Genomic DNA, 1,046,843 nt, shown 5'->3' with positions numbered 1-1,046,843 from the left:
CAGCTATCCAGTGGCAAAGCCCCAGGGACAGATGCCATGCCCACAAAGATCTACAAAGCTGCTGGTCCTGTACTCATCAAGAAGCTCACTGAGTTGTTCCAGTCCTTTTGGAAGCAAAGATCCATTCCTCAGGAACTTAAAGATGCTTCCATCGTACACCTCTACAAGAGGAAGGGCAATCAGCAAGAATGCGATAACCACCGAGGAATCTCGCTGCTCTCCATCACAGGAAAAACCCTCGCCAGAGTCCTGCTAAATTGTCTGGTCACTCATCTGGAGCTGGGCCTGCTTCCAGAGTCACAGTGTGGCTTCCACAAAGGTCGCAGGACTACTGATATGATTTTTGCTGTGCGCCAACTTCAGGAGGAGTGTCAGGAGCAGAATCGCGAGCTCTACACAACCTTTATTGACCTCGTGAAAGCCTTCGACGCTGTAAGCCAACAAGGCCTTTGGAGGATCATGTCAAAGTTCGGCTGCCCCCCAAATTCATTCAGATGGTACGCCAGTTCCATGACAGCCAGAGTACTGGATGGCGGAGAATCCTCTGAGGCATTCCCAGTCACCAGTGACGTCAAACAGGGCTGTGTGCTCGCACCCACACTGTTCAGCATGATGTTTACTGCCATGCTGAATGATGCCTTCCAGGACAGTGTTGCTGGAATCAGCCTCAAGTACAGACTGGGTGGGAAGCTCTTCAACCTGTGGAGACTTCAAGCTATTACCAAAGTGAAGGAGACTGTTCTGAGAGATTTCCTCTTTGCCAATGACTGAGCCCTGTATGCTGGCTCAGAGCCAAAGATGCAAGTCAGTATGGATAAATTTTCCATGGCTTGTGACAACTTTGGACTCACCATCAACATTAAAAAGACTGAAGTCATCCACCAGCCTGCTCCTCATGCACCGTACACCTGACCCATAATCACAATCAAAGGGCAGAAACTACAGGCAGTGGACCAGTTCACTTATCTTGGCAGCACCCTCTCCCAAGCAGTGACTATTGATACAGAAGTTAACTATAGAATAGCAAAGGCAAGTTCTGCTTTTGGTAGACTGCGCTCCACTGCATGGGAACATTGAGGAATCAGCCCAGCAACAAAACTGAAGGTCTACAGCGCCATGGTACTCACTACCCTCCTGTATGCCTGTGAAACGTGAACTGTGTATCGAAGGCATGCAAGACAGCTCAATCATTTCCACATGACTTGTCTTCACAGAATATTACACATCAGATGGCAAGACAAAGTACCAGACACTGAACTTCTCTCTAGAGTAAGTCTACCATCAGTCCACACACTGCTGATGAAAGCGCAGACCCGGTGGGCAGGTCATGTCATCCGTATGTCAGACAAGCGCATACCTAAGCAGCTCCTTTTTGGGGAACTCTCTGCTGGAAGACGTTCGCATGGAAGGCAGAAGAAATGTTTCAAAGACACACTCAAGGCCTCCCTGAAGTAGCTGGACATTGACATGACCACCTGGGAAACGCTGGCACAAAACCACCCTATCTGGCAGCTTCAGCACGAACTGCGCAAGTCCGGAACCACCAGCGCAACAACTACAGTGTCTATACAAGTCTGTCCAATATGTGCCAGGACATTCCGTGCCTGAGTTGGCCTGATCAGTCATCTTCTGACACATTGCAACCAGCCTCAAAATGATTAATGGTGTCAAGGTCCTCATCGATGACGATGAACGAACAACAACATAGCTTATTAAATAAGTAAACTAGATGCCTTATTGATATGAAATTAAGAAGGATTGCTATGATAAAAGACATTTTTATCACAGCAGGTGTTGTATTAAAGAATAAAATTACTGCAGCATAAATAAGGGAGTAAGTTCCTGTAACTATAGAAATTGAAGATGTCAATGGCTTGCACAATAAAGGCTTTAGTTCAGGAAGAAAATAGATCAGAAACAAAGATACCATGGAACAGGACATAATTATCCAACAATCTTCTTAATAATCTAAGGATAATAAAACAAGTGCAGTTTAATCCAGCAAAATTAAAAACAGTGGTTGTGCTTGACGCATTCGGAACTTCGATTATCACTAACTTCAAGATGAGATTAGGTGAATAGGCTTGAACAAGTCATGCTCACAAACCCTGCTCAGTTTTTTTGATTTGATTTGATTTATTATTGTCACATGTATTGGCATCCAGTGAAAAATATTGTTTCTTGCGCGCAATACTTACAAAGCATACTATACATAGAGAAGGAAAGGAGAGTGCAGAAAGCAGTTACAGTCACAGCTAGGGTGTAGAGAAAGATCAACTTAATGCAAGGTAGGTCCATTCAAAAGTCTGACGGCAGCAGGGATGAAGCTGTTCTTGAGTCAGTTGGTATGTGACCTCAGACTTCTGTATCTTTGTCCTGATGGAAGAAGATGGAAGAGAGCATGTCCAGGGCATGTGAGGTCCTTGATTATGCTGACTGCTTTTCTGAGGCAGCAGGAAGTATAGACAGAGTCAATGGATGGGAGGCTGGTTTGTGTGATTGACTGGGCTTTGTTCATGACCCGTTGTAGGTTTTTGCAGTCTTGGACAGAGCAGGAGCCATACCAAGCTGTGATACAACCAGAAAGAATGCTTTCTATAAGTTCTCTACATGCAAGTTTTAGACATGTTTGCATTTTAAGGTGAATGCTTTGCACCATTAACAAAATAAGTTACTTATCAAACAAAGTATTTTCCCTAACTTTTTTGATCTGTTGAAAGGATATAAGGAAGGAATTATTCTAAAAGAGGCAAATAAAAAGAAAAAGAAACTGAAAAGGGAAAACAAATGCTCTGAAAAATTCCACTCTGAGCTCTGAAGATCACATGGACCAAGTTCTTATTATCTATCAACATCCATCAACACCCTGAGGGTTGCCATTGACCAGAAACTGAACTGGACCAGCCATGTAAATACTATGGCTATAAGAGCAGGGCAGAGGCTTGGAATTCTGTGGAGAATGACTCACCTCCTGATTCCCCCAAACTCTGTCTACCATCTATAAGTCAGGAGTTTGATGGAATATTCTTCACTTGCCTGGATGAGTGTGGCTCCAACAACACTCAAAGCTCCATACTATCCAGAACAAAGCAGCTCGCTTGATTGGCACCCCATCCACAGACACTCACTCCCTTCACCACTGGCTTACAGTGGCAGCAGTATGTACGATCTGCAAGAGGAACTCACAAATGTATCTTTGCAGCAGGAAATAAACACAGCCACCATTATCTGGAAGGACAAGAATAGCAGATACCTGGAAGCACCACCATCTAGAGGTTCCCCTCTAAGTCCCATCCTGACTTGGAAATAGATCATTGTTCCTTCATTAACACTGGGTCAAAACCCTTTAATTTTCTCCCTAGCAGCACTGTGGTGTACCTACATACCTACATCACATGGACTGCTGCGGTTCAGGAAGGCAGCTCACCACCACCTAGGATAACTGGCAATGGGCATTAAATGCTGGTCCTGCCAGTGATGCCTATTTTCTATGGATGAATGAAAGAAACCCTTACTATCATCCACATGAAAGATCTCTGCTCAAAGATAGTCCAGCACCCTCTTGAAGGCATGCAGAGAGTCAACACCTACCACACGAGCTGGCACAGAATGTCTGAGATCACAATCCCTCCGTAACATGGAAATGTCACATTTCCTTTGTAACATGGAAATGTCACGCATACTGTGTAACATGGAAACATCTCACTTCTGTAACATGGAGGCTTCACACTTCCTCTGTAACATGGAGACGATGCACCTTCTCTCTAACATGGAGACATTTCACCTCCTCTGTAACATGGAGATGTTGCACCTCTGCTGTAATATGGAAACTTGTATCTTCTCTATAATATGGAGATGTTACACCTCCTCTGTAACATGGAGACTTGCACCTCCTTTGTAACATGGAGACTCGTACCTCCTTTGTAACATGGAGACTCGTACCTCCTTTGTAACATGGAGACTCGTACCTCCTTTGTAACATGGAGACTCACACCTCCTATGTAACATGGAGACTCGTACCTCCTCTGTAACATGGAGACTCACACCTCCTATGTAACATGGAGACTCGTACCTCCTCTGTAACATGGAGACTCGTACCTCCTTTGTAACATGGAGACTCGTACCTCCTCTGTAACATGGAGACATTTTACCTTCTCTGTAACATGGAGACTCGTACCTCCTCTGTAACATGGAGACTCGTACCTCCTCTGTAACATGGAGACTCGTACCTCCTCTGTAACATGGAGACTCGTACCTCCTCTGTAACATGGAGACTCGTACCTCCTCTGTAACATGGAGACTCGTACCTCCTCTGTAACATGGAGACTCGTACCTCCTCTGTAACATGGAGACTCGTACCTCCTCTGTAACATGGAGACTCGTACCTCCTATGTAACATGGAGACATTTTACCTTCTCTGTCACATGGAGACTCGTACCTCCTCTGTAACATGGAGACTCGTACCTCCTCTGTAACATGGAGACATTTTACCTTCTCTGTAACATGGAGACTCGTACCGCCTCTGAAAGATCATGGAACCATAGAATCCCTACAGTGCAGAAAGAGGCCCTTCGGCCCATCGAGTCTGCACCAAACACAATCCCACCCAGGCCCTACTCCCATATACTATACCCACTAATCCCCTCTAACCTACGCATCCCTGGACACTAAGGGGAAACTTCTTAGCATGGCCAATCAACCTAACCTGCACATTTTTAGACTGTGGGAGGAAACCGGGGTACCCGGAGGAAACCCATGCAGACACAAGGAGAATGTGCAAACTCTACACAAACAGTGACCCGAGCCAGGAATCGAACCCAGGACCCTGGAGCTGTGAAGCAGCAGTGCTAACCACTGTGCTACTGTGCATCCCCCTCCACCACCCTCCCAGGCAGCACATTCCAGATCATCACCACCCTCTGAGTAAAAAAGTTTTTCCTCAAATCCCCCCAAACCTTCCACCTCTCACTTTTAACTAGTGTCCCCTCGTAACTGACCCTTCAAATCGGGAACTGCTGCTCCCTATCCACCCTGTACACGCCCCTCATAATCTTGAACACCTCAATCAGGTCACTCCTTAGTCTTCTCTGCACTAGAGAAAACAACCCAAGCCTATCTGGCCTCTCTTCATAACTTAAATGTTCCATCCCAGGCAGCATCCTGGTAAATCTCCTCTGCATCCCCTCCCGTGCATTCATGTCCTTCCTATTATGTGATGACCAGAGCTGCACACAGTATTCCAACTGTCGCCTCACTGAAGTTCTACATAACTCCATCATGAGCTCTCTGCTTTTGTAATCAGTTCCCCAAATGACAAAAGTGAGTGTGCCATATATCTTTTTCACCACCCTATTAACCTGCCTTTTTGCCTTTTGGACAATTAAACAACTGACTGGAAGAGATGCCACAAATATCCCCATCCTCAGTGACGGAGGAGCCCAACACATCCGTACAAAAGATAAGGCTGAAGCATTCACAGCAATCTGCAATCAGAACTACTGAGTGAATGATCCATTTTGGCCTCCTCCAGAGGTCCCCAACCTCTCAGATGCCAGTCTCCAGCCAATTTGATTGACTCCACGTGATATCAAAAAACGGTTGGAGGCTGTGGATACTGCAAAGACAATGGGCCTTGATAACATCCTGGCAATAGGATTGAAGACTTGTGCTCCAGAACTTGCCACTCCCCTCACCAAGTTCTTTCAGTACAGTTACAAAACTGTTATCTACCCAACAATGTGGAAAACTGCCCAGGTATGTCCTGTACACAAAAAACAGGACAAATCCAACCAGGCCAATTACCGCCCAATAAGTCTACTTTTGATCATCAGTAAAGTGATGGAAAGGGTCATCAAAGGTGCTATCAAGCAGCACCTGCTCAGCAATAAACTGCTCAGTGACGCCCAGTTTAAGTTTCGCCAGGGTCACTCAGCTTCTGACCTCATTGTCAAACATGGATGAAAGAGCTGAATTCTAGAGGTGAGGTAAGAGTGATAGACCTTGACATCAAGGCTGCATTCAACTGGGTGTGGCATCAAGGAGCCCTAGCAAAATTGGAATCAAGAGGCAAACTCTTCATTACTCGGAGTCATACCTGGTACATAGGAAGATGGTTGTGGTTGTTGAGAGTCAGTCATCTCAATTCCAGGACATCTTTCCAGGAGATCCTCAAGGTAGTGTCCTAGGATACCCTTCCCTCCATCATAAGGTCTGAAATGGGGATGTTCACCATGATTGCGCAATGTTCAGCACCATTCCCAACTCCTCAGATGCTGAAGCAGTCCATGTTCAAATGCAACAAGATTTGGACAATATCCAGGCTTGAGCTGATAACAGGCAAGTAACATTCGTGCCACATAAATGCCAGGCAATGACCATCACCAATAAGACATTTTTAACCACTGCCACTTGACAATCAGTGGTGTTACCATCACTGAATCCCCCGCTGTCAACATCCTTGGAGTTACCATTGAGCAGAAACTCAGCTGGATTTGCACATAAACACAGTGGCTACAAGAGCAGGTCAGAGACTAGGAATCCTGTGGTGAGTAACTCACCTCCTGAGTTTCCAAAGCCTATCCACCATCTACAAGGCACAAGTCAGGAGTGTGATGGAATACTGTCCACTTGCCTGGATGTGTGCAGGTCCAATAGCACTCAAGAAGCTTGACACCATCCAGGACAAAGCAGCCTGCTTGGTTGGCACAACATCTACGAACATCCACTTCCTCCATCACCGACATTCAGGAACAGTAGTGTGTACTATCTACAAGATGCACTGCAGCAATTCACCAAAGATCCTTAGACAGCACCTTCCAAACCCACGGCCACTTCCATCCAGAAGAACAAGGGCAGCAGATACATGGGAATGCCACCACCTGCAAATTCCCTCCAAGCCACTCACTGTCCTGACTTAGAAAATTTCCATTCCTTCACAGTTACTGGGTCAAAATCCTGGAATTCCCTCCCTAACCGCATTGTGGGTCAACCCACAGCACATAGACTGCAGCATTTCTAGAAGGCAGCTCACCACCACCTTCTCAAGGGCAACTAGGGATGGGCAATAAATGCTGGCCAGCCAGTGATGCCCATGTCCCATGAATGAATAAAAAAGACTGAAACCACTTGAGTCCGTTTGGTCCAGAATGTTGTGGGGGAAGGGAATTCCAGGATGTTGATCCCATTGAGTGTTTCCAGCATCTTGTATTTTTACATAGCACACTCTGTTCCTGGCTAAGGTTGAGGTGAGGTGACACATTTACTAAGTTTCACCGTAAGTGCATGAAACTTTCTGAGAAATCTTTGGCATTCTCTAAGGAATGCAGTGTAAACAGAATTTATGGCTGAGTTATCACTGAGCCAGTCTACAAGGAATACAAATGACAGGCAATTAGTGTTTTCAGAGCTCAACTCAAAAATGACATTCAGTGCCTTAGCTGCATAAATAACCTATTGGTTTCTCCAATTCATATTAACAAAATCCATTTCAAAAGTATATACAGGTTAATACTGATCATAAAATGTGTGTGCAATCGGTGTAGGATATTGATGTTTCTTAAAACGATGTTGTTGCCAGATTTTCTGATTAAAACATAATTTTTAAGATTACATTTCCAGTGGCATGTTTTGATACTAATGGGATAATCATGGGCTGCATTCTCACAGTGCCCTGGTACATGACCCTGACAGGGGAAGCTCCGTGGCAGAAATACAGAAAATTTGCTGTAAATTGGTATAGGTGCAGTATACATATTTAAAGAGAGAAACTAGGGGTAAAATGCTCTAATTATGACACGGTGGTGGGTAGCTCCAGAGGCAACCCTGGCCAGAATGGCAGAGACCACACGAGATTCTGTGCTTGGAACCTTGGTAGTTATACATGGGTGAGTTCCCCTCCAACTTTTCTGGCACCCCAGCAGCTAACAGCCTCAAGAAAAAGTCTGTTCTTTGACTCAACCATTCTTGCCTGAACCTCATTAGCTGCAAGGTGCCCATGCCCCACTTAGACATCTCCCCATCGTATCTCCTTCCAGCAAGTGATACGGTATCCATTTGACCTTGTTTGTGAGCTTTTGATGTAGCCTTATCTGAGTCCGGTTTCATTGCTCAACACATCTATTCTTGTGACACATTGCTCTCCTACAGTAGCTGGAAAGCAGAAAGGCTCATAATCCAATTGGATGATGCTTGCCTGTCAGACAAACAGCCTTGCCCCATTCCATTTTCAAGATTTTAATGTCAAGTAAAGAGAAGAATGCACTATAGCACACTCTGCTGCGATAGCAGACTGGTTGGTGATTTAAGCCCCACCCCCATGCCCCTCCAAGTGAGGAATGGTTTAGCTCATTTTTCCATGAACTGTGTATAAAATTCTGAATTTGAACTTGCCCGATAAACAGGTGAGAAACTCTTCCATTTTTCTGCCTGTTCTGAGCTTATAATATTTTTGGTAAGATCACCCCCAGTGAGTCCAACTCTAATATCTTAGTATTGTGCTGAATCAAACCTATTAACCATACTTAGACCAGGAATGGCATCTGGTACTATTCTGGTGTGTATTCATCATATTATTACGCTCAATTGCACCATTCATTCACAACACGTGAGAGTAGCTGGACTAATTTTTAAAGCCCATCCCTAATTACACATTAGGGCCACTTTTTTGTTTTGCAGATGTTGTGGGGATGGGAGCTCCAGTTGTCTAACCCAGGTAAGTAAAAGATTGACAATACATTTCCAAGTCAGGATGTTGAGAAGGTGGTGATGAGTTCCCATCTTAAACCATTGCAGTCCATGTTTTGTAAATATACCCACAGTGTTGTGAGGGAGGAAGTTCCAGGATTTTGACCCAGTGACAGCAAAGGAACGGCGATACTTCAAAGTCAGGAATATGCGTGGCTTTGGGGGGGATCTTGTAGGTGGTGGTGTTCTCATGTGTCTATACCCTCATCCTTAGGTGGTAGATGTCACAGATTTGAAAAGTGCTGCAGTGTATCTTGTAGATGGTCCACACTGCTGCCATTATGCATTGGTGGTGGAGGGAGTGAATGTTGAAGATGGTGGATGGGGTGCCAATCAAGTGGGTTGCTTTGTCCTGGATGATGTCGAGCTTCCTGAGCTGCACTCATTCAGTCCAAGTGGAGAATATGCTGACACTCTTTGACTTGTGACTTGTAAGTAATTGACAGGCTTTGGGGAGCCAGGAGGTGAGTCACTTACTACAGAATTGACAGCCTCTGACCTTCTCTCAGTATTTATATGCCACAGTATTTATATGACTAGTCCTGTTCATTTCTGGTCAATGGTAACCCCCAGGATGTTGATGGTACGAGATTCAGCGATGGTGAAGTTGATGAACATCAAGGAGAGATGACAGAATTCTGTCTTGGTGGAGATAGCCATTGTACTTGGGTCATATAAATGTTGCAATTTATCACCTCAAACTGATTGTTGTCCATAACATGCTGTGCGTGGACATGAACAACTACAGTATCTGACCAGCTGCAAATGGTACTGAGCAGTGTGCTATCATTAGATTCTTTAGGGTAACCAATGGACTTTTCCACCCATGTGTTTCCATCTGATAATGTCAAACATCTACACTGTGGGTATTCCATTCTTTGATCAGTGTTAACTCTGTGATCAGCATACATTCTTTCAGTAATCTCTCAAGTTAGGCACCAACTACACTATTTCCTTATATTCTCTAAATACGTTATTTTGTTTTACAAGTGATGCAACCTGGAATGAAGGGAGATAAGGAAATAAAAGCAGGAGACAGGGAATGCTCTGCAGAAGAAGGAAAGTTGAGATATATGTGGCTAAATGGACCATTAATCAAAAAACACCAGGAGAACTAACAAGAAAACTTCAGCTTTTCCACAGGTGGCTGGCTTTTGTGCGATGGTAACGTTGCTTTATTTGCCCCTTGAGAACAGAAGGTTGAATTGTTATTTGTGTTGGAGCTTTGGCAGTAACTATTTGAGATGTTTCACTGAGTTACTGGCTCCTATTCACATAGGAAAGCAACAACCTACTCTCATTGCCAGTTTTTCATACCTTACTTTCCATCTTCCCATCTCTAACCTCTTTAAGATGTTTACAGACATTCTATGTATTTCCTTTCTTCAGCTTCGCCCACTAACTCCCCTAATATTTCAAGACAATCAGACATCTGCCATTTAACCATTTCCCATTCTTCACTTAATCATTTCTCAAATTTTTTTTAATCTTGTGTGAGGAACATTCCAAAGTGCTGACAGCCAATGAAGTACTTTTGAAATGTAATTACTGTTGCAATTTAGGGAATGTGACAGCCAATTTGTGCCAGCAAACTCCCAAAAACCAATGTGATAATGAACAAACAATCCATTTCTGCAATGTTGATTAAGGGATAAATAATGGCCAGGACACCAGAGTGCCCTTCTTCCAAGTAATAGCCTGGAAGCTTCTACCTACACCTGAGAGAGCAATTGGAGCCTCAATGTAATAGTCCATATAAAAACAGCACCTCAGACTAGATTGCACTCCCGAAGCATTGCACTAATGTATCAGCCAAAATTTGCTCTCCAGTCCAGGACTGGACTTGAACTGACACATCTTTGACTAGAATGCACACATGTGCGCATGCATGCGCACACACACGCAGAATTGCAACCGTTGATAACTGTTCTCTAACACTTTGATATAGCTACTTGTTACTTACACATTTCCTTGCCATGATCACTGAGCTGCATGAAACGATTGCCAATAATTCCACAGAATCTAACTATGTGAGGGGCTCATTGTGTTTCAGACAAACATACAAAATAGGTGCAGAAGTAGGTCATTTAGCCCTTCAAGCTTGCTCTGTTGTTCAACGTGATCATGGCGGATCTGCTTGTGTTTTGAATTTTACATTCCATCAAACCCTGGAACCTATGTCCCTTTGCCTAACAAGAATCTATCTACCTCTGCTGTAAAATTATTCAATCACCCCAATTCCACTGCCTTCTGAGGAAGTGAATTCCAAAGTCACACAACACTCTTGAGAAAAAGAAATCATCTCTTTCCTAAAAGGGTGACCTCTAATTTTAACACTGTGTCCTCCAGTTCAGGACTCACCCACAATTGGAAACATTCTTTACATATCCACCTTGTTAAAGACCATTCAGGATCTTATAGACTTCAATCAAGTCACTCGTCACACTTCCAAACTCTAGTGGAAACAAGCCCGGTGTGTCAAACCTTTCCTCATTAGACATCACACTCATTTGAGGTATCGATCTGGTAAACCCCCTCTAGACTCTCTCCAATGCCTTTACGTCCTTCCTTAAATAAGGAGGCCAAAAATGCATACAGTATTGGAGATGGGGCCTCACCAGTGCCCTGTCTAATTGAAGTATAACATCCTTACTTTTATGTTCAATTCCTTTTGTAATAAAGAATGGCATTCCATTAGCCTTCTTAATTATTTGCTGCACCTGCACATTAATGTTTTGATACTCATGCACGAGAACACCTAGATTCCCTTACACCAGGGAATTAATTTTTGTAACTAATACTCTTCCTTCTTATTCTTTCTGCCAAGGTGAACAATTTTCCCACATTATACTCCAACTGATTTCACCCATTCACTCAACCTATCTATATCCATCTGCAACCTCCTTATGTACGCTTCACAACATACTTTCCTATCTTCAAATTTAGTTGCCATGACATCACTCCTCTCATCTAAAAAGCTAAGGCCCCAGCACAGACCCCTGCAGGACTCCAATTACCACATCCTGCCAATATTTTTTTCCAGGATGACGCCAGAGCAAGGTGACTTCTTGCAAGTTGTGCCCAGCATACCTTCTAATTTTATTTTTTACTCCCATTCTATGCTTCTAAAACTTCATTCTCTTTTAAACTCTCTACACCCTAGCTATGACTGCAACACTATAGTCTGCATTCTCTTGTTTCCTTCTCTATGAACGGTACAGTGCACAAGAAATAATACTTTTCACTGTATGTTAATACATGTGAGAATAATAAATCAAATCAGATCAATCAGAAAAAGACTCTTTATGCATGCTCTCTGCTTTCTGTCAGCCAGCAAATCTTCTATCCATGTTAATATTTTACCCCTATATCATAAGCTCTTGTTGTCCACAATAACCTTTGATGTGACACCTTATCAAATGCTTTCTGGAAAACCAAATTCCTCTTCATTCATGACACATGTTACTTTGTCAAAGAACTCCAGAAAAATCAGTATTGCTATGTTTGTAATGAAGGTGTGTGTGTGTGTGTGTGTGTGTGCATGTGTGTATGTGGGCAAATACTTTTCAGGGTCTGCTCTGCACACACTGTCAAATTACTAAATGATGATTTTTGCGTTCCCTGGTAAGGTAGAAAGCAGATGAGTTCTGGGATGAAGGTTGCGAAATAGCATTCAGTGTTTATCTCTCCCTCAGTGATCAATTTCCATAGGAGTACCAGATGTCTTCCTGGGAAACAATAGAGGGAAGATTAAAATGATAAATTAAAGCAGCGAATTCTGGGGGATCTGCTGCTGTTTTTATACAATGTTGTCAACTGGCAAAACACAATTTGTTCTGTATTTAATTCCTTCCATCCTGCTTCAGCCAAAACTGTCTCAAAGTCTAGTTATTTGGATTGGCGTGCAACAAAGCTGACAGTTGATTCCATTTATTTCAAACATTAAACCAACACTCATCTTCTTGAATTTCCTGCAGCAAGGTAACAGAAAAGAAAGGACAGGGAAGGAAAGGACGCGCTTTTATATCGCACCGTTCATATCCTCAGGACAACTCAATGCACCAATGAATTAATTTTGAATAGGCAAATACAAAGGCCAAATTTTTTGAAGAAAGATCCCACAGTTTGCAATGAAAAAAAATCTGTTTTTATTACTTGAGGACAAGAGACCAGAAAGAACTCCCTAACTTTCTGCCACAGAATCTTTTACGTTCACTTGTCATATTGAATCCTCTGACAGACAGCATCTCTGATAATGCAGCAGTCCCTCAGTGCGACACCATGTCAGAATAGATTTTGTGCTCAAACCCTGGAGGGAAGCTTGAACCCACAACCTACTTGGGGCAGTTGTGATGGTCAGGCAAGGGGGCAGGAGTAGGTTAGAATGACTTTCCTCTTTTCTCATTCTCTGTCTCAGCATAACATGTTTAAAAGGATGTGCTTGCTAATTCAGTGAGTGTTTAATTGTTTATATGCATTGAATGTAAACAACCAAAAAAGACTTATCTCCTTGAGGTTTTTAATAAGGAGTTATTTATTGGGTACTTGCCAGTCACACAAAAGTTAAGTCAAGGTCTCGTATTGGACTTGAACTTGAGTATTTTTGTAGGATAACTTATTGTTGGTTGGGTGGGTGATTACTGATTGTATGTTTAAATAAATATTATTGTATGAACAAAGAGTCTACTCGCAATTCTTTGTCCACGTATAAGGGTTAAAACAGACTGTCCGGCAAGCACAACACTGGTCTCTGCCACCAGCCCTTCCCTCTTCTCCCCCCCCCACCACCACCCCCCACCACCCACCTCCCCCCCTGACACACACACACACACACACACACACACACACACACACACACACACACACACACACACACACACACACACACACACACACACACACACACACACACACACACACACAAACAACCACAGACACACACACATACTCACATATGCGCACTGTTACCAAGTGAGAGGATAGATTAGGTTAAACAGTTTTTTAAGTGTCCAATAAAAGCTAAAGGCATACAGTTCTTTTAGACTGATGGTTGGAATTGTCCCAGGCTGAACTTTGTGCTCGCTCTGGATCCAATGTTGAGATGATTTAAACATGTTGACAGTCGATTTATCTTTTCTTTCGGAGACAGCAATTGCTGGGCTGCTTTCTTTAAAATAATCGCTGCCTCTGACACACGGATAGGCAGGCAACACACAGAACTGTGTTGGATGAGAGACGGATAGGGAGGCCACCATCGGGGACTTGTCACTTCGGCATTCTTTCTGCTGCTGTCTGTGACTCGAGAAAACAGTTTCATAAAATACAAAAGCTGGCTTGTCACAGTGGCAGGTTTGCACTTTGTTGGGCCCCATGGCTCACCTTCATTTCTGGGCTCCCCAGTGAAAACACATCCCATCCCCATGATGCCATGCCCCACCCCAGTGAGGTCACACCTTGCTCCCAATGATGTCACAGCTCGCTCCAATAACATTTCATTTCAAATGCTAAATAATTATTGGTCTTACCAATGTTCATCCTGCAAAAATTAATGGCTCATTGACTCAGATAAATATTTTACACTTCCAATTAATATTGCTAAATGTGATGATGTAAACATTTATAAGTAGTTTGAAAAGCTTCCTTAAAAGGTAACTTGTGTTGGTAGATGCCCACTCATGTGTGTAAATTCAAGCCAGGATACAATATCACGTACAAAAACATTAGCATTTTGAAAACAGTTAAAATCCATTTCATATTTACTAAAAGATCTCAAAACTCAAAACCCGTTGTTTCCCACTTTAGATATAATTATTTAAATATTCTTTCCTAAAGCAAACATAGTATGAACCTTAATTTTTACAGAAGTGAGTCCAGCTGTGCAAAGACTATTTGGAATGATTGGGTCCGAGCACTTTGTTTCTGCACAGTGTTGGGGCACAGCCTGTTGTTTAGATATCAATAGCATTAGAAAGCACAAAGTGAAGAAAACTCAGAATAACAGTGAATTTAAAATCAGACCTTACCTGATAGGACAATAAGGGTCCCTCGGAGCTTGCCCTCTCTGACAGGGATCTTGTATTCTTCCTTCATAAACCAGCTTTGGGTGATAGGTGGCTAGAGGCTGTCCTGGGAAGCTAGTCACCTTTGAGAGGCTCAACATTCAAATAGGAAGCAGGGTTATAAACAAATGGACCACTTAATGGCTGCATTTTTAATCTCTATCCAGAAAAGTCACTCCCAGAGCAGCTGATAATTCAATCAAGCCCGTTATCAATTTCAGTACAAAGTTAATGACAGCAGTTGTTGTGTTTCAAGCTTAAAATTCCCATGATGTCCTGCAGATGTTTCATTTGTCCACACAAGTCTATACCAGATCAATTAAAAATGTTTCTGGCATTGTGGGGTGAAGACAGATGGGTTCCATGTAGTTTAGTTTACCTGGGATGGAATACAGAGCACCAGTCTGTAAAATATGCCCAACATTTACTGTGCCCAAGAACAAACTGATTGGCAAGTTCCAGCTGAGCAGACTGACTTTTAGAACCATCTTCTCTCTGTTTTCACACTTCACCATCTCAAAGATCTTTTCCATTTCTTTATCTTTTCTGGTTTCTATATGTTCTGCAGAAGCTTGCAGGGGCAGTAGCTGTGAATCATTGTAAATCTCTGGTGCTCCTTGTGATTGTGATCTTCTCACATTACCCCATCTGACTGCAAGATAAACACTAGATGGCTTTGATTCTGGGGTTTCTGCAACCACAGCAGCAGGGACTGGTGCTGGAGTTACCTTGTTTCAAGACCTGATGTTCTTATCTCCTCTATTCAAGATATTTTCCACCATCTTCACCCAGATCTTCTTCCATTCTCCTTATCATCTTCTTCCTCTCTTTTATCACTGATTTCTAAGGCCTAGATTTTCAAGCCACCTTTTAGGTGGTCTGGCTTGCTCCTACCTCACCCAGTCCCACAGTCACTGAGCCAGGATGGCTTGTGAACCAGCACTATTGATATTCCTACTCATAGCTCTCAGCTGCCTGCTGGGTAACCTCTTGTCTCTATCAAAAAGGATTGAGGAGTTTGGCTCCAAATTGGCTTAGGCCATGGTGTGGATCTTGCCCTCTCCTCAGCCTCTGCTCCATTCTCCTGTTGCCCCGCAGAGCCAGAGGCACCGCAGCTGCTGTCCTCGTAGCTGTTGCTTTGTGTGAACAGGTCACCTACTGCTTTTCCATCATGCCTTCGTCTGGCAAATCCAGGAATTTACCACAACGCTTCCACTCCACACAGTCAGACAATTCCTAATAGCTGAAGTTCTGAAAAATTGTCTTCCTATAATTCGGGTGCTTGGCTCTTTAAGGAATGAGAGTGCAAGGTCCATCTTGCAGTTTAGAGCTTGCTGTTTCAGAGTAATTGACAAACTTGTTGCCTGGATCCTGGATCTGCATGATCTTAATTAAGCACTGATTCAGATTTGTAATGTCAAGATAAGGCACCCATACAGCCTTCAGGGGTGGGGGACAGGTTGCTGTTTGAGGCCAGGGCAGACTGAGGAGCAGTTAGGGAAGACAAGGTAAGAAAGTACTCCTGATCAAAAGTAAAGATGATTGGAAAGATGGGTATATACAAGCTGAGATGGCTCTAGAGAGCTGTGACTGATATCCCTGAAGGTTGACGTTGAGCATGTGTGAAGGCCGGGTATGTAATGGAAGAGGGTAAGAGGGTAAAAGCAAACTTTAAGTCTTGGGTCTTTGTGAGGTTCATTGGATGGTTAGGAAGCGGGAAAATTTATGGATAAATCTAAATGGTTTTGTGAATTATTTAACTTATGTTTGTTGTGACCTAAACTTAATTCTGTCAGGTGTATAAGATTGCCCAACCTGAAAAAAAATGACCAAAAATGTAATTGACTCAGTTTTCAAAATGGGGATGGAGATAACCTCCTTCTATCGGGGAGGTGACAGAGGATTGGAAAATGGGTAAACGTGAGACACTTTGTTCAAGGAATGGTTTAAGGACATTTCTAGCAACTACTGGATAGTTAGTCAATAAAGAGGAAGGTATTAAAAATAATAATCGGGGAAAAGAATAACAGACGCTTGGAAATGTTTGAGTAAATTAAGAAAAACCAGCTTAGGTCTGTAAAAGGAAAATCAATTTAAAAAACTAACAGAAGAGGCATAGAGGGGGTGATTTCGACTTAATAGCACAATTCTAAAGAGTGTAGAGGACAGAGGGACCTGGGGATTCATGTGAACATATCTCTAAGGTGGCAGGGCATATCAGGAAAATAGTTCTCAAAGCATATGGGAACTTAAGTTTCACAAAAGTGCAAAGTCAGGAAAGATATGCTGTACCTTAAAATGTTTTGGTTAGGCCTTAACTGGCATATTACTTTCCATGGTTTCAGACAACAGAAAATTTTTTATTGTACAAGTGCCAACAAAGCAAACAGCCAACATGACCTATCTTCTATACTATCATCCAGACTTAACATGAGGTAAACATGAAGTAACATCCAAACTGTTGTCAAACACAAACCGCACACAAATACAAGTCACAATCAAAAGGGACACTATGAACTTTCAGCAACCTACCCAGATGTCAGTGATTATTGTGAGTTCCAATCTCAGTCTTCCTCACAGGGGATTTGGGCTCCTCACTTAAGGATAGCAGCTCCAACGTATCCTGGAGGATGTCTTGCTTTTTCTGTCTGCAGTGAGTTGCCAGGCAACCTGACTCCAGCTAAAACTGCCCCAAGAATCTCCCAACTGCTCAATCACGTCACCTGAGATGACACCATCCGGGTGGCACGGTAACACAGTGGTTAGCACTGCTGCTTCACAGTTCTAGGGATCTGGCTTTGATTCCTGGCTTGGGTCACTGTCTGTGTGGAGTTTGCACATTCTCCTCGTGTCTGGGTGGGTTTCCTCCAGCTGCTCCGGTTTCCTCCCACAGTCCAAAGATGTGTGGGTTAGGTTGATTGGCCATGCTAAAATTGCCCTTAGTGTCCTGACATGCGTAGGTTAGAGGGATTAGTGGGTATATATGTAGGGATATGGGGGTAGGGCCTGGATGGGATTGTGGTCGGTGCAGACACGATGGGCTGAATGGCTCTTTCTGCACTGTAGAGATTCTATGATTGAGATTGCATCCCACTGGATTGGCCAGGCTGTACTCCAGCACCTCACTATTTGCATAATCCCAACTATCAGACATTATTGCTCATCACAGACATATCTCTCTCCCAGCTGCAAGCTTCATAGAGTTGATAGCTTTGCTTCAACTTCATCGAGCTGACAATTGTTCCAGGGCTTCATTGAGCCCTAATTCCTCAGCAGCAGAGAGCAATCAACTGCTTCTGGGCTCCTCTGAGTCTCAGCATCCCACCAGATTCTTTGAGTCCCAGCTGCACGGAACTAACTGCAACACTCCAGATGCCACCTCTTCAACTCCAGTCTAACTTTGTCACATGGGCTTGTTTTTCTCATGCTGTCCCAGGTCCAATGATGAGGTTTTTGCCAAAACAAAAGCTTTAAGCCATCTTTTGCACATGCCTGTCCTGTTTCCAGCTGCACTGCCCCCACCCCTGTCTACCAGACCCATTGCTCTCTACAGTTGTGCCACGACCTGATGCATACGGGAATTGTGGTCCTTGGCCTCCACCCCCACCATCTCCCAGCAGTGAATCACAACCACTTCTCCCTGCGACTCAGAGTAGCGCAGAGCTGTGTTGGAGCAAAGGAGGTTGAGGGAAGACCTGATAGAGTTGTAAAAGATAATGATAGGTTTAGATAAGATAACAAATACAAACAACATCTGTTCCCATTAATTGGCAATACAATGACCAAGAGACACATACTCAAGACTTTGGACAAGAGATGCGGAGGAGGATGCAAGGATTCACTTTTTTAATGCAGTGAGTGAAAATAACTTGGAATTCACTGTCTAACAAGCTTGAAGTGAAGACAATGAATGAATTCTAAAGGAATTTGGATGGGCACTTGCAAGGTTACGGTGATAGAGCAAGGGAAAGGAACTGACTGGATTCTACAGAGAGTTAGCATGGAACAAATGAACTAAATGACTTTCCTCTGCTGGAAGGATTCTATGAATCAATGATTAAATCACTGGCTCCTGAGTGACATGTTTGGAAACAAATTGAATGGTTTGATTGATTGGTTTTCTGTGGATTGTTGATTTGTGACTGGTAGTTTATTTAACTTGTATGAAAGTGTGAGTTATGCAAATCAGCAGTGCTAACTTGACAGAGGCTCAAACCAATTGGATGGAAATATTCATATGTAAAACTTTTGAATTATAAAGAAGTTTTCTCGCATGCTATGGATGTACATTAGACACAAGTTTTTAATTTATAGATTGATTTAGTGGAAACAATGGCTGCCTGTTCTTGTTGCTGTAGGTACCAAAATGGTGTCTACCCAAGACATTCAGACTTACAGTGTGGTGCATTATTTTAGTAAGGGCATTCACACTGGCATACAGGGAACTGGAGGAATGAAGACTAGGCAGCTTGTGACATCAGTCAGTATGTAACATTGGTCTGAAACCAGCACTGCTACTTTGGAGCTCAAAACTCCAGCCAACACCCTATCCCACACAGTTAAATATACATTCCACCTCTACCCTGCACTAGTTGGGGGATCATGAACTATATTTAGGTTAGATAATTAATTTCTGCTGGCTTTTGCTGCGATAGTACAAGCATTTGATGGTTTGAACTATTATTTAAAATCACAAGGTGTACTTGGCTCTGACTCTGAGGATTCTGCTCAGAACACTGGCTCACAGAGAAGGAGGCAGAAGTTTGTATGCTCACGGCCTGCAGCATGGCAGAGAGAAGAAGCAGAGGTGGCACAGAGCATGACAAATTTCTGAGAGAGGAGGAAGGGGAGAAGGGTCCTTGACAGGAGGTCATATCCCCCCAGGGTATTCAGGGGGACAATTCTCCAACCTCAGGCTCAGCAAGGTTGAGTATGTTAGATGCCCCTGATTGACTGGCGAGATGTTCACTGACCACTGCCAGCTGGAGTCTGACTGCAGGGTGAGGACGACATTGCCAGTAACTGTGAAGGTTAACTGTGGCCATGAACTTTCATGTGCCAGGTTCCTTCCAGGCTCGAGCTGGGGACAGAATGTAAGATCTCCGATCTGCTGTTGTATAAGGAAGGTCACTAAGGCTCTATACGTAAACCAAACATTCTCTCCTTCAGAGAGAAGCTGGCAGAGTAAGCACACGGCTTGGTCAGGATTGTGGGTTTGCCCTGTCGCACAGGGTGTCATTGATGGCACACAGATGTCACTTTTGTGGGCGCCAAATGTCAATTCTGAGATGCACCGGAATTGGAAGAGCTTTCCAGCTCGTGTTTAGTCACACTTAAAGCACCAAGCAGGCCGATGCCCCGTTGTCTTCATAGTCTGGAAATCCACTGCATCTTTGCATTTTAGCCACTAAAACAGAATGGAAGGTGAATGCTGGATAACACAGGGTGTCTCTGTTGACCTCATCACACAGAATCCAGTACATAACCCATGCACACATGGGGAGCGGCAAGCATATAACAAAAATGTTGCTCTACTAAATGTCATTGAGCAGATCACTGGGTGTTTAAACATGGCTTCCAGTGTAGGGATTGCACTGGGGGAGCCCTGCAATAGTCACTATGACCAGTTGCATGCCATCATTGGGCACTGCTTTTCCTATTACTTATGTGGCAAGCAGCCAAGGAGGAAGAGAAAGAGGTAAAAGAGGGAATAACCAAGACATGCCCTTTCCAGCTGGACTCTCTGTGACTGGCTCACTCGACTGCAGTGAACACAACTCCAATTCCCCATTCGCCATAGAATCCCTACAGTGCAGAAGTGGCCATTTGGCCCATCGAGCCTGCACCGACAACAATCCCACCCAGGACCTATACCCGTAACCCTACGTATTTACCCAGCTAATCCTCCTGACACTAAGGAGCAATTTAACACGGCCACTCAACCTAACCTGCACATCTTTGGACTGTGGGAGGAAACTAGAGCACCTGAAAGAAACCCACGCAGATATAGAGAGAAGGTGCAAACTCCACACAGACAGTGATCCAAGGCCGGAATTAAACCCGGGTCCCTAGTGCTGTGAGGCAACAGTGCCAACCACTGTGCCACTGTGCCATCAGCAGTCCCATACCTTGTCCCCTCTATTACTGATCACTACAGCATCTACCTGACCACAATCCTGCTCCTATTTCTTATGTTATGTTAATACTGAAATCAAATCCATCACAGAACAACTACTCCAAACCAACATAGCTCAAGTTATCCAACATTGCATTGCAAAAGTCAACAATTCAACTTTGCACAATTCCTTGCTGTTTTTAGTGAGCACTGCCCGTTCTGGTGCTCCTATGCAGTGCTCCCCAGTTGGTACAGCGTGGTGGAGAATTGCTGACTTTCACTGGAGGAAATTGCAGGTTGCTCTTACTCACATCCTCAAGTGCCTCTGGAACCCGGATACTCAGCTTCAGGCTGCAAGCTCATCATGGATTTCAGCAGTCTGATATGGGCTGGCTGATAGACAACAAGGAGGGCAATCGTGGGCAGTAGTGGTGGGATGACCAAGAGGGTCATCCTGAAAGAGATGCTCCATTGCACTTCCATAGAGCAGTTCCCCAGTGATGTGCTGGGGGGACAGACTACTGGACTGTTGTGACATCTTGTAAGTGTCTTTGAATACAGGTTACGCTGCCAGCATACTGGATTTGCATTGTAACAGTCAAAAGTTACACATAAATTGATGGGGATTATTGATGGGTGAATGAAGGCAGTGTGAGGCATTGAGCAGCACGTGAGGCTGGTGGTGCATTTGGTGGGATATGGCATTAGACGATGCCTTTACTGTCTTTCTGTGAAGTTACTGGATCTCTTGGGCAATGCATTCAGGTCCTCAGAGCTAAACTCCTGCTATGGGCAGTGATGTCTGTGCCTTCTCTGATGTGCCAGCTGTATCTCAATGGGTAGCACTGTTGCTTCCTACTCATAAGATTTTATGTTCAAGTCCCTAACCAAGGTGAGAGGATGGAAATCAAAGTTGATGACCGAGTACAGTTATGCACTCTTGGAGCTGTGGCCTTTCAACTGAGGTGTTAAACTGAGGTTCCATCTACCAGCTTAGGTCAATATGGAAGTACCCTTGGCTCTTCTTTGAAGAAGAGGAGCAGAGTTGATCTCAGTGTCCTATTCAACATTTACCTCTCTATCACAGAAACAGATAATCTTGTTGTTATAACATTGCTGTTTGTAAGAGTTTGCTTTGTGCAAATTGATTACTGTGACCCCCCCTGCATGGTCAGTTGTGACTCACTTAAAAAATACTTCATTTTCTGTAAGAAGCTTTGAGATCTCTGATGATCATGAAAAACACCATTTCCAAAGCAAATCTTTGTGTTTTTGTCCAGAGGCCTCCTGGGGATAGATGTCATGTCTCCCACTGCTCTGCGTCAATGTGGTGAGGGCCTCCAGAGCAGATTTTGAAAATCTTGAAGCCCACTCTCTGCTAGGTTGTGCCATTTGTCAACGTATCTCTTTTTTCACTCTCTCCTGCAAACCGGTTCCAACAGCTGCTACAGTCACACAGCACTTCCTCATTCAGAGATGCGACCTACAAATCTTTTCTGAGTTTCCTGGTCTCACAGAGAAGCTGATGAGTCAATGGTAGACCTGCTGTGCTGATGGTTTTGCTTCCTAGACCAACCCTGGGAACCCTCCCCAGACGTGGCAATGCACTGAGGAGCTGTCTCAATGTGGCACTCCCATTTAAGTTCCTGGTGCTCCTCACAACCTCCATTCCCTCCACCCCTGAACTAGGAAAATCCAGTCCGTTGGCCCAGAACTTCCTTGGAACAGCTCCTGCCACACAATGGCATCAGCTGACAAAGTCTCAACCATTAGCTTATCCCATTGCTCTGGGACAAAGCACCTTATAAATCTTCAGCTGTTAAAACAGACTATAACTAGAATGGAGTTAAGTACAACTTGACCAAACGATGTTAAATTAGGCATCGTGTTGATGCAAATTTGAAAACTCTATATCCTAATTATGAAAATGACTGACGGAAAATTGATGGAGCATAATTGCAAGAAACCTCCTACGCGCCAGTAAATGTGCAATTAACTGGCAGTATTTAATCTTAAATATTACTGCCACAGGGCACAGATTGGTCAGAAAAATTTCTGCTTTAGCTGTCTTGAGTAAAACATGGAAGGTGTAGTATTCTGGAATTTTAATGTTGCAATATTTCAAGACAATATTTCAAGACTATTCACTCTATGCCATCCAAGCAGCAGCCCAGAGATATCGGGACCAATTTTACCATTGTGTTGTGTCTGTTTTTGAGTGCACAATCTTGGTAAAGTCGGGAGTGAGGTGAGTGGCACGATCCACGCCTGCCTCCGCGCTTCCTTTTTTATCCTTTCAAATCATGAATGGTTGTCCTTTAATTTTCTACTTTCTTCATTTGCTAGTTTTAGACCAAAAATGCATAGCAAGGTGCAACATGAGCCAATTGGAGTCGATATTGGGATATTTAAAGCTAGCCTGCACTGTTTCAAGCTACCGTGTATATTTTAAAGATAGCACTCGCTGTTTCAAGCTACCCTGTACAATTTAAAGCTAGCCAGCACTGTTTAATGCTAGCCCGCACTCTGTTGCAGCATGTAATATAAAAGGCAACTGGGATCTTAGCATTTCTTGCAAAGGGACCGGAGTATAAAAGTAGAGAAGTGTTGTTGCAATTGTATAGGGTGATGGTGAGACAACGTCTGGAGTATTGTGTCCAGTTTTGGTCTCCTTATTTGATGAAGGATGTGATGGCATTGGAGGCAGTTCAGAGGAGGTTCACCAGATTGATTCTGAGGGTGAAAAGATTGACATATGAGGAGAGATAATCAGTTTGGACTTATATTCGTTCAAGTTTAGAAGGATGAGAGGTGTATAAAATTTTAAAAGGGATTGATAAAATAAATATAGACCAAACATTTTCTCTTATGGGACAATCTAGAACAAGAGGTCACAGGTAGAGGCTGAGAGGCAGTAGGTTTGAAACTGAGATGAGGAGGAACCACTTCCTGCAGAGAGTGGTGAATTTGTGGAACTCGCTGCCCTATAGCATGATGGAGGCTGAAATGTTGAGTGATTTCAAGAAGGAGATAAATAGATTTCTGATTGAAAAAAAGAGAAAGAGAGATATAGGGAACAGGTGGGGAGGTGGGTTTGAGACCAACGAGAAATCAGCCATGATCTGATTGAATAGCGGAGCAGGTTCGAAGGGTTGAATTTGCCTACTTCTGCTCCTAATTCTGGTGTTCCTATATTTCAGTGTTGTCCATCCAGTCTTCACACGTACTCTGCAGACACTCCTCTCATCAAAGTAGGGCTGTAATTTAAGGAGCAATATAGCGGAGCATTCAGTGGCCAAGTCTTACCCTTCACACATCACCAGTTGCTTCTTCCCACTTGTACTGTGTGTATTGCCCAGTTCACACTCTGCATTTTTATTTCCTAATCCCCTCAGAGTTGATGGGCCCTATTTTACCATTTTAATTCTAAATGCCGGGCGGACTTGAAACTGGGAGTCTTTCAGATCTGACTTTCAGACCTGTTCTCGGGCGGCCTCATACGCCCTCTGTCTGGAAAAATATAATAGCAATTCCAAATTGCGCTGTCGAAGCCTGTGGGTAGGGCGTAACGTGCTCCAAATCCTGAAGCTTCAGTCGGCACCTTCAACAGTGCATTCGCAGAAACAAAATGATAGGATGCTGCTCCCTTGCCACATCGCTCCCGGGCCGAATAAAGCTTCCCCTTGGCCCTCACAGACATCGGCCCACCCCCCCCCCCCCAATATCACTGACTCCTTTATCACCCCCACACTCTCAGCCACCCAGACCGATCGCGGGCCCCTCCCCCCTTCCCCCTCACCGATCACAGGCAGAGTGGCGCAGAACCCCTCCCCCCACCAATCTCAAGCAGAGAGCCGTTGGATCCACCTTCCCCCTGCAAATGCGCTTAAATGGCTGTTGCACCTGTTTTGGATGTGGTCCCGATCACTGGCATTTTCAGGCCTTGGTAAAGGGGGATGCGGAGGCAGGCGCGGATCGTGCTACTCGTCTCACTCCCAACTTTACCAAGTTTTTGCACACAAAAATGGACGCCACACGATGGTAAAATTGGGCCCGATATCTCTGGGTTGCTGCTTGGATGGCATAGAGTGAACTACAGTGCATTTGGTGACAGGTTGGTAGGGTTCAGTGGCTGTCTGGCTCTATCACTTCAGTTAGGCAGGAGGAAAAGGTGAAGATGGGTTAAAAATGCTGGAGGAGATGAAACCTTTTCACCAGACTGCCATCAGGATTTTGCAATCCAGCTTGCGGACAGCTAGGGTACAATTTGTTGCGAAGGAAGAAAAGCAGTTGATCTCTTAAAACCAGCAGTTGGCATGTGCCTTCAACACTCCTGTCTTCAACTATGCTTCTCCGACCAGGAGTTACAACATACAAAATAGGAGCAGAAGTAGGCCATTCAGCCCATCAAGCCTGCTCCACCATGCAATAGGATCATGGTTGGTCTGTTCATCTTTCTAATTCTACATTCCCATCTATCCCGATAACCATTGATTCCCTTGCTTAACAAAAATCGATCTACCTCATGTTGGCACCCTGGCTGTTTCTTGATCCACCAGGCAGCAGAACATCCTGTGGAAAGTCACACTGGCGTAAAACTGATTTTCAGGACTGCAGCAGAATTCCACCCAACATCTTACATACTGCCTTCAAGTCATTCCTTACATTTTAAACTCCAGTGGAAGCAAGCCCAGTCTGTCTAACATTTTCCCATAAGCCAACCACTCATTCCAAGTATCAGTCTAATAAACTTCCTCTGAACGACCTCCAACACCTTTACATCCTTCCATAAATAAGAAGATTCAAACAGCACATAATATTTGAAATGTGGCCTAACCAATGCCAAGAAGTTGAAGAACTTCCTTCTCTTAAGGGTTCAAAGGACAGTATAGGGCAGTCTACTCCCTGTCAGAATATTTCCTCAATGCAGAGTGATCAATGTTCACCAGACTTGTTCTGGCGATGAAGAGAGATTGGGCAAGCAGGGGCTCTATTCTCTAGAGTTTCGAAGAATGAGAGGTAATGTCGTTGAAACTGACAAAATATTTATAGGAATAGACAGGGTGGATATTTCCCTTGGGTGGAGAGTCTGGAACCAGGGCACACAAAATAAGGGGAAAGCCATTTAGAACTGAAGTGAGGAGAAATTTCTTTCCACAGAGGGTTGTAAGTGTTTAGAATTCTCTACTCCAGAGGGAAACTCAGTCATTGTGTATGTTTAAAGCAAAGACTGATGGATTTCTGATTGACAATAATGCGAAGGGTAACAGTGAGTGTAAAAGGTATTAAAATATCTGGTCAGCCATGACCATATTGAATGGTAAAAAGTCTGACAACACCAGGTTTTAGTCCAACCTATTTATTTGATAATATACTCACAAGCTTTCGGGTTAGTCCCTTCGTCAGGTGAATGGAGAGTTCTGGCCTCAGACAGAGCATATAAAGCACAGACAGTTTAGAGATTACTGATTAGAATGCAAATCCTTACACCTAACCTGCTGTTCAAGACCTGAAGTGGCTGATAATGTGAGTGGAAGGAGCACTGATCACAGGTTAAAGAGATGTGTATTGTCTCGAGACAGTACAGTAAGTGAGGTTTTGCAAACCCAGGCAAGTCACGGGGGTTACAGATAGTGCGACATGAACCCAAGATCCCTGTTGAGACCGTCCTCATGTGTGCGGAACTTGGCTATCAGTCTCTGTTCAGCGACTCTGCGCTGTCGTGTGTCGTGAAGGCCGCCTTGGAGAATCTGACCTTCGGGTAAGCATTCTCCAAGGCGGCCTTCACGACACACGACAGCGCAGAGTCGCTGAGCAGAGACTGATAGCCAAGTTCCGCACACATGAGGATGGTCTCAACAGGGATCTTGGGTTCATGTCGCACTATCTGTAACCCCCGTGACTTGCCTGGGTTTGCAAAACCTCACTTACTGTACTGTCTGGAGACAATACACATCTCTTTAAACTGTGATCAGTGCTCCTTCCACTCACATTATCAGCCACTTCAGGTCTTGAACAGCAGGTTAGGTGTAAGGATTCGCATTCTAATCAGTAATCTCTAAACTGTCTGTGCTTTATACACTCTGTCTGAGGCCAGAACTCTCCATTCACCTGACGAAGGGGCTAACCCGAAAGCTTGCGAGTATATTATCAGATAAATAGGTTGGACCAAAACCTGGTGTTGTCAGACTTTTTACTGTGTTTACGCCAGTCCAACGCCGGCATACCCACATCATATTGAATGGTGCAGGAGAAGGCTTGATGGGCCAAATGACCTCACCCTGTTTCTATGTTCCGACCTTCCTAAGACTGGAAGTGATATTATAAATGATAACTGAGTAACATTCGATCATTGTAATTTTACTTCAGGGCTTCTATATTCAAAACATCCCATTCAGCTATCTAATTCCTTTTTGGTACCTGTGAGTTAGCCTCTAATGACTTATTTCACAGGATTTCTTTATCCCCTTGTTTGTGTATTACCCTCCTAGACAGCCTCCGTATAGATTATTCTTTCATCTACCATGTGGCTGTCAAAGAACTGCTACCTCAAAGTTTGTTACAGTCAATGACATCTACCCATTTTCTTAAGCATCATCCCTGTACCAAAGAAAAGTCAGGCAGCGTGCCTTAATGATGACCGCCCAGTGGCTCTGACATCCATCATTATGAAATGCTTTGAAAAATTATGGCACAAATCAGTTCTGGCCTCCCAGATTGTATTCTCCTGTACATTCTCCTGTCAACATCAACGGTGATGAAGTGGAAATGGTCGAGAGATTCAAGTTTCTAGGTGCCTAGATCACCAACAACCGATCCTGATTCTGCCGTGCTGACACTATCGTTAGGAAAACCCACCAACTCCTAAACTTTCTTAAATGTTTAAGGAAATTTGACATGTCTGCTGCGACTCACACCAATTTTTACAGATGCACCATGGAAAGCATCCTTTCCGGATGCATCACAGCTTGATATGACTCCTTGGACCAAGACTGCAAGAAACTACAAAGAGTTGTGAACGTAGCCCAGTGCATCACACAAACCAGTCTCCCACCCATCGACTCTGCCTACACTTCCTGCTGCTTTGGAAAAGCAGCCAGCACGATCGAGGACCTCACCCACCCCGGACATACCTTTTTCCACCTTCTTCCTTTGAGAAAAAGATACAAAAATCTGAGATCACATCCCGGCCAACTCAAAAAAAGCTTTGTCTCTGCTGCCATCAGACTTTTGAATGGACCTATCTCATATTAAGCTGATCTTTCTCTATACTTTAGCTATGACTGTAACATTATGTTCTGCGCCCTCCTTTCTTTTTCCCCCATGTACTGTACGAATGGTGTGTTTTGTCTATATAGTGCGGAAGAAACAATACTTTTCACTGTATCCCAGTACACATGACAATAATTAATCAAGGTAACCCTATTTGTGAGTTTCAGTTCTTTTTTTCCATTTTAGTATAATCTATAAATTTGTACATTCTTCTCTGTGTTCCCAAAATCAGGAGGTATATATGAAGAATTAAAATCTGGGGTCCCAGAATCGATCAGTGCAAAGCAACACTTTTCACTTCCACTCAAGCAGAACATACCTATTCTATGTTACCTCCCGACCAATTTCTTATCTACCAGCCCAGCCCCGATTCTGTGACATTTCTACTTAGCAAACTCACGCCTTTATAAGTTATTTTCCAAAAATCCACAGGATCTTAGAAGTTTGCAAAACGGAAGAAGGCCATTCGGGCCATTGTGTCAGTGCTAACTCTTCCCTCGAGCAATCCAAAACCAATGGCACTGCCTGCACTCTGTCCATATATTTGACATCCATTGCTCTTTGACCACTGCCTTTAGGTGCTGATATTTTCCAGTCAACGTACAACTATCTGAGCATTCACAGTCTGCCTGTGATGATGAAATGGAGTAATTTTCTCACTTGTGAAATTAAGCCTATAACTACTTGGTTCAATTCTTCTTACTACTAAAAACAAAGGCAGCACGGTGACACAAGTGGTTAGTGCTGCTGCCTCACAGCGGCAGGGAGCTGTGTTTGATTCCCAGCTTGGGTCACTCTCTGTGCAGAGTCTGCACATTCTCCCCATGTGTCAGCATGGGTTTCCTGGTTTCCTCCCACAGTGCGAAAGACATACTGGTTAGGTGTATTGGCCATGCTAAATTCTCCCTCAGTGTGGCCGAACAGGTGCCAGAGTGTGGCGAGAAGGAAATTTTCACAGCAACTTCATTGCAGTGTTAGTGTAAGGCTACTTGTGACACTAATAGATAAGCTCTCAAATAAACTTTAAGGTCTTATGTATGCTATCTTCTGATGCTCCAGTGTATCCTGAATCAAGTGGGTTTTGAAAAGTTAACTAACAGCACTGTGGACGACAGTGTTTCAAGAAGGCAGCTCATCACCACCTTCTGAAGTGCAATTAGGGATGGGCAATAAATGTTGGCCCAGCCAGCCACAATCACAGTAAATAGATAGCAAAATTATGGTAAGTGCATCATCCCTTATTTCTTATCTTGATCATTCTGCTAATTCCTGCGCTGCTTCAAGCGAAACACTCCTATTATTTATTCTTTTCACTCAGAGTGGAAGCAGCAAGGAAAAGATTTGTAACGTAATCAGCAGAGGAATGAAAATAATGTGCCAAGGCAGATGGTTTGGGAGCTGGTAATCTCAGACAACAATCTAATCTTGAACGGGAGATATGTCACACTGGGGAGAGAAGGGAGCGAAGTGTGAGAAACAGGGATAAAAACAGAAAATTCTGAATAAACTCAGCAGGTCTGGCAACATCTGTAATGTTTTGCTTTTATTAGTCTGAGAAACAAACTTCAGTTCAGGGAAAAATATCAGGATGATTTCATTTGAGGCCAGGCGACAGACATGCAAAAATGATGGGTCAGAAAATAATTATTGTCCCTGCTAGCCTATACCACACAGGCCTTGTGCAAAATATTGGAAAATTATGTTCTTGCTTATTTTGAAATTTGATAGAATTATTTATGCCCTGAATGAAAGATCTGCTTGCCATGTGAGGTTATATCCTGAATGTGCTGCCACTCAATTATGGATTCATTCATCCTGGTAGCTAACAGCTTCATCTGGCTCCCTTGTGTGCATCTTTGGCTCATGTCACATTAGCAACTACACGCTGAGAAAATTACAGACTAAAGCTTTCTTGTTGGTAATTACCATTGTTTGCAGCCACTCCAACATCCTGAGGTCAGCAAGTGACTGCCTGAAATACTCACAGGCATATGCACTTATAGAATTATAGAGTCTCTACATTACAGAAGGAGGCCATTCGACCCATTGAGTCCATCACAATCCCATCCAGGCCCTATTCCCATCACCCCACATATTTACCCTTCTAATTCCCGGAAACTAGGGTCAACTTAGCATGGCCAATCCAATAAACCCGCACATCTTTGGACTGTGGGAGGAAACTGGAGCGTCTGGAGGAAACCCATGTAGACATGGGGAGAATATGCAAACTCCATACAGACAGTGACCCGAGGTCAGAATTGAACCTGTGCCCCTGGCGCTGTAAGGCAGCAGTGCTAACCACTGTGTTGCCCCACAGTTATGTGTTCAAGTTAGCACTTCTACCTCAGCACACTCTGAATGGGAATGAATTCAATTATTGACCTAACTATTCTGAAATAGAAGCATCAAATTGTTCATCACTAATTGAGCATTCTCCCATAACAATTCATTACAACTCTGTCCTGTTTGAGAAAAAAAATTGAACCTTTTTCTTTGTGAGATGCCTTAGTGAAAATGGAGCCTAGAACCAAATTTACAAGGAATTCACATATGATAGGTGCTTGTGCTCACATCACTGCTTTGGGACATCTATCTAATCCGCTGCAGGAAAGGATGTCCTGAAGCATGGTACACTGGGGAAACCATACAGATGCTACAACAACGGATGAATGAACATTGCTCGACAATCACCTGGCAAGACTGTTCCCTCCCTGTTGGGGAACACTTCAGTGGTCACAGGCATTTGGCCTCTGATCTTCAGGTAAACGTTCTCCAAGGCAGCCTTCATGACACACAACAGCGCAGAATTGCTGAGCAGAGACTGATAGCCAAGTTCACATGAGGACGGCCTCAACCGGGACCTTGGGTTCATGTCACACTATCTGTAACCCCCACGACTTGCCTGAACTTGCAATATCTCACTTACTGTCCTGTCTGGAGACAATACACATCTCTTTAACCAGTGCTTAATGCTATCTCCACTCACATTGTCTGCACCTTTAAGACTTGAATAGCAGATTAGCTGTAAAGACTTGCATTCTAATCAATATTCTTTAACCTGTATATGCCTTTATATGCCCTGTTTCTGATCAGAACTTTCCACTCACCTGATGAAGGAACAGCATTCTGAAAGCTTGTGGCATTTACTATCAAATAAATCTGTTGGACTTTAACCTGGTGTGGTGAGACTTCTTACTGTATCTCCAAAGATGTGCAGGTTACGTTGATTGGCTATGATAAATTGATCCTTTGTGTCAGGGGGACTAGCTAGGGTAAATATGTGGGGTTGTGGGAATAGGGCCTGCATGGGATTGTGTTAGTGCAGACTCGATGGGCCGAATGGTCTCCTTCTGCACTATAGGGATTCTTTGATTCTATGATTCTTTGACTGATTTCCCCATTCCATTATGGTTAATTGTGATACATACACCATCTCCTAAATTCAAGACTGGTGTATTCAGCGCAGACCAAGAATTTTACTTCAGATCCTGCTGATGTGTAGCACTTAGAATCCTCCCTCCTTAAGATGCATTCAGTTCTGAATCAAAATATGATGGGAATCACAACATAATGATTATCATTTCATGCCAGTTGAATGATTTATGCTTGTGTTTGTTGTATATTTGAATGGTTGCACGTCAGGACATTACAAAAAGAAAACTGGTGATGATTCAGGACTTTATTTCAACGAGAATATTGAGAAAAGATCCCAAGTAGAAGAAGATACATCGTGAGTCCTCACCTTCAATATTAGAAGGTTGGGGAAAAGCAACAACATGATTAAAGATGAAAGTGCCAGTGCAGGAAAATCAAGTAAGAAAAATGCTCCCTGTGTTGTTTTAAAAGGAGTTTTTTTCCAATCAGAGAAGTGTGAGGTTCCAGGCAGTATTTGGCATATTTAAACAGAAGGGATGATTTGCTGAGCAGCTGGACTATTTGAAAAAAATCACTTCAATGGTCTCCAGGATAAGAAGGGGAGTACTGGAAAAGTATCAAAAATATATCTAGAAAGAAAATTGTGACTTTTTCCAGACATCATTTTGGTATTTGGGTCACATTATTGACAGTAATGGTCTACATCAAGCAGCCAGAAATGGATGCTATTTTAAATGTACAACATCTGATGAATATAATGCAATTGAGCTACTTTCTAGGATTAGTTCCGATCTGTAATGTCCCATCTCTGTTAGAAGTTGTGGGTTTTAAACAAAAGGAAAAGATGTGGTTTGTACACGTAGATTCAAAATAACAACAACAAGGTTTATTCTGAGAAATCATTTTGAGATGACTACAATGGGCAGCATGGCCTCACCAAACCAGATCATTTTCAGTTTGAATTGTGTTAGAAATTGAACCTGTGTTTGCTAAAATTATGGCTGGTATCCATTTCTCACTCGTGGCATATTAAGTGCTAAAGCTCAATCTCCTTGTTGAAATGAGTCTTGTTTTTCCCTCACTTCTTGTCCAGCAACTTGAGATTGCTGTTGACATGCTACTACCTCTGAAGTTTCTGGAGGTAATAACAAATCCAATGTAGATAAGAGTAGTAATGCAGGCGAATTTTGGGTAGCTGCATGAGTTGTGTTTCTATAAGATGACAAAAAGCTATTCACACAACATGAAAATGAACTTTGCTCTTTTGAAGCTTTTACACAATGTTTCAAAGATTGTACAAATCTTTCAGCTTTGCTTGATGATGATAAAGTGTGGATTTTATATGCTGAATACCATTTGCTTTGAAATAATCCTCAAACTCTTGTGAAGTCAGCTGTGAACTATTATCACTAACAATCTGTTTCGGCTTACCAAATCTCGCAAAACATTTTGTCAAGTTTTTCAGTGGTTTGTTCAGTTGCCTTAGATCTCATGATAACAATTTCTGGCTATTTTGAGTGGGCACCAACTATGACTAAGAACATGTCACTCTCAAAAAGACCAACAAAATCTGTTTTTAATCATTAGCACGGCATTTATGCCAATCCCAAGGGTGTAACAGAGACAATGGTGGTGTTTCTTATTTGTGCACACTTTTTCCTCAATCTGAGCATCTCTACCCCACCACAAAAATAACTGTGTGTTAATTTCTTTATCCAGACTATACCAGAATGTTTTTCGTGCAGCTGGTCCAGAACTTTTTCATGGCGACTAGGAGGAACGATCACTCAGATTCTCCACAATAGACCCCAACCTTAGATGGTCAATTCAAGCTTTGTTGACTCATATTGTTTCAAATCAGGATGCAGATGATGCATGCCAGCTATCATCCCTTTCAAACCCATTTCTATCACCTTCATCATCACAGGATCATTTCTGGTATGACCCTGAACTCAAGAACCTGTCACAGACAAATGATCTATGAGCAAAAAATAAAGAACATTAGCAAAAGTAGTTGGTGAAATCGACTCAATAGGTATAGATAAGCATGACAATGCATCAGCATTAGTATGGTCCTCTGATTGACAATACTTCATATTGTATGATTGTGCTGATAAGATCAGTGAACATTTTTGCAATCAGTTAGCAGCTCACAATATTATGCCTTTATATGGTCCAAAAATAGTAGTTAATGGTCGATGATCAGTCAATAATGTGAAATGATAACAATATAAATAATGATGAAACTTTTATACACCAAAATTATACCCAATGCTTCTTTCTCTAGCTGAGCATAGTTAGATTCAGCACTACTCAGAGAATGTGAAGCAAAAACTATTGATATTCTTCTCCTGAATGTGACACTGATGCCCCTATTCTATAGGATGAAGCTTCATAAGCAAGTGGTAATGGTAGCTTTGGATTAAGATAACCAATACTTCAGACTTCTGCAAAGCATCTTTGACATCCTTCTATTGTCCAATCCATGACTGTTTAACACATAATAAATTATTCAATAATATGATGCTGGTTGGGGAAATATTGGCCAGGACAATGGAGTGAACTCATCTGCTCCTCTTGGAATGGTTTCTAGTCAACATCCAGCTGAGAGTAGAAGTGTCTCATCTGAATGATAGCATCTCCACCAGTTCAGCACTCCCTTAGTACTGGGTTGGGATTGTCCCAAAAAAATTCTAAGTGCCAAATTTGCGTAAAAGCTGGAATAACTTCTGCTGTTTTATTTAGCGGTATTTTCAAAATGAATCTCCTTCACTCTGAGTGCTGCAGAATGTGCAACAGATCCGTGCTGAAAATATTTAGGCAGGGCTTATTCCCACTGAAGTGGCTGGCAGCATAGCCACTGCGCATGTGCTGATCTGTCATAGTGGAGAGCAGTACATGCATGGTAGCCCCACGCTGCCAGCCTCCCAATTGCTGGCCAGCCCTGTGACCCCACAACACTGCCCCCTGACTTCTCCTTGCCCCAATCGCTGGCCTCCCGGACGTCTCCGGGCCAGCCCCGACACCCCACCCTCCTGGTCTGCCTCATTCTCCACCCCACGCCATCCGTCCTGCTCTTCTGAGTGCCACCAATCACCAGTAGCCCCTCTCCTTCCCCAAACTGAAGTCCTGACGCCCTCCCACACAATCCTGACCTGTAGCTCCCAACTCCCCCCCCCCCCCACCGCAGGAGCCAACTGCCGCCACGCCCTCCCACCCCGATGGTCAACCCCGCTCACTGTCCTCCCTCCCACAGCCACTGGATCCCAAGTGCACAGCACAGTGGCGGCAGGACCCCCACCGCCCCCCGCTCACACCAATCTCCTCCCCATAGGCCCCGCCCCTCTGGCCCCATCCCTTCACAGTGCCCGATGCCAGTGACGAGTTCCAAGGTGCCCCTTGAGCATTGCCACTTTGCCCCATGGGCAGTGCCTCAGGGGGCAACCCCTCCTCCTGCTTACCCCCCAATCTCCTGGGGTGCCTCCATGGCCTGCCTTCACTCCTGTGGGGTTGATCCGACAGCTCCCCATTAGTGGGGAACTATTGAAGCCCTGCTACACTGCTGGTGGGGGTGGGCGTTGGGAGGGGAAACTATTCCCTGAATCTATAGATACCCTTATAAATAAAGATTAGAAATTTAACACTGTAGTTTAAAAATTGTGCCTTAAAATATTCTATAAACTAAGGCCACAATCCACCAGCAGTTAGCTATGGAGTTGGTTAGCAGCAGTCCTCAAGTGTTTTTCATCAGTTCAGTCTATCTTGGCATTTAAAAAAATCAGTGTTCCATTTTCTTCCTACAATTTGTCTTCAAGTTCACTGAGAGGTAAAGATGCTGTAGGCTCAATGGAAGAAATTGTCAAGTAGTTGGAGCTCTTGTATTTTTCCTTTAATGGCTTGTTGAGACTGGAGTTTGGCTTAAAGGAAAGTCTTGAGGATATCATTCAGACAAGAAACACTATCCACTAATGAATAACCAGTGAATGTAGCCTGTGGTTCAGGCCAAAAAGCACTGTTGATTGTGCAATTTGCAAAGCAGCATGTAGCAGCTGCCATCAGAGAGGGAGCACACTTCAGACATACATCAGCTTCTCGTAAACTCAACTCAGTTATGTGCATAGCTAGAGGTCCCATTTGGCCATCAGTCCCTTCCTCCTTCAAACACTGTGTTAGAAACTGGTTAACCATTGGAACAGTCATGTCAAGACTCAAAACCTTGAGCAGAAGATGCTCCAGGCGCAGGAGTTGTTTTTTTTGTGTAGGTGTCAGTCCCTGACCCGCTAAATGGATTCAAATGAAGATTCAAATATTTAAAGCAGCATCGAGCCGTTTTCCGGCGCAGAGCTGAGGCCGCTGGAAATCCGGGGCCCGGAGACACAAGGAGGTTGTGGCACCCACTGGGAAGGCCACGAAATGACCTCCGCTTATATCTCCCATTCCGCTATGCTGGGAGAATCACCACCCTGTTCTGGAATATCAGCCTAAATCCTGTGCTCCAAGCCCATGCAGTGGGGTTCAAACCAGAGATAAGGGTAAGAGCACTGAACTACAGGTGACAGCTGAAGTGATGCAGAAAAGGAGAAGGGATTTCATGAGGCAATCCTTGAGAAATATTTCTCCTTTTGCTCACAAATAAATAATGTAGATTGCACAATGTTCACGGATTCCTGTTACTGATTTAAAGATGAGGGTATTATTGAGTTTTATTTTTTCCCAACAAAAATAGGAAAAGAAATGGGTGTTAAAAAACAGCATTCAAAAACCAAGAGTAAATTTAGAGAACTTCAGCAAAAAACAACATATTAATTTGAATTCCTTGGGAAAGCAGATGAGGGACTATTGGATTATTAAAGAATTATCAAGAATAGGGAAGGTGAGGTTTAAACTAAGTGCTTGTACTTATTTGGACTTTGGTGTGCATAAGATAGAATTTAATTAAAGAAATGATTTAACTCTAACTCCATTGATATGCAAGACTCTAAATCCATAAATCTGCACTTGTGGTTTAGAGAGATTTCCAGACAGTTGGGTGCTGACATCTTTGCCACAGACACTGAAGTGAGAAACATAGAAAGTTCTGAGGAGGCATAGGGGGCTGTGTGCTCAGAGCATGTTACCTCTCTTGGGGAAATCCAGAACTGGGGGAACAGTTTCAAAATAAGGGGTCTCCCATTTAAGATTGAGATGTGGAGGAAATTTATCTCTGTGAGGGGGTTGTCAGTTTTTGGAATTTGCTTTCTCAGAGACAAGTGGAGGCTGGTTCACTGAACCTATTCAAGGCTGAGCCAGACAAATTTGTGATCTACGAGAGAGCTGAGGTTTAGGGAGGCAGGCAGGAAAGTGGAGTTAAGGCCACAATCAGAATAGCCATGATCTTATCAAATGGTGGAACAGGCTCGATGGACTGAATGGCCTATTATGTCATGTGTTCTTATGAAGTCTGGATCAGATGACAAAGAGAAGGAGTTGGAGACCTCCAGCCATAGGATGGAGAAGGTTCAGAGATAGTTTGACATGTGGCCATTGAGACAACTGTACGTGAAGGCAATAATTTTGAATTTGAGAACTCAATGTTCGTCAGCAAGGATTGGGTTGGACTGCAGCAGTAAAATGACTGGCGGGAGGTTGTTAATTGGACTGCAACACATTTCCAATAAAAATACAGACATAGGAGTTTATAATAGAAACACTGGCATCAAGTGTAGCAGACATATATTTTAAATATATAATAATTAGGACATAGGAAATATCCTCTGCAGTTGGTGTGGAAATAGACTCTTAGCCATCTGCATAAAAAGCTGGATTTCAGATACTGATTCCTTCTCAATCGAAAGCAGATAAGTCAGATGTATGCACTCCCATTAACCAATAGAAGCCAAGAACCATGCCAACAGGAAACATCTGATGAAGATGAAGAGCTGTGCCAGTCAGAGAGGGAGATATCAGCACACATCTCCAGATATTGCATGTAACTCACGGTACATGGGATTCTGTTCAAATAGTTTATTTTGGCTGTTGTTGGTTTCAATGCTTCAGATTCAATGTTTACTCGGAGAAAGCATAATGTCAAAAATATTGCTGAATCGGTACATAATCAACCATTATCTTATTGAATGGTGGAGCTGGCTCGAGGGGCCCAGGTGGCCTACTCCTGCTTCTAGTTCTTATGTTCTTACTTCACAGTTTGCTACTCTAGCAATGAATCCCTGCACCCTTCATCTTAAATATAATTTACAGCACACTTGCTGTGTGTTAGAGCGGATAATAGCGTGCCGAGGGCAATGGGCAGCTGGCAATGACATTTCGGGATTAGAAAATAATTGGAGGGACAATGGAGAAGTGGGTAGATCAAAATGGATGAATTAGAGGCAAATCAGGTACAGAAGGAGAAATAAAGAGAAGGAATTAAATTGAATTAAAATAAAGAAGGAAGGAGACAGAAAGGAAAAGTAAGAACCATTGCAAACAAGTGAATTTTTTTAAAAGCTCAAACAACAACCTCCTATTGGCAGGGGTGAGACTCAACAACTTAAATGATGTTATCACATTCATTACGATCATGGCTAATCATCACATTTGTTATGATCGTTTATGGCTGATCATCAAATTCTTGATCACCCCTTCCCCCCATATCCCTTGATCTCTTTAGCCCCATAAACAAATCATAGAATCCCTATGTTCAGAAGGAAGCCATTCAGCCCATTTATCCTGCACCGTCGCTCCAACAGAATATCTCACCCACACCCTATTCCTGCAATCCCATGTATTTATCCCATTAAACCGCCTTCTCTACACATTTTGGGATGTTAAGGAGCAATTTAGCATGGCCAATCCATTTAACCTGCACATCTCTGGAGTGGTGTTGTCAGACTTTTTACTGTGTGTGAGGAAACCAGAACACCCGGAGGAAACACGTGCAGGCATGGGGAGAACGTACAAAATCCACACTGACAGTCACCCAAGGCCGGAATTGAACCCGGGTCCCTGGCGCTGTGAGGCAGCAGTGCTAACTACTGTGCCACCATGCCATCCTTAATTGTTACCTAATTGTAGGCCTTAACTCTCAGCAGCCGGTTCAATGCAAAATATTTGCCTTAATAGAGAGGCTAAGATGCTTCAAGAGAAAGATGCTTAAGGTGCAACATATAAATCAACAACTCATGGCGATGATGGCAGAGTGTCTCATCCCCTGAAATCTTTAGTCGTTTGATGTCATTAACATTTAAAGTTTATTTATTAGTCACAAGTAAAGCTTACATTGCAATGAAGTTACAGTGAAACTCCACTTGTTGCCACATTCTGGTGCCTGTTTGGGTCAATTCACTTGACCAGCCCATCTTTTAGACTGTGGGAGGAAACTGGAGCACCCAGAGGAAACCCATGCAGAGATGGGGAGAATGTGCAAACTCCACACAGACAGTGACCCAGGCCAGGAATCAAACCCAGGTCCCTGGCACTGTAAGGCAGCAATGCTAACCACTGTGCCACCTTGCCATCCCAGATAACACACTTAATTTTCCAGGAAGATTTGAACATTAACTTCTGTGTCTGATTTTTTTTTAAACCCAAAGGCTTTACTTAAATAACCCTTTTTCTGCATTCAAAATACAGCAACTGATTGGACTTTTGTTCAGATCTGATGATCTAATATAAACTGGGTATTAGCCTAATGATCCATTAACTGGTTTCCAACAATTAATGAGAAGACAACAATCCTTAGTACATGTGCAGTGATCGTTCTTCCCTAACTAACTAACAAAATGGAGCATTGGGGCTCCCCCAGCAGTTTGCCCATCCATTCTACTATTAGACGGCAAGGATATGCAACCCAACAGTAACAAATCCTTGGATCTTACTGGAGGGAGTAGAGGGTGCCACAATGTGACAACTGATTAATATTCCTATAGAACGTGGGCAATCTGTGAATTCTAATCAGTCAAAGCCTCTGGCTGCTTCCATACAGGGCTGGTGGCAGTGCCTTGTAGTATTGACATATTAAACCAGGCATGTCTAACCTTTTCATGTTGAGGACCCACATTTCAAAACATTTCTCCCACAAGAAGCCCATGAGTGAAATTTAGAAAGATAAAATTCGGCACAACATTAAATATGAATTTCAATAAAAAAGACTGAGGTATGGAAAGAAGCAACTTGCTGAGTAAAATAAGCAATGAATAATAAATCAAGATGTATATTAGAGTGTAATAGGGTGAGAATATGTGTTTCTGTCTCCCTCCCAGAGGCAAAGTGCTCATTCACTCAATGTCACCCACTGTCAGAGTGCATGATGTGTGTGTAGGTGTGGGTGAGAGACAACACTGATACTGGGAGAGAGCCAAACTTATGGACATACTTGGCCCCAGTACTATCATCACTGCTTTCATCACTACACCCTCTCACCATCTCCACACTCTCTCATCGTCCCCCATACTCTCTCACCAGTTCCACACTCTCTCACCATCAGTCACTCACTTTCACCAGCTCCACACTCTCTCATCGTCCCCCACACTCTCTCACCATCACTCACACTCTCTCACCATCACCCATACCATCTCATCATTCCCTACACTCTCTCACCATCATCCTTTTGGTAGTTGGTGGCATAGTGGTATGATCACTGGCTTAGTAATCCAGAGAGTCAGGGGACTTGGGTTTAAATCCCGACATGATAGATGGTGAAATTTGAATTCAGATTAAATCTGGAATTAATGATGACGATGCAACCATGTTTGATTGTCGTTAAAAACCCACCTGGTTCATTAATGTCATGCGCCGATCTCTGTTATGACAGATCCGTGCATTTGCAGTGGCCCACTCAGCGCTATGCTGTTGGCCTCTCCAATGGAAATAGGCTCCACCCACTGATTTTTAGACTGATTTACACTCTTCTGTGCACAGAGTGTGGGAGATTCATTTTGAAACTTCTGCTCGAAAAACCAATGTGATTTACGCAAATTTGACACCTCGAATTTTTTGGGGAGAATTGCCTCCCCCCCATATTCTTGCAAACTGTCTTGTAAATGTCTGGATTCCTCAGTGGCACCTGAATTACATGTTATTCTGTGTCTCTCTGATACTTGCAGCTGTCCAACATAGCCAATGAAAATGTAGTCCAAAGACCACAAATGGTACAATACCATTCGTGTCTGGGGAGCTGAATCATCACCTTACAATGAGCTGTATCTATGCCTGAGGCTGGGGCCATTCTAGCAGGAGACGATGATCGGCCATAGAAAGGAAGACACCAAACTCTCAAAATTGGCCAACCTGAGGATGAGATGCTCAAGGAATAGATCCCACACTGTGGATAAGTAACAGAAAGAGCCTTCACTTCCATTGCATTTTATCTAGGCCCATGTTTGAGGCACGCTGTTTAAGCTAGAAGGTCTGAAACAACAAACCAGGAAGCTTGCGGTGCAGCTTGATATTTTCCCTACAACACTTCCCATCACTACAGGTCTTGTGAGGGAGGGTCTTGATTCATTCCATTTGCCCTTAAAAATCTCTAGTCTGCTAACTTTGCTTAATATTAGCTTAACAGCCATTACTAAATAATAATTAATTTATAATTAACTAGTGATTTGAATGATTTAATTTATTTGTCATGTTATCTGCAGCAGAAGCCCACATCCATGCGGTTACCTTGTTTAATACATTTAAGTCCAGGATAGATTGACGTTTGGTCTCTCAGAGAGTTAAGGGACAAGGGGAGCAGGTGAGGAAATTGAGTTGTAGCTCAAGATCAGCCTTGAGTGGTAGAGCAGGCTCAATGGGTTATATGGTCTACTCCTACGTCCTTACTTTCCTGTGTTCTCTAGACTATATGACTGGATTCATGGCCAGTCTCTCACATTCCACCTTCTGCAAACTTGAGATCATTCAAAACTGCTGCTTGTGTTCTAACATCCCACCCACTCCTGGGGCAAGGTGTAAATTCTCAGCCCCGTTCCTCCACATCTCAACAGGCAGGTTTTGAAAATATGAGAACAGAACAATTTGAGATAACACTGCACAACAGAAAGAAAGAAAACCTTCTTCATAAAATTGTGGAATTCTACAGCATAGAAGAAAGTAATTTGGCCCATCATGCCTACATCCACACTTTGAAAGGAATTTCAGAGCTAGGAAAGACCATGCCCATCGACTCTGGCAGCCATGACTCACCCTGCCCTTCATCCTTCATGGGGATTTTGTTTATTTTTTCTCTGAGAAATTTATCCACTTCTCCTTTGAAAGCTAGTGCAGAATTTTGCTCCCTCTTCTGCTTCTGGAGGACCGACATGTCTTAATCACTCTGTGCAAACAAAAACAAATTGCTCCTGGGATCACCCTTGCAGAAGACCTTATATATTTTTTACTTCATTCTGCGAGACCACTTACACTGTGATGTTCTTTCCAAGAAGGTTTTGTTGGCGAAGTAAGGTACTTGAGAGAGAGCTCAGAGTTCAAACCACAATTAGTCATAATAAACCAACTCTTGGATACATTTCAGAATCACAACTGTTCCTCATTGCCTTCAACAGTTCCTTGGTTCCCCTGTGAGCGTGATGACTCCTCTCACATCCTTTGATGCCTTTGCGTTCCGGTCCATGAGGCAATAAAGTGACATTTTTAAAATTTCCCTATATCCGTTCTCATGAAGTCATGTCTAAAATTGCTCTGTCCTGTCAATTTCCCTGGATAAAAATGTTCCAATACTTCAACTAATGAGTATTCATGCGGTTTGAGAACTCTTAGCAACAAAGGCGTCCGATTGTGGGCACTATTTCAGCAAGGCACCATGGCTTTCGAATGTGTTGTTTCACAGCTCCCCCTTTATCTAACAGTGAGGCTGGGATCCTACCAGCCATTTGGGAACAGGCTGGGAGGAATGGGTGGGACTGCTGGTGGATGGGAATTTTGACTTTCCCACTGTCATGGGATATTTCCAAAGACTAATGGACTTTAGTGAGGCCTCTGACAAGGTACTGCATAGTAGGTTGTTGCATAAGGGTAAATTTCATGGAATCCAGGGTGAGGTATCTAAATGGATCCAAAACTGGCTTGATATGACAGGGTGGTTGTAGCGGTTGTTTTTCAAATTGGAGAACTGTGATCAGCGATGTGCCTCAGGGGTCAGTGCTGGGCCCACTGTTGTTTGTCATTTATATTAATGATTTGGATGAGAATATAGGAAGCATGGTTAGTAAGTTTGCAGATGATGCCAAGATTGGGGGTATAGTGGATAGTATAGAAGGTTATCTTGGATTGCAACAGGATCTTGATCAATTGGGCCAGTGGGCTGACGAATGGCAGATGGAGTTTAATGTAGGTAAATGCGAGGTGATGCATTTTGGTAGATTGAACCAGGACAGGACTTACTCAGTTACTGGTAGGGGAGAGTTACAGAACAAAGAGATCTAGGGGTACATGGTCATAGCTTCTAGAAAGCGGAGTCACAGGTGGACAGAGTGGTGAGGAAGGCGTTCTGCATTCAGCTGTGACTAATGTGTCTGATGTTCCCCATTCCCGTGAACAGAGGTGCTGTCTGTGGAGCCTTGCTGACTCGGCTGCATGTTTCAGAGTGCCTGTCCTACCTTCCCCAACATCCACCAGACCCTGGCTGCAAGTGCCTCCCCCTGCTAACTGATTGCCAACAAACATCTGTCCCCGACCTTTACAGCTACGTGGGCCAGGGTGGCAGCGTGCATTTGGAGTATGGGTAGGAGTCAGACTTGAATTGCACCAGGGGCAGGATCCCAGTGTGCACAACAGCAGGCCATCATCCTTCAGCCTTCAACCAAGACTCACAACCATTGCCAGCCCAGGCACATTAATAGGTTCGGATGTTTCCAGGAGACAGGGTGGTGGGATGAGAGAGGCTGGGGAAGCCTGCTGGTTTGAGGTCCTAGGTCGGTTTGGAGGGGGATTGGTGGCTTCACTTGCACCTGCAGTGTGGTGGCTGTAGCCTCCTCACTGCACACCCAGCTAGGTGAAGCAGGCTGCAATCAAGGCATCCCTCACTGCCCTCCTTTGCTGGGCACCTGCCATTGGCACCCGCCCCCTTTCCTCGGGCTCCTCATATGGCGAGATGTCCACCTCACCCCCTCACCACTCCTCCTCCCCCCTCCTCCTCCTCCTGCTCCAGCAGGTCTCCCTGCTGCTGGGTGATGTTGTACAGAGTGCAGCAAACAATGATTATGCGTGAAGCGCATACAAGGTCATGCTGGAGGGCTCTCCCCTAGAGTGGTCCAAGCAATGGAACTGCATCTTCAGCAGGCTGATGCAGCACTCCACAATGGGCCAGTGGCTGCATAGGCCTTGTTGTAGTGGGTCTCCGCCTCGGCCTGGGGCCTCCACAAGGCGTCATCAGCCCAGTAGCCATCCCGGGAACCTGCACTGGCCTTCAAAGAGCCTGGGGATGTCCAACTGCCTGAGGACAAAGCTATCAGGGACACTTCCTGGATGGTGTACATTGATCTGCATGATCCACATGAAATGGTCACCAACAATCTGCACATTGAAGGAGTGGAACCCCTTCCTGTTCACCAATTGCTATGGTCATGTATGTGGGGCCCTCAAGGCGACATGTGTCCTGCCCACTGCTCCCTGGACATTGGGAATCCCAGCAATGGCAGCAAAGCCTGGAGACTGGGCCTCCTGTTGTGATCGGCCCACCTGCCACACACATCTGTGCACAGGGGCCCGGGAGATCCCACTGAAGTCACCACTGCGTGTCTGAAATGACCCAGGTGCAAAATATTCAGCACAGCCGTCACCTTCACAGGAAGTGGGTGGCCGCCCCTCCCCTGAGGTGCCAGCTGGGGTTTGGAAAGAGCAAAGAATGGCTGCATCGGCCCAGCACCACACCAATCCCTCACTTGGGCCTGAATCCCCACTTGTGGGTCCTGGCAACACCACACAATCCATGGTGCTATGCGTGGCCCGATTCGGGTCGTGTGAGATCCCATCATGACAAATGCTGGTACAGATTATGCAGGTCGGTGTGGGCAATGTACACCCGTGAGCCATTGCTATTCGTGCAACTACAACATCTGTTACAGGCACGTGTTGCTGGTCCGTGTCACGGGGCAGGGATAGGCTGCAAATCAGCACCAGATATGTGCCCAGTGACAGCAGATTCCATACAGTCCATGTCTGAACCTCTGCATATTGACCTTAGAGGAGTTTTTTCATTCATTCGTGAGACATGGGCATCACTCACTGGCCAGCATTTATTGCCCATCCCTAGTTGCCCTTGAGAAAGTGATGGTGAGCTGCCTTCTTGAACTATTGCAGTCCATGTTCTGTGAGTTGACGCACAACGCTTTTAGGAAGGGAATTCCAGTATTTTGACCCAGTGAAAGTTATTTCAGTGGCAACGAGATGTAGCACAACCCTGGCCTACAGTTGGCCTAAATTGGGCAGAGCCATTCTTATGCATCATTGTCTTTGTTCAGAAGACTGGACTCTTTCAAACCTGCTATTGAGGACTGGGCTCAGTATGTGAAAAGCATGCATCATTTTTTTCAGGCAATTTATATTATGGCAGATGAAAAGCAATGGGTAATTCTCCTGACTGCCTGTGGCCCTTCAGCGTTGCTGTCATTCAGAGCTTAAATTTCCTTAACGCACCGGATATTAAACTAAGGGGTCATCCATTTACACCCATTTATCACTTAGACAGTCACGAGTCTTTGGAACTCTCTTCCTGAAAAGGCAACGAAAGCAGAGTTTTTGAATATGTGTAAGACAGAGGTGGATAAATTCTTGGTGAACATTACCAGGTGTCAGTGGGATGCAGATGTGAAGTTACTATCAGATTCACCGTGATTTTACTAAATGCCAGAGCAGACTTATGGGGCTAAATGGCCTACTCCTACTCCTTGTTGGTATGTATCTACATCCTCAGACTCAACTCCTTCCCTTCAAAAGGCTTATTGGCAATGCTTCATGCTAACACTGACCTTATAAATGAGGAAACTAAACTCACAGCATAACTGTGGAGTAAACTTCAGATTCAGGTGGAGTCCAATTCACGCTCAGAATGATTCAGATTCACATTCAGATTGATCCAGATTAATTTCAATTCCAATTCAGATTGATTCAGATGAGTTTAGATTTGGATTCAGAATGATCCCTTTCCACACACAGATTGATTCAGGTTTGGATTTGGAAGTTGGAAGTGCTCATAGTACGGGATGGGGTTAATGAGCTGTGACTGTAGGAGCAGAGGAAATGGGAGCTTTGGTCATTTTGATTGTTGCTATAGGTGGAAGTCTTGGAGATCTCTTTCTCCTTACAGCTACTTGAAGTTTTGTTTAGTGTAGGAAAGTTTTAAGTTGTTAAGGTGTGTGTGTGTGTGTGTGTGTGTGTGTGTGTGTGTGTGTGTGTGTGTGTGTGTGTGTGTGTGTGTGTGTGTGTGTGTGTGTGTGTGTTTGTGCAGTAATCTGGGAGTGACCTCTTCCCACTTTCCAGTGTGGTGAAAGGGCAGTGGAATGGGGAATGATCCATCTCCTGGTAAGAAAGCAATAATGGTAGTTGGAATATAAACAATATAAACATATCATCAACAAGAATGGTTAGAATTTAGATTGGGGGCTAGGAGGACCACTCACAGAATATTCGGTAATTAAGGGGAATTTTTTAAAAATGAAGCAAGTCATGAAAGCTTTGGTCCTGAGGAGAGAGAGAGGGGAGTGGTGGGCTGGGTCAGGGAGAAGGGGGGCTGAGGGGGAAGGCATTGTGGGGGTTAATGAGCAGTGACATACAGGGGCAGAGGAAATGTGACTGGTCATTTTGTCAGTGAAAGTGGCGACGATCCATTTCCCTCCCCACTGCTACTTGAAGTTTTGTTTGGAGTGTGAAAGCTTTAAGTTGTTAAGATAAATATTATAAGAATGCAAAATTCTTTGGGGCAGCATGGTAGCACAGTGGTTAGCACTGCTGCTTCACAGCTCCAGGGACCTGGGTTCGATTCCTGGCTCGGGTCACTGTCTGTGTGGAGTTTGCACATTCTCCTCGTGTCTGCATGGGTTTCCTCTGGGTGCTCTGGTTTCCTCCCACAGTCCAAAGATGTGCGGGTTAGGTTGATTGGCCATGCTAAAATTGCCCCTTAATTCCTGAGATGCTTAGGTTAGAGGGATTAGTGGGTTAAATATGTAGGGATATGGGGGTAGGGCCTGGGTGGGATTGTGGTTGGGGCAGACTTTCTGCACTGTAGGATTCTATGGTTCTTAAAATGTCAGTGTTTGTGTGTAATGGAGAATGTGTGCATGATCTGTTATATGCTTTCATCACTAAATTATCGTGTGTGTGTGGAGTTCCAGCACTTTGAGTTAAATTTGAAAGATACAGAAGATTTAATCTTTACACCAGTCTTCACACCGCTCTCTCTCAGATTAACAGGGAGTTAACTCTTTCCACCAACAGCTCAGCTTTCAGGCTGTGGAATTAACCCATTCCACCTCAAGCAGAATGGAGCCTTGTGATTTTATTGTCTGGTAATTGCAAATTGTAACAACATTTCTAACAGCTTTAAGACTAAATGTGATGCTACCGTGACTTGATGGATTGAGTTATAAGGAGAGGCTGGATAGACTGGGACTTTTTTCTCGGAGCGTAGGAAGCTGAGAGGTGATCTTATAGAGGTTTATAAAATAATGAGAGGCACAGATCAGCTGGATATTCAATATCTTTTCCCAAAGGTAGGGGAGTCTAAAACTGAGAGCATAGGTTTAAGGTGAGAGGGGAGAGACACAGAAGTGTCCAGAGGGGCAGTCTTTTTCATACAGAGGGTAGTGAGTGTCTGGAACAAGCTGCCAGAGGTAGTAGTAGAGGCGGGTACAATTTTGTCTTTTAAAAAGCATTTAGATAGTTACATGGGTAAGATGGGTATAGAGGGATATGGGCCAAACGCAGGCAATTGGGATTAGCTTACCGGTTTCAAAAAAAAGGGCAGCATGGACAAGTTGGGCTGAAGGGCCTGTTTCCATGCTGCAAATCTCTATGACTCTATGATTCTAATCTAAGAATTAATCAATAGTTTTCAACACCACAGCATTGCCATGGTTTAAACTCTTCACTTTATTTTTAAAGAAAATGACTTAAACCATTTGGGCCAACTATTAACTTCTGCTTGAGGATAGGTGGTCTGCATTGAATGAGCTGACCAATGAGAAACAGACCTTTTAGCAAGTTACCTGTGAAAAACTATGCTGTGTTCTAAGATGCAGGGGTGGCACAGTGATAAGCACCGCTAGCTCACAGCGCCAGGGACCTGGGTTCAGTTCCAGCCTAGAGTGACTGTGTGGAGTTTGCACGTTCTCTTTGTGTTTGTGTGGGTTTCCTCTGGGTGCTCTGGTATCCTCCCACAGTCCAAAGATAGAACATAGAACATAGAACATAGAACATTACAGCGCAGAACAGGCCCTTCGGCCCACGATGTTGCGCCGACCAGTTAAAAAACAATGACCCTCTAACCTAAACCAATCCCTTTCCATCCATAAACCTATCCACAGATCTCTTAAACACCCCCAAACTAGGCGCATTTACAACTGCAGCAGGCAGGGCATTCCAATCCCTCACCACCCTCTGGGTAAAGAACCTACCCCTGACATCCGTCCTACAACTACCCCCCCTTAATTTAAAGCCATGCCCCCTCGTGCTAGCTTTCTCCATCCGAGGAAAAAGGCTATCACTGTCCACCCTATCTAAACCTCTAATCATCCTGTATGTTTCAATAAGATCCCCTCTTAGCCTCCTTCTTTCTAGCGAAAACAACCCCAAATCCCTCAGCCTCTCCTCATAGGACCTCCCCTCCATACCAGGCAACATCCTGGTAAACCTCCTCTGCACCCTCTCCAAAGCCTCCACATCCTTCCTATAATGTGGGGACCAGAACTGCACACAATACTCCAAGTGCGGCCGCACCAGAGTTGTGTACAGTTGCAACATGACGCTGCGACTCCTAAATTCAATCCCCCTACCAATAAACGCCAAGACACCGTATGCCTTCCTAACAACCTTATCTACTTGATTCCCAACTTTCAGGGATCTATGTACACATACACCTAGATCCCTCTGTTCATCCACACTATTCAGAGTCCTCCCGTTAGCCCTATACTCGACACATCTGTTATTCCTACCAAAGTGAATTACCTCACACTTCTCCACATTAAACTCCATCCGCCACCTCTCGGCCCAGCTCTGCAACCTATCTAAGTCTCCCTGCAAACTATGACACCCTTCCTCACAATCTACCACACCTCTGACTTTGGTGTCATCAGCAAATTTACTAATCCACCCAACTATACCCTCATCCAGATCATTAATAAAAATTACAAACAGATGTGCAGATTAAGTGGATTGGCCATGCTAAGTTGTCCCTTAGTGTTGAACGGTGTGCAGATTAAGTGAATTGGCTATGCTAATTGCCCCTTAGTGCCAAAAGATGAGTAGGTTGGAGGGATGAGTGGGATAAATGTTAGGCTACAGGGATAGAGCAGGCAGTAAGATGCTCTGTTGGAGATTTGATGCAGACTCAATTAGCCAAATGGCCTTTTTCTACATTATAGGGATTCTATGATAAAGAATATGTGTTGATAAACACATGGAACTTTTAATCTAGACACAAATTCACACATGAAAGAGGGGTAGTTTAACTCTGATGTTGTAAATTGCAATTTTGAAGTATCTGATCTTGAATTGGAATTTATATTGGTTTGGAAACTTCTCACAAAGCTTGAAGAATTGAGGTTTGGTTCCCAATTCAAAAAGCAAATTTCTGTGCAGATAAAAGAAAAACATGTGAAATGTGTTTGCAGTCAGTTTCACAGCTGCTATCTGGATGTGCAATAATTTTAAAATGAGAAAGCTCTGGCACACTCTAGTGGTTAGTTTGCAAAAAGGAAAATATTGTGTAAGGGAAAGAAAGCAAAGAAGCAAAAGATACCCATGCTGGGAATCAAACAGAAAGGTTTGATTTCTGTTTGAAAGACATTATAAGAATATTTTATTGGGCTGTAAAGATGAGATGATAAGTATTGGTTGTGTAAAACGATTTGAGGAAATTATTAAGGGTGAAAGATAAATACACAGACTTTTTAACAGAACTGAATTTGATCATTTCTCCATCACCTAAGACAAGGCAACCATACAGGGAGGGATAAGCAAAGATCTAGAGGCAGACACCCGCTTTTTACATCAAATAGTTATTGGGGCCTAAGAGAAAATATTTTTAAACAACAAAGGCAATAGGGAAACTGACTTTCAAGAGAATGTAAGATGATTACGCTCAGACGGAGTAAAAAAAATTCAAGTATAAGCACCTTTGGTTGAGAGAATTAATGGGTGAGGAGAAATAATACTTCACAACAATTTACCACACAATGTAGTTGGTGCAGACTCCATGGGCCAAATGGCTGCTTCTGCATTTCGATAATTTTATGATTCTATGGATAAAGGGAGGCCAGGAAAAAGGATGGGTGGATGTACGCCAAGTTGGACAAGAGGGTTAATGCCATGATGACGGGCAGAGCTGGGAGCTATCACTATATAAGGTTGTTGTCTTTTAGTGTTTTGAGGTAAAAAACCCCTCCAATTACACAAAAGCTCCAAGCTCCAAATTCTTAATTTCTAACACTAGGATTCTTGGTTGTGCTTGGGCTACAAGGTACAAATAGCTGGTATTCATGGTTCAAGTCAATTTTTTTAAGCAAGGCTTTACGTTCACTTCACAAGAAGTAGTGAAGACAACAGAACGTTTTCATCTCTCAGGATCCTAGGAATTCTTGGTGTTGCGAACACAGGCAATGTCTCTCTCCTATGTCTTTAAAGTGATGTGGAATTGTGTCAAGGAGTGTCATACCTCAGAAACCATGGTATTCAATGTGCCAAAAAGGACTATAATTTCTTAACTCTTATCCCTCAGTCTCTCATCCCTCCTCCCTTTTTTGGAGATGGTTCAAAATCCCCCCTCCTATTGGCCATCAGATACAAATTGTCTTGTGTCACCCACCTCTGTAACTTGACTTATACAGACAAAAGATAAATATTCATCACTCTTTCTCTGGGCACCTTAGAGATTACATGCCATTACAAACAAATAACATATCTCTCCAGATACAAGGAAGTCATATTCTCCTGTCAATATATTTTACCCTAGTTCCACCATATCAGAAAGTAAAGGCTCCCCTCTCATACTGATCAATTAAAGCAATATATGTTTTTTTGATTATTGTACGTCATCCTACATTCAGACTATTGAACTCATTGCTGTTAAATATTCCTTCAAAGCAGAATAATCCTCAAATTCAGACCTTCTTGGCAATAAAGGCATATTTTATCAAGTACAGTTTCTCACAATCAGCTGTTTTCCTGTTCCCCAATTACTTTGACTGTTAATTGGCTAACAGAAATACAAACTGAACAATACAATTTAAACTATGGCTATGGAATAAAATCCATAGACATTATAGAATTATCAAAGTGTAACAATCTATTCAGGCCAATTGTTATCTTCTACTTGGGAACAGAGGATCTGAAATGAACACACTGCCCAGTGAGTAACAGGTCTCTCAGCAATGGACTTTTGGAACATATGTTGTCATCTAAGATAAAGAATATGGGTGGGTATTTCCAGTCCCAGCACCTCAGGACTGGAAACTCCTGCCCTATACTAATGGACTTTTTACTGGTCCATCAAGCTATCCAGTCCTGCATGATTCCTGCAGTGGGTGGGACTGGAAAATTAAGGTAAACAAATGGGACTTTTACTCCAGATACAAATTCACACATGAGCAAGGGGTGTTTTTAATTCTGATTGTATAGACTGCGAATTTGTAACACCTGACTTGGGTTGACATTAACATTTTTAGGTTCTTTTATTAGTGTCACAAGTAGGCTTATGTTAACACTGCAGCGAAGTTACTGTGAAAATCCCCTAGACACCACACTCCAATGTTCGGGTACACTGAGTGAGAATTTAGCATGGCCAATGCACCTAACCTGCACATCTTTTGGACTGTGGGAGGAAACTCACACACATGGAAAGAACATGCAAACTCCATACAGTGACCCAAGCCAGGAATTGAACCCAGGTCCCTGGTGCTATGAGGCAGTGCTAACCGTTGGGTCACTGTGCAGCTTACGAAGTGCAAAGATTTTAAGTTCGGTTCCCAGTTCAAAATGCTGCGTCTTTGTGTGCAGAATGAAAGGAAAAGTTTAAAATGTACTTGCTGTCAGCTCAACAATTACTGAATTTGGGATATTTTGAGAATGATAAAGCTCTGGCACACTCTAGTGGTTACTTTACAGAAGGAAAAAAATGTTGTTTAATGGAAAGAACGCAAAGAAGCAAAAAGTATTAATGCCAAGAATCAAATAAAAATATTTGATTTCTGTTTGAAAGATATCAAGAGAATATTTTATTGGACTGTAAAGCCTCTACAGACAAACTGGAGGAGGTAAGATGGTGAATATTGCATATGTAAATGGTATTAGGAAATGATTAAAGGTAAGAGATAGAATATGGAAAAGCATAAAGTAAATTAACTTTTTGGGAGAACTGATTAGCCATGCTAAATTGCTCCTTTGTGTCCTAATAGGTGTAGGTTTGATGGATTAGCATGGTAAATGAGTGGGGTTACGGGGATAGGACAGGGAGAGGGCCTGCATAAGATACTCTGTCAGAGAGTCAATGCAGACTCAATGGGCCGAATGGCCCTCTTCTGCACTGTAAGGATTCTATAAACTTCTATGAATTTGATAATCTGGTCATCACCTGAAACATTGGAACTGCACAGAGGGAGATAAGTAAAAATCTCGAGACAGAGAAACTCTTTGACATGAAATGGGTAATGGACCTAAAGAGTCAGAAAGCATTCAAGGCAATAGCAAAACTGATTTTAAGAGAATCTTAAGATGATCATTGTCGGAAGAAATAAAAAAATTAAAGTAAAAATACAAGGGATCATTGATTGAGGCAATTTATGGGTAAGGCAAAATAATACTTAACAACTATTTACCATGAAATGCATACAAGCAATGGGAGAACTGGAAAGAGGATGAGTGGATAGGCACCAAATAGAACCTCAGGGTTACTACAATGATGACAGGCAGAGCTGGGAGTCTTCACTGGAAGTGAAGATATTGGGCCATTGAAAGATAGGATATGAAGGTGTATTGTAGAGTTCAAATTAAGGAATTAAGCTTCGAGGTGAGTCAGCAGCAGGGGGTAGCAGACGGCGAAAAATGTGAGGGGAAAGTAACACCCCCAGGACATGTCAGAGGCAGGGGATAAGGTAATACTTAAGGGGACACCAGAATGGTCAGGATTTTCCCCTGGTAAAAAGGACTTTATCAAATAATAATGATTATTGAAATATGTGTATGTTTGGAAGCATTGGCCACAAAAAATCTCATTAGTTGTTTTTGTCAGCTCGCTTAACTCTTTTGGCTCAGGTAAATGGTCAGAGCAATGGTAATCTAGAGGACAGCAATAAACCCCCTTATCAATAGCAGCATGGGAGATACCCAACATGAATGTCAGTAAAGGTATGTGTCTGCATCCAGTACAATAAATGCAGCAACCCAAGGGATGGATGTCAGGAAACGAAAGTAGTTATAAGTAATCTATCTTTGTAATTGTGGGTATTGGAAACAAGATATCGCTTTAAGCAAGTTTAGTTTTATGTTTCTGTGTTAAGAAAGGGTTAAAATTTTATTTGGCTTCCTGTTAAACAAGGTGCCTATATGTCTGTGAGTTTTCATTTCATTTCAAACTGTAATTGGATTGCAATTAAAGGTTTACAACATGTAAACAAACAGGGTTTAAAGAAAGACTAAGTTGTTGCTTAGTAACCAGGAGCCCACACTGAAAAGCGTAAGAACTAATGGTTCATATGGGACCAGGAACATGAGAAGAAAGCAGATCTCCTGCAAACTGCCAGCAGAGAGGCAGGGCAATGGAGTAAGGAATAGAGAACAAGTCCCAGAAGCTAACAAATAATTCTAGAAACCAGAGAACGAAATGAGAGGTCCTAGGAAGACTGAAGTCAAAGGGACAAAGAACTGGAAACTAACCAAGGTACTGTTCATGGAAGTTAAATTATGGAGCAGAGAGAGGCTCTCATTTAAAGATGGACCTGTAAGATGCAGACCTGGTGAAATGGATGAGCAAGAGGCCAAGTATCTGAAGTAATTGTAAGGTTGATGACACCTTAATAAACTTGTAAAGCAGTGGTGTTCTTTTGGTGTGGCTGGATACCTGAGAGATTGTGTGGAATCTTGAATGCACATGGCATTCCAAGGCAGAGGAATACTGGAAGGAGAGATTGAATTGCTGGAAATGGATGCTTGGTGAAGGCATCTGAGAGAAAGTGAGTTTGGGGAAAAATCACAGATGTGTTTTATCAAGAGTGGCGTTTGGAAACACTCTGGTAAAAATCAGATTCCAAATTGGCTCACAACATAACAAGCAACTGGGGATTTGATGAGAAATCCACAGAAATTCTATTGGATGGCATCTGTAATATGGTTTCAGAGTGTGAGACATTTGATCTGTGGGTTTACATGAACAGTGTCTTTACCAAGAATATTAGAGTATGTGACAGATTTTATAACATGTGTTATCCTTAACAATCAGTGTACTGCTATGAAGATATGGATGGGATGAAAGAGGACTGTATTGTTATCTTTTTATGTTTAACAAATGATTTATTCTTTTGATAAAAGTTAATCGGCAGACCTGTGACACTGTTTATCCATATCTTCAAACGAAAATAAAAGTTATGGTCTGTTCAGCCAGGGTTCCATTCTGGGATCTGACTGTCCAAGAGGAACATTAGCTTATGATTGGAACTGGCAGCAGAGAATGGATAGGAGTACTGAGTGTTTGAATTTCTGAGAATCATTACCAGACATCATGTCATTGAGGTTATATTATCAAAAGGGGACAGTCTGTCTCGGCTAACATTGCCTTGACATTTTACACGGCTGGAAATGTAGACATGAAAGAAATGTAAATGTTAGCCTGAGCATGGAGAAATTCTGGTAACTGTGTCCGACACAGGGAATGAACATTACAGTAGGATGGACTAATCTGTTCCCATTTGTTTGGGAGTCAGGATCAGAGGGACAATATTGTTAAGGACGATGTATAAATGTTGTTAATGGACTTGGTTGTCACAATACGAGATGCTTTAGTTTATTAACCTGCGGGTATCGGAAACCTACAGGTGCTCTGACATGATGGCAGTGTGGCACAGTGGTTAGCACTGCTGTCTCATAGCACCACATCCTGGGTTCAATTCCGCCCTCAGAATGTATGTGAAGTATGCACATTCTCCTCATGTCTGTGTGGGTTTCTTCCCACAGTCCAAAGATGTGCAGGTTATGTTGATTGGCCATGATAAATTGCCACTTAGTGCCACAGGGAATAGCAGAGTAAATATGGAGATAGGGCCTGTGTGGGATTGTTGTCAGTACAGTTTGATGGGCTGAATGGCCTTCTTCTATACTGTAGGGTTTCTGTGATGTAACAATGGTTATGCTGGAGGTAACCTACAATCCGACCAACCACATCCTGACCTTATTGGTTGATTGAGCAAAGGAAAGGTCACATGGTTTCCACCGCCTGGAAAGCCAAAGAGACCGCAGAGGGCCTGGGATTCACAACACAGGGAACTGAACAAAACTACAGCTGTACAAGCTCAGAGCCAAGGTGTAATACACGGATTAAAAACTCACTGACTCACGGTCTAAGGAGAGGACTTTTATCATGTTGGCTGATATATAAAACTAAATTAGGTTAAGGGGGGAATCTTACCAAAAAATGGCAGAGTGTTGGTTCCAGTGAGAAAAATGGCGTGAGATCTTACCACACTCTGTCACAAAAAACAGGTGGCTGAGTTTCATGCCATGATGATATTGGAATAGTGTAGGTTAGATGGCTTTAGATCACAGGTCAGCACCACATCGAGGGCCAAAGGGCCTGTACTGCGCTGTAATGTTCTATGTTTTATCTAAGGGTGGGCGAGGCCTTAACACGTCGGCAAAGCCTGGCTGCACTGAAATTGGGATGCCACATTTAAGGGCTGCCCCGATCAAAGCAAAAAAGTATCATCAGTGAGAGCCATGACTCTGGGTTTCATTCCACAGAGTACCTGAGGAAGATTCATGTGGGTAAATGGCAAGGCCTCATCCCACTGAAGAGGGTGGCATCAGTGCGCTGAGTGGACCACTGCATATGTGCCGATCTGTCAGTGTGGAGATTGGTGCATGCATACTGGTCCTCACCATCACCAGCCTCCCAAACTATTAGCCCCTCCACCCCACCCATTTGCTGGCCTACCCAATGGCCCCAACCTGATTGTTAGTCTACCCGACTCCCATCACCCCAATCACCTGCCTACCTGATGCCCCCTCTCGCAAGTAGCAGTAATCACCAGCGCCCCATGACCACTCCCAAACACCCCCCACCCATATGTGCAACTCTGATCTCCCTCCACCCTTACCAATTCCATTGTAGAGTTCACAGCGGGTCTCCTCCTTCACTACCAATCAGCACCCCTGAGTAGGCCCTGGCCGTCATTGGTCCCATCCCTTGACACTGCCTGGTGCCCAGTGGGCAGTGCCAGGGTGCCTGGTTAGCAGTAACAGTATGCCACACTGGCACTGCTAGACTGGCACTGCCCAACGGGCACCCCGTCTGCCCCCGACCTCCCGGGGGGGGCCTCAATGACCTCTTGGGATGAGGACTTCTATCCCCCATTAGTGAGGAGCAGTTGTAATCCCCACTGGTAGGAATTTCCCCCACAGAGGGGATGGAGGGTGGGAAGGAGTGGGGGACAACAATAGCAAGCCTGGGAGATACCATCCCAGGCTCACTAATCATAGTGAAATGTGAATTTCCATATGGTAATTAGCCCCACGCAGATTACTGACACAAGGCAGATTACATCAGAAAACATCGCCTGGGAGACTTGTGATCAGCTGGATACCAGTTGTGAATCCCCCTGCAGGCCCTCACTGATATCTCCCAGCCTGCTGCACTACTTGTGCAGTGCACTGGGCTGGATGAATCGCCCCCTAGGAGTGCAAAAGGGTGGGTCTGTCTGCCAGGGAGAATCCTGGGTGTTGTACTGAATTGCATCATGTGCCTCTGTTATACCCTGAAACTCATCAATAATGATTCTGCCGTTATGGCATCAATTAACCTTCCTGAAGAGGCCTTTGAGGCAATCCAAACTTCCCCTACATAGTGATGCTTTCAGATGGATGGGGTGGGATTCCTGTATGGAGGATTAGAGTGTGACAGTAACCACACCTTCTGTTTACTGATCACCAACTCTCTTACAGTGGTTGACATGCATATTGAGGGTAGGGCCCTCACTGACTATGTATGCTGACCATGTTGGGACGGTACATTATGTATCAATAATGCTCTGAGCTCAAAGGCTTGGGTTGCGGTGGAGATGAGTCTAACCATTACCAGGAGGCTTATGAAACAAATCTGTCAAGTGATCACAAAGGGAAGGGTGCAGGGAAAAATAACTATGGAGAAAACTAGGAAACTGGAGATTCAGCTAGAAGTGGAGTCAAGTTGGTGTGAATGCTGTACAACTGTTGGGACCCCTCGACACCCTCTCCGACCCCAACCCCCTCCCACTCCTCAACCCCCTCGACCCCAAACCCCCCCGCCCCTCAAGGAACTACAAATAATGGATACGCTTCTGGCACAGGCAGTTCATTATTCCTTTTTTTTGATTTCATTTGATTTGATTTGTTATTTTCATTTGTATTGGGATACAGTGAAAAATGTTGCTTCTTGTGTGGTATACAGACAAGACATATAGTTCATAGAGTGCATGGGGAGAAGGATAGGGTGCAGAATGTAATGTTACAGTCACAGATAAGATGTGGAGAAACATCAGCTTAATATAATGTAGTGCATTTTAAAGCCTGATGGCAGCAGGGAAGAAGCTGTTCTTGTGTCAGCTGGTACATGATCTCAGACTTTCGTATCTTTTTCCCAATGGAAGAAGGTAGAAGTGGGTATGTCCAGACTGTGTGGGGTCCTTGATTATGCTGGCTGCTTTTCCGATGCAGGGGTAATGTAGACAGAATCAGTGGATGGGAGGCTGGTTTGAGTGATGGACTGGACTAAGTTCACTATCCTTTGTAACTTCTTGCAGTCAGAGCAGGAGCCATACCAAGTTATGATACAACCAGAAAGAATGCTTTCTACAGTGCACATGTAAAAGTTGGTGAGAATCGTAGTGGACATGCCAAATTTCCTTAGCGTTCTGAGAAAGTAGAGGTGATGGTGGGCTTTCTTAACTATAGCGTCAGTGTGGAGGGACCAGGACAGATTGTTGGCTTTCATGGAGACATCAATTATGTCTACAACAGGTCGATCAGATACTTCACTGATTACAGGTTAAAAAACATTTCTCGAAGGTTACTCCGACTGTTGGAATCTCTCTCTACGAGCAAGTCATCCCTCCATATCTACTGAAAAAAGAGAAAGGCTTGAAATGTGCCCATAGTCAGCTCAACAATCACTATCTGAATTTGTTTTGAAGTTTTATTTTTACAATGAGAAAGCTCTGGCACACTCTAGTGGTTACTTTGCAGAAAGGAAAATGTTGTTGAAGGGAAAATTAGCCAAGAGGCAAAAGGTATTCATGCCGGGAATCAAATAGAAAGATTTGATTTTTGTTTGAAAGACACTGAGAATATTTTATTGGACTGTAAACTCTTGGTAGATAAACTGAATGAGAAAAGATGGTAAATATTGCATGTGTAAAATGATATGAGGAAATTATGAAGAGTAAGAGATAAATTTAGGGAAAATGGACATAACGAACAAACTTTTCAATAGAACTGAATTTGAAAACCTCACCGTCGTCCGAGACATTGGAATGTTGCAAAGGGAGATGAGACCCACTTTGACATGAAATGATTACTGGGGCCTAAAGAGTACGAAAATGTTTTTAAACCATCAAGGCAATAGAGAAACCAACTTTAAGAGAATTGTAAGGTGAAAATGGTCAGAGACGGAAAAAAAATTAAAGTACCCAAACAATGAATCTTTGGTTGGAAATCATTGAAATGTGAGAAGGAGTAACACTCAACTACAATTTTCCACAAGATGGCACGGTTAAGAGGAGAGCTAGAAAAAGGATGGGTGGATGTACATCAAGTAGATCCACAGGATAACACCACAATGACAGACAGAGCTGGGAAGCATCACTGGAAGTGAGAATATTGGCCATTGAAAGATAGGACAAGAAGTTGTATTGTAGAGTTGTGTAGATAAATTAAGGTATTGAGGTCCGAGGAGAGACAGTAGCAGGAGGTAGTACTCCGGGAGGAAGTGAGGGAGAGAAGCTACCCCAGAACATGTCAGAAGTAAGAGATACGGTAAAAGTTAAGGGAACACCAGAACAGCTGGGATTTAACTTGTTGTGGCAAGGACCTTATGAGATAATAATGAACATGTGTATGTTTGAAGCATTGGACACAGGCAATGTCTTATGTCTCACAATCTGTTTCTGTTAGCAGGAACATACAAACATGTGAATTCGGAGCAGGAATTGGCTACTTGGTCCCACAAGCCCACAGATCATGGCTAATCTGGTGGTAAATTCAACTTTATATCCCTGCCAACTCCCGATAACATTTCACTTCCTTGTCAGAATCTATCTAGCTCTGCCTTAAAAATATTCAAAGACTCTGCTTCCTATGCCTTTTGTGGAAGGGAATTCCAGAGACTCATGACCCTCTTAGAGAAAAATGTTGTCTTTATCTCTGAATGAAATGAGCGATGCCTCAGTGTTGAACAGTGTCTACGACAAGAGGAAACATTCTCTCCACAGCGACCCTATCCATACCTCTCGGGAGCATAAATGTTTCAATCTAGTCACCTCTTACTTATCTAAATACTAGTGAATTCAAACCTAATCTCTCCAGCTTTTCCTCATAAGACAAGTCACCAATTCCTAGTATTAGCGAACTACTTTTAATTCATTTACATCTTTGAGAGACCGGTACAGCATACAATACTGCAGATGTGGCTGAACAATGCCTCATACAACTGAAACATAACCTCCCTACTTTTGTAATCAATTACCCTCACATTAAGTGATAGCAATTTATTAGCTTTCCTAATTACTTTCTGTATCTGTATACCAGCCTTTTGTGACTTATGCGCAAGGACACTCAGATCCCTCTGCACCTCAGAGTTTACAGCCGCTCACCATTTAGTCAATAAGTTTGTTTTTTATTCTTCCTGCTAAATTGCACTCCATTTGCCAGATTTTTGCCCACTCACTCAACCTATCTATATTGCTTTGTAGCCTCTTTAGATCCTCTTCACAATTTACTTCCCTACCGATCTTTGTGTTGTCAGAAAATTTAGTAACCACACCTTCATCCAGGTCATTTAGATAAATTGTAATGAGTTGAGGCCCCAGCACTGGATACTATGGCACACCACTTGTCACACCCTGCCAACCTGATGAAGAGTCGTGTGATTTTGTTGAGAGATGATTGTAAATTGTAACGACATTTCTAACAGCTTTAAGAAGCTAAGAATTAATCAGCAGATTTTTAACACCGCAGCATCGTTATGGTTTAAAGGGCAAAATCTTACCAAGGAATGGCAGGGTTCAGATTCCGGCGAGAAAACTGGTGTGTTTGTCTCCAGATCTTACGAACCTCTGCCAAAAAAAATCAAGGGGGCGTGTTTCACACCATCATACAGGGGATGGGGCCTCAACACAGCGACAGAACCCGGCTGTTTAGAGATTAATGTGCTATCTTTAAAGGGCATCTCGATCATAACCTCCCCCCACCACAGACGTCTCAAGGGATCCCCTTCCCTTCCTCAATTGTGTTAGCACTTCTCTAACCCTCCCCACCCACCCAATCACCACCCCTTCTTTTCCCCCCCATCCCACAGTCATCGGCTGATTCTCTTTCTGCTCCCACTGCCACACCCTTCCCCACTCTCAGCTACAGCCTGAGCCGGCCCCCCCTGCCCCAACTCCACCACCCTGCCCCCAATTACCATCACCAGCAGCCCTGCTCCTCTGCCCACTTCCGCCCACCACCACATCATTAGACTCCAAGTGGGGCTGCCCCATGGCACAGGTTGACACTGCCAACCTGGAAGTGCTAATTTGTGCCAAGAGGCAGGGTCAGGGGGCATTACCATGCCAGTTCCTGTCCATGTCTCTCTCCCACAGGGGCTATACTTACCTCTACAGCCCCAGGAGAGGCCCCCAAGACAAGTTCATGTTGAGGTGAACCTGTTGTAAATGTTGGCATCCACTGAATATCTGGTGAGGGGGGATGTCCCAGAGAAAGTGCTTGTGAGTGACATCTAGTGTATTAAAATGAGCTTCCTGCGGTCGCACTGTGTGTTTCACACCACTCCACCAGTGAGGGAACAGTGAGATCAGAACTAGGAAACCCCCTGGTGCGAATCGTGCTTTTTGGATTTTGATTGTGTGATGCCATCCCCGCAGATGGTCAGTGCAGGCTTAAAAACTCCCCCACACTCTTCATTTTACCTTTAAAGAAAATGACTTTAACCATCCGGGCCAATTATTATCTTCTGCTTTGTCAACAGGAGATATGAGGTAAACACAGAGCACACGCAGATATCTGGATATAAATTCACCATGAAAGAGGGTAGCTTTAATTCTGATGGTGTAAATTGCAACTTGGTAACATCCTGAGTTGGGTTGACGTTGAGTCAAAAATATTTTACAAGGCTTAAAGATTTGAAGTTTGGTTCCCAATTCAAAACACTGCACCTTTCTGCTCAGAAAGAAGAGAAAGATTTGAAATGTGCCCGCAGTCAGCTCAGCAATCACTACCTGAATTTGGGATAGTTTTAAAATGAGAAAACTCTGGCACACTCTAGTGGTTACTTTGCAGAAAGGAAAATGTTGTTTAAGGGAAAATTGGCAGAGAGGCAAAAGGTATTCATGCCGGGAGTCAAATATGTGATTTCTGTTTGAAAGATATGAAAATATTTTGTTGGATTGTAAACTCTTGGCAGACAAACTGAATGAGATAACTATCGCATGTTTAAAATGATAAAAGGACAATGTTCAGAGTCAGAGATAAAGTTAGGGAAAAAGGACACAACTTTTAATAGAACTGAATTTGACAACCTCACCATCACCTGAGACACTGGAACTGTACGGGGTCAGATGGGCAAAGATCAAGAGACAGAGACCCTTTTTCACGTGGGGCGAGGGGAGGGGGAATAGGGAGCGTGAAAGGGAGAAGTGGAAAGAGAGGGGCAAAAACGGAAAAGTGGGTAGGAAAATAAGGAAATTGGAGGGATGGAAGGGGAGAGAGAGAGAGAGTGGACGGAGAAATAGTGAGAAAAGGAAGGTTGGGAGGAAGCAAGAGAACAGATTTTTAAATAACTGAGGGCCCATCTGCAATCTGTAGTTGTATGGGATTGCTAAATGCAACATCCTCCATCCCAGGACCCCAGTGTTAAAGGGGAAGGTCCCTCCACTGCTTGACTTCAACAAGGCATGCCTGGATAATGGACAAAGACATGGTAGTGAAGGTGTACAGCAGCAGCAGCCCATGCAGGAAACCCTCTGTGCAGTGGCAAAAGGCATGGAGGATGTTTCTGTGAGGCAGCTCAGAGTGTGGGGTGCCAGTCCTTGGGAGGGGGTCCGGGCTTGGTACCAATGTGGAATTCAATCCAAGCAGGAGGGTTCCACTACAGAGCTGTGCCCCCTTGAGACCACGTATGATGTTGGGTCTGAGCACCGTTTTGTAGTCATGGATGGTATTAATCATAAGCTGAACATCCACTGCCATGCACTGAGCATCATCCAGCACACTCCTCCACCAGCCAGCAAGTCCCCAAGCCTGGTCACTCTGACGGCCATAGTCTGCCTTTCCACCAGCCACTGGGAATGGAGTTGGTGGACAAGAGGATTCCTGAGCAGCGACTCCTGAATGACAGCGCTACTCGAAACGGGGAAGGCCACTTTGAGTAGACCCTGGTAAAAGATGAGCAACACCTGCAAGGAGCTCTGAAGACTCCCCAGATTTCTGTACAGGATCTGCACGTTATGGTTCAGGCTGTGCACTTGTGGAAGGAATACATCGACAGGGCACACCATTACGGAGGAGTCTCAACATTAAGGTATCTCTGCAGTGCCTGGAGGTGGAAGGTCGTCAGTGCCTGACCACCTCCCTAAACAGGAGACACTGAACCTCAGCAGAGACCCTGTGCAATCTGTTGTCCCAGAAGAACTGAACGAGGGCTCTCTGAGTGTTTGCCATAAAGCTAGGAGGTAGGGTTTAATGATGTCTGATCTGTACCTCAGCTATATCTACTTTATCCAAGATCCCTTGATATCCTTACCGAATAAATATCTATCCATTTTAGTCTCGAAAACCAGAAATGACTCAGCCTTTACAGCCTGTCCTGATTTCCACTCAGGTCTGAGTGGAGCAGCACAGTGGCACAGTGGTTAGCATTGCTGTCTCATTGTGCCAGGGACTTGGGTTGGATTCCAGCCTTGGGTGACTATCTGTGTGGAGTTTGCCCGTTTTCTCCTTGCCTGTATGGGTTTCCTCTGGGTGCTCTAGCTTCCTCTCACAGTCCAAAGATGTGCTGGATATGTGTTATGATCAGTGTGTGGAGTTACAGGAACAGGGCGAGAAATTGGGCCTGGGTAAGATAGTCTCTCAGACAGTTGATGTAGACTATTTTTCTAAAATATTTTCTGATTTTACTCCTAAATGGTTTATCTCTAATTTCAACATTTTTTCCTATTGTTATAATTTCCCAAGATGATCAACCGCATTGAATCCCTTTAACACTGAATAAACTCCATTAAATCACCCTGCATCATCTCATCTCAAAGGAATATAAATGCATTTCCATTGAACGATCCTCAGAATTTAATCCTTGGTGAATCTACACTGTACCCGATTCATGGTCAATTTCTCCTTTTCAGATTTTGGGCCAGGGTTTTCCACCATAATCCCTGCACTGCCACCTCCCCCCTTCCTCTCCACGCCATCCCGCACCAAGTTTTTACATCATCGATGACGATAATGGCGATATCGTCATTAATGACGATATCGCCATTGGCTGCTGGCGATATCGTCCAGACTTACCGTAGTCAATGGTCAATTATGATTCTCGCCAACCTCACGTCAGAGAACCTGATGTGGGGGCTCGCATTCAGCAGGGTCGGAAGATCCCACTGGCAAGAAGGTCTGGAAAATCCCTCCCTCAGTGTCCAAAACTGAATGCAGCACTCCAGATGGAGCCGAACAACTGAAGGATAATTTTTTCTCCTTGGTGTTCCTGTCTTCTTAAGATAATCATTAATACCATACTATTCACCTAAAATGGTAAAATACTGTGGATGCTGGAATCTGAAACTGCGGCAGGAAAATCTCTGCAGGTCTGACTGCATCTGCGGGGAGAGAAAATAGAATCATCTTTTCGGTCCTTACGATCCTCCTTCAGAACTGAGAGGGAAAGGCATGCTCATTTATAAGATGGGGTGGAACAGCGATGAGTGGCGGCTGGGAGAGATTGCAACAATGACTGTAGCAAAACCTAAGAACAAGTGACAGATGGCCCAGCGGGGGAGGGAGGGCTCTGACATAGGAATGAAAAAAATATTTGGGACATAAAGAAAAGGTAAAGATGGAGGAGAAAAGTGACAGTCAAAAGTTGTTAAAGTCAGTATTGAGTTATTAGCCTATTTTGATTGGGATTAATTTTTGTAACTTTGTACTAACTTTTCTCATGGATTCGCAAATTAATTTGCCATTTCACAGCTCCTTATCTTTCGCCATTAAGAAAATGCTCCAAATTTTTTTTTTCAAAGGGGATGACATCTCCTGTAGTTTTATCTGCTCATTTACTTTATTTATGTCTCTCCACTTCTATCTACAGAAGTGATTGTGCTTCCCAACATTGTCATCTGCAAACCATTCCTACGTCCACTATGAATAAATTTGATAAGGCCTGAGTAGAAATACCTAGAGGAAACATGCATCTTACATAGAGAATGAACCTTTGATCTGTACTTTCTGAGTCCTTGTTTTGCAGGTAAGCTTCAATGAGGTAGGACAGACAAGGTAGATAGATCATAAATCCCAAATTCAACTTCCTTCTGTTTTTAGTTAATTCAACGCAGCAATGACTAACCTCAACATCAGCGGGTTAGAGGGATAAATAAATTCAGCCAGGGTTTCTATTCCTGATTAATAGCTATGGATTCCTACTGGGAAGGGAAAGTGTTGAGGATTAAAAAGCAGACAAACACTTTCAGCAAATTGATATCCATGTTCAAATAACCTACTCTGTGGACCAACCGGTAAGATCCACTTGGGAAAGGTGCAGTCAGCCAACCCTGGAACTGTGCTGCAAACATGAACCGGTGCAAGAGCCAAAACTGTGGCTTCAGGGAGATGGAGAAAAATCAAAAAGCAGAATGTGAGATTGGGCAAGGCATAAAAAGAAAGATAGTTAAAAGATGGCCAACTGTCTCAACTCAATGTGCTCTTCTTATCTTTGTCTTGGCTGAGATCGACTAACTTCAGCATGGATCAGAAAACCAGGCAGGTTGCTGTGCCCACTTCCCTTGTGGCAGAGAATGATGATGGAGCAGTGTTTTCTTATCACAGGCGAGGCAGGAATTGTGAGCCCCTCGAATAATGTGACACGGGAGCCTGGCTCTGGCTTTCACTCATGTCCCAGGACAGACACTGATTTGGAGCCATCGGCATCCTGCAGGTCCATCCACAAAGCATGCGAGGACTTCCAGCAATTACTCTCTCAGCCTCCTTTCATCTCAAGTTGCTGAGGCAGTTAGGGGAATGAGTGCTGAAGAGATTTCAAAGCCTTTCTGCCCTGCATTCAGAACAAAGCTGAAATGTGCCAAGAAAACCCAAAAGCCCACTGTTCCCAGGAGAAAGGATTCAGTGCAGCTTCCATTACGATTGAACAGAGAAAACAGATGGCTTTATTTGTTCAGTCATGGATGCCAAGAAATCATCTTTGATGATTAATGCTCAGCAATCATTATGTAACTCATAGGAACCTGCATCAGTCTTGTTGGACTAATTCTTATCTGAGACATTATCAGTTTTAATTTGTGCTTTTCCAGCTCTCTCCATTCCCTTTTGGAAGGTGCTGCACTTAGCTGGATTATGTTTCCATCGTGTCAACGGTCATCCACTGTTGCTCCCAAGTGACCACTTCTCATGTCTAAGCCCAGATAGCACATATTGGATCATTGAGAGTATCACACTTTTCAACAGGGTCACCGAAACACTCAGTGCCAGCAGGAATTCTGCAAACATTTATTTTCTGTAATCCAGGTCGATTGTACTCCTGTCCTCCATAATTCTCAGCTCCGATCACCCAACTCAGCAAACGAAAGCTCCTGGCATCTATGGCCATAAAAAACAGGGTTTGGATGCATTAGATATCAGAGAAGCTCTACCCTCTTCTGTAAGGGATACTGATATTCCAGCCAACACAATGTATTTATAGAATCACAATAGCAACAATTGGCGCACTCCACAAAACATGTACAAGGGGGTTTGAGAAATGAGATGAAATGAGAGGGAACCGATTGCTTCTCTGCCAACCCAGAGTTAGGAGGGACTATTCCATCTCAAAGATGTCTGCATGTTAAATGCACATACTGGTTGGATCCTAGATGCTCTGAGACTAGAGTTAGAAAAGAAAAGCTCTATTTGGGAATTTAAGATTCAGATTTTCATCACAATATCATGGTGAAAATCCCATTAACAGTGGCCCAATTTTCTAAGCCCCACCTCCAAACGTGTGTTGACTCGTTTTGACGGGGTGGGACTGGGGTTGGAACAGTGTCCACTCACGCACGAATTGCAAAGGCAGCTGGCCATTTAAATTGCCAGCTCACCTTTGGTTTTTGAACCCAAACTGCGTGACTCCGGTGTGTGCAGAGTGGATCAGGTATGATGGAGGTCCGAACTTGGTGGACTCGTTTAATTCCTTTTGGAGAGAAAAGATACTTCTTTGGATAGGGTTCTGGGAGTCCTTTGGGAGAGATAAGGCACCCTTTGTGATTGTTAGAATTAAACATGGTTATGCATATTTTGCAAACAAACTCATTGGAAGTGTCCAGCTGTCGAGGAGCTGTTAAGGAACTGTCAAAGTGTCCAGGAAGTGTCACAGCTGTCAAAGCGGTCCAGAAATTATCCAAGGATAGTTGGTGATTTGTCAGGGTAATGGGAAAAGGGCTGTGTCTTGGGGGTATGGTTTGGCGTGAGTTGACACTAATTTAGCAAAGGTCGTATGAGAGGCCATGAAGGGTGGGCACAGGGACATATATTGGCATGGATGGGGCATTGGCATCATGGGATGAAATGAAGGGTGAAGGTTGAAGGGGCAATCTTTTGTTTTTTTTAACTCAAATACAAAGCAGGAGCAGAGGCAGGCCTATTCCCAGCCTGCCCTGCACCCAGCAGCCTGCACATTCAATCCAAGTTGCTCACCCCCATTCCTATTTCAGTCCCTGCACCATCCGAAACCCTGAGCTACAGACAGATATTTTTAAAGATTGGGTTTGCTGAGCCAGGAAATCTCTAAAATCTACACACTTGACCCAGGGATGAAAATCTGGGCCTAGGAGTGCATTTCTACTGCAACTTTAGTATCTTTACAATGCAGAGAGATGTGAGGGAGCAGGTTTGTTACTTTGACACTTACATAGATTGTATCTTTTGGTTCTTCTCTGGGCTCCTTATAAATTTGCACAGATTTAATTCAAATCTTCATTGAATGTGAGTGCACACATTCACGCTCACAGAGAATAGAAATTTGAACTGATGCAAGGATAGGTAGATCTACTCAAAACATCCATGCCTGTGTCCTGGGGAGGAACTGTCTGATCTGAGCAAAGCAGTATGAACACGGCACTGTGGCTGGAAGGGAGACTGCAAATCTAAATTGCTGGCTGATTGTTGCAGTACGTATGAACTTTGAATTGTTTAGTTGTTGAGTTATTTCTCTAATCTGGTTCCAGTCAGACAGCTAGAGAAGGCAAAATATATCTGTCTCTCTCCAGAAAGATGCATTGACCAAGGACACATTGATCTGACAATACGAGTGTCAGGATAATTGCAGACTGTGGTTCGGGATTCCAGAATTAGATACTATATAGTACACCCTGCACCATACATGGGGCCATGGGGAGAATGTGCAAACTCCACACAGAAGGGCGGAATCGAACCCAGGTCCCTGGCGCTGTGAGGCAGCAGTGCTAACCACTGTGCCACCATGCCATAATGAGGAGTTGGAGGCATTATTAATGAATAAAATTAAATGTAGATTACAGGGCGGATCCTCTTGGGGTTTTTTACTTATCGATAACGCACATTAGGGAATTACAAGCGCACTTTTGTGTTAAAATGGCAGGGGGCTGTGCTACATTCCACTGTGCAAGGCCAATGGACCAATCCTACCCCCACAATCAACCTCCCCTCCACCCACTCCCCAACTCATTCACCCACCAACCTCCCCCCATCCACTCACCCACCAACCTCCCCCCATCCACTCACCCACCAACCTCCCCCCATCCACTCACCCACCAACCTCCCCCCATCCACTCACCCACCAACCTCCCCCCCATCCACTCACCCACCAACCTCCCCCCCATCCACTCACCCACCAACCTCCCCCCCATCCACTCACCCACCAACCTCCCCCCATCCACTCACCCACCAACCTCCCCCCATCCACTCACCCACCAACCTCCCCCCCATCCACTCACCCACCAACCTCCCCCCATCCACTCACCCACCAACCTCCCCCCCATCCACTCACCCACCAACCTCCCCCCCATCCACTCACCCACCAACCTCCCCCCCATCCACTCACCCACCAACCTCCCCCCATCCACTCACCCACCAACCTCCCCCCATCCACTCACCCACCAACCTCCCCCCATCCACTCACCCACCAACCTCCCCCCATCCACTCACCCACCAACCTCCCCCCATCCACTCACCCACCAACCTCCCCCCCATCCACTCACCCACCAACCTCCCCCCCATCCACTCACCCACCAACCTCCCCCCATCCACTCACCCCACCAACCTCCCCCTCATCCACTCACCCACCAACCTCCCCCCCATCCACTCACCCACCAACCTCCCCCCATCCACTCACCCACCAACCTCCCCCCATCCACTCACCCACCAACCTCCCCCCATCCACTCACCCACCAACCTCCCCCCCATCCACTCACCCACCAACCTCCCCCACATCCACTCACCCACCAACCTCCCCCATCCACTCACCCACCAACCTCCCATCACTCACCCACCAACCTCCCCCCATCCACTCACCCCACCACCAAAATGAATAGATAAATAATAAGAAAAAAATGAACAGCCACTCACCCACCAACCTCCCCCCCATCCACTCACCCACCAACCATCCCCCCCATCCACTCACCCACCAACCTCCCCCCCATCCACTCACCCACCAACCTCCCCCCATCCACTCACCCACCAACCTCCCCCCCCATCCACTCACCCACCAACCTCCCCCCATCCACTCACCCACCAACCTCCCCCCCATCCACTCACCCACCAACCTCCCCCCCATCCACTCACCCACCAACCTCCCCCCATCCACTCACCCACCAACCTCCCCCCATCCACTCACCCACCAACCTCCCCCCATCCACTCACCCACCAACCTCCCCCCCATCCACTCACCCACCAACCTCCCCCCCATCCACTCACCACCAACCTCCCCCCCATCCACTCACCCACCAACCTCCCCCCCATCCACTCACCCACCAACCCCCCCCATCCACTCACCCACCAACCTCCCCCCCATCCACTCACCCACCAACCTCCCCTCCATCCACTCACCCACCAACCTCCCCCCATCCACTCACCCACCAACGTCCCCCCATCCACTCGCCCACCAACCTCCCCCCATCCACTCACCCACCAACCTCACCCCCCCACCCACTCACCCACCAACCTCCCCCTCATCCACTCACCCACCAACCTCCCCCCCCATCCACTCACCCACCCACCTCCCCCCCATCCACTCACCCACCAACCTCCCCCCATCCACTCACCCACCAACCTCCCCCCCATCCACTCACCCACCAACCTCCCCCCCATCCACTCACCCACCAACCTCCCCCCCATCCACTCACCCACCAACCTCCCCCCCATCCACTCACCCACCAACCTCCCCCCATCCACTCACCCACCAACCTCCCCCCCATCCACTCACCCACCAACCTCCCCCCCATCCACTCACCCACCAACCTCCCCCCATCCACTCACCCACCAACCTCCCCCCCATCCACTCACCCACCAACCTCCCCCCCATCCACTCACCCACCAACCCCCCCCCATCCACTCACCCACCAACCCTCCCCCCATCCACTCACCCACAACCTCCCCCCCCATCCACTCACCCACCAACCTCCCCCCATCCACTCACCCACCAACCTCCCCCCCATCCACTCACCCACCAACCTCCCCCCATCCACTCACCCACCAACCTCCCCCCATCCACTCACCCACCAACCTCCCCCCCATCCACTCACCCACCAACCTCCCCCCCATCCACTCACCCACCAACCTCCCCCCCACCCACTCACCCACCAACCTCCCCCCATCCACTCACCCACCAACCTCCCCCCATCCACTCACCCACCAACCTCCCCCCATCCACTCACCCCCAACTCCCCCATCCACTCACCCACCAACCTCCCCCCATCCACTCACCCACCAACCTCCCCCCCATCCACTCACCCACCAACCTCCCCCCATCCACTCACCCACCAACCTCCCCCCCCATCCACTCACCCACCAACCTCCCCCCATCCCACTCACCCACCAACCTCCCCCCCATCCACTCACCCACCAACCTCCCCCCATCCACTCACCCACCAACCTCCCCCCATCCACTCACCCACCAACCTCCCCCCCATCCACTCACCCACCAACCTCCCCCCATCCACTCACCCACCAACCTCCCCCCCATCCACTCACCCACCAACCTCCCCCCATCCACTCACCCACCCAACCTCCCCCCCATCCACTCACCCACCAACCTCCCCCCCATCCACTCACCCACCAACCTCCCCCCTCATCCACTCACCCACCAACCTCCCCCCCCATCCACTCACCCACCAACCTCCCCCCATCCACTCACCCACCAACCTCCCCCCCATCCACTCACCCACCAACCTCCCCCCCATCCACTCACCCACCAACCTCCCCCCCATCCACTCACCCACCAACCTCCCCCCCATCCACTCACCCACCAACCTCCCCCCATCCACTCACCCACCAACCTCCCCCCCATCCACTCACCCACCAACCTCCCCCCCATCCACTCACCCACCAACCTCCCCCCCATCCACTCACCCACCAACCTCTCCCCCATCCACTCACCCACCAACCTCCCCCCATCCACTCACCCACCAACCTCCCCCCATCCACTCACCACCAACCTCCCCCCATCCACTCACCCACCAACCTCCCCCCATCCACTCACCCACCAACCTCCCCCCCATCCACTCACCCACCAACCTCCCCCCATCCACTCACCCACCAACCTCCCCCCCATCCACTCACCCACCAACCTCCCCCCCATCCACTCACCCACCAACCTCCCCCCCATCCACTCACCCACCAACCTCCCCCCATCCACTCACCCACCAACCTCCCCCCATCCACTCACCCACCAACCTCCCCCCCACCCACTCACCCACCAACCTCCCCCCATCCACTCACCCACCAACCTCCCCCCATCCACTCACCCACCAACCTCCCCCCATCCACTCACCCACCAACTCCCCCCATCCACTCACCCACCAACCTCCCCCCATCCACTCACCCACCAACCTCCCCCCCATCCACTCACCCACCAACCTCCCCCCATCCACTCTCCCACCAACCTCCCCCCCATCCACTCACCCACCAACCTCCCCCCCATCCACTCACCCACCAACCCCAAGTTATAGTTCATGTGGGGACACATGACATAGGGAAGCTAAGGGAAGGGGATATTAAGCAGAGATTCATGGAGTTGGGGTGGAAACTAAAGTACAAGTCAGACAGAGTGGTTATCTCTGGACTCTTGCCTGTGCCACGGGATAGTTTAGAGAGGAATAGAGAGAGGGAAAGTTTGAACTTGTGGCTGAGGGGATGGTGCAGGAGGGAGGGGTTCAGGTACTTGAGCAATTGGGGCTCATTCTGGGGAAGGTGGGACCTCTATAAGAGTGATGGTCTACACCTGAACCAGAGGGGAATCAATATCCTGGGGGGTAAATTTGTGAAGGCTATGCGGAGTGGTTTAAACTGATTCAGAGGCGGGGTGGGATCCTGAGTAGAGGGGGTGAAAGTGAGGGGGGCATAGTTGGGGAATGCAAGGCATGGCATAGTGGGGGTGGGGCGGAGCAGGGTTTGAAATGCGTATACTTTAATGCGAGGAGTATTCGCAATAAAGTGGATGAACTTGCAGCGTGGACCAGTACCTGGGACTTTGATGTTGTGGCCATTTCAGAGACATGGATAGAGCAGGGTCAGGAATGGTTGTTGCGGGTTCCGGGGTACAAATGCTTTAGTCGGAGTAGAGAAGGAGGTAGAAGGGGGGTGGGGTAGCATTATTGGTCAAGGACTGTATCACAGTGTCAGAGAGGAAGTTTGATGAGGACTTGTCTGTTGAGGTAGTATGGGCGGAGATTAGAAATAGGAGAGGAGAGGTCACCCTGCTGGGAGTCTTTTATAGACCTCCAAAAAGTTCTAGAGAGGTTGAGGAAAGGATTGCGGAGACGATCCTGGTTAGGAGTGAAAGTAATAGGGTAATTGTTATGGGGGACTTTAACTTTACTAATATTGATTGGAATTGTTATAGCTCTAGCTCGTTAGAGGGATCAGTTTTTGTGCAAAGTGTGCAGGAAGGTTTTTTTGACTCAGTATGTAGATAGGCCAACTAGAGGTGAGGCTATATTGGATTTGGTGCTGGGTAATGAGCCAGACCAGGTGCTAGACTTGGAAGTTGGTGTGCATTTTGGTGATAGTGACCACAATTCGGTTACGTTCACCTTAGTGATGGAAAGGGATAGGCATGAACCTCGGGTCAGTAGTTTTAGCTGGGGGAAGGGTAATTATGAGGCTATTAGGAGAGAATTAGGAAGCATAGGTTGGACTAGGAGATTACAGGGACTGGGAACGTCCGAAATGTGGAGTTTTTTCAAGGAGCAGCTACTGCGGGTCTGTGATAGGTATGTCCCTGTCAGGCAAGGAGGAATTGGTAGGGCTAGGGAACCGTGGTGTACTAAAAAAGTTGATTCGTTGGTTAGGAAGAAAAAGGAGGCTTATGTTCGGATGAGGCTTGAGGGCTCAGGTAGTGCATTAGAAAGCTTTAGATTGGCTAGGAGGGAGTTGAAGAGGGAGTTAAGAAGGGCTAAAAGAGGACATGAGATGACTTTGGCTGATAGGATTAAGGAGAATCCTAAGGCGTTCTATAGGTATGTCAAAAACAGAAGGTTGGTTAGGGCAAGATTAGGGCCAGTTACAGACAGTAGAGGGAAGCTGTGTGTGGAACCGGAAGAGATTGGAGAGGCATTGAACCAATATTTCTCTTCGGTGTTCACGCAGGGGGACATGAATGTAGCTGAGGAGGACACTGGGGTGCAGGGGTGTAAAATAGACAGTATTGCAGTTGATACCGGGGATGTGCTGGATATTCTAGAGGGCTTGAAAATAGATAAGTCCCCTGGTCCGGACGGGATTTACCCTAGGATTCTCTGGGAGGCTAGAGAGGTGATTGCAGAGCCTCTGGCTCTGATCTTCAGGTCATCGTTGGTCTCTGGTATAGTACTGGAAGATTGGAGGACAGCGAATGTTGTCCCATTGTTTAAGAAGGGGAACAGAGACTTCCCCGGGAATTATAGACCGGTGAGTCTTACTTCTGTTGTGGGCAAGGTTTTAGAAAGAATTATTAGGGATAGGATTTATAGTTATTTGGAGAGTAATGAATTGATTAGAGACAGTCAGCATGGTTTTGTAGCGGGTAGGTCGTGCCTTACTAACCTTATTGAGTTCTTTGAGAAAGTGACCAAAGAGGTGGATAGGGGTAAGGCAGTTGACGTGGTATATATGGATTTTAGTAAGGCGTTTGATAAGGTTCACCATGGTAGGCTTCTGCAGAAAATGCAGATGTATGGGATTGGGGGTAATCTAGGTACTTGGATCAGGAATTGGCTATCAGATAGGAGACAGAGGGTGGTGGTTGATGGTAAATATTCGTCATGGAGTTCGGTTACGAGTGGTGTGCCTCAGGGATTTGTTTTGGGGCCACTGCTGTTTGTAATTTTTATTAATGATCTGGATGAGGGTATAGTTGGGTGGATTAGTAAGTTTGCTGATGACACCAAAGTCGGAGGTGTGGTAGATTGTGAGGAAGGGTGTCATAGTTTGCAGGGTGACTTAGACAGGTTGCAGAGCTGGGCCGCGAGGTGGTGGATGGAGTTTAATGCGGAGAAGTGTGAGGTAATTCACTTTGGTAGGAATAACAGATGTGTTGAGTATAGGGCTAACGGGAGGACTTTGGATAGTGTGGAGGAGCAGAGGGATCTAGGTGTATGTGTACATAGATCCCTGAAAGTTGGGAATCAAGTAGATAAGGTTGTTAAGAAGGCATACGGTGTCTTGGCGTTTATTGGTAGGGGGATTGAATTTAGGAGTCGCAGCGTCATGTTGCAACTGTACACAACTCTGGTGCGGCCGCACTTGGAGTACTGTGTGCAGTTCTGGTCCCCACATTACAGGAAGGACGTGGAGGCTTTGGAGAGGGTGCAGAGGAGGTTTACCAGGATGTTGCCTGGTATGGAGGGGAGGTCATATGAGGAGAGACTGAGGGATTTGGGGTTGTTTTCGCTGGAAAGAAGGCGGCTAAGAGGGGATCTTATTGAAATGTATAAGATGATTAGAGGTTTAGATAGGGTGGATAGTGATAGCCTTTTTCCTCAGATGGAGAAAGCTAGCACGAGGGGGCATGGCTTTAAATTAAGGGGTGGTAGTTATAGGACAGATGTCAGGGGTAGGTTCTTTACCCAGAGGGTGGTGAGGGATTGGAATGCCCTGCCTGCTGCAGTTGTAAATGCGCCTAGTTTGGGGGCGTTTAAGAGATCTGTGGATAGGTTTATGGATGAAAAGGGATTGGTTTAGATTAGTGGGTCAGTGTTTTTTTTTAAAAAACTGGTCGGCGCAACATCGTGGGCCGAAGGGCCTGTTCTGCGCTGTTATGTTCTATGTTCTATGTTCTATGTTCCAACCTCCCCCCACCCACTCACCCACCAACCTCTCCCCATCCACTCACCCACCAACCTCCCCCCCATCCACTCACCCACCAACCTCCCCCCCATCCACTCACCCACCAACCTCCCCCCCATCCACTCACCCACCAACCTCCCCCCCATCCACTCACCCACCAACCTCCCCCCCATCCACTCACCCACCAACCTCCCCCCCATCCACTCACCCACCAACCTCCCCCCCATCCACTCACCCACCAACCTCCCCCCCATCCACTCACCCACCAACCTCCCCCCCATCCACTCACCCACCAACCTCCCCCCCATCCACTCACCCACCAACCTCCCCCCCATCCACTCACCCACCAACCTCCCCCCCATCCACTCACCCACCAACCTCCCCCCATCCACTCACCCACCAACCTCCCCCCCATCCACTCACCCACCAACCTCCCCCCCATCCACTCACCCACCAACCTCCCCCCCATCCACTCACCCACCAACCTCCCCCCATCCACTCACCCCACCAACCTCCCCCCCATCCACTCACCCACCAACCTCCCCCCCATCCACTCACCCACCAACCTCCCCCCCATCCACTCACCCACCAACCTCCCCCCCATCCACTCACCCACCAACTTCTGCCCCACCCACTCACCCACCAACCTCCACCCCATCCACTCGCCCACCAACTCCCCCTATCCACTCATCTACTAACCTCCTCGCTACCCACCAACTACCCTCTCCTCACCCACTCACCCACCCATTCATCCACCAATCTCCACCCCCACCCACTCACCCACCAACTCACTCATCAACCTCCCCCCACCATTCACCCACCAAATGCTGGCAACAACAAACTCAGTAACACCCCACAACCCTGACTTTCAGAAGCTGCCTCTTTTGGTTCTTGTTGAACATATTGTTTGGGAAGTGCTTGTCAACTTTTGAAGGGAAGGTATCTCCAATCTTGAGTCTATTCTGAAGCAATGATGATTGTAATCAATTAATTAAAAGATGGAACTGATGTGATGGGAGTTGAGCTATAATTTTACAGGGCTGGAAACCCAAACTGCACAGTGAGGTAAGTCAAGGCCAATTAAAACAGCAAGTTCCTTATTCTTTGTCAATGTATGTGTGAGAATACTTTGGCAGTTTACACCAGGAAAGAGGCACATTTCCTGTTGTTTTCTTGTCTATCTTGGCTGTTCCACGGTGACTCTGCTTGACCCTCTTGCCTATTTTTTACTTTAAATGTTGCATTACGCGAAATAACTTGTATTAGTAACTTCCTTGGAGCTTTCTGAGCAATGTATTGCCAGTGATGTCATCTTAAATTGTCATCGCTGTTGTAATGTAGAAGATATGTCAACTTTGTCCAAAGCAATGTCCCCACAAATGGTAAACTGATAAGGGCTAAATAATCATGTATTAATGCGACTGGTTGAAGGATATCTTGGAGAACTCTCCTGCTCTTCTTTAAATTGTACTGCAGGATCTTATACATCTGCCCGGAGGCAAAACTGGACCTTTGCCCAAGTGACAGTGCCTCTGACAATGCAGCACTCCCTCAGCGCTGCTTTGGAGTGTCAGCCCAGATTGTGCACTGAAAATTCTGGAGTGGGACTTGAACCCACAAACTTCTTTCCTGCACAACAACTGGGCTACATGTCATAAATAATTAACTGACTGCAAAGCACTTTGGGACAGATGTGAAAGGCACAAATGCAATTGCTTTCCAGTGTAACAAACAAAGCAGTTTTCACTGTTCAAATAATTTGTTGAATATCAAAATTGGTGCAGTCTGAAAATTTAGGGGCCGGAGTTCTCCAGCCTTCACACCCCGCTGCTGCTGCCAGTGAGAATGGAGAGTTTGCCGCTTAGCCAAACCTCTGGCCAAATTAACTGCAGTGGCACAGGGGAATCTCAGCCACAGGGAAGGTCGGAGAATCCAGCCCACAAAGTTTAACATAGTAAAACATGCCAAAGACCAGCAGGAGAGCACATAAGACAAATAGAAAAAAAACCCACCCAGCTAAGGAAGGAGACAAGTGCTAAAAGCAATGGATAGGAATGTATAATATGTCTTCAGAGGTGGAAGTCCCTCCATCAAACTTCCTTTGTTTACAAGATCCAACAACACTATACAGAGTGCTCTCAGTATGCAGTCAACATATGGAGTGCCAGAGGAACTGACACTCCTGTTTAAATACATTGATGATTGGATCATCAATTTGGCTGTTAATAAAGGAGTTCATATTCAAGTAGGCCAACCTCAATCGCCTGATAAAAACATTATAGAATGAGAGAAGAGTCAGAGGAATTTAGATTTCTCGTAGGAGTGGAGGAGGTTATAGAGATGGAGAGGATGAGATTATGGAGACATTTGAACTGACCATCAAGCCCAGATCCAGGGATTCAGTTTGTTTCTGCCACATCTGGAATGGTAACTGCGACCTGCCTGCAGCATTCAGAATAGCTGAAGGGGTTCATTTCCCACACCGCTGGAAAGCTAATAATCTGGCAGGACCCTTACTATAGAAAGAATTAGATTTTCCTTCCATTGAGCAAGATCTAGAAAGGTCGGAAAATCTGCCTGTCAGATTACTGACCAACCTGTGAAGACAAACATTAATCATGGGGATTCTACTGCATTGTCTCAACAGCAAGCCTTTAATTTTGGACCAGATGGTAACCAAAAAGGGTAACAGTACCCTTTAAGTTTGGACCAGACGGTCTGGTTTTAAGTGGCACACAGACATTTCTAGATACAAACCCAGATAACAAAATTCTGGTTGTAAAATACAAGCCATCCTTTTCTGGTATTGCTTTGACTCTTAATGTGAATATTTCCATTATCAAGCTCATAAAGGGTTTCAACAAATATGTATTCGTGGCAAAGCCAAAATCATAACTCAACCCATGCTTCCAGTCTTGCTCTTTCACTGTCTGGTTTGTTAGTGGCTAAAGGTGGCACTGTACACAATATTCACTTCAAAGCAAGCAAATATCATACAACAGTGAGAAGATCACATTGATGTCCGGGCAAAAAATCTGTGGCAAATCTCTGGGGGTTAATAATTTCTTTGCACTATTATCATACGCAAGTGACAGCAATACATACAAATATAACTTGTACATTTTTAACATAGGGAAATATCCCACCAAAGCATAATTTAAAAAAAACATTCTTGAGCCAATGAAGGAGACAGTTACAGGAAGTTGTTTCTGAAGGCACAAGAACAGAGGATTCCAGAACAACCCAGCAGGTCTGGCAGCAGCTACCTGGAGAGAAAGCACTCACCTGAGGAAGGAGCAGCACTCTGAAAGCTCATGATTTGAAATAAACCTGTTGGACTTCTTACTGAGAGAAAGCAGAATTAACATTCTGAGTCCTTTAACTCATCTTCAGAACTGAAAGGACAGAGAATTGTGTGAGAGTTGTGAGAGATTAGAACAACAAGTAGCAACTTTTGAACAAAAGATCGGGTGCGGGAGGGAGAGGGAGAGCTTTGCACTGAGGCAATATATGTGATGTTGCACAGATTGGGTGACGATATAGGTAGGGTTTAAAGACACAAAGTAAGCAACCAGAAGACCAAGTCAAATCAATAGTTTATTGATTAACACATGTGAAGCCACAGAAAAAAGGCTCAAGTTACCAAGATAGGTTCTCATACAGTCCATGGTCAGGTTCCAAAGAAGGTTTGTTTTCTGGTATCGATCATATCTCATAAACACACAGCAATTTGCCCACAGCAAGTCATTCACACAGGAATCTAATGTTCTCCTTGCTTTCTACCCTTTACTATTGCTGGATGATCTACTTACAGAGTCTGTCTAAGGGTTTACAGCTGAACCTCATCTCCAAGATTGACATGGAAGTGGCTCCAGGGTGAAGCTCACCAGCTTCTTCTGGGATTGCAGGCAGCCATCTTGTGTGAGGCCTGGTTGTACTCAGCGGCTACGTTGAGTGAGAGATGGATGTGATCTAAAAAGTGAAGGAGCGAGTATCAGAAACACGGTCTCTCCAACACCCGGCTCCTTATGACATCACAATGTATGGGGTTTCTTTTTAAAAAAAGGGAGTTTAAGATGGAGGAGAAAGTTCACAACTTAAAGCTGCTGAACTCAGCATTGAGTCCAAGTTTTTAAAGGAATGTGTTAAATAAAGAAAGAAAGGCAATGCAAGGACATACTGCAAGGTCTATTTAGTCCCAGCGTTCTGTGTGCCACACTCTAACTTTTCAACACTTCTAAATGTGTGTTTGATGAACACTTACCTCATCGGGTTACGGCCAAGATTTTCCAAAAACATTTATTTAATGAGAATACGACCATTTTAAAATGTCATGAATTGATTTATTCTTGAAAGCAAGTTCAATTTCAAAAGGGGTACATAAAAGATGCATTGTGAAGAATTGTTGGGGCCAAGATATACCCCATGAGTGAGTCAACTGTGTAATTGTTTGTGAAATATAGTCAGCAGCAGGTAATAACACTGCCATTGCTATCTCTTACTGTTAAATGCCACAAGGATGTGCTAATATCCTGGGCAAATTAGTTCATTTTTCTATCTCTCCCCTTTTCTTTTCTGTTTTTCAACCGTTAGTCCTGCTTTTCTGCCGTCTCTACTTTTTATTTGCCTCACCTCCCTCAGTCTTGTGCGATGGAAGAGAAACTAACACTGTGGGCGGGATTTTACAGCCTCGATCGAGCTAAAACTATAAAGTCCCACCCGGGATCTATGGACCTTTCCATGGTCTGCCCCCTTTCTGGGTTGGTAAATTCTGGCCTGTATAATTTTTATAAAATATATCCTTGTGGCTATTTCTTACTTTCAAACTGGGCATTTTGCCTGAACAAAGATGGTTAAAATGGCTGACTATCCGTGAGTTACTGCCGGTGACTCATCAGAACAAAAGACATCACGCAGCAGTGTCGAAAATATCACACCTCGTTATATCTGAGGAGCTACTAACAGACTACCTGGGGTCTGCACAGCTCAAGCTCAAAGAGAGAAACAAGTAGGCCATTTGCCTTTGATGTACCAGGCTTGCCGGCAAGTTGTTGAAGACAATGGCCTCTCAAACATTCCTTTTAACCCATAATGGCTGCAGCTCCAAAGACTAAGACAAATCCCAGGCACTAGATAAACAGTCTTTGTTGAAAAAAGACAAGGCCACATCACCTAAGACTCTGACTCCTGGAACAAGTTAATATTGCCCTCTTGAGCTGCAGCAAGTCTGTACTTAAACATTTAACTCTCAGGCCATACAGAAGTAGCTCTGGCCCCATCTGCCTTGCCATTGCTGAAAGATCTGTACCATTGCCTACAAAATGCTTCATCTGTTACATACCTATTTCATCTTGTGAGTCAATGACATTGAAAAAGTGAATTTTACACTGCTTTTTCTCAGCCCACTGACTCACACAAACCTATATTTATTTTCTCCGTGGTCTCTGCACTGTCAATCTTTCTTTTCTCTATTCCTGTCTTTACTGGATGTGTTGTTAACAACCCTGCTGATGTTACCAGCAAGGGTGTTTCAAAACCCCAAAGGATAACCCGAAACATTGGTTCTTAGTGGTGTATATTTGATTAGAATATGCGAGGAACAATGTACAACTCAGTGATGAATCAGTCCAGTCATTGTATAAGGAATTAATAAAGAATATTTATTAAAGTGAAATAAAAAGATATGACATGGGACACTAATATACGCTACATATTAATAACGAAACATACATTACATCTTGTTCCCAAAACATACCCCTGTTTCCAGAACTCACTATAAATACCTTCTCCCCAAAACAACACCTAATTTAGTAACTCTATGACTGAATCCAACTTATAGTTGCCACTTAGGTGACCAAGTCTGGGAAAATGTATTTTCCTGGTTCTATGAAGTTACAAAACTATGTCTTTTAGAGGAGAATATCTAAAATCTGCTGTAGCTCTAAATGTTAGATAGACCAGGTCTCTGTGGCTCTGATCATCAATGGAACTGGCCTCCCTGAGGATTTTGGCCTGTCTGGTTTTTGGATGGAAAACTAGCTACCTTGCCCAATGAGGGTAGTAACAGATATACTGTTCAGCAGTATTGATATCTCATCCTGTGGATTCGGTTGTTTATTTCTCAAATTACTTGCCCTGAGAAGTTATCCTTCTGCAGAGCCCTACTGATCTCTGGCAAACAATGTTTCTAATATGGCAATTCATGCCTCAATTTCTCCAGACACCTGCTAATCTTGTTGCTGGACAAATTGCATCTCAGCATTCCTCTGGACACATTGCCAATCTTGTTAGTCATCTGTTATTTTGGTTTCATCTCAAATTCACTTCAAACTTCATTAACTTCCAAATTCCTAATAGTGTGCAGAGGGGAACATTGTAGACCCACCATTTCACCATTTTTGAATGTGTGCAATAAACTAACCCTTTGAGTTCATCCTATCTTGAGTTTGCTACGGGGTTATTATTAAGAAATTAATCACACAAAAAATTGAAGGGTTGGCAATTATGTTGCCACCGATTAAAAAGCAAACAAATCAAACACCTTTCTTTTTGGGGATGGATGTGGAGAGCGGAGATAAGTGCTGTTTGATCTGAGCCTTTCTGTCTGTAACACTTTTCTTCCTTCTCTCATCTTGTCTTCAGCTAATTACTGATACAACCTGCTGGCTATCTCTCACTCTTATCAATCTTGGTGAGGGACTGCAAATGAACTTTGACCCTTTCACCTGGGTTTAACAAGTCACAATACAATGTCACAAAAGAATACACTGCATCCCAGTGATTCAGTGAACTTACCTAAGCTGTGCAAAGTGGGGAAAGTCTAAAGTTTAGCATCCAACCTAGGATCAGTAACCTCGTTTGAGTTGTACTGCAGTGGTTGTAAGCTGCCCCTCTGTGTAATAGAGTTAGGGATTCCCACTCCCAACAGCTATAAGTGTACTCTATGTATGTGTGAATGTCAGGTATGGATAGACTCCGTGATGTGTTCTACAGTTAAATGGATGTTGAAATTCATTGTCATAATACATAATGAATGCTTGGATGCAGCAACCCTAGAACTGAAAAGAATCCACAAAAAAAGATTACAACTGTCAAGAGAGTGGGAGATGAAAAATCATTTCAACCCACGTTGCAGGAAAGTCCCTGAACTATCAAATATTGCAAAGTCCAGAATCACACCACACACAGGGTGGACTGAGGAAACAAGTCTGTTTCATGGGCTGGAGTTCTGATCTTTGCTAATAATAAAAATCTATTGAAACCTGAACAACTTTCGTAACTAAACCTCCCTGCAGCAGGAGAAATGACGGAATTCAATTTGGAGAAAAGCTTAATGGTGTCTTGTCTCACCCAGTAGCAAAACTGAAATATATCAGCAACAACACAACATTGCGGATTCATGGTGATGGGAAAATAATGCCTTTGATTTCGCGATATTCGATCAGTCACAGAACAAACTAAAGTCTGATTTAACAGCTTATTTATTCCTACAAACACTTGTTTCAAACACCCTTCCCGCAAATGAGCCAATACACATTTTATTAAGATACCAGAGAAAGATCTGCCCTGTTCACCCAGCCAGTTCGAAACCAGGACAATGGTTTCACTGAGGTATTAAACGGGAACTGTAGTTGAAAACCATCTCAAGAGCGCTTGTTAAGGATGACAGGTTCCTAATAGACTGTCAAGAAAAATGATGGAGCCACTTTGATTAGGGAAGGATAAGAGAAGTGAAGGTGGTGCTGACTGGCAGGTTGCATTTTCTGTGATCTACTTCACAGCGTGAGCGCAAAGAAAATCTTCTGATGAAGGAAGGGATGGGGTGGGGGTGAGGCGTAGATTTCAGCAGATGCCGATTGATTCTAACAACCTGCCTTGTGTTTGGGGAGATGCTTTAACCGTGTTTCAAACCAATTTAAAATGGATGCAGACTCAATCTTCCTCTGAACTGCCCTTGTTATCAATCCAAATCCACACTATGCATGGCACTTGTTTAAATTTTGGGCAGAAATTTCCCAAAATATGACTAAGGGGGGCTCTCTCCAAGTCCGATAGCTCCGAACACAAAACGCGATGGATTCAGGAATTGGGTGTCACAGCAGAAACAGGCTTTGTTCCAAACCCGATGCGTCCCACCCGTGCTGTGCTGCCAGCCTCGATTGGGTTCCCGCCTGTTAACCGATGCACAACTTCAAAGGAACAACTTTAAATATAATTAGCGGGCTTGCAGCCCCATTCAAATAGCTCTCGTTATTCACCTACCTCCCCAGCGGGATCTGCAGTGGGCAGGCTTTTGCCCAGGTCTTCACAAGCAAGGACTTGACCCAAAGATCAAGGAAGTACCACCAACTGCACAGCAATGAGAGACATCCTCCCTCCCGACACCACACAGGCATGAGATTTATCTGAACCAAACCCCCCCACTCCCTCATGCAGGCCCCTTCCTCGCTCAGACCCCCCCCCCCCCCCCCCCCCCACATAGCCCCTTCCTCCGAGCCCCACCCAGCCCACTCAGTTTCCCTTCAGGCCACTTGCCTGAGCACTGTCACTCTGGCCTGGCACCTTGGGTCCTGAGGGGGCTTGAGGAGGTAGGTCCAGCGGCTATTTGCCACTTTGCTGATGCCAGGCTGCAAAGGACAGGTTGCTCAAGGGTCCTGGGAGTTGGGTGGGCTCTGGCTGGGGGCAACGGGTTGACCTTGCCACTCTCTGACAAGATGGGGGTGTCGTGGATGGACTGTCCGTTCTGCCTATGGCAGGCCTGAAGATCATCACTGGCCTAGTGATTTCAGGCAGCCCTGTGACTGGCATCTCTTTCCTACCTGTCGGTATGCAGATTTTCAAGTGGCCAGGTCACTTTAACCTTCATACCCACCGGTCACCTGGCAGGATATTAAATCATTGTAGCACTTCATTCTGCAGCAGAGGTTTTCCTTTCTGCCTGACAGAAGCTGCAGGTGAGAGCAAACCCTTTCGAAGTCCTCTGAAAGAGAGGAGCTGTCACTTTCACCTGTGGGAGAGGGTGGGGGGGTTAGTTTCAGTTTGCCCAGCTGTGCACTCAGCCCCCGTGCATGCACACAGCTTTGATTTGAAGTTGCTGAGGCTTCCCAGGAAAGTGAAATCATTTAAATATAGTCCATTGCACTTGAAACCTTTGATCAGTAACAAGTTCAACTTGCGATGCCTTGTAAAAGATTCAACTGCCAGCTCAGTGGATCTTGATCATCCTCCAGCTACCTGTGGTTATTTATATTTCCCTTCACAGTTGAATGCACTTCAAATGCCGCATACATTAATTGTATTATTGTTTAATACCAGAACAGATCAAGGATAGGAATCCTGTGGTGAGTAATTCAGCTCCTGACTCCCAAAGCCTGTCCACCATCTACAAGAAACAAGTCAAGTGTGTGATGGAATACTCTCCACTTGCCTGGACGGGTTCAGCTCCAACAACACTCAAGAAGCTTGACACCATCCAGGACAAAGCAATCTGCTTGATTGTTACCCCTTTCACAAATAGTAAATCCATCTACCACCAATGAACAGTGGCAGCAGTGTGGACCACTACAGGATGTACAGCAGGAACTCACCAAGGGTCCTGAGGCAGCAACTTCCAAACCCTCAACCACTACATCTCAAAGGACAAGGGCACCGGATACTTGGGAACACCATCACCTGGAAGTTCCCTTTCAAGTCCTTCACCATCCTGACTTGGAAATATATCCCTGTTTCTTCACTATTGCTGGGTCAAAACCTTCGATCTCCCTCTCTAGCAGCACTGTGGGTGTACACAAATTTATTTCGTAAACTTATTTTAAAAATCATTTAACTGAATGCTACTAATTCTGTCAGTTCCTTAATGTCTATTCATTTAAAAATCTGACCACCCCATTAACAATAAACTAACCACTTAAACCTGGTCACAGCCTCAAAAAAATCAATCAAATTTGTTAGGCATGACCCCTCCCTCTGACAAAGCCATGTTGATTATCCCTGATCAAGCTTTACCTCTCCAAATGGAGATAGATATTCTCCTTCAGAAGTTTCTCTAATTGTTTCTCTACAACTGACGTGAGACTCAGTGGTCCATAGTTCTTTGGTTTATCTCTACAACCCTTCTTAAATAGCGGAACTACATTAGCCATTCTCCAGTCATCTGGCACCTCCCCCTTTGCTAGAGAGGAATTGAAAATTTGGGTCAGAGCCCTAGCCATCTCCTCCCTTACCTCCCACATCATCCTAGGGCACAATTCATCTGGACCTGGAGATTTATCCACTTTTAAGTGTGCTAACACCACCAACACCTTGTCCTTCCCTACATCAGTTTGCTTTAGAACCTCACAGTCTCCATGAATTTCATACCATTGCCCTCATTCTCTTGGGTGACAACAGATGTGAAGTATTCATTCAACACTCTACCAATGTCTGTGGCTTCACCCTCAGGTTTGTCCCCAGTGGGCTCGACATTTCCTTGGTTATCCTCTTCCCATTGATATAGAATATCAATGTCACACCAGATATGGAAAGCAAAATTATGAGACAGAATGAAAGATCGGATTAAAACTAATATCCCCATAGTCAAAGGCATGCGTGAGTTTCCCAGATGACTTTATTCATTTCCCAAAACAAGTAACTTAAGCTGTCACCTCAGTCTCCAAACGTAACATGTTGGAAGGGTAGAGGTGATATAAATTGTGCATTGTCGATTAATTTCCTCTCAACAGCAAGGTACATTTTGTCTCCTCATTTGAAAAAGTATATAATTGCAGTTCAGGGAAGGTCCACTTAGTTCATTCCAGGGATGAAGGTCTTAACTTATGAAGAAAGGTTGAGCAGGTTGGGCCTATCCCCACTGGAGTTCAGAAGAATGAGAGTCGATCTTATTGAAACATGTAAGATCCTGCAGGAATTTGATAAACTGAGGATGTTTCCACTTGCGGGAGAGTCCAGAACCAGGGGGCATGATTTAAGAATAAATGGTTTATCTTTTAAGATGGAGATAAGGAGAATTTCTTTCTCACAAAGGGTCGTTAGTCTGTGGAATTCACTGCCCCAGAATGTAGCAGACGCTGGGTCATGGAGTTTATGCAAGTCTGAATTAGACAGATTTTTGATTGATAAGTGAGTCAATGGTTATGGGAGGTAGACAGGAAAATGGAGCAACCAGATCAGGCGTGACCTTATTGAATGGTAGAGCAGGCTTGAAGGGCCAAATGCCTTAACCTGCTCCTAAGACATGTGTTCCTAGATATCTCAAGGCTTCGGAATACATTTTGTAAAGTATTCTCACTACTGAAGATATGTGCTTTGCCATGTTTCTGCCTGTCATTTTTAGCTTTTGTTTTGGTCCAATTTGAAGTTTTTATTTTGCAACATCATTTTTAAAGCATCTCAAGAATTATTGCCTTCAATGCATAAGAAAAAATTGGCTAAACTGGATTTGAAAAGAGAGGAAGTTGTAGTCTTCAACACCAATTAACTTATATCGCACTTTTGATGCAGTAACCAGTTACTAAGGGACCATCATTTGGTGATGGACTGAGCAGCAACAGGAGAGTAACTGAATCAAAATTCAGAAAAGATTTTGTGGAGGCTTCAGGAGGCAAAGCAAAGATATTTAGCGGGAGCAAAGGGTCAAATGTCGGAAGATGTGGGATATAAAAGACTGGAGATAAGGAAGAGATGATGTTATTAATATGGAAATGATATACAGATCATGACAGAAAGGGACAGAGAGTACAAGCCTAAGCATAAAAATTACCAGTTTAGGTTAAAGGTTACAAAAATAATAAAAAGACACAACCTAAGGCTCTGTATCTGAATGTACATTGCATTCAAAAAAGATGAACTGATAGTGCACATAGAGATAAGTAAGTATGGTTTAATAACAATTACAGAGACATGGCTTGGATGGAACCTGAATATTGAAGTATATGTGACTTTTAGGAAGCACAGGAGACTTGGAAAAGGTGGATGGCTGACTCTGTTAAAGACAGCAGCGCTGTTAATTATAGGGGTGGCCTAATGGTATTATTGCTAGACTATTAATCCAGAAACTCAGCAAATGTTCTAGGCCCCGGGTTTGAATCCTACCTTGGCAGATGGTGGAATTTGAATTCAATAAGAAAAATCTGGAATTAAGAATTCACTGATGACCATGGAACCATTGTGGATTGTCGGAAAAGCCCATCTGGTTTACTAATGCTCTTTAGGAAAGGAATCTGCTGTTCTTACCTGGTCTGGCCTGCATGTGACCCCGGAGCCACAGCAATGTGGTTGACTTTGGCCCAGCAAGTACCTCAGTTCAAGGGTAATTGAAACAGGCAACAACTGCTGGCCAGACAGCAACACCCATGTCCCAGAAATGAATTAAAAAAAGAAAGTGATGATCTAAGTCCAGGAAACCGAGATGTAGAAGTGGTTTGGGTAGAGATGAGGAATGATAAAGGCAAGAAGCCACTTGTGGGAGTGGAGTACTAGCTCCCTAACAGTAATCACGCAGGAGTGAGGAAATCAAAAAAGAAATAGTGGGAGTTTGTCAGAAAAGTATAGTGATTATCACGAGGGATTTTAGTCCACATGTGGGCTAGAACAAAGGTAAAAAGCTCATAGAATATTTTGAGGATAATTTCTTAAATGGGCATGCGCTGGAGCCATCCAGGGAACAGGTTGTATTGGACCTGGTATGGTACAACAAGATGGGATTAATTAATGATCTCATAGTGAAGGTAGCAGTGATCATAATATGACTGAATTTTGCATTCAGATTGAGGAAGAGAAGAGTGGGTCTAAGACTAGTATTTTGAACTTTAATAAGGGCAATTATGAACATATGAAAGCAGAATTAGAGAAAGTGAATTGGCATGTTGCATTAAGAGATGTGACAATAGACATGCAATGGAATATTTCAGAATACATAGAATAGATACATTCCAGCAAGAAAGAAAAATTCCAAGGGGAGCATTCACCATCTGTGGTTAACTAAAATAAGTTTAGTGCTGGGACCTCAACTTGCTACAATTTATTTGAATGATTTAGAAGAAGGGACTGATTGAGCGGTGTCTAAATTCACTGGTGGTGCAAAGATGGGTAGGAAGTTAAGTTGTGAAGAGGACATAAGGAGGCTACAAAAGGGTACAGTTAAACTAGGCGAGAGGCAAAGATCTGGCAAATGGAGTAAAATGTTTGGAAGTGTGAGGCTGTCCATTTTGACAGGATGAATAAGAAAGTGGAATATTATCTAAACAGTGATAGTTTGCAGACCATTCCATACTCCCTGACCAGAAAGACATTGGCCATAAGCCACCATTACTAACCTCCAAGAATATCAGAATGAAAGCAGGAGAAATCAGAAAATAACAGGGTAAAACAAAAGCATTACTTTGGCAAGTGACCACACACAGTAAAACCATGATTTGAAATTGATGGTTAGGTCAAAGCAGTTGGCTATGTTATGACCACAAGCTTGCATCATTTCTGTTGAGACCAAAGCAAGTCAATTGGTTGCTCAGTACCAATGCTCAGCTTGTTGGATGAGAAGAGACTTGAGAGTGAGCAGACGAGGAAATTTTGCAAACAGTGATGATGAGAATCCATTTCCTTACCTGATGAGTCAGGATGTTGTAGGAGTTGCAGTAGGAGGCAGCACAGGCTGGCAGCGAGATCTTATTGTCAACTGGGTTTATAAGAATGGTTCCAGGAGTGAGAAACTTCAGTTATGAGGATAGATTGGAGAGATTGGGATTGTTCTCCTTGGAGAGAAGGTGAAGAGGTGATCTGATAGAGATGTTTGAAATCATGAGGGGGCTGAACCGAGTAGATATGGAGAATCTGTTCCCACTCATAAAGGGATCAAGGACGATTTAAAGCAATTTGCAAAAGAAGAAAAAGTGATGTGAGAGAAAGCATTTTCACACAGTGGTTCAAATCTGGAATGCACGGCCTGGGAGTGTGGTGGAGGCCAGTTCAATTGAGGCATTTAAGAGGGCATTAGATGATTATTTGAATAGAAACAATGTACAGGGGTGCAGGGACAAGGGAGGGAAATGGTACTAAATCATGATGCTCGGTTAAAGAACCGATGCAGACATGATGGGCTAAGCGGCCTCCTTCTGCGCCATAACAATTCTGTGAGTCTGAAATATCTTGCTTGAAGTGATGCCAAGTTTTGCAAGTTATTGATTAATTGCAGAAAATGTCATATGTCCAAAAGTGAAAAGCTCTGGGGGTGATTTTGAGCTCACACTCTCAAAATCCAAAGAGAGCAATTTTCACCAGCAAGTTATTGAGTTCTGATCTTGCCAGACCATCGCTGGAGGAACAGAGTGAAACACACCACAGGCAACATAGGCTCCTATTTTACCATGTTGATTCTAAGTGCTGAGCGGACTTGAATCTGGGAGTGTTTCAGATCTGACTCCTAGACCCATTCCGCACCCCATACGCACTCCGTCTGCAAAAATATCAGTGATTCCAAATCACGCTGCACAAACCTGCGGACGGGGATTAACCGCCTGATACACTGCAGCTCCGATCGGCGTATCCAACTGTGCATGCACAAGAAAACGCTAGAATGCTGCTCCCCTACCACATCCCTGCGGGCCGGATAATGCCTCCCCCCAGCCCCCACAGACATTGCCCCACTCCCCCCAACATTACTGACCCCCTTATCCCCTCACCCCTTCACCCAGACCAATCACGGCCCCCCCTACCCCCCCACGTCACTGGTCTCAGGCAGAGAGATCCACCTACCCCCCCTCCACTCTCCAGATATCAGGCAGATGATCCCCCGCCCTAGATTCTCCCACACAAGGCCCCAATCCCCTCCGGACTCCAATGGCTCCCCCACCCCCCCCCCCATCAGCACACCTGCAAGTGCTCACTTGCCTTCCCCCAAAGCTAACAAGAAAACTGCATGGAAGTTGCTGGAATGCTCTGTCAAACTGCCTGCAGTTGATCTGCCCTAATGAGGGGCAGTTCCATTAAAAACTCAAGACTGATGGGTAGGCAGGCACGCCTGCACAAAATGTGCGCACAACCAGCCCCCCAATTTACTAAGGGCGATCTGGGGAGGCAAGGTGGGACACCCTCTTCCCCTCCAGGAGGACACAGACCCAGGGGACTGGTGGCAATGTGGCCTGAGAGGAAGTTGCTGCCTTGATCAGTGCCCGGGTAGTGGTTCCCCGAACCAGGAAGCAGTGCTGGAAAAAAGTCAATGACCTCATCCGTGCAGCAAGGGTGAGTACTGACCCTCATCTTGCATCTTCTCCTAAATTCTTCCATCCCCAGCACCCTGCATATTCCCAGCTCCTGATCCCCAAACACCTCCTTCCTATCCCCCCAATAAGCCCCACTACACTTGCCCTCTAAGGGTCACCACCTGATACCATGGGTCACACCACCATTTCTTTCATAGCTCCTTCTGTCTCCACAGGAGAAAACTGACCATCAGACTAGGGAGAGGGTGAAGACAGCGGGTAGTGAGCCAGACCTTCGGGTCCTCACCTACTTTGAGCTCTCAAGGGAAGGGGAGATGCGGGCTGTCAGCGACAGAATGGTCGGGCTGCCATCAGACGTGAGCACCTGTCATCCCTTCGATCACCTTGAGGCAACTTCTCAGGAGCACGAGTTTCGGGCAAGTTAACAGGAGATATAAGAGGCATGTTTATTTGCACAGAGACGATAGTGGGTGCCTGGAACTCGCTGCCGGGAGAGATCGCAGATGCAAATCCATAGTGACGTTTAAAGGGTATCTTTACGGCTATGCGAATGGGATGGAAATAGAGGCTTATGGGTTCCAGAAAGGTGGGGGGGGGGGGGGTTACAAATCAGATGGGCAGGCTTGGAGGGCCAAAGGGCCCATTCCTGTGATGTAATTTTGTTGGTGCTTTAATCTATATTCAATGGAGAAATGTGAATCACATGTTTGGTTCGGATTCCTCTCCCTCCCTTGTACTTATGTCCTGTGTTGCAGGGACACCCAGGGCCTTCTGGACTCTAGGCCCCTGATGCAGCTCCCACCCATCCTGGTCCAGACAGTTTGGATGAGTTCTCGGAGGATATGGGTGAAGGGGGCTCCGAGGTGGCACTGATTTGGTGTCAGCTTCCACCTCACAACTCGTCATCCCAGAAACTGGTGAGCCCAGTTAGTGTTGAGGCTTCTGGGTCACTCTCTGGTGAGCACAACACATCTGCTGATGTACATTGGGCGGAGGAGGAAACGTCCGAGGCCTCTGGCATGGGGGGGCCTGCCGGAGGTGAGGACTCAGCTAGCCCCAGCCTACATGCTGTGTCTCTGAGATCACTTCTCCCTCAGCTGCTGGAGATGCAGCAACAGAGCCAGCGAACGCAGGAGGGGCTGATGGTCACACTGGACCTAACTGGGAGGCTGCTGGGAGGAGTCCCAAAGCTTTCAGGCAGACCAGCTATCTCCTGTCTTGTGTGGATCCCAGGCCAACACTGCAAGGGTGGCGTCTGCTTGGGAAAGCCTGGTGCAGGGGATCCTCACCATGAGTGGCAGGTTCCAAGCAATACTGGACCAATTGATGGGCAACACGACAGCTCAGTGACTATCACTGTTTGCTGTGCAGTTACAGGGACCTGGGTCGGACCTCTGACTTGGGTCGGTGTTTGTGGGAGTTTGCACATTCTCCCCGTGCTTGCGTGGGTTTTCTCCGAGTGCTCCGGTTTCCTCCCACGCCCCAAAAACGTGCTTTTAGGCTGATTGGTGTTAACAAATTGTCCCGAAATTAGATCTCCCTCAATCTGGCGCACATATAATTCTCTAAGTTTGCACCCCTTTGTTGTGGAATCCTAGAGGTGTAGGCAAAAGTCATAGGTAGAAGAAGGATTGGAATGCAGTGTTCACTGAGTGTTAAGATGGCAGTGCGGGCTTGTTGGGTCAAAGGGCCTGTTTCCTGTGCTTTGTTGCTCTTTGTTTGTTCTTTGTTTGTTCTCAATGGCCAAGTCACTGTTGGTTACAGCTGAGGGACTGAACAGGCTTCTTGGGATTCTGTGGCCCATGGCTGAGAGGCTCAAGAACTTCCAGGAGACCCAGCAGGACAGTGCTGATGCACATGGGGCTATGGCAGCAGCCCTTGAGAATGTGGCCCAGTCTCAGAGTGCCACAGTTAGGGATTGCATAGTATGACCCAGTCTCAGAGGGCCTTGGCTATGGGTTGCAGAGTATAGCCCAGTCTCAAAGGGTACTTGCTATGGCCATTGAGAGGTGGCCCCTGACTCAAGTGGCCATCGCAGAGGGCTCGACCTCCATGGGTAAGATGCAGGTGGTCCTCTAATACAGCTACTGCCAGGTGATGCCAGAGTTTCTGGAGCTCACTGTAGAAGCACCACCCTCCCATGGAGTGACCAAGGGACCCACAGGAACCCCAAGGGAGGAGGAAGGGCTCGAGCCAGTGCCGGGGCCTTCCAGCCAGGACACTGTGGCTGTGGCTACACCTTCTGACTGCCCCCCCCAGTCCTGACACTGGGGCATCTCGGGGGCAGCGGGGTGAAGAAACATCCCAGACACCTGGAAGCCAGCCAGAGTTCTCCAGGCCCAGGGCCTCCAGATGATGCCTGCCACACGCATCACAGGCCATGGGGCATGGTAGCCGGCAGCTGGCCCCCTCTCCACCTCTGGTGTACTTTCTGGGGAGTGACTGAGGCATAGTGGGAGACCACATAAGGTTAGGAGTTTGGAGTTGTACTGAGATGGCATGGGTGAAGGGTTGCACTTGTTAGAAAGATATTTAAGGACCTTAATGTTTTCTGTTCACAAGTTCTTATGCTAGAATGTCTTATTTAAACACCTCTATTGCAAATAAATGGCTTTTCACCACCCATCTTTGATTAATTTGCCTCTTCCATTGATGATCGCAGAGTGATGCTTCATGAGGGAGGCGCCTCAATGTTGTGTCACTGAGAAAAAGAAGGCATTGGTTCCCCGTGAACGATACCCTCCTGCCCCCTCCCCACCCCCCCTGCCCCAAGGCCCTGTATGGGGGATCAGATCCCTTACCCACTACACAGACGCGGGCCCAGTGCCAGTGTGCATGCGGAGCTCAGGTAGGAGCCAGACTAGTTTGCACCAGGGCATCATCATAATGGTGGGTAGCGAGTTGTCATCACTCTCCTGCCTGCCGAAAAAACTCACTCACAGAGCGCCCAGGCCCATCGCTCTGGTATGACAATGTTGCAGGAGATAGAAGAAATTTTTTGGGGGGGTGGGGGGTGGTGGCAGGAGGAGCCCAGACTGCGACGTTGACTCCTGGGTGATATGGGTTACTCACTTCGGACATGGCTGATACCTATTGTAGAAGGAGGAGGAGAACGTGGAGGAACCCACAGTGAGTGAACTGCCCTTGCCTTCCTCACATACTTCATTTGGGCTGCCAGCCCTCCAGCGCCTAGTTGATTTTCCTCAGCATGCCCATCCTCTTCTTCCTCAGGTTCTGATTTGCATTTTCTTTTAAAGATGGCAGCCTGGTCTCTGAGCCAAGATTTGTGGGTGTTGAGGCCCCCTCCCCTTGTCTGACGGTGTGAAACACACCCCGTTGATCTTTCTTTGGCGGAATGTCATAAGCTCTGGAGAGAAAACCAACCAGTTTCTCTGGAGAGAAAAATGCTCGATTTCTGACTGGAAAAACACTATGTATTTTGTGCATTTTGTGTTAGGAACGCCATTAGTATCCATTGGAGTTTAGAAGAATAAGGTGATCTTATTGGATCAAAAACATCCTGAGGGGATTTGATAGGCGGGTTCTGAAAATACAGGTGGAATTTTACAAGAATGATCCTAAGTGTCCAGTTAGCGTTAAAATGGGAGAGTTACTGATCCATTTGGATTGTTTTCACATCCAATCTTATAGATTTAGACGTTGAAAAAAATGGTCGACTCTTTTTCAGCTGCAGGCAATGGGCTGGGCTTAATTTATCAGCCAGCCTGCAGAGGGAGCTATTGTGCATGTTCACACCTCTGATTCTGCAGATGCGCAATTCCAACTGCAGGGGTCTGACAGACAGAGAGAGCTCTCAGGCCCCTGCTGCTGCAGCCAGCCTGAATTAACCCCCACCATCCCACAATCATGGGGCCCATGGCCAATCAGGAGCCCTACAACATTCGGACATCTTGCCCCCGCTGCACTTCTCCACCATCCTGACCAATCGTGCCCCCCCGCCTCCCCCATCCAATCGCCTGCAGAGCAGCAGCGGGCCCACCCTCCCTCCCAGTTCGATCACAGACGGAGTGCCTGTGGGGCCCCCTCCCCAATCTGAGGGCAGGCAGAGTATGCAGTGACCCCCTCCTCCTTGATTGGGCCATCCATTCAGGTCCCACTCCTTCAATCCTTACTTCTATCAATGCTTCCCTCTCAGGCCCTGTGCTATATGCCCCAAGCCCCAGGCCCCAACCCCAATAGGCCCTGTCCGTGGCCCCACCCTCATAGGCCCTGCTCCCTGGCCCCTTCCCAAACACCCCACCCCCGGTGCTGCCTATTGGACAGCGCCAATGTGCCCAGTGGGCATTACAAAGATGCCAGCCTAGCAGTGTCAAGTTGCTAGGGTGACACTGCTAGACTGGCACTGCCTAAGGAGCAGCACCCCGCCCCCCCACCTTCTCTGGTGGCCATAATGGACTCCAGTTCCATTGGCGAGGCCATCTGGATGCCCGTTCTCCCTCGCTCATGGGGAGCAGGTGCTTTTCTCATCAGGGAGACCCTCTGCCAGCGAGGCCACAAAGGCAGGTGAATCCGGACAATTGAGCACTGGGCTCGCTAAACAGATACAGATAAACATTTAAATATATTGCCCTAATTTATTCAGCCTCTCGCCCACTTCCAGTGAGGGGCTGACTGTGCAGGAAATTCGGCTCTCGTAAGATTGCGAGGGGTGAGAAATTGGGCGTGATCCTGATTTCTCAGCTCCGTGCCACTGTACCAGCTCGCTCTGCCCATCGATGGGTGGGGTGAGCTGGTAAAATCCTATGTTTCCCCTTGGGGATAGAGTCTAGAACTAGGGGATATCATTGTAAGAAATGCGGGACCCTATAAGAGTAAAGTAGTAGCTTCAGAGTGAGTTGAGAGCGGATGCCGCTTGTTGAAGCCTGTGTTTAAAAGCTGGGTTACTCCTTTCCAGTTCTGACAGTCACTGAGAGAGGGCAGGATGCAGACTTTTGTGAAAGGTCTAACCGGGAAAACCCTGGAGGTGGAACTGAATGACACCACGGAGAGTGTGAAAGCAAGGATCCAGGATAAGGAGGGAACTTCCCCACTTGTGATCTTTGCTGTGAAGTAGCCAGAGGAAGGATGCACCTCGATGAAAGCTAAACTACTGTGGACGCTGGAATCTGAAACACAAACACAAAATGCTGGAAAATCTCAGCAGGTCTGACAGCATCTGTGGAGAGCCAATGTTTTGAGTTCAATGTTTTGAGTTTTGACTAAGAAGTTGATAAAGAAAGGAAGGGTAGACTATGAAGCTAAACTAGCACTAAATATAAAAAAGGACAGTAAGAGTTTTTATAAATATATAAAGAGGAGGAGGCTGGCTCGAGTGAATGTTGGACCCTTAGAGGATGAGAGGAGGGATTTAGTGGTGGGGGATGAGGAAATGGCTGAGGCCTTAAATAAGTTTTTTGCCTCAGTCTTCACGGAGGAGGACGTGAATAGTTTGCCGGATCTTAAAGATAGAGGGATGGTAGGAGTTGAGGGCCTGAATGTGATCACTGTCACTAGAGAGGTAGTGCTTGATCGACGAGTGGGACTGATGGTGGACAAGTCCCCAGGACCGGATGGAATGCATCCCAGGGTTCTGAAGGAAATGGCGGAGGTGATAGTAGATGCCTTAGTGATTATTTACCAAACTTTGCTGGATTCCGGGGAAGTGCCGGAAGATTGGAAAACGGCTAATGTTACGCCACTGTTTAAAAAAGGTAGCAGGCAAAAGGCAGGGAATTATAGGCCGGTTAGTTTAACATCTGTTGTTGGAAAAATGCTTGAATCTGTCATCAAAGAAGAAATAGCGAGGGACCTGGAAAGGAATGGTTTGATAGACCAGTCGCAGCACGGAATCGTTAAGGGGAAGTCGTGTTTGACAAATTTATTGGATTTCTATGAGGATGTGACTAGTGCGGTAGACAGAGGGGAACCGGTGAATGTGGTGTTTCTCGATTTTTCAAAAGGCGTTTGATAAGGTGCCGCACAAAAGGTTGCTTCAGAAGGTTAGGGGGCATGGAGTTGGGGGTAAGGTGTTAGCGTGGATAGAGGATTGGTGGTCTAATAGGAGGCAGAGAGTTGGTATCAATGGGTGCTATTCAGATTGGCGGTTGGTGACTAGTGGAGTGCCGTAGGGACCAGTGCTGGGGCCTCAGCTATTTACCATTTATATAGATGATCTGGAGGAGGGGGCTGAGTGTAGGGTGATGAAATTTGCTGATGACATGAAGGTGAGTGGAAAAGCAAATTGTGTGGAGGGTGTGGAAAGTCTGCAGAGGGATCTGGATAGGCTGAGCAAGTGGGCGAGGACCTGGCAGATGGAGTATAATGTTAGCAAGTGTGAGGTTATCCACTTTGGCAGGAATAATAGTAGGAGGGATTACTATTTAAAGGGCGAAAAGCTGCAGCATGCTACGGTGCAGAGGGACCTGGGGGTCCTTGTGCACGAGTCACAAAAACCCAGTCTGCAGGTGCAGCAGGTGGTCAGGAAGGCAAATGGGATGTTGGCCTTTATAGCGAGGGGGATAGAATATAAAAGTAGGGAGGTCTTGCTGCAACTGTACAGGGCATTGGTGAGGCCGCAGCTGGAGTACTGTGTGCAGTTTTGGTCGCCGCACTTGCGCAAGGATATTTGGGCCTTGGAAGGAGTGCAGAGGAGGTTCACTAGGCTGATACTGGAGATGAGGGGGGGTTGGACTATGAAGAGAGACTAAATAGACTGAGTCTGTGCTCGTTGGAATTTAGAAGGATGAGGGGGGATCTTATAGAGACGTATAAGATAATGAAAGGGATGGATAGGGTAGAGGTAGAGAGATTCTTCCCGCTCAGAAAGGACAGCAGGACTAGAGGGCACAGCCTCAAGATAAGGGGGGGGGGGCAGTTTAGAACGGAGTTGAGGAGGAACTTCTTCACTCAAAGGGTGGTGAATCTCTGGAATTCTCTGCCCGTTGAAGTGGTGGAGGCTACCTCGCTAAATATATTTAAGACACGAGTAGATAGGTTTTTGATAGACAAGGGAATTAAGGGTTATGGGGAGAGGGCGGGAAAGTGGAACTGATCCACTTCAGATCAGCCATGATCTTATTGAATGGCAGGGCAGGCTCGAAGGGCTAGATGGCCTACTCCTGCTCCTATTTCTTATGTTCTTAGTTCAGATGATCCTTTGTCAGGGCACTTATGGTCCCCACTAGCTCTGACAAAGGGTCACCCTCAGTCCAAACTTTGGCTCTATTCTCTCCCTACAGATGCTATCAGACCTGCTGAGATTTTCCAACATTTTCTGTTTGTGTTGTTGTCAAGGACACACCTTATCTGGCGACAATATCCAGAACAAGTTGTCTCTACATCTGGCTGTGCCTGAGGGATAATGTTCTGCAGCCTTCTCTCCATATCCTCGCTCAGAAATACAACACTGACAAGATGATCTGTCACAAATATTTATGCCTGCCCATCTCTACCCTCCAGCAACAAACTGCTGGAAAATAAATAGTGGCCAAACAAATAAGAAGAAGTTGAAGTAAATGTCAGGGCCACTTACTGTCCTCATGAAAATTATGTCTGTGCTAAATTTCCAATAAAAGCAAAAAAGGAAGGGGTAGCTTCTGGACAGGGAGAGGATCTGGAAGAAAAAAGTGGAAATGGTATTTGTACTGAACTACACTGTAACAATAAACCGTTCTGAATCATCAGGATATCTTCAGCTGCCTGCTCTGATAAATAGTTATCCATCTGTTAAACACAGTAGCAGAGACTGACCCACCATCTCTCCAGATGGGAAGTGAGGGATAACAGAAAACAATCCCAGTTTCTGACAGAAACGAAGCCCTGATAACTTATAAAGTGAAATGGCAGGGTCAGGCTGCAGAATAACAAACTATCATTCCTCACCAGCCTTTTTGGAATTAGAATTGTATGTGCAATGGAATAATGAGGTGGCGATGTGAACTTGGGTCACCTCTTTAGCCATTAGGAAGCAAGCATTGACCTTGGGAGTGATCTTACTGGCTCGTTTCGCTGGTCAATCGGTGTGGCACACCAGTAGGATTGGGTAAGAGGCGAAAAATTGGTTTCATGCCTGGTTTCTCACCCCTCGTGGTATTACCAGCCCTGTTCTGCCAGTATAATCAGCCTCGCACCTAGGGAGGGCAAGGCTGATTTAAATATCCATTTTCTCATTTTAATATTATTAGTAAGTCTGGGATGCAATTGTTCAAACTCACTTGCCTTAATGGCCATACTAATGGAGGTTCTCACTCAAGGGGACCAGATGGGATGGCCTTGCTGGTAGGATCAGAGGCCATTGAAGCCCCTCGTGACGCTGGGGGAGTAACCAGACAGTGCTGCTTGGACCTGCAAATTGCCTTGGAAGGGGGTCACAAACAGCTATCAGCCAAGGGAGGGAGGCAGGGGGGCGGGTATCGAGGCCAGCGATTGGTGTGGGGATCTGGGCCAGCATTTGCGGGGGTGAGGTGGGGAGGTGGGGGGGGTGGGGGTTGGTGGTGGAGATGGTGGTGGCATAAAGTGTGGGTTGCCATCATCGAGGCCAGAGATTGGGAGAGGACAATGTCATGGGGGTGGAGGGGGTGGGTGGTGGGGGACAACCGGATGGGGGGAGGAGGATGTGTACACTTGTACAGGGTGCACTGAGAGATCAGGGCGCATGCACACTGACACTCAGCAGCCAGCTTCCTGGCATGAAGAGGCTCCACCCACTCCCCCTATTGGTGAGAATCACATTTTGCCACATTTTTCTTTCCTACGTGCCATATGATTGCTTGTGGGAGCTCGCCTGGGAAAATGGATGCAACTCTCTCCTGTTTTCATGCTTGTTTGGCACTTAGAAATTTTTTTGGCAAGATCACCCCACCCCACCACCCCCCCAACTAGGAAGCGGTAAGATTATAAATTTGAGCCTGTATCTCCATCTGCGGGAATGGTGCTGGGTGCTCAAAATCCAGAAAGCACAATTTGGACTGGCCAGTTTCCAGATTCTGACCTTCCCAGCCTCTGTCCAGTGGAATGACCTGAAACACGCCACGGGATCACAGAATGTTCATTTTAATACATTGGCATATCATTACCGAGCACTCTCTCCGGGGCTTCCCTCTCAACAGGTATTCAGTGGGCACCAATGTGACGACATACCAGTGCCATCGACAACATAAGCATTGGGGGGGGGAATATCAGAGGTAAGTGCTCAGGCAGCCAGCACCCTCTGCAGTATGCACTGCTCGGGACCACCAGGTAGGACTCGGGGACACTGAGAAGTTCAACTCGGGGCTTCCAGAACTACCATTTTGGGGAGAGGAGTTGGGAGATACCCCCCCCCCCGAAAAGCAAACGGCACACCGCCAACAAGAAAAGCACTGCAGGGAGGGCAGAGAATGCTGGCCAACTTCACATATTGTCTGGAGATGTCCAGCATTAACTTTTTTGTTTGCTTTTTATCTCAAGCATCTCATTAATGGCCACAGATTTACAGGATGTTGCACAGGGTTCAAATGATCAGCACAGTTTGTTTTACAAGGTTTGGCTCTGTATCATTGACATCATCAGCAATCTTATCAGCAGGTCCTGTTGTCATAGAAGCATAACATGAACACAGTAGATCTGTCTTTAGCAGGGATACCACTTCTTCCAAGGTCAAAGGCAATACCTCTCAATTCCCTGTGAGGGTAACAGCCAGGACCTCTCCCTGGCTTCTCTCTGCCCAGTCCCTCAGTCAAAAAATCCTTCTTGTCAGGCTCCCGAACCATTTCAGTCTTTTGCATCTGATGGATGACACTCAGGAAAGTGATTTAAAATTAACTGAACAGCTATATTGGCCATACAACCTTTCCTCATGTTCCTAATATAGTCCGTATATGTATGAGAGAGAAAACAGAAATGTTGGAAATACCAGGTCTAACAGCCACTGTGGAGAGACCTGAAATGGAAACTCTGTTTCTCTCTCCATAGATACTGTCAAGACTTTTGGGTAATTCCAACATTTTTGCATTCTCTCCAAAAAGACTGCCCTCCAAGTTACACATCATTCTGACTCGGGAATATATCACTGCTCCTTCACAGTCATTGAGTCAAAATTCCTGAACTTCCCTCCCACCCACTCTGCCCACACCGCATGGACTACAGCCATACAAGAAAGTGGCTCACCATCCCCTTCAGCAGTTAGGGATGGTTAATAAATGCTGTTTTTTTTTAATGATAACCATATCCCATAAATGAATAAATAAGAAGTATTTCCAGCACTTCCTGTCTCCTTCACAGATTTCAGGCATCTGCATCATTTTGTTCTTGTATTGCCTATATACTCTTTACTTGAGGGAAGAACAAGATTGATTCTCACAAAAGAGGGTCTCAAAAGTATTGTACAGTGTTTATAGCACAGTGCAATGGTGCACTCTCAGAGACTTCACTGGTAGAACAAAAAGGGATTTATTTACAAGTGATCTTCAAAAGCTAATTCCAAAATACCTCTGCACTCCTCCTCCGCCAGCTGTTTACCCTGCTCTTGAGTCCTGATTGGTCACTGTTGGAGGGAATGAACGTACAAGTCTTCAGAGACTATGAAGAACTTCAACAAAACGGCTTTATTCAACATGTGAGAGGAAGAGTAGAATGTGTGGCTGTAACTACAGAATGGCGGCGTGGGCTCGTTGGGCCGAAGGGCCTGTTTCCCGGGCTGTTTTTGTTCTTTGTTCTTCTTTGATCTTCCGAGTCACTCTACTGATTATTGGGTATTACACATTCTTTATACACTTTTCTTTACATTACAACATGTTACATTTTGCTTAGGTCATCAGATTGTTACCTTGAATTGGTTACAGTTCTGTTTTTGAATACATTATATGGTTCCATTGTCTTGAGTGATTCAACTTTATTCACTTTGTGGAAATCTCCTGTCCACCTATTTACAATATCAAAGCGTTATGTTTGTCAAACTGATTTCAATGGTATGTTAATTGTCTCAGCACCTGGATATTTGATTAGGTTTTCAGAGACACAATGGTTCTTCTGGACCTTTTGGAGCCTTAAATATTGATATTCTCTTATGGTTGCTGAAATGTTGGACCGACACCACCTGGGGTGTGACTGTTTTAGTGCTATCTGAGGTGTAGTTATTTGTGTTTTGTCTTGTCTGCCTGCAGTGAGTGTGGATACATCAGTGCTGTCCATTAATTCCTCTCCTGCTGTGACCCACACTTTCTGGGTTAGTCCTACTACTGTCAACCCTGACCCAGTGGCCCTTAACCTGCTCTGTTGCCCTTAAAAGGACAATTGCTACATGCCGGTACAAACCATCTGACTCACTGTATCCATTTGAGCCTCTTTCTTCATCGAAATATTTCTCATAGTCCTCTAGATATGTTTGTCTAGCTTCTTCGTAAATGCATCTGTGTTATTCACTTGAATTCCTGTGGTTGCGAGTTCCACTCTTTCAATTGCTTTGGTAACAAAGTTTCTCCTGAATTCCCTATTGGATTTCTCGGTGACTATTTTATATTGACAGCCTCTGGTTCTGCTCTTCCTCACACCAGGAAACATTGAACAAAGAACAAAGAGCAGTACAGCACAGGTACAGGCCCTTTGGCCCACCAAGCCTGCACCGCACGTTGTCCTATCTAGATCAACCACTTGTATCCCTCTATTCACCATCTGTTCATGTGTCAATCAAGATAAATCTTAAATGTCGCCAATGTATCTGTCTCAACCACCTCACTTGGCAGTGCAAGCCAGAACCTCTATGTAAAAAACTTCCCCCACACTGAACCTTTCTCCCCTTATTTCAAACTTATCCCTTGTAAATGTCATTTCTGGCCTGGGAATTCTCTTTGTATCCACTCTATCAAAACTTCTCAAAATTGTAAAGACCACTATTTCATCACTACTCAGCCTTTTTTCTTCCAAGAGAAAAGTGATCTAACTAATTCATCCTTCTGTCCCTTTCTTCCTCAGATGTTTATCTAGTAATTATTTGATTGTGTTTGTCCTATTCACCCCAACTACTTTCTGCCTCGGGGGTTGGGAGGCGATCTTGTGCCAGTGTCCACTCTGAACATAAATAGTAATGGAATCTTGCCCGTGAAGGTGTGTGGGGGTTGGGGGGACACTTACCAGTAAAGGGTGGCGGGGTGGGGGGTGGAATTTGTGAGTGGGGGGAAGATTTGCCACTGAAGGGAGTGGGGGACTTGTCCGTGAAGGGAGTTCCTATGATTACTGCTGCGTTGGTGGGTGGTTTTGGAAGAGGGTCTCCAACACTTGTGCAGTTATAGGGTTGGTGGGAGCCCCTGCTACCTTTGTGGCTTGGGAATGGGTTTGCCCCGATGCATGGTCAGGGGTGTGGTCCTTCATGCTCTATGGGGTGTTTCTCCATGTTCGTGGGAGGATGGAAAGAGATAAGTTTGACTCCAGCATTGAATGGGGTACTGCTTAAGGAGGGCCATCCAATCTCTGTGGAGTTAGATCTAGTCGGCTGTTATCAGGCTCCACCCTGCCAGTGTGACGACATTAACCATGTCCCCCAGATTTCTTTTGTCACAGTTGCTCAAGATCTGATCTGAAAACTTGGCTATGCATTTGAACAAATGAACACTGGTTTTCAGCCAGAGACTGACACTCTGACAACTTGTAGGAAAATTCCACCCTATAGTGAGTGTCACATTCTTACCAGTGTCTGGGTAAAGGATTGTCACATGAATTCCCCATGGGATTTATTAAAGACCAGCTTATATCTGTGCCCCCGAGTTCTGGTATTCTCTGCCATTGCAAATATCTTCACTGCACACACTCAATCAACCCTTTCATAATCTTAAGTACTGGAGCAGCTCATTCTCTTTTCTAGTCTATTCAATCTTTTCTGATAACCATTAAGTTCAAGTGTCATTCAAGTGAATCTTCACTGCACCTTGCAGGTGCCTCTATATCCTTCCTTTATAATATGGAGGCCAGACTGTTTAGAGAACTCCAATCTTGTTTAAAAATGATCTTAACACCAATTCGGTGTCCAACATTATTGTGTCCCTGTTCAAACCCTTTACTTGCATTACTCTGTTTCACCCTTACTGACACTTGTTCCAATGCAATCATAGCAATTTGATAACTGGGGCCACCCACCGGGTGCCGTTTTCATTTTTGGTACACTAATATGACCTCCGCTATCATTTCACATCATAAATCCAACATTTGAATTCTAGTAAGACGTTAGATTTTGTAAAGCTCTGATGACATTTGAAATTGTTGCTTCAAGTAGATTGTTTTTTTGAGAAATTGCACCTTTTTTGATTTTTCCAGAACTTTCCTGCTTTTCTTCCTCACCCCTCTGGGAGGCACTGAGATACTTTTTTTTGCCTTCACTGCCTGTGTGGTAATTTGGCAGCGAGGATTGATCTATTGTCGCAGAGCTGCAGGATATATCTCCTTCAGCTTGCTGTTCATTCTATTGAAATGAGTGGCTGATTTGATCTGTCAGTCAGACAGTGAAGGTAAACATTTCTCCAATTAGCTTATTCTGGGCTGCAGCTCTATGGCCAGTGAGTAGCAAGAATCAACCGTGGACTTTCAGCAAGATCTATGGACAACAGTCAGAAATGGGAAGACTGGCTAAATTGTTTTTAGTTTTTAATCTAGTCTGGTTTTTAGATTATAGTCTAGGTCATAGTCTAGTTTTTAGACTATGGGTGGGATTTTCTGGCTCTGCTCACCCCAAAATGTAAAATCCCACCCGAGCACAATGGACCTTTGCATAGTCTGCCCCCACCCCACCACCCACAACGATTCCCATGGCAGGCAAGATGGGTAGATTTCCCCCTGTGGGTCAGACATGGCACCTTCTGATCTATGTGTGCTGCTGTTGTCATGAGTGGTGTCTATAGGCCATTTACCCATCAATGTCATATGTATTTTATAGTCTGGGGTCCCTTCATGGTGATCTGGAGAAGGAACCTGTAATAATGTGGCACACTGGAACTTTATTGATAAAGAGAAATTTTGTACAGGACCTTGTAGCCCAAGGCTGCAATAGAGCAGCCTCCCCAGCTACTCCAGTCCTTACATGACTTCTAGATGTATACTGCCCAAGAGAGGACTCAACCCTCTGGGGTGATCACTCGCTCTTGGTCCCCATTGGTTCCTCAAGCCAGTGACGCCCTTCTGCTGTGCTGTATTAAAGAAACAGACACCACAATCACTACAGAGCCCATGTACATTTTCCCCTCTCCTGAGAATATTGATACCAGTTGCAGTCGCCCTACTCTTCATTCCAACTACAAAGTTGAAGTACAGACTTGGCCGACAACTGTGGGACCTCCCAGTCTATGGGTGGAATTTTACTGTCTTGCCCACCAGAGGCTTGTAAGATCCCACCTGAGGTCCAAGGAGAATGCTGTTCTGCGAGCCTTGACCATCCCAATTCCAGGGCAGATGTACTGGCAAAATTCTTGTCAATGTGCCTATTCTTCTGGCTCAGCTACCTGAGACATTAGCAGGAAAGCAACAAGAATTTTCCTTAAGGAAAGCTCCACAGTTTTGTTACATAGGGTTGGATTGAGAAAGCAGTGATGAGTTTTTGATTTTGGGTAGTCCAAGTATATATTTGCACGCCTGCACTCAATGTTGCAGTAACAGCAGAAACATTCCTGCAGCTTAGTCACCTAGCCAACAACTTTATACTTGCTTCCAATAAAATATGGTACAGTTTTGTTTTACACTTCTGAAATTTCTAAAGCAGTTTTGCATCAGTTCAATACATAGTTTAAAAAAAGTTATAACATTTCCTGATGGCATAAATTGGCAGCCTTTCATAAAGTGGTTTAACCTCCTACTGTGTGGGTAAATACTCCCCAAAGAAATCTGTTTGGATGATACTGTTGGGATTAGTGGAAAGAATAATTGTTAAATGTCAGGGTGAGACACTCGAAGATTATTTTATTGCTGCTGCAAGAAGTTGTGATGTTTAGAATGTTCCATTTTGTTTTCTGTTCAAAGCTTGCTCTGAGCTTCAAGTCAAACTCTTTCCTCTCTAGTGGATAAGGGGTGAATTCTTCAGCGACTGCGTGCCCCCACCCAGGGGCAGGTTTTCCTGTGGCGAAGGCGGCTTACCATTGGCCCTTAGTGAGATCTTCCAGTCCCGCCAAAGTCCTTTGTGATTTACATTATTTGCTCGTGCCGCCATTGGGGAACCTGTGGCAAGAGTTTACTTCAGCAGGACTGGAAGATCCCTGCTGTGGGAATAGCTGGAAAATTCTGAACAAGGTTTCCTGTATGTCAGTTGAGCCGCCCCACTGTTAATGTCTCCTGGTGTCAATCACACCATCACTTCTGGAGTGGTGGGATGGAAATTTGGTTTTAAAAAAAAATTCCACGGCCCTCTCTCCATTTCCACCTCTTGGCTCAATGTAGAACTTCATTACAGCTGGCCAATATTTAGACCAATTCACCTCCCAACTCTGAAAGAGAGTAGGGCCAGGGTTTTCACACCATTCACACCAGTGCGATTTCTGGTCCTGCTGTAGTGAATGGAGATTTGGCTGAGCTCCAAATTCTCCATCCTTGCATGCAGCGGGGCATGAACAGCTGGAAAATTCCAGCCCTGATGTGGGAAATATCAATGGAAAAAAATAAAACATTTACTATTCTTACCTGAACTTAAAAGGTCAACTTATACAACAGGGAATGCTTAGAATTGAATTTATAAGATGGTTAACATTCAGTTATGACAAGGATATTGTAGGTTGTACTCAGGAGTCGAATAATGTACACTAATTTGTTATTGGATTCCGTGCAGAGAATTTCTTTCGTGTAACAAATTTTAGATGAATTTACTGACATCAATCTTTGCCACTGGACCAGCCAATGGGTCTTCATTGTTATGTCTCAGAGGAACAGGAAAGTAACTGGTCTAATGATGGGCAGTATAGGTGCTAATAATGTGAACAATGACTCTTTGAAGAGATGTCAAATAGGGTTGAGCAGTTGATTATTCCTAGGGAAATGTATGTCTCTCTTCCGGAACTCAGATAAGTAAACCTAACCTAAACTTGAATGAACAAGTATTGTCTTGTTGGTGTCCAGACTCACTTACTGACTACACACGTTCTCTTTATCCTTCCTCCAATGTGCTTTGTAACATTCCTTAGTCAGTGGATGAGAATCCTGCTCCAAGTCGCTCTCTCAGAAACAGCCAGGAACAGGCCAGGACAATGCCCTTTGATTTTGTTCATTCTTCTCCTGTGCCCCTGTAGGGGTTGGACCAATTAATTATTGCACCCCCATTGGCAGCAGTTCCACACAGTGTGGATTTGCTAACACAAATATGAAACTTAAATCAGGGGCTGAATAAGTTACAATTGGCTTAGAGCTGTGAACTTGGCATTCATTTGTTTGAATTTCTTTGTGCTGAGTGAGTGTTGTGGGAATCGGTGTATTGATTCTGGAGACACCCATCCTGTCGCATCCTTTGGGAATACTCGCTGAATCAAGCCCATCGCTATTAAATGGTATCAGGAATCTTTGTCTAATGAGCCCATTGCTTGACCATCTGACCTTTCTCACACCCCATCCTGCAGATATTGAGATTTCTTCGCTTGTTATGTTTGTCCTTGTATTTGGCTAAGCCCCTTCTATCGTGGCTCTAAGTATCAAATTACCCAGCCAGACGAGGAACTTTTGACACACATTTAATTTTATAAACTTGTATTTTCCGCCTCATATTGAAGAACTAATGGGTCACAGCCCTGAATCTGATGTATTATTCTTATCAAGTCTTCCCAAAACATGCTGAATAAATAATGGTAGCAAATCTGTGATTGGTGCTTTAGGGTACAATAAATGCCCCCTGCATTACTAATGTGTACTTAGTTGACTATATTTAGAATACTCTGTTTAGCCGTGCAGAGTACAGATGCTGAAAAGATTGAGCTGTTGAGGGTGGAACATTATGTGCTCTAGTAGCTCACTTTGAATTTACGTTCTATGCAGATTGTCTGCATTCCAACCCAGGCCACATCTGCATTCCCTGTGTCACCTCGCGGAACACAGGAACCGGAGGCTGGAGTAAGTCACCTGAGCTTGTTCCACCATTCAGTGAGATTGAAATCACCTCCCTGCTGAGTCCTGTTGTTTCAACCTTCGAAAGGCCAACGGTAACGCTTCTAAGGCAGTCTGAATCTCTCCCTGGAAGTGCAGCTGCATTGACCTTCAGGACTGGGAGGATCTTGTTACCAATCACGCATTACAGCCACAGCTTGTCCATAAAGCTGTATCCGGTGCCCTCAGATCTGTTGGCTGAAAATCAACTCATTCATTCAGAAGTTCACAGCTCAAAGTTCTATAGCAGAAACTTGCAACCCTTAAGAAGGTGCCAGCCTCGAATCAAGAGACAGCCGGCTGGTACTGTAACAGGTTGCCATCTCAGCATAGAACATAGAACACTACAGCACAAACAGGCCCTTCGGCCCACAAGTTGCGCCGATCGCATCCATACCTACCAAGCCATAGAACGTGTCATATGTCTAATAAAGAGTCATAACTTTGGGTCATCAGCTAGATATAAAACAACTAATGTCTATTTACAACATACTGTCTTACAGATACTTGTAACTTTGTGGCTGCATGTCAAAGTCTGGTATTAATCTGAGACAGAAGCTTGCACTTGTTAGGGTGAGCCCCCACCCTTGGTTCATTTTCCAAAGTCATGTGATCCTGCTAGCTGATCGCCCCCGTAAAGGGGCCAGACACAACATAAAGGGACCTGCTGAAAGAATACTTCTATCTTTAATAAAAGCAAATTACTGCTGATGCTGGAATCTGAAACCGAAAGAGAAAATGCTGGAAAATCCTACACTGCCTGGAAGCATCTGTAAAGAGAGAAAAGAGCTGATGTTTCGAGTCCAGATGACCCTTTGTCAGAGCTCAGAAATACTTTTAACTTTTCTCCTTGTATGTGATTTATGTTGGGGACTAGCATACCAGAGTATTGCAATGCATCTCACAAGAAATGCTTTGCCCTGACTGAAATTCAGAGTCTTCAGAGAATTCGATCCAAATGAATAGACCTCCTCCCTTTGCAGTCACCTAGAATAAGCCTGTCACAACATTATGGTTAATATTAACGTTGTGCAGTGGTTATTAGCGCCACACAATTGTCCTGAATTTAAACAAAGCGCATATGTTGCTTGTGTTAATTGTTTGAGTTTAACTGTTGACATAGTCCTTGATGCCTCAGGAAATGACGATAAAACCCAAATCACGTTGGAAGCCTCCGTCACCACGAGGAAATGGGGAGAGGTTCCATTTTTTCCGATAAAATTGAAAGACAGAGATTTTTAAAAATCAGCATGTCAGGATGAAAATTCACAAACTGGCTTTTATCAAACACTTGTTAAAAACTTGTTTAAAATGTGACTTGCCCTTACCACAGAAAAAATGCAAATATGCCTGTGAGAAATTGTTTGAGTCCAGAGATGGATCATAAAAATTAAAGAATCTGAATGGATCAATAAAGCAATCCAAGCTACAGAGCAAGAGAGTGTGCCAGGAATATAGCGATTCTTTAGATTTAAGAGTTACAAAGACTCCATAGGTCCTGTGCTTTTGGTTCAGGATTTAAGACAACAATTGTTAAACCTCTGAGAAAAATGTTGCGAAAAGAAATCCCAATTTGGCCAAAAAGAAATGGAGCAGTTGTTATAGTCTGATATCTGTGTTAAACAATAGAACACTCCAGCCTCAGAGACCTGTTTTGAGGATATGTTGCTGCTGATATGTTGCACCTGATACAGTTTATTTGTATTTTCATTCCGATTTCACTCAGATCCATTTAGAACCTAGGAGGATTTTAGGTAGAATGAAGAACCAAATCAGAAAATGGAGATGAATGCTTGTCAGAGGCGCAGTGACTGAGGGAAGTGTTAATAGGGTGCAGCACAGGTCATTGCTTGAATCTTTTTCCTTGTGAATGACATTGGTTTTAAAGACTACATTTGACACAAGCTCTCACAAAAGTGAAACTAAGGGTGAGATTTTCTCCCATATTTGGTAAAAGTCCAATGTCGGGGCGGGAAAAGCAGTGCCCGCTGATGACAATGGTGACATTTTCTGCCATATAGTTTCATATATTCTGTCATGTAACCCCACCACCTTCCTGAGCTCCGTGCTCAGTCCAATATTACAAGAGATGAGCTGCAATCGACAGCCCACCTGCCATATTAAAATAATGAAGGGTCATTTAAGCTGGTTACCAATCCATTAGACCCCGATATTACGCTGCTCACATCACACTACGGTTGGCATAGACATAGGAATAGGCAAGCTGTTTTTGAAAATAATTTATTTAAAAGATTGAGAAGGAAGTGGGGTTTTATTTTCAGGGAGTGACGCCCTAAGATTTTCTTCCTACCCACCTGTTGCCAGATAATTGAATTGTCTGACAGAGCTCGGGCATGTAACTTGTTCCCCACTGAGGGGCAGGAGGTCCACAAGCAGCCTGATTAGCCCATCCCCAATGCGTCCTGGCTATGGAGTGGACTGGCATTCAGTAGTCAGCTCCACACTGAAGCAGTAGAAGCTACCTTGTTAAATATATTTAAGTCACAGTTAGATAGATTTTGACCAATAAGGGAATTAAGGGTTATAGGGAGCAGGCGGGTAAGTGGAACTGAACCACTATCAGATCAGCCATGATCTTATTGAATGGCAGGGCAGACTCGAGGGGCTAGATCGCCTACTCCAGCTCCTATTGCTTATGTTCTTATGTTCACACTAACTTTGCTTCCAGGGGAGTGGGTGTAAGCTGTATATCCCCCCCCCCGCCCCCGCACCATCATATGCTGCCCCCTATTTCTGAGAAATTTCTGGCTCAGGTGCTAGGGAAACGGAAACTAATTCAAAAGAACAGGCTGAGGGATCAAATTTCATCCTGTAGGTAGACACAGGAAGGGGAAAAGGTAGTTTCTATTCAGGAAAAAAAGAGAAGCGGACTGTGGGTGAGACAAATGGCTAGAACTCTACTGCCTCAGTGAGGGCTTGCAGAACGGAAATCTCCATTGGCCTTGGGTGGGGTTTTACAAGCCCTTACCCGAACCAGATCATAAAATCCCAGCCAATGGGTTCTTTAGCCGCAGGGAAATAGGAAAGTGACTGTGAGGCTGTGTGTGTCATGCAACTAAGGTGCAAAGTTGGAGAGGAAGACTTAAAATAGCTGATCCTGGGGATGTGCCATGAGGATCTGACGAGGTGTGGCGATTGGTTAACATTGTACCTCTGGAACTCAGGGAGGCAGGAGAGGGGAGGTGAATAGGGAGGTAAAGCTGCTGCAGTTGGGACCCTAACTCTGCTTGAATAAAGAAGCTGAAACTTTGCCTGGGAAGTTTGATAGAATTTTGCAGTGAATGCTAAAGGAACTGCTAAATAAATTTGGGAGGCCTACTTTCAATGTACAGGCTGTTCAACGTGCAATTTTATGGTCCCTACGGAATAACATTTGCTTGTTAAGTCATGTTTAATCTATGTTGATTTCAGTTTGATTGCTATAGTAAAAGGTTTTTTTTAAGAAAAGTGAAATTCTGTCCTTCAGGATTTTCCATGGGGGTTGCTTGGAAATTTCTGTTCTTTCACGTTATGGCTCACCACAGAGGGGGGTTCGTAACAGAATACAGGCACTAATCACAAGCTTGTTAAATTTCCAGACAACCCTTAAAACTGTATAACAGCAGGAATGTAGGATTCAGTTGATGAATTGTAGAAGGATTACAGGAGTCACAAATTCTAAATTAAGTTTAATAACAGCAAATGTAAAGTATGATGAATAGCTGATAATGAAGAGAATAGAATTAGTACAGGGGGACGCAAGGCGACTAGAAAATAATTCAAAGCTTGTAACTTGCAAGACTGAGATAAAGCAGAGAAGCAATTAAAATATAAATGAACATATTCGGCTATGTAACCTGAAAAGTGAAGTGAAAGCCATAGAAGTTATACCAGATCTTTAAAACTGGCTCGTCAGAACTCGGCAAAAAGAGCCTGATCATATTTTGAAACAGATACATTGGACTGGCTGCAAGAGAAAAAGGAGAATTATCCCAATGTAAAATGAACTGGCTGTGAGGAAAGATAGAGCTCAAAGAGCAGAAGGCTGGAGTAGAGTTATTGATGTATTTAAAGTGAACATTAACTGCTGCAAAATGCCTAGTCCGAAAATGAGATGTTGCTTCCTGAGGTCACATTGAGCATAATTAAAATAAAGACCAGGTCAGAATGTGCGTAGGGGTCTTGTGGTACAACGGATAGCATCGTTGCCTCTGAACCAGAAGCTCTGGGTTCGAGTCCCATGATGTGGGTATGCCGGCGTTGGACTGGCGTAAACACAGTAAAAAGTCTGACAACACCAGGTTTTAGTCCAACCTATTTATTTGATAATATACTCACAAGCTTTCGAGGGACACCCTCTTCGTCAGGTGAATGGAGAGTTCTCCATTCACCTCCATTCACCTGACGAAGAGGGTGTCCCTCGAAAGCTTGTGAGTATATTATCAAATAAATAGGTTGGACTAAAACCTGGTGTTGTCAGACTTTTTACTGTGTTCGAGTCCCATGCCAAGGACTTAATGTCTAAAAAAAGATACATTCATCCTTCCAACATGCCAATGTCTGGTGATAATAGCAGGAGAGACTCCTGCTTAGCCATGCTTGATGTGGAGTGGAGCCCTTCAAGTTATAAGTCTCTGAATGGTGAGAGACTTGATGCAGGCCACATCTCACTAAGGGAACAGAAGAATCATAGAATCCCTACCATGCAGACGGAGGCCACTCAGCCCATTGAGTCTGCACCAACAACAATCTCACCAAGACCCTATCCCTGTAACCCCATATGTTGACCCTGCTAAGCCCCCCCCCAACACTAATGGATAATTTAGCATGACCAATCCACCTAACTCGCACATTTTTGAAGTGTGGGAGGAAACTGGAGCACCTGGAGGAAACCCACGCAGACACGGGGAGAACGTGCAAACTCCACACAGACAGCAACCCAAGCTGGGAATTGAACCCAGGTCCCTGGCACTGTGAGACAGCAATGCTAACCATTGTTGCCACCATGCCGCCCCAAAGTGCTAATCATTGTGCCACCCTAATGAAAATCTGCCTTGTGTATCAGTAGGTTAGGAAGAGAAACAACAACAACGATCGAGTGGGAATGTCACATGGAGTTGAAGTGGAAACTGATGGCGTTACATGAGGAGCTGGACAAATAACCACAGACTTGAATTATAGCTCCCATTTCTCCTTTGGCAGTTAGTGTTTCCAATGTAGGATTGGTGTACCAATTGTTGTTTCAAAGGAATGGGTTAGGTAAGTTCTTATTGAGTTTATTTGACCTTCTGTCAAAACACTGTTACTGACTCATTCTGTACCCTAACTGTTGACGTGCCTTCTCATTGCTGTGCTTTGCAAGTTTCCATTTCTCATGTTCTTCAATTGCTTGTGCTGTTTCTCAGTTTCCTTGATCTCTCTCATTATGCCCACCATTATCCCCCGTTATCCCATTTGTCATTTAATCGACTTCTAATATCCATTTTAGCAGTTTACTAGGCATTCTATTTCTCTGCCTATTGTGTTCATCAGATCCCTTTTCTTTGACCTCTTGCTTTTTGATGAAGTGTAGTTCAGTGATGTACCCCAGACTTGACAAAGGCTCTACATCTGAGATGTTTTCTCCAGAGATGCTGAGTTTGCTGTTTGGAGTCCAGGAACATTTTCTGTTTCTGTTTCAGCTTGGATACTACATATGGTAACCAGAACACCTTTGTATTGCATTTGTCAAACTTCTATCTGCTTTTTTCCTGGTATATGGACATTAAATTCATTGTGTCCTTCTGGTAACTTCATACTAAAATTTAAAGTTTTTATTTATTAGTCACAAGTAGGCTTACATTAACACTGCAGTGAGGTTACTGTAAAAATCCTCTAGTTGCCACACCTTAGAATCATAGAATAGAATCCCTACAATGCAGTTGGAGGCCATTCGGCCCATTGACTACACTGATGATAATCCCATCCATGCCCTATTCCTGTAACCCCTCATATTTACCCTGCTAATCCACCAACACTAATGGATAATTTAGCATGGCCAATCCACCTAACTTGCACGTTTTTGAAGTGTGGGAGGAAACCAGAGCACCTAGGGGAAACCCACGCAGACACAGGGAGAATGTACAAACTCCTCACAGACAGTGACCCATGCCAGGAATTGAACCTGGGTCCCTGGTGTTGTGAGGCAGCTGCGTTAGCCATTGTGCCACTGCTCTGCCCACTATTTGTGAGAAATCCAACCTCCTGAGCTAAACAACCAAACCGTTCACTTAAACCATGCAGAGGTGGGTCATGGAGGGGGTCATCCTGGGGACAGCATGGAATCGTCGGAGAGGAGTGGGGAGAAGGTGTTCCTAGTTCACTGGAAGATTGGGGTGCCCTGTTCAACGGCACCCAAGCGCGCTGCAGCCAGCTTTCCCACTGTTTAAGTTCCATCCCTCTCCCTGCCGGCGCAAAGCTCCCAACTGTCAAAAATACTGACTGAAGGTGGGAAGATTGCAGTACCAAACTCGCCCCCTTCTGACACTTTGAATGTTTTTGGGAAGAGTCCATCCCATGTGATTTGTTTTTTTTTACACTCAGCACAAAGGTTATCATTTTAATTTGCAGTGATACTGGATTGGAAATCCACTGAAGTCAATGAGAAGGGAAATTAATGGGATGAATAATGAACAATTGTTCCTCCTCTGCCCACATTACACCCTGTCAGGTTTGAAAGTTCCAGTCATTGCACAAACTGTTGAAAAAAAGGAGGAAGAAAGAGCTGTTGGAGCAAAAAGACAAGATTGAGAATAGATTACAGGGAGGGGGTGGAGAGCGGGGTGTTAAAGTACAAAAGAAATGGGAATGGTAGTAGAAAAAGAACAAAACATTTGGTCCATCCATGCACATTCCCTGAGATGAGTACCTTTCCAATAGGCTTCACTCCATTCTCTCTCACACACAGTAGCCATATTCCCACACTAGCCTCTCCCAACTCCTCCTGATCGATGGGCATCTATCTTGGATATCCTTGGTGGCCTGCTTAACTATTCCCCCCCCCCCCTCAAGGTGACTTGGCCTGTGTGTCGTCTTCCTGGGATATATTTTAAACTAACACAAATGATCTAAGTAGCTCAACTCGTGCTCAATGCCATTTGTACTTGAAAATGCCTCAAACTTTTCCATTGGCTTGGCCAATTTCAGGGGAAGCGCACTGGAAGACTAGGTAACTCCAGGACCACTGTCTAGATCACTTTTTTTACAAGACTTTGATGTCAGTAGCTGGGTAATTCCCTGGGTTTAAAAATGTGTTTTTTTCAGTATACATCTGCTCCAACTTTGACAGAAATGTGTTACCCCACGCTCTCTGAAAGGTTCCAGTTATTGCTCACAGTTTATTTTGTAGATGAACAGTGCTTCCATTGTGGATGAATAGTAATTAAGGGCAGTAAATCTAGTCAATCATTTGACATACTGTATGCAGGAGGTGTTTAGGCTTACTGCTGCACCATATCACTGTCTCAATGGAGATAAACAAACCTCGAAAGTCTAAAGATTAAGCTGAATGTTATGAGGTTCAACTTTCATAACATGTTAATTTAATTTACCTATTGTTTTATATATATATAGTTAAGAGCCATCACATGATTTGATGGCGATGTCATTGGGGTGTTTTGATCTTTAGTTTAATTTTCTACTCTGTACAGGCAACAGCTCTTACAATAAATCTGTTATTATTTGGTATCTATGGCCGGAATTCTCCCACCCTGCCTGTCACTGCAATTGTAACAGGCAGGTTGTGGTCAATGTGAAGACCCATTGAGAGTTGGGCAGAAATTTCTGGTTTTTAGACCAGCATGGCTGGAGAATTCTGCCCTATGTGTGCAGATCACATCCTTTCCTTGTTGATTAAAACCCACAACCCTGCACATAGTTAGGACATTACATCTTTCCCATCACATCTTTGGGCGTTAATTTATGATTACCAAGTCAGTGACTGCTCTTTCTGTGCTTCAGTAATGGACTTAAGTACCCTATGAAAGCCTAGTTCAAATGTCCAAGGAAATTTTTCCCTCACCCTGCATCACACAGCCACTCCCCACCCCCTTGTAGCTCCAGTCATACTGTGGGCAGGGAGATTCATGAGGAGGTAGCAAGCTTGAGAAAGTACAGTACAATACTTGGCTTTCCGTTCTGTCTTATCTGCAGCCCAATGTTGCTCATATCAAATCCTGAATTGTTATCACACTAAATGGTCACAGAAGTTCAACGGCTGTAGATTAGCTCTGAAACAAGTGGATGTCTCTCAAGATTAATTTGTTTAGATGTCCCATTCTTAAAGTTCTTTCATCTGCGATATGATCAAATGCTTTATAAATTGTTTTTGTATGCGTGTGTAGATAAAGGGAAGGATTCCACTCAACCACATCAGTGTTCTAGTACATTACTGATGCAATCTGAACTGAAAAGTCCTGAATTATTGGCATTGTAAATAAAATACACACAATGCTCAGCCCGCAAATGTAAGCTGGCTGAAATTCTCTCAGGACGCTGCTAAGGATGAAGGAATGTCGGTCGAAGGGACAAACTGCTCCTCACACACATTTAGTTATTGATGCTTTCACTGGGATAGTTGTGAATTTGACTTTCTTTCTCTCCTGACCGAGAGAATAACAACATCCCAGATGCGGTAATAACTCATGGCTAGGGAAATTGGACAGTAAAATAGAGAACTATTGCAACAGAAGGAGCCAAAACCTCTCAAATGTTGTCACGTTAATCGGGCCTAGAGAAACCAATTTAAGGATGGTGAATATTGTGACTTCAATCTGTCAGTTCCCTTTAGTTTCTTGTTATAATTTTGTGACTCTACTGTTAAGCTGCAGAGTTAATACATTGCTGTGATTCAAATAAAGATACGGTGAACTTTAGTAAGTGGAAGGAGCAAAGCTATGATTTGTTTTCTGCTCACCAACAATACATTAACGAAAAACAATGTTACTTTGGAGTATTCTCCACCTGCTCATTCCTTCCTTCTGCTGCTGTGCTGTGGAAAAAGAATCCGCAAAATACTTTAGACAGAACCATGCAGTGATTCAGCATAGACAGCTGCCAGAGTTTTCCAATCTCGCCTGTGGCTAGGATTTTCCAGTTCCACTGCTGCGAATGGAGATTTGGCTGAACGTCAAATTCTCCGTTCTCACTGGCAGCGGGGTGAACGAGAGCGGGGAATTGTGGCCAGCATGTTTCCTTCCACTGGGGAGCAAAGGGACGTTCATTTAATTGAGGCCTTCACCCTTGTAAAACGTCAGCGTTCGTCATGCTTGTAAAACGAGCGTGAGATGCTAGCAGACAGAATTTTATTTTATTCGGATTTGCTTTTGTCATTCCAGGTGACCTGGGCCAGAATTCTCCAGTCTTTTGTATGCCCCACTACTGCTGCCAATGAGAATGGTGAAACTGGCACTCAGCCAAATCTCCACTCACCGGAGAATTGCGGGCTAGGTCGGAGAATTCTGGCCCTGGTCTTAGCCAATTTGTTGACACACTGGTGTCTCAGTAGCATTAACAAACATTGTTTCATTTGTCCTCTCCCCTTCTTTACTGGTTACTGAGAGTTAAATCAGGTGCACACGTCCCCAGGGTAAGATACAGACACGTCCCTATCAGCACTTACTGACTGATATGCAAAGGATACCAAGCAGCGGGTGGGTAGATATTGCACTAACAAAGGTTATGCAATCAATAGGATATGGGTTGAAGGTAAGTATTTGGAGTCAGGTCTCAGAGCAGTCATAATCACATTGAATGATGATATAGGTTCAGGGGCCTAAAATGCATGATCTGCATCTCATGTACCAGTAGATCACACAGGGAGCTCAGATGTTGACTGGGTTGCCAAGAATGTGGGCTATTTCCTCAACAGATAACCTAAATTCAGCCCTGCTCCATTTCAACACCAAAATTGCACTTTGATGGAGATTATAAAAAGCTTTTACTCTTTCTTGCAGTTCCAATTACACTTGGTAGCTCACACTCCCCCATGATCCATGAACAATGGAATCCCTACAGTACAGCAGGATGCCATTTGGCCCTCTGACTCTGAACTGACTCCGAAAGAGCATCTTACCAGGCCATCCCCTCTCCATTATTCCCGTAACCTTGCTCATTTACCATGGCTAATCCACCTAATCTATGGAGTTTTGGACATTAAGGGACAACTTATCATAGTCAGTCTACCTAACCTGAACGTCTTTGGACTGTGGAAAGAAACTTGAGCTCCCGCTGAAAACGCACACAGACTTGGGGAGAATGTGCAAACTCCACACAATCACCCGAGACTGGAATCAAATCCGGGTCCCCGTCGCTGTGAGGCAGCAGTGCTAACCACTGTGCCAGCACTGTGCTGGCTGTATTGATAGAGAAATGAAGACCCTCATTGGTAAATTTTGATATTGTTTATTTTAGAGTCCAGGTGAATTTGAAGACCAGAGGCATGTAAAAATTTATTCTCCATACAAATTCAGCTTTGAGACACAGTCGGACTGGAGGCTTTTTTTGATTTATATAATTAATATATGCATGTAGTATGGTGGCACAGTGATTAGCACTGCTGCCTCACCCCACCAGGGACCCAGGCTCATAGAATGATAAAAATAAAAACCTTAGAGTGCAGAAAGAGGCCATTTGGCCCATCGAGTCTGACTGACCACAATCCCACCCAGGTCCTACCCCCATATCCCTACATATTTAGCCACTAATCCCTCTAATCTATGCATGTCAGGACACTAAGGGGCAATTTTAGCATGGCCAATCAACCTAACTCGCACATCTTGGACTGTGAGAGGAAATCGGAGCATCTGAAGGAAACCCACACAGACACGGGGAGAATGTGCAAACTCCACACAGACAGTGACCCAAGGCGGGAATCGAACCCAGGTCCCTGGAGCTGTGAAGCAGCAGTGCTAACCACTGCTACCGTGCTGCCCCTTGGGTTCAATTCCAGCCACGGTCACTGTCTGTGTGGAGTTTGCACATCTCCTCGTGTCTGCGTGGGTTTCCTCCGGGTGCTCCGGTTTCCTCTCACAGCCCAAAGATGTGCGGGTTAGGTTGATAGGCCATGCTAAATTGACCTTAGTGTCAGGAAGATTAGCAGGGTAAATATGTGGGGTACGGGAATAGGGCCTGGGTAGGATTGTGGTTGGGCAGACTCAATGGCCTGAATGGCCTCCTTCTGCACTGTAGGGATTGTGTGAAACAGATTTTGATTCATGTGGGGTTTTGGTGCATGTGGAAATTCAGATTCATGCTATGTACCGTGATGAATCCTCTTCATGTGAGATAAATGAGTATATATCAAAAGGGAGGTTCTGGGTTTGAGTGGAGGATCGCTTCGATTAAATGACAGTGTTCTGAGCTTACAGAAAATATTTTCATCTTTTATTAGCTTTTTGGAGTTGGACAAAGAAATGGGAGAGTTAAAAAATGGCAGAGGAGGATTTGGTGGAGGGGGGGAGGCACGGATAGACTGCCGTAGCACTTTACCAGTGCCTGCCATAATTTGGATCCCAATTGAGGGCCACCTCCTACTGATGTTGGCACTGATCTGACATCAGGAGGGACTGCTCCCACAGGGGAAGGCCACTGGTAAACTGAGGCTGCCTCCCAGCAGGTTGATGTGGAGATGCCGGCGTTAGACTGGGGTAAACACAGTAAGAAGTCTCACAACACCAGGTTAAAGTCCAAGAGGTTTATTTGGTAGCAAAAGCCACAAGCTTTCAGGCCTCTGACCCTTCATCAGGTGAGTGGAGAGTTCCGCTCACCTGATGACCTTGGCAGCAGAACTTCTTAGCTACTGATAAAATTCAGTGTACTAAGTATTTTGCTTTAATTTCCATTCTTCTGCCTGTAATGGGGAATTTGAAAACTATTTTAATTGATAGGATAGTGTTGGACGTTGTGTTTTGTTTAGGTCCAGTTTGAGAGTTGCTGATGTTTATGAGCAGGTTAAAGAAGGCCTCCAGGCTCTGTTTTCTCTCTGCCAAAGTGAGCGATTGCTTTGAATGCTTCCTTCAGTTTTTGAGGACAAATTTACCAACTGCTAACAAAAGAGGGAACATGTGACTAGGAAATGTGCACTTCCTGAGAATGCAATCTTTCTGGTGGGAATGGAAAAAGGCAACCAAGTGGGAAGCATTTGTAACAATGATCCTTTAACATCTCAGGCAATAAATGAACCACTTAACCTGATTTATTAATTCAAGGGATGGCGGGGGTGTGGGGGGTGGCACAGAAATGCTTTTGTTAAAAAGCTTTGGAAACTATAAGTGGGGGGTATGGTATTTTGGGAAATCATTAAAAGTGGATACTGTGTTAATAAGATAAACCTGTTTAAAAGTCTGGGCTTAGCCTCTGATTTTGAGCTTGATGGCAGGATTTAAACATGCCTGGATTGGACAAACACTTCAGTAACTTTCTAAAAATTGAGAACATTGTTGTTGCGAAGTAGAAGGTGGATAAATGTACCCTGATGAATTTTGATCAGTTTGCAGTAGCCCTTTTTGACTCAGGTGCATTTCATGGAAAGATAGACAAACACAACTTTATTGAACACCTTATCAAGGAAAACCAATATTCATCCTTTTCACAGGACTCATCAGAAAACAGTCTTAAATCACTAAGTAAACAGTCCCAAATCTACACTAGCTATCTATTTCTGACACACGCTTCAGAGGATTCACTACACTCTATTACCAGGCCCCTCTCACTATATTTGAACTGTGTCTGTGAAAAGACTGTTTCTACCCATTCAATGAGGCTGGGACAGGCTGTCCCTCAGTGTTTGAGTGTTGGCTGATGCTTCAGATCTGCAGCCATCGATTTGAGCTTCCTCTCTCATCTGGCGCTGCTTCTGGTCTTTGGGTCATCTCACCCTGGTGATCTTCTGAGCCTGGTCAGTCTGATGATGCTGACCACAGGGTAGAAGGAGCTGGAGATGCTGTGCTGTTTGGCTGCCAGTCAAAGGTGCTCCGTCAAGACACCATTGAAGAAGGTGCAAAAAGCAGAGAGAGCTGGGGCTCCGGGTTGCTCCCCTTAGCCCCCTTCTTTGCACCCTGCTTAGAGATTCTGTGGCCTGTGTCCAATACTAGCATCAGGTGGGGGCCGGAAGATTCAGTGAAATGACTACTTTCCATATTTCGAGGTCACAGAACATGGTTTTGAACCTTCAACTGTCAAAGTGTTGTCCTTGTTACGTTATGCCTCTACTGAGTGGGGTGCCACCAAGTGTGCGTAGCATTCTTCTGACAAAGTGGGTTCACTGGAGGTGTAAACAATGGTTCATTCTGAAACAATGTGGCGGTGAACATCTTGCCAGGCAGTTCCAGGTCTGTCTGGTTTTGACAGAAATTTGATTGTCCCAGGCTTGGCTGGCTGAAAACTGTCTGTTCCAGCTCTGCAGTTTGCAAATTGCAGAGTCCAGCTCGGTTCAAACTTGGCTTCCACATTTCGAATTTTTATCCGTGCTCGTGAAAAATATCAATATTTCTGTCACAGTCGAGGTCAGGGTCACCTGACTACATTGTTCATGTCAGTGTGCTAAACTGCATACCATTGATTGTATAAAAATTGCTAAACCCATATGTTTAGCACTTGTGTTGACTGGGAACAATTTCCATGGATTCATGTAGATATAACTTCTGCACAGTCACTTCCATTGAAACTGTGGAGTGTACTTGCTGGCAGACAGCTCCACGTATCTGGATAGCTCTGGGGACAACAGGGAAGACTTGCAGATTTTCCAGGACTGTGGGGATAAGGGTAGGGGGAGGGAGAATGTCCTTTACCTGCAGTCGATGAGGGAACGACAGAGGCAAATAACATGGCAAGTGTGATCACAAGAGATCACAGCCAGGTGCCCTACCCAGGATATTTGATTTGATTTATTATTGTTACATGTATTAGTGTTTCTTGCATGCTTTACAGGCAAAGCATACCACACATAGAGAAGGAAAGGAGAGAGTGCAGACTGTAATGTTACAGTCATAGCTAGGGTGTGGAGAAAGATCAACTTAATGCGAGGAAGATCCATTCAAAAGTCTGATGGTAGCAGGGAAGAACTTGTTCTGGAGTTGGTTGGTGCATGTCCTCAGACTTTTGTATCTTTTTCACATTAGATGATGGTGAAAGGGAGTATGTCCGGGGTGCATGGGGTTCTTGATTATGCTAGCTGCTTTTCCGAGGCAGTTCGAAGTGCCAGTATCAATGGATGGGAGGCTGGTTTGCGTGATGGACTGGGCTTTGTTCATGATCCTTTGTAGATTCTTGTGGTCTTAGACAGAGCAGGAGCCATAACAAGCTGTGTGATACAACCACAAAGAATGCTTTCTGAGTGCATTGCTGTGAAGTCTGTGGGGTCTGTCTTGGTTGCATTTGTCATTGATTGTGCAGTTTTGTGTTTGACCACAGTTTTTGTCAGTTAAACCATATTTATCTCATGTTAATTTGGAATTTTAGATACAAGATAGATATTGTAATTGTCTTACTTTCTGAATTTGTACAGTAAAGTTTCTTTTGTTTGTTTAAAACTATGCAATTTTGCAGCTTTATTCTTTTATTAACTACTTGGGATTTCAAACATCATCTACTTTAAATAAAAGGTTACTGATCCCTAATTGGATTGTAACAAAACAAAGAATAATAAGTGTATCCAGTATGGCAACAACTTAATGTTGACTGCTTTCTTTGTATTAGCCAATAAACTTCCCATACTTCCAAATGCAATGGTGCAACAATTTGACCAAATGTATTTTTGAAGTAAAACTTTTATTCTTGAAGTAAGTGAATAAAAGCAAATCGTCAAAATTTGGGAGAGTTGGGGATTTTCAAATTAGGATACAGAGCATGTCAATTTTCTGACACTAAGCCAAGTTTTCCCATCAATTCTATTGCATCACTCTCTGGCCAGTTTGATCGCTAGGATATAAAAACACAGCTGGATGAGGGAACGTGACTGAGTTTGACCTCCTGAGTGGCTTGCATTTCTCCTTTTAAAGCTTGGTTTGAGTGCGTACTTGCTGGAACTAAGGCAAATGTGGAAATCGGGAGACATAGCCAAAAAAAGAATTGTCAGTAATGTGACAGACTTTTGTAGCCTGGTGATGGATGTCTTCATCAACCGCAATCCGTGAGTAACCTCATGGATCCAGTGTGTGGCTTACGTATGACATCAGTGTTACGTTTGTTTTGGCTCAGTCCGCATTTCCAGCTCATTAGGTTTACTCCAGTACTGTATGGCCCAGGATGTTGACAGAAGAAAACTTCAGCTGGACTGTGATCCCCTCCACAATAAATGACGATCCTTATATTGTTAATGCTTATAAAATGTTTCGGGGCTCTTGGAACACAAAATAGTAGCGATGTGTCCTTTTTATTCAATGTGTATGCACCAATAGCAAGGCTTGTATTTACTTCTCACTCAGAATTGCCCTTGAGAAGATAATGGTGAGTTGTTTCCTTGAACCTCTGCAGCCCATGTGGGAATGGTTCTGTGAGCTAAGGAGTTCCAGAATTTTTTGACCCATTGACAATAAGGAAATAGCGATAAATTTCCAAGTGAGGCTGTGTGGAAGTTGGAGGGAACTGGAAGCTGTGCTGGTCCCATCAGACCTGCAAGCCTTGCCCTTCTCAGTATGAGAGGTCATGCGTATGCTGTTGAAAAAGCCTTGGTGAGTTGCTGCAGTGCATCTTGTAGATGGTACATACTGTAGCTGCTGTGCAGTGGAAGTGGAGGGAGAGGATTCAAGCTAATGAATGTTTCAGATGGGATGCTCATGAAGCAGGTTGTTTTGTTAGGGATGGTGTTGGACTTATTGAGTGTTAATGGAACTGTACTGTCCCAGACAAGCGCGGTGTAGTCCATCACACCCCTGTACGTTGTCCTCTAGATAGTCGACAGGCTTTGGGGAGTCAGGTGGTGAATCACTTAATGCTGGAATGCCAGCCAATGACTGTTCCTTCAGCCACAATGTTTATGTGATTGGTCCAGTTGTGTTTCTGGTTGACGGTGAGGTATTTTGCGTTGGTAATGACATTGAATGTCAAGGGCAGATGACTAGATGCCATTGGTAGAGCTGGTCATTAGCATCATAGACTCCTTACAGTGCAGACGGAAGTTATTCGGCCCACTGAGTCAGTACCAAAGAGTATCTTAAACATCTTATCCCCATAACCCTACACATTTACCATGGCTAATCCATTCACAGGCACTAAGGGGCAATTTAGCATGGCCAATCTGCCTAACCAGCACATCTTTGGACTGTAAAAGGAAACGAGAGCACGCACAGGAAACCCACACAGACATGGGGAGAATATACAAACTCCACCTAAGGCTAGAATTGAACTCAAGTCCCTGCTGTTGTGAGGCAATAGTGCTAAGCACCGTGCCCCCTGCCACCTGGTACTAGTGTGACTAGAATGTTGTTTGTCAACACAAACGTGAATGTTTTCTACATATTGGGCTGAAAAATACTCAACCCAATTGGAGGCCAACTTACTCTCCTCACCACCCTCCACCACCCGCCCCCCCTCCCCCCGCCCCCTCCTGTCGGCTAGCGTTCCTGCTTTCCACATTTGCCTTAGTTCCAGCAAGTGCGCACTCAAACCGAGCCCTGCAGAGTTATTGAGTGTCAATTGGGACTTCGAGCCAAAAAAAAACCTTAGTTCCTTACAGCAAGTAGGTCCAGGGTGTTGGGTTGGGAGGGTTTGAGTAGGTAAGGGACTTTTAAAGATGGGGAAGGTTGGTTTGGAAGGAAATGGGGTTTTCCCCACTGATGATAAATATATGTAGATTGTGAAGGGGACAGAATGTTATAATATGTTCCGCACATTAGGCATGAAGGATATATAGAGGCAGTGAAGTGGCATTGGCAATCTGAGGGAGCATGGGCTGGCATGGGGTGAGGGGAGAGTTGCTGATGGAGAACAGGATGGGATTAGGGCGAGCTTCAAACACTTTTAGGTCGGGGTTACTGAATTGGAGAACCAAAGCAGGTCTCCTAATTTGCTGCTTCCTTAGCCACACTCCCCACACACGCCGATACGGCTTATTGTGAACCCTACCCTGGGGTGAAAACATAGAAATGGTATGTGAAGTCACATAGGGTCACTTGTTGCTTCACGTCGTTTGTGTACGCTTAAACTGGACCAGCAGATGGGCAACACGACAGCTCAGTGGCTATCACTGTTAGCTGTGCAGATACATGGATTTGGGCCAGTGTCTGTGGGAGTTTGCGCATTCTCCCCGTGCTTGCGTGGGTTTTCTCTGGGTGCTCCGGTTTCCTCCCACACCCCAAAGATGTGCTCTTGGGCTGATTGGTGTAACAAATTGTTCCTAAATTATTCTCCCCTCAATCTGGTTTCCAATGGGGGTACCATAAGCACAGACATGGGTCAAGGGTGAAAGAGGAAAAACACATTGTTAAAATGGCGGCGCGGGCTGGTTGGGCCGAAGGGCCTGTTTCCCGTGCTGTGTTGTTCTTTGTGCTTTGTGCTATTTGAAAGCTGTGTATGTGTGTGGATCAGGCTTTCTTGAGCCCAGAGGAAATTTCAGCCATATTTATAAGTAAGGTTCATTGTTCTCAGTGCATTTAAAGATACTTCTTGGAGCGATGTTGTGTATTACATCTGGCATGAATCAATGCAGCAATTTTCTACTGATTCTCTTCCAACAAGTGCAGTTGGAACAGTACTGTGATTATTTATTTTTCTGGTATTTTAATGTAGTAATGAGATGGAAAGTGATTACAGGGCTTTGTGCCACTGTCATACAATTGCATAATTATTTGAAGATACTTACTTTGAAGGAGCCTATTGAACTCCATTGGAACCCCCAGTGGTAATGGTATAATGGGGGTGGAGAAGGGTATACCATTGCTTGAGAAAAAGAGACATTATTGTTGGGGCTGGGGGAATTTTCATTCCTATTTTCGGGGGGCAGGAAAAGCAGTGAGGAATCCTCTGGGAGTCTCCCTAAGTGGCTTTTATGCCAGTGGGATTTCTTTGATCAATTGTTCCCCCACCACCTTGTCAATGTCACAATGGGCATCCTGACTTTAAAATTTGGGATCACAATTTGCATGTATTTAAATATAATTATCAGGTTTTTACACCTAAGCCCTCCCAAGTTAAACTGTCCATTTAAATCAGCCCGAGGGTACGTCAACATGAATCCTGACAGGTTCCCCATGATGTATACTTGCAAACAGAACTTGCTAGAGATACACAGATGAGTACAGTGCCCAGGAGAGAGAAGGTCATGCTGGGCAGTGCCCTGCGGGGAGCCCATAAACTGTACTGAGCAGTTTATGGGTTTCATTTAAAAACTCTTGGAATCATGGAATGTGATTCCTGAAACTCATGAGAAAGGTTTCAAGGCATTTTTCTTTCATAGACGTTGGAATGCCTGTGAGAGGGATTCAGGGCTCTGCTGGCTCTCTGGCAATGCTGGTAGGCTTCTTTCTGAGAATGTTACAATGTTGTCTATAACAAATTCTTACAAACAAAATAAATTGGGCAGCACCTATATATACTGTTTATACCCCTGTGTCTATACCTTGATATAACAACTGGATTTTACTCGTCCTTGGAGAAATTGAGCGGCTTCACTTTCTCTCAATTTTTTTGTCTCAAGTAGACTTTGATTGGTAGCGGTGTTGCCATGGAGAATGCATCACTTGATGGTGACTGACAGTTAACTGCCAAGCATTGTCTGAGGTTTAAAGGCACGATGTGGAAATGCCGGCGTTGGACTGGGGTAAACATAGTAAGAAGTCTCACAATACCAGGTTATAGTCCAACAGGTTTATTTGGCAGCAAAAGTCATTAGCTTTCTGAGCACTTGCTGCTCCTTTGTCAAGTGAGTAGGAGTTCTGTTCACAAACAGGACATATAAAGACACAAACTCAATTTACAAACTAATGATTGGAATGCAAGTCTCAAAAGTACGGACAATGTGAGTGGAGAGAGCATTAAGCACAGTTTAAAGAAATGTGTATTGTCTCCAGATAGGACAGTTAGTGAGATTTTACAAGCCCAGGCAAGTCTTGGGGATTACAGATAGTGCGACATGAACCCAAGATCCCGGTTGAGGCCATCCTCATGTGTGCGGAACTTGGCTATCAGTCTCTGCTTGGCAACTCTGCGCTGTCTTGTGTTGTGTACTGCCTCAGTACACAACGCTGACAACTGCCAGTCTCCAGATGCAATTTTACAACCCATCCGCTTCATTCTGGACCACAATGTCTTTACCTTTAACAACCAGTTCTTCATCCAGACACACAGAACAGCCATGGGACCAAATTTGCACCTCAATATGCCAATACCTTCATGCGAACAGATTCGAACAAGACCTCTTCACCGCACAGGACTTCAACCAATGTTATTCACTAGATACATTGACGACATTTTCTTCCTTTGGACTCATGGCGAACAATCATTGAAATAACTATATGATGACATCAGGAAGTTCCATCCCACCGTCAAACTCACCATGTACTATTCTCCAGAATCGGTTGCATTCTTGAGCATATGCAGTTCCATCAAGGACGGTCACCTCAGCACTTCACTGTACTGCAAGCCCACTGATAACCTCACAATGCTCCACTTTTCCAGCTTCCTCCCTAAACACATTAAAGAAGCCATCCCCTGTGGACAAGCCCTGCTCAGGTGAGGAGGATTGCAACAGACACCTCCAGGCACTGAAAGATGCCCTCAGCTGGACAGGATATGGCGCTCGATTCATCGATTGATAGTTCCGACGCGTCACAGCAAAAAACCGTACTGACCTTCTCAAAAGACAAACACGGGACACAGCGGACAGAGTATATCGTCCAGTACTTCCCCAGAGCGGAGAAGCTACAACATCTTCTCCGGAGCCTTCAACATATCATTGATGAAGCCGAACATCTCGCCAAGGCCATCCCCACACCCCACTTCTTGCCTTTAAACAACCGTACAACCTCAAACAGACCATTGTCCACATTATTTTATAAATTGAGTTTGTGTCTTTATATGCCCTATTTGTGAACAGAAGGAGCAGCGTTCCGAAAGCTAGTGGCTTTTGCTACCAAATAAACCTGTTAGACTTTAACCTGGTGTTGTGAGACTTCTTACCGTGTCTAAAGGCACTCCAGTGTAAAAGAATAATAAGGGAACTCAATGCCAGTATGAGAATGACACTTTGATGATTAACACATGACTCATAGGGTGGAATTTTCCCATCCCACCCACCTTGGGAATTGTAACGAGTGGGTTGGACCATTCAAAGGCCATTGACCTCGAGTGGGAATTTCTGGCCTTGGGGCGAGTGCGGCTGGAAAATCCTACCCGTAGAATCTGGAATTCCACCCATCCTAAGGCCAATGATGCCATTGGTGCAGACTTTGGAACAGGTAAACATCAAATTGAAGGGAAGGTGGAAAGGTCAAGGGGAGAGGGAGGGGGGTTGCATACAAGGCCGCAGCTGGAGAACAGCAAATTCTTGGAGGATTGTAGCAGCAGAGGAGGTTGGGAAGGGCAAAGGGATTTAAACATATGGATGAGAAATCCCATTTTAAGATGTTGGGGAGGCAGGAATCCAACATAGGTCAGTGAATACAGAGGTGAAGGGAGAGGACCTTGATGTGGGATAGAAAACAGGCTTATCTAGGCTGATTTTTACATGCAGAGTGTTCTAATATGTATACAACATTAGCTTAGATAAATAAAACTGATGGGCTAATTGTATTATTGTCATGGGCTCACAAATGTATTGCATATACGATTAACTTACAGTCCCAAAAATGTCAATTGATTCAATGGACCATGTTTTATGTCCTCAATAAAAGAAGTATAATGATTAATTTTTGGAGCAGACTTATAGTGGCTGCATCTACCATCATGTAATGACATACAAGGCGTTCATTATCACTGAGGAGCCTTTCTCCACTGATACTTCACAACATCAGGCTTTTGACACAATTCAGCTCAGCTTGTCTTCCAGTGGAAGAAAACCTAAGTGCAAACTATGTTATTTATGGCACTGGGAGCAAAGTTTATGCAACAGCCCAGCCCTGCCAAATCTGAATGCTGCTGTGTAGCTCTGAGAGAATTCAGTGCAAGTGCTTTAACATTTGTTTCAGTTTTTGAAGACTCCTTTTTGTAAACCATTAACAATGGCTTCTGCCTGATACTTGACTGAATGGACTTCCCTCATGTAAACCTCTGCCTCCCAATTCCCCAGTAATGTCTGGTCCCTGGAATGCAGTGTTTATCATTTAGGCTTTATTGGTTTCTCTCGTTGTTAAATTATCAGTTGAAATATGAGTTGGATCACGAACGTTTCATCTGGAATTTCAGGCACTGCAGAAACTCACCAGGAAAATAACAAATTGTTTTGGGCATCCCATAGAAAAGCAAAATGACCTGAAGTTTTATTGTTGTTTGAAGGCTTGGTGCCAGAACAACAAGGCAAGAACATTCCAGACGTTAGCAATAAGTGTCTGGTTTATCAAAGCAACCTTTTGTTTTGCTTCACAGCAATCTAAACGGGTCTGTGCAAACAGTAAGACATTGATTTCATTTGGATCATATTCCAAGTCTCTTTAAAAATACAGAGCAAGAATAACTGGAAAGCAATGGCAGCATCTCCAGAGCTTGAACTCCAATGTGAAACCTGCTTACCTATGGCACTGTTTTAGATTTTAAATGGAGAAGACAAAGGGGGATCTACCATTCCTGCCGAAAGCAACCTGCCCCGCAGTGGGTTCCCCAAGATCTGGAAGATCCTGCTGGCGGCCAATAGCTATCACCTCCGTTAACAGAAAACATGCCATGGCAGGTTTGGGAAGTTGGGGGGGGGTTAGAAAATCCCAGCCAAAGTGGAAAGTCAAGGTTCAAAAGACACCATTTAGGTACAATACAGATTAGATGGTGCTAGCACTTGTGTAAAAGCATGACAATATTCTTTAGAAATAAGAAACTTTTGCCGCCTTAGCTCAATTATACAATGAAATGCTGTATAATTTCTTTTAATGCCCAATGAACAAATTAGCACTGGCAAAGTTAGGAATTGCCCTTCTCATTTCCAACTGACATTGCAGTTAGGTGCCTGCTGTGAGCTGTTATTTCTTTCTTTGCTCAGTTAGGCAATGTCACAGTCGATCACACTTCATGTCCACCGACCCAGAACCTGTTACTTGTCACCATCAGTGTTGCCGGCATAATCAAAGCTATATGTAAAGCACTGTGTCTGAATAGCTCACTGAGAATGATATATTCATTGTGGCCCAATTAATTGTGAGACTTGGCTCACGGCAGTTTTAAAGTTACCAGTATAATTGCCAGGTAAATGGAGATGCTGCCGTGATAGCGTGCTATTAAGGTCTTAAATTGAAAATGGTCATTTATCAGAAAATGGGTGTTTGCTTTGCTGTCTAATTTTTCTATCCATATCTCCTGGAGGTTTAAACTCTTTGTAATATCCAAACCATGTCAGTTGTTGGGGGTTTTAACAAAAAGAAAAGAATGTGATTTGCACACTTCAGGCCCGATTTTACCATCACATTGCGCCCATTTTCAGGCACAAAAACTTGGTAAAATTGGGCATGAGGTGAGCAGCGCGATCCACGCCCAGCTCCGTGGCCACTCCCCCTTTATCAAAGGCTGAAAATGGCCACCGTCTGCACTGTGACCGCAACGGTGTTCTCTTCTAATTCACAGGTTTTAAGTCGGCCCGTGTTGTTGTCCAACGTGGGGCATACACGCGATGGGTCGTACTTGGGCTGCTTTTGGTTGTTCGAGATTGGCCTAGTGCTTCATATCGTTAGTGTGTGCTTAAATTGGACCAGATACTGGGCAAGACGACAGCTCAGTGACTATCACTGCTAGCTGTGCAGACACATGGATTTGGGCCAGTGTCTGTGGGAGTTTGCGCATTCTCCCCGTGCTTGCGTGGGTTTTCTCCAGGTGCTCCGGTTTCCTCCCACGCCCCAAAGATGTGCTCTTAGGCTGATTGGAAGTAATAAATTGTCCCTAAATTAGTTTCCCTCAATGTGGATTGCCATAAACAATAGATAAGGGTCATGGGTGGAGGGGGGGGACTGGTAATGTTAAAATGGCGGCGCGGGCTCGTTGGGCCGAAGGGCCTGTTTCCCAGGCTGTTTTTGTTCTTTGTTCTTTGACTGCAATTTAAATGCATTTGAATGTATTTAAATTGAATTAATGGGCTTGATGCCCAACTTTACCACTGTGTTTGCCTGTCCAGATTCAGCATGAAACAGACATGGTCTGCAAAAGTCTGATTCGGGTGCTCCAGCTTCTGAGGAGGTAAATTCAGAGCTTTCGGCGGCTCTCTGACTCAGACCAGTGGTGAGGGAGGGAGGGAAGTCAGATCGCTCTCTTGTGGGGGGAAAAGAGATCGGATGGCTCTCTGATGGGGGGAGTGGGGTGGCAGGGAGGGTCCACTGCCACTCTGCGTGCGATCGGTGGGGTGGGGGGGTGGTGAAGGAGGGCAGTGGGCTATGGTTGCTCTGGATGGTGGGGGAATAAGGGGGTTAGTTATGTTGTGGGGGTAGGGCAACGTCTGTGGGAGCCAGGGGGGTGGCATTATCCAGCCCAGGAATGATAGAACCATAGAACCCTACAGTGCAGAAAGAGTTCCTTTGGCCCATCAAGTCTGCAACAACCACAATCCCACCCAAGCCCTTCTCCCATATCCCTACATATTATTACCCACTAATCCCTCTCGCCTAAGCATCTTAGGACACTAAGGGGCAATTTTTGCATGGCCAGTTGACCTATCCTGCACATCTTTGGACTGTGGGAGGAAACCAGAGCACCCGGAGGAAACCTACGGAGACACGAAGAGAATGTGCAAACTCCACACAGACAGTGACCCAAGCCGGGAATCGAACCCAGGTCCCTGGAGCTGTGAAGTAGCAGTGCTAACCACTGTGCTACCATGCTGCCCCAATGATGTGGCAGGGGAGTGTTTTTCTATGTTTGTTTACTGCACATGCACAGTTGAAGGCCCCGATCGGAGCTGCAGCATTTCAAACACGATAAGCCCCACCCACATGCGTCTACAGTGCGATTTGGAATCGCTGATGTTTTTTCAGGCAGAGTGCGTGTGGGGGCACCGGAGATCGGGTCTAAAAGTCAAATCTGAAACACTCCCAGATTCAAGTCCACCCAGCACTTAGAATCAAAATGGTAAAATCGGGCCCATCGATTCAAAGTAAAAACGATAAGTTTTATTGAAAGAAATGTTTTCTGCAGAGTACAAACTGAAAGTAAACTAGCAGCCAGTGCAAACACCCTAATGACATCACCTTCAAATCATGCGTTTAGCTCTTTAAGCAACTCTTTTAAATAAAAATGTTTTTGTTGGTTTGGAATTCCTAGATCTTCAGGGTTACCTGATTTTTGTGAATACTCTAATTGTGTGAGTCTCGGCAGCGGGTCAAATGACCCATCATTTGTTATTGCCCCACTTAGAGACATTTTATTTTAAAAACACTGCGGATTCTGGAAATCTGAAATAAAAACAGAAAATGCTGGACAAATTCAACAGGTCTGGCAGCATTTATGGAGAGAGAAACAGAATTGATATTTTCAGTCTTTATGACCCTTGTACAGAGCTGCAGAGAGGGAGAAGTGTGGTGGATTACACACTGTTGAAGAGGGGAGTTATTTTAGATAAGTTGGCAATGTATTTTCTCAATTCATTCTTGAGGTGTGGGTATCACTGGCAAGCCCACATTTACTGCCCATACTGTGTGGGAGACACTAGCAGCCTAGAGAATTCTGTCCCGGGCCTGTTAATTATATGGGAATGTCGATTTCTGGCATGGAGTTGATGATGCCAAAAAGGTTCCCTTGGGAGATGCACGGCGGCCACAGTGCCCAGCATGAATCCTGCAAAACAGCTGCCGCTGATGTCTCCCGGTTCGCTGCCCTGCTAGAGCAGCACAACAGCCTGGGAGAATTGCCCTCCTGCTTTCAGGACCTAATCCCACTTCCTATCTCGATCATTGGTACCAATGTGGACCGTGACCTCTGATTGTTCATCCTCCCCCAGATGGATGTCCTGCATTTGCTCCACATGCCTCCCTTGTTCCATCAAAGGGAGTCGACGCACAAACCTTAACATCACTGAAATGCATATCTGACCCTCTTTTTAGGATTTAATCTTCTTCTCTCTGGGGCAATGTTCAAATGAAGTATAGACTAATGGAATTGAATATCTTGTCCCTAAGCTCTAAGGATTAGAAGGGAAATTATTCTACAAGTCGTCTAACTCTCAGTGACCATGGATAATAGCAACTACAGCATCAAACTGGTGGCACAGTTGCACAGTGGTTAGCAGTTCTGCCACAAAGCACCAGGAACCCGGGTTCAATTCCAGCCTCGGGTCACTGTCTATGTGGTGTGTGCACGTTCTCTCCGTGTCTGTGTGGGTTTCCTCCAGGTGGTCCGGTTTCCTCCCACAGCGCAAAGATGTGTAAGTTAGGTGGATTGGCCATGCTAAATTGCCCCTTAGTATGCAAAGATGTGCAGGTTAGTTGGATTAGCAGAGCAAGTACACATGGGATTACGTGGATCAGGCCTGGATAAAATGTTCTGTCAGAGAGTGGGCACAGACCTGACGCGCCAAATGACCTTCTTCTGCACTGCGGGGATTCTATGAAACTGAACAAAGAGCAAAGAACAGTACAGCACAGGAAACAGGCCCTTCGACCCTCCAAGCCTGTGCCGCTCATTGGTCCAACTAGACCATTCATTTGTATCCCTCCATTCCCAGTCTGCTCAAGTGCGAGGTGGTCCACTTTGGTAGGAAGAATGGTAGGAAGGACTATTACTTACGTGGCGAAAAACTGCAGCAGGCGACGGTGCAGAGGGACCTCGGGGTCCTTGTGCATGAGTCGCAAAAACCCAGCTTGCAGGTGCAGCAGGTGGTCAGGAAGGCGAATGGGATGCTGGCCTTCATAGCGAGGGGGACTGAATATAAAAGTAGGGAGGTCTTGCTGCAGCTGTGTAGGGCATTGGTGAGGCCGCAGCTGGAGTACTGTGTGCAGTTTTGGGCGCCGCACTTACGCAAAGATATTTTGGCCTTGGAGGGAGTGCAGAGGAGGTTTACTAGGCTGATACCGGAGTTGAGGGGGTTGAGCTATGAGGAGAGGCTGAATAAACTAGGCTTGTACTCGTTAGAGTTTAGAAGAATGAGGGGAGATCTCATTGAGACATATAAGATGATGAATGGGATGGATAGGATAGAGGTGGAGAGACTCTTCCCGCTCAGAAAGGACAGTAGGACTAGGGGGCACAGCCTCAAGATAAAGGGGGGGCGGTTTAGAACGGAGTTGAGGAGGAACTTCTTCACTCAAAGGGTGGTGAATCTCTGGAATTCTCTGCCCGTTGAAGTGGTGGAGGCTGCCTCGCTAAATATTTTTAAGATGCGGGTTGATGGGTTTTTGATAAGAGAGGGGATTAAGGGTTATGGGGAGAGGGCGGGAAAGTGGAACTGAGCAGCGACAGATCAGCCATGATCTTATTGAATGGTGGGGCAGGCTCGAAGGGCTAGATGGCCTACTCCTGCTCCTATTTCTTATGTTCTTATGTAAGTGTTAAACGATGCCAGCATGTCTGCCTCCACCACCCTACCTGGTAGTGCATTCCAGGCTCCCACCACCCTCTGATATCGGAGTTATACCTCGCCCCTCTCACCTTGAGCCCGTGACCCCTCGTGATCATCACCTCCGACCTGGGAATAAGCTTCCCACAGTTCACCCTATCGATACCCTTCATAATTTTGTACACCTCTATTAAGTCTCCCTCATTGTCCGTCTTTCCAGGGAGAACAACCCTAGTTTACCCAATCTCTCCTCATGCTTACCTTCCAGCATTTATTTTAATCTCTCTCTAACATGGAAATATAAATGTCGCAGTATTGCAATAACTGATGGTTGTTTAGTCTGCTAGTTAGAGCCTTTTGTGGAACCCAATAGAGGGAATTTCACTCTGCATCCACAATGCTGGGAATCAGACAGAATTTCCTCATCCCTTCACTGCAGTGAACTTAGAAATTATATTGCCAGTAACAAAATTTATTTAACAATCAAATAATTAGCAAATCTCCTGTGGACCCATGCTTTACAAGGGGCAACAGTAACCAGCTAAATGTTTTGACTTTTTAACATTTCTCATAAATACTAGCCATTGAAAGAGGTATCTTTCCACTAGTGTCTCATTTTCCATTAACGATCCGTCATTATATTCATAGGATCACAGAATTGGTATGCTGCAGAAGGAGGCCACTCAGCCCATCGTGTCTCCAGATGAGCATCATGACTCAGTGCCATCCCCCTGCCTTTTCCATTCAACTTGATGCAGTTGGATTGGTGCTCTGGAAAGCAACTGAGATATGTAACGTGAAATATAAACAGCCCTCGTGAACTGAAGACATGGTGCTGCTTTTCTTACAATCTGTCAACTTCATTCGCTTAAGATCAAGCATGCAGCTAGTCCCGTGTATACTTTGGCAGCTTTGAGAACTGAATGATCGGGTTACTGCAATAAAATGTAAAGAATATTGCCCTTCAGGTTTTGCTGGCACGGAAGTCTAGAACAATCTTCAGCAATGCGAATACTTGTGCGTAAATTAATACCAGTAAGGAATTCCAAAAGCAAGGAAGAGAAATGAAAACAGACAATGCAGTGACCTGTGGCTCTTGGAAAAGTACATCCTTAATGATGAAAATAAATCTTAATCTTAGCTCTGTAGCCAAGGGCTCAGTGTCTCCCATTAGTATTCATTGGTGAAAAATAAAACATGAAGAAGCTTTGAAATTATGTGGTGCGGAATTCTGACAATTCAAAAGAAAGATAAGATACTTTGCTTAGGAATTTGGCTCCAGAATTATAAACAGTTCAAAGCAATGGCATACCAAGGCTAATTAAATTAACTAAAAGACAACGATTTCCTGTCTGGCTGCTCTGTTACATATTGTTTATTTTTCCCAACCTCATTTTTCTTTTCAAAGTTAACAGTTCAAAATGCGATTCTGGGCAAGGAGATGCTTCATTTTACCAACACCTCCCTAAACCCAGCATAACCGTGTGTTCACACATCCACAGAGAGACTCAAATGTAGCCTTATTGTATTAACAAAAGTGGCCTGGGGGAGGCCTATGCCCATACTGGAAGAGGCTCCAAGTCCCCTCCCTGCCAACACCCTTCCAGAGACTACTAACAGAGCCAAGGTATACCCAAAGAGGGCATACATTACTGCAGGGGTCAAATAAAATCCTTCCATTAAAGTGTTGGCAATTTCAGCATCACAAAAGGACCTTTCTCATTACCTCCAAATCCAATACATTCTCCATGCACTTTACCATACAAAGATTACCCTCCATTGCAGGACCTCCCAAAGTTTTGTGCCTTGGCCCCACTTGGTTCCGCCTCCTTGGCATCAGAAGATACAACAGAACCCTTTGTAAGACTGGAGCCACCTATTTTCTGCTGACGACTGAAAGAGGCAGTGAGTTTGAGGTTTGTGTCCATAACAAAGCTGAAAGAGCTCAGTGCTCTTTGCCGCGTGGACCCCACGCCGTACAGATTTCCATGTGATACTGGCAGAGATGGTCGTTCCTCTTCCACCAGGCTTTCTGGACAGAGGTTCTGGAGGCTATTGAAGCTGTGACTGATCCCTTGTCCATTTTTCTGGCGGCCAAAGGATCTCAATGGGTTACAGGCAGTTACTGCTCTCAGTGGTGCAGGGAAACAACTCGTGGGACATTTATTAACCAGATGAAGTGATGCATTGGCTGCATTTATAATTCAGAAAAAGCAATGGGATGTATAAACCTTCTTCTTGGATGTATATTTCACCAGCCACTCCCAAACCCCCAAAGCCTGGTACTAACCACTCGGTCCCAGAATTCATCATTTCCTTGAACTCTAAAAATAGTCTGGCAATTCCAAAATCCAACCACTATCTCCCTCATACAAAACAAAGACCGCTACCCTTCGCAACAAATAATGAATTGTGTTTGACCTTAAATATCTGTAACTGAGATGTACCATCTATTCTATTCCATACCCGAGAAAACAAATTAACGTTAAAAATCTGCCTAAAACTTTTTGATGACTTTCTAGAATGAAACAATATGCATTGTGCTGGATAATCAATCACCTTAACAGTAAATTTTGAGAACAGGTCCTATTTTTAGAACGTATTCACAGGCTCTGCTCTGACAGGCTTTAAAGCTGTCTCAAGAAGGGATTTGCAAAGTGACTTTGAAATATGGTACTGAAGGGGATATAGGATACAAGAGTTTTTTTTGTTGTACACTTTACTTCAGTTTAAGATACATTGTGGGCACTGCTGTATTTTACTCTGATAGGTGTGAAATTTGAAATATGCCTCTCTTTTCAATGCCATGGGACAGGAGTTTTCCGGGACTATATATTTATACAGAGGAGAAGTTGGCCAGGTCTGACATTCCAAACGTACCTGCCTTTGACTGATTGGCCTCGCTGCTGCCAAAGTCTACTGATCCCTTCAGTGTGTTGAACACAAATGGGTCCTTGTATTATAGTTAGCACCAGTTAGCCAGATAGAAACTCAATGAAAATCTGCAAAAACTTGGATTATCTGGGACAGCGCATTGGAGAAGGAATTTTACTTTGAGACGTTTGGAAGCTTCATGTACAGTGATAAACATGATAACCCAATCTAGGACATTCCAATATTCAATATTCTCTATCCTCAATCATTTCCACCAATAATGGGTCCTCTCCAATATACTGGTGTCAGATTTATATGGCAGCCATGGTCAGTTAGGAGCATTTTTCGCCTCTGAGTCAAATAGTTGTGGGTTCAGATCCCGTTCCAGAATTTGAGCATGATAATCGAGGCTGACGCTCCACTGCAGTGCTGAGATGGTGCTGAACAGTTGGAAGTGCTGTCTTTTGGTGTTACATTAAGCCAAGGCGTACTATATCAGGAGGATGGAAACAATCCTGTGATATTACTTGAAGAGCAGCAGGAGAGTTATTGCTGGTGTCCCAGCCAATATTTATCCTCAATCAACATAATTATAAAGATTATCAGGTACTATTACATTGCTCTTTGGGGAGCTTAAATTGGCTTCCACATTTTCTTCATTAGAACAGTGACTAGACTTCTGAAGTACTCAATCGGCTATAAAATGATTTGGGAGTAAATACATTTATATAAATGAAAATGTAATTTCATGTCATGAAAGACAACATAAGTATAAGACTCAGGCCTGCATTTTCACAACCTGATCAATTCCTGGCTTTGCAAACCCAATTAGGGAAGAAGTGCCCTGAAAGTTTGGATATTTGGTTCAGCAATGGGGAGGGTTGTTGAAAATGGGTGTCATGAAGTGCCATCCGGGAAAATGCTCGGACGCTGTTGGGTCTGTAAATGGACCGGGTGCAAGGCTGGATTCAGTGCATTTGCTGAAGATATGAAAAAAAAAACAATGAAACAGAATGCAGCCCTTCAGCCCTCACATCCATACCCCCAAGACACTCCCCATTCCCCGTCCATGCCTAGCCACACCCTGTAAAATTTTTAAAGTTTCAATGAGATTTCCTCTCATTCTTCTTAACCAGATAATGCAGGCCACTCTACTCCATCTCTCCTGATAGGACAACCCCATCAGCTCAGGAATCAGTCTGGTGAACTTTCTTGCACTTCATCTATGGCAAATATATCCTTCGCTAGGTAAAGAGACCAAAACTGTGCACAGTACACCAGTTGTGGTCTCACCAAGGTGCTACACAATTGCAGCAAGACACCTTTACTCCTGTACTCAAAACTTATTGCAATAAAGACTACTTCCTTCCTGATTGCTTGCTGCACCTGCATGCTAGCTTTCAGTGACTTGTGAATGAGGGCATCCAGGTCCCTTTGAACATCAACACTTTCATTTAAGAAATATTCTGCATTTCTGTTGTCCCTATGAAAGTGGATAGCTTCACACGTTTTCAAATTAGATTCCATCTGCCAGGTTCTTAGCTACCGACTTAGCCTACCTATCTGAATTCCCTTGAAGTCTCTTTGCATCCTCCTCACAACTCACATTCCCACCCAGTTTTGTTTCATTCGCAAAATTAGACTATGTAATTTGGTCATTGATATAGATTGTGAATAGCTGGGGTTCAAGCACTGATCCTTGAAATACCCTTCTGTTCCCATCCTGCCAATCTGAAAATGACCCTTTTATTCCAGATAATAAAAGCAAAATACCGCAAATTCTGGAAGTCTGCAATAAAAACAGAAAATGCTGGATAAGCTCAGTAGTATAGCAGTATTTGTGGCGAGAAACAGAGTTAATGTTTAATCTCTAAATGCCCTCCTTCGGAATGTTAATTCCTACTGTCTGTTTTCTGCCCATTAACCAGTTCTAAATCCATGCCAGTGTATCATTCCTAATCCCATGAACTCTAATGTACTCATCTCCTATGTGGGTCCTTATCAAAAGCCTTCTTAAAATTCTAATGATCACATCCACCGGTTCTCGCTTCTCAATTCAGCTACTTATATACTCAAAAAACTCCAACAGATTTGTCAAACATGACTTCCATTTGTAAATCGATGCTGACTCTATCCAATCCTTACATTATTTTTCTAAATGTCCAGTTGCCGCATCCTTTGTAATAGATTCTAGCATTCTCCTGACTCCTGATGTCAGGCCAGCAGATTTATAATTTTCCCTGTTTTCTCTCTCCCCCATTTCTTAAACAGTGGGGTTACATTTGCTACCTTCCAAACTACAGAAACCATTCCACAACCCATAGATTTTGGAAAATTACCACCAACGTATCCATTTAGTGGAGGCAGTGGTGTTGTGGTATTGTCACTGGACTAGTAATCCAGAGACCCAGGGTAATGCTCTGGGGACCTGGGTTCAAATTCCACCATGGTAGATGAATTCAATAACAAAATTTGGAATTAAACATCTAATGATAACCATGAAACCATTCATGATTATTGCAAAGACCATACTGGTTCACCAATGTCCTTCAAGGCAGGACCATCCTTATCTGGTCTGGCCTACATGTGACTTCAGGTCCACAACAATGTGGTTGATTCCTAAATGCCCTCAGGAATGGGCAATAAATGTTGTCCCAGTTAGGGATACCCACATCCAAGAACAATTTTAAAAATTCTACAGCCACATCTTTCAGCACTCTGAAGATGTAGATCAGCAGGTCTGGGGGATTTACTTTCTTTCAGTCCTGTACTTCAGTATTGCTTTTTTATTAAGATTAATTTCTTTCAGTTCCTCAAACTAATTAGTTCCTTGATTCCCTAGTACTATTGGGCACTTTTTTGTACCTTCCTCCGTGAAGACAGATACAAAGGGTGAGATTCTCTGGCCTCTCACTGGCGGGAGATGGCATATTGTTTGCTAGTGGCAGGATTTTCTGGTCTCACCACTGTCAATGGGAACTCCCACTGACGTCACCTCACACCGGCAGGTAACCCACGGGGAGATGTGCGCTGCCGGCAGGACCAGAGAATCTAGCTGGCATGAATAGCTGGAGATTTCTGGCCAAAGTATTTATTTAGTTTCCCTTCCATTTATTTATTCCTTATTATAAATTCTCATTGTCTCTGCCTGTAATGGGCCCACACGTGTCTTTACTAATCTTTTTTCTTTTTACATATCTATAGAAGCTTTTGCATTCCATTTTAGATTTCATATAAATTTGCCTTCATATTCTATTTTCTCTTTCATTATCAATTTCTTGGTCCTATTTTGCTAAATTCTAAAAATCTCCCAATTCTCAGCTATGTTACATTTCACAACTTCAACTTCTTCCTTTGATTTCATTCAATCTTTAACTTCTCATGTTAGCCTCAACATGGTACCTGATATCTCTCATGCTAATCTACGGTCCCATGGTCACTCATGCCATCCCTACCAACAAATGCCCCTTACGCATCCCCATGGCCCCTTATAACTCTCTGTCAAACCATACCTTTACAGAGCCTACGCTAGCACAGCCAGTTATGCCCAACAAATAAAAAGATGCTAAATTGGTACCACTCATATCAATCTTTGCCATCCACACATTACCCTTTGTCCTTACATCTACCATATTAACTCACCAGTAAACACCATAAACAGACTTTAGGAACCTTGCTGTGATTCTTAAGTTCTTAAGTCTCTATTTATGAATTTAGTATTTTAAAAAAACTCATATTGGTAAAGATAATTTAATTCAATATTAAAAGTAAGTATTTAAATATTTTATAATCATTTGGAACTGAGCTGTGAACTGATAGAGACCCCACAGTGATAATGGCATGTTGTGAAATCAGTCATGCAGCACTAATCCTGTAATAATAACTCTCAGGTCTTTTTCAACAAACAGAATTAATTAGTAAGCACTGATTTTCAGACAGTTTTCTGCAAATACTTAAAGGGTAGGAGATTTAAATCCCTCAACAATTCTCTTGAGAGTTCTCCTCGCTTTTCTCTTTACAATTTAGAGGCCGAATTTAGAGTATTATGTGCAGTTTTGGTCACCTAATTACAGGAAATGTAAATGAGGTTGAAAGACTACAGAGAAGGTTTACAAGGATGTTGCCAGGATTTGAGAAACTGAGTTACAGAGAAAGGTTGAATAAGTTAGGACTTTATTCCCTGGAGCATAGAAGAATGAGGGGAGATTTGATAGAAGTGCATCAAATTATGATGGGTATAGATAGAGTGAATGCAAGCAGGCTTTTTCCACTGAGGCTAGGGGAGAAAAAAAACTAGAGGACATGGGTTAAGGGTGAAGAGGGAAAAGTTTAAAGGGAATATTAGGGGGGGCTTCTTCACGCAGAGAGTGGTGGGAGTGTGGAATGAGCTGCCAGATGAAGTGGTAAATGCGGGCTCACTTTTAACATTTAAGAAAAACTTGGACGGGTACATGGATGAGAAGGGTGTGGAGGGATATGGTCCAGGTGCAGGTCAGTGGGACTAGGCAGAAAAATGGTTCAGCACAGCCAAGAGGGCCAAAAGGCCTGTTTCTGTGCTGTAATGTTCTATGGTTCTATGGTTCTAATTGAAATTATCTTGACGGTTCACTGAGTTTATGCACTGTTTACACATATTCATACTCTTTACAACCTCAAAGGACCATGTATCTTTCCCAAAGGGGATGTGACCTCAACCAAAGTCATCCAGGCCCATATCTAAAAGGGATACTGCCCATCTCCAAAGAACTCTGGCAGATTTAGACTTTCTCCTATGACGTCTAAAGAGCACAAGTCATGCTCACCAGTAAACATGAGGCATACCAATGCCTGAGCATTGTGCAACATGTTTGTGTGTTGTGATTCATGGTTAAATAGCTCCAGTGTGTACAAACTGTGAGTTGCGATTGCAAGGCTTGGGTAGGCTAGGTGGATTAGCCATGGCAAAAGCACAAAGTTAAGAGATAGAGCAGGTCGTGGGGGGCTGTGGGCATGGGTAAGATGCGCTTTTGGAGAGTCGGTGCAGACCCGATGAGCTGAATGGCCTCTTTCTGCACTGCAGGGATTCTGTGACTCTGAAAAGAAAATACCATTATAAACCTTCTTGAAGATTTCAAAATACTTTACACTTTTGAGGATGTGTTCATTTTCCAAATGATCTTCTGCTCATTTCCAATTGGTTTAAGACTGTGAACTGTAAAACAGCAACCAAATTCAGTTTGAGCTGTTGCTGGGCTAGCTCAGGGGTTAATTGTAGTGGCTTATAGTTGATTGCTTTTTTGTCAATTGATGACTGGCACAGGAGAATGGGTTCTGCTACACAACCATTGCATAGCGATGTCACGAAGGATAGGACTCTGCTGCAATCCTTTCTGCTAATTCTTTACTGAGCTATTTGTCAAATTACTGATTAAATCACAAACTCATTTTTATAAGCACTGCATTCCTGCACACACCTTTCAAACAATCTCTTCAACTTAAGCAAGCCATAAGTCTCCAAATTAAAAAAAAATGCTTTCTTGGCATCAAACCCTGAATTGTATCAGAACTCAGTTGACAAAAATGCACCCAGATATTCTGGCCTCTTTCCCTTCTCAAATTAAAAAAATACATTTTGCCGAACATTTTCTTTTCACAAAGATGATTCCCCTTTCTTACAAAAAATATCTACTTTGCTCTTATATGGTCAATCATCTTAATATTCAGCATAGTCAACCAGACAAACAGGGCTATTGTAAAGAACCTCACACCCACCACGCTATAACCTAAAGGAAAATAAATATCTCTTCTTAAACTGCAGTTTTTTTAACTGTTAGATCTGGCTATCAGAAACTAGCCTCTATTTGTTTCACGTCTATCTTGTCGTCCCTTTTATCTACAAAATGGCACAAGAAAAGATAGGCAACTAATTGCTAAACTCTTTGCATTTTTTAATTTTTGAAAGGTAAAATCTAAATAAAAAGTCAGCAGAGAGGCTCTGGTCTCAACTCTGACGTACTAATTCCAGTGCAAGGAATGCTATTGCAACATTATCCGCTTTGGCGAGCTGGGAATGGGGAGCAATGATGGAGGCAGGGGTTTAATTTCAATCAAATGCAATCCCTGGGTTTTTTATTCATTCATGGGATGTGGGTGTTACTGTATAGGCCAACATTTATTGCCCTTGAGAAAGTGCTTTTGAGGTGCCTTCCTGAACCACTGCAGCCTGTGTAGTGTTGGTACATCCATAGTGCTGTTAGGAGGGGAGTTCCAGGATTTTGACCTAACAACAACAGTGAAGGAATGGTGATATATTTCCAAGTCAGGATGGTGAGTGGTTTGGAGGAGAACCTCCAGGTGGTGGTGTTTCCGTCCATCTGCTGCCCTCTTCTTTCTAGATGATAACAGCTCTGGGTTTGAAGGTGCTGTCTATGGAGCCTTGGTGAGTCCCTGAAGTGCATCTTGTAGATGGCACGCACTGCTGCCATTGTGTGTTAGCGCTAGAAGGAGTGAATGTCTGTGGATGGGGCGCCAGTCAAGTGGGCTGTTTTGTCCTGCATGGTGTCAAGCTTCTTGATTCTTGTTGGAGCTACACTCATCCAAACAAGTGGAGAGTATTCCGTCACACTCCTGACTTGTGGACAGGCTTTGGAGTGAGTTACTCGCCACAGGATTTATAGCCTCTGACCTGCTTTGGTAGCCACAGTATTTATATGGGTGATCCAGTTCAGTTTCTGGTTAATGGTAACCCCCAGGGCATTTCTGTTCAGCAGAGCCTATTGATGCTGGTGACATAATGTCAGATAGATGTTCCTCTGGTAATCAATGTCATATTTTTGGTATCACCTCACAAGGTCCAACGTTCCCTTTCAGTTAATGAACATCTACAGTCCCAGTCCCCCATTTGCCCTCTCTAACTTTGCCTGTACTTATTCATCGAGTGAGTTGAAGTCAACAATTTATTTATCTTCATGTTTGGACCTTGCAAAGCCCTCAGAATATCAATGAAGAATTCATGTCCCTTTGGAGCCCACACAAAGCCAGCATGACTGAAGCACTGACCGTGTGATCAACGGCAGCTTGCATTGCCAGAAAACGGTCATCTCATCTAACCGCACCAAAAATGTATGCACGGAGACAAGAATTTCAACATGGAAAGCAGGACAGGTTGTTTGATCTCTCAAGGTTGAGTGGTGCAAGGCATTCAACACTAGATAAAAGATGGTCTGAAAGTCAGTTGAGATATGGGACAAAAATCTCCTTTTCCAGTGGATGCAAAGGTCCTGCAGTGCTGAGAGGACAATGTCTTTCAGATGAGATGTTAAACCAAGACCCGATCTGTCTTCTTGTGTGGGTATAAAACATCACGCAACACAGTTTTGAATGAGAACAGGGAGTTCCCTCTGGTATCCTTTAATAACATCACAAAAAAGCTATCCAGTTGTTATCACAATGTTGTTTGTGGGAGTTTGTAGGCCACTGGTTGGATGCTCTGTTTCCTACATTACAGCAGTAGGGTAAGAACTTGATTGGCTGTAAAGTGCTTTGAGCCCTCTGGTGATCATGAAGAGTGCAATATGAAGGCACATATTTTTCTTCCAACCCAAAGGAATCCGGATTTGAGAACTATCTCTGAATCTTTAATAATTTCTTGTGTAGGAAAATAGAAAAAAACCTCACAAATGTTCACCTGTATCTGAGTCTGGATCTGAGACATGGCTGGGGGGTTGGATACCAGTAGCACAGTGGCACAGTGGTTAGCACTGCTGCCAAACCCATTGCTGCCTCACAGTACCAGGGACCTGGGTTCAATTCCATCCTTGGGTGACTGTGTGGAGTTTGCCCATTCTCCCTGTGTCTGCTTGAGTTTCTTCTGGGTGCCCCAGTTTCCCTCCACACTCCAAAGATGTGCAGCTTTGGGGGAATTGGCCATAGTAAATTGTCCCTTAGTGTCCTGAGGAGTGCAATTTAGGGGGATGAGTAGGGTAAATGTGTATGGTTTCAGGGAGGGTGGGCCTGGGTAAGATGCTCTGTTGGAGAGTCGGTATAAACTCGATGGGCCAAATAGCCTCCTTCTGCACTGCAGGGATAACTGATAACTGAATAAAAGGGCTGTATTTGATCCAGAAGAGCTTGATGGCGATTCTAATTTCCTCTTCCCCAACAGTCCTTACTGAGATGAGCCTTAAAAAAAACATTATCTTTGTAATAAGAGGAAAGTATTCTAGTGTCACCATCTTAGTTTAGTAGCTTTCATCTAAGTTCTGAAAAATTAGATTGGTCAAATCTCCCCTTTAACCTGTTCTGGCTAGTAAATACACCCATCGAATACAAATTACACATTAGCAATTACAACATCGACTCCTTCATAACTTTTCACTCAATGCGGCTGAGTTCAGCTTGCTCTCTCCTGCTATTGTGAAGTGTATTTTCCACTTTCAGATTTAGTTTTGGAAACTGTCAAGGAAATTATTTTGCCAATGTCAAATTTGAAAATTATGCCCAAACCAAATTATTATAGTTTTTAAAAAATGAGCTTGATTTCATTGCACCTCGAGGCCTAATAATTGACCTGGAGCTAAGAACCATTTAAAGGTAGAGTTTTCTAGTTTAGGAGATGGCCAAATAAAGTATAAAATGTATTCTAGTTTGACAGTCTCCCCACAGAGAGGAGCACGGGGTGAAGGGCGATAGGAGAAGTCCTCACCAGGTTGCAAGTTCACTGAAGCCAATTACAGTTCTGCAGTTGTTGTAATGATGAAGATTAAACTGCAAAATGAGATATTGAATTTCAAACTCTCCTGTTTTTTATGGTGCAGTATCTTCATCTACTTGCCCATCTGAACAATTCTACCTGTAAAAGGGGTCATTTTATGAGCACATCCAATTTGCAGATCAGGCAAATTTCCAATTATGCACTCCAATTGTCGCTCTGACCATGAATCAAAGATACTGACCCCACGTTGCCACCTCCCCTGAGATATGCTCCCATCACACAAAACATTATGATTGGAGAACACTCTGTAAGACATCTCTTTTCATTTTCAACTGCTTGATTACCTAGTTCAAACAGGAACTTGACTGTCAATGTGATATGAAGTCATGGGATGTGACATATATCCAATTGATGTTTGGAGCAAATCCCTAACTGAATTGGAGTAAACAGCCTGGAGGTGCATGTAAGACCATAAGACATAGGAACAGAATTACGCCACTCGGCCCATCCAGTCTGCTCTACCATTCAATCGTGGCTGATATTTTTCTCATCCCCATTCTCCTATCTTTTCCCCATGACCCCTGATCCCCTTATTAACCAAGAATCTATCCATCTCTATCTTAAAGACACTTAATGACCTGGCCTCCACAGTCTTCTGCGGCCACAGTTCCACAGATTCACCACTCCCTGGCTGAAGAAATTTCTCCTCATCTCTGTTGTCCCTTTAACCTGAGGTTGTGCCCTCTGGTTCTAGTTTTTCCTATTAGTGAAACCATTCTCTCCACATCCACTCTATCCAGGCCTTGCAGTGTCCAGTAAGTTTCAATAACATCTCCCCATCATCCTTCTAAACTCCAATGAGTACAGACCCGGACTCCTCAGTAGTTCCTCATTCGACAAGATCTTCATTCCAGGGATCATTCTTGTGAACCTCCTCTGGACCCTTTCCAAGGTCAGCACATTCTTCCTTAGATATGGAGCCCAAAACTCCCCCAACCCTACCCCACCCCACCCCGTCAAGTCTGCTTCTCTCCTGCTGAATATTTCGAGCATTTTCTTATTTTCTTTCAGAGTTCCAGAATCATAGAATCCCCACAGTGCAGAAGGCAGACATTTGGTCCATTGAGTCTGCACCCATGAGTATCTTACCCAGGAACACCCCACCCTATCTCTGTAACCTCACACGTTTATCACGGCTAAACTATCTAACCTACACATTTTGGCAGACTAAAGGGCAATTTAGCACGGCCAATCCACCTAACCTGCACATCTTTGGAGGGTGGGAGGAAACCAGAGCACCAGGAGGAAGCTCACATATATATGGGGAGAGTGTGCAAATCCAGACAGTCACCCGAGGCTGGAATCGAACCAAGGTGCTGGGGCTATGAGGCAGCATGCTTAACCACTGTGCCACTATTCTGCCTGGTATTCTGTTACAAATTCTGAGGTATTCTGTTTTCGAATTCGACCCTCGCTTGTAAGTGGGTTTACTTCTGTGTGAGAACATTCTTACTGATGGTCAGTGCCGTGTTTTACTAATGTTGCTTTCTCTGAGGCATCAGTTCAATGGAATCATGAGGAGTAGATGGTGTCTTCAAATTGGATCATTTACAGTGTCTGTTTCTCCAGACCAAAGTGTTTTCTGGAGATTGTGCCACAAGCAAAATAAGTTCTAACTGATATTTTGCATGTGTATTCCTGAAGTCATTTATTTCTCAGAGCATGAAAATGAATAAATCTTGGTCCTATTTAACATCCAACCTTTACAAAAGTAATTCTATTTTGGTTACATGCCCCCAACCTTGGCAATATTTCTTTTTACAAGAAAAAATAAATATTCCATGAATGATAATGTTTTAGTTGAACGTTCTCCATTCATGAAATCACACAGACACTGGCTGTTCACTGACTTCAATTAAAGGGGAAATACAATCTAGCCAAACAGTGCTCAAACTGTATTTAGACTGACCTATATGAATAGATTGCAGGTTTTCAAATGGAAATGTGCAGTCATTGCTCTATATAGAAATGAACAGTCTTATATAGCTCCCCAAAATATAAAGCTGTTTGTATGTGGAGGTTAATAAATCTCTGATGTGCTGGCCTAACCTTGTCAGGGGTTTCCTTTGTCGAAATTACTGTGGTCAATTGATGGTATCCCAGTGATGGGCACACTGCATTTTATCAAATATAGTTCGCTACACTGAACTGTTTTGCGTTATGCACCATAGTGCTTACGTCAGAAATACCTAATTGTCTAAAAAGCACTTTGGGATGCTTTTCACTCTCTGCTGGTTGTAGTCATACCTGGTACAAAGGAAGATGGTTGTGGTTGTGGAGGATCAGTCATCTCAACTCCAGGACAGCTCTGCGGAAGACCCTCAGGATAGTGTCCTAGGCCCAACAATCTTCAGCTGCTTCATCAATGACCTTCCCTCCATCATAAGATCAGAAGTGGGGATATTTGCCAATGATTGCACAATGTTCAGTACCATTCGCGACTCAAGATGCTGAAGCAGTCCACGTTCATATGTAAAAAGATCTGGACAATATCCAGGCTTGGGCTGACAAGTGGCAAGTAACATTCACGCCACACAAATGCCAGGCAATGACCATCACCAATAAGAGACACTCACACTGTCACCCCTTAACATTCAGTGGTGTTGCTATCATGGAATCTCTTACTGTCAATATCCTTTGGGTTACCATTGACCACAAACTCAACTGGACTCGTCACATAAACACCATGGCTATAGGAGCAGACCAGAGGCTAGGAATACTGCACCGAGTAAATCATCTCCTGACTCCCCAAAGCCTGTCCACCATCTATTAGGCACATTGCACGGGTGCCCTGATTTTCCATTGCATCATACAATTTATCATCAAAATGTAAACAAAATACTTCAGGATGACTGGAACATTCTATTCTAATTGTTTGTATTAATTTAACAATATATTCAGTTATATACAATAAGATGAAGGATTTGTTCACCCACTGAAAGGAATTCATTTTGTAACATACTTTTTAAGTACGGTAGTTATTTCTCTCATGAGTAGGATATCACCTAACCTCATTGTGTGTCTCATTTCACTCATGCTCTTCACCTGAACTGTCAATTTTGGAATCAGATTCAAAGTTTACAAACAGTGTTTTCTGATTTGAAGAATGATTTGTTTGACATTATGATTTGTGAACCACACTGAACAGTAATCATTGATCCTTTTATATCAGTCACAACAAATGGCTGAATGTCACAAGTTGTTCGATCTCCAAAATGGCCATCACATTTCACAAGCACTTTATCTTCTAGTTTTAGTGGTGCAGCTCCAAATTTCATGTTTCATTCTGTTCTCAATGCGTTTGTGTACATGTTGATCGTTAGCTCTGCTGGGTAGTTCAGGGAAATGTGTGCACATAGGATGTGCAAAGATGAATGTAGCTGAAGGCTTTCCAGCAGTCAAATGGAGTCCCGCTATAATTGCAAAGAAAGCAATACAACACTTGCGTCTATGACTCATTCCCTGCTGTCACTGCGTGTATCACTTTTTCCAAGGAACACATAAATCTCTCTACTTTTCTGTTAGCTCATACCCAATGGATTGTGACGAATCGATGAGTGAAACCTAGATAGCTTGCAGATTTACTGATCTCATTGCTGTTGAATGGGGCTCCATTGTTACTTCTTACTGATTGAGTAATTCCAAACAAAGTGAAAAGCAAGGTTTGGGATGACTGCTTTTATTGACATGGGACTTTCATTGACTGGGACTCCTTTGTAGTCATAAGTGAAAAGAAGCATGTGTTCACCAGTGAGAAATCTGCTATATCAATTCTAAACTCACTCCATGGTCCTGGTTATAATTCAGACATTTTCGCTAGAACTCTACCACCTTGCCCACCACAGAATCGGAGTGACGGGCAGACAACAGAAATGTCCATTGACCTCAGGTGGGAATTTCCAATCTTGTTTGAGGAAGGACGTAAAATCCCACCCCTTGAGAGGAGACAAAGATTTGACTTTGTGGTTTAGACATGGCAAACATCAGTTTTGTGATCTACCACGTGATCAATTCTTGGGAACAAACCCTTTTCACAAAGGAGTTGGTTGATTTTGACATTCCCTGGTGACCTTCATGTGCTACGTCAACAACACATTTCTTCAATGGCTGTGGAATGAATTGTTGTTAATATGAGATCAGACGTTGTAACAGTGAGTTCATTTAAAACATTAATGGGGTAGGTAGTGTAGTAGTGGGGTAGGTAGTGTAGTGAGGTCAGGACTAAAGTGGCCACAGTGTGTGATGTGTTCTGTCAGATGGATTTTCCCAAAATAATTCTAAGTCCCCAATTTGCATGAAAATGGGGGTAACTCCCATCGAGTTTATTCGCATGATTTTCAGAGTGAGTCTCCGACACTCTGAGCACTGCAGAGTGCCCCAGTGTGATTCCCTCAGAAAATCAGGAGGCACGGCCTATTTCCGCCCAAGAGACTGGCAGCATAGCACTAAGTGTGCCACTGCGCATGCTTGGATCTGTCAGCACAAAGGTCAGCGCATGCGCAGTGGCCCCGCATTGATGGCCTCTTGATTGCTGGCCAGCCTTGCAACTCCCCCATTATTGTATCACTGGCCTTTTGACCTCCCCATCCTCCCATTTTCTGGCCACCTGGACCTCCCTAGGTCGGGCCCTATGTCCCCACACCCCAGCCAGCCTCGATCTCCCCAACCTCCCACATGGCCCCACCAACCCCCAACCCAGCAGCCCCGAAGCCCTGAAGCCTGAAACTGGCATTGCCAGTTTGCCCCTTGGGCAATGCCAGTGGGCCTCATTAGCCTCCAACTTCTGACGTGGAGCTGATGATATTAGAAATCTTTGGCTGGGAGACGCTCAGAGGACTGGGCTCCTAACGGAAGCCTGCAAAACCGCCTCTGCTGATGACTCCCAGCCCACTGTGCTGCTAGAACCTCCCAGATTTCCTGCACATCTGTAGGGTTGGCTTCACTTTTCCATGGGTTGATGACACTCCTTTGCTATTGAACACATGACAGAAGAATTTGATTATGTGTTCGTTGAACAAGTACCTGTCTTTGTTCACGGTGAGGTTACATTCTCTCAGACATTGTAGCCGTGCATGTCTCAGATTCACTATCCTGTGACTGTGGATGAGAATATTATCATTGATGTTCAGAATGCCCTCAAGTCCTTGAAGTGCAGACAAAATGATATGCTGAAATACATCTGCTGCTGCATTGACACCAGAGCCTCTTGTATCACAAAAAATCAACCTGATTGGAGAATACTTTAAGATACATCAGTTCTTCCACATGCTCAATTTGATGGTTTCTGCCATTGCAGTACAGTTTAGCAAAGCATGTACTTTATATATAATGTCATCAATTGTCAGTGCCAAGTGTCTTTCTCAGTGTATGGCTGGATTTGGTGGCCACATGTCAACAGATTCTAGTCTGGTTCTCACTCCTAGGTTTGCTTCCTCCAGCTCCCTGAGTTACTTTGCTCCTCTAAAGAAGATTCAGAGACTCTCTTCCACCCACCCGGAACTGGTTTGATGGCAGAAGGAGGGATGATGGGTGGGATCTTACAGTCTTGCTTGGACAAGACCGGTAATTCCTCCAGAGGTCAACAGAGATTTCCCTCGGACTCTCACCTGCTCTGATTCCATGGCGGGCGAGATAGTAAAGTTCGGGCCGATATGTGAGGAATTCTCTACATTTCTACTCTGCCTACCTTTACTTTTCTATGAATTGGCCTTAAATTCTTTTCATCTGGTTTTTTTTTGCCTCTATCAGGAAGTGACAGGACTATAAGGAACACTAGGAGCCGAGATGTTTTGTTATGTCGTTCTGTTCAGAATAGGACCAATGGATGAACTTGTCTTTTCCTGTCTATCAGTTTGTATATTATAAAGAGGTCAAGTACTCTGTCTCTCTGCACAAATCCTCAAGAGTCCAGTAATTACAGCTGTATGTTTAATATTTATGACTGTGTTGGATTAATAATAGGCTGTGAAGTAGGTTATGGTATTAAATACACATTTGTGATATCGTATTGTTTTAAAATGTTTCAACTCTGACAAATCTGTTCTGGATTCTATGCAAAGTTAATATCCTGCCATTAAGTACAGTAAAAGGCTTTCAAAGTATCCTTGCCTTACATCACTTTACAGTGAATTTTATAGTCCTGCTTTTCATAAACACCTGTTTAGTACAAGCTGCTACTCATTGTATATGTGACTTGTCTATGCATTTATGGCACTCATGAAAATTCCTATTAAACTAACTTGCTTTGCATTTTCTAAAAAATGGAGTTCATAGATTTTTTTTGGAACACAATGTACTTCAATGCACTCTGTTTAGACCATTGATATTTCTTGCAAAACTGAAAGGATAACGTTAGGAATTATTTCTCTTTCGCCATAAAAAGTCACATTGCACCATCTAGTTTCTTTATTATCCATGGCAATGTATACCATGGCTTCTGGAAATTCATGTCATCAGCAAGATTTCACTTTTTATAACTAACACAGATCAGAACCAATGTACATCAACCATGAATTAACAGGCTAATTTTGCTACAAATAAAAAGGTCATTTTTACATTAAGTAGTTTACACAATCAAAAGTGCTTGTGTCTCTCCCTGCAAACATGTGGCTCCATGTATGATTCCAAAGTTCTCTAACTCAGCTTCTAGTATGTGGGATCTCTCACTTTCCCACTTGATCGATTCACCGGCAGCTGTATTTCATCCGAAGTCACCAGCGACTGCCATCACCCGACTGGCACATCCTGCGGAGGTTCCTTAGTTAGGTTCACCACAGCCTTAGTGGCATAGATTCCCCAGACACTTCTTTAACTGACCCCTTTAATAAACCCTCTTAAATGTTCTGGTCAGCTCTGGCAAAACTGAAGCAGCAGCTGTAAAGTTGTCCAATTCACAATTCAAGTTAACCCTGTCTTCGGCTTTCTTGTCTTGTATAACTGTGTCATACGCAAATAGCTCCTTGCAATTTGCCTTCCCTGTTCAATGGGTATTTCCTAAGTTGGAGAGGAAGGCTTGTAGTGGTGTTCACCAGGAGTCAGTACTGGGACCTTTGCTTTTCCTGATAAATATGAATGATCTACGTCTTGATGTTCTGGGGATAATTTCAAAGTTTACAGATGATACACAACTTGGAAGTTTTGTAAATTGTGAACAGGACAGTGCAGAACTTCAAAAAGGTCACAGGCTGGAATTCCCCAACCTTGAATGTGGCTGGGATTCTCCAGCCCCGCTGCAGTGAATGGAGATTTGGCTGAGCACCAAATTCTCCATTCTCACCGGCAGCAGTGGTGAGGCATGAATGGCTGGAGAATTCCAGCCTTCGACAAGGTGGTGGAGTGGGCAGGTAGGTGGCAGCTGAAGTTCAGTGCGGAGAAATGTGAGATGATGCATTTTAGCAGGGAGGACATGGACAGACAATATAAAACAAAGGACAAAATTCTTAAAGGGTTGTAGGAGCAGAGGGTGTAGATGTGCATAGATCAGTGAAGATAGCAGAACCGGTGGAGTGAGCTGTTAATAAAGCACATAGTATTCTGAACTTTATTAATAAGAACACAGTGTACAAGAGAAAGGAGGTTATGCTGAAATGTTCTTTCTATCACATGGCGGGCCAGAAATCTCTACTGCTTTTACCACCTATCACTGGTAGGTTACAGATTAATATTTAATCTGTTTGGCCAAGTTATGAATGCACTTTCTTTGGCCATGGGACTTGAACCAGGAGCTTATGGGTCAGGGAAGGAATGCGACCTATTGTACCACAAGAACTCCTATCATGTCAAAGTCTACAGCTAATCAAATACACCTTGCTGCAGGCATTGAAACCATCACATATCTTCTGATAATCACCTCCACCCATAAATCCTGAGGCTGGAAATTTGTGCTATGGGGAATGTTGAGTTTTTTTTATGGTGGGCAGAATTCTCCAACCTCATCCGTGGCTGGGATTCTCCAGTCCTGCTGCAGTGAGTGCCAAAAATCTTCATTCTTGCTGGCAGCAGTGGCAGGGCAAACAAGATTGGAGATTCCTGGTCTATATCTATTCGCAGAGATGTAGCATTGCTGGTAAGGCCAACACTTTCTGCCCATCCCTTGTTGCCATTGAAAAGATAGTGGTGAGAGACTATTGAGTGGCTTGCTAGACCTTTTCAGGGAGCAGTTAAGAATCAGACACATTGCAGTGGCTCTCTTGTCACATAGTAAGGCTGCAGAATTCCTTCTGTAAAGGACATTAGTGAACTAGATGTGCCTTCTTTACAATCTGATAGTTGCATAGTTATCATTGCTGAGACAGGGATTATATTCAAGATTTATTAATTAACTGAATTTAAATTTTTCAACTTTGCAATGGGATTTAAAATTACATCTGTAGCCAGTGACATAACCACAATGCTATGAGTCCCCTAACATGCAGACAGCGGACCCAAATCCTATTTCCACCCAATAGCATCTCGGCTCTCCTATACTACAATACAATTCAGCACAATGATTGCTCATTTCTCAGTCTCCAGCTTGTCTAGACTTACAACTGTCCCAATAAATGATCCCATTCAATGCCAATACTCCCATGGCTGACAATCCATCAGTACTTTCCCTGTAGTTGGATATCTTTAACCAAATCATTGTACACTTGATACCATTGACACAATCACACAAGGCAAATAAGATCCCACACTATTTTGATTAAACAGCTCAACTAAACGTAAAACACGTGAAAACATTCAGAAGAGTACTCTCTACTGTGTCATTGTGAGTTTTTTCCTTGTCATCAAGTCTTTGCATGAGATTCTGTAATTTAGTCACTGGCCAACCAGAGTTGGAAAAATCCATTTTTAACAACATGGCAAAGTCACAGTAGAATGACCTTGAATTTATGCTCAGGCTGAACTGGCTGCTATAAATTGTTTGAATTTGAGGTAGATTTGTTTGAAAATCACTTCCTAAACATATTCTTCTTAAGTGGTCATAAAACTGTCAAGATAAACAGATTCACAGTTCCTTGACAACCGTGTCAACAACTGCTGCTAAGTTGCATTCATTAGTGGAGCAGAGGGCTCAGCCAATCATTTGTAATGGATTCCATTGCACATCCATATAAACAAAGTCTCCAGAGCTAAACACATTAAAGCCTTTGAAGCTATTGAAACACCTCAGCCATTTGTTCAAGATGAACAGCGAGTGAACAGATGTATGAACTGTCACTTACTTAAAGATTTAAATCACAGAGGACCATTGACACCGTCAGTCATGGAATAGCAATACTGCTCAATGCAGATGAACATTTTACCCACTGGTTAATGCATTCTAATGCAATGAGCACTTTTCCACTTTCATTATGTTGGTCGATTTAATAATAGAATCATAGGATCCCTACAGTGCAGAAAGTGGCCATTTGCCCATTGAGTCTGCACCGACCACAATCCCACCCAGGCCCTACCCCCATTTCCCTACATATTTACCTAATCCCTCTAACCTACACATCGCAGGACACTAAAGGGCAATTTTAGCATGGGCTATCAACATAACCTGCACGTCTTTGGATTGTGGGAGGAAACCGGAGGACCTGGAGGAAACCCACGCAGACATGTGGAGAATGTGCAAACTCCACACAGACAGTGACCCAAGCTGGGAATCAAACCCAGGTCCGTGGAGCTGTGAAGCAGCAGTGCTGACCACTGTGCTACCGTGCCACAGTAATGGTCACTTGCTTACATTTTAAGAGCAAAATTCTATCATTAATCACTGCTTTTTTAGAAAAAGTACTATTTAGCTTATTGTACAGCACTACATTATGGTATATGATGCCATCATCATCTTTGGAACTCGACTTTCAAAAGGTTCCCAACTCCAGACTAGTGTTTATGAATCCTCTGAGGTGCCATGATGCAAATCTTCTTCAGAAGCCATCCCAATCCCATCAAAGCTGTACGGCATCTGAAATGCTCATCCCCACACTGGAGCTGGTAAGATCGGGAATGCCACATGTAGCCAGAGAACCCATACCCTTATCCCGCGCTGCTAAAAATTTATGGTGGTGGGAATCTCGGAATCTGCTCTGGTCAGCCATTTTTTCGACATGATTAGAGGCATGAAAATCTGGCCCCTTTTTTGAACTATTGTTTGGGGAGAGATTCCCATCCTTCCACTAGCCTTTGTGTGAAGAAGTGCTTCCTAATATCACTCCTGAAAGGTTTAACTCCAGTTTTGCTGTCTCTTCTACCACAGGAAGTAAATTTGCTGCATTAACTCTTATCAAATCCTTTCATTCTCTGAAACACCACAGTTAGTTTACTTCTTAATCTTTTACATTCAAGAGAACACAAACTTAGCAGAGTCAATGGAATTCCAGTGTTGTGGGTATTTTCTTTTTGTTGTGGTTGCACCCCTTAGCAGTTGGTGGGTTGTGGAAGGCAAATTAAGGTATTTGATACAAGTGACTGGTAGAAGTCAGTGGGTGATCCAGTTGACAGCACATAAGCTGGGAACTCATTATTGTGGAAAAAGATTGGCACACTTATTCAACCAAGTTAGAATGGTGTCACGTATCTCAATGCTTAAAGACCTATGAAAGAAGTTGAGACGTATTCTGCCAATATAACTCTTTCCAGGCCATCTAAATGGAATGTATACACTTTATCAGCAGGGCATTAAAAGAGTTTGTAAACTTAATTTGATCTTGTTTGTAACCATGCCAGTCTCCAAAAATATATTTCCAAAGTCATAAATAGTAAGATTAATCCAAGGGTGCTCACCATGTGTCTGACGCTTGCTTTCCATTGTCTTTAGCTGTGGCCTTGTAGTCTTTTGTTTGTGTGCTTCATAGAACCATAGAATCTCTACGGTGCTGAAGGAGGCCATTCGGTCCATTGAGTCTGCACCAATTCTTTGAAGGAGCATCTCACCCAGGCCCACCTGCAAACTCTACACAGACAGTCACCAGACAGCTGGAATTGAACATGGGTCCCTGGCGCTGTGAGGCAGCACTGCCAACCACTGTGCCACTCTTCAGTTAGTAATATGCTGGTCTCTTGTACCTGAATGTTGTGATTTCATGATCCACTCCAAAGCTTGAGCACCACAACTCATGCTGGCATTTTGACCAGTAATCGAGGGAATGATGTACCGTTGGTCATGCTTTCCTTCAACAAGGCATGCATGCAAATTGACGACCTGATTTGCTCACATAACACTGGTCTCTGATAGTGACTCCTGCTGGAAGTTCAAATTATGTGGAGGTTGACATCGGACAAGATTAGCCTTAGTTGTAAAATTTTCCATGAACAGATAGCTGGTCACAGAAGTCCATTACTTCATGAGAATAAGTCTCAATTAAACTGTGTCTCAGTAGCTCTTAAGAAGAGGGAATGAGAGGATTGTGAAACAGAATTAATAATGTTTGTACAGCAGGTCTTGCACTGATGGTAGTAGTCTGTGCCTCCAGTAAACAATAGAGAGCTGCCTTTTAATGAGCATATCATGTAATCAGAGATACACATGTCTATTTTAGGGCAATTGTATTGTAATGATGCATTTTTTGAGACTTCATTAGTGAACAAGAGATTTATTTACAAGGATCTACAAGAACAACTGCATGTCTGCAGCTAGTTCTGGAATGCTGCTGCCTAAGAGAAATCTTCCCCCTACAGTGGTTCCCCACTCTAAATCCCAGTTGGTCACCCAGTCCAGGTGACCCTTATTCTGATATGTTGCCCTTAAAGAGACAGTCACCACATGTATCAAATACAAATAGCATGTGGTTGACACTCCTTCACCATTCAATACCTATGAGTGGCACAGTGGTTAGCACTGCTGCCTCACAGCATCAGGGATCCAGGTTCAGTTCTGGCCTTGGGTCACTATCTGTGCAGAGTCTGCACATGTTCCCTATGAGTTTCCTCTGGCTGCTCTAGTGTCCTCCCACAGTATAAAAGATGTGCTGGTAAGGTGCATGCTATGGCCATGCTAAATTCTGATGTCACCTGACGAAGAGGCAGTCCCCTCGAAAGCTTGTGAGTATATTATCAAATAAATAGGTTGGACTAAAACCTGGTGTTGTCAGACTTTTTACTATGCTAAATTCTCCCTCAGTGTACCTGAACAGGCATCGGAGTGTGGTGACCAGGGGATTTTCATAGTAACTTCAGTGCAGTGTTAATGTAAGCCTACTTGTGACACTAACAAAATAAACTTTGAAACTTTAACTCAAATCTAAAAAAGGTGACAACCTTATATGATATTACACCCCAACAGCTGTCATCCTATGACATGTAGATCTTCATTGGATAAAGCTGCTGGTTAGTCTAACAAAAAACTGTCTGCAACATTCATATATTTTCTGTCACAAACATCAACCAGACAGAACGTGCATCAAAATAATCTCTGCTTTGCGAAAAATGAGCCCATTACATGAATACTCCTCTGGTAGATTATATCTCAGTTCTACCATACACATCTGAATCATTGAACCATTAAAAGCTAAACTTCTCCTGGCAGCAATTGAACCCTTACTCAGGATCTACATTATGGCTCACTGACTACATGGGGAAATGATAAAAAAAATTAGGAAACATTGTAAATAAATCACAACAGAATGAACCAGGTGGATAAGTCAAGATAGTCCACTGGTTCATCGTGTGTGCATATAATGCATTGTATCATGGAATATTTATACATTCCAATTGGAAATTTCCAAAAGCTCCTATTTTGAATTTTGATGAATGCCAACGTCAATGAGATTTACTTCCTTTCACAAAGCTTTCGTTTACAGATGATCCCAATCCTTTGGGGTGACTGGTATTCTGATCTCTCAGTGTTGGTGGCGTGATTCTGAACTTGGCTGAACCAAGCCAATGGCTCACATCACTTGTCAGTGCGGTTGTAAGAGATTGAAAATTAAACTCGGCAGTGTTTTGTTTCTAATTGCTTGTTACTATGAGAAACACATTCAAAAATGCAACAGGTCAAATTCCTGTGATATTTGCTCAGTCTCGGTAAGATTGCTGTGGTTATATTTAGACCGGATAAAATGTTTCTGCAACAGATGACAATTTACTGAATGCAACTTCAAGGCCAAAGTATCTCTTCTGAGGCCAGTGGCAGCTATCCAACTGGTCTGTAATCAGATTCATCTCCATCATTTCTTGCCTTGGTAACAATGAAAGCAATAAAAAAAGAGAAGAGTCCAGACTCTTCTGGAGCAGATATGGAAAGCCTCATACACTGGCAATGAAATAGACTCCTGTCCCTCCGATGCAATGTTCTGGTTTCCCTTTACCATGGTTACTCTGCCTGAAGTCATGCAATATCATCAATGATTTGGGAATGTATACACTGTAACTAGTTCCTCTGGTGTGCCCGTGCAAGTTACACACCAATGATTTTTAGCATACTTTCCAGAATGATACCACCCGCCCACCATGGGGATTGGAACGGGCGAAGGGCAGACAACTGAAAGGTCCATTGACCTTGAGCAGGATTTTATGGTTTCTGGACTAGTGAGGCCAGAAAATCCTGCCCACTGTTTAAATGCAAGTAATATTGAAAGTAGCCACTCAAACCCATTGCCTTGAAATGATTGAGCTACTCACTAAATCTCAATGTTCCTGCCCTTTCCCGTATCCTTTAAAATTTACCTCTTTCTATGTAATCTATTCATTTCCTTTTCAAAAAACTAATATTACAGATCTCCTAACATGAGTCAGCATGAAGTGGAAGAACTGATATGTCAGCAGATTATGGGAAAATGTTAAAAAAACAGGGTTGTTGTATTGTGATTAACTTCCCCAACATAAACTGGGATTCCTTCAGTGCCAGGGAACTTGGACAGCATGTGCAAGAGTGCTTCTTGAGGCAGTATGTAGATAGTCTAATCTGGGAAGGGGCTAACTTAGACCTTGTTCTGGGAAACAAGCTCAGACCAGTGATTGATATCTCAGTGGGAGACCATTTTGGGATCAGTGATCACAATTCTCTAAGTTTCAAGATACTTGTTAAAAAAAATGATAAAAGTAGTCCCAGAGTGAAAATACTAAACTGTTGGAAGGCTAACTATGACAGTATTAGACAGATGCTAGGGAATGGAGACTGAGGGTGGCTGTTTGAGGGTAAATCCACATTTGATATGTGGGAGTCTTTTAAAAAATCAGTTATTAACAATTCAGGATAAGTACGCCCCTGTAAAAATGGAGGATAAAGACAGCAAGATTAGGGAAAAAGAAGGAGGCATATATAAATTTCAGGAAATTGAAAACAGATAAGGCTCTTGAGGAATACAAAGATAGCAGGAAAGAGCTTAAGCAGGGATTTAGGAGGGCTCAAAGGAGAAGAAATTGCTGAGGCCTTGGCCAAAATTTTTGTATCTTCATTAGTCACGGGAGAGGTACCAGAGGATTGGTGAGTAATTAACATTGTTCCTCTGTTTAAGAAGGGCAGAAGAGACAATCTGGAAAATTACAGGCCTGTGAGACTTACATCAGTGGTAAGGAAACTATTAGCGGAGGTTCTTAGGGAAAGAACGTACTCGCATCTGGAACAGAATAGGCTTATTAGCAATAGCCAGCATGGTTTTGTGAAGGGGAGCTCGTGTCTCACAAACTTAATTGAATTCTTTGAGGAAGTGACAAAAAGTATTGACCAGGGCAGGGCAGTAGATGTTGAATGTTTAGTAAAGCCTTCAATAACGTTCCTCGTGGCAGGCTGATACAGAAGATGAAGCTGTCTGGGATCTGAGGTGAACTGGTAATGTGGATGCAAAACTAGCTTGGGCATAGAAAGTAGAGAGTAAGAGTGGAAGGGTACTTCTCCTAACTAGAGATCTGTGACAAGCAGTGTTCCATAAGGATCAATACTGGGGCCTCTGTTGTTTGTAATTGTATATATAATAACTAATTTGGAGGAAAATGTAGGTGGTCTGATTAAATTTAAGATGATACAAAAATTGGGGGAGTAGAGGATAGTGAGGAGGATTGTCAAAGGATACAGCAGGATATAAATTGACTGTAGACCTGGACTGAAAGATGGCAGATGGAACTTAACCCAGACAAATGTTAGATGATGCGATTTGGAAGGTCTACTGCAGATGGAAAGTACACAGTGAATAGCATGACTTTAGAAATATTAGCATACAGAGGAATCTAGCCCATGCAGGTCCAGAACTCCCTGAAGGTGAACCACATAAAGGCAAGAAAATATTAGATTAGAGAGGCATCTGTCGGTGCAGGCGTGGTGGGCCAAAGGGCCTGTTCCTGTGCTGTACTGTTCTTTGTTCTTAATAATGGATTCTGATTAGACCACGGTTTTTGATAAAGGATTTCACATATTAACAACCCAAAAAGAAAATTCTCCCAAAGTCTTCATTCATATTTTTGAGAATGATCTTCAATTTACCAAATCACATCCGAGTAAACATGAATTCTCCCTTTTTATCTTATTAAAACCGTGGTGTATCCACCTATTGTGCGTTTCTGTGTGCATCATTTTGTGCAAGATTCTACCAACACAAAGAGTTAGTAACGCCTCTGAAAAGATAAAAGATGTGGACATTTAACTCCCTTTGTCCTTGCTGTCCTGAAATATCCAGAGCTGGCCAACCATGAAGATAAGTTTCTTCAGAGTCTGGAGTCCTTTGCTCCTTTGGCTATTTGATTTTATCTTTGAATATGGCTCTGGGCTATATAGGGATTCAAGATTATAAAAAATCTCCATTTAATGTGTCTGCAAGACACATCTATGCTGTTGGCTCTCAGACAATCTAAATGCCATATTTGTAAATTTTCATTCATGTATTTCGGTCTTTTGGGCTACTTAGTTATCTCTTCATCACAGTTTCTAATGACTTCTGATGCATTTATATCATGTTTCTTGTAAGGGATATGTTTAAAATTCAGCTCTGATAAATCTAGTGCTGATCTGGCTGCCCCAGGCAGGTGGATGTTGAAAATGCAGAATAATTGATCCCAGATAATGGGGTGTTTGTTTTAATTTAAGCTAATGCATTTATGCTTATTTTTGTTTTATTGTCCTGGAGTTTGGGGTAGGGTTTAATTAGATTGATTGCCAAGAGACAGAGTCATGTGAATGATAGAGTTATGCTTGCAGGAAAAAAGCTGTTTTCTGCTTGAAGCTGATCTCTCTCTCTCTGGAGGCTGTTGTATAAGCTGTCAGAGGACAGGCATCTCTCTCACCCTCTCTCCCCCAGGGTGTTCAAAGGCTATAGCGCTGTTAACAAGTGAAAAAACACATAAGCCTGTGTTGTTTGCCAATTGACTTTGAAGAGATGTTTAAGTGTATGAGGAATATTGCTTAAACTGGAAGTAATAGAGATAGGTCAGCAGGTAAGAATTGTATCTTGTCATGTTTAAGTATTTCAAATGGTAAAAGTTAAGCCACTTCATTCACTATATTTAAACTGTATTGTTCTTGATCTGATTGTCTGCAAAGGGATATAGATAGTTTAAGTGAGTGGACAAGGGGTTGGTAAATGTAAGGTCATCCATTTTGGCAGGAATAACTGCGGAATGAACTATTATTTAAATAGCAAAAAATGCAGCATGCTGCTATGCAGAGAGACCTGGGTGTCCTTTTGCATGAGTCTCAAAAGGTTGGTTTGCAGGTGCAGCAGGCAAATTAAGAAGGCAAATGGAATTTTGTCCTTCATTGCTGGAGGGATGGAGTTTAAAAATAGGGATGTTATGATGCAGGTGTATAAGGTGCTGGTGAGGCCACACCTGGAGTACTGTGCACAGTATTGGTCTCCCTACTTGAGAAAGGATAAACCTGCACTGGAGGGAGTGCAGAGGAGATTCACTAGTTTGATTCCAGAATTGAGAGGGCTGGCTTATGAGGAGGGACTGAGTAGAATGGGACTATACTTATTCACTCCAGTGGGGTCGGGCTGTCAGCTCCCTGCGAGTGGGGAGGAAAACTAAACCCAGTTGGAATGAAGTACCCATGATGTGGAAGGAGAGGCTAACTGGCCTGGAGACTTCAGTCCCAGGCCCACTAATTATATTTAAAACATATTTAAATTTGAGTTTGCATAATTTATGCAGCTCTGCACCGATTTCTGGCATGGACCTGACAGTGCTGGAAAACAGCGGATGGAGACTCACGGAGGTCATGGTGCACAGTGGGGAGCCCGTGAAACGGCCTCTGCTGGAGTCTCCCGGCCCACTACGCACAAAAGCAGAGAGAATCGCTAACGTGGTGTTTCTCCTCTGTTCTGTAGCCTATTGGCTGCATGAAAGGAAAATAATTGATAAGAGCAAGGATTCCTTTAACAAATTGTGCTTTCTTTTAACTATAACTAGCTACATAGACTACAATCATATGAATGTTATAGCAATGCCCCTCTTCAATTCTTCCAAATATGAAAAACTCTATCCTATTTTCTTTGTCTCCTTACCTATGAATGGCTAGTGTCACATCAGGATGAGTTCATGAAAACCAAAAAATGCTATCAATACAAAGCAATAATGGCCTTGTGATACAATCGGTCCAATAAAGGAATTGAAGTGGAAGAGAAACAATTGTGCCTAATTTAAACAAGAGAAACAATTGTGCCCGCTCAAAAAAGACAGTAGGACTAGGGGGCACAGCCTCAAGATAAAGGGGGGGCGGTTTAGAACGGAGTTGAGGAGGAACTTCTTCACTCAAAGGGTGGTGAATCTCTGGAATTCTCTGCCCATTGAAGTGGTGGAGGCTGCCTCGCTAAATATTTTTAAGAAGCGGGTTGATGGGTTTTTGATAAGAGAGGGGATTAAGGGTTATGGGGAGAGGGCGGGAAAGTGGAACTGAGCCACGACAGATCAGCCATGATCTTATTGAATGGCGGGGCAGGCTCGAAGGGCCAGATGGCCTACTCCTGCTCCTATTTCTTATGTTCTTATGTTCTTATTTACCCAATGAAGGGAGAGAGAGAGCGATAACAAACCCCGTAGCGTACTAGTACCAGAGAAATTACACAGTCCGGTATTTCGAATGAAATTCTTTTCTTTGTTAACCAAAACAAACAATTCATAAACTCACTTCTCATACAGAACAAGACTACCTGTTCACTCAGTGATTAGTCTCTCATTATGGTTGAGCACTGAGTCCCAGATTCAGGGTTTTCCTTTTGAGTGTTGATCCTAGGTTCTCATTTCTGAGCACTCAGAGCTCAATGTTTATACCTTTTGACTATGAGATTTTGTATACTCATCAGACTAGTCTCAACTAATTGATTCTACTATAATCTCATCTCAATTATTTGATTCTACCATAATCTCGTCTCACCTAATTTAATTCTATTTGACCTTACACAATCCCACTTCCCTTTCCTAATGCTGATTAACCCCAATTGGCTTTGACCACCAGTTTCAACATTATTAGTAGCCTACGTCAAAATTTCGACAGCTGTCCCAAACCATGCTGGTTATATATTAAGCTTGACCAAATTTCTAGGGTCTACAGAAACTGCATTCAAAAGATGCAGGGATGAAGTATCTCCTACACTGCAGATGTATCTAAGACATCTTGTGGTGCAGTGGATAGTGTCACTGCCTCTGAGCCAGAAGATCTGGATTCAAATCCCATCCAGGGCTTGATCATTGTGTTTTCAGAATGCCGCCAGACAGGTATCAACCTGCAAATCCTTCCCTCACATGCCAAAGACAAGCAGAATGAATGGGAGAGACTCTGGGTCGCCCATGTGACAGAAAGCAAATCGGAGCCTCTACCATCACTGTTCACATCCCTGGACTGCAGCATACGTGTAGAGGTCCATGTTGCCTCCTGGCTCTACCAAGATGGAGGTCGTGGCACTGTGGGCTGGACACGCCTTTGGGCAGACAACTGAAGAAGAAGATAAACTAAAAGGAAATTAGTGAATTATATGGGAACCGAATGACGGATTGGCATGAAATGAACTGTTCTTCAAAAGAAACAGCATAGAATTAATGGAATGAATGACCTCCCTCCTTGCTGTGCTGTCTTACAATTTTATGATTTAATGCAACAAAGCGAATCAATTCAACTGCTCCATGAGGTAGCAAGTTGTACATTTTCACCATTGGTCTCTGGGTAAATACATTTTTTCTGGATACTTTATGGATTCATTAGTGACTTATCCCATATTCACCATTGTTAGTTTTGAACTCCCCCAATCTCAATGTCTATCACATCAAACCCTTTTACCATATGAAAGCTCTCTATTCAGTCACCTTTCAGTCTTCTCTGTTCTGGGGAAAGGATCCCCAGCAAACTTACAATCATTTTGGCAAAATTTAGACTTTTGATTTGCTGATGAAGAGGATGTGGGCACCGTGTGAAATGTGAGCATGTGATCTCATGACACACATACACAGGGTCCAATTTTACCATTGTATCACATGTTTTGAGTGTGAAAACTTGATAAAGTCAGGCATGAGACCATTAACGCGATCTGTGTCCGCATAGACGCCCACTTTATCAAGGCCCGAAAATGGCTGCCATCCGAATCGCACCTGAAACGGGTGCAATGGTGATTTAAATGCATTTGCATGCATTTGAATTGAATTAATGGGTTGCCCGCCCAACTTTACCAGCATTTCCCCCTTTACTATTGCGTTCACGCGTCCAGATTCTGTGTGAAACAGACATGCTCCGCAAAGGCCTGTTTTGGGCACTCCAGCTTCCGAAGAGATAAGTTCAGAGCTCCCGATGGCTCTCTGACGCTGATTGGTGGTGGTAATGGGAGGGAGGCAGATCAGATCATTCTCTGGCGAGGAGGGGGAGGAGGGAGGCCCGATCATTTTCTTGTTGGGGGGGGAGGGAGGGACACCAGAACACTCTCAGGCAGGAAATGGGGGGGTGAGGCGGAGGCGCGATTATTCTCTGGTGGGGGGAGAAAGGAGGCGAGTGAGATGTATCTTAGGTGGGGGGGGGGGGCGGGGGGGGCGGTGGGTGGCCCGATCGCTCACTGGTGGGAGGGAGGCCAGATGGATCTCTGCTTGGGGGGGGGAATGAGGGGCAGGGGGGGAACCGCTGCCACTCTACGGGTGATGGGTGGGGGTAAAGGGGGACAGAGGGTTGCGATTGGTCTGGGTAGCAGGGGATTGGGTGGCTAAGGGGGACAGTTACGTTGTGGGGATGGGGCAATCTCTATGGGGGCCATCACTCTCACTTCTCACTTCCAGGCCACTTTATCTGCTTTTTGCCACCCACAAGCGATGTGACAGGGAAGCGTTCTTTTCAAATTTGTTTCTCACTGCGTATGCGATGTTCAAAGCTCCGGTCAGACTAGTAGTGTTTCAGGCGCAATAAGTCCTGCCCACAGCGCAATTCAGACTCGCAATTTTTTTTTCAGGCTAAGTGTGTATGAGGGTGCCTGAGGACAAATTTCGGATCTGAATTGTGCCCAGATTCAGCACTTAGAATCAAAATGGTAAAATCAGGCCCACAATGTGAGGATTGTGCGGATCTCATCCCAGCTACAACTCATCGAAAGAGACAAGAGATATTTTTTATTAAAATAAATGCCTTATGTAATCAGGAATGTACTTTCATGAGGATAATTTAAGAACATTCTTTCCCAGGCACTTCATAATTTCTCACTACAATATCCGACTTTCCGATTAAACAGAAAACCTTTACAAAGTATGTGGTCTTGGCATCAAATGTAGCACGGCAGCTTCAGTTTTTTGGACAGTGGAGCAAGCAGTGAAAAAATTAATATTGCTGGACACTAAAGTATTCTCTTTGCACAAATAAGGTCCTCATTGCCAGTCTGTACAGGGAGATTTAAAGTCACAGAGTTCACTATCACTGAGTCATTTTTGTAGACGATGGTCAGAATTAAATTCCTCCAAAAGTCCCATTTCAATAACCTTAGTTGCTGTTATTGTATTTTCTGATTCTTTAGAGACCTGAAGCCTGAATCATCTGAGTCGCGGCGATGCTGTGCACGTAAAGGTCCTCCTGACCCAACAGGCAGACGGGCCTCCCCCTCCGCTGCAGAAATTATGAGGTGGACATAGGCAATGCCGTGGTGGACATGGTCTAGCGCCCAATTTTACACCCCTCCCCACCTGCCAACCTAACCCTGGGGGAAGGGGGCATAAAAGGCAGCCTGTGGATAAGGAGCTGTTCAGCCCACAAAGCCTGCACCTTTAAAATTTTTTAAAGTTTAAAGTTTATTTATTAGTCGCAAGTAGGCTTACATTAACACCACAATGAAGTTACTGTGAAAATCCCCTAATCATCACAGCAGGTTGTCTGTTGAGGTACACTGAGCGAGAATTTATCATGGCCAGTGCACCTAACTAGCACATCTTTCAGATTGTGGGAGGAAACCGGACCATCCGGAAGAAACCCACAGGGAGAACATGCAGACTCCACACAAGCAGTCACCAAGGCAAGAATCGAACCTGGGTTCCTGAAGCTGTGAGGCAGCTGTGCTAACCCCTGTGCCACCCGACTGCCTGTACCTACATAACCCCAACCATTTACCCAAATCTATATTTCTTTGAATATTAAGGGCCAAGTTAGCATGGCCAATTCATATAGTCTGCATGTCTTTGGAGTGTGGGAGGAAACTGGAGCATCTGGAGAAAACCCACGCAGACACAGGGAGAATGTGCAAACTCCATACATACAGACACCCAAGGCTGGAATTGAACCTGGGTCCCTGGCGCTGTGTGACAGCAGTGCTAATGACTGTGCCACCTGTACGGCATTAATCAATATAGAATAGAAGCATCTTAATCAGTTCTGTGTTATCTGATCCTCCTTGAGACAGGTACAACACTCATCCATGACCCTTCTGTCTCAGGAGGGGAAATGTCACCCGGTTTTCCAATCCTGCCCACTTTTCTGTGACTCTTCCTGGAAAGTGCACGTGTATGGGGATTGATTAGGACAAGACTAAACTCAACTTGTGCTCGCCTGCTCCCCCTGCCACTGTCAAATATTACAATGACTAATATCTACCATCTTGATTCACACAAGAATGACCAGATCGTCATACTCTACCACAGAATGGTTCTGTACCTTCAGGGAATCAGACAAGGAAAGCAAAATATTGTGAATGCTGGAAAGCTGAAATGAAAAACAGCAAGTGCCATAAAAACTCAGATCTCTGAAGTAGAGCCGTACGGACTCGAAACATTGGGTGGGATTTTGCCACCCTTCTCGCCGTCAGGATCTTCTGGTCTCATCGAAGACGAACTGACCCCCACCACCTCCCTCACCCTGCGGCAGGATGGGAGAGCCACACAAAATACTGTCGACATCAACAAGATGGGAAAAACCTACCACCAGCCAACGGCAAACCACCTCCACCGCTGGCAAATACACTATGACGGGGGTTGCAGGGAGAGGCTATAGGGGCCAAAAACTCCTGTCTGTTAACTCTGTTGCTGTCTCCAAGAATTCCAAGAAAAGACAGGAGCACGGGAAATCCTAAATGTACATTCCTGAATTTTGTGATGTTCTACTTTATGCGGTGAATTATAATTGCTTTTACCTCACATGAATGCATATAAAATTGTTACATGGTGGCGTTCTCTCACTCTGTAGAACATCTTTCAACGTTTTGCATACTATGGTTTTCCGTGAACAGCACAGACTGTTCTCCTGTCCTACAGCAATTAACTACCGGTATGAAAGATAGATCTGTTGATCCATCCATCTTTCTTGCTTTGGTTGCTTGTGTGGGAAGTTGCTCAGCTGATCAATAAAAATTTCTGACGAAAATATAACATTGGCCCAGATCTTCTGAGGAGCAACAATTATTGTTGCATTGTCACTACCTTCCAGGCACTTCCCCGAGCCTTCACTGCTCTGCATTTGGCTAGAGTTACCAAGTTACATATTGACCCCAAATTTAAGTATCATTGTGATGAACAAAGACCAAATGTAAGAATGCTGAAAGAAGCCAACACAGTCATACTTCAGCAACACTGAAAATGAAGAGATCTCAGGTTTTATTTACAATGCACTTGTCAGGACAGGTGATGGGAAAAACTAGAACGCAGATTCATCTTAAAAGATTTGACAGGTTTTTGAAGACGCTGATGAGGAAGTATCAGATGTTCTCGCACCTTCAGGAAAACAGTTCCAGAAAGGAGGAGAATAATGACTGATCGATGAGTCTCCAGATTCACTAAGCTGACACTGCCACTGGATTTCTCTGAAATCCAGTCTCCTGCCTGCACTGAGTTACAAATAGTTAGCTCCCAGAGCTCCTTCTGATCCCTAACTCTCTTCAGTATAGGACCAGTGACTTCTGGCACCTTCTCCACACTCCAGGACTTCTCCTGAACCCTAACTACACCAAACAGCTCCCTTGGCTTTTCTGAACTACAAACAATACAAGGTCCAAACTGCAACCAACCCAGTTCCCAGCAAACACACAGATAAATTGAAACCAGAGAACCTTCCTCAGCTCCACCCATCTCCAAGAAGCCATCATCTGCTTTGATCTATCCTTAAATTGACCTCCAAGCCAATTATCCTTCCTTCACAATTTCCCAGCTAAGTAAGCCCATCTTTTATCTTTTGGTTCTTACCATTCTTCCTGCTAGCCCCTCAGTTCAACATGGCCTCAACCTTTTAAATGTAATAGACTCCAAGCTGCTTTGGTTGCATTTATCTCCTTTTCTACAGATGAACTTTAATCTTTCCTAAACTCAAATTGCCTGTAAAAAATATGAACACGAACCAGGATGATGACATTGAGCCCAGGGGAGTCAGAAGAGTTTGAAAAGAATGGAGATGTGTGTTGGTAATTTATGGGAGAGGGCATGGATTGCATGCCTCAACATAATAAGCAGAAAGTGCTTCATGGTCAAAGATGAGATAGGAGAGACCAAGGCTGGAATTCACTGACTTTCATCATGGCTGGGATTCTCCAGTCCCGCTGCAATGAATGGAGGTTTGGCTAAGCACCAAATTCTCCATTCTTGCGAGCAGCAGCGTGGGGCATCCAAGACTGGAGAATTCCAGTCCATATTAATTTCCTCCAAACTACAGAAAAGGGTACTTAATTATAATTGCTGACAGGATGAGTTGAAATACTTAACATACATAATTGCTGCCTATGACATACTTTCCCTTTATATTACAATACCAAGTACCTTAAATGCTCTTAAAGTATTGCCTCATATTTGAAATGACTTTGATAGATCGAGTGAATACTTGAAAAAGTATAATTTATGAAAAATTCAGAAAGGGATGTATGTTTAGTTCACTCAGAGGTCTTTTGAATACGTGATTGATGTGCTCAGCTGGAGAAAATACAATTTATACAATAGCAAGATTGTTAGAAACCTTTTGACAAGGTTTACACATTAATAAGTGTTGCCATTATACAAAATTATGAAATATGAAGTGAAATGCGGTCTAATGAAAAAGTTGGCTTTAAAACAGGAAACACAGGAGACAGAAATGAGAACTTTTGAGGTGGAAAGAGATTACGAGGAGGGTGTCTTGGCTCAATACTTAGATCCTTCCAATTCGGCGGATTTGCATAAAGCTGTCACAAGACAACATTCGAAGTTTGCAAAGAGGGACAATGAATCATGAGGAATGATCCATCCAGCCCAATATGATCGGATAGAAGATGCAGGTACAAACAACAGTGATTGGCGGTGTCAGGAATTTCCATTATATGCAGAGGTTAAGAAAAATCAGTTTTATTTGTTTTAGGTGGAAACCCTGTAGAAATTTTAATCATTATATTGAATGATTCCAGAGAGTTTGTAGCACGTAAATAAACAGTTCAACCCAATTGGCTGATGCTGATATTTATGCCACACATGAGCCTCTTCATTGCCTTACTTCATCTAACTGTATGAGTTTACTTTTCTACTCCTTTCTCACTGATGTATTTATTAGAATGAAGCAAATGATCGAGGCAAATTGTTCACATAACAGGAATCACTAAATGCTTCAGGAAGCCAGTTAAACATTACACAGTTGAGAATAATAAACTAAAGCTGAAGCTTTTTCACCCTTTGAAAGCTTGTAGAAAAGAAGTTGTAGAATAAGGTAACAAATGTTCAAACTGGCAATAATAGTTTGAGATCATTTGACACATTTCTGAGGATTAGAGAGACTATTGTGAAAGAATGCAGGTAGCTGGGGCAGAAGCGTCAGTAGATAAACTTATGTTGTCCATTAAGCCTTTTGTATTCTTACAAAACAAGAACTGGAAACAAAATTGGAACCCTAGAAGAACTTTTAAGGCAAACTCTGTTAATGATCCTACTATAACTATTCTCCTGAATTCCCTTCTGTTGTTCAGAGAAAAGACTTTCTGTCAAGATACCTACATACTTTCCAGAATAAATGACCCATTTTCTCATAAAGATGACTATCGTTGTACTTTATTGTCCAGTCAACAGCATACAATGTTATATTCGTTAATATATATCTTTGTTTGTGGTGCGATAGGCAAACTGCAATGAGTATAGGATTGAGCATCATAACTCATTGCTGGGGCTCAGTCATCTTGCCTCACAGTAATGTTCTAGATGTTATATAAAACGAGACAGTAACAGTAAACCATCTTACACTAGCTCATTTGCTTCTGAGACCTCCTAACTGCCGACTCTCTCCCTCTGCGCTTTGTCTTAAGATCTATAACGTTGCCTAATCACCTACATTGCCTAATCACTCTGTGTGGTACTTTGTCTTTTGCCAAGTTTTGGAATCTTGGAAATGATATCCAGTAAAATATTTTAACTTAAGTTGAGGCAGCCTGTTTACAATTCATTCTATCAGTTACATTCTATCAGCCTTTGATCAGACTTTAATGCGGCATAGCTGAGTCAAATAAAAAGATGTTATGACTCCTTTCTTTCAAAGTTATTACTCCACAAAAAAAAATGAAAATAGTATTAGCACATTTTGGAGTAAATTCATGTTGCTGGTGGCTGCAGGAACACATATCTCCATATTGTGTTACCTCAAAACATTTTTAAATCATTGCCAGTCTGCAATTCGATATTGTCAAGAGGCTGAGACATAGGATGGTGAGTTTCACCACATTTCTTGGCAAAAATGAGGCAGTAGCAAATCAAGATTCATGGCACATACCTTAGTGTACCTTTCCCAATGTCCTCTGACTGGATATGCTTTTAAACTGTCTGATATGGTTCATTTTAGTAACTGGAGATTGTTATAAAAGGGTTCTAATTTTTTAAGAGGCAGAACTGTGTGGATATATAAATATATATAAACATAAATATATAAATTTAAAGACTTTATTGTCAGGGTGAAATTGAAAGTCAACAACTTATATTACTGGCAATCAGCTATATGCTTGGTGATGCCATTTAAAATGAAATATCTTGTTGGTTGGCTCAACGGAGAGGGTTGTATTCTTCAAAGAATGTTTTTAGAGCACCAAAGACCGAGGTCCATTTGCTTCAAGGGAGTAGTATCTGAAAAATCAACAATGGTGCCACCTAGTGGTGATAACAATAAAACCACTTTACATGAGCTCCCTGAGCCAAGCCGCTCCTTGTGTCTGTGTTACAATTCCATAAGATCTGTGGATTCAGCCTCACTTTCCCACCCAGCCCCCATATCCCTTGTTTCCCCTAAAATCCAGAAATCTACCCGTAGAGAATTCCAAAGACTCCCAGACCTCAAAACAAAGAAATTTCTCCTCATCTTAGTCCTAAATGGCTGACCCTCGTATTCTAAAATTATGCTCTTTAGTTCTAGACCATTCAGCTACAGAAAGCATCCTCTCAGCATCTAGTCCTCTCAGAATGTTCTATGTTTCAATGCAATCAGCTCTCATTCATCTCGACTGCAGAGAGTTTAGGCCCTTCTCTCCATATAGGCCAACCCTCTCATCCCAGGTGAATTATTGTTCCACCCTTTCTAAAGCAATATTCTTTCGTAGATTTAGAGACCAAACTGTTCACAATATTTGCAGTGTGGCCTTATCAATGTCCTGTACAATTGCCACCATGGTTTTGTTTCACATGTCCAGTCCCCTTGCAATAAAAGCCATATATCTTTTCCCTTCAGAATGACTTGCTGTATTTGTATTTTAACTTGCCTCGCTTTACGTATAATAACACCAATATCTCTCTGAACACTGACATTTAATATTTTCTCACCTTTAATAAATATTCCACTCTTTGCACCAAAGTTTAACATTCCCCCAGATTGTACATCTGCCACATTCTTACTTTATCAAAATACCTATCTTTATAAAGTTTATTTATTAGTCACAAGTAGACTTTTACTCACACCACAATGAAGCTACTGTGAAAATCCCCAAGTTGCCACACTCCAGCACCTATTCGGGTACACTGAGGGAGAATTTAGCATGGTCAATTCATCTAACCTGCACATCTTTTGGACTGTGGGAGGAAACAGGAGCACCCGGAGGAAACCCACGCAGACTCGGAGAGAACGTGCAAACTCCACACAGACAGTGATCAAGCTGGGAATCGAGCCCGGGTCCCTGGCACTGAGGCAGCACTGCTAACCACTGTGCCACCGTGCTGCCCTAATCTCTGTGGGCAGAAATGCCCAACCCTCTGGAAATAGGTCTGGAGGTGGAGGGGAGATAGGACAGGAAGTTTGGGGAAAAGTGTACGGGGATGGCTTCCCAATGTCCCCAACTCCACTTGTGATATACCCAGAGGCAGCTTCAGGGGATGATGACCAAACCAGTCAAGGTAATAATTTGGTCAATTAGTGGCCATGGTTGGATGGATTTAACTTTTCCCAGACATGCATGGCACCCTTGTGTTGTTTTGTAACCCACCTACTCAGAGGCAATGAGAACTAAGTGGGAGGTTGTAGCAGAATCTCAGAATTGTTACAGCACAGAAAGAGGCTATTCAGCCTATCATGTCTGTGCTGTCTCTCTGTAGGAGCAATTTATCTAGTGCCATTCCCTTGCCTTCTCCTTATAGCCCTGCACATTCTTCTTGTTCAGATGATAATGCAATTCCCTCTGGAATCTCTTGATTGAACTTATCTCCGCCACATTTCCAGACAGCGCATTCCAGATTCTAACCCCTCGCTGAGTGAAAAGGTTTTTCCTCATGTTGCCGTTGCTTCTTTTGTCGATGGCTTTAAATTTGTGTCTTCTCGTTCTTGATGCTTCTACCAACGGGAGTAGTTTTTTCCTTAACTACTCTGTTCAGAATCTTGACGATTTTAGAAATCTCTATCAAATTTCCTCTCGACTTTTTCTTTTCCAAGGAAAGCAGTTCCAACCTGTCCAACCTAATGATATGACTTTAATTCCTCAACCCTGAGACCATTCTCATGAATCATTCTGCACCTTCTTGCATGTCGTCACATATTTCCAATAGTATTACACCCAGAACTGGGCACAGCGGGCAGGATTTTCCACCAGCTCCTGCCACGTGTTTTGCAGTGGCAGAGGCAGTCTGCCATTAGCTCTCCTGCTCCAGCCGCTGTCAACGGGGCTTCCAGTTTTATGCACACACTGGTGCTTCGGGGACTCTGATTTTGATTTGATTTATTATTGTCACACGTAAATATTATTTATTGTGCTCTACAGACAAATATGCCATTCATAGAGTACATAAGGGAGAAGGAGAGGAGAGGGTACAGAATAAATTGTTAGAGTCATAGCTAGGGTGTAAAGAAAGATCAGCTTAATGCATGGTCATTTAAAAGTCTGATGGCAACAGGAAAGAAGTTCTCTCATGCCCTTGAGTTGCCTGCCATCCTTATGTGGATGGCAAACACAGACGCAGCTTGTTAACTGATTGCTTCCGATAAATATACCCTATGAGCCCATTGTGGCCTGAGTAAGGCTCAGACCTAGAAATGGTCCCACCTCCCAAATATTTTCAAAGTTGGGAAATGTTGGGTGGCACGGTGGCACAGTGGTTAGCACTGCTGTCTCACAACGCCAGGGACCCATGTTCAGTTCCAGTCTCAGGTCACTGTCTGTGTGGTATTTGCACATTTTTCCCCATGTCTGTGTGGATTTCCTCTGGTTGCTCTGGATTCCTCCCATTATCCAAAGGTGTGCAGATTAGGTTGATTAGCCATGCTAAATTAACCCTCGTGTCAGGGGATTAGCAGGGTAAATATGAGGGTTACGGGAATAGGGCCTGGGTGGGATTGTGGTCGGTGCAGACTCAATGGGCTGAATGGCCTCCTTCAGCACTGTAGGGATTCCATGATAAGTTTCAGTCTCCTCACAGCATACTTCCCAACTAACTTTGCATTATCAACAAATCTGAATACATTATACTCAGTCCTTTCATCTAAGTCATGAATATAATTTGTTAAATCTGAAGCCCCAACACAGAGAACTAATGGCATCCACCTGTAAGAATCTACAAACCTTAAAATGAGCTATTTATTCCTATCTGTCTTTTCTGTCCTTTAACCCATGCACCATTCCTGCAAATATGTTATTCCATACACCATGAATCCTTTACATAGAAGCTTTATCCCTCCCCATACAAGCAGGAAGCTAGCTTTCATTTCACTTTTAGTTGACTCCTGTAATTAACCATAGAACTATATTTTCCCTACAGATCGGAGGGAGGTCACTCTGCCCATTGAGCCTGTGCTGACTCTTTGAAAGAGCATCTTATCCAGCCCCACCCATCACGCATTTACCATGGCTGATCCACCTAATCTGCATAACTTGGGACACTTAGGGACAATTTAGTACGGCCTAACCTATGCATCGTTGGATTGTGGGAGGAAACCCACGCAGACATGGGGAGAATGTGCAAACTTCACACAGACAATCTCCCAAGGCCAGAATTGAGCCTGGGCCCCTGGCACTGTGAGACTGTAATGCCTCTGCGTGACCCAAAACTAAATTTACTGTGCCACAAGAAGCAAGATGATTATTGTTTTGGGAGTGGGATCAAAAAAAGATTGTAAATTTTAGGATAAACGGTAAACTCGTTCGGGAGTTTTAGTGTTGATTCTACTGGAGATGGGAATGGGAGCTAATGTGGTTCCCTGGGATATTAACTCATTGGAGGCACACAAAAGCGACGTAGGAATGAATAGAGAGTCTGGAGTCCTGTTTGATTGGGGAATCAGGAGCTATTTATTCAGGACTTCAGCTCAGGAAACTAGAGGGTGTGGCAGTCTGTGGAAGAGTACATTGTACATGGTTTGCTGGAAAAGCACCGGATGAACATTCTTTTCATGCTTTTACATGGTGGCACTATAGTGTTTAAAGCCTTTTGCCTGGAAAGACAATTAGGTATTGACTGAAGTCTATACAACGGTAATAACCAGCCTCAAAAGATAAAAGCCCGCTCTCATCATACCAGAAGGTTTTCAGTGTATAATGTGTGATGAAATTGAAGATCTATTTATAACAAATAGATTTATCTTTAGCTACACATTGTAAACAGAGGAAATCTCCTCTCACTAACTCTCTGCAATACCATAACTGACAAAAGTACTGGAGGAAGGTCACTTTAGATGAAGGTTATAATAAAATAAACACGGCTACAGTCATCTCTCAGGTTATAAAGGCAAATCCAAGTGTGCAAGGAACTCCCTCACCATTCAATTTTTAACATTAACACTCCAGGTTAGAAAGATAGAATTGCATTTCCTCTGAAGAGTCGAAATTTGTATGCAATGCTCTTTGTACTCGCATGCAAACATAAGAATTAGCAGCAGAGGTAAGCCACTCGGCCCCTCAAGCTTGTTCCACCATTCAATAAGATCATGGCTGATCCGACTATAATCTCAACTCCATATTCCTGCCCATCTCCGTGTAATAATCTCTCTGACGCCAGTCTTCCATCACCGACACTCTTTGTTTACAAGCTGCGGTGTGCCGATCAAACTCCAGAGTCCTTCAAATTCCACGAGAGTAGAGCCAGCTGGTTTTAAACCCACTTCTCCTACTGGCTGATCCTCCATTTGCCTAATAGAGGAGCTTGTACTCTACAAGGCCCATGGGGGGGTCTATTGAATCAGCCGTGGCCATCATAACTACCCTCTCCATTCAAATCCATTTCTTCCTTAGCATACTTGGTAAAGTATGCCCGGATGGAAGAAAACTCACTTTACTCCTTGTCACCAATGTGATAAAGTTAAAGTTTATTTATTAGTCACAAGTAAGGCTTACATTAACACTGCAATGAAATTATTGCGAAATTCCTGTAGTCGCCACATTCCAGCCCCTGTTCGGGTCAATGTACCTAACCAACATATCTTTCAGACTGTGAGGGGAAATCAGAGCACCCAGAGGAAACCCGCACAGACACGGGGAGAATGTGCAAATTCCCCACAGACAGTGACCCAAGCCAGGAATTGAAACCAGGTCCCTGGTGCTGAGAGGCCCCCATGTTGCCCAGACCAAGGCCAGTCTTCCATCACCAACACCCAGTATTTACAATGTACTTAAAATGCAGCTTAGCTGTTACACTGTACAGGTCAAGGCTCAGGTCCTTCAACTGCTGGTCTGAGTGGAGCCAGCTAGTTTTAAACCTCCCACGACTCCTTCCCTATTAGGCTGACCTCCACTCACTTAATAGGGGATCTCATACTCTACATGGCTCAAGAAAAGATCAATTGACAATCCCCCATGGCTATCATAACACCCTGATAACCTTTCAACTCCCCCCCCACCCCTGTAAATCAAGAATCTAACTCTGCCTTAAAGATATTCAAACACTCTGCTTCCCTGCCTTTTGAGGAAGTGATTTCCAATTAACTTAGTGTATGTTTCAAATCTACATAATCAATTCTCCATTTAGAAAACTGCTTCCCTCAAAAAACAGAGTAATCTAAAGAATTTGGATCAGGATCTGATGTGGGAAAATTTGAAGGTGGCCAACTGTGTCTTAAACTAAGATATTGCAAAATTTGCAAGGCAGTTATCTTTGTGCAAAGATGTAACAACTTAACAAGTAAAAGATAGATCAAATAAACATACAGCCAGAGACTCCCAAAGGGTTCAGTAGCTCAAGGAATTGAGCGACAGAACCTCTCAGAAAGATCTGAAGTAGATACTCAAATACAGAACAATTATAGTTTTTTCTTCCATTCAATAATTCCACCTTTCATTAACTTAAAATCAATTTCATTTAGCAATCATACATCAATACAAATCTCTGTCAAGTATCTCAGCCAACCATATAATACTTAATAGCATGGTGCTATCTTATTCATTTAACAAGTCCAAACATTGCCACCCTTCATGGCCCTAATTATTCCCTGTAACCTGGTAACAGCAGTCGCTACCGTAAGGTCAAAGTGAATGTTCCCACCGGCTCACTGCCACATTGTGTCTGGGCAATGAATGCATCGATTCATAAATGTTGCAAAGGACATTTCCGCTTAGGAATCTTCCCGATAAGGCTGCTGCTGACTAATTGATTCCTAGGCCTCTGGTTTTAAACTATTGACATTTACCACCATGCCTTTTGGTAACTTTGCTTGGCTAAAGTGAACAATATGTTTAAAATATCGTAGAATATCAGCATATATGTTTTGAAATCACAACTATTTGTTTTGATTTTCTTACTGTATTCACATATGTGTAAATTGTTTATGTTACCTTGTCTTAAGAATCATTTAATTCCTTATTGATCTCCTGCTCTCTAAAAGACATCATTCTGCTTATGAATCTTATTAACTAATTAGTAATCGCCTTCTTCAGGATCCAACTAGAATGATTAAATTGTTGACCATTTTTATTCATGTATCAAGTGTTCAGAACAAGAATATCCTTGAGGCTAGAATCTTTATCAAGACACTACAGTTCACCTTGATGCATTGTAATAAGTCTTCCGAGGCAGAAACCCTTCACCAAAATCCCTTTATTTACAAGTCTGACAACAACATACAGAACGTTTTCGGTTAGCAGCCTACACAAGGAGTGCCAGAGGAACTAACACTGCTGGGTAAGTACAAAGTAAGAGGCTCCCTGATTGGACCCTCAATAGGGCCTTAATTAGGGAGTTCATATTCTAACAGGTCCACCTCGATTGCCTGATTAAAGTTGTTACATGTTGCTGCTGCAACAAGTTTTTTTAATCTTATTAGACTAAGTGATCTTCTGCACAAAGTTAATGATGTATAAAAAGTAATTAATATATATGGGAGACTTACATTTCACCCTCCTGTCATCTCGGGTTTCTGATCAAGGTTTCCCAGCGTAATGGGAATTGTCTGGGATTGGGTGATCAAAGCATCTACCCCTAGTTCTGTGTTGGTACTTGCTGGAATCCAAGCACTGTTCACATATTGAATAACAGCTTCCCTTTCAATACCTGAGCACAGCATGGATATAGGCAGAGCCTGAGACAGTTTGTATCACAGTGGTTTCCCTGAAATTGTTAAACCTGATGTTCTATTTTCTGTGAGGCTGAATCATCACATATTTCCCCTTAGACCGACCCATTTCCAATGTCGGGTGTGCCTGTGATTTTCTAAGAAGTTGCTGTGAACGGTTATCAGGAAAACAACGATAGTGCTAATTTTCTAACCCCCCCCCCCACCCCCCTTCTGCTGACGGCCATGTCCAGCAGGAAAATTACTTCCGTGTCCAAAAATTACAAACTCACACCTCAAAATGATAACTTACACAAAATTAAAAATAGGATCTTTCAATAGCTTTGCAATGAACGTCAAACCCATTTAAACTGCACTTCAGAGGAAAATGGGAAGAAGAAAGAAAGATGTGCATTTATTTCAGAAGCTTTTCACAACCATCAGTTCTGTCAAATCATGTGGCACATAAACGATGGCAGTTTGCAGCCTGTGAAGTACTTGTTGAAGGATAGCCTCTGTAGTAATGTAGGAAATGAGGCTGCCAATCTGGACAAAGCAACTTTTTGTGATCAGCGTTGTGATGGTGACCACATGATCTGCTTTTGGTGATGTGGATTGAGGAATAAATATTGGCCACAACCCCAGTGAATTTGATTTGATTTATTATTGTTACATATATTAACATACAGTGAAAAATATTGTCTCTTGCGCACCATACAACAAAACATACAGTTCATGGAGAAGGAAATGAGAGAGTGCAAAATATAGTGTTACAGTCATAGGTAGGATGTAGAGAAAGATCAATTTAATGCCAGGTAAGTCCATTCAAAAGTCTGGCAGCAGCAGCGAAGAAGTTGTTCTTGAGTTGGTTGCTATGTGACCTCAGACTTTTGTACCTTTTTTCCCAAAGGAAGAAGGTGGAAGAGAGAATGTCTGGGGTGTGTGGGGTCCTTAATTATGCCGGCTGCTTTGCCGAGACAGCGGGAAGTGTAGACAGAGTTCATGGATGGGAGGCTGGTTTGCATGATGGATTGGGCTACATTCACAACCTTTTGTAGTTCCTTGCAATCTTGGGCAGAGCAGGAGACATACCAAACTGTGATACAACCAGAAAGAATGCTTTCTATGGTGCGTCTGTAAAAGTTGGTGAGAGTCATAGCTGACATGCCAAATTTCTGTAGTCTTCTGAGAAAGTAGAGGTGTTTGTGGGCTTAACTATAGTGTCAGCATGTAGGGACCACAACAGGTTGTTGGTGATCTGGACACCTAAATGTAGACAGGGCATGTTCTCCTTTATGCTTCCTGAAGTCGATGACAATCTCCTTCATTTTGTTGACATCAAGAGGGAGATTATTCTTGCCATACCAGTTCACCAGATTCTCTGTCTCATTCCTGTCATTGTTTGAGATCCGACCCACTACGTTGGTGTCATCAGCAAACTTGAAAATCGAATTGGAGGGGAATTTGGCCGCACAGTCATGGGTGTATAAGGAGTATAGTAGGGGGCTGAGAACACAGCCTTGTGGGGCACTGGTGTTAAAGATGATTGTGGAGGAGATGTCGTTGCCTATCCTTACTGATTGTGGTCTGTGAGTGAGGAAGTTCAGGATCCAGTTTTATTAATTGTGATCCAGTTTTATTAATTACATGGGAGCCTATAAACAGCAGCTGTCTGTGGTCATTTTAAATGTGGCTAATGGGAGATGCTGACAGTTACTCTAAACGCTCTTTAGTTAAACACAAATCAAGCTGCTCATGGGACACAGTTCTTAAGGAGCTAAAGCATTCAACTGAAGTAGGGGCAAAACACTTGGCCTTTCTGTAAGTGAAAATATGAGAAAGTAAACCTGTTCCAGAAAACCCTCTTTTTGAAAAAATGTAGGAAGAAAGAGTTAAACTAATAAAGAATGGAAATTCATCTGAAGCCAAAAGCAAATTACTTGCTAAACAAGAATTCATTCTACTAGATTTTATTGCTGCTTTATTAAAACACGGAGGGTAATAGGATCCTAAATGGCTTGAAAATTTTTTTTATGCACACAGATGTTTGTCTTTTGAGCATTTGCCAAATATAGCATAAGTTTAAACCACGACTTGCTTTTTTTAGGATGATAATGGTGTTTAAGTTCTGCCATTTACGAGGGGGGGGGGGGGAGACGATGGTGAAGGAAAATTGGTTTATAACTTTAGCATGAAGCTGGCAGAACCACAATCATTCTATTCATTAACCCAGGCCTGCTTTGCTGCCAACTGTGGCCTAGTGTAAACAGGGAGGGGTGGCACCTCCTCAGACACATTATACACAGGCTTTCTATTCTATAATCCCACACCCTTCCCACCCACCATACAGACCTCCACCCCCTCCCACCCTTCCAGAAAGAATTTATTGGTCCAATTAATAAGGCAGCTGCTCCAACAAGACACGGCTTTCACTTTCTGCGGGCTTCTGTTTATTTCAACTGGCAAGGATAAATAAGCCGCGTGCCCTCACAAGAAGCAGCGATTGTCTGCCTGCAGACTGCACGTGCTTTCCTCACAAATCAATATTTTTCATTAGTGCTCACACAGGGAAATCCTAGTAATTTATTCCTGGCCCCAAGCATCTCAATCCAGCCTCAAGGTGCCAACAGACATATTTATTGATTTCTGTCAGCCTTTGATTCAATGCTCTGAATCTTGAAGAATATATCTTCACATGGTCTCTGGAACTCAGGCCTTGGGAAACAGGGTGGAAGAATGTAAAATACCCATGCCATTCTGAATTTTTTGTATGAGAATGTCCAGAATGATCTGATAGCAATGATGAATGCATTACTTACTTGTCACACTCAGATTCTCAGGTTTCAGGCAAAAGATAATGGAAGTTCTACAATTTTAATTTTCAGAGTACTGGTGCACTTGTTTCAAATCAATTCAACTGTAAATTTATTGAGTTCCTGATTCTCTGGAATCCATTGTGCTGTAAATATACATTTTACTTCTCAACAGTTAGATATTGAAGTGCTAACATCTTCATATTTAATACCTCTCATCACCAAAAAGTCTGTTTTTGGTGACTTATGACTCTTACTAATCCATTTCAGCTACATTAGGTACAAATGTTAAGCAGGCCAGAGTTCACCATTCAGCCATGAACCAAATCAAAGCTATGTTAGCCACACAGAATTGTTCTATTTAGCAAGGCAAGTGGTAATGGAGTTTGCATGCAGATGAGTGTGGAAGGGAGAAGTAAGGAATGGGGCAATAATGATATTGGGGTCGCACAGCGCCAGGGACTTGGGTTCAATCCCGGCCTCGGGTCACTGTCTGTGTGGAGTTTGCACATTCTCCCCATGTCTGCTTGGGTTTCCTCCGGATGTTCCAGTTTTCTCCCACGCTCAAAAGATGTGTGTGTTAGTGTCAGGGGGATTAGCAGAGTAAATATGTGGGGTTACGGGAATAGGACTTGGGTGGGGTTGTGGTCGGTGCAGACTTGATGGGCTAAATGGCCTCCTTCTGCATTACAGGGATTCTATGATTCCATAGGAAAGATGAGAAGATGGTCACCCTGATGAATCCTAGATTGGTATTTAGCTCTCAAATATACCATCTTATTATTATTTTTAAACATAATCCCAATATTCCTCTGTGCCCTGCAGAAATAGTGATCAATTCTGTGCATGGATGGTTGGAGCCCCTCTCCCAATTCTATCCCCTGAATTACACATTAAAATTCTAATGCAAAACTAACAAAGCATGAATGAGATTATGAATGAGGGCAATGCCCAATCATTCAGCCATCTGAGTTGTCCCTCAACCCTGTTCCTACCCACACCCACACTGTTCAGCTAATGACATTGAATTGTAGTGACTATCCAGGAGCGCGAGCTGCTTAATTATTTTATTACCCAGAGGCAGGGAACCCGATGCCATATTTTTCCTGCCACTTCGGCTGAGGTTAGCCAGCCTGGGTCATTTTTGCTTCATTTTGGTCACTTATGGACTGCTTTTACTGACTGCTAAACCATTGGACAATCTGATTTTAATTACCTTCTGTGATTATTGTCTAAAATGATCACGACTTCTGTGCCTACTGAACAAGTCCACCTCCCATCTCCCACCACCACCCCCGTCCCCGCCAATCCTCCACCTGTGGAATCACACATGGTTGAAATTGTGCTTGTGACTGAAATTCGTTCCTGCGTTTAAAAACGGATCTGGCACACGAGAAACATCTGGAACAATTCCAACACATATTCGCAATTCCTTCACGCAGCCTATCTCACTGAGGTTCACCAGTGGCGTGCGTGGTACATGGGATATGTCACCCCACACACATACACAAAAACATAAGCATAAGCATTTATTCAGTCACACAACCACGCACATACTAAAACACATAATAATGTTCATTCACACACCCTCTTTTACACACCAGATCTGTGTTCCCACTGATACACCCTCATTTACACACACACTCAAATTCATCCACATATTCACACACAATTTCATCTCTCTTACACTAACTTAATTACTAATACTTACATTAATACATCCTTTTTTTGCAGTGCACAATTAATTAATCTATTATTTTTCTACAATGCCAAGGTCTTTATTTTCCGCATCAATCACTGATGACAGTTCTTTATCATTATACTGCACATACATAAAGCATACTCCATACATAATAGTTAGGAGATTTGGACATCATGGGGTGATTCTCTCACCTGCTGCACTGCCCTAGTCAAAGGATGTGGGGCCTAATGAGGGCAGAACCTATTGTGGGGATGGAGGTGGGCAACCGCTGCCACTCTACACTTGGGATGACTGGGAGAGGGAAGGAAGAGGTGATCAGGGTTGGTCATCCAGGTTGGAGTGGGGTGGGTGGGGGGGGGGGCGTTATCGGGGCTGCCTGAGGGATTAGGGCTTTGGGGGGTTGGGGCTGGCCAGCGGGGGTTGGGAGTTGGGACTGTCCATGGCATGGGGGGGGGGGGTGCTCAGGAGATCGGGGCTGTCCAGTTGGGGGTCGAAGACATTGGGACTGGCCTGGGAAGCCAGTGATCAGAAGGTGGATGAGTCAGTTGGTCAGTGATGAAGGGTTGCGGAGCTGGCCACTGATCATGCTGGCTGGAGGCCAGCAATGCGAGGCCACTGAGCATGTGCCAATTTCTGCATTGGCATATCAGCACAAGCGCACTGGCTTACTCAGCACTATACTGTTAGCCCTCAGAGTGTCGGAGATTCATTCTGGAAATCAGGCTAAAATAAACAAGGGTTGGTTTCAATTCCAGTTGCCATACTATTGTGTTTACAGAACTGTGACATGAAAGGTAAATATAATTGCAGATGTTGCTTGGCAACCAGAGGATTTTGTAGAGCGTGAGGGAGGACTTTCTTTGTTCTTTAGTTTTTAGCTGGAAGCTAGGTAAGTCGCAGACAGGACACTGGAGAAGGAACATCTTTCACAGCTCTGCTCAAAACAGTTCTTTTAGAAAGCTAGAGTGGGACCAGTTCTCTCAGCTTTGCTATAAGAAAAAACATACAAAAGAGTAATGGCTATCTAAAGAACAGCTAGTTAAGGAAACAAGAGAAATGAAGACAAGTTTCTGCACAAAGGTACAAGAACAGAAGAATATTTAGCAAAGATAGATATAACTCAGAGGCAGGTTGAGGTGCTAGAAAGACATCTGAAGTAATTTTCAAGTTTGTGAGATGTTACGATAGCCTGTGGATTGTGATTTGAAATATCTGTGAGAATCAAAGGCTGGGCCTCAAGTTGAGAGTGAGGATCAAAAGCAGTCAAGGGAAATAAATTGTGAAGATGTAAAACCTGAAATGGACTCACCATTAAAAGTGGAACAGAAGCTTTGTATAAAAGAGTCATTTGGAAAATCTGGCCAGGATTTTGGGATACAAACCACTAAGTAAAAGTATTGCTATGTGAGAAAATTTTAAAGTGAGTTTTAGGAATGGAGTTTGGAAACTTCAATGTGAGAATTATTTGAGGTGATTCTGAGAAGAAATCCAAAAACATTGGCCAGAATACTCCCCAAAAAATTCTGACTGTTGAATTTGCATGAAAACTGGAGTAATTGTTTGTTTTATTGGCAGCTTAGAGAAGAATCTCCCACACCCTGTGTACTGCAGGGATCACTAGTGTGCATATCATTAAAAATCAGCCTATGCCTGCTGGAGAGGCCTGCAGCTTAGTGCTGAGTGGGCTGTGTGCGTGTGCTGATCTGTCAGCACTGAGATTGGAGCATACACAGTAGCTCCGCATTGCTGGCTTCCCGATTGCTGGCCAGCCCCACGATCCCCGCATTTCCAGCCCTCCGACGCTCCCAAGGCCCGATGGCTGGGCCCCCGACCATTCCCAGGCTGATCCTGAACCCCACCCTTCTGGCCCAGCCCGATCTCTCCACCCCCTGACTCCCCACACCCGCAAAGTCCTGACCCTGCCGTCACAGTTCCAATCCCTGCCGTTAGTCCTGACTCCCCCTGTAGTCCTGACCCACACCTCAGTCCTGACTCCCTGAGAAATCTGGCACCCCCCAAGCCTGCCCTGAGCGCTGGCCTCCCTCCTTCTTCCAATGATCCTGTCTGCAGAGTGGCAGCAGGACCCCCACCCCCACTGATTGGCCCACCAGATTCCACCACCCCTTCAGGCTCTACCAACTAGGACCCGCCTGCTAGCACTGCCTCATGCCAGATGGACAGTGCCAAGGTACCCCCGGGCATTGACACTTTGCTCACAGGGCAGTGCCAACAGACCCAAGCTGGATTGCCTCCTGGATGCCAATGCCCAGAGGGCAACCCACTCCCAACCATCCAACTCTCCGGGGGGGGGGCCCTGATGGACCCCCCCCTGCTTACTCCAGCCGCGTTGGGCCACTACTTCCCTGTTTATGAGGAACTATTGTATTCTTCGCTGGAGTGAATCACTCTGGTGGGAGTGGGAGATGCTAGCAGGTCCGGAAATTTGAGTTCCAGGCCTGCTAATAAAACTTAAATCATATTTAAATGACATTTAAATCGTGTTGGTGCCTCCTCGCTGATTTCCAACAAGGAGCTGACGCTGCCAAAAATCCAGTGCTGGGAGACGCTATCAGAGTGGGAGCCACATGAATTGGCCGATGTGAGAATCTCCTGGCTCACTGTGCTAAAAAATTAGCACAGCAGGATGGGAGATTTGTGGCCACCAACTTCATAGTGAATTGTTTAATTGACCGCAACTGATCTATATGCTTTAAGAAAGAAGTTTTTTTTGTTATTGACACCATTGTAGCTTCATATACACTCTTGTCATCTATGTTAATCCTAAAACCTGTAATAGTTTAGCAAATGGGGTGGGGGTAAAGGAATATTGCTTTATTACCCATATTTTTCATGTTTAATAAATGTTTTTTCCCTGTTAAAACAAATTCACGATTCTGTAACTCTGTTCCTCCACTTTTGATTTTAAAAAAAGTTACGGTCTTTTCAGCCAAGTTCCCATTCTGATTTGATTTGATTTGATTTATTATTGTCACATCTATTAATATACAGTGAAAAGTATTGTTTCTTGTGTGCTATACAGTCAAAACATACCATTTATCGAAAAGGAAACAAGAGAGTACAAAATGTAGTGTTACAGTCATAGCTATGGTTTAGAGAAAAGTCAACTTAATGCAAGGTAAGTCCATTCAAAAGTCTGATAGCAGCAGGGAAGAAGCTGTTCTTGAGTCGTTGGTACATGATCTCAGACTTTTGTATCTTTTTCCTGAAGGAAGAAGGTGGAAGAGCGAATGTCCTAGTGAGTGGGGTCCTTAATTATGCTGGCTGCTTTGCCGAGACAGCGGGAAGTACAGACAGAGTCAATGGATAGGAAGATGGTGATGGATTGGGCTACATCCTGGACCTTTTTAGTTCCTCGCGGACTTGGGCTGAGCAGGACCCATACCAAGCTGTGATAAAACCAGAAAGAATGCTTTCTATGGTGCATCTGTAAATGTGAGAGCTGTAGCTGACATGCCAAATTTCCGTAGTCTTCTGAGAAAGTTAGATGCATTGGTGGGCTAGAGTGTCAGCATGGGGGTACCAGGACGAGTTGTTGGTGATCTGGACACCTAAAAACTTGAAGCTCTTGGCCCTTTCTACTTCATCCCCATTGATGTAGACAGGGGCATGTTCTCTTTTATGCTTCCTGAAGTCAATGACAATCTTGGTTTTGTTGACATCAAGAGAGAGATTATTGTTGCCGTACCAGTTCACCAGATTCTCTATCTCATTCCTGTACTCTGTCTCATCATTGTTTGAGATCCGACCCACTACAGTGGTGTCGTCAGCAAACTTGAAAATCGAATTGGGAGGGAATTTGGTCACAAAGTTTTGTACAAGGAGTATAGTAGGGAGCTGAGAACACAGCCTTGTGGGCTGTCAATGTTGAGGATGATTGTGGATTGCTGCCTATCCTTACTGATAGTGGTCTGTGAGTTAGGAAGTTCAGGATCCAGTCACAGAGGGATTTTCCTGTTCGGTTATAAAATCAACAAGGATTATAACACTCCTCCTCTTTAATTAGAATGTCAGATTCATCCCTTTTCCTTCATGGAGACAGAAACAAAGTATACATAGAGATCCCCGCCCACATCTTCTATTATCATGTGCATCTCTGATAGACCCTGCCATTTCCTTAGTTATTGTCTTAATCTTAATGTATTGGCAAAATATTTTAGCACTTTCTTTGATTGTACCTACCAATTTTTTTTATATTCTCTCTGGTTTTCCTTATTTCTATTGTTACTTCATCCCTGTACTTTTTATACTCCCCCAGACTTTCTACAGCATTAAACAATTTGTGACTCTCATACACTTCTGTTTTCTGCTTTATTTTGGCCTGTGTCCATCTAGATAAACAAGGGGCTCGAGATTTGGCGGTACTCCCTTTTTCTTTGTGGGACATGTCAACACTAAGTGGTAGAATTTTGCCTTTGAGCGCCTCCCTTTGTTTTGACACTGTTTTTCTTCTTCTTAATAGTTGTGTCCAGTTCATTTTTCCCAGCTCATCCCTCAGCTTTGTAAAATTTGCCTGCCCACATTTAAAAAAAACTTTACCCTGTTTTATCTTTGTCATTTTCCATAATGATGCTAAATCTAACTATATTCTGATCACTTTCTTCCATCATCCACTTGCTCAGTTCCATTTCCTAAGATCAAACCTAGAATTGTGCCCCCTCTCATTGAGCTTGTCACATGCTGTCTAAAAAGGTTCTGCTGGATACAGTTCAAGAATGTTGTGCCCTGTTAGTATGATGTGGAAATGCCGGCGTTAGACAGGGGTAAACACAGTGAGAAGTCTCACAACACCAGGTTAAAGCCCAGCAGGTTTATTTGGTAGCAAACACCACTAGCTTTTAGGAGCTTTCAGGGCAGCTAGTATCTCAATATTCAGGTAGTTGAAATCCCCAATCATTACTGCCCTATTGTTTTTGCACAGAAATCTGTCTACAAACTTGCTCTTCTAACTCCCTTTCTCTATTTGGGGCTCCACCGTAGATTCTTAACGTGTAGTTGTCCTTTTTTTATTTCTGAGTTCAACCCATTTGGCCTTAATGATGCTTCATTCAGTGTATCATCCCTCCCCACGGCTGTAATCGATTTTTTTAACCATTAAGGCTACACCTCACCTTATCCTGTCAGATATGTGGGGATGGTGAACTTCCAATTTGCCCCTCCTTATGTCAAATTTCTGTTATAGTGATGACATCAGGATGCCATGTATCTTTAGCTCATTAGCTTTATTTACTGTTGTAATGATGCACACTACAGACTTCATCAGTGTTTCTTCACAGGGAAAATCTGTACAGAGTAAGGCTCACTGCCTGTTCCAGTCCTTACATATCTTCTACGTACCACCTCGATATGTTCTGCCTAAGAGAGGCCTCCACCCCCTTGAGTGATTACCCACCCTCAGTTCCAACTGGTCCATCAAGGCAGGTGACCCTCTTCTGCTGTGTTGTCCTTAAAGGGACAATCACCACATTCGTCACAACTATGCTCCATGTATTAACCTTTTAACACTGCCAAATTCCTGTACTGTACACTTTTTAACCAGAGCTGCTTCTGTCTTTCAGAGTCATTCACTAATTCTCCATCTCCCATTCCCTGCTTTGAATTTGCCCTCTAAACGGACACTGTGGGAGAATTTAGCATGGTCAATGCGCCTAATCAGCACGTCTTTCGGATGGTGGAAGGAAACCGGAGCACCCGGAGGAGATCCACGCAGACACAGGGAGAGTGTGCAGACTCCATACAGATAGTCACCCAAGTCGGGAATCGAACCCAGACCCCTTGTACTGCGAGGCAGCCGTGTGTCACTGTGCTGCCCAAGCAAATCTCCCTGCGAGGATATTCATCCCAGTCCTGTACAGATGTAGACTGTCTGGCTTGTACAGATCCCACCATCCCCAGAATCAGTCCCAATGCAGCAGAAATTTGATGCTATCCCTCCTACACCAGCTTCCTAGCCATGTGTTCAATTCTCCTGTTTCCATACTCATGTGCATGTGGGACTAGGAATAATGCTGAGATTGTTGCTTTCAAGGTCCTGCTTTTCAATCTCCTTCCTAGCTCCCTAAAATCTGCTTTCAGGACCTCATCCCCTTTCCCACAAAAGTCATTGGTACCAACGTGGACCAGGATCTGTGGCTGATCATCCTCCTCCAGAAGAATGTCCTGCAACCATATCATGACGCCCTTGTCCCTGGAATCAGGCTGGTAACATTGTCATCCTCGAGCCACATCTACAGCCACAGAAACACCTAACTGTTCCCCCAACTAACAAACCCCCTATCCTAACTGCTTTTCCCTTGTTCTTTCTCCTCTCCTGTACAGCAGAGATTAAACTGTACATTTTTGACAATAATTCAGATTTTTAAAAAATTACTAGTATCAGGTGGTAAAAATCAACATTAGTCAATCAAACTCTCTTACAGATTAGGAGGACTCATTCCTTTGCCTCTCAGATTCATCAGAAGATTGTCTGTAAGACTTTACACCAAACTTGCTGGTTGATACTTTGAGGCACCATGACTCATTACTTGATGATGTGGTTGCCTTGCTAGATTATCAGTTGTGAAGCTCTACATTATAGTTTAATTCAAATCTGATTGGGATATGCAGGCTTAATGGTTGAGTGAGCAACTGCGCTGTCTGGTGTGAAGCTATCTGTAGCACATCAGAACAGCTCCACATTGATGCAGAGTGAGGTGGGGCATCACCATTAGTCACAGTGCCCTGGGATAAGGGAATACATTCAGCCAGCTTCCCACCACTGATGCCAGTCCAGTGAGGTTCACTGGACAACGCCTGGATGTGCATATCAGGGCACAGCACAATTGTTAGATCATTGCCCAAGCATGAAGGACAGCCAGTTGTCGAGACATCAGAGCTTCAGTGTCAACCACAGAATAGGTGCAGGAGACAGTTGGGAATATAGAAAAAGAAATGATAACCTGGGAAATAACTTTGCAGCAGCTATGTTGGAATAATGCCATGATACAGGCTGAGGTCTCGCAGTGGCATAACATGACATTTACACATTCTACGGGGAAAAGTACAAGAGGAGTGAAGGCAGGAGCAATTAACCTTTTGACAACCCAGCCAACATTTTTTGGGGAAGAACTGGAATCCATGAGTAACATAGCAAGATTGCTTGTAGCTGTCAGCCTGGGCAATTGCAAAGAAAGAAAAACATGTGTGCATTTTAATTTTGTTTTAAATAACCCTCAGAAATTCAATTTGAGAAGTTCCTTCTCTAGTTTCAAAGCAAGTCCAGATGGAGCAAAATGCAATACCCAGGGGACTAACGGTGAGGACATCTGGATGAAAATACCAGTCATCAGGCACAAATCTGGCTCTGTGAATTATAGATATTTTTACTATTTAAGACAAAGAATAGATTAGCTAGCTGATAGGAGACATGGAGTTGGGCTGAGAATGGGATTTCAGGATGGCAACCTGTAACTAATGGAGTGCCACAGGGATCAGTGCTGGAGCCACAATTATTTAAAGTATATATTAATGACTTAGAGTAGGGAGGTGAATGTACTGTTGCCAAATTTGCAGATGACACAAAAAATAGGTAGGAAAGCAAGTGGTGAGGATGACACAAAGAGATATAGGCAGGTTCAATGAGTGGGCAAAAACTTGGCAGATGAATTATAGTGTCAGAAAATGTGAGGTTCTGCACTTTGTTAGAAAGAATAAAGGAGTTGAATATTAATTAAATGGAGAAGAGTCATAGAATCATAAAGGTTTACAGCATGGAAACAGGCCCTTCGGACCAATTTCTCCATGCTGCCCTTTTTTTTAAAACCCTAAGCTAATCCCAATTGCCCACATTTGGTCTACATCCCTCTATTCCCCCTATACCCATCATACCCATGCAACTACCTAGATGCTTTTTAAAACATAAAATTGCACCTGCCTCTACTACTACCACTGGCAGACACTCACCACCCTCTATGTGAAAAAATTGTCCCTCTGGACACTTTTGTATCTCTCCCCTCTCACTTAAACCTATGTCCTCTAGCTTTAGACTCCCTTACCTTTGGGAAAGGATATTGACTATCTACCTTGTCTATGCTCCTCAGTATTTTATAGGCCTCTATAAGGTCACCCGTCAGCCTCCTATCCTCCAGAGAAAAAACTCCCAGTCTATCCAGCTTCTCCTTATAACTCAATCCATCAAGTCCTGGTAGCATCCTAGTAAACTTTTTCTGCACCCTTTTTAGTTTAATAATACCCTTTCTATATAGGGTGACCAGAATTGCACACAGTATTCAAAGTGTGGCCTTACCAATGTCTTGTACTACTTCAACAAGACGCCTCAACTCCTGTATTCAATATTTTGACCGATGAAACCAAGCATGCCGAATGCCTTCTTCACTACTCTATCCACCTGTGACTCCACTTTCAAGGAGCTATGAACATGTACCCCTAAATCTCTTTGTTCTGTAACCCTCCCCAACACCCTACCATTAACTGATTAAGTTCTGTCCTGGTTCAATCTACCAAAATGTATCACCTTGCATTTGTCTAAATTAAATTCCATCTGTTATTCATCAGCCCACTGGCTCAATTGATCAAGATCCTGCTGCAATTGAAGATAACTTTCTTCACTGTCCACTATGCCACCAATCTTGGCGTCATCTGCAAACTTACTAACCATGCCCCCTATATGCTCATCCAAATCATTAATATAAATGACAAACCACAGTGGGCCCAGCACTGAACCCTAATTCCTGATCCCTGAAAGACTGCAGGAAGCTGCAGCACACAGATTTGGGGACCTCATTCATAAATCACAAAAAGCTAACATGCGAGTTCAACAGGTAAATGGAACATTGGCTTTTATTTGAAAGGGAATGGACTTTAAAAGTAGGGAAGTCTTACTAAAACTATACAAGGCGCTAGTTACACCATGCCTGGAACAGTTTTAGTCCCCTTATCTAAGGAAAGATATACTAGCACTGGGAGGTAGTCCACAGACAGTTCAGTGAAGGTTGATCCTGGGTTGGGAGAGATTTTCTTATGAGATGGGGTTGAGTAGGTTGGGACTGCACTCATTGGAGTTTAGAAGAATGAGGCAACCTTATGTATGAGAGTGTAGATGCTAAGATGTTTCCTCCTGTGGGAAAGTGCAGGAACAGAGTGCATTTCCTTAGAGTAAGGGGTTACCCATTTAAGATAGAGATAAGGAGGATTTTTTTCTCTGAGGGTAGTAAATCTGTGGAATTCTTAACCGCACAGGATTGTTGAGGCTGGGTTGTTGCATATGTCCAAGGCTGAAATAGACAGATTTTTAGTCCATAAAAGGAATGGGGATAAAGCGGGGAAGTGGAGTTGAGTATTATCATTTCAGATGAGTCATGATCTCATTGAATGGTGGAGCAGACTTGATGGATCAAATGGCCTACTTCTGCTCTTGCATCTTATGGAGCCATGACTGGTTAATCATATGGTTCAGTCTGTTGGATGCCATACTCAGTCAAGATGGCAGTGTTAAGATACCAATGTTTCGAGGTGGCACATTATTTGCTGTAATGTTGGATGCACTGTTGTTCAGATGAAATATTAAATATAATCGACTTCATTATTTCAAAGAAGGATAGGGAAGGTATCCCTGGTGTCCTGGCCATTATTTATCCCTCAATCAACATCAATGAAGCAGTTTGAATGTTTTTTAATTCATTGTACCACAAGTGCCATTTTTCTCTCTTGTCCTCTCTAACTAGGCACCTCTTTGCAACTTGTCATGAATAGTGCCATTTCACATTGCCAACTCACACTTTCCCCACCCCACACTGCCCCATCCCACACTACCCCCACCCTACACTGCCCCCACCCTACACTGCCCCCATCCCACACTCCCCCTACCCCACACTGCCCCCATCCCACATGGCCACCCTACACTGTCCCCCACACCACACTGTCCCCACCCCACACTGCCCCACCTCACATGGCCATCCGACACTGTCCCCACCCCACACTGCCCCCATCCCACACTGCCCCCACCCCACACTGCCCCTACCCCACACTGCCCCCACCCCACACTGCCCCCATCCCACACTGCCCCCACCCCACACTGCCCCCACCCCACACTGCCCCTACCCCACACTGCACCCCACGTCACACTGCCCCCATCCCACACTGCCCCCACCCCACACTGCCCCTACCCCACACTGCACCCCACGTCACACTGCCCCCATCCCACACTGCCCCCACCCCACACTGCCCCTACCCCACACTGCACCCCACGTCACACTGCCCCCATCCCACACTGCCCCCACCCCACACTGCCCCCATCCCACACTGCCCCTACCCCACACTGCCCCTACCCCACACTGCCCCCACCCTACAATGCACCCCACGTCACACTGCCCCCATCCCGCACTACCTCCGCCCCACACTGCCCCTACCCCACACTGCCCCCACCCTACAATGCACCCCACGTCACACTGCCCCCATCCCGCACTACCTCCGCCCCACACTGCCCCACCCCACACTGCAACCTGACATCTTCCTTCTGGGCATATGGGAAACACAAATCGCAGAATGATTTTCTACCAATTTGATTGCAAGATTTCCTCTTTTTCTATGGATCTTTCCCCATCTGTGAGAGCAAGGGGCCCTCACATCTTCCTTTCTGTTTGTGGGTTGTTGAGTGGATGGTGGTCGACCTGACATGAGTCCAAATGCCACCACTCAGTGCCATGGCACCAACATGCTGAAATCTTTAGTATTGTCCATGTATATCCAATTAGCCTGATCCAGCTGGCATGATTTCAGCTTATCCTGTAAAGTAGCAGTCACTACTTCTACAGGAAGCAGCCAGATTCTCATCTGAATTATACTGTTGACTTTCTATGCACCAATGGGCCTGCAGGCTTAACAAAACAATGAATTGAATCAATGAGATTTTGCTTGGACAGGGAATAAAGCTAGCTGAAAATTGGCAAGTCATTTTGCAGCTTTACGGAACAATTGGAGTACAGTGTTTAATTCTGGTCACCAGAATGATGTGGAGGCTTTAGAGAGGGTACAGAAAAGGTTTACCAGGACGTTGCCTGGTTTGGAGGTCATTAGCTATGAGGAGAGGTTGGAGAAACTTGGTTTGTTCTCACTGGAACGGCAAAGGTTGAGGGACGACCTGATAGAAGGCTACAAAATTATGGGGAACATGGACAGAGTGCAGAGTCAGATGCTTTCTCCCAAGTGGAAGTGTCTATTACTAGGGGGCACATTAAGGTGTGAGGGGCAAGATTTAAAGGAGATGTACGAGACAGATTTTGTGGAACTCGTTGCCAGGGGAGGTAGTGGAAGTGGGTACGGTAGTGACTTTTAAAGGGCATCTTGACAAATACATGAATAGGATGGAAATAGAGGGATATGGTCCCCAGAAGAGTAGATGTTTTTAGTTAAGCCAGGCAGCATGGTTGGTGCAGGCTTGGAGGGCCGAAGGGCCTGTTCTTGTGCTGGAATTTTCTTTGTTCTTTGAATACAGTCGAGGTAATGTGTACCGTTGAATATTACTGAGGAGCCCACACCGTAGGCACGTCCATAATGTGTGCAAGATTGTGGTGGAAATAGGCACAGTTCAGAGCTAGAAAATGGCTAGAATGAAACACAAAATTGCTTTGCTTTTAGTTTTTACTTGGGTTTTCAAAAGGATTAAGTAACTACAAAAGTCCGCATTTAAACAAGCCATTTGTAGTTGCACCAAGACACACAACCATTAACTTACACAAACTTTATAATTTTCACTCGTAGAAGAAAGCTCAAAACCATCAAATATCATTCCCCTTTGTACTTGAACCCTCAATAACAAGCTTCTGGATAAATTCAGCTCAACTCTTGGATTCTCCACTTGCAGCCCTCTATGCTGAAGTGGGCAGCATGGCTCAACTCGAAACACTGACGTCAGTATCATGGAGCAATGTTAACACAGCCATGCTGGGGACAAGTGCAACACAGGTTTTACGCTCGTCCAATTTTACTTCTCATTGAAGGTAGAGGAGTGTAATATTAGGAGGATGTAAAACTGGTGTTCCACTTGGTTCCATGAATTCCTCTTAGCAATCTTGGTTAAAATTATTCCCCCCAACCTCGGCAATGTTTTCCAGCCACGAATGATTTGTTAGCCTGGGAGTACATTGTGGGATATTAGCATGGACATGCCCTCTGTGACCCTCCCTCCCAAACCTGCAACCAGCCAGGAGAAACATCCTTCCCACATCTGCCCATCCATCCTGCAAATCCCTGTAAGAATTTTGTACGTTCCAGTGAGATTTCCTCTCGTTCTTCTAAACTATAGAGAATACAAGCCCACTCTTCTCAATCTCTCCTTGCGAGGAGGTAATGATTCCTTTATGTGGTACATTCCATTCCTATGTCTTGCCCACATGACCACAGTGAGGCCCAAGAGGCTATTTTACTCAGCGTTCAGCTATGATGTCCACCTCATTCATCTTCATCCTGATGTTCACCCATTGACAGGGGTTACAAGACAGGGAATTGGGAATGTGATTCCTGGCCAACTTTGTCCTTGATGGGCCATGGAGCACTGAGGCTAACAGCAGCACCCCTCCTGTGACTAGTTCAGCCCTGGCCAAACACTCAAACTGTATGGTTAACATATTCATTACTATCATAAACTAGGGCAGGAATAGATCTCCTTGGAAATTCTCGGGTTATCTTTTGACAGGAGAATGGTTGGTTAATTGAAACTGCAAACTACAATGACCTGAATGTCTTTTATTCCCAAGTACAGATACTCTGTTGGTAACAATCAAAAATAATTTTACCTTTACACAGTAGTACAGAGCTCCAAGAATTCAATCCTAACAGCAGTTTAACTTTGGCCACAAACCCCCCCACCGCCCCCCCCAACAGGAATACTAGTCCAGTGCATTCCAGAGTCATTTTTCCACCAGCCTATTTCATTTTTTAAAATTCATTTATGGGATGAGGATGTCACTGACCAGGCCACCATTTATTGCCCACCCCAATTTGCCCTCAGGAAGGTGACAATGAGCTGCCTTCTCGAACCGCTGCAGTCCCTGTGGTGTAGGTACAGCTACCGTGCAGTTAGCGGGGGGAGTTCCAGGACTTTGACCCAGGGGTACCATGTCCTCAGGCTGCTTTATTATTTTACACGTAAGAGAAGATGAACCTCTCTAGAATATGGGATTGAGGGACTGTAGGAAGTCTTTTTTTCCCCTCCACCCTGTATGAAATCTCCTGGGCCGGAATTTTTCGGCTGTTCAAGCCAGTGGGATTCTCTGGTACTACCGGAGGTGCACCCTCTGCTGCTGATTTCCCAGCGGCAGGGGGTGGTTTCTGTGGGAATTTCCATTGACAGAGGCAGGACTAGAGGATCCCATCATCAGCAAACAGCGACGCTGAGGAGAGGCCGGAGAATCTCACCCCTTAGGTTGACGGGTTCCAACGTCCGGAGTTACATTTTACAGTTAGATGCTCTGGGGTTATTTAACTTATCAAGACATCTCAGAGTATAAATTGGGGCCCAGCACTTCACGTTTACGTACTGCTTTCCCGTTGGAAAAGGGTTTTCACCGGCTGTTTTCTGTCATCCACCCAGCAGTGATCTACAGCTGGATTTTGTCATCGCTACACGTGTAAGCCTATATCTATGCCTATTTATACAGAAGTATTTCTTATAGAGCAGTTGAGCTGGGTGGTGTTTTAAGAAGAAACTGAGATACTTTATACAAAACATGGGCCAGTTCTAATGATTGTAAAATGTTTCACACAGAGGGGCATTGCAAAATGATAACATTAGCATCACCGCGGTCTTACAGATCAATCTTGTAGAGTTTTTCAAGAATGCCCACTCTGTGGAACTACTTCACTCATAGAAATTGGTTCCTGTATCATAGTTAGATTTGCATCCCTATGCTCTAGCTGACTAAACTGTCTTAGCTTTTAATGTGTACTGCGTATGAAAAGCACAACACGATCTTGTTCCAGTGAAAAGCCTTCACATTTTCTTGGTGCTTTTGTAACAGGATGTGCACAGCAGCTTAGCCTGTTCCAGCTCAAAGGATTTCCCCAGCAGCGACTGCTCACACTCCAGGCAACAGAAGTGCTTCTTGTGCCATGTCAGTCCCTTGCTGTCTACGTAGTCTTTTGAGAAAATTAACTGCAATGAAAATAAATCACAATCAACACAGGCTTTATTTCCCCAAAGCAGCTCTCATCCATTTCCCCGTCAGTCCCACTCCAGAGACTGGAGTGCAAATCTAAGCTATCACCCAGATGCAGTATATTCAACCATAAAACACTCCAACAGCACTCTGCTGATGTGCTGGATTACAAGCCCAAATCCAAGGAGTGGGCTTGAGTTCATGATTTTCTGACTCCTAGACGTAAATAATGCCGACTCAGTGTAGCACCTCTCTCTGGCACATTGGCACCGTGGTTAGTACTACTGTCTCAAAGTGCCAGGGAGCTGGGCTCGATTCCCGGCTTTGGTCACTTGGTGTCCAGTTTGCACATTATCCCGGTGTCTGCGTGGGTTTCCTCTAGCTGTCCTCCCACATTTCAAAGATGCGCTGGTTAGGCTGATTGGCCATGCTAGATTACCCTTTACTGTCAGGTGGACACGCAGGGTAAATACATGGGGTTAAGGGAATAAGGCTAGGTTGAATTTTGTCGGTGCAAGCTTGATGGGCCAAATGGCCTCCTTCTGTACTGTAAGGATTCTAATGATTCTCCGCAACCACCTAAAAGTGCAGAAAATCAAAACTGCACCCACAACCATAGCTACGACCTCCCATTCTGCACAGATTCATCCCACTGGGGTGCAAGATATCTTTAACCTTGGTTGCAGCCTCTGCTCACAGAGCGGGGAGTTTATACTCCTCTGGGACAGAAAGATGGGAAAGCCAGTGGGTTTCCCATCCCGCTATCAATTGAGGCCGTTAAGCCAGCAATTATGACCATTCTCTGTTGCTAGTATTAGGCCAAAGGTAGGTGTCACCTGTCACCAAGCTTGAAGTCTCCAGAGGGCCTTCCTTCAAAGAAGCTGAGTACCCGCTTGAGGGAGCCAGCATTGGGAATTGGTGGGGAGGGGTGGGTGGGGGGAGCAGCTGTGAGTTAGCCTCAGCCTTTGCTGCCGACTACCCATCCCCTCCACTCCCCACTTCCCAAGTCACCTTTTATCCATCAGTGTTCCCTCCATTACTTACCAGTCACTCTGCGATCTTGGGCCTTTGGTATTTTGGCAGCAGCCACTCCCTCCCCATTGATGGTGCGGTCCCAAAGAGTTGCTGGCCTCTGATTGGCCAACAGCTCCTGGTAGGTGGGATTTCTGCCCTTGGAGTCCTCCTGGGGAAAACCCGCCGCTGACTACTTAAGTGACTGAGGGCCACTTCATACTTGCTGACCTTCCTGGAAGAAGCAACGTGGGTCTCTTGTTGGCTCTCCAGCCGGCTGATGAGACCCCCAACACCTCGTGAAATCTCTGACAGTTCATATTTCCCATCTTGTTTGCTGAGTTCCTGGCTTTAGGAGGCCTATTAATACTCATCCCAAGATTCAACCCAAACAGTACTTCAGTGCACATCCTTCAAGAACCAGAGAACCACTGAATACTTACAGTGCAGAAAGAGGCCATTCGGCCCACTGGGCCCTATTTCACCATTTTGATTCTAAGTGCCGGGCTGGGAGTGTTTCAGATCTGACTCTTAGACCTGTTCCGAGATGCCTCCATGCATAATCTGCCTGAAAAAGTATCAGCGATTCCGAATCGCGCTGCACGAGCATGTGGGCTGGGTTTATCACAGCAAAGGCTGGGGTTAACTCACAGCAGGAAGCCTTCCTCCCCCCCACTCCCCTGCCAACTCCCAATGCCTATTCCCATAACCCTGCAGTTCTGATCGGAGCCTCCAATTGCGCGTGCGTAGAAAAAAAAATGATAGAATGCTGCTCCCCTGCCACATCCCATCTGGGCTGGATAATGCCTCCCCCTGACCCCCTCCATAGACATTGGCCCACTCCCTCAACAACACTGACCCCCTTATCCACCCACTCTCTCCACCACCCAGACCGATCATGGACCTCTCCCCCTTCCCCCGCACTGATCACAGGCAGATTGGCAGCGGACCCCCCCGATCGTGGTCATTTTCACACCTTGGTAAAGGGGGAACCGGCATGGAGGTGGGCACAGATCGCACTACTTGTTTCATGCCTGACTCTACCAAGTATTCATGCCTGAAAATGGGTGCAACGCAATGGTAAAAATCAGGCCCAGTGAATCTGCACTGATTCTCCAAGAAATCATTCTTCCCAGCTCCTACCCTGCGCTCTATTCCCATAACCCCAGGTTTCCCATGGCTAATCCCTGTAACCTCTGCATCTTGGGACGCTAAGGGGCAACGTAGCATGGCCAGTCCACCTAACCTGCACACCTTTGGACTGTGGGAGGAAACCAGAGCACCCAGAGGAAATCCGCACAGACATGGGGAGAATGTGCAAACTCCACACACAGAGTCACCCAAGCTGGGAATCGAACTCGGGTCCCTGGCGCTGTGAGGCAACAATGCTAACCACTATGCCAGATCCCAGACTGTTACCACGGGTGGGATTTTCTGGCCCTTCCCGGCAGCGAGATCTTCCGGTCCACCAAAGGTGGACCCCTGCTGTGGGTTCCCCGGCAGCAGGGCAGGCGACCCACACAAAGCAGCATCGATCTCAGTGGGACTGGAAGATCCCACCAGTGACCAATGCCGAACACTCAGCAAGAGTGGAATGAAGATCCTACTCCATTTGGACCTTTCCAAAATGGTTCCTATAGCAGGGACACCGGTCAACCCGTGCAGTTTAGTTTGAAGCCAAATGAAAGAACATGTTATGTGACCCAACCTTTTCTCAGGGGTGGAGGGGGGGGTGTGTGCGGGGGGTGCTGGGGAGGTTGCGGTGCGGAGGGATGGTAGAAGAGGACAGCGACGTGAATTCATTTATTAATTTTGCAACACGCCATGGGCTTGCAAGATACTGAGGTGAGGAGAAATGCCTTCACCCGGAGAGTGGTAAGCCTGTGGAATTCGTGAACATAAAAAGCAGTCGAGGTCAAAACATTAATCGCCAGGATTCTATCACGCAGCCTGCCACGGAGCGGGGCCCCACAATGGAAATGTCCGCTGACCTCCGGTGGGATTTTCGCTCAAGTGAGGCCATAAAATCCCGCCCTGTCTTCACGAAAGAGATAGATATAGCTCTTGGCGTGAAGGGGATCAAAGGATATGGAGGAAAGACGGGATCAGGCTGTTAAGTTGGCTGATCAGCCATGATTATAGTGGATGGCAGAGCAGACTGAAAGGGCCAAATGGCCTCCCCCTGCTCCTATTTTCTACGACACTCTCAAAACCCACCTCATCGCAGGCAACACAGCGGGACTTTTCACTCTCACAGTAATGGCGGCCACACAGGAGCTTCCCGCTCTTCCAGAAGTAGATGAGATCCACCAGGGGCTCTCGGCACCTGGCGCACAAAAAGCACGCTGGGTGCCAGAGCCGCTCATACCCAGCTCGCTCTGCATATACCACAGGGCTCTCAGTGCTGACTGCTTGCTTGCAAAGCTCACAATGCTGAAACAAAAGGAGAGAAACCCAGATCATGAATCGTGACAGCAGAAAATAGCTCGATTAACGTTGCTATCAACACTAGAGACTTTCACAACCTGCTGTGCCATTTCCCCGTCTCTCCCCACACCTACTGAAATTATGCCCGTAGATTAATAAGGCTCAAAATCAATGTAGAAAATGGAATCACATGTAGCTTCTTACAGCTTCAGGCAATGCTGGGGTGTGCATCAGGAACTGTTCACCAGTGAACTGCATTCCAAAGACTGCGCCACAGCTGACAACTATACACCATTCAGCTTTCATCCAAAGCACTATTCTCCCTAAGACTAATCAAGGAGGACCCCAGCCCTCCAAAGCAACAGTCCAGAGGTCACAATGCCCTAGTTGTTACATATATTAGAGGAACGCAGGTTACTTTGAGAGCTGATCACATGATTTCATGGTGATGCTATTGGGGCAGCATGGTGGCACAGTGGTTAACAGCGAAGGGGATTGAATATAAAAGTAGGGAGGTCTTGCTGCAGCTGTATAGGGCATTGGTGAGGCCGCAGCTGGAGTACTGTGTGCAGTTTTGGGCGCCGCACCTGCGCAAGGATATTTTGGCCTTGGAGGGAGTGCAGAGGAGGTTTACTAGGCTGATACCGGAGTTGAGGGGGTTGAGCTATGAGGAGAGGCTGAATAAACTAGGCTTGTACTCGTTAGAGTTTAGAAGAATGAGGGGAGATCTCATTGAGACGTATAAGATGATGAATGGGATGGATAGGATAGAGGTGGAAAGACTCTTCCCGCTCAAAAAAGACAGTAGGACTAGGGGGCACAGCCTCAAGATAAAGGGGGGGCGGTTCAGAACGGAGTTGAGGAGGAACTTCTTCACTCAAAGGGTGGTGAATCTCTGGAATTCTCTGCCCGTTGAAGTGGTGGAGGCTGCCTCGCTAAATATTTTTAAGAAGCGGGTTGATGGGTTTTTGATAAGAGAGGGGATTAAGGGTTATGGGGAGAGGGCGGGAAAGTGGAACTGAGCCACGACAGATCAGCCATGATCTTATTGAATGGCGGGGCAGGCTCGAAGGGCCAGATGGCCTACTCCTGCTCCTATTTCTTATGTTCTTATGTTCTTATGTTCTTAACAGTGCTGCCTCACCCTGCCAGGGAGCCGGGTTCAATTCCTGGCTTGGGTCACTGTCTGTGCGGAGTGTACATGTTCTCCTCGTATCTGCATGGGTTTCCTCTGGGAGCTCCAGTTTTCTCCCACAGTCTGAAAGGTGTGCTGGTTAGGTGCATTGGCCATGCTAAATTCTCCCTCAGTGTACCCCAACAGATCTGGGATTGTGGCAACAAAATGATTTTCACAGTAATTTCATTGTAGTGTTAATATAAGCCTATTTGTGACACCAATAGATAAACTTTAGGCTGTTGCCTCAGGCTGCTGTTTTACTTTCAGTTTTGTATCTGTGCAGGGCACAGGACACCTTTCAATAAAACCTGCAGTGTGTTCATTTGAAACTATGGAGGCGATTCTCCCATCGCGAGCTGCAAATTATCTGGTGGGTCCTGGTCAGGAGATGCGCATGCCAACCATCTCATGGGATTCGCGCATATGTTCCCAATGCATACGTGTCTCCGGGAGCCAGGATCGAGACCACGCTGGCAACCAGTGGAAAGACAGATAAGTGACTTAAATCTTTTTAAAATGTATTTTAAGTCTATTTTAAATGTGATTATCAGGCCCGTCACGGGCGCAATAGCATCTCCCACCCCACCAGAAATATTTCATTCCAGCGGGATTTAAAGTAGCTCCCCACATTCGGGGAATGAGTGGAGACCCTGCTGGAGTGAAGGGAGGCAATTGGGGCCCTGCAGGAGTTTGGGTGATGGGACGTGGTGCCCCCTAGCACTGCCCAAAAGGAAGAGTGCCCATGTCCAGGGGGCACCTTGGCAGTGCCCATCGGAGGCCTATTGTGGGTAGGGCATAGGGGGCGATTGGTGGGGATGGGGGGGTCACGCTGCCACACGGCAGATAGGATCGCACGGAGCTGGAGAGGGGCCAGCCATCGGGGCGGGCTGCCGGGCGGGGCTGGTCTCCTGGGGCAGGTCCAACTCCCTTCGGGAGATCTATCTGGGGTGGGGTTGGGGGCGGTCTGATGGTTGTGGCGGGGCCTGGACATCAGGGTGCTCCGGGACAGTTGGGTGACGGGTGGGAAGGGTCGGGGCTGGCCCAGGAATTGTCACGGGGCTTCAATCAGGCCGAGGGGGGTGCTGGAGGAGCAGCAGCATTGCGGGGGGTCCCACAGTGGCCAGCAAAAGAGGAGACTGACAGATCAGGACCACTGCACATGCGCAGAGTTCAGCTGCCTCTGGCGTGAATTGGCCCTACCGCCACCCCCTCCCCTAACCCCAGGTTTTTAAACGATAGTCACAATTGTGACCTCTGCATTGCACAGAGTGAGGAGATTTGAGTCTGACATTGCACTGAAAAGAAGTCATGATTTGGACCAGTTTTGTCGCCAATTCAGCACTTTTGGGGGAAATCGCCCCCACCACCCCCCCACCGATGTGGGGGCAAACCATGGCCAGAATCTACCACTGTTCACCTCAGCTAGATTTTCCCATCCCGCTGCAGTGAATGGAGATTTAGCTGGCCACCAAATTCTCCGACCTCACTGCAGCAGGAATATGGCATGAACGGGCGGTATGATCACCCCCATTTCTCTTGACAAAGTTAGGACATTACACCAATGCACAGAATGATTAGTTGCGAATTAAAGACTAACTTCAGACACATTGGTCAATTCAAACCTAAAGAATAGCGAATACTTGGGCACAGCTCACAATACTAGGGGCCCTCTATTAAATATATTCCATTGTGATTTTGCCTCGTAGAGAGACTGAGTAGGCTAAGACTTTACTCATTGGAATTTAGAAGAATGAGGGGGTATCTTTTAGAAACATATAACATTATGAAAAGAATAGATGAGATAGAAGCAGGGAGGTTGTTTCCGCTGGCGGGGAAACCAAAGGGGGCATATACTCAAAATAAGGGGGAGCAGATTTAGGGCTGAGTTGAGGAGGAACTTCTTCACCCAAAGGGTTATGAATCTATAAAATTCCCTGCCCAGTGAAGCAGTTGCAGCTACCTCATTGAATGTCTTTAAGGCAGAGATAGAAAGATTTTGGTACAGTAAAGGAAATAATGGTTATGGTGAGCAGGCGGGTTAGTGGAGTCAAGACCAAAAAAAACAGCCATAATCTTACTGAATGGCAGGAAAGGCTCGAGGGGCCAGATAGCCTATTCCTGCTCCTGGTTCTGATGTGCTTGAGTCCTGCATATCCAGGTTGTGAAATCCGCTTTGTTTATATTGCAGTGAATTCCACAGCACCCACAGAAGTAGCTGGACACCTTACCAAATGTAAAGCCTCCCTGTTGGCTGTGAAAGGTCAAAATGTATCATTGATAAGATGTCTACCCTGCCCTGAGTGACCAAATTGAGCCCAATTCCAATAAATGACAGACTTGGTGTTTGGACATTTCAAGATAAAAACATTCCTGAATAAATGAGGTAAGACTTTATTCCATTGACTTACAAACTGAAGGAGTGAAACTCAGGCCAATTACAGGTCACGTTCCCCCAAAGTAAAAATGGTGCCTGGTTTGTCACAATCCTGGCAGATAAAACTACACTGATAAAACAAAGCCTGCAAACACTTTTTTCTTAAGAGCCTGTACCTCTTTAGTATATTTTGCCTTATGTTCAACTACACATAACTAGATATTTATTCAGGAACTAAAAAAAAATCCAGGATTTCCTTCTGCCACGTCGTCATCAATTGAAATTGGATACATTTCTGTGTCTAAAACTTTACTTTGTGAATTATTTTGACTTTCAGGTGCCTGTAGGCTTCCCTGCTGTTTGTTGCTGGAATGCAAATTGACCACTGATCCAAGATAGAAAGGGAGAGGAAACAGGAGGGAGAAGAAAAAGAGGGGACTAATCAGTAGTGAATTGAATGAGCAGTTTAGCTTTTTTCTTGTTATCCTCGATGCAGGAGAAATATTGGCCAGAACACAGGGAAAGTTCCGGCTCTTAATCGTGCCAAAAGGCTGTCAACACTCACTGCACCTCAGACAGGTTCACTGATCCATTGAAACGAAGGAAAAGACCAAAGATGGCAGCAACCAGCCTTCTAATTGGTTACATTTTCACTTTGTGCTATTATGTTGATGGACAACTGCTCCAACACAGAAGTAAAAATCTTTGGATTGAGGGATTGTGACTAGGGGAAGAGGGCAGGAGCTGAGAAGAAACAAAATCACACAATCTCTTCAATAGCTTGACTCCACTCCAAATATTATGTAAATAACTTGCAATGAATACACCGTGGCCATGAGAAAGCTGTCCCTATCTAGATTAAAGTTGTTAAAGTTGATTTCTTAGTGTCACAAGTAGGCTTACATTAACACTGCAATGAAGTTACTGTGAAGATCCCCTAGTCTCCATACTCTGGTGCCGTTTGGGTACACTGAGGGAGAATTTAACATGGCCATTGCACTTAACTGGCATATCTTTTGGGGGAAACCGGAGCACCCAGAGGAAACCCACGCAGACACGGGTGCATGTGCAGACTCTGTACAGTCAGTCAAATCAGGAATCGAATCCCTGGCGCTGTGAGGCAGACATGTGAACCACTGTGCCACCGTAAATATGTAAATATTACTTCCGAGGTGTTTTTCCTCACCTTTATTCCATATCATTTATCTACATCTCCCTTAATACTATCCAATGCTATCAGTAGATGGATGTGTTCAATGCCTCCTCAGTGTCTAATATATGCTCAGAGCTGTGTTAATGCTTTCAAGTAGCAATAAAGCTGTCAGGGAATGGCAACAATCTTTGACTCAAGTCTTGTAAATGCATTTTCCCCACAGCCTCCCCCACCCCCTCCCTCGTCTGCAAAATGCTTTTGGCATTATTAAGCTCATTAATCAATCGAGGCAGCTCATTTCAATTTCCCATCTGCCCTCGCTTGCACAGGTTGTAAGCTTTTATATTAAAAAAAACATTCTTGTCAGAAATTGGCACCTACTGAACGAGATCAGGGAGACAGAAACATCAAACGCTCCTTAAGATGAGCCAATGATATTTACCTCTTCCTAAAAGTACTGGCACAACATTCAAAACCAGAAGGTTTCAGCGAGAAGTCCTTCAGATGAAAATCATAGTGTCAGCATTTCATTCACCAGCAGCTACATAATACTGCAGCTGCTTGACAGGGCATGGTGACCAAAAGGAGCCAATCTTACCTGCCTTAACAGTGCCTGCGGCCTAACGTTTTGTGGACCTTTGGGAATGGCCTCAGAGGCAGCAGTAAATACCGGTCATAATCATATCAGCCTTCTTGGGTACTTCATAGAAACCAGCAGCACACTATGTGGTGCCAATACAGGATTCTCATCACACTACTCATGTAGTTACAGTGACAGTGTGCATAGGACTTTAAGCAAATTTCCAACCATGGTACTTCCAACATCATCGGCCATCTTAATGCTCTCCAGTAGCAATCGTGCCAAACAACATCAGAGCAAGGACATGTGCTTGGGTGTCCTTGTATCACCCTCACACAAATCTCAACAGATATAAAGCAGAAGGAAGTAGTAAAATAACATGATTAGATATGGAACCACAGAGGATTTGGGCACAGGAGAGGATCATTCAGCCCATGCCAGCTCTTTAAACAAAACCCATTCTACTCCCTCTCTATTGCCCACACCCTCCCTTGATTCCCCATGACAACCAAAGTCAGGCACTGTAATTAAGGTGCACAGGACAAGTTTATGGTTTGCAGTCCATTAAAATGCTGACCAACAAGATCTTGAAAAACATTGTTGAGCGTGGGCCTTGCTTTTACTGGAATAACATTTGCATTGGCTTTTGAAGTCACACCACAGCAACCATCAAAGGATGTTGGTGTATATATCATGTACACTTTATATGTGTGGGTATGACACCAGTCTTATCCTTTCACCTTTCAGGGAAACCTAAAAATTCAGAAGGAAGACTCAAGCCTCAGAAATTTATTGTAAAATAATTTGTATTCCAATGTAGGATATTAGGAGGGCATCTGGAGAGTATGTGATGGCAGTGAAGTGAACCCAGGGAAGTACCCAGCAACTAAACTAGATGATAGATTTAGTCCTTGCAGTATTGGGCTGCATCTGGAGAGAACTCCTCAAGATGAGTGACACAAAGTAGAAGTAGGTCTGCCATATTAGTAAAAGCAATTTGAGATGATGAATTAAAAGTGTCACACAACAATCATATTGGCTTATACATAATTTTGATGGAGAAAGGAAAATGCAAAGGTAAGTGGTATGGTTTTGACGACCAGGAGGAGAGGACTGCACTAAGATTCTGAATTTCAACATGGTAGGAATGAAGGGAGAGTGCGTAAAGTAAGATTCTAGAAGTCACAGAGGGAGAAAGTGCCACTGATGATTGACAGTCAAGACATAGTTGGACAATTAGAATTACACCTTCTTCAGGATTTTCCATGCAACCTGTTGCGACAGAGGTGGATCTTCTAGTCCAGCCATTGTTACTGGAGTTTCCTGCATAATGCACCCCTTGCCATCGGGAAATCTGTAGCAGGGTGTGCCAATGGCAGGACAGAAAGATCCCACCGGCACGAACAACCAGAAAATTCCAGCCTTTGTGCTTATAAAGCATCTCTAACACACTGAAACATGTCGAGGGTCACAGAACAGCTATTAAGCAAAATTTGACACCAAGCCACGTGGAGAGATATTGGGACAGACGACTGAACACTTGGTCAAAAAGAAACTCTTAACACTGGACTGATAAGAACAGAAAGAGCTAAGTGCAGTCACTCACAGGTGCAGAGGCTTTTCGAGGACGATAGTGAGGTAAAGGCTGCAATAGGTCAGAATGGATGAGTAAGGACATCTTACCATTGTTCCAGTCATACAGAAAGTCCTTTGTGACTTTGATAATAGCTATTGCAGTACTCTAGTAGGAGTGGTGAACTGGTGGAAGAATTCAAATACTGAGTTCTGGGAAAGTTGGACTTGGATTTGGGAGGTGATGTTCAAGAACTTTGAACATGAAACAGGGGCAGTAATTTACAAGGATGGAGGGGTCTAGCATTGGTTTTTGAGAAGGGTGATGATAGCAAGTTTGAAGGAGAAAGAGACAGAACATGAGGAGTGATAAACTTTTAGCCGTATCAACTAACATGGGAGTCGAAGGGAAATTGAATGGTCAACCATTGTGCGAGAATATGGCCAATATAGCAGGAGTTGGGATTTCATTTACAAGATGAGCTTGGTAAGGGCATGAAGGGAGACAGGAAAGAGCCCAGAAAATGATTTGAGTTCAGGACTAGATTAATGGGAGAGCCCTGGCAGAATCTCAGCCTAGTCAACTTGGGGAAAGGAGGGAAGTAGCAGAGAAAATGAATGTATGGTCTCAATCTTAATCCACATTCGTTGCTGGAACCCTGAAAATATCGACATTTTGGAATGCTTTCCACATAATGTCACTTGATACAGTGCCCAGAAAATACTTACAGCATTAACATCCCTGTTGAAGCAGTTAACATAAGATGAATTACTGTAAAGCTCAGTAAATTGTTCCAAAGGCCAATCATTTTGTACAGAGCAGGATCCCATAAACTGCAACATGATAAATGACCAGTTAATCTACTTTTGATGGTGATATCCAAGAGAGGAATGCTGCCTAACTCACCGAGGGAGCACTATACTTTGTCAAATAGCAGCATGGAACCTCTAACATCCAGTTGAACCTTGGAGCATTGGTTTGATAGCTCAACAGAGAATGGTGCCTCTGGCAATGCAGTGCTCCCTCAATTACAGTACTCAATACTTCAGATTATATCTTCTCAAGTGTCAGAGTGAGGCTTGAGTCCGCTGAAATAACAGATTTGAGTTTAGAGAGTGCGCATGTACCCCTTCGTGTGGAAATGTCACATCATTATGGCAAAGGCAACAAATAGCACAACATAAAATCCCAAAACTTTTCTAAAAATAGGGGGGCGTGGTGGCACAATGGTTAGCACAGCTGCCACACAGCACCAGGCTCCCAGATTTGATCCCAGCCTTGGGTGACTTTCTCCTCCCCTTGTCTGTGTGGGTTTCCTTCAGGTACTCCAGTTTCCTCCCACAGCCTAAAGGTGCAGGTTAGGTGGACTGGCCGTGGAAAATTGCCCCTTCATGTCCCAAGGTGTGTACTTCAGGTGGATTAGCCATGGTAAAACGTGAGGGGTTATGAGGATGGGGATAGGGGAGTGGAGGTGGTCACGGGTGGATGGGCTGAGATGGGATGCTCTTCCGGAAAGTCGGTACAGACTCAATGGGCCAAATGGCCTCGTTCTGCACTGTTAAGGACTCTACAGTTCTAAAAAGGAAACAATTGCAGATTGGCCAATGTAATCAGCCTTTTATGTTTGATGGGATCTGCTAGCCAGTGACCAAGGATTGTACATTGAAGCAATTTACACTCTGTTTATTCCCTTGACAAATACCCTGATTTCTGTTTATATGAATCAGGCCTCCAAAACAATGAGTTCCTGCCTTTTATCACTTTCCACTGCTGCTGTGACAAGTGTCACAAAAAGCCATCACCTCCTGCTAGTCACTGTGCAGCCACTGTAAATGTGTGGGGATCTGGGATACATCATCCAGCTCGTAATTTGAACCCAGTTCACGTAAGCAGTTTTAATCAAGATTGCAGCATCTGGGAACTCTGCTTATTATGGTCCTCATTTTCACACATGGTCGCAATTTTCAACACAAGGAGACCACTAATCAGATTAGAATCGAAGAGGAAACTGCCCGCGGAGCAGGAAAGCCTCCAAACATTAAAGGAAGGTCGAGGAGTCAGTTGCAAATAATACGTCTGAGTTCCAAATTGAGGTTTCAATATGTTAGCTTGCAACTCCTGCAGCTAGTCTGTCTTTTACTGAGATGCCCTGGTGAGTGACTTTCCCCCATCCAGCAAGATAAGATGATGCGTGGATTACCTGTCTATTGCTGACCCCAGCAGAATGGCAAAACTTAGAAAGATGCGCACGATTATTTCACCGACATGTGAATGCAAAGACAGAAAATGGCATTAAGTTAACTGAAAATTTGATGTTCTAAACACTTCTTGGTGACCTTCACACTTGATTTCATGAGGGGATGTTAGCAATGCAAGAATATGTCATTCTTTCCTTGGAGATTTATATAGTTGCAGCTTGGTCTTTGAAATTACTGCATGTTTTAAAAGTCAGTTCACTGTCGCTCCCGCTAATTAATCTTATCGTTAGTTAACTCAGTTCAGACATTGGTAATCCTACTTTTGTAATTAGTGGTACAGATGAGGGCAAGGGTCAGAGTTCACATTCTGTGGTTTTATCACAAAACGCTTGAGATTAGTCAGCCCCTGTTCTGCAGCTGGACATTCTCAGATTTGAACGTATTCATTATTATGAGTGCTTTCAAGTGGTTGTTTCAAATTACTACTTTATTCCCTCTACATACAAAGTTCAACTTCCCAGTGCATAGCGCACATTTGGCACAGTTAACCTGTCGGGGTAGCCACGCTTACTGTCCCAGGAGGGAAATACCGCATTGTAAGCAAATTTACTTACAAGCCTGTAACAGTTACCAGTAACACAGGCGCTGCATGTTTATTGGTGCTTTTGGTCATTCCCATATCCCCAAATTTTGGCACTGATGTTGAGTGGAATTGTGACTAAGGAACACAAAACTCTTCAGCGATGACCTGAGTGAAAGCTTCTCTCATAGTATCAGGTTACTGCAAAGAAAGTTTGGTGCAAGATCATTGACCCCAGGCAGCTGCTTACCAGACAATACACTGGAAGGCATGGGTGACGCATGCGGCAACCTTTCCCTTTACTACATAGTTATGTGTCAAACATCCTTTTTGTTCCCCATCATCTAGGAAAGGCTCTGTAGCCGTAGGTGGTTACGTTTCACCAGCAGCACGCCCTCTCTCTGAAATAAGAAACTCATTGTTCCTTGATGCAGACACTCCCTTTGCAGAGCGGTGAGTACGCTGTCCCTCTGAGCCAGACCCCTGTACAATATGCAACCAAGACATGACTGCACACCTCCAGGCTGCTCAGCTGAGGTCCCTAATGGAGGAGGCATAGACAACAGGTTGAGGGAAAAGTTTTGATGGGGAGAGCATTCTGGAACTGAGGAGGGTGAATGGAGTTGAGGTACAGATTAATCAAGTTGGAATTAACTGCTGGAACAAGGCTGAGTTTTTAAGTTTATTTATTAGTGTCACAAGCAGGCTTACATTAACACTGCAACGAAGCTAGTGTGAAAATCCCCTAGTCACCACACTCCGTGCCTGTTCGGGGTCCACTGAGGGAGAATTTAGCATGGCCAATGCACGTAACCAACATGTCTTGTGGACTGTGAAAGCAAACTGGAACACCTGGAGGAAACTCATGCAGATACAGGGAGAAGGTGCAGATTCTGCACAGTAACCCAAGCTGGGAATCGAGCCTAGGTCCCTGACGCTGTGAGGAAGCAGTGCTGACCATTGTGCCATCGTACCTTGCCTGTTTCTGTTTCTTTGTTCAAGAGGGGCGGGGGTCCAAAGGGATAGTCGAACTGAATGCTACAAAAAGTCAAAGCACTTAATTTTAAAATAAATGACAGATGGATTCTCTGGCCTCACTGCAGCGCATTTCTCACAGCAGGAGGTGGCGGGATCTTCTGGTCCCACTGCTGACAATGGCATTTCCTTGTTAAAAAGCATGACACTGGCACACTTCATAAATTTATGGTATGAGGACATTGAGAAAGAGACTTTCCTTGTAAGTCTTCTGGAAAGGACTAGTTTCTGTTCACAATTTGCACAGAAAATATCCAATTAAAAAGGTCCTTCAAAAAAGTGAAAATAAAACTTAACAAAGGTGCTTCAGAAGAGACCAGAGATGGTCCAAAGATCAAAACTTTCCTTTGGCGTTGAGCCAGGTTGCCGCGTAAGAACTTCATGCTCATCTCATTGGCATCAAAAGTGAAAGGAGGCAGATTGTTAAATACCAAAGATAGAGGAGATGAAAGCTGGCTTGTAAAGATCTACAAAGTCATTTAGAGCATGGCCCATTTTCCTTCCCCATATCTCCTGAAGAACACATCCACTTTATAGTGTACAAAATATGGCTACTCCATCCCATTTCTGTTTGTCCATCTGTCTCATGTTAGCCTCCTCCAGTGTGCATTGGTATGGTTCTTTCTGTGGTGAAGTAACCATCTACTGCCTCAGATAAATGCATGATGACTGTCCATTTAAGAAAAATGCTGAAGTGCTGGTGCCCATGGACCACTATCCCAGTATCTTCAAGAGACCACTGTGATGATACTGTGCCTTTAAGAAATGTATTTGAGTCATGTTTCTTGTGCAGGATTTCTTTCAAAGTCAGTTCTATTTACCCGGTGCCATTCTTCTATTACTGGCAGCCCACATATTGATACTGCAGAAGCATAATTGATTCTAATTCCTGGAGTGTTTGTTTTAATCTGGGTTAATGCAGTTTGTTATTTTAATGTTCCCCCCTGGGGATTTTCAGAGTGGAGTTTGATTAGGTTGATTGACAAGAAATGCATGTGACTGGGTGGGACTCGGTTCACAAAAGGAACAAACATAGTTGCTGCTTGGGATCTTTAGGGAGAAGTAGCTCTGTCTCTCTTGTTCACTCCTGGCAGATTGGAATCTGGGACCTGCCACAAAATAGGTCTCTTCCTCCTAAGTCTGCTGTCTGAAGATAGATTTTTCTCTGGAGGTTGCTATATAGAAGATAGAAGACAGTTACCTTTCTGTATTTCTGTCCAGAGATGTTAAAAGGATGAAAATCTAACACCCACATGAACCTATATGTTTTGTGATAACTGATTCTGAAGAGAGATCTATGTCTATGGGGCTATTGCTTAAATTGGAACTATGGAGATAGCTTGCAATTAAGAATTATACCTTGTCAGGCTTAAGTATTTCAATTGTGAAAGTTATGTTAATTCTTTTTGTTATATTTTAACTGTGTGATTAAATAAAATTTGTTTTAATAAAAGCTTCTGAGTGGGTCATTTGAGTCACACCTGCAGCATAACACCTTGTGTTCACACTAATGCCAAAATCAAAAAAACTCTGGGTCTAAGTTAACTTGAAATATACTTTGGAGTTTCTGAATTGGTCCCTAACACCAAGGTGGATTAATAATGGAACAATTTACAAAAAGCTGTCAGTTCCTATACTGTATACTAAGCCTTTATCCACCTTGCAAAGTTGCACCTCAGTATTGTTAAATCCAAGTAATATTTCAGTCAAATGACCATTACTGTTCTCCTTCAAAATTCCATTGCCAGATATGGTGCTTATTAAAAGAAATTCAGACATTATAGTATAGTTTGTAACTAATAAAAGAGTATAACGTACTTTCACCAAATCAAAAAAGTGGACAAGAATACTGAAAAGAATGGAACAAAGTCAAGTTGCTGTAGTAACCCCTCCTCAAGACTGCAACTGCAAAATCTATTGTTCTGGAATTTAGTACTTGTCCAAGGAGAAAATCAATAATTTACCCGTAATCATAGAATCATAGGATCATACAGTACAGGAGAAGGCCATTCAGCCCATCAAATATGTACCAAACACAATTCCACACAGGCCCTATTCTCATAATCCCACACATTTAGCCTGCTAATCCCCCTGACACTAGGGTCAATTCAGCCTGGCCAATCAACCTAACATGCCCAACTTTGGCCTGTGGAAGGAAACTGGAGCATCTGGAGTAAACTCATGCAGACACAGGGAGAACATGCAAACTCCACACAGATACTGTCCTGAGGAATTGAACCTGGGTCCCTGGCACTGTGAAGCAGCAGTGCTAATCACTGTGCCACTATGCCATATTAATACTCGTGATTATAAGTGCATTATGACATGCTTAAGTGAAACTTAGTTCTTCTTCCAATGATTGAATGTAGGTCAGCTCAATCAGACTGTTTGTCACTCACTAGGCCCAAACCATGATAGAGATGAAAGAGGCACAAGCTCATAAAAGATGACCAGCCCAGTTATCCTTTGATGCTCACAACAAATTCTCAACATCATAGCTACAACAGGTAGTAATGGGGAGGACGAAAGAGAGAAAAAAAAGAGGAGAGAGAGAGAGAGAGACATTGTGAGATAGACAGAGAATGAGAGAAAGATAGATTGGCCAAAAAACACATTTGAAGGCTCCCAGAGTGCACAAATCCTAAGAATCATGTAGTTGTGCTGAAGTGTGCAAACATTTCAAAACAGCAACAAGAATACATTTCCCTTGTGTGTACCTTGGAATAATTGGTTTCACATGGGTCAAAAGAAGCTAACTTTTCTTGAAAAAATTTAAAACACACATGAAAGTCAAATGGATCTACAAGTACTTGTTTCTTTCAAAAATTTTGCTTACTGACCTTACTTTTCAAGCCAATTTACTATGCTAATTACTCACATATTCGTTTTTTGGCTGGGCCTCTGCCAGTGTTCCATTGGTTGATGCAGGGTCATCTTGAGGTTTCCCCTTTGCCACCTTGCCATTGGTAAATTGTCCGATGGCTTTGGCTTTCTGGTTAGCTTCCTCTTTGGCACTACCCACCTGGCCAGGCAGCGCCACCTCACCAACTCCCAGCGAGTCACTCTTGTACTTCCTGACAAACTCCTCCATGCTCTTCACTTCGCTCTCTGACAAAGCGTGGCACTGAAAAGGATCCTGGTCATATACTGGCAGCTGCCTCATGAGCTGCCGGCGGCGATAATAGGCTCCTTCTGTGCCAGCAATTGGCTGCATTTCCTTCGGAATGAATTCCATATAATGAATAGCCTGGTGGGGAGAGGGAAGAAAAAAAAGTTTTATGATGTACAATAACAAACATACGTATTTAATTCCTGTGAAGCTAAATCCAGAACATAATTACAACATGTGTGGGAATAAAACAGTCACTTCCTTCACTTCCAATGCATAAACAGAGCTCTTTACATCTTCCAAACATTTTCTTTAACGTTGAAAAGTTTTCCTATAAATGGTAATACATTGTTGCATTGCCAATCACGGTGTCCACATATTATTCATTCTGAAGCATCAATGGAATTCTACAAATACTATGTTGTTCAAAACGTTTTTCTGCTGTTTACACAGTAAACTCCCATTAAATGAAAAATCAGTTTCTATTGAAGTGTTATTCATCTATCAACCCAGTTTTACTCTTCAAAAAGTCACACTGATTACACTTGTACAACTGTGTCATTGAAGACAGTTCTAGAATACTTTATGTGTGATTAATCGCTCAAATAATTTAAAAAAAACTTTGAAGGATCATTCTTATGATCGTCATTTTAACCAGACATTTTTTTGACGACATGAGCTACATCATACTTATTACACATGGGCTGCATAAGACTTCAAGAAGTTGCGGTAGAGTAACTGGACAGGAATTTACTGGTATAACATCAGGAAATATCTTTCTTGACTGTTGTCCAGGCATGTCGAGTGAATAAATAAATAACTGAAACAGAATTCCCAATCCCGCATTGACACTTGAGCTTCCTTGGGAAAGAAAGAGGAGATAAAAGCAGCAGCTCCTAATTTGCATTTGGCTTTCCTCAGGCAACAGCATACTCTTCCCAAATTGTTGGGGTGCATTGCTCATGTCCTAGTGCTGGATTGCGTTGGTATTGTAACACACTCAGTGATGGGTTGCAGACTGAATATTGTATTCACAGTGATTCTCGCTGCAGACTCCCACAGGGAGCAGGTTGTTCTGTGGACCAGGGACAGAAAGTACTCTTCGCACTACTTGCCAGTGTACTCTTCAGCAGGTTATTGCTGCCCATGTGCAGATCAACAGCAGCCACATAAAGTGTTTGGACACCATCCTCAACACATCTACGTGGATAATAAGTGGTAAACTCAACGTCAGTACAATGGCCCTCAGTCCTAATATGCCACCTCACGAGATGCATTGAGAGGCAAAAACGCTGCGAGAGTTTGGCAGCATTGAAGCTGACCTGGAACTGTCAATCCATGATGACTTTCAGAACCTACAGTACCCATGACTCAAATCAAGCAAACTTTTCAGGAGCTCAGTGAATGTTTTCAGGAGGTGGTTTGACAAAAAGGGCAAATGGCGCAACCTCTTGGCTGACATCAATATCAGCTACAAGAATCTGATGTGTGATCTGACAGAACAACACCCAATTATCAACATCCTTGTAAACAGTGGTCTATACTCTAGAGGATCAGCATTCTCCACACCAGGACAAAACATCTCTTTCATAAATGGCCCAGCATGCAACTGTGATCCCCTTGGTCAGACTGTTCACCATTAAAGTCAGCAACAAGGATTTGGTGCAGGATTGAAGGATGTTCACAAAACAATGTGAGGCGGTGTGATTTGTCTGTCCAACTTAGACTCAGACTTGTAAAGCTGCACGGCATCAAACTGAAGATGATGACCAAACCAAAAAAAAACACAAAACCCGCTCTTTTCTCCAACACTCCCTAATGACTGGCTAAAGAAAAGCAAATGATAACACTTTGGAAAGTGCGAAGATTGTGTCAGGGAAAGGCATAAAGGGGGGAAGCTACCTGAGCCAACCAAAAGGCAGCACAGTGGTTAGCATTGCTACCTCACAGGTCCAGGGACCTTGGTTTGATTCAGCCATGGGTAGCTGTGTGGAGTCTGCATCTTCTGCATGGGTTTCCTTGAGGTGCTCCTATTTGCTCCCAGTCTAGAAATGTGTGGGTTAGGCCATACTAAATTGTCCCTTTGTGTCCAAAGAAATGCAGGCGGTTAGAATATAACCAATGATAACATTGGATCTGTTGTAATGTGACCAATGGTGACAAGCTGTAAGGGTCAGCTGACCCAGTAAACTGTAACCAATGGCAAAATGGTGTGATGATCATCTGACCAGCTGATTCCATATAAATAAGAACCTTTTGGGAGAGCTTGCAATGGCCTAGGGTGAGACCTCAAGTGTTGGAGTAATGATGTTTCTTTATTAAACCTTTTTCTTTGACTTATCTGTTGGAGTAAATTTTGTTTCATTTTATTGCCTACATCTGAAGAGTACCTTCTGCTGGATGAACATAGAGTAAGTGGATTAGCAAAGATAAATGCACGCGTTGATGGAGTTGAGGGGCCTTGGGCAGGATGCTCTTTCAGAGAGTCGGTGCAGACCCGATGGGCTGAATGGCTGCCTTCTGCACTGTAGGGATTGTATGGTTCCCATGAGTGGCTCTGACCCATACCAGTAAGGAAGCTTGTGACCAAAGTATCTGATTACCAACCTGTTCGAACCAGACCTTCTCCAGAAAGATCCATTAGATATCCAATAGCAACTGGAAACCATTTCCTCCTCCCTGTGTCAGGTGGAATGGCAACGAACTTCTGAAAACAACTTCACATGAAATGAAACTAAAATCTCTAGGCCTGAAACCATCTAGTCTTAGCTGAATACATCTAGAAAGTATTCCCCAAATAAGGACACTTCTCTGCATCATGCTGGTAAAGATCAAGAGCACTAGAAACTTTGTAAACAAGGGTGTCATTTACTGCCAACCAATTTAGTCCAAACTTTTGCTGAAACAGAGGTCAAAAGATTAGATCCTGATTCTGCTAAATAAAGATGAGATCATAATCAGGAATCTCCCAAAGCATGTTCAATTTGGACCTGACAGTTTCTGATTGCTTTCATTGAAGCAACAATGTCAATTATCTGCATTGACTTGCTCTCACTTTTACACTCATCAATGCTCCTTTGACTTTTAACACTAATTCCCTGAAACCTCTGTCAAAATTCTCTCTGAGGGCTCACTAACTTTGTGCTAGTCCCCACCGCACGCAAAAAAAGTGCAGTTCCATACAAATATTGTGCATGTGTTGAGCAGGTTGTAAATAGACACGCAGAATTTTGGGTGAAAAGATCCCAAATCGCATTTTTGGCGCTCTTATTCAGCAATTTCAAAACAAAAATCTTCTCACTGAGACCTAAAATACAGTCGGGGGTGATTCTCCCAGCCCACTTAACTGCTCGAATAGCGTGGTAGGTCAGGAAATGTCAGCGGGTGGCCTGTCGTGGAATTTACCACCAATGTCCGGATGATTGCAAATCTCCCAGGCCCTTTCTCTCAACGTAAACAGCCTTGCATGGGAAATCAGCCGGAGGCTGATTACAACACTGAAATCTCATCTGCAATCTGATTAGTAAGCGCAGGACAGCAGTCTCCGGGAAAGGTTCCCACCGGCGGGGATTAAAGTTGGCGTGATCATCCCGCTGATGGGGACAGAAGCCATTGAGGCTCCCTCAGGAATTCAGGAGTGGGGGTGCACCTTGGGCCCAGCAATCGGGCGTGTGGGAGGTCAGGTAGGCCAGTGACTGCCGGGGAGTGGGGAAGCATTGGAAAACCAGAGATGGCGGGGGGGGGAGCTTGTGATGCTGGTACACGGGGATAGGGGGTCTGGGAAAAGATCAGAAGGCCAGTGATGAGGAAGCTATCACGAGGGGATGGGCAGTGCGCATGTGCCGATGATAGATCCTCTCCAGCTGGATGAAACCCCTCCCCACATCACTTACTAGCATGAATCCCCTGAGGCACTCTATGATGGAGATTCATAAAACTAAGTATGCCTAAAAAATAGGCGGGAAAATCTCACGTTTTCCTGCATGTTGGGCACTTGGTTTTTTGGGGGGGAATTGTCTCCAATGTCTTTATCTTTATGGGGTAAAATTGACTCATTAAAAATTCCACAATCTAAATTTCTTCTAGGTCTGATACTCACTGACAATTTGCACTATAAAGAGCCTCTAAGATGGCCAAGATAGTGTCTTAATCTTCAATGCCAGTTTAGCCAGTGTGCAGCCCAAGATATCATCTTAGTAAAAAAGTTGTAGCCTGAGCCAAGGACAATTGCCTACCAGCTCATTAAATAGCTAATTGCCACCAAAGTGCTAGGTAGCACTCAAAGAGGCTGAACATTCTGGGGGCTGGCATTTTGAGTATTGCCCTCGCCCAACAAACACCAGTTCAGATTAGGAGTAAAGACAATGGCTGGAATTCTCTGACCTTGCCTACACCGGAATTCCCTGATCTTGCCCGCGGCTAGGATTCTCCAGTCCCGCCGCACTGAATGGAGATTTAGTTGACTGCCAAATTCTCCCTTCTCGTTGGCAGCAGTGGTGCAGCGTACAAGTTCAAAGGATCCTGGCCAATATTGATGTTAATTTTAAGCACCTCTTAAAGGGGCATGCATCATTTCATGTTCACTGGCAGATGGAGCTGTGAAGAGGACTTTCTGGACTTCACCAATACTTGAACAATGTTTATCCAGCTACCAGATACACGGTACACACTCACGCAACTTGGCCAATGTTGTCTACCACATACGCTGCAGGAAAGTATGTCCCAAGGCACAGTACATCAGCGAGTCTATGCAGATGCTACAACAGCGGATGAATGGACACTGCGTGACAATCGCCAGGCAGGAACGTTCCCTTTCATTCCGTTGGGAATCAAGTAGATAGGGTTGTTAGGAAGGCATACGGTGTCTTGGCGTTTATTGGTAGGGGGATTGAATTTTGGAGCCGCAGCGTCATGTTGCAACTGTACAAAACTCTGGTGCGGCCACACTTGGAGTATTGTGTGCAGTTCTGGTCCCCACATTGGAAGGATGTGGAGGCATTGGAGAGGGTGCAGAGGAGGTTTACCAGGATGTTGCCTGGTATGGAGGGGAGGTCCTATGAGGAGAGACTGAGGGATTTGAGGTTGTTTTCGTTAGAAAGAAGGCGGCTACAAGGGGACCTTATTGAAACATATAAAATGATTAGAGGTTTAGATAGGGTGGACAGTGATAGCCTTTTTCCTCGGATGGAGAAAGCTAGTACGAGGGGGCATAGCTTCAAATTAAGGGGTGGTAGTTATAGGACAGATGTCAGAGGTAGGTTCTTTACCCAGAGGGTGGTGAGGGATTGGAATGCCCTGCCTGCTGCAGTTGTAAATGCGCCTAGTTTGGGGGCGTTTAAGAGATCCGTGGATAGGTTTATGGATGGTAAGGGTTTGGTTTAGGTTAGAGGGTCATTGCTTTTTAACTGGTCGGCGCAACATCGTGGGCCGAAGGGCCTGTTCTGCGCTGTAATGTTCTATGTTCATGTTGGGGAACACTTCAGCAGTCAATGGCATTCAGCCTCCAATCTTTGGGTAAGGGTTCTCCAAGATAGCTTTCAAGACACATGATAATGCAGAATTGCCAAGCAAAATCTGATAGCCAACTTCCGCACGCATGAGGACAGCCTCAACCGGATCTTCGGTTCATGTCATACTACATGTAACCTCCACCATTTGCCTGGGTTTGCAAAATCCTACTAATTTTCCTGGCTTGAGACAATTCACACCTCTTTTTAACCCGTGATTATCCCTCTCTCCACTCACACTGTCTGTATGTGTAAAGACTTGATTCCCTGAAAAGATTCACATTCCAACCAATATCTTGTAATTGTGTCTTTGTCTATATATGCTGTGTTTGTGAAACCTACCTCTCCACTCACCTGATGAAGGAGCAACACTCTGAAAAAACGTGCTACAAATAAACCTGTTGGACTTTAACCTGGCATTCTGAGACTTCTTACTCTCTTTATTCTGGGAGTTCTCTGAGGACTCCACCCAAATATAAGTAAATGCAGTGCTACACACTATGGGAGACATGGACACCCTGATACCAATCTCCTAGATGAGGAATGGGAAGAGGACACAAGACCATACGGAGCAATCCCTTGTACTCTTGGAGGGTGGTGAAGGGTGGTGGGAGGGATTATACTTCATATTGACGGAAGACAATCCCCCCTAGCCTGGATTTTTGGGATGGTTAAGGCTCGACCGCTGCCATCCAGTGTTTCCCGCCAGATCTAACTGGCCTGCTGCCAATTTACACTCTAATGGGCATTCGATTGGCAGCAGAGGGAATTTCCATCCACACTCGGAAGGCAGTATCGCCTTAGAGAGCTGTCAGCCAAATGGCTGGAAGAGACAGCTCTGTGCCTGGGGTTACGTGTAGGACACAGTAAAGGAAGTGTAGGATGCAGATACAAGATAAGTGGCAGGGAGTCTGGAGAGGGTAGGGGCGCGAGTGAGTAATCCAGGAATAGGCTGGGGTGGGGAGGGGGAGGTAAGAGGGAGATCCAGAGGTGCCCACTCTGAGGGGAGTGCATCCCAGTCAGAGGGGGTCTTCTGCAGAGACGTCACCCCACCTGAGATCAAGGCCAGTGAATATTTCTGATTCCCCATCTTGAGATAGCCTGACAAGGAGATTAAGTGGCCACGTAAGGGCAGACATCCCATTTGAAGCCCGACCCATCCCACAGTAAAATCACATCCGGATTCGGACAGGTGGGAACCCAGAGGGAAATATCCTCAATGCCATTTCATGGTCTTCCCATCTCAAAACCCATCTGAGGGGTGTGGGAGAGAAGCGCAAAATTCAGGACCATATATGTGTATTTTTCAACAGCTTAGCTTGAACATGGTGACGTGGCCTGTTGCAGACAGCTGGATAAACAAATAACATATGTTGTGTTGACTTCTTTCAGTTCGCTATGGTTGTCAACCAACATCAAGTGCACACTAGATACTATCGAGTGCTAGACACACACATTGTAAAGCAATGTCAACAAATGTTACCCATGTGGGCTAGCCTTTGCAGCACTCTACACTGTCCAAGGCTCACATCTGCACAGCCCTGTTATTCCGCGCTGTAGTAATTTCTTATTAATCTGCCCTGCACACTGGAGCTGAAAAGAAACTACATAATGTGGCAAAAAGATGCCAGGCCAGCTAGGATTTGCTAAAGCGTCCCACCTGAACTTTAATTTTTCTCTTTTATTCCAGGGATTTGAAAATAATTGGCCGGCAGTTGAAGGAGGAAAAGCAGTGCTCCACAGTGGCCCTTCCTCTGTCTGTGCAGAGAAAGCCAGGGACATGATAGTCACAGCAGACTGGAGGATGATCTTACAAGGATTCTTGCAGAATGCAGATTATAGGGCCAGCAAGCGATGATTTATTACTCCTAGTGGCCTGAACTAATAAGTAAAACATGTGCAAGTATTCTTCATAGGCCAAGAGCAGGAATGAAAAACTCTTCACACTGTCCCCATACGGTATTTGGTTTAATTTGCTTGGCTGAAGAAAAGTCAGGCTTCTTGTTTGTTTTATTTTCCCCAAAGTGCCGAATGTTCTGCACCTCTCCGCATGAAGATGCAGATTCAGGAACACCAGTTGCTCACAGCCATCCTTTGCGCACAAGCTTTAAAGAGCAGTAGCAGGAGGTTGCCGTATTTAAGTGTGTTGTTCAATTCCTGCTCAAGCGTCTGCACTGAAAAAGTGACCAGGCATAAACCCCTCCAATTAGAACCTGACAGGCAATGAGCAATTACAACAACTCTACTGCTGTTCCTCTTGATATTAGTTATGACGTGGAGATGCCAATGTTGGAGTGGGGTTTTCCTACTGATATTAGTTATCCCAGCACAACCAACACTCTTCTTTTTAAATGTAAGCTTGTAAAACCCTTACGACATGATTAGCTAGATTACACTTTACAACCAGAGAGTTAGAACATGTAAAACATATGTTATTTTCTACCCCGGCACAGCAGTTTTGAAACTGGTCTTTAAGGCCTTTTAAAGGCAGTTAGTTTAATTCATAGAGCAGAAGAGGCCATTCTGGCCATTGAATCTGCACCGATACCCCAACAGAGCATCTTACCCAGACTCCTTTACCATACACATTTCCCATGGCTAATCCATCTAAACTGCACATCTTGGGATACTAAGGGGCAATTTAGCATGGCCAATCCACCTAACCTACACACCTTTGGACTATGGGAGGAAACTAGAGCAGCCGGTGGAAGCCCACGCAGAAAGATTTGCAGACAGAGGGACACTTGCAAGCATCCAGCTCCCAAAGTGGCCACATTTCTTTCTATTTTCTTCACTGTGACACTTTGCATGGAGGCAGGTTCAATTGAAGATTATTATCCGAAAATGTTCACGCTTATTGACGGGGGAGGGGAAGGGAGGTGGAGGGCTGTGGAACGTAAACTGAAGGAGCAATACGTTTGCATATGAAGAGGTCAAGTAAGACTTGCTGAAGGAGTTCATGTTCAAGGTCATGAAACCAAATGAATTAGCAACTCAAGATAAAATTCAATGAACAGACCCACGATTAATTTATCAAATAAACTGTTGACGCGAACAGGAAAGGAATACAAGAATGGAAAATTGAAACAGATTTAGAAAAAGGAAACAGACAATCATCTGAAAGGAATTATGTTATTAACTATAAGTGATGCATCGTTTTGGAAAGGAGACAGCTAATTGGATTAGGAAGCTAGATACTCTTATCATAGCATAATCATTTGATATAATTGGATAATGCACAGGATGGAGATCATGTTCTGCAATCATTGCCGAACAGCTAAGTGGGCTGGTTATTTATATATAGATTACATCGGTGACGAGACTGTGCCATTAAGAAATATATCTGAGCCACGTTTTTGTGCAGGATCTGTTGTAGCAGTTTTTTATGAACTTGGAGCTATAGTGTCTACAGGCATACTGCATTGCTGCAGGAAACTAATAGTTTCTAATAGCTAGAATGTTGATTTTATTCTGAACGAATGCTGTTCTGCTGTTTTTCCTTGGGATCTTGCAGAGTGAGACTTCATTGGGATGATTGGCAGGTATGGTCATGTGAGGGGGAAGTTGGGCTTTTTCACACAATATTCAAACTTAGATACTGTCTTTGAGTAAAGAGTCGCTTTTTACTGTACTCTGAAGATGGAAACTGTAAACTGCCAGAGATTAAGTTTACTTCTCTGGGGTTTTGCTGTTTTGAGGATATATCCTTCTCTGAAAATTGCTGCCTGGATCTCTGTCCAGAAGTGTTAAAAAGCTGAAAATCCAGCATCATGTGAGAATACCTGTTTTTGAGCAAAGTCTGAAGAAGGGTACATGTTTGTGGGGTGTTGCTTTAAATTGGAACAGAGATCTAACAACAAAAGAAATATCTTTTGTTATATTCTAACTGTGTCCTTAAATAAACTTTCTTTGACAAAAGCTTCATAATGGATCATAATTGAATCATACTTGGAGTGAAACACCTTATGCACACCCATGCCAAAATCAAATGTAAAACTTAGGGTTTAGCCTAACTTCACAAAATACACTGCAATTTCCGGAGTGGGTTTTGACGCAGGTATCCTTTTTGATAGAACCCCAGGACACCTATGGAAGAAGCAAGGCATCCTTTGGGATTGTCAGAATTAAACGTTATTTATCTTTTAAGCACAAACTTATTGGAACTTTTCAGCTGTCAAGCAACTCTCGTGCTGTCAAAGAAACGTCTAGCTGTTGAAGGAGTGTCAAAGCTGTCCAGGAAATGTCCAAGGATACTAGGTGAAGTTGGCATGAAAGGATTAAGGCAAAGGGTAGTCTTGTGTGGAACATGGGTTGCCATTAAATTGGATAGGAGGTAAGAGTGGTCATGGGATGGGCAGAGGGGAATAGTTGGGACATAGAGAGTGTGTGTGGGGAGAGACAGAGGGGTGTTTTTTTGTCTATTATCTCTATTTATTTAAACAGTGCCAGCGCAGTGAGACATGCCTTGTGCCCAGGCCACCTCTGCACCCAACAACCAAGGAATCTTGATTCCAAGGTTGCTTGCCCCCACTCCTATTTCTGCTCCCCCTCCCCAGCTAAAAATTCCAAGCCCAGACAGACATTTTAAAGGTTGGTTTTGTCAAGCTGGAAAATCTCCCGACGTTGTGAACCCGAGCTGGGGGTAAAAATCTGGACCTAACTGATTGTACAGCTGACAAATAATATCAATATCCAGTATTCTTCATATACAATCAACAAAATATCATCAATTACTGACATACCTTCTGGAATTTCCCAGTAGCACTGGGTTAGGGTTAGCTAGTCTGACTGAATACATTTCCAGGAGGTTTTTGTCACATGACTTCTGTATCCACACTCCTGCTAATGGTAATCCATCACAGCCGTCTTCATCATGATTATTAAAAAGGAAAATGGCTCTTCATTACAAAATTGGATGATCCTTGGCACTCCACCAAATGGCCTTTTTCATATCTTCAGTGGAATCTCATAGAAACTTATAAAATTCTAACAGGCCTAGATAAGGTCAATGCAGGAAATATATTCCCAATGGCGGGGAGTCCAGAACCAGGAGTCACAGTCTAAGGATACAGGGTAAATCATTCAGGACTGAAATGAGGAGAAATTTCTTCAGTTAGAGAGTTGCAAGCCTCTGGAATTCGCTACCACTGAAAGAAGTCGAGACCCAACATTGTGTGTTTTCAAGAAGGAGTTAGCCATAGCTCTTGCAGATACAGTGATCAGAGAATATGGGTGGGGAAAGCGTGAACAAGTTGCTGAGCTGGAGAATCATGATGAATGGTGGAACAGACTCAAAGGGCTGAGTGACCCACTCCAGCTCCTATTTTCTAGTTTCCTATGTTTCAACACCTTTGTATCTAAACAGAAGCTGTCTGGGAAAATGTAGAAACCTCTTTTTCAAACAAAGCCCCCATCCGTTTCTGAGATTCCAAACATATACTGGAGATTTACTGAACCTACCAAGTAAGGCTCATTGAAAGAAAAGCCTCTTTATAGATATCTCCCCTCTCTTCCACCCTACTTGGGCAATCTTGTGCTTCTTGTGAATTGAAATCTTGCCTCATACATGTAGCATTGAGGATAATGGGCCAAGTACAACATTCCCACTGGAAATAGTTTGAGATGCTTCCAGGTATTTCTCTGACTTCTTAAAAAGTGTGAAAACAAGACATCCAAACATGCTGAGGGACTGGCACTGCAGGCCAGGCTAGAATACTCATGTTTATGTATGATTATGCTTTATCGGAGACAACAGTTAAGCAGTAGATCAAATAGCAATGCGCTACTCAACTTTCGCAAGTATATGATCCAAGTCCACTGTCGTAAAACGCTTTTGAGATTTCAGGAGTCCCTTTATCAGATTTATTTAAAAGAAACAAAAACAAAAGACAGACTTGCATTTATAGCATTTTTCACAATTATGTGACATCTCAAAGCACTTCACAGCCAATAAGTGGTTTTGAAATGCAGTTACTGTCACAAACTAAGAAATGTGACGACCAACTTAGACACAGTAAGTCCCACAATCAAGGTGATAATAGCCAGAAAATCTGTATTTGTAATGGCGATTGAAGGATAAAAGTTGGACAAAACACCAGTGATAATGTCTTTGGCTTGTTTTCAAACTAGAGCTGTGGAATCCTGTACATTCACTTGAGAAGGCACACTGGGATCATTTAAAAGTGGCACCTCCAACACAGCCCTGCACTAAAGGGTCAGCCTTTCATTTTGTCATCACATCCTGAAGTGAGATTTGAACCCCAAACCTAGTGACTCAGAGACAAGGATGCTCCCAACTGAGCCACAGCTGACACCTTTAATTGCAATTATACTTCAAATGTGAGCTCGAAGCACACTGGAGTTCTGGCTCATTGCCGGTAAAGTGAAGCAAAGTACTGGCATTACAGGAGCTTTCAGACTGAGCGGAAGCTGTTTGAAGATTGGTCAGGGAATCTCAAATGTAATTGTTGATCAAATTGTACTTGAGACACAATGGAGGGAATTTTCCTGTCCCGCCTGCCACAGGAATCACTGTGAGCAGCGTGGGGCGGACCATGCAGAGATTTGTTGACCTCGGGGGTGATTTTCTGCTTATGGGGTAAGCGCAACTGGAAAATCCCGCCCAATGTGTGTCTTTTGCGGCAAGAGAATTTGTTCAGCAAGAACCATCACAAACAAGTGATTATGTTAGCATGTTCTCCTTGACACCTATTTAATGGGAATTACCCAGGTTTAGCTCGAGTTGAAGGGCCTGTGTATGATGTCTTTTACAGTGGAGGGCCTGTGGCACAGCAGGTACTGCGCTGCCTTGTTAAAACTGAAGGCAAAACCCTGCTGCAACCTTTCACCTGCCTTCAGTCATTGTTGAAGGGTTCTGCTGTGATAGGATTTAATGAACGGAGGCCCTTGCTCGCCTTGTCGCAGGGTGCTGTCAAATAGGCGTACGAGGGGGTTTGAATGATGCCTTATCGCATCACACTCTAAACACCCTGCCACCACGCTCTGAGATTGCTCATTCTTCAGGAGAGGCCCTGCTTATTTTGCAGCTGGCCTCCGTACCTACAGGCTGTTCCAGGAATCTGCCATTCATCGACGGGACAGGAGTGCAGCTCCCCCCCCTCCTAACCTGAGCAATCAGGGTTCAAAAGGGTTCTTGAACTTCAAGCCGGATCAACTAACTTTGCACTCGAAGCAGCAGCAACACTAACTCGCCCCAGAGAATCAGTAACGGGAATGTTCATTTCAAAACTCCTGCAGCAGTGTGATTTCATTGAAAAAAAAAGTGTTTCCTCTGATCTGAAGCAAGACATATTGTCAAGCCGGTTACATAAGATTCCTGCTGGTAATGACAGAAGACTTAATTTACTGCTCGCCATGATCATTTGATCCACTGATGCTGCAGAAACTTTTCAGAAGGCTATTAATCAGAGCAGTTTTAATGTGAGCACTGCCATAGTGATCCCGGTAATCCATGCAACAAGCAGAGCGACCACCACTGGGACTTGTAAAAGGCAAGCAGTCACTGAGAGGCTCACGGCAGCCACTCAGCTTGCAAAGTTTTAAAAGAAATAAGAAAAGCTGCAGACAATCTTCCACCGGCCAAATTTTAAATGAAACTCTCCCACAGAGACCGTAGGGGAAAACAGGCCAATCCCACGTGTATGCACGCGTCACAGACTCTACTTTCTCTCATGGACAGGTGGGGTCTAATTTAAACAGACCCTCTGCTGGAATTTTACCGCCACGCTCACCCAAGGCTTGTAAGATCCCGCCAGAGAATGCCGTTCTGCGAGCCTCGCCCGCCCCGATTCCAGGGTGGGCGGTAAAATTCCAGCCCCGATTTCTCCTCTCACCACCATTAACAGGAAGGTGATTTTGATTTCCTTCTCCCATTTCCCAATCATTCAATTTTGCTCTGATCCAATTTTGAGGCAGGGCATAATGGAGACGATGTAGCCACTGCTCTGATAAAAATGGCCAACTGCTGCCCCAATAAAGCTGCCAAAAGGCCCCACCTGATGGTGCTGAAAACACTGCTATTCGTTCGTCTGGCTCCCGCACTGAGTGCCCAGATCCTGCTCGCATCCTTTATCATAGAATCCCTACAGTGTAGCAGGAGGCCATTCAGCCCATTGAGTCTGCACCAACCACAATCCCATCCAGGCTCTACTCCCGCAACTCCATACCTGCTAATCCATTACCTGCTGATCCCGCAACTCCATTACCCTGCTAATCCCCCAACATTAGGGTCAATTTAGCATGGCCAATCAACCTAACCCACACTTCTTTGGACTGTGGGAGTAAACCAGAGCAGCCGGAGGAAACCCAAGCAGACACAGGGAGAATGTGCAAACTCCACACAGACAGTGACCTGAGGCCAGAATTGAACTGCTGTGAGGCAGCAGAGCTAACCATTGTGCCACCGTGCTACTTTTAAAAACCTACTTCACCTGGTATTCCCAGGCAGTCTCCCATCCAAGTACTAACCAGGCCCGAGTCTGCTAAACACCTTTGAGTAGACAAGATCGGGTGTTTTCAGACTAGTATGACTGTACACATTTAATTGCAGTAGGGTTAACAGCAAAACCCAAGGCCTGGTTTTTCTGGATATATTTCTTGTTGAGCATCTGCCCAGGGTGGAGACTGGGAAACACACTTGAGGCTAGTTAACTGCTATCAAGCCTAATCCAGGCACAAGCTTTCCAGCAAGGCAGACCAGGAAACCCTTGGGGGGACACAAAAGCTTGAGTTTGGTCTCCTTTGCTAATTGCATTTTCTCTTGTTGGGCAACAGTGAAAATCAGGCATAGAGTCTGTTAGAAGACAGAAAGGTTGTCTAAATCAGAAAAAAAATCACAAACAACGTGCAGAATTGAAACCAAAGATTTATGTGCAAAGTACACAGCAGGAAGATAAAAAAATGTCGACACGCTTGGGTAATATAACTAGCCTGGATTGCACAACAGTGCTGGCATTATTTGATTCATCTCATGATTGTTCAACCATTCAATGCTTTGGTGCGCATTATCTTTGGACTGAAGAATCAGGACAGCATGAAGTGAGCTGCATCATTGAGGCAGACAGCTCATGCCTCTGATGCGCCAAAGGAAAGCACTGTATTATTAGATAACAGTTCAAAAGCACCCTTCCCCAATTATTGATAGGGTTGACTGACAAGCACTTGTAGCAGGCAATGATTCCAAGTAAATACACAGATTACTCAACAGTAAGTTGGCCTGACCTGCACAAGTCCAAAAGTCAGGAACAATTATGGTGCCATGAACAATGGGCTGGCTTTAGTCAATGTTTAATAACTCTTCTACTTACTTGCAATTTCCAGTAACTTTAAGCATTTGCTGATGCTTGATTGTTGCAGTTCATCTGCAGAGAGTCTATTATGGAATTAGCACAGTACAGAAAGAGGCCATTCAGCCCATCGGGATTGCTCTTTTTTGAAGAGTATTCCAGTTAGTCCAATTTCCCTTCTTTTCTACAGTTTTGTCTCCTTTCAGTCTTTATCCAAATCATCTTTGAAGATTGCTAGTGAATTATTATCTAGCAGCCTGTCATTCATGAACAGAAAGGGCTTCCACTCAATAAACATGCAGTTGGTGTGTGACTATCAGCTGAACATCATGCATATCTACACCAGCCACTCCAGCAGCATGCATGACAGCTTCAAATTGAGGAGCAGCCCAGGGTACAGGAGTGGCTCATGGGGGGACATGGGGTACCCGCTTCAGACTTGGCTGATGATGCCTGTGTGGTGGCCTATGACTGAGACTCGATATAATCAGGCCCATGTTGCCACATTCAATAGTGGAGCGATGCATAGGGTTCCTCAAAATGTGATTCATTTGCCTGGACCGCTCTAGCAGGGCACTACAATATAGCCCCCTGATATTGTCCTGCGTTGTGGTGTTGGTGCAGCAGCGAGGAAACCTTTTTCAGGAGGAAAACACGGAGGCCGACTAGCCTGGCATTGCTGGGAGGAGGCGGCCCAGGACAAGGGGGAGGAGAAAGAGGATGACAATGATGACGAGCAACACCGCCCACGGTGTGGTGGGGCAGGGCCTCTCTCTGCCATCACCTCCAATGACCAGGTGCCACATTTAAATGTGCAACCATTCACTCTTCACTGCTCTTTGTCTGCCCTGCTAAGTTAGCAAGGGACAATTGTACACGTGTAGTGATTCCACAGGTAATCCCAGATTTCCACAATGCTTTCGGAATCTGAAAGAGCTCCAGTGACACAAAACTCTAGAAAAAAAAAAATCTGTAAATCTCATTACATATCAGAAGAGGGGGTTATCTGTCCTGCAGATCAATCTCACAATGCTGTTCAAGGACTACAATTCTTTACTTGGAAGGAGATAAGACAAAAGATTGAAGGATATGGAAAGAGATGTTACATTTTCAGCATGGTTCCCCACGATTCAGGGGCTTGATAAGGTGAAGTGGTGGCGCAGTGGACTAGTGGTGCAGTGGACTACTAATCCAGACACTCAGGGTAATGCTCTGAGGACCTGGGTTCGAATCCCACCATGGAAGATGGTGAAATTTGAGCTCGTTAAAAATCTGAAATTAAAAGTCGAATGATGATCATAAAATCATTGCTGATTTGGTGAAACCCATTTTGGTTCACAAATGTCCTTCAGGAAAGGAAAATGTCCATACCCAGTCTGGTTTCCATGTGACTCCAGATTCACAACAATGTGGTTAACATGCTCCTAAAGTGGCCAAGCAAACCACTGAGTTTGAGATCATTTAGGGATGGTTAATACAAGCTGGCCCAGCCAGCAATGCTCACAAACCCAAAATATTAATACTTTTAAAAAGTGAAGATGGCAGAGGCATTAGTGCTAATCTAACTTTTGAATTTTATCAAATTATTTTGCTGGCAACATACCAATATTTTCAATGCGTGGCTGGCAGGATCCTAACGCCTTTGGAAACATTTTCGTATCAGGGACTAATCTATGTCGTAACTCCAGTGTTATATGAGCCTTGCCCATCTGTCAGATCCTCCCAAGAGGTGGTGAATTAAGGGGCAGGCTCCAGAAGCCCGGTCTAATTAGGGAAGGTGCGCAATTTCATGAAGCCCTGAGGCTTCAATACAGTCCTTCGCCACTGCCTAGTTTATTTCTCCTTGGAAATCAACATTGAATGTGGAAGGTAATTGCTAGCACAACATTCACCGATAATTGCCCTGACATTTATGGAGGAAACCTAGAAATTTGGGGAATGTGGAGGTCACGTTTAATCTAATGATGGGACCTCACATAATTGTTTTTCCTCTATTTCCCACCAGGCAGGCAGTCAGCCAGACTGAAAGACTGGTTAGCCAATGGGTAGGAAGGCATGTGGTAGCTGGCCAAAGCTGGAAACTGCTAGGAGTCCAGAGAAGAAGTGATTGGGGATCAGTACCAGATTGTGGGGATAAAGGTGCATTAGCAATGCATGGGCAGGTAGAGGGATGGGGGAATGGTAGGGAAGTGACGAGGGAGAAGAACTCCTGCTCCAGGTACACAGCAGTGCTGGAAAAGCACTTTGTTGTCTGATCTGGCAGGGGCAGCACGATGGTATGGTGATTGGCACCGCTGCCTCACAGCACCAAGGACCCGGGTTCAATTCCGGCCTCGGGTGACTGTCTGGAGTTTGCATGTTCTCCCTGTGTCTGCGTGGGTTTCCTCTGGGTGGTTTCTCCCCACCCTCCAAAGGTGCGTAGGGTCAGTGGATTGGCCATGCTAAATTGCCCTTAGTGTCCCAAGATGTGCAGGTTATGGGGACTAGTGGTATAAAAGATGCAGGGTAAGATGCTCTGATAGAGTCAGTGCAGATTTGATTGGCGAAATGGCCTCCTCCTGCACTCCTGTGGACGTGGGTTTAAGGTCCCACCCAATAAATAAAGCATGGAGCCATTTGGTGTGGATGCCTCCGTTACACATACTGATCATTAATCAGATAGAAGCAAACTGCATAGAGCCATAGTCTCACAATGCAGAAGATGCCCTTTGGCCCATCCTTGTTCTGGGAACATTTGCTGAGCCACAGTGAATTAATGAAAAGATTAAATATCTGCAATGGTACAGTGAACGTTTCACTCAGTTGGTAGCACTCCTGATGCTGAACCTCAAGGTTCCAGGTCCAATTCTAGGACTAGGCCCAAAATTCTAGGTCGACACTCTGGAGGAGTACTGAAGGGTTGCGATAGTGTCGAAGGTGCCAGCTTTCAGATGAGACATGAAACCAAGTCCCAGTCTGCCCTCTCAGGCAGATGTTAAATAATCCAATAGCATGATTTTAGAAAACAGGGGAGTTATCAAGGATGTCCTGACCAATACTTATCCCTCAATCAACATCACAAGGACAAATGACCTGGTCATTATTATCTTGTTCTTTGTGCAATGCTGGCTGTATGGAAATTGGTCAGTGTTCCCCACATTACAACAGTGACAACATTCCAAAAGTACTTAAAGGCCATCTCTAACAAAGGGTCATCCTGACTTGTAACGTTAGCTCTATTCTCTCCTCATAGATACCGTCAGACCTGCCGTGATTTTCTGGCACTTTGTTTTTTAGCAAAAGTACTTCGTTGGCTGTAAAATGCACTGACATTGTGAAAAAATGTTTTGTATGTGCAAATCTTTCTTTACTTTCTAGTTTATTCCTTTCCCTATAATCTTCTTCAGCCCCACAGCCCTCTGAGATAACTGCACTCCTCTAATACTGGTCGCTTGTTGGCATTCCCAATTTTAACTGTTCCACCTTTAGCGGCTGTGCCTTCTATTTGTTTAAGTCTCAACCTCTGAAATACACCACCTATACCTCTTGTCCTCTCTCTCTAAATTTCCTTCTTAAAACCTTCCAATTTGACCAAGATTTTGGTCACCTGACTCAAGATCTCCTGGGATGCTCAGTGTCAGACTTTCTTCTCTGATGCTTTGGAATATTGTGTGACATGAAAGGCTTTTTACATTTCTTTGCTTCAAAGAAATTCTGGTTTATGAAGAATATTTCTTTTTAATCCATGGCAAACAAATCTAATGTCGAGAAAGAAACAGATTTAATTTTAATTTTCAGGATGTAAATTTTGTTGATCACACAGAAGAGATTTAGTTTTATAAAATAATTCTCCCATCTTATATTTTGTTTTCTCGTGTATGTAAAGAAACTCCATTACTTTGCTTATAGCAAGACAAACTTGTGAAATATATGTCCTGTGTGGGTCAGCTTACCAGTTTCTGGGTCAGGCCTGGTGGGGCCCACTCGTATGTGACTGTGTCAAAAGTTGGGTCTTTCTTCGTGACATTGGGATTGGTAATAATCATTCGGTTCCTTTTATAGATGCGGACTCCATCTCCTCCTTTCACCCGGGCAGTCAGATTGGAATATTTTGAATCAGCCAAAAGGCGGCCGATTTTCCGATCATCCTCTGCATCGGAGTGCAGACTGTGATCCTCTTGGTTGCATTTGCACAACTTGCATATCTTCCTGTGTCAAACATAAACAAAAAGAAACATTAGCTAGCCTGCGTCTCTCTACATACAGGAATGATCAGCATCTGACAGATCAACGGAACTGGTCAAGTGACAGAATTAGATCAAGATACAATTTTTGTTTGAGCACATTTGATGGAAAACTTGCATTTAGTACAAGTCAGCATGGTGGCATAACGGTTAGCACTGCTGACTCACAGCACCAGGGACCTGAGTTCGATTCCGGTCTTGGGTGACTTTCTCCCTGTGTCTGTGTGGGTTTTCTCTGGGTATGAGTTTACTCCCACACTCCAAAGGTGTGCAGGTTATGTGGATTGTCCATGCTAAATGACCTCTTAGTGTCCAAAGATGTTAAGGGAATTAGTGGGGTAAATGGGTTCGGTTGCGGGGAGAGGGCAGGGTGGGCCTGCGTTAAAATGCTCTGTTGGAGAGTCAGTGCAGACTCAATGGGCCAAGTGGTGTCCTCCTGCACTGTGGGGATTCGATGATATCTATGAAGTCACAGTCTGCAGTTTTGGAAAATGCATTGTATCAGGCGTATTTCAACATCTATACAACAAGTCAATATCTATTGGGACTGGGTGGTACAGTTTCCACGAATGTCGCCTTATTAACATCTGGGAATCAAGTCAGAATTCAGAACAGATTGAAATGAGCAATAAAATGGTTCCCTCCCTCTTGATGTCAAGAGTCGACAAGAATTGGCACCTCCTTCGGTGCTGTAGGAAAGAGCCTACGGCACAAATTCTTTTTTTTTTGGATGTAATGGTATTATGAATCTGCTAACACTTCAGGCTTGGCGAATAAAACCCCTGAGAACAGCAAGGTCATGCGAGTTCAGTGCAGGGCACTGTTCTGAAATTAGAACAGATAACAGCAATTATAGCGACATGTGCACTGAGCTGTATTTCACCGGTCCTGACTCCAAAAGTGACAAAATGTCCTCCTGTTCCACGTGAGTTATGTCCACAGATGTGCCAGCTTGAGAAAGCTGCAAAACAAAAGCTAGCAACAGGAGACAATATCTTATTGAATAGTGGAGCCTACTCCCGTCCTTTTTTGTCATACACAGGCTGGGGCAGAATTTATTGCCCATCCCTAATTGCCTCCTTGAACTGAATGACTGCATTGCTGCGCATCTGGAGTGACAACGTAGGCAAGATCAGATATGATTTTGTCCCCGAAAAGGCATCAGTGACCAGAATAGTTTCTTGGTTACCATTTGATTTTTAATTCCAGTTTTTTTTTATTGATTTCAAATTTCACCATCTGGTGGGATTTGAGCCTGGGCCCATTGAGTCTGTACCGACCACAATCCTACCCAGGCCCTACTCCCAAATCCCCACAGATTTACCCTGAGTCTCTGCATTATAAATCCAGTGAGAATACCACTATTCTCACGGAATTTGTGGTTAGCACTGCTGCCTCACTGCACCAGGGACCCAAGTTCAATTCCGGCCTCGGGTCACTCTGTGTGGAGCTTGCACATTCTCCCCGTGTCTACGTGGATTTTCTCCAGGTGTTCCGGTTTCCTCCTACAGTCCAAAGATGTGCGAGTTAGGTTGATTGACCATGCTAAATTGACCCTAGTTTCAGGGGGATTAGCAGGTTAAATCTGTGGGGTTAAGGAATAGGGACTGAGTGGGGTTGTGGTCGATACAGACTTGATGGGCTGAATGGCCTCCTTCCGTACTGTAGGGATTGTACTGTAAGCCTCTCAATTCTTTTGATCTTAGGTGTCCTAGCTGGAGTACAACACAGTTGGAGTCCAACACAACTGGAGTCCATACCCAACTCAACAATAAAATGCATCCATGTGAAAGGGTTAAACAAAAAAAGAGATCTTCATTTTAATCCCTGTGTTAAATTAAAACTGCTTAGCTTTATTGGTCATCCATCCCACGTTAAATAACTAACCAGAAACAGATTTGAATTCATGTCTCCCGCATTAAAGTTAAAACTGAAGTCTAGATGTGTTTGGATTTTTATTCAGCTGAAGTGGTATTGGCAGTAGACTGCCCCGATATTATCAGTTTAAGATGAAATTTGGCAAGAACACATCAAAAAAGATTTATTTCAATTGTCCTTGCATTGAGAGACAGATCATAGGGCTGTTTAAGTGGGAAATTAAGAAGTGTCACACAGGTACAGTATGGGCTTGTGTTATCCTTCATGTGTGTCGAATGCTAAGTTAGATTGCTTCAATGGTGCAACTTCTGTTTATTATCAGGTATTTCTGCACTCCACTGGGCCAATAAATCATAGAATCCATACCGTACAGAAGGAGGCCTTCGGCCCATCGAGTCTGTACCAAGTACAATCCCACCCAGTAATCCCGTGTATTTACCCTGCCTAATACCACTGACACTAGAGTCAATTTAGCATAGCCAATCAACCTAACCCACACATCTCTGGACTGTGGGAGGAAACCGGAGCACCCAGCGGAAACTCACACAGACATGAGGCAGAAGTGCAAACTCCACACAGACAGTGACCCAAGGCCAGAATTGTACCTGGGATCCTGGCGCTGCGAGGCAGCTGTGCTAACCACTGTGCCACCGTGCCGTATTTGATGTGTAATTCTAATTTGTTCTAACTACCTCGCAGCTAGAGAGAAATCAGATAAAGCAGGAGATGGTATGATTTCCCACTGATCCATTGAACTCACATCTTTGACTCCAAGAGAAAATCTCAGCAGGTCTGGTAGCATCTGTGAGGAGAGAAAATAGCTGATGCTTCGAGTCCTGATGACCCTTTGTCAAAGCTAAAAAGGCATAGAAAGTGGAAGATATTTATATTGCCTGGTGTATCCAGTCTTTGATACCTAGATTGGGTAACAGATGGGCCTGACATATCTAAAAGTACCAGAGTCTCGTTGGTGAGTCACGGGCAACTGTGTCTCATCCATGGGAGCCACACTCAATGAAACTTAGGAATATGGGCTTATGGAGCACTGGTTCCTTTTTAAATGGAAAAGCAAAAAAACTGCAGTTGCTGGAAATCTGAAACAAAAACAAAAAGTGCTGGGAGAAACTCCACAGATTAGGCAGGGAATGAAACCACTTAACTTGTGTAAAACCAAAAACATTGTGAAATCGATAGTCGGGATCAGACAGCCTGAGTTGTCAAACTAAATCTTTTCTCTGGAGTGCAGGTGTTTTAGCACTCCAATTGCTGTCTGAGCACTCAGTCAAGCACACATTGAGGCTTGGCTCAGACCTCAGCCATCCATCAAGCTTGCGTAGGAAGAGAAACAAATAATGGTCTGGATTGTCACCCAGTCAGGCTGACTTGGGAATCCTTTCAAAGTGGCATTCAGGCCCTTATTCTGGGATTTCTGAGCTCATTCTTGGGCTGAGAGATTTTTGGGAGAGCCTTTGAAGTTTGCAGGCTGATTCCTGTCAATATACCACATCTGACACTCGCAACATGACAACTTCCATTGCACAGACAGGCATCTCCCACTCCTCCGCAATTTTCATGGAGTCAGGCCAGGCTCTTTTAAGTCATGGTTCAAGGCCCAGAGAAGTTATGAACTCTAGTCTGCATGAGGGAACTTTTCAAAAGATAAGATCAAAAGGGCTTCATGCCCTCATGCCAAGATGTGCCCTTCCACCCATCTCCCATGGCTCTGCATGCCCCCTCAGCCAGGTTATATCACTTTTGTTCTGGTTTACCTATTGTGCACTGTCTAGAAACAATGAATCCTATTGTGCATATTGGTTTGCATTAAAAAAAAAATCATTCATAACTTTTTCTTATCCTATAGAAAGTTATTTTACTGCAAGCTAATAAAAGTGTCAATTATCCAGACTGTTCATAAAATCATAGAATCCCTACAGTGCAGAAGTAGGCCATTTGGCCCATCAAGTCTGTACCAACAAGAATCCCACTCAGACCCTATACCCACGAATTTACCCTGCTCATTCCCAACACTAAGGGGCAAATTAACATGGCCAATCTACCTAACCTGCACATCTTTGAACTATGGGAGGAACCTGGAACACCCGGGGGGGGGGGAAACCTATGCAGACCCTAGGAGAATGTGCAAACTCCACACAGGCTGACCCAAGGCCAGAATCGAAACCAGGTCCCTGGCGCTGTGAGGCAGCAATGCTAACCACTGTGTCACCAAGTTGTATCTGTAACAAACTTGAAACCACTTGTGTAAAATCAAAAACATTGCGAAATTGACAGCTTACACTGTCAAAATAACAATGTTTTCTCTGGGGCGTAAGTTGTTTAGCACTTTAATTGTTATCTGGGCTCTCAGCCAAATATACATAATCAGGCTTGGCTGAGAGCTCAGACATCCATCAAGCTTGTTGAAACAGCTGCATCCAAAAAAGGTTTTGGCCAAGGGATGGGTTAAACAAGAACAAAAGGAAGGTGTGCAATAGGCTGGAAGTCAAGGGAGATTAAGTGACAGAAATGTTAGCCCTCAAGGGCCATATGGAATGGTGACAGGGCAGGACAAGAAACAACGAATGTGCCTGGAGCAGGTGTGGTGATGGCTGAAAGAAAGAATCTGAAAAGAGAAAAGGAAAAGAAACAAAATGGAGAACAGATTTTATGGTCTGAAATTATTGAGTCTATTAGGCTGAATTGTGTCTGATTTAAAGATGAGGTACTGATCCTAAAACTTACATTCAGCTTACTAGAACAGTGGACAAGCCAAGGACAGAGATGTCAGCATGAGAACAAGGTAAAGTTTTTAAAATTTATGGGATTTGGGCATTGCTGGCTAAACAAGTATTTATTGCCTATCCCTAATTGCCACTGAGAAGGTGGTGGTGAGATGCTTTCTTGAACTGCTGCAGTCCACGTGGTGTAGGTACATGCATAGTGCTGCTAGGGAGGAAGCTCCAGGATTTTGATCCAGCCACAATGAAGGAATGGCAACATATTTCCAAATCAGGATTGTTATTGACTTGGAGGGTCACTTCCATTTAGAGCTGTTTCCATGTATCTGCTGCTCTTGTCCTTCTACATGTGGTTGTAAGTTTGGAAGGTGTTGTCTAAAGAGACTGCTATGTTTCTGCAGTGCAACTTGTAGATGGTACACACTGCTGCCACTGTGCATTGGGGCAGAATGGAGTGAATGTTTGTGGATGAGGTGTAATCAAAAGGCTGCTTTGTCCTTCATGGTGTCAAACTTGTTGAGTGTTGTTGGAGCTGCACTCATCCAGCCAAGTGGAGAGTATTCCAGCACACTCCTGACTTGTGTCTTGTAGATGATGGACAGACCGTGAGGAGTCAGGAGGTGAGTTACTCTGAGCAGGATTCCTAACCTCTGACCTGCTCTGGTAGCCACAGTATTTATATGGTTAGTCCAGTTCAGTTTCTGGTCAATGCTAACCCCTAGATGTTGATATTGGGGGATTCAGCAATGGCAATGCCACTGAATGTAAAGGGGGCGATGGTTAGATTCTCTCTTGTTGGAGATGGTCGTTGCCTGACATTTGTGTAGCGTGAATATTACTTGCCACTATTCAGCCCAAACTTGGATATTGTCCAGGTCTTGCTGCATTCGGACACAATCTGAGGAGTGTGCAAATGGTGCTGAATATTGTGCAGTCACCCCACTTCTGACTTTAAGATGGAAGGAAGATCATTGATGAAGCAGCTGAAGAGGTTTGGGCCTCAGCCACTATCCTGAGGAACACCTGCAGTGATGTTCTAGAGCTGAGATCATTGACCTCCAACACCCACATCTATCTTCCTTTGTGCCAGGTATGAATTAAAATGACAGGTCACCAAAGCACAGAGTCATGCTTGCAGACAGAGTGGGTGCGTTCTGCAAAGAAGTCACTGACTTCCAAATGGCCCCATGAGAGGAAATATCCCCTCTACATCTACTCTGTCAATCCCCTTTCTTGTCTTCTATACCGCAATTTGATCACCCTTCCTTCTTCTGAACTCTAGACAGTATAGGCCTAAACTGTTCAAGCTCTCTTCGTAAGACAAACCCCTCATATCTGGAATCAATCCAGTGAACCTCCTAATGAATGGAGTTCCCGGATTTTTACCCAGCAGCAATGAACGAACAGTGATATTGTTCTAAGTCAGGATGATTTGTGGCTTTGAGGTGAACTTACAGCTTGTGGTGTTCCCAACTGAGTGACTGCGAGACTCTTTCAGAGAATAGTGGACTGTTTCATTCCTCAGCTAGCGTGACTCAATCAGAAAGAGAGAAATTAAATCTAAATAATTAACGTATAACAAAATAGATTTTTGTTTAGCCTTTGACTTGTCTCTCCTTGCATCCCTCCCCACCATCCCCCATATAAACCAGCAAACCTTCATCCACAGGGACCTTTCATATCCTCGGAGGCCAATGTTTTAAATGTTCAAGATCTCCTATTTCAGAAAAATGTAATCAGCATAGATGAAGAGAATTTGCAGACTTTTCAAAAAGTCCCAAAGCAATTAGATCAACATTTTTGAGATGTGACTCTTGTCTCTCCAGGAATTTAACCTTCAACCCATTGAAATCACTATTTCCGAGAGAGAGGAAGAGGCAACATTGCAAAGTCTCTACGTAATTGTATAATTTTATGCATGGTCAAAAATTCTAGTGGACATGTGTGTTTGTGTGCGCATTATGTATGTGTGCAAGTTAATATCTGTACGCCTGTGCGGATCTCACACCAGCCACTGCGAAATCAGAACAAGAGTAGCGTTTGCCAATAATATTGGGATGGGAGTAAGCCATCCAGCTTGTTTCATCATTCAGCTAGCTTTTGACTTATCTTTATCTCAACTCCATGTACCTGGCTTTGTTCCGTATCCTTTAATACTTTTACTTAAAATACAGCTGTTGTTCTCATGTCTTAAAGATTTCAATTCACCCATCACCCATAATCTTTTGGCAGCAACAGTTCTGCTACGCTTTGTAAAAAAGTGCTTCCTGATTTCACTCCAAAGTGGCTTAGCTCTAATTTTAAGATTGTGACATCATATTGTGAATTCCATTAACGGAGGAAGATGTCCCTCTAATCTGTTTAATCATTCTATAATTTTAAAGATTTCAGTTCGATCACCCTCGACCTTCTAAACTCAAGGAAACACAATGTAACCCGGGCTGATAACGTAACCCTTTGAGCGCTGATACAAAGCTGCTGAATTTGCACTTTTTCCCCTTCCAAACTTAAAATTTCCATCTAGAAGTGCAGTGCCAAAAACTGAGCTGGTGAGGTCTGCCCAAGTTTCTGAAGCATAACATCAGCAAAAACAGCTTGTCTTTAGATGGTATCATTGATATAAAAACACCCCAAAGCACTTCACAGGAGCATTTTAAAGCAAAATAGGACACTGAGCCAAATGGTCATGATGTAGATTATAAGGAATGTCTTAAAGGAGAAAATGCACAATCTCTACATCTTGTGTCTGACTCCATTCTTAGTCAGGAACTTTTCAAACTACTCTAGTGCAAACTATAGATCATTACCTGGCACGGAACCTCTAGTAACTCATAAACCAACTTCTCAAAAACATCAGTAGATTTGGTACAGACCCAATATTATCCACTTGCTATGGCTATCAACAAAAACAAGGTAGTCTTTGCCTCCAACTTGAAAGAAACCAACATATATTCTTCCCCACGTTTCCTGTGTTTGACTATGGGATGAAAGAAACCCTGGTTGGAACATTTCTCATTCTGAGATACTCCTTAAAGCTTTTCAACAACTCTTCCATATCTCTACCTACCTTTAAATATCAAAGACAACTCCTTGCCACAATTTTCATATGGACTACTCATGTGTGCTTTTGATAAAATTCCCCCAACAATCTCTCCATAAACTTTTGTGAAACAATGGGCCCCATTTTATCATTTTGGTTCTAAGTGCTGGGTGGACCTGAAACCGGCAGTGTTTCAGATCTTGCTTTTAGACCCATTCTCAGGTTCCCCCATACGCACTCTGCCTGCAAAAATATCTGCGATTCAGAATTGCGCTGCAGACGCCTGTGTGGATGAAGCTTAATGCACCCAAAACACTGCAGCTCCAATCGGCACCTCCAAATGCACTTATACAGACAAAGGAATGATAGAATGCTGCTCCCCTGCCACATCCTTCTCAGGATGGATGATGCCTCCCCCTGGCCCCCACAGACATTGTCCCACCCCCTGCACAACATTACTGGCCCCTAATCGCCCCACCCCATCCGCTATCCAGAATGAACACAGGCCCCCCCTCCCAAATGTCAGGTAGAGTGGCAGCGGACACCTCCTCTCCCTCCATTGATCACAGACAGAGTGGCAGCAAACCCCCTCCCCCACTGATCTCAGGCAGAGTGGCAGTGGACCCCACTCCCCCCCCCCCACCGATCTCAAGCAGAGTGGCAGTGGACCCACCTTCCTCCCCTCACGGATCTCAAGCAGAATGGCAGCGGATGCTCAGCACATACCTCTTCACTGAATGGAGAGCTGAAATCGGATCTCTATGGAGCATGTCTGTTTTGCGCCGATTCTGGATGGACGAACATGACGGTAAAGGGGGTGGTGTGGAACCCATTAAGTCAATTTAAATGCATGCATTGAGGGCACAGCCCCGATTGCTGCCATTTTTGGGCCTTGGTAAAGAGGGAACTGGCGCGGAGGCCGTGCGAATTGCGCTACTCGCCTCACGTCCGACTTTACCATGTTTTTGCGCCCGAAAACAGGCACAACGTGACAGTAAATTTGGGCCCAGTGACTCAAACCTCATTGGAGAGGGTTCTAATCTGCACTCAGTTCATTTCTGTGTATGAAATATTGTAATTTCTCATCTTCACACTGTTTCAGCCATCCATTGATGACATAATTGGGCACATTATTGAGCAGCACATCCTTATGAGTTTCTTCATTAATTTCTCTGGCAGAAGCTGGCATGTCAACTCACAGGTATCTCAGTGGAAAGAAATGAATGAGTCTTCATGGGAAATAGCAGAAGAGCATCTGCATCTATTTTAAATTGAATTCCCCCATTGTCCCCAGATATGCCTTCAGTGCTATTTTTTCCCAGCTGTGCACTATACTGACTCACTGTGTACCTGCCATGATGTGTAAAGTTCATAGTTCACAATATTGGATAGCAATGTGCCTCATTAATTAAAATATGCAACAATAAGCTCATTATACAAAAAGCTCTGGGCTTCGCAAGTTAAAATACTTCATCACAAAGTCCAAGACAAACAAAATGGAGGAAAAAGGTTAATTTGTGCAGCAATTTTTTCAAATTGCTCAAACCTCCACTAAATCAACTTCAGGAGTACCAAAAATACTCTGCAGTTATTAATTTTTCAAATGACATGTAGAAGAACATTCCATTTTGGCCTCCTCACCATTATTCTGTTGTGATGGCAGTGAGCAAGTCTAACACATGATCAACTATAGGCAGCCATTATGGAACCATCTTTATTAACATTTCCCCAGCAGAGAGGGCAATGTAACTATTTGCTCAGTATCCTGCGACTAGTGGTGTGCCACAGGGATCAGTGCTGGGTCCATTGCTGTTTGTCATCTATATCAATGATCTGGATGATAATGTGGTAAATTGGATCAGCAAATTTGCTGGTGATACAAAGATTGGAGGTGTAGTGGACAGTGAGGAAGGTTTTCAAAGCTTGCAGAGGGATTTGAACCAGCTAGAAAAATGGGCTGAAAAATGGCAGATGGAATCTAATGCAGACAAGTGTGAGGTATTGCACTTTGGAAGGACAAACTAAGGTAGAACATACAAGGTAAATGGTAGGACACTGAAGAGTGCAGTAGAAAAGAGGGATTTGGGAATGCAGATACATAATTCCCTAAAAGTGGCATCACAGGTAGATAGGATCGTAAAGACTGCTTTTGGAACGTTGGCCTTTATAAATCAAAGTATTGACTGTAAGAGTTGGAATGTTACGGTGAGGTTGTATAAGACATTGGTGACGCTGAATTTAGAGTATTGTGTACAGTCTTGGTCACCTAATTACAGGAAGGATATTAATAAGGTTGAAAGAGTGCAGAGAAGATTTACAAGGATGTTGCTAGGACTTGAGAAACAGTTACAGAGAAAGGTTGAATAGGTTAGGACTTTATTCCCTGGAGCGTCGGAGAATGAGGGGAGATTTGAGAGACGTGCATCAAATTATGATGGGTAATAGATAGAGTTTTTCCACTGAGGCTAGGGGAGAAAAAAACTAGAGGACATGGTTATGGGTGAAGAGGGAAAAGTCTAAAGAGAATATTAGGGGGGGCTTCTTCACACAGAGAGTGGTGGGCATGTGGAATGAGCTGCCAGATGAAGTGGTAAATGCGGGCTCACTTTTAACATTTAAAGAAAAACTTGGACAGGTACATGGATGAGGGGGGTGTGGACGGATTTGGTCCAGGTGCAGGTCAGTGGGACGAGGCAGAAAAATGGTTCGGCACAGCCAAGAAGGGCCAAAAGGCCTGTTTCTGTGTTGTAGTGTTCTATGGTTCTATACCATGGGAGGGGTGGGATTTTGCATTCAGGAAATCCGGAAGAACATCTATTCCTCAGATCCTGCAGAATCTGACAGCAAGTAACAGGTAACATATTTTGTCTCTGCTTCTGCTATAGGTTGCTTCAAGAGGTGATCACATGATTTGATGGTGATGTCATTCGGGTGTTGCAGACGCTGTTTTACTTTCAATTTCTACTCTGTATAGGCAAGAGGTCCTAGAATAAATCTGTTGTTTCATTTGAACCTAATGAAAACCACACCTTTTTTTGTTAAAAACCACAACTCCCAACATAGTTAGAACATTTCCACCCAACCCTACTACAACCCACCCATTTTTGGTGTCAAAACACCGCCCCCCACCTCCCCCCCCCAAATAATTATTTAAATGAATTAGGTCTCAACATTGCTGCTTTCAAAGTGGGAGGTAGGACCATAATTTCAATTGCTTCTTGTGGGCCTCCTATGTAAAAAGAACTGCAGTAAATATATGTTTAGTCTGATGTTAATGAGCAACACTGAAGAATTGGTCAAAAATCCTCCAATCTATTAATGAAAATGAAGGTAATTCATATCTATATTCAGAGATTGGTAGTTAATGACACTTCAGCAGGCACAGACCAGAAAATAGCTTCATGCTGCGACCAGTCAATAGAAACCAAGGCAGAATGGCAGAACCGAGAATAAAACAAGTGTACATTTACATTTTGTAAATTAAAATTGTCACTAAATATATCTCTGGGAACTAAAACTCGGCATACATTTCTGGTATTTAGACTGGTAGCAGTCTAAATATTTGACTGGCACTCACTTCGAAATAGCAGATTGCTTTCTGAAAGAACGTTCAAACAAGCATTCCTTCTTGGAATTTGCTTGTCTGAAAGTGTGTAAAAAGACTCAGTCATCTTCGAAAGTGAATTGAATATACATATATAAATATCAATAACAAAGAAACAAGCATTTGGTCCAACCAGCCCATTGGAGCCACATCAAAAATTTCCTCAACTAATTCAATCATCATTTTCCCACAGCATCTTCCTTTACAAACAGAGAATGTGCAATACTTGCCTCTTTACCTCCTCACTGTTCAAAGCCCCAAACACTCCTTTCAGGTGAAGCAACATTTCACTTGCGCTTCCTTCAATTTGCTGATACTATTTGCTGCTCCCAATGCCGTCTCCTTTGCATTGGGGAGATTAAATGCAATCTTGGTGGCCACTTTGTGGAACATCTTTGCTCAACCCACTAGCATGACCCCCAACCTTCCTGTCACTTGCCATTTTAACTCACGTCCGCATGTCCGTTCTTGGCCTGCTGCAATGCTCCAACGAAGCCCAAGCGAAACTCAATGTATCCCAAACATTGTTTTGTCCCAGTTTAAAAACCCTCCTTCCTCCTCCCCTACAGAGCCATCTGTCACTTGTTTTTAAGTTTTGCTTTCACTGAGCAACTTCTGGCATCTTCTCCAGCCATTAACACTTCCTCTCTCTCGTGAGTTGCATACTTTTGTTGCAGTCTCTCCCAGCTCACACCAATCACTGACATCCTACACTGCTCCACTCTCTCTCATAAAGTATATAATCCAACACATTTCTCCCTCCCTTTAACTCTGACAAAATCATATGGACTTGAAAGATTAACTCTATTTTCTCTCTCCACAGATGCTGCCAGACCCACTGAGCTTTTCCAGCATTTCCCTGTTTTTGTTTGGGATTCCAGCATCCACAATATTTTACTTTTATCATAATTATCTATTTCCATTTCCCCTCAAATGCTTGTCTAGTTTCCTATCAAATGCATCTATGCAATTCAACAACAAAAGTTAAAGTTTATTTATTCGTCACAAGTAAGGCTTACATTAACACTGCAATGAAATCACTGTGAAATTCCCCTAGTCACCACACTCCGGTGCCTATTCGGGTCAATGCACCTAACCAGCACATCTTTCAGACTGTGGGAAGAAACTGCAGCGGCTGGAGGAAAACCCAGGCAGACACTGGGAAAATGTGCAGACTCCACAAAAACAGTGAACAAGCTGAGAATCGAACCTAGGTCCGTGGCGTTGAGGCAGCAGTGCTAACCACTGTGCCGGTCTCCCGGTAAAGAATTCCACATTCTCACCACTCATTGGGAGATGAAAGTTCTTTCAAATTCTCCACTGGATTCCTTAATGACTTGAAGTGGGACAAAATTGCAACATCAATACAGACACACAATATAGGAGCAGAAAGAGGCTATTCTACCCTTTCAGCCTGCACCGCCATTCAATAAGACCATTGATCTGTTTCTGTTCAGTTCTACATTTCCAGATGCCCACTGATAGCCTTTGATTTCCTTGTCTAACAAGAATCTATCTCCATCTTAAAAGTATTCAGTGACTCCATCTCCACAGCCGTCTGGGGTAAAGAGTTCCAGAGTCACAGAACTTTCAGAGAAAAAAATTCTCTTCAACTCTGTCCTAAAAGGGTGGCCCCTGATTTTAAAACAGTGTGCCCTAGTTCTGGACTGACCCACAAAAGGGAATATAATTTCCACGTCCAACTTGTACAGACCTTCAGGATCTTATACACTTCAACCAAGTCACCTCTCATCTTTCTAAACTTCACTGGAAACAAACTAGTCTAACCTTTCCTCATAAAAGACAACCCACTCATTCCAGATATCAATCTAGTAAACCACCTCTGAATCGCCTCCAATGTATTTATATCCTAGCTCTTTCAAACAGCCAGTACAGGCACTCAGAGCTGAAAGACCCCCCATGTGTGGCTATAACATTTTGTTACTAATATATGGGTCACTTACCTCCAAGCATGCGGCTCAAACATTTTACACATTCCTCTGCATGCCGAACAAGGAGATCCTTTTCCTGTTTGATTGAGAATGGACATCTGAAAAGAGAATATAAAGAAATACAAAGATGATAAAGTCAGCCCATCAAACTCAATTAGCCCACAAAGCCCGTACAACCTATTCCATGATAGACTCCGTCCAACCCGCTTCTTGAGGAAAGCATCTACAAAATCTGTGTTTACGCTGGACTGATGCTTATTCTACTCAGATTCAGAGGAGAATGAAGACCAAATGCTTTGAGTTGCAAATATATTGGATAGTGATGAGTAAAGAACCACTTTTGGTAATAGAAGGCAATCCAAACTGGACATTTTTAGGCCAAGCCACAAGCACTCAAACATGGCTCAAACTCCATGACTTTGGGTACAATCTGGTATGAAATTTCTAATATCCCTCCATATATTTCCTGTGCTTTTACAACTGGTGACTTATCACCATCTGTGAATTTTGAAAATACATATTTTGAAAGGCTGTGCACACCGAAAGAGGATGAAAAATCTTCCTCAATATCAGCACCATTGTTCGTCCCTCCCTGCTTACCCGGGGAATTGCTGAGGCCTACAATTCCAGTTAGGAGCTCTTGCGCAACAGCGGATAGCATCCCTGCCTCTGATGCAGAAGCTCCAGGTTCAACTCCCACCCCAGGGCTTGATGGTCAAAGAAGGTGCATTCATAACACAATCAAATAAGTTGAGTATCGACCTGCAAAATCCTTCCAAACATGCCAATGGGTAGCAGTAAGAGTGAGAGACACTCCTGTACAGCCGTGCTTAATGTGGGGTGGCACCCCTCAAGCTATAACCCTCTGGTGACAGAGTAGCAACCTGTTTCAGGAAAAAAAGCTCACTATAGGAGCTGATGAAAGTCTGCCCTGCGCACCACTAGGAGTGGGAAGAGAAACAACAGCACGGTGGAATGCTGCCTCATAGTGCGAGGGACCCAAGTTCAATTCCAGCCTTGGGTTACTGTCTGTGTGGAGTTTGTACATTCTCACCGTTTCTGCGTGGGTTTCCTCCTGGTGCTCCAGTTTCCTCCCATAGTCCAAAGATTTGCAGATTAGGTTGATTGGCCCTGTTAAATTGCCCCTTAGTGTCCCAAGATACATACATTTGGTGGGTAAATATATGGGGATACGAGGTAAGCCTGCATAAGAGTCAGTGTGAACTCGATGGGCCAAATGGCTTCTTCAGCATTGAAGGGATTCTATGATTTCATTCTATAACTTAGGAACAACAATCACAATCTCAGGTTTGACTTCTAATTTGTACCAATTTAAATTACCTTCATAAACATGTCAACTCACTGGATTAGGGAAAGGGCCCTCACTACTGGCCAATGTTGGCAGGGATATGTCTACTGATTATAGGATTAGCTGCAGCTAGAATGCCCCCCATTGTTGGATAATTCCAATAGTCACCAGAAAGGCTACAGGATGGTCAGAAGTAGCAGAGATCAAAAGGCCGATTTAGAACTGTTCCTCAGCAATGAACCAACAAATTCAGGACAGTTGTGGAGGGGTAGGAATAAAACTGACATTCCTTAATTACAATGTAGACTTTAGAATTTAGATATGGTTTAAAGCTGGATTCAACTCCCTCTGACACTGTCGTCACCAATGAGTTAACATTTGTATTTTTAGGAGACCAGTGAATTTTATTCCCTAAACAGTCATACTTCCTTCAAACTTACCTATCTGTGCTTTGCCATGGTCTTTAATTACAGGAACACAATAAGCAGCAGGGAAAGGGGATTTGCAGCCTGTGAAATTGGGACTGGATTCCAACCCAAGTTTATTTTCACAATTGGAACTTTGATTTTGTTGATTCACCAAGTGATGAGGAGCTAGGATCTGAGCACTGGTGACTAACTAACTGCTGTTACTCTGCACTATTTGCATGTTTGCATGTCCACCATCCTGCAGCCATCACACTGTCATGCACAAGGAAGGCCAGCCCATAGGATCCCTAATAGGGCAACTTATGGTCAGTGTCACACACACAGGCAGACAGACCACAAAGTGAACGTTTCTAAACCCTAGTCCAACTACATATAATCCATACCCCTTCCCCACCACCAATCCTCAATTAGCATGGCTTTAATGTCTGAAAACATACATTAGAAAGTACTAAGTCATTGCTTAACTTGATAAACGATACTCTCAACCACTGTTCATCTAATTACTATTCCACTAGCCTTGGCTTTAAAAAGAAAGCACTTAACACAATCCTGGAAGTGTCTAACATTCCACAGCACTCCCATCACAACATTATGTGTAACAAGCGCTGCTAATCAGTCACAGGCCATATTTAAAACACAACCATAATCTTATCTAGCTAAAGAAGTATTAACATCTCAGGAAGGGATCACTGTGCTGCAGTTTATTTTAATACGCAAACTCCCCCACCCCTCTCCACTACAGAAAAAACAGGATTCAGTCTCTTAAACAATGAGTAATATTATTGGCATACTCAGGTCCTGGCATTGGACTCCAAGCAGAACTCAAGAGGGAATGGAAACCAGACATCCCTACCACAGTCTACTCTGACCTCCAGAAAGAGCAACACCCCACTGCCACATCCGTGGTTAGAACTGCTACCTCACAGCACCAGGGACCCGGGTTCGATTCCCGGGTTGTGTCACTGTCTATGTGGAGTCTGCACATTCTCCCCATGTCTGCATGGGTTTCCTTCAGGTGCTTGGGTTTCCTCCCACAGTCCAAAGATGTGTGGGTTAGGTGGATTGGCCATGCTAAATTGCCCCTTAGTGTCAGGGGGATTAGCAAGGTAAATACATGGGGGTTACAGGGATAGGTCCTGAATGGGATTGTGGTTGGTGCAGACTCGATGGGCCAAATGGCCTCCTTCTACACGTAGAGATTCAAAGATTCAACTCTTTCAGCCTCAAGGGAAGTCTGTACCCTCTTGAAGAAATCTCAATCTGTTGGTCTGTCATCAAAACTTGCGTTTGTGTAGCACAAGATTCCAAGCCGCTTCGCAGGAGAGTGATCAAGAAAGATTTGTCAAAGGACAAGTTACCAAAAGCATGGTCAAATGGATAATTTTAAGGAGCATCCTAAATGAGGATGGGTTATGAGGAGATTCCAGAGTTTAGCACCTAGGTAGCACAATATGCCAGTGATGGAATGAATTAAATCAGGATGCACCAGAGGCCAGAATTTTAAAAAATATATTAATTTTACGGGCATCACTGAATAGGCCAACATTTATACTGCCCTTCACAAGATGGTGGTGTGCTTCTTTCTTGAACCGCTGCAATCCCTGAGGTGTAGATACACCCACAGTGCTGTTCAGTGGATATTCCAGGAGGAATGCTAAGATCTTAGAGGGACAGAATGAGTTTACAGAGATAAAAAGGTGAAGCAAGACCATCAAGGGATTGGAACACAAGCATGAGGATTTCAGAAACATGCCATTGCCATGATAGAAGCTAATGTGCAATCAGGGGGCACAGGATGAATGGGGTGAGTGGGATTTGTTGAGAGTTAGGATACGCACAGCAAACTTTTGAATGAGCTCCCATTTACAATGGGATTTGTACATCGTACGTACTACACACACTTCACCGAATTGCCACATGGAATGACAACATTCCTCCCTCGAACGATATATAATGAAGAAAGACCTTCACATCAATACTGGTATTCCAGTTCTAAACCCAGTGCTCTAATGCAAGATGACATCAAGTCTGGGTGTCCTGAGTTTTGTTACTCGTAGAATTCCTACAATACAAAAGGAGGCCATTCGGCCCATCAAGACTGTACCAACCTCAATCCCACCCCAGCCTTATCCCCGTAAACCCACACATTTACTCTTAATCCCCCTGACACTAGGGTCAATTTAGTATGGACAATCAACCTAACCTGCACATCTTTGGCCTGTGGGAGGAAACCGGAGCACTCGGAGCAAACCCACGCAGACACAAGGAGAATGTGCAAACTCCACATAGAGGGTGACCCGAAGCCGGAATTGAACCCGAGTCCCTGGCAGCATTGCTAACCACTGTGCCACTATGCTGCCCATCACGGAGCTTTCAGCAGTTCAACCTTTCACATAAACAGAAAATGCTGGGTGTTGGTTGAAGTGTGAGATGGGAGCCAACAAGTCTGTCAGCAACAATCGTGGAAAGGGCAGATGAGTTAATGTTCTAATGTTTCAGGTTTGTACACTTTTCATAAAAGAGACATTTAGGTGTATGAATATAAGATCAGTAAGTGTGGAGGGAACAAATAGAGAGGTGTCCATTCTCCTCTCAGTTTTTAAGCATATTTACTTTTCTCTCTCCCCTTTATCTGATTGAATCTTTCTGCTTTCTTAGTTTTCATTTTGAAAGGCCCACACCCTCTTCTCACCATAGGAGTTGATTGATTTGTGTTCCAGTATTTTCCACTGCCGTTTCAGATTTCCGGCAAATGCAGTATTTTTTACTCCAATAGACTTTTTGTTTTACTTGCTGACAGGTAAATCTTATAAAGCAGAAAATTATTTAACAGTGACATTTTAAGAAGCTTCTTCCCAGGCACCAAAGAAATGTCTTCTCTTTTGGGTCTTGGTTATTTCTAAATGAGGATTACACCTTCAATAAGTTACAGTTTCTAAAAATGGGCTTGACACAGATCAGTTGTGTAGCGACTCCAAGAGTAACTTAACACTCATAACCTAAAGTTCCAACAGTAAGATACTCAGGCCAAAATAAGCTTTCCTAACTTAATTAGAGTTTGTATTTTTTTCCAATGCAAACCCAAATTCCTTGCACTGGCAGCATTCTCTTATAGAGCTACTTACAGTTTTATATGTCACACGATAGCCACACAGAAGCAGTAGTTTTCTTTGGAGGAAACCGCATTGAAGATGGAGGGGGAAGCTGGATCAATGTTTCTGATGTTTCTTTGCAAAATGGAAAGCCTTAACTAAGTTACAACAACATCTGTTCTCTTCCGAAACTTGGTCCAATTTCCTCCACTCTTCTACATAATTGAAATGCCTGGTGCCAGCGACTTGTTGTCTGTGTCGATACCATTTCCAGCGCAAGAACATTGCCTCTACAACTGAATTATCAAAACTGCACAATGTTGGGATCTGACAAATACCTAACTGGAATATAATCACTTTTGATGTTATTCTATCCTTCAGTCTGTATCTCAATGACCATTTTTCAATATAAGCTCATTCTCAGCACTGAGCTATCACTCCACAGACTTATCCACTTTAATTTAAACTCTTCCCTAATCAGCATATTATAATTGACAGATGCCCCCTCCTTATGACCCACACAAGCTAGTTTTGCATTATATACCACAGCTGTGTTCCTATGTTTATTCAAGTTAGTCATTATTTATTAAAAAAGGCAAAAGTCAAAGATTTGCCACAAATAAGAATGGGATGCAAGGCAAAGAGCGACATAATTTGATATAAATTGGCAATGTCACTCAAAGGTCAAGAGAGCAGCTGATGTATGAATCATGACCAAAATTTGGGTTAGTGCATACTGTTGCACAAAGTGCCTGATCCATGCTCCAACTGACTTTAATCTTTACACGAAGGGCATAAAACTAAGTGCTTCAATACAGTTCTAACCATGCTTTAGGGAATGGCCTTGGCGATGACCCCATTCTCCTATAGTTCTGCTATCTCTTCCACCCTCTTTCTTGTCATTCAATGATCACCTCCAGTTATTATGTATCCAACCTTTTGCTGATGATTCAAATCCACTCTCAGCAACCTCTGTTAGATGTGTGACAAATCCCATTTCTTCAGGGGTGCAACTTGCCCCTTGGCCTTCATGACGATCTAATTAACCCTACTTCTACCAATTCTTCAAAGGCAAAATTTATTCACACCAGTGCAAGTCCAACCAGCAAGCACTACTGAAAATGATGAGACAGCTACCTTAATTCTCCTTTATCCATTATATCCCCAGCATGACAAATTCTTCTCATATGAAATGGAACTCCAAAATCCCTCCCACTTGTAATGCTGTCACCTAGACACTCAGTTTCCTTCTCTTCTCCAAAAGCAAATCAATTCTCTTTAAAAGGCCAAGTCTATTCAATATTTGCAAACAGCTCATGTGTTCCAGACAGAATCATAGAATTCCTACTGTGCAGTAGAGACTGTTCGGCCCATCAAGTCTGCACCGATTCTCTGATAGATTTTATCAGATCCTCTCCCCTGCTTTATTCCCGTAACTACACATTTACCATGGCTAATTCATCAAACCTACAAATCTTGGGAGACTAAGGGGCAATTAAGCATGGCCAATTTGCCTAACCCACACATCTTTGGACTATGGGAGGAAACCAGAGTACCTGGAGGAAACCTATGTGGACAGGGGAGAGAATGGGCAAACTTCAAACAGTCACCCAAGGCCGGAATTTAACCCAGATCCCTGGCACAGGGAGGCAGCAATGCCACCATTCCACCCAAAAGACACAACATAAGCAAAAGGACATCATCTCCCAAGAAACCTACAAGTCACCTCTAGGCTGTTTCTCTCTCTTCTCTCAAATGTACTGTTTCACATGCTTATCCTTCTCTCTACAGTTTCACCGCACTGAAATCATGACTTCTTGCATTATCCCTTACTTAGTTCACTTTCCCCCCGTAGCTTCAAGTTGTGGAATGCTTTACCTTCCTTCGTCCACTCTTCCCTCTGCAATTTTTTTAACTTGAGATTGGCTACAACCAATGGTAAACCTCATCTTATCCTTTTTCTTCAATCTCAGTCCTGAAATCTGGACCTTGACCATTTGCCTCAATGGAATTTTAAAGTACTATCATTCCTCACTGAGTGTAAATTTATCCTCGGCCCCAATAATATAAACTTTGAGAGGGAACCAGTGATGGAAGCCGAGTGATTCTCAAGGCTGCTGTCCGCGGTCAACTTGTCAGCAAAATGGTTTACTGCTTGTATTCCCGAACAATAGAAAATAAGGGCTATGGTTAAATCTAAGATGACCTGCTCTGCTTCCTCTGTCCTGCTGCACGACTAATCCTATCACTACTCTAGCAGCCAAACCTTGGTCACAGATGGTGGCGTAAAACCCGAGTTCAATCCTCTCCCTTGTATCACTCTTTTACTTCCACCTTCATCCTGAAATACAGTTCTGTAGAAGGATCGCATGGACTTGCAACATTAACTCTTTCTCTCTCCACAGCTACTGCCAGACCTGCTGAGTTTATCTATTTGAAATACAACAGTACCTATTTCATAAAGTGTGGAGCCCTGAATTATCAGCAGTGCCAACAAGGAGAGAAAGGATAATATTCAGCACACTTGTGACAGTCACCTCAACTTCTAATAGACAGTTCTTGGAGGGCTATTACTCTGTCTGGGTAGAAATCTTAGATCTTGGGCTTTTGCTAATTAAAATATTGTCAAAACAGCCACAAAAATGCTATAAAATGCAAAATCTGAGCACTGCAAACGGACAAAGTTGTTGTTTTATTCATGGGCTGTTAAGGCTGATAAAACAGGAACAGAACAGTTCAGTCCTGGCTATTTTCTGATTTAGTAAGGGCTTTGTTGAGAGGTGAGTGATATGAAGTCAGTAATATTCACCCAATGACAGACATCACTCATCCAACACTGCAAAGTGACAAAAGGGTGCTGCATAGCTAGAACTATGCAGCCAAATTGTAGTCAGTGAATAACCACATACCCTGGGTCCTAAACTCCTAACCAAACTAATACAGACAGGCACAGGGAAAAAAATACTAGCGTGGGTGAGTTCCTAACCTCAGTTACACTGTGAGCCATTGCACTCAAGTTTTGTGCAGCATGAATGCTATGTCGCTCCATCATTCACTACCAACATCATTTTTAATACATGCACTTTCAGTAACATGTGCATTGACAGCACAAGATATGGGAGAGGTATCTTGCATTGTGATCTCTTCATCATTCTTATTCACAATTTGAATGTTGCTGCTCTGTCTGTGATAGCCACCTGACGAAGGGACAGGCTGTCCCGAAAGTTTGCGGCGTTTGCTACAAATAAACCTGTTTGGACTTTAAACTGGTGTTGTGGGATTTGTGTTTTACCTCAGTCCAATGCTGGCATCTCCACATCATGTCATAGCCTGTCCATTTCTCCCTAAGTCTCAAACTTCTGTACGGGGGCAAGGAAAAGCTTGGCATCAAGTTACCTTCTCCAATTTCTGGGCTCTATTCTCCATTGCTTGACAGTCATAACCTTTGATTCCATTTCATTGATACTAATAATGGTCAATGTTTCTCTGAAATTTCCAGTTTTGTGCCAATTTATGTCTATTTATGTTCTATTTATGTTTTCTAGTATGCTCTGCCCTTCTTTACAATACTATGCAGCCAACATCAAAGCTTACAGCACGCAATCCTTTGGTTTTTTTTAGACTCAAACTGATTATTAGCTACCCATCAGTATGCCTTTTGCACTCTCCAGAACCTTGATGCTCTATTGCACCATCAACCTTGACCCAGGTTCTTGATTTCAAACTTCCTTTATAAAAGCAAAGTTCTGCCTGAAGTTGAAACAGAGATTTATAACTGTGTATCTTCTCATTGCAGACTATAAAGTTCTGTAATGTCTACATTTCAACACTGCGTTTAAACGGGTGCGACATGACTGAGGCACAGCGAATGGGAAAACTGTGGAAAATGGAATCCAATGTTGTCAAATGTGAGGAAAGAGGCAGTGGGATGAGCACGCTTTACAAGTCTGTTTTTCTGCCTCTGTTAGTTCAGAAAACTCAAATAATATCTTCACACAATAGGATACAGAATTCACTTGGTGAAAAATAAACCATTGCAAAAAATTGACGTTGTCTGGTTTACATATTTTAGAAGTTCTCTAGCAACCAGGTTAATAAACAATCTTCTGGGCTTGACTACTATCAAGTGGAAAGCCAAGTCTTGATGTTTCAAATCCAAATACCTTTTTAATGATGTTAATTATTGCCAGTCAACCTCTTTGGTACTGAAAATCAACTACTACTAGTATGGAGTCTCATTCCTGTAGGCATTAATTGAATCATAGGATCATAGAAATCACCAGCACAGAAAGAGACCATTTTTTCTGGGATGGCTAACAAGCCGAATCTCACTTTCCAGCTTTTGTTCTGTCACTCTATAGATCATGGCACTTCAGGGCCATACCCAAGTACTTTTTATAACTTTTAATTTAGAAATGTGTGCAAACTTAGCTCTTGAACTCAAAATAAGTTTCATTCAAACCAAATTTGAGTACCTGTGGGGAGTTACTTTAATTGTGTAAAGCTTTCGAGAAACACTTATACCATCAGCTTTGCACTTAGTAAATTATTATTTGTTTTGATTATGCAGTGTTACAAATGAACACTTTCTCATCTGGGGTTTCTCACGTACCATGGATGATTTCAGAATCACAGAATCCCTACAGTTCAGAAGGAGCCATTTGGCCCACTGAGTCTGCATAGGCCACAATCTCACCCAGGCCCTATTGCCATAACCCCATGCATTTACCCCAGCTAGGTCCCCTGGCCTAAGGGGCAATTTAGCCTGGCCAATCCACCTAACCCGCACATCTCTGGACTGAGAGAGGAAATCAGAGCATCTGGAGGAAATCCACGCAGACACGGGGAGAATGTGCAAACTCCACACAGACAGCGACCCAAACCGGGAATCAAACTCAGGTTCCTGGTGCTGTGGAGCAGCAGTGATAACCACTGTGCCACCTTCTCATGTTGTGGTATAGGTGGACACAGTAGCACACTGCAGTTTGAGATTTGCAAAATGCCAAATTTAACATGTTTCAATTTCTTATTATGTTTTCTTCCTGTCCTTTTCCTCTCTCTTAATCCAATCTCTTTCCATACATGATTTGGGGTGGGACAGTGGCACAGTGGTTAGCACTGCTGGCTCATAATACCAAGGGCCGAGGTGCAATTCCCAGCTTGGTTCACTGTGCAGAATTTGCATGTTTTCCCCATGGGTTTCCTCCGGTTTTCTTCACACTCCAAAGATGTGCAGGTTAGGTTGATTGCCCGTTAGTGTCAGGGTGACTAGCTAGGTAAATGCATGGGGTTATGGGGATAGGGCCTGTGTTTGTGGTCGGTACAGACTCGATGGGCCAAATGGCCTCCTTCTGCACTATAGGGATTCTATGATTCAAAATCAGATTCACCCACTCCAACTTGCACTTCCTCGCTTCACTAATTTCAGAAGTCCAGAATTACTGGTGAAAGGAGAGACACACAGAATGGTTCACCTACTGCCCAGATACCCTGTTCCCTCAGGCATTTAGCTTGAACTTTCAGCAAATTACCGCACGATTCTTTTTGAACTTAAAGCGTTCAAGAGCAAGTCTAAGCAGCAGCAGATGCCGCTGGATGACTTGCCCCAGCCAAATTAGCCCATGACCCGCTGAAAACAAATCAATCCCATCTGACTGCGGCATTGGGAGCTGGAGTAATGACTGCTGCACTTCCACTTTTTGTGATGCCTGCCGGCTGCCCAATTACTTTCACCGCACACTGAGTTTTAGCTTTAGATACTTGAACAGGCGTGTCTCAGTCTGAGCTGAGAAGGGTGAACGGGCAGATGGCATTGCTTCCAACACAAAGTTACTCAGTTTGGTATCCCGTTTCTGCTTCTTTTCAGGTCACCGTGCACAGGGCTGTGTGCAAACTTCGCTTTTGGAATCAAAATAAATTTCATTCAAAAAAAGAATTCGAGTGAATTATTTTATTAACTGTGGAAAGCTTACGGAACAAAGGCTTCTGTGAAACTTTTATCCCACCAGTTTCACATTTAGTAAAGCATTTTTTTGTGACTATCCAGTGCTATAAATGAAGGGCAAAAGGACTTTTTCATCCGGTGTTTTCACATACAGTGGATTATTCTACAATGCATCTCATGCTGTGATGCGAGATGAACACAAGGTCCAGCAAATAGCAAATGTGTTTTAATGACCAATTAATCCATATTTTTTGGCAGTGTTGGCTGTACTACTTCATAGGATAGTGGGAGAATTTGTTACTTCTCCCTAACTTGGGATCTTAAATTAGAGGCATAGACAAGGTTTCTACTGAAAGCCTTACCTCCAGGACAGCGCCTGGGACACTGCCGCACTCCCTCGGTCCTGTGGAAGTGTTAATCGCGGCTCAAGACCGGGGTCGGGGGTGGTAAACGCAAACTCTCTCGACTTAAAATGGAAATCGTTGTCAGAGGAAACAAAGCAAACAAACATTCTACAGCTTAATCAAACTATATACACACACAAAAAATATTTATTTTCAGAGGTATGGAGATGCGATAGTCTCAGGCCGCTATATGTTTGGGAATAGTTGGCACAGAGGAACTGGTTTGGGAGCAGGAGGGAGACTGAGGGGGGTCTCTGTGCAGTTGTAACGAACAGGGGTAATTTCAGTCTCGCCGGCAATCAGTTACCTTGGCGCAATATAAAAGCGTCCCGGGCCATCCCCGGGCTTCCGGGAATGCTATTTTTAAACCGCAGACAGAATAAAGCAAAATAGCCTTTTCAGTGAAGTGCAAAGGAACATTTCCAGCCAATACTGAGAAGGCTCATTCCAGGAAGAAGGAAAAGCAGTCACCAAGTCCCTGGGCTTGGTACAAGCCAGGGAGAGAGGGAAAGAGGCAGGAGACTGATGATTTTCGAAAGCTTCCCCCCCGATCCCCCCCCAGTAAGCTTTACACTGAAATAATTCACCACAGCTACTAGAATGGTACTTGAATTAAACTTATTTTGATTTCAGAAGCTAAAATTGCACAGAGACTTATGCACCTTGTCTGACCTGAAAAGAAATGCTGTTAGCTACTTGGGAAAGAGTACTGATACCCTTCACAAACCAGCCAGAAGCCTGGATAGGTCCCTGGGCGCCAGATAGCTTACAACCCCCTGTGCTCGCAGTCACTGTATAACAACTTGTCCAACAATAAATACAGTGCAAGAATGTTTTATATATCCAGTTTCCCCTCCCACAGACACTGGCTTTGTCCTCTCAAGCTCACCCGAGCTGTGGATGGTACAAATTGTGAGGTCCCTACAAACAGGAATGATGTGGAACCTCCGATTTTTACCTGGATGAGGTGCTGGAAAGGGCACGTGGAGTTGTACTGGGAGGGAGGGTCTGTTAGCCCACCCAAAAGAAAATCCGGCCCCGGTCACCGATAAGAAACTTGAAAGACAATCCAATCCCCAGCAGCTTCAACAGACAAGTTGCAACTTTTGCACCCACGTACATTCACGGTGGAACCTCAAGCGGGAGGCTGAAACTCCTCCACACACGAGATGCGGAGGAGATACCTGTTGTAACTGAGTGCATACCAGGGGAATGCCCATCTCAGAAACACCCAGGTTATTTCACTTTCACTTCGGACAGCACAGTCACAGTGGATTCAAATTCAGACCTACCTTCTGCATCCCCGAGTTGAGCTCCATGTGATCAGACTGCACTTTCTAAATGTTGGATCAACTCCCCACCACCAGCAGCACTGGTCTACTTGGCTGACCAGTTTGCAAAGCCAGCAGCAGTGCTACTATCTTAGCTTTGTGTGTGTGTGTGTGTGTGTGTTTCACACACACCGACTGTAGTTGGAATCCAAAGGTACTTTCACTTGAGAGAGAGGACAGAGCTTTCGCAAGTTGCAGAAGCGAATCAGGACGCGTGCAGAGTGATTCTGCTTATCCCTCTCCAGCCCTGGCGGAGGGGAGGGTCAGCCTCTTTACACCCAGTTTGGGGGAACGCCCATTGCTGGCTGGCTTGATGTCGGTCTGAGCTCATTTGATGGGTGCATTGTCGAAAAATGCTTGATTCATTCTACTCAAAGCCGAGAGGGGAGCGGGGCGACTTCCTGCTTCTAATCTTTTCTTGCCTTTCAAGGAATCGAAGTGATACTGGCCAGACTAAACCACAAGCCAAAGAATGTTTCATTCAGTCCGGACTGACATTTGTGAGTGGAATTTAAATGGCAAAATGTTTCAATTAGCTATTCAGTTTATGTACAACTCACTTCAGAATAAGTGAAGGCTATGTAGTTTGCGTGCGTTGATAGAAGTGGATTAGTTAAAGGGAGATCAGTGATTAGATTGAATTTTGAGAAAATAACGAAGGAGTTTTAAAAAATGATTTGGATGTGGGCGTGTTTAGGCTAGATTCGGTAAGGACGGCAAATTTCCTTCCCTAAAGGGGTTAGACAACCAGATAAGTTTTTACAGCAATGGTCATCATTAGACCTTTAATTCCAGTTTCTAATGAATTCAAACCTGTTACAGAGGGATTCAAACCTGGGTCCCCAGAGTACCACCCTGGATCTTTGGATTGCTGGTCCAGTGGCAATACTGTGGCACCAACACTTAGTTCACTTGATTTATTATTTTGTCACATGTATTAACATTCAGTGAAAAGTATTGTTTCTTACGCACAATACAGTTAAAGCATACCGTTCATAGAAAAGGAAAGGACAGAGTGTAGAATGTAGTGTTACAGTCAGAGCTAGGATGGAGAGAAAGACCAGCTTAATATAAGATAGGCCCATCCGAAAGTCTGACGGCAGCAGGGAAGAAGCTGTTCTTGAGTTGGTTGGTATGTGACCTCAGACTTTTGCATCTTTTTCCCAACAGAAGAAAGTGGAAGAGAGCGTGGACAGATTTTCTGACCTCGTTGGTCCTGAAACTGTAAAATTCCAACCGAGGTCAACGGACCTTTCTATGGTTCACCCCTCGCTCACTCCAATTCCCATGACGGGCAGGACAGTAAAATTCTGGCCTATGTCCAGGGTACATGATTATTTTGGCTGCTTTTCTGAGGAAGTGTAGGTGGAATCAATGGATGGGAGGCTGGTTTGTGTAATGGATTGGGCTATGTTCACAACCCTTTGTAGTTTCTTGCAGTCTTGGACAAAGCAGGAACCATACTAAGCTGTGATATAACCAGAAAGGATGCTTTCTATGGTGCAAAAACAGGTGTGTCGTAGTGGACATGCCAAATTTTCTTAGCCTTCTGAGAGAGTGGAGATATTGGTGGGCTTTCTTAACTACAGGGTCAGCATGGAGGGGCCAGGAAACTCCCACCATGCTCCTTTTTGGGTCAGTGCACCTCACCAGCACGTCTTTCAGACTGTGGGAGGAAACTGGAGCACCCAGAGGAAACCCATGCAGATACGGGGAGAATGTGCAGACTCCACACACTCAGTGACCCAAGCCAGGAATCAAATCCGAGTCCCTGGTGCTGTGAGGCAGCAGTGCTAATCACTGTATCACTGTGCTGCCCTTTTACATTTGCCACACTGACCAGCCCAATTTGCGTTTGCAGTTTGCTGGTGTCTGGAAACTTACGTGAAGATTGCAATTCCAGAATTGTTATGCAAACAAGAGACAGGAACATCCTAAAGTAGACGCATGAGCTTCCCAATTTAATAATCCTAGCCTTGTCCTATAGCATACGGGCATCCATTTTGATCCTGCCCCGGTCCTTTCACTTTAGCCCATTAATATCCCACACCACATCTTATTATTGGACTTATCCAATACAATTCCATTGCGTGTAAACCCCTCGCACCACATCAAATCAGATAAATTTAAATGATCACTCACCAATTTAAAACAGAATTATGCAAGAATAGACCATTGAAATTTAACTAGCCCAAGTTTACCCTAACTTGTTAGAGAATATCTTGTGCAACACTTTATTAAAGGCGTTTTGGAAGTTCAAGAAATGCTATGTCATATTGTGCACACTACACTGAATCACACAAGGTATGTCAGTGAACAATGTGACAAAGATGTTTCAGATTCCTTTCTTAGTTTTCTGGCATGGGTGATGTGTATGATGTTATTGCTTTTCATGTGACAGTGAGGAACAAAGTATCGCCAGACATTGGCACACTTAAAGGAGCATAAAAAGACCATTCAGCTGAAATACTTATGGTTAATTTATTGAATATACGGTTAAGGGAGTCAGTGGGGACTGACTGCTTCAGTGCAAATTCAAGAATGACTTGGTGTATAACTGCAGGAAGAAATGAATAGAATGGTATCGTGGGTAGCATGGGTAATGATATTTATTAGACTGACTAGATAAACCTCAATGGTCTATTCTTGCATAATTCTGTTTTAAATTGGTGAGTGATCATACAAATTGATCTGGTTAACAGAAATCCTGATGTTGTGCGAGGGGTTTACACACAATGGAATTGTACTGTTGAGGTGTAGGATTCTTTGCTCTTGATAAGGATAAGTCCAATAATAAGCTTGGACATCAAGATATAGATGAATTAGAACTTTTTCCAAATTTTAATTTTGGTAAAACTTAAACCATTTTATTTGGCTCCAACTCAAAAATTTTCCCCCAATTCAGTTCTCCCTCAGAATGATCAAACATAACATTCAGTAAACTTGGTGTCCTATATGGCCTGGAGCTGATGTACTCTATTTATATCCTAGCTGATATATCTCAATCTCTCTCTCTCTGTATATATATCTATATATCAGGTCCATAAATTTCTATTGCTGATATACTCTACATCCCATATGACATAACTGATGTATCTCTTTCTCTCTCTCTCGCTCTGCATATATATTACATATTTGATCTATTCCTTCCCACCTCTGCAGCCTCTTCTAAATCCTACATACCAGTACACACTCTCTGCTTATCTGACTCTCTCCACTCACCTGACGAAGGGGCAAACCCCAAAAGCTTGTGAGTTTACTATCAAATAAATTGGTTGGACTTTAACCTGGTGTTTTGAGACTTCTTACTGCGTTTACCCCAGTCCAACGCTGGCATCTCCACATCATTTCTGACTTTGTTCCAGTTTATCTTCCCTTCACCCTCCAGTCCACCCATCACTCTTGTGGCAGTGCTTTCATCTATCTAGAATCCTTTGCTACCTTGCTCCCCATCCTTGCAGGGCTCATCATCATTTCTCACTTTAAACCTGCCTTTAGTAACATTCTCAAACTTTTCTCTCATTGTTCAATGCCTGCTCTTTGTCATTTGGATGTTTACTGTATTGCTGTTGTTCCTGCACAGATGGAAGTCCTGAGCAAAGAATTGATTCTCTGCAAATGTGAGGATTGTGTTCCTTTAGCAACTCTTAAATATTTCCATGTGGTTGCTCATAGTTCACAATACCCAACTTCTTCTAGTGTACTAGGTTAACATCAACACCAAATTAGAGTCATAGAATTTTACAGCACAAAAAGAAGCCCTTTGGCCCATCATGTCTGCACTGCCATCAAGCACTTATCTATTCTAATCCCCTTTTCCAGCATTGGACTGTCACCTTCCGCATCATTGGCATTTCAAGTGCTCATTTAATGTTGTGATGGTTTCCACCTCTACCATCCTTTCAGGCAGAATTCCCCAGATTCCCATCACCCTTTGAGTAAAAAGTTCTTCCTCAAATCATCTCTAAATCTCCTGCGCATTGTGAGACTCCTGCTTCATATCAACTTACATTGGGTTTTATGAAGCACTATTGAGTTTCTGTTGGTAGTTCTACATCAGTTGTAAGTTGTATTAAATTTCTAATGTCTTCTTTCATTGCATAATGGGGGGGGGGGCAGAAATTAATTAATCAGTATTTTCACTAATTTGCATCATCTTCAGTTGTTGGTTTTTAATTGCTTTTACGGATGCACCGTTAGAGTACTTTCTAGTTGCATCACAGCTTGGTATGGTTCCTGCTCTGCCCAAAACCACAAGAAACAACAAAAGATCGTGAACGTAGTCCAATCCATCACACAAACCATCCATTGACTCTCTCCACTCTTCCGTGCCTCGGAAAAGCAGCCAGCATAATTGAGGACGTCACAAACCCCACACATTCTCTCTTCCACCTTCATCCATTGTGAAAAAGATACAAAAATCTGAAGTCAAGTACCAACTGATTCAAAAGAGCTCATTCCCTGCTGCTATCAGACTTTTGAATGGACCTACCTTGCACTAAGTTGATCTTTCTCTACACCCTAGCTATGAGCGTAGCAATACATTCTGCACTCTCTCCTTTCCTTCCCTATGAACGGTATGCTTTGTCTGTATAGCATGCAAGAAACAATGATTTTCACTGTGTACTAATACATGTGACAATTATAAATCAAATCAAAATCAAACCAAATATTGAACAGTCTCGGCTTTCCTAGTTTACAACTCAAACCCTTGGGCTCCAATTGATGTGATAACTATCTCTTCTGCTTTCTAGCTGTTCGTGTTATGTGTCACAAGAGTTTGGATAGTCTGAATCTAGCTCCTGTTAGAACTATATCGCAGCAGACAACTCTGTTATTGGTAGATTGATTCAGAAACCGCAGGAAGGTTATTAAAGGCAATTTTGGAGGAAAGTGTCACACTGGGGCACCACAGTTTGCAATCCTGAGGCTGGAAACCTGGGACAGAATGATAACAATGATGTCGTAGCGAGCTTCTTTAATGGGGCAAAGTTTCAGAGGGTCATGTGACCCATTAGGCCAATCGGGCCAAAGCATGTGAATCCTGCAGCTGAGCGTGGATTCCCAGGCAATTTAGAGACAAGAATCAAAGTAAGCAGCAGTATCTTTCTCATCTGTTTATACATTGTTGTTCTGTTAATAATTTATTCTTCAGTTATTCAGCTTGGTGCTCGCCATTACTTGCAATACATTACAAATAGCTTGCATTTATATAGGACCTTTTAAATAGAAAAGGAATTTCACTTCAGCCTGGATGTGCTGTATATTGCTTGGTGCTGGTATCAGTTGCCCCTATTACTCACTTGGGAAGAATGTAAACTAATGCAAACATTTAAAAACAAACACTAATTCATCCTTATTGCAGTGAGATTAAGGAGGTAGATCACCTGGATGAGCAGAGACACACAGTGGTACACAGCTCAGGCTGCAATGCATTGATGGAGTGGAGTATGAAATTTTCTGTGAAGCAGTTAGTTTCAAGGCCTTGTATAGCATTACTGCTTCTCTCAGTGGAATGTGTAAGGGATGTGATTCCAGATTAAATAAACCCATGCTTTCTAGTCGATTGCACAACGTCCATGTGTTAACAAATTGTCACTGTGATGGACAGCAATTTGGCCAAACAGTATGTTTGCATCTTAGGCAGATAGAGAGTCAAGGCTTTCAGTGCTTTTCTTTCCTCTTTCTGCCGAATGACTTAGGCAGATCTGTACTGGAATCCTCTTGTGGGAGCATTTCTTCCACAGAGCTGTCTGCAGCAGAGTTCCCCGGCAAAGTGATTTATTAAAGAATGGGTGTTCACTTTGGATCCAATCCATGGATTTGGATCCAATTGCCTTCCCCCCCAAAAAATCTTTTTTATTAACTGCTATTGCTTGGAAATGTGAGGGAATACTGCTCTTAGGTGAAATCAGACATCCTTCAATTTTGGATGGATTTGGATTCAGAAATCCTAGTTGGAAAACATCTGCCACCTTCCCCATTAACGATCTGATATACTTTTCAGTATGACTACCTTCTCAGTAAAAACTGTGTTAAAAGGTGTGGACTGCTTCTACTTTGCCAGATCCACTGGCTTGCATCTGTATGGCTGTGGGTCAGGACTGCAGCTGTGCGATCCTCACCCTGCCTCTGTGACGTTGCTAAGCAATGCCTTTAACATGGTGTCTGATGCTATTCAAAAATCTGTGGGACCAAGGGGAATTGAGGGTGGATCAATGTTCTGATTTAATTTTGAATGATCTCCATTTGGAATAAAATTCAGAAAAGTTATTTTATTAAATAGAAGTGAGGGAAAGTGCTGTTCCTATTAGATTATTCTCTAGACTACTGTCTAGATCAATGTCCCAGCTTTTAGGAGGAAGCCCTGAACACTCTAGGATTCCAAACCTCCACAGGTTCCTTTGTGAATGTGCCAATTATTGCTGTTTCAAATCGTTTTGGGTTTGAGCTGTTTGGTCTTTTAGTTTTAAATCAAATGAAAGCATTTGCCCCCTGACCTTTTGCCGTTTATTTTTGCTCGGAGCCAGACATCAACTTGGCCAGAGAGATGACAATCTGTCTATATGTTCTTATTTTTATTCCATATCACTGGCAAAACAAAAATAAATGGAAAGGTCACAGTATATAGTGGAGATTAGGCACTGCTTTCTGGTTGAGAATATACCTGGTTTCTTGACTGAGGATTACTTTTGGTTCATGCTGACTGTTTCAGCAGGATTCCAATGATTTGACATTAGTGATGGATGATGCACAGCTTTTATCTGGTATCCAAATTCTGGATCATTAAAGCTGAATTTGGACATCTCAGTGTTTCATGCCATCTGTGTGTTGTATGACAACAGTTTGGTTTCCTTATTCTACAGAAATATCCATTCTATTGAAAACTAAGAATAGGCCCCCAGTCAACAGAGGCTGATCCACAAAAAAAAGGGTGGAATTTTACTGGCGTGTTTGTCTGAGTTTTGTACGATCCTGCCTGAGGCCAACGGAGTGATTTGTTCTCTGAGCCTCGCCCGTCCCCAGAATCAGGGCGGGCGTGCCGGTAAAGTTCCAGCCAAAGTGTTAAATTACATTGCAGTCAAGGTTTCTCGACTATTTTCCTGATGGTTCCTTCTGCAGGCACCACCCTTTTGTGGCCTCACTCAACTGGCTATTCTATGATGAATGTTAGCAGGGTTTTGGGAGCGTAAGAGCAAATTACTGCGGATGCTGGAATCTGAAACCAAAAGAGAAAATGTTGGAAAAATCTCAGCAGGTTTCGCAGCATCTGTAAGGAGAGAAAAGAGCTGACGTTTCGAGTCCAGATGGCCCTTTGTCAACTCAAAGAGCTGAGGTTTGACAAAGGGTCACCTGGACTTGAAAAGTCAGCTCTTTTCTCTCCTTACAGATGCTGCCAGGCCTGCTGAGACTTTCCAGCAATTTCTCTCTTGGTTTTGAGAGCATAATACTGCAGAGGCTGGAAATCTGAAATAAAACCAGAAAATGCCTGGGATATTCAGAAAGTCAAGCAGCATCTGTGGAGAGAAAGATAGTTAATGTTTCAGCTCTCTGAAAGTTCAACTGAAAGACCACAGACCTTAAATGTTAACTATTTTTCTCTCCCTGCAGATGCTGCCTGACCTGCAGGGTATTTTGAACTTTTTCTGGTTTTATTCAAGCGCATTACAATTGAGTCAAATACTGCAACAACTCAATTTTGTAGCAGTGTATATGGGGTAAGAAGTCCTGACTGAGACCAGCAAACAGTATCAGAATTTAACGAGATTGCTCTAACACTCAATGGCCTGATTTCACTGGTACGCCCGCCCCGAAATCAGGGTCGGTGTAGCTTGCAGAACAGCATTCCCTGTTGACCCCAGGTGCAATCTTACGAGCCTCAGATGGCATGCTGGTAAAATTCCAGCTAATGTCTCTCTTGGCTTCTACAGAAAGAAGACACTTGCATCCACCTATCTGCAGGTAACCAAAGCATTTCATAGTCAATTAATTACATTTGAAGAGGAGTCATTTTTATTAGGCAAAAACTGCAGCCAACATACATGCAATAAAGCCTCACAACAAGTAAGTTGGATGAATAAGTCTTTATGGCATCACTAATGGAATAAATGTTAGCCAGGACATTGGGTGAACTCCCCTGTTCTTTGAATAGTGCAATGCATATTTTCACAAACAAGCATGGACAACCCAAATGCAATGACTAAGTTGTCGGACAAAACAGCTGATAATGTAATATATTCCCTGAAGAAGTATTAGCTGTTTTATGGACTTCTGGGCTTGAATCCACAACATGCTAACAGTGACTGGAGTTCAAAAACAACTCCTTTGTGGTAAAACTGAGGACACAGTAAGGTTTGACATAAATGTATGCTTTTAATTTCATTGTTCTTATCCTTGTTCCCTCTTATTCTTCTCCAATTATTTCAGGAGATACATGGGAACTTCACCACCTGGAGGTTCCCTTCGAAGTCACTCACTATCCTGACTTGAAAATATATCGCTGTTCCTTCATTGTCGCTGAGTCAAAATCCTGGAACTCTCTCCCTAACAGCACTGTGGGAGTACCTACACTTAGGGACTGCCCCAGTTCAAGTAGGCAGCTCACCATGACCTTCTCAAGAACAATTAGCGATGGGCAATGTAAATGCTGGCCTATCCAGCAACACCCACGTTCCGCAGAAGTATTGTTTAAGAAGTTATTAACAGGATTATTTCTTGAGTCAGTAAGTTGAAGAATCATGCCCCATTTCAAGACTAATCTAAACTGGCATTTCAGTTCCTAACAGGGTTGGGGAAGTGCCACATTGTCATAGGTGGCATCTTTCAGATGAGATATTAAACTAAGGCTGCATCTGCCTGTTGAAGAGACTATTCAACCAGTAGTAAGAGAGTTCATCTAGTGTTCTGACTAACATTTATCAACTTAAGAATACAACCTATCTGATCATTAGTCTTATTTCTTGTTTTGAGATTTGCTGGGTGCAAATTAACTGTTTTTTAAAAATTAATCTGTGGGACATGGGCATCACTGGCTGGCCAGCATTTATTGCCTATCCCGAGTTTCTCAAGGGCAGTTCAGACAACCACATTGCTGTGGCTCTGGAGTCACATGTAGTCCAGACCAGGTAAGGACAGCAGATTTCTTTCTCTAAAGGACATTAGTGAACCAGATGGGTTTTTCTGACAATCCACAATGATCATCAGTAGATTCTTAATTCCAGATTTTTTAAATTGAATTCAAATTCCATCGCCTGCCATGATGGGATTCAAACCCAAAACATTAGCTGAGTTTCTGGATTAATAGTCTAGTGATAATACCATTAGATCATTGCCATCCCATAATTATTTGTCTACACTTGAACAAAGCACAAGAATTAGGGGCAGGGTTAGGCCATTTGGCCCTTCAGGCCGACTCCAGCTTTCTACAAGATCATGGCTGATCTGATCGTGGCTTTAACTCCATTTCACTACCTGTGCTGCCTTAACCCTGGATTCCCTTGTTGATCCAATATCTGTTAACTCAGCTTTGAATACATTCAGTAACCCAGCCTCCATTGCTTTCTGGGGAAGGAAAGACTAAAGACCATCAGAGAAAAAACACAGACTATAGTTCAAAATTCATTAGCTCTTATCACAGAATTGTTAGAGTGCAGAAAGAGGCCATTTAGCCCATCATGCCTGCACTGGCTCTCCAAACTGATGTTAAGACTTATACCATTCCCTTGCCTTTTCACATATCCATGCATATGTAATGCCCTCTTGAATGCCTCAATTGAACTTGCCTCCTTACTCCCAGGCAGTGCATTCAAGACCCAAACCACTCATTGTGTGAACAAGGTTTCTCTTACATGTATCGGACAGGGTATTCAGGACTCTTAGGGGAGAGGGAGATCAACCCCAAGTTATAGTTCATGTGGGGACACATGACATAGGGAGATTAAGGGAAGGGGATATTAAGCAAAGATTTATGGAGTTGGGGTGGAAACTAAAAGCCAAGTCTGGAAGAGTAGTTATATCCGGACTCTTGCCTGTGCCACGGGATAGTTTAGAGAGGAATAGAGAGAGGGAAAGTTTGAACTCATGGCTGAGGGGATGGTGCAGGAGGGAGGGGTTCAGGTACTTGAGCAATTGGGGCTCATTCTGGGAAAGGTGGGACCTCTATAAGAGTGATGGTCTGCACCTGAACCAGAGGGGAATCAATATCCTGGGGGGTAAATTTGCAAAGGCTATGCAGGGAGGTTTAAACTGATTCGGAGGGGGGGGTGGGATCGTGAGTAGAGGGGGTGAAAGTGAGGGGGGCATAGTTGGGGAATGCAAGGCACGGCATAGTGGGGGTGGGGCGGAGCAGGGTTTGAAATGCGTGTACTTTAATGCGAGGAGTATTCGCAATAAAGTGGATGAACTTGCAGCGTGGATCAGTACCTGGGGCTTTGATGTTGTGGCCATTTCAGAGACATGGATAGAGCAGGGTCAGGAATGGTTGTTGCAGGTTCCGGGGTACAAATGCTTTAGTCAGAGTAGAGAAGAAGGTAGAAGGGGGGGTGGGGTAGCATTGCTAGTCAAGGACTGTATCACAGTGTCGGAGAGGAAGTTTGATGAGGACTTGTCAGTTGAGGTAGTATGGGCGGAGATTAGAAATAGGAGAGGAGAGGTCACCCTGTTGGGAGTCTTTTATAGACCTCCTAAAAGTTCTAGAGAGGTTGAGGAAAGGATTGCGGAGTCAATCCTGGTTAGGAGTGAAAGTAATAGGGTAATTGTTATGGGGGACTTTAACTTTACGAATATTGATTGGAATTGCTATAGTTCTAGCTCGTTAGAGGGGTCAGTGTTTGTGCAAAGCGTGCAGGAAGGTTTTTTGACTCAGTATGTAGATAGGCCAACTAGAGGTGAGGCTATATTGGATTTGGTGCTGGGAAATGAGCCAGACCAGGTGCTAGACTTGGAAGTTGGTGTGCATTTTGGTGATAGTGACCACAATTCGGTTACGTTCACCTTAGTGATGGGAAGGGATAGGCATGAACCTCGGGTCAGTAGTTTTAGCTGGGGTAAGGGTAATTATGAGGCTATTAGGAGTGAATTAGGAAGCATAGATTGGACTAGAAGATTACAGGGACTGGGAACGTCCGAAATGTGGAGTTTTTTCAAGGAGCAGCTACTGCGAGTCCTTGATAGGTATGTCCCTGTCAGGCATGGAGGAATTGGTAGATCTAGGGAACCGTGGTGCACTAAAAGAGTTGAGTCGATGGTTAAAAAGAAAAAGGAGGCTTATGTTCGGATGAGATTTGAGGGCTCAGGTAGTGCACTAGAAAGCTTTAGATTGGCTAGGAGGGAGTTGAAGAGGGAGTTAAGAAGGGCTAAAAGAGGACATGAGACGATCTTGGCTGATAGGATTAAGGAGAATCCTAAGGCATTCTATAGGTATGTCAGGAACAGAAGGTTGGTCAGGGCAAGATTAGGGCCAGTTACAGACAGCAGAGGGAAGTTGTGTGTGGAACCGGAGGAGATTGGAGAAGCATTGAACCAATATTTCTCTTCGGTGTTCACGCAGGGGGACATGAATATAGCTGAGGAGGACACTGGGTTGCAGGGGTGTAAAATAGACAGTATTACGGTTGATAAGGGGGATGTGCTGGATATTCTTGAGGGGCTGAAAATAGATAAGTCCCCTGGTCCGGATGGGATCTACCCTAGGATTCTCTGGGAGGCTAGAGAGGTGATTGCAGAGCCTCTGGCTCTGATCTTCAGGTCGTCATTAGTCTCTGGTGTAGTCCCGGAGGATTGGAGGATAGCGAATGTTGTCCCATTGTTTAAGAAGGGGAACAGAGACTTTGCCGGGAATTATAGACCGGTGAGTCTTACTTCTGTTGTGGGCAAGGTTTTAGAAAAAATTATTAGGGATAGGATTTATAGTTATTTGGAGTGTAATGAATTGATTAGAAATAGTCAGCATGGTTTTGTAGCGGGTAGGTCGTGCCTTACTAACCTTATTGAGTTTTTTGGGAAGGTGACCAAAGAGGTGGATGGGGGCAAGGCAGTTGACGTGGTATATATGGATTTTAGTAAGGCGTTCGATAAGGTTCACCATGGTAGGCTTCTGCAGAAAATGCAGATGTATGGGATTGTGGGTAATCTAAGAAGTTGGATCAGGAATTGGCTATCAGATAGGAGACAGGGTGGTGGTTGATGGTAAATATTCATCATGGAGTTCGGTTACGAGTGGTGTGTCTCAGGGATCTGTTTTGGGGCCACTGTTGTTTGTAATCTTTATTAATGATCTAGATGAGGGTATAGTTGGGTGGATTAGTAAATTTGCTGATGACACCAAAGTCGGAGGTGTGGTAGATTGTGAGGAAGGGTGTCATAGTCTGCAGGGAGACTTAGATAGGTTGCAGAGCTGGGCCGAGAGGTGGCGGATGGAATTTAATGCGGAGAAGTGTGAGGTAATTCACTTTGGTAGGAGCAACAGATGTGTCGAGTATAGGGCTAACGGGAGGACTTTGAATAGTGTGGATGAACAGAGGGATCTAGGTGTATGTGTACATAGATCCCTGAAAGTTGGGAATCAAGTAGATAAGGTTGTCAAGAAGGCGTACGGTGTCTTGGCGTTTATTGGTAGGGGGATTGAATTTAGGAGTTGCAGCGTCATGTTGCAACTGTACACTACTCTGGTGCGGCCGCACTTGGAGTACTGTGTGCAGTTCTGGTCCCCACATTACAAGAAGGATGTGGAGGCTTTGGAGACGGTGCAGAGGAGGTTTACTAGGATGTTGCCTGGTATGGTGGGGAGGTCCTATGAGGAGAGACTGAGGGATTTAGGGTTGTTTTCGTTGGAAAGAAGGCGGCTAAGAGGGGATCTTATTGAAACATATAAGATGATTAGAGGTTTAGATAGGGTGGATAGTGATAGCCTTTTTCCTCGGATGGAGAAAGCTAGCACGAGGGGGCATGGCTTTAAATTAAGGGGGGGTAGCTACAGGACGGATGTCAGGGGTAGGTTCTTTACCCAGCGGGTGGTGAGGGATTGGAATGCCCTGCCTGCTGCAGTTGTAAATGCGCCTAGTTTGGGGGCGTTTAAGAGATCTGTGGATAGGTTTATGGACGAAAAGGGATTGGTATAGGCTAGTGGGTCATTGTTTTTGTAACTGGTCGGCGCAACATCGTGGGCCGAAGGGCCTGTTCTGCGCTGTAATGTTCTATGTTCTATGTTCTATGTTCTACATCACATTTGTTCCTTTTACAAATCACTTTAAATCTGTGTCCTCTCGTTCTTGATCCATTACGAGTGGGAATAGTTTCTTCCTATCTACTCTGTCCAGCCCCCTCATGATTTTGAGCCTCTCTATCAGATCACCTCTTAGCCTTCTTTTCTCCAAGGAGGACAGTCCCAACCTCTCCAATTATCTTCATAACTGAAGTTTCTCATTTCTGGAACAATTCTTGTAAAGCTTTTCTGCACTCTCCTCAATGCGTTCACATCCTTCCAACAGTGTGGCACCTGGAACTGTACACAATACTCCAGCTGAGGTCTACCTATAATGTTGTATATGTTCATCATAACCTCTTTGCCCGTATTAGTAGTGTCCAGTATATGCACGCTCTCTTCACCTGTCCTGCCATGTTTATACCAAGGTCCCTCTGTTCCTGCACCTCCTTAAGAATTTTACCCCTTATTTTATATTGTCTCCCAATGTTCTTCCCATCAGAATAAACAAATCATAATTCTGCGCATCGAACTTCATCTGCCACTTAATTGCTGCTCCACTAATACTGTCCTCCTCCAGTTTACAATACCTCTGAGTTTTGTATTATCTGCAAACTTTGACACTTTCTCTTGCAAACCAAGATCGAGATCATTAATAGATATCAGGACAAGCAAGGGTCCAAATCCTGACTCCTAGGACTACAACTATGATTACAAACCTTTCTCCAACTCGAGAAATATCCATTGACTCCCAGCTTCCTATTATTTGGCTAATTTTGTATCCAAGTTACTATTGTCCCTTTTATTCTATGAGCTACAAAATTTCTCACAAGTCTGTTATGTATAGAATTTCTTCTGAAAGTTCACGTACACACATCAATAGAATTATGCTCAAGAACCCTTTTATCTCTTAAAAAACATCTGCAAGTTAGTTAAACATGATTTCTCCTTTAGAAGTTCCGAATCAGCCCATATTTTTCCATGTGACTATTTATTCAATCCAGAAAAAAAGTTCTAGAAGTTTTCGCACCAGTGATATTAAACTGGTCTGGAATTGCTGGGGATAGTCTTTTTTGAATAAGGGTATAACATTTCCAGTTCTCCACTGACACCTCCCCTGAGCCGAGAAAAGACTGGAAGATTATGGTCAGCACCCCCATAATTTCCACTCTCTCTTCCTTCAGTATCCTTGGATACATCTCATCTAGTCCTCATGCCTTGTCAATTTTAAGTACCAAGACTTCTTCCTCGTCAATTATGAGCTCTTCTAGTGACAGAGTTTCCCCCTCTGTCACTGTGTCCTGGGTAGCATCTGTTTCCTTGGAAAAGACGGATGCAAAATATTCATTTAATATCTCAGCCATGCCCCCTGCCTTTATGTGTAAATTCATTTTTAGGTCCTTAATGGGTCTTACTCTTCCTTTTACCACCTTTTTACAATTATTTTGCCTACAAAAGCCTTTAGGATTCTCATTTTTATTGGCTGCCAGTCTTTTCTCATAACCCCTCTTTGATTCTCTAAAGTGCTTTCTCACCTCTCTTCTGAACCTTTTGTATTCCTCTTGGTTCTTAACTGTATTTTCTACTTGACCCCTGTTATAAGCACACTTTATCTTTGTTATCTTAAATTCTATTTCCTTTTTCATCCAGGGAGCTCTGGATTTGTTTGCTCTACCTTTCCCTTTAAGGGAATATGCCAAGACTCTGTCCAGCTCATTTTGATTTTGAAGGTTGTGCATTATTCAACTGCAGCTTTTCCCACACTCTGGGGAATACTTCCTGAGGAAGTGGGAGCTGCTGAACGAGTGCGACTTTTTGTGCCGGCAAATCCGCCATTCCCATCGGTGCTGCAAAGTTGCACACTCACAGAGTCTGCTTCATCTCAGGTCCAGCTGACTGTTTCCCCACAAACTCATGTACAATTCCGTGGGTTTTGGTCCATAACATGTGTTTCATGTGTTGCAGTTTGTGGCTAAAGAAGGCAGGTTGTCACCTGCTTTTAAACCAGTGGGCATTGTGAAGTTTACTGAAGAGGTTCAGCAGAAGAAGCAGTGGTGGAATAAGGCTGGCGTGGAGATGGGCCTTTGAAAACATCTTCCCAACTTCCAACGTTGATTTCCATAGATAAACATACACATTACAACATGGAAGGATAACATTCAGAGTTGATTTTGCCATCCAGGTGAGCAAGTCGTCCAAATGGCATTTACATATGGTTTCCAAAATGAGTTGACCCACTTTCTGAAACAGATCAGTGAGATAATAGAGAAAATGATGATGATAATGGCGATGGAAGTGAGCTGAATGTTTCTCCATTGGACTCTTTCAAAGTCAGAGTCATGTTGCTGCTGAAGAGAATGGAATTATGTCTTGTCTCTGGGATAATTTCTGCAACTAATCAAAGGTTGAAGCATTAGGATAGGCTTTCATCTTGATTGCCTGGGCAGCGTTCTGGTGTGTGTGTGTGTGTGTGTGTGTGTGTGTGTGTATGTGTGTGTGTGTGTGTGTGTGTGTGTGTGTGTGTGTGTGTGTGTGTGTGTGTGTGTGTCACACTGTTTATGTTTTGTCTTGGTGGATGCTTCTTCTGTCCAGACAGGAGGAAAATCAGTTGAGTGATTTTTTTATTCCCAGATTGCTGTTCAGCTGATGAGGATTACGTCTTCCTGTTAAGATTCTTAGGTATCCAGGGGAGATGATTAAGGAAAGAAGAGAGTGAGTGTAGCGCAGGTGAGGAAGCGAAGGTAGAATGACATATACATGCTGGGAGAAGAGGTATAAAAGCATGTAAGAGGCATGTGGAGAGAAAGACAAAACAGAAACAGAATGACACACAACACAAGAAAAGAAACACTGAGAAAGGAAGGCATAAATTAAAGGAGATGAGATGAGGAGGGTGGAAAAGAGGAGACTAAGCGGCAGACAGTGAGACAGGAAACCTTGTGAGAAACACCTGAGAAACAGTGGCGGACAAACTGGAAAACTCTCGTGGAGAATTAAAGCCCAAGACATCTTAATATTTTGACAATGTTTTGTGGCAGTGATATAGTTCAGATCACTGATATAATTTGCACAGAAATAACTGTATTTTAGAAAGAAGGTGGTGGAAATTTCAAGCCATATTGATGTTTTTCTGCCATATGTGTGAATTGAGGCAGCTAATGAAACTGACAGTTGTACAGAAAACTCGCTGCGTTTGAAGCTTTGGAGATGTTTGCAATAAGCATAGTTTTCATATAAACCTTGCTCTTCACCCACCTCTGCTGCCAGCCTATGGCTTTTTAAGTGCACCAGTGGTTTTGTGGAAGGCGTCACAGAGGCCAGACTAGTTCACAACAGTGCATTTCCAGCCCTCCAACATTCTGATACTACCTTTAATAGATTGAAGGCGATTCACTGTGGCTTGAATCAACAATAGGCTTTATTGCCAAATAAAGAATAATATATATAGAACAAGATCAGACTAGATTACAATGCGACTGTTCTACTCGGCCCCCTGGCTCCAACTGTGAGTCCCTCCTTGACCTGTGGTACACGCCGTTTTGCCAATTGGCTCATCTTCCTGCCAGGATGCTCCATAGGGTCCTCGCTGATAATGTGCCCGTTGGGGAATGCCCCCACCCTTAAAGGGCCATGCTACCACATTACCAAACCACTTATAATATATCGGCTTTCTTTCATTTGGTTTTCTTTAAGTAATCAAGGCAATAAACATTTTACCTCAGTTTATCGGAGTACTGAATGCTGAAGGCATTTTTGTCTGCGGTTTGTGAGCAACTCATGAGGTTGATGAACTGAAGCAGAAGAATCAGTGAGACTGCTCCCTGGTGGTGTATCAGCTAATTTAGGAAGAGTGGTTGACACGGGTTCCAGGGATCGCTTTCTATGATATGAGCTGTGAATGGAGATTGTATAACAACGTCCTGAAAACTGGTGGAAAATGTAATCGAAATCAATGTTAAACCTGTAATTCTTTCTCGTTCCCACCCACACTGACAGACAGACACACACACATGCACACAGAGACACACACACATACACATGCACCTGCACGTACATGCACACACACATACACTCATGCATATGCACACACATACATATGCATACACAATACGCGCACACACACAGTTTTTTCATTGCTGCAAACTCAACATGTGACATATTGGGAAGTGAAATGATGCCATTTCTATATGATTCCATTAAGATTAAAATGATACAAACATTCTTCCTACAATTCAGACTCTGCTGCTTAAAAGCTATAAGCAAGAAGAAAATCACGCTGTGCGGACCTGATTAATTAGAATGGTTAAATATTTGAGATCTTGCACCCTTGTTGTATCAGTTTTACAAGGCTGGCTGACTGTCATTCATGAGTAAGATGTGGGAGTGATTTTTACTGATCCTTCAACAACATTATAATCAAACTGACCAAATAGCAAATGCATGTTCTAAAGGCCATTGAAGCCAAATGGAATAGATTAGAATTAGATTAGGATAGCTTTCTCTTAAACTGGGAAGGAACATACCTTTGGGGGCTTTTTTTGCAACTTTTGATCAACTGTTGAGTGAGGCTGAGATTAGAGAGATGGTTGTTCGTGGATTGCCATTGCCTACTTCCCACAGGCTGCTAATGAACAACATCATTTGAGTGGAAGACCATCCAAAGCACTCTTTTGAGTCCAACACCATCATTAATCAATAGCAACTAGCATTCATTTTTGAAGACCTGTGCAATTTACTTGCACATTTCAAAAAAATGGATTTTCCTAGCAGCAACAGTAACAAGAAATTAAAAAGGCCTGCAAGGTAGAAATCTGCCTAGCAGCAGTAACTGCAATTTCTAGCGGCAGGCAAGCCTCTAAACATGACCAGGCTATTTCAAAGGCATGTGAGCATCTTAAGGTGATCAGGTGTGAATTGCTCTAGTTATAGAAACAGATTACCTAGATGACTGGGTGATTTCAGGCTATAGAAATGCTAAGATCTACAAAAAGAAAGAATTCAAGATGCCTGATTCTCAAGTTTGAAATAATAAAACTGGAATAACAGCATACTCCCCTCAGAAGCAGACAGGCAAGTCCACATGTCACAGCCAGAAGCCTAGTCCGTAACTCATAGCCAGGAGGCTAGAACCCATTTTACAGCCAAGAGCTCCAGTAACAATGTTTACTACAGAGATGCTGTAGTGTTGCCTCTAAGTCTTAGAACCAAGAGATAACAGGAAATCTTTGTAAAGGCAGTCTAAGAACTCGACTGGAGTAGGAAAAGACATTTTCCAAACTTGCTCATTTGCCCTGTGTTGTGTGATTATGAGCAGGAATTGACCTGTACACTGGAATTATACCGCCTCACCCACCACAGGTGAGGGATGAACAATAGAAATGTCCATTGACTTCTGGAAGGGATTTCCAGTCTCCCTCAAGCGAGGAGGCTTATCACTCCCCTCTGAAGTCTCTTGCATTTTTCAAACTGAATGTGCAGCTTGGTGGCTATTCCTTGCAGTTCCCCAAGCCTCATGCTCCCCTAGGGCTCCAAGCCTCACACACTCTGAGGGCCCCAAGCCCCACACTCCCCGAGGGCCCCACGCCTCATGCTCCCCGAGGACTCCCCGAGGGCCCTGGGCCTTACGCTCCCCATGGGCCCCACACTCCCTGTGGGTCCTGAGCCATACACTCTCCAAAGGCCACGAGCCTCACACTCCCCGAGGGCCCTGAACCTCACACTCTCAAGGACCCCAAGCCTCACACTACTTGATGGCCCCAATCTCACACTTCCCGAGGGCCTCAAGTCTCACTCACCCTGAGCCTCACTCTCCAAGGTCTCCCGAGGGCCCCGAGCCTCCCACTCCCCGAGGGCCCCGAGCCTCCCACTCCCCGAGGGCCCCGAGCCTCCCACTCCCCGAGGGCCCCGAGCCTCCCACTCCCCGAGGGCCCCGAGCCTCCCACTCCCCGAGGCTCACACACCCGAGACTCTCACTTCTCGAGGGCCATGAGGCTCACAGTCCCTGAGGGCCAGAGGCTCACACTCTCTGAGGGCCCCAAGCCTCACACTCCTCAGGTCTTGTGTTCCCCGTGGGCCCCCAGCCTCACGCTCCCTTTATCCTCCGCTCCCAGAATAGTGTCCCTCTACAGGGCCCTGAGCCTCGCACTCCCTGAGCCTTGCTGACCTTGCAGGCCCTGACCCTTGCATTCCCTGCAGGGCCCCAAGCCTCGCACTCCCTTTATCCTCCACTTGAGTGTCCCTCACTGGCCCGGTTTTCTCCGTGTGTATTTCATATACTCAAGTGTCTTAGAATATTGTAGTCTTTTTCCTGTGTATTTTTCTTTTCTTTTAAGTTAATAAATCTTCTTTAATAATTGTTTTTATGATGACTGGACTGGTTCCTCACTGGGCTTTGCATAACTCCTCATGATATTCCAAATAAACAATGTACCAGCACAAACCAGTTGGGACACCCTCACAAGTAGCAGCATGGTTCCTGACAAATTGTGTAAATGAAGGCTTGTGACAACCCAAAGCTTCTGGGAGTTCGAACCGCAGCAGATGTGATGGTGTCTTGCATCTGTTCCTTCCTGACAGTAAAAGGTCTGAAGCTGTGGAACCTGACTTCTGAATCGCAATTTCATCCCTATCAGGAGGGTGGCAAGAAAATGGAAAACCTATCTGAGAATTTTAAGCTGCTCTGTTTCAAAAATGCAATTCAAGGGTGGCATGGTGATGCAGTGGTTAACACTTCTGCCTCACAGTGCCAGAGACCTGGGTTCGATTCCTGGCTTGGGTCACTCTCTGTGTGGAGTTTGTACGTTCTCCCCCTGTATGTGCTGATTTCCTCCCATACTCCAAAGATGTGTGGGTTAGGTTGATTGGCCATGCTTAATTGACCATTAGTGTCAGGGGGATTAGTAGGGTAAATATATAGGGTTGCGGAGGTAGAGCCTGGGTAGCATTGTCATTGGTGCAGCCTGAATGGTCTCCTTCTGCACTGTAGGGATTCTATTGTATAAGAGTTAAATTTCTTGATATTGTTTTTGTGTTAGTAGTTGCCGTTAATATAATTTACTTGAGAGAATTCATCAGAATTCTTAGGTTCATTATTTTACAGTCACGGGCTTTATTTAAATCAGACTGATTCCTTTGTGACGAAAAATATTACTTGCTACGGTTTTATTTAAAAAAAACAGAGTAGCAAACCATTGGTAAGCAGGGAATCCTGATGCCAAAATGGGGACTTTTGCAATATTGGGAACAAAATCACATTCCTTCTCAAATATAAAGAAAATAAACAGATGGTTTAGGGTGGACCTGTCCTTGGAATGAGCTGAATTGCAAATGATTTTTAACACGATATGTGCTCTTTAACCCTGGTCAATCCAGGACTTAAACTAATTAATAAGAGGGTATTGAGCCCAGTAGGCTTAACATTGCCTGGAAATTTATGCAAGATCACTAAAATTAGACTGAATCAGCTTACAGTCTATTGAACATGAATATATTAATACGCAAAGAATGATTAAAAATGGAACAATACATTAGGTTAAGTTGCGAGGCAAGGGCAAAACCTTGACTTTGTTAAAAGTGAAAGGTTGGAGAGCTCTGTGACTCGTTGGCTGTGTAGGAATAGCTTGGTGCCTGCATGCGGTGCTGAAATCAATGGATGTAACCAGAAACGAGGTCTGCTTTGTTCTATGAATCACCAGTAAAGTATGTTCCCCTGTTGCACAAAACCTGGGACCTGGTACAGAGTGTTTCATTAAATCCTTTGCAGTTATATTCAGCACCCCAGTGGGATATTACAAATGTATTGTCTAATAAGGTCATCAGACAGCTTTATTTTTGTCATGCTACATAACAGCTACAATAGGTCACCGGTTCGGGCACCAGAACTGCTGCAGATTAGTTTACAAAGGAAGAATATATACTATTCAGCTCGTCAACACTGGCAGTTCGCACAGTAAGTCATTATCAAGGTGTGCTAAGAATTCTTGGCTTGGATGCCAGACATTCTTGAATGACAAAAACAGTAGGTTTGTAAGAGCCAAAAAAGGACAGGCAGAAGAATAGGAGCTTGCCCCAGATTTTGCAGTAAATAGTTTACACTAAGGAAAGGTTTGATGAACTATACATTTCAAACACTGCAGCATGGCAGGTGGGATTTAAAGAGGATGGATTGGCTAAGTGGTCAATAAAAGTATAGACAGATGAAACGTTAATTCAGATTTTGTTACAAAGAGAAGAAGTCTTGGGGCATTCACAGAAATGCAATGAGAAGCAGCAGTGTTATATAATTATTGCAATTCAGCAAAGATCAACAGATCAGGCAAGTTGAGGCGGTTGCTATCCTATGTCATTTACACAGTCCGAGGAAGGTAGAATGAGTTATCTCAATGTTTGGATTGCTGTTCTGATGGATACAACCAACATCTTCTCGAGAGATGAGGAACAAATTGCTGGTCTTGCTAGTGACCCTCACATCCCAGGAAAGAATGGACAAATAAACAGCCTATTCAAAGCCTGGAAGAACTAGTGGCAGGTCATCCAAAATAACTTTTGGTTATCTCACAAGGAGAGAAATGTTTGGGAATATTAAAAGGCTGTGCTGGAGATTTCCTAAATTTCTTGGGAAACTGGCGGAGACAAGTTGAAGCGTCGCTAACCATCAAAGGAAGCGAAGAAAGAACTTGCCTTGTGCAACTTCAAGGTGTCCCAAAGTGCTTTACAATCAATAAAGCATTTATTGAAGTGTAATCCCAGTTGAACTATGGAAAAATTGTTACTGTAATTGCAATGGCAAATGTCAGCGGGGAAAGACATTTTGAACTGAATATGAATTGTGCTCATTCCAAGGGATGTTTTGCATTTAATGATTCAATATTTGTTATTTTACTTATTATCTCCACATTGCTTTCTCTCCCCAGGCACTTGGGTCAGCTGGGAGTAGTCAAAAATAACCAAGTAAATTAACTGCACTGCAAAAATTTAATAATGAATCTTGGAAAATGGGGGTTTTCTCAGCAAACCAAACACTCCAATATTAAATATACTATCTTAAAATTATTCCCTTGCTTCCTTTCTGAGAAAGTGAACACCCGAGCTTTGTCTTAAACTTCAAAGAAATTAGGCTGAGTCACCAGGCTGTACAGTGAGTCTTGAGCAGAGATTTGACACCCTAAAAGAAATGATACTATTAAACTAAACAGCAATGGCACAGTGGCATAGGGGGTTCGATTCCGGCCTTGGGTGACTGTCTGTGTGGCGTTCTCCCCATGACTGTGTGGGTTTTCTCCATACTCCAAAGATGTGTGGGTTAGGTGGATTGGCCGTGCTAAACTGCCCCTTAGTCTCAGGGAGATTAGCATGGTAAATATATGGGGGTATGGGGATAGGGCCTGTGGGATTGTGGTCAGTGCAGGCTCATTGAGCTGAATGGCCCCCTTCTATGGGATTCTATGATTGGTACTTGGAGCATCTATTTATGTACACCATGTAAATCAGGGTTTTAACCTTTCCTGATTGAATGGTGTTGCCATTCCAAAATTCTCTCCTTTACATTAGATCATTCCCTCCTGTTTTTTTGTCTTCTCCCTCAAATGCACATGAATGAATTCATCCGTCCACTCATGCATTGGAATGTATTGACATTGAAGGTAAGCATTGTCAAAAATCCAAATGTGAAGAAAGAACATTACGTCGTACTTTTCATGGCCACCAGAGGTCTCAAAGTACTTTTTAGCTAGTGAAGTAGTTTTGAAATAAAACCAGAAATTTCTGGAAAAACACTTCATTTGTGAAGAGACAAACAGAGTTAATGATTTGAGTCTCTGACTCTTCTTCAGAGTTAAAGAGGGTAGAAATGTGATGGATTATATAGTAGTAGAGGGGGTGAATCATAGGATGAATTCATCAAAGGTGGCCATTCGGCCACCTTGAAGTTGCAGAAGGCAAGTTCTTCGCTTCCTTTGATGGTTAGCGATGCTTCAACTTGTCTCCGCCAGTTTCCCAAGAAATTTAGAAAATCTCCAGCACAGCCTTTTAATATTCCTAAACATTTCTCTCCTTGTGAGATAACCCAAAGTTATTTTGGATGACCTGCCACTAGCTTTGAATAGGCTGTTTATTTGTCCATTCTTTCCTGGGATGTGAGAGTCACTAGCAAGACCAGCAATTTGTTCCTCACCTCTCGAGAAGATGTTGGTTGTATCCATCAGAACAGCAATCCAAACATTGAGATAACTCATTCTACCTTCCTCGGACTGTGTAAATGACATAGGATAGCAACCGCCTCAACTTGCCTGATCTGTTGGTCTTTGCTGAATTGCAATAATTATATAACACTGCTGCTTCTCATTGCATTTCTGTGAATGCCCCAAGACTTTTTCTCTTTGTAACAAAATCCCACCCAGACTGATCCCCGTGACCCCATGTATTTACCCTGCTACTCCCTCTGGCACTAAGGGACAATTTAGCATGACTAATTCATCTAACCTGCATATCTTTGGAGTGACTGACAAAGATGTCACGGACATAAGACAAAGGGTTAATGGTATCATTAAGGACTAAAAAAGGTGCTGATAGCAGCATGAAGGTAAGATAGCAGAATATGTTAAAAGAACAAAGTGCTCAGTGAAAGCAAGACTGAAGAGCAAGTGGCAGATGGCCCTTTGGAGGAAGGGTTTGCATTGGGATAAACAATAAAAACGGAGAAGCGGTCGAGATGGAGGAGAAAGTTTATAGTCTAAAGCTGTTGAACTCAATGTAATTTTGAATTGTTATAATGTAGGAAATATGTGTGAAGGTTGATATAAAGTCATTTTACTGTGTTTGTTAATATAAGGTGCTTGCACAGTGATGCAATTATGTCACTGGCCATTGGGAAATTACTTTTCAATGTTTCTTCATGATTAGCTTGTCAAAGTATCAAATCTGTGCTGCAGTAGAGCTCACTGACCAGCACAAAGAGGGAGTGGGCTCATGAGATTCTGAATTCAATTGCTACTCCAGAAGTATAAAATCCGAGGCTGGCACTTCAGTGCAGTATTGACAGAGTGCTACTCTTTCGGAGGTGCCATCCTTCAGATGAGATGTTAAACCAAGGCTCAATCTGCTTGCTTGGTTCAGATGGATGTAAAAGATCACATGGCACAATTGCGAAGAAGATATGGGAAGTTATCCTTGGTGTTCTGCCCAATATTTATCCCTAAATCACCATCACAAAAAGCAGATTATCTGATCATTAACACGTTGCTATTTGTAGGAATGTGCTCTGCACATATTAGCTGCCACATGTCCTACATTACAACAGTGACCACACTTCAAAACTATTTAATAGGCATTAAATTGCTTTGAGATGTCTTGTGGTTGTGAAGAGCTCTGTACAAATTAAAGTCTTTCTTATTTTTTCACGTAATTGCATAAATTTATTGTATTAAGTATTTAAAACTATGAACTATAAGTAACTCTTCATTGCATTTGAATCTATCTAGAATTCTTTGCTCCTTGCTTTCCATCTTTGCAGGGCTCATCAGCATTTCTCACTTTAGACCTTCCTTTACTAATATTCTCAAACTTTTCTATCAGTGTTCAATGCCTGCTCTTTGTCATTTGGATGTTTACTGTGTTGCTGCTGATTCTGCACAGATGGACATGCTGAGCAAAGAATTGATTATCTGCAAGAACTTTAGCAATTCACAATACCCAACTTCTTCTACTGTATGAGGTCAACGTCAACACCAAATTAGAACCACTGAGTTTAACAGCACAAACAACCACCCTTCAACCCATCATGTCAAGCACCTATCTATTCTATCCCATTTTTGAGCACTTGGCCCTTGGGTTTGTATGCTATTTCATTTCAATTGCTCATCAAAATGTTTTTTTAAATGTTGTGAGGGTTCTCACCATTCTTTCAGGCAGTGAGTTCCAGATTCTCACCACCTTCTGAGTGAAAATGTTTTTCCTCAAATCCTTACTGAATATTCTGCCCCTTACCTTAAGTCTATGCCCTCTGGTTGTTGGAAAGTTCTTCCTATCTACCCAATCTATCTCCCTCATAATTTTGTACAATCACATCCCTCACCACCCCTCAGACTTCTCTGCTCCAAGGCAAACAACTCCATCCTAACCATAACCGAAACATACTCCATCAGGTGACTCTCCTCTGAACCCTCGCTAGTGCCGGGTAAATAATTCCTTATTAGTGAACCTAATGGATTTTTAACAACAATTGGTCATAGTTTAATAGTCAGCATTACAGAAACAAACGTTCAATTCCGGATTTTATTGAATTTAAATTCCAGGGTGGGATTTGAACCCTTATCCCCAGGGCATTAACTTGGATCAATAGATTTATGTGGGCAGCACAGTAGTTAGCACAGCGCCAAGGACATGGGTTCAATGACCAGCTTGGGTCACTGTCTGTGTGGAGTTTGCATGTTCTCCCCATGTCTGCATGGGTTTCCTCCCACAGTCTGAAAGATGTGCTGGTTAGGTGCATTGACCCGAACAGGTGCTGAAGTGTGGCGGCAAGGGGAATTTCATAGTAACTTCATTGCAGCGTTAATGTAAGTCTTATTTGTGACTACTAAATAAATTTTACTCCTCCAGCAACATTACCACTATGCCACCATGTTATCTGTAAACAAAATAAATATGTTCAAGGCTTGCGCCATTCACTGAAAGAGTGGCATTGGAAACTGATTTTCAATTCACTGAACTTTTCTTCACTCAAGTCGTTTGTGAATATTTGGAACAATATACTCCAGAGAGCTGTGGATGCTCAGTTGATGTGCAAGTTCAAGACTGAGATTGATTGAGTTTTACAGAGAGGAGCCATAGATCTATTCCAGATCCTATTTCTTATGTTCTTAAATTTTTGTAACATCTCTGATCTTGAATTAACACAAAAGTAAGTCACTACCAATTTCAGTAGCTGTTAGCGACAATAAATTGAGCATGTTCCTTCTTAAAGAGCTGTTTCAATTCACTTCTCATTTTTCCATCACATGCACCATGCACCATCCAACTGTAAACTCCTAAAATTAGAAACTTAAGGAATCATTTATATATGAGCTATCAGGATCATTAAAATTAAACTTGCAAATCCTCAAACATTTGACTTATGTGTTTTATGTGTGTATGTGCAGGTTACCCAAAGCTGGACCATATTACTGCATATTTTATTAAACAGTTAAGCCTGCACTATCCTTTCAGGCTATTTAAGTCTCTGAGCTGTATTGCTGAGATGTAGTTGGTTTGTAAACACAATGGCCTTGAAATTAAGTTATGCAGTATTGACTTATGAACACTTACTGCATTCAAATTCCTTTGTCTATTGTTTTAAGGACACGGACATACAGGAGCTCCAAACTAATATAGCAAAGTATAATTTCAAGCCTAAAATCTGTTTTACAATTGCACCAATACAACTGGCTCTATGTGGCAGCCAAACGTTTGAGTAAGCAATTGCAAAGCATTGGACTAAACAAAACTTTCAGTTTTCCAGAAGACAGAGCCATAGACAAATGAGGCTTTATTTATATAAGTATTTAAAAGAAGTCTTTCTTTATGGAAGAATTGGCTGGGAAGTTGTATTTGATTGTCAACATGCAGCTTGATTATGTAAATGGTATTGTAGTGTTTATCAGCCAAAATTTACAAAGGCTTGCTTGGTGTTAGTTGTAGAATAAATTTGGGGGTTGGTTTAGCTCAGTTGGCTAGACAGCTGGTTAGTGATGCAGAGCGATGCCAACAGCACAGGTATAATTCCTGTACCAGCTGAGCTTATTCATGGAGACCCTGCCTTCTCAACACTGCCCCTTGCCTAAGGTGTGGTGAATCTCGGGTTAAATTACCACCAGTCTCCCCCTTTAAGGGAGAGAGCAGCCTGTAATCATCTGGTTTTCTATAAACTGCCTGGCATGCAAGGTGGTTAGCACTGCTACCTCATAGCACCAGGGACCTGGGTTCGATTCCCAGCTTGGATCACTATCTGCATAGTCTGCACGTTCTCCATGGGTTTTTTCCAGGTTCTCCAGTTTCCTCCCACAGTCCGAAAGACATGCTGGTTAGGTGCATTGGCTATGCTAAACTCTCCCTCTGTACCCAAACAGGTGCTGGAGTGTGGCAATAAGGGGATTTTCTCAGTGACTTCATTGCAGTGTTAATGTAAGCCTGCTTATGACAATAAATAACCCGAAACTTTATCATTTAACATCACAGATAATTAATTGGAACTACATATGAGTGAGAAGTGCTCAGGCCAATGGGCAGGGTAAGCTAGTAAGATTGTGAGAAAGCCAAGAAATCGGGTTCATGGCAATTTCCCACCTCTTGCGATCTTACCGGCAATGGATATCCAGCGAGATCACCCGAAAAGGATGCAGGGCTGATAGTAATATTTAAATCCATTGAAATGTGCTATTATGCATTATCATTTTATTACTAAATGTTATCATTTGTCACACTGAATTTCCAGTTCATGTTTGTTGACTTCATGCAGTTGGCCAAGGGCAGAAGCGAAGGGGAATTATTTGCATAATCGAATCAAGTACGTTTAAGATGGATACTGGAAGGAATTTGTTTACTCAGATAATGATAAATGTTCACAATAACCAGTCAGGAAAGTTAGTTGGAGTGGAGCTCGCAAGACCAGCATTTGTTGCCTGTCCCTACTTGCCTTTGAATCTGAGTGGCCTTGCCATACCACTTCAGAGGGCAGTTAAGAGTCAACTACATTGCTGTGGGTCTGGAGTCACATGTAGGCCAGACCAGGTAAGGATGGCAGATTTCCTTCTCGAAAGAACATTAGTGAACTAGATGGGTTTTCTAACAACAATTGATGATTGTTGCTAAGGCCACCATTATTGAGCTCAGCTGCTATAACTTCATTGCAGTGTGAATGTAAGCCTACTTGTGACTAATAAATAAACATTAACTTTTGAACCTACGTCCTCAGAGCATCAATCCCAAGAATTTGAATTGTTAGTGCAGTGACATCATCACTAGGCTGCCATCTCCCCACTCTTCCTGGGTTTCGGGCTGATAGAATGAAGAGTACCAAGCTTCAATCGGTAAAGTTGCTTCATGTCAACATTAGCAACCATAGTCCCAGATGACGATAGGTTGCTCTTCCCCTTGAGACAGAGAGCGACTGGTGGTGATTTAACCTGAGGATCGCCACACCTCAGGCAAGGGGCAAAGCTAAGGAGGCTGGCCTTCATGAATAACCTTAACTGGTCCAGGAATTGAGCCCACACTGTTGGCATTACAAACCAGCTGTCCAGCGAACCAAGTTGATCAACCAGTTACAATACTTTACATTTAACCATGAGATTTAGTGACATCTGGTGGCAGAGTGTATGCTGTGCACCGTCATTTTTCTTCTTATATTTTCTAAAACACAACACTAAGTATATAATGACCTGTCAAAATGAATTTATTTTAATCAGCAGATAAGATTACTGATTTCAAAAGGACAGCATTTTATTCGGAATTTTTGTATTTGCAGGGGGTTCTGTACCAATGATGATGTCGCATATCAATCTTTTATGAGTTCTATACATTGGCCTGTTTATCGCAATTTCATCACCAGTATGCCCTTGATAGCTGAGAAATTGATGTCTTTGGCAGGATTATTGCACATAAACATTAATGTGGTATGACTATAATTAAAATGAGAGTCAATTTTCTCTGTACTTGCAAATCACAAAGATGTCCTCAAGGTACAGTCGTCAGTCAGCAGATGATGAAACCATTATTTTAGTCATTTATATTTTACCCGTAGACTTCATTCTGCTCTATTTGTATGCAATTTAGTCTCTATCAGTAGATAATTCAAGGTGAGTCAGAGGGTACAGCTTTTATAGCAACATAGCATTGTGGTACCACATAAAGTATTAAACTTAATCTCCCACGGCATCCCTCATGGCGAAACAATAATATCTCTGCTTGTAACTGTTTCCCTTTTCTTTCATTCAATTACTTTATATTCTCTTGCTCTCTTTATGTCTCTCTTACCCTGGCTATCATACTGGTCTCCGATTGTTTCCATCTACTGTTTGTTTGCTCACAGTTTCTAATTCACTCTTTTAAATTATTTTTTGGGTATGGATGTCCCTGGCAAGGGCAGCATTTCTTGCCCATCCCTAATTTCCCTTGAACCTGAGTGGCTCGCAGAGAGCAATTAAGAGTCAACCACATCACGTAGATCTGGAGTCATATGTAGGCTAGACCGGGCAAGAACAACAGATTTCCTTCTCTAAAGGACATTAATGAACCAGTTGGGTTTTTAAATAAAAATGGATGATAGCTTAACAGTCACCATTACTGAGATAGCTTTTCAAATCCAGATTTATTAATTGAATTCAAATTTCACCGGCTGCCTTCTGTAGGATTTGAACCAATGCCCTTAAGAGCATTAAGCCTGACTCACTGGATTATTAGTCCAGTAACATTACACTACACCATCTCCCTGCTCCTGTTTCCTTTTCTGCATTCTACTGGTAAAATCTGCCCAGCCATGGGAATTGTGGCGGGAAACTCCCAAGGTCTGGTGGGAGACCAAAAATCAGCTTCTCAATGATGGGAAATTAGTTCTGAATCTTGTTCTCCCTTCTATCGTGGAACCTTAAAGATGATTTGAGGGTCCAGCAGAGCTATGTCAGAAACACAATTGCATCTCATGAACGCTAATTAAATGGTCAACACTCTGGAACCTTGCCCAAATTAAGCGCCCTGACAGTGGGAATTTAGAACCATCTCTTTCAGAGCTGCACATAAGTTGTGTGCACCTGCTGAGGGAGACCTCTGTGAGGTCCGTCAATGTTGCTTTCACCTCCTTTCATGCTGTCACTGATATCAGTTGCCCGTAGTATAAGCTGCGCCCAGGCAGGACACGGGGAGGGGTAAGAGAGAGGCAGGATAGGAGGGGAGAAGTGGGTTAGCCAGACTGAAGGAGCAGAGTGAAAGAATGAATGGCTGTCTGGCTGGTGTTTAAATAAGGAGCTACCTGACAGCCTATGAAGTAATGGTGGGGTAGGTCACTTCCTGGTAGCCCAACCACAAGTTTCAATGTGCTCCTCGTGAATACAAAGGGATGGATTCTCCCCAAAAAAATGACTGAGTGTCACCTCTTCTGGGAAAAGTGTTGAGAATTCTCCGGGTAGGTTTGCAAAATCCAGGTCACCTACACTTAGTTATTGTTTTGAAGCTTGAGAGATTATCACTGGAAAAGAGATGTGTGGGACTGAAAGACACAGCAAGGCTGATTCTTTGGGGATCTAAGTGCCAATTTTAAAGGGTGCCCTGATCACAAAGTAAAGTTGAAGGTTCCCAGCCCCCCAACCCACCCGCCAGATATTGCAACCTCCCAAAGACATGAGAAACACCCCTAACACTTGACCCCGCAGGAGCAACCTAGCCACATCACTAGATGTCTGGGTCAGCAATGCCCCCCTCTCCCCTGCCCACACACCAGACAGATGTGACCCAGCCTCCTGTACTCCTCCCCACCTTTCCCATCCTCCCTTGCCAGCACTCCTGTTCCCCAACTGAGCTATATCACTCTATGGGGTCGCCTGAGCCCCCACTCACTTCAGAAACCCCCTCAGTTCCTGCCCCCTTCAGGGACTCCCTTCATGTGCCCCCTTCAGGGACCTCCTTCACAGACTGGCTTCAAGCCCTTCCCCTCAGGCACCAGCTCAGGCCAGTGCCAGTCTGGGTGCCTGATACTGATTCCCACTGGCACAATCAGCAAATGCCATGAGTAGGGTGAATCAAGCTAAAACCCGGAAATGCCAATTTAAATACTGATTTAAATAATGTGGTTGACTCTCTATTCTTATCCCAGAGTCTCATTATTATTTACTTAGTTACTGGGAAACAAATGGTTTAGAGAGCACACAATACTTTTTTGAATGGCCAGTAACACTGAACTCAAGATAACAGCATGACAAAAAAAATACAATGCTCTTAATGGCAAAGAAAATAGCCAATCAATAATACGTTTTCAGACAGCTAACCAGCTATTTGCCAGTTAATAATCCAACTCTGAGTTATGAAGCTAGCATGTAACAATGCATCAAGAACTCCGAGGAGCCTCACTTATTCATGGAGGTCTGGCGGTTAAGAGGTAAGTACAAAAGATGTCATACAAGTCAGTCAACTATCTCTCACGCATGTTACTGCAAAGAAAATACACCTTCTTATGTTGCGAGACAGTCAACAGTTTGAAAGCTCATGAAAAATGCTATATAAATTTGTGATTTCTTTTCAACAGCAGAAAACACAAGACACTTGACAGTTTGGGTACAGAACTCTTCCTCAGTCCCTGGACTCATCAAGTATTTCCTTTCTAAGTATGATACTTTGGAAGAATGGTATCCCATTGTCAAGTAAAATCTGTAGCTGTGTAACCCAAATAAGCACCTCTTGCTGCCTAGTGCTTTCCCAATATTCCTCACTTTGCAAGGCTCACTACAACCAGATAACTCCTCCCTTCACAACATGGCCTATCTGTCCTGTAGGAGTTTTAATTCTCCCAAACGTTGCAAACCATGAAAAAGATCCAAAATAAGATGCAGTGCTCTTAAATAGGGGAGAGCGATGCCAGGATTACTTGCCCCCAACCTTTTTGTCACCTCACAAGATGTGTGTTTAGACAAAGTGTTTTACATTTTTAGCATTGTCTTTCAGTAATAGACACAAAGCAAACTTTCGGGCCAGCTTAAAATTGGAAGAAAATATTATGTTTATCCATGCCACACTCTGACACGTAAATGCAATGAAAAACACTCACTCCCTCACGCACAGATACACACACATAAGATGGGTTCTAGAGAATGACGCATGCAGTTAAATCATTAATAAAATCACTGTGTCTCTTACTGAAGCAATATGGCCATGCAAGATGGTCCATGCATGCATAGGAATCCAACAAAGTCAATGCTGGGGTCTGCAGCCTGGAACTCAGAGTGGCAGAAAGGGAAGCAATAATCAGGGACAATATAATCCAACACCCACACAACATACTGGGATAGTGAGACTGAGTGCCCAATTTTACCATTTTGATTCTAAGTGCTGGGCGGACTTGAAACTGGGAGATTTCAGATCTGACTTTTAGACCCGTTCTCAGGTGCCCGCGTATGCACTCTGTCTGAAAAATAATCAGCGATTCTGAATCGCATTGCAGAAGACTGTGGGTGGGGCCTAACGCATCTGAAATCCTGCAGCTCCAATTGGAGCGTCCAGCTGCACATACACAAAAACAAATTGAAAATGTTCCCCTGCCACGTCACTCCCGGGTAGGATAATGCCTCCCCCTGGTTATCACAGACACTGTCCCCCCTCCACAACAGAACTGACCCCCTTATCCCTCCACTCCTCAGCTACCCAGACTGATTGCAGCCCCTACAAAGGACAACCCAGCATGGGAAACAGGCCCTTCGGCCCAACGAGCCCATGCCGCCACATCACCCTACACCTATTCTACCCTGCATGTCTACGAATGGAACCCCTGACTTAGCCAGATTCAGGGAAGAAATAGTGTCAATTTGGTAAAACCAATCAGCCTAAGAGCACATCTTTGGGGTGTGGGAGGAAACCGGAGCGCCCGGAGGAAACCCACGCAACCACAGGGAGAATGCACAAACTCCCACAGACACTGGCCCAAATCCATGTATCTGCACAGCTAGCAGTGCTAGTCACCGAGCTGTTGCGGCGCCCGTCTACCGGTCCAGGATCAAGCACACACACCGACACGAAGTACTAGGCCACTCCCGGAACTTCCAAGAGCAGCCCACGCACAACCCGCCGTGTGCATGCCCCTCGTTTGACACGAGGTGGACCTCCACCTGCAGAATAAAAAGACAAAAACGTTAATCTTACAAGCCTGCTTTTCCGGTGTCTCCTGAGGTTCTAACCTTATTTAATAGCCCCTACCATAACCCTCCATCCTCGTTTCACTCATGTGCCTATCTAACTGAACCTTAAACGAGTCCAACGTTCCCGCCTCCACCACCCTACTCGGTAGCGCGTTCCATACCCCCACAACTCTCTGCGTAAAGAACCTTCCTCTCACTTCCAAATTATACCTCTCCCCCCTCACCCTTAAATCATGACCTCTCATATTTGTACCCAGTCTAGGGAGCAGTCTCTCACTATTAACTCTATCTATTCCCTTCAGTATCTTATATACCTCTATCATGTCCCCTCTCAATCTCCGTCTTTCCAAGGAGAAAAGTCCCAGTTTCTCCAACCTTTCCTCGTAACCCAGCCCCTCCATGCCAGGCAACATCCTGGTAAACCTCCTCTGCACCCTTTCCAGAGACTCCACGTCCTTCCGGTAGTAAGGTGACCAGAACTGGACGCAGTACTCCAAATGCTGTCTAACCAACGTTCTATACAACTGAAGCATTAGACGGCAGCTTTTATACTCTATACCCGTACCTATAAAGGCTAACATCCCATAAGCCTTCCTAACAACCTTCTCCACTTGTGACGCAACCTTCATGGATTTGTGAACCTGCACTCCCAGGTCCCTCTGTATGTCTATACTCCTAATCGGTCTACCTTTTATCACATAGCTCCTCTCTGCATTATTCCTTCCAAAATGCATCACCTCGCATTTGTCAGGATTAAATGCCATCTGCCACCTATCTGCCCAATGCACCAACCTATCTATATCCTTTTGTATCACCTGACAATCCAGTTCAGTACCCGCCAACCCTGCCATCTTGATGTCATCAGCAAACTTGCTGATCACACCACCTACACTCTCTTCCAAGTCATTTATGTAGACTACAAAGAGGAGAGGTCCCAGTACTGAGCCCTGCGGCACACCACTGGTCACTGGCCTCCAGCCTGACAAGGTCCCCTCCACAACTACCCTCTGTCTCCTATTGCCCAGCCAGTTTTCAATCCACCTAGCTACCTGGCCTCGTATCCCATGCGCCTTAACCTTTTCTACCAGCCTACCATGAGGGACTTTGTCAAACGCCTTACTGAAATCCATATAGATGACATCAACGGCTCTCCCATCGTCAACCGTTTTTGTCACCTCCTGAAAGAATTCCACCAGATTCGTAAGGCAAGACCTCCCTCTAACAAAGCCATGTTGCGTATCCCTAATCAGATCGCAACGCTCCAAATGCTCATACATCCTACCCCTAAGTATTTTTTCCATTAATTTCCCTACCACCAATGTCAAACTCACCGGTCTATAATTTCCAGGGTTATCCCTACTACCTTTTTTGAACAGCGGTACCACATTTGCCACCCTCCAGTCCTCTGGGACCTCACCTGTGTCCAAAGAAGAGACAAAGATTTGCGCCAGAGGCCCAGCAATTTCATCTTTCACCTCCCTAAGCAGCCTGGGATAAATACCATCAGGCCCTGGAGTTTTATCCGTCCTTACGCTACCTAAAAGCCCTAGCACTTCCTCCCTCGTAATAGATACCTCGTGCAACTGATCCTCAGCCCCCTCCAAGAGACCGCACGATTCCGAACCCCTCTCCTTCGTGAATACCGACGCAAAGTATTCATTCAGGATCTCCCCCATTCCCTCCGACTCAATACATAACTCTCCACTCTTGTCCCTAAGAGGACCAATTTTCCCTCTAACTACTCTCTTGCCTCTAATATAGGAATAAAATGCCTTTGGATTTTCCTTAATCCTACCAGCCAAAGCCATTTCATGCCCTCTCTTCGCCCTTCTAATTCCCTTTTTTAGCTCCCTCCTACTCTCTCTATATTCCTCCAGCGCACTCTCCGTACCCAGTTGTTTTGACCTAACATATGCCTCCCTCTTCTTCCTGACCAAGTCTTCAATACCTCCTGTAATCCACGGCTCTCTAATCCTACCTTTCCCATCCTTCCGCTTAACCGGAACATACCTCCCCTGCAACCATTTCATTTTGCCCTTAAAAGCTTCCCACTTGCCAACCGTGGACTTTCCAGCTAACAGTCCCTCCCAATCAGTGTCCTGCAGCTCCCTCCTAATCCTGCCATAGTTCGCCTTTCCCCAGTTCAGCACACTCCCGTTCGGCCGGCACTCGTCCCTTTCCGTTTTTATCCTAAAGTAGACGGACTTGTGGTCACTGTTAGCCACATGTTTGCCTACCTCTACCTCTCCCACCTGCCCCGGCTCATTTCCCAACACTAAATCCAGTATAGCCTCTCCCCTAGTCGGGCTAGTTACGTACTGCTCTAGCGACCCTTCCAAAACACATCTCACAAACTCCCTCCGTAGCCCCAGCTCTAGGCCCCCTCCAATTCACTCCAGGAAGATTAAAGTCACCCACTACAACCACCCTATTCTTCCTGCACCTGTCCAAAATGCCCCTGCAAATGCCTTCCTGCACCGACCTCAGGCTGTTGGGTGGCCTGTAGTACACCCCTAGCAATGTGATCTCTCCCTTTTTATTCCTCAACTCCACCCACAGTGACTCAATCCCTAACTCCTCCATATTGTCCTCCCTCTGCGCTGCTGTGATGTTTTCCTTTACCAACAGTGCCACCCCTCCACCTCTCTTCAACCCTCCTCTGTCACACCTAAAACACTTATACCCAGGAACATTCAGCTGCCAGTCCTGCCCTCCCCGTAACCACGTCTCCGTTACAGCCACCACATCTAACTGCCTCACAAACATCAAGGCCCTAAGCTCATCCGTTTTCCCTGCCACACTCCTAGCATTGAAACAGACACAGTTCAACCCATGAGTGTCCCTCGGAACCTCCTTCTCCCTGATAATTTTCCTTTCACCCGACTCTCTCCCAGCCACCTCCCCACCCCCCCTCCCTATTAGTTTAAACCATTCCTGAACACCCCAGCTAACCTCCCCACTAAGACACTAGTTCCCCTCCCGTTCAAATTCTCCCCACCCCTCCTGTACAGTTGCCCTTCTCTCATAAATACCTCCCAGTGATCCACAAAAGTAAAGCCCTCTACCCTACACCAATCCCTCAACCATGCATTCAACTGAATGATCTCGTCATTCTTTGCCCTGCTGGTACTGGGCAGCAACCCAGAGAGTGCCACCCTGGAGGTCCTGCTCTTTAGTTTGGACCCCAACTCCCTAAATTGCCTACGGACCTCTACCCTACTCCTCCTTCCTATGTCCCCCTCCCCTACGTGTACTATGACCTCTGCCTGGGTCCCCACCCCTTTCAAAATTCCCTCTACCCTTTCCGTTATGTCCTGTACCCCTGCTCCAGGGAGGCAGACCACCATCCTGGAGTCACGCCTCTGTCCACAGAACCTCCTATCAATACCTCGGACCCTCCCATCCCCTACCACTATCACCTTACCGGCCCCCTTCTGTCCCTCTAAGTTGGTCTCCCCCTCCTGCCTATCTTTCTGTGCCCCTGTCGACGAACCTTGGGGGGCCTCTGGGGAGGCCGGGGGACCCTGACTACTCTTCTTCCTCTTTCTCCTCCTAACAGTCGTCCACCCTTCCTGCTCTTCAGCCCTTGGGACCTCTTCCTGCTCGTGGTTCCTAGCCATCAACTCCTCATTTTCCCTGACTAGAAACGCATCTCCAAACGCCTCTCGAGTTGCCTGACCCGGGCCCTCAAGCGCTGCAGTTCTAAACATTTACTGCAGATGTGGACCTTGGGGACACGTGACACCACCAGGAACTCCCACATGTGGCACCTGACACAACTTATATTCCTCCCTATATTCCCTGCCATGTCCCAACCTCCTGTATGTGGCAAAAGGTAGAAATCTGTCACTCACCTTCTCTAAGCCTACTCTCCCCTAAGCCCAGCGAGCCAAAGCCCTTCTCACTCAGTTCCCACTCACTCTGCTGCCCGCTCCCGACGCTGCCCGCTGTATGCTGCTACCCCTTTTTTATACCCCCTGCTCCCCCTTAACGACTATCCCCTCGCCTAACTTCCGGTACGGAAGTAAACTACCCTGCCCCCCACTTCCCCCCCCAACTGATCACACGCAGAGTGGCAGCCAACCCCTCCCTGCCCCACGTGTCCCCTATCAGAGAACCATCTGAGTTAGAGAGCTGCCAGAATCTCTGAACTTGCCTCCTCAGAAGCCGGAGCGCCTGAATCAGACCTTTGTGGACCATGTCTGTTTCGTGCTGAATCTGGACAAGCAAACATGGCGGTATAGGGGGAAGTGCTGGTAAATTTAGGCTTGCAGCCCAATAAGTCAATTTAAGTGCATGCAAATACATTTAAATTGACATCACACCCATTTCGGGCGCAGTCCAGACGGCAGCCATTGGTAAAGGGGGAATGGGCAGGCAGGCGGGTATGGATCGTGCCCGCCTTTATCAAGTTTTCGCGCCCGAAAATGGGTGCAACATGATGGTAAAATTGGACCCTGAGTTTCCAATGTGACTGCAGTAAAATATCCCAAAAGGAAAGGATTTTGCTTTCCCATTCCTCCTATGGCCAAGGGTGGTGATGCTTAGGAATGAGCCCTGTTGCACATTGCCCCCAATAAAGAAAACGGCCACGAACCTGGATCAACCATCAGCACACAGCTGCAATCATATAGCAATGGCATTAACCCCTGCTTAACTGAATACAAGAACCAAATGACATTCAGATTCTGGTGCGCACGAGATGAAATCTTTTTCCTGGTTCTTTTGAGATGAGTGGTATAATCAGACAAAGTCAGCATGGATTTATAATAGGGAAATCATCTTGAATCTATTGGAATTTGTTACGGATGTAACTAATAGAGTTGACCGAGGAGAACCAGTGGATGTAGTTTATTTAGACTTTCAGAAGGCTTTTGACAAGGTCTCACATAACATACACAATGTAAAGTTAAAACACATGGGATTGCGGGTAATGTGAGGAAGCCAGAGCACAATGGGGCATCAGGGATCTAGAGCGTGAGGGGGCATAATGGAGGCAGACCGCAAAGGAGCCAGAGCGCGAGGGAGCAAATTTAGATAGTTACATGGGTACGATGGCTATAGAGGGATATGGGCCAAATGTGAGCAATTGGGATTAGCATAGGGGTTTAAAAAAAAGGACGGCATGGACAAGTTGGGCCGAAGGGCCTGTTTCCATGCTGTAAACCTCTATGACTATATGACTATATGTCTTGAGAAACCTGGTTAGCAGATAGGAAGCAAAGAGTTGGCATAAATGGGTCTTTTTCTGATTGGCAGTCGGTGTCTAATGGGATTCAAACTATTCACATTGTATATTAGTGATTTGGAAAAGGGAACTGAATGTATTATCTCCAAACTTACATATGATACAAATTTGGGTGGGAGGGTGAGCTGTGAGGAAGGATGCAGAGATCCTTGTAGATGTAGAAGGATGAGGGGGGATCTTATAGAGACGTATAAGATAATGAAAGGGATGGATAGGGTAGAGGTAGAGAGATTCTTCCCACTCAGAAAGGATAGCAGGACTAGAGGGCACAGCCTCAGGATAAGGGGGGGCTGTTTAGAACGGAGTTGAGGAGGAACTTCTTCACTCAATGGGTGGTGAATCTCTGGAATTCTCTGCCCGTTGAAGTGGTGGAGGCTGCCTCGCTAAATATATTTAAGTCATGGGTAGATAGGTTTTTGACAGACAAGGGAATTAAGGGTTATGGGGAGAGAGCGGGAAAGTGGAACTGATCCACTTCAGATCAGCCATGATCTTATTGAATGGCGGGGCAGGCTCGAAGGGCTAGGTGGCCTACTCCTGCTCCTATTTCTTATGTTCTTATCCTTCAACGTGATTTGGACAGGCTGAGTGTGTGGGCATGTGAATGGCAGATGCAGTATAACATGGATAAATGTGAGGTTTTCCACTTTGGTAGCAATAGTAGCAAGATAGATTGTTACTTGAATGGGTGTAAATTGAGGGAGGTGGATACTCAACAAGACCTTGAGTCCTCGTGCATCAGTCTCTGTAAGTAAGCTCGCAGGCACAGCAGGCTGTAAAGAAGGCAACTGGTTTGTTGGCCTTCACAGTGAGAAGATTTGAATATTGGGATATTTGCAACTTGGAGTATTATGTGCAGTTTTGGTGTCCTCATCTATGGAAGAATGTACTTGCTATGGAGGGAGTACAGCGAATGTTTACCAGGCTGATTCCTGAGATGGCAGGTCTGTCATATGAGGAGAGACTAAGTCGGTTAGGATTATATTCACTGGAGTTTAGATGAGTGAGAGGGAATCTCATAGAAATTTATAACATTCTAACACGGTTAGACAGGCTAAATTGAGAAAGAATATTCCCAATGGTGGTGATGGTGGGGTGGGGGAGGGGGGGAGTGTACGAGAGAGAGAGGGTCCAGAACTAGGGGTTATAGGGGTAAACCTTTCAGAACTGAGGTGAGGAGAAATTTCTTTGCCCAGAAGGTAGTGAATATGTGGAACTCGCAACTGCAGAATGTCGTTGAGGCCAAAACATTGTCTGATTTCAAGAAGAAATTGGATATTGCTCTTGAGGCTAAAGGGATATGGGGGACAAGGGGGGGAATCAGGATATTGAATTCGATGATCAGCCATGATCAAAGTGAATGGGGAAGCAAGCCCAGAGGGCTGAATGGCCTACTCTTGCTTCTAGTTTCTATGTTTTGTAAGTGAAAGTTGGATGTCTGTATTTCCAGACAATGTTGTGACTGAGTTTTTGTCGAGGTGAATTTTTGCAGGTGAAAGAGATGTTCCCCTTCGCACTGCATTAGTTAATCAGGCAGAATTCTGTTGACCTGACTGGAGGAATGACCCTTCTTACTCTATTGGTTTCTAGACTCACCAGGTTTCCCCCAGGTTCTTGGGGTAACAAGATTTGTTACCTGTTGCCATTTTCAGTCACATGATCGTGATGTCTACTGTCCACTATATAAAAAGAGTTAAGATATTTGCCAGTCAATTAAACAGAATTCAAGTTGTGAGAACCTAAAAAGATGCAACTGTGTTTTGCACCATAGGACAGTATCACTGTGATCACAGGTCTATTTGACCTCTTACTGTTAGTTTTGTATATTGTTTTCCCAGCCTGTATGTTTATACCAAGTCTCACACAGAAGTTGTTTGTGTTACACTAGAAAAGGGGGCTTCGATCTGAGTAAGGCGGACTTCACCTTGGACCGGGGTCAGGATCAGTGCCAGGACCACTCGAGCTCCAGACCAGCTGTTGTTACCAGGGTCTCCGATAGGCAGAAGACAATGAGATTCGTTCTTTGTATTTCTCTTGTCTTATTTACTCTATTATAAACCATTTAGGGCAGCACAGTGGTTAGCACTACTGCCTCACAGCGCCAGGGTCTCGGATTGAATTCCCAGCTTGGATCACTGTGCAGACTCTGTGCATTCTCCCCGTGTCTGGTGGGTTTCCTCCAGGTGCTCCAGTTTCCTCCCACAGTTCAAAAGATGTGCTGGTTAGGTGCATTGGCCATGCTAAATTCTCTCTCAATGTACCTGAACAGGCACCAGAGTGTGGCAATGAGGGGATTTCCCCAGTAACTTCATTACAATGTAAATGTAAGCCTACAGGTGACACTAATAAATAAATTAATCTCTAAACTAGCATAAAGTTTGAAGTTTAATAATTCGAGCATGTCTCATATTTAATATTCTCCTGGATCTTTTAAAGAACAGAACAAAACATCCACCCGGAATGAAAATGTTGATGATTGAAGTCCTAGCCCCACAATGGGAGATGGATGATGGTTATTCACACTTACTCATGAATAATTGGTTTCTGCACCTTCTGCTTATTAAGTATTGAGCTCAGAGACAGAGGTCCTTTGATTTTGAGATTTGGATAAGTCTACAAATAATAGAATGTGTGAATTCCAAAGATGGTTTTTGCTTTGCTATGTCCAGTCAAAGGCAGCATTCCACCCATGGTTACCCCATTGGGAACCTTCCAAATACTTGAGATCATTCTGAGTCTCTGCAGAAATTGCAAAAGTCACTTGACCTCGGGAAGCCATTTTCGCTATCGTTTTAATGACCATTTTTAAACAGAAATGGTGGCTCCAGTAAAGTATATACTGAATTCCACCCATGCTTAAAATAATGCACATAACATGCCTTTTCTGGGCATGACACTGCAGATTAAAATATATGTCATCAGCAGAGTAAGCACATTCCTGTTGGATGATGCGTGTCAAAGAAATGTGCACACCAGACATTTTATTGCAAGTTCACATTCAAAACTGGAAAATATAATTAAAGTGTTCTCGATCTTCAATCCCAATCCTCTTCCCGGACTGCGTAGTGCACGAAGGCAGACTTTCATCCATTAGTAATTCCTGGAACAGGTGGTTAGTCTGTCGCCATGGTCTTTTAGGTTGAGGGGTACCACTCCACATCAAGTATGACTGACCAGATGTCTGTCTTGCTCTTACTGCCAGCTACTGGCATGTTTGGAAGGATTTACAGGTTGACATAATCAACCTGTTTAACTGCATTTTGAACATACCTTCCTTGGCCATCTAATCCTGGGGTGGGACTTAGGCTCAGAGGTATTGATGCTACCCGCTGTGCCACAAGCCCCCTAATACTCAATCTACTATTCCTAATTATGAAAATTGACAATGTTGCACTGTCTATCTGACTCTGAAAATAATGTTTATTTTTCAAATCTTTAAACAAATTCACCCTAGCACAAAATCAGCCCTGAGGCTCCACATTATTTTAGAAAATTCTGTAAATGCTGGAGATCTGCAAGAGATACTATCCATCTTTGTTCTTTATGAGGTTCTGCAGCATCCATGAAGAATGTATTGATTTAATATGCTTTATTCCTCAAGGTTCAATAAGAATACAACTTTCTAATAGAGAAACGTGAAAAGGCCAATTACTGATACAGTGCTGATTAAATAACGAAGAAAAGCTACATAAATTCTATACTTGAAAAATGAGAGTGAAGGTGACTTCAAAACAATGCAAGGAATTAATAAAATCTGTGTCTGGAGTCAGTACTTTGATGACAAACCTGAAAGAAATAAGTTATTTGATAAATCCCAAAGAACAGCTGCTGTGTCATTTTCTGACCACTTAACAATGAGCCTTTGAGAGTTAAATATACAATGTGCACAGCAGGTTAAGTTAATGGCCAGAAGAACGTCTTCACTGCTCTGGGTGGCCCATTGTCTTAACAAAAGAGAATGCAGCAGGATGCGCGAGTCAGTGAATATAAGATATGTATTGATTGGCTTTTCTTCAGAACCCAGCTACATGTACAAAATTGCTAGTAAAGATTAGGAATTTCACAAGCCTCCACCCATCCTAATTCATCCAACTCCATACTCTTCTATTGCTCGTTTGTTGTCCAGCTTCCCCATTTGTGCTGTTCAACTCAATTACTGCAGCCGGCAGCAAGTTACACATTCTCACTCACTGGGTAAAGTTTCTTCTGAATTCCTTATTAAAATTAACGATAAATCGATAGCGCAACTCAATTTCCAACAAGACCAACTTTAACTCAATGCAGACATGACCATATTGGTGATCAATGTTAACTATATTTAGAATCATAGAGTTTCTACAGTTTGGCAGGGGAGGGGGGGAATGGCATGCAACCCATTGAGCCTGCACTGACAACAATCCACCCAGACCCTACCCCCACTAACGCCACATATTTACCCTACGAATTCCCCTGACGTTAATTGGCAGTTTTTTTTTAGCTCGATCAATAAGCAAGGTTTATTATCTGAGAACTAGATGATGCAGTGGCCTAAAATCTTCTTAGGTCCTTTAGCATGGCCAATCCACCTAACCTATACATCTTTGGTGTGTGGGAAGAAACCGGAGCACTTGGAGGAAAGCCATACAGACACAGGGAGAATGTGCATACTCCACACAGACAGTCACCCAAAGTCAGAATCGAACCTGGTGCTGAGGTAGCAGTGCTAATCACTGTTCCAGCTGCTGCTCTGAATTCAAATTTGGAATTGCTGTGGCTTCAATTTGAATTGGATGTTTAATTGTATTCAGGTGTTGGGCATTAACTGAGGATTCACCTTAGAATGGGGTTGAGGCTGTAATGGTTGGATTCAAAGTTTAGTGTGTGTCTCTATAAATAAAACCTCGCAAGTGTGCAAAGACTAGACTCCAATTTATTCTTCACTGTCTATCGGAGATGTGGGGATCAACATCGTATCTCATTGTCAGACAGCTGAGCTGAAGGTTTTACTTTGAAGTCAGAGGTGCATCTTAAAAGTTACAGTCAAGCAATTTGCTTGTTAAAGTCTAATAAAAGCTGCACCCAGACTTCACTAAGGACAGCCCATTGGCGGAAGAGCTCTTTCATCAGGCAACTAAGGTTTCCATTTTCAAATAAATCAGAAGCTGCTTCTGGCAAGCTTGCAATTGGTTAGAGACAAAAGGGAATGATAAAGAAAGGATATCAATGAACAACTGGGGAGTGATTCTTAAAGAAGACAACCTTGAAATGTTGGAAAAACTGACAGTGAGTTTCATGCACAATGCGTATAATGAATATGAGAGGACAAACACCATTATTTGATTTAAATATAGCTCCTAAGCATTGCCAAAACAATGATGAGGCAGCGAAATCCTCCTCAGCAACACCACTGTAAAGCAAGCAAATGTCCATTGCAGTGCTATTTAAATAAGCAAACTACAATAATTCAAATTGGTGCTTTGCATCAGTAACCAGCTGAACCAAAAAAATTAATTGAACTTGAAAAAATGATTTGCTCTTGCTCCTTCCTCAATTATATTAGTTACTACCTAGAACACAATCAAAATTTCTCAGGTGACAACTGACTTCACTGAAGTACCTAACTCCAGACAATAGATTCTCCAGATAGTATGTAATACACATAGGAAGTAGAAAGGTATCTAATCCACACAGATAAGCCGAAGATTTACTGCTGTAGGAACTTGCTAAGAATCTCAAGGGTTAAGGCTTGCCAGTCAGATGCTTCAATCTCCTTAGTCTGAAAGTTCAACCTCCACCTTTCAGTGCTCCTTGTTAATGAGTTAAGACTTTCCCTTGTCGATGCCCCAGGATAATAATTCAAAGCTCCCTCTTTAAGACTCCCCAGATGAGCGTTCCAACATCCATCATTTTGACAGTCCAGCATCAAAACAAGTATGAAGACAATTGGAAAGTTAATTTATTTGAGTTTTGCAGAATAAAGATCTGGAATGTTTTACCCAGAACCAATAGTAACAGCATTTCACACAATGTAAATGTCATGATCAGCAGAAATGAAGAGCAGACGTTGAATGTGCTTTTGTATTGAAAAAACTTTATTAGGAACCTACTGTTTGATACTTATAATAATACAACTGGCTGGAGAAATTGAAGCATGGTGTTTACACCAATGGAAGTATTGTAGACAGATGAACAATTAGCATTTACAATGGGAAAAGCAGGAAATGCTGCCTGTAATACATACACTTTGTCATACTTCAGCAGGTTTACATAGAAATAAACAGGAGAACATACTGACTTGTGAAAACACGAAGCTATCTGCTTTGAATTAATGGAGGCTGCATTTTATCATGGCTTCCCTCATTTATTCAGTTTGACTTCAGGAAAGCAGTTCCTCAGAAGGCACCCCAAGGTTTTGGGAAGGATATTAGTGAGAAGCCCATTTGTCGAAGGCACCTCCTTCTTCATAGAAATTTCCAGAGCTTGCTGCAGAGACGGAAGCCAACATACAGGTTTTAATATGTTTGGTGTTGCAGAATCATAGAATCTTACAGCACAGTACGAGGCTATTTGACCCATTGTGTCCAATCTGACTCTTTGAAAGGGATATCCAATTGGTCCCATTCCACAGTTTATTCCCTGTAATCACGCAATGTTCTTCTTTTCAGGTAGTTTATCATTATCCTTCCAGGTACTACATTCCAGATCTTAACAACGTACTACAATTTTCTCTCCCTCACCTCTTTGATTCTTTAACCGATCAGGAATATGAACCATTAAAGGTGTTCTGTGTAAGATCCCAGGTTTTCCTGTGGTCTGTCAGCTGAAGTCCCCCCTCCAGCCCCCAGACAATGTTCTCAATGATGGGACAAATGAAAAAGTCTACCCCCATAAATACCTTTCATTTTGTCTTTCTCCAAGCTCCTAAAGAAACGAACAGTAAGAGGCTATTATTAATCATTGTTGGCTCATTTGTGATCACATTAGCATTCATTGGTGCCTGCATTGAACATTTCCACATCTACCACGGTGGGTGAAAGTGCTTCAAACCTATTGATACACAGCTAGAAATTTTGGTTATCATTTATGTCTTCTATAACTTGTGCTTAAGTTACTGACTATTGTAAGTCATTGAATAGAGTAAACATGTTTGGAAGGCTATTTTGGTTTCATGGGCTGCTAATCTTTTGCAACCTCTTTACTCCTGGGTTCATGCTCCAAGCAAACGGGCATTCAGCAGTATTTGAATTTAGGAATATGAAGATGCGGTAACTCAGCCATTCAGTGTATTTGTTTCTAAAAATATTTTTTCAGCAATTCTGTCCTACAGAGACACAGATTCATGCCAGGAAGTGGTGCCACTGGTACCAGCAGCCTTCTCAGGTCACCCCATCCTTAAGCTGTAGGTCCCAGTGAAATGGTTGTTGGGTCGATGAACAGCTCGTTGGAGTCATTTGTGAGGGGATCACAGAATTGTTATGGTATAGAAAGAGGCCATCCAGCCCATTGTATTTGCTCTGAGCATTATGACTTAGTGCCATTCCCTGACTTTTCCACAAACCCATGTGCATTGTTTCTATTCAAATTGTCCTCTCGTGCCCTCTTGAATACCTCGATTGAAACTGCCTCCACCACCCAATGAGGCAGTGCATTCCAGACCCAAGCCACTCGTGTGAAAAAGTTTTTCCTCACCTTTGCTTCTTTTGAGCATCACTTTAAATCTGTGCCCTCTTGTTCATGATCCTTTTACAAGTGGGAAAAATTTGTCCTTAATAGATACAGCCAGGCTGTAGGTTGTGCTTTGAATTGAGATCCTTGCATATTTGCATCTGAATTAATCATTATATTAACATGCGTTTAATTAAATGTTTTTCGCAAAACTGAGAAATTAGGTTGTAAGTGGTGAGAAGATTGAAAAGTATCCATACTGTTCAGGAACGTGGAGTGAAGGGCAGGGATCGTACTGACAACTGCAATGGGTACAAATGACAGACTAAAATGAGAAATCATACACTGACTTACTAGTGAACGTTAGAAAAATACCAACAAGAGCCAGCAAAGAGCAATAAGCTACAAACCTAATCTCAATTTTTCAGGAGGTTCTAAAGTGCCTGTGATTAACTCCCATTGCTTGATAAAATTTGAACGTTTTTATTAGGTTGCAGTCAATATCACTCTCAAGTGTTTATTATTTTCTCTTTAATCACTGCCTAACATATGATCATTTGTTTTGGAAAAATTACTGTTCTTAATCATTTGAACAATTTTGTTGCATTTTGTACACATAGAAACAATCCTAATTGCTAGACATCTTTGTCTCGATCAACTTTTTCTTTAAATGTGCCAGTTTTGCAAGGAGAATCTGGAACTTGATTCTGCTAAAGGTTGGTAGTTTTGGGACAATTGGAGCATTCAAGAGTGAAATTAAAAGATTCTTATAAGTTTAGAGCATCAAGTAAGCAGTGGAGAGGTACAGGTCTAAAATTGAATGCTTACAAAGACCCATGAAGCTGAATGATCTACTTGTGTTCCTTTTATTGAGTAACAAAGGAACTATGGTCTGTTGGTAAAAAGCAGGCCTTCCAATTATTGAATCTGCAGTATAAATACAGCTTTTGCTGTATGCTTTCTCTGTTGCTTTTAATGTCTAAGGTAGACTTGAGTTTGGATCAGTCTCAAACCAATTGGGTGTCAGCCAATTGCCTATGACTCTTCCCCATCCCATCCTAAACTAACAACAGTATATCATATTGCTCTTGAAACAGTGAAAATTGAATCTGCATGTTTTAAATAGGATGTGGTGAATCTGAAAGAATTGGGAGAACTTTAAATTCAGCCTCTATATCAAGGGAACATTTTTGTTACATGAAAGCAAAATACTGTGGATGCTGGAAATCTGGAATGCAGACAGAAAATGCTGGATAAACTCAGCAGGTCTGGCAGTATCTGAGGAGAGAGAAAAACAGAGTTAGCGTTCCCAGTCTATTGAACTTTCTACAGAACCCTTCTGTAGAAGGATCAATGGACTCGAAACATTAACTGTGTTGCTCTCATCACAGGTGTCTGCATTAATCCAGCATTTCCTGTTTTTATTATATATTATTCATGTTTGTTTGTCTGAATCTACTGGTTTCGAGCACATGGTTACTCATCCAACACCTTCAATAAGGAGGAGAACATAGTCCAGTAAATGAAGCCTTGAGTCTCCAGCAGGGGCAAAACCAGACACCAACACACGAGTAGCTGGCTCTCTGGGTTCAGCTTTTCTCAATTATTTAGACTGAAGTTGCAATGCTAAACACACACTGTCTAAACACAATGGAGAAACATCACAAACTTGGTTTGATCAAAAACAAATTGGCTTGAAGACTAAAATTTGGCTTTTTCATTGGCCCTGAAATAAAATTAGCATCATTGTCATTTTCTTTAACCTACTTAAAGTGAATTACTTACTTGTCACAACCATAGTCCCTCTGGTAATTACATTTCCTTTGAAAATTATGGAAATAGGATTTGTCGACACTTTAAAACCTGAATTTGCTAAGGACAGGAAAAAGAAACAAAAGGATTAATCTGCCCTACATTTTAACTTCTGGCAGTGGTTGCTTCATTTAGAATTGATAGGGCAACACAGTGGCACAGTGGTTAGCACTGCTGCCTCACAGCGCCAGAGACCCGGGTTCAATTCTGGCCTCTTGTAACTGTCTGTGTAGAGTTTGCACATTCTCCCCGTGTCTGCGTGGGTTTCCTCTGGGTACTCTGGTTTCCTCCTAAAGTTAAAAAATGTGCAGGTTAAATGGATTGGCCATGTTAAATTGTCCCTTCATGTCAGAGGGATTAGCTGGGTAAATAGGGCCAGTGTGGGATTGTTGCCAGTGAGGGCTTGATGGGCTGAATGACCTCCTTCTGTACTATGATCTAAATAAATCTGAGCTTTAGGAACCAATGACATTTATCTATCATATTCTAGTTTCCTGGGGCCAAAATAACATTCACAATTGAATGTCTGTGGAATTGAATTGTTGTCCCTTATAGCCCCAAGCCGTAGAATCAGAATAAAAAATTTAAATTCTTTGGCAATGTTGCATTGCGGCTGATTGAAACTGTAAATAAGAGTTTATTTTAGCTTATATCGCTCCTTTTTATTTAAAAATAAACAGAGATTTATCGAACCCTGTTGTGGTGGGACCTTCCACAGGAGATGCAGAGAGCTACTGACTTCAGCAGGACTGGACAATCCCACCCTTTGTATTACTAACCTCACACTGGCCTGTTTTTAGTTGTGACTGGTACCTGTTAAAGCACACAGGTCGGTCTGGTTGGCATAGAAAACGGCAACTTGGAATTGATCTGTATTCTTAAAAGTAAGCAGCCACAAAGAGGTGTATGAATAAAGAAAGAGGTTCAACCTTTTTATAGTTTCTTATTATCGGATGAAAAGCACAAGAGGCCAATTAGTCTCATTTCCCTGCTCTTTCCTCAAAGCTCTGCAGTTTCTCAAGTATTCCTCAATTTCTCTCTTGGAAGTTATCAATCTATCTACTTCCAGTGCTTTCCAAGCCACAAACACTCCCTGTTTACAATAATTTTTCCCTCACCTTAGCTTAGATTCTTTTGAAAAATTCCATAGCCCTTTGCCCTTTAGCCTTTAGTGCTACAAACAAGCTCTCCTTAATTACTGTATAAAACCTGATTTCGAGCATCTCTATTAAACAAGCTCTTAACCTTTTCCGCTCTAATTCCTGCCTCTCTAGCCTCTCCACATTACTGAAATATCTATCCCTAATATAATTCTGGGAAATCTCCCCTGCATAAAGTCACTGATTCAAGCCCTCCTCTCGAAATCTCTGCCATAAAACTTTCATTTATGTTCCCTTCAAGTATTTATCCAATTCCTTTTGAAAAATATTTTTAAGTCTGTATCCACCAGCCTTTCAGGCAATGCATTCCAGATCATATTTCACAACATTAAAATCTTTCTCCTCAGTTCACATCCAGTCCTTTTGCGAATTATCTTAAATCCATATCACCTGCTTGCTAATCATGCTGTTATTGCAAACAGTCTCATAGTATTATCAAAACCAATCAAAATTTTGAAAACCTCACCAAATCTCTTAACTTTCCCAACTCCAAGGAAAGTAACTCTAACTTTTTCTACATAACTGATGTCTGGCATCCATGACACTAGTCTAGCACATCTCTACCCCCGGTCAAAGATGTTGACATTCTTCCTGTGAGTCCAATAGTAATTTCTGTTTGCTACTTAATGTGTGTAGACCAGATTATAGCTTTGACCTATTGCTATTAGAACATAAGAACATAAGAAATAGGAGCAGGAGTAGGCCATCTAGCCCTTCGAGCCTGCCCCGCCATTCAATAAGATCATGGCTGATCTGTCGCTGCTCAGTTCCACTTTCCCGCTTTCTCCCCATAACCCTTAATCCCCTCTCTTATCAAAAACCCATCAACCCGCGTCTTAAAAATATTTAGCGAGGCAGCCTCCACCACTTCAACGGGCAGAGAATTCCAGAGATTCACCACCCTTTGAGTGAAGAAGTTCCTCCTCAACTCCGTTCTAAACCGCCCCCCTTTTATCTTGAGGCTGTGCCCCCTAGTCCTACTGTCTTTTTTGAGCAGGAAGAGTCTCTCCACCTCTATCCTATCCACCCCATTCATCATCTTATACGTCTCAATGAGATCTCCCCTCATTCTTCTAAACTCTAACGAGTACAAGCCCAGTTTATTCACCCTCTCCTCATAGCTCAACCCCCTCAACTCCGGTATCAGCCTAGTAAACCTCCTCTGCACTCCCTCCAAGGCCAAAATATCTTTGCGCAGGTGCGGCGCCCAAAACTGCACACAGTACTCCAGCTGCGGCCTCACCAATGCTCTATACAGCTGCAGCAAGACCTCCCTACTTTTATATTCAATCCCCCTCGCTATGAAGGCCAGCATCCCATTTGCCTTCCTGACCACCTGCTGCACCTGCAAGCTGGGTTTTTGTGACTCATGCACAAGGACCCCGAGGTCCCTCTGCACCGTCGCCTGCTGCAGTTTTTCGCCCCGTAAGTAATAGTCCTTCCTACCATTCTTCCTACCAAAGTGGACCACCTCACACTTGCCAACATTAAATTCCATTTGCCATTTCCTGGCCCATTCGCCCAGCCTATCTAGATCCTTCTGCAGACTCTCCACACCCTCCGCACAATTTGCCGTTCCCCCAATCTTGGTGTCATCAGCAAATTTCGACACCCTACACTCGGTTCCCTCCTCCAGATCATCTATATAAATGGTAAAAAGCTGAGGCCCCAGCACCGACCCCTGGGGCACTCCACTAGTCACCATCCGCCAATCCGAATAGCACCCGTTGACCCCAACTCTCTGCCTCCTATTTGACAGCCAATCCTCTATCCACGCTAACACCCTACCCCCAACTCCATGTCCCTCGACCTTCTGCAATAACCTCTTGTGAGGTACTTTGTCAAACGCCTTCTGAAAATCTAGAAAGAGCACATCCACCGGCTCTCCTCTATCCACCGCCCTAGACATATCCTCATATTGCACATGTGAATTGAAATACTGCGTTCTCTGAAAATATTGAAGTCTGAAGTGAAGCAAATGATTGGGACAATTATCAAATTCAGAATGCTAATCTAGTTAATTATGTTTTGGAACCAAAATCCCAGAGTGCTTCGTTTTCAGGAAACAGCTGGAGTCACTCAAGGTCGAGGGCCCGAGGTTTACTTTGAAGTATCATATGGAACATCAAAGTCCCTTTTGTGTTTGTGAGTCAGGGATAGATGAAGTCTTTTGATAGCTGTTTAATTTTTAAATAAGGATTTTAAATATTTAAATTTTTTTCAATAAAACATAATTTACGGGATGTGGACTTCATTGGTTAGACCAGCATTTATTGCCCATCCCAAGTTGTCCTTGCAAAGGTGGTGGTGAGCTGCCTTCTTGAACCACTGCAACTGCTGAGGAGTAGATACACCCTTAGTGTTGTTACGGAGTGAGTTCCAAGATTTTGACCCAGCGACAGTGAAGGAATGACGATCTATTTCCAAGTCAGAATGGTGGGTGAGTTGAAAGGAAACATTTAGGTAGTGGTATTCCCATTTATCTGATGTTCTTGTCCTTCTAGTTGGTAGTACTGTGGATATTGAAGGTGCTGCCTAAGGAACCTTGGTGAGCTCCGGCAGTGCAACTTTGAGATGGTACACATGCCTGCCACTGTTTTCATTGGTGGAGCGATTACATGTTTGTGGAAGGGGCAGCAAGCAAGCTGGTTGCTTTGTCTTGGATGGTTTTGAGCTTCTTTAGTGGTGTTGAAGCTACACCCATCCACACAATTGGACACTATTCCATTACACACCCGACTGATGAGTCAGGAGGTGAGTTACTACTGCAGGATTCCTAGCCTTTGACCTGCTCTTGTAGCCACAGTTTTTATATGGTTACTCCAGTTTCTAAACATTGAGATGAGGTTTGTGTGGATCATAAGCACTGGTCTGGGCCTATTGGGTTGAATGCCTAGTTTCCGTGAGGCTTTAAAATTCGGTATATCTCTATAATTGCTGTTTATTTTTCCTTTTATGTCATGGAGGATGTTGTGAAAAATTGGACTACCAGCTGCAAGGAACAGAGCATATCTTTCCATACTAGCGCAGTAATTATTTTACCTTGGAAGTTTGATCTAGAGTTGTCCATCCACCAGGAACTGATTTAGACTTCCTTAACTCATTTCACTTAAAACATTTATAGTCAGTGAATTCTGCTGGTTTCAAAGCTGGGTCTCAAAGGTGAACAAACAATCATGACTACAGATTAGTTCAGTCACAAAGCTATCAGCGCACTGTAACTAGTTCATTACGTTACATGGAAATCAATTACATTTTTCTCAGCCTGAAGGTTTGTTTTAACTAAAGCCCATCGTTGATATGTGTTTATTAGAGAGAACATACATCTCTGACATAACCACAGGGTTGTATTTATAATTTCCATTATATCGCCATTTAAATAGACTCAAGGTCGAACTTTTCTACTCAAGCAATCCCAACCTTTTCCTGTGCTTAGAACCTGATTGGCAACCAAGATTATTCAAATGCAGGCTTATGAACAGTAAGAAGAGAGATAAAATATCTGTTTAGAAGCCCAACAGAAGCGAACCAACTGTCCCAAAGAATCACTCACAGGCTGTTCTGAATATAGCTCTTTTGTCCTTGCGGATAAGGAGCTGGATTGAAAGCTCAATGAGATTGTGGGCCTTTATATTGTCACCTCAATGACGATAATAGCGGATTGATGTTCAATGTATTTTTTCTATGTTTAACTTGGCTATTAATTAAATAAGTTAATAAAAACCTCATCCAATCTTGTTGGTTCTAACAGCCTCTTTTCTTCTAATCATTCTGATTGGTTCAGAGAAAAGAGTTCCACCATCCAACCGATTCATTTCATTCAAATGGCCTCAGGTCTTGCCTTCCAATTTATCACATTGACTCCTACTGACAATGTTAAGTCTTAGAGAAAAGAAAGAGGCCATTTTTTCTTGTGAAATGCTACCAAATTGGCACAAGAGTTGAAGCACTGAGTCCAATTTAAAAACACTGGCTTTTGGAGTGCATGTTGGAGTATGTGCAGAGTTTAGGGCGAGAAACTCAGGATACTTCCATCTCAACTCAACTCTTTTCAAAAGGCCTGACCTTGTGATATTTTTCTATCAGCAATCAGACATTTGTGCTGAGCTGAAATGCTTTATTTTTGACTCGGTGAAGGCAATTGTAGCTGAAAAAGCGAATAAATGACATGTTCCAAATCTCCACTGGTGTCCAATAATATGCCAACAGCAACCAGACACAAGCCCTTCCCCTCATATTCCTGCACTGCATGGACAGGAATCTGGCCTGGTCTCAGTGCTCTCCTGTTGTATTATGCCGAGAACGGAACATTAGAATTGATGGGGATCAAACCTATAACCCTATGTGCTTTACATCGTTCCATCTGAGTATCTAAGTAAAATCAAATAAAAAAGACGACAAAGCAAAAATAGAGTCCAGGTACTTATCAGCCTAATCGAATGGCAGAGTAGGCCTGATGGGTTGATTATCCTTCTGTTTTTCTCTGGGTGCTCCAATCTCCTCCCATGGTCTGAAAGACATGCTGGTTAGGTGCACTGGCCGTGCTAAATTCTCTCTCTGTGTACCCGAACAGGTGCTGGAATGTGGCGACTAGGGGATTTTCACAGAAACTTCATTGCAGTGTGAATGCAAATCTACTTGTGACGCTAATAAATAAACTTTAACTTATAATTATTACTCTAGAAATGTAATTCTCCCATTTTGAACTAAGTGTGGTTACGGGCGTCTCCAGTGGTTCCTGTCACACCAACCAGAGTAGTGAAATCCTGGACCAGATTCTGCGCTTGGGAGCTCATTATTTATGCACAGGTATGTGTCTCTCCGACTCTCCTGGCGGGCTGGCAGCTGATTTGTCTGCCCACCCTCAGCTGGTGGGTTTGAAAACTCTGGAGCCTTATTTAAATGCCAGTCCAGCATACTCATATCACTCTCTCCAGCCCACCTGTCTTCACCTGGCTGTGTAGGATGTCAGTAACCCAAGGGAAAAAGTTAACAGCTTTGAGACGAAGTCTGCTCCTCAATTCAACCACTTTTCCCCTGAGCCTATCACCTGTGAGGTGCCCATGCCCACTTTGACCATGACCCACCTTATCTGGAATCTTTGACTTCCCCTTCCAGTAAATGATGTGGTATCCCTTTGACCTCTTTATTTATGTGTGGCAATTGTCCCTTTAAGGGCAACACAGCAGAAATGGATCACCTGGCATGAGGGACCAACTGGGACTGAGAGTAGGTCATCACAATAGGGGTGGAGTGCTCTCTTAGGCAAAAGGCATCCACAAGACATATAGTGGACATGTAGGGACTGGGACTTGCAGTGTTAATGTAAGCATACTTGTGACACTAATAAATAAACTTTAAACATGTTTATGAATGATCCATCCTTCAATGTCTACTGGGTATGACAGGGCTTCAGTCTCAGAGATAATAATTCCAAGAATCTAACTTGATCCGATACCAAAGTATCACGTGATGACAGCATGTCATTTACTTAATTTTTATTTTTTTTATTGCTGCAGTGGTGCTGGTTCATTGATGAGATCTTGAGGCTTGTGTGTTAAACATAAACACTTCTATTGGTAGGTTTAACTATGCACAGTTCCAAATATAGTCTTGCATGAAGCTGTTCCATATAGACTTGCTGCTTTTCCATTCATGTGACCAGTTCAGCAATCTTGTTCTGGTGCATAATCTCAGGTTCTTCCTCTGTCTGAATTGCTGATTCTGCTGTCAATTTCAATGCTTTTACCTCTTCAGTTAATTCCTCATCGTCAAGCTTCCTTGCTTCAAGCTTTTATTCTCTTGATTCAATTCTTTACTTGTTCTTACTTAGCTTTTTTCATAGAGTTCATTTTTTATTGTCTCATTAATTTATACTTCTTCTTAACTTCGTTCTTATAAACTTTTACAATTTGTAAAAACTTTGCTGTCAGTCATTTGATTTTGTTGCTTTGATGTCTTCACGAGAGCTTTATTCTTTTTGCTAATTCATTCTGATGTTCAATAGTTCCTTTTTTTTAAGTTTTTAATTTCTGCATTTCTTCCAAGGTGAATCTATCATTTTCTTACTGGATGTATACATTTCACAAACGGAATCTTCACTTTTTTGCTTCACTGTTGGTCGTCAGTTTCTGATAAAGTACTGACTTGTTGCCCTTTGGTCATTTAGTGTCTTTCATTGCCCTCCTAATGGGGTTTTTCAGTGTCCTACTATTGGGTCTTTCAGTTCCTTCCTTCTGGGGAATTTCTATTGTCACTCCTTCCCTGGAGTCTTGCACCGATTATGGCAAAGTCTACATGACATTGCAGGTGATAAGGTGAAGATGAGTAGCATTGTCGGCAACAATGCACCCCTCCTCGATGAGCTTGACGCATCCTATGCTCGTTTTGAGCAAGAGGTCAGCGAGAGAATGTCACCCACCCTAACAAACTTGGCCAAACTGGTATCCAAGGACACTATTGCAGACATCAGATCGGTCCTCTTGAAAATTAACCCACGTAAACCAGCTGGCCCAGATGGGATACCTGGATGAGCACTCAGATCCAGTGCGGACCAGCTGGCGGGGATATTCGCAGACTTCTTCAACCTCTCTTTATAACAATCTGAGGTCCCTATCTGCTTCAGGAAGATGACCACCATCACTTTACAAAGAAAAATCGGCAGCGTGCTTTAATGACTAGTGCCCAGTGGCTCTAACATCCATCATTATGAAGTGCTTCAAAAGGTTAGTCATGGCACACACGAACTCCGGTCTCCCAGATTGCCTGAATCCACTACAGTTTGCATTTTGATGTAACAGGTTCACAACAGACATAATTTCTTGGCCATATACTAAACCCTGAAACACCTGGATAACAACACTTGTGTCAGACTCCTATTTATTGACTACTGCACAGCTTTCAACGCTATTATCCCAACAAAGCTCATCTCCAAACTCCATGGCCTAGGGCTTGGCTCTTCCTTCTGTGACTAGATCCTAGACTTCCTAACCCACAGGTCGCAGTCAATAGGGATAGGTAATGACACCTCCCCATAATTATCCTCAACACTAGTGCCCTGCAAGGCTGTGTCCTCAGGTCCTTACTACACTCCTTGTACACTTATGACTGTGTAATCAAATTCTGCTCCAACTCCACTTTTAAGTTTGCTGATAGCACCGCTCAAACAATGGGTTTAGATCTCAAACAATGATGAGATAGAGTACAGGCAACAGATAGAGAATCTGCTGAAATGACGCGATGACAACAATCTCTCCATCAATGTCAGTAAAATGAAGAAGATAGTCATCGAGTTCAGTAGGTCTAGTGGAGGACATGCCCCTGCCTACACCAAAGGTGATGAAGTGGAGATGGCCTGGAGCTTCAAGTCTCTAAGTAGTCAGATCACCAACAACCTGTCTTGGTCCCTCCATACCTGTGGGTTAGGAAGTCTAGGATCCAGCTGCAGAGGGAAGAGCCGAGCCCTAGGCCATGGTGTTTGGAGATGAGCTTTGTTGGGATAAAGATATTGAAGTCTATGCTGTCATCAATAAATAGGAGTCGGATATATTCCTATAGTTAAGAAAGTCCACCAACACTTTTACTTTCTCAGAAGGCTAAGGAAATTCGGCACGTCCACTAAAATTCTCACCAATTTCTACAGAAACACCATAGAAAAGGTCCTTTCCATTTGCATCATAGCTAGGTATGGCTCCTGCTTTGACCAAGACTACAAAAAATTACAAAGGAACGTAGCGCAGTCCATAATGCCAAACAACCTCCCACCCATTGACTCCAGCCACATTTCCCACTGCCTCGGAAAAGCAGCCAGCATAATCAAGGACCCACACACCCAGGACATGGTCTTTCCTACATTCTTCCTTTAGAAAAAAGACACCAAAGTCTGCAGTTCCATGCCAAATGACTCAAGAACAGCTTCTTCCCTGCTGCCATCAGACTTCTGAATGGTCCTATCACACATTAAGCTGATCTTTCGCTTCACTCTATTAGTAATTGCAAACTATATTCTACAGTCAATCCTTTCCTTTTCCCCAATGTACTCTATGAATGGTATGTTTTGTCTGTAACAGCTTGCAAGAAACAATACTTTTCACTGTATCCCAGTACATGTGACAGTACGTGAATTCAATCAATTCAATTCAATTGCATTGCTTCTTCCTAGAAGCCTTTATTGTTTATGGACCTTTTTTTGAGTTGCCCTCTTTCTGAGATATTCTCCAGTTTCCTGTCCATTGCCCTCTGTTTCTTTTTGTCCTTGCCACTTTAAATACATTACCTTCTTAAATGCATTTCTACTTTAAGACTGCCAGCTTTTATTTTCAGCTATCAGCTGGTTTTGTATTTTTCCCACACTGTTTAAGTCTTGGCATGAATTCTGGCTGCTTCTTTTTGAACCTTTTTTTACTTTTAAAACTTCCTATTTACCTGATAGAAAACCCTTCTGATGATCTTTGCAGTATTTTTTCCCCATTGACTGCATGGAGAATCCATTTGATTCTTCTTTTGATGTGCCTGTTTCTTTTGTTAATTTCACTGCAAGATCCAGCACTGTCCATTTGGGACCATAGTATTTTTTTTCACACTCTTTGACTTCTTCCTTTCAAACTTCTCCCCAAAACCTCAAAATTTCACTGTCTGCAGTCTCTTAGCGCAGGCACAGCTGCCACAGAACCTCTGCAAACCCCACTCAGACCAGAAGCCGAGCAATCTCAGCCTTTTCATTTTCCCACAGTTCTGGAGACCATGCTATAGCTCCCTGGGATATTTTTTCCTTTGTTCCTGACGAAGTCTGCAAGCATACATCATTACTTTGGCGATGAGGATGGGATGGATTATGAGGACACTGTCTGTGGCCTGATACCTGTGGGTGTCTAGTTTTAATTGAAGTCTGAAGGAAAATGATGCTCACCCAAATGCTTGTCTTTGGGTGGATGTTGAGATATTGTCAGACCCTGAGGGACAGACTGGGAACACACCTGAATTAGCCGATCCTGTCAGAGATTTGGAAATGTATAACATAAAAAAGAATCAAGAGAATAACCCCCAGAAGCAAGTGCTGTGACTTAGAGATTGGAAAAAATTGGAACTTGAAAAAGAGTTGCTGCAATTTTTTTTTTGGAGACAGAGAAAGGAGAATACAGAGCAATGTTTTAAGTGTATATTCAAACAGCATATATAACACTGATTCAGATTTTTCTATTACACTCTGAATCTTTACAATCCATCTCTGAAACGCCTCTGTCAGGATTTAGTGTCTTGTATTAGAATCACTGACCAAATAGGGTTACTATGTGCCATTTTGGATTGATAATCAAGTCTTGGATTGGAGTGTCAGGAAATGTCTTAAATAAAAGCCAATTATCAAATGTCTATTTGTTAGCCTAAGAAGACATTTTTCCTCACTCACTTCTGTACTGACTGACATACAATGCAAGTATATTAGTTCATTTCAGTTTCCACGAATGTCATATCACCACAAGAGATTTTTGATCAGTCCGAGGTAATGCCTTGCCAACCACTAACCAACACAGCTGTTGCCACCCTGGGGGGGCGGTGGGGTGGGGGTGGGGGGGTGTTGGTGGGTAGTGTATGGGTTATTTAATTAATGACCATACGTTCCGACAAGCTGTTGCATTGCAAGAGTTTACTAAAGAAATGCACAAATTAACTTCAAACTAATTTCACACTGTGTTCACTAACATTAATATATATTTGTATGTGATATGCTAATTATGCAGAGTACACAGAGCAGTGTGAAGTTCGCTTTTTGTTGTGGTCAGAATAATTTCCTTTGTGATTTCCTCTATTAACACATAAAGTAGATTGTCTGGAAATATTATTCTTGTGCTTCTAATCCATTATTACACCTCTTTTATTAAACCATTGTACTGTTCATTCAATTAACATAATGAGGTCTACCAATTTTTGTTGCTGCTTAATGCCTAATTATACTACTGTTACATACTGCGATATAACCTATTCATAGTGTCTGGGAGGAACAGCACTCAATACATTCCAGAAACCTACGGGAATGTTCCCTGATCACATTCCACATTGAGAAACAACCCCTGTCAATTAAGTGGAGGAAAAAAAATTAGTTGATGTGCTACAAGGATGCTACATACTCAGGAGAGTTTGAATCATGTTTTCAAACTAGCGTAGTCCCTGCTATCTAGTTAAAATACAAATACACCATTTCTCTCAAGAAAAGATCCATGATTTGCTGTTGCCTTACTATCACCAAAGCTTCCTTCATGGCTGTTTTTATCTCTGTGGCTTGGCACCACGTAAGAATTATTTTGTGATATCATGGCCCTAGATGACAAAATGTGCAGGTGAGTTTCAGAATCATCAGAATTAAGCACCACTGAAACATTTTGATTGGGTAAATAAACAGGCAGGAGGATCAGTAACTAAAGAACAGATTTAAGGTCATTTCCAAACACGGTGACACAGTGGTTAGTACTGCAAAGCACCAGGTACTTGGGTTCAGTTCATGGCCTGGGTCACTGTTTGTGGGGGGTCTGCACATTTTCCCTGTGTTTATGTGAGTTTCCTCCCACCATCCGAAAGACATGCTGGTTAGATGAATTGGCCGTGCTAAATTCTCCTTCGGTGCACCTGAACAGGCGACGGAATGTGGTGACTAGGGAATTTTCACAATAACTTCATTGCAGTGTTAATGTAAGCCTACTTGGGACACTAATCAATAAACTTTCACAAATTGAGAAGAGTTTTTTTTTAAAGCAGTAAGCAGTTAAGACTTTCCCAGCTACAAATGTTCAAGAGAAGTAAAGAGGGCCGAAAGATACACTTTGGAAATACAGAAAAGTTTGATACTCAAGACTGTCCATCGACTACAGTTTGTGGGAGAAAGGAAGCTCTGAAAGTTCAGTGGAACTGTATGATATGAGGTATCAGAAGTAGTGTGAGAAGAAGTAGAGACAAAACAAGAATCTGAATGACTCTAATGAAGAAAATGTTTGGAGAACTGGTGTGAATCCTGAATAAAACAAAAACAAGTACCTTTTAGCTCTCTATTTCTCTTGAATTTTGCCTTGGATGATAGTACATATCTGTCTACACATATAGCACAGACCACTCCTGCTGCCTTGTTAAAATCAACATGACCTTGGCTATGCAGCTTAATCATGAATATCCATTCAGTCTTCTTCCAATCTCATTTTGTATAAATAATGCCCACATTAAGTAAATAGACGGTTTCCTATATGGCTTTTTCAGTGACATTCAATGATCCAACCTGGTCTACTTTGGACACTAAATATTTCCTTGGTCTTTTTGGGAGACATTAGGCATATTCCTTTACCAGTCATTTCTGCAGACAAGTACACGAGAAGGTTTAAATGGAACCTTCAATATTTTCCTCTCCATGCTTTCACAGCAAGAGACTAAGCACTTCCTTCACCTTTTCTCTTTCAAATCCAAGGACCAGCAGCTATCAGATGAAACTCTCTCTCAGACTCTACACTGTGTGTGTGCTTGCGCGTGTGTGTGTGTTTGCGCGTGTGTGTGTGTGCTTGCGCGCATGTGTGATGTTTGTTTGGAATTCTCCCGCATCTTTGTTGAGCATCATGCCAAAGAAAACGATGCAACTCATCTTCTCCTTCCCACAATACATAACAGTGTGTCTCCTAGCTTGCACTGTTCCACATGGTTAAGCCACTGCAAATCTCGTGATTCAACAAAAGTGACTATAGTCATCTTGATCCACACAATAATTTGCTCTCATTGGAACTACACCTTTAATTTTCATTGCACTTGGAAGTTTATTTTAAATACATATTACAGAAAATGGTCAAATTCAATGCTGAAATTTAGTATTATGAAAACTGGATTTTTGAATAAATTTATACTTGAATAAACTTACTAGCATAGAGCAGCCCACATGCATTGAAGCAGACCAGAATGATTTAACATTGGGGCAGTTTTGTACTCATTGTATAACATCAGAGCACCATAGGATCCAATTTTGATACTCCCTTTAAACTTCTCCTGTGGGTGGATAAACTCTAATGCATAGAATCATACAGTACAGTAACAAGGCCATTCAGCCCTCCTGTCCATATTGACGCTTTGAAAAAGCTTGGCAATTAGTTCCTCTTCTTTTCCCATAGCCCTGCAAATATTTCCCCGACAAGTAAATATCCACTTCCCTTTGGATTCTGCACCCTTTCAGGCAGTGAATTTCAGATCTTTATTACTTCTGATAGTGAAAACACAGGCCAGGATTCTGCGGCCGTTCGTGCCCAGCTGTTGCTGTCAGTGAGACCAGGGAATTTGGCGCTCAGCCAAATTTCCGTTCACTGCAGCAGGACCGGAGAATCTCAGTTGTGTACGAGATTGTAGAATCTGGGCCACAGTCTCTCCTAATCTATTTAAGGTTAAGTTTATAAGTTTATTATTGGTGTCACAAGTAGGCTTACATTAACACTGTGAAAATCCCCTAGTCACCACACTCCAGCACCTGTTCAGGTACACTGAGGGAGAATTTAACATGGCCAATGCACCTAACTAGCATGCCTGTTGGACTTTGCTAGGAAGCTGGAGCACCCTGAGGAAACCCACGAAGATACGAGGAGAATGTGCAGACTCCACACAGACAGTGACCCAAGCCAGGAATCGAACCCTGATCCCTGGCGCTGTGAGGCAACAGTGTTAACCAATGTGCCACCATACCGCCCCAATCTACTCAATCAGATCCCATCATAATTCTAGACAACTCTACTAAGTCTCCCTTAATTGTCACTGCTTTTCTTCTCTACACATAAAGTTTAAAGTATATTTATTAGTGTCGCAGGTAGGCTTACATTAACACTGCAGTGAAGTTACTGTGAAAACCCCAACTTGCCACACTCCACCCCTGTTTGTGTATACTGAGGGAGAATTTAGCATGGCCAATGCACCTAATAAGCACAGGGTCATTGAGAGAGCTGGTGCTGGCTTAATGGGCTGAATGGCCTTCTTCTGCTCTGTACTATAATATAATTTCAGGTGTAGCCAGCTGAAGCAGCCTCGTTGTATATTCCAATGCTCTACTCGTGCCTGTGCATGTGACAAGAGACTTGGAGGTTTGAACAAAGCTGAAAGGCCAGTTGGACAAGGTGACCATGTTTTACTTCTGCCATGCACTACAGGGAGGAATATTTTTGAGCTAACCATTACTAAATACGTAGTTACTCAAAATTCAGTTATACTTGTCAAGATATTTTGATTAAGATGCTGAGTGCTTAAATCCTCTTGAGAATATTTCAGCACAATTAAACCTCTCTGGTGACATCTCCACAAAAACACTCCTGGAAACACCTTGCAAGATTAATAGACAAACACAGATGTGCATCATCTTTTCTCTGTTCAGAAATTCCACAAAGAATTCCATTGTATGATGTGTGGAAAAGAAACATGTTCACTTTCATGCTTTTGCAACCACTCCACAGCTCAAAATGATAACAAGGCTGCACAGGACATGTTGGGAGTTAATATTCTCCAGGGCACTCATCGAATGATCACAGTTTCCAACCTCTGTCAATTGCTGGTCAAAGGTATAGAAGAACACAAGTCTTTCCTCTCAGATAGGTGTAAATGCCCCCATGACCCTATTTACACAGAAGAGTTGGGGTTTGTCCCTTTTGTCTTGCCAATGTTTATCCCCTGACCAACAACAAAAACAGATTACCTGGCCATTATCACATTCCTATTTGTGTGCTCTGGCTGTGCACAATGTTGTGTTAAAAGCCCCACAGATACCAGATATGAGGCCATCCCAAAACCCAGAAGGGTAACTTGGGACAACATATAATGCAATTATATACTGTACTACTATGCTCCTACTAAACTTCTTATACACTGTGGCTGTGCGGCCAAATTCCCCTCCAATTGTGAGTTTCAAGTTTGCTGACAACACCACTGCAGTGGGTCAGATCTCACACAATGATGAGACAGAGTACAGGAATGAGATAGAGAACCTGGTGAACTGGTGCAGCAACAATAATCTCTCCCTCAATGTCAATAAAATGAGGGAGATTGTCATCGAATTCAGGAAGCGTAAAGGAGAACATGCCCCTGTCTGCATTAATGGGAACGAAGTTGAGAGCTTCAAGTTTTTAGGTGTCCAGATCACCAACAATCTGTCCTAGTCCCCCCGTGCTGACACTATAGTTAAGAAAGCCCACCAACACCTCTATTTTCTCAGAAGACTAAGGAAATTTGGCATTTCAGCTATGACTTTCACTAATTGTTACAGATGCACCACAGAAAGCATTCTTTCTCGTTGTATCAGAGCTTGGTATGGCTCCTGCTCTGCTCAAGATCAGAAGGAACTACAAAAGGTCGTGAATGTAGCCCAATTCATCACACAAACCAGCTTCCCATCCATTGACTCTGTCTACACTTCCTGCTTCCTCAGCAAAGCAGCTAGCATAATTAAGGATCCCACACACCCCTAGCATTCTCTCTTCCACCCTTTTCTTTTGGGAAAAAGATACCAAAGTCTGAGGTCAAGTACCAACTGACTCAAGAATAGTTTCTTCCTTGCTGCTGCCTGACTTTCGAATGAACTTACCTTGCATTAAATTGATCTTTTCTACTATGCTATGACTATAACACTCCATTCTGCACTCTAGTTTCCTTTTCTATGAACGGCATGTTTTGTCTGTATAGCATGCAAGAAACAATTCTTTTCACTGTATGTTAATACTTGTGACAATAATAAATCAAATCAAATCAATTTGGTATAATATGAGGAAAGATACAGAAATTGGTGAGGAGAAGTGAGCTTTGCTGTTAGCATTTAAATAAAAAAATGTTTATTTGATTAAATGAAAACACACAAGAAAAACCACAGTGCCAAACAAATGTACACTTCACTAAAATAATGGTTATACACATATCATATGGAATTATCCCCTGTTCATTTCCATCTATGCTCCTGAATGCTGAGAAATGACCTTTGTCCCAAATTAACATCCCATACTGTATAACTCTATCAGGCAAATCCAGCAAATAGTTACCATCCACGAGTTATTCTCAGTGTTAGGCACTTTATGTCTGTTCAGTGTGGGATTTCTGTGAGGATTTCAAACAGCCTCTTGGAGGCTAGAATTCTGCACTTTGAGAGAGTTCTGCTTCCCAGATGAGTGTGGCTATGGTCATGACTGCTTGCCAGCTCTTGTCCTCTTCTTCTCCACCTCTTCCAATACTGAGCTAATCCTGTTATTGAGATACTACTTTTCTCTTTCAATGTTATCTACCTAAACAAGTCCTGGGATCAGGCTTTTATCATATAGATGAAATTTGAATTCTTGTGTCTCCACTTCAAACTCACCGCTTCTAAGTTTTAACAACTAAACTTCTATACACTATTGTTCCCCAAATCACTTAAATAAACACTTGCATCCCTGCTGCCAAGCTAATTCGTATATCAAAAACTCTTCATATAGTTGCACTCTTATCAATTGCTCTTTCATCCTATTCTTCAAACTTTATTTAATCCAAATATTTAACCTGTATTGTATCCCATTTTTAAATCTTTATTTTCTTCAGAGATCTTGACAATAGTTGCTGGGTTTCCTACAGTGATACACTCCAAAAGTAGCACATTGACTGTAAATCATTTCCCAAGATGTTGACGTCTTAATGCAAATACATTAATTTTGCTATATCATCTCATATTGTAAAAGGTGATATGGAACACTAATAAAGGACTTAATCAATTAATGTACTAAGGCATGAGTGTCCAAACTGCAGCCTGTGCTACATTTCATTCCAACACTTGGGAAGCTCAGTCCTAGCTGCAGTTTTTTTTATTGAGTGACTTGTCCTGTTTGAATTTTTAAGCCTTGGAAGGTTGGAAAATTTTGTTTTCAGGTTTGAAAAGGACTGCAGTCTCAGTGATAGTTGAACCTTTAACTAGAATAACAAAATAAGCAATTGTTTATGCACAGGTACCTGTTCTTAATTTTCTGCTACAGTGTAAGTGGTGTACATTATTACTCACAAATATAACACACGATAAATGGGGCTGGTCAATATTGATTCCTTTCAACCTCACAACAATTTAGAATAAATTTTACTGATCTGATCAAAAAACTGCTCATAATACAGTCTACTTTAAGTCCTTTCAAACATAGCAATTTATTAGTTCATGGGATATGGGTTCACTAATTGCCCTCCATTTCAGAGGGCTTTTGAGAATCAACCACAATGCTGTGGCTCTGGAGTCATGAGCAGGCTAGGCCGGGTAAAGATGGCATCATAGACTCAGTACTGGTTTCACTACTTTACAATCTGCAAAGTCTTGATGCATGAACTGTTCTGCTTATCATATTAAAAATGAGCACTTTATTTCCTGACACTAAACTATTGAATATCATTCAATAAATTTGCAACACAATCAATAGCCCTTCAGTGTGAATGCCGGCAGACATTAACAGACTGTTCTTGCCGTTGTTAAAAGACTTGGGCCTGCAACTGCGTATAACTTTTGGATAATTATTGTACTGCCTCATCAATGACAGCCTGCAGTGTCCAGAAACTCAAAAGATAAAATATACTGATATGATATAAAAATAAAGCTCAATGGTTTATTAAAGTCTCTCACACTTAAGATATACTATAGACTTAAACCGCATCCTAGATTTGAATCAGAATAAAAGTGGAAATTTCTTATCAATTTTGCAGTTGTTTTGCCAGTAAGAATATCAATGCCAGTGTGCTTTTTACTTCTGGGTAATGGTCACATTCAATAAACCATATCACACGACGCTAGGAATCTTTAAATCGGCTTTATTGCACTTGCTGAGACAGGTAAGTAGCATAATATCTGTATGACAGAAAAAAACTGATAGTTACAGTGAATGAGATTGCAAAGCTATAATCACATTATGGGATTTATATCAACAGCTTAAAACCACACCAGGTTCATGGCATCATCTGAACCCCTTAATAATTGCAACCTCTATACATATAAAACTACTCATAATACAGTCTACTCGAAGTACTCTCAAACATAGGAATTTATTAGTTCATGAGATATGGGTGTTGTTAACCACCCTCCATTTCAGAGGGCACTTCAGAGTCAACCACATTGCTGTGAATCTGGAGTTACATGTAGGCCAGATCAGGTAAAGATGGCAGATTTTGTTTCCTAAAAAGACATTAGTGAACCAGATGGGTTTTTGCATTAATTGACAATGATTTCATGGTCATCAGTAGATTCTTAATTTCAGATTTTTTTTTAATGAATTCAAATCCTACCACCTGCTGTGGCAGGATTCAAACCCAAGTCCCCAGAACATTAGTTGAGTTTCTAGATTAAAAGTCTTGCAATAATACCGTAAGCCATTGCCTTCCTGTTTGCCATCAAGTCTCTTCACCTTGCTTCAACTGATCTTTATCACAACTACCCTGCTAACCTTGTACTACAAAATTATTGTCAGCCTCGGATCTTGAAAGCTCCAATTGTCCCAGCACCTAGAACTTTTTGAAGCAAGAAAATTCTAGAATTTGATTTCCTTCTATGTCTCAAGTTTCTTCCTGATTTCTTCCCAAAATGACTGGGTTCCAATTACAAAATTAAGTCCCCTGTTCTAGATTTTCCCCATTGAATGAAATTATTTATCTGTGTATATTATATCAAATGTTTTTAAATATAATATTTCAGTTCACAAGCCCGTTTAATATATTTTGTATGATATTTCACAAACCCTTTTAATGTCATATTTCATATTGCATTTTGCAAACACTTATTTCATATCACCTTTCACAAACCCTTTAAATAGCATCCTTCGTCAGAACTGACAGAGTCATCCAGAATTGAAACACTGACTCTATTCTCTGTCCATAGATGCTGTCAGACTTACTAAGATTTTCCAGCCTTTTCTGTTTTTGTTTCGGATTTTAGCAGTTGTGGTATTTTGCCTTTATCTTTAAATATCATATTTCATATCACATTTCACAAACTATTTAAATATCATATTGCATAATTTATATCAACCCCTTTTAAAATCATATTTCGCATTTGATTTCACAAACTCTTTAAAAAACTTATTTCATATCAAACCATTTCATATTTTAAACATTTCAATGGGATCACTTGGATGGCACACTGGCAAGCACTGCTGCTTCACAGTGCCAAGGATCTGGGTTCAATTCCCAGCTTGGGTGACCATCTGTGTGCAGTCTGCACGTTCTCCTCATGTCTGTGTGGGTTTCCTCCGGGTGCTCCTGCTTCCTCCTCCGATCCAAAAGAAATGCTGGTTAGGTGCAATGGCTATGCTAAATTCTCCCTCAATATGCCCAAACAGGCACCAGTGACTAGGAGATTTTCAAAGTAACTTCACTGTAGTGTTAATGTAAGCACACTTGTGACACGAATAAATAAACTCGAAATCCCTCATCTTTTTCTACTCAAGGGAATGCAAACCAGGTTTATGGAAGCTGTCCTCATAAAGTAATGGTTTCAAACTAGTATCATTCGGGTGAGTCTGTGATGAATCACAAAACCAATCCTGTTCAGTGGTGCCCAAAACTGAATGCAGTGCTACAAAGGGGTCTTACCAAACTCTTTGCAACTTTGAAGGAAAGTAAAATAACTCACTTTCAAATACGCTCAGCTTTCTTTTGCGAAACAAAGATAAGTTAAACTTTCTGCAAACTTTGAGAAGGTGTGACCAAAAACTGTCAGGTGCAGAGGACTACTTTCTAGCTGCAACCGTTGGTTAAAAATCATACACAGGAGATGCTGGAAGCACTCAGTAAATTTGGTAACATTTACTGCGGGAAGAGAAATAGATTTAACGTTTCACATCAATAACTTTTTAAGTCAGCGTTTTCAATTTTTCTTTCAGCTTTCCAGTATTTGGCCTCTGCATTCCAACATAGCTTGTCGGGGGGGAAGTTAAACTGAGATGTTTGTTTGTATCCACATGAGGGCATCATGGTATCGTTATTGAGCTACTGAATAAAATATGCCAGCACTCCCTCTGTGAATTGATGATAACCAAAAGGGTAGCCCTGTGTTGCCTTCTCTTGTCAGATAAACGCAAAAAGACATCAAGCAAGCTGGATTGACAAGGATGACGCCATTTTATTGATGTATTCGGTACCTGGTGAGCAAATTTCTAAAAAACTACCAAAGAGCAATAATTTGACTTCTGCAAGAGAGATGAACATCAAAAGGTAGAGTATAATTTAAATTCAGAATGAATTAAGTAGATCCCGACCTGTATCAACCTTCTCCCCATCAAAAACAGCTCAGAAGTGACCATGATCTATCTCACTATAGGACCACCATAAGGAGAACCCTTTACAGCGGTTTACACTTGTTTTAAAAGTTAGCCTCTAGAGTTAGCTAGAGAAGGACTCGGTGCTCCTTGGATATACCGTGCTATTGTTCTGAACTGTTCAGTCGAAATGTTTTCAATTCCCAATAAGAGCGCATCGGATGAGAACATTAAATCTAGATTTACAGGTGATTGTTGTAAAGTGGTCCTAAACTAAAGAGATGAAGGTGCTATAATCTGGTAATTAGACCACTACATCTATATTTCAAATGCATGTTGTATTTATGTGTGAATTATTCTCTGGAGATAGCAAGCAGTTCAACAACTGAGCAAATGGACATGTTACTCATAATCATGTGAGCGTGAGTGCAAACCAGTTCATCTGTTAGGTGCACCTTAGATGAGCCCTGGGAGGATGCAGACACTGCACTCACCGCAGACAACTCCCACTGGCGGAGATTATACTATTGATCGGACTGCTTTACCCTCTCCGGGTGATAATATAAAGGATGCCATTCAGGATCACTTCTATCAAGATTAAATCTTACAAGCCGTTGCTCCTGGGTGTCTCGGATCTATTTCGACTAACAGTCATATCCAACCTGATGATGAAGACAGTGTTGTCCGCTACTTTGTAACGACAATGAATCCATAGTGTTGGGATGGGGGATACGAATACAAATCGGTGCATAGTTCGTCGCCTGGCCAGTTGGGGGGCAGGCGGAGGTTTAACTTCGCACAAGTTTACAGTATAGTTTAATGCAATACCAAATGATATACGTTACCCTGTAGTTTCCCCAGGCCCCGTAGTGATTTTTGGAGCTAGCTATACCATTCCTTACAGATCCCTGCTTAGTGATGTGACAGATATATCTACAAAGGTGAGACATTTCCCAGAGGCAAAGCAGCCCTCCCCTTCAATTCGCTTTAATCATGACTACATAGCAATGCAAATTGCCCAGTTAACGCACGTGCGGCGGACGAGTAGAAATCTGAACTACACGTTTATTAGATAAGTAGAATTAGAGAGCTTTTACAAGCACAGAAAGAGGTCCTTCGGCCCGTTGTGTGTTTGCCGGCCATCAAAATCCTACCCTAATCCATTTTCCAGCACATGGTTTATAACCTCCTATGCTGCGGCTGCTCCAGTGTTCATCTAAATGCTTCCCAAGTGTGATGCGGGTTCCCGCCTCTACCACCTTTTCATGCAGGATCCTCCCACCCTCTAGGTAAAAAAGCTTTTCCTCAAATCCCCTGTCCCTAATCTTAAATCATTCCCTCCTGGCTAGTGACCCCCTGTGCAAAAGGGGAAAAGGTTCCTCCTTATCCATATCCCTTCATCTTGTGTACCTCAATCAGGTCTCCCCCTTCTCTAAGGAAAACAATCCCAGCTTATCTTCACAGCTGAAACGCTTCAGCCCAGGTATCCCTCTGGTGAATCTCATATACACTTTCTAGTGCAATCACATCCTTAATTGGAGATTGACTCATTCCCTCTCTCCGCCCCCCACCCCCACACACAAAAAATTATGGAAACGACAACTTTCAGATCAGATCATTTAACAGTGCGGAACATTAATTAAAATAAAGCTTCCCACATCTCCAAACTTGTTGATGAAGTAATTGGCAAGTTGCTTTTTTTTCAGCCTCTCGGATTATGTAACTTTTTTTCTTTGATAACAGCAGTGTAATGTGGTTGATTTCCCGATATTTAGCACATCTTAAAAGTTTCTCGTTATTAAAATTTCTGTTGTTGGGAATGGTAAATTGTTCAAGACATTCATTAGTATGCCTGAGACGCATGCGAAAACTGTCCCGTCAATTTATCTGGGATTTACACTAGACGACCTTATTAAAATAGACATTATCTTCTCGCTATGAGACTACTATTACAAGTATGAAACGCCTGCGATTTTCAACTCAGCTTTAAATTCCCAAAAGCTTTTTAACAACTGTGTGTGTGTATATGAATAAGCGAGGGAGTGCGGGTTCTGCAAACGTGAAGCTGAGAGCGCTGGAAACTCAACAGGTCCGGAAAGAGAAATCCCTTCCAGCAGATCCGGGAACATGTTGGAAGTGAGGCAACATTTAAACAAGTGCTGGAACCAGAGAAAACTCGGAGGGAACAATATTATCACTTCAAGTTGTGGTTTTTAACTTAGCGTACTTTGTAGACCCTATTTTTGAAACATAAATTGGGACTTTTTTTTAAAAAAAGGGGAAGGGTGGAAGGGATTAAGATTGAGTGAGGAATAAATCAGCGTAATTGATTAGCCAATAGGCAAATGAAACCAGGGAATGGACGGTGAGTAAGAAAAGTAATAATGTTACAAGGCAATGAGACAATTATGGAGATGTTTTCCATTGGCTATAGGGCTATCCAATCGCGCAACACTGTTGTAAAGCTGTCCATTTACATCCTTAACATGGGATGACACAAAACAGCTTTGATAGATGCGCTAATCGGGTTCTGGTGTTTCTTCGAGTGGGTCGATTGCAATGACTCTCTCTGCGGGATAGCGTTATTTATTTAAAAGTTGATTTTGGCGCTAAAGGCAGCCCGGGTAAGACTGAGGTAGCTGCTTCCCGTTTCCCCCCAAATAATCTTTGGAGATAAATGGGAGATTGGACCAGGAGACAATTTCAATTTGGATTTTTTTTGGGGGGGGTGAGAATCAAATGGAAGCAAAAACATTTTAGAACAAGCCATTAAAGTGTGTGAACCACAAATGTAAAGGGAGGGAGAGGATAGGCTAAATTCACATGGGATGGAGGGAGAATAGGCTCATTCAGAAAGCAACATGCAAAGTCTCATAATAAACCCAAATCGATGACGAATGGTGTGTCATGTAGCGTTTTGGTTTTTTTTTGCAAGCTCATTTTCAGTATAGCCCAGGCGATCAGATTTCCAGTGAAGGATTCATAGGGATCCCACATGACGCTCAGAGCTTGTTGAAGAATTCAGCAGTAGCAGCATCGCAGTCTGATGTGCAACCTCTCCTGGACGTTAACCCGGAGACTGTCCAAAGCCAGCCGATCACCATCTCAGGCTACATGTCTCACACACACGAGAGAGACTTCCCCCCCTCCCTACAGAGTGCAACGTGATGCACACCACTAAGGTAGGGGCGCAGGCAACTCAGGCGTTTTATAATCATGCAGTATTTTAAATTAAACTTAACAACCATTTGCCTCTCAGTTCGGGGAGGAGGGAGGAGCTGTTGCGTGCAACGGGGAGGCTGTGTTTTAATGTTTTGGGAAGATGTTTAAGGATTATTCTGTTTGGGGGATATTAGTAGCTCATGGTATCTATTTTCTCAGGAGCGGGATTGCTAACCCACAACCCTGAATCGTTGGTTTGCTAACTGCAGTGATACTGGGTGGAGTTGGGACACAGCGTCATTGCTTTCAGCTGAAGCCACTTGAATTCTTTGTTTTTTTTTTCGCCCCCCTCTCTCTCCCTCTTCCTCCTCCCCCCCACCCCCCTACTTCTCTCTACGCCTCCTCTCTGTGTGAGAGTCTTTTTTTTGACTGGTAGAATCGAAGCGAACGGGGACTGGATGGAGGGCTACTGCAGAGAGCGGCTCCTGCTCAGAACCACGCCGACAGCAGACGCTCCGTAAGCGGGGGAGAGGTTGCATATAGACCCGCTGGTTGACAGGAGCCTGGGGGGAGGCGGGTCTTCCCCCAGCCACCAACCCCCAAAAATCTACACATGGATTAGCTTGTTCAACAACTGTCCAATTTCCAATGGGCTTTTTATTGGAAAGAGAATAACTGAGATCGAGAGATTTCATTGCAAATCTCCTCACATAGAGAGAATACAAATGCAGGTGTAGGGCATGTTTCTCACCAAGCCTATTGCCCTGTCTATAATGACTGCTGATCTTGCCATTGGTGTACATTAAGAGGTGCCTTTCCCCCCTCCCTTTAAAAACTTAGTTGGATTGCAACTCCGGAAAGCAGCTGGGAAGTTAACGATGATCTGCTCAGGGACAGCACTGTACACCTTGTGGAGATGGTTCTGGTGGACAGCCGTGGACTGCGGAGTGAGCTCAGCCCAGGAGCCGTACGCCACTCATTCCATTAGGATCGACGGAGAACTCACCTTGGGTGGCCTTTTCCCAGTTCACGCCAGAGGGCCCAAGGGGACGCCCTGCGGGGACCTCAAGAAGGAAAAGGGAATTCATCGCCTGGAGGCGATGCTCTACGCCTTGGACCAGATTAACAACGATCCCGACCTTTTGCCCAACATCACGCTGGGGGCTCACATCCTGGACACCTGTTCTAAGGACATCTACGCTTTGGAACAATCTCTTACTTTTGTCCAGACTCACATTCAGAAGGATACCACAGATGTAAGGTGCACTAACGGGGAACCCCCCATCTTTGTCAAGCCGGAGCGGATAGTTGGAGTCATTGGGGCATCGTCTAGTTCTGTGTCCATCATGGTGGCTAAAATACTGAGGCTCTTCAAGGTAAGGAAGAAACCACTGTTCTTTCTAAGATGTAACCCCCAGTCTTGTCTCACTTCCAGTGGAGAGACCTCTCTGTTACAGTGTAACATGCGCCGAAGCTGTTGTCACTATCTCACTCTAGAATGTGTGAGCTTTCTGAAACAGAACCAGATTGAGTCATGCTGGCCTTTTAGTTTGCACCCTGAATATAATCCCCCTCCCAATATTCATCCAACTCCTAAGTGACGGTAAAGTCAAGGGATTTGCCCTTCAATTTAAACTAGTTCCTGTAAACGGTGTGGGATGTGTGTATCGTGGTGAAAAATTCAGATATTCACATACGAAATGAGCGAGTTGAAAGCTGCATTCATTCATGTATATAACATGACATAAAGGTGGCGATGTAACCGAGAGGACACTTTCTATAAAGTAAGGCAAACCCTGTAGTTGCATATTGAAGGAAGATTATGAAAGCTGTTCTGATAGTTGACCATCACTGCCTCCGCTTGGGGAGAAGCAGGGTCGATTTCAGTTCGAGTGTTGACAGGAGCCCCCTTCTTCCACATGGAGAAGGCTGGCTATTTGAAAAGCGCCTCTCTAGGGCTCACCGTCAACAAGCTGGCGATTTACTGTCCCAGCTGTGAGCCCGGCCCCAAACTGTACCGAGTGGTCTAACTCCCGCACTGGCGAAGTAACCAGCAGCTCTGAGTAGTGAAATAGTGGAAGCAATCATCTGGAGCTGGTGTTGAACAGCGCAGACTGTAGGCAGCACACTACTGTCTGAATCTAGACTTGAGATCTGTTAAATATTGCATGCAAATATTTTTAGCAGCCCGGCCCGTGACTGGTGTGTTCACGCCAGTATCTGAGCGAATATTGTGGCGGAGCTATGGGCACTGCTGGGTGACCTAGGCTGATGGCAGGGGTGTGGATAGGTTTACATTATGTAACAGGGTATCTGTATCAAACGCTGCTCACCGACCGACCACCCCCCACCCCCAAACTTGAATCATCGATTCCACAATATCCCTATAGGGATATTTGGTAACGTTCAGACCCACACCTGACGCCTCTTAAATAGCAGGACTGATCCAGCCAGGGAGGATGCGGGGATGCCCCCCGCCACCTGAGATGAACACACTGTAGGATTCGCCCTGATTTTTACTGGGATTTTGAGTGTTAATCTTGAAGCCGTGCCTCTTGCACATGTCAGCTGTAATGTGAGCGGATTGAACACAAGGCGAATGGGAGACTGACACTCAGGACTGTGAATACCGGGGGAATATTAGCAGCAAGGTGTGATCGGGAAGACGGAAGCACAGCCCGTTTTAAACGCTTGGGGGCGGAGTATTGAGACAGTTATTTACATTGTGGTCATTTTTTTAAAAGTGAGTCAGTGTCGCTGAGAGCTTTCGATCCAGTGTGTATGATAGTCTTTGCTCCCTTGTTTTAAAAACCCGCGATAGGTCACTTTTCCTTCCTTTGATCCTCCAGACTGGGTTACACAGACAAAAATCTGTGATCTCCTCCTTGAGCGAGTTGCAGCCCAGGATTTAGAGGAGAGGGGGAATTGAGCACTCCAGTCCCTCTGACTCTTCGGGAGTGTTTTCCCCCTCCTACAGATGCTGCCAGACCTGCTAATCTCCCGCTCCCCACCGCCCCCCCCGGCACTTTCTCTTCCTTGTTTCGGATTTCCAGTGGATGGCTTGAGGTTTTTTTAAGTAATGTATGGACTGCTAGTTTCCCTTGCTAATTCGGCTGCAGAAGTCACCCGCTCCTCGCTGCAGTGTCGGTAAACAACGGGTTAACCGCAGTGTTAGAAAGTGAGGTGCCTGTTTCTGGGTAAGCATTCCAGCGTCTCCCCGACCCCCAAAGGGAACCGGAGTAATAGTCCACCTCCACCCCCACCCCCTGTGCAAGGCTTTGCACTGACTCTCAATCACATGTGAACAAGGCTGTCTCGGCTCACCCCTGGGGAATATCATTCAACAGTAAACTTGTTCATGAAGATATTCTTAATGGATTGCTGTGATGAATGAATAAAGTCAAATATTTTTAAATATATTTGCGACATTTTGCCTCCCTTTTTACACATGTTGCTGATTTCACATCCTCCTAGTCTGCTATCAATAAAAGACCAAGTCACTCTAATCCCAGATGACCGTAGGCTGCTCTCCCTTAGAGAGAGAGCTGGCTGGTGGTGCTTTAACCTGAGGATCACCACACCTCGGGCAAGGAGCGAGGTTGAGAAGGGGCTTTTATAAAAACCATCCACTCTTACGATCCTCCTGCACTGATCCTCCCCACTTGAGACTGGCATGGTGATTTGGGCTTCAGATCCCTTTGTGTGTTTACTGGCTTAATTCCTCCTCTTTTCTCCCTCGTTTATATAACCAGGAGCCGTCAGCTGTTCTGGTGTTCTACATTTTTTTTTGAAATCATCATATAGCGAGGGAAGATTTAGTTCTGATATGCGCATTGTGATCTCAAGTACATTGTTCAAAAAATGTTTATGATGTTGCAATTCATTCTAGCCAGAACACGTTTACTGACCACTTCCCTGTTCTCCCGGTTGGCCAATGCCTTAGAAACCATGTCATAATTTAATATCCCCACTTGCATTTTGTGGAGGAGAATTAACTGTCATTTGTTTTGGACCAGAATTTCATCTGGACCAAGCTGTCTGATCTAATGCATTTTGGTTTTCAAAACAAACATCAGATGACAATTTTGTGCGTGGGGTATTAATCACAAAGTAGAGCTTGAATTAATTGGTCTGGTGGAAGTCCATGTTTTTTGAGGGGTGGGTGGACATACTACCCATGTATCAGTTGCAGGCTCCCAGTTCACTGGCAACCTCAGGGTTAAGTTAGTCTTGAACATAATGTTGATTTAATATAAATGGTTCACTCGCTGTAATTCCTGAATGCAGCGAGTAAAGCTGGAAGGTTAGCAGTCAGGCGAATAGAATTTATTTTGAAACATAATTAGCTTTGTAAGACTGAAAGCCTTGGTAACATCTCAGTAACATTAAATGCTCCTTACAAAGGGATCTCTAAGATCAATACGTTATACTGTGGCTCTGACAGCAGGTGCCTGTTCTTTAAAAGAAATATAAATGAACGTACTTGGATTGAAAATGTCAGCGATATTCCCAGGAAATGATTGACCGAGTCCTCCTCTGAGACAAACGTCTGAACAGGTGATGGGGAATATCTTTTGCATGCAAAATCTATCAACACAGGAGCCTTGAGATTCTAAACAAAAACTTTCATAACTCGAAAGCCAGACAAAACCTGTAAACTGTAGCATCTGCCAGTGCATTCTCTGGTACTCTGCAGCTCCCTGAAGATGCTTCTGAACTGCTTGGTTTGCTGCTGTTCCACTACAAGGTTGTTTCGGTTTCCATTCCCAAAGCTGTCCTGCTGTATCAAGCAAGTACGCGGGAGTTGCTGCAGCTGTCACAATGAATGACAAAGCACCTGAAGTGTGCAATCGTTTTACTCTTCTCTAGCACAAATAGTGGCTATTAAGGGAACAAAAGTGGGAAAATGGAATTGAGGTGAAAATCAGCCATGTTTAATTACAAGCTTGAGGGGCTGAATGGTTTGCTCCTGTTTCTATTTTCATTGGTGATTTGTGTGTTGCAAACTGTATACTATCACGCCTATGCCAGGTGTGTTGGTGTCAGGCAATGAGATCTTGAGATATCACTTTAATAAAAATCTTGGAATTGTAATCATGACCTCAGGACATCACCAAGTATCTACAGCCAATGAAGTACCTACAATGTCATCACTTGTGATGTTGGAAATACAGCAGGCACCTTTTCAGCAAAAGGCAGCAATCTAATGAGCTGAAAATCTGTTTCTTGGTGATAGAGCCATAAATTTGGAAAGGAGGGGGGCTTGGTTGGCTAGATAGTTGGTCTAGATTTGGATTAATGCTAACAGCCATGGGATTCAACCACCATTCAGACTGAAGCAGACTTGGGGCCCACGTCTGCATCCTACCCTGAAGTAAAAATAATCACATCTGTTTACTTGGAAAGTTCAAATAATGCAACAGGAACTCTTAACATCAATGTGAGAGAATAGATTTGATTTAACATCTTGCCTCTGTTGTGGCACACTGCTGGTATTGTGCAGGGGTGTTGGCATAGATTTTTACGCACTAGTCTGTGGCATAGAATTAACACTTGCGTAACCCCACCCCTCCATACTTTGTTCTACAGCCTGTTCCCAGTGCTGGTCACAGCAACAGTAGCCAGTTGTTAGCCCTGGCACATGTTTTTGGTTTTTACCTGTAGGTCTGTGAACATTTAGTCTGGCTATGTGACAACAGTGAGTTGTTTATACTGTTGGCCTAGGCAGAATCATCACCTGATATCAAAAGGTCTATGAAGAGTTGGCTGTACATGTGCAAACAATGTAATAGTGTCAAGGCTAAAAGTATGATAACAGATATTTGTTGTATTTTTGCACAACAGTGAGCTAATGTTAACATAGTCAAAACATTTGGCAGAGGATGAAAAGTGAAAGTATGCAAGGTCTAATTTGGCATTGCATAACTGACATAGTTTGGGTTGGTTCACATTGTGGCAAATGGGGTTAGCCTAAAGCACCCTAGAGCATTGTGCCAACTAAGAGCAGTTCCAATTTGAGTTAAATCTATTCATGTCATCATGAGGGAAAGTGGCATCTTGATGTAGTTTTGCTGATCTAAAAACTGGATCTTGTAAATTTTGTACCCTCTTAAAATTATCAGCCAGTGTTTCTAACTATGCAGAGCATCCCAGATGTTCTGGAACTGGGTTGAATTGTCTGATCTTCTATAACAGCTGAAGTGCAATGGCTCGTATGAACATTCATAAGCTGGCAAAGAGACACAGCTCAACCATGCTTATGGATTTTTGGTGTAGGGGGTGGAGAGTCTGATGAGAACCAGCAGTAATGTCTCATTCTAGCAAATAACCTGCCCATACTTGTTCGTGCACACACAAGTAGGCAGGTGAGTGATGTATCGAAAGTTTACTGGCGCCCATAAAACAGCCTGGCCAGAATCAACACCATTAGGAATGGAAGGGTGAAAAAGTGGAGTGGGTGGAGGAAGGGACAAGAACTGCAGAATTGTCAGCAGTTTCTGAGTTATCCTAGCAACTGTAATATACTCCTGGTTTGTTTCCAGCTCAAAATGATCAACTGTCAAGTTCATTAGGGAAAATTCTCAACCTTGTCTGAGCATCTATGTATATATTTTTTTACTATACAATTTTTGTACCTTTTTTTGAGGGGGTTATCATGGTTAACAAAGTGAGGCGGAATAAACAGTTGAGCTGAAATTTTTGTCATCCCAGGTAATCGGTATAAGAAACAGGAAGGGAAAACATTGGCATATTTTGCTTAATGAGCTGTCATAGTGTAAAATATATTGTGTCTGCACCAACAAATAGAGAAGTGGGTTACTTTGTCATTATAAGTATCAACAAATGCAAACACGTTTTATAAATGGCTATGAACTCTCTCTAGCTTTGGCATCTGTACAATATGCAAGGAAACCATTGTTTGAAAAGAATGGAAACGTGTTCTGTTTTGGTCAGAATAAATGTTACTTACAAAATGTATTCTAGTGATTATAGGTCCAATGGAACCCATTCCCACTGCTCAAAGGAGGGCTGAATCATTTCAAGAGTCAAGATTCTCCTTGCATATAAAATATTCCTTACAGCTACCTGACATTTATTTATGGTTGGATATCATTGATTATGGTAGAAACTCCAAGGTTGGTGAAAGACGCTGACTAATGAACATCGGCTCTAGGTTCATTCACAAAAAAAGGAAAGACAAAATGCATTTTTTCTATCACTCCTGCTGTCTAACGGTCTTCAATAACTGTGTCTGCTGCCTTGTTGCCTTAAATGCTCAATCACTCTTCAGGATTTAAACCATTCCGAGTCCTGTTCCAGTGTTCAGGAGCCTCCTGTTAAATTCAAGAGGGTCAAAATGCAACAATTGTTTGCGTGATTGCATTCCTCTAGACGTCATTGGCAGGATTCGTCAAATAGTTTAAGGAGTTGATGTCACTTAGTGGTCAAAGATCAATGCTGTCCACACTTTGATGTTCATTATATTGACAGGCTTTCAAGTTGGAGACATTGAATCTTTTTTATAGCATCTAATTGAAGTGTCAGGTATGTCTCGATGCACAGCTGGATATAAGATTGTACAGAATCACAGTGTTGCTCATAGCTCAGCACTGCGCTGTGATACCAAACTCCCCAATTCCTTTCATGTCCCCAGCGTTGCTAGCTAATCTTTACAATGTGAAATTGCCAATGATTTTGGAACTGCAGTTGGATTATTAAGCTATGCTATTTTAAAACTTTGTGGTTTGGGCCTGGTGGGGGGTTGCAGGAATTTGGAAGTTCTGAAATGCTTCAAGTTCAAAATTTTAATGGGTAATGTAGGAAAATCATTTGTTTAGAGATCCTAGGGATGCCAAGCATACCAATAATAATTCCCTTTTTCAAATTTGGTTTCAATTTGCAATCTTCTTCAAAGAGATGGGTCCCTTTGGATGTCATATACTAGGGTTAATAAAGCTAGGTCTACAGTGGGTTCACATTACTGCTGATGCTACTTTTTGGAGTGTTCTGAAATCAGCTGATGGGATGAAGGTATTGTTCAGCTGTGTCCTGTATCAGTTTGGACAGATTGAGTTCATCTTTTTTGCGAGCTCTTGCAGAAAATTGGCCTGAATTGTGTACTAATTATTTCAGCCTGCTAATTTTTGTCAGAAAAGTTAGGAAGGTGAGTGAAAAATACACGCTGTTGCAGTGGGGATGCTGTTTGGAGTCAGGCTAAATGAGTTATAATGTCTACCTTAGTGTGATAATTAATTGATATGAAAATATTTGACTGCTAGATTTGGGGGAGGCAGAGGGGGGAAAGGGAGCAAAGAAAGAACAGGGTGGTTTTAAAGCACCTTCTCTTATGAGGGCATCCAAAAATGCTTTAAAACAAGTGAAGTACTTTGGAGTTATAATCATTCTGGTAGTGTGTTATGGTTCACTCGAGTCTAAGTTGCTGTAGCAACGTGCATTTTTATGTACACGTTGTGATCTAGTGCTATCTATAGTGATGGCAGAGACTGCAACTTACTCCCACATGACTGATCAAGGATCGCTCCAATTCTTGCCATCAGCATGGGTTGGAAGGATTTGCAAGTTGATATGCAACTTGTTTGACTGTATTATGAATGCACCTCCCTTGGCTGTCAGGTCCTGGGGCAGGACTTGAACCCTCAGCAAAATCCTACAAAGTGTGCTCGTGACCAAATCTTCTGCTTTACTGTTGGGTTTTGTTAATGTTTTCATTCCTTCATAGGATGTGGGCACCACTGGCTGGGCTAGCCATTACTGTCTGACTCCAATTGCACTTGAACCTAATGACTTGCTATGCTATTTCTGAGAGCGTTTTAAGAGTCAAACACATTGCTGTGGATCTGGAGTCGCATGTAGGCCACACAGGGAGGGAAATTTACCACCTTTACCTGAAGAGTGAACCAGAAGTTGTTATGACAATTGACAATGGTTTCATCCATCTGCCATGGTGGGATTTGAATTTTAGTCCCTAGAGCATTACCCTGGGTCTCTTGGTCAGGATGCTACCAAGAATGTCTGTCTGCTCCTCTTCAAGTAATGCCACAGTAGCTTCTATTCTCGCTGAAGAGAGCAGATGGAGTCTTGGTTTCATACCAGATCTCCCACCCATCTCCCCCAACCCCCACCCCCAATTCACCCACCCCTTCCTCCCTTCCAAAAAATGCATCACTCTACACTGGAGTAATCTCCTTAATCTCATGCTCAGGTCCTAAAAGTGAGACTTGAATCTACAGCCTTCTGATTAAGAATAAAAAGTGTTACTACTTGTTCTTTTGAGAGCATGAAATATCCCTTTCTAAAAATAAAAGCTGCCACTTCCATATATCTAATGTTGCTGACTGGAGTATATGGATTTTGAGACTCGAATTTATGGCTGCACCACCATTCTATCACCAGTACCATACTATTACAACCAGCATCTGAATCAAAATAAATGAAAGTGAAGGGCTGTATTTATCTCTCATCATGCATTGACTGACTTTAAGCTCCAGCTGTCTGGCTCTATTTTACTGTCCTGAAACCTACCATGTGGCATAAAGAAAAGACGAGAGGTATTCTTCATTGCCGTTGGTCATCTCACAAAGAGTAAATCTGTTAAGTATTGTCCTTGACCTTAAAAATAGGAAGGAATGCTCACTCCCGTTAAAAGGTGACTGGTTCATTTTGACGTGCAATTGGTTAAGTTATAAAACCGAGTGGTGCCAGGAGGTGTTCACTGGATTAGGTGATCTTACTGGCATGCTAGGGGTATGACTCCCTATGTACCAATCTATCCAGTGAACAGACGTGGCAATGATCTTTCCTCGATTCCCAGCTTGCCAACCATTTTACTCTGGTCAGTGCGGTGAAGTGTCATGAATCTTGCCACACCTGTGGAATAGTGCTCCATCAATAGTCTTGGTTTTGAACAACAAGAAATGCAGAATTTTGGCTCACTTAGTATTCTACTGGTCAACCTAGTTAATATTTCAGATGGCATCGTTCTCTCCAAATAGCAGTTGAAGTCCCAGGATTTCCGTGAACGTTCAGAGCAGGAACAGGAGTAAGGCAAGGGAGGGGACGGCTGAAGAATCCTCCCTGGTGGTATAGCATACACCAGAGACTTGAAGATAAAAAGTGAGAATGGGAGCAGGTGAAAGAGGGATGCCTGCACTGAGGATGGGTGTGTGGGCAAGACTTGGAAGATGCTTGGGGGGGTGACAAGGAGGGGAGGGACAAGAAGGGCAGCTAAAGAACTTTCCTGTGGTCGCAATCAACACTGGCGACAACGAAAGGTAAGACTGGAGGATGGGAAGAGGAGCTGGAAAGTAGGGAAAGGTTTTTAAGTGCGAGGGGAAAGACCATGTGGATGTGGGTCACAGCACACAGACTGGCAGATGATGAGTTTTAAAGTCAAACTCTCAGCATTAAAGTGACACATCATCACAAGGTTAAAATGAAAGTCCAGATGAAATGGTGACATACTGATCCCTTTTTTTTTTGGAAAAATTGGGTAGGCGTTTTAACATCTCAGCAATTTAGACCTTTTTATGCGAGAATGTTTTTCAGTCAATGCAAATAGTAGGGAGGGTTTATCGAAACATATTCAGTTTCTGAGCCCTCAAACCTGGGAAGTTCTGATCTAGGTTGCTAACTTCAGGGCTCATGAGATAATATTCCTTTCCCAGAGTAAAACTTTGTGAAGTGCTTTGCACTATTGACAGACAAGATTTGATATACAAGAAGAAATTAGCTCCAAGTGACCAAAAGCTCGGTTGAGCAATTAGATTTTAAAGGCTTGGAGGAGAGAGATGCAAAAATGTTTAGAGAGAGAATTCTAAAGTTTAGGTATTTGACAACTGATCAATGGTGGGTAAAGGTGGGCAGGAGGATGCATGAATGATTAGAAGGGGAGGACTGCAGATCTCTGGGATGGTTTGAGGTGGGGAAGTTAGGAAGGGACAAAGCCATGGAGTGAATTAAACTTCAGGATGCAAATTTAAAATATAGCCACACCAAAGCCAGTAGGAGTCTGCAGCCATGGGTAATGGTTGAATGGAACCTGATGCTGAAGAGAGAGAGGAACAATGATGGAAAAATGTATATGATCTTCTGAACACATGATGGCTACTGATTTGTAGAATAGTTTTGTACAAAGTTGATTATAAGTGACTTGGAACTCCATCATATAGCCAATATGGGGAGGCAATGGTCTAGTGGTTATTATTACTAGACTATTAGTCTAGAAACTCAGCTAACGTTCTGGGGGCCTGGGTTCGAATCCAGCCGTGGCAGGTGTGGAATTTGAATTCAGTAAAAAAATGTTTGGAATTAAGAATCTACTGATGGCCATGAAGCCATTGCCAATTGTTGCAAAAATCCATCTAGTTCCCTAATGTACTTTTTAGGGAAGGAAATGTTCTGTCATTACCTGGTCTGGTCTATGTGTGACTCCAGAGCCACAGCAATGTGATTGCCCAAGAGCAGTTGAGTATCAATGAGGGATAAGCAATAATTGCTGGCTTGCCAGTGAAGCCCACGTCCCACAAATGAACAAAATAAAACAGATGAACATGTAGCACATACATTAAACTAGGCATCAATTCTCACTCTAGCCATTGTGTGGCTCATCCTTTTTGAACAATTAGTAATTTCAGTTTCTAAGGGAACAAAAATTAAGTGAGCAATATCAGACAAACTCTGGCTAATTCCCCAAGGCAATTAAACAGACTGCATGTTTACTTATGATGCATCACTATACTAAAGCAAACTGCATACTCCTAATGTGCCCCAATGACTTTTCTTCAGATGCATATAGTTTCCACAAAATTAATCTTTGATAATTAAGATTGAAATGATGTCCTGGAAGATTAAAGTTAAAGTTTATTTATTAGTCACAAGCAGGCTTACACTACAATGAAGTTACCATGACAATCCCCTAGTCACCACACTCTGGCACCTGTATGGGTACATGAGGGAGAATTTAGAATGGCCAACTCGCCTAACCTGCACATCTTTGGATTGAGAGGGGAAACCAGAGCACCTGGAGGAAACCCACACAGACATGGAGAATATGCAAACTCCAGTCACAGTGACCCGAGTTGGAAATTGAACCTAGGTCCCTGGTGCTGAGAGGCAGCAGTGCTTGCCACTGTGTTGCCCCAAGATTGAGTGAAGAGCACCTTCACACATTTGACTTAGTAAATGAGATTACAATAAATGGGAATGCTGATAGTGACAGGTGCATTGTCCTATGTATTCATGACAGGAACCTACTACTGTACAGTTAAGGTGTACATCATGAGTTTTTAGGTCTAAAAAGAAGGAAGATTCCAGGCTTGAACTATCATTTGTGCTGAGTGTGAATTGAAACTGGGATGCTGAGTGGAGGTATTGCAATTGGTCTCTGTACTCGTGCCAGGATCCTTGATCTTGGTGGTTGTTGAATGGTCCCTATTGCCAAATAAATGTCTCTAGATATTGCACAATGTTTGTAGCTTAAAAAATGTCCACATCAGTGTTTTTTCTTGTTGCTTGAACCAGTGTTTATGCTACTTACAAACATCCTCCCACAACTCTTCATCTAACCCTATCAGTGTAACTTTTTACTGATTTTGCTCTTTGTGCTGATCTAGCTTCCCCTTAAATTTTCATTTAATTGAGGCCTTTTTCTGCAAGCACTTAATTTGATTGCAGGATTCCTATGATTTTACTTGAATAAAGAAGGTTCTTCTGAATTCCTAAGGATTTATTAATGACTTGCTTTGGCTCTTTTGTTCTATGGAAGCGTTGGACTCGCTTGCGAGCTTTCTCTAACTTATGGATCCTAATGCTTCTGCCATTTTGTAATATGGGGAACAGAGCTGTGCCCAGTACATTTTGGTGAGGGCAGGCTTAAACTTGACCATGGCACTTCTGTTACTGATTTGCTTGACGTTTGATGCACGTGAAGAATAGAAGGGTTTCCATTGCCCTGATTTTGAGTTGGCACCTTGAAGAGAAGCGTGCATATAAGAGTTAAGAATGTTATCGCTCTGCTGATTCCAAATCACTGGGATTTGCTCGGAAAATTGCTGAGTCTGTTACAGTTCACAGAGCTTTAATTCCAACCTTGCTGCTAAGCTGAAAAGAAAATGACATGGCAAGTTTAAACCATATATAGACTGGAGCTACCTGAAGTACTACCATTTCATTTGCCTTGGCTGAACAGCATGTTCAAAATAGCCTCTGGCTGATGTAACAGTGCCTTGTGCTGATAAATGTGAGGGATTTCTTCACCTCATTAGCATTACTCCAGTTGCAAGATGAGATTGAAAGATGGATGTTATGTACCAATTACCTTGGAGGTGTGTTTGCTTGTGTCAAGGATCAAGGGTGGGAATCGGGGTGGAATTATTATTGGCAAAAATTACTTCATTCTTGGATAAGCATCTGACAGCAAACACAAACCAGACTGAAGTCCTTTGCCAGCTTATTTGATAATCACTCACGGTTTTAATTATGTTGAGAGGGATGAACAACTCCAATTAAATTGGTAGGAAGAAATGGGAAATGAGAAAAGGCATTTTTCTCTGTATAGAAAGACTCCTTTTACACTCCCATCTAACAGGAACAGAATCATTGCTGGATCTTGCAACCAGAATGATCAGAACAGAGAGAAGTTAAAAGTAAGAGTATCTTTGTATGTGATGGCCACTTACTAAGGCTAAAGGTTAGGATGGGAAGTGGTACAAGCAGGACAAAGACTAAGGTATTGAATAGATTCAAAACAGCTTGTATGGCATCTTCAATATAGTAAAATGTCTCATGGTGTGTCTAGGAGTATTATAAAACACAATATGACACTCAGTTATGGAGATATTAGATCAAGTAACTAAAAGCTTGGTTAACGTACTATAGATTTTCAGGTGCCTTTGAAAGGAGGAAAGTGGGGTTGAGAGATGGGAAGAGGGTACTCCAGAGCTTTTGGCCAAGGCAACTGAAGGCATGTCCACCCATTGTGTGGTCGTTAAAATTGGAGATGCGAGTGAAGTCAGAATTAGATGAGCTGTGGGAAATTATAGAGATGGGGGGAGGTTGTGAAGGATTTTTAAACAAGAATTGAAATCAAAATGTTGCTTGACCCAGGAGCCAATGCAAGATGGTTGAAAAACAAGATTTGGTGCACGATAGGACACGGGCAGTAGTCTTGGGTGGCATGTGGGTGACCAGCCGGGAGCGTGTGTGTGTGTGTGTGTTAGCCCTGGATTTATCTGCTGCAAGGGATAAGAGACTCAGCAGGCGATGAGCTGAGATCACTCAAAAGAGCAAATTAAGAAGAAATGAGATTGGAAAACAAAGACAATTAGTGGGAACTCATTAATTGGAAAATCAATGGATTTTAAGAGGAATATCTTGGCCTTCATAGCGAGGGGGATTGAATATAAAAGTAGGGAGGTCTTGCTGCAGCTGTATAGGGCATTGGTGAGGCCGCAGCTGGAGTACTGTGTGCAGTTTTGGGCGCCGCACCTGCGCAAGGATATTTTGGCCTTGGAGGGAGTGCAGAGGAGGTTTACTAGGCTGATACCGGAGTTGAGGGGGTTGAGCTATGAGAGGCTGAATAAACTAGGCTTGTACTCGTTAGAGTTTAGAAGAATGAGGGGAGATCTCATTGAGACGTATAAGATGATGAATGGGATGGATAGGATAGAGGTGGAGAGACTCTTCCCGCTCAAAAAAGACAGTAGGACTAGGGGGCACAGCCTCAAGATAAAGGGGGGGCGGTTCAGAACGGAGTTGAGGAGGAACTTCTTCACTCAAAGGGTGGTGAATCTCTGGAATTCTCTGCCCGTTGAAGTGGTGGAGGCTGCCTCGCTAAATATTTTTAAGAAGCGGGTTGATGGGTTTTTGATAAGAGAGGGGATTAAGGGTTATGGGGAGAGGGCGGGAAAGTGGAACTGAGCCACGACAGATCAGCCACGACAGATCAGCCATGATCTTATTGAATGGCGGGGCAGGCTCGAAGGGCCAGATGGCCTACTCCTGCTCCTATTTCTTATGTTTCCTGGAACAGTGTGTGTTGGAGCCGACGAGGGAGCGAGCTATCTTGGATCTGGTGCTATGTAATGAGGCGGGTAGAATTAGGGACCTTGAGGTGAAGGATCCTCTTGGAGAGAGTGATCATTGTATGGTGGAGTTTCTGTTGCAGATGGAGGAGGAGAAAGTGGGTTCCCGGACACGTGTCCTTTGTTTGAATAGAGGGGAGTATGGTAGGATGAGAGAAGAATTGGCGAATGTGGACTGGGGGAGCGCGTTGGAAGGTAGGTCTGCTGAGGAGCAGTGGAGGATCTTTAAGGAGATCTTTCTTGGTGCTCAGCAGAAATTTATTCCGATGGTTAAAAAGGACAGTAGGAAGAGAGGTAATAAGCCGTGGATAACGAAGGAGGTGAAGGAAAGTGTTAAATTAAAAGCGGAGGAATTTAGAGTAGCTAAGAGCAGTGGGCGAGAAGAGGATTGGGAGAGGTTTAAATGTCAACAAAGATTGACAAAAAAGTTGATAAAGGAGGGTAGAAGAAGCTATGAAGCTGGGCTAGCGCTTAATATAAAAAAGGATAGCAAGAGTTTTTATAAATATATAAAAAGGAAGAGGCTGGCTAGGGTGAACGTTGGTCCCTTAGAGGATGAGAAAGGGGACCTAGTGGTAGGGGATGGGGATATGGCTAAGGTCTTGAATAACTTTTTTGTTTCTGTCTTCACGGAGGAGGACGTGAATAATTTGCCGGGTGTTAGCGATGGAAAGGTGGTAGGACTGGAGGGTCTTAATGACATTACTGTTACTAGAGAGGTGGTGCGCAACAGACTGGAGGGGCTGATTGTGGACAAGTCCCCAGGACCGGATGGAATGCATCCGAGGGTTCTGAAAGAAATGGCGGAGGTGATAGTGGATGCCTTGGTGGTTATTTTCCAGACGTCGCTGGATTCCGGGGAAGTGCCGGAGGATTGGAAAACGGCTAATGTTACGCCGTTGTTTAAGAAGGGTGCCAGGCAAAAGGCGGGGAATTACAGGCCGGTTAGTTTAACGTCTGTGGTAGGTAAAATGTTAGAATCCGTCATTAAGGAGGAAATTGCAAGGCATCTTGAAGGGAATTGCTTGATAGGGCAGACGCAACACGGTTTCATTAAAGGGAAGTCGTGTCTGACAAATTTACTGGAGTTCTATGAGGATGTGTCTAGGGCGGTGGATAGAGGAGAGCCGGTGGATGTGGTCTTTCTGGATTTTCAGAAGGCGTTTGATAAGGTACCTCACAAGAGGTTACTGCAGAAGGTCAGAGGACATGGAGTTGGGGGTAGGGTGTTAGCGTGGATAGAGGATTGGTTGTCAAATAGGAGGCAGAGAGTGGGGGTCAATGGGTGCTATTCAGATTGGCGGTTGGTGACTAGTGGGGTGCCCCAGGGGTCGGTGCTGGGGCCTCAGCTATTTACCATTTATATAGATGATCTGGAGGAGGGAACCGAGTGTAGGGTGTCGAAATTTGCTGATGACACCAAGATTGGGGGAAAGGCAAATTGTGCGGAGGGTGTGGAGAGTCTGCAGAAGGATCTAGATAGGCTGGGCGAATGGGCCAGGAAATGGCAAATGGAATTTAATGTTGGCAAGTGTGAGGTGGTCCACTTTGGTAGGAAGAATGGTAGGAAGGACTATTACTTACGTGGCGAAAAACTGCAGCAGGCGACGGTGCAGAGGGACCTCGGGGTCCTTGTGCATGAGTCGCAAAAACCCAGCCTGCAGGTGCAGCAGGTGGTCAGGAAGGCGAATGGGATGCTGGCCTTCATAGCGAGGGGGATTGAATATAAAAGTAGGGAGGTCTTGCTGCAGCTGTATAGGGCACTGGTGAGGCCGCAGCTGGAGTACTGTGTGCAGTTTTGGGCGCCGCACCTGCGCAAGGATATTTTGGCCTTGGAGGGAGTGCAGAGGAGGTTTACTAGGCTGATACCGGAGTTGAGGGGGTTGAGCTATGAGGAGAGGCTGAATAAACTAGGCTTGTACTCGTTAGAGTTTAGAAGAATGAGGGGAGATCTCATTGAGACGTATAAGATGATGAATGGGATGGATAGGATAGAGGTGGAAAGACTCTTCCCGCTCAAAAAAGACAGTAGGACTAGGGGGCACAGCCTCAAGATAAAGGGGGGGCGGTTCAGAACGGAGTTGAGGAGGAACTTCTTCACTCAAAGGGTGGTGAATCTCTGGAATTCTCTGCCCGTTGAAGTGGTGGAGGCTGCCTCGCTAAATATTTTTAAGAAGCGGGTTGATGGGTTTTTGATAAGAGAGGGGATTAAGGGTTATGGGGAGAGGGCGGGAAAGTGGAACTGAGCCACGACAGATCAGCCATGATCTTATTGAATGGCGGGGCAGGCTCGAAGGGCCAGATGGCCTACTCCTGCTCCTATTTCTTATGTTCTTATTGTTCTTATGTTCTTATGTTCTTATGTAAAAGTCAAAATCAGCTTTAATTGTGGGGCACCATGGATGAGTGAAGAATTAAAGGGAAATCTGAATCTAAAGTAAGTACCTATTTTAGGAAAGGACAGGGAGGCATGCCAAGAACTTGGGGGGATAAAGTCATCAAGATGAGCTGGAGGGCTTATGAAATTGAGTTATCCAGAAATATAAAAAGAAATGTGTTCCATAGCCACATAAATAACAAAAGGAAGTTTGAAATAGGGAGAGAACTAAATTTGAGCAAATTAAGCTCACTGGTAATGATGGTGGGATAGTAAATGTATTGAACATCTGATTTAACGCCTTCTATTGAAGAGACTAATCAAGTGGATATTTCACTATGGAACATGCTTAAGAGTAAGTATAAGATGGGATGGAAGAACTAAAATTCTGTGCGCGCACAATAAAGGACGTTACAAAGGAGACTGCGAAGAGCTATATAGAAATTCCATAGATGAGGAGATAGTGCCAGACGATTGACAAGCTATAAACAAAAAGGAAGATGGCATAAAAGCTGAGAACTATAGACCTGCCAGTTTAACACCGGATAGTAGGATCTGCACTGGAAGCAGTGTGCTTAATATAGTTAGAGTGCAATGTGCTGCATGTTGTTAGAAAACTTGCAGAGGGGCAGCTAAGTGGCCAATGACCTTTAACATAGATAAATGTAAGGAAAATAGTGAATTAGCAACACATTGGAACATAAACCAAATTTGGTGTAAAAAAAATCAAATGATAAAGATAAGCAAAGACCAGCATTGTCAACAAAACAATGAGAAATTTTTAGGGGTATAGCAATCGGACTTGAAGTTAAGTTTGCATAGGACCCTGGTAAAGGCAGGGTAGTTACTCATAAATCCACGATAAGCTTACTACCACAAGAGGTGGTTTTTGCTCTCAAAAGTATGAGTACGTGAGATAAAAGTGAGTGGAAAGGTGTGCTGAAGGGCTGAGGTGAACTCAATGGAATGGAAAGTGGCTTGGTGGTCCAGTACATAATTGGGTCGAGCGGCCTGTTCCCCGTCACATATTTTGCTGTAATCTTTACTTCATGAGCTTAGAGTATTTTAGCTATTCTTCAGGCATTCAGAATCCTGGAGGTGGGTGAATGATATCTCTGGCTATGTTATGTTAAGTGGAATGAACTGAATGGAAGAGTTTTTTTATAACACTACTCCCCCACCCTCATTCCACCTTTCTTATTTGTTTGCATGTATCCCTTTAAGCCTCCTCCACAGAACAAGACAGCCGAGTGAAATAAAACACAGGCCCAATGCTAGAATGCAGCCATAGCTATTTTGCATTGTTGACATATGGTCTCAGTTCAATGTTCATAAGCATTCCAACAGTGTTTCTTTTGGGATTATTATAAAGGAACTTGCTATAATAAGAATTATTTTCTGATGTATCTAGTCAATAGGTTTGGATCTAGCTGCTAAAGATGAAATTGTGATTGCAGTCTCGTGTGTGGACTTGACAGTTTAAATATGTGGAGGTGAGAGAAAGCTGAAACATATTAAATAATTTCACTCAGATACATTTGTTTTTACCAATTTTCACCAGAGGAGGGGATACTCAGCATTCGTGATTCTAAGCCATCTGTGTAGCTGAGTCAAAGGCTGGATTGACAACCTTAGCCCACATAACTGGTGGTGCTGAATAGCAATGAGGCTCCATGAGATATGGGAAGTGTTCAAAAAGTCATTTTTTTTTAAAAGAAACCTCACTTGTTCATCCTGATATTGTGGTGAATGGCGAAGTGAAGATAGTGTTCAGCTGCTGGCTTGTGTGGAGTTCAATAATTTCATCCACAATGGTTGATCTCTGGTCCTAAGCTCAGGCGAGAGTCTGTGTTCCTACCTGGGACCTCTTACAACCACCCCCCCCCCCCCCTCAGTATTTGACTATGATGCTTGCTGTGAAAGGCATGATGATGCTCACTTTTTAGCCTGATCTAGTGTGAATTGGTGCATTTACCAGAATCTGGGAAGCTTCTTATCCTGTTCCAAACAAAAGGGGGCTGAGTGCGCACAAGGTAAATTCAACAATGAAATTATGATGGGGAGAGAGACAGACTCAACTTATTAGTGTAAAACCTTCACATGTTGAAAGTAAATAGTATCAATTCTTACCAGGGTAGACTTGTTTGTGGCACAGATATGAAGGGGTGAAAAGTTAACCTCTTTGAGATTTGGAGATGGGTCAGAGTTATGGATTTGAGCAGCCAAAGAGCCCCAGACAGTTGGGTTGAGGTGGCTGAAGGGCAAGAGACTGCAAGTGTCAGAGGACTGACCAGCACGGGAGCGGAGGGATAAAGCAAATGAGTGACAGGTAAGGTTCTACAGACGTTTGAAGTTGAAGATTTAAAATTTGCCTCTAATTAAAGGGTCAGGATGTGCATTAGTTTTAGTTGTTTCATTTTTTAATGCAGACTCTTCAGGTGACAAAATTTGGAGGAGACTGGAATTGGTGCCTTTTTCTTTCTCTGGAAATTAGTGGGAGATAAAAATATTATGGCTTAAATGTTGCTTTGACAGCACTCTAACACACAGCTCCCCGCCAGTGCATCTGCCAGACATGATGTTAAGTTGCTGTTGCTCTTCACTGGCCTATATTTGTGTGTCTGTAACAGGGATGACAGGAACTGACATGACTTGCCCAGGGTGCTTTTAGGTTTAGTGAAGTGTTTGATTTTAAGGGGATGCAATCAGAAAATGGCATCTAACAAAATTTTGTTTTTCAGTGCGGGTGGGAGGTAGGAGAAAGAGGCAGGTAATCTTTCACGCAATGCTTTTAATGCAGTTGGACCAAATCTCTCTTGTATATTTGCAAACAACTGATAAGCTATGAAGGTGGCAGGTTTAAATTAACATGGGTAGCAAATTGGATCCTGGGCTTTCTAAACAAAAGACATAAAGTGTGGTATTAGGGTTAATGTGGGACAGGGAAACAGTGCTATCTACGTTTTGATGAAACGAGAGCCGCGTGCGAGTGTTGTCGTAAGTCTGGGGCAGAAGTCATCGTGAAGGTATAGACAGTCCTGTCTGTCTGCTATATAAATAGTTGCGTATTATAAAGATGCTGTTTAGCTCAGTTAACTGGGCGGCTGGTTTGTGATGCAGTGTGATGCTAACAGCGCAGGTTTGATTGCTGTTCTGGCTGAGGTTATTCATGAAAGCCTGCCTCCCCCCCCAAACCCCGGGGCTGCGCTCATCTTCAGGCGACTTTAATTATTCAGCTGTACAAACATCTAGGTATTTTCAGTGGACAACATGCAACCTTGTAAAAAGAAAGCAAAGCTATGCTAAATCTTTGTGTTGGTTCAGCCTTAGCTTGTGTATGGGCAGTGTGATACGGGAGGGTGTGGAAGAAAGTTAGTGGCGTGATGGCAGGGAAGAATGGCTTCAAATTGCATGAAGAGTCTTGAGAAGCTGACATTGTTTGACTTGTTGCAAGGCAGATTGTAGGGAGATTTAATAAATTGTGTTGAAAATAATGAAGGGTTTTGATTGGGTAAATGAGAATTTTTGTCAGCTGGCGAATTGTTAGGTCAGGTGGTGCAATGATTTTTATGCAGCAAATTATGATTTGCAATGCACTGCCTGAAACGATGGTGGGAGTTGATTCAACAGTAATGTTCAAAAGGAAATCGGATAGCTGAGAGAGAAAATGTTGCAGCAAGTTTATGGGGAAGGAACAGAGTGGGACTTGTTGCATAACACTTGTAGAGAGCTAACATAAGCATGATGGTCTGAATGGCCACCTTGCTGTTTAAAACCTTTGCAAGTCTGAGATTGCGCATTTAAATTCTGTTCTAAGAATTGAAGTTCAGAGCCATTATTTATTTATTTGTGTGTTTTAAGTGTCATTGACAATGCTAGTATTTATTGCCCCCAAGAAAGTGATAACAAGCTTCCTCCTTCAGGCAGATCACATGTTGTAGATATACCTGCAGTGATTTGGTTTATTATTGTCACATTAAAGTGCAGTGAAAAGTTTTTTGTGCATGCTATACGAACAATGCATACCATTCCTTTGAGAAGGAAATGAGAGTGCAGAATGTAGTGTTACAGTCATAGCTAAGGTGTAGAAAAAGATCAACTTAATGCGAGGTAAGTCCATGCAAAAGTCTGGCAGCAGGAAAGAAACTGTTCTTGAGTCAGTTGGTACATGACCTCAGACTTTTGTACCTTTTTCCTGATAGAAGGTGGAAGCGAGAACGTCGAGGAAACATGGGGTGCTGGCAGTTTCTCCAAGGCAGCAGGAAGTGTAGACAGAGCCAATGGATGGGAGGCTGGTTTGTGTGATGGACTGGACTTCATTCACAAACCTTTGTAGCTTCTTGCAGTCTTAGGCAGAGCAGAAGCCGTACCAAGCTGTGTTATACCCAGAACGAATGCTTTCTATGGTGCGTCTATACAAGTTGGTGAGAGTTGTAGTGGACATGCTAGATTTCCTTAGTCTTCTGAGGAAAGTTGAGGTGTTGGTGGGCTCTCTTAACTATAGTGTCGACATGGCAGAATAGGGCAGGTGGTTGGTGATCTGCATACCTAAAAACTTGAAACTCTCAACCATTTCTACTCCACCTCTTGCCTCCCCCCCCCCCCCCCCCCCCCCCTTCTTGATGTAGACAGGGACATGTTCTCCATTAGGCTTCCTGAAGTTCCTACAATGCTGTTAGGAAGGGAATTCCAGTTAAGGAATGACAATATATTTCTAAGTCAGGATGGTGAGTCACTTGGAGGGGAACTTACTGGTTCACAGTTTTGGAAGATGGTGAATTGGTGCGGTGCGTCTTATAAATGATACACATGGCAGCCCGCTGGTGGTGGACGGGATGCTGATCCCAGGCTGTTTTGCCTGGATGGTGTCAAGCTTCTTGTGCTGTTAGACTTCACTTGCCTGAGAGCATCTCTATTTCATCACATTCCTGACTTGTGCCTTGTAGAGGGGAGCACACTTTTTAGGAGATGAGTTATTTGTTGCAGAGTTCCCAACTTTGACCTCTGTTTATGTTAATATTATTAAGGACCAGATCAGAAACACTCAAGGTATTTTGTGAGGTTAGCCTATACCCTAACTTTCACGTCAATCTCAAGTGTTCCACTCCAGGTATGATTCAAGTGACCCACGAGGAAGCTTTTATCAAAACAAAGTTTATTAAAGAATTTGCATAACTTCACCAATTAAAATACTTGAACATGACAAAGTATAATTCTTAACAGCTAGCTATTTCTATTAATCCAATTTAACAGTATCTCCCACAGACATGATCCCTTCTTTAGAACCAGTAAAGCACAGAAACCAAAGATGCTTATGTAGGTACTAAATTTGCAGACTTTTGACACTTCTGGAGAGGGATTCAGCTAGACACCTGCCTTCTAATTCTCATGCTGCAATTTCCAGAGACAGCTCCACCTCCAGACAGTAGAATCTCAGAGAAAAAGGTTTATTTCTCAGCAGATTCCAGTCTCCATTTCAGATAGCTAGAGATACTTACTTTCTAAAATCCCCAAAGCAGACTTTCTTGAGTTATCTATCCACTCTCTCGTGACCCTACCTTGCAATCAATCCAATCAGGCCCCATTCTGAAATGTCCCAGGGGAAAGTTCCAAACAACAGAACCCTACATTAATTCAAGTCAATGTTGCTGCAGTCACAATACAGACCTCTGTCTGGCTCTGATAAAATAGAAGGGATTAGTAAGCTCATTCAGCAGTGTTAACTACCAGGATATTGATGATGAGGATTTTATTGATTTTTGGTTTGATTTATTATAGTCGCATGCATTAACGTAGCGTGAAAGAAACAATACTTTTCACTATCATTCTTGGAGAAGGAAATGAGAGAGTGCAGAATGTAGTGTTACAGTCATAGCTAGGGTGTAGAGAACGGGCTACTTAAGGTACGTCCATTCAAAAGTCTGACAGCAGCAAGGACAGAGCTGTTCTTGAGTCAGTTGGTATGAGACCTCAGACTTTTGTATCTTTTTCCTGACGGAAGGAAGTGGAAGAGAGAATGTCTGGGGTGCGTGGGGTGTTTAATTATGCTGGCTGCTTTGCTGAGGCAGAGTCAATGGAGGGGAGGCTGGTTTGTGTGATGGATAGGGCTACATTCATGACCTCTTTGTAGCTTCTGGTGGCCTTGGACAGAGCAGGAGACGTACCAAGAGTGATACAACCAGAAAGAATACTTTCTATGGTGCATCTGTAAAAGTTGGTGAGAACCATAGCTGACATGCCAAATTTCCTTAGTCTTCTGAAAAAGAGGTGTTGATAGACTCTCAACTATATAGTGTCAGCATAGAGGATCTGGACACCTAAAAACTTAAGCTCCCGTCTCTTTCTACTTCACCCCCGTTGATGTTGTAAGGGGCATATTCTCCTTTACGCTTCCTGAAGTCAATGAAATGGACGTCACCTCTTCTGAACTTCTGTTAACTGGTAGCAAGAGAGGTTGGCAGAAGTGGCTATAGAGCCCTGGTCAAGTGTGGCTTTGTCCCTTTGGTCTATTTGGAAGTGCCATCACTTTCATGGATTGGTCATAACATACCTGCCCATACGTGGCTAGGCGGTGGGTATGATATTAAAAAGTTATAAATTAACAAAGAGAAATTTCCTTGGATCCAGGGTGAAGGAAGTTGTGTGGGTGGAGGAGATTAACGTTTATTAAAAGCTGGCTTCACAATGTAGTAAATTTGAGAGCTGAAACTAGTAGAAGCAGCCACTGACCAACTTTCTTTCCCCAAACTTTGAAGTGCTCATTTTGCCCATCCAACATGTTCTGGTTGTGTGGGGTGAGCGTATACTCCCTGGAGTTCTAGATAAGTGACCATCTCACGGAAACAGTGGTAGCCCTTTTAAGGGTGATCCTTTACAAACTACATGACCAGGCCAGATGCAATGAATCATGAACCTGGACTGAGGGAAGCATGGGTGAGCAATCCCAGTGATGGCGGGGGACTTCAATTGGAGTTGGGGCTCTATTGGAGTTTGGGCTTTGTTAGGAGTGGACCTGTATTAATTTTGCTGTTGAACACTTTATGGATCTAGTTCTTTTTATCAATAAACTCTTTGTTCAATTATTTGCCACATTGAGTTATGTAGGGTTATTACAGAAATATACAATATGTTCAAAGCTAGTTTCCCCTGATTTGGTGGAGTCTAGAACTAAGGGTTACAGTTTCAGAATAAGGAGGTGGCCATTTTGGATTGAGATGAGAAGAGGATTCTAATCCTCAGAGGATTAGAAAGCTCTGCATTTCTCAATCCAGACATTTGTTGCTGCCCTTATTCAAGACTGTTAAATTTTTGGACTCCAAAGTAATCAATAGATATTTTTTATTATCTTGTTTTATGGAGCAAGCAGTGAAGGGCTTTAAAGTTTATTAATTTCACAAGTAAGCTTGCATTAACACTGCAATGAAGTTGGTGAAAATTCCTGAGATGCCATGCTGCGGCGGTGCATGTTCAGGTGCACAGAGAATTAAGCATGGCCAATGCAACTCATCAGCATGTCTTTTGGACTTGGAGGAAACCCACACCGATACTGGTAGAATGTGCAGACTTCCAAGCCAGGAATTGAACCGAGGTCCTTGGTGCTGTGAGGCTACAATACTAACCACTGTGTAACCCGTATAGGTTAAACCACCTATTTCCTATGTTCCGATGTGTTCTAACCCCAGTAATTATAGACGTCTATCTGGGAGGATATTCCTGGAGAGTTAATGTTACTTTTAATATCAATAGGTGCTGTATAATGCCAAATCGGTTTCCGCAGCAAGGAGCACTCTACAAAATAGTGCAGCAAGAATAGTCTGTAGCATCAGCAAATAGCTGACAAAACTAATTGACAGCACTTGTACCTGCCAATCGACCAAGTTAGGCAGTCATCAAATTAGGAGCCTGAGTTGTCAGAAACTGAGACTGTGCCCTATGGCCAACATCCAATGCATCAAGAGTTGTTTGATTTTGTCTATCCTGCTAAAATACAGACTAACTTTTACCTTTGGTACCTGCACAATAAACTGATGGGAGTGGGTCCCAAATTGAAATGCGGCCCAAGTGTTGAAGGTCAAAACAAGTCCTTGCTTCTATATGTATTTCAAAAGCATCGTAAAACACTGACTTGTCTGGCTGCTGCTTGTTATGCGATGCATTAAAGTGCAGCTGATTGATTAGCCTGATTTGATGGTATGCACAATAATATAGCTGGCACGGCAGAATGCAGCACCTGGGCAAGAGCCCAAGTGAAGATGTTCCAGGTTATTTGGAAATGTCAGGTGTTTGATATGGTAAGGGCATAACTGGCATATGGGAGACTTTCCTTTGCTACACACGTCCCTTGCAGTGTGCCACCCTCACCCAGCACATTCCAAAAACGTAAGTTTTAAAATAAGATACTCCTTGTACCTGAGTCGCAAAAACCCAGTCTGCAGGTGATCAAGAAAGCGATTGGTATGCTGGCCTTTATAGCGAGGGGGATAGAATATAAAAGTAGGGAGGTCTTGCTGCAACTGTACAGGGCAGTGGTGAGGCCGCAGCTGGAGTACTGTGTGCAGTTTTGGTCGCCGCACTTGCACAAGGATATTTTGGCCTTGGAGGGAGTGCAGAAGAGGTTCACTAGGCTGATACTGGAGTTGAGGGGGTTGGACTATGAAGAGAGACTAAATAGATTGGGTCTGTACTCGTTGGAGTTTAGAAGGATGAGGGGGGATCTTATAGAGACGTATAAGATAATGAAAGGGATGGATAGGGTAGAGGCAGAGAGATTCTCCCCTCTTAGAAAGGATAGCATGACTAGAGGGCACAGCCTCAAGATGGGGGGGGGTGGTGCAGTTTAGATTGGAGTAGAGGAGGAACTTCTTCACTCAGGGTGGTGAATCTCTGGAAGTCTCTGCCCGTTGAAGTGGTGGAGGCTACCTCGCTAAATATAATTAAGTCACAGGTAGATAGGTTTCTGACAGATAAGGGAATTAAGGGTTATGGGGAGAAAGCAGGAAAGTGGAACTGATCTATTTTAGATCAGCCATGATCTTATTGAATTGCGATGCAGGCTTGAAGGGCTAGATGGCCTACTTCTGCTCCTATTTCTTATGTTCTTAATTATGTTGGGCTCTGGCTTAGACGGATCTGTATTCCAGCTGAGTTGATGGGCTTTACTGTTGAAAGTTGTAAATGAATGCTGACATCTGCTCCCTTGAAAGTCGAGGAAGGCACTGATCATCGGTTAATGGGCAGCAGATTGGCTCCCGATGTAGGTAATCGGGAGATGGTTGGGGAGGGAGCAGGCAGCCTGAGATTGGGAAAGCCAAAATGATTGAAATACTTTTTGCAAGCAGATTAGGAATTTCTCAAAGACGGTAAAACCTATAGTGTCTAATTTCAAAATTTTCTCCCTGTTCCTGTTCCTTCTCATTGACATTTCCCAGCAACCCTCCTGTGCTTCACATTAGAAATTTCAACTTTTACGCTTGCCATTTTCTCAGGCTTTATTGTCCTTTTCTTGTCAAGCTGATCAATTGGGCAGAATTCTCCCAAAAACTTTTGTCGTGTCTGAATGGCAAGAGAACAGGAGTGATCAGTGTTCTTTCAGGCATGCTTTGCACCCTAATCCTCCCACACTTGGTTACTTTCTAGGAAAGTTGGGAGCTCTGTGCCAATGGTGTTTGGGGAGGGGGCTGCTAAACGTGCCGGTAAGCCTGGGTTCAGAGTGTTTGCACATTGTTATACAAGACCTCCTAATCTCAGTACACTTGGAGACTTTCTCCTTCCCTATGGACTTCAGAACCCCCTAGTGTCAACATGTTTCCCCCACCCCTTCCCTGAAACTGATCACCAGCATTGGGGTCCTCCCAATAGGTCCCTATCATGACCCAACATTCCTACCTGGCATGCTGGCAGCATCTACTGAACATATGGCATCAGGTGGATACTGCCCCTGGGTCCCCTGGCACAACCATCACTCCAGGCCTCCAGGAGACCAGTCATGATTCACGCTAGTGTGGCCTCTGACCAGAGAGAGAGACATACTCCAGGAGGGGGGAAGGTCATGTGGTGAACTTGCTAATGAGATTGAAATCCTGTCAATCTCGTGCAAGTGGTCCTTGTTCTCTTTCTGGGTATGATCAGGTTCGTGCCATTGGAAAGGATTGGTGGAAGGTTGGAAATCATCCCCATTGTTTCCTTTTGTATCATTTTTAAAATGTTCACACTTTATAAAAGTGTTCTTGTTTTCAAATTTGGGTGTCAGCTGGCTGGGATTTGATCTTGGTTTTTGAAATTGTCAGGCTGAATGTCACAGTCACCATGTAAATGGACCTTGCATCATGTCTCCTATGACCCAAAGTACATTTACGACCCAATATGTAGCTGCCAAATTGGAGATTCCGAGACTGCTCATTGTGGTTGAATTATTAGACAATGTCCTAAAGTATTTCTAACAACTTGTCTCTGTCCATGACGATACTTTGAGTTGAAGCAAATATTTTTAATAACATCGTCATGTAAAATAAACCCAAATTCTTCCAGGCAAAAACAGACTGAAGCAAAATCTTGCAGCATTATATGCAGCATCCCTCTTAGCTATGAGGAGAGATTGGGTAGACTGGGGTTGTTCTCCTCGGAAAGACGGAGAATGAGGGGAGACCTAATAGAGGTGTACAAAATTATGAAGGGTATAGATAGAGTGAATAGTGGGAAGCTTTTTCCCAGGTCGGAGGTGACAATCATGAGGGGTCACAGGTTCAAGGTGAGAGGGGCGAGGTATAACTCTGATATCAGAGGGATGTTTTTTACACAGAGGGTGGTGGGGGCCTGGAACGCACTGCCAAGTAGGGTGGTGGAGGCAGACATGCTGGCATTGTTTAAGAATTACCTGGATCGTCACATGAGCAGCCTGGGAATGGAGGGATACAAACAAATGGTCGAGTTGGACCAATGAGCGGCGCAGGCTTGGAGGGCCGAAGGGCCTGTTTCCTGTGCTGTACTGTTCTTCGTTCTTTTGTTTCTATATTGTGTGCTAGTTCTATGCTAGTGCTAGTTTTGTGACCCTTCTCCAAAGTGGAGAGACTGTAAGATGACGAGATTTCGGAACAGGAATTGGCTGCTCGGCCCCTTGAAACCTGCTTCATTCAATAAGATTGTGGCTAATCTGACGTTCCTCACCTCCCACTTTTCCTCCCCTTTTTCTGTAACTCTTGATACCTTTCCTACCTATCTCATCAGTAGCTTGAGCTTCTGTTTACTTGTGCCTTCCTGCATGTTTCAACAAGAGTCACTGGAACAAGATTTGAGTGTCCACTTGTCAAAGCTTGATTCAAATCATTTTCATGTTGGCCTTGAAATTCCACAGGCAGCTTTTTTGGTTTCCTGCAGAGGTTTGAAACACATGAGAAATGGTGTTAGCTACTTCTCCCTTGTGGGTGGGGGCAGTGTGGTGTGGAGGGTTGATGAGGTTTGGATATGAGTTGCAGTTGGGTAACCCCTTTTGAAATTTCCGGTCCTTATTTCCATCACTAAAATTTAAAGAAGCATTTGCCAGTCGCTCAGCTTCCCCCCACCCCAATGAAGTTATCTTTGGAAGGTGTGAACGAAAGCAACAGACTGCCAAGACTTGAATGCTGTTGAGCACACACCTGCGACATCTCGCTCTCCGAATGAATATTTAATCACGACATTGAGTTTCACAAGGCAGCATCTTCGTCTCCGCTTGACTGATAGCTGTCAGCAACTCCTTCAGTCATCATTATTAGTCGTGTGCCCCCAGATAGTGATTGAATATTATGGCCAACACTGAAGGAACTTGCTGTTCGCTGTGCTGACAGCTGCATTCGGAGATTTTTGTGTTCTTCTAAGCAGCGATGTGCTACCATTGGGCAGATGATTCAGCACAAGAGGGTCTGTGATATTTATGAGCAAGACGAGCTTCTAACTTGACTGAAGAATCCTCACTCAGATCTTAAACCAAGTATTATAAATTGGATTGAACATGTGCAGCGGGTGAGTTAAACATTGAGACAGTAAGATGTGATTTTAAGAAAGGAAAGGTTTTAAAAATCTGATACTAATCAAATTTTGAAGGAATAAGACCGTGCTCTTTTACAATTGAATCCTCCATGTCAGAGTTTGCCTGGCAGTGATTGACTGACCACACTGAATTCATTTGCACCTGAAATCACCAATTTTAACTTTGTGGGTAACTGGTGGGCAAAGTACCACAGCTTTGTGCCCTTACCATTTGATTTTGGTGCCAGTGCTGTTTTCACATAACCTCTGGAATTTTTAGACCTCATGCAGCTACATACAAGTACTACCAATGTTGCTGACTCTGTAACAGCAGTGAGTGCCATTAGTCTTCATGCAAAATCACAGCCATTGACACAACTCTGCAAGCTTCTAACCAATGTATACTGAAATCTCAGCTGTTCTTTTCCAGTCAGTAACTTTAGTTGCTTCAATACTAGGTGGGGACAGGTTGAATTGAGGCATTCAAGAGGGAATTGGATTATTATCTGAAAAGGAAGAATGTGCGGGGTTACTGAGAGAAGGTGGGGATGGCACTCAATAGGCTGTGAATATCTTTTGTTCTGTATGGTAACAATTTTGTGATTCATTTCGTCTGCTGGCAGACATCAAAAACACTGACCACTAACTAAATGGGGGGCAACCCTGTACTCTGTTTTTGGAGAGTGGCTACAGAGTATATTAAAGAAACATAGGCAGTAATTCAGTGTGCCCCATTGTTTTGTTTAACCAAAAACTTGGTTACGTTAACAATCCTGCAAGATATCTGCTTATGAAAGGCTGTCTGCCATCATGTGGGAAAATTGTCAAAGGCCTAAGGTACTGTCTCTGTGTGTGTGTATGATGCAATTTTCTTGCTCCTACCAAGTGGGAATCTGGTAGATAACAACTGACTGTGGCTCTTTATTTAACAAATTAGACGCGAGGTGTGCATTGCAGAAAGTTGTAGATTATGTTCTGCTACAGACAAGAAGTTTTACTGACAGGCTCGTCAAATAACTGACATGAAAAGTGGAAAAAGACTCAGAAATAAGTATTTTCAGCATGCTATGAGGTACAAGCGTTTTTGTTTTAAAATGTTACATATTTGGAATGCATTTTCTGTCTCGTGATAAACTGATCTCTATTTCAAGGTTAGAGGTGAATATTTATGGAACAATTTCATGCTGGGTTCGAACACTGACTGACGTCAAACCCAACCAATGTAAATGACCCCAATTGGCAAGATTTGTATGTCCACCTTGGGAAGTGAGCGGATGGGAAAATGTTGTTTACAATTGCACTGTAAACACTGAAGTAGAAAGAGGAAGTTTTGGGGAGATACAAATGGACAATAAACAAAACTGTGTGCCACTCTAGCAAGCCCAAGCGGGGAGGAAAAAACTCTTGCAATGCAAATAACAGCAACAAAGACTTTTTTCATTAAGTTTTCTAAAGTAATTGGTAATTAGTATTACAAGATAATTAAACCTGGAGATCTGTTAGCATGGATTTGCCTGGATACACTCCCAAATTCTTTTTGTTGTCATATTTTTCTCTCCCGTGTCAACTTCTTCTGTGATAAAATCCTATGATCGTCCATACTTAAAAGGAAGCTTGTGAAGCTGCAGCTTTCCTTTCCTTTAAGCCACAATGTAAACGATAAAATAAAGGAGAAGCCGATCGGAGTCAATTTAAATGCACTGAGCACTTCAATTTATTTCCGTCATAAAAATAAAATTTGGTCACCATTTTAGGTCACAAAATGAGTGCGTCTCGGTCTGAGGGAGCAACAGTTTTCGTGTATTTATCCAGGATGGAAAATGGCTAATACATTAGGGGAAACAAAATGTTAATATTCTTCAACACCAAATCATTTAATACACACAGTCTGTTGCTTTCCAGTTCTGTCAGTGCTCAGCAAAATGTTTTAACTCTGGTCAGAATGATAACTTCATGGCCCACAGGATTTATAAGTCTCCCCACGCAGAAAACACATGTCTCACCATACATTTACATCTGCATTCAAGGCTGTGAAGTCAGCAAGATCAGAGATTAACCTGATTTTCTAATTAACTGTGGTCAGTTCTATGCATGTACAATATTTAAAATGCCAATGAAAAGATATTTGAAGCCGATTTTTAAAAAATAATCTGGAACTGAAACCAGCTGCCACAACGGTGTCCAAACTATCATTGATTGACATATCCAATTGCTTCATATCCCTTTACAGAAGGAAATCTGGCTTCCTCCACTCCCCACAGCAACAACATTTTGACTCTTACTATTCCTGAGGGCAGCTAGGAAATGGCAACAAATGCTGGCCTTGCTAGTGACATCCTCATCAAAAGTCTGTTTAAAAATCAGAACCTTCAATGACTTTAACTGGAGACATTATTGTATTTGTACGACCATCACAATTGAGTCAACTATTTTAGAATGCAAACTGCCTAATGTACTCCATTTTAATGGTAGGATATACAGTAATGTCTCCAGTCATAGAATCATAGATCCTGATTCATAAGCATCAAAGGCCTTAGCATTTTCCAGAGGAATTTTAAATATCAGTTGTGCCGAACTGACCACAGTTTGTCTCTACGATCTTTGTCTCCACAACTTTGTATCTTTAAGTATATAGTGAAACATGGGGACTTAGTGCATGTTGCCTGCTTTGACAGGTACTAATGATGTAGATCAGCTCGGCAAATCATTCACTATCTATGCATTGATTTTCATTGAACTTCTAGGTATTATCCTGTCTGATCAGTGTTTACAGAATCCTTCCTGTTTCTGTCTTGTGTTATTGCTGAATATTATTTCACATACAGATATATTTGTAATTGCCACTTCATGGACTTTGCTGGAAGACTCGCACCGGTCTGTAGAAGGCCTCCCAGCCTTGCGTGTGGTCTCTCTTTTCAAATTTATTACTTTTAACCCTTTTTGTGGCTTTGCTACCATTTTTGTGTGTTACTCTTTCTATTCTCTTTTTTTTTGTCTGTGTTTTTCTGTCTGCACATACCTTACCCTGTTTTGTGGCTTTTTCTTTGCAATCTGTAACTGTTGCAGTGGCTCTGTGCTTCTGTGTTGACTGTGTCCATACTATCCATAGGCCTTGAATTGCATTACTGATCTGATGAATCATGACAACTGGTGTTGCTCCCAATGCATCCTCATTCAACATGCTCAGTGGGGGGTGCATATTGTTCCTTTCAACTCAGTCCAAAAAAGACAGAATGGAAATGAAATCGCTTTAGACAGCACTGATGCAGGTCCTGGTGGATGTGGGTCAGCAGCACCAAACTAGTAACATTTTAAAGCAATTTAACACGAGTTATTGGTCTCCTTCAAATACACCATGAAAAAGAGTGAAACTGGCTTTGTTAGACTAGATGTGGATGTGCCGGCGTTGGACTGGGGTAAACACAGTAAAAAGTCTGACAACACCAGGTTTTAGTCCAACCGATTTATTTGATAGTAAACTCACAAGCTTTCGAGGGGACTGCCTCTGACCTTTGGGTAAGCGTTCTCCGAGGTGGCCTTCACAACAGTGCAGAGTTGCTGAGCAGAGACTGATAGCCAAGTTCCCCACACGTGAGGACGGTCTCAACAGGGATCTTGGGTTCATGTTGCACTATCTGTAACCCCCGTGACTTGCCTGGGTATGCAAAACCTCACTCGCTGTGCTGTCTGGAGACAATACACATCTCTTTAACCTGTGATCAGTGCTCCTTCCACAGACATTGTCGGCCACTTTAGGACTTGAACAGCAGGTTAGGTGTAAAGATTCGCATTCTAATCAGTAATCTCTAAACTGTCTGTGCTTTATATGCTCTGTCCGAGGCCAGAACTCTCCATTCACCTGATGAAGAGGGAAACCTCGAAAGCTTGTGAGTTTACTATCAAATAAATCGGTTGGACTAAAACCTGGTGTTGTCAGACTTTTTACTTTGTTAGACTAGTGCAGTGGAGAATATACTTCTGATGTTGAAGGTGAAGCATGTTGTTGAGTAGAGGGAACTTTCTTCACATTATCGATGCTACTTCTAAACTCTTGAGCCCTGATGCTAAGAATGGGTATCCACAGGAAATATAATGTTCCCAGCTCTGCAATCCTTCATTTGGAGATACCTAATTGTCAACCTTTTGTGTGTTATTTGGTGTAAGAACTATGGAGTAATTTTTTTTTTTCTTGTGCTGTTGGTTGGCCATTAGTACACTTAATTTGGGTTCTGTTTCCATGGACACTGCCCTCTGGATGTGATTTAGTTGGATGCGGCTGTTATTTTCTGTTCTGGAAGCAATTCAATTAGCTGCAGCTTCAAAGTCTGACCATGATTGCTGAATCCTTTTAGTTGCAGGGTTACAACATATGCCCACTACTGAACGAATGTAATTGAGTGGCTTGTTTTCTTTTAGCTTCCCGTAACTAGCACAGAAACTGTGCTTTTATTGCCTTGCCTTTTTGTATATATGATTTTTGAAAGTTTCTTTTCATCACTTTTTAGTCTAAATGAGGGTCTGATTTTGAGCCTCTTGTCTGAACCATTCGGATATCACCTAAGATGTCTGAGTTGAATTCTTGGACTTGCCATGCACCTTCCTCCCTGTGTGTTTGCACTTGTCCAATGATCCAGCTGTGCTAGAAACTTGATATTTCCTACATTATAACAAAAGATGACTGAGATGTTGTGAAGAAAAATTTATTTTATGTCATGTGTCGACTGTGGTGTTCTGTAAAGCAGGATGGTGCATGGGACTAATTTAATTAATCTGGGGACAGGGTGTCTACAAAGTTCAGAACATCAAAGAGGCAAGGTGTGGAAAGCTTGAAGTGAGTATAACCAAGTTGGATGTTCTACAAGTAAGCACGACTTGGATAGAAATTTGCATTAGCAGATGGAGGTTTGTTGTGTTCAGTTGCTAAAGATCAAAGAAAAATAATGGGTTTTATAACTGGGGAAATGCCATAAATAATGCAAAGTTATTAAATTTTGTTATCTGAAAGTAGCGGCTATAGGAGAGTATAAGTTTTAATATTCTGGGAAGGGTAAATTTCCAAAAAGCATGATCAGTGGAAAAAGATGAAAAAAAGACACATTTGAAGAGAAGTTGCAAGTTGTACATGGCCACACCCAGCACAATCTTCTGAAAAATGTTCTGGGATGGAACTGTGAAAAAGTGAAGTGGACAGCCTTTAGTCATCCCAGAGAAGCATCTGATTGTTCCAGAAAGCAGACTTTTTGATATAAAATCTTGCCTTTGCAAAGCTGAGTGGGGAGGTGGGAGAAGCCCTGTGGAACATTTCCCCTATAACAACAGTGAGTTGTGCCTTGTGGTAATACTGGATTTTTTAAATATAGTTTGAGTATCTATAAGGACTGTTGCCTAAAGGAATGATTATTTGTAAATATAATCAAGTAAGGATTGTTTGTGGGAATGTTCTGTAACACGAATTTTAACAATGGAAATGTAATCTTATGTGTTTTAAGTTTCTTTGGGTTAAAATTTTAACATACATAAAACCTGTTACTGGAATTTGTGACACCTGTCTTCAGTATGTACACTTTTTTTTTGTGGTAAAATTGAAAGCAGTTGTGATTACTCGTAAAGCTTCCCTTCTGCATTTTGGTTTGTACGCCACTTATCACCTGTTGGACCATTGGCTATAAAGCATCCATTCTTTTCCTTTGCAGTATGTTAATTTTCTTTAAAACTTTGGTCTCCTGCTTTTCTTTTTTCTCTCGTATCCCACTTTCCTTCCTTAGCTCACCCTACCCACTATCGTAATGATACTGTACCTTTAAGAAATGTATTTGTCATGTTTCTTGTGTAGGGTTTTTATCAGTTCTGTGTAGTGGTGCCATTTTGTCTGCCTACACGTTAATGTTGCAGAAGCATAATTAGTCTTAATTACTGAAATGTTTGTTTCAATTTGGGCTAATGCAGATGTCTGTGTTTCCCCTGGGGTTTTTAGAGTAGGGCTTGATTAGGTTGGTTGACAGGAAAAGTCATGTGACTGGACAGGGCTAGGCTCAGTAAGGAAACTTGATTGCTCCTTGGGAGCTACAAAGAGAAGCTCTTTCTCTCTGTCAAGATTGGAGATTGGGATCTACCAGGAAAAAAAAGGTCTTTCTCTGAAGTTCCGCTATTTAAAGTTAGCTTTCTCTGGAGACTTCTGCATCAGAGTCAGGAGACAATTGTCTGTCTGTATCTCTGTCCAGAAGGGTTAAAATGCTAGAAATCTAGTATCCATGTGAGTGTATCTGTTTTTGTGCTACTTGATTCTGAAGGATTTATATCTGTGGGGTTATTGCTTAAATTTGAACTGTAGAGATAGATATATCTGGTTATGTTTAAGTATTTCAATTGGTAAAAGGTATACAAATTCTTGTATTTTAACTGTTAAATTTTCTTTTAATAAGAACTATTGAGAGGGGTCAATAGAATCCGATCTGTAGTGAAACACCCTATGCTCGCACTAATGCCAAAATCAAATAAATTTGGGGTCTAGGCTAACTTCATAATATACCTTGTTTCTGATCTGATCTCTAACAATCATATTTGATGGTTTGGAAAGCGCACTCATTAAAAACTTTGTCTCAAGTTAAATACGAATCTCTGGGGACAAGCAACCAGAAAGAAAGATGCTATTGAAATACAAGTCTTGTCTATCTTTTGGGTACAATTGTTTAAAGAATATTACTTTAAGTACAATATCCTCAATGGAAAGTGCTTCTGTCTTGTGGCTCATTGTAGGAATTAAGTATTCCTTCTAAAAAGGAAGAGAGTTCTTGTGTCTAGATTCCCAAGAGCTAAGCTCCAAAAGGCACAAAAGGAAAAGCCACTTAACTATAGTCCATGGCAGTTTATTAGTTTGTGCTTCAGAGACTTAGAGCCTACAAGACTGACTGCTGGCAGGATACTCAGCATTGTCTGGCTGCTTTGGAGTTTTACATTGGCAATCTCAGGGTGAACTCCTGGAATCGAGAGTGATTGATTATAATTTATGCAGTTGCTATTCGGGCTGCTCAGAATGGACGTTCCTTTTGAATCAGCTGAGTGAATTCTCCCTTCACCTTTTTGAGATTCACTTACCACCCTCAAATAACTCAACATATTGACATTCTCCTGTCTCTCAAAGCAACACTAGGCAAACTTAAGTTGTACTTAGCAATGTATTTTGCTGCTTTGTGTGAAGGTGAATTGGCCATATCAGTTTGACTTTAATATTTAGAATTGCGTATGTATTTGTCCTAACAGGGAAAGAGCATGGGGTGTGGGATGAACTCGATAACTCCTTTTGAAGGCCTTTGGCTTTCGTGAAAGGATGTACAAGCGTGATGGACCAAACAGCCATGATTCATGATTAATCAATCAACAGACACAATTGTCAACCACATTAAACCAGCAGCTTATGGATACCTGTTCCCACTAACTCATAACAGGGCCAAAGGTTGGCATCTGAAGGCGGAACATTCAGCTTTTGCTAGTGGCGAGCTTCACGACAGGGTGTGTAATTGAGTGGGATGGTGACGCGTCAGAGGCCTGCTGCCTCAGCCAGAACTAAATTAACCCAAATGCTGGCAGGCCTGGCTCAGCATGTGACATTCAGGGCAGCTAAAATGGTGGACGCGCAGCAAGTGTTGTTGCAATAGTAATCCTGCTCAGTATGAGAGAAACCACAGGTTCAGATATTTGGTGTATGTGCTTAGGGGAAGAGTCTATGGTGCAAAGTTAACACTGGGATTATGACTGAACACCTCAGTCAGAATTGTGTAAGGGGGGTAGGTGGCAGGAGTGTTGTGGGGGTGGAGAGGAAAGCGGGAGTGCCTGTGGGTGGGTGTAGTGAGGGGGTGGTGGTGTGGAAACCCAGCCTGCAGGTGCAGCAGGTGGTCAGGAAGGTGAATGGGATGCTGGCCTTCATAGCGAGGGGGATTGAATATAAAACTAAGGAGGTCTTGCTGCGGCTGTATAGGGCACTGGTGAGGCCGCAGCTGGAGTACTGTGTGCAGTTTTGGGCGCCGTACTTGCGCAAGGATATTTTGGCCTTGGAGGGAGTGCAGAGGAGGTTTACTAGGCTGATACCGGAGTTGAGGGGGTTGAGCTATGAGGAGAGGCTGAATAAACTAGGCTTGTACTCGTTAGAGTTTAGAAGAATGAGGGGAGATCTCATTGAGACGTATAAGATGATGAATGGGATGGATAGGATAGAGGTGGAGAGACTCTTCCCGCTCAAAAAAGACAGTAGGACTAGGGGGCACAGCCTCAAGATAAAGGGGAGGCGGTTTAGAACGGAGTTGAGGAGGAACTTCTTCACTCAAAGGGTGGTGAATCTCTGGAATTCTCTGCCCGTTGAAGTGGTGGAGGCTGCCTCGCTAAATATTTTTAAGAAGCGGGTTGATGGGTTTTTGATGAGAGAGGTGATTAAGGGTTATGGGGAGAGGGCGGGTATGTGGAACTGAGCCACGACAGATCAGCCATGATCTTATTGAATGGCGGGGCAGGCTCGAAGGGCTAGATGGCCTAGTCCTGCTCCTATTTCTTATGTTCTTATGATATGTGTTGCCAGCCTCTAGTTGGTGGCTCCCCGGAACTCTTGATTCTATAGCAAGGCCCCTCTGCAGCCTGATCGGATTGTGGTTCAGTGGACTTTTCTGAAAAGAGATGACACTAGTTTTCCAGCCCACAGGCAAGAAGCTCAATGTCAAAACGAGATTCTGTATATTGAGGCATCATTTCTCAGCACTGATTCCAAAACGAAGTCCACCTGCTTAGAATAGCTAAAAGCTGGCAACTGTAGCTTGAACAAAAGTCATGGGTCAATCTTTTAAAAAAAATCTTTAATGTGAATGGCAACCTTCAAAGCGATTTGCGTACTTATGTAGGAACAAACCATTTTGTAGCATAGAATACTAGAATAGATGTATTAATAGGAGAAATTTGCTATTGAATTCTCGGGGGTGGCTTAACAATGTAACCAGATTTTTCAGGTGCAGCAGAAAAAGTAATTCATCTGCTCTTATAATTGCAATTTTGATTTTTTTTTCATATACTCACTGGGACCCATTCTATACATTGTGTTTCTTTGAATGTTAATAGGGTAAGTATGAGTCACAATAAAAGTTAAAATTTCCCTAATTGCATGTTTTTTTTGTGTGCCTGATGCACATAATATCTGTTAAGAGGTGAGACTTAAATTTTTCAGACTTGTTGAGATATATGATGTGGGTTAAATAACCATTTATGCCTGTTTTATAGGTGGGTATGTTCAAATTGAGGGTGCTTGAGTGTAACTTGACATCAGTAGATTGGGCTCATTTTCAACCTTTACTCCTGGCTAACCATCACAGTGAAAGCTATCCTTGATATTGATTGCCCTGCTGCTAATTTGAGAACATAAGAACATAAGAAATAGGAGCAGGAGTAGGCCATCTAGCCCTTCGAGCCTGCCGCGCCATTCAATAAGATCATGGCTGATCTGTCGCTGCTCAGTTCCACTTTCCCGCCCTCTCCCCATAACCCTTAATCCCCTTGCCTATCAAAAACCCATCAACCCGCGTCTTAAAAATATTTAGCGAGGCAGCCTCCACCACTTCAACGGGCAGAGAATTCCAGAGATTCACCACCCTTTGAGTGAAGAAGTTCCTCCTCAACTCCGTTCTAAACCGCCCCCCTTTTATCTTGAGGCTGTGCCCCCTAGTCCTACTGTCTTTTTTGAGCGGGAAGAGTCTCTCCACCTCTATCCTATCCATCCCATTCAATGTCTTATACGTCTCAATGAGATCTCCCCTCATTCTTCTAAACTCTAACGAGTACAAGCCCAGTTTATTCAGCCTCTCCTCATAGCTCAACCCCCTCAACTCCAGTATCAGCCTAGTAAACCTCCTCTGCACTCCCTCCAAGGCCAAAATATCTTTGCGCAGGTGCGGCGCCCAAAACTGCACACAGTACTCCAGCTGCGGCCTCACCAATGCCCTATACAGCTGCAGCAAGACCTCCCTACTTTTATATTCAATCCCCCTCGCTATGAAGGCCAGCATCCCATTCGCCTTCCTGACCACCTGCTGCACCTGCAAGCTGGGTTTTTGCGACTCATGCACAAGGACCCCGAGGTCCCTCTGCACCGTCTCCTGCTGCAGTTTTTTGCCCCGTAAGTAATAGTCCTTCCTACCATTCTTCCTACCAAAGTGGACCACCTCACACTTGCCAACATTAAATTCCATTTGCATTGAGTCCAAGATCTGGCACCCAGTGAGGTTCACTGCCCTCACCAAGTGTATCTCAGAGATTGAAACATGACATTTCCATCCACTATCTGAAGAAGTGAAAACTTATTGTGTGGCTAATGATTTGATGTAAGTACAGCATCAAAAAATCAGGTGCATTGGCAATGCCAACTTCTTCCTCAGTGTACCCAAACAGGTGCTGGAGTGTGGTGACTGGGGGATTTTCACTGTAAATTTTGCATTGTTAATGTAAGCCTACTTGTGACACATGTGAAGTGACCAAAAAATTACATGGACTTGCTTGATGTTGGTGAAGTAACCATATTTTGGTATATATCTGCTTTATTGCAGAGGTGCACACTTTTTCTAATGAGATTTTATGTGCACATTCTGTGCCCTCTGAGCTGAATAGCAAATCAATGTTTTTGGCTTCTTTCTCACCCAAAAGTGCAACGGTACCTGTGACAATCATAATGATTGGCGACCACTGGGTTAACAACAAGTTATAAACTACGTACAGAGTCCTTCAATAGGCATCTTCTCTATTCAGCTCCAGGATTGATTCAGATGGTTAAAAACCCATGCTCAGCTTAGGATTCACGTGCCCCTGTCCCATTGTACAATTGGATCACATGATCCTTTGGACACTCCCCTTAAAGGGGCTTGCTGCTATAGTATCTTACCAAGTTGCAATAAAGGCTGATACCTGCAACTGGGAGGTGACTGCGACCATTTCAGTTGGGTTCTCAATGGAAAGCCACTCCCAAGGCCTTGAACCTATGACTTTTGGGATGTGTAGGCCCCCCAGCCCTTCAGTTCTGCTTCACCGTTCAATAAGATTGTGGCTGATGCGATTTTAATCTCAACTCCACATTCTTGCCTTCTCTTCACCCTGCGCCTTCCCCATTTCTTATCAAGCTCTGCTTTTAAAAATATTCAAAAGTTCTGCCTCCACCGCCTTTTGAGAAAGTGTTTCAAAAATTCCTCATACAAAGAGTGATTTTTTTTTTTTCCTCATCCATCTTAAAAGAGAGATCCTGATTTCTCAATTCTCCCACAAGAGAAAAGATTCTTTCTGAATCCACCCTGTAAAGTCCTCTCAGGATCTTGTAGGTTTCAATAAATTTGTCTCTTACTTTTCTAGACTCCAACCGATACAAGCCTAGCCTCTCCAGCCTTTTATCATAAGATAACCCGCCCAGTCCAGGCATTAGTCTAGTACAATTTCTTTCAGTTGCTTTCAATGCATTTATATCCTTCATTAAATAAATAGACCAGTACTGTGTGCATTACTGGAGATGTGATCTCGCCAATGCTGTATACAAATGGAGAGTAAACTCCCTACTTCTGTATTTCATTATCTTCACAATAAATAACATGCTATTAACTTTTCTAATTACTTGATGTACCTGCATACAAAGCATTTGCAATTCCTGTACTAGGACACTAGATCCCCCTGCGTCACTGAGGTCTCCTTTTGTTGTATTGGTATGTGGGTGACTTGGACTCTGAAATATTGAAAATGAAAGAAAAAATGTAAATATTTCAACATTTCAAGCTCAAAATTACCAGTCAAACAGCTGGGTTCATATTTCCCCAGTGCCAGATAAACCTGCTGTGCTTTGTTATACTGAAACCTGGCTTTTCAACTGGTCAGTAGGTTAAGTGGCATTGCCAAGTTTATAGAGCTGTGAGTGGACCTGTATTTTATAGGGAAAATAAAATCCAGGACAATGTTCAATTCCTGACAGCATTTGGAATTCTGAACGATTTTGATCCCCTATCTAAGGAAAGATATGATGGTTATCCAGAAAAGGTTCCTCTTAGGTATGGGGGGATTTTCTTCTGGGGAGAAGTTGAGTAGATTGGTCATGTATTCCTTGAAGTTGAGAAGAATGTGGGGCAACCTTATTGAGACATGTAGGATTCTTGGGGGGGGGGGGCGGGGGGCTTCACAATGTTCTTGCTGAAAGGTTATTTCCTTTGTGGGAGAATCTAGGACCTGAGGGCACAATCTGAGTAAGGAATCACCCGTTTAAGACAGATAAGAAGGAATTTCTTCTTGAGGGCAGTGAAATCCTTTATTGCAGAGGCTAGATCATTAAATATGCTCAAAGCTGAGATAGCAATTCTCTTACTGGTTGAGAATCTGATTATGGGGATAAGGTGGGAAAGTAGAGTTGTGGATTACCAGATCAGTCATTAGCTCATTGAATAATGATAAGTTGATGTGCTGAATAGCTGTGGAACATAGTCATATTCACTTGAATCATATCTAACAGCCAATGTTACAGGCTCTTCATGACATTCCCTGGTCTATGTTAGCTTTTACTCAGTCTAGACTTATTGACCAAGTGAATATATAGCTCCTGACTCTGCCAAACATCTGTGTAAATAAATGTCTCTCTCTTTCATGTGTGCAAGTAAACATGAGTGCACCCCTGCCCTGGGGCATATACTTGTGTGATTAGCAGGTTACATTACGTCCTTACTAATTTGTCTCAATATAAAACTGTTTTTGATTTGGGTCTGTTTTCCCCCAATTTTCCATAGAATCCTGAATTTGCATTGACTCTCTGAAAGAGTATCCCATCAGGACCATCCCATTTCATCCCCCCCCCACATTTATCATTGCTAATCTACCGAACCTAAATATCTTTGGATACTAATGGGCAATTCAGCATGATCAATCCACCCAACCTGCCCATCTTTCGAGTGTAGGAGGAAACTGGAGCATCTGGAGAAAACCCACACAGGCATTGGGAGAACTTGCTAACAGTTACCCAAGGCTGGAATCGAACCCAGATTATTGGTGCTGTGAGGCAGCAATGTTAACCACTGTGCTGCCATGTCGTCCCAGTTGCAACTTTTCTTTAGTGTAATTGCGTCAGCACCCCTCTTGTGTCATTGCTGTCAGCTTTCGTTACATGCCTGTGTCTGCAGGTCTTCACGTGATTTCATTGCTGTCTACGGTCATCAGGCAGCCTGCATCAACATGTTATTTCCCTTCCCGTAACATCAGGTTCTGTGACCAGATTGGCACGGTTGTTAAGGAGGCTGTTTGTAGTGACGAGGTGAATTTTCATAAGCCACCCAAAGCCAGAATTTGGATTGTTTCAAGCAAAAAGTTGGATTGAAATCGGGATGACCTACTGTGGGTGAGATTTTAAATCGCTTTTAAAAGTAAGCCAGAAATTCCCAGTAACTACTGGTAGTGTGCCCTCAGCTTTTCCTTCTTTTTTCAGCAATCTCCCAGCAATGAAATTGGACCTTTTTAAATAGCTTTGAAGCTTCTGGGTGTTACCTAATTTTTATTTGTATAGGATTTCTTTGATTATTTATTTTTGCAAGTTATTTTCACTAGGAATGTACAGCGCTACAAGCGTACAGTACTGTATCTCACCTTGTCTGGGTGAGACATGTCCAATGGAACTCAACTCCAGTTTTAATATTGCTATGGGAAAGATCATAAATCATAGAATTCCTACAGTGCAGAGGAAGGCCATTTGATCCCTTTTTGAGTCTGTCCTGACAACAGTCCCACCCAGGCCTATCCCCTTTAACCTCACATATTTACCCTGCTAATCCTCCTGACACTCAGGTAATTTAGCATCACTGACCCGCACATCTTTGCAATAATGTTTCTCAAAGTCATGGTTTCCTGGAATGCGATCGCAACTTGAAGTGAGGATTTGGGAGAGTGCAGGAAATTGGAGTAAGGTCAATAACTCTTTCAAAGGTTGGCATTGTGCTGAATGGTCTCCTTCGTAAGGTCTTACCTCCATGTGACAGCTCTGTGACTAAACAAAATATTTTATTTAAATAGATATTGTACATGTGCATATTTGTGAAGTTGTTTGCACTTTTCTCCTCTGCCCCTCGGGCATGAAAGAACAGCCAGAACGAGGTGGCAGATGGTCTCAGCTCAGTGGCATGGAAAAGTGGGCAGTGAAAAGGTGAGATGTGGTCCTGTAAGACGGCAGATGAGATTGGCATGAATTTGTATTAGTTTTCAGCTATGTGACCCATTCTGGAATGCACGGCAGCAGCTGAAGCAGTGATATCAGTGACAGCAAAACACGTTTTCCATCTCCTTTTCATGTATAATGCTCGCTTTGACAGGCATTAGCATACTCCAAAAAAAAATCAATATCTACTTTAGGAAATACAGCAGTTTGGAGACTACTGCAGATAGATACAATTAAAGTGTAATTGATGAGATTCCTTCGTGCAGTAAAGGATTTTGTTCCCTTTCATACTTCATTATACAGAGCTGCTTCAGCTTGGTCTGTTAGATATCACGGTACAGATGTCCTTTGAATATACTGTACTTCCAATTTCTTTTTCCCTTTTCCATTTCAAAAGAGCTCCTTGTCCAAAGGTTCCTCCTTGATGAATGAGCAGGCCATCCGTCTAGGAGTTTTGTCTTGGTTCATCTACAGAGTTCTAAATTCAAGATTGCCATGTGTGCCCACTTCTTTGAATGTATAGTCTATTTACTGCAGTGTCACACACCTTATCTGTGAAATAGAATGCAAATATTGGGAACTAACTTCAAACAAAAGTCACAACTTCAACATGTCATTCTTTGGCCTTATAGATTGTCTTCCTGTCTTCTGTGGTTCCACAACATGAGAAATTTCGATACACGTTGGCCCATCAATGCAAGTTCAGTGAAGTTCCAGTTCTGTATCCTGCTGCCCTGTGCCCCCGTTTCCTGAGAACACTATTATACAAATTCAGTTCATGGAAGGCCAAGAAATAGCTGATTGCTGAAATCTCCCAATGTCTGCTAAGGCAATGCAGTATTAGTCTTTTGGTTTTATTGAAGTAGCCTCCTTTTCAGCCTCCTAATAACTCGTAAGGTTGTATTAAATCCTAGGGCTGATGTTTATCAAGTTCCTAAACTGAATTTATTTTGAAGGAAATCCTTCACAGTGGTCACAGGTTCTGAAATCCAGGTTCCATCTTGCTGATGATCTCCTGATTGAAATGTGTCAAATAATGTTCAGATGTAGATATGGATTTAGTGAGAACCAATGATTTGCTGCAAAGTTAGACAGAAGGTTTTGGACCATGTAGCGAATGCTCAAGTTGCAGTCCATCTGCAAAACGTAGCATGTGGAAAGAATAATGACCTTCCTAACTGAACCATACAGCCCGTTCCTGTATACCATGTCGATTTTTCACAGCCAGCAATTCTACCTCTTACAGTGTCAGGATGACCATCCCTCAGCGATTGCACTGCAACAAATAAATCCCCGTGAACAGTCAAAGATTTCATTCATTTTAAAAAAATAAGGGTCTGGCAACCTATTCAGGTAACGTAATATATTAGCAGTTTCAAATAAAATGTTTTGTACAGCAGAGATTTTCCACTGCTGCGCTGTGCGATCTGAGAGGTGTCACAGCCTACTGGTGGAGGGTGGGTAGGAGGAACTGGAAGGAGAGCAGCCGCCTGGCCTGGAAGTCCAGTCTGGAGCACACTGTGGGACTGATTGGAAGGTACATCGAATAAAAGCAACAGAATTACCTAGGTTCATCCCCAGCTTCCAAATAGGTGGCAGTGTGGTTAGCACTGTTGCCTCTCAACTCTAGGAACCTGGGTTAGATTCCTGACTTGTGTCTGTGTGCAGTTTGCACATTCTTCCGCACCCACCCCGCCCCATGTCTGTGTGGGTTTCCTTCCCCAGTTCAAAGATATGCAGGTCAGGTTGTTTGGCCATGCTAAATTGTCCCTTGGTGTCCCAGGATGCATAGGTTAGAGGGATTAGTAGGGTAAATATATGGGGTTACCAGGATAGGGTCTGGGTGGGATTGTTGTTGTTGCAGACTCGATGGGCCAAATGGCCACCACCTGTACTGAAGGATTCTATGATGCAAGTGCGTGGAAGTGACACAACTCAAGAGTCAGACGCTCTCAAGTTTTCTTTACGGGGAAACCTCTTTACTGGTGAGTGCTGGCTGCCCTGGTGCTGCCAAAAGATCCACATGTGATTCTGAAAGAAGAAAAAGTGAAACAAGTGACTATTCCAGTACTTCACACTTCAGTCCATGTCTCGGGCTGGCTCGGTTATACTTTCCAAATATGCTGGTCTAATGATCGTTGCTCAGCCTTGTGATGGGCTTTAGCAAAAAAAAGTCCTGATTATTTTCGCAGTTTGTCATCTCCGCAGTTAAAAATAGCCCCCCCTCCCCCCAACTCCACACAAGTTGTTAACTGACAGATCAATACACATTATACACTTACTGAAACATTCCCACAGCACAACACAGGAATGTTGAAACATTGATGGCAGCAACTACTATAAGTTAATGTGCAAGAAGATCAAGAAGGTGAATGGAGTGTTGGCTTTTATAGTGAGGGGGATAGAATATAAAAGTAGGGAAGTCTTGCTGCAACTGTACAGGGCACTGGTGAGGCTGCAGCTGGAGTACTGTGTGCAGTTTTGGTCGCTGCACTTGCAGAAGGATATATTGGCCTTGGAGGGAGTGCAGAGAACATTGATTAGGCTGATACCACAGATGAGGGGGTTAGCCTATGAAGAGAGACTGAATAGACTGGGTCTGTACTTGGAGTTTAGAAGGCTGAGGGGGGGGATCTTATAGGGATGTATAAGATAATGAAGGGGATGGATAGGGTAGAGGTAGAGAGATTCTTCCCGCTTAGAAAGGACAGCAGGGCTAGTGGGCACAGCCTCAAGATAAGAGGGGGGTCAGTTTAGATCGGAGTTGAGGAGGAACTTCTTCACTCAGGGTGGTGAATCTCTGGAATTCTCTGCCTGTTGAAGTGGTGGAGGCTACCTTGCTGAATATATTTAAGTCACGGGTAGATAGGTTTCTTATAGACGGGGGAATTAAGGGTTATGGGGAGAAAGTGGAACTGAGCCACGACAGATCAGCCATGATCTTATTGAATGGCGGGGCAGGCTCGAAGAGCTAGATGGCCTACTCCTGCTCCTACTTATGTTCTTAAGCTCTTGCACAAATACAGACTGCCCTAACACAGGTGAATACAACAGCTGCATGGCACCCCCAACATCCCAGGAGCAGACAATATGATTTTGCTGATATTGAGCAATGTTGGTCTCGGTACTGGGGAAAGAGCCACCTTCTTTTCTCTGAAGGAAATCTTTACTGTAGTAAACATAAGTATACATGATGTTCATGAGCAGTTGATTCAACTGAAAAAAGTGGATGTGCTGTGGAATTGTTTGCCTCGTTGAAGTGTGCCATGTTACTGAAAACATTGTGAGCCACCGTACTACAGCATTGATTAGTTGATCCCAAAGTATTTAGAAAATAGTCTGTTGCCATCAGTTAAGTCAGTCACCTTGATACACATTACTTGCATGACCTGATGTATTACTCTTTTTAATATGTTTGACTTGGTGTGTTTTATTATACAGGGTTGATTCTGATAGAGGACTGCTGGAGGCAATATTCTAAATGATATGACAAAGAAGACTAAGTGATTGGATGCGTTCACTTAGATTTTCACTTGTTAATCATCTTGGGTTTGGGCAACACCAGGATAATCCTGGTGAGACTTTCTAATTGCCAGAAATGACTTTGATCCAACTGTGTGCGCGCATGGGATCCATATAATGTTAAAAGTTGCCATTGTGACTATGGAAGATATGTGTCTCTCTATATCACTATTATGTCAGCGTGGCAATGTACAATGGATAGATTCAGCAACAGACTGCCTTCCATTATTGTATAAATATGTACAAGAGAAGTGTTAAAACTTGTTTTTGCTGTTTTCTTTGGCAAAATGATGCATTCTCAATGAATTCTAGCTTAACTGCCTTTGGATGTAATCATATAAACTTTTATATGTTTAAAAAAAAACGCTGAGCTAAAAAAGGGTGACAGTAACTTACCCAAAGAATGGGTTTCAAACAAGGTCTTGGGGGGAAAAAAGTTGAAAGATTCAAGGTGGGAATTTGAGCATTCAAACGTTGGAGGGAGTGGGCTGAGTGGGAGAGAGGAACAAGAGATGAGTAACAGGAACAAAAAGATTTTGGAAGCAAGAGGGCTGAAGGATGCAAGTGAAAGAGAAACACGTGAATACTAAAAGCTTCAAACACTCAAAAAAAAAATGAAGATGCTGGGGCCTGATGTAGACAACTGAGGACTGTGGTATGAGGTAGGATATGAAGAGAAGTGTGTTCTGGATGGGTTTGGAGGTGGGGAAGTAACCCTGCAGGTGGAACAAAGGTAGTGGATGAGGGTTTCAGCAGTAAGTGGGCTGAGGGCGACATGACACTGTGGTTCTCACTGCCTCAGCACTTGGGACTCAGCATCAATTCTGGCCCTCGGGTCTCTGTCTGTATGGATTTTACACATCTCTCCCTGTCAACATGAGTTTTTGGGTGTTCAGATTTCCTCTTATCCTCCAAAGATGTACAGGTTAGATAGATTGGCCATGCTAAATTGCCCCTTAATTCCCCTGACACTAGTAGGGTAAATATATGGGTTTAGTGGGGATAGGACCAGGGATTGTTGGTGCAGGCTCGATGGACTTAATAGCCCTCTTCACTGTAGGGATTCTATGGAGGATGAAGGTGATATTTGGCTTTCTGTTGAATGGGATGCCATGATAGCTCTCAGTCTGGTGGCAGGGGAGAATAGAATTGTTGGCAAGTATTTTAGTAGGCCTAGAGGGGACACATTCAGATTGTATGAACACTGTGGATTTGATTGTCCTTAATATTTCAACGTTGGGGGAAAAATAGCAGCCTTTATGTGGAACAGACTGGTTAAATACCTGATGAATCAGACATGATGTACAGCAGAGGGGGCATATCAGTAAAGCGAGGAGGTCTTTGCATTTGTTCAATGTTTATCTGTTTAACTGGAGGCTGGATAAGTGGCCTGACAAACATGGAGTGGAGATTTGAGAAATGGTGAAGAGGTAGAACAGACTGTCACCAACATTCATGTAGAGGATGGTTGGGTGACTTTGGAGGTAAACGGCAGAAGTTGAAGGAGAAATCATTACTGGAGGTAATCTGTCTATGATTAGAATTGTTGGAGTGGAAACATGGAAGGATAGTGCAATGGGGGAATAGATTTGGAGGGTGGTGTGGTTTACCATGTTGAAGGCTGCAGGGAGGTTGAGGATAGAGTCAGAGGTTTCCAGCATGGAAACAGGCCCTTTGGCCCAACTTGTTCATGCCGGTCTCTTTTTTTTTTTAAAGCCCTAAGCTAGCCCCAATTGCCTGCATATCCCTCTATGTCCATCTTACTCATCGAACTATCTAAATGCTTTTTGAAAGACAAAATTGTATCCACCTCTACTATCTCTGGCAGTCTGTTCCAGACACTGACCACCCTCTGTGTGGGAGAAAAAGAAATGCCCCTCTGGACCCTTTTGTATCTCTCCCCTCTCTCTTTAAATTTATGCCCTCTAGTTTTAGACTCCCCTACCTTTTGGGAAAAGATATTGATTATCTACCTTAGCTATGCCTCCTAATTATTTTATAGACCTTTATAAGATCACCTCTCAGTCTTCTATGCTCCAGAGGAAACAAGTCCCAGCCTATGCAGCTTCTCCTTTTTATAATTCAATCCTGGTAGCATACTAGTAAATCTTTTCTTCACTCTTTCTAGTTTAATAATATCTTTTCTATAATAGGGTGACCAGAATTGCACACAGTATTTCAAGTGTGACAATACAAATGTCTTGTACAACTTCAAGATATCCCAACTCCTGTATTCAATGTCCTGACCAAGGAAACCAAGCATGCTGAATGCTGCCTTCACCACTCTGTCTACCTGTGACTCCCCTTTTCAAGGAGTTATGAACATGTAGCCCCAGATCTCTTTTGCTCTGTAACTCTCCCCAGTGCTCTACCATTAACTGAATAAGTCCTGCCCTGGTTCACTCTACCAAAATGCATTACCTTGCATTTGTCTAAATTAAACACCATCTGCCATTCATCAGCCCACTAGCCCAATTGATCAAGATCCCGTTGCAATTGGAGATAACTTTCTTCACTGTCCATGATGTCACCAATCTTGGTGTCATCTGCAAACCATGTTTCCTATTTCCTCATCTAAATCATTAATATAAATGGCAAATAATAGCGGACCCAGCACTGATCCCTGAGGCACACCGCTAGTCAGAGGCCTCCAGTTTGAAAAACAACTCTCTACAAGCATCTTCTGGCTTCTGTCATCAAGCCAATTTTGTATCCATTTTGCTACCTCAACCTGGATCCTGTGAGATTTAACATAATGCAGCAACCTACCATGCGGTACCTTGTCAAAGGCCTTGCTAAAGCCCATGTAGATGACAACAATTGTACTGCCCTCATCTACTATTTGGTTACTGCTTCAAAAAACTCGATCAAATTTTTGAGATGATTTTCCATTCACAAAGCCATGCTGGTTGTCCCTAATCAGTCCTTATGTCTCTAAATGCCTGCAGATCCTGTCTCAATACCTTTCAACAGCTTACCCACCACAGATATGAGGGTCACTGGCCTGTAGTTCCCAGACTTTTCCCTGCAGCCCTTTTTAAACAAAAGCACAACATTTGCCACCTTCCAATCTTCAGGCACCTCAACTGTGACTATTGATGATTCAAATATCTCTGCTAGGGGACGGGCCATTTCCTCCCTAGCATCCCACAATGCCCTGGGATACATTTCATCAGGTCCCAGGGATTTATCTACCTTGAAGCGCTTTAAGACTTCCAGCCATACCATCTCTGTAATATGTGCACTCCTCAAGACATCACTATTTATTTCCCCAAGTTCCCTAACATCCATGCTTTTCTCAATGGTAAATACTGATGAGAAATATTCATTTAGGATCTCGTCCATTTCTTGTGGATCTGCACATGGATGACCTTGTTGATCCTTAAGAAGCCCTATTCTCTCCTTTATTACTCTTTGGCCCTTTATTTGTAGGATGATGGAAGGGAAATAATACAGCACAACTGATTACCGAGAATGCTATTTAATGGTATTGGTAGCAAAGAAATATTCATCACATCACAGTGGGATTTAGTATTAATATTGTAACTTAAACATTGATTCAATGTTTTTCACCTGACACCTGAGAGTGTAGACTGAAGGTTTAGAATCATACAATCCCTACAGTACGGAAGGATGCCATTCGGCCCATAGAGTCTCCGCCACCGATTAATCCTACCCAGGCCCTATCCTTGTAACCCCACATAATCCTCCTGACACAAGGAAAATTCCACTCAAACCTGTAACCCCAAGTATTTACCCCACTAATCCCCCTTACCGACACATTTTGGGTCACTAAGGGGCAATTTAGCATGGCCAATCCCTGTAAAGTGCACATCTTTGGACTGTGAGGAAACCGAAGCATCCAGGGCAACCCACACAGACACGGGAAGAAGTGCAAACTCTACACAGTCACCCTAGGCCAGAATTGAACCTGGATCCCTTAAGGCAGCAGTGCTCACCGCTGTGCTACGTGCTGCCCTAGTGAATTGGTTCAACTTTTTAAAATTCCGTGATCACAAAAAAAGTAAGAAACTAAGTAAAGATTTGACCTCTGAAGTAATTCAAGGTGGTGGAACTGTTGCGACGTGAAATTTTGTATTGCTTATTTTCAAACTGGTGTTGAGGATATTTGGAGCAATCAATTCATTTTGAAAATTGTTTTTATTAATATTTAAAGCAGCATTGTGCTCAATATTTTTGGCAGAGGACCACAAGCTTCAATGAGACTTGAATCCCAGTCTCGCTCTCAATTTTCCCCCCCTCACTTCAGTCTTCCAACCCCTTCCATTAGTACCTTTTTCTAAAAACAAAACAATTATAAAGCAAAACACTCTGAAATCTGAAGCAAAAACAGAAAATATTCAGATCTGTGGAGAGAGAGAAACAAGGGTGAGCGCTTCGTGTTTTTGAAGGTAGATTATTGACCTGAAACGTTGACTTGTGTTTCACCCTCTGCAAATGCTGCCAAATAATTCCAGTATTTTTAGTTTCCATTTTACGTTAAAATAAACATTTCGTCTTTTGGGATGAACCATAGAATCCCTACAGTGCAGAAGGAGACCATTCAGCCCATCAAGTCTGCACTGACTCTCCAAAAAAGTATTCCACCCAGACACACCTCTATTCCTGTCACCCATTCATTTACCATGGCTAATTCCCCTAACCTGCACTTGGGACATTAAGGGTAATTTAGCATGGACCGTCCATCTAACCTGCACATGTTTGGGAGGAAGCCAGAGCACCCAGAAAGAAAAAACACAAAGACACTGGGAGAAGGTCAGAATCAAACCTGGGTCCCTAGCTCTGTGAGGCAGCAGTGCTAGCCACTGTGCAGCCCTGAATGCAAGGAAATCATGCTAAAGATGTTTAAATCACTGGGTGAGCCTCAGCTGGAGTGTGGTGTCCGTTTCTGGGCAACACACTCTTTTGAAGGATGTCAAAATCTTTGAATGGGTGAAGATGAGATTTGCCACAATGGAGCAAGGGATAAGAGACTTCAACTGTATGGCTAATCTCTGTGGAACCTGAGACTGTTCACTGGACCAAGAAGATCATGCAGAGATTTAACAGGAGTGTTTCCAAATTAAGAAAGGGTTTTAATGAAGGAGGCAAGAAGAAATTGTCCTCGTTCACGGAGTGTCGGTGACCAGAGGGAGCTGATCCCAGATAATTGGCCTCCAACCCAGGGAGTTACATGACTTCTCATTATCTAGAAGTCTGATTGCCTGAAAGGATAGTGGAGATGATTCATTAGTAACTTTTCAGAGGGGAATTGGAAATATACTTAGGACAAGGCCCTATTTGAAGGTCTGTGGGGAAAGAACTGGGATGTTGGACTAATTGGATTGTTGGAAAAAAGTTTTGAGTCAGCATGTGTGAAACCCTACTGTTCAAATTTTTTACAAAAATCTCCCCCCACTTTCATCTTGCCCCATTCCTGCCATCCAAATTGAATGGACATGCTAGTTAAATCTGCAAGGTAAGGTCTTTGGTAAAGAAGTAAGTTTTCAGCATGATAAAATGGGGAGATTGTTGCGTCAGCATATGATTCATTGGAAATAGGCAACATAGAGTAGAAATAATAAATCACTTGGAATAAATTCAAGATTGTTTTGAATCTCTCAACTTCCTCATCTACAGGTAGATTTTGTAAGCAAATTGACATTTTGATTTCCAATACTACTACTACCCTCACAGGCACCATTAACATTACAATGTATAATTAAGTCAATAGCAGTTTAGCTTACCCAAGAGATTTGAAGCATCACTTGATGTCATTTCTACTTAGTCATCAAAGGGACCATCCGAATGGAAGCAATGAATATTCCAGTGAGATTTATTGTAACTTAAGGATTCAATAAAACAAATCCTTTTTGTGCTTTGATTAGTATAATGCATCAATAATAATTTTCAGTGCTTCCCTTTTTTTTGTTTGCTTTCCAATGTCCTATTCCAATGATCTTCTCATCAGTTTTGGATCAATTTCACATTAGGTTCAATTCATTAAACTAATGGAAGTACTGCACAACGGAATGATCTGTGCAGCAAAAAAAATGTATCCACTTCAATTACCAACATTTCCACTGCAGTATTGTTCTGAAAATGTCTTTTTAAAAAATGATCTCTGCATTCTTGCAAGCCAACTAGGAGATCCTTAGTTTATTTATTAGTTGCAAGTAAGTCTTACATTAACACTGCGATGAAGTTACTGTGAAATTCCCCCTAATCGCCACACTCCAGCGCCTGTTCGAGTCAGTGCACCTAACCAGCACATCTTTCAGACTGTGGGAGGAAACCAGAGCACCTGGAGGAAACCCATGCAGACACAGGGAGAACTCCACACAGTGACCCAAGCTAGTAAATGAACAAGGGTCCCTGGTGCTGAGGCAGCAATGCTCACCACTGTGTCACCATTGCCCCCACCAAGGTGCGTTTTGGATCTTTTTGGTGTTGAAGCTATGCCTGTCTTGGGGCGATGTGCACTTGCAAATGTGGCCATAAACTCAAACACCAGCCAATTAGGTGGAATCTTGAGGCCAATTGTTATGTGCTGGAGTAGGTTTAAACTAACTGTGTTGACTTCACTATGCAATTTTGGGGCAGCACAGTGGTTAGCACTGCTGCCTCACAATGCCAGGGGTCCAGGTTCAATTCCTGGCTTTGGTCACTATGTGAAGTCTGCATGGGTTTCCTCCCACAGTCTGAAAGACATGCTAGTTAGGTGCATTGGCCATGCTAAATTCTTCCTCAGTGTACCCAAACAGGTACTGGGCTGCAGAGTTTAGGGGATTTTTAATCAAGTCCATTGCAGTAAGTCTACTTGTGACACCTAATAAATAAACTTAAACTTTTATCAATGTAGTTTTGATGGATGCAATTGTATTTAATCTCTATTTAAATTCTTGGTGCATTATTCATTGGGATGTAGATGTCCATGGCTGGGCCTAACACCCACCCCTAATTTGTCCTCAAATGGAGTCAGTTGCTTGTCCATTTCAGAGGACATTTAAGACTCAACCACCTTGCTGATCTGGAATCACGTATATGCCAGCCCAGGTAAGGATGGCAGATTTCCTTCCCTAAAGGATGTAGTGCACCAGTTAGGTTTTTACACCAATCTACAATGGTTTCACAGTCATTGTTAGATTCTTTTATCCTAGGTGTTTTTTTTTGTATTGAATTCAAATTTCACAATTTGCCATGGTAGGATTTGAACCCAGATCACCAGAGCATTACCCTGTATCTCAGGATTACTAGTCCAGCAACAATACCAGTCCAGAAACCATACCACTGTGCTATTGCCTTCCAAAATCAGTTAGATATAAAAGATTGTAAGTAAACTTGATAACTGCTTTTTTCCTTCTGTGAACCGTTTTTATTTTATATCTTGAGTTGTATTGTATAGTGTGAATCAGTGGCCTTTTGTGGTAGAAGAATGGCTCCTTTTCCAGGTTTAATATCAGGAAAAATAAGTGAGAAAGCTAGGGCTTTGTTCTCTAAAAAGATGAGATCAAGAGGTTACCTGCTGAAAGCTTTTAAAATGATCAAGGTGTTGAATAAGGTACATGTGGAGATGTTTCTGCTTGAGGCTAGGACTGAGACATAAACACCTATAAAATTTATAAGGAATTCAGGAGGAACCTCATTACCCACAGAGTGGTTAGAATATCATATTTGCTGTCAGATTAAGTTGTTTCAGTGAATAGGATAGATGATTTTAAATGGACGTTGCCACACATGACATGGGATTTGAAAGTTGTATGGACAGAGCTGCATGAAGGGCAGGAGGAAAGGTGAAGATTGGCAAAAACTACTTGAGTCAAATAGAATTTATAGCAGAGACAAAGACTGTAAAATGTAGCATCTTCCTGTCATGAAGGACAAATAGTTGAAACATTGATGTGATGTTCTGCTTTAATCTATGGATTCTGCTTGAGCTGTTTTTCTTTTATTTTCATGTTTTCAGCATCTGTAGTATCTGCTTTTAATTCACTGCACATCTCCCCAAAAATTGTGCCCTAAACTCTACACCTCAAAGTAGTTCTGTATCCATCTTTGACAGAATCTTCATTTTGTCCCTTTCACAATTTATTGCTACCTCTTTTCCCTTTCTGATGTTTGTGCATGCATAAGAATTGTGGTGACACTGTGATGTTTTGATACATTTTAAGTTTAAGGTGGGGTTGTTTTAAGAGGCAGTTATACCAAGGGTTGATTTCTCTCGGAAATACATAGTGACTAAGAATGCAGGATAATTGATTCAACTAGGAATGAGTTAATGGATCGTTTGTTTATTTGGGTTCTCATGTGATTTTAAGTGAGGTATGCTGAGTCATATCAGTTTTGATTAGGTTGATAGGGACAGAGTCATGTGCTTAATGGGAAGAACTAAGCTTGTAGAAAAGACCAGTTTCATTTTTATTTTAAAATACAAGCAATTGCTTCCTGGACCTGCTAGAAGAAACAAATGTTTCTCTCTCTAGAGGTTTTCTGAAAGGTTAACAGTCCTGGAGCTAAGTCACAGCAAATATGCCTGTGTTTTGCTAACTAATTATAAAGAGGGAAATTTTGCTTGATTAGAACTCCTAGTGATAAGTTTGCAGTTTTGTTATGTTTACGTATTCAATTGTAGGTGTTATTTGATAAAAGCTCCCTGATTTTGTTGGCACAATCAACCCTGGCGTGAAACATCCTATCCTCTCAATGTCAAAATAAAAAAAATTGTGGTTTAGTCTGCTTCATAATGCACCCTAGTGGGGGTTTCTGATACTGCAGCCTGCAGTGTCATAGCCGCTTCTCTTTGCTCAGTGGTCTCCCTACCTCCTGATGTATTACTCAATTTAAATGTCATTTATCCTTGTTTGGACCCACCCTTGCTCATTGAGTAGCCCCACGATATTCAGTGGTTGTCTAAACATTGCCCCCTCTGTCTCATGGTCTAATTTTTCTCAGCCACGTAGTGTCGACCTTTTTCTCCTGAGCAGCACCACCTAGCCTACCTTACCTGTCCCTGGTCCTTGCTTCCACTTTAGATTCCCTATGAGATGAAGGATAAAAATGAATTGTTTCCTTGATCACAAGTTTCAATTACATTTAAATGTCAGCCTTGCTCCTCATCTCCTGTTGTCTTCACTTTTTTCCTCAACCCTTTCCAACGTTGCCTCAAGAATGTTTTCACCATCCCTTCTGACCTTCCTTTCCGACTGCTCCTTTTTCCTCACCCCCTCCCCCCAAATCCTCACAGCAAGATGAATTCTTGGGGCAATGGACAGCAAGGAGATTTTGAAGTCCCTTCACAGAAATTACCCTTCCCCCGAGCTATTAAAACACATCCAATCAAATGAATGAAGAGATTTGTTTGTAAAAATATTTATGTGCACTATTCATTACCCATTTTTTTTAAAAAAACTTTAATTTTGTGTGTGTCTCAAAAATAAAATCACAGCTGAATGTAAATTCTCTACATTTAATATGCAGGGCCCTATTTGTTTGCAACAATCATCTGCTATCAGCCCTTAATTAAGGATACAAAATGCCAAAGCAGTGACTATTTCAATTGCAGAACCTTTTAAATGAGAATAGTGTAAGAGATATCTGATGTATGCACCACCACCTCGAAATAATTGAATTTTCTGGAAGTTGGGTATTTCTTTCCATTCCTTTTAATTGAATAGTGAAATGGCTTTTAGCTGAAGGAACGACAAGGAAATAAATGTGGACCACTTTTTTTGTTTCCCTCTGTTAGACTGGCATTCGTTGGGAGACAAATCTTGTAATTACTATGCATGTTTAAAATTAAATTGAATTTGCTACTGCAGTTTAGAGTAATGTCATTTGGACATATATCAAAGCAACACCTAGCCTGTTGTTAATTCTAAAACTTGCACCATTAAAGATCCAGGAGACTGCTGCAAAAAGGGCATAGAAAAATCACTGGTGGTGTGTGTGAACCTGCACTCTTATTGTTTGCCTGCATTATTCGCAGCAATGTTCAGGCGATTAATTCTTCCACCTTTGCCAGTACTAGTTATGGTGTATTTTACTGGAGGCCGTAGGTTCCTGTGCATTAATGCAATCGCATCCTCTGCTCTCCAAAGGCCTTAGCTTCACTCCTCAGTACATTCAGAACCAGACAGAGCTTGTCGTCTGTCTCTGGTGCCTGTTTCTTGGGTAGAAAGATCGCCCACCAGCCCTTGCCACAAATCTCATCATTACATTTGCTTTCTCTAATAAGAGATGTTGCTTTGAAAATCTGCAAGAGTAGGGTATGCTTACCTTTTTGCAGAGCATTCTTTATTCCAGTTCTACTTGGTCCCTTTCCTTGACCCTGTTCCTGTTGCTTAGTGCATTGGGTCTGGTTCAAATTTTCTACATTAACCCCCATCTTTAAGGGATATTACATATCTCTTGTTTTCCTTTTTAAACACTGTTTGTGTGTAATATCTCTAACTCGAGGAAGGGCCAATAACTTTGAATCACATTGTTGCCTTTCATGAATGCTATTTGATTTTTTTGTTACACTGTCATTCTTGGAGTGTGGGTGGTTTTGGCAATCCTGGCATTTTTGGGAAGATGGTAGTGAGTTGCTGCCATGTAGTTAAGGTATGCCAACAATACTATTGAGTAGGTGTTTGGGGATTGAGACCTAGTGATGATGAAGGACAAGAGAGATGCCCAAGTTGCAATGTGTATGACTTGAGGAATATTGGGCCTGTAGTGCTCCTATGTACCTGCTGCCTCTATCCTCCTTGGTAGTGGAGTTTGAAGGTTCGAAGGTACTTCTGAAGAAATAACTAATTGGCGTTTCCAATGTTTTTCTATTTATGACTTCTGAATTGGGTGGCACAGTAGTTTGCCCTGTTGTGTCTCAGTGCCGGTTCACTTCCAGCCTTGGGTGACCATGTGGAGTTTTCATGTTCTGTGTCTGTGTGGGTTTCTTTTGGGCGCTCTAGTTTCCTCTCACAGTCTGAAGACGTGAAGGTTAGGTGGGTTGGCTATGGTAAATGTGTTTTGGGGGTAGGGCAGGGGGCAACAGCCTGGATGGGATGTTCTTTTGGAGAGTCAGTGCAGACTTAATGGGTCAGTTGGCCTCTTTCTGCACTGTAGAGATATTATGCTTGTGTGTTGGGCCAACGCACACTGAAAACAGAACTTCAACTAATGGTGCCTTTCCACCAATAGGCAGGGAGACTTTCATCATGCCAGTCTGGGCTAGAATTGAACCGAGGTCCCACAATAGCCTTAACAGCCAGTATTGAACCCAAGGTATCACTACGGTTCCCACATTCAAGCCTTGCTACAGATATGAAGAATGAATAATTTTTTTTGTCGTAAAGAATTAGATCAACCCTACATCATTCAGTAAGCCTCTTGCTTTAGAAGCACTGCACGTACGATTGCATTGCAACAGTATATTGAGGAACGAATAAACTTGCTTTTGATACTGAGCTAACCCTTTTCCCTCTCCCTGGGAGAAACCTAAAGAATAATTCTGTTCAATATAATTTTGATTCTTTAGCCAGTTCCATTTGAATGATCTGTTGTTGCACGATGATATCGGTATCATTCATTCCCATTTCATTTCCCTCCTTCATTGAATAAGGTTTTTTTTCTTTTAGGTGATTGTGGTCCCTAAATTAGAAGGATTGAGAGTTCAAGTTCTAGTCTGTAATAATACACTTTCAGAGACTTCATTAGTGAACAAAAAAGGATTTACTTGGTGATCTTCTCAGAACAGCACCATGTTTATAGCTAGCTCTAAATAACTCTGACTAGAAGACCTCTTCCCCAGGATGATTTCCCCACTGAGACGTGTTTGGTCTCCAAGAACATGTTACCCTCGGTCCCTTTTTAAAGGGCAATACAACACTCACCACAAAGTCAACCATAAAGCACACAATCTAGGCTGACAGTGCAATACTGAGGGAGTGCTGCACTGTTAACGGTTACTATTTTCAAATCAGGTATTCAGCCAAAACCCTAACTGCCCCCTCAACTGGATGTAAAAGATCTCATGGTACAATTTCAAAGAAAAGCAAGGGAGTTATCTGTGGTGTTGTGTGAAACGTTTCCCCCTCAACCAGCTATTTTAAAACTGATGATTTTGTTTGGTTAACGTGGCAGCAGAACTTAGCAAGCCTCCTCCAAAGCCTGCAACCGCTACCACCGAGAAGGGCAAGGGCAACAGATGCATGTGAATGCCCACCACCTGCAAGTTCCCCTCCAAGAGACATAACATCCCACTTAGAGCTACAATTGTTTTCCTTCACTGATGCTGGATTAACATCCTGGAAACTCCCTTTCTAACAGCACAATGGGTGTACCTATGCTACATGGACTGCGGTGGGTCAAGGTGGTGATCTCAATCGCCACCACTTTGAGGACAATAAAAGGGTGGGGAATAAAACTGTCCTAACCAGTGTTTCCCATAGCCTATGAAAATGTGCAATCTCATTAACTGGAATCTTGCTGTGCACAGTTTGACTTTCATGTTTTCTACATTTCAACTATGATAATGTAGGGCTATAAAGTACATGCTGAGTGTGTGAACAGTCCCTTCTGGACTTTAAATGGCACTTAAGACCAAAAAGGGTGAATATGTGGCCTGTTCTTAGGACCCTGTTCCACCCAACCCGACACGCCTGCATGTGCGCGCGCACACGTTCTTTTTGTTTGTGTATTATGCTCCCCTTGGATCCTCCTCCAAGTGTTATATCTATGAAATGTGGAACCTTGCCCTGTACAACCCACTTTGGTCATGAAATTTGTTGTAAAACTGTCCCAAAGACACTCTGACAAAACCAGAAAAGCTATACACTTATGGGAATGGATTAAGAATTTTAGACTTGACCCTCGTGTCCTTAAGCAATTGGTTCTGAGAAAGATAATGCTAGCCAAAATCAGACTTACTATATAGCTGTGTCATAAAACTTGAGTGCTTCTATAAACGTTTTACTGAATTCTGCCTTGTAAAAGTAGTAATAACACAAGATCCATCCTGCTTGAGGTGGTGAGTCTTTCGGACAGTTTTATAACAAATTTCATGACCAAAATGGATTGTAAGGGACAATTAAGTTTGAAAATATATATACGGTGGAACCTTGATCTACTGTTTGCACCAGCAAGATGCAGGCTCAGTTCCCCTTTCAAAAATAATGCTTGTATGGAAACCCACCTCAAGAATACCTGTTTCAAACTCCTATTATTCCTGTTAGATTTTCCTGATTTTTGTCTTTATTTCCCCTTTTGAGGTGGGGTGGTGATGGTTGTCTATCTTTGCCTGTTGAGGTGACAGATGGCAAATTGGTTTATATAGGAAACACAAGAATTGACCTTACATCCCCACTAGCCTGTTCTGCTATTCTATCAGATCGTGGATAATCTGTACCTCGACCCATTTATCCTCTTCAAGGAATGGGTCATGCATACTTTTGGAACTTGTTACCATCAAATGTATTGGGTCCAGGATGTGAAGGAATCCTTCCCCCTGCTTTCTTTTCGATGGGTTCATTTCAACTTGGGCACCAATGTGAAATTTTCCTTGCCAACTGAATGCCCACTTGAGTAAGGCTGAAATGTAGGCAGTAGAAAAAGGTAATTTTATGTTGGCCCAGTAAAGCTGGCTTCAAGTTCTTGTCTGGGTGGATTCACCCTCTGGACTCATTATGCTGTTTACTCACTACACTGTTGACTTCCTCTTTATTGCAGGCATCTTTGTTCACACTTGCCCATGAGCTTACTCATCCTTCTTAGAATGAGAGAACAGATTCGAACACAAATAAGGCCCTTTCTGGCAGCAAGATTTTGCTGAAAGGATTCTCTGGAAATAAACTGGTCTACTTGAACTTAAAAAAATATTTTGCCCACTTCTGTTTCTCAGCCTGTGGAGGGATTTTTTGTTACGGAATGGAGGGGGATAAGTTTAAAGCCCTGGTTTTCTCCACCACCCCCCCCCCACCTCACTAGCTATCCTTAAACAGAAAGGTGTTTTTGATTTTCTTAAGTATATTACCCCCAACCCTTCAGTCTGCTGTGCTCCAAACTTCCATTCATAATGGAAAACTTCAGATGGGATGAAATAAGATTCATTTGTTTTACACACAACACGTGAAAGGGGTTTTGCAACATCTGCCCCTTTTTGCACTCATACAATGAGGGTCACAGGGCAAGATCACGATTAAAAGTAAGTCATGATATTGAGTGTCCAGAGCCCAGAATCGAAGACCTCCAATGGTATATTCCTTCAGAGGTTAGTAGGCTGAATATTGCAGGGTGATCCATCCTTTCAGAAGTGAGGACAATTGAAGAAGACGTGGATAATTGAGTTAGTCTCGAAGGTACAAATACAGAAGTTCTAATGCTCCAGTAGAGGGTCAGACAATTTACCTGGATTGGACTTTTTCTACTGCTACCTGCTCAATGGTAATGTGGTCAGAGAATCTGCTGACCTGGAATCCTGCTTATTTCCTGAGGTTGAACGGTGACTGCCTGGGTTCAGTTTTATACAGCAATATTGCAGGTCTTAGCAGCTTGGAGGAAGTCATGTGACATAATATCCCACTTTTGGGTATTAGACAAAGGATGTATTTTCCCAACTCTGGAATCATTGTTTAATGCAGGAGTCAGGATTCCTTTTGTTATTGGTCTCCAGTGGCAGGATTCAGCTATAGAAATGTAACTGGCTTTGTGCAGCCTGGCAGGGGAAGGACGGCTGGTCAACGTAAAGGAATATCTTTTCCTTTGTTCTCTGGGTCAACAGTTCTTGATCCTATTTTTAATTAATCCCCTTCCTGCCATCCCCCAACACTGCAATGATTGTTCTCTTTGGCCGTTATTAAAACCCCTGAACATAACTTGAGCTGCCTTCTGCCAAGATTATAAAAAGATCTGGGTATGGAAATAAATACAGGGCATTTGTGGAACTTAGTGGGGAAAAAATAGAAGGGAAAGATTGTTCTCCCTGAGAGTAGACTCCAGGGAAAATTACTGTGGTTTATGATTGTCAGGGTCCAGAATTGCACGGATTACAGATTTTCAAGATGGGAGTGGGGCCTACAAATATCCTACAATTTTGGAATTTGAATCATTTGAATGACTATCCTTTGTAATTTGGATACTTGGTGGGGCAAAATTCTTTTTGCTGAATAATTGTGTGCTGTTGCGATTCTCAATCGAGTAGCAGGCAGTTCAAGATTAAGAAGTGTAAACCAGTTATGAATTATACTTTGGACATTTTAAGTCAACAAAAATGCACCCAAGCTGTGGTTGAGGGTGGAGGCCCTACTTGGGGCTCCTCTTATGTGTGGGGCAAAGAATAGAAAAGCAATTAGCTTTGTAAGAGATTATTTTACTCAGATCCTGCACTAATTGGTATGGGAGAGAATGAGTTCAATTTCAAAGGAAGCAACTGGCTATGTGCGAAATGAGGCCTATTGGACATGTTGAGTGGCAGTTTCGGCATGTTTTTCTGCAGTAAAAGTACTGGATTTTAACCTCCAACCTTTCCACTCGCCTCCCACACCAATGACTAGCAGGAATGAACTGTTTTTTTGGCCTCCTTTGCACCATCCGTGTAATAATTGGTGTTAGTGAAACTGTAGACTGCTTTCTACAAGTTGGCCTGGAGACTGGCTAAATGTTGCAAAAAGCAAATATAATTTTGGTGGTGATAAACTCGCAAAAAGGAAGATTCATACTTCCAGGGCTTTTGGAAGGCATTGCAGAACAGTTAGAAAGAAGACATCGCTTTGCCACAAACATTGCTGTTTGTGACTCAATTGCTTAAATGGGCAATTTATTAAGAAAGGCAGCTCCCTTTTATGAAATCTCGGACTCTGATCGACCAGTTCAATCACTGGAAAAAGTATATATGTGTATTTTCCAATATGAATCCAGTGCACAATGGGACATTGTTATTACAGCTCTATTGCTGATAAAAGGTTGGCATGTTAGATTTGGATCTAACACAGAGAGAGAAAGAAACTTATTGTTTTTGATATTTTATTTATATCAACTAATGATGCTGCTTCTGGGGGATTTGAGAAGTGTGGATTTTCAGCTACAAATGCAATTTTACTCTGAGGTAGTAACTGATTTCCACAATTTGTTGACATTGTCAATTCAGGCTCTTCACAACAATTTTCTCAATGCTTTTTAAAAAAAAAAGGCCTGTGAGATTTGCCAACTGACACGTTTCCCAATCTTGTCCACCAAATAGCAAATAGTCACAAATCACTGTTAATTCTCCACTATTTTTTTAACCTAATCCAAATTGCTTCAGCTCCTGAATCTTTGACACACTCTTCTGGATAAATTTTATTGTCCTGCATGTTTCCCATAGTATCCAAATATGGCTCATGTAGGAACTTGAGTCAACCATTTAGTCCCTTAAACCTAATCCTCCATTCAACAAAAGAATTTATCTGCAACTGAATTGTTACCGACAGGAGGGGCATTAATTTAAAACACTGATTTTATTCCGTCCCCCATTCTGTTTTGATTTCCGATTTCTCCCCTTAAGTGGTGTATTTTCCATGTCAATGTATTTCCAAACAGTGTGTGGAAATTACATTGAGAATTGCCAGTTAAACATACGACGTTGATTATCCTATAAATGGACACAGCTCGAACACTTTGGGAGAAGTGTGTCTTGTAGGCTAGTAGCACTGAGGAATGGTCTTGCAATAGACCAGCCTGGAGTGATTCGCCCACCTTTTTTAAGGAATGTGGGCACTGCTGACTGGATCAGCATTTATTGCCCATCTCTCAGAGCATTTAAGAGTCAACCACATTGCTGTGGATCTGGAGTCAAATGTAGGCCAGACCAAGTAAGGGCGACAGATATCCTTCCCTCAAGTGAACCAGATGTTTTTCTGACAAGAATGGTTTTGTGGTCATCATTAGACATTTAATTCCTGATTTTCATTGAATTCAAATTTCACCACTGCCATGGTGGGATTTGAGCCTGGATTCAGTGACTGCCACTACATCACCACCCATTTTGAGTGTAAAATTCTGCGAACCTTCAGATCCAAAACCTGCCTGTTCTCCAATGATGAAGGAAAGGGTTGATGGTAGTCTGATCTCCTGAAACAGGAGAGCCATTTTTGCATGTATACACATGCACAAGCATGCATCAATACAATATACACACAGAACAGATATCTTTTAACCAAAATCTTCTGGGCTATTTGCATTTCAGGCAATTGTGGTTTTTGATACCACATGCAAACTTGCATTAGGCTACAGTCTAAAGTAAATGGCGACGAAAGTAAATGTATAATTGAACAATACAGGGTATCTAAGTATCACTTTGCCATATTCACAAAAATTGAGAGGTAAACAGTCCTTTGTTCACCCCACAGCAAACTTGAGATAAAGCAAAATAAGAGGGTTGGAGGGTTAATTTACTTCATATGGATGAGGTACTACGCATTGGGTGAAATGGGGGTAATTTTTACATAACCTGCCATCTGGGCAATGGAGTTAATAGTTTAATGCATAGAAGACCACCATTCAGCTCATCAAATCCATGCTGGCTCCCTAAGGGACAATCTGATCATGCTGACTTCCCAGCTCTGTTCCCATAGCTCTGCAAGTTTATTCCTTATAAGTGCCCATCCAATTTCCTTTTCAAAGCATTGGTTGTTTCCACATCCATCACCTTGGTGGGCAGCACATTTCACCCAAGATCTTAAATCTGTGTCCTCCTAGTCTTTGTACTGATAGATGGAAACAGCTTTTCTTTGTCAACTTTATCTAAGCATGTTATAATCTTGTTTGTCACTCTCAAATCTCCCATTTGCCCCAAGGAGAGCAACCCCAGCCTTTCCAACCTAACAATGTAATGAAAACCTCTCTGTCAGAACCATTCTGCAAAATCTGCTGTGCACTTTCTCAAGGACCTTTGCATCTTTGGTATAACTGTGGTGAGCAGGATACAATACTCTAGTTGGGGATTTAACCAGTGCTTTAAGTAGGTTCAGCATTAACTTCATGCTTTCGTACTACAAAACTGGGGTTGACTTCAATGCATTGCAAAATGGCTACCAGAACCAAACTTCCCTGCTCTCCAATGGTGAGGGAAAGGGGAGTTGGTAGTTTGATCCCCTGGGATAGAACATTTTTGTCAGCCCTTACAAATTCTTCTTGCTGTTTTCTCTCATGTGCACTCTCACACACCCTGACATCATCATAGTCTAGGCTAGCTATAATCTAAATAAAATGGCTGCAGAAGAAAGGTGTCCCACTTAATGAATAAGGGTATTAGTAATAAGTTGCTCTTTGTGTTCCCCACAAAACACAAGGTAAACTGTGCTGACAAACAACGAGCGTTCCTACACTAAAGGTGGTTGAGGTTTTTAAAAAGTGTGGTTTTTGGATTTGTACTTTTTTTATATATGTATATGAAAATGCCATGTGTTAATCGTTCCAATGAAACAATTTCTTTTGCAGCAACACTTGCCAGTGCTGGTGCTTATGCATATAGAACATAGAACAGTACAGGCCCTTCAGCCCTCGATGTTGTGCCGAGCTTTGTCCGAAACCAAGATGAAGCTATCCCGCTCCCTATCATTCTGGTGGGCTCCATGTGCCTATCCAATAACTGCTTGAAAGTTCCTAAAGTGTTTGACTCCACAATCACAGCAGGCAGTGTATTCCACACCCCAACCACTGAGTAAAGAACCTACTTCGGACATCCCTCCTATATCTCCCACCGTGAATCTTTATAATTATGCCCCGTAGTAACAGCTACATCCACCTGAGGAAATAGTCTCTGAACGTCCGCTCTATCTATCCTCCTCGTCTTGTAAACCTCTAAGTCACCTCTCATCCTCCTCCGCTCTAAAGAGAAAAGCCTAGCTCCCTCAACCTTTCCTCATAAGACCTACCCTCCAAACCAGGCAGCATCCTGGTAAGTCTCCTCTGCACTCTCTTTGATGCATCCACATTCTTATAGTGAGGTGACCAGAACTGAGCACAATATTCCAAATGTGCTCTCACCAATGTCTGGTATAGTTGCAGCATAACCCCATGGCTCTTAAACTCAAATCCCTTGTTAATAAACACTAACACATTATAGGCCTTCTTCACAGCTCTATCCACTTGAGGGGCAACCTTCAGAGATCTGTGGATATGAACCCCAAGATCTCTCTGTTCCTCTACATTCCTCAGAACCCTGCCGTTGACTCTAATCTGCATTCAAATTTATCCTGCCAAAATGAGTCACCTTGCACTTATCAGGGTTAAACTCCATCTGCCACTTTTCTGCCCAGCTCTGCATCCTATCAATGTCTCTTTGCAGCCTACAAGAGCCCTCCACCTCATCCATTAGTCCACCAATCTTGGTGTCATCAGCAAATTTACTGACCCACCCTTCAACCCCCTCTCCCAAGTCATTAATAAAAATCACAAATAGCAGAGGACCCAGCACTGATCCTTGTGGTACACTGCTGGTAACTGGTCTCCAGTCTGAAAATTTTCCATTCACCACCACCCTCTGTCTTCTATGAGACAGCTAGTTAATCAATTGGCCAAATTTCCCTCTATCCCACGTCTCCTTACTATCTTCATGAGCCTACCATAGGGAATCTTTTCAAACACCTTACTAAAATCTATGTATACAACATCAACTGCTCCACCTTCATCTATACACTTAGTTACCTCAAAGAATTAAATCAAATTGGTGAGGCAAGACTTGCCCTTCATGATTCCATGCTAACTATCCCAGATTAAGCTGCATCTTTCCAAATGGTCATAAATCCTGTCCCTCAGTACCTTTTCTATTAACTTATTGATCGCTGAAGTAAGACTAATCGGCCTATAATTACCAGGGTCATTCCTACTTTCTTGAACAGAGAAACAACATTCACCACTCTCCAGTCCTCTGGCACTACCCCTGTGGACAGTGAGGACCCAAAGATCAAAGCTAAAGGCTCTGCGCACTCATCCCTCGCCTCCCCAAAGAATCCTAGGATATATCCTATCTGGCCCAGGGGACTTAGCGACCCTCAGGTTTTTCAAAACTGCTAATGTATCTTCCCTCAGAACATCTACTTCAGCCTATATCTCTCACTCATCCTCAAAAACATGTGTTTGAGATTTGGAGATTTTTGTCTTAATTATAAATGGGTCCTTAAATGAATATATCTCCTATTTAAGAACCCTATTTGATGTAATATCCTATTCATAACATCCCATAATATCTCATTCCTGGTCACGAGTGCTGGGGACTTTGAAGTCGCAAAACATGCTGTGCAAACACCCGCCTGAACAAAGGGTGGTAAGACCAGCACCAAATGTCCCAGGTCCCCTCAGCCAAGTTGCCGTAGAACCAAGACCACTGGGTGGAGCTATGCTCACCAAAGCTCTGGTTCATTGGAGCACTGGGGGAGATGAAGTGTTAAAATGGATTATGGAGCAGCAGAACAAGTGCACGTTGCTGGATTGTTTGGTCAGCCTTTACTCATTTACAAATCAGCATCTTGGTATTTGTGGTGCAAAGGGAGTTATCACTTGGGTTGGCCCAACTCCATTTCTGACTCAACCAGGTTGCCAAGTGGTCAAACATGTTGGTTCTGATGAAAGGTCATGGACCTGAAATGTTGATCCCCATTTCCCTCACTGCAGATGCTGCTTGACCTGGTGAGTGTTTCCAGCACTTTGCTTTTTATTTCCGATTTGACTTTCATTGCAGCATTTGACCTTTGCCCCATTAATGACCTCTTTTTAATGCGGTGAGGCCTTGACCTTTTTGGGACCGACCATCCAGCAGTCAGGTCGAAGGCCCTGCAGTTAAAAATTGTGTATTCGGAATGAAGGAACAGCAATTTAATTAACACATTTCCAAGCAAAGTGCCTGAAGACTATGGAGTGTGTCTGTTTTAAATTGGGATTCGGTTGGAAACCTGTCAGAGTTTACTGTTCTAATTTATGAACTCTCTGGATCTGTGTTGCAATCTATTCCCCCCCACCCTGTAACTATTTATCATGAGCTTGTGGGGTGCTGTGTGTGAAACACATTTGAGAATTTGAAGTTCCTCTCATCATAGATCAATGTCTCTACTTAATGGATTTGGATACTTTTCTGAATAATTTTCATCATTTCAACACCCATATCATAATATCCTTTTATCACCCATTTCTCCAACTGTCTCAGAGACTGAGGGAATTAGAGAAGCCAGCTGATTAAACTCTGAAATAATGTCTATTTATCTCTCAATTGCACTCAGTCTGTCTCATTTCCTGTTATCCTCACTCCCTCTCCATTAACAACATATGTATTCCTTTTCCAAAAGAAAATTGTAAGTTAATTTTTCCCATTACTTCTCTGATTTGCATTTCTCCCTCCCCTGCCCTCTAGCCTCACTAGCACATGGCAACCATTCTGGGATCCATCAGTGTTACTGAATACCAGTCACTCAAATGTCTTACTTGATGTTTGGTAATATTGTATTTTTCACACTTTGAAGTGCCTGTTGCTCAGACAGGTTAAGGCAATAAGGAGGGATTGTATAAATTGTGAAAGTCCGATGTATTAAAATTGGCTTTTGTGCCTCTAAACTGAGGAGGAGGAAAGCAGTTGTGGAGTTGCCAGCCGCCTTCACTATTCATGAGATGAGGACATGACCAGCTTCGTTTGTGATATCTTTCACAATGGAACAAGCTGTCGGCATTCCTTGCCAAAGCAGCTTGGGCAAAATACCAAGAGTTCCCAGTGCACGTGGAACTGTCTGCCAGCAAAAAGAGTCAGTGGCTTTGGGCAAAAGCTAACTGAAGGGAAGAGCAGTTGCCTTCTGCTTGACTCCAGAGCCCAAACCAGGAATTGGCTGTATGGGATTTTAGTAATGAACCACACATTTAACTTACAAATCATGCGTATAATAGTGAGCCTTACAGTGAGGTGCAGCACTGTTATAGCAGAGAACAAGGCCATTCGGCCCAATGATTATTCCAGCTGTTTGCCAGAGCACGCGGAAGCTCATCTTGCAGTCCTGCTCTCTACTGGTAGTTAAGTGTCCTTTTTGATTACTTAGTTTGAACTACGTGTCAGCTTAATTCAGGTAGTAGCATTCTTGTTTCCTGCAAGCAGAGGCAGTAGGTTTAAACCCTATTGATTATTTGAGTATGGGAATATAGGCCAATACTTAGATGTAGCAATTGCAGAATGTTATATTAACATCTTTTAGTTGAAATCTTAAGCTAAGTTCATGCCTGTTTTCCAATTGAGTGTGAAATATACCACACCACTATTGGAAGGTGGTCAGAGAGTTTGCTCGGACCAACATTTATTGCTTGACTAATGTTCTCATGTCTAGTGCTTCATTTTTAAGCTGTTTGTGAAGTGTTATGTGCAAACTAGCTATTATCACCCCAAAACCTTTTAAAGGATGAGGTCAAGTATCAGGCTGGCTCAGCTGGTTACATTCTGCTTCTGAGTCCAACATTAGAGACCTGAACCTACACACCTAAGCTGATATTGCAGTGCAGTAGAGAGAGTGCACAATAATTAGCCTTAGATTCATATCACTAAAACTGCTTGTTATCACATTGCAGGAGGTAATTGCGTAGGAAAGACAGTAGCCATTTTGTCCACAATGAGGGTAACTGCACTTTATGAAGTAGTTCCATGGATGGGAAGGTATTTTGGGGTGATCAGAAATGGTGAAAGGCACTAGCTAAATGCAAAATCCTACGTCCCCAAAAAAAAAACAAGCTCAGTAGCTCTTTACCTTCAAAGGATGTATAAGGATGTTTTTTTTTAAAAAAAAAGTCATTTGTCCTACCTGATGACCTTTGCTCTCAATTCCCATTGTGTGGTGAGCTTCTAACTGATCGGAGATTTACCCCTGTGCCAGAACAGAAGATAATATCCTCTTCAAATGGAGCAGGTACTAGGTTGATGGTGATTGACTTTTAAGGCATTCTTTATTTTACCATTTCATCCTTCCTCCCTCAATAGTAAAGATAAAGGTACATGACAGCAAAGATCCATCCACTGATACTATTATCTCCCATGACCCTTGACCTCCAGTTTTCACTGGCCTCCTTGTCCTACGTAAGCTGGAAACGTTTCCTGGGTTGTGTACTCTGTTCTCTGGTACGCCTCCCTCACTTCTTAGTGTGTGGGGTTAGCTAATGCATATTAACAGGCCATCCCATCCAATCATAAGGGGAACACAATTGAAATCCTGTTCACTTCTAGGCTGGAACTCTATCACCTCACCTGCTATGGAAGCAGCACGGGTGAGGGTCAAACAAAAATGTCTGACCTCTGGGAATCTCTGGTCATGCCCAGGCAAGGCCATAAGATCAAGAACCTTGACTTCTCTCACCTAATTGTGCCATGTAAAATCAGTGGTAACATGCATGCAGCATGTTTACCCACTAGAAAAGATGCGTCACTGACATCTTCCAGGTCTTCTGAAAAGTCATCAATACTGGGTAGAATTTTCCAGTCCCACTCAGTCGATGGGCATTTTGTTGGTCTGTCAGTCTCACCCATGACAATTCCTATGGTGAGTGGGACTCAAGTCCCTCTTGTTCACTATGTTCCCCTCCACAGATGCAGCCTCATCAGTTTTCCAGCTGTGCCCTTTAATTCAGGCATTTGGCATCTACAATGTTTTACTTCTCTACCTTTCCCGTTAAACAGACGGGAGAGTCAAGTGTGAGTACACATCCTATTTGTAGTACACATGAGGAAATCTGTATTCTGGCAATCACTTGGTGTGTTTTTGGGGCAAGGATTGCAAACTGCCAGCATACTCGGGGTTCTGGCAGGTGGTAGAGCATGCGTAGTGGGGGATGGGCCACTCGTTCTCAGCCTCTAGTTTCCTTTAATGGGACCTGGAGAAATGGTGAGACTATGGGACTGGATGTGCAGTGTGATAACAAGTCCACGTGACAAGGTCTGCCAAAGTGGTAGCAGTAGGACTGCAAGGCCGGTGGGCAGTTGTTTCTGGGTGCTGGGGCTCAGAAGCTCGAGAGCTGTAGCTTTCATTAGTTTAGTGCAGCCAAGGAGCAACGTCAGCTCAGAAGCTGAAGAGATACTTGCTCAGTATCCACAAGGAGTAATGATCATCTCTGTGAAGCTGGAATCTGGGGCAAAAAGCCTGTGAGCAGTGGTGTCCAGCCCAGTGTAATTAAAGAGGTGGTAATTAAATGCTGGGGTTCAGCCTTAAATTCAGTGGGATACAGTCTTGGATGTAGAGATGAAGCAACAGGGATGTGAGGTGGTGTTAGGGCAGTCTGTTGGCATAGCTGTTAAAGGGAAATTGGAATCTGCATCTTCGAGAGCAGTTGAAATCCCTTAAGCAAATGGAGTTTAAAGGATTTTTGTGACTCTCGGTGATCACTAATGTCTGGGTGGGTTGCTCAGGTGGATCTGTCTTGGTTGTGTCTGCCATTTAAATGTGCTATTTGATGGGTTTGATTTAAAGTTTCTGTTAATTCATCTTTGCCTCAGAACATAAAGCGTTGATGACTGCTTTGTTAACTCTGGTATAATAAAACTACTTCCTGTTTGGAATCTTATGGCTTTAATCTTTTTGTGAACACCTGGGATTTCAAGCTTTTTTATCTCCTTTTGAAGAAAAAATACTGATCCTTGACTGGGTTGAAATGCATGTGACTGAGGGGACTGTGAAAGGGAGGGCTCTATTACTTACCTAACTGCAGACATGCCAGAGGAAGCAGTGCACAGCAATAAAGACCACACACACACACACACGCACACACCTAATCAAGTAATGCTAAGTTGGGATTGGTAGGTTTAATCAGAATAGAAAGATGCATATCTCTCTGGGGATGATTGCAGTGCAATATCTTCCTATAGATACAGAATGAAGAACATTTCTCTGACTCTAGAAGAATTGCAATCACTGAACAACCATCCCAGCCCCAACTTCCAATATCTCACTTCAACCCCTTCCCGGCTTCCCAGGGCCTTGGAGGGATGCAGTTGGCCAGGCAGGTAGCACAAAACTGACATTTCCCCCCCACCCCCGGCTTGGGCGAACTGCACGTGGACATGTGACCAACATCTCAATTGCCCCTACAGTGAGATTTTTGTTTCTCTAATATTACTCATGTTTCTTGATGGAGGCATTTGTAGTGCCAAATAAGCCTGAAATGGGCTCAAATTTTTATCCCAATATGTGCATGTACTAATCCAAGCTTTCTGGACCAGTTCCTCTGAAAGATGTCAAGTGGGAGCATTCTCGCCTCTGACCCAGAAGGTTGAAAGTTGTACTTAGTCTAGGGATTTGAGCACAGAATCTAGGCTAATACAGTGTACGACAGAGGGAGTGCTGCCTTGACGAAAGTGCCACATTTCTGATGAGATTTTAATCTAGATGTTTCTGTCCTCTTGGATTGATGTGAAAGTTTCCATGGTACTATGTTGAAGAGCACAAGAGTTGGCCCTGGTGTCCTGGCCAATATTTATCCATTAACCAACATCACTAAAACTGATCAGGATCATTGTCACAATGTTTGCTTCATGAGTGCAATTTGGCTGCTGTGTTTCCTATATTACAACAGTAACTACACCTCAAAAAATACTTTATTGTCTGTAAGGCACTTTGAGACATCTCCAGATCATGCAAGATTTCTGGGAATGAAGAATCTTGCTAGTTTCCTCACAAAGCTGCACCTTCATCCTTTGGGAAAAGCTGGATTTGGAGTTGGTATCTTAAATTGGTGAAGTGGCTCCTGTTTCGATCTAATGGCACTTTTTCACATTGCTTATTTCAGATTGTCCCTCTCTCCAGAGAGTGAGCCCCATGACCCATTCTCTCACTGAAGTAATTGCAAAAGGGCGAGGGGTGATATAGGGGAAAACATTTTATTGAAACAAAATGTTACAATTCAAAGTGCACTACAGCAAACAAGTTAGTGGATGCACATTCATTAGTAACCTTCAAAAGTGAATTAGATAATACTTGAGAAAAAAATTGCAATGATATGGTGAAGTTGTGGTGGGAGTGGGACTAATTGGATTCCTCTCGGAAGAGGTGAGTGCAGACTCTGGATTGAATGATGGCTGTTTGTGCCATACTATGCTCTGACTCTACTGATGCCAGTCTCCGGGATACTCAGCCCTTCTATATCCTGTGGCGAGGGGGTTACCTATTCCTGGCACGCCTGGATTCTCAGCTGTCCATATTGATCAATCCAATGGCAAGTTCAATTGTCTATTTTTCCAGTTCCATGGTGATGAGTAGTGAGAGAACTGGCAATCTGTTTAAGTTGAACTGTGCAACTATAGTGGAGAAGGTGGGGCATGTGATCCATTTATTATGTAGTGTAAAAACATTTTGAAGCTGGTGAACTCTGTTCACACTAATTATCAAATCTGTTTGCTTGTCAGCATTTTGGCTTGTACAAACAGCAACTGCAGAATGTAAATGAGTGAAATTTTAAGATCCTTAAGCAATCCAGACCAGAACATCCCAGGTTTGATACTTAGTCCCAGTGAAGCTAATCTCAGTCAAGGAACACTACAATTCACTTGTCTGCAGTACAAGGTTGGGGGAGGAGCAGAGAGAGTTCTGGCTGCTTGTTGTTGGTGACATCTCCTGAGAGGTATGTACATTGTACAAGTTTTCTTCTCTTGAGGCAGTGGGTGGGGAATTTGGTTTTGGCATTCAGGACAATGGGCTAAGGAGCTGTGCTTCTAATGATTTAATAATTTGTGGATTTTAGTCATCTATTTAGTGGCGTCAAAAGCATCTTGGGATGTTTATCATTGTGTGATCAGTTTGCAAGAGATTGTATATTGAAAACTTCTGGATCTTTATTGGAAATAACATTGGTTGCAGTGGGTATGCAGAATAAGTACACTGAGTTAATGGTTTTCTAATTCAAGGCGCAGTGCCCACTTTGGCTTGTAGATGTCTCATGGGTCTGTTCACATGTTTAGTCTGGAGAGGGGGGAAATCATACTATGTTGAGTTATCTCCATCAGGCACTCAAGACAAGGTGATCTGAAGGCAATTCAGGTTTCTACAATTTGATGTCCATCATTGGTAATTCTTCAGGTTGCAACTTCAACCTCTGCAGACAGTGGACTTAGCCCCTCAATCATTTCCATTGCTTCATTCTGAGATTGTACTGGAAGGATGATTCAATATTAAAGCAGTCTACTTTTACATTTGTTTAGACTTTTTTCAGACCCTTTTGAGCTTTAGCTCATTGAAGCCAATATCACTTTAGCATCTAATCAAGCTGCCCAGCCCAGGCACAGCACAAGTCAGCTGCGATCTAAACCTCCTTCCATTGCATACCTCACCAGGGTGATCTTTTCTGACTGCCACGACTGTTTAAGTGAGATTGCAAGCCAGAGCTGATTTTTTTTTTTTTGGACAGTTTTGGTTTGTTTTAATTCCTATTTAACTGGATCAGCAGTTTCTTCCATGGACCACTGAATCATTCCTTTGCCTCTGATGTGCAATCAAGCAAGTCTATACGAGAGAAACAAAGGATTTGGGATAATGAAGCAACCTTATCAGGTCTAATGCATTGTTGCTTTGTAAACGGATGTCACATTGAGTGAATGAGGTGAGTTGCCATTAAATCTGTTTTTGTATTTAGTGGCAGTGTTTGAGGGAGATATGTGGCTTAGACACCAGGAGAATTCCCTGCTCTGAGTAGTGCCATGGCATATTTTCTATCCAGCTGAAGCGGGGGGTGGGGGCACTCCCTTAGCACTGTTGTTGAGATGTCAGCCTGTATTATATTCATAAATCATCTCTCATATTGGGTGTTAATCATCACCATCTGATTACAGGTGAGAGGGTCCTCAATTGAACTAGTGCTAGATTAGGCTCCCTCTGGGAGCATCCCTGTTGACAATCAACCATGGATGAAATTTTAAAATGAAAAAGTGACATAATGCACAAATTATTTGGATCTGTACGTTCCAAGGATTGCTTATTGATTATTCTCAACATGCTCTCCATTTTATGCTCTAAATTCTGCTACAATCCAAAATCCATAGCTCTTTCCCAAAACATAACTCTTTAATCTGTCCTGTGCAAATTGTATTCAATTAAATTTCAGGAGGATAAGAAATTGAGCACTTTTTTTTATCCGTCGTGCCAGTCTTCATGTGTGAACGCAGTGACCAGACAGGGACAAATGTTTAAACTATCACATTGTCTTTGTGGAGTTTGCACGTTCTCCCTGTGTCTGTGTGGGTTTCCTCCCACAGTCCAAAAATGTGCGGGTTAGGTTGATTGGCCGTGCTAAATTGCCCCTTAGTATCCCAGGATGTGTAGGTTAAAGGTGTTAGTGGAGTAAATTTGCGGGGTTAGGGCCTGGGATGGGATTGTTGTTGGTGCAGACTTGATGGGCCAAATAGCCTCCTGCACTGTAGGATTTCTATGATCTGGAATGAGAGTATATGTATATGAATCATGACCAGGGTAGGTTGCTTTAATGGTTAACATGGCATACAAAAACCGAGACCACCTTTATAAACAAGAGGCTTAAAGTACAACAGCAAGGAGGTTACGATAAACTTTAAAACATTTAGTTTGGCCTCAATTCATAAAATCGCTACAATGCAGATGGAGGCCATTTGGCTTATTGAGTCTTCACCGATCCTCTGAAAGAGCACTCTACCTGCGCTCACTCCGCTCCCCCCCCCCCGCCCCGCCCCGCCCTATCCTGCATTGATCATGGCCAATCCACCCAAGCTGCATATTTCTGGAAGACTTTGGAGTATTGTCTAATTTTGAGCTCCCACTCCAGCTCTTACACCCCTTCAATCCCTCTAGCCACAAAGATCACATCCAGCTCCCTTTTTGAACATATCTAACAAACTGGCCCCAACCGCTTTCTGTGATAGAGAATTCCACAGGTTCAGAACTCTGAGTGAAGAAGTTCTTTCTCATCTCAGCCCTCAATGGCTTACCCGTTATTCTTCGACCGTGACTGCTAATTCTGGACTTCCCCAATGTCGGGAACATCCTTCCCACATACAGTCTGTCCAATCCCATCATGATTTTGTACGTTGCCATGAGATCCCCTTGCAACAAACCCAGTTGATCCAGTCTCTCTCATGTCAGTTCTGCCATTCTGAAAATCATTCTGGTGAACCTTTTGCTGGACTCTCTCAATAGCAAGAATGCCCTTCCTCTGACTAGGAGATCAAAACTCTTCAGACACCTAAGGGGCAATTTAGCATGGCCAACCCACCTAACCTGCACATCTTTTGGACTGTGGGAGGAAACTGGAGGAAACCCACACAGACACAGGGAGAACATGCAAACTCCACACGGTCACCCAAGGCAGAATCGAACCTGGATTGCTGACATTGAGAGGCAGCAGAGCTAACCACTGTGCCATCATGCAGCCATTGTTAATCATCATTGCATAATCATTGTTAAACCTTATAATTTAGTAAAAGACCAGTTTTACAGATTGTGACACTACCCTCCCTATTTCTCCACTCTTGAAGCCTGTTTGCTATGCACCCTGAGGATGATGGGAAGCAAAGCCCATTCTTGACCACATAGATTCTGTGATGGGGCTGCTATGGACTAACTAGGCAGGGTGGTGGTATGGAAGTAAGATGATGAGACTGTAGCCCATTGGTAGCAGAGGCCACATGAGGGACCCTCTGTCTTTATTAACTGGGTGAGAATTATAATTAATACACAGGGCCCTCCTTAGCTATTTGGCCCTGCTGTGACTGGAAATGCATCCCAGCTTAAATTTAACCAATAAATCCCTGCTGCTGTTTGTATTTTTTAAAATTCTGTTGTTCAAAATCAATTCATGAATTGTGATCAACTTTGTTTCTTTATTTTTGCTACTTTTTTTTAAAAAAAATGCTTGGTTGTGGAGTCTGGGCAAAGCAACTGACCTGCTTTAAATGACAATTGTGTACCAACAGATGGTTACTAATCATGTTTTTTAACAATTTGGCACCATGTCCTGTCCCATTGTTGGCATATTTGGCATGACTGAAAGCAGAAAAAACATATTTTTGTACTATTCTGAGGAAGAGTTTAAACACCAGGAGATCCATTAACACCTGAGCTGGCTGGGGTGTGCAATCAAGGTCTTGACTGCCTGAATGAATGCTTTAGATGTATGTTAAAGGTCTCATGTCGGTACTTGAGTGAAGAGATCATTTACCATGTCTTAGTCAATGTTCCTTCCTCAGCACTAACATTGCGACACATGTCCTTGACGGATGGAGTACCCACTCCTCCACTCGATATCAGCTACCAGCCTGACTGAATAGGAACCAACCAGCAATACGGTGTTTTTGTGTATCCTGGAAGAACCATAGGATCCTTACAGTGCATTGAGTCTGCACCAACTCTCAACAAGCATCCTACCCAGACCTTCCCCTCCGCCTTATCCCCTTAACCCCGATATTTACCATGGCTAATACACCTAACCTTTGGACTGAGAGAGGAAACACACGCAGACGCGGAGAATGTGCAAACTCTTGCACAGATAGTGACCCGCAGCCAGAATGGAACCTAATTCCCTGACACAAGTAGCAGTTCTCATCACTGTGCCACCGAGAGAAGACTAGCTGCTTCTCTCGTCTCCTTAGTAAGTGAGCTTGGGTGGTTGCCATTCTGGATATCCTCTTTTCCCACAGATAGGTCCTGAGTTGTAGGGTTGCTTAATTTTTCCACAGGGCCTACGATTCAAATATAATAAGGCCGAGCCCTCAAAATGGATGCAACCTCCCACTCGAACAATAAAAACTAATCTTGCTCCATCCTCTACTTCAGACATTATCTATTTTCTTTTTAACCGTATCATCGATGCCTGTCCTTTGCGTTCCATGCGCTAATCCTTCCGTTGAAGGAAATCTACCTGAAGCTTTCCACAAACCCCAATTTTAAATTGATGAGCCCTTCGTCATTGATTCTCCAACCAAAAGGAATTATTTACCCAATCAAAACCCATTATAATTTTAATAACCCCCCCCCCCCCCCGCAAAATCTCCTTTTGCATCTTGCCTGTATGAGCTGGGGAGGGGGGAGAGAAAGAGCTCCACTTCTGGTCTGTCAACTGTGGTGGGTGCTGAAGGTGGCAACCCTTCAAGGAAGAGAGGGTGAGAGAGAGAAATGTGTATCACTTGAGTGGGAGGAAGTGGGTGACAGTGGATGCTGGATAAAGCCTTCTCTGAACACAAGATTAGCTATCAGAGAGCAAAAATGTAAACCATCTCTAATTATGTGACGGACCCTTTAAAAGGCATTTTCCCTTTTAGTTGCCCATGAAGCATTTGGCTGGAGTGTGGGTTGGGTGTTAAATTGCTTAATTTAAATTGTTGCTGGGTGATTTTTAAATTCACAACTTAAACAGTCTTTTTTACTTGAAGAGAAAAGTGATTTTATTTTGCTTTATTACTCTAGAAGTTAATAAAGATAAAGCTGCTAACACAAACATATGGTTTAGTTACAAATGAAAATTCAGCTATACTTATAAAAATTGGGCCAGTTTAGTTTGCATTTGGTACAGGTGTGATATTTTTGAAGTTGTGATATGGCATTGTCTGTGAGGTAAGTTTTCAGATTGTAGTTTTTGGTTTTTCTCTGCAGTTATGATGGCTCCCACTGTTAAATTCCTGGAGGCCACTTTAACAGGTGAGCTTAAATGGAATCCAGGTTTGCAAAAAAGATTATGCAACTTTGAACTAGGGTTGTTCTGCTCCATATTATAGCTGGTGGAATACTGAGTATAGCTTAAGTCATGCCAAGTTCGTAAGCCATTGTAACTTATTTTCAGAGCCGAATGGGTTTCACTGTATCCAGGAAAACAAACAATCCCTGAACATAGTTTAAACAAAAAAACCCCCTGATATCCAATGTAATAGAAAGGAATTTAACTTGCTCATCTTGAAGCAGTCATCTCACTCTTATTCGAAGCTATTTTTCGTTTATTAGTTTTTCTTTGAAGTTGTTCATCTACTACATGTTTTGCACATCCCCTAGTTTGACCTCATTGCAGTGCATTAAATGGCCACCAAATAGTCTTGTAAAACACCACTAACTCAGCATATATGAAGTGGTTGAAGATGTTCCTGATGAAAGTGTTGAGGTACTGAATAAATAGGACTCTTTTTCCGCTGCTTGTGAGTGGAAGTACGGTGACAGTGGTTAGCACTGTTGCCTCACAACGCCAGGGACCCAGGTCCGATTCCCCAATTGGGTCACTGTCTCTGCAGGGTCTGCATGTTCTCCCTGTGTCTGCGTGAGTTTCCTTTGGGTGCTCCAGTTTCCTTCCACAGTCCGAAAGACGTGCTGGTTAGGAGCACCAACCATGCTAAATTTTCCTTTGGTGTCCCTGAACAGGTGCTGGAGTGCAATGACTAGGGAATTTTCACAGTAACTTAATTGCAGTGTTTATGTAAGCCTACTCATGACGCTATTAAATAAACTTAGTCAGCTGGAACTTTTTCACGTAAAGGGTTGTAGGATTGTGAAATAAATTTACTGAGGAAGGTTATTAAAATTAGTTGCAGACTTAAATCTTCAAGATTCCAGACTGCAGTCATGAGCTGAACTCCCATAAGACATCTGCTATTAACAGTACTTTAGGTGTACCTGAACCACATTGTCTGCAGTGACTCAAGAAGGGAGATTGCTACCACCACCTTGAGGACCATTAACAGTGGGCAATAAATGCTGGTCCAGCCAACGATGCCCACTTCTCTTGAATGATTTGATGGCTTGGTCGCAAGGCTGATGATCACTCTGTTGAAGTTTTAAGCTAATGAGATGGGAATACCTGACTCTAGAACTTCCCAGCCAGGCCCCATCATCTTGTGCTAACAGTCTTGCTGTAAGTCAGAGGCAGATCACAACAGTCTGCACCACCCCAAGAGGGTAATCTGGACTCCAGACCAGGGTTGACCATTGGCTTATTTGGGATCCAAGATAACATGCAGCCATTCCACCACTGGGTTAACAGTGGGAATATGCCAGACAGGTTATGGATTTTCAGCCCTGGTGTTAAGTCGGAGAATTTGTAAAATGTTTTTATTCTTTCACAGCCTGTGTGTGGTTGGCTGGACTAGTATTTGTTGCCCATCCCTAATGCCCTTAAGATGGTGGTGAGTTTTAATTTCCCATTTTGCGTAAATGAAGTTTATGGATGAGTTTTTGAGTACATTCAGTTCAACTGTAAAAGTATTTCTAATAAATATATACAATGAAACTTATCATTCCAATTGAACTACAATGGAGAGAACTTGAAACCTCAGAAGTGGTGCAAGATGGTCACAATATTTTGAAGTCTCAAAGCTGCCCACTGGGAGTTGGGCACACCAAGCCTCATTCCTGGAGTTTGTTCGGCCATTTATAACGAGACAGCATGCCTCAATGTGTCATCCAGTTTTAAACTTGGCTCACCAGTAAACTCAGCAACCAAAGAAGAGAGGGCTATGTTGTGGAACAGAGAAATGTCTTTCCAGCTCTACTTGTGAGCTGAGGGGAGCAGGATTCCTCCCCAACCAAAGCTGCTTTCATCTTTTTGTGAAGAGTCATGTTTGATTCAAAGCATATTTGTTGTTCTTTCCACATGCTTCCAGCATTCTCTGTTTTTATTTCCAATTTCCAACATCCAAAGCATTTTACTTTTAAGCTGCTTATCTCCCTTGCCTCCGCATCCTGGATCAACTCAATCTCCTCAAACAAAGTGCTGATTCATTAAGAGTTATATTATTGTAGTTTTGTTTTTGTTTATAATTATTAGAAGTTACTGGTAATTCAATTTCTATTTGTTAACTATATTCTTAAATAAACTTTGATAAAAGCTCCCAAGTGGGTCTGAAGTGAAACATCTCATGTTTATCCTAGCCAAATTCAAGATACAAAACTTGTGATCCAGGCATGCTGCATAGAACTTTGATTTGATTTATCATTGTCACGTGTATTAGCAAAAAGCGAAAAGTATTCTTTCTTGCACACTATACAGACAAATCATACTGTTCACAGAGAAGGAAACGAGAGCGCAGAGTGTAGTGTTACAGTCATAGCTGGGGTGTAAAGAAACTTAGTGTGAGGTAGGCCCATTCAAAAGTCTGATGGCAGCAGGGAAGAAGTTGTTCTTGAGTCAGTTGGTGAGTGACCTCGGACTTTTATATCTATCTTCTGACGGAAGAAGGTGCAAGAGAATTTCTGGGATTTGTGGATCCTTAATTATGCTGGCTGCTTTGCTGAGATAGTGGGAAGTGTAGGCAGAGTCAATGGATGGGAAGCTGGTTTGCGTGATGGATTAGGCTACGTTCACAACCTCTTGTAGTTTCTTGTGGTTTTGGGCAGAGCAGGCACCATACCAAGCTGTGAACTACCAAATAAATAATGCTTTTTATGGTGCATTGGTAATAGTTGGTGAGCATTTTGGCTGACGTGCCAAATTTCTTAGTCTTCTGAGAAAGTAGAGGCATTGGTGGGCTTTCTTAACTATAGTGTCGGCATGGGGGGGACCAGGACAGGTTGTTGGTGATCTGGACACCTAAACACTTGAAGCTTTTGACCCTTTCTGCTTTGCTACCAGTGATTGTAGATAGGAGTATGTTCTCCACTATGCTTCCTGAAGTTGATGACAATCTCCTTCATGTTGATGACATTGAGGGAGAACTTATTGTCATTACCACCAGTTGACCAGATTCTCTATCTCATTCCTGTATTCTGTCTCCTCATTGTTTGAAATCTGAGCCAGTATGGTAGTGTTGTTGGCAAATTTGAAAATCAAGTTGGAGGGGAATTTGATCACACAGTCATGGGTGTATAAGGAGTACAGTAATGGGCTGAGAACACAGCCTTGTGGGGCACCGGTACTGAGGATGATTTGTGGGGTGGTGGTGTTGTCTATTCTTACTGATTGTGGTCTGTGGAACTTTGGTGTTCCTGACCTGAATCATAACAGGTGCCTCTGGAGTATTCCCTGCCTGACAGGAAGCTAAATCTATCAATCCAGATGACATCTGGGCTGTGAACTTGCAGGGGTTACAAAGCGCACCCAGTGGAATTAAAACTGCATAGGGTAAGGTAATATCCAACTTCTGGAATTTCAGATGCAATTTCAGCCCTTGTTTTAAAAATCTTACCCTGGTCAATCGAGACTGGGGCCAATATTTCTGTTAGGTTATTACTATGCCTACAGGGATTGTCTCCAGTATGATTACTTTCCACTTGAGCTGCAAGCCTATAAGCATGCATACAAATTAGTCTCAGGAGTAGACTGTTCAGCCCCTTGAGCCTACTCTGCTATCCAATGATCTGATTATGACCTCAATTCCACATTCCTGCCTACCTTTCACCCAATCCTACTTGGTATCTACCTACTACTTCATTTAAAAAAAATGTTCAGTGATCCTGCGTCTAATGCCTTTTGAGGAAGAGATCCAAAGACTCACGACCCACCTGAGAAGACAATTCTTCTCGTCTCTAATTTTTAAAGAGTAATCTGGTAATTTTTTAAATTATCCAACAAGAGGAAATATGCATTCCACATCCACTTCAAGACCCTTTGCTTCAGTCAAGCAGCCTCTACTCTTCTAAAATCCAGCGAATATAGCCCTAGCCTATTTACCTTTCCATTAGCTGATTTTGGTAGAAAATAGATGACACGGTGGTACAGTGGCTAGCACTGCAGCTTCAGTGCCAGGGACCCAGGTTCAATTCCTGCCTTGGGTCACTCTGTGTGGAGTTTTACATTTTCCCTGTGTCTCTGTGGGTTTCCTTCGGGTACTTTGGTTTCCCCCTCAGTCCAAAAATGTGCAGGTTAGGTGGTTTGGCCATGCTAAATTGTCCCTTGGTATTTTAAGATGTGTAGATTAGGGTGATTAGTGAGGTAAGTGCATGGGATGAGAGAATGGGGTAGGCTTGTGTAAGATGCTCTATTGGAGAGTTGATGCAGACTCAATGGGCTGTATGGCTGCCTTCTGCACTGTAGGGGTTCTATGATTTTATGAATGTTTGACATTTTTATATTGACTTTCTCCCACTATTTTAAGAGGGAGACTGAATCGTTTACATGGACTTAAATAACAAATGTGTTCACTATTTGAGATTCCAATATTATTAGAATTAGACACATCAAGCCTTTTATGTCTCCATTCTGGCTTGAATTCTGGTCATCTAAGTGAGAAACCCTTAGTCTAAATATTTATTGGTTGGCTTTTTGCTGTCTAAGAAACAAAATGACTGCACTAAAACGCGCTGCGTTATGAACAATCCCTTCAGCTGTTTTGAACTAAATTAATTTGTATTCCAGTGCTTCCTGTCCATGCCAACTTCATTTCATATTCTCTGCAGGCAGAAGTAAGTGCTGTAAAAAGATGAAAACTAAATTCTTCCAACATGCATCGATGATCAGGGCTTATTGTATTACCAAAAAAAAATCCCAATATGCTGCTCAAAGCATGCCATGTTCACCCATTGCTAGCTTACTGAAAATTAAACTGGATTGATCTTATTGTTTTCTGAAAGGTTTTAATGTGGTACCTAAATTAGTTCCCTTGAGACAGCTATGTATAACTATTAAAATGATTTTTATCTCCGATTCCCTGAGACTCCATTGGGAATTTATGGGACGGGATAATATGGGATGGGAGCTTGTTATGAGTTGTCCCCTCCATGGATGTTGGTGTATTAGGGTGCCATGTGCATGAAGGAAATATATCACAATGGATCCTAGCAGCACTGGGTGCAAGGAGTCTATATATATTTCTGGGTTGCCATTTCCTGAATGGCAGTGAGTAAAGGCAGACTCTAGTTTGCCTGCATGCTGGGGTCCTATCAGGGTGAAATCTGCCATGGCTGCTGTTGTGTAGTCTGTGCAACAATCTTGCTGTTGGGTCCCAGATGTGCTGCACATTTGAATCACTGTGCAACCTCCAGCTGTGCAGCTTTAATGAAGCCAGTGGCTTGCTGCATGGACAAGCCAGTGAGTTGGTGGAGCTAAAGTGCAGGGTAGTGTTTCAGGCGATGAGCTGGGACTGTCAGCCAGGCAACATTCAAGTTAAAGCTTAAGAGTAAGCTGTAATGGATAAAAGTTAATTGGGTTCAAGTAATCTGAGCCATGAGCAGCTCACTGCAATTATCTGATCAGCCTGAATCTAGCTTTGTGCTCCACATCAGGATTTGCTATTAATGTAATGCCACAGATGAAATTGCAGTGCTCCTATAATTCCAATATATAGTGGTAGCGTGTATGTAACAAAGTGCAATTCAGTGTGTAGATCACCACCACCACTCCTCCCCAAAGTATAAAGCAATATAGAAGTGCAATAAGTGCACTTTGCATTGGTCATTTCAAAGAAACATTATGAACTGTTGAACTGTAAAGGATCATGTTGTGAATGGGCCTCTTGTGTGTGTCGTGTGCCACGATGGTCCTCTCACCCAAGAGGTGAATGGTTGACCAAATGCTCTCAATAATGAACACTGTCACAACATGAAGGAAAGACATGCATTTCTAGTACCTTGCGTGACCTCGAAGTCCCAAAGTGCTATAAGCTGCTGAAGTGCTTTTGAAGTGTAGTCAGTTCCATAACGTAGGAAACTGAAGAACAGCCAACTTGTACAAGGCAAACACTCTCATTCTGTAATGTGATAATGACCAGGTTTTTTTTTTGTGATATTGACTCTGCTTGTGTAACGTTTATAACTGATATATTTAAAATGAAGTTCCAAAAGCTTGTTTTAAGGGTAATTCCCCTGCTGGGAAAATGTTTGGCAAATCGTTTCCATTGCAAGGGAGAGAGGAGCCATGAACCATTCTTGCATATCTTCACAAGTTCGGTAATCCATATTAAGTATTTGGCAAGGAACAAAGCACTTCTTTCTTGGCACTCTTTCAGTAAAAGGCTGCCCACTTAAAAATGACACTGTTGGAGAAAAATCCCATTGATGTATGTGGCTAGAATTAGAAGGCTTCAGAACCTTTCTCCCAGATATCTTGATTAAAATGAGCAGCGTACATTGATCACTTGCTGTAAAGTCAGAACTTGCCTTTGATTTTTACACTTGGCCATTTCATAACTTTTGAATAAGATTCCCAATCTTCACTCTTGGCACAGTGCCTTACCAACTGGTTTGGAGTCGTGTGTAAACCAGGCCTGGTAAGGATGGGCAGCGCAGTGGTTAGCACTGTTACCTCTCAGCACCTGGGACCTTGGTTCGATTCCTGGCTTGGGTCACTGTGTCTGTGTGGAGTCTGCATGTTCTCCCCATGTTTATGTGGATTTCCTCCCACAGTCCAAAAGGCATGTTGGTTAGGTGCCAGGCTAAATATTCCCTCAGTGTACCCAAACAGATGCTGAGTGTAGCGGCTAAGGAATTTCCACACTAACTTTGTAGCAGTGTTGTTGTAAGCCTACTTGTGACATTAATACTTAAACTTTAAAACTTAAAGGACAGTAGTGAACCAAATGGGTTTTTATAACAATGATTCATCGTCATTATTAGACTTTGAATTTCGAATTAAAAAAAAATTCAATTCAATTTCACCATCTGCCATGGTGAGATTCAAACCCAGGCCCCTAGAGGATTGTCCCAAGTCTCTGGATTACTAGTGCAGTGACAATTCCGTTTGTCATTGCCTCCCAAATCATAACGTGGTATCTGAAATGGGATGCTATTTCAATTCTCTTTGCCAAGTCCCAGTGATATTCAGCACCAATATCCTTCCACTTGATGGCTGGGACAAAATGCTTTAGGCTCCCAACTTGAGCATAATCCTACTTGATGGAAAATGGGTTCCTATGATTTCTTAGGTTGGTGAGTTGTGTGCTGAACAGCACGTCTGTAATGGATCATCGAAATCTACAAACAAGTGAGAAGGTACAACATTGCAAATGTGGTGATGATAGCAGTGACTTTAAACTCCATTCCTCTGTTATTACGTGACATTCTGGAGACTTATTTTAAAACAAGGTTGAACTTTTTTTGAAGTCGGAATTGAATGTATTTACCTAATCAGCATAATTTTCACTGCTTCCTTTGGAGAAATATGAACCACTCATTGAAATTAAAAAAAACCACCTTAATCATCATTTTCCAAACCTTGGATCTATTTGGAAATTGATATACTTAACTCCATATGAACCTAATCAGGGTTGTTGAAGTTTTTTGTCTTGCACCCATCAGGACAAATGCAAGAATGCCAGATTTCAAGGAGAACAGCTGTTTCCACTACACAAGATAAGGGTGCTGATTGGTTAGCAAGTTTTTTCTGATTTGTGAAGGCACTTGCTGTATGATTTTGTTTAATTCAAAGGAAATGAGCATTACCTTTTTATCTACACGTGTATGAATTTATGTAGCTTGTAGCAAGCTTAGGTGAGTTACATTGTGAACCTGACTGGACTTAAGTAATTCTCGGTGTACTGTGCCTACTATACAAATGAGTAACATGGCTGAGTTTTGGTGCTGGGGCAAAATCAGGAAAATAGGCCCCAGTGACTGATGGATTGTGTCAAATAGCACATGTCTCTGGCTACTCGCAATTGGAAGAGTGCTGGCTGTACTCAGCCAGCCTGTGCTGGCAAAACTCCAAAGCACAATGTCTAATAATCGATGTGATTCTCTGATTGGACAGCATTTGCTGGACAATTCCAAGTGTGCTAAGGATTACATTTAGCAATCAATTTCAGATTCAATTGGGCAAGCTCTCATTGTGACTCATTTACAGTTGCTCGATGCTGCATCTATTTATACACTACTGTCTTCCGCAGGCAAAAGGGACTTGTCTAGGCATTGTTTAATTCAATAAAAAGAATAGGAAATAGTAGTTTGGGGTGCATTCTCCATGGTAATGCCATGACCAGTTGGAGTCAGCTTGCCAAGTAATCAGCACACTCTTTCACGCAGTATATATTGTTTTTCTCTGAAATTTGGCATTTTTGCCTCTGTCCTGATTGAATCTTTTTTATTTGCAATGGTATGTCTCTTTCTCAGCAATGCTCCAAGTGCTGTACTGCTATCTGATCACCTAATCAGTTTTTGAAATTCATTTATGGGATGTGGGTGTCACTGGCTTGATCAGCATTCATTGCCCATCTCTAATCTTCAGAAGATGGTGGTAAGCTGCCTCCTTGAACCACTGCAATCCCTGACACCCATAGCGCTGTCAGGGAGGGAGTTCCAGGATTTTTGATCCAGCAATCGTGAAGGGGCAATGATATATTTCCAAGTCCAGATGATGAATGATTTGGAGGGAACCTCTGCTCTTGTTCTTCTAGATGGTAGTGGTGGTCATGGGTTTGGAAGATGCAGTTTAAGGTGTCTTGATGAGTTCCCGCAGGGCATCTTATAGATGGTACACACTGCTGCCCTGGTGGTGAACAGAGTGAATGTTTGTGGAATGGGTAACCATCAAGCAGATTGCTTTGTCCTGGATGGATGTTGAGTTTCTCGTGTGTTGTTGGAGCTGCACTCATCCAGGCAAATGAAGAGTGTTCCACTGCCATCCTGACCTGTGCCTTGTAGATGGTAGACGTATGTTGGGGAACTGGGAGGTGTCGCCTGCCGTAGGATTCCTACTGCTCTGGTAGCCGCAGTATTTATATTGCTAGTTCAGTTTCTGATCAATGGTAACCTCCAGGATGTTAGCTTGTGGTCTCAGCGATGATAATGGCGCTTGTGTCAAGGGACGATAGCTAAATTCTCTTACTGGAAATTGTTTTATATATTAACAATTGGGACTTGGATATGGGGCACAATTGGAAAATATGCAAATGACACAAATTGTCTGTGTAGTGGATAGTGTACGAGATAGTGGAATGGGCAGGAAAGTGCAGATAAAGTTTAACTCAAGTGAGAGGTAATGAATTTAGGGAGTCAAATTGTAAAAAGGAATACACAACAAATGGGAATATGCTGAGAAAAGCAGATGAAGTTAGAGATCTTGGTGTGCAAATACAATAGTCCCCAAAGATAGCAGTGCAGATATGGTTGTAAAGATAGCTTACCGAATGCTCTCCTTTGGTAGATGTATAAAATACAAAAGTAGAGATATAGTGATGAAACTACATGAGACACCGAGGCCACAACATGTAGTTCTGGTTACCATATTACAGATGGATGTAATTGCTCTGGAGTGCAGAGACAATTTGCTAGAATTTTGCCGGGGATGGAGAATTGTAGTCATGAGAGAATGGAGAGTTGGAGTTGTTTTCCTTGGAACAGAGAAAGCTGAGGGGTGACATAATTGAGGTCAACAAAATCGTGAGGGGTAGAGAGTGAGTAGAAGGAACTTGTTTCCCTTGGCAAAGTGTTTGAAAGCCAGGGGATCAAGTGGCAGAAGGATTAGAGGGGACATGAGGAAAGATATCTCCAAAGATGTGTGGGATAAGTTAATTGGTCATGCTAAATTTTTCCTTGGTGTACCTGAACAGGTGCCGGAGTGTGGTGACTAGGGGATTTTCACAGTAACTTCATTGCAGTGTTAATGTAAGCCTACTTGTGACATTAATAAAATAACAAAAGTGTTTTTTAGGCAGAGAGGTGGTGGGTATCTGGAATTCACTACCTGAGTTGCTGGAGGCATACACCCTAAACTTGTTTAAATAGTATCTGGATCTGAACCTTGAATGCTGTAAGTTGCCAGGCTATGGGCCAAGTGGAGAAAGGTGAAATTAGAAAGGGCAGATGGGTGTCTTCAGGTCAGCATGGACAAGATGGGCCAAATAGCTGCCTCCTATGTTGTATCATTTCTATTGTCTATGGTTCTATGGAAATAGTTATCGCTTGGCATTTCTGTGGCACAAATGTTATTTTTCACTTGTCAGGCCAAGCCTGGATATTATCCAGGTCTTGCTGCATTTAGACATGGACTGCTTCAGTGTCTGAGCAGTCATGAATGATGCTGAACACTGCAGTCATCAGTGAGTATCCACTTCTGGCCTTGTGATGGAAGAGAGGTCATTGAAGCAGCTGAAGATGGTTGTGCCGAGGTCAATACCCTGAGAAACACCTGCAGTGATGCCTGGAGCTGAGTTGATTGACCTCCAGTCACCACAACCATCTTCCTTTGTGCCAGGTATTACTCCAACCAGAGGAGGATTTTCCCCTGACTCTCAGACTTCAGTTTAGCTGGTGTTCCTTAAGGCCACCACACTTGGTCAAATGCTGCCTTAATGTTGAAGGTAGTCACATTCAGCTCCTTTGTCCATGTTTAAACTAAGGGTGTACCGAAGCCAAGAGTTGAGTGATGCTTGCAGAACCCACTAAGCATCCCTGAGTAAGTTATTGCTGCTTGATAGCATGGTTGATTGTGTTTTACTAATGATCGCGTGTAGACTGATAGAATGGTAATTGGCCAGGTTGGATTTGTCTCTTGTGTACAGGATATACCTGGGAAATTGTTCTTGTTATTGGGTCGATGCCAGTGTTGTAGCTGAACTGGAGCAGCTAGGAATGCGGCAAGTTCTATAGCACAAGTTTTCAGTACTACTACTGGAATATTGTCAGGGCCCACAGCTTTTGCATTGTCTAGTCCTGTCAGCCATTTGTTGAAATCATCATGTGGAATAAATTGAATTGGCTGAAGACTGACATCTGCGATGCTGAGGAGGAGGCGGCTGAGATGGACATCCACGTGGCACTCCTGGCTGAAGATCATCCTGAATGCTTCAGCCTTTTGCATTGACGTGTTGGACTCAGCCATTGGGGATATTTGTGGAACCATCTCCTCCAGTGTGGTGTTTAATTGTCCACCACCATTCATGATGTATGTGGCAGGATTGCAGAGCTTGGATGTGATTCACTAGTTGTGGGAGCATTTGACTCTATCACTGGTTGCCTTTGCTGTTGATATACAGATAGTCCTGTGTTTATAGCTTCAAGTAGATACCTAATTTTTAGGTACACCTGGTGTTACCCCTGGTATGTCCTTCTGCGGTCTTGAACTATGGCTGATCCCTTGGTTTGGTGGTAATGATAGTTGGGGGGACGGGGGGAATGATATTACAGGCCATGAGGTGATTGTGCTGGAGTACAATTCTGTTGCTGATGGCCCACAGCGCCCCATGGATGCCCAGAGAATTGCTAGATCCATCTGAAATCTATCCTATTTAGCACTGTGCTCATGCCAAACAACACGATTGACAATATTGTCAATGTGAAGATGGGACTTTGACTCCCACAAGGATTGTGTTGTTCACTCCTACTGATACTGTCAACGACAGATCCATCTGCAGCAGGCAGATTGGTGAGGTTAAGTATGTTTTCCTGTCTTGGCTCCCTGACCACCTGTCATAGACTCAGTTTAGCAGCTATGTCTTTTAGGATCCAGTCAACTTCGTCTGTGGTGGTGCTACTGAACCACTCATGGTAATGGGCATTAAAATCTCCCACCCAGACTACATTATATGCCCTTGCCATCCTGAGTGCTTCCTTCAAGTGGTATTCAACATTGGGGAGTATTGATTCATCAGCTGAGATGGGGGGAGGGAGGGTATGTGCTAATCAGCAATATGCTTCCATGCTCGCATTTGACCTGGTTACATAAGATTTTATGGGGTCCAGAGTCAGTGTTTGCAACTCTAAAGGCAACCTCCTCTGGACTGTCTCCCATTGTGTTACCACCTCTGGTGGCTCTGTCCTGCCGTTGGAACAGGACATACCCACAAATGTTGTTGATGGTGTCTGGGACATTATCTGTAAGGTATGATTTGAGGGTATGACTGTTGCTTGACCAATCTCCCAATTTTGGCACAAGTCCCCAGATGTTAGTAAGGAGGACTTTTTGGGGTCAGTAGGGCTGGGATTGCAGTTGTCATTTCTATGTGCCAAGGTCAAAGCTGGGTGGTCTGTCCAGTTTCATTCCTTTTTGTTTGTTTATAGCGATTGAATACAACTGCATGGCTTGCTAGAGCAGTTAAGTGTTAACCAAATTACTTTGGGTCTGGAGTCACATGTAGGCCAGACTGGGTAAGAATGGCAGATTTTCTTCCGTAAAGGATATTAGTGAACCAGATGTGATTTCTTGACAATCACACTAGCTTTGTGGTCATCGTTGGAGGTCATAGACTGTTAATTCCAGATGTTCTAAATTCAGTTTAAATTCCACCATCTCCTATGCTGGTTAACTATTTAAACTGAGCTCAGTTATTGGCAATAGTTTATTCTTGAAACCTTGATCTAAAAATGCCAGTTGGGGTGGGGATGTTGGTGCGGGGCAAACGCAGTGATCCTGACGAGCCATTGCTTAAGTTATCCTAAAAGACTCGTATGATCAAGGCTGTCTTTTGTTTTAATATCTTTTATTTAATATCATTGTGTGCAATGAAGCCAGGAAAGTACAATGCCCATAAGAAAGATTTAGCACTGAGGTATTGATTTGAGAGAAGGAAAAGTGCGATGTCGGGCTCCCTTTTCTTTGTGTACAACCAAATCATTAGCTATTATACGGATGAGCTGATGGCTTGTTGTGACATTTCTAACATCAATCTAGCAGCTGTTACAATCCAATTCAAGGTGGGAAACTTGGCCAAAATGGAGGTGACATGCATTCCCGCACTGGAGAAACATTTCTTTTCCTCAATTCGATTGGCCTTGACATGTAAACAATTCCAGAGGAATATTTTAGCATATTCTCAGTGATCTGTAAATTCACAACAATCAGCTGTGGAGGTAGATTCAAATATCAACCAGAAAAAATTAATGCTGCAGTTAAGAAACTTTATGACGCTCAGCCAGCACAGTTCAAAGTATTGATGTGCCCCCTTCATGCCCCCCCCCCCCCCCCCCCCACTCCCTTGCTGCTGCCGCCATCACACCTGGATTATCTCTTAAAAGGAATGACCTTGCACTGAGGTAGGGTCACTTGGATCCCAGCCACCTGCAGATGATAGGGTGGCACAGTGGTTAGTGCTGCTGCTTCACAGCTCCAGGAACCTGGGTTCAATTCCCGACTCAGGTCACTGTCTGTGTGGAGTTTGCACGTTCTCCTAGTCTGTGTGGGTTTCCTCTGGGTGCTCTGGTTTCCTCCCACAGTCCAAAGATGTGCGGGTTAGGTTGATTGGCCATGCTAAAATTGCCCTGTAGTGTCCTGGGATGTTAAGTTAGAGGGATTACTGGGTCAAATATGTAGGGATATGGGGGTAGAGCCTGGGTGGGATTGTGGTTGGTGCAGACTCGATAGTCTGAAGGACCTCCTTCTGCACTGTAGGATTCTATGGGGTTCTATAGTTCACTAGACTATTTACCGACAGGAAATATCAAAACTTGTGTCCTCATAAGTATCCTTTTAAACTGGGGTTGTTGAATCTTAACTGATTTTTCTCCTCATTCCTTCTCCTCCTAACTAATTCACCTTTCTGTGGTTCCCTAAACTAGTATTGGTTTCCTGCTCATTACGAGCTGTACAATGTTAAATTGTGGCATTATCAAATGTTAAATTGTGATGTTATCATCTGAGTGGGAAGTACACAGGGCATGGTTGAATATCTTTGACTATTCAAGAACAATTGGACCTTTTAAGATATGCAAAGATATGAACTGTAATTGTATGTTGGTTGAATCTAGCTTGACCCATGCCTTGTTTTGCACAAGACAAATCCTGCTTGAACTTGTTTGTATCTGGAAGTTGGAACAGTGTGATAATCTGTTCGTACCATGTAAAGTTACCTAGGTTTCAGCTTGACTTGGTTGTGCTCCTGCCTAGAACTTGGAACTTTCAAGCCTTGTTCAGTTACCCAAACACTTTGTCTAGGCCAGAATTCCAGTGTGGTACTGAAATGTGCTGAAGCTGCCAAGAAAACAGATTTCCCCGCTTGGTCATTTATTCTCTTGCTGCCCAATGCAAAAGAATTGCAGAATGGCTGTTGCAATTGCCTACTTTTTTTCAATTATTCATTCTTGGGATGTATATTGTTGGCAAGATGGGTATTTATTTCTCATCCCTAGTTGCCCTTGAAAATGCAGTTGTCGAGGTTGTATGTTCAATAGGTTTCATTGAATTTTGAGGCTAATTTAGTTGAACATCAATGTGTTTGTTGATGATACACATGTAATTTTATCCAGATCAAAAGGGAGCTAACGGAATTTTCTAGTCAGCAGATCGTCAGTGGCTGCAACACAGCTAAAATAAGGAGGTGGCATCCTGGCTGTAAACTGGGAACCCAGAATCAGAGCTTTATAGAACAAAAAGAAGTGCTTTAACCCATCTTGTCTGCACTGGCCATGAAGCACCTATCTATTCTAATCCTATTTTCCAGCATTTGCTCCAGAGCCTTTAAGCATTCCTCCCACCTGCAGCTGATTTAGAAATGTTGTCTTGTGCAAAGATAGCCCCTTCAGTCCGACATCTATGAATATTTTTAATTTACAAGGTTTTAAATGTGCCAAGAGAGAGCCTCCATTTTAAGCAACCTTCCTCCCCTCTCTGACTGCATCACCTCTAGTGCCGGAGGTCCTTCTGTTGGCCCTCCAGCCTCTGGAACCAGCCTCCCATCCTTGATTGAAAATGAACCCTCCCTATGGTGATTACTTGGCCTTTAATTCAAAAATTGGGATGTGCATGTGGTGCTCAAGCCCTGTGGTATCTGGATCCCGCTCAGAGCACAGCAAAAATGCCGCCGACAGTTCAAATCCCAAGACAGCAGATGGGGAAACTGGTTCATTTTAAAATAAATCTAGAATAAAAAGCTAGCATTAGTAATCCATGAAAACTAATGGTCGTGAAAACTCTTCTGGTTCACTGATGTCCCTTTAGCTAAGGAACCCTATCTTCCTTATCTGAACCAGTCTGCATGCAACTTCTGATGCACGGCAATGTGTCCTCTGGAATGCAGTAACCACTAAGTTGTGTTCACCACTGCCTTGGAAACAATTAGGAATGAGCAATAAATGGTGACCTTGCCAGCATGGTTACACATGGCAAATGAACAAAATATGAATGGCTACTTGTGACTCTGAAATGTCTTAAGTATTTCTTCATTAAAGACTCTATGGCTGGGATTTTCCAGCTCCTCTTACTGGTGGAATCACTGTCCTGCTGAAGCTGACATCCCCTTCCTGCAGTAGGTTCCTCAGTGGCATGGCTGGTGGGCAGCACAAATGGCCACTGACTTCAGGATCCAGTCGGTGGTCAATGGTGAGCTGTCTCCACCAAGTGCAAACCCACCGCTGCAGCGCCTGAAAACCTCAGCCTTTGTTTACTTAAAATTTTTCATTCATTCTTAGAGTTACAAAGCTAATGCGCAGAGTGTACCAGGTGGACCCAAATCCATTTCCTTGCTCCAAAAACCAAATTTAAATTGAATCGAATTCATGGCCCTCACAAAGACCCATAAGGTCCAAGATGACGCATTGCACCCCATCTTGGGCTTGATCTCGGTTAAAAGGCTAAGAAGTGATGGTTTCATCCTTGCCAGGCCATTGTTAATGCAAATTTTTGAAAGCGTATTTTGCTTTTGCTAATTAAACAAGATTTTCTTCCAATTTACTCTGTGGAATAGTTTATTATTCCAATCAGGTTTGAGTTCATTTTAACTTCAGACTGATTGAAGACACTGTAGAAAATCAAATATAGCACTTGTTGATTTGTTTGAGAGCAATAACTGTGGTGAATGTTAATTTCAATGAGTATGGACAATCCTTTCTGTAATGTCGATAGTGAAAAGGTTCCTGCAGCTGAATGCCTGGTACAGCGTGTTAACTGTACTTGAGTCTTTTGAAATGGACCAAATGTGAGCTGCAGTGAAAAAATTAATTAAACATCATCTGGGTTTATGATATCAGCTTCTAAATGCTTGGAGATTGCAAAGAGTACACAGGATTTATTGCAGTGTACGAGGAAATTGTCATCTTACTGACACAGGAAGTAAATCGAGTCAAGTCCCACAAGGAAATGAGAGCGAGTGACATGATGTCCAATTAATTGTTCATTGTTAATTCTGATCCAGCGTTTGAGACATTACTGAGTTCCATGAAACTCAATAGGAAGAATCTGTTGATCCTCTTGAGGGATTAGTAAACAGACACAATGAAACCCGCAGTAGAAAGCATTTGAAAATTGCCTGTGTTACACTTGCTTAGCAGATTCAATCAAGATCAAGCTTTTGCCTCAATTGGATAAATATTTCATTCTTGCACAGTTTCCACAGTGTGCCTTTATGATTAGAGAAATAACATGTAATAGAGGACTAAAAGAAAAAATTATTATTTTTTCTTTGCTCACTACCTGCCTATGGCTGTGCCCTACCTGTAGCCTTCTCTCATTTTCCTCACCTGTCTTCCATTCAGTCTCCTTTCCCTTTTTTAAAAAGCAGGTTGATGTATTGTTTATCCCCTACCTTGTAATCTGTATTGCACTCTGCTATTAAATGGCAATTGCCTTGGGCTTTCAGAGTCAAAAAATAATGGACTTTGGCCAGTCAGTGAGTTTCTAATAGGTGTTAACTTGGAGAAAAATCCTGCGAGGCTTGCCCAACTATTGTATGGGAGACTCAGTGACATTCTAAGTTAAAATCTGAATTATTTAAAGTAATGAAGAGATTTGGCACAGTAGATCAGTGGAAGATGATAGATAAATGTGCACATGAGGCATGATTACCTTTTATAGTGGATAAAGATTTTTAATAAAGTTAGCATATTTGGTATGGTGTTACTGTAATTACATCTGTGACTTGTAAATGATTTCTTTTGGACTTGCTGATATCACCTGATTTCTTTCCTTCTGAATCCCAAAGATGGATTCAGTAGCAGTGACTGGAGCAACTTTTCATGTAGAAATTTGGCATCGGCACAAAGTCACAAACCTGACTTGAACAAAACAGCATGCGAGCACATCTGACAAGCTGAGTTTCCTGGTCAGCCAGCACTGCCATGATCACTGACCTAGGGTGATTCCCAGTCCAGCAATGCCTTGATTTTAAAACCAGGCTAAAGTCCAACAGATTTATTTGGTGGCATGAGCTTTTGGAGTGCTGCCCCTTTTTCAGGTGAGTGGAGAGTTGGGTTGACAAACAGAGCATACGTAGACACAATCAATTTACAAGATAATGGTTGGAATGTGAGTCTCACCAGGTAATCAAGTCTTGTGCAGACCATGTGAGTGGAGAGAGCGTTAAATACAGGTTAAAGAGGTGTGAATTGTCTTGAACCAGGACAGGTAGTGAGATTTTGTAAGTCATGGGGGTTACAGATAGTGTGACATGAACCCAAGATCCCGGTTGAGGCCATCTTCGTGTGCGGAACCTGGTTATCAGTTTCTGCTCAGCGATTCTGTGTTGTTGTGTGTCTTGAAGGCCGCCTTGGAGAACCCTTACCTGAAGATCAGAGGCTGAATGCCCTTGACTGTTGAAGGACTTTTAACCTGGTATTGTGAAATAAACCTGTTGGACTTTAACCTGGTGTTGAGACATTTTACTGTGCCCACCTCAGTGTAACACCGGCATCTCCACATCTTGATTTTAAAATTCTCAGCCTTCTGTTCAATTCCTTCCATGAACTTGTCTGTTCTGAATTTCTGTAACCTCTATCACCACCTTGAGATCACTGCACACTTCCAGTTCTGTCCTGTTGCTCTGATTTTCTTCTCTTCAATAATGGCCATGACTTCAGCTGATTTGGCCCCCAGCTCTGGAATTTCCTTTTTTTTTATTTCATAACTTTTTTTTTACATTCTACTTTTTAATAAACAATCTCATTGATTGCTTAAGATTTTGGCCATCTCACCTAATGTTTCTTGTAGTTTGGTGTCAAATTCTGTATGGCACCATGGGATGTTTCACATATAGGTACTATATAAATGCAAATGACCAGGATACTCTACATGGGTGAGATAAATTCTGTCCTTATAGAGACAGTGTAACCAAACTTGGAACCTGGTTGTTTGTACTTATTGCCAGTGGTATCAGCAACTGGGGACAAGAGGTTAAAGCCTCAGTAATAGGGAGTCTTGATCATAGAATCCTAAATTGCAGAAAGCCATTTGGCCCATTACATATGCACCAACCACAATCCCATCTAGGCCCTATCCCCATTACCCCACACTAAGGGGCAATTTAGCATGGCTAATCCACCTAACCAGCACATCTTTGGACTGTGGGGGGGAAACCAGAAGAAATGCATGAAGACACGAGGAGAACATGTAAACTCCACGCACAGTGACTGAGCTGGGAATCAAACCTGGATCCCTGGCGTTGAGGCAGCAGTGCTAACCACTGTACCACCATGCCGCCCATATCCTTACAAAGTTGAAATTCATAAAATGATAGAATCCCTACTGTGTTGAAGGAAGCCATTTAGCCCATCAAGTCTGCACAACTCTGACAGAGCATCCAGTCAATCCCAATTACCATGCATATTTACCCAGCAAATCCCCCAACCTACACATCTTGGCACATTTTAACATGATCAATTCACATAGCCTGCACATCTTTGGAAGTTGGGGCATATTGTTGAATAATGTAGTGGAAACTATTTTCTGCATGTATGTTCTCTTTGGCTGTGTGATGAAAGTTTCTTTGTTCAAATATGCTTCATTTTGAGTGAGAACTTCAACGTTTGGGTGGATTGTTTAGTGAATACTATGAATAATGTATTATCTGTGTAAGAGTTTGACCGTGATCTGGAATAGCTGGAAATTCCTTTGGCTGGAGAGATGCTAAACTACAGCATTGTTGAATGATGGAACTGATGTTTAAGCTGAGGAAACAAACACACTGAAAAATTTCAAAAGAAATGTAAACTGCTGCGAGAAAAGGTGAAAATGATGTGTTCGGGAAGTAAAGCACTTGAATTAGAGATGTACATAATCAGCATAAAAATTGGCATTATTCCTCCCATTTGTCTGCAAACAGCAGATAAGTGAAGGGAGGTAGAGGAGCAACATTAATAATATAACCTCTATTGATTAAAGCAGAAATAACAGATGTCAGAAACCATTTTTGGTTTAAAAGTTTGATTGAATCTTACTGCTTATTGACTGCTATTTAGCCAGAAAATGTATGTGTGCACAAAGAATAATTTGCTAATCATAAGATACTTCAGGGTTAGCCTTTACTCATAGGTTCAAAATCAACAATGAAAGCAGAAATGGTTTAACAGAGGTAAACAATCAATAAACTTGGTTATGGGGGTATTGCAAAGAATAGGACTATCTGGATTGCTCTACGGTGGCCAGTATAGTCTTGATTGGCCAAATGGCTTCTTCCTGTGCAATAATGACTCTGACTAAACTGGTAGGTGGTTCTGAGCAGCAAGGTGTAATCAGGCTTTCTACACAGGAGAAGGTTATTCAAGCCTGCTCTGCCACTTGATATGATCATGGGTGATCAGATACTTTTGCACACACTATCCACGTAACCTTTTTACATTGTTGATCAGAAATCTATCAATCTCTGCTTTTAAACTTTCTCAATGACTGAGCTTCCACAGCACTCTGGACAGAGATTTCCAAAAGTTTGTACTGTAAAGAAATTTCTCCCCACTTTGGTCCTTAGTTTGAAATTGTGCTGCCTGGTTCTAGACTCTTCAGCCAAGGGAAAAATCTTGCCTGCATCTACCCTATCTATTCCTTTTGAAGTATTTTGTAGCTTTGGATGATATCATCCCTCGTTCCTCGAAAGAGACTATTGGGAACTCCTGGGCATACTAGGAATTGCAGAAGAACCTAGAAGCAAATGAAACCAGGGTTCTAGGTTACCACTATTTAGCTGTAAGGCCAAAGGGAATTGAGTTTGGCAGTTTCTGTTGAACCCTTGGCGGACACTAGTGCACAGTATTACCCTTGGTACTAAATTGGCATTCTTAGCCAGGGAAACTACAGGATTGGTGGTTTAAAAAGAAATGCGGGAAAATGAAGCCTTAGTGTAATTGTATGTGATCCCTCTTGAGGCTGTACTTGATGAACCCATGTTTCTGGGGTTATAACTGTAAGCGCTGGGTGAAAGTGGGTTTCATTCCCCAAAACTAATTTCACGTGTCTGGCCATTCGCAATAATCTCACACACACCACAATTGTGAAGGTAAAGATGCAAACTGACGAAAGATAATATCTTGGTGCAGTGAGGAGACTTGTGAAAAGAATCAAACAACAATTGCAAATAAGGTTGAGCTTTTAGAAAAGTGTTTGAATGCCTTTTGAGCAAAGGAAGGAAACTAGCAAGAGCAGGTTCACTGGGCTGAGAGGGGGTCAGGAATATCCCAGTGGACAAACAGAACGCTTTTTTTAAACAAACCTGAAAAGCATCGAAACATGAATGCTGGAATTGCACAAGAATCCATTGAGAATTGTGTGAGAAGAGATGAAAGGAAATTATTAAGCCATATGTCAATTGTAGCTAAAGGAAGCCAAGTAAATTTCCCAATCTGCAAAGTGAGCTAACTGCCATAGCTCCTTTTATTGGGGAGAAGCTGAGTGCCCATATTATGGGCAACCAGGAAATTGGGAGTGTGTTAAATCAATGGTTTGCCAGCTTAAATGAACAAGGACATTGAGCAAGTCCTTCCCACTCGAGTACGCTCGATAGAAATTCCAGTGTATTTGTGGCATGCTTTGCCAAAGAGTGCAGATGCAATGGGCCAAATTCCAGTGTGTTCCCAGCATTTCCTAATAATTGTTCTGACAACCATGAGCAGTGTGTACCTGATTATACAATAGGTTCTGTAAGTGGGTGCAGCTTCCCACAAGGGTATATGACGAAAGGTCACCTGGGCCAATGGAATACATCGTCTTTCCATTAGAATTATGGTAATATTATGACGTGACTATTCAGTGTTATCCAATAAAAATTGAGACCAACAGGAAATGCTATTTCACATTCAAAAATATTTTTACAAATTCCCACTGTTGGAAGTCATTAATTGGTCCAGATCTGATGTAAACATAACATGGTTGCACACTGCTGTGTACCAATGCTCAGTTAAGTTTCAGATGGTAAAACTAGTCTATTGTTCGACAGGATGGGGATGTTGCTAGTTAGACTAGCGTTTATGTTGCCCTTGACAATGGTGCCACAATCTACAGAGGTGTAGGTACACCCATAGTGTTGTTGAGGAGGGGATAGTGAAGGAACTGCAATATATTTGCAAGTCAGGAATCATGTGTGGTATAGAGGGGAACCTGCAGATGGTGGTGTTCCTAAGCATCTGCTGCCCTTGTCTTTTTAAATGGTAGCAATCTAAGGAAGGTGCTGTCTAAGGAGCCTTGGTAGGTTGTTGCAGTGCATCTTGTAGATGGTATGCATTACTGCCATTGGTGGTGAAGGGAGTGGATTTCGAATGGGGTGCCAATCAAAGCGGGGCTGCTTAGTTCAGTGTTTATACAAATACAAGCACATGTTGATTAGGAGTAGTAGCCCTGATGATTCCTCAACCCCTACCAAGAACATCAGGGACTGATCCTCCTTTGTACCACAGCTGATTAGATCTTTTGGTAGAGTTATTGCTTGTTAAGGGAATGGCGTGTGCCATGACAAATTAGTTAGTGTACAATATTTCAATTAGAATGTCAGCTAGCAACATAACACTTTCAACAACAAAGTTGTGACAACAGTTTGAGTAAGAAAATAGGCAACGTCAGGACTACAAAGGCAACAGCAGAAAATGATAGTCTCTCACACTGGAGACCCAGTGTTCTTAATGTTTTTATCCTTTTTTCAATAATTAACCACTGTATACCTACTGTCTGATATTTTCCACATAAGTAGCGATATAGGGTTTTCTGTACAAATGCCAGCAACAGGGGCTTCCAGTTTCATCAGCTGATGATAAAGCTGTAAACATGATTATTAAGAGCATGTTTTTATTTTTCTGCATACTATATAGTAGATGGTATTCATCAATGTGCAAATTCATAATTCAGATTGGCAGCTCACACTAATGCCAGTGTAATCTTGTATTCCTCATAGCATGACTGTTTGACTGGGTGGTATGGTGGTTAGCAGTGCTGCTTCACCGCATCAGGGACCCAGGTTCGATTCCGGCCTCTGGTCACTGTCTGCGTGAAGTTTGCACGTTCTCCTCGTTTGCGTGTGCTTCCTCTGGGTGCTCCGGTTTTCTCCCACTGTCCAAAGATGTGTAGGTTAGGTGGATTGGCCATGCTAAATTCCCCTTTGGTATGAGAGGGATTAGTGGGATAAATACATGGACATGCAGGGATAGGATAGGGCCTGGGTGAGATCGTTGTTGGTGCAGATTCTGGGCTGAATGGCTGCCTCCTCCACTGTAGGGGATTCTATGACTGCCACTCTCCACCCCTACTCAGGAAGAATGATAGTTACTCTCGTGTCTCATAACAGGAATAAGCAGCATGGGCAACCCTCAAGTGCGTTGCTCGTAAAATGAACAAACAAATGTCCCTATTAAATTGAGATACCAAATTAAACAAAGCCCCAACAAAAGCAAACCAAATTCTATAAAGTACATAATTTATAGTTTATTACACTGTTATCAGTATCTGTAAGACAGTTGGTCTCTGTGGTAACCATCAGATACAGAAGGCCTTGATTGTACGGCTGGACACTGCATGCTACCTCTCCAAGGCCTGGATGCAGATAATCTTTCTTCGGAACGTTTGCAGCAGATCAAATGAAGGCCTTCATCCTATGCAAGTACCCAATTTGAAAGGCACGCCCATCTTTTGTGTCGGGTGCTGTCACACTGATGTTGACTGTTGCAGTTCTATGGATAATAGCAGCTTGCAAGGCTAGAAAAATGTTTACGTATTGTAATGTTGCAAAGGGCTGGTGATAGGGATGATGCAGTATACTAAGTTCGGTAGCTCACACAGTTGTCCAAACACCAAAAATGAATGTTTATTTCAACGTCTTCAGATGATCAGCGAAAACAAATGAAATAAACAGCTAGCTCTTATTTGAGCCTAACTTTACACACAACGTATCCCTATTTAAGCCTGGATGGCTAATCCATCTTCCAGGGAAAACTCAACACAGTATATAATAGCAACAATCCTTCAGAAAGGAAAGGCAGAGGCAAGATCAAAACATGGATGAAGGAGGTCAGAGTACCAGAGCGGTTTCTCATACAGACCCAAATTTAATCCAAATCAGGATTTTTGTACAGTCGAAAGTCAGCACCAAATGTGGCTAACAACAGCAAATTCTTCACTCTCCAAGGCAGCCTCTTCACATTCATGAGTTTGGCTTCTGCATTTATTTAGCAGGGCTTCGAGATCTGCTTATATAGTCTAGCAAGATTACAGAGCTGATCCTCATTGCGCTGATCCTAAATAGGAGATTTCCATCAGTTTGCCATGTGATTTCTGGGTTGGCCAACTTGGGTGGGGGGATCTTTGTTAAGAAACTGGAGAGCATCATGAGAAAAGTACCATCCTTCCAACTCTCAGCCCCTGATGACACCACAATACTCACTTGCTCCTAATTATGCATGGGCTGCCTTTCAATTAGGTGATCTTGGAGAAAATTAATCTGATCTCGGAAGGTGATGACTGATTTTTAGGCTTTTGAGAAATGTTTACCATTCAATTCAACATGCAAGCTTGTGTTTCGATATCTGTCACTTCTTATTTTATGATAATGGCATCATCCGCTGTTAAGGATGAGAGATCATAGACTGTCTATAAACGCAGCTTGATATACAAATTGCAATGATATTCACTTCAGATTATACACATTGAACCTGCATTACTGATACGAGCAACAAATCCTTTTGGTTCAAAAACTGTCAATACACCTCAGATGTAACAGCAATGACCAGTTATGTCAGAGTTTATCATTTTAAAATATTTTGAATTCAGTCTTCATTGATATTTTTCTCTTTCTCAATACTCTTAGTCTTGCATTTTCTGGGCAGGTAGCCAATGCTCAAACCTTTGCCAAATCTGCTCAGAAGGCTGTTTGGAAATGCATGAGAATGGCCCAGGTTGGCAGTCCTGCTGGTTTTTGTTTTTCTTTGCACCTGCTTCCAGCAGAAAGATATCGCACCTCCAACGTGGTGAAGATTTACAAACGCTGTATCATTAAACCAAGGATTTACAGGTCAAATCTGTATCCTATCCTCATTATAACATGAGCTTGCTGGCCGGCTCCCATCGTGTTACAGCACCTTGCCACCCATCAGCCTGCCCTACCAATGTCGCCAATTCCAGCAGCTCATCCCAACGTAACAGCCAATGTCCAGAGCACTGTCGGGAAACTCAGGATAAATTGTGTCAGTCAGAAGGATAAGATGGGCAACTTTTCAATAACTTCCCATTCTTCAATTCCTGCAGTGCAGCAGATAAAATATTACTATCCAAACGCTGCACTTGGAAATTATTGATACATGTCTGCAGCTTAGTCATAAATTTTTACAACTTCTGAGGAAACCTGGCACACTGCTCTCCACTGGAACAGATGCAATGAAGCGAGTGACTTATCAGTTCCTGGGGTGATGGCAGTCCTGCTGTCCACATTACCTGAGATCTAACATTATCTTTTCAAACACTGCCGCTGAAAGTTAATTTAATAGTGTTCAGAAAATGCTAGTTTACAGATTGACTCAGATTTCTGAATTATTTTGGCAGCCTTGGAGAATTTATCTTACACGCTGCTTGATTTTGAGCTGACAAAAGTAAAAGACAATAATTGAAGACGTGACTTTTTTTTAATGCCAGACTTTTTCTGATATGCCAGGTTGACAGAAAGGGGCTAAAGCTCTTTCAGTCACTCACACTTAATGTTAGACATCACGGTCAGCTGTGGGAGTACAGTGTGCAGGCAGTACAATGGTCTAAACACTGGGGTATGAAGGAACATGTCAGAGGTGTACATGTTCAGAACTTAAACAAGCAGGATTGTGTTCAGCTGCATTGCCACCTGGGGTTAAGTGGTGGGCTGGTGTTTGCTGTCAAAGTTTACACCATAATATGGGAGAGAACTGGAGGGAATCCTTTTTCAATGAATGGAAGTACGTCTTGCTTTTAAACGATACCATAGAATCATAAAATGGCTACAGTTCAGAGGGAGGCCATTCAGCCCATTGGGTCAGCACCAACTCTCCAAAAGAGCATCATACCCAGGCCCCCCCCCCTCCATCCTAACACTGGAACCCTGTGCATTTGTCACGGTTAATCCACCTCACCTATACATCTTTGGACCGAGAGGAAACTGGAGCACCCGGAGGAAACCGACATAGACACGGAGAATGTGCTAACTCCACACAGTCACCAAAGGCCGGAATTGAATTCATGACTTTGGGACATCCTAAAGCTCTTTATTATTTTAGAGTGTTGTTTTGTAGCAAATGCAGGAGTTAATTTAAGTCCCACGAATGATAATGAGAAAATGGTCACAAGTCTTCCATTGAACGTAAGAAATAAGTAGTTGGAGTAGAACGTTCAGCCTCTAGAGCCTGCACTTCCATTAAATATGTTCATGGCTGACTTTTAGCCTCAACTCTACTTTCCCAGCTGCTCTCCATATCTCTTGATTCCCTGAGAGATCAAAAATCTGTTGATCTCCATTTCAAATATACAGTGCACTGTGGTTGAAAATTCCAAAGATCCATAACCTTTTGAATATTTTGGCCCTAAAATAACCAGTCCCTTATCCTGAGACAGTGCCTTGTTCCAAATTTTGTACCTAGGGAAGAAAGGTTTATGTCAAGGCCCTTCAGAATCTCGGGTGTTTTACTGAATTATTTTATTAACTTCAGAGTGTGTGGATCCAATTTACTCAGTGTCTTATCATAAGCCAGCCCTCTCATTCTGGGACCAATCTAATTATTGCTCCTAGACATGTATTTCCTCCTTCGATATGGAGACCAAAACTCTGCACAGGACTTCAGACGTGGTCCCTCTGAAGCTTTAGACAATTGTAGAAAAATGTCCTCATTTTTGTATTCTGATCTCCTTGCAATGAAGATCAACATATCCTTTACCTCTTGTTGGTTAAAGGATTAAGTTTGGCCCATATATTAGTGAATGCCCCAGTTTCTTCTCAAAATAGGGCTGTTTACGCTTACGAAAGAGGGTGGATGGAACCCTAACTTAACATCTCATCTGAAAAAAAAACACCATCTAAAACTTGTAGTACTCCCAAATGCTGCATTGACTGTTGGCCCAGATCTTGTGCTCAAGTCCCTGTTGTGGAAATTTGACCCAGAGGGCAAGTGATTTGCTGCATTGGGAAGGGGAATTGGAGAAGGAATTGCTTTTAAAAGAGAACCCATTTACCTCTCTCTCCTGGGCAATTTGAGGTATTTGACTGCTGGACTAATAAGTAAGTACTTTAACATGCAACACTTGAAGTGAAACGATTTCTTCCTCAATTAAAATTTCCATTTGTCAAATATTAGAACCCACTTGAGATCTTGCATCAAGAAAACATAAAGTATTGGAATTAAGTAAGTTCTTTTTATAGTTCATTGTAAAGTCAACTCTTTATCGGAGGTGATTTTGTGCGACCTTGACACACAGGATTTGCATTTTATACTTGGAGCTGTAATCACAGCTTTTATGGAAGAATGGACAAGTGTATACCTGTCTGAATTATGGACAATGGGCAGAAAAAGTGGCCCGAGTGTTATATTCCAACATGTTTAAGATTTGGATTCACACTTAAACAATGGTCTGAAGGGCTGCCCTGTTAGAAATGCGGTGATCTGGTCACATGTGGAACAATGGTGTTCTTGTCAAATTTAATTGGGTGGAGCATTTTGTATTTTTTCTTTTGTTCATGTTTCCATTTGAAACAAAGTATGGAAGCAGTGCCTCATTTTGTTAACCATACTTCTTTGGTTGATATAACTGGATTTAGTTAACTCGTTTCCACAAAAACATTGATTTGAAGGTAAGATTTTATTACTGCTTGTACGTGTTTGTTCTTGTCTCCCATCTGCCCCCCTCTTCTCCTCCACCCCCCCCGCCCCCCAACTCTTGATCACCCCCTCTCCTGTGCCAGTTGCTCACTTGTCACAGTCTCTCCAGTTCTCCGAAACAGGAAAGAGCCTGAAGCAATGCTCTTATTTACCAAAGTAACGACAGCCCCTTCGTAAGCCATCACCTAATTGTTCATTGTGGTGGCCATGTTGCTGAGCTGATTAAACTGCTGACAAACATCATACACAGTTTAATGAAAGGGCTACAATTGTGTTGATCTACCTTTTTTCGGGGAAACGAATGGTGCATACACAAATTAAAATGGAAGTCGTAAACTTTGAAGCAACTGCCAGTGCAGTACTTGTTTTGATGTGGATCCAGAGCTGCAGAAATTGTCTGGCGGCATGAACAGATGGTTTTTTATAGTACAAAGGTTCAGTCAGCAGTAATGTACTATAAATGCTGTATTATAGACTTCAAATAATGTGAATGGAATGCATCAACCTTGTTTTTATATTTAATCCCAACACTTGTCCCTTTTCACTAATTGTAGGTATTTGACCCCAGGCCAGTTTGTTTCTGCAATGAAGGAATCATGGAACTAAAGGATGGCACAGCACAGGAGGAGGCTCTTGGGCCTACGTTGAGTCTTTGAAAGTGTTATCCATTTTGTCCTAGTCCCTTGTCCTTTCGTGGCAAACCTGTAAATTTTTTCCCTTCAATAGTTAGTTGATTCTCTTTTGAGATATACTGTGGAACGTTTCCAGCAACCTTTCAGGTGATGCATTTGGGATTGTGCCAACTTGCTGAATAAAAAAAAAAATTCTCCTCATGCCACCTCTGGTTCTTCTGACATGTTAAATCTAGGTCCTCTGCTTGGTAGCCCTGCCTCTGGAAACAGTTGCTCCTTGTTTATTCTATCATACTGATTTTGAATGCCCTTCCTGTTCTGAGGAGAAAAATTCCATCTTCTCTAATCTCTCCATGTGACTGAAGTTCCTCATTGTTGGTACCATTCTAGCCTGTGTGCAGACCAGTTAGCCTAACATCAGTATTGGGAAAATGCTAGAGACTATTATAAAGGATGCAATAACAGGACAGTTGCAAAATATTAATGGGGTTAGAGTTAACATGGATTTATGAAAGGGAAATTGTGTTTGATAATTCTGCTGGAGTTTCTTGTGAGCATAATGAGCAAAATAGATAAAGGTGAGAAGGTGGATGTAGTGTATTTGGATTTTCAGAAAGCTTTGATCCACACATGGGATTAGGGATAATATATTGGTGCGGACTAAGAATTGGTTAGCAGACAGGAAACAGTGGGAATGAATAGGTATTTTTCAAAGGGGCAGGCAGTGACTAGTGGGGTCCTGCAGGGATCAGTGCTTGGGTCCCAGCTATTCATGATATGCATCAATGATTTGGATGAGGGAACCAAATGTAGTATTTCCAAGATTGCTGATGGTCTGAAACTTGATGGGAATGTGAACGGTGAGAAGGATGTTAAGAGACTACGAGGTGATTTGGGCAAGTTGATTGAATAAGTAAATACATGGCAATATGATATGGATAAGTGTGAAGTTATCCACTTTAGATGGGGAGAAGAATGGCAGATTATTATTTAAATTAGATTGGGAAATGTTGACATACATGGATGTCCTAGTACATCAGTCACTCAAAGCAAGCATACACATACAGCAAGTAAGCAATCAAGAAGGTAATGCTCTTCATTTGGGAGAGGACGTCAGCACAGAAGCAAGGATGTCTTACTACAGCTGTACAGGACCATGATGAGACTACACCTTAAGCATTGTAGCAGTTTTAGTTTCCTTTCCCAAGAGAGGATATTATTGCCATAGAGGTAGTGCAGCAAAGGTTCCTGGGATAGCAGGATTGTCGATGAGGAGAGATTGGGTTGACTTGGCCTGTTTTCACTGGAATTTAAAAGAATGAGAAGGGATCTTATTGAAATGTATTGAATTGAGTTGGACATATTGGATGCAAGAATGTTTCCTCCTAGCTGGGGAATCTAAGCAAGAGGTCATAGTCTTGGGACACAGGGCCGGCCATTTATCCAGCTGACTATTGGGCAATGCATTTAGGATTGTGCCAACTTGCTGCATTAAAACACTTCTCCCCAAGATACCTCTGATTCTTTTGCCAATTACATTAAATCTAGGTCCTCTACTTGCCAGCACCAAAGTGGCACTGGTTAGTATTGCTACCTCTCAGCGCCAGGGACCTGGGATTGATTCTGGCCTTGGCTGACTGTCTGTGTGGGATTTGGACATTCTCCCCATGTCTCTGGGTCTCTGATTTTGTCCTGTAGTCCAAAGATGTGCAGGTTAGTTTGATTGGCCATGGGAATTTGGGGGAATTGCCAGAGTAAATTCACGAGGTTATGGGGATAGGGTTCAGGTGGGAATGTTGCTGTTGGATCGATGGGCTGAATGACCTCCTTCTGTACTTGGGGATTATGATTTCATGATTTAGGATTGAGATGAGGCAAAAGATCACGAAGGGTAGTGAACCTGTGGAATTCTCTACCACCGAAGATTGTTGAGGCTAAATCATGGGATATATTTAAGAAGGAAATAGACTACTAAACTCTAAATGTGCCAAGGGAAATGGTGTTGAGATAGAGACTGAGATTCTCTGACTCTGTGCGCTCATGTGCAGATTACCCTGGGGTGACACGGGGATAGAGAATTGCATGGGATGGGCCACAGCATGTTTAACACCAGGGAGAACCCCCTTTGGAATTGTCCAGGCCCTGTACCCTGAAATAATCTGGTTCCCTCTAACATTTTATAAAAAAAAGCTTAGTTCGGAGCCGGATTCTCCCAGTTCCTGCAATTTACTGACCCTTGAATACAGCAGGAACCTGGCACAAATCGCCACTGGTCTCCACAAGACCAGTTCTGCTTGCTGCTCCAGGATGCTAAGAGGCCACTAAACCCCAGGGTGATCTGGGTAGTGCTGTGGCATTGCACCCCAGTGGTGCTAAGGGGCAGAACTTGAAGGGAGTTCCTAAGACCCTGAAGGCCTTGGACTAGCCCACTGTCAGGTTTTGCTCAGTTGGGGAGGCCTTTATGCTGGAGAGGACAGATGTGGGGAGGGGAAGGGCATTGGCAGCCTGCTGGCAAGGATGGATTGGTGGGGGCTGGGTCAAACTCATACCTGTATGGTGTATGGGGTGGGGTGATCCAGGCATTTTAGATGGGGGTGAGTTTGCTCCTCTGGGACCAAGGGTGAGGAGTATCCCTCATGTCAGTGGGAGAGGGGGACTTTCAACTTAACTCTGAGAACAGGACGCCCTTTAAAACAGGGGTCTGTTTCGCCAGTGTCGTTAGGTTCCCACTCCAAAAAAAAATTCTAAGTGTGGAGGAGAGAGGGATATGGGTCAAATGCAGGCAATTGGAATTAACTTAATAGTACAAACTATATAGCAGCAGAGACAAATTGGGCCGCAGGGTCTATTTCCATGCTCTAAACCTCATTGACTCTAATTCAGTGAAAATTTCCCCAGGATTCGAAAAAAAACTTAATTGAGTTGAATTGTGAACTGAATCACACTGACCCTCCTAGTGGGAATGTCACCAGTTTTCCCACTGGGGGCAATACTTTGAAATTTTCTGGGAGAATTATGCCCAGAGGATCAGCCATAGTCATGTTGTGTGGTAGTGCTGACTCCAAGGGTCAAATGACCTACTCCTGTTTTCCATGTTTCTGAAGCATCCTTTCCAAAGAATTGGGCATAATATTATAACCGACTACTAACCAATGCTTTTTAATGGTTAAGCACATCCTTCTTGCTTTTGTACTTGCGTGCCTGACTTAGAGTGTAAAATACCTTGTGATGACATTGGGTGTGAATCCTGATGCCATCCTGCACTCGCACAATATTTTGGTCAGCGGGCGCAGGCATGGCTATGCACCATGGCTGCTGTCAGTTATGAACCATTTGAAGGGTTGATCTGCCCTATTTGTTACATTGTCCATGCTTTGAAACAGGGGTCTGCAGTGCTGTATCAAGCAATAAGATGCCATTCAAGTCTTTTCTACATCCAACCGCATAGTCATCCACTGGCATCTCACATGGCCTCCTGGCTTGGCGTTTAACCTGGACACCTTCAGATTCAGGGTGCCCTTCCAACCCCTTGGCATCTGGTTGCTCTGCACCCCTCTCTGGGACTTGCTTTCAGGCAGAATGCTGCAGTACCTTTTCTGGCCACTGCAGTGCAGTGTCTAGAGGGGCAGAACTGTCAGCCAGACAGATGGGCTGACAGCTCTCCCGGTTCTCCAAGGCAGAACTTCTCTCCAAGGTTGGATGGAAGTCCTGCTTTCTGCTGCATGTTAAATGGAAGTGGCATTTTGAGAGCTGGTGGGAGCGTGTTACGCACCAACTCTCAGGATAATGAGTGCTTTTGCCTATGTTTATAATGCTAAAAGCCCCATATCTTTTTTTAACAGCTTTTTCAACTTGTACCTTCATACACTCGTATACACGTGTCCCAGGTCTCTTGGTTCCTACACCCACTCTGAAATTGTATCATCTAGTTTATATTGCCTCTGCTAATTCTTTCTACCAAACGCACCTGCTATATATCTACACATTTTACCAGTCTGTTTACGCTTGAAGTCAGTTACTATCCTCCTCACTTTACTATGTTTCCAAGTTTCATTTGCAAGTTTTGGAATTAAGCCCAGTATATCCAAGTCCAGGTCATTAATATATGTCAAAAAGAGTTATGATTCCAATTCCTTAGGCAGTCCCTTGGGATTGAGGATAAATTGCTTCCACTCCAATCTGATGGGTTGTGGGATGCCTGATAAGTCCAGTGCATGATCTGTGGAATCTGCTACTTGTGGGACAGGTGATGCTGTGAGGGTTGGAAAGTTTGAGTGCCCTTTCTAATGCCTCCACTTTGTCTTGACATGTTCCCAACAGTGTCTCAATGAACCTCTTTAATTTGGTTGATCACAAGCCAAGGACATCTGTGAGTTGGTAGGGATGTTTGATTGTCTTCAAAAATGTTTTGAGGATATCCTTTACTTGTCTACTTGGGAAGCATCAGGAGATTCCCAAGAAAAGCTTTTGTGTCAGGGATTTTGTGTCAGACTTAGGACACATCCTAACTAAGTTGAAGTGGTTTTGAGTGATATCATGGTTTGTTTTTCTTTGTAATTGATAAAAGTTATTGTTTTTTGTTAACATTATTCTTAAATAAACTTTGATAAAAGCTTCCTAGTCGGTCACTTGAATCGTACCTAAAGTGAAACATCTTGTGCTTACCTAGCCAAGTTCAAATTGCAAAACCTATGATCCAAGGGGACTTCACTTGAATTATAACAAGTTGGACACCACTGGGACAAAGTGGCAAAAGAGCAGAGTTTGAGAATTCAACAGTGCATGTGGGAGGTAGTCACTACATCGCTAACCAGTAAATTGCCAGGAGATTGATGTACAGTTTTTCTTGGATCTGCAGGATGAGGTGCCCTCTGGTTTAAATATCTTATGAGCACTGCCAGATGGAGTATTGAGTGTTGTTGATTTAGTTTTTGCAAATGTCTACTTCATGTTGATGTATTTTCAGACTGATCATGAGGACAATAATCCCGTGCAATTATATCCCATTTTGTAGGCTGTAATCACCTGTAATGACATGTGGAAGCAGATATTCCAACAGCAGAAAGGCACACCAGCAGTTGAGTGAGGAAGAGGTACCTAGATCAGCAGTATGACACAGGCTAATGAAAATCACTGCAGTTTTCTTTTTAAATATGTTGGCACACAGTTGAAATCTTTCCCCATGGAGGTTTTAATCATAAGACATAGGAGCAGAATTAGGCCACTTGGCCCATTAAGTCTGCTCCACTATTCAATCATGGTTTTTTTTTCTTTTCCCCATAACTCCTGATTTCCTTATCAATCAAGAATCTATCTGTCTTAAAGATGTTTTAATGACCTGGCCTCCACAGCCTTCCATGGCAGAATTCCACAGATGCACCACTGTCTAACTGAAGAAATTCCTCCTCATCTCTGTTTTAAAGGATCGTCCCTTTAGCCTGAGGTTGTGCCCTCTGGTTCTAGCTTTTCCTACTAGTGGAAACATCCTCACCATGTCCACTCTATCCAGGCCTCGCAATATCCTGTAAGTTTCAATAAGATCCACACAACCACCACCTCCCCCCCCCTCCCCCCCTCCCCCCCCCCCCCGCCAGCCTTCTAAACTGAGTACAGACCCAGAGTCCTCAAACATTCCTCATACGATCAGAGAACCTTCTAAATATGGCCTGACTCCTTTTAATGATAAGAATACTTTCTGCAGTGAGTTATAATCTGGAAAGTACAACCTGGAAAAATGGTGAAAGCAAATGCAGTATTAACTTCAAAAGGGCATATAGCCAGAACAGGCCTCCAACTTTGCTGTGTCAGGACCAGGAAATTATGTCAATGCCAGGGTCCTGGCATATGAGTTTCTGGCAAAGTATAATCTGCATGTCCTGATTTTAGCTTGTATTATAATTCAGGTCAGAAATTCCCAAGTGTTTAATGAAGTCCGCCTGGGATCATAAATTTTGCACTTTGAATTTGGTTAGTGTGAGCATGAGAAATTTCATTTTGGGTACAACTCCAACCAGTGGAGAGTTCCCCTTTGATTCCAATTGATTCCTATTTAGCTAAGGCTCATTGATGTCATACTTGGTCAAATACTGCATTGATGTCAAGGGCCATCACTCTTACCTCTGGAATTTAGCTCTTGTGAACCAAGGCTGTAATGAGATCAGGAGCTGAGTGGCTCTGGTGGAATTCAAACTGACTAGCTCTAGGTTATTGCAAAGCAAGTGCCACGTGATCACTTAACTAATCATCCAGAGAATTAGATTTCTCCTACTTCGTGTATAGGGCACTTCTCTTCATTGCTGGGCAGATTGGCTAAAGGCACCACAAGTTCTGGAGCACAAGTCTTCAGTGTTATTGCTGGAATACTGTCGAGGCCCATAGCTTTGGCGTTATCCTGTGCTTTCAGCCGTTTCTTGCCATCATTGCATTGAATTGAATGAAGACTGGCAACTATGATGCTGGGGACCACTGAACGAAGCCAAAATTGATGGATTTCATTCTAATGAAGGACGTTAATGAAGCAGATGGGTTTTGTGATGATACTTTCATGGTCATCACGAGACTTTTAATTTGCCATAGCAGGATTCAAACCCAGGTCCCCAGAGTATTACCCTGGGTCTCTGGATTACTAGTCCAGTAACAAAGCTGCTATGCCACCACCTTGCCATGAGTTTTTAAAAACACTTTTAGGAATAATTTGCAATGATTGCTTTCCTGTATGAAGTTTTCTGTGTTAATTGTAGTAAACCTCACATCAACATTGCTACATTCTTCTAACTTCACTGAATTGTCATCCAAGACTTTGTATTCAAATCTGTGGAGTTGAATGTGTTCTTTTCTCTATAATTCATTGCCCCCCACTGCTCCCCTTCAATCGTTTCAAACTCTGCTCCATCCTGGAAAGAAGAAGCCTGAACACTAGACAGCCAGACTATAAAAAATTGTTGTTTTTTTTCAGAATGAGACTCGCTTGTCAATGTTTAAAAAATATATGACCTATTTTGATGCATTACACACCTAAAAATAAATACGGCCCCATCTGTTTAAATGGGTTTGTGATCTGCTTTGGAGGATGGATCTTGCTCCTAACATTTCTGCAAAGTTGACAGCTCCATTAAGAGGCGATAGGAGCAGATGTGTGTTAGAAAATAAGGTAGCACTTGGCTTTCTTTCTCCAAACACTAATTTTAATCAATGATTTAAGATTGTGTTCCTTTTTCTTGTAATTGGATGGGACTACTGAAAGTGCAGGAAATGTTTGCTGTGCACCTAACATATAAACAAATACAGTAAGGAAGACCAGGAATCTCTCTTTAAACATGTGCAAGAGCAAAACTAAGCTAAATATTTGAATGCTTTTCTTTTCCAAGTGATTATAGGACCTGTGCAGCAGGTTGCTGGCTTGAGTAGTGATCCCAGATTCACTGCATTCATTTGGATGAGAGTAGGACCTCTTTCTGACTGGGTCTTATACAAGGAGAAGAGAGCTGTTAAAGTTGATCAGGACCATAGTGGATTCCTGGATTTGTCAATTGGTTAATGGGACTGAAGAGAAAAATCTGGATTTTTCACTGTCAGGATGACTCAGTAGCCCTTTAATAATGACGTGCTGTTCCAGATTCTGGATTCCCAACCCCACTTCTAGGCTGTATCATTTTCCTGGCATGCTTCTTAAAGGATGCAGACTGGTTCTAGTCAAAAGTCCACAGCTGGCCAGCTCTGTTGCAGAGATGAACATTTCCTACTCCAATTGTAATGGAGTTGGGCCAGGTCTGTAAAGAGTTGTTTCACAATCCCTTGAGAGGAACCGTGAACCCTAAAAGGTGAGCTGGTAAAGGTCATAGAATCCTCCAGTGCAGAAGGAGATGATTTGGCCCACCGAGTCTGCACTGGTTGTCATCCTCTTGCTACCTCCATGCCAAATTCTACCCCCCACCCCATGTATTAAGCCCTGCCCACCATCACATGGCCCCTCGTGTTTCCAGTTGCACATTATGGTACTCCCATACCCATTGATCCACGGTTCACTTTATAGACAGCAGGATGTGCTTTTTAAAAAAAGCTTTAAAAGGTTCATCATAACGAGCTACTTTTTTTTAACTTGAAAGCCACTACCAGTGTCAATCATCCAGAAAGTATCAATAACAAAAACCACAAACCCTTCAAACCACTTGACCTTGCGTATAGTAGAATGAACAGTGGTGTTGGGCAACATGAAGCCAATGTAGAACTGCAATCACAGATGAATGGGACTAGGTGCAGAAAAAATTATGGGCTTAAGAGTTTTCACTCTGAAACCCAACCCATCCAAGGGTATGAAACCACGTTGAATTTTGTTACACAGTCTCACAGCTCCTTTGAAGATTATTCCATGGTTTCCCCATGACTTTGCACCCTATGTTCTAGTTGGGCAGCTGTACCACAGGAAATATGGCAATATGAAACCCTTTCACAATCCAGGGCCAGGGTGATTTTGCTCAAAAAGGCCATGTGTCCTGGAAGTTTCAGAATGGTGCTTGGCTCCTGTTCTGGGACAGATGGGGCAGCCTGGCGAACAGACTTTGTATTCTCCATATGTTGAGTGAAACAGGAAGCATTTCCCATCAACCTGCAAGACCAACTCCAACTGTGGTCATGTTGGGGGAAACAAGGTAGACAGAAGTCTCCCCTCTACTCTGCAGGAGGTGTAGGAGGAGGAGCGCCCTTGTCTGATAAGATTAAACAGCTCTTGGGGCTGTGCATTGCGAGGATCCCAAAGTGAGAAGCAACAACGAGGGTTCCTCACAACCCAAAGCGTAACTGGCCTTTCTGTCTTTAAGCTATGAACTGAAAGTTTACACATCCAGCTGTCTGGATGATAACTGTGAAGCTAGATTTTCCACACAGTCCCCAGTCCTGCCCTTCAATCTCTCTCATCCACAGAAAAACTCTCATCCAGGTATTCTGTCTTTCGTTGAACCTTTAGAAAGATGGCACTATACAGCAAGGAACAAGGGAAGATATGTCTGTCTTGAACTCCTCGGTACAGATGTTCAAAACCGATGGCGTTCAGGGATTGGTTACGCCCTGTGTGGGTAAGATCCAAGAATGATTAAGGGTGATGTCAACTCATGGACAAAATCCATATTGAACTGCTTGACGATTACCCCAGAGAGGCCTAAAGTTCCATATTTAATAAGCATCACACGGGTGTATCCTTTACACAGTTTCAATATTCCTTTAATGATGTTCATCCTATCAATATCTGGATAATCCTTGGAACTTATACCATTGGCATATCTGCGATAAGGGCAGACCCCATACCTGATTTATAATTATAGATTGAGTTACTTTATTGCCTATATCTTCAGAATGCAAGAGAATTGATCAGATTTTCCTTGCTATATTTTCACTTTTCAAGCTAGCCAATTCAAAAATGGCCATTCTGACTTTATGAGAACACGTAAGGCTTGATATATTATGTAACGGGCACAACCGTAGTCATGGTGTGCAGCTGAAAACTATCAGTTATACCATTTGTTATTCCAGTCCATATTTAAAACACATTAAATATATTTTTTAAAATGACAATGCCATTTAACTTTAGCAATGTTGGGAGAAATAGTTAATTTAGTTAATTATTGGAAAATGTTTCAAATGTGTTATTGGATTTGCAAGAATCAAATAAAAGTGGACAATGAAGGAATGTAGTCATGAAATAAAAAGACTGTGGGAAATACTAAACAGGTCTGACAGCAGCTGTGGGGAGAGAAACAGCGGGGCAAGAACATTGTAGCAGGTAGGTAAATATCCTTCAATTAGAGTAATTTGCAATCACGCTTGAGTGTCATCTATTAGTTTTTGTATGCTAAGATGTGGTTACAGGTCTTCAGTTTCTGCTCGTTGGTTTTTGGAGCAAACCACAACTTTTATTTAAGTTGATATGGAAGTTAGAGTACCAAACTTTCTGTTCACTTTTTTAATAAGTGCCAGGAACACTTGCTGTTTGGGAGCAATGCTGTAATTCCTCTGCAGGTTTTCCTGTGGTCCATTGGAAGAATTCTCGTCTGTCCAACACCAAGACGTTCTTATTCTGTTCTTTCCCTTTTTTCCTCGAAGATGCTACCACTTCTCAGATGTTTGTTTTAAAAAAAGATGGCCAGTGTAACAGTGGGGCAAGTTGCACATGCACGGCAAAGGCAGACTTCTGCTAATTTTGCAGGCCTTTGTGATGGTACAAAAATTAGACAGGATCCTTTGGGCACAAGGACGCAAATGGGTAAACTTGATTTTTTTTGTAACGTTCTATGGAACTGAAATCTAATCGTAGGAAGTGGAAATAGCAGTACACTATACAGTTACTTAAGCACTTCCTAAGATCTTTTATTCTTCAATTCAGGGCACAATTCCTTACAAAATTAAAGGTGTTTTTTTTTTCAAGTTTCTTTCAGTAACTCATCAGGTTATACCCAGGTGGTAAATTAGCACAGCAATTTAAAAATGCTTGTTTGACGATGAACCCATTTTCAACTGTATACACCAAATGTTATCACTCTGAAAAAACTTCCTTGATATATTTAAATAAAACAGGAGCTAGATTTAAAATAAATACCTATTTTAAAATGCTGCCTGGGTTTGGGTTGGTAGTAGATTTTGTGTTCAGCCAGAAAGTGAGTCTGAGCAGGGACTTGGATGGGGAGGGCATGTACTTTTTCGAACTGTGCCAGGTTTTCTCTGCAATTGCATTCAAAACTGAAAACTCAACCTCAGTCTCTCAATCCTTTTGATTAGTGGGGAGTAATTGAACTGTACAGACCAGGAGGCAATCACGTTTCATTCTTGCTCCCTGGTGAGTTAACTAGTCTCCCCTGGAGTGACAGTAAGAGGCATTACTATTGGCTTCAGCTGCCACTCCTGAATGGCCATTGATTACTTTTGGATGAGTATACACGCAGTATTGGATAAGGAGAGGATCAGGATCTGCTGTAATACAGACTAACAGCACTCACTATCTACAAGAAAGTCAAGTAAGAAGTTGCATTTATATAGCATTTTTCACCACTTCTGCCCCCCCCCCCCCACCCCCCCCCAAACTCTTTTATAACCAGAGAGGTGAAATTAACTGCCCTTCGCATCAAGGCCATATTTTACCAAGTGCTGCATCAAAGAGCTCTAGCAAAAGTAGTCAATGGGAACTGGGGGGAGAAAACTCCCAGCTGGCTCGTGTCATACTGAGCACAAAGATGGTTGTGTTGGATGGAGATCAATCATCTCAGCCATAGGATATCACCGTAGGAGTTCTTCAAGGTAGTGTCCTAGGCCCAACCATCTTCAGCTGCTTCAATAAATGCTGGAGTAGCCAACAATATCTACATCCCTTGAATGAATAGAAAATATAATTACTGAAGGAAACACAATAGCTAATTGTCCCAGAAACGGCAATTAACTGGCTGATGTCGTGGTTCCCCAGGACGACAACTTATGTAGCCCGATTGAAACAGAGAGTCTGAGTTGTAATCTTCCAAGCAGTAGACTTTATTTTCCAGTACAAGAGAAATAAAGCCGGGAGGTCCGGAACACTCCAACGAGCCATCGGCTTACAGTCTTTTGAAGCACATTTCAGCTCCATACCTCAAGATCCTTATCTCGCTTTTACGACCCACTGACCCTTTATCTGTTTTGCTTGAGATTGGTCACTCCCTGTTTCCTCTCTTTTCTTCTTGAAACCATGGTGGTTACATCCCTTGCTTTTATCTTTACGACTCTGCTTGTACACTAATAGTGGTTTAGCTGACTTAGGCTGAATGTGAAGAAAAACATGCTCACTTTATTACTTCCTTTTTATTACGGTCAATCTCAAGCTGGACAGCTGGGTTGTGTCCATTGTCCCCCCAAGGGACTATTGTTTGCATTTGCTAATAAGTAACTGCTATACTACTTCTCTGGGCCTCCTGCTTTGATCACATTTGCTACACTTGATTATATTAGGTTACAAATCAGCTATACTTGATTACCCATCCCAATTCTACTTCAAGGAAGACACTCTAATACTATCCGTGATTCCGTATTTCATATCCAGTTTAGGTACAATTATTCAGTACAAATTCTCTAAGTACTAACATGCTTACATATTGAGTACAAATTTCCTTACATATCCCCCCTTTGAGACTATCCCCTAGTCTCATCCCAATTACCAAGGTCAGCTCAGATAGTCCCCCTTGTTTGACCCCGTTCACATGCACATATTTAATCACACTTGTAGGCAACGTGGGGGAGCCAAGTACTTTGGTCAGGGATCAATGTCCCCATTCTAGTCTTATCATGGCTTGTCTAGCAAAAGTCCGGATTTTTAGGTTGCTCCCCCAGATTGCCTGCCCCTAACAGTCATCAGCCAAAAACCTTCCCACCCTTCCCTAGGGAAGGGAAAAAGACTGATTCCTGTGTACAGACTAAGTCTCTTGGTCTCCGTAGGCATCGGTGAGGTTGTAGAACGATCCTCCACTAGTGCAGCTATTTTGCAAACTGACAGGTTTCAATTTCGACCAGGGTCATTGTGAATTCATCCTGCGGGGGCAGTTCAATGTTTCCCCATTCCTTAGTTGTCCCTCCCAAACGTGGGTTGCTTGTCACTTGTGTCACCATTTGTCGCACTGCCAATCTAGCAAGGAGGGATCTCAAGACAGGTAAAAAACAGCAAAATATTAATCCCAGGATGGTTATTGTCATGGCTGCCACAACTCCAGCTTTAGCAAACCAGGCCCCCCATCTTCCTAACATATTGTCCAGCCAATTCCATACCCCATTGTGACTGTGGCTGCCTTTTCGTATGCCCACCAAGCTGCTGCCAGACCTTGATAGCAAGGAGGATACCCCATTGCTACGTCGTCTAGCTTGGTGCTGTAATATGCTACAGCCTGCCTTCGTCTGCCCTTGCAATTCTCCTGCGTTAACACTGCTGTAGCAAACCCTGCTTCTCTGTTACTCACAAATAAGTCAAAAGGTTTGTCATAGGTTGGTAAAGCCAATGCTGGTGCCTGTGCCATTTCTTTCTTTATATTCTCAAATGCTTCTGAAGCATCTTTATCCCATTTTAGTTTGGCTTTTAATTCTTCACACCCTGCCTCCTGCATCATCTTTCGTAGTGCCTGTGTTTTTTCTGCATAGCTTTCCACCCATTCTGAACTGAATCCTGTCATTCCCAAAAATGTCATCATTTGCCCCACCGTCTGTGGTTTCGGAACTTTTAGTACTGCTTCTATTTGCTGTGAAGCTATCCCCTTTTGCCCTGCTGATATCTCTCTCCCCAAATATTCTACTTTTTCCTGGCACAACTGCAGCTTTTTCCTGGATACTTTGTGACCCCCTTCTGCTAATCTTTCCAATCTTAAACTGTCCTTCCTGCATTGCTCTCTTGTCTCTGCGCATAATAATAAATCATCCACATACTGTATCAATGTTCCCTCCAACTGTATCCCCTCCAAATCTGCCCTCAACACCTGGTTGAATGCATGTGGGGAATGCTTGAATCCTTGGGGCATCCTGTTATATGTGTATTGTTTCCCTTCAAACGTAAATGCAAAGAGATACTGGCTTTCTTGAGCTAGCGGCACGCTAAAAAATGCTGAGCATAGGTCTACTACAGTGAACCATCTGCTTTCAGGCGGTATATTAGTCAACAGGGTGTAGGGGTTGGGAACCTCTACTGGCATGTCTTCCACTACCTCATTTACTGCCCTCAAGTCATGCACCAATCTCCATTTTTCCCCATCCGCCTTTTTTACCGGTAGCAGTGGTGTGTTACACTTGCTCCGAGTTTCCTTTAATACCCCTGCTTCTATCAGTCCCCTAATTGTTCCTCTAATTCCCTCAATTGCTTCTGCCTTAATCGGATACTGTGGTCTGTAAGGTCCTTGTCGTCCGGTCTTTAGTCTAACCTCCACTGGATTAGCATTTTTAACCCTCCCCACATCAGTGTCCTGTCTGGACCACAACTTCTGTGGGAGGGAATTCAAATCCTTTTCTAAGCTCTCTCTCCACTCCTGCTCCTGCTTCTCAATCTCTGCCTCTATTTTTACCTGTTTTGTCTTCCCGATCATTTTAACATCCACGATTATCTTCAACATTTGTCCATTACTGGACGTCCAAATATCTACGTTTTCTGTCTGAACAAATTCTAATTCCCGTGCCCTCAGTACCATTGGTCCTAGGTCTTTTGATCTGTGTCCCGGATTCACTTTTAATGTAACATGTGGTTCCGACCCAGACACAGAGAACCATTTGTTAACCCATTCATCCCTCACGACCGTGAGGGCCGCTCCCTCTGGGCCAACTAAAATACTTTCCGACCTTATCTCCTGTTCTCGTCCTGCCTCCTTTTCCCATTTCTCCTGTATCTCGGGTTTCTGTTCTTCATCAAATATCATTGTGCTGTGCAGTTCTGTCCTTGGCCATTCGGCCTGTGGAACCCAAGTATCTATCAGCTCCCCCCAAACTTCCCATACCTGTTTTTTAACTTGCTCCTCTATGTCTCCCAACCAGTACACATTAACCCCTTCCTTTCCTGGTACTCCGAGTAAATACACTCCCATCAAATCAATTCCTTGTTCTGTACATTCTAATTTTAGTCCTAAACCTAGGATTGCATCTCTTCCTAATAAATTTAATGGCATTCTATCACACACTAATATAGGTACATGAGTAGTTTTGCTTCCAATGGTGACAGGTACCGGCGTTGTCATCTGAGTTAACGTTACTTTCCCCGAGAACCCCACAGTTTTCACAAACTGGTTTGATAATGGTAGGTGATTCGCATATTTTGTTTGTATGCACGTACACGTGGTGCCGGTGTCTATCATCATGGGGACCTCAACCCCTCCTACTCTAACACTAATTATGGGTTCCTGATCTGCTGTATCTGTTATTTGTACGTACTGTCCTACCATTTCAGGGTTCTCTGGGCCCCCCTATAGGGAGCTCTGAAAATTCACAGGTCCCTGCAGCACGGGGGTGTTATTCAACGGCATTTGCGCCATTTGCTGGCCTATCTGCTGCTGGTTTTCTCCCTGCCTGTAAGAGTTCTGTGGGCAATTTCTTTTTATATGTCCTGCTTCCCCGCACCCCCAGCATACGCCTGGAGGGCCAGGCGGCGGTCCCTGCCTTAGAAGCTGCTGATTTCCCTGTCCCTGTCCTCTCTGATTCTGATAGGGTGGCCTACCACCTCCTTGTCCTTTCCCATTTCTATTCCAGTCAGTCTGATTTTGTGAAGCATAAGGGTGTTGATAATTTAAGCCATAGCCTCCTGGGTTCATGGACAGCGGGAAGGCAGAAATGTTGTAGGTTATGATGGGCTGGCCTCCATCTCCGTTTCTCCCTCGCATCGGTGCAGGTATTTCCTCTGTCTTTTGGTTCACCACCATCGGTGCTATTTTCTTGAGTGTGGGGTCTTCTTTCACTTTCAGCTTTTCCTTACTTTTAATTTCTTCCAGCTGGGCTTGCAGGAGTTTGCGTTGTATCTCCTTCAACTGTTTGTCTGCATTTTTTCCTCCCTGCGGTGTCTTTCCACTGCATGGGCAACATAGTCCACAAACTCTCGGTAGTTTTTCGAATCCAGGCCCACCACTTCTTCCAGTCTTGCCTTAGCTGAAGTCGGCAGGCCTTCTAGGATTGCGGCTCGGAACAGGGAGTTGGTTAGTGGATCTGTCAGAATGTCCCTCTCCGTGTCCCTTCTCCACCTTCTTAATTGGTTTTCTATGTACACGGCCGCATTCTCTTCCTCACCCAACGGTTCCCCTCTCAGAGTTTTTATATCCATCCGATTGGGGTACATATCTCGTAGTGCTTGCCAAATGTCGTGGCGGTATGGGTCCATTAGTGTTCCATCCACATCCGGGTCATAGGCTGCGGTCGGGATGCCAGCACGTCTCATTACTTCAGCCATTTGGTCCATTCCCAGCACTTTTGTCAGGAGAGCTTTGATGTCACCCAGCGCCATCCTGTTTCCCACCATTCCAGCCTCCAGCTGTCCAATCCACCTTCCGGCTCCGTCCAAAATATTGGGTAATTCGTTAATTAAATTAGGCAAGTCCTGACCTGACCAAGGGATATATTGCAGTCTGCCACCCTTCAGAATCACCGGGAACACCCCTTTCTGCCTTCGTTCCTCGGCTGGATATTTTACAGGTTGGTGTCTTTTCCGCATTGATTTTCTTCGTCCCCCTAACACTGACTGTCTCTCCTCCTCTTCACTACTTTCTTCTGTCCCTCCTTCCATCCCTTCCTCTATTCTTTCTCTCTCTGGGTGCTTCCATGTCCACCCTTATCCCCACTCCTCTTCGTAGTGGAAGTGACTACTTGTTCAATTAGTCCAGCTAACTGATGTATTAACAATACTGCTATTTTCTTTGTTTGGTTTCTCTTTTCTAACTCTCTAATCTGTGATTCTGACGTTTCAATTCTCTCCTTGTCGTCAGCCCAATTTTTTTTACCCAAGACTGAGATGTGTTCAATTAATCCAGTTTAAACCTGTTTAATTAATTCAAACTAAGAGAATTCCAATTATCTTAGTTCTGTCCTTTTTTTCCCAATCATTTCCATTGTTGATCTAGTGGGTGAAATGGATCCCACCCCTAGGTCGCTCTTATCACAGTCCGGTGATACCTATCAGGGGTGATCAGTCCCCTCCGTACCACCGCTTACACTCGTGGGCTTACACCCTTAAGCTCACACTATTAAGCCGGCTTTCCCTTCTACTCCGGCGATCTCTCAGACAGATTCTTTCTTACTCTCATCTGAACATCACATCCCAGGTATCCTTTTCTAGCCTTTACACTCACTTCAAACTTCTGAGCTTCGCATAGGGGGCTACCCCTCAACAACTGGTCTAAGGCTGGGTGTAAAGACAGACACCTCCTTATCTGCACGTGCTCAGCTCAGACCTCTCACACACTCTCACACTCTTTCATCACAGATGTGCACCTACTGTACTTTGATTCACTCCCTTAAATTCGGTAATCTATTCCGGAGCTCCGGTTGTGGCCATTCAACCGGACCCGTAAACAGATCCCAGGCTTCAGCACCAATTTTTGTAGGTAAAGATACCTCTGAATCCAATTGTGAGTCAAAGTACAGCAGTTTAATTAACTAAAGCCTGATTCAGAAAATCCAAAATAAGATTTATTTTTATCACCTTTAAATATCCTCACTAAATCAAGACCCTTGCACCTTCTTACAATTCTGGTACAATAAAACAAAACATCACTTGGAACACAGATGCACGAAGAAATACTGAAAGCATTCTAATGTGCAATCTATATGTTTAATTATTTCTACAGCTCTGCCTTTGTAACCAACACAGGCAAGTACAAAATCAAATCTACTGTTTGCCTAACTGGTTAACTCTCCTTACAACTTTAAGATGCAATGTAATGCCACCTTTCCCACTTGGCAGAATTCAAATCTCTGTCCGATCCCTACATAATTTAGTAAACTTAAAGCAATTCACTTTGGCTATACCTATTACATCACCTGAGGGTCTCAATTACACAGTTACACCCTCTCTCTCTCTCTCTCTCTCTCTCTCTCTCTCTCTCTCTCTCTCTCTCTCTGTACCATACAGAGTCAGCCTGCTTGTCTCTTTTTTTAACCCTTTACTGGTGGGAGCTCACTGGCCTCTAATAAATTTGACCTGTTTGATTTGGGTGTCTCATGTCGTGACAAATCCCCTTCTCTCTCAAACAGTCATATAGTCATGCACAATTCCAAATACATAACTGCTATTAGCGTTCACCCCGCACCTCAGTAAAAGCCTATGTCAGAGTTCCCAGTTCCACTGACATACTTCTCTCTACTCTTTCTGCTCCCTCATCACATAACCTCCCCTTAGTTTTAACTACCGTATTAGGTAAGAGAGCAATCTCTCACAGATCTCTCTCCCTCTCGGTTGACGTCTTTTCCCCGAGGTCCTGGGTAGGTTCGGACTGGCAGGCCTTCCTACACTTACTCTCCTTGGGCAAGTCGTAACCTGGAATCCCGCTCCAAACCGCTTGACTTAACCTAGTTGCATCGATTAGCGTTCGGTTCTTTTTGCGTCGCACTTTTTACCCACTCACAGACAACACAGTATTCGCAGCGCGCTTTGCATGCAAAACTCTACCCTTCAGATCAGACTCAGTCTCTCAAAGTGTTTTTCCCCAATTTAGTTTTACCTATGCAGGATGTTCTTTGGGTTGGGGAGATCCAGGACCAGCAGAGAGCCGGGTGCGCTGGGCCTCGAGATCCCTTTTTCCGACAACAAGGATTTACATGCAATATAAGTCTGCTTACCTTGCTGTCAGAATGCCGGCTTTGGGATGTCCAGCCCCAGTCGGACCACCGTCTCCGCTACTCCTTCCAGATGCTATTTTCCGGGCGGTCTCCCACAACACCCTGCTCGCAGCGCCAATTTTGTCGTGGTTCCCCAGGACGACAACTTATGTAGCCCGATTGAAACAGAGAGTCTGAGTTGTAATCTTCCAAGCAGTAGACTTTATTTTCCAGTACAAGAGAAATAAAGCCGGGAGGTCCGGAACACTCCAACGAGCCATCGGCTTACAGTCTTTTGAAGCACATTTCAGCTCCATACCTCAAGATCCTTATCTCGCTTTTACGACCCACTGACCCTTTATCTGTTTTGCTTGAGATTGGTCACTCCCTGTTTCCTCTCTTTTCTTCTTGAAACCATGGTGGTTACATCCCTTGCTTTTATCTTTACGACTCTGCTTGTACACTAATAGTGGTTTAGCTGACTTAGGCTGAATGTGAAGAAAAACATGCTCACTTTATTACTTCCTTTTTATTACGGTCAATCTCAAGCTGGACAGCTGGGTTGTGTCCATTGTCCCCCCAAGGGACTATTGTTTGCATTTGCTAATAAGTAACTGCTATACTACTTCTCTGGGCCTCCTGCTTTGATCACATTTGCTACACTTGATTATATTAGGTTACAAATCAGCTATACTTGATTACCCATCCCAATTCTACTTCAAGGAAGACACTCTAATACTATCCGTGATTCCGTATTTCATATCCAGTTTAGGTACAATTATTCAGTACAAATTCTCTAAGTACTAACATGCTTACATATTGAGTACAAATTTCCTTACACTGACCAGATCATTGTTATTTTGGGGATTCATTAAAGGATAAATATTATGTATAGCACATGACTGTCTGAATAATACTGTGGGATTGTTCATGTTTTGACCCTTTTGATTAGTGGGGAGTAATTGAACTATACAGACCAGGAAGCAATCACATTCCATTCTTGCTCCCTGATAAATTGAAGGTATAGACAGTGCTTGGATTAACAAGTCAACCTAAGCAGTCACATGGCAGAGCAGACATTTTTCTTCCCTTTTTAATCAATGCTGGCCACAGAATGTAAGAGACAGTAGAAGCAGAAAGGGCAGTAACACAGTGATGTGAATCATGGCCCCTGGTGCTTTGCCTGTTTCCAAGTCCCTTATCTATCTTCACTCCTCCATTATTCCTGTTTTTATATAGGTTTAGCAAAACCTCTTGGATTTTGTATTCTTGACTCTTTGTTTATAAAGCCCATCGAAAGTTCAGCTTTCTGTTTTCTTTACAACCATGTCAGACAATTCCACACAATTTGCTCATGTATTATGCAACCAACTCGACTTTGAACCTCAGCCCTTTGTGATATCGGGACACTCAATCCAAAAGACTTGAACCTCAAGCACCACAAACAACAATCCCCTGTATAAATGAGAATATCTTGAGGGTGATCACCCATTACAGATTTTCAGGGACTGTGCTGCAATTTAGTTTTTTGTCCTGTCTCTCAGGTCAGGTATTCTGAGTGGAATTTGGCCTTTGTGTCTTGCATGTAGTAGTTTGGTTTGAGTTCAGGTTGTGCAGTGGGTGATCAGCCCTCACGTGCCTTTCTATTAATGATTTATACTTTTTAATCTACTTGCTATGAACAGCAAATTGCTTAGGATTCAGAAATTGAGTAAATGGTTGAAGTGAAGTGAAATTGTAATTGAAGGTATGGGACACATTTACTCTAAAAATTCATTCTTTGCCAAATCTCTGTCGCCTAATTTTGAGCTTGTATCAATACCAATAATACTGATCTGGAAGGCAGAATTTGCGTTAAGTATTGGTGTTGCTGAGAGCTGGTGAGGAACCCTCTTTTTCCTGTTCTGCTTCAAGCATGGAATTCAAATCAATCTTCAGGGTCTGCATGCATCAAACTGCAGCCCAGCTCACATGCAGACAGTGCTCCCTTGCATGTACTCAATCAGCAAGCCATTATGTGGCTTTGAAGACAGCTTAATAAAAGAACAAGCTGTACCCTTGGAGATGTTGTTGTACTACTCCAGATGTTCACTATCAAAAAACAATTTGATATTGGAAATGTGCCATCAGTGGCTAGAATATACAATTCCTGCTGTCTGCAACACCTGGTAAGATAACGAAAGTGCTGAGCCCTGTGTCTGATGCAGTTCTGAACTTGGCTGACTTTGGCTCCCTTAGAAAACAATGGCAAACTCAATGCCTGCTTATTAGGTTTGTGATGTCTTGCAGGAAAGGGAGGAAATCAGTCGGCATATCCTACCTGTGCTGATTCTTTGGCTGAGCTATCCTCACTCTTCCGTTCCTCCTTTTGCCCTCTTAGCTTTTCAAACAAAGGAAAGTGAAAGACATTCCCCACCCCTGCCAAAAGTGACAAGCTGGGACTTGATGGCCTCACCATGGTGGGGAGATGAGGAGTCAGCCAAAGGTCCATTGACTTTCAGCGAGACTGGGCAATTCAGGAGGTGGGTAGGGCTGATCAAGCCTACCCACAGTCTCCACTTGAACACTACTTCTTCTGCTGTCAGTTCCTTAAGGAGGCCAGTTAATCGACTGAATAGTTTCTACAAGTTATGTTTTGTTAGAGACTTAAAGTCACCATGAACTTGACCATTGGATTGTCTTTAGCAGTAGCCCCCAAGCCTGCAGAACATTTGCAGAAAAGTGTTTAGCTTTGGTGGTTGGGTGTTTAACTGGCATCGTATCCATCTATATTGATATGACCGGGAAAGGACAAACCCCTCTTAAATGTGGGAGTGATAATCTTTGTTGGACGTGTGCTGGGAGAGTTCATCACACAATCTTCTCATTCTGCTGCCAATATTGTTTGGGTCATCTCCCAATTTTAAAATTCGTGGTTTGTCAGCCTTTTATTTTCCCCAGCCCCAATATTTTTACTGCTAATAAAAATGAGGAAAGAAAACAGAACAAAAGCCATGGTATTTATATTTGAAGCCCTAATGTATTTGCTGCTGTACCATAACCTGAAAAATTTATACTTTTAAAAAATAATAACATTTGGGAACAACAGCTTGAAAAAGAAGGATCATTGATAAATAACATGAATCCACAGGCAAGTCTTTTAGTTATGCATCATGAATCAACATGGCATGGACTGTTGTGAGTGTTAAGATGCAAGACACTAGAATGAATATGGGTCCTGCATTGAACAATTGCAGGAAAATGCACTCGAATAGCAGATCATAAACACATAAATATATTGCATGTCATGATGCCTTTTTCACTTCAGAAGCATCTCTCTTGCAGCTGGAGCAAAAGTTAGTTGCAAGTAGGCTTACATTAACACTACAATAAAATTGCTGTGAAAATCCCCGAGTCACCACACTCCAATGCCTGTTCGGGTAAATGGAGGGAGAATTTACCAACGTACCTAACCAGCACGTCTTTCGGACTGTGGGAGGAAACCAGAGCACCCGGAGGAAAGCCACGCAATGTAGAGTCACCCAAGCCAGGAATTGAAAGTGGTTTCTGGTGTTGAGAGGCAGCAGTGCTTGACACAGTGCCACCCAACATCTGCCAACATTGCTGGTTCATTATTTACTTATGGCACTTCTACAATTTTAAGTCACTGCATTATAATAATCTATTTTTTCTGCTCCTTCAACTCTCTCTGGAGTTGTTAAAATGTTCATCTCTCAATTGCGTGGCAGTAGTTCTCATTTTTTAATTCAATTATGGGAAATGGGCATTACAAACAGTCTGCATTTAGTGTCCCCCTCTATCTGCCCTTCAGAGAGCAGGGATGAACCAGCTCCCTGATCTACTGCAATCTGTGTTGGGTTGGGTAACCCACTATGCCGTTAGCAGGGAGTTCCAGGATTTTGCCTCAGCAGCGATAAAGGATGATGGTGTTTCTATGAGCTCTGCTCCAGGAGGTAGATTGTAGGTTTTGAAGATGATGGTGGCTGAGTGCTGACCAAGTAGATTGTCTGATCTTGGCTGGCGTTGAACTGTCATCTTCCAGCTCAACCACCAACAGAAATCTTTCATTCCTCTGACTCTCACATCTTGCGCTTGACTCCCACTTTAATCCACGTTGGTGACTGTGTCTCCAGATATCTAAACTCCATGCTTTGAAATCCTCTCCCTACTTACCTCCATCAACTTTCATTTTAAATCCCACGCCCTTGCCAAACATCTGGGAACGATTTTGATTTTTCCTTGGCTTGGAATCAGTTTATTTTTCCTCTGCATCTTTTTGACCTTGCTTGTAAAGGGTTGTCTCAATGTTTGCTGTTGTAATGTTACAAAAATTCAGTTACTTCCTTTGGCGTTTAGTAATTTGCTGTGAGATGAGAGTTCTGCTTTCAAAAGGCAGCAGTGTAGTGGTATAGTAACAGGACATGTAATCCACAGGCCCAGGATAAAGCTCTGGGGACCAAGGGTTGAATCCCACCAGATAGTGAAATTTGAATTCAATAAGGATCTGAAATTTAAAGGCTAACAGCATCTGCGAAACCATTGACGATTTGTTGTAAAGCCCTATCTGGTTCACTACTATCCTTTAGGGAAATAAATCTGCCACCTTTAGCTGATCGGGCATGTATGTGACTCCAGGCCCACAGCAAAAATGCCTTTGTGGATGGGCAATAAATGCTGGCCCTGCCAGTGATGGGCCACATCCCATGAATATTTTTTAAGAAGTTGAAATGAAATTTCCATTTGTGTGTGGCGTATGTGTTCTTTACAACAAGAGGGCTGTTACTATTGCTCATTACTTATTTAATTCTCAGCAACAAACACTTTCAATTTTACGATTTCTTTCTCCACCCACCCCCAGTTCTTTTCCTAAGTAATAGATTGCCTTTTTCCACAAGTACAAATTTTCCATTATCCAAGAAAAATGACTTATCCATTACCTGTGTGAGAAGGCAGCAACCAAACTTTTTTTTTAAACAGCTATGAGGGGTTTGGGGGGCAATATGGCCTGGTGGCACAGTGGTTAGCACTGCTGCCTCAGAGTGCCAGGACTGGGTTCGATTCCTGGCTTGGGTCTCTGTCTGTGTGGAGTTTGCACGCTCTCCCTGTGCCTGCGTGGGTTTCCTCTGGGGCTCCAGTTTCCTCCCATTAATCCAAAAGATATACTGGCTACGTACATTGGCTATACTAAATTCTCCCTCAATGTACCCGCACGGGCGCTAGAGTGTAGCGACTGGGGGATTTTCATAGCAACTTAATTGCAGTGTTAATGTAAGCCTACTTCTAACACAGATAAACTATAAAAGCTGAACATGATATTGTCTAAAGGCCCGTAATGCTGAAAACAACATTCTCCAAACCTGACAATGCTGAGATATTTCGTAAGGAGTTTGAGTTCTGGCATTATTAAAGTGACCAGAAAGTGAGTTAGTGCTGCAGGTGGAAGGAAGATGAATAAACTAAATTACTAATAAACACCATACTTTGCTGCAAGCAAAATAGTATATATAAAATAATGGTTATCAACATGTTATGTGGAGAAAAATATATTATTAATTTTTAATAAATAATGAGAGGAAACAAGTTCAAACTGGACTGAGTCAAAATTATTTTGAAACTCCTTTCAAATTATTGCAATATTTTTCTTTGCAGCTGATAAAATGCCTCACCGTTTGCAAAGCCCATCATGAAGTTCTAACCTGATGGCTTTGGCATGCAATTAACTTCTCCACACGGTGTTTCTTGCTTGCAAAAAGTAATTTTAGATTTGCAGGGGGATCTGGAGCACTGATCAGAGTTGCTAATTACCCACCTCTTGAGGTGTCATAGCTGGATGAACATATGGAGAGGCCGTGACTGACTGCCCCAGAGGGGTGATCTTCAATGCCTGTGGCATTTTGTTCTCCTTTATGCATTTTTTTTGTTTACAAATTCTAAGCTCAAGTGTGGCCAATTTATTTTATTTTCTCTCCACATGAATTAAGCCTTTTGCAATAAATTCCATTCAAATCAATTTTTGTGAGACTTCATCCGTGTACCTTTTATGCATCCCTGCTTTAATATTGCTTAACCTGTAGAGGTGACGGGCTGTACAAATTTATCAGAAATCTATTTCCACTAATGTTTCGCTGGAGCATTTTTTTTTGAGGCGGGGAGCTTGAAGTGAAATTCCTACTATCAATAAGATGTAGCATGTCTATCTCAGTAATTTAAATATTTTCTACCTTTTGTTTCCAGTGCCTATCCTCTGTCGTTCCCAAATTGGATATAAGATAGTGTTTGCAGACAGATTAACACTCCTCCATCTGCACACTCCCAAATGTGATTCTTAGCTCAACCTTTCAACACCAATGTTTCCCAGACCAGCTGTCCTTGCACCTTCAGGCAGAGCAAATGCCTAAATTATGTTGACTGCATGGAGCTTGTTGGCTTCTTGTCAGCAGTGAAAGTGTGTCCATGCTGGAACTTGGCAGGAACTGTCCAAACTTGATTCATTTAGAATCATTGATTGTTGTAGATTTCTACCTCAGTGGCTGGACTCAAAACTTGATCCGAGAGCATAGAGGCTATAGTGGCACCCAGCATTACAAACTTGAAACAGAAGTACCTAATTGATATGTTTACCCTGATATTTTTGCATCAAAGATTTAACTGCTTAATGATCCACTTCTATGTTGAAATGTATAATAAATTCTGGGGAAATCTTGTTTTTTAACCATTGAAACTATAGTTCAACTTGATTATAAAACTGGATTTTAAACCATAATTTAACTTATCAAAGTGGCTTTTGCTTGTTTGTAAAAAAAAAACTCTCCAGAGTTCTCCCTGTATCTTGGCTAAAGATTGTCTCTCAAAACAACATCACAAACAGATTATCAGGGAATTAGAACGTTGCTGTTTATGGATAGAGTGGGCCAGGATAAGGTAGTCTTTTGAAGAGTAAGTGTAGACTTGATAAGGTGAATAGCCGCCTCCTGCACTGTGGGGATTCTATGGTTCTAAACCTTGCCTCTCCAAGTAGACATTAATTCTCTCCTTCAAAATTTACCCAATAGTCTCCCTACCACTGATGAGAGACTCACAGGTAATTCCCTGGTTCATCTCTACCGCCCTTCCTGAGAAGTGGAACCACATTAGCTGTCCTCCAGTTCTCTGGCACCTCTCCTGTGACCAGAGATAAATTATAAATTATTTGGCTGACTTGTTTCTTACATTATAATGTGATGACATTTTAAGGACTGCTTCATTGGTGGTCAAGTACCTTGGGCCATCCCGAAATCATGGAAGGTTCGACATAAATGCAAGTTTGTTCGTGTTTTTTTTTGGTATTTGATTAACCTCCAGAAGAAATCACCATGAGGCAACCACAGGGTTTATTGAAGTAATGCCTGCTTGCTTAATGATATCAGCAACTTAGTACCTGAAGTATGTAATTGAACTCGATAACTTGCAATCAATCATGTGCATAATGTGCAAAGAAACTATGGGAGCCAAATTTCTTGGCGCAAAATTAGATTTATATTTTCTGATTCGATACAGAACTGTACTGGGACAGGTGTTTATGGAAATGAGCTATGAAATCATACAATAATAAAGTATGGTGGATGCTGGAAGTCTGAAATAAAAACACACGCTGCTGGAAATGCCCAGCAGGTCTGACAGCAAATGGTGGAGACAAATAGAATTAACGTTTCCATTCAGTGACTTTAAGGTCACAAAGCTGTTAAATTATATTGGCTGCTCACGATTTATGTTGACAGCATCAAGAATGTTGTATTTTATGGAAGGTACTTGATTCTGTCATTCAACCTGGATGAAAGCTCTTTTATGGCATTATGTGCCACTTTGGAGGTGATTTTGGCAGCGTGTAGGAGCAATCATACATTGTTTTCACTGATCATTGCATTGTACTTGCTACTTTAGTGAATGCTAACTTGCTGTCAATACTAAGTAAAACCACCCAATGGGATATACTACACAACAACATGATCAGAATTGACCAAATGACTCTGTCAATGGCTGTTTTGCACTGGCAATAACCAATATAGACTATCTTTCCAAACTTAATTAAGGCCTAACTGAGACTTTAGGGAGAATGGCCTTACTTCAGTACTTTCTGGACAACGTTTTCCAATAGAGAAACTTTTTGGAAAAATAATTACTCCACTTCTGAAGGCCTGTTTATTTGCATTAGGCAAAGAGGGCATCATTGGTATCAAATCATGTTGGTTTCATGGGTTTTCTAATTTGCATACTTGTGCACATTTACAATGCTGGTGTTAATGATTTACCCACAATCATGCAGCAAAGTGTGTACATATGCTGTCCAGGTGCAATATTGTACGAAGATGGTAGCTTTAGAACCAAAAATATAGGTACAACCAGTAGTAATTTTATCTCCGTTGGCCAAAGGTTTAAGTTTTTTGCCCAGAGTAATTTAGTTTATTTGTCATGGGAATCAGCCAACAGCCAATCTGTCAGGGGAAGTATGTGATCTGGGCAGTGTGCAGGATTTTGCTTAACAGGCTTCCCTCTCTGGCTGTGAACTCGGAGATAAAATGAGACAGAAATCCTTACTGATGGGCAGGTTCAGTGAAGGCAACGAAATCCTTTAGGATTTAAACTGCAAGCCATTTAGGCAAGCTTTGGCTGGACTATGAAGGAGAGTGCAGAAAGATGGTGGTAAAAGCAAGATGGTCCACTAATGTGGTGAACCGTGGTGTACTTTATGAAAAAAATAGCTTTAACAATAGAAAGGGATCTGTAATAGTGGGGCTCTTTCAAAGTTTGGTGGGGGTGTGGGCAGGAGGGTTGAGGAGGGACTGGTAGTTGGAACTCGAGTGAAGTAGAGCAGTCGCATTTGTGATCTCGTCTTGCCTTGTACATGTATTATATGCAATAAAGCCTTTATTGTTAAAGCTGCGCTGAGTCATCCTTGATCTATTGCAGGGTGCAAGCACAATTACTGGCATTTGTGTTCACTTATTATAAGATCAAAGCTGTCTGAGTTTGTGTACTAGGCACTCTTCTGTTTGCATTTGAAAATATTGGAGAGCTACATGGGTGAATGTGTGGAAGAATTGGCTGTGGTTCCAAACATAATGGGTCTTACTGATGTAGTATGTTCTAGTATTGTATATGTCAATATTGAATAGTTTTCTTTTGGACCACTTACACTAATGATGGGGACCACTCAACCAGCAAAGGTGTGGAAGGCAAGCCCCTAACCTTAAACAATAATTCTTCAAGATTCAGTGAAAGACGTTGACTTTCTTAAAAAAAAAGAGAGGCTGTTATGTTGCCAAAAAATGTCTCAGCCTCATCAACTATGACTTGAGAGATTCGAATATGTGGCTTCGACATTCATGTGGCAGAAATAGGTGTTGAATGAAAGAGAACTTGTATCGATACTGAGGAACAAGGAGCTGTACCACTGAGATGGCTTTCGCCCGAAGGACACTGGAACCTGCCATGGTTTGTGTAGCTAGTGCTTATGGGAGAAGGCAGGAACCTCTATTTTTGGTGGGAGGAGGGAAGTGTTGAACAGAGGGGAGATTTGCAACACTGAGGACAAGGCAATAGCATAGGATTGTTATGCCCATAATGTGTGACATGAGTGCACCAGCAAATAAGATCAAAGTCGGGAAATATTGCTTTTAAAAAAGGCTCTTTATATGAATGCGTGTAGCATGGTGAAGTAGGCAGGTAGGTGGCAGATGCTGAGAATGTGAGGTGATGCGTTTTGGTAGGAAGAACACAGGAGAGACAATACAAAATAGGGATTAAATTCTTAGTGGTTGCAGGAGCAGAGGGACCTGGGTGTATATGTGCATTGATTATAGCATCCCAAGAACAGTAGAAAATCAAGAAGCAACAGGGAGGGAGAAACACTATCACTGAAGAAAAAAGTCCCAATGGAACTAAAGGCTGGAAAGTCCCCTGTGCATTATTTGTATCCTTGGGTCTTGAAACAAATGGCTGCAGAGATGGTCGATGCATTGGTTGTAATCTTCCAAACTTCTCCAGATTCTGGAAAAGTTCCAGCAGGTTTGAAAACAGAAAATGTAACAACTCTATACAGCAAAGGAGGGAGACAGAGCAGGAAACTATATAGGTCAGTTAGCCTATTACCTATCATAGGGAAAATGATGGCATCCATTATAAAAGAGGTAGCAGCAGAACATTCAGAAAATTAAATACAATCAGGCAGAATCAACATGATTTTGTAAAAAGGAAATTGTGCTTGACAAATTTGTGTTTTTTCAGGATGGAACAAGCAATGTAAATTAAAGGGGAAGCAGTGGATGTAATGTTTTTGGTTTCTACAGGGCATTCACTAAGGTGCCATTTAAAAGCTTACTGTACAAGATAAGAGCTCATGTAATCACTGGGGGGTAATGCTAACTAACAAACAGAAAGCTGAGATCGGTTGGACATTCCCTGGTATGGTCTCACCAATACAATGCAATCAGAGCTAAGATTTCAGGCATTTGTTTCCTAACCTGCTGGAACTTTCCCAGAATCTGGAGAATTTTGGAAGATTACGACCAATGCATCGACCATCTCTGCAGCCACTTGTTTTAAGCCCCAAGGATACAAATCAAACACAGGGCTTTCCAGTCTTTAGTTCCACTGGGACTTTTTCCTCCAGTGACAGTGTTTCTCCTTCCCTGTTGCCTCTTGATTTTCTATTGTTCTTGGGATGCTTTAATCAATGCACATGTACACCCAAGTCCCTCTGCTCCTGCAACCACTAAGAATTTAATCCCTATTTTGTATTGTCCCCCCTGTGTTGTTCCTACCAAAATGCATCACCTCACATTCTCAGCATCTGCCACATACCTGCCCACTTCACCATGCTGCATGCATTCATATAAAGAGCCTTAAACTGTCTTTTGTTAAAAACCATATTTCCCTACTCTGACCTTTATTTGCTGGTGCGCTCATGTCACGTATTATGGGCGGCATGGTGGCACAGTGGTCAGCACTGCTGCCTCACAGCACCAGAGACCTAGGTTTGATTCCAGGCTTGGGTCACTATCCGTGTGAAGTTTGCATGTTCTCCCTGTATCTGCGTGAGTTTCCTCCCACAGTCCAAAGATGTGCAGGTTAGGTGGACTGGCCATGCTAAATTGACCCTTCGTGTCGGGGGACTAGCTCGGGTAAATACATGGGATTATGGGGATAGGGCCTGGGTGGCATTGTAGTCAAAGGGGCCGAATGGCCGCCTGCACTGTAGATTTCTACCATCATCTCCCTCGAAATAAAGGCCAGCATTCACTTTCTATTATTACTTGATTGTGATTTGATTTATCAAATAGTACTTTTCACTGTATATATTACTATTTCTCACGCATTATATAGACAGTGTCCCCTTGACACTAAGGGTCAATTTTAGTACAGCCAATCCACCTTGAATGAGACCGTACCTGGGCTTTAAGGAGGGATATCCTTGCATTAGAAATCAGTTCAGTGAAGGTTCACCTAGGTTGGTTTCAGGGTTGGAGTTAACTTGAGGAAAGATTCTCATCTGAGTTTAGAAGAATGGGAGCTGGCCTTATTAAAACAATTCTGGAGACAGCTTAAATGTCGGAAGGATGTTTCCCCTCTTGGGGAATCTAAAAGTAGGGGGCATAGCTTTCACATCAGGGCTTGCCCATGTAAGACACAGATGAGGAATTTCTTGAGGTTTGTTAGTCTTTGGAAATCTCTTTCAGGACGAGCTGAATTAGATGGACTTTTGACCTACAAGGGAGTCAAGGGTGTTGGGAGGCTAGCGGGAAAGTGGACTTCAGACTGTAATTCAATCAGCCGTGATCATGTTGAATGGCTACTCTTAATTTATGATTCAACTACCTTGGCCAATGATGCTCTCTGATTTGCTAAATCTTCAAACCAATGGATTTTGTGAATGGCAGGAAGTGTTTAATAAATTCAGAAGTTTTAGCAAAACATTATAATAAAGGCAAGAGTAAAATAATATCACTGAAAGCTATCACTGACTGAAACAAAGTGGCTCAAGAATTCAGGTTAACCTGATGAGTGGTAAAGTACTTGTCAGTTATGACTTTGAGCAATATTTGTGTTTAATGTGTAAGAAAATAACTCAACTTATCTTTATGTCCCAGATTGGGAGGCTGCAGATTTAATGTAGCAGCAGTTAGTGGCCTTGCCTTCATTTACAAATCCTATTACAGAGGAAAATGCTGTCTTACCTTTTGAATGAATTTTTGAATATCTTTGCAGGGCTGTTCCAGTCCAGGTACAGATCGAAGGCTCAGTGATTCAGTAACTAATTATTTAAGCTCAAAACCCCCCAATTGTATTGTCTGAGTCTTGTTTGGGGGATTTTAAATGTGACCATTTGTAGTTGCTGAGAAGTGGAAATGCTGTAAGTGGATTAGGCACAGAGTAAATAGAGAATTTATTTATTCCATATGCTGAAGGGCCTGTGGTGTTATGAGTGTTCACTGACAGGACTCATTTGTCCTTATTATCATTCATCTCTGTGCCTGCCTCTGCTCGTCTTTGATTTCTCCTCTGACTGACTAGGCTATTCCAATGCCTTCTGAGTGGCCTCCCACTTTGCTCACTCTAGAACTCTGCTGCCTTTATGCCGATTTTTCTTAGCCTCTCTTCCTTGTTGGTTAACATTCCTTTCTTGTGCTGCAATGCTTCAATTTTTAAAATTTTTATCTCTCTCCTGGCTTCACCTCTCTTCATCTCTCACCTCCTGCAGACCTCCAACTTGCCATGACCTCAGCAATCCTTCAAATTCTGGCCTCCCGCACCTTCCTGTTCCAGCATAGCAGACAACTGTCCAGTAATGAAAGAAATCCAACGCTGAAACTTTCTGCCTCTCGACCTCTTTTTCTTTTTCTTTTCTTTTTCAAAATGCTTCCTTATGAAGAGAGATTGGATAGGCTTGGTTTGTTTTCATTGGAGCACAGAACGTTGAGGAGTGGCCTGATCTGTACAAGATTGAGAGATGGGGACAAAGTGAATAAGGAGAAGCTGTTCCCCTTAGTTGAAGGGTCCGTCATGAGGGGACACAAGTTTAAGGTCGGGGCAGGAGGTTTAGGGGGGATCTGAGGAAAAAACATTTTTGCCCGGAGGGTGGTGACGGCCTGTAATGCACTGCCTGGGAGGGTGCCTCACGTCCTTTAAAAAGTATCTAGATGAGCAGTTGGCATGCCATAACACTCAAGGCTATGGGCCAAGTGTTCGTAAATAGGATTAGGTCGGAGGTTAGGTGTTTCTCACATTGGTGCAGGTTCGATAGGCCAAAAGTCCTCTTCTGCACTGAGATTCTATGATTCAAATCTACCTTTTTGATAAGGTTTTGGTCATCTGCCCTATTCAGTGTAAAATTGTATTGATAAAATTCTTGTGAAACACTTTGGGACATTTGAGTGCATATTAAAGGCACTATGTAAGTGTTAGTTGTCTTTGAGGTATTAGTTCCATTTTTTTGGTCTGGCGTGAGAGCACCACAGGTTCGTCAATTTTGGATTGGTTGGCTAAACCCATTATACCTTCCAAGAGGGAATGTCTGGATTTCCATCTGACTGGTGATGGGTGCATTTCAGATCATCAATATGATTCTTCCTGGGAATGCACAACATTGTCCTGGAGGAGGGCACCTTCTAGGTATTAGGTATGTGTTTGCAGTAGCATTCCCAGTCCTGACTGGTTACAAGTATGAGGAGAAGCCCCTCAGAATTTTGGAAAGGCTTGCGGATAATTTAATGAGCTGAAGACAGTTGAATTGGAGGAAGATAGATAGCAGAAACTACCTCCTGATGCCAGAAGGTGGTGTAAAAGCTGGCCCATCTGTAGTTTTTCTCTCCTAATCCATGGAGTGTTACTGGCAGAGAGAAGGATATGGATTGGCACCTCTGATTGGAAACCTTGTACGTGAGCGGGAAGTGGCACAAGCAGTTGGTGCCGTGTCACCTAGTCCACAAATAGCAACACAGTGCTGGAAATAGTCATCATCCAATGATCATAGTCAATCTAAGTCTCATGTCAAACATGTGCTCTGTGACTTTTCCATGCTACTACTCCTTATCCCATTCCTTGAGATTTAATAGAATGCTATCTGGTTAGTTAAAATTTAGTGAATCCTCATCTAGTGCCTTTATGCAATGTAAATCTCAATGATCAAATCCCTATAGTGTAGAAGAGGATGTCTGGCCCATAGAGTCTGCACTGACTATCTGACAAAGCATTTTACCCAGGCCCTCCTTCCCCACTCTACTCCACACACTTACCCCGCTAATCCATCTAATCTACATATCTTTGGACACTAAGGGACAAATTAGCATGGCCAATCCACCCAACCTGCACATCTTTGTAGTATGAGAAGAAACCAGAGCACCTGGAGGAAACCCACGCAGACAGAACGTGCAAACTCCACAAGGCTGGAATTGAACGCAGGTCCCTGGTGCTATGAGGCAGCAGCGCTAACCATTGTGCAGCCCAATGAAGTGAGTTCTGTCAATGTCTCCCTCTACTTGGAGGAATCCTACTACTTAGTGAAAGCTCACAGTTTATATCCTTAAAGAAAAAACTGAGGCCCAACTGAATAGAACATCTCCCTCATTCTTAATGCTTTGCTAAACCATTTGTGATAGTGGTCACCAAGAAACTGCTGTGGTTACTTTAACAGTGACCAAACTAATCTTCCTGTTGATGTGGGCTGCAAGTCTCCAGTCAACATTTGGAATAACATCTAGTGGATTTTATTTTCACTTGGTGGGATATGAGCATTGCTAGTAAGGCCAGCATTTATTACCCATCCTTCAGTCTCTTTGTGAAGGTGAGGGTGAGCAGCCTTCCTGAATCATTGCAGCCTAGGCAGTGTAGAAACACCCATGGTGTGGTTAAGAGGGGACAATTTTGACCCAGGAACACTAGTATTGTTTCATATTAGCATGCCTTAGAGGGGAACTTGCAAGTGCTGTGGTTCCCAATCATCTACCTCTTATTCTTTTAAGTGGCCATGAGTTTTAAACATGTGTTGAAGGAACAATAAGTTGCTGCAGTGCATCTTGTAGATGGTGCACACTGCTGTCATTGTGCATCAGTGGTAGAGAGAGCAAATGCTTAAGTTGGTGGGAGGGATACTAATAGTGTTTGCCGGATAGAGTATTGTTGGAACTGCACTTATCCAGGCAAATAGAGTGTATGCCAATACGCTCCTGATTTGTACCTTTTAAATGGTCAACAGGCTTTGGGGAGTTAGTTGAATTACTGTCTAGATTTCATCTTGTTTGTTTCCCTTGTGGGAACCATTTGGTTTTGATTTTTTATTTGGTTTTATTATTGTCACATGTATTAGCATACAGTGAAAAATATTGTTTCTCGTGTGCTATACAGACAAAGCACACCGTTCATAGAGAAGGAAATGAGCAAGTGCAGAATTTAGTGTTACAGTTATAGCTAGGGTGTAGAGAAAGATCAACTTAATGCAAAGTAGGTCCACTCAAAAGTCTGAGACCTTGAATTAGATTTAATTGGATTTTGGATTTGAGTTTGCCCACTCCATTCTGAGCATTGTCTATGTAACTTTAAGAAAAGAGTAAACTATTTATTTTAAAAAGTCATGACCATCTTCCTTTGTGTCTGGTATGACGACTCCTCTAATTGGTTTCTTGATGCTAGCCTCTGCGAAATCCTGCCTTGATGTTAGGGGCAGTCACTCTCATCTCCCCTCTTGAAGCCAATTATTTTTTCCATTTTTGGATGAAAGCAACAAGGTCTAGAGCCAAGCATTTCTTTTGAAACGCAAACTGAGCACCAGTAAAGCTTATTGGTCAGCAAGTCCTGCTTGATAGCACTGTTGATGACCCTTTCTGTCACTTTGCTAATTAATGTGGCAGTCACTGGCCGATTGGATTTCTCCTCTTTAATGGGAAAGGTCGAAAGGGCAGTTTTCAACATTGTTGCATTGATACCAGTGTCGTAGTGGATCCAGAAAATCTCTGCTTAGGACTGTAATACAAGTCTTCAGCAGTACTCTTACTGGAATATTGTCAGGGCCTGTAGAAATTGCAGTGTTCTATACCTCCAGCCATTTCATTGAAGTCAAGTGGAGAGGGTTGAATTTGCTGAAGACTGGTATATCTGATGGTGGGGATCTTGGGAAGAGGCCAGGATGGATCATCCACTCAGTGCTAGTAGCTGAAGGTTGTTGCAAGTACTTCAGCCTTGTCTTTTACACTCTTGTACTGGGCTCCCCATCATTGCAAATGGGGATATTGCTGGAGACCCCACCTCCTCCGGTTAGTTACTTGAGTGACCACCATCATTTATGACAGGATGTGGCAGGACTGCAGAGCTTGGACCTGATCTGTACTGAGCTTTTGTCTGTCGCATGCTGTTTGGCACGCAAATAATCCCTGTGCTGTAACTTCACGGGGTCAACGTTTTCTTTTTAGGTATGCCTGGTATTGTTCCTGGCATGCCCTCCTGCACTTTGATTTAGGGTTGATCCCGTATGATGATAGTAGAGTGGGGGATGCACGTGCGATGCAATGAGATTACACATTGAGATTGTATACCGTTCTGCTGTTGTTGACGGCCCATAGTGCCTCATGGATTCCTATTGTTGAGGGGCTGGCTGCTTTGACTCTTTAACATGGCAGTGCACTGCCCCACAGCATGATTAAAGGCTTGATTTCATCTTCACAAGGACTATGCAGTGGCTGTTCTACCCTATGCTATCATGGATATCTGCTTCTATGACAGATGAATTAATGGAAGTTCTTGAATGCTATCATTCAGGGTGAGAATATTCATGGGAGCTTTCTCCTCCAACAATTATCCATCACTATTCATGACTGGATATGACAGGCTGCAAAGCTCTTGTCTGATGGGATTGTATAGTTCTTCAGCATGTAGCTTTTGCATTTTACCTTGCATATCACCCTCTGTTGCATCTTTGATTGATGCACATTGTTAGGTATATGTGGTGCTGCTCCTGTAATGTTGTCCTACCCTCTCCATTGAATCAAGATTGATTCTTTCACTTAAAAATAAGTATCAAGAATGTACTAGGCTATGATGTTACAGATTGAGATTGAATCAAACTCCTGATTGTCCACAATACTTTGTGGATGCTGAGTTTTAAAATGTTGAATCTGTTCTGAGTATATCCCATTTAGTACGTTGGTGATGCTACTCTAAATGATGGAGGGTATCATCAATGTGGTGATGGAAATTCATATACCCCAGGGCTTTGTGGTAATCATTCCTTGAGGCTAGATGCATCTGCACCAGGCAGATTAGATGTATTTGCAGCAGGTAGATTAGTAAGTTTTTCCTCTGAGTTGGTTCTATCACTACTTGCCACAAACCCAGCCTAGCAGCTGTGTGTATGCCAGGCCCCAGCAGCTCAGTAGTGGTGGTCCTGAGGTGGTGGCATTGAAGTCCCCCACCTAGAGTACATTTTCCACCCTTGGTGCTGCTTTCAAAAGTTGTTCAACCGAGTAGGATTGTTGATAGAGGGTGGTTATTTGCAATTAGCAGATGTTTTCTTTGCCTATGTTTGACCTGATCCTATAAGACGTTGAGGTTCGGAGTCGATGTTGAAATCTCCCATGGCCATTCCTCCTTGCTGAATAGGATGTACTTGGATGGAATAGTGGGGCCTGGATATTGGCTGGAAGGTATGATTGTGAATATGACAAACTTACCTGTGGGACAGCTCTCTTGACTTTGGTGGTGCAGATGCGTGGTTCTTTGAATTAAAGTTAATGTGTTGCTTCGTACCCAGTTGAGATCAGAATCCCAAGGGTAAAACTCTTGTTGAGTGGGTACAAATGTGTAGTGAAGAAATCTCCTCTCTGCTTTTCCAAATGTGTTCCTCCCATATCTCCTCTTCCTCCTTTTCCTGTGTTAAAGGAGGAAATTCTATTTTTACACTTCCAGGTTTAACATTTTCCCAAACACCATGTAAATGTTCTGAAAATCTTTCATTGAAGTTCTTGGGAATAAAATTCTGATGGTCAATTGTTGAGATGGGATTGGGGCAATAAAGTGCAAATGTCCTATTTTCCTGCAAGTTAGAAAATCTATTCCTCTATCATGCTTCCATCACAAACAGAAATTGTCCTTAAGAGACTTAAGTTACTGCAGAAAGTTACTTCCCTGTTCCCATGTGTCTCATTACACATGAGAAATTGCTGATAAATGTCTAAATAATGGAAGAAAATTTCACTTTTACTTTGTGTAGCATGGACTTTATTTCTGCTTATTTGATCTGCATTTCTGCATGGTCCACTCTGGAATGGTGTAGACTCCACTGAAGCAAGGCGATTGAATCAAAGCGTAACATTCTAGTAAAAGCTAATCAAAAACTTTCTATTGTGCCTTTTTATAACCTCAAAGCATTTTAAAGCCAATTAAGTAGTTTTGAAGTGAAATTACTATGGTTTTTTTAATACCTGATTTATGCTTGGAGAGGTCCCATGAAATAAATGACCAGATACTCTGTTGTAAGTGTTGGCTGAGGGATGGTGATGGTTTAGTGATATTATCGCTAGACTATCAATCCAGAAACTCAGCTGATGTGCTGGGGACCTGAATCCTGCCACGGCAGATGGTGGAATTTGAATTCAATAAAATATATCTGGAATTAAGAATCTACAGAAGACTATGAAACCTTTGACTGTCGGAAAAACCAATCTGATTCCCTAATGTCCTTTAGGGAAGGAAATCTGCTATCCTTGCCTGGACTGGCCTATGTGTGACTCCAAGAGTCACAGCCATGTGGTTGATTCTCAGCTGCCCTCTGAAGTAGCCTAGCAAGCCAATTTGTTCAAGGCAACTAGGGATAGGCAAACTCTGGCCAACCAGCAACACCCATGTCCCACGAATGAATTTTTGAAAATGCGGATAAATAGTGGTCAGGACTTTTGAAATTGCTTCTATTGATTGCCCTTGAAATTGTGCCAAGGAGTCTTGTCATAGGGCAAGTGTCTGTAAAATGGCATCTCAGTACTGCACTGTGAGCCTTGATTTTGTCTTGAAGTATCTGGGGTGGGACTTGCACCAAAGTCATCATCTGACTTAAAGGCCAACATCTCACTGAAAGTGAACTGGGCAAAAATGAGCTTACTGTGCATTCTGACAATTTTGTCAGCATTACACTGAGTAGTGGATGTTTTTGCAATTTACAGTCTACACTTCCTGGCTTCAAGTATTAATTCACCCAGCGGCCAAAGAAAAAAATTCAAGTGAATTGCTGGCCCAGTTGGTATTGCAATTGTAATTAAGGACTGCCAGTTTATTTTGAACCGTTTCAATCTTTCACACTCCATTACCTAATAGTTGCGTGTTTAATGTTTACATTTTCTACAGTCAACAGATGCTGTGTTAATTGCACTTTGTGCACTAATCTGTTGACTAAATGATGACATGGAACCGTACACACTTTTCTGCTTGGAGGATAATTGTATTTTTATAATTCACATTTAACTTCTTAAATCAGGGCTCTGCATTGTGAACGACATTCAACAAACAAAATCTTCTGCCGAGCATTTTGATTGAGAATATTTGTGCGATGCAGCTTGTAGAATTGCATTTGCCGAATCAGTGATTCTCTTTCATGCAATTTGTTGTTGGAATGTGGATCTCCCTGGCAAGACTATTTGTTCCCTGTCTCTCGTTGCCCTGAAGGTCTAAAACGTCAACCACTTAAGTCACACACAGACCAGATCAAGTAGAGAGCTTGATCCCTTATTGAGTTTAAACCAATTGGGTTAAGATGAAAATGGAGCACTTCTCACCATTTTTCTAAAGTTGGCAGATTCAATGATCGCAGTGGGAATTAAACTTTCGACCCCTTACGTTGCTGACCCGATGCTATAGCCACTTGGTTATTGTATCAGTTTTGGGAGAAATGACATCACTAACAAGAAACATACAATAATTGTGCTGTCAACTTTTTTTTTGGACAAGGTTTCTGATGTAGATTCTAGGAATGCATAAGTAGATCAAAAGGTTGCATCTGTGCTACCAACTATCCAGGTACTGACTGGCATTCTGCACATTTCAAGTGATTTCCATGTATTCTTAACATAAAAAGAGAAGGTGGGGTAAAATTTTTTAAGAAGTTGTATTGCTGTTGTATGTGAACGGTGGAAGAACTGTAGCCAGAGCACCTGATGTCCTGGCACTGAGATGATTGGCCTCTTAAAAAGCTATGCCCATCTCCCTTTTGTGCTCATGCCACCGGTTAATGGAGAGATTTGCCCCAGATACCCATAGAATTGGGGTTCCTTGATACCACAGCCTGTCAAATGCTGCCTTCATGTAAAGTGCAGTCATTCTTGCCTCGTCTCTGAGATTCAGTACTTTAGTCCATGTTTGGACCAAGGCTGCATTGAGATCTCAAGTAGCTCTGATGGAAATCATACTAAGCATAAGAGCAGTAAGTAGTCTCTCAACAACAGCCTAAAGTCCAACAGGTTTATTTGGTAGCATGAGTTTTTGGAGCGTTGCCCGATGAAGGGCAATGCTCCGACAGTTCCTGCTGCCAAATAAACCTGTTGGACTTTAAGCTGTTGTTGAGAGACTACTTATTGGGCTTATCCCAGTCCAACGCTGGCAACTCCATATCATGAGCATAAGAGGATAGGTTATTCATTCAAGTGCCAATTAATAACACTGGGTGACCCCTCCCTCCCACCCCTCCTCCATTACTTTGTTGTTGATTTGATGGGATGATAATTAGTTCCATTGGATTAGTCTTGTATATATGGAAACGTATTCACATAATACTGATATGTATCCAGATATAGCTATATTGGAACAGATTCACTACAAGCATGGCTTGCTCTTCAGTTCAGATCAAAGGTGTTGTTTTAGCTTTTGTCTTCTGTATTAATGTGCTGGAATTGGCCATCACTGGGTGTTGAGTTGCTCATGCACCCCACCCGCCCCCCCCCCCCCGTCTCAGTGCGCCCTCTTTCCCCCACCACCCTCCACACCTTCTCCTCCCCCCACTTGGCATCCCCTCCTGCACCCCCCCACCCTCTCAGTGCGCCGCCCTCCTCTCCCCTCTCCCCCCGCTCCCTCAGCACGCCCTCTTCTGCGCTCTGCACCCCCCCCCCCCACCAAACCTCGGCACGCCCTCTTCTCCTGCGCCCCACCCCCCCTTGGCATGCTCTCTTCTCCCCCGCTCCCTCGGCGAGCCCTCTTTTCTCTCTCCCACCCCTCGGTGCACTCTCTTCCACCGCCTGACCCCCCCCCCCCGCAAAACCTTCATCCGCCCTCAGCACGCCCTCTTCTCACCCCTTCCCCCTCGGTGCATCCTCTTTCCGCCCCTCCCTCAGTGCGCCCTCTTCTCTCCTCCTGCCCCCAGTGTGCCTGCCTCGCTCTCTCCCTCCCCAAACTCCCCCTCCTCCAGATGCCCTTGCCACTGCTTTAAAGTGTGAACATTTTGCACCCTGCTCTCGTTTAGTCTCCACTTTACCAAAATTGTGGCCAATGTTAGTGACATGAAACGGTGGCTTTGGGAAGTACATTGAGATACTGCTGTCCCTGTTAAAGTGCCATGTTTATTGAAAACAGCTTTTCAATTTGGAAACATTTGTTTTGCTAAAATGACCTCATTTGTCTAATGCCAATGATTAACAGCCCACCCAACCCTCTTGATTTATAATTGTAGGGAATAAACTGTTAGCCCTTGGATTGCCAGTCTATAATCTCCACTTGCAACCTTCCCTGCATATGGTATTTCTTCATGGTCGTGTGTACAAGCAAATCTAAAGCCTGGCTCTATTTAGTTTCTGGTGTTTGATGAGGTGGTGCACTTGTGTGGCAGTAGAGGGAAAGCTGACCCAATTCGAGTCACCCATGAATTTTTCTACAGTTGATGTGGTGGGAGATGCATGGGACCTCATACACTGTTTCTGTGGCACTGCATTGGATGTCGGACTTTACCCACCTGGGCACTGAGCATACATTAGGAAAAACTTCCAGAGAGCCCTATTGGATGTGTGTGTTTGTGAATTTGTCAACTGTAATTACATCTACAGTGGAAGGAACATGCCGCGAGGATCATGTGACCCAATGGGGAATGAGCATGGGGTCCTTGTGTCTGCATGCGGGCTTTTGCAGCCAGAGTGATCCTCATGCTGTGGAATTAAGACATTATAGTTTGCTCTGTGTAAATGGTAATAAAACCATTCTTGTTCATTGCTCACTGGTGGTCACCAATCATTGCATTTACTACAACATCCTTTTGAAATGAACAGTTCTGGGGTGACAGTCATGCTTGGGAAATTTTACACTGAGCTATGGTGACAAGTAATGCAAATTAATTACATTTAAATACCTCTGTGGTAAGAGAAACAGCAGTTGATGATCTAATATCAAATTTAATGCAATTTTGTCGCTCAAAGAATAGCTGACCACTTTTATCAAATGTTTGACCAGCAGAAGTTGAAGTGATACAGGTTGTGTTCTGCACATAGAGGACAATAGGAAGCATTTACATTATTGGGCAAGAGATGCAGGGGGCATGTTAATGAGACAGAACTTTTATTATACAATGAGTGGTGATGACTTGGACCAGCTGTCTGGGAGAGTGCTGGAAGTGAAGAATTGATGGACGCATGAAGGAATTAAACTTGCAGCGCTACAGAGATGCAGTATCGAAATGAGGTGAACTGCTCCACGGAGAACCAACACAGATTTGATGGCTGAAATGGCTCCCTGTGGCATTGTGATACTCATGGTACTTTAAACCAACTTTGGAGTTCTCTCTATAGTTTCTGAACTATCTATTTCTGGCATATTCTGAATTTCTTTCAAGTTTCCAATATTCTGAATTTTATGTCCCTGAAATAGAGGGGAATGCAGTCACCTAGTAGAATTATCACTGGACTAGTAAAATAGAAACTTAGTGTAATGGTCTGGGGACCTGGATTCGAATCCCACCATGGCAGATAATGAAATTTTGAATTCAATAAAAATAAGTCTGGAACTAAACATTTAGTAACCATGAAACCATTGTTGGAAAAACCTATGTAGTTCACCTATGTCCTTTGGTTTCAAGGAGGAGATTTTAAAAAAAAGGATAACGGGATATGGGGAATAGGTGGGGAGGTGGATTTGATACCAGGGAGAGATCAGCCATGATCTAATTGAATGGCGGAGCAGGCTCGAAGGGCTGAATCTGCCTACTCCTAATTCTATGCTGGGGAAGGAAATATTCTGGCCTTACCTGTCTGATCTACATATAGTTCCACGTCCACAGCAATGCCATTGACTCTTAATAACTCCCTCAAGGGCAATTAGGGATGGGCAATAAATGCTGGCCCAGCCAGCAATGCCCACCTCCCATTGAAACCCAGTCCGAGTCGGGGTGTTCCATCCCTTTCCTATTGCCAGCATTTGGTACAAACGGACCACCGGAAATTTGCAATCACAGGCATTTCCTCACTAGAAGCATTGAAATGTTGGTTGTGTTTTTCTGGTTCGAGATCTATTTAATGGGATTACGTCTGGGGATTGCACAGTTGGAATGAAGAAGTTGCAAAAGAATTATATTCAGCAGTCACTGGTCTAGTTTTAGGACTCTTGTTTTTCTGAATGCAATATTGGTGATATTTTTCTTTTTCTTAAATATGCAGGAATAGATCACAGTAATGAGGCATTAGAGCAGAAAAAAAATTTCAGTAGGTTTTGTTTTCGGCTGTGCTTTATCATGTTTTCATCAATGCTTGTTTCTGATTAATATTTTATGTAAATGGTGCAGATGAATCTAATTCGGGGACAGGAAATGCACAGGTGGAAGATGATGCGTGAACCAGTTCGTCGCTTTTTTAATATCCAGCCAACAAAGGCTCAGGAAGTGAGGATTGTTCATGGTGTATTTCACTTCCACAAAAAGACAACGTAAAATCTCTTCTCTTATGCACCTATTTCCTGTCTGATTTAGCAAAATCAATATCGTGTTGACCTGCTACCAGAATGCTAAACGTTTAAGTTAACATTATAAATTGCTTGATTTTAGATTCATTTTCTCATTGGTTTGGGTGTCAGAGCACTGTACTGTTGTTGCCCAGCTTGGACTAGTCATGCTATTTGGTGAAACAGAAAAAATATTATTTTACTCTATGCTCAGTCCTATTTTTCGATTTCTTGATATGAATGGGTAAATTATCTGCTTGCTTTAAATTTATGTGGCTGGGTAATGGATTCTTGGTGACCCTTGAACATACTTTTGTTGCCAGTTGGAATAAATGGAGTTATTTTTGAGAGATTGTGAACTGGGTCTATTTGACAATTAGTTTTCTAATCCAAAGAACAATACAGCACAGGACCAGGCCCTTCAGTCCACCAAGCCTGTGCTGATGCATGATTTCTAGTCCCCTGTTTCGTGTTCAAGTGTCTATTAAGATACACCTTGCCCATTGCTAACATGCCTGGTTCAACCACTTGCACTGGCAATGTGCTCCAGGCACCCACCACCTCTGTGGGGAAAAACTTTGCCAGTACATCTCCCCAAATTTGCCACCTCTCACCTTAAACCTGTGCCCTCTTGTAGTCGACCCTTTCACCCTAAAAAAGCCTCTGATTTTCCACCATTATCTCTGCCTTTCATCGTTTTTGTAGACTTCTGTTAGGTTGCCCCTCAGCCTCTGTCTTTCCAGTGAAAACAATCCAAGTTTATCCAACCTCTCTTCATATATGTAAAACCCTCCAGCCCATGCAACATCTTGGCAAACCTTCTTTACGTCCTCTCCAAAGCATCCATGTCCTTCTGGTAGTGCAGTAACTAGAACTACACACAATATTCCAAATGCAGCCTAACTAAATGTTTTAAACAGCTGTAACATAACTTGCTCACTTTTATTTTGGCTACGCACTTTTCAGAGGTTGTATGTTCCAACTTGGGGCCCCAAATCTGTCTTTTGCTAATTTATCTTGCCACCTAGTTGTTGGGTCTGAATATTCAAAGCTCAATTGAGTCAATTTGATTTTTGCCAGTAGCAACTTTCTGCTTGTTCAACATCAATAAATCACGATTTTTCTTTTGCTTATCCACGGAAGGGGGTCCCTTTGATATAACCATTTGAAGCAGTCATTTATAAAATGGTTTATCAGTGCAAAAGTATGCCACATGACAATGTTAGTAATTGTAAAACTAGATGGGGGTGACCAGAATCTGTAATACCCATCAATAGAATAACGGCATCTATATTAATGACTTTGAAGGGATTGAGTGTACTGTGGCCAAATTTGCTGATGATACAAAGATAGGTAGGAGGCAAGTTGTGAGGAGAATACAGTGTCTTTTTAGGGATTGATTGCAAGTAGACAAGCAATTTGGCTGATGGGATGCAATGTGGGGAAAATGTGGGGTTGTCCACTTTGGTAGGGAAAAAAAGCAAAATATTAGTTAAATGGAAATAGATGGCAGGATGCTATGGTGTAGAGGGATTTGGGTATCCTTGTAAATGAATCTCAAAATGTTGGTATGCAGGTACGATAATTTGGAAAGCAAATGGAATGTTTCCTGGTGGTGAAGTGTAGAAGTAGTGAAATCTTGCTACAGCTGCAACAGGACATTGGTGAGACCACATCTGGAGTACTTTATACAGTTTTGATCTCCTTATTTAAGAGGGATATACTTGTATTGGAGGTAAATGAGGAGGTTGATTATGTTGGTTCCTGGTGAAGAGGTACTCCTTCAAGGAAATGTTAAGTATTTTGGGTGGGTCTTTACTCATTGGGGTTTAGAGATGATAGCATGAGATGATCTTACTAAATGTACATGATTCCAAAAGGGTTTGACGGGGTAGTTGCTGAGTGGCTGTTCTTTATCATGGGGGAATGTAGGGCCAGAGAGCACAGTTTCACAATAATGTTTCCCATTTAAGACGGATGAGAAGGATTGAAGAGGACCCTCTTAGAGGATGATTAGTCTTTGGAATTCTCTTCCATTGAGAGCTGTGGAGACTAGGTCATTGAATATATTCAAGGCTGAAGTAAATGAGATTTTTGATCTACGAGGGAGTCGAGAGTTATGGGGAGCAAGTAGAGGAATCATTAGAATCCTTACAGTACAGAAAGAGGCCACTCAGCCCATCAATTCTGCACTGACCACAATCCCACCCAGATCCCCACGCTTTTACCAACCAATCCCTCTAACATACGCATTTCAGGACACTAAGGGCAATTTTTAGCTTGGACAAAAGTGGAGCTAAGATCGGCCATGACAGAATTGTGGAGCAGACTCAAGAGGCTAAATGGCCTACTCCTCCTGTATGTTCTAGTGTTTTCAATGATATCGGTTATACACTCAGTTGTCCATGAACTGACTGCCTGGGCTTCCTGCCATGATGGAGTAGCTACATAAATTATCTCCCAATGTGAAAACACTAAAAATTAATACTGAATTAATCCCAGCCACAAAGAGGAAAACTACCCCAACTACAGTTGTTGTTGAGCCTAATAAAAATGAGACAGGTTTTGTGACACATTCAGCTATGTTGAGTTAAACACTGGCCTTGTTCATCTGCCTTAAGTAAAAAGGAAATCCTGTAAACACTCAGCAGGCCAGGCAGCATCTGTGGACAGAGAAACTGAGTTAACATTTCAGATCAATGGTGACCCTTAATCAGAATAGAATCATTGAAAGAATGTTTACAATAAAAAAATAAAGAAGCCAGCAAAATCCTACATTGGATCTCTGACTTGTTGATTTCATGTAAGATTTCCTCAGAGACCATGGGTGAGATTTTCTGGCTGTGCTCACCCCAAAACCAGAAAATCCTGCCCAAGGGCAATACAGTTTTGCATGGTCTGCCCTCTGCCTGGTACGATTCCCATGGTGGGCAAGCTGGGAAAATTCCCCTCAACTTTGGATGAATGTTTGGTAATAAAATAGGGATTGATAAATCCAATTTATCTGTCAGACTTCTCGTGGTTGACTTCCTTGGAATAGAGGAAGATAAGGGATAACAATTACAGCGTGTAAAATTGGGTGGCCTAGATAGTGAAAAAGGTATGGCTTATATAACTTGGTTCAAAAACCAAGGGGCATCATAAAGTCAGAGGTTTATAGCATGGAAACAGGCCCAACCTTGTCCTTGCTGCCAGTTTATACCATTAACCAATTGTCTGCATTTGATCCATACCCTCTATACCAATCTTACCCACATAACTGTCTAAATACTACTTAAAAGACAATTGTACCTGTCACTACTACTGCTTCTGACAGCTCATTCCACACTCTCCCCATCCTCTGAAAAAATTGCCCCTCTCTGGACCTTTTTGTGTATCTCCTCTTTCACCTTAAACCTATGCCCTCTAGTTTTAGACTCCCCACCTTTGGGAAAGGATGTTAACTATCTACCTTATCTTTCATAAACCTCTGATAGATCATCCCTTAGCCTCCTATTCTCCAGGGGAAAAAAGTCCCATCTATCCAGCCTCTCTAACTTAAGTCATCAAGTTCTGGTGGCTTCTAGTAAATCTTCTCTGCAGGCTTTCTAGTTTAATATCCTTCCTATAATAGGCTGACCAGAATTGTACACAATATTCCAAATGTAGCTTTACCAATGTTTTGTGCAACTTCAACTCCCGTGTTCAATGTTCTGACCAATGAAACTAAGCATGCCAAATGATTTCTTCATTATCCTGTCCACCTGTAACTCCACTTTCAAGGAGCTATGAACTGGTATCCCTAGATCCCTTTGTTCCATAACTCTTCCCAATGCCCTACCATTGAACTAGGGCAGGACTTACTTAGTTAATCTACCAAAATGCAATACTTCTCATTTATCTAAATGAAACTTCATTAGCCCACTGGCTCCATTGATCAAGATCCTGTTGCAATCCTAGACAACCACCTTCACTGTCCGCTATGTCACTATGCCTCTTAAATTCTCATCCATATCATTAATGTAAATAAGTGGACCAGCACTGATCCCTGAGGCACACCACTGGTCACAAGCCACAGTTTGGAAAAACAACTCTTTACAACCATCCTCTGGCTTCTGTCATCAAGCCAATTTTGTATCCAGTTGGCTGCCTCATTCTGGATCCCATGAGATTTAACCTTCTGCAACAATCTACCATGCAGTACCTTGTCAAAGGTCTTGCTAAAGTCCATGTAAACAACATTGACTGCACTGCCCTCGTCTACCTTGGTTACCTCTTCAAAAAACTCAATCAAGTTGGTGAGACATGATTTGCCACTCTCAAAGCTATGCTAACTGTCCCTAATCAGTCCTTACCTCTCTAAATGCCTGAAGATCCTGTCTCTCAGAATACCTTCGAACAACTTACCCACTTACAGATGTTAGTAGTTCCCAGGCTTTTTCCTACAGCCCTCCTTAAACAAGGCACAATATTTTCCACCCTCCGATCTTCAGGCACCTCACTGTGGCTGTTGATAATTCAAATATCTCTGCTAGGGGACCCGTTTTATCCTCCCTAGATTCCCCACAACATCCTCAGATACACTTCATCACGACCTGGGGATTTACCTACATTTGTGCTTTAAGCTTCCAGTAATATGTACATTCCTCATGACATCCCTATTCCCCAAGTTCCCTCACACCCATGCCTTTCTCGACAGTAAATACTAATGAGAAATGTTCATTTAGGATCTCGTCCATCTCTTGTGGATCTGCACATAGATGACATCGTTGCTCCTTAAGAGGCCATACTCTCTCCCTTGTTACTCTTTTGCCACTTATGTATTTGTAGAAGCCCTTTGGATTTTCCATTGCCTTATCTGCCAGGGCAATCTTGTGTCCCTTTTTTGCCCTCTTGATTTATCTTTTAACTCTACTCTGACACCCTCTATACTTCCAAGGGATCAACTTGATCCCAGTTGCCCATTCATCTCTTGTGCTACCTCCTTCTTCTTGATCATGGCCTCAATATCTGAGTCAGACAAGTTTTCCTCCTTCTACCAGCCTTGCTCTTCTCTCTGAAGAATGTGTTTATCCTGAACCCTGGTTAACATACTTTATTGAAAGTCTCCCATTTACCAACATCCCTTTGCCTGCCAACAGACTCCCCCAATTAACTTTTCCTGTCTAATACCATCAAAATTGGCCTTGCTCCAATTTAGAATTTTAACTTTTGGGCCAGACCTATCATTATAGTTGTTTTAAAACCAATGGGATTATACTCACTGGTCCTAAAGTTATCCCTCACAAACACTTGTCATCTGCCTGCCCTTATTTCACTAAAGGGGATCAAATTTTGCCCTCCATTTCCGATACGTGAACTTTATTTCATTGCCAGGAACATGCTTTGGAATGTTAATGGTCATAAAAATATTACGCTGAATGATTGTTTTGATCAAACCTCTTGTTGAGAAGCCAATTCATTTTTTTCTCCAAGGATTTACTTGAAATTGCACTGCAAGGAATATGCCTCTGCAAATATTTGAAAATGGCAATTTTTTTTTACTGAATACTGCTGGATAATGCTCAAAATTAATATATTCTTGAGTTATAATAGGCACACCAATGGTGCCAATACGAGCAAATGATTACCTGCAAGTGAAATATTATTTTATCATTATCTTTCTATTTATTAAAATGTTATAAAAAGAATTCTAACATTATCAGTTGCTGCCAGCTTTTGCTTAAAATCCTGTTAACTTTTCCCATGACATGCTTGCTAGCAACAATGAGGGTGATCATCTTGGCTCCCATGTCCAACCAGCATTGAAAGGATGCTGCTCTCCTCCTAATGTCAAAGGCAATGATTAAAAATAAAAACAATGGCATTATTTGAAGAGGAGCAAAGAGTTTCCCCAGTGTCCTTTTGATCTTCGTCTTCAATCAACTCGATCGAACAAGATGGACTGCTTTCTCAAATCAGTGTCATTTCTGAGAACTAGCTACCTGCAAACTGGCTACTGCACTTGCTCACAAAGCCAAAACAACATTGATTGTTTTATAATTAATATAGCTATCTCAATGATTGGCCATATGCATGGAAGAGGTTTTAATTGTATGTTCACAAAGCTAGATGGACAAGAGCTCATCTATAAAATTCTTTTGATGTCTCAAGGAGCCTCAACAAACAAATTTGGAACCAAGCCTTACAAAGGTGATATTAGTAGAGAGGACCAAAGGCTTGTTTTAAGGAACTTTTTTTGAGGGGGGGCAGTGGTGGGGTTAGGGATGGAATTCCTGGTAGCTGATGCCACAATCACTAATGATGGAGTATCTAATGTTAAGATTTAGTATTGCTCAGGATGGCAATTTTGGAGGACACAGATATTGGAGGGTTGAAACAAATTGAAAGGAAGGAGCAAATCCATGGAGAACTTTGAAAACATGAATGAGAATTTTAAAATCAAAATGTTGCTTTAATTGAAAATCAATATGGTCAGTGAGTGCAGGGTGATGGGGTAAATACGTGGTGGCGTGAGCTGCAGCAGAGTTTAGGATGACCCCGAGCTTATGGGGATAGAATTTGGGCCAGCCAGGGGATACAATGAAGTAGTCAATTCCAGATATAACAAAGGCACAGACAAGAACAAGGGTGGGGTGGAGTCGGGCCAAGTTAGAACGAGAGCTGTGTGGATTTAGTGATGGAGTGGATATGTTATCAACAGGTCGGTTCAGGGCACCAAGGTTGTGAACAGTTTGGTTCAATGTCAGACAGTTACCAGGGATAGAGATGGAATTTGTAGCTAGAAAAGGTTTGTGGTCCAATTTTCAGAAAATGTTGGTGAAGGCTAGTGAGTGGATGAGAAATAGGAGGGGGCCAAAGATGGATCCTTTTGGCACCAGAGGTAATGCTGCACTAGTGGGAAGAGAAACCATTGCTACAACTGGATAGATAAAAATGGAGCCAAATCACTGAAATCTTACCCAGCTGGTAACAGCAGAGAGATAAGAAAGATGCTGCAGTTAAACTTGGCAAGTAGGGGAGCAGTTGAAAACTGTTAAATAGAAAACTGTTCCATTCAGAGAGAAGCTGGCTTATTTTCTCTCTTTCCACTTTTTGTTTTCCGAAATGCCAATGAGAAAACACGATTTGACCCAACACTATTGCATTGAGCTAGCTGTTTGCTATTTGCTGCTTAGCTGTTCATCCCCAAGCCAACCTTGGGACACATGGGCATTTCACAGAATCACAGAATCCTACAGTGCAGGAGGATGCCATTCAGCCCATCGAGTCTGCACCAACCACAATCCCTCCCAGGCCCTGTCCCCACAACCTGATGCATTTCACCTAGCTAGTCCCTCTGACACTAAGGGGCAATTTAGCGTGGCCAATCCACCTAACCTGCATATGTTTGGACTGTGGGAGGAAACCAGACCACCTGGAGGAAACCCATGCAGAGACACAGAGAATGTGAAAACTTTGCACACTGTGACCCAACCCAGGTCCCTGGAGTTGTGATGCAACAGTGCTGACCACTGTGCTGCCCGTTTCTTGCAACCTATCATCGTTAGGAAGCCAATTAACTCTGAGAATACTCCCAGTTGACTCTGGTCTTAAAAGGGACATTGCACAAAAAGAAAATAGGATTTTGCCAAAGCACAGCTTTTCCAAAAGAACCTTGGTTATTGCAGGATTAAGTAAGGTAAATGGTAACAAGATATGAAGCCATTTTTGAGGTAAATGGAGTTGAGATGTGTTTTTCAACCTTGATCTAATTAAATAGGAGAACAGAGATGTTCTGCAGATAGGCTGAATGGTACACTTCTGGAAACATCAAAAATAGAAGCAGGAGTAGGCCACTCAGTCCCTCTAGCCTGTTCCACCATTCAATATGATCATAACTGATCCTAATTTCCTGTGGTATGAGGAGAATCTGAGAATGTGAAATGGACAAAAGTTAGACTGCTGATTAAAAGTTAAGAGAACGAGCTGTTTTCGTCTGCTTTGACTAGAGTGCTCACCTTTCCATGTTCTGGAAGATACATGGGCTCCATACCCCATTCTCATAATGAGCAGTTTAATGGTAACTAATGTATTGCTAGAGATTTTGACTATCCCTTCTAGATGAGGTATACAGTATATGGTTTCTTTGCAAACTCTGGCATAGGCCACTGTCCTTGGAGGGCTTGAAGTTTTCTCTGGTATTTGGCATTGTTATACTGCCACATTTACAGTGTGCCCTTCTAAATTGATACAAAAGTGGCATTGCAAAAACTGCACAAATTTCTCATCTCCAGAATGATTTCTCCTGCTTGGCTGAATGATGGGAAGGCTCAGACTGTAAGTGCAAATAAAAAAGCAAGGTTGAACCATATGCAATCAACTTCAGCCAGTGTTAAATGAATAGTTTATCTTCGCCTCTTCCTGAAATCCATGTGTAACAACTGCTGATCCTCAGCCGATTCAGTTCACGCCACACAATATTAAGAAATGGCTAAATGCATTGGATATAACAAAGTTTGTGAGGCTTAACTTCACATTTGTAGCATTAAAAACTTGTGCTCCAAACCTGAGTCCAGCTGTTCTAGTACAGTTATTGTATTGGCATCTGCCTGAGCCAATCTATCCATCAGTGTATACAAGTTTACTCTCCAGTCACCAATGAAGTGATGAAAGGGGTCCTTGACAGTGCTAACAAGTGGCATTTACTCGATAATAGCTTGCTCACCACCATTATTCAGTTTCAGTTCCTCCACATACACTCTGCTCTAGACCTCTTTCAACCTTGGTCCAAAAAAGCTGATTGCTAGAGATATGGTGAGAATGACTGCCCTTGTCATTGAACACTTCAGTGTGGCACCAAGGAGCCCTAGCATGACTGAAGTCAACAGGAATTGATGGGAAAATTCTCCTCTGGTTGGAGTTAAACCTAACCCAAGGGAAGGTGGTCATGGTTGTTGGTGACTAGTCATCTCCGCTATGGGATATTGCTGGAGTTTCTCAAGATAGTGTCTTGAATCCAACCATCTTCAGCTGCTTCGTCAATGACCTTCCCTCCATTGTAAGATCAGAAGTAGGCATTATAGCATGATGTTCGGTGTCATCTGCCACTTCTTTGCAATAGAAGTAGTCTGCCCACTTGCACCTGGGCAACATTCAGACTTGAGCTAATTTAAAAAAAAATTGGCAATGTTTACATTACGGGCAGGACCAGCATTTATATAGCCTTTAAACAGAGTGGTATTTAAGTTGCAAATAGGCCAGACCAGATAAGGATGGCAGATTTCCTTTCCTAAAAGACAATAGTGAACCAGATGGGTTTTTACAAACAATCATCAATGGTTTCATGGTCACCATCGGACTTTAATTCCAGATCTCTCATTTCACTATCTGCCATGGTGGGATTTGAACCCCAGTCCCCAGAGCCATCTGTGTCTCTGGATTACTAGTCCAGTGACAGAGCCTCTATGCCATCGCCTCTCCATGGCAAACAATATGTAGCAAGTAAGCCAGGTAATAACCATCTCTAGCAGGAGAGAGAATCTAGGCATCTCCCCTTGATGTTCCAAGCATTTCCATCACTGAATCTCTCCCCATCAACATCCTGGGAGTCACCGTTGACCAGCAACTATACAAGGCAAACCATATTAAGAGTGTGGCTGCCAGCACAGGTGAGAGGCTGGGAATTCTGTGGTGGATAACTCCCTTCTTTATTCCCAAAACCTGTCCACCGAATCAGGAGCGGGACAGAACATATCCACTTGCCTGGAAGAATGCAGCTCAAATAACCTTTTAAGGCCACAATCCAGATCAACACTTAATGCCTCAAAATATCCCTCCAAATATGGGGTCGACTTGTATAACCCAAGTATATGTGAACTGCTGGCATGGGTGGTTGCCATATTGAAATGTCATCAGCATCCAGTACAAACAGTGGGCGTGTCAGAAGTTCTGGTGCACCTTTGCACCATAATCCACCTGTATCTTCTGCTTTCTTGCATCCGGCTACAACATACTGCTAAGTAAATATGGGATATGGGATATGGCTAAGGTCTTGAATAACTTTTTTGTTTCTGTCTTCACGGAGGAGGACGTGAATAATTTGCCGGGTGTTAGTGATGGAAAGGTGGTAGGACTGGAGGGTCTCGATGACATTACTGTTACTAGAGAGGTGGTGCTCGACAGACTGGAGGGGCTGATTGTGGACAAGTCCCCAGGACCGGATGGAATGCATCCGAGGGTTCTGAAAGAAATGGCGGAGGTTATAGTGGATGCCTTGGTGGTTATTTTCCAGACGTCGCTGGATTCCGGGGAAGTGCCGGAAGATTGGAAAATGGCTAATGTTACGCCGTTGTTTAAGAAGGGTGCCAGGCAAAAGGCGGGGAATTATAGGCCGGTTAGTTTAACGTCTGTGGTAGGTAAAATGTTAGAATCCGTCATTAAGGAGGAAATTGCGAGGCATCTTGAAGGGAATTGCTTGATAGGGCGGACGCAACACGGTTTCATTAAAGGGAAGTCGTGTCTGACAAATTTACTGGAGTTCTATGAGGATGTGTCTAGGGCAGTGGATAGAGGAGAGCCGGTGGATGTGGTCTTTCTGGATTTTCAGAAGGCGTTTGACAAGGTACCTCACGAGGTTATTGCAGAAGGTCAGGGGACATGGAGTTGGGGGTAGGGTGTTAGCGTGGATAGAGGATTGGTTGTCAAATAGGAGGCAGAGAGTGGGGGTCAATGGGTGCTATTCGGATTGGCGGTTGGTGACTAGTGGGGTGCCCCAGGGGTCGGTGCTGGGGCCTCAGCTATTTACCATTTATATAGATGATCTGGAGGAGGGAACCGAGTGCAGGGTGTCGAAGTTTGCTGATGACACCAAGATTGGGGGAAAGGCAAATTGTGCAGAGGGTGTGGAGAGTCTGCAGAAGGATCTAGATAGGCTGGGCGAATGGGCCAGGAAATGGCAAATGGAATTTAATGTTGGCAAGTGTGAGGTGGTCCACTTTGGTAGGAAGAATGGTAGGAAGGACTATTACTTACGTGGCGAAAAACTGCAGCAGGCGACGGTGCAGAGGGACCTCGGGGTCCTTGTGCATGAGTCGCAAAAACCCAGCTTGCAGGTGCAGCAGGTGGTCAGGAAGGCGAATGGGATGCTGGCCTTCATAGCGAGGGGGATTGAATATAAAAGTAGGGAGGTCTTGCTGCAGCTGTATAGGGCATTGGTGAGGCCGCAGCTGGAGTACTGTGTGCAGTTTTGGGCGCCGCACCTGCGCAAAGATATTTTGGCCCTGGAGGGAGTGCAGAGGAGGTTTACTAGGCTGATACCGGAGTTGAGGGGATTGAGCTATGAGGAGAGGCTGAATAAACTAGGCTTGTACTCGTTAGAGTTTAGAAGAATGAGGGGAGATCTCATTGAGACGTATAAGATGATGAATGGGATGGACAGGATAGAGGTGGAGAGACTCTTCCCGCTCAAAAAAGACAGTAGGACTAGGGGGCACAGCCTCAAGATAAAGGGGAGGCGGTTTAGAACGGAGTTGAGGAGGAACTTCTTCACTCAAAGGGTGGTGAATCTCTGGAATTCTCTGCCCGTTGAAGTGGTGGAGGCTGCCTCGCTAAATATTTTTAAGAAGCGGGTTGATGGGTTCTTGATAAGAGAGGGGATTAAGGGTTATGGGGAGAGGGCGGGAAAGTGGAACTGAGCCACAACAGATCAGCCATGATCTTATTGAATGGCGGGGCAGGCTCGAAGGGCTAGATGGCCTACTCCTGCTCCTATTTCTTATGTTCTTATGTTCTTAAAACATTCATTTATGGTGTGAAACACTGAGGCTGACCATTTCTAATGCAAGTATAGTGGTGATTTAAAACAAAAGCCTAGGCTAGTGAGTGGCTCTCCTCCATCTCAGTGGGCTACAGGATTGAAATCGGGCTTGTTTGCTAACCATGACCATATGCATAAAATTCAATACATGCCAAATTTTTCATAACGAGTTGGAGAAAATGATTATTTGTACATGAATGAAACTATCAATTTCAAATGGTAAAAGTATTTGTACTTTGAGCGCAGAGGGAGTGCATGGTTCTCACAGTCTATGTTGTGTGCAATTAACATGCTCTTCACTTCACTTGCCTTCCTTTTATGTGCATACCACTTCAGTTATACTGATGGGGGAGAATGAAACTGTGGTTTGAATCTTGCGAAATGTCTCCTGGGCTGCACTCAGAATCCAGATGAGGCCCTGAGCCACAGATTGCCTGCCTCTAGAGAACAGCTGAAAAGAAGTGTTGAGTTGTATGCTGAGTATGCAAAAACATGACTTTTTTGGGGGTGTAAAAAAAACGGTTGTCATATACACTAGGTCGATTTTAAATACAATTTATGATACGCGTTGCATGGGGAGGCACAGTGATTAGCACTGCTGTCTTGTAGCACCAGGGGCCCAGGTTCCATTCCAGCCTTGGGTGGCTGGGTGGAGATTGTATGTTCTCCTCAAGTCTGTGTGGGTTTCCTCTGGCTGCTCCAGTTTCCTCCCATATTTCCCCATACTCCCATATAAAGATTTGGCCGTGCTAAATTGCCCCTTAGTATCCCAAGATGTGTAGGTTATGGAGATTGGCAGGGTAAATATGTGGGGTTATGGTGATAGGGCCTGGGCAAGATGCTCTGGAGCAGTGGTGTAGACGTGATGAACCCTCCTGTTCTATCGGGGTTCAATGACTTGATTGTGATTTCATAACTGGAACACTAAGGGACAATTTAGCACAGCCAATCTGCCTAACTGGCATACCTTTGAAGTATGGGAGGAGACTGGAGTTTTCCTCAGTCACACATAGCATTCTGCACCTATTAGCATTAAAGTAATTATGCCTCATTTAACTTTTGTTCAGCTAGACATATAAAGGGACCAACGTTAATTACACAAGGTGAAAATGTGATTACACTTGATTATTAATACACAACAAATCACTTTGAAGTTGGTTAATGAAAAAAGAATTCACGATCACTGCACTCCCCATGATTTCTCCAGCACAAATTACTTTCTCGAGTTTTTCTTAAGTGATTTGCAATATCAATATTTTTTGAACTTTAATTAGGCACACTCAGATGGTTGTGATAATTACTTGCTTTGTCAGCCATGAGGTCACAATTACCATGAAGAAACCACAACTAACAAAAGAATTCTAAAATTACATAAGCCTAATATTCATTCAATGTCCATACTTTATTCAGCCCTGCTGCACTGATGAGCACTGAGAACTTAAACTCCTCCTCAGTGTCGCTCTTGTCAAAATGGCCATGCCATTTAAAAAAAAATTGAATTTCACTGGGTTTTTTGGGTACTGTAACTCATGGTGTACAAGTCGACCAGTATATAAGGCAATGGGTGGGATTCTCTGGCCATGCTCCCCTCAAAACCAGAGAATCCTGCCAGAGGTCAATGGACCTTTGAATGGTCCGCTTCCCGAATGCTACAGTTCCCATGGTGAGTGGGGTAGGAGAATTCAGGCCAACTCTTTTTTGGACTCAAATCATGTTTTTGCATATATTCAACATTTCAGACAGCACCCCTGCCCTCCTCACCCTGCTCACATTTCAGGTATGACCTGCTACAGTTGCATTATAAATCAGCCTCAATTTTTTCACTCTACAAACGTGTGCTTCACTTATCAGTATCTTATAAGTGGGCACAAGAGTCCAAGCAGGTTATATGGGCTGTATTTCAAAGACATGGGAGTTGAGGCACAATCATTCTCTGCATTAGATGCCAATGAGACTTCAAAATGGTGACCAGCCCAACCCATGCCCACAGTTCATGTTTGGGCTTGTAAGTTGATTCCCATTTTTTTTGGGAGGAATTTCTTGAGGCTTCAAATGTCGACTTGCACTTTTGACATCAATGGTCATTAGTAGAACAAGGGGATTTGCAATTATCATGAAATTAATAACCCCCACGGCTTAGCAGTCAATGAACTTACTGTTAGAAGTGTAGTTACTGTTGTTTCGTATACGAACAGGACTGTACTTTAGCAGACAGCAAGCGCTCTCATACAACTAATAACATGAATGGTGACTTCATCTGCTTCATTGGCCCATAGTGTGGGAGTAGTGTTGGTCAGGGCAGGGAGAGAACGGCCACTCCTGGATGCATACTGCTTCTCCAGCTGAACATTCTTTATCTCCAAGCTTTTATTACACTCTGCCACACCCTTCTCACTCACTACCACTGTAGAAATTAAAATTAATTACACTGCTCTTTTCAAGATATTAAAATTTTTTGAACCATTTACCTCACTATTAATTTACTTGCAATGTGCCAGCTTTTAAAACACAAGCTCAATGTCATCAAATCACCACTACTTCATTAATCTTTTTATTTAAAGAAAATATATATATTGGGTGCATGCTACACTGTAGACTTTGGCACTTACTGGCTTTCCAATAAGTGTTAACTCTCAATGCACACAAGTAGGACCTCTAATCAATATAATGCTCTGGTTCCCATTCAAAAATGATGAGACCATAAAACTTTATTGTCTGATTCATACAATTGAGGCCAAGGTGCTTTTGAGATTCTAAAGTAAACAAAGCAGTTTCTGAAAATATAACACTGTGATGGCTCCCAGGGCTCCATTACTGAAAACTAATTAAGAATGAATGGCATGGCCATGAAATACTTCTCACCATCACCAGCTGCCATTTACATAAGGGGTTGAAAGAGTCTCAGATGAAGTGCTGATTTCTTAAAACTGTGATATAAGGCATTAATAAGTGAATTGTGTCATTTTAGATTATGCTGTCACTGTGTAGTGAAGATATTTGCCTGCAATTGCCAAACTTCCTATCCCTAGTTACCAACATAATTGAATGGATGGTGGGAAGACAAAGAACTTGCCTTATGATATGCCCCATTTCTAAATATAAAGATGATAAATGCTTCATAAAATCAAAGTTTATTACATAGAATTTCTGCCTGTAATTGCTGAGTTCCTTTCCCTGCTTTCACCTAGTCCCAATATAAGTATGCAGTAGTTTTGGGTCCGATTCAGCAGTAACTCAGAATCATTGGGAGCAGCAATCCTTAGATACCACAGTTGTAGACAGTGCAGGAGCTATGGAATAAAACTGAAATCTGTGTATTTTTCATGCATCCCAATGGGTTGAACTTTCATCTCGGTCAGAACACACCCAGCCTGATTGAGACGAGTAGGGGCCCTGTCTCTTTGAGTCTGGGCCATACCAATTCAGATCTGTGTGCCATATACTGTCCCAGAATATACATGAATGGGAACAAATCGAGTGTTTTGTTTCGAGGGTCACAAGCCACGGCGATTCTAGAAGAAGCATCAAACTTGCAATTTACAAAATGATAGAATCAGATGTTCAAGTGCACAGGTGACTAACATTTTAACATGAAGGGCAGACAAATGCAAAGTATTGCAAGTAGTGAGGGAAAAGTAGACTATGAGTGGTATTGAAGCATAGCATGAAAAGAGGCCTCGAGGTTTTAGTGAGCTCGATACCAGTATTTACCTGTGACAAGAGGATTGGAGATTCTTTCTAAAAGGTTTCAGCTAAGGTGGGCCCAATGGACTTCCTCACTCTTAATTATTTAATAATCTTATTTGGTTAGTATGGGAATTGGAACATTTACACAAAAAAATTGATTGCTTCCCAGAGGTTAGGAAGACTATGTTTCAATAGTTGGGATATTATGAGCCACCACTCCCCCACCTAAATGGGCTGGCAAGTGATGACACAAAATCTGGTCCTACGGTGGTGGTGCTATGTCTGTTAGCTAGCTGCCTCTGATATTTTACCAGTGACAAGTGAGGCATTTAGCAGCCCACCAGCCCTCTGGGCCAAAACACACAAGAACATAAGAAATAGGAGCAGGTGTACACCATTTGGCCTGTCAAGCCTGCTGTGCCTTCAATCTGATCATGGCTGCTCTTGGGCTTCAAAACCCTTTTATTGCCCACTCTCTCTATCCCAGTTAGTGGTCACTTGAAGGGCCTCTTCTTGCCACAGTCATGAGGTGACTACACCACAAGGCATGACTACCAAGTTTCACCTGGTGACCGTTTTGCTGGATGAAGGTGTGCCCTTCCTGCACTTCCCTCTCCCAGTGCTTTTCCCCTCCCTCCCTCTTGATTTGATCCTCCACCCCCTTCATTAGGGCCAGCCAGATGAACCTAACTGGATGACCCCGACCTACATTTTCATCTCATCCCTCTGGTTGCATTGACAACCATCGTTTGGGACTGACTGTCATCTGAGCAATGACCACCACTCCTGAAGGTGTTGGGACTAGAGATGCTGACCACCTAACTGGCTGTCTGGCTTTGGAGCTTCTTCCAGATGGAAACAGAGTCTTACCATCAGTCAGTTAATAACCTGATAGTCTTAAAATCAGTTTGAGGGAGTGGGGTTGACTTGTCTGTTATAGCTTTTCAGCTGGAGTGTGAGGTCAGTCAGCTCTTAGAATTATAGAATCCCTACAGTGCAGAATGAGGCCATTTGACGCATTGACTCTCTTGTAGCGTATCTTACCCTGATTCTCTACGCTGCCTAATCCCCGTAACCCAACACATTTGCCATGACTAATCCCCGCCCTCTCCAATTTACTCATCTTGGGACACTTAAGCATAGCCAAGCCACCTAACCTGCATGTCATCTGACTGTGGGAGGAGTCAGCAGCATCTGTAAGAAACCCAATGCAGTCACAGAAAAAAGGTGCAAACTCCACACACTAACCCAAGGCCTAAATTGAAACAAGGTTCCTGGCACGGTGAGACAGCAGTGCTAACCATCGTGCCACTTCTGTGGGTAATTCCCCCGTATATGCTTGATGTGGACCAAATGAAACAAATCATTTTGTATCGCAGCAAAACCTTTCACCAGCGTGATGAGCATAAGAATTCAATCTCTCCCCTCCCCAGTGTAGGGCATGCAAATTGGCACTGATGCAGAAGTCCTGGTTCTTTGACGTTAACAATGAATACAATGAGCTGTGGGGCCAAGGAGAAATATTGCTAATCCTGCTTATTAAACTCGCAAACATGCACCGGTGTGCAGGACAATTTGAAACTAAACAAGGTCAGTTCCACCCTCCCTGCCTCCATGATTAAAAACTGAGCTTTGAAATATCACACTCTTTAGGAAATATTTATTTCTCATTGTGTGAAAGCAGGGTTATTACACTTTAATTAAAATCAGCTAATTAAAATAGCATGCAGTGAAAGACCTGTTGTCCATCAAACTCATCCTACGTTCCTAATACTTGTAGCGTAGGCATAGGTGCTGGTGTAGTGGCATTGTCACTGAGCTAGTAATGCAGAAATTCAAGGCCATGCTCTGGGGACCCAGGGTTCGAATCCCATCTTCGGAGTTCACAAAACTTGAATTCAGTTTTAAAAAAATCTGGAATTAAGTCCACTGATGACCAAGAAACTGTTGTTGACCATCATAAAAACCCATTGGTTCACTAATGCACTTTAGGAAAGGAAATATGTCATCCTTAATTGGTCTGGCCTACATGTGATTCAGACCCACAGCAATGTGGTTGCCTCTTAGTATGCCTAGCAAGCCATTCCATTCCAGGGCAATTAGAATGGGCAATAAAGACTGGCCCAACTAGCAACACCCACATCTCATCAAAGAAGTTTTAAAAAAAACTCATGCCTCGATGATTCTTTTCCATGTGCACCTTGCTCGACCCTCCACCCATTCCCAGAAGCAATCATCTCCTGGAAGAGACAGAAAGCTAGGCAAAGAATCCCCAGGGTTAACAAGAAAACACAAGTTTTGAAAAACTAAAGTTAAAAATGGATAAACAATGGACAATTTCCACTTTATTCTGCCTCCTCAGCCAATATTTAAGTTTTTTTGCTTTTAGAAGAGATTTACGCTAAGATTAAGGAGATAATAGCTTTTGTGGCTGTGTTTCAATTGTTTTTCATGGCATTGTGACATGACTCTAAATGATTTTGCTATAGTTCTAAGCATATTTTATTTCCTAATCAAACCAGCTGTTTGCAAGAGGGGTAAGGCAAGAGAGCGGGTTGAATGTTCCCTCGGACAGCCAGTGCAGATTTGATGGATGTGATTTATTTAGATTTCCAGAAGGCCTTTCACAAGATGCCACGTAGGAGACTGTTAAATAAATTAAGTGCCCATGGTGTTAAGGGCAAGATCGTGGCATGGATAAAGGATTGGCTCACAGACAGAGAGTGGATAAAGGGGTCTTTTTCAGGATGGCAGTTGGTGACTTATGTGTGCCTCGGGGTCAGTGCTGGGACCACAACTTTTCAAAATACACATTAACAGTTTGGAGGAAGGAACTGAAAGCGCTGTTGCTAAGTTTGCAGATAATACAAAGATATGTAGAGGGGCAGGTAGTATTGAGAATACAGGGGGCTGCAGAAGGACTTGAACAGGTTAGGAGAGTGGGCAAAAAAGTGGCAGATGGAGTACAATGTGGAAAAATGTAAGGTAATGCACTTTGGAAGGAGGAATGGAGGCAGAGATTATTTTCTAAATGGGAAAATGCTTAGGAAATCAGAAACACAAAGGGACTTGAGAGTTCAAGATTCTCTTAAGGTTAACATGCAAGTTCAGTTGGCAGTTGGGAAGGCAAATTCAATGTTAGTTTTCGTGTTGAGAGGCACACATGGGTAGGGATGTACTTCTGAGGCTGTATAAGGGTCTGGTTAGAAGCCTGGAGTATTGTGAACAGTTTTGGGTCCCATATCTAAGGAAGGATGTGCTGGCCTTGGAAAGAGTCCAGAGGAGCTTCATGAGAATGATCCCTGAAATGAAAAGCTTGTCATATGAGGAATGGTTGAGGACTTTGGGTCTGTATTCATTGGAGTTGAGAAGGACAATGGAGGGGGGATCTTATTGAAACTTACAGGATACTGTGAGGCCTGGATACAACGGACATGGAGAGGAGTTTCCACTAGTAGGAAAAACTAGAACCAGAGGGCATAACCTCAGGCTAAATGGACAATCCTCCAAAACAGAGATGAGGAGGAATTTTTTTTCAGCCAGAGAGTGGTGAATCTGTGGAACTCATTGCCATAGAAAGTTGTGGTGGTCAGGTCATTGAGTGTCTTTAGGACAGAGATTGGTTCTTGATTAATAAGGGGATCAGGGGTTATGGGGAAAAATCAGGAGAATGGGGTGAGAAAATTATCAGCCGTGATTGAATGACAGAGTGGACTCGATGGGCTGAGTGGCCTAATTCTGCCCCATGCCTTATGGTCTTATGGGCTGAATGGCCTCAATCTACATTGAGCAAATGGTTGCACACAGACCAACATATTGAAGAATGCTTTTTAGAATAAGTTTGCCACATAAACAGAATTGGCGATTTATAGGGCCATGTGGGTTGATACTGTGGTATTGATATATTTTATGCTTAAGGGGGGACTACTTTAAATTTTTGTTTATAGGTAGTCAATGTGTCTGGAAAATTTTTTACAGCTCCGATTCTGGGAAAATGCAACACTTATTTTAACTGTAGTATTTATTGAGCAAAAGATTAATGGATTATTGTTTACAAATGGAGGTTTCCCCTGGGGCTTTTTACTTAAAGATAAACAACTTTGATTTGTTTAAATTAAAGAAATAGGTGGAGTTAGGTTTGCAGCAGAGAAACAACTTTCTGTTGAAGTTGCTGCCTGAAGTTATTTAAAGGCAGTAGTATGCTTTGTCTCTCCATAAGATCTCTCTGGAACCTTCAAGGCTGTTAAATCAAGTTAAAGCAGGTACATCTGTGATTGTTAACTATATTTAAAGTCAGTTTTAAGTCCAGGGCAAGAATGTTGCTTATTTGGAACTGAAATAGTGATTAAATTAGAAATTGAGTTGTTTCTTTTTAAGTATAAAGATTGTTCTTATACTTAAGCTATATTATGAATAAAATGTGTTTTGTTTTGATAAAAGATCCCTCATTTGTCAGTGAAATCACTCCTGGAGTGAAGCATCCTTTCTTGCAGTTATGCCAAAATAGAAAAATTATTGGGGTCCGGTCCATCAGAATCTTGGGGTTCTGATTCAGGATCCTAGCACATGAATTCGAGTCAATAAAAAATTTATAGCCAGGTGGCTACAGATTGGAAAGGACCAGGGCACATGAGTTTAAACTATGCCGGACTGGTGATTTGGTTCAGTAGTCAGCCTCTGGAATGTATTGGTGTATTAGCCGCTGACCAGGAGGGTGCAGGACAGTTTGTGATTGTGATAGAAGAAAATGTAACTCTTGGTCTGTTTTGATGTTTTGGATTGATTTTGATAGATTGTCTAAGGGGTTCCAAGAGGCTTTTCCTGTATGATTTTGCCCTCTCCCATCAACCCTGCATTTATTCTGTCAGAAGCTGGTAATCCCCTGGGCACACATTGACCAAAATCATCCATCATTTGTTTGTGGCTGGAATTTTCCAGTGCTGCCGAAAGTGAATGAAGTTTTGACTGGAATGCCAAAAGTTCCATTCCCGTTTGCAACTGGTCCCGCCATGGAGTTGATCAGCGATCCCCGTTTTCAATATGGCATGTGGGGCAGGTTTGATGGATCAGCTGATCCTTTGTTCCCTGCTGACTCTGTTTTGTGGCTATCAGCAACATGGATGTGGAACTTTAATTTGAAAATGAAAATAAATGTTTAACTCAAGGTAGTGATTAAAAGGGAAAACAATTGTAAATGCAACTCCCCTGCAAACCCATTTTTCTATTGTCCCTGACTCGATTGACCTGATACATTGCAGTTAGCTTTGTCAGAACAAGTTGAATACCCTTTATCTAAAATCTTCAGACCCGATTAATATTTTGGATTTCTGATCATTTTGGCTTTCGGATACCACACACCATCCGAAGCTTGGTCAAGACAATCTATAGTCTAGCCAATAAAATGGCTAGAAAAGTAAAGATGCGGAAGAATAAATGCAGGTAAGCTGTAATAGATTCCTATCCATGGCACCACCTGAGAGTTTTCTTGTAGAAAGGCCATAAGGCCAAAGGCATAGGAGCTGAATTTGGTCACTTGGCCCCTCGAGTCTGCTCTGCCATTCAATCATGGCTGATATTTTTCTCATGCCCACTCTCCTACCTTTTCCCCATAACCCCTGATCCATAATTAATAAAGAACCTATCTATCTCTGTCTTAAAGATGCTCAATGATCTGGCCTCCACAGCCTTCTGCAGCAAAGAGTTCCACACATTCACCGCCCTCTGGTGGAAGAAATTTGTAAAATAACTCCACGGAGGCGCAAGTCCCATGACCAAGTTATTTTATTTACACCATACATCAGTACACAGCCAGCTGTCGAATTGCTCCCTGCTGAATGCAAGCTGGGAGTCTCTGCTTTAAATAGGGAGCATGAGGCTCCCTGATTTAACCATCAATTAGGACTCATCAGGTAGTTCTTTTCATACTCTAGCAAGCCAACCTCATTAGCCTAGCTGAGGTCATCACACTCCTTTCCCCCCTCAAAAATCCAAGGAACCCCCTCGGTTTGCTTCCCTCGGGCCTTTTCCTCCACTTGAGCGCCGGGTCAGGATCCTCCAACTCGGCCTCTGACGTTAGTGGTGTGTAACCTCTTCCGCTGCGACTGCCGGAGGTCTGGTTCTTTGTCCGCTTCAGGTGGTAGGAGAATTGTTGCAGCTTCATCCCCTGTATCCATTTTGGACCCTGGGGTCCCCATCGAGGGTGCAGGGGAGACGATACTGGCTTGTCGAGGGGATTTCTGCTCATCCCTAGGGCTGCAGGGTGGACTCTGCTCTGGAATGGGTGGGGAGCTTAAGGCCCGGACTTGGTCCAGGTGTTTCCTTATCACTGCCTCGCCTACGCGTACTCGGTAGGATACTGCGCAGTTCCTGTGGTGGCATATGGAGTGGTCCTATAGTCAAATAACCACTTTGAGAGTTTTGTCTCTAATGAGGCTGCTGGCTGTTCTTTTCAACCCAGCCTTTTAACATCTGGACTGCTCTCTCCGCTAGCCCATTTGTCACCTGGTGATAAGGTGCTGTCATTTGATTTCATAAATTTTGTGAACTCTAGACTGGTGAACACTGAACCATTATTGGAAGCTAATACCTCTGGGATCCTGTGTATTGTGAAAAAGGTGCGCAGTTTCTCGACGGTTGCCATCGTGTTTGCTGCGTTTAGTTCCGACGTCTAACTGCTTGGAATGGGCATTATCACCAGAAACATGGACCCCATAAATGGGCCTACAAAATTGCCATGGAGTCGCGACCATGGTCTACCTGGCTATTCCCATGAGTTCAACAGGGTTGCCGGAGGTGCCTTCTGTCCCTGTTGGCATCTCTGGCACTGTCTTATCAGTTTTGCTGTATCTGCGTCCAGACCAGGCCAACAGACTCCTGGCCAGAGTCTTTACTTTTGACTGTCCAGGGTGCCCATGGTGTAGTTCGGCCAGACGGCCCTGCCTTGGGACAATGACCCGTGCTCCCCACAACAGTATCCCGTCTTCCACTGTGATCTGCTCCCTCCTGCTCCAGTATGGGTGGAGCTATGGATGGACCGGTCTTTCTAGCTGCCCTGTTAGCACCAGGTGCGAGTAACAATTTATCGTCTGTTTGAAATCATTACAAAGGGTCACCGAGCCACCCGGTGTTAAGGTAGGAACCTCTGCTGCCGCCCATTCTGTGAACTTCGCGCTGTAATATTTTAATTTCCGCATCAACCTTTTTCCTTGATGCAAAAGCTACTGGTCGGGCTTTGCAAAACTTTGGGACAGCCTCCAGGTCAATATGCAATTTTGCCTTGATGCCTTTTGATTGTCCATAGGCCTTCCCAAAAAACCTCCAGATATTTGCTCAGGGCCTTACTCAGGCAGTCATTTTCCAGCTGGAAGATGGTTGTCCAAACTAGTTGGATCTCTTTTAGTCAATTTCTCCTTAATAGTGTCAGTCCTGAACTTTCCACTACCATTACTGAGAGCCTAACTAATTGTTTCCCGTAAGCAACTGGCACATGGGTTGTACCCATCACTTTCAGTGGTTCCCCTGTATAGGTCCTCAGCCTTGCTGAAGTTTTGGTCAGGGTTAAGGGTTGGAGTCCTGTGCGTATCTTGTTAAACACGGTCTCCCCTATGACCAATCCGGCTGCGCTTGTGTTGACCTCCAGTAAAATTGGACATCCATTCAGTCTCGCTGACAATTTGATGGGTTTTGATTTTGTCACCGCTACGCACAATAGCTGCTCCTCATCAGAAGTAGGGGGAGCTTCCAGGTTGTGCATTCTCCTATCCCCCGGCCTACGTGTTCTTTTCAGCCATGTTGGTTTAGGAGGCTTGCTTTTCCTCTGCTATGACTGCCAGTGTCAGGATGCACAATGTCACATTGGGCAGGGCTCTACAGGAACTGCTGTCACTCTGGGTTTAACCTGACCTTGTCTAGATATGGATATGGACTCCATATCCAAATCCTTCCAGAGAGCTGCAATGTAGTGGCCTGCCCCATAACGGTAATCCCCTAACCCAGTCTCCCTGATGTTAGCCTGTACCTCCATCGGGATACCTTGGAGCTCATGCGCTCCACTTGTTGCTTTTTCTAATAACAACACCAACTGTAATGCCTGTTTGCAGATCAGCTGGGCATCTGCCAAGAGGCCCTTCTGTATATTCGTATTATTAATTCCTTACACTCTCTAGTAGGGCAGTGCCAGAAATGCCAACAGGAACAGAAGGCACCACCGGCAACCCTGTTGAACTCGGAATGGCCAGGCAGACCATGGTCACGACTCCATGGCAATTTTGTAGGCCCATTTATGGGGTCCATGTTTCTGGTGAAATTAGATGCCCATTCCAAGCGGTTAGACGTCTAAACTAAACGCGGCAAACATGACGGCAACCATTGAGAAACTGCGCACCTTTTCCACAATACACAGGATCCCAGAGGTATTGGTTTCCAATAATGGTTCAGTGTTCACCAGTCTAGAGTTCTACGGTATAAATAAAGTAACTTGGTGATGGGACTTCTGTCTCCATGGAGTTATTACACTGGCGATGAGGAAAAAAATCAGTGACATGAAGGAACTTGCTGAACCATTGCACATATTGAGGGTAAACCATTGTTGAGAAAAATGCCACTGTTTGGGAAATTGGACTCTTTTTTGATCCTGCAGTGGAGGATTGGACCCAATATACCATACATCAGTACACAGCCAGCTCTCCAGTTGCTCCCTGCTGAATGCAAGCTGGGAGTCTGATACACCTGCTTTAAATAGAGAGCATGAGGCACCCTAATTTAACCATCAGTTAGGACTCATCAGGTACCCCTTTTTGTGTGCTAACCAAATAAAATCAAATTAACTCAGGAACAACTCGAGAAGGATTCATCAGGTACATCTTTTCTGTACCAACCCAGTAAACTAACTCAAACTAACTGAGGGACAAGTTAAAAGAGGCAGATTCCCAAAAGGAGGGGGAAAAGCCCGAACCAAAAATCAAAGTGGAAAGAAAACTTAAAATAAAGATCATTGGTGGGGTCGATAATACATCCCAGCCCCCGCAGTGCCCAGTGGGTGTGGAAGACATCAACTGCGCCCGTGGATACCGCATGCTCCCTCTCCAGGGACACCTGGCTGCGAATGTAGCCGCGGTACAGGGGCAGACAGTCAGGATGGACAACCCCGTCGATCGCCCGCTGCCTGAACCTATTGATGGTGTGCCTCACCAGGCCCAGGAGCAGGTTCACGAGGAGGTCGCCATCCTGACCTGCCCCTCTCAGCGCCAAGTGCCCATAGATCAAGAGCGTGGGAGGGGATTCATTAGCTATTTCACACTCTAGCAAGCCAACCTCATTAGCCTGGCTGAAGTCATCACAAAATTCCTCCTCATCTCTGTTTTAAAGGAATGTCCCTTTAGCCTGAGGTTGTGCCCTTTGGTTCTAGTTTTTTCTACTAGTGGGAACATTCTCTCCATGTCCACTCTATCCAGGCCTCATAGTATCCTGTAAGTTTCAATAAGATCCCCCCTCATCCTTCTAAACGCCAACGAGTGCAGATCCAGAGTCCTCAACCATTCCTCATTCAACAAGCTCTTCATTCCAGGAATCATTCTTGTGAACTTCCTCTGGACTCTTTCCAAGGCCAGTCCATCCTTCCTTAGATATGGAGTCTAAAACTACTCACAATACTCCAAAGGTAAACAGTGCATTCAAACATTGCAAGCTAAACAGTGCACAGAAACCGCCACTCTTCCTGTGCTGAAGGTGCAGTTGGTGAGGCCCGTGTTTGCTCAATTCAGACTTCCTGTGCTAAAGATTCAATGTAGTTAGTGAGGTTCATGTTGGTCTGGGTTTTTGTGCCATTGGGGGAGTGCAATGAAAGTTTGCCAGTCTTGTTCGGGGGATGGCAGGACTTTGTGAAGAGAGAGAGATTGGGTAAACAGGGTCTGTACTCTCCAGAGGTTCAAAGAATGAGAGGAAATCTCATTGAAACTGACAAAATACTTATGGGAATCAGTAGGGTAGATTCTGGTTAGATGTTCTCCTTGGTAGGGGAGTCTAGAACCAGGGGCACAATTTTGAAATAAGGACTGAGATGAGAGGAATTTCTTTACACAAATGGCTATGAATCTTTAAAATTCTCTACTCCATAAGCTCATAACATATAGGAGCAGAATTAGGCCATTCGGCCCATTGAGTCTGTTCTCCCATTCGATCATGGCTGATGGGCTCCTCGTTCCCATTTTCCTCCCTTCTCATAACCCTTCAACCCAATCTGTTGAACTCCTCCTAAAATTTACTCACTGTCCCAGCATCCACTGTTCCAGAGTGTTGGGTACCTCAGATTATGTTTAAGGTAGAGGTGATAAATTTTTGATTAACGTAAGGCATTATAGAGATAGTGGGTGTAAAAGGCATCAAAATGTCTGATCAGCCATGATTGTAATGATGGAGCAGACTCAACAGGCTGGATGGCCTAGGTCCTATCGGACAGATTTCTGCCATTAGAGGGTGTAAGGTTTTAAAAAAAAAGCATGGTTTTGGCTGTGCTGGGTTTCTTAGATTTGTGGATAAAGGATATTCACTCAGCCTGTATATCCATTTGGTCTGTGATCTGACCTTTTCTAACAAACAGATTTACAAGATGTTCAGAACGATAAAATAGAGGTGTAAAAGTAACTGCTATCATCTGTTGAATCCAATGATGATGGCACTCAATTTAACTGTAGGATAAGACAGAAAAGAACAATGAACAAAAGATATTATCTAGCTCCAGCTTTGTCTAAACTTTGTTTTATAACTAGTGTTTAGATTCGTCTGGTTTAAGTCATGTTCTTGCTGCCTAAAGATTTAATTTGATATTACCTGTCAGCATCTGAGGCCATTTAAACATTCAGCGAGATGACTTATAACAAACAGCCAGTTCTTGTTTGTTTTGTTCATTTTTGCACAAAGCTACACTAGTATGACTCAGTAATTGGGCATGAGGGAATGGGTAACAAAGGCTGTCACCACTGTGGGTTCAGGAATATTTGTCCTGGCAGAAAGCTAAGGGCTATTTTAAATGTGACAGCTTGGAAAAAGCCAAGTTGTACAATATTGTACAACTGATGTTGGAAACTGTTCCAGGTGCTGGGTTTGCATCTCATTGAACCAAACAATTTGGCACTTTGTCCAAAATGTCTGATGCAGACTGAAATTGCAGTTGTCGCACTGGTTTTCCAGGTCATAGCTTTTCCCCCTCAGTTGAAATCAAATAGTATAAGAAGATGTTGCATAGACATCCAGTTAGTAAATGATTAGGTAACTCTCATTCCCAAAGCTTTGCATTTCAAATTGCACTAACATAGAAAATAGGAGCAAGAGTAGGCCATCCGGCCCCTCAAGTCTGCTCCGCTATTCGACATGATCTTGGCTGATCCTCTACCTCAATGTCGTACTCTCGCGCCCTCCCTGTATCCTTTGACATCTTTTACAGTTTAAAAATGTATCTATTTCCTCTTTCATTATAATCAGTGACCTGCCATCCATAGCCTTCTTTGGTAGATAATTTCACTGGTCCACCACCCTCTGTGAGGGTGTTTCTGTGTCTCAGTCTCAAGATACATGGTAGGCTATTTAGGGCAGCATGGTGGTTAGCATTATTGCCTCAGAGTGCCGGGGATCTGGGTTCGATTTCTGGCTTGGGTCACTGACTGTGTGGAGTCTGCATGTTCTCCCTGTTTCTGTGTGGGTTTCCTATGGGTGCTCTGACTTCCTCCCACAATCCAAAAGATGTGCTGGTTAAGTGGATTGGCCATGCTAAATTCTCCTTCAGCATACGCAAACAGGCACTGGAATGTGGAGACTCAGGGATTTTCATAGTAACTTCATTGCAGTATGAATGTAAGCCCTACTTGTGACTAATTATTAAATAAAAGGAATGTGATTCCTTGTTCTGGATACCCTAGCAGAGGAAACAACATCCCTGCATCCATTCTGTCCAACCCTGTCAGAATTTTACGCATTTCAATTGGATCCTCCTCTTATTTTTCTAAATTTTAGTGAATTCAGGCCCAGTCTACCCAATCTCTCTCCATACAACAATCCTGCCATTCCAGAAATCAGTAGTGAATCTTCACTCTATGGCAAGTATTTATTTTTTTAGATTTTTCTCTCGGTTTGAATCCAGTGTTGTGCGATGCTTATAACCATAGAATTCAATGAACTAATCCAAGAGAAAAGAATTTTAAAGCAGCAGAGTGCTACCATTAAACAGTTGTGGTTGGAGAAAGAAAGTTGCTTGATTATGCTAAAGAAATCCAGAAAAACTATGCAACTTGTGGAGTTGCTACTCCCCATTCTAGAGGAGGTGGGGATTGGTTTCTCCACTCATGAATTTATAAGTTATTCCACAAGACAGTCTGGCTCCAGGTCATTGACTTATTTCCATAGCAATTAAGTGTGTGCTACCAATGGTTACATGCGTAGCTAGTAATTGCTAATAATAAATACAAATGAGACATTTACACTAAGGTACTGGAGGGTTCATAGGTTTAAGAGTTGGAAAGGATCAGCTGAAGAAACCTTACCTAATTCTGAAAAGTCTAATCGAATAAAAAAGTTATAGTACAGGAGGAGACCATTGTCTTCATCTTATCTATGCCAGCTCGAGGATCCCCAGGTGCCCTTTCTAATCCCACCTTTCTGCAACTGGTCCATAGCCTTGTAGCTTACAGCACTTAAGGTGAAGATCCAAGTACTTTTAAAAAAGAGTTTACGGTCTCTGTCTCTACCACCAACTCAGGCCGCAAATTCTAGACACCCACTACCCTCCATGTAAAAAAAAAAATTTCCTCCCCATGTTGCCTCTACACCTTCTGCCACTTACTTTGAATCCATGTCCTCTATAGCTCTGATTTATATCTTTATTTGCTCTGGCTACCTGAGAATACACATTTTTCGAAATATTACTTCATCTGATTAGTTACGATGATTTGACTTATTTCTGAATTTTCCAGGTCTAAAGGATGTGGTTTTTCAAGGTTGGAGCGGAAAGTGACTACTATGAGGCCTCTCCTTCCCAGCTAAAACACTGGGTAGAATTCCTTTCACTATCTAAACTTTGTCCACAGAAACTCACTTGAAAATGAAGGATAATGTGAAGAATTTATTCATCACATTAGACTGGAACGCACGGAATCAGTTAACACTGTAGCAGATCGTTGGAATATTCTGCAATGTTCCTATTGTAGCCTGGCATAATACTATGTTGTCAAAGGCACTGCACTTGGAATGAGACGTTTAATCATTCTGTTTTCTTGCTTTGGATCCCTGGAATAAGGGGAAGTGCTTTCAAAGCTTGGAGATGCCTCTTTTGAATCATACTAACTGATTATTCACCTCATTGCTATTTGTGGTAATTTGCTGACTCTTTTCCTTAGATGACAACACTTGGGTGCATCAAAGAGCAATTCTCCGAGGTGCTTTTGAGAAGTTCTGATTTGAAAAGACATTATATAATTGTGAGCATTATTATGTACTGTGATTATATAGATTGGTACCTCAACATCACTTTGAAAAATCTGTTATTCTCTGTGTTGGCTTTAGACATTCTAATATTTTGGCAAATAATGAAAACTTAAGCTATTTCTTTAATTGGATAATAATGTGCCTCTACCACCAACTCCTGTCACTTCTAGCCAACAGTCTCTGGAATTGTGTTGCAGTTTTCTTGTTTACACTTGATATTATGATTTTCAGTATACCTCAGAAATTGTCTTGTTCCATCATCGTTCCAATGTGCACATTTGCAGCCACCCAAACCCCCAACTTTCCGCACTCTTCCTATTCTCACACTAAGGAGTGCGTCAGTGGTTTACTTCAAGGTGACGTTATGTGTCATGTGTGGTTGCATGATTCACTGTCACTGGCCAGTTTACCATTGCAACACCAAGAGCCTCTGTAGTTCCTCCTTGTGGGGACATGTGACACCTTACTGCAGAATCCATACTGTTTGCTCACATTTAGTCCTCCATAAAATTGAGTTGATCCAAAATGCCTCTACTCACATCAAATCCCATTCACTCACTGCCTGTATATCAACAGATCTACTTTAGCTTCCGGTTACGCCACAACTTGATTTAAAATTCTCACCCTTGATTTCAAATCCCTCCAAAGGGGCCTCACCCCCTCCCTACACCAGTAAACTCCTCTTGTGCTGCAACCCTCTGAGAAATCCTCGTTCATCTAATTTTGGCCTTGAGAGCATTTCCAGCTTTCATTAGAATCTTTACAGTGCAGGAGGAGACCATTTGACCCATTGAGTCGGCACTGACTCTCCGACAGACCATCTTATCCGGGCCCTATCCCCCTAACCCCACACGTTTATCTCGCTAATCCCCCTAACCTACAAATTTTAGGACGGTAAGGGTTGATTTTGCATGGCCAATCAAATTAATCTGCGCATCTTTGGACTGTGGGAGGAAACTGGAGCGCCCGGAAGAAACCCATGCAGACGTGAGGTGAACTGCACTCAAGCAATCAGCCAGGGCTGGAATTGAATCTGGGTCCCTGGTGCTGAGGCAGCAGTGCTAACCAGTGTGCCACCATGCTGCCGATTAGTTTGTTCCAGTGTTGGAGATATGGACTGTTTAATTATCTGAGGGATTGCAAATGGACGTAGAGAAATCATGCTGCTGCTTAAGTGAATAAGTTTGGTATGGTGGTAAGCCAAGAAAATGGATAAAATGAGGTTAAATAAATGATCGCTGAAGTTATAAGTTCAATACCAATAATGAACTGAAGGCTATTTTTCCAAATTTGAGAACCTCAAATCAGTGCCTGAATTACAGGAGAATATGAAGGGTGAAAAGACTAGTAATATATTAGTGAGCAGCAAATGACACCACACTTGGGTTGAACAGTCCTGCAGCAATAGAGCACAAAGGAAAATATGTTTGGATCACGAAGTATGCAATGAGCTTTTGCTATCACAAGGTAAGGATGGGAGAAGCTTTAGGTGTTATTAGGTGCTTACAAAAATAAATGAAAAATGCGGTCTTAGGCCAAGATAATGGATGTACAAATCAATGCTTTTTAATTGATTGTGACCACGTAGATTAAAATCTATCTAATCCACATGTCAAGTGGAGAGATCTCGAGACCCAGGTGTATTATTAATATATGTAAAGTTGCAAAATAAGTGCATAATAGCAGATGTTAGATACAAAGAAGGTAACCTAGGGGCTAAGAAGAGCCAGGAACTGAAAGCAATTAATATCAGCAGAGTGAAAGTACTGGAGAAACTCAAAGGACTAAAATCCAACCAATCCTCGGGACCTCATGGTATTATGTGGTTTTACAAAAAGGAAATCTGTTTTGACAAATGAGGTCATTGGGATGTAACTGATAGAAGAGATAAAGGGGAATAGTAGTTGCAACACATTTGGATTTTTCAAGGGCATTTTTTTAAGGTGATTTGCAGAAGGTTTAACAGATGGGGTGGTGGACGTAGTGGACTATTAATCCTGAGACCCAAGCTAATGCTCTAGCTACATGGCAACTGATAGAACTTAAATTCAATTCATCAATCTGGAATTAAAAAAACTAGTCTTAAGAATAACGCTCATGAAACATTTATCGTTTCTCAAAACACCTATCCGGTTCACTGGTGTTCTTTAGGGAAGGAAATCTGCCACCCATACTTGGTCTAGCCTACGTGTGACTCCAGATCCACAGTAATGTGGTTGACTTAAATGTCCTAGCAAGTCACTCTGCTACGAAGCCTACAAGAAGGAATAAAATTGGACAGACCACCTGACATTGACTGAGGCACTTGAAACAACAATGTTGACCCTGCAAAGACCACCTTACCAACACCATGGGACAAAATTGGGAGAGCTGTCCCACATGCTAGCCAAGCAACAGCCTATCATTATCTGTAAGATATAATTCCATGAGCGTGACAATGTCCCAGGTATCACCATCACCAGCATTGGGCAAGTTCTGTCCCACTGACAGGACAGACCCACCAGAGATGGCGAGACAGTAATATGCTGTCTGGAGGGAGGTGCGCTGGGTGTTCTCAACATGGACTCCAAACCCAAGTTTCATGACATCAGGTCAAACATAGAAAAGAAAATCGGCTGGTTAACCAGGGTGACTCAGGTCCTGACCTCATTACAGCCTTAGTCCAAATGTAGACAAAAGAGGTTGAACGCCTGATGTGAGATAAGAGTGACTGTCCTTGACATCGATGTGGCAGTTGACTAAATGCAGCATCAAAAAGCCTGAGAAAAATGGAGTCAATGGGAATTGGAGTTGTACCTAGCACAAAAGGAAGATAGTTGTGGTTGTTAGAGGTCAAGCATCTCAGTCCCATGACATCAATGTAGGAGTTCCTCAGTGGACGAGGCCCAACCATCTTCAACTACATCATTAGTAAACTTTCTTGCATGATGAGGTCAAAAGTGGAGCTGTTTTCTGTTTTCAGTTTCATTTTGATCAGGTGCAATGAATCTTTACTCCCTGACCTGGAAACAAACCCAGGCTGTGATGATGAGAGCGATGAATCCTGACCACCAGGGAAGATCCCACTCCTATTTCTTGTGTTCATTCTGTTCCTTTAAATCATCACCCACTTGTAGTGCAGCGAATAGCTGGAAGGTATGTGTGTCAAGCTTAGCAGAGCCAAGGAGCATCACTGTATATCAGATCTCATTATATTGAGTTGCATTAGAGTTAAATGCTCCAAATGTAATGACTTCATTAAATACTAAAAATGACCATAAGAACTGTGTGCTTGATACTCGCAAATTATGGGAGTTCACATGTGTAGCCCAGGAGCAAATATTTTAATTGAGAAATTGTCAGAAAAAGCAATTATTGAAACCAATATTTGTTAGGCATGTGCAAATGTGCAAATACAGTGTGCTTGTCTATCTGATATATATGTTGACCTAGAGCTTCCACTAGACTGGGGCAGGAAATGCATTGAAACTTGTTGATTCACCCTAGTTTCACGAAAGGAGAGAACCTAGACTTTAGAACAAACTTGCATTTTAGATGCCATAATTCAGTGTCAGAAGTATTTTTTGAAAGGTGGTCATTTTAGAATGGTGTGTTATTCCTCTCCAGGAATTAGAAATTTATAAACAAGTTGCCATTGAAAGACTTGACTCGTCATTGACATTTTAAAATAATCTTGGGCTGCATTTATCGATAGTACAGAATATAGTGTGTGTATATATTGCCATGATCTGTGCACAGGAAATGACATGTTGGTAGCTTGGGAGTTTTCACTAGTGTGGCTACAGACTTGGATTGTGGCTGAAGATCTTGCAGTACACCATTTTTACTATAAGTTGTAATCCTTTTATCATTCCAACACAATCCAGCAACTTTACGTATAGCAATTAGAATGTTTGGCCTTTGAGTTAGGATAACATAAGTGTTCAAATTGAGCAACAGAATGTACATATTGCTTTGCATAGGAGAATGTTCCTTTGGTCTCAACTTGCCATTATCAACTTCCATGGGAAAGCTATTAATACATGTTCTGCCTATAAAACAACAATGACTGGCTCTTCATTGCCATTCGATATATGGATTAGCAGCTGAAGACATCTCTAATGAGATGAGTCTTATGCCCCTTTTTAAAAATGTTTACAACATGGAATAAAGATTGCATGAAAACCCCAGAGGTATAGAACTACTTTTTATTACGTTTTCTGATTTCAATTCTTTAGGACTAAGTGACTCTGGATAAACTAGCTGCTTAATCGTTTCGATTCAAGGATATCCTTTACCTCTTCACATTGTTTTGCGAAAGATTGGAAGTGGGAGTCTGCATAGCACAATAAGTTCTTTCATTTGGGAATGTAGATAAATATTTGGACTAAGTTGTTTGGATAAATATATCCTCTCTCTCTCTATAGGCTCTGAGGAGTTGGTCTGTCAGCTTGCATCCAAATCATGGATTAGAGTAGAGATTTTCTACTAAATTCGATAGTTTAAGTTTATTTATTAGACTCACGTAGGTTACATTTAACATTGCAATGGAGTTACTGTGTGAAAATCCCCTCATCACCACATTCTACTTGGGTACACTGAGGGAAAATTTAGCATGGCCAATGCACCTAACCAGCGCATTTTTTGGACTGTGGGAGGAAGGAAGAGCACCCAGAAGAAACCCACACAGACACGAAGAGAATGCACAGACTCTACACAGACAGTCATCCAGGCCACAAATCAAACCTAGATCCCTGGCACTGTTGAGGCAGCAGTGCTTGCCACCATGTACCCCATGTGCCAGATAGAATCACTACAGTGACAAAGGAGGCAATTTAGCCCATTGATTCTGCATGAACTCTCTGAAAGGGTATCTGACCCAGGCCCTATCCCCGTAACCTTGTTCATTAATCATGTCCAAACCACCTAATCTGCACATCTTTGGACTGGGAGGAAACCCATGCAGACACTGGGAAAGCATGCAAACTCCACACTGACAATTACCCAAGGATGTGCTGGTGAAGATTAGGAATAACGAGTCAAAAACCACTGATGGTACTAGTTTATAGGCTCTTCTCTTAGATTTGGTTGGAGAGACTATTAATCAAAGCAGAAGGTGAGCTTGTAAAAAAGGCACTGCAACAATTGTATGGGACTTTAATCTTCAGATACAATGAACAACAAAAGGAGTTTGTGGAATACATTCAAGAGAGCTTCCTAGAACAATACACCATGGACCCAATCAGGGAAAAGGCTATTTTAATTTTTTAGCTTTTGTAATTAAAAAGGATTGATTAATGATCTCATTGCAATGGATTCACTGGGGATAAGTGATCAGAATATGACAGCATTTCACACCGAGTGCAAGATTGACGTATATTGGTTGAAACTTAAAGCTAATTATATAGATATGAGGGGGGAATTAGCTAACCTACTTTGAAAAATTAATTCGGATGATATGCTAGCAGATGAAAAATGGTGAACATTTAAAGAAATATTTCATAATTCTCTGCATGCCATTGAGAAATTTCCCATAAATTGGGACTATCTGATCTGTGTTTCTTTCTAACACCCTGAGCTGTTGGGGCTCTTAATAATTAAATTAATAAAATACTTTTCCACAACATGCCAAACAACTTTTATCCTACCAAGCCCCTTGAGGTTGCAGGTAAGAATTTTTACCCCATTTATAAAGAAAGCTTATTCACATCTGGCAGCACTATCTTTGGAATTTTCCAGATCAAATTTTCCTTGTATACAGTTTTTAAGGCAGTCTGTCAACTTTTTGCTTGCTTGTTTGTTAAACTGAAGACTTTATTGAATGAGTTCCCAATGAAACTGCAGGAAAAATCTGTCCCTACCTTAACAGTGAGTGGAGCTAAATTAGCTGGCTTACCGGGAGATGCTGTAAATGGCTGAAGTTATAGTTTTTTTTTAAAAGCTTATCTATTAGTCACAAGTAAGGCTTATATTAACATTGCAAAGAAGTTACTGTGAAATTCCCCTAGTTGCCACAGTCTGTCGCTTGTTTGGGTCAATGCACCTAACTAGCCTGTCTTTCAGAATGTGGGAGGAAACCAGAGCACCCGGTGGAAACCCACATAGACATGGAGAGAGCGTGCAAACTCCACACAGACAGCGACCAAAGCCGGGAATTGAACCTGTGATCTTGTGCTGTGAAGCAGCAGTGACAACCACTGTAATACTGTGCTGCCCTATGCCTCTAGGTGGGAGCTGGAAAGTCTGGTGTACTAGAAGGTTGTTTGAAATTGGAACAAAGTTTGGTAAGTTCTAAATTTAATCTTCTCTTCATGTATGTGGGCCATTTACCAAGCCCACAATATATGAGTGCCAAAACCAAATAAGCGTGGGGTTTTAACCAAAACCTTAGACAGATCCATAGCCATCATTCATCATGAACAGGCAAAACAATACCTGGAAATTCAGTATAAGAGGCTTATTATTGTATTATCTGTAAATATCTGTAAAGAGCAGAGAGCTAATTAGCTAGGAACTAATTATGTGTAAGTGTTTCAGGGAGCCACATTTCAGGCAGGACGAGGGTCAAACAATGTGTAGCAGAACCAGTTCAACTCCCTCCCCCTCCCCATTGTAAAAGGTAGCATGACAACCTGAGACATGAAAACACTTATCTTTCCAAGTTGAAGTGTGTTTGTTACCAACACCAAGGATCCAACTAGCGTGCACAATAATGTTTAGAGATTTAAATGTACAACAGATAAAAAGAAAAATGGACAAGAAAGCGGTGCTTCAGGGAGGTATTTGCCCATTATATTTTCTGGATGTTTAAAGTGCAAGTATCTGTTGCATTAATGCTATTTGTCATTGCAATTACAACATTAAAAGAGAAAATGTTGCTGCTTTTGTTACATGTTTGCTTCATAGCAGCAGTAAAGCAGAAAATATTAAATCTGAAAGTGGAAGCTTGAGCTTTCAAATGAAATATCAAGCTGTTTCTATTTATTGTCAAACAGATCTGCATTTTCCTCTGAGCTGTTGGTTGTGCTTGGGCAGTTCAGCAAATGGAAGAGAGAATGGCCTTTGCAGTGTTAATGTCGTACTTACCTTGCAATAGGGATACTGTCACACACGGAATTGCCAGTTTTCATTCTAGGCTCTGAAAAAGCCACAAATGTCAATAACTATGTTGATTTGTGCTTTGCCCATTAATGGCAGCATTAATGTAAATTACGACCGTATATAAATATGACATCAAAGAGATTGTACATCGTATGGCGCAAGATAATCAGCTTGACGGAGTGCACAGAATTGATTTCAGTGAATGAATGTATTCATTTATTATCTTAAAAACATCACATAAGTGAGTGTGCATGTTTTAGGAGGATGTATCCCAGCATTGCAAAGCATGTTCAAAGCGGCTACTTGCTCTGGCACATCTTCACCCACAGTTGGTAAGTTGAGGCTGGGGTGGCCTGGTAGCACAGTGCCCCACAGTGCCAAGGACCCTGATTCAATTCCAGCCATGGGTCACTGTCTGTGTAGAGAGATTGCACATTTTCCCTGTGTCTGCATGGGTTTCCTCCTCGTTTTTTCCCACAGCCTAGGTTCCTCCCACAGTCTAAAGATGTGTGGGTTAGGTGGATTGGCCATGTTAAATTGCCCTTAATGTCCCAGAATGTTAGGTTAGATGGATTAGCCCTGGGAAATGTGTAGAGTCACAGGGATGGGGGTGGGTGCGTGTGGGTGCTATGAGCCAAATGGCCTCCTTCTGCACTGCAGGGATTATACTGTTAGTTCCTTCTCTCTTGTCATGAAGAAATTAGTTTGATTTGCCATTCTTGGACCCAATGTAGATTACCTCACTCTTCTTTGCATTAATTCATTGAAATGCAAGGATTCTTTCGTTGAGCATGGTTCCTTAACTGTATCAGTGCAGATTTTGACTCTTAGGGTTATTTGTTACTTTTGTGTTGTACCAAAAACCTCAAGTTCCTGATGTTCCATACTTAGTTATTCTGAGCAGGGTAGCACAGTGTTTAGCGCTGCTATTTCACAGCTCTGGCGACCTGGGTGCAATTCCCAGCTTGGGTCACCATCTGTGCAGAGTGTGCACATTCTCCCTGTGCCTGTATGGGTTTCCTTCCACAGTTCAAAAGACGTGCTGGTTAAGTACATTGGCCATGCTGAGTTCTCCCTCAGTGTACTTGAACAGGCGCCAGAGTGTGGCCTTGACAAAGTGTCATCTGGACTCGAAACATCAGCTCATTTCTCTCTTTACAGATGCTGCCAGACCTCCTGAGATTTTCCAGCATTTTCTCTTTTGGTTTCAGATTCCAGCATCTGAAATAATTTGCTTTTATTTACATGTGGCAACTTGGAGATTTTCACAGTAAGTTCATTGCAGTGTTAATGTAAGCCTGTTAATGTAAACCTAGAAAGCTCCAAAGAGACAGTATAATGTCTGTCTGAAAACCTTATTTAATACACTGCTATAAATGGCAAAAAGTACATATCCCTGAGGAAGACGATGTGTCATCTTCTTCCAATCAAAGTATGTCCCATGCTCCCTATCCTGTCTCCTACATCCCAGAGTCCCTCCATTTCAATCTGCCTTTGTTTTTCCAGTAACTGCACATGAAGGAATCTATTAAATGCCTTCAGGAAGTTTGTATAGATCATTTTATAGACATTGCCCTGCCAAACATTTCATTGGCCTCCTCTTAAAAACTCAATTGGATTAGTCAGAAGTGAACTACTCTTTTTTTGCACAGAATCCCAGCAGTGCAGAAGGAGGTCATTTGGCCCATCGAGTCTACACCAACCACAATCCCATCCAGACCCTATTCTCATGCATTTACCCTAGGTAGTCCTCCTGATACTAAGGGGCAATTTAGTATGGCCAATCCACCTAATCCACACATCTTTGGACTGTGGGAGGAAACCAGAGCATCCGGAGGTGACCCACGCAGACACGGGGGGGAGAGTGCAAACTCCATACAGACAGTGACCCGAGAAAGGAATCGAACCTGGGTCCCTGGCGCTGTGAGGCAGCAGTGCCAACCACTGTGCCACCCTGTCCTTTGATCTTGGTATTGTAACCTTTTTGTTCCTTAACCGCATCAGTATGGATTTTGCCTTTTATAAGTATTTGATAGTTTTGTGTTCTACCAAAAACATCTTAGTTTTTGTTATTACGTATTTAGTTATTCTGAGCCCAGAAAGCTTCAAAGACACAGCAAAATGTTAATTAAACTCATCCATCATATCTATTACGTCCGGTCTGCCCTCTGTATAGGATCATGATACAAAAATTTCCACTGAAAATACAGATTACAGTAAAAGGGGAGCTAAGTTCAAACCCCACTCCAGTCATTGACCATTATAATGCAAGCTGATATTTCAGTGTCTTGTTGACTATTTCAGTACTCTCAAGACTATCCTTCTATACTTTGAAAAGATGCGTTCATTCTAAGTTTGCTTCCCATGCCAAATTCTGCTTGTCCATTCCTCACCATCTCAAAGGCCTCAAATTTTCAATTATTGTCCGAGTATTTAAATTCTTTCTTGCCCTTGAGCTGTAGTATCATTGTAGTAACGCCTTCTGAATTATCTATCCTCTGCACCTAGTGCATCAACCTCTTTCATTCCATCATTGGCAGATGTGCCTGTTTAGGCCCCATTCTAGAATTATTTCCTCCAATTCCTCCAGCTTCCTATCTCTTTTTCTCTTTGACTATCCTGGCTAAAATATACCTCCTCATCAAGCTTCTGGTAATCCCTCCTAAAATGTCTTTCTTTGGCTCGTGCTCCATTTTTCTCTGCTGTGAAGCACTTTGTTCCTCTAGTATGTAGAAAGTCCAATGTAAATGATGTTGCTATTGTTAAGTTGATGCTGAATTGTCAGATATTCCATTCTTACGATGGGATGTTAAATTAAGAACCTTTTGCTCTTCAGTTGAAGATTAAAGATCCTCTCATGCTATTTTTAGCAGCTAAGCACACCCAACGAAGAGAGATTAACTGGCACTTAATTCATTGATCTCTCTGAGACTTGACTCTCTCTAAAGTGTCGGCTCTATTTACTTACATCACCATCAATAAACAAAAGTAAGGCATTTTACTTGATGTTTGTGAGGGGTGTACCAAAACCCTTTGTAAACACAGGCTTCTTTAATACAACATCTAAATGATCAATTCTCATTCCAGGACCGCAAGGTGATTAGCTCTGCTTTTCTGACGAGGGTGGTCCTGGATAAAATGAAACTAGGTCGTGATCCTAATGGCCCGTTGAACACAAATATATTCATAGATTTGGTCTTGCTGTCACTGCTCTGATATGGCCACTCTGCTAAGTCATCCATTAGAGTTGAACACAAGAAATAGGGAAAATACACTGGAGCCCCAATGGCAGTGAGTGTATCATTTCAGGTCAATGTGTAGAAAAATATTGAAATAATGTGGTGATATTAGATCTACGCTGTGATGTACCCCCTTCCTTGCCTGCCCGCACACTTCTGCAGTAAATTCCCTTTAGTTAGGCCAAGAAAATTAGCAGTCTTGATATTTACGTCTGTCAGTTATTAACATTTTTCTATCCTATTTGGAATATCATTATCTGGGCTTTTTCCGGGTCCCTGGAATTTTCTCCGTGTCTGCATGGGTTTCCTCTGGTTGCTCCGATTTCCTCCCATAGTCCTAGGATGTGCGGGATAGGTGAGTTGGCCTTGCTGAATTCTCCCTTAGGGTCAGGGGAACTAGCTACGGTTGATGCATGGGGTTATGAGGATAGGGCCTGGGTGGGATTGTGTTCGGTGCAAACTCAATGGGCTGATTGGCTGCCTTCTGCACTATAGGATTCTATGATTCTATGGTCCATAACTTGATGCCACACACATCAGCCTGCTAGACAGTGTGCTGAACATTTGCAATGTATTTCAAAGTGACGTTAAGTCATTTGGAGATGTATGTACAGTAACTATGTGCATTCAGAAACGTTAACCATTTGTTCTGGCACAATGCTAATCCTGTGGCAACTGTTGTGTAAAAGGTGTAAAATTAATACTGTTACCAGTAAATGCATAGAGATATCTATTTTAGATTGCTTTGCAAGAGAAGTTACTAGAAACAAGTGGCAGTGAAGTCAATTTTATCAAGTCTCCTTATCACTTGACATGACTAGTTTGTTTTGTTTGTATGGCATTTTCACAAAATAAAATGTTTCAAGGCAATTCCCAGGAATATTATAAAATCAAATGTGATATCAAGCTACAAAGCTGAGAGGTCCATTATCAGGAGGCGTAGATTCAAGTTTAATTTATTTATTAGTGTCACAAGTAGGCTTACATGCAGTGAAAATCCCCTAGTCGCGCCACACTGGTGCCTGTTCAGGTACACTGTGGGAGGATTTAGCACGGCCAATGTACCCAACCTGAATGTCTGTCGGACTGCGGGAGGAACCGGAGCACCCAGAGGAAACCCATGCAGACACGTGACCATATAGATTCTGCACAGGCAGTGACCCAACTGGGAATCGGACCTGGGTCCCTGGCACTGTGAGGAAGCAGTGCTAACCACTGTGCCACCTGATTGCGAGAAGGTGATTGGCAGAAGAATTAGAAGGGACGTGAAGATAAACACTTACACTCAGAAGGCGATGGGCATCTGGAATTCGCTGCCTAAGTCGGCACTTGAAGCTGAAACACCCAACTCGTTTAAAAGGTACTCGGATCTGGATATGAATTGCTGTAAACTGCAAGGTTAAGGACCAAGTGCTGGAAAATGGGATGAAACTTGAGTAGTTTGTTTTTTCTCATTTCTTTAGCTAGGGCAGACACAATGGGCTGAATGCCCTCTCTCTGCATCGTAACTATTCTATGGTTCTACAGTATGGAGATAGTAAGTCAAATGACCAAAAGCTCGGTTAAAGAGTTGGATTTCAAGGAGAGTCTTAAAAGAGGAAAGCAAGGTGTGGGGAGTTTTATGTAGGGAGTTCCAGAGCTTAGGACCTATAAACTGAACACGTGGCCATCAATGGTAGGGTGCTTAAAACCTGCAATGCTCAAGAAGACAGAATTAGAGGACTGCAGATTACTCGGATATTCGGATATTAAAGGCACAGTCCAATGAATAATGATATCAATTGGGCTTGTAGATAAGAAAGCACTTGTCCCAAGCAAAGAAGGATTACAAGAGTTAACAGACTAATAACACTAGACATTCCGAACTTTTGTTCCAATCCAAAGTAAAGCACCAAAATCACCAAGAAATATTCATACAAGAATGAAAACTAGAACAAGTGCAAGAATTCAAGTATTTAGGAAACCCATCTGCTGAAGGAAGATGCAACAAAGTAGGGAGAACAAGGGTAGCAATGGGAAAGGTTATCGGAACACAAATTGAATTGAAAATTGTGCCAGTTTTGATAATTTGTTTTCCCCTCGCACTTGTATCTGACTCGTATGCATACCAATGAACATAAAATCTGCCATGAGTAGGTCTTCAGTCTGTCTTTTTAAACAAATATTCCTTATTATTCTTGAGATAGGTTAATTGATACAGTTTATTAATACAATCGGAAATGGATTTATCACAAAACATGAGGATTGTTAATCAGTCTAGTTCACAATCTGATGAGTACTTCAACATTAAGTAACTGAAAGCAAGTGTAAAACACCATACACAGTCACTTGATAGATATATTTATGTATTCAGTTTCTTAATACATTTTTTAAAATTAAAAGCTTTCAAAATGTATCCCTGTGCCCAGAAGATCGTCTGAGGGCCACAAACAAATGCAATTAGTGGGAGCAGCTAGTGGTGATTAGCTTAGTGGCATTCACTGTAGGGATACGGCCTGTTTTGTAGAATGGGTCAGATTTCAGACTTTTTAATTCAACGTAAAAAACTGCAGAAACTCGATTTATGCTGGCTGTATGAAATATGTGCTTGAAATTCCTCCAACTTTTGTGTTGTATTTAGCTGATTTGAAGAAAATTACACTGGAAAAATAATTGAGTGGAATCTCCAAGCCCCTATGTCAGTGGAGGATAAAATGAATGTTTTAGCTCGCTCGGTTTTGACTAACTGGCTGTGGAGGTTGGTTGCTTTTGTTCTAAGCAGTTCACAACTGTTGCTAAAGCTCTCTGAATCATAACCTTGAGTGCTCTGTGACAAGGATTGAAAATCCCGAACGTTGTGTTGCCTGCCTGGTGTCGTGTTCAGGATATCTCATCTGGGCTGCGGAGGAACTCGGAGTGGGAGGGCAAAGATCTAGTTGTCATGGTCCACGTAGCTACCAATGTCATAGGTAGAACGGGAACAAAGGGAGTATGAACAGCTAAGAGCTAAATTAGAAAGCAGAACCAAGAATAATGCCTGGATCACTATCTGAGCCACAAGCGAATTGGCACAGGATCAATAAGATGAAGGAGGTAATTGCATGGCTCAAAGATTGGTGTGGGAGGATTGGGTTTGAATTCATGGGATGTTGGCACCAGTATTGGGGAAGATTCCTTGCTGGGGAAGATGGGATATTTTTCATCTGAATCATGCTGGGACCAGAGACTGGGTGAATCATATAACTAGGGCTTTAGATAATGCTTTAAACTGAATAGTGGGGAGGAGGGTTCAGTTGTCTGGAGAATTAGAAAATCAAAGTGAAAGGAGAGGGTAGAAGTGCATGTCAATAATGATAGTTAAAGGAGCCGAGGGTTCAGGGGAGGTTGATAAAATTTCCTGACCACGAAATAGAACAGAGTATAAAAGATGGCAGGAATCTAACCTCAGACACAGCAAAAAAGATGACAAGTATGAGACAGGAGGTGGTCAATGCAGGACTCAGGGTGTTGTACTTAATTGAGCGCAGTAAATGGAACAAGGTGAATGAGCTTGTTGCGCATGTTGAAATTGGCTGGTACGATGTCGTGGACATCGCAGAGACATGGTAGCAAGGGGATCAGGACTGGGATTTAAATACCCAAGAATGTGTGTCCTAGAGAAAGGATAGGCAAATGGGCAAAGTGGGTGGGGTTGCATTGTTTGTAAGAAATGAAGTTAAATCAATAGCCAGAAGCGATATAGGATCAGAAAGCATAGGATCTCTCTGGGTAGATTTGAGGAATCGCAAAGGTGAAAAGACCATAATGGGAGTTATGTACAGGTCCCCTGGCAGTAGTCAGAATGTGGGGCAGAAAATAAATCAGGAGATAGGAAAGGCATATAAAAAAGGCGATATTACAATAATTATGGGGACTTCAATATGCAGGTGGACTGGGGAAATCAGGTAGGTAGTGGATCCCAGGAAAAGGAATTTGTGGAATTCCTAAAAGAGGTGTTTTTGGAGCAGCTTCTGACAGAGTCTACTGGGGAACAGACAGTTCTGGATTTGGTGATTTGTAATGAGGCAGATTTGATTAGGAAACTTAAGTGGTGAATCAATGGAACTCTTTGGTAGAAGGCTGTGGAGGCTAGGTCATTGAGTATCTTTAAGACAGAGATAGGTTCTTGATTAACAAGAGGATTGGGATTATGGGGAAAAGACAGGAGAGTGGGGATGAGAGAAATATCAGCCATGATTGAATGGCGGAGCAGATTTGATGGGCCGAGTTGTCTAATTCAGCTCCTCGGTCTTATAGTCTAATCACTTCTGCTTTATGCAAAAGATACACAATCATTTCTTCATGAACAAAATACTGCAGATGTTAGAAATCAAAAAAATGAACAAATAGCTAGAAAACATATAGCAGGTGAGGTAGCACGTCAAGAAGCAAAGGAGCTTTTAAGTAATTGATACTTGCATTTTTGAGTATTAGAAACAAGTTATAGGTTTAAGTGAGTTAATTTTTTATGTTTTTGCGTAAGAAAGGGTTAAAATTTAGTTGGATTTATGTTAGACAAAAGTGATTGCCTGTCTGTATGTTTGAGTTTCATTTCAAACCATGCCTATATTGTGATTGCAGAGTTTATGACATGAAAGCAAACATGTCTTAAAAAGCAACTGCGGGCCACATTTAGGTTAGAAAGATTTTTTTGAGTTTAGTTTTGAGCTGGACCCAGTAGCACTTGGATTTGGCAGCTGGAGAGGAACCAGCTCTCACAGAAACTGTCAGAAGAAAAGCAGGACAATGGAGTAAGGGCATTAAAGCAAGTCCCAGAAGTTAAAGAACAGATTGTTCTAGAAGCCAGAGAATGAAAAGAGAAGTCCCAGGCAGACTGAAGTCAAAGGGACAAAAGGAACTGGAAATTGAACAAGTTACTGTTCACTTAAGGTAGCGAAAAGGACAGAGTCTTCCAGTTACAGATAGGGCTAAAAGGTGCAGACCTGATTAAGTCGGCTGGTGAGAAGCCTGGTGACAACTTCACACAGCCTGTGAAACAGTGGTGTTTTAGTGGCATGACTGGATACCTGAGAGATTATTTGGAAACGTGAATGCATATCATGATCCAGGGCAGAGGAAGATTAAAAGGAGAGGTTGAGTTCCTGGAAGTAGATCCATGGTGAAGGCATCTGAAAGAGAGCTTTGGCTGGGAGAAGATTCCAAGGCGTGTCTTTTTGAGAGTAGAGTCTGGAAACACTCATGTGGAAGTCAGAGTTCCAGTGAAACCAATTGGCTCATAGTGTGACCTGGGGGGATCTGATGAGAAATCCACATAAGTTGTACTGTGTGGCAGCAGTCAGATATAAGACATATCTGACCCAGTTGGTTTATGCAGACTGTGAACTTAGAACATTATAGTACAGTGTACAAATCTGTGTAGATTTGTGAAGATGTAAGTGGAGTGAAGGAGTACAGTATTATAGTCAATATTTTCATTTTAATTTTTTTTTTGTTCAAAGTTAATTGGCAGTGCTGTAACTCTATTCATCCACGCATCTAAACAAATCTAAAAGTTATGCACTATTGAGACAGTGTTCAGTTTTGGAACCTCACTGTCTCATAGTAACATCAGCTGGGATTGTAACAAGCATTTTTGGAGAGAGAAGCAAGTTTGTGTCAAGTCACTGACTGTTCACCAAAACAGATGATTCATTGATCTGAAGCATTAATTCTGCACAGCCTGCAGTGTGTTCCAGTATTTTCTGTTTTTACTTCAGAATTTTTATAATCGCACGATCCGTCAAGAATCCAAGTGTTACATCTGATACTTTGGTGACTTGTATCAGAAGTGCTAATCTTGGCGTTTGCAGAGCTGAATAGTTATGCAATCCCACAACTGCCTCTTTACAATGTTTTACAGTGTAGTTGTGCGCTGGGGTAATGTTATTAACCTCCTGTTGGTGAGCTGTCTTATGAGGAAAGGCTGGACAGGCTACATTTGCATCTGCTGGAGTTTAGAAGAGCAAGAGACAACTGGATTGAAACCGATGAGATCCTGAGGGGCATTGACAGGGTGATGCGAAGAGAATGTTTCCTCTTGTGGGAGAATCTAAAACTAGACGGTCACTGTTTTAAAATAAATAGTCGCTCATTTAAAGCAAAAAACAATCTCTGAGGGTCTTGAGTCCTGAAAAATTTGTGCAAGTAGAGTCTTTGAATATTTTTAAGATGTGGACATGCCAGTGTTGGACTGGGGTGGGCACAGTAAGAAGTCTCACAATACCGGGTTAAAGTCCAACAGGTTTATTTGGTAGCATGAGCTTTCAGAGGCAGCGCTCCAAAAGCTCGTGCTGCCAAATAAACATGTTGGACTTTAATCTGGTGTTGTATGGCTTCTTACTGTGAATATTTTTAAGGTAGAGGTGTTTAGGTTCTCCACAAGCAAGCTTAATGGGAGTAGACGGGATGCAGATTTGGGGTTACTGTCGGATCAAACGTGATCTTATTAAATGGCAGGCTCGAGGGGCTGAATGGCCTACTCCTGCTTGTTTGTATGCTCCTGGTTTATTAAGTATAATGAGAGGATAGTTAATTAGTGCATGTCCTGACCTTTCAAACTTAGCTCCTGCACACTAACCAGTCCCCTCTTTTTCTTTCCACTTCCTTTCCTGAAGCTGACTACTCCTGCTGGGGGATGATTCACTTTTGGTAGTTAAGTTTAGAGGTAAGGCAGGTCAATTCAGCCGAGGTAAGATCAGCTGTAATCTAATAGAATAGCAGAGCAGCGCGGGGGTTGAATTGTTAATCATGTTTCACTGATAATAGCGCAGTTCTGTGATCCCTTGTTGCTAATCATTCTTCAAGTGAGGATTCTAAGCAGGGATCATTGGGAGGCTGATCACAACTTAATCCAATTCAATTTGTGCGCATTTTCCTGCTAAGGTAGTTAGCACGCAGTTGGGAACCCGGATGATTTCTTGCCCTTCCCTGTCCTATGGTTTTGCAGTAAGCTTGTGATCTCTTTCTTCGAAGTACAGCAAATAGAAGCAGCAAACTCCTCTCTTCCAAAGCCCCTTGGCATCTTTAGAGACTATATTCTCTCTCTCTTTCCTCCTTAAATATATTCAGTGAGTTAGCCTCCACAGTCTTTTGTGGTAGGGGATTCCACAGGTTCACCAACCTTCTAAGTGAAGAATTTTCTCCTCACCTCAGCCCTAAAATGGCCTACCCCATATCCTGAGCCTGTAACCCTGCGTTCTGTATCTTCCTTCCCCCATCCCTCCCACCCCCCCACTAGAGGAATCAGCATCTCTGCATCCAGTCTATCCAGCCCCGTAAGAATTTTATATGCTTCAATTAGATCCCCTCTCGTTCTTCTAAATTCCAGTGAATACAGGGCCCAGTCGACCCAATCTCTTCTCGCCCAACAATCCTGTCATCCCAGGAATCAGTCTGGTGAATCTCCGCTGCACTCCCTCTGTGGCAAGTATATCATTTTTGTGGCAATGGAGACCAAAACAGCGCACAAAATTCCAAGTGTGGTATCACGAAGGCCCTGTATAACTGCAGTAAGACATCCTTGCTTCTGTACTCAAGTTGTCTTGCAATGAAGGCTAACGTACAATTTGCCTTCCCTCTACACTACTAAAATCAGCACAGGTCTGGCGCTGAACCCAAGAGCTTCATTATCTATGGCTTAGTTCAGTGATACAGGCGTTCCTGTAACTTTCACAAGTTAAATTGTAAGGCTCGGACTGTCACTCCTCAAATCTTTCAGTTGAGCAGGAGCCTAGTGTTTATGTAACTGTTAAATCTGTCAGAAATATCTCAAGTGCTTCACATACGGCACACTTCTTTGAAGTCCAACGATTGTGATGGAGATTAATGTGACTGATGGGTAGTGCACAGCATGACCCTATAAACTTTAAGGACATGAAGGGCTGGGAAAATGTAGGCCAGTACACCAGGAGAATTTTCTGTTCATCTTTGAATTGTGCCGAGGGATCATTAACATCCCCTTTAAACCACTACAACAGGTAGGAGAGATTGTGGATTGATGTCTTATTCAAATAGCGGTATATCAAACATTCTCTCTATATTGTAATGCAGTGTGAGTGATCCTGAAAAGCAAACCAAATACTAGGTTGTTTCTTTTTCACTTTTCTCCCCCCTCTGATTTGTATAACATGAAGGCATTTGTTACTGCTGTTGCTAAGTTTTTCGAGATTTCATCAACAAAGCGAACTTTGTGTTTCAGAGGCACAAATTCTGGTGTCATTTTGTGTCCTTTCTGGTTTGGGGTTTGAAAAGGCAGGTTGCTGAATCAATGAGGCCACCACCTTTGTGAGCACAGGGTTTCAGATCTCTATCCCTCTCAAAATGTTTAAAGTTTATTTATTAGTGTCACAAGTGGGCTTACATTAACACTGCAGTGAAGTTACTGTGAAAATTCCCCAATTGCCACATTCTGGCACCTGTTCAGGTGCACTGAGGGAGAATTTGGCATGGTCAATGCATGTAACCAGCACATCTTTCAGACTGTAGGAAGAAACTGGAGCACCTGGAGGAAACTGAGCCTCTGCACAGACAGAGACCCAAGCCCGGAATTGAACCTGGGTCCCTGATGCTGTGAGGCAGCAGTGCTAACCACTCTATGCCACCATGCCCATGCCAAATTTGTGGGGATTAGATTTCCAGTTACACAGTAACGCTATGTTAATGAGTGTGGCTCTAAATGTCAATCAATCATTTGAAGTGCCACTCCTTCATTGTGCTTGGAAATGCAATTTATTTCAATGCATTTCACTCTTGAAAGGAACATAGCTTTGTATGTTCAAACCAGTTTACTATCAGTCACACTATTGCCACTGATTAAATGTCGCTTTTCACATTTCCCTGCTGCTGTGTTTCCGAAAAGCAAAAGATCTTGCAGTCAATAGGCAGCTTTTATCCAGTGTTCGCTCAAATAAAGAAATCAATCACATCAAACACCCTAATGCAATTATCAAAACTGACTTCAACTTCTGCCTTCAGTACTTATTTATCTTGTGTGAAATTGAAGCTGCCTAAAATTGAGGTGTGTGCAGAACTGCATAAGATTGCCTGCATTTTCCATACTGAATGGAAGATTTAAAACTTCTTTCCTCTTCTGTCCATTTAGATTCCACAGATCAGTTATGCCTCCACTGCCCCAGAGCTGAGTGATAACAGCAGCTATGCTTTCTTCTCCCGTGTCGTTCCACCGGACTCTTACCAGACTCAGGCGATGGTGGACATTGTGAAGGCTTTCGGATGGAATTATGTGTCCACGCTGGCTTCGGAAGGGAGCTACGGTGAGAGTGGAGTGGAGGCCTTCGTGCAGGTTTCCAAGGAAGCTGGTAAGAGGCACGCTCTTGATTCAAGTGTGTGGCATCAATTCCTTGGTGGTGGGTGAAGCCATTTTCATTAAACCTTGCGCGAGGTGAAGGAATGCTGTCCAACCTTAAATCAACTTAACAGCATGAAAGTACTGTGACTTATTCAGATTAGTTCAGACTGAACTGAGCTGCAAGGTCAAGTAGATATAAAAAAAGCACAAATGATCAAATTCTGAAATTCTAAAACAAATGAACAGAAGTTATTTTGACAGAAACCAGACAAATAGAAAGATGAGGATTCTAAGTGAAGAGCTGGGAAAATATTTGCCCAAATTTGACGGGAGAGGATACTGTAATTAAGGGCACGTTCCCTTTTTCATTTACTTGTGTCCCTCCCATGCAGAATCTTGGATTCTGATGTATCCATTGGAGCTACAACTGTACTCGCACGGCCAAGTAATGGTAATAGTGGTAGTTTTTGTTTTTGTGTGCGTCCTGACTTTTGTCAAGGTAGCCTTGACAAAATCAAAAAATTGAGGCTTGAGATTTAATGAAAAAAAAGATGAAAATGATGAAAAGACACATCAGTGTCTTAACAAAGACCACGTAGAGAAGCATTTCTGCTGCTTCTTGCCCACAAACGCTGCAAGCAAAACACACACCTGCTGGATTTGCCAGCTTCCCCCCTCCCCCCTCCTTCCAGCTGTTGGGGTTTCTCAGACCCCTGGAAGACCAGACCTGCAACCATTAAATTCAAATGAGTCCTCAAATTGGAGTGGGTTTTTGGGGAATCCCCCAAACCCACTAATGGCAGATTGGGGTGAGGTTTCACCTTTTCCTTTACCCTTTCAAACCATACCATTCGGTGTAAACTCACCTCAACTCTCTCACCTTTTCATTATTGGTGGAGGATGAGGTTCACAATTACTGCTATGAATGTCTTGTATAAACCTAACCCTTTGAATGTGACTGAGGAAGGTGAGATGGAAGATTTCTATTTTTATCCCAATGGATGGCATATGACGATTATTGGCCCAAGTGTTATTGGAGTCCTCTGATAATAAGCATCAATCTTGGGGCTTTTCTGAGTTGGCTCTAAGGCTCGAATGTTTTGCTGTCTTGTTTAGATTGTGTTCTCGAGGCATTTAACTAGAGAGTTTGAACATGATTTCCTCTTGTTTACATTCTGCAGTTTTGACTTTAAAAATATAATGTTCTATTCACTCTGCTGATCTGCAATGTTTGGATATATTGAACTCTGAATTTACTAAAGACATGGTGGGTTGCACTTGAAGCAGGCTATTTGATTCATTGTGTTTGTGTTACGGCTAACTGGCAGTAGTTCAAAAGTGTTCCAATTCTCTATTGCTGGTCATAGAATCCTACAATGCAGAAGAGGCTATTTGGCCCACTGAGTCTGTACCGACTTTCTGAACAATTATTTTTATCTAGGCCCTCTACCCCACCCTATCCCTGTAACCCCACATTTTCTCATGGCTAATCCATCTAACGTGCACATTTGGGACACCAAGGGGCAATTTAGCATGGCCAATCCACCTGGCCTGCACATCTTTGGATTGTGAGAGGAAACCAGAGCACCAAGGGGAAACTACGCAGACATGGAGGAAACGTGCAAACTCCGCACATACCTGAGGCTGGAATTGAACCTGGGTCCCTGAAGCTGTGAGGCAGCAGTGCTAATGGAATTTAATGTTGGCAAGTGTGAGGTGGTCCACTTTGGTAGGAAGAATGGTAGGAAGGACTATTACTTACGTGGTGAAAAACTGCAGCAGGCGACGGTGCAGAGGGACCTCGGGGTCAAGAATGGTAGGAAGGACTATTACTTACGTGGTGAAAAACTGCAGCAGGCGACGGTGCAGAGGGACCTCGGGGTCCTTGTGCATGAGTCGCAAAAACCCAGCCTGCAGGTGCAGCAGGTGGTCAGGAAGGCGAATGGGATGCTGGCCTTCATAGCGAGGGGGATTGAATATAAAAGTAGGGAGGTCTTGCTGCAGCTGTATAGGGCATTGGTGAGGCCGCAGCTGGAGTACTGTGTGCAGTTTTGGGCGCCGCACCTGCGCAAGGATATTTTGGCCTTGGAGGGAGTGCAGAGGAGGTTTACTAGGCTGATACCGGAGTTGAGGGGGTTGAGCTATGAGGAGAGGCTGAATAAACTGGGCTTGTACTTGTTAGAGTTTAGAAGAATGAGAGGAGATCTCATTGAGACGTATAAGATGATGAATGGGATGGATAGGATAGAGGTGGAAAGACTCTTCCCGCTCAAAAAAGACAATAGGACTAGGGGGCACAGCCTCAAGATAAAAGGGGGGCGGTTTAGAACGGAGTTGAGGAGGAACTTCTTCACTCAAAGGGTGGTGAATCTCTGGAATTCTCTGCCCGTTGAAGTGGTGGAGGCTGCCTCGCTAAATATTTTTAAGAAGAGGGTTGATGGGTTTTTGATAAGAGAGGGGATTAAGGGTTATGGGGAGAGGGCGGGAAAGTGGAACTGAGCCACGACAGATCAGCCATGATCTTATTGAATGGCGGGGCAGGCTCGAAGGGCCAGATGGCCTACTCCTGCTCCTATTTCTTATGTTCTTATGTTCTTATGTTCTAACCACTGTGTCACCACACCGCCCAGGATATAGTCCTGTATCTTTCTCGGCTTCAAATGCTTACCCACTTTTCCCTTAAAGATGCAATTGCCTAAGCCATGAAGTGTCAGGACCTGAATACAGGTACTGTTTGGATGGACATTGAGGCTGAGGTAGACAGTTGTTTGTTAACACTGTTAGCATGTTGATGAGTAGAATTAACTCAGACACAGGTCTGTGGTGAAGATGGAGGAACAGGCAAGGAATGTGGTTTGTTAGGCAGGTGACATGCCTGTGTGGGTGAGATCAGAATGTGGAGGCTATCAGCTCATCGTCATGGCAGCAGAGTAATAAATAAGGTGTTTTTAAATGAGAACATCACAGGAAGTAAGCCTCGATTGCTGAAAGATACTAAGCCAACAAAATGTGGGTTGGTCCTAGGGTTAACCTTGGTGGTGGGAAGATTGATAGACCAAAATAATTTTATTTGGCATTAGTGTTAAAGGTAATTGAATAGGCAATATTTCAGACATTCCTGTCACCTGCACAGCAAAATTAAAGTGTAGGAAGTAAATGACAGGAAGTGTTTGCAGCCACTGGACGTTTAATATGATACCAGAATGCAGCTTATAAATATATCTCAGTGCCAGATTGCAGACAGATCCAAATAGGATTTGCTGTATTTGTTAAGAAGATTTATTTATTCTCTCCATGACATAATTGAAATGCATTCTCTCTGATTAGGACAAATGATTTGTTGTGGCAATTGATTTATTGCTGAGATTTTTGCCACTGCCTCTTGAGAGTTTTCACACAACATTTGTAGCACCCAGACAGCGTCTGGATAGATGTAATTAGTTGAGAAATCTTTCCATCACAGCCTTTTCAATCGTTCAGTAATTCAGTCCGAGCAATAATTTACACGTAGACTCTCCCTCTGATAGTATGTTCTATAGCAATGTGCATTCAGAAATGTGCTCTGAAGTGGTATTTCACATTGAATTAATCGTACAGTGCGTGCAGTTAATAACTATTTTAAGTCAGGGTTTTGTATTTGAGGAATTCAAGGCAAAACTCTCAAATTTCCTTTTTGCTGAACAAATTGAATAAAATGGTCATTTTTATTGACTAATTGTTTTTCAATTAAATGGTGCTGCCTTCATACAAAAGTAGTCAGCAAATTAATTTTTTGTTGTCCATCAACAGCACAGGGGCGTAAATTCTATCACCATGTATGTCACTACTGTTTTGCGAGAAAACTAACAGACGCTAGTGCTACCTCCTCTGGTTAACATTTTGCTTGCCAATCACATTTTATTGAAGGCGACACTGTTTTGATGTGCATGTCTAACGGGTGCAAGATGGTTTAGAGATTCACCCATAACAGGGTCTCCTAAGCTTTTCCAGCAGTGATCCTTTTGACCTCCCAAGAATATCGAAGGAACACCGGAAAACATTCTCATTGTGTTGAAGAGCAAAACCAAGAAAAAATTGTTTTTATGCAAACGTACAAACACCTAATTTTTGGAAGGAGTGGTTCTGCTTCTTTATTACGCACATGTGCACACGTGTGTGCACACATGCACATGGACACACACAAGCATAGACACCCCTGGCACATCCCACTCTTCTTTCAGCACAATATTTAAATAGTATTGCTCTGCCTAGTCTGGCACAGAACCCCTTGATTCGACAGAACTCAGTTTAGGAACTCCTGACAAATATATTTCCTCCATAGCTTATGGTGGACTGAAAGGTCATTTGTGTCAAATGCAAGCATCACCCCAGATGGATGCTTGAAGGAGATTTATAAGTGGTCAAGGAAATTTCAACAATGTTTCATTTTCTGCAATTGTCCTTCGAAATCTCTTATTTAAAAATGTGTAATAATATAAACATATAACAGAAGTTAAGAAGAAATCGTTTTATTGGCAAATTAGATAACATGGCTAAATATTCAGTCTAGAGCAGACATTCCCAAACTGTGGGACACATTCCCTTCCAGTTTGGGAAGTAGGCCTGTGGATTTTGTTTCTGTTTAACCATTTTTTTCTCTTTTTAATTCAATCAACCTAATCTTTGGACTGTGGGAGGAAACCCACTCCAACACCGGGAGAACATGCAAACGCCACATAGATAATGACCCAAAGCCGGAACTGAGCCCGGGTTCCTGAGTTGTGAGGCAGCTGTGCTGTCCATTGTGCCACTGTACTGCCCATATAGCACCTTTTAGTGAAAATAAAAACATCCCAAGGGTTTTCACAAATGTTAAGTTGTCAGTGAAAGGAATGTAAGCTCGGGAGAGATTGCCCAATGATTGTCAAGCCCCTGGCAAAAAAAGATGACTTTGAAGATTTTTAAAGGAGCAGAGATTGGGGGATATGCAGGGCAGTTTGGGAGTGAGTGGAGTTAATGTGAAGAAAGCAATTTATGACATAAACCATCGCCTAGCATTCAAAAAGTACATCAATGCTTGAACAACCAATTTAATTAATCACATTAATAAGTATTTAAGATATGATTTAACTTGTTGTAATGTGTGTTATAGTTTTTTGCACAATTCTTGGGCATTGAAGAGATTAAAATATAAAAAGTGTGCCAGGAAAGGTCAGATCTGGATGTGGGTATGCAATAAGTAAAGTGTGCAAAAGACTGGCCCAAAATATTCCTGTAATTTCAAGGCTATGGGAGCGGATAGGCCATGTCCATTGAGGTCCACTTAAAGAAGAGATTAATCCATTGAAATGCCATAAAATGAGAATGAATGAGAAGAGGTCAATTGTATACCAATGTCACAGTAAGGAAGGAGATGCTAGAGAAATTGAATAGGATCTCAATAGTTAAAGAAAGTGGACTTCAAAGGTTGGCAGTGCTCAAGGCAGAAAAGTCAACCGGAATGGATGAAATGCATCCTCGGTTCCTTAGGGAAGTGTGGAAATTGAGGTGGCTCTGGCCATAATCTTCCATTTCTATATTAAAATGACAGCAGTTGTTTAGATACTGACCAAGAGATGGAAAGCCAGAATTAGATGTGAATGGTTGCTTTTCGGACTAGAGAGAAGTATTGGAATGGTGGTTGGGGTGAGAAACACAAAAGACACTTGCTGGTATTAATGATAAAAGACTAAAGTTGTGACTTGAGAAACTGGAGTTGTTGTTCTAGAGCAGAGAAGGTTAAGGGGGGATTTAATTGAGGTGTTTGAAGCATGAAAGATTTTGTCGTCTTAAGGTGAAGAGAAAAACCTGTTTCCAGTGGCTGTAGTATTTGAGGATCAGATTGTTACGATGTAACCGGTGACAACTTTGTATTGGATGTAATGTGATCAATGATAACAAGCTGTAAGGGTCCACTAATGTGGACCTGGTGTTGTCAGACTTTTTACAGGGCTCACTGACCCAATAAACCATGGAACCAATTACAGAATGATTGGTCAGCTGACTCACTGTAACTAAGAATCTGTTGGGAGTTGTGGGGAGCTTGGATTAACCCAGGGCGAGGCCCCAAGTTTGGAGTAATGACGTTTCTTTATTTAAACCCTTTCTTCAATCTAAAAGTTGAAGTAAATTTTGTTTTTTTTATTGTCTGCATTGGAAGAGTTACTTCTGAAGAAATACAGATGATACATTTAAGGTAATTGGCCAAAGAGCTGGAGACAACTTGAGGAAAAACCTTTTGCACAGCACAATGATTGGAATGTGATGATAGGGTGGTGGAAGCAGATTGAATAATAAACTTCAGAAAGTACTTAGGTAATAGCTGAAGTGGGAAAATTTGATGGGCTATAGAGTAAGAATAGAGATTTGAGAGTAATTGGAAAGTAATTAATAACAGCTAGCACAGATATGATGGATTGAATGGCCACCCTTTTCATTCTGTTAATTTACTGGAATTTCCCAAGTTACTTTTATTTTGTTGCTTTCATTTCTTTGCAATCCTGTTTAATGTGCTGTTAATTAAAAGTGATTTTGATCATAAATTAGGATGCTTTCCATGGTACTTTGATACTCGCAACTCCTCGGTACCTCATTCATATAGTCATCTCTCATGTATGGGCCTATAGAGTTAATGTTGACAGACTGTTGGGAGGATAAGTGTATCACTGCTGAATACAGACAGCTGCAATAATTGTGTACCTTGATGTTATCAGTGGGTTTGTTTTCTCTCAGTGCAGAGAGAACAAGTGAATGCTGAATATTGTTCATGTTGTCATCAGCTAATTCAGGAATGTGGTCCACATCTTTATCTGTACTGGCTGTGATGTTTTAGTATAACATTGGGCAGTGTTTATGCACTGAAACAGCTCCAGTTATGGTTTTGAACATGCGTCAGTGAATGATTTCAGGTCCATTCTTTTTCAAAACAGTTTGGAAATATTACTATAAAAATTGCGACCCGCCTAGTGGCCGTATTAATCAGCTTCCCATTTAACGTTAACCCTTTTGCCTTGATTTGTAAGATGATGCTCCATAAAAATAGAACAAATGACACTGATTTCTGATGCATGTAACAATCTCATGCCAGTGTGGACAATGTTCAAAGATACAACTTTTTTAGCGGTTCAACAAGAGTTCTGATTTGTAGCATGTATAAAATTGATTTAGGAGTAGTGAGGTTTGTTCAGTGAACTGTTTTATTTTGTATTAATTATTTTTCCATCAATTTTGAGCTATTCAGTGCTTCCAGAATACTATTTAAACAAAATGGAGTGGGGACCTTAAGCAGGCTATCACAGTCGTCTGATTTTAAAAAAAAGAATCCCTCTTGGGCTATGGATGATCACTTGTAAGGCTGACTTTTTTATCGATCTCTTGATTATCTTGAGAAAGTAAAGATGAGCAGCCTTTTTAACCCATTGCATTCTTTCTGCTGAAAATACTTGCACGGTGCTGTTGGTTAGAGCGATGGCAGGGGTTTTGACTATAATGATGAAAGAATAGGGGTTAGATGTCCGAGCCACATTGGTGTGTCACCTGGTGAGGAGCTCTGGAGTGGCGGGGTTTCCATGTGCTTATTTTCCTCGTCCTGCTGGATAATGGAGGTATGTATCCTGGTGATGTGGCCGTTTTAGTGTGATTCGTCAATAACGGTATAATTTCAACAGATCCTGAATCTAGCTTATCCATTGCTATGTTGGTGTATCAAATTTGATAGATGGCAAGATAGCATCTTATTTCAATTCCCATTTTGAGTGCTGTTTGCTGTGGAGCAAAACTCCTACACTGTGCAACTGTGGAGAAATATTGGCAATGTCAGTACCATGTTTGTGGGAGTGTATCACAATGAACCAATCACATTTATCACAGAAATGGGGTCAGCTGCTATTGGTGCGACCTCAAACTTGAAGTCAATTCAAATTCAACATGGCACATCCTGATTTGTCTTCCGTATGAATGCTAAAATCAATGCAAATAATTGTATTTGGATTGATTAATCTGGAGTTGCTGATCATCATTTTGATACAAGTTTGATCCTGCGATCAATGTTTGGTTTCATAATACCACTGGTCTTCAGTGTGCAATGGAAAAGTATGGAATACATAATCTTGAATTTTTAAAGCACTTGCCCTAACCTCTGCCTGCCATTCATTGAAAATTAATTTCAACTCAACACTCCATGCTCCTTTGAACTGCTGTATGCCGCTGCGAGCAAATAACATGTTATATGCTCTCTATCTTAGAAGTATAGAATCATAGCTTGGTTTCAGCACAGAATGAGACCATTCAGTCCTTTGAGTGCTTGCCAGCTCTCTGAAGACAGTTCCCTGTGGAAGTATGCTGACTGTTTGCCTGTCAGTAAGTGGTGAACTGGAAACCAGGATGTGTTACTCCTGGTGGCCATAATTCTGTTTCTTCAGCTTTCTGTCAAAAGACCAGAACTAACCCCATGAACCTTTCAAATATGACCAAACTCATGTGAGAAGAACAACATTTTCAACTGTAAGCCTCCTACTTCAAACAAAGGAAGGTAGAGTTATAAATGGAGAGAGCACAGCGTTAATTCTCCTGATGAGAGGTGAGCAGAAAGGGCCCTCAAAATGCTATTGACACCATTGATCATAATGGGTAGAAATGTAATTTGGTCTATTCGGTTACCTGCAGAGGGAAGAGCCAGAGATGAGAAATACTGTTGAAATAAAAAGAAATAAAATTTACATTCTAATACATTTTCTGATGAGGTACCATTGGTAAAAGGGAGTTTAAGAACACACTTGATGTGCTATGAGGGTCTGGTCATTTGCGAGATATGTGTACATTGTAGGGCAGAGTTAATATCGTGTGATACAAATCACTACATTTCTCACAGACCAGTCAAGACATTTAATGCACTGAGGCCTCCCTCTGGGTAATTGGATTGCTGATAGAATTGTATCTGAGAAAGAAATTCCCATTACCTTCCAGACTAGGAGCTTCTATTAGGGAGAAGTGAAAAAGGCATTGATATTTCTTTAACCATTTTCAAGTTCACTTTTCCCCCTAGAACACAATACTATTTCTCCCCAGCTTTGGCAATATAGTTGAAACTTAATCTTTGAATGAAATTACACACAATGAGGATCCATTATGATAGCATTTTGTTTTTATTTTATGTCACCTGGACAAGAAGCATTTCCTTTCTGGTGTTCAGAGAGGGAAAGCTGGGCAGGTCAGAACCTGAATAATTTCCCCACCATTTAAACTATCAGATGAGAAATCCTTCCTGCCTCATTTCCCCCTTCTGCTTTAGAGCCAGGCCACACTTCACTCTCAGACTGTAAAGGCGAGAACATTCATTGTTCTTTCTGTACATAACAATTCCATTATCTGCACAAGCCCATCAGAGACTAGCTCACCTAACAGGGAGCTGGGTGACATGGTGGCACAGTTAGCACCGCTGCCCCACAGAACCAGGAACTCGGGATTGATTCCCAGCTTGGGTCACTGTTTGTGTAAGCCTGCTTGTGACACTAATAAATAAACTTTAAGCGTTAAACTTTGCTCTCCACCAAGCTTGTGGCATTCACATTGCCAAGTGCTCTTTTGTTCTGCCTCTGGTGATAAGTTCCAGTTACTTCACCACAGTTGGTGTTAAACTGACAGCTCTGTGGTTACCCAATTTCTCCCACCCTCCACTGATCTAATCGAGCGACATTTGCAATTTTCTAGTTCACAATACAATTTGTTCATCCAGAGAATTTTGTAAAATTATGACATGGAATTTCTTTTCCTTCAATACTCTGCAGTGTAAATTCTGGATATGTGACAAAATGTAACAAGTGATGTGCCACAGAGATCAGTGCTGGGGCCTCAACTTTTTAAAACTTCTATGAAGAACTTGGATGAAGGGACCGACGGTATGATTGTTCAGTTTGCTGAAGACACATGGGTTGGAAAGTAAGTCGTGAAGAAGATGTAAGGAGGCTACAAAAAATATAGATGGGTTAGACAGTTAGGCAAAGATTGTGCAAGAGGAGTATAATGCGGAAAACTGTGAGGTCATCCATTTTAGCAGAGTGAATTGAAAAGAGATTTTAATGGTGAAAAATTGCAGAGCTCTGAGATGCAGATGGATCCGGGTGCTCAGGTGAATGAATTGCAAAAGGTTTGCCTGCAGGTACGTTAAATAATAAGGAAGGCTAGTAGAATATTCTTGCTTACTGCAAGGAGAATTGAATACAAGTATAAGGAGGGTGTGCTTCAGTTGTAAGGGCATTAGTGAGACTACAGATGCAATTTGATGGCTTGAGCGAGACTGGAAATTCCCACCCGAGGTGAGCGGATATTTCCATTGTCCGCCATTCGCCCACCCCAATTCCATGGCGGATGAGGTGGTAGAATTCCAGTGAACGTTTGGGGTGCTGTGTACAGTACTGAACTCTTTATTTATGGAAGGATGTAAATGCATTAGAAATAGTTCAGGGAAGATTTACTAGACGAATACCAGGATTGGGCGGATTATTTTGAGAGAAGGTTAGGCAGGCTAGACTTGTATCCAGTGGAGTTTAGGAGTGCAAGAGGTGACTTGATTGAAAGATACAAGATCCTGAGGGGTCCTGACAGGGTGGATGTGGAGAGGATGTTTTCTCTTGTGGGAGAATTGATAACTCAGGATTGCTATTTAAAAAATAAGGGGTCACCCAGTTAAAATGGAGATGTGGAAAAATAAAATTTTGAGCATTGATTGTCTTTGGAATTCTAATCCTCAATAAGTGGTTGAGGCGCAATCTTGAAATATCTTTTGAGGCAGAAGTAGATAGATTCTTGATGAGCAAGGGAGGGGGGGGGGTTCAAAGATTATTGGCGGTGGGCAGGGAAATGGAATTGAGTTTAAAGTGAGATCTTATTGAATGGTGGAGCAGACTCAAAGGGCTGAGTGGCCAACTGCCATTAAGTTGTGTATTCGCATCTCTTTAAATAGTGCAGCTTTGTGGCTGAGCTGGTGGTTGGGAGGTCGAGTCCTTCCTACTATTGAACGTTTGTTCAGCTGTAAGTGTTTGAAAGAGGACTTTCAGTGGAGTAGCAAGGTTGAAAATGGCTCTGTCAGGATCAAATCAATGTTACATGCTGACTAACATCAAGAGCTGCCTATTCTGAAAACTCGCCATTACCCCTGCGACTGCCTCATGAAAATGGCACCCAGTACAGGTTACACTGGAATTGTGCAAATGCAGCCTGGCCACTATTCTGGTACCAAAACAGTACCCATGGCACTAAAGCTATCGTTGCTATGGAGTCTAATTTTGTAGCCTTTGCATCTTTGGGTTACCTTCTGATTTTGTATCAGACAAAATACTATTTTTCTACCAGTTTATTTATTTAAAAAATCAACTCTATTTGGTCAATTCCCTTGTCTACTCATGTCCGCAACCTTGACTTCTGACTTGCCCTTTTTCCGCTCTCAGACCTTACCTCAAATTCAATTCTGTTCCAGCTACTCTTGGCAAGATTCTCCTTTCTACCATGTTTTGTTCAGTAGTTGTAGTTCTTTACTTAGCATGAAATCCTGTGTCGCCTGTTCTCTTGTCAGTTCTGAATACATTTGTTCGAGAAAAGTCCTATAACCATTCTAGAGGTCCAGGGCCTTTTAAGGTTTCAACAGTTCCACCTCAATATACATGAAGATTAAAATCTTCTAATATAACCATTTTTTATGAATTTAGTGTGAAGTGTTCTTTACAGTGGAACAAAGCATGCACCATCTGAGCACTAAGATGGCAATTTGCTTTGATGCCCGTCTCACTTTTCATGCACACTTGCTAGAATTTCTCATTAATATATCAAGCATAAACTTTTGTAATTTTTCTCAATTTTAATAAAAGCCACACCAGATTTTTAGGCCGGAATTCTCCTGAAAAAATTCTAAGTGCTAGAGTAATTCACGTTGGAGTTTTCAGTTGGAGTTCAGAGAAGAATCTCCCATACTGTGGACTACGGAGGTCACTGGTGTGAATATATGGGCGGGGGCCTATTCTCACCTGGGAAGCTGGCAGCATAGCGCTGGGCAGCCACTGTGCATACATTGATCTGTCAGTGCCGAGATCGATGCATGTGCAGTGGCCCCACACTGCCAGCCCTCCCGATTGCTGGTCAGCTCAATCGCTGGCCAGCCCTGCATTGCTGATTGAGTCCTGCCATGGCCCAATTGCTGGCCTCCCGCCACCGCCCCCACCCAACCAGTCCCAGGCCAATCCCGAACCCCAGCAGCCCATCCCGATCGCTGCCTTCCCTCACTGATCCTGTCTGCAGAATGGTAGTGGGAACCCCCAACACACCAGTCTCCCCATCAAGGCCCATCCCTCCATAGGCCCTGCCCCCTTTGCACTGCCCATTTTGTGCCCAGGTGCCTCCTGGGCATTGGCACTTTGTCCCTCGGCACTGTTGGGATGCGAATGCCCGGGGGGTACCTGCCACCTGACCCTCTGGGGAGGCCCTATTTGCCACCCCCCAGCTTAACTACAGCAGGATCGTACTGCTTATTCCCTACGTGTGGGGATCTACTATAATCCCTGTTGGAGTGAACCACTCTGGTGGAAGCAGAGGTGCTAGTGGGCTCAGAGAATTCAGTCCTAGGCCCACTAATCCTATTTAAATAACACTCGAATGGATAGGTTAATGATTTCCTCACCGATTTCCAGCGTTGGGCTGATGCCACTGGAAATCTGGCTCTGGAAGATGCTATTGCGGTGAGAATGCAAATGCAAACCCCGCGAATAGACCGACGCGAGAATTTCCTGGGAGAATCACGGCCCGGATTGTTTGATCACTGAGGTCAGGAGGACTCATTTCCTTCTCAAAGCTACATCGTTTAAATTCAAAATGTACTCGGGCTTTGTTGACACTCCATCCCTTCATGGAGGAGCAGGAAGTACAACCTTATAATAATGGTAAGAACAATAGTTTGGGGCTGCTATGAATATTCATCTCTGTTCGATACATAAAACTGTGTGGGAGGAGAGGGCAAAGAATAGGCCAATACATTTGGATTGAGACCTAACTATCATTTGCTGCAATATCCTTGGCTCATTGTAACACACTCTTGCCTCTGTGTAAGCAGGTTGTCAGTTCAAACCCAACTCCAGAGGCATGAATGCATAATCTAGGCTGGCACTTCAGCTTAGTACCTAGGGAAAACTGCACTGTCGAAAGTGTGGCCATTCAGATGGGTTTTCTGGCTTCTCAAGTCAATGCAGAAGTACAAATTAAGCTTTTAAAACAATGTCCAAGCTTATACTTATTTCTCAAACAGCATAATTGAAACAGGTATATGGCCATCACTTGCTGAAGAAGTCATAAAATTCGAAACATTAACTGTTCTCTGTTCACAGCTAGACCTGTTGACTTTATTTAGCACTTATTGTTTTCTATTTGATTTCCAACATGTGTTTATTTCATAATTTTTGTGGAATTTTTCTGTACGCAAATTGACTGCTGCATGAATTATATTGTAGCAGTGACCATAATTCAGAGGTGCAGCATTTGCTGTAAAGTTCTTTGCATTATTTCTATAACGAGGCAGGGTGTTAGTGTTTTAAATGACTGAGGAATTGATTTAAAGAAGTCTCTCTTTGTGCTGGGGCTGATGACCTAAGTCCTGGTCTCTGTCAGCTTTTCTTTGGGCTCCCACAAGCAAGTGATCAGCTGCTGGTGAAAAGTTCCTTGCTTTTGTTACGTGTACCTTCAGAGCAACAGAAGATGGAAAGATCTAAACAGTGTGATCTTCCATTATGCTGGAAGCTCTATGATCCGAAAAGCCTTGCATTAGTTTCTACTGACCTTAAGACTGTCACCCAGTGCAGATTTCTCCATGTAAAGAAGGGATTAAAAATGATTCCATTCACGATGTAGAAAAAATAAAGCCATTCACAGATGCGCTGCCTCTCCGCAACTTATAAAAGCACAACGTTTTACAAAACTCCCAGGTGGAGGAGCTTGGCATGTACAATAATTGCTCTGTTAACCTGCACGGTGTTGCCTAGTGTGACAATCTTTAGTTAAGAAGTCAAAAGTTGCATCAGGCTTTTCAGCCTCTGCTCGACAGCTCTGTTCTCTAATACTAATTCCCAACGAGTCAATGTTATCAAATAAAGGGATGAGTTCTCTTCCCTTTGTAGATACTGATATTTGAAGCTAGCTTATGGAAAGGTGAGGAAGGTCTCCTTTCACTGATAGCTGCTTTTATCTCCAATGTGCACGGTACATCATCTTATTGTGTATGTACTTCTGAAAGTACGGTGCCCAAAGAACCACAAGGTAGGCTTCTTAACTTGAGCACTGGAAACACATTATGGGTGTGCACTGCCCCACAATCAGGACCTAAACTACCTTAATTGATTCCCCTGTGGTCACCTCACCCATACTCTTAAAGGGGCAATACGGACCCCAAACCCCAATATATATTATGAACACATATTATGCATCTCCTCTGGACTCACACCAGGGCACCATCTACATGTATCCAAAGTGACCTCTACAACCAGCTCAAAAATTGATTGTGGCCCCCTCTCAGGAAACTGAGGTGAAAAGAGTGTGCGAGCCTGTACGTTGTCAAGTATTGACATTCACAGTAATTTAATTGCAATGTTGATGTAAGCCTACTTGTGACACTAATAAATAAACTTTTAAAAACTCCTTGGTAAAGTGGAGAGTTCCCAAATGGAGTTATCATCTGGGTGTAGCCCATCAGATCTACAGATTGTTTCTAAAATAGTAGATCAAAAATGGTATAGGAGCCAAAGGCTGCATTACTTCAGCAGAGTTCAGCCGGCCTGCTTTTGAACTGTACATGATAATGGAAGTGAGGCGTTATAGTGGATAATTGTGCAGGGCAGAAACGGTTGATAATGAAACAAAGGATGATTATGCACTTAAGCATTTTTGGACTTCGCATTAAGTTTAACGTTTAGATCATAACCACTATCCTTATCTTTTGTACAGCAGCTCTTAGTAAGAATTTTGCTATTCTCCATTTATACCTCTTCAAGATTCGTCTTCTGTTTCTCCTTCCTTCCTTATCTCCTTTTTGCCTTCCACCTCATAGAATCCCTGCCATGCAGCCCATTGAGTCTGCACCAACTCTCTGAAAGAGTACCTTAACGATGCACTATCCCTGTAACCCCACGTATTTATTAATTCCCCTAACCTATACATCTAGGGATAACAGATAATTTAACATGACCATTCAACTTAACCTGCGCGACTTTGGAGGAAACTGGAGCAGACAGAGGAAACCACGCTATTACTGGGAAAATGTGCAAACTCCATATGGGCAGTCATCCAAGGCCGGAATCAAACCCAGGTCCTTGGTGCTGTGAGGCAGCAGTGCTAACCACTGTGCCACCACATTGCCTCTGTCATTTAATCATTGCTTCCCTCCACTTGATCACAAACTGTCCCTTTTGTTCCTTCATTTTTCTCCCCTTTCACTGCTTCTGTGTGTTTTCAAAAACTCATAAGGTTTTTTCTCCCTCATTAACTTAATTGAGTTTTTTGAGGAAGTGACAAAGGTGATCGATGAAGGAAAGGCAATGTACACATGAACTTCAATAAAGCCTTTGACAAGGTGGACTGGTACAAAAGGTGAAGTCACATGGGATCAGAGGATGATGGATACAGAACTGGCTTGGGCAGAGGGTAGCAGTAGAGGGGTGCTCTTCTGAATGGAAGGCTGTGATTTAGTGGTGTTCATAATGTGGAGACGCTGGCGTTGGACTGGGGTAAGTATGGTAAGAAGTCTTACATCAGGTTAAAGTCCAACAGGTTTATTTGGTAACACAAGCTTTCTTCAGGTGTGAAGAGTTGTGTTCACAAACAGGGTATACATAGACACAAATTCATTTTACAAGATAATGGTTGGAATGCAAGTCTGTACAGGTAATCGCGTCTCTACAGGTACGTACAATGTGAGTGGAGAGAGGGTTAAGCACAGGTTAAAGAGGTATGAATTGTCTCCAGACAGGACAGTTAGTGAGATTTTGCAAGCCCAGGCTAGTTTGTGGGGTTTACAGATAGTGTGACATGAACCCAGTTCCCAGTTGAGGCCGTCCTCGTGTGTGGAACTTGGCTATCAGTTTTTGCTCAGCGATTCGGTGTTGTCATGTGTCGTGAAGGCCACCCTGGAGAATACTTACCTGAAGACCAGGGGCTGAATGCCCATGACTGTTGGAAGTGTTTCCTACCTGGTAATTGTCAAGCAATGTTCATTTATCCGTTATCGTAGTGTCTGTATGGTCTCGCCAATGTACCATACCTTGGGTACATGTCCCCCGATCATTGAAAATGGCAACACAGATAGTCAAGAAGGCAAATGGCATTGCTTGCCTTCACTGGTCGGGGCATTGAGTATAAAAATTGGTAGGTCATGTCGCATCTGTACAGAGCCTTAGTTAGGCCTCATTTGGAATATTGTGTACAATTCTGGACATCACGCTACCGGAAGGATGTGGGTGCTTTGGAGAGGGCACAGAAGAGGTTTACCTGGATGTTGCCTGATCTGGAGAGTGTTAGCTTTGAGGAGAGGTTGGATAAACTCGGTTTGTTCTCACTGGAATGACAGAAGTTGAGGGATGACCTGATAGATGCTTACAAGGTTATGAGTGGCATGGACAGAGTGGATAGTCAGATGCTCTTTCCTGGGATTGAAAAGTCAAGTACTAGGGGACATGGGTTTAAGGTGCATGGGGAAAATATTAGAAGAAATGTGTGAGGCAAGTTTTTTTACACAGAGGGTGGTGAATACCTGGAATGTGCTTCCCAGGATGTTGGTGGGAGCAGGTACAATAGTGGCATTTAAAGGGCATCTCGGTGGATACATGAATAGGATGGGAATGGAAGGATATGGATTGTGCATATGGTTTTAGTTTAGGCTGGCGTCACGTTCAGCGCAGGCTTGGAGGGCCGTAGGGCCTGTTCCTGTGCTGTACTATTTTTTGTTTTGTTCTTTTCACTTGTTGAAAGGCTGAACGATTCTGAAACATGATGAAGAGAATTATCCAGCATTTCCTCTTTGAGTCACATCAGCACGCATATTTTTCCAAATTGCTATTCAGAACGACTGATATTCAACCTTGCCTACTATTGTCACACTCGATTTTGCTATATTTCCATCTCGCCACTGGTATTCAACATGTTTTTAACCTTCCACCTTTGAAAAGATAGATTATTTGCTTCAGTTCACTTGAAGCAAGGTGTCTTGTGACGTGTGTGATTTTTTTTTCCCAGATTGGATTGTAGCCTTGTGTCTTTCATCTGAATCAAAGATATTTGCATTTTGTGTGGATAGAGAATGTTCCTTTCATAATACTATCATCCCTGTACTTAATAAACATGCATATATTTTCTCCTGACAAATAAATTATTCCTATAAACTTTGCATCAGGAAGACCTATTTGAAACACAAGATAGGTATTGCCTGATAGAGTCCCAGCAGAATCCTTTGGCAATTGAAAACTCTGATATTCATAGTGTTATAAAGATGTGTTATATAAAAATTACTTTATAGTGTCATTGGCTGGACATGTATATGTTTTGAATTATTTTGAAAAGGGCATTTTTTCTAAGCAAAAGGTCACTAGCTTACAGCAGCTATGATGTGGTATTTACAAAGGACAAAAGCGGCTTTTTATGGAGGCAACGGGGGCATTTCTTCCCCCTGTTTTCGGTGGGTGGGAATGTCAGAAGGGGCGATGAATCGAGTTGGAGTCCCAAAATGTCTTTTACGCCAGCGGGATTTTCCTACTCTATTGTAAATCCACATTGGATTGTCCATTCATGACCCCCTGGTGAACAGGACCTACAAGGCGTACAGGTGAGTACAAAGAACAACCCAGCACGGGAAACAGGCCCTTCGGCCCAACGAGCCTGCGCCGCCGCATCCTCCTACACCTACCCTGCCCTGTGTGTATGTGAGTGGAACCCCTAATTTAGCCAGATTCAGGGGAGAATAGTGTCAATTTGGTATACCAATCAGCCTAAGAGCACATCTTTGGGGTGTGGGAGGAAACCAGAGCGCCCGGAGGAAACCCACGCATCCACAGGGAGAATGCGCAAACTCCCACAGACACTGGCCCAAATCCATGTATCTGCACAGCTAGCAGTGATAGTCACTGAGCTGTTGCGGCGCCCGTCTACTAGTCCAGGATCAAGCACACACACCGACACAAAGTACTAGGCCACTCCCGGAACTTCCAAGAGCAGCCCACGCACGACCCACCGTGTGCATGCCCCTCGTTTGACAACAAGGTGGACCTCCACCTGCGGAATAAAAAGACAAAAACGTTAACATGTAATTCTACATTTCCGGTGTCGTCCCGAGGCTCTGACCCTATTTAATACCCTCTACTATAACCCTCCATCCTTGCTTTGCTCATGTGTCTGTCTAAGTAAACCTTAAACAAGTCCAACGTGCCTGCCTCCACCACCCTACTCGGTAGCGCGTTCCATACCCCCACGATGCTCTGCGTGAAGAACCTTGCTCTCATATCCAAATTATACTTCTCCCCCCTCACCCTTTGATTGTGACCTCTCGTAATTGTCCCCAATCTAGGGAACAGCCTACCACTATTGACTCTATCTTTTCCCTTCAGTATTTTATATACCTCTATCATGTCTCCCCTTAATCTCTGTCTTTCCAAGGAGAAGAGTCTCAGTTTCTCCAACCTTTCCTCGTAACTCAGTCCTTCCATGCCAGGCAACATCTTGGTAAACCACCTCTTCACTCTCTCCAGAGTCTCTACGTCCTTCCGGTAGTAAGGTGACCAGAACTGGACGCAGTACTCCAAAGGTCTAACCAACGTTCTGTACAACTGAAGCATTAGACGGCAGCTCCTATACGCTATACCCCTTCCTATAAAGGCTAACATTCCATTAGCTCTCCTCACAACCTTCTCTACTTGTGTCGCAACCTTCAGAGACTTGTGAACCTGCACTCCCAGGTCCCTCTGTATTTCTATACTCCTAATCGGTCTACCTTTTATCATGTAGCTCCTCTGTGCATTATTCCTTCCAAAATGCATCACCTCGCATTTGTCAGGATTAAATTCCATCTGCCACCTATCTGCCCAATATACCAACCTATCTATATCCTGCTGTGTCACCTGACAATCCTCCTCGGTATCTGCCAATCCTGCCATCTTGGTGTCATCCGCAAACTTGCTGATCACACCACGTACGTTCTCTTCCAAGTCGTTTATGTATACTACAAAGAGGAGAGGTCCCAGTACTGAGCCCTGCGGCACACCACTGGTGACTGGCCTCCAGCCCGAAAAGGTCCCCTCGACAACTACTCTGTCTCCTATTGCCCAGCCAGTTTTCAATCCACCTAGCTACCTGTCCTTGTATCCCATGTGCCTTAACCTTTTCTACCAGCCTACCGTGAGGGACTTTGTCAAATGCCTTACTGAAATCCATATAGATGACATCATTGCCCATCGTCAACCGTTTTTGTCACCTCCTCAAAGAATTCCACCAGATTCGTAAGGCAAGACTTCCCTCTAACAAAGCCATGTTGCACATCCCTAATCAGATCGCAACACTCCAAATGCTCATACACCCTACCCCTAAGAATTTTTTCCAATAATTTTCCTACCACCGATGTCAAACTCACTGGTCTATAATTTCCAGGGTTATCCCTACTACCTTTTTTAAACAGAGGTACAACATTAGCTACCCTCCAGTCTTCTGGGACCTCACCTGTGTCCAAAGAAGAGACAAAGATTTGCGTCAGAGGCCCAGCAATTTCATCTTTCACCTCCCTAAGCAGCCTGGGATAAATACCATCAGGCCCCGGAGCTTTATCCGTTTTTATGCTACCTAAAAGCCTTAGCACTTCCTCCCTCGTAATGGATATTTCCTGCCACTGATCTACAGCTCCCTCCAAGACACTGCACGACACCGAACCCCTCTCCTTCGTGAATACCGACGCAAAGTATTCATTCAGGATCTCCCCCATTCCCTCAGACTCGATACATAGCTCCCCTCCTTTGTCCCTAAGAGGACCAATTTTCCCTCTAACCACTCTCTTGCTCCTAATATAAGAGTAAAATGCTTTTGGATTCTCCTTAATCCTACCAGCCAAAGCCATTTCATGCCCTCTCTTCGCCCTTCTAACTCCCCTTTTTAGCTCCCTCCTACTCTCTCTATATTCTTTCCACACACCTCCCCCAGGGTGAGAGGGTTGTGTCAGGACCCTGCCGTCTGACAGTGAGGTGCTGGGGGTGGGGGGGGGGGGTGCGCATGTGTGTGGGGAGGGGGGGTGTCCTTGGTGGAAACATGGTGGGTGACAGTTGCATTTTTCATGTGCTGTTTTTTGCATTAATACTCGTTAGACGTATTTGTACATATTGAACCTTTTGTGGATAATTTCTGCAGCTCTGCCTGACAGAGTTTTAACAATAAAACTGTTTACTTAATTTAAGGATCCTGGCTGGCTTATTTAACACACATAAATATGTATTAAATTGGCAACCTCTCTTTCTTTTTAATTTCAAACACTGTTATCACCAGCTCAGAAAGGCATCAGTTCACCCTTGCTAAACTGGTTGTAACAATAGATAAGGAGCATGAATAACTCTGCAGTGTTAAACATGTGGATGTCAATTGCACTGGGATTCATTGATCAGAGGTAAATCTCGACATTGTTATGATAATTTAATCAATCAAGGGCAAAATGCTCTTGTGATTGCTTTTAAATCATTAATGGCTTAAACTGGCAACATGATCAATGTGGACTGGGTGATACTGTCACTGGGTCAGATTTGCTCTGGCTACCATCAACCCAGCCCAGTTTTCCTCTTGGCTTCAATAAATTGGCAGCATGGGCTCTTGGTGGCATCTTCTCTGGGGCCAGTTCTCTGCTGCCAAATCAGAAGGTGCAAAGCTGGAGCCCAGCTTAAAGAGAGCATCGAGTCTCCATGAGTTAATAGGCAGCTTTCACGTGAGCAATGTATCAGTTTCTCTGAAATGGGTTTACACTATTTTCACACGGCTTGTTCCACTCATTTCCTTCTGGTAGGAGGTATGAAAATCAGACAACTTTTGGACAATTTGGCGTTATTCGCATGTGGAAAACTGGTTAGGAGCAATTTTTAAAATGCATTTATGGGATTGGGAGTCACTAGCTAGGCCAGCATTTATTGCCCACTCTTAATTGTCCCCGGGAAGGTGGTGGTGAACTGGCTTCTTGAAACACTTTAGGTCCATCCACAGTGCAGTAGGGAGGGAGTTCCATGGTACTGACCTGGCGGCAGTGAGAGAATGGTGATACATTTCCAAATCAAGATGATGAGTGACTCAGGGTGATGGTGTTCCCATGTATCGGCTGCCTTTGTCCTTCTGGATGGTAGCAGTTGTAGGTTTGGAATCTGCTGTTTAAGGAGTTTTTGTGAGTTACTTGTAGATGGTACATACTGTTGCCACTGCTCATCAATAGTGGAGTAACTGAATGTTTGTGAAGGTGTGTCAATCAAGCGAGCTACTTTGTTCTGGATGGTGTCAAGGTTTTTGAGCTGTTGGAGCTGCCCTGAAGGAAGGCAAGTGAAGTGAATTCCATTACACTCCTGGCTTGTTCCTTGATGATGGGCAGGCTGTGGAGAGTCAAGATGTGAGTTACTCACTGCAGGATTCCTAGCTTTTGACCTACTCTTGTAACCTCAATATTTATATGGCTGTCCAGTTCAGTTTCTGATCGATGGTCACCATCAATCATATAGTGTGGGATTCAGTAATGGTAATGCCATTAAATGTCAAAGGGTGATGGTTAGACTGTTTCTTGCTGGAGATGGCAATTGCCTGGCACTTGTGTAACGTAAATGTTACTTGTCACTTGTCAGCCCAAGCCTGGATTTTGTCTAGATCTTGTCGCATTTGGACATGGCTTGTTTCAGTATCTGAGGAGTCACAAAAGGTGCTGAACATTGTGCAATTATCAATGAACACCCCACTTCTGACATTAAGATGGAAGGAAGGTCATTGATGAAGCAGCTGCAGATGGTTGGGCCTAGGACATAGCCCTGAGGAGGTCCTGTAGTGATGGATGTCTTAGAACTGAGATGATTAGCCTCCAACAATCATATTCTTTTCCTTCGTCTTAGGTATAACTCCAAACAGTGGTGAGTTTTTCCTCTGATTCCAATTCACTCCAATTTTGCTTGGACTCCTTGGTCAAATGCTACCATGTTGTCCAGGGCAGTAACTTTTCCTCAGAGGGTAAATATTAGAATCAAAGAAGAATTGTAGATCTCTACAGTGCAGAAGGAGGCCATCTGACCATCGAGCCTGCACCGACACCAATCCCAGGCATCAGGTCGTATGCCCGTAAATTCTCAAATTTACCCTGCTAGTCCCCTGACATTAAGGGGCAACTTAACATTGCCAATCCATCTAATCTGCACATCTTTGGACTATGGGAGCAAACTGGAGTACCTGGAGCAAACTGGAGTACCTGGAGGAAACCCACGCGGATGGGGAGAATGTGCAAACGCCAAACAGGCGGTCATTCGAGGAATTGAACCAGCGTCCCTGATGCTGTGAGGCAACAGTGCTAGTCACTGTGCCATCTTGCCGAGAGACTGTGGCAGTGAGCAGAGTCATCCAATTCTTTGTGTGTGACTGCTAGCCCAGTTGATTAGAATCAGGATAATGAATGGCAGGCAATGTCTTGAAATGTTAATATAGTGACCTTAGCATCTCTCGAGCCAGCATGAATGGGTACATAGGTTTGAAAGGACTCTCCTGGAAACCTCTGCACTAGGTAGGTTATCCTTCGAGAGGTTAGTTAAAGGTCCTTGGAGACTTGTAAGATTTCCTGATCATTAGGATAGATTCCAATTAGTTCTTCCTTTCACAAATGTTAAATGTCCACAGAAGAGAGCATTTAGACATGACATTAATAAAAAAATCTGTTTTGTTTGCAGCGGTTTGTTGGATTTTTCTGAAGTGCCTGGGATTTCTTGTGTTTCTTTTAATCGAACACACAATTATCTGAGATTTTTTTAGCAAAACAGGAGGTTTTTGAAGAAGGATCTATAAAGTGATTCTTTGAATATATACTCCCACTTTGTTTGAAGCAACAATGGTGTATCTAATTGAGTCCTCTGTTTAGTTGGCAAGCACTATAAAATTAACAGTGAATTTGCTTCCAAAGCCATTCGACTGCGGTATGTTAATGATCAAGGTGGGAGAAGCAAAATCACTTGGCAATAGATCTGTGATTATAATGTAATACAGTTCGATTTGGCATCTTCGTGGAAAAGGATAAAGATAGAACAGGGGTCTTGGCATCTGGATGCGTACATGAATAGGGAGCGAATAGAGGGATACGGATCAAGTAAGTGCAGAAGATTTTCTCTTTAGTTCAGTTAGGGCATCATTTGCACAGGTTTGGAGAGCCGAAAGGCTTGTTCCTGACCTGTACTTTGTTCTCTTTCTTCTTTGAGTTAAAATGGTTGGGAAGGACACATTTGACAAAGCTGAGAGATGAAGTGTCAAAAGTTTACTGCATACAAATATTAGAAGGGAAAACTGTCAAATCAGTGGGAGGCATTGAAAAATTAGATTCTACAGGCACAGCGTAGATATGTCCCCACAAAGGAAAAGGGCGTTACTGCCAAATCTTGAACCCCAGAAGCATATAAGGCAAGATAAAGCAGAAAAGGAGGGGGTGCGTTGAAAAGGGGCAGGTTCATGTCAGATGCCTGTTTTGCCTTCAGAAGTAAAGTGGCTGTCTGACTTGAGCCCATGCCACTCTTGTTGGGCAGGTTGAGTTACCCAACCCATTTTACCACATCCCCTAATGGCTGACCTAAGAAGGGGTCTTTTGCCTCACTAGTCCAACCTGTATCTGGAGCCAATTTTAGGGCTATGTGGTAACCCACTCTGTTACCAGTCTCCAAATTCTCACTGTACCAGACCAGCATCTTTCAAAACTGAATATGGCAGGCGTTAATCTGCTGCCAAGGATTTTGAGGGCAGATGCTTTTGTGCAGTTGACTCTTGTGCTCACTTAATGTAAATAGCGTTTGGAGCAATTTCTAGCACATCAGTGCTGTTAGACCAACAAAAAAGGAGAATTCATTCTCGTGAAATATTGAGAATGAACTGCATTACATTTAATGAACTTGTCATCAAATCAGTCACGTTCTGATATGACTTCTGTTACCTTTTAACAATGTGGCCTTTATGTTAAGCTGTAAAAAGTTAGGGTTAAACTGATGTGAAAAGAGGCTAATCAAAGTGCAAATGTTCAACAGAAGCATTTGTTTAAGAATCATTAGAGTCCTGTGATGCAGAAAGAGACCATTTGGCCCATCAAACCTGTACTAACAATCCCACCCAGGCACTCTCCCTGTAATCCCATGTATTTGCCGTACTAATCCACCTGACACTAAAAGCCAAATTATTATGGCCAATCCAGCTAACCCGCACATCTTTGGACTGTGGGGCGAAAACTGGAGCACCTGGAGGAAACCCAAGCAGACACTGGGAGAACATGCAAACTCCACACAGACAGTTCACCGGAGGTCAGAATTAAACTGGGTCCCCGGTGCTGCGAGGCAGCAGTGCTACCCACTGAGTCACTCTGCCAAGTTTAAGTGTAGAGTTGAAAACACTACTGCCATATGTGTGAGAGACCCTATAGTATCTGTTAAATGGCAGCTGAAAAACATAACCTGTGCTTGATGTCAGTGCTGGCAATGTGCCAGTTATTCTGATGCTAGTTTGAAATGCCTGCCCAGTGGTATCATGGGTTTCCCAGGAAACTGGAGCAGTTGGCTCATGTGGCATGCTCCCTCTGGCCACTAAAGTTGTGTTCCTAGCAGTTTACATATAACATAGAAAGACTGACAGCTTAGAAAGGGAGCCATTTGACCCTGTGTTTCTTCATGTTACACATTCTGGCCAGGCAATGTTCAGGTCACATAATACCTGAACACATGTCTCACAAGTGGCACTGTGTTGGGGTTAGGTTCCCCTGCAGTTGGGAGTCTTTGCTCATGGTTTTGCAGCAGTAGCTGTGATGCAGGAGATCCCAAGCAGCAGGAACCCTTCGGTGACCGGTCAACAAGAGGAAACTCTCTTTCCCCACCAAGAACCCATTCCACAATCCTGTGTCTGCCAGATCCCTCTCCCCACCCTCCACTCGCTGCTCCCTCCTCGCCCCAGAGTGAGCCCCTTCCCCTATCCCCCAACTGTTGCTTCAGTTACCTAAATGGGGCTGGCTCTCTGCAGGGGGAGTCGGGTGGGGACCAAGATGGTTATAACAATCAATGACGGGCATGTGGGGGGGGTTGGTGCTACAGTGACAGACATTTAAGGGGTAAAAGCTTGACGGTTTTATCAAACCCTTGAACATCTGTGCAATTATTATTGTGTAACTTGTTTTCATCATAGCACCTGAGAAAGTTGGAAGGTTGAGATCAGGTTGCATGGAACCTGTAGTATGACAACATCTTAATCGGGTGTGTTAACAATGTGAAGCTTGCTGCCATTTGCTGCTGTTTTGGCAAATAGCGTTCTATGTACTGTGGGAACTCTTGATTAAGAATATGAGGGGAAAACAATAGAAGGGTAAACTGATACAGTGGGATGAAATAGGAGGTGAGATTTTCCAGCTATTATGCCCATGGAATTTTCCGGTCCTGTTGATGGCACGCCCCCGCTGAGTTTCCCGGCTCTGGGGATGGATTCAATGGGAAATCCCACTGAGTGAAGTGGGATCAGACGAACGTGTCGCTGGTGAAATGGTGGGCCATTCCCATCACTGAGAAACAGGCTGCAGGGAGACCAGAGAATCCTGGCCAGGGTGAGACGAGCCTTGTCTGGAACATAAATATCTGTGTGCTCCAGTTGGGGTGAATGGCCTGTGCTGTAAACTCTATGTGGAAATAGACCAGTTAACCCACCTGTGCTGTGTTTGCACTCAACACATCTTTGTGTTCTGATTGCATCTTTCCTCAGTGCCCCGCTTTCCTTCGCTTCCCTCATATGTATGTACCAAGGCATCTATGCTACAGTTTATCCTGAATCTACAGTTTTGAGCCTGTTGATGTCCCTTCATTTGAAGCACTATTAAAAGTCTTTAGGGATTGGAGGTATAAATATCAGAAGGTTTCTCCTAGACCGCTCCCTGAAGAAGTTGAGAGGATGCATCTTCCCCTTGTTAATCCATGCTCACTACTGTTAACTAGGGTTGTAGTGCACAAATGATTGTGATAATCCATTCCATTGTTCAGCATTAAAGTAAAACTAATAAGTCCATTATAGCCTCAGTTTGCTTTGCCATCTTTCTTGAATATGGCCACCACATCAGCCTGCCACCTCCTCATTGTCCACTGATTCCCTCAGGAAGGTAATCAGAATGTCACATGTCTCATTCCTCAACACACTCCACTCTCCCTGATGTGCATCAACTGTCACGGGAGATTTATTGATTTTGGTGTTATTTATCCTGTCTAGTACATCCATTTTATTTATAATAACATCATTGATTTTACTGGGATACCTTTGATTGGAGAATTGTTATTAATGTCTTCCCTTGTGAATACTTGGAGAAGTTAGTCATTCAGAACATTTACCAGAGAGCAATCATCCTCCGTTTTCAACCCATTTGCTTGTCTTGTGATTCTCAACTCTTCACTGGCAACCTGCTTGTTACATGAAACCAGGAGATTTTTTTTCACTGACATGCCTCCAGGTGATGTGTTTTGTCCAGGTGCATACTCTGCTTATCTGATCACACTTCCAATATTTTTCTGTGTCCTTGTACACATTCCATGAATCTGGCCTTTCTCCTTGTAGGAGTTGTGCAAGCAGTTTTTTAAAATATTTCTCTTTAAATTTACTGACACTTTTAGGACTAAGGTTTTAGTCTGTGTTTTTGGGTTGTCTGGCATGCTCGGTGTTGTACCTTTTTAAAAGGAAGCTACTTGTTTTCCACTGAAGTATTGTTCAATGACCTCCCCATTTATTTTATTCAGCTAGTCTCTTATTACATATAATTTCACATTTTGAATATAAATTATGCATCTGGCTCTTGGCCTTTTGGTATTTCTAACAGAGTTTATTTTAAGCTTCATGCTTCTGTGCTTGTTTTCCTCTAGTGGTATGGCTTCAGTTTCTTTTATGTTCATTGAATACCAGGGCAAATGGAGCATTGGCTCTCATGGTTCCTTGATGTACTGGGTCAAAAAGCAGTCATATAATATATCCCCCTGACTCTGACTCGAAACCATTTGTGTATTCCCAGTTTGCGCTAGATGGATTGAAGTTTCCCCCATTAAAATAATATACCCGTTCTCTTGTATCTTTCTGATCGGCTTATGGGAGCTGTTGTCCTACTTCTTATGCTGACACTTTACAGAACACCTAACTACTGCTTTGTGTTGTTTTCTATTAGTAGTAACTAACAGGACTGGTTCCTTTTGTGTCTCCCACAGGATCTCTCTTCTTGCTGTTGTGGTAAAGACTTCCTTTGACTTATAAGCTGAGCTTCAGTTGATGTACATTTTCCAGATTTTTCTCTGCCCCTTTGATCACACTCCTTTTTTTTTAATGTATTCTGCATTCCCTTGTATTGATCCCAGTGAGCTGCTTCCCCTTTTTTCCTTTGATTTCTACGGACCAATTTTCCTACCAAGAGGCAGCCATTTTCCACTTCATTTCTTTCCTCTCTGACGCATTTGAAATGGAAGCCTGCAACGCCTCTCTTAATCACTCCTGCCTTTTCTAAATACTCTATACACTTACCTTTCCATCCTCCGAATTGAGTATGCTCTTGATATCCCCACTACACTACTATTTCTCACCAACCTAACAGCCAACGTTCCAAGGTTTCTAGCGTTCATGTATATGTACATTTTGGGTAGGATCCTCACATCTCCCATTTCATCCAGTAGTCTTAATCTCTACGTTGTATGCATTTCTGGATATCCTTGCTTATTGACTACCTTTTACTTCATGGACAGGATTTTACAGTCTTGCTCATCCCAAAACCATAAAATCCCTTCTGAGGTCAACAGACTTTCTCATTGTTCGCCCCTCACCCGCTCTGATTCCCGTGATGGGTAGGGCAATAAAATTAATAAGAACATAATAAGAAATAGGAGCAGGAGTAGGCCATCCAGCCCTTCGAGCCTGCCCCGCCGTTCAATAAGATCATGGCTGATCTGTCCTGTCTCAGTTCCACATTCCCGCCCTCTCCCCATAACCCTTAATCCCCTCGCTTATCAAAAACCCATCAACCCGCGTCTTAAAAATATTTAGCGAGGCAGCCTCCACCACCTCCAACGGGCGGAGAATTCCAGAGATTCACCACCCTTTGAGTGAAGAAGTTCCTCCTCAACTCCGTTCTAAACCGCCCCCCTTTATCTTGAGGCTGTGCCCCCTAGTCCTACTGTCCTTTCTGAGCGGGAAGAGCCTCTCCCACCTCTATCCTATCCATCCCATTCATCATCTTATATGTCTCAACGAGATCTCCCCTCATTCTTCTAAACTCTAACGAGTACAAGCCTAGTTTATTCAGCCTCTCCTCATAGCTCAACCCCCTCAACTCCGGCATCAGCCTAGTAAACCTCCTCCGCACTCCCCCCAAGGCCAAAATATCCTTGCGTAAGTACGGTGACCAAAACTGCACACAGTACTCCAGCTGCGGCCTCACCAATGCCCTATACAGCTGCAGCAAGACCTCCCTACTTTTATATTCAATCCCCCTCGCTATGAAGGCCAGCATCCCATTCGCCTTCCTGACCACCTGCTGCACCTGCAAGCTGGGTTTTTGCGACTCATGCACAAGGACCCTGAGGTCCCTCTGCACCGTCGCCTGCTGCAGTTTTTCGCCACGTAAGTAATAGTCCTTCCTACCATTATTCCGACCAAAGTGGACCACCTCGCACTTGCCAACATTAAATTCCATTTGCCATTTCCTGGCCCATTCGCCCAGCCTTTCTAGATCCTTCTGCAGACTCTCCACACCCTCCGCGCAATTTGCCAATTCCAGCCTATTTACCTGGAATCTGTCTCCTCTCAACCTTGTTCCATTCCGTCAGGGCGTGAGAGTTTCTTGCACAGTCACGTTTAGGTTTGGACCTGGTGGGGATGTGGGGTACGATGGCCTAGTGGTCTTTATTGCTAGACTATTGATCCAGAAACTCAGCTAATGTTCTGGGACGGGGTTTTGAATCCTGCCACGGCAGATGATGGAATTTGAATTCAATAAAAATATTTGGAATTAAAGAATCTATTGATGACTCTGAAACCATTGTCAGTTGTCAGAAAAACCCATCTGGTTCACTAATGTCCTTTAGAGAAGGAAATCTGTCATTCTTACCTGGTCTGGCTTACATGTGAGTCCAGAGCCACAGCAATGTGGTTGACTCTCAACTACTCACTGAAATGGCCCAGCAAGCATCTCAGTTCAAGGGCAACTGGGGATGGACCATAAATGCTGGCCAGACAGAGACACCCATATCCCATGAATGAATAACAAAAAAAACTCTGGATGAGTGACTCCTTAACAAGGATTGTATTAATTATTTACTTTGTACACAATTATTGAACATTAAAGAGAAGTAACTTTATTGGAAAGAAAAATAATACAAGATGTATGTTATAGATGAGAAGAAAGATAATTTTACATACATAGCATACGTACTATATAACAAATATTGAAGATGGTAAAACAACCCCCACACTGCTCTGTTCACAAAAGCTGCCCAAAATGCTGAAATTTCCCTTGGTTTATAGATCACCAAGTTTCCATTATGTCTTGTCTGGATAATTTCTCAATTATATTTTGTTGCCTCCTTAATTTTGATAAGTGCATATTGTTAAATGCAATAGGTATGGGGGCTGATTCTTGCTCCGAGACACCCAGTGAAGAGTTATGTTCACCTGGAGCACTAATCAGGGAATCAGTAGACCTGCAGATTTGGATTTTCAGTTCATTTGTTTCAGGCTACAGCGTCATAAGTCACTCGACCCAGGAATAGCTCTTCTCCCTTAAAGCATCTAATTGCAGAATGTGTATTTAATTTGATTTAGAGCCACGGAACCTCTACAGTGAAAAATCAGGCCATTTGGCCCACTGAGTCTGCACTGACACTCTCTGAAAGAGCAGCCTACCTAGACCCTCCCCTCTGCCCTATCCCCCATTACCCCATGCATTTGCGCAGGGATGGACACTCCAGCCAGTCACTGTGTTGGTGGTCCATGGTCTCCTGTAGTTTTGAGTCGTTCACTAATCCACTCTGGCTGCAGCCCTGAATATAGGATGCCATGATGCTTCTTTGAGTTCAATTTCTGGCTTCATTCCAGCCTTATGAGGCTGAGTTCCTCAAAACAAGGGCTCGGTAAACATGAGTTCTTCTCAGTTCCCTTCACAGGCACTGCAAGGTTTTGCAGACTTCACGATATTCAAGTTGTTTATATCTTTCGATAGCGCCTCCTATCTGCCATCAATCAGGTTGGGTACCCATCAATCAAACTCCATCTCCTAATTCCACACCATTGCAAAGTTATTTACTGTCCTGATGCGTAGTTTAGGAATTATTGAATACAGTAAGAAAATTGACTTCTGGTGAGCAAAAACGATGGGTGGAATGCTCTCATCTGAGGATCGTCATTTTAAGAGCTTTTTATTTTATGGAATGTACTCAACCGCTCACCTGAAATCTGAATGTATTTGGATAGGTCAATTTAGAACCTAATTTAATGGAACCAAGTTTTGGAATGAGGTCATGGGTTTAAAGTTGTCACTCGGCTAGCGGAGGAGGTAATGTGTTTTGTTCACAAAATGATCTAGGTGTGGCTGAAGTTTAGCAGGAGCCCATTGCAAATCCTGAGTAGTTGAACCAAAGGAAAATCACAAGAATTCCTTTTGTCTCTTGCCTTGTTGCCTCCTTAATTTTACAAGTGCATGTTAAATGCAATAGGTATGGGGGTTGATTGTCACTCAGAGACACCCAGCGCAGTGTTGTGTTCACCTGGGGCACTGATGAGGGGATCAGTAGACCTGCAGATTTGGATTTTCAGTTCATTTGTCTGAGGCTACAGGGTCATAAATCACTCGACCCAGGTACAGCACTCCTCCCTTGGAGCATCTACTTGTAGAATGTGTGTTTTATTTGATTTAGAACCATGGCATCTCTACAGTGTAGAAACAGGCCAATTGGCCCATTTGAGTCTGCACTGACTCTGCGATAGAGCATCCCACCTAGACCCTCCTCTCCACCATATTCCCATAACCCCACGCATTTACCATCGCTAATCCACCTAACCTTCCATCTTGGGACATTCAGGGATGATTTAGTATGGTCTATCCACTAAGCTGCATGTCTTTGGACTGTGGGGGGAGGGGGGGGGGGGGGGGGGTTGGAATCTGGAGCATCCAGAGGAAACCCACACAGACATGGGGAAAATCTCCGTACAGTCACCCAAGTCCAGAATCGAACCTGACTCCTTGGTGCTATGAGGCAGCGGTACTAACCACTGAGCCACCATGCAGCCTCATTTTCTGCTTTCCACTTCTTTATTTTAAAACTCTCCAATTTTCACCTCTTTTCTCCCTCAGTTTGAAGGCAGTGACTCATACAGGATAATGCACGCACCTCCCTCTCTCTCGTTCCCAATTAACTGCTCTACGTGCACCGATAGTGATAAAGAAAAACTTGCATTTATACAACACTTGTTATGATATCCAACCATCCCTAAAAGCTTTACAAACAATGAAGCACTTTTCAAGTGTACTCACTGTCATTATGTATGTGGCAGCCAATTTGCCCTTGGCAAACTCCCACAAACAGCAGTAATGATCAGACAATCTTTTCTTAATGATACTGGTTGAGGAATAAATATGGCCAGAGCTCCCTTGCTCTTGAGCACAACATTGCATAGGACTTTCTGGCCAAAGCCTTGGTTGAATGTCTCATCCAGAAGTATACACTCCTTCCCACCACATTGAAGTGACAGCCTGGATTTTGTACTTTCAAATATTCCCATTTACAAAGTGAGATTGGTATGATAGAAGCATGGCTGACATCCATTGATGGTAATATTCCCCACGCACTCTGCAACTGTGAGATTGATTTGAGCTATTTTCTAATTTTGTCTCATGGAAAATGCCTCCATTGTCAGCATGCTGGAAAATTCTGGGAGCTCTTTTTTCCCTAAGAACTGGCAATATAATGAGCGCCATCAGAGTGTATGCTGCGTCTGTCTCTGTGCAGTAATTCTCTGCGCTGTACTCTTTAATGCTGCCTCCAGTCTGAAGGTACTGGCAAATCAATGATATCAGCGTGCAAATGATTTACGTTCATTTATTGTGAGATAGCAGCATTACAGCAAACAGCAGTAAATATTGTACCAGAGTTAATAATATCGTGGTTATGCCAAACATCAATCTGATGGTGATCCTGGCAGGAGATGCATCAGGGAAATTATGTCGTTATCATTGCTCCTATAGAGTTGCATGCATTAGTTATTACTGTAAAAGAGAGCCCAGTAAAAGCCTTCTGACTTTCACATATTCGGGATCATGTATTTTATTATATCTCAGTTATTCTCTCTGCATACTCATCGGCATTATTTGATAAAGCTCATGCATCATGCATTCTAAAGAATTATTGAGTGTGGAGCAGTTTGTGTGACAAAAGATTAGAATGACATGCAATTCTTTATTCGATAGCGCAGATTACTACCCATTCCCATGCTTGGTTTGTGATGTAATTTGTACCCTTTGGGTGGAATTTTACCAGCACGTCTGCCCAAGGTTCGTACAATCCTGTCCAAGGCCAACAGAGAATGCCATTCTTCGAGACTCACCCATCCCTGGAATCGGGGCGGGCATGCTGGCCTTTGTGTTCAAACGAGATTTTTAGAAACATTCCTTGTTAGGAAACTGAACCTATACGGTACCACAGCAAATAAACATAGGAAATGCTGGATAAACCTAGCAGGACTGGCAGCATCTGTGGAAGGAGAAAGACAGATTTAACATTTGGAGTTCGTATGAATCTTACTCAGAGCTCTGAAACTCAATGTCAACTTGGTTTTTCTCTCTTCACAAATGTTGCCAGAACCGTGGAGTTTATCCAACATTTTCTGTTCCTTTTTCAGATTTCCTGTATCTACAGCACTTTGCATTTATTTAAGTACCATAGCATCATCTCCTTCCTTACCGCCATGAATTTTTAACAAAGGACTTCTGACATCCTGGTGAAGTGGCTAAAGCTGGAAATAGTCAGCGCTCGTTTCCTATCTATAATCCATATCGACTTCTTCAGAGCTCCGTGAAAGCTGACGTTGGCTCGAGTCTGAAATTTTCTTCCCTCTTTACAGATACTGGCTGATTCATGCTTCCTGCTTTTTCCACTGTGGTTTCAGTCTTGGTAATGAATTCTGACCAGGCAACTTTGAGATGGAAAGAGTAGCAGATGGTGTGTCCCACAAGGATCGCTGCTGAGAACACTTGCTCACAACTTCAATTTGTCATTTATACTTTGGAATCAAAAACACAATGTGGGATTTTCTGGTCCCACTCCCTGCCCTCCCTGCTGTGTGTTTTATGGTGGTGGAGACAGCCCTCCGTTGGCTGGTAGATCCTGTTGCTGTTGACAGATTTTTCTGTTGTTTGAAGGACTGGAAGATCCCACCAGCATGAACAGTTGGAAAATTTTGGCCAATGTCTAATTGAGTGGATGATCCCAAATTGGGGGATTAGTCATTACAGAGGAGGACTGAAATGAATTACAAGAAGGTATTAATCAGACATTGAAATAAATCTGTAGAATGGGCAATTGAATTTCAATACGGATAAGTGTTATATTTTGGCAAGAGAAGTAAAGAAGCTGCATGTTTCCTGGGATCTAAATGGGCTGGAGGAGGAAGCAGACTATGAGTAATATATACAACACTAAAGGTTGTGACACAAGTTAATGAACCATTTAAAAAAAGAACACTTGGGTTTATTTCTCGAGGAATGGAGTTAAAAAGTCAAGAAATTGTGCCATCGAGCCTAGGTTAGACTTCAGTTGGGATACTGGTGCAGTTCTGCTTGCTGTATTATAAAAAGGATATACAGGCATTGGACAGTGTACAAGAAAGATTTACAAGGATGATATCAGAACTGAGAGATTATACTTGTCAGCTAAGGATTGAACAATGAGGTCTTTCCTCTTGGAGAAGACTGAGGAATGAGCTAAGAGGAATCCTCAAAATCAACATTAAAGATCTCATTAGACGTAGAGCAATTGTTTCCACTGATGGGGTTTGAGCAAAACCAGAGGCCATCAATGTCAGCTAGCCACCAAGATTGCAAAAGGGAATCCTTTATCCAGAGAGGGATTTGAATATGAACTCATTACTTGGGGATTTAGGGTGAATGGTAGAAATATATTTAACAGGAAACTAGGCAAGCATGTGAGAGATAAGGGGATAGTGGGTTTTGCTGATGTGTAGATGAAGAAGGAATGGAGATGTTTGTCTTGTGCTATCTGCCCTAACATTGCATAATGTGGCTCTGTAGTTAATTTTGTTTTATAATGTTGCTGAGAAGTGCTTTGGGACAATTTATTACATTATATGTTTTATATCTACGCATTTTGCGAATTTATTAATTGGCAACCACAAATTGATTATTTTAAAGAAAAATACTGTAACCACATTGCAGTGGTTTAGGATTACGGTCAAAGATGGCTACACATTTGCATCATTGCATTTTCTGCACCAGAAACAATTACCTTGAAAGAGCTGAATGGTGGCCATTGCCATCCAATGAGCTAAGTGTCCAGACAACCTTGTGGATACTTAATTATGTGAAGACAAAACTATTTGACATAATTAATTGGACAATGATACCCTGGCTGAAAGGGGAATTTCCAACCACGATCTAATTAAAAAAAAACTGAAATACGCTAATCAAAACGATATTTGTGTGACCGGGCAGTGGAGAGAGAAGGTCAAGTGACAAGTCAGCCCTTTGCGTGTGCATGCATCTGTTTTCTACGCAGGATAGACCTGCAGCCAAGACTTCGATTGGGTTCCTATCTCTCTCTCTCTCGCGTGCTAGCTCTCTCTCTCTCTCACACGCTTGCCCGAGCGGCACAGTGGTTAACACTGCTGCCTCACACTGCCAGGGATCGATTCCTGATTTGGGTCACTGTGTAGCGTTTGCATGTTTTCCCCGTGTCTGCGTGTGTTTCCTCCGGGTGTTTCAGTTTCGTCCCACAGTCTTGAAAGACATACTGGTTAGGTGCGTTGGCCATGCTAAATTCTCCCTCAGTGTACCTGAACAGGCACAAGAGTGTGGTGACCAGGGGATTTTCACAGTAACTTCATTGCAGTGATAATGTATGCCTACTTGTGACACTAATAAATAAATGTAAGTGCCCGCGCTCTCCCGCCTGTGCTGTCCTGCCCACAGCCGCCAAAAGCAGCATGACCACTGAGTGAAAGAGCAGAATCGCTGAGTTCAACCTGAAGTTGACTGAATCACCAACCTTTGAGCTGTTTGTCCTTTTAATTTTACTGTACTTGAAGATCCTCGATCAATCCTCTCAGGTTTTAATCTATCTGTGTGAGAGAAGTTGGAGCATTTTATCATTCTTACTTATGGGTTAAGTACAATAAAAGTTCTCTTTTTAATTAAAACTCAAGAAAAGCTATCTGATCATATATTTCTTGGTCATGTAGTATGTAAACGGTTAAACACTCAGGGAATTGGCAAACTACATCCTTTTTAAAAAAAACCCTTTTGCAGTCAAACGGGGAGAGAGGAGGCATTAACCAATCTTAACCTGATTGGAACAAAAAGTGTTTCATAAGTATAAATTGTGGTTCTTCACTAGCCCTTCCTCTCGCTGCTACAGTGGGGAACCCATCTTTACCCTGTGACAAACTTAATGTTAGTCATGGCCAAAATATTCCACCAAATTAGCAAGTGAGCAATTGAGCTAATACATTATTTTACACTCCACACATTATCAGTGTTAACATCAATCTGGTGTTTACAATTCTGTCTCATGATACTGCAGCATTGTGTGCTGCAGAAATGTAAGATGCAGTCAATCATACAAAGGAAATAGGTCAAATTATCACAGTGTGGAACATTAATCATTCGCCTCTCATTCTTATAGAGCATTTTTCTTCCTCTTTCAAAACGACAGTGGCAGCTCATTGCTTTTCGATGCCATGATTTTGTGACAGTCCATACGGAACCTGGTTTGGGGATAGATAGTACATCTTACAAGACTTGGTCTTTTGCCTCAGGGACCGGGCTTTGAAACTAGCTCAGGCAGCTTGGATAAAAGTACTACTTTCTGACAACACCAAGAGCTTGTGTGAAATGAGCCTGAACATTCTCAAATTACCTTCTCTCGCATTGAAGCAAATGGGATAACATCATTGGTATAAACTCCTCTGTCCATTACTTTAACAATGTGCAAAAGTTACTGATAATGCATAATGCTATTGTAATGAGCATGACTTCACAGCACAAAGATGTAATTCAGTTCCAACTACTGCTAAATTTCCAATCGCACCCACTGTTCTGTATGTTGTTGTGAAATACAACTGCAAATTATCCTCTGGTGTCTGTCATGTCCTACAATGCTGTAGCTAAAGATGAATATTATTCAGAAATTTCAACACCATCTTTGGGTCTTTTCAGCACCTCTTGAATATTAGCACTGCAGCGTATGCACAACTTGCCAAATGTGGTAAATCCTCCTTGCTAAAGTTATTCTCCTCATTGTAGCCTATTAATAAGTGTTACTGGAATGATCCCAGGACCAATCTCGGGAGTACAGCACCATTCACAGCTTTCCAATTAAAAATTTGAAACATGCATAGAAGCCTTCTATTTCTTTTTGCCTTGCAATTTCATTACCAAGTTTGCAACTTGTCTCATGGACAAAAACCCTTGAGAATAAGAAGGCTGTAATTATTTGCTCATGTCTTTTGAAGAAAGAGGTCATGCTGACCATTTACTTTCTGGTCATTATGACTTGGAGCTAGATGGTTTTGGAGAACAAGTGACCTGCTCTGCCGCAGTGGGTTGCTATGTGGTCACACTGCCTTGTGATGGTGATAACATATCTCCCAATCTCACTTCCATTGCCTTGCAATAGTGAAACTGAAAATGCATCAATCTCCATTCCTGTGGAGCTGCTCATATCCACTCATCCTATTCATTAAATCATAGAATTCCCAGAGAGCAGGAGGAGGCCATTTGACTCATTGAGACTGCATTGACTCTCTGACAGAGTATCTTACCAAGGCCATCTCTCCTGCCCTATCCCCATAACCCCACACATTTACCATAGCTAATCCAATTAACCTGCACATCTTGGGACACTAAGAGGCAAGTTTTACCATGACCAATCCACCTAACCTGCACTTCTTTGGACTGTGGGAGGAAACCCACAGAGAGACAGGGCGAATGTGCAAATGCCACAAAAACAGTCACCCGAAGCCAGAATTCAACCCAGGTCCCTGGCGCTGTGAGGCAGCAGTGCTAGCCACTGTTCCACCGTGCTGCCCAGCTCCCAGTATTGGGCTCATATCCATTGATTTCATTCCCTTGGAACTGGGTTCAAATCTGCTGATCTTATTCCTGCGGGAATATGCTCATGTCTGTTGATCCTACCACCATTTTCCCTGAGAAATAAGAAGACCGAAGGAAAGATAATCTCATTAATATCCCAGGATAGGCGGATGCTCATTTTGGTGATGAAACACAGAAGATGCTGGATAACCTCAGCAGGTCAGGCAGCACTTGTGAAGAGAAAAACAGAGTTAACATTTTAAGTCCATATGAGCCTTCTGAATTTGCGTGGGGGAATGGGGCTAAATGGAAAGCTCTTTGACAAACCAGTGCGCCCTCCATGGGTCAAGTGACCCTCACTCCTCTGCCATACTATGATATAATTTGTCACATTTGTTCTTGGTGTATATTTGGAAATGATAAGAACAAAAGATCATGGTTGCTCTGGAATGAAATGTGATTCTAAAATGATTTGGCGACCCTATGCACTTTGCTCTATTTTGTGACTCCACATTCTTGATTGTTGATTTTCCATGGTTGCAGAAGGAGGGGGGGAAACCATCCAAACAGTGAAGAAAGTACTAGACAAGAGGTGACAATGAAGTATGGTGCTGTGTCGTTATACCAATAGCGTTTAAAATGTGCATTAATAACAAGTTTTCTGTGGCTTGCAAAGAGAGCTTCACAGATTAGCCCTTTGATCTTGCTGTAAGGGAACATAATCAAATGACTTCCCGTCACCATAAGTACTGTATAACAATCTAATTACATAGTATAGAAACAAATCTGGAAATGCTTGTACTATTTGAAAAGAATGTTAAATTAGTGCTGCTTTGAATCTGTTTTTTCCGCTAGGCTAATACTGAAGTGCTGATGGAGTTTTTCTAATGTTAGGACCTGCTGTTTTTATTGGTCTGTAAATATTAGGTGCTAATGGCCTGTATTTTTAGCAATGAATGACACTTTGAAGACATCAGACAGGTGAGCGATCAAACATTTGTTCTCAAGTGCTGGCACTAGTCCTGTCCTAGCTGTTTGCTGCCAAGGGGTTTTAAATGTGCCTTGTCATTCATCAAAGGATATTGCTGTTGTCAAAAGCTGCTGCACTTTCAGATGAGTATACATTGATGAGATGTCGAACACTGGCATAGTTGGTGAGCAAACCTGACATCGAAACGAGCAATATTCAGAAAAAGACTTGCAAACACTTGATCCAGTCAAAAACACAAGGAGACGTGTTGGTGTTAATATTATGATGGTGTATAATTATACAAATTCTGATGGTTACTCTCTCAGACCAATTTCCCATTCCTGCACCATTTACATTGTGCACCACCTAACCTGATCCATCTCGAAATGCAAGTTTAGTGCAGAAGCAAATTTTGGTGCAGGTGGGACTCAAACATAGCCATCATCACCAGTCACCGAACCTTGGAATCTTTTCAGGTTCCTCATGCCAAGTTTATGGGAATATGAAAATCTGGAGATTTGGTTTGATTTGATTCATTATTGCCATATGTATTGGGATACATTGAAAAGTACTGTTCTTGTGTACTATACAGAAAAAGCACACAGTTCGTAGGCTACATAAAGGAGAAGGAAAGGAAAAGGTGTAGAATGTAGTGTTGCAGTTGCAGATAGGGTGTAAAGAAAGATCAGTTTAATGTACGGTAGGGCCATTCAAAAGTCTGACGGCAACAAGAAAGAAACTGTTCTTGAGTCGGTTGGAATGTGTTCTTGGACTTTTGTATCTTTTTCCTGATGGAAGGAAGTATGGCCGGGGTGTGTGGGGTCCTTTCATTACGCTGACTGCTTTTCCAAGAGAGCGGGAAGTGTAGCCGGGGTCAGTGGATGGGCAGCTGGTTTGCATATTGCATGTTTGCACTGGGCTACGTTCACAACCCTTTGTAGTTTCTTGTGGTCTTGGTCAGAGCAGGAGCCATATCAAGCTGAGACAGGATGCTTTCTATGGTGCATCTGTAAAAGTTAGTAAGAGTAATAGTGGACATGCTAAATTTCCTTAGTCTCCTAAGAAAGTAGAGGTGCTCGTGGGCATTCTAAACTATAGGGCAGTGTGGAAGGACAAGGGCAGGCTGGTGATCTGGACATCTGAACATTTGAAGCTCACTACCATTTCCATTTCATCCCCATTGATGTAGCCAGGGGCATGTCCTCTACTATGCTTCCTGAAGTTGGTGACTATCTCCTTCATTTTCCTGACATTTTAGTCATAATAACGGAGAAGAATTGGTGTAGTAATGATGTCTTTAGCATAAAATTTGGTATGTATTGGTTTGCATGTGACACATCTACAAGTAGCCATATAAGTAGTGCCTTAACTTTTATTTGACAGGTTGTCCAATTTGTACATGGAGGAAGCTTTCTAGGTGAATGAGTTTCAGTCATTCAACCTCATTCGTGGTCCAACACATGGCTAATATTACAACAAGTGAACTTGCCTCTAAAGTTGAGAGAAGGTCAAGTCAACTGTATGAATTTCCTTCATCCTTGTAGACGGTCAACAAATCTTTAATTCAAAATGTATGTGGGGAGTGAGGGGAAGGAGAACTTTTCTCACATAATGTCTAATTGGGCTAAATCTGCCTTCAAACTCATCTTCAGGAATAAGAATCTGACTCCATCTCCTGTTTCTTGGACCTTAGGTATTGGATACGTTGGATCATACACGTTGAGCTCATATCGTCACTCACCATCCCCCTCCCTGACAACTGTTGGTCACAGAACACTGCACTTCACCACCTGCTCAACGATCAGCAAATGCCATTTGGGAAAGTGTTTTTTATTTTGACCTTGTAGGACTTCACCAGTATAAAATATGTTCTTCTGACGTTTGGAAGAACCAGAGAACCCTTAAATGCAGAAAGAGGCCATTTGGCCATTGAGTCTGCACTGACTGTCCAAAAGAGTATCTCACCCAGGCCCTCTGCTCCATCCTATCCCCACTCATTTACCATGGTTAATTTGTCTAACCTACACATCTTTGGACACTAAGGGACAATTTACAACACCATTTCTACCTAACCTACACTAAGGGTCACTGGCACTGTGATGCAGCAGTATTAACCACTGCGCCACCGTACCACTCATCTCAAGTTCTGCTGGAAGGAATGGGTTTGGAGGCTGATTGGCCTACATTATTGTCTTTTTTGTTTATTTTCCATAATCACAGTTGCAGCATTCCCATTGTAAGGAGCACTTGGAGGTGTTTTGATGTTGATGTGTAAATACCAATGGCACTATGCTTTTTCTTCTGCTCTCCTAAAGGTATTAAGCTACGGAAGGTTACAATTCCATGAATATTGACTACCTGTCTGCTTAGCTGAGTGCAGTGCTGACATTACTAATGGCCACGTGCACGTATCTTCTGCAGGATCACTGAGAACTTATCAGGAGCTGCATTCTGGGTCAACATGGTCACGTCCAAATCACAGTGGTTTATTATTACACCCCCAGCATGAAATGCAGTAATCACAGCACAGAGAGCCATTGAATTCTAATTTGTACTGGCGTTTATGATGTTTCTTTTCTGTGCTGCTTTTGTATCCTGTAATTTATTTTTAAGAACATCACATAGTCCAGATTGAGAAAAGGTCAATGACCTATCTGCCAGCTCCATGCTGAGTCCATACATACTCGTTCTATAGCAAACTTTCCATTCCAGTTGATGTTGTCTTTTAACATGATGCATCAGTGGCATCTGAATCCCCCTTTTCTAGCTTGATCCTAAATTATTAATTTTCTCCAGCAAGTTGTATCTACTGTTCTGTGCCACTGTGACCTTCATTGCTTTTCTCTCTGAGCTAAGTTCTTCCTGAATGATGTGACTATTTTACACCAGTGCTTAAACTACAGCACAGCAAAGAAAGAGCATGAAGGGGCCTGGTGGTTATAGGGGTCATTGAGGGAGGAAACGGATATAGAGAGTCATGGAGGGGGTGGGGGGTGGTTCATGGGAATAAGAGGGGCTATAGGGGGTAGATTTGAGGGCCTGATGCCTATTATCCAAACTAGTTCATGTCCCAGTAACAAAGGCTGCCCTCACCATCTGCCCACTTCCATTGCGATAAGGAGCCTTGGCAAAATGGAAATCAATAGGAATCACGAAAAATGCTTTACAGGTGGGAGTCATACCTGGCACAAAGGAAGGTGGTTGGAGGTTAATCATCTGAGTTCAGGATATCACTGTAGGAGTTCCTCGGAGTCGCGTCTTTCAGCTGCTTCATCAATGACCTTCCTTCCATCATTAGGTCAGAAGTAGGGATGTTTGTTGAGGACTGCACAATGTTCAGCACCATTCACAACTCATCATATGCTGAAGGATTCCATGTATAAATGCAGCAAGACCTGGACAATATCCAGGTTTGGGCTGACAAGTGGCAAGTAACATTCATATCACACAAGGCAATGCCCATCTCCAACAAGAAAGAATCTAACCATCACTGCTTGACATTCAATCACCTTACCAGCTCTGAATCCCACTAGCAACGCGCTGGGGGATACCATTGACCAAGAACTGAAATGGACTAGCCGTATAAATATTGTGGCTACAAGAGCAGGCCAGATGATAGGAATCCTGTGGTTATGAACTCACCACCTGATTCCCCAAAGTCTGTCCATCATTTGCAAAGCACAAGCCAGGAATATGATGGAATATTCCTTACATGCCTGGATAAGTGCAGCTCCGACAACAAGAAGCTTGACACCATCCAGGATAAAGCTGCCCACTTTATTGGGGCACCTCTTCCACAACTTCCTCCACCACCTATGAACAATGGCAGCAGGGTGTACTATCTACAAGATGCACTGCAGGAACTCAAGTCTCCTTAGGCAGCATCTTCCAAACCCATGACTACTACCACCTAGAAGGACAAGGGCAGCAGACATGGGAAACCCATTATCTGGAAGTTCCCTTCCAAGCCACTCACCATCCTGACTTGGAAATATATCACAGTTCCTTCATTGCTACTGGGTCAAAACCCTGGAATTCCCTCCCTAACTGCAATGTGGGTGTATCTCCAGCACAGGGACTGCAGTGATTCAAGTAAGCAGCTCACCACCACCTCCTAAGGGAAATTAGAGATGGGCAATAAATGTTGGCCTAGCCAACGCTGCCATAATTTAACAAAAGCTTTGTTATGATTGCTTCTAAAGGCAGTGGGCTTGATTCCATTTTGTTCCTGGATCCCCAGCCCGGAAAGGGCAGGTGCCCTTTTAATGGGGATGGGTCTGTTGGATTGGGAACTTTCCTGACTCAATCTTCCCACCTCCCCTGCGAAAATATAACCCCCAAAAAAGTCTATTTTCATCCTCAGTGTTGCATTTGATCCCAAGATGAGCTGCTGGCCAAGTACCTGTCCCACCAATGAAGGTGTTTATTTCTATCTCTGTATCATTGGCCATCTCCACCATTTGTTTCAGTTCTTCTGCTGCAGTAACCATCATCCGTGTTATTATTCCCTCAACTTGATGTCAATGCACTGCTGTCTGGCCTACAGTTTTCACTCTCCATAAACTTGGGGTCATCCAAATGGTAGCTGCTGGTGCCCTAGCTAGCACTTAATGGGAGAGGAAGTGACATACTGGCAATGTCCCTGAGCTAGTACTTTGGATTGATGTTCTAGGGACATGGGTTCATGGGCAGCTGGTAGAATTGGTCAGTCTCTCCTACTGGTGCACCTTTCTGAGTTCATTTCTGAATATTAGGGGGCCACTACAGTGCATTCACGAGATGTTCGACCTCCAAAACCTGAAGCTTGAGTTGTTCCAGCCAGAGGCACCTCCCATACCCAAGACCATCTAGAGCACCAGGAGTGTCATAGAGCATAGAACACTACAGCACAAACAGGCCCTTCGGCCCAAAGGTTGCCCCGATCATATCCCTACCTACCAGGCCTATCTATAACCCTCAATTCTATTAAATCCCATGTACTCATCCAGAAGTCTCTTAAAAGACCCCAACGAGTTCGCCTCCACCATCACCGTCGGCAGCCGATTCCACTCACTCACCACCCTCTGAGTGAAAAACTTACCCCTGATATCTCCTCTGTACTTGCTCCCCAGCACCTTAAACCTGTGTCCTCTCGTAGCGACCATTTCAGCCCTGGGAAATACCCTCCAAGAATCCACCCTATCTATACCTCTCAACATTTTATAAGCCTCTATCAGGTTGCCTCTCATCCTTTGTCTGTCCAGGGAGAAAAGACCTAGCTCCCTCAACCTATCCTCATAAGGCATGCCACTGAATCCAGGCAACATCTTTGTAAATCTCCTCTGCACCCTTTCAATAGTTTCCACATCCTCCTTGTAGTGAGGCAACCAGAACTGCGCACAGTACTCCAAGTGGGGTCTGACAAGTGTCTTATAAAGTTGCAGCATTATCTCCCGACTCCTAAACTCAATCCTTCGATTAGTGAAGGCTAGAAGATTTCCCACGTAGCACAGGATGTGCAAATCACAGGACTGAATTCCTGAGACACAATTTAGAATGTATAGCCTAGAAAAATCTATAAACAACCAGAACCTCTTAACTCTATCAAGTGAAGAAATTTAGATTTACATTCTAAAATATTAATAAAATATTCTCATGCTCAGTTCATTGCCCCATCTTTTAATGTCAGCTTAACCGCATATCAGATGCCATGAACAGATGCTGTGTAAGGAATTGATTTGTTGCTTTAATTGCAGGTGTTGTCCAGGGATTCGCATAATTACCTTTTGCAAACCTATAAGAGATGGATGTTTAAATTCTGCAGTACCTTTTCCCGAGCATGTATATTGGAAATGGTTAGGACACTGGAACTGTTGCAGAAGTGATATGTTATTGACTCTGGTTCACTGAGCTAATTACACAGTATGACTATTCAATTCAGTCTAATTTACAAGTGCAAGCATCCATACTAGGAAAGGAAAAAAAAAACAGCTAATGGGTTTATGAGCAAAATGATGGGGTTTTAATATTGATAGCATGCTGTCAGTACAGGTATGTAATACCTTCTGTCCTCAGTGCAGGCTGGACTTTGTATCTCCTTAATCTAGGATCCCAAGTGTGCTTCAACAGGCCACACAATGATAACATCACCATGGAGATTTTAAGAACTCGAAGTAGTAAGGAGATTTGTTATGGCCTCAAGTAATAATAAATTTATTAACAATTATATACACAAGATAAGGGTCTGCCAGAACTGCAAAACATGTCTACTCTCTTCTCCTCCCTTGCTCCTACTCGGGTTCCTCCCCATCCCAGGATGTGTGTTCCTATTTCTGATTGGCTCAGCTTCCCACGTCTCCTCTCTATAGGTCCCATGTAATCACGTGGCCCACAAAGGATCGCCCCCTTAAAGAGGCAATGTTTCCACACTTACCACCCGTCCTAACTCCTGAGTCCATCTATGAATGATATAAAAAACATGGCATGCAGAGCACAACAACATATCAGGAACAGCCAAGGGAAAAACTCAATGCAAAGTCAATCAGCCTGGTGACTTCAGGGCTCTGAAAGAGTACCTCGACTTGGTACTGTGTCTTTTGGTAAGTAAGGAAACCGACAGGCAGATTCAAAAGGTAAACTCATCAATTTGGTGACATAGTGGTTAGCACTGCTACTTGACAGTATCAGGGCCCAGGTTCGACTCCAGACTTTGGTGAATGTCTGTGTGGAGTCTGCAAGTTCTCCTTGTGTCCTCATGGGTTTCCTCTGGCTGCTCCAGTTTCCTCTGTCAATTCACAATGTGTAGGTTAGGGGGTTTAGCCGTGATAAATGTGCGGGCCTATGGGGATAGGACAGAGGTTAGCGGGGGAGGTGGTTAGGACTGGGTAAGATGTTCTTTTGGAGAGTTGGTGCAGACTTGATGGGTTGAATGGCCTCCTTCTGCACTATAGAGAATCTAACCAATAAAAAAATCCGGGGCCGTCCTCAGTAGATTCAACCTCCTTGGTTTCAGAAATCGTGGGTTGCCTCAGCTCCACATCAACAACCGGAATGCCTGGATCAGCCATGGGCAAACATGAGTCCAACGCAGGACACGCCCACTGGTCCCCTGTATCAGGCCCAACTCTCTTCCTCAATTTATCCACATGCTTTTATACTTGGTGATTGTATGTTTCAACAACGCAAGAGACTAGATCTGTCCTTTCCGCAATATTGCCTGCCATCCGTGTCGGTCCAGCCGCAAAGTTCCTGCCAAAACTAAATCACCAAACTGGAAAACTCTTGAGTCATTGTTTTCTTTCTGGGAGGCTCAGCTATCCTCCACCCCCCTTGCCAAATTGAGAAATACTAAATCCAAATTGGTTTCTCAGTGGCGTCTCACTAATAATTGGTCGTTTGATCACATTCACTGTTGTACTGTATGACAACAAGAAACTTGCTCAATGTCAATGCCTGTGAATATGTTCCTTCATCGATAAGTTGAATATTTGTAACAACGGTTCTGCTAAATCGTTGGAGGCAGGGTTGTAAGGGCTGACCACAAGTGGCAAATATTATTTGACTTAAATTTTTGAAATGCCTCTGCTGTAAATACCATGCCATTGTCTGACACTAAGATTTCTGGGATACCCTGCACGGCAAAGATCTGCTGCAACTTGTCAATGGGGCTGTAGCTATTTTAGACTTTCTCAGTTGGACAACCAGCTGTTTGGAATGTGTATTAACTGAGATGAGGAACATTTGTCCCAGGAAAGATCCTGCAGAGTCTCTCTGCAGTCTGGATCATGGCTAACTTGGCCGTTTCGCAAATGCATATGTGTCGATGGTGGCAATGACTGCTGACCTTCAAACTCGGTCACTGGCTGACCATTCTTTCTTTTTATTATTGATGCCCGGCCACCAAACGCAACTTCAGGCCAGTGCTTTCATTCCCCTTTGTCCGGGGTGTGCGTTGCGCAATGCCAGTAATAGAAGCTGTCCCCCCTGGGATGACTGTAGCCCCCCCCGCCCCCAATAACAAGCCGTTCTCACGTTATCTCGATCCTGTGCTGCAGGTAAGGTCTGATTTGTTCTGACTTATCATAGTGCCATCCTTGGATCGAGATAGGCTGGGTGAATGGGCCAGGAACTGGCAAATGGAATTTAATGTTGGCAAATGTGAAGTTGTCCACTTTGGTAGGAAGAATGGTGGGAAGGACTGTTACTTACGTGGCGAAAAACTGCAGCATGCGACGGTGCAGAGGGACCTCGGGGTCCTTGTGCATGAGTCGCAAAAACCCAGCCTGCAGGTGCAGCAGGTGGTCAGGAAGGCGAATGGGATGCTGGCCTTCATAGCGAGGGGGATTGAATATAAAAGTAGGGAGGTCTTGCTGCAGCTGTGTAGGGCATTGGTGAGGCCGCAGCTGGAGTTCTGTGTGCAGTTTTGGTCGCCGCACTTACACAAGGATATTTTGGCCTTGGAGGGAGTGCAGAGGAGGTTTACTAGGCTGATTCTGGAGTTGAGGGGGTTGAACTATGAGGAGAGGCTGAATAAACTAGGCTTGTACTCGTTAGAGTTTAGAAGAATGAGGGGAGATCTCATTGAGACATATAAGATGATGAATGGGATGGATAGGATAGAGGTGGAGAGACTCTTCCCGCTCAGAAAGGACAGTAGGACTAGGGGGCACAGCCTCAAGATAAAGGGGGGGGGTGGTTTAGAACAGAGTTGAGGAGGAACTTCTTCACTTCAGGGTGGTGAATCTCTGGAATTCTCTGCCAGTTGAAGTGGTGGAGGCTGCCTCGCTCAATATTTTTAAGACGCGGGTTGATAGGTTTTTGATAGGCGAGGGGATTAAGGGTTATGGGGAGAGGGCGGGAATGTGGAACTGAGCCACGACAGATCAGCCATGATCTTATTGAATGGCGGGGCAGGCTCGAGGGGCTGGATGGCCTACTCCTGCTCCTATTTCTTATGTTCTTATGCATCATCATCCTCTTGACTTTTGATAACACTGGATTGCTTTTGCTCTAAGATTTTGTATACCTAGCTGAGATGGGGAAAAGTCTCTACCAAGTGCAGCGCCAGCACTATTTTTTTGTAGTACAGGTGGTGAGGGTACCACCTGCAGCAAAGAGAGGTGGCTGAGCTCACCTGCTTTCTATATTTGTGTCCCTGGCCTGTGCTGGAAAGAGTAGCTGTACACAGCTAGCAACGGAGCCCATTTCTGCATCCTCACAGAGGCAATTGCTGGCACTACTTTATCCTTTCAGAATGAGCCCAATAACGGTTGTGACCTGATACTATGTGAAATGTCTACCGTATATGTGTGTATATATTTATATTTATATTCTCACTGCATAAATTACCGCCAAACATTCTTTGTCAGTCTGAGAATGCTCCTTCACATCTGATAAGGTTATTGACGCAAATGCAATTGGCCCCTCTACTCTGCCTGACAACTTGTGGGACAAAACTGCTCCCACTCCATATGGTGATGCATCACAGGTAACTCCCAATGGTTTGGTTGGATCAAAATATGTAAGCGGTGTTGACGACTGTAAGGCCTGCTTTACTTTTGCAAAAGCCTCTTTTTGTGCTTCTCCCTATTTCCATTACTGTTGTTTCTTCAACAACAGGTGAAGTGGGGTTAAAGTTATAGAAAGTTTTTGTCAGAATCTGCCATAACAATTCCTAGGAACAATTTTAACTTAGATACATTTTTTAGGCTTTAGTGGTACTTTCTTAATGGTGTTAACTTTATCCTCCAAAGGATGTAAGCCTTGCACGTCTCCTCTGGAATCCAGGTATGAAATTTCATCTGCCTGGAAAGTGTACTACTCTTGTTTCATACAAATTCCCACATCTTTAAATCTTCTCAGCACTTTCTCTAAGTTTGCCCTATATTCCTTGGGGACACTTCTGTTATTGGGCTGTCAACCAGTTACATCACTACATTAGGAGTGCGCTTCAATAAACTTTTCATCATATGCTAGAAAATGGTACAGGCTGATGAGACTCCAAAGAATAAATGTTTGTACTGATATAAATCAGTTTGTGCATGATTTGTAAACATTAGCAACTTCAGAATGATGTGCAGAAAATCCCCTTTGAATATAAATATAGAAAATAGTCCCAAAAACTAGAGGGCACTCTGTGTTGGTGAGAGGTTGTAGGGTGACCTCGAGCATTGGTTGGGAAAATTCTTAGTGTGATGCAGCAGAGAAGATGAAATGAAAATAATCTTCAGGAACTCAAGGCAGGAACCCTCTCTCTTTATTTAAAAGAAAATGTTGTTCAATTTATGTTAAGACATAGAGCCTGTAATTCTATCTTATTATCAGTGCTCAGATTCTTTATTTACCTTGCACAGAGCCAATTTAAAAAGTTAATGAATATTCACAATAGATTGTAAGCAAGGATTGAAATTAGGCAATTAAGTCTGGGCTTTGTCATGCATTCTTTATAAATTAGTGTTACATGAATGACTGACAGAAAATATGACTGAGAGGACAGCCAACAGTCTACACAGTTAGCAACTACAGAAGAGGATTAGCAGTGGGAAAGACCGTTCCCTTATTACCAATTCTCTGATACACTTGAGTTCATTGGTCTAGTTAAGGAAGTCCAGGCGAAACCCTAAATTCTTGCCTGACTGGGCAAGGTCTGTTGCATGATTAGCTTTCTATGGACAGGAAAAGGTCAATTTATTAAATACATTCTCCCAATGAATCCATATAGAAATTAGTCTTGAAGCTTGCAAAAGAGGGCAGTTATCATTCCTCACTGAGTTGTGCCACAATTCTGGTTATGTGCTGTAGTTTAATTATTGAGAGATCAGTTGCGCCACTACAGCCATATCTGCAATAAGTATGTGCAGCTCATAGAGCTTTGACTCAGAGTTAATAAATTGGAATCTGAGGTTTGGATCCTGAGATGCATCAGGGAATGGGAAAGTTATCTGGACACTTTATTCCAGAAGGCCATCACACCCCGTAGGTTAGGTACCTGCAATTTGACCTGTGGTTAGGGACAGGAGGGAGTGACTGATGTTGAGGCAGGTATCGTGTTGAGAAGGTGAAAGTGGAAGAGCCGCAGCCTTTGCAATTATCTAACCGATTTGAGGAGTTCTGCAGTTTGTGTGATTGAGAATAGGGGCTGCACAGTGGATGAGCAGGCTGACCATGGCACCTCAGTTCAAGGAGCCATTCTAGTGGAGGGACTAAGTAGAAATGCAGTGGTGGTGACCAACAGCTTAGCTTGGGGAAGTGACACATTTTCTCCAGCTGAGAGTGAGTCCAGAAGGTTGTGTTGCCTGCCAAGTGTTGGGGTTTAGGACATTTGCTCGGGGTTGGAGAAGCTCTTATATTGAGAGGAGGAGTATCTGTTGTCATAATCAATGACATGGGACAAAGGAAAACAGGGATAGCAGGAGTGGGCGCTGGTGGTGGTTGGGGGGGTTGGGGTGCGGGTTGGAGGGGCAGGGTGCTTCATTAAAAGCCACAAAGGTGGATTATACCTGAGCCACAAGCCAATTGGTAAAGGGTAAATGAGTTAGAGTTGAACGCGTGGCTGAAAGGTTGGTGTGGGAGGAATTGGTTTCAATTTTTGGGGCACCAGCACGAGTAATGGGGAAAAAATAGAAGCCGTGCCATTGGGATAATTGTAACATTAACTATGAAGGAACCAGTGTTCTGGAAAGCTGTAGAGATAGAGCGGTAGACAAGGTTTCAAACTAAATATTGGGGTGGGCAAAACCACATGCAGGGAGACACTGTCAATAACTTAAAGCAAACAAACAAGGCAATAGAATAGTGTGACAATAGGGTTAAAGATAATCAAAGTGAGAGACTGAGTCTACAAACTTAAAGTTGCATCAGAAGATAAGGCAAGCTTTAAATAATTAATTTGTAACAAAATGGATGAATTGATATCATAAATGGAAATAAATACGAATGAGTTGATGACCATTTACAAAATGCGGTTGCTAGGTGGCCAAGGCTGGGACCTAAACGTTTGAGGATATTTGGCAGGACAGGAACTTCGGTAAAGGTGGTGGTGTAGCTCTGTTAATTAAGGGTGACATTAGTATTGTAATGAGAGATGACCCTAATTCAGAAGATCAAGATGCAGAGTCAGTTTAGGTCGAGATAAAAAATAACAAGTTGATAAGTTACTTGTAGGAGTAGTTTATATGCCCCTAACAGTAGCTACATGCTAGGACAGAATACACTGGAATAAGTAATGGGGGTTTGTGAGAAATAATTGTGGGTGATTTTAGCCTTCATAGAGATTGAATGAGCAGTTTGACAAAGGAATCCCTGGAAAATGTGATCTGAGTAGTGTCTTCTGGACAATTTCTTAGAGCAACATATACTTGTGCCAACCAGGGGGCAGGCTATTTTGGACATGGTAATGTGCAATGAAATATAATAATTGATGACCTCTAAGCAAAAGTGATCATAATATGATACAATTTCATAGTTTGAGGGTGAAAAATGTTGGATATAAGACAGTCTTACACTTAAAACTGCCTTTATTTAAGTTTATGAGGACAGAGTTGGCTCGAGTAAACTGGGGAAATACATTAAATGGTATGACTGTAGAGGAGCAGTGGCTGATACTTGAGGCAGTAAACATATATTCTAAGAAAGCCTCTATGGGAAAGATTCACATCCATGGCTAACTAAGAAAGTTAAGGATAGTGTAAAATTGAAAGAAAAAGCATAAAAAATAACAAAAATATTAGTGGTAGGTCAGAAGATTGATTTGATTTTAGAAACCAGCAAAGAATGACTAAAAGAAAAGGGAGCAATTCAATATGAGAGAAAACTAGCTAGGACTCTAAAATCAGATAGTAAGAGTTTCTATAAGTACTTAAAAATTTAAAGGGTAGCCAACATCAGCATTTGTCCCTTGGGGGAGAGACTTGGAGATTTATAATGGGAAACCAGGCAATGGTAGAAGTGTTGAACAAAATATTTTTTATCATTTATCTTTTTATGATTTTATCTTCATTGCAGAAGACACAAAAACCATTCCAAGAACACTTGAAAATCAAAAGATAAAAAGGGGGGGAAGTCTTTGAAATAATCACTATTGCTCGGGAAAAGTAACTGGGTAAACTATTGGAAATAAAGTCTGAGGAGACCCCTGTGCCTAATGATCTGTACCTTACGGTCCTAAAAGAGGTGGTTACAGAATGGATGCATTGATTATAACCTTCCAAAATTCTTAGAATCTGAAGATACCCAGCATATTGGAAAATCACAGATGAGACCTCTAATCAAGAAAAGGAGGAGGCAGAAAGCAAAAAAAAAAGGCCAGTTTGCCTAGAAATTTTGTTAGACACCAATATTGAGGAGGTATTGGCAGGATATTTGGGAATTCCTAATGCAATCTGGCAGAGCCAACATGGTTTTGTGAAAGGGAAATTGTGTTCTACAAGATTCTACTCATTGATTACAGTTCTTTGAACAAATAATCTGCAAAGTGGGTCATGGGGAACCTGTAAGTGTGATGTACTTGGGTTTCCAAAAGGTATTCGATAAGCTTTGACATCGAAGGTTACCTCAGAAAATAAGAGTTAATTTGAGAGTATGGATAGAGGATTGGTTAGCTAACAGGAAGCAACGAATAGAGATAAATGGGTCATTTTCAGATTGGCAACCTGTAATTAGTGGGAACTATGTATAAAAGTAGGGAATTGTTGCTGCAGCTATACAGGACCATAAGTGAGACTGCATCTGGATTATTGTGTTCAGTTTTGGTTACCTAAGTAAAGATATAAATACATGAGAAGCATTTCAGAGAATGTTCACTCAATTGATTCCCTGGATGAAAGCGGTTATCGTATGAGGAAAGGTTGAGCAGGTTAGGCCTTTCCCCATCAGAGTTTCAAAGAATAAGAGGTGATCTTATTGAAACATGCACGATCCTGAGGGACCTTGATATGCAGAATGCTGACAGAGTGTTCCCCCATTTGTTGGAGTCAAATACAAGGGGCCTGGCATTTAACACACAAATTTTTTTTTTCTCTCGGGGTCACTCGTCTGGGAGGTTCTCTTCCCTACTGAGTAGTCAAAGCTGGGTCATTGAATATATTCAAGACTGAGTTAGATAGATGTTGAGCAAATAGAATTAAATGTTACGGGATGAAAACAGGAAAGTGAAATTGAGGCCACTAACAGTTCAGCCATGATTTTATCCAATGGCAGAGTAGGTGCAAAGGACTACATGGCCTACTCCTGCTCCTAATGCTTGTGTTCTTCTGCTTAAACTCTGGGTGGTTATGAACTTGAATATTTAATTTCTTTGCTGGAGAAGCAGGTAATAAGGTAATTTGTGGGTGAAGCTGTGAAATTGGATAGAAAATTGGGTGTTTTGCCTGATGGTCTTTATGGATCATGGGATGTTTAGGCGATACTGTTCTTCAGAGGATTAATTAGGTCGACTTCACGCTGCAGGTTGAGATGGTCTCTACAGGGCTGGTGTGTTAAATTGTTTTTTTGTCTTTTGATGCTTAGTTTTTGTATTTTGTTCAAATGGATAATTTGTAATCTCACATTTAAACAGATTAGACTGATAGCATGGAATATTTTTTGCTCTTGCAAAGCTATCAAATTTGATGACCATAGACACCCATTTGACTACTTTGTCATGTGGGAAAGTTAGCAAGTTATGATTGTTGATAGAGGGCAAATCTATATGCTGTGGATATATACATACAGTATTGTTCAGATTAGCCTTACTGAGCAGTATGGGCAACATTAGACATTCAGCATTCACATTCAGGTAGTGCTGGGATGGTGCACAGAAGAAAAGCCAATTGTACGCCTTGCTTTTTAATAACTTTTTGTTCCAGTTCAGTGGAGTTGTGTCATTTGATTTGCTGCGTTGGATTTGCTCAATGTATCATGGAGTGATATCTCATTGTAGTGAAGGAGTGGGATCTGAAACTAAGCTCCAAGGTTACATCACAAGATTATAGACACACTGCATGGAAAAAAGACAATCTATTGAGAAAAGAATAAATATCTAGAATTCATTGGCAGAACTGAAAGGCCTCATTATGGGATTCTAGTGCCGAGCTGTCCCTAGTGTCATTAATGGAAAAGGATGTGAAATGGAATACAGTTATATACAGTATATAAACAATACCTCCACTCAGGTCTATACAGTTGTTAGCAGGCGATGATTAATACACCTTGAGTAACTGCAGCACACTGGGAAGCAAATATCTGTAGTGTGTCCTTCATTACTTTTGCATGGCTCCAAATTTGTATGAACTGTTTTGAATCTTGTCTACTAATGAAATGCTAGGATACTATGTCTGCACCTCAGTGAGATTTGTATGCAAGGCCTAGTTGATCCATCAACATGCACTTTAATAAAGAGCTAATTATAGTCCACTTTAGTTATTCACTTCCCCACTGCTATATGAATTCATTAATGACAAATTTCATACTTTTCAGAGTGAAGGAATTCAGTGAAGGACATATTATTTTCCTGCTCTTTCCAGGTCTTTCAATTTGGCACTTTTAAGTTTAGATGTCATCTCACAATACATTACCCTAACAGTACCTAACCATATCTCAAAAACAAAACCATTCAGCCCAATGTGAATCTGTAACTTCCCACATCAGCTACCATTATGGTCTCTTTGGGTGAAACTGAAATTCTTTTGGTATGTCTTGCTATGTCACCCACGCTCAAAATGCCCTGAGCGGAAAATGTTTCCTGTATTAATGAGGAACTGAATTGCCATTCACCAACATTATCAAGGAACTGTCTGGACTAACGTTTTCTGACATTGACAAGGAACTAGATTCGTACCTTCTGTCCATCCTTTCAAGGGACTGGGTTGAAGCTCAACATATTCTGCGCAGTTAGAAAAGTGATACTTGTAACATGCAGTGTGGATGGATTTGAGCCAGAAGTAGAAGACTTCCTAATGCCTTCTTGATATGAATGAACTGAATGGTGTTGCATTAAAGTTCATGCTTGAAGATACCTGCTTCAACAATTTAACAATTAAGGATGAATTCTGCAATGTTTTTGTTTTGTCAGTGGATGAAAACCTTCACATGGTAGATGCCATATGCAATTGATTGTATTGAGGCATTTGTGAACCTTCCTGCCAGTATAGTGGAGAGGTTAAGTTTGTTAAAGTTTTGAGTTGCACATGCTCTTTGCATCAACTGCTTTTTGGATCTTTCTCTAAGTGGCCTGGCTTCATCTAGCCAACGTCTGAAAGAAGTCCCAATTTGGAAACAGGAATCTTTCATGGAATTGCAAAAAATTGAGCAATGAAGGATGCTAATTGGCCTCCTGCCTATGCTGGTTCTAGGTCTCCAAATCAATTCTAATCCCTTTCCTTGTAATCTTTCCAATTCTTTCGTTCAAAGACTTTCCCAATTGTCTTTTCATTGGCTGTCTCGACACAATATAAAAATAATCATTGTGCTAAAGCATTTCACATTCTGATGACCCAACAGTTCTTTGAGCTGCCCCTTTTATTCTTCAGGTGATTTGATTTTTGATTTGATTTATTATTGTAAGATGTATTAATATATAGTAAGAAGTATTTGTTTCTTGTGCGCTATACAGGCAAAGCATACCATTTATAAAGGAGGAAAGGAAAGGGTGCAGAATGTAATACAGTCATAGCTAGGGTGTAGAGAAAGATCAACGTAATGTGGGGAAGGTCCATTCAAAAGTCTGGCAGCAGGGAAGAAGCTGTTCTTAAGTGCTGACCATGATTCAAAACCCAGTGGAAGTCTTATCTTGAAAACCTCTCAAGCTTTTCCCTCCCCAATCTCTGTTCCAATCAAGTAAAGATTGGGTGATATTTTATTGCGTCTGAAAAAGTCAGATCCGTGATGCTTAAGATTTTAATATTCCAGGATGGAGGACTGTGATGCAGAGATTAAGTCAGCACAGTGGCAGGTTGGGCCTCAAACTGCTCCATGCAAATTCCTGCTTAGACTATATTTGGATGCTATGAATACTCATTGCATTAAAACTTTCTGGAATTATGTCCTATCTTCTAGATTAGGTCAGTGATGCACGGGAATCTCATAGCAGCCGGTTGATATTCATTTAAAGGTGACGTGCAACAGTTACCTTTGCGCAGTTGTGTTTGAGGTCAGTGGTTGTCTTTGTTGAACACTGCAGCGTAAGGGAGGGGAGCAGGACAATGGCAGCTTGCAACAAAGTTCTGGACCAGCGAGGGTAAGTTTGGGTGGGGGCTGGTGTCGGGGCACTGAGGAGTAGAAGAAGGATCCAACGGGACAGTGAGATGATGTCAGAAGTAAGAGAGCAGCTTGTAACAAAGAAGGGCTTTTAGCAGTCAACAATGGAGTGGCAGGCAGCGCCAGTGGGGAGGCTGGCCAGGATACAGCCATTCAGGGAAGGCATCACTAGTGCAATGTCTCACCCTTAGGACAGGAAGTAGCTACCTGTAGATGCTGGTGAGGCAATGCCAGACACAACTGAGGCAGTTGCTGGAAATGGTCATTGAAACATATGGGATTGTGCAGCAGGATCTGCAGCCTGGTGGATTTGGTGGGAACCTCATGCTGGTGGCCCTCAAGGTGAAGGTGGCATTCAATCTTTTTTGGCTGTTGGTGCTTTCCAGGGCTCCACACGTAATGTATGTGGCATAACACAGTCTGTCTCAGACACACAAATATAAAGGTGACTAAGCTTTCCTTTTGGTGTACAAATCAGTTCTACGTAGAGGACAGCCAGGCAGCAAGGGCATTGGGCTGTGCAGCCATCATTCATTTCCCAAGAGTGCAAAGGGTCATCGACTGCACTCGTGGCCTTTGGATCTCCCTGAGACCAGGCAGTAAAGCCTTTCACTCGAATAATGTGCAACTGCTTTGTGACTACAGGCAAAAAAATCATGCGTGTCCACCCTCGTTTTCCAGGGAGTTCTCATGCTGCATATATTTTGTATAATTCACTGCTGCTTTTTAAGGCCCCACAGTAAGTCTCACAACACTAGGTTAAACTCCAACAAGTTTTTTTTGATAGTAAATGCCACAAGCTTTCGGAACGCTGTTCCTTCATCAGGTGAGTCCCCAGCCAAGGTTAATGGCGAGAATCACAAATTGTCTCCTCTGCTGCGTGACTGCACGCGCCTCCCACATGTGCCGTTGGCGTGTTCAATTTTAATTCGAATTACGTGGGAGCTGACATGAGAGGGTAAGTGCCATCAGCTTCTGGTTCTGCCATCAGGAATGGTGCATCATGGGTAAAATACCATTCATAATTTTGCTACACTTATTTTTGACGTATTGAATCTTTGATATACATTTTGCGACAAATCTAGTAGCTTTCCAATAATTGGGTACATGAGTATGGCAAACACCATCTAACAGACATGTTCAAATTCAATATCGTAGAATCCCTACAGAAGGAGGCCATTAAGCCCACAACAATCCCAGCAAGGCCCAAACCCATAACTCCACACATTTACCTTGCTAATCCCCCGACACTAAGGGGCAATTTAGCATAGCCAGTCAACCTAACCTGCACATCTTTGGGAGGAAACTGGATCACCTGGATGAAATTGACACAGGCACAGGGAGAATGTGCAAATTCTGCACAGACAGTGACCCAAGACCAGAATTGAACCTGCTTTCCAGGTGCTGTGAGACAGCAGTGCTAACTGCTGTGCCACTGTGCTACCCATATCTTTGTTTTTTATCAGTACCTCTATTGTTATAAATCGTTGTTCTGTTTCTTTTTTTTCCCCTCCTGCCCTCCCATCTTTTAATAAACTGATGCATCTTCATCCTTAGTTCTCTTTATTCCTTCCCTGTTGTATTTTCTTTTTATCTATGGTTACAGGTCAGATAGAGAATGAGTATTTGTTAGGTATATGATGATTGGCAACTCTTACACAAAGAAAACAACTCGACTCTGTAACTGCCACCATTTTATAGCAAATAAGAGTCTCTGTTGCCTCAAATAAAAATTCTGCACTTGAGGAAATTTTTTTATAATTGATCCCAATTATGAATGGGAAAGTGGCAATTGAATATGTTTTATACAGCCTAATCAGTGGCTTCAGCTTTATTGAGTGAAAGAATATGCTTTATTTAACAAGTAGCGATGTTTGGTTCATGGAAGATTCATACTTTAGCAAATTATCTTGGCATTGTGGAAGGCACTGGTTCACTGATGAACAATGAGCCAATTGCTCTTCTCCAAAGGGCATAGTTGATCAGACTTAATCCCTTCCTGTTAATTCCAAAATCTGAGCTTCTGTGCAATCAATGGGTTTCTCTGGGAGGATCCATCTCCTGTTATATCCTTCACTCTTATGTATTTAGATTATTGAAAAGCGGATGGAATGAAACAGGTTTGCTGCTGAAATTACATTAATTTTTTCTCATTACTATTTATTTTTAATTTCTATCCTTAAACCATCCCAAAATATAGTGTACCAGCATTTATATTGTGCCTTTTGAGAATACCAGATGTTTCCATGTGCTTTTCAGCCAATGAAGTACTCTTAATGGGTGGGTAATCATTGTTATAATGCAGGCAAACAACCTCCAAGCTATTTACATGAGTTGAGATGAATATTGGAAATATTAGAAATTTCCTCTGGAGCGTAAGAGACTGAGGGGTGATCTTATAAAGGTCTATAAAATAATGAGGGGCATAGACAAGGTAGATAGTCAATATCTTTTCCCAACTGCAGGGGAGTCTAAAACTAGAGAACGTAGATTTAAGGTGAGGGGAGAGAGATACAGAAGTGTCGAGAAGGGCAGCTTTTTCATAGAGGGTGGTGAGTGTCTGGAACAAGCCACCAGAGGTAGTAGTAGAGGCGGGTACAATTTTATCTTTTTAAATGTATTTAAATAGTTACATGGGTACGATGGGTATAGAGGGGTATTGGCCAAATGCGGGTAATTGGGATTATCTTAGGGGCTTAAAAAGATAAGGGTGGCATAGACAAGTTGGGCCGAAGGGCTTGTTTCCAAGCTGTAAACCTCTATGACTCTATGACCCAACGGGTCAGGCAGGATCTATGGCGTGTGAAACAGAGTTAACATTTTAGGTCGATGGCCTTTCATCTGAACTGAAATTAGTTTAAGGATGTTACTGGTTTCAAGCAAATTCAGAAACAGGGAGGGGAGGAAAATACAGAGGGAAGGGTGGGTGGATTACATTGCAAAGCAGAAAGAGATGCCACAGCACAAGTAAAGGAACAAGAGGTGTAAATGGAAATAGTAGAATTACCCAGAGACCAAGGCTGTTTCTACATGTAGAGTAAGAAATCTCACAACACCAGGTTAAAGTCCAACAAGTTTATTTGGTAGCACAAGCCACTAGCTTTCAGAGCACTGCTCCTTCATCAGGTGAGTGGGAATTCTGTTTGCAAACAGGGCATATAAAGACACAAACTCAAATTACAAAATAATGGTTGGCATGCGAGTCTTTACTGGTAATCAAATCTTAAAGATACGGACAATATGAATGGAGAGAGGGTTAGGCATAGGTTAAAAAGATGTGTATTGTCTCCAGCCAGGATAGTTAGTGAGATTTTGCAAGCCCAGGCAAGTCGTGGGGGTTACAGATAGTGTGACATGAACCCAAGATCCCGGTTGAAACTGTCCTTGTGTATGGAACTTGGCTATCCATTTCTGCTCAGTGATTCTGCATTGTTGTTGTGCTGAAGGCTGCCTTGGAGAAAGTTTACCTGAAGATCAGCAGCTGAATGCCCGTGACTGCTGAAGTGTTCCCCACCAGGAATGAGAACACTCATTCATCCATTTTCGTAGCATCTGCATGATCTCCCCAATGTACCATGCCTCGGGACATCCTTGCCTGCAGTGTATCAGGTAGAAAGCGTTGGCCGATTTGCAGAAGTATGTACCGTGTACCTGGTGGATGGTGTTCTCACGTGAGATGATGGCGTCCGTGTCGATGATCCGGCATGTCTTACAGAGGTGCACGTAGACTCACAGATTTATAGAGGATTAGAGCACAGAAGGGAGGGCATTCGGCCTATCATCTCCACGCTGAGGGGAGGCCATTTCGCTCATCATCTCCACACTGGTCAAAAAAACTACACTAATGCTATTTCCCAGCTCTTGATCCATAGCCCTGGAGGTTATGGCAGTGCAAGCGCTATGCTTTGACACCTAGTTCTATGTTTCCACCACTGCTCTTGAACCCTCCACAGTCTGTGTTATCGTTCAGTCCTGAATAAAGAACAATTTCTTCCAGCTGAAGATTGAGAAGACAGAAGACAACTCCTGCCTCAATGATAGTCTCCTTATCACTGACACCATCTGATTTCAAAGCAATCACACAAGGCTGAATGAGCGCTTGAGGCTTTGACTGCTATTTGAACTTGCTGAGCCTCTGACTCCATCTAGCAGAAATTTCTGACTAGTATCTCTACAACATCATCCACCTCTGTCTTAAACTCAGCTTCCCACATGCCATAAATCTTGTTAATGTCAGACTTCACTGTTCTAATGCTCTCCTGGCCAGTTTCCCATTCTCCACTCTCCTTAAACTTAATTTCCGTAACTCTCGCCTGTTGAGGCTTATTTGTTATTTTGTATCTAATTCATTGATCAAACACATCCCTGCTGAACCAACGTTGGTTCCTGGCCCCATGATGTGTCAGACTTAAAATTTGCATCTTAGGCTAGGATCCCACCACCCCTCCCCCTCTCCCACAGCAGGTTTTTCCTAGCAGATGTGAAGAGCCATTGGCTACTGGCAAGATCTTCCAGTCCCACCAAACTATATGGGCTTTATATGGCTTACCTCCCTGCTGGTGGGGAAACCCACAGCAGTGGGTTGTCTTTGGCAGGACTGGAAGAGCCTGCCACAGGAAGGTCTAGAAAATTCCACCCTTTGTCTTTGGATGCCTCTGTGGTTTTGCCCTTCCTATGTTTATAGCCTCAGTAGTCTGTAGCACCATCCTGAACCTTGCATTCCTCGGACCCTCTCCCTTCACTGTACCATTGATGTTCATACTTTCATCCATCTTGGTTCCATGTTCTGGAATATCTTCCTTAACCACCCCCTCTCCCCCTGTCAATCTCAGTTGTGATTTGGCTGAGTTTGTATTGGGAATTTGTATTGTATTGAGTAACTCTAGTCTGACACAGGCAAGTTATTTCAAAATGGCTTTATTTACTTCATGTATACTATATCAATGGCTTCTTTCCACAGTGTAGGGATTCTATGATCCTATATACATGATGAGCTACAAAGTAAGCACATCACCCCTTGTATGCAGATTATTCCATCGGCTAGCACATGACTACTGATGTCACCGTTACACCGGGATACACATCATTAACTCATTTATTAACCCATTAAGCAACATTCCCATCTCCCTTTTCTTGTTTAAAATTCTCCTTAAAATCCACCTCTTCAATTAAGGTTTGCCCACCCTCCATAATAGCATTTGTCACTTGGTAACATTTGTTTCTTTAATTCTGTGAAGCCTCATGAGACATTTCTGCACAGTACATGAATTGCAAGTTGTTATATGTAGACCATCTGTCTCCGTATGCCTTCTGAAGATGTGACACTTTTTCTGAATGTATATTATGGTGTTGACTGCTTTGTTCACGCTTATGTTTGGTGGGAACACACGATTCAATTGGTAACTTTGAACCTGTTTGCCTTTTTTTTGGCACCGGCGAGAATTCTTTGAGGTTAGGCACGAAACAGGCTGAGGTGTGTCAAATCCTGCTGCTGTGAAAATGATACTGTAAAGCAGACAAGATAGCATCAAACTGTCAGCTGTGTGGACTGATTGGTAATTTCACTGTCCAAATAAAATCCGGAAGGGGTGGGGAGTGGTTGCAAGTTAAATATCATTTTCTCATTTTGCGTAGGTGTGTGCAATTAACAGAACTTAATAGATCAGGCTGTGTATTAAAACCTACCTTATAAACGGTGTGACTTATACAAGCTTATTGAATACTGCATTATTTCTCTGCAACAAAGGAGCTGCATAAATCAAGGATACTGCCTTGCAGTGCTAAGATTAATTTACTTTTCTTGTGCAGGTATTAAGTTCTACCAATCTTGGTGTGATAATAGCTGGAGGATAAATTTAGAGAGTATTATGAAATATTTTGTGAACTTCAAACGTCAATAATTTTGGATGAACAAATACTACAGTAAACAAATGGCATAAGAAGGTAGAATTACAAAAGTTATTTCCGTTCTGGTTTCAAGCCTTTAACCTAACTATTTTCTTTCTGATACCTCATTCAACCCCTATTTTCCAGCTTGTTAAAAACGTTCTCCAATTGTTGCTGATTGATTTCATGAACCTTAACAGCAGTGTTAAAATGGATTACCCTTATGAATTATGCTTTCATATATCATTTACAGTTTTATTCTGCTACGCACAAGTCTGAAATTAATTTTAAAATTGTACATCTACTTTATATACACCCAGCTTTGATCTGGACACTGGGGAAACTATCCTGCTCTTCAGAATAGCGCCTTAGGATCAATTACAATGCAGAAGGAGTCCATTTGGCCATCGAACCTGCATCAACAACAATCCCATCCGGCCATATTCATATAATCCCATGTATTTACCCTGCCAATCCCCCTGACGCAAAGGGGCAAATTAGCATGGCCAATCAACCTAACCTGCACATCTGCAAACCAGAAGAAACCCACAGGAAGAACATGCAAACTCCATACAGGTAGCCACCCAACATTGGAATTGAACCCAGGTCCCTGGCGCTGTGAGGCAGCAGCACTAACCATTGCGCCTTGCATCTGAGGGATAGATGGGGTCTGTTTAACACCCATCTTAATGACAGCACCTGCAATAGTGCAGCACTCCCTCAGTACTGCAGCCTGGATATCGTGCCTGGCTCTCTGGAGAGGGATTTGACTTTGCAGCCTCAGAAACTATTGTGGAGACACGGAAAAGCCAATAGCTCAAGCTGATGATAGAAGGACCTTATCGCTGAAACGTATCCCTTGCAGAAGTAATCCAGTCCAATGCAATTTACTATCTATTGTTCATTTTAGTGCTGTAATAAATTATACAGTTGATTGCTCCACCACCATTACCCGAATGTTGAATCTCATTGCTTGGGTGAATGATAGCGTCACGTGCAGAACTAATTACAAGTGTTCAGTTGAGCCTTTCACAGGGACTTTTCAATTGAGCTGGTTAGTCACAATTCACCAGCAAGAGTTAAGGTTGTGATTCTTTATCTGTATTTTCATTGTGCTCATTGTTGTTGCTAGGCATTTTAAATTTTCTCTTGCCTTCTACCTTGTGCATAGCAACCCTGGAAATCTATTTCATGTGCATGAGATGAGCTAACAACACCAATTAGGTAGAAGTGACAGGAAATAAAACGGAAGGTGTCAGGATGACACCTTCGCCCAATTTTTTTGGAAAGTAGAACTCTTCCTATTTCATGCAGCCAGTGTCAACATCAAGCATTCTCCAAGTCGAGCATTGTAAACCCAGAATAGCATAAAGCTCCCACTTCTGTACCTGACACGATGCCAAAACCCCAACCTTGAGAGAAATCCTAATGCACTTGTAGGCATTGTTCCTTCTCCCACTCCATCCATCTTGCCTCTCTGAGAATGTCAATTTGTGTTAAACTGAGAACAGTTATGTGCTGTATACCCATTTCCATGAAGGATTGGATTGAAACTTCATATAGCCAACTAACACCCACCTGGGTACATTTGAGCCCAATTCCCACGAGTGAAATGTCAGTACCTAATGCAGAAGTTTCCCAGATATAAATTGTTCAAAAGTGTTCTCTGCAACCTAACAGGAAGGTGTTGATTATTGTTGGGTTATTGTTTGATTGAAATATTTCCTATTTCTTATGTTCTTATTGGTATGGATGAGGCTATTCCATGTTTTCACCCAGCTGGCCAGGCTTCATGTGTTAGCTTGAACAGTGAAACCAGGATTTCAATTAGAATTTGCACAATGCTGGATTTCAGTCCCCATTTGCCGACAAGTCCTCATTTCCCTATATTTGCAGATGGCACCAGAATAATACTAAGCATAGCTATTAGCGAGAAAGAATGCAAAACAGCACAAGGATACAGTAGAAAACTTGCAGACTTGTAGTTAGGTGGCAAATACACTTTAAAATATTTAAGTGTGAGGTGATGCACTTCAGAGCAAGTTTTAATATCAAGTTTAGTTGTTCTGAAATCTACATTATAAATGTGAATTGTGAATAATGTAGGTATCGGCGTCGTTCCTTGCAGAACACCACTTCCAAGCTTCCTACAATGCGAGGAACTACCCTTTCCCACAAATTTCATTTCCATTTGTTTTAGCCAATTTGTTATCCATTTAGTTAATTCTTCCCCCATTCCCCGTGCTGCAACTTTTGTCATGAGCTAACTGTGTGGTATCCTATCAAAGACATTTTGGAAATCCAAGTATTATGATGTATACTGCATTGCTCTAGTCCCTTCCTGTTGCATCTGAAAGTATTCTACTGGATAAATTAAGCATAACATATAGGTTTTTTGGAATCTGCAGATTTTATTGTACTTTTAGTCTCCTAATGTCCTCCTGTCACTTCTTTGGTATGGATTCCAGTAACTTTCTCATTACTGATGTTAAGCTGACTGGTCTACAGATTGAGAGGCCTGGTTTTTGTTTGTGCTCTTATCTATAGGGAGTTAACTTTCTGCCAGTCCTCTGGCATTTTCCCTCTTCTGTTGAGCTTTGAGATCATCCTGCAGCACAGTGGTTAGCACTGCTGCCTCACAGCATCAGGATTTTGCATGTTTTCCCTGTGTCTGCATGGATTTCCTTTGGAGTGCTCCGGTTTCCTTCACAGTCTGAAAGATGTGCTGGTTAGGTGCTAAATTCTCCATTAGTGTACCCGAACAGATGCTGGAGTGTGGCAACTAGGGGCTTTTCACAGTAACTTTATTGCAGTGTTAATGTAAGCCTACTTGTGACTAATAAACTTTAAAAACTCTGCTTTTTTCTTCCTAGTTTTCTATATGTGGATGAATACCATTTGAGTTTTGAGTTTTATCCTCATTTAGTTTGAATTTGTCAAATATTTTAATCCCTTTCAATGCTGACTATTTTCTTCTTTGAAGTTCATCCTCTAGTGAAGTATTTAGTTCATTATTAACTTCAGTAAAATCTGAGACAAAGTAGGTGTTCGATATTCTGACTATTTTCTCATTGCCTGAGAGTCTATCTTGCTCATCCTTGAGTGACCCTATCCCGACTTCAGGTTTCCTTTTGTTATTTATGTGGCTATGGAACACTATTATTTTTGTTGATATTCTTTAATAATTTGATTTCACAATTGATGTCTGTCTTCGTAACTTGTTCCTTAAACTTCGCCCTGAAGTTATTCATTTCCTTTTGTCCTTCCCTCCTTTGGTATCTAAGTATTCCTATTAGTTCTTCATTCGTATTACCCGTTAACGAGCTTGCTTGTTTTTAACATTTAGTGGAAGACATTTCTCTTGAACTCTCACATTCATAAAAACTTCCCTGTGGTTTGTTTTCCAAAATTTCTCTGTTTACCTTTTTCGGTTATACTCTCATTTCCTCAAAATTTGCTCTTCACCAATTGAATAACTTAACCTTTGTCCTATTTATGTAATATTTTTCATCCAAATCTTGACCCTTACTATGTTGTAATCATTGTGATTAAGATGTCCTCCTCTTAATTCTCCTACCTGTTTGAGATTATTCCCTATTACAAGATGAGGCAGTGATTCTATTCTTATTGGGCTCCTTATATGCTGGGGGAAGCTGTGGCACAGTGGTACTGTCACTGAACTAGTAATGCAGATACCCAGGGTAATGTTTTGGGAACGTGGGTTCGAATCCCACTACGGTGACTTCAATAAAGATTTGGGATTAAAAGTGTAATGATGACCATGAAACCATTGATTGTTGTAAAAGCCCATCGTTTAAGGAGCAAAGTGAATCATCCTTACCTGGTCTGGTTTACCTGTGATGACGGACTCAAAGCAATGTTATTGACTCTTAAAAACCCTCATGTATAAGCAATAAATGCTGGCCTAGCCAGCGACACCTACATCACATGCATGAATAAAAAAAGGATTGAGTGGGAAATGAGTCCTGTATTCAATGTAGAAACTTGATTCCTTTTCTCCTTGGCTGCTTCTCCCTCTCAATTTATTTGAAATCTCCCATGATTATTAATCTATGCCTGTTTTTCACCTTATAGAGTTGCCTATACGTTTCTTCCACCTCTTCCACTATGTGGCATGTTGCGCACCCATACTAGAGTGATGGATCTTTTCTTGTTATTAAATTTAATCTATCTTACTGCTAATCACATCCTTTTAATATGCTGCCAAACTCCCTCCTTCACTTTTCTCCTGAAATGTGTTATATCCTGCAGTATTTAATTTCCAGTATTAATGAATCATGAGAGTGCTACCATGCACATATCTGCTGTGTACAACATCTTCAATTAGTCCATTCCATCTTGTTTTGAACACAATGTACATTACTGCGCCAACAGTTTATATTCTGATTTTTAATTATTATTCCCCCTCTTTGTTTTTAATTGTGCTTTTACCCTTTTCTCTACAATCTTAGCTGGTGTCTCATTGTTATCCTTATTTTTTCCTTCAGTTACCTCTTTATTCTCTTTTCCTGCTGTCTTTACTGTAGGATTTTTGTCATTTTCACATTTCTGTTCAGTTTAAAATCTTGTGAGACTATAAGATATGGGAACAGAATTAGCCTGTTCGACCCATCTAGTCAGCTCTGCTTTTCAATCATGGCTGATAATTTTCTCAATCACATTCTCCATAACCTTTGATCCTCTTAGCAATCAAGAACCTATCTATCTCTATCTTAGGTGCACTCAATGACTGGCCTTCACAGCCTTTTGGCAATGAATACCATAGATTTACCACCCTCTGGCTGAAGAAATTCCTCCTCATCTCAGTTCTAAAGGGATATCCCTTTACTCTGATGCTGTGCCCTCCTGTCCTAGTCTCGCCTACTAATCTTCTCCACATCCACTCTATCCAGACCTTGCACTATTTTGTAAGTTTCAATGAGGTCCTCCCTCATCATTTTAAATTCCATCGAGTACAGACCCTCATATATCAAAATTTTCATTCCCAGAGTCATTCTCATGACCCTCCTCTGGACCTTCTCCAGGGCCAGCACGTCCTCCCTTTGACATGGGCCCAAAATTACTCACAATGATCTAAGTGTGATCTGACCTGAGCCTTATAAAGGCTCAGCAGTATATCCTTGCTTTTGTATCCTAATCCTCTCAAAATAAATGCTAATGTTGCTCTTGCCTTCCTAACAAGTTCATGCAAATTAACCTTAAGACAATCCTGAACTAGGATTCCCAAGTCCCTTTCCTCTTATTTCTGAATTCTCTCCCCATTTGAATCGTTTATGTCTCTACTCTTCCTATCAAAGTGCATAACCTCACACTCACCCTCATTGTATTCCATCTGTCACTTCTTTGCCCACTCTCCTAACCTGTCCAAGTCCTTCTGCAGCTTCCTGCCTCCTCAATACAACCTGCCCCTCCCACCTTTGTATTGACTGCAAACTTAACCACAATGCCCTTAGTTCCTTCATCTAGGTCATTGATGAATAAAGTGAAAAATTGTGGTCTCCTGCAGAACTCCACTAGTCACTGGCTGCATCCTAAAAATGACCTTTTATCCCCACTCTCTGCATTCTGCAGTTGACCAATGTATCTAATATCTATTTATTAATGGTGTTCGATATTCTTTCCAATTGGATCTTTGTCCCAGCTGGGTTTAGGTGCTATTCAGCTTCATCCTGTCACACTCCAGATGCCAGTACCCTCCACCCTTTTTTAGCCATACATTGTTTTCTTACGTTCTTTGTCCTCTGGCCAATTCTCACGTACCTCGATTATTACCCGCAAGGTTCTGCTTTTCAGTTTGGTCCCTAACTCCTGATGTTCCCTTGGCAGGAGCTTTATTTAAAATTTGTTTATGGGATGTGGGTATTACTGACTTGGCCAGCACTTATTGCCCATTCCTAATTACCTTTGAGAAGGTGGTTGTAATAGATTTATTTATTTTATTATTGTCACAAGTAGGCTTACATTAATATTGCAATGAAGTTCCCTAGTTGCCACATTCCAGTGCCTGTTCGGGTACACTGAGGGAGAACTTAGCTTGGCCAATGCACCTAACCAGCAGGTCTTAGAAAAGGCTTTATTGCTAAAGCAATTATTGACCTCTGCCTGCCTGTAGACTCCCCTCTGTCTGTCTCTGTCCTTGTCTCCCTCCCTGCCCATGTCTCCCTCCCTCCCTCCCTCCCTGCCCATGTCTCCCTCCCTCCCTCCCTCTCTACCCCCCTTACCTCCTCCCTCCCTCTCCCTCCCTCTCTACCCCCCTTACCCCCTCTCTCCCTCTCCCCGTCTGTCTCTTTCTCTCTCATGCATGCATATCCAAACCTGGAGGTAAAAGTCTGGGTGTCAAAGTCAATCAGCTTTGTTTTTAGGCATCTTCTGTTTATTTTAACTTGAACATATCTGTCTGGGCTTATCTTCACATTAACTGCCAGCTTATTATCCCATCAGGCTTGTCTCCGTTCTGTGCTCACCACTCTAGAAACGTGATCACAGTTTAATTGTTGCCACCCAACTGAGTGCAAGGGAATGGAAGGCAGGCAAAATGTCTGTGCAGTTAGGCTTTGGTCCTTCTCATGCGTAGTCTGTTTCAAGCGAGATCTCAACCCATAGTGAGCTGAAGTGAACAAACGTAGGGACTTGGACAGGCACAGTTACAGAGGTTGGGTATGTTTGCAAAATTTAAATATGAAAATGGAAATGTGTGCCATCCTGTGATTGGGGATCTGATTATACTGTTGCTAACATTTTTTGATTATTACTGCCTATCTATAAATGCCATTCTCGGAGAGAAAGCTCTGGGAAGACAGCTGCCGTCTTAGCACACGTACTGTGTTGAGATTGGAAAGTGCCAGGAGGTTAAAAGAACCCTCTTAGTCCTTCATAGGCACAGTTTGACATTTCACTTGAGTTAGAATCTATGTGGTAGTACACTCATGAATGTGAGGTGACATTTCTTTGCAGATCTTAATGGTTTATTGAATAATAAAAGATGTGACTCTGTTTTCAAATTCCTGGATGCTTGCAGTTGTGCAGAGCTTGTAACAGTGAGAATGCAGTGATTTAAGATTATTGGAACTCAAAACTTCAAGCTGGTTCAAATGATTGCTTTTCTCAACAATTTCCCCACCTCCCACTGTCCTTCCTTCCTACAGCCCTCCATCCCTCTATCGTTCACCACCCGTAGCCGCCTCCTCATCTACCTCTGTTCCTCCCCTGTGCTGCTCCTCCTTCCTTACCTTTCCCACTCCTCTGCACCCCCTATCCTGACCCGTCTTTCTCTCCTCAACCCTATCCCCTTGTACAGCTACTCTCCTCCTTGTCTTCCCTCTCCCTGACTCCACTGTTTATCCTTCTCCTCCCTTTTCCCTCCTTTCTTTTCACTCTCCTCCTTTTCCAGGCTCTTCCTGTATGAAGTGTTCATAGAATCCATACAGTGCAGAAAGAAACTGTTCAGCCCATCGAGTCTGCACCGAACCTCCCTGACAGAGCACCTTCAATTCCTTGATTGGATTATTTCTCTTTCTAATGCGTGTGTTTTTCTTCCTATTGCTAAACGTTTTTATGACACAATCCCACATTGAAAATACTGGAGAGTTATAGAATCCCTAGAGTTCAGAAGGAGGCCATTCGGCCCATCGAGTCTGCAGCAACTCCCTGACTGAACATCTTACCCAGGCCCTTTCCCTGTAACCCCACACGTTTACCATGGCTGATCCATTTAACCTATACATCTTGGGATGCTAAGAGACAATTTGCCTAACTTGCATATCTTTGAAATGTGGGAGAAAATCCCATGCAGGCATGGGGAGAACATGCAAACTCCACTCACACAGTCTGTGTCTGCTTGAAGCATTTCAGAAGTCACACCATTGCCAATTCGGTGTAATTTCAAATGCAGTGGGTGATCCATTTAACGGTATGACCCGGGCTCTGATAAGCCAAAGGTATGATGTGGAGATGCCAGTGTTGGACTGGGGTAAACACAGTAAGAAGTCTGACAACACCAGGTTTAAGTCCAACCGATTTATTTGAGTTTACTATCAAATAAATTGGTTGGACTTGAGCCAAAGGCAGCCAGTGGATTGAAGCTTATTTGCCACTGTGCTACTGGAGAATGGAGAGTTAATAGGCGGTACACTCCGCAAAGGGATATGCACTACTTCAGCACACTGATGGAAGTGGAAGGAAGTGTATTAAAAGATTTAATTGCGAGCTGCTTCCTGGCTATTCCTTTGGGCTCCCAATTTAAATACATGCATCAGTGCACAGAATGACGGGCCTCCGATCACAAGCTGGATTCTGTTTGGCTGCTGGTCTCTAGTGCATGCCACAAAAAGGCCTGCATTACGGGGAAAATAAATCATGCTGTGTTCTCTGGAATTAGAAGTAAATGGAAGCTTTGGATAACATTCCTAACCAAATCAGAAAACCACTCTCCAGCAATAAATATCTCACTTTTTACTGCACTTTAAAAAAATAAATCAAACCAATATCATTTAGCATGTTGTGTTACCAGATCAATCACTTCATCTGCAGAATACAATGTGTTGCTGGACTGGGAAAGATATTTGAAGCTTCGTACCTGAATAATTTATTGATGGCTTTCACCGAGAATTTGTTCGGAACCCATGATGACACATCACTAAGAGTCAGTCTTAATTACAGAGTTTTTATCGGATGCAAATAAAACCTCTCAGCTTGTCGCTTTTAAAAAGAAAAGCAGATTTGAATTTATGTTTGAAAGGCCAGTGTGAAGTGTTGGCTGTATGGCTCCATCTTGACACAAGATGGGTCTGGAGTATGTTTAGATGGCAGTCTGTGGAAGGTTTGCAGTGGAGGGCTTCCACTGGGTATGAAAGTTTGCTGACTCTTCCTGTTTGCAATGTTCTTCTGTCCAGTATGTTTCTCCTTGTCCTTTGTGGCTTGCCTTTTATTGACTACTAAAAGAAAAGCTGGTGGACAGTGTTGTGAGTATTTTTTGCGATGGGCCTGTTGCAAATGTTCATCAGTTCACTGAATGGATTTGAGACCAGCATCACAACTAGCCACGTAAACAACTCAACGTGCTTAATTACATGTTGAACAGGATGTCCAAAACTCTTTGACCAGTGTCTCTGGTGCTAGGGTAAGCCTCCGGGTTCCAGGCTGATGACTTTGAATATGAATTATTGCAAGAGATGGTGTTATTTCAATTGCATTGAAATGGATGATGGGACTCGAAGTTTTTTATTTGTACTCCATTCTTAAAGTTACAAAGCCAGTGCTCAAAATGGACTGGGCAAGTCCAAATCCATTCCTGGCTTGCTCCAAAAACCAATTTCAAAACCCTATTGAATCCGATTCAAAGTTCCCGTAAAAGCAACAAAAAAATCCACGCTGACAAGATGAAGCAGACAGTGACTGCAACAAAATTAATGGTTGTATTCTGTTTAAGGGAAGCATTCATCAAGTTAATTGACTGCACTTTGCTTCAGTATGTTAAAAGCAGGATTAATCTCTGAAAGAGTTGGAAGCGAGATTAGAAACATTGATGGGGGGGAGGGAGTTTAGTGAGAGAGGAAGGTTGGCAAAGTGTCACCTAACAAGATAGTTATGATCTGATGCCAGCCATGGATCAGGAGAGAGACAGAGAGAGATACCTTGTGCTGTTGCTCAGTCATTGTTCAAAGGCAATGAACATTTGAAATATGCTGATTTGTTCTCCCCCTTGGATTGAACTAAAGCTGTCACCAAACACGTCTCCTCTGGATCAGTGTAAAAGGCATCAACAGAGTAAGTGCAAATGGAGACATCAATTCTTTTGGCATTTCTGAATGTATGTGTACAGAATTGAAAATATTGCCTACTCCTTCCTATCTTGTACTCTCAGCTTCATGCATGTGACTGAGGATCACATGCAGAGTCAGAGGATTGCATCTTCGCTTGGGGGCGATGTCTGTCTCAGCTTAGCGATTTGTCAGTGTAGTCAAGATTAATAGCCTGACAAATGGGGATGAGAGGAGAAACCATAGCAACCCTACAGTGCAGAAAGAGGCCATTCAGCCCATTGAATCTGCACTGACAACAATCCCACCCAGGCCCTATCTCCATCTCCTTATATGTTTACCCGCTAATCCCTCTAACCTACACATCCCGGGATACTAAGGGCCAATTTAGCTTGGCCAATCAACCCAACTAGCACATCTTTGGACTGTGGGAGGAAACCTGAGCACCTGGAGGAAACCCACACTTACGCGGGGAGAATATGCAAACTCCGCACAGACAGTGACCCGAGCTGGGAATCGAACCCAGGTCCCTGGAGCTGTGAAGCAGCAGTACTAACCACTGTGCTACCGTGCCACTCAAGAAGAAGGGCTTTGCCCCACCAACCTGTAATCTACTATATACTGGGTATTTGACAGTCTCAAACCATTCTAAGCTAATGTTTAAAATAGCAATTATATGCCTATTCCCCTGGACATGCAAATCTACGTGGAATATATTTTGTCATATCTAGAACAAAAATCATGAAATTTGTGCTTTTCAATAATGAGCTCCATTCTCTTGGATGCCTTTTTCCTTTCTCATTTTATTAATGTTTCTCCTATTGCTTTGCCATATTCTGAGATATGAAACAAAGCAAAACCACAGTCAGACCATAGTGAGTCATATTCTTTTGGACCACAAACATTGGTGTGACAGAAGGCCTTTAATTTTTTTCAATTTCCTTTGATGGCTACCATCGTTTAGTGAAGAATGTTATTTTGATGGAGCGTTTTACAAATATTGATCACGCATATACTCATTACTGACTCAACCAAATACTGCTATATAACCAGTGATCACAGCATGGGTGATTCGGTACTGCAGTACTGGAATTGCAGTGTACAGATACACCATTGGCACAAGTCTAGCCTCCCTATCTATTAGTAACAAAATAATTTGCACAGATATCCTGTCTACAACTTCATGGAGGGCTCTAGAGTGAGTGTATCCTGAATAAATGCTGCCATGTTTCAGACAATTTTAAAACATATGTTTATATTTAGGTGGTGACATAGCTAGGGGAGTTGTATTAGATTTGCCAATATTAGGAAAATAAAGTGTGAAGTTTTTAATTACAAAGGTTGCCTGAAGCACTGCTTTGCAGCACAAGATTAAACATGGTTTAATGAAGCATGCTGCATCCATGTTTGGGAGCCAGGAGATGTCCAGACAGCATATTGTATTCCGGTCTTCTAATATTTACCCTATTGACCTTTATTTTCTTTTTCTTTTCTATATTTTGTTCTTTACTGATGAGTTGGCTTTGGGATTTGAAAGTCTCTTATTTTAGGACAAGAAAGAAAACAATGTTGATGGTGATGGGGCTTTAGGTCTCTGCACTCTTGAGGTAAATTGAGGTTCTTGTGATTTAAAAATGTACATCTGGGATTAGAGAAACAGGGCTTGGGTGGGACTGTGGTCAGTGCAGACTTGATGGGCCAAATGGCCTCCTTCTGCACTGTAGGGATTCTATGGAATCTATGATTACAGTTTTCTGTGATGTTGATTTTCATAGAATCTCTACAATGCAGAAGGAGGCCATTTGGCAGATTGAGCTTGCACCAGCAAGAATCCCACCCAGTCCTTACACCCATAACTCCATATATTTATCCTTCTAACCTCTCTGACACCAAGAGGCAATTCAGCATGGCCATTCAACCTAAGCCGCACATCTTTGGACTGTGGGATGTTGGATGTATTCTTGGCTCATCTTTGGCTCAGTGGTTGTACTCTGGTCTCTGAGCCTCTAAGTCATGGGTCAAGCTCCACTGCAGCAACTTGAGCACTCCTAGGCCTCAGGCTCATAGGCGGCATAAGACCATAGACTGTGAGATATAGGAATAGAATTAGGCCATTTGACCATCAAACTGCTCAGCCATTCAATTATGGCTGATATTTTTCTCATCCCCATTTTCCTGCCTTCTCCCCATAACTCTTGATCCCCTTATTCATCAAGAACCTATTTATCTCTGTCTTAAAGATACTCAATCATCAGGCCTCGACAACCCTCTTGGCAATGGTTTCGACAGATTCACCACCCTCTGGCTGAAGAAATTCCTCCTCATCTCAATTTTAAAGGCAGGTCCCTTCACTCTGAGGGTGTGTCCTTGAGTTCTGTCTCTCCCACTAGTGGAAACATCCCTCTGCATCCACTCTGCCTAGGCCTCTCAGTATTGTGTAAATTTCAATTAGATCCCTGGCACAGTGGCACAATGGTTAGCACTGTTGCCTCTCAGTGCCAGGGACCCAGGTTTGATCCCTGGCTTGAGTAACTGCCTCTATGAAGTTTGCACATTCTCCCTGTGTCTGTGTGAGTTTCCTCTGAGTGTTCCGGTTTCCTCCTACACTCCATAGATCTGCAGGTTAGATGGATGGCCATGCAAAATTGCCTTTTGCTATCCAAAGATGTGTAGGTTAGGTGGATTAGCCATGTTGAATGTGCAGGGTTAGGGAACCAGGGCAGAGGGGAAGGCCTGGGTGTGATGCTCTTTTGGATAGTTGGTGCAGATAGCTGCTTTCTGCACCCTAAGGATTCTGTGGTTCATTGTGCTACGCTGAGGGTGTGCTGTGCTGTCAAGTGAGCCACTAAACTGCTCTGCTCTTTTGGGTAGCCGTACAAGATGCCATGATACTTTGAAATAGAGAGCCAAGAGATAAAACAGATTATCTGATCAGTTATCTCTTGTTTGTCCCTATGTGATAATAGCGATTAAAAACTACAAGGGGAGGGCATTTTGGAGTGCTTGGAGATTGTGAATTATTCTATATAAATTATGTTTATTTCTTCAATGCTAAAATCAGCATTTGTGGAAATAACAATCTATGATCACTCATAATGGTTCTCAAAATGAAAGCAAATTGGTTCAATGCCAGAAGAGTTGAATGCAGTGGTCTTCATGAGTGCAAATTGATAAGTCAAGCCCAATGATAGTCAACCCTAGGCAAGTGAATGGGCACATGAATGGCCAACCTTCATTTCAGTGGGCTGCAAGATTGAAATCAGGCCTGTTCACTAACTATGACCCTTGAATAAAATGGAATATTTCATAAGTTATAGAAAATGCTTAATCATCCATATATTAATAGCACTGTCATTAGCTTCAAGTGGTAAAAACAGAATAAATGTTTATGCTTGTTTGGACACAAAGGGTGCACAGCTCTCACAACCAGATTGTGTGCAATCTGCACGTACCTCACTTCATGTGCACTTGCCTTACGTGAGTATCACTTCAGTCACAGCTATGCTATAGAAACCAATGGACTGTGGCAACTCTACACATGGGCAACAGCTGGCGAAATGTCTCGGAGGCTGCACTCAGAATCTTGATGGGCCACATGTGGCCCCTGGGCTGCAGGTTGCCCACCACTGGCCTAAGTACAACACTCTTCATGAGGGTACACGTTCCAAGGCACTCCACAAAAGCATTATCAACACCATCTGACACTGAGCAACATAAAGCTATATTAGGATAGTTTAACCAAGTGTTAAGGTTTTAAGCAGAATCTTAAAACCAGGAATTAGAGCTAAAAATGCCGAGAGGTTTGGGAAAGAGTTCCACAGCTTAGTACGTGTAGCTGAGCATGAAATGAGTTTGGATTCAGGCAGCAAAGTTTGTATTGGGAACCAAAGGTTCAACCTAGGGGAGTTAATGCAGTCTAACTGGAGCTGTTCTGTTCAATAAGAAGCGTCTAATGCTATTGTTAAATATTAGCGCACCATTTATCATCCATAAGATTTGATTGACGGGTTTGTCTGTGATCTTTGAGAAAAGGGCAGGGCCAGCAATTGAATGTAGTGTGTTTTGAGGGACAGCGTGTGTGTAAGAGTTCTTCTGCTGTGAATTATTTTGGAGCAGGATTAGTTCAACAGGCAGTCTGCAGTCATCCCTGAGATTTGTAGTTGGCAGGTAAAAGTGCAGCCCATATTTTTAAAGTTTTGGGTCATTAATAATGGAAATAGCTGAACCACCACTCAAGCGGTAGGTGTTCTACAATGTATGTATTTTTTAAAGTCTGCTTAGGGAGAAAGCAAGTGGCACATTCATTAGATGTCAAGAAGATGGAGTAATGTACAGCGCATTGCATAATGCTGCTAATGTTCATTCATCTGTCTTGCATACGTAAAACCATTTACTGGTGCAAAGCCTGAAATCTGATCTGGTAGGAATCTGAATTCAGCGTGCCTTCTCAATATATGAAAGTACATAAAACATTCCAACAGCACAGAATAAGGCCTCTGCAAATCTTATGACCCCGTACATTCTCAATATTGTTTATCTAAATACTGGGCATAAAATGGTGCTCTCTGGATTGTAAGAGAAATTGAGAGCAATTTGGGAGATGGCTGGTGTTACTGCATGTGGCAAATAAAAATCCAAACACTTACCCATACATGCCCGATAGGTAAAACATTTACTATCATGTCAACATTGTTTCATGCTTAATAGCTCTAGGTTGCCACGTAGAAATTGGAACAAGGTGTTGATGCTCATCTGCTACCTCTCCCCCCGTATGAAAGGTTTGAAATCTAATGTTGGTCCTACGAGAAGTGTTAATGGATGGTTCAACTGCTCTGAATGATGAGATGCTGATGTAGCTCTACCTTCTTAATGTACTCTCTCTTCAGTCAATGGAATGTTGAGAGTTACCAGGATATTCGGATGGCACAGTGGTTAGTGCTGCCGCCTCAGTGCCAGGGCATCTTCTCTCCATATCTGCTTGAGTTTCCTCTGGGTACACTGGTTTCCTCCCACAGTCCAAAGATGTGCGGGTTAGGTTGAATGGCCATGCTAAATTGCCCCTTGGTGTCAGAGAGGTTAGAAGGTTAAATACATGGAGTTATGGGTGTAAGGACTGGGTGGGATTCTTGCTGGTGCAAGCTCAATGGGCCAGATGGCTTCCTTCTGCATTGTAGAGATTCTATGATTCTATGAAAATCAACATCACAGAAAACTGTAATCATAGATTCCATAGAATCCCTACAGTGCAGAAGGAGGCAATTTGGCCCATCAAGTCTGCACTGACCACAGTCCCACCCAGGCCCTATTCCTGTAATCCCACATATTTACCCTGCTAACCCCCTGACACTAGAGTCAATTTAGCATAGCCAATCAATCTAACCCACACATCTTTGGACTGTTGAAGGAAACCCACACAGACACGGAAAGAATGTGCAAACTCACACAGACAGTGACCCAAAGCTGGGATTGAACCTGTGTCTCTGGCACTGTGAGGCAGCAGTGCTATTCACTGTGCCACCATGCCGCCCCGAAGGTAGACTTGCGTTGAAGGTGGAATGGTTGGCAGATGCTGTATTCGTCTTGCCATTAGTGTCAGATGACACCATTTTGCAACCACATTTTAGCCAAGCTACTAAACAGAGAATAGTTGTGGTAATATTCCAGTTTCAATGACTTTGCCTTCTGCAAGTCTGAGACATAAAGATGAAAAGCATTTTGAACTTTTACAGTTGATTGGATGTTCGTTTTTTCAGTGACCTCTCATTGCCTCGTGTAGTGGCCTCTAAGATTTCCCGATTTTATTCTGCCCTTTGGTCCTGTGATTTGATAAGAATCTAGTTAATGGAACTACAGAGACACTGTCCAATATTTCTTTTTCATCAGAATGAATTTGCAGTAATAGTTGGCAAGGACATTCAGAGTGAAAGGCACTAAAGTTGGCTGGAGTTGGCATCACACCCCAAACTAATCTGAAGACATCAGGTTGATTTTACTGGACAGCCCAGTCCCACTTTAACAATCAAGGGCCCTGTTACTGAATTCAATGTGATAAGTTCAAAATTGTGAAAATACCCTTTGAATTGCTTTGCCTAAATTGTAATAATTGTCAAATTAATCCTTTCTTTGAATGCTGTCACAAGTTGAACAAGAGGATGGTTGAGTATTGGCTAATGATGTCAGCATTGGCCTTAGTCAGCCAAGAGTTGTGGGGAAGGGAATCTTAAGTCCTCAGCAGAGTTGCAAATCTGTCTTGAGGAATTTATACTTAGGAGCGTTACCATTATATTCAAGGATCTATCACTTGTCACAATGTATTTCACTTTAGAATTATTTAGCTTGGAGCAAACCCAATTTCTTGTTGGATAGATATACATGAATCCAGTTCTGTATACTAATGGATAGTTTTACCCCAGTGGCCCAGCAAAAACCTTTGTTATGCTTGATTTACCATTTTTAAAAATGTCAGTACAAGTTGTAAGTATTAAATATGTGTACATGTTTGGTGAACGTTAACCAAGGGAAGGATCAGAGGAGGGTTTTCTGAAATTTTCCAACAACAGAGCCCTTTTGACCCCCCCAAAACACACACACACACACACACACACACACACACACACACACACACACACACTTATTCATCAAGTAGTTCCAACTCTTAACGTTTGTAATTTTTGATGGTTTTTTTAAGAGTTTATTTATTAGTGTCACATGTAGGCTTACATGAAGGGGAGCACCCACTCACCCACCCTCACCTGCTCTTGCTCTTGCCCACTCTTTCCCATGCTCACTCTTGCCTACCCTCACCCGCATCCACCCTCGCCCCTGATCCCTTTGAGCCCTGGCCTCAGTTCTTCTCGGCCCTTCTCGTATCCCCTTCTCCAGCCCCAGCTCTTCTCAGGCCGACCGTAGAACCCCTGAGGGAGCCATGCAGAGCCTAGTTTACGAATCCCTGTCCAGACCATTTACGTAAAAGAGAAGCATGCAGTGAATTTTATTTTGATGCACCTTTTATTGCAAACTCTCTGACTTCTTGGAGATACTTATTTCAATGGACAAACTGCCTGAATTTTCCTCATTATTGACATCTGATTTGGCCATGTGGGATGTCAGTCAGGGATACCTTCTGACAGTTCCTTGTAACCAAACCTATTCCTGGCATTTATGTTAGAATTTTTTTTATTCATTTGGAGGACATGGCATCTCTGGTTGGCCAGCAGCAATTGCCCATTCCTAGTGTGGCTCAGGGGCCACATGTAGGCCAAGCTGGGTAAGGATAGCAGATTTCCTTCCTTAAAGGACATTAGTGAACCAGGTGGGTTTTTCTAACAATTGACAATGCTTTCAATAGTAGATTCTTAGTTCCAGATGGTTTTTATTGAATTAAAATTCCACCATATGCAGGATTTGAACCCAGCTCCTCAGAACATTAGCTGAGTTTCTGGATTAATAGTCTAGCAATAATACCACTAGGCAATTACCTTCCCTCAGAAATAACAGGAAATATTGATTATCCCCGGGAAAACGTGAGTGAACCTCTTCAATGTCATTAGTAACAATTGAAAATTGCCTGATTTAGCATTATGACCTGCATGAAAAAATTGGACACAAGTAAAGCCAATATGATGCTGCCAAGAAACACATTCAAATTTGTGAAGAGAAGTGTAAATCAGGCAAACAGATGTTGGATTCATGGGGTAAGCTACTATGGCAATCATTGAATTGAGCAACATCGATGGGTTTGAGAGACAATTAGACACATTCATGTTCATGTGACTGTTTAAGGAAATGGGCCAACTATTGTGGGCCACCTTCAGCTTTTCTCTCTGAAAATGTTTATAATGTACAGCCCATCATTTTTTTGGATCCCTCTCCCCTGATCTCCATGTTATATCATTCCAGGACACATCACATCAACCTTCACGGATACTTTCACATACCAGTGGATTCTGCATTTCAAAGAGGCAGGAACTGTGAATTAATTTTGTTGCCCGTAAGTTTATCTATTTTCCCACGTGGAACAAATCACATTACCTGCAGGCCATCGTAATCCACCCCGTGCTTTAGGATTGTGGGTGGCTGAAACCCAACAGTTACTATTCCTTCATAAATGGTGTTACAACAATCATTTGCCTTCTCTTCAAAACAGTCAGATTGCTGTCAGTCACAGTAGGAATCCCCATTGCCTGAAATTGTTCTTGATCCTATTATAAGTTGCAGCACAAATGTTTGTTCAAAGGGTTCCTGTTTGTCTCCTTAACACAAAGATATTTCTGTCTCTGTCATTCTGTTGTTGCTTTGCTGTGGGGAGGTTTGTTAAATTTGTCACTTTTTCTCTGCTGTCCTTTTTTTAGATGTACTGAAGTGTGTCCAGGTTTGTCTGTGGGTGCATGGACGCGCTGCATGTGCACCCTGGCTAAAGAGCCCTTAATTGGGTCTCGGGCCTCATGAACTGTTCCTGCCTCTTGTACACAAATGTTAAATGAGAAGGGGCTTTGGTCATGATGGAGTTGGGGGGAGCACTCCCTTTTTGGTTCCACAAATATTCTTTACGTCTTTTTTTAAACCAGCCCCTCTCCTTAGGTGATTGGAATCACATTTTTAGAATCATAGTGTTTTACAGCACAGAAAAGGTCCTTTGGCCTATTATGGCTGAACTAGCCATCCAGCATCAATCTATTATTCCATTTTCCAGCACTTGGCCCACAGTCCTGTATGCTACGCATTTCAGGAGCTCCTTTATGAGAGATCTGCCACAGAATTGGACACCATGTTTACGTATCTGGAGGGTCTATAACAAGTGGATACTACGGGCACCTAATTATTACCTCACCAAAACTGGGCCTTACATCCACTTTAGGCCTTTTTGATGGGTATAAAATGATTGCTGTTCTAACCCTTGAAGTTTTTGAACATGACATATGGTTGCTTCTCTGACTAAGACAGCGGTTTTCAACTGGTGTTCCACTGGAATTGTGCAAGTGTGCCACAGCATACTGCCAGAATGTTTTGGTGTATGCTGGACCGGTGGCGGAAGACAGACAAGCGGGGACTTAAAAGCAGACGTCTATGACCCTTCGTGGACTGCGGCTAAATAACAATTACCCTGTGAAATGAGTGAAAATGTCCTAACGTGAACATGACAGAAATGTGTTCCAAATAATATGCCATGGTCATTAAATTGAGGGACGCACAGAAGGTTGAAAATTGTGAAGGATTAATTTTGTAGGACTGAATGAAAATCTTACCAAAAATAGTAAACTTTCCTTAAAATCCATTCAGTGTAATTGAGCTGTAGCTCAGTTGGTTAATAGTTTAGTCTGTTGGGTCAGAAGGTTGAGCCATTGTGTGTTGTGAAGACCGCCTTGGAGAACACTTACCTGAAGATAAGAGGCTGAATGCCTGTGAATGCTGAAGTATTTCCCAACTGGAAGGAAGCCTGGTGATTGTCGAGCGGTGTTCATTCATTCATTGTCATAGCATCTGCATGGTCTCCCCAACATACCATGCCTCTGGACATCCTTTCCTGCAGCGTATCAGGTAGACAACGTTGGCCGAGTCGCAAGTGTACGTACCGTGTACCTGGTGGATGGCGTTCTCGTGTGAGATGGTTTCACTTCAGGCCTTGACCAGACAAAAGAATGCTGGTACATTATGGAGGGAGTGCTGCACGGTTGGAGGCATTGACTTTCAAATCTGCTATCGAACTGCCCTGTCAGATGGATATGAAGAGATTCTCAGTGTTATTTTGAAGAAAAATGAGGAGTTGTCCTTTGAGCCCTGGCCAATATTTATCTCACAATCAACATCAGAAAAGAGGCTATCTGGTAATTATCATGTTGCGTGCAGTTCAGCTGTTGTGTTTCCTGCATCACAACAGTGGCGATACTTTAAAAGTACTTCATTGACACTTTGGGATGTTGTGTGGCTATGAAAGGTGGTATATAAATACATGTCACTATCTTCTTTCAATTACTGTTCTGTCACGCTCTTGTTCTGTATGGAAAACAGCAAAGTAGGCAAAGGCTTTGTTTGAAAGCACAACTTAATCTTATTGCACAATAATGTTCAATGTAATTACAGGTTTCCATTGGACAGCAGTTGAAGCAAATTACATAGCGGGTGAAAAAAGAATCAATACTTTAGCATTACAAAGAACATTCATTAAGAACGAGAATAGAAAGGATCCAAAACATGGCAGTTTGGTCAGATCAGAGCAAAGCGGGATCTTCCTCCACTCATTTCCAGGTTTTGCAGAACAGAATTGAATGAGTAGTTTCTGGAAATCTGAACCAACTCCAGATATAGTTCTCCTGCCGCTGTCCTGTTGGCTGAAGTTTCAGACAAGTGGCATAAATTCTCTATGCTACATTGAACTTTAGCTGTACAGTTTTGACCTACAATGAAACATCATATGCAAGGTCAGTAGAAGGGAGGACCAACACCTCTCACTACCCCTGGGACTGCCACATTTCCCATGGGGAACAGCGGTGTTGCAAATGGACCATTTGAGCAGCCATGGCAGCTCAAGTGAGTGTAAGTTTGGTGAGGTCACTTTGAACCATACACTGTACCGAGACAAAAGCTGAACTAATTACTGTCAATGTTGAATCTGAAACAAAAGCAGAAAATGCTAAAAATTCTCAGCAGATCTAACAGCATCTGTGAAGAGAGAACAGAGGCAACATTGAGTCTGGATGACTCTTTGTCAGAGCTCCGGTGCATTGAGTAACTGTACTGAGACACGCAAGTTCAGTTATTAGCTGGTTATTGTGAGATATCATTGTTTCAGGTAGTGAGAGGAATTGTTTAGTTGTATATAGTGAGATATTATTAGATTAGTTGCTGGTTATTTTAAGGTATTATTAGTGGGTCATTAGTTATTGCTGGATATTGTAGGTTGAATTGCTGTTAGTATATTGGATACTGAGGTCTAATGAGACAATGGCTGGGTACAATTAAGTATAATTGCAGTTACCATGAGTTTATAGGCAGTCTGGCATGACTAGAAACATGGGCCAGAATTTTCCCACTCCCCCCACCACAGGAATCGGGGCAGGTGAGGGGCGGACCATAGAAAGGTCTATTGACCTTGGGCTGGATTTTACAGTTTTGGAACAAGTGTAAAATGCCACCTGTGAGATCTAATTCAATCAATAGCTGTGTACAGAGGTATAATCAGTGTTGTTACTTGGACACTACAGATTAAGACTGAAATCTTTAGCTGGATATTGTGGTCAATGTTTGGAGTCACTAACTTGAGTACAAAGGTATAATGTCAATGACCTCATACTGAACAATGTAAGCGGGGCCAGTGACTTGGTGTTGTGAAGTCACAGTCACTGTCCCTTGATTCGAGGATTACATACACTCAGGATTGCACGTTTCTACCATGGGTCTTCATGTGACTGGACATGCTGATTCTCAACCTCCAGGTCTTTGGATGCTTGAGCCAGGCGGTCCCACAAGGTAGTCGGATTTGGAGTGCAGAATTCACATCCTTTTCTAGTATTCTTTGAAATGGCTCTACCTCATTATTAAAGTATTGAGACTTGAAACGTGCTGGGTCTTGATGGGCAATGTCTTACCATTCTGGTATCAAACTCCTCTCAGTCATTAGGTCAATGTTTCTGTATTTCAAGGAGAGCTTCAGAGTGTTGTGCAGAGTTTGCTTTCTCCTCCCCTGAATGTTGGCAATTTGAGAGTTTAGAGAACAGGACCTTGCAGAGGGGACGATTGATTTCCAGTCATGTGGACACAATGATCATGTCCATCGAAGTTGATTTTGTATGAATACTTGTGGATCTGATTCAAGAAAGATGCCAGCATTTGTTCAATGGTCCTTCCATTTAATCTGGGCGATATAACAGAAACATTGCTGATGCAACCTTCTCCAAGCTCCGTGTGTCACTATATAATCTAGGCCTTGTTGCAGTCTATGAGCATGGTGATAATAATTCCTTTGTACTCTGAGGCATTTCTTAATTTGCTTTGTTGTCAAACACTTGCTGCCATAGGCAGCCACTCCAGTGTTGGATCTCTTTGCCAATGGTATCCTTTTGAGAGAGGTAACAGAGGTATAATAAGTGCTCAACATATTCCAAAGTCTTTCCTCCAACATATCTGAAAGGGAGATATTGGGCTGACGATGTGTGAGTTGATATGAGTTTTATTAAAGGACAGACTGAATTTCTTGTCTGCAGAATTGGAAAGCTCAAATTTGGCTTGCAAATCTGGTGCAGAGTGAGTAATGAAACTGTAGTTATCTGCAACTATAGATCATCTATGTTTATGGTGATGTGTCTAGTTTTAGCATGTCAGCGATTAAGGTTAGATGTTTTTATCCAAATGATATTTAATACTGACACTGGAGGTCAGTTGATCTTTGAGGTGAATAGCAACAATCAGATTATGAGTAGTGTGAGGACTTCGCTTGCACACCCAGACTAGATTTTGAAGACATCTGTCTTCGATCTCCCATTCAAGAAAAACACAGTTATACAATTATGAAGCAATTGCAGGAATGTGATGACGTTTCTCAGACATCTGAACTGTTGGAGCAAAATTCGTAGAGTCTCGCGAGTTACTGAGCCAAATGTTTGATTAGGTTGATGAACGTAATGAAGTGTTGCTAGTGTTGCTCTTACCATTTATTTTGGATTTGTTTGGCAACAAAGACCCATGTTGGAGATTCCTCTGGAAGGCCTACAGCCATATTATGTCTCTGGGAGAATTTCCCCAGCCAGTTGAGCGATAAACATCCACCTAGTGCCAAGCCATTGCAAGGCCAAGAGGAAGATGCTCAATGTTTCAGCCCTAAAGAGAGCTGACTGAGGGGAGAAATCCCAAATGTAGCTCATGGTCAATCTGGAAAATCTTCTCACATCCAACTCCATTCCAGAACAATGGGATCCGATGAATCCAGTTGAACTAGACTCCTATGCCCAAACCATTGAGTTCAAGCATTGTTACCACCAAGACTGGTTCGAACAAAATGATGCTAAAATAGGTATGAATTACAAAAATGAGCAACTTTCATTGTCTGCCAAAGCAACCCAAGGCAGCATACCATCTGGCACAGTGGTTAGCACTGCTGCCTCACAGTGCAAGGGCCCTGGGTTCAATTCCAGCCTCAGGTCACTGTCTGTGTGGAGTTTGCACATTCTCCTTGTGTCTGCATGGGTTTCCTTCGGGTGCTCCGGTTTCCTCCCACAGTCCAAAGATATGCAGGTTAGATGGATTGGCCATGCTAAATTGTCCCTTAGTGTCAGGGACAAGCAGGGTAAATATGTGGGGTTAATGAGGAAAGGGCCTGGGTGGGATTGTTGCCAGTGCCAACTCAATGGGCCAAATGGCCTCCTTCTGTACTGCAGAGTTTCTATTCTATCTGCTGGACCCTGATGCCTAAAGAAAGAAAAAGAATAGAATGATCGAGAGATTCAACAGTACATTGATCATTATGACAAGCTGGGCCATCAATAGTCCAAGGCCACATGGACAAAGTCTCCTTCATTCACAGGTTAGAGTTTCTTTTTATTAAGATGACAGTACTATCCATTAACACTGGAAAGAACATTTTGAACAACTCCTTAACCAGGATGTCACAGTGGCAGCTGATGCCCTCCAGGCCTTCTCCCAGCATCCCATGGAATAATTCATAGCTGGACCCCATTAATGGAAGAGCTGCAACCACCAAGCAATCCAGCAATGTAAAACAACAAAGTCTGCTTCCCTTAGGCATTAGGTATTCTAGCTATAGTCTTCAAAGCTGGTGGATTGGAGATTTGAAGAGGGGTTGATGGGGGAAAAGAGCTCTCACCATCACCATCCCATCTCACCTGGCTTCAGGAATGTAACAATTATAATCAGCTTCAAGAAGAGAGACAAATGTTGCTGTGGAAATTATTGAGAAACTTCTCTCTTGTCCCCTAGCGGGAGAAATCCTGACTTGCTTTCTCCTGAATCATGTACGGACTTATAATTGGCTTGATCCTGTGAGGTATAATTGAGGCCAATGGCTGGGTACTGCATCTATTTTTTGTAGTCTGGGGTACAATGAATATGCAGGGAGCCATTGTCAATGGCAGGACATGCACTGCTTCAGTGGATCAGCACCACTTGGATTGAAACTGGTAACCTTTACTTCTGGACCTTACTTAGGCAACCAAGTGTTAGCCATGTTATTTTTTTCCAAGTAGCACGTAACTAATAGCAGATAAGCATAGAATTGAGAAGTCAAATATGTTGATTAAAAATTCAATGGCTCGTTACTCTAAAGCACAAATCCTTCCAAGCAAGTAACATGCCCAGCACCAGAACACATCGATAGTCAGGTGTGGACAGAGGCTCCATATTCATCAAAATTCTTTAAGATCATTAAACCCTGATGACCTTTATCTTGTACATGATTCCCAACATTGCACTCTTGATATGCAAAAACTCTTTCAGGCATGTGATTTTGTAAGCATTTTTCTGATGCTTCCAAATCTCTTTAAAATAATTGGCATTGTGTGTCAGGCAGAAAGGTTCACCTCTGGTTTGCAATTTATCTAATGACAGCTAATGTGAGGTGGACCTCCTTATGTTGCTGTGTAAAATCTCATTTGAGTCACGGTGCTGGGAAAGGTTCTGGAGAACTTCAGGGCAGGTTAAAAACTGTTGTGCGGATTAAAAGCTGTTAAGGAGCTGGCTTTCATAATTTTCCATGCAGGAACTGGATATGACATTTGAACATAGCTGGTGCACACCATGTAACAAGAGTCAGAACAGATCCACAATAAAAGCAAAATATTGTGGATGCTGGAAATCTGAAACAAAAACTGAAAATGCTGGATAAACTCAGCAGGTCTGGCAACATCTGTGGAGAGAGAAACAGAGTTAACAAGTCCTGTGACCCTTCTAAGAACTACCGTTCTCTTCTACAGTTCTGTACGTTACTTGCTGTGATGGAAAATTCAATCCAAACTGATATTTTAGGTTCAAGCTGGTTTCTTGTAAGACGCTTTTCTCAGTGCTGCTAACTTACAAGAAGCTCGCTCTCTCTCCCCAAAGTGTTTCAGCTGTGTCTATTTATAATTCAGGGTCACATGTTTAACTAGCAATTTCCTTAATAAAGTAATTCCCACACACTATGATTAATAATGTATTGACATTGTAGAATCGTCTTGTGGACTCAAAATGTTAACTCAGCTTCCCTCTCCATAGGTGTAGAAAGACCTGCTGTTTTTATCCAGCGCTTTCTGTTTTAAGAACAGGATCAGAGTTTGTTTTAGACATCATTTTTTATTCTTATATCAAATAAAACCAAATTTAAATGATTCACTTTAATTCTTCCCAAATGTATATTGTTGAAATTATCTGATTCCACAGTTCATATGTCTTTGTATATAACATTAGTTTTTAGAAATTAAAGTGTAAAATCTAAAGTGAAGAGAAACATTTGTTTCAGAAACTGAACAGAGAATATTACAGAGCAGGAGCAGGCCCTTTGGCCCTCTAAGCCTGCACTGTCCATGCTGTCTGTCTGAACTAAAATCTCCTACCCTTCCAGGGACCATATCCTTCTATCCCTATCCTATCCATGGATTTGTCAAGATGCCCCTTAAATGTCACTATTGTATTTGCTTCCACTACCTCCCCAGCTGCAAGTTCCAGGCACCCACCACCCTCTGTGTAAAATAACTTGCCTCGTTAAAAGCTATCTGAGGTAACATCTCCTTTAAACCTTGCCCCTCACATCTTAAACCTATGCTCCCTAGTAATTGACCCTTCCACCCTGGGAAAAAGCTTCTGACTATCCAGAGTATCCATGCCCTTCATAATCTTATAGACTTCTATCAGGTTACCCCTCAACCTTCATTGTTCCAGTGAAAACAACCCAAGTTTCTCCAGCCTCTCCTCATAGCTAATGCTCTCCATACCAGGTAATATCTTGGTCAATCTTTTCCGTACCCTCTCCAAAGCCTTCTGGTAGTGTGGTGATCAGAGTTGAACACACTGTTCCAAGTGTAGAATGCATCTAATGTAAAAGCAAATCAAAATTGTAAATTTCAAATGCAAGCTTGAGTTGATTAGATTTACAAAGTAATTTGTGTTTATCCTCCAAGGTCAGAGTGAGATGTATAATGGATAATTTGTCTCAGGACGTCTTGGTACAGACAGGGTGCTTATCTAGCTAGCAATTCTGGGAAAGAGGGCTCTAAAACAATATTAAAGGTATAAATTATTCATGTGAGTCATAGGATTGAAGAGTTGTGTAGTTGGTAAAATGATTAATTTAGCATTTCTGTTTGAAACATCCCAAAACTGCCACATTACAGTGAAGGTGGGCTAATGGGAGTTACAACATTCTTTTCTTTAGTTTATCTAAATGTTTCTCACAGGAGGCACTTACAGTTTTGGTCATGTATATGTATTATAAGCACCAGGCATATGTAGAATTAATGACTACTGCCTAGTGATGTGAGAAGGCACAAGACCCAGATCTAGGGTCATTGTGATGTTGAGCAGAGATGAGTGAAGGCCTCTACATAGAGATCATTCCTTGCTTGTACATCTTACTGTCTAAATATATATAGTTACAACAGGTTAATAAAGGTTTGCTGTTAGCCTACTGAAAACTACAAAGGCTTATTTAAAATACACCATTATATTCCCAACCGTGTGGACTGCAGGTCAAACTCAGGGGAATAAAAGCAGATAAACGTTAGGCTTGCAGCTTGTTAGAGAAAATACTAACCATATTGTGAGTGGGGGCTTGAGCTCATTTTGTAACTTGTGAGCAGGAAAGAAGTTGGCAGATTTGCCTAACTTGGAGCTGGAAGAAGAAAACCACGCTGACCTTCAACAACGAAAACAAGCAGTTAGTTTGGAGAATGCAGTGAAACCTAAGTTTGAGCTGCTAAACCCACCCACAGTCCAGAAGTTTTGAAGAAAAATTGGAGAATTGTTTAGTCAAAGATAAAAGGTGAGTCCTCAGGAAATAACACAGCACAGGTTTTCTTTTCAGACATTTCATCTGTTCCCCATGTAGTTTTCCCCATACCATCATCTTCAGCCATTTGATGATGTCTAATTGCCCTGTTAGAACATCGAAAACCACAGCACAAACAGGCCCTTCGGTCCACTAGTTGCGCCGATCATATAAGAACATAAGAACATAAGAAATAGGAGCAGGAGTAGGCCATCTAGCCCTTCGAGCCTGCCCCGCCATTCAATAAGATCATGGCTGATCTGTTGTGGCTCAGTTCCACTTTCCCGCCCTCTCCCCATAACCCTTAATACCTACCAGGCCATAGAACTATCCATAACTCCCAATCCCATTAAATCCCATATACTCATCCAGAAGTCTTTTAGAAGACCCCAGCGAGTTCGCCTCTACCACCACTGACGGCAGCCAATTCCACCCACTCACCACCCTCTGCGTGGAAAAACTTACCCCTGATATCTCCCCTGTACCTGCTCCCCAGCACCTTAAACCTGTGTCATCTCGTAGCGACCATTTCAGCCCTGGGAAATAGCCTCCGAGAATCCACCCTATCTATACCTCCCAACATTTTATAAACCTCTATCAGGTTGCCTCTCAACCTTCGTCTCTCCAGGGAGAAGAGACCTAGCTTCCTCAACCTATCTTCATAAGGCATGCCTCCCAATCTAGGCAACATCCTTGTAAATCTCCTCTGCACCCTCTCAATAGCTTCCACATCCTCCCTGTAGTGAGGCGACCAGAACTGCGCGCAGTACTCCGTGTGGCAGTACTGTGGGAGTACTATTTTGGCCATTTTTCCAGTCTCTTTGATATTACGTGTCACACTACCTTTCGCAGCTGGTACATGCATTGCTGAGTATCCCAAAACACCTGCTCTGTAAAAACCCTGGTTTGCCCTATATGCATTAATGATGTTGCACTTGTAGCCTGACAGTCCAGAGGAAGTGGAAGGGTTGAGAAATGTGTTAGAAAGGTTGAGCTGCATGCTGTTAGTGATTGTGCATAGATTGACTCTATATCTTCAGATGATGCTGCCAAAGAGCATCATGCAGATATGAAAGAGAAGGGCGAGCTGAAAGATTGATGATTGAAGATGTAGATGTGAAGATAGCTCTTTGCCTGCACTCACTACTGTCTATATGTATATAGTTGTAAATATTTAATAAAGATTTGCTATAACTGAACCATTTCCTATGCATATATCTTTTGGGGCATCATCCATGGATAAAGTGCCACACATGTACATGATGTATGTCCAACTCTATCTTTGCACAGCCATCCAGCTGTTTTGATTTAAATTCTGGATGAGTAACATAGATAAAACTCAAGCCAGCCTGCCCAGCTATTGGCCACACCTCTGCCGCTTTAGCTCCCACTTCAGTGGTCTCTATGAAGTTGTGCCTGCTGTTTTCTCTCCAAGCTTGAACTGAACTCTCTATCCAAAGTTGCTGCAAAACAACGCGTTGTGGTGGAATGAATGAATATGATGATGGTTATGGTTATTGCCAGCACACATCTCTGGTTGCTTTGTGAAATGGAGTCCAATAAATAGGATTAACAGCCATGAGAACGACCACATTGTTCAACTGGCTCACTCCTGTCTTTTAGAGAAGAGAATACATCTCCTTTGGCTTCCACGTGTCTCTAGTCCAATAGCTACACTTTGTGGCTGACTCTTAATGTCTTCAGAGAAACTAGGGATCACTTTTCACATACTTAGGTTGAGTAAAACAAAATGGATTTCAGTGTTGTAACTGATGAACCGAAGCAGAATTCAATTGTGTTTGCTTCCCTTCAGAAAAGCAGCTTGGGCATTAAAAATGTAGTTTCCGATAAAACCGATAGAAATTTTCTGTTGATGTTAAATTGAAAAAAACTAAGCTAAGCTTTCATGGAGAGCCATGAATTTTTTTTTGGGAGCGGCTACCACCTATATCATATACTTGGACTCTTACTGCATTTTGTCTTTTAAGAATGCAGAGCAATGATGGAGTAGGCTGTGGCGAATAATTTGAAGTGTGCTTGAAATGTGACTGCAACCTTGTCAACTTCTTTGTACATGCTGCCTCCTTTCCTTTAGATTAACATTAAAACAAAATGATGGCAAACTACTCCATATCCCATCTTGCTGTTTCCCTGGCAACACTGAAGTATATTTGCCTGCAAATGCATCTGTTCCGGACCCCTTTGGATCCTCAAGGTGGGGAAATGGTTAACTCGTGTCTACAAACCTCTTCAACGGTGGTCTCCAAACCTCTAAGGAAGAACAAAAAGCAATTAATTTTAATGATTTTCCTAAAATAATGTATCCCAGGGTCATTATGCTTACAGCCTTCCAGTTAATTACATCATCTGTAGTGTGAATGAAAGGCATCAACACAAACTGCCAATCAGCTCCTGGTAATTTTCAAACTAATTGTAAAGTGAGACCTTGCAAAGCACTGCTCGTGTACAACACAATCTAAATGTTTATCTCGGGCGCACTGAGGCAATTATTCCGTCAATTTGAAGATGATTTGTTCCAGAGGTGCCATGTATTTCTAATAAGTCTGTGTTTACCTCTGTTGATCCTATAATAAGGAAAGAAAAAGATTTGTATTTATTGCACCATTCATGACCATAGGACGTCCCGGAGCACTCTGCAGTCAATGGAGTACTTGTGTAGGCACTATTTAATATCTGAAAAGTAGCCAGTGATCTGTGCACAAACAGCAATAGAGCAATAATCGAGCTGATCAGCTAAAATGTCTTCACACCAAAAGGTCGAGCAAGTCAGAAACTCTCCTCCCTTGAAAGCTGAGGTAAGCAGAAGAGAAAATAGCAAAATTGTAATTAAGATTTTTCATTAAGGGTTGTACAATCAAAGTGGAGTTAAGATACACTGCAGCCAAGATCTAATTGGATGACAGAACATTGGCCTGCTTCTAATTCGTGCTTCTATGACTTCCCCCATGCTCCATCCATTAGTTGACCACCAATCCATCCATGCGACACATTACCTTCCAACAGCAATGGGAAAACTAAAAGATTGATTACGCAATCAGATGATACTTGACTGTCAGCCAAAAGAGCCTTTTCTCATTTTCAATACTTTTTTAGTTTTGAGAGCACTCAGAAATATATAAATATCCTCATGGCTATCTCTAAAATTTTAAAAACAGGACAAACACTGTTTAAAATACTGAATGTATTTCTGCCTGTGACCCCTGAACTAAAGGAGCCATCTGGCAATATCAAAGAGACATGCCCTTTGTTATTTCTGAAGAACCGCTTACGATCTGCTATGGGTTGCACAGATTAAATTCAAAGAGAACTAGACAAAGGCCATCTGCATTTCATAATCCAGGCTGGCCAATCAACGTCTACTCATCTACAAAGACAAAGGCCCATGCAGCCTTCCTTTCAATTCTTAAATTTGGGACATTTGACAACCTTGGGAACACAGACAAAGAATATACGTCCTTTGTTAAAGGAGGTGGAGAGGGATGGAAGTCATGTATCCTGGACCTCTAGTTTGGGGAATGCTTTATATTGCCTTACTGTACTGAAAACTCAATCTACCATTTTACCATGCCACAAGCAGCCTCACAGCAAAGGAACTTTTCCTGAATAGAATATTGGACCCATCTATACTGTTTCTACAGGGACTTCTGTACACTCACCTACAAGACTCACTCATTTCTGTATGTCTTGCTTACCCCAGCTTTCAAGGGAGGAGAGTTTCTGACTTGCTCTACCTTTTGGTGTGAAGACGTTTTAGCTGATCAACTGGATTATTGTTTCATGAAGTCAACAGCATCAGAAAAGTGGATTAAGCAGCATCAGTTTTCAGCCTACTGACCTCCACAAAGGAATCCTTATTGGACTTTGATTCAGGAACATAGATTCAGAGAGGTTTACAGCATGGAAACAGGCCCTTTGGCCCAACTTGTCCATGCCATCCCTTTTTTTTTAAATCCCTAAACTAATCTCAATTGCCTGCATTTGGCCCATATCCCTTTATACCTATCTTATAAGAACATAAGAACATAAGAAATAGGAGCAGAAGTAGGCCATCTGGCCCTTCGAGCCTGCCCCGCCATTCAATAAGATCATGGCTGATCTGTCGTGGCTCAGTTCCACTTTCCCGCCCTCTCCCCATAACCCTTAATCCCTTCTCTTATCAAAAACCCATCAACCCGCTTCTTAAAAATATTTAGCGAGGCAGCCTCCACCACTTCAACGGGCAGAGAATTCCAGAGATTCACCACCCTTTGAGTGAAGAAGTTCTTCCTCAACTCCGTTCTGAACCGCCCCCCCTTTATCTTGAGGCTGTGCCCCCTAGTCCTACTGTCTTTTTTGAGCGGGAAGAGTCTCTCCACCTCTATCCTATCCATCCCATTCATCATCTTATACGTCTCAATGAGATCTCCCCTCATTCTTCTAAACTCTAACGAGTACAAGCCTAGTTTATTCAGCCTCTCCTCATAGCTCAACCCCCTCAACTCCGGTATCAGCCTAGTAAACCTCCTCTGCACTCCCTCCAAGGCCAAAATATCCTTGCGCAGGTGCGGCGCCCAAAACTGCACACAGTACTCCAGCTGCGGCCTCACCAATGCCCTATACAGCTGCAGCAAGACCTCCCTACTTTTATATTCAATCCCCCTCGCTATGAAGGCCAGCATCCCATTCGCCTTCCTGACCACCTGCTGCACCTGCAGGCTGGGTTTTTGCGACTCATGCACAAGGACCCCGAGGTCCCTCTGCACCGTCGCCTGCTGCAGTTTTTCGCCACGTAAGTAATAGTCCTTCCTACCATTCTTCCTACCAAAGTGGACCACCTCACACTTGCCAACATTAAATTCCATTTGCCATTTCCTGGCCCATTCGCCCAGCCTATCTAGATCCTTCTGCAGACTCTCCACACCCTCCGCACAATTTGCCTTTCCCCCAATCTTGGTGTCATCAGCAAATTTCGACACCCTACACTCGGTTCCCTCCTCCAGATCATCTATATAAATGGTAAATAGCTGAGGCCCCAGCACCGACCCCTGGGGCACCCCACTAGTCACCAACCGCCAATCCGAATAGCACCCATTGACCCCCACTCTCTGCCTCCTATTTGACAACCAATCCTCTATCCACGCTAACACCCTACCCCCAACTCCATGTCCTCTGACCTTCTGCAGTAACCTCTTGTGAGGTACCTTATCAAACGCCTTCTGAAAATCCAGAAAGACCACATCCACCGGCTCTCCTCTATCCACCGCCCTAGACACATCCTCATAGAACTCCAGTAAATTTGTCAGACACGACTTCCCTTTAATGAAACCGTGTTGCGTCTGCCCTATCAAGCAATTCCCTTCAAGATGCCTCGCAATTTCCTCCTTAATGACTGATTCTAACATTTTACCTACCACAGACGTTAAACTAACCGGCCTGTAATTCCCCGCCTTTTGCCTGGCACCCTTCTTAAACAACGGCCATGTAACCATGTAACTATCTAAATGCTTTTTAAAAGGCAAAACTGTACCTGCCTCTACTACGACCTCTGGCAGCTTGTTCCAGACACTTACGACCCTCTGTGAAAAAAACTGCCCCTCTGGACACTTTTGTATCTCTCCCCTTTCACCTTAAACCTATGCCCTCCAGTGTTAGACTCCCCTAGCTTTGGGAAAAGATTAACTTGTGAAACAATAATCTTTTCTATGTAATCTGAGCAGCTGTAAATCTTTCTTTTCTCTCTCTCCTTTGCTATGTATGGGCACAGGAGGCAATATTGGGCCCTTCCTCCCGTGTGTTGAATATGTGCAAATAAACTAACTCTTTGAGTTCATCCTATCTTGCGTTTGCAGTAGGATTATTAAGAGAAGTTGGATCACACCAAAACCACGGTTGGGAAGTATGCTTATAAAGGGGGAATAAAATCTCTGTTGAAGGTTGGGCGATGAGAGGAGAAATAAGTGCTGTTTAAGGTTGAGGTGGCCCACTTCAGTGGGATCTTCTGAAGGCGAGAAGGGCTGGAAAATCCCCTCCCCCAGTAGTATTTCTCCAGAGTTGCATACAATAGTACCCTGGAGTTTGGTCTTCACTTCCTGAAAGCTTGAAGCCAATACTGGAGGGTTGCCAACCTTAAATTGGTAAACTTATTCGGAGGGCACAAGGTGGCTAGTTTTTTCAGCATGTGCAGTATTCAGCAAAAAGTCTGACAGCACCAGGTTTAAGTCCAACCGATTTATTTGATAGTGAGTTTACTATCAAATAAATTGGTTGGACTTAAACCTGGTGTTGTCAGACTTTTTACTGTGTTTACCCCAGTCCAATGCCGGCATATCCACATCAGTATTCAGCAAGCCAGGCAATTGCTTCCATGGCAGCTAAGTAGAGTTGTCTGAGCCCTCTGCTGAATCTTGTTAGGGGCAGTCTTCAATGGTGTGAGTCATTGACTGGGGTGCACCACAGCTGCAATCCAGGTTCCCTGCAAGGCCCCACTTGTGCCGATTTGCTGCTGGAAACAGTTGAGGAGTTTGCTAATCTGGTGTATGGATACATGTTGCACTGGTGCTATCTGGGGCTTGGACTGAAGCATGGGACAAACGGGCAGAGTTTTAATTGCACATAGCTGTCCAAGGTTAATTTTTGTTAAACCTTGGGTAGCAGATTTTATCTCCATGTCACACCTAATGCACAGTGGAAAAGCTACAGCGAGTATTAATTTAAGGTGACAGGAGCTGATAGGCAGTATTACACTAGGAACTTGGTGCAATGCTCAGAGATGCTCTCACGCTGACACTCTGTTATCAGACCCAGAATTCAGTTCTTTGTTTACATCCATTTAATATTTGTGTGTGTGAAAGAAGTACAGTTCCCCAGAGATAAACTGTAACATCAGGAGAAATTAAGATTGATTTTGGCCACCAGGCTCTGGTTATCAACTTCTGCCACTTGAGATGTGAGCTGGGTGTGAATATGTAGCATCCGAGTTATTAACATAGAATTTTTCATGTGGTTGATGAGATGATGATGGGTCGGGTGATTCCTTGGTTTTCCCACCTCTGTGTGTGAGATTCGGAAAATAGCAAATAGTTGTGACTGTTTGGCAGTCTTGCCTGTGTGTTGATGAGTACGGACCAAATTTGGCAATGTTTTTCTCTCTCCGGCTTACAACACAACTTCTGCAGACCATTTGTTCATGTCAGCTGTGGCTCAGTGGATAGCACACTTGTCTTTGAATCAGAGGGTTATGGGTTTGATTCCCACACCAGGGCTTGAGCACAGAAATCACGGCTGACACACTCAGTGCAGTGACTGAGGGAATACTGCATTGTTGGAGGCGCCGTCTTTCGAATAAGACGTGAAGCTGAGGCCCCACCTCTCTGCTTAGGTGGCAGTAAAAGATCACTTGCCACTATTTCTACAAAGAGCAGGGAAATTATCCCTTGTGTCGGGGCCAATATTTATCCCACAATCACCAACACTAAGAACAGGTCATCTGGTCATTAACACATTGCAGTCTATCGGTGCTTGCTGTATGCAAATCAGCTGCCATGTTTCCTGCATTGCAACAGTGACTGTTTGGAAAAACATTTCATTTGCTGTAAAGTGCTTTGAGACATGTCATGGTCATAATGGCAGTGTTTGTTTTCTTGCTTGGTATCTGACTTAAGTTTATCCCTCATCAGTCAGATGTAATGACGCCACTCAAGAGATTTGATGTGGAATGATTCTGAGTGAAATAATAAGAACTGGCACTGCAACAATTCTATAAGAAGTGGCCTTCAGCAGACCTGATCTAATGCGCTATAACCTCAAGGAAGAAGTCAGTTTTGTTATGACCAGGTGAGGAGATATTGCTAGTTCTTCTTTCATTCAACTCCTTTGGTTGGTTGCAGCAAAGGTTTGTTTAAAATTCTTTTCCCTGTGGGCACCTATTCTAGTCCAAATGTATTTACCTCGTAACAAGGAGCTTTAGAGTTATACAGTGCAGAAAAAAGTCCCTTCGGCCTATTGAGTCTGTACTGACATTAATGCTAATCCCATTTTCCAGCACTTGTCCAATATCTTTGGATGTTATGATATTCTAAATAATTTTTAAAGATTATAAGGTATCCGGCCTCCACATCTTCCCAGGCAGCGTATTCTGGATTCTCACAACCCTCCTGAGTGAACATATTTTTCCTTGAATGTCCTCTAAATCTCCTGCCCCTCACCCTAAAACTGTGCCCCCTTCTGATTGACTCCTCAACCAGGGGGAACAGCCACTTACTATTCACCTTGCCCATAGCCCCCATGAACTCATGCACCTCAACCATGTTCCCCCTCAGCCTTTTACTGCTCTAAAGATAACAATCCAAGCCTGTCCAGTCTCTCCTTGTAGCTCAAATGCTCCATTCCAGGCAATATACAAATGAATCTCCTTTATATTCCCTCTCATGCAATCACATCTTTCCTATAGTGATGTGACCAGAACTGCCTACAGTTCTGTGGCCTAACTAACGTTCTGAACAGGTCCAACATAATCTCCTTGCTTTTGTATACTCTATGCCATGACTGATTAAAAACAAGTGCCTCATATGCCTTTATAGCTACCCTATTACCCTTTATAGCTATCCTATTGGCGAAAAACTGCAGCAGGCGACGGTGCAGAGGGACCTCGGGGTCCTTGTGCATGAGTCGCAAAAACCCAGCTTGCAGGTGCAGCAGGTGGTCAGGAAGGCGAATGGGATGCTGGCCTTCATAGCGAGGGGGATTGAATATAAAAGTAGGGAGGTCTTGCTGCAGCTGTATAGGGCATTGGTGAGGCCGCAGCTGGAGTACTGTGTGCAGTTTTGGGTGCCGCACCTGCGCAAGGATATTTTGGCCTTGGAGGGAGTGCAGAGGAGGTTTACTAGGCTGATACCGGAGTTGAGGGGGTTGAGCTATGAGGAGAGGCTGAATAAACTAGGCTTGTACTCGTTAGAGTTTAGAAGAATGAGGGGAGATCTCATTGAGACGTATAAGATGATGAATGGGATGGATAGGATAGAGGTGGAGAGACTCTTCCCGCTCAAAAAAGACAGTAGGACTAGGGGGCACAGCCTCAAGATAAAAGGGGGGCGGTTTAGAACGGAGTTGAGGAGGAACTTCTTCACTCAAAGGGTGGTGAATCTCTGGAATTCTCTGCCCGTTGAAGTGGTGGAGGCTGCCTCGCTAAATATTTTTAAGAAGCGGGTTGATGGGTTTTTGATAAGAGAGGGGATTAAGGGTTATGGGGAGAGGGCGGGAAAGTGGAACTGAGCCACGACAGATCAGCCATGATCTTATTGAATGGCGGGGCAGGCTCGAAGGGCCAGATGGCCTACTCCTGCTCCTATTTCTTATGTTCTTATGTTCTATTCACCTGCTCTGCCATCTTCAGGGATCTGTGAATAAGTATCTCCAGATCCATCCATCCCCCGAACTCCCTGGGTCCAGCCATTCATTAAATACTCCCTTGTCTTGATACTTCCTCCAAAGTGCATAACCTCACACTTATCAGGGTTGAAAATTCAACCATTTGAAACTGTTTTACCCATCTGACCAACCTATCTATATCTTCCTAACAAACTTGGTGTCATCCGCAAATTTATTTATCATTCCACCCACATTATCATGTATATCATTTATGTATATAACAAACATTAAGGAATCCAGCACTGAACTTAGTGGTGCGCCATAGGACACAGGCCTCCAGTTACATAAACAGCCTTCTACCACCACCCTTTGTGCCCTATTACTAAGCCAGTTTTGGCTCCATCTCATCAAGTTTCCCTGAATTCCATGCCATTCAAACCTGTTGACTTACAGGAAGAGTAAGTTTATTAGTTTCCCAAACCTGAGGGAAGTAATAAAAGATGCTTTACACACGTGCAAACATATACACATCGCACGCAACACTCAAGAGTCCAAATAAAAGTTTATAACTATATGCATAGGTCCTTGGCCTTTTGGCTAAGCTCAAGCGTTGGATCAAGCTCCAGATAGGTTGTGGTGTCTTGTCTTGTCAGCTTAGATCTTGTTTGTCTCTCTTGTGTGGACAGTGAATGGGATTCAACTTGAAGTTGGCTTTTGGAGCAAACAAGGAATGGATTTGGGTTTGCCTGGTCTACTCTGGGCATTGGCTTTGTAACTTTCAATATGGAATAACATTTTAGAAGTTCTTGGCTTGCCCGTGAGGCATAGCTTGTGAAATATTGCGGCTGTTAAATTAAGTGATCTCAATAGAGCTCTGCAGTTGTCTTTGTTCAGTTTTGCACTCTGTTGAAGTAGACATCCTTTGATGGTTTCCAGAGAGAGTTGACCTGCTTGTCTCTGCAGGAATGATTCTCTTTTCCTTTTCTTCTTGCTTTTTCTGTTAGTTTTGAACTCATTGCTGCATATTCCCGTAAGGGAATTCCAATAGCAAGTCTTTCATCCCATTGTAGTAATCCAAGTTTTTTTGATCTTTTATCTCGGAAGACTTTTGACACTGCTTTGCGATGTATATCAACAGGAGATAGAGTTATTTTGTCCTCCACTGGGGCTTTTGGCTGTCTGGTGGGGTGTAATTGACTGGGTTGCAAGTCCCATTGTTCTCATGGATTTACAACCCAGTACCTTACATTTTGAATATGATTGGTTCAAGAATCTCTGTGTGAAGTGGGTCTTGACAGTCCCCCGGCGTGAAATTTCACGCAACATCTCCGAACAGGTCTGCAGTACAATCCATGTGAGACTTTGCAAAAAAAAAGTGGACTCTTGCAATACCAGACATCAGATGACTGCTGGTATCCCTGTTTTGTCTGTCTATCTGCTTGCATTCATTTTGACAAGTGGGTCTTTATTAAACAGTTCAGTATGTCTGGTTAGTTGGTGAAGATAGCTTTTGCTCATTATGTTTATTGTCATGACACTTTACAAGGTGATTTATCGGAATCTGGATTTGAAGCAGCTTTGAAACAGAAAGCTTTTATAAAGCACAAGGGGAGCAAATAGGGGGTGGGGCCTAGGTGGGATTGTGTTCGGTGCAGACTCGATGGGCCGAAGGGCCTCTTTCTGCACTGTAGGGTTCGATGATTCAAATCAATGGAGGCATTAGTGAGGTATAGAAAGTGCAGGGTGGAGCTTAAGAAAGCAATCAGGAATGCAAAGAGGTAATATGAGAAATCTCTGGCTGGTAAAAGGGAAAATCCCAAGATACTCTACAAATATAATGAATGGGAAGAGGATAACCAGGGAAAGGATGAAGACGATGGCATGGAACTCGGGGAGAGAGACTGAGAGGGTTTTGAGCAAATTGAGCTGGGAAGGACAAGGTACTGGAGGTTTGGCAGTCTTAAAAGTGCATAAATCTTCAGATCCAGCTGAATTGTGCCCCAGGCTGCTGTGGGAAGAAAGGGAGGAGAATGCAGAAGCTCTGGCTCAAATTTTCAATTCCTCTCTGGCCACAGGGAAGGTTCCAGAAGACTGAAAAACAGTTAATGTGGTTCTGCTATTTAAGAAGAGCTGTAGAGATAAACCAGGGAACTTTAGACCAGTGATTCTCACATCAGTGGTTGGGAAACTATTAGAGAAGCATCTGAAGAAGAGCATCTATCTCCATTAGGAGAGACAAAACTTGATCAGGGATAGTCCGCATGGCTCTGTCAGAGGGAGGTTATGCCTAACAAATGTGATTGAATTTTTTGAGTTGACCAGGTGTGTAAATAAGGGTAGCACAGTCGATTTGGTGTATATGGATTTCAGCAGTCCCAGATGGGAGACACGTAAAGAAGGTAAATTCACATGGAATACAGGGTAATTTAATAAAGTAGATTCTAAATTAACTCAGTTGGAGGAGAGAGAGGGTGATGACTGAAGATTGCATTAGTGACTGGAAGCCAGTGTTCAGTGATGTACCACAGGAATCTGTTTTGGGCCCACTATTATTTGTCATTTATAAATATGACATTGACTATGTGGGGGTAGGATTAGTAAGTTTACAGATGATGCAAAGAATGGACGAGTGGCTAAAAGTGAGGCAGTGAGTCTTGGGCTACAAGGAGATATAGACAGAATGGGCAGATGGAATTTAACCCGGAAAAGTATGAGGTGATAAACTTTGGAAGGAGTAATTTGACAAAAAAGTACTTAATCAATGGGAGGACATTAGGCAGTTCTGTGGAACAAAAAAACCTTGACGTGTTTGTCCATAGATCTCTGAAGGCAAGTGGGCGTGTTCTGCGGTGGTGAAAGAGGCATATGGGACATTTGCCTTTATCAATTGAGGCATAGATTACAAAAGCAGCGAAGTCATGCTGGAGTTGTATAGAACTTTGAGTCCACAGCGAGAGTACTGTGTGCAGTTCTGCTCACCACATTATCAGAAGGATGTGATTGTATTGGAGGGGGTGCAGAGGAGACGCCTGGGATGGAACTTGGAGAGGTTGCTTGGGCTTGGGTTGTTTTTGTTGGAGCAGAGAAGACTTGAGAGGTGACCTGATCGAGGTGTACAAGATTATGAGAGACATGGACACTGGATAAGGAGCAGCTGTTCCCTTTAGTTGAAGGGACAGTTAGGACAGGACATTTGGTTCAGAGTGAGGGCAGGAAGTTCAGAGGAGATGAGGAAAACTTTTTTTCCCCCAGAAGATGGTTTGGAATGCACTGCCTGGGACGGTGGTGAAGGTGGGTTGCCTCGCATCCTTTAAACAAGTATCTGGGTGAACACTTTGGCACATCAAACATTCAAGGCTATGGGTCAAGTGCAGACAGATGGATCAGGTGGAGTTCAGGTGTTTCTAATGTGGCATAGACTCGATGGGCTGAAGGGCCTCTTCTGTTCTGTATGATACTGTGAGGAGAAACAATCTGCTGTGTGCCTAGAGCAGCACAGTCATTAGCACTGCTGTCTCTCAGCGCCAGCGACCCGGGTTCAACTCCTGGCTTGGGTCACTATCTGCGGAGTCTGCACGTTTTTCCTGTATCTGTGTATGTTTCCTCTGGGTGCTGTGGTTCTCTCCCACAATCTGAAAGGCATGCTGGTTAGGTGCATTGGCCATGCTAAATTCCTCCTCAATGTACCCGAACAGGCACCAGAGTGTGATGACTAGTGGATTTTCACAGTAACTTCATTGCAGTGTTAATATAAGTCAACTTGTGACACTAATAAATAAACTTAAACTTCATCTATCAAGAAAATTAACAGAAACTCGCAAAGATCAGGGAAAAACTTATTGCGATCATGTTTGCTGTGATAAACTTAAAGCTCACATCTGTGGCCAAAACATGATGAATATTGAAATGGAATAAGGTCTGTTTGAATAAATCATTTGCAATCCACTGACCGGTGTCTCTAACGAGATTTCAAAGAATATTGCGAAGATTTTAAAGATTTTTTCTGAAAGTATCTTAAAAAGTGGGGATGATTCCAGCCATTACAGTGAGTGGAGCAAGTGTATAAGCAATGTTACACCAGAGCTGGGAAAAAAGAACTGATAAAAGTAAATTACTTCCAGTTGGAGATTCCTATTGGTAATCATTGAAGCACACTTCAGAAGATGATCCAGTTCTGAAGCAAATGCGTATTATAATTCAGCAAGGCTAACCTGAGATCACATTAGATGTAGCTGAATACCACTCACATTTATTTGGACTTTCAAATTTAACTGACTAAACAAAAGACCTGATCGTCAAAGGACGAAAAACAGTCGTACCAACTGTATTGTATTAGAAATAAATGTCAGCACTTCATTCCCACGCACATCGAATTGGGAGCTTGTATTCACAGACTGCCTATCAGCCTTTGCTGATGTGGAGATGCTGGCGTTGGACTGGGGTAAGCACAGTAAGAAGTCTCACGACACCAGGTTAAAGTCCAACAGGTTTATTTGGTAGCAAAAGCCACAAGCTTTCGGAGCGCTGCTCCTTCATCAGGTAAGTGGGAGTTCTGTTCACAAACAGGGCATGTAAAGATACAAACTCAATTTACAAAATAATGGTTGGAATGCGATTCTTTACAAGTAATCAAGTCTTAAAGGTACAGACAATGTGAGCAGAGAGAGCATTAAGCACAGGTTAAAGAGATGTGTATTGTCCCCAGACAAGACAGTTAGTGAGATTTTGCCAGTTTAGGCAAGTCATGGGGGTTACAGATAGTGTGACACGAGCTAAAGATCCTGGTTGAGGGTGTCCGCATGCGTGCAGAACTTGGCTATCAGTCTCTGCTCAATGACTCTGCGTTGTCGTGTGTCATGAAGGCCACCTTGCAGAATGCTTATCCAAAGATCAGAGGCCAAATACCTGTGACCACTGACGTGTTCCCCAACAGGAAGAAAACACTCTTGCCTGGTGATTGTCGAGCAGCGTTCATTCATCCGTCGTCGTAGCGTCTACATGGTCTCCCCAGTGTACCATGCCTCGGGACATCCTTTCCTGCAGCGTATCAGCTAGACAACGTTGGCCGAATTGCAAGAGTATGCACCGTATACCTGGTGGATGATGTTCTGCGTTGATGATCCGGCACGTTTTGCAGAGGTTGCTGTGGCAGGGTTGTGTGGTATCGCGGTCACTGTTCTCCTGAAGGCCGGGTAATTTGTTGCAGACAATGGTCTGTTTGAGGTTGTGTGGTTGTTTGAAGGCAAGAAGTGGGGGTGTGGGGATGGCCTTGGCGAGATGTTTGTCATCTTCAATGACATGTTGAAGACTCCGGAGAAGATGTCATAGCTTCTCTGCTCCGGGGAATACTGGACGACGAAGGGTACTCTGTCCGTCGTGTCCTGTGTTTGTCTTCTAAGGAGGTTGGTACGGTATTTCGAGTGGCATGTCGGAACTGTCGATCGATGAGCTGAGCGCCATATCCTGTTCTTATGAGGGCATCTTTCAGCGCCTGGAGGTGTCTGTTGTGATCTTCCTCATCTGAGCAGATCCTGTATATACAGAAGGCTTGTCCGTAGGGGAGGGCTTCTTTAACGTGTTTAGGATGGAAGCTGGAGAAATGGAGCATTGTGAGGTTATCTGTGAGCTTGCAGTACAGTGAGGCACTGAGGTGAACATCCATGATGGAGATGTGTGTGTACAAGAATGCAACCGATTCCGGAGTATAGTCCATGGTGAGTCTGGTGGGATGGAACTTCTTGATGTCGTCATATAGTTGTTTCAGTGATTGTCCACCATGAGTCCAAAGGAAGAAAATGTCATCGATATATCTAGTGTATAGCATCGGTTGAAGGTTCTGTGCAGTGAAGAGGTCTTGTTCGAATCTGTGCCTGAAGATGTTGGCATATTGAGGTGCGAATTTGGTCCCCATGGCTGTTCCCTGTGTCTGGATGAAGAACTGATTGTTGAAGGTGAAAACGTTGTCGTCCAGGATGAAGCGGATGGGTTGTAAAATTGCATCTGGAGACTGGCAGTTGGCTGCGTTGAGTACTGAGGCAGTTGCAGCAATGCCATCATCGTAAGGATGCTGGTGTAGAGCGCCGAGACATACATTGTGACGAAGAGTGACACCACGACAACGGATGAACGAACACCGTTTGACAATCACCAGGCAAACGTGTTCACTTCTGCGGTCATGGGCATTCGGCCTCTTATCTTCGGGTAAGAGTTCTCCAAGGCAGCCTTCATGGCACACAGCGCAGAGTCGCTGAGTAGAGATTGATAGCCAAGTTCCACACACATGAGGACGGCCTCAACTGGGACCTTAGGTTCATGACACATTATCTGTAACCCCCACGACTTGCCTGGACTTGCAAAATCTCACTAACTGTCTTGCCTGGGGACAATACACATCTCTGACCTGTGCTTAACACGCTCTCCACTCACATTGTCTGTATCTTTAAGACTTGATTACCCGTAAAGACTCATATTCCAACCATTATTTTCTAAGTTGAGTTTGTCTCTTTATGTGCGTTGTTTGTGAACGGAGCTCCCGCTAACCTGACGAAAGACAGCGTTCCGAAAGCTAGTGGCTTTTGCTACCAAATAAGCTTGTTGGACTTTAACCTGGTGTCGTGAGACTTCTTATAGCCTTTATTGACTCACGATGACAACATTGCATAATGATTCATTGAAAAGTGTGATCTCTGTTCAGTTCATCGGAGTTTTCCAAGTGAGAAGGCATTACTTCAGTGTGAGTCTTTGGCTAGGCCTTGGTCAAAGGTTAGTGTTGATCTTTGGGAGTTCCAATGCCCTGGTCCTTCCCACTGTGTGTAATATCACAGGTGCTTTATTGAAGTGGCCAGTCTCAATTTAGTTACAATGTCTTAGAACAGGATTTCCCAAGCCTTTCCAACCAATAGAACATTTCACCCTCCCAAGAGTACTGAGGGAAACCCCCACCCCCCAAAAGAAATATTCTCACTGCGTTAAAGCCACTTTGCCGCTGACTGATTTTGCCTCTAATTCCAGCTCAGTAGCAAATGCAGTGTAAAAACTGCCTTCAATTGCACAAGCTAGTAAAGAAGTATTTTCAAATTTAAAGCAGCCAGGCCTACCACAGAACCACAAAACTCCAGGCTTCCACAGAACTCAGTTTGGGAAATGCGGTCTCAGAAATTATGGAGACCTATTATAATGCGAGAATCGCTGTCAGTGGATTTATTCCAGTGAGCCTCCTGTAAGAAAATCTCCCATGATTAGTGGCTGCTCTGGAAGGCATGTCCTCAGAATTATCCACATACAGTCTCTAAAGAAAGAATAAACAACTGCAATGTCCAAAATGGTCCAATCCCAGTCACAAGTCTTATAAGACACCAGCTTCCATCTCAGTTGAAGGACAATTTGTTTCTATAATGTCTATTTGTGTTTGACTATTTTATTTGGGTAAATTTCAGTATTCTTTCCTCTGTGTGTGTGTGTGTGTGTGTGTGTGTGTGTGTGTTTGCTTGTGTGTGAGTATTTGCCTATGTGGATGTTTGTGTTTGCGTATGTCGTTGCGTGTGTACGCAAGTTAGCATGCATGTGCTTACATATCTATGTTTTCGAACTTTGAAATGAATATTTTTTTTGAGAGAAAAGCTGTGATGAAATGCAAGCTGGCTGTAAGTACATAGTGTCTGAATAATCATCACAGGAATTCTGAAGTGATGAATCCCTTGTGTTTTTGCTTTTCTATACGTGTCTGTGTGTGTGTGATCCGATAAGTAGCAAGACACTTGCAATTCCCGAAAAGTCTGCGAGTTAACTTGTTATTTTACATAGGTAAATAAAATGTTGATACTCTTCATAACAACTTGTGGCTGCACTCACTATTTAAAGTGGTATCAACACAATCCTTATTTATCAGCATCGAATGCGGATCTGCAGATAAATGGGCAGAAAGAGGAAAACCAGGTAGAAATGAATCAGAAGTTTGTTTTCTGGATTGCCTGAAGAATTTCCAACACTTTTTCAAAAAAAAAGTTCCCTTCATTCATATTGGAAATGCAAATTGACAGGACGTACTGTGAATCAGAGGTTGTTCACAGCAGATGTAGCAGTGGAATACACAAATATTCATAACTTGTTGATTAAGGCACATTTTTGGTGGGGGGGGGGTGGATTGGGGCAGGAGGGACACCAATGATGCACTGGGGAATCCTTCTCATAAGCTCCCACATTAGGGTTTAGTTGCTAATTACCCAGAAGTACTAACTCCCCTGGACAGTTGCACTGGGCTGGAATCTATCTCATGATTTGGAGATGCTGGCGTTGGACTGGGGTAAACACTGTAAGAAGTCTCACAACATCAGGTTAGAGTCCAACCAGTTTATTTGACAGTAATCTCACAAGCTTTCGGAAACGCTGTTCCTTTGTCAGGTGTGTGGAAGTTTCTCACTGGGATCTATCTGACAGAAGCAATTGAAATTGTTAACTTTGTATGGTTCTGCCAGTTTCACCCTGATTAGTCACTCTGAAAGAGTTAGGGAAAAAGCACTTCTAATCCCGTGGTAACTACCTAAACACCCAGACCCAGCCTCACATGAGACACCCCGCACACAGGTGATGCTCCCAGGGGACCCACCAGGCCATCCCCCACCCACGGTCAGATTTCCTCAGCACCCTGCCCTCACCCTCCCCAGCTGCCAACTCCGTCCTGGCCTGGCGCACCCGTCCCCCCCCTATACCAGTGAAACTTATCTGCTCCCTTGTCCCTTTAAACAGCCCTTAACAGCAGCTACTGCATTCCTTACCTCTCTGAGCTTCAGTTATTCTGCACTGATTCTGCCAGGAGCACTACTGCACAGCTCCTGTCTCATCCAGCCTGAGTGTGGAAGGTTGGATGAGACAGGAGCTGTGCAAATACAGTGAGGGTAAGTCTGTCAAGAGTGGCAACCTGCTGGAGCCAATGTTTTTCACTGTTGCTGTGTGCAGCGTGTATATACCTGTACTGGAAGGTCGTGCGGGAGACCATTGCTGTCAATTACCTCTCGCGTACAGCTGAGAACAGTTGGCCAGCAGTTGCTGCTATCGCTTTCATCACAAGGCAAGACCTTGTAGAAGCTGCAACTATTATTTTCACATTTGCTGGCGTGCCCACAAGCTTTATTCCATCAGTTTACACCGACACAAGCAAAAATGAATTGGTTTGGCAATTTAGATGATGTGCGAAAGAAAATTGTTTCTGGAATTCTATGCAGTTGGGTATTTTGTTGTGGGGTTAAGTTGGCATATGTCAGAGAATGGAAGCAGGTTGCAATTAGATACTGATGCTCCTCAGGTGAGTTGAAGGCTTCCTCTGTATACACAACATTTAAGGTTGATGAATCAAATCATCCAACCAGCTGAAGAAGAATTAGTGTCTATAAGTCAATGTCACTCATCAGTAATATTTAGTGAAGGGCATTTTGTGTTAATATCAGTGGAATCCTTCGTTGTTACCTTGAAGGTAGTTATGATCAGGTGACGAGTGGTCAAATGGCTCCCCTTCCAATTCATTGTTTAAGTGGTACAGGATTGTTACATTTAAAAGGTTGTACGTGCTGATTCTCTAAGTGTGTATCCGTTTTTAGCTGTGATCCTAACAGAGTCATTGGACAAGTTTTCTTACATTTAACAAAGAAAGAGCTTGCTTTTATTGTAAATTTGGGGCTACATGGAGGCACAATGATTACCATTGCAGCCTTACAGCACCAGGGACCTGCATTCCGTTCCCTGCTTGGGTCAATGTCTATGTGGAGTTTGCACATTTTCCCCATGTCTGTGTGAGTTTCCTCCAGATGCTCTGGTTTCCTCCCACAATCCAAAGGTGTACGGGTTAGGTGGATTAGCCATGCTAAATTGTCCTTTAGTGCCAGGGGGACAAGCTAGGGTAAATGCATAGGGTTATGGGGACAGGACGGGTCGGATTGTGGTTGGTGCAGACTCGATGGGCCAAACGGCCTCCTTCTGCATTGTTGGATTCTATGATAAATCTGGGTAAATAATAAAATGCATTATCAGCTTTGATATGCATATACGCACTCAGAAGGCCCCCACACACAAACATTCATCATAGAAAATGAGGAAGGACAGGTTGAAACAAGAGAGAGTGCTGGAAAGCTTAGTGGGTCAGGCAGCATCTGAATAGAGAGAAACAGCTAACGTTTCAGGTCCATCTTAATCAGAATGGGATAGATTGAGTTGGGTTGATTTGAGAACACTTTCAGGATTTCTGCTCCCATTCCCATTACGGGCAATTTTGATAAGGGTCTGGTGAGTTGGCCTCTACATGACATCCTGCACTTGCTGGTTTTGTTTTGGGGAATGGGGGGGGGGCGGTGATGCTATTCAAACCCCCTGCAATTCTTGTGAAATTGTACCACCACCTGCAAGACATGGTTTGCATCCTCTCTGAGGGGTCCCAGTCCCAAGAAGGGAACCAAAAAAAACGTCATCTGCCCCTGGAATTATTACATTGGTTGGCTTCGTTTTATGTTGTTTTCATTCTTTCAGTTTTTATATTTAAATACGTTATTATTAACTTAGATGTGTTTTACAGCAGTGAATAGGGCTACTTTGCTAAGGATAATTGACCATACATTAGTCAGCATTATACAAGTGTTGAGATACGTTAGAATACTTTCCCATTTGGAAAGATGCTTTTTTGCATTCAGAACACTAAACAAACAAAACAAAAAGAAAACACTGCTTAGGAACTCGAGTGTAGTAATCACAAATTATTTAAATGCCCAAATTCCTTTCAAATTGAAAAAGAAATCTTCATCTGCTTCCACTTAGAAAAAATAAGGATCCCACTTGATCTTGGACTGCTTTGATTGACAGGACATCTGGTATAGCCTAGTAAAGAGCTTTTTTTTCAGTTTCAATAGTTTTTTTTATATTGCCCAGAGTTCCTTATGACAGCAGAGCTAATTAGGAATGCTTAGCTGAGTTCAAAAAGCCAAGAAAACAATTTAGATCTCCCCAACTCTTATTCACAATTTGATTGTTTTAGAAGGTTTCTTAAGAATTATCGGTCATTGATGTAATAAGTTAATAAGTGTTCCTTTTTTAGACTGACTATTTGATGGGTTTTAAATCTTTTGAATAGCTTTTATAAATTAGAGGATTTTTTGGTATGATGTTTATTTGAATGGAAAGAAATTCCACAATACCAGTTTAAGTCCAAACAGGTTTATTTGTAGCAAAAGCCGCAAGCTTTCGGGACAGCCTGTCCCTTTGTCAGGTGGCTGGGCATTCTGATCATAAAAATGACGCAAAAACACAAACTCAATTTACATGCATAATATTCGGAATGTGAGTCTTTACAGCTAATCAATTCTTAAAGGTACAGACAATGTGAGCGGAAAGAGCTTTAAGCACAGGTTAAAGAGATGTGTATTGTTTCCAGACAGGAAAGTTAGTGAGAATTTGCAAGTCCAGGCAAGTTGTGGGGGTTACAGATAGTGTGACGTGAACCCAAGATCCCGGTTGAGGTCGTTCTCATGTGTGCGGAACTTGACTATCAGTTTCTGCTCAGCGACTCTGCACTGTCGTATGTCCTGAAGGCCGCCTTGGAGAGCGCCCACCCGAAGATCAGAGACCGAATGCCCATGACTGCTGAAGTGTCCCCCAACAGAAAGAGAACAGTCTTGCCTGGTGATTGTCGAGCAGTGTTCATTCATCCGTTGTTGTAACGTCTGCGTGGTCTCCCAAATGTACCAAGCCTCGGGACATCCTTTCCTGCAGCGTATCAGGTAGACAGCGTTGGCCAAGTTGTACCGTGTACCTGGTGGATGGTGTTCTCACGTGAGACGATGGCATCCTTATTGATGATCCGGCATGTCTTGCAGAGGTTGCTGTGGCAGGGTTGTGTGGTGTCGTGGTCATTGCTCTCCTGAAAACTGGGTAGTTTGCTGCGAACAATGGTCTGTTTGAGGTTGCGTGGTTGTTTAAAGGCAAGAAGTGGGGGTGTGGGGATGGCCTTGGCAAGATGTTCGTCTTCATCAATGAGATGTTGAAGACTCCGGAGAAAATGTCGTAGCCTCTCCGCTCTGGGGAAGTACTGGACGACGAAGGGTACTCTGTCCACCATGTTCCGTGTTCATCATCTGAGGAGTTCGATGCGGTTTTTGGCTGTGGTGCGTCGGAACTGTCAATCGATGCATCGAGCACTATATCCTGTTCTTAAGAGGGCATCTTTCAGCGTCTGGAGGTGTCTGTTGCTACAAGTAAACCTGTTTGGACTTTAAACTGGTGTTGTGGGATTTCTTTCTGTTTTACCCCAGTCCAATGCCGGCAACTCCACATCGCGTTTATTTGAATGGCAGTGCTAGTGGATTTCAAAGACATCCTGAAATCTTCACATAGTGGTTATTGACTAAGTGGGTATGGACGATATTTGATGGGCTTGGTGGGATCCTGGTTGGGGAGCAAGGGGAATGTAAAGACTTTCAATGAGTTTGAGGGGGGAATGTGAAATTTGAGGGGACAGAAAAGGGGCTTGGATAATGTGAGGAAACATGGAGGGCATGTGGGTGGTTGGTGGGTGGTGAATAATGAAGGTTTGAGGACCTGACATTCATCATTTCAAATGGGCCCATACTCCACGTACATATGAGGCAAGCATTTAAGCCTGCCAGCCTAGCCATCTGCCCGCCTCCATTGTCACTTGGGCATGCCTTCCGAGGCAGCTGGCCAGGGATCTTGGGCTGCCAAGTTGGAAAGCTTCCTGACTCAGCTTACCCGCCTCTTCCATCAAAATCCAATCCAACATTTCAAGCCAATGACCTCCCATTAGAACCTTTGGGGCTGTCTGTAAACTTCATTACAGTGAGTTCAATTGACTCCTGTGATATGATGAATATTGGACCATTTTCAAGAGGGAATGGACACTACAGTCCCTCAGTCAGGTTTAATCTTCTTGCAGAGATGCATGCAAAGTATAGTTGCTCCTTGGGTCTGGTCGTGAGCCCAAATTAGAATACATAATGATATTATTATGGCGATCTGAAAGCAATTGTTCCTACTACAACAACAGTATTAGTTTATCCAGGTGAGCGTTGAGTTGATGCACAAATGTTGAGCCTGTAAATGTTGATGTTGCATTGGCCAGGGCTGTTTATCATCCAGGTCTCTTGTGTTAGCCCTCCAAATCTCAATCTGACTTAGATAAACCTCTGCCAGTTATAGTCAAACAGTGACTTTACAGTAACGTATGTATTTTAGAGCAAGATACGTTTCGGTTATCAGATTAACTGCATTGCATATCTCGGGTAGCCAATAGGCTGTTTAAAAATGATTACTTAATGGAGGCAAATGGGAAAGGGAGGACTTTGAACAATAGCATGAGACTGGAGTGGGATGACTTTGACAAAGTATCTAGTTCATCATATATGTGGTTTAGAATATAACTTTTATTTTTAAGAATTAGAGTAAGATGGTAAAATAGAACTTCTAGCTATGATATAAATACAACTCAAACAAGTCTGAGTTTATTGCATTTAAAAGTTAACTGGTGTTTGTCTTGCAAGGTCAGAATTGATCTCTAAACTTGTTATGGAGCTAAGATTGGTGAAAGAGTTAAACTCAATTAGCAATACAAATTATTAATATGGATTACAGAATCAAAAAGCTATACTGTTCATAAGATATAGGAGCAGAATTAGGCCATTTGGCCTATTGGGTCTGCTCTGCCACTCGATTATGGCTGAGGTGCTCCTCATCCCTATTTTCCTGCCATCTCCCCGCAACTCTTCAACCCATTACCAATTAAAAATCTGTCTAACTCCTGAAAGTAAAATGATATGTTTGCATTTCTGGTTGACTCATGCCAAAGCATCAACATTGCCACAGAGACACCCTGTGGTGGGTCCCACAGAGTGGGTCCTTGCTTAGAAGATTTTTATTTGAGAATTCTGTGCTAATAGAAGTAAGCAGTCTAGTTTGGGAACAGATTGAGGGAGTTGTAGCTTTGCTTTGGTTATAGGTTGACTGATAGTCAACAGGAGGTGATATTCATTGAGGCTAATTTTAAATAGAGGAAATATTAACTTCATTGTTGACCACATGGACTATGGTTGAAAATCAGTCTCAGTTTTGGACTTCATGAGGGAAAAGCAGCTGAAAGACTTAGCTGTAGCTTGAAGCTAGTAGAAGAATCCTAAAGTGGTCCTCGTGGAGCATTGAGGCAGGAAGCGGTTAACAGAGTTAACTTGGAAGACTATGCAAAGGCAATAGGATCTCTGTCAACAATCAGGATAAGGAGTGGAAGCATCATGAGGTCTATAAAGGAAAGATTTGGAGGGTTCTATAGTCAGAAGGTAATGGAAGGACCCGCGTGGAATCTTATTTTGCAGAACAGTTGAAACCTAATGTATTGTGGCATACTTTTTGGGTTGGTCACTGTGAACGAACCATAAAGATTCTTGTAAGGTGCAAAAGAATCATTGGGGTGGGGGCGGGAGGGAGCGTGCAGGGAGCAAAAAGTAGAACTGATTTATTGCACGTGTAATTATAAACTAGTGTTAAGTTAATAATAGTGCTTGCTTTGTTTAATTTTACTAAGTAATAATGTTTATTTTTGTTTTATAAATGTGAAATCCTATAGCCTATTTCTGTCGGTTAATTGATGGATGTTTGGATTTCTAGTTAAACATTAACAGGCCCTAACAGCATTGTAACAAGTCTCAGTGAATAATTAATGATGTGTGAAGGAATTGATCAAACATGCCAGTGGCTCTTGGGGACAGCGACGGCTAATGATACAAGATTGGTACCTGCACCAAAGTTTCAACAACCTTGTCCTGGGCTAGAGGGCAGCATATTAACATAAAAGCCTTCGATTTAAGCAATGGTTCAGATTAATGATTGTTCTAGATTTGACACCCTTTCGGTACCTCCTGTGCAAATCTCTTGCTTTGGTTCTGTGGTGCGAGCTCTCCATTTTTGAACTTGCCTCCCTCAGTTAGGCCATTGGTATCTTTGCCTTCATTTACCCAGGCCCTATGCTCTGGGATACTATCTCTAAACACCTTTATCTCTTCTTTAAGACCTACTGTGATAGGGGTTTCTTATCGGTGGCCCGATTCTCTTAAAACTTAAGAAAACTTGATGCACCACTTGACTTAAATATTTTAATTTGCCAATCCAAAAACCAGATTTCCCTTTGTATAGCTCACTTTCTCGTTGCTATAGCTCCAAGGACACTACCTTTCCCATACTGCCAAAACAAATTGATAGTGTCACTTCTGGGGCCGAGAACTGACACTTTCTATGTCTTGGACAATAAGGCCTTTTGCTTTCAGATACTAAATGTTTAAATAACTGTCCCAAACCTTGAAATTACATTCTATTTCTGCTGACTAAATGGATTTAGCTGTCGAACTCTTGAACTTTCATGGTCTCTGCAGTGCTCGCATTTTGACTGGGGTGAACAAATGTATTTGAATTAAATCTAATATATTATCTAATGTATAAATATAGATGTTGAACATTAAAATAATCTCTAATTCATTTTAATAGTGTTTAGCATTCATATGAGCAAACTGTTAACATTATCCTGTTAGGTGAAAATTATCTTAACACTTTGCTTCCCAGGTGTTATCAATACTAAAAATCTGCTTGGGGCTCTGCTAGCGAACTCAGAACTCCCTTCCACACCTTCCCTCAAAGCCAAATCATTAGTGTTATAATCCATGAAAGCAAAGCCAACTCAGACTCAATTACCACCTGCAAATCAATGACAACTACCAATGATAGATGTTTTGTGAGGTGTAATGTGGGATGGGGCTGCAGGTGGACATGTGAACTTGCGCTATCAGGGTACTAAAAGAAACAGCAGAAGTAATAGCAGATGCATTAGTTGTAATTTATCAAAATTCGCTGGACTCTGGGGAGGTGCCAATTGATTGGAAAATGGTTAATGTAACGCCACTGTTTAAAAAAGGAGGTAGACAAAAAGGCAGGTAACTACAGGTCGGTTAGCTTAACGTCTGCAAGGATCTGGCAGACAGGCTATAATGTTGGCAAGTGAGAGGTTATCCACTTTGGAAGGAATAATAGTAAAATGGACTATTATTTAAATAGTGAAAAATTACAACATGCTACTGTGCAGAGGGACCTGGGGGTCCTTGTGCATGAATCGCAAAAACTCAGTTTGCAGGTGATCAAGAAGGCGAATGGAATGTTGGCATTTATCACAAGAGGGATGGAGTATAAAGGCAGGGAGGTCTTGCTGCAACTGTACAAGGCACTGGTGAGGCCACACCTAGAGTACTGTGTACAATTTTGGTCCCCTCATTGGTGAAAGGATATATTGGCTTTGTAGAGAGTGCAGACAAGGTTCACTAGGTTGATTCTGGAGATGAGGGGGTTAGCTTATGAGGAGAGATTATGGACCTGTACTCGTTGGAGTTTAGAAGGCTGAGGGGCGATCTTATAGAGACATATAAGATAATGAAGGGGCTAGACAGGGTAGAAGCAGAGAGATTATTTCCACTTAGAAAGGAAACAAGAACTAGAGGGCACAGCCTCAAAATAAGGGGGAGTCAATTTAGAACAGAGTTGAGGAGGAACTTCTCCCAGAGGGTAGTGAATCTTTGAAATTCTCTGCCCATTGAAGCAGTGGAGGCTACCTCGTTAAATGTGTTTAAGTCACAGATAGATTTTTGACCAATAAAGGATTTAAGGGTTATGGGGAGCAGGTGGGTAAGTGGAACTGAACTACTATCAGATCAGCCATGATCTCATTGAATGGCGGGGCAGGCTCGAGGGGTTAGATGGCCTACTCCTATTTCTTATGTTTTTATGAAAGTTAGGAATGTTGGTGATGGCAGGATGGGATAAGAGAGAGGGTTTCTGCATGAACCTGGGGCTGACGGAAGGAAAAGTGTGTTAGGTTGAACTGAGGTTCAAGGATGTCAAGGCATTGAATAGAAGACAGCAAAGATTTATGAGAATGGCTCCAGGGATGAAGATCTTTAGTCATCTAGATAGTTTGGAGAAGTTGGGACTGTTTTCTATGGAAAGGGAAGGCTGAGAGGAGATTTTGATAGAGATTTTCAAAATCTGGAGAGGTCCGAGCAGAACAGCCAGGGGGATAAAGTGGTCCCATTGGTAGAGGAACGAGGGACAAGAAGGTAATTAGCAAAAGAAGCAATGATTACGTAAGGAAAAACTTCTTCACACGGCGAGTGGTTAGCATCTGGAATGCTGTGATTAAGAATGTGTTGGAGGCAAGTGCTTGAGGGAATCGGATCCTTTTCTGAAAGGGAAGAATGTGCAGGGCTATGGGGAGAAGCTGAGGGAGCGGCTCCTCTGGAGACCTTGCATACATATGAAGGGCTGAATGGGTCTTTTCAATGCTGTGACCATTCTGTGATTGAGGTAGCAAGGCAGATAGGCCAGAGATTACCCCTTTAAGCTTTTGAACATCCCTCTTAATACCTTGTCCTTCAACCTAGCGTTTATTGAATTACTGTGAGATTGTTTTAGTGTTTGAAAGACTGTATAAATGCATGTTCTTACTAAGTTGACTTAAGTATTTGCCTCACCATTGAATTTTGGCAATATGACTGCATGTCAATAAAACATTAAAGACGGCTATGACCTCTCTCTTACCGCATGAGCTTAGAAATAAGGAAGTGGTGGTAAATTGTAGTAGTTGTGAATGGTGTGAAAATACCAGGATTGTAGTTAAATTGTACATGGTACATCATGCAAATCTCAAAGCTAACATGACAATTACATGATTGAAACTATGGAATGGGTGGTGCTTTGCTCCACTGATTGTAAAGAATTTTGGAACATCTGGATAAGGGATGATAATTCATGTTTGATTTTATTTTTAAGTATCCCTACTTGTGATGAATAACTGCTTTGTGCTACCATTGTAAAGAAGATATGGGAAAATGAGCTGGAGTGGAACTCATTCACTCTTTCAAAAAGCTGCTTAGGTGCTTTGGGCCAAAAAGTCCCCTTCTGCACATTGATTCAAGAATGACATCTAACCTACCTCTGTGGCGCAAAGCTGATCAGGAGTGGTATCTACCTGTTGTATACTTCCACCCTTGGTGTTGGAGAGTTCTTGTTTAAGTACTACACAACAAATTGCCATTGTTCACTTACGTTGCTGCACTGTGAAGGGAATATTAGAAGAGAATAGAGTCGATTTTATGTTGAGGCACTCAATAACCTGATGCAGAACGTTTAGAGTCTGCCGAGACAGACAGACACCTGACTCGTCCAAAGTAGTTGCATGCTGCTTTTTATTGTGGGTAGGGTTACTAAATGTTTTATCCAAAATCTTCCCTTGGGACCCTGGGCGAACTTCTATGAAAGGGTTCCTGATTGTAAAATCCTCTTTAAAAGGGGTCAGATTTGAGGTTGGCTTTGTCTAAAGGGGAGCACATGTCAGTGCTTCAGAAGCCATGCTTAAAAGGGGGCGAGGCTGCCATTTCAAGGTGCCTGCATATAACAAGGCCTGACAACGAAACTTAGCAGAATGGGGCCCCATACTTTCATTGTAACTTCAGTCAGAAGAAAGCTACAGACATGCAAAGCATTCAACTATCAGAACAAAAATAATCTGCTGCAGATGCATGCAATAATCATGATGAAGAGTTAACGGCGGATCCTTTTTTCTATATCTTTATTTGCCGCCTCATTTTTCATTTCAAGGGGACCTAGTGGTAGGGGATGGGGATATGGCTAAGGTATTGAATAACTTTTTTGTTTCTGTCTTCACGGAGGAGGACGTGAATAATTTGCCGGGTGTTAGCGATGGAAAGGTGGTAGGACTGGAGGGTCTTAATGACATTACTGTTACTAGAGAGGTGGTGCTCGACAGACTGGAGGGGCTGATTGTGGACAAGTCCCCAGGACCGGATGGAATGCATCCGAGGGTTCTGAAAGAAATGGCGGAGGTGATAGTGGATGCCTTGGTGGTTATTTTCCAAACGTCGCTGGATTCCGGGGAAGTGCCGGATGATTGGAAAACGGCTAATGTTACGCCGTTGTTGAAGAAAGGTGCCAGGCAAAAGGCGGGGAATTATAGGCCGGTTAGTTTAACGTCTGTGGTAGGTAAAATGTTAGAATCTATCATTAAGGAGGAAATTGCGAGGCATCTTGAAGGGAATTGCTTGATAGAGCAGACGCAGCACGGTTTCATTAAAGGGAAGTCGTGTCTGACAAATTTACTGGAGTTCTATGAGGATGTGTCTAGGGCGGTGGATAGAGGAGAGCCGGTGGATGTGGTCTTTCTAGATTTTCAGAAGGTGTTTGACAAAGTGCCTCACAAGAGGTTATTGCAGAAGGTCGAGGGACATGGAGTTGGGGGTAGGGTGTTAGCGTGGATAGAGGATTGGTTGTCAAATAGGAGGCAGAGAGTGGGGGTCAACGGGTGCTATTCGGATTGGCGGATGGTGACTAGTGGAGTGCCCCAGGGGTCGGTGCTGGGGCCTCAGCTTTTTACCATTTATATAGATGATCTGGAGGAGGGAACCGAGTGTAGAGTGTCGAAATTTGCTGATGACACCAAGATTGGGGGAACGGCAAATTGTGCGGAGGGTGTGGAGAGTCTGCAGAAGGATCTAGATAGGCTGGGCGAATGGGCCAGGAAATGGCAAATGGAATTTAATGTTGGCAAGTGTGAGGTGGTCCACTTTGGTAGGAAGAATGGTAGGAAGGACTATTACTTACGTGGCGAAAAACTGCAGCAGGCGACGGTGCAGAGGGACCTCGGGGTCCTTGTGCATGAGTCGCAAAAACCCAGCTTGCAGGTGCAGCAGGTGGTCAGGAAGGCGAATGGGATGCTGGCCTTCATAGCGAAGGGGATTGAATATAAAAGTAGGGAGGTCTTGCTGCAGCTGTATAGGACATTGGTGAGGCCGCAACTGGAGTACTGTGTGCATTTTTGGGCGCCGCACCTGCGCAAAGATATTTTGGCCTTGGAGGGAGTGCAGAGGAGGTTTACTAGGCTGATACCGGAGTTGAGGGGGTTGAGCTATGAGGAGAGGCTGAATAAACTGGGCTTGTACTCGTTAGAGTTTAGAAGAATGAGAGGAGATCTCATTGAGACGTATAAGATGATGAATGGGATGGATAGGATAGAGGTGGAGAGACTCTTCCCGCTCAAAAAAGACAGTAGGACTAGGGGGCACAGCCTCAAGATAAAAGGGGGGCGGCTTAGAACGGAGTTGAGGAGGAACTTCTTCACTCAAAGGGTGGTGAATCTCTGGAATTCTCTGCCCGTTGAAGTGGTGGAGGCTGCCTCGCTAAATATTTTTAAGATGCGGGTTGATGGGTTTTTGATAGGAGAGGGGATTAAGGGTTATGGGGAGAGGGCGGGAAAGTGGAACTGAGCAGCGACAGATCAGCCATGATCTTATTGAATGGCGGGGCAGGCTCGAAGGGCTAGATGGCCTACTCCTGCTCCTGTTTCTTATGTTCTTATGTTCTTATGTTCTTATTTGTTTTTTCACATTGTATAGGTGGGATTTGTATTGCTCAGTCTTTGAAAATCCCAGCAGACTCCAAGGGAGCAGACTATGATCGGATCATCAAAAGCCTTTTGGACACGCCTGGTGTTCGTGGTGTAATTATTTTTGCCAATGAAGATGATATCAGGTAAGTGAGTCACGATGAATGAGCTTTCTCGGTTCTAGATGTTGGCTTCTCCACCTATTTCTAACAGAGCAAAATACGATGAATAAATAATTAGAGCTGAATTATATGAGATGTTCGTGACAGCTCATTGTTTTAAAAGAAAACGCAATCCATTTTTATTCACAAAAGTGGGAATTAGGGCTATGAAGATTTTCAGGCAGTGCAGTAGAATAAGCTCAAGGTTGTTTCAAGTAGGGATTTGAAAGTAGGTGGAATTGGAAGGCTGCAAATGTTTGTGCTAAGGTAGAGTCATATATAACGATACCACTTTGCTGGGCTGAAAGTATTGAATTTATTCCATTGAAATGCAGAACTAGAACGATGTGCGAGTTTTTTGCAGATAAGGACCTGAACAACAATTTTGAGTAAGGTACAGGGTTGAGGCTAGGATATCAGGAGAAAATTAGTGAACTCAATCACAGAGATAATGAAGGCCTGGTTTAAGATGTTTGCTATGAATCTATGAAAGTGGAAAAGGAAGCAAACAACTTACTGGTTCAATTCATTTGACCTGTTGCCTCAAATTGTGATATCTTCATTTCAAGAGCTGGTCGGATTAGAGAAAGTCCATGTTGTGGAGGTGGAATCGGTGGGTACAGGAGGATTTTGGGTTATTAATCCAGAGGCCCACACTAACAGTCTGGAGACATGAGTGCAAATCCTACCATAGCAGCACACTGATATATAGACAGAATGGAGTCAACATTTAAGTCTGAACCCAAAAATTCTCATGGCATCAAGTCAAGGCAAAGAAGCCTCCTGCTGATTATTACTGACTCTCTTCAGCTAATGAGTCAGTGTTTCTCCACCTGAGCACCAGCTGAAATAGTACTGAGGGCTGCAAAATGACCGGATATATTCTGTGTGGTATAACTTCAATGCCCATCTCCAAAAATGGCATACTACCAACTGATATGGCCAAGATCTGAAGGAGAAGCCTGCCAGATTGTGCCTGCAAAAGATGATTAGGGAAAATCCAACTCGACCTCATCTTGACCCATCTAACTGGTTACAGAAGCATCTGCCCATATCTTTAGTGGTAGGTATGACCCCTGCAAGATATTTGTGGAGGCAAAGTCCCACCCTTACATTGTGAGGCCCTACCACCGTGCTAAATGGCATTGATTCAGAGCACATTTAGCAGCTCAGAAGTAGCCATCCTCGTGGTACTGTGGGCCATTGACAGCAGCAGGATTGTACTCCACAGCAAGCTACCATGTCATGGCCTGGCATGTCCCTCAGTTACCATCACACCAGGTGACCAACCCTAAGTGCAGGAGAGTAACACTTGGCATACCTAAAAATGAGCTATCAACCAGTTGATTTTACAGCACAAGGCTACATATCTTCACTAACAGAAGCAGCACGCAATTAGATGGAGCCAATCCCATAACCAACAAATCAATTTAACACTCTGCAGTCTCTGCACATCTAGCCATGTATGTTGTTGGGCAATTAAGCAAACCAGAAGAAAAGGTTCCAATAACATCCCCATTCTCAATGATGGTGAGGCCCAGCATGTCAGCGCAGAAGGACAAGACAAAGCATTTGCATCCAGACCTGCTGGATGGATGATTCATCTCGGCCTCCTCTTGAGGTTCCCTGCATTATAGATGCCAGTCTATGTCCAATTTAGTTCACTCTGTGATACCAAGAAACAGCTATGCATACTAAATACAGCAAAGGCTGCGGGCCCTCGCAACACGCCTGTGATAATGTTGAGGGATTGTGTACTAGAAATAATTGCACCTGGAGCCGACCTGTTCCAGAACAGTTACAACATCTGCATCTACCTGACAAAATGAAAAATTGCCCAGGTGTGCCCTGCCCACAAGAAACAAGATCAATCCCAAATGGCCAATTCCCACTCCGTCAGCCTATTCTCCACCAGGAGCAGAGTGACGGAAAGCATCAGTGACAGTGCTATCAGGCAGCATTTACTTAGCAAAACTTCCTCACTAATGCTCCGTTTGGGTTCCATATCTCATTACAACCTTGACCTAAATGTGAGCCCAAGGGTTGAATTCAAGAGGCAAACTGAGAGAACTGACCTTGACATCAAAGTAGCAGTTAGCTGAGTGTGGCACTAATTAAGGAGCCCTAATTAAATTGAAGTCAATGGGAACTGCAGAATGCCAGGGTTGGAAAGTGATCATGAGTGTTGGAGGTCAGTCATCTCCGTCTCAGGACATCACTGCAGGTGTTCCTTAGGGTCATATCCCAATCACCTTCAGCTACTTCATCAATGACGTTAACGCCAAGTGGGGATTTTTTTTGATGATGATATAATGTTCAGCACCATTTGCAACTCCTCAGATACTAAAGCACTCTGCTGCATGCAGCGAGATTGGGTCAGCAAAAAAGATATGGATTGTTAGGTAGAAAGTCAAATATACAGAATGCAAGTGCCAAGCAATGACCATCTCCAACAAAGGAGGGTTTAACCATACCCCCTTGACATCCAATGCAATATCATCAAATCCCTCACTATTAACATCCTGAGAGTTACCATTGACCAGAAACTGAACTGAATTAGCCCCATAAAAACTGGCCAGAAGAGCTGGTCACACGCTGGGTATTCTGTGGTGAGTGACTCTTCCTTAGTTCCCCAAAGCCTGTCCACCATCTACACAGCACAAACTGAGGATGGAATACACTCCTCTTAGCTCCAGCAAGACTTGAAGCTCAATACCATCTATGAAAAAGCATCCATCACTCCCCACCACTACCTATCGTGTTTCATCATCTACAGGATACACTGCAGCAACTCACCAAGGTTTCTCTGACAGCTCCTTATCTTATGTGAGAACACCATCCACCTGGTACACGATACATACACTTGCAACTCGGTCAACATTGTCTACCTGATACATTACAGGAAAGGATGTCCCGAGGCGTAGTACACTGGGGAGACCATGCAGACGCTACAACAATGGATAAATGAACACTGCTCAACAATCACCAGGCAAGAGTGTTCTCTTCCTTTTTGGGGAACACTTCAGCGATCACAAGCGTTCGGCCTATGATCTTCGGGTAAGCGTTCTCCAAGGCGGCCTTCACGACACATGACAGTGCAGAGTCACTGAGCAGAGACTGATAGCGAAGTTCTGCACACATGAGGACGGCCTCAACCGGGTTCATGTCACACTATCTGTAACCCCCACGACTTGCCTGGGCTTGCAAAATCTCACTAACTGTCCTGTCGGGAGACAATACACAACCCTGTGCTTAATGCTCTCTCCACTCCCACTGTCTATATCTTTTAAGACCCGATTGCCTGTAAAGACTCGCATTCCAGTCATTATTTTGTAAATTGAGTTTGTGGCTTTATGTGCCCTGTTTGTAAACAGAAGTCCCACTCACCTGACAAAGGGGCCGTGCTTTGAAAGCTAGTGGCTTTTACTACCAAATAAACCTGTTGGACTTTAACTGGTGTTGTGAGACTTATTACTGTGAGCTCCTTCTAATCCTGCAAAATGATGGTGACAGGAGCAGGTTGGAGGTTGGGAATTCTGTGGCGAGTAACACACTACGTCACTCCCCAAAACGTGCCCCATAATTTATAAGCTGGGATTGTGATGCAATGTACTTCAATTAGTGCAGCACCAATTGTTTCTTTTATCATTACTGGGTTCAAGTTCTGGTATACTGTACCTAACAGCGCTATGGAACATCATCACCGGATAACTGCAACAATTCAGAAAGATTGTTCACCACTGCCTTTTTACAGGCAAATGGGAATGGACAATATGTGCTGGCCTTCCTTAACAATATGCCAGAATACATTTTAAAAAAAAAGGAAGCACTCTTGGCGATGGGGTGAAACTGTGGGCAGCTGCTGTGTTCGAGGCTGAACAGTATGCCAAGTTAGGCAGTGTGAATTCAGCCTGCTTACGCGAGTCAATTTCTCCCATATGGTTAATGCTTAAAATAGTTTGTCACATCCAAAGATGTTATTCTTGCGAGTAGGCTGCATCTGACACCTTACTGCAGGATAATTCTAGTTCACTTTAATGTCTTTATATTGGGAAAGTCGAGATGACTTGGTGTTAATCATAGATCTGCATTTACTTGAGAGACATGTACTGCTACCTCTGTGCCATTGTAAATGGGCAAAGCTAGATTGTTGGACACGGGAATGATCAGGAAAGAAGGTAGTTACCTAAAGGGTTCTATTTGTACACTGAGTAATAAATTCACACTGCATAACATAAGATTAGGGTTTGCGAAGGAATATTGTGTGAAAACATGATGGCCAATTTGATGAACAATGATGAGCTTCTCCTGTCAGCAATACATATTGGGTCATTTTAAGCCTGTTAACCATGATTTGACTCCCTACTGTCCATGCCTACAACTTAGCATTTGGCTTTAATTAGGCCTGAACACTTGCATCTTTAGCTGCACAATTCTCTAAATAAGGGCACAAATAAATTCCTGCCTCAGCTCCCATTCATAGAAATCATCCATTGGCCATTCGGCCCATCGAGTCTGCACCAACCACAATCCCACCCAGGACCTATCCCCATATATTACCAACTAATCCCTCTAATTTACATAACCCAGGACACTAAGGGGCAATTTAACATGGCCAATTAACCTAACCCGCACATCTTTAGACTGTGGGAGGAAACCAGAGCACTTGGAGGAAAGCTACGCAGACACGGGAAGAATGTGCAAACTCCACACAGACAGTGACCCAAGTCGGGGATTGAACCCAGGTCCCTGGAGCTGTGAAGCAGCAGTGCTAACCACTGTGCTACCGTGCCGCCCACAAACATTCCATCCAAACACAAACTCATCCCCACCTCAGCAGGAGATGGACTTTGGTTTCCTTGTCCTTGAGGAAAGAGAACCCAAGAGAGAGCCAAAGAGAAGGATAGTTTCCGCGTGACCAGAACTGGCCACAAAGATTTACCCTCCACCAACAATACACCGACATTGAATCCTTAGGTTGGTGCTGAATATTATAAATATACCTTCTAAAAAGACTTCAGTTGCTGATGGGGAGAGGATGAAAAATAAGGATAAATAATTGCATCCATGCACATATGTAGAGAGGATAGTACTTCAGCACTTAATGGGTTTTATTAAGGAGGATGACAAACTCATTACTGTGACTGAGCTTGGATGGTTCAAATCCAATCTCACTCAGTTTAATGGGGATTAATCATTTCTTTCTAGGCAGGGTTTTGGGGTGGAACATTAGGTTGAATAGGAGGCACAAGCCCCTACAAAATAAAGTTAGCTTCAGTAATTTCTCCCAAATTGGCCAATTAGTGGCTCCTGAAAGGAGACTGCAAATTCCAATTGGTCTCTGACAATAGGCTGTAAGAGGCCATTTAATCTCCTTATTTGGCGATCTGCTGCTTGTGGACAGGAAGCCCTGCTGACCCTTGCCCCATCTCTGGGGAAATGGCCCTGGGGCATTATGGCACCAGCAAATGGATACGTCAGCAGCCAGCATGAATGTTTGCGCTTACCTCTACAAGGAGACTAAAACCCTGCCCCATATAAACAATGCCACCTTTCACCATCATTAATCAGGGTGTTGTTATGAACTGGTTACCAGAAATTCGTACTGGCGTTATTGGATCAGACCAACAGAGCTGTCAGATTGATTCCTCTAAAGTGCTGTCATTGTTATGCATTAACTGTTGTATCAATTTAACCTTTTATTTGATGTGCTGAATCCAGGCCCTTCTGACTGAGGAACTCTTGGTTATTTTGTGCAGACAGGTCCTTGCAGCTGGCAAGAGAGCAAACAAAGCTGGCCATTTTGTCTGGGTCGCCTCTGACAGCTGGGGCTCGAAGCATTCTCCGGTAAAGCAGCAGGGAGAGATGGCTGAGGGAGCCGTGACCATTTTACCCAAGAGAGCCTCAGTGGATGGTAAGAATTTGCAAACTCGAATCACCCCATTGCTAAACTGACACAACGTGACGAATGAACACTTTGGTAAGATCCGGAAAGTACTATCGGTTAGTCATTAATATCAAGTCATAGATGGTAAAGGTGACATGTTTTATAATAGAGTAATATTTTTCCAGCATCCTAATTTAGAAGTGCTATTCCTCATATGTTGGCCTCACTTGACGCAACCGTTGTCTTATTCCATCTCCTGCAGAATTGTTTGTCCAAGTGTTAGTGATGGACTTTGATGCCCTGGTTTGGGCAGCAGTCAAAATTCTTGCCAATGGAATGAATGGCTTGGTCAAATAATATAATTGTCTGGTCAAGTGCTCTCATTGCATGGGTTCAGAATAAAATGAGCTTTATCTCCAACCATCCCCTGCATCTTTAAGCACCCATTGCATGAGGGATGGAGATACTTCTGTCTGTGACTGTGATGCCATTTCCTGTATTTTTATGTTGTTCTTGTAGGTAAATGGATGGTGGGATATAGTGACATGATTCATTCCCATCTGCAATGATTAGTTCTTTTGCTTTAGTTCTTAGTCAATCTATGTTCACCAATATCAAGCTATAAAGAATGGTTCATTTGTACCAAAATAATGGATTTCAGATTGACTGGCCTTTCCCTGAGATTCATAACAGTGTCAGGTAGTAAATGTGTGCTTGGACTAGTATTGATACCTGAAGTTAGTGTGGGTACAATCCTTATTTTCTTGATGGTCAATCTGCAAATGTATCTGTAACAAAGATTTGGACATATACTGCCTGCCTGTTAATGCAATATGTGGCTTGAACTATAGAAGCATGGAATCCCTACACTGTAGAAAGAGATCCATCGAGCCTACATGATTCTCCAAAAGAATAGCCCACCCAGCACCTCCCATCTGCAGTATCCTTGTAACCCTGCACATTTTACTGTGACTAGTCCACCTAACCAACATAACTTTGGACACTAAGGGGCAATTTAGCATTGCCAATCCACCTAACATGCACATCTTTGCACAATGGGAGAAAACCCATGCAGACATGGGGAGGACGTGCAAACTCCACAGTCAGTCACCCAAGACTGGAATTGAACTGGGGTCCCTGGCGCTGTGAGGCAGCAGTGCTAACCACCGTGCCACCTTTTTGCCTCGCTTGTTTTTATACGATCGCCACATAATGGCAAGTCACACTGATTTTTTTTAGTGAAGAATGAAGTGTGTAATGTAAGAGCATCAAGAAAAGATCATTTGCAGCACTGAAAAAGGCCATTTTGATTAACATGTTGCTGTGGAGTCCTGATTTTGCTGCAGTTAGTTTGATTTGGATACTTGCATCATCACGGGGATGGGCAAATATAAGGAGCACATGTCAGAAATGTTCAGGATGAATATGGCACTTTGAAATCTGGTGTGAGCTAACTCCCTTAACTTTCATGCCGCACCGCTTCCCCCTATAAAGAACATCAACGGATGTTCCTTTTTTTTAAACTTGTATGTATCTGCTTCCAGTTGTGAGGTTTTATCTTGAATGGACCCCCATTGTTTGACCCACACATGGCCAACTCATTTATAAACTGCCCCTCCTGATTTGGATCCATCTGTATGTTTTGCCACTTGGCATTTGAGTTTTTCAGTTCGAGACATTAATGTAAATTAGAAGCCATAGATATGTCAATACTGAGGCCTGAAGTACCCCACTGAATAAATCTTCCGCACTCACGTAACTTTTCAAACTCATTCTAATCATTGTTTGCTCTACCCTTTAGCCCGATTCTCAACCATTTCCAATGTTTACCCCAATTCCACGCTGTTCAGAATTTTGTTAATCATTTTTTATGCTGAATTGTATGAAAATTCTTTTGGAAGTTAAAGTACTGAGCTCTCTGCTACCCGCTTGAGGTGTCAACTCCTCAAAGCAGGCAAGGAGTTTGGCTTGGTGTGACAAGTCTCTTTTGGGTCCATGTTGATTGATGTAGATCATTGATTTACAGATGCTTCCAAAATTAATACCACATAGATTGCTCTTTGTTAGGCCATGAATCGTTTTACAAGAAAAAGGGATATGAATATATTTCTTACAATTTAGTATGCTTCCTTTAGTTGATACACTGCATTCTACATGGATGATTCTGTGTATTGTCAACATACCTTTGCAAAGAGGTTTACAAGCATGGTTCTAGGAAGCAGTTTACAAGCTTGGTTCTAGGGATGTGAAGCTTCAGTTATGAGGGTAGATTGGAGAGGTTGGGACTGTCCTTGGAGAGAAGGCAGCTAAGAGGAGATTTCATAGAGATGCTTAAAATCATGGGCGGGCTTGTCAGAGTAGATAGGGGGCAACTGTTCCCTGCTTGTAAAGTAACCGAAAATTAGAGGGCACAGATTTAAAGTGGTTTGCAAAAGATGCAAATATGATGTGAGAGAAAGCTTTTTCACATAGCGAGTAGTTCAGGTCTGGAATGCACTGCCCAGAATTGTGGTGGAGGTGGGTTTAATTGAGGCATTTAAGAGGGCATTAGATGTTTCTATTCAAATAATCAATGTGCAGGGGTGTGGATAAAAGGCAAGAGACTAGCACTAAGTCATGATGCTCGTTTGGAGAGCTGGTGAAAACATGATGGGCCAAATTGTCTCCTCCTGCACTGCAACAATTCTGTGAGGGAGATCTGCATGTCATTAGCATACACGTGAAAACTGATACTGCTTTCAGATATTATCAAGATAAGAAATAGATTTTTTTAAAACAAATGTAGGCATGCAAACTTGATCCAAAATGCCTGCAGTTGGAAGATATGATGTATTCTTTCCCTCAACACTCTGCAGGCTGAGATTCTCATTGCCGTCTTGCTTCTTATATTTGAAATATATGATGCAATTGCCTAAGTTGCCAGCAGAGGGAGTTGAGAACTTTAGTTCGTATTCAATCATGCTGAACGCTCACCTGTTGGTTATCAACAGTGGGATAATGATCACTGACAGAGTGAATACACTGACACAATAATTTAATAAAGGATTGGCATCGCCTTCATTTTATTCCATCTCAGCTCCGTGTGCACAATGTCCGGACGTTGTAATTAATGCAGGCTTACTTTCTAATGCATCTTTCTCTATTAGTTAGGTGAGATCTGGGTCCTCTTCAATATTGATTGCTGTAGGTGCCAGCCATAATGATCAGTATTGTAGGGTCACAGTCACCATGCTTGTCAGATCTGCTCATCATCCCCAGGTAATAGTCCTAATGCACTACATTGATCCTGTTCCTCCTGACAGCTAGGATCATAGCAGTGCAGAAGAGGTCCTTTTAGCCTGTCAAGCCAGTACTGACGACAAACTCACCCAGGCTCTATCCTCATAACCAAATTTACTTTGCTAACCTCCCTGACACTTAAGGGAAATTTACCATGACCAGTCATCCTAACCAGCATGTCTTTCGGACTGTGGGAGGAAACCGGAGCACCCGGAGGAAACCCATGCAGACACAGGGAGGATGTACAAATTCCAAACAGACAGTGACCCAAGCTGGGAATAGAACCCAGGTTCCTGGCGCTGTGAGGCAGCAGTGCTAACCACTGTACCACTGTGCCCCTCACACGTGTTCAGCTGGAACTGTGACTTGCATGCAGTCAGCAGGAACTCTACCCCAGTAGACACTGACCCTAGACCTTGTTTTCTCAGGTTCGGCTTATTTGACTTAACAAGATGCTTGAAGCTGTTGGTCAAACTTAGCTAGTTTTTTTTTGGGGGGGGTTGACACGCAAGATATTTTCAAACAGTGTTCAATGCAAAAGAACAGAAAGTGATCAGATCAATAAAACAGTAGAACTATTGGTGACGAATGTCCATAACTCCTGACCTAATAGTACGGGAATATTTCACTTGGAATGGATGTGTTATGAGATTGAGAGTATTTGGTAAAAAGATGCCAGCATCTTACACTCTCTGCTTTGTGAAGTATGATATGAAACCCAACAGTGGCCTCCTGGATGTAGAGAGGAGAGAGATTCTTTACAGTGTTTTCTGCCCTGCCCATTGTTCTCTTTTCTTCATATCATTCTGTCTCTGTAGATTAATTGCACAGTTTACTGAACTTTGGAGTGTAGTTGCTGTCTGATCAATTGCCACAGTGGCAAGATGCATATCATTTTCAGTGTTCACATTTATTAGCCCATTGTGCTCTTCTGCACAATTTATTTTGTTCCAATAGTGATGGGACATAAATTCATCTGTTGTTCTCGCGTCCCTTCGTGTCCTTACCTGACCCTCGCTCTCTAACCTCCTCCAGCCTCACAACCCTCTGAAATATTTGTCGTCTTCTAATTCCTTGAACATCATCTAATTTAATGCTCTACCTTTGGTGTCTGCATTTTTGACTGCCCAAGACCCTAATCTCTAGAAGACCTTCAGTAGATCTTTTTACCTCTGTAACTCACTCTCCCCCTTTAAGCCACCATTTAAAACTCCCTCGCTGATGGTGTTTCAGCCTTCTGGCCTAATATCCTGTGGCTCAATAATGTGTTTATGAATGCTGCTGCAGAGTGCTTTGGGATATTTTATTGTGCAATATTTTGGTCTGATTTATTACTGTCACATGTATTAATATCCAATGAAAAGTATTGTTTCCTGTGCGGTATGCAGACAAAGCATACTGTACATATAGAAGGGAAGGAGAGGGTACAGAATGTAGTGTTACAGTCGTAGTTTGGGTGCTGCGAAAGATCAACTTAATGCAAAGTAAGTCCATTCAAAAGACTGATGGTAGCAGGGAAGAAGCTGTTCTTGACTCGGTTGTTATGTGACCCCTGACTTTGGTATCTTTTTCCTGATGGAAGAATGTGGAAGAGAGAATGTTTGGGTTGTGAGGGGCCCTTGTTTTTGCTGGCTGCTTTTCTGAGGCAGTGGGAAATATAGACAGAGTCAATGGATGAGAGGCTGGTTTGAGTAATGGGCTTCATTCATGATCCTTTGTAGTTCCTTGCGGTCTTGGGCTGAGCAGGCGCAGTATCAAACTGTGATATAAGCAGAAAGAATGCTTTCTGAGGTGCACCAGTAAAAGTTGGTGAGGGTCCTTGCGGACGTGCCAAATTTCCTTCGCATTCTGAGAAAGCAGAGGCATTGGTGGGCTTTCCTAAGTATAGCGTTAGCATGGAGGAACAGGTTGTTGGTGACCTGAGCACCTAGAAACTTGAAGCTCTCGACGACTTCCACTTCATCCCGTTGATGTAGCCAGGGGCATGTCCTCCACTATGTCTCCTGAAGTCGATGACTATTTCCTTCATTTCACTGACATTGAGGGAGAGATTATTGTTGTTGCACCAATTCACCAGATTTTCTATCTCTTTCCTGGACTTTGTCTCATCATTGTTTGAGATCCAACCCACTACAGTGGTGTCACTGGCACCACATAAATCTAAGCTGTTGTTGTGTAACTTGAGGGATTTACATTTGGACTTCATAAATGGGGTTGAATGTTAGATATTTGTAAGGATGAGTGAATTGCTGAGTTGTAAAAGTGGAGTGTTGGGAACTGGGTTCAAAAACTGAACCACATCAGTTCCCTTGGTGGCATCAAATAGGACCTGGGACTGCCAGAGAAGACCAATATGGATGAAATGAATCTGCCAGCACTTTCTCGTGGTGTATCACACAGCCAGAAATTGTGGTTTACTCTGAAATGGTAATGTTTGACATTGGACTTGGCATCAAACCTGAGATTTGGCTTCAAATCGCTTGACATCGGGAAATTTTCGATTCAGAATTTATTCCATTTTTGTAATAATGTTATAAATAGAAATGCTCAAATGTACTGAACTAAATAACAAAATACCAACAGTTTCAGGAAGTGGTTAATATATATTTAATGGAAGAATGACTGTGTGAAGTAACACTGAGTTGTGGCAGAGAGGAAGGGGTGGGGAGGGAGGGAGGGTGCGAGGTGGGGAATGGTCAGGGATGGGTTTGTTTTTGGTTTTATTGAAATGATTTCCAATACTGGATTTTAAGGGCTGACAATAGTTGCAGTTTGGTAATATAGACTGTGTGAAAAACTAATCAGTTCAGTGCTTTATATTCAGGATCTATCAAGCTAGCCCCTAGAGTCCTCGAAGGAACATGCTGCGTACGTTGTAATGATGTCCCCAAGCTCTGTTCTGAATGAAATCAAATATTTGCATCTCTGTTTATTCTATCAGTGCAGTGTGTGTGTGTGTGTGTGTGTGTGTGTGTGTGTGTGTCATTTCACTCTCCAAAGACTGTTCCTGCCTGGGTTGGTTCGCACTTGACCCTGACAGCGCGGACAATGTTTGACTGTGACGAACAGTATCGTTTGGCGTTCTTTATCAAATATTTAAGCACAACTTTCAGATATCCCAGTAGATCAGTGTCACACAAGGAAGCCAAGCTTTGTGAAGTGACAGCTGCCCTTTCACGCCCAATTGATCTAGTCTGCTGTGGTTGCCTATTTGTGGTGGGCTTTACAGAGCGATGTACGTCCGTGCTGGTGATGTGCCTGTCCATCTGATCAGTGCTCTCCCTGATATTGTCAGTAAGGATAACAGGCAATTAACCTGCTGATGTTATACGGATGTCGCACAAGCTGTGGAGGAGGGGGAATAGACTGCAATAACAAAGCACTGTTAATTTAGCAGAAATAATACAGTTGAGGGTCTCAAGTTATGTTAGAAGGCACTATAGAGTTAACTACTCTAATGGTCTCCTAGCCAGGCTCCCAGCTTTCACCCGACGTAAGTTTGCAACCTGTTGCTACTTTTTAAACCCTAAGTGCCGTTCACCCATTATCCTTGTGATCGCTGAACTACGCTGACTCCTGAGTTGTAAAATTCTAATGCTTGTTTTTATGGGCACAATTTTTGCTCCCAAAGCAAGCAGCTGGACTCAGGAAATGTCCTCATTCACCGTACCCTCTTCCAGATAAGGTGCCCCGAATGGCATGATTTTTTTGCTCTGGTACGAGGGGTGGCGGTAGCAGAGATGCAGGGTGGAGTTGGGCCTGCCCCGGATACTGATGGAGGCAGCTACAGAGGCTGCTGAGTGTTGACCAGTTTATAAGGCTCACCTTGGTTCTTTCGGATATCATTTTAGTTGTTTTATTAAATATTAGGCTCTCTGCCTTTTCTCCTCAATCCCATCACTTCCTCATTCTCCCTGTGCCCATCTATGCCAACTCCTGCCTCTACCATCCATGTGGCCCCTTATAGCCTCTGCCAACATTGTGCCATCTCATGTGTTCCAAGCCTCTGTTTTTGCACCCTCAGTTTCAGCTCACCCAGTATCCACCAAAGGCAGGACTAGAGGGCACAGCCTCACGATAAGGGGGGGGCAGTTTAGAACAGAGTTGAGGAGGAACTTCTTCACTCAAAGGGTGGTGAATCTCTGGAATTCTCTGCCCGTTGAAGTGGTGGAGGCTACCTCGCTAAATATTTTTAAGACGCGGGTTGATAGGTTTTTGATAAGAGAGGGGATTAAGGGTTATGGGGAGAGGGCGGGAAAGTGGAACTGAGCCACGACAGATCAGCCATGATCCTATTGAATGGCAGGGCAGGCTCGAGGGGCTAGATGGCCTACTCCTGCTCCTATTTCTTATGTTCTTATCAGAATCCATGCTGTGATGAAGTAAACTAAAGCTCTATATATCTATCACTGAGTTCACTATATTTTTGAAAAAGTATCTGTCATGAAATCCCATTCAATATGTTTAAATGCCATCAAGTCCTTCATCCCTTATAAAACAAACATTTGTATTTGTAACCCCCTCCCCCATTAAAGGCAGCTAACTGATCCTTGAATACCCTCTTGAGCAGTCAATGAAACTGTGAACCAACAACCTCCCTCCCCCCCCCCCCCAGATAATGGATAGGTTGTGGGAAGCAGCCAAGCATTAATAATGCTGAAATGGTAGCCCCTCATGTTATGTCAGGCAGTATTTTTTTACATTTTAATGAGCTGGCCATGGAATCACTTTATCACATTGATAGCCTGCCCCTCAAGAGCACTTATGAGCTCACTACAGATTCTTGAGTCCCACACTGCATGTGAAGCCCCAACTCCAGTGAAAATATGTTCTGTCTGAGCTCATCACTGCGTTCAAATGGACTTGCTGAATTTAGATTTCATACATGCGGGAAAGATGTCCCACTCCTGTTCACCCGCCTCCCCAACAATTCCCTCAATGCAACTCCTCATTGGAAGTAGGGGACATTGGAAGTGGGAGTGAGACTTTCGGATCCAGGTCCTACCCGATGTGATCAAAAGCCCCTAGAGTTGCCATGCCTCTGTGAAATCCAGGTCCTCAATTCCTTCCTGACCTTAATCTCCCTTCCTGTGCAACCTGGAACCTTCTGAGGCCTTGTTCAGTGGTAGAACTGAGTGGGTGACTGTGACTCGGACTCTAGAGGAGTATACGACTTGTAGGAAGGAACTTGAGAAGGAAATTAGGAGAGCCAGAAGAGGTCATGAGAAGGCTTTGGCAGGTAAGATTAAGGAAAACCCCAAGGCATTCTACAAGGATGTGAAGGAATAGGACCTATCAAATGTGACAGTGGGAAAGTTTGTATAGAACCCATAGAAATGGCAGAGATACTCTGAATACTTTACTTCAGTATTCACCATGCAAAAGGAACTTGGTGGTTGTAGTGCAGGCTTGCAGTGGATTGAGGATGTGTTGGAGCTTTTGAAAAGCATCAAGTTAGATACATTGCCGGGACCAGATAGGATGTAACCCAGGTTACTGTGGGAGGCGAGGGAAGAGATTGCAGAGCCTCTGGCGATGATCTTTGTGTCATCAATGGAGAGGGAGAGGTTTTGGAGGATTGGAAGATTGTAGATGTGGTTCCTGTATTCAAGAAAGGGAATAGAGATAGCTGAGGAAATTATCGACCTGTGAGTCTAACCTCAGTGGTTGGTAAGTTGATGGAGAAGATCCTGAGAGACAGAATTTATGAACATTTGGAGAGGTATAGTATGATCAAAAGTAGGCAGCACGGCTTTGCCAAAGGTAGATCGTACCTTACAAGCCTGGTTGAGTTTTTTTGAAGATGTGACTAAACACATTGATGAAGGAAGAGCAGTAGATATGGTTTATATGGACTTCAGCAAGGCGTTCGATAAGGTCCCCCATGCAAGACTTACTGAGAAAGTGAGGGGACATGGAATCCAAGTGGACATTGCTTTGTGGATTCAGAACTGGCTTGCCCACAGAAGGCAGAGAGTGGTTGTAGATGGGTCTTTTTCTGCATGGAGATCAGTCACCAATGGAATGCCCCAGGGATCTGTTCTGGGACCCTTGCTGTTTGTGATTTTTATAAATGACCTGGATGAGGAAGTGGAGGGATGGGTTGGTAAGTTTGCCAATGACACAAAGGTTGGAGGTGTTGTGGATAGTTTGGAGGGATGGCAGAAGTTGCAACGAGACATAGATAGGATGTAAGGCTGGGCGGAGAAGTGGCAGATGGACTTCAACCCAGATAAGTGTATGGTGGTTCGTTTTGGCAGGTCAAATGGGATAAGGGTAAGACTCTTAGCGTGGAAGATCAGAAGGATCTTGGGGTCCGGGTTCATAGGACGCTCAAGTCAGCTTTGCGGGTAGAGGATGTGGTTAAGAAGGCGTATGGTGTACTGGCCTTCAATCAATGAACTGAGTTTCGGAGTCGGGAGATAATGCTGCAGCTGTATTAGACCGTGGTCAGACCCCACTTGGAGTACTGTGCTCAGTTTTGGTCGCCTCGTTACAGGAAGGATGTGGAAGCCATAGGGTGGTTTACAAGGATGTTGCCTGGATTGGGTGGCATGCCTTATGAGGATAGGTTGGGGGAGCTCGGTCTTTTCTCCTTAGAGAGACGAAGGATTAGAGGTGTATAAGATGTTGCGAGGTATAGACAGGGTGGATTCTCAGAGGTTTTTTCCCAGGGCTGAAATGGCTGCTACAAGAGGACACAGTTTTAGGGTGTTGGGGAGTAGGTACAGAGGGGATGTCAGGGGTAAGTTTTTCACTGAGTGTGGTGGATGTGTGGAATGGGCTGCCGGCAGTGGTGGTGGAGGCAGATTCGATAGGGTCTTTTAAAAGACTTTTGGATAAGTACATGGGACTTAGTAAGATAGAGGGTTATAGGTAAGCCTAGTAGGTAGGGATATGATCGGCTGAACTTGTGGGCCAAAAGGCCTGTTTGTGCTGTAGTTTTTCTATGTTCTAATTCTTAAGGAAACATAGGGCTTGAGAGTGCAGGCATTGAGATTTTAATCAGCGTAAGAGACTCTTGTAAACTGAATGTGATTTTGAGAACAAGGTGGATTCAGCAACCACAGACAGAACATATATAGAGTTTTAGTGCTGGGAACAGATTGATGCAGCTCGGTTGAAAGGATGTTCAAACATGATTGTTCCCTAGACTCTAGATTAGGAACTAAGTGAACAAACATATTCTGCTCCCCAGGGTCACAAACACTGATGGTAGAAGAATCTAGCTCAAAACATTGAAGCGTTCTGATTGTAATGTAATCAGTATTCTTTATAATGTAAATACAGTGCATTTACTGCAGTACCGAGTTACTGGCATGAATCTCTTGTGATTCCAGCAGCAGCAAGGTAAGTGAAAACAACGGCAATGAGAATAACTACTAAATGGTGAAACATGTCTGAAAGCAGACAGCACAAATCAAAAGACATGAGTCGTGACACTAAGAATATCATATTGAAGGTCTCTCTTGAGACAGACTGTTTTCTTTCCAATTGCCAGGTGTTGGCCTCTGTGTCTGGGTGCTCTGTGTTGTGTTCTGACATCCATTATAGTCCTATGCAAGGACAAGCACTGTCTGATGGAGACGCAGGTACAGGATGGCGATATTAAATCTGCTGGGGTCTCGCAGCAGCCAAAGCTAATAAAGGAGAGATTATTAAATCAATGAAATAGGTGTGAAGTCGCAACTTGTCAGACATGTACCAGAGCAGTAAGCTGCAGAGGCAGTCAGTTTATAGTCGATCTGTGCATATGTTGCTCTCTGCTGCCTGATGATTGGCTCCTGACCTTGTAGAAAGAACCGAGGGCTCGTCAAATATTATTTGTTAAGAGCTTCCAGAATGCAAACCAGCAACCGTCCTTGTGAAAGAGTTATTATGCTGTTTTTCACACATATTAATATATATTTGGTGAACGGTGTTTTATATTTTGGGGGACGGTGTGGGAAGTGGGGGGGGGCGTTGAGGGAGAGGTACATTGAGTGAGGACTGGACCCAGCATAATTGTGATGCTTTACAGTCAAATAGCTGGCTTAAACTCTGTCAAAGTTAACACGTCAATAATGGTCACTTGGGTGAGATACTGGAATGAAGTAGGAGGTAAAAGCCCCAAGGAGTGAAAGGGGGGACCTAACAATTAAAGTCATTTTTATGCAGTGCTAACTGGAAACTCTCTTTTCTCAGCCACGTAATATATGTGACGATGGTTAGTGTTTCTCATTCCATTTCCCTTTACTGACATTTTTGACTAAAATCACCGTGGGATTTAAGCTTCCTGCATTATATGAGCCCTTTGAGCCTGCTCCACTTTTCAGTATAGGATAGATTCACTACACTGCAGAAGAAGGCTGCTCGGCCCATTGAATCTCCTCTGACCACAATCCCCACAACCAAATGTATTTACCTTAGCAAGTTCCCCTGATACCAAGGGGCAATTTAGCATTGCCAGTCCACTTAAATCACTTATCTTTGGATCTTTGATCATAGTCTTTGTGCATTTATCACAGAAAGTTAGCATACAAGTTCAGCAAGTGATCGGGAAAGCAAACAGAATGTTGGTCTTTATTTCAAAGGGTATTGAGGATAATAATAGGGAAGTCATGTTAAAATTATACAAGACACTAGTTAGACCACACCTGGAATACTGTGAACAATTTTGGCCCCCTTATCTAAGGAAAGATGTACAGTTGTGGGAGGCAGTCCAGAGAAGGTTCACTAGGTTGATCTCAGGTGTGGAGGGATTTTGTTATGAAGCGAGGTTGAATAGGTCGAGCCTGTACTCTGGAGTTTAAAAGAATGAAAGATGACCTTATTGAAACATATAGCATTCTTGGAGCTTGACAGGATAGATGCTGGATGGTTGATTCCCCATTACTGATGTACAGTGGCAGCATTATGCACCATCTGCAAGATGCAATGTAGCAACTCACCATAGCTCCTTTGATAGCACCTTCCAAACATGTAACTTCTACCACCTAAAAGGACAAGGGCAGCGGACACATGGGAATTCCACCACCTGCAAGTTTCCCTCTAAGTCACTCATCATCCTGACTTGGAAATATATTGCAATTCATTTCAAGATACTGAAACTCCCTCCCCAGTAACACTGGGATGTTCCTACTACATATGGATTACAGCAGTTGAAGAAGACAGTGCAACACCACCTTCTCGAGGGCAATTAGGGATGGGCAATAAATACTGGCCTAGTCAGTGATGCCCGCACCCCATAAAGTTCTAAGGATGTGGAATAATCTACAAAAAAACAGTAATGGAAGCAGAATCCATAATCATTGTTAAAAGGGCAAGGGTTTGAAAAACAAAATGTATCTGGGAAAGAACATATGACTAGAAATGGGACCTAAAACCGCCTGTTCAGGAAGTGAAACAAATGGCCTCTCTTTCTGCTGGTGGGATAGTAGAAAGGTAGTAAAGACTGGAACAACATCTTCAATGTGAGATAACTGAAGACTTGCCCTTTCGAAAAGGAGGACATAAAGCCTCAAGTCACGTGAATGTATTCTCATTATGAGAGGGTGGAAATGATGTGCACCATTAGCTGTCTCTGGACACCTGCCATGTTCTTAGAAATGTTTAAGGGAAGTTATTTGTCAGTGACTGTAGCTGGAAATAAAACATTCGCTGCTTGCTATTTTAAAAAAAAATGTGTAGACCCTCAGAGAGAGTCATTTTGACAGCAAGTAGAACCTGAATCAATTCTGTTCTTGCCTTCATGGCGGGATTGAGCTCCCACTCGAAATCAGGCCATGAACTGCTGAAACATACTCAACTGAAGCAATCAAATGTTGGTCAAAGGTTGGCATTGGGACTTGAACCTGTGGCTTTTTTTTTCCTGAGTCAAGGCACTGTGTCAATAACTTCATTAATCAAGGCATTGTTGACATTTTTTAATTTAAGAAAGCCTATGTTCTTTTTTTTTTTAACCCTTTCCACTCGTCCCATGTCTGAGCATGATACTTGCAATTGAAACATTCGCCTTTGTTTCTTAGTGCACTTTTATACTTTAGAATAGAAAGATCACCATTGCTCATCTTTATTTCTCTTTCCAGTTCTTCATGCCATTCCGCAGTCACGAAAGAGAACGATCAACTAACTCCCTGTCACAATTTTATTGTCAATCTGGTCATTAGCAAAATTGGGAGAGAGTCCTGGAATGATATTGATTAATCTTCCTTTCCCTTCAGACAAACAGCCAATCTGTATGTGCTCCTGCCCCACCATAAGCCATGTATACCAAGTCAGTAATAGTTGGAACCATGTGAGAGCTTGCACCATCGGAACTCATCTCCCTGTCATGCGGGAAGGTGAGTTCTTTGGTCTACACTCTCTCACATAGAACAAGGTAGAGGAAATTTCTTCTGCAAATAGTTTTAGCAAGGCTGCATAGAAAATCTGATTTCCTGGGAAAGTTTACATCTCAAACTGACCTTTTAATAAAGTTATTGACCAAAGAATGTGGCTTCGCTGTCGCTGCTGTGCCAGTATTAACTGTGCCTGTAAAAACCTTCTTCTGATCCTTTCTTGGCATAATATAGGGTTTCCATTCCAAACACTTGCCCCTTCGCCATGTATTCCATTATGTTTCATGTGGCGTTGGATTGTGTTCAGTTTCCGGTACTGCATCATTGTCTTTTTGCATTATTTTTGGATTCCAGCTTCTATAGTTCGAGCCCTGCTCCAGATCCTTGAGCATATTTAGTGCAGTACCGAGGGAGCACTGTGCTGTCAGTTGAGTGAGTTTCAGCTGAAATATTAAATCAATTGGTTCCAATTACCTTCTCAGGAAATTATGCAATGGCATTATTTGAAGAGGTTCTTTGTGTTTCAGGTTAAGGATTAGATCTCAATCATCCTCACTTGAAAACACAGTGGGTGGAATTTTGTGACAAGACAAGAAATTCCCACCCGAGGTCAACAGAGATCTTTATTGTTGGACCATTGCCCGCGCCATTTCCATGGCAGGTGAGGTGGTAGAGTTATGACCATTATACTATCGGCTGCACCTAGGCTGTGGTACTGAAATATCCAGTCCCACAGATCACTGCCAGTCTTTATTCTTCTCACAAGCCTCTTCTATCACTCTTTGTTTAGCTCTGTCAGTGTACTTTTCTATTCCTTTCTCTCTCTTGCTTATCTAACCTGGCCTTAAATGTATGTGTATTATTATTGGACGGTAGCAATTCAAGAAGGCAGTTCATGACTACTTTCTTGGGTGACGAGGGATGGGAAGTAAATGCTGGTCTAGATAGCAACACCCACATGCACGAATGAATTAAAAAAAATCACCAAATGTTTCATGCCCCTAAGTTTCACATTGTTAGCATCCTTTAGGTTAAAAAAAAATATTTTTTTGAATTGCTTATTGGATTTATTAGTGACTCAATGGCCTCGAGTTTTGGCCGCCTCACAATTGGAATCTATCAAAGACATTCATTATCTTAAAGAGCTCTATTAGGTCACCGTTGGCCTTCTATTTTCTTGAGAACAAAAGCCCAAATCTCAGCAGACTTTTGTGATGGTTATAACTTCTCTGTTCTGATATCATCTTTGGGTAAATCTTCTTTATACCTTCTTCAATGCCTCTGTATCCTTTTACATAACATGGAGATCAGATCTGTACATTGTATTCTAAGTGTGGTTTAACAAGTCTATACAAGTTTAACATAATTTCGCTACTTTTCAATTTAGTCTCTCTGGAGGTAAATTCCAGTGCACTACGTGTTTTTTTTTAATGGCCTTTTTAACCTATGTTGCTGCTTTTACTGTTTTAATAGTCCTTTCCTATGCTTATATATCTCATTGATGTGGCATCTTCCTGAGTAGAAATTGGCTGCCCCATTTCTACCTGAAACAGAAGCAAGAGTAAAACAAGTGGCTCTTCAAGCCTGCTCTGCTATTCAACATGATCATGGCTGATCTTCTGCCTTAATTTCACTTTCCTGCCCTGTCCCCATTTTCCTTGGTTTCTACTGAGGCCAAAAATCTGTGTATCTCAGTCCATGCTCAAGGATGGAGCATTCACAATACACTGGGCAAGAGTGTGCCAAAGATTCACAGACTTTGAGTGAAGAAATTGTCCTTCATCTCAATTCTGAGTGATCAACCTCTCAGCCTAAAACTCTATCCCTGTGTTCTCAGTTAAACTTAATTTATTTGACACAAGTTGGTTTATATTAACACTTCAATGAAGTTATTGTGAAAATCCCCTAGTTGCCACATGCCGGTACCTATTCAAGTACACTGAGGGAGAATTTAGCATGGCCAATGCACTTAACCAGCACATCTTTCGGATTGTGGGAGAAAACGTGAGCATCTGGAGGCAACCCACACAGACATGGGGAGAATGTACAAACTCCACACAAACAGTCACCCAAGCCAGGAATCGAACCTGGGTTCCTGGCATTTTAAGGTGCTAACCGCTGTGCCACCGTGCTGTCCCAGTCCCTGGTTCCCCAGCCAGGGGAAATGATCTCTCCCTCTGTACCTTGTCAAGCCCTTTCAGAATGTTCTACGTTTCAATGAGATTGCCCACCATTCTTCTCAACTCTCGACAGCATGGGCCTAATTTACTCAGCCTCTCATCATAGGTCAATCCTCTCATCCTAGGACCCAGTCCAATAAACCTCCTTCATGCTGTATCCTTCCTTAAATATGGAGGCCAAAACCACACATGGTAGTCTCAGTGTGGTCTCAACAAAGCCCTGTACAATTGTGGCGAGTTTTCTTTATTCCTGTGCTCCAATGTCCTTGTAAAAAAGATAGGCCAACATGCCATTTGACTTCCTAATTGCCAGCTTTTCCTTCTGCTTTAGTTATGTTAGCATCAATGACTACATATTCTGACTCCAATTTATATGGATTGCACTCGCCGAACCAGGCATGATTTGTTGGAATAGCCTTCCTGATCAGGGAAACTTATACATCGAAATAATCTAAAGGTGGCCCTTGAAGGTTCAAAGTGGTTGAGCTTGTTCCATTGTGAGATTGCGTGTTGGAAGGTGCACTGTCTTGGGAACTTTGTCATGGCAAACTTTGTAGTCTTGAATTTCACCATTGCTGGAGGGCAGCTGGTTCGTGTTTCTGTCAAGGTCCATCAGTCCACTCTATTTTATAGAACATGGTCTGTTTTTCTCCCTCCTTTGTTGTAGTGATTCCCATTCCAAATCTTTGATCAAAGACGTGATGCTGGTGTATTTCCCAAACTGATTGATGCAGAATTGTCCTGCACACACCTGGATCCTTTCAACCCTCCCTCACAATATGAGGAACCCACACATAACTTGCATGCTCCACGACTGAAAGTGTTTGTGTGTTATACTTCCGATATTTTTGTTGTAATACCAAAGATTTCACCTCCGAAATCCAAGTTTATTTTGGCTGTCATCAGCTGTATGTGGAATCCCCATTGATGGTGAAGCCCGTGGTTGAGTAAATACCCGTTGGGCTACTTGCATGTTCTTTGTATGAATGCACCCAAGTCTCTCTTTAAAAAATATTCTGCTTTTCTGTTCTTAGTGCAGAAGAGAATGCCCTTATATTTCCCTGCATTATAGTCCAAGCCTAGCAATGTTTCTAAAATTTGTCCTTGCAATGTGAAAGATACTGTATGAATGCCAAGAGTTTCAGTCTGGGATGGGTGAGAACTGAAACTATTGTTGCTTTCCCTTTCTCTCCATTTTCAGTGTCTTTGAAAAGAATTACATTGCTGTTTTTAACCTCTGAATGCCTGAACTATTTTGATAACCAGCAGCAAGCTAGTGTTTCACAGGCTGCAACTCTGCACAGGCAACAGCTCCTGCAATAAATCTCCTTGCTGTTATTATTTTGTATTTAGGTGTGCAAACCACTTTTTTTTTAGTGTAAAACCCAGAACTCCCAACAAAATTTGGACATTACAGGTTGTTTACTTGGGCTCACCCTGAAAACTGAATGTTACATTTTTCTTTTCTATACACACACCCACGCTCTCATGCTGCACTCTCACACCAAACAAGAGAAAAAAACAACCATGATATTTATCAATCTTAACAGTTCAATGTTTCATCTCAACCAAACAAACCCTGACAAAAACACACCCTGGTTTTGGTTTAACGCAGAAAATAATTTATGCTTACGTGATGCTGGACTTTGTGGCTTTGCAACACTTGCTGTGAATCAGAACATTGGGTGGAGAATTGAAACTCTTGAATTCTCCATCCTAGAACTTCTGGCACACCTCGAGGTAGAGTTAGAGCCACTGTTGTTCTCTAACTTTTAGCCAGCAAACCATTTCAAGAGACAAAGGTACTCCTTGTCTCTCATTACTAGCTAGCCAGTCACTAAAAGCTAAATTTCCATTATCAGGGAGAGAACCAGAAGCACACTGATCTGATTTATTATTGTCACATGTATTAGTATACAGTGAAAAGTATTGTTCCTTGTGCGCTATATAGACAAAGCATACCATTCATAGAGCAGGACAGGAGAGGGTGCAGAATGTTGTGTTGTTAGGGGTGTAAAAAAGGATCAACTTAATGTAAGGTAGGTCCATTCAAAAGTCTGATGGCAGCAGGAAAGAAGTTGTTCTTGAGTCAGCAAGTATGTGACCTCGGACTTCAGTATCATTTCCTGATGGAAGAAGGTGGAAGAGAGTTTGTCTAGGGTGCGTGGGTCCTTGATTATGCTGGTTACTTTTTTGAGGCAGCAGGGAGTGTAGACAGAGTCGATGGATGGGAGGCTGGTTTGCCTGATAAACTGGGTTTTGTTCACGACCATTTGTAGTTTCTTGCGTTTTTGGACAGAGCAGGAAGCATTACAAGTTGTGATACAACCGGAAAGAATGCTTTCTGTGGTGAACCTGTAAAATTGGTGAGAGTCAAAGTGGATTTGCCAAATTTCCTAATCCTCCTGAGAAAGTAGAAGCATTGGTGGGCTTTTTTAACTATAGCGTTGGTGTGGAGGGACCAGGGCAGGTTGTTGGTAATCTGGACACCTAGAAACCTGAAGCTCTTGACCATTTCCACTTGCAATCAGGAGTCCAAATGCTTCTAACTAAAACTGAAAGTGAATCCTTAGATTCCTTTGTGAAGGAACCACCTTACCATGACCTGTTAATCAGTCGTCCCCCAACAATTCAAAATGGTCGTAAAACTTGTAAAATTGCAGGGTGTTGAATTGCGCCCAAGTTAAAAATAAACTAAAAGGCCCACTACATGCCTTCAACAGACATCACGATAAAGATATTTAAAAAAAAGACTGCCTAAAAAAATTGCAGAGAAACAGGATTAAAATACATTTTTTAAAGGCACAGTAGCATCATAACATCACCATTTACAAGTTCCTCTCCAAGCCACACATCATCCTGACTTGGAAATATATCACTGTTCCTTCACTGTCACTATGTCAAAATTCTGGAACCGCTGCCCCCCTCTTCCCTAACACCACTGTGGGTGCACCTACGCAATATGAACTATACCTTCTCAAGGATAATTAGGGCTGGGCAACAAATGCTGGTCTAGCCAGCGGCACCCACATCCCATGAATGAATAATTTTTTAAAAAAAACCTTCCCATTTTGGTGAACTTGAAAATGAACTGGTTTGGAGACCTTACAATGATGTTACGGAACCATAGAAAATTACAGCTCAGAAACAGGCCTTTTGGCCCTTCTTGTCTGTGCCGAATCATTTTTTTGCCTAGTCCCACTGACCTGCGCTTGAACCATATCCCTCCACACCCCTCTCATCCATGTACCCGTCCAAATTTCTCTTAAATGTTAAAAGTGACCAGGGCTTTTACCACTTTATCTGGCAGCTCATTCTACACTCCCACCAGTCTCTGTGTGAAGAAGCCCCCCCAATATTCCCTTTAAACTTTTCTCCTTTCACCCTTAACCCATGCCCTCTGGTTTTTTTTTCTCCCCTAGCCTCAGTGGAAAAAGCCTGCTTACATTCATTCTATCCATACCCATCAAAATCTTATACACCTCAATCAAATCTCCCCTCATTCTTCTACGCTCCAGGGAATAAAGTCCTAACCTATTCAATCTCTCTCTAACTCAGCTTCTCAAGTCCCGGCAACATCCTTGTGAACCTTCTCTGCTCTCTTTCAACCTTATTTACGTTCTTCCTGTGACTAGGTGACCAAAACTGTGCACAATGCTCTAAATTTCATCTCACCAATGCCTTATACAACCTTACCATAGCACTCCAACTTTTATACTCGATGCTGCGATTATCTCAAGGTGTGGGTCCAGTCGTTCTCAATAGTTCTGCCAACAGCACCTGAAACCTTTTTTCAAAAGAGTGACCAACATGGCTGTCTTACCATATCTTCCTTCACAGCCTTCTTCCAAATAACATGTTGGACTTCAGTTAATATGCCACAACCTGGGTCTCTAAGTTTGCAGACATGTGGGTGGGGGTTGAGACAATCATTGTCTTGATTTCAGAATGATTCATTCAAATCAGGGATGCAGTTTGGATGGTCTCGAGATATGAGCATTTTACACCTCTCAAAAAGTCACTTTGTCCTTTTGAGAAATTGTGGTGGGCTTCTTTTGCAGTCCACAAAGTCAGACATCTCCTTGATGGACATTTTTTTGCAGCCCACCAGCGTCTGGTTTAAAAGAATTGTTCCAGAACATTCAAAACCAATTGTAGTTCATGTTTTAAAAGTTATGGGTAAAACCTGCCTCTACTGGGCACGAAGAAGTAAAATGGAAGCCTTGAAAAATGCACATTAGTTAGAAGTGCTAAGCTAGTTAATTCCTTTAGCTGACAATGCTAAGCTACAATTATTGAGACGTGTAATGTAGAGATAGTTATTCAAGGCTTTCCAAGCAGCTTAACATATCCAGACTTCAGTTCAGAATGTACTGCAGTCTGAACTTATTCAGATCATTTTCCATTGTCATGTGGAGGAGGAAAAACAAATGTGAACAAAGCTATCTATTTGCTTTTAAGGTATAAACGCAATATTCAAAATGCCAGCATCAGAGAGGGTTTACAGTGTAACATGTTCAGCAAGGAATTAGCATGGGGTATTGAGCATTAGAGCTGTTGATAGCACTGCATGAGTTCAATTATTTATGTTCATTTCAGTGTGAGAAGTGCTAAGTGGCCCATGTGGTCATGTTAACATCTGTCAATCAAACTTGGTTGGATTTCAGAGAAAAAGCAAATTGATTTGCCTCGTACTTATATCTAGAAGCTGAGAAATGTTCAATACAATTTGTAGACCAGCAATCTCTGTTTTTGACATCTTCTTTTCATTTTTTTTTGAAGCAAAAGGAATATTAGCTTAAATCTTTCAACAAAAACGTAGTTGACAGCACAATCATTAAACACATTGTACCACATAGCAACATATGATCATCCCAGTTATTTTAACTTCGTTTACAGATGTGGTGTCTCTGGCTAGACCAACATTTATTGCCAATCCCTAATTGCCCTTGAGAAGGTGGTGGTAAGCTGCCTTCTTGAATTGCTGCAGTCCATGTTGTGTATTTACACCCACAGTGCTGATAGGGAGGGAATTCCAGGGCTCTGATCCAGTGACAGTGAAGGAACAGTGATATATTTCCAAATCAGTAGGTAAGTGGCTCGGAACCTCAGGTGGTGGAAGTGATGGACTAACTGGTATAGCCTGGCATGTCATAGAATCCCATGCATTTATCATGGCTAATCCCCCTAATTTACATATCTTGGGACACTAAGAGGCAATTTACAATGGCCAATCCATCGAACCTGCATATCTTTGGAGTGTGGGAGGAAACTCATGCAGACACTAAAAGAATGTGCAAACTCCACTCAGAGAAATCACCCAAGGCTGAAATTGAACCTGGGTCCATGGCACTGTGAGGCAGCAGTGCTAACCACTGTGCCATCGTGCCACCCTGTTGGGTAAAAATGAGAAAATCCGACGACCAGGAAAATGTTCTCAGCACCAGCTGAGTGGTAGGGGTTTTGAAAAGTGTTACTCACCTAATCTGTATGCTGGAAAATAGCATTTGGCATTGGTAACACTATATAGGAAAAGAAACAAAGACTTAGCCAACACAAACTCTTGTCCCTTGTTTATAGTAACAACAACGTATCTGGCACCTTTAATGTAATGAAATGTCCCACAGCACTTCTCAGGGTCATTATCAACAAAATATAATACCAAGCCACAAAATGAAGTATATATTCAGATAAGTAGGTAGGTTTTAAGAAGTGCATGAAGGGGGACAGTGAGGGTGAGAGACGTAGGGAGCGTATATCAAAGCTTGCAGTCTGGGACTCTGAAGGTCCAGTCATCACTGTAGTTCTCAAATTGGAGATATGCTAAAGACTAAAATTAGACAAAGGAAGATATCTAGTATATTCGTCCATTTACGTGAATGTTATCGCTAAGACTCCCTTATTTTATCTCTATCACATTGGCTGACTCTAGCCCTGCCCAGCTCAATGGAGGGGTTGGTGAGTTGGGAGAGGTAGTCAGGGCAGCATGGTAGCACAGTGGTTAGCACTGCTGCTTCACAGCTCCAGGGACCTGGGTCCGATTCCTGGCTTGGGTCACTGTCTGTGTGGAGTTTGCACATTCTCCTTGTGTCTGCGTGGGTTTCCTCCGGGTGCTCCGGCTTCCTCCCACAGTCCAAAGATGTGCGGGTTAGGTTGATTGGCCACGCTAAAATTGCCTTTAGCGTCCTGAGCTGTATAGGTTAGAGAGATTAGTGGGTAAATATGTAGGGATGTGGGGTAGGGCCTGGGTGGGAATGTGGTTGGTGCAGACTTGATGGGCTGAATGGCCCTTTCTGTACTGTAGGAATTCTATGATTCAGGTCAAGAGTTCAGTCAAGTGGTCAAGGATAGTCAGGTCAGGGTGCTTGTGGAGTGGTCAAGGGGATGGTCAAGGGTACTTGTGGTGGGGGCAGAGATTGTGGTGGATGGATAGTGGGTGGGGGGAGGTAGTTGTATAGTTACCCTGATGTCAGACTAGGTTTTACTCTATCTCCAATTCCCTAGATAACCATCCAGATAGGTTCTATCCCTAGTATCTGACTCGAGCTCAGCTCAGAGTTGGGGGCATTCAAGGGTGTCCTGGGGAAGAGGGGAAATATCCATTTGAAGTTGAAGCTTCCTGGACAGTTTTCTGTAAGCCATGCATCAGGACATCCACAGGGTCGTGATGTACGTCACAGACGTACAACTAATCTTCGATGATCGAGACCTAAAGATCTGGACAATGATTTATGAGAGACAGTGCAGAATGCTGTAGTACAGAAGGATGTGAATATCCTTGGGTATGAATCACAAAAAGTTAGCATGGAGGCAATGGCGTAGTGTTATTATCACTGAACTAGTAATCCACAGACCCTGGATAATGTTCTGGGGACCCGGGTTGGATTCCTACCACAGCAGATGGTGAAACTTGAATTCAATTAAAAAATCTGGAATTAAAAGTCTAATAGTGATTGCTGATTTTCATAAAAACCCATCTGGTTCATGAATGTTGTTTAGGGAAGGAAAGCTAGCCTGGCCTTCATGTGATTCCAGATCCATAGCAACGTGATTGACTTTTCAATGCTCTCTGAAATGGCCAAGCATGCCAAGGGCAATTATGGATGCCGTGAGTGAATAAAACAAAAACATACCGTTAGGATGGCAAATGGAATGTTGGCCTTTATTGCAAGAGGAAGTATGAAAGTAGAGCACTGGTGAGATGGCACCTATGCACAGTTTAGGTCCCCTTTTAGGGAGGGATATACATGGAAGCAGGCCAGGCGAGGTACATTAAGCTGATTCTTGAAATTACATGGTTGTCTAATGAGGAAAGTTTGAGCAGGCTGAGTCTCACTACAGTTTTGAAGCGTGAGAGGTAATCTTATTGAAATATGCAAGATCCTGAGTTGGCTTGACAGGTAGATGCTGAGAGGATGTTTCCTGTTATGGGAGAAATGTAGAACTGGGGTCAGAGTGTAATAATAAGGCTAATAAGACTGAGATGAGGAGAAACCGTTAGTCATTAGACTGGAATTTTCTGCTCCAGAGAGCAGTGGAGGCTGGGCCATTGAGTTGGACAGAATTTTGATCTGTGAAGTAGTGGAGGCTTATTTGGGGGGGAGGGGGATACAGGCAAGAAAGTGGAGTCAAGGCTGCAGTCAGATTAGCAATGATCCTATTGAATGGCAGAGCAGAATTGATGGGCTGAGTGGCCTATTCCAGCTCCTGTTTCTTATGATCTTCAGAATACCACTACAAACCTCTTCTGAAAAGTCTGGAAAGCATTCATCCATAGGTTTTTGTTGATGAGCCAATTTTATATCCATGCCCCTTAATTCTCCCTTATTATCTCAGATATATATTTTCTTCAGAAGCCTCCCTGCATGGCATTTGATCAAACATCTCTGAAGGTGATACAAACAACATCAGTTGCACAACCTTGCTCTACCACCTCTGTTAACTCATCAACAAATTCAATCAAGTTAGGTGAACAAATTTGCCCTTAAGACCACTCTGGCACTTGTTTTGCCCACTCACTTAAGCTATCAATGCCACTTTGCAACTTTCTGTTCCAGGGTTTTCGCTATTTACTATGCCACCGAACTTGATGTCATAATGTAATGCTACGTGACACTCTGTTCCTTTTGTTGACATAATTTCTAAATGTACTGCAAAGCTGAGGCACCAGCAATGATTACCACTTTACGCCACTAGTCACATCCTGCTAAATGAATACTTACTTACTTACCTATTATCCCTACTTTCCATTTCCTACCTTCTTAACAAATTCCCAACCTATATTGTTCCCAATCTCTTGTACAGAACCTTATGAAATATTTTCTGGAATTCCGTACAAATATCCTTAACTACATATTAAAAAATGAAAATGTTGGATGAACTGAGCAGGCCTGACAGCATCTGTGCAGGAAGAAACAGAGTTAATGTTTCAAGCCTGTATGATGTCTTCAGACCTGAAGAGGGATGGGAGTGTGATACATTATAGAGTTGGAGAGGAAGGGTAGAGAAAGTGGATCAAAATAGAAGATCCGAGATGGGTGGGAGCTAAGAAGAAATTGACAAAGATGTCACGGAAACAGAACAAAGTTAATGTTAATGGTAGCATTAAAGACTAAAGAAGGTGCTGATAGTGGCATAAAGGTAAGATAGAATATGTTAATAGGGAAAGGAAGGTCAGCACTCAGTGAAAACATAGCTAAAAAAATGGGTGACAGATGGGGGTGGGGGGGGGTTGTGTTGGGACAAACAAAGAAAATAAAAAAGGGGTCAAAATGGAGGAAAATGTTTACAGTCTAAGTATCCTTATCTAACACTTAGCTCCTTAAAAAGCTCAGTTTGGTTTGTTAGATATAACATATCCTTTACAAGTTCGAATTATATATCTGATTAATTAATATGTCCTAGTGCTCAATCACTATGTCCCTATTAATTGATTTTAGTAACTTTGCAGCAGGCGTTAGATAAATAGACCTATAAACCTACTTCTGCTTCTGCACTTCTTAAATAATGGAGTGACTGAAAGGACAACCTTCTGAGGAAGTTTCAGACCATTATAATTATAACACACATTTTCAGATGACTAATCAGCAAATGAAAAGCCAGACAAAAGGTTTACCTAAATGCTGAGCAACATTCTGCTAAATAAGGCAAGTTGCATTTAAAGCCATAAGAAATAGGGACAGGAGAAGGCTGTTTGGTCCACCATTCAGTAAGATCATCGCTGATCTGACTTTCCTTACATCCGCTTGCCCGCCCTTTCCTCATAACCCTTGTTTCCTTTATTAGCCAAAAATCTATCCATCTCAGCCCTAAATATGTACAAGGACTCTGTCTCTCAGCTGTTCGTGGCAATAAAGGTTTGACTGATGAAATGCCAGTGATTAAAGTGATGCAGCTTTGTAATTAAAAAAAAACTTTGAAAATATAAGTAGTCTGGAATGCAACATGGCAGAGTAACTTTAAGTTCACAGCCTACTTACTCTTGTGGTTGCTTCAACCAGGTGAAGTATGGTTTTAATATTATATTTCTTCCACAGATGGTACTAGTATGGATATGTAGTTGGATATCCATCAGTCTCCTGTAGGATTTCCATATTCAGACAGTATAGGAGATGGTGAAAACAGAAACTTCTTCTGGAGAAATACACAAGTCTTTGTTTTGCTTGTTTAAACTTCAGCTTGATGATTGCATCAGTAATACTTACAGACATTTTACCTCAGTTGAATGTTGCCAGGTAACAAGGGACCTGGGTAGTTGGATGTAAATAGTCAGAGCTCCGTTGTAGTATGGATTTTGTAGGCTTCGTGCTTCTTTAGTGTGAGATAAAACTAAGTGCTCTGTAAAGGGACTTATTTTACTCCCCTTGTATTACATGCATTTGAGAATACAAATCAGTGTGTGAATGAAGAAAACAAGGACGTGATCAATGTCTGTAGGTCAGGATTGTGTTTCCTTTCAAAGCAGAGATGTTGACAGCTTCTTTAATTATGTATGACATCAGAGGATGTTAACTGTTTCAGAAAGCAGTGGGAAGTATAAAGAATGCAAGTCACTATTCTAGTTGTATTCTTTCATGGGCTGTTGGCATTGCCGACAATGCCAGCATTTGTTGCCCATCTCCCGTTGCCCTTGAACTAAGCGGCTTGCTCGGCCATTTCAGTGGCCATTGCTGTGGGTCTGGAGTCGCGTGTAGGCCAGACCGGGTAAGGACGGCAGATTTTTCTTCCCTCAGGGATGTTACTGAGCTAGATCAGTTTTTGCAATGAAGTTTCATGGTCATCATTAAGAAATAGGAGCAGGAGTAGGCCATCCAGGCCTTCGAGCTTAAATTTACCAGCTTTCAATTCCAGATTTATTAATTGAATTTAAATTCCACTTCCTCCCATGATGGGACTTGAACCCATGTCCTCGGAACGTTAACATAAGAACATAAGAAATAGGAGCAGGAGTAGGCCAACTAGCCCTTCGAGCCTGCCCCGCCATTCAATAAGATCATGGCTGATCTGTTGTGGCTCAGTTCCACATTCCCGCCCTCTCCCCATAACCCTTAATCCCCTCTCTTATCAAAAACCCATCAACCCGCGTCTTAAAAATATTTAGTGAGGCAGCCTCCACCACTTCAACGGGCAGAGAATTCCAGAGATTCACCACCCTTTGAGTGAAGAAGTTCCTCCTCAACTCTGTTCTAAACCGCCCCCCCTTTATCTTGAGGCTGTGCCCCCTAGTCCTACTGTCCTTTCTGAGCGGGAAGAGTCTCTCCACCTCTATCCTATCCATCCCATTCATCATCTTATACGTCTCAATGAGATCTCCCCTCATTCTTCTAAACTCTAACGAGTACAAGCCTAATTTATTCAGCCTCTCCTCATAGCTCAACCCCCTCAACTCGGGTTAGCCCGGACCTGTGGATTGCACGTCCAATTATGTTGCCACTATGCCACCATCCCCTCTTGATGGGGGGGGGCGGGCAGTTTTGCATTTGGGGGTGTTAACTGTAGATTTTAATTGCATCTATCCTGCAATCCTGCACCAAGAATTAGCTCTTGGTGCAGGAGTTGGAAACCTAGACAGCAAGGCATGAATAATGAATTGCTATATTAGTGATTTTTGAAGAGTGTAATATAAGAAGTCAGGGTTGTGATTTCGTATCCATGGTAAAAGTCAATAGAAAAAGGACTGTGCCAGAAACTGGTAGACAACAAAAGTGATTCCATTATAGAAAAAGAAAGATAGAACAAATCAAATAAACACTTCATTAATTAGCTTCATGTTGGTAGAAGGAAAGAGAATGGAATCGTTAAGTAGACATTTAGAAATTGAATAAATAATAAAAGATAGTCAACACAAATTCTGAAAAGTGAAGATCATGCTTGACTGACTTAATTGAATTCTTTGAAGAAGTAACAGAAAGAATAGACAAAGGCAGCACAGTGGAAGCAATATATTTGTATTTCCAAAAAGTGTCTACGATAAAGTGCCTCAGTAGACTCGTGACTTATGCAAGGTTATAAGGAAATGGCAACATTAAGGCCGGAATTCTCCTATCCCACCTGCCACTGGAATTCTAGCGGGTGGGGGAGGCAGACCTTGTAAAGGTCTATTAAAGTTGATTGGGAATCTCCGGTTTTCAGGTGAGCATGGCTGAATCCCATTCCAAGTAGGCCATTTGGGTTTGAGCCAGCTGTGCCATTTCCAACTAGATCATGGCTGATCTTTTACCTTAGCCCCATTTTCCTGCACTATACCCATATCCCTTAATAGTTTTAATTTCTACAAATCTACCAATCTCTTTTGAATACGCTCAATGACAGCCCTCTACACCAGGAAATTCTCAAGGTTCACCTCTCTCTGTGGAGGACGCTGGTTAGCATTGCTGCCTTGCAGCACTCGGGACCCTTGTTCGAGTCCAGCCCTGGATCACTGTCTTTGTGGAATTTGCACGTTCTCCCTGTGTCTGCATGGGTTTCCTCCAGATGCTCCGGTTTCCTCCCACAATCCAAGGATGTGTAGGTTAGGTGGATTGGCCATGCTAAATGCATGGGGTTACAGGGATAGAGCAGAGGGGAGGACCTGGGTGGGATGCTCTTCCAGAGAGTTGGTACAGACTTGATGGGCTGAATGGCCTCCTTCCACACTGTGTAGAGATTCTATGGTTGCATGGTTCTGAGTGAAGAAATTCCTCCTTGTCTCGGTCCTAAATGGGCCTTGTGGAGTTAGGGGCCAAATGCGGTAACTTAAACTGGTGAAATGTGGGAAGTGGTTCTCCACAAGGATTGGTGACCAGGGCCATTGTTTGTTCACAATTTGCATCAGATTCTAGACTCTGGAAGCAGCGACACCATTTTAAATTGGTAGCTGCAGTTAATGCAGCCACCATTTTAATGCAAACTAAAGAATACATCAATAAACTTGCAGGATAAACATGCAATAGCAAATGAACTTCATACAGATAAGCTTGAGGTGATATATTTCGATCAAAAGAATAAGGGACTCTCATAGTCTGGTAAATAAATATGGTAGAAAAACAGAGGAACTTGGGATTGTAGAGATGCAGATTAATGGGACCAATAACAGGAATCAATGCACTGCAGTTTTTCTTTTCGAGAAAGGAAAGTTAGAAAGATTATGTTTAGACAATAAGGTCACAAAAAGCGAGCATACAGGTTCAGCAGGTCATAGGGAAGGCAAATGCAAAGTTGGCCTTTATTTCAAAGGGAATCATAGAATCCTACAGTGCAGAAAGAGGCCCTTCGGCCCACTGAATCTGCACTAAACACAATCCCACCCAGGCCCTACCCCCATATCCCTACATACTATACCCACTAATCCCTCTAATCTATGCATCCCTGAACACTAAGGGGCAATTTCTTAGCATGGCCAATCAACCTAACCCACACATCTTTGGACTGTGGGAGGAAACCGGAGTACCCGGAGGAAACCCACGCAGACATGAGGAGAATGTGCAAACTCCACACAGACAGTGACCCGAGTCAGGAATCGAACCCAGGACCCTGGAGCTGTGAAGCAGCAGTGCTAACCACTGTGCTACCGTGCCAGCCCAAATGAAGTATAAAAATAAGGAAGTCTTGCTAAAACTATACAAGGTACTAGTTTGACCATAACTGGAATACCATGAACAGTTTTGGTCCCCTTATCTAAGGAAAGATACACTGACATTGGAGGCAGTCCAAAGAACGTTCACTAGGTTGATCCCGGGTAAGGAGGGATTTTCTTATAAGGAGAAGTTGAGGAGGTTGGGCCTGTACTCATTGGAGTTTAAAAGAACGAGAGGTGATATTATTGTGACATATAAGATTCACCAGGGGAGGGTTGATAGTGTAGATACTGAGAGGATGTTTCCTTTTGTAGGAAGGTATGCCTCCTGGTCCTAAAATCTCAGAATAAGGCATTACCCATTTAAAACAGAGATGAGAAGAAGCTTCTTCTCAGAGGGTAGTAGATATGTGGGATTCTTTTTCTGCAGAGAACGGTAGAGGCTGGGTCGTTTGGCATGTTCAAGGCTGAGATACTGATTTTTAATTGGTATGGTAATCAAGGATTATGGGGATAAGGCAGGAAAATGGATTATCACATCAGACCAGCCATGATCTTGTTGAATAGCGGAGCAAACTTGATGGGCCAAATGGCCTGCTTTCTGCTCCTAAATCTTATTCTCTTATGGTATGAGCCCATGAGAAATAGGAACCAGAGTAGGCCATTAGCATCTTGTGCCTGCTCTGCCATTTAGTAAAATCATGGCTGATCTAACATTCACTTAGTTCACTTTCCTACCTTCCCACTCTAATCATCAATTCTCTACTGATTAAAAACCTATCCATCTCAGCCTTGTAAATATTCAAGGAATCGGCCTCTACAGCTTTCTGGGAGGAAGAATTCCAAAGATTCACCACTCTGTAAGAAAAGACATCCTTCCTCAAATCCATCTTAAACAAACATCCCCTTATTTTGCAACTATGCCCCCTCGCACATGAGTCCTACCCACTCTCATGAGTGGAAACATTCTTCCAACATTTACCCTGTCTGATCCCTCTAAGAATCTTACATGTTTCAATCAAAGCACCTCTTAATCTTCTGAATTCCAATGAGTATACACAACCTGTTTAATCTTTTCTTATATGGCATTCCCTCCATACCTGGGATCATCGTAGTAAAGCTCCTTTGTACTGTCACCAATTATATATCTTTCCTTAAATAAGGGTGTTAAAAACTGTACACAGTATTCTAAATGTTAAACTCGTAAAGCAATTTGGTTAGACTAAACTCAGTACCATGACCAATTCTGGTCTCCTAATGATAGAAAGGATATAGAGGCCAGGTGAGAAGATGAAAAAAGGATTAATAGATTGAAACTAGGACTGAGAGGTTATACTATAAAAGAATTAAGAGGGTCGGGTTCCTTGCTCATAAAAATATCAACTCTGTTAGTTGGCCTGACCAAAGCTTCAAGCTTCTGAAAGGATTTAGAATAGAGAACAGAGAAGACGTTTCCACTACAAAGACCAGAATTAGGGGTCATCAATACCAGTTAGTCAATAATAAATCCAATAGGAAGTTCAGAAGAGATTTTTTTACCCAAAGAATTGTTAGAATATGGAACTCACTCCTTCAAGGAGTACTTGAATAACTGAAGTTCTTCATCCCTGGAACCATTTTCTTGGATCTTTTCTGTATTCTATCCAGTTCTTTTATGTCATTCCTGCAGTGTGGTACTCAGAATTGTGATATTCAGCTGAGGCTGAACTGGTATCTTCAACAAGTTCAACATAACCTCTTTGCTGTTGTACTCTTTACACTATTAATAAAGCCTAGGATACTGAGTGCTTTATTGACTGTGCTCTCAAGTTGTTTTGCCATCTTCAATCACTTATGCATATATTTTTGTATGCACACAGGTCCCTCTGCTCTTGCATCCCATTTAGTTTTGCACCCTTTATTTTATAATGACTCTTCATGTTCTTCCTACCAAAAATTAATCACTTCACATTTGTCTGCATTAATCTTCATCTGCTATTCATCTGCCCATTCTACATACATGTCTATGGCCTTTTCAATTTCTACACCATTTTCCTCACAGTTCACAGTGCTTCCAAACTTCATCTGCAAGTTTGAAATTGTGCCCTGTATTCCAAGGACTAAATCATTAATGTATATCATGAAAAACAAGCGTCCCAGCACTGACCCTTGGGAAACTCCATCACAAACCTTGCTCTAGCCTGAAAGACATCCATTAACCAATGTCTGTTTCCTGTCACAGCTATTTTGCTCCTGCCCCTTTTATTCAATGCATTGTAACTTCTGTATTGTGCGATACTGTAATAGGTGCCTTTTGGAAGTCCAAGAACACCACATCCACAGACGTGCACTTATAAACCCTCAGTGTCTTCAAAAAACTCCAAGTTACTTAAATATGTTGTTTTCCCTAAGGAAATCCATGCTGCCTTTCCTCAATTAACCTGCACTTGCCCAGATGACTATCAATTTTGGCTTAAATAATTGTTTCTAGAAGTTTCCCCATCACTGACTGGTCTATAGTTGTTGGACTTGCCTTTACATCCTTTTTGAATAAGGGTGTAATTTTTGCTATTCTCCAGTCACAATATTTAATTGCCTTGGTTTTATTAGTGAGGAAACATTTCCTAGCATTGCATGAAGGAGATTAGAGTTACCAGTTGGCTGATCAGATGTTCAGGGTATTATGGTTGTGGGTATTGTTTTTCACAAATGAATTAGCAAAATATCCTATTATTGAAATCCCTGTACTTCTCTCAAAGCTCCTATTTTCTAGTGTGTATATATATATATGTATATTATCAATTGGCACCTTGGTTCAATGCTCAAAGTGAAAATGTGTTTTGCTTTTCCTGCTGTGGTTTTTGTTGAGAATTGTCTGACAATTGAATCTGCTGCATTTGCTTTTGAGAAGTTGCAGTAGTTGTCAAGAGGACATATGGACCTTGTGAAATACTTTGCAAAAGAGTCTTCACAAAGGAAATCGATAATATTCAATTGTACGCTTAGTTGTATACTCTGACTTCTGATTCAGAAGAATGTGGGTCCACGTTCCATTCCAGAGCTGGGGATTAGGCTGATGCTCCAGCACAACAGTGTAAATGTTGCCTATTGTCTGAGGCGTTAAACCATAATCCTCCTGTCTGTTTTCTCAGATTGGTGTGAAAGGTCCCATGATGTTGTTTGAAAAAAAAGGGGAATTATTTCCAGCATCCTGTCAATTTTTTCAGGGCGGCAGTGTCTCAATGGTTAGCACTGCTGCTTCACAGTGTCAGGGACCTAGGTTCGATTCCCAGCTTGGGTCACATGTCTATGCAAAGTCTGCACGTTCTCCCCATGTCGGCATGGGTTTCCTCCAGGTGCTCCAGTTTCCCCCCTCAGTATAAAGAGAGTTGGGTGGATTGGCCAAGATAAATTGTCCATTAGTGTCGGGGGATTAGCAGGGTATATATACAGGGTTACAAAGATGGGGTATGGGGTGGGATAGTTATGCTTGTAGTCTCGATGGGCTGAATGGCTTCCTTCTGCACTGTAGGGATTCTATGAATTTTTACTTCTAAAATCACTAAAATGGATTACCTAGTCATTTTTACATTGATGTCTGTGGATCCTTGCTGTGCAAAAATTGGCCTTTGTGTTTTCTAAATAACAAAAGTGACTCATCTTCAAAAATCCTGTTTTGGAAGGTGTTTGTGGATGTTCTGAGGTTGTGAAACTATCCTTTTTCTTCCAAGGATAAGCATTAATGGTAATTATAGAAAACTGCATATTTCACATACTATTCTGAAGGTAGGTTGATGTAAACACAGAAATAGGCAAACTATTTGGAAAATACATTAATAAAGAATTAAATGGTACTGGTGCTCTTATTTAACATTACTAACTAGCAATAATTTGTCTTTCCATAGTGCCGTTTAAGCTTTCCAGTGGCTTCATAGGTGTAATCAGAAAAGCAAATAGATTTGGATCTAAACAAGAGGACAATGGAAAGGTAGCTGAGAACTTGATTGAGATGAGGTTTTTGAGGAGGAAGTTGAAGGGAGAGAGAAAGATGGAGCATCAACATGCTTCAGGGAAGAATTCCATAACATGGGACCAAGATGGTTGAAGGTACGCTCAGTAATAGTGAGGTGAAGGGAGAAGAATGAGCAAGAGGCTGGAGTAAGAGGACTGGAGAGTTGGGGTGGGATGGTGTTTGTTTGGACTGAAAGACATTGCAGAAATTGAAAGAGATGAGAGTGTGAAAGGGTTTTTTAAAAAAATGAGGTCCTGATAATAAATTAATCATGATCAACTTTCCAGCCCTGGTAGTTTTGGCAAAATTGCACAATTTTTATACTGGAAAGAATGCCAATTTATATGATAAACATTTTGTTCCGTCATCAGGGCTGACCTACTGTTTCCTTACCTTGATCATAAAAGTTGAGCTTTCATACCAGTTTGTGGAAATGCACAAGGAATTTTATGCAGACGAGGATTTGGCAAGTGATAAACATTTCAGAGTTTGATTCAATTCCTAGTTATTTGACTATCTTCTGTCAGTAGTTTATCCATGGCAATCTCTATCCTACGGAAGCTTCGATTTTGTTTCTTCTGAGTTTTGATGTGATTTTGCATTTTTGCGTTTTACTGTGGCTTTGACTATCAGATCTTGCCTGCAAGCACCCAACCAAATGACATCATTCAATGTCTAAAGGGGATTAAATGGAGAAGAAAATTGCTGAAGCCCAAAGACATATATAAAGAATTATATATTCTGGAGAATTAAGGGAATAGTTCCTATCATATTGTTATACCGCGTCTGCTGGCAATGGTATCGTTTACTTCGTTGGTGGGTGCTTAACAACGGTGTTATTGCTCGATATCAAATTTATTTTTATTTTTGAAGATGGATACTATTAACGAGGACAAGTAATTCCAATACTTTTTTCTTTTCTGCTTAACATACCGCATAGTACTGAAGACATGTACTGCTTACACCAGTCAGTAGATTCTTATGAGATGCATTTTCTGGCTACATTTCATTTCAGCCGATTTGCGAGGATTCCAGGATAATTGGGGCAGAATTTATTTCTCACCTTTTGCCATCTCCTCATTTCAGCAGAGGGTTTTAACTTGGAGTTCAGTGTTGCATCTTGCTGTCAGGCTTTTTCTTCAGTTGAAAAAAATTGCTTATGTCCTCCTCGATCTCCATGCCGGTGATCTATCTGAACAATGAACTTGATGATGCCAAATTGTGTTTTACTACCAGTACAGCTCCCTGTAAGATACATTCGTAACTTGGTCAAATGGGTTGAGTATCAACCTGTAAATCCTTCCTACACACACCAGTGGCAGGTGGTAAGAGCAGGAGAAATTCCTGCTTCGTCATGCTATGGAAAGAAAATTTGAGCAGCTATCTTTTTAAAAATTTATTCTTTCAAGGAATATGGGTGTCACTGACAAGACCAGCATTTATTACCCATCTCTAATTGTCTTGAACTGAGTGGCTTAATAGGCCATTTCAGAAGGCAGTCAGGGTCAACCAGGCCAGGCCAGGTAAGGATGGCAGATTTCCTTCCCGAAATGACATTAGTGAACCAGATGGTTTTTTACAATAATCAATAATGGTTTCATGGTCACTGTTACCATTACTGTTAATAGCTCCAGACTGCAACATACGTGCCGGGGATTTGGTGGGGTGGGTGGGAGCGGGGAGGTTGGGAAGAAGGTGGTAGTAGGAGACAGTTGGCTGATGTGGATCAAGTTGGTGCCAAAAGCTCAATCCTCACTATGGCTAGGGTGGATGCGAAACATGTCTCCTTGTCTCACTCATAGCAGAAGTTATGGCACAATGGGTGACCTGCCTTTGGGCAGAGATTGAAAAAGAAGAAGACAGCTCACTTTCAAGGTCACATAGCCGCTCCCTAATGCACCAAGCAATGGCCCAGATTTTCACCAGAGACTTCAATTTGCCAGCATCCTGCCAATATCATGGCCATTGAAATCAGTGCAAGAGTTTGAAGCTGTAATACTTCACACCAGATTCTCACTAAACATGATAGAAAATGATGCAGATGATTTTTTTTATAAATGATTTTAAAATTATTGCCAAATAAATTCCCCAAAATTGATTTTTTTTTCAAGTGTGGAGTTTTAATCCTTCAAGTTTTAATTATTATTAGAAAATGTAAAAAAGGTATAAATTAATTTTCACTTTTACCATTTAACTCTCTTATTTCTCTTTTTAATTCTGTCTTTCTTTCCCAATATTTATTTCACTTTTTACTCAAGACTTAAATTGAATGTATAATTCCTGGTTTATACTCTCTGGTTTAGATTCTATGAACAGGATCTTCCAGGTGGCGCGTTTCGCAGCAGTGGAAAGATCCCACCACTGTTAATGGAGTTTCCGGTTATATGTAACCCATATTCCCTCCCCACTCCCCCAAATCAGCAACCACCATTGGAGGTTCACTGACGGCAGGACCAGAAAATCCCATCGGTGAGAACAGCCGGAAGATTCCAGCCTCTGTGTTTCACAGTGACAATTCTTCAAACTGATTATATAAGTGCCCCTATTGTTCGCCCTTTTCACGAATGCCACAGACCCCCTGTGGAGGGTACCACATTTGATCAGATGCCTAATAAGGACAAGTTGCCATTCAATAGCCTAGATAAGTGCTGTGCGATTGTCAATATCCTGCTCGGCACGCATCATTCCTTTGTCACAACAATCAGAGCAATGCAGTTCAAATTCAGCTTGCATGAAGAAGTGATAATACTATATTTGGGTCCAGAAACAATTGTACTGTATACAAGCAACAAGATGTAGACATCACTGACAAGCTCTCCTGGCTCCCACATCACATCGGATCACAGCACCTTTGAATCAAAAACTGATTTGCTGAATTTTCAGAACATTTGCAACAGCATTTGTTTATTTATTTTTTGCCCTCATCACATTTCAGCACAGTCTTTTTGCACCGGAGTGTAGCATGCATCTTCCTGACAGTCTTTCCCTCTATCTGTTGGACTACTTTCAAACTAGTCATCAAAATGTCAGCCCATATCCATTTTGAAATATAAACTTCTACAACTCTGTAAAAGCCATTCACTGGTTTTTAAAAAAACATTTCATTGCAAACCTATGGCAGAGCTGTATGAGCTCTTTGGATTATTGAGCCGAGTTGCAACATACAAAGTACAAAGAAAATCATAGAATGGTTACCATATAGGAGGCCATTCAGCCCATAACGTCTGTAGCTGTTCTTTGCAAGGGCAACATAGATCGTTCCACTTCCCACCCTGCCCCGAGCCCTGCAAATAATTTCTCTTCAGGTGCTTATCCAATTCCCTTTTGAAGGTTACAACTGAATCTGACTTGAGCATATTCTCAGGCAGTGCATTCCAGATCTCAACCACTTGCGGTGTTTCAAAAAAAAAGGTTTTGTTCATGTTGCCATTGAGTTCATTTGCATTTGCCTTCTTAGTATGCCCTTTGGTTCTCAATGCTTCCATCAATGGGAACAATTTCTCTCTATGTCAAGACCTCACATGATTTTGAACGCTTCGATCAAATTTCCTCTTCACCTCCTCTTCTCTAAGAGCAACAGCCCCGGTTTCTCCAATCTAACCCCATACTTGAAGTCCCTCATTCCTGGAACCATTTTCATAAAGCTTTACTGCACCTTTCCTAAACCCTTCATATTTTTCCTAAATTGTGGTGCCCTGTATTGTGCAAGACTATCCAGTTGAAGCCAAAATAGTATTTTATAATGGGTTCTCATAGATTCCATGTTTTTGTGTTCTATTTCTTTGTTTCTAAAACCCAGGATCCCATTACTACTTTCTCAATCTGCCTTGCAGCTTGTGCAGCTATGTCCTGTGTCTTTGTGTCTGCATCCTCATTAGAAATGTACACATTTCTGTTTGTAACATGTTTCCTCTTTTTCCCAATCAATCTTTGAATGGTAATGCACATTGTAACTATCCAGAAACTGGTCAACTTGAAATATCAGACATCAGGTGACCTGTGGCAACCATCTTGAGTCGGTGTCTTATTTCACCTTTGAAAAATCCTTTTTAGAAACTCCAATATATGCTTAATCAGCCAGTGAAAGAGAGATTGATATCACCTGTGCACAAGTTATATCATTGTGACAGCAATGAAATTATATGTAGCAATAGTACATTGTCAGTTTTGTTTCATGAAGATAAGAAAGTAGCCTTTCATCAGCAACAAGGAGACAAGTATCAAATGTCTCCAATGATCACTGATACCAATAAAGCATCAAAATGTTGTGTAACCTGATCTTGTAAACCACCAGTCATGTCTCCAACCTCCCTTTCCAGCTTAAAACCATTGAAGATGTTGTTGTCTCCAGTATCTTGGCCCATCTTTCCCAGAGATCCATGTTTGGATAGCTCCCATTATGATTCCATCCCTCTCAATCCTGAAACAGGTGTTATCAAAGTTGCAAATGGCATTGTGTGTGATTGTGACAAAGGTCATGCTTCTCAACTTCTACAGTCTTTTAAAATGGTTTATCACACCATCCTTCTCCACCATCTCTCCACTTTCTTCCATCTGGGTCCCATTTTTTAACCTGTCTAAGCATAGCTTGAGAATCTGCTTCACCAGCTTCTGCTCCTGCAAAATTACCTCTGGTCATCTATCCTTCGCCCTTCCCATTTCGCAACTACACATTGCCCCTTCGCAACATCGCCTGAAAACACAGCATGTTTCACACGAATGAGCTCTACCTCACCACCACCTTCCTTGGATTTTTCACAGACTGCTGGTCTGACATCCAATAATGGAGGGGCAGAAATTATTTTTCCATGTAAATGTTGGACAGACCAAAGCCATTTTTGTCACATCTCCATTACAAACTCTGTTTCCTAACCACCAACTCCATCCCGTCTACTTGCAGCTGCCTGGGGCTGAACTACACCTTTGTGCTTGACCCAAGATGAACTTACAACCACATATCAACACCATCTCTGCGACCACCTATATTCCCCTTCCCTAACTTTGCACAGCTCATCTCCTGCCGGAATCTCATAGATGCTTTTGTTACCTATAAACTTCAATAATTCTGGCCTCCCATTTTTTTATGCTCGATAAAGTTAAGGCCATCCAAAATCTCTTTTTTTTTGTGTGTCCATATTTTCACAGAATTCACTTAGCTGGCACACATGTTCAGTGAATTACCTTGGTTTCCAGTTAAGAATAATTTGATTTGAAAGTTTTCACCATTCTGAAGCATACTGTAGTCTCACCCTTCTCTATACCTTCATTCTCCTCTGGCCCTACAACGTTCCAATACATCCCAACCACCTAATTCTGGCTCCACAGCATCCACAATTTTAATCACCTCACCGCTGGTGGCCATGCCTTCAGCCCCAAGCTCAGAATTGGCTCCTTAAACCTCTTGCATGCTCTTTCTGCTTACTGTCCTCTGAGGTCCTCATTATGACCCTGCCCTTTGACCAAGCTTTTGGACATCTCCCCTGATATTTACATAATTGTCTCAGTGACCGCTATAGCTTTAAAATGTTCCTTTAAAATGGAATAACATTAGACAAGGCACTAATTAGACCACATCTGGAATACTGTGAATAGTTTTGGTTCCCTTCCTAAGGAAATATATAAGGCATTGGAGGCAGGCCAGAGAAGGTTCACTATGTTGATTCCGGGTACGGAAGAATTTTCTTATGGAGAAAGATTAAGTAGGTTGCGCCTGAACTCATTGGAGTTTAGAAGAATGAGAGGCAACTTACTGAGATGTGTAGGATTCTCAGGGGGCTTGACAGGGTAGATGCTAAGAGGATGCTTCCCTTGTGGGGCAATCGAGGACCAGAGGGCATAATCTCAGAAAAATAGTTGTCTATTTAATACAGAGATGAGGAGGAATTCCCTCTCTGAGGGTAGTGAATCCGTGGAATTTTTTGCCACAGAGTGCTGTAGAGGGTAGTCATTAAATGTGTTCAAGGCTGAGATAAACAGATTTTTAATCTGGAAGGGAATCAAGGATTTTGGGAATAAGGCAGGAAAGTGGAGCTGAGGATTATATCAGATCAGCCATGATCTTGTTGAACAGATTCAATGAGCTGCATTTGATTTGATTTATTATTGTCACATGTATTAGTATACAGTGAAAAGAATTGTTTTTTGCGCACAATACAGACAAAGCATACCTTATGTAGAGAAGGAAATGAGAGTGCAGAATGTAATGTTACAGTCATAGCTAGGATGTAGAGAAAGATCAACTTAGTGTGAGGTAGGTCCGTTCAAAAGTTTGATGACAGCAGGGAAGAAGCTGTTCTTGAATTGGTTAGCACAAAAGAATATAAGTATTAGGAGCAGGAGTAGGCCACCTGACCCCTCGAGCCTGCTCCACCATTCAATAAGATCATGGCTGATCCTTTTGTGGACTCAGCTCCACTCACTCACCCGCTCACCATAACCCTTAATTCTTTTACTGTTCAAAAATGTATCGATCCTTGCCTCAAAACATTCAATGAGGTAGTTTCAACTGTTTCACTGGACAGTCCCAGTCTCCTCGGTCTCTTCTCATGAGCCAATCTTCTCAACTCCGGAATCAACCTAGTAAATCTCCTCTGCACCCCTTCCAGTGCCAGTATATCCTTTCTCAAGTAAGGACGCCAAAACTGTACACAGTAAAGTTCCTCAGACTTTTGTATGTTTTTCCCAATGGAAGAAAGTATGTATGGGGTGCATGGCCTACATCTTAGGGTCTTTTATTACATTGAAGTGTGCTATATAAATGTAAGCTGTTAGTTGTTGTCATGTGCATTGTGAATATTCATGATTCTAAATAAAGTTTATTTATTAGCGTCACAAGTAGGCTTACACTAATACTGCAATGAAGTTAATATGAAAATCCCCTAGTCACCACACTCTGGCGCCTACTTGGGTACACTGAAGGAGAATTTAATATGGCCAATCCACCTAACCAGCAAATCTTTCGGACTGTGGGAGGAAACCAGAGGATCCGGAGGAAGACCATTCAGACACGGGGAGAATGTGTGGACTCTGCACAGACAGTGACCCTAGCCGGGAGTCGAACCTGAGTCCCTGGCGCTGTGAGACAGCAGTGCTAACCACAGTGCCACCCAAAAATACAAAGAATACAGAAAGCAAATAAAAATATTTTGAACAGTAACATACATGTTTGAGACCTTTTGATCTAAAGTGATTTCTGAAATAACAGGTTCCAGCAGGATGATTATAAGGAAAATAATAATGCTAGAATTATAATGCCTTCATAATGGGGTCCTATTTTCAAAATGGCAGTCTGACATTGTTATTGATTGAGAAAATCAATAACATCAATTTTATTTTTTTAAGGACTTGCATTTGTAACGCAGATCGTTGGATATTGAATCATTGCACCTTTTTTTATTGTGTATCGCTGTTGAAATTTTCCTCAGTCAATTGAGGCCTATGTCAATATCTCCCTTAGATTATGAAACGTCAGGACCTCAGCTCCCAGTTACTGCTGGTTTTTCTTGTATAAATCACTGCAATAATGAATTCTGCAGTCAATGTGTTAAGACAGGCACAGCACACTTAGTTTTTTGCTGGCATGCAGAGTTAAGACTAGTGACTGTGAAAATAGCACTTAAAGCAACAGAAAACAACAGAGGAAAAAATTGCTTTGACTATCCTATGAATTCTCAGCTCAGCAGGTTAATGCAAACTGCTTTAAAAAAAAACTTTGAGATTTTGGCAATTTGTTGCGGCAGTCTCCCTTGGGTGGCTTTGTGAGCATGTGCCATGAACAGTGGGAAGGGCAGGAGGCAGGTAGTTTAGCTTCTGCCCTTGATCAGTGCTGAGTAAGGTGGTGCAATTAGCCTGAAAACGTCTGGTTAGGTAGCGGGAGATCAACCTGAGATCCAACTCCTGACTGCTATCCACCAGCCCTTCTTGAAAAGTGGCTGCATTGAAATGCCACGCTGGCGTATTCAGCGACAAAGCTCCCACTCAACCAATATCCCACTCACCGTCAGCAGCAAGGTTCACTGTTGAATCATGGTTACGTGGGCAACATACCAGTGAGGAAGTTGATAGTATTGGGAGAACAAAATTGGAAAGAAAAGGTAGTGAAACACACACTCTCAAAGTGACCCGTCTGTTTGGAGTGTGTTCCATAATGAATTACTATTTACCTGACAGCTGAAGGTAGGGCTATGGGCTAGAATACTGAAATTAGAGCAGGTTCAAGCTGAACAAATGAAAAGGATTTAAGTTAGCAAAGAATAGAAAGAAAACCTACAGGAAGTTTGTTTTGCACCCATATGCCTGTTCACTTTTGAATTTAACTTTTGAATATAGTTGTATATGCGCATAAAATGATTTGCAAAGCTTTGTGCAAAACTGCACAGGATAAGCATAGGCTTATACCTGATGGTATAGAGTTAGTACATATAGTGTTATGGATAGGGGAAATAAGTAATTTCAATACATTTTTTTCACCATCTGTCCATAAATAGACATGTTTTAATTTTTGAAGTAAGCTCCTGCATGTTTCACCAAACCCTTTGCTTATCAAGTTAATTTTAAACTGACTTGCAGCACACTCTCTTTATAGTTAAATGTTCATTCATACGTTCAAACCCAGGGGATGGTCATTGCAATTACACACATGCACATGGACACGTGGGTGCACGCACACGAACACATGAAAAGTGGGTAGGAAAGATGAGGGTTACAACCAGTAATAACTTGAAACAAAAAGTCCTGAAAATATGGATATTACTTTACATGCGTTAGCGTTCAATGGGGGTTCCTTCACATTGGAGTTTACGTTCAGGAGAGTTCAACCAGCTAAAAGCTGGAGTTGATGAATTCCTCCAGAATTGCTGATAGTGCAACAAGTTGAAGCTGGTATCCAGAGACTTGATCCAGTCTGCAGATATGGAAGGAATCTTCCAGAGAACCAGGCTTTGAAGCAGTTCTTGTTATCGGCCTGTAGCCCAGCTTTTGTGTTGACATACTGGATGTTTAACAGTTGACTACAGTTAAAAGTAGTCAGGTAGTCCAGGAATATAACATTAAATCTTCCCTAAAAGCCAGAGGAGCTTGAGTCATGTCTATTGCCTATTGATGAGTCAGTTTCAGGTTCAATCAGTTGCTACATTTCTGGTCAAAATCCATTGTTCACCTTGGCAGATAGATGGTAGTTATTAGTGCCTCTGAAGGCCTAATGAGTTTTGATGACTACTTCTTTGCCCTGGGGTGACAGTCCATTTGCTACTCATTTGTGTTGTTGATCGTAATGGGTCCACACACTGATAGGTGAGAGATTCCACAAGAGTGACGGTTGAGCTTTGCACAGTAATTTCTATAACAAAAACAAAAAATGCTGGATAACCCAGCAGGTCTGTCAGCATCTGCGGAGACTAACAGTCACTGGAGACCTCTGACCTCATTCACAGCTGGGATTTTCCAGTGCCACTGCAGTGAATGCAGTTTTGGCTAAGTGCCATTTTTGCTGGCAAAGGGGCAGGGTGAATGAGACCGGAGAGTCCTGCTCACAGTTAACGTTTCTGTTCTACAGAACAAAAGTTCATTTAGATCTAAAATGTTAAGTCTGCTTCTCTCCACAGATGCTGCTGCACCTGCTGAGTTTATCCTGCTTTTTCTGTTTTTATTTCAGATTTCCAGCATCTGCCGTATTTTGCTTTTATTTTGTATAATTGCCGTTGTGAGTTTCCAGAACTGTAGCCTACTTGCAAATTATTTTATCTTTAGCAGTCATGTCTGTGGCTGAGTCCATTTTTAAGTCAGCAGAAAGTAAGGTTAAACAATTTAAGATCACTTTCATGTCTAAAGGATAATAATCAGTGAACACTTAAGAATAAACTTCTTGTTTATGTTGTTAAGGAGTTAGCCTACTATTTTACTTTCTGATCCAACATAATTCCACTCTGAAAGTTTCATGACGTGAAAAATAATGAAATTGCATTTGTGTTTATTTCTGATAATGAAAGTAGTAGCAAAAGCATAATCAACAAAGCATTATGAGAACAAGCTGCTGAATTCCTTCCCCAATTAGAAATCAAACTGGTTCATCCTAAACTAATGTGTGAATGAGGAGCTTCTATTCTGCGTAATGGGGCACCCAAGATAGATGACTGCCTATCACACAGAGCTTTCATTGATGGCATAATCATGCAGAGTCTTAACAGAAGATGCCAGCGGATTGTTGACCAGATGCATTTTACAAATGTAAAACACTAAAACCTTTAGGAACAGGTACATTTCTCAGTAGGTAAGTGGGCAATGTCATTCAAGATTGTGAATGCCTGAATTACTTGTATTTTCATTCTGCTTATTTGTTTGGTTGAGGTGGTTAGTAATTTGTACTTGTATGCACAACCTGCATTTACATTGTGCCTTCAGTGTACTGAAACATCCCGAAGCATTTCACAGAACTATCAAATAAACTTTGGCAGCAGGAGCGGGCAGATAAATAAGAGTTTGATCAAGGAGATGTGATGTAGGAGAAAAATATTGGAGGAGAGGTTTGGGGAGGGCATGAAAGAGGTTAGGGAGTGACTAAATTCATAGAGGCTCAAGAAGAAATAATATGGACAGATTTCAAAACCAGGATGAAAATTGTAAAACAGTGTACTTTTAACAGTGGGTTAATTTAGGGTGGTGAGCAGAGGGATGATTGGTGAATGGAATGTGGCACAGGCAAAGACGTGGGCAACAGCATTTTGGTTAAATTCAAATTTTTGGTGGGTGGAAGATGGCAGGGTTCGGGTTGGAATAGTCTAAAGTCTGGAGTTAACAAAGGCATGATGAGCTGAGCCCGAATTGGGTGATGTTACTGAGGTGGAAATGGTGGGTCTTAGTGGTAACTTGTATATGTGATCAGAAATTCACTTCAGAGCCACATTCGACACCAAGGTTATGAAGCCTGATTCAACTTTAGATGGTTGCCATTGAGAGGGATGTCGTAAATGATTAGGGAATGTAATTTGTGAGGTAGAGGGCGGGTGCAGAATTGAAGACAAAAAGTCTTTGATCTTTCCATATTTAGCTTATTCGGTGCTGGATGGCGAACGAGTAGTTATCAGAATTCAGCCAGTGGAACAATTTGCGGAGATGGCAGGCGATATCATCAGGTGGCAAACTGGCTAGCATTGCTGCCTCTCAGCGTCAGGGACCCGGGTTTAATTCCGCCTTGGGAAACTACGTGGAGTTTGCATGTTCTTCCCGTGTCTGCGTGGGTTTCCTCCAGGTGGTCCGATTTCCTCCTACACTCCAAAGGTGTGCTGCTTAGGTTGATTGGCCATGCTAAATTGCCCTTTAAGAGTCCCAAGATATGTAGGTTAGGGGGATTAGCAGGGTAAATATGTGGGGTTATGAGAATAGGACAAGTGGTAGGCCTGGGTAAAAAATGTTGTCTTTGAGTTGGTCAACTTGATGGGCCAAATATCTTCCTCCTGCACTGTAGCGATTCTATGATCAGTGCGCATGTCAAAATTAACTCTCTTTTCAGATGATGTCACTCCAGGGCAATATATAGATGATATGTAGGAGGGGATCTAGGATAGAACCCAGATTAATATATCAAATTAAGTAAGGAAAAAAAACAAAAGTCATCAAATTAAATAATATGAGAAGGCAAGAAATGATAAATGTTTTGAACAATCTATTGAATGGCAGAACCTAGAACTCTGGAACACCAGAGATAGGGGAAAAGAAGCTTTTGCAGGAGCTTTTTTGGCTACAACTCGATAGATAAGAAAGCAAGCTGTCCCACTTTTTAAAAAAATTCATAACTATTATGTGGGCGTCTCTGGCTAGACCAACATTTATTGCCCATGCCTAATTGCCTTTGTTACTATTATAAAATCGTTGCTTGCTATTATGTCAATGCTGCGACAGTACTGCCATGGGACAGTCCAATGGAGATTTGATGAAGGTTAATATTAAGCTTCAAGAAAGGGTGAGAGTAGCTCAAAACTCTAAAGCCTAAAATAGAATCATGAAGGACTCAATGAGGTAGACAAGATACTGAACAGTGCAGACAGCAAACCCATTCTTCAAATTAGGCTAGGCAAGCAGCATCAGAAGTCATCAAGTTGAACAGAATGTTTGAGGCCAGAAATAATGAATGACTTGAATAATCAGCTGAATAGCAGAGGAGAACCCAGAATGTGCTTGACATGTGCAAGCGGCAGCTGAATGCAATGTGTGAAGAGTTGAGATCAGTTGTGCTTGAATGTAAAAGTATTTTTTATATATCTTGCCATACTGAGCTGAGCAATTTCTGCTTCTGCTGACATTGTCGTTGCAGCTTTTCTTATTTCCTTTCCCCACGCCATCAATGGCATTTCCCCACATTCAGTTATCTGGGACTTCTGGCATTCAAGGGGTGCACGGTGGCATAGTGGTTAGCACTGCTACCTCAGAGCGCCAGAGACCCGGGTTTGATTCCCAGCTTGGGTGACTGTTTGTGTAGAGTCTGCACGATCTCCCCTTGCCTGTGTGGGTTTCGTCCGGGTGCTCCGGTTTCTTCCCACAGTACGGTTGGGTTGATTGGCCACGCTAAATTGCCCCTTAGTATCAGTGGGATTAGTTAGGATAAATACATGGAATTATGGAGATAGGGCTCGAGTGGGATTGTGGACTCAATGGGCTGAATGGCTTCCTTTTGCACTGTAGGGATTCAGATTAAAGCATAATTTGATTTGATTTATTATTGTCACATAGATTGGTATGCCGTGAAAAGTATTGTTTCTTGCATGCTATACAAAGCATACTATTCATAAAGAAAGAAAGGAAATGCTTGAAGCCAGCTATCAGTTATGCAAAATTCAATATTGCATGTAACATTTTCCAAGCCTGAAATAATCTTAAGATTTAGAGCAATGCTGCCTCTATTTTTCCCAACCATGTGCAAAATGAATGTAAATGCAATAATGTGAGGAAGTACACCACCAATAGAAACAAAAAAACTGAATAAAACAGATATTTTGTAATGTTTTTTCAAAAATTACCATAGGTGTAAGAATAAAAAGCCTGAAAGCAAGGGATAATTAACAAGGTGCATTGCTTATGATAATTTGATTTTAAATCAAATTAAAAGAAAATTAGCATGGCAAGCTTTTCAATAGCCTTTTAGAGTCTTGCATGTAGCTATTCCTCTGAGGTATAAAACAGATTTATCCACTTTCTTGACCTTGGCAACAAAATATTTTATTTGTATTATGTATGAAATAAAACTTTTATGCTTTCTTTATGCTTGAAGGGAATAACTCTTCATAACTTAGCAACTCTTAATAGCTAACGCCACGTGGTGGCACAGTGGTTTGCACTGCTGCCTCACAGTGCTGGGGACCCAAGTTTGATTTTGGCCTTGGGAGACTGTGTGGAGTCTGCACGTTCCCCCTTTTCTGCATGGGCTTCCTCTAGGTGTTTCAGTTTCCTCCCACACTCCAAGGATGTGCAGATTAGATGGATTGGCTATGACGAATATACACAGTTATGAGGATAGGTTGAGGGGAAGTGGGCTTAGGTAAAGTGCTCTTTCAGAGAGTCGGTGCAGGCTCAATGGACGGAATGGCAGCCTCATCAAGGGTTTCTATGGTTTTCTCCTGCCTCCTGCTCACTGACTCTCCCTTGCTGACATTTACTAACACTGAACACACTCTCTTGTCATCTCCCTCCCCCTCTCTTCTTGCACGTTATTGGGCGAGCCTGCCAGCCAAATGGTTGTGGCCATGTAGCCTGGCTGGGAGCATTGAGCAGGTTCGGGGATCAATGGAAATCAACCATAAGTAGCATCACAGCTTCACAAAGCGCTGGCAGGCGGAGCAGCAAATTCTCTCCAGCTGTCACGCAAGTGGCATTAGTAATCAAGTGATGGCACTTGACGGAATAGTGCACGACTGGGCCAGGGCACAGGTTAAGAGGGTTACCAATTAAGGAGGAGTGGTGTTCTTTATTTCAACAAAGGTATTTCTTCCTACTGAACTCAGGCCAACCATTGTGTGTAAACGGTGGTATTAATTAATCTGCAGAGAAAATCGTGTTTTCAGCGCATGTTTGAAGAGACTAATATTTTGACAGCAGTTCAGCTTGGTTTCCTAAATTTTAAGGAATCAAAATGGAACACAGTCAGGTGATGTGTCAACCACGTCTTAAAATGTGAACAGCACACTTTGACAGACAGTCAACCCAGAAATGAGCTCGTGTTCCATCGTGAATGAAATATCCTTGGGCACTGGAAAGTCTGCTGAATGCAAGATGGAAACACACATAGTGTATAATTTCTGTTATTGGCTGTTGAGATTGCAACTAATAAAATATAATGCAAGAAGATTATATTGCACACAATGAGCTTTATTCCCAGCCTCGCCTTGGGGCTGTGTGAATATAAGAAATAATTGCTTATCCCCTCCTTCCATTTACAAAATGAAGTTAAGAGAAAAGGAGAAATTAATGAAACAATGTAGAATAAGCTGAACTCCACGAAAAAGCAACTAGAAAATAAAAAACAAGTCCAGTGAAGAATGGAATCGGGAGAATAAGAACTTGAAGGAGGGAACTTGACAATGGAGAATTAATTTGAAGAGGTAAAAACAGTGAAATTGATAGCAGAATCAGTAATTTAGACAAAGAAGAGAAGTGAGATTATGTGCCAGAACAAGATTGCTGAGATGGTCACACTAATAGAACAGCACAAGGACCAATATGATAAAATGATCAATGAAAAAGATGCCGAATTTAAATGATGGACAGAAAGTAAACTTCATAGCACAACCCAAATACCAGGAACAGAGTATCAGGACCATTTCCTTCAAATGACAGACCAAGATTGTGAAAGAACTGTCAAGACTATATTTGGAACTGTACATAGTTGACACTTACCAATAAAAGTATTTGTTTAAACGCACAAGCCTCAAGATCTTATCAATGAACCATCACTGCAACAATAAAAAACCCATAGCAAGTACGTACTATAACATGATGTCATAATATGAATCTTCAGGAACAGATGAAGTTAGTTCCCTGTAATTACTATCTCTGAGACTGGATCCCTGTCATACCCAGAGGACATAGAAGGAGGGATCATTAGTAAAGTCATGGATCACTTGAAGAATACAAATGCTCCAGCAATCAATATTACCATCAAGAAATGTTTTCAAACCTATAAGTACCAAAGTGCCTGATCAATCTCTTATAGACATAACTGATGTCTCTGTGGAAGCAAGGAGTAATGAACTGCCTGTTTCAGAACAGCTACATGTTATTGCAGTTCCTGTTAATGGTGATCCTATGGAAGCATCTCAGACATTACACCATTCCACAAAGACAGAATAACCCCTTAAAGACTTGATGTATAATTGTCCAACGCGTTTATAATGTTTAATTACAATTTAAGACTGAGTAACTTGGTTATTGAAGACTGCATAAAGAAGTTAAAGGGGGAAGGATGTGGTGATTGCACCTTTAAGGCCAACACAGCAGACTGAGGGTCACCTAGCATAGGGGACCAATCGAGACCGAATGCCTGTAATCAACCCAATGTATGGACATCTTTACAGCCAGATACCAAACCCCTAGCCTGATATTTCTCTCATAACTTCCCTCTATTCCTCCCTCTCTCTCCTAACTTAATTACACTCAGATTCTGCTGGTTTCTCATGCAAACAATCTCTTATACTTGGGGGCATTCATGCTCCTATCTGTGTGTGCGAGTGTGTATTTAACAGTCACTTTCTCATCTCCTTTTGCTGTCAGTTAGTTACGGCACGTGGAATCACTGCTGGTTTGTGTTAACGGTTGACATCTGCTACCTTGTAGATTGGTGGCTGTTCATTCTAAACATTAAATTTATGGTGAAGGGTCCAGTTGCAGGATTCAGGCTGATCTGTCTCGTTTTGTGCTAGGAAGATGTTCCACTGTTCATCCAGAGATAAGAAATCCAACTTGCTAAAGTCAATCTTCGGACTGGAACAATGGTGAGGGAGAGGAATAAATCTGACAATGAGCGCAGTTTGATCAATCTCCCTTGGTAATATTGGTGTTGACAAAATCTTTGCACACATTTTAAAATTTATGAAATAGGTTTAATATATTCTTTTGTTTCCATTGGTTTAATATATTATCCACATGTACCCAGGGACTGCTGATACATTGCTGACAATTGCTTTCCATTTGTGTGAAGACAACACTATTGCAAATGTCATTTGTACATAAAAAGTGTGCAATCCTCCTTTTGTCTCTGTCAATGAAACTAGCTGATTCATACCCTTCCTCCTGTCATTAAACCATCTCGGACGTGACCTGAATAGCAACCAGAAAACTCACTCACGACTGAGGAGAGTCCCAACTGAGGCTTGAAATTTTAAAGAGTGATTTCAAGCAAAGATGATTGATGATGATGAATGACAGATTGAAGCTAAATAGCACTCCTGGTTAAAAGCAAGTGAACTTTGATAGCGTTTGGTTAATCCCAATCGATGTATTTGAACAGCCACCGGCAAGTTTGCAGATATTCCCATTTTCCAAAGGTGACTGATTTTGTTCCAAATCATCTCATACAGCAATGATTTTGAAATTTCAGTGTGACTGCCCATACAAAATATTTACAAATTCTGGGCTGCAGTGGGAAGTGGATAACAATTACTGCTGCACTGTTCTAACTCCCAACATTTGGCATCAACAAATCTGTTGGAAACTGTGTTATCCTTGTGGAATCCATTTATTAATTACAGACAGTAAGTGAGATTATGTGAGGGAAGCATGCTGGCACAGTAACCAGCATTGCTGCCTCACAGCGCCAGGACCTGGGTTGAATTCTGGTCTTGAGTTTGCATATTCTCCCTGTGTCTTTGTGGGTTTACTCCGAGTCCTCTGGTTTCCTCCCACAGTCCAAAGATGTATGGATTAAGCTGATTAGCTCCCTTACTGTCAGGAGAATTAGGAGGATAAATATGTGGGATTAATGGGATAGGAACTGGGTGGGATTTTGTCGGTGCAGGCTTGATGGGCCAAATGGTCTCCTTCTGCATGTAAATTCTATGAATAAGCAATAAATACAGAAAATGAACCAGTCATCTAATGTTCATGCCAATTTCCTGGGATCTGGTAATGATTCAGGATCAATGAGCTCAGTTTGGAAGCCATATTGTTAACCCCTTCCTAATCTGTGACTTCTGTCAATGAGAAGGACAAGGGCAGCAGATGCATGGGAACTCCACCACCTGCAGACTCCCCTTCAGGTCTCTTACCATCCTAACTCGAAACTTCTTCACTCTTCCTTCACTGTTGCTGGATCAAAATCCTGGAGTTCCCTCCCTAACAGCAGCACGGGTGTCGCTAGACCACAGACTGCAATAGTTCAGGAAGCTGGCTCACCACCACCTTCTCAAGGGAAGCTAGGGGTGGGCAATAAATGCTGGCCCAGTCAACAATGTCCACATCCTATGAACAAATAAATAATTTTAAAAAATAGCTGTGTCCTGTAATGCTGAAATAAAAATTGGCGTTAAAGTATTAAGCCTGCTTGGCCATCAGGAATAACTTAATAGGGCTTAATCTACTATATTAAAGACTGGAACAATATTTTACACAACTCATTCTGCCGCCCTTTTTTTCTGGCAATTCTTTCTTTTTACACATTTTAAATTGGTGATAGAAAGCAAAATTAACACTTTCTTCTAACCTAATTTTTAGTAGCTCAGTGTTCTCCCTCCTTTCAGCCTGTCTGCCGTGTTGGTTTTGGATAGGAAAGCAGTCTTTTTGGTGAGAAACCATTTGAAAGGCGGTTCTTCTAATCCATCAAATGGGCAAAGATTGATGTGATATAGCTGGGTCAGTTCTTGAGGTGAAAATTGTGTTGCAGGGGGAATTGCTTCCATGAGTCGCCTGATGTTGGTGCGGGTCCACTGCTCTGACGCACTTCATTAATAAATTTTGTTGATGAGCTTTCAATTGAGGTTCCTGACCCTTGAATAAATAGATTAGGAGTGAAATTCAATAGACTGTTCCTAACATCCATTATACACTGCCTAACTGATCAATTCCAGTGCATTAAATTGGTTGAATGTCAGTTGAGGGCCACAAAGTGGCAAACTTCTTCCCCATTGACGAAAGAAAAGGACTATGAATTCATGAGTTAAGAAACCTTCTCTACAACAAATATTATGGAGTTGGTGAGAGCAGAGCCCACTTCAGAGATTGGCAAAACTCTGCTATTGTTAAAGAAAAATACAAACGTGAAACCTAGCAGCTTTTATCTTTTGAATGGGTTGTGCACATTGCATTGTTATAGTTGGTCTTGCAGAGATAGTTATTTAAAAAGTTATAAAGCTTTGATTGTGATATGGAGTCATTTATAGGTTAGATTGCCCGAAGTAATCCTGAGGCATTGACGGGGCCAGTGTTTTACCTTTGTTTCTCTGAAGAAGTAAGATTCATAAGAGTAGAGAGCGGTATGAAGAGTGTTCAGACAGAAGTATAAGTGTTTAATTCAAAATGTACTCCAGCAGTGACCTAAATAGCTGAAACTTGTTTAAGTATAAGAAATACAGCATGACAGTTCAAGGACATGCAAGGTGTTGGTTAGAGGAACCGTAACGAAGGAGATAGCTAAGAAGCCAGGAAAGATGGACAGTTCATCAAGGGTGTTCTTGGAGCATGGAACCATGGCAGCACAGAGGGAGAGTGAATACTTGCACGTAGCAAACCTTGCAACTCATGCATCTGTAATCCAGTACTGAATGATGCGTTAAATTGAACGTTACTAGTGTTGCAGTATTGTAATTCTGAAACCAAGTTGATGTTTTGCTTATGATGACCACGTTGACAAATATGGTTTCTGTGTCTTTGTGAACATTATAGAATGAAGTAGCAGTTGATGATTTTTTTGAAGAATGATTCACTGGCTTCCTGCTGTTAGCTGAACAGAGGTTGATGTTTCATTTAATACGAAGGGAAATTCATGATAGAATTAGGCATCGTAGTATAATTCTAGGAATATTTTTCTGCATCTGTTTTCCTATCTCAGTCAACAAAATCATTTTTAGTCCCTGCAACTCAGTAATCCCAATAATAACCTCTTCTGAAATGCTCAGGGAATTGTGAGGAAATTATTATAGAGAGTTGGTTTGAACACATTTCTGTTATGCACCTGGGGGTAAAGAGGGAGGGAATCATTTTGTGAATCTGATGTGCAGTGGCAACACAAATTTCAATTATGTGTCTCTCAAGACTTCCCAGCAGTTTCCTCTCCCAGAGCCAAAAAGTGCATCACAGAAATTTAAACACAAAGCAAGATTGGCCTTTTTGACAAGGTGTTTTGCAAGGCCTTTTGGGTCACTTAACAAACTCATTGATGCGATGAAGCAAATTGTATCAAATGCATCATTATTCCCTTTATGTGGATAATGTTGTTGTGCTTATACTGGTGTGGAATGCTTTCCCTCCTCAAACAGAATGAAAATAAAAGTCAAAACACACTCATAGAAATCCTGCAGTGCAGAAGGAGGCCATTTGATGCATCAAGTCTGCACCAACAACAATCCCATCCAGGCGCTATGCCTGTCACCCCACATAGTTACCCTACTAATCCCTCTAAGCGCTGCATCCTGGGACACTAAGGGGCAATTTTGCATGGCCAATCAACCTAACCTGCACATCTTTGGAGTGTGGGAGGAGACTGGAGCACTAGATGAAGCCCATGCTGACATGGGGAGAACATGCAAATTCCATACAGACAATGACCCAAGTTGCGAATAGAATCCAGACCCTTGGAGCTGTTAGGTAGCAGTGCTAACCATTGTGCCACTGTGCCACCTCTTTTTTAGGTACTACATATTAGATATTGTTCTGTACGACAGGGCACAAATCATACTTATTGAATGTTTGGTATTGCAGAAGCTGTAGTCTGATGGGAGAATAGGTTGTTATATATTTAAATAGTTGCTGATGCTGATGTCATTAAGGTGTTGCAGAGGATGCTGTTTTACTTTCAGTTTGCACTCTGTACAGGCAAGCTCTCTTATTATTCTATATGTGCAAACTACGTCTTTTCTTTTTGTTAGAGCTTTTTGTTTCTCTTTTGGAATCTAGGTTGTGCACCAGAATTAATTAAAATAAATAAATTGATTGACCCTTTTGTGAAATTGAACAGACCAGCACCTGACCCTCAATGATAAATTTATTCAGTACCTCATGGTGCTAAGAAGTGGCTGGGACCTTCAGCAGCACTATTTAAAGAGCTCATCTACTGCATATCGATTTGGTGCTGATTTGTCCTTGTGAACTGCTGGTTAATGTCTAAGTTTTTTTTATGCCTATTTTTTTCCCTCGTACATCTGACTTTCACAAAGTGTAAGGTGCCACACAATAGGTTACTACACAATATAAGAATGCACTGGATTGGGGAATGATATATTAATGTGTTTTGCTTAATGAACTGGAAACATTTGAATAAATGGGACAGTTCCAGGTTTGCACATTCTCATTAGCAGGATACAGCAAGGATCAGTATATGGGCATCAGCTAATTACAATTTGCATTGATAATTTAGATGGGAGAATTATGTGTGATGTATCCAAGTTTGTTGTTGTTACAAAGTTATGTGTGTAGTTTTAAGTTTTGAAATATTATGACTGTAATTTGTATAGAACTGTAAAAAGTTTTCATTCTGAGCTGTTTGCAATTCAAAGACATGTAGATTTGCAATGGTTTATTTGAGATTTTTATGAGTAAAGTATATTTTTGGAAAAAGAAGGTGATTCAGGAAAGGCCACACTATAAGGCCTTTTAACAGAGGCAGACCGAGGGCCTCGGAACTGCAGAACAGCCTCGACCTGCGTAACTGTGTGCCAATCTGAGAAACAACGGCACACAGTAATTTTTGAGGCATGTATGTAGTTTTAAGGTTTGAAATGTTATGACTGTAATTTGTATAGAACTGTAAAATGTTTTAATTCTGCACTGTGTGCAATTCAAAGACATGTAGATTTGCAATGGTTTATTTGAGATTTTTATGAATAAAGTATATTTTTGGGAAAAAAAACGTTAGGTGGGAAAGGGAACAGTGAGAGAGGTGCAAAGCGGTTGCAAAGGATATAAACTGGGTGGGTGAGAGAGCAAGAAGCTGTGATACAATGTGGCAAAATGTGAAATTATCCCCACCTTGGTGAGGAAAAAAAGCAAAAGCAGAATACTTTTTGAATGATGAGGGACTCAAAAGTCTATGCATTCAGAGGGACTTTGTATATGGATCATAAAATATTGCCATGCAGATACAGCAGCAAACAATTGGGAAGGAAAATGATAGGTTAGCTTAATGTACCAAGGAGATTATAGCGTATGAGTAAAGAAGGGTGGAATTCTCCCAAGGCTACTGGCATATTTGATGGCATGCTAAGTGGGAGAATATGGCGGGAGGACATGAAGTTGCTTTCACGCCAGCCTGAACTGAGAGGAATCATCCACCGTTGCACACCATGGTGGGTCATAGAACCTGTCAGGGGCCAGCTTGAGCCTCATTTGCATTCCAGAAATCTATTCTCATTTTAGTGAGGTCCACTTTTCTTCAATGGTGGGTCAATGATGTTGGGCGCCTTTTCAGTATGGCACCCGGACATGATGATGGATAATTGCTAGCCAATCCTGTCCCACTGCTGACTGCAATGTGAAACATCTGCGCTTCATGTCGGGGCCAGAAGATTTGCCATGTGTTTCCACTGGCTGCTACAGTGGGAAACACTCCGTGTTCCCATCCCCACTAGAGCACTTAGTCTCAAAATGAGAGAATTCTGTCCAAATTCTTACTACAATTGTACAGAACCTTGGTGAGGCCACACCAAGAGTAGTGTGAGTTTGATTCCTTTAGGAAGTGAAGGGCATTCTTGCCCTAAAAGAAAATGCAGCCAAAGTTCATGAGACTGGTTCCTCGAGGAGAGGTTAAGTGGACTGGGCTTATATTGTCCCTGAGCTGGCACTTGTTCGGATCTGATTGAGTGGCGATGCTTCTTCTTGAGGGATGCCCACATGAGGGATAAGGACTTTAGTATGAAGGGAAAGTTGGAGGGGAAAGTGATCGTTGAAAGCAGCTGGAATCAGTCATGCAATGTGTCTAAGGAGAGGCAAAGGTAGGAGAAAAAGAGGATGAGGTATGGAAAAGCTTGTGCTAGCATCTCCCCCAATATTGCCACTAATCACAGCCATGACTCTTCCTCTATGTGTGATGATTGGCATGTTTTCTTCCACAGGAGTTCAGGTGTAGGGCAACACTCGGCTTCTTCTGGTTGTGGCTTTTTGTCACCAATTGTGTCCAAATTTCTCCCTAAAAAAAGTTATCTAAACTAAAGGCCCAATAGCAGCATTAGAGAACCTTGGATCCCCCCTCCGGATCCTTAGCAGGCATTTCACCATTTTCTTGCTCTCTACAGTACATCTTCCATTTACAAGGGATTGGCCGCCTTTAAGTGGCATCAGTCAAGCCTGATTTCCTGCTCCTTCCAATGCGTGCACAGCCTGCATGAGGCTGCCTCATGATAATGAGCTGGCAGCACCAAGTTCACGTCATGCCCGTGGCCACTGTTGATTGAATTTCCAGAGTAGCGTCGGTAGAAATTTCACTTTGAGAGGTCCCAAATGCACCATTGTTACATAAGTGAAGTCTATCTGAATTGATCAATAAATAATGAGGTTTGGGTGCACCCGACATATTCCAGTTATCATGTTTTCAGTGGAGTTGAAATGGGATTTGCAAACATGGGAAGCAGGCATTCTGAATTATTGGCCATTGGGGTGCCTGGTGTGATTATTATAATATTCTGCGTATCCCTATATGGAAAAAGTTTAATTTCTGACAGTGGTCTTTCTTGTGAGCAATCAAAATAAATTAACTGACTAATCATTCCCATCCTGGTTTTGAACAATCTCCAAACCAAAATGAAGAATTCTTTTCCTTGTTTTCTATTTTTATTCATCCTTCTTTTCTTTCTCTTCTTCCTTCCTTCCTCGTTCCTTTTCCCTGCTCTTTCCCACTGCCAAAGCGTACTCGTCCATGTATTGCCTACACAGCTCAACATGTTTAGGGTCTGCTGTAAACAGTCTGTGTTCTCTTTTTTTTCTGTCTCCCACCAGGCTTTGATAGTTACTTCACCAGTCGGACCTTGGAGAACAATCGACGGAATGTGTGGTTCGCAGAGTTCTGGGAAGAGAACTTTGACTGCCAAGTGACACGCACAGGGTCGAGAAAAGACACAGCTAAGAAATGCACAGGTTATCAATCTTTCTGTCCATTATCAGTGTTGACGTCTACAAGTGAGCCTCACAAACAGCAGCTTAGAAGCAATTTCTGCAACAAAATCTGATCAAATTATGCAGACAAAGGAAAAGTGTGGTATAATGTAGCAGTCAGAATAACTTGATTCTTTCATATTTTATGAGATGACAAGCTCCATTTTGTAGTTCACCTATTAATAATGTAAACATGTTGCAGATTGAAGTTTAACATATTCTCACAAAAGCAGAAAAGTGCTCTTCATTCTGTCTTTTAATATAGCAGATGCATCATTATAACTGAGGTGTAATAAATTGGTTTCGTAATTGAATGCATTACTCTGGCATTGATGTGAGAGTAGTCACTTGTCACTTAAATGGGAAGATTAGATATTAGGAAGTCTTTCTGAACTTGATTATAAAAAACGATAAAATTCTCAGTGTGAATAGTGACGAGACAGCCTGATCTTCAGCCCAGAAGCTGCAGAACTCAAGGTGATGGGATTTGTTTTTTGGCTGTTTCTCCCCCTTTCCCTGAAGGTGTGGATTACAGCAGAATCTGGTTCCACTGGCACCTCTTAGTACCTCAGCCAAGTGGTCACCCTTCAGTCACTGCAGCTAGACATAGACGGGGAGTTATTCGCCTATGCAGAGTAACACAGCTGAGGATATTCCATTCCCCACCTTGTGATCTTTCTCGCAGGTGTCACTCAGTAGTAAACTGGAGCAGGAACCCATTATTTTTCTACACAGGGACTATGCAGCAAAATGGAATTCCACTTAACACTGTCTTGCTGAGATCAGCTAAGGATAAAGAATGCAACCTGAGACATGTGACTTTGTGGCTTGGTATTGTTATGGAGACAAATAATAAAGGTTGAGGTTTTAATATGATTACGTAGTGAGGTTTAAGAATTTAATAAGAAAATAATAGAAAGGGATTACAGATCTCTTTGCGCTCAAAGCTGACTTTTGCGACATTCCAACAGTAATTGACCTTGGTAAAACTTAAAGACACATCAGCAGATTCTCCAGCTGTGCCCAGCAACTTTCAAGTGTTACGGTTCAGGTCAGAAACTCCAATGTGTTTTATGAAGCTTGCCTGAATCATATGTTTTGCATCTTGAATTTGGCTAGGATAAGCAGGATATGTTTCACTTCAGGTATGATTCAAATGATGCACTAGGGAGCTTTTATCAAACAAAGTTTATTTAAGAATATAGCTAACATGTATAGTAAGAAAATTAGTAAGAACTTCTACAAACAAGAAATAAACAATCTTGATAATATATAACCCTTAACAAAAATCTTTACAATGTTCCAATCAAACCATTCCCACAGACAAAATATGCTTTTCACAGGTTTAACACAGCACAGACTAATGCTCACTTGATAGTGGAAATTTGAGTCCTTTGGTTGAAATCTGCCATTCTCTGGATTGACTCCGAACAGGTTGAAGACAAGGCAGCTTCCCAAAAACCCAGAGAGATTCTGGTCCAGCCCCAACAATTGTAGGCTTTCACCCTTCAGGAAATCAACAGAGTTTTTCAAATAATAGGGAAAGGGGGAAAACACTTGCTGTCCCTTCTTAGAACCCAAAAACTCAAACCTAAAGCTCCAAACCAAAACTGAAAATGAATCCATGTAACCTGATCTGCCCGCAGTGTTTTTTTTTCTCCTCCTAACAATGACATCACCTAAGGCTGTGAGCATGAATTTAAAAAAACTCCTAAAGGTACACTAAGATCACACAAGAACTGCATTAGCTGGGCTTTTTAGCGATAATAAAGTCCTGGAGTCAGACAGCATGACCAATCATCTCAATACCAGATAGCGAAAGGGGCAGTCGTCATGCCAAGATAAGTTAAGAGCACCTGCAGAGGATGTAGGTATAAATGTGTGGCTAGTACAAGATGCGCCTGTTTTTAGTAAAATCCATATCTAATGTCAGATTGGAATTTAAACAGTGTCTGTGTAGGTGTGCAGTATGGTGTAAAAATATGCAGTTTTTCTGTAAACGCCAGAGTTCAGATCAGCCACTTGTTGAACCACATCTTCCTGCATAAGCTTGAATAAATGATTATAACCTGCTCAGAGTCTCTTGTGATTAGCTCATAAGAAGTCAGTGATGACAGTATGAAACCTCATGGTGCTTAAATCCACATAGCCGTGGTGAATCTGGCACCATTTGTGGATTTCTTCTGCTGTGAATTGCATGGTTTAATGACAGTATATCTCACTGTGACTGGCATTGCAAAATAATTTGTTCCGTGGCATCATGCTGTCATCTGCATGAATGTCCAATCATGCTGAACTTTGCTTTCCTGTAGATGTGGAGGAAATGCCTAGCAGACATATGGAACAAGGTGGAAAGTACAGGGAGATAACTTATGGTTCAAAGTACTTCCCTGAACTCCTTCCTTAAATGATTATGAATAGAATAAATCTCCACTATTTATATTAAAAGAGCACCAGTGTGCCTCAAAGTAGGATCCTGGGGAGATTATGTTTGCTAAATGAGATAACTGCAAGCTGGTTCTCAGGACTGTTTGAAGTTCTGCCCCCATTTACAGCATTGATGCAGCTCTGATAGGAAGCACATTCAAAATGGCAGCTCAAATAAATGGCCCACGTTATTTCAAAATAGACAAGATACTTTTTTTTTCCCTAGGTGGAAATGAGTAGAAAAGGACAGAAAATAAAACTACTTTCCGTTAAAGAACCTATGCTTCTTGCTAAATTTGCAGGGCTTGGGGAGAAGCATTGGGGAGTGGCACTAATTTGATAGCTGTATCAAAGAGCAGGCACAGGCATGACGGGTCAAATTACCTCCCTCAGTGTTGCAGGATTCTATGATTCTAAATAGGGTTTTCAGAAATCATAAATTGCATTAATAAAGTTGTATCTGCTTGGTCTAATCCTTCAGGCAGAACAAAGACAACCCACGGCTGTATTTGAAGAAGATGTTGGAATTCTTTTCATGTTCTGGCCAACATTCATAGAACATAGAACATAGAACACTACAGCACAAACAGGCCCTTCGGCCCACAAGTTGCGCCGACCACATCACCTACCAACCTACAGACCTATCTATAACCCTCAATCTCATTAAACCCCATATACTCATCCAGAAGTCTTTTAAAAGACCCCAGCGAGTTCGCCTCCACCACCACTGACGGCAGCCGATTCCATTCACTCACCACCCTCTGAGTGAAAAACTTACCCCTAACATCACTTCTGAACCTCCCTCCCCGCACCTTAAATCTGTGTCCTCTCGTAGCGACCATTTCAAACCGGGGAAATAGCCTCTGAGAGTCCACCCTATCTATCCCTCTCAACATTTTGTAAACTTCTATCAGGTCGCCTCTCAACCTTCGTCTCTCCAGGGAAAAGAGTCCCAGCTCCCTCAACCTAACTTCATAAGGCATGCCTCCCAGTCCAGGCAACATCCTTGTAAATCTCCTCTGCACCCTTTCAATAGCTTCTACATCTTTCCTATAGTGAGGCGACCAGAACTGCGCACAATACTCCAAATGAGGCCTGACAAGGGTCTTATAAAGTTCCAGCATTACCTCCCGACTCCTAAACTCAATCCCTCGATTAATGAAGGCCAGTACACCATACGCCTTCTTGACCACCTCCTCCACCTGCGAGGCCGATTTAAGAGTCCTGTGGACCCGGACCCCAAGATCCTTCTGCTCCTCAACACTACTCAGACTTCTGCCCTTGATAGTGTACTCGTTCATCCCGTTGGTTCTGCCAAAATGGACGACAACACATTTATCCGCGTTGAAGTCCATCTGCCACTTCTCCGCCCAGTCCTGCATCCTATCTATGTCCCGCTGCAACTTTTGCCATCCTTCCAGATCATCCACAACACCACCGACCTTCGTGTCATCAGCGAACTTACTTACCCATCCCTCCACTTCCTCATCCAGGTCATTTATGAAAATGACAAACAACAAGGGTCCCAGAACAGATCCTTGAGGCACTCCGCTGGTGACTGACCTCCATTCAGAAAAAGCCCCATCCACAACCACTCTCTGCCTTCTGCAGGCAAGCCAGTTCTGGATCCACAAGGCCAAAGGCCCTTGGATCCCATGCCCTCTCACCTTCTCCCCCACTCAATAGCATAAAAAACAAAATGGACAAACTGGCCATGCGCAAAGCCGTGGGGCAAATGTTTAGGTGGTGGGAATGGCTGAGTTGCTCTTACAGAGAGGTGGTAGCGATATGATGAGGTGTATGGCTGTCTCCAATGCTGTAACCAGTCTATGATTGATCTCATTCGCTTTTCATGTAGCGTAATGCTATTAGCTACCATACCATACCGAAACAGAAGGATTTAGTTCACTGGCCAGAAAAGTCAGTGATCTGTCTGGAAGACAACTTAACATGTGATGTAAAAGAAAGTTCTTTGTCTTGGAGTGTTTTGTCAAATATTTAATTCACGTATTGCTATAAAATTCTAGCGTGGACTACCTCCAGGAAGCTGTTGACCTGTTTAATGAATCTTTCCAAAAAGAATATGCAGACTTTTAGATGAATGTTCCAACCAGATCATAAAATCATAGAAATCCTTCAGGACAGAAAAAGGTCCATTGAATCTGCATCAACTACAATCTCACCCAGGCCCTATCCCCACATCCCTATGTATTTACCTGCTAATCCCGCTAACATACGCATCTTAGGACACAAAGGGGCAATTTTTAGCATGGCCAATCAACTTAACCCACACATCTTTGGACTGTGGGGAAAAAAATGCAGCACCCGGAGGAAACCCACGCAGACATGAAAAGAATGTGCAAACTCCACACAGACAGTGACCCAAGCCGGGAATCGAATCCAGGTCCTTGGAGCTGTGAAGCAGCAGTGCTAACCACTGTGCTACCATGCTGCCCTCATGTTCAATGTTTCAAAGAAAGCATTTGAAGTTATTGCCCACTCAATTCCTCAACCTCGACTTTAATCCAGAATATCTCATTCAATTTAAATCAACTTATTTTCACCATCCAATATCAATTGTCCTTTCAGGTTGCATGACTGAGAGAGACAATTCGTGGGGAACTAAATGCGGTTTGTTAATGAATGGAGTTACTTCCAAGGATCCATTACCCTCCATATAATTGGTTGTTTTGGTGTTGGAATTGCAATATTAGTAGCAGTCTTTAGAAGCAATTAAGTGTGCTGCTGCTTTAATTGGATCAATATTTGAATGAACAATTCTTGAAAGCAGTGCAGAGGGTCAGGTTATGGGTTGTAACATATACCGATAAAAGCAGTCTAGGACCGCAATTTGCATAGTTATACAGACTGTTGCATGTTTATGGTAGGGGCCACCTCTGAAAGAAAGATCAACATCTGGGGACACATGACTTACCTTTTTATTCAGATGAGCAGTTATCACTTTCTGGTGGAAAGCCATTTGAAAATCATTTCTTGTATTTCTTAAAGTCACTGACCCAACCTAGAAAGAGGAAGTTCTGTTCAATTCACAAGGCTCCTTCTTTTCTGTAACAACCGCATTGTGCAAAGTGAAACAACATTTGTGAGAGTATGAAACAAATGGGTAACTGGGGAAAAAAATATTTCTGATGCCAGATAGTTTCACTTCTCTCTAGGGGTCTCTCCAGCCTCAATTATCCTGTGGCATGATGTCTGCCGAGTTGAGTGTTCTGTCAATCCCTGGTGCAAGAAGTCAGTGGTGGAATATATTTGGAAATCATTGACAGGTTAACACATTCCACCCTCATCCCACTGTAGCTCATCCAATACGTCCAACCAGTCCAACATTTTGGAATCAAACTAATGGTTTGCAAAACAGGCACGTGGCTCACTTGATTCCCACCCACCTGATGAAGGAACAGCCAGTTCTAAAAGCTAGTGGCGTTTGCTACAAATAAACCTGTTGGACTTTAACCTGGTGTTGTGGGACTTCTTACTGTGTTGTCCCCGTTATGCGATTGCTGGAATTCTCATTGCACCATTGGCCTTGGCTGACACTCATCTGTGTGGTTAATGGGGGTTAGGATGTAAAATATTGTAATACCTATGCCACCTGACAGCAATTAATTTTATTCTATTCCAAGCACTGTGGTTGTGTGGGATCTTACTGGTTTGTTTTGACCCTATTCTTGTTTGCTTCTGGAAGGCATAGAGAATTCTTGCCCGTAAGATTAACTGGCTATTTGTTTCATTTTGCTATGTGAGGAACCTTACTGTGGATAAATTGACTGCAGGGCATTATCTACATAACTACCTTTAAAACTTCACTGGCTGTGAAGCATTCTGCCAATGTCTTAAGGCTCCATAAATGCAAGACTTTGTTTTCTACATTCTTTATATTGCAGTCTTGATATACTAGTTGAGAAATCTGACAGGAGTCTAACTTCACCGCTCAGTTTATGTACTGGGATTCTTACAGTTCCACATGTTATTAGACTGGCCATATTGGCAACCTCATAAACGGGGCCCAACCCATTTACTCACCAGGTAAGTTTGAGGCTGAATTGGTGCAACAAAGGCATCTTGCAGGATAAAGGCTACCCTGATCAGATCATTTTCTGTTGTACATCATGCAAACTCATGAATGGGCCTAAGCCTATTACTTTCAACCCTGAAAAGTGCTCAAATTACCTGGAAGGATAAAGGGTCTCAAAGCACCAGATGAAGCCAGCTGTTTCACTCTGCTACTGTGACATACCCACACGAATGGTATTCAACACTTACAGGGTTCCAAATAGATGTCCTAGCTATCACACAAGAATAATGTGGTCAGCGTCAGTGTGATGCTAGATATGTAGGCCAAACTTGCCAAAAACTGATAGGTCACATCAAACAGCATGTTCCAGCTATTGTTCACAGTGGGCAAGGATGGACTGTTCCCATCAAGCCTGTGCTTGCAAAACACTAAATACAGTGTCCAATGTTCAATACGATTCATGATTGGACAACATTTGGTGAATAATCCTCAATGCTAAGAATTATGCTGACAACCAATTTAAGACTATCAGTCGGGCTCGCAATGTGACACATTTATGTGTACTGAAAATATATACATATGAAGCTACATATATTAATACACAAGGCCATGTTAATTGTAGATTGAGAACATGTATACACCTTGTGCCTGTTTCAGCCAAACAAAAGAAGTGACAGCCATTTACTGGTTTGTTGCTCGAGGTAATGCCTTGACCAGAGTCAAGCTGCCTGGTTTAAATTTCAAACAATTTGTAGCAATTAACTGTCAATCACCATCAACTGGCTACATTCTCTATGGCAACATTTCTACCAATCAGAGTCCATCCAGCACTCCCTTCTCATACAGTATAAATTTGTTGATTTCCCTTGCATTGTATTCTTGTGATTGTGCTGATGAGTGAAAGACTTCTATTAAAAATGCCTCTCTTTTTGTCAGAGTTCTATACTTCCAGATGACTAATTGAACTCTTGTTTTTTTTCTGCACTAGCTAGAGGCTCTTCCTCAGTTAAAATGAAGCTGCCCATCCTTGCACAGCAATTAATGGCATCTTCAGTTGATAATGAAATAAGCCATTTGTTCATTGGAATGAAATAGGTACGAACAGTGATGATGAGGTTAACAGAATGAATTGATCCCAAAGCAGAACACAATTCACATCACTCAGGGTAAGTCAGGATCAATTCGAGTCGGATTGATTCTGACAGAATTCCATCTGGAACGCATCCTAAATTAATTATGAAAATGCCATACACCTGTTTGATGTGCTAATAGAGAATTTGGATTTAAATAAATATATTCATCAAGGTGAAAGCCAATTGGTTTCACAGTTGGTTGAAAATGCATCAGCAAAGGACCACCATTAAAAGTTCTCTCTCTCTCTCAATAGGTAACATTCAGTTTAAATTACAACACAGCAAGTTTCTTCATATCTTTTAGAGGTTTGGGCATCTTAATTGCAAGATTTTGTACCGAAGGATGTATTGACACATCAAGACTGTTTTCTCGTTCCTTAATCTGTGCTTCAGTTGACTTAATCTGAACCCACCGGCATTTTAATACATCTCATGGCCTTGAGGTTCTCCAGATGTAGTCCTATCACGTGGCGAAGAGTCCACACTCAGAATCAGAATGAGAAGCCCAAATAGTGTCCTAGGCCTCTGTAGAGGCCTTTCACTTGTGTGGCCCTCTATCTGCCTCTCCAAAACAGAGAACACATAAGGCCTACTGTAAGCAGCAGCTTGGAAAGCAGGAGAAAAAGAAAACCCTTGTTTCTGCCCCCTGTTATCATTTCTTCCTTATTTTGTCTTTTGAGTAAGGGACCTGATGCCAACTTCTTCTGGGCACCTTAACATTGAGTCCCCTCCCAGAATAGGGGAGGTAAAGGTGTTCTAAGGCCAGTTAGATCACTGCTGCTCATTTGCATGGGACTTGAATACCTACGTGTGCATTGTTTAGATGCAAAAGAAAATGAACCCTTTCATATTTAATGTTGCTGTGGTTACTGCTGTGTAGTGATAATAAAAGAACTGCAGAAACAGTGGCAAACAGCATCAATCCCCACAACCAGCTGCACAATCTTCATGGCCTGTGACTAATCAGATCAGAAATGCAGATCTCAGACCTCAGTGTAAGAGCAACCTTCTTGGAAGGTTAATTACTGAATGATAAAACTACACGTGACTATGGAGGACATTTTATCTTGGACAGTATGTTGAACAAACAACACATACTAACCAGTCCGTGCTGGCATTTAAACTCCACTCGAACTCCTTCCATCCTACTTCTTCAGCATAATCCTTCATTTCAGTTCGCTGTTGTATGCCAATCTAGTTTCCGCTTAAATGCCTCCATATTATCTATCTGCACAACTCCCTGTGGAAGCAAGTTCCACAATCTCATCACTCTGCAGGTAGGGAAATTTCTTCACCATTGCTTATTTGATATCTTGGTGACTAATCTTAAATTGATAGTCCATAGTTTTGCTCCTCCACTTCCGAGAGAGAAGAGGCCCAACCTACTCATCTTTCCTGATGGGAATAACCTCAGATTTCTGGTACCGTCTGCCTAAATCATCTTTGCTTTTCTAGCATGTTTTTTTTTGTAATATGGCAACTGGAACGGCACAGAAAACTAAGTATCGTGTCATCAATGTTCAAAAAGGTTAGCTTAATTTCTCATGTTTTTGGTATCCTCCAAAAATAATGCTTCATATTCACACATGTACACATGAACAAGGAGCAGGAGTAGGCCATTCAGCCCATCAAACCTGCTCTGCCATTTAATAAGATCAAGGCTGATCTGATAGGAACCTCAAATCTGCATCCCGCCTATCCCGAAAACCTATCACCACCTTGCTCATTAAGATTCTATCCACTTCTGCCTTAAAGATATTCAAAGACTCTCCTTCCACTATTTTTCCAGGAAGAGAATTCTAAAGATCTATAGCTGTGTAATTGAACAAATTTTGATTTATCTCCATTTTAAATGGGCGACCCCTTATTTTTGAACATTGGCTCCATATCTACCCTGTCAAGACTGCTCAGGATCTTGCACACTTCCATCAAGTCAACTCTTATTCTTCTAAACTCCAGCGGATACAAGCCAAGTCTGTCTAACCTTTCCTTGTAAGACATCCCATCAATTCAAGGTATTAGTTTTGCAAACTCTCTCTGAACTGCTTCCAGCACATTTATACCTCATATTGTACACAGTACTCTAAATGTGGTCTCAATAGTGCTCTCTACAACTGAAGCATACCTTCCTTACTTTTGTATTCTATTGCCATCGCAATAATGATAACATTCTATTAGCTTTCCTAATTACTTGATGTACCTGGGTACTAATATTTTGTGATTTCTGCACTTGAACACCAAATTCCTTTGCATCTTAGAGCTCTGCTATCTCTCACCATTTAGATTATGAGCTTCTTTATTTTTCTTTCCTAAATGGACAGTTTCACATTTTTCTCCATTATACTGTAAATGCCAGATATTCACCCACAAACTTAACCTTTGTAGCCTCCGTATGTCCTCATTACAACTTACTTTCCTACCTGTCTTTGTGTCATCAGCAAATTTGGCAACTAACCCTTCACCCAAGTTATTTGTATAAAGTGTAAACAGTTGAGCACTGATTCCTGTGGCACACCACTCATTGTATTTGCCAACCTGAAAAACTCATTTGTGTGTACTCCCTACTTCCTATTAGCCTGCTAGTCACCCATTCATGCCAATATATTATTCTATAACAATGGCTTTTATTTTTAGCAATAATCATTAATGTTTACTTTATCAAATGCCTTCTGGAAATTTAAGTACTGTATATCCACTGGTCTCCCTTTATTCACAGTGTATGTTACTTCCTCAAAGAACTCCAAGAAGTTGGTTAAACTCTATTTCCCTTTCACAAAACCATGTTGACTCTGCCTGATTACCTTGACCTTATCCAAGTAGCCTGCTATTTAATGACAGCTTCTAACACTTTCCCTATGACAGATGTTAGGTTAACTGGCTGCTCTCTGTGTTCCTCCCTCATTGAATAAAGGACTTACATTTGCTTACTTTCAATCTCATGGGACCTTCCCTGAATCTAGGGAATTAAAAAAAAATATAAAACCAATGCATCAACTATCTCACTAGGTTGTTCTTTTTAAGACTGTAGGGTGAAGTCCATTAGGATCCAGGCTCTTAATAGCCCACAATTCCAACAATTTACTCAATATCACTTTTCTGATGAATGTAATATTCCTTCCTTCCTTCCTTCCTTCTATTTCTTGGTTTTGACCTAATTCTGGGATCTGGGATATTACTTGTATTCTCTATTGTGAAAACTGATGAAAAATACCTGTTCAATTCATCTGGCAGTTCCTTGTTTTCTATTATCCATCTCCCGACTCACTTTCTGTAGTTTTTGGCCTTATGTTCCTCTGCTGTTGGCTTTAATGATTTATATACTTGTATTCCTAGATTCATTTGCTCCTCTATCCAAGTGATATATGATCTCCTTATTTTCATCCTAAAATGTCATACCTCACACTTGTGTGTTGAGGTGAATTTGCTTGTTTATGCCCAATCTGGAGTATATTAATATATTTTTAGTGTTAATTGTGTTGCTCAATATTAACTTCCGCATTGCTTCTCTGACTGCCATCCTCCACAACATGCTGTCATCTGCCGATTTAGAATTTTTGTTTTCAAACTCTGGACCATAAATATAAATTGTGAACAACAATGGTCACAGTTCCAATCTTTATGGAATTCCACCTTCTTTCATCCTGCAATAATGCTGCCCTTTTTTCTGAATCTGCCTTGCGCCAGTTGTTCATTCTGCTAGTTATCACCTGAATCCGCATGCTCTGAATGTGTTCATTAATCTATTACTTGGTACCTTACTTCTATAAATTTACCTATGTCTGATATCTCTCTATTACCTCCAAGTTGGTCAGTTGTTGAAATCAAGCTCACTATTCAGTATAATGATTTTGATTTTGAGATGGTTCCTTATTTTTTCATTTCGTAGGAATTCCATTACTTTTCCTGCCATCGATGTTCACTTGGTTGTTCTTTAGTTCCATTCCGTTATTCTTCACAGTGGTAATGCCTAAGATGTTCTAATGATTTCCAAATGAGCAAGTGATGAGAGCACTCAGTAGAGCACATACTTCTCTCATACCGTGTAAACTCAATATTATTACAGTTACATAGGTCTTCCTTGGGGCTTTTTCTTACTCGGTTGATGCTCTGTAATTAAAAACTGAAAAATAAATGTTTTTATTAAGAGCTTTTATTTTACTGAGGAGGCTTCAGGCCAATCCACATCCTACAACCTGCTCAGAAAACTCTGCTCACATTTTGACAACTGTGGCAAATTCCATCAAAGCAGCTAAGGCAATCCACAATACCCTTTTTTAAAAGAAAAAGTCAACTTGCCTCCATCTCCCAATGTCAGCAGATCTTTTAAGGATTCTAGAAGCCAGATCTGCTTTTTCACCAAAAAAATAAAATCAGTTCTCCCTTGGGTAATACCCTATCTGTGTACCAAATTTCATTGATATCCATCCATTAGTTTTTAAGAAATGTTGTTTTCACACAGATTAAATAAGATGCAAAAAATGGGGTGCCCACATTCAGTGGCAGAGGTAATTCAAGGTGATGCTTGATAGTGATCATATCAATTATATGAACTGCCTCTCCAAACCTGAAGGAAACTTGGGAACAGTTTACTCACAACTGGACTGCTAATGTATGCATACAGCATTAGTAGATCCAATGTTGATATTCTCTTCTGTTATGCTAGTTGAGGGGAGGTTTGATGAAACAGGAAAGTAGAAATTGAGGGCAGAATATTAAGCCCTATTCGAGGTGGGTACAGAGGCAGGTGGGCACATGTGAATTTCACACTGTCAGCTGGCAAGTCCACTTGCTCGTAGGCTGATTTAACTGACTAAGGATCTTCTAGGCCTATCGTCAGAGGCTGACTGGAATTTTCCAGTCGGCTCCAGATCCCTGGAGATATCCGAAGTTCCATCTTGGGAGGTACTTGCAGAGAAAGACAGACATCAAAATGGTCAGTTTACGTGTTTAATAACATTGATGTGTATGTTACACAGACAAAACATATGAATATGTTATACTGTTTCCCCCTCAAAAGATTTTCTTTCAGTAAACTGTTTCCTTTTCTACAAACTTTATGGTTTCAACAATAAAAAGCAAATAAACAAATCTTTGTGAAAATGCACACTGGGCAGGATTACAACTAACATTTTTTTCTTTAAACTCCATGTACAAATTAAATTTGGTAATTGATTTATGAAGCATTCTAAAATCTCCCTACAGGCTGTGGCATGGAGTCAGATTTTAGACTACTTGGCTTTAGTTCAGTATTCAAAAATTTGTACTTTAGACACAAATACTGATCTGGTTCATACTCTGCTATGTATTCCTGATCAAGTGGATCATACTTATGCTTTAGATAATCCCTCACTACAATCCAGCAATTTGCATGTACTTTTCTCCCCTTTCCGTCACTTTTAACAAAGTATCTTTTAGTTCTGCGCAGTTCTGTGAAATTTTCCCACATCCTGCTTGCGAAGGGGCCTCAGCACAAGCAGGCTAATTTAGTCTGAAATGCAATGTCTTTTGTTTCTGCCACACTGACATTGTTGACTGAATTGCTACTGTTCAACTTCAAAAGTCAAGCCTTGTAGAACCTCGCATGTGCCTTCTCTTCATCTCAAACTCACTGGGCATGTACTCTGTAGTGGAGTTATCGTATACAACAGCTAGTTGCTGTTTCATACTACCATTTGAACACCTGTGTAGTACTTGTTTCTTTTAGTCCCCCTTTAACTAACCTAGCAGTCTTTAAACTGCACCATTTAAAGTCAGATGATAAGGAAAAGTAAAGGGATGTTCAATATTGTTTTGCTTCACTAGTTATCTAAGACAGATTCCTCGGGTAATCTGCCTATTATTCAGCAATGTTAGCTTACTTCGATCAACTTGCATTTATTGATGTGCACCAAGATATTGTCATTTTACTTGTCACAAGAACTACCTGAACTCTTTAAAATGAGCGACTTGGCCATGAGCATGGTTGCAAAAGAGATGACAACTTATTTCTACCATTTTGGCAGCTAGTATATTGGTTTAGCATTGATTCTAGATCACTGTGAGGAACAGGCAAATAAATAGATTCGTTGCCATGGATCTCATGTTGAGTATTTCTGTACGTTCAATATGAAGTTGTGCTAGAATTCTATCACTCAAAGAACAGGAAATCACCATTTTGCAGCCTTATTCATTTGACAGTCGTGATGATGATTGTGGAAAGGCTGTCAATCTGGGCAATGGTCAAACTCTATTCAGCTGTTATATGGATGAGCATTGATTCATTTCAACACCGAGCCTTCCTGAGTTCTAGCTGCAATTTCAGTTGCTGGGATTGGAAAGTCATCATCTAATACCACTATTATGAAATCGAACCTTGATACAACCTGGGAGGTCACTTGGCAGGACGTGGCCTTTCCATTTCACTCTTCAGGTAATTGTAGCGAGGTTTTTTATATAATTCGTAAGGATGAAGGTGATAATTCAGTGTCTGTACTTAGCCACTTCTGTACGATTTGCAAATAACTCAGTCTGACAGACTTTTTTAAGTTTAAAAACAGTGGTTAGTTTATATTAAGCTAAAAACCCACCCTAGTAAAGACATAAAGATATGTAAAAAAGTTTTTACCTTTGCAATGCATGCACATGTGAGTACACACACATACATGCAAGAATAAAGGTTATACAGTAGAAGATTACTTTTTGATCAAAGTGTGATCAATGGCTGAGACAGGCTTTTTCCATGGTGGGCTTAATTCTACTGGAGTTGAAGCTAATGTAGACTGCATTTTCTGGAGATAGTCTTCCATCAGTCAGTGATTTGTGCATATGATCATTTCAATGGAAATTCTCAATCTCTGTGATGGATTCCAAAATGTATCAAAAAGAATAAAGTCTTGAACCTTCAATGGAGAGGAGAGAGATGATGTTGCTGCTCCAATGGCAGCTTCCTTCAAAACAATCTTACACAATCAGGGTGTTGTCATAAAATACTTTTCAATATTACTATATTGGTCATGCACGACTGAGAATGATTTTAGGAGATGATTGATTAGCTCGTGTCAAGACAGGCTATGGCTATTGTTTTATGGCCCAGGTGATTAAGTTTCTGTGATGTCCTATCCAATGCTTTTGAATGGGCCATTCTTCCCTGTGATGAGTTAGGAAAAACAATTTTTGTTAGCCATTGTTCCAGCAGACATTCTGTCTCTGCTTGAAAGGGTAGACATATAGAAATGCAAATGATGAGGGCCATTAGATTTTCGGTAATAGTTGAAATAATTCTTGACATCAGTAGGTGTGAAATTCCATATGAGATTTTCTTGGTATGTCTTAATTGTGATCTACCTTGGACATTTCCAGAAACTAGCCTACTTGTAACACCAGGCATCAGAAGAACTGAGGCAGTCACCTTAACTCAGTATCTGTGCTTGTTTTTTTTAGAAATTCTCTTAAATCAGTTCAATGTATATTTGATGAGCTGGTGAAAATAAATAGTAAAATTAAACAGGCACACGTCATATTATTGTGACAGCCTTTATCTGAATCCTCATACAGCAAATGTGACAGTGCATCCATATTAGCATTCTCTTTTGGATTCCAAATAGATTTGCCAATGTTCCCTATACTTCCAGGCTAATCTCTGTTAGCCAATTTTCTTCCCTGTCCTCAAGAGTTGCCTTATTCTGAGCTTGGGCCTCTTCGCTTTCACCTTTTGAATTCTAAAATAATACGAAAAACATGTCCATCCTTTCAAAGTATGTTTCTCGAGCTCCCCCCTGTGTTCCTACATTTCTGATGTTTGTCCCATTTTAAAATTCCCCAGTTTACTCTGGCTATCTATGACAGCTACATTGTGGCTATCTATAACAGTGATACAGAGGCTAAATCAGCTGCGTGGAACAAACTCTCCCAAATCCAGTCCAGTTGATGGTTGACTTAAATGGATGCAAAGACTCTACAAAAACCCATTCAACTGATTGTGGTTACACAATGTCAGGAAGAGTGAAGGTCAGCACATTGCTTTTCAATTTCTGTCACGTCCTCATGGGAAACTTACTGAGGACATAACTTCGGCATCACGGAGGCACAGTGGTTAGCACTGCTGCTTCACAGTGCCAGGGACTTGGGTTCGATTCCAGCCTTGGGTGGCTGCCTGTATGGAGTTTGCACGCTCTCCATGTGTCTGCATTGGTTTCCTCCAGGTGCTCCGTTTCCTCCTGCAGTCCAAAGATATGCAAGTTAGGTGGATTAGCCATGCTAAATTCACACACAAAAACCAAAAATGCTGGAAAATCTCAGCAGTTCTGACAGCACCTGTGGAGAGACACTTCATCAGCTTAGAGCAAAAAATCAGGAGAGATTTATACTATGGGAGGGGGAGGAGGGTGCTGTAATTGGACAAAGAAAATGTAAATGATGATAAAGGCTGAGTAAGATGCTAAAAGTGTCCATTAAGTGATCAGAATTTGTGAATGTGTCTCTCCACAGATGCTGTCAGCCCCAAATAACCCTTTAACTTTGAGAGCCCACCCGCCATTCTTAATTGAATGCAAGCCCACCCTCTGGCCGCTAATCGGCCAATTCGGAGAATGTCACAGACGATTGCCAGTTCAAGTGCAGACTTCAGACCCTCATATGAGTCTGACGGCAGGTCCTGAAGCCTGTGGCCTAAATCCTGCCCTGAGCCATGTAGCTGAATGTGACAGATTGTGCAGTACCCTTTTGACAACTTGTTAATTCAGTCTTATTAACGAACTATTTTTGTTCATTGCATGTTTTCAGGATAATGCTCGGAGGCATTAGAGTGTCAAATGTATACCTCATGCACACCACTTACAAGTGACCCTGCAGATAAATCTACAAGCTCCTCTGAACATGAAGTTAATTACTAGGCTCCTGATTCATGTTCTGAAGTTCACAATGAAAATGTGCACAGGTCGCATCATATTAGTTGAAATATTTTTAGCTCGTGGAGCTGACTAAACGTGAGAGGCCTCTGTTGGTTAGACATTATTTTTGAAGTCATTCCAAAAGGTTGAGCAGGTTAGGCTTTTACCCATTGGAGTTTAGAAGAATGAGAGGTGATCTTATTGAAACATCTGTGATCCTGCGGGGACTTGACAGGGTGAAACATTCTTGCGGTAGAGGCTAGAACTAAGGGACACAATTTAAAAATGCGAGCTCTTCCTTTAAGCTGGAGTTGATAATTTTTTTCTGAGTATCTTCAGAAAACAGTGGCGGTTGGGTCATTGAATTTATTCTAGGTTGAGATACAAAGACTTTTGACGGAGAGTTGTCTTGAGGTGGGGGGAAGGTGGGTGAGGGTGGGCAGGTTAGACAGGAAAGTGGAATTGAGGTCACAACCAGATCAGCTATGATCTTATCAAATAGCAGAACACGTTTGAAGGGCTGAATGGCCACTCCTACCCCAATGTTCGTTTACATTCAGATTAATTTATTTAATCTTAGTCTTTTGAGGAATATTGTACATTCCCTAGAAAGAACCTCACTGCCAATAAATGTATTCACAAGAATAATGCTGTTTAGCACATTACTGGCATGTTACTTCTGAGATCCATAATTAGTTGAAGTCATGATATGGTACAGTATTTAATTAGCAACAGGTGCCGAGGGTGGGTGGCATGACATCAGGAACACTGGCATAACTAGGAGATGACCTAGTATAAATGGGGAAATGACCCAATTCTGCCCCCATCATTGCCCCCTTTGGCTGTCCCACTGATGGTCCATTTGTGACAGTAATTCAGCTCCCAAAAGTCTTGAGAACACTTTACTCATTTTCCCTCATCAAGTTAAAGGCTCACCAAGATGTCACGAAGGAAGAAGAAACAAATTAAAATGCAGCTCCTAGTTATTAACATTTAGGGCCGAATAATTTAAAGTGCAACTGGATAACATTGTGGTTCCATTAACCTGTGTGAAATTGAGGTGTATTAAAGACTAATTTCAGTATAGGATGAATGTGAGTTGTTGTTGTTCATAATGCTTCATTGCACTGAAAACCTCCTTTGTGAAGAAATGAGGGGTCTGGAGGATTGAACTTGTTAATTCCGGCTTTGTTTTCAAAAGGTATTGTTTCTTTTTCAAAAATATGCTGTAACTGGTCTCTTTGGGGTCAAGAGCTTTATTCTATATTATCACGAGATAATTCCAAACTCAACCCCAGTGGGATCTTTGGCTGGTTTTATTTTTGTACACAGGATAAAAGTTCACACATCTGTTGTATGAGCTGGAGAGAGAAATGTTTCCTCATACAATTGATTGGCATCACTGCATATTTCAGAGTCGCTAACATACATCAGTGACACACTGAACACTGTCTATTAAAGAAGTTATTTGTCCAGTTTAGTTCGTGGTGCAGGCTGCATCATTTACTGAGCGACCTTGTTTTGACTGACCAGCCATTTAAAGAAACCACTCAGTACGACATTCAAGACTTTAAGCCCACTGCATTGTTATGGTGGTACAGTCATTAGCACATGTTGCCAATTGGCACAACATCTGAGTTTCACTTTAAAATGAATGCAGTAATGTCTGGTCTATTGTGCTGCAGATGTGGTTCAAATTTATCACATTTATGACCTTGTAATTTTTAAGGCAAATACAACAAGCAGTTGATTTTGATTAATAGCATAATTACCATTCCAAAACAATATGAACTAACCAACATGTGTCTGAAGATGCATTACAGTGTAGCAAACAATTTTCTGAAGCATTTTTCCAAATGTTGCTTTTTGTCTACTAATGCATAAAGCATTATGAACAATAATAAATCAGAAAACTGCTTAATAATTAAGAACTGGATGCAGGACTTTAAACCTACATCTCTCAAGTTAATTGTTTTATTAGCTATGCAGATCTACATGATTCAGCCAAGCCATGATGATCACTGTGTACTAATACATTGAAGGTTGATCTGTGTTCTGACACAATGAGAAACAACAAGTTGCTTCTGATGTGTTATAACGTTTATCTGTTGTTGTGGCTTCCACAGTATGAGTCTTTCTTGCTCATCAAGTTGAGAAAGTAGGAACAAAGACTTGCCAGTATCTAACCGCAGGGTGTCCCAAAATATTTTACAGCTGTAGATGTGCTGGGTTCCCAAAGACTTGGGACCAAGGACTTATCACAAATAACAGTTTATTCACTAGTCTGGGCCACTCTCATGTGCTTGTAGTCTGCTCGTGGTCCAGGGAGAACTCCTGCATTACTGTCATGTGACCTCTTAAGTAGCTTTGTCATCAAGAGACCATCTGATCTACAATAGCCAATGAAGACAGTCAGTGTTTTAATGTAGTAATGGAAATATCCAAACTTCACTCAGCAAAGTCTGTCAAAGAGAAAAAGAATAATAACCATGTAGTTTGTGACATTAATAGATGGTTGCATGTTGGCCAGGACATGTGGAAGAACTAAGCACATAGGAAACGCAAAATAGAAGCAAGACTAGACCATTTGACCCCTCAAGCCTGCTCTGCTATTCAATAAGATCATTGATCTGATCTGACTGTGGCCTTAACTCCATTTTCTTGCCTGCCCCTCGTAACCCTTGATTCCCTTGTGGATCAAAAAAATCTATCCGACTTAGCCTTGAATATATTCAGTGAACCAGCCTTCACTGCTCACTTGGAAAGAGAATTTCAAACACTCAGCGTTCTGAGTGAAGAAATTCCTCCTCCGCTCGATCCCCACCCCCACCTTAACTGTTAGATCCTGTATTTTTCAAGCCCCCTCAGAATCTTAAAGGATGCAAAGAGAGCACCTCATCCTTATGGACCTCAATTAATGTAGGCACTGACTGCTTTTCCCCATAACAAAACCCTATTCCCAGGAATTAGCTCATTGAACCTTATCTGAATTCCTTCCAATGCATCTATATTCCCTTTTAAGTAAGGTGACCAAAACTTTACACAATATTCTAAGCGGCTGCCAAGAATTAGTGCTGTCAAATTTTTACATTAACCTGAAAGAGCAGTTGGCTCTCTGTTTAATGTTCTATTTGAAAGTTGGCACTTTCAATAGTGCAGCTGTCCCTCTATACCTTGAGTTTTTGCTGTCTCCCACTGGAGACTGGTGGAACTCACCAGGAAATATAAAGGATCTTGTGCCACCAATTCCAAGATTTTCTGGAGTAGAACCTCCACTGAATTCTTTATTGAGCAAATGTTGTTAAATGGGACGTGATTAGGAGTGGGGACTTCCTAACTTAATTTCTGACTTGGCTAGTCCTGAAGGTCAGTACACCCAGAGAGATGAGGGGTGTATCAATTTCTAGGTGGATGTATGAACCTTTAGTCGTGAGATCCAATCCAAGCAAAAGGCTTGGGCTCCTGAAGGATAAACAATTTCTGGTATTTTTCCTGGATTTTCTGGTTGCATGCTGTACTTGTCTGCCCATGGAAGTTAAATGCCGTTCCGCAGAGTTGGAAAGATTCTAGTCAGATCACTTTGAAGCTAGCTGGACTATGTCTAATTATTTATTTAGAACCTACATAAATGTTGTATTTGTATATTTATTTAGCCACTCAGTATAGTATTGGAGCTCTCTAATAGTGTTTTCCTCTTGGAAAACGATAGCTGCAAGTTGGCCAGAAGTTGAGAATATTTGAAGATTTACTTATTCCAGTATTGTGCCTTAAATATTAAACTAACAGGGGGCTGAAGAAATAGTTGCAGTTAATTCGTACTGCACCATAGAATGATATTTATCTTATCCATTTGCAATTTCAAATTGAAAATATATTCTACCCTAGATAGCCTTAATTGCAATGGATATGATATAGTCCGAAAGGGAGATGCTATTGCGATAAAGATGCTATCTTACTCATTTTGTGAAAATGTCTTTTTATGATGAAATTCTCAACAAAAAAAAGTAATGCATTTCATGAGAAAAATATTAAATATATCGCCACTCCACCCCATTTGACGTGACCTGCAAGACTCTCCCTTCTTATTTATAGAATAGTTGCAGCACAGAAGGCGGCCATTTGGCCCACCAAGTAAGTACCGGCTCTTTGAAGGAACAACTGACTTAGTGTCACTCTCCTATCTTTCCCCATAACTCTGCACATTCTTCCTTTTTAGAAAATAATCCAATTCCCTCTTGAATGCCTCGATTACATCTGCCTCCACCACATACCCAGGTAGCACATTCCAGATACTAATCACTCATGTGAAAAAGATTTTCCTTATTATTTCTTTTGTCAATTACCTTAAATCTCTGTCCTCTGATTCTTGTTTCTTTCAGCAATTGAAACAATTTCTCCCTATCTACTCTCTCGATTTTGGACAGCTCTAGCAAATCTCCTTTCAACCTTTCCTTCAAGGAGAACAGTCCCAGCTTCTCCAATCTATCTGTACAACTGAAGTTCCTGGAACCATTCTCCAAAATCTTTTCTACATTCTCTCCATTGTCTTCTCATCCTTCCTAAAGTGTCATGCCCAGAACTGAACAGAATACTCCAGCTGAGGTCAAACCAATAACTACTTTGATTATGTTACATTCTGCCCTATTAATAAAGCCCAGGATGCTGTGCTCTTTATTAACCACTCTCAACCTGTCCTGCCTCCTTCAATGGCTAATGCACATACACACCCAGGTTGATCTGCTGCACCCCTTCAGAATTGTGCTTGTTTTATATTGACTCAGTATGTTCTTCCCACCAAAGTGAATCACTTCGCTGCTCTAGAATTCATCTGCTTCTTGTCCGCCCATTCCACAAACCTATGTTCTTTTAAAGTTCTACACTATCTTCCTCACACTCGTAATACTTTCAAATTTTGTGTCATTTGCAAATTTCAAAATTGTGTCCTGTACACCCAGGTCTTAGATCCTTATCAGGAAGAAAGAGGTTCTATCAGCAACCCCTGGGGTACTTTACTAAAAACTGTCCACCATGCCAGGAAAAGAACCATTACCCACTACTCTGTTTCTATCACTCATCCATTTCCATATCCATGTTGCTACTATATCTTTTATTCCATGATCTCTAATTTGCTCACAGGTTCTGTGACACTTTTATCAAATACCTTTTGGAAGTCTGTGTACACCACACCAGCAACATTACTCTCATTAACCTTCTCCATGACCTCATTTAAAAAAAAACTCAAGCAAATTACCGATTTGACATGAACAAACGTGTTGGTCTTGCTTATTTAACACAAGTTTTCCCAAGCGACTATTAATTTTGTACTAAAAGATAATTTCCTGAAGCTTTCCACCAGCTCAGCAAGTTAAATTGACTGACCTATAGTTGCTAGGCTTGTCTTGAATCCCTTTTTGAACAAGTGTGTAACATTTGCAATTCTTCAGTCATCTGGCATCTCCCCTGAATCTAAAGAGAATTGGAAAATTCTGGCCAATGCCTCCAATTCCTACTCTTCTTTCCTTTCGTGGCCTTGGATGCATTTCAGTGCTGGAAATTCATCAACTGTTAATCCAAGAGCACTTCCTTATCAATTTTAAACCCTCTTTCACCATAGCTTGCTCAGAATTTTCTAGCATTACCTATTGATTCTCATACTGCTAGTTAATATAAAACTGTAGTTGCTGGAGGTGTCTCGATGTGGCTCCAACATAGAAATATAGAAGATGGGAGCAGTAGGAGGCCATTTGGCCCTTCGAGCCTGCTCCATCATTTATTATAATCATGGCTGATCATCCAACTGTGTAGCCTAATCCTGCTTTCTCCCCACAACCTGTCCTCATTTGTGGAGACAGAACCAAAGCATGTATTTAATTGTCCAGCCATTTCTTTGTTCCCTATTTTCCATTCTGCTGTTTCTGTCTGTAGGGGACCTACACTTGTCTTCAAGCTCTATCTCTTCATATATCTATAGAAACTCTTTGTGTCGATCTTTGTATTCCCTGCAAGCTTACTCCTGTACTGTACTTTCCCCTTCTTAATCACTCCCTTGGTCCTTCTCTGTTGAATTCTAAACTGCTCCCAATCCTCAGACCTATTATTTCCCTTGGCCAATCTGTATGCTTCTTCCTTGGATCAGATACTATCTCTAATTTCCTCTGTAAGTCATGGATTGGTCCTCTTACCTTTTTTGCTTTTGTGCCACATAGGAATAAACAGTTGCTGCAGTTTTCCCATGCATTCTTTGAATGTTTGCCATTGCCTATCTACTGTCATCCCTTTAAGTAACGCTTGCCAATCAATCAAGGCCAACTGTCACCTCATAAATTTCCTTTATTAAGATTCAGCACCCTAGTCTCCAAACCAACGACTTCGCTCTCCATCTTGATCAAAAATTCTATCGTGTTATGGTTGTTCATCCCTAAGGGGTCTCACACAGCTAGGTTGGCAATGATTCCCTTCTCATTACACAGTACCCAGTCTAAGATGGCCTGATCTCTAGTTGGTTCCTCCACATATTGGTCAAGGAAACCATCCTGTATACACTCCAGGAATTCCTCGTCAATGGCATTGTGGCTAATTTGATTTGCCCAATCTATGTCCTGATTAAAATCACCCATGATCACTGATATTCCCTTATCACATGCATCTCTAATTTTGTGTTTAATGTCATTCCCAACATCACCACTGCAGTTTGGGGGTCTATATATGACACCCATTAATGTTTTTTGCCCCTTTGTATTTCTCAACTCTACCCATACAGACTCCTCATTGTCATAGCTAATATCCTTTCTCACTATTGTGTTAATTTCCCCTTTAACCAGCAGTGCTACTCCACCACCTTTTCCTTTATGCTTGTCCTTCCTAAATATTGAATACCATTAAGTTCACATCCCTAGTCAGCCTGCAGCCATGTCTCTGTAATCCCAATTATATCATACCCATTTACACCTATCAGCCGTATTAATTCATCTACTTTATTGCAAATGCTCTGTGCATTGAGGCACAGCGCCTTTAAGCTTGTCTTTTTAATATTGTTTGTCTCACTCCCAATATTTTTCTCTACAGCCCTGTTTGAATTTTGTCCTTCATTTTCTGCCTATCAGTTTTCTTATTCTTTTGATTTTGTCCTTGCTCCCCCCTCCTCTGCCTCCTTACATAGGTTCCCATTCCCCCGCCATATTAGTTTAAACCCTCCTCAACCCCTCTTGCAAACAATGCTCTTGGACATTAGTTCTGCCCAGGTGTAACCCATCCAATTTGCACAGGTTTCACCCACCACAGAAACACTAAGGAATTTAGTAAATTAATATAATTATATACAAGGTAAGGGTCTGACAGAAACACAGGCAGGTGTCTACTGTCTTATCCTCCCTGGCTCCAACTGAAGGTCCTCCATTCCCCCCCCCAGGATGTGCATCCTCACTCCCAATTACCCACGTGGCTGCTCTATAGAGTCCAACATGGCCTGCAAAGGATCACCCCTCAAAGGGACCATGTTACTACAAAAACCCATCCCTGTTGCACTGGCAAATCATCCCCTGCAAGGACATTCAGCTAGATAATCGAGGTTATTTTTATCTCCTGGTTTAGAAAGAAGTATTGGGCCCACAAATTTGCTGCTGTAAGTTAGGACGAGTCATCAGAAACTTGCCACTGGCCCTGGTGAAACATTGCACATTGAATTCTCTCACCAGTTTTGAAAACTAAAACCACTGACACTGAAGAGTCAACGAGTACTGACTAAATGTTTATATCATGTTTGGGAAAATATCACAACAGTGTTAGCTTAGCGCTTTCACTGCATGTTCACAAATGAGTGAGCAGCAAAGAATCCTGGAAAATGATGAAAGATTCGAAGCATGGCGAGGAGTGATGTATTAAACATTAAAACCTACTTCTTCAACCAAGCTTTTAGTCAGATGCCTGAAACATTTTTCATCGGCTCACTCTCAACTTGCGTCTGATTATACCCAGCTGCAACTCCAGAGGTATCATCAGAGTGGCATGGTGGCACAGTGGTTAGCGCCAAGGACCCGGGTTCGATTCCTGGATTGAGTGTCTGTCTGTGTGGAGTTTGCACATTTTCCATGTGTCTGCGTGGGTTTCCCCTCACAGTCCAAAGATGTGCAGGTTAGTTGGCTTGGCCATGCTAAATTGCCCCTTAGTGTCAGGGGAACTAGCAGGGTAAATATGTGGAGTTGTAGGGATAGTGCCTGGGTGGGATTGTTGTCAGTGCAAACTTGATGGGCTGAATGGCCTCCTACTGCACTGTAGGGATTCTATATTTCTATGATCATTGAAGCCCATACTCAACATTCCCATATACACATTTCCAAGATGGCTAGCTGTATAATGAATGATCAGCAGTTGGATGTTTGACTATTGTAGGCATGCCAGTCACTACTGTGAATTAGATGAATTAATTCAGGAGGCAGCAATCTAATGTACAGTCTTGCTTGATGGCTCAGCTATAGAGGGTTTCCTGTGGAGCTATCAAGGAAGAAAACACATTTTCTTTGAAAGCAGGAATTGAATGAGAAAGGAGTTGACTTCTTTGCCACTTGCTTTTATATCACATGAACTAGATCACACTGTTCATTACTTCACGAAACCTCACTGTTTTAGTCTTAGTAAAAATTATGTTCTTGAATAAATGTAATAATTGCTGGGTTATATATTCTCGAGCATGCTTACTCTTTCTTGCCATTTCTCCGCTTCTCTGCCCCTCTCAGCAAAGAGTTGCCTCCTTGCTGGAATGCAGAGCTCCATGTACTGGTTGCCAACACAACTGCACCCAAATCATCATTATTCACAGAGGAGAGTAAGCATGAATAAGTTTCCAACTGTGCAAAATAGCATACCTGATGCCAATTCTGCTCTCAATTCAACAACTGTGACAAATTGCATTTATATAATGCATTTGATATTATATAATGCCCCAAGGCACTTACCAAGAGATATATCGATCAAAACACCATGACTCGGGTAGATGAAATAAAACTTGATCAAAAAGCTAAGTTTTTAGGAAAAAGTAGAGAGGAGGAGTGTTTCCACAGTGTGTTTGAGAGCTTAGGGCCAAGGGAAGCTGTAAATCACCTGCCCTTCTGAAAGGATTTGTTAGATAACAGTCAGGAGCAGTTATCCAAGTTATTTTGTTTCTCTGCCCTGCTCCCTACTGACACACTAGGAAGACCCTGGATTTTTGGATCTACGTTACTGATGACAATGTGGCCGTGATTAGTGAGGAGTCCAAAATCCAATGTGACTACTTTCCTTTTCTAGCCACTTACAGTGGCCTTTATAAATGTGAAAGTACTCCACAATGTGTTAACAATAACGATGTGTCAAGATGTGATCGGAAAAAAATAACCTCAGTTCAATTTATTTTAGTTTTGGCTGTATCTGTAATTTTCAGACCTGAAGGTGAAGTTTTTTTATTCTTTCATGCAGTGTGGTCATTATTGGCAAGACCAAATTTATTATCCATTCCTAATTGTCCCTTGGAATAAGTGGCTTGCTAGGCCATTTCAGAGGGCTGTTAAGAGTTAGCCACATTGCTGTGGGTCTGGAGTCACATGTAGGCCAGACCAGGTAAGATGGCAGATTTCCTTTCTTAAATGACATTTGTGAACCAGATGAGTTTTTTACAATCACCATTATTGAGACAGGCATTCAATTCCAGATTTTTTAAATTGATTTTAAATTCCACTAATTGCCATGGTTGGAATTGAACCCATGTCTCCAGGACATTAGCCTGGATCTCTGGATTACTAGTCCTGTGATGTTGCCACTACACCACTGTCTCCTCCTCAGTTTTCCACCATAATAAGCCATTCCAGCAAACTGGACATATCCACACCTAATTTTCAGAAGATAAATCTAGGAAGGTACTGATCATTGTAGCCCTAGTTCTCCAATGAAGATCATGGGCTGAATATCCCTGTGGACCCTAGGGCCCTGACAATGGGTGCAAGTGAGTTTCCGGTCACAAGCTTGCATTTGCCAGCAGCAGGACTAGTTCATTGATTTTTTTTTCTTGCAGGTCTCTGGAACAAATGTGTAACTAATGGTGGGAGGGTGGGCCCTCAATGCTATTGACCCAGTCAGAGGGTTCCAAGATCCTCAGTAGTACCGTAGAGATTGGCATTAGCATTGCTGAGGCAGCTCATAGACTTTGGAGAGTCATGTATATAATAACTCCAGGAAGCAAAACCACAAGCCTCTGGTGAACACAAACAGGTCCCAACCAGGACAAGGCAATAATGGACCCACTCAGGAGCCTGCTTTATACAGGACTCATTATACGAGCTTCATCTCGTGAGTTAATTACCAATCCCCAGAGAGCTCGTGTTGAATGAATCCTACAAGGGAGGTCAATCAGTAATTCTGTGTGCAAACCTTAGGGGTTATTGCAAAGCGTGATTTAAAATTTAGGATGGCCAAGGACAGAAGGCCCTGCTGATTGGAGGATAAACCAATCTGGTGGATCATTGGGGCACAGGATGCTGTGTTTATTGCCCTCATAGTTATTATAGCAGGGCAAGCTATTGGCCATCTGCGCCAGGGATGGGGGTGTCCTGATTTTAGCAAAGTTGTCTCAGAATAGAACCTTTAATTATTTTTGAAAAAAAAGCTTCCTGCCACTGTTTGCAGCTGGTCCCTCCGCTGGGAAACTTCCTGGCAGTGGGACTCTACTGGGACACTGTGCTGATCCAGCTCCTTGGTATTTTTCTGGCTGCCCTATATCCCAATCCACCAACCCAGGAAATCTAGCTCTATGGTTTATTAGACTTGGAAGAATGGATGGCAGCTCCATTCCCTCTGATACACTGCACCAGTGTATTAACATGAGCTATGAGGTTTGATTTATACTAAGTTTCAATCAATAGCACTTTGCACTGTTTACTGGATATATTAGACAGATCTGACACTGCTGAGTGTTTTTTCAACACTAAAAGCTGTGTACCATCATTCTTGAATACAAAATAAAAGATAGTTTAAAAAGTCATGCTATCTCCATCAAACATACAGTACTCCATTACTTTTCTTCGCTGAGAGAACTGACATTAACTGATAACTTAACATTAGTGTGTTCAGATCTGTGGTAAACTTTGGGAACTGTTTGAGAAGGCAGATTAGTCATGGATAGTTGGTCTTTTATTTAATCGATTACTATTCATGAAGAATGTTAAGAGTTCAAGATTCAAGTTTGAATTAAATCTTGTGGATAAAGCCCTTCTTTCTATAAACTGGATTGAATGGGCATCTGATTTGTGAAATTACCTTTTTGTTGCCATACCTGGATAATAACTGTACCTGCAATGAGCAGAAGACTGAACTTCCCCCTCCATCTTGATTTCCCCTCCACTCCCCTTTGTGTTTTTTGGTTCCCTCGGCTTGCCCAACATAACTCCACCCCTCCCCAACATGGCCACCATGTTCAGTTTTGCTTTCGCTGAACACTGACCTCTGTTCTCCTTTAACATATTCTGCTATCTTACCTTCTGCCACTATTAGTAACCTTCCGACCTTAATAGCACCATTAACATACCCCTTTGTCTTATGTCCATGTCAATCTCTCCTCTGCCCTAACATTGTCCTTCTATTCTGTCCAACTTCCTGCACCTGCCTCTCCCACTCTGTAACTCATTACATTTCTATCCCACTTCAATTCTACAGAAGGAGCATATGGACTTGAAACTTTAACTCTGTTTCTCGCTCTACACATGCTGCTAGACTTGTTGAGTTTAAGCAGCATTTTCTGATTTTATTTTGGATTTGTAGCATCTGCAGTATTTTTACTTTTAATTACAGAAGAAACTGGAATTCCATTTGTCAGTATTTTTTGAGGTAATTATTATCCTTGTCATTTTGCACTCAGTGATCACAAATGTGCATCTAGTCCATCCTACCACTTCATAGGTACTCCTGTTTCCTCCAGGCAAACATCTTGTTGCTCCTTCAGTGACTGCAGGCTTTTCCCCTCCCTCCACACTTATTTCTTTATTTGGAAAGATTCTGCATGGAACATGTCCTGTGAAACCAGAACAGGAAATGTATCACAACTTCTTCAGGAATTGGATATGAGATTAATACACAGTATTTAGCAATTAGCTCCTTTTTTAGTCAGCTGAATTGTTGAAACAACTTTATTCATCAACATCACAGACTGTATGGAATTGATCTGACCTGTGAGGGTTGTGTGGTAGCTAGCTATGAGGTTGATACCTAGGGATGCCCACACAAATTTAATCTCGTATATCAGAACTCTGCCACTCTTTTTTGACGTGACGTGAAGCTGGTCGTATATCACCCAGCAATTGTGTGATTCTATCTAAAAACGTTCCTTCTTTGAACAAAGTGGAAACTCGCAACCATGTAGCTGCTGGCAAAGGCCTTTGTGCCCTGCGACAAGAGTGTTCTTTTCTATCCTCCACCTCCTGATCCTGCTTTCCAGTGTTTGGTGTTTTTTCCTTTGTGCTCCCTTCATGCTTTCTCAATCAAAATCTCCTGTGAGTGGATGTAACTGGGCTGGTACAAGTAAAGGGTCATTTAGCATGGGCGCTGTGCAGGATTCACTCTGTGATTGCCCTGCTGATGTTGTAAAGCCACAAAGAGGGATAACCCTCTTGTTAAAATGTACTCATGGGTTCTGTTAGTTATCTGACCTGCCTGGGAAGGTCCTGAAAGTTAACACTTTCAGCAACATTGACTGATTTGGAGCAAACATAGCAAAGGAAATAATTAACTCCCAGTGAAAACTTGATGGTATTTCTCAATGGTATCTCTCAAGTTGCATTTTTGGACCTCTGTTATCCTTTTCTCAAACCAGGCAACTTCCTAATTGGTATTAGAACTCCTTTCTGCCTCCTGGTAAATGCCACCCTTTGTCTGCAACTCAATGAAGCATCATAATCCATTGCAATAGTAGCAATGCTCTTTTGTCTTTATGTTCAGATGAATTTGCAGTTGGTGTGAAGGTGTGAAACTGCTGCTCTTTCATGTAGCAGATACCTATGAGGCATGAACTATGGTTTTTTGTGCGTGAAACCGTCTCATCATTATAACCAACTCTTGGGCGGCATGGTGGCACAGTGGTTAGCACTGCTGCATCACAGCACCAGGAACATGGATTCGATTCTGGCCTTGGGCGACTATCTGTGTGGACTTTGCACATTCTCCTCGTGTCTTCTTGGGTTTCCTCCAGGTGCTCTGGTTTCCTCCCACACTCCAAAGATGTGCAGGTTAGGTAGTTTGGCCATGTTAAATTGCCCCTTAGTGTCCCAAGATATGATGATTAGGGAGATTAGTGGGATAAATGTGTGGGGTTACAGGCAAGGAGTGGCCCTGGATAGGCAGACTTGATGGGCTGAATGGCCTCTTTCTGCAGTGTAGATTCTAAGAAATCTGATTTCTCTAAATCATTACTTTGGGTGATAGGAAGCAGTTGGTGACACATTGTGTAAAAATTTTGCATTTATTTCCCATTTAGCTGTGGTTAATGAGAGTTCTTTCAGTCATATTGATGGCCTTGGCTGCCTATTGTTCTGCTTCGCACTGCGTTTGTAACCTGGTGGGAAATATGTCACTCTCCCAACTTCTACTTCTTGCAAATGCTGTTTAATTGCCTTATTATGAAGGCAAGCCATATAAAAAAGCCTGCAGGTGCAGCAGGTGGTCAGGAAGGCGAATGGGATGCTGGCCTTCATAGCGAGGGGGATTGAATATAAAAGTAGGGAGGTCTTGCTGCGGCTGTATAGGGCATTGGTGAGGCCGCAGCTGGAGTACTGTGTGCAGTTTTGGTCGCCGTACTTACGCAAGGATATTTTGGCCTTGGAGGGAGTGCAGAGGAGGTTTACTAGGCTGATACCGGAGTTGAGGGGGTTGAGCTATGAGGAGAGGCTGAATAAACTAGGCTTGTACTCGTTAGAGTTTAGAAGAATGAGGGGAGATTTCATTGAGACATATAAGATAATGAATGGGATGGATAGGATAGAGGTGGAGAGACTCTTCCTGCTCAGAAAGGACAGTAGGACTAGGGGGCACAGCCTCAAGATAAAGGGGGGGCAGTTTAGAACGGAGTTGAGGAGGAACTTCTTCACTTCAGGGTGGTGAATCTCTGGAATTCTCTGCCCGTTGAAGTGGTGGAGGCTGCCTCGCTGAATATTTTTAAGACGCGGGTTGATGGGTTTTTGATAAGCGAGAGGATTAAGGGTTATGGGGAGAGGGCGGGAATGTGGAACTGAGCCACGACAGATCAGCCATGATCTTATTGAATGGCGGGGCAGGCTCGAAGGGCTAGATGGCCTACTCCTGCTCCTATTTCTTATGTTCTTATGTAAAATCCCAATGGGATTGGCAGGCTAAATGTGGGAAGAATCTTCCTGACGTTGGGGGAGTCCAGAACTAGGAGTTAGTCTCAGAATAAGGGGCAAGCTATTCAGGACTGAGATGAGGAAGAACTTCTTCACTCAGAGTGCTGAACCTGTGGAATTCTCTACCATAGAAAGCTTTGGGGCCAGATTGTTAGAAATGTCCAAGAGGGAGCTGGATGTAGTCCTTGCGGCTAAAGGAATTGAAGAGTATGGAGAGAGAGCGGGAGTGGGATTAAAAATACATGATCAGCCATGATCATACTGAATGGTGGTGCAAGCTAGAAGGGCTGAATGGCTTACTCTTGCACCTATTTTCTGTGTTTCCACCAAACCTCTTCAGTGACATGGTGGTGGGATTGCAGTGTTCATGTTGACAGGTTCTACATCACCTGGCTTCCTCTTCCACTGCCACTTGACAAATTACTTTCTGGCCTCAGATGTGCTCTAGGATATTTTTCGACAAATTGATGGCTTCTACACTATCTGCTCAGGCTATCCTCTTCTCATAACATAAAGACACTTTGTTTTAGGACAGCAGATCTGGAAAGCACTACCCAAGAATGAGGTCATGACAGATTCAGTCAAGGCTTTCAAAAGAGAATTGAAATAGTTCTGAGGAGAATACAATTTGCAGGACTACGGGGAAAGAGTAGGGGAGCGGGACTAGATTCTTTGAGATATCTGGCACGACCATGCTGGGTGTAATGCTGTAACCATTCCATGATTCCATGACAGGCTTTCCTAAGGTCCCTTTAAGCAACCCCAGGCCTCTGATATCCTATGTACTTATGACTACTAATTGATCCCAAAGGACAGTCAAGGCACTGACATGTTGGGCACGACATCACTTAAATGCATGGCCCCCATGTGGCTCCCACTTTGCTGGCCTTGGGGAACATTAAGATTATCTTCTCAAGTCTGTGCTCAGAATTTTTAAGTGGCGGTGCTGATTGACAACTCATTCCAACAGATAACACGGTAAATTCTGTCAAATTTGAGTCATGTTTCCACATAGATTGTGCCTGAACTATGGGAGGCCATTTTATGTCCTAACAAATTCAGCTGAGCTGTTTGTCAGTTGAATGCTCGCTGGCTATAGGGGACATCATTGAATCGGCAGCCGTGTTCATCTGCCGCCTTTGCTGAAGGTTTTCCTATGGAGCCTGCCTAAGTTGGGCAAAGCTGCACAGTACCGTTTAGAATTTCTGCACAGCGCCTTTATTCATTATTTATACGCACTAGTCCTTCTTGCTCATGTTTCTCTCTGTTTCTCACTGATGACCTATAAATTGTCATGCCAGGAGATCGCCTCATTGGAAGTGGATTATAGCAGGCACCTATCACCTCACTGAATCATATTGACCTAGATAGAATGGTGGAGAATTTGTCAGTAACTGTTGGTTAAAGTGATGCTTCTTTTATCTGCTTTTTGACAGAAACCGACATTAAAGCAGTTCATAAATGTTTGATGTAAGTGCGTAATGTAGCATATGGATTTAACACTAGCCCCACTTTACATGCTTTGGAAGCTGATGAATTGGATAAGCTTGTGATTTAAATTTTATGAACTTGGGTTTATGAGTGTCATTAGACTGTATATCTGCTGAGTGTCAATATGCTTGATGATGTACGCTGTTGAAATGTGCAACTAAATCACAGCACTCTCGCATGCTACGTTTACAAACATTTGTTTGCGAAGAACACATCGCTGGCAATTTTGTAATGAACCTATTTTCACGGTCTACAGCAGTAAATTATTGGGAACCCAGTCCCTGTAGATGGGGAAAGCTACCAGGTCATCAATTACTAGTAGGCCCTCTCAACAGATAGTTCAACGGAAATCACTTGGAAGTGTTTAGGTTTGAAACAGCGCACGCAGCCATATGATGCAGAGCAGTAGTTTGGCTGCAAGGTGCACTTTTAATGTAGGTGTGAAGTTGTACATTTTTGGGGATAAAACACACAAGGATTGGAAAAATAAGGAACGGCAGAAGGAGTTCACCGAGAAATACATTGAACGATTTGGATCAACACAGAGAGTCTTGGAGATTGAATACATAATTCTCTGAAAGTGTGAGTGTAGGTAGGTGAAGCTATATAAAGACCAGCTGCATTTGATAGGTTTTAAAATACAGTGCACGGAATACAAGTTTAAAGAAGTAAGTGGGGGAAATAAAGGACAATACGTTGTTGATTCCAAAATTAGAATGCAGCATGTGCTTTTGGATCGTCCATTATTAAAAAGACGGAGGGCAGGCGAGATCCTCCAGCCTCGCTCACCCTGAAACCAGAAAAACCCATCTGAGGTCAGCAGAATCTTCTGTGGTCCACCTCTCATCCGCTCTGATTCCTGTGGCAGGCGGGACAGTAAAATCTGCCCCAGAGAGTTTATAGGTCCATCAGGATGATACCAAGGATGGAAAACTATAGTTATCAGAAAATAAGTATGAGGGTAGAGAGGCTTTAGAGGAGACCTAATGGATTTTTACTGTTACCAAAGGAGGTAATAGTAACAGGGGAAGTTAATTTTCCCGAGCAGGCATCAGGTTAAAATTGTAATTAAGAAAATGGGAAGTGGGGCTGAGGGGCATTTCTTTGAGTTTGAATTAATTTGATTGGGGAAAGGGCACCATGGTAAAGCGTGGCAGAAAGGATACAATGTACTTGCGGGCAGCACAGTGGTTAGCACTGCTGCCTCACAGCGTTAGGGCCCTGGGTTCAATTCCTGGCTTGGGTGACTGTCTGAGTGGAATTTGCACATTCTCCCTGTGTCTGCGTGGGTTTCCTCCAGGTGCTCCGGTTTCCTCCCACGCTCCAAAATGTGCGGGTTAGGTTGATTGGCCATGTTAAATTGACCCTTAGTATCAGAGGGTTAGTCGGGTAAATAAGTAGGGTTATGGGGATGGAGCCTGGGTGGGATTGTGGTTGGCGCAAACTCAATGGGCCAATGAGCCTCCTTCTGCACTGTAGGGATTCTAAGATAGTGTGCCTCACATTTCCCTCACCCTATGATGGGTTTGGAATGCACTTGTGTAAATATGCAAAGTGTGGTAAATAAGTTGTAATCTGAGATGATGTGGTAACAGAGACTTGGGTAAAACAAGGGAAAGATTGGATGTTTAATATTTCTGGCTATAACGTATTCAAGAAAGGTCAAGAAGAGTAAGAGTATTGATCAAAAATGTGATTATAACTCTAGAAAGGCATGATTCCACTGAAGTGTCACAGACAGAGGGTGGGATTTTCCAGCCGTACTCACCCCCAGGCTGGAAATTCCCACCCAAGATCGATGGATCTTTGCATGATCTGCATCCCCACTCGCAATGATTCCTGTTGCAGGTGTGTCGGGAAAATTCTGCCCAAAATCTATTTGCTTAAAATTACAGAACAATAGAGGCTATTATGCAGATGGATGTGTATGATATAGTGGAAGGAGATAGAGGAGCATTCACTCAAGAAATTGCAGGAAGATTTAATAATTTTAGACTATGGGGCACTGCATTGATTCTAAGACTAGGGTTCACAAAGAATCTTTCGGCAGCATCTTCCAAACTCGTGTCTAGAAGGACAAGGGCTGCAGACCCATGGGAACGTCACCATCTGAAAGTTCCCCTCCAAGCCATCTACCATCCTGAGTTGGAAATATATCCCCCCCCATTCCTTCACTGCCTCTGGTTCAAAATTCTGGAACTCTCTTCCTAATAGCAATGTGGGTGTACCTACACCTCAGGGGCTGCAGTGGTTCACCACCACCTTCTCAATTAAGTATGTGCAATAAGTGCCGACTTGGCCCACGATGCCTGCATCCTGTGAACGAATGAAGTATAAAGGACAAAGAGGGAGAGTATTTAAAAATATGTACAAGGAATTTATTGACTGTGTGTTTCACGCCCAACAAGGAAAGAAGCAGCCCTGAATCTAATTCTGGGAAATGAAGTGGAGTAAGTGAAGCATGCTTGAGTTGGAGAGCATTCAGGGAATAGTGATTGCAATACCATTTAGGTTTAGAGTTATGGAATAGGACACAAAAAAATCAAATATGAAAATATTCAACTTTTCTGCAGCAATGGCCGTTCTCATCAGGCATGTGGCTACAGCGTTGGAGTCGGTGATGGTGACAACTGAGAGATTTGGGCTCGCTGTGTTCACATATGTGCTCACCACAGGATAGACAATTAATTGTGAGGTGTTTTTTAAGTGATGCAAATGTTCTCATTGTGGGAAAATAAGTATTTTGAGCCCCCCAAAAAGGGCAAAGGCATGATCATGATGGTTTTCCAGTGGGTAGGGGGCGCTGGATGTCCCTTCTGTCCGGACTTCCTATGCCCAATGGAGAGCCTCCCAGCAGAAGTGTTGCCTCTGCTTGAGCCCCCACACTGGCCCCTCGATCTTGGTCATCTCCCCCCTTCCCCCCAACCTTTTCACTCAACAGGCTCTGTCAGCTATGCCCCAATGAGACTGCTACACCTACTGGCCTCCTTGCCCAGGGCTAACTGCAGTCCAAGGAATAGCACCACTGCTGGGACTGAAGATCTGCCAGCCATTTGAATGGCCGGTTGTTCTTGATGGCCACGTGTGGGAGAAAAAGCCATGGTCTCAGGCAGTTAACTGCCTAACAACCATCAAATCTGATCATGCAGTCAGCCCCAGTGGAGGCAAGTTCACCTCTCACCTTACAGCTAATGGATGGGGCTATTGCCTCTGCATAAAGCCCAGCTGTATGAATAAATGACTGGAGGAGATATAATGAGTTGAAACCTGATCTAATCCCACATAGGTTAGAATCAACCATGGGCAAGCAAAATGATAATTGAGCATTGAGAGGCCTTTAAAAACGATTGGACACCTTCCCATGAGTGGAAAAGAGAGGACGTTTAAATTTTGCGTTCCATGGCTGATGAAAAGTACAGAGATTAAAATCTTGTGATAAATGTCATGGTTCGTAATTTAGTCAAGATCCAAGCTGAATACAAAGCACATGCAGGATGGGAGGGAAGAAACAAGGAGCAAAGAGTGTATAAGAATAGATTTGTAGACGATATCACACCAAAGTCTTTCATTAACGCAGTATTAGAACAAGGTCAACAAAGGAAGGGTGGGGTTGATTCAGGTTCAGAAGGGCATTCAACATGTGAAGGCAAAGAGCATGGCTGAACTCCTAAATAAGTGCCATGGGTGGGATTTTGCGGCTGTTCTCACCAGTGACATCTTCTGGTCCTACCGATGATGACCCCCCCCCCCCCACCCCCCCACCGCCTCAGGTTCCCTGGTGACGGAGAATGCAAATAACAGGAACCCCTGTTGACAGTGATGGGTTGGGAAGATCCTGCTGCCAGCCAAATGGCAAGCTACCATTGCTGCAATATATGCCATGAAGTGGGGGAGGGATAGAAAATGTCACCCTTTATATCTTTATTCACTAAAGAAGAGGATGCTGCCAACTTCACAGTAAGGGCTGAGGCAATAGAGAAACCATATAGAATAAAAATAAGTAAAGAGATGTTTAAATTGTTGACAGTGCAGAAAGTACAAATGTCACCCAAGTTAGATTGGGTGCCACCTCTGGTCACAATCTTCCAACTGCTTCCTTCATATGGAAATCGTATTGGAGAACAGTAGAATTGGCAATGTTATCCCATCTGTACAAAATAAATCTGGACCTTAGTGACAGCCGGTCTTATTTCAGTGATGGAGAGAGCTTTGGAGAAATGAATCTGGGACAATATCAATTGGCATTTAGAAACATTGGCTAATAAGTGAACAGATTTGAGAAAGGCAAATCACGTCTGATTGTGGGTTAATACAGGGAGGGTTGGGGGAGGGTGATGTGGTTAATGTTGTGGATATGGAGTTCCAAAAGACCTTTCTGAGAAAGTACCACATAATGGACTTGTTAGCAGAATTGAACCCTATGGGATTAAAGTGGCTTTAGTTATGTAGATATGAAATTGGATGAAGGACAGACAGAAAGCAGAGATGGCTGGTAGTGTGCTGTTGTCTTCCCCAAGCTTTGAGCACCACTTGTCTTTTTCAATATGTATTGGACATGGATTCGCAGAGCATGATTTCAAAGTTGACTGATGACTCAAAACTCATAAATGTAGGAAACAGTGAGGAGGAAAGTAACTGACCTCAGGAGGACAAACAATGGTGAAATTCGCTGACAGTTCCAGAGGGAATTTAGCTCAGAGAGGCGTGAAGTGAGTCATTTTGGTAAGAAATATCAGGAGAGGCAATAAAAACCAAATGGTCAAAGAGGTTCTGGCACTGGTGGTCCTGTGAATGTATACACACAAATTCTTGAAGGTGTCACAGCAATTTCAGAAGCAATGGCCCCATCCATTAGCTGTAAAGTGTGGGATGAACTTGCCTCCACTGGGGCTGAATACATGATCAGATTTGATGGTTGTTAGGCAGTTAACTGGGTAAGATGCTGTTTTGGAGACCGGTGCAGGCTTGATGGGCCTACCTTCGACACTATGGATTCTATGGATGAGCACCTTCAGAGTTTAGAAATCTATTTTTTTTCTTAAATATATTCAGTGATTTGGTCTCTACAGCCATCTGTAGTAGAGAATTCCACAGTTTCACCACCCTCTGAGTGAAGATATATCCCCTCATCTCAGTCCTAAATAGCCATCCCTGTACCCTAAGATTTGACCTCTTATTCCAGAACCCAGCCTGAGGAAACAACATCACTGCATCCAGTCTGTCCAGACCTGTCAGAATTTTATACAGTGAAATTTTCTTCTGAACTGGACTCTAGTTGACAGTTCTATTGGTATTATTTATATACGATTTGAGGAAAATTACTTAATTGAGGGAGATGGTTGATCCTTGTGCACTGGTTTTCGGATCTCTGGATACATTGTTTGTGATAGTCCCGTACATGTGATATTGTATAGAAGCATGATGGAGAAGTCATTGAAATAGTATGCTGGACCTCAGTTTGATTTTGAGCCAATGTATGCATATATTTGTATTTGTGTGAGTATCTGGAAGTGTATCTATATTGCGTGCATATATATTGACTTCTACATTGGATGCGGATGTGTATCTTTGCTTATATTACTGCCAAAACCAATAATCTTTACTTACTGCTTCAGTGGAGTGCTTCCTATTTTTGCAACAAAGTATTCCCGGCAAATGATTTTGGCTTTGTGTACACAGACATGCACAACTACAGCAATTACATCGAGCTCTGTTACAATCTCATTGTACCGAAAAGGATGGGCAGCTTTCCTAGCTGTTCAACCTGCAGCATGTTGAAGGCACCGTCCCTTTAATTGAATTACCCCAGACCAGTTTCAATATACGCTTCTAAATATTTATCTACAATGTACGTTGTGCAAATGTAAAACTACTTTTAACACTTTCTGCATCACATTTTATTGATGTGGCACATGATTCAACTTATTCAGTTGGTAAATGAATGTCAGCAGTAATACGTTAAGCATCACCCTTGTTGTGAAACATCAGATTTTCTGACTTGCCATGAGCATTGCCATAGGAGATCTGCCAGAGGTATCAATACTTTGCAATATGTAGGCACATTTCTGAGATGTCCTTTCGTCGAATGAAATTATCGGTTAAGATTCTCTGGCCTACCTTCAGCATTTTTCTCAGCAGTGAAAGGTGGTGATCATTTGCTGGCGATGAGATCTTCCAGTCCCACTGCTGTCAATGGGAATTCCCATTGAAACCACCCCCCCCACTGCCAGGAGACCTGCATCGAGAATCCCGCTGACATAAACAGCCATATTTGTACAAAGACAATGAAGAAATAGATAGGATATTTGTAATATACAAATTATGGGGCAGATGGTGGTAATGTCACTTGATTGGTAATTGAGAGATCCAGGATAATGTTTTGGGACCGTGGCTGGAATTTTACCACCCTGCCTGCCATGGGAATTGGAGTGAGCGAGGGGTGGAGCATGGAAAGGTCTGTTGATTTTACAGCTTTGGACGAGCGAGACCATAAAATCCCACCCCTTGGGTTCAAATCTCATCAAGGCAGCGGGTGGAATTTAAATTCAATTAATAAATCCGGAATTATAAAGTTAATCTTAGTAATGGTGTCCATGACAACTTGGTTTGCTAATGTCCTCTAGGGAAGGAAATCTGCCACCCTTACCTCGTCTGGCCTATATGTGACTCCAGACCCACAGCCTTCTGAAGTGGCCAAGCAAATCACTCGGTTCATGGGCAGTTAGGGATGGACAACAAATACTGGCCTTGCCAGCGACACCCAGATCCCATCAAAGAAATTTAAAAAATCATAAAGACCACACTCAAAAAGGAATATTATGGCCACAATAACTCTTGGCTTCTCAGATGAACTGCCAATAAATAGAGTCAGATCTCTAATCTGAATAATTTTGAATGTACTCATTTTATGAGCACTGACATAGCCTTAAAGAATACACACCTAACTCTTTAACAGAAAATGAGTGAGAGTGAGAACCATAGAAACCACTGAACCATAGAAAAGTTATAGCACAAATGGAAAGCCACTCAATCCATCTTGTTCATGCCAGTTCATGGACACATAGGTGCCCCTTCTAATCCCACCTTTCTGCACTTGGCCCATAGCCCATTGTTCCAAACAATGCATATGTGGAGTCAAGAGGATGGCACCTCATTTGCAGTGGGCACATATGGACATTTTTGGCATCTCAACACTTTTGTTTTCTAACTGTGGATTCCCTCTGGTGTTATGGGAATTTATGGCAGGCGTAAAGGCAGGAATTTATTGCATTAGTAATGGAATCAATTCAGTGGAGCAGTGGGAGACATATTTATTGGTTTGATGGAAATGGCTCAGTAGATTCCCCCCATGATGTTATATAATCTTCCTGTCTTATTTATACGACTTATTGTCTGCAGCACCATGGGGAGATTGTCTAAGTGTATATGGTAATATATATGCACTTGGTACACAAATCTTCTTGCCTCTTTGGCTCGAGACCCCCGAGTTCATATAACTGAGGGCCAAGGTGTACATCATTTCTTTTTCATCTGTGTCAGTTGGTACTGCCTCAAGCACATGCAATTTTTCTTGCCATTTTTGGTCGATGACAAAGAGTAGCATAAATAGAAGTGTCTTTCAAATCAATAGCATAGAGTTACTACAGTGCAGAAAGGGCCATTCAGCTCAGCGAGTCTGCATGGACTCTGACACACCATCTTATTCAGATCCACGCCCCACTACCCTATCCCCGTAACCCCGTGTATATACCCGCTAATCCCCCTAACCCATAACTTGGGGCCATGGGGCAATTTTAGCATTGCAAATCCATATAACCTGTACATCTTTGGACTGTGGGAGGAAACTGGAGGACCTGGAGGAAACCCATGCAGACATGGATAGAACGTGCAAACTTCACACAGGCAGTGACCCAAGGCCAGATTTGAACCTCACACTGTGAGGTAGTAGTGCTGAACACTATGCCATCGTTCCACCTTCAATTCTGTTAACTTTAATAAGAAATTAGAGCTTTGATGTCATGATCTATGAATGGCTGCAAAAATCTTGCAATAAATTATGTTCATTCACGACACTGTCTCTCACTGTCCCAGATGGAACACAGTATTTGCATTTCTATTCAAGGTACACAAGTCATGTAATAATACATATACCAAATGGGAATACTCTAAAGAAAGCACTAAATTAAAAAAGTAGAAGCAGAAGTGACCCAAGTTTATATTCTAATCAACATCACTGACTTACTGCACACATTTTCTCCAAACTGCTCTGCTGCCTCCAAAGGACCATGCAGAGATTTTATGGAATATTTTCCACTAGTCTGTAGCTTCAACAACATTCAAGGAGCTCAACACCAAATTAGACGAGGCCCATCGAAGATCTATCAGGATATTGCCAAGAATGGGAACTTTAGTTATGAGCAAAGATTGTTTGGCTGGGGTTTTTCTTTGCAATATTGGACGCTGAAGAATGATTTAATTGAGACATATAAAATAACGAAGGTCTAGATAAATGTGGGTTGAAGGAATTTCTTCCCCTCAGCATTAACCAGGGAAAGAGATTTGATGTCCTTGGTAGAAGGTTTGGAGGACAGTTGAGCAACTTTTTTCACCCAGAGGATGATATGGGTCTGGAATCACTGTCTGAAAGGGCAGAGACCGTTATCATGGTTAAAAAGTACTTGAATATGCACTTGAGGCAGAAGTCTCACGGGTGAAGAGCTGAATTAGCTGGATAGCCCTTCTTTGGCTGGCATCATCCACCTGACCGGATGAATGGATCAACTCTGTGACAAAACAATCTGCCCAGTCAGTATTTCATTCATTGACTCAAACATGCACTTTCTCCAGCATTGGTGCAATGCTGTGGCATCACGTGCAACAGGAGACACTGCAACAATCGCCAAGGCTTCTTTGACAGAACCTCCAAAACCCATGAGTTCTACCATTCAAAAGGTTAAGATTAGCAGTTGCATGGGAACAGTGATGCAGTGGCTAGCAGTACTGCTTCACAGCGCCAGGGACCCAGGTTCAATTTCAACCTCAGGTTACTGTCTGTGTGGAGTTTGTTCATTCTCCTCATGTGCATGTGTTTCCTCTGGGTTCCTCCCATACTTCAAAGATGTGCGGGTTAGGTTGACTGGTCATGCTAAATTGACAGGGGATTAACAGGATAAATATGTGGGGCTGTGGGAGTAGGGCCTGGGTGGGATTGTGGTCAGTGCAGACTTGATAGGCACTGTAGGGATTCTATGATTCTGCAAACCTCCTACCTAAGTCTTGTGTGAGGACTTCTCTATGTGGACTGCAGTGATACAGGAAGAAAGCTCACTCTGCACCACCTTCGAGGGCCTCAGAGGATAGGCAATAAATAGTGGCCTGGCCCAAATCCTGAGAATGAATATGTAATTTTTAAAAAGAGGATAGGTCAGACCATTGGCATTTATATTGAGTACCACCTGATACATTTCACATCTTCCATCAAGGTCATTTGAGAATAGCTGCAATGGGCCACAGAAACTTAATTCATCTTTAAATTGTCGATTCAATTCAAAGTTCAAAAAAGATGTTGATTCTGATGATATTGTCGTCAAATTTATGTCACATATGTATGTTCTACAATGTGATCACCAATGTATGAGATACTTTACTGTGGTCACTACTCCATGGTGAGCAGGAAGTTCGGTACCATTGAGTCCAAAATTGTTCAGCCTAAAGTTAAGTTCAGTAATCATTGCTGAATGAACTCAAGTACAGGGAGCTGATCAGTGCCTTCTCAGTGTAAAATCCAGCATTAGAAACTATAATTTGACTCCATCTATCCCCTGAGAATAAATACACTCAGAATAAACTTCCCTAAAACTTCTCCACTGTCACCCCTCAATCTACAAATACTGAATTACTGGAAACTTTATGAAAAAATTACAGAATGTTGACTAGTCTGTAAACTAATTAGTCACATAAGTAATCTTTTGGAAGTTGAATGATATTAATTCATTGAACCGCTGACGTTTCTTAAAGGGAGAAAATATCCTTCATAATTGGTTAATTCTAACTGAAAAATTACATTTAAAATAGTTGGGATAAGAACTCATTACTTCAAGGAATTAATTTCTTAATATTGATGTACTCTTGAATTGCACAATTTATGATTAAAAAAACTAATCGAGTAGATGCAATTAATTTATAACATTTAATTGTTTATGACTTGCAATCTCAGTAAAATGCTAACTGCAATTTGTCAGCTACACTCGATAGTGTTCAATATCACAGAAAAAAAAATTGATTGTCCTGAACTTGTAGGAATTGACCTACAACTTGTCTTATCTGATTAAATCTTAAGATTTAAAATGTTCATTCATGATGGAGTTGAACTTTGGAACAATTCTGAGATGAGATTAATTGGAGTTAGTCATTTCCTAATGCCTGTGTTTTTTTTATATTTTCCCATTGCTAAGCATTTTTTTATGTTCCTACATTGAAGACACTAGAGAATTATAGAATCCCTACAGTGCAGAAGGAGACCATTCCATCTATCGAGTTTGCACCAACTTTCTAACAGAGCATCTCACCCAGGCCCACCCTATCCCCGTAAACCCACGCATTTACTATGACTAGTCCATCTAACCTATACATCTTGGGACAGTGAGGGACAATTTACCATGTTCAATCACCTTAACTTGCACATCTTTGAATCGTACGAGGAAACCAAAACAACCACCCAAGGAGGAAACCCACACAGACAGGGGAGAAAGTGCAAACTCTACGCATTTAGTCATCCAAGGCTGGAATCCAACCTAGGTCCCTGGCGCTGTTAGACAGCAGTGCTAAACATCATACCGCTGTGCCTCCACTACAAGAGGGTGGAATTTTCCGGCCTTTCCTGGCAGTGGATCTTGTGGTGTGGCCAAAGACAATCTCCGGCAGTGTGTTCCTTGGCAGCAGAATGGGTGAGCCACGAAAAGCAACACAGACATTGGTGGGATCAGAAGATCCCACTGGCAGCCCATTGATGAGCCGCCTCTGCTGCCAGAAAACATGATGTTTTGAGGGTGCAGGGTGGGGGGAGACAGTGGAAAATCTCATCCTCTTAATGCAAGTGATGAGTTGCATCCACACTTTGAGAGGTGGGTTACTCCCTTGCAGCAAACCCTTCCAATTCAAGTGCTGCAAAATACCTAAGGAAGGGGGAACCGTGAGCCTGGGTTCTGCCAAATGAATATGGGGCAACAAGTCATTGGCACATGCTCATTATTGCTTAATGCCCTCAATCAATGAAGCTCTGAAGTTGCTGTGGTCTCTGAGGAAGAAGGAACATGTGGAGACTGTTAACTAGATAAACATCTGGATCTGTCGGACTTTGACTTTAATGTCTGCCAAATACAACCATAAGGCAGTGTGACTGGAAAGCACTCCCGTGATGTAAAAAAATCAAATCTTTTAAGCATCTGACAACCAGAACAAAAGCTGGTGGGAAAGAAAGATCAAGGTGTTAATGTCTCCTGCAGACATTATGGCACTCTTGAGGAAGGCCTGGAGAGGTTGTCAGAAGCTGAAAAATGGACATCTGCCAATGACTCTGGGAAGTGTCCAAAATTATATACATATTCCTATTTGCCTTGCAAGTCAAGAAGTCCGATTTGTGCTGAGGTTATCGGTGCATGTAGTGATATTTCAATTTTCAGACATTATGCACTTAATATCTATCATTGTATTCCTTGCACAGTACAACCTGAACCATCTGGATTCCAAAGCACAATTGCACCAAAAGTCACTTACTCAAACAGAACTATAATATAAAGCACCAGCACAGGCAGGTAGCTCACTACAAGCTGAATGAGCTGCCAGTATAGAAGCACAGTGCAGACTGATGGACTGCAGTTGATGCTGCAAAGCTAATGAATGATTCCAATGATCTAAACACTGCCAAAGCAGAGTGGCTGACATGGAATCAACTTGTCGAAGCCTGAGGTTTATCTGATGTTCTGGCCAATGTTGTAGACAGGAGGCTGGATGGGATGGCAGCGCCAATCTCAAAGATATTGAGAGGATTCTCTGGCCTCCTGACCATGCGGTGAGAGGTGTCATTGCTGTTCACTGGCAGCAACGGGATTTCCCATTAACTGCACCCATGCCGCTGGGAAACCCACTGTGGGGTAGTGCTGTCACCGGACTAGAAGATCTTGCTGATGTGAACAGCTGGAGAACTCCAGACATTGCCTATTTTATTTGCTGCTCCCAAAGCAGTAACTTCAATTCTGAGGAGACTAAACACACTGGGTGAACAATTTTCACAACACCTTTGCTCAGTCCGCAAGTATGACCCGCAATCTTCCTGCCATTTTAACTTAGCATCTTGCTGTCATGCCAACATGTCCATCTTTGGCCTGCTTCAGTGAAAACCAACACAAACTGGAGGAGCAGCACCTCATCTTCCAGTTAGACACCTTTCAGTTCTCAGAATTTAACACTGAGTTTGGCAACTTCAGATCTTGAACTCTCTTCCTTTTTTTAAAAACAAAAGTCATACATAAATTTCCTCAATGCAGACACCAATCGCCAAACATCCCCACTAACAACCCCATCTTTGAATGACTTTCTGACTGCCCATTTGTCACCCTGACGATCCACCTGACTATCCACCAGCCACCTCCAACTTGTGCTGTAAAATGGGGCATGGTTTCACTTTCCCTGACAATCCTACATTACACCAAAGGAGTCCCAGAGCAGTTACACAGCACATTGCTCAGCAGGGTAGGGTCAGAAATCTAGGTGAGGTATGGGCAGCTCCAGACTAAGATAAGTAAAAAGGAATGGAATAGAAATCCAATGGTGTTTGCCACTCTGTGGGAAGATTAGGGCTAAGAGACACTGCTCCACAAAGCTCTGTTTGTTATATCTGACACAGCTTTCTTCGTGAAGGTGGCTTGTGTTCAGAGCCAGATTGATGCCTTGGGACAGATCTGTGTGAGCCACTTGGAATGCTCATTAATAATAGACTATGTAGGACATGAACAGGTCTCTGATTTTGCATTGTCATGGCACATGACAATTAATGCTATTTGTATGTACAGTTAGTTTAATTGTAGGTCTGAAGAACCCAAAAAACTGATTACTTAACCTGTCCAAATGAACCAAGACAAATTTGATGCACATTTTTTCTTGATAAGTAATATTTTAAAGCTTTTTTAAGCCAAGTGTGTCTTATTGTAATAGTTATTCTTTTTTCTTATTAAAATGGCAGGTATTGCTTCAAGGTTTATCTCTTTAATACAGTTTCTCAAATCAATAATTACCGAGCTAACTAATCCCTTCCCACAAATATTAAAGAGACTAATCTGTTCACCTGAAAAATGTTATTGCATAAATTGGGCAGCATTGCTTGAAAACGGGCATAGGGATTGTAAAATACCATTAACATACACCTATTGATTGCAGTACGGCTGTCTTGGTACTGCTTGCTTATTGAATGATGTCTGCGTAAGTGGTTGATAACTATGTTGTTCATTGAAGGAGATGGGAGTGTAGTGGTTATGTCACTGGACTAGGTGTTTAGCTCAGTTGGCTGAACAGCTGATTCGTGATGTAGAGCAACGTCAACAGCACAAGTTCGATTCCTGTACTGGTTGAGGTTGATCATGAAGGCCCTGCCTTCTCAACCTTGCCCTTCATCTGAGGTGTGGTGATTCTCAGGTTAGATCACCACCTGTCAGCTCTCCCGTTTAAGGGGGGAGCAGCTTATGGTCATCTGGACAATGACAACTTTACCTTTAGCTAAAGGAGCAAACCTGATGAGCCAAAAGGCCTAATTCTGCTTCTATATACAAAGAACAACCCAGCACGGGAAACAGGCCCTTCGGCCCAACAAGCCTGCGCCGCCACATCACCCTACACCTATTCTACCCTGCGTATCTACAAATAGAACCCCTGACTTAGCCAGATTCAGGGGAGAATAGTGTCAATTTGGTAAAACCAATCAGCCTAAGAGCACATCTTTGGGGTGTGGGAGGAAACCGGAGCGCCCGGAGGAAACCCACGCAACCACAGGGAGAATGCACAAACTCCCACAGACACAGGCCCAAATCCATGTATCTGCACAGCTAGCAGTGCTAGTCACCGAGCTGTTGCGGCGCCCGTCTACCGGTCCAGGATCAAGCACACACACTGACACGAAGTACTAGGCCACTCCCGGAACCTCCAGGAGCAGCCCACGCACGACCCACCGTGTGCATGCCCCTCGTTTGACAACGAGGTGGACCTCCACCTGCGGAATGAAAAGACAAAAACGTTAATCACAAGCCTGCCTTTCCGGTGTCTCCCGAGGTTCTAACCCTTATTCAATAACCCCTACCATAACCCTCCATCCTCGTTTCACTCATGTGCCTATCTAACTGAGCCTTAAACGAGTCCAACGTTCCCGCCTCCACCACCCCACTCGGTAGCGCGTTCCATACCCATATCTTATGGTCTAATGCTTTAGAAGGACAAGGGCAGCAGATGAATGGGAACATGACCACATCAAAGTTCCCAAACAAGCCACTCACCATTCTGGTTTGGAAAAATACCACTGTTCCTTCACTTTCACTGGGTTAGCATCCTGGAGTTCCCTCCCTAACTGCACAGTAGGTGTACCTACAGCACATTGACTGCAGCAGTTCAAGAAGGCAGCTCAGCAACACCTTCTCGAGGGCAACTAAGGATGGACAATATGTGCTGGCATAGCCAATTGAGCTAATGTCCCTTGAAATACTTAAAATAGTTCTCCCTCGGTACGTTGGGTGATATTCTGCTGGGGGGACTGCTTCTCTGACTCCTCCTTCCTCTTCCAGTAGCTTCACCTCAGTAAGATTTCTGATTCTCCCAGTCAAGCTATGTTGGAAGGGAATTTCCTATTAGTGCACACATGTCTGAGAACAACTGGTTGAATCAGAAGCCTTAAAGTCAGCAAAAAGGTCCTTCATCACCTATTGCAATAACTTCTGTGAATTGTTGAAACTTGAAACAATATGGGAAGCATCGAACACTTGTAGTACCAGAAAAAATCAACCAGCTACCAAGCTGTAAATAGTTAATAGTTCCCTTGGTGATGGAGAGTTGGAGGCCTTAAGCAAGCACGTTAATGAGATTGTTTAACTCCAATGGTATTTCTGCAATACATGTTGATAGATGTTCACACCTAAACAAAAATAGCATCCAGTGTGATTCACCTCAAAAATGCACTAGCGCGTCACAAATGCCGTTTCAGAGCTCCGAGGACAGTAACAAACTCAATTTCTCACTTGCTGTCTCAAGACGGGTCACAAAACTGCTATGTTTCAGATACTGATGGAAAGATTCAAACGCTATATCTCTTTTGGTGAAAAAAGAATGGTTTCTCTCTTATTTCTATGATAAGCTGTCATCCTATAATTGAGGACATTTTTCTGCTTTGGCCAGCGAGTAATCTGCCAGGATGAGGGGGAAGCAAACTTTCCCATTCTGATGTATTGGTGAAAATGAACCATATGCCAGGAATGCCTGCTGTAAAAGGGCACTTTATATGAATACGAAGAGGGCACTGAAGAGATTTTTTGGGATGGTTCCAAGGATACAGAATTAATGTGCAAATGAATGTAGAGAAGCTGAGGTTTGTTTACCACAGAGCAGGTCGGGCCAAGGGGAAATTCAATAGGAATGTTCAAAATCATGAAACGTTTAATTAAATAACTCGTGGAAAATGGTTTTAATGCCTGAAGAGTTGATAACTAGAGGACCCTGATAAAATGATTTGTGAAATCAGAGAATCAGTGGTGGCATAAGAAGAGTTTCATCATGGAACAATTGAATAAGATTTGGAATACTCTGGTTGGATGGAAGTAATAGATTTAAAAATAAACTGGATAGATTCTTCAAGGAGAAAAGAACTGAATAGATATGGGGAAAGAGTCACAGTAACTGAGCTCCTCTTCAAAAGATTGGGAATAGAGCTAATGGCCCAAAGGCCTGCTCCTGTTCTATACAATACCATGACTCTCTTTCTGTGAAAGGGGTTACCAAAAGCCATTGATTTTTTTCTTTTGGAGATATTGGGCCAGATTCTGCCACGAAAGTGAACAAATGTGGACTTGCGTTTGTCCAAAAACATCTTGCCACGTTTGCATGACACATTGCTGGAAGTGTCAAGCATTCAAATGGTGTGGCACACTCCACAGGGTCTCTGGAACCTGTATGAACAAGGAAAACAATCATGCATGTCTGTAACCAGTTTTAATGAAAAATCAATATTGGGGCATGATGAATCTGTGGACTAGGTTCAGAAAGTGAACTTAATGTCAAATTCTGTGCAGAAATTTAGATAACACAAGAAAGATTCGATTAAGAGAGAGATGAAAATGACAGAAAATGTAAGAAAAACCTTTCTGATCTTTATTAACATCTCTTATAATAACGAAAAGCTGACGGAATGAGACACCACACTTGTTAAAGTTAATTTTCAGTTTTCAGTACCAGAGAGGTGCTTTTCCAGTTAGTAAGATTTATGCCATTAACAAGACTTGACAAGGTCCAACATGTTGTATTAGTATTTCACACTATTTGATACATTTGAATGGGGAACCTGGTATTGAGATGCTGTTTTTGCACATTTTTTAAGAGGAGTTGTGCATACAGGTGCATGGGAACACTATCATCTGCAAGTTCTTCTCAAAGTCACACACCATCCTGACTTGGAACTATATAATGGCTCCTTCACTGTCACTAGATCAAAATCCTGGAACCCCATTCCTAATATCACTGTGGGTGTACCTACACCACATGGACAGCATGGGGTAATGCCTCATCCTGTCAACTTGGATATCGTTCTGTCTTTTATGGGGACCATGAATTGGATTCAATAAAAATTTGAAGAAAAAAATTGAGGTCCAAAGTCTGTAGCATCACAAAGCATCAATAATAACTGTAATTGACAGCTATCATTAATCCCTATGACTGTAATTCAAAGCAATAGCATAGAGGAAGTTTTAACAGAATCTAAGGAACAATATCATACTGATGTTAACCATCGTTACCTGGAGGCAATACGTAAGTGAATAGTTTATTTTGGAAATACATTTCTGCAAATTTACTGTGCACCTTTGCTCTCTGAAAGTTACTGTTGGGTGTGTGCATAAATAATGATGAGCACTTATGGCCCCTCCATTATCTTCAATACAACATTTTTGCCAAGAATTGCTAGGAAGTATAGTAAGAGACACAGCTTTATTACATGCCAACCTAAAACCACCTTCTTCAATTTAAAATTTCAGACATTGGAATTTTTTGTACTTGACAGATCTACAAATCTAAGCTGACAGATCCGTAAAGTTAATGAGAATTTTGAGGAACAGAACAAGTCCTATGCACCAAAACTCGAACCCTAAGTCCTTCTGTTTTCTCAGTGTCCTTGTAACTTGTCTCTACAAAATGTAAATCCATCATCCCCTGATTCTGTTTATACGTTCTCCTCTCATTAAAACAAATGGGCAGAAGTGGAAATGTCTGCCATTACATCTGTGTGAAACAGAGACATTTAAGATGGCAAATAGTTGGCACAGACTTTTTCTCTCGGAGTAGTTTGTAATTATTCCATTAATCTCTGCAGAGGATGCTGCAAATGCACAGCTAAGACAATAAGTGTCATAAAGATAAGAATAGGAAGAAAGATTTGGGTGCAATCCTTGGGGAGAATTGGGCATAAATCCTAGCGATTGCAATTGAAAAGTAATCCACTTTTGGAGTTGCTAAGATGTTATCTAACTGTATCTTCATTCTTTCTCATTGAAAATTAATGAAGGAATCTCAAATTTAGATTAGGCGACACTATTTAATGGAGGTTTTATTGGCTCAGATTTGGTTCTCTCTGACAACTGAGCCTCGTCAATTCGACATAATGTCTGAGACAAAAAGACAGGACATTAACAAATTGTGCTGCCAACTCTGCTGGTTACCAGTTGACTGTTACTGAATGATTTCATTCTCTTTTAATTGGCTTTAAATGTTTTATCTGTCACTTTCAAAGCTCTTCCAAATAAAACGCTGTGAATTCTGAAACTTGTCACAAGGCACACATTCAACTTTATTACTCTTCGACTTTCCTCATACTGCCTTCAATGTGCAACTGCACATTGTCATTTAATGGATCAAATGCAGAAATGTATTTCCAAAATAAACTATTCACTTACGTATTGCTTCCAGGTAACGATGGTGAACGTCAGTATGATATTGTTCCTTAGATTCTGTTAAAACTTCCTCTATGCTTCTGCTTTGAATTACTGTCATAGAAAGTAACATTAGCCGTTTTCCAACCTTCTGGCACTTCCCCGGAATCCAGCAACGTTTGGAAAATAACCACCAAGGCATCCACTATCACCTCCGCCATTTCTTTCAGAACCCTTGGATGCATTCCATCCGGTCCTGGGGACTTGTCCACAATCAGTCCCTCCAGTCTGTGTTACGCCGTTGTTTAAGAAGGGTGGCAGGCAAAAGGCAGGGAATTATAGGCCGGTTAGTTTAATGTCTGTTGTAGGTAAAATGTTGGAATCCTTCATCAAGGAGGAAATAGCGAGGCATCTTGAGGGGAATTGCTTGACTGACAAATTTATTGGAGTTCTATGAGGATGTGCCTAGGGCGGTGGATAGAGGAGAGCCGGTGGATGTGGTCAGTCTTGATTTTCAGAAGGCGTTTGACAAGGTACCTCACAAGAGGTTATTGCAGAAGGTAAGGGGGCATGGAGTTGGAGGTAGGGTGTGAGCGTGGATAGAGGATTGGTTGTCAAATAGGAGGCAGAGAGTGGGGGTCAATGGGTGCTATTCGGATTGGCGGTTGGTGACTAGTGGAGTGCCCCAGGGGTCGGTGCTGGGGCCTCAGCTATTTACCATTTATATAGATGATCTGGAGGAGGGAACCGAGTGTATGGTGTCGAAATTTGCTGATGACACCAAGATTGGTGGAATGGCAAATTGCGCGGAGGGTGTGGAGAGTCTGCAGAAGGATCTAGATAGGCTGGTCGAATGGGCCAGGAACTGGCAAATGGAATTTAATGTTGACAAGTGCGAGGTGGTCCACTTTGGTAGGAATAATGGTAGGAAGGGCTATTGCTTACGTGGCGAAAAACTGCAGCAGGCGATGGTGCAGAGGGACCTCGGGGTCCTTGTGCATGAGTCGCAAAAACCCAGCCTGCAGGTGTGGCAGGTGGTCAGGAAGGCTAATGGGATGCTGGCCTTCATAGCGAGGGGGATTGAATATAAAAGTAGGGAGGTCTTGCTGCAGCTGTATAGGGCATTGGTGAGGCCGCAGCTGGAGTACTGTGTGCAGTTTTGGTCGCCGTACTTACGCAAGGATATTTTGGCCTTGGAGGGAGTGCAGAGGAGGTTTACTAGGCTGATACCGGAGTTGAGGGGGTTGAGCTATGAGGAGAGGCTGAATAAGCTAGGCTTGTACTCGTTAGAGTTTAGAAGAATGAGGGGAGATCTCATTGAGACATATAAGATGATGAATGGGATGGATTGGGTAGAGGTGGAGAGACTCTTCCCGCTCAGAAAGGACAGTAGGACTAGAGGGCACAGCCTCAAGATAAAGGGGGGGCGGTTTAGAACAGAGTTGAGGAGGAACTTCTTCACTCAAAGGGTGGTGAATCTCTGGAATTCTCTGCCCGTTGGAGGTGGTGGAGGCTGCCTCGCTAAATATTTTTAAGACGCAGGTTGATGGGTTTTTGATAAGTGAGAGAACTAAGGGTTATGGGGAGAGGGCGGGAATGTGGAACTGAGCCACGACAGATCAGCCATGATCTTATTGAATGGCGGGGCAGGCTCGAAGGGCTAGATGGCCTACTCCTGCTCCTATTTCTTATGTTCTTATGTAAAGTAATGATAGCTGTCAATTACAGCTATTATTGATGCTTTGTGATGCTACAAACTTGTGGACCTTAATTTTTTTTCCTTCAAATTTTTATTGAATCCAATTTGTGGTCCCAACAAAAGAGAGAAACGAGATCCAAGTTGACAGGATGAGGCATGCTGTCCATGTGGTGTAGGTTCACCCACAATGATATTAGGGAGGGGGTTCCAGGATTTTGATTCAGTGACAGTGAAGGGCCATTATATAGTTCGAAGTCAGCATGGTGTGTGACTTTGAGAGGAACTTGCAGTTGATAGTGTTCTCATGCACCTGCCCTAGTCCTGTTAGGTGGTATTGTGCTTGGGTTTGTAAGGTGCTGTCAAAAGAGCCTTGGTGAGTTGCTGCAGCACATCTTGTAGATGGTACACATTACTGTCACTGTGCATTGTTGGTGGAGGAAGTGGATAGGGTGCTAAACTAGTAGACTGCTTTATCCTGGATGCTGTCAAGTTTCCTGAGTGTTAGGGATCTGCACTCATCCAGGTAAATGGAAATTATTCCATCACGCTCCCGACTTGTGCCATGTAGATGGTGGACTGGCGCGTGGGAGTGGACAGGCCCGGGTGCATGGGAGTTAGGAGATGAGTCACTCTCCACAGGATTCCCCAACCTCTGACCTGCTCCTGGAGCCACAATATTTCTGCCACTGATCCAGCTCAGTTTCTGGTCAATGGTAACCCTAGGGTGTTGATAGTGGGGGTTTCAGTGATGGCAATGCCATTGAATGTTAAGGTGAGGTGGTTGGATTCTCTCTTGTTGGAGATGATATTGCCTGGAAGTTGTGTGGCACAAATGTTGCTTGCCATGTATCAGCCCAAAACTGAAGCTTGTCCAGGTCTTGCTGCATATAGCCATGGACTGCATTCTGAGGTAAACATAGAATTCCTACAGTGCAGAAGGAGGCCATTCAGCCCATCAAATCTGCACCGACCACAGTCCCACAGAGGCTCTATTCCCGTAACCCCACATATTTACCCTGCTAATCTCCCTGAAAGTAAAGAACAATTTATCATGACTAATCGACCTAATCCGCACATCTTTGGACTATGGGAGGAAACCAGAGCACCTGGAGGAAACCCACATAGACACAGGGAAATGTGCAAACTCCATACAGACAGTGACCCAAGGCCGAAATTGAACCGGGGTCCCTGTGAGACAGCAGTGCTAACCACTGCGCCAAGCCAAAGATTTTATGTGAACATTTTATACGTTTTATGTGATTAGAATATAGTCTTTATAGAGCACTAGATTCCGGCAGCAATGATGGTGGATTAATGCTTAATGACTTCTTGTTACATTCCCTGTCTACTCTTTCAGGTCTTAATCATTTCAATAAATGACTTGACATTTTTACTAAAAAAAGGGAACCGAGGAATGTCGTATTAATAAAAATCTGTCCACTAATATCACTCATTACTTTCAAGGCTAAGGATATTATTTTAATGACCATTTAGGTAATAACTTTGTAATAATTAATTTGCACTGTTGAATTTCCATCCCCTATCCCCCACCCTACCCCAGGAGAGGAGAGGATTGGAACACACTCTCAATACCAACAGGAGGGTAAAGTTCAATTTGTGATTGACGCTGTATATGCCATGGCCCACGCTCTGCACAACATGCACAAAGTTCTGTGCCCAGGCTACACTGGCATCTGCCCTGCGATGGACCCGATTAATGGAGACGACCTCCTGGGATACATCCGTAATATACATTTTAATGGTAAGCTTGATGATTTTACCTTGTTGGAGAAATGGGTAACTGTTGATTATTTATGTATTTTTCGGTGCTCAATTGCATTGACGTGTAAAAGAAGCTGCAAAAATCAAGTGGTCATTTTTTTCTGACTTAACTGTAAATTGAGCAATTATTCTGCAGCAAATTTTGTTTGACTCTCAGGTGCTTCTCGGCACAACTTTAATAGAACAATCAGTGGTTTCTGCCCAAATTGTCAAATCGGTAAGTGATTTTGTTACCTCCAGGGAACTGGCTTCATTTAATTCACAAGGAAACACTCTGGGGACTTAATTTGAGATCTGCGATGCACTTTGAAATGAAGTCTGCCTGTCCTTAAAATGAGCTTTATTGTGCTGCAAGGATGGGAAAATTTACCTTAATAACCACCTTTTGATGTTTGGATAGATGTAACCAAAGTGTGCGTTGATCCCATTTAATCTTTAAGTGTGGGGAAGATGCATTAATATGTCCCGACTCACAAAAGCAATAGCGAATGGGAAATGGAGTGGAAACCTGTACGTTGGTATTTTAGTGCGAGGTTAAGTAAGTTGGAGACTGGTGGGCTGTGCAATGAGACGGCGCATCGTTCAAGGCACTTTCCCATGAAAGCCCAGTCAGCAGATAGGGAAATAAGCTGAGTGATGCCTTGTGTAATTCCAATCTTGGCAAGCATTTTACTAAATTAAAAGTGGAAAGAAATCCAACCTCAGAAAATGCAACTTTCTAGTCAACCTGAAGGTTAACCCCCTTGCTAATCTCTGTCCCGTACTTTCAAGTTTTTTTACTCCTGCATCCCAATAATGATGTCGCTGACATTTTCCAGACCTCGGACTAATTTTTTTTCAGATCTGTTTGTCAGCTATTGTGAAGTGAAGGCCAACAGGGCACCATATAACCTTTCCCTTATTGTTAAAAGAAAAATCAGGAAGCAGCATGGAATCGAGAGATCTGTTATTACAAGTAACATTGCTGTCATGGAAACAGCAAAAAATGAACCACCCGTAACCAAGAATGTTATTGTGACTACTGATGATGAGGTCACTTTGAAAAGAGACCATCGATTATTCATTATAAAGAAAGGCTAATGCACATATGTATGTACCCATATCAAAACACAACACTTCCAGTAGTCTAAGTGTGCATTTACACCACAACTTTGGCTATCAACTAAAGTTGTAATGCCTTTTAAAAATTGAGGCCCAATCTGTCTCTGGAGCGAGACTCAGAATCACAGAATTGTTGCGGCCCATTATGTCTGCACCAGCTCTCCAAATGAGCATCACGACTTTGCATCATTCTTCTGCCTTTTCCCTGTGCCTCTGCACATTGTTGCTACTCAAGTAATCATCTAATGCCCTCTTGAATACCTTGATTGAACCAATCCCCACCATTATCCCAGGCAGTGCATTCCAGTCCCTAATCACTAGTTGTGTGACTTTTTTTTCCTCATTTGCTTCTTCTGTAAATCACTTTAAATCTGTGCCCTCTCATTCTTGATTCTTTTTACAAGCGGCAACAGTTTCTCCCAACTATTCTGTACAGCCCTCTCACGATTTCTATTTAATTTCCTCTTAGCTGCCTTTTCTCCAAGGAGAACAGTCCCAATTTCTCCAATCTATTCTTGTAACTGAAGTTTCTCATCCCTGGAACTATTCTTACAATGCCCTTCTGCATTCTCTCCAATATGTTGACAACCTTCCTATAATAAGGCACTCAGACCTGTACATAATATTCCAGCTGAGGTCAAACTAGTGTCCTGTATATGTTCAGCAGAAGTACTTTATGCCCCTATTAATAAAACCCAAGATAACTCACGTTCTGCACGTTCTCCCCATGTCGGCGTGGGTTTCCTCCAGGTGCTCCAGTTTCTTCCCACAGTCCAAAGATGTGCAGTTTAGCTGGATTGGCCATGCTAAATTCTCCCTCTGTGTATCCGAACAGGCAGCGGAGTGTGGCGACTAGGGGATTGTCACAGTAACTTCATTGAAGTGTTGATGTAAGCCCACTTAAATAAACTTAAACTTAAACAATGTGTATTAATGCTGTCTCCATCTGTTCTGCATAAATCATCTTCACACGCACCCAGGTCCTTGTGCTCCTGCAACCCCTTTAAGAATTTTACCCTTTGTTTAATATTGTGTCTCCATGTTCCTTCTATCAAAATGCATCACCTCACTTCTCCTCATTGAGCTTCATCTACCACTCAATGGGGGGATAATCTCACACCCCTCCTGTCTGACACGGAACATGGAATAGAAATCAAATGTGGGCCCAGGCAAATATAAAAAGGGTCCCTTGATATTAATAGTCATGGTACCTGCATATTGTTAACTGCACTCTAAATAGCCCTCTGATGAGAGTATGTACCTTGTTGCAATTACAAGGTCTTTGATATTGCTTCTGTCAATCTCTGATAGGAGTATTCTGACCAGGTCATAAAACTAGCCAATTAGTATCACAAAAATTAGTGTGTTCTTTTGGACATAATAGATACTTGCAGTATTTGTTTGTAGTTAATTTAAATATAGTTTAATAAATAACAGTTTAGGTGAGATCCTCTCCCAGTCTGTACATTACTGTATACAGTATTGATCCCCAGCAAAGTCAGAGGTACATTGCTGTGCTAAAGTACAGCAGCTAAACCAGTAACACACTTTCAACAAAAACGAAATCAAAAACAAGAGATGAGGAAGTCTAAATTAGAGTGTGTTACAATCCTGGTTAGTGTTATTGCTGGACAGGAACATCCTAGAATGGAACCCTTGCTCAAAAGATCGTAACTTTTACTTTTGAATAAAATGTGGAAGGATTAGATTATAATACGGTATTCCTTTACTTCTTCCCTAGCGTTACAAATGTGTACAGTATTTAAGGTTAATAACAAATTACAAGGCAAAATTTAAACTACTGTAATCTCTGTAATACAATGTCCTTTTAAACATATAGAATGGTTGCATCAAAACACATACTCCACTCAGAACTCAAGTTAGCCTCGATGGATTTCTCCTCCGAATCCCCCCAGATGTTGTCGCATGAGAGTTTCCAAACTCCTAAAAAACATGCTTTAAAATCTTCTTTCACACAATGTTTTCCATCAGTCGTTTTCTGTCTGAAATCCAGTCCAGATTTTCCAAATGACCCTTTTAAACAAAATTTCCAGTCCACTTTTAATAGAATCCAGCATCCAGAATTTTCTACTCCCCCTTCAAAATTTTGTTGTCTTAATTTTGTATGAATGGTCCACAATTCATCTAACTATTGACTCACAGACTGTATGTATATGGCATCAAACTTTTGAATTACCACTGAAGTCTGCTTTCCCGTTTTAACTCTGGTCATTGTAACTGTCTCTTTCAAACACAACACTGTCTGCTTTCCCCTTGAATTCTCCTTGGCCTCTAGTCTGTTAACTTCAGTCTTCAGAAGATATTCTCTGTCTCAGTTTACTAGTAAACTGGATATATCTGGTTCTTTGGGAAGTCTGCCTCTTTGCAGCACCTTGTACTGTCCAGTCTTTCCTCTGACTGAGTTGAGAGATATTTACTCCCTGGTGTCCTATCTTCAACTGCCCTGGCTTCTAGTTAAACTAAGAACAAAACTACTTCCTACCTTAAAAAGCCCTCAGTTGCTAAGCTACAACTGCTAATTCTGTTGGTCTCAAAGGCTTCGTGCCATAACCCCTTCTAAGCCAATAGAAACACAGTTGCAACTGAACCAACCCCTACATGTACCTTTGTCCAGCTTGAATCTAACTAGAGGTTTTACCCTTCCTTGCATTGAAAAAGTGAATTGAACCCACTTAGAACTATATCTTATTTCTAATGTTTACCAGTATAAATATAAATCCCCTCAAGCTACCCTTATTTTTCTATCAAGAGAAAGCAGTGGATCTCTTTTCAGCCCTTATCCATTCCTCTGTAGATAGCTGAATCCAAACAGGAGAAATGATTTGTGAAGGAACATTCTTAGTTGGTACGCTTAAATAATGTGGATGTTTGGATTCTGAATCTAACCAGAATTAACTGACTGATACATAGCTGAACGATTGTTGGGTTGCCAGTGAACATTTAATTAACATCATAGAATCCCTGCAGTACAGCACTACTTCCTACCCCATTTGGGCCATTGAGTTTGTGCTGAGCGCAATCCCACCAGGTCCTATTTGCGTAACCCCTGCTCATCCCCCTGACACTACGGTTAATTTAGTATGGCCAATCAACCTATCCAGCACATCTTTGGACTGTGGAGGAAACTGGTGCACCCTGAGGAATCCCATGCAGATATGGGGGAAAAGAAATGCAAACTCCACACAGACAGTGACCCAAGGCAGGAATTGAACCTGGGTCCCTGGCACTGTGAGGCAGCAATACCAACAACTGTGCCACCATTTCCACCCTGGTCATTTGATGCATACCAATCCTTCTTTGAATCATTAGATATCAAATGAAAAACTTTGCAACTGTTCACAGGTTGTATTTACATTTTTGATAAATTGATACAGAGGAGAGGTTAAATGCATTCCTTATGCCAGTTATGCTTAAATCCATTAGGATGCAAGCCAATTTTATTGACACTAGGTAACACCTTGACCTTGGCACTGCCTTGACCAAATAAAGATCCACATCTTACTTAGTTCTCACTTAACCAGTCAATGTCTTGTTGAGACATAATTGGATTAGTGCTGAAGGTAACTGATAAACTTGCATACCAATCTTGGCTTACATTCTGCTGACTCTCATGGCTCAATAATGATGTAAACAATTAGGTAAGAACATTTTCATCAAAAGGGCTGCATCTTGCTGCCCTGAGGCATCTAGCAATGCATACAAATAGTTGGATGTTTTCCTGCACCTTGCAACTCATAACATTTGGTGCCATAATTTATCAAAAATGCAAACTGACAAGAGGAGCGGGATATTTGGTGACCTGAGCAAATGTCAGAGTTAACAATCCACCTCTTTACTAATGAGGTTTGAGGATTGGAAAAGAAACAGTAACAATAGAGAAGGAGAGTGAACTAGAATCACAACAAGTACAGAGGACAAATAAAGAGAGAATGTATAATTGATTTGATTTGATTTATTATTGTCACATGTATTAACGTACAGTGAAAAGTATTGTTTCTTGTGCAGTATAAGAGAAAGCATACCATTCATAGAGAAGGAAACGAGAGAGTTACAGTTGTAGCTAGGGTGTAGAGAAAGATCAATTAAAGCAAGGTAGGTCCATTCAAAAGTCCATCAGCAGCAGGGAAGAAGCTGTTCTTGACTTGGTTGGTACGTGACCTCAGACTTATGTATCTTATTCCTGAAGAAAGAAGACGAAAGAGAAAATGTCCAGGGTGCAAGGGGTCCTTAATAATGCTGGCTGCTTTGCCAAGGCAGCGGGAAGTGTAGATAGACTCAATGGATGGGAGGCTGGTTTGTGTGATGGAATGGGCTACATTCATGACCTTTTGTAGTTCCTTGCGGTCTTGGGCAAAGCAGGAGCCATACCAAGCTGTGATACAACCAGAAAGAATGCTTTCTATGCTGCATCTGTTGGTGGGAGCACTGACTGACTTGCCAAATTTCCTTAGTCTTCTCTGAAAAAATAGAGGCATTGGGGGGCTTTCTTAACAATAGTGTCAGGGGCGGGGGGTGGGGGCAGAACAGGTTGTTGGTGATCTGGGCATCTAAGCTCTTGACTTTTTCTACTTATGCCCCTGTCTACATCAATGGGGCATGTTCTCCTTTACGCTTCCTAAAAGTCAATGACAATCTCCTTTGTTTTGTTGACATCGAGGGAGAGATTATTGTTGCCGCACCAGTTCACCAGATTCTCTATCTCATTCTTATGTCTCGTCATTGTTTGAGATCCAATCCACTACGGTAGTGTCGACAGTAAACTTGAAAATCAAATAGGAGAGGAATTTGGCCATGCAGTCATAGGTGTATAAGGAGTATAGTAGGGGGCTGAGAACACAGCCTTGTGGGGCACTGGTGTTGAGGATTATCGTGGAGGATGTGTGTTGCCTTTCCTTACTGATTGTTGTCTGTGAGTTAGGAAGTTCAGGATCCAGTTACAGAAGGAGGTGCCAAGGGCCAGGCCATGGAGTTTGGAGATGAGTTTTGTGGGAATAATGGTGTTGAAGGCTGAACTGTAGTCAGTAAATAGGAGTCTGACATAGGTTACTTTGTTGCGACCAACTTGAACAAGTATGCCACTACAGTAACTGACTTCATTAGTAAGTGTATAGAAGACTGTGTGCCAAAGAAGCAAATCCGTGTCTACCCCAACCGGAAACCATGGATGAACAGGGATATCCACTGCTGGCTGAAATCCAAGTCTGAGGCGTTTAAGTCAGGTGATGTTGACTTATACAAGAAAGTCAGATACAATCTAAGGAGATCCATCAAAGATGCCAAAAGACGGTATCAGACCAAGTTAGAGTCCCAGGCTAGCCACACAGACCCCACCAACTATGCTGCAAAACGTAACAGGCTACAAGATGAAGGCATGTAAAATCGCCAGCTCCAACGCACCTCTCCCTGATGAGCTCAATGCATTATACGCCCGTTTTGAGCAAGAGATCAATGAGAGCATGCCCTCCACCCTGGAAGCCCTGGATGAACCTGTATCGGGGGTCACCACTGCAGATGTCAGAGCATCTTTCTTGAAGGTCAACCCATAGAAAGCAACTGGGTCAGATGGGGTACCCAGACGTGCACTCAAATCCTATGTGGATCAGCTAGCGGGAGTATTCACAAACATCTTCAATGTCTCTTTACAACAATCTGAGGTCCCAATCTGCTTTAAGAAGATGACCGTCATCCTGGTACCTAAGAAAAACCAAGCAGCGTGCCTTAATGGCTATCAGCTTGTGGCTCTGACATCCATCATTATAAAGTTCTTCGAAAGGTTAGTCATGGCACGAATCAATTCCAGCCTCCCGGACTACCTGGATCCACTACGGTTTGCCTACTGCTGCAACAGGCCCACAGCAGACGCCATTTCCCTGGACCTGCACTCAACCCTGGATTGGTTTAAGGGGGAGAGGAAAGGAAAAGCACGCAAAAAGATCAAACATTGATGCTTTTTTATATCTCAAGTAACAATTCACTACCTAAAGGAATCATAGGGGGCAATTTTGAGCCTGCACACTTAGTCTGCAAGAATGGCAGCACTCAATCCAGGGAGCATGAATTTCCGAGTTCTGGTCTTACTGGCTCCTTGCTGGTACAATGGTATGAAGCACGTCGTGGGGCCACAGGAAGCTCATTTTAATGTTCCTCCATTTAAGAAGGGCAGAAGAGACAATCTGGGAAATTACAGGCCTATGAGCCTTACATTAGTGGTGGGGAAATTATTGGAGGAGATTCTTAGGAACAGGATAGAACATTACAGTGCAGAAACAGGCCCTGCGGCCCATTGAGTCTGCACTGACCACAATCCCACCGAGGCCCTACCCCGCCATATCCCTACACGTTTACCCGCTAATCCCTCTAACCTACACGACCCAAGACACTAAGGGGCAATTTTAGCATGGCCAATCAACCTAACCCGCACATCTTTGGACTGTGGGAGGAAACCGGAGCGTCCGGAGGAAACCCACACAGACAGTGACCCGAACCGGGGATCGAACCCAGGTCCCTGGAACTGTGAAGCAGCAGTGCTAAGCACTGTGCCGCCCTCACATCTAGAAGAGAATAGGCTTAGTAGTGATGGGCAGCATGGTTTTGTTAAGGGGAGGTTGTGTCTCTCAAACTTGTTTGAGTTCTTTGAGGAAATGACAAGAAGAGTTGACCTGCAGAGCAGTGGATGTTGTATACATGGACTTTAGTAAAGCTTTCGCTAAGGATCCTCATGGCAATCTGATACAGAGGGTGAAGTCATGTGGGATCCGAGGTGAGCTGGTCAGATGGATAAAAAAGTGATTTGGCATAGAAAGCAGAGAGTAACAGTGGTAGAGTACTTTTCTAACAGGAGGTCTGTAACAAGTGATGTTCCACAAGGACCAGTGCTGGAGCCTTATATATATGAATGATTTGCAGGAAATGTAGGTGGTCTGATTTAGTAAATTTGCAGACGATACAAAAATTTGGGGATTAGCGGGTAATGAGGATTGTCAGAGGATACAGTAGGATATGAATTTGCTGGAGACCTGGGCCAAATGGTGGAAATGGAATTTAACCCAGGCAAATATGAAGTGATGTGATTTGGAAGCTCTACTACAGAAGGAAAGTATACAGTAAATGGTAGAGCCCTTAGAAATATTAGTATACAGAGGGATCTGGGAATGCAGATTCACAGTTCCTCGAAGGTGGCAACTCAGGTGGACAAGGTGGTCAAGAAGGCATAGGGAATGCTGGCCTACAGTCGGAGCACTGAGCATAGGAATTGGAAAATCAAGTTGCAGCTGTACAAGACTTTGGTTAGGCTGCATTTAGGGTATTGTATTCAGTTCTGGTCTCCACATTACTGGAAGGACGTTGATGCATTGGAAAAGGTGCAGAAGAGATTTAGCAGGATGTTGCCTGGTTTGGAGGATACGGACTATGAAGAAAGTTGAACAAACTTGGATTGTTTTCATTGGAGGATGAGGGGGGGATGTGATAGAGGTTTACAAGATTATAACAGGCTTGGATAGAATGGATAGTCAGAGTCTTTTTCCCAGGCTCAAAGGGTCAGTCACTCAGGAGCATAAGTTGAGTGAGAGGGGGAAAGTTTAAAAAAGATGTCAGGGCACATTTTTCACATATAGGGTGGTGATTGCCTGGAACGTGCTGCCGAAGGAGGTGGTGCAGGCAAATTTTGTAACAATGTTCATGAGACATCTAAATAGGCAGGGCATAGAGGAATATGGACCACATAGAGGCAAGAAAATATTAGATTAGAGAGGCAGAATTGGTGGGCCAAAGGGCCTTTTCCTGTGCTGTACTGTTCTTTGTTCATTGTCTTGCCAGTACAAACAAAACTAAGCAAGTCAAAATGCCCATGTGTCACTTGACAAAGGCATAGGCAAAACTAAATAAAAAGGGCTTGAATTGGTTTGAAATTTTGAATGTTTACAAAATAACTCTTAGCAGCCCACATCAAATCTCTTCATATTCTGCCTTTGAGCTGAACAATCATTTTAAATTGCTTTGCTTTAGAACTGAGGTTACTGTGAACAATTGGTTATTCTTCAAGCGAGAGTGGAAAGTTTTACCCTATTCAATAAAAATCACCGGAACACACTTTCTGCAATTTACTTTACTTGTTGGAATAGCTTTCTGTGATCTCCTAGTGGTGCTTACAAGTTAGTTATTGAAAATAAAAACAAATAATGCAAATGCTAAAACCAGAAGGTCAAAGAGACCTACCTCATTTGTGCTCATCCGAGCAGTCTGTCACACAGCACTCCGAGCTAGATCTTGAACATTAGTTTTCCCTCTTGGAATCTTCGTTGAGAGAAAGAATCATTCCCTAAGAAGGCAGCAAGGGTAGGAGGAGAAAAAGCAAATGAAAGTAGCTGAAGTTTGAAGATTAAAATGAAAGTCTATGCTCTTGATCAAATTAATTGGGGGAAACTAGGCAATTTAGCTACTACGCTACAAAGCATTGCAGGTACTCTACATTGCCATTATGCTCTTGATCTTCTGCAGTGTCTGTATCTTATTTCCATGCTAAAATTGGGACACAAGGGCAGGCATGTTGAAAGGCTTGGAATTTTGTGGGAGTAACTCACCTCCTAACTTCCCATGCCCAACATCTATAAGCCGAGGAGTATGAAGGAATACTTCTCATTTACCTGGATGAATGCAGCTCCAACAATAATCCAAAGACAAAGCAATCCACTTGATTGGCACTTTAAACTTTCACTCCTTTAACCACCAACGCACAGTGGCAGCAGTTTGTACGATCTACAAGATGCACTGCAGTCACTCACCGGGGCTCCTTCGACAGCATCTTCCAAACCCATGACCTATACTATCCAGAAGGATAAGGGCAGCAGTACATGGGAACTCCACCACCTTGAGGTTCCCTTTCATGTCACTCACCATACTGACTAGGAAATATTTCATCATTCCTTCACTGTCACTGGAGCAAAATTGTGGAATTCCCCCCAACGGCACAGTGGATGTATCTACACCACACAGATTGCAATGCTTCAAGAAGGCAGCAGCTCACCAACACTTTTTCTAGAGCAATTAGGGATGTGCAATAAATGCTGGCCTAGCTGGTGAATCCCACATTCCCCCAAATAAATAAATGGAGGGAAAAAAAGGTTGGCTCATTTTATCCAGTACTGGCAGTGTCAGGGCAGCTGTGACTTCATGTAACAGCGTAGAATCTGAGGAAAGCAGCTTTTTTTTTGAATATTCAAAGTAATAAATGAATTTATTTTTATTGGAGGAGAGACATTGAAGATGCGCAAATGTTTCTTTTAAAAACAAAGCTGAGAGTCATCTTATGGTCTTGCAGAAAACCAGGGACAATTTGGCTTTGAGTTGGACTGAATGCAAATTGGGTACGTGAGTCAGACTGGATGCAGAGCTAGAGGGCAGAGTTCAAACTGGCCTTAAAGAGAAGGTCGAGATTAGAATCCGTTCTCACTACAGAACAATGACTCTGTGAAGCAAACTAGCAGCAACAGCAGTTAATGTCATGTTGATCAACTCTTTTTCTATTTGATTAGAAGCAGGTTTAAAGGTTCCAAAGATAAGTACAGAGACAGATTATCAAGTACTACACCAAGCATGATGGTGCCTGTGCATCTCTGACTATGATTACACAATGGGGGTGTGAGGTCGAATAGATTGATATTGCCATTTATTACCTTGGAGGATTGGGGAAACATTGCAATGACTCAGGAGATGAAAATATGGGTAATGCAACTGATGGGATAAATTGAACATGGAATGAAAGCAGAGAATGCTGGAAATGATCAGTCGCTCAGTCAGCATCTTCCATGAAAGGTCAGTGATTAACCCAATGCTTCTGTCCCCATAGATGCTGCCAGACCTGCTGAATGTTTCTTGCATTTTACTTCCAATACCCAACATCTGCAGTATGTTCCTCATTGTATAAATTAAATTGAAAAACCCTAATTTGATATTTGCTGCAATTGTCAATTTCAACAAATAACTTGTGATCAGTTTCAATGCTTCTTTCTTGTGGATTGATGTACCTACATATCACCCAGGGCGGTTAATTATTTTGGAGAACCATTAATAAAGACATACATTTACTTATTCCCAAAGCTAAAGAAGCCTTGACATTAATTAATAGGAAGTAAATAAGTTGTGTTAAACGTAGGCCGTATTGTGGTTTTATTGAATTCAGCACAGTATCGTGCTCTAATTATTTGCATTTCCTCAACCTGGTGTATTCCCACACTAAGACCCTGTCACCTCTTTGTAACTAGCAGGTAGAGGCACTCCAGGCCAAAGACCTTTGCATTGCAGATACTGCTCCATAATCAGTGTCTGACCCATGTAATTCTAATGAATTGACAGTGAGACCACTCAAGTGGAACATTGCTTCTTCAGGAGCAGTCCATCAAATGAAAACTACTTAACAGATTTGACAGGTAGCTTTAAAACCCAAGCATATGTCTATTTGTTGCGAAGGTTTCATTGTGTTACCCATGAAAATGACATGTCACACTTTACACCTTTAAACTATGTCAATGAATCTCTGGCCTGCCCTCCTTAAACATATCTACCTTTCTCTTCTTGAAGATCATTCTTAAAGCCTTGGCCACGTTTTGGTCAAGCTTTTGCTCACCCGCCTCTAATGGTTCCTCCTTTATATGGGAACCAGTCTTATTATGCTCCTGTGGATTCTCTTTGGGAATTGTTATTATCCTTTGGAAATTCTTCAATAATTCATTCCAGTTGCTGAGTCTCACTCGAGTGGAGAGTCAGTGGGAGGATCTGGCTATAGATGATGCCCCCGTTTACATACATTAAAATGAATATAACTTTGGCCTTTTAAGGTATTATAAACAGCTCTAGTCTAATTAGTACCACTTTATGACCCCTCTTGTTTACTCCTGGAATCCTCACTGTTAATAGCACACAACATGTCTCTTATCTCAATTGAATACAAGTCAAAATTCCAGGAGTTAAGTTCCAGTAATGGGGAATGACAATTAGATGAAAGTCAAGTTTAAAGCAGTGAGACAAATTAAAGGGAAAGTGTCACAAGAAGGAGGCAAACATTTTGGAAACTTCTGACACATATCGAAAGGCATTTCCACACATGAGCAACCTTTGCTATGTTTGAAGGGGCTGGGTGAACGGGCTGGTAGTCAAGTCTGACATTTGGCTTCTAATTTGATGGTTGCCAACATCAAGTTGGTGTCTCTGTACCATTCTACAGCACTATCCCGTGGGTCAGAATTACAGCAGGCTGGTGAGATAGTGCAGCCAAATTTCCAGCCACGTAACTATTACTGTTCATGCACACGTGTGCAAGCTCTGTGCAAAATGGGAACCACTGATTTCCTTCCACATTGATTCCTAAGTCAATTTTGGTTCTCATGAGCCTTAGTGCTGGTTTTCTTCTAACCTGTGTTATTGGCACAAGAGGGTTTGCCATTAGGAACCCTGTGACCTGGATTGTTTTCATGTAAAGGAGTATTTTATGTCCTTTTATGCCAGGCATATGCACAAGCATCGCTAGAGTTTAAAAGGCCCTGACCTATTGTGGTAAAATTGTAGTCAATGGGAATCAGGGGAAGGTTTTCACTGGTTGAGTCATACCCAGCAGAAAGGAGGATGGTTATCTATTGGAGGTCAGTCATCTTAGTCTCAGAACATCACCATGGGAGTTCCTCTGCACAGTGTTCTAGGTTCAACCATCTTCAGCTGCTTCTCTCGAACATGAGATCGTAAGTGGGTGTTCACTCATGAGTTCAGTACCACTTGTAACTACTCGGTTACTGAAGCAGTACAGAAGGCTGAACAACATGCGGACATGGACTGATAAGTGGCAAGTAACATTCGTAATGACTATCTCCAACAAGAGTGAATCTAACCAACTCCCTTTGAAGTTCAATGGCATACCATCATTGAACCTCCCAACATCAACTTCCTGGAGCTTACCATTGACCAAAACTTAATGGGTCGAATACCAATTCTGTGGCTACAATGCTGAGTCAAAAGCTTTGAGTTTTGTGGCAAGTAATGCACCTCCTAACTTTTCAAATCTGTCCAACTACAAGGCACAAGTCAGGAATGAGCTGGAATACTTTCCACTTGTCAGGGTGAGTGCTGCTCCAACACTCAAAAAGCTTCACACCATCCAGAAAAAAGCAACCTGTTTGATTGGCACCCCACTTAAACATCTGCAACCTTCAACAACGGCTGACAAACCATTATAATTCAGGTCAGAAACTCCAAAGTGTTTTATGACATCTGCCTGGACCATAAGTTTTGCAATTTGAATTTGGGTGGGATAAGCATGAGACGTTTCACTACAGGTATGATTCAACTGACCCAAATGGAGCTTTTATCAAACAAAGTTTATTTAAGAATACAGTTAACGTATAGAAAGAGAACTAACAATAATTTTTATCAATTACAAACCAGGGGAAAAAAAAACAACCATGATATTGTGTAACCTTAACAGCTAATTACTGTTCCAACCAAATAAATCCCATAAAATAAACTCTTGCCAGAAATTTATCTCAGAAAATACAAATGCTCATGTGATGCTGGAACTTAATCCTTGGTTGGATGCTGCAGTTCTCTTGAAACACATAGGCAGGCTTGAAGTCAGAACAGCTTCCCAAAACAACAGAGAGAGAGGGAGGGAGACTCTAATTACTTACAAGCAACCCACCAACAGTAGAATTTTCGCTCCAGGAAGGCAAGAAGCCTTGCTTCCAGCTAGCCAGCAGAATTTCCAATATCAGGGAGAGAGAAAAACAGAAGCACTCCTCTTCAGTCTGATGTCCGAACACCTAAATGAAACAGCAGCCAGCAACCAAACTGAAAGTGAAACCTTGAATTAATTATGAAAGAAACTGTCTAAAACGCATGACCTGCCACCCAGTGGTAAATTCCAAGTCAATGCATTAAGTCCAGATTAAAAATAAACAAAACCCCATTTAAATCATTGAAGTAGCAATAAAAGACTTTCAGCAGATAACTTGACTATCTGCCAAATAATAATAATAATAAAGCCAAAGCTGCTTAACTAAAGAGAACATGATTTAGAAAAGAACGTTTCTTAAAGGCACATACATGTCACACAAAGTAACAGTCTCTGTCATATATGATGCACTGCATCGAATTGCCAAATCTCTTTCCATAGCGCCTTCCAAATCTGTGACATTTAGCACCTAGAATAATAAGTGCAGCAGAATGCATGGGATACAACCACTTCAAAGTCACTCACCATCCTGACCTAGAATTAAATTGCCATTCCATTCCTCCACTTCACTAGGTCAAAGTCCAGGATCCACCATTCTAATAGGACTCTACCTACAGCACATGGACTGTTCATGAAGGCAGCTCACTACTACCGCCTTAAGGGAAGGTTAACAAATGTCAGCTTTGCCACATCCCATGAACGAATTAAAACAAAAGGGTAAATGCACGTACTTTGAAAATGGGTGGACCTAGCTTCTAAAATCTCTCCCGCTGCAGATTAGCCTGAGACCTTGTCCTCTGTCAGGTTTATGTCGGGGATCTGTGTCTGACTCACTCCTCAAAACAGTCATAAAGCTTTTGTCCATTCCCAATGGGAGCAATGACTGCTTCAATGGAGGCCTCCCCGAAAATCATGACCACATAACAAAATGGGGCAATGAATTGGTTGACGACACTGATTCATTGCATTCCTGGAGACTTCATTGCATGACTACCTGCTGCTGATTACCATAACCCTATACTGAAGCCCAACACATCCATCCTCCTGGCATCTTGCCTCCCTACGTCAGTTGGAAAGTGAATTGGAATTGTTTAATTGGATGATTCTTGAATATTATTGTAACAGCCTTTTCTAACATCAGCACTATAAATGATATATGGAAATGTTCAAAAATTTATAAAACATTACCTTGGAGTGGCACCTAGTGGACTGTTCCATGGAGAACTGGCATGAAATTGATGGGGCAAGTGGCTACCGTCTGTTCTGTATATTATTCTATGGCCCTGATTTTACTGGCACAGCCACCCCACAATTTGGGTGGGTGAGGCTCACAGAATGGCATTCCACATTGGCCTCGGATGTGACCTTACGAGTCTCTGGCAGCCATGCTGGTAAAATCGGGGCCCATGACTCCTAAATGTTTTTTCACCTAGATTGCTTTCAGCAGTTTCCTGGAGATTAATCTTAGATTCCTGGAGGTTTCTGACGGGTTGGAAAAGGAGAGAAAACCAACCCATCAGTGGGAAATCATTTCACATCAAGTTTTTTTGAAAAGTATTTGGAGTTCTTCAGTTATTTATTTAAGAGCAAAGAAAATAAGGACTTGTCAGTGGTTACCTCTTCTAACACGTGTAAGAAAAATCAGTAACCTCTTTGTGTGTTGTGAGTTAAACAAATAAGTTAGAATAAAAAAAGGAACTTGGAAGAATTTTAATTATCTATGTAATAGATTGAAATGGTTGGATATGCCTAATATTAGTAATCATTGATAGAAAAGTAGGAAGGATGAGAGGTGGTGTGTTGGAGAGGAGGAAGAAATCACTCTGATTCATTCCCTTCCTGACAACCCTGTGGGTGTACCTACATCATATTGACTGCAGACATTCCAGAAAGCAACTCAACATTACCTTCGAGGCTAATTAGGAATGGGCAATGAATGCTGACCTAGCCAGTGACACCCAAATCCTGCAAAGAAATAAATTTCCAAAAAAATCAGAGATGAGGGGGTTGATATCGTTGTTGCTAGTACTAGTGTTGTGTGTTTAATTTGTGTCTCTCTCCTTATTGCAGTCTTTTGCAAAGAATGTTAGTGTCTGGTGGCTGCATATTGAGAGAAGGCTTGAAATAGAATGAAATGACTACAGTTTGGGAGTAGAAGTCCCAATTGAAAATGCTTCGGCGATCATTAATGAAATCTATAAAAATGACAGTTTGGGAAGTTAATGTGTGAAGGATGATGATTTAGGAATCATTTAGGAAGAAAGCAGATGGTGTAATGGCAGGACACTAGACTGATATTATAAAATGGTACACTTAAGCTAACATCCTTCATATGAACCTGTGTTGCGATTTAGTTTGACTAAAAATATTCAAACTACAGTATTTTACTGAACAAAATGGTAAAAATGTATTGGTTTTCTGATTCTAAGGCAAATGTTGCAATTTTTATAAAGATTTATAAAGGATGCGCTCAGGTTTATGGCATCTATTATCAAATGATCTCTTAGGAGTTTAGAGAATCCCAGTATTTACATATTATTTGGGAGACAGTGGTATAGTAGTAATTTAACTGAATTAGTAAACCAGAGACCCGGGTTAACGTTCTGGGGAAATGGTTCAAATCCCACCATGGCAATTGGTGGAATTTGAATCCAGTTAATAAAAAAAATTCTGGAATTGAAAGCTAGCCTCAGTAATAGCAACTGTCAAACTGTCGATTGTTGTAAAAACACATCTGGTTCACTAATGTCCTTTGGGGGAGGGAATCTAGCATCTTTACCCAGTCTGGCCTACATGTAACTGAAGATCCACAGCAATGTGGTTGACTTTGAACTGCCCTTTGAAGTGGCCCATGTTAGCCAATCAATTCATGGGCAATTAGGAATGGTTAATAAATTTTTGTCTTGCCAACGATGTCCACATTCCATGGAATAATTCAAGATTTATATATTATAAAAGTTTTTGCATTATGTTAATCAAATTAACTTAAGATAAAACCCAGAAATCCTCCTGATAGGACAATTGTGTATGATGTATTGCATCAGGAGAGGAGATGTCTTAGATGAAACCTGACATCAAAGGTGCTACTCTTGCACCAGAAATCTTTGACCTCATCCACTGCTGGGATTCTCCAGTTTTGGCTGGGCATCAAATTCTCCGTTCACACTGGCAGTGGGGCAGGAAGGGACAAGATCAGAGAGTCCTGCCCTTGAACTCTGGCCCCACAATGAATTATTTCTCCGCAACAAAAATAACAAATTGTATGTGGAACAGTGTCTTGATTTTTCTTTAATGGTCATTTTTAGGGTATGATAAGCATTTGAGCCAAGAAATAGCACAACTTTGTGGGGAGACATTTAAAAATGGAGTCAGTGGAGGTAATGGAAGTTGGAATACCCACCTCGTTATTTAAGGCACAACAAATTCTGACACATGTTGTGGTTGTAGAGTTGGCTGAGTGCCTCCTGTGTCCACCGCCTGATGCTGACCACAATTGTCAATCTGGTGAGTCTTTCCACAGGACCAGAATGCAGCTGGAGGAGCTGCATGTTGGAATCCAGCTGAAGGAGCCAAGAGTTGATATGAAATCCAGCCATATAAGAGAGGGCACCCTGATGGTGCCATTACTGACTGAAGTGCCTGTCTTCCATCTGAAGATAGCCCTTTGCACAAGAATTAGCATCATGTCATAGTATAACCAAAGCAGCACTAGAAAGCTCTATCCCACACAGATTATATAATTTCCATCGGAATTTCTACCTCATGCTTTAAAGCTGCACAAAGAATTTCCATTCGTGGTGGCTTATCATATTTTCAGGATATCCCAACGTACTTCACGTCCAGCAAGTTATTTTAAAGTTTAGCTAATATAGCTATGCAAGCAAGTGTGTTTGCCTTTCTTTGCACAGCAAGGTCCCATAAACAACAAATTAAATCAATAACTACTAAACCTTTTTTTTAAAGTGTTGTTGGGTGAAGGATGAATATTGACCAAAACACTGGAAGTGCTTCTGCTCATTTTGAATAGCGCTGTGGGGTATTTTATATATTTCTGAATGGACATAGTGGGCCGAAGTTTGATATCACAACCAAACCGCGACTCCTACGATGCGGAATTTGGAACAAGAATAGGCCATTCAGCCCATCAAGTCGGTTCTGCCAGTTAATGAGATCACGGCTGATCTGTGGCCTAACTCCATATAGCTGCCTTTGGCTCATTTCCCCTATCATCTTTGCTTAACAACCATTTACTTGTCTCAGATTTAAAGATAGCAACTGATCTCACATCCGCTGCCATTTGTGGAAGAGAGTTCAAAACCTCTACCACCCTTTGCGAGTAGAAGTGCTTCCTAACATCTCTCCGGAACGTTCTGGCCCTAATTTTTAGACTGTGCCCCCTAGTTCTAGAACCTCCAACCCGTGGAAATAGTTTATCTCTATTTACCCTGTCATTTCCTGTCAATGTCTTGAAGACTCTAATAACCATCTAAATTCTAGAGAAAACGGGTCTAATTTGTACAATCTCTCCTCATTGTAAAGTCCCTGAAGTCCAGGTATCATTCTTGTAACCCTATGTTGCATTCCTTCCAAGGCCAATATATTCTTCTGAAGGAGCGTGCCCAGATCTGCTCTCAGTTCTCCAAGCAGAGTCAAATCAGGGGTTCCTATAGCTGCAGCATAATTTCTGCATCCTTTTTTTTCAGTCTTCTAGATATAAAGGCCAACATTCATTGGCCTTCTTGATTATTTTCTGCACCTGTATGTAGCATTTTAAAGATCTTTGCACCTGAACCCCCAAGTGACTTTGGATATCTACTGTTTTTAACTTCATACCATCTAACAAGTACTCGTCTCTGTCCTTTTTTGGTCCAAAATGAATAACCCTACACTTGCTTAGTTCGAAATCCATCTGCCACAGTTTTTCCCATTCACCTAGTTAATCAATATCTCTTTGTAATTTTATGCTGTCAACTACACTGTCCACAATGCAGCATAACTTAGTGTTATCAGCAAATATAGATATCTAACTTTGTCAATAAATAATGTGAACGCTTGAAGCTCCAACACAGTTTTTTGTGGAACACCACTAATCACGTTCCATCAATTTGAGTACCTTCCCATTATCTCTACTTTCTGTCATCTGCCATTCAATTAATTTCCCAGTAATTTGCTCTCAATTCTGTGGGCATCTATCTTTGTTAACAATCTCTAATGTGGGATTTCAACAGAAGTCTTCTGGAAGTCCATATAACCAACATCCACCGACGTTCCTCTATCCTCTACCTTAGTCAGCTCTTAAAAAAGATTAAATGACATTTGTCAGACTTGGCCTACCCGACATCAATCCACGCTGGCTCATTCTAACTGAAAATTTCTGAGTTGTTCTTTGTTATAGACTTCAATAATTTCCCCATCACAGGTGTTTGGCTAACTGGTCTTTAATCTTCGTTTGTCCATCTGCAATTTTCCAATCCAGGGGCAATGGCTTCTGAATCTAGGGAAATCTAAAAAGATGGTACTTATGGCATCCCTTTCTTTCTTCAACATCCTTGAATGGAAACTGCCATGGGGGTTTGATGCTCTTTAGTTCCATTAATTTCTTCATTATCGATGTTTTACTTACATGAGTTGTATTTAATTTCTGTCTTCGATCCACTATTAATTTTCTTGGAACTTCAGGCAAACTATGTAAGTACAGAGGCAAAGTAGCTGTTTAACATGTCTGCCATTTTCACATAGTCATTAACAGTGTCCCCACTTGCAGTCTTTAGTGGGCCAACATTTCTCCTGACTATCCTCTTTCCTTTTATGTAACTATATTTTTTTTCTTATTGATCTTGATGTCCCTTGCAAGTTTTCTTTCATTATCCCTTTTAGTAGCTCTTATAAGTCCCTTTGTGGCCCTCTGCTGGTCTTTGTATCTTTCCCATTCAATAGGATCTGTGCTGTTTTTTGCATATTATAAGCTCTGCCTTTTAGTTTAATACTGCCCCTTCTCTTTTTAGTTGTCTGAGGCATTTTTTCCAGTGAAGTGGAGCTTTTCCTTCTCAGCAGCACATACTGGCTCTGTACTGTGTTAAATGTTTCTTTACACATCCTCTACCGTTCTTCAGTTATTTTACCCCCTTAGCAGATATTCCTAGATTACTGTGAACAGTCTCTGTCTCATCTTCTTTAAGTTAGCCTTACCTAAATCTAAAATACTAGCTGATTTGTATTTTTCGCTTTCAAACACTATATTGAACTCAATCATGTTATGATCATTATTTGATAAATGTCCTGCACAATTAGGCGAGAATCAAATAGAATAGAATCCCTACAGTGCCAAATGGGCCAACAGGCCCATCGAGCCGATATCAACTTTCCAGGAGAGCATCTTTCTTATGCCCTCCTTTCACCCTATCCTTGTAACCTCGTGCATTTACTGTGGTTAATACACCTAACCTACACATCTTTGGACACTAAGGGGTAATTTACCATGGCCAGTCCACCTAACCTGTGTATCATTGGACTGTGGGAGAAAGCCAGAGCACCTGGAGGAAACCCACGTGGACATGGGGAGAATGTGCAAACTCTGCACAGACAGTTACCCAAAGTTGGAATCGATCCTGGGTCCCTGGCACTGTGAGGCATCAGTGTTAACAACTGTGCCAGTATGCTGCCCTGAAACAGACTTTGTCCTGTTGTGGAAGAAGTGCTCAATTACGCAGATCCTTTCAAATGAAATAAAGTTTTGCTGGGATTTCAACCCAGGGTCTCCCATTTATTAGGTAGACAGTTTTTACTAATTAAATCTGGCTCATCATTTATTACTAAATCCATCATTACTTGTCCCCTTTGTTGCATCAAGAACATGTTGCTGTAGGAAATTATCCTGGACAATCCCGGGAAATTGATGGGATTGAAGGTGGATAAATCTCCAGGTCCTGATAATCTTCATCCCAGAGTACTTAAGGAAGTGGCCTTGCAAATAGTAGATCTATTGGTATTTTCCAAAATTCTGAGCTCTGGACTGGTTCCTACAGATTGGAGTATAGCTAATGTAAGCCCACTATTCAAAAAGGGAGGTAGAGAGAAAACAGGAAACTATAGAGCAATGAACTTAATGTCAGTTCTGGGGAAGTTGCTGGAGTTTCAAGGCTTTCATAACAGCTTTTGGAAGGCAGTGGCATACTCAGACAAAGTCAGCATGGATTTACAAAAGGGAAATCACGCTTAACGAATCTATTGGAATTCTTTGAGAATGTAACTAATGGAGTTGACCGAGAAGAACCAGTGGATATGGTTTATTTAGGCTTTCAGAAGGCTTTTGACAAGGTCTCACACAACAGAATTCTGTGTAAAGTTAAAGCACATAGGTTTGCAGATATGTCTTGAGATGGTTAGAAAGCTGGTTAGCAGGCAGGAAGCAAAGAGTTGGCATAAATAGATCTTTTCCTGATTGGCAGTTAGTGACTAGTGGGATTCCGCAGGGACCTGTGCTAGGACCCCAGCTGTTCACATATATTGATGATTTGGAAGAGGCAACTGAATATATTATCTCCAAATTTGCAGATGATATAGACTTGGGTGGGAGGGTGGGCTGTGAGGAGGATTTAGAGATGCTTCAAAGTGATTTGGACAGGCTGAGCGCATGGGCAAAGGTATGATAGATGCAGTACAATGTGGATGATTGTGAGGTTATCTGCTTTGGTAGCAATAACAGGAAGACAGAATATTGACTTGATGTAAATTGAGAGAGGTGGATACTCTGAGATTTTGGTGTCCTCGTGCATCAGCTGCTCAAAGTAACTGCACAGGTACAGCAGGTAGGAAAGAAGACAAATGATATGCTGGCCTTCATAGCAAGAGGATTTGAGTATAGGGATAGGGATGTTTTGCTACAATTGTATAGGACTGGTGAGGCCAGATCTGGAGTATTGTGTATAGTTTTGGTGTCCTTATCTGAGGAAGGATGTTCTTGCTATAGAGGAGTACAGCAAAGGTTTACCAGCTGATTCCTGAGATGGCAGGTCTGTCATATGAGGAAAGATTAAGTCAGTTAGGATTATATTCATTGGAGTTTAGAAGCGTGAGAGGGGATCTCATAGAAACGTATAAAATTCTAACAGGGTTAGACGATGTAGATTCAGGAACAATGTTCCCAATGGTGGGGGAATCCAGAACTGGGGCCATAGTTTGGGGATAAGGGGTAAACCTTTTAGAACTGACTTCACCCAGAGTGTGGTGAATGTTTGAAATTCATCACTACAGAATGTAGCTGAGGCCAAGGTGTTGTCTGATTTCAAGAAAGAATTAGTTATACCTCTGGGGGCTAAAGAGGTGAAGGGATATGGGGGGGGAAAGGGGGGGAATCAGGATATTTAATTCGATAAGCAGCCATGATCACAATGAATGGTGGAGCAGGCTCAAAGGATTGAATGGCCTATTCCTGCTTCTAGTTTCTATGACACACTCCAGAAATTCACTACCTTTCTGACAGCTGCTAGCCTGTCTCTCCCAATCTATGTTGATGTTAAAGTCCCTCATTGTTACGACTCTACCATTGCCTAATTTCTTCACTTCAGAGCTGCTATCAGCAGGTGTATACACAATATCTATTACAGTTTTAGGTCTTTTACTGTTCCTCAGCTCCACCCATAAGGTCTTCATTGGATGCTTTCCTCACAAATCCTCCCTCATCATTGAAAATAATTTGTTCCTACTTAGTAATGCTACTGTATCCTGTCTGTCATTTTCCCTATCCATCCTGTAAGCCTTATAACCTGGTATATTTAATTCCTAGCCTCGACCTTCCTGCAGTCATGTCTCAGTAATGGCTACAATATCATAATCTCCAATTTAAATATGTGCCTGCAGCTCATTCAATTTATCACTTACACTCTGTATTTGTACATAGAACTTTTAATTGTGCCATATGTTCTAACCTGTCCCTCAGCAATGATGTTTTATTCACCTGTTTATTATTCCTCTTTTCTGATTTAACCGATATACTCGTAGTTTTGATATTACCTGTTGTACCTGAAGTATGGTTCCTACGTGTTTTTTTACTCTCTATCCCGTCCCTCAATTATTAGAATGAATTGTCAGCCAGCACTTCAGAACACATCCTGAAATAATCCTTTGACTTCCTATATTGCTTCATTGCCTTTCTCATCACAGCCAGCCTCATAGAGTAGCATTACTGTGCCAAAGCTGAATTACAATCATTGAGAGTTTGTAAAGTCATTTATCACTGTGATGCATTTTGTTTGTGACCAATTATGTACGGGATAGTTTGTATTGTCCTTCAAACCAACAATAAGGTGAGTTGACTAGATGTGACGTCGAAACTTGAGCATGAGAAGAGACAGAAAGCCTTTCTTGTGTTGCTGTCTTTTCTGGCCAGGGATTGTTGAATTTTTGTAGCTTTGGTTCCATTCTGGTTAAGGAAAAGCCCACAGTGTAAACAGATACTCACAGGGTACGCCAAGGTTCTTAGAACTATGAAAGGTCACCTTACTCAGGTACTATGGCTTTAAGAGTGTTGCTTGTTGGAGTTAAGTTTTGAGACAGCAGAAAATTCTTGTTACGAGATTGTATTTTGTGCAGCTTTCATAACATGTTAAAGCCAAAGCTTTCAAAATCTGGGTGAACTCTGTAATTTGGAAAGCAAACATTTTTTTCCAGTTGTTCCTTAAACATAGTTAATTATAGATGCATTAGTTATAATTATTAAAGAATCTGGTCTCTTAGTTAATTGCTATATGTGTGACTTTGCTACGCATAATTTGGTTGTTGCATTTCCAACTTTGACCTCTCAAGTGTACGTCCAAGGGATGTTTTTAGGATATTCTGAAGCCTACTACAAAATTCTTCCTTGTTTCGAATTTTCAAAAGCTCAGTAGTTTAAGAAACTGAGAATCCAAGGATGTGGATTTTCCAGCTTCCCGCCATTGGGGTCATCCAGTCCCACCAAAAATCAATGGGCTCTTGTCTGTGCTGCCAAATTTCCCTCAGTGGGTCCTGTCATGACGGGCAAATAAGATCTTGGACTTAAAGTCTGAATGAGAAAATCTCAAACACCTCTCCGTTATTTAAGAAGATGGATTGCATCATTTCTCCTGAACTATTAGTTGAATATCAGCCATGGTGAAGCTAGAATTTATCATCAGCAGTATAGTGACTGTGCAATTGGATAAGCCCCAATTGATCAAAATGAGTCAGTGTATATTTATAAAGGATAGGCCTTGTCTGACTAATCTAGTTAAATTTTTTGAGGGGGGCACGGGTCACTGACATGGTGAAAAGGTAGTGTCTGTGGAGGTTATCTACATGGCCTCCTGAAAGACATTTGATAGGTATCTGCACAGGGATCTGATGGCCTAGTGGTATTATCATTAGATTATGAATCTAGGCACTCAACCAATGTTCTGGGGACCCGGGTTTGAATCCCACCATGGCAGATGGTGGAATTTGAATTCAAGGAAAAAAAATCTGGAACTAAGAATCTACTGATGACCATGAAACCATTGTCTGTTGTCATTAAAAACCCAATTTGTTCACAAGTGTCCTTTAGAAAGGGAAATCTACCATTCTCACTTGGTCTGGCCTCCATGTGACTCCTGAAACACAGCAATGTGATTGACTCTTAACCTCCCTCCAAGGGCAACAAAGGGTGGGCGATAAGTGCTGGCCTAGCCAGCAATCCCCATGTCTCATGAATGAATAAAAAGAAACAAAAAATGTTATCAAAAGGCAGAACATGTGAAAATGAAAATGCTTCAGTGGCATGGGGTTCGAAACTGGTTGAGAGGCGTTAAGATTGGAAACTGTAAAACGAGCTTGCGCAATAGGAGCAGAAGTAGGTCATTTGACCTCACAAAACTGCTCCACCATTGCATAGAATCATGATTTATCTTTTAGCAAGAGCAAAGGAAAATTGGTGTATATATACTCAAGTTATTAAAAGTAAAAACACAGGTTTAAAAAAAAAGTAATCAAAGTAAAGTTGTCTTTTATTTCAGGGAAGTTAGAATTCAGATATGAGGAATTGATGCTTCAGTTGTTCAGAGTTGTTAGATCACATCTGGAATGCTGTCTACAGTTTTGGTAATAAGGCTCAAGTTGCAGGGATAGTTTGCATAAACTTGGCTTCTACTCCTTTGCATTTAGTTGGATTAGAGGTGACTTAATCAAGGTCTTTGAAATAGGCACTGTGTAGGGTTGATGCAGATATATTATCTCCTCTAGTGGTATAATTTGGAAACTGAGACAATCGTTAAAGTTAGACCATTTAATGAAATCAGGAAGTGCTTTACTTTCAAACAAAAGATAGTGGAAATCAAAAATGGAAAATGCTGGAAAATGTCAGCAGGTCTGACAGCATCTGTGGAGAGAGAACAGAGCTAATGTATCAAGCCTGTGTGACTCTTCATCAGAACACAAAATGGTTGCCTACCCACTTACATTACAACTGTGACTAACATTAAAAATACTTTATTAGTTGTGAATTACTTTAGTGCATTGTTAGGATGTTAGATGAGCTGTCTAAATGCAAGTTCCTTATTTTCTTAATGTAAAAAATTGGTGCATACGTCAGATGACAGTGCAGGGAACTATTTACTGCTGTATTTAACCTGTCAATTGACTCAATGAGAGTGTAATGCAAAAAGGCAGTCTAAAATTGTAGCTCAAGCATTCCGAGTAAATTTGAGTTATTATGTGTGGTTATCTCTGGCTGCAAAACAAGTTACTCCTGAAAAGGAACACAATGTATTTCAGAGCATGTCCTAATCTATATGATTGAGAGAAATACCAAATTGAACAAAGGCAAAAGAGTCCTTTTTATTTTCTCAGCTTCCAACCTTGCGCAATGTTTACCACAAAATGAATATCTTTTGAAGGGGACTCTTTCTAAAACTGCATCAAGATTTCTCAGCCAAGGCTGTCATCTAATACTAATATCTCTCGAAGACAGGTGGAAAATCACTGGGGCAAAACCAAAATATTTTGTAGCTTCATTCTCTGATCTGCTTCTCTTTAGAGATCCTCTGTGGGCTTTAGTTTTAAGACTCTGTGCCATTTTAAGGTGAAAGGGGGAAGTTTAAAGGAGATGTGAGAGGCAAGTTTTTTTTTCCCAGTGCCTGGAACATGCTGCCACAGGAGGTGGTAGAAGCAGATACAATAGTAATGCTTAGAAGCATCTCAACAGGTACATGAATAGGCAGGGAACACAGGAGTACAGACTGCATAGAGGCAAAAGGTCTTTAGAGAAACTTCATGTGTTGGCACAGGCTTGGTGGACCGAAAGATCTGTTCCTGTGCTGTACTGTTCTTTGTATTCTGGTTTCCCATTAAACTTTGGAAGAGAAAATGTTAACATAGCTTATTGTAGGCTTTGCTGATTAATCACTTGGGATGATGAAATATGTGACCACAAGTTTCTCTATCTGTTGGCCTATTCTATCAATTATGTTGGTTCATGTTTCCCTCTCTCCTTAGGTAGTGCTGGAACTCCTGTAATGTTTGATGATAAAGGTGATGCACCAGGCCGCTATGATATCTTTCAGTATCAGCTTGTTGGCAACAATACCTGGGACTACCGCAGAGTTGGTCAATGGACAGATCACCTTCATCTCAATGTAAGTCACACTTTGTCGTGCTATTAATGTCTTACAGGCCATCTAAGCAGAAGCAGCATGGGCGTGGCAAGTCAACAATATGATACTTATTTGAAGGGAACATGCATGAAAGCTAGGGTCAGAAGTGCTCCTTATCTGGTCCATTCTGGTATGAAACATTATCTACCCCATCTAGCTGACAATGTGAGGCTTGTCTTTTGCATTTCGGGAAAATATTTTTTGGAGTGCTAATTGCTTAAATGCTTTATTACATCCCTCGGACCAATTGCATGCAATAAACCAACTATCAGAATCATTCAGGCCGTTTCCAATAGCAACACAGATTTTGTGACAGTGGCTATCCACACAGTGATATCTGATTTCAATGCTTCACCATGACCCATGAATAGGTTATAGCTACTTCATGAAAGCACCTAAAAAGAATAATATTTGGAGAACACTTGGGGTTTATTCATTATTGTACACAACATTACATAGCTCTCTACTTCTGGAAGATATCATTGACTGGCTGTAAAAGGACTGAGAAATTGTGCTTCCTATTTGAAGTATTTATTTAATCTGAATGGCAGAGACAAGATCGTAATATAAAATGAGGAAGCAGCAAGTGACAGGACTAATGTCGGCAGTTGTGCTGAATGCCCCTTAATGGACTGAGTGAAAATGAAGAGGACAGAGCTGACTTCAGCTGATGGCCATTGTTCATGTGAAATGATAATTTGTTGTCAACACTTTCAAGTTCAGCAATTGGCCATTTTTTTTTAGAATCATAAAACCATAGAATACCTGTGGTGCAGAGGGAGGCTATTCAGCCCATTGAGTCTGCACTGATCACTATCCCACCCAGCCCTAGCCCCATAATCTCATGCATTTACCCTAGCTAGTCCCCCTGACATTATGGGGCAATTTAGCATGGCCAATCCACCTAATCCGCACATCTTTGGACTGTGGGAGGAAACCGGAGTACCCGGAGGAACCACACACAGACACATGGAATACATGCAAACTCCACACAGACAGTAACCCAGGAAGCCAGGAATCGAACTCAGGTCCCTGGTGCTGTGAGACAACAGTGCTTACCACTGTGCCCACCATGCTGCTCCATTTTAAGAGGCAGACGTTGTGAATGTTTTCTCGTAATGATATCTAGGCCAAAATCTTCTGATCAGCTTTGGACCTGCTGCTTCTGATGCTGATCAGAAAACAGTGTACTTGCCTCAAGATGTCTGAAAGACTCTGACTTCTGATGAAACAGCCAGAAGAACTCCTTCGGCTCAGAAATCCACATAGAGAGCAGCGAAGGGAATCAGAAAAGAAGATAAATCCCCTTTTATAGCATTCATTGCCATAAGATAAGTTTAAATGTCCAGTGTGAATGTTGGTGAATGGATGAATGAATGTGTAGGTTGATGAGGTTAGTGGGTAGGATGGCAAGATGGCATATGGTTGAGGTGATAGGTAGGTGAGTAGGGGGGTAAGTGTAGCGTAGCAGGTTAATAGTGATGGTAATGTGTCAGTGATATACATCATGATGTAACGGTGACAGTAGCAGTCATGTGCTAAAGCAGATGAAGTACTGTGTACACAAGAGAGAAATACTTACTCTGTAACCTATCTAGTATAACAGATTGAAGTAACCTACCAAGTAGGATCTGAGGTATTCAAGATCAGATAAGCCAAGTGACCAACATATGAAACAGTGGGTGGATAGATTCAGGGTGATGAGATGTGTGAGTGGGTGAATGGATTGTCAGGTTGGGGTCAGTCAAGTCAGGTCGGGACAGGTGGTGTGGTAGCTGTGGAGTTGGGAAGTTGGAGAGGGTCAGAGGGTTAGTTGGGTGGTCAGTATGAGTGACTAGGGGGCTCAGGATCAGTTGTATAGCTACTAAGGGGTTAGACCAGGAATTTTTTTGTCTGATATTTCCTGAGTAATTATCCAGGTAACAAGTCAGAACTGTTCACAGTCTCTTACTCTAGAGGGTCCTGAGGAGCAGGGGAATTATTCATTGGAAGTTGGCAATACCCACAGAGTCAGCATGTTGGGAATTCTGCAGGGTCCCGACGTGCATCTTGGGTCTCCAACGATCAGGAGACTGGAATATTTGGGATGTGGACAACGGTTAAAGTCTAGTGACAAGCTGTATTGGTGTAACATTTACATAAGGGATTCCTATGGCTTGAAACATGGTCTGCTAATTGGGGTTAATTGATGTTGAAGAGGTGATGGTGACCAGCTGTGTTCCTGAAGCAAAGAATAGGCTGCATAAAACCAGGCAACCAATTGATTTATTCACGAGTAATGTGCTTAAATAGATGCGGACTTGGAAATAATGTCGTCTAAAATATCCAGTGTATCACCTGCTGGTTTGGAAACAAAACTCCTATTTTCAAATCTTTTCATAGAAAATCCCTAACTTTCTAATGGCATGTCAGGTCAAAACAGCCCTGAATTCTACCTCAATGTGTTTGTGTGTAAGGGTGTGTGTGTGTGTGGTGTGTGTGTTCGGATGAGTGTGTGTGTGTTTAGGGTATGTGTTAGTTTTCATGATGATCTGCATGTTTCAATGTGATTTGGAACATCATACTTAATTTTCTAACCAATTCAGGAAAAGAAAAGCATGTTACCCTTGAGGCCAATATATAATTGCCAGCATTGTACTAGAAAATAAAAGGAGTTGTCAGAGGAATGGCAGGGCATTGTATTTTTAGAAAGCTCATAACTTCACAGCAGTGACATTTCTCGATGAATTCTGACATTCGTTGAGATGTTTTTTCAGTTTTGACCCTTATCATTAAACAGTTAAATTTGTAAGGTTTGAGCAATAATGCTATCTTCTTGGGGTGGAATGGACTAGTCTTATGTGATTAAGTTTAAATCACAGGATTACAACAAAAGAAAAGATTCTTCTTCCTTCTCACTAACCTAGAAATTCTCAACACTGGATGAAGGGACGTAGCACATTTCACCGTCCATTCCTGCCACGCCAAAAAAAGCACTCAGTGAACATACTTCAGCTAGCCACACGTCCAGAAGTGCCCATCATTAAAATAAACAAGCACACTCATATTATTACATAATTGCAAGTGTCCACTTAACTGAAAAGAACTCACTCTGCAACTAGATCAATGCGCTTCTGGATGGTGAAAATAGTTGTTCCGAGGAGGAGTTTTATTTCTTGTCTTTGAATCTAATGGCAGTACTGGTTTAGCATTGTGGAACAGTAACTATGCAGTACTGGAATACAGCTGAATACCAGTCGGATCCTCTGCTCGGGTTTGGCTCTTCCATGTCAGCAGCATCAGTGTGGGAAGCGAGCTATCTGTGGGTTGCTCAATCAGGTGGTATTGGCATGGACCAGAGTTCAGATCACTCACACCTAACCACAGGTGATACTTTTCTAAACAAGGAAGAAAAATCTCTACTGCTGGAAGGTGTGGAGGAGGGGAGGGTGGGGGATGGGATGATGATGGTGTACTGGAGAGCCAAATAACCCAAAAAATGACTCAAACATGTCAGCTCAGGATCACGGCAGAAACTGCCCTGTTACTCCTCTAAAAGTTCTGCAAAATTATCCAGTGTACAATTAAGCCATGTAGATGTTTTCAAGTGCAAGTATAGAGCACAAAAGCAAGGATCTAATGCTAAATCTTTTATTTACTTTTTATTTTAGTTTATTTATTAGTGTCACAGGCTTACATTAACAATGCAATGAAGTTGGTATGAAAATCCTCTAGTCGCCACACTCCAGTACCTGTTCATAGAGTCATAATTTGCCCAAGCCGCCCCTTTTTTTTGGACGCTGAGCTAGTCCCAATTGCTCGCATTTGGCCCATATCCCTCTACATCCATCTTACCCATGTGTAACTGTCCAAATGCTTTTTTTAGAAACAAAATTAAAGCTGCCTTTACTATTGCCTCTGGCAGCTTGTTCCAAACACTCACTTCCCTCTGTTCAGGTACAATGAGGGAGCATTTGGTTTTATAAAACACTAGTTCGGCCAAAGCTGGAGTATTGTGTTTAATTCAGGGCACCATACATTAAGAATGAGATTTAGTCCTTAGCATGGCATAGGGATTTGTTAGAATGGAACCACTGTCGAGGGACTTCATTGTGTTGTGAGATTACAGACTTGGGACTGCTCATTTCAGTGAGGAATAGGTTGAGGAGAAATTTAATGAAGGTAATAAAGATTATAAGGTCCTCCCATAGAGTAAATAAAGAGAAACTGTTTCCACTGGAATGAAGATCAGTAATCAGAAGAGACAGTTTTAAGATAATTGGACTAAAAACCTGAGGAAAGATGAGTTTTTTTTTATTTACACTGTGAGTTATAATGATCTGGAGTACATTCTGTGACAGGTTGGTGAAAGCAGAAGTAGCTTTCAAGGGGGAATTAAATAAATACTTGCGGGAATAAAACATGCAGAGCTGTGAGGAAAGAGTAAGGAACTGGGACTGATTAGATAGCTCTTTCAAAGAACTGGTCAGGTATGGTGTAATGATTGGCCTCCCTCTGTGCTTTGTGATTCTAAGATTTAGACCATATTCAATTGACAATCCTTGGTATTTACTAACCACTGAGATGATAGCAAGGGATGCTGCAGCTGCTTCAAAATGTTCTGGAATAGAGTCAGGACAATTGACCATGATTCTTATACCTGATCACAGTCTGGTGTTTTCACTAAAATCAGTCATACCTTGAGGTCAGATTCAAGCATATTTATGAGGCCACTTGCATCCAAAACTTGTGCATAAACTGTGGCACAGTGGGCAACAAATGTTAAAATGGTGCCTTTCAAACTACACTCCCAGCCAGGATCCATTTCTTGTGACCGTCTTCTGCACTCTCCAATACATTCACCTCCTTCTTATAATGTGGCACCCAGACTTGTCCATCCTTGTGAGGTCTAACTAATGTTTTGTATCGGTTTAGCATAATCTCCTAGCTTTTGTCCTTTATGCCCCTATTATAAAAGCCCAGGATACTTACTATATGCTTTATTAACTCTTCTCGCTATCTTTGCTGCCATCTTCAATGATCGAAACACACATACACACAGGTCAATATGCTCCTGCAACCTTAAGAAATGTACCATTACTGTATATTGTCTCTCCATGTTCTTCCTGCCAAAGTACATCACCTCATATTTTTCCTCATTGAACTGTGTATACCACCTATCTGCCCACTTTACCAACTTGTCTTTGTTCTTTTGAAGTTCTACACTGTCGTCCTCACAGATTACAATACTTCCAAATTTTGTATCATCCGTAAACTTTGAAATTGTCTGATGCACACCAAGATCTACATCATTAATATGTATCAGAAAAAGCAAGGGTCCCAATCGCAAGTCCTGAGAAACTCCAGTACAAACATTCCTCCAGCCCATTACTCTGTTTCCTATCATTCATGATGTGGGTATGCCGGCGTTGGACTGGCGTAAACAGAGTGAAAAGTCTGACAACACCAGGTTTTAGTCCAACCTATTTATTTGATAATATACTTAATAATAAAGCTTGTGAGTATATTATCAAATAAATAGGTTGGACTAAAACCTGGTGTTGTCAGACTTTTCACTCCTATCATTCAGTCAATTTTGTATCTGCATTGCTACTAAATCTTTCATATCTCTTCTGAACACCTTGTACCCTGGAATATTTACCACCCAGTCCTGCCCCTCCTTGAACCAGATCTGTTATCACCACAACATATTTCCACACAACAGTCTGCACCTGTAACTCTCCAATCTTATTTATTATACTTCATGATCTCTCATAGATGCACAATAACCCTAATTTAGATGGCATGACTTTCTCCCTTATTCTGACTTCACCTGTTAACTTACTCTTCTCTATACCAGTGCTATCTGTCCTTTCCAGTATTTTGTGAACCCTGATATTCCTTTCTAATACTTTCTTTTGGTTCCCTGTGATTAGGGTTGCTAACTACAACTAATTGTATTGGGGATTTCATCACATGACTTGGCCTGTCACTTCAGCCATTAACTGGCCAATACATTCATCCGTGTAACGTACTGCCTTCCGAAATAATTGGAAAACCAAAAGATTTGCTACACAATTGGATGATGCTTGACTTGCCAGCCAGATTGACCTTTATCCCATTTTCAATATTCTTACATCTGGTGATGGGAAATATTCAAAGAGAGTGAAGAAATAAACCATTTCTTTTCATGTCCTGATGATTTCTCTCCAGGATTGCACATTGCAGTGTCCTGGAGATTAATCTTCAATTCCTGGAGACTCCAGGTCAATCCCTCATGGGATAGGGGAATCGAGAATGAAGGGCCATCATGTTAATATTAAAGACAAGCCATTTAAGAGGGAGTTTTTTTTTGCAAAATGATGTTAGATACATATCTAGAATGTTGGAGCTTTTAATGTCTTCAAGGGTGAAAACAACAGAATTTTAAATTAATGGTCTCAAGGAATATAGAGCCAAGGTCGTTAAGTGAAATTGAGCAACAGATCAACCTTGGTCTAATTGAATGGCGAGTGTGTTGGTGTACTGAATGGCCTAACTCTATTCCTACCACATTTGGAGACAACCTCAGCTACTGTTGCATAATTAATCAATTCAAACTACATCTATTTGCAGTTATCTACAGTGGAAAATCCAACTAAATGATGTACTACTTGTTTGCAAATCTGAATCAGTTTCTTAATCATATTTTGTTTGGATGTCGCATTTGCTCTATTGGCTTTAAGCAAGCGTATCAATGTGTTCTGCATGCTTTGAGAAGCCTGTGTCCACTCATTAATCACGCTGAGGTACTCGGGTCAAACCATGTGAATTTGGGCGAGTATTCTTTGAGGCATCCTGTGGTGTGGTCAGTGCAGAGCCCTGATGTGACCCAGTGTCGGTGTGATTGAGAGCGCCCAGCGTTGCAAAATCTATCGCTATTCATCACCCCTGTCTCATTCCATTTCTCTAGCCACACTTCACCGCTGGCTCATTGCACTGACAATGAACTATCTAATGGCGAATGGGATGGAATTAAAGGTTGGACAGTACGATTGATTTGTTGGAACTCTTCAGTTTTGTCCTTCCCAGCTTTTTCACAGCAATTTACAGGCACGTAAAGACTAATACCACAGCAGAGGGACTTAGAGTCAATAGAATATAAACATGTGGGCTTCTTGGCAATTCTGCAGGAACGTTTGAGCAGCATTTTCCTGCCACGTTCAGATCTCCTAAAAAGATTTTAAGTTGCTCTCTGTTAATTTTTCTATGCTTACACATTGCACATTTTATCTCACGAACTTGCTGACTCCCTTGCCCCACCCTATTACCCTCACCTTCCCCACCGCCATTTCCATTCCTTCCCCAACTGATTGCCAGGAGTGTGATTTTTTTTTTTCGGCCTATCCCACTGGCGGGCTTTTCTAATCCTGCTGCAGTCAACGGAGTTTGAATGGCTTGCCGCATTTTAGTACACCACCACACCACCCCCACCACCACCACCATGTGTTGGCAGTAAAACCCTGCCCTTGGTTTCCATTAAAGGGGAATTCTCATCGTGGAAAAAAAAAAGTTAGTCAGATTTTTGGTTTTGCTTTCTGAGGCCATAAGGAAGAACTGTGTCTTATTTAATTTGTTTGAACTTTTTAACGTGATTTACCTCGTCCTTTCTATGAACCCACTGGAGATTTAAAAAAAACAGAAAGTTCACTGAGGACTTTATTCTGACTAACCTTCGCTTTAAAGGCTCACCGGGGAAGATGTGTGCTTGTGATCTATCTCTGAGTTGTTGAAGCTGACAGATCTGACTGGAAACGATATCAGCCTATGACCCATAGATTGTGAGGCAACCATTTTTACCACCTGACGTGGAGGACGCTGCATTAGTTTAGCTGTGGCTTGTTGTCTTCACTAGTTTCACTGCTTTCTCAACTCTTAACTGTCAAATCCTCAGCAAGAGCACAAGCTTAAAATGGGAGGAATGATCGCCAATTTAGCTGCAAGGGATCTCTGCCGAATCGATCTGGATGTTCAAACCATTGCTAACTTGGTCTGGGCCTTTTATTTAGGCTGCTATGCAAAAAGTCTCATTTTAATATTGAAGCAAAGCTGCTGCACTCATTTCGGAGTTGGTCTCTAATTGTTATTCTCCCATGCCAGACTGTTTGCACAAATTCCGACTGGTATTTTCCTAGGGGGAGATATTTTCAAGTCTTGACTATCTTAAAGGGACCACAGAAAACTGCAAAAACTTAGAATATATTTAGTAATTTTACAGAGCAGAAAAGAGTGTAAATGCTTCACCAAGCAATTGTAGGCTGCCGATGGGCTGCCCTCCCCGCCAACTCCCCCCCCCCCCCCCCCCCCCCCACCCCCAACCTCCGTTATTTGTTTTTCCAGATGTACCTCTGACTCCCAGCAGAGGGCAAAGTTTGTAAAGTCCTGACAGGCGAGCTACGCCAGATTGGTGCTTGCAATTTTCCCCAATTTATTCTGGTACGGTTCAAAGTTTCACTCGCTGGCTCTCTTCATTTTGATGTTCCACCACTGTATACAGCCAAATTTGTAGTTGATGTGGTAGCGTGCCCCTTTAAAGGGTGAATCCCTAGAGGGTCATGTCATCCATTTGGCCAGTCGGGGTTGAGCGCGGGTTTACCCTGCAGTTAGAAGTCTGGAGTTATGTGGTACAATCACCTTTGTCGCTCTCTGTAAATAATTATTTTCCTCCAATAAATTGTTTATTAGTTATTCTACGTGTTCGTTGTCCTTCTTTCAAGATACTACATAGGAGTAAAAAATGTAGGTACCCTGCTTTCTTGATGAAAAATGCCCTTTGTTACTGGCTGAGAATTACTCATCATTTTCTTTCCCCCTGAGTACGTCTCTATTCTTAGATTTGTTTTTGTGCCAGTTTTCAAACAGAAAGCTGTCAATCTTTAACAACGTTTACAAGGAGAGTCGCTGCTTTCATCCCATTTGCCTGTACTGGCTTTGAACTTGGTTCTCAACAATAAGAAGTCAACAGGCAACCTGTCAACAATGTCAGCAAATTCAGCGACGAGTAGAATGCAACAATCGAGATGTTAAATGGACTCTGCACTATGGAGATTTGACAATGATAAATGAGTACCACTGACTTAACACTGTGTACTCTGAGCTTTGACCTAGTGTAAAGATACTAGTCATCTAAGTTGCAGTAGGATCAGGGTTAGAAACTGGAGGACAAAATAGATGAACAGAGAGATGCTGACACCAGCCGCAATACAATTTGCAAAGAGCCAGAAGAACAGAGACTTGTGGCCGCAAAGATGGAAGACAGCAGGGAGAAAGCCTTGCATATGAGAAAAGGTGTTCAGTCCCAGTGAACTAGCTGGCTTTTAATTAAGGAGCAGTGCTGAAGAAATATGGATTCACGGGGGAAGCAATTACTGAGATGTGTGCGTTGCAGGCTCCAGATTTCAAGGAATCTTCTGTGCTTCTAAGAGCTTTATTCTGACAGGAGCAATTAATCGCCGTTGGTCTTCGCAGAGACTAGATGATCGCAGAAATTGGGCAAGATTCTGACTTCAGTGACAAAGTGACTGTCGTCTTCTTTGTTTACTGTATAAATAATTTAGGGTGAGGATAAACAGGTCGGGCAATTCATTGTTTGAACACATGTAAAGATAAACTTATTGACACTGAGGCATGGGTAGATTTAGAAGCTATGCACTTGTAATATTTCACTTGGTCATTTTTTTAAATCATTCATGGGACATGGGCAAAACTGACTGGTCAATATTTGTTGCCTATCCCTAGTTGTCCTTGGAAAGCAGTTGAGAGTCAACCATATTGCTCTGGAGTCACTTTTAGGGTAGGCCAGACCAGGTAAGGAAGGCAGATTTTCTTCCCTAAAGGAATAAATCTAAACTCAGCAATGCTTGACTTCTGAGCCAGGATTTTACCAGCTCCTTCCCCCCCCAATCGATGGGTGTAATGAGCCAGTAAAATCATGCAAGAAATTAGGATCAAGCCCAATATCTCAACTCTCGCGATCTTTCGACAGCCTCTTGCTGGAAATGAGTGAGAGGCTGAAAAAATTGTTCAAATGTATTTTAATGTTGATTTGCATGGTATTAGCGAGCCTGGCGCTAAATCATCCAGACTCACTTGCTTTCATGGCCCCCTCTATGTCTGCAGTGAGCAAAACACCTGCTCCCCATGAACGGGGAACAGTCATGCTGCCTTGCCAGTAGAACAGAGGCCTACTGGGAAGGCCGAGGGCAAGGGGCGTGTCAATCTGGCACCTTGATACTACCTGGCGGGCAGTGCTGGGGGTGGGGCCTAAAGGCAGGGCTTATATGGATGGGACCTATGGACTGGGGCCTGTTGTGGCTGGAGCCTGATGAGGCCGCCTCACTGAGGAGAGAGGTGCCACTGCATACTCTCCTGTGATGAGATCGGGGAAGGGGAGGGTGATGGAGGATGAGGGGACCACTGCATACTTTGACTGTGATCTGATCAGGTGGGGGTGGGGTGGGGGTGGAGCCTGCTGCTGCTCTGCAGGTGATTGCTATTAGGAGGGATTGGGGGGCACGGTCTGCATTGCGATCATTGCGGGGTAGGGGGTGGTGGTGGGTGTGATCGGTTGGAGGGGGCAGATGGCAGTGGCTGCATTTTGGGCGTGTGGCATTCAAGATCGGCCACGGGCCCCTGTGAATATCAGAGGGAGAGTTTGTTGAGGCTGCCTGCAGCAGTAGGGGCCTGACAGCTCTCTGTCTATCAGACCTCTGCTGTGCTATTGTGCAGAATCAGAGGTCTGCACGTACACAATAGCTCCCTCTGCAGGCTGACTGGCAAGTCAAGCCCAGCCCGCTGCCTGCAACAGCTAGAAACAGTCCAGACCATTTTTCCATGCAGTATGTGCACCAGATTGGGTGTGAAAACCCGCCCAAAAAATGGATCTGCAACTCTCCCATTTTCACGCTAGCTGGACACTTAGAATCATTCTCGTAATATTTCACCTCTGATGTCCTCCTTCATCGAAATGACTTTGAGAGGTTTAAGGTGGTAACTGAGAACGGTCACCTGAAGGTACAGGTTAGAAACTCTGGACTTTTTTAAGTCAGGAAGTTACAATCTGAGGAGCTAGTCTGAAGAATGTAGCTTATGTTGATTACGTCCCTCCTGAAGAGGAAACGAGGGCCAGAATTTTCTGTTGCTCGGGTAGGCGCGTGGCTCACCCAGAAATGTGTGAAACTGTACAAGGCAGTTGGTAAGTGTCATGACATCATCAAGCTCTTGAGGAATATACCAGTCAATGGGCATGTGCGAGCGTTGGTTGGAGGCTCGCCCGCTGACAGTCAAGCAGACGGTTCAATCTGTTTAGGGACCAGCTGAACAATTTTATCTGGCCTGTCTGTTTTCGTGGTTGGTATACAGGCTGATTGGCCAGGCCGCCTTTACATTTTAGTCGCAATCTCAATCAAGGTGGGATGAACTTTCAGAGCTGGAATAAACTTTTAAAAGCTGCCTGGAGATTGAGGTTTGTGTTTGAATGTTCTGCTGAGAGACTCTTTGCATCGTTGTTCTGTTGCCGTCCACTTTTCACCAGACTGCAGCTCCCTGAGACAGCTCCGCAGGGGCTGTCCCCTGAGGGCGCAAATTAGAATCATCACGGTGGCACAGTGGTTAGCACTGCTGTCTCGCAGCACCAGGGATCCGGTTCAATTCCAGCCTTGGGTCACTGTCTGCCTGTGTGGTGTTTGCATGCTCTCCCTGGGTCTTTGTGGGTTTCCTCTGGGTGCTCCAGTTTCCTCCCACGCTCCACAGATGTGCACGTTAGGTAGATTGACCGGGGTTTGGGGGGTGGGAATGGTGACGGAATAGATTGACCGTGGGTTAGGAGGAAGGGGGGGTAGATTGACCATGGAGGTTGGGGCGGTGGGGTTGGTTTGGTTTGGTTTGGGCTTGGGTAGGATTATCTCTGAGAGTTGGTGTGGACTCATAGGCCGATTGACTTCCTTCTATACTATATGGATTCTCTGGTATCAGCCCATACTCTCCCTTTCTTGGTGCCTGCCCTCTTCCCGTCTTCCCCAGCAGCACAGAACATGTTTCACACTCTGGATGGGCATTAAATGGCCAGCCAGCATGAAACTGGACTCTGGGGCTGACTGTGATGAGGAATGTATTTCACAGCCATTTCTAAGCATGCTGAGTGTGCGCTCCCAAAAATTTAGGCCATGTTTTGGCATTGGTACTGTCACTTCCTAACAAAAGTAGAATAAGAAACAAAGTATTTTGTGAGCTAGGTTGTTGGATATTGAGGAAGGTTTCCTTAGGTTTCATCTTACCAGAAAGATGATCTACTTGATGCCTCTGAAGCGTGGTCCGCCTTCAACAGGTTTTGAAAAACATATGGTTGTTCCATGTAGGCATGTATCATGGACGTTAACAGACTCTAATGTAGTCTAAGGATATGGGGTAAACCTTTTAGGACTGAGACGAGGAGAAATTTCTGCACCAGGGATGATACAAACCATAGAATCCCTACAACACAAAAAGAGGTCATTCAGCCCATCGAATCTTCGCCGACCCTCTGAAAGAGCATCCGAGCCAGGCCCTTACCTCTGCCCTGCCCCTGTAACTATGGCTAACGCACCAAACCTACACATATTTTGGACACCAAATGGCAATTTAGCGTGGCCAAACAACCCAGCCTGCACATCTTTGGGCTATGGGAAGAAACCAGAGCACCTGGAGGAAGCCCGTGCAAACATGTGGAGAACATACAAATTCCACACAGTCACCCAAGGCTGAAATTGAACCCAGGTGCCTGATGCTGTGACAGCACTGATAACCACTGTGCCACCGTGCTGCCTGTAAGCCTGTGGAATTCGCTACCACAGAAAGCAGTTGAGGCCATAACGTTGTATATTTTCAGGAAGGAGATAGATAAAGCTCTTGGGCAAAAGGGGTTGAAAGGATATGGGGGGAGGGGCAGGATCAGGATATCGAGTTGGATGACCAATTAATCTCATAATGAATGGTGGAGCCTAAATGGCTACTCCTGCTCCTATTTTCTAAGTGTCTCTTGACTCTATAAAAATTGCAAAACTTCAATTTATGAGGTTCCTTGCTAAGCGTTTGTATTTAAGTTGCAGGGTTGTGCAAATGTATCACATATGGGTTGGCTCCAAGTTTTAACTGGGGCTCAATCCCCAGAAAGAGATCCCCTTTTGGAACAGGTATCTGCTGCATTAAAAAATATCCTTGGGGAACAGCCTTGATGGGATGAATGAAACATTCCACAGTGTTACATAGGATGGAGGATTCAATTATTGTGATATTTTGAGATTGACTGGATGCCCAGGAAGCATTTAGCAGATATTTCAGGTGTGACTCAAAATATAGCCGAAAAGTGAGATTTTGGGTGTGACACTTGACACAGAATTTTGAAGCCAAAGATACTGATTAATCTGAAGGGATCTTGTCAGGAGAAAATTTAGTCTAGTGGTGAATGTACTAATTATGGATTCATGTAACTGTGCAGTATTAGATAATAGCTACACATTAACTGAGTGTGTGGAGCAGATTGTCTAAACTGCTATATCCATTCAGGCAGTAATGAGAATTGACATAATGTCAGGGAGTACGAACTCACTGGAGGAGACCATGCTCAGCATCATGGAGCTGGACCTGACAGAGAGCATTAGGGCCCTGTGCCCTTTCTCCAATCCTGCTTCACCCTTATCCTGCTATCCAGAATGAAGAGGTGCTCTGTAACTTGGGAGATAACTGATACTGAGGAACTGCTGGCCATCTGATTGCCGGGCAGCTCTCGGAGGTAGCATTTCTGCCCCGAACAGGAGCAGAGTTCCAGTGGAAGGCAGTTAATTGTCTGATGGGTACAGAATCATGCCAGAGCTCCTGGAACTTGGCAAGGGGGAGTTGCTCCTGGCTTTGAGTTGTTGACAGATTCTGCTCTGGGGACTTGAGAGAGGATTTTGTTGGATGGGGTGGCCCAGAGAACGATGTTGATGTGAAGATGCTTCAGGAACAGGTAGGTTTGCCAAACAACCTGCTATCATTGTCAAGGAACCTGGCTCCATCTTAAGATAGTGCTTCGTGCGGAGCCCAGAGCCCATTCTTTCACCATGGAGTGATGGCCAGCTTTATGACAGTATTTGTAACTTGCCCATGATGCAAGTCTAGTGGCTGATGTCTCCTCTTCCATCATAACACAGGCCAAGGTCCCCACCCCCACCAGCATCTCAATGTTAGAAGCTCAGACTGCGATTTGTGTTTGTTACCATGTCGGTTCAGACTGTTGATATCAGAGCTCTGAGGAGCTTGCATACTCCCATTGTAACCATGTAACAGATTACGAATGTTGCTGAGATAACACCCTGGAGGAGTGGCTGCCCGAGTCTCTTGTCCTCTTTGACCATATTGCAGCATTTATGTTCCTAAGCTTATCAACACTGTCTTTGTTGCAGTGTCTCAATCAGCCAGCCTAGACTACAAGCATCCATGTCAAGGTGATGAAAGGCTGGGTCCCCATTTCCAAGAACTGCTTGAGGACTGCAATGCCATCTGTTATCAAGTGAAATTTAACAGCATTCCAGCACCCATGCTGCACTTATTGTGGTAGCGCTGTGTAGACTCATGGAAGACAACACTTAAGGGTTGGTTAGTTTATGTTTGCGGGTGTAATTGTACATGCTGTTAGATTAAGTTGTTATGGAATGGTTTATCTGTTGGTGGCTTTTACTTCAGGTTTCTTGCCAAGAAGAGAGAGAATCACAGAAGTGTTATGATGCAGGAGGAGGTCATCTGGTCCTTCACGTCTGCAACCGGTTCTCCAACTGAGCATCATAACCCGGTGTCATTTCCCTTACTTTTCCTTGTAACCCTGCATGTTGTTTCTATTCAAAAAATCATCTAATTCTCCCTTGAAGGCCTCAATTAAATCTGCCTCCACCACAATCCTTGGCAACACATTCCAGACTCCAATCACTCACTGCATGAAAGATTTTTTTCTCGCATGGTATTTTCTTTATTTGCAAGTCATTTTAAAACTGTGCCCTCTTTTAATGAGGGGGAGACGGTTTCCCCCTTTCCGTTCTGTCCAGCCCCTTCACGATTTTGAACATCCTCTATCAGATTTCTCTCAGCCTGGAACCATTCCTGTCACCCTCTTCTGCACTCTCTCCAATACATTCACATCCTTCCTGGGTGTGCCACTCAGAACTGTACACAGCCGTCCAGCTGAGATGGAATGGACGAGAAAAGTGAAAATGTGAGAAACTGTGGAGCCTTGGTCATGGGGGGGTGACATCTTAGGTGAGCTAGAGTCTGAGGGTATTCAGGAAAAACCTTCTTAAGCGAAGGGGTCCAGGATGCCTTCTCTTTACCTGCTGCTGCTCCTCTTCCTCCTTACTCTCTCCCCCTCCAAGATGTCCTCTGAGCTTGCTGGGCCGCACCTTGACATCCTCAATGTTGTGGAGATAAGCAGGTTATCATGAATTTGGTGTCACACTGCTGTCCTGAGCAGTATCGGGTTCCCGTGCAGTGTCAAGCAGTGGAGATTCTTGGACAACAGTTCACTGTACTCCTGTGTAACCTGCTGGAGTTTCTTAATCATTGCTGTCTGGGAGGGTGGGGGCTCACCCACTTCCTCTCCTGTACTGGGGTTCCTGAAATGCGATATGTCAGTATTGTTAGTGAGGTTCTATTTCCCAATATGTGAGCCAGCTGAAAGCAAGGGCTCTCTTGCTGCTCGGATGTATGTCGTTGGTGTCTTTGGTGCTGTCAGTAAAGCTCAGTCACTTTGAACTTTTTCTGACAACATTGGACACCACACGCCTGCCAGCCATGGCTCCTAGCTCTGATTGTTCAAGTTGGAGAAAGCTTTCCCTGTGTTATTCTGGGAGCTCTTTATTTATCTAACTAGTTTTAATTGTCTTAATTATCAGCCCTCTAGGTTTTCAATGGGAAGTTGTAAGTTTAAAAACAATTCTCAGGACAGGAACTGTCACTGTCAAGTACCAGCAATTATTACAAATGTCCAGCTGCCCTTGAGAAGGTGGTGGTGAGCCACCTTCAAGTGTTGCAGTCTGTGTGGTGACGGTAATCCCACAAAGAAAATTACAGCATAGGAACAGGCCCTTCGGCCCTCCAAGCCTGCTCCGACCATGCTGCCTGACTTAACTAAAACCCCTAGCCTTCTGGGGACCATACCCCTCCGTTCCCATTCTATTCATGTACTTGTCAAGACGCCCCTTAAAAGTCACTCCTATATCCTCTTCCACTACCTACCCCAGCAACAAGTTCCAGGCACCCACTACTGTCTGTGTGAAAAATCTGCCTCGTGCATCTCCCTTAAACCTTGCCCTGCGCACCTTAAACTTATGCCCCCTAGTAATTGACTCTTCCACTCTGGGGAGAAAGCTTCTGACTATCCATTCTGTCCATGCCCCTCATAATCTTGTAGGCTTCTATCAGGTCGCCCCCTCAACCCCCGTAATTCCAGTGAGACCAAACCAAGTTTCTCCAACCTCTCCTCATAGCTAATGCCCTCCATACCAGGCAACATCCTGGTAAATCTGTTCTGTACCCTCTCCAAAGCCTCCACATCCTTCAGTTTTCAAGTAGGGACTTTCAGGATTTTTGACCCGATGACAGTGAAAGAATGTTGATAGATTTCACAGTCAAGATACTGTGCGTTATATATTGGAGAATGACACTAGGTAGCATGGAGGGAAACTTTATTTACAGGTGTGTGTTCTCTTGTGTCGCTGCATCTTCTCTGCCTGTTTCCTTCGCTGAGGACTTGTGACGTTACTTCCAATAATACTTTAACACAATAGAGCTAATAAGCATTCATACTAACAAGTAACATTTCCTCCCTGCTAAATTTGAACATCCAAACAAGTTCAAAATAATAATCAATAAGACGTCACTGTTAATACATCATATAGTCTGGAGCTCAACATGAGTAAAGGTTGACAACAAACATCTGGTGCCGTCTTCTTTACACTGGTGGTAATCTCTGGCATTGATATAGGCACTAGAGGTTATCTCAGTATCTGACCTGCAGGCAAGGTGTTATTTTCCTCAACAGTGACTATGGGGGTTGGGTTGTAGAAAGTTCCGGTTGGGAATCTGCAGCTGAATCTGGATTCTCAGCAGGTTCTGATTCCGGCAGATCTGTTCTCCCAGCCAGCAACTGGTCTTCATGCCTTCCTCCACAGAACGTCATTCCTGGTCTGAAAAGTATAAGCCACAGGTTCAATCTGTACAAGGATTGAGGCAGAAACTCATTTCACTTCTGTAATTCCTAGCCAAAACTCAAACTGCATGCTTTGTTTTGCTTTCACGCTGTCCCATTTGTCATTGTTGTTGCTGTTTTGCAGTCTCTTTAGTTTTTGGAAGTTTCAATAGATCAAAAGAACAAAGAAAATTACAGCACAGGAACAGGCCCTTCGGCCTTCCAAACCTACACCAACCCGTGCTGCCTGACTTAACTAAAACACCCTACCCTTCTGGGGACCATATTCCTCTATTCCCATTCTATTCATGTATTTGTCAAGATGCCTCTTAAAAGTAATCACCGCATCCACTTCCACTACCTCCCCCAGCAACGAGTTCCAGGCACCCACTACTCTCTGCGTAAAAAATCTGCCTCGTATATCTCCTTTAAACGTTGCCCCTCGCATCTTAAACCTATGCTCCCGAGTAATTGACTCTTCCACTCTGGGGAAAAAGCTTCTGATTATCCACTCTGTCCGTGCCTCTCAAAGCCTTGTAGACTTCTATCAGGTCACCCCTCAACCTCTTGTTTCAGTGGGAACAAACCAAGTTTCTCCAACCTCTCCTCATAGCTGATACCCTCCATAGCAGGCAACATCCTGGTAAATCTTTTCTGTATCCTCTCCAAAGCCTCCACATCCTTCTGGTAGTGTGGTGACCAGAATTGAACACTATATTCCTAAGGTTCTATAAAGTTGCAACATGACTTGCCAATTTTTAAACTCAATGCCCCTGACAATGAACACAAGCATGCCATATGCCTTCTTGACTACCTTCTTCAGCTGCATTGCCACTTTGTGACCTGTCCATCCAATTCCCTTTGCCTATCAATATTCTGAAGGGTTCTGCCATTTACTGTATATTTTCTATTTGTATTAGACCTTCCAAAATGCATTACCTCACACTTGTCTAGATTAAACTCTATCTGTCACCTCTCTGCCAAATCTCCAACTGATTTATATCTGCTGTATCCTCTGATGGTCCTCATCACTGTCTGGAAATCCACCAACCCTTGTGTCATCCACAAACTTACTAATCAATCCCGTTACATTTCCTCCAAATCATTTATATATAAATATATAGATAAAAAAAAACCTTTTATATATAAAACAGCAAAGGTCCCAGCACTGATCCCTAAGGAACACCATTTGTCACAGTTGAAGAAAATAACACCTCACTTACAGATCAAACACTGAGATTAGCTCTCGTGCCTACATCAATACCAGAGATCACCACCAGTGTAAAGAAGACACCAGATGTTTGCTTTCAACCATTACGGGAGTGATGAGCAAATCTGATCATAGTTGTCTCTTTGTCATTTGTAATGCAGAAGAGGTCTTGTTCGTCCAATGTGCAGTATTCCCGTACACTAGTAGGAATTTGTTAAGACACTTGATCAGCGAACCTTGTTCCCGGGTTGCTTTTAAAATAGGTTTCACCGCTAGTCCATTAGTAGCAAGCTGATGCAATGTGGACTTAATATGTTGAATACCATTCTCTTGAAAGAAATTTTCAAATTCTTTGATCCAATTTGAGGTCTGTTGTCACTCACCAATTGGTCAGCCAATCCAAAATGACTAAGTACTTCTCCCAGCTTTTTGATAGTTTTCTCCGATCAAGTAGATTTCATCAAATCAACCTCTGGCCACTTACTGTGAACATCAATTGTTACTAAGAACACATGTCCTTCAAAAGGTTCCTGCAAAGTTCACGTGCACTCATTGCCAAGTCTCTTCAGGCCATTCCCATGGATGCAGCAATGCTAAGGTGACAAATTTCCTGGCTTGGCACAGGAAGAACATGTTCTTGCTTTCTCTTCAATGACCACATCCAGAGAAAGACACCAGAAATAATTCCTCACTATTTCCTTCATGGGTATGATTCCACAATGGCCCTGGTGTTACTGCTTTAACACTCGCTTTATCCATGGACTGTACTGACAGCTCCAATCAGCTAGAGTAGTACGATTTCAGCTCAGATGTTAGTTATGAGATCTTCCCTTGTAATATCATGTACATCACATCTGAGAGTATCACATCACTCTGAGCTTCCTTCCTGGTCCAGAAGTGACTGGTGTAATGTTTACTTGTTCAAAGTAGAAGATATTTCTGCTAAAGTGGTTTGACGAACTACCAGTGGCAATCTTGAAAGTCCATCCACATTAGCATGGATTGTTGATGCATAATGGTCTAAATGCCTGCAGACAATAGCAATGCCCACCTCTGCATCCTACTTGCTGCAAGTGACAGAATTCATGTATGTGACATAAAAATGGTCACTAATGGATTATGGGCCGTCAACAAGATACATTCTTTCCCGTATTGGAACCAGTGGAACTTATTTACCCCAAGGATGATTCCCCAGTACTTCCCTTTCAATCTGTGCATAGTTACTTTCAGTCCTGCTCAAAGTTTGAGATGCAAAAGTAATGGACTTTTCTTCACCCAATGGTGTGATGTGGGAGACCAATACTCCTACACCATAAGGGGTTGCGTCACAAGCTAACCCTAGGGGTTAAGTAGGATCAACATGTGTAAGCACTTCAGATGGAAGTAATGCTTCTTAGGCTTACACAAAGCATTATTGCATTGGTATGACCACTTCCACTTGTTCTTCTGGCTCAAGAGGTCATGTAATGGCTTCAGAATGGTTGCCAAATTTGGAATAAATCTTCCATTATAGTTCAACAAAAATCCTAGGGAGGAATGTCCTGTGGTGTAGGCATTTCTGTGATAGCGTTAACCTTTGAAAGAGATTTGTAAATGCCAGTGACCTCAATCACATGTCCCAAATACTCAATGGAGGATTGGAAAAAATGCACACTTGTCCTTCTAGGCTTTCAGATCTTCCTCTTCCAATCTCTGGAGAGTGGCATCCAAATTCTGGATGTGTCCCTCTTCTTTTGCAGTGACTAGAATGCCATGCAGGTGGCACTTGACTCCATCAGTCCCCTCAGGATCTGATCCATTACTCTTGGGAACAATGCAGGAGATGATGTGATACCAAATCACATTAGTATGGCATTGGCTCAAAAGGTTGTTACAGAAGGTTAGGGGGCATGGAGTTGGGGGTAAGGTGTTAGCGTGGATAGGGGATTGGCTGTCAAATAGGAGGCAGAGAGTGGGTGTCAATGGGTGCTATTCGGATTGGCGGTTGGTGACTAGTGGAGTGCCCCAGGGATCAGTGCTGGGGCCTCAGGTAATACCATTTATATAAATGATCTGGAGGAGGGAGCTGAGTGTAAGGTGTCGAAATTTGCCGATGACACAAAGATAAGTGGAACAGCAAATTGTGTGGAGGGAGTGGAAAGTCTGCAGAGGGATCTAGATAGGCTGGGCGAGTGGGCGAGGACCTGGCAGATGGAGTACAATGTTGGCAAGTGTGAGGTTATCCACTTTGGTAGGAATAATAGTAGGAAGGACTACTACTTACAGGGCGAAAAGCTGCAGCATGCTATGGTGCAGAGGGACCTGGGGGTCCTTGTGCATGAGTCGCAAAAACCCAGCTGGCAGGTGCAGCAGGTGGTCAGGAAGGCCAATGGGATGCTGGCCTTTATAGTGAGGGGGATTGAATATAAAAGTAGGGAGGTCTTGCTGCAACTGTACAGGGCACTGGTGAGGTCGCAGCTGGAGTACTGTGTGCAGTTTTGGTTGCTGCACTTGCGCAAGGATATTTTGGCCTTGGAGGGAGTGCAGAGGAGGTTCACTAGGCTGTTACCGGAGTTGAGGGGGTTGAGCTATGAGGAGAGGCTGAATAGACTGGGCTTGTACTCGTTAGAGTTTAGAAGGATGAGGGGGGATCTCATTGAGACGTATAAGATGATGAAAAGGATGGATAGGGTAGAGGTGGAGAGGTTCTTCCCGCTCAGAAAGGACAGCAGGACAAGAGGGCACAGCCTCAAGATAAGGGGGGGGTGGTTTAGAACGGAGTTGAGGAGGAACTTCTTCACTCAAAGGGTGGTGAATCTCTGGAATTCTCTGCCCGTTGAAGTGGTGGAGGCTACCTCGCTATATATATTTAAGACGCGGGTAGATAGGTTTTTGGTAGGCAAGGGGATTAAGGGTTGTGGGGAGAAAATGGGAAAGTGGAACTGAGCCACTTCAAATCAGCCATGATCTTATTTAATGGCGGGGCAGGCTCGAAGGGCTAGATGGCCTACCCCTGCTCCTATTTCTTATGTTCTTATGTTCAAATAGCAATCTTCTATACTGAAACAGGCTTGTCAGAAGTCCCTGTGACTTCTATATTTATCTGTAAGTAAGACTAACTTGAGTCAATTTTGCTAAAATGTTGGATTCCTGCCATCCCACAAACAAGTCATTGATTGGGACAATGGATGCTGGTCTGCACATAACATTGGATTATGGTGACCTTGAAGTCTCTGCAAATCCTTATAGATCCATCCATCTTGATGACTGAAGCTACTGGTATGACCCAATCACTAATGATGATAGGCTCCAAGACTCCCATCTTCACAAGTCGCTCCAAGTCAGCTTTCACCTTGAAGACAAGGTCAGTATAATGACCTTGCCTTCAAGCATTTTACTTGGCTTCCCTTTATTTTCAGTTGAACTAAAATATCTTCCATGCTCCCTAATTCTCCATCAAACACAATCATGTGCTTCTTTAAAATTTTTGTGAGACATGTTTCTCCATTGGTCATCATGTTGATTTTGGCCCAGTTCAGTCAAATTGTTTCCTGTCATGTTCAACCCATCAGTGCTGGATAGTTGCCCTGTTACTACATGTAAATACAAATCTGCTGTTTGCCCATTAAGTTGTACAGCTACTTGAGTGCTACCCTTCAGTGGAACCATTTCTCCTGCGTACATCTTTAGCACTGCCCTTGAATTCTTCAAGGGAATGTGCTTACGTTTCTCCATGTAAATTGTTTCTGGCATCAGCAAGACTGCTGCCCTGGTGTGAATTTCCATCTTTATTGGCTGGCCATCCAATAATGGAGTGACTCAGTATCAATGTGTAGCACCAGCAATTGCTAGCACATTTTAGGGATAATTCATCCTCAAGTTGAGTCGCTTAGTTTTCCAGATCCTTTTGTTCTGTTTGAACGTTGTCTTGTTTGTTCTTTGCTGTTATTTTTACTTGGAGTGTATTTGCACAAAGAAAAAGCAAGCTCTATGTGTCCCCCTTTCTGCAACTTTGTTTTTACACCAGCATTGAGCTACACAATGCCCTGGCTTTGCACAGCAGTGACGTGTATGAATTTTGATGTTCTTGGCTACTGATTCAGCTGCAATTTTGTGTATTCATGCACACAAACCCAATTGTGGAGCTTAGTTTACAGCTTTTACAGGGCGGCAAGGTGCCACAGTGGTTAGCTGCCTCACTGCACCAGGGACCCAGCTTCAATTTGGGCCTTGGATGACAGTACAGAGTTTGCATGTTCTCCCTGTGTCTGCATGGGTTTCCTCCAGGTGCTCCAGTTTCTTCCCAGAGCCCAAAGATGGATTGGCCATGCTAAATTACTCATTAATGTCCCAAGATGTGTAGGTTGGGGGATTAGAAGGGTAAATATACGGTGCAGGCTCGATGGGCTGAAAGGCTACTTACTGCACGGTAGGAATTCTATAATTCTAATTCCATTGAAACAACAATTTCCACTTCTTTTTCAGGGTAAGGTTATTTTCCGGCAGCAAGCATTTCTGTTTTGCCTGACTGCAGACCACAGACAAATCTGTCCTAAATTGTATCATCCAACACATCCCCAAACTTTTAATAGTCTGCAAGTCTTTTAGGATAATCTATGCATTGTGCAATTGATTCCCTTTCTTGGTATCTTTTCTGTGGAATCTAAAGCACTCTGCAATTATTAAAATCTTTTGCAAAAAACACATTTACAAAATATCTACAATTTGTTTGTACATTTTAGTGCCTGGCTTCTCGGGTTGCATTAAGATTTGGAGATTAAACATTTTAACCCCCCATTACACTCAGGAAAGTGGGCACCTTAATATCTTTAGCTATTTTGTTTGCCTGCGCACAATAGTCAAAATGTCCTGTAAAGGAGCTCCATTGCTCCCCATTTTCATCAAAGGGTTGTCCCACAATGCTAAAAGCTTTTGCCATTTTTCTTACTCATGGAAGTTTCCCATATGCACACTGTGTTTCCAGCAACTACCTTGATTTTCATTCACTCAAGGCAACAACCCAAGTTTCAGCCTCTAATTTAACACACCCAGCTCTCTAACTGCTGCAGAGTATCATTACTCACATCCACCTAGCCTTTCGGTTCCAGAGCACATGTGGAAAACTTCTTTTCCAACTTTTCTTTTCCTGACTTTTTACTTGGTAAAGATCTCTTCCCAGATGGCTAGTTCATTGTCCAGTTTTTATGTTGTATGTTGGAGATTGTTTTAGGTAGCACGGACGATTTAAAATAATGGAGCTTTATTTACAGATGTGTGTTCTCTTTTGTGGCTGCTTCTTCTCTGTCTGTTTCCCATAATGGGAACTTTAAATACATGAATATATTAATACAGTAGAGCTTCATTAACCTAATAAGGATGAATATAAATATACGTGTGTCACTTGGAGATGACAGGGTTCCTATATACCTGCTTCCCTTGTCTTTCCAGATGCTGAAAGTTATGAAATCAGGAGGAATCAGTGGAAGGGAAGGGAAACCTATCAAAACCTGTTATGTCTGCATATTACAGCATCCCAAGTACTTTTCCCTCAGGGTGCTAGTCAGCAAGGCCACTTTAGCTGTCCATTTCTGCTTGTTGTGGAGGCGTTTAGAGTCAACTTGCTTTTGTAAATGAGAATCAGCCAAAGTGTAGACCAGATAGGATTGGCACGGCCATTTCCCTGAAGGAGACTGGTGAACCGGTATTTTCAGTTTCCCAAATTGCCAAGGCAAGGTTTGAATTCCTAACCTGGGAATTTCTACTTCAGGACCACAACAGTCCCGTAAAGCTTTGCGGATTATCCTGTGCAGAATACTTTGTACTAAAGTCCTGTCCAGCAATCACTTAAGCAAGGTGTCTAGGTTAGTGGAAAAAAGCAGATTAAAAAGCGGGCAAATTTTAATTTGAATGCCGAAAACAGCCAGCGTGGATGCAGGCAGTGCCAGATATCAAAGTGATTCATGGATTAGCATGATTAATGTGCATAACAAAAGGGAGCTCATGTGATATCACAAAACTAATCCTTCACTGCCCAGAAGCTTATTATTGCCTTTGAATAGCAGTCTGATGCATGCAAAGAACAATTGTTTGATAACCACAAAGTGTTATGCAAAAGAACACATTTGGTTTCCATCACTGATACAATATCCAACTTCAGAGGCAGCCATTGATCATTCTGCACACAATCGGACATACTCACAGAAACTGTCTGCACTTAGAATAAAGACATTACCCATAATGTTATCTACACAGCTAGCCCTTTGCAACACTTGTCAAATAAATGCCTGGCTTCTGAAGCATTCTTACCTGGGCTGCTGGCAGCACATGCAGTGATCCATGGGGAAGTTGGCCACATTCGTTGTGATGAGGTCTGAATCAGATAAAGCCAATGATAATTGAACTGAAAAATATTAAGGCGAGTTTTACTGAACTTCACTGGAATCCGAGAAATACAAAGCCTCCTCCATTTCAGAAGGCAGAGAGGGAGAAACCAAGCAACTGTACATCTCTGGTCAGTTTAACATCAGTTGTGGGGAAGTCAGTAATCGGAGACAGAATGGTTGTGCACTTAGACAAAAATCAGCTGATTAAGTGGAGTCAGTATAGATTTGTGACAGGTAGGTTGTGTCTAACTAATCTTAGTTGTACTTTTTGAGGAATCTAAATGTGGGCTCACTTTTAACATTTAAGAAAAACTTGGACAGGTACATGGATGAGAGGGGTGTGGATGAGAGGTCCAGGTGCAGGTCAGTGGGACTAGGCAAAAAAATGGTTCGGCACATCAAAGAATGGCCAAAAGTCCTGTTTCTGTGCTGTAATGTTCCATGGTTCTGTATGGATAACATCTATGGATGTTATCTGCACAGTCTTGCGGAAGGCATGTTTGCAAAAGTGCACAATTTGACAACAGTAAGACTGCATAAAATTGGAGACAGCCTGCACTGGAAATTAGTTATAGACGTTTACAGCATGGAAACAGGCCTTTTGGCCTGTCTTATCCATCTTTTTTTAAACCACTAAGTAGACCCAATTGCCCGTGTTTGACCCATATCCCTCTATACCCATCTTACCCATGTAACTGTCCAAATGCTTTTTAAAATACAAAATTGTACCTGCCTCTATTATTACCTCTGGCAGCTCATTGCAGACAGTCACCACCCTCTGTGAAAAAAACTGCCCCTCTGGATCTTTTTGTATCTCTCCTCTCTCACCTTAAACCCATACCCTCTAGTTTTAGACTCCTCTACCTTTGGGAAAAGGTGTTGATTAAAGGTTATGGGGAGAGGGTGAGAATGTGGAACTGAGCCACGACAGATCAGCCATGATCTTATTGAATGGCGGGGCAGGCTCGAAGGGCTAGATGGCCTACTCCTGCTCCTATTTCTTATGTTCTTATGTTATTTTATAGACCTCTATTAGATCACTCCTAAGCCTCTAGTGCTTCAGGGAAAAAAGTTCCAATCTATCCAGCCTCTGCTTATAACTCAAACTATCAAGTCCCAGAGGCATCCTAGTAAATCTTTTCTGCACTCTTTCTCGTTTAATGATATCCTTTCTATAATAGGGTGACCAGAACTGTGCACAGTATTCCAAGTGTGGCCTTACCAATGTCTTGTACAACTTCAACAAGAAGTATTCAATGTTCTGACCAATGAAACCAAGCATGCCAAATGCCTTCTTCACCACTCTGTCCACTTGTGACTTTACTTTCAAGGAGCTATGAACCTGTATTCTTAGATCTCTTTGTTCCATAACTCTCCCCAGTGTCCTACCATTAACTGAGTAAGTTCTGCCCTGGTTTGATCTACCAAAATGCATCTCCTCGCATTTATCTAAATTAAACTCCATCTGCCATTCATCGGCCCAGTGACCCAATTATTGGGAGGTAGGACATGGCGAGCAGGAATATCAAGGTTATCTGATTGTTGGAGGAAGAAAGACATTTAAGGCATAGATCACGAAAAGCAAGTCATCAAAAATGGCGTGTTGACAGTTTATAGAAGCATAAGTACAGAAGAGGCCCATCGGCTCATCGAGTTTGCACTGATACATTAGAAACACTGAACTCCCATCTAATCCCATCTGCAGCATTTGGCCTAGAGCCCTGAATATTATAATTTGCCAAGTGCTCATCAAGATACTTTTCAAAGGATGTGAGGCAACCCGCCTCTACTACCCTCCCAGGCAGCGCATTCCAGAATGTCACCAGCCTCTGGGTAAAAAAGGCTTTCCCTCACATCATCCCCTGCCCACCACCCCCCGCCCCCCCCCAAAAAAAATCCTGCCCCTCACCTTGAACCTATGTCTCCTCGTGATTGACCCTTCAACTAAGGGGAACAGCTGCTCCTTATCCACTCTGTCCGTGTCTCTCATAATCTTGTACACCTCGATCAGGTCACCCCTCAGTCTTCTCTGCTGCAGCGAAAACAACACAAGCCTCTCCAACCTTTCTTCATAACTTAAATGTTCCAACCTAGGGAGCATCCTGGTGAATCTCCTCTGTATGCCCTCCACTGCAATCGCATCCTCCCGAAAATATGGCGACCAGAATTGCACACAGTACTCTCGCTGTGGCCTTGCCAAAGTTCAATACAACTCCAACATGACTTCCCTGCTTTTGTAAACTGTGACTCGATCGATAAAGGCAAGTATCGCATTTGCTTTTGTTCCCTCCTTATAACATGTCCTTCCTCTTTCAGAGTTCTGTGGACAAATGCACAAGGTCCCTTTGTTTCACAGAACTTTCTAGCGTTCGACCATTCAGTGAGAATTTTGTTGTCAAATTGCTTCTTCCAAAATGTATCACCTCACACTTTTCAGGGTTAAATTCCATCTGCCACTATTCTGCCCATTTAACCATTTCATCTATATCTTCTTGTCGCCCAAGACAGTCTGCCTCGCCACCCATCTAATCTTTGTGCCAGCCCCAAATTTGCTAATCTGTTCACGAGGAGATTATTCTTCAGAGGTACAGAGTATTGGTAAGACTCGATTTGAAGATTACATTTTATTTTGGGTATTGGGGCCCAAAAGGAGGAACAGCATAGGTTTTGCAAACTGTTACTAGGATTTGAAAGTGTTTGATGGTGAGAACAGGCTGCTGAATTTGATTTGTATTCCCTTACATTTAGACATTTGAGAAGCAATCGAAATGAGGTGTTTCGAATATAAATTTGATTAGTTGACATAAATAAGCCACTTCCTCTGCTGTGGGAAATCTAGTACAGAAGGAGCAATCTTAAAGTTGGAACAGAGACATTTAAGAAATAAAGCACCAAGTGTCTCACACAAAGGGTGGAATTTTCACACCCCCAACCCCTCCCCCAAAAGACTGTGGATGTTGAGTCAATTGAAATCTTCAAAGTGCAAGTCAACAGATTTTTGTTAGGGAAGGACATTGATACAGATCAAATTTCAGTAAAAAGGTTTGAATCGACCATGATCTAAATGAACAGATGTTCAAATTTGAGGTGCTGATTGGCCTACTCCCATTTTTATGTTCCTACTAAAGCTGTACAGATTGAAATAGACATTTCAAACTGCCACAGCTGGATTAGTGGGAAAATCCGCGATTGTAAAACCGGCTAATCCCTTAGTTTGTTCCAGATGGACCTGGCTGGTTTGCAGTCCTTCGCTGCTTGGATATGAAAAAAAACTTCACAACTGTGACAAAGTTAAACCTGAGTTGTTTTCAATTTTGCTGTCAACTGGTTAACTCTGCGTCTCACTCCACACCAGCTCGGTCCTGACACTTTCTGTTTAGATTTGAGTTCTTTGCAATTGGGTCGGTCGCAAACGAGACTTTAACATCAGTTTTATTTTCACTTTCCACATGAGTTTCGTTGTGTTAAAATCAACCTTGCCATCCATCCCCAGTTAATCTGAGATGATGGATTGCCTTTTGGAACTGCATTTCCATGGTGACAGTCTGGAATGCACTGTCTAGGAGGATGGTGGAGGCAGGTTGCCTCACATCCTTTAAAAAGTACCCAGATGAGCACTTGGCACATCATAACATTCAGGGCTATGGGCCAAGTGCTGGCAGATGGGATTAGGTAGGAGTTCAGGTGTCTGTAATGTGTCAGTGCAAACATAATGGGCCAAAGGGCCTCTTCTTCGCTGTAAGCTTTTTTTTGTTACGGCTGGGTGAATAACTCTCAATTTCTGTGGGGAGTTGAATCGATTAGAATGGGATTTCAGTCACATGTAGACCAAATCTGAAAGACACTATGGGACTGGTTGTGTTTTTAAGCCAATCATGGAACAGTTTTTTTTTCCAAAACGGATGTTAGCTTTTTATTTTCAGATTTTGTTTAGCTGAATTCAGAAATTGTGGGGAGGTGATGGCGTTGTGGTATTGCTAGTGGACTAATAATCTAAAGAGCTTGGGTAATGGAGGCCGGGGTTCAAATCCCAGTCCAGCAGATGGTAAAATTTCATAGAAACCCTACCATAAAGAAAGAGGCCATTCGGCCCATCAAGTCTGCATTGACCACAATCCCACCCAGGCCCTACCCCCCTATCCCTATATATTTTACCCACTAATCCCTCTACCCTATGCACCCCAGGACACTAAGGGACAATTTTAGCATGGCCAATCAAACCATACCCACACATTTTTGGACTTCTTAAAATCTGGAATTAAAAGTCTAATGATGACCATGAAACATTTTTAAAAAACCCATCTGGTTTGTTAATGTCCTTTAGGGAAGGAAATCTGCTGTCCTTACCCAGTCTGGCCTACATGTGACTCCAGAGCCGCAATAATGTGGTTGACTTTTAAATGCCCTCTGAAATGGCCTGATTCAAGGGCAATTAGTGATGGGCAATAAATGCTGGCCCAGCCAGTGACCCCCACATTCCATGAATGGATTAAAGTAAATTCTAAAATAGTGATCGATTTTGGGTTATATTCTGTCTTCTGGTTTAGCAGTAATATAACTAATACGCTACTGTACTTGTTCTCAAGGGTGCACACTTCCAAACTTTGCTGGCCAAATGTTGCCAGCAGCCTCGTATCATTTTCAGGAGTTCTATTGCTAACTACGCCCAAATGCAAACCTCTAAGCTCCGATCACTCTTAGCCACTAGTTCAGGAAGTAAGTATTATTCTCCGCTTCTGAAATAAGTTTAATAGTGCATTGATTAAGTCTCATGGCATTCCGCAGTGTTCTTGACGGCTCCTCCCTGACATCTCACGGGCACTATATGTTCCTGCTTTCTCATAGAATCATAGAGGTTTACAGCATGGAAACAGACCCTTCGACCTAACTGGTCCATGCTGCCCTTTTGTTTTTGAAACCCCTAAACTAATCCCAATTGCCCGGATTTGATCCATATCCCTCTATACCCATCGCACCTATGTAGCTATTTAAATGCTTTTTAAAAGATAAAATTGTACCTGCCTCTACTACTACCTCTGGCAGCTTTTTCCAGACACTCACCACCCTCTGTGTGAAAAAATTGCCTCTCTGGACACTTCTGTATCTCTCCCTTAAACCTATGCCCTCTAGTTTTAGACTCCCCTACCTTTGGGAAAAGATATTGACTATCTACCTTGTCTATGCCCCTCATTATTTTATAGATGTCTATCAGGTCACCCTCAGCCTCCTACGTTCCAAAGAAAAGAATCCCAGTCTATTCAGCCTCTCCTTATAACTCAATCCATCAGGTCCTGGTAGCATCCTAGTAATTTTTTTCTGCACTCTTTCAAGTTTAAGAATATCCTTTCTACAGCAAGATGACCAGAATTGCACTCAGTATTCCAAGTACGGCCTTACCAATGTCTTGTACAATTTCAACAAGACGTCCCAACTCCTGTATTCAATGTTCTGACCGATGAAACCAAGCATGCCTTCTTCACTACTCTATCCACCCGTGACTCCACTTTCAAGGAGCTATGAACATGTAGCCCTAGATCTCTTTGTTCTATAACTCTCCCCAGTGCCCTACCATTAACTGAATAAGTTCTGCCCTGGTTCAATCTACCAAAATGATCACCTCACATTTGTCTAAATTAAACTCCATCTGTCATTTGTCATTCTCCTGAGCTTTGCTCCTGCAAGACTTGGTGATAAGTTCAACCAACATTTAATTGGAGGTGTGCAGGTTCCCAGCAGCAACTCCCTGCCCTCCTTTGAAATAATATTGCCTTCCATAGACATCTGTAGATATCAGGATCCAGTGCCACCCTCCAGGGATGCCATTCATAATATGCACCTCAGCTGTTTTCAGCCCCATTGACATTTGGGAAAGCAGCCCCAGAAGTGCCAGCTCATTATATTTCAGGCAGAGATGTTGGCCTTTGTTCAGTATAATCCAGCTGTCAGATTTTGTCACAGGCGAGTTTCCAAAATTAAAGTGTTGAGAAACCATGTGAAAGTGTAAGGCCCCCATATTAAGGATGGCAAGTTTACATCACTGAGATGACAGACCCAGGAGATAACACAATGCAAAGCTTACTCCAGCCTACTGGCCAAACGAGGAGAAAACAACTCCGGTAATTAAAGAGTATAAAAAATTCTCAGCCATTTTATTTGTGAAAATTGTCAGTACAAGTTTACAAAACGCCTATGGCAAAGAATATTGCAGCTAGTTAACTGGCCAAGTGCAATCTCTGAATACGGCGAACAACATCAGATTTTGATTGCATTTTTGGCTTTTCTAACTCCTGACTTGCCGTGTTTTTCTACACCTCTCCTGAAGTCACTGATCTTTTTTGGGGACGCATCTAGCAGCTCCTCATGTCCCACCCAAGTGAAAGTTGATTTTGCCTGGGTCTACCTATGCCCTGACTGGTTACAAAACAGCATCACAGAAAGAGAGAAACTAACTTCTTCTGGTGGAGTATAGAGAATATGGTTCTGCAACCTTAAAATTAGAGCTTGGTTGTTCAGGAGTTCTACTTCACACGGAGGGGAAGAATAAACCTGGAAAATCTCTGCCCAAAGAGCAGTGGGGACAAAACCTCAAAACTTGTGACACTCCATTGTCCTTATCCTAAATCTTGTTCACCTATTACTTCTGTGTTCACTTGTCCTGCACTGGATAAGCAATGCCTCTATTTTAAAACTCTCATCCTTGTTTTCAAATTCCTCTGTGGCCTTGCCTCTATTCCTATCATCTCCTTCAACCTTATAGCCCAATCAGATTTCCATACTCCACCAAGTGCGGTGACATTATCAGTTTGGTTTGCACCATCATTGATGGCAGTGTCTTTAGTCGCCTAGGCCCAAAACTCTGGAATTCCTTCCCTACATCTCTACCTGCCTCTACCTCTCCACATTTTAAGATGCTCTTTAATATTTTACCAAGCTTTGGTTCTCCAGCCTAATATCTCTCTAGATGGTTCAGCGTCAGATCCTGGTTAATAAAGCTTATACAGCAAGGTTAGACATTTATTACATTAAAGATCGTATATAAATGCGAATTGTTTCTGAGACTTGGTTAATTGACTCTTTCAGAATTGATATATTTTTGTTAGATTGCGATAGGGGCAGCACGGTGACACCTTGGGTGCCTGCCTGGGTGGAGTTTTTACGTTCTACCCGGTCTACATGTGTTTCCTCTGAGAGTTCCGGTTTCTTCCCTCTGTCCAAAGATGTTTAGATTAGATGGATTAGCCATGGGAAATGTGTTGGGTTACGGCAGTAGGGTCAGGGAGAGGACCTGGCTAAGAAATTCTGTCAGTCAGTTCAGATCCAATGGACCAAAAGGTCTCTTCTACATTGTAGGGATTCTATGATTTTTTTGAAAATGGACTAATGTGTGTAAATGGAGCTTGGGTACAGACCAATCATGATCGAATTGAATGGTGGATTAGATTTGAGGGGCTGAATAGCCTCTTTACATTCTTACGTTCTTTCTTGGTTCTTAGAGCTGAACACCACCTCCCATTGACCCGTGGCAGTGATGACTGTCTGACTACTTCCTTCCCTTCACTCTAACAGCCTTACAGAGATCACTCACAGTAAGAAGAAAGCAAACGATAGGGACTAGAACACCAGTGCATGTGAGAATGTTATAAAAGGAACAAGTGGAGGCTCCTTGTAGTCATACATACAAGCCACAGGGATTATGAGTGCACTGAAGGTGGATAATAGGCCCAGCAGACAGGTTTCACTTTTGTTTGAAATGTGGAGTGGGAGAGTATGATATAAAATATGTGGTGCAACAGCAGACTGCTGGAAATGTTTGCCTCCTTGGGCCCAGCTCAAGCTGTAAGTTTTCAAATGATGAGAAATTTCAATCCTTCCCAATTGACAAACAAGCGAGTTACAATGAAGCCCATTATTTTCTGGTTGACTTGAATGTAAAAGCCAGGGGTTATCACTCTGATTTATGATCCAATAATATTTTTGTATTTCACTTAATCATTTCACCCCACTGAGTATCAGGGGAAAACATATTTGTTTTCTATGTCCTTTCATAGGATGTGGGCACTGCTGGCAAGGCCAGCATTTAATGCCCTCCCTAACTGTCACTGAATGAGTGGCTTGGTCGGCCACTCCAGAGGGCAGTGCTGAGGCAATGATGCTACTGTGGGTCTTGAGACACAAGTAGACCAGACTGGGTAAGGACAGCAGATTTCCTTCTCTAAAGGACGTTAGTGAACCAGATGGATTTTTTCTGCAATTGTGCTAGTTTTATGGCCACCATTACTGAGATTAGCTCTATAGTCTATATTTTAATTAATGAATTTAAGTTCCACCATCTGCAAGAGTGGGATATTGGCTCATGTCCCAGAGCAGGAGCTTGGGCCTGTGGGTAACTAGTCCGGCAGCACTCACCTGATGAAGGAGCAGTGCTCCGAAAGCTCGTGCTGTCAGATACACCTGTTGGACTTTAACCTGGTGTTGTGAGACTTCTTACTGTGCATAAATGTTGGAAGACTCCAGATTTGTGATTCTTCTCTGCTTTGTTTGTTCATTGCAGTTGCAGTACTCCCAGGCAATACTCTGTTCATCATGGTCATTATATGCATAGCTGATACAAAAGGTATTCAAAGGGAATTAAAAGAAATAAAATCAAATAGAAGATTAATACTAATGATAATTCCTTGAGAATTTTAGTTTCAAGAATTGACGCAGATGTTGGATTCTTTCCTCGTAAACAGGAACATTCTTGGAATTCCTGCAGTGCAGAAGGCCCATTAAGTCTGCAGCGACTCTCCAAAAGAGTGTCTTACCCAGGTCATGTCTTATCCCCATAACCTCTGCACATTTACCATGGCTAATCCACCTAACCTAAACTCGGAGGGGGGGGCGGGGGGGGAGCAATCCACAAAACCTGCACATCTTTAGACTGTGGGAGGAAACTGGACCACCCGGAAGAAACCCACACAGACACAGGCAGAACATACAAACTCTGCACAGGCAGTGATCCAAGACTGGAATTGAACCCGGATCCTTGGTACTGTGAGTCAGTACTACTGACCATTGTGCCAATGTGCCACTAAGGATCAGGTGCCACTAGTTGGAGCAGAACAGAGCATTATTGTCAGAATTTGTAATGTACAGCTTTACAGACTTCCTGATGCAATGGCAGGCATCTGTTACTCATTTTCTCAGACAGAGAAGGCTAAGGTCTTTGGTGACACACAAGCACTATAGTGGTTACGGTTTAAAAGCAAAATTTTGCAGATGCTGAAAATCTGAACTAAAAACCAAAGTGCTGTAAAACACAGTCAGTCTGACAGCATCTGGGGAGAGAGAAACAGAATTAAAATTTCAAGTCCGATTGGATTCATCTGGCTACAATCCAGCATTTAGTGACTGGCATAACTCTAGCTAGCTTTCTAGCTACTCTGAGCAGAATATCACTGCTTAGGGGTTTCTCTGAATTCTGATCTCCCCAGTTTTACCAAGCAAACCTAGCTCCTCACCCCCTGAGCCCCAACTCCTTGTAGCACAATGAATCATGGCCTTCAGAGTTTCTCTGAGCCTAAGCCCCCTCAAGAGCTAACGGCAGTTCTTCAGCTGCATGGAACCATCCCTTTGATTGCTGTTCACTCTATCCCTCATACTGAACAGTGTGACCTGCTAAAATCTCCTAACAGTGTCCCGACCCTGTACCTGGGTAGCGTCTAATGAACCCATTAGACATTACCCGAAATGTTACAATTTCCATTCAACCAGAGGTTCTCCCCACCCTGCCCCCCAGCCCAGGTGCTACTCACAAAGGCCCATAGATAAAAACGCAAAAATTGCTTTCCTCACACTCACACCCTTAAGGGAAAAAGAAAGCTTCACCAGAGTGAAGGCTTCTTTGCAATTGTTTTGTCGTTTTCAAACAATACCAGTTCTTTACAAGTTTTTATCATTGTAAATTTCTAACAAATGGCTAATTGGATACTGTTGAGGTAATTTTTTCATTTTTCACAATTACACATTTGGTATTTACAAATTTATAAGTGATTAGCCAAAACAAAATGGGTACAGTAACAAGAAAGATTGGTAGGATTTAGATGTCATATAATAGTCATAACTCATCACATAATAGTCATAACTGCATTGTTTCTGTTGCCCTTTCTTTATCTCTGAAAGAACTTATAATTAAGTTACAGTCAAATCGTCACACCTTTTTCTACAGGCATACTTCTATTTCTAACTTAATTTCCTAAATCAAAAGGTAGTAAGTTCTACTTCTGAAACAATAAGTCAAAATGGTTTCTTTGTGCGCCCATAGCCATTTGTTTATCGATCCACATACCTTTTTGTTGTTTCAAAAACTAATTGACATGCTTTTTATGTTCAACAAAAAGGTTTTATATTCCTGTTTGAACAGTTTACAATTTTTCAGTTTCTCCTGATCCCAGTCATAGCATGTCTTATTTAATTCTTTTCAAGCAATGTCAACAGCTTCCTCATACTGGATCATTATTTTCCTTTCAAACACTTTAAATCTGCCACGCAATTCATGAAACACATCATTCCAATCCTCTTGAAGGTTTAAATTGCCTTTTGTGAACTGTCCACATGCCTGGATTCCTGCTGCCGCATTCTGTATCCCAACACTTGCAAGCAATCTTGGGTTGGTGCCAACTGTCATTAAACTCCTTGGGGTCACTTTGAAGTTGCAGTTTTTCTTGTTGAAAATGTTCATTTTGAAATTCTGCGTAACCCTGATGTAACTCTCAACTTCATTTGGGCCTTCCATTTATTTCTGAATCTTGCTTCCATAGTTGCTGACCGGTCCTTCAATTTACTTGTTAGATCCGCAACCTGTTTCTAGAGATTGCCTTGACGTTTAATGGAGAATTATAACACTTGAAGTTCATTAAGTTTCAATTGAAGATCTTCCTTTGTTGAATTTGCTTCTACAATTTTATCATTACGATGTTTCAAATTCTCATTCATGTTTTCTGTTTCGTGCAGTACCCCATTTTTCATCGTGCAACTCATCTGCTTTCCGTGAAAGCTGGTTCCCTACACTGATCAGTTATTCCTTCAATTGGTCTTTATCGGCAATAAACTTCTCAACTGTGGCCACTTTCATTTTGGGAAATTTGGTAAGCTCAGCATATTTGAACAACTGCTGAAATGCAGTTGTTGCCATGTTGCTGTCTGGTCAAATCATTACCTGGCATAAAATCTGCTCCATCTATAAGAACAATTCCCACAGTAACAATCCCATAATAAGTTCGGAACTGAATGTTGTACATTTATAAGTCCCAGGGATATCTCCATTAACACTTTTTCTTTCATCAAACCACCTAGAAGACAAATACAGTTCATCAATGATTGAACTGCCCGAGTGTTTTTCCGCATAGTAATTTCTCTAATTCTCCTGTTGGAAGAGTAAGGCAATACTTCTCCGTTCAAGAGGAAACCGCTGTAATTTCCAGTAACCTGATTCGCTTCAGCAGTGTTAAAGGAGGAATGCCATTGACGTATAACTCAGGAATGAGCTAAATGTCCCATTCTAATTGATACTGAGGGAACACTTTACAATTGCACAGTCGTGATTTTGTTACCAATTGTTTCCTTTACTAGTGCAGCTTATAGCTATGACTCTATAGGCATCCCTATCACTGCCACCAATTTAACATTCAGCTTCCAAAGTTTGCTTTCAAATACTCTATCTTACACCTAATTAAAACACTATGGTTTCTTTACATCATTTCTATTCTCTATATTACCATTTACATTGATTGGAACAACTTCTGCATTCTCTCTAAGGCTAAACCCTCTGCTCTTCCTCCACAAGCTTCCTTGTGGGTTAACATATAATGATCTGCTGCTGTCCTAGCAATCTGTGATACATCATGCCCATCTGCCAGAACAACTGCTTCCATTATCTTAGAAACCTGCAAGTGTTCCAGGTTTGATGGTTATTGGGATGCTGTTGTGAAATTCCACCATTATCTTTAGCTCTTGCACATTCTCAAAATTCTGTTTTGCATTTCATTGCTTGAAACCATCAGTCCCACAACATGTCTTTCTTGCTGACAAATGGCACAAATGTTTAATTTGGTCTTCCTCTCTCTTTGCTCCCCACTGGCTGCTGTTCGCTCTACTCTTAAACTGATCTGTGTGATCTGTTAATACCTCCCATCAAAGTTCTTCCCCAGTTCTAAGGTAGAGTCTAAGCTGGATGCATTATGTCCCTCGAATATTAGAATCTACAGCAGTGATGGCCAGTCTAGGCCAGTAACTGGTTGCATGAATGACCCTCCATCTCAGTGGGCTGCAAGATTGAAATCAGGCCCCCATGAATAAGATTTAGTACATTTAATACATGCCAACTATTTCCTAGGACTTTGGTGGGTTTAGTCTTACTACAATGGACGTGTGTAACTAGTTGCCCCCAGTTTGGAGTCTATGCTGTACTGCATTTTTTAAGTAAGGAAGATTAAATATCACAATGCATTTGGTTACCTTTTTTTGTGGCCAAGTTACCATATTTTGTTTTCCTTGCAAGATAGGAAAAAAACATCAGTTTGCGAGTAACATCAGTTACTTCATCTCTTGAAATTCCACAGGATTGGTTTGCCAGAACATCGCAAGCATTATTTTCTATTCGAGGAAGAGTTTCATTTAATTTGAAGTATTAACTATGGGGGTGGGGGGGGTCAGTTCCAGTGGAAAAAATGGTGCAAACAACATTTTCTTTCTTGAAGTGATTCACACCACATTCATGGCAGTCCCCGTCCGAATCGACTTGGGTCAGCTTAATCTCTGCAATCAGTGGGAAGCTTCATGTAACCGCCTCCCCAGCACTCTCCAATACTTGCCCCAGATCCATTAGAGGGGATGGCTGCTGGGAAGCCAGCATTACGTTTTTCAGAGGGAGTCTTGACCAGATCCTTGGATGGCGTGCAGGAGATAGAATCTCCTCTATCCACAGTTGCAGTCCACAAAATGACCACCTGTATTGGAAGGTAATGGCAGCCTTTGCCATCTCGCCATGGAAGAGGAAGGGGCAGCAAGATGATGAATGATCACCTTCATACGCCAACACTCCCACTTGCTGAGTGCCTCACTGCCATCACTCATACCTACCCTGTGAGACTATAGTCACAACCCCACATTGGACCCTCTCAACTAAACCAGGATGAAGCATGTAGAGCCTCCAGATTTTCAGTGACATTTAACCCCTCAATTCTACCCCTTCTCATCAAAACTTGGCATTACAGAAAAGGACAATTGAATAGATGCATGAGGCCAGCATTCTGATGGGGAACATTAAAGATGGCCCCTATCATAACATTGAACAGGGTGAGGGGTGTTAGACATCGCCATCATGCCTTGCATAGGGGTTCACATCAGTGTAATCTGTGTCATGTTGAAGTGTGTATGAGCTTTGCATTTCAATGCTTGCAGCCTAGGGTTCCAAAGGGTTATGGGCTTGATTCCAATCAATGGCACTGATGTTTAGTTCTGGAAATTTAATTGGCAGGATTGGCTAGTCAAGGAAGGGAGAGGTGGTTGATCTGGCAACTGGCTTTCACTTCAGGCTGAGAGACACGACTGATACTTGAGAGGACTGCAATTAGCATGTCAAGCGCAGGTAATGAGGAAGGCAAAAGGAATTTTGACATTTATAGTGAAGGAAATAGAATATAAAAGTAGTGAAGCATTGCTGCTACTGTACAATACATTAGTGAGATTGCACTTAGAACATTGCGTACAGTTTTGGTCCACTTGAGGAGGGATGTAGCTGCATTGGAGGCGATTCAGAGGAGGTTCATTCGATTGATTCCAGAGATGAGGGGTTTGTCTGAAGAGGAGAGATTGGGCAGTTCAGGCTTATACTCTCTGCAGTTTAGAAGAATGAGAGGAGATCTAATTGAGGTGTACAAGGTGATAAAGGGATTGACAAAGTAGATGTGGAGATGTTCCCTCCTGTAGGGCAATCTAGAACAAGAGGCCACTGTTTTAAATCTGCTCTGATCTTAAGCTGAGATGAGGAGAAATTACTTCTCTCAAAGGGTTGTGAATCTGTAAAATTCACAACCCAAATTGTGGTGGATGCTGGGAATTTCAGTAAATTTAAGGAAAAAGTGGATGGATTTTGAATTATTAAGAGTTTGAAGGGTTATGGGTGAACAGGCATGAAAGTGAAGTTGAGGCCATGATTAGATCAGTCATGATCATATGAAATGGTGGAGCAGGCTTAAGGAGCTAAATTGCCTATTCCTCTTCCTAGTTCTTATGTACACATTCTTAAAGGACAACCTCATTCTCCCAGGACACTAGGATTGTAGAGTTGAACTGCCTTCCATCAGCCACAGCCATGCACACCAAGACTTGTTCCAAACAGACAAACTTCCCTGAAAAGTGGATTTGAATTCCCATGCAGCTAAACCCTTTTGGGTTCACATTTTTGCTTGAGTGTGGAGTTTAAAACACACTGCAGCCAGCCTCTTTCATGTTGGATGGTCTGCAGGCTTCATACAGTAAGAATTAAGATTCCTCCCCCACCCCACCACACGTGCACTAGGAGACTGCCTGCACACCAAAGCACATCGAGGTGAGGGCTGCAAGTGACTCCCCCCCACCCCGAGATTACTCGACTAAAATGCTCACCCCAAGTTATAATTACCTGCATCCCCCATATCCTCTCCAGTACCCCAGAGTTCTGAGCACCATATAGGGTAATGTCCTCCTGTGTGGTCACCTCCAGAATCCCCCTTGGAGACAATGGCGCTAAGTGCACACTTTTCTACAGCTGTTGTAAATGATGCCAGGGTGATGTCATTCTGGCACCCCGAGATGTTCCGTGAGAACTGAAAATCCCCTGAGAGTGTCTGATAACGAGATGCAAACGTATTAAAATCAGCTGCTCGACAGGATCTGCCCTATCTGCCAGTGAAGGACTTTGTAAATCACAGCATTTAGATCTGTCAGCGTGAATCACACTTTTCAACTCTCACAGCATTTTGACAGCGTTCTGGAAAATTCACGTACAGAGAGTGAGAGGTCAAAATCCAACCCATCCCTCTCACGTTGTTTGCTGCCGGACCTACTGATTTTTCCGGAACTTTCCGTTTTTATTTCTGATCTCCAGCATCCACAATATTTTGCTTTTATTAAAAAATTTATATCTCCTTTTAGAATTTGAAGAGCAGTATTGCATGTTCTAGATGCAACGTTATGCATGACGTTTACTTTCAATTGAGAGTCATAGAATCCCTACAGTGCAGAAGGAGGCCATTTGGCCCATTGAGCCTGCACCAACAGCAATCCCATCTAGGCCCTATCCCGGTGATCCTGCGTATATACCCTGCTAATCCCCCTGACATTTAGAGGCAATTTCCCATGGCCAATCAACCTAACCCGCACATTTTTGGACTTTGGGTGGAAACCAGAGCATCCGGAGGAAACCCACGCAGATATGGGACAATGTGCTAACTGCACACTGCCAGATATCCAAAGCTGGAATTGAACCTGGGTTCCTGGCTCTCTTGAGGCAGCAGTGCTAACCGTTGTGTCACCGTGTTGCCCAGGTCATAAAACTCTGACCAGAAACTGTCAGGATATATGCACACACCTTTACAGGGCAGGTAATGCACCAGCAAACAACTGTTACCCATCTGTTTATGTAAGGGTGGTTGAGACCTTCAGTGAACTGATGAGCAAATCACTGAGATCTTGTGGACAAGGCTGATTAAGGTGTGAAAATTATTCAGTTTTACAAACTGTTAAAGCCAGTGAACCCAATGAATGATTCTTCAGGGATTAAAATAAATGCTCAACGAACTTACTGGATAAGTCAGCTACAGGCTTACATTGAATAACTAACCTTGTCAAGTGCAGTATAATGATCCTGAGGGACTGGAAGATACTGTCTGACTTCTCATATCCCTGGAGGAGAGGGCGAAGTTGAGACAGAGTTGGAAAGCGAAATGATGATGCAGTGGCTGACTTATCATTGCAGTTTTTATTTTAAAAGGATAACACTTCAAATTCTTGTGTATGAGTATTTGAAGACCTTTCACAGGAGCCACTATAGTTTAAGTTATCTTGGGGTTGAAATGCAGTGTGTGAATATTAATACAACAAAGATTATTTCAGTTGCATGGAATTGCTTCGTATGTTGTTTTAAATGTGATGTTAATTGATATTACACAAACATTTGCACAGCATAATTGAAAAGCCTTTGTGTTTTTGTATAAAGGCTGATTGTAGAGTCCAAAAGTCACCAGTATAACGTTGCTGCTAGGAAGTCTTGCTGAAACTAAATTATCCCGTCACATTCCTTCAAGTGGAAGTGAGGCTTGAGCAGAGTGTTGAACCACGACAAGCTTGCCTTTTGATTCTCTTTGCAAAGAGACTTTGAAGGGCATCGGGGATATCTTACAGCAGGAACAATAGAGGACTTTGGCTTAATTTAGCATGGCCATTCAAGCTAATCCACACATCTTTGGACTATGGGAGGAAACCAAAGTACTCGGAGAAAACCCACTTCTGGGAACCAGAGTAAAACTGAAGCCAATTGCAAAACAGGAAGCAATTTTTAGCTCATAATCAATGTGATCTTTGTACTTATTTTCCAAAACAGCTTTCTTCGAGGTTAACCCTACTGGATTGATTGTCCTTTTACAACCTCTTCATTTGGAGGCATACTGCCATTGCACTGCCCTTAGACTCTTGTTCATCAAGCAATCGATATAGCAACCAGATCACACTCCATCAGAGCACCAATACACAAGTAGTCCACTTGGTACACTGATTTACTCTCAAATATCCCTGACAAATTTACTATTGAATCTAGCTATAGTTCTGATCATATTTGATTTAAGGAATCTACTGTAGAAAAAGAAAATAAAAAGAATTTTAAGATGTTATACAGAAGACTATGGGCTAAAAATTGCTTCCCGTTTTGCAATTGGCTTCAATTTTACTCTGGGTCCCTGATGTGGGTTTCCTCCGAGTACTTTGGTTTCGTCCCATAGTCCAAAGATGTGTGGGTTAGGTTGAATGATCATGCTAAATTGCCCCTTAATATCAGGGAGATTAGCAGGTAAATATATAAGGATACGGCCTGAGTTGGATTGTTGTCGATGCAGACTCGATGGGCCAAATGACCTCTTTCTGCACAGTGAAGATTCTGTCATTCTTGATCAAATGCTGCATTGACCAGTCCATTCTCACCTCGTCCAATTTTAAGTAGTTGGAAGTGACTTAAAAATAACGATACAGAGCAATTGCTACACCTGCAAAACTGTTTACAATGCTGAGAGACTGGTCCTGAGCAAGGCCATTGGGTTGTGGCCAGCTTTGTTCAATGGAGATTTGTTTGGACAGAGGTTTGATGGATGCCTGTCAAAGATTGAAGCAACTTGATCATGTTTTAGGTGAACAATGATGCCAAAACATGCACCATCTTTCAAGCCAGATAATATATTTGTGCCCAGCTTATGGATGTGATGTGAGGTTATCCAGCTTGGTAGCAAAAACAGAAAGACAGCTTACTGCCTGGCTATAAATTAGGAGAGAAGAATTTGCAATGAGACCTACATGTCCTTACTCACTAGTCACTGAAGGTAAGCATGCAGGTGCAGCAGAAAGTAAAAAAGGCAAATGGTTTGTTGACCTTTTGTATCAAGAGGATTCAAGTAAGGAGCAGGGATCTTTTGATGCAATTATACAGGGTCTTGGTGAGGCCACACCTGGAATATTGTGTCTCCTTATCTGAGGAAGGATGTTCTTGTTCTGGAGTGAATGGTTGACCAGACTGATTCCTGCAATGGCCAGGACTGACATATGAGCAGCAATTGAGTTGATTCGGATTGATTTTGCTGAAGTTCAGAAAAATGAAGAGGAAATCTCATAGAAACAATAAAATTCTAACAGGGCTCGACAGGTAGAAGCAAAAAAAATGTCCCCGATGGTTGGGCTGTCCAGAACCAGGGATTACAGTCTAAGGATACAAGATTTAGGGCAGAGATGAGGAGAAACTTCTTCACCTATAGAATGGAATTCACTACTACAGAAAGCAGTTGAGGCCAAAACATTGAATGTTTTCAAGAGGCAGTTAGATATAGCACTTGAGGTGAAGGAGATCCAAGGATATTGGGGGGAAGGCAGGATCAACCATGATCATATTGAATGAAAGGACAGGCTTGAAGTGTTGAATGGCCTCCTCCTCCTATTTTCTATGCTTGTTTCTATGTGTGTAACTGCAGAGGGAACTGTAGGTTACTATGTATATAGTGTTGTGTATGTGGTGTCTATCACTTTACAATACCACAGCAGAAGTGAGATACCTGACTTGAGGGACCAGTGGGAACTGAGAGAGAGTAATCACACAAGATTGAGTCCTGGGTCAAGCATTTTACTTCTGGAACCATGTTGTAAACACGTAGAAATGGGACGCTGTCCCAGGACAGCCTTGGAGCTGTACAAACCTTCTGTAACTAAGTTTGTCTTATCAATAAATACTGTTTGTCCTAACAAAGTCTGAAATCTCTTGACAACGTCACAACAGCCACAACATAACATATAGTCAGTAAGATTTATCTGTGCTACGCTAAATATAAATTTTGTACCCTTCAGACCTGACATGGCATTAGTTGAAATACGCAATGGTGATTGCATTTGTTAGGATGAAAGATTAAGTTCCACCAACCTTCATTTGACCTAATAATTTCATGACGGGTACATCTGGGATTGCATGCTAGATTTAATCGTTTGTTGGTTCAACGGTTCTTTAGGAAAAAAAAAGTCGTGAGGTTTATTATCGATACTGAGACTGCATTGATCTGAGTGCAGGTAAGTAACAGTTCCATTTTTTACACAACATACTGTAACGCTCATATCACATGAAAGATGAATTGTTTAATGGTTATTAGCATTAGTGCCAGCTTGGTGCTAATGACAATTGATCATGTCCAGGCCCAATAATTGTACTTTGTCCCTCAGCACATTCTGAATTCAGTTAGTCAATGGGGAAGTGAGCAGTCTGTTTGCTATCTACCTATGTTGCGCAAACAATTAATTTCACCAACCCCGCCCACCCCCCCATGTGTTCACAAGAAATTTCATAAAGCCGCACTAAAACCTAGAAGGATACAAAATGGCAGAAATTGCAGTCATTTGTGACATGTGACAATGATTAACTGAATGTCTTCAAAATTACTGCGGTCACAAAATAAGTGAAGTGCTGCCAGGAGCCAGGTTAAAGAGCGGAATAGACATGATTTAGACAGTCTTCAGAATGGCTTTAGATTCCTTTTGCACCTGTATGTTTTAAATTGGAAACAGGCTATTCAGTTTATCAAATTATTGTCACGTGTATTCGGTGATCAATATCTCACCCGCCACAATCATTTATCAATTTCACAAACCAGGAGATAGTATAGCAATGCCTGTATCAATCTGATCTGTGGCGACGCTAAAAGGAATTTTCTCCAGACCTTATTGCTGGTATTTCCTGATTAAAAAGTGACGACAATGTTTTCCTTGGGCCTCTCTCCTCTTCCTACGATAGATTCAGCTTGCAATTGACGTGTTTGATGGACTCTATCAGAACGATCTAATTGCTGTGTTACGTTGAAACAGGGCTGATCACAGGGTGCTTGGCGAAAAAAATCAAATTTGCTCACGATGCTTGATTTAAGGGATATGTATTTAAAAAGGACCCATGGCCAAGCAATCTTGTGTAATCGATAAATACAAATTGCTTTCTATTTTTCTTAAGCGTTGTGTTAAATTGCAGTGTATGTGGCAGTAATAACTTATGATTCCGCAACAAATAAATTCATAGTGACAGCCTCTTAAGGTCTTTCACCTAATGTGCTTATAAAATCAGACTGATTTGATTACTGTAGACTTACCCAGTCATTCGTCAGTCAGGAATCAACAAGGATGAAGTGCAGGTCACAAATGCGATTCCGTTCACTTTGGAACGGATAAAATTTATATATGCAGCATAAGTTAAACTCAAGGTGATTTTAAAAATATATCGAGTCATAATTATGCAAAAGTCAACTCTATACTCAAAGTATTAAATGAGCTTGCGGTTTACAGAAGATTGCTTTTCAATTTCAGCCTTATTTCTCACCACAAAGTACATTTGCTAATAAGGTGTTGTGTTTTTCTGCTCTGTAACTATTTAATTCCACGCTTCCGTTTCACATGTAACCTCCCAAATTATTGGTCAATTACCCTGAATATCTCAAATCGCGCTAAAGAGTTTTCAGTGCAGTGAAAGTGCAAAATGTTCAGTGGAACAGTGTTCAAACCCATAACAATGTGGCAGGGAGAAAGAGGTCACTCATCATCTTGGCTTCTAATCCAACTATCCGAGATTTGAGATTTAAAATTTAATGCAATTGTGGCGATCTTTAACATTTACAATTAACGTGCTCTGTGCAACTAATTAAATATTCATGGGCGGAGATCAACATTTATCCAGTTTGAAATGCTATTGGCATGGTTTGATACCAAGTGCAAGTCTTGGCTTCACGGTTGCATTCTCATATGAACACAGAATCTAAGCTAACAGTCCAGAATAGCATTCAAGGCGAATTGGACTGCCCGGGGTGCTCTCTTTCAGGTAGGATGTTAAACCAAGGCTCTGTCTGCTCCTTTAAGAGGACTTTTAAAAAAAGCCATTGCAATTCTTGGAAATGCAGAGTGTTTCTCCAGGGTCCTGGCCAGCATGTATCCCTCAATCAGCATCTCTAAATCAGATTTCTCGCTCATTAATGTTGCTTGTGGATCTCACGGTATATAAATTGTCTGCTGCGATCCCCAACTATATACCAGTGGCTACACTTCAAAAGTATTTCACTAGGTGAGATGTTTTAAGAACTACTTAGTCTGTGAAGGGCTGCGTGTAAATGCAATTCTCTCCTTCCTGTTTTTCACTGACTTGCATCATTTGTGACCATTTGACAAACAGATAACCATTTTATTAAAACTGATAGGGTTGACTGTCTGGAAGGATGAGTTTAAAGGGACCAGAAGATCTTTTCAACCTGAACCTCCCTGGTAAACCTGGGAGGGATAAAGGTGGGACTGTTAAATATAATCGTCACGGACGTCAGTCACACTGCAGGATCAGGCCTACACAAACCACGGTTGATGTCGAGTTCTTTGCTTCCTATGGATCTCAGCTGCATAAGTCTGCTTGACCAACAATAGTGATGCAGCTGATATTAGATATCTGCACTTTCAAAAAGGTTTTAACAAGATTCAATATCTGTGACTAATGGCTGTTGTCACAAGATAGTGGATAACGTACGGTGAACAATCGAGTGAGAAGCAGAAAAACAGGTAAAATTAAACCCTCCTGCCGTGTTAGTGGTTTGAAAGCAAGTTAAGACAGCCTTGGGTCTTTGAACTCTTGCTGTTCTAAATATGCACTAATGAGTTGAGCAGGATATGAGAAGCAAAATCCCCTCCTCTACTGAAACAAGAGTCTCAGATAAATATCAAGGAACCACATAGCTATCTTCAGGAGGATTTTTGTTTCAGGGCTAACTGGTTCATGTGGATAAATTGCAAAGTAATTAGTCTGTGTTAAATTGAACTTGTTGGCATGCTGATAAGGAAAGGGATCCAAGGGATCACTGCAAATATACCAACTAACCAACAACTACAGTGCAATGGTTGTGATAAAAATGCCAAACAAGGCAGGATAGCTCCTGATAAGAGGGCAGATTGTAAGATGAATAATTAAGGAAATTGTTCTTCTGGGGAAAGGGGTTTGGGAAGTGAAAGTTTCAAGACTGTGGTCGATAATAACAAATTGATCCAGATGCTGGATGGTTTCACATGGTAGGGATCACAACCTGGAAATGAGGAAGTTAGGGATGTTAGGCTTCCCCAGTTTGATGGTCTTACCACAGAATAGCATTGATGTGGAATGTACAAAATGAGCAGGGTGAAAATAGGGTCAAATCAATGAAGCATTTGACAAATGGCCTTGTCTCAAACTTTTACTTTTTTACTTAATGTTAGCTTGATCAGTATTTAGTACATAGGGTGTGCTTGCTATGTAAGTTAGTTTGCTTCAAGTTTGAATTCTGCTGGTTAAATCATTATTTATTGCCCTCATTTTGAACCATGTTGTTAGATAAAAAAAGTAGCCCAAAGTCCATTCTAGCCTTTCCTCATCATTTATGTAGAAGCTGCAAATTTAGCTACATGGGAATGAGATTAAAATCTGTTTGCAGTTGATAGCTCAAGGCTTTGTCATCAAGGGAAAACTGTTATTCTTGTCATATTTGTTTTAAAAAAACTACATTATTAACACCTCAGATGGTATTTAATAGGGGCAAAAAGATTTTGCCTACCAGCTGGAGATTTCTCCTCTTTTTGTAATTAGATACAAATCAGTTATGTAATTAACTGGGCAGCAGTGAGCCTTCTACTCAAGGATGCTGGGGGTGACGAAGTGTGTGCCGAGAGCTGCCAGCCATTCAGAGGCAGCTCTGTATTGATCAGCAGCTCTTTACTCAGCAATGCCAAACTGGAGGGGGTGGCTGGTGCCAGTACTTACACCCAACCCAGGCTTAGGATCCCAAATGGCCCCAGGAACATTGTGATGCTGGGCTGAAAGCTACAGGGGAGTGAGAAGGAGTTGGCAGACCTCTTCCAAATGCAGGGCCCCTCAATCCAGCACTGAGTGCTTTTGAACTCAATTGGTAGTGGGACGGGAAGGCCATCCAATGGGCGGGGTGGTGGGAAGGCAGCTCGATCCCACCTGCCTGATTAAATGCCCCCTGCAAACAATCTTGCCAATCATACTCTCGGTACAGTGGGTGATAAAGTGACCCTCATTAGTATTGCCCAAAGCACTGAAGTTTATTTTTATTAGTGTCACAAGTAAGCTTACATTAACACTGCAATGAAGTTACTGTGAAAATCTCCTAGTCGCCACACTCTGCTGCCTATTCGGGTATACTGGCTATGCTAAATTCTCCCTCAATGCTCCTAATCAGCATTTATTTTGGACTGTGGGAGGAAATCTGAGCAGCTGGAGAAAACCCACGCAGACTTCGCACAGGCAATGACCCAAGCCGGGAACCGAACCCGGGTCCCTGGCTTTGTGAGGCAGCAGTTCTAGCCATAATGCCACCTTGCCACCCAACAATTAACTGGAGGATACCAAATACTTTATATTTGATTATCTCATAATAGGTAAACCTCATTAATTGCTGACTAAATTTGAATTAAAGTTGGGAATTCTGTTGTTTAATTTGTAACAGAATTTTATTTCCCAGTAATGACTGTGGAGATCTGAATTTCTATAGGCCTGTTCACATACTCTGGTTATCCCCGAAATATGAAAAAATATTACATCACAATTAATCATGTTTAAAAGGCAAAGTAAGTGCTTCATCCCTGAGACAATTTTAAAGCTATGAATACACATATCACCCTTCTCACTATAATTATCTAACTGTCATATCTTTATCTATATATTTTTAATTAACTTTAAAAGCTGAGTTGACAATGGTCCACTTTACTTACATTTCCATCAGTCAGATCTTGGTTGCCAATGTTAATGTGGAGATTAAAGTAAGGATCATGTATGTGGTACTCAAACAAGCAATTGGAGATTATTTAAATTGACAATTTGGTACAAAGCAGAGATATTTAATAATGTATAGTTGGCCTTTAATCCAGCAACTGCAGCAATAGCTCACTATCACTCATGCAATGTTTTGGCCTCAAAGCCAACCCTTAACAGATCAAGGAACTGCCGATGATTTGTGAAAGTAATGTGTCAAAAAAAAAGAACATGAGACAAGGCAGTTTAAAAGGAGAATTAAGTGATGACAACATTCTTGGATTTAATGCTCTACACACATTTTGACTGCCTCATCACTGACCCTAAATCTACACTGAGACATTGCTGGCTGCTGACCAAGGTCTGAAGACTGTCAATAGCTCAGATCTGGTGAATAGAAAAATACACTTTGAAGTTTATTTTAATAGAAGACTATGTGTGAGGCTTGCCAAATGCCGTAGTTTCATCAGGACACACTCTGTTCTCAGACATGCCAGTCCTTGGGCTGTGGGTCATTTATAACGCAAGACTAAATTGTGTAATTCCATCAATTATTTGATGCGATACTATTGCAGCCTTTCATTTCCATTTCTTGTACTTGAGGGACCTTTGGTAAGGCTGCAATTTGGTGGTTCAGCGTGCTGTGACAAGGGGCTTTGCCTGGTGGCTTTGACCCTTAGCTTACTACACAGTAAGCTGCCTGTCAAAGCAGTACCATTGCCAGGAAGGTTCTGTGCAGAAAGCAAGGTGATTTCCGACTGGGAAAGGAAGAAATCCTGGAAGACTATTCTTTCGTCAATCCACCTCTCTATGGTTCACAGAGGCGTGAACCCGATTGTCTGTGACTGGCAGTGGTAGTTAAGAAAGGAAGTGGGTGTGGGGGAAGGATGATCAAGCTCACATTTAATCCCTATGCTTGGTTCTATTTCTCAGTCCAGTTCATTGGTAATGGCTATTTCCTATTGAAAGCAATGGCAGTAATTGGTTGATTTCTGCTTTGCTTTGATTTATTATTGCCATATGTACTGGGATAAAGTGATAAGTATTGTTTCTTGCGTGCTATACAGACAAAGCATACCATTCACAGAGTACATAGGGGAGAAGGAAAGGAGAGGATCAGGGACGAAGCTATTGGTTAATGTTTTCGGGCTTTTGTATCGTTGTTGCAACAGGTTTGCTTTTATTGTACACTGCTCTGGTGATTGGAGATCTGGTCAGTTTATGGTGTCTATGAGGTGATATCTGTTATTGACCTTAAAGGTAAAATATTGATTGTCTAAAGGTCTACTTCAATTAAAAACATGATTTTCACGTGAAATAATATTTGATGGATGATCTTTTAATGAGAGCAGAAATGCTACATTATTGGAGATGCCATCTTTTAGATGTCATGCTAAACTAAGACCTTGTCTGCTGTATGGGGACTAAAAGAATCTGGCAGTAGTGAGGGTGTGACCTGGCCTGCACTCCCTTTCAAACTTGCAACTCTGCACAGAGAATTGTGTATGTGCTTGAAAAACAGAAATATGTAGGACTACAGCAAAAAGGTAGGAGACTGGGACTTAAGGGATAGCACTTTCAAAGGGCCCGCACAGATTCAATGAAGTGATTGCCTTCTTTATGTATGGTATAATTCTATTTTTCAAAGAAAATCAAGTGCTGAATTATTCATTCATTTGCTGCTCACAAAGCTGGATGTTATGTTTGTATACGTGACGAGAGTGATTGCACTTTGCGAGGGATGTTGCGATTGTGGATCATCTTGGGACACTCCGAGGACATGAGCCGCACAATAAAGTTCCTCATTTCTTAAATCAGCCAAAAGTCAGTCTGGGGCAAAAACAAACAGATCCAAATGTAAGCTCTTCATTAGTTATTTGTGCAGGTTATTCAGGCTGATAACTGGATTCAGTTGAGGGAATTAATGTTTGATGACTGAAGTGTGCTGAACGACCTGTAGAGGTGGTGACGTACGGGCCACCGTAACCATAGGAATAACAGGACATTGACAACACTGGGAGAGGCCATTCAACGCCACAAGGTCAGTAACAGTTGATGGAGAGCTGCTAGGTCTAATCCTACCTTCCAGCACCAGGTTAATAGTGCTGAAGGTCACGGCTCTTCCAGTAGATAGCCAGCCGTATTTTGAATGGGATAAAAGTTTCTGCCTCTAGCATCTTTTCGAGCAGTGAATGCCAGGTCCCTGCCATCCTCTGGGTGAAATAATGTTTCCTCATCTCCCTTCTAGTCTTTTTACCAATTACTTTACACAGAGGCAAATCCTGCATTCCAGTCTTGGTACACAGGGATGGGGAGAAAGTCATGTTATAGAACATAGAACATTACAGCGCAGAACAGGCCCTTCGGCCCACGATGTTGCGCCGACCAGTTTTTTAAAAAAAACACTGACCCACAAATCTAAACCAATCCCTTTTCGTCCATAAACCTATCCATAGATCTCTTAAACGCCCCCAAACTAGGCACATTTACAACCGCAGCAGGCAGGGCATTCCAATCCCTCACCACCCTCTGGGTAAAGAACCTATCCCTGACATCCGTCCTATAACTACCACCCCTTAATTTAAAGCCATGCCCCCTCGTGCTAGCTTTCTCCATCCGAGGAAAAAGGCTATCACTATCCACCCTATCTAAACCTCTAATCATCTTATATGTTTCAATAAGATCCCCTCTTAGCCTCCTTCTTTCCAGCGAAAACAACCCCAAATCCCTCAGTCTCTCCTCATATGACCTCCCCTCCATACCAGGCAACATCCTGGTAAACCTCCTCTGCACCCTCTCCAAAGCCTCAACGTCCTTCCTGTAATGTGGGGACCAGAACTGCACACAGTACTCCAAGTGCGGCCGCACCAGAGTTGTGTACAGTTGCAACATGACGCTGCGACTCCTAAATTCAATCCCCCTACCAATAAACGCCAAGACACCGTATGCCTTCTTAACTACCTTATCTACTTGATTCCCAACCTTCAGGGATCTATGTACACATACACCTAGATCCCTCTGCTCCTCCACACTATTCAAAGTCCTCCCGTTAGCCCTATACTGAACACATCTGTTACTCCTACCGAAATGAATTACCTCACACTTCTCCACATTAAACTCCATCCGCCACCTCGCGGCCCAGCTCTGCAACCTATCTAAGTCACCCTGCAAACTATGACACCCTTCCTCACAATCTACCACACCACCGACTTTGGTGTCATCAGCAAACTTACTAATCCACCCAACTATACCCTCATCCAGATCATTAATAAAGATTACAAACAGCAGTGGCCCCAAAACAGATCCCTGAGGCACACCACTCGTAACCGAACTCCATGACGAATATTCACCATCAACCACCACCCTCTGTCTCCAATCTGCCAGCCAATTCCTGATCCAAGTACCTAGATTACCCCCAATCCCATACATCTGCATTTTCTGCAGAAGCCCACCATGGTGAACCTTATCAAACGCCTTACTAAAATCCACTGCCTGTGGGAGAGTTTGCACAAGGAGGTGATAATAAGCTCCACTGGTCTGTGCAGATATTTTGGATTAGATTGCTGAGGCATAGCAAGTTGCAATCAGGATTAAAAAATGATTCTGCTGTTCCAGGCCAATCATACTGGAGCCGTAACCATCAGGAAGAAACTTGCTGGTTTGGAGAGGAGCAGCTCTGGCTGCCCTCTGTTAAAAAAGGGGGGTGGTGGGGAGAGGTGATTGGGCGGGAGTTGGCATTAGCAGGTATTAGGTAGAAGGGTATTTTGAGTGGGAGAAAGGATCAACAGTGGCACAGAGTACTGCACACAGCTGCTTCTGCTGTTCTATGTCAATTAAAGTTAAAGCTGTCTTGTATGTAGGCAGTCCCCAGTCGGACACTTAAAGGAGAGGTTCCTAAACTGACATTAAAACAGTAAATGTCAGTAACTCAGAAAGAGGAAAGTAGGATAAGTGTTTCAAGGCGATGATCTTTTGTCTGGTTTATACTTATGAAGGCTAACATCTCAATACTGCTCAAGTCAACGTGGTTTTGAACAGAAAACAGGTGCCATTGAGGCATGGGAGATAGACTCAAGTGCAGCCCCAAAAGTTCTCATTGGCTGCGAAGGTGAAAATGTTTGCAGCGACAAAGTGATATGAGTCATTATGGTTCAACATGTCACTGAAATCTGACCACTGACCTGTGAAGACCCTGTGGACAATTATACAAAGTTTTGCTCAGACTTCTAAAATGGTCCATTTACCAAATCAGAGGTAATGGAGAATTGGAGATGGACAATACTGTGAGCCTGGGAAGCACTTGGGGCCTGGGAGAGGGGAGGTGTCGATGGTGCTAATCACCAGGGCCCATGTTCTAGGGAGGAAGCCTGAGCTCATTGGCCAAGTAGACAGTCATTCTGGGTGGCCAGTGTCCAAAGCAGCCACTCAGGCATGTGGAGCATCCAGACTGACAGTTTACATGGTCAATGATTGGTATTGTTCTAACAGAAGCAGTCATTGGCTCACCAGATTCCCCAGACTTCCCTTTGATTGCCTACCTTCTTGTGATCTCCTGTTTGGGTGTTGTCAGACTCATGAGCTGCTTCCCTCCCTGGCTGCTGGAAAGCAATGCAAGTGCTTCCATGTTATTATAGCTTCCCTTTGAAGGCCCTTCTCACCCTCTGCCCTCCCTGGATCCTGACATCCTCCGAAGGATGGGAGACCCTCGATGTCTTCAAAGATGGTGTCTGTGGTCCATACCCTTCCTCTCCCAACTTCTATGAGTTAATGAATGATCAGAGACTGGTTACATTCTTATGGGAGCTTGGACAATAACCTGCAGAGTAGAGGTAGCACGGTAAGATGCAATTTGTCCTGTCCTGCCATTATGTTGCAGGACATCCATCAAAATGTGTAGATGGGTCAATATGTTAGTCAAATCCAGAGACAATGCTTTCATTTGAATTGAACACTTCCTGCCCTTCCATAATGTAAAACTTCACAATCCTGTGAGTTTCCCAACATTGTCTTGAATCTATTTTTTTTTAGCTTCTTAACAGCTTTGAATTTTTCTACTGAAGGGAGAAATTATTCCTTCACTCCCAAGAATTCATTTCCATGTCATTAAAAAATATTCTGCAGTGGGAACATTATGCCTGAGGTTCATGATGACTATATTCTTTTTGACTTGGCCGCACTCATTCAGCGATCTGTGCTCCATCTACAAACATATTCCTCTTCCTGATTGTTATGTCCGATTATATAAATTCTTCTCTTTGAGATTGAAAGGGGCAGGATCCTGAGGTGCGCACACCAATGTCGAGAGACTGGACTGGGGGAGCGCTTCGGGACTTTGAGAGGAGGAGGGCCCTCAGCTGCCCATGACCATTCCCTACCCCTTGTGAGTTGGCCACCATCTCTACAACGCTAATTGATAGGTTGGACTCCTCACAAAGTTACAGGAGGAAAATCACAGTTGCTATTGGATGAGAGTGAGTGAGGCTGTGAGAGTGTGGGTGTGTGGATGAGCATGAGATTTCTGAAGCTCTCCTTAAAGCTTGGCAGCATTGACCTCAATGACTGGGATCATTGAAAATGCTGACAACTTGATCAAGTGTCATAATGTCTTAATGATAAATCAGAGCGGTGGAAGAGAAGGGAAGAAAAGGAAGTGAATCCTGCACTCCAGATCCCATCACCTCATGGGTCATCCTTCCCCTTGCGCCCACTCATCTGTGAGTCGAGCATTAGAATCACATGAAACCCAGGGCAGAAACTTGTGACCCTGAATAGAGGCCATCCTAAAATCGAGGTTAAGCTGACAACTTTGGAATTAATCTCTGGAATTAGTCTGCGTGACCAATTCTGCTTTTCTACCAACATGAAACACATCTATTACAATCTTTGAAACAATACCAGTAGTTTATTTTCTGTCCCATTGGAATGTAAAGGATGTTTGCAGCCACGGCAGTCATTCATTGCACTATTTTGGAGGGCTAGGCTGAACTTCATTCATACAGACAGAAAAACAATTTGCGCTGTTGTGCTTGGAGTGGAACTGGGCACTGACTACACACAAGCTCTGTCAAACAAAGCACTTATGGAGCAACCCTCATCTGTGCATTTCACAATACTGAAATGAACCTTTGTGGGTCAAAAGTAAAGGTCAACAATGAGACGAATAGGGTGGAATGCCAATTACTGTTTGTGGCATGCCTTCATCTTTGATTTCCAGAGGCCAGTTACAGTCATGTAATAAATAAAGACAATTATGTCATAAATAGGGGAAAACATTGACCTTTTAGCTTTCTGGCTCATGAAGGAAATGACTGTCAAAAATATGTTTCCTACATTGGGACAACTGCTCAACATTTAACCTTCTGTGTAAAATGTTGTCAAGCTCTATGACTTTATTTAAGACGCATCATGATCTAACTTCAGCTTTCAACCTTGCATATTTCAGTCTTGAAAATGGAGTTGTCAACTCTCAGCCAAGGTCAGAATTAAACAAAGCTCCAGTAACACTGATCTTCTGAAGTCAATATTCTAATTATTCAGCTCTGGACAGGAACGAACGTTCAATTATGGGAACATTGAACACAGTCTGTATTGCTAATCCACAGTGGAATTTTCTTGGGCAGTGAAAGGGCTACTTCAACATAATCCTGGCATTTTCAACCTCATATGATGACAGTCCGCACAGGAGAATATTCTAAACAGTTATTTGTTTTGCTCTTGGCTCCAAATGTTAGTTTCCTTTCCTGTGCCTTTTCAGTGTCAGTCTTAGGACAAAACCACCTGCCCTGTAGTACCTTTCTATTGTTTCTGCGCTCAGCTTGTTTATGATTCTTTGTCATCAAACCCATGATTATAACACTTATTCTGTGGTCTTACACTTACCCTGTGCCGAGGGATTTTTTTTTTTAAATGTTCTTTGCCTTTAATAGAAGCTAAGAAATTGGATGTGGCAGGATTTTTAAAAGGAAGCCTTTCATTGCTGTATTCTCTGCTTGAACCCAAACTGCGAGATGAGCTATGAATGATTTACTGCTGGACAGAAACACCTTGTATGGTAATGTAATAACCCCCAAGATGTACATGGGGAATCATTGATTGATCTTCTTGTGGGGTTCATTGATTTCCACTGCCCATCTGGATCTCATTTGCTGATCCTTTTACAAGGCAGGCCCAGGACTGGGCCTGCTGAACTGTAGTCCCATGCAGGACTAAGTGTGGACACCACAGTGATGGTTTTACTTTGCATTCAGTAATGAACTATGTTCCTTTCCAGTTGGGCTTCTCGAGTCATTGCAGGTAGTCTCGGGTCAGCTCGTATCTTTACACAAAACTTCTTAGTACTGGATGATCAGCGGCCAAAGTCAGTTGTAGATTATAAGAGGAGTTCAGGAAAATCAGTCACACTGATGCAAAGGATGATGCCTTTCTGAGCAATGTGTGGACTGTGGCTCAGTATTATTATCATTCTTCCGCCTGAGTCTGCAGGTTGCGAGTGCAGGTTCCACTGCAGAGATGGAACATAAAATCTAGGCCGATGCTTCGATGCAGCTCTGGAGGAGACGTTAAAACTATGCCTCTTTTGCTGTCTTAAGTGACTATAAAAAAAATTCCATTATACCATTTGAAGAAGAGCAGCTTGGTGCCCTAACCAACATTTATCCCTCAATCAACATCGCTAACACACATAGTGGGACCATGCAGTGTGCAAATTGTTTGCTGTGTTTTCTACAGTACAATAGTGACTGCACTTCGAATGTACTTCATTGGCTATGAAGCACTTTGTGAAAGGTGGCATGTAAATCTTTCCTCCTAAATATCTTTAGGAAATCATGTTTAACGTGAATTTAGCAATTTAGATTCAAGTAATGTGGATTTAAAAATTGGCTTCAATTAGTAATAGTTCGGACGTTAAGTTCCCTCTGCTCTAAGGTCAATGTACAAATCTGTCAAGAGGCATTTATTATTCCCTGGGTTCAGCAAGCTTCCTTTGGGTGATATTTCCAGTATTCCCAAATTAATGAGGTTAGAAGAGTACATGATGTCTGAGTCAATTCCTTTTACAATATTAACTTATGTAAGCCTATAGATTGAAAAGTAGACTCATCCTTTATTCCTATCCATCCCACTAATTGTTCATGGTTGATGCCTTATCTATGTCAGTGGTGAAAATAGTTTCTATTCTGAGTGCCTGATTTTTGGGTAGAATCTGTTTTGATTTCTAAATGAGTCAGCTGACATGTCAACAAAAAGACAGAAGCTGAGCTTATGCTATCTAAAGAAACATGGCGGGACTGCATGGAGGTCAGGTCCACCTAAAAGTTCATTGGAGAGTCGATTCAGAAATAATTTTAATGGGCTTTCAAATATACAAACTAATCACTGTTTATCCAACAGTTTAAGTCAATGACTCAAAGCACGGGATCCAGGGGCTCATCAGGGATGCATTGATTGTCTATAACACTCCAGCTTTTGGTTTGAGACCCACAAGTGCCTATAACTGTCCACTCAGTTGCAGCACAGATGCATTTCAATAAAGTTTCAGGTGCCCTGTAACTTTGTCCACTAACTCAGATAAGCCTGGTCAACCTGCTTATTCTTGCCTCTTTGACCAAGTTTTTGACCATCTGTCCTAATGTGCTCTTACACGATGTAGTGTCAGATTTTGTTTGCTGATCCAAGTCAAATTGCAAAAAAGGTTTTGCTACATTTAAGGTGACATAATTGTCTTGTAAATATATTTGACAAATTTGAACACAATATGATGGTGTTATTGTGCACCAGACACTGCAGGCAAAGCAAGCAATTAGGAAGGCACTTGATATGTTGGCTTTTATTGCAAGAAGACTTGAGTACAGGAGCAAGGATGTCTTATTACAGCTGTACAGGGCCTTCATTGAGACCACACCCAGAGTATTGCATGTAATTGAGGTCGTCTTGTTTGAGAAAGGATATACTTGCCAAAGAGGGAGTGCAGTGAAGATTCATCTGACTGATTCCTGTGGTGGGGGTATTGTTGTATGAGGAGAGATTGAATCAACTGGGCATGTATCTTTGGAACTGAGAAGGATAAGAAGGGGTGTAATTGAAACATCTAAAATTCTGACATGGCTAGACAGACTGGATGTTGGGATGTTATTTTCTATGGCTGGGAGGTCTAGAACAAGGGGTCACAGTCTCAGGAGGTGAAGTAGCCTCTTTAGGATTGAGATGGGGGGAAACTTCTTCACTCAAAAGGTAGTGAATCTGTGGAATTCTCTGCCATAGAAGGCTGTGGAGGCCAAGTCACTGAAAGGAAATGGATAGATTTTTAGACTCGAGCCATAAAGGGTATGGGGAGAGCGCTAGGGTATGATCTTTCCAGAGGAGCAGTTGGAGTGGAGACTCAGTGCAGAGAGCTTGAAGGTAAGAGGGATTTTTACCTTACCTTTTTCGGAGGTTTATTTTCGTAGACTGAGAGTGTAAAACTGGAAGTAAGCCCCAGTGACCCCTGGGAAGGTTTTCTTTTCCTCCAATAAATTTGAACGGAGAGGAAAACCAAGACTCTCGACTTTAGAGTCTCCCCACCTTCCCCCTCTTCTAACCTTAAAAAAAGGCTTGGAGTGAGAGCAGGTAAGCTTTTTTTCTTTTTTCACTTATTTCTCTAATCTAAGGGGGTGAGGAAAATCAGGCAAGATCTTTTTCTTTTTACCTAGAGGGAACGGCAGTGAAAGCAGTGCAATGTTCCTCCTGCAGGATGTTTGAGGTGAGGGATGCCGTTAGTGTTCCTGCTGAATTCCCCTTTGGGAAGTGCACCCATCTCCAGCTCCTTAAAAACCGCGTTAGGGAACTGGAGCTGGATGAACTTCGCATCATTCAGGAGGCAGAGGTGATCATAGATAAGAGCTTCAGGGATTTAGATACTCCAACGAATGAAAATAGATGGGTGACAGTGAGAGGGCTTGGGAAGAAGCAGCCAGTGCGGGGATCCCCTGTGGCTGTTCCCCTCAGCAACAAGTATTCTGTGTTGGATTCTGAGGGGGATGAGCTACCAGTGGTAAGTCAGGGTGACCGGACTTCGAGCACTGAGTCTGTCCCTGTGCCTCAGAAGGGAAGGGAGGAGAGCAGGAGAGCAATAGTAATTGGGGAACACGATGGTTAGAGGGACAGATAGGAGGTTCTGCGGCAGCAAAAGAGACTCACAGATGGTATGCTGCCTCCCGAGTGCAAGAGTCCGTGACGTCTCGGACCGTGTTCTCAAGATCCTTGAGAGGGAAGAGGATCAGTCGCAGGTCGTGGTGCACACTGGTACCAATGATGCAGGTAGAAAGAGGGATGGGGATTTAAAACAGGAATTTAGGGAGCTAGGCTGGAAGCTGAGAGCCAGGACAAAGCACGTTGTCATCTCTGGTTTGTTGCCGGTGCCACGTGCTAGTGAGTTGAGGATCAGGGAGAGAATGCAGATTAACATTTGGTTGCAGGAATGGTGTAGGAGAGAGGGTTTTGTTTACTTGGATAATTGGAGCACATTCTGGGGAAGGTGGGACCTGTACACACAGGACGGTTTGCACCTGAACCAGAGGGGCAGGGAAATTTGCATCTGCTCTTTGTGAGGGTTTAAACTAATTTATCAGGGGGTTGGGAAAATGAAATGTAGTCCAAAAGCCAGTGTTGAGGATTGCGAGGTACTGAGGGAAGGTACCAAGATCACAGGAGTGTTCAGACAGATAGGATGGTGGATTGCAGTGTATCTACTGCAATGCAAGGAGCATCAGGAATAAGGTAGGTGAGCTTGGAGCGTGGATTGGTACTTGGGACTATGATGTTGTGACCATTACAGAGACATGGTTAGAACAGGGACAGGAATGGTTGTTGGCAGCTCCAGGGTATAGATGTTACATTAAGAGTAAGGAAGGCAGTAAAAGAGGTGGAGGAGTAGCATTGTTAATCAAGGATAGTTTAACGGCTGCTGAAAGGCATTTTGAGGACGATCTGCCTACTGAGGTAATATGGGCTGAAGTTAGAAATAGGAAAGGATCAGTCACGTTGTTAGGAGTTTTCTATAGGCCCCCAAATAGTAATAGAGATGTGGAGGAGGAAATGGCAAAGCAGATTATGGGTAGGTTTGGAGGTCACAGGGTAGTCATCATGGGTGATTTTAATTTTCCAAATATTGATTCAAACCTCATAGGTCGAATAGTTTGGATGGGACACTTTTTGTGTAGTGTGTGCAGGAGAGTTTCCTGACACAATATGTGGATAAGCCGTCAAGAGGTAGGGCCACATTGGACTTGGTACTGGGTAATGAACCAGGCCAAGTATTAGATTTGTTTGTGGGAGAGCATTTTGGAGATAGTGACCACAATTCGGTGTCCTTCATTATTGCAATGGAGAGGGATAGGGTCACATGACAGGGCAAGGTTTATAATTGGGGCAGGGATAATTATGATGCGATTAAGCAAGAATTAGGGAGCGTAAGATAGGGACAGAAATGTCAGGTATGGACACAAATGAAAAGTGGAGCTTTTTCAAGGAACAAATACTGCGTGTCCTTGATAGGTATGTCCCTGTCAGGCAGGGAGGAAATGGCCGAGTGAGGGAACCATGGTTCACAAAGGAGGTTGAATGTCTTATCAAGAGCAAAAAGGAAGTGTATGTAAGGATGAAAAAACAAGGTTCAGTTGGGTCGCTTGAGTGTGACAAGGTAGCTAGGAATGAGTTAAAGAAAGGGCTTAAGAGAGCTAGGAGGGGGCATGAGAAGTCCTTGGTGGGTCGGATAAAGGAAAATCCCAAGGATTTTTACTCTTATGTGAGAAATAAAACAATGACCAGGGTGAGGTTAGGGCCAGTCAGGATAGTAGTGGGAACTTGTGCATGGAGTCAAAAGAGATAGGTGAAGCATTGAATGAATACTTTAGTGTTCACTAAGGAGAGGGGCCATGTTTTTGAGGAGGAGTGTGTGATACAGGCTGATAGGATGGAGGAGGTAAATGTTCTGAGGCAAGATGTATTAGCAATTTTGAAAAATCTGCGGGTCGATAAGTCCCCTGGGACAGATGGGATACATCCGAGGATACTTTGGGAGACAAGAGATGAGACTGCAAAGCCTTTAGCTTTGATCTTTGGGTCCTCACTGTCCACAGGGATAGTGCTAGAGGACTGGAGAGCGGCAAATGTTGTTCCTGTTTTCAAGAAAGGAAATAGGAATGACCCTGGTAATTATAAACCAGTTAGTCTTTCTTTGGTGGTCCCTACGTTAATGGAGAGGGTCCTGAGGGATAGGATTTATGACCATTTGGAAAGATTCAGTTTAATCTGGGATAGTCAGCACGGTTTCGTGGGTCTTGTGAGTCCTGCCTCTCAAATTTGATTGAATTCTTTGAGGAGGTAACTAAGCGTGTGGATGAAGGTAGAGCAGTTGATGTCATATACATGGATTTTAGTCAGGTGTTTGATAAGGTTCCCTATGGTAGGGTCATGAAGAAGATAAGGAGGTGTGGGATAGAAGGAAATTTGGCCAATTAGACAAATAACTGGCTATCTCATTAGCAGACAGAAGGTGGTGGTGGAGGGAAAATTTTCAGACTGGAGACCAGTTACCAGTGGTGTACCACAAGGGCCAGTGCTGGGTCCTCTGCTCTTTGTGATTTTTATCAATGACTTGGAAGAAAGGGCTGAAGGGTGGGTTAGTAAATTTGCTGATGACACCAAGATTGATGGAGTAGTGGATGAGGTGGAGGGCTCTTGCAGGCTGCAAAGAGACATTGATAGGATGCAGAGCTGGGCCGAAAAGTGGCAGATGGAGTTTAACCCTGATAAGTGCTATCAGCACAACATTGAGGGCTGTAGGGCCTTACTGTGTTGTATTGTTCTATGTTTCTATCTAAGTTGAGAGAGAAGATCAGTCATGATCATGTTGAATGGTGAAGCAGGCTCGAAGGGTCTAATTGCCTGCTCCTGATCCTATTTTCTATGTTTCTAATATGGTCTCATGATATGACATTTGCCACCATTTTGGAATTAGTAGGAGAACGTGGTACGAGCCCACTCTTGGTGCATATAGCATGAAAAAATCTTTAGTGCTGTACTCAGTCACGTCATACACACAGTGAAAGTTTTTGTTCATGGGAGAGTCAAATCTGCTTATGCAAAGTGTTTATTTTGCCGTGGGCAGGAGTCAAGTGTTGGGTGACTGCTCAAACTCTAGCAAGCATCAACTCCTTTCAAATAAATGATTAATGACTTTGTCAAAATAATGAATTTCATCCAATTGCCTCGAAAATAACACTGAAAGGAATTTATATTGCTAAGTTCCATTGAGGGACTGGGTGTCAAAAATCAGGGTGATGTGCCTCTATTTCAAGAAATAACGAATCTACTCTGGATTTATACAGGACATTTGTATGGTACAACAAACATATTTTTCAAGCAACTTCACAGAAATATCTTAAATTTTCTCTTGAGAATTGTAAACTATAAATTAGCTGTAGGAACATACCAACCGACACTTCCACAGAAGAGTAACCACTTGCTACTGTCTCAGATATAATGTACTATTCAAATAAAAATGGGTATGTTTCTCTGTCTGTTGAAACCATGAGATTGTTCATAGGTTTGGAAATATGACCATCTCCCCGGGCCATTTGGTTTCCAGCACTGCAACACCATTCTGCATTTATGTAGTGCCTTTAATGTAGCAAAAGGAGTGTCATTTAACACAATTTGACTGAGCCACATCAAAATATTAGGACACACAACGAGGTCAGTTTTAAGGAGAGTTCAAAAGACGAAAAGAGGATGTCATGGTTTTGTAATAACATAAAGATACTGGTCACTCAGCAGGGGTTGGGTAATCAGGTTGTGGGTTCATTTATTTAGGCCAGGCACATAAAAACAAATATACAAAACTTGAAGACATCAGCAGCAGAGCTGTGTTCTGCTCACAGACCAAAGTGACACTGAGAGTGGAGCACATGATACACTTCCCTTCCACTGATATCATGCTGCTATCCCATAAAGGCATATGACATTAGTGACTTGGAGAGGCAGAAAATTCCAGAACTTAATAGTAAAGCAATTTAAATGATTTTACTGCAAGGGTACCCAAGGTGTGGTTAACCTTAACCTTTTGCGAACCCCAGGTCCTGTGCTCGGGATTATAGATGATGGCCAGTGGGAATCGATTGATTCTATGGTATGAAGATAGACGATCTAGACCTCAGAAATCAATGGCTGGTTGGGGTCGGGCAAAGGATTCTTTGGGAGGAGAGTTTTTGTTCCTTTCAATCGCATGTCAGGAAGACAGCAGGAAAGTACCAGGTGCTTCCCATTTCCCTGCTCAAATACAGCCACGACAAATAACTCTTATCAAGACAATAGCCTGAATGGGGTAGGCACAACTCATATCAGCATCTCACTTAATATGGATGTCCATTAACTAAGAAGAGCAAGAGGCTGACAATATTAAAGACTGTTTTAACTGGAGCGACAATAGCGACATCCTTCACTTTTGTTATGGTCAGAAGGTTTGAAAGACCATGGTTACCTCTGCCATTCAGTGTCGCACTGAGATGGCAACGACTTCCAAAATAATAAAATACACCTTAAAAAAGTTTCATAAAAAATATGATTGCTCTCTCTCGCATTCTTTATTTTTAGCCTTACTTTTTTTAGTCTGTCCAGCCTATTTCAACTCGTACTTTTCCAGCTTTGAAACTGATTTGAAAACTTTCACTTTATATTCTTTCTATCTGTCTCTCTCAACACGTTTTGGAAGTGAAATTACTTTTATGCAGTGATTGGCAAAGAGCTGAGTGCTGTGATTTTCTTTAACATGATTAGAAAAGTTGCTGGTGAGGAGTAAATATGTTATCAATGGGTCCCCAGAAAAATAGCAGGTCCAGTGAGTAAAGTTAATCTCTATTCTCTCTCCCCACAGATGCTGTCAGACCTGCTGAGATTTTCCAGCATTTTCTGACTTTGGTTGAGTAAAATTATTACTTGCAGTAAGGCTTGATTCATAAAATATGATATATTACTTGGAATAAAACTCTAATGCTGAATATAAAATATTTGCTGATTGTGTTGATTAATTAAATTCTAATAAGATGACATAAAGAACCCTGATGAAAGTAGATTTAATTGAACCTATGAAATATTTCCAGATATTCTGTTCTTCATTAGATCTCTGCCTGAAAGTAGGTTTGATCCACAGTGCCTTGAGTCTCCACCTTGGCACGGTGGCACAATGGTTAGCACTGCTTCCTCAGAGCACCAGGGATGCGGGTTCGATTCCAGCCTTGGGTGACTGTATATGTGGCATTTGCACATTCTCCCTGTGTCTGCATGGGTTTCCTCTGGGTGCTCTGGTTTCCTTCCACCGTCCAAAGATGTGCAGGTTAGATGGATTTGCCATGCTAAGTTGTCCCTTAGTGTCTTGAGATTGGTAGGTCAGGTGGAATAACCAGAGTTAATGCATGGGGTTATGGGGATGGAACGGTGGGGTTGGGGGGAGAGGAGATGGGTAGGTTTGGATAAGATGCTCTTTTAGAGAGTTGGTGCAGCCAAATGGCCGCCTCCTGCAATGTAGATAGTCTATGACAAGGAGGCAGGTACTAACTATACTAGCTGGAATGGTGATCGAAGCCTGTGCTGTTGACACCAATCTGATACTCTCCAGCTGACCTATCCCCAGAGAGTCTGAGTTGCTGTGGAAAATCATACTTTTTACATGCATAGAACCATAGAACATTACAGAACAGAAACAGGCCTTTTGGCTCTTCTTGGCTGTGCCGAACCATTTTTCTGCCTAGTCCCACTGACCTGCACCTGGACCATATCCTTCCACACCCCTCTCATCCATGTACCTGTCCAAGTTTTTCTTAAATGTTAGAAGTGGGCCCACATTTACCACTTCAACTGACAGCTCATTCCACAAGCCCACCACTCTCTATGTGAAGAAGCCCCCCCAATAATATTCCCTTTAAACTTTTCCCCCTTCACCCTTAACCCATGTCCTCTAGTTTTTTTCTCCCCTAGCCTCAGTGGAAAAAGCCTGCTTGCATTCACTCTATTTATACACATCATAATTTTATGCACCTCTATCAAATCTCCCTTCATTCTTCTATGCTCCAAGGAATAAAGTCCTAATCTATTCAACTTTTTTCTGTAACTCAGTTTGTCAAGCCCCGGCAACATCCTTGTAAACCTTCTCTGCATTCTTTCAACCTTATTAATATCCTTCCAGTAGTTAGGTGACCAAAACTGCACACTATACTAAGTTTGGCCTCACCAATGTCTTATACAACCTCACCGTAACATTCCAACCCTTATACTCAATACTTTGATTTATAAAGGCCAATGTTTCAAAAGCACTCTTTATGACCCTATCTACCTGTGATACCACTTTTAGGGAATTAGGTATCTGTATTCCCAGATCCCTCTGTTCTACTGCTTTCTTCAGTGTCCTACCATTTACCTTGTATGTTCTACCTTAGTTTGTCTTTCCAAAGTGCAATACCTCACACTTGTCTGCATAAGATTCCATCTGCCATTTTTCAGCCCATTTTTCTAGCTGGTTCAAATCCCTCTGCAAGCTTTGAAAACCTTCCTCACTGTCCACTACACCTCCAATCTTTGTATCACCAGCAAATTTGCTGATTCAATTTACCACATTATCATCCAGATCATTGATATAGATGACAAACAGCAATGGACCCAGCACCGATTCCTGTGGCACACCACGAGACACAGCCCTCCACTGAGAGAAGCAATCCTCCACTACCACTCTCTGGCTCAATGGAAGAAGCCAATGTCTAATCCAGTTTACTACCTCTCCATGTATACCTAGCGACTGAACCTTCCTAACCTCCCATGCGGGACCTTGTCAAAGGCCTTACTGAAGTCCATGTAGATAACATCCATTGACTCCCCTTCATCCACTTTCCTGGTAACCTCCTTGAAAAACTCTAATCGATTGGTTAAACATGACCTACCACGCACAAAGCCATGTTGACTCTCCCTAATAAGTCCCTGTCCATCCATGTATTTGTAGATCCTATGATATACTCCTTCCAATAATTTACCTCCAACTGACGTCAAACTTACCGGCCTATAATTTCACAGATTACATTTTGAGCCTTTTTTAAACAATGGAACAATATGAGCTATCCTCCAATTATCCGGCACCTCACCCATGGATACCGACATTTTAAATATATTTGCCAGGGCACCTAAAATTTCAACACTGGTCTCTCTTCTTCTTTATCAGAGTTGCAATATCCCTCGAGAACCAAGGTTCCTTATTCTTCTTCACTCTGCCTTTAATCCTGACAGGAACATACAAACTCTGCACTCTCAAAATTTTTCCTTTGAAGGCCTCCCACTTACCAATCACATCCTTGCCAGAAAACAGCCTGTCCCAATCCCTGATTTTTAGATCCTTCCTCATTTCTTCAAATTTGGCCTTTCTCCAGTTTAGAACTTCAACCCGAGGACCAGATCTATCTTTATCCTTGATCAAGTTGAAACTAATGCCCTAACTCATTACCTAATAGGAGATCTAATATTGTATCCTCTCTAGTTGGTACCTCTAAATATTAATTTAGAAAATTTTCCTGAACACATTTTACAAACTCCACCCCGTCTAGACCTTTAACAGTATGGGAGTTCCAATCTATACGTGGAAAATTAAAATCCCCTACCATCACAACTTTGTTTCTGGCAGTTTTCTGCTGTCTCTCTGCAGATTTGCTCCTCCAATTCTCGCTGACTATTGGGTGGTCTATAATACAACCCCATTAATGTGGTCATACCTTTCCTGTTTCTCAGCTCCTCCCATATGGTCTCGGTAGACAAGCTCCCTAATCTGTCCTGCCTGAGCATTGCAAAACACTTTCCCTGACTAGCAATGCCACCCCCCCCCACCCTTCATCCCTCTGCCTCTATCATGCCTGAAACATCAGAACCCTGGAACATTGAACTGCCAGTCCTGCCCCTCCTGTAGCCAAGTTTCACTAATGGCCATAATGTCATAATTCCATGTGTCAATCCACACCTTCAACTCATCTGCCTTCCCCACAATACTCCTGGCATTGAAATAGACACACCTCAGAAGATTATTACCTCTACACACAACCCTTCTATTTTTGATTTGTGAACTATTAACATCACTTATTTTCACCCCCTCCCCACTATCTGCTCTGGTTCCCATCCCCCTGCAAATCTAGTTTAAATCCTCCCCAATGACACTAGCAAGCCTCCCTGCAAGTATATTCGTCTCCTTGTAGTTCAGGTATAACCTGTCTCTCTTGTACAGGTCCCAATGATCTAGAAATCTGAAACCCTGCCCCCTACACCAGTTCCTCAGCCAAGTGTTCATCTGCCCAAGCATCCTATTCTTACCCTGCCAAGCATGTGGCACAGGGAGCAATGCTGAGATTACTACTCTCAGGGTCCTGCTTTTTAACTTCCTACCAAGCTCTCTATACTCCTCACTCTTCAGGACCTCCACACTCTTCCTTCCTATGTCATTGGTACTGATGTGTATCATGGCACCTGGCTGATCACCCTCTTATTTCAGAATGCTGTGCACGCGATCAGAGACATTCCTGACCCTGGCACCCAGGAGGCAACAAACCATTCAAGAGTCTCTGTCACGATCGCAGAATCTCCTGTCTGTACCTCTGACTATCGAGTCCCCTATCACTACCACTCTCCTCCTCTTCCCACCTTTCTTCTGCACTGCAGAACCAGACTCAGTGCCAGAGATCTGGCTGCCGCAGCTTGTCCCAGGTAAGGCATCCTCCACAACAGTATCCAAAGTAGTATGCCTATTGTGGAGGGAAATGGCCGCAGGGGAACCCTGCTCTGCCTGCCCTTTCCCCTCCCCTAGCCTTACGGTAACCCGATTACCTATGCTCTGTGCCTTTGGTGTAACTACCTCTCTGAAGTTACTATCAATAAACTTCTGATTCTCCCGAATGATCCGGAGGTCATCCCGCTCTTGCTCCAGTTCCCTAATGTGGTTAGTTAGGAGCTGCAGCTGGATGCACCTCCTGCAGGTGTCATTGTCAGGGACACCGGAGGTCTCCCTGACTTCCCACATCCTGCAAGAGGAGCATTCCAACATCCTGCCTGGCATCCTTTCTACTCTGAAGAATCAAAAAAAAACTTAGCGGAACCTACCTTTGCCTCTGCCAGTTCACGCTGAAACCTGTTTGAACCAAAGCCATCCTCCTCTGCTCCCTCTCACTCCACTGCCCGCTGGATACAGCGACCTGTTTTTTAAACCACCTGTGCGCTACTGGCTGACGTCAGGCGCCTGCGCAGTCTTGCGTTCCACTCGCTACCTCCCTTGCTCCTACTCCTTTTTTTACTTACCTGCTCTCACCCAAGTCTTTTTTTTAGCTTAGAGGAAGGAGGATGGGAGACTATACACGTGTAGTGTCTCAGGAATGTTGCACCTTGTAGCTAATAATAGCAATGATAGAAAGATTAGAGTGGGGATGAGGAAAATATTATCACCTAGAGGGTTGTGGGGGTTTGGAAGTGTAGTTGAGGCAAAATTCACGTTAAGTGCCTTAAGCTACAGGGCAAATACTGGAAAGTGGGATTAGGTTGGGTGGTTTGTTTCTCAGCCAGTGCAAACACACACCCAAGTGCCCTCTTCCTGTACTGTAAACGTTCTATGATAGAGGCTCCAATTTCTTTCCATCATATAGTTGACTCGTAATGTTGTAATGCTCTTAACGCCTGCCACTGATATACATTGGAAGCATTCACAAGTTGATACTCACCCTGTTTGATTGTGTTAAGAACATGCCTTCCTTGACCATTGAGCCCAGGAGTGGGTCTCAGATCTAGGGCTACAAGACCCCCTTCCCCAGATATTTAGGTGTGCACAAATAATAGTTTTTTTTTTAAAGATTCTTGATTATTAACAAATGGATAGCATTGGAAAGTCACCCTGGCAAGGTGGACTTGAGTTTAGAAATTAGAAATAGAATGGAATATTTCCACAGGCTATAATAAGAGTAATGGAAATGTTGCCAGATAAATAAAATTAGGTGGACAGCAATTACAAAGAGTTTGAAAGAGCACAGGAACAGTCATTCAGGCCAACCAATCTATTCTGGTGTTTATGCTCCACCCCAATCTCCTTCAGTCCACCCTATCATCATATACTTTCCTTTCTTTTCCTCGTTTGTACTTATCCAGATTACCCTTGAACACATCAGTTATTCACCTCAACTATACCCTGTAATTACAAGTTCCACATTCTAAACATTATCTGAGTGAAGAGTAGATTGAACAGCTGGGGTGGCACAGTGGTTAGCACTGCTGCCTCATAGCACCAAGGACCCGGGTTCAAATCTGGCCTTGGGTCACTGTCTGTGTGGAGTTTGCACATTCTCCCCATGCCTCCGTGGGTTTCCTCCAGATGCTTTGGTTTCCTCCCACATTTCCAAAGATGTGCTATTAGGCTGATTGGTGTAACAAATTGTTCCTAAATTAGTCTTCCCTCAATGTGGAATGGCATAAGCAGAGACAAGGGTCATGGGTGGAGCAGGGACTCGTAATGTTAAAATGGCAGCGTGGGCTCGTTGGGCCAAAGGGCCTGTTTCCTGGGCTGTTTTGTTCTTTGCTCTTTGAGGCAGGATCTTTATAAGAGAGAAATGCTCAGCAAGCACAGTGAAGTGCCGGAGGGATTGGTTGTATTGGTTTGTAGGGCTGGAATTCTCCGACCTCGCCTGTGGCTGGGATTCTCCTGTCCCACTACGGTGAATGGAGATTTGACCGAGTGCCAAATTCTCCATTCTAGCTGGCGGTGGTGGTAGAGCGTATGATTTTGGAGGATTCCAGTCTGGATCTCCTGCAATACACAGGATTGGTTTATGGTTGCTGGAGCCTCACAAAACTGGCAAAGTTTAGTTCTGGTATTCCCAAACTTGCTTTAAATTTTCAGATGGGGAGTAAGATTGGCACATATGTCGAAGGTGCATGATTGCTGAACTTGGTATATTTGATTGATCGATCTGGGATGGCATTCACTCTACTTTTGTTTTTGCAGGGAGGGAGGGGGATGATGAGAAGGAGTGAGAAGAGATAGTTTATCATGCAAACGCAGGCCACGGGCAAATGTTTCCTACAAAACCTGTTAGGCCGAGCTGCTCACAATAGACTGGGCTAGTTCATTCAAGACATCTGGGTAGCGTGATTCCGAGATGGTTACAAAACATACTGAGCTTCTTGCGTCTGCCTTTTCACAGATGGAAGATTTGCAGTGGGCGAGAGGAAGCCACGAGCTCCCTACTTCGGTCTGCAGCTTGCCGTGCAAGTCTGGGGAACGCAAGAAGATGGTGAAGGGTGTGTCCTGCTGCTGGCACTGTGAGCTCTGCGACGGCTACCAGTATCAACGGGATGAATTCACCTGCTCCCTTTGCAGCTACGACATGAGGCCGAATGAGAACCGGACTGGCTGCAGCCAAATTCCAATTGTGAAGCTCGAGTGGCATTCACCGTGGGCCATCATCCCAGTCTTTCTTGCCATGCTCGGAATTATCGCCACGATTTTTGTGATGGCTACTTTTATACGGTACAACGACACACCAATTGTACGGGCGACCGGTCGGGAACTCAGCTACGTCCTCCTCACCGGGATATTCCTTTGTTACATCATCACCTTCCTCATGATTGCCAAACCCAACACGGGCATTTGCTCTTTCCGTCGCATCTTCCTGGGCCTTGGAATGTGTATCAGCTACGCGGCTTTGTTAACGAAGACAAACCGGATTTTCCGCATCTTTGAGCAGGGGAAGAAGGCTGTGACAGCACCCAGGCTCATCAGCCCAACCTCCCAGCTGGCTATCACATCCAGCCTCATCTCTGTGCAGCTCCTCGGAGTCTTCATCTGGTTTGGGATTGACCCACCAAACACCATCATAGACTATGATGAGCAGAAGACCTCAAATCCTGAGCTTGCTAGAGGTGTCCTCAAATGCGACATTACAGATTTACAAATCATATGCTCCCTGGGATATAGCATCCTTCTAATGGTGACATGTACTGTTTATGCCATCAAGACAAGGGGCGTCCCAGAGAACTTCAATGAAGCTAAGCCTATAGGATTCACTATGTACACTACCTGTATAGTATGGCTTGCCTTCATTCCAATATTTTTTGGCACTGCTAAATCAGCAGAAAAGGTAAGTGGATTTTTCTTTACTATTGTCGTAAATGCAAGATTGAATCAATGACTGTTTTTAATAGATTTCTTAACTGTATTTATTTAATATCAATTGCTCTAGCTGTTGATTTACAAGTTAGTTTTGGTAAGCCCTCATGTTTGTCTCTGTTTTGTGACGATCAATTAAATCATAAATATTCTGGGCACATCAGTGATAATTTTTAATTCCCACAGCACTGTACCTGCTTTGTCTTTCTCACATTGATTATCTAGATTGATGAGCGCTATAGTTATTAAAGTCCTACTGTTTTATTTCCTTGTCTATCACCTCACATCTCCTTGGAGTTGGAAAATTTGAGGCCTGGATTGCTCACTCCCCCATATAGATGATTAAAATTGTGCCCTAACCAGGAAATGGTTTACAACCTTCACTGTGATGAGTCAGGTGACGTCAGGTCCTCCCTCTCCACCTTGCTCGTTCACTTACTTTAGTGCTCTTATTGAGTGTGCTTATGGAAAACTAGACTAATACCAGAATGGGCAGGTTGCCATTAAAGAAAAGGTTAGACAGTCTAGGCTTGTAGCCACTGGAGTTTAGAATTTTAAGAGACAACTTAATCAAAATGCTTAATATCCTGAGGGGTCTTGACAAGGTGAATGTGGAGAAAATGCTTCCTCTTGTGCGAGAATCTGGAACTGGGGGATCACTTTATAAATAGGGGGTGACCCATTTAAGGTGTGGAAAGTTTTTTTTTCTTTGAGTAGTGAGTTTTTGGAACTCTCTTCCTCAAAAGGCATTGCAAGTAGAATTTGTGGATGTTTTTGAGGCAGACAGGTTCTTCATGAACTAAAAGGTGGAAGGTTTAGTGGGGGAGGGAGTGTGGTAAATGGGAACGTGGGGTTCGGGTTACAGTCAGATCAGCTGTGATCTTATTGAATGGCTAAGCAAGCTCGAAGGGCTGAGTGGCCTACTCCTCAAAGTTCAGATGCGAAATACCAACTTTTCCCCTTTGAGGAGTCTTGCTTAGGTAAAGAATTCAGGAATAAAATAGCTGCAGTGTGGATTTTTTTGACTCTGAGGTTGTAGGTGCTGGAACACTTGGAACTTTCAAACAGCTTGATATTTGGTAGGCATGGGCACCAAGGGATGTAGAGCTAAAGCAGGCAAATGGAGCTTGAATATAAATGATAGAATCATACATTGCAGAAAAGGCCCTTCAGCACATTGAGCCTGCGCTGACACGTGAGAAACACATTTACCAGCACTTGGCCCATAGCCTTGATCAGCCATGATCTAATTAAAAGCAGCATCAGCTTGAGAGGCTGAATGGCCTACTCTTGCCCTTGTATTCCAAGATTATATTGACATGTGCATTGTAGCATCACTGCAATACTTGATTCCTTGGATAATCTGATCCAATTCATTTGTTCTGTTACATATAAAACCCAGGGTATAGATTTGAAGTGGTGAATTAGCTGTGTATGACAGAGATGTCTTTATTATTGTATTTGAATATGTTCTTGACAATTTGGAACATAACCAAAATCAATATGGGACAATGACAATCTACAGTAGTATTTTTGGAGATAAATAAATGCGTGATTAACCCTCACTGTCCCTGCTGTTTGAGCAGGAGATGATGTACTTTTGCACCAAAAATAAAATGTAAATTGTGTAGTGCTGAGGAGAGAGGTTTAAATTTAAAGCTTAACTGTTGTGCAATACGTTTCATAGATTAAATTGCTGAGATTATTCAAATGAACAGCAGCTCATTATTTCATTTTCGCACCGAGCCCTGTATAAAATACAAGTGTCAATTTTATTTTTCTGGATTATGTTACAATGGATCTTGCTGTGCTCAGAGCAGATGGGTTCTGATAATGCTCACTTGATGTGGTAATGTATCTAATGAGCTTCTCTGCTGCAGGTAAAGAGAACACTCTTTATCCCAACAGGAAACTAACAGTGTGGTGACATGAATTTTGGAAGCTGGTTGTGTTTTTTCCCTCCAAGCAGGATTTCAGGAATCTCACCAAGGTGTAGCTCGTGAATTGGCTGATCAAATAAATGAACAGCTTTGTTAGATGTTCATCATGTTCCTGTCTGTACATAATCCAAATAGTTCACGTTTAAGAAACAAAAACACCTAAGGGAAAATGTCTCTTGTTTGAAGTGAGGCTTGAAAAAACATGTATGAAGGAAGCATTTGCCAGTTTGCTTAAGATAGAAAAGGAATGATAATTTCCACCTTGGACACATTAGAGAACTGACAATCACTGAGGTGGATGAATTTCAATCAAATGGACCCATTTGTTTCTCTAATATTTCAAGCAAACCCTATCATTTTAATTTTTTCTCTTTTTTTTGTTTTGTTCCCACTTATTTGAGCACTGCATTTTCATTTAAACCATGACCCATGCACCTCTCACGCCTGGGCTCATCAAGCTACAATGCTTTCTGGTCAAGCAGCGGCTCGAGATTTAAAATGCTCACACTTGTTTTCAAATTCCTTGCAATTGTAACTTCCTCCATACCTGCAACCTTCCAAGCAAACTGCAGTCCTCTAATGTTTGCCTCCAAGGCATCCCCTCTTTCCTCCAGCCCTCCAATGATAACTATATCTTTAATGATTTAGGCCCTAAGCTCTGGAGTCCCCCCTCTAACACGCACCACCACACCCCCCCCCCACCCATGTCTATCTCTCTCTCTTTCCCTCTCTGTCTTTCTCTCTCACTCTCCATGCCCCCACTTCTCTTTTAAACATTCTTTAAAACTAAGCTCTTGATCAAGCTTTTTGTCACTTGTATTGGAGTACACATATGGAAAATTGATCCTCTTATCTCTCCCTCTATCCGGCTGTATTTTCACAGCTTTGTGATTAATAAGCACCAGAGGTTCCCAGCACTATAGATGTCTGCCAGAGTCCAGCCAATTCAATTCACTCAACTTGATCTTGACAACATCCCAGCTGTAGAGCTGAAGACTTGTGCTCCAGAACTAGATGTGCATCTAGCCAAGTTGTCATTCATTTCTTCAAAATGGAAAATTACCCAGCTATGCAGGGTAAAAGCAGGAGAAATCCAAGAAAGGTAACAAACCAAATCCAGACTGATATGTCCAAGTAACATTTGCACTGCACATGTGCCAGGAATAACCATCACCAAGAAGGGAGATTGACATTCTACAGTATTACCATGGTTAAATTTCCTCAAGCTCACCATTGACCCAGTCCAGAATCTAAACTGGACAAAGCATATAAACACTGTGGCTGCAAGAACAGATCAGCCATTCTGTTTTTCTGACCCCACAAAATCTTTCCACAATCTATAGATCACAAGTTTGATTTCATTATTGTCACATGTATTGGGATACAGTGAAAAGTATTGTTTCCTGCATGCTATACAGACAAAGCATACCATTCATAGAGTACATAGGGGAGAAGGAAAGGAGAGGGTAGTGTTAGGATGTAGTGTTACAGTCCTAGCTAGGGTGTAGAGAAAGATCAACTTGATATAAGGTAGGTCCATTCAAAAGTTTGATGGCAGCAGGGAAGAAGCTGCTCTTGAGTTGGAGTGTACCCGAATACTTTCCACTTGGCTGGATGAGTGCAGTTCCAAAACACCATCCTGACATGGAAATATGTTGCTATACCTTAATCGTTGGGTCAAAATCCTGGGATATTCTACCTGACAGCCATGTGGGTCTACCAACAGACCGCGGCAGAATGCAGTGAATCGCCACCAGCCAACGGCCAGTATTTGATTTGATTTTATATGTTATTGTCACATGTATTAGCATACAGTGAAAAGTATTGTTTCTTGTGCTCTGTACAGACAAAACATACCGTTCATAGAGAAGGAAAGGAGTGAGTGCAGAGTGTAATGTTACAGTCATAGCTGGGATGTAAAGAAAGATCAAGTAAGTGTGAGATAGGTCCATTCAAAAGTCTGATGGCAGCAGGGAAGAAGCTGTTCTTGAGTTGGTTGGTATGTGACCTCAGACATTTGTATCTTTTTCCCGACACAAGAAGGTGGAAAAGAGTGGTGCTTTGGGTCCTTAATTATGCTAGCTGCTTTTCCGAGGCAGCGGGAAGTGTAGACCGAATCAATGGGTGGGAGGCTGGTTTGCATGATGGATTGGGATACATTCACAACCTTTTGTAGTTTCTGGCAGTCTCGGGCAGAGGAGGTGGCATGCCAAGCTGTGAATGCTTTTTATGGTACATCTGTAAAAGTTGGTGAGAGTCATTGCTGACACATCAATTTTCCTTAGTCTTCTGAGAAAGTAGAGGCATTGGTGGACTTTTCTAACTATTGTGTGAGCATGCGGGGACCAGGACAGATTGTTGTGATATGGACACCTAAAAACTTGAAGCTCTCAACCATTTCTATTTCATCCCCATGATGTAGACAGGTGCTTGTTCTCCTCTACGCTTGCTGAAATTGATGACAATTTCCTTTGTTTTGTTGACATTGAGGGTGGGATTATTATCATTGCACCAGTTCATCAGATTCTCTATCTCATTCCTGTACTCTGGTCACTTTTTGAGATCTGACCCACTACGGGTAGTGTCATCAGCAAACTTGAAAATCGAGTTGGAGGGGAATTTAGCCGCACCATCGTAGGTGTATAAGGAATATAGTAAGGGCACAGTCTTGTGGGGCACGATGTTGAGGATGATCGTGGAGAAGGTGTTTTTGCCAATCCTCACTGACTGTGATCTGTGGATTAGGAAGTCTAGGATTCAGCCGCAGAGGGAGGAGCCGAGACTCAGGCCATGGAGTTTGGAGATGAGTTTCATGGGAATAATGGTGATGGTCACTCGTGATAGTCTTGCCAACATCACACAGATTGTGTGAATGCATATTTGAAAAATAAAAAAGTTAATACATTTTTAAAAAGTCAGATAGGAATTTTGTATGAAATATTAAGGTGCTATTTGCTAATGGATGCTTCCATCACTTGAGTACAGTCACTCATTAATGCTAATTACAAGGACCAGAATGCCATACGTATACATCAACGTGTTTTACACCTACGGAGAGGTATCGGAACTTTTCAAAACTTCCTCAAAATAATCACCAACAAGTCCAGAACACACTATTTCACTGCTATGCTGACAATCCCCAACACAGCACAACCTCAGTCTGTTCTGTTGAAAGGTGATTGACGTGAAACAATAACTCTGTCTCTTTCTCCACCGTGCTGAATATTTCCAGCATTTTCCATTTTTATTTCTGATTTCCAGCGACTGCTGCATTGTTCTTTTGATAACTTAAGCCATGGTTCTCAAAATGTTTTGTCTGTGGAACATTTAGGTCGAGTAAAAAAATCCTGTGAATCACCTACTGGTCCTCTCTTGACTTGCTTTTACTTATCCTTGCAAAAGTAATTCATCAGTGATGTTGCTTTTGATGAGGTAGTGCCTGGTTCTGACCTGGTATGCTTCAGTCTCACATCAGCTTCCACATTTGGCCCCTTCTCCCTCTTTGCTCTCAGCGCCATAGATGTTGAAAATCCAATCTCTTATGCTTTGAAACTGCACCATTGTCTTGCTCATAAAATTGTTGTTCCTCACACTTGTAACAAATCGTGCCAAGCACATGACAGCCAGTCTGGTTATGTACCACTACACAAGTGGTGGTGTTAAACATTCAGGCCTGTTCGCTCATACAGCCTCCACCATGGCATTAGATATCAGTGACTTGCGTTGTGGATCAGCTCACTGTATATCTGAAGGACCCTCGCAGACACTTGAGAACTACTGACTTCCACCTTGCCTGCTTCCGACTCCTTCCCTTTTATGAGACACACAGACTGAATTGTAACAGTTTTAAAATAACCTAAGGCCATTAGCATTTGCTACCCTTGACCAGATGATCAATGCAGAGTCTTCTGGACATCATGACATCACTAACTGTGCCATCAATAACTTAATTTCACCGGACCCTGAGTAGCATCAGATTTATGTAGCAAACGCATTGATTTGGACTCTCACCTCCGTGGTCAATATATCATGCTTCCTCGGATCCACCAGTGATTGATGCACTGCTGCAAAGGTGATTTCTCATATCCATCTACCCGACCCACCAGCGGAACGGACAGGAGCGAGGGGAGGGCTTAGTGAAACTAAAAATGGCCAGATTTAGGATTGTTATGTTGACATTTTGTTGCAGTGCTTGCCAATATGAGTCAGTGGCAGAATTTTGATTTAGGTCCCTGCTTTACATGCCTGGAATAGGCAAACAAACACCCAGAGACTTGGGCCAGAATTTGCACTTTCGTCTTCAAAGTGGTACTTTAGGGTTATGGGTTCATTCCTGTTGTCTTTCATATGTGGATTGCCCTGTGTATTTCCAGTATTTCTTATAACACATTTGATTATTATTCAGTGGGACAAGTCAAGACAAGTCAAGCTTTTAGTACCATTGAAGCTCATGTCACTCATAGCATAACTTTCCCATTATAGTGACGACTCATATTTGCAGTGGGTTTGCCTCTACTTCCCCTTCGCTGAAGTTAATTGCAGATTATTTTCTGCAAATAAAATTATTCTTCCAATTTAAGATTACTTTCACAAACTGAACAGAAAGTGCTGCAGCACCATCATCGTAAACCTTCAAATTCTAAACATAGAAACGAGAAGCAGGAGTAGCCAGCCAGTCAGCACTTCAAACCTGCTCTATTATTCATTATGGGCTTTTCAACTGGGCTTTTATTTACTGATATCTTATTTACTGACAGAAGAAAATAAAGGAGAGCATGAAGGAAATAAAGGAGAGCATTAAATTAAAAGCTGATGCGTTCAGAGTGGCTAAAAATAGTGGGCGATTAGAAGATTGGGAAAGATTTAAAAATCAACAAAGAATGACTGAGAAAGTGATAAAGAAAGGAAAGATAGACTATGAAGCTAAACTAGCACTAAATATAAAAAAATGACAATAAAAGTTTTTACAAATATGTAAAGAGGAGGAGGCTGGCTAGAGTGAATGTTGGACGCTTGGAGGATAGAGGGGTGATTTAGCAGTAGGCAATGAGGAAATGGCTGAATAAGTGTTTTGCCTCAGTCTTCACGGAGGAGGACGCGAATAGTTTGCCGGATATTAAAGATAGAAGGATGGTAGGAGTTGAGGGCCTAAATGCGATTACTGTCACTAGAGAGGTAGTGCTTGATCGACTAATGGGGCTGAAGGTGGACAAGTCTCCAGGACCGGATGGAATGCATCCCAGGGTTCTGAAAGAAATGACAGAGGTGATAGTGGATGCCTTAGTAATTATTTATCAAAATTCACTGGACCCCAGGGAAGTGCAGGAAGATTGGAAAATAGCTAATGTTATGCCGCTGTTTAAAAAAGGTAGCAGACAAAAGGCAGGGAATTATATCCGGATAGTTTAACGTCTGTAGTTGGAAAAATGCTAGAATCCGTCATCAAAGAAGAAATAGCGAGACACGTAGAAAAGAATGGTTTGATCGAGCAGACGCAGCACGGAATCGTTAAGGGGAAGTCGTGTTTGACGAATTTATTGGATTTCTATGAGGATGTGACTAGTGCGGTAGACAGAGGGGAACCGGTGGATGTGGTGTTTTTAGATTTCCAAAAGCCGTTTGATAAGGTGCCTCACAAAAGGTTGCTACAGAACGTTAGGGTGCACGGAGTTGGGGGTAAGGTGTTAGCGTGGATAGAGGATTGGCTGTCAAATAGGAAGCAGAGAGTTGGTATCAATGGGTGCTATTCTAGTTGGCGGTTGATGACTAGTGGAGTGTCGCAGGGGCCTCAACTGTTTACCATTTATATAGATGATCTGGAGGAGGGGACTGAGTGTAGCGTAACAAAATTTGCTGATGACATGAAGATGAGTGGAAAAGCAAATTGCGTGGAGGGTGTGGAAAGTCTGCAGAGGGATCTGGATAGGCTGAGCGAGTGGGCGAGGACCTGGCAGATGGAATATAATGTTAGCAAGTGTGAGGTTATCCACTTTGGCAGAAATAATAGTAGGAGGGATTATTATTTAAAAGGCGAAAAGCTGCAGCATGCTACGGTGCAGAGGGACCTTGGGAGTCTTTGTGAATGAGTCGCAAAAGCCCAGTCTGCAGGTGCAGCAGGTGATCAAGAAGGTGAATGGAATGTTGGCCTTTATAGTGAGGGGAATAGAATATAGAAGTAGGGAAATCTTGCTGCAACTGTACAGGGTATTGGTGAGGTCGCAGCTGGGGTACTGTGTGCAGTTTTGGTCGCTGCACTTGTGGAAGGATATGTTGGCCTTGGAGGGAGTGCAGAGGAGGTTCACTAGGCTGATACCAGAGATGAGGGGGTTGGACTATGAAGAGAGACTAAATAGACTAGGTTTGTACTCGTTGGAGTTTAGAAGGATGAGGGGGGATCTTATAGAGACGTATAAGATAATGAAGGGGATGGATAGGATAGAGGTAGAGAGATTCTTCCCGCTCAGAAAGGATAGCAGGGCTAAAGGACACAGCCTCGAGATAAGGAGTGGGGGTACAGTTTAGATCAGAGTTGAGGAGGAACTTCTCCACTCAAAGGGTGGTGAATCTCTGGAATTCTCTGCCCATTGAAGTGGTGGAGGCTGCCTCACTAAATATATTTAAGTCACGGGTAGATAGGTTTTTGATAGACAGGGGGATTAAGGGTTATGGGGAGAGGGCGGGAAAGTGGAACTGATCCACTTCAGATCAGCCATGATCTTATTGAATGGCGGGGCAGGCTCGAAGGGCTAGATGGCCTACTCCTGCTCCTATTTCTTATGTTCTGATATCACACTCAGTTGAGGTTTTCATGGCCAGCCCAGTCAGAAAGGGTTGTGTGTGTTTTCTCCTCTTTCCCTTTGCCCTTCTCCTGCTCAACTGATTGCTGTATAGATGGTGACTAAGGTTATCCCTGTGTGGTATTGAGCATACAGCAGACAGCTATAAACCTTGACACCTGCTCTCGAGAATGGCAAGGCTCTTTTAGAATAACCCAAGTAACGGAGGCAATGATTCAGCACACCAAAGGTCCACTCGATTGCCTTCTGTATGGCAGCATGCCATTAGCTGTATGTAGGCTGCGGGTGTTTATAAGTTGCACAATGGAGTTACCAGCCATGTGGTTTGTGGCCAGTCCTTGTACACGTTAACCATCTTTTGATTTATTGTGGAGGTTAAACAGCTGACACAGTGGACCGAATGAAGGAATCTTGTCTGCTGCCAGGATATCGGATGCTGACCTTTGTTCCTATGCCGGCTGCAGGTCAGTAGAATGGGATCACCAAGAGTTCCGATATCGGGCAGAGTTGACCTGCAAAGTGATGTGAGTGAGGTCGCTGGCATCCAACAGTTTGAATAAGCCTGAAATGCTAGCCAGGCCATGTGCTGTCTCTGTCTGATTCTCTCTGAAAGTGAGAACAAAATTAAGAATAGAGAGGGCATTATGATGCTTAAAAGTTCATTACCCAGTCACTCTCACAATCATTGGCAAAGTGATTCCTATCCTGCTTTGAGGATGCAATTTCTGGTTGCAGCAGGTGGCAGATTTCAGCCTTTCAAAACTACCCTTATTGTTTGTCCTTTTCCCCGGAAGGGTAGGGGTTTTAGTTCGGACGTGCAGCATGGTCGGTGCCAGCTTGGAGGGCCAATGGGTCTGTTCCTGTGCTGTAATTTTCTTTATTCTTTGTACGTGGGTGAGCACTTGGCATGTCAAAACATTCAAGACTAGGGGCCAAGAGATGTAGATGGATTGGGTGGGATGTTCAGGTGTTTCTTTGTATGATTCAATGAAACAGACAGCATTGAAGCAAAGGTAGAATTGCTCCTTCAAATGGGTAGAGTTGGCCTCCGGCTGACAGCTTTATCCCCAGCAGCTCCCTCCTCTCTCTCCCAGCAGCTGGTCCTGATCTGTGTAGCTTCTGTTCATAGTCCCAACATGCTCTGTTTCAAGAGGTATTGTTACTATTGTTTGGGAGCACCAGGTTTGTACTGAAGACTTGAAGTCATTGCAAACCTGTTGAGTGCTAGTCACATCACTCTGTCGAATTCTGCAACTTTGAGCAACTATAGAAGGTATCAAACATTAGTAGAATCAAGGCAAAAATCAGAAGAAATAAACTAGCGACTATCCTGTAAGCAGTTGAATATCCTTTTAAACCACCCTGGTGGAGGATTCTTCCTACTATGAACATGTGTTCCCCTCTGCGTGTTTGAGAGAGTGTTGGTTGGCATGTTGAGCTTTAAAACGGCACTGTTGTCACTTTGGTGCTGATTGCCATCATGGTGTACCTACACGATATGCTTTTGGCCACTATTCATAGCACACACACTAACACCATCAATGTAGCGTTTGGTGTAGCACAACCCTAAGGTGTGTGCTGCCAATGCCATTTTGGAAGACAAATGGCAGCCTTTGTGCCTAAAATATGAAGCCACTGATGCCAATTTCATGCTAATACAGTGGGCAACAAGGGCATGTGTCCCATTGTTGATGCTTTGGCTGTTTGATTGAGCCATCCAAATAGTCTCATTTCCTTGATTTTCTGATTCAAGTGTATTTTCTTGAAGTTACTATTGAATCTGCTTCTACCATCCTTTTAGATAATGCATCCAGATCATAACAATTAAGTTGCTGTGTAAAAGCAAAATGTTTTTCTTTATAGCTTAACTGTTACCCGCATATTTATTTGAGTTCATTCTGTCTGAAGCTTGTTTCAAAATAAAATGAGTAGTCCTAGCTGGGTAGTAATAACTAAATAATACTTATATTTATGTAACACTGGATCACATCTAAAAGTGCCTGATACAATAGTTTCTCTTTTGTAGACATCAGCTCTCTGGTATCCCACAGTTTTGCAAACAATGTTGGGCAAAGCTTCCAATAAATCGTTTGTTGCTTGTAGAAAAACTGATACACCAAAACAAAGTTCAAACGAAGGGTCTTCACAGCCCGTCAGAACGGGGGCTTGGCTTCTTTGCCTTCGGAACAATAAATTTTGCTCTGTCCTCCCAGGAGTGAAATTTGTCCTGAACTTTCTCAGTGGGATAGCTTTCTTTTTTAACAAAGTGAGCAGTAAATTTCAGGAGAAGATCCAGAAATAATTGTTCTTGGTAGGGGAAATGTAGGTCATTCCTTTTTTTTTTACAGGAAACCAAAGCAAACTGCAGGAGGCAAAAGCCTTCTGAATTGCTGCTGGCAGCCTGCAGTGTTGAAAGATCGATAAAGGTCCAAATCAGTGGCAGCCCTGATGAAATTTGCTGCGATTAAAATAACGGAACAGTTCCCTGGGTTCTTTGCAGGGATTAGGGTACAATTCTAGAGCTGGAGGTCCAGCATAATCATTATATATACCTTGTGCATTCTCAGGAGTACTTTGCATTTTCCTTGTAAGCAATACCTGTGAAGACACATCTGTTGAGGTGTGAGAGAAATGATGAAATGTTATTAAAAGAACTGTTAAATGGGTGATGTGTATATTCAATTAAAACAAACAGTAAGACTGAAGAAAGGATACGTGGTAATTAGTGATCGTATTTAGATTCTATCCACAAATGGGCCAGGACCTGAATTTTTCAACAACATTACCATTTAGAATTTTTTATTGACAGTGTTGAGGCTGCTGGGATGATCCGAGCACTACCGTGGGTCTTGTTTATGGTAATTTTTTTGTCAGAATTATTAAGCTAAGCAGATGGTACCATTTAAGAATGGCGCGAAATCCTGAGACACACAACCAGTTGACTCAGCAAACACTGGACAAGGCCATAAAGACAATGCAACTGGGGCCATCTCAGACCAGATTGAAATTTTGTTTTGCGGGGACAATGAGGGCCGAATGCCAGATTCATAGAATCCTTACAATGCAGAAGGAGGCCATTTGGCCCACTGAGTCTGCACCAACCACAAAGCCACCCAGGCCCTATCCCCATAACACCATGCTAGCTAGCAACACCATGCAACACTAGCTAGCCCCCCTGACGCCAAGCAGCAATTCAGCATGGCCAGTCCACCTAGCCAGCACATCTTTGGAGTGTGGGAGGAAACTGGAGCATACAGAGGAAACCCACGCAGACATGAGAAGAACTTGCAGACTCTGCACAGACAGTGACCCAGGCCAGGAATCAGACTCGTGTTCCTGCACTGAGAGTCAGCAGTACTAACCATTGTGCCACAGGGCCACCCATGTCTGATCCTGACATCATAAGATGCTGCTGTAACTTGCTGGGTGCTTCCAGCATTTCCTGTTCTTAATCCCGATTTCCAGCATCCATAGTACTCTGCTTTTTGATTAAGGTGCAAGTGTCCTTTTTCATGCAGGAATTTTCCTTCGCTTAGTGTTTTATTTGAAAGTAAGATTGTTTATTCAGCTATTGGGCTTCCATATATGAGGCTGAGCCAGCAGGCAGAGGTGAGAATGAAGGGTCAATAAGCAAGACAACACCTCCGGCAGTGTAATGCTCCCTCAGCATTTTGCTGGAGCATCACTCTATTTATGCACTTAAGTTACTTACAAAATTATGCAAAGAGGTCAAAGGAGCTGGTATGTTCTCCTTATAGCACCAAAGATTCAAAGGAAGTATTGAAAATAATGAATGGTTATAAAGTAATCCCAGCCATAGAAACATTACAGCACAGAAGGAGGTCATTCAGCCCATCTTGTCCATACTACACAAGACACCCAGGTGCCCTTTCTAATCCCACCTTCCTGCATCCAGCAAAAGGTAAAGTTGCCATAGGTTTCTCTCCTCTTTGACGGGGAGAGCTGATTCATGGTGATTTAACCTGAGGATCACCACACCTCAGGTAAGAGGCAAAGTTGAGAAGGTGGCCCTTCATGAATAACCTCACCTGACCTGGGAATTAATCTGTTGGCATTCCTCTGCATCATAAACCAGTTGTTCAACCAACTGAGTTAATGGAGTAAGTAAAGACAAATTGTTTCCACATTAAAGGATCATTAATGAGGCAAAAGTTGACACAGAATCACAGGCAATACGAGGAATCAGATAGTCTTTTCCCATTATCCTGCAAATATTTACCTTCAATTATTTATTGAATTATCACCCATTCAAGCAGTGCATTCCAAATCATAATAACTCACTATCAAAGTAACAGCACTGACCCAATGGGCCAAATGGCCTCCTATTCTGTATCATTATCCAGAGTGGGATTTGAACCCATAACCGTCTGACAGCCTTTCAATAAAGGCAAACATCTCCAGGGACTTCACATGAGTTTAATCAAGTAGAAGGTGACCTGCTGTAACAGAGATAAAAAAGAAATCTTTCTGTTACTAACTTTTGGCAAATACCAGGGTATTTTCCCACTATTTTTGCACCTATTTCCAGCTGAGTACCTAGATCAGATACTAAGTCCAGAGCAAAGCACTCTCTTTGCTAATAACATTGCTTAAATCTCACCTGATGTATCTCTGTGACACGACCATTCTCTATACCAATTACTTCTCAGCTGAGATGACACATGTAATATCAATTTAGCACTATGAACAACTTTGTGCGACATTCAGAGCCAAGCTTTGTTCAATTAGAGCTTTTAAGGTCAGGTCCCAGTGCTACGAAGATTGTTTTCTCCTGTCTATAACCTGAAATATGCGAGAAGAATTTCTAATGGGGAGCATAGCAAAGTAGAATTCAGAAAGAAAAACTATTTCAAGTGGAGAAATTTGATTTACATTGACTTTTTCAGTGTAAGCTCTGTGATTCCTACAATCAATATCTCCAGCTTTATGACACCTCTGAATATCTATCTATCTTTGACCAGATTTTGGTTGGTCGCCCGCCCTGATATCTCCTCCTTTGGCTGAATGTTAATTGTTGCCTGGCTAAAATCCTTAGGACTGACTAAACTACACTGACTCTCCCGTGCAGCACTGAGGGAGCACTGCACTACCGGAGGTATTTACTTACTGATGCACATTAAGTTGAGACCTTGCCAGCCCACCCAGCTGGATGTAAAAGATCCCAAGCTATTATTTTGAAGGGCAGGGGTGACTTCCCAGTGCTCTGATGAATACATCTTCTACAAACAGCATCATTAAAAAACACAGATAATTTGCTGTTTATCATACCACTGTTTGAGGGACATTGATGTGTGCAAATTGGCTCCTATACGACTTACATTCCAACAGTAATTGCAACATCCTGAATTTGTGAAATGTCTTGTTGAGACTTTAGTTTTAGTATCATTGAACTGGTAATCCAGAGGCCAGGTTTGTACTCTGGGGCCAAGAGTTAAAATCCCACCAAGGCAAGTGGTGGAATTTAAATTCAGTTCATAAATCTGAAATTAAAAGCAAGCCAATTAGAATAACTATGGAACTATTGTCAATAAAAACCCAACTGGTTTACTAATGTCTTTTCGGGAAGGAAATCCCCCACCCTTAACCCCTCTGGCCTACATGTGACTCCAGATCCACAGCAATGTGGTTGACTCTTAAATATCCTCTGAAATGGCTTGCATGCTGCTCACTTGTATCAAATTGCTGTGAAGTCTAAATAAAAGAATGAAACTGGACGGCCCGTTGAGCAGCTCCTGGTCAGTGGAAGTGACAATTGCACATTCAGTCCTATCCACCTTGCAAAGTCCTCCTTACGAGCATCAGCAGCAGCAGGAATACTCAAAATGTTAGCTGTCTTCCTGGTGAAGCTACAACTACTTGCATCCCAAACAATGTAAGCAGCATGCAATTGACAGAACTAAGTGATCCCACAACCAATGGGTCAGATCTAAGCTCTGTAATCCAGCCACATCCAAATGTGACAGTGGAAAATTAAACTTGGAGCGGGGAGTACACAAATATCCCCATGCTTATTGATGGAGGAGCCCTGCACATCACTGCAAAAGACAAGGTATTTGCACTATCTTGAACTGTAAGTGTCAAGTAGGTGGTCCATCCCAGCATCTCCCTGAGGCTCCTGCATCACACATGCTAGTCTTCAGCCAATTTGATTAAGTCTGTGTGATATCAAGAAATAGCACTGGATATAGCACAGATTAGGGACCTTTACAACATTCTGGCAAAAGAATTATAAAATTGTGCCCAGAACTTCTTGCACCTCTAGCCAAGCTGTTCCAGGACAGATACAACACTGGCATCTACTCAGCCATGTGAAAAATTTCCCAGGTATGTAATTCAATTGACCAATTACCACCTCATCAGTCCAATCTCGACTACTAGCAAAGTGATAGCAGGGGGTCATTGATCGTATTATAAAGTAGCACTTTTTCAGAAATAACCCACTCATTGGAGTTGAGCTTGGGTTTTACTAGGGCCACTCAGCTACTGACTTCATTACAGTCTGTTGTGTGTCATAGCTGACACAAAGAAAGGTGGCTGTAGTGGTTGGAGATCACAGCTCAGCTCCAGGATATCACTGCAGGAGTTCCTCAGGCTTGTGTCCTAGGCCCAACCATCTTCGCCAGCATTATTAAGGTCAGAAATGGGATGACTGCACAATATTCAGCACTATTTGCGACGATTCAGGCACTGAAGCAGCCCATGTCCAAATGTAGCAAGACCTAGACCACACCCAGGCTTGGGCTGATAAATGGCAAGTTTTATTCATATTGCACAAATACCAGGCAATGACCATCTTCCAACAAGAGGGAATCTAACCACCTCCCTTTGACATCCAATAGCATTAGCTACTCTGAATGCCCCACTGTACTGACGTTACCATTGACCAGAAGCTGAACTGGACGAGCCATATAAATACTGTGGCTACAACAGCGGGTTAGAGGCTGGGAATTCTGACACCCAAAATCCTGTCCATCATCTACAAGACACCAATCAGGATTGCTTGGATGAATGCAGTTCTAGCAACACACGAATCTCAACACCATCCAGGACAATGCAGCCTATTTGATTGGCACCCCATCCACTGTCTTCAATATTCAATCCCTCCATCATCAATGTACAGTAGAACCAGTGTGTTCCATCTACAAGATACACTGCAGCAACTCACTAAGGCTCCTTGGACAACACCTTCCAAACCCATGGCATCTATCACCTAGAGGGGGGAGGTGGGATCAGACTATTGAAATGGGTGAATGGTGGAGCAGGCCTGGACAGCGAATGACTCCTATTTTCTATGTTTCTATGAAGGATGAGTGTAGTAGAAGCATGTAAGTTCCCCTCCAAGTCACGCAATTTTGATTTGGAAATACATTGCCGTTCCTTCACCGTCACTGGATGAAATTCTGGAACCCCTTCCTCACAGCAATATGGGTGTACCTACATTACATGGGCTTCAAATCCGTTCACCACCACCTTTAAGTCCAATTAGGGGTGGGCAATAGATGCCAATGTCAGTAAAATGAAGGAGATAATCATCGGCTTCAAGAAGCATTATGGAGGACATGTCCCTCAACAGGATTAAAGTAGACATGGTCGAAAGGTTCACGTTTCTAGGTGTCCACCAACAAACTTCCTGGTCCCTCTACGCCGATGCTATGGTTAAGAAAACCCACCAATGCTTCTACTTTCTCAGGAGGCTAAGGAAATCTGGCATATCCGCTATGAATCTCACCAACTTTTACAGATGTATCATAGAAAGCATCCTTTCTGGTTGTATCACAGCTTGGTATGGCTCCTGTTCTGCCCAAGATCGCAGGGGTCGTAAATGAAGCCCAGTCCATCACGTATCACCCTTCCATCCACTGACTCCGTCTACACTTCCCACTGCCTTGGAAGAACTGCCATCCACCCCGGGCATACTCTATTCTACCACCTTCTGTCAGGAAAAAGATACAAATGTCTGAGGTCATGCCCAACAGAATCAAGAACATCATCTTCCTTGCTGCCATCAAACCTTTCAACCTTGTATTAAATTTATCTTTCTCTACACCCTAGCTATGACTGTAACAATACATTCTTCACCCTTTCTTTCCTTATGAACGGTATGCCTTGTCTGTATAGCGCACAAAAATCTTTTCAGTGTATATTAGTAAACATGACAATAATAAATCAAATAAAAGATGTTGGCCTCGCAATGCCTATATCCTGAGAAAGATTAAAAAAAGGGAGTTGTTTTATTACATTAAAAGTCCTTTATAAATGTAACTTGATGTGGTTATGTGGTTGTTCTTTCCCAGTGCAATGCATCTTCAGTACAGGTTAAAAATTGTATCTCGGCTCAATTTAATTTTAATTTACAGTTTGCAAGTTTCATGCTTTATAGGTTACTCAAGGTTTTCCAAACCCCCATGATTGCAAAGATGTACTGCTGATATTTGGTGTCATTCTAGAATAACCAGTTACAAAAATGCTCAAATAAATAAAAATGATTTCAGAGTTATATTTCTACAGAGATTAGCTGCAAAAAACAGCATTTTCAGCTATTCATTTTTATTGTTGCTGTAGCAAACATTCTATCATTAAATAAAGGCACAAATTTGTACTTGTACCATATATATCATTAGATATCACAATATCTATCTGTAAAAGAATCAACTCCATCTAATCAATGCACTTTTACTATGATACCATCCAACTTCTCAGAACTGTTATATAAGAGAAAGAAAATGTCTTCTGCTTTTCCAGTAATGCTTTAATTATGTCACTAAATGAACTGTATTTAAAACAGAATGATATCTGCAATCTGTCCTGGGAGTTGTGTCATTGAGTTTAATCGGGCTATAAAGCTGGGTCGTGAAATAAAATAGCAGGCCTTTTGGATAATTTCCTGTTTCCCTGAACTGTTCACCTTTACCAGACTATATTGCTGAAATCGCACAGGGAGCCTTATGAATGGATGTTCAGACCTGTAATTTTAAATGTACATCGAAATATAGAAAGAATAAAGACTTTAAGATAACCCTTGTCTTCACTATAATCAGTGACAAGTTTGTGAGGAACAGAAAGAATTGTAGACACATTCGGCAGCATTAAATGCCCTTTTCAGCAGCGAGTTTGGAGGAAGTGTGGAGCATCTAATCATCGGGAGGGTTCAGGGGGTGGGAGACTGTGCTACCTCCCAATCTCCACCAATTAATTCCATATCCTGCCACGATTGATATTCAACCAACAGAGAACAGGGGAACAATAATTCAGGGAGTCCAAAATGCAAACTCTTGTCAGCTTTACCTGCAAGCTTCTGGGGGTGGTACTTTGTTCAAATGCACTCTGCTGGTTTGAAGGATCCGGTATCAGAAATGGAGGGAGCACTTCTAAAAGCCATGCAACCCCCTTGACTCCCCTCTGATCCTCCCCTCCCCCAGTCAGCCTGCAACTCCCATCCACAGGATCACAAAACATTTACAACGCAGAAGGAGGCCATTGGCCCATCACTGAACCGTACAGCTATACAGCATAGGAAGAGGCCCTTCAGCCCATAATGTCTATGTCAGACAACAACCACCTATCTACTCTGATCCCATTTTCCGACACTTGGTCCATACCTTCGTTTGCTATGGCATTTCCAGTGCTCATCTGAATGCTTCTTAAATGTTGTGAGGGTTCCTGCCTCTACCACCCTTTCAGGCAGAGTGTTCCAGATTCCCATTGCTATGCACTTTGCCAGGAAGAGTAGAGGTGTATCTATTTTCTAAATGGGGAGAGAATTCAGAAATCGGAAGCGCAAAGGGACTTGGGAGTCTTAGTTAAGGATTCTCTTAAGGTTAACTCGCAGGTTGACTTGGTAGTTAGGAAAGCAAATACAATGTTAGCATTCATTTCAAGAGGACAAGAATACAAAAGCAAAGATGTATTACTGAGGCTTTATAAGGCTCTGGTGAGATCACATTTAGAATATTGTATGCAATTTTGGGTTTCATATCTAAGGAAGGATGCACTGGTCTTGGAGAGGGTCCAGAGGAGGTTCATGAGAATGATCCTGGGAATGAAAAGCTTGACATATGAGACCTTTGGGTCTGTACTAGATGGAGTTTGGAAGGATGCGGGGGGGATCTCGTTGTAAGTTACAGGATAATGAAAGGCCTGGATAGAGTGGACATGGGGAAGATGCTTCTATTGGTAGGAGAGACTAGGACCTGAGGGTGCAGCCTCAGGGTAAAAGGATGATGAGAAGGAATTTATTCAGTCAGGGGTGGTGAATCTATGGAATTCGTTGTCATGAATGTCTGTGGAGGTCAGGTCATTGAGTGCATTTAAATAGATCGATAAGTTCTTGATTGGTAAAGGGATCAAGTGTTACAAGGATAAAGCAGGATAATGAGGTTGAGAAACTTATCTGGCATGATTGAGTGGCAGAGCAAACTCGAGAGGCCTAATGACCTAATTCTGCTCCTATATCTTATGGTCTCCTATGTCTCTGGTGGATGCATTACCAGCAGCAACCACTGTTCTGTGTGGGGCTGGTGTGCACTGGAGAGCTCACAGCTTTCAGGGGAGAGGAGTTTCCACATCTATAAACCTGAGCAAGGCCTTACACTGATTAAATCTTATTAAATAAGATTTTTTTTAAAAAAATGAATATGCACATTTTATGGGAGTTTTAAAAATAAACAACTGAGGTGATCAAGTCACTCAGCCCTCAGTGCTTGTGAGTTTAAAAACCTGCATCCATGGCACTGAACCAGTAGTAAAAAAATCACTTTCCGTTGGAAAAATTTCATAAACCCGGGCAAGGCCTTTCACTGGTCAATTAACTGCCTGATGGGTACTTAATTCCAGTATGCCTTCCCCAACAGAGGTGGTACAGGCCTCCTGCCTGGTCTTAGGCTGGCAAGGCAGAAACTCCATCATTAACGTTAAATTTGCCAGCATCTGGGGGTTACCTTAAAACAGATTTAACTTTGTGATTCCCTTCAGTTACTGTAGTTATTGTAGTACTGTTCAGTTTACTGTGTATTCAATGTCTGTCGGAAAGTACAAAGTGTATGACAGCATTGGATTTTGCTATCCGAGCCATTTGGAAATTTGAACTTTATCAATAAGCCATAGCCGTCTCTCATTAATCATCTGGTCTTGTTCTGGCAGTGCATGAGAGTCAAACAAAAGCATTTAGCAGTCTAAATTGATCTGGTTTATACGTCAAACAATCACAATATTGATTTATATGTCTACCATGGCTCACTTGGTAACACCCTTGCCTTTGAGTCAGAAGGCTGTCGGTTCAGGTCCATTCCAATGGCACGAGCACAATATCGAGACTAACACTCCAGTGCTGCACAATTGGAAGCACCAATTCAAATGAACCATTAAACTCGAGGCCCCAACTGGTCTTCAGAGGATCCCTTGGCACTGCTGTTCTGAAAGACAAGGGGGTTTTCAAAGAAACATCATTGTTGACTCAAAATGTTAATTCCATTTCTCTCTCCATAGACATTGCCAGATCTGCTCAGCATTTTCTGTTCTTTTATACTTGTAGTAAGCACAGCATTTTGCATTCTTTTAGTGCTTGTTTCATTGCTGTGCGAGGAACAATTTTGTGCACTTGTACGCAAATTGGGTGTCGCGTTTTAACGTGACAACAATTAAGTGACTGCACTTTAAAAGTGCTTCATTGCTTGAAGAGGGACTAATTTAAAAACGGCCCTGATTTCTCTCTCCACTGCCTATCTGTAAACAGAAAGGTGGTGTTGATTTTTTGATTTCCTCCCTTATAAATTTTCCCCAATGCTTCTGTTTCGGAGTGATCCAATCCTCTATTAATTTCTCCATGGCAAACTCAAGATTAGGGTAAAATAATAGGGTGAATTTATTTTACATGGACTCAAAATACAGAAAATAGGTTTGCAACTTCCCCTACTTCTGTGCAATACAAAATTGACAAGGCAAAGGAAGTGGTTCAGGGCCAAGGCCACTGGCAAAAAATAAAAGTTCTTGTTTTCCGTTGAGTCCAGAATCCAAACATCTAGTGGTATTTTCTTTCTGAGGTTCACGGGCTGTTTCCAAAAGTGGTGACTTCCACAAATGGAGAAGGCACACAGTTGTTGGCAAAGATACAGAATTTCACAGGTCCCAGTTGAATGCATCCTTAGATGAGGCCAGGCAGTTTAATATTCTGATGTGGAGATGCCAGTGTTGGACTGGGATAATCACAATAAGAAGTGTCACAACACCAGGTTAAAGTCCAACAGGTTTATTTGGTAACACAAGCCACTAGCTTTCGGAGCACTGCTCCTTCATCAGGTGAATGGGATTTCTGTTCACAAATAGGGCATATAAAGACACAAACTCAATTTACAAAATAATGGGTTGGAATGCGAGCCTTTACAGGTAATCAAGTCTTAAGTGTGAATGGAGAGAGGGTTAAGCACAGGTTAAAGAGATGTGTATTGTCTGTACCTTTAAGACTTGATTTCCTGTAAAGACTCGCATTTCAACCATTATTTTGTAAATTGAGTTTGTGTCTTTATATGTTCTGTTTTAACTGAAACCCCACTCACCTAATGAAGGAGCACCGCTCCGAAAGCTAGTGGCTTGTGCTATCAAATAAACCTGTTGGACATTAACTTGTTGTTGTGATACTTCTTACTGAGTTTAATGCTAGACAGAGATCTTTTTTGCTACTTGTTGGGTGGTAAATGGTAGACTGTCTGGGTTCAGTTTCACACAGTAATGTTACAGGTTCTAGCAACTTGGGAGAGGTCATGTGACATACCTCCCACTCCTGGCCCTGAGTTTTGGTCAAAGGATGTGTTTTCCAAGTCTGGAATCTTGAGATGTTTAATGGAAGAGTTTATCCTTGTGTATGCAGCGTCTGTGGCCAGAATTCTTTTTCAGAAATGTAAAGAGGCAATGTGAAGTTCTGGCAGGGCATTTGCACCCTTTTAGAGATAAGAAGTTTCTGCTGTTGTTGGAAGGCTAGGAGGTCCTCTGACATGTTTCAGGCACATCAGGATAAAGGTCCATTTTTTAAAAATAATTTTGTCAAGTAGATATATTTTCCTTCCTCTCATCTGATCATGATAATGGTGTGATCGTAGATTCATAGAATCCCTACAGTGCAAAAGGGGACCATTCAGCCTATTGAGACTGTGCCTACAACGATCCCTACTTTACTAATCCCGCTGACACAATGGGGCAATTTAGCATGGCCAAATCAACCTAACCTGCACATCTTTGGAGCGTGGGAGGAAATCAGAGTATGCGGAAGAAACCCATGCAGACACCAGGAGAACGTGCAAACTCCACACAGTCAACCAAGGGAGGAATTGAACCTCGGTCCCTTGTGCTATGAGGCAGCAGTGCCAACCATTGTGCCACCGTGACGTTCCCATATGAATATCACCATATGCAAGTTCTCTTTTTTCATCTGTTAACGACATTCTTTCTCAGTGGTGGTACTTCAGCACAGAGGAAGAAAATGTTCCCTAAAACATGAAGCAGATATGCACTTTATACCACAACAATCTTTTCCAATGTTGTTGTCCAGTAAGCAGCTGTGATTGTAATCTAATGTAAGATTCTTTAAAAAAAAGCTATCATTACAAACTAGTTTTTCATCAATAATCTGGTGCCAGTGGAGACAATGATTATACGTACAACATTTGTACAATTTTGAGAATATCCCCTACCCATTGTAAAAGAGGAACACTTCCTTCAATCCCTTGCATTATTTGCCTTGTCTCAATTGTTTAACCAGAAGATTAACTAAAGACCAGCTCAATTATTTAACCTCCCCAAAAGCCCGACATGGCAGGATTCAAAACTCTTTATCGGCTGGGCAGCATACAATGCGACATGCCTGCTGATGTCGTTCCAGAGCTTAATACATACAAAGCTTTCTTTTAAAATGTCTGTCCTTGTATCACTGCAGATCCATGTTCAGTCATAAAGAAGCAACATTTTCTCTTCAGGATGAGGGTTAACGTGGCAAGGTTGCCTTTATTGTCCATCCCCAGTTGGTAATGAGTCATCTTGCAGTCTTTTTTTATAATATTGCTTTCGGGAGGACATTTTCACTGAATGATAATGGAGAAACAGCAATATTTTAACCAATTTTATGTGCGATTTGGCTTTCCATGGCATTGCTGTGTCAGGGATAGCTGAGCCAGGGGGTGCTATTAAATTACACTCAGTGAATTACTGCAGTACACTTTTTAAATATTGTGTCCCACGGTCACAGGATGGAGGGAATACACATTGCATTTCAGAGCAGGGGCACTGATGAGATAGTTGCTGTCTCTAACATGGTGAAGGTGAGGTCAAGTCAGTTTTCTTTTCCTCACTTGTGTTGCTTTCTTCGCAACTTGACAAAGGCCAAGTCTGTAGCATTTCCTTTGGGAGTCAGTTAGTTCAATCAGTGATAGTGCAACTGCTTAATTACTCTTGGTTACGGAGATTGAATTCCCATGTCCAGTACACATTCTGTGTCTAGCATCACCCTCCTCGAACCACCTCCACGCGAAGTGTACTTCTTCATCAATTGAGGGGTGACGGTGGAGAAAGCTGGGAGTATGGTCTGGTATAATAATTCTGTGAGTAGGCCTATACCGGTGGGACAACTCGTTTAATTTGGGCACCAGGCTCCAGTTATTTTGGAAGAGGATTTTACAGGGTTGAAAAGATTGAGATTGCCTCACAGAATCTCCATTCCAGACAAGGATGGACAAACCAAATAAGTCAAACAGTCTACATAATTGTGCCAAGTGCATGTGATACTAATCCTTAAAGTTCACAAGATCCCTGTTCAATTACTGATCTGTGCTGAGTTATCTAAATCCAATTGGTTTTGATGCTATAGTTAACATTTGTGATCCATGTTGAGAAAGAAAAGACATTCAGCGATCTTGTTTCTGATTGTTATCCCTGCGTGGAAGTGTAGATGTCAGATGAGGAGGAATCGAGATGGCTGGGATGTCCCACCTCCATCCCAGATGAGCAAAGTCTGATGTTTATGATTTCATTACATATGAAGTTCCTTATCAGAATTATAAGAGAATTGGTATATTTGGCTTTTTGAATTGGTTTTAACCAGAATATGTCCATCTTCTGCACCCACAAGGAATGATGGCTTTCACTTAAAACAAAAAACGAGACAATGGATTTCAATCCATTTTGCTTCTATTTCCAGCTAAGATGCATAGTTTTTCATTTTTTTCAAGCTACGTTTGCTCAATCTAAAGTTGAAGGTGTCAGAAAAAATAGATCAAGAGCTGGAATTCTCCGACCTTGCTCACGGTGGGGGGTTCTCCTGTCCCGCTAAAGTGAAGGCAGACTTGGCTGAGAGCCAAATTCTCCGTTCTCACTGGCAGCAGTGATGGGGTATGAATGGCTGGAGAATTTGGCCCAAAACAACAATAACGGTAGTATGTTGAATCTGAAAGAGGAAAGAAATAATTCAGAAAGTAAAATTAATCTATATGAAATATAACACTTAAGCCAAAATAAAACTGCATAAGAAAATTAGGATTAAAACGACAGAGGTCATGTGTTCACAGATGGGAATTATCTGGAACATTGAACATACACTGTGATTCTCTATGCCTGCTAGCCCAGCGGGAGTTGCATTGACCTGGGGACTCTGACATGGGGCCAAAAACAGATATTGTGCCAAGCATCAAATTCGTTGAGATTCTCCCATCCTGCTGGGCAGGAACCTCATTAATATGTTGAAATGCTAATCCGCACGTGACTAGTGAGCTTTTAGGGCGATTCACCCTCCCACCATTCTCCTGCCTCCCCAGTGGAACCTGCACTAGGTGAACTTTGGTACTGGCCATGACCATCATGGGCCTGGTGAGTTGTACTCAGCGGGGGGAATCAAGGAAGGAGGTCAGTGAAATGCCCATGTGTCCCTCTGCTGCTGCCAGGCAGCAGACAAAGGATCCTGGGGGTTGGGTTGGCTCGGGCTGGGGATAAAAGGTTGGCATTGGGGTTGTGTCTCGACTGCCCCTTCTAGCATGGGGAAAGCTTGGCATGCTTATTTCAGGCATCTCTCTGATCACAGTTGTCATTCTGGTCTGTGGACCATGAAAAATTTGAAATGAATAGTCACTTTAATCTCCATGCTTTCTGGGCACCTGGCAGCCTCCCAACTAACATTAGCACTCCATTTTGCAGAATGGATTCTCCTTTCTCTCTCTCCCAAAAGCTGCAGGTGTGAGAAGACCCTTTTCATGGCCCCTGACTGATAGGAAAAGTCACTTTTACTGAGGGGGTATTCCAATCTCCACAGCTGCTCATTTAGCACCTTTTCTTGAGCGATGCCCCTCTGTGTTGAGGTGTTGGTGTCACTATTTCTGTTGTGGGGTGTGGAGGGGGAATCAGTCTGTCGCACAGAGATTGTGGTACCCTGATCTCTGTACAGTTGGTCTATCGGGCATGTTTCCTGCAATGCATAAATTTGTATCACTCAGCTGGGAGAATCCCAACAAGATGTTGCAGTTAACAGTCTGTTCCCACTCCTATATCAAGTGGATGCCCCAATTGTGGAGGAGATTGGCTGAAACATTCGAATGATTCTGAACCCAGAATGTTCAAGAGTTGCCAGGGTCAGTAAGGAGGAACTATTTCCGTTCACAAGCAATGGTGGGCACCCTACGGCCTGGGGGCCACATGCGGCCCATCTGTGTTCTGAGTGCGAGTCACCAGTAATTTTGTTGACTGTTGTCCGGGTGCAGAGTTGCTATATTCTGCTGATTTCTATCCAGGTAGTCTTTTTCCTACCACTATGACAAGTGATATGCATGTGAAGTGAGATGCATGCTAATTGTACACAACATTGACTGTGAGAGTTGTGCGCTCCCTCTGTCCAAAGTGTAAATATTTATTTTGCTTTTACCATTTGATTGTTGATAATTGTGTTAATATATCAATGATTAAGCATTTCCTGTAACTCAATGTGAAATATTCAGCATATGTTAAATGTATTTAACCTTATTCATGGGATCATGTCCAATTTCAATTTTATGGCCCACTGCTTTGAACAAGGCCCACTCACCAGCCTCCGTTACCTATCACTGCGCAAGAGGTTCAGTAACTCTGTTTCTCTTTTTTAAAGAATCCAAATTCCTCCCATGTCAAGCACACCACAAACTTCATCTCCTTATTTCTTGATTTATCGCAGGTAAATTGTCTGATCTGCTTTCCTGCCCTGCAACTTGGGTCTTCAAATTCATCATCATCATCATACTTATCTGCTGTTTTTTAGCATTACTTTTTAGTGACTGCATCAGTTCTTTTCATAAATCCTAACATTTGGCATATTTGAAGTTCAAGGACTGTTCCCTGTTCCAGAATTTCAAAGTCTTTAGTCATGCATCATGTTACATTGCCCATCACTTTAAGGGGGCTGGTGTATATAGCCACTCCTGCAACAAATCTGCTTAATTTTGCCTTCAGCTTTGTGTAAACTGACAGCAGCACAAAACAATACTCAATGTCAAGATTAAGACAAAGAGCTCTGCTGTTGTTCTGAAGGCTGACTATGAATTCAGTCCCATCTCCTGTTAGAATCATTTTCGGTTTTGCCTTTGCTTTCCATAATTTTAACAACTTGTTAATTATCACAAATTTAATGCTACAATGGGCACTTTCTCCTCGTGTGTGATTTACCACAGTAGTTATACTGTTATACTATACTGTCTTATACTATAAACCGCTTTCTCAGCCTTTCCCCTTGCCTGAGGTATGGTGATCTGCAAGTTAAATCACCACTGTTTAGACCTCCCCCTCAAAGCGAAGAGCAACCTGTGGTCATCTGGGACTATGGCGACTTTACCCATAATACAGTCGTTTAGTGACTGAAATCCAATTCCTCTCTTTATTGTGTGAAGTTATTTCTCTGCTGTTCTCACACTACTTGAAGCACTTCTCTTGCTCTTTCAGAGTTCAGAGTGCTCTGTGGGCTGTTATCCCAATATCAACTGCTTGGTGTAGGCCTAGACTTCTCTCTTGTTGGTCTGGTTCTGCCATGGTTACTGATTATATCATGCATATTTCTGTCCCTGACTGATGCGTATAATGGAGATTAGGCATTTCTTCCTAATTCTAACAACCTTATCAACTGTAATTATCCCTTGAATGTAAAACCTGTACATTCCTTTATATGTAATATTGTGCTCAGATTTGAAATATTCCTCAAACCATCCACTCCTGTTTCTGCTCCTCTCACCATACGTAAGTATACAATTGAACTTATTCAGCTATTCATTATCCAGCTTCCCCTTAATTGTATCCAAGATATTTGGCTCAACTATTCTATATGACAGCAAGCTCCATATGTTAGCTGCTCCCTGGTTTTAATACTAAATTCCTTATTGGATTCATAGTGATTATCTTAAAGTTTATTTATTCAGGTTACAATAAGGCTTAAGAACATAAGAAATAGGAGCAGGAGTAGGCCATCTAGCCCTTCGAGCCTGCCCCGCCATTCAATAAGATCATGGCTGATCTGAAGTGGTTCGGTTCCACTTTCCCACTTTCTCCCCATAACCCTTAATCCCCTTGCCTACCAAAAACCTATCTACCCGCGTTTTAAATATATTTAGCGAGGTAGCCTCCACCACTTCAACGGGCACAGAATTCCAGAGATTCACCACCCTTTGAGTGAAGAAGTTCCTCCTCAACTCTGTTCTAAACTGCCCCCCCACCCCTTATCTTGAGGCTGTGCCCTCTAGTCCTGTTGTCCTTTCTGAGTGGGAAGAACCTCTCCACCTCTACCCTATCCATCCCTTTCATCATCTTATATGTCTCAATAAGAAACCCCCTCATCCTTCTAAACTCTAACGAGTACAAGCCCAGTCTATTCAGCCTCTCTTCATAGCTCAACCCCCTCAACTCCGATATCAGCCTAGTGAACTTCCTCTGCACTCCCTCCAAGGCCAAAATATCCTTGTGCAAGTGCGGCGACCAAAACTGCACACAGTACTCCACAAACATTCCACAAACATTGCAATGAAGTTACTGTGAAAATCCCCTAGTTGCCACAATAAACTCGGGCATCTGTTCGGGTACACTAAAGGAGAATTTAGCATGGCCAATCCACCTAACCAGCATGTCTTTCAGACTGTGGGAGGACCTGGAGGAAACCCACACAGACATGGGGAAAACATGCAGACTCCGCACAGAGTTTGTCTCTGGAGTTTGTCATTACTGGATGTAAATCAAAGCACTTGATTTGCAGTGTGATGATATTGTGCCACTAATGTATGTTATGTTTCAGGAGGGACTGCTTTAAGATTCAGTGTTTTGTCAGTTTGGAGGGAATACAGCAGATGTTGGAAAGTAGGATAATAACTCATTTTAGCCATGTAAGTGTTTATTTAGTAGAAGGCTTAATGAGCTTTTGTTTGCTGAAGAACAGAACCCTTGGAGTATTTTCTTGATTAAAGTAATGGAAAGGCAAATTGGATGAACAGTGTTATGTAGTCATGTGAGCTAAGTTTGTGTTGAGAAAAACAGGTTTCTGAGTTCAGCTACTGGAAAGGTAGATGCCTCTGAGCAACTTTCTCTCTTGTTGCTCTCGCTTGCTCGCTCTCTCACTTGTTCTCTCGCCCTCGCTTGCTCTCTTGCCTTTGCACTCGCGTTTGCTCTCACTCATGCTTGCTCTCACCCTCGCTCTCCTTTCCTCCCTCCCTCTTGCACTCACTCTCACACTTGCACTCGCTCTCTAACCAAGCTCTCAGGAAGCTTCAAAGCTGTTAACTCAAATCAAAGCAAGCTTACCTGGAGTTGCTAATTGTTTGTAAAGTGGGTTTAAGTCTATAAGAGAAATATTGCTTAATTGGAACTGAATAGTGATTAGTTAGAAATTAAGAGTTGTTTCGTTTCACGTTTTGAGATTGTTCAACAGTTAAGAGTTCAAGTGTTTCAATTTGTTAGGGTATCACTTATACTGTGTTATGAATAAAACTTATTTTGATAAAAGATCCCTAGTTTGTTAGTGGAATTACTTCTGGAGTAAAGCATCCTTTCCTCACATTTATGCCAAAATAGAGAAATTGTTGGGTCTAGTCTATTTTCACAGTATATCTTGGGGGTCTGACCTGGCATCCAACAGCAGAGAAGATGGTTTTGAGAACTATTGGAAGGTGACCGGCAGGGACAGAGGCAGAGTGCAGCTGAGTGGGGACAGGCAGTGTGAGGACTGGCAAGGTGAAGGACTGGCAGGCTGAGGTAGCAGCTTGATGAGGATAGGTAGGGTGATTTGGATAGGTAGAGGGAGTAGCTGGCTGGGACAGACAGGGTGAAGGATCGATGGGTGGGTTTGGATAGAGCGAGGGAGCAGTGAGTCGGTTTGGATAGAATGAGGCAGTGGTGGGTGGGTTAGGACAGAGCGAGGCAGTAGTGGGTGGGTTAGGACAGGGCAAAGCAGTAGTGGGTGGGTTTGGACAGAGTGTGGGAGTGGTGGATGGGCGCTGGCAGAGCGAGGAAGTGATGGGTGGATTCGAACAGGGGAGGATGGATAATGAGGGATTGATTGCTTGGGGACAGGGAATGGGGGCTGAAGAAGCACCTTATGCCTATAAATTCTCTTTAATATGAAGATTGGAATTAAAAAGAAGTTTAGTGCAGTTTCCACATTACACCCTAGTTTTCAATTCTCTTCTTGTAAAGATAAGGACTAGCGCTTGGCCTGATTTATGTTGATGGATTGCTAAATTGTGGCACAGCATTTATTGGTGAGTGTATGTGTATTCTGAGGTCCCTTTATTCATACACCTCACCTAGAATTGCATCTTCCAATCAATAAATGACCTCCTTATTCTTCCACCAAAATGTATTGCCTAAAATTATCTGTGTTGAATTGAATTTGTTATTAATGTTCCCATTCTGTAAGTTTAATAATGTTCTCCTGTAATTTGTCACACTCCTCCTCAGTCTTGACTATCACCCAATGTGGTGCCATTCACAAGTAGAGAAATTGTGTTTTGTTTCCAAAGTCCAGATCATCAGTGTTAATTGTGAACAGCACTGGTTCTAACAGTGATCGTGAGGTAACATCTCTTCCCACATTTTGCTACTCTGAATGGCTACCCTTTATTCCCATCTTTGCTTTCTGTCCTCACACCAGCTGGCAAGCCATTCTTCCATTTCTTCCCTGATTGCATTTTCTCTGATCTTATTTGTTAGTCTATTATGGCCACCTTATTGAAGGTTTTTTGAAAATTGAGATAAACTACGTTGACTGCATTGCCATCATCTACTCTGTCTCTCACCTACTCAATATATGGAGATGCCGGTATTGGAATGGGGTGGGCACAATAAGAAGTCTCACAGTACCAGTTTAAAGTCCAACAGGTTTATTTAGAATCACTCTCCTGATGAAGGAGCAGTGCTCTGAAAGCTCGTGATTCCAAATAAACCTGTTGGACTTTGACCTGGTGTTGAGAAACTTCTGATAATGCTCACCTGCTCAAAGCAAGGTTGTCCCTTTAGAAACACATGCTGACTATCCATTTATTTGCATTTTTCAATTCTCTCCTTTGGTAAGGATTCCATTACTTTTCCTGTTACTGATGCTAAACTGACTGGTCTATAATCCCTTGAAAATGTCCTCCTTAAACATAGGAATTACATTAGCTATCTGTAGCTCCTTTGTCACTACACCTATTTTAATTAATTATTAAATATGGATAATAATGCCTTATCTATCCTTTCCCTAGATTATTAAAAATGCGTGAATGTTACCCATCCAGACCAGGGTCTTTATCCTCCTCATACGTTCTGTTTTTATATTTTAAGTACACTTGTCTTATTACTCATCTTTTTAATTCCCAGTCCTGGTTGTTCTGTGACCATGTCTCAGCCCTACTATGCTATGCAGTCATTTTAACACATTTTCAATAGGCCTTCCTCTCAACCTATGTTTAACCATCATTTTAGACATTCATTCTATAACTGTACTCATTCCCCTGCCATCGGTGTCCTTCCTTGTTTTATTCTATATAATGATTTCTTGCTCTATTCTGCTTACATTTAGGCTGCTTGTGTTTTCTTGCAGCATCTAAGCCCCTACCCACCTCATTAATTTATTCCTTTAACTATTTCCCATTTACCCTTTCTGTTAGGACCTGAGTTCTGTCTCAGTTCAAGTGCAGTCCACCCCTTCTGTACAACTCCTTCAAGTTTCTTGGTGTCATTGTCCCGTGAAGAGGAACTCCTCTTTCCCACACCAGACTTTCAGCCGTGTGTGATTTCTCCTGATCTGGCTGCTTCTATGCTAATTCACACATGTCTTGACCAATAATCCAGAGATTATTATCCTACTTAATTTGGAGCCTTGCTCCTGATAATCTTTCATCAAGCTTTCTGACCCACTCCTACTTATGTCATTTGTTCAATTTGGATCACAACAGGAGATTTATCCCTCGTTTTCCAGGTTCAACTCCAACCACTATGATCTATCCTTTACCCTGTATTGGAGACAATATCCTTCAAGATTCTAGTTCTTGGCTACAGAGAACCTTGTCTATCTCCTTAATTATAGAGCCCGTTATTTGGATCACATTTCCATTCTATCCTTCCCCACCTTGGATAGCCTTCTCAATCATACTATGTTGGTAAGCATTATTGCTATCTTCCCTGCAGGTTTTTCCCCTGTCCTTGGAGATAGTGAGTACATTGTGTCTATTGGGACCTCGTTCTGAACCTCTCCTAAATCCCTGCTACCTGATTTCCTATCCGTCATCCTCCCTTTCCTGAATGGGTATTTGCATCAGGATATATTCTGGATAAAAACAGTCCAGAGCCTCCAACTTTTCTCCCTTATATGTCAGAGTGTCTCCAACTCGTGCTCCAGCTCAAGAATTCTTGATAGAATTATAGGATCACTATCGTGCATTCGGCCCATCAATCCTGCACTGACAACAATCCCAACCAGGCCCTATCCCTATAACCCCATGTAGTTACCCTGCTAATCTCCTGAACACTAAGGGGCAATTTTAGCACAGCCAATCAACCTAGCCTGCATACCTTTGAACTGTGGGAGGAAACCGGAGGAAACCCACATAGACAGAGAGAACATGCAAACTCCTCACAGGCAGTATTCTGAGGCTGGAATTGAACCTCGGTTCCTGGCGCTATGAGGCAGCAGTGCCACCGTGCCGCCCCAAGAGAGATTCAAGATGGAGACGTCTCCTACAGGGTCTTAGTCATGGCAGATATATGGTGTGCATTTAAGTGTACATCGAGGGGGAATGTACTTAACTTTATCCTTTTGTTCTAGGAGATGAAGCATTTACAAATATCGGTAAATGTGACATTTGTAATTTGCACACATTTCTGACTACCCAGTAGAACAAATTTATCATTGAACTGCATTCTAGGCATGGTTCCATTGCAGTTGCTACTCTTGATGTGATGACCACTAAAGAGAGTAACTGATGTCAGTTGTTACAGACCAGTGACTTTGTTTCTATCTTATTGAAGAAAGACACCTATTTGTCCCACAGCATGTAATTTTAAAAGTAATTCTGCTCAGATCTACATTAAATATACACATTGTCTCAAACGGAAGAATTGATGAACTTGCTCCTTTTCTTTGCATTTATTTTTGATGGAATGATAAAAGAACAAAATGAGAGCAACAAATAATGACAATAGTTAACAGAAAGCAGCCTGCAGAGTACTGTTCCACATGAGCGAGAATTACAGATATGATGCTTTACATTCCTTTGTTATACACTCATGCTCTTCCTTGCACTTTTGAAGTTAATGCAACCTGTTGAATGTGCCAAAAAAAGGTGCAAATAATAAACGTAAAATTGTCCTTCAGATCTTAGTTGCTATTCGCTGCCTTTGCAAAATAGTGCAGACAAAACAGGAACAGGATCCAATTTCATCGGATACATGTTGTCTTCAGATATATAGTAATTTATGAGTTATACGTTTGTGAGGAGGGGTACAAATGTTTTCTGCCCATTAAATATGCATCTTTTGTGTCATTGAAGCAAGGTTATCAATGAATAAAGCTGGCATGGCGGCACAGTGGTTAGCATTGCTGCATCAATGCCAAGAATCCGGTTTCAGTTCTGGTCTCGGGTAACGATGCAGAGTTTGCACATTTTCCCTGCGTCTGTGTGGGTTTTCTATGGGTACTCCAGCTTCCTCCCACATTCAAAAGATGTGCAGGTTAGGTTGGCTGTGTTAAATTGCCCCTTAGTGTCAGCAGGATTACAGGATAAATGTGTGTAGTTACGAGGTTAGGACCTGGGTGGGATTGTTGTTGGTGTAGGCTTGATGGGCTGAATGGCCTCCTCCTGCACAGTAAGGATTCTATAAATCAGCCTTGAAAAATATCAAAGAGATTTGCAAGGGAGCCTCTTATGCCCTCTTATTGTTTTTCTGTAGTTTTTCCATCTCAGCATTAATAGCTATAAACCTTAGCTATTCGTCAGGTATATGTAAAAACATCCTTTCTAGTACCTGTGTGTGGATAAAAGGCCACAGGATTTAGATGTTCTACAACATGACCTTGATTGGTGAGCGGCAGGGTAGCACAGTGGTTAGCACTGCTGCTTCACAACTCCAGGGACCTGGGTTCGATTCCCGACTTGGATCACTGTCTATGTAGAGTTTGCACATTCTCCTCGTGTCTGCATGGGTTTCCTCCAGTGCTCTGGTTTCCTCCCACAGTCCAAAGTTATGCGGGTTAGGTTGATTGGCCGTACTAAAATTGCCCCTTAGTGTCCTGAGACATGTACGTTAGAGGGATTAGTGGTAAAATATGTAGGGATATGGGGAAAGGGCCTGGGTGGGATTGTGGTTGATGTGGACTCGATGGGCCGAATGGCCTCTTTCTGGACTGGAGGGGTTCTATGATTTTTTTCTATGATTTAAAATGCTACTGTTGAATCATTTTTGATCCAACAAATGCCAAGATTCTGATGAGGTTTATATCTTTAGCTTATCCCAGGTTACAGTTTGGATGTGGTGCCTGTATATTGTGATGCACAAAACATGGCACTCCTACCGGAAACAGGTTGCCCACACCAAAGGGCATTTTTCTGTCGGTCATTGTTCGTAATCCTATCAGATAATATGAGAGACTCAATGAGAAATATTTGAATGAATAACGGATTGTGACAAAGATCAACATCATTACGATCAAATTTGGTAGCTGGGTGTTGGTTGCAAGATTAGGGGTCAAGAGAAAAATGTAATTAAAGTCATACTGCTACATCTACTGTTCATTGTCAACAAATGAATGGCATTTCTAGCCCGTGACCCCAGTTTTCCAAATGTTCAGTGTTTCTATTGCTTCTCAGAAGTTATTTTCAGAGCAAGTGCTTGTTCCTTTGCAGATGAGGCAGCACAGTGGCACAAAGACTTGGCACTGCTCTCTCACAGCACTAGAGGCCAGGTTTAATTCCAGACTGTCTGTGTGGAGTTTGCTCATTCTCCCTGTGTCTACCTGTGTCTCCTATGTGTGCCCCTGTTTCCTCCCACAATCTAAAGATGTGCAGGTTAGGTGGATTGGCCATGATAAAATTGCCCTTTAGTGTCCACAAATGTGGAGATTAGGGGGATTATCAGGATAAGTATATAGGGTAATGGGGATAGGGCGGAGGCAAGGGCCGGTGTGGGATGTTCTGTCACAGAGTTGGTGCAGACTTGTTGGGCAGAATGGCCTCCTTCTGCACTGTAGGGATTCTATGACTCAGAAATTTGATTTAAGATGAACTCCAGGTGTTGAATGTATTTCAATTGAGCCTTATCTGGGCTTCCACATTGCTACCGGCAAGGTTTTAGTTCCATGATAAACTGTTTTGAATTCAGGGTAGAGTGGCTTGAACCATACATTTATTGGGCAGGACTCTTTGCTTGTGCCCTTTTCATTCTGTGATTTCCCCTTTTCATTATAATGGGCAGGAAAACGAGTGCAATGGAAAACCCCAGCTATGTCATAGAATCATAGAAACCCTACAATGCAGAAAGAGGCCACTGGGCCCATTGTGTCTACACTGACCATAATCCCATCCAGGCCCTACCCCCATATCCCTACATATTTACCTGCTAATTCCTCTGACCTACGCATCTCAGGACACTAAGGGGCAATTTTAGCATGGCCAATCGCACCCGGAGAAAACCCACGCAGACACAAGGAGAATATGCAAACTCCACATAGACACGAGTGGAGCATGCAGAAGGTTTTATTTGCAATGAAGAAATAGCACTCTTAATCCCAAATTTAAATTAATTTATTGCAGATGGGAAAGCTCACTAGAATCATGCACTACACTGGAAAGACAATGGTAATATAAGCTCAAAAAGACAATTGCTAGGATATTGCAGTTCGTGATGAACCAATGGCAGTCATTATGGACCTCGAAGAAAGCTGCCCACAAGCCTTGAGCAATCTCAGTGATATATATTTCATATTTCCCAGTGTTTATCATACAACAGAATCATCAAATCCCTACAGTGCAGAAAGAGGTCATTCAGCCCATCAAGCCTCCACTGACAACAATCCCACCCAGCTCCTATCCCTGTAACCCCACATATTTACCCTGCTAATTCCCCAAACCTACACACCTTGGGACACTACGGCCATACTAATTGCCCCATGACCTTAACCTGCACATCTTTTTCTATGGGAGGAAACTGGAGCACCTGGACGAAACCCACACAGACACGGGGAGAATGTACAAACTTCATTCAGTCAAAGAACAAAGAAAATTACAGCACAGGAACAGGCCCTTCGGCCCTCCAAGCCTGCACCGACCAGGCTACCCGACTTAACTAAAATCCCCTACCCTTCTAGGGACCAGATCCCTCTATTCCCACCCTATTCATGTATTTGTCCCTTAAAACTCACTATCGTATCTGCTTCCATTACCTACCCCCAACAACGAGTTCTAGGCACCCACCACCCTCTGTATAAAAAATCTGCCTCATACATCTCCTTTAAACCTTGCCCCTCACACCTTAAACCTATGCCCACTCGTAATTGACTCTTCCACCCTGGGAAAAAGCTTCTGACTATCCACTCTGTCCATGCCTCTCATAATCTTGTAGACTTCTATTAGTCACTCCTCAACCTCCGACGTTCCAGTGAGAACAAACCAAGTTTCTCTAACACCCTCCTCATAGCTGATGCCCTTCATACCAGGCAACTTCCTGGTAAATCTTTTCTGTATCCTCTCCAAAGCCTCCATATCCTTCTGGTAGTGTGGCAACCAGAATTGAACACTATATTCCAAGTGCAGCCTAACTAAGGCTGGAATTGAACCTGGATCCCTGGCGCTGTGTGGCAGCAGTGCTAACCACTGTGCCATCATGTTACCCCTTTCATTCATTTCATTCCATCATGCCATCAATCAGGGTAAACAACCAATCACATTTTAGAACTCTCACAGATGGCATCCCAGGAAATAACAAGCAGACTTTATTATGCACTTTTTGTAATTTTGCAGCAAGCAAAATTAACATTTGGACATACACATAAGATCAAGATAGAAGCCAAAATATCAAACTTTAAAAAATATATACCTTTATTATTTTAAAATCAAGAGAACTATAATTATGAAATGGAGAAATTTGATATTTCACAAATGTTAAAAAGGTTTTTCAGGGCCAGAGAAGTTGCTCAGATTTATAAGACCCAGTGGTGTGTTACTAAACAAACCACAAAATTTGAAAGGATTGTTGCAGAGAATAAGAGCATAAAAAGTGGAAGCTCCATGATTTCTAATTGCTCTCTGTCTGTGAGCACCAAAGTAGTGGACCCATTGCAGGAGCAGAGAACCACTGACAGCAAGATTTGGATTTCACAGTAAAATTGTGCATGAGGAGCTGCCAGGAATCACTGTCAGTTTCACAGAGTAATGCTGGTGACTGTGATCAGTTTCACCTTCATTCAAGCCACAAAATCCAGGTTTTGTTAAATCAAATGCACATGTATCATTTTCTCTGTCGATCCTCCGAGAAAGGCATCTGCCGCTGGACCTTAAGTCTCGGTAAGAATAGGGAATATGAATGAGTATCCCCCGTTATTGTTTCTGATTCTCCTTTTCTAAGCCAGAAAAATGCAATTGCTGCCACATAATCTTACTGTCGAGGGCTTTTTCGCCAATGTCAAAGAATAAAGGGAAAAGGGGACATCCATTTATACCACTGTGCAGGGCAAAATGAGCAATAAACACTTCTGAATGGAGCGCAGGATGTGATTAAGATTTTCGCTAGTCTGAATACACAGATTGGAAAAAGTCTTGGTTACTGAAGTCTTGGTTACTATCTATTTGTTTTGCCTTTGTAAATTGCTGCTAATTAGAATTCAGTGGAGGTTCCTATGGAGTGACAGCTGGATCCGATGAATTTAACTGACAGGACAAATATTCCCAGGTGTGAAATGTTAGCTTCAAAATGCAGATTTACAAAGAACAGGAGCCTAGGTTAGTGGTGTCTGGAAAGTAGTGTGTCGGGAACTAACTATAATGCTTTAGAAAAGGGAAGCTTAAAACATTACTAGGTGACACCCATGACACGATAAGGTGAAAGCACTATTCTGTGGATTATTCTACATAGCTGTGAGATTTTCTTTTTTAATTTCTGTATATTTTGTATAATAAATGTGTTAACACCCATGAGATCCATGGGGAATCACTGAGTGATCTCCCCATGGGGCCCATTGAATATAAATTCTCCTGATAACTGCTGGAACTCATTACCTGAGCCTTTTATAAAGGAGCTGAGCTACAGTTGAACTGTTGCCCTAGGCAGGGACTAGGCCCAGGCAACAGGCGACTGAGAGACTTGTCCAACGCCTTTTGGCTAAGATCAAGTGTAGTATCGACATGCTGCACTTGGTTGAAGTCATTAGGTTACATTTCAGCTTCATTTGAAGCAATTTTTTAAAGCGGCATCTCGGCCATTTGGCTAAGATGCAAATAAGATCAAGCCCTGGAGGAGGAGCTACACCTACTCCAGTCAGCTTGGATCATGTAGATCAAGCCCAAGACAGGAGGTGAAAGCCCTGTCTTGTCAGCTTGGATCGGGAATGTCCCAACTTGTTGGGACTCTGAATTGGGTTTAATTTGACTTGATTGGATTGGAATAAAGTTTAAAAAAAAAATCAGTCCCTTTACTGTGGCTACATTTGCCAGATGTCCCTGAAGAGGGAGCAGGCACCATTGAGGCCTTCTGTCTCTGTTTAACATGGCAGGGATTGGAATGTATTATTGACTGCTTTAATCACATTTTGGTTTGATGTTTTAAAGCTTCCTTTATGTTTTTTTGTTTCAGGCAGTTCTAACCACCCCCTCCCCCTCGCATTAAAGGGCTGCCCCTTTTACTTTGCCCCTCATTTTGTTTGATTATTTGATTTGACAAAAAAGATTGGCGGGGCTAGTGTGTGTACACCACTGTAGTGGTTTTGCTTTGCGTTCTGTAATAAACTATGTTCCTTTCGAGTCGGGCTCCCTGACTCATTACGAAGTGTTAACTTCAAATGGTTGGTAAAGTGAGTGGATGTTGGTGGCATTTAATAGTTCCAAAATAAATATGACATTTTACTCAGGTTTAATTTTTTGAATCAAAATATTAAGGACGCAGGAACAGAAGTAGGACATTTAGCCCTTTGGCAGAATTGCTCAATGAAATTATGGCGAATATGTAACTTTTATATCTCTCTTTCCTCCATATCCCTGAGTACCTTTGAATTGCAAAGTTCGACCAATATTAGATTTTAAACTGATCATTGATCTTGCACCAATTGCCATAGAAGAGAATCCCAAGCTCTATCACCTTTTTTGTTTCAAAGTGATTTCTAAGTTTACCCTTGAAAGATGTGCCTCCAATTATTAGACAATGCCTCCAGGACCTACCCTCAGTGGACAAACTAGTTCCTCTCGACCTACCGTACTTACTTCCCTTAAAATCTTGAAAAGTTCAATCATACATACTTTCTAAATTCCAAGAAGTACAGCCCAAGTTTATGTCATTCCTCCTTGTTAGTTTAACTTTTGGAGTCTACTCATCATTGTCGTAAATCTACACTGCACTCTCTCCAAAGTCAATATGTGTTATACATGTGCACCTTATTAAGGTGTGATGCCAGAACTGTTCACGGTGCTCCAGATGTGGTCTATATTGCCTGCTAGATTTATCAGAATTACAATGTGGTGGGAAGCTCTAGTTTAAAATATTTGGGAGATAAATGGGAGCATCTTTTTGGAGCTGCCCATTGCGCTCTGGAGCATGATGTTTCACGTGTGTTGCCTGAACTAATGGCACCACTTTCTCCCTCCTTGAGGTCATGCAGTTATCTTGCAAGTGTCTTATGGCACATGGAACACTCCCAAGAGGATTTGGTGTGTGACGTGTACACATTGGACTTGAGGCTGAGATTCTACAGGTTTTGTTAGTGCTGCTCCCCCAGTGGTAGTTTTGCTTCCTGAATGGTGTACTTGGCATTCTTTTATTCAGTAAACTGAATCTTTCCACCCTATAATAGTGTCGGTCTATTACTCCACCCTATTTGTAATGCGATCAGATGACTGGAATGGCCTATGTCAAGAGTAAATTTGTGTTTTAATTTTGGCCAGTTGTGAATTTGCTGAATGAAAAGTTGTTATTCCCATTTTTTTTAGTGACTTTTGGCCCAGTTGATACAACAGAATTCAGAATTGGGGAACTTGAAGGCAAGGCAAGAAAAGGCTATTTAGAAGTAGAATTAAAACCTTCCCTTGTGCGAACACTAGTAACCATGCTGTCACCCCCAATCGTCGAAAAGCCAGGCCAACGTTTTACTTTTCTGACATCATCCTGTGACGTCTGAGTGGAGTTGCCAAATTAAGGGCACTTCCATGCTGCCAGTCATGTGACCAGAACAGTGTGTCCATATAACATTGGCAGTGTAATTAGTTTCTCGATGTTAAAGGGATGTGATCACATTACCACTGTTTTTGTCATATGAATGCTAATGCAATGTATTGTCCTTCAGTCTTTTCTCCCCCCCCCCCCCCCTCTCAGTGGTTACATTTGCATAGCTTTATAGCTTGCCATTGTTAAACAAAATTCAATTTTGCGGAATTACTGTTCCGACAGAATGGTTAACCTGTCATCCACAAAGTGAGCAGCAACTATGGTCTCAATCAAACTCAATAGGTCATTTACTTTTGAACAAAACAATAATTGAATAATCTTCCCTTCCTTCGCAAGTGTTTTGGAATTCACTATTGAATATTATCTAAGTGGGTGAGAATCATCCTCGTCAAGTCATGTTACTCATCCAGTTCATTAATATCTGATAGAAATTGTCTTATGATTCCAGTAATCTGCAACAGCTTGGCTTTCTGTTTTTGAATTCTGAATGGGTAGGCAATAATTAATTGGAGAGATATGAAGTATCTGCAACTTCTCAGCTTGACATGATCTGGAATATTCTTTAGCAGATGTACAATTTATTCTGAGTGGAACCTTTATTGCAGATTGATAGTTAGCAAAGTCGTCTGAATATTTTTCTGTCACCATTAGCATGTAATAGTGAGCTACATCAAAGCACGCTGCTCACTTGTCTGCTGTGCTCCGCTGATACTATACAGTATTTTTCCCTAGCATAAACCTTCTCAGCAGTGATGATATAATCAAGAAGGAAATTAATCTCTTTGAGTAAGTTAAGCTGAACTTTGGCTAAATGAACTATCATTAATCTGGAAAACCAATTTAAGCTGTGTTACGATCCCCGTAGACACCAATAACAGTTAAAAGAAACGGAAACTTCCAATTGATTGTTAAAAAGGATGACAGAAGATTTCATGCTTTAAGATTTTTGCTGTAACAAATAACCAAAACAACTATTAACTAAGCAGTATTTTTGTATTTGTACTTTAAGCTGCTGGAAGGAATGTTCCTCTTTGATGCTTATCATACGTTGTACTTTCCTCAGAATTCCAGTTCTTAAAGCATCGAATGTCCAATTTCCAATGGATCTACATTTTCTAATTTCACTGTGTAGTAGGTTTGGGTGACCATCTCCGCTGCTTCACTGAGTTATTGGAGAATTGCCAAATTCACTCTCAGCTGCAAAGCCTGCTCCAATGATTCTTCTTCTCCATTACCTGGCCCCTTCCTATCTCTGTAATCTCCTCTGGCTGTACAAGCCTCAGAGATAGCTGTTCACATCTAGTACTGGTTTCTTCACCAATTTTAGTTGCTTCATCATTAGTGTTTTCAGCTGATTTATGGCCTAAACTTTGGTATTCTCTCCCGAAATCTCTCCACCTCTTCACTTTCTTCATTTAATATGCACCTTGAAGTCTATGGGTGTGATTTTTTTTGGCCTGCCCGTGGTGTGTTTTCCAGTGGTGGAGGCAGCCTGTTGTTGGCTGATGGCAAGATTTTCTAGTCCTGCCAATGTATATTGTGTTTTATATGGTTCACGCCGTCTGCTGCTATGGAAACCCACCACAGGGGTTGGCCATCGGTGGAACTGGAAGGAAGGACCAGAAAATTCCAGAATATGTCTTTGACTAAGCTTTTGGTCATTTGCTCTAATGTTTCCTTATGTGGCTCAGTCTTATGGGTTGCTTATTTTCTCAAAGCACATTTTTAATACAAGTTATTGTTATATCTTCATATCAGAAAAGATTACGTATTTTATCAAGTTTCTTTGAGAATGTTGAAGAATAGCTAAGCTAATTTTGGTGCCCATTATTTTAGAATTTCACTTCTTCCGTTGAGTCCAGGTACAATTTCTTGTAGGAACATAGGAGTTGTTGAATGAAAAACGAGCAGAGTCCAACTCACTGCCTTCCTCCATCCCAACTGTTGCAAAATACAATGATTGAGAATGTTAGGCATTATATTTTCTCTCAAACCCCAACAGCTGGGGCTTGCACTCAGTGGACACTGGGTGAATGGCTGTGGAGGTGGCATATAGGGTATGAGGGGCTGAGAAGCGGGGTGCTGGGTGGAGTCTTCAAACAGTGCGAGGGGTGAGGGCTAATCAGCCACGAACAATTTTTAAAAGAAGTGAGACAGAGTCCCAAGGAACAGAAGCCAAGACAGATAACAATTAGTCTACAACAGACCGAGAGAACGGAGTGATATGGTGGTAGCGCTGCTGCCTCATAACACAGGGACCCAGTTCGACTCCAGGCTTGGGTCATTGTCTGTGTGGAGTTTGCACTTTCTCCCCACGTCTGTGGGGTTTCCTCCTGGTGCTCCGGTTTCCTCCCACAGTCTGAAAGACGTACTGGTTATGTGCGTTGACCTGAACAGACACCGGAGTTTGGCAACTGGGGAGATTTCACAGTAGCTTCATTGCATGTTAATGTAAACCTCAGTCATGATTCATAAATAAACTTTACCTCATTTAGAAAGGAAATTCCCAGTGGGGGGGGAAAGCCTTGGGACCATGTCTGAGCTTTTTACGACCCCACTTGGGCAAGGTTCATAAAAGCCCACCCGAGGCCAACAGAGAATTCTGTTCTGTGAGTCTCGCCTGCTCCAGAATCAGGAAAGGTGTGCCAATAAAATTCCAGCGCATATATCCAAAGTCACCTTTTCCCTTTCAAACATGCTGCACTTACAATATGCCCTGTTTCAAATCACTTATATACTGGATCTCAAATTTGTTATTACCTGAAATAGTTTACCTTGGGTTATCTCAGCATCATCAAATGTCATTCTATCCTCTGATTGTTGAGCAGTACTTTGAGTGTTAACTTTTCTAAGTGGAAACATCTCTATCCATGGATATAAATCAAAATGTCTCTGCCTCCAAACAAAAACATGTACTGCAATGATGTTCAAGAACTATGTGCAGACTTGGGAACTGTCAACCAATTGATTGCTGATTACGAGGGTTAACCTTTTGATTGCTCTTGTAATAATGCATATAATTGGCTACACCTTTGACTAGCTGCCCAGAACACATTTTATTGCTGCTTGAAGCATTGTTTCAGTGCTTCATTTTACGGTTATTGAAATGTTTCAGGTCCGTTTCTTTTTCTATTTGCAAATATATATTTTAGTCATAATACTTTCAATAATAACAACTGCTTCTACTTATGTGGTTCTTTTCATGTAGTAAGATTTCCCAAGGTGCTTCCATTAGGAATGATGCTGTTCACTAATTGACACAATAATCTGTCATGCACGGCATAATTCTTTGTAAAACATTGGGTTTTGCGATAGGAAGATGAAGCTAACAATGCTTCCTGCTAGAAAAGGGTAAGTCACATAGCAACATCTGTCACTCTCACGTGCACAGTTGACTGCAGAAATCCAAACATTGCTGGCAGGGATCTATTAACCCTCCATGGAGAGTCTTTGATGATAGACTTAGTGTTTAAGTCAGACCAGTGGCATAAACTTGCCTACTAATTATCCATAAGAGCTACAAAAAATGGCTGGTATATTCAGGAATCAATGAGATTTTAACTGCTTGATAATTGATAGTTACTGCCAAACAACTTCTCTGGCCCTGAAAAATTAATTTTAGTGTGGAGTCACGTTCCCTTATTAAAATCGTTGTTGGAGAATTAAAAAGATTTTTTAATTTTACCCATTTTTTTTTTTAAATGTCACTCACTTAATCCCATTTGTCTTTCCAACTTTTCTGTTACTTTATATACTTTAGATAAATCGGCACTTCCAGTCTAAATTTTTCAGTTTTTTTTCTGTATCATCTAATAAAACATTTCTATCCATAGGGCAAGATTTTCTTCAAAATCAGCAAAACTCAATGTTGTGCGAGATAGGTAGCAGTGAGCTTGCTGACAGTGATGTGGCTTTTTCTGTTATATAGTGTGGGTCTCAATGCAAAAGGTAGGGGACCCATGATCACTACTTCTGATTCATCCACCTGCCATCAGCCCATTTCTTTGGTGATCTTGATGCCATTTTTAAAGATCACCCCCCAGCACAATGAGAACATTAGGAAACATTCGCCACCCAGCAGCATGTCCTGGCATCTCCATGGCACTCCCTTGACACTGCATATCGTCCCAGCATCCCACTGAGTGTAGAGCCACACTGTCAGGTGCACACCTTCTGCATCCAGTCATGTAGCACGCTATTCTGACATCACACTGCCATGGATGCACATTTGACGTGGGCACATGATTCCAGCATATGGCCCCAATAATAGGTAAATGTATTCCAGTGAGGTTCCCAACATTGGACGACAAGACATGGGTCCTGCCACTGTTGGGGAGTTGGGGGAATGGGGACATGGGGACATATGGACAATCATTACCTACTTTTGTGTTAACACGAAACAGAACATTAGCCTTCTGTCAATACTTTTTGCTTTCCAGCTAAACCCACCCAACATGCATGGAAAATCCCGGCCATGTTCTCAACACTGCTCTGCAGATTGATTCATTGGTAATACTCAACCTTTGAGACAGAGGATTTATGGACAACTGCAGATTAAGGTGTATAAACCAGGCTGGCACGTATGTGCAATAACCACAGAGTGTTCGTTGTTGAAAGTGCTGCCTTTTATTTAAGTTAAAGTTTATTTATTCGTCACAGGTAGGCTTACATTAATGCTGCAATAAAGTTGCTGTGAAAATCCTCCAGTCACCACACTCTGGCGTCTGTTTGGGGTACACTGAGGAAGAATTTAGCATGGCCAATACATGTAATCAGCATGTCTTTCAGACTGTGGAAGGAAACCGGAGCGCCCAGAGAAAAGCCACACAGTCACAGGGAGAATGTGCAGATTCCACACATACAGTGACCCAAGCCGGGAACTGAACCTGGCACTATGAGCAGCAGTACTAACCACTATGCCACCCATAAGATGTGAAGCCAGCCTGTCGGCTGAAGTGAATGAGAAAAGATTCCATGGCTCATGTTGAAGAAGTGTAGGGAATTATCTTGTTGTCCAATAAGCAATTATTCCTCATCTAACAGCGCCAAAATAGATTATTTAATCATTTAATCATTACACTTTATGGGATCCTGCTGTGTGCAAATTGACTGGTATTACATCAACAGAATCACCAATGATTACTCTTGAGAAAGAAAGAAATTATTGGTTTTAAGAAGACATTTAGAAATCCTGAGGATGTGATAAAACATTATACAAAAATTATTAGCAAAATTATCTTTCTATGATTTATAATTTGATTCCTAATAATAGCAGCTTGTGTTTGTACAGCAGTGTTAACAAAGAAAAGCATTCAAAGGCATTTCACTGAATTGAAACCCTGTATTTGCAGACAAAAGCATTTGAATTTTCTATTCAATTCTTCGTTTAGCCTATAATTAGTTATCTGGAAGTAACCACATTCCTTCATTGTATATGTTAATCAAAGTGCTGTGCTCTGCAGTCCAACGCCACATCATGACTCTGCAGGGCAGGCAGTCCCTGTGGAGAGGGAAACAAAGCTAATGTTTCAGGTCAGCTAAGAGCTGGTCCTGAGTTTAAGCAGGTTCAGAGGCACGGAAAGGAAACATTGGTGTGAAGGGAAGTAAGGGCAAAAGGGTAGATGTCTAAGAGGGCAGAAAGGCAAAGAGGGATTAAATGATGAAAGGGATGATAATGTAAGGCAAAAGGAAATTGAACAAGATGCAAAAGATACCAACTCAGTTTTTGTACTTTTTCTTTTTTGCCTTGTGCCATCAGTCCTTTTGTCATTTATCTTCTCCTAGCTCCACACATAATGCAGCTTTTCATTTTACCCTTGTCTCCTCACCTCTATATTCACTTGAAACCTTGTATGTTCCCTGATTCTGACGAAAGGTCATCAATCTGAAGTATTGATGGGAATTTTATCTCCCATCCACCCCCCTCCCCCCATCCACTCTAGGAGTGAATGGGGAGGAGGCGGGTATGTATAATTGTGTGTGAAGGCTTGGGGCCGAGAGCCTGTCTGTCACTTTCCCAAGTCCCTCATATTCAGTCTGGGGTTGGAAGGGTTTAAGACAGTCTCCCTGTCCCTGGGCGAAAGTGGCCAATTGAGGCACAGCATATGGAAAGGCTACTGCTAGGCAAGCTAGCAGTTTTAGTTGGTGTCTATCCTGCTCAGGCACCCTTTGCAAAGAGAGATCCAAGCAGGCAGCACAGGCCACTGTTGCAGGAATATAAGACCATAAGAAGAAGGAGTAGGAGTGAACCATTTGGCTCCTTGGATCTGCTCCACCATTCAATTAGATCAAGGTTGTTCTGATTGTGGCCTTAACTCCATTTTCCTGCATCACACCCCCTCACCCTTCCCCCACTTCCCAATAACCCTTGATGTCCTTGTAGATTGAAGACTTACCTAATTTAGCTTTGAATATTCAATGCCCCACCCTCCATTGCTGTCTGGAGTAGATATTTCCAAAGACAAATTACACTCTGAGGGATGAAATTCCCCCTTAGCTCCATCTTAAATAGGAGACCTCCTGTTTTGAAACTTTGCCCTCCTGCTAAATTCCCAATGAGGGGAAATATCCTCTCAGTATCTACCCTGTCAAATTCCCTCAGGAACTAACACATTTCAATAATCTGACCTCTCTGTCTAAACTCCAATAAATATTGACCAAACCTGTTCAACCTTTCCTCATAAAAAAGCCCCTTCATCCCAGGAATCAACCGAGTGAACTTTCTTTCAACTGCCTCCTGTGCAAATATATCTCTGCTTGTAAGATCCCTCACTGCCCTTTAACCTCTCCCACCCTTCACCAGGGCCTCATTTACAGGTTCCTTACTTAGTTCTGTTCTAGGAGCTCCAGAGTTATTTCTCCTGAGCGTACTGCAGGACTGGCGGTGCCACCGTTCCCGATTATTGCCCGGAGTGATCCTCAGATTGGATGGCATCCCTCAGGGATGGGACATATATCCTACAGGACCCGAGAGCCCTAACACCAACTAGACAGAAGCATAAAATCCCTAAAGTGCAGAGGGAGGCCAGTCGACCCATTGAGCCTGCACCGACAACAATCCCACCCAGCCCCTAACCCATCACCCCACATATTTACCCCAGTAATCCCTCTAATTTACGCATCCCGGGACAATTTAGCATGGCCAATCCATCTAACACGCATATCTTTGGAATGTGGGAGGAAACTGGCGCACCCGGAGGAAACCCACACAGATGTGGGGAGAACGTGTAAACTCTGCATAGACAGTGACCCAAGCTGGGAATTGAACCCAGGTCCCTGGAGCTGTGAAGCAGCAATGCTAACCGCTGTGCTGCCCTTTAGGTATCTGATTATCTTTAAGTCATGTTGGGGTGCCTACGACCGGCCATGGGAGATAGCCTCTGACTCTCCAGCCAGCAAACAAGTCCATCAACAGACTGTTAACTCCAGCCCATTAACTCTGTTTCTCTTTCCGTGGATGATACTTAATCACGCTCAGTACTTGCAGCATTTTCTGATTTCTGTTTCTGATCTTTTGCATCTTCAATATTTTGCTTTGGTGTTACTGCAGTTCTGTTATATCTTTGTTCAGTCAATGTCAGTACATTCCTACAACAAAAAAAAACCCTCTTGCTTTCATCAGTCAGTTAACCTTCTTGTGCTGTATTGCTCCAAGGCTAATTAATTACACTTACATCCACCAACAGTATAAACAACTAGACTGAATCTATTAGTGAGGGATCATTGAGACCCTTGTAGCCCAGGAGGAATTGGCTGCTCTCATCCTTTTGATTGCTAATGGAGTTGCCCAAAGTGGTTTTAATTATTCAGTAATGTCTTGTTCAAGCTTTTCTTTGACCCGAGCTTTTATGTTCGCCCTATTTTGATAAATAGTGATACGTAACAGGCTCCATGTTTATGCCCAGCTATACAGCACCATTTCATACTGAGTATAGGGGGAAAAGTGGTCACAATTTTTGGAAAGCAGAATATTTTACTGTTATTTTCTTTTCCAAAAGAGCTTTATGAGACACCGGAAGTGAACACTTTGTGTTCCTCTTCTCAAATGCACGTTTCCAAATTGATTTAATTCCGTTTGTGTTGATGTTAAACCGCTTCAAAGTTTACTTTGAGGCTGTCTTCTAAAGTGGGAAGTGGACTTGCAATTTGGGCATTATTGGTATCATGTTCCAATGAGTCTCATGCTCAACTGCCCACGTTTGAACCTTATTGACCTGTTGCTCCGCTTGCAACTGGTGATGCATAGTCCGCTGTCATGTCTGGGTGCCATACTGAAAAATGCCGAACAGCACTGATCCAATATTAACCTGAGCAATATCAATAGTTTTGCTGGGCAGAATTTCCTGCATCTTGAGACTAAGTGATGTGGCAGGGGTAGGAACATGGAGAGGTTCCCACTGGGGAGGCTGGCAGGAAAGCACACCAAATCTTCCAGACCTGACCTTATTTGTTCAAGGTATTTTGCATTATACTCAATGGTGGGGCAGGCCAGGATGGCAAGTAGTCTGCGATCAAGGGTGGCATGTAGTACAGTGGGTAGCACTGCTGCCTCATAGCACCAGCGACTCGGGTTCAATTCCCAGCTTGGGTCACATCTGTGTGGAGTTTGCACATCCTCCCTATGTCTGCATGGGTTTCCTCTGAGTGCTTCAGTTTCCTTCCATAGCCCAAAGACGTGTGGGTTAGGTGGACTGGCTATGCTAAATTTCCCCTTAATGTCAGGGGTAAATATGTGGGGCTACAGCGATAGGACTACAGTGATAGGACCTGAGTGGGATCGTGGTCTTTGCACATTCGATGGGCTGAATGACCACCTCACCTGTAGAGAATTCTATGGATTCTATCATGCCCAGGTACCATACTGAAAAAGAACATCGCTAATCCAATATCGAAGAAAGAAGGTGGATCCCCTGAGAATGAAGCTGGATCTCCAGGAGCATTTTGAAGTTGGGAGATGGACCCCTTCCAAGATACCAAATCCAGAAGGTCCACCACTGCTGTGGTGTTCCGTGGTCCAGTGTTGCGGGTGGCTTCCATCCAGAAGACAGCCTCAGATATTGTTCAGATGAATCCCGACTTAAGCGCACCATGTTGTTCCAGACGTGTTTCCCTGCTAGCATGGAGGGAAATGGGAGAATCGGGTGTCACCTGCACTCTGTTAACGGTTGCAAATGAGGTTCAGGCTGGCAGGTTTTCTAAACTGTCAGGGTGGGCACCAGAGAAAGATCCTGCTGTAAATTCATGCTAACATTGAACCGATTTCTGAGCCTTCTGCCATATTCTCCCCCCAGTCCATGCCTGGCAGGGATTTGCGAGAATTCTGCCCATTGTTGCATTAATACACGTGAACCTAGCATAATAAAACCTCAACGTTTTGCCACACTGAAATGAAAAATGCAGATTATTAAGTGGACATCAAAGTTTATTTTCTAATCATCTTGAGTCACCTTTTAACCCCACAATCCAGGATTTAGGTACCTCGGTCTTAGAGCAATTCTTGTGATGAGGCAACAGGTTATTCCTTAGTCTTTGGACAATGCGGGTAGAATTTTAATCTCAGGGGATGATGCACGACTGTGACATAATTACTGGTAATTTGCCAACACTGATGAGATTCAGTGTGGAAAATTCGAGCAGAAAATCGCCGTGGGCCCATGGATATTTCATTTTCTAATAAGCACCCTCGTGTCTGATGCACAGGGTCATCTCGATAAAGGGGTGTCGCACCATGTATTTAATTCACAAGGCAGCAACTGAATCATCTGAGGTCATGCTACGCTCTTTACTGGAGAACAACATTAAAAGCTTAATGGGAATTGTTGGCATTGAGCGACTTAACTAAGGTCAGATGAGCAATATCATTCCTATGTATGAGATTTTTAAAGACCCCAAAGTCACGTGAAAATTGTAAAGCAGCAAAGATGATAATGGATTGTGAGGGAGAAGGGAAGTTCAGCGAAAGCTTGGAAGCTTGGTGACATTAATGGATGAGGGAAAATTGTTCCTTGACATATAACCAGCTGTCTCCGCTGCCAGGATTCCTTCTAATTGTAATACATTAGGAGCAACAATAATTGGTTAGCTGGAGTCATTTAGTCAATTAGATGAAAACCTGGACTGTGCCAAGGGATAACAGACAAAATTAACTTCTAATGGAAGGCAGCTGTAAAATATAATATGCAATATCATCATCAATAACCTGCTGAGTGTTTGTGCATTCCTTGCACACCTCTTCTTTAACATTCAAATTCAGAATCATTACTGAATGCATTTAATCATGTGAATCCTTTTAATCTTTCTGTACTGTTTTGGAAAAGCCTACATGATAAAGCCTGATAGAACCTGAAGATTAATGAGTGCTCCCTACATTGCTGCAGAATCTTAGCTGTTACCTTTCAATATTAGGTCAATCAAGATTACCTTGCTCGCTTTTCTTTTTATCCTACCCTCACTAATTATACAACTCTTTTTGGCTGCAGTATATTTAGACTTACTGATGTTTAGATTTTAATGTTTCCTGAATGTGAGAAAACAGCTTGAATGAACTCGGCACTGAGGTTCTCAAGTCAAAGTTAAGCAGGCCTGTTACTGTGAGTTTTGTGATTAATCAGGTTTAATAAACAAGGGAACAGACTGATGACTTTAAATGGTAAGCAGCTACAACCATTAAAAAAAAATTGATGTGTAATGTAAATGTCAGCCGTGGCCCAGCAGTAGCACTCTTGCCTCTGGGTGGGGCAGCTGTGGTTAAATCCTACTCCAAATAATTGAGAAAGGGAAAACCACCCCCTCCCCCAACCAACACTAGATTATCTGTCTCTTGTTTTTAGAGTTGCTTTATCTTGTTACAATCCCTCACAGCTACAGTTTAAAACAAACACTATTATGTATGCCCCTGTGGACGAAGGGACATAAAGAATCACAAGGGAGGCTTGAATACTTCAGTACTGGAAGCTATTTATTTAAGGTGTGCACTGATTCACAATCAGGTCCAAGACTGTCCACAGGATTCCAAACTGGGCAGAGCTAATAGCCCAGGAGGCACGGGGGCACCTGTCCCGTACACTTAAAGGGGCAGTCCCACCCCAAACCCTAACTATATATATATTACATCACAAACACATTCTCCCTCTCTTTGGTTCTGATGAAGAGTCAAACGGACTCGAAATGATAACTTTGTTTTCTTCTCCTTCAGATGCGGCAGACCTGTTGAGTTTTTCCATCATTCTATGTTCTTGTTTCAGGTTCCGGCATCCGTACTATGTTGCTTATTTTAAGGATGTAATCTTGATTGACATGACAGTGCAGAATGGGACAGCACTGCGCTGTTGGAAGTATTGTCTCTGGATGAGGTGTCAAACCAAATATGCTTTCTCCAATCCCAAAGCATTTCAAAAGAAGGTGGAGGGGAGTTCTGCCACTTTTCTGATCCATATTTGTCCCTCGGCAAACGTCATAATGGCTGTTTAATTGCTCATTGATCTCAGTTTCTCCGTATAAGACACTGGTGTGTTCAAATTGACATTATTAGCAGTGAGGGTACTTCAAAAGCATATTATTGTCTGTGAAGTATGTTGGACGCTCTGAGGTCATAAAAGGTGCTATGTAAATGCACATTTGTTCTTTATCCTTCACCACCTCCGCCATGCCCCCTTTCCATGGAACATTATTTAGCTTTTAACGTGTCGGTGCAGTCAGCAAGGAAAGCGAGGAACTCGAGCATTCTTATCAGATGAGGAAAATGGTTATACCACAGACCGTCTACCCCTAAGTTTTTTTTATACTGATAGTAGATCATCTTACCACTATTTGGCATAAGTTATGAAAGATACTGGGACTGCTGCATTTTCACAACCGGCTCCTTTTATGGAGGTCATCAGCAGCATTGGTCATGTTTCCAGTATTTGGTTACGATCAACATAGGAGGGTTTTCATCCAAATGTCAAAATCATCCCAACTAACCAATTGTTGTTGTTCCTAATGTATTACAATGATCTCCATCATTGTGAGAATCTGGGCCTTAATGTTTGATTGACTGAACATAAGAACATAAGAAATAGGAGCAGGAGTAGGCCATCCAGCCCTTCGAGCCTGCCCCGCCATTCAATAAGATCATGGCTGATCTGTCGTGGCTCAGTTCCACTTTCCCGCCCTCTCCCCATAACCCTTAATCCCCTCTCTTATCAAGAACCCATCAACCCGCTTCTTAAAAATATTTAGCGAGGCAGCCTCCACCACTTCAACGGGCAGAGAATTCCAGAGATTCACCACCCTTTGAGTGAAGAAGTTCCTCCTCAAATCTGTTCTAAACCGCCCCCCCTTTATCTTGAGGCTGTGCCCCCTAGTCCTACTGTCTTTTTTGAGCGGGAAGAGTCTCTCCACCTCTATCCTATCCATCCCATTCATCATCTTATACGTCTCAATGAGATCTCCCCTCATTCTTCTAAACTCTAACGAGTACAAGCCTAGTTTATTCAGCCTCTCCTCATAGCTCAACCCCCTCAACTCCGGTATCAGCCTAGTAAACCTCCTCTGCACTCCCTCCAAGGCCAAAATATCCTTGCGCAGGTGCGGCGCCCAAAACTGCACACAGTACTCCAGCTGCGGCCTCATCAATGCCCTATACAGCTGCAGCAAGACCTCCCTACTTTTATATTCAATCCCCCTCGCTATGAAGGCCAGCATCCCATTCGCCTTCCTGACCACCTGCTGCACCTGCAAGCTGGGTTTTTGCGACTCATGCACAAGGACCCCGAGGTCCCTCTGCACCGTCGCCTGCTGCAGTTTTTTGCCACGTAAGTAATAGTCCTTCCTACCATTCTTCCTACCAAAGTGGACCACCTCACACTTGCCAACATTAAATTCCATTTGCCATTTCCTGGCCCATTCGCCCAGCCTATCTAGATCCTTCTGCAGACTCTCCACACCCTCCGCACAATTTGCCTTTCCCCCAATCTTGGTGTCATCAGCAAATTTCGACACCCTACACTCGGTTCCCTCCTCCAGATCATCTATATAAATGGTAAATAGCTGAGGCCCCAGCACCGACCCCTGGGGCACCCCACTAGTGTCTCTAGGCCATTCTCCACCCAATTTTGAGACGTGCATTGGACTGCCCATAATATCCACTGGGCGGATGGATCAGATCTGTCATCAGACACGCAGCTTCTGCACAACTCTGCTTTAGGAGAAGTGGGTACTTGGTGATTTCAGGAATCATTTGGCGCAATACTCTGGAAAAAGAAATGAGTGCTGCTGCCAGTGGGAAAATCAGTGCATTCCTATTGACCCTGGCAGCGCTAATCAAGTGCCATTCAAAAGCTTTTCAACTAACAAATCTGCCTCTATGAGAATCACACCGGGCCAAATTCCCAGGCATGAGTAGCCAAAACTGGGGATCAGCTGTGTTCAGCTGATAAGCAGGAGCGCCATTTAAACATTCCCCTCAGCACTGACGGAGTCCAGCTAGGAAGATGGCTTTAAGGAGAGCTGCACCAAGGTATCTGGATCTGAACCATATGCTGGATGCAGTGGAGGGGAGATGGACCATGCTATTCTCCAGAGTTGGCAAGAGACCAGCAGCAAACCTCATGATTGCAGCCTGGGATGCAGTGGCAGAGGCTGAGAGTGCCAGCAGCCTCACCAGGAGCACCAGCATCCAATGCTGCGAGAAGATTAGAACTGCAAAGGTTAGTACTCACCTGTCTCCTCTTCCCATCTTGTGCCCCTGGCATTTTGCCGGCAACTGTGCTCGATCGAGTACAGTTCTGGGACCTTGCTGTTTATAATTTTCATAAATGTCCTGGATGAGGAAGTGGAGGGATGGGTTGGTAAGTTTGCTGACGACACGAAGCTTGGTGATGTTGTAGATAGTTTGGAGGGGTGTCAGAAGTTGCAGCGTGATATCGAAAGGATGCAAGACTGGGCGGTGAAGTGGCAGATGTGTAGTGGTCCATTTTGGCAGGTCAAATGGGATGAAGGGGTATAATATCAAGGGTAAGACTCATAGCAGTGTAGAGGATCAGAAGGACCTTGGGGTCCGGGTCCGTAGGACTCTTAAATCGGCCTCGCAGGTAGAGGATGTGGTTAAGAAGGCGTATGGGGTACTGGCCTTCATCAATCGAGGGATTGGGTTTAGGAGTCGGGAGATAATGTTGCAGCTTTATAAGACCCTACTCAGACCCCACTTGGAATACTGTGCTCAGTTCTGGTCGCCTCATTACAGGAAGGGTGTGGAAGCCATGGAGAGGGTGCAGAAGGGATTTACAAGGATGTTGCCTGGATTGGGTGGCGTGCCTTATGAGGATAGGTTTGAGAGAGCTCGATCTTTTCTCCTTGGAGGGACGAAGGATGAGAGGTGACCTGATAGAGGTGTATAAGATGTTGAAAGGTATTGATCGGGTGGATTCTCAGAGGCTTTTTCCCAGGGCTGAAATGGTTGCTACAAGAGGACACAGGTTTAAGGTGCTGGGGAGTAGGTACAGAGGAGATGTCAGGGGTCAGTTTTTCACTGAGGGTGGTGGGTGAGTGGAATCGGCTGCCGTCGGTGGTGGTGGAGGCAAATTCGATAGGGTCTTTTAAGTGATTTCTGGATGAGTACATGGGACTTAATAGAATTGAGAGTTACAGGTAAGCCGAGTAGGTATGGATATCATCGGCACAACATGTGGGCCGAAAGGCCTGTTTGTGCTGTAGTTTTTCTATGTTCTATGCTCTAACTTCCTCCCTGTCACCTCACAGCGTCCCAACATCTGACCTCTCAGCATCTTCCTCAGAAGCCTCCAGCAGTCCCTATCATAATGTCCGGCTAGCTAGATAGAATCATAGAATCATACAGTGCAGAAAGAGGCCCTTCGGCCCATCGATTCTGCACTGACCACAATCCTACCCAGGCCCTACCCCCATATTCCTACATAGTCTTCTGAGATGCGTAGGTTAGAGGGATTAGTGGGTAAAATAAGGGGCAATTTTCGCATGGCCGATCAATCTAATCCGCACATCTTTGGTCTGTGGGAGGAAACCGGAGCACCCGGAGGAAACCCATGCAGACATGAGGAGAATGTGCAAACTCCACACAGACAGTGATCCAAGCCAGGAATCGAACCCAGGTCCCTGGAACTGTGAAGCAGCAGTGCTAACCACTGTGCTGCCCACACATGCCACCCGTTATTAACACCCCCACCCCCAAATTCATTGAATGCCTTATTCCCATGACTGACATGCAGCCAGCTCCTTGGGCTCGATAGCTTCAAGCTTTTCACTCTCTCCTGCCAATTTCAAGGGGCCAGATTCCCCAGACTAGTGGCAGCAGCATTATCTCTGTGATGCTGATCTAGAGATTTCCACAGACTGTGATAGGGGGTCCTCATTGAGAGCGGCTCTGACGGGGGGTCCTCGGTGAGAGAGAGGCTCTTGACGGGGGTGGTCCTCGGTGAGAGAGAGGCTCTTGACGGGGGTCCTCGGTGAGAGAGAGGCTCTGAAGGGGGGGGGGGGGGTCCTCATTGAAGAACCCTTGAATCTTCTTGTCTGAACTATGGCAGATGCTTTTGTGGTGATGTAATAACTGTCCAGCCAAGCAGCTCCTTCCTAAGAGGTTGAATTGAAACCACTGCTGCAGGGTTGATGTCATTTAGGATCTCTGGCATTTTAGGAAGCTTGGCAGAATTAAAAAAGAAACCATTGCAGTTATATAAAGCTTATTGGTTTTGTCAGAAGCTCTGTTGGCAACAAAGAAAAGCCAATAGCCCCAACAGAACTTGGGGGAAAAAAACCCATATTTTTAAAAATGGACCAGGAAGAACACCTGTGGAGAAAAGGAGAAGCAGTTCAGGCTTAATGGAGTATGAACTGATTATATCAATAATGTAGTCTGTGAACTCCCCAGGAGCTGTCAATCAAACTGCCTTGTAACAGTAAGTGGAGCAGAAGGTGATTGTATAAAGAAAGAATAACGCCTCTACTGAAATGGCAAGCTCCTGTCAATCAAAGCAATTCAAAGTCTGCTAACACTTGGGGCACACAGGAGCAAAAGTAAGGGGGATCTCCCTTTTGATGTGCGAGCAGCCATTTTTAAAGGAGGGGCTGGAAATTTCCTCTCTGTGCACCCGAGCCAGGAGAGAAAAGCAGGGCCAAAGGATGCAAGGAAAACTTTATATTCCCTCAGCAAAAGCTGAGTGACCGTGATGAGATTAAAACAGGTGTTCGGATTGACATTTTTTAGTTCGATCTGGAAAAATCTTTCCCTGTGCCTTGGTTTACAGGGTAAAACCAGAATGTGACAGCTGGAACCTGGAAGGCATCCAAGGTGTCAGAATTGTTGTCTGCAGTGTTTTCAGCCATAGAAAATGCAGTGAGAATAAAGGCATGTGATTCTGGGTCTGTGTCAATGATTATACCTGTCAGAGTGTGCATCTCTGCTGAAGCAAAATTGGCACAGACACTATTCACCTGAAATGATAATGCCTCAATGCTCCAGATTCCTCATTCTCTTCTGAGTTTTTTGCTGCAACCAGTCTCCAAAACTCATCTGATTTCTGCTTCTCGGTGTGACAAAGGGTTACAATGTGAGCAAATGCTTCTTGAATTCCATCAGTTTTAGTTCAAAGGTATATGATGCATTATGTTATATATTGTGGGAAGATGACTGGTTGACTTGATTGTGTCTTGTTTGCCATGCTGATATCGCTTTAACTGGTGTGTGTCATTTTGCAAGGATATATTATTATCGGTGCTTAACTCTCTGCATATTGTGCAAATTTGTGTCAATTATGCCAGAAGCAAGGTTGCAGTGAAAATAACCATTCTGCTGTAAATGAGTTAAATCATTAATAGTTATTTCTGGTACTTTGGATTTTTTTTCTGCTAAAATGTGCTATTATTCAATAATTTGGAAAGTGGGAATTTACTACAAAAGAACTTTTGCTTCACTGGATAATTTAATTCAGCAAGTTTGAATTAAACACTAATTCCTGCAGCAGAAGCCTCTTGGTTCAGGTCTGGGGATTGCAGTCTTTTTGTTTTGTCACAGAGGGTTGAGCATCACTTAGCAAAGTAAAATGGTGCCTGAGCAATTTCAGATATTCTGCATAGAAGTGTTAATGTGATCAACTTCCTGCCATTCTATTCAGCCTAATTTGAATCTGGTGGCAGTGTACGATTTTGAGTACCGTGTGTTCTTATAAGCCTTTCTCCTATGTAATTGTGTTATAGTCTGTTGAGAGTTCTGAGCATGTGCTGGCTTTGGACAGGGTTTTCAGTCTGCAAGAAGGTGTTCTGCAAGCAACACCTATTTTACTAGTGCTCCCGTTTTCACCTACTGTTATTGCTGTTCTGCTGAGTTAGATATTGTTAAACTTTATTCTTCTATTATATCAGAATCATAGAATAGTATCTAGAATCCCTACAAGTGTAGAAGGAGGTCATTCAGCACATCGTGCCTGCACTGACAACAATCCCACCCTGGCCTTATTCCCATAACCCCGTGTATTTATCCTGCAATTCCACCTGACGTTAAGGGACAATTTAGCCAATCAACCTAACCTGCACATCTTTGGACTGTGGGAGGAAACGGGAGCACCTGGAGAAAACCCACGCAGAGATTTGGGCTTAAAAGGAGGTCCTTCTTTTAAATGATGCACTAGACCACATTTACTGTGGTCCAGAGCAACCACAGATCTCTTCCTCCTCTCTTCTTGGCGATTGCATGCGTTTTCCTTGGAGTTTCACATTTTGTCTTGTGAGATTGTGCGTATATGATGGATAGCCCTGGTTGGGAATCCTCTAAAACAATCATGTCGTCTGTGTTGCTGCTGCCATTTAGCTAAATCATTTTGAGAACAAAAATTGCTCGGTCTAAGTAAGTCACATGAGCTGAAATTTGCTAACTTATCAATTTATGCAAATTATCGTGCCTGTCAGAAGCAACAAAAATTGTTCTCTAATTAGATCGTAGGCGTTGCTGGCTGGGCCATCATTTATTGCCTATCCCTCATTGCCTGTGAACAGAGTGGCTTACTAGTTCCATTCAGAGGGCAGTTGAGAGTCAACCACATTTCAGTGGATCTGGAGTCTCATGTAGGCCAGACTCCGTAAGGATGACAGGTTTTGTTTCCTAAAGGACATTAGTGACCAGATGGGGTTTTACTAACAATTGGTAATAGTTTCATGGTCATCATAAGACTCTAATTCCAGATTTCAAATTTTACCATCTGCTGTGGTGGAATTCAAACCCAGGTCCCTGGAGCATTACCTGGATCTCTGGATTATGAGTCCGGTGTGAATACCACTACACCATCACCTCACTTGGCAGCATTGTAGAAATGTGCCTCATGAGTCCATTTTGAATTTTGGTGCTGGTGGCACAAGCAGGTTGTAGTAAACCAGCTGCTAATACACTGCATGTGGTATATATGAAGTCCGTGAAAAGGGTGGGGTGTTTGGCAAGCAACTAAACTGCTCATATCAAATTTCCGGTGCTGCTCAAAGTAAAAATCAGCTGTTGCCCTCTCCACTTCACAGGTCATCTTCTTCCAACTCCACCACTGAACCTTATACCCATATCCACAGGCTTGCCTGCTGCAATCTTATGCTCCTGTCCTCCACCCTTTAGAATCTTTAATTCCCCAAAACTCTGTCTTATTCTGCACCAACTTCTGCTGGCCTTTTGCCTTTGTCCTTGCTGTTTTGTTTGCGTTTCCCCATTACCTCAACATCAAAATCTTCACCCTTCTGTTTAAATTCTTCCATTACATCTCCCAGTCCCAAACACTATCTCCAGTGTACAAACACCTCGCAGAAACTCTCTACTCATCTGCTGCAGTCTACCATTTGCTCATCATGCTGGCCATATACCTCTACCTGCCTTGACTCTGGAAGTCTTTTTCCACTGCCCTGTCCTCTTTTAAGACTGTTCTCAAAACCCACAACCTTCCTAATCCTTCCTCGTTCAGCTTGACATCCATTTTGTCCTCTGATGTCATCCTCTGGCATGAGATGCTTTTAAATGCAAGTTTTATTTTATTGTCATTTGTTATTGAAGTGCGTTGGACCAGGCCCCAGGATCAATATTAATTCACTAAACTAAAAACAATCTAAACAATGTATTCACCTGTCGCTAAAGGTTGTACCTGTGATTATTTACATTGTTTGAACAATTAGTTCAAAAACGGGCAGTCAAGTCTCCAGTGGTGTTGGGTTTAAAGCATCAAGTGTCCTTTATTAGGGCTCTGCTCTGAAGTTGGATGGTTCATTTCATTTCATGCGGCACTTGTGGCATTTTGAATCCTGGAAGGTTGCTTGCAGTCTTTCATGCTTTCAAAATGACAGAAAGATGTACCACATCATAGAGTGTGGGATAATAGCAAGAGACAGTGAACAGTCATGTGTGTATGTGTGTGTGCAGATGCTCTTCAGAGTTCCTCAAGGGAAATGGAGTGCCACATCCAAACAGATCACATGTCTGCTTTAAAGTGTCCAACTTCTGTGTGTTCATGCTCTCCTGTTGTCTCCTGTCTATTTTTATTTTTTCCTCTATCTCCCCCCCACCCCCGCTTCCCTTCATTCCATTCTTTTTTCTCTCTCTTTGAGTTTAAGAGAAGCAAGGGAATTGACGGAGAATTAATTTTAAAACAGTGTAAAGGGCTGTGTAGACTTCAGTTTAAAAAAAAAAGGGAGAGCAGCAAAGAGTTCAGTTTAAATAGGGCATGGAAAGCAGTAGAGAATTCAGCTCGTACAGGGTGCGGAGAGCAGCCAGTCTAAGAACCACCTGGGTTCTGAGAAAATTCAAACATTATAGGAAAACACTTGAGTGGTTGGTTGGTGATTATTTTGCTCATATATCTTTCAAAATCCAGGTAATGATTATAATTTTAAAGTTTTATAAGATTTATCACCACAACTAAGATGTACTAAATATTGGTAGGGTTTAACAATACTGCAACAATAAATCAATAATGCTGAGTTTTATTTGTATTGTTAAAGTTTTATTAGTATTGATATGTTTGATTGCCAGTAGTAAAGTTTCAGCACAATCACAAGGCTATCAGTTATTAAGTAGAGAAATGACAGGGCTGCTCCAATCCTGAGGGTGCCTCGAACTGTGCTATGTGGGACTGCCAGGATACTTCCCATGTCCTGGATAATCATGAGTTGCAGCAGCTTAAGCTCTGCGTTGTGGAACTGGCATGACTGCAGAGCGTCCATGGAGTTGAGAGTTATGTGGATAACATGTTTATTGATGTGATTACCTCACAGCTTAACAATATGCAGGGGGAAAGGGAAGGGGTGACCACCAGACAGTCAAAAAAGAACAGACTAATAGAGCAGGAGTGTCCCCCAGCATCCTACTCTCCAACCCGTGTTCAGTTCTGAATACCAATGAGTGTGATGGTTCATTTTGGGTGTGCAGCAGTGCCAAGTCCATGGCAATACGGGTAACTCAGCTGTATGTGAGGGTATAAGAAAGCCTGGAAGGGCAACGATGATAGGTGTTTCGATTGTTAGGAGAATAGGTATCTATGGCCATAGATGTGAATCCAAAATGGTATATTGCTTTCCTGATGCCAGAGTCAAGAATGGGAAGCTGCAGAACACCGAGAGGGGAGGGTGACCACTGACACAGGTAGAAAGGTGGATGTGACTCTGCACTCTGAATTTGGGGAGCTAGATAGAAAATGACCAAAGTAAGCAGAATCTCAGAAATCATCATCTCCAATTACTCCCAGTGCCACGTGCAGGAGAGTACTGAAATCGGAGGATAAAGACAGTATGAGTGCATGACAGGAATGATCATGTAGGAGGAGGGCTTCAGGGGCAGAATTTTAAGATGCTTTCATGATAGGGGCAGACTGCAAAAGGCAGTGAACCCATTCAGAAGTCCATTGACTTAGACAGGAATGGAAAATTCCAATCGTGTGAGCAGCCATAAAATTCCATCCTAGATTCTTGGGACTTTGGGACTGGCTCAGAGGAAGTGGGACCTGGACAAGCAGCATTAGAACAGAGTTGGGACAGAGTCCTTTGTAAAGTGTTTTGCTAATGCTGTTGAGGGTTTAACCTAAGACAGCAAGGATGTGGGGACCAGGAGATAATAGTACCAAGGGGCACAAAGTACTTGGAGAGATGGATAACACTTGAGTAGGGAATAGTAAACTAATAACTAGGGTCAGGGTAAAGAAGCAGTGCTTGAATCTAAATCAGGGTTACTGTGTATGTATGTGAATGTTCTGAGTGTGGTAAATGAGATTGGTAGTTACAGGCGCAGGTTGCCATGTGGAAATATGATGTTGCACCTGTAACAGAGACCTGGCTGAAAGCAAAGCAGGACGCAATGTTAAATATCCATGGATACAATTTGTTGATGAAAGAGCAAAAAGGAGGAGGTATTGCTCTATGGATTAAAAGGAGCATTGCAGTACTGGCAAAAGAGGATGTCCCAGAGGGATCAAAGAAAGAGTCAAGTTAGTTAAAGCTGTGGAATAAAAAGGCGCAGATACATCGCTTGGTGCAGTCTATAGGTCAATGAGTGGGGAGGATATAGAGGAACAAATTTGCAAATAAATTACAGAGAGATTCAAAAATGATAAGAATACTTGAACTGGAGGACTTTAATTATGCAAATATAGACTGGGATAGTAGTAATGTAAAGAGGGGCAAGAGTTCTTAGAGTGTGTTCAGGAAATTTTTCTTCAGTATGTTTCCATTCCAGTGACAAAGGACAGTAAGAAGTCTCTCAGCCAGATTAAAGTCCAACAGGCTTATTTGGAATCACAAACTTTCAGAGCGCTATTCCTTCATCAGATGAGAGGAGAGCTGGGTTCACAAACATGGCATTTATGTTTGGAATGCAAATCTTTTCAGATAATCAAGTCTTTACAGATACAATGTGAGTGGAGAGAGGGATAATCACTGTTTATAGAGGTGTGAATTGTCTCCAGTCAGGACAGTTAGTTGGATTTTTGGTGGAGATTACAAGTAGCATGACATGAACCCAAGACCCTGGTTGAGGCGGTCCTCATGCGTGCGGAACTTGGCTACCAGTTTCTACTCAGTGATTCTGCATTGTCACGTGTCTTGGAGAACGCTTACCCAAAGATCAGAGGCTGAAAGATCTTGACTGCAGGAAGGGAACACTCCTGCCTGGAGATTGTCATGCAGTGCCCATTCATCCACTGTCATAGTGTCTGCATAATACAAGAAACCCCTAAGTTCTGTCAGAAACTCAGCACCCATGAATCAGGAACACTCCTCGTCACAATGGACATATCAGCACTCCACACTAGCATCCCCCATGAAAATGGCATTGCTGCAACAGCCTCTGTTGACTGACAATTGCCAATCTTCAGATGCAATTCTACAACTCATCCGCTTCATCCTGGACCACAACATCTTCACCTTCAACAACCTGTTCTTCATCTAGACACACAGAACAGACATGGGGACCAAGGTCACTCCTCAGTACACTAATATCTTCATGCACAAGATTGAACAAGACCTCTTCATCGCACAGGATCTTCACGATACACTAGATACATCGATGACATTTTTTTCCTTTGGACTCATAGCGAAAAATCACTGAAATGACTACGTGATGACATCAACAAGTTCCATTTCACCATCAGACTCACCGGGGACTACTCTCTGGAATCGGTTGCATTCTTGGACACACGCATTTCTATCAAGGACGGTCACCTCAGCACTTCACTGTACCGCAAGCCCACACATAACCTCATGATGCTCCACTTCTCCAGCTTCCACCCTAAACACAATGAAGAAGTCATCCCCTACAGACAAGCTCTCCATATACATAGGATCTGCTCAGATGAGGAGGAACACAGCAGACATGCAAAGACACCTTTATGAGAACGGTATGCGGCGCTCAAGTCATTGATCGACAGTGCCGACGCACCACAGTGGTAAACCATACTGACCACCTCAGAAGGCAAACACGAGACACAGTGGGCAGAGTATTCTTCGTCGTCCAGTACTTTCCTGGAGCAGAGAAACTATGACATCGTCTTCGGAGCCTTCAACATATCATTGATGAAGACGAACATCTCCCCAAGACCATCCGCACACCCCCACTTCTTGCCTTCAAACAACTGCACAACCTCAAATCGACCATTGTCCACAGCAAACTACCCGGTCTTGAGGAGAATAGCAACCACAACACCTCACAACCCTGCCATGGCAACTTCTGCAAGACATGCCGGATCATCAACACAGATATCACCATCTCACGTGAGAACACTACTCACCAGGTACATGGTACACACTCATGCGAGTCGGCCAAAATTGTCTACCTCATACGCTGAAGGAAAGAATGTCCCAAGGCATGGTACATCGGCAGGACCATGCAGACGCTATGACAACGGATGAACGGACACTGCATGACAATCACCAGGCAGGAATGTTCCCTTCCTGTCAAGGAACACTTCAACAATAAAGATCTTTCAGCCTCCGATCTTGGGGTAAGCGTTCTCCAATGTGGCCTTCAAGACACATGACAACACAGAATCGCCAAGCAGAAACTGAGAGCCAAGTTCTGCACACATGAGAATGGCATCAACGGGGACCTTGGGTTCATGTCACACTACATGTAACCCCCACCATTTAGCCTGAGCTTGCAAAATCCTATTAATTGTCTCGGCTTGAGACAATTCACACTGCTTTAACCTGTGATTATCCCTCTCCACTTGCATTGTCTATACCTGTAAAGACCTGATTACCTCAAAAGACTCGCATTCCAACCTTGCAATTATGTTTCTGTCTATATATGCCGTGTTGTGAACCCAATTCTCCAGTCACCTGAGGAAAGAGCAGCACTTTGAAAGCTCGTGATTCTAAATAAACCTGTTGGACTTTAACCTGGTGTTGTGAGCAGCAAGTTACTGGGTGATACGATGGTTTGGATGTTGGTTTAAATCCCATTGAGATGGGCAGCACGTGCTCCTGAATCTGCAAGGTCCCAATCTAAAATGGCTTTGGCTGTCCCAATCCAGCTTCTGGTAGGTGTAGCCGCAGCGAAATCAAACTGGCACTAAGTGACCACTCTCAATAAGAGATCAACTGCCGTAGGAGAGGCAAAAATGTTGGGGTCAGCACACTCATTGGAATGAAATAAAGGGAGCTTTGCTTTGTACTTAACCCTGCCACAGCCATGTGTGCTTGATGCTGACGTGACGAACTTGAGGAGGAAAAGTTCCCACTTCCACACCACTTTGCAAATCCAATGGTGAGATGAACGGGAAATCTCATTGCTAATCATGGGCCAATAATCCATATGCTTCATATTCAGATTGTTTATAACCATGCAGACTCATGAATTAGGAGCAAATAGTAGGCCATCCAGCCCCTCGAGCCTGCTCTGCCATTTGATCATGGCTGATTGGCTTGTGACCTCAACTCTACTTTTCTGCCTATTCCCTCCAGTGTTTGGATCCACGGTCAATGAAGAATCTATCTAAATCAGCTTTAAAGATATTCAGTGAAGTAGCCTGCAATCTGTTCTTCCTGGTAGAAGAGAATTACACACACTAAAGACCCTCTGAGAGAAAAAAAGTTTCTTTTCAGCTCCATCTTAAATGGGACACCCCGCATTCCCCCCCCCCCCGCCCAACCCCCCACCTTCCTTATTTTTACCTGTGTCCAGTTGTCATCTCTTCCACAAGGGGAAAAATCTTTTCAATATCCACCCTGTCAAGTCCTCTCAGGATCTTGTGTGCTTCAACAAGGTCATCTCTTATTCTTCTAAATGTCATTGGATGCAGGCCTAACATGTTTAATCTCTCTTTATAAGACCGCTCCTTCATCCCAGGACTCAGCTAAGTGAAATTTCTCTTAACTGCTGCTCCTTTCTTAAGTAAGGAGAGTACTTATAGAATCATGGAATCTACAGTGCAGAAGGACGCCATTTGGCCCATCAAGCCTGCACTGACAACAATCCCACCCAGGTCCTCTCCCCATATCTGCACATATTTTACCCTCTTAGACCCCTTGACACTCAGGAGCAATTTATCATGGCCAAACAACCTAACCTGCACATCTTTGGCATATGGGGGGAAATTAAAGCATCTGGAGGAAACCCACACAGTCACGGGGAGAACGTGCAAATTCCACATGGAGACAGTGACCCAAGCTGGGAATTGAACCCGGATCCCTAGTGCTGTGAGGCAGCAATGCTAACCACTCTGCTACCATGTACAGCTGTAGCAAAACTATTTTTTTGTTCCATTCTCCTTGCAACAAACAGCAACATTCTATTTGTCTTCCTAACCACTTGCTGTTACTGTACACTAACATTTTGTGAATCATGTACCAGGACACTTGGGTCCTTCTGTATTGCAGAATTCTGCAATCTCTCTCCTTTTAAATAACATACTACTTTTCTGTTCTTCCTGCCAAAGCACTTTTGCTTAACCTATCTATATCTCTTTATAGACTCCTTATGCGCTCTTCATAACTTACTCTCCTCCTGATCGTTATGTAATCTGTAAATTTTGCAACTGTACGTTTGTTACTTCATCCAAGTCTTTGATACAGATTGGAAATGTTTGAGGCCCGAGCATGGATTCCTACGGCACTCCATTGAAAATTACCATTTATCCTGAGTCGCTGCTTCCTGGTAGCTAACCAATTCTCTGTCCATGCTAATATGCCACTCCCTGCACCATACGTTTTTACTTTGTGTTGAAACCTTTGATGTGGCATCTTGGGAAATGCCTTTTGGAAATCCAAAACATGACATCTACAAGTTCCCCTTTATCCATGTGATTGTTACTTTTTCCTTAGGGTGACACATTGCCACAATGGTTAGCACTGCTGTCTCAAAGTGCCGTGGACCCAGGTTCAATTTCGCCCTCGGGTGACTGTCTGTGTGGAATTTGAACATTCTTCCCGTGTCTGTGTGGGCTTCCTCCAGGTGCCCCGGTTTCCTCCCACAGTTCAAATATGTGTGGGTTAGGTTGATTAGCCATGATAAATTACTCCTTAATGTCAGGGGCATTAGGAAGGTAAATATGTGGGGTTATGGGGATAGAACAGGACCTGGGTGAGATTGTTGTCAGCGCAGGCTCAATGGGCTAAACGGTCTCCTCCTAGACTATAGATTCTATGAACACTAATAAATTCAGTAATTGTGATTTCCCTTTTAGAAAACCATTATTGATTGCCTTTCGCATTAAGATGCTGTAACCTACTTAATTAATAGATTTTAGCATTTTCCCTACCACAGATTACATGTGTGTGGCACACTGCAGTCTTCACATTACAACCACATGAGCAGGTAACATAACTACAGCTCTTCAATTATATTTTCCGCTAATGAGCAACATGAAGTACAGACCCTTGCAATTGTGTATGGTGACCTGTACAAATCGGAAACAGTTATGGTACAATACTAATATTAATTTCAGCGTCCTCATTGTTATTCTTTGCCGATAACCCAACTAATAGACAAAGTGTGAGTGTCCAAAAACGATTTAAAAAAAAATCTGAAGAGCAGTTTGGAAAATGAGGTTGCAACTGAAATGGGCACAGTTATTACTGATATTCCAATCATTAACAAGAAAAAAGTGATTCTAAAGGTATCTCGGAAATAGGTCCCAGGGCACTTACTAATAAAATCCTTCTAAATGAAAGGGTTGATGGTGAGTAGTTCTTTTCTGTTGGCTGGTAACTGTGCAGCACAAAATATATTCCAGCAGACTAATTCAGTACCCATGGGGACCATTCACTGGCACAAGTCTGCCCTCAGCTTGACATTAATTATTACAAATCCACTCACTGAGATTGCTGGGATAGAAAGGAATGGAGATGGGAACGTATTATTGGTACAGGAGGTATCTGTAAAGGTGTGATTTGCCTATTATTAAAGAAGGAGCGTTTCAGTGCACCTGACCTTTGGACCTTTCCTGGGAAATTTTGCTACTGTCATTGGAACACATTTGGAACTGGTTCCAACTGACATATTTGAGTACAGATTTTAAGGAATCTTTAAATCTTTCATTTAAGATAGCCCATCCAAACGTGTCTAGAAATTATTTTAAATATAGATCTGCCACCACAATGAATCCAATGCACTCCTTGTTTCACAAAGACAAATTAAAAAGTACTGTGTTTCCCTGCCCAACTTTTTTAACATGTATTGATATGTAGACCAACGGTTTTAGTTACATTAGATCATCCCATGTCTGAATTATTGAATGTCCGTAAAATTGTCCTTCCCAATTCCTTCAAGAAGTGCTTACTCATAAACTGTAGCCGCAGGATCAGATAGAAAGATCTTTTTCAATGAATATTAGCATGTGGGTTGAGAATTTATTGATGGCTTCCAGGAATAACACATCACTGGAGAGCAAAATTACATTTTGTGGATCGCAAAACCAAAAAATAACAACCTAGACTCATTCTACTATACTACCTCGGGAAACCACTCGATTGCTTTGCGAGACACTTTGTTTCTAGCTTGGCGGGACAAACTGAAGCCAGTCATCTTCAGCATTCCAATTCTGACAGTCAGTGCTTATCCCAGTGGAACTTTGACAGGAGATGCATCATAAAGCTATTGGGTTTGATACAAGAGTAATGGTGTTAATTAGAGACTTCCTGGACATTGCCTCACTCGTCACATTAGTGTGAAGTCTCCCAGGCCTTCTCTCTTTTACTATTCTTCCTCGCTTCCAGTCTCATCATTTAGCACTTTTCTTGAGACCCGATTTTGCTAAAATTGGACTCGTTCTCTCGAAATGGAAAAAAGGCTGTTCCCTAGTGTAAGTTCTGAGGTCAGCAAAACAAAACGAAGCTGTTAAATTCATTCTGCCTGTGTCTAAGAGGAAGCGACATGTCACCTCGTGAATAATGCATTTCACTATCTACCTTTGCATCAGTGTCAAAAAAACCAGGTTACTGCATTTATTAACAGTATAATAGTCACATTCTTGTGTTAATTTGGGATTATAGTTCAGTATTAACTATGAACTGATACAGGTGTTAGAAATGATTTCTAAATTCTGAACATGTAGAATGAAGAGACAAATTTACATCTACTTTAGTGCCTTTCATGCCTTCAGGAGCACCCCAAAGCAGATGTACAGTCACTAAGGTCACGTCTGTGAGTGTAGCAGCTAAATAATGCACAGCAAGATCCCAAAACTACAGTAAGCTTAATGAACTAGCTCATCTATTAATGCTAGCACTGCTTAAGGGTAGAACAGTCACCTGGACACTAACAGAGTCTCCATGTTCTTTCAGTACTATGGGATCTGTTATATTCAACTGAACAGGCCAATAAGATTTGGCTTAAGCTTTCTGTTAAAATGTGACTGCATCACTCCTCTAGTGCTACACTAGTATATTCACAACTTGCTCTCATAATATTATGGTTCAGAGGTGAGAGTGGTTTAAAAAAGGTAAAGATATGAAAAACACAGCATCCATAGAGGGAATAAAACACTTACCCATTTTGCATATATACCATTCATCAAACAGTAAACTGCAAACCTTTTGTTTTGAACAAAAGAGAGGGGTTCAAGGATGTTAGACAGACATTCTGTTTCCTGAAACAAAGGAATAGTATACTTGTTTAAGTTGTCAGCTTCAGAGTCAAAGCCACAGGTTTAAGCTACATTATAAAGCCTTGAGAAATTGATCTGTATGAAAACTACTGCAGTACTGTAATTAGGAACATAGGAACAAGAATAGGTCATTTAATCCCACAGATTAGTTCTGCTATCCAGTGAGTTGTGGTTGATATGTCATCCAACTCATTTTCCTTCCTGAATTCCATATCCCTTAATACCTATTAAAAGATCAGCAGCTAACTGAACATCAATTTACCGTTTTTAATTCATTCATGGATGTCGCTGGCTAGGCCAGCACTTATTGACTATACCTGGTTGCAAGTGAGTTCCAGGGTGTTGACCCAGCAACAGCGAAGAAACAGCAAAGTATTTTCAGGTCAGGATAGTGAGTGGTTTGGATGCAAAATTCTAGACGGTGCTATTCGTACATGTCTACAACAAAGTTCCAAATACCTACCAGCTAGCGAGTACCATTTTACAGATTAAATATTGACCAAGGTGCTTTCTGGCAATGTAATTGGATAGCTTGAAGAGAAGTGGGATATTTTATTGATGCCCTGGTCACTGTATTTAAGATTGGGATGGATAGTAAGAGAATCAAGGGTTATGGGGAAAGGGCAAGAAAGTGGATGAGAGGAATGTTGGCTCAGTCATGATCCTATTGAATCACGGAGCAGGCTTGAGGGGCTGAACGGGCCTACTCCTGCTCCTATTTCTCATGGTCTTAATACGTTGGCAGTGAAGGAGAACAAGCTCAAAAAGAGGTGGGACCTGGCATGAAATATTCCTGGATATGAGATGTTCAGAAAACATAGGGAAGGAAAGAAAGGAAAAGGGATGACAGTACCTAATGAGAATTTTGCCATGCTGGAGAGGGAGGATGTCATGGAGATATCCAGGACAAAATCTATTCATTAGGGTTTCTCAAACCATGTCATTATACGACTGGGTATATTCTATAGACCAGCAAATAGTGGGGAAAATATAGTGGAGCAAATTTTCAGGGAAATTGCAGAAGTGAAAATCTATAAGAAGTACTGCTAACAGGAGACTTGCATTCCCTGATAGAGTGGACAAAAAGGGACTGTGCCCATTTAGTGCAAGAGTCGAAGTCCACTGATTTTAAAACGATTGGCAAATAAACCACCAGTCACGAGGAAGAATTTTATTTCATACTGAGAGTTGAGGATGTTGAAATGTATTGCCTGACAGTGAGGTGGGGCAGGGGCAAATTAAATCATGGGCTTTTCCTTTTAAATCATGGAAATGGGTAAGCATCTGAAAAGAGAAAACTTGTTGGGTCACCGGGAAAAGGTGGTGAAGGGGAAGGACTAAGTTGGCCCTGCCGAGAGGCAGCATCAACAGGATCCTCCTGTGTTGTAACCATTATATGATTCTGCTAATGTTTTGGGAAATCAAGGCTAGTGCATTGGGTTGTGAAAAGGCACAGCAGAGCCTAAAAGAAGAAAGTGGAATGAAAACCTCTCTGATGTGACTGTCATTCAGATTTTTGTCGGTCCTTTCAAGGACACGACAGATACATGTACTGAGGAAAAGAATGCTTTACATCATACAGCATAACTAAACCTGGCCTTTCAGATCTCCTTATTCTCCAAGGTTAAGTCTTTGAGGCTATAGTTGTTAACGATGGAGAACAGAAAAGATTTTTCAGTTATCCAGCTCCCTGAATGCCTTGAAATGATTCTGCCTGCTCACTATCAGTGGAAAGCTATTCTGCATCCGAAATAAAGCTTAAATTATAACTTGAGGCTTAAAAAAAAAGCAGATCTCACTGAATTGAGTTAGTGTTCTGAATATCATTGGCAAGTTTACCTGTCTGGACATTAGCAGGCTGAGATTTTCATTGACCGGAAAGGTGGCTTTTCAGCCAACAGAAACCATTCTGAAAACACTTTCTCCCACTTCCAAAATGGAGTGTCGCAGCTAAAAGAAAATAAGCCGAGATCAACTAAACCAATAAGGAGAAACGTTGCAACTTAATCTTGTCGGAGGAATACTTTCAACAGACGCTGCCATGACTGTAACACTGTATTTTGAACCCTCTCCTTTCTTTCTCCCCTATGTACTCAATGAATGGTATGCTTTGGTTATATAACATAAAGAAGCAATACTTTTCATTGTATCCCAATACATGTAAATAAATCAAATAAAAAAGATAGAGAAGAAGAAAGAATAGTGAAGAATGCAGGTAAACTGAATATATATTTTAAAATCATTTAATATTTTGTTTAGATAGCTAATGGAGGTGTTTATTTCAGACTTTTAATGTATTATTTTAATAACCCAAGATTAATATCTCTGTATTAAGAAGAAAAACTTTTTGGAGTTTCTGCAAATTTGCAAAGCAGTGAATGGGTTAAAGATCAGAAAAGACTTCTGAATTGTCAACAATAATGAGGTTCTTATTGTTTATTCCTCTGAGACATTTGCAGCAACTAAATCTCTTAAACAACATGACTAAGTGTGTGGGAGGTAGTTGCAGTTATTTCATGTGGAATGTACATTTTCAGAGCAATTGAAAAGTCTTGAATTGTAATCAATCCGTGCGATACATTCTTTGGAACACTTGATGTTGTCATAAGGTGGAATGCGAAACGAAAACTCCATTCTCCCTCGCTATAATATTTCATTTTGATAAATACAACCTTCGCTCCTCCAAAACGAAGAAAATACATCAACTGGTTGGATTGTGGAGGAGAGTCACTGCAGTAATCAGTCAGATTTGAGATGTGTCATTTTCCAAATACAATCTGAGGCCTAGTATCAGATTCAGAAGAAGATTTTTTCCAGCAGTTAGTCAGTGTTCCTCTTTTTTTCTCAAACAGGTTGTAAGTAAGCGCACACATTACATCAACTGTCACTGTCAACCCATAAACCAATCTCTTCTGTTCATTGAAACCCTTCAGCAGTGCATTCTGCTATGGTTCCTGCACATCAAGTTTACAGACTATCTTTAAACTTGTCAGTGCAACCCAAATTCATTCTCATCTTTTCCAGAACTCTGTTTTGAATCCTTCTAATCGTAGTACCAAGGCAGCCTTCATCAGAGTCTCAAATGACATGGCATGTGACTGTGACAAAGGTCAACTTTCCCTCCTAGTCCTTTTCGACCTGTCTTCAACTATTGAAATGATTGATCACATCCTCCTTCAGAGTCTGCCTCTAGTCATCTGGCTGGGTGGGAGTGCTCTCGCCTGGTTCCATTCTTACCTGCCTCGGGTAGCCAAAGAATCAAGTTGGTACCAAATTGGAGAACAGTCGATCCAGAATAAGGTGGCAGGAAATTACAGGAGAACTCTAATAAACTTGCAGAATGTGCAACTGATTGACAAATAAAATTCAACACAGATAAATATCGTGTCATAGATTTTGGTGGAAGAATCGGGCAACACAACATAGTTTTGCAAATACGAGTAGTACTCAGATACGAATGTTTCGGAGTAGCATTGACAGGTCATGTGGCGGGAAAGTCAACATTATTGTATTATACTGTTGCAGGGTTGTTTGGTGTTCAGCCTGTTAATTTATTATAATGTTGTTCCCTTTAAATAACCAGACTAAGTCACAGAGTATTTTAGACAGCTGCTCATTATTCAAGCTATGTAGCAAAAATCCTGGAAGCCAGCTAATGGCTAAAGAGCCCAGAATACAGGTGTACACAAGCAGATATACTTTCAGATTCAATTACCAGTAATTAACATGTACACAATCAAGTTATAGGAGTTATCTCTATCCACTCACAACCACTGATTAGGGTTATATCATGCACAGGATACAAATATTAAAAACCAATCAGTTGTTACACACCTGCCTAATTATAATATCACATCAGTGTGAAGGTTTGATGATGATAGCTGACCTAATTTGTCATTATTACCAGTTGTCCTTAACATCCCAGCTTGTGTCTGTTGTCCCATGTCCAAATGTCTGTTCTCTCAGATGAAAGGTCTTTATTAGATAAACAAATCTATATTCTGGGATTGCTTCCCTTGTAACTGGGCCTTGACACTTATTTGGATCTGGTTTAATAGAGACCTGTAGTTTTGCTCACAGCAGCTTGCATGGTTTTTAAACTTGTGTGACTATTAACCCTGTCAACACAGTAGAAAATTCCACAGACTACCACAAGAAAAATGCATATAAATAGATCCAGAGCTTGCTGAAGAGGTAGAGCTGTTGGTTTGCTATTACTCGCACCACATAAAGGTTGATAGATTTCCCACTGGACATCTTTAGCTGCTGCCTTGTGCAAAAAAGATCTAGTGATAACCAAATATCCACTGCTACCTAAGGGGGATTAATCTTTTACTAGGAACTGGATCATTTAAGAGAGTTCCATATCCACTTTTAATCTATTATAATGTTAACAAATGTTATAATGTTAATACTTTGTGCTTTGTACTTGATGTATGCCCATGTGGGGTGGAGGAATGCAGGGATCTCAGAGTACTAATACATCAATCACTAAATGTTGTACCACAGATTAGTGAAGCCATGAAGAAAGCAAATCATGCACTGAGTTAAATTTCTAGAGGGATAAAATTGAAAAGTAGGTAAGTTATGCTGAACTTGTGCTGAATCTTGCTCCGAGACATTTCTGCAGTTGTGGTGGCAATCTTATAAGAAGTATATAGAATCACTGGAGATGGTGCTCAGAAGATATACAAAGATCAGACCAGTAATGTATGAGGCATATATATATAGGAAAGATTGCTATACTGGGTCACTATTGTCTTGAAAAAAAGAAGGTTGAGATGGTGACAAAATTCTGAAATGGATGGAGTGGACACAGAGATAATGTTTCCTCTTGTGGGGAAGAGGCATCAATATAAAATAATCACCAAGAAATCCAATAGGAAATTTAGAAGAAACATTTTCACCCAAACAGTGGTGAGAATGTGGAATTCACCGCCACATTGAATGATTGAAGTGAATAGTTTTTAAGGGGAATCTCGATATGCATTTGAGGGAGAAGGAATAGCGGATTACAACAGTAGATTTATGTCAAAAATGGTGGGAGGAAGTTGGAGTGCAATATAAACACCAGCAGGGTCTGCTTGGGCTAAATGGTGTGTTTCTGCACCACATCCGATGTAATCACTGAGAAATAGAGAAACTAGAAGTAGGAGTAGGCCATTCAGCACTTTGAGCCTGCTCCATCATACATTTTGATCACGGCTGATCATTGAATTCAATATCCTGATTCGCCCCCACCCCGGCAACTTGCAATGACTTCTCTTCCTGCTTCCACACTGTTGTCCCTCAAGGATCTATCCTTGACCCTCTTCCCTTTCTTAACTTCATGTTCCACTGCGGCGACATCTTCTGAAAGTGCTCTTTTACATGTACACTGACTTAATTGGGGTGGAGGCAGGAAATGAGCGAGGTCCCCACTGGGCACCTTCCTACAGGATCAAATGCTCCCCACACCTTCAAACTCGCATCAATGAGGTGGCATTAAATTCCACTCTATGAATGGGTGGACAGATGGAAAATATTTAGAAATCGAATCCTGTGATGAGAGAGGCCAGAATTGAACAGGGCAAGTCAAGGTTTGAACAACAGCGGGCCGAGATAGTAATGATGATGATCAAGGGAATGGAGCGTCAAGCTCTGCAAAACCTGGTGATGGATCGGACATCGGGCATGTACACCGCCTAGTTCTGCAAGCAAGTGACATGGGCAAAGGATGATGTCTGTAACGAGAAACAGCATTCTTAATTTTTTTTTATTCATTCATGGGATGTGGGAATTATTGGCTGGGCTAGCATTAGTTACCTATCCCTGAAGGCATTTCTTCATTGTGACATTTGACAGGTAAGCTAGATAGTGAGGTTGAAGGAAACAGCAGAATGATAGATCTGAATATAGGCATACAGAAGGTCACATCTATTCTGCAGGCGACATGGCTGAGAGGCACCACTTAGATGAGGAAGAAAAGGACGGGGGGGGTGGGGTGTGGGCAGGTGTGAATAATTCAGGAGATGTCAGTGAAAGGCAGCAAGCTGAAGATGATTGAGCTGATTTGAAACTGACAGTTGGAATTATACACAACCCTTCCCTAAGGGGAAGGCAACTAGAGCTAACCAGATCCAACAAACCCTTTTTTGATAAATGTATGTCTATTTTCACTTGCTGGATTCAAACTCTTTACCCCATCACTATCTTTGCCAGTAGTACTGCCCCTTCCTTCTAGAATATCACCCACCCTCAGGAGAAATAGTCTTCCATGGGGCAGCCAACAACTTCTCCCATTTCCGAAATATTTCTGTGTCTTGACCTATGTTCCAGGAGCACTGGTAAATATTTAAACAGACTGATTGTTCCGTAAACATGACAAATTGACCCAGTCAAAATTGTAAATGTTGTTGTGGGGTACTTTTAGCTTTGGGAGTTTACACAATGAATAACTGCTGAGCCTGTTTAATTGTTATCCCTGCTTTGGATGGATGGTTTTGTTGATATTATAAATGCAAGAAATATATATTAATTTTTGATTACATTTTCATTTTTGAACAGTATTAAACCTTTAAGTGGATTAAAGAGTTTCATTATGAAAATTGCCATTTCAGTAAATGGACAGCTGAGTTCTAATTGCAGTGTTTTAATTAGTTTTAAATTACGTACACAAAAAAAAATTGCGTCCTTAGCATTTGTACTAATCTTGTCACATGGTTTATTTGAGTAGTTTAAAGTGACTGTCACCAATACTGGGCATCAAGTTTTCTACAAAGACAATCAATTAATCTATACAGTTTATAGAATGGTGTGGTAATGGATATCATGAAGATACTAATTTTAGTGGCTTACACATTCCAGGTATCAGCAGCTAGATTTTGTAATAAGTATCCTCCGTATGAGGACAATTAGTCTTATTTTTAGGATCTTGAGCTGCATTCACTATTTGTTGAAGTCATATCAACAAAATGTCCTTTGGAACCTGACCATGTTTTTAGTAAGAATTGATTTGGGACCAATAACTTTTTGTTTGATGTAGGCAGAGTTTGAGATCCAAGACACATGCTAAAAGAATGAATCCACAATATTTGCATAGGTTTTGAACAAACAAAAATAAAATTTACTTGGTCAAAAAGATAAAACAGTTTACAGTAACTATCACAATTCTAACATTCAGGATTAATCATAGGATCTGTACAGTACAGAAGGAGGCCATTCGGCCCATCGAGTCTGCACCAACTACAATCCCATCCAGGTCCTATTCCTGCAACCCAACACGTTTACCCTGATAATCCCCCTGACATGGCCAGTCAACCTAACACACACATCTTTGGACTGTGGAAGGAAACACACGCAGATACAGAGAGAGAGTGAAAACTCCAAGGCTGGAATGAAACCTGGGTCCTTGGCGCTGTGAGACAGCAGTGCTTAACCACTGTGCCACCTGTGTGAGGTACATGTGAATTAACAGGCAAATTGTGGTTGAACACAGCACTCTCCACAGTAAATGACAGATGCAACCAAGACAGATTCCATGGATTTCTCAATGATGCACCCAGTCAGTTAACAGTGAGTCAACCAATCTCATTAGATCTCTGCCTCTTTCATGAGGGATTGCTGTCTTCACCTTCAAAGATCTGGCCTTGGCATTTGCTCCAAAATTCATTCCAACAAGGCAAGGCTGAAAAAATGGCCTACTTTACAGGATTTCACTTTCGTTTCCTGAGACTCCATTCTCCTGGGATTCCTGATTTAGCACTCAGATACAACTTCAGCTCTTCAGTGGTTCTGAACAGAATGCTACTGCCCTAACAGCCCATTGAATCATCAGCCTTCTGCAGCCTTCTTTGCTCACTAGGCCTCCTCCTTATCCCTCTTCTATTTCCAGTTCTTCTCCTGAGCCCTCTGCAATTCTTAGGTTTTCCCCTGAGCACTTCCCCGAATCCATCAACTGCAGCTCTTTTGCTTAGAGCCTCGTTCTCTGCCGCTCTTTTCCCTTAACCTGGACCTCTCCATGTTCCTCCCTCCTCTGTCAGGGACTCTCCCTGGTTATGGTGCTCTGCTCCTGCATCGCATGACCCTGTTTTTGTACCCTTTTTTTGCACAGGCACATTAGGCCTGCCCTAGGTTTGAACCAAAATGTCGGATTGCGCATGCACCCGCCCACTCCCAGCTCACGTGTGCGCGTGAAACTCGAATGGCTTTTTCACAAGAGCTGGCTCCCCAAACATGGGTTGCTGAGAATTCAAGATTCAGAGCCATCTTGTACTTGCAAAGGACATTGTTCTTATTCGAACCTTCAGTCACTCTTTACCAGCTTCCTTGTGCAATGTCTACTGCAGTTGATCCCAAAGGGCCATTATATACCTTCCATTTATACATTGACTTTCAACCGAATGATACATGACAGGAAAACTGTCAGTCACACCCGCTGCATTCTTACACACTGGAGAAATGAAAACGCCTGGAGACAAAAAAAAACAGACTCAGCACAGGGCAGTTATAAATCAGAATCTTTTTTATGATGGTATGAGTTATAAATCTAATTCTACTTGCAGGCCTAATGTTTGACATAAAAATTATGAGGCGGAGAAATCTGCTTGCACGTGTGGTCTTTAGTCAGCTCATGAACTTCAATAAGTACCAACGTACACTTAAAGTTTTGCAGACCGCATTTTTCCATTAGATCAAACAGAATGTTTTGGCTGCTGGAGGAATCTGTAAGTTTACTCACTGAGGAAGTGAGCTTCAAAAATCTGGAGGATTCCCGGATCGATCCCTGGTATGGAGGTGAACACAGCCAGATAGCAAGAGAGGCAATGTAACTGGCTTTATGTGGAAGGGGAAAATTGGCCAGTTGATTTTCTTTTTATATAATTTAGTAAGACTGCTCTGGGTGTGACTGGCAATTTTCCTGACATGTGTTACTTTGTTGGAAGTCAGTGACAATAAACAATACTCATATAATGGGCCTGAGGGCAACAGGTACCGCCTTGCTTTCCAGTGACCTGGCACAAGCAACTTGCACCATCTGGCACCTTCTAATGTCAGCAAATATCCCAAGGTGATTCATGGAAACGTTATATTAAAAAAAAAACAATTGGCACTGAGGCACTTACTAGGGCAGAGGTGGTGAGCTAAACTAAGTTAGCGGCAAGAGGTTGAGAAGCAGAGGGGTGAATTCTAATGCCTGTGGCAGTTGAAAGCACAGATCACCAATAGTAAAGTGATTAAAATCGGAGAACGCAGGAGGCCAGGATTGGAGGATGCAAATACCTCAGTGCGTGGTAGGAGCGGAGGAGATTATCGAGATAGGGAGAGGCAGGGCTAGGGAGGGATTTGTAAACATTCCATATTCAGCATATGCACAGATGGACAAGAGGCAAATAGCTGGTGACAGGATGAGGTTCACTTGGAGTGCAAACCTGTCTCCTCATTCCCCCAAATTCTCAAACAACTCCTCAATGCTTGCTGTCAAAACTCACACAGGGAAAACAAGCATTGGAATGAGATGATCAGAGAGCACCAACTCCCTGGATATTGTAGCTGACAGGAAGCATTGAAAATATAGTGAAGAAAAATGCTTGCTGAGTATTCATTGCTGTGTTGGCAATACACAATGCCAAAGAGGCTTCAACTTCATATCAATGTTGAATTTGCGGGGTGTAGATTGGATGTCAGGATTCAACTTCAAACAGAGGGAGGCTGTTGCTCAGCAAGTTTTATTTCTCTTCATTTTAGATCAGCCCATGATTCTATTTATGTCTACATAATACCTGTATCCACACAATTACCCACTATCCATGTGAGAAAGGTATCACTCCACAGATAGGTTATCCTGCAAATGCACCTTGCATTAAAAATGTATGACTCATTCTTGAGAAACTCCTCCTTACATATTCAACTGAAAGACAATACTTTTAAATCAATCATTAGCATTTATATAATTCCCAAGATACTTTGGGGAGGCAATGGCCTTGTGGTATTATCGCTAGAATATTAATCCAGAAACTCAGCTAATGTTCTGGGGACCCGGGTTCGATCCCACCATGGCTGATGGTGGAATTTAAATTCAATAAAAAAATCTGGAATTAATTGATGACCATGTCGATTGTCGGAACGATCCTTTAGGGAAGGGAATCTGTTGTCCTTACCTGGTCTGGCCTCCATGTGACTCCAGAACCACAGCAATGTGGTTGATTCTCAACCACCCTCTGAAGTGGCTGAGCAGGACCCATTCCGTCAATTGTAGGGCACTGGGGAGAGTTATAGAACAAAGAGATCTAGGAGTACATGTCATAGCTCCTTGAAAATGCAGTAAAGATTTAGGACGCTATCAGGACTTGATGGTTTGTGTTGTAAGGAGAGGTTGGATAGACTGGGACTTTATCCTCTGGAGCATAGGAGGTTTAGCGGTGATCTCCTCGAGGTCTAAAAAAATAATAAGGGAACAATGGATAAGTCAAGATCTTTTTCCAAAGGTAGGGGAATCTAAAACTAGAGGCCGTATATTTAAGGTGAGAGGGAAGAGATGTAAAAAGGTCCAGAGGGGCAATTTTTTCACACAGAGGGTAGTGAGTGTCTGAAACAAGCTGCCAAAGGCAGTAATAGAAGCGGATATAATTTTGTCTTTTAAAAAGCAATTAGACAGTCATATGGATAGGATGGGTTGTGGAAGGATATGGGACAAATGTGGGCAACTTCATGGTAATAACTGGGTGGAGTGGACAAGTTGGGCCAAGTGCCCTGCTGTAAACCTTTTATAATGCCCATGTCTCATGAATGAACTTTTAGAAAAATAACTTTCTGGAGATGTAACAGTCCAGTCTAATTAAAAGTAAAGTCACTGTTGTCCCAAATAGGCAGCTGTCTCCCTCATGAATAACTTCAGGTGTACAAGAATTGAATCCGCATCATTGGCATCAGTTGGCATCATTTACTAGCTGACCAGTCAACTGAGCGAACCAACAATCTAATTACAGACACAATGGGACTAGGACGATCATCCTTGATAGTCCCTTCAAACTCCCTATAAACCAAAAGCAAGAATCCCTTCAGTGCCCAGTACCAGTGGATGTGATTGTTGTACTTGCAGTAAAAAGTCTCACAACACCAGGTTAAAGTGTGAGATTTCTTACTGTGTTTACCCCAGTCCAACGCCGCCATCTCCACATCATTGTTGTACTTGTACAGACATGGACATTTTAATAGCTGCAAATTATCGACACCGAGACCCCATTTAAAAGCATTTCACGTAGTGTGTCTGTGTAATCGTGTTTGACTGGTCACAGGATATATTGATGAAAAATAGTAATTTAAAATTTAAAAGAGCACTCTGGAAATCTGCGCCCATAAAGCTGCTGCTGCAGAAGGTATCACAGCAACTAAAAGCGATGCTGCAAGAACTCTGGTGGTTTGTAGGCTTGGTACTCAGCCAGCCAGGTCACTGGAAAAGCAATCAACAAAGGAAGCAGAAATAAAAATCAGTCAAGTATAATTTAGAAAATGTTAGGTTGAGACTGTGTTTTGGCTACGTGACAGCTTGAGTTCAGTTCTGGCTATTGTTACACACAGGAGGGGGGGAGTTAGTATAAACAGCCATGATTGCTCTTTGCATCACCCATCTGTAAACAGAAAGGTGTTGTTGATTTGCTCCCCTCTGTGTAACGGTGGTGTATTTCCTAATGACTCCATTGTGGTATGATTCAATTTCTACTAACAAACTCACAGCAAACTCATAATAGAATGAACTCAATGGGTTAGTTTATTTGTGCACACACAAAGGTGGGGAGAAAAAGGAGCGACATTGCCTCTTTTTCATTCAGACAGTAAAAGAGGGAAAGATAAAGAAAAGGTTTGCAGGACAAAGACCACAAACAAAATATTTTTTGTTTCACATGAGTCCACTGTCCAGAATCAAAGTCCAAATGGTGCATTCCTTCACAGGCTGAACTGATGCTGAAAAATTCACTTTTCCAGTAGAGCTGACTCCCACAATGCGGTGAACACGTAGAGATGAATCAGTCTTGTTGGTGATGGCATGGAAATTCCAAAGTGTAGATGGGAGAACAGGCATTCAAACTTAGACCGAACCTATTCTCTATGCCATTGGTAGATGGAAGGATGGCAGACAAAGCTTGACAGTACAGTAAGACCACCAGCTGGAGGCTCACATCACATGACCTCTACCTCTCCAAAACACTTTTGACAAAGGACATGTATTCCTTATTTGAGTCTCCAGGACTCTTACATGCCTTAGTGATTAAGAATTGAAAGAAAAGTTGCAGGGCTCTTTGCCTTAGCAGACTAGTAGACTTCAGTTGATCAGAACTAGCATATGAAATGGAGGTGACTTTTATATAATTCCCTTTGAACTTGATCTCTGCAGCCCACAGCAAAGGTCTTTTCAGCGATGAAAAGATACAAAGTTTTTTAATACTGCCAAGTAGCCCCATTTGTTCAGGGTCAGAAACAGACATAGCTTCAGTCATTTTAAAATAACACTATTGACAACGGTGAGACCATAAAATCCTGCTGGCTCCCACTGCCTCAAAACGCCTGCAGAAAGGGAGAAAAATCCCACCCATTGAGTGTGAGATCTTAGTCTCCTGACAGCGCCAAAACAAAGTGTACATTCAAACTTGTGGAGCCCAGCCACACAGCCAATCTTCCAGGATCAAACAATTGAGCTATGCCACGATATTAGGGAAGATTGGGATTCACTTTGGTCTTGAAAGCATGTGACCCTCCTTACCTCTGTAATCTCTGCCAGCCCTACAACCTTCTGAGATATCTATACCAATTCTGGCCTCTTGACCTTCTTAATCTTGGTCACTCCACCATTGGCTGTGCTTCGGTTGCATGGTTTTACCTTTAGAATTCTCTTCCTTAATCTGTCTCCCTTACTCTCTTTTTTAAGTACTCTCCCTTTCTAGATACTGCCAATAATATCTTAATGCATTTATTTTCTATTTATTTTGGAGTCATTTTGATTTTTACAGGATGGTGTTTTTCCTCTTAAACCCTCCTCCCTAAACTCATCAAAATTGCCAACCTAAATAACTCAGCAGAGTTCCAGTGAAGGTGGTAGTGTAGGAGGTTTTCAGACCAAAGTATTATGCTGGCTTTTATGTGGGAGGTTTTTCTTTATTAAATACAGCTCAGCAAATACAAAGAACTCACAGAGACAGTAATTCTGGTTGAAGACCTACTATCGTTATCCAGGCCTGATTCGCACACGTGGGAGAATATTTGGAGCACCTCAAAGAATTCTAAATTGTTTTGTTATCAGCAGTACAATTATTATTATTTTTCTAAGCAAACAGTACCTTTGTAACTTCAGGTACTTTCATACTTTTACTATACTATATTCACTCTAAATTAGTTTTTCTTAATCTATTAGTCTTTTAGTCCCAAGTTGTCCTAAATCCCTCTGACAGGTGGTAACGGTTAATAATAAAGTTCTGTCTCACCTGGTCTCCGTGATGTGGAGATGTTGCATTGGGTTGGGGTGGGCATAGTAAGAAGTTTCACAATACCTGTTAGAGTCCAAAAGGTTTATTTGGATTCACAAGCTTTTAGAGCCCTGCTCCTTCATCAGGTGACTCACCTGATGACTGAACAGCACTCTGAAAACTCATGATTCCAAATAAACCTGTTGGACTCTAACATAATGTTATGAGACTTCTTACTGTGCTCACCTTGTCTTGGCAAGGCCTTAACAGACAAGTCTTAAGATTGGATCTACTGAAAGCTCCTTAAAGCCCACCTACCAAAACATTCACCAAACTTTTATTCATCAAGCCTAATTATGTCTCTGTATGGCTAGTTGTCAAACTTTGTTTTCTAACATTCCTTTGTAGAGCTTTGAGATGTTTCTCTATAATAAAGAACTGTATGATGTTGTAGTTGACTTCGATAAGGCCTAAGGAAGCATGTTGATCAACCTGGGCTACTATTCTGCAATAAGCTGCAGCAGTAGAGCAAGAGGCTAAAACTGATGAAAGATGAACTTAAAACCAATGTTGGGAAAATGTTGTGCATATGTAATCAAAATTTGGCATAGATTTCCAATTGGAATAATGGTGTGGATATTAGCTTGGAGGTGGGGCCGAAGTGAGGGGCAATTTTGAGATCAGGAGATCTGGCATTGTGGTTTTCGTGAAGATCCTTCAATTGTTAATAGCAAGATTTTTTTTTCCCTGTGTAGATTTTCTATTCACGGCTAGCTTGATTGACAGTTTGGCTACTTGTCAACAGGGAGATTTGTTGGCTGCAGCATGCTACGGTGCAGAGGGACCTGGGGGTCCTTGTGCATGAGTCGCAAAAACCCAGTCTGCAGGTGCAGCAGGTGATCAAGAAGGTGAATGGGATGCTGCTCTTTATAGCGAGGGGGATAGAATATAAAAGCAGGGAGGTCTTGCTGCAACTGTACAGGGCACTGGTGAGGCTGCAGCTGGAGTACTGTGTGCAGTTTTGGTCACCGCACTTGCGTAAGGATATTTTGGCCTTGGGGGGAGTGCAGAGGAGGTTCACTAGGCTGATACTGGAGATGACAGGGTTGGACTATGAAGAGAGACTAAATAGATTGGGTCTGTACTCGTTGGAGTTTAGAAGGATGAGGGGGGATCTTATAGAGATGTATAAGATAATGAAGGGGATGGATAGGGTAGAGGTAGGGAGATTCTTCCTGCTCAGAAAGGACAGCAGGACTAGAGGGCACAGCCTCAAAATAAGGGGGGGGGGTGCAGTTTAGAACAGAGTTGAGGAGGAACTTCTTTACTCAAAGGGTGGTGAATCTCTGGAATTCTCTGCCTGTTGAAGTGGTGGAGGCTACCTCGCTGAATATATTTAAGACACGGGTAGATAGGTTTTTGGTAGGCAAGGGAATTAAGGGTTATGGGGAGAAAGCGGGAAAGTGGAACTGAGCCACTTCAGATCAGCCATGATCTTATTGAATGGCGGGGCAGGCTCGAAGGGCTAGATGGCCTACTCTTGCTATTTCTTATGTTCTTAAGAGGGCAGGCAGGTTCACTGGGAGTGTGGAAAAGACAGTGTGTGGGTTGTTCAGACTTAGGGATGGGTTCAATTCCAGATTGTGGTAGATGGTGGTTTTGGATGGATGAGAAGATAATTTATGGACCATACATTGTGGTGTTTGTTGGGTGGCTTGTTGAACCAAGAGGAAATAATACTGCTCCTCTTGGCTCACAGCCAGGGCCGTTAAGCAATTACCTCATGGATTCAGCATCTCTTGCCTCCTTTCAGTTGCCAGGTTCCTTGACTGTGTTTAAAAATAGAATAACTTCAAAGTGAAAGCATATGGTCTAATTATAATATTCAAATGGCAAACATACCTCCTGTGTGTGGATTGGTTGCCCACCCTTCTTCTTGCCTCCATTTAAATTAAAATTGCTTGGTTTCAAGCCAGGCTGTGTTCCTGTTTCACATTTTTAGTTTTTTGGCTTCCCATTCTAACCAAACTCAACCATTTTTAGGATCAAGACAAGGGTTTCATTTTCACCCAAAGGAACAAAATTCTTGGGAATAATTCAGGAACTGACATCATTTACAAGCTGGCACCACAAAAATGTCCCCCAAAGATTGCTAGATTTTCATGGAAGGCTAATTGGTTCAGGTGAGAAACCCAACTTAGTCTAGCCTACTGCAGTCAACCATATCAGTCACTCTTGACTTCTGAACTCTTGGATACCCTTGCCCAATGACTGATCAATCGCAGTGATGACATTTTTGATTGATCTTCAGCCTCAGCTGCTTTTTGAGGAAAGGTTTTCCAGTATTCCCTCAGCCCCTTGTGCAAAGAGATCCTTCATCACATCACTCTGAATTAACTGACTAGGTAAAAGGTAAAGTCATCGTCGTCCCAGAAGACCATAGGTTGTGACTGGTGGCGGTTCAACCTGAGGATCACCACACCTCAGGCAAAGGGCAAGGTTGAGAAGGAGGACCCTTCATGAATAACCTTAGCCGGTATGGGAATTGAACCTGTGCTGTTGGCGTCGCTCTGCATCGCTAACCAGGTCTCCAGCCAACTGAGCTAAACCGAATATCTACAGTGTTGAGAGTGTGCCCCCTAGATGTTGAATACCTCACCAGAGGAAGTAGTTTTTGTCTGTCAGATGTTCAGATCAACTTCACCTCTTGTGTTTCCACTACATTTGTTTTGAGCATCTTTGGCGCATTTCTGGAACAATGTCCCAGTAGCGACAGAGTATCCTTTTTTTTGCTGAGTACAAAAATTACCCTGCATTCCCTTGCGATCGATAAATTGTGGCAGACAAAGAATTTGAGAGATGGTTCATTCCTACATAACCAGATGAAAATAATAAGGCTGCCTTACCTGGGGGTCTACCTGCCTGCAGTAGATCCTTGGAAAAACGTGCTTCTTGAGATATGCTACAATGATAGACTCAACAGTATGATGGGTGTTGTGGAAAATGTCTCCCCGAAACTGGGAAGAGTCATGTTAATAGTGTGATGTTTTATGAACTAAGGAACCTGATTCAACACTGGAACAGCCTGTCGGGATAGTTTGACATGTTGGTTGAGTGGAGATTTAATAGCGCAGTGTTTAAAGGAAGTTCAGAGTAGCTTTTACATAGAAACTACAAGCAGGACTAGGCCCTTCAAACCTGCTCCACCATTCATAATGATAATGGCTGATCATCAAATTCAATATCCTGGTCCCCCCACCCCCCCTTTCCCCCATTATCCCTTGATTCCTTTAGCCCCAAAAGCTATATCTAATTTCTTCTCGAAATCACACAGCATTTTGGCCTCAACTATATTCAGTGGTAGTGAATTCCATACATTCACCACCCTTTGTGTGAAGAAATTTTTCCACAGCTTAGTTCGAAAAGGTTTTACCCCCTTATTCTCAAACTATGACCCCTAATTCTGGATTCCCCCCTCTTCGGAAACATTCTTTCTGAATGAACGCTGTTTAACCCCTGTTAGAATTCTATAAGTTTTTTTATGAGATCCCCTTTCACTCTTCTAAACTTCCATTGCACTGATTGAAAAAAGAATGGGGCAGTCAGAACAGCATGTGGAGTCACTGAGATCACTTCAAGAGTGCCTTACTTTTGCTGTTGGAGATAACTGCTGGTGGAAGAGATGTCTATCGGTGGATGACAGGGCTTCATTTGACCTGTACAGATCAGTGACATGGTTTTTCACTTGCTACCCATATATAGGTTCCTCAATCATCAGGGAAGTTAGGCCGTCAGAAGCAAAATTGCTTATTGCGGCTTAAAAATCAGTTGAAGCTTCAGTCAGCTCATTCAGCTATTTGCAATTGACTGGCACCAGCAGCCTGAAATGGTGGCCAAATATTCTCACACTGCTTTTTTTTTTAAAACAACACAGCCACCTCCTCTTCCTCTGCCTCCTCTTTTGCACTTGAGCCTAAGTGTTTCCCTCACGAAGCTCAAGCAACACATTTGCTTCCAACGACATGAAGCCCTGTCTCGACTCGAGTCGGTGCGGCTGAGCGAGAAAGGTCGGGCATGTTACTGCAGACTGTCCAGAGTTATTCGAGACAAAACAGCACTGAAATGGCTGGTCAGCCAAAAAGCTGGCAAGAGAGGCTGACTTTCCATTCACATTCCGAACCAACTCCTACTGAATGAATGCCATCAGTAGGAAACTGTTTCAGTAACTCGGCAATCTGTTTCAGAGAGGCCTGAACCGTGCGGGGACTGGGGGGTGGAAGTGTTGCACGCTGGTGTAAGGAGGAATGTACTACTGAGGAAGACGTCGGGGGAGTCTGTCAAAACAACGTGGGAAGTGTGTCTGACGAGGAGAGCTTGAAACTGTCACTTGATAAGTGTAAACTACAAAATTGTGGTTCACTGCCAGTCCTTATTTTGACAAAATGCAACAAAAAGAAAGACATTGTGTGGATAAGCAAACCATTTATATGTTTGCAAAAAGTTATATTTTAATCACTCTCCATCCCCGCCAATCCCTGAAGCAAACAGGTAGTCTATATTGGTGATAAGTCCTAACCTCTGAGCATGTGGGTACAAAGGTGGGCCAGCTGCTTCAGGGCCTATGGCAGTGAGAAATACAGTAAGAAGTCTCACAACACCAGGTTAAAGTCCAACAGGTTTATTTGGTAGCACAAGCCATAAGCTTTCGGAGCGCTGCAATTTCATCGAGTGAGTCCCCCAGTCGAACATCGGCATCTCCATATCAGGGCAGTGAGACACGTCGGCTTTAAATTTCAATGGAAGTTGCTGCCTGGGACCTCACCAGACAGTACCTTCAATGCAGTATTTGATATTTTCTTCTTAGAAAGTAATCAGTGGTCAGACTGTATAACTGAGTCACTCATGAATAAAACTAAACCGGTATTCAGATCAAATATACATACATGCCAGCCTGGTAAAGGCGGGTGCGAAAGCCCCCTCAACAGCTAACAATCCAGGAATAGGTGCAACATGTGAAAGCAAGTGCTCTACATCTTATACAACAGCTGCTGTGACATATTCCTGAGTCAGAGGTGCAAGGTGGTGACCTGGAAGGTGCAGCTCACAAGTTGCCCGCTCTTAAAATAATATTTTAAGGGTATCACATATTCAAATGACAGGCTAAACAGGGTGTAAAATCATGGCAAATGAGAAAATGAGATGGCAACTGTGTGCTGCCATTGAAGGTGGTCCCGGCACAGATATTGTTAATGCTTTGAGGGTTATGTCAGGACTCATCTTACAGAACAGAAGGAGCCCATCATACCTATACCAACTCTTTGAAAGATCTATCCCATTCTTTCCACGTAGCCTTGCAATTGTTTTTGTCCCTTCAAGTATTTATCCCCTTCACTTTTGAAAGACTGTATTCAATTTGCTTCCACCACCCTTTCAGGCAGTGCATTCCCAATCATAATATCCTGCTGAAAAGTAAAGCTTCTCATCTTACCTTTGGCATTTGTGTCAATTGCCTTAAATCTGTAACAAAAACACAAAGTGCTAGAAATATTCAACAGGTCAGAATTGGTGGTGGCAGTGGCCAGGTCCTTGTGTGAAGCTTCCTTATGTAAATGCATTGTGGGGGGGTGGCGTGCCAATAAGTAGGCTCATCGTCACTTAGTAAAGAGATAGTAGCATCTGTGCATATTCCTTTCTGCCCAGCCATGCAGGCCACTGTTCAAGTGTACCATGTATTCTTGTATCAAGGGAGAATAGTCCAGACTGGGGTCCTGGAAGTGCTAAATTCAATGTAGGGACTCTGACGGCATCTTTGATGAATCGTTGCTGTTTCACTTTGGCAGTCATTGATGTCCTTTGAGATTCATTCTGGTGACTTGATATTGCAGAATTCTCTCAGGCTGTCACTATATCAAGTGTATTGTGAGATACTTTTTCCAGTGTGTTGCAGTTAGAAGTGTTACATTCTCTTTATTTGACATCAAAGTACCAATCATACACAAGAATTGGTGAAACAATAATATGGGTTCTTTATTTGAAGACCATTTGCGGATAAGAGCAAGCATAGTGATTCTTTTCTCTACCCTGCCTTACAGTTTCTCCTCTCTCACTGCCCATCAAATAGAACATCTTGACTGCCTGCAAGAATATACTTTACATACTTAAGTATTACCCCTCCACTTGTCCCACTATATTAGGTGCTATTCAAAGGGCAAAACATCAATGTTATAGATCTATACATGTCACATATGCCCCATTGATCATGCATGCTTAGATGGTACAAAATTAACTATAAAATGAGCCATTTGAATGAATAATTCCATTCTAATCATTAGTGTAAGTAGGAAACAGTCATTCACCACTTCAGTTAGCTTTGGTCCTATTTCAATAATGCTGTTATTAACATTCTTGCCAGCAATACATTCAAAATGGAAGGTGGCAGCCATGTTATCATAAGGTGTTCCTTTCCCCTCTTTAACTGAGACTGCTGCCCCTCCTGCAAATTTGTTAGGAAGTGATGCTGTACTTTCACAGTTTGCTGCTGTTTAGCAGCTGCATCAAAACTGCATTCCCCTCCCTCTCAGTCATGGATGCATGTTTCTTTTGTTTTTACTTGAGTCCCAACTTTCTTTTATTTAAACAATCTATCTAAATGCATTATAATTTCAGCAGTCCACTTATCAGCCTCTTCTTGATGTATTATTGTCACATGTATTAGTATACAGTGAAAATTATTGTTTCTTGCGCACTATGCAGAGAAAACATACCGTACATTGAGAAGGGAAGGACAGAATGCAGAATGTAGCATTAGAGTCATAGTTGGGGTGTAAAGAAAGATCAACTCAATGCAAGATAGATCCATTCTTCCCTGGCAGCAGGAAAGAAACTGTTTTTGAGTTGATTTGTATGTGACCTCAAACTTTTGTATTTTTTTTCTGATGGAAGATGGCGGAAAAGAGTATGTCCGGGGTCCATGGGGTCCTTAATTATGCTGACTGCTTTTCTAAGATAGCGGGAAGTATAGACAGAGTCAATGGATGGGAGGCTTGTTTAAGTGATGGGCTGGGCATCATTCACAGCTCTTTGTAGTATATTGTGGTCTTGGACAGAGCAGGATTCATACCAAGCTTGGTACAACCAAAAATAATGCTTGCTATGGTGCGTTTGCAGAAGTTGGTGAGAGCTGTAGCAAACATGCCACATTTCCTTAGTCTCCTGAGAAAGTAGACGCATTGGTGGGCTTTCTTAACTGTAGCATCCGCATGGAGGGACCAGGACAGACTATTAGTGATCTAGATACCAAAAAGCTTGAAGCTCTCAACTATTTCTCCTTCATCTCCATTGATGTAGACAGGGACATGTCCTCCACTACACCTCCTGAAGTCAATGACAATCTCCCTCATTTTGTTGCCATTGAAGGTAGGATTATTGTCGTTGCACCAGTTCACCAGATTCTCTATCTCTTTCCTGTACTGTGTCTTGTCATTCAAAATAGGTGCTACTGAAACATGGTTCAAAGTTAGGTATTAAAAGGCTGGCAGAATTGGTCCATTTTCTTATCAATGAAGCTGAGAAGTTGGCTAATTCCCCATTAACTGTTACCTGTATTAAACAAATTGCCATCGTCAATCTTGACAGAAAACCATGGCAATGCTATTAACATGGTAGATAGCAAGCACAGCTTCTTTTCTACAAAGATTAATGACTTGAGGAGGACTGACTAAAAGAATTTAGTGTCTAAAATTGGAAAAGTATTTTTGCCCCTCTCCATCTCACTCCTATGCACACATTTATTTGCTTGGATGTTTTTACACATTAATGACAAGCTGATATAATCACAAATGTCAACAGCAAATGTACCGCAAACAGTTCATATTCTTGAATGTTAATTACATGAACTGGTTAACTGTTTCTCTGGCCTCCATACCATCTGATACGGCGAATCACGGGTCTGGGACTAAATAGATTTTGGAATGGTTCATTACAAACTGCGTAATGGGAGTAGAACATACATTTTGACGTCAAAAGGAAGTGAAGATCACTTAAGCCTTCAGACAAAAGATGAATGAAGCTTTATTTTTCATTTTAAAAGCACAACTTACTTTAAATAACTGGCCAAACCATATGAATTGTTTGAATTAACAAGGTCATCAGTACAACGACCGAGACTAACTTTTCAAATCCAGAATATTAATTGGATTTAAATTCCAATACCTGCCACTGTGAGATTTGAACTCTTGTCCCACATCATTAGCCTGGACTTCTAGCTTACTAGTCCAGTAATGTTTCCATTATACCACCATCTCCCTTCTGAGATGTTAAAAAGAACTTTGGACCATCTTGATTTTTGGAGCTGCAGTCACCCAAGCGAGGGACTTGCACTTTAGACTTGTACATTGCAGATGGTGGATAGGCTGTGAGAGTTGAGAGGTGAATAATTCACCTGAGAATTCCCAGTCACTGACCTGCACTTGCAGTATGGATGTGGCTGGTCCAGTTAAGGTCCTGATTGCACTAAAGGCATGCAACTAATGTCAAAAAATTAGCTAAATTGAACCCAAGTTAACTGAATTGGCACGTGGTCTTCATCTCATCTACAATAACGATTGGAGTGAAATTGTTCTTTCAAATGATTTGTTTCATGGTTCAATGTTTGGAGAACTTTAAAAACCTTGGGCTAACTAACACATGGTATTGCCTCTTTCAAAGCTTTCATGTTCCATTTTGTTCGCCCTTGCTGTGTAAACAGCAGTGGTTTTAATTTTCAAATGGGTAATTTAAAAACCAACAGTTGGAAGCTAGAAAGATGTTTATGCAATTCTAACTGAGAAAATGTGCATATTTGCTGGAATGCAGGATAATTACTATAATTATCATAATTACCCCAATTTGATTGTCAAGTTAGTTGATGAATTTAGGCTGCGTTTTTTTTAGTTTTTGCTTAATACTCTTCTGCTTTGAGCTTCATTTTTATTTTGGATGAAAGACTGCTCAGTTACTATGGAATAACCTTTATTCACATTACTAAAGACATATATATTTCAAATATTCTTCCCTCCACATTGGGCTAACAACAGTCTACTTGTCAATATAGTGTGTGGGCTTCAACACTTCATGAGCTGTCACTTACTTCTCAATAATTACTTCCACCGGAGACGCTCCCTCCCACCATGGCCCATGAGCAGTTCTTCTTAAAAAGTTTATATCAGGTGTTCCTATTGGAGTGGTGACAACGCACCTTTTTTTTTCTCTTTTTCTCTCCAAAATTTCTCCCATCCCATCCTTTTGTCTGCTTATACTGTTTTCATGTGTTACTGTACTTTACTAGGGGAAAGGAGACCCCTGTTCTCCTCAACCCCCAGTACAGTACTGAACCGAGACAGTGACACAGGAGGGTCCATGGGTCCAGCAACACAGTGCTGTCCAGATAGACACTGGTTTTTGGCACCAGGAGGAATGAGATCTTTGTACGCCCTGACCCCAGGCACAGTACTGAACTGAGGCAGTGATATAGGAGGGTCCATAGGTCCCGCAGCACAGTGCTTTCCAGTGCTGTGTGTTACTGGGTGGAAGAGCCCCGTGTACTCCCCAGCTCCTCACATAGTACTGATCTCGAACAGTGACAGTGAGATGGAAGGCAAGAACTGGTCTGCCCTGGCGGAGAGGTGTTCAGTACGTCAGGAGCACTGCAGCACTATGGTAGAAAGTTTTGATGCACCTTAATCAGATTTTACACCGACATAATTTCCCACTGATATATGATACAAGATTGGGAGACCTGACGGGACACTGGTGGGATGCTATTTTAAGGCACCATGCCTTACAGTATTTAGCCAGATTTGCAAAATTGTTGTCTAATGTTGCCTCTAGTTTAGATAATGTCAGAGCCTGCAAGCCAGCAGATATCGTCAGCATAGATGAACGCTGGCACAGGGTTGGAGAGAGAACTTTAATGTAGAGATTGAAAAGGGTTGGGGCTAGAACAGATCTCTGGGGAAGCCCGTTGGACTGTTTCTTCCAGGCGCTGTCTAATCACTCATGTTTGAATGTGAGCAATAGGGAAGTATATGTGCATTTGACAAGTGAATGAGATTGGACAAGGTGATTTTGAGCAGAAGTTCCAGCACAGACTTGAGTCACAGTGTCTGGTTTCTGCGCTATATCATTCTATTTTTTTCCTGCCTGGATAATCAACAGGAATTAAAAAGCAACAGGAACATGGAAACATTGCCATCTTCAGATTCTCCTCCAAGTCGAGCACTAACCTGACTTGGACATATTTGGAAAAGACTGTTTGACTTGGGTTGGCGCAAAGGGGAATACTAGAACTGATTTGTAATCTTGTGTTCACCTCAGGTCCATTGCCTTGCACTTTCCAGCAGCGGTTAATGGTTAGCAATCAAGCTATGGGAGCCTTGGTTAACTTCCTTTCCCACACCACCCTCCCCCTCCACCCTGATACATATCTGAAGACACTGGTACCAATCGTAAGAGGCAAACTTCTACAATTTATATTGGCGAAGACAACTGAGCTGTCAGAGAGAGCACTGTAACCATGTCAACTTTTACACTTTTAATCATCTGATGCTGACAAACACAGCTCACTACACAAACTGTAAAATTTGTTAGTAACACTACTGTTGAATACTACTTCAAATTGTATTGGGAGATTATAATAATGAATGGATTAATATGTATATTTGTAGCACAATGGCACCGTGATTAGCATTGCTGCTTTGAAGCACCAGGGGCCCGGGTTCAACTCCAGCCTTGGGTCACTGTGTGAAGTTTGCACATTCTCCTCCTGCCTGTGTGGGTTTCTTCCAGTGTTTTGCTTCCTTCCACTCCAAAGATATGTGAGTTAGGTTGATTGTCCATACTAAATTGCCCCTTGATGTCAAGAGATTAGCAGGGTAATACGTGCAGTTATGGTGAATTCAGGTGCAAAGTAAATCCTGAATATTTAATTTATAATGAAAAGAAGTGAACAGGACTACTGCACAATTTTGTCGGTCTAATCGAAGGAAGAATACATTTACCTTGGAGGTGGTGCAGGGTTCCCCAGATTCATTTCTGGGATCAGAAGTTGAGTAAAATTAGACTGTTGGGGTTGAAGGAAGTGAACCATTGGGCTGAATCAAACCTAACCTGTGCAAGTTAGCAGCTCGCAAAATGCAGGCCCGGCCCATGTGTACATTGTAAGGGATTTTCACCTTATGACAGAGGCGTCAGATTCATAGTGCATTTCGCAAGCCTCATTCCCAACTATTCCCAGACCTCCTAACTTTATCCACTGTCACATTCCCTTTGCCATCCCATGCCAACTCCATTTCCCTATTCCACCTCACAGTTCTCCCCAACACCCCACGTTCCAAAGCCACCCCTATCTCTACCCCATCTAGTCACTCATCCAGTATGCTGTATGTACAATTCTCAGAAGCAATAGCAATGAAACTTTTCTTTAAAAACAGGTTTACTAATCTAAGAAAACCTTGAATTCAAACTTACTATAATTGATAGTAAACCAAAAAACTCATGGGAAAAAGTCGTAAGTGCCAATTAGGTTTGTAAACAAACAAGAAACGATATTAAAGACATAATCAGTTGTTGTGAGACTTATAAAGTTTCAATAATTTATGGATCAGCAAGACCAGCTGCTGAGCTAAAGCTTTTTAAACCCAGCCAATCATTCAATATGGAACAGCTGTCAGAGAGGCAGTGACATAGTGGAATTGTCACTGGACCAGCAATCAAGAGATCCAGGATAAAACTCTGGTGGCCAGTATTTGAATCTTACCACAGCAGATGGTGAAGTTTGAATTCAATAAATCTTTTTCCATTGGAAAAGCACTGTAACGCATGTACTGGTCAATGAAAGGGTCAATTTACCTTTAAAGGACAAATCCCCATGATGAGTCACTCCATTAAAAACACATACATTATAATACAGCATTTAATAATAACATTAACAAGATTCAAAGTATTTCTGCTACTACAAGCTAAGTGAAAAAGATCATTCCTGGAGTCACTTCTGCATCTTCAGAGGCACAATTTTAATACCAGCTTCAAATTAGTCTAAAATCATAAGATATTATCATGTATGATGAAGGCTTTACTCTTGAAGTAAATATGCTTAGGAAGAGAAAGTTGGCATTTGTAGCTTTGTCAGTCATAAGAAGAAACTATTTGTAAGTGATTTAGTAACCCAAAGAATTTGGGATAAAAAGCAGATTCCAAAATTAAAGATGAGTTATTTCATTTCTCAACAGTGTATCTATTGACCTGGACCACAGAAAGTAATGTTTACACTGAAGTTTTGAGTTTGCACTTATTCATCCACCAGCCTTTGGCTGTTGCAGTGCAATTACAGGAAAACAAAGAACGGAGAACAAAAACAGCCCGGGAAACAGGCCCTTCGGCCCAACGAGCCCGCGCTGCCATCTTAACACCACCAGTCCCCCCCCTCCACCCTTGACCCTTGCCTAATGTTTTATGGCCATCCACATTGAGGGAAACTAATTTAGGGACAATTTATTCCTGCCAATCAGCCTAACAGCACATCTTTAGGGTGTGGGAGGAAACCGGAGCGCCTGGAGAAAACCCACGCAAGCACGGGGAGAATGCGCAAACTCCCACAGACACTGGCCCAAATCCATGTGTCTGCACAGCAATCAGTGATAGTCACTGAGCTGTCGTCTTGCCCAGTACCTGGTCCAGTTTAGGCACACACTAACGACATGAAGCACTAGGCCAATCTCGAGCAACCAAGAGCAGCCCAAGTACGACCCATCGCGTGTATGCCCCTCATTGGACATACTTGCGAAATGAAAAAAAGACCAAGGTCCTTTGTATTTACCTTCTGGTAGTTGCATGATGCAATAGTGATGAAGTTGTTGACTAATCATGGTGATTAGTTGATCAGTCGATCAACAACAGACCCAGAAATGGAGGCTGGGAAAAACCCAGAGGTGAAAGCCTTTGGGAACCATAGACTGAAAGGCACCTCTTTCCTCCCAAACCTCCTACGCTTGCCATATGTTGTGCCTTGTGCTGCTCAAACGCTGAGTGAAGCAAAATTCAGAGATCACTGGCATCATGCTTTGTTTATGCACCAGCTTTGCTTCAGGATGAAAAGGTTTACATTTCACTGCAACACCAAAGCCAGTGTGTAAACGTCCCCAGATTGAAGACTGTACAACATGATCCACGCAATATACTCATTCCCCCGCTGCTTCAACTAAGAATGAGTCATCTGCTGAATCGACTGATCAGAGTGGTTGCAATTTTGGACTTTGGTATCTTTTGGGTTCACTTCAAAGTGCTGGGGGAATTGATGCAGAGATTTCCTGTGGAAGTTTTTCGCCTACAGATTGTTGCCTTTCTGGAAAGATTAAGTAGATTGGAAAGGTCCCATTGGTGAAGCAACAGACTTGGTCGTTTGCTAACTCTTCTCATCAAAAGTTTCCCTTGACATATAAACCTGGTCTTTGTCTGTTGTATGAGTCACCATGATGAGTGGTCAGTTAGCTCGTCACTAAGAATAAAGCCTGTCCATCCCTGATGTTTCTACATAGGTTGTAATTTCCCAAAAATGTCAGAATTGACCTTTCACAGTAAGTCCTAGGAAATGACAAGCTTAAGAAAGTGGAATGGCAATCACTGCTGTGAGGCCACCATTGCCAAACACTGTAAACAGTTTGTTGCAGTCATTGAATGATCAGCCATGATCTTAAGAGACGATGAAAAATCTTTTTCCGGGGGACTTCTGTACTTGGGACTTCTGAATCGCTGGATGATACCTACCTTGTGGATTCAGAGCAGAAAATGTGCATTAAATGCTTTTTCACTGGCGTATTATTTATATAATAAATATTATAGTATTTAAGTATTAGTTATATCATTGCTTCTACTACCCCTCCCCAGTCTTTTTGTTATTTCAGCAAAATTTGACACAGCTGAGCAATGTTCTATCAATAGTATCATCAGTAAATGAACAGAGGAAGCTGTTCACTTTTGGACGTCATGTTGAACGTTCATTTTTAAGATATTAGGAGTCTAAGAATAATAGCAGTTTCGTGTTTATTATTCATGCATCACATTTATACTGTAATATCTTGGTGGCTTAGACACATGGCACTTTACAAAACAAAAAGGACGCCCTTCAGCTCATCATATCTGCGTTGGTCACCGAGCAACTAGAGTCATAGTCATAGAGTCATAGAGGTTTACAGCAAGGAAACAGGCCCTTCAGCTCAACTTGTCCATGCCACCCTTTTTTTAAAACCCCTAAGCTCGTCCCAACTACCCGCATATGGCCCATTTTCCTCTACCCATCTTATCCATGTAACTATCTATAGAGTCATAAAGGTTTACAGCATGGAAACAGGCTCTTCACTCAACTTGTCCATGCTGCCTATCTATTCAAATCCCATTTGCCAGCACTTCTTCCGTAACCTTTTGTGCTACGGCATTTAAAGTGTTCATCTAAGTGCTGCTTAAATGTTGAGAGAGTTCCTACTTTGGCCACCCTTTTCAGGCAGAGTTCCAAATTCCCACCACTCTCTGGGTGAAGAAGTATATCCTCAGATCCACTCTAGATCACCTGCTCCTTACTTTAAATCTATGCCCCCTGACAACTGACTCCTCGACCAAGGGAAAAGTTTCTTCCTTTCTACCCTATGTCCCTCATAATTTTGTACACCTCAATCAGGTCCACCGCTCCACCTTCTCTGCTCCAAGTAAAACAACCCCTGTCTACCCAGCCTCTCTTCATAGCTGAAACGCTCCAGCCCAGGCACCATCCTGGCAATCTTAAGCTCTTCCATTATATTTCCACTCTTGATAAATGTTCAACTTTCAGAACTAAACAGTGGCATAAAGTAACATGCAAATTTAGCTCCTTAAGCTTATTCAGGTTTTGTATTCAAAAAAATTTATGCCTTTACAACGCAATAGAAAGAATTTTACTTGGTGCTTTGTCACATTCTCAGGACACCATAAAGCACGACTCAGGCAATGAATTACATTTCAAATGCAGTCACTCGTGTAGACTGTGCGACATTACTGCCTTACTGATGCCACTGTAAAACCATCAATACCACCAACACAGAGTGTTGCCACAAATCACCTACATGCTCTCCATTGAGCTGCTGAAAATTACACATCCTCTCATCAAATACCAGACAAGTAACTTTCCATAATCAGATTGACAGGAAATGTAGATGTGCATTCTCCTCCTTCATGGGCTTTCAATTCGTGTCATAGAAATTTAATATCAGTGGTACACTATTTACAACTGATTTTGAAACTGTCAAAATGCTCAAACCTTTGGTGACATTGACAAAATGGCTCCAATCTCCCTCTCCAACACAAAGGCATTCACTTCCAGGAAGGAAGCACCGTCTATGATTGTCCTTTCACATGAAGAGATTCAAGAAGGAAATGGAACCATGTGTTATAAGTAGGCAGAAAGGGCCTCTTTGATTTTAAACATAACTCCTATGAGAAAGAAAGGAAAAGGATGAGAAGGAAGCGACAAAATTAATGCTTGATGCTTTGAATAGTGTCCTCCGTGACTATCAGACATCTCAAAATGCTTTACAACCAATCAAACATGCTTTGAAGTGGAGTTGCTGTTGTAATGTAGGAAGTACGGCTGGTAATTTGTGTATAGAAAGCTGCCCCAGCAGCAATGTGAAAATGACCAGATAATCTGTTTTTGTGATGTTGATTGAGCAATAAATGTTAGCCATGACACCAGGGATAAATTTTCCTTTTTATCAACAGGGATTGGGAGAATTTACATGTAAATAATTCACCCAGGGCAACCCTCATTAAACAGGTACTAGAGAATGTCTCGTAAATCTCCACAGAATAGCTACTGGCACATTCATAGGAGACCCGTAGGATATCCTGGCAACAATATGCAGCAGGTTCCAGTGAGTGGACAGTAACTGTGCCAAGTTGCAGGTGTTGAATCATGAATGGAAAGGCAAGGAGAGGTCACCAAGAGTCTGATCAAAGATTTTGATTTTTATTGTTATTGGGACAGGGACAACATTAGCTAGGCAGTATTAATTACTGATCGCTAGTCATCCCGAGGGCATTGAATATGGGACGTAAATCAGACTGGGTAGGCAATTACAGCTTGTCTCTGAAAGGCATTAATAAAGTAGCGGTGTATTAAAATATTTCAGCTGCTTTCACAGTCAACTTTGAGGTCCTAAATAGAGACAAAGGAAGTGGAACGGTGAGAAAGTTTAGAGTGGGAATCATTGAGAAAATCGAATTCCTCCCTGGGAGTTGGAGTATGATTGTGGATGGCTTTGTCAACAATGGCGGAACTCATGATGACAGGACACCCAGTGTGTCAGAGTCAGAGGATTAAAGGGAATGGGAAGGACAAGGCTGGGGCAGATTACATATATTGGATATTAAGGGATTTGAAGGAAGAATAGGGTGTAATTAAATATATTGTGCATCAATAAACCAGTGCAGCTTAATGAGGATGAGGGTGATGAGTGAGTGGAATAGGAAAAGGGAATTTGGATTTTGGCCAAGTTATTGGAGGGATTCTCCGGCCTCACCCAAGGCTGCCCGCTGCCAGTGAGAACGGAGAATTTGGTGCTCAACCAAAACTTCATTCACTGCAGCGGCACCAGAGAATCTCAGTAGCCGATTAGATTGGAAGTTTTCAGCAATAGTTTCTAGATGGTGGTGAGCACAGAGTGTATGGAACAATTAAATTTGGAGAGGAGAAAAATGTGTACATGTTTTAGCAGCAGGAGGGCACTGTCAGTAACGGAAACGATCTGCGTCACAAGGATGGAAATAAATGGTTTAATAACAGCCAGGATTTGCCTGCATAGAGCACCTTTAATATTGGGGAAAATATCCTAAGAATGTTGTAGAAATGTAAAAGGACAAAAATAGATGCTGAGCTAAAGTAGATGACCAAAAGCTTGATCAAAAACAGGGGCCGGAATTTTTCAGATACAATTGGCACACCCCACTGCGGGCATCCTGGTGGCAAGGGCTATATTCAACAGCCCATTGACGATAAGGTCCTGCCCCCCCCCAGCCAATGGCGAGTCACCTCTATCACTGAAATGCACAGCAGACGTATGGAAAATCTCACCCATCAGGGAATCTTGAAAGAGGTGACGATGGCAGGGTTTAAAGCAGGGTTACCATTCACATAAAGTCAAAGTGGTGGAGTTCAGCCAACATGATTGGCCATTTCTTGGGGTGAACCTAGGTTGGGTACTGTACGAAAGTCCATTTCACTCTGCAGTAAATCCCGTTCATTTTGAGAACGCATAAATTGGAGATAAAGATTGGAATGTTACTGCCATTCACATTGGCAGGATTTTCCCATCCCACTGTAGTGAACAGAGAATAAAAGCAAATTACTGTGGATGTTAGAAGGGTATAACGTGCACTGGTCAGTGAGCAGAGATTTGGCTGCGTGCCAAGTTCACTGACCTCGCTGCAGTGTGGCATGAATGGCCAGTAAGGTCATACCCAAAGATTTTTATTTTCATGTTCCCAATATGTATTATTGCTCCAGGGGCATGCCAAATTGTTCCAACATTTTGACAATCGGTAAGTATTGGGTTAAGCAGGTGAAGGGAAGTAAGCTTACTGACAAACTGGAAATTCCTGATATCACTCGAAGGCAAATTTCCCTGACATGTTTTGGATTACTGAAACCCTGTTTAAAATGCACCTCCTTCTTTCCGCAGTCATCTCCAGCTAATCCTCAATTTGTAGTGGCTTTTTCGAACAAAAGTATTTATTTTACTTAAAGCAACAACATTCACCAGAAAGTCCAAGGGAACTTTGTTATTCTCAGAAATGACCTGCCAACCTTTGGTCTTGACCAAAAGTGTTTGAACAATATGTACAAAGTGTTCAATGTAGAAAGCTCTCTAGGAGTGGAAGCAAAAATATTCACATTTTGCTCAGGTTGATGCAGTTGCTTGCATAAACGTGTTCATTTTAAATCCCATTTTTTTCCTGCTTGCTTCACTCGCTGTAGTTTGTTATTCAGCTTAAATAGTTGGTGCAAAACTTGCTTTTGATTAGGCCTGAAAATCAAACCACTTGTCTTTTTTTAAACTTCTGCTCATCATGGAACCTTTTTTAAAGTTGATTGTATCGTCTGTATTTTGCATTCATAATGGCAGCACCAAGATTTGAACTGTCTCATCTTCCTGGCTGAACATACCATCTCGTTCCTGGCGTATCATAGGTGTGATAGGAAGGTGTAACGTGAACTGGTCAGATTTTCAAATCTCCTACTGTTACTGCTGCTGATCCTGTAGATTTGCCAGGAGAGTAATGGCCAACCCATTGACAAAGTGGCCAGGGTAAAGCATTTTTTTGAAGGGAAAGGTCCCTCTTCTACAGCCCCAAGAGTTAACCATTTTCTACCTTGGCTCAGTCCAAGTCCTAAGTTAAGCTTCAGACTTACAGGCATCTTCTGCCTTCTTTAGTTGTGTTTTTGGTGTGACCATGGGTGTGCCCCATCTTTCTCCTTCACAGCAGCAGGCTCCGCGTGGCTGGTGGTGATTTTGGTGTGGCTCTGTCCTACAGACAACTCTGCTCCAGAAAGTTGCCTTTAATTATAGCAAAGATGGCAGCAGGCACTTCTGAGTTGCAGTGTCCGTGTGTGGGCATCGTCCCTGGTTTCCTGGCCAAAATATGTCCCTTAACCAGTATCATAGAACTCCTGCAGTGCAGAAGGAGACCATTCAGCCCATTGAGTCTGCACCGACTCTCCAGCAGAGCATCTTATCCATGCCGTCTCCCCATTATCCCATATCTTAACTCCGCTAATTCCCCTAATCTACACATTTTGGGACGTGAAGGGACAATCACTAAACAGATTATCTGGTCATTGTCTCATTGCTGTTTGTGGGACTTTCCTGCAGACAAACTGACTGGCTGTCACGTTTCCCCAACACCACACTTAAAAAATATTTCATCTGCTGCCCTGAATGTTTTTTCTTTCCTCCCCAGAGAAAAACGGGCTTCTTTTTCAGTTAAAATCCAGTAAGAATAATTACTTCCAATTTCATTTGCTGGGAATCTCTCTTCTTTGAGTTAAAATTCAGTAAGAGTTTAGATCATCTTGGAAGATGGTGGACTCCTACTCTTCGCAGGAGATCTGGCTGGAGGCAATGATTCTTTATCAAAGTAACCTTTATTTATATACTTAACCAGAAACAAGATTACAAAGCGCAGAGCCATGGCTCATCTTCTCCTCATTCTCTGTGTGATATGAGCATTCTCTATCACCTCATGCAAATGCTCAGGAGCTATTGTTAATGTAGTGTTAGAGATAACCTTTTACTCTGCAAATAGGTGCTTTTTCCAAATGTTACAAAGAACTTAAGCGTAATTCAATGCAGTTTTGAGGCAATATTGATTGTGGGAAGCACTGAGTTCTGGATGGAATGTTTAAACTAATATCTCCATATCTCCTGTGCAAGTTGCTGTCAAAGATCTCGCAGCACCATTTGAAGAGGGGCAGAGACTTTTCTCCCTCACTCTCTTCTTCCCTGTCTCTCTTCTGTCTATGTGCAAGATTTTATGGTCTTGTTCGTCCTAAAACCTTAAGATTTTGCCCAAGGTAAACAGACCTTTCCATTGTCATCCCGTTGCCCATTGCAATTTTTGTGGCAGGCGCTGTGGTAAAGTTCCAACCTATATCACTCTCCCTCCCCACCCCCAAGCCTAAGCCCCTCTTTGTCCAAGTCAACATTTCTCCCTCAACTGTCATGCCAAAGAAATAGATTTTCTGTCTATTTACTGCTGGTAGAACTTTGCTGAGTGCATATTGGCTGTTGGTCCCTTGGTGTACCAACAATTCAGAAGGAAACCCAGGGTTGCCACAAGCATCAGGACTTTGAGGTGTGTGAGTTAAGCCTTTCAATATTGCTTGGGGAAAAAAAGACATGTTAAAAGACTTGGGGTAAGGTTCCAAATCTCCTGATGTTACACTGTACATGCAGTAAGACAAATAAATGTGTCTGAGTATTTGTGTAATACAGTGGGGAAAGTTGTCATTTTAATATAAATAAATGTATCTCTGGATAAATAATAAGGATGATGTGGAGATGCCAGTATTGGACTGGGGTAAACACAGTAAGAAGTGTCTCAACACCAGGTTAAAGTCCAACAGGTTTATTTGGTAGCAAACGCCATTAGCATTCGGAGCGCTGCTCCTTCATCAGGTGAGTGGGGATTTCCCCACTCAATAAGGGATGGTGAGTTTATGCAGATAAGAAAAAACAGTTCATAAATGAGTCATAGAATTCCTACAGTATAGAAGGAGGCCATTTGGCCCATAAAGCTTACACCGACAACGATTCCACCCATGCCCTATCCCCGTAATGCCATGTATTTACCCTACTAATCCCACTGACATTAAGGGGCAATTTACCATGGCCAGTCAATCTAATCTGCAAATCTTCTGAGTACGGGTGCAAACTGGAGGACCCAGAGGAATTGCACTGAAGATTTCAGATATTAGACATCGCAAGACCTCATTTCCTATGAGTCAGTAGAAGTCGGGCAGCAGTTCCTACATTTATCCCAAGAACAGTAATATCGCCCAATCACCCGTCAAGTAAAAACAAGTTAGTAATTAGAAATGCCTTACTAACAAATGCCTGACTGCTGCATTCTATTATTAACTTCTAAGAAGGATGTAATTCATTTGGATGGTGAGATTCTCTACTCTCCAGATTCACCCATGGCAAGTGAGAATGGAAAATGTGACATTCCAACCAAAACCAGAAAATCCTAGCCGCAAAAGCGGATGGAAAATTTTGGCCAATGTTTGAAGTCTGCCAACCAGTTGGTGAATTCCAGTTTTTATAAATGATGTGCTTTGCAACTGCCTGAGGGAATGATAAGGTGCTGTATAAATGCTGCTTCTTTCTTGCTTTAATAATTGAGCTGGGATTTTGTTTGAATAAACTGATTCTGAGGTGAATATTTGCAAATGTGGACTAGCTAGTAACAAGCAAGTAACAACCTTCAGAACTAGAGCCCATGGTTTGGGGATAAAGGGTAAACCTTTGAGAATTGAGGTGAGGGTAAATTTCTTTACCCAGAGGATGGTGGAATTCACTACAAAGTCTGACAACACCAGGTTTTAGTCCAACCGATTTATTTGATAGTAAACGCACAAGCTTTCGGGTTAGTCCCTTCGTCAGGTGAATGGAGAGTTCTGGCCTCAGACAGAGCATATAAAGCACAGACAGTTTACAGATTACTGATTAGAATGTGAATCTTTACACCTAAACTGCTGTTCAAGTCTTGAAGTGGCCGACAATGTGAGTGGAAGGAGCACTGATCACAGGTTAAAGAGATATGTATTGTCTCCAGACAGTACAGTGAGTGAGGTTTTGCAAACCGACACGACAGCGCAGAATCGCTGAGCAGAGACTGATAGCCAAGTTCCACACGCATGAGGACGGTCTCAACAAGGATCTTGGGCTCATGTCACACTATCTGTAACCCCCAACACTTGCCTGGGTTTGCAAAACCTCACTTACTGTACTGTCTGGAGACAATACACATCTCTTTAACCTGTGATCAGTGCTCCTTCCACTCACATTATCAGCCACTTCAGGTCTTGAACAGCAGGTTAGGTGTAAAGATTCACATTCTAATCAGTAATCTCTAAACTGTCTGTGCTTTATATGCTCTGTCCGAGGCCAGAACTCTCCATTCACCTGACGAAGGGACTAACCCGAAAGCTTGTGCGTTTACTATCAAATAAATCGGTTGGACTAAAACCTGGTGTTGTCAGACTTTTTACTGTGTTTACCCCAGTCCAACGCCGGCATATCCACATCAGGAATTCACTACCACAGAATGTAGTGGAGACCAAAACGTTATCTGATTTCAAGAAGAAATTAGATATAGTTCTTGAGGCCAAAGGGATCAAGGGATATGGGAGGAAAGGGGAGGAACCAGGATATTGAACTTGATGATTAGGCATGACCAAAATGAATGGCAGCGCAGGCTCAAAGGCCGAATGGCCTATTCCTGCTTCTAGTTTCTATGCTTCTAACTGTATGCTTAAGTGTGAATTTGGAAAGACTTTACAGTGGCCCTAAGGATGGTGATCAGCTAGATTTTTAATAATATTACTTATGTACTATCTTTGACATGTTCAAATATACTTAGGCATTTCAAAGGTTCGAGCTTACTTTCCTGTGCATCCAATTTTTGATTTCCAATCTAATCTTAAGGGATCAAGAAGAGCATTTTGCTGTTTTATTTTGTCACTTGGCTGTCCTTCCTATCAGTCATTCATTCAAATACCAAACACTGCGGATTGTTGATGTACAGCTTCATCCCTGAATGCTTTGGGAAAAATCAACCTTGAGCACATGCAGAGAGTCTGTGGGTGTACTTCTTGCCATTCACGTAATGTGGAGGCTTAAAATTAGCCAGGTGAAAAAATATGTTCTTTCGTATATTGCCAGAGAAGATCAAAGGAGTAAAGGGGATATAAAATTATGAAATGGGCAACCAGAGTAATTCTTTTTTATCCACTAGCCCCTTTTTTTGTTGTTGCACTGATTCTCTTGTGCTTCCTTTTCCCCATATTGGGAAGTGAGGAGTCAGTTCAGTTTGCTGGACAGCTGGAATGGCACGGTGGCACAGTGGTTACACTGCCTCACAGAGACCGGCTTCGATTCCTGGCTTGGGTGGCTGTCTATGTGGAATCTGCATGTTCTTCCCATGTCTGCATGGGCTTCCTCCAGGTGCTCTGGTTTCCTCTCAGTCCAAAAGATGTGCTGTGTTAGATGCATTGGCCTTGTTAAGTTCTCCCACAGTATTTCCGAACAGGCACCTGAGTGTGGCAATGAGGGGATTTTCAGAGTAACTTCATTACAGTGTTAATGTAAGCCTACTTGTGACACTAACAAATGAATTTTAAAAACACTGTTTAGTGATGCAGAGCGATGCCAACAATGTAGGTTCAATTCCTGTACCAGCTGAGAATATTTATGAAGGCCCACCTCTTCAGCCTTGCCTGTTGTCTGAGGTGTGGTGATCCTCAGATTAAATCACCACCAGTCTGCTCTCCCCTTTCAGCCTATGGTCTTCTGGGACCATGACGACTTTGCCTTTTATTGGGAAGAGAGCCACGTTGATGACTTTGTTCAGTCCAAGAGCTCCCATTATCAGTCTATGTAAGTCAACACCATTCCCTGTTATACAACAATGTGTTTGTCATTCTTTTCTCTCTCTCCTTTTTTTCATTCCATTTTCTTTCATTTCATTCTCTCTCGCTGTGCCCCCACTCTGCTCTGTGATTGAATGGCTTAGAGGCTAGCTTGTGGGAAGGAACTAGTGAAACATAGATACCAATGACAAATTAATTGGAATATTGCCTTTCAAAATTGGGATTTATGCACACAAATGCTCAACCGATAGGTTTTCCAGTTTTTTCACATGACAGGTACTCCTATGATTGCGAATTCTAGACAGATGGATGAATATGGAAGTTCTTCTTAGTGTTTTGAATTTTAAGGAATTATGGTTGTTACACAGGCTGCCTAGTTGGCCTAGGTTGGAATTTGCTGTGAGCACTGCATTATGAAACCTACAATCACCCACAGACTTTCTGTGAGATTCCCCATGGCAATTTTCTGTTAGCTGGATGCCCAGATAATGCAACATCTTCTATAGGCCATCTGTGTGAACAGGGAAAACAGCTGTACACAAGAACAGAAAATGCTGAAGAAACTCAATAGATCTGACAGTATCTGTGCAGAGAGAATAGAGACAACGTTTTGAAACTGGATGACCCTTTGACATTGGCTAACAGATGCTGTCAGACCTGCTGAGTTTTTCCAGCATTTTGTATTTTTGTTTCAGATTCCAGCATCCGCAGTATTTTGCCTTCAAACACCTGTGTGTCTCCTAAAGCAACGCGATTGAAGAATCGTTAATGAGCATCGCAGAGTTTGTACCAGGAAGTGCCATTTAGCGTAATGAATTCAACGTGAAGCAGATACGGAAAGCTAAACAAAGGCAGGGAGAGAATAAGTGGATTCAGAGTGCAGTAAAGACGACAGAATGAAAATGTTTTTAGAGAAAAGTTATTCAGTCCTAAAAAGAAATCTCCAACAAGATTTCAAATCTGAAAGAAGACTCCACACATCCGACAGTTAATTGTCAATGTCAGAGAAGTCACTTGGCAATAATTAAGATTTCCCATGCTGTTAAAAACAAGTCCTTAACCTGGAATGACTTGACATAAATAAGAGCAAGCACTATTAACCTCACCATGATTTTCATAGCAAAGGCTGGGCCAATGTATATTAAATTGTCTTAGTCACTGAATAAATCTTTTTTTAAAAAAGATCAGATTGGGAAACTTGAGCTTTATGTTGATGCATTGTTTATTCATTTGTTCAGAAGGTTACACGCTTGGCTGCAAATTCACCGTGACATTTAGAAACATGCTTGCAGTAGTTGTACAATTGGTGCAGTATATATTCTCAAAAACACCCATCTTGTGTACATTGATAGAAAGTCGTGAAGGAAAATTATATGCTGCAGACAGCCTTAAAGTTTGAGTGCATCACTTTGTCGTGATATTGGAATGCCTGGGTGTATTCCTGTACACTTCCATATAGTAATCGTTTGTAGAGATTCAGCGTTTGTGAGAAATGAATTGCCAGGTTAAATGTATTAAGGCCCAAGGACTCCTCAGGCAAGCTCAGCTGTGTTCAATATGTTGTAGATTATATACGGCCTAGATGGCCGACTAATACTTTGGGCCCAGATGCATCCTCAACTTCCACTGTGGTGGCAGACGTTTACCATGTAATGTTTCTCACAAAAAGATAATAACTATTCACTTGTATGAAAACAATTATATATTGTGGTGTGTTGGAGGTTAGTCCTTTATAAAAATCGTGCATGGTCCCCTGAAAGAAAGTTCTGTCTGATTACATCATTGCTACAGTCTGAGTATGTGGAAGAGACAGTTGTCTATTCCTGCAGTGATGTGTTACCTAATGAATCTTAATGGGAGGCCTTGGGCCATTGAACTTCAGTGTAAACTGGAGGTTTAATTTCGAAGTCTAGCCTTGTCTCCAAAGTTGAAACCATTTGAAGTGAATTTGACCAGTCCTTAACTGAGATGCTGTTTGAGTTTTATTTTATGTTGGAGAAAAACAAAGACTTTGCAAAGCCAGTCAGGTGCCAAACAGTCAAATAGGATTATTCAGATATCGTGGATAAATAATGTGTTTGGCCACATAATGAAGAAAATATGACAGAAAATATGAGAACCGTAGTAGGGATAAAAACACGGAGCAGACTGTTGTTCAGCCTAATGCCAATCAGTCTTAGGAATTGCCAAATATAAGAAAAGGCTGTTTGACCCATTGACACTCCAGCTTTCTCAATCTAGTGTCCCACTGCATTTTAACATCCCTGAAGTATTTCTCTTGCAGACCATCCCAAACATTCATCATTTTTTGAGTGCAGTGTAAATCCTTGTGGAATCAGTTTTGTAATTTAGCTTTCACAAATGAAAATGCCTGTGAGACAATGTTAGAAAAGGCCAGGACTGTTCTCAGCATGGCCAATCAACCTAACCAGCAGGTCTTTCTGACTATGGGAGGAAACTGGAGCACCCGGCGGAAACCTACTCTGACACGGAAAGAACATGCAGACTCCACACAGACAGTGACCCAAGCCGGGAATCGAACCCTGGTGCAGTGAGACAGTAATGCTAACCATTGTGCCACCATGCCATCCCAATCTTCTCTTGGCCTCTGCCCCCGTAACCTTTATCCAGCCGACCACCTTCCAAGATCTAATTTTGATGTCTCAATATCCCATTTGTTCCAATCCAACTTTAGCAACAGCTTTCAGCTATGTAAGCTTTGAACACTGGAATAAGAACATAAGAACTAGGAGCAGGAGTAGGCCATCTGGCCCCTCAAACCTGCCATGCCATTCAATAAGATCATGGCTGATCTTTTTGCAGACTCAGCTCCACTTATCCGTCCACTCACCATAATCCTTTACTGTTCAAAGATTTATCTATCCTTGCCTTAAAAACATTCAACGAGGTAGCCTCAACTACTTCACTGGGCAGATTCAGATTCACAATTCTTTGTGTGAAGAAGTTCCTCCTCAACTCAGTCCTAAATCTACTTCCCCTTATTTTGAGGCTATGCCCTCTAGTTCTAGTTTCACTCACCAGTGGAAACAACTTCCCTGCTTCTATTTTATCTATTCCCTTCACAATCATATATTTTTCCATAAGATCTCCCCTCATTCTTCTAAATTCCATTGAGTATAGCCCCAGTCTACTCAGTCTCTCCTCATAAGCCAACTCTCTCAACTCCGGAATCAACCTAGTGAATCTCCTCTGCACCCCCTCCAGTGCCAGTATATCCTTTCTCAAATAAGGAGACCAAAACTGACACAGTATTCCAGATGTAGCCTCACCAGCACCTTATACAGCAGCAATATAATCCCACCATCTCTCTGGCAGTAAAGGACAAAATTTCATTTGCCTTCTTAATTACCTGCTGCACCTGCAAACCAACTCCTTGAGATTCCTGTACAAGGACACCCAGGTCGCTCTGCACTGCAGCATGTTGCAATTTTTTACCATTTAAATAATAGTCCATTTTGCTGTTATTCCTACAAAAATGGATGACCTCACATTTACCAACATTGGACTCCATCTGCCAGATCCTCGCCCACTCACTTAGACTATCTATATCCTGTTGTAGACTTTCAGCATCCTCTGCACACTTTGCTTTGCCACCCATTTTAGTGTTATCTACAAATTTTGACACATTACACTTGGCCCCCAACTCCAAATCATCAATATAAATTGTAAACAATTGCAGTCCCAACACTGATCTCTGAGGTACACCACTAGTCACTGATTGCCAACCAGGAAAACGCATATATACCCCAACTCTTTGCTTCCTGTTAGTAAACCAATCCTCTATCCATGCTAATACATTAGTCGTAACACCGTGCACCTTTATCTTATGTAGCAGTCTTTGATGTGGTACCGTGTCAAATGCCTTCTGGAAATCCAGATACACCACATCCGCAGGTTCCCCACTGTCCACTGCACACGTAATGTTCTCAAAGAATTCCACCAAATTAGTCAAACATGACTTGTCCTTCATGAACAATGCTCTGTTTTCCCAATGGGACAATTTATACCCAGATGTTTCACTGTTTCTTTCTTCATGATAGATTCAAGCATTTTCCTTACTATAGAAGTTAAGCTAACCGGCCTATAGTTACCTGCCTTTTGTTTACCTCCTCTTAAACTGTAGCATCACATTTGCCAAATTCCACCATTATTTCTGTCTCTGTGTCTCCTCTTTTGAGCTGCTTTTTAAAATGACCCTGTTTGATTAAGATTTTAGTCACCCGTCTTAATATGTTCTATCTGCTTTGGTGCCAGATTTTGTCTGATAATGCTCCTGTGAAGTGCATTGGGGCATTTTATCCACTTACAGTAGCTCGAAAAATTCAACTTGCTGCAGTCTGATGATCCATTTAGAAGTAGCCCATAGCAGGATTATAAGATTCGATCAAAAGTTCATTTGCCATGGAATGCACCTTCAGTAGATTTGAAAATACAAATATGCCTGACAAGTTTTTTTCATTTTGATGTGATTTAAGAATACATTCTTCTGAAAGTCTATGATTGACTGTTTAACCGCAGTGTTTCCTGAAACCCTTTCAAAGAATAAGCTTTAGTAGACTTAGTAAAGCTTCATTGTGACCTTTACATTGAACACATTGAAATTTTTATCTCTTGTGTGTTTGGAGATTTGTTTTCAAGCCCTGTTTGAGAACTATTCTACAAATACATGGCTACCAGCATTGGACAGATCAAAGCTGAGGAAGCTCTAGCCTTGAGTTGGCCATGCAACTTTTTAAATATTATTTCATGGGGTGTGGGTGTCATGGACTAAGCTAGCATTTATTGTCCATCCCTAGTTGCCCTTGAGAAGATGGTATTGAACCTTGATCCACTGCAGTGTGGAGTAGGTGCTACTACTGAGAATTTAGGCCCAGCAACAGTGAAGGAACTGCGATATAGTTTTAACTCAGGATGGTGTGGGGTTTGAAGGGGAATGTGCAGGTGGTGCTGTTCTCATGCATCTGCTGTCCTTGTCCAACTAGATATAGATTGCTACTTTGCAAGATTTTGCCCAAAATGCCTTCTACGTTGCTGTAATGCATCCTATAGATGGTACCTATTGCTGCCACCGAGTATCGATGAAGACAGAAGTGCATGTTTGTGGATGGGATACCAATTAAGCGGTTGCTTTGCCCTGGATGGTGTTGAGCTTCTTGAGTGTTGGAACTGCGCTCATCCAGGCAAGTGGATAGTATTCCATCACAATCCTGACTTATAGAATCATAAAGTCCCTACAGTACAGAAGGAGGCCATTTGGTCCTTTGGGCCTACACTGATGACAATTCCACCAAGGCCCCTCAGGCCTATCCCCATAACCCTACATATTTACCTACTAATCCCCCTAACATTAAGGGGAAACTTTACCGCAGCCAATCAACTTAACCTGCACATCTTTGAACTGTGGGAGGAAAACAGAGCACCAGAGGAAATGCATGCAGACACATGAGGAGAACAAGCAAACTCCACACAGTTACCCAAGGCCGGAATTGAACCCAGGTCTCTGGAGCTGAGAGACAGCAGTGCTAACCACTGTGCCACCATGTCTTGTAGATGCTGGACAGGCTTTGGTGAGTCCGGAAGTGAGTTATTCTCTGCAGAATTCCCAGCTTCTGATCTGCTGTTATAGAATTTATATGTCTGATCAACTTCACTTTCTAGTCAACGAACCAGCAAAGGTAATGCAATTGAATAGCAAGAGGAGTTGGTTAGATTCATTGTTGTTGGAGATAATCATTGCCTGGCATTTGTGTGGCGTGAATATTTCTTATGTTAATAGGAACGACTAAACAGAAGCAGAAAACAGAAAGGTACTGAAAAGCAATGAACCATGTATGTCCCAAGGGTGACAGAGAATGGGCAGCACAGAAACAGAACATTTGGCCCATGTGGTCTATGCTGTTTTTTTGCTCTACTTGAACTTTCTGCTCTCCCCCTACATGTCATTCTGGAAGCATAACCTTCTTTACTTCTCTGTGTTTTCATCTAGCTTCTCCTGGAATGTATCAATGCTATTCATGTCAGCTATTTCTCAAGTTCCACATTCTTCCCACCTTTGGATAAAAGGTTTCTCTTGAATCCCTTGTTGGTTTGATTAGACACGATCTGATATTTGTGAACTCTAATTGTGAAGCCATCTTTTCTATGCCTGCTCCATGCAGCCCTTTCATACACTTAAAGACCTCTATTATATCACCAGGTATAACCAGGCTTTCCCCATTTTCTGGGAATGTCCAGAAGCTGGCTTCCTGTCCCGCATCTTGTGCATGGGATACCCAGGACACCATTTGTCCTAGAATTTCCAAGCAGTAAGAGATGAGTCCGCTCAACACCACCTATTGTTGCTGCAGATCTGGAGCTTACATAGTTTCCATGCACAGACACAACCATGAGGGAGCAGAGGTACTAGTGCTCTCTGGACCAGTCTGGCAGCATCCCTCTGAGGCCCCAGTCGGAAGTTGGGGGGCAGGTCTGGCATAGGCCTAGAGAAGTGTTGAGCAGGCCTAAGGGGGAGGTGTTTGTCAGGGAGGGGATGAGCTGTCTAAGGTGGGGGAGGGCTGATTTGCAGGGAGGCCTGAGAGGAATGAGTGATCTGGCAAGATTTGAGGAGATGGTCCAGAGAGCGCATATAGGATCCAGGGAGGAGAAAGGGATTTCTGGGAAGGCCTGGAAAAGAGGAAATCTGGGGAGGGAAACAGGAGTGTCCAGGGAAACCTGAGGTCGTTGGAGTGGTGGGTCTGTGATTGCTTGAGGGGATGACTTGGGTAATCTGTGTAGGCTGCTCCCCTAGCCCTGTTCATGTGCATTGTCCCCCCACCGTCCACCCTCAGGTCTCCTCAGTACATTCCCACCCCATCTCTGAATTCTCCCTCGTTTTTCCTCTGAGAGTGCTCACCCTCCTTTTGTCTTCTCTTTTCCAGAGAAAGATGCTATAAACTGTAAAATCTTTGCTGCTGGGAATAGCTTTCCAGTTCTGGTGTCACCTTTACGATTTGTCTTTGCCTCTTTTCCAGTTCCTTTATATCCTTTTTAACAATATGGAGGCCAGAACTGTCCCCAGTGATCCAAAAGTGTTCTGTGCAATTCAAGTTGAACATAACCCCCCTGCTTTCCAATTTATCCCTTTTGACATAAATCTAATGCTTTATTTACTTTAATTGCCTTATTAAATTGCAGGGGAGATCTTATATATACTTTATGCCACTATCTGCCATTTGGCTGTTTATGCACTTTGAATTTCTTCAGATGGTACTCAGTTGTGTCGGAATAAGGAAAGGACTACAACAGTTTACTATAAGATCTTCAGCAGCTCTTGCACACCATACCTGTAGCCCCACTGGTGAGAGATACTACCCTGCTGACAAGTAACGTCCTGTGTATAGGCCATTGAAATATGTACGTGCATACATATTCTACTGTGTTCATTGACTCCTGCTAAGCCAGAGGGAGTGAGTGTATTCAGCCAAGCATCTATTAGAGATATCAATTGGGTAGCCATGTCCTTATTCACAAAATATCTTGTAAGTGCCTATTGATTATTCCAAGCTTCATTGGTAGTGAAGATGAATGAGCAATGTCCTTTCTGTCTGTCTGAGTGGTGGGTTTGGAAGCCTGCCTTCACAGCTAAATAACAAGGCCAGCAAGCAAGAAGAACTCGACGTAAAAAAAAGCAAATGATGGATAAATTCAGCAGGTCTGACAGCACCTGTGGAGAAAACCAGAGTTAATGTTTTGGGTCTGAATAATCCTTCTACAGAACTGAAGCACAGTAGAAATGTACAGAATTATATAGTGGGAAAGGGGGCAGAGGAGGTGGGGCAGAACAGTACAGGGATAGGTCAAGGCAGAGGAGATATGGACATTTTATCCCTGGACCCAAGACGAAGGATTGTGTTAATGGTGCCATTAAGGGACAAAGAGTGTTAACGGTGGGCGGAAGGTGAGATAGCAGAATGGGTTAATAGAAACAACTAAACACCAGGAACAGGTGGCCAGTTAGGGTACGTATTGGAACAGGCCAGAGAGCTGAAAAACAATGGACAACAAAATACAGAAGCGGGTGGGGGGTGGTTTAAGTTGGAGGGCAAAGTTTACTGTCTAAGGTTGTTGAACTCAGCATTGAGTCCAGAAGGCTGTAACACACCGAATCAGAAGATGAGCTGCTGCACCTCCAGTTTGTTTTGGGTATGATTGGAGCATTGCAGCAGGCCAAGGGCGGACATGTGGGCATGAAGAACTTGTCCACTGCTGTAGCACTGTGAAAGCTAAGTTAAGGAAATCATTCCCACCTACCATGGGGAGTGAAGATTGCAACAAATCTTTTTTCTAGATAAAAAAAAGGCTGAAGGGTAACCTGATACATGTCTTTAAGATGATGAAATGGTTTGATAGAGTAGTTGTAGAGAAGATGTTACAATTTGTAAAGAGATTTGTAAAATTAGGTCTCAAATATAAGATGCAATTAACAAATCCAATTGGAATTTCAACAACAATTTATTAAATAGCATCTCACCGGAGAGTTAGAAGGCAAAATTTGATACTGAGCCATATAAGACAGGTGGCCAAACATCATCAAGGAGGAAGGTTTTAAAGAACAATTTACAAGAAAAAGGAAGGGTAGGGAAGGACTATCTTTAGGGAAGGAATTCCAGAGCTGAAGTCATGGCCGCCAATAGTGGAACAATTAAAATTAGACATGCTCAAAAGATCTGAATTTAGCTTATGTCTTGGAGAGTAATGGGGCTGATTACAGAGATAAAAGAGAGCAAGGTGGGGTGCAATTTGAAAACAAGAATGAGAATTTAAAATTGAAGCATTGGTTGACCAAGAGCCAATGTGGTCAGTTAGTGCTGATAGCTGAACAGGACTTAGCACATGTAAGATTTGGGCAGCAAAGTTGCGGATGGCCAGAGGTTTGTGGATGGAAGATTCTGGGAGACCAGCCAGGAGCGCATTGACAAATATTAGGAAGAGGGTTTCAGCAGCAAATGAGCTGAGACAGGACTGATGCCAGTTGATGTTAAGGAGATGGAAAATGGTGGTATGAAAAACAGTGCATTTTATTGCACCATTTCACGAATGTGGGGTTGGGTGGCAAGGCCAGCATTTGATGCCCATCCCTAATTACCCTTGGGAAGATGGTGGTGAGCCACTTGAACCACTGTAGCCCATGTGTTGTAGGTATACTTACAGTGCTGTAGGTAGAGGCTTCAGGTTTTTGTTGCAACAACAGTGAAGGAATGACACTATGGTTCCAAGTCAGGATGGTGAGTAATTTGGAGGGGAACATGCAGGTGGTTGTGTTCCCCTTCATTTGCTGCCCTTTTATTTCTAGATGATAGCTGTCGAGAATTTGGAAGGTGCTGTCGAAGGAACCTTGGTGAGTTGCTGCAATGCATTTTATAGATGGCAAACACTGCTGCCACTGTGTGCCATGATGGATGGCATGTCAATCATTTCAGCTGCTTTGTCGTGAATGGTGTTAAATTTCTCGAGTGTTGTTGGAGCTGCACTCATCCAGACAAGTAGAAAGTATTCCATCACAGTCCTGATTTGTGCCGTGCGCAGACTACGAGTCAGCTCATTCCTGGAGGTTCCAGCCTCTGGCTAATATAATTAGGTTTCCGGCCACACAATCTCCAGAAGGTTGATAATGGGGATTCAGCGATGGTAATGCCATTGAATGTCAAGGGGTGATAGTTGAATTCTCTCTCGTTGGAGATTGTCTGGCACCCCTTGTGGTGTGAATGTTACTTGCCAATTTTCTGCCCAACCCTGAATGCTGTCTTGGTTTGTTCCTATGTATGTTCACAAACTGCTTCTATATCTGAGGAGTCATGCAGAATGCTGAACATCATTCTGCAAACATTCCTACTTTTGACATATTGGTGGAAGGAAGTTCATGTATGAAGCCAGCTGAAAATGGTTGGGCCTCAGACATTACCTGAGGAGCTCCTGCAATGATGTCCTGCGGCTGACATGATTGACCTCCAACAACCATAACCATCTTTCTCAACCAACCAGTGGAGAGTGATTCCTAATGACACCAGTTTTGCTCAGGCTCCTTGATGCTACACTCAGCCAGATGTTTTGATATCAAGTTATTTTACTCTCTTCTCTGATCTGAAACTCAGCTTTTAATGTCCATGCTTGGAGCAAGGCTGGAAAGGGTCTCCAGCTAAGTGCCACTCGCAGACGCCAAACTGAGACGTCAGTGAACAGGTTATTGCTGAATAAATGCTGCTTGATAGCACTGCTGATAACACCTTCCATTATTTGGCTGATGATAGAAAGTAGGCAGATGAGTAGCAATTGATTAGATTGGATTTATCCTTTTTGTGGATAGGACATATCTGGGCACTTTTCCAGATTGCTGGGTAGATGCCAGAGTTGTAGCTGTACTGAACAGCATGACAAGGGAGGCAGCTAGTTCTGACACACAAGTCTTCACTACTACAACTGGAATTCTATTAGGATCCGTAGTCTTTGTAGTATCAGGTACCTGCATCATTTCTTGATAGCACATGGAGTGAATCGAATTGTTGAAAACTGGCTTCTCTGATGCTGGGGATCTCAAGGGACTGAAATAGATCATCTACTCAGCACTTTTGACTGAAGATGATTACGAATACTTCAGTCTTGTTTCTTGCACTGACGATGTGCTGGGCCAGCCATCATTGAGGATCGGGCAATTTATGGAGCCTCATCCTGCGGGTAGTATTTTTATTGTCCACCATCTTTCACAACTGGATGTGGCAGCACTGAAAAGTTTTGATCTTATCCATTGGTTATGGGATCACTTTGCCCTCTCTATTGCATGCTGTTTCTTTGTTTAACATGTTAGTAGTCCTATTTTGTGACTTCACCAGACAGATCTTTATGGGTGTACCTAGTGTGGCTGACATGCTGTCCTGCACTTCTCATTGAAGTTGGGTTGATATCTCGACTTGAGAATAATGGTAGAATGAACCATAGAATCCCCACAGTGCAGAAAGAGGTCACCAAGCCCATCGACTCTCGGAGAGAGAGTATGCCACCCAGCCTTGTAACCCTGCACGTTTTATCATGGCTAATCCATCTAACCTATACAACTTTGGAATGCTAATGGGCAATTTAACGTGGCCAATCCACCCAATCTTTACATCTTTGGACAGTGGGAGAAAACCAAAGCACCTGGAGGAAACACTGGGAGAACATGTAAATTCCACACACCCAAGGCAGGAATAGAACCTGGGACCCTGGCGCTATGAGACAGCAGTGCTAACCACTGTGCCACCGTGTTGCCCTAGGAACTCATTGAGTTTCTGCTAGTTTTTTCAAAGGGCAATTCAGTTGATCTCTCACTCTTACTCTTTCCCTATATCCCCCGCACTTATTTTCTCCTACAAGTAACTACAATTCCTGTTGGGGGATTACTATTAACTGTGTATCTATTCAGAATCTATTCCATTTAGCACGGTGGTATGCCACACAACACAATGGAGGATATCCTCAATATGTAGATGGAGCTTTCTTTCCAGAAGGACTATGTGAGGGTCACTTGTCTGCAGTAATCAAGAGCTCATCTTCATGTCAAATATTACATGTAGGCTGTAAATGGTCTAGATTAGTCTTGGGCAGTTCATAGAATCATACAGTGCAGAAGGAGGTCATTTGGCCCATTAAGTCTGCACCAACCATAATCCCTCCCAGGCCCTATCCTTAAAACCCCATGCATTTATCCTAGCTAGTGCCCCTGACACTAAGGGGCAATTTAGCATGGCCAATCCACCTCAGCCACATGCACATCTTTGGACTGTGGGTGAAAACTGGGGCACCCAGACGAAACCCACACAGACATAGGGAGAATGTACAAACTCCACACAGACAGTAATCAAAGCCAGAATCGAACCTGAGTCACTGGCACTGTGAGGCAGCAGTGCTAACCGCTGTGCCACCATGCCACCTGGGAGAGGGATGAAATTGGATGCTGGGAAACACAATTTGAAGGAACCCCTTGAAACACAATATCACAATGTGTAGTTGAGGCAAATAAGATAGATGTATTTAAGGGGTTACTTGATACAGAGATGAAGGAGAAAGAAATAGGATGATGTTCTGATGAGGTTAGATGAAGATCTGCAGAGGAGGCATGTTTCCAGTTGGACCAAATGGCCTGTTTAATGGGAATTCTGTGTCATGCTATCTAATCTCAGAGATAGGGTGAAACTGTTGCCAATATAGTTTTGTTCTGCCCTGACTGTGCACACATCTAACATTGCAGTAAAGATATATCATCTTATATTGCACCGTTTTAGTTCAAAGGCTCCTATTGCTACGATAAATGAAATCATAAAATATAATTTGGAAATTAATGTGCTGTGCAATGGTGCCTCAAAGCAAACTGAAACTGCCACAATAGACCAGGATATACTTTGAAACTTAAAAGGAGACATGGTTGTTCTGGCCACTATATCATTAAAAAGCCAAACTCTTTAATGCATCTGTGTGATGTTACTGAAACATGCCTGAGAATCCTATCTAATTTTAAAGGCGTTTTCTGGTGCCCTGAGTAAGCATCCACGTCTGCTAAATGTCATTCAGGGCAGAAACTGGTTAGAATTTACACAAGTTAGTTTTTTAAATGTTCCAGACCTTTTTTAACGTTTTACGCAGGGAAAAATGTGTAAAGGCTGAGAATTATCACCAGAAGTGGGAAGGAAAGAAAGTCAAAGACATAATTCTTCCAGACATCAAGTGTTTAGAGCGTGCAGTGTTTTAATACAAAGTGCCTTTGAGGCAGAGACTATGAAAGTATTTAAAATTAAATTGGTTGAGTTGTTTGAAAAAGGGTATGATAAAATGTGGGGTGAAGGGTAGAGAATTGGCAGCAATTGAGAATAGCTTTATTGAAATGCTATCTCTGGCAGGCTACCTCTTGTACCATAACTTCTTTGATTCGGATGCATTTTTAATTTGTTGTGGTTGACTAGACTACACCACAGCACTGCTGCCTCACAGTGCCAGGGACCTGGGTTCGATTCCAGCCTTGGGTAACTGTGTGGAGTTTGTACATTCTCCCCGTGTCAGTGTGGGTTTCCTCCCACAGTCCAAAGATGTGCAGGTTAGGTGGATTGGCCATGCTAAGTTGCCCCTTCATGTCTAAGGATGTGTGGGCCAGGGGGATTAGCTGGGGAAATGGGCCGAGGTAAGATGGTCTGTCGAAGAGTTGCTGCAGATCCGGTCGGCTGAATGATCTCCTTTGGCACTATAGGGATTCTATGATAGTCAGAAGAGGTTCTGATTTTTCGCTTTACCTCACCCTACGGCACTCATCAATCTCACCTCTTTAATATGGGAGGGTTGATGTTAGAAGCTCTGCTCAGTTCGTTTATCAAGTAGTCTTTAAGCTTTAGTCACTGAGCTCAACAGGCAATTTGACAGTATGATGGAAGGCTGCTAAGCCAGACCTGACACGTACGGACATGTTTTCTGATTATTGTAAATGAGATACTAACAGATTTTTCAGATCCAAAGGCCACTAACCACGCTAATGGTAGCTAACTTAGCACAGATAAATTTTCACTAACATTCCCTTTAACAACTGGATCCTTCTTCATGCACAACATCATGGCTTCATCCTCAGTAGACATTTGGGACAGCTTCCAGATGTTGACAACATCAACTTCACCTCTCTGCCACCGTCTTCAATCCACAATCCCCATTGCCGTATTTGCCTGCACGCCTGATGTCAAGTCTTGGATCAGCCCGATTGTTGTCCAACTCCACATCAGCAAGACTAAAACCGCACCATTCTGATGTTATCAAAATCTCTCAACACCGTAACTGCTGGTCCCATTCCCGTTCTACCTCACCTATACCACTGAAACCCTGATGTGGGCCTTATCGTCCTAAGTTCAATCTCTCCGATTCTCTCTTCATTGACTTTATCCACCATAAGTAAATGCCAACACAACAAAAACAGAAAATGCTGGAAAATCTCAGTAGGTCTGACAGCATCTGTGGAGAGAGAATAGAGCCAATGTTTCGAGTCAGGATGACTCTTCGTCAGAATGGAAATTAGTAAATTACAACTTGCTTAATACTACACATTTGTCACTGAGGATAAAAGGATGATAAAGCACTTTACATAGACTGTTCATAGAATCTACGGCATGGAGACAGGCCCTTCGGCCCAAACTGCCGACCAAAAAGCCCATCTAAGCTAGTTCTATTCGCTTGCATTTGGCCCATATCCCTCTAAATCTTTCCTATCTATGTATTTGTCCAAATGCCTTTAAAATGTTGTCAATGTCTCTGCCTCAACGACTTCTTCCGGGAGCTCATTCCACATACGTACCACCATCAGTGTAAAAAAGTTGCTCCTCTGTCTCCCATTCTTTCCCCTCTAAACTTAAACCTCGCGACTCCTCAACATTGGAAAAAAGTACATTCACTCTATCCATGCCTCTCATAATCTTATATACCTCTATTAGATTACCCCTCAGTCTCCTACACTCCAAAGAAAAATGCCCTAGTCTGTTCAATCTTTCCCTATAACTCAGTCCTTTGAGTTCTAGCAACACACTTATAAATGTTGCTTGTTTGGATGTTTCAGAATGGTTGAGACTGTGACCATTACATTTTTTAAGGGAAAATTGGAATAAATATTTGAAGCGTAGAAAGATCAAGGCAGTGGGATTATTTTTAGATTGTCCCAGCAAGAAGTTGGCAAAAACATGAAAGTCAACAGCAAACATCTATGGTGCCTCATTCCCTATACTTGAGTCAACAAGCGAGATTCGCCTACCTCTAAGCCACGTTTCCCACCGACTGGAGATGGCGCATTGTTGACAAGTGGCGGGATTCTCTGGTCCCGCTGCTGTCAATGGGAATTTCCATTGACATCACCCCACACCCGCGTGAAACCTGCAGGTGGGGATGTGCTGCTGGCGGGACTGGTGAATCCCACCAGCATGAACGGCCAGAGAATTCTGGCCAACGTGTTGCTTGACCAGGAGCTCCTGTGGATCAGCGGGCCAGGAGTGATAGGGGAACAGAGATTGCTGTGAGTTAAGACATGAGCAGCCGGGTTTTAGATGAACTGAAGGGTAGAATGTAGGATACCAGCCAGGAGTGCCGTGCAATAGCCAAGTTTGGAGACAATGAAAATTTTAATGAGGGTTTCAACAACACATGAGTTGAGATAGGGTTGATGTTGGATAATGTTACAAAGGTGCAAATTGACCATTTAAAGATGGCATGGATATGAGGTCGGAAGCTCATCTTGGAATCAAATCCCAATGTTGTGAACAGATTGGCTCAAACTCAGACTGTTGCCAAGGAAAGAGATGGACTCAATAGCTAGGGAAGGGGGTTCACACCAGGAACTAAGAAAGTCTTCCCATTATTTAACTGGAGGAAATTTCTGCTTGTCCAATTCTAGATGTTGGAAAAGCAGTCTGGCGCTTGAACAATCATAGAGGAGTCGAGAGAGGTCATGGTGAGGTACAGCTGGAGTAAAAACTAATGACACTGAGAAGCAGCATGTAGTTGAGAAATTGGGAGGGGGGGGCGTTGTGGTAATCAAGGATTAATCCTTAGGAGCCACCCCAGGTTATATTGTGGGCGCAGCAAGGGGTGCCATCACACTTGGTTCTTTGGCTACAATTAGTTGCGAATGGAACAGATGAGAACTGTTCCACGTAGCTGGATGGCAATGGAGAGGTCAAAAGTTAGATAGAACTTGGAATGACTCAATAATCTGAGAAACATTTGTCGAGTTAGAAACGTAGAGTCTAAAGCTTTAAAACTAAGCTAATTCCACAGGAAGTTGCTTTAAAAGTCTGTCATAATCTGGCATTCAATTTTTAAAAAGTCAATTTTAACAACATAATTTACACAAAATGCTGAAAAGATTTGACAGATCTGACAGTATCTGTGGACAAAGAAACAGGATTAATGTTTCTAGTCCAACAGGACTCCTCTTCAGAACCTGGACAAGGTAGAAATGTGATGGGGTTTAATGCTGTTGAAAAAGGGCAGGGACAAATGAAGCAAAATAGAAGGTCAGGTGTTAGTCAGAAAACAAGAGAGATTAAATGAGAAAGATGTCATGGAGCGCAAGCTAAAGGGATTGACAATCATAGGGCCTGATTTTACCATTTTGAATCTGGATGCAATTCAGATCCAACTTGGAAAATTGCTTTCAGACGCCCCCAAATGCACTTAGCCTGAAAAAGAAATCACGAGTCTGAATCGCGCTGTGGGTGGGGCTTATTGTGCCTGAAACGATCGGAGCTCTGAGAAAAAATTAGTAAAATGTGCCCCATCATATTGCTTCCGAGCCGCAAAAAGCGGATAAAGTGGCCCGGGAGCAAAAAGCAGGAGCAATGGCCCTCACAGATATCGCCCCATCCCCACAACATAACTGTCCTCCTTATTCAACCAAACCCCTGCTACCCAGACCGATCACAACCCTCTGCCCTTCCCTTCGCCCCACCAATCACCCGCAGAGTGGCAGCGGACACCCCCCCCCCCCCAGAGATCCATCTGACCTCTTCCTCCACCCAGAGAATGATCGGGCCACCCTTCCCACCAACCAGAGAGCGGTCTGGCCTCTCTCCTCCCCCCTCCACCCCCACTCCGCCTCACCACCCAGAGAATGCTTGGCCTCCATCTGCCCTCACCCCTCCTCACCCCCCCCCTCCCCACCACCAGAGATACATCTGACCAGTCTCCTCCTCCTCCTTCCCCCCCCCACCAGAGAATGATTGGGCCTCCCTCCTTCCCTCAAACCCTACCCATTAGAGAATGATCTGACCCATTACTCTTTCCCCCCAAAACCCCTACCACCGATCTGAGTCAGAGTGCTGCCGGAAGCTCTGAACTTGCATCTTCAGAAGCTGAAGTGCCCAAAACAGATATTTGCCAAGCAGATCTGTTTCGCGCCAAATCTGGGCACGTGAACGCGATGGTAAAACGGCGAAATGCTGATAAAGTTGGACTAGCAGCCCATTAATTCCATTTAAATGTATGTAAATGCATTTAAATCGCTGTTGCACTCATTTTGGGCGTGATTCAGATCACGGCCATTTTCGGGTCTTAGTAAAATGGACATCTGCGCGGACATGGGCGCAAATTGCACGAATGGCCTCACGCCAGACTTCACCAAGTTTTCACGCCTGAAAAGGGGCACAATGCAATGGTAAAATCGGGCCCATAGTATTAAAGGCTAATGCTTTGGTCCAGAATTGGGTGTTGATAGCCGAGAAATGGTCAGCGTTGGCTGAACGCAAAAACATTAGAATAAATTGCTGATGGGACTGCAAAAAGAAACAAAATTGAGGGTGGCACAGTGATTAGGACTGCTGCCTCATAGTGCCATAGTGCCCATTCAATTCCAGCTTGGGTCACTGTCTGTGTGAAGTTTGTATGTTTTCCCCATGTCTGTGTGGGTTTCTTCTGGGTGCTCCAGTTCCCTCCCACAGTTCCAAGATGTGCAGGTTAGGTGGATTGGTCATGGTAAATATGTGGGGTTACAGATTAGGGCGGGGGAGAGGGCCTGGGTCAGGGCGTCAGTGCAGACTCGATGGGCCGGATGCCCTCTTCTGCACTATGGGGATCCTGTGTTAGAGTTCATGGTCCAAATTTGGTGGACTCAATGCTGAGTCCAGAAGCCAAACACTGTGCATTAGTGGCGGAGGGAGTGAATGTTGAAGGTGGTGGATGGAGTGCTAATCAAGCGGGTTGTTTTGTCCTGGATGGTGTTAAGTTTCTTGAGCGATGTTGGAGCTGCACCCATCCAGGCATTCATACTTACACAGTGTTCAGATCCTTTCGCAATTCCTCAGCAATTTGTGCACCAAATCAGTGCAAGGCAATGACAATCTCCAACAAGGGAGAACATAACCACCCATTCCCCCATCCACCTATAAGGAATAAGTTGTTGCAACATTCAAGAAGCTGAAACCATCCAAATAAAGTGGTACACTGGATTAGCACTTCACCCAATAATCTAAACATCCATCCCTATGAAAACTTACACCAGTCACCATCTAGAAGTACAGAGGCATCAGGTACATTGGAACGTGGCCCTCATAACCTCACACTCCTTTCTGATTTGGATGTATATTGCTAGTGTATTGGCAGGAGCATGCTTTGGAAATTGTCTTGTTCAAGCCAAGTAATGATTATTGGTTCAACCTCTAAAAGAATATAATGAACGTAGCTGGAAGAGTTGAGGTGGGGGAAGTCACTGAGCTGGAAAGAGAATAAATCTGAGTGTGTGGTACAGGCAGATTCAATGGAAGCATTCAGAATGGAATTAATCATTTATCTGATGAGGGAGAATGTGTAAGGTTACAGGGTGAAGGTGGGTGAGCAGCGCTAAGTGTATTGTTCAGTTGAAGAGCTGGTGCAGGCATGATGGGCTCAGTGGCCCCCTTCTTAATTCCTGCAACTTTGTGGTTCTGGTTTACAAGAATCTAGAATGATTACAGCACAGAATGATTTGTACTACTGTATCCAAATAATAACTCGATTAGTCTCACTCTCTTGTCCTTTTTAGATAGCTTTGCAAAATTTTCTTTTCCGATGTTTATCCAGTTCCAATTTAAAAGCTGCCATTGCATCTGCCTCCTCTGCATTCTCAGACAGTTCAATCCACACACTAACCACTTGTTGCATAAACATTTTTCCTCATGTGGCCTGGTCTTTTTACCAATCAATGACCTCTGGTTCTTGACTCTGTCCTTTAGGGAAGGAAATTTTCAGTTCTTACCCAATCTGGCCTATGTGTGACTCCAGGTCCACAACAATGTGGTTGACTCTTATCAGCTGTGTGAACTGATCTAGCAAGACTTCCAGTTGTGTTCAAGAAAATGGTTCACCACCAACTTCCCAAGTGCAGTTAGGAATGGGCAATAAATGTTGGTCTGGTTAGTGACGCACACGTACTATGAATTAATAAAAAAAAGGAGTAAGTCAATCAAAAATGGAAATAATCTAGAACTTCTGTCTGTTTTTCTTTGTTGCTGAATTACAGTGGAAGGGGAACTTTCAAGACAGCTTTAGCCCTAGTATTCAAATGAATCAATGTGTTTATTGTGAAAGGCAAGCAATCAGGAAGAAGTGATTAAAATATCTATTCTTTGTATACAATTGCTTCCATGTTTTCCATAGAAAAGGGGCCAAGCAGAAAACAAGAATGATCATTACAAGCACACTTTGTATTAGAATACGTTTGCTCTGAAACAACTGGTTCAATTAAATTGATGGATAAATCAGTGATTTGAAAAACATTAATTTGAGTCTCATTGAATGAGTTCTCCAAAGGATATAATTTCAATTAATTCAACATCATCACTGCATCGGCTTGTTTTAATGAATGGCTGCGAATTGCCATTTTAGACACTCTGTACGTGCTTACAAAAAAAAATCTTTACATTGCATCTTACCATGCTTGTCATAAATGCCTTGGAATACATCATTACATTAGAATTAATTACTTTAAATCACAGTGACAACTGATGTATAGGCAATACACTCAGCTCCTGAAATCATTACAGCCTCAGTCTGAACACGGACAAAAGAGCTGAGCTCCTGAGGTGAGATGAAAATGACCACTCTTGATGTCAAGGCAGTATTCGATGGGTATGGCATTAGGGAGCCCCAGCAAAACTGGAGTCGGTGGGAATGGGGGGAAAACTCTCCTCTGGTTGGAGTCGTACCAAGCTCAAAGAAAGGTGGTTGTGGTGGTTGGAGGCCACTCGTCTTAGTTCTGGGACATCACTGCAAAAATTTGATTTGATTTTGATTTGATTTATTATTGTCATATGTATTGGTATGCAGTGAAAAGTATTGTTTCTTGTGTTCCATATAGACAAAGCATAACATTCATAAAGAAGGAAAGGCAATAGTGCAGAATGTAGTGTTACACTCGTTGTTAGGTTGTAGAAAAAGATCAACTTAATGAGAGGTAGGTTCTCAGAGTAGTGTCCTAGGCCCAACTATTTTTCACTGCTTCACCAGTGACCTACCTTCCATCACAAGGTGAGAAGTAGAATATTTGCTGATTATTGCACAATATTCAGTTTCATTCATAACTTCTCAGATACTAAAGCAATGAAGTACTGAAGTTGCCCAGGCTTGGGCTGACAAGTGGCAAGTAACATTTGCATCATATAAGTGCCAGGCAACAACCATCTCCATCGAGATAGAGGCTAGTCATCAGGCTTTGACATTCAATGGCATTACCGTAGCTGACTCCCCCACTACCAACAATCTAGGGGTTAACATTGAACAGAAACTGGACTGGACTAACCATCTAAATACTGTAGCTACTAAAGCAGGCCAGATGCTTGCGATCCTGTGGCGTGTAACTCACCTGACTCCCCAAAACTCATCCACCATCTATAAGGCACAAGTCAGGAGTGTAATGAAATACTCTGCACTTGCCTGGATGGGTGCAGCTCTAACCACACTCAAGAAGTTTGACTTCATCCAGGACAAAGCAACCCGCTTGATGGTACCCTCTCCACAAACATTCACTCCCTCCACAATTAACGGCCAGTGGCAGCAGGTTGTACCATCTACGTGATGCACTACAGGAATTTATGAAGGCTTCTTCGACAGCACCTTCCAAACCTGTGACCACTACCATCTAGAAGGCCAAGGGCAGAAGATGCATGGAAACGCCACCACCTGAAGTTCCCCTCCAAGTCACTCACCATCCTGACTTGGAAATATACCCCTGTTCCTTCACTGTTGCTGGGTCAAAATCATGGAGCTCCCTTCCTAGCATTGTGGGTATATCTGTACCACATGGACTGCAGCAGTTCAAGAAAGCATCTCACCATCGCCTTCTAAATGGCAGTTAGGTTTAGGAAATGAATACTGGCTTAGCCAGCACACCCACACCACACAAATAAAATAAAAAAACAAGTTATTTTGCACAATCAGATGCCATAAACAGCAATGAGATAAATGGCTACTTAATCTTTTTTGGTGGTGTTGATTGAGGGAGCAATATTGCAAGGACATTTAGAGAGTTCCTTGCTTTTTATTGAATATTGCTATGATGTGGTCAACAGCCACCAGAAGCACACAGACAGATGGGACCATTTGGTTATGAGTATCATTACTGGAATGAGGAAAAACTTTATTGTGGTTGGGTTTTGGATCATACTATTTGATAGGGTGATAGATACATATTTAATAGTAGCCTTCAAACAGGAATTGTAATTACTTGTAGAAGAAAAAAAATGAAGGACTGTAGGGAAAGAGCAGGAAAGAGAGTTTAAAGTTTATTATTGTCACAAGTAGGCTTACATTAACACTGCAATGAAGCTACTGTGAAAATCCCCAAGTCACCACACTCCGGCACTTGTTTGAGTCCACTGAGGTAAATTTAGCTTGGCCAATCTTCCCAACCAGCACATCTTTCAGACCGTGCGAGAAAACCAGAGCACCCGGAGGAAACCCACACAGACACGTGGAGAATATGCAGACTCCGCACAGACAGTGACCCAAGCCGGGAATTGAACCCAGGTCCCTGGCACTGTGAGGCAGCAGTTCTAACCACTGCACCACCGCGCTGTCCACATTAACTGAATTGCCGTTTGAAAAAGCTAGCAGAGACTCAATGGGTTGAAAAGCCTCATGAGGTGGTGGCACAGTGGTTAACACTGCTGTCTTACAGCTCCAGGGAACCAGGTTTGATTCCAGCCCTGGGGACTGTCTGTGTGGTGTTTGCACATCCTCCCCGTATCTGCATGAGTGTCCTCCTTGTGCTCCAGTTTCCTCCCACAATCCAAAGATGTGCAGGTTAGATTGGTCCTTGGTGTCCAAAGATGTGTAGATTAGGTGGATTAGCCATGGTAAATTCATAGGATTGCTGGACAGGATGGATGGGAGGGCCTGCTTAGGTGCTCTTTCAGGGTGTTAGAATCCGTCATTAAGGAGGAAATTGCGAGGCATCTTGAAGGGAATTGCTTGATAGAGCAGACGCAGCACGGTTTCATTAAGGGGAAGTCGTGTCTGACAAATTTACTGGAGTTCTGTGAGGATGTGTCTAGGGTGGTGGATAGAGGAGAGCCGGTGGATGTGGTCTTTCTTGATTTTCAGAAGGCGTTTGACAAGGTACCTCACAAGAGGTTATTGCAGAAGGTCAGGGGACATGGAGTTGGGGGTAGGGTGTTAGCGTGGATCGAGGATTGGTTGTCAAATAGGAGGCAGAGAGTGGGGGTCAATGGGTGCTATTCGGATTGGCGGTTGGTGACTAGTGGGGTGCCCCAGGGGTCGGTGCTGGGGCCTCAGCTATTTACCATTTATATAGATGATCTGGAGGAGGGAACCGAGTGTAGGATGTCAAAATTTGCTGATGACACCAAGATTGGTGGAACGGCAAATTGTGCGGAGGGTGTGCAGAGTCTGCAGAAGGATCTAGATAGGCTGGGCGAATGGGCCAGGAAATGGCAAATGGAATTTAATGTTGGCAAGTGTGAGGTGGTCCACTTTGGTAGGAAGAATGGTAGGAAGGACTATTACTTACGGGGCGAAAAACTGCAGCAGGCGACGGTGCAGAGGGACCTCGGGGTCCTTGTGCATGAGTCGCAAAAACCCAGCTAGCAGGTGGTCAGGAAGGCGAATGGGATGCTGGCCTTCATAGCGAGGGGGATTGAATATAAAAGTAGGGAGGTCTTGCTGCAGCTGTATAGGGCATTGGTGAGGCCGCAGCTGGAGTACTGTGTGCAGTTTTGGGCGCCGCACCTGCGCAAGGATATTTTGGCCTTGGAGGGAGTGCAGAGGAGGTTTACTAGGCTGATACCGGAGTTGAGGGGGTTGAGCTATGAGGAGAGGCTGAATAAACTAGGCTTGTACTCGTTAGAGTTTAGAAGAATGAGGGGAGATCTCATTGAGACATATAAGATGATGAATGGGATGGATAGGATAGAGGTGGAGAGACTCTTCCCGCTCAGAAAAGACAGTAGGACTAGGGGGCACAGCCTCAAGATAAAGGGGAGGCGGCTTAGAACGGAGTTGAGGAGGAACTTCTTCACTCAAAGGGTGGTGAATCTCTGGAATTCTCTGCCAGTAGAAGTGGTGGAGGCTGCCTCGCTAAATATTTTTAAGAAGCGGGTTGATGGGTTCTTGATAAGAGAGGGGATTAAGGGTTATGGGGAGAGGGCGGGAAAGTGGAACTGAGCCACGACAGATCAGTCATGATCTTATTGAATGGCGGGGCAGGCTCGAAGGGCTAGATGGCCTACTCCTGCTCCTATTTCTTATGTTCTTATGAATTAGTGCTGTCTCCATGGGCTGGATTGCTGCCTTCTGCACTGCAAGGATTCTATGGTTCTTTATCATGCCAAGTAATGTCGCTACCTCCTTTAAGGTTGGTTTGGCAGCTGTGGGCAACCATGAAATTTGTTTCTTTGAGACAATCTAATGGTGCATTCAGGAGCTGTCTTGCATGGTGGTGCATTTCGCAATTTCATGTGGTGATCTCATGTCCTGCAGCAAGATATACTTGGACTTTCTGACACTGAAGTGAAGTAATTAATGTTCAGTAAAGTCAAATGTCATATGCTCGCAATTATTTTACATGCTAATCTGACAACCTGGTTATGATATTAAAATGAAAAATGCCATGTATATTGCTCCAAGATGGTGCATGTTGAGGACAAGATTTCCATTTCTTGCCCCCTCCAAATATTGTAACTTGCTACACCCATCAATAGCTTTGAAGCACTAAGTATTGATGCAATGCTCTTCATATAATCCTCATTTTTTTTTCCCTTTCCAGATGTACATACAGACCACCACCCTAACCATATCCATGAACCTAAGTGCTTCAGTGGCTCTGGGTATGCTGTACATGCCGAAGGTTTACATCATCATCTTCCACCCAGAACAGAACGTCCAGAAGAGAAAGCGTAGCTTTAAGGCAGTAGTAACCGCAGCAACTATGTCTTCACGACTATCCCACAAATCTTCAGACAGGCCTAACGGTGAAGCCAAAACAGAGCTGTGCGAGAATGTAGACCCAAACAGTAAGTGAATGAGACGCATGCACCACTTATTTTGTTTTTGTCATTTTCCTCTGAAGCATTGACCAGTGGCTAAATCGAATTTGCAAGCCTACTGAGTAAACAGTACAGGAACTCTGTCTTAAACTGGTACCTTTATAACTTGATGTATGTTATTGTCCTGAACAATGTTCCAAATCCATGACCAAATTAATATTTGTATCATATAACCCATTGTCTGATGCAGTTAAAGATGTAAGGACATATTTCACAATCCTTGTGCTATGATTTTAAATTCTTTTGCAGTGTGCCATTACCCAGGCAACTATCCTGGAGTAAGAGGTTGAGTAACATGATTAGAGGGGTAAACATTGCCAAACTGCTTAATTTGACATTAAGGCTGAAAACAAACCACCAAAGGCTATTCCTTCCAATGTTATAAAACTAGGTAGTTATTCTCTTATAAGACAGTGAAGACTTAGGGAGTCCAGGCAGGAGAGTGGACTTAATGCCACAGTTTGATCGGCCATGTTCTTATTGAAGGGCAAGAAGCAGTCTCAAGAGGCCGACTGTTCCCATTCCTTATAATCTCACTATAAGACAGACATTTTCAGACACACTTGAGGAATATACTTAAAAGTCTATCGATATCTACCAATGTCTCAGAATGCTAATAAAAACATACTGCCTACTTTTAAATTGCCATACTGAGAATCATTTTGTTTGTAGATTCTTTTTGGTGTTAACCTCTTGGTGTGACACATTTGGGGCGGGGGGGTGGTGGGCTAAGGCTCCCATCCCACTGCACTACAAAGCAGCGCAGTGGGCCGGGAGACATGAGTGAAGGCCGTTTTATGGCCTTCCCGCTGGGCCTTTGAGTCTATGGCAGCTGGATTTCCGGCATCCTCAACTCCGTGCCAGAAATCAGCGGGGAGCGACATATTTTATTTAAATCCTTATTTCCCTACAAATGAAGTATCATTAGCGGGTCCAGGACTGAAATCTCTGGGCCCACTAGCCTCCCTGCAATCCCACCCCCCCAGTACCACCAGCCCCACCACCACCAGGAGTATTTGACTCCAGCGGGATTTCGTATAGCTTCCCGCTTACAGGAAGATGGAGGCCTGACCCCACTGGAGGCAATCGAGGGTTCGGGTGCTGAGCGGGAATGCTCCCTGGACACTGCCATACAGGCAGTGCCAGCCTGGGCCTCCTGGCATTGCCAAAGAGGCAAACTTGAAACAAAAGGTAAAGAAAAATAATTTAAAATATCAGGAAACTGGGTTGAAGGTACAGAATAAAATGGCTGATGTCTCATTAGAGAAACCTGACCAAAGGAAGCTGACATTTTCTCCATTCATTATTGTCGGTTTTTGAATGAGTGTAAGCAAATTTGGGGTTGCTGTAAATGCTATTTTGGATTCAGTAGTGTCAGTCACTGCCTTAAGCAGCCTTTACTTTTCTGGCTGTTGATTCACCTGTTTTGTACGCACAGGAGCATAACCCAGGGATTAATAATAGCATCCCCCTGCATTGAAATATTTGTGTCTTGTGTTTTGCCAATCTCAGAGTGATGATTGAGAAAACACTTGCTGAGATGAGATTTGATGTGAATCGATTCTTATTTCCCATCAGGTGAACAGCCATGATCAGCATCACTTATTTTCATCAATATGATTTTTCCTTGCATAGTATAAAAATAATGATCGCATTGTTATGCTATCCCACTTTGGTTTACATTCGTGCCTCTATTAAAGTTGGCTTTCAAATACATTTTTCCCATCTTCCGTCTTTCACTCGTGGCCTTTTGCTGCTGAGCTGTGGATTTCACAGCTCTTTGTTTTCTAAGCCTGGCTCCAGTTTTGGTTTAGTCCCATTTAGCCCCTTCCTGAAGAGCAAAGTCCATCAGCGATTGAATTCAAATGGATGCAGCAGTAATAAGTTTCTGTGTTTAGTAGACAGTGTCTTTCATTGAATTCGGTACAAAGGTTTGGATGGAAACCCAACCTAAACCTGTCAGGCCGGATCATCCAATCATTATGGGAGCTACGATTCATTCACTATTAGTATTTTGAATATATATTACACTCAAGTTGTCAGAATTTGAACTTCAGAAGCATGGATTAACATAATGCCTTTGTGCATCTGTGGTGTTGAATACAGCAAGTCGAGATCAAGGAGTAGGGACCAGTGTTCTAGCTGAAAGAATAAATAGGGTGGTCACAAGGAATTTAAACTAGCAAGTTGGGGGCAAGGGAAGAGTTAAACTAGGGGAAATATAATGATTAATAGAAATCAAAGCAGCAGCTTTGCATGTGGGGAGAAGGTTCCAACTGTATCGAAAATCAGGAAAAAAATTAAAAGGAAGGAGAACTCATGAGATGTTATTAATAGAGGTATTAGAACTCAAAAAAAGGCACACAAACAAGCATAAGTGTACTTTACCTGAATGCTTGTAGCATTCAAAACAAGGTAAATGAGTTGACGGCACAAATCTTCACAAATGGGTATGATTTGGTGGCCATTTCAGAGACATGGTTGCAGGATGGTCACGACTGGGAGTTAAATGTCCAGGGGTATCAGACTGTTTGAAGGATAGACAAGAAGGTAAGGGAGGTGGTGTAGCTCTGATATTTAAGGATGACATCAGAGCAGTAGTGGGAAATGATGTAGGTTCTATGGAAAAAAAGGTTGAATCCATTTAGGTGGAAACTAGAAATAGTAAGGAGAAAAAGTCATTGATAGGCGTAATCTATATGCCACCAAATAATGACATCACAGTGGGGTGAGAAATAAACAACAAAATAACTGCATGTAAAACTGGTACAGCAATTATCATGGGGAATTTTAATCTACATATCAAACCAAGTTGATCAAGGTATCCTTGAGAAGGAGTTCATAGACTATATCTATGATAGCTTCCTTGAACAGTATGTAATGAAACTTATGAGGGAGCAAGCTATCCTAGGTCTAGTCCTGTGTAATCCAACATGAATAAGTAATGATCTTACAGTTAAGGATCCTCTCAGAAGAAGAGATCACAGTACGGTTGAATTTAATGGTGTGTGAGAAGGTAAAATCCAGTACCAGTGCCTTGTGCTTAAACAAAGGAGATTACAATGGAATGAGGGAGGAGTTGGCTAATGGAAATTGGGAGCAAAACCTTTATGGTGGGACAATTGAGGAACAGTGGAAGACTTTCAAAGTGATTTTTCACAGTGCTTAGCAAAAGTATATACCAGTGATCAGGAAGGACTATAGAAAAAGAGATAATCAGCCATGGATATGTAAGGAAATGAAGGAGGGTATCAAATTGAAAGAAAATGCATACAAGGTGGCAAAGATTAGTGGGAAACTAGAGGATTGGGAAATCTTTACAGGTCAGCAGAAGGCCATGAGAAAAGCTATGAAGAAAAGTAAGATGGATTGTGAGAGTAAGCTAGCTCAGAATATAAAAACAGATAGCAAAAGTTTCTACAGACATATGAAATGAAAAAGAGTGGCTAAAGTAAACATTGGTCCTTTAGAGGATGAGAAGGGGATGTAATAACTGGAAATCAGGAAATGGATGAGGCATTGAACAGGTATTTTGTGTTGGTCTTCACAGTGGAAGACACAGATAACATGCCAAAAATTTATGACATGAATGCTATAGCAGGTGAGGACCTAATAACCCTCATTATCAGGAAAGAGGTAGTGTTGGGCAAGCTAATGGGGCTAAATGTAGACAAGTCTCCTGGCCCTGATGGAATGCATTCCAGGGTACTAAAAGAGATGGCAGAAGAAATAGCAAATGTACTAATGGTAATTTACCAAAATTCGCTGGACTCTGGTTCCTGCAGATTGGAAAACAGCAAATGTGACGCCACAGTTTAAAAAAGGAGGTAGACAAAAGGCAGGTAACTATAGGCCAATTAGCTTAACTTCTTTTGTAGGGAAAATGCTTGATTCTATCACCAAGGAAGAAATAAACATCTGGATATAAATTGTCCCATTGGAAAGATGGAGCATGGGTTCATGAAGGACAACTCACGTTTGGCTAATTTGGTGGAATTCTTTGAGAACATTACATGCACATTGGACAGTGGGGAACCTGTGGATGTTGTGTATTTGAATTTTCAGAAGGCATTTGACAAGATGCCACACCAAAGGCTGCTGCTTAAGATAAAGGTGCACAATGTTACGGATAAAGTATTAGTACAGATAGAGGGTTGGTTAAGTGATAAAAAGCAAAGAGTGGGGATAAATGGGTGTTTTTCTGGTTGGCGATCAGTGACTAGTGGTGTGCATCAGGGGTCAGTGTTGGGACTGCAATTGTTTACGATTTATTTAAATGATTTGCAGTTGTGGACCAAGTGGAATGTGTCAAAGTTTGCAGATGATACTAAGATGAGTGGCAGAGCAAAGCGTGCAGAGAATGCTGAAAGTTTGCAAAGGGATATCAATAATCTGAGTGAGTGGGCAAGGGTCTGGCAGCTGGAGTACAGTGCTGGTAAATGTGAGGTCATCCATTTTGGTAGGAATAACAGTAAAATGGACTTTTACTTAAATGGTAAAAAATTGCAGCATGCTGCTGTGCAGAGGAACCTGGGTGTCCTTGTGCAGGAATCACAAAATGTTGGTTTGCAGGTGCAGCAGGTAATTAAGAAGGCAAATGGAATTTTGTTCTTCATTGCTAGAGGGATGGAGTTTAAAAACAGGCAGGTTATGTTGCAGCTGTATAAGGTGCTGGGGAGGCCAGATCTGGAGTATTGCGTACAGTTTTGATCTCCTTAGTTGAGAAAGGCTTTACTGGCAGCGGAGGGTATGCAGAGGAGGTTCACTAGGTTGATTCTGGAGTTGAGTGGGTTGGCTTATGAAGAGAGACTGAGTAGACTGGGGCTATACTCATTGGAATTCAGAAGAATGAGGGAAGATCTTACAGAAGCATATCAGATTATGACAGGAATAGATCAGATAGAAGCAGGGAACTTGTTTCCATTGGCAAGTGAAACTAGAACTAGGGGGCATGGCCTCAAAATAAGGGGAGCAGATTTAGGACCGAGTTGAGAAGGAACTTCTTTTCACAAAGGGTTGTGAATCTGTGGAATTCCCTGCCCAGTGAAGCAGTTGAGGCTACCTCATTGAATGTCTTTAAGGTAAGGATAGTTACATTTTTGAACAGTAAAGGAATTAAGGGTTACGGTGAATGGGCGGGTGAGTGGAGCTGAGTCCACAAGAAGATCAACCACGACCTTATTGAATGGCGGAGAAGTTTCAAGGGGCCAGATGGACTACTTCTGCTCTTAGTTCTTACGTTCTAAGTCACGGAATAATCAGATTCAACCATTCAGCCATAACATAGTCACCATTTTAAAGTCAGAGCACTCTCTCTTCTTATCTATATAAATGCTGACTTATGTGTAATTTAATAAAACTAAGGTGTGGTAACTTGGGTAGTAAATTGGACTGGAACGTTGGAACTTCTCTGCAGTACAGCTGGAGTAGTTAAGTTATATAAAACTGAATTGCTACATATATCATTCCCATGTCTGAGAGGATGTAATTAATGTGTGACTAAATATTATAGACAGATTGTATTTTAAATGTGGATATGGGAATTAATAATGAAGGAGCCTTCCCCTTTAAGTATTCCATTGAGAGCTTCATGCTGTTGCATGTGACCAAGATGTGGAGATGCCGGCATTGGACTGGGGTAAGCACAATAAGAAGTCTACAATACCAGGTTAAATATGACCAAGTCATGCATCTGGAAGAGGGAACTGACTTTATAAACCCAAGACATTAAAGGTAACATCACAGCACAGAGACTGTCCCTTAAACGCATGAAAAGCGCAATATGTAGGCGTTGATAAGATTGCCAAACTTTCAGGAACACGTCCAGAGGTTAATCTCCTGCACATTGCTATGAGCAACCCAGGGGAAAATGTTATAGGGCCATTAAAGAATATTGTGTTTATTTTTCATGTGAAATACTTTAATTTAAGAAAGAGATTGGAAATGTGGTGGGAGGAAGAGTGTTGATTGACTTGAAGGCGTAAGGTCATGCAATGAATCTCCAGCCATACTCCCATCCAGAGTTTGCAACGCCAATGATGCCAGCATACAAATGTTAACATGGCCACCTGAGGTTTCTCTGGCAAATAATAAATTGGTTAGTGCCTCTGCTGAAGTGGATAGTGGATGAGAGGGCAATCTGCGATAAACAAGTCATGCTATCGTTCCATAATGTCAATTCAGAGTCCTGAAATCGGTAGACTTGTGCATTTCCACTAAACAATGGTAAGAGAAAAAATTGGAAATAAGAAAAACCCAAGTTACTTGGCAATTATAGTCTACTGCCTTGGAACAAAATGATTTGATAATTGCATAATAAAATGTAATTTATTTCACTATGTGCTAAAGTCACATACTTTGAATTTCGAAATAAATTTGGCAGATTGCTACTGCAAATGATTAAATGAGAACACAGGATTCTCACTTAAGCCTATTATTCGTGTTACATGGAGATCTTATTAATTGTCTCCAATAAAAACTGCTTAATTCTGTATTTACTTAATCCATTTAAAAGATAAATGAGCTATGCAGGGAATTTGTGACATGTTGAAGTATTATTCACTGGTGTCTTTGGAACTCACGGGTAACTGAGTTGAAGATGACTCGTGAAATTATCCTCATTAGTTTTTGATTGGTATTCACTTGCAATGGTCAGATTTTGTCCAAGTGCTAATCACCCCAAAGAGATCTTGCCCACAAAGTTGTTGAAGTATGAGGGAAACACAGCATCTGATATGTGAATGAGCTGGCAACCAACAGCACTTCTCTTTAGCTAATGTGACTCGAGGTTTGGGAAATGAACAGTGGTAGGATTGAGACAGAAGATAAATTAAAGAGGCTGAACTCCATATCAAATCAGGTGGAGAAAGATATGAGCAGAGGAAAAAAATATAGGAATAAGAGAGTGAGTTGTGCAAGAGAAAGGAAAATAAACAAAAAGTTGCAAATTGTTATTAAATTTTAAAATTTAAAATGCAACATTTACAATAGGTAATTATCAGCCCCAAAAGGGGTGACTGGCAGGCATTATGGAGATGGGGAGGTGATGACCTATCATCGCTAGACTATTAATCCAGAAACTCAGCTAATGCTCTGGGGAGTCTGAGTTTGAATCTCACCACAGCAGATGGTGGAACTTGAATTCAATATATAAAAAAAAATTGGCATTAGGAATCTACTGATGAAACCACTGCCAATCATTGGAAAAACCCATCTGGTTCACTAATATCCTTTAGGGAAAGAAATCTGCCGTCCTTACCTGATCTGGCCTGCATGTGACTCCAGAGCAATAGCAATGTAGTTGACTCTCAACTGTTATCTGAATTCAGTTTCAAGGGTGGCTAGGGATAGGCAATAAATGTTGGCCAGCCAGAGAAGCCCAAGTCCCATGAATGGGTTAAAAAAAAATGCTTACCATGTCGTCTAAAGGGTCCATACGCTTGTAATTGTTAATCCTAAATACCTCCAAGTTTAGTTCCTTACTAAGATACAAATCTAATAACGGCACGTTATTCAATGCCTTTCCATGGCAAGACATTATTTTCACAAAACTAATCTTGGAGTAATGCAACTCTGACAGCAACTTTTAGATATTCATGTTTAACTAGGCACCCGCCCCTCGCCTAAATTTGCTGTGTAATTTATGCATAAATAAATAACAGGGTGTGTGATTATAGTCACTATTATCTTGACAGCAAAAAAACTGGCCTATTTATTTTTAAAACAGTGTTAATAAGGCTGTTAATCCCTGCTCACATTTTATTTCAGCCCATGTTCAACATTTAAGGCATTTTAACCATCCCAATACTGCTTGCTATCCTCATGTCACTTGACTTGCTATTTAGTTGGCATGTTTGGACCAAAGTTAGTTTTACATTCAGCTGAGGGTAAAATCAGGGCAGAGAGTAAAATAGGCGAGCAATCTGAATAATTTGGTTAAAGCTAAACCGATGGTGTCAGCTGACCCACAGCCTTGGAGTTGGGTGAGGAAAGCATGCTGATGCTTCTAAAGGTGACTAGAAAGGTGGCCTTGCACTCCTTCGCATCGAGCTCCTTCTTGGCTGGAGCAGGTGACATCTCCAGCATCTGGTGCTGACACAGTGGGCTAAATGGCATCCTCCTGCTTTGTAGCAATTCTGCAATTGCCTGATGCTTTGTCATTCAGTGTTGCAAAAGGATAATCACTGATGTTTTGTATGTGATGAGAAGTGAATACATTGCATTCTCTTTTTTAAGAGAGGAACATGTAGAATGAGTGCATAACTTTGTCAGAGTAGTGAACTTCCCCACTTGTTCAAGGAGCTATTTACTGCTTTATGGGCACACTGTTTACATTTTGAGATGGACCTCAAACACACAGGTTCCACTGTCTCCCTGTCAAGCTGGTGTTCTGAGCATGTTCAGCACATCATGCAAATGAATAGCCAGTAACATATCGGTAATAACGATGCAGCTCACTGCATCAGTCTACTCTTCCATTAGCATTTGAAACCAACACGAAAAAGCGGAGGATAGCGAGTGGACAGGAAGGGCCACCTTGACTCCAGTGAGTGGCCCAAACACATGGGCAGCCATGCCGTCACACTCAGCCTCTCTGAGGAGATGGTTGGAGTGCTTAAGCAATGCTTCCACTGCCTGGATGATATTGGTGGAGCCTTGCAGTACTCTCCAGAGTGCATATTACAATTTGTTGTGGACTGCTGTATCCTGCATAATCTCACCATCATGCAGACATACAAGGTTAATGATGAAAAGTATAAATGAAGGAAGAGGTGGAAGAACAGGAGGGACTGGAGGAAAGGAACAGGCAACCACCAGACTGGCGCACCTGACTCTGGTAGCAGTGAACGTAACCTCGATTCCCTATTCAATACCTTCGCTCCCTCTGTTACTGCCCTTAACGGGGTCACAATGCTAAAATAACAACCAGCACAAAACATTAACCAACCTGATCAATAAAACCATCCCAATAAATATGACATGCATGTTCTTGATGTCTGCCTTTCCTGTCTTGGTGCTGTTGTGCAGTGTTAACTCAATGGCTGCAGCACAGTTGGTGAAGAGCTGTTGTCTTTCATGGGGCAGATTGCAGGGTGACTATAAGCACTCTGCAAACTACAGCTTTAAGCTGTGCCACCTTGGGATACAGTAAAAAGTCTGACAACACCAGGTTTTAGTCCAACCGATTTATTTGATAATAGACTCACAAGTTTTCATAGTCACCATTATGAGTCTATTATCAAATAAATCGGTTGGACTAAAACCTGGTGTTGTCAGACTTTTTACTGTGTTTACGCCAGTCCAACGCCGGCATACCCACATCATGACCACCTTGGGATGGCAGGCAGCAGTCTGGACTGAGCGGACTGCCAGGAAGCAGCAAAGAAATTGGCAGAGAAACAGTTGTGGGGAGGGTAACATTTGCCATCCTGAGAAAACAGTAGGTTTCCATTGTAACTGCCATGGAACTGTACCTCAGTAATCCCAGTTACGCATTGGAAAGCAGATTATTGTGATACACAGGAAGCACCTTTGCACACTAGTCTCTGCAGCCATGGTGGTAGCAGTCTGTGTGTGTGTGAGACAGTAAGCTGGGTATGGCTTCAGTCTGAGCTTCCACTGCAGAATGCAGATGCTGAGTAGTTTCTGCTTCTCCAGCAATGGAAACTGAGAGATCAGCCATCAAACACTGCATGGTGGTTGGGTTCACATTGTGATAATGGAGTTGGTCACCATTTCTGGGGCCCAATGGCATGGTGGTATCATCATTGGACTATTACTCCAGAGAGCCAGGCTAATGCTCCAGGGACCTTGGTTTGAATCCCACCATGACAAAACGGAGCTTTGATAAAGGATCATCTGGACTCAAAATGTCAGCTCTTTGCTCTCTTTACAGAGCTGCCAGATCTGCTGAGATTTTCCACCATTTTCCCTTTTGATCACAAATGGAGATTAATTCAATAAATATCTGAAATTAAAAGTCTTAATGATGTCAGTGAAACCAACCCACCTGGTTCACTGATCTCCTTTAAGGGAGGAAATCTGCTGTCCTCACCTGGTCTGCCCTATATGTGACTCCAGAACCACAGCAATGGCACTGTGAGGCAGCAGTGCTAACCACTGTATCAACGTGCCACCCCGAATACCTTGTAGCACTATATTCAGGTCCTTCGAACTACACTGCTGAGCACTGACCCTGATAACACCCACCCCTAACTGCCACTTGCTCCCACTGCCTTTGCAGTCTCTCTCTTTCCTCCTGTCCACTTTTTAATCTCCAGTGCTGCATCAGAAATCCCAGGAACACAATCTCTGCACTTTTGTATCATTGCTGTCTTTTTCCCTGGTCCAGTTTACTTCTGGAATGGCTTTGAGCGCCTGCTCCTTTTAAAACACATCTTCCCTTTCAAACTGGAATGTGACCATACTTCTAAAGCAGTAACTTGGAAAATATAAAGTATTTTGGGATAATCTCACATCCTTGATAAAATTCTATATACATTCATGACGTTCCTTTTGTTTTAATCCAAAACTGGGTGCAGTATAACCTTCCCAGAAATAATTTAAAGGCAATTTATTCATTTATACCGACATTGTATTTTTTATTTTCTGTAATGTTGCAATCTGATATTTTATAAGCTAATTTTCCCCTTTCATAGCTGTTATTTTCTGTACTGTTTGTTTTTTCTAACACTATTTAGCATTTTTCCTATTTTACTGTCATTTGCAATCCATCTGAAGAATAGATTGATCCTGTGGATTCCTTTGAACTTTGAAACATTCCATTTTCCTAAACTTTAGATATTTGTTTTGCCTGGTGATGGCTTCTAATGAACCTCAGAGGAAGTGGTCCCATTGGAAGACTGTTGATTCCTGCAAGCCGTTTGAAGCTGCAGTCATCTCTTGATTCAAGTTTTTGAGCACTAAGTTCTCAGTTTGTTAAACTGCCTTATTTGAATTGTTGGATAAGCCACTTTTTCTTCAATACTAACATATCTCTGAATTAACAAAAACAGGCTGTCACACTATTGCTTCCTAATTCTTCAACTATCACCTACTTCCTATTCAAATGTCATCCATTCTTTGATTGCCGAGAGTTCCATTGTGTTTTTGAGACAGCGGTGAATGGTCTGAGCAATTGCTTTCTCAAAACTGAGATGTAATGTATCAGCTGCATTACCTTCAACCACAAACTCAAGAGCATCCTCAAAGAACACCAGTGCCTTTTGCTTCTTAATGTGTGCCTTTAATGAATCTGTGTCGGCTTTTATTTTATATGTTTACTGGTGCAAGGTGAATCTCAGTTGTCTCCTCTGTAATAAATGCCAGTACTTTTTTTGCAGAGTACCAGATGTCAAGCTATCAGCTCTGCAATATTTTGGCTAGAGTTGCTGAGTTGGAAGCTATGTTTAATCAAACTCAGCCAGAAACATTACATATTACCATAATGACCACTGACCAATGATATTATGCAAATTATCCTCTTAATCGAAAATCTGTGCATTCAGGTAACTAAAGTTTTGGCGAAACTGTCTGCCATCCCTAAAAGAACAAATTAGATTTAATTTTTTAAAAAAGCAGTGTCTGTATTTTTGTACAATGAGTCCTGTACAAATCACAATTATTTTTATATTTATTAATCGCTCTTGATATAGATCCAGCTTTCAACTGAGTGAAATATTCCTATTTGTCAATACTTCAATTTAATAATTTGGGAATATACATATTTATTTAATTATATTCACTTGTTACAAGCTTGATTCTCTTTGCTGCCACATCCCTGCAAACTATATTTTTCTCTGATAACTTTTCCAGACAGTGTAGTACCACACAGGATTGTCCTTTCCTCTTGGTTAACTCTATGATTCATCCAAATGAATGCACTTGGTTATGTAGCTTGTTTCAGTTTGTTGGACCGCAGGTGGGATTTTCTGACCCGTTCCACTAGGCAGGTTTTTCTGGTTCAGTCAAGAGCAGCTCCCTCTCCAGACACTCCACTACCCCCCACTCCCATGCACCCCCACCCCTATCGCAGCAGGTTCCCCAGTGGCCAAATGGGTGAGAGCCACTCTGTAAACACTGACAGGGCAATAAGATCTTATTGGTGACCAATGACAAAAGAGAAAATCCAGCCCAGGCAGACTTGAAAATCCTACCCCTCTCTTTCATTTCCTTACATGTGGATTCAATACTTTTTTAAAAAATAATTAGGTAACGTATCCATGGAGATGCAGATAATTCCTTAAACTTTTTTGAAGTGCATACCTTACTGATCTTCATATCCCTGAGTGAAAGAGGCTGCTGGCTTCTCCAATAATGAAAATACTGTGTAAAAATTCATGTAATACAGTCACTGGCTTGAATTTTTTCCCCAAGTAACCATATAAGAGATCTATTTTCAGTCATTTACTTTTTATGCCCCTGCAAATAATTACTTCCATCCCTTTTGTTGCATGAACTTCCCATTGTCATTTTAGTACTTACTTTGGCCATCTTCAGCTGTCTTTGAGATGACTGCTAGTCACTGTATATTATAAAAGAAAGCCAAGTGATTTACAATAATATGGCGTTTGTCATAATCACTAGACTTTTCAAAGTCCTTTGGAACCAGTGAACTAGTTTTGACGTGTAGTGACGGCTGTAATATAGGAAACTCAGTGGCCAAGTTACACACGGCAAGATTCAATATCAGCAATGTTTATGGCCAGATAATCTGTCTTTTTTTCCTTCGTTAATTAAGAAATAACCAGCTCATTGCTATTTGTGGAAATTGTGATGTTGATTAAAGAGAGAAATATTGGCCAGGACACCAGGGATAACTCCCCTGCTTCTCTTTGATGTACTGCATTGAGATCTTTTACATTCAACTGAGCAGACAGATGGGGTCTCAGTTAAAGCTCTCAGTTGTAACAGGGCATCTCTGAAAGTGCAGTACTCCCGCCATGCTATGCTAGAGTATCAGCCTTGGTTTTTATTAACAAAAGAATTTCTGTTCCTGTCAAGATCAGAATTGACCTTGTTTGGCAGTTACAGTTGTCATTCGTTTTATTTTTGTTATGGGAATATTTTTCCATTTCAAATCTCCACAATGCCCTTAAAAATGTTTTGTTCCCCTTGTTAGATTTTTCTCAGTGTTGCTTCATTCTTAATCTGCTCCATTATTCCATTCATGCTCAGAGCATGCTGTTCTAAAATTGTACAGCTCTTCAATTTTTTTTGTGTTCTCCTTCATTACAACATTGAATTTCTTCTCATTAACATAAAGTACCTTATTTTATACTTTCAGTTAAGCTAAAGCTATAAGATTTTCACACCCATTTGGCAACTGCAGCATAAATAACTAATTCTATGTCAACCTTTTCTGTCAGTCATAACTTTTACTGTTTCCATAAAATTCATTTCGTTAGCCCCAATATTATACTTACTGTGAATTGATGGGTATCTCCTGGTTTGCAACATAATTTTTTACATCACTAATCTGTCAGTATTCACACTTCTTTTGCATTGGCTAAGATCAAGTGTGGTATCGACATGCTGTGCTTTGTTGAAGTCATTAGGTGACAATTTAGCTTCATTTGAATGAATTTTTAAAAATTAACTGGAGCACATCAGTTGTTTTCTCCTGAATTGCACTAAACAATTTTCACTGTTTTTGTTTTCAGGAGCCTCGTTAGTCTTGTTCTGTTCTTATTGATCAGGGCATTGAAACCTCCATGAGCAGTCTCTTTATGCCAACACTATACTTTATTTGTAAAATATCTGGAAGAACATGACAAACATCTCAAAATGGCCTTCATACAAAGTTGCAGTATTCAGGTTTTAATTTTGAGGTGCTTCCATACAATAGTGATAGATGTGAGATACTCACTATGTATTCAACGTGAGTCATACCACCCGAGGGGGTTCTATACAATTCTACTCCCGCCAGTGAATTATGGTTAAGAGGTCCTAGACATCATGAGCAGTTCCCTCTTTACTAAGACCTACTAAGATTGGGTAATTTCTCATCCTCCTAATTCTTCCCCACCATCTGCCCTAATATTCATGGTTAGACTGAATGATTAAACTCTAAGGGAAAATAGTGGATGAATGTCGTTGAGATTTCAGCATATCTCTCCTTGTTGATAGTATAAGATATGGTACGTAATGGAGGCGGGGGGGGAATTTTCCTAGCTATGCCATTTGAAATCAGGCAGGAACATCTTGCAGAATGAGGAAAATGTTTAGCTGACTGCTAACTCACCATCCCAAATGGAATTTCCTCATCACTGCTGGTTACTCCTTCTCCTTCTGCCCCGTACTAATGTTGGCCACAGGGAGTGGCGAGCGTGCAAGGCTGGAGGTGTAAGAGCTGGGTGTCCATAAAAATTACTTTCTGCCTACCCCACTAACTGTCAATTCCTGGCTCCTCCAAGTTAGCCGTGACATTAGATCCCCGGAATCACAGAATCCTGACAGTGCAGAAAGAACCCATTTGGCCCATTGAGTCTCCACCCAGGGCCTATTCCTGTAACCCCATGTATTTACCCTGCTAATTTACCCAGACTCTAAGGGGTAATTTTAGCATGGCCAATCAACCTAACCTGCACATCTTTGGAGTGTGCAAACTCCACACAGTCACCCAAGGCCTGAATTGAACCTGGGTCCCTGACGCTGTGAGGCAGCAGTGCTAACCACTGCCATGGAAAGTAGTGATTAGCAAAAAATATCACCCTTCCTGGGGGGAGAGGGCCTTGGAGCAACTTTCCCTCCCTCCAGTTGTCTCAAAATGCTTACCTACTTAAGCTGAGGCCTTAAGTGAGAGAAACTCCTCTATCTTTGACATACTTTTCCTTCCTTTAAGGTTCTATGTCACATCTTCTCATGCTGTGGCAACATCCCTGCTGCAGCACTGCCAGGGGTTTATGCACTTGAACTGGTAGATTCTGCTTTGCCAGCAGGACTCTAGCCAGGAAGCCCACTGTGTACACAGTCGAATGCCCAGGCAGGAAAACCGACTTGGGTTTGGAGCATATCCAGAGGAGCAGGTGGAAAGTCCATCCCTCCTGGAAAGGAAATCCTGGCATCTCAGTCTGACTGTGTATTTGAAGAGGTTTTCAATTAGTATTCCTTGCTGTTTTATAAATAGACAATGTTTGTTTGAACATCAAACATCATCTCTCTCTGCTTCGAAATGGCTCCAGTGGTATCACTGATGCCAAGCCACTTGCCTCGTTTGCTACGTGAGGCCAGGCAAGCAATATAAAGCTTAACGATGTTAGGAGAACACTGCATAAGCAAAGCTCTGCAGAGCACTGCAAACTATATTACAGCCACATAATTGCCAGTGCACTCTAAAGCTGTGAATGGTTTAGCAATCATTGATAATCTCAAATATCTGGGCTCCAGCCTGCAGACCAGCCATAATGACTGCAAGGGAAGGTTGAGACAGAAATAGATTCTTGATCCACAAGGGAGTGAAAGGTTATGGGGGGTAGGCTTTACAATTAGATCAGCCATAATCTATTGAATGGTGGAGTGGCCTACTCCTGCTTCTCATTGGTATGTTCGTACATATGCAGTTTGACTACAACCAGGAAGGTGCTGGCGAGTGCAAAAGTGGCCAAAACTTCCTTATCAGACATGAGTGAGCATTCTTGTATCTCCTGGTCTATAGAAGACATACTCATTCAGAAGAACTATGTATTTTTTAAAAAGTTGGGGATATTTTTACTGGTTTATTTTTTCATTAAACTGTATATGTGTGTTTGTGTTTGTGCATGTGCACATGGGGAGGGACAATACTGGGGTAGTTCTAATGTACCACACTCATCCATATTCCAGTCCTTTAATATTTCCACATTACATTGGAATAACCTTGGGCATTTGTTTGCTTGATGGACCTTCAATTTGCTTTGATGAAACCAATGAACAGGAAACCCCAAATCCAATTAATCTGTTCTTTTAAACAGACAGTTTCTCAAATGCAAATTCTGGAGCTCTGATTTTTATTGTTCTCACCTAGTGGAAACCAGGTAGCTTGGCAATTAAAAAGCAGTCGGTCACTAACTTCCACTGTTCCGTTAGAAAATAAGTCTGTAAGAAATAGCCACAGGAGGAGACCATCCTCATCGAGCCTGCTCTGCCTTTGTATGTGATCATGGCTGATCTCGGGCTCCATTTTCCCACCCACTCCCCGTATCCCTTGATTCCCTAAGAGACCAAAAATCTGTTAAACCCAACCTTAAATATATTCAATGATGGAGCATCCACAATACGCTGGCGCTCTTCATCTCGGTCCTAAATGATTGCCCCTTATCTTGAAACTGTGCCTCCTTATTCTGAATTCTTCAGCCAAGGGAAAGAGCCCCTCAGTATCTACCCTATCAAGTTCCATCATTATCTTGAATGCTTCAATGCAATCACCTGACATTCTCCTAAACTCCAGAGAATATAAACCCCATATTATCGGCTTCTCATCATGTGACAATGAATCCCATCATGGCAGATGTTGAAATTTTAATTCAATAAAAATCTGGAATTGAAACCAGTGTTGATTGTCATTTTAAAAAAAAGAAACCCTGGTTCTGGATCACTTATGTCCTTTAGGGAAGGAAATCTGCCATCCTTACCTGGTCTGGCCTACATGTGACTACAAAGCCACAGCAATATGGTTGACTCTTTAATGCCCTCTGAAATGGCTCAGCAAGCCTCTCAATTCAAGGGCAATTACAGATGGGCAATTAATGCAGGCCCAGCCTGCGGGGCCCACATCCCCTGATTTGAATAAAAAAAACCCTCATTCCAGGCATCAATATAGTGAACCCTGGCTGTACTGCCTTCAATGCAAGTATATGGAGACTAACATTGCACACACTATTTTAAGTGGCATCTCAACGAAGCTCTATGAAATTGCAGGAAGATTTCTTTGATTATTTTGACTAGTGCCCATCACTGTTGCCCTAAAATGAAATTGCTCTACGGTAATTTTATCTTATTGTAAGATTAATTACTTGTTCTTGTAAAACCTCCGATTTGAATAGTCTAATTTATCAAATGAAGACATGCGATGTGACTCTTGCTTTGTGTGGTTTGGCTCCTTTTGTGATAGGACGTGAACGGACCTTTAAAGGGGTGTACCTTAAATGTTCAGTGAATGGCTTGACACCAGGATGTTCTGTGGAACAAAGGCACCTTGATGACTCTGTCCACACATCTCTGAAAACGGAAGGGCTTGTTAGTAGAGTGGTGAAAGGCATCTTTCACTCTTGTCTTTATCAATTGAGGCAGAGATTGCAAAAGCAGGGAAGTCATGTTGGAGTTGTATAGAACTTTGGTGAGGCCACAGCTGGAATATTGTGTGCAGTTCTGTTCGCCACATTATAGGAATGATGCAATTTAACTGCAAGGGGTGCAGAGGAGATTCACCAGGACGCTGCCTGGGATGTGACTTTTAAATTGTGAAGAGAGGTTGGGTGGGCTTGAGTTGTTTTCATAGAATAGAGAAGACCCAGGGGCAACCCAATAAAGATGTACAAGATTATGAGGAACATAGAGTGGATAAGGAGCAGCTGTTCCCCTTAGTTGAAGGGTCAGTCATGAGGGGACATAAGTTCAAGGTGAGGGGCAGGAGGTTTAGGGGGGATGTGAGGAAAAACCTTTTTAACGCTGCCTGAAAGGGTAGTAGTGGCCTTTAAAAAGCACCTAGATGGCTCGACCTTTTGGCTAAGATCAATTGACATGCTGTGCTTGGTTGAAGTCGTTAGGTGACATTTCAGCTTCACTTGAAGCAATTTTTAAAAGCAGCATCTCGGCCTTTTGGCTAAAATGCAAAAGAGATCAAGCCTTGGAGAAGGAGCTATGCCTACTCCAATCAGCTTGGATCAAGTAGATCAAGCCCCAGACAGGAGGCGAGAGCCCTGTCTTCTCAGCTTGGATCGGGAATGTCTCAACTTGCTGAGACTCTGAATTGGATTTGATTGGATTGAGTTGGAATAAAAACAGAAAAACCTAGATGAGCATTTGGCAAGTCATACCTTTCAAGGCTATGGCCCAAGTGCTGGTAAATGGGATTAGGTGGGGAGGTCAGTTGTTTCTTGTGTGTTGGTACAGACTCAATGGGGCAAAGGGCCTCTTCTGCACTGTGTGATTCTATAATTCTATGCTGCCAGTCATGATTATTGCTGACACAAGTATGATGGATTTGTCCAATGACTTGTCAGTCTGTGAGCAGTAGTGATAAATCCCAGATATATTCAAAAGTCCCTCAGCGAATACTATCTATGTTTAGTTTATCTTCAGATGAAAAAGCCACAATGTAATTTCACCAATCTCCATGTGTGATTGGTACATTTATGTCAAAGAGAAGAAGAATCTAACATGATGGCAGCATGGTTTTGGGTTTGACTGGGTAGATTAAAGATTCAACAGTTCACACGCAGCAGAACAAAAGAACTGGTATGAATGTAAAACAGGTATGTGTAAGTAATTCTTCAGCTCTATAGGAATTCTACACATATTAGACTGTGCTTTGGTTCTGGAATCATTCCTCGCTTCACATAACAGGCTCCAAGTCTTGGTGAGATCGCTTAAATCTGGGAGAGCTTGAATAGTTAAAGTCTACTTGCTGTAAAGTTTAAGCAGGAACAGAAATTAAATTAAATAGCAGGATCCAGGTAGTCTCACTTTAAGTAGAAGTGATTACTGCTGAAGTCAAGTACTGCAAATTGAGCTAAGAAAAATAAACATCTAGTAGCAGTTCCTATCAGTGAAATTAAACTTGTGAAAAAAAAAATCCCTTTTCACTGTTTTCATTTTCTGAAGTCCTGCAGCCATTTTCCTGCCCAAATTACTACTTTTTAGGTGGAACATAGAGTCAACCCAGGAACATTCAGAAAGAGCTCAACAGCACTGCCATTGTAGTTGAATAGTAACAGATGACCAGTGAAGGCCCTTGGCCACTAAAGAGGAGCTAGAAAAAATAACTTGCATAGCTGTCAAAAGCTCCAGAAAACATTAAAAATCCTGCAAAAGATGACCACAAAATTTCCAACATTCAGTTGGAAGGCAACAGATCTCTTATCTGAATTTAGTTTGTTTCAACATTGCATCAAGTTATGTTTTCAGGATCTCAATGATTCTGAACCTGACAAACAAACTATTCAAATTAAATGTGCCCTCAATAATGAAGGCATTCAGAGACTGAACGTGCCAGGTCTATCCAGGATACACCATCTGGAATTCATGTCTTTCAGGCAACTACTGACAGGGACCTTTTATCAGTTCATAAGTAGATGCAGTGTCAAGTAGTGTGATTCTATAGCAGCAGAACGAGTTGATCAAATAATCAAGCTCATGATAGCATTTACCCCAGTAAAAGGATTCCAAAAAGATGTCATAAAATCATAGAATCCCTACAGCACAGAAAGAGGCCATTTGGTCCATCAACCCTGCACTGACAACAGTCCCACCCAAGCCTTAGCCCTATAACCACATGTATTTACCCTGCTAATCCCCCTGACACTAAGGGGTGATTTAGCATGGCCAATACACCTAACCCACACATCTTTGTGACTGTGGGAGGAATCCAGAGCATCTGGAGACAACAAAGGGAGAATGTGCAAACTCCACACAGACAGTGACCTGAGGCCAGAATGAACCCAGATCCCTGGCATGAGGCAGTAGAGCTAACCACTATACCACCCATATATTGGACTAACCCAGAGTTACATTGTAGAAGTACAACTACAAGGTATGAAGCCATACTAGTGGGTATACAATATCTACAGGTTTGAATTTGATAACTGAAATTTATTCCTCCACCATTAGAATGATAGCCAGTACAGGGAAGATTAGTAAGCAAGGCAAGTGGTGCAACTTCGTACATGCATGAGAAAATATCCACCTTTTAATGCTGTATGCAAGATATATGGCATAAGAGGACATTGGAGGTGCCGATGCAAAGGCCAGAACAAGTGGCTCAACACCATGAGAACTTGCAACCAAAAAGCCAGACAGGTACAGCATTCTAACTAGTCAAACAGTGCGAAGACAAGGTCCACAAAATGCCTACCCAAGCTATACAGTCAGATGATGAAGATGAATAGACCATCAACACACAAAGTGAGTAGACATTCAGAAGGATAAACACCAAAGAATGCATTGGCACACCAATTGGAGCCTTTGCCACTGTTCCGATGATACGCCCACAGATGAAGGGCCAGCACAATGTATAAGCAGAACTTGACACTGCAGTGGATGCAGACATCCTTCCACTTCCCCCACTGCAATGTGTATACTCATGGAAATAGCAAGCAATGATTCAACCAACTATCGCCAAACTCGCTGGCCTGAACTCTCCCACCTTGCCCCCCACGGAATTGATGCAGGCGAGGGTCTGACAACAGAAATCTCTGTTGGCCTAGAGCAGGAATTTCCTGTCTTGCCTGAGCAAGGCCGTACAATCCCAACAACTGTGTGCAATTATTCAGAGATTCCATCCTTGGCATACTCCAGTGTCTCTACAAAAGCTCAATGCTGCTCACGCTAGATGTTTTACATTGTGGGCACCACATTTTCAGTGATCTGGATTGCCTACCCATATGGACGGACCTGCCTTGGTCATTATCCATAGTATCACCAAGAGAATGAAGAGGGCCAGAGACCACAGGAGCACCATTGGAAACCCTGTGCATACAATGGTTGAAGATCACCTAACTCTGCAACATAGATTAGTAGCCATGACACAAATTGAATGTGTTAACTTGTTTCAAACTTGCAAACTCTATATTGCGGAACTAATGTGGAATTTCACTGTTCAACAGACAAATCTTCCCAGTTCTCACCTGACAACAATTCCAGACATACGTAATGTATTATTCGAAAAACGGGAAGAAGAGAAATCCCCATGACTGGTATATAGGAAATAAATGTTCCAGTGCAACACCCAACTGTTAGCACCTGAAATCCAGCAGAAAATGTCTGCACGTGCCCAGCTCCAAGCTCTTAGCACCAAATGGCATGTTGTATGCTGGCGTACAAGAAGGCAAATGCTAAATCAGAACAGTACCACAACCATAAACAGCAAGCAATCCCCATTGCAAACAGGACATAGTCTAAAATTCAGAACAAACAAGCAACCTTAAGCAACATCTTGAAAATGTACAGGAGTTCTAACAAGAATCATCATTCGTAAATCTGGATAGATAAACAAACCATCATTACTTTATGGGGACTTGTAAGTTTATTGTTCTGTGTCAAAGTCCTGTAAATAGTTTGATTCTTCAAGAGTAAACCTTTAGTTAGAAAAAAGGATGTTGTGTACTTTAAAGGATATGTAACTTAAACTGCTGTCAATCACAAGATATGAGTCCCATGATTAGTAGCCAGTTTGCAAGCAGAGAATAAAGATCAGATGTATTATCCACAATTTCCCAGTAAATACTATCTGTATGTAGTCTTATCTTCAAATAAAGAACCCGTATTATTGTTTTACAATCCTTTTGTATGGTATGTTTATATCAAAGAGAAGGAGAACACATTTCACTATTAATGCCATTCATCTGAATTTTCCAGGGAAGGCAATTATTCAGCATTGGTATTTCTGCTCTGCCCCGAAGAAATATATATTTTTTAATCAGTTAATATTCAAAGCAATTGCCTACCTTTTTCTGCAGTCAAATAGAACCATTAACATTTTAAAAGCTAAAAATGTGTACTTCTTTAGTCTAGTGTGACATTTTCCCCCCAGACACAGAACCTTGCTCTACAGTACAGTGTTGAAGCAGGTCCACTTTAGGATGAAAGATAAAGCGAAGTGTGCCAGGTAGTGCTAACAAACGATGTAACAGCACACCCAAGTGGTTGACTTCCCCCACTTGTCCCTAAGGTTGATGTTCTAGTTGAAAAGAGTTGATTGACAAAAAGGATTTATTGATTTGTTTTTCCCCTCCAGCTCCCTCACTGTGTTTACTGTACAAGATTTAAGGCATGCATATCCTCTTCATATTGTGCTCCCCTGAAGCCTACTCGATTGTTTTCACAGAACTGCAATTTAAATGCCTAAGCTTTTCCTTCATAGCTGCAAGCTTCCAGATCTCTTGTTATACCAGGATAGAATAATGCTTATGTTAAAATTGTTTTGGACTCTGTGTTGAGAGACAGAAACTCTCTTTCGCACAGGCCCAGATATTTTCCATGCTCTGAAATAGGAACTGGGGTTTGAATTTCCGGTAGTGAGGTTTCGATTGCATTAAATATAATTAAAGAACTGTATACAAACTGCAGCACTTTCCAACATGCTGAAAGGATGAGGAAGAGCAGTGATTTATTGTGCTCCGTGGGAAAAGATTGCTGCTCAGCAAGATCAAGAAATGCAAATCACTGGTTTCATTTTCTTTAAAGTCCAGCAGCACTTTATAGTCAGAAGATCAAAGATTAAACTTCCAGCAATTGCCAGAACCTGATGGCCTACATCTTAGGATTTTAGAAGAGGTGGCTACAGAGATGTATTGGTTTTAATCATTCAGAATTCTTCAGATTTTGGAACAGTCCTCACAGGTTGGAATGCAATGTCGCTATTCAGAAAAGGAGACAGAGAAAGCAGGAAACTACACACCAGTTAGCCAGACGTCAGTATTAGGACAATTGCTAGAATCTATTTTTTGGAATGTGGTAACATAGCCCAATTACATTATGATACCCTGAGTTATCACAGATTTATAAAAGGGAAATTGTGTTTGACAGATCCATTAGAGTTATTTCAGGCTGTATCTAGCAGCATGGAAAAGAGGGGGCCAGTGGAGCTAATCTGTTTGAATTTTCAAAAATCATTCAATAAAGTGCTGCACAAAAGATTATTCCACAAACTAAGACTCATAGGCCAGAATTCTCTGACCTTGTCCGCGGCTGGGTTTTTTCAGTCCCGCTGCAGTGAATGGAGACTCGCCTGTGCGCCAAATTCCTCACTCTCGCTGGCAGTGGTAGCGGACCGTGTGAGACCGGACAATCTCAGTCACAGGGTTAGGGACAATATATTAACATAATTGAGGATTGGCGTAATATGCATAAAACAGAGTGGAAATAAAGGAGGCTGTGACCAGTAGGATACTGCAAGGACCAGTGCTTGGGCCTTGGCTATTTACAATCTATATTACTGACTTAGATATGGGGGACCAAGTGTAATAACACCGAAGTTTCCTGCCACGCAAACCAGGTGGAAATGTAAGCAAAATGAAAAGACGCTGGAAAACAATGTAGACAGGGAAATGGGTAAGATTGTGACAGATGGAATATAATGTGAGGTGTGATAGTTTGGTAGGGAATACAGAACAATTTAACATCTTAAATAATGAGAAACAGAAAATGTAGGCATGCAAAGAAACCTTTGATGTGCTTGTGCATGAATCAGAGAATGCTTATCAGAAGTTATAGTGCTAACAGGGCACTTTACCCAGCCATATTATGATTTTCCCCTGATTCTCATTGATTTCAATTTTACTGAATCGCTTGATATCACAAGAGCTGCCTGATGTCAAGAGCAGTCAGTCTCACCTCTGAAATTCAGCTCTTTTGTCCATATTTGAATCAAGGCTGTAATGAGGTCTGGAGACAAGTGTACCTGGTGGAACAGAGCATCGTGAGCAGTTTATTGTTGTGGAAATGCTGCTTGAAAACACTGTCAATGACAACTTCCATCATGCTGCTTAGGAGTAGACTAATGGGTCAGCATTAGTCTACTCTGCTTTTTGTGAATCTGTGGTGATGTCAACAATCTGTCCTAGCAGCCAATTACATTAAAGAATTCTCATAGACAGCAAAACTGAAAATAAATAGCATGAATAATCAAATTGTTTTTTAATGAAAAGATCAAAAATAAAATAAAGATTAGGATATACATGTAGTCTGAAATTTTCGGCTCTTTCCTGCAGGCAGAATCTACTAGTCCCACTGACGGTAACCCCCCCGTCCGCCTTGGGTTCCTCAATAGTGGAAGTTGCAAACAACAGGAAGGCCTGTTCACAGCCATGAGATTGGAAGATTCTGCTGGCACAAAAAATTCCACAAGTTTGTGGGGTGGGGGCAGGGTATATCCCGAATCCAGCCCATGGAGCTACAGTAGATTCATAGAAATCCTACAGCGCAGAAGGGGATCATTTGGCCCATTGAGTCTGCACAATCCCACATAGGCTCTATCCCTGTAAGCCCACATATTTAGTTCGCTAATCCCGCTAACCTATCCTCCTGGGACTTAAGAGGCAATTTAGCAAGGCTAATGAATTTAACTCACACATCTTTGGAGTGTGGGAGGAAATTGGAGCATCTGGAGGAAACTCATGCAGACACCGGGAGAATGCACAGAGAGTGGCCCAAGTCGGGAATCAAACCCAGGTCCCTTGGAGCTGTGAGGCAGCAGTGCTAACCACTGTGTCGTCATGCCACCCAAAGAATAGAAGCTGAAATACTGCACACAAATGTTTTTTTTCCCCCCAAGTTAAATTATTTTCAAATTCGTTATGGAGATCTAACATTCCAGATATCAATAGATGTTAAAAACAACTCATTGAACAAGACTTAACTTCTTATGGGATTTCTAAGAGCAAAAAGGAAAACGAAGGGAAGTTCTCAGCAAGCGATTTCACTGATTGCCAGCACAGGAGGAGGCTCTATGTCCAAGTCATTGGTGAAACAGGGAATGATAGACCCTGACTTCAGGACTTCTATCTTAATTTGCACTTGTGCTTAATGCTAAAGTTGCGGTGAGATTCCAAGAGGTAATGAAGGCAAGAGCTGACAATTTGTTGTGAAACCCTCAGAAAATTTGCGTCGATGCATCCTTTAGTTCAGCATCCTTTAGTGTTTTTTGTACCTCCTTGAAATGCTTTGCTATTGTTTAGTATCTGCCACTTTAAAGAGCATTTTGTGACAGAGTGCGAAACTATATTTTATTCAGTAGACAGATTACTACAAATAGAACATCTTTTATTCTGAGGGATACACATCAAAAAGTTACGTGCTGTAGATTATCAATGACAAGTTCCATTTATGGTACATAGTGTTTACTATTGAAAGCAATGGCCTTCATATTTATTTCCTCACTCCTATTATAGGTGAGTTGGAGGGGCGCTAGCGAATGTGCCCTCAACATGTCATCTGTGTAGCCTCTGTCTTTTTATTGCTAGTGGACATTGGATATGCTCAATAAAATTGGCAGCTTGGTTTAGAGTTGGCTATTGCTGGAATAGGTGTCCAACTGGTCTGGAAACCTGGGAAAGAAAAGGAGAGTAGACTAGCTGTAGAAGATAAGCATCGTGACCCGAGGGTAGTTGGACAGCTTACCACACCACCCCCCATCCACCACCACCAGCCCCCCCACCCCCACCCCAATCTCAAAAGATACTCTTAACTTTCACAAACCCTCCCAATGGCCAACTACCCACCTATCCTTCCTCCTGATAACCAGAGATCCTTTCCAGGGGTCCTTGCCTGCGGCCTCTTGCAGCAGGAGTGACACAGTGATTAGAAGTGCTACCTCACAGCTCCAGAGGCCTGAATTTGTTTCCAGCCTTGAGCGACTGTGTGGACTTTGCACATTCTTCCTAGGTCTGCTTGAGTTTCCTCCGGGTGTTCCAGTTTCCTCCCACGCTACAAAGATGTGTAGGTTGGGTGGGATAGCCATGAGAAATGTGTGGGGTTATGGGGTTATGGTGGGGAAAGGGCCTGGATAAGTTACTCTGTCAGAGATTGGTGTAGATTCAATGGGCCAGATAGCCTCTTCTGCAATGTGGGGATTCTACGATCTGTGGTGAGCCACCCGCCTGCCAGTCAGGCTTTCCAGTTGGCCTTGGTCGGAAAAGGGAAATGTTCATGAGTTCCCCATTAATGTCCAGCCTAGCCACAACCATCAGTACTTTCACCCTCTCTCTCTCTCTCTCTCTCGCACACTTCCCACTTCTCTAAATATTGGGACCGATGTTAACGAGGAGCAAGAAAATTGTATTGGTTAATATTTTCTAATGCGCCCAAGTTGGTTTTTGTTAAACAAATAAAAATAAAGTCCCAGTCATCTGTGTGGTATATTACATCAACGATGCAAACCACCTCAAGTCGCACTCACCTATAGGATGGTGGAAGAGTAATAGAATGTGTAAGTAGAGAAGATGCATCTTCCTCTTCAGTACCTCGCCTCCTCACACCCTTATCCTTACCTATTATTTGAGAAAAATGTACCTTCTAGGCTTTGAGACAAACAAAATTTATTTGAAGACAAGTACAAGAAGTATTCTTGCAGTTTGACAGCCAGACATAAAACATTGCAGTTATCCAATATTAATGGCCCTGGTGTTAGCTGAAACAATATTCAGTAAGTTATGCAGCACAAAAAACTGTCTGTGCTCCTCCAGACCGCAGCGCCTCATTAACCTTCCAGTTCCTTTTAGACACTGATGTTGTTCTGAAAGATAGGATGGGTTGGATTTTTTGTGCCAATCAGTGTAATCGGCCAGATGGAGACAGAAGATTCTTCAGAAGTCATGCCGTTCGCTCCCAGCTTGGTCGGAGCATTTTCCAGATTTTGTGCCTGAAGGGTCATTCATATCGTGCCAAGCAAATGATGCAAAACGAGACACCATACAATTTCCTTGATTTGCAACATAGTGATGCTGGGCAGTAGGGACACTTATTCATCCCTTGTGACCATTGTTACTTCGGACAGTGACAACTCCTATATTGACCTGCACCATGGCAAAGGTCATGAGTCCTTGCAATACTTGTACTTTTCTCCCCACCACCCCCTGTTGTTATTGAAATGGCTTCACAAACTTTTAAAACTTATACTTATTATGTAGCTTATTTGAGAGAGGTGAAAGATTCATTATCGTGGGTGGATCACAGAATTGCTATGGTGCAGAAGGAGAACATTTGGCCCATTGTGAGTGCTGAATCTCCAGATGAGTATTATGACTTAGTGCCATTTTCTTCCCTCTTCCTTGTAACCCTGCCTTTTCCTTGTACCCCTGCCTTTTCTTTGTACCTCTGTAATTTGGTTTCATTAATCATCTAAAGCCTTCTTCATTGCCTCGATTGAACGTGCCTCCACCACACTTCCAGGCCGTACGTTTCAGACCTGAACCACGCGCTGTGTGAAAAAGTTTTTTCTCACATCATATTTACTTCTTTGGCAAATCACTTTAAATCAATGCCTCTCGTTCTTGATTGTTTTATAAGTGGGAACAGTTTGTCCCTATCTGCTCTGTTCATGATATTTTATATCTCTATCAGTCTCCTCTTAGTCTTCTCTCCAAGGAGAACATTCCCAACCTCTGTAATCTATCTTCACATCTAATTAGCTACTAATATTTCACCAGTGCTAATGAAACTGTGTTATTGGAGAGGGCTGGTTTTGAAAAATATATTTTTCTGTGGTACCGTTGATAATTCATTCATCTTGACTCAGTGGACATTTTGGCCTTTTTTGGGGCTGTGGGAATGAAAATTTTGATCTGATGCTTCTTCTTATTGAGTGTTATAGTAGATACACTAAGTATGCCCCTTTCTGAATATATATACTGATGCTTTTAGATCATAGAATTCCTATAGTGCAAAAGGAGGCCATTCGGCCCATTGAGTCAGCGCCAACTCTCAGACACAGCATTTTACTCAGGTTCTATCCCTGTAACTCCACACATTTAACTTGTTGATTCCCCTAACCTAACTAAACATTTTGGAACACTAGAGGCAATTTAGCATGGTCAATCTACCTAACCTGCACACCTTTGGATTGTGGGAGGAAACTGGAGCACCCAGAGGAAACACGGGGAGAACGTGCAACCTGCACACAGGCAGTTACCCAAGGCTGGAATCGAACCCAGGTCTCTGGTGCTGTGAGGCAGCTGCGCCAACCACTGTGCCATCGAGTCTATGTGAGCATGCGTGAGTGATGTCCTCAGTGGTGCAGGCTTTCACGGGTTATTATTGTAGCCACAAGGGACCTGTGTGCTGCTGCTGCCAGGTTCTGTGTCCATGCCGTACTGTTTATTTTCTATTCTTGCGAGCGAAGGAGATGGAGCCTCAGAATTCATTTGTCTAACCTTGTCAAGTTACCACATTTGTCAAAACCCTTTTCACCTAATGTATAAATAGGATGTGAGTTTTGTTACTTTATTAAGAGTGCTCCTTCTAAAACCGAGACTAGAAAAATAGCCTCCAACTCCTCAGATAAGAATGCCTGGGGAGCAAATCCTGTTATCCAGGCCTCTGCTGCTGCAACACACAATAGCTATTAATTGTTAATGTTGATGCGTAACATCTGCTTGATGTGACTAGAGTTTTAACTGGCAAATAACCTACATGATTTTTCAATATGTTCATAGCATTGTACCTATAGTGCTTGGATATCATCTGACTGCTTTTGTTACTCTTTCGATATTCCGTCCTGTCGGATTTGATGGGTATTGTGCAAGATTGAAGATGATGAGTGGGAAACAAAAGCTTCCGAAGAAAAAACGGTTATGTTCTGCTAGCAAAGCAGATCTGATCTTGTTTAAAATTTTAAAAAAGGAACTAAGTTTAGCCAGTGCTCAGTGGTGACGTATTTTCAGACACCTGATTCCTTCTGTGTACACTTGCTTGATTCGCAAGCTGCAAATATCAGTCTAATTTATTGAGAATTTTCCAGCAAGCCTCTGACGCTCAAGATTTTTAAAAAACTGCTCAGTCACAATAAATAAGTGGAGTGAATTTCCAGAGTTTATAGGACAATGTTAGATAGGGTATAATTTGCACTAACACATTGACGGAAATTTTACCAGCAAACAAAATACGCCAAAAATTCATCATTTGTAAATATTTCTAGGATATGATAATACTTACCATGTTGAAATATTTTTTAACACATTCTTTCAGGGATGTGAAAGTCAACTGGCTAGGCCAGCATTTACTTGCCGTCCCTAATTGCCCCTGGGAAGTAGCAGTGAGCTGCTTTCTTGAACCGCTGGAGTACACATGGTGTAGGTACACCCACTGTGCTGTTAGGGGGGGAGTTTCTAGAAAATAGTTAATTAGTTTTAGTATTATTTTTGTCATGAGCCACTTCATCTTCTCCAGCCATCATGACACCTGCAAAATATAATACAGAGGAATGCTTAAGTGATGTACAAGGAGGAGGGCTCCTTGCATTGCCAGCTGGCCCAGTGATTTTATTCATTGATAGGATGGTATCATGCAACAGGTAAACTAATTGATTGAAAGGTTTAATAGTGATTAAAGGAACAAGCGCAGCGTGTTGCATTTACTGAAGTTGACTTGAATTGTTAGCAGCATAACTGTTTGATATGTCATTTGCATGCCTGACAAATGCATTTGTTGCTGTAGCAGTGGGTTGCCTGGCCCTCAGAGGCTGGTTCTCAGCAGGGTCTCCAGAATGGTCTTCTGAGCATTACAGATGTGGCAGACCCATCATGCACCCCCTCTGTTAATCTGTCACCTGGCTGAGAACATTAAACAACACTGGCATTATAGCTTATTTCTCTGTATCAGTTAGATAACAAAGTGCCATCAAAGCTTTGTAAGCAAAGAAGTTGATTCCTGTCAAAGGTCTTTCGCAGGTTTGGCCAACATTTTGTGGGACATTGTAACCAAATATTTTGATCATCTGTGATGTTTGGCCATAGTACTCGACAGCAACCGTTTCAGATTCATTCCAGCATTATGAAAATGGCAATGCGATAAAGAAATGTTACATCCGTTAGAGGAGTTCCATCTTCATCTTGCTTTGATGATTTCAGCATGAAAGGAAAGTGCATTCTCTAGATTTGCCTCAGTGTTTAACATTATAAAGGGAAGTGTCTGCCTGGCAGTAAGTAATGTCTTGTTTTATTTTATGCTTTAGATGCATTGATTTGAGGCAGCTTAAGGATAAATATTTTAGAAACTGTTGCTTGGAGGAGTGGAATTGTGGAAATTTCCTTCATGTAATGGAATAAAGAATACTTTGTTAAGGATTCTCCTCATTCTTTCAAAGCATCTCAGTGTATTCTTTTGTCAAAGTAAAGGAAAAAAACCCAACATTTTCAACTTTCCGGCATAACTTCAATTCTTGGAAGCTGCCATTTGGTTACTTACCTCTCTGAGCTGTCACTAGTGATCTTACCCTTTGTGTGATAATGTGCTCAGAACTGCACGCCAGATGGGACATGACTGGTGAATATAGTAACAACTTTCTCTGATTTGTGCTGTATCCCTCTGCTAATGTAACCTGAGAATTTACTTGTCATATTTACTACAGTGAAGGATAAGCCAAATAGTTGGTCCACTCAGTACAAACTCCTCTTCTTCCTGATAGCACACACTTGCACCGTTCAACTTAATCTATCCATCCATTGGGTCCCTTCTCTCCACATTAATTCACATTGGCGCACATTAGATTGATTGTCATATCCTGTATTAGCTGTTTATGAACAGTGAGCATGACTGGCAAGTTATTGCCCATCTCTAATTGCCCTTGAGAAGGTGGTGCCAAGACGCCTGTTTGAAATGCTGCAGTCCATGTGGTGTAGGTATACAAACAAGGCTCTTTGGAAGAAGTTTGCAGGACTTTGACACAGTGACAGTGATGGATTGACAATAAGATCTGCCAGGATGGCATGCAGCTGTCAATAAAAGGGTGGCTAGAAGAAAAATTGGTCCTTTTAGGGACAGAGGAGGGGAACTATGCCTAGAGTCCAAGGGAATGGGGGAGATTCTGAATGAATACTTTGTGTCAATATTCACAAAGGAGAGGGACCTGTTGTCAGGCGCTGTCTTGTAGGGAGTTGTACACCCATTAGAGGAAATATCTATTACAAGGGAGGAAGTGTTAGGGTTTTTAGGTTGTATTAAAACTGATAAATCTCTGGAGCCTGATGGCATTTATCCTAGGCTGCTTAGGGAGACGAGGGATGAAATTGCTGAGCCTCTGACGCAAATCTTTGTCTCTTCTTTGGACACAGGTGAGGTCCCAGAGGACTGGAGGATAGCAAATGTAGTACCATTGTTTAAAAAGGGTAGTAGGGATAACCTGGGTAATTATAGGCTGGTGAGTTTGACGTCAGTGGTAGGGAAGTTGTTGGAAAGGATTCTTAGGGATAGGATGTATAAGCATTTAGAGTGCGGCAACTTGATTAGTGATAGGCAGCATGGATTTGTTAAGGGGAGGCCGTGCCTTACGAATCTGGTAGAATTTTTTGAGGAGGTGACAAAAACGGTTGACAAAGGATGAGCCATGCATGTCGTCTACGTGGATTTCAGTAAGGCGTTTGACAAAGTCCCTCATGGTAAGTTGGTGGAAAAGGTTAAGGCTCATGGGATACAAGGGCAGGTGTCTAGATGGATTGAGAACTGGCTAGGCAACAGGAGACGGAGAGTAGTAGTGGAAGGGTCCTTTTCTAGCTGGAGATCTGTTATTAGTGGTGTGCTGCAGGGCTCAGTACTGGGACCCTTGTTATTTGTAATATACATAAATGACGTGGAAGAGGGAGTAAGTGGTGTGATCAGCAAGTTTGCAGATGATACAAAGACGGCTGGACTTGCTGATAGTGAGGAGCAGTGTCAGGCAATACAGCAGGATATAGATAGGCTGGTATATTGGGCAGAGAAATGGCAGATGGAATTTAATCCAGACAAATGCAAGGTGATGCATTTTGGAAGGAAGAATGTAGGGGGGAGTTACACGACAAATGGTAGGCCTATTAAGAACATAGAAACGCAGAGGGATCTCGGAGTGCAAGTACACAAGTCCTTGAAGGTGGCAGTATAGGTGGAGAAGGTGACGAAGAAGGCCTGTGGTATGCTTGCCTTTATTGGGAGGGGTTTGAAGTATAAAAGCTGGCGTCTAATGTTGCAATTGTATAGAACGTTGGTTCACTCGCATTTTTAGTACTGCGTCCAGTTCTGGTCGACTTACTACCGGAAGGATGTGGAGACCCTGGAGACAGTGCAGAGGAGGTTTACCAGGATGTTGCCTGGTATGGAAGGTCTGAGCTACGAGGAAAGATTGGGCAAATTGGGGCTGTTCTCCTTAGAAAGGGGGAGGATGAGGGGAGATCTAATAGAGGTATATAAGATTATGAAGGGCACAGATAAAGTGGACAGTGGTAAGCTTTTTCCTAGGTTGGATGCAATAATTACGAGGGGCCACGGGCTTGGGTGAGAGGATGAGATGTAACTCGGATGTTAGAGGGAGGTTTTTCACACAGAAGGTGGTGGGGGCCTGGAATGCACTGCCAAGTAGGGTGGTGGAGGCAGGCACGCTAGGGTTGTTAAAGGCTTACTTAGACAGGCACATGAGCGAACTAGAGATGGAGGGATTCAGGAGACTTTTCTAAATAAAGATCAAGAGCTTTGGGATGTCCCTGGGAATCAATTGATTCCTATGGACCTTCCAAGATATTTCATGGCTCACTTGCTTTATGTCTGTGCTTCTGGAGATTCCATAAATATCTGTCTAAGTTTTGCAAGTTTATTGATGTCTTCTTTTACTTCACAGATGACTTGGTCTGCCTTGTTGACCAACAAGGGGCATACACGCGATGGGTCGTGTGAGGGCTGCTCTTGGATGTTGCTTCAAGAGTTGCCTAGTGCTTCACGTCGTTAGTGTATGCTTAAACTGGACCATCTGACAGGCAACATGACAGCTCAGTGACTATCACTGTTTGCTGTGTAGATACATGGATTTGGGCCAGTGTCTGCGAGAGTTTGCACATTCTCCCTGTGATTGCGTGGATTTTCTCCGAGTGCTCCGGTTTCCTCCCACGTCCCAAAAACGTGCTGTTAGGCTGATTGGTGTAACAAATTGTCCCTAAATTAGCCTTCCATCAATCTTCCCCAGTAGGTGTAGACAAAGGTCATGGGTAGAGGAGGGCACTCGTAATGTTAAAATGGCAGCGTGGGCTCGTTGGGCCGAAGGGCCTGTTTCCCGTGCTGTGTTGTTCTTTGTTCTTTGTTTAGAAGGAAAGGAGAGGGTGCAAAGCATAATGTTACTATCATAGCTCAGGTGTTAGGAAAGATCAGCTTAATATATGGCAGATCCATTTAAAAGTCGGATGGCAGCAGAGAAGAAGCTGTTCTTGAGTTGGTTGGTATGTGACTCGGGCGTTTGTATCGTTTTCCTGACGGAGGAAGATGGGAGAGATAATGTCCGTTGTGCATGGATCCTTGATTATGTTGGCTGTTTTTCCGAGGCTGTGGGAAGTGTAGACAAAGTCAATGGATAGGAGGTTGGTTTGCGTGACGGATTGGGCTATGCTCACATTTCTTTGATACTATTTGCTAATTCTCCTGGAAGAAATGAAGCAAAATGCCTCCTGGAGAAAGGAAGGGAAGGAGTTTTGGAAAAAAAAAATTAGGCTGGAATTTTCAGACTTTAGAAATTATGTATGACAAAGAAAGAACTAAAGACAAAAGAATCATAGAATCCCATTCAGTCTATCATATTTGCACCGCGTTTCTGACAATGTATCTTACGTAGTCACTCTCCCCTGTCCTGTTGTTGTAACCCCACACATTTACCATGGCTAATCCAAATTATTTACACATCTTGGGACACTAAGGAGCAACTTAACATGGCAATCCACCTAACCTGCTCATCTTCGGACTGTCGGAGGAAACTGGAGCACCTGAAGGAAACCCACGCAGACGGGGGGAAGGAACATGCAAACTCCACTCAGACAGTCACCCAAGGCTGGAATTAAACCTGGGCTCCTGGCACTGTGAGGCAGCTGTGCTGACCACTGCCACCGTGCTGTAAACACTGGGAAAGAAAGTAGAAACTAAATAGATCCCAAATTGCAGAATAGCCAGGGCCTTCCTTTGTTAAAATCGTAATAACACCTCCAAAATGTACCAATGAGGATTTCATTTGCAGGCTTGATCAGCCAAGATTAATTGCCCACTTTCACCAACTGTTCATCCTTAGCCAGAGTGGCTACTTGGGCAAGGTATTAGTAGCCAATATTGGCTACAGAAACTAACCACTGCAAGAGTCAGTGAAGAAGGAGGAAGACAGGGGCAATAACAAACGCTGTGCTCTTGCTGTATCTGAGAGATTGGTGACATTAAAGATATGAAAGAATGAAAGGCATAAACATAAGCAGTAAGAGAAAATGAATGAGGTACAAGAATTTGATTTTGTTTATTCTTGTCAACTCAGAATCTCATCTCATGCCTCAGTGAATTCCACCCAGGTAAATTAAATTGTCATGTATGCAGTGAGCACTTCCACACATCTACAAGCCATCAATCCCTTGGCTCCATCCATCATTCACAGCATCCTGCAATGACTAAAGACCTTCCTGCTATCAAGTATTATCATAGATTCAAAGAAGCCAAGTTTATACTTGCTATTGTAGAGCAAATGGCATGAAGTTTCTGGTAGCTATGAAGCCAATGTGACCAGAAAAACATACTTCTCTTCATGAGACTCATCATTAAGACAGCTTTTTAAATCTGATTCACTTCTTAACGGCCTTGCTTGTTCCTAAGAGGGATTTCTTTCTTTCAGTAATCTTACTAAAATAAAAAAAGCTGAGATAATATGAGGGAATTGAATTAACATGGCAAGAGATGCAGTGAGTTCAGACTAGGTTATGAAGCCAACAGAATTTCAATGACCAATACCTACATATGGTATTTACTCTATTTATTGAGGCAGCAAAAGGTCCGTTGTAATCAATAATGTCGCATCTAGACTATGTGGCATCCAGTCCCCTGTCATCTGCAAGAAATCTTCCATTCAATATCTGAACATGAATTAATTAGCACAAGGCTGACAGGTATTATTTAACAGCATTTTCTATCTTTGTGCAAAAAGAGATTGATGCTATTTGAAAGGATGCCTGTACTGAGGTATGGAAAGTATCACAGCCTGTATTGATATTGAGGGATCATGTTAGATGTGGAGAATCTGCAACTGCTCCCTTCAACATTGTCCCTAGCCTAAACCTGAGCCAAATTCCTGGCAGCATTGAACTTTGAGGCTCTACCTACCATACATCGCACAAATTAGTCTTATAGAAGCGAACACGACCGTGAAGTAGAAAAACCTTCTCCAGGTCTGGGCTAAATCCAAATGACAAGGAATATCCAGTTTGCTTCATTGTATAAATGTTTCATTATTATGATTTAATTCACTAACGAATTAATACTACTTCGATGTAACTCAGTGTTGCTTAATGTATTTCAAATGAAAAGCAATGAGATTATTAATCAACCAGGCTATTGTTGATGGTGTTGATTAAGAGAAAATATTGGTCAAATACCAGGAGAATTCCCATGCTTTCTATTAGAGAGTCCCATGGGATATTTTGCAGCCACCTGAAAGGGCAGATGGGCTAATTTTTTAATGATTCATCTGAAAGGCAACACCTCTGGTAGTGCAGCACTCCCATGGTTCTGCATTAAAGTGTTGGCCTAAATCGAGTGTGTGTCTGTGAAGTGGGACATGAACTTAGCACTTTCAGACTCAGAGGCAATAGGCACTCACCTAGCCAAGCCTAATGAACAATTGGTTTTCAGAACACAGGTGATATAAATCTGATTTTCAAAAGCTTCAAATTAGTCAAGTTTCATTCACAATTTTACTTCTGGATGAAAGATTGGCAGTTTACATTAGCAAGGTCGATCTGGGTTTCTTTTTACATTCACTGAAATTGGTCAGCGATCTGCTTGGTGAAGGTCATAAAGTGAAGCTGGAGGGGAATGAAATCTGGTGTCTGCAGCTGTCTTGTAGTTTCAGCTACAGATCCAGCTGTGAAATGGGAAGTTCAGCTCTGGGGCACAAGATGTTCTTGTATGGACAGCTGGAAGAAATCCGACAGGATTTAGGAACTTAAGATACACCTGCTGACTTCAGCATCTGATGTTACACCGCCAAGCTCTCAAAAAGACTTACATTTATATAGCGCAATTCATGACCACCTGACTATCTGAAAATGCTTTACAGCCAATGAAATGATTTTGGAATACAGTCATTGTTGTAATGTAGGAAGTGCTGCAGCCAATCAGTGCACAGCAAGATCCCACATACAACAGTATGGTAATGATCATATTTATGATGATGTTGATTGAGGGGTAAATATTGGCCAGGTCACTTGGGTTAACCCCCGGGCTCCTCTTTGAAACAGTGCCATGAGATCTTTTACATCCACCACAGAGGGCATACAAAGTCTTGGTTAAACACCTCTGCTGAAAGATGGCACCTCTGACAGCGCAGCACTCCCTCAGTTACTGCACTGGAGTCAGCCTGGATTTGTGCACTCAGGTCGGGGCTGGGCTTTGAACTAAAAGCCTTCTGATGCAGAGGCTAGAACGCTACCCACTGAGCTATGGCTGGCAGAAAGGCTTGGGCTGGGATTCTCTGATCTCATTCATGCCATGCCACACTGCCAGCGAGAATGAAAAAGTCAGGGCTCGGACAAAATTCCATTCACTCAGCGGGACTGGAGAATCCCAGCCATGGGCGAGGTCAGAGATTGCTAGCCCTGACCTTAGAGATCCACAATATTAGGATCGTGGGTTATAACAGCAAACACACTCTGAGGAGTCTTAATTGCAATGCAGCGAGAATGCAGGGAAGAGGATGTATGTGAAGTAGCTTAGCCTGACAAAGTCACTCAAGCCCATTGGGCAAATAGCCACATTGTGAAAATGTAATTTATATAGCTATTTAGCAAACTCCATTTGAAAGAATGGGAAAAAAAGATAAAGTAATTTATTTTGGCATATATAAAATGGATGTCTGTGGCACCCACGGTGTCTTCACAGTTCATGCACCAGTGCTAGTATTGTGTCCTGAACTCTTTGAAAGGCAAACTACAGAATAATTTGATTTTCGCATGGAGTGCCCATACTTTCTGTGTGCCCCTTCATGTGTGAAAAGTAATACAGTTGTAATTTGTGTATGCCTGTGGTGCGCGTAGGTTTTACTCATGAAAGGATGCTGGGAATGGATTCATGAACCAGTGTATCATTTTCCAGATCATGTGGAGATGGCTGACTTGGGGGGGGGGGGGGGCGGTGGCAGAACATATTCAAATTTATTAGCACTGCTGGTGTTTGTTATACTAAAGCAATTGAATGTGGGTGGCATTAATACATTTGGGAAGCTGTGCAAAGGGTTAGCTCACAACCCAGAATACCACTGGGTACAGGAAACACGAAGATAAGTCGAGGAGTTATGGTCAGACTTGTTTTCCGAACTTCCATTTTAAAAGAATGTAAGTTCTCACAGAAGGGTAATATAGACAGTCTGGAAGAGTTGCACAGGATTAAAACAATTTGCCAACACAACACAATGAACTAGAATGCATCTTTCTAGTTTAATAGGAAATTCTATTAAATTAATTCAATATGTTCTCGGTGAAACGCTGGACTTCATTCCAACTCTAAATAAGTATTCACTGAAGATCTATCTTTTATTGTATTGGGCCTTGAGTGGCACTGAGATTGTAATATGGAAACTGACTATCAGGCAATACTTTTTTTTTTGTTTGCCCTAACAAGGGAAACAACATTGTTTTTTTTTAAGGAAATTGCAGATCTTGGTAGTTGATCATTCTGGGGAATAATACTTGTAAAATAGTATTATTCCCCAACATGGGCAAAGACTAGACAAAATTACTGGATGTAGGTGGTATATATTCTACATTTACATTTATTCAGCACATGTTTTGCTGCACACATACCACTCCCTACTTCCAGCTGGATTACAAAGAACAGTACATCACAGGAATAGGCACTTTGGCCGACCAAGCCTGCACTGATCATGTTGTCCTGTCTAGACCAACCGTTTGTATCTCTCTATTCCCCACCTGTTCATGTATCTATCCAGATAAGTCTTAAATGTCGTTAACATGTCTACCTCGACCACTTCACTTAGCAGTGCATTTCAGGCTCCTACCACCCTTTGTGTAAAAACAACTTCCTCGTACATCTCCACTGAACCTTTCTCCCCTTAGCTTGAACTTGTGCCCCTTGCAATTGTCATTTCTGCTCTGGGAAAAAGCTTCCAATTGTTCACCTTATCTATGCCCTTCATAATTTTCTATCAGGTCACCCCTCAGCCTCTGTCGTCCAGTTTGTTTAATCTCTCTACATCCTTCTGGTAGTGTGGTGACCAGAATTGCGACTCACATTCCAATCATTATTTTGTAAATTGAGTTTGTGTCTTTATATGCCCTGTTTGTGAAGTGAAATCACACTTAACTGATGAAGAAGCAGCGCTCTGAAAGCTAGTGGTTTGTGCTACCAAATAAACCTGTTGGTCTTTAACCTGGTGTTGTGAGACTTCTTTCTATGGCTAAGCCAGTTCTGAATCCATCTAGCCAATTTCCCTTTGATCCCGTATGATTTAATCTTTTGCACCAGCATGTGCAAAAGTCCATGTAGATGACATCCACAGCTCTTCCCTCATCAATCATTTTTGTCACCTCCTCATAAACCTCTATCAAATTAGTGAGACATGGCCTCTCATACAAAACCATGCTAGCTGTTGCTAATAAGACAGATGAAATGATTAGTTATTTAGTCAATGGATATCATGATCAAACTTTAAAAAAAATGTTATATTCAAGGACTTTAAATGTGAAATTAGTTTCCCAGGGCCAAAGATGTTTTTCTACGATTGATTGTGACTTAATATACAGTTTAAAAAAACAATGCCAAAAGTCTTACCCATGGCTGGGATTCTCTGGTGTTGCTGCAGTGAATGGAGTTTTGGCTGAGTACCAAATTCTCCATTCTCGTTGACAGTGGGGGCAAGACGTGTGAGGCTGGAGAATCCCACCCCCAGTTTCATCTCTGTAAGCAACCCTTTTCTGTATTTTTAGCAGTAATATCACAAACCTAAAACAGGTCATTCAATGATCGCTGGTAGCTTTCAGGGAACTTCAACAGAGCAACCTATGAGATGTATTGAAGCACTGAGAATGATTTCTGCTTTTAACTGCACATGTGTAGACTCCAAAAGTTGCTAATAGTTTAAGAGGAGTGAACACTCAGTTTCACCATCACTACTACAACAAACTGAGCTATTGTCCCTCCCTATTTTGCTTTGGCAGAAATGCCACAAGGTTTCTTAGAGGAATTGAATTAACAGAATATTTCTTCACCCGATTTTGCTCCATCTACTCCTGCTTTGAAGTGTATGATTAGACTGAGATGGAGGATTGGTGGTGACAGTAATCACTTTGTATCATTGCCCATTATTATAAAATAACATTTCCAGATGCTTCTTAGAAACATGAGCAAAGTATGGGTGTAAAACCACCGGAGGAGAACTTCGGTGGGGTGACCGAAAGCTTAATTATAGAGGATGACAGAGACGGACACATTTCAGTATCTGCCATGTTCCAGAGGTGGAAATTACTGGTGAGAAATGAAGGCTCGATAATTGAATGGGTGGATGAATCCATAATCAAATACCTGATTGTTTTACAAAAAATAATGCAGGTCCAAAGAAATTGGAGGAGGGACAATATAATGCTTTGTACAGAATATGGAAGTTTTATCTTAATTTTTTTTCTGAAATGTTGATTCTGCAACTTAACTTTTAAGGTTTATTCAAAGGTGAAATTGAATCTGCTAATGATACATCAATTGTTTTTAATTACATGTAGTTGGAGGACCTTTATTGAGGTTTCACTTCAGCATTTGAAAATAGGCATTTACTGAAACTGTGGTATGGTTGAGTTTGGAGATGTACGCTTGTAATGTTTTGCTCTGTAAATAAATACAAGAATGAACAAAGATTGGTTTCAGTGTTATCCATCGCCAACTGATTTTCCAAAATGGTAGCAAAAGATGGTATTAAAGATGAAGGATGATACAGGAGCAAATCTTTACTCAGTCTTGCATTTATTTACAGCGTGAAACATTGCAAGCATATGTCTCCTAAGTCAACCGTATGACAGTTTCAGGAAGCATCTCTTTTGATGTGCTCAAGTGAAGTCTGAACTAATGTTTGCCACCTGCAAACAACGAAACACAATTGATGTACAATTAACAGAAGCAAGCAGTCTTTGGGTGAAGTCCAAATGTGAATGGAATCAAAGGCATGTTGGAGGTCAAGACTGTGATTAGCATAGCATTGGATTTGGCTGAGTTATGTTCCACAGTTGTGAATGTCCTGCCAACTGTTATTATCTATGTTCATGGGTAGCAATTGGACATGGCAGTAAAGCCCTCAAAAAAACCCACACCAAACACAAGGCAGTCCCCCCAGGGCAGAAAGAAGGGAAATCGGAAAGGCAAACAAAAATGTTTTGGTATAATAATTATTGTGTTTTCAAACTCCAGTATTTCTATTGCTTTTCTTTCCCTTAATCTTGACTGTAGCCATCGCCTCTGTTTCAGGAATATCCATAGATCCATTTCTGCCGAACTTTTATTCCACAAGTGCATGTTGATTCAGTGAGTTATTCTCATGATTTAAGCAGCAGGAGTCATATTATTGTTAATATCTCTGCTTTAGTGAATTAAGTGGTATGAGATTGTGGGAAGAAATTTTTTTGCACATTAATGTAGACATGTTATCCCATATGCCTGCATTTGGAACACAGAAAATAATACCATTTGTGCCTTTTGCTCCAAAACTTAGGATTAATTAGCTCAACAGTGAAATTAACTCACAAACCTTGGAACATTTTCACTCCAATGACTAACCGAGAAGTAAATATTTGCTCATGACTTAGTTGAGGCTTCTGGTTTTGAAATCTCAGATTCCCTTTTATCACTCAATTTGCCTAAAGCACTTTGCCTGAGAATTTCTCATGGGTACGGAGATGCCTTACTCAATGACAATGAGATTTCGTGAGGTGCACCACTTTCACAAAGTCCTTGGAAGTAATTAATCAGTTGCACTGTTATTGTGTAAGAACATTGATCAACATGGCGTTCCCTGGTCTAACTTTGATCTTCCTTCTTTTCTACAGGCCCAGCAGCCAAAAAGAAGTACGTAAGCTACAATGATCTTGTAATTTAAATGCTGCCTCCTGAAGAGAATGGGAGGCCAGATTCTTCAGGCGTCTGGTCATTCATCTGGCACAGGCCTCCATGCGCCCTACTGCCTATCAATGGAGGAGCCTGTAAGCCAGGCTTTACCTCAGAGATTGAACATGGAAGACCCAAGTGTTTGATATGCTCCTTGAGAAACAATTTGCTGAAACAACTATTGGATTTATCAGACTTGCAAGCCACTGGCACTGTCGTATTGTTATGTGCGTGACCTGGCGCATCAGTCAGAGCTGAAACCAATGCATCTTACCCTGAGGGCAAACTGCAATGAATAACTGAGATCTCACAGGGCTTATTAAGTCTTTGAGTGTACTTCCAGACTGCAGTTTTTGACAAAAAAAGAAAATAAAGTCCCATCTATATATTTTGTGAAGTTTTGCGTGGTGCATCTTTGTTGCTTCTGTTTCACTGTTGCTTCCTGAATGCAGTTACACTTATTAATTGGTCTTGGAATTCCCTGTTTAGTCAACAGTTCACGTCTTGTTATGCCCCCTATGGAGCTGTGTGATAAAGGACTATGAAAGCATGTTAATTTTCTACAATTTGTTTGTAACAAGTATTGACATTAATCTTGATGCTTATGTGCCAATATCGTGGAATATTCTTTCAGCCAAACATGATTTTTTTTATTATGGTCACTCATTAATTGGGATAAATGATGTGTTGTTGTCAAAGAATGTATCAGCACAAGAAATAAAACCATTTGGATTAATTTTTTATTCATGCAAAAAGTGTTCCTGGCATTATTCTATATTTGTGAACTCAACACATGGGGAGGATGATTCAGAAGGTCCATCCCATTAACTGCTTCAGTAGTTCTGTTCTGTACAGCACATTAAGTAGGAGCTTGGTGTTATCATATTTGCTCCTATGTGAAGTAGCATGGCCTAAAAAATAAAATTCTGTGCATATATGCTGCAAACTGAGCAGATCATTGAGCGAAAGCAGCAGAGCAGTCAGTACTTGAGAGAAAGACAAGCCTGCGGTTGTGATGGAAGGGCCAGTGCTCTCTTAGTTTGATCTTTCTGATAGACAGCTGTCATAGAGGTGCTGTACTGCCAGAACCTGATTCCCACATTATATGCAAGTCATGTGTGTCCCAGTGGCAACATCTACAGAACATATATCATATAAAAAAGACTAAAGTGATGACATGGATTAGAGTAGTAATAGTCTCTTGTATAATAGCAGAGCATTTTCTACCTTGTTTCCATGGGAATGTTTTCCTAGAACATCACACCGTAGCCTTCCGTCTTGAATAACTAGTTGTAGACAAAATATGTGTGACAAAGCAACCTGAATAACTTGTTTTTTTGAATTCCTTATGTTTGTGGAATCATTGTTCATGGTGCAGGTTTTTCTGACATGGAAAGGTTTATCAGAAACACGTTGGAATCTCACACTGCCCTGAAACTTCTGTGTGCATAATTTAATGTATAGGACGATTACATATCAGGAAATCATTCAGCCTGTTGTGGCAGTGTCTTCCTGAACATCGCATCTGGCTCAGTCCCATTCCTTTCCCCAAAGCCTATTTTTTTTTTCCTTTTTAAAACATTTATCCACTTTCTTTTCAAATGCTATTTGGGATTCTACTTCCAGCATTAATACCACAGAACTGCAGATCTCTACAGTGCAGAAGAGACCTGTCAGCTCATTGAGCCTGCATAGATTGCAAGAGCATCCCAATGAGGCCTTCCCCTCTGCCTTAACACTGTAACACCATGCATTTACCATAGCTAAGTCACCTAACCACGAAGCTTTGACATGAAGGGCCAATTTACCCTAGACAATCAACTTATCCCGCACATCTTTGGACTGTGGAAAGCTCATGAAGACGCAGGGAAAATGTGCCAACTCTACACAGACAGTTTTGCAAGACCAGAATCAAACCCAGGTCCCCGGCTCTGTCAGATAGCAGTGTAATCAGTATGCCATCATTACCTCCCTAGCTGAGGCATGCCAACCCGAACTTCAATCTGAATCAGAGCCCATGTTCTGGGGCAGAAAATGATTCTTAAAGGTTATTGCCCCAAACCTTTCTCAAAAAAAAAATACCTGAGTTATATTTACAAAATGAGAGTAGTTAAACGTTAGATAATTCCTTCATGTTCCCCTCTGATATGCAGCCCCCACACGCCTGCCACCGAACAGCCAAATCATTCAGAAGAGGCTGTAAGAGCTGCTGCAACTACCATGCTGTGAAGACCATTAGGTGTGTTGCTACTATAGGTTGCTTTGTCAGCCGATAGTCACCATACCTTTACCATGGGGCTTAGGTCAGGAATGTTTGCTGCTATTTTAACTCAGCTATACTAAAAGTACTGCTTTGCTCTGTCGATGTGAATTTCTGAATGGGAATCCCTATGTTTTGATGTAATGAAGAGGAGAAAGAAGAAGAAGGGGAAATGGCTGTCTCCTATCCTCAAAGCTTATCTCCTTCCCTCCACATGAACACTGAATCAACTGATCTTAGAGGATAAGGAGGATGGACAAAATAAGAGGAGAAAAGCCAACACTGGAGAGCCCAAAAATGGCAGCAACAAAAAAGAATGTGGCGAAGCAGGGCTTCAATTTTCAGGTAAACAGCGAGGCATGTATCTGCCTGGTTTTGAATGTGCATTGCTAGTGGCTCAGGGCTACCTGTCCTCATTATCAAAAGGATACTATAGCTTTTGAGTGGGTTGTCCAGAAATTTCTAAACTGGATGATAAGCATAACACTTCCAACGTTTCTCCACTTGAGAACGCTGCAATCTGTCATTTGTGTTGTGATTCCACTTCTAACCATGGTCTCTTCCTGCCTCTGCCCAATTATGCATTTGGCAGAAGGAGATAATGCTAAAGTTTATTTATTACTTACATTAACATTGCAATGAAGTTACTGTTAAATTTCCCTAGTCGCCACACTACGGTGCCTCTTTGGATCAAAACATCTAACCAGCACTTCTTTTAGACTGTGGAAGGAAACCGGAGCATCTGGAGAAAACCCACGCAGACATGGGGAGAATGTGCAGACTCCATACAGACAATGATCCAAGCCAGGCATCGAACCCGGGTCCCTAGCACTGAGGCAGCAGTGCTACCTGCTGTGCCACTGTGCCGTCCCAATTCTAACTGAAGGACAGATAGTTGAGCTGCTCACTTAATTGGATCTTCGTAATATCCTGCTCAAGATACATGGCAGATTCCTTTGTGACTGCATTTGTCCATTTATAGTCAATGGATGGGAACATTAAAATGCATACTTTGGCCATACAAAGCAGATCCATCAAAAGTTCAATCTTTGGTCTATATTGATTTTATTGTTGGGGTAGTAAGAAACAAGGCCCCCAGTAAGATAGGAAGAAAGCCAGGATTCCTGTAGTCATTCGCCTGAAAATGAACATCCGGTTGGGAGGCAAAGGCATGATTAAGCACAATCATGCTGTTCCGAGAGGTGAACAGCCTGCTGGCATTCATTGTCTGGGCTCACACTGGGTAAGGTATTCCAAGGCAACTGACATCGCTGAATCAGTAAGTCTGTTCCAGAATGCCGCCCATTATCACATTGGCTGTATAGCAGCAGCTCAGAGTCAACATTTGCAGGGAATAGAAAGTAAAAAAAAAGCAGCGAAAGGAAATATTTGCAAAGGGCATCAAAGAGGTGATGTAAAAATAAAAGAACGTGAATCACAAACGCGCACACATTTTGAAAATGGAACAAAAACAGTTATAGAAACTCATAAACTACATTTACAAATTACAGTCATTGAACATCCAAAGTAATTCATTGTACAAAGTGCTTTGAGAAACATTTGTAATGATGATCCATAAAAATTGCACTGCCACTTCAGAAGCAGTTATATTGAGTATCATCGTTTCTTTTGTTACGAGGAAAAAATTGAAGTTGAATTAAATCCTTACAACTGTCCTCATTTTAATGGTGGCTGTTCACTAAAGAATGGTGTGGAACTAGTCTATCTGAGTCATTTGGTTGACGCTCATTAATTTGAGAATATTTCCAACCATTGCTCTTGACATCAAGTGGTAAGAAAAAATCTAAACTTGGATTACTTCAAATTGCTGATTATTTTGAACATGTTAACATTTCTGTTAAAGCCTGAAAGCATTAGTTCTTGCATTCCTATGGTTAATAACTTCCAGTCTCCCTCGTTTAAATGAATTATTGTGCAACAGTGCCAGATTGCCACACTTTCACACTACTTAACTAACTCCATTTGCCTTGACAAAGAACTTCATTTGTAAAATCCTGGAAGTTGAATCACAATAGGTGTAAACAAACTAATTATTTTTGTGATATACATTTAAGAAGGAAAGATTATTTTAAATGTTGATTTACTCCAGTGTCACAGACGTAATTTGCAGACTTCAGTATTGTGCTCGCACAATAATCTGACGGCAAGTTATCTGGGAAAGTGATGGATCAGCTGTGGCATTACACACAATCTGAAGGATTGCACTGACATCTGTCTGCCAATTCGTGTTGTGCCTCTTAGGGCACCTTCTCTCTGGGAGAAATTGGCACTATGGAGCTCTTGGGGCATTTTACTAGAGCGTGTTGGGGTGTGCAAGTTGCCCGTACACCGCACCCTCTTGAGGAGACCTAATGGAGGAGCGTGATCCTGACGTCACTCAGACCCAACACCTAACGAGCTAACAGGACACCTCATTTGGACCATGCCGCTCCAGGCAACAGATTTAGATGTCATTCTACAGACAAGAAATGCTGAGGTGCAAGATGAGCCCTGTACCATCATTCCTTCAACAACCAAGCACCCAAATCTTTCCTACTGCTATTTTAAAGTGTTTGGAAGTACGTACTCTCGAGTATTTTTAGAATTATTGTCATTATGTTCCTGGATTTGCCAAAGATTGTTCCTTCATCCTCACAGGTAAGAAAGAGGATCAGTGAAATATGCACACAAAATCTGTGACAAGTACAGGGGCAACAGGGGCAGTGCCTCTGGGTGTACAGTGTGATAAGGGGATCTGGCCTAGACTGCGGAGAGTAAGATCAGTGCAATGTTCTTCGCCAACTTTGGGTCAGACTCCTCCACGCGCTGTGACAATGTCAGAAAGCTGGAGGAAAGGTGAGCCACTGCATCCACCATCTCAGTGTGCATGCCCATCAGCGTTCTCTTGTATGCCACTCTGTGGAGGTCCTCTACTGAATCCACTGTGGCCAAACCCATCTACCACCTCATCCTCTGGTGAGCTGGCAAACGAACAATCTACCTGGCCTGGCTGAGCCAGCTAGTGAGGGCTTACCACATTCTAATCCTAACTCCATCATGAGGGGTCTTGACAGGGTGGATGACAAGAGGATGACAAGAGATTCTCTTTTGGGAAAATCTAGACCCTCTAGGGTCTAAGTGTCTTTGTTTAAAAACAATGGGTCGCCCATTAAAGACAGAGATGAGCAGAATTGTTTTCTCTGAGCAAAGTGGGTCTTCAGAATTTCCTTCCTCAAATGACAGCAGAAGCAGAGTATTTAAATGTTTTAAGGCAGAGGTAGCTGAATTCTTGATAAACAAGGGGCTGAAAGGTTAGTGGGAGTAGATGAAAAGTTATAGTCAGATCAACCTGATCGTATTGAATGAAGGAGCAGATTTGGGGTGTCAAGTGGTCCACTCCTGCCCCCATTTTGTTTGCCACATGTCCATACTTACTGAGAGGGTACATACAATGTATCGGAGCTGGTGCTGGAGAGTGCCAGATCAGCTACAAGTTTGTTACATTCTGTATTGTGACTGTTGCTCCCTTTCCATCTCCTTGGGCTGCTGTGGATTGGCAGGTGGAGGTTTTGTCGCAAAGCAGGAAATCAGAGGTGAATTGGTCAGTATGAGGGAATGGGTTAGGAAGGGAAACAAGAGAGATCCATGGTCACACCATCAGCAGCTTGCTCATCATGCTGGATAGCAGAGGTGTGTGTGCCGGGAGCTGAGGAGGAGCATTAGGGAGGAACATTCTGTCACCCTCTATGTTCTCACTAATGCCGGATGCCACCAGTACGTCAACAGTATCATGATGCCAAGAGTCATCTTCTCCATAGGACTCAGCAGATGCAGGCATCCTTGTTGCTGTCTGGTTTTGCTCTACTTGCTCCTACTGTACAATGCGGAGTCATAACAGCACACACACATTTAAGTCAGAAGGTCCCACTCTAGGATAAACTACTGAGGAGATACTGCACAGTCAGCGGTGCTGTCTTTCAGATAAAAGAATTAGCTGAGACCTGTGGGCATAAAGGATCCTGGAACACCAATTAGAAAAAAATATAAGCGAGCTCCCTGTCACCAAAGCCACAATTTATCCCTCAGCCAACAGCATTGAACCAGTTTATCTGACTGTTAATTATTGTTCATTGAACCTTGCTGTCTGAAAGTGGTCATTTTATGTGGGTAGGGGTCACGGGGGAGGTAAGGTCAGCAGTAAGAGCATGAGGGTGTCTTTCAATGCCCCCCTTCCTCCCAACTTTCCTGATTCTGAGGGTCCCTTGGTTATGCACAGGGCCCCCCCCCCACCGACCTCTGGTGGGTTGGCTTTCTAGGCTGCCCACCTGGCGAGAGCTCTGCCCACTTTTGGGAAAATGGCAGCAGTGAACATTAATAACCCAATTAAGGGCTTCAGTCGATTCTCCACATGCCTTCCTGCCCTGAACATAATGGGGGCAGGATACCCACCTGCCACCAAACCTGCCCAATTAAATGCCCTCTGCTACCAAACCCGTCTTCCAAGAAAACATCAATTTTTGTCCACTGTGTCTGAATGATAAAGTAGACTTTGGATTGTAACACTGAAGTACGTCAAGGATGCAATGGGCAATTGTGGATCGGCCAGCTGTCACACATTATTTCGATGGAAAGTCAGGTGAGGTATACAACAAGTCACACACTTTGATTGGAGCACAACATAGAGAATAATGGACTGGCCTTCCATTAATTATCCCACTATCCAAAGTGGGAGTGGAAATTGAATGGGTTGCAAAATGGGTGAACAACACCAGTTGTTTTGTACCTCTATCAAAGGTGAATGTGCACCTTGAGATGCCTGCAATGGTGTCATATTAAAGTGCAAGTTTTGGGCTAGTTTTAGGACTCTTATAAACTCCTTGCCCAACTTCACAACTGAGAATTCTACACCATGAGCAGGTATAGGAAACATGAACCCACCCATGGGATTGTGGCTTCACTTGTCCCAGAGCCAGTGCGTTTTCTGTTAAACTGGAAGTTCTTGGGCTCAGAGGCATTATTGTTGGTAAATAAAATTCTTCTTATCTCAACAACCTAATGTCACTATTCAACACTACCAGTGTCAGTATCAAACACTCCCAATGTCAGGATCCAACACTCCCAATGTCAGTATCCAATCCTCCCAGTGTCAGTATCAAACATTCCCAGTTTCAATATCCAACACTCCCAATGTCAGTATCCAACACTCCCAATGTTGGTATCCAACACTTCCAATGTCAGTATCCAGCACTTCGAATGTCAGTATCCAACACTCCCTATGTCAGTATCCAGCACTTCCAATGTCAGTATCCAATACTCCCAATGTCAGTATCCAGCACTCCCAATATTAGTAATCAGCACTTCCAATGCCAATATTCAGCACTTCCAATCAAGTATGATAGAGTCAGGGAGGAGTGAAGCTGCTTTTGTATTGCCCAGCAAAATCCTTCAAACACAGCCTGTGAAGAACACCACTCACTGCATCACTGTGACTTTTGTTTTCCATTGTTCACACCAGTCACCCTATGGCAGCTCTCAATCAGATTTCAATTAGTGGAGAAGTATAGCTCTTCATATCGTGTCTGCTCTGTTTACCAAACTGCTGCCCCAGTGGACACTTGCATTCCAATTTTGTGCTGTTTGGAGCTAGACTGATTCTGTCCAAACACATTTCCCATTTCACCTTTGCAGCCACCAGCCTTTAATCTGATCATGAAGGTGGGATGTGAAATTAAGTCCCACAGCTGAAAGGTTCTTGTCAAACTCATTATACTTTTCCGTCTCCCCACAAATCAGCAATTTCTAATTCATAGAGAAAGTCCCTTGTTTATGAGTTTGACTTTGAAACTGTGAAATCCACATAAATTACAAAGTTATTGACAATTAAATAAACACAAATTGTTGTTATGGATTAAAGCATTTGCTTTCATAAAACACCATTGACTGTAATCAAATTTATTTTTATATTGGCCCTTTTTACTGGTGAGCTCAGATGCCATTAGGGAAAGGTTTCATTGTATGAGATGATGATTAATAATTGAATACAGCAGAAATCAGAAGTTTAGATCCAAGAATGCAATATTAATTCAAAATAATGTGTCTGGATGATTTATTTCAGCTGATCAAAATGGAACAGAGGAATGGAGAAAAGAGGGCTCTTGGATGGTGATCAAATTTCACTGAAGGAAAGTTAAAAATACAAAGATTTGTCATTGCAAAGCCTTGGAGGAGAGTAGGTAACACCATCATTTTTCACTGAATTGACTGCAAGTAAAACACAATTTCAGAATTTTGAGGCGATGGAATAGGTTTCCCCAAATTGGTACATCCAGCATGGAACTTCACACAGCAGGAGCACATTTCAGGAATTCAGGTCTCAGGAGTAGTGGAATACAATGGAAAACAGGGTAGGATGGTGTGGACTGTGGGATGATGTTCTCCCCTTGTACAAAAGATGAAACTGGAAACACTAATTTATAAAATGTCCCCTTGTGAGCGTTTGTTTAATGCTTTCAGCTGAAGACTCTTGGTTTGAATCAACCTGTGGGTGACACTGCCAAGTTGTCACCTTTGTTGGCTTTAAAATTCCTCAGTGAGGTTAGGTGAGTCCAAGAAGGAGGGAGGGATAAGAAAGGTATGCTGGTCGGATGAGATGAAGGTTATGAGAAAGTTTGTGTTGAGATTACAAAGCAGCCTGGCCCTGTCACAATGAATGGGCAATTTCTGTGCTGTGCACATATTCTGAAGTAAATTGGAATATTTACTCTTGCAACTTACTGATCCCACCACCCTGCCCTCCCGACTTTCCCAAAGGTTTTTTCTGTCAGATTACAATTCCATGAGTGCTGTCAGCCTTCCAGTAGCGTGTGATTGCTAACAGTGTGCATTGGTTAACTATTCAACCATAAATGGCATCACAGCGTGGCCCAGTTCTAAGGTTCCCTGTGTGCTCGCGCATTGATTGAAGTTTTCACTACATTTCTCCATGTGTGGCCATTGGTAAATGCTCCAATTGAGATCAACAAACTTAGAAATAACCAAGAATGAAATATGATTGGTAGAGCTATGATAGCTACCTCCGAGATCCACTAAGCTATAACCATTGCTGTTTGAAGTGATTGAGTTGGTGCCCAGTAGGCAGATGTCCAGTGCACATGCTTGTCCATAATTCATAAAGGGATGTGTATTGATGCATTACAGTGTGCACCTCTGCCATGGGATATAGTACAAAGCTTGGAATCCAAGGCGGCCTCTGACCTTTGCTGCCCTTCACTCAAACAGATCATACCAAGAGTAGGAGAAATATTCTGTTTCTTAGCACTGACATCAAAGGTTCAAATGAGCAAAACATTCATCAAAAATTTAAGACTGAGAAAAAAATGATTGAAACCAAAAGCAATTCGGGATCTTGGCGTTACTGAATTGTGAAGTCAGGTGCCACTGCATGATCAGTCAATGGATTTTTTGAAGAAAGATCACTGTCTCATGAGAGTAGGGTACAAAATATTACAAGCTTCAGACTAATATTGTGAAAAATATTGTGAATAATCTGATTTGCATCATTGCACATGTTATATATTTTACTTAAACTTAATGATATCATTTCCCACCTTGAATCATGTTTTGGTTCTTTGACAATACTATAACATTCATAAGTGTCACATCATAACTCAAGGGTCTTACTTTTATGGTGGTTCCATTCATGTCCTACTGCCACTTGATGGAAAATCTGTGGGAATCCTAGAGAACTGGTTATATAAATTTGAAAGGACTTCAGCTGAAGTTATAGAGGAAGGATTGGAAGACGTCTATGTGGAATTCAAAACTTTCAAATTTGATAACGTATATGGAGTGTTCTTGTTTGCTGCCATGCGAGAACAATATGTTTAATTATGTATTAATGGAGAAATGAAGTTCAGTGAATTTTGTGTTATCCATACTGTAATCTTGGTTTGTGTTAATGATGGTATGAGTTTGAATGTATGGTAATGGCACTGTAAATTTGGTTGTGTTGGCGATGATATGAGTTTGGATTGTGTTCTATCAAGGAGGAGGAGATGGAAAAACAAATTGGCTAAAAAAAAACTCAGTAGGTGCTATGGCATACTGATACAGCTAAAACATGGCTATTTTAATGTGGGTGTTAACATATTTCTTTGAAGAAGGCTAACCCTTTCATGGATACATGTGTGCATATGTTTATATATGTGAGCCACTAACCTGCTCTGGTAACCATAGCATTCATGTGATTTGTCTAGTTAAGTTTCTAGTCAATGCTAACTTTCAATATGTCGATGATAGAAGGTTGACCACGGTAATGTGATTGAATGTCAAGGTGAAGTGACTACATTCTCTTGTTGAAATGGTCATTGCCTGTCATTTGTAATGAGGATGGAAAAGAGGTAGAGAAAGAAACGTGGAAGAGCAAATGAGAAGGAAATCCATAGCTTAAGGCTGTTATATAAACAAAATGCCTGTGGTTGGTGTGAGCTCATGCTTGAATCATATTATGGTAATAATTATTAATTGAACTCAACCAGATAATTGCTGGCAAATCACAAAATATCTTGTGGAAGACCTTCTCTTTGAAATGACTTCTAATTATCACCAACTGTTCCATACTCTTGGAAATAGAGTAAAATATCTTCTGCGATATACCATCTGAAACTTCAAGGCTTCAAGAAGCCTTGAATTTCCAATATCTGAACAGGATGTAGAGGGTGAAATCAAATGGTTGCAATGGAAGAGTCTGCTTATTAACGACATCAATAAAATTTGTAAATTATGTAATATAACACTACCTGACTTTATAGATATCTAAAGATCTGCATTGCTTTGTGTTTTTGACATCTCATTTTGAACTTCAGAAGATCTTTGCAGTAAAATAGTAATAGACTCATTAAATCTTTATCTTATAAAGTAATCTTATGGATAAGTATCTGGACCAAACTGAAGCATATTTAGTACAAAACATTAACTACTGGGTTGAGGAAGGCAATTGGATAAGGATATGGCCATGCTGCACACATGTTTCAATGTTATTGGCACAAAGACATCAATTTGAAGTTCTCTCTTGATCTATTAAGCAGCGAAATCACCTTATTGTATTTGACTAAATTTCCTCTGCTATCAGGAGAATAACAGACGTAATACAAATTATTAAATTCATAACTCCACGCTGAAATGAAATCTACAAAATTAACAAATACAATCGAAATTGAATCTGTCACCTCTTGGGACTTTCTTATGCTTCTGATTTAACATCTAATATTTCTATATTAATATGACATTTATTAGCAGTGGGACATCCAATGACTTTTAGCATAATGAGAAATATTTTGAGACCTCTGGCTTTTGGCTTTATGTATAAGTAAGCTCAGTGTGCATAAGCATCAGGAGCATGATATAAATGTACAAAGAGTACTTAAACTTTCCAAGTAGTTGATTCCAGTTGCATATAATATCTTACACAGGATATTGAGTCCAAAGGTTAATGGCTAGCAAGGTGGAACTGGGCATAAGATGATGGCTTGAGCTCAGAGGTTTGGTTTATTATTGTTGGAAATTCAAACTCCTTAATGAGCTCAGTAGGGCATGACTGAACAATGCACTGATCAGGAACAGGAGAATATGGAAAACATGGATTATTATTATTGAACAGGTTGTTTAATACTGAAGGGACACAGAAAGGAGGAGTTCCATGCAGCACAATGCACTGATCAGAACGAGGACCTCAGAAATTTCCAAGTGCAACATTTAGTAATTATTCCAAAATAAAAAGGAGAAACAACCATAACGACTGTTAGAAACTGTGGCTGATCTTCATCCAGAATTACCAAAAGTAACATAGAACCTGAAAGCAGGAGTAGGCCTTTTGGCTCTTCGAGCCTGCTTTGCCATTCATTTTGATCATGGCTGATTATCAAATTCAATATCCTGATCCCCTTCCTGCCATATCCCTTGATCATTTTAGCCCTTACTGCTATATCTAATTTCTTTGTGAATTCAGACAACGTTTTGGCCTCAACTACCTTTTGTGAGAGTGAATTCCACATATTCACCACCCTCTAGGTGAAGAAATTTCTCCTCACCTCAGTTCTAAGATCCCCTAGTTCTGAACACCCCCACTATTGGGAACATTCTTTCTGAATCTACTCTATCTAACCCTGTTAGAATTTTATAAGTTTTTATGCGATCCCCTCTCACTCTTCTAAACTCCAGTGAATATAATCCTAACCAATTTAGCTCCTTCTCATATGACAGACCTGCCATCCCAGGAATCAGCTGGTAAATCTTAGCTGTGCTCCCTCAACATAAACTGCAATTGTTTTCGGCAACCTAGTCTGGGAAGAGTTGAAGCAAACTGCAGGGATATAATTGGACTGGCAGCTGTATCATCCAATATAATGACCTGGAAAACATGTCTCCTTTTACAAATCTTCAAACATCTTTTCCTTTACTGCAAATGTAGCCACAAATAACTGCAGTGAAATATGTTCAGCTGTATCTTCTTAGTCACAGCAGCCCATAATTAACTGAGTATTTTGATGTCTGGATCACACACAGACATGTGCACAACAGGACAACCTCTGATCATACGGAAAGATAGCACTTTCCTGAAATATCTTCTTGATAAATTCGAACATTATATGTCAGGATTCAGGAACCCACATGTTAACCATCTCATTGTTCTGGCCACAAAAATATTTGGCCATCAAAACATATTGAGGTTGTAGATTTTCTGTTGAAAGGGAGTAACTAATAAAACCACAATAATAACCATTGAGATTGATTAACTGACTGCAATGTGTCATGAGCTGTTAATGCTAAAAATCTGCTTCTGGTGAAGAATCTAATTATTATGCTGTCCTGGAACTGAAAGCAAATCATTATGTTTAGCTTGCCTCAGGAATGACAAAGAACGATGGTGAATAATTTCATCTCTTCCATTTAATTTATTAACACATTTAGTTTACCAAGTCAATGCCTGCAGCTTTCCAGCAATGTGTTAAATCCACACAATCTCTGTAAAATAGCCAGAGTGGAAAGTATTTATTTCAAATTTGACTTATTAACAGTGATTCACAACTTCCCTTGTGCTGTTTTTTCCTGGCCATTGAAGCTCACTGAGGACACAAAGTGGAGGGAAGAACAAAGTTGCCTGATCTGCTTGTATCTAGCGTCCATATTGTCGAATGGTAGCATAGCGGCTATGTTACTGGACTAGTCATCCAGAGTCCTGGGCTGATGATCCAGAGACATGATTCCCACTGTGGCAGCTGGGAACTTTAAATTCACCAAGTTAAATATATCTATAATAAACTGCTAGTTATTGTGATTGTGAAACCACCAAATTGATGTGAAAAGCCATTTTGCTCATGAATGCTCTTCAGGAAAGTGGGTCTCCAATCTGGCCTATGTGTGACGACCACATCAATGTGGTTGACTCTTAGCTTCCCTCTGAAATGGCGAGCAAATCACTAAGTTGTATGAATTTGTTACTCAAAACTGATTAAAATAGAAGCAACTTAGCACCTGACATCAACCTAGGCACCAAACCAGACAAGAGCATACCCGGTCTAGTCCACCTGTAAATCCCTCCTTACTAACACCTGGGGACTTGTGCTGAAATTGACAGAGCTGTCCCACAGATTAGTCAAGGAACAGCCTGACATTAGCTGTAAGGTAAGATTCTGTGAGTATTTCAACGTCCCAGATTCGTCCATCATTATCCTTGCATAAGACCTGTTACACTGGTAGGACACATCCAGCGGAGATGGCAGCGGCACAGTGGCACAGAGTCAGGAGGGAGTTGTTCTGGGAGTCATCAACAATGGAGGAGTGAGGGCTTGCCATTATTAGAGCAGCCGTGACTGAGACCATGGCCACAGCAGGGCTGAACCTATTGAAGTTAGCAGCATCTTCATATCTGATCTTCCTTCTCAGACTCCACTTACAATCATTGAATAGCATAGCATCCCTACAGTGCAGAAGGAGGCCATTTGGCCCATCGAGTGTGCACTGACCACGACTCCATCCAGGCCCTATTGCCATGAACCCACATATTTACCCTGCTAATCTCCCTGACACTAGGGTCAATTTAGCATGGCCAATCAACCTAATCCTCACATCTTTGGACTTGCCCTTCATTCCACACTCTCTTCTGGTTTACATGCTGCCTGTGTAAAAATACATCTCTTGCTCCCCTGCCTCATCCAACCAAGAACTGCAACTTGGTCAGACAGTGGTGGAAGAGCAGTAAACCAATAATGACAGGGAAATACAGTCACACTCACAGCCACCAGCTCAGATACTGACAGTGTGCATTATCTCAAGGATAATTACCAGGGTGATCTGCGCCAGTTGTGATACTGAGCGCAAATGACCTGCGGCCAATATAGTGGAGATGGGTAATGCAGGTGCCAGGTTACCAGAGGGCAGGATCGTATATGAGACCAAAACTTCCAAAATAAAAATTAGAACATCTGTATCCCAAGCTGGTCGGACAGAAAACTACCCTATAACCTGCAGTATTGAAAAAGCTTCGCATTCCAATTCACGACACGGAAGAACTCCCTCTCAGTACAGGAATCCTCATAGGGAGCAGCAAAGGGAACCTGCACAGAAGCCATGGTCCATATTAAATCTGAAAGTAATGTATTTCAATCACAAATTAAAATCTTAAACTAAAACAAAGCCAATTGATGAAGGGTGAAGTGGCTAAAGTTAATTGGGTAAATAGGCTCAAAGGTATGAAGGTAAATGAACAGTGGGAAACATTTAAAGAAAAAAATCAAAATGTTTGACCAAAATGCAAAGTACTGAAGAACAAAAACTTAATCTGTGGCTTATTTAGGAAGCTACAGATACTATTAAATTAGAAGAAGATGCTTGCACTGTTGCAAAAAGCAGTAGCAAGTCTGAGAAGTAGTAGTGTTTTAGAAACCTGAAAAGGGTTACCAAAACATTGATGAAAAGAGACAAAATAGAATGAGCAGGAATATTTAAAAAATTATAAAATATTTTAAAAGTATATAAAAGGAAGAGAGTAGCTAAAGTAAATGTTTGTTCCTTAGCATCAGAGGCAAGAGAAATTGGAACGGAGAATGAAGGATTGGTGGAGTGATTGTGTCGTTCTTTAAAGTGAAGACATAAGTTAAATACAATAAGCTCGAGGCTAAAAAGAATGAGCAAAGTTGGGAATCCAATATCAATGGTGATAAAGTATGGAAAAGCTTAAGGGACTAAAATCCCCTGGATCCAATTTAGAACAGTAAAGAGATAGGTGGATGCTGACAGATAGTTTCCATTTCTTGGGGAGTCTAAAACACAGGGGCACAGACTCAGGATAAGTGGGCAATCATTTAGTACGGAGATACTGGGGGCGATTCTCCCAAAAATATTCTAAGTTGTCAAATTTGCATAAAAATTGAAGTAAATCCTGTTGTTTTTTTCCAGCAGGAGTTTCATAGAATCATAGAATCTACAGTGCAGAGGGAGGCCATTTGGTCAATTGAGCCTGCAGTGACAACAATCCCACCCAGGTCCCATCCCTGCAACCCCACAAGCTATAGTCCTAATCCCCCTGATACTAAGGGGCAATTTAGTATGGCCAATCAACCTAATCCACACAACTTTGGACTGTGGGAGGAAACCAGAGCACCCAGAGAAAACTCACGCAGACACAGGGAGAATGTGCAAACTCCACACAGACAGTCACTCGAGGCCAAAACTGAACCCAGGTCCCTGGCACTGTGAGGCTGCAGTGCTAACTATTGTGCTACTCTGCCATCCTCCCAGCTGCCTCCCCCCCAACTGTGCCACTGTGTTGCCCCAAAATTTCAAAATGAATATCCCACACTCTGTGCACAGCAGAGTGCGGTAGCGTGAATCACGGGAAAGATGAGTGGGCTGGGCCTATTCCATTGGAGAGGCTGGCAGCATATCACTGAGTGGGCCACTGTGTGTGCACTGATCTATCAGTGCTAGGACTGGCACATGCACAGTAGCCCACACCACTGGCTTCCTGATCACTTGCCAGCCCTGTGGCCATGCATCGCTGACCCTCCGACCACCTCCATGCTCCGATTGCTGGCTACCCGGATGTATCCAGGCCAGCCTTGAGCCTTCCACCCCATCCCTGGCCTGCCTCAATCTCCCCCACTCTGCAGTTCTGGTCTCCCGATCTCCACCCAACCCGCAGCCCCGACCCACCCCTCACCCCGATGCCCAGCCTCCCTCGCTCTGTCACCGCCAGGTACAGAGTGGCAGCTGGACTCCCAGCCCCCACCAATTTCCCCACCCTTGCCCTCCATTAGGTCCTGTCCCCATTAGGCTTCACACCTTGACACTGCCCGATGCTTCCTGGACATTACCACTTTGCCCCTTGGGCAGTGCCATTGGGCCAGGCTGGCACTGCCAGGCTAGCAATGCTCAAGGGGCATCCCCCCTTACTCCTGACCTTCTGGGAGTCCTCCATCTCCTCCCTTCACTCCAGCAGGGTTGGACCATTAGGACCCCACAAGTGAGGAGCTGTTGTAAACCCCACTGGACTGAAACACCCCTGTACTAAAGTCATACAGCATGCTGGGAGAATCGCCCCATTATCTCACACAAAGGATTGTGAAACTTGGGAATTCTCCACCTTAGAGTGCTGTGGATGCTCCACCAATGAATATATTGAAGGCTGGGATAGACAGGTCTTTGATCTCTTGGGAAATTATGGGATATAGGGAGGTGGCAGGAAAATGAAATTGAAGCCCAAGATCAGACATGGTCATGTTGAATAATGCAGCGCAGACTTGACGGACTGTGTGAACTACTCCTGGTCCATTCTCTTACATTCTTATGTCCTTCTATTTTGAAGGTAAAATAACATGTACTGTGGAAAAAAATACAGTACGGAGTCAAATTTCACAATATTAGTTTCTTAATTTCCAAGAAATAAGCAGCCTCCTTATTATTTCTTCTGCAATGAATCACCTCACAGTTTGTTATTTTGAATTTCATTTGCCATTTTAATCTGCCCACACTGTAAGTCTGAATCAGAGCTTGTGTTTTGGCAACTAGAAAACTGTCAGATTTATGGTGAAATTATTCCAATTTGTTTCAGCAGGGTCC

At 42.6% G+C, this 1,046,843-nt stretch overlaps 2 protein-coding genes across 2 annotated transcripts; one reads left to right on the top strand and one right to left on the bottom strand.

Annotated features, from left to right (window-relative positions):
- Positions 1–196,232: 196,232 nt before the first annotated feature.
- On the bottom strand, positions 196,233–259,485 carry lmcd1 (LIM and cysteine-rich domains 1). The gene is made up of 6 exons (XM_080184068.1): positions 259,338–259,485; positions 246,881–246,966; positions 233,369–233,624; positions 214,394–214,762; positions 200,636–200,851; positions 196,233–197,403 (listed from the first exon to the last, which is right to left on the bottom strand). The coding sequence occupies exons 1-6, from the start codon at positions 259,362–259,364 to the stop codon at positions 197,242–197,244; spliced, it is 1,116 nt and encodes a 371-aa protein (XP_080040194.1). The 5' UTR covers positions 259,365–259,485; the 3' UTR covers positions 196,233–197,241.
- A 71,658-nt stretch (positions 259,486–331,143) lies between these two features.
- On the top strand, positions 331,144–1,030,210 carry LOC145339565 (metabotropic glutamate receptor 7-like). Its single transcript, XM_080184058.1, has 10 exons — positions 331,144–332,088; positions 527,891–528,107; positions 646,359–646,494; positions 652,269–652,423; positions 708,344–708,481; positions 762,259–762,459; positions 788,803–788,942; positions 858,571–859,506; positions 988,192–988,438; positions 1,029,409–1,030,210. The coding sequence occupies exons 1-10, from the start codon at positions 331,591–331,593 to the stop codon at positions 1,029,456–1,029,458; spliced, it is 2,718 nt and encodes a 905-aa protein (XP_080040184.1). The 5' UTR covers positions 331,144–331,590; the 3' UTR covers positions 1,029,459–1,030,210.
- The last annotated feature ends 16,633 nt before the right edge of the window (positions 1,030,211–1,046,843 follow it).

The sequence above is a fragment of the Carcharhinus amblyrhynchos genome, chromosome 3 (assembly GCF_965287045.1).
Source record: "Carcharhinus amblyrhynchos chromosome 3, sCarAmb.v2.hapA, whole genome shotgun sequence".
NCBI classification, from domain to species: domain Eukaryota; kingdom Metazoa; phylum Chordata; class Chondrichthyes; order Carcharhiniformes; family Carcharhinidae; genus Carcharhinus; species Carcharhinus amblyrhynchos.
This window is presented reverse-complemented; position numbering and strand designations above follow the sequence as displayed.

Excerpts from the sequence above, each read along its gene's own strand:
- LOC145339565 (XM_080184058.1), top strand. The coding sequence starts at position 331,591 with ATGATCTGCTCAGGGACAGCACTGTACACCTTGTGGAGATGGTTCTGG. Across the intron at positions 762,460-788,802 it reads CCGTAATATACATTTTAATG|GTAGTGCTGGAACTCCTGTA; the intron begins GTAAGCTTGATG and ends CTCTCTCCTTAG. Across the intron at positions 788,943-858,570 it reads CAGATCACCTTCATCTCAAT|ATGGAAGATTTGCAGTGGGC; the intron begins GTAAGTCACACT and ends GCCTTTTCACAG.
- lmcd1 (XM_080184068.1), bottom strand. The coding sequence starts at position 259,364 with ATGGAGCTCAACTCGGGGATGCAGAAG. Across the intron at positions 233,625-246,880 it reads TTTGAGCCGCATGCTTGGAG|GAAGATATGCAAGTTGTGCA; the intron begins GTAAGTGACCCA and ends TGTTTGACACAG. Across the intron at positions 214,763-233,368 it reads CAGGCCTGACCCAGAAACTG|GCTATTCATTATATGGAATT; the intron begins GTAAGCTGACCC and ends TCTCCCCACCAG.